General features: G+C 50.7%; 16 protein-coding genes and 1 long non-coding RNA gene across 30 annotated transcripts; 11 read left to right on the top strand and 6 right to left on the bottom strand.

The window, feature by feature from the left end:
• Positions 1–14,634: 14,634 nt before the first annotated feature.
• Positions 14,635–16,624, bottom strand: LOC137161744 (uncharacterized). Its single transcript, XR_010922164.1, has 2 exons — positions 15,087–16,624; positions 14,635–14,681 (listed from the first exon to the last, which is right to left on the bottom strand). It is a non-coding gene; the product is annotated as an uncharacterized lncRNA (long non-coding RNA).
• A 9,967-nt stretch (positions 16,625–26,591) lies between these two features.
• GLYCTK (glycerate kinase) lies at positions 26,592–44,342 on the bottom strand. Of its 3 annotated transcripts, none has more exons than XM_067561186.1 (5): positions 44,281–44,342; positions 34,643–35,083; positions 34,023–34,174; positions 31,088–31,263; positions 26,592–29,834 (listed from the first exon to the last, which is right to left on the bottom strand). In XM_067561186.1, the coding sequence occupies exons 2-5, from the start codon at positions 35,032–35,034 to the stop codon at positions 28,932–28,934; spliced, it is 1,623 nt and encodes a 540-aa protein (XP_067417287.1). In that variant the 5' UTR covers positions 35,035–35,083; positions 44,281–44,342; the 3' UTR covers positions 26,592–28,931. The 3 variants fall into 3 exon arrangements, with proteins under 3 accessions (XP_067417287.1, XP_067417285.1, XP_067417286.1); XM_067561184.1 differs by having other exon boundaries at positions 44,213–44,340; XM_067561185.1 differs by lacking the exon at positions 44,281–44,342 and adding an exon at positions 38,114–38,188.
• A 190,084-nt stretch (positions 44,343–234,426) lies between these two features.
• CACNA2D2 (calcium voltage-gated channel auxiliary subunit alpha2delta 2) lies at positions 234,427–702,092 on the top strand. The gene is made up of 39 exons (XM_067561187.1): positions 234,427–234,591; positions 261,414–261,495; positions 346,836–346,952; positions 518,187–518,246; positions 568,189–568,233; positions 597,898–598,036; positions 618,278–618,409; positions 618,781–618,838; positions 631,577–631,627; positions 631,923–632,022; positions 639,675–639,833; positions 642,545–642,652; positions 648,058–648,136; positions 651,504–651,553; positions 660,179–660,268; positions 660,773–660,844; positions 661,965–662,039; positions 663,146–663,220; positions 666,363–666,434; positions 667,126–667,197; positions 667,495–667,556; positions 670,792–670,868; positions 673,281–673,301; positions 678,032–678,092; positions 686,401–686,498; positions 687,801–687,891; positions 688,758–688,820; positions 689,264–689,367; positions 690,473–690,571; positions 690,986–691,080; positions 691,546–691,593; positions 692,890–692,961; positions 693,710–693,862; positions 695,273–695,325; positions 696,638–696,693; positions 697,083–697,206; positions 699,138–699,247; positions 699,861–699,949; positions 700,889–702,092. Exons 1-39 carry the CDS (start codon positions 234,467–234,469, stop codon positions 701,015–701,017), a joined length of 3,366 nt encoding a protein of 1,121 aa, XP_067417288.1. The 5' UTR covers positions 234,427–234,466; the 3' UTR covers positions 701,018–702,092.
• A 13,152-nt stretch (positions 702,093–715,244) lies between these two features.
• On the top strand, positions 715,245–727,597 carry TMEM115 (transmembrane protein 115). 2 transcript variants are annotated; one of them, XM_067561189.1, is made up of 3 exons: positions 715,245–716,281; positions 725,136–725,358; positions 727,411–727,597. In XM_067561189.1, the coding sequence occupies exons 1-2, from the start codon at positions 715,428–715,430 to the stop codon at positions 725,353–725,355; spliced, it is 1,074 nt and encodes a 357-aa protein (XP_067417290.1). In that variant the 5' UTR covers positions 715,245–715,427; the 3' UTR covers positions 725,356–725,358; positions 727,411–727,597. The 2 variants fall into 2 exon arrangements, with proteins under 2 accessions (XP_067417290.1, XP_067417289.1); XM_067561188.1 differs by lacking the exon at positions 727,411–727,597 and having other exon boundaries at positions 725,136–727,202.
• Positions 727,598–729,505: 1,908 nt separating this feature from the next.
• Positions 729,506–735,193, bottom strand: CYB561D2 (cytochrome b561 family member D2). 2 transcript variants are annotated; one of them, XM_067561192.1, is made up of 4 exons: positions 735,150–735,193; positions 733,212–733,538; positions 732,077–732,114; positions 729,506–731,013 (listed from the first exon to the last, which is right to left on the bottom strand). In XM_067561192.1, exons 2-4 carry the CDS (start codon positions 733,336–733,338, stop codon positions 730,510–730,512), a joined length of 669 nt encoding a protein of 222 aa, XP_067417293.1. In that variant the 5' UTR covers positions 733,339–733,538; positions 735,150–735,193; the 3' UTR covers positions 729,506–730,509. The 2 variants fall into 2 exon arrangements, with proteins under 2 accessions (XP_067417293.1, XP_067417291.1); XM_067561190.1 differs by having other exon boundaries at positions 735,155–735,186.
• Positions 735,194–735,435: 242 nt separating this feature from the next.
• NPRL2 (NPR2 like, GATOR1 complex subunit) lies at positions 735,436–749,196 on the top strand. The gene is made up of 12 exons (XM_067561193.1): positions 735,436–735,567; positions 736,992–737,077; positions 737,416–737,507; positions 738,296–738,464; positions 740,556–740,664; positions 741,279–741,415; positions 743,276–743,373; positions 743,703–743,739; positions 744,451–744,544; positions 745,614–745,731; positions 746,300–746,442; positions 747,955–749,196. Exons 1-12 carry the CDS (start codon positions 735,468–735,470, stop codon positions 748,020–748,022), a joined length of 1,251 nt encoding a protein of 416 aa, XP_067417294.1. The 5' UTR covers positions 735,436–735,467; the 3' UTR covers positions 748,023–749,196.
• A 969-nt stretch (positions 749,197–750,165) lies between these two features.
• Positions 750,166–767,191, top strand: ZMYND10 (zinc finger MYND-type containing 10). Its single transcript, XM_067561194.1, has 12 exons — positions 750,166–750,260; positions 750,742–750,850; positions 752,041–752,157; positions 753,803–753,856; positions 755,207–755,359; positions 757,601–757,689; positions 758,124–758,224; positions 760,995–761,167; positions 762,201–762,326; positions 765,183–765,304; positions 765,663–765,788; positions 766,436–767,191. Exons 1-12 carry the CDS (start codon positions 750,166–750,168, stop codon positions 766,533–766,535), a joined length of 1,365 nt encoding a protein of 454 aa, XP_067417295.1. The 3' UTR covers positions 766,536–767,191.
• Positions 767,192–776,598: 9,407 nt separating this feature from the next.
• RASSF1 (Ras association domain family member 1) lies at positions 776,599–804,011 on the top strand. 2 transcript variants are annotated; one of them, XM_067561195.1, is made up of 6 exons: positions 776,599–777,578; positions 785,649–785,773; positions 800,097–800,201; positions 800,413–800,707; positions 801,152–801,267; positions 802,253–804,011. In XM_067561195.1, exons 1-6 carry the CDS (start codon positions 777,239–777,241, stop codon positions 802,397–802,399), a joined length of 1,128 nt encoding a protein of 375 aa, XP_067417296.1. In that variant the 5' UTR covers positions 776,599–777,238; the 3' UTR covers positions 802,400–804,011. The 2 variants fall into 2 exon arrangements, with proteins under 2 accessions (XP_067417296.1, XP_067417297.1); XM_067561196.1 differs by lacking the exons at positions 776,599–777,578; positions 785,649–785,773 and adding an exon at positions 788,940–789,424.
• Positions 804,012–805,877: 1,866 nt separating this feature from the next.
• Positions 805,878–816,579, top strand: TUSC2 (tumor suppressor 2, mitochondrial calcium regulator). Of its 2 annotated transcripts, none has more exons than XM_067561197.1 (3): positions 805,878–806,161; positions 810,542–810,662; positions 813,294–816,579. In XM_067561197.1, exons 1-3 carry the CDS (start codon positions 806,007–806,009, stop codon positions 813,357–813,359), a joined length of 342 nt encoding a protein of 113 aa, XP_067417298.1. In that variant the 5' UTR covers positions 805,878–806,006; the 3' UTR covers positions 813,360–816,579. The 2 variants fall into 2 exon arrangements, with proteins under 2 accessions (XP_067417298.1, XP_067417299.1); XM_067561198.1 differs by lacking the exon at positions 813,294–816,579 and adding an exon at positions 812,097–812,319 and having other exon boundaries at positions 805,899–806,161.
• A 22,772-nt stretch (positions 816,580–839,351) lies between these two features.
• Positions 839,352–855,353, top strand: HYAL2 (hyaluronidase 2). 6 transcript variants are annotated; one of them, XM_067561202.1, is made up of 4 exons: positions 839,352–839,588; positions 846,248–847,221; positions 852,732–852,821; positions 853,472–855,353. In XM_067561202.1, exons 2-4 carry the CDS (start codon positions 846,295–846,297, stop codon positions 853,868–853,870), a joined length of 1,416 nt encoding a protein of 471 aa, XP_067417303.1. In that variant the 5' UTR covers positions 839,352–839,588; positions 846,248–846,294; the 3' UTR covers positions 853,871–855,353. The 6 variants fall into 6 exon arrangements, with proteins under 6 accessions (XP_067417303.1, XP_067417306.1, XP_067417305.1 ...); XM_067561205.1 differs by having other exon boundaries at positions 839,571–839,592; XM_067561204.1 differs by lacking the exon at positions 839,352–839,588 and adding an exon at positions 839,625–839,690.
• Positions 855,354–862,211: 6,858 nt separating this feature from the next.
• Positions 862,212–866,464, top strand: HYAL1 (hyaluronidase 1). Its single transcript, XM_067561141.1, has 3 exons — positions 862,212–863,434; positions 864,898–864,987; positions 865,256–866,464. The coding sequence occupies exons 1-3, from the start codon at positions 862,520–862,522 to the stop codon at positions 865,574–865,576; spliced, it is 1,326 nt and encodes a 441-aa protein (XP_067417242.1). The 5' UTR covers positions 862,212–862,519; the 3' UTR covers positions 865,577–866,464.
• A 1,031-nt stretch (positions 866,465–867,495) lies between these two features.
• On the top strand, positions 867,496–882,977 carry HYAL3 (hyaluronidase 3). The gene is made up of 4 exons (XM_067561206.1): positions 867,496–867,532; positions 879,707–880,690; positions 881,261–881,350; positions 881,694–882,977. Exons 2-4 carry the CDS (start codon positions 879,770–879,772, stop codon positions 882,126–882,128), a joined length of 1,446 nt encoding a protein of 481 aa, XP_067417307.1. The 5' UTR covers positions 867,496–867,532; positions 879,707–879,769; the 3' UTR covers positions 882,129–882,977.
• Positions 871,928–873,907, top strand: NAA80 (N-alpha-acetyltransferase 80, NatH catalytic subunit). The gene has a single exon (XM_067561207.1). The coding sequence runs from the start codon at positions 872,733–872,735 to the stop codon at positions 873,747–873,749; it is 1,017 nt and encodes a 338-aa protein (XP_067417308.1). The 5' UTR covers positions 871,928–872,732; the 3' UTR covers positions 873,750–873,907.
• Positions 882,978–886,170: 3,193 nt separating the features above from the next.
• Positions 886,171–893,930, top strand: LSMEM2 (leucine rich single-pass membrane protein 2). Its single transcript, XM_067561142.1, has 4 exons — positions 886,171–886,295; positions 891,736–891,876; positions 892,580–892,801; positions 893,483–893,930. The coding sequence occupies exons 1-4, from the start codon at positions 886,274–886,276 to the stop codon at positions 893,614–893,616; spliced, it is 519 nt and encodes a 172-aa protein (XP_067417243.1). The 5' UTR covers positions 886,171–886,273; the 3' UTR covers positions 893,617–893,930.
• Positions 893,931–894,807: 877 nt separating this feature from the next.
• IFRD2 (interferon related developmental regulator 2) lies at positions 894,808–911,907 on the bottom strand. The gene is made up of 12 exons (XM_067561208.1): positions 911,707–911,907; positions 904,720–904,836; positions 903,696–903,780; positions 902,804–902,928; positions 902,004–902,161; positions 901,407–901,457; positions 900,337–900,518; positions 899,850–899,955; positions 899,238–899,375; positions 897,727–897,855; positions 897,414–897,509; positions 894,808–896,783 (listed from the first exon to the last, which is right to left on the bottom strand). Exons 1-12 carry the CDS (start codon positions 911,753–911,755, stop codon positions 896,703–896,705), a joined length of 1,317 nt encoding a protein of 438 aa, XP_067417309.1. The 5' UTR covers positions 911,756–911,907; the 3' UTR covers positions 894,808–896,702.
• A 10,241-nt stretch (positions 911,908–922,148) lies between these two features.
• On the bottom strand, positions 922,149–927,613 carry LOC137161712 (2'-5'-oligoadenylate synthase 1-like). Of its 2 annotated transcripts, none has more exons than XM_067561144.1 (6): positions 927,436–927,613; positions 926,459–926,753; positions 925,965–926,140; positions 924,491–924,723; positions 923,451–923,595; positions 922,149–922,893 (listed from the first exon to the last, which is right to left on the bottom strand). In XM_067561144.1, the coding sequence occupies exons 1-6, from the start codon at positions 927,598–927,600 to the stop codon at positions 922,543–922,545; spliced, it is 1,365 nt and encodes a 454-aa protein (XP_067417245.1). In that variant the 5' UTR covers positions 927,601–927,613; the 3' UTR covers positions 922,149–922,542. The 2 variants fall into 2 exon arrangements, with proteins under 2 accessions (XP_067417245.1, XP_067417244.1); XM_067561143.1 differs by having other exon boundaries at positions 922,149–923,028.
• A 2,956-nt stretch (positions 927,614–930,569) lies between these two features.
• SEMA3B (semaphorin 3B) lies at positions 930,570–959,749 on the bottom strand. 2 transcript variants are annotated; one of them, XM_067561211.1, is made up of 18 exons: positions 959,648–959,749; positions 949,983–950,124; positions 945,520–945,677; positions 944,756–944,818; positions 942,078–942,197; positions 941,820–941,913; positions 941,611–941,730; positions 939,784–939,929; positions 939,382–939,496; positions 939,130–939,199; positions 938,467–938,611; positions 937,591–937,810; positions 936,972–937,063; positions 936,277–936,318; positions 935,203–935,354; positions 934,530–934,585; positions 934,090–934,229; positions 930,570–933,591 (listed from the first exon to the last, which is right to left on the bottom strand). In XM_067561211.1, the coding sequence occupies exons 2-18, from the start codon at positions 950,074–950,076 to the stop codon at positions 933,184–933,186; spliced, it is 2,235 nt and encodes a 744-aa protein (XP_067417312.1). In that variant the 5' UTR covers positions 950,077–950,124; positions 959,648–959,749; the 3' UTR covers positions 930,570–933,183. The 2 variants fall into 2 exon arrangements, with proteins under 2 accessions (XP_067417312.1, XP_067417311.1); XM_067561210.1 differs by having other exon boundaries at positions 935,203–935,360.
• Positions 959,750–1,039,199: the final 79,450 nt, after the last annotated feature.

The following is a 1,039,199-nucleotide window of genomic DNA, read 5'->3' on the forward strand; positions in this document are numbered from 1 at the left end:
GTTCTAAACAACTCCGATCACACACACCTCTATTTCCAAACTAACAGCACTGGCCCCATAACACCACCACACACACACACACACACACACACACACCCCCACACACACACTGTGTAAAGGGGACAAGGAGGATAGAGGAGAAGGGGGTGGAGAAATCATCTCAAGCTAGGAATGTGCTGTTTTACCTTGCCCTTCTTATCCATGGTCATAAAGCCAGAAGCCCAGTGGGCCAGCGTAAGCAGAGCTTCTACTTTACTCTGAACAGAGATACACACACTGGATATAGTCCAAACGTACCCCTTTCCTGGAGTTTACCTGTGTTATTAGCAGCTCCACACACTTAGCCATTCCTAGCCTTTTTCTCCAGGATCTTGCCTGTCCCAAACCCTGGTTCTCTTTGCCTCAGCAGGAGGCTCCAACTCCTCATGGTGGAGCTAACAAAATCCAGCTGTTGGCACAAGTCAGCAGTAATTACTCTGCACCTGCTGGGCAGATGCTAGCACCTAATCTTAGGGATCACTCAGCAAAAGAAGCCCTCCACACTTATGCAGGATCCTGGAACCTGTCACCCTCTTCCAGCCAGCCAGAGCACGACAGGCAAATAAAAGGAAAGGAAGCAAAGAGGGGCCGTAGAGAGGATACGTACTGAAAACAAGCTGGTAAAGGGAAACTTGGGTGTTTTAAAAGAGATTCTAATCACAGTATCCAATTACCAGAACAGAGCAGAGCGCTACAGAGTGGCTTTAAGGTGCCTTAACTGTAATTTAAAAGCGTAATTAACATTCAGAGAAGATAACATCACCTTGACAATGAGAGGCGGCAAAGATAGAACCGCAAGTACTGGTTTTGTGGTTGGAAAGCCCTAGAAATCAGAGTCCTGGTGGTGTTAAAATGTCTAAATGTTTTAAGAGACTGTGGACCTTCCCTTTCAACATTTCTTGAGTTAATTTCAATGTCATCAAGCCAAGGGTTGAATGACAAATACATTGTTTAAGTGCCTCACAATAACTAAAACAATGGGATCCCCAGGGCTTTCCAGGGGGAGGCTTGATTCCTTCAGCCCTACTTTGCATCGACACCAAGGGTATCCTGCTGGAAAGAGCCTCCACTGAGGGACAGAAACGTTCACAGACCACACCGATGGGCATGGTATGGACAGACAGACACAATAACCCTACTCACCACCACCAGAGACATTCAAGCAGTGACTGTATGTCTCAACACTGGGTGTGATATAGAGTTTCGAGGAATTATATGGGACAAAATGTTCCAAACTGGGGGTTTAAAGTTAGGCCCCTGAATAAGACTTGGTCTACACTTAAAAATTAGATCGATCAACCTAGGTCACTCATGGGAGTAATAAAGTGTGTGTCCTAAGTACCATGGTTAGATTGACCTAACCCTTCGGGTAGATGCAGCTAGGTCAAGGAGGAATTATTCTGTCGAGCCAGCTACTGCCTCTTGGAGGGAGGAGGATTAACTACATCTCTGGAGTCGCCCCCTCGCCTCTTTCATTGATGTGTCTCAACTACAGCAGCACAGCTGTACCCATGTGTCGTACTGCAGACATCTGCAGCTGCTGTTATAACACCTAAATGCCATTGGTGCCTAGATATCAAAGTGAGGAAGGCCTTAAATAAAAACTCCAATCTATGAAGTTTGCTAGTACCCTCCTGGGGAAGGGAAGGGAAGGGTAGGTCGAACCTGAGTTTAACCAATACCATCAAGATCCAGTGATTGCCAAGTTAGGTCTGTTCATAGCAGATTTTTTTTTAAACTCATTTCTTTTGAGTGAAGTTCTCTCATTAGTCATGTGGAACATCTGTGGAATAGCAATGCACCAAAGTTATCAGCTATTCTGTCTCACTGTCTGATTTTGAAACGTTGGTGACAGTGGAAGCTAAAGAAATAAGAAATACATGGTTTTAATGAGGGCAAAGGTGATAGAGATTTCTGCAGTCTTATAAGTGCTATCTTCTTCCCAGCAAGAAAGGCTGTGTAATTAACATGCAACTGTCACTTTCATGCTAATATGAGAAGGAACTATATCCCAAGCTTTTATACAGCCCTATGGATAGATTGGACCTGATTCGGAGCTAGGCGACGTGAAGTGTAACAGCAGGAACAACTCCATTGAAGTCAGCGCAGTGTCACCTGCATAGAAGTGGTGTGAGATCAGACTCAGGCCTGTTCTTAGGCCACCCTGAGTATTTCTCACCCCCATATTCCCAGAAATAACACGGTGACAATCGAGCTAGGATATTACTGGGGAACCTAGGCTAACACAGTGAGTCTTTGTCCCCCTCCAGTGGCTAGGTCACATATAACACGTTCAACCACTGCTACTGCTCATGTTTTTGAGGCTGCAGAGTTTTGTACTTTTAGACCCAGGGGTTCTGGGTTCTCAATCCTTACAGGGGACCTACCCTGGGATGTCGCTGCAATTGTTACAAAGAGCCACCCTGTGTTAGAATGCATTACAAGAGAGTGATTTTAAATGTTAGACCCTTGAGAAAGGTGTACAGGGATTCACTCCTCTTGCTTACAGTGTATTCAAAAAAAAAAACCATTCACTTGATCTCAGAGGGGGTTGGATAAGCCATCAGTTTCCATTTCCCTGGGGCTGGAGCAAATAGCAATCCTTCTTACTTCTCCACCAGTTCCAAGTAGGGGCAAGAAAGAGGAAACTCCCATTTCTGTTTGTAATGGTCTTTATTAGACCTGGTCAGAAAACCCACATTCTCCCCCATGAGAAATTTAGAACAAAAATGTCTTCATCTGAAAATTTTCAATTGAAAAAATACCAGTTTCCCCACGGGAAGTTTAGAACCTATTTGAAACAGAATTTTTGTTTCAAATCAGCATTGCAGAGAGAAACAAAAAGCTGTCATTTCAGCTTAAAATGTTTCGTTTAACTTTTTTTTCAAGTCACCATTTCACCTAAAAAATGACATTTTGTTTATGGTTTTCTAAGCCCCCAAACTCTAATGTAACAACATTTCTAAATGGATATGAACATTTCTGCTTCGTTTTGAAATGTCAATTTAAAAATGAAATTTTTTGTTTCAGAAGTTTCCATAGAAAAACGTGTGTGTCAGAACTGACATTCTGCTGCGAAGCCGCTCGGTTTCGACAAAAGTTGTATTGTGCGGAAAGGACACTTTCCACATGAAGAATTCTGACTAGCTCTACACTGTAATTTCTCCCGGCTTTTTCAGGAGGCCTTTAACCAAGGCATGCTCCTTATAGACCCAAGCCAATCTCTACCAGTCAGCTTCTCTTCCCTTATCCTACGTAAGGAATGTAGCCATTTCACTGTGCACTCTGGCACTGGGTACAAAATCCCACCAATCACAACTCTTCCAATGCTGTTCCTGCCTACACATCAACTCCAAACCTGCAAAACTCTAAGGACTGAACAAGTGAGATAGTGATGTACCTACAGTAATGCCATTATTATCAATAGTTCCAGAGGCGTAGCCGTGTTAGTCTGTATACAGCAAAGACAACGAGAGCTCTGTGGCACTTTAAAGACTAACAAATTTAATATTTGTAGACATAAGCTTTTGGGAGACGTAGCTCTCTTCTTCAGATGCAGTAATACAGAAAATAGGTAACACAGAGGTATCTTATATTAAATTTGTTAGTCTTTAAAGTGCCACAGAACTCTCATTATTATCAATACCCATGTAACTACCACCTGTGCACCAACTCCAGTGTACATACAACGATCATACGTTTATATAGCGCTATAATGGGCTTCTCAAAATTCCACTGGTTGACTGTTCGAGCTGTACAGAAAACACTTCAGTCACCACTGAAATACGGCCACCACATGCGGATAAATATGACAACAACATGAATTAAGAACAATTCAGGTTCTGAAGTTCTCTTCTCTCCATTCTATTTTCCCTTCTGGTTTATATTTCCCACCCTGTTTTTCTCTTAGTAAGACAGCTTGATCTGCTTTTAGATATTGGTTTCACCTACAGTTATCATCCTTGTATTTTTTAGAACAATTACAAATTATGATTCACACAATTACTGAAAATGATTATTTCAAAATATAGCCCAAATGGTATTTTTAAGAGATTCATAAATGCACCTTTTCTCACAGTTCCTCAAACAATCCCTTAATTGCCTGTGCATATATTTTAAGTAATTTTAAAAATAGTCAAGGGATGAACACACTACATCCTACACCACGTTTGCAGCCTCCTAACCTACTCTATATATTCCTATCTGTTATCTTTCCTGTTATTTGATTCTCTCGCCTCCCCTATTTTGTCTGTATGTTGTCACTTAGGGCAAAATTGTCATGGACTTCAGTGAAGTCAGGATTTCTCTTCTGTAAAGCTCATTTGGGATACGGACCTGTCTTACTGTATGTGTGAGAAGTACCTAGCACACATCAGGAACTAGCTACCTAGTAATTATTCTATTAATAAGTAATTGAATCAAAACAAAGATGTTTAAGAAAATGGCAACAAAATCAGACACGTCTCTTTCCATTTCCTTAGAACATTTCAGAGTTTATATGAAGCTTATATGAAAAAGAGATGTGGTGAACATTTTTGGTCAAAACCCAAAACACTGTGATTTTGGAAATGCTGCCATGGTGTCTCCTGGGAGTTGTAGTTCAGGTGCCTCTCACACCCCCCTTTTATCTCAATAGGCTGAGATCCCTGATTGGACTACCTCTACCCTGATGCACCATGGTCTCCCTTCTTGGAGAGGGTGGCGATGCATTTGGGAATACCTGACCATAGTGCACCATGGAAGACAGTCAGGATGGGACAAAAATGGAATTTTTTTGATCAGTCCTAATATCTATTAACTTCCACCTGTAAGGGGCACTTGAAATTCTTTCTGAGCTGCACACAGCAAATAGAGGGCAACATGGTCATATATATGGCGGGTCTCAGCCTCTCCTGCTCTGCTTCTTTGGTAGCCATTACACCTGTGCAAATTGAAAAAAAAAAAAATGGGCAAGAACCCCAAATCATCCAGTACAGAAATTAACTACAACCTGTTCTCTTCTAATATAGCCAGCAGGTGAGATTTCCAGGACACTTAGCTACACAGAAAGGGCAGAAGCCAAACTTTTTTGGGAAGGAGGGCAAATAGGAGAAGTCCAAATTTCAAATCAGCGTCATTTTGACATGACCTGTAACTCACACACAGTTTGATGGATTTTTCTCAAACTCTACAAAACCGCTCTCTCCTGCCTGCAGAGTAAACCTGGCAATTTTCAGATCAAACCCATTTTCTAAGCCAAAGTTATAGTGGGGCTAAAATAGGCCTTTTGGCTAGAAGACAATTGCAACACTAGAGAGGCAACTACATAATACATAAATATGTCTCTCTTCTATGGTGCATTTCGTGCATAGGTCTCAAATTGCTTTACAAATGAGGAGGAGTATTATTCTTCTCATTTTACAGATGAGGTATAGAAGGTTGGTCTCCCGACCCCCATCAAGTATCTTAGCCATTGAGCAACAAGTCAGCTTGTTTCCTTTAATCTTTAACCTCCCAACTTCATCAGCTGATCATCATGCACTGTGCAGAAAATCAGTGTCAGGATGGAATGATGTCAGGCACCAATTAGCCATAAATCGTTAAACTTCAGCTAACCCAAGCCATTCCTGAGGGCAGGGGAAGAAGGCAGGCACCAAGAGGCAACTCCTATGACCAAGAACCAGCCAGAGCGGCTCAGGGAGGCATGGGGTTGATGCATGGGAGACTGAGGCAGGCAGCAGTGCCCCACCACAATCCATGCAGTGGCTACAGAGCCGTTCTTTGGAGGCTACTGCCGCTTAAGACCTGGAGTAGCCTACACAACCCCTCAGCTAGCACAGAACCAGAGACTCCACATAGCGCCGGATCCCCCAGACCCATCTGTCCTCCAGCGCCCTGCCTCCACCCGTTCCCTGCCATGCAAGATCCACTACAGCGTGTGCCAGGCTCCATGCTGCCTGGGGATGGGCACCCCTGGACTGCTCCCCCAAATTCTGCCCCTGCTCCATGCAAACTGCTTCCACAGCAAGGGGCTGTGGTGGCAGAGGCAGGATTTGCCCCTGAGTGCAGAGTGACTGTTCTTTAAAAGGATATGGAATGACATTACAGTCTATGTAAGAACAGGAAATGTAGCTAACTGGAACAGAGCAGTGGGCCATCTAGTCTGGTGTCCTGCTGATGCCAGATGCTACAGAGCAGGGCAGAATGCCCCGGTAAAGTAATTCATCTTGCAATATTATACCAGGGTGGGGGGCGAGGGAGTTACTCACTGACCTCAGCGGCTGACCCCCTTATGCCCTGAAGCCTGGGGATTGATACTTTGCTCTAACTAGAGTCACTGCAGATGCTATTCTCTGCCTTGTACGCATCAAAGCCTGCCTATTGAAACCTGTGGTTAGATGCCCAGCTAGTGTAACCGGGCACTGACTTCAATGGAGCTACACCAAAGTACAGCAGTTGGAGATCTGGCTCTTGAAATGAGTTTCCATCCAGAAAAGGAACCGTTCAAACAGCATCACAGGGTGCCACAAACTCAGCCTAGGATTGGAGAGCCAGCCTGGCTTGTTTTTGGCTCACACATCAACAAGCCGAGCTACATCCGTGCAAACCCAGCCTGGTGCTTTCAGGGCAAAATCTGACTGCCACAACATTTAGTCTGAGCTAGAAGCAAGCCAGTTCGATTTGCAGATCCCAGGTTGTGGGCCAGATACCTCAAGGGCGGAGGTTGAAAGCTACAGGATTCCTTATTGCCCTTTACCTCGCGCAGTCATTTTCGCTGGTGCAGAGAGGGTGCGTAACCTTCCATTTCAGCGTAGCCAGAGCTTTATAGCCACCTTGCTCTGGTGTACGCGACCACACAGGGTGCAGGGCAGCAGAGGATCAGGCCTCTGTTGCCTCCAGAGAGGCCCTGCAGGAGCTCCTGAAGGCAAACGCAAAGCCTCTCAGGGCACAGCAGCTGTCACACCTCTTCAAAGATTCACTGCGTGTTCTTCCCCAGCTGGGTGCACTCTGCTGACCCACTTGAAGGGAGGGAGACGTGACCTGGCCTCGGCTCACATAGCCCTTGAGCACGCTCTCTGTGCACCAGCTGTTATTGTACCTGACCCTGCAGGAAAGGCTCTTTCCCATCAAACCCTAAGCAATGCAAACAAGCGTCCGATTACTGATCGGTGGAGCCAACTGAGTTGCTGTGGAGTTACTGAGACAATACCCACAGCCTCGGGGCAGGGCCCGTGGGTTAGTCTGTGCTACCAGGCACCCAGCTAACTCTGGAGTGCTGTAAAACACAGAACAGCGCTGATCACATCATGCTTTCTACACGAGGTCGCTTTTCAAAGTCAAGCCATGAAGCATCGCAAATCCCGGGGAGCCGATCCTGTCCCCCCACCAGCGGGATGCTAGTCAATATCACTGACAGATCCCCTGTCCCCATCCCTGTCCTCCCCAGTGAAACCAAGCTGAGAGTATATAGGAATAGGGTGATATCCCTTTAACTAGTTTGTGAGATCTCTCGTGGTAGTCACCACATTGTGTCTCAGTCAGGGCAGCAGTACATAGGTCTGGCATGTTGCGTCTATTCAGTAACAGAGTTATCTGGACACCCCGTCCCCCGCCATGCCTGTGTGTTTCCTTCATATTACGTTTGCTGTGTAAAGGGCAAAGGACACAACAGGACCCTATCTGGCTACCATCGGCTTCATAACACAGCAATCGCTTCTGTCCAGGTACAAGCCTGGCTGGCTGGAGGATGCAGGCTGGCATGGCTAGAACTAGAAGCTGACTGCCACCTTCTCCGTGGTGCTACCGCCATCCTGCCCGAGGGCAGTAGGCTGGAGCTCTGCAAATTCCTGGAATCCTGCCACTCGCCTGCTGTGGCTCAGCCAGGCTGGAGCTGGGACCAGAACTGCCCTAGTGCCATGGCCACACACCAGGGCCCAGGATTGCTGGAATCCTGACTCCAGGAAAGGGCATGTGACAAAGAGGGAGGATGAAGCAACGGGAGCACTGGGAAAGAGAGGAGCTGCCACAGAGCGGGCATCCAGTCAAAGAGTAAAGAGGACATTCCTGAGATCAGAAAGGGTAGGTGCCAGCAGAGGCTGCTTCAAGGACAGCCTCAGGCCCTACCGTGGCAGGGTGCTGCTCCAGATGGCTCCCACAGGCAGCAGGGAAGTAGTAAAGCAGGTGGAATAGGGAGGAGGTTGGCTGCCCCAAATCCTTACCACACAGGGCTTCCCACCAGCAAGGCTGGCCTAGGAAGGGCAGCAGCAGAGGTGGCAGTGGGAGCGGAATGGGATATCACAGAGCCCCCATCCCTAGGGGCGGCGTTGGGGACCATGCCGGGAAGGACCGGGTGTGCCAGACAGCGCGTAGGAAGGACAAAGAAGAGGGTCAAGTCAGACAGTTTCAGAGCCTTCCTGTCTCTCAGGATAAACGTTCCGAGGGCCAGCTCCCAGCAGAGCTCAGAACTTCGTGTTACCGGGCCAGGCAGGTCTCCCAGACCCAGGCTGTCCTCATTTCTAACCCCTGGGAAGAGCTATGGGATTTCAAATTCAAACCAGAGAACAGACATTCCATCTCCAGACTAGCAGCCGCCCCCCACCATGGGGCATAGTGGGCCGAGCTGCCGTGGGGTGGGAATCCAGTCCTCAGTCCCTCCCTCCTCTCCTGCTGCTAGAGAAGGAGTCCAGAGAGCGAGTTCCCCCTTCTACTCCCACTGCCAGAGGGGATGTCGGACAGTGACTTGGCCCCCGGTCCTGCCCTGCTGCCAAAAGGGGAGACTACCCCACCCCATGGGCTGCAACACTCTGCAGGGCCCCAAGGAATTTTGCTTCTGCCTCCAACTAGTCCCAGCCTCCAGTCAAAAGAGGTGATTCCCTCTCTCCCATCCAGACAGCCTGCTTCGCCTCCCAGGAGGGTCACATGCCGTGTCTCCAGCACACACATACTGGAACTGGGTGCCCAACTGCTTTTCATCCCCAGTGTGATTGGCTAAGTGTCTGCAGGTTCTGGAAAAACAGTGTTGAGCACTACTGTGTGTGTGTAAAATGCCTGGGCTTCAGGCCCCTTCAGATCTAAAGTCTGCTGTAAGCCCGACCACATACAGCCCCTTCCACCTGCACCCGAGATGCTAACTCTTTGATGCCTCTTTGAAATGGACGCGGCTTGGATGGAGGCACCTCTCGAAAGAGAAGCTGGTGAGGCCAGGCTTTTTCCCTCCCGCTCTTTTAAACATCTGGTTGTCCTGCTCCATTTCTATAGTGAGCTCCGTGGAGAAAAAGAAAAACGTTTTCTTCTCTAACCAGTGGCTTCTTTCTCTCTTTCAAGAGCCTGAGCCAGGGCATCATTTCCACAGACATCAAAGGTGCAGCCGGTTGGCTTGAAATTAGACTGCTGGGCCTCGTCCCCAGTTTCTCGCGGCAGCAAGCAGCTTCGAGACAGGCTGCATTCATTACAAGCAACTCACAGGGCCGCCAAAGCTAGAAAAGGTTGCTGTGTTATCTTCCTCCTCAGTGGATCCATGGCCCGTATGTGTCAGGGTCAGAGGGGCTCTGTGCTAGCCGCAGAGGGTACTGTGCATCCCCCAGCCCACATTACAGGGCTCGAGGTAGGGTGCTAAAAATAGTGTGGACAAGTCAGCTGCAGCTCTCAAGCCCACCTAGGCATCAGAGCCAGAGCCTCAGTGTCCACACTGCTATTTTTAGCACACTAGCTGGAGCCCCGCAGGCACAGGCTGGGAAGCTCGCTTCTAGCTGTGGTCTAGACATGCGTACTCCTGTTAGTCTTGCGGCACGGCACAGCTGGGAAGGGGCCAGCCAGCCGAGTTCTCTTCTGCCTCATGAATCAACTAAGTCCTGGCCTTGCAGCCCCTTACGCTTTGGAAGAATTCCCATCCAGATTCACCCACCACCCCCAGCCTCATTTAAATCCCTTCTGAAAACCAGCCTTTGCTCTGAATGTGTTGTTCAGGCTGGGGACCAACTGTGACTATCAGGACCACTCTGATTACAACAGGAATCAGACAGCACCAGGTTCTGCAGTCACTCTGTCCTCCCCCACATTCACATCTACCTACTGAATATGATCTAAATCCTAGATTACTACAGCCAGGGGCAGGGACTGGTTCGGTGTCATTTCTGCAATGAAGCCTTGACCTCTGTCAGGGCCGTTTACTTTCTGCTGTAATAAGAATAAAATGCACGCCCTGTTGACTGATCTAGGAGGCATTCAGATGCTACAGGGATAGGTGCCGGTACAAAACTGATTAGACAGATGAGCTACTTGTGAATCTGTGGCAAAAATGTTTTTCAATGGAAAAAATGTGTTTTCTGCAAAGTCTTGCATGGGAAAACTTCGATTTTGCCAAAATTTTACAATTTGCAATCAGGACAATCAAAATGAGCAGTTTTGTGACAGGTCACCCCAAATTGAAACATATCACTTTGTGAAACCAAACGGTTTCATTTTGGGTCAATTTAATATTATGTGCTGGGTCCCCCTGAGCGGCCACAGTGCCTCAGGAGAATTGTAATTCGGGTGCCCATGATGCACCACGATTCCCCCTCTAGCTGAAGCACAGCATCATGAGCGTCCTGTGATAATGATGCATCATGGGAAATGTAGTCCAACTGGGGAGCCCGGCACAAAGGCTAACAGAGGCATTCCAACATACAACTCTCAGGAGGCAACCTGGTTGCTCAGATACAGTTCAATGTTGAACCAATCCAAAATGAAATATTTCAATTCAGGAATGTCAAAATGGTTTTGACTGAAAAAAATTGGTATTTTGATTTTTCATCCCTATAATCTGGGATAGAAACCAATGTCAAACTATCAGAACTTTCCACTGGACAGCAATTCCAATTCTCTCTCAGCTTTAATAGATGAATTTTTAGATGTTTGGGTCAAACAAACAACTGTACTTATAGCTATGAAGAGAACAGCGGCAGGGCACAGATGGGAGCTTGGTGGGAAAAGGCTTCTGATAGATCCCATGACATCCTTGGGTCATGGGCCAAACTTCCTGTTCTTTCTGTTGGGTGAAGGGAAGAAAGGGGGCAATCTAACCCAAGGAAATTACATACAAAACTCTGCATTGCCACAGCGTGAAGCTTGCACTTAAAAAGTCACAGTCAGGAGATTCATATGATAATGTTTCAATGGCAACATTAACTCAGGCACATTGCACAGAGAGAATGTCCTGTTTCCTAGTCCTGGTTCTTTGTTAGCTGTGTAACTTAATTAGTCACAAGGTGTAGTCAATAAAAGCACCCAGGATCCAGCTTTTGGTAACCTACCCTTTCCTGTCTTTGTGTGATGTGGCCATGCATCCATAAAGTGACACTAACATAATTTTTGCATTGAACAGACAACCGTGAGACTTCCTCCCGGATTTGCTGCCATGTTCTCAATGAAAATACTTCTTTGGGTTTCCTTTCTTGATCATCCAACCCTCTTTGTTACTTCCAAGTAGAGTGACCAGAGGTCCCGATTTTATAGAGACAGTCCCGATATTCAGGGCTTTTTCTTATATAGGTACCTATTACCCTCCACCCCATCCTGATTTTTCACACTTGCTATCTAGTTACCCTACTTCCAAGTGCAGTTCTGTCTTGAAAAGCAACTGAGTAAAAATAGCCATTTCTTGCTCATCAGATGTATAGTCAGAGTCATATTTGGTCCCTTTAGCAACAAAAAGTAAGGTTTTTTGTTGTTGTTGTTTTTTTAAATGCCTGTTACCCTCCAAAGCCAGCCAGCTCTGATGGGGGAGGGAACTGGAATTTAGTACTGCTCATGCATCATCACCGAATTGGTGACTAAATTCTGATCAGATACACCTGTGCACACCCACTGAGGGTGACAGAACTACATGGGGTCCGCAAGGGCTGAAATTTGGTTACAGGGGGGTCACCAAGTGCAGTGTTTGGCCTGCAGAATGAGCATTAATGGGGATTATTTTAGAGCTGGTCAGGAAATTATATTTTTTTCTTGGAGGGAAGGGAGGTGACAAAAATAAAATGGTTTTCATTTTTACCAAATTTTTTTCTTTGAAATTTTTTGTGTTTTAATTGAAAGCCTGAAAATCAAAAAATTTTCAGTTCCCAGCCACTGAAAAATATTCCGTTTCTGGCAGCCCTAAACAAACTATTTCAGTTCCAGTAGCTGGGGAAAAAAATCCTTGGTTTTTTGTTTTGCCATTTGTTGGTTTTTTTGTTTTGTTTTTTTTAAATGAAGACCTGAATGTTGTTGATGAAAACTGAAGACAAAACAAAACGATCAGTCAAAAAGCCATTTTCCATCAAAAAGCCCAAAACATTTTGGCAGAAAATTTTCACAGCCAGCTCTGGGACTGATGCACTGAAAGAAAATACCTGATTTAGATCCATTGTGGCACTAGCAGTTAGGTGAATAAAACCATCAGTTTTAGCTGGAAACTGCACATTTGCTCTGGAGTCATGGACAGAGAATAAAGCAGGGATGTCATTTAAACAGGATCGGCGCCAAGCCATGCTGTGAAATAGTGAGGGAGACCAAACATTCTAGCAGTAACATAACACATCAGTACACTGAGTCAGAGATCCTGGTTCAAGATAGCCCCCTCACTCCCATGCTGCTTAGACTGGAAGCCTCTTTGGAGATGGGGCCACCTTTTTGGTCTGTTTTTGTACAGCACCTAGAACAGTGGGCCCTTGCCCATGACTGGGGCTCCTCAGCACTATGATAATACAAAAAATAAAAGAACAGCCAGGAGCACTGTGGAGGCAGTATGTGCTCAATTCCCACCTCGGGAAGGGAATGCCTTACAAACCTGTGCACTAACCCCTCTAGCTACCTCAGGGATTACATTAAAGGACTCTGCAACAAGCCACTTCCAGCTAGGCTTGGCTGAAAGGACAGACTGCAGGACATAGGGCCTTTGAGCACAGAAAGCTAGGCAGTTACTGCACTGCTTTGCATTGGCTTTCTAATTGACCTATAATTACTTAGGCAATACAGCTCCATTTATCCAAGCTCTTTAAATCAAATTCCCCTTTTAGTTCAAATGTCAGTAAGATCACCCTGGATAATTATCCACTGGGTCCTTCTCCTTTTGCTATGCCTCCTCCCCACAAAAAAGGATAAATGAGGGTTAAGTCTTATAAAATGGTCAGCAGAGCCAGTACATAGCATTGACTTTCTGTAGTACCTCATATCATTCCTTGCAACTGAGGCGCTATCCTGACTTTCATATAGAGTCAGAGCCTTTCATTGACTAGTAACAAATCTCAGGATTCCCCAGCTCTCCCCGGCTATATATTTTAACATACATTTCTAGACCGGGTGTTTCACAAATTATTTGACCTTACGCAATCACTGATCTGAAAATCACCCATCCTGTTCCTTAGCACACTACAATTTAAACAGCAAAATCTCACATTTTGAAAGAAAAGAAAAGGAAAGAAAGAAAGAAAACGTTTTTGTGACCATTTATTTGAAGGCTGTTTGAAGCTGCTCAAAGGTTTGGAATATTAGAAACAGCTCCAGCAAGGGACAGGTGAGATGGCCAAAGCTGAATGATAAATGCAGGTTATCACATCAATGGCAGTGGCTTCCATATAAGGTGTATGTATCAATAGATACCAGCAGCGAAAATCTCACAGCCAGTTAGAAAAGAGATTGTGTTGCATATCCACGATGTGATCAAAGGACTATTCTTTGCTGCTGAGTTATCATAACCAAATAATACAAGTCTATTTAAACTATAAAAAAAAGCCCAAGGCAGATTTAAAACATTTTACCAAGAGACTAGTATGAACCAAAAGCTGGTATCTAAATAGCCCTGAACTTTGTGGGGTTTGAAATCCCAATCTGAATTGTACAGCTCATCCCTATCTCTGACTTCAATTAAAGTCAAACAATTTGATAGTAAATTAGCAGCCACAGTATGCTGATCAACTAAATTACTGCTGATGGCCTGATAAAAATCTGTGGATTGGTTAAATTAACTCTGATGGCCCAATCCTACCACCTAGCAAGCTGTGGTTTCTGATATTCTTGAGATTAAACACTAAATATACTAAATATACACTTTCCCTTCTGGTTTTCTGCTGCTTCTTTCACAAGAAAAATCTAACAAGAAAAGAACTAGGGCTGTGACACTAATATGTTTTAGTGTCCAGTTAATTTTTAAAGTTCTTTCTTTGTGCCCACCCCATGATATCCCAATGAGGACAAGCAAAGCTCAGATAAGATCCTTTCTTTGTGGACGCCAGCAGAGTGCACCAACCAATTCTCTCTCTTTACTTGACAACTGTTTGGGCCTGCCTGCTGCTTTCGCTTAGGCCTCAGATCTCATACCTGGCCTGTTATACAAGTTCTATACTATAATGTTCTTCTACATTATCTACTACATTATCTTCCCAGTCAGGGAAAAGCCAAACAGGGACTTGTTGTCATTAAATAACTTACAATGAAACTGAGAATGAGAGCAGGAGGGATATTTTTGGAGCCACTATGGTACTTACCAGCCACTTATTTTCCTTAAAGGAAAAGCAAATGCTTTTTCTTGGCTGCTATTTCACCTCTTCTACAACACGCGTTATTCCTGGTTTCCATCAGCAGGAACTCTGCAGCCACGTCTAGGACAGTGTTGGTGATCCTAATCATTTGCGCTTGAGACCACAGTGCTGTAAAACAAATAGTCACCCAGCCTTATTTTCACTGCCTCCTTGTACCCCACAGAGTAATAAAAGCTGGGCCCAAACCAGCCCACTGGATCCAGCTGATCCTTATCCAGGTAAATGGCTGATCTAAATGCTCCTGGGGGAGGCAAGGAGGAGATGATTCTAAATGCAGCACAGCCTGGGTCTCTTTCTATTTCTAAATTGCTGTGCACGTAATGGCTATCCCCACCCTGTCAGATGGGTAGTTATTCCTGTTTTACCAAGGGGAAAACTGGGGCAAAGAGCAGTCAAGTGTCTAGCCCAAGGTCTCGAAGGGAGTCAGCTGCAGAGGAATTCCTAGTTCCCAACCATGTGCTCAACCCACTAAGGCCCTCCCCGCAGTGACAAAGTGCCAGCATTGCCCCGTACTCGTATGTCAGAGGCCAGGGTGTCTTTGGATGCCAATCTTACTGCTTCTGCATGGCTCAGATTGGCAGCAGATGCTCCCACAAACGCAGCCAGCCCCGTGCTTTCCACACACACTCTCTCCTCCGAGGCCTTCTCCACACTGGAAAAGACAGGATCCCTAATTCACCCCAGGTGTGTGAGCTATATTGTGGGCAGGGCTAGGCAACATCATCATCACAGTGTCACGTGACCCCACCCACAAACTGATCCCCATATGCACCATAATATCTACCATCGGTGGAGCAGCAGGGGTGAGTTACAGACCCTTTTGGCCAGCACAGAAAGAGCCCTGGCACACAACCCAAGAAGTTGTGCTAAGGGGCCCATATCTCTGGCAGGATCAGCATGGTGGAAGGGGAGCGGGACTTGGGATGGCTTGTATTATTATAAAGGCAGTGAACACCACTGAGGGCTGGCTAGACCCCACTATGTGCCTAGAATAACAGGAGAGAAATGTGTGACCCACTTACGCTAACGAGAAGCCCAGACTTGGTGCTGAGAGAAAGAGGATGATGCATGTGATTTTCAGGCCACGGAGGCAGGAGAAATGCTTGAGAGGAAGTGTTTTCCCTGCTCTGCTCTTCCCAATAGGCAGCTCTGTAAGTATTCATCAAATGGCCTCTAACAGAGTAATAGATCCCAGATTTCATTCCGCCCACGTACACCTTCTTAACAGAATATCTGTGTTTGTTCACTCTGTTGTCTGGCCTCCTGTCAAGATATCCTGCAGCCAGCCTGGAGCTGCTTCTAATGGGCTGCCAGGGGATTTGTTCTCTGACAAGAGTGTGTACCGGGTGCTGACAGCTTGCTGGAGCGACTCATTCTGCCCGCAGGATTGGAAATTGGTCTCTCATTCTCACCCTGTCAGAGTGGCTACATGGCAGACGATGAACAGTGATGTTCTCTTCTGTAGCTTTCCGTGGCCATGTGGGGCAAAGAGATGGTGTCAGGGCTGGCGTGTCTGCAGAGCAAAGTTTGCACGATACCCCAGGCCTTGCAGTGTAGTGCGGGCTGCAACATTCAAAGATGAGCAGCAATTAACCTTCTGTTCCCCACATGACTTCAAATCAGGGATCTCCAGGAACAACAGCCAGCATTAGGACTATGCAATCAAGTGCCATGGGGACTGCCAGCACAGCGTCAAGATGAAGCTGTGTGTCCTAGGATGTAAATCTGTTTTGGTGTGTTCCATGTTCCTTCCTTTTGGCTTTGGGGAGCCATATATCATGGGGCCAAGCTAACATGAGATCTGGTCCCCTTGAGCTTCTTCCACCAGCCAAGACCTGAAAGAGCCTGAAAAAGCCACGTCAATAGGTGTGAAGAAGTGTTTGTGCAGGTCTGTGGGAGCATATGTTAGTGGGAGAATGGTCCCACTATTGTGGGGAACTTTCCTAGCTCATACATCACCCTGGTGGAGTTGGTTAGCAAAAGGAGCTGAGTCCTCGCTCCCCCTCCCTTGATCCAGAGGCCTGCCTGCCCGTGAGGACTCCCCTCCCGCTCTCCTGTGTGGCAGAGTCTCTGTAAGCCCAACAACGCTGGGCCGCAGATGCCTGGGGGCTCGACCCCCAACCTTGTCGTGGTCACTTAGGAGAGGGGCTTGGGTGTCCCCACTCCGGGGGGCTCTCTCCGCACTGGGCACGTCCCTGACCCACTGATCGATGCAGATGGTTCAAAGCAAATACAATTTATTAAACAGCCACCCATTAACAAATACAAGGAAGAGATGGGAAAGGTGAAAGGAAAACACCTACCGCTGCCCCCTGGGCCTGGGGCCCCCACCCAGCGTCTGTGGGGTGTGAGGGAAGCTCCCCGTCTGTCTCACGTCGCAGGCCCTGCCCAGGCCTGGCTGCGCTCAGGGAGGCCGCGGGTCAGACACTTGCTCTGGCGCTGGCCACACGCCCGGCACGAGGGGCAGGACCCTTCTCCCCCATGTCGTGCCCCCCGACCCCCTCCCACTCCGGCCTGCGTGGCCTCTGGGCTGGGGGCATCTCCCCGCGCCAGGCCCTGCCCAGGGTCCCCCCCCTGCTCTCCCCAGCCGCTCACTCACCGCACCCGGCTCCGGCCCAGCCCCAGCCTGCCTCAGCGCAGCTCTGCTCCGCCTCCAGCCCAGCCCCCCGGGCCTCTTCTCCAGCCTCCCAGCCACTGGCTACTTTGTCCTTAGCTCAGCCCCTGCCCAGACAGCTGGAGCTCACAGAGGACCGGATCTCCCCGGCCTCCTGCCTCCTCATTGGCCTGTCCGCCTTGTCAATCAGGCTGACCTGAAGCACTGGCCTCTCCCCACTGGCCCTGGTGGCTGTCCGTCTCAGAGCCCTGCTTCCCCCCTCGACCCTCCCCCTGTGGTACTGAGAGATGCCAACCAAACCGCCCCCCCCGCCCCACTCCTCCCAGTTTCAGTCAGAGGCCAACACTCCCCTTACACACGCAGGAGGAGTGTGGCAGGGCGTGTGCTCAGGAATGGGAGAGCAGGCACAGGGGTGTAAAACTGTGCCGAGGGGTGAGCGTGAGCACAGAGGAAGGGGCCGTATGTCCGTGCGAGAGCACGGATGTAGAGTGAAACCTTTGAGGATGATGGCCAAGCGAGAGTTAGCGTGTGAGCTGGGGCTGACGACGGCGACAGAGAAATTGAAGGAAGATGGCGAGGAAGAGAGAAAATCTTGAACAGTTACCAAAGCATTCATACCATAAACGTGTCTTCCTTTTCACACAGGACCAGGGACAGGGGCCCCCGCTCCGTGAGTCACAGCCTACGCTATAGCGAGAGCTTTCGCTTAGCTGTGGGTGGGCAGCGTCCTTCTGCCCTCCTGACACGGGTGTGACTAACGCCAGCCCTCTTCTCTAGACTAAGGCAAAGTCCTGGTCCTTGGGGGGTGGGTCGGGCGCGTGCTGGCCACGCACTGGTACCTGAGCCCTCGTGCCAATACAGATGAGCCCAGTGCAGAGCAGGAAGGAGCAATACAGAGCTGAGCACACTTCTCTCCTCTTTGAAAAGGGACAGGATAGATCCCTGCTTGGCCAAGGCTGCAGCACCCAACCCAGCTGACTGGTCATCTGGCCACGCCCCCTAGCAGAATGACCACACCCCCTCACGGCCATGGAACAAGACAGCCTAGGAGCTTAAGACCCACACCCCGAGAGCACTATGCCGAGATCCTACCCTGCTGTATGTGTGGGGTGGAAGAGACTCCCTATGCCTTGTTCTTCCTCATGCACCACACGCAAGTCAGGATAGGCTCCTTACAGGGCCAAAAAATACCAATATTTTTTTAAATGCACGCATGCACTCGCTGGTGAAAGCTGTATGCACGCTTACGAGTCTGCTTTGAATGCCCAGGTAGTGTGGTTGCAGCCCGGTACGGGGAATGGTGTGCTCCCCAATAGCTGAGTGTGTCTCTATAGCCATCTGTTCAGGAAAACACCCAATTTGTAGTAACTGAGCACACAGTTTCAGAGGCACGGCTGAAATCGGGCCGCAAGTGTATATTCTGTCACTCTGTCAGACACAACAGCCCAGAGAGTCAGAGCTCTCAGGCCCAAGAGGTGAAATCTTGGCCCCAGGGAAGTCTATGGCAAAACTCCCATTGCATCGGGGAGGCCAGGATTTCACCTGAGGGATGCCAAGCAGAGGAGATGATCCTCCGAGGATCTATGGGTTTTATACTGCTGACTGCACCTGCACAGTCCCTGGGATAGGAGGACGCCCAGCATGTTGCAGGCAGGCTAAAATAGAGAGGAGGGAAGCAGCGGGAATGAGGAGCAGAGAAAAGGAGAACAGGATGGGGGGAAGAAGGGGGAGTGCAGGTGCTCTGGGAGTGCTGTAGATGTCAGTCAGGACTGGGTGCGCTAGTCAGGATGGAATGAGACCTAACTCGCACCTTTGCCCTGAACCAAACCCCCAGGGACCAGACAGCCCAGCTTACTTCCCCCCCCCCCCTCCTCCACCAGTTCTGTGCACTTAGATTCAGCCACGGCTGGAACGGAGGCTGCGATCCCATGAGACAGGCTTAGCAGGGCAGCGTCTACGAATGAATCACCATCGGCCAGTGCTAGAAATTGTACCGAGCAGGCGGCTCTGCCAGCCTTTCCAGCCCCACTGCTACACCAAAGAGAACTGGGCACTTTCAGATCAGCAGCCCAACGACCGCCGACCTTTCCAGCTTTTCCATCCCCTGTGCCCCAGGCTCAAGCTTCCAGGGTCCTGTCCAGCATGCACCAGAGTCAGTGTAAAAGCTGGGATGGACACGCTGGGGATACTCCTTTGCTTGTTCCAAAATCCTGGTCAGGAGCCAGAAGCCAATGCCATGACCCCCATCGCTAACTAACGGGCTGGAGCAGAGATCAGAGACCAGGGGGCAACTCTGAACAAGTGCTCTGCCCCGGAGATGCCCCACAGAACCAGTCCACCTTCAGTCACTTCTGCATGAGTCTCTCTCTCTCTTTCTTCCTTCCTCACCTGAAATGTTTTTCTCTTTCCGCAGCATCCTCCGCCTCCACAGACCCGATAACGACCCTTTTGTGCATCGTGTTCAGGAGGGTGGCTCCCCTCTGAGCCTGCCCCGTGGTCAGTTCTGCTGCTAGACTCGCTGTGAGCACTTGGGAGAAGGTCACGGAGCAGCCGCCGATCCAAGGAAGAGAGAAAAGGGAGGGAGGACGAGGGAAGAAGGATGCACTCAGAGGCCTGTCTGCTGCCATTAGAGGAGACGCATCCTGTGTCCCATTGTCTTCTATGGCTTTTTATTCCTATGTGATTATACTGCTCACTTCATATAGGGATTGAAGCCGTGCAATACGCTGGGGCTGGGCACCGGAGAACATCACCTGCCAAGAGGCGTCTGCTTCTGGGGACATCTCTCAAGGGCCACCATCGCCAGAGTGAGTTTCAGGAGCACTGGGTCACTGGAAACAGTGATCAGGGGCCTGGAACAGCCCCTGTAGGAGAGACACAGGGTATCGGTCACTGCCTGAGCTCAGCCATGAGCTGCTGAGGCCACACCAAGGTTCAGCATCAGAGGGTACATCTACATGGCACTCAGGGGGGTGTGACTGCAGGAGGTGCAGACATAGCTGAGCTAGCTAGAGCAACACTAGCTTGAGCAACGTGAGCAACGAAGCCCCAGCGGCATGAACGTCAGGACAGGCTAGCTGCCCGAAAACCTACCCAGGCTTGTAGAACCCATGCTGCTGTGGCGTCACTGCTTTCGTTCCTCAAGCTGGCGTTAATCAAAGGCGCTCGGGTACATCTACGTGTGCTGCAGTCACACCCCCGATGGCAGTGGAGGCATCCCCATCCTGAAAAAATGAGGCCAATGTAATGTCAGCCCAGCCTCAGAGGGCATCCCCACCCCTGGCTTCTGCCCATCCCAGAGAATCCCCGACCGGGATAAATGCTGTGAGCCATCCCACCGTCTCGGCAGAGAGCAGCACATTGTGCAGGCTGGGAAGGGAGAGCCGGGAGGAGGAAAGGAAATCAGGAGTAAGACCGACAAGGAATGGTTAACTGTCCCCCTCCCTGCCCAGCGTTCACGGGGCGGCTGGATTCCAAAACGGCAGTGAAAGCAGTCGCTGCTCCACAGCCAAGGTCGAAGCCACCTGGTGGCACAAAGGGGCCATAAAGTGGGCCCCTGAAAGCACAGCTGGCCATGGGGTTTCCCCAGCTGGCACAGAGGTGGGCAGAGGGCTTTCAACAGGTGCTGCTCCCAGGCTTCATGATAAGGGGTGTTGGGGGCTTGGCTGGAGCACACTGCACTACAGCTGTTCTCCACTCCCAGGACCCATAGGGGCCTTGGCAAGCAGAGTGTAAATGAGAGCAGCCCCACAGGCTCTGGAACTGTACCAGGGTGGATCACAAATGGCTTTGTCCTGAAAGCAGTGGATCCTGGAAGCCATATTGCTGTACTATGTAAGTGAAGATCTTTTCAAACGTTTGCAGCAAGGACCTGAGATCCTTGCCCACGTAACAACTGACCATCTCCAGGGCAGTGGGATTAGCTCAGTTGTGACTTGCATGATAAAACCCAGGACTTTGAGGGAGGGGAAATTTTCAATCCAAGTCACCCCATTTTGCATTCCAGCCAGCCCAGATTCCCCAACCCCAGCACATGGTGAAATTCACCTCTGTGTTTAGGGCTGGCTTGAGCGCTTAAGTGGCACTTGAACAGTGCATCAACTTTGGGTTGGCTTTCTGTTCAAGGCTGAATTGCACGCATGGTGATAAGATGCTAGAGTTGTGGGGTGGGAAGAGAGGGCTGGGTTTCCTGGAACAGAGCCCTGTCTGGTGCAGGGGAGGCAGCACAGGAGACCAAGAGGGAAGGAAACCTTCACCCATCTCATCTCGTTCGGATGACATCCATGGCTCATGCAGCCATGATTCCTCCCCACCACGTAATGCGACAAGCCCATTGCCCTCTGCAGTACAGACTGGGACACAAGGCAAAAGTCTGGCATGCAATAAGAAGATTTCAGGTGCCTACGTAGCAAAGAGGAAAGTCTTGCTTGGGCCATGAGACTGCATCTTTAAACCCAGGGTGCAGGGGACAATGAATCTGACAGCAGAGTTGGAGTGGTTTGCAACATTGCATCAGCAGGAACCTGAAAAACAAGACATTGTTCTCTCTCTACAGTTACCTTCCCCTTCCCCACTGCTTGTCAGCTTATCCACCAGTTGCGTACTGTCTAACTCTTAGCCAGGGCAGAGGCTGTATTTGTCTGTATATTACCTAGGACAATGGGGTCCTGATCCCTGAGTGAGGTGCTTAAGTTTATTCACAAATTAGTATTATTCATAATAAACCTTACCATGCACAGTGCAGGTTTTTCTTTTAGCATTCTTGGATATCATCAAAAGACCAGCGCTTTTACCCTCTTAACAGCTAAAAAATGTGCTTGAAACAGATATATTCAGCCTGGTGTCAGCCATGATCAGTATGAATGTACCTGGAGATAAAAGGCAGGTGCCCTGTCTTCACTAATATTTTGACCTGAGTTAGTGATGCAGGTTAACTGAGCCGAGTTTAGTGCATACCTTGTTTTGTAGCGTATACATATTCTTAGTCTTTCTGAGACTTTTGGTTCCCCATCTATAAAACAGGGCTAATAACATCTCCATCCCTTATGCGGGCCTGGTGAGAATAAATCCACAGGGCTGGTATTGAATTGTCTTCCGGGCACCAGCTCACACCACTATTATTTTGTAGGATGGCTGGGGCCTCCTCATTTCTGTGCAACCACTTGGCTAATTCTGCTTCCTCCCAGCTCTGTGTGGCAGGGCCTCCCAAAGTGTTTTGCCCATGTACTGTGGGTGTCATGCTGGGTGTGGTATGGGAGAGGCAACTGGCATGCATGGACACAAAGCCTGGATCCTGCTCCCAGGAAAGTCAAGGGCAAAACTCCCATTGAGTTCAATGGCAGCCATCAGGGCCTTAGGCATCGCGGTAGGTGTAGGCACACCTGGGAGTGTTGTGAAAAACACTGCTGTGTGGACACAGCTGGAGTGGCTGGGAGCAGCTCAGATGAGAATGTCACAGTGTGGGCCAGGGGAAGTGGGCACTGGCCTGGGAGTCAGGATACTTGCCTTGTGCTCCCAGTTCTGCCACTGACCCACTCTGTGAGTTTGGGCAAAGCACTTCACCCCCAGCACCACTTTTTCCCTTCTGCCTCATCTGTGTAGATTGAAAGCTCTCTGGGCCAAGGCTGGCTGGTTAAGGGGCGCTAGCCTGGGTGATTGATGCCTGGCTGTCCTACCCATTACCGGGCCCTCCACCGAGGAGTGCAGCCCCAGGGTGGGCACAGTAACGGATAGGACTTCTGGACGCACCTGCCTCGCTCCTCTGTGCTGCAGTAAACCGAGTCACTGTATTATGCTTTCCCAGTGACTTGTGGGACTCGTCTGCCCTTCTGGACACATGGGGGCAAACTATGGGATAGCACCGCAGGACTGATCGAGATGGCATTCTCACCCCAAAGTGGCAGGTTACAGCTGGAGTAAAAGCAGAACTGGGCTCTAACTCACATTCCCAATCAGGCCTTTAGTCTGGGTTGAAAGCACCACTACCCCCAGGTGAGAGGGTTGTGTGTGGACAGAAGGAAGTGATGGGTAACACCTGAGTTAACTCAGTAGTGAAGATGCACCCTATTGGCTACATAAAGACAGCTGTACCTGCATTGTAGACAGGGCCTTAAGAAACAGAGTTCCAGCTAGCCAAATGTCACTGGGGCTACAGAACAAAGGGGAAGAGATCCAGATCACAACACATGGGCAGGATTGCCGCTAAACAGTGGTTTTCAGTTTCTCAAGAACCATCCATGGCTCTTTAAAGGTTTGCATAAAATCTGTCACAGTAGCGAAAATGGGTAAAATTACACAGCTTGCGGAAGAGATTAAAGAAGGACCCCTTCGGATCACTTCATAAAGGCAGGCCCTTATTAACACCTTATGAAATATTAGCCATTAATCAGCCTCCATGTGGAATAAAACCATCAACATGTATCATTATCAGAGCCTTAATGAAGTGATAATGGGAATGCTGGGGAGCTGGGATATTAATGTCTCCTAAGAGGCATAAGCAATTCCAAGGCTAGGAGCCAAGATTTTTAATTTACTGCCAAAAGCTTCCACTGTTGTTAATGTGGTTACTTACCCTGAACATTAGCACTGTTTGGCCACAAGTGTTCCACTTACACAAATGAGCTGGGCCCTCACAAAACACATGGCCAGCTGCTGTGTTTGCCAATCCTCTCCCCCTCGGTCTCCTTACGGACAGAAAGGGGATGTATAGCCACTGCAATCTTCCCAGCAGTCATTCCCCATTTGTGCCACGGCTTGGATCTCCTTCTCACTTGCTCTGACTGGACTTTCTTTACGGTTAAGAAAGTGTTCCTGGCTGCACAGAGCCGGCTCTGCGTACATATGCTGTGAGTACATGTTACCCTGGAGTCATCGCTCTGGACTGATCCATAAGGTCACTATCATCCACCTTCATCTCTCTCCTCAAGACCCACTTCTTCCATGACCCCAGCAAGGACAGGCTGAGGGGCTGCACATGGTTGATATCCATTACCATTCTACCTATACAGAATGTATATATAAAAATGTGTGTGTGTGTGTGTATATATATATAATGATTGTATCCGTCTCCCCCCTCCATTTTGTGGCACTTGTTTTACACTGTAAGCTCCTTGGGGCAGGGACCACGTCTTCCTAAGCATGTGTACAGCCCTTGGCACTAAGGGGCTCTGATCCAGATTGAAACCTCTGGCTGTTACTGTAATAAATAAAGAGAGATTCCTCATTGCCATTGTCTGACTAGATTCAGGTGACTCTAGTACCACTCCAGGATTATGTAAGCAAATACCAGATATAAAAACCTCCACCCCCCAGAGTTCATGGAGACGAATTTGTTATATTCCCAAGACAGCAATGCTGCCTTCAAGGCTCTGAAAGTCCATCCATTACCCTGCTGAGATACTTCCAAACATCTCTGGAACAGCGTGAAGATAATAATAGTACTTGGCAGTTGAGCCACAAAGTTGTGTGTAAAGCATGATGCAAACATTAATTAATTAATCCTCAACAACAACAAAAGCCTGTCCAGTAGGTCAGTGCTATGCCCATGTTACAAAGCAGAAACTGAGGCAGCAAGAGGTTAAATGACTTGCCTATGACCAGACAGCATGGCACTGGTGGAGCCATAATTAGAACTCAGGAACCTGACTCATTTTCCATGCTGTTTCTCAGCACAGGGGAATATTCATCTCCCAGGACAGCAGGGATGGCCTTGTAGCCACACAAGCTGCAGTTAGGAAGAGATTCTGCTCTTAGTCACTAATGTAAATGCAGAGTAACTCCATTGAATTAAATAGAGCAAGCCAGATTCTCATATCCACTAAAATCCCTTTATACTGTTCTGGCCTTAAAGTGGGTGTGGTCCCAGATTTAGTGAAAATGAAAAGCTAACCCGTGATTCCACATTCATGCTGGTGTGAATACGGTCAGGATCTGGGCTGGAGAGCTAGCTACAGTTCGGAGTCTTCTGCTGGTGGTGGATGGTTTTAGAGCCAGAGGGAGCTTTTTCATCTTCTGCTCACAGCCTTTCTATTCTGAGCTATAGCACAGATATCCACAGTTCTGTGCCTAACACATTTAGGAGGAAGAAATCACACGTCTCTCTCCAGCTACATGGTAGCACGGTTTGGAACCCAGGTGCATGCACTCCGCTGATAATAGCCGGTTGAATTACAGGGCAGCCTGCTGATGAAGCTTTCTTTCCTAAGATGAGAATGTGCAAGACCCATCAATAGGGTTAGCTCAGCTATGAAGCTTAGACTACACAGTTTGAAAAGTAAAAATGTTAATATAACCTCAGCGTCCTTGACCAACGCCCCGTGTCCTACTTTTTCCTCATTAAAAAAGAAGGGATAAGATGAACAACTTACAGGAAAAAGGAAGCCAAGCAAATGGCAACGTGAAATGCGCTTCAAACAGCTGCATGCTTTCATCAGACCTTTCACCCCCCTCCACAAGATGAGCTCATGTTAATCATCAATGAAACGTTCCTGTTTAAAAAGCAGGGATGATGCTAGTGGTAGTGTGTTATTAACAGCTCGGGACTTCCCTTGAGGAGTGAATGCCAGCCAAAGGTTTCTGAACTTGACTGCAAATGAGAGCTCAATCAGCTTCTCCAATGCACTGTGTGGCAGTTAAAAAGGCATTCTTTTTCCAGGGCAATGAGTGCAAGGGAGGGCACAGGGGGCTAGATTCTCAGCTGGTGTAAATGAGAATTATTCCCTTGATGTCAAGGGAGCTGTGTCAATCTACATCAACTGAGGAGTTGGCCTGTGATGTTATTCCTTCCTGCTCTCCCCCCAAGTATGCAGGGTTTGCCTCCCCCCCCTCCCTTTTTTTTTTTTTTTCTTTTTGCACAAACCCTGAAACTTTTCCTGTGCCGTTAACTACTTGAGTGATACCACGTTCCAGAGATCTCCTCTATTGTATGCTTCTTATGCTGCTGAATTTACTAGCTACAGCCACATAGAACATACTTCCACTGCTGAGCATTGCAAGTACCTCCAGGTAGAACACATCTGATCAACTGCAGAATGTACCACATACCTCCAGGTAGACAGCATCTGCTGTGCTGCCGAATGGGGCAGGTAACTCACATACACCTGCTGAAGTGCAGAACATTTCAGACACATCCAGATGGAGCACACTTCCGATGCTGCTGAATCCACCAGTGCAGCCTACCATTCCACCGATGTCGATTACATGATAATGGAAAAGAACAGCAGAGCAGGTGCAGTAGAGTGCCAGCAACAAAAAGGTTAAGGGCTAAATTTTGCACTCATCACAGTTAACCCGACGCAACACCAGAGTGACTCCGGATTTACATTGGTTTAACAAAGAGCAGGATCAGGTGCTAACATAGCTGTCCAACCAATCGTCCTGACCCATAAACAAGCTCTTTGAACACATTCATTTTCCCTTTACATTTATTCATGCTATTTTCACTACAGTCATACAAGGACCCCAATCAGATCAGGGTCCCGCTATGGTAGGTGCTGCACACACATGGGGAAAGAAAGTCAAACGGCACACTCAAGTCCATTGAGAAACCTTCAAACAGAATACACAGAAAGACAGACGAGCTAGAACTAACTTCCCTCCACAGTCTGCACCCTGATATTGTATTCATGCATCCAGTTTATCATACGTGTAGGTCACTAGCACCTTCCAAAAGTGGATTTCAAAGCACTTTGCAACCGCTAGCAAATTTAGCATCACAAAACCCCTGGAACATAGATAAATTGTCAGCCTCATGTTACAGAAGACGACATTGAGCCTTAGACTGTTAGTGACTTGCCCAGGCTTATATATGGGAAAGTTAGCAGAGGTAGACTAGGATCTAGCTTGTCTGGTTCCCAACTCTATGCCTTAACCACACGGTCACACAACAGAACAGAGGAACTGCCAGAGTGGATCAGACTCAAGGTCCAACTAGCCCGTCTCGGATTGTGGCAAGTGCCCAGGTCTCTCAGAGAAAGTGCAAGAAAACCACACCTGAGACAGACGTGGGATAATCTGCCCCCATGAAGGTCCAATCCTAATCAGTATCGCAGAGAGACTGACTTAAAACCAAAAGCACGAGGCTTTTATATCCCTTCCAAAAATGTTTATTAGCATGAACTATTTTGGGATATTCTTGTTATCCTTTTAAAATGTCCAGTCCCTCTTTGAATCTTGCTAAGCACGAATGTCTACTGAGTGCGCTGGTTTTAATAGGATGGTGTATTTATGCTACAGAGTTGGATCAGCCACCTGGCACAGCTACATCGGTTTGAAAACAGTTTGAGTCAAATGTGGCATTCTAAATCCGCTCTCAGCTCCCATTTAAGCACCGAAATAAGCGGCCAGATTTTCATGAGAGATGAAGAGGTTGACTGCTGTGCTTCTTAGAAAACATGGCCCCAAGTGTCACATTGGGAGCTGAGCACTTTTGAAAGTCAGGCTTTTACTGTGGGCTCTGAGTGCTTGAAAAATCTGGCCCTTAGTTAGCTCATCCATGTATTGTACTGCAGTATGGCAAGACAGGCCCTGAGTTTAACTTATGACAAAGCTGAAGTAGCTGGTTCTCTGCATTGTCCCAGAGGCTGGAGAGATTTGCCTGTTTCCCAAAGCAATAGCCCCCAGCAGTTTTGCCCTTTGGTCAGTGCAGCAATATGGATCAGGAGAGTTGAAATTACAGATTTTGTTGCCTTTTGTTCTATGGAATTAATCAGAGTGACAGCGATTACTGACTTTACACAGTAAAAAGGTCAATGGCTCAGGCTAGAGGCTGTATTGTTTTCTGACCCACTTGGAAATAATACTCTGAGTGGTTGCAGCGCGTACACGCACACACAGCGCAGTGTGCTGCCCCATGAAATATCAACCGGGGGGGGAAAATGTCACCACACAGGGTAGAGAAGGTCACAGGGTTGGGGAGAAGGTATCATGTTCAGATTGTTTTTGCACCAGTGCATCTGAATCATGGGTCAGATTGTTCTTCACATAACATGGTGAAAACACACCCGACTGTGGCATTTATGCCATGTATCCAAGATCAAAGGTTAAACTGACCCAACCTGATGTGCTGATCTCTGCAGAGGTTGGAGTGCAATGGATTCAGAGCCCTATGCACTAGTCTAATATACCTTGTTAGCTTTGTATGGAATAAGATTTACAATGGCAGCCGAGAGATTCAGGTTGGACGTTAGCTGTCCAGCACCCCTTGAACTCACCAAACTCCCTTCTAAGACGCCTTTATGAATCCCCACTCTTATTTTGCCTGCTATTTTGGCAACATCCTTTTACAGTCACCCACATTCACTCTTGCGAAACACACTTCAAATCTCTCCAGATGCTCCACACAAAATACTGTCAATACGAGAGCAGAAATTCATCCACACCAAATGAACGCTGTTCTTGCCAGTCAGTCGTTAGCCCTGCGTTCCTGAAATCTTTGCAACCATAGCCAAAATTCAGCACATTAGCAGTTCTTTAGGCAGGAAGTTTTTAATGCAGCCCAGATGCCCATAACGCTGGTGCGATCTGACCTTCCTCTGATCCTAATGACCAGACTGAACATCTGTGATGCTTGTGAAACGTTCACCCACCCAGGTGCCTCATTAATGTAGCCTTTACAGCCCTGATATTTGTGCCCTCAACAGCTGCCCCTAATTTAAGCAGCTGGATTTCTCCATAACACTGGTACCCTCATTTTTCACCCATGCCTCGGATTAAAAGCAGCTGAGGAGTTTGTGTAGGTGCTCTCATTATCTGTCTCTAGCCCTAATTAAAACCGCCTGGATGTCCATGACATTGGTGCCTGTTAAACCCGTCAGCAGAAGGTGACGTCCGTTTTGGAACTTCCTGAAGAACGTGTACGAGTCATTGTTGCTCAGAAACGTCTCCACATTGAGACCTTCCTGAGCAGCCTCATGCACCAGCTCCTGGCTAGAGAAGGCACCAGCTGCCTCTGTTGGCCCATCTTGCCCATCAGTCCCACCACTGAGGAACACAACTTCGTGTCTCCTGAGGAAGCAGCCAGCCTCAGTGGCCTTAGCTCTGTGTAGCTCCAATGCCACTTGTAGGGCCAACTCCTGGTTCCTCCCACCTTTCCCATTTCCTTGAAGCTGGACAGTGGTCTCGCCACCAGCCAGAAGACAAACGGATCTTTCAGGTCCCAATCCTTGCAAAGCCTTCAAAGGATCTGTAAGAGTTAAACCTGGGATCTCCAGCTCTGCTGCCAGTTTTAGAAGATCTCCTCTCACCTGGTCTCTTAGAGGACCTTCTCCAGGTCCAGCTGTGCTCAAGCAAACCAACTGAATCAGCCGGCTGTAGAGTTTGGCCACTTTGCTGACTTCCCCACACACCGCTGCACTCAAAATCAGAGTCCAGTAGCCCAGATCCTCTGCTTGGCGTTTGGCCTCCTCTAAAGCTAAACTGTTTGAGCCAATGACAACATTGTAGACATGGGAACAGTCTTTAGGAGCCCTGGGATCGGAGTCAGAACTCAACAGCACTGCTTCCACAGATTTGGGCAAGGTGCTCAGCAGACTGTATTTTGTCAGTATCTGAAGGCACTCTTGGACACTGTGGGAACTGTAGACAGTGGGGCCACTCGCAATCATGTCCACGGGGTTGCCGATGACATCAGAGAGGATGAGGCTTAGCACCTAGAAGCAGAAAGGATGGCAGATAAATGCAGTGCGTAAAGGAGAGACTCCCAACTTGCAAGAGTGATCAGATGGAGTTCTGCATTCAGCGACACATGTGCAATCCAGCTGACATCAATGACATTTGCAGGGGTGCAAGCGATGGCAAATTTGGCCCAGATGTTTTAAGATAATGCAGTAACAGAGCTCTCAGTACTCTAACCCATGGAATCAAAACAACATTTAATGTTGGACCATAGCATAGGAAAGAGTAGTATGTTTTATGGGATTTATCAGGCTCCTAGTCTGGTATAGACTGAATCTGAGCTCCACTGATAAATACAGTGAGAAAGCCCAAAAGTAAAATATGGGGCCAGATCCTCTGCTAGCATAAATCCACACAGCTCAGTGGACATCAAGGGCACTTTGCTGAGTTACTCCAACTGAGGCTCCAGCCCACTGCCTCCAGCTTTTCCCACTGAAGAACCAAGTGGCCCCATCAGATAAAGGCTGGAGCCTGCTGGTGAAGGAGCAGTGTGGGAAAGGTTGATATCAAATAAATAAGCAGTCTGAACGCCCTTCGCACCACAACCCTGGTCTGTCCAGGCAGGGGAGCGGAGTTATTATTCTGTATGTACATGTTAACTGGCGGGCTGCAGTCACTGGACAGTTGAAAGGGGACAAATTTGGCTCAAAATGTAGGTTTTGGAAAGAAGAGCGAAACCTAAATCAAACTGAAATATTTCCATTATTGTTCTACAGACTGATAATGGATTTTTTTAAAAAGAAAACTGCCCTGTCCTGCTTTCAACCCAAATATCCATTGCAGCATTGTGCTGGAGAGCCGGAAAGTCAAACTGACTAGAAATGAAAATAAAACGACCAGCCAATTTTCATTCCCTACGCCAAAAGAAATGCAGAGTGATCAGTTTGCATAGTGAAAAAACAAACACAACCCAATTGTGTTAACAATCTCAGGTGCTATTTAGAAGGTAAGTCATGATTTTTTTTTAGTTTGCATTTGAAAATATGGACCCCATTTTTAGTTAAATCCTATAGTTAGCTTCCTAACTGCCTATCCAGGCAGCTAATTAGGAACAGTCTGATTCCCACAGACGCTGATTCCCACGGACTACACTGGGAGCTGAAGTCATCTAAATATCAGGCCACTGCTACTGAGGTCTATTTTGGCCGTGATTTTTAACCTCATGGTGTCTCTTTAAAACAACCTTAGAACAGAAGCTCTGGACAAGCGAGAAATCTTCCACACCCACCTGTGCAGGATATGCAGCCCGGGCCAACCCTCCACCCTTCAACAAGGAAAGGGCCTTGCGGATGGTGTTGAGCTCCTGTATGGCAGCTCCTCGGGAAGCCAGCAGCTTGGTGATCTTTTCTTTCTCTTCCAAGAGGATCGGAGGGGTAGGCGCAGGCAATAGGGCTGATCCACCTCCTGTAATGCAGGAGAACCTGAAGTGAGTGAATGCACGTGTAGCAAGATGGGCAGAACCCTCAGCCCTCAAAGGTTGGCCTCCCACAGACAATAGGCTAAATAAATTCCTTATTCTCTTCCCTCACCATTTTGTGGTAAGGGCATTTACAGCCAGTGAAAGATGCAAAATTAACAGCCCTGGAGACTGATGTCTTCTGTTTCTCCACAAAGCACGCCTGGATCTCCACTGCAGTCATTTACACCTGTGCTCAGTGAGCCTACAAACTCACCAGACTGAATTCTCCACTCACAATGGTGGCTGCATTTTACACCCACTGTGCTGGCCATAAATGACTATACAGGGTGCAAGGCGGGGTACGATCAGACCCAGCTGCTATTATTATCACTACACTTCCCTGCTAATGTGCCTCAAATCTGACCTTCAGGGACCACTTGTATGGGTGAGAGGAGATTGCGGACTCCATGGCTCACTCAGTGTTTAGCTGCAGGGAAAGAGAGACTCTTCTGTCTTCGTTGTTTTACTGACCTCATTCATAATGAGCGATGATTAAAAAAATATAGCAACAACTAGAACTAAATATAGAATTGCTGAACTGTACTACAGCAAAAAGCTTGAGAGAGAGATTTACAGAGGAAACAAAAATGAGGCTGAATTCTATGGCGGTGGGTGCACCATTAGTGACGATAAATGGGAGGTGCAGAACACAACTGATGACCCTTGAAATGCAATGAAAGAAAGCGGGGGACAGGGCGCAGAGAGGGAGAGAGAGGGAAATAGGTAGATAAAAGAGAGAGATGTGAGGGGACTATCTATCGAAGTGTATCTGGAAAATCAGCATAAAAAGGCAAAGACTGCTCTGAGGTTTGAGAAAAAGCATCATCAATGAAGTACGATGAACAAGAAAAACTAATGAAGATGCCTGAGTTTCAGTCACTCAATAGGAATCTGGCCGAGAGGCAGGAGCAGCCAGAGGGGGAAACCACTGCTCTGTGGAGGTCTGCATGCTTTGGGAGCTGCTGCCAAGAGCAAATCCTGGAGTGGCTGACTTAGGGGTCTAGGAATCTCTTGAAGATATAAGTAGCCAAAGGATAGGAGAAATCCCAAGGGAATACCACTAGACATGATTCGAATCCAATTACATCAGTGTTTGGATAATCCTGCAAAGTTCTCCCTGATCTATGGCAGACTAGACTGCAGCCGGCTGAGCTGAGCTAGGCATCTGAAGCTCTCTAGTGAGACCTCGCTGAGCTGAGAAGCACAATCAAGAGGCCCCCGAAAAATCCCTGAAGAGCAGCTCTAAGTGCATTCGTTTCTTTAACACTGAGCTGCAAGGCTGGAGACACCTACTCATGGGGGCATGCATGTAGCTGGATAGCCACACAATCGAATACACCCCAAGTGCACTACTGCACGCTTACGCACTTAAAGCGGAGCACATCCCCTCACCGTGTACCCTCAGATCCGGGAATGGTTGAATAAGGCACTAAAGGGGCAATCGCTGCTGGAGTCTGTGCATTTCAAATGCATGTGTTTAGGGTCTGATCCTACAAGGTGTGGAGCACCTCTCACTTGGTGCTGAGTCACTCCTCTTGATTTCAAGGGGGTTGAGACTGAAGTGACTCTCCTGTGACATTTGGCTCCTTGAAGGATCAGCCCCTCAGTGACGGAGTCTCAGATGGGACTTGATTTTTCCAACGTGCGTACCCAAGTTAGTTCCCCATTACAAGCCACACATTGATGCCCGAACACCTGCACCTCCTGTACCTGCAGTGGGTGCTGTTCCGAGCCTGGCTGCCCTCGCCAGCACGCTCAGATTTAAGCACGGGGCACCTCCTATTCTGAGGAAGAAAGCATCTACATGGCTGCGTGATCAGATGAACCAGGAGATTCTGTCTTCACACATGAAAAGATGGAGATACAGGACACTGATTACACTGACTTCACGGCGTGAAACTGATGCAACTCAGAGCAGACTCGCGCCCCATGGTCCAGACCTGCATACGGCACAGGCAACCTCTCAGTGCTGTGGCTTGGGATGGGCTTGTATTTTCAGAGCACTGCTTTCTGATTGCCTGGCACCACCACCTGGTGAAACCAGGCCTTGCTACTTCAAACTGTGTGTGCTGTGGATTGATATTGCCAGCACGACAGCTTGAGAAGCACAGGGCAAGGCCTGTGAGAGGAGGAAGAGAAGCAGCAACACAGCTGGCTGGCCCAAATGCTCGGTGTGCCAACACTCTAATGAATAATACAGCGTCTTCCATGCCAGCGTGCAGCCGACTCTTCACACACAGCCCCGCTGGAACACAGCCCCCTTCGGCGTGGGAGGGCACAGAGCAACGGCTGGTGAGGAGGGAGACTCTAGGTCAAGGAATCAATAGTGGAATCCTGGGGACAAGATCCTCTGAGAGGTCTGACTGGGAGAGAGGTGAGTGCCTGGGGCCTGCAGCCGACTCCCTGCTGTTGCCAGGAGAGCAGGTATTGAAATGTGAACACACGCAGTGAGCTGCCACCAGTGTGGGAGTTGCAACGGGAACAGCTCTGACCCACTTTATGCCTCTCCTCGTCTTCTTTAGCAACAGGCAACTGACCTAGTTTGCCAGGCATGATTCTGGATCTGTTTCCTGCATGCACGAGGAAAGGAAGAAGCCAAGCTGGAGAAGGAAGAGAGACAGAGGGAGGAAAGATGGGGCCGGAGACAGGGAGGGCAACAAATGACAGCAGCAACAGGGCCAAGAACTCGGATTCCAGACACTACCTGAGATCAGCACAAGGAGGAGGTCATCAGCTGTCAGTCCCTCAGCTAGCTCCCGAATCTCATTGGCTGCCCTCAGAGCCTCTCTGTCAGGGAGGTTGTGCTTAGCTCCTTCTATGACCTGGATCCTGCTGTGGGGCTTCAGCAGCATCTCCCTGCAGGGGTTAAAAAGGGGATCAGGCCACTGAAACTTACACCTACCACAGCCCGCCAGGCAGCCCCATTCCCACCAGATCCCAAGAGATGTGGGGGACAAGAGGGCCCTGTTTGCTCAGTGACTGAGGTTTATCTCCCTTCCTTTGCTGATCCTGGTCTCTTCCCCACGGGGCTGGGAGCACTATGGAGGCAGCACACTCAGCCCGAAGGACAGATCTGGTGACCCATGAAAGGGGATGCAGACCAGTCAAGGCTGAACTTTGAGTCTCGCATCCAGGATGCAAGGCCAAGGCAGGGGCCAAAGTTGGGTCAGGCGGAGATGATCCAAGGGGGATTCAACAGTGACCCCAAGAGGAAAAAATATGGCAGGCTGACACTCCTGCTGGAGCTTGGGCCTGTGTGTTTGCCTGTGCCCCACCATTCCCTGCACCCATCACACCAGAATACCCCGGCACGAGTCCCCTTACTCCATTCCTGCCTGCTGCAGACATGCCCGGATACCATGGGGGACGCTGACAATCCCCCGAATTAGGTGGTCCCCGAGGATCTCCTCCGCCGCAGCCGCCATTCCCAGCACAGCTTTCCCGAATCCCACCAGATACAGGTTCCTCCTGACTGGGAAGGCCCGATCCCTCACGACCAGCCTGGGGCAGCCGTCTGTTTTGAGCACCACGGCCCTCCGCAGCATGGGGGCCGGCAGGACGACGCCCACGGCGCTGCGGAAGAGGTGCAGCCCGTGCTCCCTGAGGGACATGCTGAGCGGCATCGCCTCACTGGCAAAGTGAGGTATTTGGCCCCAGCGGGTTGGGATCACGCAGGCTCTGCTGATGTTGGGCAGGGCCTTGAGAGCTGAGGTCATGTCTGGCCCACACTGTCGCTTCGCAGTCAGTCAGCCAGCCATAGCCAACCTGGAACAAAGGGAAGGGACAGTTACTACTCAGCCAGCAGGAGACGGAGCCTTCGATTGGAAATCGGGGTGCGATCGAGCTGTGAACCCGATACAGGACTCTCACACCTTACTCACGCAAAACTCCCACTGAAGCCAATGCGTGTTTGCCTGAAGTAGGCGCTAACCAAGAAGCTCCGGATTCAGCCCATAGTATGGATATATGGCTTCCCGACGCAGGTAAATCCACTGTGCTACCCAGATGTAGCCGGCAGTCTGGGGCAGCACCATATCAGTTATATTTCCTTTATTTCCAAACTGCTGCCATTTGGGGCTTTGCAGTCAGACAGCCGGATGGCTTGCAGCTCCCCTCCCCCCCTTGCTGTTCCGTGCAATCCCATCAAACCCCTGGGAGGGCTGAACATCTGCTGGCTTTCTTCAGGTTCATTGTAGATTTCACTGGCTGCCCATTACTGTGACTCGCTCATTTCTTAATGCCCCCCCCAGAATTTGAGGGCTGCTCTCTACCCTTAAGAGGGAAGATTCAGATAGACGTTGGCCCCCACCTTGGCTTTTAGCTAGGGTGAAGTCCCTCATCACTGTGGTATTCCAAAGCTCATTTCAGATCATTCACTGTTAGTTACTCCATTCCCACCTCCCCCGGTGTCTGATGTAGCCTATAGTAGAATAACAAGCTCAGGCATCTTTTGTGGCTGTTGGAACTCCTTGATGATGGTTATGTCAGAAGATGCCAGTCATGGGGGTTTCCATAATAAAAAGCAAATCAACTGAAGACAGAAAAATGCTCTGATGTCTTTGTTTTCTTCCTGGCTCATCATTCTTTAAAATCGTGTTCAGAAACCAGACAGGCTTGTATGCTTAACGAGCCAAATCCTGCGCTCCTCCTTTGGCAAAACTCCTGGTCACTTCAATGACGGGACTGTAGGCTTTGGCCTTCTATGAACACTTGGGTCATATTCAACAACAGTCAGGTTGGAAGAACCCGTCTCATCAGCACAGCGGTATTAAGCCCAATAGTGTGTATTTTGACTAAAGCATACCTTCCAGGCAGCCAGTCTTGATTTGAAGACATCACAACATGGTGAATCCACCACTTCCACTGGTAGTGTGTTAACTCACTGTTACAAATGCATGCCTAATATTTAATATGAATTTTTCTGGCTTCAGCTTCCTGCCATGGCTTTTTCTTGTGCCCTTCTCTGCTAGATTTAAGAGCTTTTTAGTACCTGATATTTTCTCCCTGTGAAGGTACTTCGACACTGTAAACAAAGCCACCTCTGATAAATTGAACAGACTGATCTACTTACACTGGCTTTTCTAGGCCTCGCTGGAGCCCTAAGCATAACTAGCAGTGTGAACCAGAGTAGGCCTGGCCTTGGCAGAACGGCAACACACCAGGTATTGGCTAACCAAGTAAGCACATTCCTGACCAGACAGCATGGTACAAGAACACCCAGGGTAACTACGTAAACAAATTCCCAAGAGATTGTACAGGCACACAGCAAAACCTTGTACGTTAAGGAGGTGATGACAGGATAATGGATGAGGATGTTTTGTTTGAAGTAGCAGGTACACGGGTGGTAACTAACAACATCTGGAATGTAATACCTAACTTATTAATATCAATGTATAAAAGGAAAAATGATAGGAGGGGTAATTTTGTATCAGCCTAGGGGACAGGACCCTGATGTCCTGACAGAGCCATCACGTGCATACATGTGTTAGTGTCCCAGTGACCTGTTGGACCAGGTACAAATACCGTGCTTTGCTGATGCTAAACCTGGCCGAGCGCCTTTGCCACTGATCCGAGCCTGTGGTCTTTCTTTGCAAAGAACATCAAGGTCTGCTGAATTAACATGCTGCCCTGTCTGCTAGTGCAGCTGACGTCGGAGCTCCAAGAAGAAGCAGCACTGAGCAGCCATAACAACTTCACACCACTAACAACAGCTTTGTGTGTGTGACGAACACTGCAGGGACACGGTCTAACATTACTACACTGAGGAAGTTAGAGAGTATCTTGTTTACTTCTCTAGATATTTATATTGCCCCCATTCACCATAGCATCTGCACGCCTCACAGTTATTAATGAATAAAACCTCGTTACATCCCTGTGAGGCAGGGAAGTGCTACTATCTCCATTTTACACGTGGGAAACTGAAGCACAGAGAGGCTAAGTGACTTGCACAGGGTCACAAAAGGGAGTTTGTGGCAAAGCTGGGAAATAAGCCCAGTTCTGTTGGGTGTGAGTCCAGCACTACACTTCCATTCCCTTACCATGTGGACACTGCCAAAGAACAGCGAAAGTACCAGAATGCAGCACTCTGGGACTTTCGCTGCACTGTAGCAGCGTCCACATGGCAAGTTGCTGTGAAGCATACCAGTGCGCTACGGAGTCACACCATGGCTTGCCATGTAGTAATGTGGTGTGTAAACAAGCTCTCAGAAACAAGACCCATCCATGAAAAAAGGAACCTAACAAGCCCAGTTCTTCCAGGGAACACAAGTCTGACTACACTGGCGGGCAGATCCCACAGAGGAAAGAACCATCCTCTTTTGTGAGATGCTCTCTCTGTTTAGGGGGAAAAAAAATTAAAAAGGACATTTTATCATTCAACACTTTAAAAAAAAAAAAGGGGGGGGGGGTGAGCAGCTGGAGGGAGAATTCACAGGTGGCCCAGATAAACAAAACAAGAAAACCCAGCCAAGTCTCTGGCCACATTCCCTCCAGGCAGCTTAGCAATCAGTAAACCCCAAACAACACACACACAGCAGCTCTTCTTTCTCAAGCACGACCTGTTCTAGGTTCCAGTTGGCAAACCCCTTGTCTCTGCCTCTTGTGAGAGTAGCGCAGCCTTTTGAGGATCTGAGCCCAGCCAGGCTTAGCTACACTTAGCTGCCTCAACACAGAGAGCCTTTCCCTGCTGGGAATTCACCCAGGAAAACCACACTGCTGTTGGCAAGGCTGAGGTACCCTGCTGGAGACACCAAGTGACTTTTACACCCTGTGACAGGACATGGGGGTTAGAATTACCTTCCAGTCGTGTCTTCCTCCAGGGAAAGGACATGTGAAGGTGCAAGGCCAGCTGCTGGCTGCTCTTCCAGGAGTGCTCAACAGTCCAGAGGTCTCTTTATCCCAACACTCCCAGGAGGCAGCAAAGGTTTAATAATTAAAAGAGGCAGGCCCTGCTAAAGTGCCTCTGAGTTCAGATCACTGCAGTGCCTCTTTCTTCCCCTGAGGAGCTCAGACAAACCCAGAGCCCCCACTAAGAACCTCCAAAAACACAGACGCTTTGATAGTCAAGGCAGGGGGTGCACGCTGATCAACCCCGAAGGTGGAACAAGGATTTACTCAGAGTGACCACATTTCAAAGTGACAGAACAGGAGTGGAGGGATGAAGGCCCAAAGCAGCTGGTTTGTTAGACTCTAAGGTCTCACCTATGCCAGATAAACGACGAGTTTATAACCAGTTAAACAGCAGCCCTGGCGAGACCCCCATTTAACTAACAAGATGGTAAGATCTCCAGAAACCACTGGAGTCTCACCTGTACCGAGGTAACACCAATGCAGCGGAACCAGTGACAGAACTGGTGGGGAATTTAGCCTGTATTATACAGGAGGGCAAACTAGATGATGGTAATGGCCCCTGCTGGTCTTAAAAATCTATCTACTTATATTGCTCAAATCACCACAAATCTTTAGTGTACTTCTCCCCACAACACTCCTGGGAAGTGTGATTATCCCCATTTTACAGGTGGAGCACTGAGGCACAAAAGGAGGGATCCATGAAGGTGCTTAGGCACTGCGATATTCAGCACTGCGACGCCTAACTTTTAGGCACTTAGAAAATCCACTTAGAGCACCACTGTGATCCACAAAACAAAGCACAGTGCCTAGGGGCCCTCAACAACGAATGGGAAGAGAGAGGCACAAAACCCGACCTGCCAGGTGGGAAGTTGTCTAAGCCCAGATGCAGACCAGCGAGGTGTGCACTAAGCCCCACCCTGTCTTGTCTTAGAGGTAAGTGCCTAGCGGTGGCTGTTGCTAGTGGTGGAAGAGGAGCTGATGCTGCCCACCTTATAACTTGTGGCCCAGGGTGAGAGCACTCACCTGGGACGGGAAAACCCAGGTTTGATGTGAACAGGGATTCCCCACATCTCAGGGGAGTGCACTAACCACTGAGCTGTGGATAAATAATGAAAGAGTAGTTGGAAAAGGTAGACTAGACCCAAGGTTGCCCTGATCACCAGGCTACAGGGTCATTCCCACACTCACGCTCCCTCTCTCTCTGGCCCTATAACTGTTCAAGTTTGTGGCAGAGCCGGGAACCCAGGTCTCATACATCTCATTTAGCCTTAGACTCTCCTGTGCCTAGTGGCACCTGTGGCAACCCATTTTTCCCCATTGTCTGACTCCATCGTAAGTTGTCTCCATGATAGCAGCATTCTTTTCAATTGTCCTGCAACGGTCATTCTTTGTCCTCCACCCTTCCCTTCCCTCCCCTCCTCATGGAATCCAATCTAAGACCCAGGCTAACACGCTAACCACTGGATCATCCTTCTTCATCAATGAACCACTTTCAGTTACAAGATTATAACATGCACAGAGTCACACATTAATACTCTTCATAGATATAGAAGATTCTTCACTCAACATCTAAATCACCTCTGAACACTATTCACTTCATCAGGTTGTTCAAATTCCTAGGCCAGATTCTCCATTCAATTACACCAGTTTTGCCCCAGTGTAAAAAATAACTCTTTAAATTAATTGTGTTACACTAGTGTCAAGCTGGTGCAAAGTGGAAAATTAGGCCCCTTGTGTCCTCTGTAAAAAACCTTAGCCTCACCCAGATTGGTTATTTCAACCATTCTTCTACAGTCTATAATTTGTCCCAATACAAAAAGTGAAGCAAGCCTGGGAGTTATTAAGCTAATTCAAGAGGAACACCATTTTACATGTTTAGAAACCTGCTGTAAAATAAATAGACTCTGATTGTTCTCTCTTCAAGGTTAAAATCACCCCACTGACTCTGATCTAGTGGAGTCTAGCAGAGACTGAGATTCCATGACGTGAGACATCTGAGGAGCTAACATGACTCTCTCTGATCAACCCAGAATCATTGTGATTTCTGCTGTTTGAGCAGTAAAAGCTTTTCTGAAGGCAGAAGATCCAGCACAGAGCACTAGTGTCATGAAAGCAAAAATGTTAGCACCAATTTCAGATCAGGTCAGTCATGTTGATTCAGATCAAGGACCGGAACTGAATAACCTGCCCAAATCTTGGCGCTACCAAGACATGTGCCAAATGAACTGCTCATTCACCTTAGCAGTCTATTCTGTTCCATGCAGGTTCTTATACTGTGCCCATCATACAGGTAATTCATTCCTAATGTATACTTTGGTTTCTTAGGGCCAGATCCTCAGCTGATGTACATGGGTGTAGGGCCACTGAAGTCAATGGAGCTATTCTGATTTAAACCAGATGAGGAAATGGTCCTGGGAATCTAAGGCCAGATTCTGATCTCAGTTTCACTATTGTAAATCTGAAGTAACTCCACTAATATCAAGGAAGTTACCCAAATTTATACCTGTGGAAGTGAGATCTGAATCTTGTCTTTGTACAAGTCCATAACATACCAGACACACCAATAGTGCTATGTAAGTATCACATTATAATATACAGGTGTGTTTTTGCTGGATCCCCACTTTAAGATTTTACTATTGAGTTGTACCACCAGCCATGCTAAGATAAAAACTGCCTATTGGAAAATGTCTGAGGAAAACATCTGGATTAAAAGCCAAAACCAGAGACAGAAAAGTTTAAGAAAAAGAAACTGTTCTCCAGCAAGCAGCAGAGCAGGCCTATGAGTATGGTACACACGTCTATCCTGGGAAAAGGTTTTAAAAGACTTCATCTCTGCTAGCTATAGAGAAGGGTCTATCATATCTTTCCGAGGCCACTATACTCCATCTGTATGGCTGACCCTGGAGACAGGCGGGAACAAGATGAAATGACATTTCCAAATGTGACTCCTATTGCAAAGCCTCTCCTTGGGGCTCTGCGGAGAAGTATTTCCTCTGAACAGCACTGAAGATCTCTACTACTGATCACAATGACAGATGATGCAGACGCTGACCAATCTGCCTATGACCACTTGTAATTCTATTGCTCACAGTTGCTTTGTATAGCATTTTACTAGTGATGTAAATTTCTCTTTGGCACTTTGAACTTGGATTATGTTTATGCAAGAAAGGCCCTGATCTAAAGAGACCATTCATGTCAATGGGAGTGCTTTCAACAGGGTGGGTTTTTTTAGCGCAATACATAATGATCTCTCTTACACACTACACACTAGTATAAATACAGAGTAACTCCACTGACATTAACAGTTACTCCAAATTTACACTAGTGTAACCAAGAGCAGAATTCACCACATGCACAGCAGTTTCAGGGCTTTTGCTGTGTAACTCCCGTTCCTGTCAGTCCAAGTTAGTGGTTGCTACTAATGATATATTTAAAAAAATGGATTAATCATATTATTTATTTGATACCAGCCACCTGATATGAAAAGTCCTTGGACATCAGTTATAAGTCAGAGTTACAAGATTCATCACAGATATTTTTTGAAATCCTGTTTGTTTCACTAGGACTTTGAAAACAAAGTCGATAGAACTGCACTCCACAGCATGCCTATTTCACAGTTAGCCCTGCAAAAAAAAAAAAAAAAAAAAGGGGGGGGGGGGAGTATTTAAACGCTGCCATTTACCATCAGGAACTATGGGTCTGGAAATGACTTAACTGCTTGAGCTGGCATAAGGGAAGTTACATCATCACACATTTGGTTTTTCTTCTCTCCACCTGCTGGTTGGGGAAATAAACCCACTCCTCTGGGCTGTAGCAGAGGATGTTGAAGAAGATGGTGATTTATACTAAAGCTGTTACTCTCACATCATTTTAAGAGTTCTCTAATATTCATTTTTCTTGTGTCCTTTTTGGATCTTTATTCTATGTCTGGGCCATGATAGCCTGCATGGAAATGATTGGGTCCTGCTGCATAAAGTCATCATGCTACATTCCCTAGGCCCTGCCATAGCCCAGACCTCACACACTCCCTTCAGTCCCCACTGCCTAGCAGAAGGTTTGGTTTTGGAAAGTTGTCCAAAAGTCCGCATTAAACTTTGGAGGAAAACAATCCTGAGAATTGCCTGCTCCGAGTGAAAATTGAAGGATTGTGAGGGGTTTAGATTAATCCCCTTTAAATGAAAACTTCCTGAGCTTCCATTAATGAATGATGTCTGCAATCTGCATAATAATTTGCATAGATTACCATTGTAAAATCTAGTGCATGCTCTTCATAATGCTCCTCATCAATCTGCAGCTGCCCACCAGCTTCAAGCACCATGATTAACTCTCTCAACACAAGACGCCAAAAATTCAGCGCACAACTTCCATCTTCTAGGGAGGGAATTTGGCAATGATAAACTACAGACAAAATACTGTCTCTCATTAACTTGGGTAATAACAACAAGAAATTGGAATCAAACCAAATTCTGCAGACAAAGAGCCAAATTCAGATGGATGGGTCCGAGCAGACGGGTACCAAGGTGAGACGCATAATCTAAAGGAAGGTCTACACTTAAAACACTGCATTGGCACAGTTGCACCAATGCAGCTGCACTGCTGTAGCACTTTAATGACAGGAGAAAGCTTCTCCCATCATTTTAGTTAATCCACCTCCGCGAGAGGTGGTAGCTATGTCAGCGGGAGAAGCTCTCATGCCGATGTAGCATGGTCTACATAGGTGTTTAAGGTCGGTATAACTTCATCACTTGTGTGTGTGAATAATCCACACCCCTCACTGATGTAGTTATACCAGAGTAATTCAACAGCATAGTCCAGGGCTAAGCATCAGATAGCTAGGTAGACAGACAGTAACCTGAGTCGAAGGCTATGTCTACACTACCACTTATGTTGGTGTAACTTAAGTCACTCAGGAGTGTGACTACCCCACCCCTTGAGTGACAATTTTCACCGACCTAATCGCTAGCACATACAGCGTATGTCGGTGGGAGAGTTTCTCCCGCCAACGCGTCTTATGTCACTCGCAGGGATGGATTTTTTATGACGACGGGAGAGCTCTCTCCTGTCGGCACAGAGCATCTTCACCTGACGCGCAGCAGCGGTGCTGATGTACTGGTACAGCTGTGCCTCTGCAGTGCTGTACCTATCAACATGGCCTATGGAACTGCAAACTGGTGTAACTAACATGCTGAGACTGGAGGAAGATGTAAGGATGTGGAACTTAAAGTAGGAGGTCTAATTTAGATCTTCCTACACACTGTTGGTCCATAAATTGCACCAGCACAGACCCTCCTCCCACTGAGGTCATGAATCCTCAGGCTATATTTCCGCCTTTTTCCAAGCACTACCATGGGAGTTCTGCTGCTGATTTCAGTGGGACCAGGAACCGTCCCGGAGAGACGCCCATGCGGCCACTTACTGGCATGTAATTTATAGCTCTTGCCACAGCCTCTGATTCCAGCCTAGTGCCAAATTGTGTCTCCTTGGTCCACATAATGCCACGGTGACCCCTGTCCCCGGGCCAATGTAGCCAGGAACCCCCCATGATCTCCCCCACCTCGCTCACAGCACCCCTTGTTGATGCTGCAGTACGCCAGCCCCCTTCTCAGCACAGCCACCTGCCAGGAAGGGTCCCAGGTCTCCCCTTGCTCGCCCCCCCGCACAGAGCGAGGGGCCCACACCTGGCCTGAGAGGTTTTCAGGAGCTGCGCTAAACTAGAGACGGAAGCAACCTGATAACGGCGCATGCTGAGTGACGACCCAGTAAGGCCACAGTACTGGTCCCAGTGCAGACACCAGCCCTAGAGCGACCCGCTGTCCGGATTGCAAAGGGACAGTCCGGACAGTCGGGGCTTTGCCCTATAGAGATGCCTGGCCACGTGCTACCTGGGCACCCTAGCCAGCACCACTGGGCCCAGCGCTGGGGGCGGGGCGGGGCGGTACTGGGACCAGACTCCCCAGCACCGGTCCCGGCTAAGAGGCCGGGGGGAGCAGCCCGCCCCGCAGGGAGCCCAGCCCAGCCCGGGCCGCGGACGGGGCCGCTTCCTACCAGGCTCGGTGGGTCTCGGCGCGCGGACCCCCCCGGCCAGAACACAGCGTGCGGGGCTCGGCCCGTACCATCGCCTCCGCCCGGGAGCCGGGCACAGGCAGCTCTGAATCCGACTCCGCGACCCCCCCCCCCCCCCGCCAGCAGGAAATGAGCCAATCCACACGCCCCCCTCTGCGCGGCCTTGTCTCCGCCCTCCCGGCCCACCATTGGCTGCAGGTAAAAGAGGGCGGGGCTATGTAGGTCAAGAGGCGCCAAGGCTCTAGTTAACTCCTCAGATGCTGGCTGGCAATGGATCTGCTTCATTACACCCCTATACTTGTCCCAGTATGGATCCCAGCACTGGTCCCAGTGCAGACCTAGTGCTGGTCCCAGTAGACTCCCCTGCACTAGGGCCACCAAGACCCACTACTAGTCCAGTACACACCCCACTACTGATCCTAGTAACAGCAAAGTACTGGTTCCAGTATACATGCCAGAGCTTGTCCCAGTTCTGCTGCTAGTAAGACCCCAGTACCACACCCAGTAAGACTCCAGTACTGGTCCCACTTCTGTTACCAGTATAGATCCTAATCCTGCTCCCAGCACTAGGGGTCCCAGTAAAGACCCAGTACGGGTCCCATTTTAGACCAAAGTACTGGTCCAGTAAGCCCCACTACTGGTCCCAAGTAGAGACCCCAGTACTGTTCCTACTAAGGGCCCAGCACTGGTTACAGTATACATGCCATTACTGGTCCCAACACTGCCCCCAGTAAGACTCCAGTACTGATCCCAGTATACATCCAAGTACAGGTCCCAGTAAGACCCCAGAACTGGTAACAGTATACACCCCAGTACTGGTCCCAGTAGTGGACCAAGTAAGACTCCACTACTGATGCCAGAACTGATCCCAGTGAGACTCCAGTACTGGTCCTAGTATACATCCCATTACTGCTTGTAGTACTGGTCCCAGAAGACCCCAGTTCTGCTCCTAGTATACACCTCAGTACTGGTCCAAGTACTGGTCCCAGTAAGATTCCAGTATTGGTCCCACTAAAGAGACCCCAGTACTGGTTCCAGTACTAGTTCCAGTGTACACCCCAGTAATGGTCCCAGTACTGCTCCCAGAAAGATTCCAGTACTTAACCCAGAAAGAATCCAGCACTGATCCCAGTATAGACCCCAGTACTGGTCATAGAACAGGTCCCAGTAAGACCCCAGTACTGGTCCCAGTATATATCCCAGTTCTGGTAACAGTACTGATCCAAATAAGAACCAGTAGGACCCCAGCACTGCTCTCAGTACACACATCAGTGCTGGTCCCAGTATAGAAGCCAGTGCTTCTCTGAGAGCTGGTCCTAGCAAGTCTGCAGTATGGGTCCTGGCTCTGAACCTATATAGACCCCATTGCTGGTCATACTGCTGTACCCCAGTATTGGACCCAATACTTGTCCCAATATAAAGCCCTGTACTGTTCCAAGTACTGGTCACAATATACAAACTAGTACTGGTAGTGGTACTGGCTCCTGTCAGACCCCAGTACTAGTCCCAGAATTGGTCCCAGTAAGACGCCAGTACAGGTCCCAGTATAGACCCCAGTACTGGTCATTGTACTGGTCCCAGTATAGACCCCACTGCTTTTCCCGGTACTGGTCCTAGAAAGATCCCAGTACTGGTGCCAGTATAGAACTCGTGCTGGTCACAGGATGAGTTCTCGGGGTCTTACTGGAACCTGTAAAGTGACCACTACTAGGGTGTTAGTGGCACAACTACTGGTCTCTATACTGGGACCAGTACTATGGTCTATACTGAAACCAATACTAGGACTCGTATTAGAATCTCACTGGGAGCTGGACTGGGGTGGATACAAGAACTAGTATTTGTGTTTTTCTGGGACTAGTACCAGGGTCTACATTGGGAGTAGTACTGGGGTATTTCTGAGACCAGTACTACAACCAGTACTGCATCCTTATTGGGACCAGTACTACAACCAGAACTGGGATATATACTGGGACAATTACTATGACCTGTTCTCAGTTCTATACTTGGACCAATAATATGAACACCCAGTAAAGACCAGTACAGTCTATACTGAAACTAGTGCTGTAGTCTAACTGGGACCAGTACTAGGATCAGTACAGGGGTCTACACTAGACCCAGTACTGGGACCATTATCAGGTTTTATAATGGGACCAGTACAGGGTTTTAATGGAACCAGTAATTGGATCAGTACTGGGGTCTATACTGGGACCAGTACTGTGGATTGACTGGGACCAATACCAGACCCTTACTGGGACCAGCACTGGGGTCTATACTGGGACCAGTGCTGGGACCACTACTGGGATGTATACTGGGACCAGTACTGAGTTCTTACTGGGGACCAGTTCTACAACCAGTACTGGGGTCTACAACCAATATTGGAGTTTTACTGGGACCAGTTCTGGGACCAGTGCTGGGGTCTTACAGGCATCAGTACTATGACCACTACTGGGGTCTACACTGGGACCAGTGGTGTGACCATTGCTGGGGTCGATATTAGCACTCTCCAGGCACTTTATTGTTAGTGTACTAGCACTAAAGCTGCACCTTTGAAAGAAATCACTGAAAAATAATTAAGAGCCACATGTGGGTCAGTATGGGGCCCCGCAGCTGCTGAGCATAAAGGAGTCAAGGATACAGCATGCCCGGTGTTGGGCTGGAGATCCCTATCCATTGAGGTCGGAGGACTCAGACATAGGATCAGATTGTCTTTTTAGTTAACCCTGCAGGATGGGCACCGAGGGGGTGTATCTCAGGTGGCACATGTGGAAGGACGATGCAAGGGCTTCTCAAAAGAGGACACTGACCCATTTCAATCATCCAGAGATGCCTCAACAGCGTGAGGATTTCCCTGCGGAATTCAGGGTACTCCTAATTTCAGGGGCTCACGCTGGATCACAGACCTGCCCCCTCCCCTGTTCCTGATGGGACCATTCAGAGGACTAGAAGGCACATCCAGGGATGTCAACAGATATTTTCTTCTTCCTTGGTCTTTGTGGAAAGGGACCACAGAGCCCAAAAGCTAGCACACATAGAGTGAGGTGTTCTTTAGATATAGGCTGGATGGATTCATGCCCCTGGCAAGCACTGTATTCACCTCATGCTGAAGTGCCATTGCTGCTTCTTTCTCTCGCTGGAATGAGCATTGGGCAAGCAGCACCAAGCTGGGTTTCTAGGTATTTTTCACAGATGATCTTATTAGAAGCATTGAAGTAGTGACAAAGAAACTTGACAGCGTTAGGTCAGTTGAAGCAGCTGATAAACTTTGACAGGTTTCTTGAGGTTGGGCTGGAGAGCCCGTGAAACTATGCTGTCTAGAAACGAAGAGTCTGAAGGGAACCCAGGGCATTTCTGAAAGTACAGAGGACCGAGCAGTGCCGTGAGCACAGCAGAGCTGCAGCTGCAGGCTGTGTTGACGGGAAAGTAGCTACTGCAAACTTTGGTTCTCTCCTCAAAGAATAAGCTTATAACAAACCTATGAACCTTGAAAAGAAATGCTCCCCTCCCCAAGGCAAAACCAAAGGAAATATTCCTCAGTCACCCATCGAGCTGATTTGGGGAGGCAATAGGCCCCGATTCCCCAAAGGGACCAAGGCAGACAGCAGCATAGCCCAAGTCTGAAGTATAACTTCATGGGATGGTTTGAGGGACCGGTCTAATAGCACACACTGCCTGCCTGACGCCCCAGCCCAGGAAGGACTAACACCACACCCCCAGGCTACTCAGGCTCTTCCTTCAAACAACACCCAAACCAAGCAATTCCCCTGGCCAAAGCAGGATATAGGGGCCCAGCGGCCTTCCTCATGCTCCAGAAGCAGCCACAGAACCCACCCTGCTTCCTACAGCTCCTCCTTCAGCTGCGCTCTTTCAGCCTGTTATAGGAGTCACCTGGATCACCCGGTCCCAACCGCATCTGCTAATCCCCTCTAGCTGGCCCAGACACCTGTTCTGAAAGAGGCTCTGTCTCTGGACAGAGCTGGCTGCCACCTCCCCTCTCCCCCCATCCCCGTCCCCTCCAGCCTGCTGTCCCGTACAGGGGCAGAGCACCTCTGACAGACCCTACCGACTGTTTTGCTCTTCTCTCTCTGATCTCGATTTCCCTTGAACAGGGGCCACACAATACAGAATCAATCCCTCCGTGGATGTCAGCTGAGCAATGCCTGGGCACATTTCCTCTGCCTTTGGATTTAGCAAAAGGGTATTGAGAGAGTACAGGAAGGGGAAGGACAGCAGAGGGGCAGAATCTGAAGCTCCCCTGTTTCTTTATCCTTGCACAGATCCCTTGATCTACTCTTTGAAGAGCCACCCTCTCGGGCCTGATCCCAAGCCCATCTGGATCATGGCCGTCTTCCCACTCCGGCCTTCAAGGAGGAACACACTAAGTGAAGTTCTCCCTTTGTCCACGCGGTGGGGCCCACTCACCACATTTTTCAAAGGGGAGTTTGCCATCTCTATAGTGTCGATAACTCCTGCAAACATAAACGTGACCAGGACTGCAGAAACTCCAGTGATGGAAAGAGTTACACTGTGAAAGGGGTGAGGCTAGTTGAATCCCAGCACATGCATTAATAGCACAAGTATTAGCTAATTCGGAGCTCTCAGAAGCTAAAAGCCGGGAACATCTGGGTGAAAACTCAGGCCCTCTCTTAATTTCTCAGAGCTTTCCCTGCAGGCTTCTGTCTCCATGTCCCCTTCCTTCATCGTTCTGTCATCTTGATTTCTCCACTCAAACCCTGGACTCCATCACCTCTCTCCTGCCCCAGGCTTCTGGCTCCACCCACCTCCTCACACCCCATGACTGCCCCCCTCAGAGATAGGAACCCCTGGGAGTAGGTTTTATCTCTGGCAGCAGGTCCTGTAGCTTGGCACTAAACCCTGGCAAACGGTTTATCCTCTGGAGCTTCCCCAGAGTGGCTTGCCCCAGGAAACACCCGAGAACTATAGACAAAGGAGGAGACAGCTCCTCCCACCCCACCCATGGAGTTAGCAGAGTCAAAAGAAGAGGGTATGCCTGGGACTGTGGTGGAGTTAGAGAGAGAGAAGGACATGGGAAGCTGATACTAATGAAGGGATAGGCTAGACAGGACCCCAGCCCAGACATCCCTTTCCACTGGCTAGTGCCGATGTTCGAGTCCCACTTGCCTCACTGATGGCAAAGCAGCTGGGGGACATGGTGTTTCATCTCTCTGACTGAGATCCCCAATGTTGCCAGTGGTGCCCAGATCACACAGGGTTGGGGGCCAGAGAAATGTTTGTAATAATAAATAATAATAATAATAATGTTTGTAATAATAAATAAAATGAATAGCCCTAAGTGTGAGCAGCCCTGCGCCCCAGGAGTCTAGCCTGTGTGCTGTGCAGGCTGGGATTTCTGCTCCTGGTGGTGCTACGGCTTGCCAAGCTCCCCAGTAGCGCCAGACCATTTGCACTGGGTTTGTTGGGAAGAATCTGTAGTGATGGGTGTGTTTAACCCTAATAATGAGAGGAATAGCTGAGCACCTGCAACTGGAGCACATGGGAATGCTACTGCCATTCCAACCTGGAGTACAACTGCTCCCCCGTCACTTCTCTCATTTCCCATTGCACCCTGCCCTCATCGCAACAGAGGCCTTGTGCTGCAAAAACCGAGATTATGCGGGAGGGTGTCCTGCACAGGTCCCTGAACAGAGGGGCAAGAGGGGGCTGGAAATAAAGCAGATGAGCTCCGCAGGGCAAGAAGGACATATGAGCCATCAGAAAACACTGTTTTTTCTGCTCAGAATCTCCCAATTTTGTCCACCCATTCTGTGGGCTGGTAACTGCAAATGCTAAAGGACTCCAGAAGGCTACAGACCACAAAGGTAGAGTGATGCAAAATGCCTGCCCCAGCCTAACGAGGTCCTGCCAATATCTTCTGCATGCTGTAGGAGGATCAGCAGCACAGGAGAGGTCTCTGCCCAGCAAGTGGCGTGAATGGCTCAAATAGATGGGCAGGGAAGGTCCTGAAGAAGCTTTTCCTTAGCACTGGGCTGAGAAAGACTTCTGTGCAGGGCTGGACGGGAGGTGGGTTTGCGACGCCTTCACTCTGGAAGGAGAACAATATCACTGTAGTCCAGTGAATGGCTGGATGATTGGGGAGGCCTTTCCTTGCATGAGCTGAGAACGGCTGGTTGGGCTTTGGTGATAGCAATCACACCCTTGGCTGTTATCTTCTTACCACTTAGGTCCCAACACCAATGTTACAGCGAGCGCAGTTAAAAATAGAACCGCCTGAAAAAGTGACAGTTACTTAAAATTACCTTTCAGCAGCTGTTCCAGGGCTGCTGACGCTGAAATAAAATGAGAGGCAGCAGCCAACAGAATTGCTGGCTCCCCACTGTGCATGTTCTCAGGGTGAGATCTCAGCAGGTACCTGTACGGTGAAACTACTGGGAGCCCAGCACCTTTCTCCAGCCCTCATGTTCTTGATAGCCCATGCAGGCATGCGGCTGAGCCGTTAGGATGTCTGAGTCCTAGTTCCAGACGATGGGTGCTCTGAATGAAACGCTTGGATTGGAGGAGATGGGGGCAGAGGGTGGGGCACACAGTATCTATGGTTCAGCTAGCTAGTTTGCATAAAACAAGAACAGGTCCAAAGCGCAAACCACAGCTTTCTGGAAACGTAAAAAGATGTTGCTGTGAGGGGGATGCATGCACAAACACTGCACTCCTGGGGACTGCCTGGAACCCTCACAGGAAGTACAAAGCATTGGGAGTAAGGCTTGTAGGCTAGTGGCCTGGTACGTCCAGCTTGATTGGAAACCTACCCCAAAAATCCAGATGTCATGAGCTTTTCCAGCCTACCTATGTAGTCCAAAGCGGTTTAGAGAAGAGCCTCTCTGTTTGGGAGGCAGCAGGCTTTAGTGGCTAAAGCATTAGACTGGGGTAAAGCATGTCAGAGTGCTGGGTTCAAACCCAGCTCACTCATCAACTGACTGCCTAACTGTAAGCCACTCGTTTAACTCTCCCAAGTGCCGATTTCCCTATCTTTGAAAGAGGGGAAATTCAACCCATTGACAGGGGGATGACTAGACTGCACGAACGATTGTGCAGAGATGCAGAGAAGTGGTGCTGCAGAAGGGAAGATAAATGATCTAGACTGTCTGAGGTTGACTCATTTGCCATGGACTGCAGGTTTTCGGTGGGACACAAAATAGATGGAGAACCCAGGGACAAGTGAACTTTAAAAGCTTTGGAGTCACAAAACACGCTGAGTGCAGCTTTCACTTTCAGTAAGTTTGGGCCTGAGCTCCCTTTACTGGCACAGAGGAGACCCTCTTGCTTTAGCTATGAAAGGTCCCAGTTGCACAGGAGCTGGGGAAATTATGATACTGTGAACTTTTCCCCAAAAGGCTAACACAGACTTGATACCTAATTACACATTTCTTTCAACAAGAAGGATTCAGCAGCATAGTAGCTGGCTAACTGATGTATATCGAAGGCTAACGTGCTGATCTGGAGGTTGTAGGTTCAGTTCCTGACAAGAGTTGGCATGGGCCAGGCCTCTAAAAGTTTCTTTCCTGTTCTGCATTAATAACACGTCTTCCCCAAAACCATGAATGTGATGATGACAGAGGGGTCTGAACATGGCCTGGGATTGCAGAGGTTGCATTGTCAGTAATGGTTATCCAATCAAAATGTTTATACATGAAATTTAAAAAAAAAAAGATTTCTTTAGAAAACAGAAAATGAACATACACGTGATAATCGTTCCTGCAGAAAAATTCAGAGAATTGAAAATGGCTCTACTTGGGAATGTTGTGGGGGGAAAATGCACTCTGTTTTTCAGCCAGCTCTCCCGCTAACAGCTTCCTTCAGCTCCGTTGGCGGGAGCCAATAATTTCTGAGACAAGTTCCATCTCTGCTGTCATCAGAAGCTGAGTCTCCAAAGTGCACAGCACAGTGACAACCATGAAGGCCCTAAGTGCCTGCAGATTTGTTACTATAAAAGCAGATTGAAATGAATCAATCATATTATTGGAAAGTCCCATGCTGCATTTATTAGAGATCTATTACAGCAGGAAGTCTGCCCCTGCCTGGTTCAGTATTTGCTTTTCCAATAGCAGTAGTTTTGAAAGAGGTAGGCCAGAAGCCTGAGATTTTGCAGGAAATCCCTCGCACAGCCATTGGGAGACCGGGTTTTCTTGTGTACTACAGCCAGGAAGGGGACTTAAAGAAGACAAATGCTAGAGACCAGGCAGAACAGTTCTGACAGGCAGTAGGGAGCCAGATCCCATTTAGAATTCAGAGCCCCGCTTCAGAGGGGGCAGGGTTAGGGTGCACCGGCAGGGAGCACGCTGGCTTTTGCTTCTTATTTCCACACCCCACTGCTGCTTTATGTCAAGCCTTTCATCTGCCCTTCATTCCAGATCCAAATTCTCCTCCATCCTGCACAAACCCACAGCTATCCCACGTTCTCTTGTCCCCCTTACCAGTATCCATCAGACCCCCAAATTCCTCTCCGCTGCACAGAACTCTGTCATCCCTTATTACAGCTCTGAAGTTTCCATCGCCCTCCGCAGCTCCCACTGTTGTTATACTCTCAGGCCCCGGGCAAGTGAACTCAATCTTCACTTTGCTGATTTTCTATAGTCTGTTTATTAGACGGACCCTTTGTGAACCCAGCAGTTCATACGGTCCTGTGGTGCCAAGTGTAAAATTAATATCGACTAAAACGCTGGGCCCTTCTTTCTGGGCTTAGAGAAGCAGTTTCGAGTTAATGGGAATGCGCCAATGCTTCACGCCCACCCTCGGCTTTCTGAAACCGCCAGATGCACCTGGCTCATTTGTGCGAGCCGGCATTAACTCTTCGTGGGCCTTGGCTTTTCAAGGCTGGCAGGTAGCTCTAGCCAGCAGCTCCCTGCTCTGGGCTGTTCCTGAAAAGCTTCCATGAAATCTTGTGGCTGCTCGCAGGCAAGTGGCATTGGTGAAAGCAGTCAGCAGGAGGGGCTAGTGTTGCAAGCAGGAGTCTCTCTCGGGCCCCCCTGCCCCCAGCACAGTGCTTCTCACTCTTTAAAGATGTTGTTTTTCCAATGCAGGTGCTGGCTGACAGCTATCCTCTGTTGGCCCAGGCAGTGGCTGTGCAGGCTCCCTTCACTCTGTCTGCCGATGAGCTTCCCCCCCAGACTTGGAGGAACCAGATCCAGGGGCGAGAGGGTAACTGAGTCTCTCTGACTCCATCCCAGCCTTGGGTTGTCTGCTGAGACTCCCAGCAACGGGTAGGGGAATAATTAGCGCCAACTGCAGTTGCGTTTGGGGCAGCTGTCTGCTGTGCGATGGACTGAAACCTCGCGCCTCTTTCCTACAGAGCAGCAAACAGCCAGCAGCTGGTCACCTTCACCTCAGCTACATTCAAAACCAGGACCAACCAGGAGAGGTGAAATCCTTTGTATCCCATTTCCAGTATCAAGCCATTTAGTCCCGCCTGCTTCTGCCATCACAGCACAGACCCCAGTTGCCAGTGGGAACATTCACACACAAACACCTGCTCTCCTCCAAAGGCTCTGACTTCTGGGCCCATTTTAAGATGCTGTATTTTCCCTGGGATGGGTTGCAGTTTTGCTAGTGCTATTCTCACTCCAGAGCTCTAACTCCACGGTGAAGATGTGGGTCTTGATTCTCTGCTGCCCTGCGCCTTGGATAGTCATTCACACCAGGAGGAGTGGCTGTAAAATGCTACCATTCTGATTTGGGGTAAGTGACTACGTGCGGGACAGGGCAATGGATATGCAGGTCCCTAAACGTTCAGCACTATAATACACACTTGTTAAGGTCTGATTTCTCTTGGAGTTGCTGAGCTACACTTAGGATTGACATCTTACAAACTGTGTTCATTCCCAAAGGGTCTGTGGTCTACTTGACGATGGTACACAGAGAGTGGGATGCTCAAATAGCGCAGCTCCTCCGCAGCACAATCCTCCAAGCAGCAAAGTCCAGTCCAAACTGCCCCAAGGTTGGGGGATGTTTAGATCTGGCTGGAGGAGGGTGTACCTGCTTTGAGCCAATAGAGAGAGAAGGACATTTTCCAAAGGCCAGACTAAGTCTGCCCCAGAGTGTTCTGGGATGTTCAGATCCAGGGGTCCAGCTCCATTTCCCCAGGAAGTCGTGACTCAGAAATGAGCTAGTTCAGTGTTTGTCAGCTGGCAGGTCAGACGGTTACAAAAGGTGATCGGGATAGTGAGACCTTGAACGTTTCATTACGCTCTAAAGCAAAGAAAATCTCGCACTCCTACTCCCCACACACACCTGATTCTTCAAGGGCAAGCTGTTGAAACACACACCCCAATAAATGACACAGGCTTATCACAGTTACCAATACTTTTTTACTCATTACTTTTATAGTATAGTCGCGAAAATATTTGCTTTAGAATAATGGGTCACCAGCTTGACACAGCTAGGGACCACTCAGTTAGTTTCAGCAACATGCAGGGCACGATACTCTTAATGGAAGGGTTTGCTGCTTCCAAGGCTATCTATAGAATTCCAGTATAACCACGTTTTCAGTTGCCCATAACTCCTTGATAATTTCTCCCTTGGGGCTTGGTCTCCAGCACAGACATGAGGTGGGAGCCTACTACGTTAATATCAGGGGCTCCCATGAGTTTGACAAAAAGCTTGTTGGAAACCTCACTAGGCAAGAACTCTCAGCGTAGAGTTAGGAGGCCCCCTATAGAATAGGGTGGCTTAGTGGACAGGGGACTAGACTAGACTCCTTTTCCCATAGCAAAGTAGGGAAATGTGGTCTAGATGAAATGACTATAAAGTGCATGCGCAATTGGTTGAATGACCAAAGAATCACAGAAGATTGGGGTTGGAAGGGACCTCAGGAGGTCATTGAGTCCAACCCCCTGCTCAAAGAGTAGTTATCAATAGTTTGCTATCAAAACGGGAGGGCATATCTAGTGGGTTTCTGGAGGGGTCAGTCCTGAGTCTGGTACTAGTCAATATTTCTTTAATGACTTGGATAATGGACTGGAAAGTATGCTTTAAAAATCTGCAGATAACATCAAGCTGGGAGGGGCTGCAAGCATTTTGGAGGATAGGATTAGAATTCAGAAGTAGCAGAGGCTATGTACTCAGGGTACGTCTACACTGCAGCAGGCAGCGAGCTGCCCAGCCTGGGTAAACAGACGTGCGCTAGTCGTGCTCGAGCAGTGTGGACGTTGTGGCTTGGGCTGCAGCACACGCAGGGTAGCCTAGAGAGGGGTGGTTGAGGCTGCTCACACCCACACTAGGCTGGATGAGGTGCTCTGATCCAGCTGCGAAAAACACAGGTTAGCTGTGCCGTGAAGAGAGACCAAAAATTGCCTTCACTTTACATTTCCTTGCATTTGGGTTTGTGTCGGGTACATTGTGTGTGCAGCAATGCTAAGCTCTTCAAAATAAAGATTTTTTTGGTATCAGTTATAAAGGGCAGAATCCAAGCAGATGTGACTTGCCTCGTGTGGTGGTAGGTAGCAAATTTTTTTGCTCCCGGAACAAAGGCAGCTGGTTGCAAGCACCAGACCACTGTAATAATAAACTTGCTTCCAAAGCTATCGGTTGAATAAAATGCACTGTAATGCAACATTCATTCTCAATTTGTAGCAAGTAGTTTGAAAAACATTCTCCGCCTCCCGGACTCACTCGTGATATCGCTCGGATGCTACAGGTGTTGTTAGGTGATGCAGCCTTCGCAATTTGCATCTATTCCCTGAAAGATTCAAGCCTAAGGAAAGCGGATGCTAATGTAGGAGCCCGGGTTTGGATTGGTGAAGCAGATAATCCAAGATTAATTTCAGATGACAAAAGGAATCTATTATTAAAGTGTCAAACTCTGCAGCGCTAGCAGCTCCAAGTGGGGCGGGAGATGCAACTCAGTGCCTTGTGTTCTTGTATGCACATGCACTGCCTCTGTTTGTAATACTTCTGTGAAAGAGGTGGAAATCAGTTTGAAAGCAGGGCCAAAAGCATATCCCGTTTTACCCCTTGGCTCTTAGGTAGGAGGGATCAATGAGTCTGTATGTGAAGCAGAGTAAACCCCACTTTGGAATGATTAATGAGAGAGTTGTTATACAGGAACACAAAGGTGGAGCGTCTATCTGCAGCCTTGGGTAAGTTACACAGAAGAGTCTGGAAGGAAAACCCTGGAGAAATTAAACATGCTGGGCCCAATTCACTATTGCCCTGCCTTGGATAGTCACTTAGACCAGCGCATAGTGAACATAAAACGCTAGTGCAGGGCAAGGGTGAATTCGGTGCAGTGGGCCTAGTTCAGATGTCGTGTAAATGCCCTTTGGAAATCTCTGGGCCAAATTCAGCAGTGGCAAAGAGCCCATGTTAATTTCTGGGGGAAAGTCAGTCAGACAATGGGTGTAAGTGTAGGTCACCTTGCTGCAAGATGTCACTCAGGAGGGTGTGCATAAGTTCCCTACCAAGAGGGCACAAGAGAGGCTAGCTGGACAAACAACCTCAAGAGTAGGAAGCAAAGCAGCCTATCACCCCTGCTTTACCGCAGTCACCAATTACCATAACTGAAGTTTAATCCAGCCCTCTCCCTCTGCAGCTTCCAGTGCTGAGCTTGAGATTGCAGTCAGGCCGTATCCTATGATTCAGTAGCATCCCAGAAATTTTACTTCTTCTGTGTTGGAAAGGACCCATGTTACCTTCAGCAGCCAGGTTCCTTTCTGTGTTTTAAACCCTGATGGAAAACTCAGCCAGAGAAGCCACCATTCTGATTTGGGGGAGGAGGGTGGAAAATCAACTGTCCTCATCACACTCACTAAGGGCGACTAATGTAACCGCAGCTTATGGAAGCACTGTTCTTTTTCCACAAGGCTGGCATAGATTCTCCGGAGCAGAAAGAGGTGTTGTTGGTGCTGTCCACTAAAACCCTATAGCAACACTCCACTGTCCCACTCCTGCATGAGCCAACCCTGGGCTCACTAGCCTGTGATTTCCCAGGAATTTCTCAGCTTGATCCCTGGAGGAACAGAGGGTGGTAAATACCAGCCCTGCGTCTAAACTTTGGGCGTAACACACAGCGCTTGTGTGATTTTTATTACAAAATAGGGTTGTGGAGCAGGTGGTACAAAACAACAACCAAGGTAACAGACAGAGGAGAGCTACGTGAAATAGACACAGCGCAATGGCCAGGGGCAGGGAAGGGAAGCAGCCTAGTCATGCCCCTTCCTTTTTCCACCAGCACCAAGGCCTGCAGACTGCTATCAGAGCCAGATATTTCACATCTCTTTCTGTTCCCGAGCCCGCTAACTGACATAATCTAACCCACTGCTCAGCCTGTCCCCACACCCTTGCCACTACAAGATGTCTCAGTCTCATTCAGAAGGGGCTGAGACCTCCAGAGCCCATATAGCCCTTTCCGTCTTTTTGCTGAGGTGGACCAGAGGTCCCAATTACCCATGCAGTGGCTGTTCATTACGTGGGCAACTGGCCACTGGAACTGGACTTTCCTCCCCCAGGAAGCAGCCGCAGAGGGTAGTAAGTGACTCCCCGTTACTACAGCCCTGGGACTGTGCTCAACTGAATCTCATCCAGTGTTGGGGAAGAAGCAGCTTTCTGAACTCGTGTCTTAGCAAGCGAATGACTTTTCAATTCACCTTCTGCTGCCCCAAGTGGACCTTATGTGACTGACAGAAGAACATCTAGGTGGCTTCTTATTGCTTAAATACAAGCACTTTTACCCACTGAGGATTCTCTGCTGCATCCACTAGAGCAGCTGTGATCCTCCACGGTCCAGAAGAGACAACCACCACATGCACAAATGAGAACAGAACTCAAAGGTGAGAGGAAATCCTAGCCCCACTGACATTGATGTCAAAACTCCCACTGACTTCAAAGGGGACACAATTCCATCCCTGGGACCAGCCCCCTGTATAGGGATTTAGGGTTTGTCATACTGATCATGGCTTCAGTGCATTGAGCATCACCATCCTGACTCTTGCAGCAGCCAAAACCTAATGCTTCAGAGGAAGGAAATACCATAATGCATGTATTTAAGGGGGGAGAGGAAATCCTTCCTGACCCCAGCAAGGTGATAATTTTATACACTGAAGCATGAGATTTAGTCACCTCCATTTTAGCTTGAATAAACAAAAGTGTTATTGGACCTAAAATAATCCAGCTCTTTTAATACTCGGGTGATGATAGTTGACTTGATGACCTCCTGGAACAGTGACTGGCACATAAGGATTCTGGTAAAATAAAGCTCTAACTGATCCATGCTCCTGAGGAAGACTAATTTCCCCCTTGCAGAGAGAAGATGAAGGGTGATTATGGATTCAAGAGAATCATGGAGGGCTGCTAACTCTTTGTGTATGCTTGGAGGCACAAAAGAACCATGTCATGATACTGTCTTCAAACCATCAAATTGCATCCATCTGTTATGAAGTAATGTCTCCTGCTGACACATCAACACAGAAAGATGCAGTGCCACCAACATTATGATGCTCCATCATAAGGCGGAAAATAAGTCCAGGCTTCTTTAAATTGTCCTGGTAGCAAAACAGACCCAAGGCAAAATAAATAAATAAATAAATAAAATCAGGAGTGTCTTATAAACTTAGAAGCAGATGACAACTCTCAGAGAATAAGCATTGGACGCCGAGACAGGGAAAAACCCAAACAAGCACACACTTTTAAAGTGACCTACCAATGAAAAATTAACAACCGCCACCTGATATAGATGCCCGTCCTTCCCGTTTTGAGCTTCAGTGTCACTTCAGCTCAGCTACCTGTCAAAACAAGTTCTGTTTTGCTGCTGTCAGCACAGTGCGCTTACCCTAGTTTCAGAAAATCATCTCACACTATTCTATATACTTCATATATCATCTCCAACAAGCCAGATAGCAGAAAACAAGCTGCTCCTGTGCAGATGATTATTGGTGATCATGTACGCAGGCAGGCCCGATGACAGAAGAATAATGCTTGATTTTCTTAAGATCCATTTTTAGCTGTGTGGAGAGGAGATGAATGACACTGGGGCAGGGGGGGTTCGGGTGTGAAATTGTGAATTATGTAAACATGACACAGGATTTCAATGTCACGGAGAGAATAATCACACCAGAAAAAGCACCATTTCAAGAAGCACCTTTTAAACGTTACTCATGGGTTATTAAAGACCTACAGAGCATTGACAAGTCATTTTCTTACATAATTATTGAAAGAGTGTCACAGATATCAAAGGGAAGACAACAGAGATGAGGTGGACTGGGTTAGGAGGAACAGCATTGTTATTAAAGTTAGATAAATGATTTCTCTCTTTTATCAGTTCATCCCATCTGGGATTTTCCCTTAAAAAGTTTGTCTGATTATCTAAAGAAGGCAGTAAGTCACTCCCCATTTCTTTTCATTTTAGTTTGGCCAAGCCTTGTGCTGTGGATTGTATTTGTTTCCTGCAACCATAGTAATTTAATTTAATTTAGTGGCTGCGTTCACAGAATTCTAAGCAGAGTAACTTTGCTTAATTGAAGCAAACCAAGACACTCGCCAAACACTCATAGTAATAAGAACTTGGGGGATACATCTCTGGAATAATGGGTGTCTATTTTCTAAAATCAGCGTTGCAATTTGGGACAATCCCAACAGATATGAAGATTGGTATGAGGAAACAAGGCATCCCAACCAGCATTTGCTGTGAACTGCGTGTCTATGTTGTTTTGCAAGGCTGGTGTGTGAAAATATCTAATCGTCACGTTCCACTGGTATTCGCTCTATGAGAGGATACTTGTATTGCTTATGGTGGCTAGCATTATATCCTCCCAGCACTCTGGAGAGATTAGATGGTTCATTTCCTTTTCCCAAGCTAAGTGCATGCAATATACCTATTTGTATTTATACCAGAGATCTGTTTGTCTTGTCATTTCCTTTCATAGCACTCTATTGCAGATAAAACTGGCTTAAACCAAAATGTGGATTTTAAACACATTTCTCCCCCATCTCTGAAGTTTCCCTGCTAAATCCCAAGGACACATACAAAGGTGTCCACCCCAGTTGTCTGGTGGAAATGAAACCATGCTGGACAATGAGTTCGGAGGCCAAACTCAGTGCTCACTCCTTGATCCACATCTGGGAGCACAGTGGATACATGATGCTGTAGGACCAAACCGGACCTAGCTGCAGCCATTTACAACTGGAGATGAAGGGGAGATAAACGGCTGCTGCAAGAGTACCACGGACTGGAGAGCCAGCCGTCTTGGAGGAGGGTCATCCTGGCAGGTCCTAGAGGAGGGACTGTCTCGATTTGTAATGGGATAGTAGCCTGAAAAGGATTTTCTGTCCTTAGAGGAGATTGTTGCCTAGACTTTTGCCCATACATCACAGCATCTCAACTGCCAGCAGGGCAGGACAACTCTGGAGACGCCCCACTGAGAGGCAATCATTGTAAGCAGCATGTTGCCTAAGAGAATGGTTCCTGTCCGACTCCCTCATCACCCTTCCATGCTTGGGAATTCTTGTTTACCGGACCTTTGATCTTATGCTCTTTTCCCCTGTTATTTCACACCCTTCCTCCTCCTTCCCCAGCTGGATAATCATTGCTGGACATTTGTCAGTGTCAGTACCATGCCATTGATCACAGGGCCCTCGTCACCCCACCCTGTCCAGCTGCGACACGCCATGCATCACCTCTCTGTGAAAAGCTGGCCCTGAGACTGTTAAATGCCACATTACCCTTCGTCAACCTGCCGAAGCCCATTGGGTGGCTGCCCTTCACACTTATCTCTGTGCAAGCAGGCTCTGCCATTACCCTGGTTCTAAAGAAATGTTAATTTCCCCAGCAGATTAGCCAATCAATCCCCTCTCCCACGGAGTGCATCCCCTGTCCTCTCTCTCACTCCAGGCCTACATCTCCTCAAGCAAAGCATGCGCAGCACTGCCAATAAACCCAGCCCTCCAGTAACATTTCTCCCCACTTTGCCCTTGAGCTACCTTTCCTCTCTCCTAACAGGCCCAGTTACCTTTCAGCTCACACAGTGCTGATGATCCCTCCGAGCCCATCCAAATCTGAAAAGCAGAACTCCTGTTGACTCGAACCGGAGCAGGACTGGCCCCCACGCTTAAGACTCTCTTGCTGCTAGTAAAGGATTTTCCTCCACCCAAGAACACAGGTAACCTGGTCCTCCCAAGTTGAGATCTTTCCAAATTGCCTGGTCTGTCTAATCTAACCTTGGCATTTACATGGTACCCAGTCACCACAGAGTCTAGGCACAAGATAGAAAAGGCAACCAATTTGTTTAAGCAGCTTGTAAAGAAGTATTGTGTACTTCATTGTGTGTGTGTAGTTTGCTGTGTCCTTCATTAAATGGACCAACCCAGTTATGAATTAGTAATCCTAGACCACGGACCAGTCCAGAATGGTTTCCTAGATGAGAATGGATTTAGTTCCCTTTAACATCTTTCAGACCCATGGTCTCCCACAGAGCTTTGATGTACATATGCTCACACGGTAGGGACTGCACAGGCAAATATTGCACTCAGCAATGGCTCCCGCACTGCTAGAGGCCTTCACAGCTGTTTCAACAAGATGGAAGGTTGGCCGGGATACTAGTTCTCCTCTTACGCTGTGAGAGCAGTGCCAGAGGATCTTCAACAGCCAGCTGAAACTCCACAGTTCGGCAGTGTCTGCATTAGAGGTGATTGTCCATATCGCAGAGGCGGGAAAAAAGGCCCTTTCCTAAACCTACTCATTCCTGTTTCTCCTGTCTCCTCTGAGAGGTCTCCACTGTTGCTGGTGGTACTTCCAAAGAGCAGCCAGCAGAGGGTGCTCTAAGGCAACATCTACACCAGTGACTCTCCACACATGTAGGTGTGTGGTTGAGTCAAAAAAAATTCCTGTGGTCCACAACAAAACCCCTGCGGCACGTGTCCCAGGGCAAGCAGATGCCGAGCTAGCTAGCTTGCCTCATGGGTGTGGGTAAGTGCCCGTGTGAGCTGTGGCTCGGCTCTGTACCCAGCCCACTTTGCAATGTGGATGGGGGTAAACAGCAGGTACCGGGTCTTGAGTCAATACCGGGTCAATAGCTCTCCACTCCCATTCTCACAATGTGTTGTACCCATTGCCTCCTGACCTGAATCAATAAAGTCTCATTTCCCCAGCAGGCAGGCGCTGTCGGGTGCTGTGCATCACACTAGATTTCTTCAAAGTTCACTACTCCAGGGGACAATGGGAACAGTTCAGCGAGAAGCTAGCTGGCCCGGCGTGCATGCCAGAGTTTTAATAAATATCTGGGTGGAGTAGTGGCCAGCACAACTTCATGAGGGGCAGCAAGAACATCCACTAGCAGAGCAGGGGGTGGGCGGCCTAGTCCCGGGAGGGGAGGCAGGGTGGAAAACGAGACAGTTCGGCATAAATTTAAAGTTGTCTGAGAGACCGGTTTCTGCTGCATTTCTGGGTCCAAGGAACTCAGTAAAGTTGCAGTACCTCTCCCTCCATCAGTGGGCAGGCAGACACGGCTTTTGGGCATGGGCAGGGTGTGGGGTGGTTCGGATCTCTTTCTTGGATCAAAGATCTCTATCCTACACTAAGAGCATGTGGGTGCCATCAATGGCCCCAGAGCAATTTGGGAGCCCATTACTCTGAAAACAAGCTTTTATTTCAGGAATGTTTCTTACACCAACCATCTGTGGGTAAACCACAGCGTTCATCACCTCACAAAACCTCCGCCATCACAACCCCAACAGTGGGCTTTCCAACTCCAAGAGTGGTTTGCAATGGACCTGTAAGTGTCTGGGGTAGCCAGTTTCCACAGGCAAACAGCATCCCACTCCTGTAGCAGTATGGATTCCCTCCATCACGTGTTCCGGCACTAGAAGGTTGGTACAAGCTTCTCACATAGCTCCAGGAAAGTATATTCCTCATGCGGAAGGTCTGGAGCCATTGCTGGTTATCCCAAATCTGCAGGATGGCGTGATCCTACCACACCATTCTAGTTCTCCTGTACCAGAACCGCCGATTCCACACCTCTGGTGTAATAGCCGCATTCAACATATCCGTCCACAGTGCCAAAAATGGATTGTCATCCTCCCTCATGGCCTGCTGTCTTCGACTTCTCTGAAAATGCTGCCAAAGGACCTGCTGTCATCTCGCCAAGCGCCTACTCCACTGCATAGACACTTGTCCTGCAACAGACCAGCTCCTCCACTGAATCCTTGACTTCAGTCTAGTTGTGCAGGGATAGAAGTGAGGGAGGACATGATCCTTAGGTGCCATTGGTGGCATGTGTCTGAAGGCAGGGCACAAATATGTTCAGCACACGGGTCCAGGAAGGACTGCAACGTAGTGCCAAAAATCCACCACAAACCAGTTCCTAGAATGACACTATGTGGTGCAAAAAACCTTGGGATACGACCCCTAAATTGGCACACTCAGAGCAGCAGTGAGGACACGGGTGGATGTGGGTACAGAGCATTCTGCGGTTGTCCAGCAGAGCAACCGTGGACTCTCGGGGCAGGTTTGACTGGCTTGTACCAGCATGATCCAGTCCTCAGGGACGCACTCCAGTGTCGACATAGCCCAAGAGTGGCTTGACTCCCTCTCCCCTGCTCCTCCTTTCAGAGACCAATCAAACCACCTCTAAAATATACCTGCTTTCCAGTGGCCCACAGATGCTCTTCGGTCAGAGAGGCACTGAATCAGCGAGATTAGGCTCTGCTAAAGCACTGAACCTGCATTTCAGCCCCTCCTTCAAAGTCCAGCAGCAACTACAGGACAGGCACAATCCCCTCTCAAGAGAACCCCAAATCTTCATACAGTTGTGAGGGTAACAGAGACAAGATCCTCATTTACCATACGCAGGAACATCTATGGGGCAAGGACACCTAGAAAACTTTGGGTCATGTCCCATCTCTAAATCCCAAATTTTGGAAAGAGCTCAGCATCCGCAGTCCACACCAGATTTTCAGAGGTGCATGGCTCCCCACCACTCTGACCATGACACTGATGGCCAGATTGTTCAGAGAACTCAGCACGAAAAACACATCCCATGCGCTGAGATCTTATGAAAAACCTGGCCATTGTTTAGGTTCTGAAACGGGTGCTGAGCCCTTCTGAAAATTCCAGCCAAAGGCTGGCGAATTGGAAACCCAACCGCAGTGACAACAGGACAGTGCTGAATTCAGATTGGAACAGTTGCAGAGAAGGGTTACTAAGAAGATCAGAGGAATGGAAGGCCTGTCTCGGGAGACTCGAAGAGCTTGGGTTGTTTAGCTTAGTGAAACGAAGGCTGAGAGGTAACAGGATTGCTCTTCATAAATACAGCGAGGGGTAAACACTAGGTAGGGAGAAGAGTTATTTCAGTTCACGGACAAGAAAGAACAAATGGATATAGACTGGGTTTGAATAAATTCAGGCTGGGAATTAGAAGGTTCTAACCATCAGAAGAGTGAGGTTCTGAAGCAGCCTCACAAGAGGAGGTGTGGGGGCAAGAAACCGAACCAGTTTAAAATGGAGCTTGACAAAGCTTATGGACAGAATTCTCTGACGTAATTGCCTGTGCTAGGGGAGTCTGGACTCAATGAGCCACGAGATCCTTTTCAGTCCTGTGTTCAAGTCATTTGGCTGCCACGCAGCGTCATGATGATTCAGAAGATGTAGCAATGCCAGCCACTAAAACCTGTTCTCCAGGGCTAGAGGATGGAGAAGCAGCCAGCTCCTCCATGACCTGCTGAACCCCACCAACATCATTTAGGTGTCACACTGGCTGACTCCAGACTGTCTTCTCTGGATTTATTCTCCCAGCCCTAACGTCACAAGGTCTGGACAGTTGCTCACGTTTCTAGTGTCTGTCAAACCAGTGGGTTCAGGGACTGAACTCAACAGGAGAAATGGGGAGGATGGAATCAGCGATTGGTGGTGGTGAACAGATGGGTGCCGAAAGCTGCCTGCCTCCAGCATAACAACAGATGGAGTATGGCCCATGGGCTAGTGGGTCAAGGTAGCCTGTCCAGTCGGGAGCAAGGACCTGATCCAAAGCACACTGAAGTGAGCAGGAGTCTTTCCGGTGACACAAAAGGACTCTGGATCAGGCATCAAGTGAAGTACCTGCTCAGACACGGAGTTGCGTCCAAACTCTCATCCTGCTGGCAAAGCAGACAAGCAGCACAACTCTGTAGAACGTGAGGCATTTTTCTTGCTCACATCGCGTTTCTTCCACTAGAAGGAAAGTCAGTGTGATGGAAGATGGGTGGGCTTATGAAAAAGACAGGCCTAAGAGGTAGGATTTCTGCGATCTGTTCCTGACTCTGCTACTTACCCTCTGTATGATCTTGGCCAATCACGTCACCTTTGTGTCTCAGTTTCCCCATATCTGCAAAGGCAGATACAACTTCCTTCCTCTCAGGGCCATTGAGGTTTAATTCATTCATGTTTGTAAAGCACTTTGGGATCCTCCAGTGCTAGAGAAGGACAGAGTATTTGCTTTTTTAAAAACACATGAAGGAAATCCTTCCACATAAAAAAGGCAAGCTTCTCCCAGGGGGAAAATTGCTGAACATTCACGATATTGGAGGAATTGGAAGGAAAATATAGCTATGTACAGATGGGGGGAAAGATCCAGGTTTTTTCCACACACCTTTTTGTGCATGGAGCAGAAACACGCAGCTTCAGCTCTGCGCAGCCATGGGCCACTGCCTGTGTCAGCAGCCAGAATTCTACATCCTCGTTTTCTCCCTACCAGCATCTTCCCCTCTCGCTGCGTCTTCCACCCACCAACATCCCCTTCAGAGAAACGTTAGGTTGCCCGTATTTTAATTTTCTGCCTTGATCTTAACCAAGCTTAGCCCGGATCTCAGCCTGGTCAGCACCAAAAAGTAACGGCACAGGCAGTTTGCAAAAGGCAGACTCCTGAAAGACCCATGTTGCCAAACAAACAGACCTACTTAGTTTTCTTGCTAGCTAGAGACGGTCAGGGTACACTGGTTCCTTTAATTACTTCTTTAATACAGCAAGGGGGAGAGGGAGGTGGGTGAACGTGTGCTCAGCAAACAAACCACATTGCACTGAGCATCTCCATTCCCTTTGCTAGAAAATCAATTTGAAATTTGGGGGTTTGTTGCTGGGGTGGTGGGAAATACTGGATGAGCTGCTGCCCTTTGCAAAGAGAATATTGTGTGTGCCTTTTTTTTTTTAAATAGGTGGTGAGGCGAGCATGTTGCTGCGAGGCAGGGTGAAGAGAAAGAGAAATAGTTTTTTTAAAGGCATTTATACACAGAGATGCGAGATTCATTATTGATAGCTCCATGTGCATCCAGCCCAGGGGAGCAGACATGCTCTTGCTGTATCTCAGGCACCTTGAAATATTCATGAGGGTAGGGCTTTTTCCTGTCCTTACTTTATATAATATCTCTCTGGCACAGGACTCCAAGCCAGTACTTCTGCCCCACAGGCTGAAAACAGCTGTCTGCCTTCACCCGCGGCTGACAGCGGACTGAGGTGATGTCTTCTCCCAGCAAATGAAGAAGTCAGACAGCTTTCAACGCAGAGAATTAAAACAGCCCCCTGTGGCCCGAGGAGAAACAAAAAGCAAATGTAAGCCTGGCACGTTTCCTGGAAGTGTGTTTATTTGACAGTCCCGCATGGACTCCTTCACTAGGAAAGGGAGTTCTGCACAAAGGCAAAGGGAAGGGAGGGACCGCACCAAGAACCCAGACGCTTACTTTTCATTACAGTACTGGGGTTCAGCTGTCCAAAACGGGGCAGCCACTTGCACATAGCCTCAGCTGATGGCTCCTTCCTGAACCCTTAGGGACTCTTTCTAAGGTCCTGTCTACAATTCCAATCATGCTGGAGCATAACACGGTGCCCCAATAGTGTAACAATAGGGCTCAGCAAGAGGCAGTGTGTTCTAGTGGGAACACCCCTAGACTGAGATCCAGGACAAGTGGGTTCTCTTCCCAAATCTCCCGCTAACCTCCCCTATGAAATGGGCAAGTTGCTTCCCCTCTCTGTACCTTTGTTTCCCCTTCAACCTTGTCTTATCTATATGGAGTGTAAGCTCTTTGAGGCCAAGGCTGTGGCCTCTTGTGTCATGGGTGTACAGCCCCTGGCACAAGGGAGCCTCTGTCGTGGTTGGAGCCGCATGTTAGTACCATGATACTCACGGTCACTGGCTTTGCCTGTGTACACTGCTGTAAAGTGATTTGATGCTATGTTAAAGAAACCCTGGTGCAACCAGGACAAGTGTAAGCCACTGTACCTAGCATGTTTACCACCTTTCCCACCAGCCCCAGTAAAACCTTGCCCCCAGGTGTTGTGTGTGTGTAATTCTGATGCACATGCATGCTTGTGTACATATTTTTTAAAAAATCTTTTCCTAACTCTTTGCATGACTGTAGCCAGTCGCCTGAACTCGTTGCTTTAAATTTCCCCCATCTGTAAAAGAGGGGACCCATACCTCCCTCCCTGGGAGAGACTTAGATAATGTTTCTAAACTATTGAACAGTAGGCAAAACTATTCCTGAATGCAGGCTTCCTGCCGCTTAGCCCACAAACACCTGGACTTGAATTTGGTTTACCACTTAGAACTGCCAGGCCTCATCAAATCATTAGCACAATGACTTCATGTCCTTATCCAATCAGGAGGACAGTGGAGTTCACTTCAGGGTGAATCTGAGCAGATACTGTAAGCTCAGAAGCACCTCCCCTCCCGCTCCCCAATTTATTTACATCATTGCATTTGAACTGGTTATCAGCCATATTCGAGCTAGTTTAGGAATCAATTAACTTGTGTTCTAACCAAATCTGCACCTGAATCTCTGGCGGGTTCACCTTCTAGTGGGTAGAGGAAATGCTACTGCTACTTCTGCAAGCTAGTAAGCATACATTATTAGTTTATAGAATTGGAAACCATGCCTTTAGAGCCAAAGGTTGTTACTTCTATCCTCATGGCAACAGGTAGTCGGCTAGTGATGGGTCTGTGCATAACAGGGTCATTGATCAGTAGAGGATGAAACTGAACAGCAATGATACCAATCTACAGACTTCACCACGAAGAACAAGTGCAGAAGATGCCTGTTCTTATGTCAGCCTTGGTTGTGCTAGTTACAGTTATGGCATCACAGATTAGAAAAAGTTAAACAACTGCCTAGACTTCAGCACACATGCACATACACACACACACACACACACAGTACCACTTTAATGATACCGGTATAGTTAAAGCTGTAACAATCCCCTAGATACATGCAGTTTTACTGATCCAATTCCCAGACACTAGAACTATAAAGTTAAAAAAAAGCAGAGCCCTAACCAGAATACTTATACCGGTACAAAAACTGTGTGACCAGACCCAAGATACAGGACTTTGAAGAAACAAACCCAACACACAAAAACTCTGTATTCTGTGGAGCTATGTAAGTAACAAATAAGGAATATTTGAATGCACTGCAATATCTGAATGTGAATGTAATAGGAGATGCACGGAGCCAGAGTTGTCCTGCCATCTCTTGACTGTGTGTATGGAGCACAGTTCACGCTTTTCCTGAATAGTGTGTCTACACAACACAGACTGAGGGGTTAGGAAGGAATTTCTCTTTGTGTGTAACAAAATAGGACTGGCTACATTCAGGAATGGAACTAAACTGATACTCAGAGATATATTGTCTTGGCACTTCTCTGGTAGACCCATCAGTTTGTGCAGCTATTAGATTATGTCTATACTAGGAACTAGGGATGTGATTCCCAGCTCACATAGACACATTCATACCAGCTCTCATCGAGCTACTGTGAGAATGTGTATACATGCAGGGGAAATCACACGCCTAGCTCACTCACACTGCAGACATAGCCTTAGAAAGATCATCTCCTAAATGGGAACCAATGAAGAGCTGGGTGAGCCTGCCCATGCTCATGAAGGCAATGGTGATAACCGCTCCATTCATGTCACAGGGGTGTGAATTCCAAAGCTAAGTATAACAATGTAAATAGTAAAACTGCTAGCTATTTCACCACTAGACACACAGGGAGTGTAGGGGGACTTTGGAATTGTGGGTAGCTCTAGCAGCTAGTGGGGTGCAGTGCAGTGTAGGGGCACTTAGGAAGTCTAGGTTCTATTCCTAGCTCTACCACTAGCCTGTTGGGTGACACTGAGCAAGTCACTTCCCTGCTTTGTGCCTCACTTTCCCCATCTGTAAAATGGGAGTAATGATACTGCCCTCCTTGGTAAAGCACTGTCACATCTGCTGATGCAAAGCATCAGATTTTCCCCTTCCCCAATCTGGCCCTGGCTAAATGCATTTTTTTTTTTACTCCTTCCTCTGAAGCACCAAGCTTTAGCTAGTGCCAGAGACAGCATGCTAGACTAGACGAGGCAGCATTATTCAGGGCAGGTGTGTCAGCCCATCCCCTGAGTCTAACCATTCTTTTATTGTTTACTCTGATCCACTGACAAAATGCTAAAATCTCATGCATGTTCAAGCAAAACAGCCTGGAGCCTTCATCATCACCCTACGCATAGACACCAAGGATCAAACCAGGGATCTTCAGCACCAAAAGCACAAGCCCTACCCCTCAAGATGAAGGAGAGCTCTGTTACACAGCAGAAAGCCACAGGTTTTTACACTAGCTGAGGCCACTCCCCAGAAAGAGACTCACACTCTAAGCTAGCATCAGCGTGACCTCTGAAACAGACTGCTCCATTAATATAGCACAAGGGCACAGTGGGGGCAGGAGGATAGGCATAAAGATCACCCAAACACACCTTAGTGTGAATGATCCCAAGGCAGGTACACAGGGTGGTGCCTGGGACAGGGCTGGAGTGAGTTCTACTTCCATGCTCCAACATGCAGAAGAGAGTATCCTAGAAAAATACAAGCCTAGGAAGAAATGAGACCTTATATCATTGATGCACTGTTTAAACTATACACCTCTTTGCAGTGGCCACTGTTTTCCTTGCCTCGGAACCGTGTCTTTAGGGAAGGGAATGTATTTTAAAATATCCAGGTTCTAAGACATTAACTCATTCCTTTTAGGAGACAAATAAGAGGACTTGTCCCAGACCGAGGTGTCGATGGAGAAGGTTTGGGAACAAATTGATAAATTAAACAGTAATAAGTCACCAGGACAAGATGGGATTCACCCAAGAGTTCTGAAGGAACTCAGATATGAAATTGCAGACCTACTAACTCTGGTATGTAACCTATTGCTAAAATCAGTCTCTGGACCAGATGACTGGTGGATAGCTAAGGTGACACTGATATTTTAAATAGGCTCCAGGGGCGATCCTGGCAGTTACAGGCCAGTAAGCCTAACTTCTGTACCAGGCAAATTAGTTGGAACTATAGTAAAGAACAGAATTATTAGACACATAGATGAACACTATATGTTGGGGAAGAATCACCACAGTTTTTGTGAAGGAAAATCATGCCTCATCAATCTATTAGAATTCTTTGAGGGGAGTCAACAAGCATGTGGCGAAGCATGATCCAGTGAACATATCGTACTTGGACTTTCAGAAAGCCTTTAACAAGGTCTCTCACCAAAGGCTCTTAAGCAAAGTAAGGAGTCATGGGATAAGAGAAGGTCCTCTCATGGATCAGTAACTGGTTAAAAGATAGGAAACAAAGAGTAAGAATAAACGGCCAATTTTCACAGTGGAGAGAGATTAATAGCAAGGTCTCCAAGGATCTGTACTGGGATGAGTTTTATTCAACATGTTCATAAATGATCTGGAAAAAGGGGTAAGAAGTGAGGTGGCAAAGTTTGCAGAGAAAACAAAATTACTCAAGATAGTACTCAAAGAGCGCAAAGAGTTACAAAAGGATCTCACAAAACTGGGGCAACAAAATGGCAGATGAAATTCATTGTTAATAAATGCAAAGCAATGCACATTGGAAAACATAATCCCAACTATACATAAAAAATGATCAGGTCTATATTAGCTGTTACCACTCAAGAAAGTCACAGTGGATAGTGGAGTCACAGTGGATAGTTCTCGGAAAACATCCATTCAATGTACAGAAGCAGTCAAAAAAGTGAACAGAATGTTAGGAACCATTAAGAAAGGGATACATAATATGATAGAAAATATCAATGCCATTATAAAAATTCATGGTACACCCATACCTTGAATGCCACATGCAGTTCTGGTTGCCCCACCTCAAAAGAGATATATGAGAATTGGAAAAAGTGCAGAGAAGGGCAACAAAAATTATCAAGGGGATGGAACAGCTTCCATATGAGGAGAGATTAAAAAGACTGGGACTGTTCAGCTTGGAAAAGAGATGACTGAGTGAGGATATGATAGAGGTCTACACAATCATGAATAATGTGGAGAAAATGAATAAGGAAGCGTTATTTACCTCCTCACATCACACAAGAACCAGAAGTCAGCCAATGAAATAAATGGGCAACAGCTTTAAAACAGACATAAGGAAGTACTTCTTCACACAACACACTGTCAACCCATGGAATTCATTGTCAGCGGAGGTTGTGAAGGCCAAAAGTATAACAGGGTTCAGAAAAGAACTAGATGAGAGTACAGAGGATAGGTCCATCAATGGATATTAGCCAGGATGATCAGAGATGCAACCCCATGCTCTGGGTGTCCCTAAACCTCCCACTGCCAGAAGCTGGGACTGGATGACAAGGGATGGATCACTCAATAATTGTCCTGTTCTGTTCACTCTCTCTGAAGCACCTGGCATTGGCCACTGTTGGAAGACAGGATACTGGGCTAGATGGACCATTGGTCTGACCCAGTCTGGCTGTTCTTATATTTTATGCCAGTTCGCTGCATCCCACATCACAAAGCATATGCTCGTCAGGGGCATGATCCACCATGGCCAACGGGCCCATCTCAGGACAGGCCTGATGCAGGGAGTTATGCAGGTCTGACCGGAGCAGCACCAGCACAGCTGATGGAGAGAGCATTGCAGTTCAGTGACTGCCACAGTATTGGGTTCTCTTTTTGACTCTGCCACCAACCATCTATGTGACCCAAGGCGAGTCATTTCATCTCCTTGTGCCTCCACTTCCACTGCTGCCCTTTGACTGTTTAGACTCTAAGGCTGTGTCTACACAGGGATAAAAGCCTGTGGCTGGCCCAGGTCAGCTGACTCAGGGTCGCGGGGCTGAAAAATGGCTGCACAGATCCCCAGGCTCAGGCTGGACCTGAGCTCAGGGACCCTGTGAGGGGGAGGGTCCCAGAGCCCAAGCCTGAATGTCTCCACATTGATTTTTAGCCCTGTGAGCCCAAATCAGTGGTCCCGGGCCAGCCATGGGTCTTTTATCCCTGTGTAGACATACCCTCAGCTCTTCAGGAGAGAGACCATCTCCCACTAGGAGTGGGTACAGGGCCTAGCACATCAGAGCCAAGATCTCATTTGGGCCTGTAGGTGGCAAAGAAATGCTACTACACGCACAACAGAATATCCCGGGCTCCAGCCTGTGCTGTTGAGCCTGTACGTTCCCAAGATCAGCTCAAAATTAAAAATATATCCATCTCTGATCATCCCAATCCCACAGCAATCAGACGGGAGCAGTGACAGGTCGGCCCAGCTGTGGAGGAGGAACATAGAGCTGCTTTCTCAGGAACGTCTAACTCAGGAGATAGAAAGCAGGGGCCTGCCCATGATATCAGTGTCACCTCTATAACCCAGCGCCGTCCCCGTAGGAACCAATTGCTGTGGCAGTGAGACTGGAGGCAGCAGATAAGCCTCAGCTGGTTGATAGACATCAGCTGCCCGGTTATCAAGGGAATACAGAAATCAAATAGATTTTGATTTGCTAGTTGCAGCTTTTCATATATCCCGGGAAAAGAAAAGAGAAGTACAGGGGAGGGGGCAGGGGACAGAAGAGCCTTTTCCAGGGCTACATGACTTCAGATCTTTTTGGTGACGATTCCGGACACGTGGCTTCAAGGAGCTGCAGTTAGTGCCGGCTCTTGTGGGGTGAAACAGAAAGCAGTAGGGGTAGAAAGAGAAGGCAGACCACAGCCCTGCGCGGCAAACTCTGCCTCGAGAAGGCATGCCAGAGCACAGCAGTGACTATCATTCCCGATACAGTAGGTAGGCACAGAAACAAATTCTCAGCCAAGCAAACATCAGCCTGCGCAACCAGGGACAGGCCCCAAAATTCTGTTGGAGAGGACCACACTTGCCATGCTGCAGTTATAATAAAGACCAAGAGTGGGCTGCATGCTAAACCAGCTCTTCTCGGACTCAGCACCCACCTCGAACCAGACTGCTGAGTAGGACGTGAGCTGGACACTAGATGCTAGCTGTCTGGCTGTATAACGCTTTGGCATTTTCGCAGATGTCGCTCACCAATGGATTGGCTCTATGAATGTTACCCTGCTCCTGAGTAGACTCCAGACCCAGCCAGAGGAGGAACATGCTCGCCTGGAATGGATGGTGGGTACAGTTACGGAGCTCTTCTGTCAGGTGCTTTGAACGGCACAAAGGACTGTTCAGGCGGCACAAAACTCTCCCTTTGGGCAGACGGTTGGAAGCTGTGTCCAGCCGCTCCCCAGATGCATGGGAAGAAAGATACAAGAGAGCTCCCTGTACCTTTGCTCCTCTGCATAGCCCCTGGCACACAGCAGCGCTGTCAAGAGACTGACTTTTATTTCTGGGCTAGACTCACGTGACAGGGCCAGGGTTAGAAAAGTTGACACCCCCGTCCCATGGCAGGGGTCAGTATCCATTGACATCCCTACCTATTGTTACACTCCCCAAAGTGCAGAATTGCTCCCTTCCAGGGCGTCAGACACCCCAAAGGGGGCAGGGTTATGGCTCTAGCTTCGTTCTGCACTGGCCAGTCACACAGGGATAGCGGGCTGCATCTTGGGGGCGTGTAACCATGGGGATACAAAAAGCTGCAAGTGGGATTCTGTTTCCGTGAGGTGGATCCATTCAGGAATTCCCCTGGGCCACTGCAGTACCACCCCCAACTCAGGTCAGGGCACAGAAGACACAGCTGAACCCCATGGCAGGGTCAGCCTCTGCACCTCCCACGTGTGGCCCACCGTAGCATTACTCCACCTGTCTCAGTTTCCCGCCAGCTTTTTCCAGAACACCCCAGTCCCAGAACAAATAAACACAATCAAAACTCTCTGCTCCCGGCAGCCCTCACCTAGATCTTCAATCAGCCTTGGATCAGGGCTTCTTGCCAAAGCTTCCCTGCACCTGGCTGGCAGCTTCTCAGCGCTGCTAGTTGGGTTTGAGGCCTGGTCAGTTCCGGTCCCAGTGGAAGGCTGTAATTGGTAACAAACTTCCACTGCTTCTGGGCAGCCTTCCACCCTGCTCGCTAGTAGCGCAATGACCCTGGAGGCACAGGCCCTACCTGGCTGCTGACACTCAAAGCGTCTTCCCCAGAGTCCATCCCTTACTCTGGTTCTCCACAGACTGGATCCTTATTCTCAGGCCACCTGCCTCAGGACTGGCCTTTGCCCTGGCCTGCCACCCTCTCACTTCAGGGACCGTCACAAGGAACAATCCTCCTCCTGCCACTCTCCCAAGTGAGGTCAGCCAGCCCTTCATAGGCATCCCTTGACTCATTCCCAGCTGGGTCTAATAATTTACCAGGGCCATCTGATCCCCAGCCGAACAGGACCAGCTGGGAGGGTAGCTGTTCATCACAGGTGAGGCTGGGCCCAACTTCCCTTACAGTGCTGCCAGCCTGTGACAAATGTGACTCAAGCAAGCCCCACCAAGATCTGCTGGCTGAGAGGCACTGTGCTCCCGGGCAATAAAATCAGGTCCCAAACTGGGACTCCAGCCTTAGTAAGGGATGGACAGAGTCAGAAGAGCAGGGCTGATAAGCGTCAGGCACCTCATGTGACACTTAAACCTTTGGCTGCTACTGCCAGGCATTCTCACAGCCAGCTGAGATTGCACGCCTCCAATTGCAGCAGCAGCCTGAAATTACCCCTGCCAGCCTCCAGGAGCTGCTGCTGGGGGCGCTCAGGCTCTTGTCTGGTTGCACCCCATGCTGGGTCCGAGCAAGGGAGCAGCAAGCAGCAACTACAGAGGGCAAGGGAGCCCCAGACTAGCCTACAGCCCCTCCCTTCCCCCCCGTCCACCAAACTCAGCATCCACAGACACCTTCCAGCACCCACCGACCAGCCAAGTTCCATGCACCTCCATGCTCTTCCACGGCTACTCCTTGGGCATGATGTGATGACAACAAGCAGAAGTGCATGGTTATATGTAAATAAGCTGATACAATCATTTGCCTAACATGTCACCCAAGGAGCTGCATAAACCTTTTGGCAGATGTACACGTGGTTTGTAATTGAAATCAGAGGGCTACCCTGCCTCCCCCCCATTGGAATAAATGTAATAAATAGAATTGAACAGAATTTTTCATCCAAAACATTTTTTTTTTGCTGAAAAATGCAGAGTCAGGTAGACTGAAACATTTAGATTCATAGACTTTAAGGTCAGAAGGGACGGCCCTGATCATCTAGTCTGACATCCTGCACCTTGCAGGCCACAAAACTTTGCCCACACACTCCTGTAATAGACCCCGAACCTCTGGCTGTGTTACTGAAGTCCTCAAATCATGATTTAAAGACTTCAAGTTGCAGAGAAAAATTCACCATTTACATGAGTTTAAACCTGCAAGTGACCCGTGCCCCATGCTGCAGAGGAAGGCAAAAAACACCCAGGGTCTCTGCCAATCTGACCCGGGGTGAAAATTCCTTCTCCACCCCAAACATGGTGATCAGTTAGACCCTGAGCGGGTGAGCAAGACCCACCAGCCAGACATGTAGGAAAGAATTCTCTATAATAACTCAGAGCCCTCCCCATCTAGTGTCCCATCACCAGCCATTTTGCGAATTCACATTGAATCTGACAAATTGTTTCAGTTGAAAAAAAAAAAAAACTGAAAAAAATCAAAACATATCTTTTTAACATTTTTAAAACAAAATGTTTTGATTTTCCAATTTGAAACTGTGAATTTAAAAATGTTTTTCAACTAAGCCCGATGATCTAGCCAGCTTTTTATCCAACTTTTAGTCCGTTCATCCAACTCACACTTCTTTAACCTGCTGGCAAGAATACAGTGGGAGACTGTACCAAAAGCTTTGCTAAAGTCAAGGTATATCACATCCACCACTTTCCCCACATCCACAGGGCCAGTGATCTCATCATAGAAGGCAATCAAGTTGGTCAGACATGACTGGCCCTTGGTGAATCTATGCTGACTGTTTCTGATCACCTTCCTCTCCTCCAAGTGCTTCAAAATGGATTTACACAGCTCTAATAATAAACAAGAGGAAAAACAGGGAGAATACCAAGAAGAGCAGCCTTAAATACGGATGCATGATACTTACAACCAAAGGGAGACCCTGTAAAGCAGGGGTTTAGCAACAGCTCCACAGCTTCTACCCAGCAGGATACGATACAGGGAAAGGGTGAAGAAAGACAGCGCAGAGAATGGGGAAAAAAGCTTTGCATGAGTAAAAATAATGCAGGCAGGAGTCCAGCAGATAGAGTTTATTGCAATGAACGCAGCATACCTGATTACCTGACTTGTGGGGAGGTGGTGTATGTGTGCACTCGGTGCAAGCAACTCAGGGCCCTCAGAGACTGCGTACGGGCTCTTGAGACCAGAGTAGCTGAACTGGAGGAGCTAAAGGAGACAGAGAGGTACACAGATGAGACTTTCAGGGACACCGTAGAGCAATCCCACTGCCAGTCTGACAGCAGCTGTGCTGCTGAAGAGGATGAAAATCTCAGGGAAGGAGAACATCAAGCCGGAGCAGAGAAAAATGATCTCATAGTTGGGACCGTCCTTCCAGATGATGTCATGGTATCCTCTCGCACTGAGGATATCCCTCCTGGAAAGGAGAACCCAGTTATTAGGAAGAGACAGGTAATAGTAATGGGGGATTCAATTTTTAGAAATATAGATAATTGGGTTTATGATGACTGGGAAAACCACACGGTGAATTGCCTGCTGGGTGCAAAGCTTGCGGATGGCTCAAGACATCTAGATAGAGTCATGTATAGTGTTGGGGAGAAGCCGGTGGTCATGGCACATGTAGGTACCAATGACATAGGGAAAAATAAGAGAGAGATCCTGGAGGCCAAATTTAGGCTGCGTGGTAAGAGATTTAAATCCAGGACCTCCATGGTAGCATTCTCTGAAATGCTTCCAGTTCCATGTGCAGAGCCAGTTAGACAGGCAGGGTCTCAATCCATGGATGAAACAAGGTATAGGGAGGAGAGGTTTAGGTTTATTAGGAACTGGGGAACCTTTTGAGAAAGCAGGAGCCTATACTGGAAGGATGGGCTCCACCTAAACCAAAAGTGAACCAGATAGCTGGCATGTAAAATTAAAAAGATCATAGAGGAGTTTTTAAACTAAGGATTGAGGGAAAACTGACAGGTGTGGAGAAGCACACAGTTCAGACAGACACATCCCTTAGGGGAAGATTTATTGAAAGGGATACCCTATATCCTAGTAAAGAGGAGAGAATAAAAATTGATAAACTGATTGATTGAAAAATTGATAAATTGATACACATTGGAACTGAAGAAAAACAGTCAAACAGAAAAAGAGTCCCATTTAATTAACCACATGAAAGCGGACAACTAAATATTGCCAAATTTTGTAAGTGCTTGTATATAAATACTAGAAGTCTAAATGCTAAGATGGGTGAACATGAGTACCTGGTATTAAATGAGGATATTGATATAATAGGCATCACAGAAACTTGGTGGAATGATGATAATCAATGGGACACAGTAATACCCGGATACAAAATATGACAGAGTAGTCGTAGGTTGGGGAGAGGCACTGTATGTGAAAGAAAGCACAGAGTCAGATATAGTAAAAATCTTAAATGAATCAAACACTAGCATAGATTCGCTATGGATAGAAAGTGCATGCTTGAATAATAAGAGTATAGCAGTAGGACTATACTATTGACCACCTGGCCAGGATGGTGACGGGGATTGTGAAATGCTCAGGGAGATTAGAGAGGCTACAAAAACAGAAAACCCAGTAATAATGGAGGATTTCAACTATCCCTATATTGATTGAAATGTGTCACCTTGGGATGGGATGCTGAGCTAAAATATCTAGACACCATTAATGACTGCTTCTTGGAGTAGCTACTCCTGAAACCCCCAAAGGGAGAGTCAATTCTTGATTTAGTCCTAAATGGCGCACAGGATATGGTCCAAAAGGTGAAGCTAGCCAAACCACTCAGTAATAGCAACCATAATGTTATTAAATGTAACATCGTTACAAGAGGGAAAATACCAAAGAAACCCACCACAGTAGTATTTAACTTAAAAAAAGAGAACTACACAAATAATAATAATAATATCTAGTTAAATGGAAATTAAAAGGAACAATCACAAAAGTGAAATGCCTGCAAGCTGCATGGAAACTTTTTTTAAAAACACCATAATAGAGGCTCAAACTATATGTATACGCCCCCAGAAAACAGTAAGAGGACCAAAAAACACTGCCATGGCTAAATAAGAGAGTAAAAGAAGCTGTTATAGAGGAAAAAGGCATCTTTTAAAAATTAGAAGTCAAATCCTACTGAGTAAAACAGAAAAAAGCATAAACTCTGGCAAGTCAAAAGTATAGTTAGACAGGCCAAAAAGAATTTGAAGAGCAAATAGCAAAAGACACAAAATGTAACAGCAAAAAAATTGTAAGGACACCAGAAGCAGGAGGCCTGCCAACCAATCAATGGGGCCACTGGATGATCAAGGGGCAAAGGGAGCACTCAAGGAAGACAAGGCCGCTACAGAGAAGCTAAATTTGCGCTGGTCTTCACTGCAGAGGATATGAGGGAGATTTCCACACCTGAATAATAATAACTGTCACTGTTTTTAGGTGACAAATCTGAGGAACTGTCCCAGATTGAGGTATCGATAGAGGAGGATTTGGAACAAATTGATAAATTAAACAGTAATAAGTCACCAGGACCAGATGGGATTCACCCTAGAGTTCTGGAGAACTCAAATATGAAATTGCAGAACTACTAACTCTGGTATGTAACCTATCACTAAAATCAGCCTCTGGACCAGATGACTTGAGAGTAGCTTAATTGACACCAATAGTTTAAAAACGCTCCAGAGGGGATCCTGGCAATTATAGGCTGGTAAGCCTAACTTCAGTACCAGCATGCGCTGAGTGCCAGGTAAAACCTAGGATGGATTCTTTGGGAATGGTCACTACTTTGATCGTTCCGAAGTCCTAGTCAAGAGCAGCGAATGGATATATGCAGGCATTACAGGAGGGACTCATGGATTAACCTGAATCATGTTTCATCTTGAATAAACCACATGCTATATTTGTATGTAATTCATTTCTTGGCTCCCTATACATCCCTCCTGATTATTGTCACTGCAGGGAAGTTTCTGTGTTTCAAAGACTAGAAACCCGCCCCTACTTATTATCAGGTAGGAAAATAAGAAGGGAGGGCAAGCAGCAGTTATGTATAAAATGACTGGTGTAAAACTCTCCCTTTCCCAGCATAGGGGTTATCTTTGGAATTCCTTTGGCTACATCGTCAGGGGGAAAAATGGAAATAGGAGATGCTGTAGAGAGTGAAGCAGGAATACTAGATGGGGGAATTTCTCCGTTAATCCAGTCCCAGCCTCTCCCAGCAGGAGAGTGGGGCAGGAGTGCTGGCTGTGGGGGAGCTCCCCGACACTCTAAACATAAATAGACACAGTGTAGGTGAACCTGCAATTGTTAGGATATGCATCATCACCAGGATAATCCAGGCCTCACATACCCTCACTACAAAAATCAATATTGAGTTTGTTCTGATGCTGGGGGTATCTTGTACATATCTGGCCTCTGAAATAACTCATCTTCCTCAGTCAGCTGATCAAGGCCTTGGCAAGCTTGTACAAATAAATCTGCTCTTTTCAGCAAGGCCCCGCTGCCTGGCATCCTCTCCGCTGTCACATTTTAAGCACTTTCTATTGAGAAAGTGCCATTTAAGAAGGAAAAAAAAATACCATTAAGGCAGAGCGCTCTCTGCTGCTGATTGCCTTTGGAAACAGAGGACTGCAGGCTGCTGTCCCAGAAGACTGAGCTCTCCTTATCTGAAACACTCTGTTAAAAGACTTGGAATCACTTATTAATTTAGTGAAAGCGCCTTCATTTGGATCCTTTGTCTGAGTTAATTGATTTGCTATCAATAACTTGCATTGATTAGGCCTCCGGACCTGGCAGCTGCTGAAGATGAAGAGGAGAGCACCCCACCACACACACGCGCTCTCTCTTTGGAGCAGGAGTTCAAAGTCTGAGATGATTAAAAAAAGAAGACGGCACCAAAGGACTGATAAAGAAGAGAGGGTCGTTCGTTGCCCACACGAGGGGATGACACCGTGCACAGTTAACCCTTTGGGTACCTGAGAATGAGAATCTGCATGTCCTCATCTAAGGCACTGGGTGGCCTAGGAATGAGTGTTAGACATACCCCTCTGTGCGACTTCAACAAAAAATATTTTGCTGTTCCACAGTCATTGACGCAGGTGTGGGAGTGAGTGTCAGTGAAGATGAGAGGCATGGGGTTACCCCAGCTACTTCAAAAACCAAGAGAGTTCAGCAGGAGATGGTCAGCACTGAGAACTTGTTAAAGTAAGGCACTTGCAGCTACTCGAGCTCCAGTCCCTCCCAGCAGATGGTGTTCTAGGGAATGGTTTAGGGGAAACAGCTACCCAGGAGCTCCCTGCTGCTCCACCCCTAGACTTTCCAGCAGGAGGCACTGTAGAGATGCAAGGGAAGCAGACAATTGCACCTGCCCAGATTCTCCTTTCAGAAGATATAGTGAGGAGGGCTGTAGGAGAGCTGCTCTGTGCCCAGTCTCTACCCGGAAGGAGTCATCTCCGAGACTGAAGTTGTACGTACTGTGCGGAAGCTCACACAACTGCATCCCCAGCTTCTTCCAGTAGGAGGTGCTGCAGTGAATGGGACAGGCACTCTGGCTGAAAGGACACACTTAGCTAGTTTCTCAACCAGGGGCATTATAGGAAGTGGGGCAGGAGTGACAGCTGTGGAGGAGTGCCCAGCTATGCCAGTCTCAGCCTTCCCAGGAAGAATCACAACAGGGATGTACTAATTTGACTTTAGCTGATGCAGGTTTTAAATCTTGGGTAACGCTTTTCAATAGGAGACAAGCCCTAGAATTCACTAGAATCTACAACTTGAATAAACTCAGCTAGTCGCTGTGGAGCAAAGACATTTAACTGACCTTTGAGACAGCCGGCTCACGGAACAGGAACAAGCTAAGTGTGTGAGCGCTCTACCTCTGTGCCTTGTAAACAACCCGAAACATGCCAGCCTGCAGATCTCCCTCAACAGACACTGGTGCAGCTGCCTTCCCCAAGCCCTGCCTGTACTGCACAGGTCCTCTCAGGCCCGATGTTGCTTGAGAAATATATTCCATTGTTATGATGTGAAGTATGGTAACACCTAGGGATCCAAATGAGATAAGGCCCCATTATGCTATTGTCTAGACAGACTGCCCTTGAAGGGCAAAATGTACTGTGGCAGGGTGCGCCTGTCCTGCCCTGTGGATCCTGCGCTTCAGCGGCTGTGCCAGTGGTGCGGCGGGGAGGGGAGTGCAGGGGGAGGGGGGACCCGGTCCCGCCCTCTTCCCCGGGCCCCCAACCCAGGGACCCTGTAAGGAGTGGTCTCACCCAGCTTAGTCCTGGAGACCTACTACCTTCCCTGGGCCGCCTGTCCGTGGCCCCCCCGGCCTGTAGACTGCTCCCTCGTACCGGCATGAAGGGTTGTGGTGTCTTCCCCGGCTGGAGCCTCTCTGTCTCGGTATGGTAGCGGCCGTGGATGATAGTCCCAAGCCCTGCAGCTATAGTGGCGGCAGGGCAGGGCAGGGCAGGGCAGGGCAGGGCAGGGCAGCTCCGCTCCGCTTCGCTTCGCTTCGCTTCGCTTCGCTTCGCTCTGCTCTGCTCTGGCTGTTAACTCCCTTTCAGCCTACTTGGCCTGCCTGAAATGGAGGCTTTTAACTGCCGGGGCAGCTTCTTTGATAGGCTCCAGGTGGCCTAATTGGCCCAACTGTCTTCAATTAGCCCCAGCTGGGTTACCCAGGGAAGAGGGCTTTATGGAGCCTGGGGCTAATATACATGCCTTCCAGTACCCTTTCATAGCCCTGCGGTCTGGCCCTGTCACAGTACGTACAGTGGCCCAGGAATAACGAGGGGCAACTCTGCTGATATCCCAGGCAGATCTGCCGTGAGATACACCTACCTCTACTGTACAGCAAATACCCCTGTCCCACACTCTTTTGCCTCCTTTATGTATCCTTTCTTACTCCTCTCATCCATTCTCATTGAGGACTCCTCTCACCCATCTTCCGTCCCTTCTTTCCTTTCCACAGACCCTCCTGCTCTTCATTCTCAATACTCATAAGTAGTGGGGGCCAGGGTCCTGATACCTGGACTGGAGACCTCTATGGAAATCCTAAGGTGCTGTAGGAAAAGAGGATTCAATAGCTAACCCCCTTCCATCTGAGTCTGGACTGATCGCGTACCCCAGCCTGCTGTCAGGAGGCACTGTGCCACTGAAGGTGCCATCTTTCAGACCAGAGGAGAGCCCACATTCTGGCCATCTGGGCCCATTCAAGGTCCTACCTCATTTTTTTTTGGTATTTGTAAGGAAGGATCCTAACCTTGGAGTCCTGGCCAAATTACAATACGGATATTTATATCCCCCAGCCTAACAGTCCCCCTTGCCCTCTCAATTGGCCACAGATAATCTCCTTTCCTAAGATGTTGGGTTATGTAGCTGTGCACTGTAAAACAAAAAAAAAGTCATTTTTTACCCTTGGGGTAACAATTTCAGTGATGATCTATGTAATTGCTATATATTGGTTTCTTGCAAAGCGTTGTGAGATGGGAGGCTGCAGATATCGAATACGTCAGTATTCTAAAAAGAAACATTTATCCCCATTGCCCAGGACATACGTGGCAGATGAAAGGAAATAAAGGCTTTTTCTGGGGGCTCCCAGATACTGTTATTAGGTGCTCAGATACTAAGATGATAGGAACAGTGTAAGAACCTAGCAAGGTAAAGGTTTTCCACTTACAAAGAGCAAACACAGGCTTTCAGACTCAGTGACTTATGTTAGGTTAAGGGGAATAGCCAGACAAGAAAGAACAAAAGCAAAGTCTCCAGGAAGCAACACAAAGTGTGTGTGCTTGTGTGCCTCTTTCTCTCCTTCATAACATACTGCTTCAACTCTTTGGAAATTTGAAGATGCGGTAAACAGACAGCAAATTCATTCAATGTACAGTACATGGCCCAATACAGCTTTGATATCAAGTAGGATCCTGGATATCAATCCAGAGGAACCACTTCCAGCTGCCATAAAAATTCAATTCTTCTAGGTCTCTAGTGTTGGAATCCAACGGGGAAAAAAGTAACAATTTAAGGCAGACGTTATATGCACTGCACAGATGTTTTATTTCCCAGCAATTAATTTTATAGATATCTATATATTTTCCTCCACACAAAATTAACTCTTCATTAGCTCAGAATTAAAGCTACTTATGTACATTTCCTGTGAACAAAATCACTGAGAATGAAGGGATGCACTGGAAAAACAGCTTTAACACCCGGACAAGCTTTAGTTCACATTCCCCTACCGCCAGGGGCGTGCCAAGGGGCGGGGGTGGGCAGGCCCCTGTGCGCTGGTCTGCTGGGGGGCGCCGGCCCGGCCCTTCCTAATGCACAGGGGGCGGGGGCTGCAGGAGGCTCCTAGGAGGCCTCTGGGGCTGGAGGAGGGGTAAGTGCAGGGGGCGCACTGGGTTGAGGGCGCAGGAGGCTCTGAGGGGCGGCAGCTCCTGCTTCCACTCCTGCTGCGCTCCCCCCCACCCACCTCCGCGCGTCGTGAAGGGCCGGACCAGCCCCCATCCCCGTGGCGGAGGGTGTGGCTGTCCTGTCCGAGCCAGCGCTGGGCTGCCTGGCTGCAGCGGGAGAGATGGGCGCTGCACGCCAAGTAAGAGTGGGGCGTGGGGGGCGGCAGCGGAGCCAAGCCTGCATTTGCGCCTCTGCGCGCGCACTCACACCCCTCCCGCAGGTACAGACCCCCGTCCCCAGGGCAGCTGGGGGGCGGTGCCGGGACCCCTCCTGCCTTGTGTGTGGGGGGGTGCAAATGTAGGCTTGGCCCCTGGGCGCCGGAGAGCCTCCCTATGCCACTGCCTGCCTCCCAGCCTCACTGCAGCCGCTCAAGAAACTGTGACATGGAAGCATTCACCCCATGCACACATCCAAGTCCTCACAACTGCACTCCAAGTTTGTCTTCACCAGAGTTTTTAACGGGTGGTAATGGGCTGCCCATTAACTTAAGTTAGCGTGACATGTTTGTTACTAGCCAGCATGTACAAACATTTGTGTCCTGGCAGAAATCCTTGTGGAGTGTCCATAGGAGCATGTACAAACGTGTTATCCAGCTCGAGTTAACTGGCAATCAATTCGCTCAAGTTACACCTCAAACCCTTAACTCCAACCTCAGCAACATTAAAATCTTTTCCCGAGACAGCTGAAATACTCTTCCTGCATGAGACAGTAGAAGGTCAGCCTTCAAGTTCTGTCTGAGTGTGATTGTGAGGACCTAGGTGTGTGTGTTACCCCAACAGATTTGTTGCATAGTGACACAAACCAACACCATTAGCCAGCTGAGTGGTTGACAGGCAGCAATAATTGTATCAGCAGTCAGCAAACTGAAGCACAGCTCATTCAGGTGTTACAGGGGAGCAAAGGGAAGTATTCACTTTGCTTTTGATCTTATCTATTTCAATGATGCTATCAACCTGCACCCTAGAAACTCACCCAACTTCACCTTAAAAATCCCTGTTTCTTGCAACAGTCATTGTGTTTCCCCAGGCCTTCTGAAGAGAAATCATTTCTTTGGGTGACAGGTGGATGCATTTGTCCATCACCCCACTTGGTGCTTGGAAAAATCTCTTGTTCCTGGACTGGCTTGATACTCATTCAGCTTGTGCAGCAGCTCAGCTACAATAGTTCTGGTGGCTCAATGCCCCACAGGCAGCGCATCAACCTTCACTGTGCCTGCTCCCCCCTCTGGAGGGCGTTTAGTGCTTTCAGAGCACTGAGGTGAATGGAAGGCAGCACTGGGGACTTCATCACTTTTTATAATAGCACCGGGTTCCTCTATGACAGTACCTGACAGCAAAAAGCTTAGAACCTATGCCCTACTCAGAATGTTTCAAGAGAACAACATGAGAAATAAACTGAACTTCACTGACCACGGACTTTGCACCAGCTCTGAGGATTGTTTGCTTCTTACTCTCCCATCCTTGCAAAATTAAAAGAGCCACATGACTGGCAAAGTCCCTGCAGATTCTCTGAATGAGAAATCACATGTTCCATTCTTAGCTGCACTAGTCCAACGACGTATCTGAAATTTTCTGACTCACTTCCGTGGTGAGAAAACTTGTGCACTCTAATGCTCAAGGCCACTTTCACTCCAAGGCCATGGCTACTTTCCCGCTGCCCTAATCTTTAATACAGAGGTGATCTGAACATGCGCACTGTAAAACTGCATGGAATGCATTTTGGCCTGTCGGCTGCACTTATTGTACCACCCTAGCCTGACAAATGACTGAACGCTCAAGAGCTTACATGCCAAACTGCTCAACGGCAAGGGAATTTGGAAGCAAATAGACTCCAGTGCCACCCTCCTTAAAAAAACACAAGCTTTACATATACGCTTCTAGACTAGGAAATAGCTAGGTCTCCATCAAACCGTGTAGCCCCAGTGGTCTATTGCCGGGATACTCAGACTGAGGCATCCAAGCCACAAGTGGCTCCTCAATGTGTCTCCGGTGGCTTTTTGCAGCACATGATATTAAAACACTGGGTGATTTAATTATTAACCAATCTAAGTTATTAACCAATCAGGATGCTTTTACTGTTATTACCCAATTGTAGTTGATAAAATAATAATACTTGGTCAGTCATTTTGCTGTGAGAATAATATATACATATATAAACTAAATATTTCCCCTGTCACACTGTTTACCTATGACCATATAGTACTATAGTGAAACAGTGAATTCACACGACTTTTGGGTAAGGTTAATCGCTAATTTGGCTCCTGAACCTCCAACGTCTGAGTATTATGGGTCTGTTATGTACCTCTGTATTGTCCTTATGTACAGCTTGTTAGATTGCAGGGCCCAAGCATAATTTTTTCAGGCCCAGTACAAATTTGTAACATGGGCCCCCTCCCACACGCATACCCATGTGGTTGCAGCCTTGGCTGGGCCCCCCAGGGCTCCTGGGCCCCGGTAAAGTGTACCCTCCCCTCCCATGCGGGGGCCCTGTTAGATTGTGAGCTCTTGAAGCAGGGACTGTCTTTTCATGACATGTGTGTGCAGTGCCTAGCACAATGGGGGGCCCTGATCCTTGATCAGCAGCCTCTAGGCACGACTGCCATACACATTCGTATTAGCAATAAACAAACCTGAGAAAGAGGGTGGCGTAGGGTAAAAGCACTGGCTGGGGAGACAGGAGATGTGTGTTCTATTCTATTCTTGGCTGTTATGGGGGCCCTGAGTCTCAGTTTCCTCACCTGCAGAATGACCTCGCCACGCCCAGGGAAATTGTGAGGATTAATTAACATTTGTAAAGAGATGCCAGATTTTAGGAGGGGAGTTGTAAGGGGGCAATATGGCCCTGGGGTGCAGGAAGTGGGAGCAGGGATCAGCTGCCCCTGCTGAACAGAGCAGGCAGGTTGTGGGAATCAGCTGATGCAGCTGAACAGTGCTTCATGATTGGCTCAGGCTCTCAGATGAACTGTGTAAAGGAGGGCCCAGAGTCAGGAAGGGGTGAACCAGGAGTGAAATATCCTCTCCTGTAACCAGAACAGGAGGCTGCAGGCAAGTGGGCCCTGTGGGTCCCCCCAGGGTTGGGGCGACCCTGCTGGGTAGCTGCCAGATGGTCCCACTCTGATCCCTTTGAAAGCCAGTTGTTTGTGTTACTTTGGACATTTTTCTTTGTTTCTTTGTGGAGATGATAAACTGAGCCCCGAAGAAAGGGTCAAAAATTAAGCTGAGTGTGGCTGACTGTCCCCAGCTGATGATTACACTCCCCAGCCTACAGGAGTGCTATTTTATTAATCATTATAAAATAAGTTTTATAACTCACCAGCTGTCCTATTGGTTTGATCATACTAAAATGATTCTATGCTCGCCCAGCCTTGGGTATTAACTTTCATCTCTCCATCCTGTCTAACAGAGCCTGCAGTGGAGATATTACTGAGTGCTTTGCATGGCCACGTGTGCACTGATGCCCTTCACTATAGGCACCTAGCATCTGTGAATTCTGGAGGGCTGGACAGGGCAAGCAGCAAAGACAGCACTTTGGTGTGATCAGAGACCAGACACTGTAGAAGGAAAGCTGGTTGTCACATGGTACCTCGCATTTCAATTACTGCTTTAACTCCTGAGTCCTGTGCAATTAACTCTTGTCTCCAAGCGCTGTAGGTGTCAAACATGCATGGAATGAGAACATGAACCATTCTACTTCGCATGGGGGCCGTAAGGCTCGTGATTTTCTTGCGGTGTGTTTTTAGCTTTAAATAAACTTATGATGTGGCAACATTTTCCCCCTTTGCTTTTTGAACAGGGTATCACTTTCTGTGTAGTTTTGTCTGTTCCTCGGGGTGTGACGGGAAGGACACTTCTTATGGTAACAGCCTCCAGACTTTGACTACAAAGAAGCCATTTAAGGCTTCAAAGTAAGGCGACCACAGAGAATCACCCAAGGCCAGTCACCGACAAAGCTTTTAGGGTGATCCCTGTGAGCTCATCCAGTGTCCTTGAAAGCATCTAGGAGGGGAATGATTGGTCCGAGAGCAGGAACTAACTCATGGCCCTCTTCTTTCTGCTTCTTGAGGTTGGGAAGGCAGCTCTTGTGGCACCCCAGAGCTGGATGAATATTTTCAGACAAATAGTTTATTCATCAAAAAATGCAGTTTTGACCAATCCCAAACTTTTTTGCCTGTTTCAGAGGAGGGATTTGAATCCATATCTCCTACCACCCAGGTGAAGGCCTTACTCAGAAGGCAATAGAGTCGTTCTCACTTTGGCTCAATGAATCTATATAAGAAGATTCCAGGATTGTCACTCTGTGTGTCACTTCGAAGCCTAGGATATCTGTTGGGTCAGTGTGAAGTTATGGAAGCAGCTATGAGCATGGCTGAGAGCTTTTTTAGTTTAGAACATCCACTTTCAATTATCGCTGGAATTCACGGCCTGTAACTGTCTACTTTTTATGTTCTTAGCTATTTTGACTTTATGAATTACACCAATTCAACAGCACGGGCTTTCAAGCTACTAATACTTAAAGTAGAACTGCTTCAATGGGAGAGCAACCCATTCTAGAATAGCCTATAGCCTGGTGGATAGGATGTTCAGATGGAAGGGGGAAAAGCCAAATTCAAGGCCCTGTTCCAAAGTGGGGATTCAAACCAGGCCATCTAACATCCCAGGCAAATGCCCTACCACTAGGCTAAAGGTAAACACACCCTGTTCACTACAGATTCCAAATATTTTCAGAACCGACTATTTTTTCTGATTTTTCAGATTGCTGGTTGAGCCAAAAAAAAAAAAAAATCAATTATTCACTCAGCTCTAACCCGAGTGACTGACACCAATTTAATAGTTGCTAATGTCCAATTCACAGTGTCTTAATTACAAGCAGGTTTATTAGGGATAAAATGAAAAAAAAATCCAAATAAAAGACTCCTAACCCAATAGTTGCCAACTCTCACAATTTTAGTGTGAGTCCCACATTATCTGATCCTTCCATTAAAGCCCCAGCTCCTTGAATTTTGTAAAGAGGTGAGGATCTCAGCTTTCATTAAAAATCAAGAGTATGTTTCTAGCCCTTGTGGCTGCTAAGAAAAGCTTGGAAATGTGACTCGTGTGTAACTCTTTAGCTCAAAAGCAGAAGGAGAATAAAAAGACCCCAAATGTATTATTTGTTTAAAATGTCATGATTTTTTAAGCAAATGTCATGATTTCAGGGGGCCTGACTCACAATGTTCAGGTGCTTGGGGCTGGCAACACTGCCTACACATAAACAAACCTCAGCCTAAGATTGCTAAAAAAACCCTCAACCTCACAAAGCAGATGAAATGCTTTCTGGTACCAACGTGGAATGTTACCTGAAGCATAGCTCAACCTCTGTTGAGAAAATATTCCTGTAACTGAGCACAGTGAAAATTAACCTTTGAATGCTTCTGAAACACCCACACACAACAACCAGCCATTTATTTCAGTGAGGTGAAAACTCAAGATGGCATTCAAAAGAACAGCTCAGGCATGCCTTTAAAGGGTCTACATTATACAGACTTGTTATTTACATCCAAGCTGTTTGACATTTCTAATACTTCAAGAGTCGTATTTTGCAGCTATAATGCAACTGTGGGACTACTGTATATATCACTGTTATGAGAAACCATAATAGCGATGAAAGGTAGCCCTCTCTTTACATCACGTTAATAGCTGGGAAATACTTTTTTGTTGCTTGCTGGTACTGGGATTTTTCTTACAGCTAAAGAAACAACAAGAATAATGATGCTTTGCACATCTCTAGAACCTTGTGTTTAAGGAGCAAAAAGCACTTATTTAATGATTAGATCATGTTTAGTCCCATAACACTTCTATGAGGCAGAGACAGTGTTGTTATCTGAAGGTTGCAGACGGGGAAAGTGAGGCATAGGAAGATCAAGTGGTTTGTCCAAAGTCACACAGCAATTCTGTGGAAGAGCTGGGAATTGAACCTCAAGCTTCTGGCTCAGTTACTACAGTAACTGAGGCCCAGATCCTCAAATGTGTTTAGACTCCTGACTCCCTTTGATTGCTAAACACCTTTGAAGAGCTGGCCTTGAAACTCTAGACCCTGCTTCCTTTCTCAACATTACACCACACAGCTCGGGAGTCGGGGATTGCAGCTGAAGACCTTTACACTGCGAGTTAAGAAAGGGACTGAGGAGCAAGATAAATCTAGAATGGCCAGTGGAGGGCATTGCCACACATGGGAGGTCATTTTTTCCACATTAAAAGGGCATTAGTTTCCCATGTAAATAGAAAATGCCACGCTTCCCAGGTTTGATGATACCCGTGTAAAGTATACTAACTTGGGGCAGCTGCAGTTACTCAATGGATGTATCAATTTTAACACAGGTTTGTCTGACACCCACCCCCCATCCCCATACAGACGCATGCTCTGGATCATACCACCTTGGATGAATGAATCTTTCCCTCAGTTCTCAGTTTAGAGAATTTTTGTCCATCACATTCACATTCACATTCACACAGGAGCCTGAGGGCTATGGCACAGCTAGGAATGTTACTTTGTTTCTCCCATTTGCGACCTATGTTGTGTCTGATACAAGCCAAAAAAAGCACCAGAAGAGACGAGAAGTGCCATCTCCTCAGGGATAAGGAGGAGAAAGTGTAACAGGAATTCAGGGCATTGACCAGCTTGAGGAGGAAGATGAAGCGAGCAGCAGCCATTGCCAAATGGCCGTTTTAGGGCTGAAGCTGCTTTGCTCTGCTAAATTTAAAGGACCAATCACAGAAAGGCATGCAGGGAAAAAAGGTCCTATAGAGGGCAACCTTGCAGTAGTGGTGGTGGAGGGGAGCCATCACAGAGGAGGGGCTGTTTCGGTGTGTTGCATACCAGCACTGGCTCACAATGCTGCACTAAAAGCTCAGTCCAACAACCGTTCTCCACACACAAGCCTCACTGATATCAAGCACCCTAGCTATATCAATCGCTCAAATCCCGAGTGTTTTAGGCCAACGTGCTACAGCATCTGAGTGACCCCATGAGCCTGGTACCCATGCTCCATTTTATATCCCTGGGTGATACCATGGCTAGAAGATGGATGCAGTTACTAGATAAATCACACACACCTCGTGGGAAGCAAGACCAAGACACTGGTCATTAAAAACATCTAAAACGCAGGTCTTTGCCACTTGAGTTAAAGCTGATCTCTTTCAGCTAGGGTTAGTAGAAGGTCCTTTTCCAAACATTAGAGGGTGGCATGCTGCCTGGCTCTCATGTAGAAATCACAGTTCATTGTGGTCATGGGATTTTGTCTGAACCAAAGTCATCTGCTTTCAGCACCAAAACCCAGCATGAAACTACAGGATCTTAAAGTGTCAAGGCCCAGTTTCAGCTTGCATTCAGTAATGCGCACAGCATGAGAGTGCATTTTGACTTGTGGGTTATGCAGCCAAAACAATCCCAGCACTCTCCCTGAACGGCCGATAGCCAGAGCAATGCAGCTCTCTTTTTGCCATCATGTGCGCCATGTGTGAAAGGGACTGGTCCTTAAAATAACCACATCAGGATGCTGAGATTGTGTTGTCAGATGTGGAATACAGCATAGGATTGCAGCAGTGTTCTACCCCGCCCAGAAAGATGCCTTCAGCAAATGAACTGCTTTCGTTATTTCTCGTTCAGAGGCAAGAAAATGGATGAGCAACCTGAAGCCAGCGAGGCGTTGGAACAGTTGGCAGGCATCACAGAGAGGGAGAAAGCAAGATGAATACCCATCTCCCCTGACAGAGAGAGTCACAAGGAAATCCAGCACTGGATTTTCCTCACAGCCCACAGGGAGCAGATGATGGCTATGTCCCATAAACAGCACCTGCAAACATATATTTTCCAGATGTCACACAGTCAGTTACTCGTTTTGCACCAGCTGAGACTCAAAAATGGAATCACATCCTCAGTCTTGGTAAATCTCTCAGTGCTGTGTGTAGGGAGGACTCGGTGCCAGCATCCTGACTGATACGGCCATCTGCAGCCAGCGACCTCTGCACGGCTTCGGAAATCACAAGTCAGATAACATTAGCAGGGAAACTGATCAGCAATCGGCCAGGTGTTTAAAAAGACAGCCTATCACTGCAACCCTGTCTAAACTGGAGAGGGTATCAAAGCTTCAGAGGAAACATGTCTGAATCTACTGTATTAGAAAACTGGGCCCAGTTGTTTCACTCTTTTAATCCTATCTACCTACGGTACTTTACAAGGCCCCCATTAACATCATGTCTGAGTACCTCACATCCTTTAATATAGTTATCCTCACAACACTCCTGGGAGGAAGGAAAGTGCTATCGTTCCTATTTTACAGACAGGGAACAGAAGCACAGAGAAACTAGGGGCAGGACTACACATACAATGCTGCACCGGTACAGCTGCACCACTGTAGCGCTTCTGTGAAGACGCTACCATGCTGACAGGAGAGCTTCTCCTGTCGGCACAGTTGATCCATATCTGTGAGCGGCTGTAACTATCAACGGGAGAAGCCCACCCGTCAGCACAGAGCTGCTTACGCTGGGGATTAGCTGAGTATAGCTGTGTTGCACAGGGATGTGGATTTTTCACGAGCGACGTAGTTCTACCAATGTAGATTTTGCCTGAGAGAGACTAGTGGGTTTTCAGAAGTGCCCTGGCACCTGTCTGCAGCTGCAGGCAGCTAAATACCTTTAAAAATCTGGCCTTAAGGGACTTGCCCAAGATGACACATGAAGCCTGCAGAAGAGACGGGAGCTGAATCCAGCTCTCCCAAGCTCCAGGTTAGCCTTCCTTCCTTATCCTCAGCCTCCTTCCCTTGAGATCAGTTGATATTTTCCAGGCGAGTTGCAGAAGGGAAAAGGACAGAAACTTTTTCTAGTTGCCCCAAGTTAGTGGCCCAAAGAGCCTTTGAAACAAATAGAGCATTCTTGTCTCTGCAGCTTCCCTCTTCCTGTCTGCTTCTCTTAGTCCTCCCTTTCGCATGTTAACATTCACCTCAACTACAGCAGGGACATGTGTGAACCTCAAAAACTTCTAGTCTTTATGTTCAGTTTCTCCCCCAAAGTGTTCTGAGTCTATGTTCTAGGTGGAAAGGTGACTTGGGGCGAGAAGAGGGCTAGCACCTTTCTCCATAGCTTCCAGAAGTGGTTGCTTTCAGAAACAAAATCCTAGATCAGATGGACCACTGGGGCATTGTGACATAGCCATAGAGCTGTGCAAACAACGGATTCTTTTTGGTGCAGTTGCTGAACCAAAAATATTTTTGTTTCAGGTCAAACAAAACATTTTGTTTGACTCTTAATGAAATGGTTCATTTTGGTTTTGAGCTTTTTCAGTTTTTGTAACTTTTTAAAAATTAAACAACCAAATATTAAAACAAAAAGTCATTCTGAATCAAAATATCAAAACATTTTGTTTAAAAAATGTCAAAACGATGCATTTTTAATTGTCTGATTTTTTCCCCCCTAAAAACAATTTGATGAATTTGATACAAGTTCACGATATGTTTTGGTCGATGCAAATTTTTCAGCGGAAAAATGTTTTGGCTGAAAAGTTTTGCCCAGCTCAACTTAGCAGTGCTTCTTTCTATTCCAAATATTTCAGTTGAAGATACTATGGCATTGAGGAAGTGATTAATACTGGATTTAAATAACTCATGGAGCTAAATTATCTTCCTCTTCATGTCTTGTGGAATCTATATAGCTATTCCAAGAGCAGACAATTTTCCTTAAAAAAACCTGGTGATTTCTGTGCCCATAAAAATAAAGGACTAATAGTGTGAGTCAGAGACACGCACACTTCGGGATGTCACTGTGAGAACTTCCCACTCACAGCTGCTGAATTACAAATTCCTGTCCCCATTCCAGTTCTGGACCCACCTTTTTTCTTGCCATTTTCCCAATGCACCTTCAGCAAATGAACTGCTTTCGTTATTTCTTGTTCAGAGGCAAGAAAACGGATGAGCAACTGGGTGACCTACTAAACCTTCTGTCCCAGCTCTGGGTCCCCAGAACTTTGCTAATGACCTAGTTAGCGATGAGATAGCTCCCACAGGTGTGGAGGGATGGTTTGGAAAACCTCCTTATAATGCCCTGGAAAGGTTTTCTCCAAATTCTGGACCAGAACTCTGGAATAACTGAAACAGAGACGGCTCCCAAAGAAATCCACCCACAATTTTATAAAAGACCCAGCTCTTTCTGGGCCAGCATGTTTAATAAGTTCTACCAAGTGGACAGTCATCAGCTGGTAGTCCTGATACGGAGTTAGACAGTTACCTTCCAGGTTCCTAGTAATCTAGCACACAACTTCCGCTCCCTCCATCACCTTCCTCTGACCCAAAGTTTAGATCCTAATCTCATCTTCCTTGTTCTAGCTATATTTTAGCAGCAAAGCCCCCTTAAACTTTGGGGTTTCCCTCAAATAACAGCCTGAGACGGTCTAGAGGCTGGAAGGAGAATTTGATGTGGAGAAGGTAAACATCATACATTGAAACCTGTATCTGAAGGTTCCCTTTACCTGTGCTCTGCTGAGCTAATGGCCAACAAAATCTCAATCACCTTGATTCCCAGCTGTATATTAACTTACGCTGCATTTTAAAAGAAGTCACCACACATTTCTGGCCCCACTATGCCAGAGCAGCCGTGCTGAAGGAACCAGAATCTGTTTTCTTCCTGAACGTGAAATCTGAGGCCCAGAACTAAAGTTCTGATAACCTTCTGAGCCAACCTGTTTAGCATTGTGTCCTCCTATTATAACAGACAAGGAACCAAAGAATCCCAGTGCCAGGCATCGCTCATCTCAGGCTTTCCTGAAAGGTTAAAGTCACCTGCTTGGTGACCTCTGCGTCAGCGCCAGAATCAATGAGCCAAAATCATCCCTGTTTTAAGTCCACCGAGATCAATGAAATAACACCAGCGCAGAATGAGGACCCATCTTCCTGCTTTCAGCCTCATCATTTTCCTCTACATCATCATAACAGGAACGTTTCCACTGCTTCAGCTAAAGGGAACCAGCGCAGGACTTCCATCACCATGCAGATACAAGCCTCTCTATTGCAGGTGGCACTGAGTTTTACTGTCGATACTCTCCTCTCAAAGGCGTAACTTATGCCATGTCCAGTGTTTATCCACAGAACCAGTGGTGGTTTCACAGCTCCAAGAAAGAAACACGACGAAGCTCTCCAGGGCAAGGACGGGTGCTGACTCCCACCTGATGACAGCTAGAGGTGATGGCGACGTCAACATGCAACTGGTGGGAACAGACAGTGATAGTGGTGAATAGATTAAACAGAAAGGTGAGGAAGGGTGAATTAATGTATGGTCTTAAATATGCAAGGTGGGCTGCAAGTGCCGGAGGAATCGTACGCATGTGATGGGACTAAAGTGGTTAATGGCACTGCCAAAAGCAATCACGCCTTTCGTAAGTTTAGTGCTGGTGAAAGATGCCAGCTGGACAGCCCTGGAGCGTGAAGTCCTCTGATTACCCGCACAACAGTACTGCACGCTCCATCACTGCCTCTATGCGCACATGGGAAGGAGCTGACCAACGGTGTGTTGTTATTTATACTTCAGGCCCTTTGTTTTCAGTTTTTTACTGAAAAATGCCCAGGTTTTACAACAGCTATTATTCGTTTTTTACTGACTTTCATCCAAATTTTGGACCACTCAAGTACATGAAAATACTGATTAAGTTAAGAAAAGCCAATCCATTACAATAGGCAGATGTGTTTATGTAAGTGTAAAGGCGAGGCGGTCTGTTACAGTGCAGCAATGCAGTGGAAAATACACATACACACTCACGTGTCCATGTGTGTGTGTGTGTGTAAACCGCTAATGTACAATTCATGAAATAAACCATAGCATTCAACTGCTTTTACTTTCCATACTGTTGCTTTTCTCTATTTTTTTGTTTTTCTGTCCTCCCGTCCCCTGGTATTAACCCCAATATTTACTCAGAAAACTGTGAAGTTAATTTTTTGCACTGATTTTTACCTGTTTTTTAATTTTTTTGATAAACACTAACACATTCCCAGGAAATTTCAAACAAAGTAAAAAGTGCAAACAAAGGACTGCAGTAGAGGTCCCAGCCAGGATTGTGATGCTTTCACACTAGATATTGTACACATAAGATAAGATGCAATCCCTGCCCCCAAAGACCTTGAAGTTTAAACAGAGTGGAAGGATTATGATCCCCATTTACAGATGGGGTACTGAGGCACAGAGAGGTTAAGTGATTTGCCCAGCATCACACAACAAGTCTGTGGCATAGTTGGGCATTACATCTAGCTCTTCTTAGTCTCAGCCCAGTTCCTTAAGCCACAAGACCAACCTTGCTCTGTTTCACATTCACAAGACTCAACCTTTGAACAAGAGCATGCCAACAAGGGGGCTAATTGTGGCAGTGGTGCATTCTGTGCCAGCAGAACCTGGACTGAGAGCTCCCAACAGTCAGCAGTTGGTAACAGCTTTTGCTAACTTAAGGCTTCGTCCACTGAACTGAGGGTGAGGGGCTTTCTACCTCATTACCAATGCCTTTAGCTATCCAGTCTCCTGACCGCCGTCTCTCTGCAAAGTCTCAGAGAAACTCCAATTCCAGCATTGACAGATAAACTCTACAGCACCCTAATGAACTCAAAAATAAGTGTCAGGGAAAGGGTTCCCTTTGAATACAAGATCTAGCACTGGAATGGGTTACCTAGGGAGGTGGTGGAATCTCCATCTTTAGAGATTTTTAAACTGCGGCTTGACAAAACCCTGCCTGGGATGATTTAGCTGAGGTTAGTCCTGCTTTGAGCAGGGGGTTGGACTAGATACCTCCTGAAGTCCCTTCCAACTCTATGATTCTATCTTCTTTAATATCAGTTTCTTTACAAGTTTCTGTAACAGGGTCACTGACAGATGCCCAAGGACAGAGGGTCTGCAGGGCTAAGCCATAAAGGAAAAAGAATACAAGAACCTATCTGTAAAACAAGTTCATTTTTCTTTTGGGCTGGGACACCTCTTAACTAGCCACCGCTAAAAGCCTTTCTCTACAGCCCTGATGGCTCATGTACTCCTCATTATTAACCTGCCAGGATCACCTCCTGTCTTGCCTGAGTAAAGAGGTTTAACCCCTTCCCTGCCCCATGGTGTGTGTGGAGGGGTGGATAGCATTTCCTTGCTGGGTGATGGTGACAGATTGGCCAATCATGCATCTGCTTTTCACGCTAAGCACTGTCTATTAAATGAAGGTATAAATCCAAGATAGCCCTGCAGCTTCTGCCATCGTTTCTTTATCCTCCCCTCCTGCCTCCAGTGGGGTCTAGAGCAATACAGTGGCCATGTTGATCCCACTATCTACCCTGCTTCCATCCCCTTTTTGACCTTTTGGAAATGATTAGACTAAGCACCACTGTGAGGGGAGCTTCCTGCACCGTTTGCTGTGACTGTGGCTGCCTCGATCCTTGCTGCATACACTCCCACTCCCCCCATGGCAGCGTAACATCGCTTTGATCGGATACTTCTCCTTCCAGCACTAATCTCCTAACCGCTGCTGATGTTGGGCTAGATGCTGTGTGGGGATCTCTTGTCTCTGTCTCTTTAAGCAGGCAGTTGGGTGTGGAGTGGATGCTCTGTCACGTCACTCGGTGTGGATGGATTTGTCGGAGGCCCCGTCAAGCTCCCTGTTTTTGTAGCCGAGCTCTAGCATTCTGAATCTGAATTTCTGTTGCTGTAACTTTCTGTGGCAGATTTATCTGAGTCCCTGTCAGATCAATGGGTTTTGTCACAGAAATCGATGTGACTTTAGTTTGTTCCCTGTGGAGATCTGGTGAGTCAGTGTGCGGAGGATGATTCGGAAGTACCGAACCCCGGTCCCTGTTTGCCCCTGGGGGGGCGGGGGTGAAGGAATGACAATAATAGAGGAAGAGAGACCCAAACTTAACTGCAAAAACCAGTAGCAACAGAGGGAGAAAGAGCATGTGCACTCCATGAGAGGATGATCCCTTTTAACGAGGGGTGGGAGAGAGGGTTTTTTTTGTAGGTTCAGGCTGCCTGCCTACTTGGCCCCTCGAATAGCAGCTAGCTCTGTTACAGGCTACAGCCACACCATCTTGGGCTGCGATGTTATCAGACAGCATTAAGGAAGCAGGCTTTGGGCCATTCAGTACCTGGCCGGGAGGCCTCTGGGCGAGTGGGGAGAAAGAGCTGCAGGCCTGGGGATTCTGTAGGTGGTGCTCTTCCCTCACTGGTGAGCTAATACCCCTGCACTGGGTTAGGGGGCCCAGTTTGAGGTCTTTCTGAGGGGACACAAATCCGGAGCCATGTATTGGGGAATCTTAGGGGCCGAATCCCCCCAGCAGGGGAGGCAGAGGGGCACAGCTGCCAGAATCCATCAAAAATGCCACTTTTTTTTTTTTTTTTGCAGCTCCCCTCCCTCCCAATCTGCACTGGGCCTGTGGCTGAATAAACTAAACAGGGACTGTTGAAAACCATATGAAAAGAGGATGTTTGGAAGTCCCCTCCCCTAGAAAACTTAGAAACACTACACATTACAGTTTTGTGCACCGAGGAGGCTTTAAAACCTGTTGACAGGAAGGCTGGCCTTGTGGTTTAAAGCCCTAGCATAGGACACAGGTGACAGTGAGTGGGGTTCAACTCTCCTGATTGTCCACACATTTCCTGTGTGATGTTGAGTAAATCATTTAGAGTGTGTCTACAGTAGAGGTGTGATTTATGTTAGCAAGATTAAAGCTGGTATGGCTGTCTTCCACTGCTCCACTCATACTTCTGCTGCCACTGTAGACACGCCCTCAGGCTCCCTATGTCTCATTTAACTCTCTGTAAAACGGGGATAAAGATCCTTGTCAATTTGGACAGCAAGATTTTAAAAGCAGGGACTCTCTCACTGTATGTATGTACAATGCCCCACCCACCAGGACCCTGAACCTGGCTGAGGCTTCCACGAGCTACTGTTACTACTCTACCACTAATAGAAACACAAAAAGTTGATGCAAGGCGAGAGCCTGCATTGAGTGTAAAAGCTTCGAACAGAGCAGCTAGTAAACTTAAAAGCCCCACACAACTGAACTACTACTGCCTTCCTGTGAAATTGCCCCTGGAGGTTGAGCGCTCCAACAAAAGAGAAGTCAGGGGAATGGGGGAATCCGCACGTACAGATTTTTTCCAGCTATTACCAGTGCCTTGGTAATAATGGGAAACAGTGAAAGTTATCAGAGATGGGGCACATACCATCAGCAAAGTCTTTGTAATGTTGCAATCAGCTGCTTCCTGCAAAGCACTAAAGGACATTCACTTACTTTCGTTGCTTTTATCTTTTGGCTGTTTCTCTCAGTATCAGTTTTACCTCTGAAAAGTTTTCATGTCTGCTCTTCCCCCCAATGTCTCCCTCCATCCCTTCCTCTCCCTCACCTCTTCCTTACTGTGACTACCCCATTCTCTATTCATTGCTCCATCTCCCTCGTCTCTTTACTTCCCCAATCTCACATCTCTCTCTCCTCCTTGCTTCCCACTGGTTCCTCCTCATCTATCAGTTTGCCATCCATGGAATTCTTAGTACTTAGATATTGTAATGATATATATTTAGTTGTGGTATGCTATTCAGCCACTAGCTGTCTGTGCACTGTATAGAATTCCAGGTAACCTGTAATCCCTGGTAAATAAAAGACACTAAGCTGGAACTTAAACTGTGTGGAAATTTGCATGTGGCTGTAGCTTGCTTTAATAAATACCTTCTGTTTAAACCAGATTGTGATTCCATATATCCCCAGTGAGGGGAACTCTGCCCTAAAACAGGCAAACAGATGGACCGATAGATAAGAGAACAAGTAATCCTTCTGTACAATTTGTAAAGCACTTTGGCATATTTCTAGATGGAAGATGTTTAAATAAAATATGTAAATAAGTTAAATTATTATATTATTCCCTTAACACTTTAAGCCAGAATTAATGTTCCCAACTGGCTGGTTTTTCTCTCTCTGTGTGTTATTCATGTCTTTGTGTGTGTCTCTATACCACCAATACAATAGGGCCTGGATCCTGACTGGAGATGTGCCTTATCATAATATAAATATTAATTTATTATGTGTGGTTGTCAAAAAACCTGCTGTACCATCACGTTGGATGAGCTATTTTGTAGCTTTCACTTATTATAGAAAAACACAATAAGCATGTGTGTACTGCATGGCACTACTTAAGTCGCCCCTTCATAAGTCATCATGGCTGCTACAAACCCTCATTTTCACAGCTCCTTTCTGCATTTTACCTGGCCAGACATCAGAGAGGGGTGACAAGGCTGAGCCAGACAAGCACAGCTAGGAAACAACAATAAATGGTCCGTAGCCTGGCTCTGTCTTTTCTGACACATTTTAATATATTTGCAGCAGAGCAATGGCCACTCCATCATGGAACCTTCAAATGTGTTTCCAGTACTGGTCTTGACCTGGTTAACAAACTGAATTATAGCTGAACAGAAGACAACATGAGAAAGAGTTTCCCTTTTGGGTTCCCTTCTACAGGCCTTCCTATCTTTGGTCACAAGTGAAAAAAACTCTGATTTGCTCAATCTACTTAGTCCAGGCTGAGTGCTGGGTCACATCACAGAACCATTACCCAATTGTCAGTCTCCTCCTATGAGAAATCCAGGACTAGGAGGACAGGGATTGCTTTAGGTCAAAAGTTAAACTAAGGTGCATTGGCAGAGCTTTGTAGGGTCCATGCTGGGCCAGGGTGCTGGAGCCCAAGCCTGGAGTGTGCTGACACAGCCAGAGCTGGCAGAATCACAAAAACTGGCATAGCAAGGAGTGTTCCAGGTCTGAACCAAGGCAGAGCTGGCTGAAGACTCAGGCCTGGAACAGCAGAGGATATAGCTGATTGGGATTGAGGGGCATTAACACAATGGTGTGGGAGTCCAAGTTTGGAAAAGCAGAACGCACTGCAGGTGCAACTGAATTGCATTGGCACAGAAGTGTGAGGGAAGCTTGTGCAATGCCTATTTGACCTTAGCAACTGCTGTTCATTCCTCATGTTCATGAGCTCTAATTGCACATGAAATATGAAAAGCAGAGGGAAAGAGAGAGAGAGCACTGCATTCCCTGAACAATCCTTTCTAAGAAAAAAGACATATGGTCAGCTGTGAGTTCTTCAGCATTCTGTCCGCCCAAAAGCAAGCAACAACAAATTATCATCCCTAAAGCCAAGCAGGACACGCTGATATATTGGCGAAAGCCAGCCGAATCCTATTGATTACAGTAACCGTCCATGTTATGCAAGAGCTGGCTAATTAATAGATGTAAGGATTTCCACGACAGCACGAGATGACTGGAGAATGCCGTAAAAGCCACAACAGTGGCTGGATGGCTTAGAGGACTGGGATATCAAGTCTTTCAGCAGTAGGTCCCACGGTTTAATCTGGTTCAGATCAGCAATATGCTAAAGTTGCTGATAGATGCTCATTATGGTCTCAGTCCTTGTCCTGATTGAAAGGTGCCCCAAGCAAAGGCTGGCCCTTCTGGTGCAGCCACCAGGTGCAGCCCAAAACATGTGCCTAACTCAGTTTCACCTCAGTCTAGCCATAAAAAAGAGCCCAATCTCTTACTCGGTCTATACAAAAGCCTGCCTTTGACCATAGTTTATTGGTTTACAGATAAAATAGTCCTTAGGATCCACACGGTAAAACCATTCCCCACTTCCTACAGTAAAACATATACAGGTCCTGCAATTTTCCATCTAACTCTATAGAGACAGAACTTCTGGGTCACCCCATGAGTTCACAGCACTGAGTTCCCAGTTCCTTCCTGCAGGCCCCACTCTCCAGGCCATCCACCTGAGAGTGACCGGTCTCATGACTCGTCTACCTGACACAATCCACTACCTGACTCAGCCCTTTTCAGCCTCGGAGGACTGGCTCGCCCCTCCATTGATCTTCTAGCCAATTCCTCTCTATCCCCAGGCTGGGCCTGCAGAGCTTTCCTCTCTCTGCAGCTTCCCTGTCTCTCCCAGGCAGCTCTCCCTGCCCCTTCCTTCGATTCTCCAGGCTGTGCCCTCAGGCAGGTCTCCAGACCCCACAGACGCTTCCCCGCATGTGCCCTCTTTTAAGCCCAGTTAGTAGTCAGCTGACCAGTCACAGGTGCATAGCCTCTTCCCTCTTAAAGGGCCAGTGTCACCTTGTGACACCCCCACATCTCAAAACAGACAGCCAGCACAAATTCCCACACTCGCTGGCAATGAGGCCACTGTCAATGGCCAGTGATTGAACTCTTCCCTTTAAAGGTGGTCTCTTCAGTTCAGGATTGAGGCACAGTGGTATGTATGTAGGTGAAGGAGAAGCTTATGCTGCTTTGCTTTTACTGTACCTGTTCAGTGAATACAGAGAGGGCTTAAATCTCTACAGCTGTCAATCTGGCATCTTTCCCAGGCACAGCAATTCTGTAAAAATTAGAATTCTGGAACATTTTCTTTAAATAGCTAGTGACACTGTTTTGCAAAAGGTCACCAGGAAGGAGGCTTTACTAGGTGACAGTCCAGATAATAGCTCGTCCAACAATGGGAAGCCAAATGGATTTGCTAGGCATGCTAATACATAACTAGCTTTGGAACTCGAAACCAAATTATGTAACTGTGACTGCTCCTTCAACAGCTGTGTGGGACTGCACCTTGTTATGGAAGTAGTGATAAACTAGGCAAAGGTCACCAGATGAAATTATCTGGATTTACCTTAAGGAGAACTGAGATGGTAACACCTCAGGGGATTGGCAATTCCAGAAACGTCAAGATATAACAAGAAGGTCCAATCCAGTCCAACTTGGCACAAAGCAGCCAGTTCTAATTAGCCATGTGTGAGCCTCACACAGCTTAAAAGTTTGGCTTGGATAAAGAGGTTTGATGGCTTCTCTGAATCTGTTTGATCTGGAAACTGGGCTAGAAATCTTGCAATATCAGACGCTCTCATGAGATCACTATGTTTCCTGGTTTTGGCCAAGCGGGAAATAAAGTGTTTTCAGGGATTATGTACAATCACTTTAAAAAGCATCAGCTTCTGAGCCAGCAGCCAGCCCTCCTCAACCCAAACTTCCAAATATCCCAGCCCTCATGGCAAGCCTCAGTCTGCTCAAACTCTCCTCTCAGGCAAAAGTCTGCACAGAGAAATGAGCCTTCAACAGCACCCTGAACATCAGCAACCTCAGAGTTTCATGAACCAATGGCAGGAGTGAATACTGGAGCCGTGGGTGCTCCATCAAAATGCCTTGCCAGCAGACCCACTCGGACAAGTGTCCTGGCTAATCTCAACTATCAGGGAGGTAAACTGAGTGAAAAGTGGTCCCAAGATCCTTTACAGCTTTACACACTAAATCAAACGTCTCAAATTTCACTCAAAAGCTAGTGCCATCTACAGAGCACTGCGCCACCAGAATCAACTGAGCGGTCTTCAAGGGCAGCCCCAAATGAAGCATAGAAGCACAATCCAAACTTCAAGGCATGGGTAATTGTGGTGAGAGCAGCACTGGAGAGGAAAGGGGCCGTCTCCTTGCCAGGTATAGGTGGCAGAGGACATTCCCGCCCACCCAGTGCAGTCAAGGATCAAGAAGAACTGATGGATTAATATCCTTGCTAATAAAGCTCCTCAATGGGGGAAACAACACCACGCTCTCCAATGCGTCCCATATACCCTCTATCTTGTCTGGAACTAGCTTCAGCCAGCTTGGAAGAAGCTCCTATGGTGGCCACACATTGGGAAAGCAAACAGACAGCATTGTCCAGGACCAAGTCAGTGGGATTTAGGCACCTGCATCATTGAGGTGCTTTTGCAAGTTTTCAGAATTTTACCCATAGCAGTTAAGTAGTGGCACCACAGTTCATGCTGTGTAACCATCTCCTCCAACAGCCCTGCATGTGTGCTAAAACAGCAGAAGTGTCCAGCCCTGTGGCAACCTGCAAGAAACAATTTTGGGGGCATATGAGCCATTGCCAAATACTACACTGTGGGAGGGAAGAGCACAGCCACTGCAATGGGATTCCTTTCATCCCAAAGGTTCTGCAGGCAATTCAACACCACCGTGTGGTCAATAGCATCAAAGCTTGCAGAGAGTTTTCAGAGTTCTCTCTGGAGATTTCTAGTTTTCCTAGGAAATATAACCCCTTGGGGACATGCAAGTGCATGCAGTTAAGTTGCCATTATTCCTTTTTAGTTTGGGTGTGTGCTTTCTGCAACACCAGAATCATTTCATCTTCATGCCCAGCTAGAACAACATCTTGGCGAGGAAATCTCAGACTAGTGCTTCTGCCTTGGGTAACCACCTGGAACTTGGCAAGTTGTCTTCTACTGAGATTGCACACACAATGGGCCAGCCATGGACACCAGCACTGGGTGTGTTGGAATAGGATTTACTCCGAACTGACCAGGACACTTAGACATGCGTTCTCCTTCCCTTTGGAGATTATCAGCATACATTTTGGGTAGTTTGGAAGATGAGTAGTTCTAGTCTCTGGTAAAATGTCTGGTCTCAATGATAAATTTAAATCTAGCACAGAAGGATTCCTTTAAGGTTCAATACAATCAGCCAGGGCCAGGTGCTTTTAGAGGCTTAGCTACCCTTTTACTCTCCCCTAATGTCTGGGAGATCATCTGTAAGTCATCAGAAAAATTTTGTGAAAGCAGCAACGCCGGAGGCGGCTCAGTTTGAAAGTCAGACTAAGCGCATGCCACAGCAGTCAGAGACTCAGGTGGCAAGTCTGATAAAATGACAGGGTAGAATGACAACTTAAGAGGAACATGTGGGCGGCCAGGAATTAAACTCATCCCAGACACAGAGACTCAGAGCTATGAGAAGAGGTTGGTGAAACAGCACAGAATTATCTAATTGTATTAGGAAGGCGAACAAGTTATCTAATTCCTGTGTTGTGCTGCCAAAGATCCAAATCTGAGCCCACAACATCTGAATTCTGGATATGTCAGATGCAGAAAAAGGTGGGAGATAAACTCTCTCTTTTTATTAGCATATCCAAAGTTACGGGAGATTTTTGTGGTAAGTAAATGCAGTGGAAGAAGAGAAGTTTGATGCTACCTGCTTCCCACAAACTCCTGTACACAGTCAGAAATTCAGCAACACTCAGTGCTCAATTATAGTCAATATCCAACAAGCACAAGGGACTGTCTTCTTCATCACAAGTCTCAGTATGTCCCCAGAAGCATGGAGATCTTACACATAGTGCTGCCAGATATCTCTGTCCTGGATCATATAGAAGTAGTCAAGGAAGCACTGATGGCAGTTGAGGTCTCCACCTATGATTTTGTGCCCTGCCCTTCCTGTGTTGAGAAAAAGAGTAGAGAACACCTGTGGAACACTACTAACCGAGATCATCAATCCCTCCTTTGACAAGGGAGCTCTAACCCCAACCCTATAACATGCACTAGACCAACCAGTGCTAAGGAAACCATCATTCAGTGCTAGAGACCTCGCAAACAACCACTCCATCATGAACCTCCCATTTGTGAGTGACTCAAACAATCAAATAGCAGTCACCCACAGCACCTGTCAGCTGCCAAGATCCTTGATCCCTCTGTCAGTCTTCAGGCAGGGAGCAGTACAGAGACAGCATATACGGCTCTGGTGGAAGATCACCTTCTGTTCAGAGATAGAGGAAAGTACACCTGCATGCACCCTGCGGGAGCTCTTTCCAGCATCTGATACTCTTGATCACGACATACGCCTGCCCCACATCCAAGAGTCTGCAGGTTTCAATGGAAATGCCCTGAAATGACTCAGGTCCTTTCTCTCACACCACGCCTACCAGGGCGTTATGGGCGGCTGTTCCCTCGACTCCAAACCCCTCCCCTGAGCCATGGTGGCCAAAAATAACTACTTCCACCTGCAAATAGCTAGAAGATTCTGCCTCATCCTGTCAGACACTAACCTGGCCAGTGATCCATGCATTTTTTGCCCTCCAGGCATGATTGCTGCAGCTCACCTCTAGGAATGAGGACACCTGCCCTGAAGCGGCTCCAACTTGGTATGAAATGCAGCAAGCGTGCTCTATTTCAGCTACAGCTGCGTGGCCCAATTCAAATGCCCCTTGCGGAAATCACCAGTCATCAACTAATTGTTAGCATGTTCCAATCTCACCCTGGAACTGCTGGACAGAATTGTGTCACAGACTCATTGCTGTGACCAAAAATAAGTTCTCTCCAATATCTAAGCCATAGGTATCCCATTTCAACTTTAGCTAAGTCCTCCTTGTCTTTGCCTCCCTGTGTCCAAAGTAAATAATAATGCAGACACACGTTTTAGGAACCAAACATCATTACCCACTTGGCTTGCACATTGCTTTTTTCAGTGTACAATAGACAAACTGAACAGAAAGGAGTCAAGCATCTCTGGAGAGCAGGGATGCTCTGGGTAATGGGAGGTGAGTGACATACAGTGGCACAGAAGTATCCTTGGTCTCCAGGGAGTCAGTATGGAAAGCAGCTGCCAGAGGAAACATTCATGTGGTGGCAGTGGGGTGAAAGGGAGTGACACCATGACAGGCACGGTGACAAACACGTAGTCACAAGTCCTGCAGGCCCAGCAACGTGCACTGATCTGTCAGAAGTTGTAAGGAAACCCTTAACCCCCACAAATGGGAAGAAGGGCAAGTGGTCATCCCCAGGCTATCCTGCTTGGCTCTCATCATCACTGTATCTGAACACTTCACAAAAATAACGTAGGCCATACTTACAGGATGGGGGCTTCTATCCTGGCAAGTGGTGATCTGAAAAAGATTTGAGGGTCCTGCTAAATAATCAGCTGAACATGAGCTCCCAGTGTGACACGGTGGCCAAAAGAGCTAATGCAGTTCTTGGGTGCATAAACAGGGGAATCTGGAGTAAAAGCAGAGAGATTATTTGGCACTGGTGCGATTGCTGCTGGAATGCTTTGTTCAGTTCTGATGTCTACAGTTCAAGAAGGATGTTGATAAATTGGACAGGGGTCAGAGAAGAGCCATGAGAATGATCGAAGGAGTAGAAAACATGCCTTATAGTGATAGACTCAAGGAGCTCAAGCTAGTTAGTTTAACAAAGAGAAGGTTAAGGGGTGACCCGATCACAGTGTATCTGTACCAATGTGGGGAACAAATATTTAATAATGGGATCTTCAGTCTAGCAGAGAAAGGTGCAACACAATCCAGTGGCTGGAAGCCTACTGAGGGTTGTGGAAGATTCTTCATCACTGACAAATTTTAAATCAAGATGGGCTTTTTTTTTTTTTTTTTTTTTAAATAAGGATCTATTCCAGGAGTTATTTTGGGGGAATTTCTTGGCCTGTGTTACACAGGAGGTCAGAATAGATGTTCACAGTGGTCCCTTCTGGCCTGGGAATTGATTAATCTATTTTTGAGATGGAGAAATGAGGCACAAAGAAACTTTATGATTCACCCAAGGTAAGTCTGTGGTAGAGCTGAGACCAGAACCTAGAAATCTTGCATGCCAAACTAGTGTCTTAACCAAAACACTGTCCTTCATCTCCCTAGGGCAGCAGTCCTGCTGCTCCACAAATCAGCTGGGAGGAGACACTTTTGATGTGACCATGCCCCTTGCATCCAGACATTCCTATCTAGAGCTTCTAGCATGTTTGCTCCAGCTGATCCCAGCACATAGGCAGATGCAGCTGGTGCTTCACAGGGCAAGATTCACACGTAGAATTGTATCCAGAAACTAGTGGATAGTCCTGGCTTTGGTGAATTTGTGCTATAGGTTCCAGGCAGTTACCACCAACTGGCAGGCAGACAGCCACACTCTGCTCCTGATGCACCAGCAACATGTGAGGAATCTTCAAGGGCAGTCCATTGCAGAGGCCATTGCATTAATACAAGCTGGAGTCACAATGGCATAGGTAGCAACTGTCTGCACCTGAAGCAATGCCCCCCCAGGACCTGTACAAGGAACATCTTCTCGGAGACATAAAGTGCAGCTGATGTTTTGTTTAGATTTATCAGGGCTTTGGGTAGTTTTTCCCCACACCAAGAAGAAGGGAGGAGGTGGAACACGGCTCTGTGATAGGGGCTGGGATCACTGACAGCAGTGGTTAGGTTCTTGGGTCTCCACTTGCCCCAGCACCAGTGTCTCACTGCCGGTTACTATCCCTGTGATGGGCTACCTTTTAGTGGGTGACAACTTGGCCCTCTGGCCTGGTCACCAATTTAGGCCAGCCCCTCTTCAGGGCAATGGAGTCCCAAGGAATACACATCAGGTCCCATGCTTCATGACAGGAAGGAGCTTCAGTCCATCTACTGACCCCCGTTGGTGGCCTGTTCCAGCCATGGAGTTTTCCGAATCTCTACCCTCTCCTTATGCCCCAGGGGTGCATGTGGAAGTGAGGGGGTTTGTTGTCCCTGTAAAGAGGGCGGATGGTTGGAGAGCCCAGGCCCTCCAACTCCACCAGGCTTCAGCCAAGCACCCTGTAAGATGCAGCAACGTCAAGCAAACTGGATTGCCTTGAGGCTGCCTCCCTCGGCCACTTCCTGTCTCCACCTCTCCCCCACCTGCCCCACTAGTCGGATACAAGTAATAGAGGGGAAAAAATAACTGCCCTGTCAGCCCCTCAAGGCTCAGCAGGTAGTCTCTTCCTCTCAGTGAAAGGCTTCTGCAGCGCCTTTCTTCAGGAGCTCTCAGGGTAGGTCTCTCATCCTCCCCTGTCTGTCCCCTTCTGAGCTGTCTGGCTCCCTTTTAAGTTTCTCTTCCAGCCAGAGCAGGCTCTGCAGGCATGGAGGGAGGGAGCCACCTGGGCCCAGAGCTGCTCCTTAACCCCTTCCATTCTAGGGTGGGGTTTATATAGCCCGTGACAGGCTGTAACCACCAGTACCATCTAAGCTAGGGAATGGCTCATGGAAAATGGAGCCAACACAAAAATAGCTGGTGAATTGGGCTATAGCCGGTGATTGCACCATTGCAATGTGATTGATCAGACACATAGAAAGGACAGTGGGAACTTTATAGCATGTGATGTGGGAACGATGTAGAGTACCCCCTTTAAGAAGTTTTGTGCTTCAAATGCCACGTGCTGCTACATAAATGACTGAACTCATCTCTAGGCATCGAAACCTAGAACAAGCTCTTCTTGGTTGGAGATGTCTCTCTGATCCCCTTAAAATGCCCATCACTGCAATAGGCAGGTGCCAGTGCTGAGGGACACAATACCTAGGGCAGTGAATGGTCCCCGGAGTAAACAAAATAGGAAGTTATTAAAGCTTCTCTGCCTTGCTGTCAGGTGTATTGTAATTAGGCACCGGAAAAATCCAATGAATATATCATAGAAGGTGAACCGTTAAAATTTCTGCTAAAAATGCAGATTAAGGCAAAATGGTTTAATCCACAGCATTAATGGGAAACAGACTGTTCAGTCAATGGCATGTGAGGTGTAATGCACGAGGCAGCAAAGTTGATACGATGACTTCCTGTAGACTGGCACTAAGAACCTCTCCCCATTAAGTTTAAGCACCAGATGACTAGTGAAGTTACCACAGCCAATAAAGGGAAAAGGATGCAGATCGGGATAAGAAAGAATATGTCAGAGATCTTCTGGCCAATTTCAAGGAATTCAAATCAGCAGGGCTGGATGCTCTTCACCCAAGGGTATTGAAAGAATTAGCTGAAGAAATCTCAGAGCCACTGGCAATAATATTTACAAACACATGGATGGCAGGAGAGGTCCCAGAAAACTGGAGAAGGACTAACATAGTGCCCATCTTTAAAAAGGAGGAGCCAGGGAACTATAGACCAGTCAGCCTGACTTCGATCCTGGGAATCTACTAGAGCAATGTATAAAACATTCAATTTGTGAATACTTGGAGGAAGAAGGGGTGATCACTAGCAGCCAGCATGGATTTACAAAGAATAAATCATGCCAAACCAGCTTGATTTGCTTCTTTGACAGGATAACTGATTGGGGGAATGCAGTGGGCATAACATACCTAGACTTCAGCAATGCTTTGACACAGTCCCACATGACATTCCGATAAGTAAGCTGGAGAAATGTGGGCTCGACAGAACTACCATTACGTGGATGCATAATTGGTTAAAACAACTGCAGACAAAAAGTAACTATTAGTGGAATGATGCTGGATTGGAGGGAGCTCTCAAGTGGGATTCCACAAGGATCTGGTCTGGGTCCAGTGTTGTTTAACATCTTTATTAATGACCTGGATGTAGGAATAGGGAGCATACTGATCAAGTTTGCAGATGACACAAAGCTAGTGCGATTGCCAATACTTTGGAGGATAGAGCTAAAATTCAGAGGGATCTTGATAAACTGGAGAACTGAGCTATAGATAAAAAAATGAAATTCAACACAGACAAATTTAAGGTGCTATACTAAGGGAAGGAAAAAAACAAATGCACAAAAGCAGAATGGGGGAAAACTGGCTTGGCAGCAGTAGTACTGCTAAGAAGGATCTGGGAGTTGTAGTATATCACAACCTTAACATGAGTCTGCAATGTCAAGCTGTTGCAATAAAATGCAATTTTGGGTTGTGTTAACAGAGGCATAGCATGCAAGTCATGGGAGGTGATAGAACAGCTCTACTCGATGCTGGTTAGGTCTCAGCTGGAGTACTGTGTCCAGTTTTGGTCACAAATGTATAGAAAGGAAGTGGAGAAACTGGAAAGGATCCAGAGGTGCGCGACAAAGATGATCAAAGGGATGGAATGCAAGCCATATGAGCTAAGGCTGAAGAAACTGGGTATGTTTAGTTTGAAAAAGAGGAGATTAAGTGGGGGACATGATAACAGTCTTCAGATATTTGAAAGGCTGCCATAAAAAAGATGGAGAAAAGTTGTTCTCTTTTGCTACAGAGAGCAGGACAAGAGCAATGGGTTCGAACTATAGCATAGCAGATTTAGATTAAATCTCAAGAAAAACTTCCTAACTATAAGAACCAACTTCCTCAAGAGGTTGTGGAAGCTCCTTCACTGGAGTTTTTTTAAAAGGGGACTGGATAGCCATCTGTCTTGGATGATTTGGACACAATAAATCCTGCCTCTTGGCAGGGGGTTGGACTAGATGACCCTTGTGGTCCCTTCTAACCCTATGATTGTATGTGTTTAAGACCCAGTGACTTCAATGGAACTTAAGCTCATACTTTAGTGCTTTCCTGAACAAAGATGCTTTCCTGAATTGGGATCCAAGTGTGTGGTGCAGGTGCAGAGCATTCAAAGTACCAAGCAGGACGGGGAGCAGAAGAGACTCCAACCCTGCATTAATGCGAGCATTGCTCGCATGCCTGCCAGATTATTACTGCCTAGTAGAAAGAGGGAGGCCAGAGTGGGGAGTCTCAGCCCAATCCTGTATTTCTGTGCTGAGAATCGTGTTTAACACTATGTCTCCTCAGATATGCCCACTCTTCAGCCATCCGCTTCCCCTTCTTTGTCATGCACTCTTCAGCGTAAACAAGTCGGAGGGCAAAGGGCATCCAGACTTACCATCACCAGAGCACAGGATGACCCCGGGCACTCCCCCTTTCTCACGTCTCGGAGTAGACTCAGCTCATGCTGGCGCTGAGCACTGTTGTACTCCCTGCTGTGCATCACACACAGAATGGCAGAATTATTATTTGTATTGCAGAAGAGCTTAGTGACGCCAATCGGGCATCACAGCCCCACTGTGCTAGGTGCTGTACCTACACACAGAAAAAGACGGCCCCTCTCCAAATAGCTGACAGCCTAAGTGTCTGATGAGGGAGAGAACAGATGGCTACAACAGGTATGGCTGAAGGCCTTTAAGGAGAGAAATGGGTTGTGAGGCAGACAGAGGAGAGAGACAGGGAGAGTGAGAGAGAGAGAGAGTGAAAGACAGACAGCATTTCTTCAGTCTAAAACGTACCCTTAAAACACAATGGAAACAAGAAATCCAGAGATGTGAGCTTGTGTATGCGCACACCCAGACTCAGCAGGGCCCAAATCCATATTCATTTACCATGGCTGCAAAACCCATTAGCTGGACACTGCGGTGGAAATAATAAAATCACTGAACACAGAACACAGCAGACCAGCTCCGCCTGTGGCCAACGCAGATTGGAAATGCTCCCCTGCGCTTTTCAGAATCTGTTTTTTACCTTGCTGTTTTCTCCTCCTTCCATGTCTGCTTAGGTCAAAGCAGAAAGAATATCTTCTCCCATCCACACACACAGCACACCTGGCCCCCCTTGTCTCGTCCCCTTCTGCCACAAGCACCAATTTGTGTTGTGTCCTTCCCAGCAAGGTTTGGCATGGACCGGGGTGCAGGAAAGCAATAGAAATCAGCATGACTGATATTAGTGAATGGCCAGCTCATTCCAGAGATGCATCGCTGCCTAAAGCTTAAGAAGCCACACTGGGCATCTAAAGAGAGCAGTGGATTTTTGCTAATTGGCTGAGTCTCTGGAGCCTGGAGCTGGTATCCAGCTGTTGCACCATGGTAGAGGGAAGTCTTGGGGTGTGCGTGGGAGGGGAGGGGGACAGGTTCTACATTTTTCCTTCTTAGAGTAAATTAATTCCTTTAAAGTATAGAAGACAGAAGAGGAGGGAAGAATCTGCTGCTGCCATCCCATAGGTCGTTCTCATTTCTCCTTGTTATCCCTTCTTGGATGACCTTGGACAATTTCTCTGCCTTCTTGGTGTTTGCCACTTTCAGATTCTTGTCTAGTCAATGGTACTAAATCAAAACCAGCTCGGAGTGGGGAGGGAATCTTCAGCGATATTTACTCTGGTCCACTGCCCCTCACACCCCACTCCCTCTTCATATCCCTTTCTTTCCTGGGAGGGGGGAAGGTGCAGATGTGGGCTCTATCCCTGATGCTGTGACCACAGGCGAGTCACTTCCCCTGTGCGCCTCGGTTTCTCCCCTCCAGCTGCCAGATGAGGAGAACGATACTCATCTATCTCACATCAGGGGCTTAAAATCATTAATTCTGGCCATGCGCTTTGAAATTCTTGGGTGAAACGTTCTCAAGCAGGACGAAATCTGATTGCCCTGCCTCTTTCCACATCTCTGTCCTATTTGCCCACTGCAGGCTGGTGCCGTGAAACAGTCTATTGAGGCAGAAGCAAAGGAGATGAGACGAATGCTCACAATGTGCTCACATCCCAGTTTTAGGGGCGCTTGCCTCTTGGCTCGTGTTTACCTGCCTGAACACACTGTGGTAGGTGTAAGTGCTAGTTAGAGGCTTTCAAACATTGCAGGGAGCCGGCTTGGTTTGATGCCATGGAGTAGACACGTTCATTCCCCGAGCGCTGTGGCCTGACCCAGGAGGGCAGCAAACATTTACAAACACAGGTGTTACTTGCAGGTGTTTTGTTTCAGAGGAAGCTGCATTCTGGCTGCTGCTGCTGCCAGTCCATCTATATGCCACCTCCCCCACATCCTCCCTCTTCAGACAGACTCACATGCAGGCCTATTTACAAACAGCAAGCACAGGCAATGAACACATCAGGTAATTAAATGGCAGATCAATTCGACTTAACTTCTCCTGGGAAAGCAGCCCTTGGGAGACGGAAGAATGAGGCAGTGGGAGACAAAGGCAGAGCGAGAAAGTGAAAGAGAAACAGAGAGGCACCAGAGCAGAGGGAGAGCCATAGGTAGGGGAGAATGAAGGCAGCACTGCAGGGAGAGGAAAAATACAGGTGGAAGAGGGGCAGTGAGGAGAGCAGAACAGAGAGGACGAGAGAGAGAACATGGCAAAGAAAAAGGGAGAGGGTATGGGGACAGATAATATGGCTACAGGAAGGTAAGAGCAAGGCAAAGGAGAGAGAACTGACAAAGAGCAGGGGTAGGAGCAGGACAAATCCTAATGGGCCTGAGTTATATCAAATAAAACCACTGACAGGAATACAAATCATGATGATGATGTTGAACAGTAGCTTAGCTGTAAGTCTCAGTGTTTAATCATCTAAGATGTTAGTAGTAGTAGCCAAATTCACCACTGCCAGGCCCAAGCATTTCTAATTCATGAGCCAGACCCATGCAAATGAAGAGCTTGTAAAGAGATAGCACACTGAGGGAGTTTTCTGCACCTTTATGCTGCACTCAGATCACTTTTTCAAGCTTTCCTCTATGACCACGAAGCCTAGAAACCTACCTCCTTGAAATGAAAGCTGCAATTCTCAGGTAATCACGTGACTCCAAAAGCTGGGGGTTTAAAAAGAAACACCAAATGTGGCGTCACTCATCCTAAAACCACAAGAATTGGCAACACTCCGAATTAAAGGATCTGCTGTTCAAGATGCCAGTTTTATCTTGGCAACCTCCGCGCCAGCAAAGCAGGTTTCTACCACCAAGTCTCTCCCTGCACTTTCTGCCTCAGGCTGGAAGGCAGCACAACCAATGCTCATTCTAGCTCCAAGCCCACTTTCTCCTGTGATTCTCCTCCCACATCCCACGGGAGCTCTTCACATATTACATTCAGCGCAAGGGCAGAGGGACATTGAAATGTCAGAGTTTGAAGCCACTCTGCTGCAGCACAAGAGGTTCTCCAGTGAAGCTGTGTCTTGCCTGTTGTTGGGCTAAGGTTTTCCCTTTTGGGTTGTGCTCTCATAATTTCCTTTCCTGAATGCCTTTCGTCTAAGGATATCGTACATGTACGATTAATGTACATTAATGAATAAAGCCTCAGAATCTCCCTATGATGAGGGTAAGGCTAACTAGCCATATTTTATAGATGGGAAAGATGCAGGTGGTAAAAGAACCAAGATGTTAGGTGGTGAACCCTAGCCCACACATTGAGTCAGTGGCAGAATTGCTAATAAAAGACAGTCCCAATGGCTCCCAGTCCCTCACTGACAGATAAACTGTGCTGTCTCTCTTCTGCTTTCATAATAATAATAATGCCTCGTTCTTAATGGAGAGTTTCTCATCAGTAGATCTCAAAGTACTTTTCAAAGGAGGTCAGTATCATTATTCCCACTTTACAGTTGAGGAAACAGTCCCTTCAAGCAGCATTTGTGATCTGACAGATTTGTAAGAGCACAGTTTGAGGGCACGTCTACGCTGCACTGTAAAAACAAGGTTACTTACCACCAACTGATGTTCTTCGAGAGGTGTTGCTCATGTCCATTCCACTATAGGTGGGTGCACACCACCATGCACAGTTCCTGGAACTTTTTTCCCCCTTAGCAGATCCTGTAGGGCCGGCTCTGGTGCCCCCTGGAGTACCGCACTCATGCCGCAGTATATGAGGCAGTGCCGACCCTGCGGCTCCTCAGTCCCTTCTTTCTGACAACTCCAACAGCAGGGACGGGGGGTGGGTTGTGGAATGGACATGAGCAACACATCTCGAAGAACAACAGTTACTGGTAAGTGACCTTGTTTTCTTTGAGTGATTGCTCACGTCCATTCCACTATCGGTGATTAAAAAGCAATACCTTTGGTGGTGGGCCAGAGTTACCGGTGAGCTGCCCTCAGCACGGCTCTGCCAAATCCAGCATCCTCTCTCACCTGCTGGACGATGGCGTAGTGGGCCGTGAAGATATGCCCGACGACCATCTTGGGCAGGAAGGCTGGATGTGGCCTCAACTGCACCTTATCCTTATAAAATACTGTATGCGGGGGCTCCGAGGTCAAGGCCCTAATTTCGGAGACCCTCTGAGCTGAGGTAATGGCCACCAGGAAGGCTACCTTCGATGAAAGCATGACCAGAGGGCATGAAGCCATGGGTTCAAAGGGGGCCCTGTGAGTCTCAAGAGGACCAGGTTGGGATCCCAGGGAGGCACTGGGTCGCATACCTGCAGGTAGAGCCTCTCCACCCCTTTGAGGAACCTGACCGACATGGGGTGGGAGAACAGGAATCTCCCTTCTAGCGGCTAGTAGAAGGCCGAAATAGCCGCCAGGTGAACTCTCAGTGAGGCCAGTGCCAGACCCTGGAGCTTTAGCTGAAGCAGATACTCCAGGATCGCCTGAATAGGAGAGAGGGTTGGCAGAATACCCCGGGACTCCGCCCAAGAGGTAAACTGCTTCCACTTAGCCCGATACACGATCTATGTTGAAAGTTTCCTGTTGAAGGACTTGTTGGACCTGCGCCAAGCAGGCTCTCTCTCCCTCCGTCAGCCACAGAGCCTCCAGGCCGTGAGGTGCAGGGAGTCCAGGTTCAGGTGCAATAGGCGACCATGGTCCTGAGAGAGAAGGTCGTGCTGCCTCGGGACCTCCATGGGCGGGGCGATCAAAAGGTCCAGCAGCATGCTGAACCAATGCTGTCTCGGCCAGGCAGGGCCGATGAGTATCACATCCGCCCTGTCCCTCTTTATTTTCAAGAGAACTTTGGGCAGGAGTGGAATGGGGGAGAAACGCGTACATGAGGGTCCCCGTCCAGTCGATGAGGATTGCGTCAGATATCGATCTGGCCTCACGACCCCAGAGCGAGCAGAACCTCGGGCACTTCGTGTTCCAGGCTGATGCAAATAGGTCCAGTTGGGGAACACCCCACTTCTGGAAGATCAAAGCCACGACCTCCAGGTGCAACGACCAGTCGTGGAGGGGTAGAAACGACCTGCTGAGGCAATCCGCCTCGTCGTTCCTCGCTCCGGGGAGGTGAGAGGCAGTCAGGTGGAAGTCGTGCCTCACAGCGAAGTCCCACAGGCAGATAGCTTCCTGGCAGAGAGCTGAGGAGCATGCTCCCCCCTGCCTGTTTATATAAAACATGGCTGCAGTGTTGTCCATCAGCACCTGCCCCACCCTGCCCATCAGGAATTGGAGGAACACCTTGCATGCTAGGCGAATGGCCCTGAGCTCCTTCACATTGATGTGCAGGTGCCTCTCCTCCCCCGCCCAGAGCCCCTGAGTGCCTAGGTTGGTGGTGATGTGGGCTCCCCATCCCACATCCGAGGCATCGGAGATTAGGGTGACCGACAGGACCAGTTCCCTGAATGGGACGTGCCCTTCATCACTGCCCTGGGAATCCGCCACCAGTTTAGGGAGGCTAGGACGGCGGGGGAACTGTGACTACCTGATCCAAGGGGTGTCTGCTTGGCACATATGCCGAGGCCAACCACGCCTGAAGCGGCCTGAGCCTCAGGCGAGCTAGCTTCACTACGTACGTGCAGGCCGCCATGTGGCCTAACAGCTGTAGGCAGTGCCTGGCTGTTGTCGTGGGGCACCGGCGCAGCTGGGAAATGATAGAGGCCATTGCCTCGAACCGTGGTTGTGGGAGGAAGGCTCTGGCCTGGGAAGCATCCAGGGTGGCCCCAAAGAATTCTATGCGCTGCACTGGGGTTAGTGTGGAATTTTGCTCGTTTATGAGCAGTCCCAGCCTGCTGCACATAGAGCAAGTGAGGGTCATGCTGTCCTGCACGTGGGACCTGGACCTGCCCCTGATCAGCCAATTGTCCAAGTAAGGGAAGATTTGCACACCTCTTCATCTCAGGTGGACAGCCACTACCACCATGCATTTGGTGAACATCCTGGGGGCCAATGAGAGACCAAAGGGTAGGGCTGTAAATTGGTAGTGGGAACCAGCCACCGTGAAACGGAGGAAACGCCTGAGGGTGGAGAGGATAGACATATGAAAGTATGCGTCTTTGAGGTTGAGGGCGGCATACCAGTCTCCTGGATCCAGGGATAATGGAGGCTAGGGAGACCATGTAAAACCTGAGTCGTTTGATGTATTCGTTTAGACGACGCAGGTCTAATATGGGTCCAGACTCCCCTTTGCCTTGGGGATGAGGAAGTACCTGAAATAGAACCCTCTCCTCTTTCTGTCTTGGGGGACCATTTCCACTTCCCCCTTGTTGAGGAGTGTGTTGAACTCCTGCAAGAGGAGTTACTCGTGAGAGGGGTCCCTGAAGAGAGCCGGGGGGAGGGTTGTTGGGGGGAGTAGATGTAAATTGTAGGCTATAGCCCCGAAGGACTATCCCGAGGACCCAAAGGTCCAATGTAATGTTTGCCCATTTGGCATAGAAGGGCCTTAATCTGTCTAGGAAAGAGCGGGGCAGATCCAGGGGGGCGGTAGGGGTGCCACCCTCGGGTGCACCATCAAAATTGCCTTTTCCGATTGCCCGACCCCTTGGGGGTCCCCTGCTGGGAGGCTGAGGATGAGCTAGGGGGCTGATTTCACCTTCTAAACCCCCTGTTTCTATCCCTGCTCCTGTAGGGCTGGAAGGGTCTAGGCAGAGGCCTTGGTTGCTGCTGTGCCTGGGGCCGTGACTGCCACCTGGGGCGTGTACAGGCCCAGGGAGCAAAGCGTGGCCCTGGAGTCCTTAAGACCGTGCACCTTCGCATTGGTCCAATCCGAAAACAGGCCCGATCCATCAAAGGGGAGGTCGTGAATGGACTGCTGCCCGTCTTGCGACAGCCCTGAGGATTGCAGCCACGAGCACCATCTCATGGAGATGGCAGAGGCCATGGCCCTACCCGCCAAGTCTGTAGCGTCACTGGATGTCTGTAGCGCCACCCTAGCCACTGTGATTCCTTCATCCCGGACAGTGGCGAAGTCTGCGGCCTGGTCCTGGGGCAGGGCCTCAGCAAACCAGCTGAGGGAGTCCCACAAATTAAAATTGTACCTGCCCAGTAAGGCCTGATGGTTGGCAATCCTGAACTGCAGAGCTGCTGTCGAATAAACCTTCCTCCCAAACAAGTCTAGTTTTTTGCTGTCCTTGTTTTTGGGAGAGGACCCTGGTTGACCTTGCCTGTCCTGTTGGTTGGCAGCATCAACTACAAGGATTCCCAGGGCTGGGTGGGTGAATAGATACTCGAACCCCTTGGCCAGGACATGATACTTTTTCTCGACCACCCTCGATGTAGGGGCGATCGAGGAAGGGGTCTGCCACAGGGCCTTGACAATTTTAAGGACCCTGTCATGGACTGGGAGAGCCACCCTTGCTGGGGCAGCTGCCGCCAGCACGTTGAAGAGGGTATCCTTGTCCTCCTCTAACTCTTTAACCACTAGTCCTAAGTTAGAGGCCACCCTCTTAAGCAGCTCCTGGTGCGCCCCGAAATCTCCCAGTGGTGTCCTGTGGTCTCTGGAGACTGCCTTGTCCGGAGAGGAGGAGGAGGACTGCCAAGGTGCAATCTGTGGCTGTTCCCCCCCCTTGATGGTTGGGTGCACCCATGGAGGGTCCCTCCCTGGGGTCCGATTCCTCGTCTGAGGAATGATGTCTATGGGCTTTGTCCAGTGTGGTAGGCGCAGATTGAACCCCCGATGACAGGACAGACTGTGGCCCCGGTCCCACCTGGATGCCCCATGGGGCCCATAAGGCCATTGCTGCAGCCATTGGCCCTGTGGCCAATCAGGAGCTGGATGCATCACCGGTTGTGGTGCCACGTGGGGGCATTGGTTGTCCTTATGGCTGTCCTGACGACTGCCCCCCTTACAGGACCCCGAGCCACTACAGCAGCTGTGCCGAGCCCTCCCTCGGTCCTTGGTGCCGCTCCGTGCCAGGGACTGCCATCTCGACGCCTCCGACGTGGAGGACGATGAGGACCGCCTCCATGAATGGTGCCGGCAACCGGAGGCACGCTCCAAAGAGCTGGATGTACTTGAACGCCGCCTCAGCACCGACAACTTACGCTGCCGTTTGCCCTTCAGTGGTCGGAATCGGTGCCACTCGGAGCTTCGCGGTGCCGAACTAGACTCCGGTGACTGGGTTCCGTGTCGGGGACCCTGCGGTGCCGGATCCTTTGACAGCGACCAGGTTCTGTGCCACGCGGGCAAACTCCTCGGTGCCAGGCTCTCCAATGGCGACCGGGTTTTGCGCCGCCTCAGTGCGGGCAAACTCCTCGGTGCTGGGGATCGGGAACTGGAGCTGTCCAGGTGCCGCCTGGCGGACCTCGACCAGTGCCGCCTTCTGGTCTGCGCTGCCTCCGATGTCGGGGACTGACTTTGGTGCCGACAGGGGGATTCGTCCTGAGTCGACGCAGACCAGCTCGATGACGCCGACCTGGAGTGACTGCTAGGGGAGCGTCCTTGCTTTACCCCCGGCGGGAGACCTTTCCACCCTTACCGGGGGTCTCCACCGCCCTTCAGGGGAACCCAGCGCAGGCTTGCCCCAGGACACCATCCCCTTGTCCCTCGGTGGGGGGGGAAGAGGAGGACGCGCGGAGGTGGCATAGCAAGGCCATCAGGGCTCTTGCTGCCTGAAAAGCCTCCAGTGTCGACAGCACTGGCAGGGGCACTCTCCCACTCCCAGGAGTCTGGGAAGGCTCCCTGCCCAGAGATGCCGGCATCGGAGAAGACTCAACGGGCCATACTTGATGCATCTCTGCACTCGACCCTGTCCTTACCGGCGGCACAGGGGCGTGTTTGCGTTCCATGTGCTGCCTTTTCTTCTTCAGCACCAGGGATGTCGCTCAGTGCCAAGTTGATGTCAGTGCCGACGCTGCACTCTGAACCGAGGATACGCTCAGCGCCAAAGTAGATCGGGACAGCTCAGATGCCAGGCAGAGTGCTGCCTCCATTAGCAGGGCTTTTAACTGGATCTCCCAGTCCTTCTGGGTCCGCGGTTTAAAAGCCCTGCATATTTTGCATTTGTCTGTCCTGTGCTCTTCCCCCAGGCACTTAAGGCACCGAGCATGGGGGTCACTGAGCGGAAAAACCTTCCCGCAGGAGTCACGTGGCTTAAATCCAGGTGTCCGGGGCATAGCCCGGCCCCTCTAAGCCCCTCAGGGGCTTCTATCTAACTAAACTGAACACTACTTAACTACTTAAAACTAACTAAGGACTACGAATAACAAAGAGTTCAAACAATGGGGAATGGTACTTGCAGAGAGCAAGGCTAGTTCCAGCAACCGTCATGGGTGGAAAGAAGGAACTGTGGGGGCGTAGGGCCAGCAGTGCCTCATATACCACAGCATGTGCGTGGGACTCCAGGGGGCACCAGAGCCGGCCCTATGACATCTGCTAAGGGGAAAAAAGTTCCGGGAACCATGCACAGTGGCGTGCACTCACCTACAGTGGAATGGACATGAGCAACACATCTCAAAGAAGAACCTGGGTCTATTGGACCAGGGCTTGTGAACTTCTTGTTTCCAAGCCTGTGCTTGAACATCCACATTGCACTGTAAACCTGGGTTCACAATTCTGGACCCAGGTATCACAGCCATGCTAACGCATCCAGGCGGCACTACGCAGACCTTCTGACTTGGGTCTGCAGCTTGAGCTATGTCCACACTGCAAAATGACAGGGCTTGGACCCGAGCCACAGTGGGATTTGGGTTCTGACCTACCCTCCAGGAGGGTCCTCAGACCTGGGTCCTGAATGTTTGCTGACCCAAGTCAGGCTGATTTGTGTGTGTATGGAAAGGGGGCTTGGGCTCAAACCTGAGTCTGAGACTGGGCTTAGTGTGCAATGTAGACATACCCCAAGTCAACACTCCAGCCTCCATTTATGCAGATGAGCTGAAGGCGGTCAGTCCGGAGCCACAGAGCCAAGGGTGTGATCCCATGGGTGACCCTCCTACAGGTGGTCAGTCTGGAGCTGGAAAACCTGGCATGCATTGCTGCAAACCTCAAAGCCAACTTGCTAGGAAACTTTTTACCACTTTGAGGCGGGTCTTGCAAGGAGAAACGTGAGGCTGGGAGTGTCTAGTACCAACTTCACCCACTGGGGGAAGCCATCCTTCCTGTTCATTTACTTTTCCTTTTTCTCCCTCTCTCCTTTAGCTCTGTCATCCCATCCCACCAGCTCCTGCTTCCCTGTCAGCTGTGATAAATAGGCACAACCCCAGGCCTTCCCCGACACACATTCTGACCAAGGTGAGCCGGACCATTTTGTGCCACGCTCCAAACTTCCAAGCGGCGGCAGCAAAGAAACTGGGCACCCTGGCACCAGGAACACTGTGCCAGAAGCCTCTGCAGGTAGTTGCCATGGAAGCGAGACCGAGGATATGCACAGCAGCATCCCTTTCTCGCCCTCGCCACAAGCCAGTGATCTCATGGGGCCAGTATGCAGCGTCCAGCAGGCTCAGAAGACAGGGCACAATGTGACTCAGAGGACGGGCCACAATGGTGAGTGTCTTAAGAGACCCTCACAGATGGGCTGGCACCTCCAAGGTGCAGGAAAAAAAAGGGGGGGGGCCCCGGGCCTCACCCCAATGGAAAGACACCTCGGGCTGCCTACAGCTGATTAATGAGTAAATATATTAGAACCATTTTACATACAAGTCGCCCCACACACAATGTGTAAGTGATGTTATTTCATCCTTTTCCTTACCGTATCCTACCATGGCACCACGGTGCGGACGATGGCGGTGTGGGCCGTAGAGCGCTCCAGCGAGTCCCCCGTGACAAGCAAATCGGCATGAGCCTCTTCTGTGGGGTCTCCCTGCTTCTGTTCCTCAAACTTATTGTAACGAAGTGCACAGCCGCCCTGCACTTCTGGGTCATAGAGGGGGCACACCGCCCCTTATCGTGTTGGCGGAGTCACGGCCTGGTCCCAGGGGAATTAGCCAACCAGGCTGTGACGCTGGCTGGATTAAGGGGGCCCTTGAGGTGTATTCAGGAGCTCTGATTACTCCCTTCTACACCAATGTCATGTTGGGGGTGTCACACTGGCTGGACTGGGGGGGGGGAGCCGGGGGCACCATTTATTATATTATTTAACATCAATATGTCAAAATCATAATAATTCATGTGAGATATGCCGTGTCAGGTACTTTTAGAAAGGCTATAACGTGCTAAGTAAGATGATGATGTTTATATTCATGTGTTATGTGTGTAATGGAAGTTATGGACATGGTTGATCTCTCTATATTTCAAATTGCGCTGTGTCTGGGAGACACCCAGACAGGATGGCTGCAGCACTAGCCTGCTTAATGGCCCATTAAGAAATTCACAGGTACAAGGGGTCCAGGGGGAGAAGCCAGGGATATACCTGCTGAGAATCTGCTCTCCTTTTATAGCCTGCCCTGACCTTGGCATTTTCAGGTGGCTGCCCTAGGCATGGACGGGTCACATAGGCATCTGTGTCTCGACCAATCCAATGGAGCAGAATCCCCAAATAGTCTATCGGCTCTGGCCCTTAGGCAGGACTGGGCCCTTCAAGGGGTCTGCAGGCATCGGCCCCTCGACAGGGGCAGAGCACACAATAGTCAGCAGGCTCTGGGCCCCTCAGCAGGGGCAGAGCAACCAGTGGTCTCAGCTCTGGGTCCTCAGGCAGGGACCGAGCGACCGACAGGCTAGGGCTCTGGTACAGAGTGGCTGCCACCCCAGAGATGGGGGGTAGGGGACGCAGGCTCTCCCGCTACTGTCCCGCTACTGGGTCAGAGGGGCTCCAGCCGAAACGCACTGACTGTGCTTCTTTCAGCCCCAGAGCCACTTCCTACTGTGCCCTTGGGGGGTACCTGGCTCCATGGGGCGCCCTGAGTCTCTGTGGCGTACTAGGCTAATGGCAGTCCTCTAGCAGGCAGAGGCTCCTTGACAGGCAGTGGGCTTCTGGGCTCGGGGGTAGAGGCAGCAGCTCGGAGAAAACGGGATGCATCTATCTCCCTCACTGTCTTAGCCCCAACTGAGCCAGAGACTGAGGCCCTGCTTCTTATACTTCCTGTCCCGCCTACCCACTTCCAGTGGGGGGGTGAAGGTGTTCTGGCTCTGCCCACCCGGGTAGGGAAGGTGGCTCCTTCCCCTTCCAGCTCCGAGGGAGGCCACACCGCCTCACTACACATATCTTAAGAAAGTCAATAATATTTTCAGAACATTCCTTTGGCAGGCAGGTAAGAAACCCAGATGGACTCTGAACAAAGTACAGCTCCTCCACCTCTGTGGGGATTTCATTTTGCCAGCCTGAACAATTATCATCTCTCTTTTCGTTAAGCTAGGAATCTTTGCGGCTGTTAGATATGACAGCGCAGACCCCACCTTGGGTTCAGATCGAATGAGAATTGAGAACCTCTCTCCCTGTCAGACATTGTAGGATCAAATTATTCTAGAATTCATGGCTCCAGAGTTCCCACAGGAACAGCTGTAAGACAAGCTTGGTCACACTTGTTCTGCTTCCATGTGGTGGCGGTCCCGTGGAGCAATCCTATCTCTAAAATCAGGGGCAAAACCTTGATGTGGAGGGATTGAATGGAGAGAGGAATTATGACTGTGTCGCAGCTAATTGAAAATGACAAATTCAAATTTTCAGCAACAATTTGGCTTGTCCTACTTTGGAGCATGGAAATATCTTTTATTAAAGCATTTACTTATTAATGTATTTGAACTGAATGCATGGGGAGCTCCAAAACTTTTATGATTTTGGAGGAAACTTTCTGGATCTACTCAGCCAGAGGTATCCTTTTACGATGTTCCGCCCCCCCAATATCTGTCAAAGAGTGATAATTTCAGAGTTTCTTGGAAGAGCGATTTGGATACACAGCTATCTCTGACCCAATGTCCCACAACTGGATCGAATTTTAAAAAAGCAACTATGGAGCTGAGATTACAGTTTACTCACCAAAAGACACTTTTTCAAATATACTGTTCCCCACATAGGCTAATGGTAAGGGGCCTTATAAATGCTGACCACTGTTAGAAAGATAACTCCCTTGGTACTACACTAGCTCACATGTTTTGGCAGTGCTCTGTACCAAGAATTTCTTGTATGAGGTGGGTCAAAGGACCCAATCTGCTATTGGATGCTGCGTTGACGTCCTCCCCTGTAAATTTCATTTTTGGGTACATTCCTGATACCCAGAGATTACCTTATAACAAGGTAGCATGGTTCCCACCTGCAGCTACGGTTGCTAAAAAATTAATCCTGCAACAATGGAAAAGTCGACCCCCACCAAACATTGATGCCTGGCTCAGTGACAGGCTGACCTCGCAGCTATTGAATGACTGGCATTCTGAATGCCGGAAAAATTCAAAGCAATTTGGGCTGACTTTTTAGAGGTCTAGGATTAGTGCAGATTAATGATAGATCCCTTCCCCCCCCCCAACCCTCCTCCTTTAGCCTAACCCTCTTCACTTTCTTATGATGAATCTTGTATTTTGGTATATTTGTTGTAATTGAAAAAAATTAACAACAAATTATAAACATAATCCCCCCTCTCATGGAGTGCTTTACTCATCACTAGGATGGTGCCTCCTCCTGGTCACTCTGGGGAATAGCTCGCCAGGTCAATGCCCCAATTACACTCCATCTCTCTCTCTCTCTGTCTGCGGCCCCTCTCACTCCAGGAGCTGCTGCTGCTGCTTTTTCATGCCTCGGTCCTCTATCCAGGTCAGTGAGTGGTTTCCTTTTCTGGGATACGTCCTTCAAAGTCTCTGTCACTCCCACAGTGACCCAGGCAGTTTTCCAGTTCGCTGCCCTGGCCATTCCACTTCCTCACTGGTGGGTAGGGGAACCCAGGCCTGCCCCCGCCCCCACCCAGGGACCCTACAACACACAGCCAGGGTCTGTTCAGTCCCCAATCTTGCTGCTTTCTCCCTGGGCAGCTTCCTGCCCGCGTCCCGCAGACTCTTTTCTCCACCCTGCACTCTTTGGGGTATGCCCTTCCCTTCACGCCAGGCCAGGCCAGGCCAGGCCCCAGGCCCTGCTCTTTCACTGGCGTTCCCTCCTTCCCTCTCTGCTAAACAGTAGGTCATCACAAACTTCATCCTGGCAGCCTTTTCTGCTGCCAGCTTCCTGGGTTTATAACAGCCCAGCCCACCTCTGCTCAGGTGAGCTTCCCTCTAATCAAGGAATCTCCACCCAGCCTCTCTCTCTCTTGTTTGCTGCTTAATAGGCTAATTAACCCATCTGGCCTCCATTAGCCTCCAAAAATACAGCCCCAGCACATGAAATCTTTTAATAGATCAGGCAGGACAAAAACCAGCAAGTCCTGTTACAACAGGGCACTGGAAGTGGGAGGAGCAACCATGCCATCCTCACCTGCCGGGGGGGACGAAACCAAGGGAACATTAAAACGAGCTGAGTTAGCAAAGCGACACTGGAGTGACAGGCGATGAAACGTGTGACCCAGGCCAGCTGGTACGGCTAAATCTCCATCTTCCCTTGGCCTAGGCCCTTTCGCTACTGAGCCTGGTAATCAGATCAAGTCTCTACCCCATCCTCAGCAGAGCACACAGACACTGAGGCTGTTCAAATTCCCCTTCTTCCTAGGGTTTGGCTCAATGGGCAATTCAGAGACAACAACACAACGTAAACCTCAGCCTGAGCTCCCACCCTGAGCTTGGCTGGCCCTAGGGTTTCCTTCCCTCTCCCAGCTCCCTCCTTTCCTCTCCCACTGCATTTATATCTCTGGTGGAGTTAGACTGCTGCACCCAGCCAAGGAGTCAGCAGATCTTCAGCACCAAAGTTTAGGAGAGCTCTGACACTTGCTGACAGGGTGGGTTAACAGGACAGCCCCACACTCCTTGTTCGAAGGAATTGTTCTTACTGAACAGAGGTTCTCCCCTCCCCTCCCCTCCCCTCCCTCTCTCGAGTCGCGAACCAATAGTGCTTGATCCAGCCGCCTACTTACCCTCCCTCTGACCTGCTTCCGTTCACACAGCAGGCTAACAGCCTGATTCGCCTCAGTTACAGCAGTGTAAATCAGGAGCAGCTCCTTTGAAGTGGATGGAAGCCTAAAATAGAGAAGAGAAACAATCCCAAAGTCTGACTTCCGTTTTTGGTCCAAACTCCTCAACTCCCTGTTCTTTCTCAGCTGCAGACAGTCCCTTAAGCAGCATAGTGGCTCTCTGGCCAATCCCAGGGGAAAGTGGCAGATGCTTCTTCCCTGGTTAAATAGTTAGGAGCAGATTTTCAGATGGTGTACACCGTAATAACGCCACTGACTTTAAAGGAGTCAGTTGATCCCATCTGAGGATCTGGCCCTTCCTGCGGATTAGAGATTGGCCAAGGCTGCAGAGTTCAGATCCACAGTTTTCTAGAACTGTGTATTCTGGGATAGAGTTTTGGACTGTGACCAGCTCTCACATAGACTGTTGGGACAAGATGTGGCCTTCTCCTGTCTTTCTGCATAAAGGGCTCTAACCTGATTTCTAAACACTGACGTGGTTTATTTGTGTTATCTCAACCACTGCCCCTTCTACAGTCCTGTGCAGCAACTTTGCTTACACTGACAAACAAACATGATTCTGCTTAGCCAGAGAGAGGAGAGGGAAGAGATCTCTTCACGTAGAGATCTCCCTTTACCCTGGGCTTTGCTAGCATCTCCAGCCCACTCACTCCCCCCCCCCTCTTGTACTTCTCTCTGCACCTTTCCACTCTTCCAGTTCCTGGGCTAACTAGCTCCTTAGCTCTCCCCAGCACCAACTGATCTAGGAATTAGCCCCAGTTTTCCTCAATCCAGCCCTTCTCTGGAGAAACTAACTGGATTTACGGTGCCCAGAGTGCTGGTTCAGCTGCTGGTTCTCAGCACTATCAGACATGTGTTTGGTTTTTTTTTATTGAAGGATCTGAGGTAAAAATAACTCTACACAGACCTTTTATTGCCTGAAAAAATACTTATCTTTCATAATTAAAAACTAAACAGGGCACATAAAAGACAAAAATAAATTGTAATTATGTACATAATTAAAAATCAGACATGTGTTGGGGGATCTTTATGTTTGCCTGGCTTTCTGTGGCAAGAGGGGCATTTTCCCAGCACTGGCAACCACAAGTGATCCAAAGTGATGAGTCAGATCACTTCTTCCCTGCAAAAAATGAGACTGGCTTCAAAATGACAAGATTTAAAGCATAATAAATGTGAACTCTATTTTTCTTTTTTCGCCTTTAGAATTCATGTTTCAAGCTTTTCTCTGCTTGAAAAGGGCAAAAAGCTTAAGTTTTTCAATGAAAGCTGAGAATTGCACATAATTACAGGATTCCAAGAGCTGGGGCTTTAACCCACATTTTTTTAGATAAAATTGTGAAGGTTGGCGACTTTCGTGGCTCTCAGGCCCTTCCCATACAGTGAGCTAGAACAGAATATCACTAGAGCTGTGACAAGAAATTTTTTTTTTCAGCTCACTAACAATTCTGGAAAAATGAAAAAAAAACCTGTTTTGGGACAATCTGAAAACAATTTTTTTTGTGAAGTTTTCAGCAAATCAAAAAAGTCAAAAAAATTCAGGTCAAATGAAATGTTTTATTTCGATTTTGGGCTTTTAAAATTATTCATTTTGTAAAAAGGGTGTTTTGAATCAAAAAATGAAACGTTTTGTTTCGACACCGTCAAAATCCGAAAAATGTGACTTGTTTCATGTGTCCCTTCCACCAAAGTGAGCAATATAGCAAAACCAGCAGAGAGGTTTCAGTATCTCTGAATCTGCATTTTTCTCTAAAAATAAGAAAAGTTCTGGCCACAAGGTTTTTCTCAGCTCTAGTTACATGCACATTCCAAACACGTGCTATCTCCAGTGACCTTCTTGACCCTCTTCATTTTGGTTAGTCTGTCAGCCCGCAAAGAGGCCGATCCAACCTAGACCTCTCAACATCTGAGCCAAGCACTGTGCAATAAAGTATGTGAAAAAGATTTGCAATGTGTGTCACCACTCCTCCAATGATGCTGTGTTTCATGAACTACACCTAAGGCGCTTAAGGAGGGGGCAGTAAATATATGATTTAAAGGAGACTGACCTTGCCTCCGGGTTTATGTTCTGGCTTTTTATTTCCTTGCTTTTTTCTTCTTTGTTTCTTTCTAAATTCTTTAACTTTCTAAAAGTTCTAGTTTATTTGTGCTCTAGCTCCCTCTTTCCCATCTCTGCCGGCAATCCTCTGTAGCTGCTCTTTCAGCCTTTCCCCAGGAACTTCCTACAGCTTCCTTCAGCAACCTCCTCATTCTCCTTGCTCCTTTATAGCCTCAGGTGCTTCCCCATTCTCTTAATTGGCCAAACTGGGAGCACCTGTACTGGCACAGGGGGCACTGGACTGGCTTCATTTAAAGGGGCCAGCCAGCCTGTGACACCATCCCTCTTTTTAATTTAACTCCCTCCAGGTGCCCTGCACTGTTGCAACTAGGGCTGGTCAAAATTTTCCATATGTTTTGACTGGAAATTGGGTTTTTGACTAAAAAACGGGGGGGGTTTTGAGGGTGGGGGGGGTGGCTATTTTCTACAGAAAATAGCAATTTTTTCCCCCCTCCAAAAGACCAAACACCCAAAACTGAGATATTTTCATTTAGATATCCACTACCATGCTTCATGGGAGGTATAGTTTTGTTGCCTCATGTCCCCATTCTCCACTATGGGCCAGGCTCCTGAACTGGACTACATCTCCCATGATGCGCTATGGCCAGGGGATACTCATGATGCCTCACCACCCCTCACCAAGAGGGGAGACCATGTTGCATCATAGGAGATGTAGTCTGTCCAGGGAGCACAGCCTATAGAGAAGAATGGCTGTGTGAGGCAACTGAACTACAACTCCCACAAGGCATTGGCAGCATTTCCAAATCAAACTATTTTGGTTGTCGGGTGAAATAGTTCCGTTTTTTATTACATTGCTGAAAAGTCAAAATTTTCCATAGAACCATCCTATCCCCACCCCCGCTTTCTGACCAGCTGTACATGCAACCCTTCCTCCCACAAAAGGCTCCTTCTGAAACCTGCCTTGGGCGGTAACCTTGTTCAATCTCAGGTGCTAAGCCTGGTCAGCATATGGATGAGAGACCAACTAGAAGCAACACCCCCAAGTCCAGGCCGAGGTGAGTGTAGCTGTGATTATCCTTCCAAGCGCTGACCTAATAGGCCAGTGAGGTGTTTGGGGCACTAGCCTGCTTTTTTGATGAACCATGAAGCTAAGGTTCTGACTGTGGTACTCGGTGTGTTGGTCACCGGTGTTTATCAGTGTAGGCTGCGTGCGTGTGTCCCTGTGTAGATGCTGTCCCAGCTCTGGCCAGGAAACTAAGACGGCTCTCACGATCGAATGAGTCGACACGACCACAGATTAGCTGAGTAACGAAGGCGCCCAAGCGAGGTTTATTGCATGCGGCACAATGAGAAATGACTTACAGAGTATCTCTGGGTCAGTTTCATATTGGCGGCGTTACAATGGTCTCGGCCCAACGGCGGGACTTTCCGTTATCCCCTAGACCGGACACCGGTATTCCCTCTGACATCCTCTTTTATACACTGTTACATACACTTTCAGTCTGCCCCCTTTCACGTAGGTAGTTGCCACCCTCCTGACGTAGTCTAATACCACCTTTTTCCGTTGATTGGCTGATTTGGGCACCGCCACTCCATGTATCATTTCTACCCATCAAAGTGTCATTTCAGAGAGTTAGTATCTTGGTACCTCTTATACCCACTACATATTTTAGTAATATTTTGGCAGTCTTACAACCTTGCAGAATCAGCACTTTCCTATACCAGTCTCAGTTAACTTGAGTGACCCCTTATACTTCTGTTCACTCGGCTTTTTCCATTTAGGCCTTAGCCTGTTTTATAGGCCTTAAGCTCTCACTTCTTACTACACTGACCACTTGGAGTTTTTGAAGATCTTTCATAAGAAGGAGATGTTTACTTGGTTTCTTGGCTAAATTCCCCAATGGGCAATTACATTCTGCCTCCTCCTGCTGTTTAAATGGCTACAACATTCCTCATCCCTTCGTGACTCTGCACTGCCACATGGTATTGCAAGGACTAATTGACTCCCCTGCAAGATATTGAATGCTCTCAACTCCCGGTCACATTGACCAGGATTACAGTTGCTCAGCACATCTCAAGACCAGGCCTGAAAGGCCTACTGCATTCTACTCCAGTGGCAGCTGTGCTTCAACAAGGTTGTGCTCCAAAATGTGCCTTATAGCTGATCTATTGTATTTGCATAAGTCATTGTCATTCCCCAGGCAACCCCTTGCAGCTGGCATCCCGAACTCGTGAAATATCTTCTTTAAGGAGAAGCATGCACAGTGCAGCTAAAGATAAAAATAACAATAATTTTGCTAGATGAAACTTCATGTTAAACACTTAAAAAGCAATAAAAAGTCAATTTTCTTTCTTTCAATTATTTTGCTTATTCCATTAAAACAAAGTTTCCCTGTTATGAAGACATATATTTTTCCCATCAGCAGCAACTGGCTTCATCATTATTCACCTGCTGCACCCCCCCTACACACACACACAGCGTTGATCCCACTTCTTGCTAGCACATGAATGGCCATTACTGCATGGGGGCTGGGGTTCACGGCATGTACAAAGGAGGGAAACGGTGATAACTCGTGAGCACTCGCTGTCTTGCTTGGCACAGAAGCACCTTTTCAGAGAGAGAGAGAAAGATAAAGGCAGAAATTACTGCTCTAGCACAAAATATGCCAAGTTCATAAGAGCAGCATTTAACACTTAATCAAAATGGTTTGACAATGTAAAAATTAGGTTTTCAAATGTCATTAGTGCTTTATAATAGGTTCAATTTATATCGCTCCTATCCCTGTTTCTTCATCTCTGCTAATTGTTTTTATTCATTCCTTTAATTTTTTATACTGTTGTCTTGTTGGTTTTTAATTTTTAATTATCATGGGGTTTTTTTTGCCTTGCATTAATTGGTCTTGATTTCAAAAGACTAGTTTTGTCACTCTTTTCTGGTAATGCCTAGGCAAGCTTTTTGCAGGCAGGCTGTCTTTAGTGCCACCACATCAATGGAGGCACTCTCCAGTGCTAGCACTGGCATAGAAACTCTGGTGCTAGCAGAGGTTTGAAGGTTCTCGTCAGTGACAGCATGGTAGCCCTCTTTCTATTATTTGCATGAAGGTTCTTTTATACAGGCATGCAGATTTCCTTCTGTATTGACGCTGCAGGTTCTCTTTACTATGGGCATGCAAATTGGAGCTCTTTTTTACTGTTGACACACAGACTGTCTTCTCTGTTTGGAAGAACATGAAAGCTGTCTTCTACACTGGCACGAAGACTCTCTTCTGGCTGAGTGCTCTTGTCTGTTACGCAATATGTATGCACACATACCTTTTTTTCCCCTTTCCCTGCACAAGAAATTCCCTTCTCACTTATCACAGAGCTGCAAGTGGTCGTTTGCATGAAGATAGGGATCGGCTTCTTGGCTATATGCCAGGGGTGGCCAAACTGTGGCTCTTTTACAGTTAAAGTAAAACTCGCGGAGCCCTCTACATCCCCCCCATTCTCCACCTACCAGACTAAGGTGGGGAATTCGGGGCTTCAGCTCCATGGCGGAGTGATGGGACTAGGGGCTTCTGCCCTGTGGGAGGCACCTGCCAGGGCTCAGGGCTTCTGCCCCATGTGGCACATCTGCTGGGGTTTCAGCACTGCAGGGAGGGGTGTCTTGGGCCTTCTGCCCTGGGGGAGGCACCTGCTGGGGCTCGGGGCTTCAGCAGACGTGCCCCACTGGGCAGTAGCCCTGAGCCCTAGCAGGCATGCCCCCTGGGGCAGAAGCCCCAAACCCTGCCACAGGGCTGAAGCCCTAAGGCCCGGCAGGTGTTCCCCGGCTCTCAAACGTCTGAAGATTGTTGTGTGCAGCTCAGAGAGTCAGTGAGTTTGGCCACTCCTGCTACGTGCCCCCTGTACTTGCCAGTAGAACTGGTTGATAATTTTCCATTGCTACATTTTTGGTGGGTTTTTTGGCAGACAACTGTTTTTTGTGTTTTTGACAACATGGAAATTTGAAGAATAGCCACTTTTGTTGTGTTGGGGGAAGGTATAACTGAAAAAAATCTGAAATTCATTTAATTGTTTTTGGCCAAAAAACAAATGTTTTGGTTTTCAGGTGTTCATCAAGAAATTTTGAAAAATGTAGAAGAAAAGTTGTCAAAAATGTTTTCATTAAAATTTTTCTTGAGTAAAAAGATTGTTTCTGACTTAGCTCTTCTTCTCAGCTCCTTTGACTGAGGAAACATCCCTGGGTGCTCACTCATGCTGCATTTTGTTTGTAACAGGAAGCCCACACTTGGGAACATGCACTTGCCTGTAGCCTATCCTATTGCCAGCCAGAGTTAGTATCAGAGGCAGAGGGGAATAAAAATATTTATTGCTGTGAGTGTGGGTTCATGGATTTGTACTACACCATGTTGGGTTTTCATGCTCTGAATGTCTTGTGGGCACTCTGGCCAGTTTCTGTAGGACGTTTGCTGGTGGTGATGCTGCACTTACCCTCCAGCACGTGAAACTCCTCCCTCAGATGTTTTCAAGCTAATGTCTTGATGTCTACAGCCATCAACCATTCCACCACTGACCTTTACCCCGTAAAGCAGGCTTGGCAAACATGGAACAATCAGGACTGGTCTCCAAACTTCTGCTACCGCATGAGAGACTAGATGACCTCACCTTGTGTAGGTTTCAGAGAGGAAGGAGTTTTCACCCATGAGTGCCTCAGCCTCCCTAATGCCTCCTTAGGTCACTTATTGTAAGTGTGGGCTTGTGGTGGCTGCTTGAATAGGACCACCACATTCCTCCATTCCTATCAGCCTCTAGTGATGGTGCTTCCATGCCCATCTTCATGGAGATCAATCCCTCCACCCCCACTCCCTTGTACTGTTGTACATTTTTGGATGCATATGCAAAGGAATATCCTGCCAGTGTAGGGAGATTAAATTACTTCTGTATTTTGCCCTGGTAAAACCACTATTGGAATATTGTGTCCAGTTCTGGTGCACAGACTTCAAAAAGGTCTCTTTGATTTTGCAGACAAAGGCATAACAAGATCCAACAGCTGGGAGCTGAATTTAGACAAATTCAAAGTAGAAAAAAGACTCAAATATTTAAGTCAGCGTAATTAACCATTGGAAGAACCTGCCAAGGGATGGATTCTTCATCATCTGAAATCTTTAACTTAAGAACTGATGTCCTTCCAAGAGATATGCCACAAGGTGCTGGGATTGATTCAGGAATCACTGAGTGAAGTGCTCTGACCCGTGTTAGACAGGAGGTAAGACTACAAGATCATAACAGTCCCTTCTGGCCTTAAAATCTATGAATCTTCATATCCTCAGTGGCCGCAGTGGAACCAGAAAGAGCTGCTAGAGAGGCATGCAAACGGAATCCCTCCTTTCTTTCCTCCACTGGAGACAGAAAGTGTCACTTTCAGCATCAGTCAACTTCTGGCTGCACAAGGAGTCCTTGAATCAACATGCCTCACATGACAACCTGCAGGGCTTCCAAGCAAACTGTTGGGCAGTTTTAATGGGATGGCCTCTAGTGGCATTTTTAATTCTTCCTCCCACAGAGGGGCTCGCACTTTTGTTTCCCACCCTGGAGCCTCCACAGTCTCTCCTCTTTCTTCCCCCTCCAACCTGCCCACTCTCGTCTGTGTTTTTTCCACTCCCTCTGCTTGCGGGCACTGCATACAAGTGACTCTCTCATCCTGCTTAGCCCTGAGATCACCCTGTAAATAACACACAGCAGCAGCTCCCAAATTAAACCTTCAGTGGCTTGCAGCATGTTCATCCACAGAGTTCTACCTTGACAAACTGCCAGCGTGCTGACTGGCCCTGGGAGACCTCTCATTCGGTTTAATCTATTGCTAGCTCCAGGCAGCTTTCTGCTCTATGAAGGACAGGCATGGCTTCGTCAAAGGTTCTCCAGAGCCTTAAATCAGGAACAATGCAACCTGTATCTACGGGATGCCAAGAAGCTATACTGATGCCTGATAATAGGAAGGCCTTTTCCTCACCCCTCTCTATATTTAGCAGCACTCCCAGGCAGTGTTTCTAAAAGTACCAAACACAACAATGTGATTCATACCCCCATCACCACCCCAGCAATGGACAGGGGAGGTGTAGTGACATGCGGTACAGAACTCTACAGCCCAAGTCAAGGCTGGAAGGGTATTTTTTTTAGCACTTTTATGTGGTTGTAGAGGTTCCCCTGTAGGGGGTGGTGCCAGTGGCTCTCCCTCATGTCAATCCCTGAGGAAGGCCCCATGCAGTGGGTAGATCCAGCAGTTTCTCCTCCGGGTCATAGTGGTCGGGTGCGGCCGTACGCTCGAGCACCAAGGGAGAGGCGTCCTTCTCCCTGGGCCGCTGGGCTCTGACTGAGCGGGCAGGCCTGGGTTTTTATAGGCCTACCTCTGCCTACCTGCTTCCGGTCAGCTGTTGCCTTCCTGGTTCCAACCCCCGGTGGGGTTTGGCTCTCCCTCGGTGTCAATCTCCGAGGGAGGCCACACTCCCCAGCTACAGTGGTGCTAATGCCACATATTTTGAGAGAAGCATATGTCATGTCCCAGGCTCAGTCTCCTCCTCCCAGACCCAGGGATGGGTGGGAATGTCCCAGGAGCAGCGTGCTGATCACCTGCATGGGAGAGGACGGAGAAGTACATCTCTCTCACATTGCTCTAGAGGCACATTGGTTGGCCAGTCATGGGGATAGTCATTGGTGACACAAGATGCTGCTTTAACCAGGATGCCTGGCTGTCTGGGAGCGGACTGTCATTAGATGAGGTGTCCTGCTCTCGAGGTGGCGTCACAGAGTGTGATGAGTTTGTGCCAGGTGGGGCGGTGCATTCATGAGTTGTCTGGTAAAACATGGAGAGAAACTCGTCTGTACTGACGGGTTTGCCCTGTGACTTGGTATAATGGCTTGTGCCAGCTCAGAAGGAGCCATTGCTGAGGAATGGATCCAAGGGCTGGAGTTGTTACAGGCAGCCATCCATGTCTTAAGTGAACCAACGTACATATCTGGGGCCATTATGGGACATGAGGCTAAATACCCATTTGAAAAATTATGCCATGAACTACACAATATACCAGAGGAACTGCTGTGCTCAGATAAATATTAATTGAATGCTGAGGCAGAAAACTGCAGCCATATCGCTCTGTGTTGTGAACTTGTCAGATCTCATCAGCTAATTAGCATCAGGCCAGGCTCCTTCATGGAGGAAAGACCTGAGGAAAAGGCAGGGTCCTACAGGAAGGGGTGTTTAGTATTCAGAGTCAGCACTGCACCCGTGCCTCGCCATAGCACGAGACAGTTGTGTTTCTGTGGTGCTGTCTTTCAAAAGAGAGAAAATGCTGATGTCCTTGATTACTGTCACCACTCAGGCACCCCCATGATCTTTTTGTAGTCATATATAGTTTGCCAAGCATTGGTGGATGCTTTGGGATGAAAGACAACGTCTAATATGAGAAATCATCACTACTGCTAGCTATGCTTATTGCACTGGGGGGTTACAGACTGCATGTGAGACGAGGTGCTCAACTACTACAAATATAAGAGCCATAAAAAACCCAGCTAGACATAGCAGATAGATTAGACAGAGATGTAAAATATTATAATGCACTTAAGCCAATATGTCAATTGGCTCCTTTGGTAGATTATTTTGGTTACCAAAGGATTTCCATATTTGTCCACTAGCACAAGGGCCAGACACGGTATGGAAAATGAAGAAAAGGTTCAACTTCAGTCCTATGCATTTCAAACAAAGAGTGATCCCTAGTTCAAACCAAAATCCACATCATGGCAACGTTGCGTGATTGGGCAAAAACTACACAGTTCCAATGTTTGACCACAGAGCCGGACAACCTTTTTCAAATCTTCAAAAATTCTGACATCTAGAAATTGAAAAAAGTTTGAGAAAAATGTCACTTGTTTTTGAAAATGTCCCCATTTTTTTAAACCAACCATAAAACCAGCTGAAATGTTTTAGATGTCAACATTTCTAATTCACAACAAAAAAAATTCTAAAAAATTCTTTAAAGAAAAATTAATGAAATTTCCTCCCTTTTTGACTAGCTCTGTGTCGTGAGGTCAAGCTAATGTTTCAGTCCCCAGCACCAACAGCAGTAATGTTTCTTCTGTCTTGGTTTCTGCGTCTGGTGAAGTCTCTCTGCTATAGAGGAGCAATGTTTTCTCATTCGGGCAAAAGCAAGAGCACCTGTCTAACCAATATCTGAGCACTGTGTTTTCTGTGTTGGCCACACAGGACTGTATTAACACCAACTGGGCACCTTTTAGTTCACGTCAGCAGCATCCACACAGAGCAGTTAGATTGCACAACATTGGTGCACGATGCAATTTACAGGCCGTGGTCTGCACGGCAGCACAATGTAAACACAGCCAAAGAGATTTCATGGGACACGGGTATTAATTATATAAACAGACACGCTTGTGGGCAGGTTGTATGTTCCTCTAAGGGGGATCCTTGGTTTCCTCCACAGCTCAACTCTGTCTCCTCCAGAACTGTCAGCACTATTCCTATGACAGCCAGAAGGTTGCTGCTATGTCATGATATTTCCTCATCTTTCCTCATCCTTTCCCAGGGCTGAACATCAGTTGCATTTCCAGCTCCTGTTAACCCCAGGAGCAAGAAATCACCCACAAGACGCAAAAACAGATCTCTTGCACAGCATCACAAAGCACTAGTCTCAGAACCAGCTCACATTTAATCATTGTGCTTGCATCTTGCTATCTGAAGATCTGCATTTTCTTTCCCCACTGCAGTAGAGGTGGGACTTTGTGGGAGGAGAGGCAGGGAAAGTGGAGGATTTCCATTGCAGGGAACTCAGGGTACCCAAAGAGTTGCACTTCAACTATGTGGAAGCATACAGTAGACTTCTAGCTTTGTGCTTCACTCCTCAGACTGTATGCAGTCACCGAGACAGGAGATGTCAGTCCATCATTATCAGGTTAGACACAGGGAGAACAGGATCTCTGTTCTTGTCAGCTTGGGGGAGAGGAAACAGACTCACAATGGGATCTGTTGCTTTTAAATGTGAGTTGAACTGTTCTGTGGAAAGGAAACCAATAACACCAAAAATCTCTCCAAGATTTAGGGTGTGTGCACAGCTTCAAATGTGACACGTTCTGTTCAGATTATATTCAGTGCCTCGGAATCAAAGCCACCTAGTGCCCTGAAGAATCCTTCCCAGAACTAGTTACTTCCCCCCCCGCTTCTCTCTTTCCTGTCAGCCAGGCAGGCTGGGTCTATTCACCCTAGTGCTGGCGTAGTTTAGCATCAGAAGAGTTAACAACTCATCCCATGGGGTAGGAGGGCATAATTTTAAAACCAAACTGAAATACATTTATGAGGGAATTGTATTCTCTATTAACCCAATCAATGGAAGGTTCCCATAAGCCATTAGCTGAGAGTTCAGATGCAGGAGATGTCGTCGGGGGTTAGATAAAGATGATTCTGTGTTCATTAGTACTGACAGCTCAGGGAAGGAGAGGGGGAGGGAGGAAGGAAAGAAAGTTGGGATGGGACATGAGCAGAAAGGACAATGACCTAGCAGTAGGAAAGCACAACCCGTGCTGGAGTGGGGAAGATGTCTCGAGGCAGTGGATTGCGTCCCACAGTCTGGCTAGGGTTGTGTATGCACGTGATGATAGATACTACTGCCTGCACTAGCTCGGGGAAGTCCAGAACACAATAATCCAGGGGCTGGTGTGGACAAGAGCCATTCCAAACTGTCCTCATTATTATTATTTTAGTACTAATTCTGTTACAGGAGCTGCTGGAGGCCCAGCTGAGATGTGGCTCTGTGCTGTACAAACACATGAAGAGAAGCAGTGCCTGTTCTGAAGAGCTTACAGCCTAAAAGAAGGGTGGGAGGGGGCATGAAGCGGGGAGTGACTGTCCAGAGCTCACACAGCAGGTCACTAACAGAGCAGAGAATAAAATCCAGGTCTCCTGAGTACAGTCCAGTGTCCTACCCCGTAACCCATGCTGTCTCAGCTGAGATAGACAGTTGAACCATAAGAGATGCTCTCAGGTGCAGCTGTTAATACATCTCTTTGAGGGCAGAGTTTGGTCCCAGATAGGTGTGTGCAGCCATCTGTGGATGTCAGCAGGATTTGTGTCTGTGGATCTGATGGCAGCTTCTGACCCTCTATAAACACCTTCACATACCACCTGGGGTTTTTGTCTCTATTTTTTTTTATCTGGGCACTGTCCTTGTAAAACCACCCTTAGGCAGCAGCTATTGCAGACTGTGGCAGCCCAGCTGCCTTTGCAGCACAGTGGGGCGTTAAAAAGATGCAGTGAGGTTGTGTCGTGTGAATAGCGTCATCGGCAAGCTCAGGCTTTAGCCTTGCTGATGCACAGAACTGTCGGGTGAAGAATTGGGATGGTTGCTAGCAGGCGGGGGACGGAGGCACATGCAGGTTTAAAATGACAGGTGTGCAGACTTAGACACACTTACCCCAGCAAGTGGTCAGCAATGAACCACCTCACTGGGTATGCAGGGGAAGCTAGCATCTCTGCGACTGATCAACGAGGGACTTAACTCTCAGGGGCTGTCAGGCTGCTTTCTTATGCCAAAACTGAGGGCCCCCAAGTGAGCTGAGGGTGCTTTGTACCTTGCAGGAGCAGCCTCAGTGCATTTTACATCATAAAAATAATGACGACGGTGAGGGCACTAACACCCAATGTTGGGCTCCAGTGGACGAGTGTCCACCACTCTCTAGCCTGTAGATGGGGTCTAACCAGGGATATTATGCCCCAGTGTGGGAGTCTTAAAATTCACACACAAGCACAGAAACGGTGAACAAACTACAACTCATTTATAAAAGGGAACTCAATCGCATCGTCCATCTTAAGAAAAAATTCAATATTTCCCAATCCAGGCTTTTTGGATGTGATGAATGGGGAACTCATCCTTTCTGCACTTCCTACCATCTCTTATGTGTTACAGTGGATCCCAGGCTGTTGGAAGGCCGTCAGAGTAATGTCATCGTAACTGCTAGAAATCACAGCTAAGCCCCGTGAAGACGAGTAGCACAGAGGGCAGGGAGGAAGGGTTAGTAGCTAGTATATTCCTTTCTATTCTTCCTGCTACTGGGGGGTGGGGGCAGAACTACCAAGATTCCCACTCATATTTTGAGGCAAGAACTCATCTTTTCAGGCAACGAGGTCTTTGCTCTTTCTGCTTCTGTCAGGGGACCCTAATTCTCAAACAGAAAATGGGGGTACATTCCAGGTTGTCACCAAAAAGGGAAGGGGTGAGCAGCTCATGCAAGGACTAGGTTTGGAAGCCTTGTCACAGGAGGGGTGCAAGTGTTTGCTAGCTGAGGGGATGGGCAGGAGAGGACACTTGTTATTAGGAGGAATGGAGGATTTTGGCAACTGGAAGCAGGTCTGGTTGGGAAGCTGTCAGAGGTGCAGCCTTCAATGCTAGACTAGCACCTCCTTCCGGCTTCTCTGGGGATTAGATCAAGGCCATCACCCTCATCTGCAGTCTGCACATAGTCACTGTCTCTGATTCCACCTATAGCCCCTCTCTCCACTTTAGGAACCACAGCAACCTTCCTCCTGACTCAGCCCTCCAGCTAGGTCACCCTCTGCGTGTCCCCCTTCTGGGGTCACATCATGGTCCTATCATCCGCTTCTTAGAAGCACAGAAAATCAGGGTTGGAAGGGACCCCAGGAGGTATCTAGTCCAACCCCCTGTTCAAAGCAGGACTGACCCCGACTAAACCATCCCAGCCAGGGCTTTGTCAAGCCACGCCTTAAAAACCTCTAAAGGTGGAGATTCCACCACCTCCCTAGGTAACCCATTCCAGTGCTTCACCACCCTCCTAGTGACAAAGGGACGCTGTCAATAGCAGCTGCCTCTCTCAATGCTGCTCTGTTTCCCTAGGCCACTTCCCCATAGACCCAGCACCTTCTTCACCCTCATCTCAGGGCACTCAGCCGCTCCGTCCCAGCAGCCGGGCAGGAGCGCCCCCTCATTCCCCCCCATCCATGCCTGCAGCTGCTCTGTTCATGGTGCTTGCAGTTCTCTCAGCAACACACTCCTCACTCCCTGAGCTCCCAGCAGCAACAGACCAGTGGTTCTCAACCTTTCCAGGCTACTGTACCCCTTTCAGGAGTCTGATTTGTCTTGCGTACCCCAGGTCTCACCTCACTTAAAAACTAGTTGCTTACAAAATCAGACATAAAAATACAAAAGCATCACAGCACACTACTGAAAAATTGCTCATTTTTAGCATATAATTATAAAATAAATCAACTGGAATATAAATATTGTACTTACGTTTCAGCATACAGTTTATAGAGCAGTATAAAGTCATTGTCTGTATGAAATTTTAGTTTGTACTGACTTCGCTAGTGCTTTTTACATAGCCTGTTGTAAAACTTGGCAAATATCTAGATGAGTTGATGTACCCCCGGGGGAACATGTGCCCCTGGTCAAGAACTACTGCAATAGACTACCTCTGCTCTGCCCCTGCAACCCTTTTTATGAGAGCCTGATGGGCACTGATTGGCTGCTCCTCGCAACCTCTCTCTTATTGGTGGCTTCCCATGCAGCCTCCCGAAGGCTCTATTAACCCCTTTTATGCCAGTGTGATATAAACACCCCATCACAGAAGCCTTGTCATGGGGAGGTGGGGGAAGGTTTGGCAGCTCTGGGAGTGGGTAGGGGAGGTTTTTCCTGGGAAGGGATGGGATGATTTTGGCAGCTGGGTGCTCAGGTGAGGAGGTTGGGGCCAAAGAAGAGTTCATGGGGCTGGTCACCCTATATTGGAGAAATCTAATTCCATGTAGCTGGGCAGCAAGGAACGTGGCCTGGTGTAAGTACAGTGTTTCACTGCCAGCTCTGCGACGTTACCTGGGAGGACTGTGTATGCAGACCCTCTTGCTGTTGGCCTCCCATACACAGGGGATGTGGGGCCTGTGGGACACTACACAGAGGTATCTACAGGGAGCTCCTAAGTGCTGTGGGGATGTTTGTCTCCCCCAGAAATGTTCCCGCTCCCTCTTGATTCCCTTATCCTCGCTCTAATGCAGCCTCAGGCAGTGCCGAGGTGCCAGCGGCTTTTAAACACAGGCTGTTCCCTGTTGCTCGCTCAGGACATTGATAAAACGCCTGCCCACCTGTGCGACCAGGAGCAGAGGGGCTGCTAATGGCATCTTCCCTTTGAAGTGAAATCCCAAGGCTTTCACTTGGTTCATGTTCATCCCTGATAAAACCCCGCCTGTCTCTGACTCAATATGGGGCACTCTTATCTAGTCTCACTTGGGGGCAGCAGATGCCCTCAGCCTGATTTGGGAAGCGCTGTTCCCACCTGTTGGTGAGGAAGAAAGGCCAGTGACCACAGCAGAGAAGACACAGATTCCTCAAAGGGGGACATATGGCAGTCATTTTTTAGGAGGCAACACAGAACTCATATAAAATACCAGCAAAGCAGGGAAAACACCTGATTTGAAATGCAGGGCATTGCCCCCATATCCCTGGGATCCGCCTGCAAGCCCCATATTTAGGACAATGAACTAATCTGAGGCATCACGATGTAGTTCTGGGACATGATGATACTATGTGCAATGCTCTGTGGATCTAAATCACCTTGTTGCGTGCTCAGAGGCTGTGGCAAAAGGTGGATGGATACGGTACTTTACGTCAATGTCTAGAGATCGGCACAACTCCAAAGGCAGATCCAGACATTGGCGTGGCACAATCAGCTCTGTCGCTTTTCTGCTTTTGTTTTCTCTGTACTGAATCTTTAACTCTCTAAGTTCTCTACTGTCTGCAGGGACAGGCAGCTGTTTTGTGAGGCAGGGCTGGGACAGCCGGTGACAGAGGTGACACACAGGCTGTGCCCTCACTCTCATGGAGCCTTTGATTTTTGCTCTCTCTTGTTTTGTGGTTTCCTTTAATCTAAGAATAAATAGTTCAGCCTGAAAGCCTCTGGCTGTTCTTTGTGCATAGGGATATGTAAGCATTGCACTTGGGATTTGAGCTGGCGTCGCTCGCCAATAGATGGTGTCATTTTGTCACTTGATGGCAGCCTGTCTGACTGTGTTAACTTGGTGGCACAATATATGGATCCCAACCTTGAGTGGTTGCACCATTGTGGCATCACAAAGTGACCCATTGACCTTGCAAGATCAACCCAACCAGGTGGGAACCCAGAACACATACCATATTCCCATGGTGTTCCAGTCCAGGGACAGGATCAAATGCAAAGGGAGCTGAAACCTTGCTGGGAAGAGTCTCACACACAAATGCCATCGCTGGGCAAGGCCAAGAAAGGGGCCTTCCTAGAAATGACTACAGTGGAGGAAAATGGCTGAGATGTGCAGCCAACAGTAACAGAAACCGACTCTGTTCGACAAGAATCTCATCCTCTTCAGCCGTTTACATAGCTGTGGAGATGTGCCAGGGACTTTTCAGACCAAGGGCGGTTGGCCAAAGTCTCCTGACCCTCCCCACTCTGCGCTGTGGACGATGAAGCCCCTGTGGAGCATGGGAGGCTGTTGAGGTGCAGACCCTGCGAAGACTCCATGTACCCCGCCCTAACCCCTGTGCAGAGGCACCACTGCAGGGTCACAATATCCAGGGCCCGAGTATTTGGCCCACAACGAACGGAATGGGATGCTGAGGATGAAGTCCCGCTTTGCTATAGGTTGCCCTGCTGGGCTCGGATCCTGCTCTCATTGACCTCAAGGGAAGCGTTCCTGCTGATTTCAGTGGGAACAGGATCAGGTCCCTGTCTTAAAGAACCAAGCTGCAAACCGAACACTGTAGCCATGGCAACATGCAGTTCAACTTTAAACTCTCCAGCACATAAAAAGGCAATTTCCTTTATTTTTTCCTTTATATTTCCAGAGTTTGTAACAGCAGCAATGGCCCCAGGCCCTCACCTCCGTCAGCCCGTCATTAACTGACTGGAACTGCCTTCCCCATCAGCTCCTATTGTCAACAGCAAGTAGCCTTGCAAAGAAACTATAGGGTGGTACCACCTTAACACCACCCTAAATCTCAGTAATGCCACAGCATTTCACATTACTAGCTCCTCATCACTGCAAACGGCTCGGGTCCCCACTGTAAGCGTCGGTGTTACCCTCCGCTGCGTGCAAAAGCCTCTTCGAACCTAGAGATCACATTGGTCTCGCCCACTGATTTTTCTTATCATCCCTCCCACCCCATTGCTGAACACTGATTTTTACCCACTGTGTTTTCAAGGAGCCAATGCAAATATGTCTCCGTTTTGTTTAGTTGCTTTTTCATGCCCCAGCATCATTGCCAATGCCATTGGAAAGGAATACAGGTCTGGAAAGAGGCCAGGCCAGAGGAAAGCTGGTGCAGCACAGCGATAAGGTGGCACCTTCATCTCATTTAGGTGAGCTCCACAGGGCTGAATTTTTCTTGGGGAACCAAAGGAACAAATGCACAATTTAGAATGATGCAGCCATTCAAGGGAAGAAGGCTGTTGTAGTGATTCAGGTACAGAGCTGGGAGTCAGAAGTCAGTAGTCCTACTCCCAACTCTGCAACTGACTCTCTGTGTGACCTTGGGCAAGTGGCTCTATCACTCTGTGCCTCAGTTTCCTTCTTCCAGAAACAGGGAAAATGATATTATTCTTCAGACCAGGTGGCTGTAAGATTTAACTCATTATTGACGTATGTAAAGTGTATTGGGAGGCTGGGATGCAAGGTATTATTATATAACCCCATTTACAGCTAACAGTTTCTATGGTAAGTCACGTTCTGGGCCACAACACTTGACCCTATCCCTTTAAGAGCACAAACTGTTTTGACACTGAATACTCAAATCCTTTCTGGAAGGTCATGAATTAGGCATCGCTGCCCAGCCAGGTGGGAGATGGGAACGATACCGTATGTCAGAAGACTGGGCTACCAGCATCCATCAGCTTTCCCCTTGCTCATCTCTTAGCTGTTGCAATATGAAAGGCGCTTCTCCCAAGACTTCAGCCGCGTGGGGCTAAACAGCAAAAACACTTGGTGACTAAATTTGCCAGAGAAGGTCTCAGTCACGAATGACTAAAAACAAAATTATAGAGCAATCTTGGCTGACTGAGAGGAGAATGAAATGTGATTCATTTTCATCCACCCGACGGGGCCTGCCACAAAAAAAGTGACTAAATTAACCCTTTCCTGCCAGAAATGGTTCTGCTCCCTGGGCCCGCAAAACCGTGCGCTTATCCTCTGGTTGCTTGAGGCAACTCATGGCTCTTGTTACTGAGGACAGATAGACGGATCCAAACATGCTTGTTTCAAAGGCGGTGTCTGTGGGGACATAAGAGAGCTCTCTTTAAGGGCTCAGAGCATACATATGCCATTAAGGTTCTCAGGGGACTAATGAGGACCCATAAAAAGGGTAGAGAGGTGTGCTTTGGCCCCTTTTTCCCCAGTGGACCCTGGTTTCCGCAGCTCAGGCATATCCATTATAAAACACAGCTGAATGAGACTGTTTTCCACAGCTTATAATGCACTGGATGAAATTTATGGCCTGTGTTATGCAGCAGATCAGACTGGATGATCATAATTGTCCCTTCTGGCCCTAAAAATCTATGAACCTATGACTAATACTAAGTAGAGTGTAGGGATGGACAAACCATCTTGGATAAAACTGTACCAGACTTTATGGAGGTTGGAAATTGTTCATTTGTTTTTATCAACACATTCCAGCAGATCTAGCACAAGATTACACGCCTGGAACCCTGGAGTTCTAATCCTGGCACAATGGCCGACACACCGTGTGGGCCACGGCCAAATCACTTAACCTCTGTGAGCCTCGGCTGCCCAGTCCACAAACTGGAGATGTGATACTAACACTTCCCTCCCCCACAGACAGACAGACAGACAGTTGAGTGTGCCGAGAGAACAATCTCAGACGTCAAACGATGTGTGCGGTCTCGTTTGTCCCAGCCAATAAAATGCACTGTTAAAAGAGAGTAAGATATTGAAAATCAATAATCTCACTGTTAAAATGACACATACTGTAGGGATAATAACAATACGATGACAGTGAGTTAAAAAAAGCAGCTGAAGCATCCATTATTAAATGACATTATGCTGTATGGTGAACAATATTTCTTTATGTCATTACGCTTGCCATATAAAACAGCTTACATACCCTGGGCTTCTTGTTCTTGTAATATAATATACTACGAAAAACGTTTCAGACAGAGTTAAGGTTGTTGGAGAATCACATAATTTTTAACCTCTCCAAAGAGAATTCAAAGGTTCTCCCCAGCTCTGAAACAAAATCACTGCCCCCCATTGCACTCCCCAGCGTCCCCTGAGCCATCCCCACTGAACCTGTCCCAGGGAGAGACGGGGGAATAGACTGTTCTTGGAGCCTGCCTGGAAGGTCACCAACTCTGCGCACTGGAGAGCTGGGGAGGAATGGGTTCCAGAGGGACCCTCTGTGAGAGCCTCCTGCTGCCAGCACCGTCCCGGTCTCACGTGGGGAGAGCTCCAGTGCCAGAATGACTGCAGCCCACACTGGGTCACACCAGGGAAAGGGAGGGTCTCAAGCTCTATGTCAAGAGATGGAGGGAGGGAGGAATACTCCTGTCTGCTGCAGTGCCCCCCGGGCCCTCAAGCATCAGGCTGCCCCAGGCCACATTTTTTTGCTGCCTCATGCCTGAAACCTTTGGCGCAGGAGACATGTCATGGCTGGAGCTGGGGGCAGCAGGGGGGTCTGTGGGGCTCAGCTCTAGGCAGTGGAGCTGCCCCTGGCAGAGCAGAGGTTGAATTCCCTGTGGGAAGCAGGATCTTACAGTAGCAGCAGCATCTGGTGGGTGCAGAATGTCACCCCATGCAGAGCACAGGGTGTCGGTCACTGTCTTCTGGGGGGAAGAGTCTTGGGGGCCTGTGCTCCTCCCCTGCTCCCCTTCTCAGGTCTTCCCTGTCTCTCTCCCCTCCCCCCAAGTTCTCCCTCTGGTCCTCTTAGCTGCCTAATCTCTCCTCTGCCCCCTTCTGCTGCTACAGCCCCTCCCCCTTTAATCTCTCCTTCTCCAGTTTCCCAGTCTCTGTCTCTGCTTTGTCCCCTTTTAGTGACTAGATCAGTCACAACACAGCACCACTGAGCTCTGCCACTTTACTCAGCCAGGTTAGGGTTGCCGATGGGTCCATTCAGAAAGTCAGTCTTTCTGTAAATCTAGCTTCAAAGGGGAACACCAGCTCACCAGCAGCCCACGGATCTCTGGTCACTCAGCAGACTTATTTCTCACGGCGTCCTTTTTATTCCTTGGCGTTGTTATGGTCTGGCCAACATTTCAGCACCAGCTGCCTTCCCCAACGCTTGTCTCTGAGGGCAGGATTCAGATCAGTGCCATTGGGTACGCCACACATCCCGTAGCAGTAACATGGCAACGCTTTTCAGTTACGTATCCATGTCACAGATAATGACCCAGGTTGGCTCCTCAGCCTGGAAAAGCAGCATATCACTCCTCCGTCGAAAGCAATTTGCTACTGTGATTGGCTCCAAGATGACTGGGACAGAGATGGTTGTCTTCCTGCCCGGTTTGCAGAGCACCTGGGGTGCTGGTGGCACTTGGTCCTTAAAGAGTGAAGGTCCAAATAATGGAATCCTTCCACAGCCAAAACTCCCACTGGGCTCAAAAGTTCTGTTACATTGAACTTCGACGGAGACGCACTTGTGTACGGAGAAAAGGGAATGCGGCCTAGCAGGAGTTTTGTGTGAGAAGTGACTGAGTGCAGCGCTCTGCAGTTTTGCTGATTAGTAGTTTATTTTAAGAACTGTGTGCATAAGATCCTGGTGACTCATCACGCTGTCAACGAGGGGCAGCTGCGATCTAGTGGACTGAGGACAAGTCTAGGGTTCTATCGCTGACTCCACTCTACCACCCACTCACTAGCGACCTTAAGGGAGTCACTACATCTTGTGGTTCAGCCACTTTCTACGTAAAATGGGGTAAATAATACTCACGCCGCAATCGTCATCTGAGGATCCTAAAGCACTTTCTCATGGTGGGGGGGATGTGCAAAGCCCAGAGTCCGGGATTTTCTACCTGGCCTGAAAAGGTGAGGACTAAACAAGCATTGCAAACAAAGGGCTATTGTAGGTGGTTTGTTGAGAGTGGCAGCTGCTTCACATCTGGAATCCATTTCCCAAGGTTTGGTTCAAAATCGAAAGGCAAGTGTCGTCTCTGAGTGTATTGCACACATTCGCTTAGGCCGCAATTGGCTTCGTCTGCTTAAAGTAAAGCCAAAGGACTGTACTCAGGTTTTATGCTTTGAGAGGCAAAATCCACTCCCCCAGCCAAACGCTACAGTGCAGGCACTTCCGTGGCTGGAGCAGCAGAGGCTTTCATTGAAATTATCTACTTATAGTAGCTCACAGAAGCCACAATCAATATCTGTGCTCCACCGTACTTGGCGCTGTACACACACACATACTCAGAGACAGGCCCGGCCCCTGAGAGCTTGCCATCTAAAGAGACAAGACGGACAATGGGCAGGAGAGGAAACAGGCACATGGTGGGGAAGTGACGTGCCCAAGATCACAGAGCGCATCACCTCCCCTCTGCTTTCAGCTCCATGCCATCTGCAGAAGTGTCAGAGCCACTGGAGCCCCATAATTATATATTCAGTAGCCCTCCCGCCAGTGGTATTCTCCAAAGCAGCTTGTAGGACAAGGGTATGGGGCCCACCCTCTGCACAGCCCTTCCATCATGCACATGTGGAACATGAGGCATTGCTTGGACCTTAATTTTAATTTGCAGCTCACGTTTAAAATCAACATTTCTGGTCAGACTCCTGCTTGGAGACCCAGAGAGACCACGCCTCTGTAAGTCTCTTCAGATAGTTAATCACAGCCTCCTGGTGGCCACGTCAGCCTCAAGAATGACTGCCAAAGAGAACACAAGCTCTCAGAAGCCATTAGTGACATGGATTGAAACTTGAAAACCAAATGCAAGGGAGGTGCTCAAACACATAATCCATCTCTGTGTTCGATTTGAAGACCTGGATGGAGCCCCGCCAATTAGTCACAAGAAAATATCGCAGCAAGGACCTGGGAGGAGCAGTCAAAGGGGCTTGCTCAGGGCAACAGGCAGGTGCTCCTATTCCCACAGCAAACGTGAGAACCTCTCTGGGGGTGGAAGAGGACAGGGACAGGGTGTCAAGGGAAAGAGTCAGGACAAAATGCAGTCCCTTCCCTTGGATCTTCTCTTCAATGCTGGGCCAAGTTTTGTTTCCATGCAATGCGGATTGATGCCTTTGTTAGAAGCAAGCAGCGCACATGGGAGCTTGCTAACCACAGGCAGACTTTCATGCCAGCAGATCACCTAATGCATCTCAGTCCTGACTGCGGCACCCACTGCTATCCTGGTCACTGGGAGACCGGGCTCACAACCAGGCAGCACTGCCCTCACTTCCCACTCACAGACATGTGCATCTGGTAACGCACTTCCAAACCAGACCATGCCTTGGTGTTCCAGACCTGAGACCTCCTCCCAGCTCTGCCGGTGCCCCTCAATCCTGAGGTGTGCTGGAACAACAGCTGATCAAACAGAAGTGCTGAAGGGCAAGAATGAGGTGAAACGGCAAAGCTAGGGAATAGCAAAGGGCATTCTAGAGCAGCACTAAGGGGCATCGGCAGAGCTATGGGGGCGGGACAACTGAAAGAACATGGGCACTATAGGTCAGAAATAAGGAGCACTAGCAGAGCTGCATTGGTTGCACAGTGCTCCTCCCAGGGCTAACCGTCTTCCCCCTTGGTGAGCATAGCCTTCACTCAGAGCTGTGTATTTAGATGAGAGCCACGCGCAGTACTCGGCCCACCAGCGAACACTGGGGCTGACACACCCGTCCTGCTTTGGGATGTCAGCTGTGTCCTGGGAAGGAGCGCGTTTGTTGACTTTTTCGCTACCTGCAGCACTTCAATCTCAGCCCATCCAATTTAAAGGGCTTCCAAAGCCATACTCACTAAGCCCTGGGCCCATTCAGTTCAGGACAATGGAAACCAATTTAGCTCTTTCAGCTACTATGCGGTTGATAAGAGAGTGTCAAGGTTAAATCAACCATTCTGTGAGCAGAGGATAGGGAAGAGATCACAAGTGAGCCAGGATGCAGGGTGCGGAAGAATGAGGCTGTGTGGATGATGCCCGAGAGCACATGCGGATGTACACCTCAGGGGCCCAGCAGAGTCGCCGGGGCCAGTGCAAGCATCAGGAGCTTACGCACAAAAACATTATTATTGTAGTTGTTGCTCTTTGTATATGAAAAACACGTGAGATTGTTGGCTGGAAAGTGCTATGGAAGCACAGAGTAAATAAATATAATAATAATAATAATACTTTGCACTTCTAAAGCATCTTTTAGCCATAGAATTTGCTGTGCTTTTCTAGTCTTTCAGTCTCCATGATTTATTTGTAGATTAAGAGAAACAACAAAACAAGAAAGAATGAAAGTCAAGTTTCCATGAGCAAGAGCACAGGGTGTGTATCCCCTTGGTAACATTCTGCATCAGCTCTGCCACGCAAAACGACACTCACCCCTGCAGACAAGTAGACTCCTTAGAAATATAAAGATGCAATAACAGTGACAGTACATACTATAGCTACATGCACTACACATCTCTTAAGACTTTATAATCATAGATTAGCATTACACCCCACTAATGCCCTGTGAGAAAGGTGATTATTTTTCCCCATTGCATCAAGGGAGTAGGTGACTTGCTTAAAGTCATGCTGCCAAGCAATGGGAATTGCATCTAAGGGTACATCTACACTGCAATAAAAAAAATGTCAGCACCAAGTCCCAGAGCTTGGATCAATTGACCTGAGCTCTGGGACTTGGTGCCGCAGGTGTTTTATTGCAGGGCAAACACAGTCGAAGAGTTCTGATGCCCAGTCCTTGCCTTTAAGCACTGAAGAAGTTACTGCCAAAGACAGATGTGCTTGTCCCAAACAGATGCATGCCCCATACAAAGATGGAACCAGTTCTCAACCTGTCACTTTTCCAATTGACATTGTTTCCATATAGGACAGAATCATCTCCACATCTGTTCCGGCACTAGTCATCTGACCTTCCTCAGACAGCAGAGATCAGAGGCCTGGTGTGCCCCTAGTATACTTACACCTGTGCAGTGTGGGGATAAGACATTTCCTTTTAGTTGCTGACACCTGTTTTCTTTCTTACAATGTAGTTTGTTTTCCCCTGAAGTTTTCCAATAGGAAGTTCCCTCACTCCCACATTAAACTAACTTAAATAAACTTATTTATTAAGATACTCTTAAACAGCTATAAGAGTGTCCACACACAAACTTGCACTGATTTAACTAAACTGTTGGAATTTTTTTTAAATCACACCTTTAGTTAAACTGGTTTAACTTGGTATGTAGACCTGGCCCCATGCTGTGCCTGTTCTGAGGGTCATTTCAGGACTTCAGTCTCCCGGGCTGTCTAGCACATCTCACTAGCACCAAATTAGCTAATAGAATTATTACTATCTTGTATTATTAATTAATAAATAATCGTAACAGCAGCAATAAGTGTGTCAGGAGGGTATTTGTGGTAAGAAAGGCAATCATATTATCCTCAAAAGATTGTGGGAGAATCTAGAGATTGTAGCCTGTCCATAGAAGGGATTTTCAGGTAATAAGTCTTTGTACGCAATAAATATACATGCATCCACCATTCAAGGACATTCTGACACACAGAGCTAACAAGAAGTGCAGAAGGATGAGGAAGTAGGTAAGAGAGAGAGAGATAGGGACAGATTGAGTTTGGGGACTCTGAGCAAGAAAATAAATCCAGTTTCATCTCTTATATTTTGGATGTTATAGCTTAACAATGGAGCCTGTGACTCCCCACTTCCTTGCATTACAGCTTGCAGATCTCAAAGCATTCCCTAAGGTGCTTCAACATCACCTGGCGTGGAGAACGAGGCACCGAGAGGTGAAGCAACTTGCCCGAGGTCACCAGAAAGTCAGTGGCAGAGCTGGGAATAAAACCCAGGTTTCCTAATGGTCAGCTCCAAACTCGGTCTGCGAGACCAGACGCGCAGACAGGCAGCACCTGACCTGTGCAGCATTAGTGAGCTGTCTCATCCAGACTTTCTAGACTCCATGAAGAAGACAATAAACTAGTCGAGTTGCCTGTCTGGGCTGCCTGCCTGCCTTTTCTTTCTTCTTTTTCAGCCAGCTCTGGCATGTAGCAATCCAAGAGAGTCATAATGCTGTCACTCCTAGGTGGCCTCAACATGAGCGATTGCAGTCCTTGTTTGTGTAGTATTCTTCCACTGAGGCAGGAACATGTAAACTCCAACAGAAGAGAGAGAACTAAATCCATCTCTGTTCTCCCCCTCCCTGGGGGGAGGACGGCCGTGCAGTCTTGGAGCACTGCAGCTCGTTCTCACTCACCGAGAAGGAAGGCAGGGGATGCTGGGTGCCAGGCTTCCTTTCCGTTTCTCCGTTTACACTGAAAAATCATGGCCAGCCTCCACTTTTACCTTCACATTGCTTCCTCTCCTAGAATAATTGTGGTTAATGTTTGTACTTGAGAAAACGAGGGTCTGAGAACTCCACGAAGAGATATGCAGTGCAGACCGGCACCATACATGCTCTGCCAGTACTCACTCCTGCCCTGCAGTACCCCATGCTATTCCAGGCTTGGCGCCTCCCACCCCTTATCCCCCAGCTCTACCAATGTCCCTCACTCCTCACCTGCAGCCTCTCCTACTGTTCCAGCCCGGGGCTGCCCACACAGCTCTGAGAGAGCACCTCCCTCCTGGCCTGCCGCAGCACCTCCTGCTATGCCAGTCCTGGTCTCTACACAACTCTGCTGTCGTCCCTGATGTGCAGCAGCCTCCCGTCGTTCCAGCAGCAGACAGAGACAGTTCACCAAATAACAGGCGCCGACGTGGGAGTAGGCTGTGAGCACAAAAGTCACTTCACTTTTGTACAGAATTTAAACGTGAACCCCATTCTTTACGGCTAAGAAGCCAGTGCACTAGTTACCTCTTCCACTAAGAGCCCTTCGTTAGCAGGTATGGAATATATTTTTAATGCTTCTTTGGAAAAACAGGGCTCCGATTACCTTTCCTAGATCAAAGCAGAACTAGGCAACATTCACAGAAAATCCGACTTTCCCATTTGGAATACATAAGGCATATAGGGCCATGTTCACCCCTAGTATAAGGCCACTGACGTCAAGAGAGTTATAGAGAAGCAAGTTCAACCCTAGTGCATTTGTTGAGTTCAGCAGCTGCAACTCAGGGACACAATAAGGCCAAACTTGTACCCAACAGGCTGAAAACACAAGGCCACCATCCTGGGAAGACTGAGACCAGAGTCTGGTGCCCATAGCAAGTCTTTTGCATCAGCCCATCTGTCCAGTCTGCGCTTAATCCACCATTGCATCCAGCGCAGGGTGGAGAGCAGTGGAAGGTGGGAGCAGCAACAGTCACCGGCAGTGAAGGCAGAGACACACCTTGGTCACTGGAACCTTGAGAGAAGTGGTGATGCACAACAGGCTAGATGAGCTTTGCACCTCTAGATCACTGGTCTGAATCCAGCCAGAGTCAGATGATGGCGATGGTTTCTTGGCCTGTGCGAAGGGAGCAAGACCACAGGGTAGATTCCACATTATCCTATATTCCTTTTGTAGCATTGATGCAGGAGGTCTCTGCACCTCTGCCTGCTGCCACAAGTCCCTTAGTGGCTATGGTTGTTGAGAAGATACAAGGCAGCCCTGAGGACTTCCCTTGCCTGTGCTGGTGGGCTGAACTGAAGAAGGAAGGTGAAAGACGTCTCCCCTTATTCTTTACTCCAGCCCCAGTGCTGGCACAAGGAGGAATTCAGCAGCAATTTTGCCCAAGCAGAGAAACTGCGCGAATCCACCTCCCTAGAATTCAAGGGGACAAGGGGTGGGGAAACAGCATGATTTGGACACCCACAGTGTCTCAAGGTGTGAGTGGGATCAGATATTTACCTACAGGGATTGTTGCTAACATGCACGGGCTTAACCTAAATGCCCAGGGTGAAATTCTGTCTCCATTGGAGTCAAGTGGATTTTTGCCAGTAATTTCACCCCAAATCTAGTTTCAGGAAGAATTTTCGGTTCCTGGTTGCTGCTTTTCTCACTATCAAGGGATGCATGTGTGGGTGTATGCGTAAATCCATACACGAGCGGTGAGGGGTCCCTCAGTGAATGGGGGCCGGAGATGGGCAGATCCTGCTAGAGCAATTCCTTGGGACTGCAGGAGGCCCTGGGATACCAAAGGAACTCCAGCCACCTCCTTCCTTCCAGTCTTCTCATTCTTCTTATGCAAGGTGCCCCAAACCAGCTGTGCTGTCTAGTGATCAGACAGGGGTGCAGCAGATTGTTGCCCTCCCTGACATCTCCCCTTTCCTCTACAACTCCAGCCTGTGGGGTCTGTCCTTTCTTTGATGGTCAGTCCTCCAGCTGGGTCATGTATTCCAGGGTATATACAAAAAAGAAAAGGGTAATAACAGGGAAGTCTTTTGGTGTCCACAAGGGCTTTGGGGCTTTTTCCTTAGCTCCAGGACTTGGGGTCAGGACCCTTACGTATTCAAGGCCTTCCCCAGCTGAATTCCCCACTGAGGGGTAGACTCCTTTTGTCTAATGAGTCAGCAGAGCAGGGATTGGAACCTCCGCTGAGCACTTTAATCACCTGGCTACAGAGCCAGTCTCACTTTTGCCCATTGAATAATTAGGTGTTTTATTCATAAATTCCAAGGCCAGAAGGGACCATTGTGGACTGGATTTAGTATTCCAGCAGCAGTCACACCAGGACCAAATACAGAGGTACAATAACCTCTCTACCCCTACTCGAGATTCCCCTGTTTACACATCCCAGGATCGCATTAGCTCTTATGGCCACAGCATCACAATGGGAGCTTGTGTTCAGCTTATCATCCACCACAACCCCCACGTCTTTTTCAGAGTCCCCTATCCTGTAATAATGGCCGATATTCTTTGTTCCTGAATGTATACATTTACATTTAGCCATATTAAAATACATGTTGTGTGCTTGCACCCAGTTCACCTATCATTTAGGTTTCATACCAAAAAGTCTCAGCTTACACTGCAGCAGCCAGTGACGGATGCCTATTATGGGTGGGGCTGGTAGCACCGTCTAATATTGGTGTCTGATACTTCCCATTGTAAGACTCTGTTTGAGGTTGCTTATATCTTTGCCAAACTTTAACAATTCGGGCTGTAATTTTCCATGCTGGGTGTCTTGCCTCAGGCTGATTATTAAGCCAGCCAAAATGGTTCAGCCATTTCTAAGAATGAGGCTAGGGGAAATGTTTGCCCACGTTAAAAAATTCTGGCAATCGTTTCTTTGAACAGCTCTAGCCACCCCTCTGCCTTTTGCTGTCCTGGTGAGAACTGGCCCAAGTTTAGCCAAGTTATAAGCCTCTGAAAAATCGCAGTTCACACATGCTTGATAGAGACTTTGATTTTAGCAGCAGAAGTCTCCGAAGATTCTGTCCTCACTGTGCATGCTCCATCTCCTCGCAGCCCCTAGTGCTGATAGTCTGTGCACGTGCTATCCCCACTGAGTGACGGCACACGCTCCTGCCCAGGGCTTCGGGGAGAAGCCAGACTTTCCCAGTAATGGCTGCTTCCAGCTGGTGCTCCAGGCCCAGTGGGGGTGGGTTCTGGCAGGGAGAGCAGGAAGCTGTTTCTCCTGTGCGGTCACTGACCCCCACCCTTTGTGGCAGCTCAGCCGTGTGGAGGAGGAAGTGATCTGATCTGAATGCAGAGGGGACGAAAGCCAGACTGGAGGGAGGGAAGAAGTAGATAAGGTCTTTATTTAAATGAGTACATAAATAGTATGTGATCACATAAATAAAGATGGCCTCACAATGCATAAAACACAAAGGAGCCAAATGAAGCCAACTTTGCATTTGGTATTTCCTGATTTTTTAATGTTTGACTTTGCAACCTTAATGCTGTCCTTTTAACATAGCGTGTAATATAATAAACAGCATCTGGATATTGCTTTAGAAGGAGAGAGGCTGTATAATTCCTGTCTAGGATTTGCAGAGGAAGTAGTTCCCAAATCCCATTGAAACTCACAGGGCGTTGGGTGCCTATTTTCCTCAGAGAGACAAGGTGGGTGAGGTAATATCTTTCACTGGACCAATTTCTGTTGGTGAGAGAGACAGAAGTTGGTCTAATATAAGATATTACATCCTTGACCTTGTCTCTCTGCTATCCTAGGACCAACACAGCTACAGCAACACTGCATAGTAAACTCCTTTGCCTATCCCAGCCATAACTTATTATTACAGTGGGAATGGGCAAAGTGGTGGCCACACATTTGAATTACAAGTGGCTGATCCAGTCAGGGGGAAAAACCACCTGCTTCCCTCCTCACTCCCAGCAGCATGTGCTGATAAGGCAGATACAAAGTATTGATGATGGGTCATTTGCTTCAGAAGCTGGCAGATGCTTCTTAGTTATTCACATCTATGCAGAATCTCGCCAGTCAATAGCCCTGTTCTAGAGCTTTTTATCTAAGCGTGTCATTAAGGCGCACACAACAGCAGCAGTAAGGAAAAGGGGTGGGGTCTCAGGTGGATGCTGAACAAACCTGAGCATCCCTGGGGAAAGGAGTGGCAGAAACTGCCTTCCATTTCAGAGCGCCTGCCTTTAACAGGCTGTGCCAGCCTCTGTGTTTCCACTCAACTGCCTCTCGGACACAGACACAGGAGAGAGTTCAAAGAAATTTACCTGCTGACTTCATCAGTGAAGCAAGCAAACAAAAACTACAATCCAGCAACTGGGCGGGGGACAGGTAATTGGATGTCAGCTTCTAATTAATAAATTCTCCTCTGGTTATTTCTAGCTCACCTGAGCCTGATCAATAACCCATTGGGGAACCTTCCAGTGGGACCAACTTTTAATTTATCTCCTAATTTCCTCTCCGGAGCCCAGGCATCTGATCTAATTACTATGCCTGTTGTCTGCATTTTCGCCTTCTGCAGTTTCTCCCTCTCCTGAGCGCAGGGAGGATATTATAGTTCCTGACAGGGAAGCAAAGTTCTAGCAAAGCAAAGGAAGTGCTTAGTGCAGGCACCTCAGGTGCAATGTGCAGAATAACACTCTGTCCTTCCAAAGCAAGGGGAGGGAGAAGTGCATGCATGAGAGAATTATGTATTGGAGAGGCAACAACATGCCCAGACGGACAAATGTGACACAAGGACAGACTAGACAGGTGGCTGGAAGGATGCACTGACAAGATGGATGCAGAGTCTAATGCATGGGACAAGTGGATGAAGACGAAAGAAAGCAAAAATTAATCGCATTAACCATGATGATTCCATAAGCTCACAGAAATAATGTCCTCCCTCTGTTTAATAGCCATAGGCTTGGATTTCCAAAAGAGCTCAGCCACTGAAATTCACGGGGAATCAGGCACCTAGGATTCTCTGAATATCCTTTGCTCCCAAGTTTCTGAAATCCAGAGTTAGTGACATTCTCCCCTCTATGTACCAGCCCAAGGACTAACCGGCTGAAATGAAATTAACAAAATGAACAGCTGACCAGTTCTACTGTAGTCAGGGTGACTTTTAATGATACAATAGTGCCCAGATACTACATTGATTGGTGCTTTAGAAATGCAGATAGATAGATAATGGTTACAGGACTTGTTAAATAGCTAAATCAAGGGTGCACCAATTGATGGCAGAGCTAAACAATTACACCTTTCTCTGTGTGGTTAAAATGAATTCCTTATCAGATGGCTGAAGCTGCCCGGACATCAGATTTACTGGAATGCTGCACCTTGCCCTGGCCTTTATTATTTGAGGAGGTCTCAGCCAGTGGAATTATAAAGGATGGATTGTAAAGTATTGCGAACAGGAAAGGCAGCAAAGCAGAGGTGTCCACAGCTCTGACTGAGCCAGCTCCCATGCCAACTGAGCCACCAACATAGCTGGGAGAAACTACCAATATCTGCAAAGTCAATACACTGTAGGGTAGAATAAAGGAAGGAAAATCAGAGACATACACAGAATCTTCCTTGATTCCACACAATGTGCTACTCTGCTGAAAACACAGGAGCCAGGCGCTCTATTCAAACCACTGGAGACAGGAAGAGCTGAGAGGGCTGGAGGCTGGTCCACACTAAAAACTTTTGCTGGTCTAGTAACAGGGGAGCGGGCGATTTATAACTATACCCGCAAACCCTTTCTTGTGTAGTCTAAGCCTGAGCTGGTGCAGTCTCAGCAAAGAAAGGTGAACGGATTCAAGGAAGGACAAGCTGCTCATCTCCTGCAGCTTGTGGAAAGGTAATCGTACAGCCTCGGAAAGGGGACTTTGCAGTCTGGGTTGGAGGCAGAGTGCAGGGTATGGCAGCTGGAGAGGACCAGATGAGGTAATAAGCAGAGCAGTTGACACAGCCAGTAACCCACCCCCATCCCACTCCATACAGCACATCCTTCATACAAATGCATCTCCAAAGGCTTAAGAGCCTTAATTGGCAAACAGCAGCTGCGGGGGAAACAAAGAGCACTGGGGATGGAGGAGAGGAAGGAAGAGAGGTGAAATGAGGCAGAGAGTGGATGAGGGAGATACCATGTGAGAAGGCTGGATGGCAGCAGTTGCGCCAAGAGTGACTAGACCGGTGTGAAGAGACAGAGAGGGGACCCATGCTAGAGAAGCAGAGGGAGCAGGAAGAGGAGAGAAACTAGAACATGGCTATGAAAACAAAGGACTTGATCCGAAGCCAGTGAGTCAACGGGAGTCTTTCCACTGACGTCAGCGGGCTTTGGAGGGCAGTTCTGAACTGTATCCTGAAATCAAGAGGGAGTCAGAGCTGCTGGCTGCAGAGCAGGGTGAGCAGGTTTATGTTTTTATCTGAGGGAGAAGATGGGTCACAGGCATTCTGGACACGCTGGGGTCTGGAGGTCTGGTCTGGTCTGGGTGCTAGTTACTGGCACAAGGAATCTTGAACAGGAGGTTACAGAACGCTACAGGACAATGCAATGAGGACTCCTAGCCTGTCTCCTCCTCCTTCTCTTTGGCTGTTTCTGCCATTGACCCTCATTGTGGGTCTGCCCTGCAATGCCAAGTCCCCATTAATGTGCTCTCTCCCCATCCCCACTGTGGACGATGGGTGAAGCAAGACAGAGCCCGTGGTTAAATTCCCAAGCATTCCTACTGATCCTGCCCACTTCAACCTCCAAGCCCTCTTACCTTCCTGCTTGTGAAACTCTTTTTCAATCCACTGCTCTTTGAATGACAGGGAAGAGATGCCAGCAGTGCCACAAAGAGAAAACACAGGGAGGGGCCAGAAGCACAGTGCAGGGGCTGTGAAAGGGGGCCTATCTCCGTGCGGGAGCCCCGAGTGGAATCCTTCTCTCAGTCACCGAGAGCAGAAGTAGCCACCCTCCCGTTTAATGTTGTTCCTATGAATGCTACTCAAAGGCCATGCGGCTGACTGCAAAGTGCTGCCTGATATTTATGCGATAATGCAGAATGGAAAAAAATCTGATGGAAGGGAAGGGTCTAAGTCCTGGTCAGCCCAAACAATGCATGGTTCCTATGAAAAATTATTAATAGCGGAAGCAAGATGTGCTCAGCATCTGCCCCCAGGTTGCTTGGAAAACTCATTTTGGTCAGTAACACTAGATTTTTAACACACCTTGCAACCAAGAATTTTACAAGCACCAATTAATTAAGCCTCACAACTTTCCCATGTGAGAGATGCAAGCACTATCATTCCTGTTTTACAGAGGTGGTGTTAGGAGTTTCAGAGCACAGCAGGGGATTAGGGCACACAGCTTCTATTGATCCTAACAGAAAATTGCACCTAGAGGAACCAAGACACTGAGAAGTGAAGTAGCTGGCCCAAGTTCATGCAGCAAACCTAGGGGAGAGGGAGGTATAGAATCCAGATCACCTGACTCTCAGGCCTTGTACCTTATCCACAGGATCATCTAGCTTCACAAGAAGATACTCAGAACTTATTAGGAAATGGAATTCTCCTGCCACAGCTGGATCAGGGCTCCACTGTGGCAAGTGCTGTACATTCGCACTGCCCCTGCCCTGAAGAGCTTACAGCCTCAGTGGGTAAGACAGAGAAAGGGTGGGAGAGGACACAGAGGCGCAGCAAGAGGAAGTGTCTTGTCCAAGATCACACAGCAGATCAGTGGCAAGGGCCACGAATACTAGCCTGGTCTCCTAAGGCCAGTACCCTATGTAGTGGAGCACACGGTTCCCCGATGCAGGGAGATGCCTGTGCTAGCCCATACTGCACCCACCTACCTTGCACAAACACACACGTACGCACATACGCTCATCCATAGCCATCCTCTCTCACACACAAGCTACCCCACAGGTTTGAAGGACCACTTGTGTTTCTTACAGATTCCAGGCAGGCGCCACATTGAACTGCCATCTACATGGGTACTCAGCGTCACCAGTGAGACTGATGAGATGATAAAGGGCTGGTAGCTACTGACACAGCTAAGCCACTGAAACATTGTTACCCACACATCTCTCATTCTTGGAGGAGCCTTCCCCAGGTCTCTGAGAGCACCAGTGACACGTGCCATGCTGCTGAAATGATTCACAGGCTTTAGAGCCCTGGTTAGAAAACAAACATTCAAGCCCAATAAAACAAGGAGGGAAGGTAAGCCAAACACTGGGGCTAGATCATCTGGGATATCAAATGAAGAGCCAGGTGACTCTAGGAGGACCAGAAATGTGAGTATTTCAGAGCCTGTGCTTTTCTCTAGTGAAGACAGAGAAGTGGAAATGCATTCTGTCAGCTAGAGATGAGCCATTTCATTTCATTATACAACATTCAGACAGGTATTGAGGCTCTGAAATCCTAACGTGCAGAGTTCTGCCTGCCCCTGGATGTGTCCATCCCACATTCAAGAATTGAAGCATGAGTGAATTCTTCATGGCCTTCATCTGCCTCTCTCTCCTTTCCACATCCCTGATGCTCCCATACATCCTCTTTAGAAAGCATTTCAGTGTGTCCAAGCCATTCCAGAAGGCGGAGCAGAGCCCAGTACACACACACACACAAAGTAACTGTCTGACACCCAGCCTCTTCCTGGGTCCTTTGCCTTTATTGTTAGCTTAAATAACAAGAAAACAAACCCCAACCTCGTGAATGTGGTTTGTCCCTAGGGTTTCCCCCTTCAGGACTTCTCAATTCCAGCTCCTACTTCTCTGTCTGGTCACCACGAGTTAGCAAAAAAAATCCTCTAGATCTTTAAGCAAAGTTCTAGCTACTGACAAAAGAGTTACTCGCCCGAAGAGCTCCGAACCGCACTGCAGGGGCCCAGATCCTACATCCCTCGGACAATAGTTGAGAGTTTCCTTTCTAAGCCCCTATTTTCAAGTGCAAACCAACTGTCTTCCCCTCCCCGCTGAAAACCATCCAGCCTTTTATTTAACAGCTGCCCTGCTGAAATGGAAAGCCAAACTTTTTGTCTGGCAGACAAACAGTGACCACCGGGCAGTCCTGAGTTCACCTCCGAGAGTTCTGGAGACAATTGGTTTTGATTGGCCAAATTAAAACTCTTTAAAAATAAAATCACCCTTTGTTCTAATTTTTATCAATGGTCAGAGAAAGGGTAGGTGCCACTGATCCAGCTTCTAACCCTGACTCGGCAAAGCATGTGCTTAAGTACTTTGCCGAATCGGGGCCTCAGCAGTGAGCGTGGCTGCTCAGTCACAAATGTAGGAAGCCTGGGCACAGGCTGAGACAGGTGCCTTTGCTACATTCGCTGTGCATCTGTAAGATAAAATCTGCAAAGCTCCAAAGAAGTGCCAGAGGACTCCCTCCCTGCTGAATGGCTGATGAGGTGTACAGGAGAAGGTATTCCAGTCGCGTCTGACCAAATAGTTCCATATTGCTGCATTTTTTACTCATCCCTTACAAAAACAAAATACAAACAAACAACCAGCAATAACTAGGAAATTCCATTTAAAAATTCTGTTACGATACTGTTAAGGATGCATGGCAGAGAACTTAAAAGTCCTTAGTTAGGATTTCACGCTCTATGTTAACTCCAACCCTTGTGGGCATATATATCATAGTACAGTCTTTAATTATATGATCACACACTATTTCTAATAGAACATAATATAATACCATGTAATTTTCCTCTACAAACACACAGTGCTGTGTGCTACTCAGCTAAGGCCAGTCTATTAAAGTCATTTATTTGGCAAGTACACAGTAATGGCCAGATTGTGTTGCCCTTACCCACACTGAGTAGACCTTATTCTGAATGTAGTCTCACTGAAAACAATGGGATTACTCTATTGGTAAAGCATTACTCAGAACTTCATATTGTGGGCCGTATTTCCCTCTCACTTCCACTGCTGTAAATCAGGATTAACTCTGCTAAAACAGTGCTGTAAAATTGGTGTGAGAGGAGAATCAGAACCTAAGTATAACAAGGAAAAGTAATAATGAAAATTGACTAGCGTACATAAAATCCCTTTGATGCTTTGCTGCTAGGTTAGTTTTGCAGTTAACTGTCTCGTTCCCAGAACTGCACCCAAGATAAGAAAAGATCTAGTGAGTAAATGACTGCTAAGAGAGGGCTCAATCCTGCAAGGTGCCAAATGTTCCTGTGAGGTGCTGAGCACCCTCAACTCCCACAGAAATTATGGGGCGTTCAGGCCACTGAGCACCTTACAGCAAGTGAATAGCAAATCTGAGAATAATCTTGAGGCCTTCCGGCTACCTGGGATGTGCTTTAAGCACTAGGCAACATTGTCTCCCAGCTGGACGCTGTACACCCCCTGTAGAATACTGTAGCATTTATGGGAGAGTGGCAGTTTGAACCTCATCCCCGTCTCCCAATCTACCCACCCACAACTTTTTCATAGCAATGCCATTGCCGGTTGCACCTAGAGTGCTCCTAAATAGCAGAGACTCCCAACACACAGAACATTCTTCTTTATGCTCCCAGAGCCCCTCCTGTCCCGCTGGGAGGATGCTGCTACTTCACCTCTCTTCTTTGCTGATAAACACTTTTGGGCAGTGGCTGTCCTTTACTCGGGATTTGCACATCACCTACCACAATGAGGCCTGGACTTGCCTGAAGCTCCTAGATGTTACTGCAGTATTAGGATTAAATTCTCAGAGTCCTCTTGTCCCTCTTGGGATGACGTATTTCTATAGTGCTCATCTTTCTAGCGCCTGGGCACTGTTTAATCCCTACCCATATTCCTCCAGTCACACATGTGGAGGATGCGCCAAGCTGCCCCTCTGCCCACCCTCACTAACCAGGATCATCTCCTTTCCTCTCTTACTTCCCTATCTTTCCTCTGCCTGTCCCACTTTCCTCCACACCTCAAAAGGCGGGTGGGGGGGAGTGTGTCTTCACCTCTAGAATTTGTGGCTTAAAAGGCAAAAAATTGACAGTAAACGGCCAATGGCTCATTTACTGGTGATGGTGAGTCAATCAAAATCCTGCTTTCCCACTGCTTCCTGCCTTTCCCATCTGTGTGAATTCATGACCCGATTTCTGATGTGTTCCACACTGCTACCTTTTTCCCTCAGAGTTTAATTGCTTCTGTTTCACATTTGGGTGCTGAAAAATTGACAGAAGCAGCACAATTCCCTCTAGCCACATCTCCTATTTATATTGCAGTAAACGACGTTTGCAGTGATATGACTAGTAATAAAGGGGAGAAAATTAAATGGGAATTAGCAGCTCTTTCTGTAAAACCCGGTCATCTCCCAAGTTTCTTTTCCAGGGTCACGGGAGCCTTCCATGTTGGAAAAGCCCCATTGCATTGTCTCTCCATCCCACAGCAGGGGATCCAACCCTCTGATAGCAGCCTTCTCAGATATCAAACTGATAGCCTGCTTGATCTTAGTCCCAAGAAGTGATTAACCATTATCCCGTACCACAAACCTGTCTCACCTGTCTGCTGTACCAAACAGCATGGCAGAGGAGGAGGGAAGACTGAAGGAGAGGAAATCCACCCCAGATGTTCCCAAGGGACAAATTTTGGCTCCTCTTCCACATATGCGAAAGGATGCTGGCTGCATAAGTGGTTAATTCTGCCATACATGTGGGGTGAGGGCATGTGCAGGGGCTGCACACCCATGGTACTGTGCAGAGTTCTGCTCTGTGACAGTTCCCTGAGTACAGCTGCAAAGCCGGGGCAGGGCAGAGCTGGGTTTCCAGCACTAGCAGGCACCCAGGGGCCATACCATTGAATCAATAACTGTCAATCAGGGAGGGCGCTCCAAGCTCCAGTTGAGAGAAAAACAGAAAAAGTGGTCTTGTGTGAAAGTTCAAATATGTTCCATGTCCATTTCACAGGGATTTAAATGCAAGTTTTGCCTTTCATGCAAATTTCCATGACGTTTTAATCAATATTTTTTCATCAGTCTTCTGACTGAAATTGTATTTGAACATTTTTATTTGCCAAAAACCATGTGTTCAATAAATGCAAATTGCATCTGGAACCATCAGACATTTTTGTTGACCAAACGTGCGATTTCAATACATTAAAACCATACTTGGAATCGTTTATTGAAAACTGTTGTCAGCCAATGATGATGGTTGATAATGATTTAAAATAAGATTTTGATAAATATTTTAATTACAAAATTGATTCAAATGTCACCAAAGCATCTGCAAAAATTAGTAACTTTAGAAGATATCAACCCTTTTTTGTAAAAAGCGCCATTCATTTTTAAACAAAAGCCATTTTTCCCGGGAAAAACTTTGCATGCGAAAAATGTCAATCCACCCTGCTCAGAGCAAATGGCTTTCTCATTGGCTGCCAGACCTTGGAACCACATCTTCCATTGGCCCCATGAGCTATGGGCCCTTCCCAAAGCCATGCTCCTGATAGGACGTTTTTAATTTTTTATCAAGCAGTTCATGAGTAGCTGTAAAAGCCACCTAAAATATAGCTACCTGTAGCTCTACAAAGAAAACCTGTGCGTGGCTGCATTGTGGGGTTTGACAGCAGATAAGGGCCCACAGTGGACATCTAATCTCACCACAACCTGTCTGACCCCCTACCTTCAAGATGCCACCAGGGTGTGCTGATACCGCCAGGGGCTAATGTCTGCCTGCACAGTAATGTAAATGGCTGAGTTTTCAACAGCTAGGGAAATTATTTCATGAGTTGTGGAGCAATTATTTGTATTTGTATTACAGCAGTGCCTGGGGACCTCACCTGTACCTGAGGGCCCACTGTGCAAGATGCTGTACACACATACAGACTAATAGAAGGTCCCTGCCCTGAAGAGCTAGACAGTTATAGGGAGAGCTAGAGAACACAGAAGCCATATGATGTGTCAAGAAAGTTGACAGAGTTGGGCAATTCCTAAGAGACATAGATAGCAAAGCTGGGGTAACTGGAGAAAGCCCTTTTGCTAGCCCCAGGAACTGAGAGCATTTCCCCTCCTTACAGATCCTAATTGCCATGATGGGATGGAGGAAGGGAGGAGCTTCCTTGGATAACCAAGTGTCACTTTGTCAGGGCTCTGAAGATCATTACCAACACCTGCCCCTACAGCTGGAATGGAACAAGAAGCCGACTCCATCCTGAACACAGGTGCCATATATTGATGGCGGCCGACACCTCTCAGGAGGTGGACACCTGCTTTCTGAACTAGCTGGAGCTTCCAGGTAAATCCAAAGGCAACCCCCTTGCAGTCAAGCCTGGAGGTAACAAAGGCACACAGGGCTTTGGTGCAGTCCATGTTAGAGGAACGGCTGTGGCTCCTAAGTATGAATGCAAAGGATTAAAGTCACTATGACTCTGCTGCCTGACAGGCCAGGAGCATCGATGGCTCCAACAGGGCCCTGAGGCAGCAAACAAAAGGCTAGTTGGTCAATGGTGCTGACACAGCTTCTGTCCTTTCCTCTAAATACACCCCCTTGTCAGCCAGCATTTCTTACAGCCAGGTCACTTTCATCCAGATCTCTCTCTCTCAGACATGGGGAAAGTGCCTCAGGTCACTCTGTTGACTCCCACAAGACTCTGCAGCTGGCAAGCTGACAATATCTTGTGATCACTGGTACCAAAAGCTTCTGACGGCTCAGTGTGGTGAGTGAGACTGGGGGAAGAGGGAGGATCTCAGTGTGGCAGAGGCAATCCAATCACGCAAATGTCGAACTGCCATTTGCAGTGTTCCAGCCACTAGGCCCAGTGCCCACCTGGGATACTGGACTCTCCTGAGAAGCCAGGTTGGGCACGCACTCTACGTGACTGGCAGGTTTTGTCTGTGTGCCTCAGAGGGCTGCTACAAACTTGCAGGTCAGAAGTAGCGTAAACTCTAAGCCAGCTCAGCAAGTAAACAGTGGGGAGGTCAATCGCTTCCCCCTCAAAGTCACAATGTGTCCAAGCAAAACCATAATGAGCCTCCGTTCAAGCCAATATCCCTTCCCTTCCTGCCAGCAATTAATGTTCATCCTGGATCAATTTGCACGCGACTCCCTCTCCTTCCTCATCCCCCAGCTGAAGAGTTTCTCTGAGTTGCTTCCTCCTCAGCCAAGGCTTCACGAATCGGAAGCTGTTCAGCAGCTCCTCTGCTCACAATGCTGGGACAGCAGATTATCACTCAAATCAGTTTATTAAGAAACATCATTGTCCAGAATCCCCCTGCTAATAAAGTTAACTGAAATGCTAATATGCTGCTTGATTCTCTCCAGCAGGCAACTCTTCCCAAAGGGGGAAAATAAAGTAATTTACTCCTCCCGCCCCCGGCAAATCCCAGCAGAAGTCAGGATACTGTTATCTTTCTATCATTAGCCTTTGTTATCTGGACTCCTCTGTGGACAAAACTTTGCCGTGTCCTGGTTTGTGCGCTCGTGTCTGTACATGTTTGGTATGTGCATGTGTATGCACAACACATGCACTTGTGTCAGCTGTTTTAAACCGGCCTCCAGCTTTGTATAGAAAGCTTGTTCCCAAGACTTCTCAAGGGACGTCTATTAGCTGGAATGATCCTCCTCCAAAAGGCAGGAGTGACAATGTCAAGGCACAGTCCTCTCCTTGCTTACCTGCTCCAGTGAACAGTGAAATCATTGACATTTCAAATATCATCGGTGGCATCTGAGATAGCCCCCATGGAAATGAATGGGTCAGGTCACACTTCAAAGCTGTTGTTGCAGGCTCTCCACAGACTCAGGTGTTGGTTTCTTGCGCTTCATGCTTTGAAGATTTTCTTTGCAGCCACAGTGCTAGAACGGAAAGCTGAGGCTCTGGAGAACAACTGAGTGTTGTGTCTTCACTCTCAGGCTAATTCTTTGCACGCCTCCCTCCTCCAGGAGGCACGTCCAATGTTTTGGAAAACACAGAGATTTAATGCACAGGGTACAGACCTGGGACACAGGAGACCTAGGTGCAAATCACTCAATCTACTCTGTGCCTCTAGTCCCCCAGCTGTAAAATGGGGATAATGCTTCCCTACCTCACAGGGGGGTTGACAGTAAAATCCATTAATGAATCTGAGGCGCTCAGATTCTACAGATTAGGGTAACATTAAACACCAAGATGTCAATGATCTCACCCAGCCCCCTACCAATGCACCATTGTTCCCCTACAGCATACCCTCAAGCACTTCATCGATCCCGTGTAAAATGACCAACAATGGCTTTTTAAACATGTAACTATCTAAGGTGGGAGGAAAAGCTGATTGTTTGTTAGGGGAGAGAGTAAAATTAACCGGTCTATTTCTGGCTCTGCCACTTACTCACTGACCTTACCAAGTCATTTACTCTCCCGATGCTTCATAGATTCCAAAGCCAGAAGGGACCCCGGTGGTCAGCTAGCTGCCCCTCCTGTATAACACAAGCCATTCAATTTCCCCAGTATAATTCCTAGAGCAAGCTCTTTTAGAAAGACACCCAATCTTGATTTAAAAATGGTTCAGGATGTAGAATCTACCATACCCCTGGATAAATTGTTCCAATGGTTAATTACTTGAACTGTTAAAAATGTACACTTTATTTCCAGTCTGAATTAGTCTAGCTTCATCCTCCAGTCATTGGATCGTGTTATATCTTTTTCTGCTAGATTGAAGAGCCCATTAGCAAATATTTGTTCCCCATGTAGGTACTTATAGACTGTGATCAAGTCACCCCTTAACCTTCTCTTTGTTAAGCTAAATAGATTGAGTCCCAAGTCCATCATAAGGCATATTTTCTAATCCTTTAATCATTCTCATGGCTCTTCTCTGAACCCTCCCCAAGTTATCAACAGTCCAGTTTACCATATACATCACAGGGATGTTGCAAGACAATTAATTTTTTTATTACCTCAAGTTCCTTGCCTGGAAAGCCCTTTGGGACCGTAAAGAATTATTAATGAAAATAATAATTCATGAGTCTGCTCCCAGGAAAAGAAAACTCTGAAGCCTAGACCACGCACAGGTTGTGTCACTGAGCCATATCTCTGCTTTTATGTGACAAACTCCTGAGCACATGAGCTGTGGGAGGAACATAATCAAAGGTTATTAGCTAGTAAGCATTAATCTCCCACAAACACTCGTAGACTAAAGCAGACTCTCTCAAAACACTGGCTGCACTGTAAGAAAAGTTTACTATAGTGAAGTCTGTGTTGCTATTTCCTCCTTCTCTCCCAGTAGCTTTAGGTTGATATTTGCTCAGAAACAGATCCCAGGGCTTTCTGTTAAATAAACACTGCCTGTGTTTTCCATAGCGTCATAAATGTCCAACAGGAGTACTGGGTTTCGGACTGCCCCGATTATGTCATTCGTCCATCTAGTTTGGTATCCAGTAAGGCATGCTGGTTCAGGAGGCATCAAAGTCCTCCCACAGCAGGCAGGCTATGCAGTGCTGCCCATGTCAGGGAGACCTGGCTTCTATTCCCTTGGCTGCGTCACTGAACTGGCAAGGCCTCATTCTACCACCTGTACAATGGGGATTAAAAAAAATGCTCTTCCTGGGCAAGACATTAGTCTATAGATGGAAAGTACTGAGCATTATTTATTATCAAGTTCAAATAGCTGCTCCTCATCTTCAGACCACTCATAAACTCGGCTGCACTGGGAAGGGCAATTTCCTCTTTATTGTAGCCTTGAAAACGACCACATAAAAACAGGCTATGAAGAAGATATTTCCTAGGAAAGTGACGCTAGCCATTTGGGTGCACATCAGAATGTTGAGTGAACCCTTCCATGGGAAAGGCTGGAGTCACTCAAACGTTTACCTCATGCAGACTGATTACTTTCTGCCCTGGGAGGTTAACTGGGGATGTGGATCCAGGACTGCTCCCTTTATTCTGTCTGGCTTTGACCTGAGTGATTGCAAAGACTCACACGGTAAATGCACGTTCATTTCAATCCTATTTGACTGCCTAGTACATAAAGGCCTATGCCAGGGTAGTTAATAAGCAGACCATGGGCCAAATCTGGACTGCCAGAGGCTTTTGAATGGACCCTTAAATCTTTTTATTTACTTATTATCATTATTATTATTAACTTTTTAATGTATTACTTTCTCTGGAGTCTGGGCCTTGACTATACCTTGACAAAAAATAATTGACTCCCCCTGGCCTAGGCTCTTCAGATTGTCCACTGGAGGCATGTGACCAAGTGATGCTGTATATTAAGTGGAGGTCAGAAATGTTGTCCAAGTGCAACAGATGGGGAAAGCATTTACCCTATTTTATTGTCAGGGAACTGTACTCCTGAGTTTGAGGCAAGCCTGGACACTCTACATGAGGATATAAGCTGATCCTCATATGTATACGATCCTAATGTGTATTTATAGGGCAAAAGTCTGCAAATATGGTGGCTCATGGAGCGGATCTGAGAAAAGCTGGATTGGTGGCACTTGCCTTGTCTGACACTGAAAAGCAGTGGGAAACTAGAGCTGAAAACCCTCCACACATGAGGCTTCCCACTCAGAAGATCATGTCCTTGGCACATCCATCTGCTCTTCCTACGGTGCTTCAGCAATAGTGACTCAGCAAGCCACCCCTCCAAAATGTCACCACTCCATGCAGTGCCTTGCTGACACATCAAATCCGGTTGGTTTGACTTGCTGCTGGAGATCCTCCAAGAGGAATCGCATATTAGGTAAGACCAGTTGGCATTATTGCCACGCTGAGGTCTTGACACTTTGTGGTTATGAAAGATCTCAGGTCATTTTCTGCAACATACTAGCCCAAATGTCCAAGCCAAATTCCAGTTTCACCCTGCCTTCCTAAAATCCTCACACACACTACTTGACCAGGCTTTCTCCATCACTGTTGGGTCGTGTGGCTCTGTGCTGGTAGACAGCTGCTGTATTCCACCCATTGGCCATTCAGCTTGAAAAGCTGCATGGGGTCCTTTCAGATGTAAGGCACCATACAGTAAAAAAAAACCAAACTAAAATGCACCATCATTACCCAGCCCACCACTAGCTCAGCCCCTCGTTTCTTTGCAACGGGCTACGAAATCAAAAACATCAAGGCGATTACAATCACTCTGGCATGCAGGAGAGGCAGCTGAGCTCTGATGGACCGAGCTTGGCTCTCTGGCTGGGTGTCAAGAAATCTGAGCTGAGACGTTCAAAGCCAACTAAGGGATTTGAACACATAAAGGAATCTCACTCCAGGGCTTCTAATCCCAGCTCTTCCACTGAGTCCATGTGACCTTGGGCAACTCATTTAACATCTGGGGGTAATATTTGCCCACCTTTGTTAAGCGCTCTAAGAGCTTTATATATATAAATAAGGATCTATGCTTTACATGATGCCAGTTCAGGAAGGTATTTAAGCACATGCCTACATTTAAGCATGTCTGTAGTCCCACTGAAGTCAACTGGTCTCTTGCTTAAAATTAAGTACTTTACTGAACAGGGCCTATCATATGAAATGCTACCATAGCTGGGGGACGGGGTAGGTAGTGAATCAGCCTTTTACTTCGGCCACCAGATCTAATGCTGATTTTGGTCACTAGGGAAGGTGTTTTGCAAACTGACTCACCCTCTCTGTCTCTCCAGTATCACATGGTTTCCTTCTCTTTCCAAGAAACACGCTGATGCCACTGAAGAATGACTCCAGTGCCATTTGCCAGCATTAGCTTGTGCCCAAGTGAAACCCCCCTCTTCCCGCAGATTACAGTAAAGCAGAGATTTGTAATGACTGCAGAGAAGCCGGGGACCCCTGCTTTTGATTTCCGATCACAGCTCTACCTTCCTCCACCAAGAACAAAGGAAATGATTAGTCATGTAGCACGTATTGATTTAGTAGTCTTCATTTTAAAAATTATGCTTCCCAATATTGTTCTTTTTTATTATTGTTATTATTATTATTATTATTACTGAAGCAAATTGTAACACACTGAACTGAAAATGGGTTAACTCATTCCTAGCTCTACTTTTAGAGCTCATTCTTTCAGTAATGGAACAGAAACCATAAACTAAGAAACGTTTTCTCTAAACATAAGAAATAAAAGAAAGACTTCATAAAAAGATGCCTAGTTATAACACTCAGGCCACTGACGTTTCCCCCCTGCCCCAATCCTACACCTATCAGAAACTTTTTATTCAGAGTATTTATTGATAGTTAATAAACAAATAACTGGTGGCGGGGGGTAAGGTGAGTTAGACTAGTTGTCATGTGACTCATGCTCTCCAGTCACATGAGAGAAATAACAGGAACCGGGTACCCTATCAACTGGTAGTGGTAGCAACCCCAACCACACGATTTCTGGGCATGGTAGGACACCCCCTGTTGCTCTGAAGGGACCCTCTGATAGATCTAGAGGTAGTAGGGAAGGCTGCAAAATTGGGGGAGTGGTAAATAACACAGAGGACAGGTCACTGATTCAGAGGGATCTAGATCACTTGGTAAATTGGGAACAAGCAAACAATATGCATTGTAATACGGCTAAGGGTAAATATATACATCAAGGAACAAAGAATGTAGGCTATACTTAAAGGATGGAGGACTCTATCCAGGGAAGCAGTGACTGTGAAAAAGGTTTTGGGGTCATGGTGGATAATCAACTGAACATAAGCTCCCAGTGGGACGCTGGGGCCAAACGAGCTAATGCAATCCTGGGATGCATAAACGAGGGAATCTTGGGTAGGAGCAGAAAGATTATTTTTCTTCTGCATTTGGCACTGGTGTGACCACTGCTGAAATACTGTGTCTAGTTCTGGTGCCCCCAATCCACGAAGGATGTTGATAAATGGGAGAGGGTTCAGAGAAGAGCCTTGAGAATGATTCAAGGATTAGAAAACATGCCTTACAATGGTAGACTCAGAGAGCTCAATCTATTTAGCTTAACAAAGAGAAGGCTAAGGGGTGACTTGATCAGTCTTTAAGTATCTACACAGGGAACAAATATTTAATAATGGCCTCTTCAATCTAGCAGAGAAAGATATAACACGATCCAATGTCTGGAAGCTGAAGCTGGACAAATTCAGACTGGAAATAAGGTGTACATTTTTAACAGTGAGAGTAATTGACAACTGGAACAATTTACCAAGGATTGTGGTAGATTCTCCATCACAGGCAATTTTAAAATCAAGATTGGCTGTTTTCCTAAAAGACCTGCCATAGGGATTACTGTGGGGAAGTTCTCTGGCCTGTGTTATACAGGAAGTCCAACTAGATGGTCACAGTGGTCTCTTCTGGCCTTAGAATCTAGGAACCAGCCTTTGGTGGCTGGATGAAGGTCACTAGTAAAGGGGGGTCTGGAAGGAGGATGGGGTGCTAACTAAGGGAGGATGCAGAGACTCCCCTCAGAGGTCACTGATCACCTTCAAAAAACTAAGCAGTGAGAGCAGTATTTTATGGCGAAGATCTCTGTGGTGTCAGATTACTCAAAAAAACCTTAAACAAGCAACTAGGCAAGAGAGTGGGTAGGGGGTGCAGTAAGGGTAATGGGGTAAGAAATCTGGACAGGGTAACGGGGCAGTGGACACATGGAGACATATTCAGGGTTCCTCAAGGTGAGATCTTCCAAACTCTCCGTACTAAAATGGAGGCAAAGTCCCAAACAGTCTTGGATTTCCAAGTGGCAGACTCGGAGACCCTGTGTAGGAACAAGGGCTCTTCTGTTGAGTCACTTTAGTCTCGGGTGCTAAAACCCTGCATTAAGATGCTGAGTCATGCTGGCAAGTTGTTCTAGCTGGCAGGTTATCTCCAACCATGATCTAAAGGGTGGAGAGAGTGAGTCTCTGGGCCAGAGAGAGCTAGGACTGGAGAAGTCCTGGAGGGAAGCTGTAGGACCATCCAAGCCTGGGAGATGACGGGGGATGACTTTTTGTTCTGTTATTGTACAGAGTGATCAATAGAGTCAAGCCCCACAAAGGGGGTGAGCATCACACTAACTCAGGCTCTGTGCACTCTGCTGAAGAGAGAGCAGAGATTTGGCCCATTCACAGGAGTAAACTGCTAAAGCCATTTGTCTTAGGGCATTGTTGCTAAACCCTTTTTCTTCTGTTCCTCCTTCAGTCTTTGCCCACTGACTTTTACTTAGCCCTTTCACAGGAGAGCTTGGGATTTCTAGGCACCTCTCCCACTGCTGGCAAAGATAAATAGAACGATAGAACTGCTCGGCCTGAATGGGATCCACAGTGGGTCTGCTCTAACAATAACCACTAGCTCACCCAGACGTTATGGGCTAGAGGCAGCAATCACTGGGTGAGATTGGTGAGATTCTTTGGCCTATGTTATGCAGGAGATCACATTTAATGATCTAATGGTCTCTTCAGTCTTTAAAAATCTATGAATCTATGGAAAAAGTTATGTGCGCTATTCTCTGTTTCTTCCGCGGTTCCACTATCTCTAGGCCATCTATGATAAGCTTTCACCATAGGCTCAAGCTCTACTGATTCTGAATCCTTTGCCTTTTTCGGAAGTTTACTTCCAAAGCTTTTCCTTTGAGATCTGGATGCTCCAAGTTGGAGTGAGACAGAGAGTCTAGTTTCAGATCTAGATTACCAACTGAAATGCAGGTCACGTTGAGAGGTCTCTTCTCCCCCTGACTCTAATGGTGTCTTTCATCAGTGCAAGGCAGTGCACGAAGATGGCTCTGGAGGTCAAGCTGAGACCAGGAAACTTGTTTTATTAGTAAGTGGAGCTGGATTCAGGTAAATCAGAGCTCACAGCATTACTCTCAGGCTGCCGCTTCTTTCTTTCTTCTTTTAAATATATATTGTGCTTTAGTTTGCTAATTAACTAGGCTTCCGATTCATCAGCACCTTGGCCACAATCCTGCTATCCACGCCCTCCATCTCCTCCTCTGAGCTCATTTCCATTCGATGAGCCAGATTCTCCTCTCACTTACACCAGTGTCATTCCAGGGACTTCAGTGAGGTTACTCCACAGGATACTCCAGACCAGCGTAAGTGAGAGGAGAATCAGACCCCTTTTCTTTTAGTCCCTGTTTCACCCTGACAAAGGTTTGTTTTGTTATTTTTTTAAGGTTCTAATTTAACCAAGCCATAGTTTCTGCTTCCTCAAGAATCAATATTTTTCTCTGTCTTTTGACATTTTTTTTATTTTATTTTTACATGCGGTCTCCAAAAGGGTATAATTTACAGTTAATACCATGCAATCAAAGACGACAGCAGGATTCCTATGAGCAGAGCAATCCTGGCTCCTAATCATGGCTCGCAGGCGCTGCAGAAAAATTACAATCCCGCACATGGAATGGTGAATACCTGCTCCCACCAACACACACGTTTTTAATTTCAAAGATGTATAGCAGGAGGGAAAACGCTCAGCCCCTTGGTGCTCAGAAGGGCAGGTTAATGAAGTGAGCCCAGTGCATGCAAAAGGCACTGTGATGTTGACTCTGGAGAATGAAATCCTTGATTAGGTAAAGAACAGGACACGGCCTGCATGGCCTCAATGTGCCTCACTTCTGTTCTGAAAGGGTCACCTGTAGTGGAGTGAGGGAGGGAGTAATTTTCAGAGCCATTTGTGTTTAGTGATGTGGGAACGTGGCCCACCAGAAACCGATCTGAGACCACTAAACTCATCTCACATAGACCGCGGAGCAGCCCACAGGCAAGAAGACCCAGACCCTCAAAATTATTTGGGCACCTAACTCCCATTGAAACCAATGGGAAACCAATGGGAGTTAGACACCTAAATACCAGTGAGGACCTGGGCTTCAGGAGTTTCAGTTGCGACCTGCCAGTCTAGCGGTGGCAAAAGACATTTCTTCCACTTTTCCCTCCACTGCTCCCATGCGCAGGGAACAAGAGCCAAGCGATGCTTCAGATGTAAACAAACCAAACTGGGGCTGTGAGGAGCAGGACGACGTTCCGCCGTGATAGCGCTGGAAAAATCATAGAAATGGATAAGCACAGCATCCTTCAGTGGTTTTCAACCACTGGCGCACATACTCCAGGGCATCTGCAGACCACGTCTCAGTGGTCTGTGAAAGACTGTCATTACCACAGGGCAGTGCTTTACAACCCGTGGCCCACGGACCCCTGCGCATCTGCAGACTACGTCTAAGATTTCCAAAGGGGTCTGCACCTCCTTTTGAAATTTTGTAAGGGTCCACACATGCAAAAAGGTTGAAAACCTGGTCTAGCTGAATCAGGACCTTAGTGCCATCACAGAGAAGAACGGTGATCTTACAGACCTCGGCCCATCATGGCAGCGATGCACTTGATTGTGCAGAGTTGTCTCCTCATCCCGACCAGCTGGTGATGGCTTTGGCTAAGGACTCTCACCTGTGCCAAATAACAAGCATCAGCGAAGGCGGACAGAAATGGAGCTAGGGTACTAGAGAAGGGCAGAGAGCACGCAACTTCCTCACATTCCATGTGGACAAAGCATACGCTTGACACCCAATAATCTGTGAGAGCCCCAATATTTATTCAAATTAGCTGTGGAGTGGGGAGAACCAACTACCTCATTCTCTCAAAGGATCAGATCAAATAGAACCACATCAGGGCCCCTTCTTGAGGACCCTTGCTCCATGTATGAGTAACACAATGATATATATTGGAGTTTCAGTTCACAGATCAGGGACAGCTCCCACTGTGACAATTTTTTTCTGGATTAAATCAATGCTTTTGAATCTGCATTTCAAACTCTCCAGAGTCAGGAGGGAGACTCCTGATTTTCTTGCCAGGCTCCCATCTTTTGTCTATTCAGGAGGATGTCATATTTATCTGGTCTCCTACTCAGAACCAAATGTAATAAATCTGAAAAGCAAGCTGTTCCCATAAAGGTTTCTGTTTTCTTCTCTCTCACATGGTTTCAAAGGCAGATGGTGCAGCCATGCAGAATGTCACATGGCCACATCAGGATACAGAGCTCTCTGGCAACATCACACCAAATGATCTCAGGGAACGTGGCTCTGTCCTGCTCTGGAAACAGTTGGCAAGTAATGCTGAGGTGATAGTTCACCTCCATGTGCCTTAGTACCATATGTTGCCCTTGCTACAAAATCAGACACACGGGGAAGCAGGGCAGCTAAGTGGATTAGGAATGGGATATGCATCCCTTCCAGTCCAGCTCAGCCTGTGTGTTATGAGCTGGTGGGTCTGAGTCCAGTTCATAAAGGACAGGTATCTACATCACAAAACCACTATCACTGAGCTCATGAGGACAAGACCCAATTCACCTATGAGGACAAGACCCAATTCAATGAAATAAAGGGAGTATAAATAATTCAAAGAGAATCCAGACACTGTGCAACAAAGAGGCTGGAAAGATGCCTCTGGGATGAGCGTACGGGATCAGAGTGGTGTACCTCTGAGAAGCCCAGGGGGAGAGGGTACCAGTTCATACACACTATGTTTGAGAGGAACTGGAAGGGTACCAATGGCTTTTCCAGACAGATGATTACTACATAATACCACAGACATACAACCTTGGGGGGCCAGGCGAAGGAGATCTCCACTGGGGGTCACTAGCCACAAGGCCGCTCTGTGTGCCAGTGACATGATTATACAACAAGCAGTCCATCCGGAGGGCACTAAAGAGCACAAGGTCCTGAAACAAACAAAGAGGGCGTTGACACTAGCCCCGGGGGCAGAGCCGTCCCTAGGGTACGGTGAATCGGGGCGACCGCCCCGGGTCCCAGATTTTGGGGGGCCCCATGCCAGACCGTGCGGGAGGTGGGCAGCTGCAGCACACCAGACCAGGCAGGAGGCAGGTGGCTGCTGCTAAGGTCCCGGTTTCATGCTGTGCCCGCCTCCTGGCTGGGAGCAACAACCAGGCGGGAGGTGGGCAACTGCCTCCTGCCTCCAGGCTGTATGCCAGGACCGGGCGGGAGCCGGGCGGGGCGCCCACACAGTGGGATTTGTCCCAGGCCCCACATCCCCCTAGAGACAGCCCTGCCCAGGGGCCCCAGTTAGGCCCCATGTGGGTGGCAGTAACTCTACTGACTGGTGCCGGCTTGAGGACATCCATTGTGAAAAGGATGTAGATTAGACAATGGGGAGCCTCTGCCGAAGGGTGGGGCATGATGGGCTTACAAGAGGTGCCAGCTAAAGCACTTAGCATCCTAGTTTCACTGACGGGAACAGTCCTGCACTATCAGTGCAGAGACTTTCCACACCACAGCTAGCACAGTCAATATATACCAGAAGTACAGTTCATAGCCTATCACTGGGATTCTGCTTCAGGGTGTGATTGCTCATCTTTTTTCTGGAATTGCTGACAGACCCTAAGCTATGTTGGCTCTTACCAGCAGTCACCCATTTAAACAGAGAGAAAGAGGAGAACATAAAGGGCTTGTGCTGTTTGCATTTGATTTACCCCGCCGCAGAAAGAGTTCCTTACGTACAGCCCTGCCATGCCATCTAGACCCCAGAGTCTGTCTTTCCATTTCTTGTGCATCAATAAACAGCCAGGCTGGAAATGCATTATTCTGTCCTGTGTGTGGGAAGGGCAGGGCTTGGTGGTGGTTGTTTTTGAACTGTAATATTTGGCATTGTTATTCTGTGTCAGTGATTTAAATGTGCTGATAGAGTCGGTGACAGCTTAAATGGCTCCAGCCTCCCCCTCCTCCCAGCCTGCAGCTAGTCTCTGTTACAGATGGAAGGCTGACAACTTCTCTTCAGGAACAATGGAAAGTGGCGGAGTAGGTGGAGAGCCCTGTAATTGGTTAGGCTGGGGGTTCTTTCTGGTGGTGGTGGTGGTGGTTGTTTTAAAAGCTGAGGAAAATGGAGACATTTCTTCTTTGGTGGGGCCGACCTCTGTGAATCCATGGCTAAGCACCCAACTGCACCTGCCTCAAAGGTGAGAGATGCAGAGGGAAAGAGAGATGGGGCCGTAAAGGCTGCTTCGCATCTTCCCCCTACCTGTTCTGCAGTGACAACCTTCTGATAGCAGACAGCCATTGCTCTAAATCACTCCCTACCTGCTCTCTCGCCCCCTGTGCCCTCCCGCCTCCTGCTAGTTTAGAGCAGCACCCTACACACTGCCTGACAAAACAGATCTTCCCACGCTGACTTCCTTTCCTGCTTTCCTGAAGGTTAGCCAGGCATGTGGCACGACCTGGCTGCCAGAAGCCATTCGGGGACAAAAGGTGATGGGGTCACTGACTGGACCAGCCATGGGAGCCAAAAGGCTAAAGTGGGGCAACGCAGGCACAGCTGATGCAAAAGTGATCGTCTCCTCTGCTAAGACGTGCACAGTGAAGGCTGTCAAACACACACCAGAGGGGCAAGAATAAGACAAGACAAGACAAGGATAGAAAAATACAGGCACATGCAACACACACATTTGCACAGTATGGAGCACAGTACCCCACTGGGAAATAAGCATCAAAGCATCTTATTATTGCTGCAATCCTACTAATAACTAGGCTTGGCAGAATTCAATTTTTTATTTTTTCATCATTTCGACAGACAATATCAATGTTTATTTTGGGGCACAGTTTTCTATTTGTAACCATTTACATTTTCACAGTTGTGGGAAATTTTGGGATGGCCGGACAATGGCAGGGGTTCAGGCACTAAATATTTAATAACAGTAGATGTTGAGATTCAAAAAGTTACATTTTATTCCAGTTAAAACACAAACGGCCAACATCCTATGTCAAAATATACCAAGTAAATGTCCTTAAATCAAATGTTCATAAGTTACCAAGCAGCATTTTTCTCACTTTGCCTATCTGAAAATTTCTATCATCAATCATTGATGGAATTTTTGTTGTCAGTTTGGGTGAAATTGACATTTATTGATAAAAATCTAGTCCTTCCACATCTATTGATAACATAAGCAAATCTAAGCACAACCATAGCTTCTCTGGAATGGTCCAAATATAGTGAGTGATGGGTAGCGCTGTAATCCACTCCTGATTTATATTTGCTAGAGCTGAACGTACAAAGCTCACAAGACTACATATGTGTTGCTATCTTCCTTTACTGGTGGGACTGAAACTGCGCTTGGCTACCTGCCTTGGCTTTTTCTCCCTCTCTCTCAAGCACACTGATAGTTACAATGGAAATGAAAAGGGTATGGAAGTGACAGTCACATGTCTCTAGGAGAAGTCAGCTATGGAAGATGTTTGCTTTGGAAATTAGGGTCTTCCCCTTGCAGTTACTCATGACTGTGGACCTCTAAGGCAGCCCATGGATTAAATTAACTCATGGTAGACCCATGTACTGCACACAGCTGGAAAGCAAAGGGACCCCTGCTGGGCAGGTGCTGGGAATTCATGAGTTTGCCACTGCATTCAACAGCAAATATCCGAGTTCTCTGGCTGTTACCCTGCAGAAATCACCCATCTATCTGCACACAGAGCTGTTATAAGATGAACTCGCTGTGAACTCAGTTCTGATCCGTGGTGTAGTGGGAGAGCCACACAGGGAAACATGGTATTTGAAGGGAAAGCCCAGAGCATGGATGGACAGGACCTCTGCGTCAGTCATAATGGAGTCCAGCAGGAAAGATTGGCTTTGCTCTGTTAGCCTCACTACAGAATGAAGTCAGGAGGGGTGGGAGGAGAACAGAAGCCATGGGAGGAGCTAGAGATGAAGAGCCCTGCAGTGCCAAGAGAGCAGGAAGAAGAGGTGAGTAGATTACGGTTATTAACACTGATGTCTGTTACAGCAACACCTGGAACCCTCAGCAAAGATCTGGGCCCCCTTGTTCCAGCTGCTACGCAAAAGTGCAGAGCAGTGGCCTAAGTCTGTCAGTGGGAGTCTTCTCATTAACTTCAGTGGGAGCCTAGTTATGGCAATGCTGAGGGCCTTTGAAAAGCCCACCCACCATCCCAGCCGCAAAGGGCTTGCAATGTGAGCAGTCAAGAGGGACAGAGCGTAGAAGGGGATGCCAGGGGGTGAACTGACTTGCCCAGGAAGCCACACCTCAGTCTGGCAACAGAGCTGGGATTAGAACCCAGGGCTCCCCGTTTGCATTCCAGCTGGAGCACCTCAATTGCTCTCAGAGAGAAGGTGCACAGAGAATCCAGGACTAGGGGGACACAGCCACTGAAGAGGGAGGAATAAGTGGATTCTACCCCTCTTGCACAGGGGTATCAGGAGGGAGGCTGCCCTACAAATACCAGGAGGGGGCTTTCACAAGGGGAACGAGAAAGCAGCCTAAACGGAAAACACCATGGGAAAAGCTTTCCGGTGCTGAGTGAAGGTGGCATGCAGTCCAGGGCTCATCACTGCGAAGGCAAAATAGCTACCGCGGTTGTTCCTGAGAGAAGGGTGGTGCCGAGCACAGATGCTTATGGCAGGAGGATGCCCAGTTCAGGGGGATGTACCTCTCCAGGCCCAGCTGCATCAGCTATGAAGTCTGTTCAAAATGTCATGGCTGGTGCGTGGGTGGGCGGGTGGGGAGAGGGTGGCAGTTGCATTGCAGCTAATTGTCACTGGAGATGTGCTGGGGCTCCATGTCCCAGAAGGTTAGAGGGTGAGGGAGGGGTTGGATTGAGGCTGCATGGCCCTGGAGGGGGAAGAGGGTTATAAGAGGGGATGGATTGATTTGATGTCCCTGGAGCAGAGAGGGATAAGGGTTATGAGAGGGGACATGTCTGGGTTGCACATCCCTGGAAGGGAAGGGAGGGGGAGAGCATTAGAGGCGGGGATGGGTCACAGTTGGGGATGGATGAGGGATGTAGGTCTCTAGAGGAGGGGGAGTGGTCCATGGGTGGGCATGGGCAAGTCAGGGATGCACATCCTTGGTGGAATGAGGAGGGTAATGGGAAGAGATGTGGGGGGCTGCATGTCTGCGGAGGAAGGGTTTGGAAGCTGGGAAGGGTTGCCAATCGAGTGGGAACATTTGCCACAAGAGGGGTCTGTGGGTGATGGGAGGCCGACATTGTATGGGTCAGAGTTACAAGTACCGAGAGGAGTGAGGAGATGGCAGCTGGGAGATGGTCAGGGCTGGAGCCTGGCTATCCCATGCCCTGACCCAGCACTGGGACAGGAAGAACTCCAGGTAGGATCTCTGCCAAACTACCTTAATAAAAAGGCTGAAATCAGCGAGGCTCCCAGCTGCTTATGTGTGAAATGGCAATGTGTTTATTAGTGCTGAAATAGAAAGGGAAGGAGAAGGAGTGTTGTGTAAACTGTGCCTGGCCTTTGAGCCTGCTGCTGAGGGTGTGATCAACACCACCAGCTGGCAGCTCTCCGGTGCAGAAAAAAGAATACAGTCCTGGAGACTGCAATGTGAAGGAGAGTGAGTAGCGCACTCAGCGCAGGAAAAACAGCTGGCAAGGGACCCGTGCTCTGAAGGCACAAATTACAGTCAAAGCGGATAAGAATTTCCTCCTAATTCACAGGAAGTTCTCTCCACAACTCTGTATCCAAAATTCAACTCTGCCCCCACCCCCTTCTTCATTCCTTGACATAAAAGCTGCCATCCTTGGCACCCTGGTACCAAGGTATTTTGCTGCAGAGACACTCCTCACCTACGGCGCCCTCAGAGCTCTGCTACTGCAGCTCAGTCCTGAGCAGCCCTGTGCTGTTCCAGTCCCACCCTCCACAGCTCTCTGATGCAACTCAGTTCTCACCGCCTAGGATCCCTGCTATTCCAACCCAAGGTCTCTTAATTTGAGCAAAGTTCTGTCAATCTTGCCAAAACTGTTTTCTGGTTTTGGAACTAGGTGACCAGATAGCAAATATGAAATAGGTGGCTATATAAGAAAAAGCTGCAAATATCGGGACTGTCCCTATAGAATCGGGGAATCTGGTCACCCTATTTAGAACGTATGTGTATCTCGAAGCATTCAGACCACATTTATCACTAGTGTCTGAGGCCTAAATCCTAAAAGGTTTTACACTCAATGGTAGTCTGGTGCCTAAATGCCTTTGAGGAGCTGGGGCTGAGTGCTTCCCTCCACCCAATCTTCAGTTTGAGGTAGAATTCAAACTCATTTCTCGAGATGAAAGACACCAAGGGCCTGATGCAAAGACCATCTTCCCTTCCCCCAGCCAGCAGAGTGAGCTAGCAGTGCGAGCTAGTTAACGGGGCACTGGCAGGGGGGCAGCAAATATATTCCCTACCCTGCCACTGACCTACTGTGCATCCTTGGGCACCTCTCCTCACCACACATGAACAATGCTAGTCAAGTTGCTTAATGCACTACTGGAAGGCCCTCATATATACTACGATGACAAGACCTATATGGAGTAGGCAGGGAGGTTTGGTTGTGGATTCAGAGTGCAACTAAACAGACAGCAGGATATCTTTACCTAGGACAATAATTTAGCCTTTAAAGAAAACGGTGACTTTTTTGAAGAAAAAGAAAATCAAGTAATAATTGCACAGCCTTTAACTCCAGATAACGTCAGTGTGAGCTCACTGCTAATTAAATGATTGATATGATTTCAGAGAGAAAACACACACACTCTGGCCATGCAGAAGGTTATCTGTATCATTTAATTAACCTGTGCACTGAAGAGAGATTCTCTGCTGCCGTTATCTGGTGATCCTAGTTCTGTGATCTCTGTTGGGTTTCCTTTTTTGTGTGGAGAGCAGTTTTTCCCAAGAGAGCAGCCAGAGCTGACGGGACTTTTACAAGTTCGATACATTTTTTACAAAGGGGCGCATTCTTTAAAAAGTCTCCTCACCAGGGCCACTCACTGGGAGTTTTTTCTGGATCCAGCTGTAGTGATTTGTGGTATGTCGGTGCAGCGGCTGTCTCAGTTTTCTGCCTTGTGTTATTGGGCACTAAACGACTGCAGTTCCAAAAGCAAAACCTCCCCGTAAGAGGGAGTGGCAAGGCCTGCACTGTCTCCCTCCGCTCTCTGGCTTGGCTAAGTAGCACTCTCCCACATCTCTTCCCTCCAAGGTAGTGCAATAAGAACTCCCTCTCCTGCTTCAATCTGCTTTGACCACTGCTGCCTGTTACGCCCCTAGTGCTTCCCCCTGTATCCTTCACACTTCCCAATGCTTCCCATCACGCTTCTGCCCTCTGTGACTTCTTCTTCCCCTCCCCCTGGTTCCTCTTCCCCCCCAGGTCTCTTCTCCCACAGGGCTTTGGCCCAGATCCTCAGCCCAGATCCTCAAAAGGTATTTAGGTTCCTAACTTCCAATGATTTCAACAGAAGTTGACACCTAAAAACCCTGGAGGACCTGGGCCTCTGTCCACCCTCTGGAACAAACCTCTGCCCTCTAGGTGCAGGCTGTTCCTCTCGCTTGCACGTGCTGCTCTTTGAGCGCCCCACCCCTACAGCTGTGCCAGCTCACCAGGGGAGCTTCCTGCAGGGAGCAGGAGATTCACAGGTCTGGGAGTTTGGCCAAAGCAACAGTAAAAGGTGTAAAAATTCAGCATCGCCCCTGCCAAACTGGGACTGGGACTCAATTGCCCTTGGTCCCACCCAGGCAGGGCAGGGGCACATCGAAGGACAGCATTGGATGGGGGAAGCTTGCCCTAGTACCACCCCCAGTGCCCTCATCTGTGGCTAGACCGGGACCTCAGCACTGTCACATCAGCAGCTTGCACCAGCGCTGCAGTTCCATTATACAAAAGAAAGACATGTCAGGGATAGCAGAGGGTGTTAAGGACCATGTCATACCTCCCTTTCTTTATCAGCAGCTGAGCACTCTAAAAACTACCCCAAGACATGCAGGTTACGCATCTGCATTTCTATTGAAGGTGTCGAGTAACAATATAAATCATGAGAGTGATGAGTCTGTATAAAGCAGACAGGTATGTACGGGGATGGAGGAAAAAGAAGGGGAGGAGATAGGCAGATAGATGCAGAGCTGTGGAAATGTTTCTCAGAAGCTTTTGACAGGGCTCCTCTGTCTTTGTCAGGGGAAACAGGAACATGTCTGAATATTCTGCTATAAAAGGCTCCCTCTCCAGCTAAATTTTATCTACATATCCTCCCTCGAATGCTCTGAACATAGCCTGGATCATAGAGTTTATTTCTACCACATACACCCACTTGGCACATACACCGCAAAGATACCCCTCTTCACAATGCCCTGGAAATCACGGCAAAGAGTAACTCAGAGGAGAGGAAGTGGGAGAGAGCCTGGTACAGTGAGAGGTTTGTTTAAAGGTGATCCGATTTGAATAATGAGGGAACTGCGGGGTCATGGGCCAAAAAGCAGCAGGGCAGACAGTCATTCAAGTCAAAGAACAGACCAGGAACGTTTGTTCTTGTTCTGAGACCTACCCACAGTATAGACTTGTTGATGCCGGATTCCATCCCATGATGCATCATACAGGGATGTCACAGCAAGCCTGAAACCTGACTGGGACCTGTCAACAGAGACTCAGGGAAATGATACTGAAAAAAGGTTTTGTTTTAATACAGCGCAATACACAATCCTCTAGGCAGCTGTCCATTCCTGCCTCCAGACACCTTCTTCCTTCCTGAGCACCTGCCAGCAGACTCCAGCTGCCCTGATCACAGGCCAAGAACAAGCTGCAATAGCACAGTGGAATAGGAGTTGGCTAGCGTAGACAGTGGGGTACATTAAAATGAAAGGAGAAAGTTGACAAGTGAGTCAGTAACCCTGAACTCAGGCCCCAGGAGCAATCCCCACACCTGCATTTTGGGAAGGTTCAGCTTAAGGTCCAGCAACGGCGGCTCACCTCTCTTTACGGTCAGGCACCTGGGCGATGAATGAACGTCCCTCTGCCATGGAGGGACTCAGCCCATGATCTGACAGCTGTTTCCTTGTTCAGACAATATTCACATCTGTTTTCAGTGTTGTTGTTGATCCCAGGATATGAGAGACACAAGGTGGGTGAGGTAGTATCTTCTACTGGACCAGAAGGGACACGCTTTCGAGCTACACAGAGCTCTTCTTCAGGTGTGGGGAAGGAAATCAGAGTGTCTGAGCTCAACCCAGGACAGATTGTTAGGTCGCAGGGCAAAGCAGGTTGGAGGAGGCCATTTGAAATAAGGGTTGGATGGTTATGCAAAAGGAGTTTGAAGTGGGCCCTTTAGGGCTAGTAGGCAGGTGTGTGTTACAAATTGTTGTAATGAGCCAGGACACCAGAGGGCCTGTTGAATCCACGTGCCACAGGGTCTCCTCACCGCTCATGGCACCTCCTCCTGGTTGCTCTCAGGATTAGCTCTAGCCAGGCATTGCGCCCACCTGGGGTGGGGTCTCTCCCATCATCTTCTTGCACCCTCTGCAGCTCCAGGTGCTGCTGCTTTGTGATTTGTCCCTCTGGCCAGCTCACTATGAGCATTTTATCTTCCAGGGGGAGGGTAACAAAGTCTTTCCAGAACAAATTGTCCCAGGCAGCTGAACTGTCCTCTGCCGGGTCTGCACCACATCCCCAGTGGCTAGTAGGGGAGCCCAGACCCATGCTCTACTCAGGGGCCCTCTGCCTGCACTATCCTACCTTGCTGCTTCCCACCTGAGCTGTTCCTACCTTCCTGGCTTCCCCCTCTCTGGGTGCACCAGCCTCCCAATTCCCTCCACCCAGGGAATAACTGTAGACAACCCTCTATAAAAACACACCTTCCTTCTCCCAGGGAGTGACTGCAGATTACCACCCTGCAGTCCCTAGCTGTGCTCAGCTCCTGGGCTTTATACAGGACCCACCTGTTGTTGTCCAGCTGAGCTTTGTCTAATTAATCCTTGCTTCCTGGCCCCTCCTCCAGGTGCAGCCTGGGCCATTAATTGACCCATCTGGTCACTTCAATCCCTTCAGGCCTTGTGCGGGGTGGACACCCCATTGCATCATGGTTTTTAGTGTCTAGCAGTTTTATGAATGGACATTCCCAGGCTCATCTTTTGAATGAGTTGTACAGGTTTCCTTTGAGGATGAGTATTGGCAGATCAGATATGGAGTGAAAGTGTTTGCAGACAGGTGATTATGGTATTTTTGGAAAGGGTCATTGGGAGAACCTGCTTTGATACTAGGACAAAGCCCTCCCTAACCCCTCACCACTGGTTGTCACCTACCATCCCACATTGGAACCCATATTGAGTATTATCAAACAACTACAACCCATATTTGATGGGAACCACATCCTGAAAGTAATCCTTCCTGAACACCCTCTTCTGGCCTTCAAAAAACCACCTAGCTCACCATCAGAAACAAGCTCCCGAATATCCATGGACCAGAAAATGCCAATGCAAAGTGGCACAAGACCCTGTCATAACAACAAATGCAAAAGCTGAAGCCATATCTCCACTGCTATGATCAACACCACTCACAACACACCTTTCGAGATTCATGGGTCTTACACATGCCTATCACAACATGTGATGTATCTCATCCACTGCATCAAATGGCCCAATAACAACTGTGTGAGTGAAATAAGACAATCACTACGCTTTCAAATGAATGCCACAGAAAAAGGCTAGAAGACAAAAACACCCTATCACCCATGAGTGAACATTTTTCACTAAGCGATCACCCCATATCTGATCTTTCAATACTCATCCTCAAAGGAAACCGGTAAAACACCTTCAAAAGGTGGGACCTGGGAACTTAAATTCATAACGTTGATAGACACTAAAACCATGGACTCAATACGGCCACTGGTTTGATGGCTCATTACAACAATCTGTAACGCACACCTGCCTGCTATCCTTTAATGGCCTGCTCCAAGATCTTTTTGCATAGCAATCTAACCCTTATTATCCATTCCATTTCAACTGGTTTACTACAATTTGTGTTGCCTCTTATGCTTAATCTGTCCCACTCCAATTACCTTCCCCAGACCTGTACAAGAGCTCTGTGTAAGCTTGTTCCTTCCACCAGCAGAAGTTGTAATAAAAGATATTACCTCACCTGCTTTGTCTCCCTAATATTCAAAGGTGAGATTTATGAAGGTTTTTATTTGTACTGCAGAACTACTTCAGTCTCCCAAGTGAGATCGGTGTTGCGCACTGCATGCACACACCTGCCCTGAAAAAGCTTATGATCTAAAGAGACCATGCAGCTGTAGCCAATTCTTTCAGTCCTATGACACAGGGATCAGTGCCACGGGCAGGCCGATATGAAGGAGGCTGAAAGAAAAAAAACAAAAAAACAAAAAAACAAAAAAAAAACCACACACAGAGGTGACAGTGATGAGAGGGCGGCTCTATGACGAGCATGCAAGAGTGCAATGGAACTTAATCTGCAGCAACATGATATTTTACAGGAGACAATGATGGAGTGTGGCCCCAGTTCTTGCAATATTTCCCACAATCCCTTGCCTGTGACAGAGGTGACAAAGTGTCAGTTTCCATATGTTACATTTAAGCGACACTTTCCCCGCTAAATGCTGATTAGAATTAAAATGGAAATGACATAGATGTGCATTACACTGCCATTAATCTTGATGTCCTGGGCTTTGGGTGAGGGGGGGTGAGGAAGAGGAAAGAGGCAATGGGCTTTTTTTTTTTAATTCTTGTTACAATAAAAACTAGTATGATTGAAAGAGCTGACAACACAAATGCACTGCACTTCTGTACAGGCCACTCAGGGTTTGGTGCCGGAGTCCAGATCTTTGTATTGCCACCTCACCAAGAGCCTGGTTTTCTAAACTGCTCCTTTGATTGCATGTGCAAAAATTCTTTACCACTGAATGCTTAATTTGGATAGACGTTACCATGGCTGCATGCACATCCCAGGTATGGACACTCGCAGATGACCCGCTGGATGCAGAATGGACCATTGCTCATGCAATCCTATGGCTTAGTAAAAAGACCCGTAAAACCGAATTCCACCCTGAGTGACACTCAGCTGACTTTAGTGGGGTTATAGAGGATAGCTGGGGTGGAGGATGCCAGGTCCAGCTAGAAATGGGGAACCTCAGGAGACTGGGAGGTCCTGCTCTGGGCTGATAGAAGGTTGGATGCTTTCCTGAGCCACTCGGGTCTACAAAGTTAGAGCCAGAACTTGAGTGAGAACCAGCCGTTGTGAGATTATCAGAGAAACCCCGAGACCAGCCGTTGCCAAGATACTTCAGCCAGGCCCAGCAACTGCAGAGATGCCTGGAAATGAACAATAGACAGGGGTTTGTGATATAAAATTCAGCTCTGGATCTAGAGTCTGAATGCCCAAAAGTTCAGGGTCAACGTCCTCCAAAATGACTAGTGATTTTGGGTGCTGAGCACCCATCCTCAGAAAGTCAGCTTCATTTATGGTGTCTCCATGAGGCACCCAAAATCATTCCTTACTATTGAAAATCTTGGCGTGTTTGGCGCTGGGATTTCAATTCAGCCCATTATAAAGATACAGCTCTGTGGCTGGTGCTTAGCCAATGGCAAGTTCACATAGCAAGGACCAACACAGTTGTAGGTATTAAACTGGTCTTTGCTCCAGATCCCTTGGAAAGATCAACTCACAGCAAACATCTCCAGGCAATGCTGCAACAGCCTTGTGAATACCAAGCAGATGAAATTCATCTAGTCTGCCCTCCTGTAAAGCACAGACCAGAGAACTTCCCCACAATAATTCCTAGAGCAGAAACAGGCAATCTGGATTTCATAACTGCCAGTTAGGGAGAATCCGCCACGACCCTTGGCAAATTGCTCCAATGGTTAACTACCCTCACTGTCAACATTTTACACCTTATTTTCAATTTCAACTTTTCTAGCGTCATCTTCTCTGCTAGACCAAAGCACCCATTATTAAATATCCGTTCCACATCTAGGTACTTATAGACTGTAATCAAGACACCTCTTAACTTGCTCTTTGTTAAGCTAGACAGATACAAGGAGCTCAATCTATCACTATAGCCATGTTTTCTAATCCTGAAATATCTTATGGCTCTTCTCTGAACCCTCTCCAATTTATCAACATCTTTCTTGAATTGTGGGCACAGAACTGGAGACAGGAGTCCAGCAGTGGTCACACCAGTGCCAAATACACAGGTGGTAACCTCTCTGCTCCTACGTGAGAGTCCCCTATTCATGCAGCCCAGGGTCACATTAGCTCTTTTTGCCACAGTACCACTGTGGGAGCTCGTGTTCAGCCAATTATCCATCACAACCCCCAAATCTTTCTCAGGGAATTCAGAATCAGTCCCTGTATATTTATAGCTTGGACCTCCATGGCAGGCTCCAGAGACAGCATGCTGCTTCGTGGATCCAAGGAGCCTTCCTATTGCCTGACTAGTCTCTTTTCAAGGCCTGCCTCTCTCAGAAGACTTAGCTGTTAGTCTGGGAGGGGCGCAGACTATGCAAATGCTACTTTGGGGCAGGGCAGGTATTTAATGTCTCTGTCACGGTGGGGATTGGCTCTTCAAAGGGAAATGAGTCCAGATCAGTCCCCTGTGACATTTTGTTCCTCTCCCCAGGTGGAGAAAATGAGCAGTCATGGCAGGCAGCTCTCTAGGCTGGTGATAAAACAGAAGCCTGTGAGAACTGAGAGAGGAAGAAGATAGACTTCAGCAAGAAAGCCCTGGGGTTGGTGCTCAGTATATGGCATGGGTGACCCAAAGGAGCCCAGGAACGGCTGAGGGGAAACCCTGAGCCCAGGGGAGAGAAGACAGATCCTCAGGAAGCAGGGCTGTGCCCAGTTTGAGACTGGAGTGGAAGGCTTTGGGTTTGGACTAGGATACCGCAGAAGGGATGGACTTTTTTTTGTAATAACTTTCCTGGTGGGCCAAGTCACCCTCAGGGCCGCAACTACAGCAAGCAGGAAGGCTCAGGAGATGATCCAGCCTGAATGAAGGGAAACTGAGGCAGCAGCTAGCCTGAAGCCAGACTGAGCAGGCAACATTGCAACAGTCCCTTAGACAGAAACATTGTTATCCCCTTGCTGGAGGTGGGGCATCTACAGCCTATTCAAGTGCCAAAGCCTTCCCAGAACTGGAGTGAGGCTTTAACGCCCCGGAACTCGGCATGGCTCAGTACTTTGGGGGCAATGCTCCAGGCCTGCCAAGCATTTTCAGACCTCCCACACAATAATGGTTCTGTGTGAGGGAGAATTCAAGTAGCTTCTGATTTTTGTCACAGCATCGATTCCCTCCTGTCCCCCCTCCCCACCCCGCCCCGCCCCGGTACAGAATGAATTTTTCACTGTCTGCAAAGCTGAGACTGCAAGGCCTCTTAAGCTGAAACACAAAACGTGACCTTCCCAGCCCAAACACGGCTCACCCGTGGCAATGGAGGAGAGTTTATTTCCCCTACAACATGCCAAATGCACAGCAGCATGGGAGGGGAGAACCGAAACGCCAAGGGCTGAGTTCTACCCACTTTGCCTCTTGCTCAGGTGCACTGCAGAGCGGGCCAGTCGAGGATACAGGAGCCAGGTTAGATGGTGACCTGAGGAACAGCTAAGCAGTAGAGGCAGGGAACTGGCTCAGGCCCTAATAGTACCTCTTTGCTCCAAGGGGAAATTGCCAGATGGTTTAGAGAAGATAGTCACTCCCCCACCTTCCCTGCCCATGGAGGTTCAGATTCAGCAAGGCACTTAGACAGGTGCCTAACTTGGCACCTCCCAGTAGTCCCATGGACTTCAATGGAACTATTTGTGGGCTTAAGTGCATTACTTAAACAGGGCTAACCTCCAAAATTTAGTGCATGAAAGGGTCAGGATATTGTTAATTAGCAATTAAGACCAGCCTTAACTCTGCCCTTCATGCCACTACCCCGCCCTCCCTCATACAGAGGTATTCCCACCCAGGTGCCACACCTGCTGGCTAATTTCTTTTTCTCTTATCCTATCCCCAAAACACGGCAGGGCTTGGAGGGAGGGAGAAAAATGCCTGTCATGTCTGGAAAGTTGAAGATAATGCTTAAGCTTTGTTATACCAAGGAAGCGTCGCTAAGCTCCCGCGACCTTGAGTGAGAGCTGCGTCTCGGTTTCCTCTCCAAAAAGACTTTAATAAAGTGAAAAATTGTTTCCATACAAAAATGTGATATTGGGACATTGTTCGTGAATATATTGAGCTTAAGTCAAATTCTCTGCATCCTCAAATCCGACTGATTAATAATTAGAACTAGAAATTCTGTCTTTGCTCTAATGTGTTTAGGAAAACTGATGGATTTAATTTTTTTTATCAGCCAAAAGTAAGAAAATGTAATCTTTCTTAAAGTATCTAATACAACAATGTGGAATAATTAGTTTCTCTGAAAAAGGCATAATGGGGCAGAATAATAAATCACTTTCTGTTTCGTGTCTGTTCGCCTGATGGAGGAGATTTACTATAGTGAATAGTGCATGGTGCTGAAGGAAGTATCAGAGAATAAAAAGACATCTAAAAGGGGATAACATCTTCCCAGCTGTATGTTCTAAAGGGGTATTTCATCTCAGCTGACAGGGCTTTGGGGATGTGTCCCAGGTATTCTTTACACCAGTGAGGATTACAACCTGCGAGACATGTCAGCCCTTAAAGCTCTGGCCCTGCGTCTTCAATGGCAACATGCCCGTTGACTTCAATGGGTGCAGCACAGAGCCCTACTTATATTAATAGTCATACTTTTGGCTTCTCTCAAGTCTTCCATCTGATCTGCTCAAAGCGCCTGACAAATATTAATGAACAAAGCCTCTTTGTACCCCTCTCAGGTGGCCATCAGTATCCCCTTTTTATAGGGAGGTAAATTAAGGCACACTGAGACAAAGTGACTTGACTAAGGCCCTGGGACTGGCAGATCTGGGACTAGAATCAAGAGCACTTGACTCCCAGGCTGGCGATTAGACCTTGCAACATGCTCCCTTGATAGCGTCACAGGGATGGACTCACAAATCCCAGGAGGAAGCAAGGATTTTTGAACTGCTGCAGCTGTGCTTTAAAAGCAATTGTGTTTTTCTACATTATGCTTTTACTTACTTTTTTTTTTTTTTTGCTTCCCTTTTGACAGGATCCCTACTGCAGACAACGTGATCAATTTCATTACACTCCTCCCAGTGTCCCGGGCAGACCCCCTTTAGGCTATTGATGGTCACCATTCTGCTTCAATATCAACCTTCAGGGCCGAGTGTACCATTCAGTTTTACACTTTTTACCACAGTAGAGTTATTGCTGCTTTACTCCAGTGAAAATGAAGGCAGGGTCAGTCCCTTTGGGTTTAGGTGTGGCCAATACGTGTACCAAGTTTTGGCATGTCCTTTGAAGGGGGGGTAGCTTCTGCTCACATTTTTGGTCTTCATGATGTGAAGATGATGATGGAGCAGGCTGGGGGTAAGACCGGGAGAACTGCAGTTGCTTTGGTACTCTTGGAGGCAAGATTGCATGGAGGCAGCTGAGCTGTTAGATTCAAATGGATTTTTTCTCTTAGTCAATTTGACTCAATTCATATGGAAAGGCCTCAGGTCCATGTAATTCTTGATGGCTTCTTGGGAGCACAAGTCATGGTACGTTTATTTCTTGCATGGCGATGGCAAGTGGTCTGAGGTTCTCTCTGAGGTAGGATAGCTTAAATCCATTCCTTCTCACCAGTGGTCAGGCTGCTGATCTGTGTCAGAAGCAGTGCCCAGGAAACACATTATGATGGCTCTGAAAAGACCCCAGTAATGATACCACCTTGCTTTCAGTTAGTGCTTTCACTCTGTGATGGGGTTTCCACCTCACATAGGATTGGAAGTGGCCAGGGCCATATAGGGGCAGACAACTCAGGAGACTGCCTGGGGTGCCAGGCGTTGGGGGCACCACGCTCGGGGTGCTATTTTTGTTGTTAGCAATAAAAGGGGAAGTAGAAGGTTTGAAGTAAAATGCTTCAGGTACTCCGTATGTGGATTCATTTTTCACTAACCTGCTAGAATATTCTGGACCTTTGTAGAGTCTCATGGAACCTTCCAGACTTTCTGAGAACTACATTTTCCTCGACCCTCCTAGAATGCTGGCCAGCCATGGCCTCGCAGCGTCGCCAATCAATCAGTGAAATATAAGAACAAACTGAAGCGAAGGGAGAGCCCCGCTGAGATATTGTGAACCTTGTTTTATTGTGTAATTGTGAAAGTGTACTTGTGTTTCAAGACTTGAAGAGTGTAAGTAGTGACTAATAAAGGACATATTTAATGAGACACCAGAAACATCCATCAAATCCCTATTTACACAACAATATAAAATGGAGGGGGGGGGGGCGCAGAAGATGCTCCTCGCCTAGGGCGCCATTTGATCCAGACTCAGCCCTGAAGGAGGCCAGGTAGGCCTATTAACTCCACAGGCTGCACCTGGAGGAAGAGCCAGGGAGCAGGGAACTGACTGCAAGCAGGTTCAGCTGTGTAGAAAGAAGCAGGGCCTATAAAGCCAGGAAGCTGGCAACAGACAGGGGCTGCTGCTGGGAAAGGGCCGTCATTTCCTGGGAAGAAGGAGAAGAGTTTGGAGCGGGAATGGAGGACCCAGGAGTGTAGGAAGCAGCCCCAGGAAGGAGAAGGGCTGGGAGAGGAAATCCCAGAACAGCTGGGTTGAGGGTCCCTGGATTCCCCTATCAGCCACTGAAGGAGTGGCACCAAAGGCAGTGAAGGGGAAGACTGTCTAGGACTGCTGAAGGAAAGACTTTGATATACCCTTGAAGGGGGAAAATGCTGAGAGACCTAGCTGGAAGGCTGAATCATGAAGAGGATGCTGCAGCTCCTAGGATGAGAAAGGAGCTGCAGACCTGAGAGAGAGAAGGTGTGATGGCATATGACCATGGGAATGGCCATCTCCCTCACGAGCTAATCCCCATAGTGACCAGAAGGAGGCGCCAGACAAGTGGTGAGTGGCACACCCTGTGACACACCCTAAAAGCTTTTACAGCTTTTAAAAGGCAATATATACACAAGAATTACTTTGCTCAACACTGATACGCATCCCACTCTGGGGTGGAACATGACAGCTGTTTAGCAGCACACAGCAATGCTACACCATAGTTCGGGGCACAAAAGAATAATGCATCTGACTGAAATGGAAAGGGGAAGTTAAGCAGACAGGATGTAAATATCCACACTGAGCTGCGGCTAGGACACCATTGCCAAATGAGCATAGTGGTTAGGGCTCCTGTGCTACTTCTGATCTGAAAAGAGAGCCATTACTCCAATGTGGTGCCCACAGCAAGCAGTTTTGGCATCAGCTCCATACAGTTCCTAGGAAGAGCACATAATACTGCATCAGCATCAATTCTCCAGTGCCCTAGGTTTTTCTTGGAGGTCTCCAGCCCTGAGTTTGACCCAGTCCAACCCTATTTGAGCTTGCAAGGTCTGATGGAATTACACGGATAGGTAGCGCAATAGCTGCAACAAAACGTTTCCTTTGCAAGTAAACCGCATCATCTAATAATTAAACCACCCCCCAAGACATAAATAGTCAAAGCTTCAACACGGCATACAAAAGATAGTCAAAAAGGGGAAATGCATGAGCAATCACTAATGTTACAGAGAAAGAGAGGTTAAAATCTACTGGCTGGCACACAACACTTCCTCTTCTGGACAAAATCAAAACTGCTCAACAGCATGTCACAGGTGCCATACCGTTAACACCTAATTGTAATTCTGCTTTAGTTCAGTCAGTAGGGCCTGTGCTTTTGGAACAGCAGACCAGAGTTTGTTGCTCTGAGGTCCATGGTGTGCTGCATATTAATAGCTGTGAAGCTCTTATGTGGCTACAGATTTGGTTCTCATAGGTTATGTGGTATTAAACATAACTCTTTGCAAAATGTAGTGGTGGGAATAGTTTTCCATAATGTCTGTTTTTTCACTTTGAAAGCCACTTGGCCTGGCTGTCCCAATGGGGCGTGCGTCTGGCCCAATGCTGGACTTATTTACCGTGTCATTGCCAGCTCTTTGGAACACTTATCAAGCTGTCAAAAATCAGTGTCATGGGAAAATTACCACTTAACATATGCAACAAGTCACACCCACACTGCACAAAGGCAAAATTATGCAGGAACGTGTCAAATGGATCATATTTATATATCACCTGACACGTACAGTTCGTAAACATTGACGTCTCTACAGCAGCCAAGGGGAATTATAAGTTACTGTGAATGCAGCTTGCAGACAGTCAAGGCAACCATGACAGCTACCCCACCCCTAAGACACAAATGTGTGCCCGTTTGCCACCCTCCCCAAAGAAAAATGTTTGAGTAAGAGTCTGGATATGGTTGGTAATGGAGAAGATAATGGCAATGCTGGGGAAATATGGGCATCACTTCAATCCTTTGACTCTTACGAACGTCTCTGAGAACATGTCCAAGGCAGCCAGACCTGAAGCTCCTCATCTTTTCTTCCCATAACGCAAGAGAAATTGTGACAGCTTGCTGTGTTCCTCTGAGCAGTTCCCCGCCACTAGGGTGGAACTGTTAGAAGGGACAGATGTGCAGCTCTGTGGAGGGACGGTCTGGTGGTTAGGGCTCTGCTCTGCTCTAGGACTTAGGAGACCTGCGTTCAATTCCCTGCTCTGCCACAGGCTATGGGTTTGACCTTGGGCAAGTCCCTTAGCCTTCCTGTGTCTCAGGTTCCCATCTGTACCACAGGGACAACAACCCAGCCTAAGGGGGGTATTTTGAGAATAAACACATTAAAGATTGTGAGGTGCTCAGAGACTAGGGTGATGGGAGCTGTATAAGTATCTGAGACTGACAGACAACCCATTAAGGGCCTGACTCAGTGCCCCCTGAAGTCAATGGAAAGACTCCCAATGATTTCAGTGGGTAGTGATTCAGCCCTAGCAGGAGAATCGGTGCGGTGTAAGAAATGGTCACGGTTGGACTTTCCCCTTGTAGGTCACCCTTCCCTCTGGCAACGGAGACATCCGTCACGGGGTAGATCACCCCAATGGCAAAAACTTTCACTGGCAACCTACCAGAGCTGGATTCAAACCAGTATTTTTAAAGTGTTACATTGGGCAGAGGCTGTGAGAAAATTAACCTTAAGGCTTTGCTTATGAAGAGAAAGCAAAATTAGCACCTGTGAGCAGCAAGCAGAGGAAGGGTAGCAGTGGACCAGGACTCAGGAGGTCTGGGTTCAACTCCCCACTCTCCCACACACTACCTGTGTGCCTCATTTTTCCCGTCTGTAAAGCGGGAATAACAATCCTTCGTTTGTCTGCACTCTTTATTTAGAGTGCAAGCTCTTTGGGGAGGGGGCTGTCTCTTATTATATATGTGTTCAGTGCCTGGCACCTCTCGGTGCCACTGTAATAAGAATGACATTAGCAGAAAGACTCCGTGTAACAGACTGCGGTGGACCCCCGGAGGGAGGCTGCACCACTTCACCACATAGTCCCTCAGAGGTCTATACATCCTGGCCCACAGTGGGGCAGGCCAGTACATTGCTAGGGGCTAGCCTGTATCCAGGCAGTCCCTCGAGCAGTCTATGAGCCCAGCCTCTTGAGTGGGGCAGGGCAGCAAACAGCCTGGAGCCCCAAGCCCTCAGGCAAGGCAGGCAAATAAATAGTCTTTAGCCCAGTGAGGCTTCACAGGCCTGGTGAGGCTGTCACCCGAGAGCTGGGGTAGTAAGTGCGGGGGAAATGCAGGTCCACCGTGTCCGAGCCCAGGGCCCTAGCAGTGGCAGAGCGTTCCGCCACAGGGTCAGCGGGGCTCCAGCCGCAACTTGCTGAAAAGGGCTCGAGCACAGCCAGACTGAGGTCAGCTACCCCAAGCTATTTCCTCCACGCCTGTGCCCAGGTACTTGCAGCCCAGGTCATCATCCACCTCCTCAAGCTAGAGCACCAGTCAGTAGGCAGCTCTGGCAGCTCCTCAGTGGTGCAGCAATCCAGCTCACGTCACAGCCCTGGGGGAGAGACATCATTCGCCTCCAAGCCTGGCTTTTATACTTCTGCTTCCTGTCCCGCCTCTGCACTTCCAGCCCGTGGGTGGTGCCCTACCGGGCCTGCCCACTAGATGGTGTGGGTTGGCCCATTGGAATCGGCCTTGGAGGAGGCCACACCATTTTGCTGACTCCCCCACGTGGGGCTCAAGCTAATCTGATAGCTGAGCGTGAAGTCAGACTTGCACAGGGTGACTGCCACCAGTGGCTGATTTCATGCTGCCCAGCTTGGCCCTTATAAGCAGGAAGCAGCTGGGGAGCTGCTTGTGCTCAAACAAAACTCTTGAAAAGATCCCTGAAGGAAGCATCTTAGGCCTTAGGAGTCCAGCAAACCCAGGCCCAAGAAAGGGATCTGAACTCACGTTAAGCCTTGTTCAGCAGAATGCAGAGGGTGTCTCTGACAGTGATAAGTCAGAAAGTTGGTTCTAAACAACCTGGGATTTGGGAATGTTCTCCAGACTCACTGGACTTCCATGTTCAGGAGAGCTAGGAATTGGCCAGCCTGCATGAGCACAAAGCTGATTGTGAGAAACTCTGCCATCAAGGCATTTCTGCTCCACTGTCATAGTAGATATGGGAACAAGCAAATGGCCCATGTGTGTGGGTTTAGTTTGTGATATAAAAAGATATGTACACATTGATAAACCAGGGAGACAAGAGTCTCGGGCACCCAGCTAAATGCTCACATGGCTTTCAGGGCAAATTTCAAAGGAGAGCACCCACAATGTCTACTACAAACATTAAGCCACTTACTTTCAGCCTGGCACATTAATGGCAAAGGTACTAGTGAAGTGACATCGTTATCTTTGTTCCATAGCACCATTCCTCTCCCCACCCACCCCAAACAGGTTATAAGACTGTAAAGCGCTGCAGTTTACAACACTAGAAAGCTTCTCCGGCTGTTATAAATATATCATTTAAGTGCTCACATTTAAAAAAATAAACCAGATAAATACCACTGAAAAGTTCAGTGCTTTTACTCCCCTGCCTTTGACTGCATTAACCTTTTCCCTGCTGGCCTTCCAGAATCACTGCTGTGCTGGCAGATTTCCGTGGAAATCAGGGGAAGGGTGAGGATGCATGCAGGCTATTTGTTGCGTATTTTACCTCGACACTCCCAGGAGACATGGGTGGTGTGAAAAGGATGACTCACAGCTGGTGCTTCCTTGTGGCCAGGCATGGCATGGCAGCTCTCTCCCTGCTGGCTGTCTCCTGCCCGTAGCTGCTCTGCCTCTGTGGTAGCCTGCCTATTCCTGTGACCTGGCCCTCTAGGCTGGTCGGTTCCAAGTCTCTCCCCCTCCAGGTTAGTCCATGAACAATAAGCAAGGGGAATGAAAGCAAATAAACGGAGTCAGTAAAAAGAGAGGGGAATGACTCCCTCTCAGGGTGTGTCAGGATCTGGCCCTCCCTCTTGTCACGGAGGAGCCTTCAGGTAGTCATGGTCTGAGCGGCTCCTGCCTGCAGTCAGCCCTTTCCTCTGTTCTCTTCCCAGGTCTGCCACAGGTGAGCTCCCCCTGAACTCCTCCTCCAGCCTGGGCATGCCCCACCGGTGTGGCGGGGCGCAGCTGCCTGAGCCCGGAGCAGCTCCATAACCCTTGCTGTCCTGTGTGGGGTTTGCATACGCCATCACAGAGGGCGGTAAGCTTAGGCTGAAAGGATGGACGGGGAGGGAAGCCTCCCTTCTGCTGCAGAATGGCAACAGAGCCACTGCAGAGCTGCTGCCTTGTCTCCAGCAGGCCTAGGAGCAGGGGTGTGTTGTCCTGCTCTCTGGCCACCTGCGGTAAAGCCGCCTCCAGCTCCATTAACTTTCCTGTGGAAACCTCTGCCCTGCTGGGGAATCCTCCTTGGCTGGGCTCGGGAGGTCTCTGCAGGCAGATGAAGGGGGTCCCTTGGAGCTAGAGCAGAGGGGGAGGCCCAGGCCCTCCGAGGGCCTCCTGTCTCCAGTGGATCCCCTGAGATCTGCACAGAGCTCGAGGAATTGGCGGGGCTTCGGGGGACTCCCTGCCCCGCCACGAGCGTCCTCCCTCGGCCGATCCTCTCGGCATTTCCCAAGCGCTGCGGTGTCAGCTCTTTCCATTCACAGCCTTGTGGAAGGGGGACTAGTGGCCCACTGGCCCCTCACTGAACTGAGGGTGGGTCTTCTTGGGGCATCACTCAGTACAGTACTGCAGTCCAGGGCAAGGGTTGAGGGGGAAGCAGGGCCCTGCGATGGACAGCCCCCAGGGCCAGTGGGAAGAGGCCAGCAATCCAGGTCATCTTGATTGACAGGGGGCACAGGCCAATGAGGAGGCAGGAGGCTGGAGAGGTCCCGTCCTCTGTGAGCCCCAGCTGCCTGGGCAGGGGCTGAGCTAAGGACAAAGTAGCCAGTGGCTGGGAGGCCAGAGAAGAGGCCCGGGGGGCTGGGCTGGGCAGGGCCCGAGGAGCAGCGCTGGGAGCTGGACTGGAGGCAGAGCAGAGCCGCGCTGGGGCTAGGGCTGGGCTGGAGCCAGCTGCGGTGAGTGAGCGGCTGGGGAGAGCAGGGGGGGACCCTGGGCAGGGCCTGGCGCGGGGAGACGCCCCCAGCCCAGAGGCCGCGCAGGCCGGAGTGGGAGGGGGTCGGGGGGGCACGACGTGGGGGAGAAGGGTCCTGCCCCTCGTGCCGGGCGTGTGGCCAGCGCCAGAGCAAGTGTCTGACCCGCGGCCTCCCTGAGCACAGCCAGGCCTGGGCAGTGGCCTGCGACGTGAGACAGACGGGGAGCTTCCCTCACACCCCACAGACGCTGGGTGGGGGCCCCAGCCCCAGGGGGCAGCGGTAGGTGTTTTCCTTTCACCTTTCCCATCTCTTCCTTGTATTTGTTAATGGGTGGCTGTTTAATAAATTGTATTTGCTTTGAGCCATCTGCATCGATCAGTGGGTCAGGGAAGTGTCCAGTGCAGAGAGAGCCCCCCGGAGTGGGGACACCCAAGCCCCTCTCCTAAGTGACCACAACAAGGTTGAGGGTTGAACCCCCAGGGAGCCGGGGCCCAGCGTTGTTGGGCTTACAGAGACTGCCACACAGGTCAAGGGAGGGGGAGTGAGGACTCAGCTCCTTTTGCTAACCAATTCCACCAGGGTGGTGTATGAGCCAGGAAGAACGTTCCCCACAATAGCAGGACCATTCTCCCGCTAACACTTGTTATGCGTCGCTGATGGGCTCGAGTCTGCTCCACCAGGCGCAGACAGTTTTTCCTTGATTTAAATGGGGGCAGGATGACTCAGTCTGTCAGACATACAAGGATTCCTTCTGCTGAAGCTGATCCCAGGGAAATCCCAGGCTGGAGCTGTAAGTTCAGTGGAAAGAGACGTTGAGTTTAGTCCTTGATTAACAACACTGGAATCATCTCCAATGGCCTATTCTCTTGCAGTTGTTGGGGGAAGAATTCAGCCCTGTAGGAATTATGGCAGCCCTCAGTGCCCCTTGGAAACATCCTCACTTGAGCTAATATTGCCAAAAAATCTACATTAAAAGAGCATTAAGGTTGCAATGTCAAGCACTCAAAAGTAAGGAAATGCCAGAATTAAGGTTGCCCATACAACCTCAGTTTTAGCCCCCTGCTGAATGTGCATCACGATACAGTTTTTAATTACATGATCATAAACTATTTGTTCCACAGAACCCCTGCCTTCTTCGGCACACAGGATACATGTACAATGGAAAGTGTCTGGCAATCTTAGTCACCTATGTGTCACTGCCTGTGGTGCCTGTAATGCCACTACACCGGTGTGGTCTAGTCACTAGGGTAATGGCCTGGGACTTGGGAATCAGGAGACCTAGATTCTATTCATGGCTCTGCTGGGTGACCTTGGGCAAGTTACTTCCCTTCTCTGTTCCTTTGCTTTTCCCTCCCAACCTTTGTCAGTCTTGATTATTTAGATTGCAAGCTGCTCAGGGCAGGGGACTGTCCCCCCGTTTGTACAGCACCTAGCATCGGGGCCCCTGATCTCAGTTGGGGACTGTACATGCTACTAGAATGATAACTAATAAAGGCATTACAGAAACACCTCAACTCCTGAACCCCATTTCACCATGTTCTGCAGCCACCTGATGAGGCTTCTAATTCCTTCCGTTTTTCCCTGAATGATGGTGTTATTTATATCTTTCTTGCTGGCGCTTGAAGCCATCGTGACAGTGTATTGGGTAATGACAGGATAATTGTTTGTTTTATTGATCATTATAAACTCTTACGCATCACTGTGTGATTTATAACATTTAAAACCCTCTCTTCTTCTCTCCCTTCCCCTGCCGTGGGGGCAGCAGAGCAGATCAAAAGCCCGCTGGCTACCAATAATCCAATTAACAACAGCGAGGGGGGAAAAAAAAGGATTGGAAATGAACAAGTCCTTGCACCATTTCCTAACGATTCCTCATTGATTCTTTTGGGCCAGAAAGCCAGATGCCCTTCATCAGAAGGAAATGTGAAGCAGTGGAGAGCCCCGTGCTGTCTGCAGGTGGGGATGGGTTCTGGGGGGGACCCTTGCAGAAATAAAAAGGGGGGACAGGGAAGGAATGTTGTGGGAGGAGACTTGTACCAGAAGGACAAACTTGCCATCCTGGTAGTGCACTGGCACATCGGGATATAAATGTTATGTTGTCACGATAAAATGTGGTTGGAACATGCTGATGTTTAGGCTGCAGTGCGACTTGGAAGGTGACTTTGTAAGGACCTGAGAATTTATCGCATGGTCCATTCATGTCCTGCATGCTAGATGGACTTGTTTAGATTTAAGCACCTATCCAACACTGTAGGTGCCTGGACATCAATTCAAATGGCACACCCAAGAATTCCAGTTCACCCAATGGGCACTTACCCAACCACCATATCAATACTGTCTTCGACTTCTCACTTACCCGCATTCACCCATCCCTTCAGAAAAAGGGCAGTGGTCCCCATTAAAAAGGCAGCGTTGGCACCAACATTTACCACATAGAATTAGTCATTTTTCTCTGTACTTAGAATAAGACAGGGATCCTCAACTTGGCAGGCATGACCAGTGTCAGGGAGTCACAATCACCATGCCATTTTCATACAGCTAAACAGGAGGGGCGGGGTGCCAGCTAGATCATGGCTAGAAGGGAAGGGGGTATCCCTGTATAGACAAGGTTGAGACCCTCTGGAATAGAAGATATCTGACTGGCCTCTGAAGCAAAATACCTGATGAGAAAACATATTGGTTCTTTTAAATTCTTGAAAAATCCCACAGATTCTATCTATAGCTATTGTGGGAGCCAACAAGAAACGAATTGGGAGCCATTATGGTGCCTTATTTTAGCCTAATCTTCATCTGTCTGTCCGGGTTTTTCGAGGACTCACTTCAGTATTTAGATTATCCTTCAGTAAATAGGTCCTGAGGGAGTGGGAGAGGGGTGGACAACTAAACTGCTCATGTGGATAATCGTTACACAGTACTGGATCACACATGAAAATCCAGTAACTCTGGAAAAATGGCACAGGCGAGGACCCTTGGGAGAAAGAACCCCTTCTCCATTTAATGATGCTATGTGAACGGCGGGGCTCGGATGCCCCTGAGTGGATCTCCCTCTCTCAGATGTGTCCACTTGGCATCTCTTCATGAAATCTTTATTCCTCTCCAGTGTATGTGATCAGGATCAATTCGGAACTAGTTAACTTCCTTTCTTTTTTTATTATTATTCAGAAATCACTCCCATGCTTGCGCTGGGTGCCAGTCCTGCCAAAAGATACGGACATGGCAAAACCAAGAGATACAAACTAACTGGGACCTACCAAATGCTCGCACTGAAATACAGAACAATTCTACACCAATCAATAGGACACAAGAAGTAGAGTAAAGTCAATATAGAAATTTCCACATGCCAAACTTGAGCTCATTTGCACCTCTTGTAGGGCAGTCTGCAGGACTGCAACATGCACATCAGTAAATTGCCAATTCAGCTAGCCAAGAGCACCAGCACCCATTCTTAATGTCTGTAAAAAGTCCAGCCTGCTAAATATTTCCTGTCTGCAATCTGTTTCCCTCTCACTGCCCAGGAATTAAAGGAACAGGAACGATAAAAAATGTTTTGGAAATTGTACAAAATTGACATATGTCTGCTCAACAGGCAGATTTTGCAAAATAACATTTCTCAGCAAATGAGCTGTTGCATCAAACTGGAAGAGGCATCTGAGAAAGAGGGCCCGAGCACAGAAGACTTCTCTGATTTATTCAGCTGGGTCACTTAGCACAGTGCCAGGGTCAGAAAGGAGTCTCCTGAAACAGTGTGAATCAAGCTCTGATGGTCTGCACTCAGCAGAAGGGAGATTTCAGTCCCTTGAACGGTTTCATAATGCATCAGGGCACATCAGAAGCGAAGGAAACAGTCTGGCAGAATTGCATTAATTTTCATGAACCCAGCAGCCCTGGAAAATCACAAAAACTGTAACATAATGAAAGCCTGGAAGGGAAAAACCTGCCCTCTTCCTCGGTGCTGGAGAATCTGTATGCAGATTCCATCAAAGGAAAGTGGCTGCGGTGTCTCAGCAGGGACAGAATTAACCCCTGGGCTCCTGTGTCTGACTTCAGAAACTGCAGAGCTGAGGAGTTACCCTCCTCCTACTCCCCACTCTGCTGGGAGAGACAAACTCCTGGATGAGGGCAGGGTATCTCCATTCCCTTTGACCTTCACGCTATGCATGATGTGGCCAGCTGCTGCCAGAGAAATTAGGAAGCTCACTTCTACCTTTCCGCTCCCCTCAGTATTCATTTCCTTTAGGGCCATCTTGTGCCCTTTGTTTCCATGGCCTCTTCTCATTAATGTCAGTGAGAATGGGGAGTATGGACTATAAACGACCCTGCAATAACAAACTCGTTCCCAAGTGACCCTACAAAAACAAACCCAAGTGCAAACCCCAGCTGTCTTTAACAACCGAGAATAACAAATCCATCTACTTGAGTAATAGAGGAGCAATCTCTCTGATCAAAAACATTTTAATCAGTTTAATTTTAATGCTACTATAAACTTGAAAGAGGAAGTTTTTGAGATATTACTTATTATTAATTATTATTATTAAAAAGAAGAAAAATGAAAATACTGGCAGTATTCTTTTAACAGCCAAGGATTTAAAGCTAATATTTTAACTACTTAATGTTTTTGACTTACGATGAAGAAAGTTCTATCAAGAAATGCAATAGCAGATGTTTCTGTAGGACCTACAAGAGCACCTGGCCTCATTACCACCTCTTTGCTGGCTGCGAAGTAGCCAGCAATTAACTAACAGCAGCCACTCTTCCGAAAGCTTTGCTGACATCACCACCGATGCTGGAGAACAAACAAAGCTCGTTTTGCAGGATAAAAGCACCATATACATCGAGGTTGTTGTTAAACAAAAATAACCAAGCTAATTTCAGCTTCATTTAAAAGCATGGAAAATAATGATTGCTCAGTGAAAGCGAAAAGAACAAAATCAGTAGGGAGAGACAGCATTTTCAGGCTTTGCAAGAGACTGTTACAAACAATGGGGAGCTAAACTATTGTTAAAAGTACATGATGGTGCCCTTTAAAGATCCAAATTACCTAGTGGAAGACTTTGGAAAGCTTTCTGTTTGGAGACAGTTCTGCTCTCATCTCTTATTCCCAGGGGCGTTTGCAATGAAACAGGATCATTATTTTTAAAATCCCACTGGTCACATTGCTTATTCTCTTCACTACGGGCCACCCTTGGAGACCACTAGGAAGCATTAGTGCAGCAACCTCCTTCAAAGATGGCAGGTTGACAGGAGATCATCATATTCTAGCTATCAAGGCACTTCTGAGTGCAATTCAGGGTGGTGGGGCAGACTATTATTATTTGTATTATTAGAAGCTCCTAGAGGCCCCAGCCAAGAGCAGTATCCCACCATGCTGGGTGCTGTAGATAAAGCAAAACACAACCCCTGCCCAAAAAGTTGGCAACGTAAATAGATAAGACACACCTACTAAGGATTATTATCCTACTTTACACACAGTGGAGTGAGGCACACTGAGACAAAGTAACTAGCCTTAATTTGCACAAGATGTCTAGTGCAGAGCTGGGAATTGAATCTACATCTCCTGAATCCTTCTTCTGTGTTGTAACCATAGAAGTAGTCTCTCACTGAGCTCAGGAGCCAAGTGACACTGCTGGAATCCCAGCATCACTCTACTGCTTTCAGTACAGCAACTCCAGGTATACACAAGTGTAAATGAGATCAGAATCTGGCTTTTGATCCTTAAAGCCTTGAAGAGCCTGGGGCCAAGTGACCACAAACCCCCCGCCCTCAGTCTGTCATGATATTTTCCATCAGCTGACATGCTATGACTGTTGATTCTGCAGGACTGAACTCCTGCAGGGCTTTCTCAGTGAAGGCACCCTAACTTTGCCCCAGAGTTACACCAAATGCTGAGACATTGCCATTACCGTACTCAGTGACAGATCTCCCAGATGGATCAGCGCCTCCCCACCCTTTTCCCTCTCCCCACAGCCAACCAGGGGGCGTGAAGGTGTGTGCACTGCCTTTCCTGCCTCCCTAGAGCTCTGCTCCCAGCCGGTGAGGCCCTGGTCAGGAAAAAGGAACCCCCTGTATCTTCTCCATCCCTTGCCAGTGGGAGACTGCTGCTCAGCCTCTACCCTGTGTGCCTGCCTGGGTCGGGGTGAACTGCACCCACCATGGGGCGTTAACCCCATCTGTGCTGGAGAGGAGCCACTCTGCCTCACCACACCAGGTTTCCACAATTTTCCCACGTCAGCCTCAATTCACAAGCTGAACTCGCAGGATTCCCCAAGTTGCCGCGCCATGTGATGGTCAATCCCTCCATGAACAGCAAACCCCGCCCTCCAAGAGCCATCGGAGGTCCGCTTCCTTTGGCGCTGAGCCCTGCCCCTGATGATCCCAGTGCACACTGTCTGTGGGGGCATGACGCCAACATGAGGAGCAGGAAGACATCTGTGGCAAGGGGCAGGGGAAACTGGGGTTGGATGTGATTGGGACAGCAGCACCCTGGGGGAATTGGATGGGGGGCAGAAATTGTGGGAGCACATGGTTCAGGGGCACATAATGGACAGCAGCCACCTATCTCAGAGAGGCTGGGGATTAGGGGAACCTCAAGTGGTCCTCATATGGAAGCATGCATCAGTACCAGAACTAGGAGGCTTTCTGGGAACAGAGGCTTTCTGGCTCCCCTTAGATGAGTCAGGGGACATGGAAGATGCTGGTGATCTGAGCTTGCATAACAGTTACCGCTTGCTTCAACGTAGTTTCACAAAGTGTTTAATGATGGTTTCTTTGTGGTTTGATCATGGAGATGTGTATGAGATTGTTTTTGTCACTAAATATATGAAAAAGTACATGTCCATACAGATGCATTAGATACCATAACCTCATAAATACCCCTAAAGGGAAGGGAGTGTTGCCTAGCAGACAGAGCACTGGACTCAGACTCAGGAGGCCTGGATTCTCTTCCTAGCTCTGCTACTGGCCTTTTGGGTGATCTTGGGCAAGTCATGTCCTCGTCCTGTGCCTCAATTTTCCAATCTGCAAAATGGGGTAACGATACTGACCTCCTTTTGTAAAGTGCTTTGAGATCTACATATGACAAGCTCTATTTAACTAATTATCATTATTATTATTAAAGGTGATCAGGGTTTTAGTTTAAAATAAAATGTTAAAAATATTTGAAAGTCTGGGAATTAATAGGTAAAACTCCATAGATAAATTTAATTGTGACAGTGGGTCCAAGTTATTTTTTTAATATCTCTTTATTTTTCAAAATGACATAAAATAAAACATTCTTCTGACACTATTTCTGCAATACATGAATCAACACAACATTTTTTAGGACAAAGGGTCAGAGATTTAACAAATGTGGAGTTCTTTGCTGGTTTTTTGTGGGTGGTGTTTGAGTTATTGTCGTTGGGATACAGTCTTAAATTCATTTTCTTCATGGGTTATGAATTTCTTCTGCATTTCTCTCCACTGTGTGGATGGTCTTCTTTGCAATCAACATCTTGTTTAATACTTCAAACAACAACAACAACAAAAGTTTTTGGTTTTTACAGCTGGTGAACATTCAGTCCTTGAAAATTCAGTCACAAGAAGCCAGATATCTAGATCAGAGATTCTCAGCCTTTTCCATACCTGCACCTCTTTCTCATCTAGGTGAGAATCCTGTGTCCCATTTAGCAGTATGAAAAAGTCAGAGTCATAACCCCTGATACCTGTTCCGTATGCACCGGACAATTATGACCCCCCCAGATTGAGAACCCCTTGTGATGATATTTAATTAGCGGAGATGGACAGTGTCTCTGCTTGGTATAACTACAGAGAGTGGAAGTTTCTGACTGGTGTCTGTGGTATTTCCTTGGCAATTGAGACAGACTTTAGAATAATTTATTTAATGAACAACAAGCAGGATTACCAAGGCTCATGAATTTTAGTGATGTTTGGTGTTTTTCTTAAAGTGGCACGCCCTGGAGTCAGGTGAATACATGAGAATCTCAGCTTTCATATTTTTAAAAGTAAATTTCTAGCTCTCAGTTGCAGAGAAAAGCTTGAAAATGTGTTCCACGTGTAGCCTAACAGCTCAAAACCCAGAAGGCAAATAAAAAGAACCCCAGATCATGTCTCTATTGTTTTTTAAATCTCATGATTTGAAAGCCAATCTCACGATTTTTGGGAACCTGACTGGTTTTTGAGCAGCTGGAATTGAATATATGGAACAAGAAATAACTTGTATAATAAACACAATACTGATGGTTACTGTAACACCTAGCTATATTTTCTGTCTCAATCTCTGCTACTAGTGTTTATCTGTGCATGAAAGTCAACAGGAAGTGTGGCGCTGCATAGTGTCCTGCTGGATGTGTGTCGCTTTAAAACTCCTGTTTTGAAGGCTGAAGTGGATATGAAACTTGTGCTGGTCTTCTGTACCGGGATAATTTTCACCCTAACAGCAATCTCTTTGCAAACATTGCATTAGTCAGTGTCTGAAACGTGCCTTGGATGGGTGAAGAGACACTGTGTGTATTTAATGGATCTCTGACTTTAACAAGTTTGCATCACATGACATTTGACTTCCTTTTCCCCCTACTGGTTTGGTCTTTAAACTTTCCCAGGTGTTTTCTGGTTGCAAGTGGCTTTGCTGTGATGTTACGTGTGGCGCTTTGGTTCATTGGCACGGAGAAATGGTTTGTGTCACAGGTCTGCCCTGTTAGCTGCTTTTCTGGTTTTAAAGTACATGTATGGGATCCAAAGATGCCCATTACAGATCAGATTATCATTATTATGATAATACACAGAGGCAGCTGCGCTCTGGTAGATTGTGCTTGGCCTGGAGCCAGGAACTCCTGAGTTCTAATCCTGGCTTTGCCCCTACTTGCTGCGTGATCTTGGTCAAATCACTCAGGGCTAAATCCTTAGCCCAATGCACTGGGAAGTTCCACAGGTGACAAGAGAGGAGGGACTCAGACAATCGAGCTGCTTCTGCTGTCTCAAGGCAAGTTCCTTAGTGGGATGGACATAGAAATGGTCACCCTGTTTGCATAGGTCCATTGATGCTGTCCTTGCTGCTGACCTGCATGCAAAAGCCCCTGCAGACTGGGATAATAACAGAGCACAGTCCTGTAACACATGGGGGACATAAATTCTCTGCATCCACCCACCCAGCTGCAGCAAAACCACACTGGCTTCCCTGGGTCACGGTCCTCATTTTCCCTGTTTGTAAAATCCTGCTTGTAGTTACTCCAGTGTCAAGCGCACTAGCAGGGCCTAGATAAGGAAGATAATAATGCTTATTCCCTTAAGGTTCATCTACACAGCAAGTGGGTTGACAGACTCAGGCTCATGGGACTCATGCTACGGTGCTAAATAGCTGCAGATGTTTGGGCTCCAGCTCTGCAGCCGAGGGACAGGGGTGGGCTCCAGTCTGTTGACCTAAGATCTGAGGCCCATGTGTGGGCTGTGTAGACATACTTTTACTCACCTCCCAAGGGCGTGAGGAGAGTTAATGCTTGCACAGTGCTTTGACGAGTGTAAAAATGCTTAGCTTTATTAGATATTGATTTATGTGCAAAAAATCCTAAATACAACAAGAAAACACACAGTGCAATTAAAAGTGATGGAGGCAGGAGAAAAGAAGGGTCTTGAATCTAAGCGTAACAATATGGGGCCATCACCTGAGCGAACTAGAAGCAGCCAGGCTTCCCATGGGACAGTGAGAGAAGGCCCTATATTTGGAAATAGCACAGGGCCCAAAGGGGGCCACATCTAGATCATAATTCCCAGGCAGAGACGAAGACACAAATTAAATTAGAATAGATATTAGAATCTGGGCCTGATTCTCTTCTCACTCCCTGTAGGCTGAACTGGAGTAACTCCCATCAAATTCACTCACGTAGAACCAGGGTGAGTGAGAAGAGGATCAGTCCCCCTGCCAATATAGGACAGCACCAACATGCACCAAAGGTTTGATCTTGTGCTCGGTCCTGATTATGAATAGTTTAATGACATGTTAAAATATAAAATAAAATCACATGGTTTTCTCATCCACCATGCAACGCGCTACGGCCGACTCGGTAGTGCTCTCACTCCTCGGCCAGAAGGGTCTACATGAGTTTAAGCACCACGCCAGCACTTTGGCTCCGGCTCAGCGCATTCTGCACTGACTTGAGAAAAGCAGGTGAGAAAACCCAGTGTCCTGGTCAACAGGCCTGCTCTCTGTACAAAAGGCTGCGATGCTCTAGGCTGTGCTGCTGCTGTGTTTGCCAACAGCAATGGTATCATGAGTAACTCAGGCTTTTGGGCTGCTGACCCTGGAGTAGGGAAGGTGCTGCTGCTGGAAATCGAGAAGTAAGTTGTGCTGTACCTGGGAACTCTGGTTACAAAGCTATGGGAAAATGCCATTGTGAAGCTGCAGTTTGTTAATATTGACCAATGCTTACTAGGTAGCAATGTATAGTTATGCAGTATAACTATCGCGGTGTACTGCACAAATATATTGAGGGAGGGAGAGTGGGGCTAGTGGGTAGAGCAAGGGACAGGACATCAGGTCTCCTGTGTCCTGGTCTCAACACTGCCACTGACAGCCCTGTGACTCTGAGGTACTCGCTTGACCTCCCTGTGCCTCAGTTCCCTCCCCTCTTATGTTGGGACAGCAATGCTTGCCTGCCTCTGGGCATGGATATGCAATTAAATTCATCTGTGCATGTAAAATGCTTTGGGAGTCTCACATGAAAGGTATGAGGGGACGGTGGCCTATTTGCACAGACACAACTCACATGGATCTCTCCTCAACGGAACAAGTCGTGGGTGAGGTGAGCGGCTTGCGTTCTTCTCCCTCTCGCAAATCTCACAGTCTGATCTGAGCCACGCCCTATTGCCTGACTTTCTTCCTCACCCCCTTGTAGCCCCTGACCATGATCTGGTGCTTCAGAGGAAAGTGAGACAGCTTTGTGCAGCGCTGCATGACCCCATGACTGAAGCCCTTGCTCAGGGCAAAACCCCCATTGATTTAAGCAGAAATACTGCGTGAGTGAGAGCCAGATAACTGGGAACTGAGCCCTTTGAGCAGGGATGGCACAGCCCTCTCTAGAGGCCTTTGATGGCATGCAGTGTGCGTCACATTATGAGGTAGGTCCTGGACACGATCTTCTTAAAACACAGACCCGTCAGAGGAAACCTTAACGGGAAAGAACTATCAAAAGAACTTTTTAGCACAATATCCCACGGGGATGTTTGCAGGATGAGGGGTGGAGCAGATGCCTGGTCTTCTCTGCAGTGCAGAACTGGGTTCCACAGGTCAGAATATGCTGGCACGTAAGGGAATTGTAACTGGGCCAGGCGTTTGTCTTGCGTCGTGGCCTAGGGTTATGCTGCAGACAGTCTGCCTCAGCTTCCCCTCTTGGACTGTTCAAATAAACTTCACTTCAGGCTTTTTCTTGGTCAAAAAAATACTGCATCCTGGGGATTGGGTTTATTAACATAAAATAAACTGTAAATAAAACTCGGATGCCTCAGACAACGTCCGTTCATAAGTCCACACAACTCAAGTCCTTCGCAATCTCTCCCAGGCCTTCTTGTCTGGAGAGCTTTCCTCACTCTTCGCAAACTCTGCCTCAGCTCCTTGAGCATTTCTTTTCTCCCCTTCACTGTAACATCCTGTTCCTTTAATACTGCAATCTCTTGTTCCCAAGGTGGGGCTTATCCTGTGATCAGGGTTAGCTTAGCCCCTGGCTCTCCAGCTCATGGGGGAAGCCATCCTGTTACAAAAATGTTGGGGATCGCTTGAGGATTCAGGGACCGAGAACATAGGGACACCAAAGGGCAGTGGCTACCACTCGAGCTCGGAGACCCCTGTTGGGCCCTCCAACACCTTTCTCCTCATTACCAAATCTGGAATTCTGTAAACAGACCCAATCCCGGTTTGCGCATCCCCCATAGGCTGCAGTACAATAGTCTAACTGATAAATAACAGTCAGCGTGATTGGATGTGGGGAGTCACTGGAGTAATTAATAAGATAAGGCTGGGTTGCTTTGTGCTGCATATTCATTGATGACAAAAGCTTTCCTCCTGAAGGGCCTCGCTGAGAAATCTGGGGGAAAATAATAATAATAATAATTAATAATAAAACCTTGTTAGAATGCTATTTGTTCAGTATTCCTTTGGGAGAGGAGAGAGATGCAGAGATGTGATAGCAAAGCACCGTGCTAGCGGCATCTAACAGAAGAGGACGAAAATATGCCAAAGCCGAGTAGCCGGAAGGAGAGAGGTGGAGGCTACTTCCCACATTCCTGCTGCCGTCCCAATAGCAGGGTTTGGGATTTAATCTCTTAAAACAGCCAGAGAGCTCATGATTCCAGATAGGCATGGCAACAGAGTTTACCAGTGCTGCCCCATGGGTTGTCAGGCATCAGTGGTGCATGGACACCAATTTCCTAAGGCCAGGCAGTGAGGTGTATTGCATATCCAAAGTGGGCCTGATTCTGCCCTTTATGGAGTTACTCCAGATTTATAGTGAGGGCAGACTTGGGTCCAAGAATCGATGGCTCAAATTTAGCCCCGGTGTAACCAGGTATAATGCCACTGGTGGCACTAGAGTTATAAATACAAAGCAGTCTTTATTCACAATTTAAACAGGCAGAGATTCCATTAGCTTCGGTAGGGAATTGTGACTGAATCATGACTGCAGGTTCTGGCTCATACAGAATAAGTGACATGGTATAAAAGTGACGTTTAAAAAAAAAAAAAAAAAAAAGAATAAAAGCATACAAAAGTTGCCAATGTGACAGCTGTTCATTTACTGAAAATATTTTATAATATTGCCGGTGCTTTTAAAATAATCTCATTTATATGGAATATTCATCACTAATTGCAGCTGTCTCCTTTTTTATTAAACAGGTTAAAAAAACCCGTACATTGACATTTTAGGAGTGATTCCTCTTAGGAGCACTCTGACTGTTATGAATAGGACTTCATATAAGGCAAGCCCCGAATGCCCTGTAGGGATGTGGGGGAAACTGCAAATGCTTGTAATTGTAAATGTAATAGGCATTGCTTTGGGCTGTTGTTTCTCCGTTTTGTAGCTCTCTGCTATAAAGCTCGAAGGGTTGGTTAGCCCTAAGTGTTCTCATTTATTTCCACAGCTTTCTGTAAAAGGAAAAGTTTTTGAAAAATGAAAGTCTTTCAAGAACAATTGCTCTCTAAACACATAATGCTGCTGTGACAGCACTGTCTATCACTCAAGATTTAACTTTGGAAATCCACGGAATATAGAGGAAAAAACATTTTCCAATTAGCCGAGACTGGAGGCAGCTTAGTTCTAGAATGCAGAAAAGAGAGATGACATGGTGTGTATTAATGGGCCACTGGAACACGCTGCTGGGTGCATTGGGAGGTGCATAAAATGGAAACATCATCATCTCCATCCCCAAGAGATGCAGAACTAGCTAGGATACACCCCTATAAATCACAGAGAGCTACAAAACTGGGAAAAGGTCACTCTCCCCGTTTTTTTGTAATAGATGGGAAATCAAGCTGTTCATTGATTTTTCCCAAGGTCATACAACACATCAGTGGCAGACCTGGAAGTAGAACCAGGCCTTCTTACTCCAGGTCTATGCTCTCTCCATTGGATCACAATGCCTAAGTTCAGGCTACAGCTACAAAATTTGTTTAGCGTGAGCTTCCCATGCATTGAGGTTTGGGCCCTGGATGGCAAGTCTCTTCTGGGCCAGCGTAATAATGCGATGTTATAAAACCTGCATTGGCTCGCTTTAGGTTCCTGTTTCAAATTCTGCCCTTTATTTGCAGTTAGCAAAAGTCTTTGCCACTTGAATGCTGTTTGGTGGCTTCTATGTGAAGAGAGGGAGAGCATTGTAATCTAGTGCTTATTTAGTGAATGCTTGAGCAGTGCTCTGCAAATGATAAGTTATTACAGTGGAGGCAGATGGCTGATGTCCATGGGAATAAGACCCAAGACTGGAAACCAAACCAGGAGTCTCCAGAGCGACAGTGTCAATCACTAGGGCATTGGTAAGCTGATTTTAGAAACATTTTCTGTGTGAACCTCATGCTGGTGAAAGGTGCTGGATGACTGTACTGGAGATTGCAGTCCTCAGTTAACCCCCAGGAAAGGTACAACACAGACAGTGCAAGCTTCACCCTGTGCACGTGCCTTAACGCTGACCTGGAGAGACCGCCTCAAAGAGAGAAGGGATTATTCAGTCTCCACACCCTAGTCAATATCTGCTCTGCTGCTGAGAGGCCCATTGAGGTTGTTAGTTAAAGTGGGATGTTTGGGATGAGGACACCTGGCTGCTGCAGGATAGACTGCAACTGCCTCCTCATACCACACAGACAACTGCATATCCATGCCATGGTAATAACTTCTTGGTGCCACTCATCTAGTCTCCCTGGTCTACACTTACCTGGCGAGTCGGCGGCAGTCGACGGGAGTTATGCAAGCTACGCAGAGTAGCTTGTGTAACTCCCATCGACTGCTGTGCTTCCCTTCTGCGCAGTATCTTCACTGCACTGCGCCGATGGGAACTGTGTTCCCGTCGACGCATTGCTATGCTACCAGACCCTGTCTACACTTACCTCAGAGATTCAGCGGCAGTCGATGGGAGTTACGCAAGCTACGCAAAAAAAATTGCGTAACTCCCATCGACTTCTCTGCTCCTCTTCTGTGCGCCGTCTTCACTGCACTGCGCCGATGGGAACCGCATTCCCATCGACACAGCGCTACGCCACTTGTGAAGGTGGTCTTAGAACGTCAATTTCCGGATCAACTGAGTGGGTCTTCACTGACCGCTCAGTCGATCCAGAGAAGTTGATCTGACGGCGACGACTTTGCCACTGTCAATGTAGACATACCAGTTGGACCTGATGACAGGGGAGGAATGACTCCACGTGCCATTACGGATCCCTGAGCCTCCCATCTCTCCTCTGATTGCAAAGCAGCTATTTATGTACTTAGCAATGTTTATACTAGCTTCTAGCTAATACGGCCTCCAGTGCCATCCCCTCCAAACATTTTTTTTTCTTTGAGGACCAATCTGAGGATTAATTGGAACAATTAGTTTGCAGGCAAGAGCGTGGAGGCGTTTTCAGTTCTAATTAGAACCAGGGCACATTTATCCCAATTTTCAGGAACGCGCACATGGGTCATAGAGCAGCCCTCATGGGATAGTAAAGTGACTAAAAGGACAATGTGTTAGCTGAAAAGAGGAGCCCTTATGAATAGGGAAAAAGCACAGCCTGATGCTTAGAGCAGGGGAATAGAGAGCCTTGATCCAGGTTCTGTTCCCCTCTGTGTCACAGACTTCTGCATGTGGCCTTTGGCAGTCACTTCACTTCCCTCTCTCTGACTTTCTGCATCTGTAAAATGGGGATACTGACATATACTTACCTCACAGGGGTGCCTGATCTTATGTGTAAAATCGCCAACTCCAGGTGTTCAGAAATCTTACCCTGAATATCATGAGATTGGCTTAAAAATTAAATTAAAAAAAAAAAACCCTAAAGGCAGGGTTCTCTTTGTCTTCTGGGTTTTGACCCTTTAGGGTGCACTTGGTTGCAGAGAAAAGCTTGAGAAAGGTGACACACGAGGGCTAGAAATGTAGGGTGTTTTTCAGTGAAAGCTGAAATTCTCAAGTAATTCCATGATTCTGGGGCTCCAAGAAAAACACCAAATCTCATGAGAGCTGGCAACACTGAAAAGTGCACTGAGATCCTTGCAGGAGAGGTGCCAGTTCTTGTAACCGACCCCACAGCAGGCTGCCTCTGTGAGGACTGAGACCCACCCACCCAACTGAGATGTCTAGCAGTGTGCTCTGTGTCCCGTGAGCTCAGAGGCAAATGCTGTTGGCACCTCAAGCACGAGGCTCTGGCTGGCCATGAGAGCCCATCAACCCACACATAGTTTGAGCAACACCCCTTTACTAGGGCTGCCAAAAACTAAAATGGGCGAACACCCTTGGCACAAATATGTTAAATGAGTAACCAAGAGTTCCTAGTCCAGTTCCAAGGAGTTCCCTTCTGCCCCGTGCTCCTGCTGGGCATGTGCAGTTGCCCCACTTATTATTAAGAATCGTGTTTGTAATGGTAGTGACTGAGGCCCAGCCAAAAGTGGGGCTCTACTGCGCTAGATGCTGTACAAACACAGAGTAGGAGATGGTCCCTGCCCCAAAGCATATACAGTCTTCCTGCATGCAGACCACAGTGCTGTATCCTCCAGCAGGCCCTGCTAGCTCCCTGCCCAGCTTTCAATCCAGCTGGTAAGCTGCCGGCTGCCCAGCTTGCTTCACAGTCAGCCTCCATGCTGCTGCTCCTGCCCCATGCAGCCTCTGACGCTCTCCTGAGCCTGGTTCCCTGTGACATCAGAATATTACTGCCTTTTCTTACACTCTAGGAGTTATGGAGCACTTTACTGGCCGGATGCTGAACTGGGTAACACAATGTCCTCCAGCGGCTAGAGCCTTTCCCTCCAGCTCACAAGAGAAGGTGCCCAGTAATGAGAAGGCAGGTTCATTACAGTATGGATGAAATCTGGCAGAGCAGTCAGCCAGAAGAAATGAGGCTCAGTTCAGTGAATTAACTTGCCTAGGGGCCAGTTGCTGTTAACAAAATTCTACAACTTGGCCTGTGACTGCCCTCATGAATACAGGGAGGCCCCATCTGGGCCGGGTAACTCACTTCAGGATAGAAAATCGCATGCTGTGGCTCACAGTCTCAGCAGGTTGCACTTATTTCCCAAGTTTTTTGTTTCCCAACTTGTTTTTTTAATAGATGGGCCAAGCCACTCCACTTAGTGCAAATCAGCTGCAGCCTTGTCTTCTGGGCAAGATGTCAATATGGCCATTGGACAGTCAAAATGCAGGTTCTTCTGTCCCAGGGCATAGAAGAAAAGAATCACCAGAGCACAGATGTGAGAGGAGAACATGGTAGCTAAAATTAGTAGGAAGAACAACGCATCAGTGTGTAAGTGTATCCAAGGGAATCCTTGGAGGAAGATTACTGCAGGACATCTGCAAACTGAAGCAGGAAAGACCAATATGGAAGATGCGAGAGGGACAGAATAAAGGCTTTTCAAAGAGGATGATGATGCCTAAATAAACAAATTGCAAGTGTGCATAGAGTAAGGAGGCACCAGTGCCCTTTATTATTGTTATTTATTTATATTCCAGTAGCGCCACTCATGATCAGGGTCCCATTGTGCGCAGCACTGTGCAGGTACATGCAAAGATGGTCCCTGCCCTGAAGAGCTTACCAGCTGGGAAATCAGCTTGGTGCTACCAGCATTTTAAAAATGTAGAGCCAATAAATCACCAAGCCTGGATGGTTTGCATTCCACTGTATTATGGGATTGCTGAGAGGTTCTGGTTGCTGGCAACCATATTCATCCTTTACCTGATGTCAGTGATAGGGTCAGAACATGCCTGCAGGCAGACGTGCTCTCAACACCATCCACTCTTGGGGAGCAACAGATATTCTGTTCCTTGTCATCAGGCCTTTTAATAACGCTCCTGCTAGATCTCCCTAACGGCCGCTTCTGTGCTAGTGAGCATATTGTGTGCAATGTGGCATATCTACCTTGGGATATTGTAGAGATGTTGCAGACAGGGGGCAACAGACCAGCCAGTATGAGCATAACATCATACTGCGAGCATTCCCCTCCTCTCCCCCCGCACATTAGGGGGTGATTCGTTTTAGTCCGTCTTTAAAAGGTATGATGCAGGTGACCATTGGCCTTCTAGTCTAGCTGCAGTCCCCAGTAAGTTTATGGGACCGGATTCTGATCACCCTGATACTGGTTTCACATTGGATGGCGTCACTCCTGATTTACCCCATAGTGAGAGCAGAATTGGGCCCTATGGAATCTGCTATAAAGGACAGTTTGATGGAAAGGACTGAAGACACCAGATTTATATATAAAAATAACCCAACAGGATAGCCTACAAAACAGATCACGCCGGACCAACCTAGCCTCTCTCTCTGAGTGTGTCAGTGAGGCTATTGACAAGGGGAATGTGTGTGAGATTTCTGACTACTTCAACTCCAGTAAAGCCATTGATAAAATACCTCACCAAAGGGCTGGAGTCTTAGACTGATCACCCTGAACGTGGCGCTCCAGTATATGAACTCGACAGCAAATGGGAGCAAGCAGAAGTAATTAAATGACATTAGGTTGCAGTGAAGAAAGGTCAATAGTAAAGTCCCTGAGGGGTTAGTATTAGGGTCACTGCTTTTCAGCTCATTTATGAGTGACTGCAAGGCAGCATCTGCAGAGTGGCAACAGTTTGATGACACTTGATACTGTTAATAACAAAGGAACTGATAGATGTCCTTCAGGAAGCTTTAAGTAGGCTAGGAGGACTGGGCTGGAAAATGGCTATGGAAGGAAATGTGGGTAGATGGAGAGCAAAGCACTTGAAATCCCAAGATCAAGCAGCAAATTGCACAGTGCAGGGTGATGAAATGGAGTGTCCTAGCAATGCAAGGGGCATTCGCTTTCATGTAGGTGGCAACAAAAGCAGAACAAAGAGTGGGGAGAAAAATTCTGCAAATGTGCATTCAAAGGTAAACACTAATGTTGACCGTATTCACAACCCTCTCGTGTTCACTTCCTGGGAAGATTTGAGGGACCCAGCACTGCCCCCCTGTACAGAAGGGCTCCATAAGCCGCTACACACCACTTAAGCCCAGAGAATAGATTTTCTAATGCTCAGCACCGAGAGTTGAGGCCCAATTTTCCAAAGAGCTCAGCACCTAGCAGGCACCCAACTTGCTGAGTTCTTTTGAAAACCTGGCCCATGCTGAGGTCCTTCTGCCCAGGCATGAATATCTCCCACAAAGTGAGTCTGAAGCTTGAATCTTCCAATGTGAAAGAGATGCTCAAACTGTATATTCAGCTATAATCTGTGAATGTGACAGGGTGAAGGGGGCAGCAGGGGCTCTAACTGGTGAACAAAGGATTAACCTCAGTTTAGCTTTCTCCTGCCTATGCACAGGTGCTCAGGGAAAGAGTTGTGAATACTTTTGGAAGGAGCTCTCCATACCCTGCATTCTAGGACTGACCCAAGCCCCACGCGGGGGAATTTTTCTTGTTTGTTTGTAGCCATTTCTAGTCTTATTCCAGACACCAGCTCTTGAAGGGAAGACGTTGCTGACTGTGCTTGTTTGCTTTAGAGCCATTTCACCAGTTTATATTGAAATTTGCAATTCACTCTGCACTAGTTAGTTATATAAATCATCCAATCAGGGAACAGAAAGGATACCACATGACTTCTGTAATTAACCAGAAGTCAGTTACTTCTGACTGGGGGTGAGACTGGCGAACCCTTGTGGTCCCTTCTACCCCTCTGATTATATGATCCAACATGATTTTAATCTCAGATCTCAGAGACTGCAGACAAACTGAGCTTAAGCTTTTTCTTGGGGAAAAATACACGCAAAGAAATTCAAATATAATTGGGAATATAATGAATAATTCTAAGAATTTAGCTAGCTGCTGGGAAACATTTTAGGAACAGAAAAGGGAGGCAACTTTTGACAGATGAATTATTTGTTATGCATTATTTGCTCAGCTCTAACAGGAGTGCGAAGGTTTGAACGCGTTATAAGGAAGCAATGGAGTTCAGTTGGTGGCTCACTAGACTAGGATACAGAAGACCTGGGTTTTGTTCCTAGCTCTGCCATTCACCGGCTGTATGACCTTGGCTAAGTCATGTCTGTGCCTCAGTTTCCCCTCCCCCCATTGTCTGTTTAGATTGTAAGCTCTTCAGGACAGCAATTGTCTCTCACTTTGTGTCTGTGTGGCTCCTAGTACAGTGGGGCCCTGAGCTTGATTTGGCCCTCAAGTTGCTACTGTAATATAAGTAATAATTGTTCACTTATAGCTAAGAAAGCCAGTAGCATTCTACGGACTGGTCTATACTTGTTCCAGAATAACTCCCTGTGTAGAAAAGTCACAAGTCCCTTTAGGGCTCTGGAGCAGTTCAGTTTCCATGGTCTATCTTAGCCGCTCTGCAGAGACTGCCAATCACAATTTGGATACAATACACCACCAGTTCATTTCAAACTGACAACAAAATGGAAATGACTTTCCACTCTCAATTAATCTGAGCTGGTTTCAAACCAGTGGCCTAAAGGTGAAAAGGTCTGTGTTTTCCCTCTGTCCTCTGAGTCAGCCAATCCCCCCGTGGTGGTGAGCTTTAACTCCGAGGCAGCATCACTTGCAGAATTATGACAGTCAGGGTTCTCTGGATGGATTCTGGTTACTGAGCATGCTGGAAAATGGACAGTTACTGTGTTGCTTTTATTTCCAGCTATTTTGAATTTCTATGCAAGGAGCTTATTTGCCTTGTTGTAAGCGGCTTGTTTCCTTGTATGATGTCTCTTTTTTCTGATTCTCCTAATGGGCTGTTCACTAAACTGACGTTTCAGCAACATTCCTGTTATTAGTTATGATGCCAGCAAACAGAGGTCTTAGTAGTGGGTGAAATTCAAATTGGGTTTGAAGACTTGTTCAAATAATACAGCAGTTCACTTTCACTCGGTGGTTTAGTTTCCACACTGTATGATTTAGTTATTCACGTTTTAGTTACTTACTGCGTTACTGTTGTTTAGCAAAGATCTTGTTTTCATTGAGACTTGACTCAGGCTCTCAGCCAGCCTTATGTTGTTTGCAGTAGCTAGCACCAAACTAGCATTTTGTTTTCTGCGTTCCTGTTTGATGTTATAAGTCGAGTCACACTAGCTAGTGCTGGAATAATTTTGCTTTATCCCACTCACGTGGAAATGCTTGCACTAGAAAAGGACCTATTCTTACATATGAATGCCGCCGGATGCATTTTGCTCTGTTTGTAAAGGCATGGTGTCTTGAATAGGGCTCTACTTTTTCTTCCAAGAATCTACAATCACTAATTAAAACAGGATGCAAAAGATGAGTCAATCCAGGACTACGTTCTAAAGGGGTTCTGCAGATTTTATACCTCTCCCTAGGTTAGATACTGGCCTTAGCTCTGACCCCTTGACAACATCCTGGCAGCACAAAGGAGGCTTCAACTTGTCTTATGCAGACAGCCTAGGGTAGCCCCTGGCGCAGGAGGCGTTGGGTGGGAGTTTGTGAGAATATGGAAGCATCATGGTTGGAGTGTGCTGTACTCCGTTGATCCCCAGCCAGCATAAAAGCACTTGAGGGTCTGTTAAAATCTGACATTTTATAGGCTGCAATAAGTTACTCCAGGGTCAAAACAGCCTCTGGCTGCCCCACGGTCACCTTTAAAACCACCGCCTAGGTGCTCAAAGCAGAGCTTTGTCACAGATGAGGATGTAGGTTAATAGATGCAAGTGGGTTTGTGGCTCCATATTTTTGGTCTAACATTTAACCTCTACGTCAATTGACTAATTGGTGGCATCTCAGCACAGTAAGTGGCAGCCTAACTAGACACCCCAAATTACATCTGATCCTGTAGAGTGTCTCATCTGAGGTTTAAGAATCACTGTCAAATATTTCCCACAAAAGAATAAGCTGAACAGTAAATATTAGTGATGTGTTGAGGTTAGAGCAGTGACACCAGGAGCCAGGACAACTGGTTTCTGTCCCCAGGGCTGCCGCTGACTTGCCTTGTGTTGTTAGGCAAACCACTTCCCAGTTTTGCAAGTGGGGGAACAGAGACACAGGTTAAGGGTCCAGGTGGGAAGCTGCATTCATTAACTCATGCTGATGAGAGGGAGGGAAATCCCAAGCAGGGGCTGGTTTCATCAAGTCCACTCTTTTCCAGGTCAGTTTCAGAAAGAACAATGCTGAGGCTACTTATCCTCCAAAGTGGACCAGTCACTTGAGTGGGAAGAAAGACTGCGCTAAGAAAGACACAAGGAAATGTCACCGCATCAGGATGTAATGTGATTATAGTATAACATGCTGTCACCACATGGTTATTCATCACATCATGGAGCAGTGTCAACTTAGTCAATGCAGCATCATCATAGGAATGTTACGTTGGCCCCACAGGTCTCTGGGGTGCTTCAGTCGCCCTGCATCCTCATCAAGATTGAGAGTGTCCTGAGGGTGGGTGGCAATTCAAACTCTGTGATGCTGATAAAGGGAGCTGTGAAAGAAAGAAATAGGGATTCTCAGCCTGGCATTCTTCCGCCCATGCACCCCACATCTGTTCTATTAGAAATGAATGCTGGAAATGGAAAACTTAAATATTATGGACTTCATTCTTCTTTCATTTTACACTGGTGTAAGTCAGGAGAAACGCCAATGAAGTCAATAGAGGGGGGTAAAATCTTTGACAGTAAAATCAAAACCAGGCCCCAATATGCTGATAAAAGATCCATGTTTTAACCTTTACATTAACACAAAGGCTATTGCAAGCTATTAATAACATGCATTTCATTTTAACTGGAAATTTCACCCAATAGCCTAATTAAGAGCTAATTCACTGCTGAGGAGAAAGGGAAGTGATTTGATTTACAATATCATATGCGATTGAATCACAAGAAGAGAAAGAGGAGTAGGGGGAGGGAAGCTTTAAATCCTCACAGTTTTGGGAAGAATGAAATCTTTCTGATTACAAAGCCCTCACCCCTGTGTTTTGGAGATTTAAAGGGGATCTTCTGATTTTTTTTTATTTGCCTAAAATACTGATTTTTTTCATCTTGCAGTGGGGCTTTGAAATCCAATGTGAACTTTCTAAGGCACCTAATGATCCATTCTATTATCCCTCAGGACAAAGCTAGTTTCAGCGATTTCATGGAGAACTGATTTAGAAAATACCCTCTTTCTCCCTTGCGGTCTCCTAGGCCCTTGAATCATTTTGATATCTAGAGACCTCTTTTCTTTGCAACACTATAGTGGAGTTAATAGTCAGAGCAGGCAAGAAAGACCGGGGGTGAGGGGTGATGGGAGGGTGGGGGGAGAGAGAGAATCACGCCTATACAGCTTGTGTATTTAAAGCATCTCTATAGAATAGCTCCATTTAGATGCCAGAGATGAGACTTGATTGTCAGGTGCTTTTAAAAGCAGTTACAAATGCATAGGGTTCCTTCTACCCCAACCAAATATAGATAGATAGATAGATAGATGTTTTTTTAAAAAACAACAACCCTTTTTCTTTTTGATTTTCATTTTGCAATTAACGTAGTTACAAGCTTAGATAGACTTGAGAAAGCATTAACCAACACAAACAGCAAATATCCAGGGGTTTGTAAAATAGATCATTTACAGAAGCGGTGGGAGAACTCATAAAGCTACAGCTCAGACTCTAATAAACCACTGCTACTCATATTGCTTTGCACTTATATTCATTAATGCCTTTCACCTGTAGCTCTCAGTGCTCTTCAAGGGTGGGTAAGCATTTTACAGACTGGAAAACTGAGGCCCACATCCTCAAAGGCATTTAGGTTTTGATTTCAGTGGCAGGTAGGTGCCTAAATACCTTTAAGGATGTGGACCTAAGGGACTTGTCCCAGTTCACAAAGCATCATAATCAGAATGAGAATGCAGTGTGGTAGCATACAGAAGGCTGGCCATGCTGTGATTTACTGTCCTTTGGCAGGGCTGCTGGGAGCTCCATACACGCTTGCCATGCAGCTCTGTAAACTCTTTAGCAGCATGCTTTTTAATGCCAACTGGGATGACTGGACTATAGGTATTTTTCGGTTGTTTGGGAAAGGCCTGGGGTCTTGTATTGAGGAGATCAGAATGAGATAGGGACAGAAACGGGTTTGCAGGAAAGAAGCACTGAGAGATTTGGGGGAGAGAAATGCAGACCTAGGATTTGGGAGAAGGTGGCAGAGAAGACCGGGGGTGGGAGGGTGAGGGAGGGGCAGGACAGATAGGATTTCGGAATGGCAGTAGGGCCAGGAAGTTTGTGGGGCAGAGAAAGGATTTGGGGGAGAAAAGCACAGATTAGATTTTCCCATTGTCTTTGGAGTAGAGGTCTCACTGGGGCAGGTGAAATGGGGGGAAACAAGGTGGGTGATGGAGAGAGAATGAGGAGGAACAGAATACATTTTCAGCAAAAGCAATCTTATTTTATGTGAAGTACCTCAAAATAGCAAAGGATTCCCCATGTTCAACCTAGCTCTTAAATTCCAGGGATGATGCCCCTTTTCCCTCTTGTTGAGCAGGTGCCCTCAGCATGCACAATAGGGAACAGGCCAGATCCCCTAAATTGGGACCCTCCAAAAGCTAGAGGTACAGCAACTACCTGAATGTAATGGGGCAAAAGCCTGCTGGCAGGCTAGACTGGGTGCCAGATGTACTGAATTACTTAACGGTGAAGAAGGAAGGAAGTTGGCTGTGCAAATTGGCTTTTTAATATGACACAGAAACCACACAAACCTCTGCTAGGGGAACATGAAGAGTCTGACTTTCAAACCCACGACCAGAGGAGTATTCTGATTTAGGGCTGCTGCAGGTTGGTTTGACACTTACCACTTCCCCCTTGAAAGAGAAAACCAACTGATAGAATGAGTTAATGACAGACTGTCAGTCCGTGTTGCTGCAGGCCAGCTTTCTGAATTGTCGTGCTCTCATTGGGTTAGCTCTTGTTGCAAGACAGGGGTGTGTGTGTGTGTGTGTGTGTGTTTCCTTCCAAGATTAAAGACACATGAATTCTGTGATTCAAACTCTTGAGAGATTCATTTTGTGAATTTTAGAATTTCAATTTCATAGGCGATTCCCCCCTGAAAAAACCCACCATATGGTTAAACCATACTAGATACAACTTGCTTGTGTCGTTTCATTTTTCACACATCAACTGATTTTGTTTTCATTCTATTCAGATAAGGAAGGGCTTGGTGGACAGATGGTCTAGTAGTTAGGGCACAGGCCTGCCTTCACAAGATCTGAGTTCAGATTTCTGCTCTGCTACAAACTTCCTATGGGATCCCGGGCAAGTCACTCCTTCCACCGTGTGCCTCAGGCCCCCTCCTGTACAGTGCAGATAACAGAACTTTCCTGCCTCACCAGGCTTTTGTGCAGCTAAGTATGCTCATAGTTGTCAGGTGTCCAGTTACTGTGTTGATGAGCAGCGTATCAGCATGGAGATCGGCAGAAGGACTAGATGATTCCCTCTCATGAGAAGAACCATGAATTATGTGCAGACATCCATGTGGCAAGCAGGTATCTCAGGTTATACCTTCCAGGAGGACACATATAGGCCTGATCCTCCATGTGAGCAGAACCATGAACCCATATGGAGCCCATTGCATGACTGAGGCCATAATCATAATACTACATGAGACTTGCACCATAGGCCGATGAATACAAAACATAATACTGCTATTTTGATTGGAAAAACTCCCTAAAATATTTCTAAGACAGAGTGGCTGTAAAATCTGTGGCATTTACAAACTACATGATGTTGTGATGTGGCAGAAAAGTTTTTATAGCTACTAATAAGTAATGCAGCCAACCCAGACTAATGTCTATGACATGCTTTACAGTTTACACAACTCCATTAAGTATTTCCTATACATAGGCTCAGAAGGATTATATTTTTATGGGTAAAAGTTGGTAAATGTTGTTTTCCCCATACACACACACTCCAAGTGATAAAAAACTATTTCCATCAATAATCATTGAAATTTACAAATAAGCAAAGTAAAAAAAATGCTGCTTGAGAACTTATTACAGTTTGATTTAAGGAAATTTACTTTGCAAATTTTGACATGTGATATTGACAGTGTGTGTCTGAATGGTTCTAAGCTTTAACTTTTTAAATCTCAATGTCTACTGTCATTAAATAATTATTGTCTGACCTCCCCATAATTTCCCACAGCTACAAAAATTTAAATGGATCAAAATAAAAAACTGCTGAAAACCCATAATTTTGCACAACTGTGAAAATTTAAATTGATAAAAATTGAAAAAAAAAAACCCTTAAAAATAAACATTGATATTATTAGTCAAAATAATTTTTTTTAAATTGACTTCTGCCAAGCCTATATATAATTCTTCCAAGCAGCTATGTGTACACTTGGCAATTGAGCAAACACTGTAAACTGACTGTTGCTGTGGGTATGTAATATCTAGCCAACACATTGCGCTTGCCATAGAATGCTGCCACTCTCATCGCTTTTATTCAGCACCTAAATAACTTCTTGACAGTAACCAAGATTTGGCCTAGAGTCTAGTACGAAAGATATATGTGCTTGCCCCATTTCTTATCATGTGCCATATAAATCCCGGTATGGCGCTTGGGAAGAGCCATGTTATCCCTGGTCTTTCAGCAAAAATTATGCCATTCCTTTCCAGTTAGGTAGATGATTGCTTAGAACTCAGGGTGGGCTAAATGGTGGACTTTGGGCTGGATCTGGCCTATGGGATGCTTCCATCCAGCCCCCATACAATTTTCAACTTCATGCAGCCCCGTGGACTTCTTACGCCCCCACTCCCACCGGCAGCTAGCACATGTGTCAGTGAAAACAATTTAAAATGAGCAATTTCTAGTCTCATCACACATGGGTAGAGCCTTGTGCAGATACTAATAAGTGGATCTGCATCTGCAAGAATAAACTTCTATCCCATCCTGAATCCACACTCCTTCTTTTAGATTTATCCACCCTGGCAATCCGCTGTTTGTTGTCAGCCGCCCCATCAACTGTTGAGTCCCTGGCCCCAAACAGCTGATCAACTGTTCAGCCCTTCCCAGCCACCTAACAGCTGATGAGCTGTTTAGCCCCAACCTTGGCCTAATAGCTGTTCAGCCCCACCTGGCCCCAACAGCAGATCAGCTGTTCCTGTAGGCTGGGGCCTGGCAGCTGCTCCAGTCCTGCCCCAGAAGTCAGGGAGGTCCTGGAAAGTCAGTCTGTGACCTCCGTGACCATCCACATCCGATCCACAATGGTCAGCGGATATAAGTGGATATCCTCAGATTTTCAGGGCTCTATACATGGGGCCAAATTCTTCCCTGGTGCCATTCCATTTGAAGTTAGTGAACCTACACCATGGATGAAGCTGGTCTCTTTGTTTCTAAAGGAGTTATGCATACTACTTCCATAACTAATAGTATATTGCCCATATATAATGGATGTAATGTCATCTTGTGAGTCTCCAAATTCATGTTACACGTCAGAGTACTAGATTTTGCACCTAAATAATTGATGTAGGGGACAGTTGTTGAAAAATGTCAGCTTTCCCTTGCCTACTACCCTGCATTTTCCTAGGGCTAGAATAACTTTCACTCAGTAATTCCCCCCATGCAGAGAGCCAGCACAGGCCCATGCACCACTCAGATCCCAATTAAACCCCCAAAATAGGGTGCAAGTGATGCCCAGCTGTGCACTGGGCCTCTGCACTGGAGTGAATTTCACCCTGAGTTCTCCTGCGACCTGCTGCTTTGACATGCAGCATGAATATCTTTCATATCGTATTGCAGATATGGATAGCATACCTCCCCTATCCTATAGATCTTGGGTGAGTGAGGGGCAGGATACTGGCCACTTTGGGGTCAAAGCAAGCCTTTGATTTGGATTGCCATACGTTTGGACAAAGAGGCCATGTAGCTCTCATGATAGGCACTTTCTGCAGCATTTGCAGTGGAATCCCAGCAGAGGCCCTGAACCATGCATGTTGCTTTACTTCACAGGGCTACCTGGATGAGGATCTTGGGCCATGCTTTGTCCAGGCATCTGGGCTCTGTTTCTCTTGAGCGGTTCGTGCTGGTGCCCCACACGTCTCTCTTTGCCTTCACCGCTCTTCTTACACTGCCCACTCCAGAAACTTTGCAAACCACTCTGTAGCTGATGTTATTTCTTCCTTGAACTCTGTTCAGACACACAGTGGTTCTCCCTGACTTCTGGTAAAGGCAGCAGTTACTTATTATGTTTTTATTAACACGGAGCGCACTCTTTTTTTCCCTTTTGCGAAACACTAATATCTGGCATGAAACAGCCCCATATTTCATCGGCACAGGAGCTCAGGCTGGAGAACACAGCCTAAGAAGAGTAAGCCTCTAAAGTCAGAATGTATATTAGCTATTATCATCTGTTTACTCTTAATTACCTCCTACCCTTATTTGTCTCACTTTAATGGTATGTCAGCCAACATTTTCTATCCTCTCACTCAGTAGCTGAATCTACAAGGAAGGTGGACATCTGTGTCAGTTACAGGCATGTTTTAGCCTTGCAGAGCCAGATTCTACTTGGATTTTATACACAGGTATAAATCCAGATGAATTCCATGGGATTATTTCAGATTTACATTGGTTTAACTGAGGGCAAAATTAGCCCTACTCTATGTGAGCCCGGTGCCTCTCCCAACCTGCTCCAAAACAAAGTCCTTGCCCTGGGCCAGATTGTATACTGTCTGTGTAGCAGGAGGTATAGAACTGAGCCATCCCACTGGCAATGGCGCGGAGATTCTGGTCTCACTTCTGCTTGTGTGAATTAAGAGTAACGCTGTAGGGCAGGGGTCCCCAAAACTTTCAACTGCAAGGGCCACACCACTGAGTCTTGCTCTTATGGTGGGCTGGAGCGGCTGGGCCCACGTCATGTGGAAAAGGGGCAGGGGGAACGATCGGTGCTGGGAGGGAGGAGAAGCTGCAGTGTGGCACAGCTTGGGGCCAGGAGTGGCACTCTGGGCCCACATGGGAGAGGGGCGGGGGGAAGGGGCTGAGAGGGGGCGTGGGCCGGTCAAAAGGTGTTGGTGGGCCGGATGCGACCCATGGGATGTAATTTGGGGACCCCTGCCGTAGGGATACAGCTGTATAAAACCAGTATAACTGAGAAGGGAACAGGGCAAGCCTATTGTGGCTAATGTCCCATGTGCCCAGAAAAGGCACTACCCACTGGGATGGTGTAGATTACTCTCCCCTGCCCCACCAGAGCAGTGGTCCAACTCTGCATGCTGGTGCAGAGAGGGTATGGTGCCATGGCCACCCCTCCTCCCACCCCCCTTTTGGATGATTTGCTGATCAGAGGAGATGCACACCCCATAACTTAGCCCAGTGATTAGCGTACTCAGCAGGGAGGGGGGAAACCCAGGTTCAATCCCCCTCCCTGCCTGAGGGGGCGAGGGGATTTGACCGGAGGGTCTCCCAGCTCTCAGGAGAGCGCTTTAACCACAGAGCGAGGGGAGAATAGGATCTGGGCTCCCTCACTCTCTCCTGTTGAAGGCGTTCCACCGTGGATAAATAATGAGTGATCGGAGCGGGGGAACTGGACCCATGCTCTCCCACCTCCCAGATGGGTGCCCTAACCAGCGGGCTACAGGGTCTCATTATCTCTCTGGCCCCGTGACTCTTCCATCGAGGGTAAATACTTAACAAGTCATTGGGTCAGAGAGAGAGAGAGACAGGATGAGAGTGATGGCAGCTAGCCCATGCATGGCCTATTAGTCCAAGCCAGGCTACAAAAAGCTTTGAGCATCACTCAGTGAGGCAGAGGGAATTAGGAGCCTAGCCGAAGAAAACTCTAGGAACAGGTAAGGTGGGCGATGGCTTTAGGCTGAGATGTACAGAATATTTTGTGGATAAATTCAAAAAAGAGAGAGGGACACGAGACCTTGAGTGAGTCTGCTTTGTTAGGAGCAGGCTGGGAACACCACCTGGTTTTCATTTCCTCATCTTCTCACTTCTCTCTCCTATCTCTCCTGCTAGTCCCCTTTCCCTTACTCCCCCATCCCTTCTCCTCAGCCTCCCTATACTTGTTCCCTGTAGCGTCTTCCATTCCAAAAGCAGAAAGGTTGTATAGGTGCCTTTTGATGCCGTAAAAGGCCCCTTTTCCTTCCACCACACCACTGTGCACTATGGCTCTGCTGCTGCCAAGGCCGTCACTTGAAGAGGTTTGATTGCCGGGGATGGGACACTTCCTGTGACAATGGCCTTCTTTTTGGGCCAATATTCTGGTGAAATGGGGGTGATTTCTCACTCGTTGCTGCCTGCGTATTGGGAAGGCATGTGCATCCCGACCCAAACGGATCTTGGGTAAGCAGGACACTGCAGATTCCCAGGAGGAAATGGAATTCCATCCCATTCCACTCGGACCATAGGGAGCCGTATAGAAAAAGCGGTCTGGGGAGGATCTCTGCTGCACTGACATTGTGTCATGGGGCTGTGACTATCATGGGCTGAACTATGCAGGGTCCAATAAATGTTTCAGCGCTGTAGCTGCTACCTCCAATTCACGAATGTGCTGAGATGTGCTTTGGGAACCCGAATCGACATTTCGAAAACAGCTTCAGAGACTTTTTGCTCATGGTGAATGAATTCAATGTGGCAGCGACATCCTACTTTGGTGCAACTTCTTGGGGCCTGGTGCTGTTGTTCTTTTCAAGTGGACGAATTGTGCTCTGGTTCCAGCTGCAGGAGGTGTGAGGAACGTTGTAGCTGCAGTGACCACGAGGGACTTTCCAGCACTCCCAGCACAAATCATGGCAGGGAATGGGGCAGGAGTACTGAATGTGAGTTGCCCACTTTGATGATGGAGCATATACCTTGAGGGTTGGTTGTTGGCTTTAGGCCCCTGCCATGCCTACTGTTTTAATGCTGACTGTCTGTTCCCAGATTGCAGTGCTCTCAGTAACAAGTAAAACATAATTAAAAGCATTCACAGTTACAAATGCAGAGAGCTACACAGGAAAAGGGAGAAAACCACTGCAACAACACTAAAACAAAATGCCCATATGCACAGGGGAGGTTTGCAGCAAAACTTTAAAAACAGGGAAACTCTCCACAGCTTCATTTTCTTTCAGAGAGAGCTTTGATAGCAACCCCTAGTGAACCTAGACAGCAGAGTTGGAAAGTAATTTATAGAGACATTTGGGGCCCATTGCTAGATTCCTTGTGCATCCAAAACTTCCAAGGCCAAATTTTCCTCTCAGTCATACTGGCTGCTCGGGAAAAAATCATCTCTCAGTTAGTCCAGGGCAAACTCAATAATGATAAAATAATGCATAGGTGTAACTGAGAACAGAATATGACTCCCTGCTGAGGACAGGGGCCAAATTCTATGTGCAAATTACTTGCACGAACTCTCTGCTCCTGACTGCTGTAAGACATGGCATTTCTCTGTGCCTCAGTTTCCCCATTTATCAAGTGGAGATTGTCATCTGTATCCCCTCCTCCTGCTCCACTCCAGGAGTGTCCAGTCAGGTCTCGAGTCTCCAGCCATCACTTTTGTCTGGGTAGGGACCCTTGCCTCTCTCCCTTCTGACTGGAGATTTTAAAGCTGCACAGCCCCCTGCCTTGCACTGTGATACCCCCAGGAAGCCTGTCCAGCTAATGACCACCACCTGTGTGTTACTTTCTCTCCGAGGGCTAAGTACCAGCAGTCACAAGTTACCACACAGCTCTTTCTAAGCAAGAACCTTTATTCTTAAGGTAAAAGCATTACAGGGAAAACATATACAAACAATAGACATTTGTTTAAACGCTACACATTTACATGCTACACATACCAGGAGTCACCCATCAGTTTTATGGGCCCCTAGTAAGACAACATCTTTCCAAGCCCTTGCACAAAGCTTAGGGAGCCTCATGGACAGAAGGTCCTGTCTATTTGCTGAAGGAGAAAGAAGGCCCTAAATCAGTTCAAGCTCATCCTTTTATGCCAGAAGCCCTTTCTTTGTCTCCTAGTCTCTGGAAAATTTGAATCAGTAGATGCAGTCCTCTCCAAGGGCTGATACCACCCTAGAGTTGTTTAGTCTCAGTTATTCACTTTAATCACTTCTTACTGTTTTTAGTTTCTGTTGGAGCTGTGGTAACCTTCCCGCATGGAGCAGAACATAATCATACATAAACCATTCACAGATTTAATATACTACGGTCCTTAATAAAGCACACTACTTAGTAAAGCACTTGGAGAGTCTCAGATGAAAAGTACTGTGTAATATCTAAGTTATTATTATTATTTATTTGTATTATGGTAGCCTTGGGGCCCCCGATCATAGGCCAAGGCCTTGCTGTGCTAGGTGCTGTACAAACACAAAATAAAAAGACAGTCCATGCCCTGAGGAGCTTACAGTCTAAGACAAGAGTCAACAGATGGATACAAGAAATGGATGGAAGCAGAAGGTAACCCTGAGACAAAAGTATTACATGTGTTATATTCATTATTGGGACTCCCTTTCCTGCAGACCCTCTATGTATGAGTTTGATACATAGAGACTTTGGATTCTAATGCTGGTTTTGCAACTGACGTTCTATGCAACCATGGGCATGTAACCACATTGCTGTTCCTCAGTGTCCTGACGTGCCCTGGAATGCTGCGCTCAATGGACCTGTTCTGGTCAGTGGCCAGTGTGGTAAATCTTCATAGTTCTCATTTATACCGCTGTGTTTCTCAACTGTGAGGAGTCCTCAGGTGGACAAGATCACATGGATTCAGACAGAGCTTTCAGTTTCCCAGTGGGTTCTGAAATTTGGGCCCATTTCACTTGCTGAGATGCTGGTGGTGCTTTGGGCTACCATCTTAGAGATGGACCCAAGACTCTTCAGGGAGCATTTGCTAGGGTCTAGTTTAAAAGCATTTCTGGATATTGATGATCTTGCAAATTTTCATTCTGTTTCTAAGGTTGTAGAGGAGGCAAAGCTGGTCTGGTTCTGAGATTTTCTGACTAAGGAGAACCTAGATTTAGGCTATTGCGGGAGATAGTGAGGCAGTATTGGGATGACACTCAGCTCTACATCTCCTTCTCATCCATCCTGGATGGGGCAGGTGACCCATTGCCCCAGTCTCTTGCTGGGGATGGGGTTTGGTTGAAGGTAAGCTGGCGGTGACTCTCTCTAGCTAGGACTGAGGCAATGAAGCAATCATCCAGAAGCAGTATTGCCAACCCTAAGTCTTAACAAATCTTGAATAGGGCCCCCAAACAATGAGATATAAAAATTAATACTTTGAATGTTCGTTTTATTTATCTTCTGATGTTTGAGCCTTTAGGGTTCACTCAGGTCATGCTTCCAAGCTTTTATCCACAACCAGGAGAGCGAGACAGTTCCTTTTTCTAAAATGAGAATGGAGATTCTCTGGTCGTCACTTGACTCCAGGAGTTGGGACTTTAAGAAAATCAAGACTCATGATAAAACCTGCAGAAGACATGGAAGAGAAGATACTAGCTCCCTCGGTTGCAGAAGCTGGACTGCCTTTTCTTACAGAAGTTCATAACCTGGGGTGTTGATGAATCTACTTAGGTAGGTGGCAGCACAATTCCTTTTGCCAGTCACACCCAGCCAAAGTGGTGCAACCATTTCTTTTAGACATGGGGACTGAGGGAGCCAGCGCTCAATACCAGAGCTGAGGAGAAGACTCCAGAGTATCCACCAAAAGGGGACTGGGAACAGAGCCCTGAAGATGGGCTAATTTCTTGGGACTCTGGACATTAGTTAAGCCTTCTGTTATGCTGAAAGGCAACTGAACTAGATGCTTCTCAGCCAGAGGGCTGGAAAGTGTGTGCTAGGGTGTGAGAACCCCTGCAACAGGAAGCTCTAACAGTAGGGTTTGCTACTGCGGGGAACCTTACCTGGCCACGCAGGGACTGTGCCCTAGTGAACTAGATGCCTCCCATTTCTGTAATGTGCTATGTGTCGCTACAGCTTAGCACCCATCAGACTGCAGCCAGTGCAGCACGCAGCACCCCATTGGTTTGGGGGGATATCTCTTTTGGGAAGCATGTTAATCTGTGCTCCATGACCCGCACTAACTTGGTATTTCTTTCTGGATGAAATTGAAGGTGTGGGGTTTTAAAGAAGCTGGATGCCAGCTACCTCCAAGATCACCACTCTGTGTGTGATGTGATATGGCACTTGAGATCATCTTAGCCACGTAAGCTAGCTGCCCCATCTCCATTTTATCTGGGAGGGGCACTGGAGCGAGGGTGCCCTGTGGAGGGTGGGGGGCAAGTGTCTTCAGCTCTGCAATGTGCTTCCTGCTTTGGTTCACCAAAGGCAGAATTTGTTGACCCTTTGGTGTACCATGTGAAGACCATTTATTCTGCTTGGCTTTTATTGAGGGCTGTGTGTGGAGGGGAGGGATGGAGTGTGGGGAGAGGGGATGAGGGTGAGTAGGAATTTTAGAGCTCCCTGTTGGGAGGACTGGGGAGGGCCTAATTTGTTGGACACTGACCCTAAATAGTCCTTTAAAAAAGAATTAAAAGTGCAGATGTGCCCCGAGCAAGGGACAGATCTATGTAAAAAAAATCAAGTGCCCAAACAAAATAACACACTTCCCTGCTTTCCAGAGGGGGCTGCTCATCTTACTGTTTATGAGCCCCAAATGGAAGGGGATAGAGTGAGAGAGATTATGACTGAGGGCGCTGCTTGCATACATTTCCAGAAGCCTTAGGAACGTAGGCCTGTGAAAAGTAAGGAGGCAACACTAGCCTCCAAGGAAATGCCTTGGAGCAGATGGGTTTCTTTAGTGGAACAGAATTAAATCATCTCAGTGTCCTCTCTCAGGAAAATAGGGACAGTTCCCCCTCTCCAAAACAGGTGTAAATGGCAGTGGAGTGGTGGGTCTGGTTTGCATGGGCATTGGACTGGCATAGGGAAAGTAGATGCATCAGCTGGAGTGGGGGGCTGGTTTCTAGGACGCATAGTGATGGTACAGGTAGGGTGGATGCACCAGCTGGGGGGAAGGAAGGGGAGTTGGAGGGGCTGATTTGTAGGAGCCCCAGGGGCTGTCACAGGCAGGGTTGATGCACCAGCTGTGTGTGTGTGTGTGTGGGGGGGGGGGGTTGCTTTGCAGGTGACAGAAAGGCTGGCACAGGCAGGGTGGATGCAGCGGTGGTGGGGGCTGGTTTGCAGGGACTGGCACAGGCAGGGTGGATGCAGTGGAGGGAAGGGGGCTGGTTTACAGAGGGGCACAGGTGGGTGCAGTGGGGGCTGGTGTGCAGGGTACGAGGGCTGGAATAGGCAGGGTGGGTGCAAGGAGGGATGGGGGAGCTGGTTTGCAGAGGGGCACAGGGTGGGTGGGTGCAATCGGGGCTGGTTGCAGGGGGCAGGAGGCTGGCACTGGCACAGGCAGCGTGGGTGCAGTGGGGCTGGTTGCAGGAGGCTGGCACAGGCACAGGCAGGGTGGGTGCAGTGGGGCTGGTTGCAGGGGGCACTGGGGCTGGCACAGGCCGGGTGGATGCAGCAGGGGACGGGGGGGCGCGCGCGCCGGCGGGGGGAGCATGCGCGGCGGCGAGGCAGGGCTGGAGCGCGTGCCGCCCGGCGATGGGGGGGCGGGAGGGGGGACGCGGGCAGGGCGCGGGGGGAGGGAGGGGAGGAGGCTGGGCGCCTCGGCCGCCTATTTGAGGGAAAGGCTGGGTTTGCATTGGCTTAGTGCTGGCTCCCGGCCGCCCCGCTGAGAACGGTCCGGCTCAGCGCACCCGCGGCGGGGGAGGAGGAGGAGGAGGAGGAGGAGGCTGCCGCCCGCTCGCCCGCAGCCCGCCGGGGAGGGGGGGGGGGCGCCCGGCCGCCGCCGCCGCCCGCCCTTCGCCGCTGCATTTTTCATGGCAACATGGCGATGCCGGCGCAGCCCCGCCGCGCGGCTCCCCTGGTCCCGGCGCTGGGCGGCCGGCTCCTGCTGCTCCTGCTGCTCGCCGCGCCCGCCGCCCGCGGCTACAGCTTCCCTCAGCACTACACGTGAGTAGCCGCCCGCCGCTCCCCCCCGCCGCCCGGGACCTGCCCCTCACCCCGCGTCCGCCTCGGGCCCCTTCCCCACGCCGCCCGCCCGCCCTCCCGCGGGTCCCGGCCCCTGCCCGGTGCCCGGTGCCGGGGCAGCCCCGCTCCCCGAGCCGTGTCCTCAGGCGGGGGCAGGGGCAGGGGCAGGGTGTGGGGCCGGGAGGGTGGCGAGGTGCTGAAGGGACAGTCGGGGGGGAGGGGAAGGGTCTAGTCAATGAAGGCAAGTAGCCGCCGCGCTCCGCCTGGCCCCTCTCCCGGGAAGGCCGGGTGAGCGCCCCGGGAGCAGAGGCAGCGGCGCGGGACTTTTAGCCTTGCCTTGCGCGCCGCGCAGCCTTGCTGGAGCGGGTGGTGTCTAGCTGCCGGGGCGCCGGGGCAGGCAGAAGCCAAGGTTGCGCTGTGTCGGGTTGTCAGGAGCTGACCCTCCAGCACATCTCCCCAGCCCGCTCCCTACAGACTGCTCGTTTAGGCAGCGTTGTTTGTGTTTTCGGCACTCATTAATAAGTTTTGAAATCTTGGATGTGAAATCCTTTCCCCGTGCCCTTGCCTGGTAAGGAAAATAGAAATGGACTGAAAGTTGCCAGAAGACTCAAACTTTACCAGTGTCTGAAGGTTTGGGGTTTTGCTTTGTTTGTTTTTTAATACCGTTATCTAAATGTTAATGTAGAGAGGAAGGAACAGAGATTGCTTTTCTGGTTTACAGGTGCACAGTACAGCATCTGCAATCCAGGAATACCCAATGGAGTTTATTTAGTACAAACTAATAATAGATTGATAGCCTGTGGCTGTGGAACTATCTCAGGCTCCCCTCCCTTCCCTTCCCCCCTTTCTGAGCTGACACAAATTGATTTTAGTCTGGTGAGACAAAAATCAGAAAGCATATGATTTTTTGGGTGGGGGGAAAAGCAAGGGGTAATGAAGGATGTAGAATGTCTTTTGGAAGAAAATAAATATTTTGGATTTGGGGATTTTTGCTTACACGCTTTTGTTTGTTCCACAGTGTGATAGCTCCAACAGTTTCCCCTTCCATAAATCCACCCAAAACCTTTTTGGAATGCGTTTTGAGACACCAGCATTTGCGTTGTGAGAGATTCAGGTTTGTGCCACCACAAAACGGTGACAGCCAGGCTGTTCAAAGTAAAGGCTGAAACTGTGCCCTTACGTCGTGCTTTTCTGAAGGTGGCTAAAGGTCTCAATGACATGGGTTAATAATGACAGTATCACCCTTAACTTTGTTCTTCCCTCCCTGGATATTTGTTGTTTTGAGTCACAATTTTTGTAGTATTTAAGCATAGGGTTTTTAATATATTTTGATTTTTAGCTTGTGCTTTTAAGGAAATATTTGATGAAAGACTTTTTAAAATGAATGTAACTTACTGAAGGGCCAAAATATTTTTGAATGCATGCTTAGACACATGTATTTAGGCCTTTTAAAAAGGAAGCCTATTAACAGAATTATCAGAATTGTTTACTTGGAATCATTATGATCTATTGTGTTAGGGTACGAGCACTCTGTTTAAAAAAAGGCATAGTTAGCTGTGTTGTTATTCGGCATCAAACCACATCATACAGATGACTCCAGGGCTGTTATGGAGCCCATTGTAATCATCCTTCTGAGCCCACATGTTATTGACCTCTGATACTGAGCTGTTGGGATCTTTTTCTGTCATTCTGGCTGTTAAAACGTGTACACACGGTCCTCAAAATAAAACCTTGAGAGGGCTCTGTTGCTGGGGGGTGGGGAATATGCCTGCACTGTACAAATACCACATTTTTAGGGCCAGATCTTGTAACTTCAGCTCATGTGAGTAATTCTTACTCATGCGAGAAGTTATTAATCCTTCATCACACAAGTAAGGTTTTTAGGATTGGATCCTTAACCCTCAAGATCTCAACAGTGTTTTTTGGGTTCCCTTTCCTTCCCCAAATTCTGACCGTACTGGACTATATTACTTTCCAGATACTGGTTTTTTAATTTAGAATTAAGTTGTTTTTTTTTTTGTTTTTTTTTGTTATATAAAAATTTAAACAAGGCTTTTAAATCAGGAGACTTGTTTCCTGAGTCATATAATTGTTTTTTGTTTTTTTTTAAAAACTTGCTTCCTTCTTCCACGCAAATTGATTGATTTAGGTAAATATTATAAATTTGCTCCTGACCGTTATGCCAGGTTTTAGCCCACAGCAATTTTTTTCCAGCCACGTTAAACTTCTGGCAAAACAGTGTTTACTATTAGGCATATTTAATTAGCACCTTCAATAGAATGACTAGTGGTATCAGAATGGGCCCAATCCTGCATTGAAATCAGTGGGAGTTTGATGTGTGCCAGGAATGCAAGACTGGGCTCAGTGATGGTGATGATTCACAGTTCATAAGCTTTTAGAAAAGTGGAAGGTTTGGTCCTAAAAGGGGATTGTGTGAGTGTGTGTGTGTGCTGTTGTTGACAGAGGGCAGGAAGCAATTCTGGTTTACGCTGCATCTGAAGAAGAAAAGTAGCAGGGAACTGAGACCTCAGCCTGGCCTGTTACTGCTGTGTTATTTTATTCTCATTATGACCTGTTTTCTGAACCTGAGGGGAAAAAAGAAGTCATGTGTGGGTATTGGATGATGATGAGGCACGATTGCTGGGCTGTAGGTTAATGCCCTGTAACATGTGGACTGTAATGCCTTATGTACTGTACTCTGGAGCTCCCAGGATTGTAACGTCTGTCACTCAAAGAAAGAAATATTTAAAAGAAGAAAACTGTAACTGTCACAAGCACTCAGATTAAACTCCTTCCCCAGATAGTTCCCTTTATTATAATCTACCCCCCCTTTACAAGTCCGATTGCAAAGATTTAATTTAAACCTGTAATGCAGGTATAATTTTGGAGAATGCCTTTGTCCGAAACTAAATTGGATGCTAAATTCTTCCAATTATAAAACCAAATTTTTCCTCTTACTTTGGACAATGCTTCCTTATATCAACAAAGAACAATATTGAGTTTTGATTAGAAACCCTGCTTATCTTTAGAGTTTTTCGGTGTGAGTTGCTTAAGCTGTCTCCTTTTATAGGGTCCTCAGGAATGAGGCTGTCTTTGCAAGTCGCCCTAGAGCTGTTTCATTATAACTTAGAGTATCATGTGCAACAATGAGAATATTTTCCTTTTCTTTCTTTTTCTTTTTTTTTTTTAAACAGTTCATTTCTTGAAAGTCGGAATTGCTTTAATTGTCTACAGCAGTTCTGGATGTTGGTTTCTGGTTCTGTCCCTGGTAAATCACCAGTGTTCCATATTTTCTCCCTCCTCCCGGGTAACATGGTTTTAATCATCTTATGCTGAGCTAAGGAAGGCTCAGCTCAGCAGTTGTCCAAAGGGGAATTTCTCATTGGGATTTAGAAAGCAAAATCCCAGATTGAAACAGACCCATTCAGGCATGCATGTTGGGTGGTGTCCACTTGACCAACAGATTTCTTGTCATGGGTGGGCATGTGCCTGAACATATGTGTATTATGAATGAGATTGATGGCTGGGATGGGGAGGGGGGAAGGTCTGCTGATTGATGCTGATTTTTCTTTTAAATACTTAGAGGCATCAGCTAGTTGGTGCTGGATTGCAGTGGGATCCCTGCAAAAGCACAATGACAACCGCTGCATGCTTCCCTGATGGATTTGTCATGATCATTGTTAGAATATAAAATGCATATTCTCTATAAATGTTGGCCACTTAGGGGACTGTTCTTCTATTGGTGCCCACGCTTAACTACTGTTAATGTAAATGGGAATTACATGTGTGCAACCCCTGGAGAATAGCCCATGTATAAATTGTTATCAATACCTTACCCTGCAAACAGAGCAAGCCCACGCCTTGCTCTGGGAACCTGCATTTATCACTTGGGCTTGAAAGAAAGTTGCCATGTGTTAGAGAGCAGTGAGCCATTTTTTTTTCTTGTAGGGCAGCATATGTGTTTGAAACCATTTTACCTCCCAGGGTCGGGGCTGGCCGCTTAATTCTCTTGCCATGATCGCACATCTTGTTTTTGTGTGGATGTTGGAGGAGAGGAAGGATGGGCTGTCAGCTGAGGGGCTGGAGAGAGAGGTGGGTTCATTTGCTGGCTCTGCCAGGTTGGCTCCTGTGTGATCATGGGCAGCTGTCAGAAGTGGGCAGTGATTTTTTTTTTTTTTTTAATTTTTTTTTTGAGGTGCTTAATTTGAGACACTGCAGGCCCCGTTATCTGAGGTACTGAGCACTGAGAGCTCCGTCTGAGGTCAGTGGGTTTTCAGGTTGCCTCAAAATTGGCCATTGTTGGTAAGTTTGGGCTTTAACCTCCCAGTGTGCTTCAGTTCTTCATCTGTAAAATGGGAGTAATGATCCCCGTCTTTCAGCTGTGTCATGAGGCACATAACCTCCATTCGGACTGAATTTTGTTGGCCCTTGCATAGTGACACAGGACGGGATGCAGAGGAAGCCTCTCCTCACCCCTGTGCAGAGCTGTAAGAGCCTCCTGTGTATAGCTCTGCTCTTCCTCTGCAATAACCTGCAGAGCAGGGACAGCTCTCAGGGGGAGCAGTCTGCCCCTCCCGCCCCCCCTGGTTGAATGACTAATGCCCAGCATGTCCACCTGCCCCTGTGAGAAAATGTGTCCGCCCGAGGTATGACCTGATGTAGTCTGCACCACATCCCCATACAGGGCTGTGGCACAAATGCCAAAATGGGCCTTCCCTGTTTGTGAGGCTCTCGTGCTGTGCCGATGGCGGTCACAGAATGTCAGCATTAATGATCCTCCAGGTTCTTAATTTTCTCCGTTCTGTTCTCCCTCTACCGCTCTCAAAAGTATCTTGCCATAGACACGTTCCCTCTGGCAGAGAGGAGGCCAGGAAAGCAGTTTCCTCTGTGCTGATAAACATCCCCCAGCATGTGTAGCTCATGGACAATATGATAATGAGGGGTTTTTCTTGCTTATCTCCAGTAGTTTAAATGCACCATGCTCCCTGCTTACATGGAGTTCCTTCATCATGGCTTGCTTCTTTCAGCCCTGGAAAGGTTGGTTGTTTGTTTTTTAAATTAAGGACCTAGTTCTGTTCTTGAGCATGTGGGGTTTCCATTGAAATCAACAGGGACCCTCATGATTACTTGCGGGTAGAATTCGTCCCTCCGAATCCACAAATGGGCCTAGTCCAGAGACTCCATTCTGAAAAAACTGTTATTTCTGTGCAAAACTCCCTTAAAATTCCAATGAAGCTGCAGGCTAAATGGGAACCTCAGTGTTTATTCTCAAGCAAGTCTCTTGGCTTTTAGGCTTCAAAAGCCGACAGAGAGCCCTTCAGGGTCTATTGCTGCTGGGGTATATATATACAGTATAACATTGTACATGTACAATAAACAACACAACTTGGGCAATAGCTTTGGGTTGGTTTTTTTTGTTTTAAGTTGAAAAGATAGCCAAGTCGGATGGAATTTTTTAAAACTCTTTCTGAAACAAGAAGTACTTGAGTTAAATACTCTGCATATTGAGAGAACATTTAAATATTTGCTTCCTACTAACCCTGGGAAAGCAAAATGCATTTCCTTAGCAAATGCTATTGTTTCCTTTATTGGGGTCCTGAAGTGGTTTGTTGTAGAGTTGCTCCTGAGTCCTGGTCTGTATGCTCTGGTTTATTGTACGACTATACAGCATTGATAACCTGATGGCATAGATTTCTTTTAGGATGAGGTTGTGGAGGGGGGAATGCACCAAACTGTTTGTTTTTGAGGGAAGCACATGGGCAGAATTACTTGCCAATTTTGACAACCTCCCTATGATTCTTTCAGTGAGTCCTTATTTCAACAGGCTTTTAATGATGGTCGATAACATTTGAGACTGGAAGATATTAGTAGGATAATATACTGAGTGTTTTCCCAGAGTGAAGGATTGGTTCTTCACCTGTAATGCAGATACATACATGCAGTAGTGGATGTAAACAGGTATCCGTATGTTTAGCCAGATTGTGAGGGTGGGGAGGGCTGCAGGGCAAGAGACCCAAGCATATGAATCTAAATCAGGTGACACAAATATTGTGGGGTATGTGGTTTCCATATCCACTCATGCACTTCATGCAAACCCTGGATCCTTTCCTGCAATTAAGAGAATAAACTGTCTTCTCTGAAGCTGTTTCTGAATGAGCTAGTGGGGGCACAAGAGTCTGATGCATGCCGCGTTGTCTTCTGTGGGAGACTCTGAACATCTCTTCTGAAGTTCCCAGCATTAACTGGGGTGGGAATTGAAGGGAGTGAAGGATGAAGCCTGACCCTGGCCTTTCTGCAAGGTAATGCCCTATGTCAGCAATCAAATTGTTGGCCTGGGCACTTAATGGGGATATAAAACCTTCAGTGCAGTGTATCTGACTATGATAAAGCCTTGTTGGACACAGAAGCCAAAACAGAGTGCAGTTTGTGTACATGTAATGAGCTAAATGCATTCCTACTGTAATGCCAGCCAAGTGGATGGAATTAAACCCAGGATGGATGAGGCCCAATGTATTAGTGCTGATGTTTCATAGGTCCCTCAAATTTAACACATAGGAGTTAAGGGGGAAAATTTTCGGGGGCCCCAACTCCCCTTGACTTTTAGTAACTGGCATTAGGGGTTCCACTGAATCCATACCTATTCATGTATGGAGTCAAACTGTACTTTCTATGGGCTAGATTGCTATCTCACTAGCAGCAGTGCAATCTGGAGCGACTCCACAGATTTCAGTGAATCTGGATTTGTGTTGGTGCTGCTGAAATCAAGGTCTGTCTTACTGTCCCCTGCCACATGGATGATTTTTTTTGGGAGGGGTGGGAGTGGTCCATTGTGAAACACGGGATTATGCCAGTTAACAAGTAAATGAACAAGCATGATAGAGAACCAAGGACAATGCATTTCAAAATGCATGTTCGTTTACCGGCTGAGGATTGTCTATCTCTAAATATTTATCAGACTTCACAGCATGCTAGTGAATGTTCTACAGTAAATTTTGTAAAAGTAATGAAGTCTTAGTAATATGAGCCTTCTCTCAACAGCTGAGAAGTGGTGGAGGTGTGTGTGTGTGTGTGTGTGTGTGTGAGTGAGAGAGAGAGAGAGAATGGGAGACTGCTGTTTCCATGTGCAAATGATGAGGTGTGCAGAGAAATGAAGTGCAAATTAGTGAGATTACACTGTGCATCAGAGCAAAAATCACTGTGGGGTTAGAAATATAATTGCAGTTTATGCTGGGAGGAAAGAACACAAATCAAATGCCCTAATGAATTGGAATCCCTTAGTCCTGTGAATAATAGTTACTTATGTGAGTAACCCTTACTAGAGTGAGTAATTTCCATGGCTAAGGGAATCAAGCCTTTGTGTTGCCTATAAATTGGCCAGACAGAGCTCTCTGTCTGCTGCTTTTTCGGTGTTACATTAACAGTTGGAGTGCAGGCAGATGGGGCCATGTCAACATGTTGCTGAAGAAGTGGGTAAGGTTAGTGGAAAGGGATTCTGTTGCATCAGGCAGTGGTTAATGTTTCAGCTGCGTTGGAAGCTCACGTTCCAAAGAACTGGGTATGGTTCCAGACAGTAGTGTGCTTGGTTGCTCTGGGCTGTTGTGTGGAAGGAAGGGCTGTGTGTAGTGCTAAGTGAGGAGACTGCTTGGCTGTATAACGGTGTCTACTCAAGGTTACCCAGAGACTGCAAGCCCTAAAGGAAGAGTGCTGTGTCTGTATCAGCCAGCAATAATCTTGAAGGGCTCCTCAGATCTGAGCTCTGTCAGGAACTAACTGGCCCTCTCGATCCCCAACATCCCCAGTTCAGAGCCGACTCTCAACAATGTAGCAGGCATGGCACAGGTTCACCCTGCGGCTGCCTCCCTGAACCTGACTTGTTGATAAATAGACGTGTCCTCAGTCCCAGCTTCCTTAGTTCCTTGGCCTTCCCAAGCACAAACACATTTACCCTTTAAACTGTTAAATTGGTGGAAAGAATTGGTAGAGAGTGTGAATCCATCTCCATTCAAGTGACAAACGAGGAAATTATTCTCTCTCTAAATATGGACTTGTTTCAACACATTGCAGAACTGGGCCCCGGAACACTCCTTCCATAGCTAAACACTGATCTGCTTTGAAATCAGACTCTTTTACTCAGAGGGCCTTTTTATATATTCACCAGCATGGTGCAAGGGGTCTAGAGTCTCCATTCCTATGCCTCTGAGTGGCTTGTGTGAGCTGTTCTGCTCCAGGTGATTTATAAAGCTGCCTCACTTATAATGCTCCCTATAAATCGATCAGAGACTCTTGTAATGAGGTCCTCTGATTCATTTAGCTTTGCATAAATCTCTTCATAATGGTCACATACCTAGGTAGGGGTGTGGTGCAGTGACAGGAAGGGATACATACAATCCTCTGTTCCTAGTTAGGTTTTTTGCAGCTGTAAGACAGAGACCTAGGAGGAATAAAAACTGAGGAAGAAGCTAAGCAGAGCACCTAATATGCAATTTTTATCAGGTGTTGAATGTTCAGCTAAATTCTGGGCTATGAGTGACTGAGCCTCTTTTACTGCTCTATAATGAACTCATCAGACCCAGGAGGAGCCAAAGTACCATTTCCTCATGTCTGATGTAGCCTTATAAATTAGTCATATACTTGAGCATTCACTGCTGATATACTATTTCTTGTGCTTGGTAGAGGAAAAAATAAAATAATGCACATGCATTTCAACTGGGGAGCATGTGCGCTGCTGGGGAACAAGAAGCCCTTCCCAAGGTAATGGTAAACCTTTTTGCAGCAGCTCATCATGCATAGCAGGGAAAAAAGGTTGGAGGAAACTGCATTTAATTATTCAAGGCCCACAAGCGGAAGAGAGTTACAGGTCTGTGAGCCTCCAACCAGTTAGGGGTGTATTGCAGCTTCAGAGAGGGCTCTGTGCTTTCCCCTCCCACCCAGGCCTTGCTAAGAGACTGGATATGAAAAATAAATGCCTTCCCTCCACGTATGTACCTCTCCATTTTTATTTATTTTGTCTTTGTTTTGCCTGGGAATCTTAATAATTGTAGATTAGTGACCAAGCTGATGACATTGTTCTGCTTGCTGTGGAATGACAGCCATTTTGAGAGCATGGGGAGGGAATCAACACTAGCCCAAACAAGCCCCCCTACCCCCTACCCCACCCTAGACCATGCATTAGTAGGACTATTTTATCTTTGCAGTTGAACCTCCCTGTCTGTGTTGCTTGTAGTGGAATTCACCATCTTCAGTCTCCCAGGCTATTCTTTGCTGCAGAAGCATGTTATTTACGGGCTAAGGGCCATCCAAGTGTCTTCAAGGTCCTGGGCCAAATTTATCCTAAGCGCAACCCTGCTAAAGGAAGTGGAGTTACACCTGGAATGAACTTGGGCTTTTTTAAAGATTATGGAGGTTGTGGTTTCTTCTGTCTTGATTTTTGTCTTGGTGTGAAGGGAAGCAATGCATCTCATTTACATACTTCCATGGAGCTTCAACACCTCATCTCTTATTCCTAAGCAGCCCTCTATATCCCTTCCCCATACATGTGACCTGGTGTCAGAGATGCCTTGTGGATGTTTGACATAAACACCAACTTGCCTTCTCTTGCCCCAAGACTGAATGTATCCCCTCTGTGTCATTTTTTTTTAATGCTTCTGTTGGCCTTGGAAATGGACTGTCTTGAGTCAGTTTCCCTTTGAAGAGGAATACAATCAGCTATGCTGCTTATTCACCGTCTTGAAGGGCCTGATGAGGATTTTGGGCAGCTTTCTCACCCCCCTGTGAGGCAGTATCTAGGGTTGAGGTGGTCCAAGCTGAGGCAGTATTTCTTTCACTTGCCTTTCCTTGCTCTCTTAACCAGGCATCCTGCAGGGCTAAATGGAGCTGTAATGCCACTCTGTGGCCAGTTGTGAAAGGATGCCTGAGAGCCAAGGTCTGACACGGGGTCCGATTTCACCATCATGCCTGTTTAGCTAAATGTTTTCTTTTCCCTCTCCCATAGCACTGTGGTGTCTTGTACACCGTACCATTCTGACAACCCTATTCGTGCCTCATTTGCCTCAGAAGGTACAATATTATCTAGTCTGGGATCAGACTGAATACTCAGGCCAATATGCTGCATAGAGAATTTCTCATAGTGCTGTTGGTATGTGAGAATCTTTTTTTTTCCTTCCCTGCCTCCTTCCTGACATCTTTCCAAGTAGAGTCTTGCACTGGTAGTTCGAGCTGTTTATGAATGTGATTACATGCACTGAAAGCAGCTTTATTTTGTTTTTGCAAGAGCCACTTAATAAATGTCACTTATTTGGTGATTTTTAGGCAACTGAGTGTGTGGCCTTCTCATCAGGGAGAGAACCTTTTAATGTTGCGTGGGATCATAGTTAAGTGGTAGATGGATGTGCCCATGGCCAGAGTCAATGTTTTTGTGTTGGTAGGTTGTATAATCCATCTACTTTCTTCCCTAAGTGAATGTAGCCATATCACATGGCATTTGTTACCTCTCATAAGATAAGCAGAGTTAGACCCTAGGCAATACGTGGATGGGAGACCCCTGCTGAAGACGGCCAAGTTGTTGTAGGAAGTGGTGTTGAAGGTTTAACAAATTGCTTTATCCCTGATTCAGGAGGACAAGTGGTCTTGGACCAATTGTGGTCTTGGGGAAGGGGAATTGCTGTGTGCCTGAAGAGGTGCTATCTCAGATGTTATGGAAACTAAGGCCTTGGCTATACTGGGCCCAGTTCTAATTTTGAGTAATTTTCATCTGCCTGCTTAAATTCCCGGTCCTGTTAAGTGGGTGCAGAATGCATCTTCACTGCCTGGCCCTAAAACTGTTCTGTAGCATTGCTGGTACTGACTGGCGGTTGCATTTCGGGGGTGATATCTATAGGTGTAGAGTTTACAGTTGTCTACAGCATTTGAAGGTTGCAAGAGATGTGATATAAATCAATTAAGTCCCGGTTCAGCAGTAAAAATATGGAATAGTCTGAGTTATGTACTGAATATTTTTGGCAAATCTTGTGAATGAAGCCAGCACTGTCCTCATTTGGGTCACAGAAATGAAAATTGTCATTATCACAGCCTCATTCCTTTTAGTCCCATTTTCTCTGCTGTTACTGTACTTGGACTTAATATTTCAGGACTGATCACTTGCCTATAGTGTGGTAGTTGCATTGGTGGTCTGGGCCAAGAGTTATGAACTCTGGGCAAGGCTCTGAAGAGTGTGTGTAGATCTTAGCTGTTGGGGGGAAAATGGCTCAACATGTTGTATATCCTTATTTTTGAAAATGCTCGAGTTGCCTGTGCTACTTAATGCTTCTGGAAAATTAGAGCACTGTGATGCCACGGCTTCTGTCAATCTGTGGCTTAGCAGGATGGATGTGAGTGGGAAATGCTTAGCAGCTTGACCTTGGCTTTCAAAAACCTATGCAAAGGCCATTGTGCCAAATTCATCCCTCGCCTTCCCAGGGTGGATTGATTTAAATCAAGGTGATTTACAGCATTTTACAACATCTAGGAGGATATACTTTGTGTAATTTTTTGGATAAATTAATAAAAATCAAGTTAGGAACTAGTACATAATACTCATTACCTGTGTCAAGCTGCAGATGCAGCAGCACTACATTAGGAATGGTAAGAACTAAATCACACACACACACAAACAATAGCACTTACATTTTATTAAACTAAATAATAAACGTTACATAAATGTTTCACATTTGCAATTGCAGCAGTCTCCTGAGTTGCTGGCTGTCCTTAAACTTTTTTTTTTTTAATTTTCAAATTTTATTAACTCTAACAGACAAATCATCACAACACTAAATGTACGCTGTCCTTAAAACTTCATAGACAAACAAATGAGTTTTCCTGCTTTTTCCACTCCCAGTCAATTTTCTTAGCTGTGAGTGAATAATACCAAACAAACAATAAAAATATTCTCTTTGTGCCTGCAGAGGAAGCTACTGCTGTGAAAAGTTGGCTTAGTAACTGAAGGAACTCTGTTTTAAGGTGCCTGGCTAATGATTTCCACCAATTCAGGGGAGTGACTTTATTCAAAACATCATCAGTAAAAATGTACTGTTCAAATGGTTCCGCTCCAGCCCTGAAATTTATTATAACTGGCATAACTGAGGAGTGATTTTGAGATGCCCATGCCATGGCAGCATCATCTTCTTCAGAAGTTAGGCATCTCTCTTTATATCTGGGGTCGAGAATGCTCGTAAGAAAATGAGGTGGAGTTAAGTGCTTGATCCATTCGCTTCTTTATTGCCTGCAGTTTAACTTTCTGGTGAGGTATTTCTTTCTTCAGTGTCTCTTGAAGTGCCTTCCAAATTTCAACAGCATCAGCAATGCAGCAACAATATCTCTGAAGTTTAAGGCTATGGATATAGGCTTCAGTATACTGAGCATATCCTCTACATTCCTCTTTAATCCAATATGAACTACTTTGGATGAGATACTTCCATCTATTTTATCATGGTTTTCTTCACAAAGTTTTATGAGAATAGGCCAGTTCTTAATAAATTGTTCAAAACAATCAGCCACAGAATTCCATCGAACATCTTGAGGGAGAATTAGTTTGGATTCTCTTGCTCTCTTCAGTGAAGCTGAAGCAAAATGGTTGTTACAGAAGTATTTTCTTTTATTCCTGGAGAAGATATACTTAAGTCTTTGGCTAAAAGATGCATTAAATGGACACTGCAGCCATATATTATTAAGGAGCATCCTTCCGTTTCTTCTTCTAAGTATTGTGGCTGATGGCTGGCTTCCCTCTAGTGGATCTCGTGCTTCGCTCCTGTTGGGGGCCAGGAAGGTGCCCATCACTCATCTTCCCTGGGGGAAGGGGTAGGGACCCGGGCCCACCTGCTCCTCCGGGTCCCAGCCCAGGGGTCCTATGAAGAGCAGCTGCAGACTGCTGGCTCTGTATTTTTGGAGCCACCACCTCTTCCCCTGGGCTACCTTCCCCCCCTCAGTCCTGCTGGCCTGTCAGGCCCTGTGTCCAGTTTGCCCCTTGCTGGGCTCAGTACCTCTGTTGGGGTTCCTCCACTCTTCCCTACCTTGCTGCTCTGGTCTGCTGCTCCACTCCTCCCAGCACAACACCTCTGCTTCCTCCAGCTTGTGCACTGTGTGTTTGGGGCGGAGCCCTTTTATGGAGCACCTGGCTGATCCCTAATTGGCCTCAGCTGGCTCCTAATTGCCCCCTCATGACTCCAGTTAGGCTGCAGGGAATAAAGCCCTGATCATCCTGGGGCTGATATACCTTCCTTTGCATACTCTCCTGCCCCAGGGTGGAGAGGTTGGCTGGGGAGGTGTCCTGCGACTGTGGGGCCTATTTTTGTTCCCTTCTCCGTTCACGTCTCTGGGCAGAGTTCTTCTGGGCGGCGTCCACCGGCTCCATGGATACCTTCCGGGAGCGGTGGACGCTGTCCGGGTCTCTCTGCTCGGTGTCCCCTTCCGGTTCCCTTCGTTTATACCTCTGACCCTCACGCCCCTTCCTGTTTTTCCATTTGTTGTCCCAAACAATCAGTTGCATCCTAGGTCCGGTGGCTCCTCCCCTTAGGCTGGGGGAGGGGCCTTGAGCGGCAGCCCACCCACCTTCCTGGCTTGCAAATAGGCATACTCTCCTGCCGCCTTCTGCCCTTGATATATCACAGTATCGTCTCATCTTTGCTACGTTTGCAGCTTTGTTTGTGACAAAACTGCACATGTGACAGTTGAATTTTTGTTCAGTTTATTACAGCTTTCACTGCCACTTTTTTTTTTTTAAAAATATTCTGTTGTGTGGGCATTTCCCGATGTATCTATTGTTTCTGAAAGATATGCAACCCCATCTTCTGTTGTCACACAGGCACATATTACTGGATCATTGTGTACATTGCTCCACGCATCAAGGCTTAAACTGGCAAATTTCCCCTCAATATTTCTTGCACACTGTTCAAGTTCCTTCTCATACACTGTATCTAGCAACCTTCTACCAATGTCTGCTCTACCAGGTGGAATGTAGCCTGGTTGTAAGGACTCAACCATGTCAATGAAGTGTGTGTTAACAGTGCGAAAAGGAGAATTTGTGGCATAAATGAACCGAGCAATCTTTTCATCTATGGTGTCTTGTTGGTATTTGCTGTTCCTTACTACAAACCCATCCATGATGGTGGTTTTACTGAATGATTGAAATCTTTTGCTTGCTACTGATGCTTTGTTGTCTGGAATACGTTTAGTTGCACCATTGCTGCTAAAAGTACCAACGGATGGCTCTGAAGTTGTTGCAGATAGACAGTCACAATCAAAGTGTCATGCTTAAATGGGATCCTGAAACAAAATTCAAAAATAATTTTGAATAGTCGTTCTTCTCACTCTATTATTCAGTTAATCATTTACATTTTTTTCAGCAAGGATGCAGATCCGATTCCAAATTACCAAAAAAGCTAAGACTGATTGCACTTAGAGTGCACTTAATTTTGGAGTAAGCCCCATAGAACTCACTAGCACTTTGTGTTTTTTGAGAAAACAAGTATAGGATGGGGTTCTCTTGGGAAAGCTCAGTTATGCTGAAGTAAAATAGGGAATAGAGTTATGGCATCACCATTATGGTCTGTGGCCATGATGTTCCAAAATAAGGGGCAAGTATTGTGTAATATAAAATGAGTACCCAGTGACAACTGGCAACTTTAGATTTCTCATACTGCAACTTTCTGTACCGTATACTTGGCTGATAGATTCTAAACCTAGTTAGCTAATCCTTATGGCTTGTTTAATTAGTTAAACTAAACATTTTTTTCTAGCAACATCCAACAAAGCAAACAGCTTGGGAATTTACTTGTTAAATCACACTTACACTAAAAGGCATAGAGAGTGTCTTGAAGAATGATGCATTGCAAAGTGAATGATTTAAGTTACTAACCAGCTGATCCACATTGTTCAGACATATCCACATCTTCATCCACATCATTTTCTCCCAATAAGCAGTTTTTATTATGATGTTTCATTCTTACAACTAGGCCCTGCATCTCCTTCTTCCACTGCTTACACTTGACACATTTTCCTTTTTTGCCCAGGAAAGGAATTTTTTCAAAATATTCCCTGATAGGGTCTCTCTTACGTCCAGAAGCCATGACGGTTTTTCTGTGGCAAAAGTGTGGGGGAATATAGGAAGCTGTGTGTGTATTGAACAATGTCTTCCCTTTTTCTTTCCAGGCTACTCTACTGTTCCTTTCTACTCTGCCTCTGTCCTTTGTCTCTCTGTCTTAAGACAGTGTCTTAACTAACTCCTCTGCCTTGCTTGGCCCAGCTCCCCCACCACGTCTTACCAGAACAACAACAATCCTATGGAGCCTGTGTCTGTCTTTGCATATGTGACTTTTAGTCTGCTGAGAAACTGAAACCGAAACTGAAAGCCCAGAACTTTCAAGAAGCAAGAGCTGGTATTTAGGCTGGACAGACTAGAGCCATTAATTCATTTTTATGAGACTGTAAGTGTAGGTTTAGCATATTTTTGATGAGATTTAATTGTAACTGTTATTTTTTAAATGAGATAAATTTAGTATTTTATTGATTTAAAAAAAAAAATCCGATTTAAATTTAAAAAATCCAATTGTTTTGATTTTTTTTTTTTAAATCCATCCTGGGCCTTCCTCTGTTTGCTTCCCTGGGGGGATAAACTTGGCCCATTTTGTTCACTGCTATCTTGTGGCCATTCCTATTTCCCACTTATTCTGTTTTTTCAGAATAGATCTTCAAGGCCTCTCTTGATTTGTATGATTGTGGTAAAAGGTGACTGTTATCAGCCCTCCCTGCCTGTAGAAGGCTCTGTTAGTGACAGGGTTAGATCCTCAGTGGAGCTGCAGCTATTTGCACCAGCTGATTCTATGACTCGGTCCTGCCCTTTTGGGTGTGTGGATAGTTCTATTTTCAGGTCCCATTTAATTTTTTTCCTTCTCTGCTGATGTCTGAGCACCTTGGTGTCCCCTTTCTCCTGTCATACATGCATGCATCCTTTGTCCCCTTCCCTATACCTAACTCTTACGTACGTAACTCTTCCATGAGCAGAGATGTGGCCAGGAGATATTGACCCAAGTAAGAATCCCTCTTTCCCTGTCTCGAGGTGGATTGGAATTGCTGTTGTGGAATCCAGAGCTCCTCTGGGACCAGACTCTGGCAAGCGCCTTGGCACCAAAGCAAGGAACTTAACGTACACTTGAACAGGGCTCCTTCTCTAAGGCGTTGGGAGAATTGCTGCCAGTTGCTCAACGTGTCATAACATCAGGTGTTTGGAAATTAAAGGGGTGCATTCTGCGGCATAATCTGTAGTACATTTGACTGCTTGTGCTGTGGAAGTTATGGCCAGGCAACTGTCCCAAGAAACGCTCTTTTAAAATTACATTTTGTGCTGACAATGCACCTACTTCTTACTTGTTGCGCACGCTCTCTCTCTCTGTATAAGGCTTCTTGGATCCTAAAGGCAGAGCTAGCTCTTGGGGCGGCCTCAGAACAACTCTTTCATCCCTCAAATATTTACCCCTTATGTCTCCCATGATATCATCTGAACATTTTCAACTGGGGGTAGAAGTGTGTGTGGTGGAGAGAGTGAATTCTAGAGGCCATTAAGCTGGGTAATTTACATGCTTCTTGAGCCTGCGCCTAGGGAAATATATTTCACAGGTAATTTCAAATCTCTTGGCGTGTGGAAGAAGTCATTATTCTAAATAGAAAGGGGTTGATGATGTCATAAGACCCATCAAGAGTACCACATTAAAAACTGTTTTTGTCTTCTAGGGGGAAAAAAATAAAAAGTAAGAACCTCTGCACAAGCTTTTTGATTGCCTGCAAATAAGAGTTTTGATTTCGTAAATGAGCATTGGCATTAACAGTAGACAAGTGAATTATCTTTGGTTCCTCAGTTTCTATTGTGCATGTGTACCTGTGCACATGCTATGCTCGATGAGTACGGTGAGTGCCTGGGGGTGTCCCTCTGCGTAGGAGCATCCTCCTTTCTGAATCGATTGCCGCCTCCTTGTGGGTATGTCTATGCTGCAAGGGAAGGTACGCCCACTCATGATCTCTTTAATCTAGCTAACATGGGAAATAACAGCAGTGTAGGTGTGGCGGCACGGGCTTCAGCGTGGGCTAGCTGCCCAAGTACAAGCCCTGTGGGTATATTCTTGGGTTGCTAGCCCATGCCGCCACATGTACACAATTGGTGTTCCCTGTGCTAGCTAGATGACAGTTAGCAGGGGTATGCCTTGTGTTAGCTTCTGGGCCTGTCACGTGTCTGCAGACACGTGACAGGCCCAGGAGTTAACACAGGGCAAGCTGGGGTTTCAGTTGCACTTGTATTGTCACTCTGGGGAAGCTAGGTTTGTATCCATTTGTGTCGCCCTGTGGAGTGAGCCGTGTGCGCGAGGTAGGGGCATTGTGAGGTAGGGGCTAATGCTGAAAATGTGGCCCCTCATGTTGTGCAGCACTGACGGATGAGGTGGTATTGTGACAAAACCCGGCACGGCTTTATGCTGCCATAGTCCAGATGTGTGCCCATTACACGGGCACTGATTGGTTCCAAATACACTGTCGGCAGCTCTTAGCATGAATCATAAAGCACTCAGATAATGGCATAAAGTGCAATCAATTAATTTTTAAAAGTGCTTTTCCTCCTCCTCCCTCCCCACCCCCCGAGTGCATTGCTGAAAAGGAACATCCAACATGCAGCTTCTGGGAACGAGGTAGCCTGCATAAAAATGACAGGGTCTTGGATGGTTGGCTATCGAGAGATCCATTGAGTGAGCATCACTAAGTGCTTTATAATAACAATGATTATACCACCCCCTCTCTTTATGACACTGTTATTGTGGGCCAGGAATTCCTCAAGTGGAGTAATGGCGGGGAGAGGGCTTGTTTAAGAGGGGTTTTAACTCCACGGACATTGAGTGAAAATGGCACCCAGAAAGCCATAGAGACGCTGTAGGCAATGCTCTGCCAGGTGACTTCAACCAGCCCAGGCGACAGTGGGTTAATGCAGTTAGAAGCTGAGGTTCAGTGGAAATGGATCAGCTCAGTGTTTCTCATCTCTGCGGGCCCTAGCAGAAGAGTTGAATGGTACCTTTGTTTGTTTGGCAAGGGTGAAGTTATAGACGCAAACCTACTTCAGGCCCAGCTCAGCACCAGCTTCCCATCAGACTTGCAGTAACTGAATGTTATTGAAGCTTGGAAGATGGCCTGTGTTTTAAAGACCTAATTAATCACTGTAGAGAGCCCATTGTAGGTTAGCTGAGACATTAGGGGGAATGATGTAGGGAGCAACACTGCAGCGTGCCGAGGTCACTGAGGGGGACCCAACTGGCCTCTTCCAGTTGTGCTATCTGTGCAGCTTAATAGCTTTTCACTTCAGTGATAAGTGTCTGGTGGTAAGATGCTCCAGCACAGAGCAAAGATCCCCTTGGTGGGCTCTTTATAGCCCGGAGTTGTGGCCATCCTTACAAATCTTGGTTGTCATTAGCTCCTCTATCTACTCCCCAGGTCTGCTCCACACCCAATGTAAACTAGACCTCATGGAAATGGGAGGTGGGTCTAAGCCCTGATTAGACTCCTATTCCAGCAGACAGTGCGGGATTGTTCCATGCAGTCTATTCCCTAATGTGTGGGTCAGTCCAGTTTCTTAAATCATCCAAGCAAGCGGACTTTTACCATTTCTCCTGAGGGAGACTGTTTGCATACTCCAATGTATTTTCTTCTCAAGAAGTTTTTTCTCTTAGGTGCGGAGCATGTTGAAACTCCTCTATTCTCCTAGTGGCCAATGACCTACGTCACACTGGGACCCTGCATAGCAATGGTGGGAACACTGATGCAACCACATAATGGCTCTTGTATGTTTTATCATCCCATCACCAAGCAGTGCCCAGGAGCCAGGGGTGCAAACGTTCTGATGGTGAGATGCTGCAAAAATGTTGACTCTCAAAACATAGTTGGGGGATAGTCTGGCATTCTTTGTCACCAGAGCCCAGACACAGAGCATCTGAGTTCTTGCCAGCTCTGGCTAAGCCAGTCTGATTGCTTTGCTAGTTCTCCACACTGTGGAGCATGTGCTTTAGTCCCCAGCTGGGAGCTGGAATCCCATGGGCTGCCCTGAGGGAAGCTGGACTGCTCGCCTTTGGGCAGCTTAGCTTTCCACCTGATGTTCTTCATTTCCTGGAACAAACGAGAACTGCAGTGATCTCCCCCTCCCTTCCCTACCTGTCTCCCAAGAGAGCCATGAATTATACTCAATAAACAAATAACTCAGTGTGTCTGTCATCACATCATAAAGCCAGTTAATAATTCATGCTGCTCGCAGAGCCTCTGCGAGACCTGCTCTTGCAGGGCCATCCCTTCACACTGGGGAATGGGATCTCTTCCACCCTTCCATCCTCATTATGGCTGAAAGACACTGAAGCAGCTGAGACAGTGGTGAAGCAGCCGAAATAATGGCGGCACAGAGAGAGGTGTTAATTTAAACCTTCGTCCACCTAATTGGTCGCATGGTGATGTGTGGATGTTGTCAGTCATGAGGCTTGATGCGGACTGAAAATTACAAGGGGATTCACTGGGTGAACTTCCTCCAGGCAATAGGCTTTATGTTCACTTATTTATTAAAGCAGTATCTTGCAGCTCTTTGGTTCTGTGACAGGCTTTAAGAGTTGAGGGCATGATTCTGATCTCACTTGAACATAGCAGAGATCTGGTGTAACTCCACCAACTTCTGTACAATTACCCTTGATTTACACCTGTGTAAATGTGATCAGAATTGAGCATCAGGGGTTTTGGAAAGAGGGTGAGAGGGAGAGGCCTTGTAATTTAGCAGCTAGACTTGCTATTTCACGTGGACTTAACTTCTCTGTACCTTGGCTGCGAATGACAAATAGAGATACCTGCTTCACACCTCACCGACCTGATTCCGCTCTCACATAAACAACTGTAAGCCAGTGTTGCTGCAACATCAAACTCGGGCTTTGAGAGTTTGAGGTGTAATTCTTTCATGATTGAAAAGGGCTGTTGGATCCTGGGGTGGAAAAACTGCAAAATAACGTTGCTAAAATTCCAGTATCCCTCATGTGGTGGCTGCATTTCTGAATGGTCACATAATAAAGAAACCCACTCTGTTTAAGATGGGCAGTGACCTGTTTGGCGGGCCCCATGCTGGACTTGCCCTCCCTTCTGCCTCTTTGTCTGCAAAAGAGATTTCCTGTGTGGTGGTTTGCTGCTTGGGTTTTCTTACCATGGCAGTGGGAGTGTGTGCGTGTGAGCTGGTGGGGAGAAAGGGATACATCAATCCTATGGGGACTCTTTGCAGTACCATTGGGAAACTGTAGTAAATACCATACTCTGTTACCATCTCCTCTTTCTATTGGCCAATCCTCTACCGACAGAGCACGATTTTCTTAGACCTGTTTTTTAATTTATGCACTGAATTATCCTTTTGCCTCCAGCTCCTCTGCAAAAAAGCTGGTTGTGAGTATTTGATATGTAAGGTTATTTTGACAGGACATGTTGATCACATGGTATTGTCTGTTCCCTGATTGGGAGAGTGTAACTTTTGAGATAGCAAACACTTGCGTGTTCAGTTCAAAACTCAATTTCCAGGAATAATCTCTTTATATTCCCCCTAAAATTGGCTATTTCTGTGCACATTCCTGCCAGTTACACTTGTTCACTAGAATGTTTGTGGTAAACAAATGGAGCACAAATTCAAGTAAATCTGTTGCAAAATATAATCTAGTATTTGTGGCATTTTGTTCACATAATTTGCCCACGTCTAGGTTGTGGGCCCATAAAGCCACCTCCTCTGATTTTTATTTACTTATTGATTATTGTACCAAGGTCTGGAGGACCCCGCTGAGATCAAGGCCCCTCTGCGGTAGGTGCTGTACACACAGGCATTAAGAGACTGTCCCTGCTGCAATGAGTTGACAAGACAGAGAAATGGGAGGGGAAAACAAAGGCACAGAGAGGGGCCGTTACTTGGCTGTGGTGACACAGCATGTTGGTGGAAAAGGCGGGAATAAAGACCAGAGTCCCAGTCTAGGGTTCTATCTATTAGATCATCCTATCTTCTTAATAGATCTTTCTTCCACTGGATTTCTGGAATTTCTTTCTCCTTCACTCCCTTCAAGGTGCTTTAGTATTGTGGGGTGATAGTGGGTGAGTAATACCTTAGCAAATATATATATATATGTAAAATAATTGTCTAGGTCAGTGTTTCTCAATTGGTGTTCCGTGGAACCCTGGGATTCCACGGGAACACTGTTAGGGTTCCGCGAGCAGCTGTTCTCTGCGCCGCCGCGAGCAGCTGTTCTCTGCGCCGCCGCGAGCAGCTGTTCTCTGCGCCGCCGCGAGCAGCTGTTCTCTGCGCCGCCGCGAGCAGCTGTTCTCTGCGCCGCCGAAAAAAGGGAAGATGTCCCGGATTTTTCAGCGGAGGGTATCGAGTGTAAATGTAATTTAATTTATATTTAATAGAGAAACGCTGACCTAGTTGTTTGTATATAATTTGCTTATTTCGACATTTTTTTTGGCCCCATATGTAAAAACACTGTTAAGAGTTTGGGGAGTTCCGCAGTTATTTATCGAGTTCAAAAGGGTTCCGTGGCCAAATTTAATTGAGAAACACTGGTCTAGGTATTTTCTTACCCTTATTCCTGAGAAGCAGCAGTGCACATGCATGAAATTAACAGGGGAGTTATGAAAATGATAGTGTGGGAGATTTGACAGTGACTGGCAGAGTGGTCAGCAACTTCTGTGACGGTTTTGTTACAAGCCAGTACTCTCCAGAAGTCCTGTTAAACAGCAACAAATGTCGGGGGTTTTTTTTTTTTTTTTCCTGGCAGGTAAATATTGGTTTACATAGGGCTTCCTCTTTCAGATATCTAAGAAATGAAGAATGCGCACATACACATGTTGGTAGTTAGAGGACTAAGCATCTTGAAGAATAAGCCAATTAAAAAGGGAAAGTTCTTGCATAGCAAAAATTAGACAACACTATAATTAATAATCTTATTAAATAGCGATATTTGGGCACTGAACCAAAACACAGGAATCAGAGTGAAGCATTCTTGGCTGAACACACCGCATGAAGTGTTTACGCTTGTACAGAATACTTTCTCTGCATATCCCTGTGAGCTCTAGTGCAGTATATCCACTCAATAAGTTGTTTTCCCCTTGTCCTTTCACATTCTCATGAGTCTTCTCCTCCTGTTCTGGTTCAGGAGTAAGGCAGGAGAAGGAAGGACTGAGTCATTTGATTTCTTACTCCTAGCCCAAAAGTCTCACCCTGGCATCAGGCTGCTAAAATGTAGCTCCCAGAGCCTCTGAAGTTGATAGCTATCAAACTCTTTCTTTCCTTGTATGCCACTCTGCCTCCTTCCCTCCCTCCCTCCTAGGAAGGTCTAGGAGATGCATATTCCTAAACCTGCAAGAGCAGCTTGTGAATTACTCTGTGTAAACCTCCCAGTGGAAGCTGCTGTTGTCTATGTACACTACAATATGAGCCAGCTCCTCAGCTAAAGTTGATGGTGTATATCAGAGCAGCAATATCTGAGGATCTAATTCTGTGGTTTCAAGGCATGTTCAGCTAATTGGGGGTGGGGGTGGAGGGACAAGAGGTGGAACTGGTCACCTTTGATGCGCAGTAGTCAGAAAGTTTCAGGCTCTTGTCTGAGACCACAAACCAATGGAATTGACCTGCCTTAGTGGCTTGCCTGTGAGTGTGAAGGCTACTGTGCAGAAGATCAGTGTTAAGGAATGCAGTCTGTTGCATGCACAAATTGGGGTAGGGGGCTTGGGCCAAGGAGGGGGCATTCCCCTGACTCCATGAGAATTCTCCTTCGCTTCCCAAAGCCCCCAGGAGTGGTGGTGTCAGCAGCGGCTCAGATGTATTAACCAAATCTTCCTTGGACATATGGTACCCTGAGCGGGTGGAGTAGGTTGTGTAACACGAAGAGCTTGCCCTGGGCCCAAGGGAGGTATGTCCAGAATAGGAGAACAGTCAAAAAGGAGACCCATCCCCTTTCTGTAGGAAGGTATGTGCAGGTGCAAACCTCTCTGGCACCCCTATGGCCCGGGTTGGACTGCAGCACTGATTTCTTTCGTGAGGGGATGCGTGTGCTAGTAAATATTTTTGAAGTGCTACTTTTATTTAAAAAAAAAAAAAAAAATCTGTTTTATCTCATCTTTAAACAAAATCAAGTATGCAGATTATGAAATCAATTAATATTTTTAAATCTTTCTTTTAGGAGACAGTGACAAAGGACTTTGGTGTGCTTTTTTTAAAAAAGGGTTTTTTATATTCTTTGTTACAAAGTATACAGCAGGTTATAAATTGTGCCAGAGGGGGAACCACCAAACACACAAAACTACTTATTTTTGAACGCCAAGGAAACTTGAATTTACATATTGCATCCACACATGGGCAAGGGTTTGCTTTTAGCATGGACTGGGCTGAGCTGTGCAGGATAGTCTTTTAAGGTGGCAGAGAGTGGGACCGGGAGGCAGCTTCCAGGTGGAATGCAGGTGGCTATCTAGCTAATTGCTTAGCGGCTTCCCAAAAACAGGAGTTTTGTGGAATCCTCCTCTCCCATATTAATTCACCACAGAAGGATACTCCAGGCTGCTGCAGCTGGAATTAAATTTAGGAAAAGGCGTTAGCACACAGGTCGCAAATGGGGCCTTATGACTGGTAATACATCCGTGACAATAGCAGCCCAGTCAGTGTAGTGGCCTCGCTGTTTGCTTTATTTTTTATTTATAAACACCATTTCATAAGAGCGGTAAGACACTCTGGGCTGAGCGTTTCAAGGAATTATTGCTCCTCGAGCCCTGTAATGCCACCTGAGGCGTGCAATAATGGCCCAGAGATGCAATGACTGTCATGTCTTATTGCTTACAGCTTCCATACCAGAGTTGTTTCAAAGTAAAATCTCCATGTACATAATGGCATATCGGTTTCTTTGCTCTTTTCATCCTTGCTCTAGTCTCTTTCTGTAAAATTTCAAGTGGAACAATCACAGAAGCAGGAGGTCCACTGAAATAGAAGAATAGTAATAATATATTTTTAAAGGGTAGCTTCCGACCTAACACATGGCAAGTGGTGGGTGAAGAGAGAGGTGACGCCAAATTCTAGGATGTGCCTGGCCTTGAACATTCTTGGTCACTAGAATTGCTGGCCCCTAAATGTTATAGTAATGGGTGCATTTAGAAATCCATAAATATAAACCGGGTCTCCACTACTAACTTTTGCTGGTATAGTAATATCAGATAGGGATGTGATTATTTTTCTATGACAGTTCAATACTGGCAAAAGCCCTAGTAGTCACAGTTACACTGGCAAAAAGTAATTTTGTTGATATAGCCTAGTTTGTTCAGAAAACTGGTGTAAACACTCTTTTGCCCATATAAGTTGTATCTATACGAGGGGAATTTGTTCGTTTACCTATACCAGCAAACCTTCTGTAGTGTAGGCTAGGCCAGAGATGCTTAGATAGGGACAGGACAGTTGTGGCTCTATAGTTAAGGCTCCGTTGAGTTTCGCAGTGGAAGCAGGATTCCAGCCTTTTTTCTTATGCATGGAAACATACCTTATCTCCTCTCAAAAATGACAGCACTTATTATTTGGGCACAGAATTAATTTTCTGTGGATTTAAGTAACTTGGTTAATTGATTTGAGTTAAAATTAATATAAAAATGGGTCCTCTAAGAAAATGAGCACCCGTGTCAGTTTTCTATGTGACCTGAACAGTCTTAATAACTGAATCATGTAGATACCTGAAACTTCCCGTGCAGTTAGAACTGTCTGAAATCTTATGCACTGGCTAACCTTGAAGAATTTTTTAATTTTTTTTGTTTTTAAAAGGATTAGCAGGTCCTGGACTAGATTGGGCTATAGGTTTCGTCTGATATGGCAAGTTCAGTGTTACTAGAGAGAGGGAATGGACAGATGTTGTAGGTAGCTAGAATTGGGTGAAAGCTGCCAGCTGTGCAAGCTCCTTTGAGAGCTTCTAGAACATGTGATCCTCCACCTTTAAAACAGCTGTCCATGTGGCTTTGCTATCTGCCTCTCAGAGAAAATGTGTGTGCTGCTTTCTTGCCCATCTGCTCCCCTGCCTGCCTTCTCCTCCTCTACCAAACTCCCAAGGGCAAAAATCAGCGTCACCTGCTTTAGAACATTAGACCAGTTTAATCATAGAAGGGGTTTTCAGCATAATTAATTCTGTAAGCCTGGATTGCGCAGTTAAATCAGCCTTCTGTTGGCAGCCTCCTACGTAACATTAACAATTGGCAAGAGCTCCACATGTGTGAATAACACAGACGTCTGGTGGACCAGATTTTTGTCCTCCTTGGGTTCCTCCACTCCAGGTGTTTACAAGTGATGCTTCTGCTCTACTCTAAATGAGAAGCTGGGGTGACCTGGGGGTGGGTTTTCCTCTGTAGAATTTGTGCCTAATGGAAATACATCTTGGCCCAAGGCTGACCATCATTAAACTGTAAAATACAGTGCCACAGTCCTCTCGTATCAAGCTCATAAGTTGGGTTTCCCCATCTCTTGTCCTCGCAGAGAAGCTAGTTTGATTTAGTGGCAGCAGAGTTGCAGCGTGTGCACATATAGTCCTGATGTGGGGGAATTTTCCTGTGTTTAAAATGGGCCAAGGCAGATAGCTGTGTTGCTTTCTGCCCTCTCCACTGCATGATCCTACTTGCTGCTGGCTTCCTACTTTCCATGATTGGCCTCGGTTTCGTCTACTCCTCCTTGGCTCTTTTTTCTGATGCAGCACTTAGAGATAAATGGTGCCTTGGAAATAGTGCTGAAAATAATAATAATAATTGGGAGGTAGACAAGCCAGCAGCATTCTTCCAGGCCAGGTGGGAGATTTGACATTTGCATGACCAGGAATTAAAGAAGTCGGGGAAGCTCATTAAAAGCAGAAGAGGATTAAAAGCTGTGGGGTTTGAGGAGGGTTTTCTGTTTTGCTGTTATTGTTACAAATAAAAATGCACTTGGAGGGTGGAGGGAGAGAGAGTATGGTGTGTGCTGTGGACAGATGCAGGATTGCCAGCAATGGAAACTCTTGCCGTAAAGTGATCTGTACACATGAGAGACATTGTCTAGTATATACTGCAACTTCCCATCCTATCCTGGTCAAGTAACCCAAGAGGCAGCTTTGCCAATAACCTCTCCTCAGAACAGGCAGCACCACCTCTTACCAGAGTGAGAGATAGGTGGAGCTGCTTATTAGCTGAGCCCTGGGATTCTCCTGACCCTATATTAGGCTCCCAATTGTGTCAAATGTTGTTTTGTGGCCTTGAAATATAAGATAATGTCGGGAAAGCCTTATTAAATCCTAGAGCCCATTCCCTAGCTAGTCCCCTGCCAGAGGACATGGCTGATCCTGAACTGGTTCTATGGGTGCTCTTGGCCAAACAGCCATGCAGGAGCAATAAGTTGTTCTCTATAGCAAAAGCCAAGTGCTAAACCACCCAGGCCTTGAATAATCCCTTCGGGGTTACACAATTAGCTGTCTCTCCCGCTTAGTAAAAGGGCAAAAAGAGGCACTTTGCAATTTCTGTTTTGCCTGACTCCCACCCATTCCCCTTTACACACAAAGCAAACTTAGTCTTGAAGCCTCAGCCATAACTCTAAGGGCACACGTTCTTGTTATTCTACCCACATCTGGCACTGCAGAAACAGAGCACAGTAAACTTAGCTGTGGGCACTGATTTCCTCCCTCCCCCTTCAATTATCCTGCTGATCTACTAAGTGTCAGGGCTCTGACTCTCTCTGTGTGTCTCTCCCCATCTTGCAGGATGCAGTACTGGGCCAGAAGGCTGGAGCAGGAGATTGATGGAGTGATGAGGCTATTCGGTGGTGTCCAGCAGCTCAGAGGGGTAAGCTGTCTCTCTGGCCCTCTGTTTCCTTCCTTGTGGCACTGAATGCTCTCCTTTTAGAGAAGCTGTCTGCCTGAATGCTTGTAATAAGTCACCATCTCTCTGCGCAGGGTCGTGGCTGCCTCTGTCTCTAGTTGCTACTCAATTTGATGCATTTATTGTGTGTGTGTGTGTATTGTATCCATCTACCTAGGTTTCTCTATGGCTGCACATAACTGTTATCTCAGTATCTAGTTGTGTTCTTTCGCTGTACCGCACAGCATATGCACTTTAAAATCCAGCTGTTGGCGCTGCCAGGGACACACAGTGCTCATTGTAAGTTTAAACTGTTGCTCCTAAAACAGGTTGCATTCAGGGAATAATCTGAGTGGATAATGGGCATTCCTGAGTCCCTGTTCATAAATACTGCAACGAAACATGGTGATTTTTAGTTGGTGAGTAACTACCTGCTTCCCCGTGTACAGGTGTTCACAAATAAAATACCATCACAGAAGCCCTTGTTTGCTCACTCCTACTTTATCAGCACTTGTCTCCCATTGGCCAATCAGTAAGTTTCAGGTAAGGACAATCACTTCCTTCTGTTTAATTATTCTCGTGGCATAGGGTTCACCAAGCTATAATTGAATAGCACAGGATCATTTGAAATCAGGCAGGGTTAAAGTCCACAGGACAAGCAACTTTGGAGTCTAGTGAAGTAGAAAGAGAGATTTATACACTAGTCTTCTATCATCTGGTGACTGTACAAGCAAGTGGTGGGCTACTGACAACTTTTAACATCACTCTACTGAATGTCTTGTTGTAACTGTAAAAGAATAGCCAAGGTTATCTGGGGACCTGGTATGGTTCTTGAGGGTTGATTTCATAAGCAGAATTTAAAACAAATGCTTTACAGGCCAGATCTCCAGCTCATGCAAATCAGCAGATCTTCATTGACTTCAAACCTAGCTGTGTATGTATAGTGCCTTTCATCCCAAAGAGCTTTCCTCATGGAGCACTGTTGCCCACCAGTCAATCTGGTATGCAATGTGACAGCTGTTTAACAGCACAGAGCAATACTAAAAACACTGTATAGGACAAGTGAAAAGGGAGTACTATATCCTATTTCATATAGGGGACATTTCGGGAGCAGGAGCACATAATTATTTAAAGTCAGGGACTGACTAATGCCTCCTCTCTTGCAAAAAGTGCCATCTGGAGAGGGGCTTGGGTTTGTGTCTCATCTGAAAGACCCTACCTCCAGCAAAACACCACTCTTTGTACATCACAAAGGCACTTTGGTTCAGCCAACAATAGCACCAGCTGAATAGCTATGAGTGGAGAGGATTGTGGAATACAATTTTGGGAGAAGCTACGGAAACTGAAGCTTGCGAGACAAGCAGGGGGAAGAACGAGGAGAGAGTGCTGCTTTTAGTATTAGAGGCTGGTTATGCTGTCTTTTGAGTGAGGGAAATCTAGAAATCAGAAGCAGAGAGTAAACATGAAGTTGGAGATAGCAGGGGCTATTTCCCAGTCGGGGCTAGATTTGGTTCTGATTGTTTTAGCTGCTGCCTCTTTACCATGGGCTGAACCAACACCTCGATTAAAGTGTCCCCAAGCTGAGTGGGGTTTGAGATCTCATCTAACCCCCTTATGTTGTCCTGGACTGATGCATAAGGCCACTGCATTCTCCTCTTTCATAGTCTTCATAGAAGGGTAGGACTGGAAGGGACCTCAAAAGCTCTTCTGGTCCAGTCCCCTGCACTCAAGGCAGGACTAAGTATTATCTAGATCATCCCTGACTGCTGTTTGTCTAACCTGCTCTTAAAAACTTCCAATGATGGAGATTCCACAATCTCCCTAGGCAATTTATTCTAGTGCTTAACTACCCTGACGGTCAGGAAGCTTTTCCTAATGTCCAACCTAAACCTTCCTTGCTGCAGTTTAAGCCCATCGCTTTTCATCCTATCCTTAGAGGTTAATGAAAATAATTTTTCTCCCTCCTCATTCTAACAATCTCTTATATACTTGAAAGCTGTTATCATGTCCCCCCTCAACCTTCTTTTCTCCAGACTAAACAAACCCAATTTTTCAGTCTTTCCTCATAGGTCATATTTTCTAGATCTTTAATCATTTTTGTTGCTCTCCTCTGGACTTTCTCCAATTTGTCCACATCTTTCCTGAAATGTGATGCCCAGAACTGGACACAATACTCCAGTTGAGGCCATATCAGCAGAGTAGAGTGGAAGAATTACTTCTCGTGTTGTGCATACAACACTCCTGCTAACACATTCCAGAATTATGTTTATGGGTTTTTTTTTTTGTTTGTGTTTTTGGTTCTGCAATGACTCATATTTAGCTTGTGATCCACCATGACCCCAGATTCCTTTCCGCAGTACTCCTTTCTAGGCAGTCATTTCCAATTTTGTATGTGTGCAACTGATTGTTCCTTCCTAAGTGGAGTACTTTGCATTTGTCCCTATTGAATTTCTTCCTATTTACTTCACACCGTTTCTCCAGTTTGTCCAAATCCTTTTGAATTTTAATCCTGTCATCCAAAGCACTTGCAACCTCTCCCACCTTGGTATAGTCAGCAAACTTTAAGTATACTCTCTATGCCATTATCTACATTACTGATGAAGATATTGAACAGAACCAGATCCAGGATCAATCCTTGCAGGACCCCACTTGATATGCCCTTCCAGCTCGATTGTGAACCACTGATAACTACTCTCCGGTAATGATTTTACAACCAGTTTTGCACCCACTGCATTGTAGCTCCATCTAGGTTGTATTGCCCTAGTTTATTTATGAGAAAGTCACATGGGACAATATCAAAAGCCTTACTAAAGTCCAGATATACCACATCTACCGCTCCCCCCCATCCACAAGGCTTGTTGGCCTGTCAAAGAAAGCTATTAGGTTTGTTTGACATGATTTGTTCTTGACAAATCCATGCTGACTGTTACTGATGATCTTTTAGATATTTGCAAATTGGTTGCTTGATAATTTGCTCTATTATCTTTCCAGGTATCTTTCCTCAATACCCACCTCTTACCATGAGACTTGCAGAACCTGGACTGGCTAGGGTTAGGGACTGTGGCATGTACCCGATGTATATACATTTCAAACAGATTACACCTATATACAACTAGAGCACACGCTGAATGTTCCCCTCTCTCCCAGCCTTTGTGTGTTTGCTTTTCGTGGCAGGGGATAAGGAACGAACAATGTCTATGCTTGCAGGTTCTATCTCTGCACTTGCATGTTCTGTCTGTGTCTGCATTTGCCAATTTTCGACTGCAGAGTCACGGAGCCAGGGACACTCTCTTTGTAAATGTTTGTACAGCAACTAGCATAACAGGAGCCCTAATTCCTGACTGAGACCTTGAATATTATGGGGATCTAAATTTGGTGATTGGAGCCCCAGCTCCTGGTGGGATATCAGAGAAAACCAAAGCAGCTCTCCTCCTCAGTTCAGGCGGAAGTTGCTGTTTAGGTCAGCGAATCCCTGCCAGCATATGTTCTGGGTCCTGCCGTCCTTTCTCGCTGGTTTATGGAGAGAGCAAGTGCTGGAGAATGTGCTGCTCCAGAAATGGATCTTTCCTTTTCAATGCAGGCCTGACTACACCCAGTAAATAACTATAATAAAAATACCCTCCTCAGCTTTGTCAGGGTTATTTATTAGTTTTAGTTATTTATATTTTTTGGTTGCTGTGAAAGGATGTGGGACTAATTTTTTGGTTATTGATTAAAATCTCATAACTGTTGTGGTGGTGTGCAAGGCATGAAATTTGTCAGAAATCGGTGTCCGGGAACATAATGGTGCTGAATATTTTATCTCGTCCACCTTAGACTGACTCGTTTATTTTAACTCTTAAGTCATTTCCTGGAGTTGGGATGCTTAATGTCAGATGCCTTGCTTCCTCCTCTGCTGCAGCCTGAAGGTGCAGGCGTCATCTTGTGCGCCTCCCTAATGGACACTTTCTGAGCTTGTACTACTTCAGATGCATCTTTGTGTTTGTAAATTATGTTTTGATTTTCCGATCATAAAAGAGCAAGAGGGTCCTGGGGCACAGTGGGCTGGCATGCCAAAGTGCTGGCTTTTCAGCTCTGAGATATAGGTTTAGCATTCCCCTAAGGCCCCGATTCTACACTGGACTATATGTGCTTAAGTGTTTTCAGGGTTGGGGCTTCAGACACAACCTCATCTGCTTAATCCAGAGTCCAGTGAGACCAATGATTAAACCCTCTTTGACTTCAGTGGTGCAAGATCAGACTCTGTATTGGTTTGTCCCAGATGTGACTTCAGAGACAAAACCTGTGTCTCTCAGGGATTTGGTATGTTTGTTCCCTCCCATCCAAGCCATGGTCTTGGTCACCCAAGCCAGCTTCTCCCTGAATCCTTGCAAACTTGACTCTGTCCAGTGTTGTGGAGTGTGGGGTTTTGAAGTATTCGTTCAATATAATTTAATGATTTAAAATACACTTCTTCTGTTAAAGTACATTCTGTTTTATTCACAAACATGACTCCCGGTTTTCTTTTGTGTTGACTCTGTTAGTGACTTGAATAGTCACAGCAGCAGCAGCAGCATTTTGCAGGACAGGCGATGTAATATTGGCATTGTGTGCTGCCACTTCCCTAAAATTCTAGCTCTTCCCATGGTTGAGCGTGACCCTAAACTACCAGCTTTAGTCAGAAGTGACAGTGAATTTGCTGTTTCCTGCTCTAGTCTTTTTCTTCACATGACAAAAAACACTGTAGAGTTTGGCGCACTGTTGAGGAGACCCAGTACTGGAGTAGCAGTGGGCGCTGCAGGCAGGATTGAGGCGCATTGGCAGAGGTGTGCTGGTGAGTTTGGGTCTTGGGGAGCTCAGGCCTGGAATAGCAGTGGGGCTGTGGGTTGGGATGGAGAGGCATTGGTGGAGCTGTGTAATGGAGATGGGGCTGAAGGTCCGCTCTGAAGCGCATTGGCAGAGCTGCGGAGGGGTGGGAGAGGGATAGAGACACACAATGGCTGTGGCTTGAGGCTGAGGGGCATTGGCCTGTGTGTGGGGAGTGGGGGTGCGTGGGCAGTTGTGGAATCGCACTGCATGCTGCAAGTCAAGGTTGAAGTACCTCGGCAGATCTCAGTTTCTCACTGTGGTACATTGCACAGAGCTGGCTCACTCCATGCTTGACTCAGGCAGTGCTATCAGTACCCTGGTTTCACAATCAGTAATTCATAAATTAAATGTAAAAGACTGGAGGCAGGTATAGTGCATGCAGGTGCTGTGCAAACTCCTGCCCCTCGCTCTTGCCAAGGCAAGTCTGTCCTGACCTGTAGAGCTCTTTTGCGATTCCTGTCATGGGATTTTTCATAACTCTGGCAACGCACCTTAATGTTGGCTTGCATTCCAGTCTTGCATTTGCACTCCCAGGCCTCATGTGAGCAGCTGGAAATTGTGCAGTGTTTTTATTTCTTGTGATACTGATGGAGTCTGGACTGAGGCTGTCAGACTCCTCTCATTTGTTAACGAAACTGCAGTTTGAACCAGGTCTCTGAATATGAAAGGCTGGCGCTTCGAACCACAGAGTTGCCTGCCCCTCTTCCTCGTCCTAGCACGTTCATCTGCAGCCTCACATTGATGGGCTTGTCCCTCTGCTGAAAAATGTTGTTGAAACTTAACCCCCGCCACTGGATGGGGAAGCACCGAGCTGTAGAGTTCTCAACTCCCTTATTGCAACTGATGGGGTCTCCTTGCTTGTCAGCTGTCACCTGCCACAGGGCAAGCCAGAGTGACCAGCGCGAAGGCTGAACCCAGGCATGTTGTGCTCTGAAGATCTTCATGTCTATTTCTCTGCCAGATGGGGGAGTTACAATGAGACACTGTGGGGCAGGCAGAGCTGAGCAGGTGCAGGGTCCCTCCCTTCCACCCACCTCTGCAGTCCAGCTGAACCTATCTGATAATCTGCTCTCAAAGCCAGCAGGCCGCCACTGCCACCATCTCTGTTTTTTAAAGTACTGGGGAAGTAGGTGGCGGTGATTGGCTCAGCTCTGCATTGTTATTATCCAGCACCAGCTTGCTGCCTGCAGATTGTGCTGCCCTTTTCATCTCATAATGGGATGAGGAAACACCCAGTCCATAAAGGTCCAGATGGCCCGAAAAGCTGAGCCATCAGATGGGCGTGAGGAGCAGCTTGTTGGCAGAGCTTGGCAGCCAGCTACCCTCCAGCCCATTGATACTCGATCCTCCTTAACAGGTGTCACTGCAGCATCAGGGAAAGTGCAGAGATTGAACTGGATGCATGGGGAGGGCGGACTGAAACCTAGGGCCGCCTAAGCCAATCTGATGAAGGGCTCCCTCTGTTTGTGGGGAATCACATGATGGCAGTGTGTCCTTCGGGAGGGAACGTTTCTCCCTTTAAAGGCTCTGCTGAGCAGTGTGGAGCAGAGATGGCTTGAGTCTCTCCTGCTAAACTGACATCTCATTTTTCTGCAGTGTCTTGTTTGTTTGTTTGTTTGTTTTACTGCATCAGGACTTTCATTTGCGGCTGTGCTCTGCTTTGCTGGCTCTTTACCTTTTATGTGACCGCTTGGCACCCCCCCTTGCCCAGAAGTTCTTTTGTTTGTTAATGTTGGGGTTTGTGGAAGTGAAGGACTTGAGCCATGGCTGGGAGAAGGGATAGTGTAGCCATGTACGGTGTAAGCTTGTCCACCACCACCTGCTATTTGAATTTCAGGTGTCCACTCAGCTCTGCTGATGCATGCCACTCCTGGCCCTTTCTGGAGCTGAGACCACCCTTTGCACCAAATTGTGAGAGTTGGATGCGTGTCAATGAGGATTTAATTTTTTTTTTAACTCTTTGTTCTGAGTCAAAATTTGTACTCAGGTCTGCAGAGCTGGAGGGTGTGTGCATGAATCTACTGTAGCTCCTGCCTCTGCCCTTCTCCATGTCTCTCTGCAACCTGTTGCTTCTCACCCTGCTGTGTTATTGCAGCCCCTATATAAATGCTGATAAAGAGCAAGGGAATTTTTTTTTAATGACATCAGCAGGTGAGAAGCACCTTTGTGAATGTAGCTGCCAGTGTTTTTCTGTTCAGTCTTCTGATGATAACGATACAGCTAACTGTGAACATTGTATGTACTGGGTGATGCTCTCTGTAGCCAGGTGTTATGTTACCTGCTTGTGAGCCTGAATGCCCATCTGTTTTGGGACAAGGGGCTGTGGAATGGATCCCTCTCCTGCCTTGAGGAGGATGGAGTGTTGCTTTGCTTGCCTTAATTTCCTTTGGGTTAGGAGGACTCGCTGGTTATTCAGGGGAGTGGTGGTTGTAAAAATGAACTAGTATTACAGTAGAAGAGGTCAGGACTTCGTTGTACTAGGAGCTGGACAGACATTTACTTACCCCTGGTCCACACTCACCTGGCGATTTGGCGGCAGCCGACGGGAGTTACGCAAACTACGCAGAGTAGCTTGCGTAACTCAGGTCGACTGCTCTGCTTCCCTTCTGCGCACTGTCTACACTGCGCTGACGGAAACAGCGTTCCCGTCGACGCAGCGCTACGCTTCTTGAGGGGATGGTTTTACTCAGTCGACTTCCTGATTGATTGATTGAGTGGGTCTACACTGACCGCTCAATCGATCCAGAAAGATCAATCTGGCGGTGTCAAATTTGCCACCGTCAGTATAGACATGGCCTTAAAGAGGGTCCCAGCCCCACAGAACTTGCAGTCTAAATGGACAAGAAGACAACAGGTGGAAGGGGAAACAGAAGCACAGGGGGGACATGACTTGGCCAAGATCTCATATCAGATGAGTGGCAGTGCTGGGAAGAGAAGGCAAGTCTCCTGGTTCCCAATCCAGTGCTCTATCCACTAGACCAGTGTTTCTCAAATAGTGTTCCGCGGAACCCTGGGGTTCCGTGGGCCGAGTTGAAGGGTCCCGCGAAATGAAGAGAAAAAGCACACCGCTGAACAGCTGTTAGCGGGCCGCCGAACAGCTGATGGCACCACCGAAAACAGCACACACCGCACCACCGAAAAGGGGAAAATTCCCTGGACTTGTCGGCGGAGGGTAAGGCATGGGCGCACAAGGGTTCCGTGGTGAAATATAATTGAGAAACACTGCACTAGACCATGCTCTAAAACCATCCGCTGATGATAGGGAGAGCTTGGTTTTGCTCTCCTTAAAAGCCAGAATCTGTCCTGAGTGCACTGAGGCATGTTTAAGTATGGAGGATTCTTAGGGACTGGATTGTGGCTAGAGCCCGTAGGAGGAACTTCTGTTGGAGTCAAAATCCTGAGCAGTAGCTCTGCTGCCAAAATAGTGGGTGCATCCATGCCCAGTCAATGTAGAAGGGAGGCAGGGTTTTGCCTAATCCCCACCTCCAGTCTTCCCCCTTTCAGACAGCTAGTTTCCCAGGAGGTGCTAGCTGGTAATAGGGACTGTGCATCCTGGTGAGATGCTGGCCACCCTATACCGATGCCCAACCCCCTACTCCCCACCTATAGGAAGCAAGGTTCATGTGCCATCTATTTGAGCTGGTACTCACCGTTCTTTCTCCCCATGCATGCGCATATTGCCTCCAAATGCTGTCACTCTGCCCTCCCCTGCTCCTCTTGTTTGGGAAGAGGAAGCATGCGATGCCAGATAAACACATTCCAGTTCCAAACTGCTCAGGTTTATTTTAATCTGCCCGGGCTGTCCAGCAGCATCAGCATTCCGCCTGCTATGGAGTGCAAAGCTGACTGTGTATGACTGAGTGGGAGCCTTGTAACGTTCTGCTCCTTGCAGCAGTTTGGTTTGGAGGTGGGGGGCCCTTCCTGTGCATCTAGAAGGGTCTTTGCAAGTGGGTCCTTCTAGCCGCCCCCTCCTCTTCACCCTTCCTCTCCACTTAGAGCTGTATTGCATCCATCCTAAGAGCTGTCAGTGAAACATATGCTCCAGATTTTAATTCATTTGCATAATGAGGCTACTATGTATGAATAATTCATAGGGAATAGGTGCATGTGGATGTTCACTGCATGGTGTTGGCATCCCTCGCTAAATCTCTTCCAGTGCAAATCCAGTGCAGAGGTGGGAAAGGGTGAGTCACTGTTGCAGATTGCTGCCCAGTGGGATTGGTGGATACAGGAGGCCTGAGAAATGGGGGAACACCCCTTTTGGCACTGGGGAGCCCAGCCCATTCATAACAAAGGGGAGAAGCAGGCTCTGTGTCCCAGGTGTTAGGTTAGGAACTTGTTCCTTTTAGTGGGAAGCTGTGAATTTAAAATTAAAGCATTAAAGCATTAAGGCGGGGCGTCTCCTCTAGCTTTTCAAATTTGTTTTTGTAGTGGCCTTGGAAAACTTTTGTGAACATGTATCAGCCCAAGAACAAAATCTAGTCACCTGCCCTTTGCTAAGGCAACAGATCATGGAAACATGACGTTTTTGTTCCTCCTGCATTTAAAAAAGTAATAATTGGGACAGATTCCCCACTTTGCAGGCTCTGAGCAGGGCAAAGAACGTTCTGGTCTTTACTCCATGACCTGAGTGAGTGGAAAGCTGAGAGTCCATGGAAATGCTTAGTAATGGGAGGATTTGATTGTTTGAACTGTGGTGTTTTATCTGACACTACCTCACTTGTGACAAATGAGGTTACAAGCTGATTACCTCAATTAAAAAAAACTCAAAAACCTCGCTTGGTTCTCTCTTATAGATTTCCAGGCCAGGATCTCAAAACACTTTGCAAATACAAATGACTTTTAGCCACACAAACTCCCTGTGAGGTGGGTCAGTATTATTACACACGGGGAAACTGAGGCAAGTTGAGTGAGTTTGCGAAGGCTACGTAGTGGATCTGTGACACAGCCCAGGATCTGCTGTGCCAATGTTGTGCTCTAGCCATGAGGCTGTACTTTTGTTCATTGTGTTATAAAGTGTTTTAGGAGGTTGGACCCTACTTTTAAAGAATTCACTGTCCATAAAAAGACACCTTGTAACCAGAGCTGTGCCAAGGATGGCAGTTGCATTTTTGCAAAGGGTTTTATTAAGACTTTGAAATTTGACTTTAATGCAAGTCAGAACAAAAACTGAACACTGAAATTGTCTGAAGGAAAATTCTGGGGCTTGGGAAAAGCAGTTTTGGGTTGATCAAAATGTAGTGTTTTTATTTTGTATTATATTTTTATGTATATTCTAATACAAAATAAAAATATTTTTTCAAAATAAATGTCATTTCAAAATGGAAAATTGAAACGTTTTGTTCCAGAAATGTCAAACTGGGGTATTTCGGTACTGGCGGAAGTTTTTCTTCCCAGTTTCTTAACCCAGTTTCATGAAGTATTTTGTGTTTGATGGACCCATGCATTTTGCTGGCATATGGTCCTGTCAAAATTTCTCCAACCAGCTATAATTGTAACGCAGAGGGGAAGTGGGGAAATCCTGAACCAATACGTGCCACGTTGCACAAAACCCAAGTGTCAGAAAGGTGAGGCTTGGTTTAGGTATGCCATTGTTTTCTACTTACTCCCAGCTTCCGCATTTAAACCATTCAGTGAAGTGCCAACACAACTGATCAGTGAATGTGTCTTACAGACTTACCTGCCTCCCAAGGCTTGTGCTGGGTTGTGCCTGATAGGCATTGGCCCCAATGTGGTGGGGTGGGGAGCCATTTTGCTCCAGGAGGCATTGTACTTCCCAGAGCCCCAGCACACAGCTAACACCTTCTTAAGGGCATCTACGCTGGTGGGAGGGTGGTGGCGTCATGACAAAGGAAGAGGTATGCCAGCCCAGGGAAAAGGCCTTGAGGCTCAGCCCTGAATCCTTTTTGTGGGAGGCTGCATCCAGCTGTGTGGAAGCCCAGTGCCACTGTCCCTTTTCCAGCTGCCTGGCAACATGGCTCCATTAGCACTTCGTTCCCAAGGCCTATTGCTTGTTGTGGAGGATCTACTGGCTAGGCAGCAGTTCTGCAGAAAAGCACCTGCGGGTTACAGTGAACAAGAAGCTGGCTATGAGTCAACCGTGTGCCCTTGTTGCCAAAAAGGATAGTGGCACATTGGGCTGCATTAGTAGGAGTATTGCCAACAGCTCAAGGGAAGTGATTATTCCCCTCTATTTGACACGGGTGAGGCCACATTTGGAGTATTGTGTCTAGGTTTGGGCCCCCCCACTACAGGAAGGATATGGACAAATTGGAGAGTCCAGTGGAGGGCAATGAAAATGAATAGGGGACTGGAGCACAAGACTTGAGGCTGAGGGAACTGGGCTTGTTTAGTCTGCAGAAGAGAAGAATGAGGGGGGATTTGATAGTGGCCTTCAACTATCTGAAGGGGGCTCCAGGGAAGATGGAGCTAGGCTGTTCTCAGTGGTGGCAGATGACAGAACAAGGAGCAATGGTCTCAAGTTGCAGTGGGGGAGATTTAAGCTGGATAATAGGAAAATCTTTGTGGTGAAGCACTGGAATGGGTTACCAAGGGAGGTGGTGGAATCTCCATCCTTAGAGATTTTTAAGGCCTGGCTTGACAAAGCCCTGGCTGGGATGATTTAGTTGGGGTCAGCCCTACTTTGAGCAGGGGGTTGAACTAGATGATCTTTTGGGGTCCCGTCCAACTCTAATCTTCTATGATTCTTTGAGAAACTTCCGGAGGGCCAGAAGGAGGGCAGTTTGCATCCACTCCTTTCCAAGTCCTGGCTGGCCTACTCTCCCCCCGCTTCCTCCGAACAGACCTCCGAGGTGCTTGTATGGTTTGGGAAAGGGGGGAAGGTGCCACAGAGACTGCTGAACCCTTCTTCATGAGGGTGGGGGCAGGTTATGAGGTTCTGACTGTGGATGGCTCATTGGAGCACGATCTAGTGTGGAAACCTCCCCTTGGTGCTGTGTTTGCATATCTCAGACCTGGAGTGCAGCGGCAGGCTCTCTTCCTTTCTCTCCCCTGGGATAGTAATAAAGTCCCCAAAGCCCTTGGTTCCAACCCCCTCTGGTTACTGACAGAACTAGGTTTAAAAATGGATGTGTTTTCAGCTAATCATCAGGCTGTCAATATCGTGGCCTGAGGACACAGATGCCATGCTGGTATGAGTCCATTGACTTAACTTATTTAACCCCAGTATTGCTGATGAGGGGATGGGCCCAGTGTTCAGCAGATGCTGATGTTCACACACATCTCTTGGTTGCACAGCCCTGTTGTCTGACGTGTCCATCAAGTGTTGAATCTGCAGCAGGACACCCTGTGGCAATGCATGTGAGATCATCATGACCTATGGTGCTGCCACTGCACAGCCCTGGATAGTGTTCTGGTACTATTAATTACCCGGGTTCCATGCTTGCACTGTGGAGGCACCAAGAGATCGTGTGACCACTTTAATGCCAGGTTAAACCATTAGGTTCAGGCAGCAGTTAAACCAAAGCAAAACAAACCCCCTGAATGCAAAACGAATCAATAGGCTGAGATCATTAAAGTTCGCCTCCTTAAAAACACACATATATTATTCTTTAATGGAAAGTTAATTGTCGTCTTATTCTCTCCAGATGGTTCTTTTCCTTTACGCTCAGCAGGGGAATTGATGTCACTTGGGACCTAATCTCCCGTGAGCGGAGCTGATAGCCAAAGATGCAGCTTTATTGCTGATCAGAAATCAAAACAAGATGATTTTTTTTTTTTTAAAACAAAATATGTCCAGTGTGGCTTCAGCCTTCCAAGATAAATGGAGGGAACTACATTGCCTTTCCCACCCTGAAATGCTGGGGGCAGGAGTCGTTGAGGTTGCCTTTCCTGTCCCCAGCTGGGTTGTCAAAACAAAATTTGGTCTCAGATGCCACCATGGGGAGAAATCGGTGTCGCTGCTCTGTGATCAGAGACTGTTTGCACACTTCAGCATAAGTATGTGCTCCCTAGTACTCTAAAGAGGATGGCCCGCTTTAAATAGCCCATCTTGGCAGATGGATGAAGTAACAAGATGGCAGTGTTAAAATGCTGGGGGGACATATTTGCTTTCTGATATTCTTGGAGTGGAATATTTTCGTTTTCTGTTTCAAACTGATTTTTCAAAATAAAACTTTGTTTAAAATGTCTGTCTAATGACATTGGTGGTGTTTTGTGGGAAATTCTGAGATTCTTTTCTTTTATGTGTTTTCATTCCATTTTGAAATAGAAAAATTTTCAAAATTGTGGAATATCCGGTTTCTGCCCAACTCTCAATGTGAATGTGACTTGAAACAGTGCACTTGCTGAAAATGCAGTGCTCTGCCTTGCTTGCCCTTTGATTCAAAGGCGGGCGCACCAGGGAGCCGTCATTCCTTTCTCCTCAAATGCCTGATAATGGAGAAATCCACATGTTGCATGGAGGCAAAGCTTCCTACAGAGCAGTAGCTATCAACGTTTCATTGGGCAAGATGTGCAGCTGGCATGGGCAGGGATACAGTGTGGTCTACTGGGCAGAGCTCTGGATTGGGACTTGGGAGACTTGCATTCTATTCCTGGATCTGCTGGTGACCTTGAGTGAGTCACATTCCCGCTCTGTGCCTCAGTTTCCCCATATGTAAAATAGGGATAATGATACTCAACTCCTGTGTAAAGCACTTGTTGATCTGTGGAATATAAGCATGAAGAATTAGTGGTGATGATGTTAAAAGATTCCATTGTTGGGAGAAACTGCCGTTTGTGGAGATATATTAAATTGGGCAGTGATGTCCCACAGGAAGCAGTAGAAATTCCATCACTTGGGTCGATAACAACTAACCTTGAGCAAAGCCCTGTAGAATGTACCTTAAGGAACAGCACTAGCCGTCCTGTGTGAGGCACTTGACCATCAAGACGCCTTTTCCATCTCTGATTTCAAGGGATGGTATTCAGAGATGAGAGGGAAAGGAGGAGAGAAAATATAGGAGGGCACTAAAGAGAAGGAAGGCAGCAGGAAGGCAACATGACAATTATCTGTTCCTCTCTTCTGCCCCGTTTCCTTCTGAGCTCTGCATCTGACCCAAAGTCCATTGAAGTCAAAAGAGATATGTAGGTGCTTAATTCCCATAGAAATTGAGGTGCTTACCTCCCATTGATGCTTTTTGAGGATCAGGGCTGGAGGGACTCCTCTTTGTCCTGTCTCTTTTTTCACCTTTCTCTATTTTAACCTCGACCTCTGTGTCTTTTGTGATTTTTATTTTATTTTATTTTTTGTTGTGGTTGGTTGGTTTGGGGTGGGGATTTTTTGCCTGAGATTCAAATTGTAAGCATTTTGGGGCAGAGACTGTCATTTATTATTTGTTTGTACAACATCTAGCACAATGGGGACCAGCCTGCTCATGGCCTTTGAGCACTTACTGTAATATAAATTTAAAAATTTTATTAAAGATAATGTTTAAAAAAAATGGTCAGGTACAGAGTTTAAACGGAAGAGTTTCTGGACATCCAGGCATAATGTACAGATTATCAGCGGGTACAGAGTTTGGTTGGGAGTAAGGGAGTAAAATGAAAGGATAATCTGTGGTCTCCTGGATGGGGGGGTGATAGGTTTGACAGTTAACAATACAAGCGATCAGTAATTCGGGAACATCACTTAGTGCAGGAATTACATAGGGTGCGGTTAATGGGGAATAGGTATGTCCGTAATATGGATTGTCCCTCATTGAGTCAGTTATGTGGTGTAGATAGTCCTTTTAATCTATAAATAGTAATAGTACTAGTATTAAATAGTAAATAGTACCCAAAAACTTCTCCTTAGCGGAACATGGTGTAAAGATTCACTGAGGACAAGGGAACCACGGAGGGAGGTGACTGGAGTATCTGTGGAGAAAGTCTTCAGGTTAGCAGGGATGCTCTGGTTCAGACAGGTGGTGGTAGGTGTGCTGAATGTGTAAGAGAGCATTAGAAGCTTGTTCTTGAGTGGATTAAAGAGCTACCCTAGTTCTTGTCTCTGGGGCCCCTCTGGAAAAATTTGCCTTCTAGCAAAAAAGGAGGAGGGAGCAGATTTGCACAGTTCCACATGGCCGCTATTAAGTCAGGTAAATAGAGAGGGAAGAGACAGCATATCCTATCCAGTGGGTTTATGTGGCTGGGCGAGCTGTTTCTGTCCTAAAGAGGCTTGTATTGGTAAATGGCGGATTACTCTCAAAGGGAAGTAAGCCCATAGAAGAAACTACGGTTGGTGAGCAGAGAGAAAGAAAAGGGGGATTTACTCCTGGGCTGTTTTGAAAGATTTGTTACACAATAGAACTCACTTTGCTGCTCAATCTGCTGCTGTTCCTTAATTGGAAGAGCTTTGGAGTTGTGTTTCAGTGTGGTTCAGAGATGAGGGTGGCGGATCTTCAAAAGAGATAGGTTCTAAAGGCCCATTGACCTTTAGTGAGTTGGCTCCTTAGCCTCCTTTGCAATTTCAGTCCTGGCTTCGGTTCACAGCTCTGCCATTGACTGTCTTTGTGACCTTGGGCAAAACGCTTAAGATGAAATGTGCAAAATTTGAGTTCCCACAGTTAGGAACCTGAATAAAAGTAGCCTGACAGTCTGAGGGGCTGAGGCCCATAATTCACACAGAAGTCAACGAGAGCAGCTTGTCCTGGACATCTCTGGAAAATCGGTCACTTTTATTTGGGCACCCAAGTTTGAACATTTTGGCTAACTTCTCTTTGCCTCAGTTTCCCCATTTGTACAATGGGGATAACAAAGTTGCCAGAAACAACTGTAAAAGTGCTAGGTATCAGAATTCATTGGAGGATTGCTTAGCTCCATGGAGGGATCTTGTGGCAGGTGGCATTTCTCATAGCCCTCTTTTGCAAAAGGTGCAAGTGGCACTTGGGGATAGATACTTTTCTTACCCCTCCCCTTTACAAAGGGAAAGGGATGATCTATGACTCCACCCAAACGTTAATTATTCTTAGTATTCGCTCCAACATAAATGCTGGTGGTTTAATATTTGAGGTAAATATAAAGAGAACATTTATCCCACCCATATGGTGTGTGTCACAATATCCAGTATGTGATGAACCCTCACTGCTTTGGTATTCATTGAAAAAAGAAACCCTAAACTAACAATACTGTCCCCCTCTCTAGTGCATTTCATCCTTGATCCCAAAGTGCTTTACAAATGCTAACTTGCTCTTGCATCCCACCACTATGAAGGTAGGTAAGGGTTATTGCCTACGTTTTAGAGATGGGTAAACTGAAGCACAGAGAGAAGTGACTTGCTCTACGTCATACCATGAATCGATGGAAGAGTTGGGGACAGAACCCCAGGGATCCTGGCTCCAACTCCTATGTTCCCCATACCAGACAAAACTCCCATGTATCTTAAATACTAAGGGGCTGAAATTGTAACTCCTGGCGGATTGTTGCAAGTGCTAACTACAAAGTCTGGTGCTTGGAAATGCATGTGACAGAAACAACTCTCAGCTTTGGATTCTTCCCTTGGAAGCTTGCACAATACGCAGAGACTCCTTAATTCTCTTCACGCTGCTTTATTCTCTTATGATGCCTTTGCTCTGAGCCTCTTCTTGTCTCCTTCCCCTGCCCAGCTGCTGGGTCCCCTTTGTGGTCTCTCCCTGTCTGCCAGTGAGTTGGGGTGTGGGGAGCTGTGGCCCCAATTGCTGAACTCTGCAGCTTGAGCTGCAGTTTTTCACTGCCTTTCCTCCTCCTCGGGTGTGTGCTAGCTCTCAAACGACATTTTGAGGAGCCTGGAGCATTCTGAGGAAGAAAATTAATTGGTTTTGACAAACCACAGCAGTCCCTTGGGTGCCTGTGAGCGCAACATTTATTGAAACCAGGCAGGAAATCAAAAAGCTCTGGTGTTCATTCACCTTTCATACAGATGTAAAAATATTCTTAACCTTGCTCTAGACTCTCACCCAGGCATTTGGATTGTCCACTCACTTTTTAATATAGCCTCCTTTTGCTTTTTAAAAGGGAATTTAGTGGTTGTGAAAGGTGCCAGAATGACTGCCCTGGGAACTGATGGCCTCTGTTTTTATCCACACAGTGGCTACACCAGCAAGTCAAGCTTCCTTTGTTTTGTGCCTTACCCTGACCTGCAGCCCTATGCTCCAGGGGCAAAAGGGGAATAAGTCTCCAGGATCAGTTAGGATTCTTAGCCTGTCTGCTGAGACTGCTGAATAAGGGTGCAGATTGGGCCCTGGCCATATATCAGCACAGATGTGCTAGCTAGTAAACAGCTCTAGCACAAGCATGCTAGAAAACCGTTTCTGATCACAGCTAGCATGGTCTTAGCACCAGCAACTTATGGAAGAAATGAGTCTGCTAGTAGAAATCCTTGCAGGATTCTAGCACAACTGTAACACGATTTGTAACCATGTTAAGCAGGTGTGTAAAGCATGTGTCAACCATAGATGTGTTTTTATTAAATTTGGTTTTCAACATGGCTGCCAACCCAGGTATGGACAAGACAGTGCTACGCCGGTAATGATGGGGCACCTGTCTGCTAGGGTCTAGCCTCAGGCCGCCTGTCAGTCTATACTGTTTGTCTGGTGGTGGTGATTCTCAGTTAGTGTCAGATGTGAATCGGTGTTGGCCTGCTTTAAAATATCCAGCAACTCTCTTCATGTTGCTCTAAATCAGTGGGGTCACCGGTTGTATGCCGTCACAGAATGTGATTGTTAATAATGCCATATGGGATCGCCGCCTGTGGGCCGTTGAAGGAGCGTTACTTAATGGCATCATTATGTATGTGCAGTCATAGGATCATTATTTTAGTGGGGCACTGTCTGTGGTTGGTCCCAGGAATGTTTTTGCAATGGGGTTGCCATCCCTAGGTGGCTCCTGGTTCTTGGGATGCCCTGGACTTATTACCCCCCGCTGCCTCCAGCGAGAAGGAGACCTGATTGTGCTTACTTGGGTATTCAGCTCCTGTTAGACACCCAAACACTCTCCTTTGGACTGTCCCAGCTCTTACTGCGCCTTGCAGGTTAACAGTGAGTGCACCCAGTCCAGCACCCCTTTGAAGCGTTCCCTTGTAGAGTCCATCCCGTTCTCCACTGAACTCACACTAATACTAGGTCTGCTGTCCCCAAGGGAACAGTGTACACATCAGCTTGTTTGATTCAACTCAGGACCTACTTCTTGTATAATACTGCAGGACTGAGACACACATATAGTGAAAACAACAAGAAGTTTATTATCAAAGGTCCAAGATCAAGAGATTGTGAAAACAAAAGTGTTACATATAAAACAAAATCATAACACAATGTCTAGAGACTACACTTAACAGGCTAACCTTCTGTCTAAAGAAGTTTCTCATTCCAAATGTCTTTTGCAGTGTTCCAGCCAAGGCTACTTGTGATCCCATTTTAATGAATGTAATTGCACAGCCCAGTTACTTCCTAGGTGCAATATAAAGGGTGTCTGCCTTGCCTTCTCCTTATGTCCTCCAAAGTTCATTGTCTGTCCCTAGAATTAGGAAACCCCTCCTAGCTTATTCTCTGGTGTGCTGCCTCCTTGTTGATTTCACACACACACCCCATTGACTTTGTATACAAATGAGGCTTCCATTGTGTTGTCTTGCAATGTTTAATTTACTTGGGACAGATGAATGAACATCTTTTGTCTGACAGTAAACCTGTTTGTTAGCTCTGCCTAGACACAGACTTTAGGAACATATTTTCAGTGTGCGTGTATATGTACATAACTCCTTACATATTATCTGTACATGCATTTCACAACTATATTAATCACCAGTGTGCTTGCTCTTGGTTTTCTTTTAAGACCCCACATGATATTCTTTGGTGAACCAGAATATACATACCAGGATCAGGGTATTCTTGTAATTCCCTTGCCAGTTGGCATTGAGGAATTCTTGGGATCACACACTGGGATTGGCATTTAACAGGGGTCTGGCTCTGGTGTGGCCTGAAGCATTGGCCTCATAACTGGTTAGCTGCCTAGGGCTTTGGATTGGAAAAGGGTCATTGCCTGTTTGCTACTCTTGGACTCTTATTATACTAGTGCATGGAGGTGTCTGCTGTTGATCAATGCAAGATCCTGAGATTTCAATTCCATCTCTTGTTCTCTTCTTAAATTTCATTGTGTACTTCACACTCCAAGGGGGTAGCAGCAGGACTACCTGAGTTTCATCTGAGTTTGATGAAAGGGGTAATACAGGAACTGGGTTCCAGGAAACAGGTTCCTAAATGCTAATGACACAGGAAGTGAAGTGGTGGAATGGGAATCCAAGAAACCAAACCCACTAGGCCCAAACCTGGTGTTTGTGTGGTTTGAAGTCCTATGGACAGATCGATGCTGTTGCTAGCTGGTGAGCAGTAAGAGATGGGAAGAGGACAGAGGGAAGGGGTGTGCACCATCTTCTCAAGTCTGAGTGCATTAGCGGTGCAAGCTGGTTTTTCACTTGTGTAGAGAAAGAGAGACCCTCAGAGCTGAGAGAGAGGGAGGCCGGCCCCTGTAGGATCTTCAAGTAGAGCAAGTGAGGCTACTGAGGCACTAAGTGGAGTGGGGAGAGATACTGATAAGCTCTGTGTCACAGAGAGCTGGGCGAGAACTACTTAAGCAATTAATTAGTGGAGCTGAGAAGTCTCCGGATCGGTGGTGGAGATCATTTACAAATGCACACGCGCACGCATAGGATAAATATTACCCTGTAGACTGTCTGGCTGCAGTTTGTGCTGTCGGAGGAGCTTTAGAATTAAATACAAAGAGAGTTGCTGGGTTTATTTTCCTCCCTCCCTGCTGAATCCTTCATCCTTTACTTTGGCACCCAGCCTGTGAGGGTGAGAGCTGGCATACGTGGCTTCCTGTGGCGTGGAGGTGGATGCTGACTAATGGAGCTTATGGTGGGTAATGCCAACTGGACACTGCTGGCTTCCCCATTAGGGCCTGGATCATGCAAACCCTACTCTTCCCCTGAAGTTGATGTGAGTTGAGGGCTCTCATGCGCCTTGAAACTCACTACTGCCATGATGTCTGCAGAGAATGGCTAGGTGGGTGGTCAGCGCGCGCGCAACTAATCTGTGAAAACCGGCTTGGGCTATTGTTCCCTCCCTTAGCCTCACCCATTCGTTTGTCTCGTTCACTTGTTGCATCCTGGCACTAGGAGACTTTGGGGGGGGAGCTGTCTTTTTGCTACATGCTTGTACAGTTTTTAGCACATTCCCCTTGCAGGATCAGGCCCTGAAACGAGTAGTGCGTGCAAACAGCCAGGGATTAGCGTTCCCTGGGACCGCACATCTGAGTTCAGGGAGAAATGCTCTGGGGTTTAGCAGCATGTGCTTTTGGGTCATGCCTAGGAACAAGCTCAGGATCTTTGTCTCCTTGAGACTTTATCTGTGGTTTTGTCCCTTGTTTTTAACTGGAAGGCAGCTACTGTCTTTGTTGTTCAAGCTAAAGCCTTGTTTTCTGGCTTAAGATCCAGTTGGAAACAGGCTTTGCTTGTTTATGAATGGATTGGACAAGCACCTTGGGACACGTTGCTTTAAAGGCCCAATAATGTGGAAGGCCAAAGTGTGGGCAGTCAGCGCTTTCAGAGCTACTCTGGCATTGCACTAGAGTCTGCAGAAGAAATTTCTCACATATGTGGCTCGTGGCAGAGTAGCTATTCTGCAGCGCAGTAGCTGGTGGAACCACACCCACCAATTTATCTGTGCCTGTTAACTTCAGTTAGCAGTGATCGAGATAGAAGAGGACACCAGCACTAAAGCAGGGATACTGGAGTGTATTGTCCCCAAAAGAGGTCAGGAGTTGGCAAAAAAGCCTTCAGTAAGAACAACTAAATAAAGAGACAGCAGCTCAGAGCACTGTGAGAGCAAAGACAAGAAATTGGCCAGTGGCGAGCAGTCCCTGGAATCGCTCTCTGACCACCTGAGTGTTTTCTTGACTAATTTTTTTTTGCTAATAGTACTGTCTTCAGCAGCAGTCATACCTTACTTTGGATGCTAGTATCTGTAGATAATTAATTCCAGCAATTCTCCCATAGCCACAGTTGTAGAGCAACTGCTTTGGAAGCTTTAGTTAAGACTCAGCAGGAGAAGATGCTATTCTGTGTCCCTGCCTGTAGAATGTTAGTAGGTATTTCATTTTTCAAGGAGAGACTCACATATGATCTTCTCCAGCAAGCCCTCATGTACTGTTCAATGCCTGGTGCTGCATTGAGGGACAGAGACAATTGAAAGTAGGTGTCTCACATTCATGCCCAAACACAGGCTTTTTCTAGGGCATCCATCATCCAAAAGCTGAAGGTGCCTAGTACTGTAGTTCTTCCAGAAGTCTATGGGGTCAAATCCAGGCCCCATTGAAGCTAGTAACCAAAGTCCTAATCACTTGTATAAGAGCAGGACTGATCCCTCTGCAGGTTATCCATGACCAATATAACCTTCATGCTCAGTCATCATTCCCGGCTGCTGGTGACATACTGATATTGACGCACCATGGAGCGAAGGATGCGGAAGAAACCTTGACAGAATAACTTGGCAGAGATAGTCCCTTCCTAGGGACTGGGGGAGCCCACTGTTAGATAGACTATAATGCCTGATCCGGCAAGGTGCTGAGACCCCTCAGTTCCTTCTTTGGGCTGGGCTTGGCGCTCACAGATAGTGCCTTGTGAAGGACCGAGGTTTTAAAAAGAGCGTGCAGCTCTTAATGTGAGGAAACATCTCATTCCCCCCAGTCCTCTAGTACAAAATCTGGGACACCAGGGGAGAGAAGATGAATCTGGATGTGGCTTAGTCCGGTGATCACCATTTAAAAACTCCATATGTGCTACAGTAGTTGCTGTGGTCTCCTCCTGTCCTTGGCAAAGATGACGATGGCACAGCAGTTATTGCAAAGAACCTAGTCTTGGGTATTTCATGCAGCCTACTGTAACATGCCCAGTCTCTTGAGAGAATGGCATATCCTCTTGCTACTGCTCCCTGTTCTGGTGATCTTGGGGGTCAAAGGTGAAGTCTGATGTTTAAACCCAACCCACTCAGTTGGCAGCCTATGCTGTATCCTGTGACTCTGAGGAGCCAGGCCCTTTGTTCGAGGTTTTATTCACTTGACTCCTCTGTGTCAACATTTCTGAGGTTCCCGCTGTTTTGCATTAGAGCAGCGTGTCAAGAAATCCCAGCTCCTGGGGTCAAGTGCTAACTACTTGCTCCTTTATCAGATATTTACTTAGGAGGATTTCATTATACTGAATCTACAGGCTCTGAATAAATTGGCATACGGTAAATTTATTCTTTTTTAAAAGGACTTCCACGCTGGGGAAAACTTTAAAAAAGAACATTTATACAAAAAGCAATTACTTAGCCAGTCATTTTTTTTATGTATTCTCCTAGTTTCTATTTGAATATGAGCTCTCTCCCAGCTGCTGCTGTTGTGTTGGAAATAGTAGAAGTTAGAAGACTGAATCTGTGATGTCAACTGCTGCAGCTGGGTGACTGCTGGGGGAAAATTATATAATGTGAATAAAATAAAAATATTTGATTGAATCCCTTTTATTCACATGCTGTGAACATTCACGAATGTCCATTTTTGTTTGCAACATTGTTCACCTGAGGAAGTGGTGTTGCAAATTTGCATCTGGAAAGCTCTTTGCAGGTTTGGGAGTCATCCAGTCAGGCGGCAGAAACAAGCTCTGGTGACTAGGAGACCATTTGCACAGAGTGCCATGATAGTCATGGCAGATAGTTCCTGAGTTGTCCATAGGTCAAAATATGTTGTCAATGATCTGGCATAACAAACAACTTCATAAAAAGTAGTCTGTGTATAATTAGCCCTTCATCCATATTAGGGAAATTCATTAAATTGCTTGCTCCAGATAGCTGGCCTAGCTGTATCTATGGAATTAGGCTGTAATTCCTGAAATGTAGACATCAGCCTGCATTTATGGTATCTTTGTCTGGCATCTCAGTTCGACCACCTTTGACTGCAGTTGAAGTTGTGTGTACTTGACATTGATATGGCCCTAAGTGTGGAGAAGTGTGAGAATAAGAACATGGGATTCAGACAGTTTGACTGAGTGGTCCATCAGATCCCATATCCTGCCTCCAAAAGTTGCTTATGGCCATGATACAGGAGGATCAGGGAGGCTAAAATAGGGAAAGAACAAATTATAAATTACTTAAACAAATTAGATGTCATCAGGGCCTGATAAAATACATCCTAGAATACTCAAGGAGCTGACCAAGGAGATATTGGAGCCATTCTCGTGATTATCTTTGAAAAGTCATGGAAGATAGGTTTGTTTAGTCTGCAGAAAAGAAGATGGGCGGGGGGGGATTGAACAGTTTTCAAATACATAAAAGGTTGTTACAAGGAGGAGGGAGAAAAATTGTTCTCATTAATCTCTGCGGATAGGATGAAAAACAATGGGCTTAAATTGCAGCAAAGGAGGTTTAGGTTGGACATTAGGAAAACTTCCTAACTGTCAGGGTAGTTAAGCACTGGAATAAATTGCCTCGGGAGGCTGAGGAATCTCCATCATTGGAGATTTTTAAGAGCAGGTTTGAGGAACACCTGTCAGGGATGGTCTAGAGAATACTTAGTTCTGCTTTGAGTGCAGGAGATTGGACTAGAAGACCTCTTGAGGTCCTTTCCAGTTCTCCTATGATTCTGTGCTTCAGAGGAAACACAATATCCCCATAGTGCATCTTGTCAGTCATGCACTGCTGTCCATTGGAATGAGATAATTGCTTCCTGACTACTATGCCAATCAGCTGATGCCCTGAGGCAGAAGATTTTGATTACCCTAACTGTAGTATATATAGCTACACATGTGATTGTGATAAAACAATCCAGCCAGTTTTGAAATGTGACCCTAGGACTTCTAGGGCTGGAGCAGGAGAAACTTCTGCTTCAAAATCATTTTGAAAATAGGCCACAGTGGCAAAGGGCAATTTGGGAACGGGTGGGGCGAACATATGAAAGGTAAACTGGTTTAGATTAAAATTGGGTGTGTTGAAAAGTCTCTTGTTAATGAGATTGTTCCATTTCAGAGAGAGCTATTAAGAGGCTTTTAAAAATTCCTTTACAGGAATGAGGGCCCACTCAGAGGTGCCTTGTATATTCCACACTGGTGTTATTTGGTTGGAATTGAAGATGGCTATAAGGCACAAGACTGAAGAAAATATGTTCAATTCTTGGGTTTTTTTTGGTTTTTTTTTTTAAGTCCATGTACTTTTTTTCAGGAGCAAGTATGCTATTAATTAGAAACTATTGCTTTTGTGTTGAGTATGCACAATACTTATGTGCAGGTCGGAGTTGGGTCTGAAAAAAGCTCTTAATTTGAACATGCCTGAAAGTTTGTACATCTAACTGAACATTGTGGCTAGCCCTCACTTTTTCATAATGGGATGAATGGAAAACCCTTTCGTGACTGTCTCATATCGTTGCAATGGGCTGGGCCAGAGCCATGAATCTGAACACTCGTGTGCTTTAGGAAGGTACAGACCTCAATTTGGAGCCACACTTCATGGCTCAGGTCCATGCCTAGTGAAATGAGTCAAAGGATGACATTTCTCAGTTTCTAATTCGTAATGCTGTAAATTGTGGCAGGAAGTAATCCTATTCTAATCTTGGAGTGGCCAGAAATCAGTAGTAGGGTGACAGTCAAAAAGCTTGGCACCATGTGGAGAAGATCTCTGCTCCCAGTCTATCTCCCACTGAAGTCGATAGGAGTCATTCCATAGACTGTCGTGGCAGTTGGATTGGATTCTTAGGGCTTATCCACACTTCACTGAATCTCTTTAGGCTGGAAGTTGAACTCATTATGCCTTTTTCATAATGAAACTGAAAACCAAACATGCTTGGAATTTACTTAAAACCTGAAAGTGACCTGTGCCCCATGCTGCAGAAGAAGGCGAAACCTCCCTCTCCCCCCAGATCTCTGCCAATCTGACCTGGGGGAAAATCATATTTCCCATCAGCCTTTGTTTGGTTACGCTAAACAAGCCATGATCTTTGAGACTTGTAAGGTAGGTTTTCCTTTCCACTGATCAGCTTAGTAGCCCTTGTCTGCACCTATTCCAGTTTGATTTAATCTGTTTTAAACGTAGGAGACCAGAAATGCACACTGTACTCTAGATGAGGTCTCACCACTGCCTTGTATAATGGTACTAACACTTCCCTATCTCTACTGGAAATACCTCTTTTGATGCATTCTAGAACTGCATTAGCCTTTTTTTTATGGCTGTGTCACATTGCAGCTCCTAGTTATTTCATGATCAGCCAATACAATCACGTCTTTCTCCTCCTCTGTCACCTCCAAATGATAAATCCCTGGTTTTTACAAAAATTCTTGTTAGCCCTTGTGACGCTGGCTGGATTGGGGGGGCATTTATTATATTTTTTAACATCAATATGTCAGAATCATAATAATTCATATGAGATATGCCGAGTCAGATACTGTTGGAAAGGCTATAATGTGCTAAGTAAGATGATGATGTTTATGTTCATGTGTTATATGTGTAATGGAAGTTATGGATATGTTTGATATATCTGTATTTCAGATTGTGCTGTGTCTGGGTGACACCCCAGGCAGGATAGCTGCAGCACTAGCCTGCTTAATGGCCCATTAAGAAATTCACAGGTATAGGGGGCCCAGGGGGAGAAGCCAGAGATATACCTGATGAGTCACCAGGACTTACTCATGTGACCCTGGACTCCATCTTATTCCTGTAAAATTCCACCAGCAGCATGGCAAAGGCCAAAGGACATAAAAGGCAGCTGCACGACATCCATTTTGTCTTCAATCATCTTCAGTCTTCAGCCTACCTCTGGATCAACTCATCTACAACTGAACTGAAGCTGTGAAACAAAGGATTGAGACCCATCCAGGTACTGGATGTACACCAGAGAGACTATACAAGCCTGCTAACTCCACAATTCTATTAGAAACCTGATATATATGGACTTTCAAATCAATTGTATGTGTCTGATTGCTTTAATCCTTTAACATTTCTCTTATAGTTTTTCTTTTCTTTTTCTAATAAACCTTTAGTTTTAGTTACTAAAGGATTGGCTGGCAGCATGGTATTTTGGGTAAGATCTAAACTAATATTGATCTGGTACTGTGGCTGACCCTTTGCGGTCAGGAGAAACCTTTTTGGTAAAGAGCATAGAGTTTTAAATAACTGATCTCTTCACTGGACCTAGTGGCTGATTGGGGGCCGGAGACCGAAATGCAGTAAAGGGGGCTGTGTATATTTTTGTTTTGGCTTCTTGACAACCAGTGTGGGGAATCAGAAGCACTGTTTGTGGCTGGTTGGAAGTCTGACTTCAGTGTCAGCCACCAGTGCTGGGAGAATCTGCTCTCCTTTTGCAGCCTGCCCTGACCTTGGCGTTTGCAGGTGGCTATCCTAGGCACAGACGGGTCATAGCCTATAGGCATGACCTTGCACTTTGCACTATTAAATTTCATTCCATTTCTATTACTCCAATTTTCAAGATTGTCCAGATCTTGTATGATATTCCAGTCCTCCTCCATATTGGCAATACCTCTCAACTTTGTGTTATCTGCAAATTTTATTAGCACACTTTCACTGTTTGTGCCAAGGTCATTAATGAAAATGTTAAATAAGATTGTTCCAAAGACCAATCCTTGAGGTACTCCACTAGTAACCTCCCTCCAACCGGACAGTTCACTTTTCAGTATGACCCATCATAGTCTCCCCTTTAACTAGTTCCTTTCCATCTTTCAGATCCCATAATAATCCCCATCTTCTCCAATTTAACTAATAATTTCCCATGTGGAACTGTATCAAATGCCTTGCTTAAATCTAGGTAGATTAGATCTTCTGCATTTCCTTTGTCTAGAAAATCAGTTATTGTCTCAAAGAAAGAGACCAGATTGGTCTGGCATGCCAGATTGGTCTGGCATGATCTAACTTTTGTAAAACTATGTTGTATTTTGTCCCAATTACTGTTTACCTCTATATCCTTAATTACTTTCTCTTTCAAAATTTGTTCTAAGACCTTATATACAACTGAGGTCAAACTAACAGATCTGTAGTTTGCCTGATCACTTTTGTCCTCAAAAATAGGTACTGTATTAGCAATTCTTCAGTCATAGGATATGATCCCCAAGTTTATGGATTCATTAAAAATCCTTGCTGTTGGATTTGCAATTTCATGTGCCTGTTCCTTTAATATTCTTGGGTGGAGATTATCCGGGCTCCCCGATTTAGTCCCATTAAGATGTTTGCGTTTGACATCCACTTCGAATGCGATTATTTCTATTTCCATATTCTCATTTCCATTAGCCACCCTGCCACTGCCCCTACATTCCTCATTACCTGTATTAAAAACTGAGGTAAAGTATTTGTTTAGGTGTTGGGCCATGCCTAGATTACCTTTAATCTTTACCGCATCCTCAGTTTTTAGCAGTCTCACTTAGTTTCTTATTTTCTTTTTATTTATATTGCTAAAGAACCGTTTACTGTTGGTGTTAATTCCCTTTGCAAGGTCCAACTCTGCTTGGCTTTTGGCAGGTCTCATTTTTTACCTATACCATCTGACCTCCAAGAGGTAGCTTTCTTTGCTGATCCATCCCATCTTTCATTCCTTGTAGGCTTTCTGCTTTCTCTTAATAACCTGTTGGAGATGATTGCTCATCCATTTTGGTTTGCAGCCCTTCCCTATGAATTTTCCCACTTAGTTGCAATGTAGGCTTCAGATGGCTCCTGCAACTTTGACTTAAAGTAATTCCAAGCCTCCTCCACATTCAGATCCTTGAATAGTCCAGTTCAATCCCCTTCCCTAACTAATTCCCTTAATTTTTTTAAAGTTTGCCCTTTTGTAATTAAGGACCCTATTTTCAGACCTATTTTTGTTTATTCTTCCATTTAATTTAACCTGAATTAGCTCATGATCACTCAAACCAAGATTGTCTCCTACAATCAGCTTTTCTAGGAAGTCCTTACTACTCAACAATATGAAATCTAAAATGGGACCACCTCTTGTTGGTTTGGTGGCTGTTTGGTGAAGAAATCTATCAGCTGTCATGTCCATGTTTGGGTTTCATGACTAACTGCAGACTGATTGCAGGTTCTGTTGAATGATCTGCTGAGTTTTGAGTAAAGCTTGGCCAGATGGGGAATAAACTTTGAGCCACAATGTGCCTCCAGTGTTTGTTCCTTCTCCTCCTTCCGTCATGGGTGCCATGCTATGCCTCTATTATGGATCTCTCCTCTCTCTCCTGTTCTGTCCATGTAATGTACCTTCCTGTTTCTCTGTCCTCTTATGCAGGCAAATAGGCACACAAGTTATATTACCCAGTATTCCTTTCTCTGTACATCACCTCCTGCCTTACTCACCTGTGACTAGAGAAGATTTCAAACCATGATCCTTCTCTGTATGCAGTATCTCTTACCTCCCCATCTTCCATGTCCGGTGGTAAGATATATGCAGTATCTATGTATTGTGGGGCTTCTCAAGATAACTGTAGCACATAGAGGGTTAGCACAGCAGAAGGAAGAGCAGAAGCACGACCTTGTTTTCTGTGTAGCTTCGGAATCTCACTGATTATCCTTGGTTAGCCTTATTGTCACCCAACAGATGTCTGGATAATTAAACTCCTCCTCTGATTACAGTGTCATATGGTTAAAAGCTCCTTACATTTGGTCCTAGAATGTTTCATTCTCTCTGGGGGTCCATAGCAGATGTCCAGTGAAGGTTCTGGTTTCCTTTTTGTGTCTTCTGTCCTTGCCTACAATGTTGGCTTGCTACTCTGTGTTATCAAATGGCATCTTGCTCGTACTGAAAGGTCTTGGGTAGATGGTACTCTTCTAGATTGACATCCTAGTTGAGGAGACCATTTCATCAGGTGTCATTATGCCTGCTTGGCTGGCCATACCCTTCATTGTTTTATCCTGCTTTATTTCTCCTGTGCCTTGGACATGTGCATAGACCCTTTGGGGCCAAATTCTGTTGCGATTTATGCCACGTTGAGCCATGGGTTGTAAATAGAGGCAGAATTTGTCTATCAATATTAATATTGCTCTTTTAAAAACTCTTCTGATTCACCTTGGTCGCAGGACCTCTACAACTTTTCATGCTATAAGTACATGTCAGATGATTTCAAAAAATTAAGTGGAAGCTCCCCTCTTCAGTTTCCTATATTCTGCCCGTCACCATGGTATCTGTTACTACTTTCCTACCTAGCTTACTGTCTTCTGAAAATTGGCAGAGCTTGATAAATCTAGGAGGTTGGTTCTTTATTTCATCCAAACAGTTGGATTGCTTCACAGTGCTCTGCTAATCTTTCCCCCTCACCTCGACACTACTGGTGCCTCCGTAGTCTGGTTATCTATGCAAGGTACCTAGATAGACCCCATTGCTGTAGTATCTGAGCCCTACACAATCTTGAATGTATTTCTCCTTACAACACCCCTGTGAGCTGGGTCAGTGCTGTTTATCCCCATTGTGTCTCCGTTCCCTATCTGTACAGAGAGTGTGAGTGGCCAAAGTCACACAGGAAGTCTGTAGCAGAGCAAGGCCTTGAACCCTGGTCTCTTGAGCCCCAGCCCAGCACCTTAACAACCAGACTGTCTTTTCTTGTCTGACCTCCAGCATCAGTCTTATTAGTATTTATTTTTGGACTCCGACTGGTTGCTCGGCACCTTATGTGGATAAGAAAGGACATGATTTCTGTCCAGAAGATTTCTGTCCAGTCTCCACTAAACACTCTGCTTTGTCCATTAAGACTTGGCCCTGGGAGAATCTCCAAGGTAACTACCTCTATCAGGTCTCTCCCCAGATCACAAAAATCATTCCTGGTTCTCCTGAATCTTTGTTCTCCTGTGTCAGCCACAGGATGAGAGCTGTCTCTGTTACTGCAGGGTATGCACACTTCACTTAAGTAGTCCATGGTCTGCTGCACAGAATAGGGTACTATTTTTCCCCCCATTTGCTTTTCATTTTCCCCCTCCTCTCCAGCCCCACTCTCACTGATACAGTAGCAGGAAGTTAGGTCCCTTTTTAAGATGTGCACAGTTGCAGCATTCTGGATAGGCCTATGCCTGTTAGATGGAGAGGTCAGTATCTGTTCTTGTCTTCCTATTAGAAAACGAGATCCTGTCTGTTTTTTTTTTTTTTCCCTGTATTTGCATCTCACAAAGTTCAGGGCCTCCAGAGTCTGCTGTCTGCGTCCTGCCAGGCTAGTTTGGGTGGCAGGTTTCAGGCTGGAAATGCTGACAGATTGAGATGGATCGAGCAGTAGTGAGGTATAGGCAGGAAATAGCATGAAGGGGAAAGAGTGTTTGCTTAGCAGAGTCATGCATGCGCAAAGGAGACATCTATTACAGAAGTCTGGGGCTCAGAGGAGTCTGGAAGGAAAATGCAGGAGATGTGAAGGGCACTTGGGGCCCAGTTCTGATCTCTGTGATGCTGATGTACATCTGGAGGAACTCCCTGGAATTACAGGATATTTATCCCAGTGTTCGCTCCCCACAGACATTGACCTATTCAGAGGCGTTGTTATAAATACGGATGCTCGAAAACCAGGAAATAATGAGTTAGGGCATGATCTGCTCCCAGCACAATACCAGAGGGTTGAGTGTGTCACGTACGTAGAGCATGGGAATTGGAGTAAGGGCTTCTGGGTTATTTACCTGTTTCTGGGAGGAAGCATGTATGATGGTTTGGGGAGGTATCTGTGTCCATCTGGTGGACAGTCAATATCTGGACAGCTGTGATCGAGCAGTTAAGGGTCATCAACCTTGAATTACTCTTCCTTACAGGAACAATGGGCTCTCTCCTGGTAGGGCTGCTGACTTTGCTGTCTCTAAACAGAAGCTGATGGGGGAGAGGGGTTAGAGCCTAGACCTCTCTCCGGCTTGCAGGACATAGGGAAACACGATAGAGTTGATTTTTAAAAGGGGTGCTTCTCTAAACAAGAGAGGCCAACCAGTGCCAGAAGCAAGAAGAGCAGGTAGAAAGAGCTGTCTGGCCTAAGGACTTGGACTAAACCCAGGATTTACAGGGGTGGTGAGATCAGACCAGGAGATTGGTGTTCAGAAATTTGTTTTTTCCCAGAGATCTATTACACTTGTGCTTTTTAAGAATAAAGTGCCTGTGGATAAGAAGTTTCTTTGCTAAACTGGTGCTTCCTTGCTTTCCTGCCATCTTGTCCCTGCAGGGTAACTAGAGCCCAGAGCTTCTACAGCCAGGTAGACTCTGGGTGTGAACATGTCTAAGCTATTGGGTACTGGGGAGGACTGAGGCACTGGTTCTGGGGTTTAGGCAGCCAGATTGTGTGATCCCAATGGCCAATAAAGGTGTCAACACTGGACTCTGCAATTGAGAGTTTTCACGAGAGACTCAGTGTGGGGAATAGACCAATTACTCCACAGACTTGGAGGGCTTAGAAGCACATGGGGTTCAGCAGTTGGATCCATCCAGAAAGTGGGACTGGGCCAGGTTGTAGACAGTGTTACCTGTAGTATGTGGAGCTGGGGGGCTGGTGTGGAGCTGGGGCTCCTGGCTTCTAGCACAGCTGTTGACGTGTATCTGGTTGTTTAGGGCAGGGGGCTGGGAGCTAGGGCTCTTGAGCTTTGTTCTCCACTCTGTGACTGACTCAGAGCGAGACCTTTTGAGAACGGTTTCCAAGGGGTAATCTATCAAATGAAGATGATGCTGGTTGCAATGTCTTAGTTCATGCTGAGGTCAGTTTTTCACTTAAAACACAGTTTCAGCCTCTTTGTTTTGTATGAAAAATACATTGTATTCCTCTCCAAACTTGCCACGCAGATGTTCTGAGTTAATATGAATTAATGAACTGTCTGAGAGTTTACTAGTAAATCTGTTAACTTTAACTCCAATTAACTAATAACTGGGTCCTTTCAGAAGTGTAGCATCTTTGTACAGTGTCTTTTTTATGTTTTGAATGATCTTTACAATGGAGTAACACAATCTTCAAACTTTCCATGTAGTTAAAATGAAGTGAAATCTTGTGCATAAATTATATTTGAAGAAATTATGTAATAATTAAGCAAAATTATTGAAAGATTAACTAATTACTAATCTGACCCTGTCTGTAGTTTAGCAACCCAGATAACTCTTAAACAGGACTATTATTACATCATACATAACTCAGCCAATCACCATTCTTCTTTTGCAGCTATTTTCATGCAACCATTCTGCTGGCTGTAATGATTTAATGGTATGGACAAGTGTCAAGCGTTCTCATGGTCCACCTATCGCTGCTACTAGTTTGGAGATCAGTGCTTGAAAGGCTCCCTGTGGCATGTGCCCAGAGGCAGCGCTGCCAGGAGAGCTGAGGCCGGGGTGCAGAGGGCGGCCGTTAAAGTACGGACATGTTGGGACTCAGGAACTCCGTGTCCCCTTTAATACTGTGCCAATTTCACTGACACAGCCTGCTAAGCCAATATAGCAGTTGCAACTCACCAGTTCACTCCAGCTGCTTTGATATGTTTTTAACATGCTTTTTTATTTGGGAATATAAGACGGGCCTGATTCAGCTGAAGCCAGCCAGCTTCTGTATCATGTGCTTATTCAAATAATTTGTTCTAATCAGAGCTTTCTTATTTGTATATCTACTACAACATATCAATCGTTTCTGCATTATATAAATAGCAGGGTGATCTCAAAAGGATGCAAACATACATAGATTTGTGCATCACCTTTCTGTGTTATACAGCCTTTTCCATAAGCATGTCATGGTTTCAGGAGTCTGTGAAAGACTCTTCACATGTCCTGGAAGTGAAATGCATCACATGTTGTTCTGCTTTAACTAGGTAGAGTGATTTATATCTTGACTGGTGTGCGATACCATCCCCACCACCGGTAAAATTAAAATCTTGATATTCTCCTCCAAAGAGGGGATGTGTTCTCTCAGCTCAATGTGTGTGCATGTGTGCGTTCATCATATTGTATACACATACATTTGTATAATTAGGATTTAGGGAATCACATTTGCATGTACGCAAATTGGCTTCCGACAGGATAATGGTTTGTTCTAAGAAATCATCACAGCGCCCTCTGCTCAATCCAGCATTTTGGCACATAGCATTGCAAACTTGCGCAGAATAGAATTGGGGAAAGTGTCTGAATGAAAATTAACTAGAGGATAAATTCAGCAGTCTGTGCATGTGTGTTTGTGTGTCTGAACATGGTGGTTGCTTGAGAGAGAGAGTGTGTGTGCGTGTGTGCGTGTGTATGCATGTGCATGCGTACACAAGGTGAGAGTGTCTGCTTTTGATGATTGCTCCTTTGCTCTCAAGGAGATTAAGCTATTTTTAGACCAAACTGTTGGTGTGAAGCCAGAAAAAACCTTACATCTTTTAGATTTATGAAAGTTGCCAGGCAGAACTTGAGCACTTTCTATGAACTGCATTTATTTGTATTTCCCTAGCCTTTTATTTATTTGAGCACTCCGATTGCATAGGAACCCTCCGCATTGAGAAACCCGGCATGGCCCTGGAGTTTGTCAAATAATCTAATTCATTCAATGTTTGAAAACACCAGGCTAAAAATATAAGTAATTTATTTTCTAATTATTCCTTGTCTAGCACAACCGTGCATTGCCAAAGTGTCACTATTTAAAATATTTATCTCTCTCCGCTGCGTGATCTGCTTGAAGGCCATGGAGGGGCGATGAAATAAAAGCACTCATTCCCAGCGCCGGCACATTACTTTGACTTGTCTTGGGCTGTTTTGACGTTTCCCTGTAAATACATTTATTTTTCATTAGGGTGTTTCTGGGCTCATGGCTTCCAGGAAAGCCAGAGCCATTATGCTGTTCATCTGTTACCGATGAAATGAAGATAAACAAGTGTAATGAACTCCTGCCGAAACCATTGCTGTGTTTCCTCCTTGCTGCAGGAGCGTGTGTGTGTAAGCGTGCGCGCGCGCTCTTCTCCTATGCAAGCTCAATTAGTCTGTAGTCTAAACTGCCGTCAGCCTCTGGGATGTTGATTTGGGAAGGGGGTTTCAAAGTCAAAGCCCGCTGTAGTCCTTGCCCTTGTGTTTCAGGATCTCTAAGCACTTTATGAACATTAAAACCCCTTTTGGGATTAAGGAGGGGCCATTATCCCCAGTCACACAGCAAAGAGAAGGGACTTGCTGAAGGCCACACAGTGAGTTGGGACTAGATTTACATTGTCTCACCCACAGTCCTTGTACCTTAACCATGGGAGCCTCCTGCCTTCCCTGTAATCAGGGCTGTGGGTGGGAAAAGAGCAGTTAGTGGTGGAGCTAGCCTGAGACTCACAAGATCAGGATTCAAATCCCAGCTCTGCACAACCTTCCTGCATGATCTTGAGGAAGTCACTTAGCCTTCCTGTGCTTCAGTTCCCCATCTGTGTAATGGGGCTAATAGCGCTGCCCAGGCACACAGGGGGAGGAGGATATGTGAGGATAAATACATTAGTGTGAGGAACCCAGATACGATGGCTATGGGGCCCATGTAAGTTCTTAAGTAGATAGTGTTGAGAGCCTGATGGGTTCTGGGTGTGGGGTGCTGGTGCAGGTCCAATGACTAGCTCCAGCAAACTGCACTGAGTTTTCCAGGCCTTGGTTATGTTAGTTAAGGGAATTGTCTTTAGGGTTGGAGGTGAGGGAGCAAATTCTGACTTGGCATAGAGGAATAAAACAAAGGGCTGGCGGGGAGAGAGTGGTTGAAGACAGCCAGCGTTGGGAATGTTTTCTGGAGAGCAGGATGGGCTTTGGGAAGACAGAAGGTGAGATCCAAAGGGGCACGAAAAGGAGTCTAAAAATGAAAGTGAGGGTGCCAAATTTACACTTTCTTTTCAGTCTTCCAATTATTTTTCTGTTTATTTGAGTCTTTCCCCCTCCCTCCCTCCCAAACTGATACTTTCCAATCCATTTTTTAAAGCTCATTGAGTCTGAGAGTTTTATGCTGAATTTTAAAATAACTTCTCTTTCTTCATCTCTCTCTGTACTGCTAATCTCCCAAGCTGAGGAATTCTGTGACAAAGAGGAGCCCACAGAGTGGAACTCTGTAAAATTAGCTTTTGCAGCATTAGTGTTTGCACAGTTATAGATTGAAGACTTGCGTTTTCCCCTGCCTGATTGGCAACACGCTTCCTGTTGCAGGGAGAGAGGCTGTAATTCAGCCCAAAGCGCACTGCCGCCCCTCCTCTTCTACTGCAGCCATCCAATTGTGTGAGTGAGAAGCAGGGGAAAGTGTTCATGTACATTTAGAAAGGGATTTAATTTGCACTTGCTTTCGGAATCTGCCGTTTCACTGGCTCAGCTGCTGCTTCTGGATCAAGGTCTCCCTTTTTGAAAAAATGCTAGAGACTGGGCCAAGTAGCTGGGATGGGGAAGTGAGGGTCTATAGAGGTAGGGGAAGGATGGTCTTGTGGTTAAAACACTAGACTGGGCTCTAGGAGACCCTGGTTCAGTTTCTTGCTCTGCCGTAGACTTCCTATCTGACCTTGGGAAATCACTTGATCTTTCTTGCCTCAGTTTCCCATCTGAAAAATGGGGCTGATACTTCACTAACTCACAGGAGTGTTGTGAGAATAAATACATTAAGGCCTGGGAGGTGCTCAGACGATGGTGATGGAGGCCAGGTAAATACCATAGGTAGCTAGGCAGGCTGCAGAGCTGTTTTGTGGAAGTGAGGCCAACCCAGTGGCTGAAGTAGCCTATGCAGGGCCTTTATGTGACCCCACATGGGGAAGGAAAAGAGAAGACAGCAGAGTATATCTGTCCTCACACTCACTGCCATGAATGGGGCTCTCACACAATGGGCCTTTGTACTGCACGGTGGGCACATAGGCAGCCCTCCAGATACTGCTGCTGTCCCCAGAAGAGGGGCCTGGATTACTTCCTAGCTCACAGGTGAGCTGCAGGATCTCTGGAAATCCAGTACCAGTGTGCTGATCACCCCTGCTTACCGAGTACCAGCTTCCTCTTTGTATGACCTTGTCACTGCAGGTACAAGAGTGCATTTCTTCAGCAAGTTCTATCAGGCCCCCTTTATCAGCTCTCCCTCTCTTGGCAAAGCTCCTGTTAAATCCTCTCTCTCCCACCATTGTCTTTTCCTCTTTAATTCCTATCTCCCTCTGCTGCTGTTTATTAACTTGTTCTGTATGGTATCTGGGGGCTTGAGTTTGTGAAAGACAAACTAAAGTTGCATTATGGTACAATACACACAGCATACTCTAGCCTTCTGGGCTTAATTTCAGAATCCACTGCTCACATCAGAAGATGAACTTCCTCTTCCCTTCCCAAACCCACCTCCTCTGATTGTTTCCTCGACTTGGCTTTTTTCAATACCAGTCTTCTCTGAAAACACAAGTGTTTCCTGGGAGAGGGCGTCGCTAGCTGCCATGCCTGTGAACTTCTGGACCACGCTGCAAAATGACTCACCTACCCAGCCTAACTAATGCTCTGCATAAATATTTAGTCCTTGCGCTGGCTGCAGCATGACTGGGGGCTGAGGACTGGGAATAGGATTTGGGGTGACAATGAGTGTCTGATGGCTGACTTGGAGAGACAGAGCTGGCAACATGGTGTCTCCTGGATCTGTTGGGATCTTTTCTCTTGTGTTACTTTTTTAGTGGTTCCTTGTGATGAGCTGGGCGGACTGTGCCTACCAATTTTGCCCGTGGCCAGAGCTTGTCCTAAGAGACCCATAGGAGGCGCTGTGCAGAGGAGAGTAGTTTCTGATCATCTGACCCTGGGACCCTGTATTGCTTGTTGGGATCACCAGTAGAGGGGCTCACTTATTGGCAATCGTGCCACCATTGCCAGCAGGAGGCCCAGAAGTGCCCATTTCAATTCAACCCCTTAATTTTCAGTACAGTCGGTGGTTCCTCATGGACAACGCTTTCCGCCAGCTGAGCTGTCTGATTGCTGGGCGAATACAATGGCTGCAGCTTTTCTTTCTACGAGGAGCGAAATGGCCTGAGATAAAGGGGGTAATGACTGTGGGACTGAGTGTGAGAAAAGGGATGTGGCTCCTCAGTTTGAAACCAGCTCCAAGTGGACACAGGTCTATCCCTATAGCAAGATTACAACTGGCATCTGTAATGGGGGGAAGGCAAGAATAGACTAGCCTATGTAGACTGGAATCCCCGCTCACTCTTAGGGGTGGTCTGTTCTCCTAGAGACATTCATCCTTCTCCTTGAGCTGGGGCCTGATGGGACCCTGTCCTTGATATCAGAAACGGTCAGCAGTCTTCTGTCAGAACTGGTTTCTAGTGAAGAATGCTGGTGGAATTTTTCCTCTAAACACTTTCCCATTTTTCAGCCAGTTCTCACTGTTGGCAGCTTTGTTACTGGGTTTCCAGGCTGTGCATACTGTCAGGTTTTGCTTCCTATCCAGAATAACAATTTCTCCTGTTGCAATTCTTGACAGTGCCACTTACTCTTAGAGAATCATCAAGCTGAGGAATTTCTAGACTGGAAGCCTGGCTTAGATGGATGTGATGAGCTGGTCTAGTGCATTTTGATGGAGAAGATGCCTTTCCCCTCTTAAATTAGCCCACCCCTCTGGGGCGGGGGGGGGGGGAGGAAGGAGGAGGGTATGGGCAGGGAGAGAATATGAAGGGATTAGTCCCTTTATTGGTACTAACATTTGAAATGTGTTTCCTGTTTGAGGGAGGATGTGGTTTGTGGTGTGTTGTTTTGTTTTTTGTTTTCTAAAATAACGGTTTGTTTGAATTTTAGGAGGCACATACAGGTACAATAAGCAGATGCACCATAGTTTACATGTAAGTTCAATACCTAGGTCAATAGACATATGCACACAGAGGGACTCTCACAGCTACTTGGCTGCCTTTTGAAGCAATTTTCCCAGAATAAGCCTGGAATTCAACCCTCACCCGCACATCCTCTATGAAAACGTCTTCCTGAAATTTCTGATGCCATTTCTCAGTGCCAGGTTTGATTTTTTTTTTTCTGGGAGGTTTGGAAGAAGAATCAAAAAAATCTTGGTGCCATCCCCTCACCCCCTATCGTGACTTTTTTTGACTTCCTGGAAAATTTCCTGGTTATGTTTGCCCTGTCAGATCTGCACAGTGCCTTGGCCTGTACATTCCAAACACGTTTTCTTTTGTTGACCTTGATGAGGAGAAGTTTGTGTCTTTTGGAGGGGGTGATTAGTGGGGTAGTAGCACAGTATGAGAAGCTTGAGTCAGAATGTACACACCCCACACTAACCTCTGCAGGGAAGAGGTTGGTTAAAGTAGGATTGTAAAGTGGAGGCAAAGATGTGTTCTCTCTTCCTCTGCCCAGCCAGCAAACAGGGTTGAGAGACTCCCAGGTTCAGACCCAGTGAGCCCAAAGAAACTGGGAAATGGACCACCTCGCTGTACACCTCACAAGAGACTCTAAGGACTCCTGTGCACTCTTGGCTGAAGCGAACCTTCTTGTGTTTGTTATTGTACTGGAATATTGTTGGACTAGGATACAGAAAGCTCAGCTCTGCGTACGTTGGTCTCCTGCAGAAAAATGCCCTCTTGGTGTCATCTTGCAAAAGGAACAGGGCTTTGTCTGTGTGCCAGGAATAAGGCCGTGCAGCTGTGCCTCATATCTCCTGATGGCCCAGTGAGCATCAGCTAGGCTGCCTGACAGGACACCCTGCCTGATTTGGCTGAGGAAGCTAGTAGGCTGGCTCTTAAGCCCAGCACAGCAGCGGTTCTCTGGCTGCTCAAAGCATTTTCTCACAGCTATGCTACCCTTGCACCTGCTTGTTCCCAGCTTTGCACTCACCTTTGTCTAGGCCTGCTCCTGCCTTGTTTCTGTCTCGTTCCTGTCTTGGACCCAGCCTGCTCCTGTCTTGCCTCTCCTTCCTTCCCCCCCAAGGCAACCCATCTCTGACCCTCGGCTCTGATTCCAGCTCTGACCATTGGCTCTGGAGGTGTCCCTTGGCTCTGATTTCTTGACTTCTGACTCCAGCTCTGGCCTCTGACTCTGGCTCTGACCCTGGGCTTGTATTCTGGGCTACTGACTCCTGCTCCAATCATTAGGCATGACCATCCACATCTTGTTCTCTGACACTGACCCATTGGTCACATGGCTCCTGTCGTGTCATCCCACTCTTTCAAGCAGATTTTTCAAGCAGATTCTGAGAGAGTGACAAACACTTGCCTTTTCTTTCTCTTTTGTGAAACTTTCGATGAAATATCTTGGAGATGATCCTGGTTTTTTTGTGAAAAGCTTTTCAAAAAGGGACTGGACAGAAATACAACACTTGGCTCTTAATTTTAATACACTGAATTTCAAGCTGTTTCTTTTCCCTCTATACTGCTTGTACCCCATTGGGGGGACAGACACAGTATGAGGTAAAGGGGTTTAATGAAGGATATGGAGAAGAACTCTATAGGCATCTTATAAAACGTGAGTTTTATTTCCTTTAAACACAAATCACATAATCCGAATGCGAGGAGGTTCATGGATTCAGCAGGATGGGTGGATAGTTAACACCAGTAAAAATGAGAACAGAGGGTTAATGTGTCACATAGGTCTCTAAAAACATTATTCTTTGTATTACTGTCACAACCTATTGATCTAGGTGCTGTACGAACGCTTAGTAAGAAAGGCCAGTTCCTGCCCTGAAGCGCTTACAGTCTAAACCAGTGGTTCTCAACCTTTTTGGGCTCAGGACCTATTTGTAATGTTTATGACCTGCTGCCACCCTGGAAATAGTCTGGAGATGGAGGCCCTGGGGTGGCTTTGGTCCGATCCTGATCCTGCCCAGCCCTCATGCCACAGTGGCAGCTCCTGTGCTGTGGGGCTGGCTGGGCTTGGCTCCCCGCTCCTTTGTTGCAATAACCCCTAGGGCTTAATGAACCTTTTCATGAGGGGATGTAGGGGAATCCACAGAGCCACCCAAGCCCACCCCTCCCATCCATTCTCTGCCTCTTGCAGTCAGTTCCATGGGGAGCTGCAAATCCTCCTCTTGCTCTTACTTAGTGGAGCTCTGCTGGCCAGGGACGCTGTGCAGAGGTACCAGGAAGATTTGCCTGTATGCTCCCATTCCAGGCCATCTGAAGCCAAGTATTTCCTTTCTTTTAAAATGCTCCTTACCCGTGTACTCCTCCCTTATCCTGTCTCCACTCCTCTGTTCACTCTGTCTTTCTTGGAAGCTATAAGAAAGGCAGGTGCCCTTTTACCTACCCCACCCCTGTTCAAGTGTTTACCCTGCTCAGTTCTCATTCATTGGTTTCTGAGTAGCTAAATTCCCACGAGGGCCCCAGTTGTGTCTACTCACACAGGGCCTCACGCTCAGCCCCCCAGAAAATCACGCTTTGCAATTGGCAGTGAAGTACTTGCTCACGTGCTCCCCCCCCCCTTTTCTCCTTTTGCTTTTGTCTAAAGTCAGAGGCTGCTCAGCACACGGTGTTTCAGGCCTCTTGCAGACCATTTAATTTCAAAAGCTAATTTGTTAACTGCAAAATGCGTGCACACCTAAAATAAAATGGAATGAGACTTTTCCGTGCTACGTTGTGGCACGGCTGGAAGGGAGGAGCCAGGATAATGCCAGGTTGCTAAAATTAAATGTCTTTTTAGGTGGAAAAAAAAATCACTGGATCATCCCCCCTCCCCTCCAGTGTCACAAGTTATGAGCCATGAATTAGAGCCCAGGGCTGGGGTGTAGTCCTGATTTTTTAAGTGCAGGTACTCTGCACCCACTGGCATGCCCCCATCCCCTCACAAGTGTGTTTCTGTATAAAATGGTATTCTCTATGTGGCGTGATCTCGCATGTACAGTACGTGTGAGGTCAGACGTGCAGGGATGCTGTTCCTGCCCCACTCCCTCGCTGGCTCTGGGTATCTTCTAGCTACCAATACAGGAGCCTTGAACTATTCTGAGAGCAGAGGGTTTTCATGAGGACAGTCTCATAAGCAACTGGCTGAAAACCGATCTAAGACTAAATCCGATCAAGGCTTTGGTTTGCACCCCATGAGCACAAGCGGGTGTGACTGGTGTGGCCAGTGATGCTGTGCAGCTTCAAGAGGGCTGAGGCCTGCCAGGTTTGGATTGTGGCCATGGTCTGGAGGCCCCTCTGCACCTCCTGCACCCTGAGGCACGCTTGAGAGGGGAGCCTTTTGCCACAGTTGTGAGGGAGGAGGCCGAGCATACTCCCCAAGTGCTGCCACCCCCTGCCCCAAAGGCTTTCTACTTGCAGCTGCCTTGAGCTACCAGGATGTGTCTGACCATTACTGTTCCCCTAGCACTCCAGATGGGGCAAGGGCATGCTCTGGATCATAGCATGAAAAATGTAAAGGGCATCCATCTCCTGCTCTGCTCCCCTTCTCCTCATGCCCCCTCCATTGTGGTCGCAAGCTTGGCTGGCATTTGCTGGGCTGCTTTCGCTGCTGAGCTTCGTTTGCACAGCGCTGTGCCTGGGATGAAGAGGGGAGGCAAAAGGTGAATATTCTGTTGGGCTTTCCACTGCGGAGCTGCCAGCTCCTATTTTGTCATCTTCTCTCTGCTCTGCCTCCAAGCCTAAGTTCGGCAAGGGGCACTTTCAAAGACATTTGCCGTGGTTCCCAGCGTGGGCTGGAGGGGCAGGGGCCAGCGAGGGGAAGACAACGAGGAGAGGCATGGGAAGGGAAAACAGCTATTGGCTGAGGAGTGTTCAGTATTTAGATCAGTCGGGGGTCTGTGCTTGCCTGTACCCTGGCACGGCCAGTGTTTTTTATTGCCGTGTCAGAAAGAGAGGAGAATTACACTGCATGGTCTGTGGCATGAGCCTTGCTCGTTGGTATTGTCAGCAGCTCCCTTCAGAACATGATTCCGATTTCTAAACAAAAGCCCCACAAAACAGCCCTTGCAAATTAGTCCTTTTTAGGACTTTGCCTTGCACAGGTCTTTTCACAGCATTTCACAATGATGGGTATTGTTAGCCCCATCTCATAGATGGGAGTCACTGAGGAACAGGGAAGCTAAGGACATGGCTGTGATTTTTTTCTGGGTGCCCAACTTGACTCTTGGACAGTGGCTCTGCTCTTTTATGTATTGGTAACTCTTTTATAATTAAGATGCATCCAAGTGGCTGTGGGAGTGCAGTTTCCTTTATTGCTACTATATGCCTTCATGGCCTGTGCTCCTCTCACATTGGCATAAAGAAGGGGTAGTTCCGGCTGTACTCAACGGAGTTACATAGCTGTAACACTGGTGATAGTGAGAGAGAACTTGGATGCAACATTCTTTCCCAATCTATTTGTCATTAATTCAGTTACTGCTTTATTATCCCTGTGTAAGGCTATAGTCAGCTATGACTGGCACCTTCTATGACTCTGTGGAAGCCAGTGGGGTTTTGCAGGGTACAAACCTGCACAGAAGTTGGCCCAATTTAAACCAAGTGGTAATTGGAGGGTTTTGTAGCTAGCTTACAGGGTCTTGAGATCAGGGCTGTATCTGCTTCTTGGAATGCATATCCTTCCGTGAATGGGCTTGCTGCCTGGATTTAAGACCATTTGAAAGCACATTAAGTTTTACTCTGATGAATCCCATTTTTGTATTAGCTGTAATGCTAAAACAAAATCCATGCCTTGTTATGCTAGGGAGAGCTGCCGTGCTCTCACCTTGCCCCACTGGAGACCCGCCTTCAAATGCTCCATTTGGGCAGTGCTTCTGGTGGGTCTCATACACTGTGGACATTACACAACTCAACAGAACTGTCAGTCACTGTTGAAGGGAGACCCAGGATGGGAAAAGTAGGGGGTGCAGATCAGGACTTAGGGGCATTGGCAAAACTGGGTGAAGGGTGCTAGGCCTGGAATTAGCAGAATTAGCACAAAAGGATAGATGTGGTTTGCACAGTCCTGGCTCTGTGAGAGAATGGAGGACTAGAATAGCAGGGGATGTTTCAGGTCATGACTGGTTCATTGGCAGAGTTAGATGAGAGCTCAGGACTTGTAGGAAGGGTGTATCACAAATCAGGACTGAGATACGTTGGCTGAGCTGGGGGGAGGGTGCAGAACTGGAATAGCAGGTGATGAAGCAGTATGAGATTGAAGTGTAATGGTAAAGCCAGCTACATGTGTATAAACTTGCAAAGCATACGCACACAGTGGGACCCAATCGTCATGGCTGTGCACCTTGCATAAGCATTTGCACCTGTGGAAAATGGTCTTAATGGGTTACCTGACCAGAATCGTAAGATTGCACTCCTTTTCTACAAAAGGTTCAGGCCAACGATAAATTGGACTAAGGATGCTTGGTTCTAACCAGTATTCATAGTCCCTCGATCACACCAGGACAGAGTTCACCAGCAGTTTTAAAAATGAGTACTCTGCTTCCTCTAGCCGTCACTCCATCACGCCAACCACTACCCATGTAATCTCCCTCATATTCTGCAACTACTTCAAACTTCTTCTGCTGTAGTGCTTGCCGGATGCCCCCTGCAACTGCCAGTAAGGGAGTGAGTAGCCACTACCAGTTCTACCTGAGAAACGCTACTGCCAAGTGGTGATTTGCAGCAGGCAGAAGAATGAAAATGTTTGTTGAAATCCAATTGCCAGCAACCGGGGAAGGAAAAAACCAAACAAAACATGAAATCAGGATTACACTGACTGCATGATGCAGCCACCTTAAAAGGACTGTAAACAACAAACAGAGACATGACGACAACAGAAAGCCATGACTGCATTAACCCAGCCTCATACTGATTTATAATTGTGTTTCTACTTAATCTGCACATTTTTGTGCGATTCTCTCTCCCTTTTCGGAGCAAGCAGGGAGAGGGAAGGAAGTATGCAACAGAAGCTTAGGCATCTTAGTGCAGTTGTTTCAATTCATTTTAACATCAAGGTCTTTGCCTGGATTTAACTAGTAGCCAAATTAAAAAATTAAACACCAAATGAGCCCTGTCTCCCTGACAAATGTAGTGTTTTACCTCGATAAAGATTTTTCTCATTTTTAGTTCCATTAATCTGTGAGGGTGGAACCAGCTGGAGTGTTATCTGAAAAGGCCACTGGCTGGTTTAATTTTGGCTGGCACGCAGATCCATGACAACAGCATCAAGAGCAGGGCAAGTGCAAAAGGACCTTTTTGCCAGTCACCTTCTTTATACCCGGAAGCCTCATCACCCTATGTTAAGTCTTTGCAGAGACAAAAGCGAATCACAGCCTCCCATTGGACAGCTTGGTAATTAATCAGCCCTTCCAAAAGAAGACCTGGTAGCTTATAAACCAATTAGAAAGGAACCAGTTGCTTGTGTCACTAATTTACTTTACTGGGGTTACTAGAAAGTGAAACATCCATTGCAGGAGGAACACAGGGCAGCTGCAGGAGTCAATTTATATTACAGGGATTTAGAAAATTCATTGAATCCGCTGGAGTATCCTGTCTCCCTTTTGAAATATGAATCTTAATTTGTGGACATAAAAGTTTCATCTAAATGCAGTCTTCGGTGTTTGTGCAGCTGGAAGGCTTTTTCTGCAGGATGTATTTTTAGCTCCGTTTCAAAATGCTCCATTGTAAATCTGAATGATTTTTTTTTTTTTTTTTTAAATGCATGAGTTCTTTGGGAAAAGGGGGAGTGATTCACTTGAGTACTAGGGGCAGCCCTGGAGGCTGAAGTCCTGTGACTCTCTATAGGAGAGGACAGCATAGGCTGCAGCAGGGCACTGACAGCCTTCCTGCATGCTTTGTTGTTTCTCCAAGACCTAAGAGAAAGTGGAGAGTTTATTCCCTATGCCTGTGGCATGTTCTAGGCCCGGTATACAGCCACTGAAGTAAATGGAAAGGCAGCCTTCGGCAGTAAAGGGCATGGCTGGGTCAGGCCCTTGGTCCTTGGCCACTCTCCCAAGACTTGCTAATGTAGACCCTGCCCACTCGATGTAGTGCTCTGTCCCCCTCTAGTGGTGACTGGGCCACATAGAGGTTAATGAGGCTGCTGCAACATAGCCTGAAAGACCTGGGTCTGTACCTCAGGCAGGAGAGAAGCCCATGCTTTCAGAAGCAGAGGGCCCAGATTCCGTTCCTGCTGCTGCTGGCCCGCTGAAGGGGTGTATGTGTTACATGGACGTGGGGGCCAATCAATGCCGGTTGGGGGCGTGGTTTTTGTGATAGTCACTGCTTCTCTGGAAACTGGCCTGAGACCTCATTAGTTGTCTGTTCAGTGCATTTTGCTTTTAGGAAGGATGAGGTCACCTTTTGTCCAAGGAACAAACGAGCTGGGTTTATGATTAGTTTTCCTCATAAAGGTTAGTGCTGTTTATGAGGATTCTAGAGTAAGCAAATGACAGCTTTGCCACGGTCTTGACTGTTTCATCGTGACTGTTAGACTGTAAAATTGTCCTGCTGATTTTAGCTCAGTGTCCACTTATTTTGTGCATCTAGATTATCGTTCAGATTCTGTATTACGGAGGAGCAAGAATTTAAAAAATAAAAATGCAGGAATACCAATTGACTTAGCGGCTGCTTATCTTTCTTTGCAATTTTAATAAGTTGGAATTCATTATCATTTTAGAAAAATGTCTCATCTCTGTGGGGGGTGAGCCCTTGCCTTTTTTTATATGTATTTAAAAAGCAATAGACACATGAAAGGCAGTGTGGACCAGTGGATAGGGCCAGTGAACTGGGAATTAGAAACTCTGGGTTCTTGTCCCAGCTCTTCCAGTGACCTGTTGGGTGACCTTGGCGTAATTACTTCACCTCTGTGCCTCAGTTTGCTTGTTTGTAAAATGGGTTGAAGGGTACTTACCCGACTCTGCTTTTTATTTGTAGATCTCAAAGGAAGTATTACCATTCATTTTTGTTAGTTTGTACATAATAAATAGCACAATCAGCTAATAATTTGAATTTGGGGTCAATGATGTCAGTGACACCTCCTGCTTGGGTTACCCTGGAATTATTATGGAAACATAAACCGTCCCCTGACAACCCAGTGGGTTAAAATACCACAGTGGTAAAACAAACTCTGTCCTTAATTAACACTAATGAAATGGGAGACTAATGGCAAGTTCTGTGGCAACTTCCTCAGTGAACTGTGCCAGTGCTTCTGCAACACTCTTCTTTTCCAGTTATGGACACCCTCCCCTTTCCTTCCCCTCCCCTCTTGCCCCCTGCATGGCTCTGCCAATGCACCTGAGTCCTGAACCTGCAGCCCCCCTGCTATCCCAGCTGTGGGACGCCCATACCTCAATCCTGATCTTTAACTTCCCAGGCCAATTTCTTTTGTTGTATTAACCCACTGAATTCAGTGGATGAGGGATGAATTTAGCTCTCCCGTGTCTTCCTCTCCCACGGGTTCTGTTCAGGAACTGGAAAGACCTTCCATTCCAGCCCTAGATCCTGATTCAGCAAACCACATGTGTTATCCCATCCCTGTTGAACAGTGCACTTAGACATGGGTTTGTCGTAAGTCCATGGGATCTAAGTGCTTTGCTGAGGTGGGGCTTTGGTTACAACCAACAGAATTGGAGCTTTGTGTTGAGACCACTGCACACCTTTCACTTGTAACCTAACCTACGTGTAGGCCCAGTCCTTCAGAGCCAGAAGGCCAGTGCATTAGCCTGCTGAGCCAATCCTCAAATTGAATCTGAAGTTATTAAATGGGAAAGAAAATGTTCATGACAAGTGATTTTTCCCTGAGCAGGTGACAAGCTGTAACGGAGCAGGGCGGTTTGGCTAAAAAGGTTTATGATGGCAGCTGTATACAAGTCAGTCTCTCTCTCTTTCCCCTCCCTTGGGCCCTCCCCCTGTCCCTTCTGCAAGTGGTCTAAGGAAGAGAAGATAAATGGTAAACGTTGTCCATTTAGCAGCCAGACAGCTATGCTGACTCTGGTTGAACTTTTCCAAGCTTTTCCCAAAATGCTCCTGGGGCCTATTTAAAAATACAGTTAGCACTAACGATAACGTCTGGCATTTACATTGCATCTTTCCACTCAAAGAAGTGCTAAGCATGCTGTTGTCTGTTGGCCAGATGCCTTATGGCCTCTTTGACTGTGCTGAGCTGGTCCAAGGGGCTGTAGAGCTGGCTCACTTCCCGGTGGGGAGAGCTAACGCCAGCGCAGAGAGATTCTATGCCAGCTGCAGTGCCCGCTCCACCAACTCTGCACTGCCTCCAGCCCAGGGCATGGGGTGTTCCAGGCCAGGGTTGGGAGGAGACATACCTGAGTCATTCTTGTGCCTTGTTGAGTGTGCGTCCCTGCGACGATTCATAGGGATCTTTTAAAGCAGGAAAATAGCTGCAGTGAGGTGCAGGTCATCATCCCCTGGCACCCTCTGAAGAGGGGAGGTACAGGCTGCTCCAGCCTCTGTTCCTGTGATGGCCTCAGTGTCGGTGCATGGATGACTCTTGCCCTGGGATTTTATTACATTATTAATTGTATTACTGTAGTGCACATGAGTTCCATTCATGGATCAGGCTCCCATTGTGCTAGGCTCAGTACAAACACAGAACTGAGAGACCGTCCTTGCTCCAAAGGGTTTATAATCTCCTTCACCCACCACTGAGATGCAGCCACCTCTGGGAGGAGCGTAGCAGCTGTTTAACAGTGCACAGCAATGTTAAAAGAAATAAGAAAATACAATAGCCAATAGAAGGTAGTGAATGGATTGAGGGGGGCCATGGAATGGGAATAGTGGATGTTTGCCACTTTGCACATGGCAACTGAACCTCTACGGCCCTGTCTGTGTGTGCATGTGGGTGTGTCTATCTTACCGTACGTGTACATCACATACAACCTGAAGCAGTCTTTTGAGGGGCCGGCAGTGTTGTGGGTGATCTGTGTACCTGAGAATGAGAACTCAGAACGCATTCATCATGGGGGTTCACTGAAAATGAAATTACCTGATACTGTAAGAAAATACCAGGCACAAAAGGGCTGTTTTACGCTAGTGCAGAAAAGCAGAACAAGCACCAATGGGAAAATGAAGCCAGACTAATTCAAATTGGAAATAAGGCACAAATGTTTGCCAGGTGTGGGTGGTCAACCAATGGGACAAACTCCAACAGAAGGGCTGAATTCCCCATCTCTTAATGGCTTCAAATCAAGTCTTTCTGGAAGATGCTTTAGTCAGACACAAGTTATTAGGCTCAGTACAGGGGTAACTGGGTGAAATTATCAGGTGTCTGATATACAGGAAGTCGGACTAGCCCTTCAAGCCTTTAAATCTATGAAGAAAATCCATTCTCCCCCACAATCCCATATCATTAGCTCAGAATGTATTAGCACTGATTAGGATTATACATTGTTAGGAAGAGGTGACATGATGGAGAAAATAGTGGACACTTCAGGGAACATAAATCTGATGCTCCTATTTACCCTTCCTCAGAATACTAGGACACCATCCAGGGAAAATAAAAGGCAATACATTTAAGACAGAAATGTTTTAACCAGTATGCGTAAGTTGACCCGTAGAACTCCCTGCCACCTTATTGTTCAGGCACAAGGCTTGATTCTCATTCATGCTATGGGCCCTGGGGATCAGGCACAAATAAGTTAGCAGGATTTAAACAAGGATTCAAAATGTATATGAATAATAACATGCACAATTTCTTTACCTAGGATAAACTATTATTAGCGGGATCTAAACTCTCATGCTTTAGGGCATAAAACAACTACTAAAGAAGGAACTTTGCATGAGAATAGGTTATTTCATATCTGCCCACTTTGGGGTTTTGTTTTGTTTTTTGGTTTATATTGCAGTAGCACTTAGAGGGCAGGCGTCATTACACTAGGTGCTACACAAAATATATAATAGAGATGGTCCTTGCCCTAAAGAGCTTACAACTCAGTGTAAGACTATAGACAACATGTGGATGCAACAGACAGATGGGGGAGGATGAGGAGGCAATGAGATAATACAGGTCAGCATGCTAAGCAGTTCTCGCAGCACATTGGTTGCTAAGGAGTTTCTTGCATTTTCTTTTGAAGGAACTGGTGCTGGCTACTGTTCGAGATAGGAGATTGGGTTGGCTTGACTGGAGGTTCCCTAGTTATTTTCCTGGGGTTGCCATGCACCTAGAATTTTTTTAAATGTTATGTCTGTAGGAGCAAATAGCTGGATTCTGTTGGGGGCATCATATCATGATAGGAAAACTGTCCTCTGCCCCCTTACTGTTCTTGCCCTCCAAAAACCTGCTCCTGGGGTCCATTTTTTGCCATCACTCTGTCTTACTACAGGCATGTCTGGAGTGTGACAACCTAGCTGCTCTGCGCACACCACAGTGTGCACGACACTGTCCCTTTCACCCTGTGGGATCACTATGTGACCTGCTTGGTGTGATTTTTTTTCTGGCAAAGGTAGTGATGAATTGTGCTGGGTGGACAACCCTGTCTAGGGCCACCATCAGTTGACCCCGGAGCACGTGATGAGCTCCATGGCTCCCACACATGCATTAAGATGAGGGCTGCAGCTGCTGCTCCTTCAATTTCCCAATCCTTCTTTCCCTCCCTCCTGACTACCTTTTCTCTCTCTAATCCAGAGGATCCTGACCTCCAGCAATCTCCTGGACTGGGCTCTCCTGGACATCACTGTGATGTATAGGAGTTTTGCCAGATCATAGAATCATAGAATCATAGAATATTAGAGTTGGAAGGGACCTCAGGAGGTCATCTAGTCCAACCCCCTGCTCAAAGCAGATGATGGGCTCCCAGCCAGCTTTGAGGCTGAAACCCGCTGTAGATCAGCTGGGCTGTTGGGTGGTGTGATGTGGAACAGAGCGGAGGGATGGGGGAGGGGCGCTGGTTTCCAGTGGCAGTGAATCTCATGGGTGACGGCAGAGAGTTGGGTGGGCACATCCCTCGGTGGGGGCTGAAGGGGAGGTGGAGTAGGCCAGGAGTAATTGCTCAGAGGCCAGGAGTGTGTGTTCTTCACACCAGCACAATGGCACTCCTCAAAGGCTACATGGGCACTTGGACTTAGGGGTGCAATTCCCAGGTCGCATAGATGGTACTTGCGCCAGCTGTCATCAAGCCAGCGTGCTAAAAATAATAGTGTAGCGAGGGCAGCACAGGCAGGGGTGAGCGGTACTGACCCATTCAGGCCCTGTGGATACATATTCAGGGCAGTTAGCCAATGCCACCATCCAGACTACACTACTGCTTTTAGTGTGCGAGCTCTCCGCGAGCTAGTGCGAGTATGTTTGTCTACTTCAGCTAGCAATCGCCTCCCTAGCTCCAAGGGTAGCAATACCCTGAGTGGCTGTGGAGGTTGGGGCTGGGATTTTGCAGGTGGGAAAATAGATGATGCCACTCGTACACTAGCGACTTTTAAAAAGAGAGTCTTGGCTTTTAAAGAGGACTGTAAAAAAAAAATCACACTTGCATATTCCAAGCAGTGCACGTAAGCAAGACTCACTTTTACATTTTTCAGAGCAGATTAGCGATTTTCTAATTAGGGAAAGAGCCGAATATTGAGCACTGAAATGGATAAGCGACTTAAAAAGAGCACAGCAAATTGCAAAATGAAATCACTTAAATCAGCTCAGCCCCCCTCCTCCCCCCCCCACCTTTCCATACTCAGCATGCTATTTATCTTGGCAAATGGGGGGAATAAATTCCCTGCCTTTGTGTGCCTGCATGTGTGTGTGGTGTTACCTTCATGTGTTTGGCATGTCTGTTCAGGCAAGAAGGGGCCCAAGCTGCAGAATCTGGATCCAGATGCTGGACATGCAGGAACCTGAGGATATTTGGATCCAGGGTGTGGATTTGGCCTATTAAAAGTCTGGGGAGAGAGGGCATGTTTGCCGAATCCTGATCTAGACCTGGCTATGTATTTGAGATTTTCCCGCTGTTTGGGATGGTTTGGGCCATTCAGAGTGGGTGGAGGCAGGGCAGCTTTATGAATGATCAGAGCGTTGAAGGGGTGACTGTGATTCATTAGCAACATTTAGTTCTCTGGGTGGTGGGGGTGGAGTGTTTTTTAAGGACCCTTTTGAAGGTTATGAGCCAAGGAACAAACCTGTCTTGACACTGCTCCCCTCAGAGGGCTTTTCTTGTAGACTCCCAAAGGGACAGTGGGTTCTATTTGTAGCTAATCCTTGCTAAGTATAAAAGGTAGCGGACCCTGGAACTTGGCTTTCCATCAGCCTGACAGCCAAGGAGCTGGGGCATCAAATAGGTGTGTGTGTGTGTGTGTGTGTGGGGGGGGGGGGGGGGGGGATATGCTGCAAGAATGCTGTTGGCAGAGCTTATTATTATTTATTACTTGTAATCGCTAGAGCTCCAGCTTGGAGCTGGGAAGACACACGTGTCTCCAGTTTGTTGATGACCATAGTAGGATGCTGTCCTTGAGGCTCAGGACATTTTGTGTCGCTGTCCATGTGCTAATAGGAGGAAGGATGGCTTCACAGGGTCAGGAGATGTGCATTTTATTTCTATTAGCTCTGCATGAGGCTCAGCGCCTCTTTGGAGTTCAGTTTCCCCATCCGTATATTGGGGCTAATGTTAGGAACATAGGAATTACTATATTGGGTCAGACCCTGTCCAGTATCTGGTCTTTGACAGGGGCCATCAACAGATACTACAGAAGAAGGCATAAGAGACTGCACTAGGCAGAAGTGGGACAGTCTGCCACTCATGGAGATGGTCTTAAGTCCTGAAGCAAAATGTAAAGCTGAGAGAATTTTCACTACTTCTGCAAGAGATTTTTCTGGGTACTCTCTTTCTCAAAGCAAGAAGCCTACCACTGTTGAACCAAGCCATTGAACTATGCAGATGCTGAAGTATCTGAGTACTGAGACTGCAAGTAAATATTGTATTCCTGGAATGTCTTAAATAGACAGGGAGTAAAGTAGTACCACCCTATTAATTTTGCCAAATAAACCTTAAAAACCATAAGATCTAATTCTATGAAGACAGAGGGCAACAGACTCTGTTGCACATTGCATTTTCCAGACTAGAGGAACATTAACTCTCTTATTTTCATGCACCAGTGCATTAAATCTCAGCTGCCAGTTGTTCTAATTAGTGATGGCTTGAGCCGGGCACAGTATTCTTATGCATTATTTGAGTTCCAGTAGTGCCCACAGTGTGCACAGGGACATACGGTCCCGGCTCTGGAGTACTTACAATCCAAGATCTTTGGGGGAAAATTTGCATTGGCGTTTGCTTGTGAAGGAATTGACGGGTCCCCTATGAAACTGCAGCATTTTTGCAGGAGGTGCCTCTTCATGTCTCGCAAAATATCAGATTTGAAAACATACAGAATGAATTAGAGGCAGAAAGGGAACAGTGTGAGAAGAATTTCACCTGTTGCTGACCCCTCTCCCTGTACCCTCGTGATGTCCATGCACATGGCCAGGAAGGTTCTGGTTCCCAATACAGTGGCTGAACGTTGCAGGAGCATTGCTTCTCCTTGCATTGTTTCTCGATCAGCTTATCCTGGATGAACAGAGACTGAATTCCCCTTTCAACAGACCCCACCGGACAGGGTATTCTCTTCTCGTTAGGGATACAGTATTGTCCCTTTAAAAGCGTGGGGCCCATCCACGGAATGAGCCGGGTCATTAGCTGCTATTTTGGAGAGCTGCCACTCAGCATCCTTTCAAATCGCCAGTAGTGGCAGCTTCCGCGGGAGCAAAGATGCTTGACCCAAAGTGCTGCCATGCGGGACCACTGAAGCAGGGCACATGCCTGGCTTGGGGGCATCTTTGGTCATGTGTTTTGCAAGCAGTGGGGCTGTCTGTTCAGTAACACAGCACTGACTTTCCTCTCTTATTCCAGGAGTGGCTGGTTCTGCTGGGCCACAGTCAGATCTGTGGAGTCTCTCCCTCTGTCCTGTGCCTTTGCCACTTGAACGGCAACTGAAGCAATTTGGCTGTAAAGCAACTGGCACATCAAGGGAAAACCTGTGTATTTTGTAATTGTCAGCTGGGGGTTTAGCTTCCCCTAGCTGAAAGGGGTGCAGCTGCCAGTGTTATCAATGGGAGCTCCGCGAGATGGATGCAGTACATCTTAGTTGTACTTTACTGACTTAAATCCTGTGAAGGTCCGTCACAGTATTCTGTTCTGTGTCTCGCACCCCGAAAGTCCTTAATTAGCACTGTTTGGCTTGTTGGCAGAATTTATTGGAGACTCCAAGGGCCCAATGGGCCATAGAGGCTGAATGATCTTCTCCTCACAAGAGGGTAAGGGGGACCTATCCTGGTAGGATGCTCAGATAGTCCTATGGTGGGATCTAAGAGAGACCAAACAGTGTGGGGAAGCTTGCACTGCTGCTGCCTGTGATGTACCTGATCTGCAGATAGAGAGAGCACTTGGGGTGCACAAACTCTGCCCCAGGCTGGCAGGGAAAGAGTTAATGCTCGAAGGGCCTTTGCTGTTTGCACTGGCTGTAAAGACCTTCAGGAGAGGGGAAGGAAACGGAGAACTCCTGACCACTCTAAAAGAGAAGAGGTCAGTTGCTACAAGACAGCAGTGAATGAGGCAGCGGGAGGCAGTAGTAGGATGTTTGGTTTGAGAGTTAGGGTACTAGCCTGGCATTTGGGAGACTGGGTTCAATTCCCGGCAGTGCCACAGACCTCCTGTGTGACCTTGGGCAAGCAATTTTGTCTCTCAGTGCTGTGGCTGCCCACCAGCACAGTGCAGTACCCTACATCTGTTATGAGGATAAATGTGTTAAGGATTGTGGGGCGCTCATGTGCCATGGTGATGGGGGTATCTGTGTGTATATCTACGACAGATAGACCTCTTCAAGAGACTGAGCTTACTGAAAGGGGGGCTGAGGAACTGCTTGTTCACAGGTTTTTTGTTGGACGCTTGCTTGCCCTGACGGGGCTTTTATTTATTTGGCCAAAAGGCCAGATTCAAGCCACGCTACTGCCAGGGGAAACTGAGGTACAGATTGTGACATTCCCCCGCTTGCAATCAGGACTGGTGTCTAGCTGTGTCACCCCAGTTCCTCACTCCTGGGCCCCGACTTACCCCGCTTTGCTGTGTGAACCACCCACTCCTGGGTCAGCCCACGCCCAGCCTCCTGCGAGTAATCGGTCTCTGACCTAGTGAAGGAGCGCTTCTGACCAGCCACTCATGGGATAAATTCCCAGCAAACACCCCCAGTCCCAGATGCAATCCCGGGAACTGCCATCTTGCAGGGTTCAGTGCTGCCCACTGCACCCTGTAAGCTCATTTACATTTGTCCGTCAATTTATAAAAGAAATTGATAGGCACCAGCTCTCGCTCTAAGCGGAGCCTCTATACACACTCAATCCACATGCACTGTTTTAGATAAAACAAACATATACGTTTATTGACTACAGCAAGATTTTAAGTGATTATAAATCAGATTAACATTAATCAAGAGATTTGACCACAATTAACTAAAGTAATAAATCACATGGTAAACTAGACTTGATATTTCAGTAGCTTCTGTGATGTCAACTTACCCACAGCTGGCTTGTTATTGCTGATTTGATGATGTGTCATCCTCCCCCCTCACCCTCCACTGCTCACTTAGGGAATTAACAGGAGGACTTGCTTCAGACACAGCCTTCCATCAACTGAGCCTTATAAGTCTGAGAAACTTCATCTCGCTGTAAACTCAGCCATGGATTTTATTGTAGCTACCTTCCAAAAACCTAGCTTGAAAATTACAGAGATTTCAGCTGCGTCGTTTGCCCTCTAATATTGGGCTGTGTCATTTACACAGTCGTTACTGGGTAACATCTTCCATGGCAAATTTAGTCAACTAGAGAGCATGTTTTAGTCTTAGTCAGTTTTTACTCGGTCTCTGGAAAACCAGATTTACAATCTTCTGCATGCGACCTCTCTGAGATGAGGCAGGTGGGGTGTTACTGAGTGACTTAAAGAGCTGCTGTAATCCTGCCTCGTTTCCATACCTCAGACAGGCGGCATCAAGCATGACTCTTGCCCAATAAGTCATCGCCATGATTGCCTCTCACAGACGCTACTTTAAAAGAAGCTGAAGCTGCTTTTAATGCTTAGTCTTGTGCTTCCCCTGGGGGCCGTGACAGCAGGGCCTGTCTCCTTTGGGCATCCTGCAGGATCTCTATGCCTTTAGGTCGGGGTCTAATGCCTCTGGGCACTGCAGCCTCAAGGCGTGTGGGTTGAGCACCAGCTGGGCCTACCAGCACAGTGCTTTAACATGGCATTTGTGTAGCGACAGATGCTTCCTCTCCTTCCCATGCTATCTCCATGCCAGTTAGAGGGGCACCTGGGACAATTGCTGGCTGTGCCTCAGCTGTGTTCCTGGGTGCTCTCAGAAGGGATAGCGGTGTCCAGACAAGAGGAGGGAGATGAGACAAAGTGTGTGGGGGTTTGTTTATTCTCCTCAGCTCTATAGTAGCAGCTAGAGGCCTCCACTGAGATCAGGGCCCTTCGGTGCTAGGTGCTGCCCAGATGCACTGAGAGAGACAGTCCCTGCCCCAAGGAGCTTCTGGTCTTCATAGGCAAGGCAAACAAGGTGTGGGAGGGGAGAACACGGGCAGTGACTTGGCCACAGACGAGTTCTGAAAGGGACTCAGGTCTCCTAAGTGGCACACTAGTGCACTGTCCACTAGACCACACAGCCTCTCCTGTGCATACCTCTTGCTCTCTCAGGCCCTGCTCCCACTAGGGCCTTTACATCACTGGTCTATCGCCAATGGATCTGCACCAGTGCTAGACCAATGGGGCAAGAAATCCTTTGGCACCCAAGGGTATCTCTAGGCTGCAGTCGGAGATGTGCTTGCAGCACCTGTAAACATACCCGACCTACCTTTGACCTAGCCAGCATGACTAACAATGGCAGTGAAGCTGTGCCACCATGGGCTAGTCACCGAAGGGTACCCGGCAGGCTTGTACTCGGGTGACTAGCCCATGTCCTGCCCATGCTGCTGTGTTAGCAAGCTAGCTTGTTTAAAACTAGCTCTGGCGTGTCTGCACGTACTGCAGTCACACCTCCCCCCTGCAGTGTAGACCAATCTTTTAGTCCGGCAAGAAGGTTCTTGTGGCTGAAAGCACTGGAGGGTTAACCAGGGGATCTGGGTTCTGTTCCAAGCTATGCCACAGAATTCCCTGTCTGAAGGTAGATTAGCCGCTTGGTCTGTGTGTGGCTCCGTTTCCCGTATGTAACATGGTGCTCATAATGACCCTTCCCTTCCCCACAGGAGACCGTGAGGCATCATTCATCCACATGTACAAAACAGTCAGAGATCCTTAGCAGGGAAGGCAGCTAGTTGGGCCAGGGAAGGGGGTGGGGTGCATCTGTCCTGGGGCTATGAATGGTTGGAGGGTGTTCCAGGGAAGGAACTGGCTGAGAGAGGAGGAGGAGGGCAAGGATGGCAACTGCCAGAGTCTCCGGGGAGGGGTGGTGAGTCAGTGAGGGCCTGGGATATAAAAGGGAGCTGAGGAATTTTGGTTGGTTGGTTGGTGAAGCTGAGCATTATCTGCCTAGAAGAGGGTATGGGCATGGCAGTGAGCCATTGGGAAGCTGGGGAGAAGCTCTTCCTTGTGACATGATGGCAGAGTGATCTGCGAAAAGGTGGGTTTTGGTGCAGTTTAAAAAAGTAGATAGAGTAGCTTTATAATTGAGACCTGCTGCCCTTTCAAATGTTACAGCAGCATCATAGAGCACACAAATAAGTGCAGCAGCATGGGGCAGTGACGGCGGCACCCTCCTCTGAATTGTTATTTCTTGGACGCTGCTGTAGGTGGTAGGGGTGGGAGAATGCAATTGATCCCTTAGAAGCAGCAAGGCAGAGGGGCCTGGTTCTGCAGAAGCCAGGCTGTGGGGCTGGGTTAGGTTTTACTGGAAGCAGAGAGTGTTGTGCAGGAATCTAACTAAGACTTTGAAAACAGAAGGGCGGGAAATTTCCTTGCAAGCAGTGGGATCAGTCCCACTGGACTGTCTGCAGCAGAGGCCAGAGGTGGGTGAGGTGACCGATCCCTTGGAACCATGGAGTGAAACTGGCTTGTTGGGACAGCCGCGGGATAGGTTCTGCAGGATTGTCAACACACACAAGTTATGCTGCTTTCACTGTACTGCTACAAACACCCCCTAGCATGCATGCAGTCATACTGGTATAAAGGTGCTTTATAGAAGTATACCGGTAGCTTATCCCCATATGAGAAAGGAAATATAATGTACTGATATAAGGCACCTTTATAGCAGTATAGCTAGTTCCAGGGTAAGGATTGCATCAGTATAGCTATTCCATTAAATTGCATCCCCAAGCTGAATAGTTATACAGGTACACCATGTGTGTGCAGACCAGGCCAACATCTGTTTGTGTGAGTGGAGGCAAATGCTGTCTGGGTCTTCAGATGGGTGATCTGGTTGTAGAGAGCCCCCCAGCACATGCAGGCCTTTGTGATCTCCGTGTATGGTTCTGTGACAGGAGAAGTTTCTCTGTGCTGTACAGTCTGTGTTTCTGTCTGGGTGACAAGCCCTTCTTAAAACTCTATAGCTGAGATATGCTAGCCTGCCACTCCCTGGAGAGGAGGTGGGGGAGGGTCTCGCAGCCTTCCTCTGTTGTTTGGCAGATAACGTGACCCTCGCTCAAGTTCATGCATGGCCGGGAAATAAACCTGTTAAATGAATATATTTATGGCAAATGATTCTGTACCAAATCTTGTATGTGCAGCAAAATCCTCTTAGATGAACATCTGATAAAGGATTAAAACTGTTAAATGATTAAAAAGCCCTTCTACCAAATGGTGAAATATGCAGATTATATGTTGCTGCTTTATTATTTTATTTTCCACTCTGCCTCCCTGCTCTTTTCATCCTTGCCTCTCCGGGACGAGCCTCTTTGCGGCTGCATTGGGCACAAAACCCCAGTGGCAGTGCAGTGCAGGCAGATTCTGTCACATCATAGTTGCTTGGGGAAAAATTCCTTAGCCATTTCCAGCTAGGCTCTGCCGTTTGCTCTTCTAAACCCTTCCATGCTGGCAGATAGGCCTCCCTCTTGATTAGGCTTGAGCGGCTGTGTCCTCTTCCCAGAAGAGCTGGGAGTACTGGAGCATAGCTAGGAGGCTGTGTGCTGTGTGGGAAACCTGAAGTGATTGTCCATGTAGAGTCCACTCTTGGTGGGCCTCATGTGGGCAAGATCAGAGCTTGCCCTGTCCTTTGGCATTGTGCTGTGCCCTAGATGTTCTCGCACCTCCCCACTCAAGGGCGTGAAGGGCAGGGTGAGTTCAACTGTCCCCTCCATTCCTTCTTCTTGCATGGGACAGTGAGGCAGGATCTCTACAGTGCCTGCCTATGTCTCTGCACACTGTGCTAGTCCTAGGGTTAGCACTTAGCATTGGTCGTTAGTTTTTTGTTCTTGTGCTAACTTGCATAAAGACTATTTTCAAAACAGTATTTAGGTCCTAGCTGAGAGCCTTCCACTGTGTCCAGGCTCTAGCAATATGGCAGAAGTGAAATCCCTGGCATTCAAAACCTGCCCCTTGTGTGAAGCTTTGATGCCTCTTAATACAGGGCAGATCTTTTAGTAGAACACCCAATCTGGAAAAATGGTCACTGATGGAGAATCCATCATGGCCCTGGTAAGATGTTCCAATGGTTAATTACTCTCACAGTCAAAAATATACACCTTATTTCCAGTCTGAATTTCTCTAGCTTCATTCTCCAGCCATTGGATCATATTAGATTGAAGAACCCATGATTAAATGTTTGTATTTACAGACAGTAACCACTTCTTAACCTTCTCTTTATGCTAAATAACTTGAGCTCCTTGAGTCTATCACTATATGGCATGTTTTCTAATCCTTTAATCATTCTCACGGGTCTTCTCTGAACCCTCTCCAACTTATCAACATCCTTCTTCAATTGTGGGCACCAGAACTGCCCGCAGGATTCCGGCAGCAGTCGCACCAGTGCCAAATTCAGAGATGAAATAACCTTGCTACTCCTACTTGAGAGTCCCCTATTTGTGCATCCCAGACTCCCATTAGCTCTTTTGGCCACAGTGTCACACTGGGAGTTCATGTTCAGCTGATTGTCCACCATGATCTCAGATCTTTTTTAGAGTCCCTGCTTCCTAGGATTGAGTCCCCCATCCTGTTAGTATGGCCTGCATTCTTTGTGCCTAGATGTATGCACTTAGATTTAGCCACATTAAAACACACATTGTTTGCTTGCATCCCGTTTTATCAAGAGATCCAGATTGTTCAGAATCAGTGAACTGTCCTCTTTGTGATTTGCCGCTCTCCCAATTTTTGTGTCATCTGCAAAGTTTATCAGTGATGATTTTATGTTTTTTCCCAGGTCACTGATAAAAATGTTAAATAGCATAGGGCCAAGAGCCAGTCCCTGTCGAATGACACTGGAAATGCACCTGCTTGATGATGATGCCCTGTTTACAATTCTGTTTTGAAACCTATCAATTAGCCAGTTTTTAATCCATTTAATGTGTGCCGTGTTAATTTTATATTGTTCTAGTTTTTTATTAAAGTGTCGTGTGGTACCAAGTCACATGCCTTCCAGAAGTCTAAATATATATCAACACTATTAGCTTTATCAACCAAACTTGTAATCTTATCTGAAACGGTTATCAGTTTAGTTTGACAGGATCTATTTTCCATAAAAACATGTTAATTTGCATTAATTGCATTACCCTCCTTTAATTCTTTATTGATCGAGTCCCATATCAGCTACACCATTAACTTGCGCAGGATCGAAGTCAGGCTGATACTTACTTGGGTCATCCCATTTACCCGTGATAAAAATTGGCAAAACATTTAGCCTCCTTCAAGTCTCCTTGAACTTCCCCAGTGCCACAAGACTTACCGATAATCAACATTAATGTTCTTTTAAACCTCTTGGATGCAAATTATCGGGACCTGCTGATTTAAACATATCTAACTTCAGTAGCTTCTGTTTAACATCCTCCAGAGATACTAGTGGAATGGAAGGAGTGTTTTCATTACTATTTGATGTTATCTGTTTTTGTCCCTAAATATAGAACAAATATTTTCTTGCTTTTCTGCATTACTATTGATAATTCTACCATTTCTATCTGGTAATGGACTAATGCCATTGCCAGGATTCTTTTTGTTCCTAATGTATTTAAAAAAACTCCTTCTTATTGTCCTTAACTTTGCTGGACATAGATGTCTTCTTGTGTCCCCTTGGCTTCCCTTATCAGTGTTCTACAATTCCTAACTTATTTATATTCATTATTATCAATTTAACCTTTCTTCCATTTGCTAGTAAGGTTCTTAAATGATTCCTAATTATCATTCACATTTTTCTCATTAATTTCTTCCTTCCAGCTGATTTGGCTCATAATTGTTTTCAGGTTTGTGAAATTAGCACTGTTACAGTATCGTGTGTGTGTGTGTGTGTGTGTATTACTGCTTTGGACTTTATTCTGCTTGCACATTATAAATGTGATCAGGTCATGATCACTTGTACGTAAGCTACCGTTAATTTTTATTTCTGTGATCAGAATTGACGTCACTGAAATGGGCTTGTAATTCATAAGACTGATGTTTTGGCCTCTCCCCTGCCTTCTGTCTCAGATTTTGAAGAGCTTTATAGAATTTAGCCTCATTACACCTGTAACATGGTGTCCTGCTCCTTTAAGGACCTGGGGGCAGCCCACACACCCCAGTCATTTATCAGACCCAGCTGGGAAGAGGTCAGATGTTCCCTATAAAGAGCTGAGAGGGCTCAGTTGAAGGGAGGCGGATTCCAGTGACTAGCGGAGGAGCAGGGTGAAAGGTCTCAGAGTTACATGGGGCAAAATGCACGTGCGGTGCTGCCTACTGGGACACTGGCACCTTTTGAGACTGCCCCTGGGGCCCACTGCTCCACAGGGGTTGCCTTGGATGCAGCAGAGAGTCAGTTACACTTATTTTTCCCTTCCCACGTGAACACGTCTTGCAAAGCACGAGCTGCTCATTGACATAGGAGCTATTTGTAGAAGGCAGGTTATGTGGCTCTCCACAGGGTTGGTAGGAAGTGTGGGTGAGCAAGTCCTCCACCAATAGTGCCTGCGCTGTGTTTGCTTCTTCTCGAGGGCCCGACAAGCTGTCTGAAAAGCAACAAGTGCCATCCTTACGAGTGGTACTAGTTAAAAGTATCTTTATAAGGCAAAGCCCTATATACTTGAGGACTGCCTCCAACCCTGTCTCTTGTCCTACTCTTTATGGCAACACCTGAAGTTTGCTTACAGTCTAGCCCGCTACGTTTGAATGTCTGACTGTTCGGGGCAGCACCCTGGCCTCCGCAGTTCAGTGCCTTCGTTTGTTTACTTTTGGAGCATGCTGCAAGGTCTGTCTAATTTTTCAGCTGTAGCCTGAGTTGTAACTTTAGGCTTTTTACAGCCCAGGTCACCCAAAGATCTCAAAGTACTTTTTAAGGGTAGGTCAGTGTTATCCCTCTCTTACAGTCAGGGGAGGCTGAGGTCTAGAGAGGTAAAATAACTCACCTGAGATCAAGTAGCAAGTCATTGGTACAATCAGGAGTGGAATCCAGGACTCCTGATTCCTAGTTTGCCCTGGATGTTGTGGGAGAGAGAGAAGACGTCATTTTTAATGCTTAAAAAGCCAAATATGGTCCCAATGGGACAATGCTGAAATCTCCAAATAAATAAATTGCCTTGTTCCAGATAAAGGGCAAAAATAAAACAAATCTCAAATGAAGAGAAGGGAAATGTGTGTCTGACTATGGGCATGGGGACAGGATGATCTAAGATGGATGCTAGAGTTCCTTATAGAGAGGGTAGATTTTAGAGGAGCCTCAGGCATATGTTGGCCAAATTCTTTTGTCCATTACACTAGCATAACTGGGCTTCAACAGCTGGACACCTCAGTGGGAGGAGAATTTGGCCCCAACTCTAGGGGCAGCTGCTGTTTCTTAAGTGATGTTTTTAAGTTGGAGTGGAGAGTGAAAGTTGGGACCAAAATCTTTTAAAGTGGCCACTGAGTTCGTGTGCCTGTAGAGTTTGGAGTGTGCCTAGCTGGGGGCATGCCAAGGTCCTGGATTTCAGAGGGGCTTAGCAATGGGAGCTGTGGATGCTCAGCCTCTTTGGCAATCAGGCCTCTTATTCCCCAGAATACAGGGGAGGAGGGTGGACAGAGTGGGCGTGCTGAGGAGACATGGTCTCAGTCACCGCCATCAGTATGCAAATGAGGAGTCCAGTAATGGCCCTTTCCCAATGGGTGTGTGTGTGCACATGTTCTACAGGCATGTGTGCATGCGTATGGGTCTCTAGCTGCTACAGGTACCTGTTAGGAGGTGTGGATGTGGCTACTCCAGGCACCTGTTCTCCTGCAATGTCGTCTTTGCCCTCTGAGTATGCATCCAGGGTTAGGCTGGACCAGAGACCTTCTCTGTTCGTTTGTGTATCCCTGATTAGACAGTCAGACGAATCTGACTCCAAGTCATTAGGGGCTGTCAGCAGCCGAGCGTTCAAGTGGAAGGATGTGAGGGGAGGAGAGGAAGGAAGAGCCAAAGGGGCTGTTGCTGTGGCGGCAGCTGCTCAGTATTTATGAGGGGGAATAAGCCTCTGACTGTTTTATGGCCCATAAGACACTGTTTTCCCTGGGCCTGTTTGATTAGATAGTATTATCTCAGGGGCTTAAATGGTACACCATCGATTACCACTCGTTTTCTCAGAGATGTTTAGGAGCCCTGGTTAATAGCCTCCTTTCTGAAATGCAGAGAGGCAAGCTGGCAGCTGATGCCTGGGGTCAGTGCTCCCTGGCCCTTTTGTGGGGGCACAGGCCTTCGGCTCTCTCTCTGGGCCCTTAGGATTGTTAATGGCTCTTGAGGAGAAGACCCACTGTCTCTCAAAATCAAAAGCTGCTGAGTGCATCCTGGCTGTCCAGCAGGGCTGGGGGATGGATGAAGGGAACTGCTTCTGAGAAGAGGGCAAGGATTTGAGTAGTCAGAGTTGGGAGGGTGGGGGAGCTAGGGGGATGTGTATGGAGAGGTTTGTAATAGGAGACCCAGGACAAAGCTCTAAGCTCACCCTTTCTGCTCTTGATACAGCAGCAAGGCTGTGTGAGAAACAGCCTGGGTACGGTGTGGGACATGATGGGCAGGATGCTCAGGAGAGCTCAGCAGGTTGGTGCATTGCTGGATTTTCAGCTCTGCTGCAAACCTGGCCCTGAGTTAACAGCCTAAATGGCAGATGAAAATCCCGCCCCTAGAAAATCTGTCCCTATGGGTGGTGGAGCATGCTGGCTAATGGGAATATGGAAGGCCCAGCAATGTCAGGGAGATGCAGGAGAGATGAGACGGTGAAGGGCATCAAGGGCATTGCTGCCACCTTCATCTCCCCATTTCGCCCATAAGAAAGTGTCTCTATTTTCTGCATGTAAAGGCTGGAGGGTTAGGGCTTGACTAGCCGGTTGAATTCCAGATGGTGCACAATTTTCTGGCAGTGTGTGGGAGAAGGAATGTACAGGAGTGGTGGGACAGCCCAGGAAACAGAGAGGGAAGGGTTGTGTCTCCTTCTGCCCAGTACGTATTGCAGAACAAAGTAGCCTAAAATCCAAAGACTGGGGAAAGAGTGTGCTGACTCTTCAGAACTGGGAAGAGTGGTGTCGGGGTGAGAAGGGAGCCAGGGGATTTGAAGGACTGGATGGCGCTTGGTCAGGGACCTACTAAAAGGAGGCTTGGGGTGAGAGCCATCCGGCTACTCCCCCCTGGGTGCAGGTGGTGCTTGTGAGCAGATGGCTAAGCAGGCTGACCTGCTGGCTGCTGGCTCCTTAAAAAGCAGAGGGCTGTCTGTGGCAGAAGCTCTAGTGACTTGGCCATGCCAGCAACACCTCTAGGCTCAACTGGGAAAGTTCAGTGATTCCATGTTCCGCTTGGCATAATGCAGCTAATGAACTTCACAAGCTCCAGAGGCAGTGACAGCGCAGGTCTCGGCTGGGAGCAGAGCACGGGGGGAAAAGGCCGCCGGGCAGGCCGGAGCCAGGGAGACGAGTGCCAGGAGCGTTGTGGGGGAGAAGGGCCGCTCCTGTGATGGGGGCAGGACAGGGCTGACCTGAGGAGCGGGGCAGATGGGGTAGTGGCGGATGAGCTGGTGCTGCACTGTGGTTCTGAGCCCGAGAGGCAGGGAGATAGGAAAGCAGGACCGAGCCCTGCAGAACAGCTCCGTTCAGATCCTGAAATTAACTGGTCTTCCCTTGGAAATTGCATTCCTGTTAACCTTCTGTTTAATTTCTTTTAAACCTTTGAAGCCTTTTTCCCTGGCTCATGTGAAACAGTGAGACACATCCTATTTTTTAATGCAGGGGAAGTGCTGGCACTCGGCTCCCGCTGAGAAGAAAGTGCTGGAGCCCAGCGCCTGCCTGTTTCTACTCGCTCTGTGCCCTGATTAGGGACTCATGCTGGAGCACATCAGCACATGAGGGAAGGCCCCTCAGGGCGTGGGGGGAGTACTGAGATCAGAGCCCTCACCTTCAAGAGACTTCCCGTCTAGTTTATAAATGCCAGCATGGCACTCAGGCTGCAGTGCCTCTGTGCATCATCTCTCCTTTGCTCTCAGTGTACTGGGCCCAGGTCCTGCTGGGGACTTAGTCGCCAGATCTCCACCCCCTGCTGGGGTGATGCACCGGTATTGCTACCTGGTCAGGGTAGAATCACTAACCATGCACATCTTCCTTGAGAAGGAGCAACCTGGGCCTCGGGGAGCACTCACTGGGGCAGCCTCAGCCAGTCTCCACGGTGAAGCGTCCCAGAAGAACTGGGATTGGGGCGGGGAATCCAGTCACAGTCCCTCCCTGCCCAGTGAACCCATTCTAGAGACGCAAGGTTCAGCTGGACTACGCTCTTTAAGCCCATTATTATTGCTGCACTGGGATGCTTGTCATAAGGACTGGACTGAGAAGGGGAAGCAGGGCCACTCGCCTTTCTGTCAGTTCTCTGCACGTACACCTTGGACTAATTTTTTGAACTGGAGTGTGCTCAGTGCTCCCAGGGCCATAGGCTCCTCTCTGCCTGACCTCCATTGCAAAATCAGAGCAAACCTTGTATCGTAGTGCCAGCCGAACAGCCCTGGAGCCTGACGTCCTTCAGCCCCAGAACAGGTGCAGCGTGAGCAGCGGCAGGGTATGCGTTGCTCGGTGCTGTCCCACCAACAGGCCTCAGTCCTAGCCTGAAGGTTGAGAAGGTGATTCGCTGTGCCTGGCCTGTTCAGCTTTTGGCTGTTCTGATGACACTGCCCCCCAAGGACGCCAGTCTGCACTAAGGCTGATGATGATCACAATGTGGGGCTCAGATTCTTCAGGGTCAGTCTCCAGAGTTGTAATAACCCCCCTGTGCTCGCAGGTTTTGTCTCTTCGCACACTGAGGTGTGAGATTTCTTCTGAGATTACTATGAGGTCTAGCGGCAACATAGTAGCCCTACCAGGCTTCTGAAAGGCTTGTAACTGGTCCCACAAATAGACATGAAAGAAGTGGAATCAAATGCCTTTGAATAGTGTAATCCCTGCGTAAGGAACGGATGACCTGTAAATTCCCACCGGCCCAATATGCTAGGACACTTTACGGGCATCAGCTGCCTAGAGTGGCTCAGAGCAGCTGCAGCTGTTTCCTCTTCCCTTTCCCCACTTGAAAAATTAAAACAACTTGGCCCCCCCTCCCCCCAAACAAACCAGCAACCAACCCATCTCACCATCCTGACAAATTTTAGTCCAACAGAGCTGGCAGAGTGCTGTGAAGAGGCAGGAGAGAGAATGATCTGCATCAGCTGATATTATTTTTGTTGTTCCATTTTCTTTCCAATTTAATTTTCCAGAGATTAAGATCCAGTTCATCTCTACTCCTGGAACCTAGCTGCTCTGATTCTGTTTGTTCTTTTACTCTGTTGGATTTTCCTTTGTCTTTTTATTTATATATTTATTTTTAAAGTCCCGAGTTCCAGCTGGCCATAAAATCAACAGGGAGTTGTGCATCAGCACTGGCAGCATGATGTCTCCCAATGTTTGGTCCCGATCCTGAGAAGAAGCTTGTTTTCCTCCTCCTCCCCCTACTCAGAGTTGCCAGCTGTAGTTATGGCTGAAGTGTGCCTCTTGTGTAACTATGGCATGGGAGCCGTTCGCTCCCCCTGCCCCCCTGGTGAGTCAGTCTGGCTGGAGACTGCCAGTCCTGTTCTGCTAACAATCTCCTCTCTTTTAGCTGGCTTTTGTGTAGCATCCTGCTTTGGGCCAGTGGACACATCTCCCATTGACTCCAGTGGGAGCTTCACCCACTGATGCCAAGGGTGAATTTGATCCTATGGGCTTGGCAGGGCGTCGGGACGGTGTGGAGGGAGAGTTGTATCTTTAAGGGCATGTCTCCATTGCAGCTGGGAGATGTGATTGCAGCATGTGAGCTGGCTTTGGAGCTGTACTAGTACAGGCAGCAGCCTCTCGAGTAGGAACCTGCAGCCTGGAACCGCTGTCCGTGCTGCTGCAGCGTCACAGCTATTGTTACTTGAACTAGTTGGGGTATATCTACACACACTGCAGTCACGCCTCTCAGAGGCAGCGTAGACATACTCCAAAAGCCAATACTTAACAGATGACCTAAGTGCATTCATTCCCCCTTCCCTGTGAAGTGTATCTGCTTTCTTCGACGCTTTCTTCTCATTGGATTGGCAGACTGAAGCTTCAGGCTGTGGGCTCAGCCTGTTGACAGAGGAGTTCCATTGACTAGGCTCTCTCAGAATCCCAGCGGTGTATATTGTAGACTGGTGAAGACCTCCTGTGGGGGCGCCACGTGTTTCTTTTGGGCTTTAGGGCAAGGAAGCTCCTCTACTTGAAGGAGGGTTGAAGGAACTGCCCCGGTCCTGATCTCCTCCATAGCCATTGAGGACTGTTGTTCACTGTGCATCAGAAATAGCCAAACATTTCCGCAGGCTGCCCAGGTGTCTCGGGTCAGCGGTGACAAATTATGCAGATTTCTACCCCCACCCCTCTTTCCACTTCCCATTATCTGCCATAGTAGAGGCTGTAATTTATTGCAATTCGCAGCCTTGTAATTTTGGGCTTTTTTATTTTTTTTTTTATTATTTCTAAGCTTTCAGAGACAGTATCTCTGTGTGTCCCAGTGCATTTCATTGTCAGGTTTCAGGTTTCACACCCTCCTTCCCCGGTTCTGCTCTCTTTTTGTAACTTGCTCATAGGGTAGCAAAATTATTATTGTGCACTCAATAAAAATTGCATTTAAAAAGTGATAACTGAAATGACATTTAACGTGGAAAGCACTTAAGCATAATTACACTATATGCATTACATCATTTAGTGTCAGTTATTAAAAATATCTTAACAGTTTTGTTGTTGGAGTCTGCGCGGGGGGGAGGGGGGTGGACTCAGGGGGGTAACAAGTGTGCATTGGCATTTCATGGTTTCTAGAAACATATATTTATTTTCTCTGAAGGGTTTTTGTATTGCACTTTTCCCCCTGCCCTCTCCTCTTTGTAAGAGCTCTATCAGAGTGAGCCCTCCTGGCCTTTTATAAGCAATGCCTCCTGCTGGGAGAGGCAGCGATTGGATTAAATGGGAGCTCTTCCACAACCACAGATTGCTGTGGGTTGGAGTAGCTGGGCACTCCACCATCACTACTGCTCTTCTCCCTTCCTGGCCTGCAGTAGACCCTGCTGAGGGAAGCTGCAGCCTGGAGTACCTGATAGCTCAGCACATTGGATATGCCTCTTCCCTTCAGCGACTCCTGCAAGAGTTGGCGTAGATCTGCGTAGTTGGCCTCTGCACCATTCCCTAAAGCGCCGCCTGCTGGGAGAAGCTGGGGCTGGAATAGCTTGGAGATTCCCTATAGTCAATGCTCTGCACCATTCCCTATGGTGACTGGAGTAACTAGGAGCTTCTTCCCCCCCCCCCGTTGCAGCCAGGAGCTCCGGAGAGGACTGAGACAGGGCAGAGTTCTGAATTCCTATAAGGTCATTGTGAAAATGGAGAGCTCCATCCTTGTACTGTGAGGTACAATGGCACGATGAGAGTTTCTGGAATTGCAGAGGCATGGAGGGAACTGAACATTAAGTCAAGGCAATTTACGTAGAATAAACAGAGGACAGGAGCCACAGATCTTGGTGTTACCAGGCTGCATGGATTTCAGCGCAAAATCAAAACCCATGGATTCACAGATTCCAAGGCTAGAAGGGACCACTGTGATCATTTAGTTTGACCGCCTGTATAACACAGGCCATAGGACCTCCCAAGAATAATTCCTGGAAATATCCAATCTTGATTTAAAAGTTCAGAGATAGTGAGTCCACCACAACCTTTGGTAAAATATTCCAATCGTTAATTACCCTCACTGTTTAAAAAAAAAATGTATACCTTATTTCCAGTCTGAATTTCCAGTCAACTTCCAGCAATTGGATCATGTTATGCCTTTCTCTGCTAGACTGAAGAGCCCATTATAAAACATTTGTTCCTCATGGACCTGTAGATTGTATTCAAGTCTCCTCTTAATCTTTTCTTTGTTAAGAGAAAGTACTCTGAGCACATACTTCCTGGAGTCATAGCTGGGAGTGTTTTTGTTGAGTCTTTAAGTAAGAAATGCCCACAGCAGATGCTAGGGAGGTAGGGCGAGGGGTGTAGTGGACGAAAATTGGACAAAATGGAAGATTTCATTTTAAAGAAAGAGGTGATGCAGTTAGATCATTAGACTCCCCCAGAACTTCCCAGTGTTTCTAGAGAGACTTGATGCTTTGCTCTTCTATTGTGTTGTTGTTGTTTGTTGTTTGTAATGTGATTTGCCCTTCAAGTTAATAAACTGTTAATCACTTTAAAAGTTTATGGGTCATTTCTTTCAAAACATTCACAGAGGCATCTTGAAGCAGAAATGAAGGCATTTCATGAACTTGGGCATTTTTTTTCTTCTTCTCCAAATGCACACATAACTAGAAACCATGCAGAGGCAGTAATAACTAATACGACTAGGAAAGGCATCTCCTGGAGAGACTGTTCTGTATGTCTTGCAAGAGGAAAAAGGCGTGCATCTTGTTTTTTGTGTATTTTTCTACTAAGATTTTTCTTAACTCAGACTGGGGGAGCAAAAAAGAACAGGGAAGAATCCAACTATAAAATTCTCATCAGCTTGACGATCAGTCCCAGCTGGGAATTATCAGGCATTATGTTGGCTTAGTTCATTAGTAGCAATATAAAGAGCATTTAAAAAAAAAAAAAAAAAAAAAAGGATATCACTACTGAGAACATTTAATTCCTGGAAACAAGTTGATTTTGTGTAATGTCACATGAGCCCCTCTGAGTGTAAATTACTCTTGGAACAACCCAATAATGGCCCTGGAAAGAGAGAGAGAGGGGTAGTGGTAGTGGTATCCTTTGTCAGCCAGAGCTATGTCGGAGGAGGAGGCAGGAAATGCAGGTGGCAGCAGTGGAGTTTGCCTATCACCTGAGTTGTATTGAGGGTTTGGATCTAGTGTTGCCAATGGCTGGTAGCCTGGCATCACTAAGGCTGGTGAGCTGCATTGAGGCAGGTGTTCAAGGATATCAAAATTTGAAGTAGGAGTGAACCACTTTGCACCAGGAAACTGGGCAAGTGGGTGGAAGCAGATTTCTGCTCTTCTAATGGTTCCCCACTTAAAAAGCTTTGTATTTGATTCTCCTTGCATCTATTCCCATTCACAAACTCTTCAGCTTCTAAGATAACAGAGCTGAAAGCTCCCAGAATGTACTTCTTGCTGAAAACACAGCTCAGCCAAGCACAGTGTACTTTCTGAAAGGAAGCATTGGGACAGGGCTGCATTATCTCTGCTATGTTACAGTATAGTATTGGGGAACATAGCACTGAGGAACATTTGCAGTCTCTTTGCAGGTCCATCATCATAGTTTGTGAGCATCTAGCTCTGCTGTAGAGTAGTTTCAGCTTCCCATTGTGTCTAAACATTTGTAGCGAATGTAGCCGCCTTTCTCTGTCCCCTTTTTTAATCATCCGTGAAGTAGTGCAGATCTGCACATGGATTTATTATTTATAACTATTCCCCTGATAGTTTTGACCAACTGTGTTCAGCCTATGGGATCGTCATGAACTGTTCACTTCAACTATCTCAGGTGTGTAATTGGTCACCTAAGACATATGGCATTGTTTCTGCTGCTTGGTTGGATGAGAATCTTTTAAAACAGGACAGTGGTAAATAGCACATAATGAACAGTGACTAATAATTACACTTTCCGGCACGATTTTTTGGGACAAATGATTGGGATACTTGTTGTTCATGACTGCTCAGATACTTCTGTATGTAGAGCATATTAGTAAGCTCTACATGCTAATATAAAGTCAAGGAACAAATCAGCCCTGTTATTTATGCATATAACTGCAAATCTGTTTTTCTATCATTTGACCAACTAAACTCTGCTCTGATATAGCCCCAGTATCACACAGTCTGCAAGGCTCAGACACAGCCGCAATATCTTTGCTGTGGTATATTACAGAATCTACAGTGCTGAGAAGTGATTATGGTACTGATGCTGCTTTAGAATGTTGCAGTGAGAATCACTAGTACTGTGGGGTGAGTGCAGCCCAGAAGCTAGGACCTACATTCCTGACATCGTATTCAAGTACATAGGCAGAATGGGATGGCACTGAGAAACTATGGAATCCTTCCTGGAAAACTGTGTTATTTTTAGAAGGAGAGTATCAAATGGTATCAAAAAGGAGAATGAAAAGAGCCTGCTGTGTCACCTTTTTATGTACATTTAGCTTAATCATCTCATGCATGAAAGAACTCATAACCAGGTTTCCTTTAAAGCTGGTTGGAGCTTAAGCTGTTGCCACTGCTGTTTAGAGTAACGCTAATTAACATTCTGAGCAAAGGAAAAAAGAGTGGGAAAGGAAATGCTTGTGAATTTTAAATGCCACTTTACTCTTCTGGCACTTTTCCTCCAAGGAGTTGATTTTACTTGTGTGTGTGTGTGTGTGTGTGTGTGTGTGTGAATGTAAAGCTCTACAAGACTGGCATTAGGGCATGTGTCTTGACACGAGTGTGAATATTTTTCACATGCCCATCTGCATATGCATGCCTTTATGGTTGTGCATGGCTTTGGGTGTATGTGCATGTGTGCACATGCATATGGGTGTACAGGTAGAGTGTGTGTGTGCATGCGCGTATCTGCAGGCTGATATGAGTGTGGTTTTTACAAAAGAATGAAGCACATGGCAAGGCTGGTCCATACTACAGGTTTCCCCTTAATGACAAGTGAATGGAAATTAAATCAGGAACTGGCAATGTGCTATCAGGAAGGAATCATTTCTATCCCTGACTGACTTTGTGCTGGAATAGCAGAAGACTATGATGTACTGTACATGGGATCTGATGTGTTCCAAGGCATTTCCTTAAACAGAGCTCATCTCATGTCCACTTTCTTGATCTTATGTTACATTAAAGCCAAGAAACGAGACCCTGGTTTTAGATACTTTTCAAGATCCTAGGACACATCTGTGCTGATGTAAAGTATGTGCAGAAGTCTGTTGGTATTTTGTGTGTCTGACTTGAAACATACAAGGATTTTTGGTTCTTCTTGTAGTACCTTTTAAAGCAGACTCTCTCTTATCTCTGGAGACTTAGAACAGAATATTAATGCTTTGCACTTGCATAGCCCCTTCCAATCAAGGCTTCTAAAACACCCTGCAAACATTAATGAGAGAGTGTCTCAGGGACGTAGGTCAGTATCCTTATCAATATGAAAACTCTGCTACAGAGAAGTTGTGACTTGCCTAAGGGTCACACAGCAAATCAGTGGCAGAGCTGGAGGAATAAAAGCCCAGCTTTCCTGGCTTTCGTATATCTACCTTAACTACCAGACCATCGCCCCTTGTTTGTGTTTGGAGTTGGGTGAAGTTAGTTCAGTGGTCTCAATATACTGTAGTTGTAGTTTTTGGGGACATGCAGGGTAGAACTGAAATAGCATTTTGGGTCACATGCAAATACCAAAATGCATCAGCAGAGCTGTGTGAGGAGCCCATTACTGGAATAGCAGGTGGGACTGCAGCTCAGGATTGAGGTGCATTGTGTGTATGTCAGGCAGAGGCCTGGGCTGAAATACAAGAGACTGCTGGATTGGGATGTATTGGCAAAGGACTGAGGGAACAGGGGAGGTCACAGGTCAGGATTCAGGTGTCTAGACACAGTTGTGTGAAGACATGCTTCTGAACAGAATCAGGTGCTGCAGTCAGTGCAACGGAGCCAATGATTCTCCTTTCTACATGAGCCAAAGGAGACGTGCTGGGTGCATGGCTCACTCCTGTTACCATGCCCACGCTAACTGCCCTGGAAGATCTCTGCTGTCACCTCCTGAGCCCCACTGGTGTCTGATGCAGGGGAGGGCTGGCTATTCTTGTTCACATAGACACAGCTAAATGAGTGGCTGATTGAGGGCTGAAACCGCTACAGGGGGGAAGGTGATTTGCTGCTTGGATAAGAGGTCCCCACTGTATTTTTCTCTTTAATTTGAAGGGTTTCCTCAGCATGCTGTCAGGGTTGCGATGTGACAGCTGCACCTGCATTTCCCTGGGAGACTCTGTGCTAGCATCTTGTACGCGTAAATAGCACTGAGTGTATCATTGCAGCAGCACAGAGATGTCTTCAGCAGGATGTTCTGACTGATAGCTGTAGGTTGTCTCCATTGTAACTAATATATAGTTTGGCAGTGTGGGGGTCAAGGACTGGGACAAGGTCAGACGTAGCAGAGAGAGGTGCTGTTTAAATCCCCACTCCTACAGCTCTGCCAGTGCACGTTAGTAGTGATCTGCACCCACCAGTCCTGTTGCTGTGTCGTGAGATCCCAGTTTATCTCAGTTCTGACCCTGCAGCACACTTTGCTAATCCAATCCTAGGATCCCACACAGCTTTACCAACGTGCCTCAATCCTGCCTGGCAGTCCCCCTTGCTGTTCCAGTCCTACTGCTCTTCCAATGCCCTTCACACTTGATTTGCTACATCCCTTTCTATCCCAGTCCTGGGGTCTCACCCAGCTTTCTCAGTGCACCTCACTGCTTACTTGTGGGTCTCTCTGTCCCATACTGTTTCTGGGCACCTTATGATCAAAAGCCTTCTAGGCTTGTCAAATGCCAGGGTAACTCTGGTGATGCTTTCAAACAGAGCCTAGGATGGAACCCACCAAGTTCATTTCCCATTGTGGCCTTAACCATAATTTGAACCCAAGCCTCCCGAAAGATGCAAAGCCACTAGTCTGCACTGCCTCCCTCATGTGTCTGAGCTCCTCATGGCAAGGTGACATAGACCTCTCAGATCTTCTGTAGAAATAAATCCTTGGTTTCACTTTTTGTAAGGTATTAAAACATGAGAAAAGTAAAAATTAGTAAAAATTCATTAGAGAGCTTTAATGAGGAGGACCTTGTTCTTAGTTGCTAATGGGATCATTATCTCTTGGTGGTTTTCCAAGGTATTTTGGTGAAAGCCCAGCTATTGTCTTTTTATTGGTTGCTTACAGACCGCATGTTTGATGGGGCTATCTCATTAGTGCTGTTGCCTACCAAATTTCCCTCCAGAACTGCTGCACTAGTCCTGGATCAAATGACTATGGATGGTGTGTTAATATCATTGGCAGCATGCCGCCACTGGCCCAGATATTGCTTTTCCTTGCACCAATGTAGATTCAGAGTAACTATATTGGTAGCGATACCCTGGATTTTCATCATTGTAATGGAGAGCAGAATTTGGCCCTTAATTGCTACAAAAGGAATGGGAAGAAAAAAAGGGTGGTCGTGGAATTTCTCTCTCTCTCTCTCTCTCTCTCTCTCTCTGCTGGTAAAAGGACAGCCTAAAAAATAAGCTTCCACGAGAACGTTAATGAGGCTCATGTAGCAGAAACCTTCCCACAAACCGGACATGCTTTTCTGGCATTGAAGAGAGAGCACTTTTGGGAAAGAGCCCTGTTTGTTTATTTTAGAGCTAGCCTAGAGTATAGCCTTGTGATAAGGGCTCTCGGGTCCTTAGGCTGCTGATTTAAAAATAGAATCATCCAATACAAAACAAGCAAAGGGTGCTCCTTCAGGGAGTGGGGAGCAGTTTTCTCCTAGCAGCAGCAGCAGCCCTTGGAGACTGCCCTTTGGAAAGTTAGGTTTGGCTGTCCTGCCTCCTTTCCTTGAGCTCGTGAGGTAATTCCCCTGGGTCTTAGCTTCCCAATCCGCTTAGCTGTGTTGCCTTTTCCTGTTTGTTATTAGGGAAACTGAGGCACAGGGAGCCATGCTTAATGAGGGAGGAGCTCCTTTAGGGCCCTGAAGGGTCTGTACCAGCCATAGCATCAGCTCTGTCTCCTGAGCGTCTCACCTTGGGATGAAGCTCCTCTGGTGGGCTGTGTAGTGTCAGTTAAAGGTAGGGCCAGAGCAGAAAGAAGATGACCTGGAGGAGGCTAGAAGAAGGAAACTCAATTTTTAAGACCCAAGGCAGTGGAATGAATAGCAGCGGGGGAGGACAACCACATAAATATACAATGGGGAGAACTGGGGAAGCAGACAAATTGCCCCCCTCAGTGTGTTGGCTTCTTTTTAGCCACTGCCTTCTACCCTCACCTGGACTCCTTTATCTCCTGCTGAAGCTATCATTCTCAGCACAAAATTCCGGTGCCTAATTTGGGCTTCCCAGGCCCTTCTCCAACCTCTCCAACCGAGCACCATCTGATTCCACATCCCTCCTAAACTGCCCGTGGTGACTTCCCTCCTGTCCCCCCGCCCCCTTTCCCCTCTCTCCCCTACTTCCCAGAGTGCCCTGTAATAAATGGTCTTAGCTTTCTGGCTCTGGTTACTTGACCCAGGTCAGGGTTACATAGTTAATATCCCCTCCTGCTGTCATGTGGTTAACTTTCTATTAAGGTTAAGTAGTTAAAACAGCTATTCCTAGGAATGTACTGATTTAAAAATACCTAAGCATGGAAATAAACAGCTGAGGGCAGGCAAATCAGTATTCAAACATGCCATGTAGTCTCGTAAATAAATGTGTAAGTAAAAAATATCCTATTGCCTATTGGAAAAACCAACCCTTATTAAACATACCAAAAACTAGACTGGTACTTTACTAAGTAAAGTATGGTACTTTATTAAGTGTTTATCTGCACCCATAATCTGTGCTGGTTTAACTAATGGTGGGCATTTAATCCAAATTAGTTAACCTGGTGCCAACTCCTGTGTGGGCACTGAAATCCTAATCCTAATATAAGCAAAAATCAGCCAGGAATCGACTTCACCTAAATCTTAGTATCAGTTTGACTTGCCCAGTAAGGATTTGCATTGCTTTAAAAAAAAACCCACACCTTTTAGGCCAGGTTTGCATGTCGGTTTTGTACTGGGATAATGATATCGGTGTGAATGCAAGGATACTGGTATATGCAGCTTATTCCTCCCATACAGGAATAGCTGTACCTGTATAAAGCACCTTTGTGCTGATATAACTGCACCTGCCTTAGGGATGTCTGTACAGCTCCAACTACACCGGGAAAATTAAAACGATACGACTCGTGTGTGTAGACAAGGCCTTACTTAAATTGATTACACTTTTGTGGGTAGACCGCTCCTTATTTATTGTGCAGGAAAGAAGAGAGCCGAGTACGCTGTGGGATTGATTTCTAAAGCTCTAGGAGCTGTATCCTTTTATGTGCTTCATTGAAGCCTGCTGTGATAAACCTAGGCCCCGATCGGACCATGAGCTCCACGGGGACAGGCCCCTGTTCACACTGATGGTGCTCCATGGTTGCCCCCAGCTCCTTTCTGGATGGAGCTCATATCAGAATCGGAGCCTTAACGTTGCAACTTCCCTTGTAGTTTGTCTGTGGATCATCCCAGCCTGAAGGAGAAGCCATAACGGCAAGTTAGCCCATGTGTGTGACTGAATTACCCTAGGAATGTGACTCTTACGGAGTCAGTTCCCTCAGGCCACTCGACCAGGAGCATCATGGTAAGTGCCGCCCTGTGCAGCGATGTGGGCTGCTGCTGATCTCTGGAGTTTGGGACAAGCTTCCCTGCCAAGGGGGAGCGTGTAACTGGAGCTAACACTGTGCAGCCCTTTATCATCCTCCAGGGGCTAGGTCACGTGTAGAGGTTTGAGTCCACTGCTGCCTCTGAGCTAGCACAGCCAGAGGTCAGCAGATTGGCCTGGTTTCCTCTCCTCGCTACGACTATGGGACAACGTTGCGGACAGTAACTCCTGTGATGGGAGAGTGCCCAGCTCGACAACTGACGGGTGGCTTATGATGCCTGGACTCTCCTTCCTTGGATGGAAGAGCCATCCAACCTTCCCTCCTGGAGAAGGAGGGGCTGCCTTCCCAGTAGCCTCTTGCCCTTCCCCCTCCCACCTGTCCCATGTGGTTTGGCAGCCTTTGGCTGGGACATTTCATTAGGGAATCAAGTTTTTTTTTTTTTTTTTTTTTTTAAACAGTTTGTTTGGTTCCTTATCGCCCACTCTCCCCAAGGAGCAGCTTAACTACACGCTTCCCTCTACCGCTCCTCTAGCAACGTTGCAAAGAACTGCTAGGATGGCTGCTTTTTTATTATTAAATAGGTGGCAGGAAAGCCGCTTGCCTGGAGAGAGAGGGAGATGGAGTTTATAAATGTCCGGCTCTCCCTTCCCTTCCTGTATGATCCCTCCTGCACATCCCAGTGCTATAGGGAAAAAGGGTCTTATTGGGGCATGCTGGAGGTTGGGGAGTATGGGGAGGGAAAGAAAGGGTGACTGCAGGTGCATCCTCCAGATTGGCTTCCTCCCGGCATTCAGCTCCTGAGTCAGCAACATGTGCCTCCATCTAAAATCGGCTTATTGCTCCCCCTGGAGATCGGGGAGGAGTCGAGATCCCAGAGCAGCGTCATCAAGGGTGGGCAGGCTCACTGTGCTGCTGCAGCTCCTGTGATAATGGTTCTGAGAGGAGCAGCTTGCAGGGGGGGGGCTGATGTGCCCAGTCCCGATTGGGCTGCAGCACCAAAATTCCCCCTGCTGCTTTCTCCCCTCACCTGCCGTTCCTCCTATCGGCTCACTTCTCTCCTTGCTGCCTCCATTGCCTTCCCTTTATAGTCTCTTCTCCAATTGCCCCTCTCTCTTTTCCTCCGTCTGCCTCTCCATTGGATTGCCTTCCTCCCCACCCCCGCAGTGATGTATGATGCCCTCCATGTAACATGTTGCAGACAGCGCAAATTGTCCCGATGTGCTGACAGCAAGGCCGGTGTCACTCTTATCACTGCCTGCTTGATTATCCCTGATGCTGCACAGAAGTTGACATCCTGTTAATGTAATATAGACACCACAGTGATTATAATCATAGCATGAAATATAAGCACCAGGCGATGAAATTTTAAGAACCGTAGGTGCAGCAGGGAGTGAGAGCAAGATGGGAATCTTGCTCTTTATGCCTTTGCTTGCAGCACTGAGCAGTCACTAACCTCAGGGAGGATCTGAAGGTTGCAGGCCTCGTCCAGGTGCTGACCTCTGTTCAGTGTGGAATAGTCAATTGGGGCTTTTATTCTTTTTTTAGCTAATGATGTAGCCTGGTAACTTTTTTACTAGGCTCTCTTTTTTTAATGGAGCTCCCCTGTGAGCGTTGGCGCTTGGGCAGACATGCTTCCTTACTCTGGAGTTCTCAGCCCTCCGCTCCTGTTGGAATCGTCTCTCTTATTCTGGAGCCCTGGCTGAAACCATGAGGCAGGCCCACAAAGATCATGAGAGAGGCTTTCAACCTCATGAGATTCTTGTAAAAACAATAAATGTTAGGTTCCTTCTATTTGCCTTCTGGGTTTAGAACATGTTCAAGCTTTTTCTCTGCAAACATGAGGGCTAGAAACTTAACTTTTTTAAAAAACCAAAAACCTAGAAAATCCCAAAGTGGAGATTTTTCACATATTCCTATAACTCCAGGAGCTGGGGCTTTAAGAAAAGCATGTAGCACAAGACTCATGATAAAATGGCAAGAGTTATGCCCCATGAATGGCTTGAATGCTGAGCAGTGGCAAATCTTAGACACCAGTGGGAGCTGGGCTGCTCTCTGGATGAGGCCCTAAGTGGGCACCTTGGGGTGAGGTGGAGGAGAAGGAAGCTGCAGGGGTGCTGGTGCAATATTTGTCATCCTGCCCTCCGCAGAGGCCAAGGCCGGAGCTGGTTCTGCCCAGGACAGACCTAGCAGAGGGCATTTCAGGATCCCCTCTGAACACAGGTCTCGCACGGAGCAGTGCTTTCATGGTGTGTGGCCTTACATAGCATAACACGCTGCAGGGTTAACCTTAGCTTCATGTTCCTCTCCCCCGAACACCTGTGCTAGCCGCAGGGCTGTCAGCCACACCCTGTACTGCAGTGCAGCTGGCTTGAGCTCCCTGGACCAATCAGCAGCAGGGCAGAGATGGCCAGCTGACTGGCGTGGAGATAAGGAGAGGATCCTGCTGCTCCTACCTCCCAGGTGCAAAGAGAGGCTGAGAGGGAAGGAGTAAAATTGCCCAGGAGCTAGCAATAAGAGGTTTCTGGTAGGGTAGGCGTCAGCTGCTAGACTCTTCCTGCTCCCTCCCACGTCTGGGATAATGTGTTGGCCCAGCAGCACCCCCCCTTATCATCTCCCCCCCCAATCTAAAATCTATTGTGGGCTCATCTGGGAAAGGAGCAGAGCTGCCCCAAAGGTCTTTAGAAGATGTGGGGGTCCAGAGGTGGTGCAGAGAGTAGGGGACCTAAAGAAGCAGCCCTAAATTAGGCCAGCCAGTATTGACTAGGCACAGAAAGGACAGCATGAGCCGAGTTCGTGCGTATTGGGTAGACTGCGTTACTTAGGGCTGGGGGCTGTATGAAGTGAATTTGGGGACAGCTTGAGCAGGGTCTGCCCTTCCCACCTGCCTTATACTCCCTCTTTTCCTGGTGCCCCTTGAAAGCTGGGGCAAGGCCCTCCCCCCACAGCATTCCAGGCCTCTAATGATCTGACTATGGCACATGTATATTTTGGTGCACGTTGGGCTATAAGCCATAAATTATAACTTTTTTTTTTTTTTTTTGGTTCAGCCTGACTTTCAGACTCTTCTCTCACTGTGTGACTCAAATAGATCAGATTTTCAGTCTGGAACAGGTTAAACTTGTGTTTGGGGTGCAGTGGCATATTGAAAACTGTGTTAAAATGAGAAGCTGTCACTTTAATTTGTAAGGGCTGCTTGCAAGCTGGGGCCCTCTGTAGGGAAATGTGATGTGGGTCTTTCCACACAGACACATCAGTCAGTCTGCAAAGAGCCAGCCGAGAGCAGTGTGGGGTGAGTTGTTTCTCACTGATTTAAGGAGCAGCATGTTTTGTGTCTCTCTGTTTTGGGCTCTTGAGAGTTAGGGTTCTGAACTCTAAGAAATAAAGTAGTGTTATGTTGCAGCCTTCCAGTGAGTTAGATAAAAACAGAAATATTTCTGTTTTTATCTATGCCATGAACATAACAGGTAGGGCTGGTAGAGTGCAAACCTGGTTTGATTCATGCAGTGAGAAGACAGCCTGAAAAACAAGTTTTATATATTAACCCCTCCCCCCCACATTATCTGTAAATTATAATGCAGCATGCACCAAAGCCCAGGTGTTCTACTGTTCTGGCCAATGTCACATCCTGGCAGGTGTGAGAGCTGAGATGGAGCAGCCTCAGGAGAGGATCCCTGTGCTTGAGCAGGTGGAGATCTGTGAGAGCCTTTACTGGAATTGTAGAGTTTCATCTGCGAGCTTTTTGCAAAATGAAACCCAGTGACAGTTGTGCTCGCGCTGCTGGCACAATGTGTGTTTGGGCCCAGCAAAGGGGCTAAGAAACAGTTACCGGTGTCCCTCATTTCTCTCAGTGAAGCCAGCCAGTTCTAAGCTCCTGTTCTCCTGTTGCAGAAGAGATTTTCAGAACCAAGTCAGCATCTGCAGCAAGGACTTCCCCAGAGAGACAGGGAAGGGCTTACCTTGGGTTCAACTCTCATCATTATTCATGGGAAAAAGTGAGTGTTCTGACTTGTACACTGTTCAACGTTTAACAGATGTAGCCCTGATGGGGATGTGTGTGTGTGTGTGTGTCTTCCTTTCCCAGTGTAACTGTTGTCTCCTATGGGGGTGGGTGAACCCTACCCTGTTCCAAGGTTTTTTGCTGTGTTAAAAATTACCAGTTGTTGGAGGGGTGGGGTGGGTGAGGGAAGAGAATTGTATTGATAAGGCTGAGTGAGAGGAGCTTGCCCTGTAGGTGTCTGAGAGCCCCTTAGAACTTGCTAGAGGGGGGAGAATCTTTTACATCTGTTTCTCTGTCTCTAGCCTGTTTTTAACTTTAGTGTAGACAGCAAAAGTCTGGGAGCTCTCACCACCTCTGCCAAAATTGCACTCATTCCATATGTGCTGGTATGAGCTAACGGTAAAATGCCCTATGCTGGCAGATCACTATATTTCTTCAATGGATATTCAGGGCTGTCAGTTCAATGGATTTCTAACGGGGCAGGAAACAAAGTATGACCATACTTCCCTGGGCCATGAGTCTGTCCATCTTCACCAGCTAAGCAAGGTTGGGTGGTCCATTTGGTGGTGATGAAATCTCCAGGAAATACCAAGTGATAGGGGAAACAATTAATCATTCTTCCTCCTGAGTTATTGACTGAATTTCCCTGGCTGGCTTTATGGGGCACCATGCTGAGATGTCAGGAGCTCAGTTGTGCCATGTAGAATGAATGGTCCCCAAAGTGAGGGCGTTGAGCCTACTGTCCAAGGTTAAAGTGTGTGTCAAGTAACTTCGGCCTGCAGACTCTGCTGGATACTTCTTTCTTCACTCCCTGTGCTAGCGTGTTGTGTGGTGTTGCTGTGGGCAGCTGTGCACTGGAGTGGGCTGTTGTGAGGCATTATCCCTGTTTGTGAACAGCCGGCGGTGAAAGGTGATAGAGAAGACAGTGCATTAGTCAGAAGCTTCCATTGCAGTGAAGTTTTTTTCCCCCTTCCTTGATTCCTTCCCCTACGTGTCTTTGCCTCCTGAGTGTGCCATAGGAACTTCCTTGCATTGACTGGGAGATGGTCAAGTTAGTGCAGTGGGTCTTTGGTTCTCTCATGGACTCTTGTTTGAAGTCCATGCTTTAGTAAATACGTATTTACAGTGTCCTGCACCATGCGTTCTCGGGGGAGGTGGCAGGCAGGTATCTGGGAGTATGATCATACTGCTTATCCCAGACTGGTAACTGGGAGCAGGGTATTGATTATGTCTGGATGGGAGAAGATTCCAGAGGGTGCTGTTATGCAAAAGGTTGAGAACCCCTACCCTACACTAACGCCAGCACTGCACCGTGCAGTAGTCCGTACAGTAGTTCAGTCCATTCCGCTTGGATACTTGAGTATTTCAAAGTAGCTTCCCTTTAGTATCCGACAGCAAAGCTGCCCATTTAGACAAGAGGTGGCCAAGAACTGATGGCGGTACATGACTAGGGTCGCCAGGGGAATTTTAATCTGTCATGGATGCCCAGATTGCCATGAGAAGTGTTGTAACAGAGCTGGGGTGGGAGTGGCTGTCAGCCTCAACATAGTGCATCCCTAATATCCATGATGCTTTGTGTCTTCAGAGAGCTCTGTAAATGCTAACTAATGCTCCCGAATCCCCTGTGAGCTAGGCCATTACAATGTATCCTTCCCTAGCTTCATTCTCAGAAATAGCTGGCCTGTTTTCACTGAAATTTTCCAAACTTTCAAACTGAGGCAGACATTCAGTTTGTAAAATTTCAGCCTAAACTATTATAGATTGGCAAAGTTATACACATCTGAAAACAGGGTCCTAGCATTGAAAGTGTTGAGCAACATTAATGATAGACAATACTACCATTCCACCTGTAATAATTTTTTTGTGTGTGTGTGGTCACCCTCCCTTTGAGTTGAAAGGTTCTCCTTAACCTAGATAAACTGATAGATAATAAGCCTGCATGGGCCCATAGCTGCAGAGGGGGTGTGGTGGGGACCGTGGAGCATAGCCTGACTTTATTATTTTCCTCCCCACCCCCCAATGGGCTGGCACAGTTTCTGACTGTAACCAATGGAAGCTGATTTGCCGTTTCATAATAGGAAAACACGAATGTCAGGATGCCCTCTTTATCCAAAGCTTTCTCCTTGAAGATTGCTCCTCTTCTTTTGCTTCCCTAATTGCTGCTGCTCAGCTGGAGGTAGCGTGCCTTCAAAACACATGATTTTGTTATGCTGTTACTTACCAAAGAGAAAAAAGAGAGTGAGGGAAAATATAATTTATGTTCAGTTTTCTATCTTTAACCCATTCTGCGCTCGGGCGAGATTCTTTCCCAGAATAGCAGCCGTTGCTATCAGCCCTGCGCACCTTCCATCCTGCTGAGACCCAGCTGTGTGACAAGAACCTGAAATGAGGGGGCACTCACAGATTATTCATGCAGGATATTTAAAATGACTCTTACCCCGATCCATGAATCTTTATTTCTGATGTCAGTCATTTCCAACAATAAATGTCATGGGGATACCAGACTGGTATGGAACAGGGGGTGACTTTCGGGCCGAAGCGAGTGGGGTCCTGTGAAATGAGGGATGGCTGAGAGGCCCTGACTTCTTGAAGCAGCTGTCTCCGAGGAGTTGGTTCCTAGGATGATCCCTCTTCTCTTTCCTGTGAACCACATGGCCCTTCAACCTCAGAGGAGGAGGAGACCAAGTGAGGTATCTCCTGATCTTGCAAGTTATTCCTTATGGGCGTGTGATTTGAAGCTGGTGAGGCAAACATGTCACCTACCTGGGTTTCTGCTCTGTGGAGTGCAGGAGCACACTCCCCTTCTCTGCACCCACCAGTGCCATTCTTATGAGCCAGTAATACAGCAAAATTGACAAGAACTCTCCATAGGCTTCAGAGTAGTGGAGTTTTGTAAATTTCAACATGCTGCTCCTGCTAGTTAAAATGCAGCTAACAGGTGCATCAGAGGAGGAAGATTCTTATCCTGGTGCATGTGCAGGGAAAGCTGACTCCCAGGGTAACTTGCTTGAAACCCTGGCTTTTGGGAAGGAAGAGACGCCTTCCATAAGTTCTGGGAGCAGAACCTTATGCTGCAGTGGTATTTCTGGATGAAAGGTCAGCACAAGGTGGCTGTTGTCTGGAATCCACCAGCAGCACAGACGAAAGGAGGAATTGGGTACATCAGAAATAGCTTGGGCGGAATGGCAATTACAGCAAGAGTCTGAAAAAACAAGGCTAGAGCCTGTGGGCTAATCCTGAAGGAGATCTGGAGAGGCTGTGCAAGAGGAAAGAGCATCTTTTTGCTTGGTCTCAGAAAGCTCCACATGCAGCTTCAGCTTCTGAAACCATTTGTCTCAGCCACCGGGAAAAGATAGGGAGGGGACGATGGAGGGGATTCAGTATTCAAACACTTTAAATTCACCTCCAGCTGCCTTCAAATTATCAGGAGCTTATTGTCCACTGAGAAACTGCTTCATGCTTCAGCTCAGATTTTCAGGGAAGAAGTGGTGGGGATGGAAATATTGGAGGAATTTTTTTCATGGGGTTGGTGTTTGCATCCTTCTCCTGGGCTGCTTAAGCAGGAGTGACCTGAAGATCACCTTCGGGTGGGCAATGCTTTTGTGGCCTTCCTAAACAGCAGCATCGGGCATTTTCCATTCCATGAGTTATCTCTGCATTAGACCTTGTGCAGGAGCCAGTGTTTGTCAGATTAATTAAACGTGTTCCTTGCTTTCTGCTGTTGGTGCTGGAATACAGAACAGGAGTTCTCATTCCAGCCTCCTGAGAGAACATAGTGCCAGTGAAAGGTGTCAGCCTGGCTGCTCTGGTGACCGAAGCTCCCTGTTTATACACAGAGTGCTACCTGAATGGTGGCCGCACAAGCTCCCTTCAGTTTGCCCCTTGCCAATTTACAGAAGGACACAGCACTTGTCATGCTGGAGCAGTCCGTTGGTCCATCCTCTGACCCCATCACTAGCTTCTGGGAAGTGCAGCCCCACTTCACCTGGCCCTGAAATGCAGCTCTCTAATGGTACAATGCGTACATATAGAACACTGCCGTCTTGTCTCCAGGTCCAGTCCATTCATGCTCCGGCTCAAGCACCAGTTTTCATTACCCTTATCTAAGCCTGCGTTTACTACAGATGCTGCTGCTGGTCACTGGTTTATCCCCTCAAGGGGTAAGAGATTATTTCTGGCCCCTCCAATCCTTTATCTTTCCACTGAGGCTGCCTGCACTGGGTGAGATCTGGTAACTTTTGTGATGGACATGTTTGTCTGCTGCAGAGGGAATTGGACTGAGACTCCCAGCTCGTTTCACACAAGCCACCACAGCCGTCCCAGATATATTAAAATCATGCCTAGCGGCTCATTGCACTAGGTGCCATATAGAGACCTAGCGAGAAACAGACCCTGCCTCAAATGGTCACTGTCGCTACTGATCAGATCTGGGTTTGAATGGACAAGGAGAAAGGCTCCGTATGATCATTTCTATAGCACCTGAAGTGTGCTAAGATGCTTTGTAGGCGGGTATGAAGACAGAAGTCTTGTACACTCGGTGAGGTGATGAGCAGTGCACTTGAGCAATGATGCCAAGTTTGTGGCCTGTGAACTGTGAGGACTTGGGTGATTTTCTGCCATCTGGTTCAGCACATCTGATGGGAGACCGAGCTTACGGGCTTGCAGGAGGATGCCTCTTAATGAGAAGAGAAAAGAGACTTTCCATGCTTTGCTATGGGGGGACAAAAGGCATGAGGCCATGTGGTGAGGACACAAAGGAGGGGCAGTTATTTATCTGGCTTGGGCAGAGGCAAGAGGGCGTGTACTCTGATAGAAATGGACATCAGAATCCTGGTGTTAGATGCACTGGAAATTGTCGTGCATGGAACTGACATCAGCTGTAGTGGAGTTAGTCACCCCGGGGGATTCCTGGGCTCTCCGGTGTTTCCTGCAGAGGTTAAGCCTCCCCTCACTGGAGATGAATGGGGGTTCCCAGTGGGGTTTCCTTGGGGCTGAATGGGCTTGTCTAGTGTGGTTTCCATTTGTTGGAAAGAGCGTGCTATAGGAGTAAGGCTGCAAGCCTTAGAAATCCAAACAAGTGGCTAATTGTATCAGGACTTTTTTTTTGCCTTCATCACAGAGCAACTTCTCTCTCTCACTTTCTCTCCTTCCCTTCTCCAGCATAGGTTGGCCAAATACCTGGTTTGAGGGAAGTCCCAGGTTTTATCTGTTTCAGTCCAATCCAGCTGGCTAACCTCCCCTCTTCCCTCCCGCTGACTCGACAATGGGCTGCAGTGCCAATGCACCATCTGCAGCCCTCCTGTGTGTCTATTGAACTATGGGCCCTGTGGGGGTAGCGAGCTCATCTTGCAGTTGCCTGATCTGGCAAGTGAGCTCTGGAGTGTGGATTGTTACTGTGGTCTGGGCCCATCTTTTAGATACTGAAAAATGGGTGAAAAAATTGGAGAGACCTTGACTGCATTGCACATTTACCTCAAGAGAGGGATGGGTGAGCATTGTACGGGGTGTCTCAGGGCTTGGGTGTGGAGGGAGCCCTAGGTGTGTCTGCTAGGGAAGAGAGGAAGCTGGAAAGCCCAGAGGGATGAGTGACAGACCACGGCCTTGGGTGCTAAACCTCCCAACTTCCAAATCCCTTCCAGCTGGACGGCTGGGGTGTCTGTATTTCTCATGCCTATCTGTAATAAAGACTGACTCTCTTCCTTTTATTCCCCTTACTAGATCTACAATGACAACAGGAACCTCTTCGAGGTCAAGGAGAACGTCCCCAAGAAATTAGTGGAGAAAGTGGCGGGAGACATTGAAAGCCTGTTGGCCAAGAAAGTCCGGGCTTTAAAGGTAAGGGTCCTGCGTGGTGCATTGGTCTCCTCTGATACGTTTGGGGTCAGCAGGGGGGAATGATGTTGGGGGAATGGTGTGATCTTGTCAGCCATTTCCTGCTCTCTCTTAAGCACTGCATCTCCCAGGATTGCATATCTTAATGTGAATATTTCTGAAAGGAAGTGGAAGGCGCGTGGGTTGGTAAACTTCAGCAAATCTCCAGCAAAGGGAACTTTTGAAGTAAAGCGTCATCCTCGGTCTCAAGATAACTGCTATATGCACTGTGACAGTTAGAGATGTGGGCTTCTGAACCCTGCCACTGTGTTCTCCCCTGCTACTGAATGGGGGAAAGTAACTCAGTAACCTTGCACAACTTACGAAAGTGTTATCGAAAGGTAGCTTTGACTCTTCAATGGGCTGCATCCTGAAATGCTCACATGCCTGTGTCTGATGGTCCGGATGGATGGTGCGCATATCCTATGATATAAGCATGTCACGTGTGTGAGTTGTCCCCTTATGCATCTCTGTAAGTTTCCCATCTTACTTGCCATTTTGTCTCATTTTCTCTTTGTGTGAGCTCATTTCATTAGTGCTACAGCAAGATAACCTGCTCATGCTGCCAGGTTGTTTGAACTTGACCCTGTCTGCGATCATGTTTAGCATCTGGAGTTTTTGTGTCACTCTCAGTGAGTTTAGACTAGGAATCAACATGCTGAAGAAACAACAAGGATTTTATCTCTGTGGCACAGAGAGAGCTTGTGCTTGGGTGTTAGTGGACGCTCTTTCGTTTATTGGAACTGTCGCTTCCTCTGGAGTGCCTGATTTCATGGAACTTTGCGTGTAGTGAAATTCTGCACCAGGGAGTACAGTTCAAGTGGCAAGGCTGGCCTAACGGGGCGTGCAGTGGAGTTAACTAGGGGCCATGGATGGCATCCTGGAAGGATGTGCGGGTGCAACTACAGAGATCAAAAGTCAATCCTCCCATCTTGGTAGGAGGGAAGCTGGATTGCAGAGGCAGACCAGACCATAGCTGTTTGGAGCAGGCTTTCATTGCTGTGTTATGTAATGTTCAACACAAACTCTGTATCTTAATAAGAGTACAAGGAACTGAGACTGGAATGAACTCCCACAGCAACTAAGGACCGTCCCAAATCACTTCATAAAAATTTTTGTGCTCTGTGACATGGGAAGCAACTCAGTCTTTCCACCTCCGTCTGTCTGCTGCCACATTTCGTCCTCCAGCTGAACCTCACTGCCTTTTGCTCAACGTGCAAAGCTCATTTCTAAGCCCGGGAAGATGTTAGTCCTATTGCTTATGCACTAGTGGAAGGTGCTCAGATCCTACAGCGACGAGCATGGTATAAACTTAGGAAAGGATAGAAAACCCTGGAGAACTGGTTATCACGGTAAATGGTGCTGGGAGATTGACAACTTGGTGTAAGGATTTCTGTGAGGTCAGTCACTGCCTCTTCCTGTCCCTTGTCCTGGTTCACAGACAGGTTTAAAAGGAGGCTGTGCATCTCCTGTTGCTGAGGTCGAGCTAGGAGCCACACAGGTGGTGCCAGATGGACTTAACCTCAGTAGTCTTCCAGCTTGATTATATTTCTGGTTTTGGGTGGCATTGGCCAGCTTGTGACAAGAGCCCCCAATTCAGAAGCCCATCATGGTGAGGTGACTTGTCTGTGGCTTCGTTGGGTTTGAAACCCTGACGTTCATCAAAGCTTCTGAAGCATGCGCCTTCAGAACAAGGCCCCGGGAGGTCCATCTGTCTCAAAGCCGGTTTGACTGCACGTGCACCTCGATATAAACTTTTAGTAGCTGTTCCTGCCCTCTCCTCCCAGGCATTAGACTTGAGGGATGCAGGAAACCTCCAAGCACCTCCAGTGCCTGTCCCTGCCAGTGTTAGATCTTGTCCCCTTTGGCACTGTAGAGCCTAAGCTACGGCGCTCCCACCCACCTCTTCCTGCGGGAGTGTCTGCCGCAGAGCTCCTTGCTCCCAGGAAGTTTTTCCTGATCTCCAGCCTACGTTTCCCTCTGTCTCAGCTCTCCTTCCAATTGAATCATCTCTCAGAGACGTTGTCTCCCTCTCTCGTGACTCATGACAGCAATGATGATTTTCCTTTAAATGATTTTTCAGCAGCTGAGTCAAGTGTGACTGATGTGTGTCGGTGAGAGTGGGAGGGGGCATTCGGTTTTATGTAGCGCAACTTTTTGTGGCACCCGGGTGCTTCCACTGCTGGAAAAGTAGTCCCCTCCCCTCTCCATATTGTTGCTGTAGGAGGTGCAGGATGTAGCTCAGTGAGCAGGGTTTCTGGAGGAAGGTACTAGCTAGCCTTTCGGCACACTGCACAGAGGCACTCTACAGAAGTAGCATTTAAATTAGATGGTGATTCAGTCCATTCATCAAAGAGCCTGCTGTTCCCAATTTCAAAGCAAAACATTAATGCATCCTGATTAAAGAAAGTATAACTATGTCCAGAGCGTTGATTAATATTATTTACAGACCCCCGCCTCTCCTGTAGAACCAAGTATTAAACACAAGAAACCGCACTCTGTGCTAACTTTTGGTGGCAGCAGCTTGACCTAGCCTTATGGCTCTAGCAGGGGTCTGTGCATCACAGACATTCTCATTTCTCACATGCGTATCCAAGTAATGCGGGGACAGGAGAATGATAGCTCCTCTCGGTAAAGATGAGCTGCAAGGCTGGGTACTTCGCTGCTGTTCTTCATCTTTACTCTGGACCATCTCTGTCTGTTTCCTCATGGGACAGGATCTCTCTGCAACACTCATTTCTTGTGCTGCTCCAGCTCCAGGTACATTTCCCACAGGCACTGTGTGGTTTAGTACACTCCACTGATACCAGGAGACTTCTGGCTGGCCCACCCTGCTCCCCACCCATAAGCATGAAGTCATTATGGAGCTACCTCTTAGGCCAGCACCCATTGTCCAGATGAAGCCCTTTCACACCAACCCAGCCCTGTGTTAATGCTCTTATGATCTCCTTTTTCAGGCCCTACAATCACTGTTCTGCTATCTTCCTAGTGTCACCAGCAGGAATAGAACCCTGGGCCTTCAGTCCCAAAAGCACAGCTCTCTACCACTTAAGCTAATGGAGTAACTCTACCGCTAGCTGTAGTAGGCTTGTATCCACTAGAGGAGGACACAACATACTTAGCCAGTGTGTCACATCAGATGAGTCATAGGGAAACAATATGGATGGGTCTGATTGCTTTCCTGCATCAAGTACAAACCTCTAAAGGTGCTTTATGGCCTGGACCAACAGTGGCCCCGGTTCTGCCCAGGAAATATATTTCCCCCCTGACCCTTGCAGAAGGGGAAAGATGACAGCAATTGCCCAACGACTGATGCTGAGTGAACATCTCCGTTATGCCCCGACTGCACCTTTGACCCCTCTTTTGGGAATTACAGTTACTTTGCTTATGGCTTGAGAAGCTGTTGAGCCTGGAACTTCACTGCATCTCTTGTCAGTCATTTGCCAAACTTATTTTTTTCTTGGCATTCTGCTCTTTTGTGGCTTTAAAAAGGTCTATCCTGTTTCCACCCCTTTTCACATCTGTGTGCACCCAGGAAGGTTTGCACTCTGCACCTCAGCCTGCCATTGGTGAATTTGTCTTGTTTTGTATCTCTTCCTTTGGACGCTTTTGTTCTGATGCTTTAAGTACAGCTCCAGTGCGGTTACCAGGGCCCAGCGTGAGTGCAACAGTCAATCTTGGGCATTCTTAGTAACCAATGGCAAAGATGGGTTGTGTCTACCTTAAGGAGAACTGAGGTTCCAGGTGCAGAGGAGTCTGAGCTTGGCCTAGTCACGTGTCCGTATCGGAGACCCATTTCCCCACTGCATACAATAGTCCGTCTCTGTGCAGGAGAGGCCCGGGCTTTGGGATGTCAGGTGAAAGACCAGTACCTGCCTCTGTCTCCGCATTTCTGTACCTTGCCCATCACTTGGTTATCTGAGCCCTTCTAGCCCACAGTGCCTTAAAGACCAAATTCATCCCCCTCCCTCTTTCATTTAAAAAAGAAAAAAAAAAAAAAAAAGTTGTTGCAGGTAATGAAAGTCCCTGTGGCCCAAACCCAGTGGAGTCAGCTGCTCTGAGTAGACGGACTGAATAGAGCAAATGGCACATTCAAGGCATGGTGCCGGAGAGCCCACCAGGGAACCAGCTGACAGTTGGTTTGCCAGCTGTGGATTTTCCAAAGCTGCAAGGGCCTCAGCCCACCCACAGCACAGCTTCTGCAGGGTTTACTTACTGGTTCCCCCAGCGTTAGCCGCTATTGCTGCACCCTGCTCTTGGTGTCTGCTCTGGCCCAGGCAGACATGCCGGGAGAGCGGCAGCCAATGGTGGGAGAGAAGGAGTGAAAACTGGCAGGGCCTCCGGTGATGGAAAGCCTCTTCCATGGCTGCTCTCCCAGCACCCCAGTCCAGGCCCATCTCCCAACCCAAACCTCAGCACTACCCCTCTGCCCCGTCCTTTGCTGGAACCTTTGAGGGAGAGAAATGCCCCTTTCACAAGCTTGGGGTCACTGTAGAGCCTGGCACTGTGCCTTCCAAGCTCCCTGGCCTTCTCTTTGCCACTCCCTGCTTCCCCAGAGCAGCCCCCTCCCAGCCCTGGCTCAAGGAGGGAACTGAAGCTGGAAATAAGGAAAAAACAGCAGAACCTCCACCTTCAGGAGGCTGGCACTCTGAATGCCTGCGGAGGGCAGGGAGCCGCAGAGCTGGAAGAAGAGGGCTGGCTTGATGAGAACCCCAGAGATAGGAGATTTTATGGGAGTAGCGGGAAGGAGAGAAGGGTGTGGGAGAAGCTGGATCCCCCTTCCCCATGCCTTTGTTGTTGCTCTTTCTGAAATCCCTGTACAGTGGCTATGTGCATTGGATGAGTGCAGGAGATGCTACATAGATGTGCTATATTATAATGGTACTGCTGAGGCTGTGCAATTGCTGCCTGCAGAAGAGTTAGGGAGGAAAATAAACTTGACGAAATGACCTGATTTTTATTATTATTGGCTGTGGAAAGATTGGGGTAGTTTTACTTCTTGGAAATGTAATCATGTTCAGTGGAATTACTGCTGGTTTCTTCTCCCTCCCTACTGGGCCTGTTGTGTGTTGCCGCCCATGATTAGCTCTCCTCTAGGGTGGCATATGCCATGGGGTCAGGAGGAGCTGATGACCGAAGCAGACTGGAAAGGAAGGGACCCAGCACAGAAGTTAAAGCAGATGTTTGTAGTTTGCTGCACATGCTTTCGCTTGCTCCCTGGTTATGCAGATCATAGCAGCAATTGCTTTGTGTTGAGCTGTGCATGCCACTTCCATGGCTTCCTCCACCTGTTGTCTGCGGCTGCGTGCCACTGATGTGCCCTCCTCAGCCCAGACTCTTCCTAACCAGCGCTGTAAATGCCAAGCTGCAGCACAGTTAAGGGAGGCGGGCAGCAGGGGTTGTGGTTTGAGTTGATGCTGGATTTAGGAAAGCATCAGTGCAAGCAGTTGATGCGCCACTGACATTATCCAGAAGTGTCAAGCGGCACAGGAGAAATATTTCTTAATTGCAGCAAGAGATGTGATTCTTTGCCAGGGTAACGCCATGAAACATGGGATGCTGTGCTTTCCACAGGAAGGAGCTTCTGGAACTCCATGCACCTTATTTCCACTTTGTCACTCTCCCACTGAATCCCATGGTGTTATCTCAGCTTAACCCGGTGTAGGGGAGATGAGTATCTGGTCCCCTGGCTGTGACACCAGTGTCCTTTTCTGTGTTTGCTGAGCAGTTTACAGAGATGCTCTCAGAACTAAAGTAAAAAACCAGTGGAAAAGTCACTGTGGCTGGTTAGCTACACTTGACTCCGTAGTAAAACAGGGCACTGCCTCCCCTCAGGGCCATGAATGTCCCATGACTGCTTTTGTTGTTGTAAATCAGCAAAGGATATGAGCTGTGTGTGCAGTTAGTATCTGGATCTGAATTTTCCCCACATTCTTAGGGGCAGGGGCAGGATGGAAAGCGTCACTCCTGTGTTTCATTTTGGGCTTTTCCCAGACAGACCTCTAAAAGCTAATGCGACTGCTGGTTTGGTTCCCATTTCACAGGCTTAGCCACAGATGATTTGCTTTGCCTCATGATAGCTGTACATCCCATTGCTTACTGTGGGCTATGCTGCACAGTGAGTTATTTATACACTGCAACTTCCCTAAAGAGCACTGGCTGTTTTGATGTTCTTCCTCTGTCTCTACAAGGAGTCCATCTGATGCAGTAAAATCAGATACATGTATCCATGCTCTCCCATGTTGTTTAACCTGGAATGCTGGGGATCGGAGATGGAGGCTAGAACCAAAATTCCCTAGGCAGTCCAGGTCCCAGCTCCTTTAACAAGGACCCTTTTCTCTGTGATCCATCCTGGCAGCTGAGTTCATCTGGGTCACTCAGACTGACAGTTCCTAGCTCTGAACTTCTGGGGGCAAGGCATTGGCCGGCGGTGCTCAGAGCTGAAGCCTGCTCTTTTCTCTCTCTCTCTGTCTCTCCACCCTGTGGACGATCTGCTTAGGGTATTTGCACAGCCCTGAACGGTGGGACAGCTGAGGCTGTATTTTTCAGTCAGTGTCGGAGGCTTTTACATTGTGAATTTTAGTGGCAAAGTAGAAAAGTTTTAAGCTGCCTTAGGGTGGAGCCCTGCTTGTTGTTTCCTGTACCCTGCAGCCCAGTGAATGAGGTGTTGGAGACCAGCGCTGTCCAGGGGCCGTCAGTAAAATGGGTCTTGTGCTCTTTCTGGTTCCTGTGAGCTCTTTTTCTCTCTTCTCTCCCCCATCACATTTCCATGCTTGTTTTCACCTTCCATCTTGCTCGCTGTTGACCTGGGTGGATGACCTGGGTCTTTTTGTTAAGACCTGCTTATCTCCTATGCTGGATGAATGGACCTCTTCGGTAAAGATTCAGTGCTCCTGTCCCTCAATTAAAATACAAGCACTCCCAGTGTCCATCACTGAAGGTCCCCAAAACGTCCTCCAGCAAAGGCAGGGAAGATCCGATGTGGCACTCCACAGTACCCTAAGCTAAGGCAAGACACGAGCAGAAGGGGCAAAGCTCTAGGGTGTGTTTTTTGTTTTAAGCACTTTTGCAGGTCTCCTTTGAGAGATTTCCTCTGGAGGTTGTAGGAGCTTTCATTACTGAGGAATGTGTTTCCCTTCTCCCCGGCTCTAGTCCAAAGAAGGTGCTTGGCAGCACTGACCGTGCAGTGTACAGGAAAGAGGGTATCATCGTATTGGTGTCAGCATGTGACCAGTCATTGGGGGATATGGCTTCACCAAAGAGACTTGGAGGAAATCGGGCAACTTGCTTAATTTTTTGTGCCTCAGTCTCCCCGTCAGGATATTATTACTCATCGGCTTGCATGGTTAGTACTTATAGGGTGTTTTGAGCTCCAGGGAGGGACGGCACTGCAGGAGCATGGTGTGTTATTACAGAACCTGGCAGCAGGAGGCTTTCTGGGCATAGTAGCTTGTTGGCCAGGGTGCTTTCAGGGTGGGCAGCTTATCCTCTGGTGCTCTTACGCTGGTGTACTCGGTCTGGTTTTATTCTGGTGGAAGTTGTCTTGGGCTCAGTCTGCCTCTAACATGAGCATATATCATGCATGCAGAAGGGATTTAATTGGACAGGTTTATCCCTTTAACAGCTGTGATAACCATGAGATTTCCCTTACAGGTATTGGCTAAATGGAGTCTTTATCAGCCCTTCAGCTTCCGTATAGGGAGAGTAAAAGGTTTCACTTGTTTAAAGACTTGCAAAATTGGCATGCAACAAAATGTTCCTCGGCTCCATTCAGAGAGGGTCGGCCCCCCGTAAGTAATTCTTATGGCGCTCTCATTGCAAGCAGTTAAATATCTCTCTTGTGGAGAACTCTCCGACTTGTGACAGCAATGTCAGTCCTGAGGGTGGTATTAGGACACAATGGGCTAGGCTAATCCAGTTGGGAACAGGACTGCCCTTCCTCCTTCAGCAAAAGCCGCTGAGCTGTGTAAAGAGCTGCTTCTCTCTGTCCAGTTGCGCTCCATGCTAGTTGCCTGTAACTTTGCTCCTCTCTGGCTTCAGGAGACGTGTGATACAGAGGGTGGGGTAGCACAGTGAATTAGTGTTCATCAAAAGCATCCCCTTCCCCCCAGTGGCATGGCTGGGGCTGTCTGAGCCTTCCCATTTTGGTGGTGGCCCCCACAGCTGTTGGGCTACTTGCTCAGGTCAAGAGAGCCAACTTGCATTGGTAGCTACAATGGGTCTCCGTGCAACGATCCTAGGAGCCGACACTGTCAGAGAGTAGGTGCTGCAGCCATCTGCTGCTTCAACTGCAGAGGGAGAGTCCCCAGGCAGGGGTCACCAAACTGAAATAAAGGCTATCCTGAACCACACTCCACCAGACCGTTGGGCTCCCAGGTCTCCAGCAGTGTGTGTGATGCATGCAGGCCTGTAGGGTTGCCGCCTTCTCACCCGAGCACAGCCCAAGGGTTCTGCACGGCATGAGATCTTCAGGCCGTGCAGGAAAAGCATGGACTCCTACACCCAGATCTCCTGGGTCCCAGTCCAGTGCCCAATCCACTAGACCACACTATCTGCCTGTCTTTCCCCATTTCAGATGTTCAGGTGACCTAAGCGGGGAAACATTTCCTTCAGACACTGCCTGTGTTTCGCTGGGAGTTAAGGGCTCGACTGATATAGCACGTATACCTAGACAAGAGAGCAAGTGTGAAAATTTGGGATGGGAGCATGGGGATAACAGGTGCCTATATAAGACAAAGCCCCAAATATCGAGACTGTCCCTATAAAATTGGGACATCGGGTCACCCTTCGTATACCTCACACGGTGCAGAAACCCACCCGGCAACCAAGATGGAAATTCTCTCTCTCCTCAGCACTTGCATTTAAAATTAAGAAAAAGGTGGGGAAACTGAGGGGGGGAGGGGGGAATGCCTCACAGCTAAACTGCAAAACATTTTAAAGGTATAATCTCCTTGCTTTGTTAATTAGATAGTGACAATCTGTCCCTTCTCCCACTTGTTTACTAATTGCTGGTTAGCAGTTTTTATTTTTAATTATATTTTTAATTCACTTCTAATCAACTCTTGGCTGATTCTCTCTCCATTTATTTATTTATTTGGTCTGCATGTGTGCATGTATGTCTCTGTCTCTTCCCCACCTTCCCATCTCTTCCTCTTCCTCCCCCCTCTTTCTCCCACTCTTCCTGATCTGGACCTGATCCAGTAATCCAATTTGAATCCAATCTCTGAAGTCTAGGATGCTAATTTAAAGATTGCAGAGAGGGAATTGAACAATGCACGCACACCAGGACAGGAGTTTATTGTCTAATCTAATCAGGGACAATCAGATGTTTGTAACAAGTCTATCAGAACAGTATTGGGCCCATTTGCAGAGCAATGTAACCAGCTTTCTAATAACATTAACACGATTTAAGGCTTCGTGCACTTTCATGCAGATTATGTCGTACGTTTTCCTTTCTTCCATGTACGCTTGGCAGAATCCCAGCCCTGTTTGCTTTAAAACTGTAAGCTGCTTGGAGACTGCAGAGATATGTGAGGACGCACGTCCTTCCATTGTGGTGTCTGCAGGGCCCTTAGCAATAGTGCTAGTGGCCTCACGTGCCCTCTGTGTGGAAGAGACCACAGCACTTCCTGAGCAGAGGCCTCTACAACTCACTCCATGTAGGTCTTCCATGTCTGTCACTCAGGATGCCTTTGAGCTGTGTAGCTGGGAAATAGGAGGCAGTAACTCATCTATGGAGATACCTGATAAGTCTCTGAATTTGAGATACTTCCTAACCTTGTACATACATGTAAAACCTGGTGCTCAGCTTACGTAGATTTGATTGGTTTTTGGTTATACATGCAGTATGCTTGGGTCATGGGCTCTATCGCAGCTCAAGAGCAAGAAACCTGTGTTTTCTAGTGGTTATAGCCAGGGAAATCCTGGGTTTTAGTTTCCTCAAGTATAGCTGGCTAGCCCTGGGCAAGTAGTTACTTTTGTCTCCTTGTGCTTTCCTGAGCAAACAAATGCTCTCTCCTCCTTTCTCTGTCATCCCACTGGTGTCCAGCTTTCATCAAAGAGCTGAGCTGCCCTGGAGTCGGTCACTCACTGTAGGTCAGCGCTGCTCAGCCGTCTGTACCTATGGGCTTGGCTCAAGGTTTTATTTTGGGCTTCTGTATTTCCTCATGTTCCTAAAGTATTTTCTCTCTGGTGCTTGCTCCACATTAAAGTCTCCCCTGGGGCAGGTCTGATGCATGCAGTTGCAATATACTTCTCTTCGTTGCGCTGCCCCCAGGTGTGGTGCATGATGGACTCTGAAATCCTAAAATTGCTCTGTGGGGGCTGCCTGACTGCATTTGGCCTGGAGGGTTGCATTTTCTAAATTGGCTGAACAAAATTTTCCCTGGCACCTGTAAACCTGAATGCAGAAGCACCAGGGAAGCTGGTTTTCACACACACGCCTAGATTCTGGAGATACAAGTTAGTCTCTAAGCCTTCTGGGGCTCTTTGCCATTTCATGATGGTCCTGATTCTTATTTTCACTGAGGCCCTTTCACACTATGCTGGCAGCGTGCTGGAGCCTTAAAGGGGGAAGGGGAAATTATAACTACACCCTCTTTAAAGCCCTTCATACTGACAGAGTAGTGTAAAGGGGCTTCCTTAGAGTAAATGATAATTGGGCCTGATACATCTGTCCTCGTCCTAGCACAACAGGCCCCAATTCCTGATTGGGGTTTCTAGGTGCTACTACAATGGAGATGTAATAATGGAGTGTCACAAAAGACGCGGGTGCATCTTACAGGAGATTGAAAATTTGGGTCAAATGTGCAAATACTTTAAAAAAAAAAAAAAAAAAAAAAAAAAAATCTTGGGTTTAAAAAATGTATAGGGCTGCATTCCTCTGTTCCTAGAGACGTAGCACCTTAAAAATCCCTTTTCCCTCAGAAACAGTTTCCCCTCCTGCTGTTGCAAGGGCTCCAGAGATTACCGTAACTCATAGACTAACAAGAGGGGCAGTTTTTTAAAATTTGCCAGTAATGTTTAACTTTGTATTTGATGGCACACACAGTCTGTTTCTCATGTTGTTTCTGTGGATCTTTCTCAGGTGTAGTACCAGATTTAAAAATAGGTTTTAATGGACTGAATTTCAAGTTGGTAATATCCCTTTCAGCAACATAATAGCCAAAGAATACTGAAGTGAACAACCTAACATACATTTAAAACCTGGCAAACCTTAGCTTCAGTTTTACTGCTGGAGTTGGTTTTTTTTTTGTTTTTTTTTTTTAAACTCAAGAACATGAAGGGGCTTTCATGCAGAAAATACCCTAGAGTCTTACACAGTTATGAATATTCCCCTAGACGCAGACTGGCATTGAGCAGTGTTTATTAGAGAGGAAATTGGACACAGCCAGTTGATGCACTCTTGAGTCCCTTGAGACCTGGGTTTGCCTGACAGATTGTTGTGTAGTTTGTGGATGTTTGTCTTACCCGCATTTACACATTAGTCTTAGTTAATGTGTTCATACTAGTTAGTGTTTGTAAAGCACTGTGAAGACATAAAATGCTGTGCGGCGTCTGTACTAAGCATAATGCATTTTCTGACCCAAAGTTTTGGCATTACTGGCAATCGCTGCTGAATCCCAGATGGGAATAAATTGGTGTGTGTCAATTCAGGGTGGCAGTGCATTGGCAGAATTGCAGGTCAGGATTTAGGTGCTTTAGTAGAGATGTGTGGCATCCCAGGGAATAGTCTGGGATGCTGTCGGTCAAGTTTGAGGTGCATAGGCACAACTGTGTTGGGGTCTAAGAACTTCATTGCTGCCCCTTCCTTTTCCCAAATTTTAGAAACCTATGACTCTGGCTCAGACGTGGTTTCCTGAAACATCAAACAGTGTTATCATTTAAACTCTTAACGTTTTCATCTCGCTTCCCTCCCAGTGCACAAGGCAAGTAACCTGCTCTGGTCTTACCAAGACAGCATTCCTGCATATGGCCGTTAAGCAAGCAGCAACTCTACACTTGCCTGCCTAAAACTCTCAGTGCAGATGGAGGAGCTTGGAAGGATAGAGGGGATAAATAAAACTTATGGTTGTAGATACTCAAATGTTCAGTGTCACAGTAAGAAACGGAGAGACTGGATCTAGTCAGGAACCAAGGTCAAAGAATGGTGTTTCAGCTTAATTCTTCACTAGATGGGCAACCTTATGAGCTGCAGCCGAGCTAGAGATTGTAATTACTGCAGGCTTTTGTGCAGTTTTGATGCATTAGCCTTTAGGGTCTTAAGAGCTGTGTTCAAATCCTGCCTTGTGATCCAAGAGAGAGTGAATTTGGTGAGTCTCATTTGTGCAGATCACAAAGCTCAACTCCTCTCAGCTGATCTCTGCTTAGAAGAGGCATAGGACTGGAAGAGTAGGGGCTCCTGCAGGTCAGGAATGAGATACAGCCTCAAACCTGTATAAAGGCAGCTTGCACAGTCTGTTATTTGGCATGACTCTAAGTTTGAATTTATGAATTTATGAATATTAGAGTTGGAAGGGACCTCAGGAGGTCATCTAGTCCAACCCCTGCTCAAAGCAGGACTAACCTCTGCTATATCATCCCAACCAGGGCTTTGTCAAGCCGCAGCTTAAAAACCTCTAAGGATGGAGATTCCACCACCTCCCTAGGTAACCCATTCCAGTGCTTCACCACCCTCCTAGTAAAAAACTTTTTCCTAATGTCCAACCTAGACCTCCCTCCCTGCAACTTGAGACCGTTGCTCCTTGTTCTGTCATCTGCCACCACCGAGAACAGCCTAGCCCCATCCTCCCTAGAACCCCCTTTCAGGTAGTTAAAGGCCGCTATCAAATCCCCCCTCACTCTTCTCTTTTGCAGACTAAACAAGCCCAGTTCCCTCAGCCTCTCCTCATAAGTCCTGTGCTCCAGCCCCCTAATCATTTTTGTTGCCCTCCGCTGGACTCTCTCCAACTTGTCCACATCCTTTTTGTATTGGGGGGCCCAAAACTGGACACAATATTCTAAATGCGGCCTCACCAATGCCGAATAGAGGGGAATAATCACTTCCCGTGACCTGCTAGCAATGCCCCTCCTAATGCAGCCCAATATGCCATTGGCCTTCTTGACAACCAGGGCACACTGCTGACTCATATCCAGCTTTTTATCCACTGTTACCCCCAGGTCCTTTTCTGCAGAGCTGCTGCCCAGCTCGTCGGTCCCCAGTCTATAGCTGTGCATGGGATTCTTTCTTCCTAAGTGGAGGACTCTGCACTTTTCTTTGTTGAACCTCATTAGATTTCTTTTGGCCCAATCCTCCAGTTTGTTTAGGTCACCCTGTATCCTATCCCTACCTTGCAGGGTATCTACCACTCCCCCCAGCTTAGTGTCGTCCGCAAACTTGCTGAGGGTGCAATCTACCCCATCCTCCAGATCATTAATAAAGATGTTGAACAAAACCGGCCCCAGGACCGACCCCTGGGGAACTCCGCTTGTGACCGGTTGCCAGCTAGACATGGAGCCATTGATCACTACTCGTTGAGCCCTATGCTCTAGCCAGTTCACTATCCATTTTATAGTCCATTCATCCAACCCATACTTCTTTAACTTGCTGATAAGAATACTGTGAGAAACCGTATCAAAAGCTTTGCTAAAGTTGTTGGTGCTAAACTCTCTATAACTGGCAGCCCACCTCCTCCCCAGGGGGGGAGGGGAGAGAGTGTGCCCGCGCCCGCCTGCCAGTGATGGTGGCCTGGGTTGCCCACAGCTCTGTCTGCACATGTTAAACCTTAAAGAAGTGAGCCTGAAACATGGTGGCCTCAGGCCTAGCCCATAGCAGAGATCTATCACATGTTCTCAGTATAGCTGATGTCCATTAAACATTTGAGTGACATTGAAACAATGTGCAAAATGTCTGCATTAGGGAATCTAGCAAATCTTAATAAAAAAAAAAAAGCTGACAAGAATGTAAATTGCACATGCAATTGCGATAACGAGCTGCAGATAACATTAAAGAGATCGTATCAATTTAATGCAAGTTTAGTGCCAAGCTCTGTGATCCATTCTTTAAAGAGCAATCCTTGTTAGCCAGTGAAATTTCAGAAGGAAGTATGTAAATTGTCTGAGCCTGCTGTATGAGCCATCTCTAAACCTATAACCTCGAGCTTCAAGAAACTGTCTGCTTCCTGGGGATGAATGAAACGCTGTCTGGCTGCTATAATAATGATGATATCCTCTTTTTTTAAAAAATAGGATGCCCAGACCTGCTGGCCTTTGGATGCCTAACAAACTAGAATTAAAAATATAGCTTAGGTTGTAGGCAGCCCAGCTCAGTAGATTCCAGAACCGTAGGCGAAATCTCAAGCAATGCACCTAGCAGCATGCAATCGTGACTATCCGCAAGGCAGGTGAAACTAATGGAAGAAGAAGTCTTTCTCCAGGAGCATGTCTCATCTGAACACTGTTGTGTATTGTAGAATGGCCAGATACACTGGTTCTAGACTTCATGCTCTAATATTAAAGACCTTGAATTGCATTACCTGAATAATAAGTAGCTAATGGGGTTGCAGACACTGTGTGCAAAGACCCTTGAGTAGTTATGCTGCCATCGCCTGCAACAGCTGCAGTCTGAGTAGCATTTGAGGATAGATCTGAACAGTACCATAACCCAGCCTAGAACTTGTAGTTTGGTACTTCTATCTGTGCTAACGCTTAAAACAGTCTCCCATGTCTTCTGGTCCAACTGACTTTTGTTTTCCTTAAATCCCTTCTTTAAAGCCCTGATTTTTATCCTATAGTGTTTTGATTTCTTCATACCCGCTGGAGCTACTGAGATATATTCAGCCAAGTAAGACCATCCTTGAGCATAGTGTGACTCTGGTCCCCTGAGTGCAGGGTCTGAGTTGCAAGTAAAAGATCAGCATCTCTGGCTGCCTGATGTCTTCCTTTCCTGTCTCCCATTGGCACTGGCATTACTATCCATCATTGAAAAATCATGAAGTTTTTAAAAATATATATATGGGGCTTTTTCTTCGCCGTCTAGATTTTGGGCCGTTAGGGATCATGTTTTCAAGCTTCCCTCCTCTTCTCCCCCCTCCCCCCTCCCCAGGGCCAGAAACTTTTTTTTTTTTTTTTTAACATTTTTTAATCACCTGACTCCAGGAGCCATGGGTTTAAGGGAAATATCAAATCTTGCCAGACTTGCAATAAAATCGTAAGAGTTGGCAACATTGCATGACTGACAGCATGAATAGGCCAAATTATCAGCGAGCTTGCTTCACATCTGTTGCAGCATGAATGAATTTACATGCACACAGTTAGCATTGGTAAACGGTGTGGGTTCAGACAACACCATGCTGAGAGCTGGACTCTGGAAACATTTATATTGTATAGCAACAACAACTTTATTGAACCTAACTTATGAGCAGTGTTTCATATTCTGACATGCCAGTAGCTGGTGCACTTTATGTGAATGAATTATTCACATATAAACATAAATCTCTTGTGTATACCATTTCCATAGCAATCTTCGCTACTTACTTTCCACCCACATAAACGGAGACACCCATAACTTTTATAGTTGTCATTAAGGTAGTTGGGTGAGAATTTGGATCGAAATATTCAACTTTGCAGGGATTATGGGTGGCAACTGATGGGGAGAAGAAGAATGAAGTAACAGTGTTGGGAGCAATATAAGTGCTAAATATTATACAAGTAAAACAGGGCCAGCTGTGGAGCCTTTGGAGAGCAGGCGTCCTGAAAAAAACAACCTCAAGATAATAATATTTTCGCCTTTTTAAGCAACTTTCATCAAATACATTCAATGCACTTCACAAACAGTAATGAGTTAAACTTCATAACCCTCTGTTGCAATTGTTGTGGCTGACTTATCCCTGCTTTTCACATGGGGAAACTGAGGCACAGAGCGGTTTCAGACAATGAACGTGGCAGAGCTGGGAGTAGAAGCCACATCTCCTGACTCTCAATGCTATGCTTGTAGCCATGGGACCCTTCCTCAAAGGTTACCACTAGACATAAAACAGCAAAACTGCTGGAGAAGAGTGATGGTCCAAAGTCTCTTCTCTGCATGCTTTTTTTTTTGGTATCAGAGCTACAGGGCCATGGGTTTTAAATGTTGGCTGTGCGCTGCTTTGGCAGGAAATGCAAAATATATTTTGATAAATGAGTGCGATTTGGGGGGTCACCCTTAAATAGTCTTTTTGTATAATAGTGTCCAGCTCTTCTGTGCCTCCGCTGTACCAAACCACTGCTCTGCTCCTCTCTCTGCCTGCTTTTGCAACCTGCTGGAGGATATGTGCTCGACTGCAACTAAACAAAACGAAACATGGAGATAGGGTTGGGGGAATGAGCAGCCTCTGTTTGGGATGCTTATAATGTGATATTACGGTTGCAGGGGTATACTGTACCTTCACTCCACTTGCAACTCTCCCATAGTCTCCCTTTTTAAGGCACAGGCCCACACGTGCTTCTGTTAGGGAAAACCCTGCAGTTCACCTTGCTTTTAGACTGGTCACCATGTTACAGTACCCCCTGTTTCATAGACTGTATTACTCCAGCAGGGCCTAAACCACATTGGGCCTGCCATATACTGCCATTCAGGTATTGTTACTAGTTGATAGACGCAGGACTTAGGACAGCTTTTTCAAAACAAGTGTGATTGATTGAGAGAGGCCAGGTTAAAATAACAACAGCCTAAGCACATATTGTTTGCAGTGTTGTAGATGTATTGGTCCCAGTATGTGAGAGAGACACGAGGGGGAAGGTAATATCTTTTATTGACCCATCTTCTGTTGATGAAAGAGAGAGAAGCTTTCAAGCTTCAGGACCTGAAGAAGAGTCCTTTGGAGCTGGAAAGCTTGTCTCTTTCACCCACAGAAGTTGGGCCAGTAAAATATAACACCTCCTCCACCTTGTCTCTGAGCACCTAATGTTTGACTTCAATCTTGGCATTTCTTTCCCAGTTCTAGATAGGCTGCCAGCCTTAGGTGGGCAATGCAGCCTGCCCATGAAGCCTCTGTCTCCCCCTGAATTCACAGTGTCTCTCTTGTTCTTTCCAAAAATGCTTTGTTCAAGAGTTTAAAGTTTCTTGGTCAGACTTGGACTTTGTACCTGGTTCCTGTGTTTCTTCAGAGGGGGTTGAGGGTAAGCTTCCCAGCGGTGGACTCGGGTATCAGTCCTTTGTGCACTAGGCAATTGAATTAAAGCCACTGCTGCGTTCCTAGAAAGCTGGGGAAAGCCCAAACTGGAATTAACCCTTTAAGGTTCTATAGAACCAGCCCCACAATAACCTCTAACTATACAGTGTGAGAGAGAGAAAATTAATTCAGATAATCCCCACATTGTTCACACTTGAGTTTTCCCTGTGACATGGCAGTGTCTCCCTCCACCCACTCCCCACCCAAACCAGATCCTCAATACTACCCCATTCGAGCAGTTTTTACTCCCTGTTCATTGAGCAGCAGTAAAACCAGGGCTGTAATAGCAGCCCTGCTAATTATATCACCGCAGATTTATTTCATGGTAATATTATTGCTGGCCTCGGGCTTCACCGCTATCATCAGGAAACATCAAATGATCACAGCTCCTTAGCTGCCTCCATTAAACCTGAGCAGAGCGTCTGGGCCTGTTTTTAAGTTTGTCTTTTGATGAGAGCCAAGGATTGATGGGTTGGTGAATGTGAGGTTCACAGAATGTGCCCTGAAGGGATTCTTGCCTAGCTATAGCAGCCGTAAGGCGCAGATGGCTGAATCACTAGCTGAATTCATATTTTTTTGGGTGACGGAGTTATTTTGGAGTGCGCACCTTTTATCTCCTTCGGCCAGACCTTGCCCTCTCTCCTTACCTGAATATGATCTTTTTGCCTGCAGTGTGGGTAGTGCAGCTTACCAGGCATGCAGGGCTCGAATTGAGAGAGGATGGCTGTCCTATTGATCAATGGAATGGACTACAGAACTAGAGTGGGGCTGAAACTTTTTTTTTGATGAAAAATGTCTTTTTAACTAAACAGAAATCTTGATTTTTTTTCTCCCCTCCTGTGCTTAATTAAATGCAGCAAATAGAATAGAGTAGGAGGAGTGTTTGTGTCATTAATTTATGCCCCTGTGAGGAATCTGTCCCCTACCCTCCAAAGTTACAAGCCGTGCCTACTGCTCATCTGATGGAACAGAGACCTTAAATGACACCCAGATTCACTGTGACAAATGCACAAGGTAGGTCTAGGAAACTCGCTCCCATTGTGCTGCCAGGTATCCTTGGTACACCCTGACATGCTGATATCCTGTGGAATCACTGCCACGAGATGTCAGTGTGTCAAATATCAAAAAAACATCCATAATGGGCTGGATGATTTTATGACAGTAGTCAGGTCCGATAACCAAAACTCATGCTTCCAGGGGTCAGTTAATCACCAGAGAGGTGAGGAAGAAATGTTACCCCATAATGCTGTATAATATGATATGGGATTGTCATCTGATGCTGATGCATTGCTTTGGTCATGCCAGCAGTTAAGTACTTGTCTAGCCAGAGCGGTGGGTAGATTCCCTGTGGGAAAGCGGTAGAATGTCTGTTTTTGGAACCAGCACATAGGAAATGCCTAGAACAGTCCAGAAGCAGGAAGATTATTTCGAATCTAAGATTTAGCCAAAGTTGAGAGCAGTAGGTGGTGACTGATCAATCAAGGGTTCCTGTCAAAATCTATAAAAAAAAAATAGCTCCGTTGCTATTGATTTTATGATCTCTGGCTACAAAGGCCTCTTTGGTTACTGAGAGATGAGCTGAGGTTGCGGAATGAACGGGCCAAAAATCTTGACTGAAATGGGGTCAATAAATTACATGCAGACAAAAGACACTTCACACTCAGACTGCATCAATCTCCTAGTAATTTCACCAAAACAGTAAGACCAGAAATATGCTGATAATTATTTAAATTAGACTCCGAGCCTTGAATATTTTTCCCCAAGTAACAGCACTTCAGCACTTGTCCAGATGAGTGCTAATTTATCCAAATGGAAAGGTTTATTAAACATGCCAGCCAGTGCTTTAGTAATATTTAGGACAGCAATTTTACTTTATTACATCTTTTAACAAAAGAAGGTGCAGGCTGCTAGAACCAGTATGTTCACTGAAATCCGCTTACAGGGGATGTTGGAGCTGGTTCTCAGCAAGGAGACCCGTCATCCGTGCCCAGTCAGGACGTACATTACCCCTTTTCTCATTCAGTTTTGCCTCTGCGTTGTATGCAAATCTAAGATTGTGGTGTTAAGCACAGAAAACTCCCACTGACTTCAGTGGCATTGCAGAGGCTCAGAATCTCTCCAGATCAAGTTTGTAGGGGTGTTACTATGAGCTGCCACTGTTGGAAACACTGAAATGGGCACAAGTTCGCATGAAATAAACAGACTCTGAATCAGGCTTTTAACTCAGTGGAAGTCTTTCTACTGACTTCAGTGAGCTTTGGATCAGCCCATAAAGAAACTAGTTTCACCTCCCTTCTCTTCTCTGCCACCTGTTGCTCTTTGTAATGCCCCATATTTGGCATCCTTGTCACTCTTTTGAGAAACAGGCACCCGAGGAAGATCGAAGCCTACCAGTGTCCATCTTCTACAACCAAAAGAAGTTGATTGTGTGGCTTACATGGACCTAACCCTAATGGATACAAGCCTTTCTTTGTTCACATTTTGTGATGATGTAAACAAGTACACAGGTGAATGCACAGGTAGGTAGATACAGTGTGGAGGTTTTAAGTGTGCTATCGCTGCACACAGGTAAGAATATAGGTGCTTAATGCAATATATTCTGTGCCGATGGATCTACAAGGTGTTGATGCAGAGGTTTTTATACATAGCGAGGTACCAGTCCTGGGGTGCTTAGTGTAGTGTTACTAAATGTGGGTAACTATGTAGGTGTTAGTTATTCAATAGAGAAAGGAGGTGACACCTTTTTACACATTATACAATGTAGCTATAGCTCATGGTCATTATTCCTTGTCATTTGTTTCTTGCATGTTACAAGTTCAGCACTCCTCAAACTGGTCTGGGACGATCTAATCTTAGCTGAGATCTGCTCAGTACATCTCTGGCTCTTTTTGGCCATGTTATAATTGTATCAGGGTTCTCTTGTGAGCCACCCAGTTGTGGTGCATTTCCTTTGCTGCTCCTGTTAATAGTCTGAAAATAGTAGTAGAAGAAATAGTAGAAAATCTCTCCCTGGTGGGGAGGTGGTTGTGGTGTCTGAATCCTTTTCAGAGAATATCTGCCCAACAGCTATTTTCCATGGTGCTCTGAAATTCTGCTGAGCCTTCTAGCCATTCCCCCCCCTCTCCAAAGAGATGCACAGCCTATCAGGGTCAGACTCTCAGACAGCGTCTCATAAAACCCGGATTGGTACTGCCCATGGCTGGTGTACGATCCTACCCTGCAAAATAAGGAGGGTGGAATTTTCAAAAGGGCTCAGTGCTGGCCTGACTCTGCTCCCATTGAAGTCACTGGTAAAACTCCCCTTGGCTTCGATGGGAGCTGACGCTGTTCAGCGCTCTGTGGGATCTGGCTGTAAGACAGCCTGCCTCTTGCTGGAGGGACCCATTGTTACATTCCCTAGTAGCCCTGGTTCCTGGTCAGTGCTCCGAGGAGTGGTGGAAAACCCGCAAAGTTCCTGCCAATGTGCGGTAAGTCTTTCTGACTGCACATTGTTTAACATGATTTCTATCCTGTGTTAAAAGTCAGTGTTGCACATGCAGGCGTTGCAGTGTGTGAAGTTCTGCCTTCTTGGAAGGGACTTGGCCAGGAGAACCCCGTAGAGTTCTAGGTTGCATGGCTCTGCTCTGTTTCTAACAAGAAGCTTTTTGCCTGAGGCTCAGGTTTGCAGAGGATTTCACAGGCCTTTAGTGCTGCATCAGAAATGGCAGGGACTTGGCCATGCCAGAGCTGCGGGTACAAAGGCTGTGAGTGCTATGGTGTGAAAGTGATGTTGAATGGCCTAGAAGAGGAACTGCTGGCTGGGCTATCTATCTAGACAGGATGCAAAAACCCAGATCCTGAGTTCCTGATCCCTCACTTTCCTCAGAGTCACTTTAAGTAGGTGAAATGTTATTTATATGATTTTACATTTTTCTTCATGTCATGTTTGGGAGGTCAGACTAGGTGCTCCTTTCTGGCCTTGAACTTTGTGATGACTCTGGTTTCCCCCAAGGAGCCAGGAAATCCAGCTGTGGAGTGGTTGAGAGGAAACTTGCCTGTTCCATTTCTGAACGTAGACAGGAAGGAGGTCAAGGTGTCCTGTGTTCTACTAGTGACTCTCCCCCCACCCCACGCCCTCCCTTTGGGTCATGATCCTGCTTGTCCCAGGTGCAACATGGCAAATAGGACAAGGAGCACTGAGGGCATGTCTGCATGGCTGGCTGGGCCTAGCAGCAAGCTGGAAGACTGAGAGGACCAGGAGGTGTGTCACCTCAGACATGCCTGTTCTCCTCTCAGCCCCTGCTCTTGAGAGCAGGTAGCAGATGCCCAAAGGGCTGGAGGAACGATTCCTGTGTAGGGTGGAGGATGATGTCTGGTGCCTACATATGCCTGTGTGTTGCCTCCACTTTCACTTAAAGTGCTTCCTCTCATCACACAGCAGCTGCAATTTACATTGGAAGGGAGAGAGGGGTGTGTGTGTGTGTGTGTGTGTGTGTGTGTGCGTGTGTGCGTGCACGCGCGGAGAGAGAGAAAGAGAGAGAGGGTTTTTACGCACAGTTTAATTCCCCCCTCCCCTCATCTTGTTTTTGGGGTTTAGAAAATATCCACTTCCACTTTTATTTGCTCCCGTCTATGAAGAGTTTTGCAGTAAGAGACTAAACCACCAGGGACATGCATGATTTCCCAGATAGAGGAGGAGCCATTTTGCAGACTCCTGGGAAGGTGAAGTTTCATTCCAAGGACTCAAGTGATTGGAGGGGGATTCTCCATTAGAACCTATGCATTTTTAAAAAATAAATGTCCTGAGCCCTCCTTCCTTCCCTCCATTGTTCATGTGCTCCTTTTGGGGCTGTGGTAGCTCATCCTTGTTACAAAGGTTAGGGTTTCCCTCTTTAAAAGGCCTCGTAATTCCTATAGAGATTTGGTACATGGAAAATATGCACTCTTTAATGGGTTTGTCCTTCTGAGAAGAGATTCATTAAAACCACTTCAGCTGCACCCTCTGAGCAAGAGGGATGTGGCTGAGAAACGGCTGGTTACAAAACAGGTTTGCTCCACTGCTGAAATAGTCTTTAATTAGAGGGTTTGTCCCTGCAGCCCCTTCCTGATGCCCTCTCACTCATGTTGTGACTTTAATGATTGGGGCTGCGGTGACTTGTTCACCCAAAGCAGAATCTCACATGATTCCTTCCAGCAATTTGGGCTGGAGCTGCCTTGTACTGTTGCCCCTTTTTTGACCTGAGCAGCTTGCCAGTATTCAGGGTCTTGTGGGTTGTTTGTGTTAGGGGGGAAATTGATGACAGTCAGGTATTTCTCTGGTGCAATCCTGGTGGGTTGTGTTGTGGGTTTTTTTTTTTTTTTTTTTTTTTTTTTTTTTTTGCAAAGCATGTACACACAGTCCAGTTTTCTGGGACCAGGAGGAATTGAACTCTGCTCACAGTCCCAAGTCTCTTTCCAGTCAACACTGTGCTCCAAAAGCTCTTGCTAGACTTTTTCCTCAGGGGGCCCCATTTCCAGTCCCTCTCTTGCTGCCTTTTTGGCTGCTACTTTCTGTGGCTGCTTTTGTGTGCTTCTGCTCACAGACACACACCTCCGTTGAACAACACCCTGGAAAACACTCTGAGCAGAGGGAGGTTAGTTGTCGAGAGAGTAGTAGGAGAACTAGGGACACAGATGGCTGCATACGAGATGCCAGGACCCAAGTCCCCATCATGCTGAACTGCAGGAAAAAATGGTGCCAATGACTTGGTTGCGGTCTCCGAGGAATGCCACCTCTCTGACTTTATTTTTAGAGTACGACTCTATATCCCATAGAGTCATTCATGTGGGATCTTTAAAAAAAAATCTGTTCGGGTATAGCAGACAGCCCAACCAGTCCCATTCAAGCTGCTTTGGCAGAGAAAATGAAGCACAGATCAATGTTTTCAGCCTGAAAGATACTAGGCGACCTCTGTCAAGAAACTATTACTGAGAAGCCCAATGGAAGGGAGAGAGTCAGAATGGTGAAATTATGCTGCACCAGACTGCACTTTCAGCAGAAGAATGGACAAAATAAAGAATTCAGTGAAACTAAATGGGGGCACGAGTAATGCCAGACAGTCATCAGCAATGCATTCAGAGCACAATTACAAACACAGGGAGACTGAAAGGGACTACAGCTCCATCAGATAGAGAATGAGTGCTGCTGGAATTGGCCACAGCTTGGGAAGAATACTAAGTGGGAGAAAGTGGCCTTCATTGTATAGATTGGACAAAAAGACTCTGGTGACGTGCTCTACCAAAACCTAGGTGATTAATGGCTGGCTGGCTGCACAACAGAGAGCACAAACGTAGGCAGTGGTCATGCTGACCAGGGTCAAGCTGAGAAAATGGGTAAATGAGTGCAGTTCTTAAGAGAGGAGTGCTCTGGGGTCAGGCCCATTAGATAGCCGCGCTGCTAAAGGAATAGATCTCTTCCAGGCCTGCACTGTCCCTGCTTCCAGCAGTAATGTCTTTGATGGAATGATAGGGATTGTCTTGTCGCAGGGAAGGTTTTATATGCTCTCTTCAGAACCAGCGTGCTGTTCCCCAAGCCTCCACTTGCTAAGTTTAACTCAGAATTTGGAGAGCCCTTTTATTCTGGTGTAGCGAATCCAAGATAGATCCAGCACATGCCTCTGTTACTGACTCTGTGGACAGGTGGGTCCAGAAGGGAGATGGGGGCAGTTCTGGCTATCTGCAAAGGGCAGCAATGTGCTGCTTTATACAGATACAGGGAACAAAGTTCAGAGGAGTTCCATCCCAATCCATGGCCAGATTAATCAAGATTATTCAGTGCCTGAAGGTTTGGTTTCCTATGTCTCCTGGAAAGACCTTAATATGGTGCTTGCTCCATTTCAACCTTCTTTATTGAGGGAGTGGATGAGTATAATTTATGTCCCTTAAAGTTCTCCATCTAGGAGCTATCTGTTGGACTGAAAGAGAGGGGAATGCCAGACTCTGTCCTGTAAGGAGCCCTCCCTTCCAGCAAGGAAAGTCTATGCTACAAGCTATACCATGCCCTGTTTCTGAAGCCGTTTCAGCTTTGCACGGGAGCCCAGAAGAAGCGTTCCTTTCGGTATGTCCAGCCGTCCAAATAATAATGAAAGGAAAGTCCACACCTTGGATGTGAAAATAATACTTCAAAAGGCCTCCATCTGTCAAGATCACAGGTGGCATGTGCTCCATGTGAGGAGATATGAAAGGTTAAGTGCTATTAAAACCCCCTCCTTTGAAGGATTGGCAAGGCTTCTCAGAGCAGCCTATTAGAGAAGTGGATGAGCCATGTCTGGCTCACTTTTTAAGGTAAATTCAACCATTGCAGTAGCTGCCTTCTTGGCTGAGAAGTCAGAGGCTTCAGCTCTGTAAAGTCAGCCCCTGGGTTTTCAAAGAGCCGTCACCTGCTGGATGTGGAAGTCCCTTCCAGCATGGGTTGTGGCAGGAGAAGATTGCAGGCTGCTTTTAGGCATGGCGCTTTGCAAGAGATTCCTTTACTGCTCAGGTGAATCCAAAGCCTTTTGGTCTAGTTTAGAGCAAATTCGCTGGATCAAGTGTGCGTTACACAGAATGGAATGGGATCCAGAAGCAGTCACCCCAGAGCTGTGAGATCAAGGGACTCTTCCCTCCCGTCCTCCATGACTTGACTTTTGCAGCTCAGAACAGCCATGGGCTTTTTCTGCTGCTCTCCTTTGTCATAAACCTGTCTAATTTGTTGCCCATGTTCATTCTTAGGTCTCCTTAAGCATTTACATCCCAGGAATCCCATTAAGTATTTGTGTGTGTGATTACTTCCCCACTCCTTTCTCAGATGTACTGGTGGTTCGGCCACTTGAATGTTGTTTTTACTTTTCTGCCTGCATTTCAACTGCTCCGATCTTACTGGTGTTCACAAAATCTCTTTGCCTCTTCAGGTAGTTGTTTCCTCCCCCTGCCAGATCCCAACAGAATATGTGAATTGTTACTGGGCCCAGCACCACCTGTCACAGATCACCACTCGACACATCCCCCAGTTTTCTCAGTCACACTTCTATAGTTGATAGAGAATTAATATGTTGTCCTAGAGTGCAGCAGGTGACTAGGTTACTTACAGCCATGATTTATAACAATCTAGAACACATCATCTACCGATCTGCTTAGAACCATTGCTAACACATGTTACTCATGTCTGTAACATGCTTATCACATGGATTAATCATTTATAAAGTTAATTAGTGAAACATTGTTATAGAGAGTGACCCATTGCTCTTTGTGTCTGGCTCATCAGTCATTGTGACTTTGTTCTTATCCGAGTCAACAGTAGTTCATTTGTGAGAGTAACATTTTTGAGGTGCTGGATTAAAGGCTTTATTAAAATCTGAATGTCACGTCTACCACTTTCCTCTCATTGCTGATTTTGTAATTTTATATATTTAAAAAGGCAATCAACTTTGCTCCATTATTATTGCTGCTGATTGTCCATTATCTTCTAGCCTCTTAGATCTTTTTCTTAATGTTTGTTCCACTATTTTACTAGGCGGTTGAAATGAGACTAATTCCCAAGATCAGTGGTCTTTTTCCTTTTTAAAATTTAGATTGAACAGATCAAGGTTACTGAGCTTTGAGAATACAAAAAGTCCATGAAACAACCATAGCAACTAACACACATTCTCAAGAAGGCCATTGGTGTGCTTCTTTCCTTCCCTTGCTCCTAATGCTGGAGTGTAAGGGCATCTGGCATAATAAAAAATGCAATGTAGATTAAAAAGAAACATGTCTTAATATGAAGTATCATTAGCTTTGTGGCACTTGCTGTACCAGGATGCTGTTGAGGCAAAAAAGTTAATAAGGCACAAAAAAAATTAAAGATTCTTGTGAACAAGAATAAGGGGCCTGATTCTGCAACGCTTTATCTGCTGTAATAGTCCTTACTCCCTGAAGCGGTGACACTGAAATCATTAGGTGTGTTCTTTGTGACGAAGGCTTTCAGGATTAATCCCAGCATCTGTAAACTGCACCTGGTAGGATCTGAATGAGGGAAGCTGTTCCGCCCCCTGCTTCAGAAAGAGTTCAGCCAGTCACCCAATAAGATCAGGAAAATAAAATTTCCCTTCTCTTCACTGGATGGTAACAGCACATGTAAGTGCAGCATTGATGGCAGAGTGTTTTGTGTCTTCCTCCCAAAGCATTAGCAAGATGCAAGAATTGGTGGGACACTGGGCCAGTTGTACTGTTGAAACTCCTCTGTTCTGAAATATGTATCAAAGGAAGGGCACTTCCTTACCCCTTTCCTCTCTGTGCTCCCAGGGGCTCATGGAGGGGAGACCATTGCAGTTAAAAACCCCAGTAGTGCCAGGAATCAATGCCAGCAGCCCGGCTAGTCCCTGAGCAAGCTAATGGGATTTGGCCCCTCACTCCTGTTCTGACACTTGGCTCCAATTCCTGGTTACAGGTTCCTGTTCTAACCACTAGGCATGACTCCTGCTCTGAGCATTTGGCCTGACTTCTGCTTCACCCACTAGGCACCACCGCCTATGTTCCAGTCACATGACAGGTAGTGATAACTTTGGGAACAATACTTCCAATGTGAGAGAACCTCCCCTACAGCCCAGCTGACATTTCAGTGGTTCCAGGATGGTTCTCATTTATGTGGACAACCCTGTAGAGCTGGCATTTAGAGGAGTGAGTCAGCAGAAGATGCCAGGTGTCCCAGGAACAACCTGATGGAAGGGGCTAGGGTGACAGCTGTGAGCCTGTGATATATCCATTCCCCAGGCAGCTGCACTTCTGTGTCTCTGATCACCAACATGGTGCCCTCTCCTAGTTATTTCAAGTGCATTTTAAAAAGCGAACCTGGGAAACATGGTAAAAGGCTGTAAGTAGTCATGCCAGGGTGACCGGACACACACCAAGCAGAAGATCCTACCACCTGGGTTGTACATGGGGAAGTGGAGGAGGCGTAGACAGCCTTATGGGTTGCATCTTAGCCAGGGTAGGTCTTCCCCATCCATTATTGCTTAGCTTTGCTGACCCACGTGACTGCTTTGTGACTGCTGAGATTCCTCTGAGACCTGAAGTGAACTCCAGATCAAGGCAGATAGCTATCTAATGAGAACCTCCTTATTTCCTGTTCCTTGGGCACGTGTATCCATCTCTCCCAGCTTTCACGGCTCTCTTGTCAAACCGAGGTTTGTTTCTCCTTCCTCGAGAATTGTTTTTGATCAATGGCTGAGAAAATGGAAAGGAAAAGAGAGAGATGAATTCACTCATAAAATGTACATCATGCTAATGGGCTTTTAAGATGTTTGGGGATTTTTTTTACCCCCCCCCTCCTCTGGCGCTTTGCTATTGCTTTTAATTTTTTTTCCCCCATAGAAATTAAAAGGTAGTCTCTTTAACCACTAAGTATATTTTTATGCATTATAGCCGTTATATGCATTAAAAGATCTTGACCATCCATTTCCATCTCTTGGAAGAAAAGTAATACATTTTGCCAATTAGGATCTAGTGTCTGGAAATTAGGGTGTCTATGAAAGCATTTTCTCTCTGATTGCTTGCATTTAAGTCTGATTATGCTCAAATCACCCAAACATCACAGAGTACTTTGCAAAGTGTAAGAATCTATCAACAGAAGCAGGCACACAGAGAGGCAACTTTTAACTTTGGCAACACCAAAGAGCCAGTGTTTGTGCATCCACTTTTCAAAACACCAGTCTATAAGGAAGCCACAAAGCCAGATGCCTTGGCACTGATACAGCAGTGCAGCTAGGACATCTTTAGATCAGAGAGGTCTTTAGATCTTAAATATAAGACATTTTCTGGGCACCCAGATAGAACAATCTAAGCTAAATTCGTCCATTGAAATGTATGGTGTTACACTAAGGATGAATGTGGCCCATTGAGCTTATGATACTGAGGCTCTGATGAAAGATTATATGCCTTAAAAGTATGAAGCAGAAATCTGTGCAATTAACATAATTACAGCTCTCCTGCTATTCTCACCTCATAGCTAAGGATCTGTATGTGTTTTTCAGTATAGAGACCAGCTTGGAGGCACTTTCTCCATCTGATGATCTATGTCCCAATGGTAAATTGCAGCCCAGTGCCCACAGGGGATCTGCTGCAAACTTTCTCCATCCCCTCCAAAGGTCATGTTAGATTAGTTGTGCCAAGCCCTTGCCTCATAACTTGAAAATATAAATTCCCCAGTGTCCCATGCAGGTTTCTGGGAAAATGGGTCTGGGTTTTGAAAAAAAATCACTTTAACAATGGACACATCTTGAGGTGTTCTCCTGGTCCTTCCCCACAAACATCCCTGATCAGTTAGAGCTTGAAATGCCATGACTGGCTACTCCTTGGAATGTTCCTTTACTTTGCATCCTTTGTTGCCACATCCAGCAGTCTTTATTCAACCCATGAATCCAATGGGGGTGAAACAAGCTACAGAATTTGATGCATCATCAGTAGAGCTGTATCTCATCCTTGAGCCTGTCGGAACTGTAATGGGAGTTCTGTTTGGCAAACTAGGGCAGAATATTCTAAGTGTTCTGTAAAGAAGGCAGTACGCTCACACTGTTGGAAAATGTAAGTAACTTCACCTCTGTGCGAGTTACACGCATGAAATACACAACGGAATGGGAAATACCGCTGATATCCGTGGGACTGTTGCTGCAGGCTATTAATTTACTGTATAACTATTCCACACATGTAGTGTTGGGCCCTTCAGGGCAGATGCAGAGTTGTGTTAATAGGGTACATCGTCCTCTCAGCTCGCAGACATTTTGGAGCACTTGGAATTGTAATATTTTGTTTTTCTCATATACTCAACAAAGACTTCCCCTGTGTCTTCAGATTTCTTTTCATCTTTGCCCTGTGCATGGGCGTGAGGTAGTTTGATGAAAACCAGTATGACATCTTCCCATCAGCCTCACTCCTTTGATTGATCAGTGGGCACAGGTAACAAGAGACTGAGCTCAGGAATTGAAATTCAGGTCTTCTGAGTGTAGGACACTAACCCCAGCACTCTTGGAGCAGTACCGGATAGTCTTTTGCCAATGTTCTGACAGTTAGCTAAAACAAGGCATATAGTGACACACCGTCTGTCTTGGTGAATATTATCAAGTGCAGTCTTGGTCTGCTAAATAATAACACTGTCACATTTGCTGACTAAGTCTCCAGTGTCACCGGCCTCTAATGATCATGAAGTTTTAAGGACTCTCCTATTGACAGCAGTGTATACTGATGCAGGTATTTTACTCCCTCCCTTATCACTGGAACCTTCTGCAAAGGAAACAAAACAACAGAACTGCACTAGCTATTCGGTGACGTGAGCTGGAGATCTCGTTCTTGCTGAAAAGCCCTTCTGGGCAGGGACAGTGCTTCTTAACCCGTTACCTCAGCCCCCTTCCTCTCAGGCAAACATCCAAGTTTCAGAAACCACTGCTACCAGCAGCTGCCTTATTGGCAGGCCAGGCAGCCAGACCAAGGACTGAAGAGGAATTTCTCCATGTATCTCTAGAGGACCCATCATTACGATTTATCCCTAGACTCACAGACTATAAGGTCACAAGGGCCCATTATGATCATCTAGTCTGACCTGCTGCACAACACAGGCCACAGAACTTCACCCATCCACTCCTGTAATAGACCTCTAACCTCTGACTGAGTTATTAAAGTCCTCAAATCATGGTTTAAAGACTTCAAGGTACAGAGAATCCACCAGCCAGTGACCCGTGCCCCATGCTACAGAGGAAGGCGAAAAAACACCCCCTGGGCCTATGCCAATCTGCCCTGGAGGAAAATTTCTTCCTGACTCCAAATATGGTGATCAGTTAAACCCTGAGCATGTGGGCAAGACTTACCAGCCAGACACCCAGAAAGAATTCTCTGTAGTAACTCAGAACCCCCCATCTTAACATCCCATTACAGGCCATTGGACATATTTACCGCTAGTAATCTAAGATCAATCAATTGCCAAATTAGGCTGTCCCATCACACCATCTCCTCCATAAATTTATCAAGCTCAGTCTTGAAGCCAGCTAGGTTTTTTGCCCCCCACTGCTCCCCTTGAAAGGCTTTTCCATTACTTCATTCCCCTGATGGTTAGAAACCTTCATCTAATTTCAAGTCTAAACTTTCTGATGGCCAGTTTATATCCATTTGTTCTTGTGTCCACATTGGTGCTGAACTTAAATAACTTCTTTTGCTCCCTGGTATTTATCCCTCTGATGTATTTATAGAGAGTAGTCATATCTCCCCTCAGCCTTCTTTTAGTTAGGCTAAACAAGCCAAGCTCTTTGGGTCTCCTTTCATAAGGCAGGTTTTCCATTCCTCTCATCATCCTAGTAGCTCTTCTCTGCACCTGTTCCAGTTTGAATTCATCTTTCTTAAACATGGGAGACCAGAACTGCACACAGCATTTCAGATAAGGTCTGACCTATGCTTTGTATAGCAGTACTAACAACTCCCTATCTCTATTGGAAATACCTCGCCTGATGCATCCTAGGACCGCATTAGCTTTTTTCACAGCCGCATCACATTGGTGGCTCATAGTCATCAATACAACCAGGTCCTTCTCTTCCTCTGTCACTTCCAACTGATGCATCCCCAGGTTATAGCAAAAGTTCTTGTTATTAGTCCCTAAGTGCATGATCTTGCACTTTCTACTATTAAATTTCATTCTATTTCTATTACTCCAGTTTACAAGGTCATCCAGATCTTGTTGTATGATATCCTGGTCTTTCTCTGTATTGGCAATACCTCTCAACTTTGTATCATCTGCAAGCTTTATTAGCACACTCCCACTTTTTGTGCTGCGGTCAGTAATAAAAAGGTTAAATAAGATCGGTCCCAAGACCAATTCCTGAGAAACTCCATAAGTAACCTCACTCTAGCCTGACAGTTCACCTTTCAATGTGACTTGTAGTCTCCCCTTTAACCAGTTCCTTATCCACGTTCGAATTATCATATTAATCCCCATCTTTTCCAATTTAACAAATAATTCCCTGTACGGAACCATATCAGATGCCTTACTGAAATCTAGGTAAATTAGATCCATTGCATTCCCTTTGTCTAAAAAATCTGTTATCTTCTCAAAAAAGAAGATCAGATTGGTCTGGCACAATCTACCTTTTGTAAAACCATGTTGTATTTCGTCCCATTTACCGTTAACCTCAATGTCCATAACTACTTTCTCTTTCAAAATTTTTTCCAAGACCTTGCATACTACTAAGGTCAAACTAACAGGCCTGTAATTACCTGGATCTCTTTTTTTTTTTTTTTTTTTCCCTTTCTTAAAAATAGGAACTGTGTTTGCAATTCTCCAGTCGTAGAGTACAACCCCTGAGTTTACAGATTCATTAAAAATCCTTGCTAATGGGCTTGCAATTTCATGTGCCAGTTCCTTTAAATATGCTCGGATAGAAATTATCTGGGTCCCCCAATTTAGTCCCATTAAGCAGTTTGAGTTTGGTTTCTACCTCGGATGTGGTAATTTCTACCTCCATATCCTCAAACCCATTAGCCCCCCTGCCACTATCCCTAAACTCTTTTTTAGCCTCATTTAAAAACTGAGGCAAAATATTTGTTTAGATATTGGTTCATGCCTAGATTATCCTTAACCTCCGCCCCATCCTCAGTGCTTAGCGGTCCCACTTCTTTCTGTCTCTGTCTGTCTGTCTGTTCTTCCTGTTTATATGGCTATAGAACCTGTTACTATTGGTGTTAATTCCCTTTGCAAGGTCCAGCTCTACTTGGCTTTTGGCATTTCTCACTTTATCGCTACATGTTCTGACCTCCAAGAGATATCTTTCCTTGCTGATCCCTCCCATCTTCCACTCCTTGTAGGCTTTCTGCTTTCTCTTAATCACCTGTCTGAGTTGCTTGCTCATCCAGCTTGGTCTACAACCCTTGCCTATTAATTTTTCCCCTTTCTTGGGATGCAGGCTTCAGCTACTTCAACTCAAAGTTGCAGGAACTAATTCCAAGCCTCCTCCGCCTTTAGATTCATGAGTTCTTCAGTCCAGTTCACTACCCGAACTAATTCCCTTAATTTTTTTAAGTTAGCCCTTTTGAAATCAGACTCTGGTCACAGATCTATTTTTGTTTATCCTTCCATTTAGCTTGAACTGAATTAGCTCATCGTCGCTCAAACCAAGGTTGTCCCCTACAACCAGTTCTACAAGATCCTCACTACTCACCAATACCAAATCTAAAATGGCATCCTCTCTTGTTGGTTCAGCAACTATTTGATGAAGGAATCTGTCAGCTATCACATCCAGGAAAATCTGGGCCCTATTATTACTAGGACTAATCTTCCAGTCTATATCTGGGAAATTAAAATCTCCCATAACCACACAGTTCCCAGTAGTATTTACTTCATTAAAAACATTAAGGAGGTCTCTATCCATATCCACATTGGATCCCGGTGGTCGGTAGCACACCCCAAGCACTATCGCAGGGGAAGCTATAGCAGTTTTCTTCCCCGTTGTGATTTTTGCCCAGATGGACTCTGTCTTATCTATTGCATCACTTCTAATTTATTTACAGTCTACTTCATCATTAATATACAATGCTACTCCACCACCTTTGCCTTTATTTCTGTCTTTCCTAAACAGCACATAGCCTTCAATACCTGTACTCCAGTCATGACTATTTCACCATGTTTCTATTATCCTTATAATATCTGTTTTCACTTCCTGCGCTAGTAGCTTTAGTTCTTCCATTTTGTAAGCCAGGCTCCTTGCGTTGCTGTACAAACATCTTAATTTTTGCTGTTTGGCTTTGCTCACGTTTCTTACATAACTCACCACAGTCACTTACTGCCAGTATCACCTATTAGACTGGCATCTACACCACCCTTCCTCTTCATGTCCATTCTCCTACCCACTGCTATATCCTTTCCTATTTCATTTCCCTCCCTCTCAATTTTAAAATCAGGCATGGAGATGACCTGGGCATCTCCCAACCATCTCCCCCAAATTCCTAGTTTAAAGCTCTCTTAGTCAGTTGTGCCAACCTCCATTCTAAAAGTCTGTTTCCCTCCCTGTTCAGGTGAAGTCCATCCCAAGAGAACAGTCCTCTGTCCATGAATGCCTCCCAGTGACCGTACATCCCAAAGCCCTCCTTATAGCACCACTGCCTGAGCCATCTGTTGATCATCATAATCTTGTCTTGCCTTTGTTGTCCTCCTCTAGCGACAGGCAGAACCCCACTGAAGATCACCTGAGCCTCCATTTCCTTAAGAGCCTGGCATAGTCTGCCTTGATTCATTCTAGCGAGAATCTAGCTATATCATTTGTTCCCACATGAAGGACAATCAGTGGATTCTTCCCTGCTCCCGCTAGGATCCTCTTCAGTCTCAGGTCCATATCTTGTATCCTAGCACCGGGCAGACAGCACACCCTTCTGTTCTCCAGATCAGCTCTGGTTACAGGCCTGTCTGTTCTTCTCAGGAGGGAGTCCCCAATCACGTAGACCTGCCTTTTCCTGGTGACGGGTGCGATTCTCCAGCCTCTCCCCTGTTCTTTCTGGCTGCAAGTCCTCTCGTCTTCTATTCTCCCTTTCAATCTTTTGCAACCCAGCCTGGATCCCCCTGGGGCTCTTATTTGGTGGTGTCTCCATTGGCTCATCCACTCCTTTGTATAGGACTAGCTGCTCTTCTCTTCTTCCTTTCCCTCCCACCTTCAGTTACTGCTTGCTGCGCCCCTTCTTCATTTTCCATCTCCGCAAACCTGTTCCTGAGCTCTCTTTCTCCTTCACTAGCCCGTCTTTTCCTTTGCCTGGCTTTTGTAGTCACATGCTTCTACTGACCACTTTCCTCACTCAGCAGTCTCCTCTCTGAGTTGTTTGGTCCTGCTTCCATCTGCAAGTCTGGGCTTTTCCCTTCAGCCTCCTCATGCCTTTGCTCCATCACCTGCTCAAATTCTCTTCTAAACTCAACCAGAGTTTCCACCTGCATCTCCAAGCCCCGGATCTTCTCTTCCATCAGCTCTATCAGGTGGCACTTCATACAAACAAAGCTCTTCTGTGGTACCCCTCCAGGATCACGTACATCCTGCAGCTCCCATATCCAGTCATCTTCATTGTCTCTTCCACTGCTTGAGTCTCTACCACTGCTGCCTCTTTATCTGGCATAGGTGAGGAAGCTATGTCCTGTCAGTGAGAGAAAAAACAAAAGAAAACACACACACAGAAAAAACACCCCACCAAAACAAAGCCCCAATGACCACTGCAACAATACCAGAACCCTACACACTCCCTCCCCAAATTCCTGTTGCAAACTCCTACACAAACTCCCCTGTTTACAGCTCTGTTTGCTGGCTCCTCTGCCCCGGTACTTTACATGTGGTTGCTGCTCCCAATATCACTGTTCACAGCCTAAGGACCAATCTAGATGCCAAATACAAGAATGCAAAACATCACTGCAGGCTGTTTTCTCTGCCTCTCCCCTAGTTTCAGATCATCATGCCAGGAAGACAGTATTTATGGCAATTAACCATTGGAACAATTTACCAAGGTTGTGGTGGATTCTCTATCACTGGTAATTTTGTAAATCACGAGTGGATTTCTTTTGCATTTCTTAAAGATCTGCGCTACTTCAAAGGGAGTTATTGTGGGGAAGTTCTATGGCCTGTGATAGACAGGAGGTCAAACTAGGTGATCACAGATTCCCTTCTGGCCTTGGAATGTATGAGCCCAGCTGTGTTACCTCTCAATGTAGAGGAACTCCAGCGTGGGAGCTGCCACAGCCTGTGTTGTCCCAGCTCTGTGGCTAGAACAGAGGGTTATCTTCCAGGGCTACCACCTATCCAGCACCTTTACACCAGAGCTCCATCCAAACAATCTTTTAAAAGAGGAGCCCCAAACTTAAGCCGCTAACTTAGATTCACTAGAGTGAGGGAATGATTTAAGGCTGTTTGTCCTCTCCCTCCCATGGTGCTGGGATTATTGCAGCCTGAACATGTGAAATCACACACGGATCTGAGATCTCTGCAGTACTCTGCTATCGGGATAAGCAGAGGATGGAATGGCAGCCGTAACTCAGAGCCCACTCCCTCCTTTCCTTTTCTTCCGCTTTTGTGCAGCTGATGGTGATTTAAATTGTCACCTTAATGCATTCATTTATTTAACTCAAAAAGATGGTCTTAAGAAGAAGGGGGGGCACCGTCTCCCTGAAATACATTGTTGAGCTAGCAAACTTATAGCTTTATTGTTTCCCTCTTGAGAAGGCCTCCAGTGAGTGTGAGTTATAGGTCTTTCAACTCTATGAAAGGAATGGAACCATCATCCCTCCCCTAAGCAAGATTATCTTGTATGTGTTCGCATAGCAAAATGTCTCCTGAAGTCACAGCGGATTGTTACTGGATAAACACCTTTACATCATTCCCGGCACAGTCCTTTCCTATTCCTTTAGTGACAGTAGGCTATATAACACCTCGTGGCAAACGTACGGTGCCGGGGAGGATGGAATGCACTTCACATGCCAGGCTTCGAAGGAGCCAGCTACAGCATTTGCTTCATCCTAAAAGCCATGATGGGAGAGTGGTGGGGAAGTTTGGCCATTTAGCTGGAGAATCAAATGATGGACGTAGCCAGGGGTGGCTTTTTAATGTTTCTGTGTTGTCTTGCGAGGAGGCAAATCCAAGCATGCACAGGTTCAGGCTTGAGACAATTACTAGCAGACCTCCAGTAGCCAACAGCTTGTGTCACTCTGGCAACTTTAGCATGAGACGTGTGATCGGGTGAAACCCCCATCGCAGGTGAGAAAGGGTTAAAGGCACCGGTTCGTTCTGTTTACCCCACCTGGGTAGTAATTAGGTAGTTACTTTTCAGACAGGGCTAAAAGGAACAGATGACACTGGGCTGAGAGAATTTTGTGGGGAGCCACAGGGAGGAGAGAGGGCTGGCTCCTGTGAAGGGCTGAAGCACCAGAGGTGCTTGGAGACTAGAGGCGTCAGGAAGATGTAGTTTGGACAGGACAGTGGGCTAAGCACAGGGCCCAGGGGTTAGGGTGATTCTTTGGACTAGTCCCTTCTCAGCCAGAGGGCTGAGCAGGGTGGAAAGGCAGAGAGTGTGCAGGGTGCTAGGAGACGAAAACCTCTGCAACGTTGCACCCTGATACAAGGGGGTGCACTGGTGGGGAGTGTGCATCATTACACTCCTCGCCCGCAGAGGGTTGGGGCCTCTCTGGTTATGGTGTGGCCTTAATGGGACCCACCGCTGCTACGTCTACCGAGAGATTGTTGCAAAAAGTGAGCCAAGGGACATCTTTCATGGAAGACAGTGAAAGGGGAGGTGTCTGGCCGTGGATCCGGGAAGCTGGTATTTGTGATGCCCCTTGTCACAGCCTTCTAGGGTGGAAGCACTATCTACGTGCATCAGTGAGAGGAGGGGGAGTATGGTGTTAGCCATCTGTATGCACTGTAGGGTATAATGGCTGGGGCATTCTCATGGGCTTTTATAACCTGACCAATCTGTTAATGTTTACGTTGATGTAGAATGTAATTCTGTGCGAAGCAGGTTTAGCCTAATGGACTAAGCATGGGAAGCTGGAACTCCCCAATGCCAGGCCCTGGCTACCAGTGACTCATTGTGTGACTTTGGGTCGATCTGTGCTTGTTTCCCCATCTGTACAACGTGGATTGTGATGGCGACGATCCTGAGTGTTTGTTGACCTGAGTCGGACTGATTTGTGTGTGGACAGAAGGAGAGCTGTTACTGTGCAGTGTAGACACATCCTGAGTGAAATGCTGCCCTCTGGCTTCTTTGGCTGCTCTATCAGCACCTCCCAGTCCAAGAGCCATTGTCACAGTCTTCACTGGGGCATTGCCTGACTCTTTCAGTGCTTGTTGTGCAACCTTAAGTGGGTGTATGGAGGACTGTGTTGGAATTGCAAGTTACCACTTTAAGGGTTCATCTACGCTGCATCTGGGAGTGGGCTTCCCAGCTCGTGTAGCCTGACAAGCGAATGCACTAGCAGAGTAACCGGGAGTAGCGCGAGTGGTGTCTTGAGCTAAGTGTGTACCCAGACGGTCTGGGCAGGCTTGTACATGGACAGCTAGCCCAAGCCATGCCACTGGCTACCACTAGCAATCCTGCTACTTTTAGTGTGCTCACTGGAGCAGCATTAACATGTGTCTGTCTACCTGAGTTGGGAAGCACTCCCACAGCTACAGTGTAGATGGACCTTAAAAGGGCGCGTGTGCAGGGGTGTTCCCAGTCTTGCTTGCACACTAGATGGCTCTGTAGGAAAGTGTGCAATATCAGTTAGTCTGGAAAGAGCCATTTTAAAACAAGGTAGGGTGAGTTGTGCCTTGTTGCCTTAGAGAGCAGCCTGTTTTCTCTCTCTGCTTTTGGGTTCTCATGTGTTTCTCATTCTGAACGCTAAGAAATAAAATAGTGTTACACTGCACCCTTCCAGGAGGAATATTTTGTTAGCTAATGTGTACATGTGTGTCTGCACGCATGTGCGTGCACGCCATGAACATAACATTGTTTCTCTTAAAGTCATTTGCTGGTGGATATGTGGTTTAGAAATTAATGGGTAAACCTTAATGCTACCTTCCCCTCTCAATACAGTGTGAATACCCTGCTTAAATGTATTGATATTTTCCAGTAAGTTTCCTACATTTGTTTTTACATTAAGGCCATTACCCATGTGTTGGTTGCATGCCCTAGGAATTGGAAGTCTTGGGTTGGGTTCCCAGCTCTGACTTGCTGTGTGCTCTTGGGCAAGTCACTTCACTTCTCTGTGCCTCTGCTTCCCCTCTCACCATTATTTGTTGAGAGTGTGGTCTCTTTGGACATGGGCTGTATCTCACTAGGCCAGGGGAATGTCTGCACAGCAGTCAGGGCTAGAATGGGATGTGGGGGTGGGGTGGGAATTGCAGCTGATGAAGGTACACAGCCTGTCCATGCTAGCTTTAATCTAGCTAGCGTGGCTTACAAATAGCAGTGAAGACACAGCAGGGTGGATTGTATAAGCTCACCAGGAACCCTGGGTACATCCTTGCATTCCTGGCCAGTGCCACTGTGTCTACACTGCTATTTTTAGTTGCACAAGCTAGCCTGGGTATACCTGTGTGAGCTACAATTGCATCTCCGATTTCAGCTTAGACATGCCCTATGTATTTGTACAGTGCTTGGCATATGGTCTTAGGCCTTCAGTTGCTACTATGCTACTGATCATTAATAATAATAATAGTGTGGTAGATAAGGCAATAAAATCTGCTTGCTTGTCTGTAGACAGCCTAAATCTGAAGATATAGCTATGTCTATACTAGAGGTGTCTGTTGGTCAAGGATGAGATCCCTGACCGACGTAGCTGTGCCAGCAAAAGCCCCTTGTGTAGACATAAATGCACAAGCAAAACTGCTCTTTTACGGGACAGCTTATTTTGTTTAGGAGTGATGGAATCTGCACCAGTAAAAGCAGTTTCCCAATATTAGCTGTGTCCATGCGAGGAGGGCTGTGCTAGCGTAGTATACCAGAATAGCTATTCTGGAGAAGTGCTTCCTTCTAGTGTAGGTCTGGCTTTAGATGTCCTGTAAGAAAATGCGATTGTCTCAGTTTTGAACTCTGCTCTCAATCTCTTAAGTAAATGATAAAGAAACATTGTTGGCGCTGTGATTGCTCTGTGTTCCGCTGGTTTGGTTTGGGGCTATTGGCCAGGGCTTATCACTTTTATCCTCTTGCTATCTGGCACAAGTGGCTTGGTCTTCCTTTAGATTTGTCCTTCCTTAATCGTAACTAACAGTATGTCAGCAAAGAAGAAAACCTATGGCAGTGAGTCTCAGAACCATGGTTTACAGACTTGGGCTCACACTGTGTTGCTAAACAGCTGTGTAGATGTTCTGGCTTGGGCTGGAGCTCAGGCTGTGAAGCCTGGGAATTGCGTTTCAGGTCCCAAGCTCCTGCCTGAGACAGAACGTCTACACAGCTGCATTTAGAACCAGAGCCTGAGGCTATAGACCTGCGCTCTGAGACTTGCTTCCACCGAGGTTTTTTTTTCCTGTGTTAGACGTACCCTAAAATGCCACAGCCCTGCCAGTCAGAATGAGAACTGAGACTTGAGTAACTTATTTCAAATAAAAGTTTAGCTCCCCCTCTCCCCACAAATAATGTTTCAGCTATTGTGTGTGGGATTGTTTTGATTAAATTTGTTATGGAAAACGCACGTTCTGCCATTGCAGTGCTCCAGGACAGGGTTTCCCCATGAGCAATCCATTCTGAAAGGCAGGTGGCCTAGGGTTAAAAGCTTTGTACCTCCTCATTTGTTGGGGATTTGATGGAGTTTAAGTGCAGTTTTAAGAGGCCAGCACTGACATAGGGCATTATCATCTGCCTTGCTCAATATCTGTGTAAAATGGTCCATCGGGTTATCATTATGTACATTGCCGTCATAGACCAATTCTTTATCTCTGGGCTTCTGCCTGGAATCAGAGCATTGAAACCATGAGAACGGTGATTGCTGTAGCTCGGAGACTCTGGCAACCGTTTGTTCAATGGGCACCTTCAGCTACATACCCTGGATTTTGTGCAGCGTTTTCTCTGACAAAGGGTTTTCTCTCCAGATTTTTCCTAAGGGATAATTTTTTCACATAGGTGCCGGGATTGCCTTTTGCTCCTGTGAGTTCCAGAACAGCACTTTCTAGCTTTTTCCAAAGCCTTAGACAACAAGAGTTCATCTTCTTGAAACCCCATTGCAATAGTGTAAACAACAGCATGACATTTTGGTCCTTTATCCCACCTGTCAATGACTTGTGCCCCACATGAGTGGGTGGGGAGAGGGAGAGCTGTGGGTGGCTTTGTGAATCTGCCTTTTTCTTCCATGTGCCTCAAGTTGCTAAGGCAGCAGTGGCTGGGGAATCAATCCACAATCCAGCGCAGTGTGTGGCAGGCAGGCAGAAGGCTGCATGGAGAGGTGGTTGTTGGTTTAACAGTTACCCCATGGGCCACCTTGTATGCCTTCCTCACAGAAATTTCCTTTATCCTTTAACTTACCAAAATTGCTCCATTTGCAATCCATACGAATTGGTAGAAAATTATGCAACTGGTTAAAGTAAAAGTTTGGGGTTCGACAATGGGGCAGGGAATCACTGTCACTGTTTGTGTTTTTAAACTGGACACTGAGAATGTTAGACGAGTTGGAGGGCATGGCGTTCAATGATCTGGAGTTAATCTCCTTAGTTTATGTAGATGACATTGTACATCTGGCAGAACCTATTTGAGTTAATGATGATACTCTTTGCCACCTTGGAAGATTGGTGTAGTCGACTTGATCTTAAAATAAATGCCAAGAAGGTGAAATGGATGCGTCTTGGAAAAGTGACAATAGATAAAGTGTTGAAATGCAGCAGCAGTGAAGTGGTAGAACAAGTAAAATGTTATGTGTACTTAGGAAGCTTGATCAGTGCCACGGTTCCATCAGGGATGAGCTTAAAAGGAGATGTGCTTTAGCTACAATTGCTGCACAGAAGCTGATGAAATTATGGACTGATAAAAACATTACATTTGGTACTAAAGAGATAATTCATCAAACCAGTGTACTAACAGTATTACTCTATTTAGGCTGGAAGCAGCTGCATTAAATGAAACAGACATCAGAAGGCTGGAGGCAGTAGAGCTAAGAGTTCTTCAAAAGATGGCAGGTATAAAATGGAATGATTTCCCAACAAATGAAGAATTTAGAAGGAGAATAGGGTGTGATGTCAGGCTGCAATAAAAAAGATGATAGTATTGAGGACACAGCAGAAGACAAACAGATGATCGGATGCAAAGAAAATAATGTAAACGCCACCAAGGTCAGTCTGGTCTAGCGGCTGACCACCAACTAGATGGCAGGACATTGTACGCAGGGACGTGACCAGACTGGGTTTAATGGAAGAATAAGCCATGGACAGGAACAAATGGTGACACTGTACTGCTCCTGTGTCTGTAAAGACACTCTGGGATGAACAGAAGAAAACGTTTACTCAGCTGGAGAGAAGAGAGTGAATCCAGGATTTCTTCTTTCTTTGGATAAAAGGTCAAATTTACATTGAATAAATGTGTGTTCCATACTGTAAAAACAAGCCTGAGTGCTTGCAAGGGGCATTGCCTGCTAACTGGGGCTCTCAGAAGAGCACTTGCTTGTGTCCTGAGGCAGACAATTACTCTCTAGTAGTATTCTTTTTACAGCAAGGTTTGCATTAAGAGGAGGGGCGGGAGCCACTGGAGGTGCAGTGATAGCACATTCTACTGTCCTGCAGGGATGAGAGAATTAGGCTAGCATGGGGAGGGAGCTGAAACCTAGGCTGCTGTGAGGGAGAGGAGGGGGCTGGGTGTTGCTGGCCTTCTGCCCTTTCTAGACATTCCTTAACAAAAGAGACTGGAAGTGGAAGAAACCCCTGGCTGTAAAATGTAGCGATTTCCATAGAGAGCCACTGAAATCTGCCTGAGCTACAGTGGTTTTGGGGAGTGTGGTTTTCATCCGTCAGATGGGTCTTATGTGTTGATTAGATACAGATGTGACCTACAGGTGCCTGGCATCAATGGGGTGGAAGGGGAAGAGGACAGTTGGCAGACAGCCATGTGCAGAAGCCAAGCACTGGACGGTCCTGGCCAATGTGTTCCTTTCTCTCTGTCGCACACAGTGGCTCGGTGCAGCTCAGGGTTTGGAGTATAGTGCTGAAGTTGTCCTCTCTTTCCCATCTCAGCTCCTCCCTGCGTACTCTCTATGACCTCCTGCTCTTCCAGCAATTGGAGCCTCGGCTGCCTTTTTGCTTGATTCGTCCACAAAGGCCAACCTACCTCCGTCTGCTCTACCCTCCCCTGCATGTGACACGCTCTCCCATGCTGGATCCGTAAAATTGCTAGCCTCGCCTCCTTCACTTCCCTCCTCGAGACCCACCTGTGATGAGACGTTGTGGCAGGGCTCAGGCTTTGACAGGAATGAGGAAAAGAGAAAGGGCAATATATATTTGTACCCAAAGACTATGTATATTTCAATGTGTCCCTCTCCCTGCCCTTCACAGGTCACTTGTCTTTAGATTGTCAGCTCTGCTGAGCAGGAACTGCGTCTGCTTCTATGTCTGTGCAGCGCCTGGCACAAGAGGGCCTTTGGACATTCCTCATAATAGAAGTAACTTATTAATCATGATGATGAGAGCCATGGATGGGGATTTAGATTTTGGGGAGGTGTGAACACCACTGTCACCAGCGGTCATTGCTGTGCGGAATCTGTAGAAAACAACGCTCTCTACCATAGCATTGCTGCCCATCTCTGAGCGCTTTCTATCTGAGCACTCCCCATGTAAAGGGGATTAGCAATAGCAAAGTCTGTGTTGGATGATGGAGCAGCCAGAGACTCCCTATACGCTGCTGGTTTGGATATTTCTGTCGGGCCAGATCGGTAGAGTTCTTTTTCATAGTGTGAACAGGACATTAATAGTGTCTCTGGGCTTGGCTGGTTCCCAGCTACACCCAGGGACCTGCATTGTAACAAAGTCAGGACACAGCCGATCCATTCTTACCTCGCAACCTAGTGTGTCATGCTGCATGGACAGGACAGACTCTTATAAATCTGGATCCTGCCACCATCTTCCTTCCTTCCCCTCTCTGGCTCTGAACCTCAAAGCTAAGCTCCTAGTGAGTCAGAACCACGTGAGTAGGGTTACGTGGGTGAGTTTGCAGTAGCTGGTGCTGCTCAGCATAGCTGCTAACATTGGAAGTGCAGAGTGATTGCCCTCGGCGAGTTGATCTAACCCAAATAAAACACACACTGTGTTTTAATGAGACACGAACAAATGACTCTAGCAATTGAGGGTGCAGCTGTAAGACATTAGCCCTATGATGATAAAATGGATTACCAAGTGTGGCTGCCTTGTGTTCGTTGCAGGGGTGCTGTGTAACCAAACCAAACCCTCACCTTGGCAGCAGTGTGCAGCGAGGCTGGAACTGAATGCCCTTGTGGGCAGAGTGCATAGCAACACGGTTTGTGGGACTTGAATCAGACACGCCTTCTTCCTGTGGCATCTGGACTAGGCTTCTTCCCTGCCTGCATGCGCTGCCTGAAAGGGGCACTATGATGGGCCTTCACCCCCATGCCTGTCATACCATCTGGCAGTCCAGAGCAGCATGACTTGTCTTGAACAGGATCCCAGGGAGGCTTTCACCCATCTCTTTGCTCTGGGCTTCTTCCTCCTTAATACCTTCCCAGGTGCCACTGTGCCATCTTCTCCCCTTACCTGGCAACTGTTTCACCTCCTTAAGCCTGCTGGGAGGTAACCCACCTAGCACTGTGCTACCCTCACCTACCTGGCAGTCGAGCCCAAGCCCTGCACAACAGCATTTGTGAGGGTGCTGGTGCTTGTTCCGGTGTGGGACAGGCATAGAGCGCTGTGGACGGAAGGGCTGCATCCAGAAGTCACGTTGCTGCAGGCTGTGAACTGTGCCCTGTCCTCTGGCGATGTCATCTTGCCCCTTCCCTGCACTCAAATGTCTATTCAGCTTCCCTGCAGCAGCATGATGCTTGCCAAGGGAGACTGTCATGTGCGTTTAATGAGCATTTGGATGGAAGAGTCCAGGAAGTATTTTGGGGAGGGTGAGTCGAGGCAAAGACCCTTTTTATTTATTTATTTTATTTTATTTTATTTTATTTATACCATGGGCTAGATTTTCGTAACTAGTTGCTTCAAGTGGGCCTGAGAAATCCGTGCGCCTCCCCAGGTTGACACAGCTGTAGCTGAGCACAGACAGTAGGCCCTCGCTGGGTATTCCACAAGGATACAAACTGAACACAACCGATGCTAAGGCAGTGTTCTGGGGAGACCAAATTCAACCATGCTTAAAATGGGTGCAGCCATGATTGAATCCACCAGGAGCTGTACTGCCATATGCCAGAGCTGACTTCATCTCAGGAGTGCTGGGAGCGGTACGGTGATCAGCGTGAACCAGGCCCTATGATGCTATCTTACTCCTTCCTGCTTTTTGCTTTTCATGCTTTGCCTCCCAGCCTTCTACTCCCCCAGTGAGTAAATTCCATTCAGCAGCCAGGGGTTGTACCAAGCAAAACAGTGCCGAACAGTTAGACCACTGTACCTTGTCATGTCCACCTGTTTGAGAAGCAAGCCCCCATCACTGTTTACATCCCTGCTGAATTAAACCCAGGCACTTGAGTGGGAGTTGCTCTTCCTTTCTCCAGGCTGCATCTGGCTGAATATAACTAACTAACCCTTCTAGCAAGATGAAGTCAGTCTCATTGCCTCAGATAGATAGACTAAGTGTCTAACTCATTCTAATAAGTGATGTGCTAAATGTGCCCTGCTGTTTTATCAACTATTCAGAAGTCAAGTAAGGTGCACTTAAAAGGAAAACAATCCTGAACATAAGAGCACCCACGCTTCAGCTCTGCTGCAACAAACAAGATATTGGTCAGGCTCTGAGGGTTCTTCAGCAAGCCTATTTAATGTTTGTGATATGAGTGGTTGGTTGGCTGTTTGGATTTTAGTTTTTTGCAACCTTTCCTTCGTGATTTCCCATGTTTTTGATGCATTGTTTTGTAGATGATGCCCTGACTGTAACCGAGTCTGTTATTCATAGGGTTGATCATTTGCCTAATGGTGTTTTGGAGCGTTTCTGAAGATGCTCCAAACGGTCATCTGTTTCAGACCACTGTGAGAGGAAAATGAGATGATGTACGTAAAGCTGCCATTTCAAGCAGATGGGTATTTGAGCACTGGCAGCCCTGTTAGAGGATATTACTCAGAGTTAGTGTGACATGAAGATCTCATTTCCTTTGCTGCGACCACACATCTGTTTCTTGTGCTTTGGGGACTGACTACTGGAAGTATCCCCAGCATAGACCCTTGCACTCTGCAACAGTGCCTTGCTTTTCCAGATTTCTTCTGGTCCCCTCGCAACTGGACAGAGAATTCTTCAGTGTTCTTAACCTACCAGTGGAATTGTCTCCAATGCGTGCAGATGACCCTGATAGTCCTTTGCTTTGCTGAGGCATGAGATAAGGGGTCATGTGCTTCTAGCTGCTGCTGTCCTGGAGTTTTGGTCAACAGTGGCATGTATCACAATTATAATCATGGATGGAGGAAGGCTGGTCATGGGGGTTAAGGTACTGCATTGGGTCTGGATACCGGAGTTCAGATCCTGGCTCTGTCACAGACTTAATCTATTCTGTGCCTCATCTCACAGATGGGGAACTGGGGATATTAATGGTTTCCTCCCTTACAGAATATTGACGGATAACTACACTAATGATTGTGAGATGCTCCAATACTATGATGATGAAAGCCATGTAAGAGCTTGAGTAGTTCAGAAGATGCCTGAGCTGCAGAAATGGTTTACCATGCAGGTTTCCACATTCTCTCTTTGTGACACAGTGCTGTGTGTGGTTTTGGAGTTGATTTACCACTTGTCCTTTTAGTTTTGAAGGAGCCCACCAGGAGTAGCAGTCCATTTCCTGGTTCTAAAATCTTACTTTGTTGGCACTAGTTTTTCCTTTTTTTGAGAGAGTCTTTTGTGTTTCACCTGTCAAATCTCTAGCTATCCTGGAATCAGCCAGGAACTCCAAGCCTTCATCTGCTAATTGCATGGGCATTGGGGGGCTGGGAACACTTGCAGCTCGATGGATTGTATACAGGAAAGTTTTACTCCCTCTAGATGTTCTGTAAACAGTACAGCATTGTGGGCACAGGAGTGCTTGGGAAAGTGGTAGCTGCTTACGTAAACAAGCATTCGCCGTCTCTGCACAGAAGGGGCTGTGTACATGCATAAATGTGAGGGTCTGTGCACTTGGGTGTTATGGGTACAGTAGACTGCTGGTTTAGAAAACCTGGCCCCATGTTATTCACCCCATGCGCCTCCTACCAACACAGCGAATATGCAGCCTAGCTTGAGTGAAGGCAGCCACACTGCAAAATGACACTGGAGCTGCCATGTCCACACCGGTAGCATGCTCACTTATGTATAATGCTAAAGGCTTCAGGGGGCATATCTCCTAGTTCTTTGCCCTGTCGTAAACTGAGCCAGTCTCTGAATTCTTTTCCAGTGAATCGTAGGAGAATTTGACTGTCCTTTCTGGGCACATAGGGGAAGGACGGGAGTTGTGGTTAGGGACTGGAGCACTAGCAGTGTTTGAGGGAAGCTAGTTCTGCATCCACGCTACAGGTGATCATGTTGGCATTTGTCGCTATGTGCTAACTTGAGCTGTAGCCAATAACCCCCTCAGGCCAGCCAGTTGGAGTTAAAAGTACCTCTGTTCTTGCATTAAGAGTTTTGTGTGTGGGCAGGACTCAAGTTAGGGGCAACAGATGAGCTGCAATTTGAATTCACTCTGCAGTGAAGACAAGCTAGGAGACAGCTGCTGCCCTTGAAGAGCTTCCATTCTATACTAGACAAGGCAGAGAAAGGGTGGGAGAGGAAGCGTGTAATTATCCCCAGTTCTACAGATGGGGAACCAGGGCACAGAGAAATTGACTTCTCCGAAGGCTGTGGCAGAGCCAGGAATATCCTGCAATGCCTTCAATGTCCTGAATCCCTGCCCGGTGTCTTCAGCACAACACCGTCTTTGCATCAAGTAACGCAGCGTATACAACGCAAGGAGTGACCTCGTTACTTTCTCTGGGTGGATCTCTTCTCTTTGCAAGTCACGTCCCTATATGCGCTATCCCACCTTGTTCTCTGTCATGTTAGTGGGTCCACATAGCCTCTTGCACCCAGGCAGAGCCCTGCCGACTTGGAAAGGGTTCCCGGTTGGCGTGAGAGTCTCTTGCATAGATTTGCATATGGGACTGAGCCTTTGACTGTAACTTTCTTGGGCAAGAGCTCTGTCTTTTACTGGTCTGTAAAGGGCTATGCAAGCCCCTGCATGATGATCAAATTCAGTGGCAACAATAAAGGTGTGTAAAAGTTTCCTATTGCCAAGCCCTCGGTGAGTGCCAAGCCCTGCCGAGAGCTGAGGCTTGTAATAGCCTTGGACGACTGCTGCTGGTGGCTCTGCCTCTGCATATACTGGAGAAAGCCCTGTTGCAACTATAAAAAAAAATTCACGGCTAAAACCAGCACTTGCTAAAGTGACGGGTTTACCCTTCACAGGCACTTTCATTTTGCAGGTTTGAATCAGTGTGTCAGGCAGCTCCTTGGATCGTAACATGGACAGGTATTAGAGCAGATGCTGTACTTGGGGTGACATTTTTAATCTTTCATCTCTTCAAGCTAATGCATTTTGCCGATCGGTTTGCTAGGCAGAGAGACCTGGGTCTGAGCTCCTCTCTTTTCTACATGCACTGCCACATGGCTTAACAATTGTGGGGGGTGTATTTTCCTTGTGAATAATTTGTTGTCTCCACGTCAGGCAGGCTCTGTGTCACTTTGCAGCAGGCATCTCTGCAGAGAAAAACAGCCAAGTGAATGGAATGGTTAGTGACACGGATTATATACAGTGCGTGTGTCTTACGCGTACATACCCTTGAAGTAAAGGGTCATTCGGTTTTCTTCCTCAGAGCCGTGCCCTTTTGGTGCCAGTGGGGTTGGGAGGAATGTGTGCATGCTGCATGGAATTGTCCTTTGTTGTCCTCCCTGGAGCAGAGCCCTGTCCGTGTTAGCTGAGACGTCTTACATTGGGCGCTTCCTTGCAACAGCGCCTTTGCACTCCTGTGACTCTTGGCGGGTGTGTGATGTTTACTGTGGTGGGGCCTGCGGAGTCCAGTCAAGGATCAAGGCCCTATTGTACTGGACAAAATACAAAACAGGAACACAGACAGCTCCCACCCCCAAATGCTCAGAACCCTGGTTTGTGGCCTCTAGTTATGGTCCCTCCATCCTCCCCGTAGATGGCATGAGGGCTCCTTTTCAACAGTATCTTGTCAGTGCCTGCTGCCTCTCTGGCATTGTGCACTCCTTGATGGCAGTGCTGGAAGGCTGCCAGCTGGAACCCTCCTAGCGTGAGCATCCGACCAAGGCTGTTCTTGGAACGTCAGCTGGGGTTTTCCCAGGTTTGGGCTTCCTTTGAGAAGTTTTACCACTAAAGGAATTAGTGCAAATTATGTGATCACATAAGTCCTTCTCGCTGCTGTGTCCGTGGCTTCGGGGCAGGGTCAGCTGCTTCATCAAATCATCAGAGAACTGATAAGTTCAGCCCTGTCCTCGTGTCCTATAGCGTGGTGGATTAAATGGCACAGATGCTTGCCTTTCACCTCTGGAAGCCCCATTCAAATTCGACTTCTCTCAGCAGCACATGGAGTTTGAAAGTCTGAACTTGTTCCTAGCGGGTGTCAGACAAAACACCGCCCACTTTATAGCATAATTTGGCTTGCATTTGAACTGCCATCTCTGTTCAGGAAAGCCCCGGGCCTGGAATAGAACATCACATTGCAGGTCAGGTTTGAGAGACATTGGCAGAGCTGTGTGAGGGAAGCCTGAATAGTTCTTGCACTGTGCCTGGCTCTTGCCAATGCTGTCTTCTTCCCAGTCACAGAAGTTGGGGGTGGCAAGTCACGTAGCTGGTATTTGCCAAGCGCTGTGTCTCAGAGCATCAGGGCAGCATGGTATATTTCCTACTGTTCTTTCTCATTTGCTTCCAGGTTTCCACAGTCAGAGGCTCTTGACTTTCATGAGTATTAAAATTAGCCTTTTAAAAAAGGATCCTAATGAATATTAGACATTGGTCACATCCTTTAAGTACCAAAGCCCTGGGGTTAGCGTCCAGCCACGTAACTGCTAATACTACTTTGCAGTGCAGCACCACCTGACCTGCCATTTTGAAGATCTGCAGGCATTTCGTGAACCCTATATGGGCCCGACTGAACGCCCATGAAAGGAAATGGAAAGATTCCCTTTGGCTTATCTGAGAGTTGAATCGGGCCCTAATTTAGCCTATGTAAACTAGGGGTATAGTGGTGACCCTCTTTTACATGGTCCAGGGGAAGTGGCTCGGTCAAGCCATGTCTGCCGTCAGTGGCAGAGCCAGAGAGATAGAACTTAGCTCGCCGGTGGTCCAGTTTTGTGGGGCAGGCAGAATGACAACTGCCCAAATATTACCAGGTAAAAGGAATGGTTTGTGTACAGGAAGGCTGAGGTACCATTCTACCCTACTGGAGCCCTTTGGTATTTGTGAACTGATGAAGGTTTGAAACTGGCCTGAATGTTTTGCTCCCGTGGACTTGATGTGTCTTGTGTGTGCTTTGACCCCTGTTAATGACTCGGATGGCCCGTTCCGAAGCTCAAATCCTGGCTAACTACCCGGGATGCTTTTCAGAGAGTAGCGTGCAGGCTGCTGTTTGTTGGCTTGCGAAATTCATTGCATGTTTTCAAATACTGAATGGAGTTGTTTGCAAATCATTAGTAAAGCCCAAAATAGCCACAATTGGCTGGATTTTGTGTCTGTTGAATAGAATTCGACCAGCTCCAGTCACAGTAGCAACCAGCCTCCCTGCATTGTAGTGACTTCACAGCTGCACAATGGGTAAAGTGTAACAAGTGAGGGTGGGCTCTCAAATATCGTTGTTCCGCTTTGCTACACAGACAATGCAAGTTATTTGTTTCGCTGAGTTCTATAGTCTCTCATTTATATCGGCTCCGATGCTTTCATCTCATTCCTCGGTTCTCTTTTGTGGTCTCCCGTTATTTGGTGCACATTGTCCTGAAGAATTGAAACCCTTTTGATTAGCGCACCATCCATCCCAGCCCCCCTGTAGAAACACCAAGGAGACGTATAATTGCCTTCGATTTGCTTTCCCCCTTCACCTGGGTGGGAAGTGGATGTCATTTCTCTGAATGCCTCCTTCCCCTCCCCAGTCTGCGGCGGCATGCACTGAATTCTGGAACACTCACCGCAAATCCAACCAAGGCATGTGGCTGCCTTCTCCACCCCTCCCATCTCCATCTTGCCCGCCGCGGTTTACAGAGTGGAAAGTTTATCTGCTGTGGTTTCTTCCCTGAGTCCATGAATGCGATGCTAATTAGCAGCGACAGGAAGGTCACTACGTATGGGGAAGGGAGGGTAGGAAACATGCCCTTAACTCTGCTGTTCTGTCCCCACCCGCTTGGTATCTCTGTCCGATGCAATCTTGTCAGGGCACTGGGAACGTCACTGAGCCACCCTTCAGGCTGCTGCCACTTACCTTCCCCAAGGGCTCTGTTTCACATGAAGCAGTCTTTTAAGATTCTTTAAGGTCCTTTATTTATTCATTATTTGATTTATTTATTTCTCTCACTGCTCCTCTCTGAGTAGATGGCTTCTGGCAGATGTGACAGGCTTTTGTGAAATTCTTGGGACAGGTTGATGCCAATAACTCGGAAGAGCTTGTGTGGATCTCCTCTTTCCCTCCCCCCAGACCTCCACCCCAGCTCCACTATTCCTCTGCTTCACTGCCATAGCTTTTAATTCTCTTGATTTATTTTCACGTCTGGGTTGGCAGCTCATTCTGCTGCGGGAGGGAGGCGGGTCTAGAGACTGGGAATATCCCCTTCATACCCACTGTTTGAGTGCACTGTATTCTTTCCATTGCTTGTCTGCCCCAGAGGAAATGTCCTCTCTGGGGGTGGGAGCTGGGTGCAGTAGAGCGGCAGTTCTGTGTGTGTGTGAGAGAGAGACATCACAGTCTGTCTTCCACTTGTACACAAATACAGTTTAGTATATCATATTTTGGCAGTCTTTGGCACGGTGAGTTATATTTATGCTTTTCTACACACAGCTGGGTAGTAGCAGACTAAAACGCATATGCTCTTTCCCACTGGAAAATGCCTGGCTCCAGCATGTACTCGGAAGAACCACCCTGCTGTCTCTCACATGGGGCCAATAGAGCCCATTTCCCTTCCAACGTGCTCCAACTCTGCTGTGTGGCTCCATTGGGGGGAGGGAGGGCCGACTACTGTGCTGGACCTCTTCAATACTGTATCTAGCCTTGGTGAAGTATGAATGAGGCTAGAGTTGGTAAAACTCAGCAGCAGCATTTCTTAGCAATGAACAAACCGTTGTCTCTTCCGATCCGCTCAGTTGTCTGAGGGGCTGCTGCTCACAGCCCAGCAGAAGGCCTTTTCTGCAGTATTTCCAGGGCATGGTTCTCAAAAGCCATATCCTAGCCTGGCATCTAGATTGGATCTGAAAATAAGTCACTATATATTTTATTAAACCAGTTGCTGCTTTTTTGTGCGCCCAGTAGCAAATTGGTTATTTTAGGAAAAGAGTTTCTTTCTGTTAATCCTCTGTGTCCCAAGCAGCCTCACATCACCTACTAACAATGGCTGCCAGCCTGGTCTGTAAAACTGAGAAGCACAAAAGGTACCATCCCGAAATATGTGGAACTGTAATGGAGTGCAGCTGTTCATGAGCCCTGCAGGGGAGACTAGAGCGGCAGGGTGGCCTAGTGGATAGGGCACTGGACTGGTATGCAGGAGACATCACCTCATATGCCCTATGGCAGTGGTTGTCAACCAGGGGGTACAAGTACCCCTGGAGTACACAAAGGTCTTCCAGGGGATACATCAACTCATCTAAATATTTGCCTAGTTTTACAACAGTTTACATGAAAAGAACTAGCAAAGTCAGTACAAACTAAAATTATATACTGACAATGACTTATTTGTACTGCTCTATATACTATTCTATGGTAAGTATCACACTGAAATGTATGTACAACATTTATATTCCAGTCAATTTATTTTATAATTACATGGTAAAGATGAGAAAGTCAGCCATTTGCCAGTAACAGTGTGCTGTGACCCACCTGTATTTTTATGTCTGATTTTGTAAGCAATTTGTTTTTAAGCGAGGGCGAACTTGGGGTATGCAAGACAAATCAGCCTCTGGAAAGGGTTACAGCAGTCTGCAAAGGTTGAAAACCACTGCCCTGTGGCTTAGCTGGCCATCTGTAATATGGGGATAATGGTGCTTCCCTTCCTCACAGGGCACTGGGCAGATGAAACCCACTTGTATAGCCCCATAGTATCTATGTACCAAGATAGGGTACACTAGGTGGAGTAGGGCAGTACAGCTGGAATCTGGACCCTTCCTTCTTGTGCTGCTGAAGGCTGCTCAGGGGAAGGGGGATCTGAAGACGTGCCCTCGTCCTACTCTTCAGCCACTGTGATGGATAGGGGACGGATTGGCTCCTTCCATCACGTTGCTGTAGAATGCGAGGCAAGGGGCCTGAATCTGTGGCTCTGTCTCAAATGTTCCTCTGACTGGCAATTAGCTGTGGTCAGACCTGGTGCCACAGACATCTTCAGCCAGCCCAGATGGGGGATTATTTTTTTTTCTGTTCGGCACGTCAGTCTTGCCAACTCCAAGCATTCAAACACCATGAGTCAGGCCCCCAAAATCATGAGGTTAGCACAAAAATCATGAGATTTTAAAAAATAATAAACGATGTTTTGTTTTTGCTTTGTGGTTCGAGATCACACAGTTTAATGTTTCACACCAGCATTCTGAGGATTAACAACTTACTGTTTTAAAAAAACGAAAGCTGATCATCTCACATGAGGACTTTGAGAGTTGAATCTTCAAGAAAAACAACAACTATTAGGATAAAGTGGCTGGCGTTGACAGTGCTGTCCCTTTGCAGAACAATTGTGCCACGGTCTCTGCCCCAGAGAGTTCACAGTGTAAACATCTGACACGATGTGGTGAGTGCTGACAGATGGCAAGGATGAGATAGGGAGGGAAGGATGACATACCTCACCCACCTTGTCTCTCTGATACAAAAATACATCAGATAATTACTTTGGTTAGGGATGTGTGCTTCTTACTTGGCAACTTTCCAAGTGTTGATGGTCATGAACTACTGTGATGCCTGTGGCTTCAATGTGTTTATTGCAAGAGAAAGGAGGTGTTGGCAAGAAGGCAGTAGGAATAAGAGAACAACAATAATAATAATACTAGCCAGTCCTTGTGTAGTGCTTTTCATCTTCAGACTGCAATCCTCTTTACAAAGGAATTCAATAACATTATCCCAAGTTTTACAGATGGGGAAACTGAGGCATGGAGCAGTGACGTGTCTTGCCTAGGGTCACCCAGCAGCTCATGACAGGAGAGCTGGGTTTTATTCCCAGCTGTCCTGAGTCCAAATTGATGTTCTGTCCGCTAGGCTGTACTGCGTCCCCAAGTGTATGATAGGGAGGGTGAGTTCATAGGGCCTTGTCCAAAGCACTTTGAAAAGGTTCCATAGGTGAGGCCATTCCTATGGTAATCGTCCATTTGCTCACAGTGAAGTGCACCATAAGGTATAGTCAACTTGCTCCATATTGTTCTGGGGCTGTCTCTTCTGGATTTCCTTTTCTTTGGAAGGATCATAGAAGAGGGTCCACCACTCCCCACTGAGAGTCCATTCAAGGTTTACACTCAGCCAGTCCATTCTGGGAGTGGATTTTGGGAACACAAAACAATGTCACGTGGATATCCCCGCAGTGGGGACGTGATCAGCATGGTTATGAGCCTCGCTATTGAGTCTCGGGGCTTTGACGTAAGGAACTCCCTCCCAGAGACTGACTGACACTCCGGTAGTGTCTGTGTCTATAAACATATGGCTGTTAGTAAACTTGTTTCCTGCCAGCTGTTGGCCATGACAGATTGCTGAATGCTGGCCAGCACTTGCAGGAGCTGTTGTGAAAGAAGGGAGCAATATGATTCTGTTGCTTTTCTAGTACTCCCATTTCCCAGCTCCTGGTTACTGCGACTGTGCCCTCTGCTAACATTAATGGCATATGGTCCCCTCTTCCCTGTGTTTCCAGCTGATAGGAGGAAAGCAAGTTCCAGAGGTAACTCTGCAGCCAGGGGTTCCTGCCAGGTGCAAGCAGCAAGAGCTAATCGCCCAGTGAGCTGTCAGTCTATGCTTTCAAATGGTTGAAATACCCTCTGTACATTAGGGTCGCCGCCTACCTCAAACCTCAAAGGACAGTCAGGGCTTTGCTGGGTCTGTCCTGTGCCTTACAAGGGCGGCTTGTGAGGTGAGCAAAAAGTCAGATATTTTCAGCAGCAACTAGTGATTTTTTTTTTGGATGCCACAATTATTCCTAATTTGAGACCTGTTAAATGGGCTTCATTTTCAGACAGTCCAGAGAACATGGAAATAAGGCCTCTTGCAGGCTGGGCACCCAAATAACCGAGGCTCCCAGAATCACCAGTCACTGTTGAAAATCTTGGCCTTTGACATCAGTTGAAGCAATAGTAGTGAGGCTCACAATATCACTCTTCCTCTAAGGATATTAGAGGCCTTCCAGATGTGTGTGTCACACCACGGGGAGGTAGGTCAGGGGCCTTCTCCTCCCACCCCAAATCCAGAGTCCAACGTCCTTTTAGTTTCTTCCCCTGAGCTCGGACCCCTTTCTCCTCCTACAACACACACACTTTCCTTTCCTATAGTCTCAGAGAGTCCCTCTTGGGAAGTCCCTCTCCTGTTTTCCTGGCTGAGGGACAGGTGATGGAATGGGAAGCTGGAAAACTGATGCAAATGCCTTATTAGACCGTGGAACTCACTGCCACAAGATGTTGCTGAGTCCAAGAACTTAGCAAAATGTAGAGGGTTTGGGTGATAGCATGGAGAACAAGAATATCCCGAGTTGTTCCATTGAACACTAGAACAAAGTCTTGGAAGGGATATAAACCCCAGTGCTCTGATCAGGCATTTGGGAAGAGACTCCTCAGGGTCAGATTAACCCATATCTGCCCACTGCAGGATTCAGGTGCGTAACCAGGAGTTGCCTGTTTTGGGATCCAGAATGTCCTTGAGCTGGATCTTTGTGCTCTAATTCTGGGTGTGACCTAAGCTCTCTAGGTTTTGAGCCTTTCTGTGATCTCTGTCTGCAATACTCTTTCCTACGCATTCATTTCCCATTTTGTATGTGTGCAACTGATTGTTCCTTCCTAAGTGGAGTACTTTGGATTTGTCCTCATTGAATTTCATCCTGTTTGCTTCAGACCATTTCTCCAGTTTGTCCAGATCATTTTGAATAATAAGCCTATCCCCCAAAGCACTTGGCAACTCCTCTCAACTTGGTATCGTCTGCAAACTTTATAAGTGTACTGTCTTTGCCATTATCTTAAATCATTGATGAAGGTATTGAACAGAACTGGACCCAGAACTGATCCCTGCGGGACCTCATTCAATACACCCTTCCAGCTCAACTGTGAACCACTGATTTCTACTCTCCGGTAACAGTTGTCCAACCAGTTGTGCACCCATCTTATAGTAGTTCAGACTGGGGAAATACAAACTAAGTAGTTTATGAGAAGGTCATGTGAAACAGTCCATGCTGGGAGTGGATTTTGGGACTACAGACAATGCCACGCAGATACACCCTCAGTGGGGGCATGATACTGTCTCACATGACCTTCTCAAAGCCTTATTAAAGTCAAGATATACCACATCTACCACTTCCCCCCATCCACAAGGCATGTTACCCTGTCGAAGAAAGCGGTCAGGTTGGTTTGACGCGATTTATTCTTGACAAATCCATGCTGTTACTTATCACCTTATTATCTTCTAGGTGTTTGCAAATTGATTGATTAATTGTTTGCTCCATTATCTTTCCAGGTACTGAAGTTAAACTGACCGGTCTGTAATTCCTCGGTTTATCCTTATTTCCCTTTTTATAGATTGGCCTATATTTGCCCTTTTCCAGTCCTCTGGATTGACTCCTGTCTTTCATGACTTTTCAAAGATGATCACTAATGGTTCAGATATCTCCTCAGACAGCTTCTTGAGTATTCTAGGATGGTGACTTGAAGACATCTAACTTGTCTAAGTAATTTTTAAATTGTTCTTTCCCTATTTTAGCCTCATATCCTACTTCATTTTCACTGGCATTAACTACGTTAGACGTCGAATCACTAGTAAACTTTTCGGTGAAAACGGAAACAAAAATGTAATTTAGCACTTCTGCCATTTCCATATTTTCTGTTATTGTTTTTCCCCCCCTCTATTACTATTGTTTTAGTACTGGGCTTACCCTACCCTCTTTGGTCTTCCTCTTGCTTCTAATGTATTTGTAGAATGTTTTCTTGTTGCCCTTTATGTCTCTAACTAGTTTAATCTTATTTTGTGCCTTGGTCTTTCCAATTTTGTCCCTACATACTTGTATTATTTGTTTATATTCATCCTTTGTAATTTGACTTAGTTTCCACTTTTTGTAGGACCCTTTTTTGAGCTTCAGATATTGAAGCTCTCGTAGCTAAGTCAAGGTGGTCTCTTGCCATACTTCCTATCTTTCTTACACAGTGGGATAGTTTGCTATTGTGCCCTTAATAATGTCCTTTTGAAAAACAGCCAACTCTCTTGAACTGCTTTTTCCCTTAGGCCTTGTCTACACTAGCACTTATGCCAGCAAAGCTTTTGTTGCTCAGAGGTGTCAAAAAACACACCCTTGAGTAACAAAAGTTTTGACGGCATAAGCGTTAGTGTAGACAAGGCCTTAGACTTGGTTCCCATGGGATCTTACCTGCCAACTCCCTGAGTTTGCTAGCCTGCCTTCTTGAAATACTGTATCTTTATTGTGCTGTTTTCCCTTCTACCATCCCTTAGAATCATGAACTCTACCATTTCATGATCACTTTCACCCAAGCTGCCTTCCACTTTCAAATTCTCAACCAGTTCCTCTTTGTCAAACATGTTCAGACACTGTTCACCGTGAGGATCTGAACTCGATTGATCTAGCCTTGCTTGCAATGTGGTTAGGGCACCCATCCCTTTGTTAAATACCATGTTGTGCAAAATACACATGCTAATGAATTATTTCATAGTGATCGCTTACTCCTCCTCCGTCTGTCTGTCTGTCTCCATTTCTCTTGTCCTTAAAATGAAACCTCTAGAGTTATACACTGTGTGGTCTGCCCTCAATTCCATGGAATATGCCTGTTAGTATTTCAGTGTGTTACGCAGGATGTAAATGGCTGGAATCCAGGCTATGTTTAAATTAGTAACTTCTGTATAGGAATGTGCTGCCACTTTGATTACTAGAGGCAGTTTCAGTATGATGCCAGGATTTCAGTGCTGACACTCAAGGGTAGCAATTAAAAGCGTCCCTCTCTGCTTCCAACTTTGGATGTGTTTTGAGTTTAGGAAAAGTGCGGGAGGCTTTAAAAAAATATCCTGGGTTTTCTCATAACCAGAAACTGTAAATAAAACATAATAGGGCCCAGTGGAAAGAAAACAAAATGTAACTATCTCAGCAAAATGTCTCTGCTGTGGTTTGGGAAGGAGAGCAAGCTTGTATTGGGATGCTGAGATTAGAGGAGTGGTCCAGAAGCTGCCCTTGGGATCCAAACCCTGTTGTGGGAGGTGCTGTGCACGTAGGAACAGAAGGGATTGGTATGGTGCGCATGTCCTTTCCTTCCCCTGTCACTGATGAATGTTTTCCCACAAGCCATCAGTGTGCTGTGTTCCATGCACAGAGAGCTTGCAGAATTGAGCCCAACATTTTTTTGTACCAGATGTCATTGGACCCCCCTCAGCTTCTTGTCACAAGGACGTAGAACTTCAGAGTGTGTGCATGTGGCTGGTAGCTTGGGGGGGGGGGGGGGGGTGGGAAGAAAATAAAAGCTTTTATTAATATTTCTAGCCTTCATGGTTGGGTAGCTAAGCTTGAAAACATGACTGGAATGTGACGGATGCAGTGATGTCTGTCTGAGTCTGCAGGCAGCTTCTAACAGAGGAAGGAGCAGCAGCCGCTAGAACTAGGGAAGAAGCTTGCTGCCTCCATGACTACAACCAAAGGACACTAAGCCCCTGTTTCTCAAGGGAAGTCCATCCCATTGCTGGTTGGAGGAGGGCTTCTGACACATGCAAAGTGTGCCTACGACCTCATGCTGCCTTAATCCATCCCACTTTGAGACAGAATTGCTACAGGAGCTCCTCCACAGCGAAGGACAGCCAAGCCAAGCCACAACACACAGTGTAAATCCCGCTGTCCTGGCAATGCACAGGTGCTCTGGAATTTCTGGCGCATGCATTTTGTGACCGTCAAGCGGTGGTGATTGGTCTCTTAGAATGCAAATTGCCATTAGTTATGCAGAAGTGGCTGTTCCAATGAGTCAAATATATAGCCCCTTATCCCTCATTGTTTTAGACTGTTTTATAAGCAAAATGCTGATGGTCTTCCTCTCCATTCCCTTGCATAGGTGCAGGGCACCTACAACAGTATTGCTGGGATTCTGAAGAGCTTTTAAAAGAAACGCAAAACTTTAACACATGGTGGCTGTTTCTCTGTATATTTTACAGCCCCATCAGAACAAATAAGCTATAAACAAATCAACAGATTTCCCCCCACGGCTGTAATAATTTTGCTCCTTAGCCTTTTTGTTTGGATTTTCTAACAGTCTTTTCTTTTCCTCCTCCATCTCAAGTTGTTTTAATGAGACAGAGAAGTAGGAATGTGCCTTGTGATGAGGTCCTTTCAATATTTGGCAAGCATACCTAATCCGTGACATGTATCCGTCTCTGCCTTGGCTGGCTTTGTGCTGTCGTTCGGGATGGCATGTTGTCCCCTGTTCCAGTAACTTCATCAGAAGAAAACCTTCCTGCTACCTTTCCTTGTGAAGCCTCTAATTGTGATTGGTGCTGAAGAAAGCTCCTAGATTGAACAGCTTTAGGGATCGGAGACCTCTGCCTAGCTTCAGAACAGGAAGGCTCTGGCCAGCAGAAGTGCAAGCTTCCACCATAGTATGCTGTGCCTCCGCCCTGGCCAGACGGAGCTTTTCTAGGTCATGGCTGTGCTGGTAAAATAGACCTAGTTAGAAAGCATGTTAGGTAGCATGATAATTGCTACTCAGCACCTAGCATCGACAGGAAGTGGTCATGTTCCAAACATCTTGGTGGGTCGTGTTCCTTCCTGGGGCAAACCACGGCCAGCTATCGTGTTTTGAAACACAGCTGTCCTCCTCCATAGAGAAGGTAACAGGAGAAAGCTAAAAGGGCCTGCTTTCCAGTGTAAATAATACCTAGAAGCGCGAGGGGGTGTTCAATGTTCATTCTCTGGTCTGTTTCCATCTTTGGCTGCAGATTCAACGGCTGAGCCAGCCAATGAGGGCAGGGAAGGTAAGTGATGGTGGGTTTTGTAGTGGATGCTCAAAATTGAACTGAGACTCATCAGCCCATTTTACCCAGGCCACCAAACAGCTGTCATATTTCATTGACTTTTGCTCTCGTTTACCTCTGCCATGTTCCTCCTGTTGATCTGGAGGTGAAAGGTTCCACATCCCAATGCCACTCTCCCAGGTCCCTTGGAGGAATGCATTGTAAGTCTGGTCTGCAGGTTGTATTATGTATACCATCTTATTTCTTGTTAAAAATAGCCATTGCAGACCAGACCCTTTCCCACCTTGTGAGTAGCATTTGAAGTTGTTGATGATTGGAGTTCTTTTAGCTTCTTTTGTTGCAAGAGGTGCTTTGGTGTGTTTACCCATGGTGTTTTGGCATGTGAGTTTCACAATTTGTTTAGCAATGTCAATACCATCTGGAACATCATCTATTTAAAGCACATTAGAGAGATGAGGAGTATCCCATCATATTTTTCCATAGTGTGCATCAAGATTGGAAATGAGTCATTTTGGAAAGGTTTGACGTGAAAGAGATCTGGGCTGCACTGCACACTTGTCTCTTCTCATTGGTTGTTATAGCCGTGGTGCCATTTCTCAAATTCTTTCCCTTGCTGTGTTGTGCTCCTGTATGATATCTGTCCTCAAAAGCAAATCAAAGCTGTCTTGAACATACCATGTAGGATTAACTCTAAGGGTTGGATTCTGACATTCTTACATATGTTGAATAGTATCTTGCACCACTCACAGAATTAGGTATTAATGAGCATGAGTTCAGGATATTGGAATACCAGGGATGTTTATGGGCACGCTCTCTCTCTCTCTCTCTCTCTCTCTTTGTGTGCGTGCGTGCGAGCGCGAGCGCGCCTGCCTTCAGAGAATATTTGTGGTTTTGACTCCTGTTGCTGGAAATGCTGCGGTCAGCCACTGACATCTGGCCTGGGTGGGGGATGTGCTCTCGTCTCACCCTAGGACTGCAGGCTCTGAGGCCAGCCCATTGCAGGCACTGGGGCCCAGTTTTATGAAGAACAGTAGGAGCTTTAAGGACCAGTCTGACACTAAATGTGTCTGTGATGAAATGCCCCTCGACTTGAGTGAGACCAGGGTTTGGTCCTAGTTCAGGCTGTTGCATGCTGTGATCTAGTGTTACTGGGAGCTTTGGAAGTGCTGTGGGGGCTGGAGGCTAGGTGACCTAGCTTAGATATCAGCTCTAGAAAAATCAAGGTAGTTACATCAACTCTGCCCTTTTATTGACCATCTGTAAAGAGTTGCTATCATTTGTATAAGGTGCTTCTTCCATAGATCAAAAGCTCTGGAAGCTGGGGATCTGGATGCTCCCCTTCTTCCCGTGGCCAGTGCCTGTGCTTTTCTCAGCCAGAAGGCCCAGTTTAACAAACCTGAGTTTTTAGTTAGGGTACGCCACCATGATGCAGCTCCACCATCAGGAGACTGCAGGGCACACTGCCCTCTCTCTGCTGTGGTGGGTGTGTGGCATCACTGACAGTTCCATGATGGCTGTAATTTCATATCGTGAACCTCTAAAGTGGGTGCAGAGGGAGGATTACCACCCCTCACTGTTACTGTGCCAGTGAGTCACTGCAGAGCGTGAACGCCCCTCACGGTGCACACACAATTCCTATTAACCTCAGAGGGAGTTACAGGCTAATGAGAGTTCTCAAGGTTACAGGCAGCTAAAATCCTAGCAGAAAACACGAAAGAATCGAATGCTAACATGGATTGCTCCCTGAGCTGGCTCACTTAGTAAGACTATGATTTGGCGTTTATACTGTGCTAGCACCTAGAGATCAATCAGGTCACGGCCCTAAGTGCTAAGTGCTGTACAAACACACAGTAAATTACTATCCCATCCCCACATTGCTTACAGTGCATTTGTAAGTATGAAATATAGTTAATAAAGTTCAGTTTTAAAGGCCCAGACTCTCAAAAGAGTGATTCTCTTTGTGCTGGACTGGGAATCAGGACTCCTAGGGGTCTGTTCCCAGCTCTGTCACTGACCCAGGATGTGGCTTTGGGCAAAGCATTTTTCCTCTGTGCCTCAGTTTCCCCGTGTGTGAAATGGAAGGAGGTGATATTGTCTTCCCCCACCCCCTTTGTAGAAGCACTTTGAGATTGACAGAAGAAAAGCTGCTGTGCAAGATCTAGATGTAAGAGTTAATCTCCAATACCTGGTTGTCTCTTCCGAGGACCTTGGACAAAGGGCTTGATCTTCTGCCTGGGATCCTTGCATCTGCTCCTTATCCAGTATGTCGTAGTATTGTTAATTTCTGATGTCGCTCACGATGTGCTAGGCACTTTGCAAAGAGCACTGAAAGGATGATCCCTGCCCAGTAGGGCTGACAGAGATTGAAGGTGTGGGGAAAGGGTAGGACACACAGGGAGAGTGTTCGGTGGGCCGACTACCATATCAAGGTAATATAAAGTTGCAGGAACATAACTAGATTGCCTGAATTTTAAACTTCAAGTGAGACAGAAGGGATGGCTCAGTGGTTAAGGTGTTAGCTCCTGACTCAAGAGATGGGTTCAGTTCCCCTGCTCTGTCACAGACTCCCTCTGTGACCTTGGTCAAGTCACTCAGTCTCTCTGTGGCCCCGTTCCCCATGTGTGCAGTGGGGAGAAAAGCACAGGGGTGTTGTGAGGGTAAATATGTGCGTTCACTGCTCAGTGATGGGGGCTGTGTTAAGGTATTTATGGTATTACCGCCTATTCTTCAGCCTTGCCAAACACAAGATGATTTGTGCCATCCCAAGTCAGGGGCATAAACGTGCCCTGTACTCGGGGAATGATGGTTTTATAGACTTCGGAGGGGCTGCCTGGTTACAGCCCAGCCCCGCCCCCTAACTCTTGGCTGTCCCACCCTGCCTGAAGGGCCAGGCACCTGGACTGACGTGAGCCCCACCTGCCTTTGTCTCCTGGGGTTTGCCATACTGCAGGTTATGAAGTGGCATGCCTCCCTGTGAGGGCGATGCAGAGGGTTGACCCCAGTCTGTTACACACTCCCTGCAGAGCACTTCACCCAGGCGTACTGAATGCTTCACAGAGATCACCAAGGATCAGCATGCCCAGTGTGACAGTGGGCAGGGGGAACGTAGGCATGATGACAAGTGACTTGATCAAAGTCATGTAGTGCGACAGTGGCAGAGCCAGGAATGGAGGCCAGATGTTGACTTGCTGTCCCTTGCTCTAACTGCTCTAAGGCAGTAGAGTTCTTCAAAGTGCAGAGTCACACGTGGAAGGAGCCGGTCAGTTCTTATTACAACTGAAAACCAGGGGAATGTTATGAAGGAATGTCCCGTGTTGCACTAGCATGTAGATCTTGCTAAAGGTTCCGGATGCTCTCCTTCCACCCCACCTCTGGGCTCAGCTCCTACTCATTATGAGTGCTGGCTGGCTCAGATTTTTCTGTGTATTAAAGCAAGCCCAAGGCTCCCTCCAACATGGCTGTTCACTTATAGCCCAATGCTAATTCAGTGAGGCATGGACCTTTGCGAGCCAGCTTACCTCTCCACTGCTTGCGGTTCACACCCCCCTACACTTATAAAGGGCAATCATCTTCTCGGCATCAGCTGTGAGTAATTGAATTTCCTTTTCCCCTGGGCATTTAACATTATTTTCAGGTCCTCTTGGCATTAACAAGGAGCCTCCTAATCCCTGGCCACAGTTTGCACGAGGCTATTTATAGGCCTCTGTGCAGATGTGACACATCCACTGCCCATCTCATCTGCCCAGCTAAGACTAATACATTTCACATTGTTACTTTGAACTGGGTCACCCGAAACTTCAGAAAGATTCCACAGATCGTTTTTGATACAGGTTACTTAACAAGGGAGATAAACTAGCACTTCAACACAATTGTAGGAAGAAATGGATTTGCAGAGCCCTGGGGCTGTTTCAGCGCAGTAAAATCCATTCTGATACGTGCTCTTCAAAGCTTTGTACGTTTTGCCAGCCTTAGCATTTTTAATCATTCTGCTGGCTGGCATTCGTCTGGTAATAGTATCAAAGTGCTGCTGAAAATGGGCAGATATTTTGCTGTGATCATTAGTACTGCATGGTGCTTGTCAACTCTTGAAACAAAGACCTAGTCTTTCAGGCTATAACTGTTTTGTTTGTTTTGTTATAAACCTACCAAGAATTGATCAGAATTAATACTGTTCCCTCTCTTTTTTTGCTGTTCAGGTTGAGGTATTTTTTTAAGATATATTTTAACCTCAGAACCAAGAACTGGGATTTCCTGACACTGATGCACCGTGTTTTTGCAAAGATTTGTAAAATCGGAAACAGTAATGGTGTCCAAAGGGAAGTGAGAATAGGTTCGATTGCAGCCCCCTTTAAAGTTACAAAGAAAAGTCAGCTTTCCTGCTAATGTGAGGAGCATGTGCTGCTATTACGTTTGTATCCCAGACTAAGAGGAAGTCTTCGCTGCATCACTGTGTGCAGATAAATACCTGCTCCGTCTGAATTTAGATCCACTTGATTAAAAAATAAATAGTTGTGTTGAGACTCAACAGGGTACATACCCAAAGAGCTTGCAGTTCTGCTGTGCATTCCTCAACACTGGGTTCTCGTCATGAACTTCAGGACTGGTGAAATGTGACAGATCCACATGGCTGGAGTTTGAAATCCTCTAACCACAGGAACAGGAGCCACAACTGGAAGCTTTTCCTGTCCCTTCCCACCAATATGCCTCAAGCAGCTCTAGGGATGAGAAGGAAAATCCTGTCTCTATGGCCCATCCAGCCCCTGGCTCCTTTCCTGACACTCCTGATGGGACAATTTGTGATAGCAGCTTTTTTGTGCTATAGGAGACTTGTCTGCTGGGAACAAGAGCGAGGGCATCAAATTGTTTTCCATACGCAGCTGCACTGCAGCAGATAGTAACTTCTAGACCTGGGAATATATAGCCTTGGATGGCTAGGAACCAGCAACCCCAAGGAGAATGGCTATGTGTCCCTTTTTTCAGAATGGCATCACATACTCATTATTCTGACATACTGTTCTTGGGCTGAAAAAGTTATCCAGGTCAAATCTATGTAACCTCACCTTTAAATATGCTATGAAGATGTTGTTAGATTTCGGTGGGGAAAAATATTCATTTGACCCCGGTTCTTCCATGGCATAGTATGTGAGGTGTTCAGATGCCACAGTCAGTGTTCCAAACTCCAGCCATTCTTTGCTGAGCCTTCATTTTAAAAAGTACATGAAATTTCAAGTAAATGCAACCATAAAGCTGCAGTGGGGCGCACAGTACAAAGTGCAGCTTGAACTGAATTATACAGACCCAAATCAGCAACAGACAAGACAGAACAAAGTGTGGGAAAAGGGAGAGAGGGTTATTAGCCCCATGTTGTATCTGGGGAACGAGGTGCAGAAAGACTATTGTCTCGTTGTTTCGTTGTGCTCCCTTGACTCTTTGTTGCTCTTGCGTTATACTTAGAATGTGAGCTCTTTGGGGTAGGGGCTGTCTTTTTGACTGTGTTTGTACTGCACCTGGCACAACAGGATCCTGGCCCATGACTGGGGCTCATAGGCACTACAGTAATAATAATTATTAATAAAGTGATTCGACCAGAGTCACACAGGCAGCCTGTGGCAGAGCCCAGAACTGAACCAGAACTCCTGAGTCCCAACCCATTGCTTTACCCACAAGATCATCCGTCCTCTCTGATTCAGCCCTACATGTTAAATTACGGGAACAGGGGAGGTGATTCTCATGTGTGACTGGTTAAGATGTGATTTTTTGAATGAATAATTTTTCCAAATGCCTTTCTGAAAATGGCTCAGGTGTGTCTGGCTGGGCTCCTGCTAAGTCACATTTACTCTGTGAAGTGAATATTTTCCTTCCAAGGAAACCAACCAGCTTGACTAGGCAGGTTCACCTGCCCTACCACATGTGGACATTCTGGCCATTTAAAAGCCCGGCAGAAATAATTCCCAGTGTATTAAAAGCAATTCTCCTTGTAAAAGATGAGCATTCCGTATTGAGCTGTGTTCCCCTGCATACTGGATCTGTTTTCTTCCCCTGAGACTGCGAGTCCTTTGTTTTGTGTCCTTCCCACACCACAGTGCTAGTATCAGGGGCTTCCTTGCGGCCTAGAACCCATGAGTGTTTTAACCCAACTCCCAGAACAGGAGCATTTAAGGTGTGAGGATGAGCTGTTGCTGGGGGCAGGGAAGCAGGTGGCTCTGGGGAGGCAAGGCCTTGCTGGAAAACTAGATGAACTTGTTCTCTCCGGCCTATGTTTGTTAGTGTACCAAGGCCAGAGCCCAGGGCCAGAAATAGGGCTGAGCTAAACAGATGGCTGCCTAGGGTGCCTAATTTTCAGGGACAGCTCCTCACTTGGCCCTCCCTCCCCAACAGCGGGGCACAATGAGGTGTACTGTGTCTTTTGGGGGTGAGGGGAGAGTTATCTCCCTCGCTTTCTTCCCCTCCCCTCCCACAGAGAGGATGGCAATGCCAGGGATGGGAGTGACTGCACTAACCCAGCGCTAGACATGGCTGTGGGAGTGTCTGCCCTTTTACAGACAGCTTCCACCTCCCGCGTCCCCTACTGGGTAACAGCAGCCTAGACCTGTAAAGTGTCCAGGGCCAACCCTCTTAGATGCTGAGAGAAGAGTGGGTCAGGGCCCCCCTAGTTCTAATGGAGTGCAGGGAGGCTGGTCTCCCAAGCCTCTGAAAACTGAGGGGGGAAGAGACATGATCCCTCTTATAACAGGATCGGGGAAGGGAAGCCTAGCTCTGTCTCCTGTGGGCAAAGCATGCTGGGAGAGGAGTCTGGGGCTGATGAGATATAGCACCCACCAACAGTCAGCACCTCCTTGCTCATCACTGGTTGCTGGTATAGATGAGGACCTGGATGGGCTCTGCTCCTCAAACGACTCCCTTCGCTGCCAGCTGATGAATCTTTGGGTCTGTCTACACTGCAGCAGGGAGCGAGCCTCCCAGCTGGGGAGACAGAGTCGCGCTGACGGGGCTTGAGCTAGTGTGCTAAAAATAGCCATGTGGATGCTGCGGTTGGGGCTCCCAAGCTTAGAAGTCAGGCAGGTTTGCTTATCCTGCATATGCACCTCACGCAGGAATTGTGCCAGTGTCTCTTGTCATCTGCTTCCTAGGGATGCCAGGAAGCATGGGCTAGAGTTTGAAGCACAGGACTGGGATGGAAGGTATGTGACCTTCATTTTTGATCTTGTCACAGGCTTTTATTATGGCCCTGGGGTGAAGCATTTACTTTCTCTCCCAATAACACGGGCACAATATTCCCTCTCCTTCCTACTGCGCAGAGGCTTAATTTATTAATGTTGGTAAGGCACCTGGAGATGCTTGGAGAGAAGTTGCTGTACAGTGGGGGAGGAAGGCATCAGAGGGAGGCTGTGTGGGTATGCAATCTGCACTGCAGACCAGAGAAGAGCATTTTGTTCCAAATCTGTCTGAACCAATTCTTTCCTCCATGAGTGAACTGGCTAGCAGGTTGTGAAACACGGGATGCCCCCTGGGGTCACTTGTAGCAGATGCTCAGTAGCACCAGCATAGTTAAGGGCCTGTCAATTTCCCCAAACCCCTCGTTTCCGTGCAGGACGTTGTGGGGATCATTGCACAGTGGCACTGCGGTAAAGCATCATCTGCTGTGAATTCTGGTGTGCTGGCTGCTCAGCCTGCTTGGGGGTCAGCTGTGGAGGTTTTTCACATGAAGCTGTTTCAGCTTAAGAGAGTGCAAATATTTTTGTTTAAACTATTACCTATGTGCATGTAGGTGCATTCCTGGGCTCACGTCATTCAAACATGTATATGTCAAATGTGTCATTTATTGTACAGTGAAACTTGGCAAGTGATCAAACCTGTCAGGTACAACTTCAGACGAGATCATTTTTAGCTGTTCCTAAGAACTGGTCTAGTACATGCCCAAGATAGTGCTGTGTGCACCCCCAGGGCCAGATCCTTTCTCCAGCCACCCCCACAATCCTCCCATACAGCTTCCAAACCCCCAAGTTAAGTAGGTTTTGTGTGTGAAGACTCAGCAGCGATGAGAAAGGGATAAGGCTGAGATTGTATAACCTGTATTGCCATCCCTAAATATTCAAAAGACAGGTCCCTCCAAAATCACAAGATCCATTTCAAAATCATGAGATTTCATGGGATCCTTTCATTTGATTTCTGGTTTATAAGTCTCCAGGGGTCAGATTTTCAAGCTTGTCTCAGCAACTGTGAAGGCTAGGAATTTATATTTTTTATGAAAATAAAACCTAAGAGTTTCACCCGGTAATATCACTTCTGGAGCTTTCTGTAAAACACCTGATATTGTAGGACTTTCAATAAAATCATGCGAGTGGGCAACACTATATAACTTTTGCTACTGCTGCACCTTCATCTGTGATTCAACATCTCAGCCCAACCTCGCCTCCTGTTTCCAAAGCATTGCTGCTTGGGGCTCCTGCAGGAGTTAGGAGTCTGCAGGGCTGGGCTCTGGCTCATAAGGAAGGAGGCACCTCTACGAGCTTTCCAGATCACATCCATCTTTCTCCTTTTATGAGGGTCCTGTTGCAGGCAGGCTGCTCTATGGCTCTAGGGGAGGGTCAGAGTTTGCCCACAGTGGTGTATTTACTCCAAGAAGTTAGAACTTCTCAGCCCCAAAGAGAGCACTCCCTTTTTAAAACAAAATGTGTAAAATACATGGCTGGCATAATGGGTAAATAATATGCATTTTTAAGTAAAGGAGTCTTGCTGCTGCCCCGGTAGAGTGTAATGACAGCTCCTATGGAGTGTGGCTTCATCACTGTAAAATTATCATTTCATCTGTATGATATATCTCTGCGTGTGTATCCGATCACTGAAAGGATAGTGAATCATGCCACGAGTGACTCTTCTGCTCCCCTCCCCCTTAATGCCTGAAACAACATTAAGGGAAATTTTAAACACACACAGAATGCTAATCCATCAATAGGATTCCTGTTAAACTAACGAGGCCAGGAGATTGACAACCCAGGGCCTGTCTGCACTGGAAAATCTTGCACTGACATAGCTGTACTAGTGCAAACTCCTAGTGTAAACACAGTGGACCAGTGTAAAAAGTGGCTTGCACTTCTGTAGATTATCCCAAGATTGACTGCCCTGGTGTAAGACACTTACTCTGTAGCTACCAAAGTAGTTACACATCAGTGCAAACCCCTAGTGTAGACATGCTGCATGAAACAGACAAGCCCTTATACATGTGCTCTCTATCCAGGGGCAGCACACACAGACTGCGGATTGGGATGAGTCTAAAATGGAGTTTCCACCTTGCCTCAGAGTTACCTTTTCTTTGTCACTTCAGCATAGGTTTTGTGTCTGTGCTTGGCTATACATCTCCTGTTCAGAATAATCCTATTATTTGCAATGACAATAGAATTACTGCACACAACCCGTGTAGGTCATAAGCATTTTGGTTCATAATCTCAACATCATCCCAATGATGGTGACCTTTTGCATCTGCATTTTCATGTACCTGTGTCTCATTCTTATTAAATATGCTTGCATTGAAATCTCTTACTAATCTAATCTCCCCATGTGGCTGCTCTATAATTATCTCATTTTGCAAAATATTGCATCTGTCATTCTCTCTCCCCTCTTCTAGAAGTGAGGGAGGTGGGGGAGAGAGAAGGCAGCAGAGAGGGTGTTGGAGGAGTCAGTGATAATCACACTTAAGTAACAATTTATACACTACTTATCAGTTTGTAACTGCTTCAGGGCTGCCAAATGGGCCAGGTAGGTTACCTCCAAAATGCCGGCTTCTTATTGCCATGCAAAGATTGCAGCAGGGAATGGCACAAAGGAAGGTGCATTAAGGTTCCTCTTTTATTATTTCTGTGCAAGCTTTCTGTGATGGAAGGGGAAATTTCTCGTTTGGAAAAACCATAGCAGTGGCCCCTGAGGGCAGGCAGTGAATCAGATACGTTATTTATAAGGCATTACAATTGTGCCTGGTGCTGGGCAGCTAAGACAAATGTCCCTGACTTGATAGGATCTTTATCCACATTTGTAAGTTGGGTGAGTGTCCTCTTTTTATACACATCCGTTTCGCCTGGGGACTTTCATATGTCTTCAGCCTGCACATGCTAAAGTCAGGCAATAAATATTGTATCTTTGGTCTGTTACCTGCTGATAATTAGTTATCTAACAGAGAGGACTTGTAATCCATGACCATTCTTACTCATCTTGGCTTGTAGAAGCCAACAGTTGTCAGGCAGGAGGCACAGAACTTGGGAGATCTAATTCTTAAGTTACTCCATGCACAAAGAGCAACCATGTATTTGTTGGAGTAACTCTTATTTTAGAGTAAAGGAAACAGTGAAACCTTGATACCCTTGTGATTGGTGCTTGATACATACATATGCATGTATAGTCAAATCCTGTGTTTGTACAGCACCCAGCACAATGGGGCCCCAGTCCCAATTAGGGCTTCTGGCTGCAATCAAAATATAAATATTTAATGGCGCTGCTGCTGCTGGGATTGTTCTGTTATCAGTGTCTCTTTTGCAAAGGGCTTAGAGTCAGCTTGACTGAAAGATAGAAATGTTCAGTGTCTTGTCAAGGTCGCACAAAAGTGACTTGAGCAAAGTTCCTCCTTTCTTGTCCTACTTCAGTAGTAAGGAATGAAGAGGAACCGGACTGAGTTGGTCTGTGCTGACCTACATCCCCTGCGACATCTTTGGCTTCACTGGGGTAGCTTGGGGGTTAGAGGGGTTGGCACCAGTCAGTTCAGAATTTGTCCTGTAGAATCTGGGAGTAGAACTGTCTTTACCAAATGTCTTTCCAAGTTCTTCCTGTTGCACCAGGGGCTATTGAATGCAGGGAAGACAGGACAGGGAATTGGCTGATGTGATTGCAGAGCCATTGGCCATTATCTTTGAAAACTCGTGGCAATTGGGGGAGATCCCAGATGATTGGAAAAAGTCAAATATTGTGCCCATCTTCAAAAAAGGGAAGGAAGAGGATCCGGGGAACTACAGACCAGTCAGCCTCACCTCAGTCCCCGGAAAAATCATGGAGCAGGTCCTCAAGGAATCTGTTTTGAGGTACTTGGAAGAGAGGAAGGTGATCAGGAACAGATAACATGGATTCACCAAGGGCAAATCATGTCTGATTAACCTGATTGCCTTCTATGATGAGATGACTGACTCTGTGGATGTAGGAAAAGCGCTGGACGTGATGTACCTTGACTTTAGCAAAGCTTTTGATACAGTCTCCCACGGTATTCTTGACAGCAAGTTAAAGAAGTATGGGTTGGTTGGATGAATGGACTATAAGGTGGATAGAAAGCTGGCTAGACGATCGGGATCAATGGGTAATGATCAATGGCTCAATGTCTAGGTGGCAGCCAGTAAAAGGCGGAGTGTCCCGGCGTCAATGCTGGGACCAGTTTTTTTTCAACATCTTCATTAATGATCTGGAGGATGGGGTGGATTGCACCCTCAGCAAGTTTGCAGATGACACTAAGCTGCGGGGAGTGGTAGATATGCTGGGGGGCAGGGATAGGATACAGAGTGATCTAGACAAACTAGAGGACTGGGCCAAAAGAAATCTGATGAGGCTCAACAAGGACAAGTGCAGAGTCTTGCACTTAGAACGGAAGAATCCCATGCACAGCTACAGACTGGGGACCAACTGGCTAGGCAGCAGTTCGGCAGAAAAGGACTTGGGGGTTACAGTGGATAAGAAGCTGGATATGAGTCAACAGTGTGCCCTTATTGCCAAGCAGGATAACAGCATGTTGGGCTGCATTAGTAGGAGCATTGCCAGCAGATCGAGGGAAGCGATTATTCCCCTTTATCTGGCATTGATGAGGCCGCATTTGGAGTATTGTGTCCAATTTTGGGCCTCCCACTACAGGAAGGATGTGGACAAATTGGAGAGTCCAGCGGAGAGCAACAAAAATGATTAGGGGGCTGGAGCACAAGACCTATGAGGAGAGGCTGAGGGAATTAGGCTTGTTTAGTCTGCAGTAGAGAAGAATGAGGGGGGAGGGGGGCAATTTGATAACAGCCTTTAACTATCTGAAAGGGGGTTCCAGGGAGGATGGAGCTAGGCTGTTCTCAGTGATAGTAGATGGCAGAACAAGGAGCAATGATCTCAAGTTTCAATGGGGGTTATCTAGGTTGGGTATTAGGAAAATCTTTTTCACTAGGAGGGTGGTGAAGCACTGGAATGGCTTACCAAGGGAGGTGGTGGAATCTCCATCCTTAGAGGTTTTTAAGATGTGGCTTGACAAAGGCCTGGCTGGGATGATTTAGTTGGGGTTGGTCCCGCTTTGAGAAGGGTGTTGGACTGGATGACCTCCTGAGGTCCCTTCCAACCCTCATCTTTTATGATTCTATGACACTTCTTGTAGCTTGCAGTTAAATGATGAATGAAGACCTAATATTGGAGGTGGTTAGAATGAATCTAGGAACAACGTCCCAGCGGGGGACACTCTTTTCCTTTCAGTTATACAATTAGATGATTCTCTACACAGTGTAATGTAGAATCCTCACTTATACAGTGAAGACACAGATTAATCAATAACGTCCAATAAAAAAATTAACATCTGACCGTGTATTAATCTATATCCGCATGAAGCTATTGGGAATAAAGGTGTCGGGGATCCTCTTCTGCAAATGTCCACAGGGACATTTGCCAGCTCTAAGTGTATCCTTTTGGAAATTACAATTTTAATTAATTTTTCCTTTAAAAAGCAATCAAACAATTTAAACTGCTTTTTAAAAAAAGAATAATGTGCTGCTGCCTTTTAAATAAGCTACTGCAGTTTTAAATTCTTGCTACATTTTTGTCTCGGAGCACATCTGTCTTCTGTCTTGGAGCACATCTGTCTCATGTCTTTGAAGGCATCTTGCTTCTATGTTCTGGCACAAAATGAAAATATTTACTGCTGGAAAAAAAATAAACAAAACACTTTTAAGCTATGGACGATGTCAATTACCCTTGTGGGATTTTTCCCCCCTATCTTTTAATTCTGAAGCATCTTTGCGTGACAGTTTATAAATTTAAAATGTTTCTTACGTGACACTTAGCTCCTGTTTCATATGTATTTCTTATAAAGAGTTTCCATGTGTTTGAATTCGAGAGGGAATTATGCAAAACTAGAAGCTCTGGTTTTATATTCTTATATGATACACTTTACATACCGCAAATCATGACACTAGAATTAGTGACTGTGCATTTTAAACATACTAAAGTACTTCACAGTCTTTGTAGAATTCTACTGCAGCGCAGGTGGAGTGGTGAAAACACATTGGATGTGGCAGTGTAGCACCACTGAGCTATGCACTTTAGTAAAGTTAGTACATTGGCCCCAATCTGCTGCTGTGTATCATTGACTAGCAGCCAGTTTTGATTTCATGTCTCTCCACGTAATGATGTTGCAGTGCTGAGAGTGTGTGTTGAAAGCACTTTAACATGGCTCTACAGGATGTAGTGCATGTCCTACATATTTCAAGATCATATGGGTGCCACTTGATGAGTATGCATCAGAAGTCCGTAGAGCTCTCAAAGAGTTAATCATCTTTACAAGGGATTCTCATATACCAGACTTAAAGCAGAGGTAAAGCAGGCCTGAGTTTGTGCATGTGCTTTGTGCTCTATGGAAGAGGAGCACAGAGCCTGCTGAGTTCTGGTTCTGGCTCTGCCACACACTTTCTCTGGCAAGTCACTGCAGTTGTCTGCGACTGAGTATCCACTTCTGGATGTTGGGAGAATAGCTACTTTCCAAGGGAATGGGGGAGGAACACAACGAGGGGGAATCCGTGAATGTGCACAATTGTAAATGTTAAGTGGCATTATTACACAACGGTGTTTTCATATTACCTCCTTGCCACTGCCCAGCTCCCTCTTTATCTTTCGCCGCTTTCTTGTGTGGAGTTTGCTCTCAAGCCCTCGCATTCCTTGCTTCTCACCCCTTTCACTGTTTCACTCCCTCACTGTCAGTAGGTCACCAGTGATTCCCTGCCAGCCAAGAATAATGGTCTCTTCTCCTCTGAAGACTTCTGTATCGCCACTGCCTTGGGCCCCGTCAGTCATGCCCTCCCTGAATATCTGTGGATCGCTTTTTCTGGTTCGATTTCCTCCCTGGACATGCTTTCCTCATCCATTCTGGAGGCTCTGCCTGCTGCTTCCCCTTCCCTCTCAGCCTTTATTCAGCGATTCCGAGGCCAGAAGGAGCCCCTGTGATCCTCTAGTCTGACCTCCTGTGTAACGCAGGCCAGAGACCTGCCCCACAATAACTCCGAGAGCAGATTGTTTAGTAAAACATCTAAGTGATTTAAACATTGCCAGGGATTGGGAATCCTCCACAGCTCTTGGTAAATGGTTCCGGTGGTGAATTACCCTCACTGTACAAATAAATAAATAAATTATGGCTTATTTCCCATCTGAATTTGTCTGTCTTCAACTTCCAGCCACTGGATCATGTTGTACCTTCCTCGACTTGTTCCCTCCACCCATCTCACTCTATAATTCCTTTCCCTAGGAGATCTCATTTACTTCCATGGCCTCAGCTACCAATAACACCATCCTTTACACCACCCAGGCACCTGTGTTTGGGGTCCTGCTTGTCTGCACCCCTTCCTCCCCTCCTCGACTGTCAATGCTCTGTTCACTTCACTTCTTATGTACTGCGGCCTCGCGTCTGCTTTCTCCCATCTCCAAAATAATTCTCCTTTCCCGCTGCCCCAGCTGCATCTTCCACATTCTTCCGTCTTTGCCTTGCTTCCGCACTTCCTTTGCTTAAAGCTCAACCTCCTCACCTCCATGGCTGTCCACTGCTTGCCTCTCCCACATTACACCTCAGCTCTCATCTCCTGCAGCATCACCCTTGGTCCATCTGCTCCACCTCAGCCTCATGCTGACCTTCTCCATAACTCACCCTTGGCACTGTGTGTTCTGCTGCCCTGTGATGCATGCCTCGAATGGCCTCCTAAGTCATAAACGCAAAGCTTCCTCTACCCTCTCCTCCAAACCCACATGTTCTGTGGTGCATTGCGCCTCCAGTGGCTGCTCATCACCTCCTTTCTGTATTGTATTGTTTTTCCTGGCTTGTACCAGTTTATCCTAGTTTCTCTTCACCATGAGGGACCAGGAAATCTTCTGGTTTGGCTTCCTGTATAACACAGGCCACTAACCCTCACCCAGCTCAGCTCCCACCCATTAAACCCAACAACTGGAATTAGACCAAAGTATAACACGATAAACTACTGTGTGCCACAGTCAGAGAACAGGAGGGACAGAGGGCACCAGTGTCCGAGGTCCCTGCCGCAGCAAGGAGTTGATTAGGTGAGAGATACCCAGATGATCTCAGTAGGCAATCCACACCCCTCACGACAGCTTTGATGTACAGTAATTGTAGCCAAGCTCTTTTGTATCGGCAACTAAATGGGCTACAAATCCTTTTGTAAATGCTGACAGCCTGTACCTGCCTCTTGAACAGTAATCTGATGTTCAGTCTCTGTAGCTAAGCGGATATTCCGGAAGATGCTAGCGACCCAGCTCTGTGTGTGTGTGTACGTGTGTGTGTACGTGTGTGTGCGCGCAGTGTTGCTGTCTCATGCTGCGTCTCTGAGCGTGGTGAGAACAGCTGTTTGCTTGATCCTTGTCTCCTGTTACCAGGGCCCTTCTATGTTGCCTAGAAAGGTGTCTTAGTGGCTCTTGTGATCCTCTTTCCAAGAGCACATGGGCTCTGGGATGACAAATTTTAGCAACACGACGCAGTCCCCTTTCTGGAGACCCTGTTGATCTCTCTCATCCCCCTTTCCTTTGGCTTCTTTCTGCGTCACTATTAGCAGACCAAGAAGGGGGCATAAATTTGGTGTTTTCAGTCTAGTAAGCGGAGAACATGCATTAATATCCGAGATACTAAGTAGCTTGGCAGGTTTTTGCAGTCGCTGCTCAGGAGTGAGATAACAGGCTGGGGCAGAAGTGCTGCAGGCAGGATTGAAGGGTATTGGTAGAGCTGGGCAGGTAGGGAACCCAGGACTAGAAAGGAGATGGCACTGTAAGTCATTGGTGGAGCTGAGTGGGGACCCAGGACGGGAATAGGAGGTGGCACTGTGGATTAAATAGAGATGTGCACACTGAGCTGTGTTTGTATTTCCGGACAGGAACAGCAGGAGATGCTACAGGTCAGGAGAGACTGGTCACGGTCAGAACTTTTCATTGTCCCAGGGTGGCATGGAAGTAATGTGGCGTGTCAGGCTGGGACTGAGGCCGTTGGCAGAGTTGTGTAGTGGAAGCTGGCACATCCCTTGCCTACACTATAACCTGCCTTTATCAAGTGGTATCAGCTCCTTGTGTTCTTCAGCAGCAAATGTTGGCACAAGAAAAAACTGGGAAACATGGGCAGTGATAAATGACCTTACCAGCTTGGTTTGTCGCCAGCGGCTGAGGCTGGATCTTTGTGGTTAATTTTAGCCAGGTCTGTGGGCAGTCAGGATTGCAGACCTCCTATAGAATTATCCCTCTTTCAGAAGGACGTGAATATAAAATCAGTGCAGCAAAAAAAGGGAATAAACAAAAGAACCGACCAAAAATCTCTCGGAGTGTGCAGCGTTTTGTGACTAATACGAACATAATTACTGTCATGCTTTTAACAAAATGCTTTCATCTCCCAGATAGGCTCCTTCCTCTGGTCATTAATCTCCAGATTTGAAATTAGCAGGCATTCAAAAGATGCAGCCTTCATGCTGAAACGCCAATCAGAGTCATGCAGCTTACCTTGGCCAGCCTAGGAGATACCAAGCAGAGCCATGACTTTGGATTTAGATCACTGACATGAATGGACTTTGGCACACTTTGACTTTTACTGCAGGCTTGATCCTAAGCCCACTGAAGTCAGTTTGCCGGGTCAGGCTGTGTGTTCTTATTTGCTCTGCTTGGTCCATTTGTCTCTCCTTTCAGCATCTTACCCTATTGTCCAACAAATGTCCCTTAGAAAAATGCAAACCGATAAGGAAGTCCTTCCTCAACTCTGTCTGTATTCCCAAGCCACATCCATCCTCTGCATCAGCGTTCTCTTGGTTAAGTCTGTTTTCTGGTTGTAAACTTGTATGGCAGTGCATTGCATCCTGCTTCTCCATTCTCCTGTACTCTTCATGCCACATCAATTTTTAAAGCCAGAAGGGACCATTCTGATTGTGTATGTTGACCTCCTGCATAGCATAGGCCACAGAATTTCACTCAGTGATTCCTCTGTCCAGGCCAGAGCATCCGTTTGAGCTCTCTACAGCATCTCTTTTAGGAGACATTGATGGTGCTGGCATCTGGTCTTAGGCCTGTTCTGGCCTACAAGGTGAGGGTTTTGGCGGGGTTTCTTTGGAGGCTCTGAAATCCGGTCGGGAAGGAGAGTCTCAGAGTGCGGCTCCAGCCCGAGCCCCAACGTCCACGCTGCTCTTTTTAGCCCCATAGCGCAGGTGCAGTGCGGCCAAGTCAGTCAACCTGGGTTTTGAGACTCTCTGCCAGGGGTCTCTTTTTGCAGTGTAAACACACCCGCAGAGGCCTCTTTTCGGAGAGCTACATCTCTCTCTGGGGCTTGCTGCTGCTGCTTTGTGAACTTGGTACTTACGAAAAGAGGAGCAACTTACAGGACCCGTGTCACAAGGGGGCTGACCCTTGATGGGAGTTGGGCACAGACCCACCTGTGACTCATTAGCTGCCTCTTGCCTGGTGCCGTGAGGCTAGGGCTCAGACAGTGGCTTGATGATCACGTGGCCCTCTGAAGACGAGCCAGCAAGAGCTCAGCTGTTAGGGAGAGCTGTGGGAAGTAGATAGGCTCCTGAAGAAGACCCTGGCTCAAGGGCACGATTGAAATGCTGAACTTGGGTTAAATAGTTTTATTTGGAGTGGCTGGGGTGGGAGAGGGCTGAAGCTCTAAAGAAAAAAGGATTAGAGCCCTGTGGCTGGAAAATGTGCCATGTTGCAATGACCAGGAAGAGCACGCTGGCTTCCCACCAGCAAGGGATTTGCTATGCAAGCATTCCCCCCAGCTCTGCCTGGGTGCCTCCGTCCTGCAACGCAGCACCTGCTGGCCTCAGAATTGTGACACTCAACCCCTGACTGCTCTTCAAGCCCCGCGCCTCTCCTGAGCAGCCGCTGCCAGATGCAGCTGCAGTCGGGCTAAATTTCCAGGATGCCATGGCTCAGACCACTGTGGACTTTCATTTCACTTATGAGCTAAGGTAGGATTTGAACCTGAGGTATCCAGAGGCCAACTGCTAATTCACTCGTTCATTGTGCCTCTGTTCTAGATGCCTGTCCTTGCTTTTGCTTTGCACTCGGATTGCTTCCCATCTGCACCCTGCTTCTGTAATATTTTCTCAGATGTTTGCTGTAGGCAGAGTTCTCACTGCTTTTCTGTTGCTGGAATCTTACGGCTGCAGGGAGCTGCCGCTCTGTCTGTCTGTGTGGAACCAAAGTTGACAGCGTGAGGTGGAGGCGAGCAAGCAGCTCCACTTTCCAGGAAATCAGAGTGTTGTCTCCTGGATTTATTGCTAGGAATTCAGAGCATCGCCCGGCTTTCCTGAAAGATCCATATACACGCAAGGTGCAGCTTCCCATTCCGTGGAGAAACCCTTGTCAATTGGAGGTTTTGTAACAGCGCTTATTGAATGTGGCTGGAAAGTAGCACTGTTTGCCTGCCGCACGGAGCCCTGCAGGAGGCAGTGGCTGTGCAGAGCTCTGCAAGTTTTAGCTAGCCTTCAGCTGCCCCTATTCTGCTGCCAGCTGATCTGAAAATCAGCTGCAAGGACTCCCCATTTCCCTGGCTTGCCAGCACAGCATGCTTCTGTCAGCTGGGCTATAGCAACAGGCAGGGAGGGTGGGGAAAGGATCTGGAAGCAGGGACAAGAATTGGTGAGGGAAAGCAATGCTGGCTGTGGCTTGGGAGCCAGCAGGGTGTGTGTGGGGGGGAAATGAGATGGGACTGAGGACAGAGGAGCAGGGGCTCCTGTAGGAGAAGGAGAGTTTGGGGGAGCAGGATGGCTCAGCAGCCGGAAAGCATTAACAGTCCATCCTCTCTTGAACTAATGTTGATTTCAACCGGGAAACTGATCCAGACCCAAGCAACACTCCCTCCCGCCCCCACTCCCATCGCCTGTGTGAATGAGATTGTGTTGATGGGTTTTCACTGTCGAGCAAAATCTCATCCCTCCAGCTTCTCCCAGGGCACCAGTGGCTGCATACAGCATGGCAGGGGTTGATGGGGTGTGTGAAGTGTGTGTTGGGGTTTGTATTGGGGGGAGGAGATTTTGAGCTGTAGGTGTTTCACGCCTTCCTGGCCTCGCCTGATGGCACAAGTTGGCCTCCCCCTGCCACCAGCTCTGGGCAATTTACAGGGCTTCCCCTTCATCTGTTCTTTCTAATTTGTTTAAACTGACTTTCCCCTTGGATCAAAGGGAGGGAGTGGGGGGTTGACGGGAGAAATCTAGCTAACCCCTCCTTCCTGTTCTGCTCATCTCCTTGCGTTCTGATAGATGTACTGTCAGGCCAAGCTGTGCTATCCACAGGAGTCCTGGGGCTTGCTAGACTGACAGGCACTGGAGGCCATTTTCCTCTGTTGATGGAATGCTTCCAACCACGCAGTCATAACAGTTTTGACATTTTGAGGAAGGAGAGAAATTTTGCCCGGCACTGTGCATGGTTGGCAAAACTGTAGCTGACAAAATAAATAAAGGTGAATGGCCTGCAAACTGCTCCTCTTTATTATTTATTTCTGATTCTGACTCTTGCTATCTGCAAACCACAGCTTATTTGAGTCCTGATTTTTTTTTAAATTTTATTTTATTTTATTTATTTATTTTTTGGACAGTGACATTTGGCTCTGGTTTCCATGGCATTCAGCATGCTGCAGATGGTAAAGGTGGTGCTGACCAAGTCGATACGGGCAGAGGAGCCACAGGGCTGTTGTACTGTCAGTGACACCATGTGTAAATTCTCTTTAATTTTTTGCCATTCTTAGTTTCTAGCTGATGCAACAACCTCAAGGAGTCAGGACCGTGTACTGTGATGCAGTTGTAAAAAATACCTTTGACTAAAAAGGTTTAATAAAGAACATCGGATACAGGTAAAGAGTAAAAAAAACCTACTTTTTATTTCTTTAACAGGTTTGCAAAGCTGGGCACAACTCCAGAACAAAAATCTATTCTGTAAGGAGTGCGCCCCTCCTTTATTATTCAGCAGTATATACTTCCTATCCCGGCCGAAAGAAGCCCTCCCTTCGTTCCCCATTGGCTGGGTACTAAAAGGTTTACACCTTTCGGGACTGCCTACTACATACATTGTCTTTTTCATACAAACGTCATTCCATGTTCATGCTAATGAACCAATTTTCTATGCAGGGTGTGCGATAATATTCTAACACCTCATTACGCATGCGTCTTTTAAGGTGCCTTTTTGACCTTTTTCATGCCGTTAGCATGAGAAGGCTGTGTCTGTGCCTGCCAGGAGTCAGTACTTCAACTCTACAGGCCACACAAGCACACCGCTGTAGGCCTCACAGGCCCTGCTGTCACTCTACAGGTTAGCGATAGGCACACTCCAACCCTCGAACCCTCCAAGAGTCTCCCTGGAGTATCCAGACCCAGTCCACTGAACACTCGGAATAATCCTAGGGTCACTGCTTCCGAGGAAAGCGTAAACCCCAGCTTAGCAGTTCCACCTCTGATCACCCCTCCACTTAACAACAGCAAGTAGATGTGTTGGTAATGAAATCAAGTGTAATTTTATTTATCAAAGCAAGAAGTTCAAGTAGGAGCAAGTAGAAGTATTGGAAACAAACTGTTACATATAAAATAAAATCATAATTCCTGATCCAGAGCCTAGACTGAATTGACAGTTACTCTCATGTCCTTCTAGAGTATTGCTCACCCAAATCCTTGCCATGTTTTACAGCCAGGCTTGCTGTCAGCTTGTCTCCTTGATGAAGGATTCAGTGCATCTCTTTGCACACCAAGATAGACTCCAATAGTCCTTGGTCTTTGTTCATGAACAAGACACACACCCCTGTTTGTTTCATCTGGTAGATTTCCTCCCTTGTGAGTTTCACAATCTCTCTGTCTACCTCAGGCTCCCTGTGCAGCGAGGCCTGCAGTGCACGAATGGTCTGACAGGGAGATAGGTGTCAGGTACCTCTGCTGGAAAGGAACAGTGCTGAGGTATGTCATCTTCTGGTGACCTGCCTTAGCTCCAAAACCTTAAGAACATGAGTTTCAGTATAGATACAGAACTCCTTAAATATTACCCATATGTACATTTCCCAATGATTGTGACCAGTGGGCTACTGGCTTTCAGTAGAAATCTTACCCGCTGCCCTTCAGTGGGCCCTCTGCCAGTTTGCACCAAGGGACTACTGGGTCATACCCACACTGGGTGTTTCTGCATCATTCCCTCACAGCTACTTGGGACTGGCACAGTCGTGAGCTTTCCCACAGTCAACAATTTTACAGCGTTGGGCTACACTGCCCCTGCCCGGAGCGTCTGTGGAAACCAACACTCCTCGCCATACCTGGCATGCCTCCTGCTGGGAGAGCATGGGTCTGGAGTAGGTGGGAGCTCCCTACGTTAACCAGCAGAGAGGAAAAATGGCTGTGTGGTTAAGGCAAGGGGCTGGACTCGGGTTCAGTTCCTGGCTCTGCCACAGACCTGTGTGACCCTAGGCCAAATCACTTAGGGCTTCCAAAGGTACGTAGTCATCTCACGCTGTAGGCAGGCACCTCGGGAGCTTTTTGAAAGCATCTAAGCAGATTAGGTGCCTAATTCCCTCTGAAACCAATGGGAATTAGGCACCTTGTATTTTCAAAAGTGCCCAAGGGTCGGTCGGTGCCTGGCTGCATCTTCAGGCACCTAAATACCTCTGGAAATCTGGCCCTTAGTTCCCTGTCTGTCAAACGAGGGTAATAGACCTTCCCTCCCAGGAAGAGGTGTTGTGTTAAAAGGTTGAGCGTTACCGTGGTAACGGAGGCCATATATGGGGCCCTTAGCTAGATAGATAGTCCAGAGCCATTCTCTATAGCATAGTTTCTCAACCTGTGGTATGCATGCCCCAGGGGCACGGGAGACACAGGCAGGGGGTACTTGGGGAAAAACAGAGTGAAGGGGAGGCAGGCGGCAGCAGCCGTCTGCTGGGGAAGATGTGTGGCAGCCCCCCGCTTCCCACCCGGCCCCAGCTGGGAAGTGAGCGGCAGCCTCTTGCAAGCTGGGCTCGCAGCTGGGTGGCAGCCACAGCTCAAATTGGGTGCCAGTCGCCCACCTCCAGGGCTGGCAGCCAGGCAGCAGCCACCTGCAACTTGCCCGGCTGGCAGCCCCCTCTCCCTGGCTCAAAGCCCAGTGCCCAGAAAACTTGACAACTATGACAGCCCCAGATTTTACCCATTATCCTCTTTTCCTGTCTCTCTCTTACCCTCCTTCCCTGTCTCTCTCTCACCCCTTCCTCCTCTCAAAACTATGGCAAAAAAATTGGCACGATGCTTTATATTCCCCAGCATTGGCATGCTGCTCAAAGCCTCCTAGCTTTGGCCAACATCACCACTAGCCCAGGTACATACTTGAGATGTGCACCCCTGGTGTAAAGATGGTAACCCTGCCCACACTAGGTCTGACATCTGTCATCTCACAGCCTTATAAACTCAGCCCTCCTTCCAACATATGGCTCACATTAGTCTGTAAATATAAAATCCTATGGAAAATTGAGTGTTGGGAAACTTATTAAAATGTTCAGAAGTTAGGGGGTACTTGTTACTTAAAAGGTTGAGAAACACTGCTCTACAGTGCCTCCTGCTGGGAGAGGATAGTCTGCAGTAGCAGGGAGCTTCCCGCACGGCCAGGGCTCTGATACTGTACTCTGCAATGACTTCTGTACCGAAGGATTGACTAGATCAGCTATAGTTTCCCACCGCCACAGCTTTTCCACTGTTCCTTACCGTGACTCCTGCTGTCACATTTCCTGGCTTCTGTTGTAGCAAGTCTAGATGCTGAATGGGTGGAGGGAGTGGCACGGCTGATTGGACTGATTTTTTTTCTTTTTCTTTTTCTCTTTCCTCCAGTTTACGGTGCCATATGGGGGCATGTCATCAGTCAGTTACCAATTCTTTTCATATCTAAATAAAATGATTTGTTAATTTGGGTGAGTGATCACTGTATGGCTGGCCTGCTTTGCCGGCAGTGGCGAACAGCTTGTGCGCTCTCAGAGATGTATAGTGATTTGGTGCCACTGGATACTTTCTGGGGTTGTTTTCAATTTAGATGTGAATTGAATGAGGAGAAAAATGTTTCTCTTGGCAATTTGATAGGCGCTAGCTCTTCTGACAGATGTTGGAGTTTATTATCCCACTGGGACAATGTTTTGTAGTTCAGAATTGCTAATTTCAAAGGCTCCGCACTGAATGCAGAGGAGCGTGCATCTGTTGTCAGGTACGGCAGCTCACGTGCTCTGTTTAAGGGCCTCCAGCACCTGTAGACCTGGGGTGTTTTATTTACATCCGTGGCTTTTTGGCTGGTGGGCTCTGAATGTTTGTGCTCTCTCCTCCCGGTTGGCTGGTAAGATTGTGCTTTCGGAGGCTCCCATAGTGTTGCTGTCTGGGTAGGTTTTTTTTTTTAACTGGCTCCACAGGTTTGTCGTTGTTTAGGGGCCAGGTGGCCTATGGAGCCGAGCCGAGGGAGGTGAGAGGGTTCTTTTCTGCATGCCAGGGTAAGGAGTTAAATGATCAGTGACGTGCAGGCTTCCCATTCCAGCCTACAGCTACTCTTGGTGTGAAGGTACCAGTGTGTTATGTTGCCATGCAGGCAGTGGAAAGGAGTGGACACAGACACATGCATCTGCAGAACAGCGCTATCAAGGGTCATGCTTTTGGCCACCCCATCTGTGGTCCTGTGGAAATGCCGTGTCTGAGCTGTGGGAAAGCTGCCGGTGTTTGTGCCTTCTGGCCACTAGAGAGAACCGCGGAGCCTGTGAGCAGGCAGACAGGCACAGCTGCTCCCGCATGAGGTGAGGGAGCAGTATGGTCCCCAGGGTCCTTTCCCTCCGCAGCCTGCTGCACCAGGCTCCACCATCCCACCTGAACAGCCCCCTGACTGCCAGGAATCTAGCACTTCTTACCCCTGATATTCCTGCCCTCCCCACCCCCAGGGTCTCCCATCCCCAGGAGTCTAGCTCCTCCTATTGCAGGCTTCCCTGGCCCCATGGCCCCCAGGAGTCCCAGCGCCGGCTATCTTGTAGAAGTCCCAACAGTCCCAGTAGCGCCTATGCGGGCCCCCATCACCCTCAAGCACCTCCCCCGCTCACAGCTGCTGGGTTTTGTTCAGCTTGGTGGAGGGTGTTGACCATCAGTTTAAATGTATGCTTGCATGCAGATCATTGGCCAATTAGCCCATTGAGCAATTTGCATAAAATGTCCCCCTTTGAGCAGACCAGAGCGCGGCTGCTGTGCCAGCAGGTGTAAGATCAGCCGGGAGCGTCACACTGTGGTCCGCTCTGGGAACAGGCGCGCCCAAGAGCTCTGCCATCTAACGCAACTCCACACAGGTCTGTGGACAGGATCGTCCGGGGATTTTGGTGGGACGGTGCCAGGCCAGCCCATATGCTCCCCTCGGTGGACTAGCTACTGCACAGTGGGCCGGCTCCCTTGGGAGGAGACAACATTGGCATTCTCTCCTGTGCATTTCATAGCACCGTTAATGCTGTAAATTAAGCAGCAGTAATGATGATTCTTAAACTATTTATGCATGGTGTGATGAAGCATCAGAGATACTCAGTGAGTCGGGCGCTCTTGGGTGAGGTGCCAGCGTCATTGATGAACTGGACCTTTGAGCTGTCACATTAGGTTACATAAGTAGGTTAGAGCGCCAGTCTATATTTAGGAAGTGTCAGTTCTGTTCCCCTCTAAATATGGAAATCCCTGTGCCAAGTTAGGAATGCTTCCTATTTGTCACCATTTTGAGATCTGTGCCAGCTTTCAGCACCTTCAAGGCCGCGCACAGTTCTCACCTCCTCCCTCTGGCTGCCTTTTCTTGTTTCTAGCCTTCTTCTACTCTCCATCTTCGAGGTAACTAACCCCTTACGTTTGGAATTGTCTCCTGATTGACCTCCTCTCTTCCCTTTGAAACACTGCTCTTCCACCAAGGTTTTCGGCACAGCCTCCCCCCACCCCCTCCCCCAGCTCCTGCTCCCCATGCATTTTATTCCCAGGTGCCAGGTTTGAACTTGTTACACATATCAGTAACTTAAAGGAGAAATCCTTGAACTGATCCTTTTTTCCTTTGGGAAAAAACACAAGTGCTTGAAAGCCAGGAAATGACAGTAGTGACGGTTACAATTATAAACCAACACTGTTCCCCTAACACAGTGGGAAGTATGGCACTATTGAGATCAGGGGCTGAAGGCAACTTGCATCCTCCCACCTATCTTCTGCGTAAGGCAGATCTGTGTCTAAGGCAAAAACAGTATCGCTGTCTTGCAGTTAGTTGACACGTTAAAGCTTGGACACTGCCGGTTTGGCTGGTATCCCAGGCGACTGTGGACGTCTTAATCCCAGTCTGCTTTGGCGCTCCGCCTGCAGCTGGAAACACATGACGCCATGTCCTCTGTGGTCTGCTCAGCAGTGTGTCTATAGTTCATCTGCAAGGATCCTGCATGCCAGGTGTAGCGTGTCCACAGCCACAAGGAGCCCACCCCAGCTGGCTAGTAAAGGGGGCTGCAAAGATGATGGGCAGGGGTGAAAGGTGTTAGCAGGATGAGATGGGAGCTGGGTTTATGGCTGATCCTAGTTCTGCCACAATATGCTGAAGGGCAAAAATGATTGGGCGAGGGAGGGGGCCACCACCCACTCCTCACTTGGGAGCCCGTACCAGGCAGATGCAAGATTTCTAAATTTGCCCCAGAGCTCTGTGTGGTGCCTTTCCAAATGGACATGGTATTGTGAAGCCCCAGGTCACAGAAGTGGCACAGGGTGGAGTTTCCAAAGCACCTGTGCTGCTTATGCACTGTTTAGGATGCTCACATCTGGCGGGGTCAGATTTCCTGTGCTCTGCCAAAGCCATGCGCAAGCTTGAGAAGACACAGGTTGCAATGGATTTGCTGAAATCACCTTTGGGTAAATAAAAATCCACCCTCTCTCCTTCCCCTTAAAGACACTCCCAAGTGGCTGAAGGCCTTGGAAAATCAACAGGGTGAAGCAGATTGGGAGATCTGAGGCCATGCTCCATGACCATTCAGTGTGTGTCCCCTCATCTCTCACGGCATGTCTGAAGAATTGCCAACTGTGGGTCTTCAACAACCTGGAATCGAGGCCCTCCCAATCATGAGCTTAGATTTTTTTTATTTATTTTTTTTAAATCTGTGCTGGGTTTGCTTTGCCTCCTGGGTTTCCAGCCTTTAGGGTTCATGTTTTTAAGCTTTTTCTCGGCTAGAAACTTATTTTTTTATACATAAGCTGAGATTCTCACAAAATCACAGGACTCCAAGAGGTGGGGCTTTAGGAAAAGCACCAAAGATCGCAAGACTCATGATAAAACCACACAAGCGAGCAACACTGTATAGGTTCCTGAACTGTGGACTCTGTCCCCATAGTGTGTGGAGAGCTGGGATCTCAGCCGTGCCCCCCGGCCTCAGCAGCAGACAGGCTCTCTGCAAGGAAAGAGACATTATATTAAAGCAGATGCCACATCATTTCCCCCTCTAGGACTGGAACCAGGGCACCTGCTGGGCAAAGCTGTTCCTGCCCCCTGGAGCCTTGGGCTGGGTAGAGGAAAAGGAAAGCAGGACCTGGGGAAAGTGGAATGGCACAAGAGGGATTTTGGAGGTGGGGAAGGTTGGTTTTGTGTGTGTTTCCCCCTCCCTCTACAGCAAGGAAATGCCAAAGCAGCTAGAGAGAGTGTGAGCCTGGGAGGGGAGGTGCCTGGGGGATGGTCGCTCTGCTGAGACCGGCTGATCCGGGGCAAGCATGGAGCTGTCTGCTTCAGGGCGCAGCAAAACTCTCCAGCATCTTCGTTCCCCAGCCTACAGCTGCTGTAATGATGCCTTGATGCATTCCGCCCTCCTGCAGCTGAATTGACCCCTCAGAACTCCTGGTGCTATTCCTGCAGCCACTTTGTTTTCCTCCCTCTGCCCCCCAGGTGCCGTCCCAGTAGCTGGCCTAGTGTGTGCCCCCCACCCCGCCCCACACAGCTGGCTGACTCAGTGCTTCAAACCATAGCACTAAGTATGTAAAAGGTGCCCCCTCCCATCTTGCCCCTCTCCCCCACCTGTTTCAGCATCAGGCTGGATACGAGAAGAAGGTTTTTAGTTGCTTGGAAGCAGCTGTGGGGGTGAGCAGTGCACTCTAATCCATTTAACATCAGTTATTTGCAAGCATTCGCCTCCAAGGTAAAGGCCAAGGCATCCCGGAGCCATGGAGCTGGACGAGGGCTTGCCTCTTTAAATAGGCGATTGGCAAACATCAAAGTAATGGGCTCTGTGAGTCTCTGTTCCAGGGGCTGTGGCCTTTAATCGGGAATTGTAGCATGCAGGATGTTTGCGTTGTTAGCTGGGCCGTGCCGCGGCTCCATGGAGCTGCTTTGGCTACTTTAGAATGGATTTTTGGACTAAAGGAGGACATGAGCAGCTGTGGTGGAGGCAGCTAAGTAGATTTACTGGCTCTCTTTCCCCTGGCCGTGATGTCATAGCGCCACCACCTGTCCCATCACCTCTACCTCTGTCAGTGGCGGACAGGAGGGAATTGGAGCAGGAATGCTTTCCCTGCATTTGGAGATCTCAAAGCACTGTCCAGACCCTCAGCCTTACAGTGTTCATGGGGGCGTGGTGTCCCCATTTCCCAGATGGGAAACTGAGGCCAGACGCCACACAGTCACTGGTAGAGCTGCACTAGAACCCAGGAGTCCTGGCTGCCACAGCCAGTGCTTGCTATGTAATAAATCCGTGGGCAGGTGGCAGACACAGCTACCAGGTAAATTGTGTCCACGCTGGGGCAGTGGAGACCAGAACTCTGCTCGCTCCGCTCCAAAGCCACCGTCTCTGCCAGTGTCAGTAACAGCTCCTTTCTCTTTTTTTGTGGGCTTCTTGGTGCCCCCATATCCACCTCACAGCCATTAATCAATGGGCCGCCCTTCCGCCAGCTTAGCAGGTGCAGAAACATTGTGCAGATGGGAGCTGAGGGTCAGCGGCTTGCCCAGGGTCACCAAAGAATGGCTGTGACAGAAGTCTGGGTTGAACCCTGCTCTCCTGAGTTCCAGCCCAGTGCCTTGTCCCCAAGCCCATTCTCCTCTGTGTCGGACAGCCCCAGCAGGGGGTGTGAACACGCACAACGGGTATGTTTGAAATAGACGGCACTGGGGTTAAAGGAGACTGTGATGGGGGTGCTTTCACTGCCCCAGGCAAGGAGGAGCAGCACTGCCAGCTGCCCTCTTAGCGTGGCCCCTGGACCCTGCTATGTCTGGAGGAGCAGCTCTGCAAGCCGTTTCCCCTCTTTAGCCTTAGCTGCCAGGCTTGTCCGTCTTGCTCCCTGTGTTAAACGCCTGGGGGCTGGGGAGGGGTGTGTCCTAGCTAGCTAGGCCTCAGTAACAGGGGAGACCCCCCCTGCTTCACAAGGGGCTTCTGTTTCCCTTTGTCTGTGTCCCTGTTTGACACAGGGAGGAGCGCTCCCCAGCTGCTGATTGCAGCCATTACAGGGAATGACAAGAGCCCATCTGCCTGCAGGTGATTAGACCCCAGCTCCGGCCTGGGCCGCCTGTCACAATGAGCTCACGTTTACAGACAGTGTGTCCTCCAGCCAGGCCTCAAAGCACCCTGCCAGCGGACCACAGCCCGGGGATCTCATCAGTGAGATGCTGCCCTCTCCGGGGTGGCAGGCAGCATCTGTCTGACACAGCCCTATGCCACAGGTTAGGACAGGAAGTGAACTGTTCTTCTCTAGCAGCGTTTTGACAGGGCTGTATTGGAGCATTGCCTCATTGGCCTCCCCGAAATGACTGTCCTTAGCACAGTGTCAATGCCTGATTCAGCAGGCAGGACGTGGGGTGGCGAGTCAAGAGGGAGCTGGGGTCTGTTTCTGGGTCTGCCTTTAATTCACTGTGGGAGCCTGGGCAAGTCACTTAGTGGCTCTGTGCCTCAGTTTCCCCATCTGTGGGCTAATGATGCCCACTTGCCTTGGGATTGGTTGGCTGAAAGACACCACACCGCGTGTGTTGAGTGTTGCCATTTCCGGCTCGGCATTGTGGCTGCACAAGAAGAAAAAGATGTGGCAGCCTCAGCAAAGGGACTTGGCATCTTCCCACGCCCCTCTCCTCCTCCAGACCCAGCTCCGAATTAAAGAACTTAACTTCAGACATTTAGTCCAAGACCTTGTTGTAATCAAAACCACGGCTCCAAGTTGCCCCCCCTCCATAGCTAATGGGGTTAAATGAAGAGTCAGAATGGGTCATGAGGAGATTCCTTAGCCGTGCTGCTACCAACACCTCAAATGCAGAAAACCCCTAGAGCCGGGTCAGAAACCGGCCGCTGGACTCTAATGCTCCCAAATCTCAGGGAAGTTTGAATCTGAGTCCTGGCTTCATGCCTCCAACACATTTCAAATCAACACCGCACCAGCCAGAACAAGATCATTCCCTTTCCCTTACTCATGCTGTTGGTACCCTGCTTACGTCAGGGATGCTGCCTTGGTCCATTTCACGTGCTGTCCTAGCCCAGCCCTATCCTGTTTGTGTCTCTGTCTTGGAGGGGAATGTTTTTAATTTAAAATACTCGTTATTTTTCATTGAAATTCAAAAAACCCACCAACTCTGCCATTCCAGTCCATATTAGGCTTTGTGAAAGCCCCTCTGCACAAAAAATAACTTAAAACTGGGACCTAAACAAGCTGACAGAGGCTTTAAATAAATTTGTCTCCCTGCCAGTTCCCTCTCCTTCATGTCCCAGGAGTCTGGAAATAAACTCTCCTTCTTGTCTATTTTTGTTCTGTATAATATTAACTTTGTTTCCCTTTGACAGGGAAGAGGCTGAATTGCATTCCTCTCACTGGCTGATGGCATTGCTCCTTGTTCTGAGACAGGCTCTCCCGTCCTCAGCCTCATCCCTCCTTGCTCTGCATCCTGGCCCAGCTTCTTTTGTCAGCCCCTTCCTCTCCTCCTCTCCTGCACATGCCTAGCCTGGCTTGCCAACAGCCTGATAAGGAAACCTTGAGCAACCAGTTTCTGCAGTAATGGCAGCCAGTTGGTTTGCAGGGTATTTTAGAAACCTACTCACCATCCGGCTTCCCACCCCCACCTCCCGGCCCATAGGCAAGTGCTTTGAGAGGGATTATTAGAAGGATGCCGGGGTTTGACAAGCCAGCTTCTCTCTTGCATGGGGAGTTCCCCCTTAGACTTGTTCTTTATTTTATTTTGATTAGAGCAGGTTTTTTATATCCCACTTGTAGAACAGTGAGACCTCTGCTCCAGAGAGTGTTTCCAGGGGGAAGTGCTGGCAGGAGCTGCCGCCTGGGTCTCTGGCGTAGGAGACAGCATCTTCCTGGCCTCCTGCAGTTGGGTAGTGCATGAACGATGCAGAGAGGGAGAAGCGGGCCCCATGACTTCTGGAGACGGTGAGAGGATCGCCTCCTGCCCTGGAGCTCCCTCTGCTGCCGGCTGGCTGAGCTCTGGGGCTGCTGCTCTGGCCGGCTCGGCCAACGCTCAGCATTTTGCTCCACGATTTTCCCACTGGCGTTGACTCAGCGCCACCATGTCCAGGCTGGAGAGAACTCTAACACAGATATGGCTCTCGCAGTGCGGCTACCTCCAATGCCAGCCAGCGGCTACCAGTGCCTGGATTCTGCTGCTGTGGCCCTGGTGGCCATCTGTCGCTCTGCAGGGCTCTGGCAGGCCCATTCCCCTGTGCCCGGGTGGCTGGCTGGGGTGTCCCCCTGCATTTGGAGGCTATAAAGAACAGTTGAGGTGGAGCGAGAATACAGGGCAAGGTTTAAGGTGATGTTTCCCAAATGGTGGGTCACCACAAGGATCTAGGTGGGTCACCTGTCACTGCCCCCCACATAACTCCCTGCCCCATATGTGCCCCACTGCCACAGGGCCAGGCAGCAGGAGCTCAGGCTGGAGAGGGCAGAGCAGAGGGCTGTAGGGCTGAGAAGGGGAGGGGGAGCAGGAGACTGGGAAGGTGGGGGGTAACGGTGGGTCCCTCCAAAAGACCAAATGCAGGGTGTGGGTCACCTTACTAAAACGTTTGGGACCCCCTGGTTCCAGGGACAGCCCCCTGCAGCGTGCGTTGTTTTGCGGCACCATTTCCTGGGGAAGCAGGAGTGAGATGAAAGGCAACAGGAGCTGAAATCAGGGAAGGAAGAGTTGGGGGTGGAAAGGGGCTGTGGACGGGGAGTTATTTGTTATCCCCGGGGAAAGAAAAACATGCTGGCAAAAACGAGCTCTGTTCTCTGCTGGTGCAGTTCTGTGGTTAGCGGGCTGTACTTAGAGCTTCAGCATTTTTGCCACCTTTTCCCTGTCTATACTGTAATTTCCACCATTGCTGCTACAAGTGGAGCTGCACCAGTGGGGTACGTCGGGTCCCTTCTTTGCCAGCGGGGAGAGGGCCAAGTCCGTTGAAGAAAGAGGAAGACTAAGCAATGGGGGAAGATGCAGAGAGCTTCTGCTTTACAGACAGTAGTTTACAAAGTTTGGTGGCAAAGGATTAGACAAAACTGTGCGTGTGTGTGTATGCACGCGCACGTATGCGAAGATAGTGACCTGGGAGTCCTGGTGACTGAGGTTGCAAGAGGAATCTCACATTCCTGCTATGTGCATGTGAAGAAAGGAAAACAATTGCATGTTAAAAGATCCAATGTTCCTGTTTTAATGTGTGTGTTGGGGCCTAGGGTTTCTGATGCACGTTTGTTGGTGTTTTTAATGACACATAATTTCTCATTGGCATATTATCCTAGAAATCCAGGTAAGCTTCCTACCACCTTCCCCATAGAGTTTTTAACTACAGTCGGGGAAATTGTTCCTGGTGTTTCAGCCTTTATGGGAGGACTGTTGGATCTCCCCATCTACTTTTTTGTTTTCCCTTCCCTCGGGTCTGGGGAGGGGAGAGGAAGAAGGCAGGCTGGGAGGATGAGAGGAGAGCAATGCAAATCTGGAGTGGCTGCCAGAGAGAGAGAGAAACAAGATTGTAGTGTAGAAGTCTTTGATTGACCACAATATCATTTTGTGGCTCTTTCTCTATCTCCCTTGGATAAAACTTCACTGTGACATCCATTCCATTAAATAGGGCACGTTCAAAAGAGAAAATTGCTACTATTTTCCCCTTTTACTTTACTGCCATAAAAAATTGATCCCACATAGCATCCTTATTTCAAAGACTGTGCTAAAAAAAAATAATAAAAATTCTCATTTTGCACACTGACAGCTGCATAAAGCATTTACAAAAAATACAAGAAACTTGAAACATGTTAAAGGATTTTAAAAAACCCCACAGTTTTGTTTTAGCAAGATGCTCTTACTTTGAAAAGTGGTGGGGAGAGAGAGCAGCTACCGTATGATAGAGGTTGATTTCGTTATGGAGTTTTTTTGCTTTGGTGGTCAGCATCAGGGAATGAAATTAAAACTGCTGGTAGTTGAAGGTGGCGGCTGCTACACAGAAAACTGCCTGTTAACCTGTGCTGGGAGTTGATGGACTTTCTTCAATGGCAAGGTGTGTCTAGGGCATGATGCAAAAGAACTTACATGGAGATGAGAAAAGGTCAGATCTGAACAGGATAGAGGGGAATTTGGCTCTAGTTCTGAAGGAAGTGATAGAAAGTAAGAACAGATCTGTGCAGGGAAGGGGAATTAGGGGCTGTAACAGGGCAGGGGGAGGTGATAGGGAGTAAAAGCAAGGCTGTGTGGGCGTGGGGAGTTGGGGTCTGTGCGGGAAGTGGAATTGGGATCTTTATTGAGTGAGACTAATGGGCCAGGAATGACAGTGCGTCTGTGCAGGGGGAGTTGGGATCTGTGATGGGGGCAGGTGTGGTGATGAGTGGGGGGAGGGGGTCATGGCAGGTCTGTGATGGGGGTGTGGGTGAGATGAATGACTGAGTAGTAATATGACAGTTCTTTGTGGCACTCGGGGGAACATGGAATCTGTAATGAGGGATGCATAAAAGGGAAGATGGATCATGTGATTACAACCAGTACAGGCGTGTGGGATGAAGGGGAATTTGAATCTGGCTGAAAGGTGTTGTAGAAAATAGGGTAAAGGGAGGTTAATTTAGATCTAAAGGGAGGAGTTAATTATCTTAATGAGAATCATCCTATATAAATAAGATGCACTTTTATAAAGAAAGATTAAACAAAAAGCATGCTGATTAATAGAGGAGAGGTTCTGCAAGAATGCCAGCAAGCAGCAAATTGCTTCTTTACCCCTCTTCGCCTCTGCTGCCTGCCCTCCAGCTCCTCCTTATTCCTGGATAATAATCGTCAGCGTTGACTGGCCTGAAAGCAAGATCCAACCTCCTGTACCAGCAGAGAGCCGGTGCAATGGGGCTGCTTAGTAAAAGCAAACCAGTCCCCTTGCCAAGTATTAACACTCAGTCGGGAAGAGCAGGGGCTGCTCTGCAGTGGGTGATTTCAGGGTTTTATTAATGTAGCCGCTCGCTGCTCGATGGTGGTATTTTAGTATAGCAGCAGGGCCTACTCTCCCCAACCAGGTCACATTATGTTATGCCCTCTACAGACATACAGCAAATGACAGACCCTGCCCTGAAGACCTTGTAATCTTAAAACAAGACATAACATGTGGGAGAAGGGGAGTGGAGGGAGGAGAGAGGGTACCTGGAGAACAAACTTTCTTTGCACAGCCTCGGTGTGTGCCCAATATGTTGGTGTGATACACAGATCTGGAGCAATTATCTCAGCTCCTCACTTGCCTGCCTGGCCAGATCATTCCGTCAGCTCCTTGACATGTGCTGTAAATTACCAAGGTGAAAACCAATTAGAAGAGATTGTTATGATTGAGGGGGGTATCCAGAGGTGATATATAAATAATGCTTAGTGCCTAACTCCTGAACTGGGGAAACGTGAATAATAATGATGTGAGGGCTAGAGTGTTCAAAGCGTCTTCCCACTCATAGTAAGATCTGTTTGCTTTTCATTTCCCACCTGTCCTGATTTACTGCCTCTAGGGTTCCCCCTCTACAGAAATGCGGGAAGATGATGAAAAGTTTGATGAACTCTCCCTAAATAGGGCTCCCATTAAAATGCTCAGCTCTGTTTTTGATGATAGCAGAATTGAAGCTCAAAATATGCAGAAATGAGGCTTAAAGTTGCAGTGGTTGGGTTTGTCGTGGTGATGCTTCCTCACCCCGCAGGCTAGATTTTCCAGCAATCCTGGTCCTATATTACTCCTTCCTGCCATCCCCAATTTGTGACTCATGCCTTGGAGCCCGCAAGTCGTTAGTTGTCTATAACCCTTTTAAAGTTACAATGCATGTATGTCTAATCGGTAGTTTGCCCACCCCTGTTATATACCACAGTTAGAGTTTCTTCAGAGCTCTTGAGTGAATCCCATCTGGGTTCTGCTGGCTTATTACTGTTTAATGTATCAATTTGTTCCAAAACCTCTTCTATCGACACCTCAGCCTGGAACAATTCCTCAGATTTGTTACCTAAAAAGAATTGCTGAGGTCTGGGAATCTCCCTCACATCTTCTGCAGTGAAGTCCGATGCAAAGAATTCATTTTGCTTCTCTTCAATAGCCTTGTCTCCCTGGAGTGCTCCTTTAACACCTCAATTGTCTAGTGGCCCCAATGATCAGTTGGCAAGCTTCCTGCTTCTGATGTACTTCAAAAAATGTATTTGCTGTTTAGTTTTTGTGTCTTTTACTAGTTGCTCTTCAAACACTTTTTTGGCCTGCCTAATTATACTTTGACACTTGACTTGCCAGGGTTTATGCTCCTTTCTATATTCCTCTTTACTAACTGAATCAGAAAGTAAAGTCCAACTGTCATATTATTAGCTTTGAAAGATTCTTAATTAAAAGTTGATTTCCTTTAGGTAACGACAGGACAGTTTTCCTGCTTCCCTATGCAAAGTGCTTCTATGCATTATGGCGAGACGGGGGCTTCCATGTTAAATACACTCCGAATGGGAGAAAAGCCAAGCTCAAGGACTTGAAACACAGTAGGCCACGCGTGCTAGGATTCACAATGCATCTGAGAGTCCAGTGATCCACACATCATGGCCACAATGCCAGGAAACTCTCACCCAGGTCTCTGAGTCCAATCAAGTCCATACATCAGTGTGTTTGGATTCATCAAGTGTAGGAGGAGCCACAAAAAAGTAGAGCTGTGAGTTCCTGCTGCACTAGAGGCATGAATCAGTGTTGCTTGCCAGATGCCACCTGTGATTCTCCAGAGCAGTGTGTGTTTGTTTGGGTTTGTTTTTCCTGTAACTGTGAGATAGAGCCAATATGTCTTTAAGGCCATGCATGTGTAGGGGGATTTGCTGATGGCTCATCTTTCTTGCAGGCTTTTTCAGCTGAATGTCAGCTTATTGCTTTTGCAAATTGTCTTGTGCCTACACAGAACCGGCTGCCTCAGCAAGGAGCTTTGCCAACAATATGCTCTATAAAAGGGTTATTAGGATAACAAGAAAGAAAACACAAACCTTTGCAGAATCATAACAGTTTACTGTACAGCTCCCCCTTCCTTCTCCTGGTTTATTACCCTCAGGTACCTCTGCACTGGACTCTAAACCATTTCAGTGCTGAATTTAAACAGCAAGGTTACAGTACCCTAGGCAGGCACTAACTACTCTGCAATTATCTGGTCGACAGAGGGCACCACTCTGGAGCTTGTCCTAAATATTGTAAAAGATGAGGGGTCTGCAAATTAAACAGCCAGTATATTTCCCAAGTAGGGACCCCCGAAAGCAGCTTTCAGGCTGCCCACCATTGGCTCCCCGTATCTGAGCATCCCAGCATCTTTACTGTCTTCATCCTCCCATCGCTTCCGTGCGTCACGGCAGGGCTATTATCCTCCTTAGGCAGATGGGGAACGGGAGCACGGAGAGACTAAATGACTGGCTCAGAGTCACATAGGAAGTCCATACAAGGCAAATAAGTGATCCCGGGTCTCCAAAATCCCAGGCTAGCGCTTTAACCATTGGATCATCCTTCCTCTCTCTGTTGCTTAACCTTCTCCTAGGGGTGAGAGAATCTGTTGCCAGTCCCGGACTACACACACAAGTTGAACTAAAGCATGTGCCCAGGAGCCTTGCAATGTATTATCACTGACCAGGGATTTTGCAGATATGTCAAAGCTTGTTGCATGGGTGAGTTCAGCCTTGAAAGTAGGGGTTGGGGGAATATCACAGCTTTGGTGAAGCTCACATACTGTACTTTAGGCTCACCAGGTTTGTAAAACAAGACCGTGATCCTCCCTTCATGTAACTTATTTCCATGAATTTTTTTTCAAGGGTTATTCAATTCACATTTTCTTCACTAGCTGTGGAGACAGGAGATGTCCACTCCCTGCATAGGTAGGGTGCTATGTTATACAGTCGCTGCCTATCTTTACTCTCCCCTTCTCTGTTTCATCTTTCCCAACTCTTCTGTTTGGTTTTCACTCTGCTCCATTTCTTACCCCATATTTTCATGAGACTTGCTTCATCTTCTCTTTTCCCACATTCCATTTAACAGAACACAGTCCAAATTATGTGCAGTTTAAATCTCACTTTCAAAATCAGGATGTACCAGTAGGGTCGAAATTAAGATAGACAAACCTGTTTTCCTTACTTGAAACCCACTGCAGAGATTCACCCTGATGTTCCGTGATGTATCTAGTTGACTTTGAATTTTAGTAATAATTAAAGCAAAGGGCTGAGAGCAGTAGTTAGTGTTAGACAAGGTGGAAGTGGATTTGTCTAACTTGCATCACACAGATTCTGCCAGTGCCCTGCAATCCTGACCTACAATACTTGTGCTATTCCATTCCTAGCCTCTCTGCCAATGTCCCCCTGCTATCCAAGTCCTATATCCAGACCCCATAGCTTGGCTGATGCCACTCAATCCTGACTTGCAGCCCCTCTGGTATTCCATCACTGGACCAGCCAGGACTGCTAGTTTGGTCACCTTTGAAATACATTTTCCTCCATTCTGCACAAAGGCCTGATTTGAACACAGGTCTCCTGAAGTGAAAGGCTGTCTTAACTCACTGTCCCCTTAAGACCCTGGGCAAAGTCCTGTCAGCTCAGTTAGTTATTCAGTTCCCATAGCAATGCTTTCTCTTCGCATCTTCTGGACAGCTGATGCAGGGGAAACACATGACAAGACTCAAACAGTGGCCTTGACGCTGCCTGGATGTGACAGACGGAGAGAGAGAGAGTGCTTGTCAGGTGACTTCCCTACACCCTGTGTGGGATAATCCTCCATGACAGTGTTGGTGACGGAAGTTTTACAAGCTGCGGTGGAAACCTCTCCCCCCCTCCTCCCTTAATGTTGCTATTGGTTTTTAAAATGAAATATTACCAGCGAGGGGAATGTACTGTGGTAGGCTCCCAGCCGTGCCCTGGGTCAGCTGAGGAGAGTGGGTAGGCTGCAGAAGAGATGCTTGTGGCTCCTTGATCCAGTTCTCTGGCAGTCCTGGGGCTGCTCTAAACTGTGCCAGATTCTAAATAGCAGCGACGCTCATTGTCCTTGCTGGGGGAGAGCCACCTTCCTCACAGTCTGGCCTGTGGTTATTTAGAAGGAACCGCTCCTCCCCCCGGCCATGGCTCTGGCAGCTGCATTTGTTTTCCCTGCACTGCCCCAGAAGGTGAGCAAGCTCTGATGGGCACACAAGCCAATGCAAGACATCACTCAGCTCTGCTTAAGAGGGGGATCTTTGCTGGTACTAAGGGGGAACAGATGTTGCAAGGAGGCAAGGGCATTTTCTGTCCTTCTCCAGAAGGGGTGGGATGGGCTGATTGGTGATGGTTTGGGGCTGGGACGGGAGAGGCAGGGCTTGTGGGGTGAGGGAGGGTTTGAGGTTAGGGTAACTCATGTTCATCTCATAGTGGCCTTTGCAGCCTGGCGCCCTCAAACCTATCATGTTCTCTAGAATCTGTTTGTCATCTTGGCTGCCCCTTCGGGACCAGCACAGAGCCAGGAGCTGGTGTCCGCAGGGTTCCTCCGTTGGCAGCGCAGGCTGTCTCTCACTCAGAAACAGGCTCCGGTTCCTGTTTCATGTGACTCAACCTACCACACAGGGCAGCTGGTCTGTCATTTGTGGGAAAGGGCTGCTGGGGATGTGCCTGCCTCTGGCAGGTTTTATGAGCTTCAGGCCTTTCCCAGCTAGGGTCCTTTGGGAGAAGGCTGCTGCCCCCTGGATTTCTTTTGAGGCCAGATTTATCCCTGGCATAAGCCCGTTGAAGTCAATGCAGGGAACCCCAGATGTTCTTTCAGCCCAGTATGTTCAAGTTCTTGGTAAAGGAGGGTGGCTTTGCCTACGCGTGTTTGGCCCAGTCCCACGAGAGGGCAGTGGGTTCCAAGAGGGCTCTTGGAACCAAATACGTTGCAGGGTGAAGGTGGGTGTTCGAAGGTGAATTGTACTTGGAGTTCTGCCCTTCCAGTCTCAGTGCATTGGGCACTTTCCAGCTCCCCGGGAATGGAGTTTCAGGGATGGAGTTGGCTTCTTAAAAAATTTGACGAGCCAGTGAGAATGAAGAGAGGCAGCTGTTGTAGAAGCCTGTCCTGAGCACCACTCTCTTCTGGTCCTGGAACCCAACATGCCTTCGTCTTGGTCTGTACCAGCCCTTGCTATTCCACTCCTGGGCTCCCCACACAACTCTGCCAGACATCTTACGCCTGACCTGCAGAAACCCCTGCTATCCCAGTCCTGCAGAGCCCACAGAACTTTGCAGTGCACTTAAAACCTGCTCTCATAGCCCCACTGTTACCAGGTACTGGGTCTTTCTTTCGGAGCTAGGTCCACAAATCATGTTAAACTCTTCCATTAACTTTGTATGGATTTGTCTGCTAGTAAATATTCCGCATGGAGGTTAAAATTCCCAAGTTGAGGTCAGTAGTGATTTAAGTTTGGAGAGCTGGATTCAAACTCTGAGGTCCAAGGCTTCTAAGGTGACCCACCATCTTTACTTCTTCCTTCCTGCGTTCTAGGGAAGTATATCCCCCTCTGTGCAAACTTCCAGGGTGTTCTAACCTCACGGGGCTGAGGCTAGCGTGAATTTGGCAGTGCTGTTGCCTCTAAACAGCCAGCTCCCCAGTGGATGCTGTCAGACGGCGACGCGGTGCCATGCCTTTTAATACATGATTTCATTTCAACAGCAAAAATACTCCCAATGAGACACCAGTGGAGCCTGCCTGGAAGTCTGTGCTCAACACACAGGCACCCAGCAGCAGTGGTGTCTGTAGAAAGAGACAGCTGCGCCCCTGTCCCTGGGGCCGGAGAGAAGGGGTTTGCAATTGGTCCCTTGAATGTGTTGGATGGAGAACGCACTAGACTGGCTGCGTGCCCAGTGCACATACGCCAGACCCCAGCCAATCAAATACCTCTGCAGCCATCTCTACCCCTCCAAACCAAGTGAGTAAGAGCTTGATTCTGCCCCTCACGCCAGCGCAAAATTCTGCCATGTTCATACCCTAAAAAGCCCAATAGGAGCAATTAGAATCATCCCATCTGTGTCCTCCTTGTCACTATAGAGAGTTCCTGGTTAAAACACAGAGGGTTAAAATAATAGGCAAAATGAGTCCAGGTATTGAACTGGATCAAAGCTGAGCAGCGCAATCCAGTGGTATGTTTTAGGGACCCAGCATCAACGGTGGAAAAGCTGCTGGGTTCTGGGATGTTACATTATCCTACCCTGGACCTTGCATCTGTGATATTCCCTTGGCGATGACTGGATGCATCACATGATGTGACACATTGCTGGGTGCTGTGATGTGTCATTTGCAGCGTGTCAGGCTTGGGGTTAGAAGCTGTGACCCGGGGATCCCCGTCTCCTTATGTGGCATAGAGGGGAGCAGAAGGGCCCCACTTGCAATGGAGCCCACCTCCCAGATGAGTGGGGATGACCACCATGATTGCATCTCTCCCAGCCGTTCCTCCGACGCTCATGGGCATGGGAGGAGGCTGCCCTTTAGGTCCAGCCTCCCATAGATCTGACTCTGTTTGCTGTAGATCTGTATCAGCTCTTGGGGACACCTTGTTGCATCCAAACGTCAGTGCTGTAACATGGTGTGCAGCAGAACTAGGGTGTTACTCTGCACGCCGCACTGCAACACCCTGCCATTTCCAGCTGTCTTTGCTCAATGACCCCCCCAGAAAGAACCGGCCGAGTGATTAGCATCACCTTAGGTTTTGCAGCCCAGCACAGAACCACTGTGTTTCTTCCAGTGGTATCTCTCAGCATCTGCAATGTAATGAATCTGCAGTAACACAGACTTTGGTGGATGGAGAAGGGGTGTACACCCCTGGGGAGTATGGCATGGGGCTTCCTGGACTGGCAATCGCTGCTCTGGAGAATGATCTGCAGCAGGCCCCAGAGGGCTGGGATGAAATTACAAAACAAACTGTGATGTGCCACCAGATAAACTATCACCTGTCTGAAGTGGAAACCTGAATGGCTGTGTGATCCCCACACAGGAGGTTTAATTTGGCTTGTGAAAGTACATGAGCCCCGCCTACTGTGACTCCTCCAAACCTGTTGAAGGAGAGTTGGTTATTTACAGAGAGATTTAATTGCAAGGGAGCAGAGTCACTTAGCTTTTAGGAAGGCTTTGAAAGCACCTTCCCCTGTGGTGTTGCGGGGGGAAGAAATGATGGTAATGGAAAACGTGCGTGTGAGACTCAAAAGGAACCAGGAAGTGGAGCGGAACCTGCCTTTCTGCACCAGGTTACCTCTTTGACGCTTAGCTGTGAAAGGCAGGCAGCCACAAACGCATCATCAGGTGTTTGGCCCCCCGCAGGAGCAGTGTTAGGGACCCCTGCTGGTCCATTAAGTGCTTGTTTACACAATGTGACTGCAGGCGGGACTTGTGCGACTGGAGATTGTCCTAGTTAAGAGGCATGCAGGTAGCATTGGAGCCGGGGGGCAGGGATGGTGGAGAGATGCCTCTTGACTATGCTGTGTAGCTGATAAGGAAGCTCTGATAAGAACTGATTTAAAAAGTGGCTCATGTGTTTTAAACTATAGCGCTCTTGTGGATTTGGGAAGAAATTACATTGTGATTAGGTCTTTGGTTCCCTTCCTGTGGTCCCACAGCAAGACTACCTGTGCAGATGAGGACTTGAGAAACCTGGATTCTGTCTGCAATTCAGCCACTAACTTGTTCGGTGACCCTGGGCAGGCCACCTCATCGCCCGGTGCCTCAGTTTCCCTGTGTCTAAAGCAGGGATTTTGACCAGTGCTGGCTGAAATTATTCTGTTGCAGCATTTTTTGGGGGTGAAAAAAGGTCTTGGGACCAAAATGAAAAATGTTCATTTGGGTCAAAATTTTCTGGGTTTTTGAGCTAAGACAACTCCCCCACAACTGAAAAATTTTGTGTGGGGGGGGGGAAAGGAAGGGGTTCATCGAGAAACTGAAAAAAATATGCTGAAATTTCCACAGAAAAATAATTAGTATCTTTCAACCATCTCTAATATCTCTGGATGAAAGATGCTATATAAATGCTTTAGCAGTATTCTGTCTCCCTCCATTTCTCCTCTTTTCTCTTTTTTTCCCTCTCCTCCACTTCCAACTCCTTCCCATGGTTCTGTTTCCAGCAATTCTGGCCAAAGCGACACATTCACTGGCACACCCCGTGTAGGACACGCATCCCAGCAGAAGAGGATAATGTCACATGTTAGAGAAGGAAGTGGGGGTTGTGGGTTGTGTTTCTGCATCAACATGTTCAATCTTAAATGGCAAACGAGTCAACATCAATTAAATGTATGGCAAAACTGGAAGTTGTTGGAAACATCTGCCTACTAGAATTTATGCAGAAAACAAAACAAAGAAACATTCTGCTTAGTCTCCCTCCACCCCCATCCTGGCCTCCCTCAATAATACATTTCCACTAGAGTTGTGCAGGCTGCAATACATTAAGCTTGGGGAACATTTAGGAAAAGCAACGGCCAAAAAAATAAAAAATAAATGGCAAGCTTATCCCAGGCATGCGTTAATTCTGCTTGCCTGGGTTTGATGCTATATCAAGAGACAGCTCCGATGCGTGATATAAAACCGCAGACCCACCATGGGGAAATGCACATTTGTAGTGCTGTAACCCTCATAGATTCTTGTATACCTGCCTGCATGTCTCTTCATGATGGGGAATGCCTGATTGGTAAAAGCAACTGAAAATACAATAAATAAAAATCAATGGCACGTATTGCCTACAAGGGTCCTCCTTTCAAAAGGTTTGTCTTTGCTTAGATTGTGAGCTCCCTGGGGAAGAACTGTCTTTCTGTTGTGTGTGTACAGCACCTGGCACCGTGTGGTCCATGTTGAAGCTCCTAGGTACTACTGTAATATGTATTATGAAAAATAATGTTCAGTATCCCATTTTACGACATAGCAGTCAGGCCGGATCAGACTTAGTCCATCCAGCCCATGTTTGTGTCTCCAATAGTAGCTAACACCAGATGCTGCAGAGGAAGGTTTAAAACCCTCATAGGCTACACTTACATACTGGCAGGCTGACTGCAGATGTTTCTTCCTATGCAGTTGCTTGATAGTTTATACCCTAAAGTGTTAGGGCTTACCCCTTTTGTCATTTTTATCCTGGTCAGTGTAACTGTCAGTGCTGTTCTTCTTAATCAAGTGTTTTATTGTTTATCTTAAAAACGATTTTGGCTGTGGCATCTTGTGGCGTTGAGTTCCACAGGTTGACATATTTAGTCACTTCCATTTCTGTTCATCAGATTCAACTGTAATGCCTTTTAATTTCATTGGATGTTCCCTTTCCTTGACTTGTTTGAGATTCTAAATGGGAACTTCTGAGTGACCCTCTCTCTGTACCATCTGTTATTTTATATACTTCTAGTCTTTTATTCATCTCTTCCTCTCTAAACTAAATACTCTGAATCCTTTCAATCTATTCTTATGCAGGTGTTTTTCATACATTACAGCTTTTGTTGCCCTTCTCTGAACCCCCCCGCCCCTTTTGTGCTCTATTGTTTTTGAGTTATGGTGACCAGAACTAAATGAAATATTTCCAGTGAGGGCATACCATTGATTTATATACTGACTTCATATGTCAGGATTATTCACTGTCTGTTTCTTAATACAATCTAATATCTTGTAGGCTTTTTTGACCACTGCTGTCTATGCATTGAGCAGATATTTACATTCATGGATGCCGAGATATTTATCTTGAGTAGTTCCCATTAATTTAGAACTCATCAGCATGTGTAAAGAGCTCCAAGTGTTCCTTCCATAGAGCATTACCTTGTACTTGCTTGCACTGAATTTCATCTTTTGATGTGTTAACCAATCTTCTGGTTGAGCTAGGTCCTTTTGAAATTCCTTGCAGATTTATCCAGACTTGACTAACCTAATCTTTTTTCCCCATCTGCAAAATGTTGCCACCTCATTCTTCATCTTCTCTTCTAAGTAATCCATAAATCACTGGTCTTGGCATGGATCTTTCAGACACTCCACTGTTACCCTCCTTCCTCATGGAATCAGGGGCTTCTCCAGAGCAGAAGTTCTTGGCAGCCAATGTGTGGAAGACATGCTTGTAGTCCTGGGAAGCTAAGTGACCTATAGTCGACAGACTCTTCCTCCGGGGGAATATGTATCAGCGTATGTGCAACGTGCCCAGCCATTTAATGGCGTCATCATCAGCCAGGTGGTGAGCTGGTAGCCCACCATCAAAATAAGTCAGGGGCACTCAGCCGTAATATGTGACATAGTCTGAAGTTGACTGCAGCTGCATCGCGGGTCATTAGATGGACCTTATATGATAAGGCCAGTTTAATGTCCCTTTCTCCTGTCAGTTTGCTGCCTGCCCTCATAGCTAGCTCTGTTGTACTCCAGCCGCTGATCTGCAGCACTTCAGCAGGGGTTTGTAGGGCTGAGCTTCAACACAGAGAATGGCCTCTCAAGAACTGAGCTATTGCACTTTGAGCAAGGTTTTAGGAATTGAGAGCCAACAGATTTTCTTTTGTTCATCCCTCTTCTTTGCTCCCTGCTTTTTTTCACTCGAACAAGAAAAAAATTAGGAAATGGTTGAAAAGTTTGAAAGAAGGAAAGAATTATAATCGACTGAAGGTTGCAATCGGTCCTGCCTTGCAGAGCTTGCTGTATTGTATCTCCCACATCATGTTTCCTGGTTTGTCTCCCTGCGGCAGCTTTGCGTGAGCTGGCGCTTTCCTTGCTTTAACCCCCTTAGTGCTCTGTCTGTCTGCTTTCGCAGTGTTGCCAACTCTCATGTTTTTAATTGCAGCTCTTGCGATAGTTGGTGTCTTTCATAAAGCCCCAGCTCCTGGAATCATGTGATTCTGGGAAACTCAGCTTTCACTTGGGGAGAAAAAATAAGTTTGTAGCAAGTTTCCCGTGGTTGTGAAGAAAAGCTTGCAAATGTGGCTGCTGTGCACCCTTGAGGCTCGGAAGCCAGAAAGCAAATCAAACATCAAATTTAATTTATTTTTTTAAATTTATTTATTTTTTAAATCAATCTCCTGATTTTGTGGGGGCGGGGGGCTCAATATTTGTGAACACTTGGAGCTGGCGATTTGCTCGATGGGCTTGGGTATATCTCCTATGGCCATGTATCTGAGATGCCTGCTGTGGTTCTACACCGCCACGATGATCTGACACTTGCTGTGTTCTTGGTTTCAGCTGTCAGTGCCCCCTCACTCACTGATAGCATGTCAACTTGCTGTATTCTAAAATAGAAGGTCTCAACCTGTGTAAGGCTTTTCACTAGCACCCATCAGGGTAGTAACTTGGCCCCAAATTAACAAGGCACTTAAGTCCCACTGCAGTCAATGGGAACTTGCTTGAAGTTAAGGATGTGCCTAAGTGTTTTGCTTACTCAGGGCCTTTGTGCCATGCATCTTGTACTAAAACCCGAAGAAAACAAAAAGGATCCTGACCTGGAGATCTCCTTCACAGCCAGCTCTTTAAATTCTTTGTCCAAAAAAGGTGCGGAATGGATTACCTGCCCCTGATTCAGCAGAAACAGCTATCTGGGTAAAACACAATGTGTGACATTGTCAGTCAGGATCCTTAGGTTCTCCTTCTGCTTCACAACAGTGCAGGCTTCAACAGAACTCTAACAGTGGCACATCGGTGGTGCTTTTATTTATTCCCTCTCCCCATACACAGCCGTTCCCTGGAGAAATCAATTCTATCCCTCCAAACAATAGCGAAAGGCTTTGAGGAGATATTGATCTGTAGCAGAGCTGGAGAGGGGAATATTTGTGACACGAAGATGCTCTTTTGTAAGCGAAAGATAATTACCAGATCATGGGGACATTTGCTGAATAGAACAACGTTAAATGGGCATCAAGGTGAAGGGCGCCGAGGCCTGTGAATGAAGCATTAAAACAACACTTTTCTCTTGGGTCACTGCAGTTAGCAGCAGTTCCTCCTTCCTTCTCTTCTGTGGCCTTGCCATTTGTTTTGATCTGCACCTGATGTCTTGCTCTCTCTCTTTATCTGTCTCTCTCTCTTTCTTTGGATATTCATTTTCTCAGTCCTTCAGTTTCCTGGGTCTCTTCCTGCCCCCCGCAGGGATTCTGACTTCTGTCTTTGATGGCACAATAGGACAGCCTGAAACACACCCACTCAGTTGTAGATGTTTCTCCTGCTGGGAAAGGGTAAAGAGGGTCATGCTGAGTCACTGGTGCAGGTGGCTTGTTGCCACACCATAATATAGAGGTGGAAGTGGCTCTCTAGAGAGAGGAACCAGGGTGCGAGCTGAATAGTCCAAAGGGAGGAGCCCTAGAAGCAGCCAAGTCTGGAGTGTGATGGCTTGCATGGAACTTTATTGAGTTATTGTTAATGTATTTGTTAATAAAGCCAGACCCCAGGGGAAGGTTGAGTTCTTGATTCTGTACATTGGACTTTGTTTTAGAGATGGTCGGAAAAGGCACCTGCTACATCCTCCTTCTCTTTTCTCCTGCCTCTTTGCACCCGTTATGTTGGTGACATCGTCAGTGCTGGTTTTTCCTTACCTTGTTTCTTGCAACTCAGCTATAGGGAATGAAGAAGTCTTTCCTGTTACATTGCCTGTTGCATTTTACCTAATATTTCATTTTGTTTTATTTAATTAATTAATTTAGATGATGATAATAAAATGAGGCATAATACAAGAGCATGAGCCACCCTACAAATTAATCTTACATTGTAAGAAAATGCCTGAATTACTTTGACAGGCAAAGTGTCTTTAAGTGGAGATATGGTGATGTGTATGGCAAGAAACTTCAGCTCCAGGCAAGCTGGGGTTTGAGTGGTAGCCAGGTGTCCACTGTGGTTGAATGCATCAGCTTTCATCCTCTGCCGGCTGTGATTCAAACAGGCCACTAATTGCACTGGCTACTGTAACACCTGCTACAGACCTCTCAGATGTGGTGTGTGTGTGTGCATGCATTCGCACAGCTGTGGGTATGAAGTTGTAGTCAGAGCTCTATAGCAATTAGTGGTGGATTGTTACCTGTAGGCTCTAATTTTGGTGCTGCTTTGCTCCATAAAGCCCCCACTCCTCTCTCTGGTTCAGACTGCAATCAGAGGGATATTTGGCTGATCCTGGCTGGTATTTTAGAAAGTGAGGACACAGCAGAGGTTCATAGGCTGCTTTGGTAAAGAGGTTCCTTGTCTCAATCTGCCCCTGCAATGGAGACTTTCCCAGAATTCCAAGGAGCTGCCGATCGGTTTCCAGGTGTGATGGCACATGGTGTTGTGGCCTTTTGTGTAACTGTCACTCGGGGCTGCAGCTCTGCTTTTAATCAACTCTCTGATCAAAATTGCACTGGTTTTTAACATGTGTTTTGACTGAGAAGGAAGTGATGATAATCCCTAGCGGTTACATAGTGCTTTTCAGCCAAAGATCTCAAAGCGCTTGACACAGGAGTCGCTGTCATTGTACCCATTTTGCAGGTGGGGAAACTGAGGCTTGGGCAGCAGGAAATGTGACTTGCCCAAGGTCACCCAGCAGGCCAGTAGGAGAGCCAGGAAAAGAACCTACCTTTCCTGAATCCTAGTCCAGTGCTCTGTCCACAAGGTCACACTGCCATAAATTATTAAAGATTTAAGAATTTAGCACAACTGAAATGAATAAGTAAAGGGTGAAATTCCTGCCCCATTTTCCCCATTTATGTACTGGAGCACCGTTCCCAATACAATGTAGAGTGATAAACACGGATCACTTCCCTCACTCTCAGCCACTGGAATCCACCCACCTCTGGGGTGGATCAAGCTGGGTATTTAGCAATCCACAGCAACACTAAGCAACTGTTTAGGCAATGAAGAAAAGGAAGAATAGTGTATCCCACTGAAGCTGCACAGGGGAATTTTAGGCAGCGGACATAAATTACAGTATGTGTCATCTTACTACTGACTGGGAGACCCAATGCCAACTGAATTTTGCAAATTAGCAAACTAATGCAATTTAAAAAAAATAAAAAATACCACATCATAAAATGACCTACTGTTCATTTAGATCGACATTTGTTGCCTCCTTTTAATTAGTGGGTATTGCACTGTAAATGGACTGCTGTGCATTTTGCAGGAATAATGAATTCTTTGTACCACCAGCACTGTAACTCCTACTTATGGACTTGTCAGAGGGTGTTACTTTTAGGGTGTGAATTGTCGAGCGCTCCAAGATGTTGTGTTCTAACTGCCCCGTGTGGACCCTGCTGGTGTCAACTAAAGGTACCTGGTGCACGCTGATGTTGCCCTGTTTCAAACAGAGCTATGTTAATGCCTACTAGGTATCTTTTCGTTTATGTCCCCAGGGTCTACACAGGGTAGAGAGCAATGTGTGAGAGCTGTCTACAATTCACATCCCTGTAGTGCAGACTGCGGCACCGTGTAGACAAGCCCTGAGATGGGGGAGAGATGTCCATTTCAGTGTGTGTGAACTGGCTCATCAAATAGCCTGGATTAGTGAGGTTCTGCTCTATCCAGGTTTGTCAGAATGTTTTGTATTTTTTTCCATTTTATTTCTAATATAGGAGCTAAAATTACCAGTAACAAGAGCACCAAGGCAAGGCTTGCGCTACAATACTACAAATTAGAATAATATACCCTTAAAAAAACCAGTGGTCCAGCTATCTTAATATTTATTCACTTTGTCTTTAAGCCCTGCCTGCATACCCTTTGGAACCTGGTAAATGTCTGAGCCAGTATGTGTAGCCCTGTGGCTGCCATTAAAAAGCAAATACTTCCCAACCATTATCACACAGTGTCTGAGAGACCCTGAAAGTGTTTCTCTTTACTTAGAAGAGGAAACAACTTAGAAGAGTATCTCAGGGCCTGATCCAATGAGTATTAGAGACAATTGGTCTGGCTCCATAGTTGAGGGGTTAGCACACAGGTCTTGTAAACCCAGGGGTCATGAATTCAGATCTCACTTGGGCTTTGGAAATGCAGCTTCCTGGAACTACATTATCCTCCTGGATGGGTGGCTCTTTATGTCTGCTGTATAAGCTCAGGAGGAGGTGTTGGGGACTGTGGGGTACAGGAGGAGGGCTGAGGGGGACATCTCTGAAGGTCTGGATATTACAGGAGGTCAGACTAAATGATCAGTGATCCCCTCTGGCCTATTCATTTATGAATGGGAGCCTTTCCATTTACTTTAGTGGGCTTTGAACCTGGGCCACTGGCAGTGACTGCTGGAGTTATTGCTAGTTCCTGGCCACGGTATCTGGCGCTCCTTTGCAGCGATGTGTGATTTTTTGCAGCCTCTGAATCCACGACCAGCTTGAGAAGAGAGACTCTGAAACTGAGCAGGAAACCTGAACAGCAAGTTGTAATTTCCTCATGCCGCTGCCAGCTTCTCGTGCGCAAACTGTCTCCAGCAGGCCTGTCATCCTGGTGTTAAGTGCCTGCCATCCCCACGCAGCCATAGGCTTCACAGCCTGACCAGCATGGTGCAAAAACAGCAGAAAAAGGAAACCTTGTGTCTTAAACAGGAGAGGAAAGCCCATTACTGTTATTGAATAAAATCCTGACAATTTAAAAAACTCTTTTAAATATTGTTGGTGCATTTCCAGCTGTTAAAATCTGCCATATTTAGTTATCATAATAACAAAATGCTGAGGCTGATTTGAGCAGCAGGGAGGCAGACCCATTATTCAGAAGGGTTTTTAAACGATCGGGTTTTCTTCATCACAGTGGTGCTCTCTTGACTATTAAAAATCTCTTTGTTGTCTTGGCACCTCTGGCCTGGATACTGAGGTGGTGGCTCCTCATTGGTCGAGGGCTGTGGAAGTGCTTAGCAACGCAGAGGTCCCACGCTGTTTGAGCAAGAGTCTGGAGAAAGATGCTTTACAGGAGTCTTAAGAAAGCAAAACACAAAACCCTTACCAGCCTTGGTGGGAAGTTTTGATATGAAAAAGTTTATTTTAAAAGAGAGAGAGCCTGAGAATCGTGTGCCTGCCACTGCACGTTGGCTTGTGGTGGGACACGGGGAACCTATATGTTTGCTGCTAAATTGTCTTGTAAGGGCCTTGAAGTACAGAGGGTAAATGCAGGCTAGCGATATGGGAGAGGAGAGTAGACTGGCCAGCGGACAGTGAGTGAAGGTTGGAGGGGAGCTTTAGAGGGCTCGCCAATAACCCAAGAGCTAGATTCCAGGCACTGCAGGCAGGCATGCTGGAGCGGGCAGAAGGAACAGAGAGCCGGTGCTTGTGTTTCATTAGCCCTAAAAGGGGGGTATAGGGTGAGCATAGCTACAGGCGTTTCACGTTCCAGAGGTGGAGTGGCCTCTGCTCCCTTTGCTCAGTGAGTGATAGCTGAAGGCCAGCTGTGCAGAAGTGCATGTTGCAGCTCTATAAAGGAGCTATAAAAGCTACTTCTGAGCTTGCTCCTTTCAGGATGTACAAATGCTACAATGCTGCCTGCCTCATTGTCCTGCAGCTGGATGCCCTGGTGGGCTCGGCTCCAGCTGCAAAGGCCCCTGTAGACTCCTAGGGGTCCTATCAGCTAATAGGCACAATCAGAACAATCCCGCGGGCTGAGAGAGTCAGCTGGTCAGCACAGAGGGAGGGGAAGATGGCCCGGAGCTGCCAGAAGTGGAGGAGAGATGAAAGAGGCATGCAGTGACTAGAGAAGCGAGATTGGAGAGGTTCAGCGCTGCTGGAAGAGAGGAAAGGCTGGAGAAGCCCAGAGCGGCTCAGAGCGGGAAGTCATACAGGCCTGAGATGGGAGGGAGATCTGAGAATTGTTGAATAAAGTGATCTGAGACCTGGTGCCCACCCTAGTCAGGAGATAGCCCAAAGGGCCCTTGGCTGTGCAAACCTGGTTTGCGCCTCAATTGCCCTGTTTAGCCAAGGGTTATACATAAGGGAGTGCAATTCAGGCCTCCCCACTGCACTGAAGCCATCAGCTCTGTGGAGGCTGATAGTTGTTGCAGCGGCTGGGAACCACAGCTCTTGTGCAGCAGTCTGTGTAGCTGCTGTTGCTGGTGCTGCAGCTTAAAACAGACAGCTCTGATCCAGTGCTTGCAGCTGCGATGCATCATTGCAGCTCCTAGCTCGGATGTGGTGCTGCAGCTGATGGCTTCGATGTGCTGGTTGAGCACTGAGTGGTGGGAGCCTGTGCCGCTTGGTTGTTAAGGTTGAAGCTAGGTTCCCGTTACAAATCCTACTTTTCATTTCCTTCCCTTCCCTCCCCAAAAAAGCAACATCTCTTCCTGAAATGTTTCATCCCTCATCTCAGAATACGGATATTTTTGCAAAGTGTAGTAAAAATCAGAAAAGGAGTTACTGTGCTTTTGAAAATGTACCTGAGGGTCATTTTTTAAAACGTTTTTCACAGTTTTTGCTTATTATTGATTAAATAAGAGTAATGTTTATATTACAGTAGTGGTACAAGGCCACAATCAGGTTGGGCCCCCATTGTGCTAGGTGCTGTACAAACATATAACAAATGACAGTCCCTGCCCCAAAGCACTTGCAGACTAAAAACTAATCCTATTGCTAGCATGACTTGCTGTAGAGAGGCTCCAGGTTCATTTCCTCTTGTAGGCTTTATTGCAGAGAAGTGTACTTCTAGTACTGACTTCCGTAGGCAGTGGGTAGTTAGCAGGAAAATTACAAAGCCATGTACTGGAACATAGAAATAGCTCATGGTACCCCGTGTTCAGGTAGGCAAACAAGGAGTTAACTAGTGGCTTGGTCGAGCAAGGACAGACAATGGAGCTAGTGAAGTGCTGAGGGGGGGCACCCTGGGGGAAGAGGAAGAAGTGCATGCCCAGCCCAGCTATGTCCTAGAGGGTTAGGGATAAAGGACATGAGAGGGAAGACTGGAGGCAGAGATGTTGTTTATCTGGGTTGGGGATATGCTAGTTGAGTGTGTGGGGGTGGGGGCTGACTTAAAGTGGCAGGGTGCAGGATTTTGTCTTTGCTTGGATAGAGTATTTTGCTTTCTCCTTGGTTCCCTCCTGTCACATTGTCTCCCCTCTTCCCCCCACATCTCCTGTTAACATGAGAACTTTTAATAATTTAAATGTAGGAGATTTTAAGCTTAAAGCTTGCCATGTGGAAAATGCCTCTCTGCTCTTTTTTAATTGTTTGTCGTTGGTCAATAGCTGGGATGCAGAGCTGAGGGGCTGGGAGCTTCTATGTGGGGACTGACAGCTGCTGGCAGGGCCTGGGAGCTCTGACGTGGCAGCCGGCCGGGAGCTGCAATGCAGGGCTGCTGGGAGCTTGATGAACGGATTGCAATGCAAGGCTGTGCTGCAGGGGCTGGGAGCTTTGATGCAAGGATTGCAGTGCAGGACTGTGCCGCACAGGCAGAGTGCACGGATGCCGAAGGTAGCAACTGGGTGCTCCGATGTGGCTTTTGAGGTAGCAGAACTGGCTGCTGAGCTTACACCAGCTCTCTGGCACATCTGCAGGGGCTTGGCAGAGAGCAGAAAGCTACTGTAGGAGTGCGGCCACCTCCTCCGGAAAGGAAGGGAGCAAGGGAGGACAGCAGGCTGAGCCTCGGAACAATTGCATTCCAGGTGCCCAGCCACTTTACATCCTTGTAAACATGAGTAACCATATTATGCCTAGCCTCCCCTCTTCTGCAGGATGGCCCCCAAAAAAGGTTACCTCCAAAGACCAGAGCATTGTGGGTAATAAGATGCAAATTGATAGAGAGACAATAAGCCTGTCTTGTGAGTGGTTCCGACGGGGGCCAGCTTTTTAAAAGTCAGCTTGATTGCCTCTCTGGCAATTTGCATAGCATTAACCAGAGAGATTTTCTTTTTAAACTTGAACTTTTTTTTTCCGCAGAGGTCACCTCAAACTAATTACATCCCTGGCGCCGCTTTACAAAAGAGGGCTCCGTGGATGTGATTACAGGGTCTGAAGTGTAAGGAGAAGACTTTCCTGGCATTGGGGAGGAGGGGAAGGGGCCTGGCCACATGAACTCGAGGGGCTTTTAATGCATAAATCCAGATAGCTTAATTATAGAACCCTTTTATTGGAGGTTTTATTTGTATCGGCTCCAGAAACCAGCATTTGTATTGAGTGCAGCAACAATGCACAAAGTTCAAGCTCTCAGTAGAAATATACAAAAGGGAGAGCCGTTCTCCAACCATGCATCTGCCTCTGGCCACAGCTGCTGGTTTGATTCCAGCTGTGACTGATTGTACACTGGCATCTGGGTGATGGAGGGAGATTTACCTCTCCCCCTCAGACTGTGAAAGGAGGAACGGAAGGAGGATCTTAACAAATCAGGCATTTGATTTGTTTGTTTTTTCTCGTCCATATGCAGCGTTGCACTAGTTTACTTTAAGCGAGATTCTAAAACAATTTGGTTAAACCAGTGCAAAAGTCTGTGTGGACTTTCTTATTTCAGTTTAAACCAGACTTTGGTTTAGCTTATATTGATTAGGAATGGTTTAAGCTAAATTGAAATAAACGACTCTTAAACCCAAATAAGTGTTCACACAGGGATTTGCTCCAGTTTAACTCAATCAGTGCAGTGTGTGTGTAGACAAGTCCTTAGAGAGACTGACGTTTCCTGGTCTGCTCTTAAAAGTTAGGTCGACATAGCTACGTCAGTAAGGGGGGTGTGCAAAATCCACGCCTCTGAGCACCATAGCTATGCAACGTATATGCACCTAGGTCAATGGAAGATGGCGTCTGTCAATATAGCTACCGTCGCTCAGGGAGGTGGTGTTCCTACACCCAGGGCGCAATAACTTCCATGTCTACACTACAGAGTTATGGAGATTACACTATGGAGGCATGATGTAGACATACCCCTAGTTTCCCTCTGCCTCCAAGGAAGGAAACTCTTCCTTTCTGCTCACTCACTCCCTGACTAATGCTCAGGGTAAAGGCTCAATGGCCCTCCCAGATAGTTTCTGGCCTTGACAGGAGAGGAATTCTTGGATTTGCCAACTGGGTTATTCCTCTTACTACTTTGTTCCCCAGCCCCCCAGTTCCATACTGGCATGATTCCAGCAGCCCATCTGTGACAGATTTCTAGAGGTTAATGCTTGATTCTGTTTGCATGGTGCTTTCAGATAGCATGGAGAGTTGGTTTCTAGCCCTGGCTATGCAGGACAGCAGCTGCTAAAACCATTCTGAATGACAGGAGCAAGGTGTGTGGGAAACAGAGTGATGTCAGTGTAAGGACTGAGGACTTGTGGCCTAATGAAGCATTTGTCTCCAGCCGTATACCACTGGAAATTGCAGCATCCCAGCTGCTATACAGCAGGTGTTTCTAGCCATGGTGGTCTGTATAGCATCAGACACACCATGTCTGGCTACTCAGGTTAGCAGTGTATTTGTCACTGGCCCAGAACTGCATATATTAGCTATGGGGCCACTGTCTGTCATTCCTAATTCTTGGGAGAGGTTTACAAATCAGGGCTTCTTGTTGTGACTTAGCCTTGAAAAGAAAGAGAAGTGTGGAGAGGGGAAAGAGAGGAGACGCTGTGTTTGATTGTGTTTAAAATTCTGTGGGGCATAGTGGGAAATAGTCAGTCCCTCTTTTATTGTCCTGTCCCATAACATAAGACCAAAAGAACATATGAAACTAAACTGGGAACCAGTAAGAGGCCGCGCTTCTGTATGTAACTTGTGGAATTCACTGCTACAGGAGGGCATTGAGTCAAATGCTGTGTTGGGTTTGACAAGCCAACTGGATAATTGTATGACCATAAATAACGTTTGTAGAAATGCAGGCTCTGGCTATGATATGAATAATCAAATCTCATGCTTCACAGCATCGGTGGATCATTTGCTGCAGTTGGAAATGAATCTCCTGTGTGCAGCTTTGCACGATTGATTAGGTATATTAAGAGGAGGGTTTTAATCTCCTTCCTCAGAAGCATCAGCTACTGTCTTGGCTCATATCAGAGGCAGGATATTGGAGGAGATGGACCAGTGAGCTTATCAGTTAGGACAGGAGGTGGGATGCTTGGCTAGGTTGACTATGGCCCAGTCTCGTAGAGTAGCTCTCGTGCTCCCATGAAGAGGGGATAATAAGGCCTCATTAAGGCTGATATGGTTGATGTGACTCGACCACACCACATGGGGGGCGACAGAGGTTGTAGCCTTGAGCACTGGTTAGCTTCAGTTTGCCCTGAGCATGAGGAATGGGTCCGGTGGGGTGTGGTTTCTTCGGTGCGGGTAGCTAGTAAAATGGAGGAGTCGTATTCGATCATCTTGTTGTCAGCAACGTTCCACCACTTGCATCCATCCTCCCCTTCCACTTCATCCACATCTCTCAGAATTGTGCTGCTCTCATTTCTGCTATGGCCACGGAAGGCAAGGGAATTTCTGGGGCTAGGCTAGCATCTCCTAGACAGGAGAGCAGTTCCCCTGGTCCTTTGAAGCTGATGTTCATGGGAGTCCACACCAGGCATTCAGCGGTGTCCTGCGTTAATCCTCAGATAGTTCAACCTCTTCGTCACGCCACTGAGGCTCGGGATAGAGAGCCTCTGCTCTGTCTGCCATGGATCCAGGGTGTCCCTTTCTTCCATCAAGCCCAGTGGTGCTTTTCAGCATGTACCAGTTTAGAAGGGCCAAAGGTACCCAAGCTTTCCTCTGAATAAATAGCCATTCCCTCCCATTTGGAGCAATGTAAGCCAATGGCCCAGTTGGTAGCACTCTTGCCGAGTAAGAACATACGTGCCACCCCTTGTGTATCTTCCAGAGTGCGAGAGGAACAAGGGTCCAAGGCCATTCTGCTGATACTTGGGGCGCTGAACCACCAGCCAGTGTTCGCAAAGGGTTATGTGTCTGGGACCCATGATGGGCACTTTGGAAGTTTCTCCTCCTCAGGTACAGTCCCAAAGTCAGAATGCTGGATTCACAAAGCGGGTGAATCCTGGAGAAAAAGGTGCAGTTGCCTTTTGGACTTGCCCAGGATTGAGTCCCATGAACCCAGTCTGTTCCTGCTACGTGCATTCTCCTCTGCAAATGCTGCTCTCTCATGGCTGTTACAATGGAATTGGTCAGGAGCAGGAGTTGGGGGACTTTCAAAGCAGACAGGTGCCAACTTACATTTGTGGCTTTGACAGTCTTCCCCTGCCTACCCTTGGAAATATTGCTTCAGGATACCAAGATAGCCATGGGCGGAAGGCTTCTTCTACACACCAGGGAATTTCATGGTGTGGCAATTTCATGGGCGCGTGTTCCCTTCTACCACTCATATCCATGCCTTGAGTTGTTTGCTGGGACAAGCTTCTGGACAGCAGCCGCCCACCTTATGCAGCAAGCTGCTGAAGAGAAGGAAGCATGAGAGCACTGTGGTTTATTCAGTGGCTTTCGTTTACTAGGTCACTGTGGCATCAAGCTGCTTAACCAGAGAGAGCGGAGATGCCAGTGTGGTTGCTCATGCCCTCATTGAGGGAATTAGAACAAGGAAATGAGCAAATAATATTTTTTCCTTGTTTTTTTCCCTTCTCTCTCTCGCTCGTTCTCTTTTTTCTTTCCCAAAGATTGAGTATAATCAGAGCTAATCAGAAAATTATGAGCTGTCTGATTGCTGATTAGATTCCTAATGTTAATATAGTCAAGAAGCCTCTCTTAGTGTTGTATTTTAAGAGAAGTGTAAAAATAACATCTTCGAAGGAAAGAATCAAAGCTACTGTAGCAGCAGGAGAGCTGGCTCCGATGAAGGAAAATCGGCTTTGCAGCCCTGGGAAGGAGAAAGGCCAGTAGAGAGGACGAAAGATCTCAGATCTGAGGAGGTGTAGGGGCAGGTGCTGTCCAAACAATTATTAGGTGTGTTAGACTGGAGAGAATTGCTCTGAAAGTAGGGACAGCCCTAACTCATTCTTAATGGGAGTTTCAGTTGCATCTCTTCTGGCAGCAGGAGTGAAGCTTTCTTTCTCTTTTCCCTCCCTCTTTGCCCCAGAAGTGTGGAAAGCCATGAGCCCCTGGCCACGTGGGAAGAGACCTTGGCTAGCTAGGTGTGAGATAGGAGCCTGGAAGGTGTCCAGAGAAAGTGAGCGAGAATGAGACACGTCTAATATGCCTGCCAGTGTCTAAATGAGGGAGCACCCAGCCAGGTCCATTGGTGGGGAGGCTGCATTGGCTTCTTTTATAGCCAGAGGACTAATACTGGATCAAGGAACTTGGATGGTTGCTGTGCAACCACAGTGATTGGGTAAGAACCTCCCTAGAATAGACTGAATGGAGGAGCCTCCAGGACTCAGGACTCTATTTAGATTCCTTTGCACCTCAGGATATCCCACGAATTTCAGCTGCCAGCCGAATCCAGTGGGAATTAAATTCTGTGGACAATTCTTCAAGTGGCGACTATGGAAACCCATATGTTCGTTGAGTCACAGAGGGGCAGGACACAACAATTTGCCTAACTCTTTCCTATGCTCCTCCTACCTGCGACCCACCAAGAATCAGGTGTGTTAATTTCCAGCGAAGTCCACTGGCTATTATTAACTGGGTCCCCAGCTGGGCAAGCCTGGGCATCCCTGCTCAAATGTGCACCTGCAACTTTCCTAGCTGTTACCTGTCCTTCAACACTGACAAGGGGGGAGGGGTCCTCGATCTTCTTAGGACAAGAATCATTGGTTGCCGCATCATTTGTGTTCCACTGTCTGTGTCATTTCTACCTCTCTGCTTTGTAAGGTTCCGGGCCTCCTATCTTGGGTACACGTAGCAATAAAGAAGCAAATACTCAGCTCTGCTCCAGAATGAACTTCAAAGAACCCACCCACTGCAGCCCTCTCATTGTGCTTCCCATCAAGAAACCTCTTTGAAAATATTCCCGCTGCCCCTTCCTGAGCCCTCTGCTGGCATCAGCTGTCTTGTGCTGAGCTGTGACTCCGGCAGGGAGGGAGCTGCTGTCACTGCCCCTTAGCCTAGAATCCAGGCTGGTGGGGAGTGTGAGAGGCTGCTGGGAACTCCCCAGCCTGCTTTAATGATGCTCCAGCTAAAACCAGGGGAGTTTCAGGGCTTTAAATCTTTAGACGTGCTGTTTAAATATTCAACAGAGACGTTTTGCAGCTTGTGGCGCTGGGACTCCCTGGCTGCCGGTGACTGGAAGGATGTCACTTTGCAGCAAGAGGTGCCAAATATGCCAACTGGAGTTTAAAGTGCTTCCCACACTGCAGCTCATGTGGGGGCTGGCTTTTCAGAAGCAGAAAATCGCAGAAACAACAGTGAGCTCTAACATCCTGGCAATCCCCTGTGGCTACCAAACCGGAGGTCCGGGTTCTCAGCTGATGTAATTTGGCAAAGCTTCCTTGAAGTGGGTGCAGCCGACCCCTTTTACACCAGTGGAGAGTCAGGCCCTGAGTTACTATTGATGTGCTAGGCATTGTGCAAACATAACTAAAAGACACTCTGCCTGGAGAGCTTACAATCCGCGTAACACACCAGCTATTTACCTGCTGCTGATTATTTCCTTCTGCATTTGGCATTTTGTTTTGCTCCTTGTGTTTTTTGTACAGCAGCAGCCATTAAGCTTGCCTTCTTGTTTACTTCCCATTTCATGCACCGGCATCACTGAGACAGGATTGGCAACAACTCTTGAGGTGTGTTTGCTAGTGAACTTCCGTGGCTGGGCCAGCAGGCGGAGCTCTACCTCTCTCTCGCTATGTTTAAGAGCAGGAGATGTATGACAGAAAGAGAAGATGTTGCCATTTTGCATTGTTTATGATCCATTTAATTAGCTGCTGGGTACAAACAGAAAACTCTTGCAATTATTTTGAAAATGTCTCAAACTATTCCCCAGCACAGCTTAAACAGATGTACGATGTCAACAGTCTGGTTGTAGCTACAGACGGTTTGTTGACTATGCTTATATCTCACCCAGCAGGAAAAATATTTGCACCCATTCCCCACAAAATGTGGTGGGACCGGTCCACTGAGTCCAGAAATTGGGCAGGAAACTGATCTATAGTTTGGAGCAGCTTCTCTAGCTGAGCAGAGCTGTGTAACAAAGAACTGCACACCACCTGACTGGATTTCCTTAATGTTCATTAAAGCAGAGAGAGGCCCATGCTCATGACCCCTAGCTCTACATCTCCTGCTCAGCCAATGTTCACAGTGCCTTCATGCAGTTATCTCAGGGCCCATGTTCAGGATGCACTTAGATGATGCTGGCTAAGATGGAAGTGATGTTTTATGGGAAGAGGAAAATGCTTTGTAGAGCTTGCTGAAGGCATTGCCTTTTCCTTGATCGAGCTCATCCATGCTCCAGTTGCGATGGTGCTATGCAGTCTAGGGGTCTTCGCAACCGGCGATTGCTATCATCACTGTATTCTCAGCTGTTCCTGGGTAGCAGTAGATAGAAATGCCTCTTCATGTCTTTGACTGTCCAAGAAGTTGCCCTTCTTGTTGGATGATCGTCTAACCACAGAGATCTACCAGTTCCCTGTGTGTGGGCTCGTCTGTAGTAACGCCCTAGATCTGAGGTAGGATACATAGGTCACATGGAAACCCCCACTTAAGTCAAGGGTGCAGGAGCCCTTCTTCATAGGCTAGATCAACAAGACCACGTCTCTGTGGTGCCCTTGCGCCAAGCTGTTCTCTGTACAGTGCTGGATTCATCCAGTGGTGCTGGTGCTACTCAACAGAGTGCTCAATGGTCTGGTCCCTAACTGCCTTAGAGAATTGCCTCTCTCTTCCCATGACAGCTGCAGGCTTTAGGAGTGCTACATGGACTTGGGACAGGGACTCGTCTGTAGCAGGTCCTAGGCTGGGGAACACCATCCCATCAGAAACGAGGATGAGCCCAGATCTCACTTTTTATAGAGCAATACTGAGATCTCCTCTTCGTGCACTTGCCTTCCTGCATTACCACCTCTAGCATTGGCCTGGGGAGTGGAAATGGACAAGAGAAATCCTGCAATTTTTGTTCCAAGTCATTCTTTTTGCCTTGGGCTACATCTAAAATTTAGGTCTGACCTAACTACATCGCTCAGGATTGTGAAAAATGTCATGCCCTGAGTCAGCAGTTTTGGTTGACCCTAACCCCCATTGTAGATGCTGCTAAGATTTCTTCCATCAACCTAGCTACTACCTCTTGGAGAGGTGGATTACCTACAATGATAGAAAAACCCATTCAGTTGATTGTAGAAAGCGTCTACACTACAGCGACACACATACCCTTAGTGCCCAGCTGTTATGGTGATGGGCAATATATACAGAACTGCAAAAACATACATTCTACTTCCAACGTGCTGTTCAGTTTGGCTGTGTACACGCCTCCTTATTGGCAACCATTTGTAGGGCTGGTGTTTGGATCACAAACTGTTCTTTGTGGGTGAGATCCAGCCCTGTGCAGATGGCTGCACGAATACTCATTCACACATGTCAACACGGGTTTTAGTGTGCGGATAAGAGACCTTGCTGTTTCTCATTCATCTCCTGGTTCAAAAAGCTTGCTTTCCAGACAGGGAGGTGAAATCCTATATAATGTATCCCAGAGGACCACTAGCTTAATAACTAATAACACACAGTTAGTAAATAATCCTCAGAAACACCATCCATATGAACTGCTTGGAGAGTAGTATGAATTACAAATGCACTTGCAGCAGTCGGGGTCGCTTCCTGAACAAAGGGCTGAATTCAACAGCATTTCAGTTGAACCTCTCTGTAGTGAGAGAAATTAAACTAACTGCCTGGCTCCAACACTGATCTGTCCTCCACTGACTAGTCCCATTTGGAGCGGGAACTCACTGACCCTTCGGTGAGTCACAAGAACCTGTTAGCAATCAGGACACATCAATATCAGGCTCTTCAGTGCTCGCATGGTGCCAGGTTAAACCACATGCTCCAGTTCTGGGAACGAATTTATCCTTTGCCGTAAGTATTGCAGTACATCACTGTGCAGATTGCACAGGTGACCGGTGTGTCTGTGTCCCCGATAATTCAGACTTAGACTCATCTCACGCATCTTGCTGCTGACGTGACCTGGCTGCAGCTTCCGTCTCATGCCCATGTGCGTTGTTGGGTACTGCACCATCTTTCCCACCCGCAAGCTGCAGAGATCCGTTGAATTTTGAGAGTACTACTATAGCTGGATCTGTGTCCGGACCTTTGCAGGGTGTATCTACACTGCAGTTAAACTCTGTGGTTGGCTCACATCAGCTGACTCGGTCTCGCGGGCCTTGGGTTAGAGGCTGTTGAATTGCAGTGTAGATGTTTGGACGTGGCTGGAGGCCAGGCTCTAGGACGCACAACTGCAGCACAACTAAATAGTGCCTTAACCCGAGCCCAAGTCAGCTGGCATGGGCCAGCCACGGGTGACTAATTGCTGTGTAGACAGACCCTTAGAGCCCCTTGTTGGCAGCAGACCAAGCTCATATGCTCACCTTTGAGCCCATTCACAAGGCTATGTATTGCATTTTGCCATGTAATCCAGGGATCCCAATTCTGCACACCCAATGATGAGTTGCCATCCTATAGGCATATATCTCCCATCACACTGGTCACCAGCCATCCACTTCAGTCTCTGGTCTCTGTGATTCCCACCTTACTCATTACCATACCATACACAAGGCAGCCGTCACTGTTGTGCTCTATTCACCAGTCCATGCCACCATCTTCAATGACTCCCCCTTTGCCTGCAGTATCCCGTTGAAGCTTGTCTTCCTGACCTTTGCAGCCTGCGCAGTACTGTCACTGCCCACACTTCTGATCTGACATTAAAATCAGGGGCTGCTGGCTCAGAGCCTTCCAGGAACCACAAGCACAACAACGGTGCATGGGGAGAGAAGTGGGCTCACTCCCAAACCACTTAGGGCATTATAAGCTAAAACCGACCCCTTAATCCTCAAGGCTGCCAGTTGGCATGAAAGACTGCTCCACAATACAGAATGCAGCTGCCTGTGTAACTTCGCCTTCCAAAAGTATGTCACTATAGCCCCAAGCCCTGAATAATGATGATTGTGACCGTAGGGTAGTCGAGGCTAAATGGAATTTACCCCTTTTACCATCTCACCCCCTGGATTACGAGCTGCAGCTCTGTCCTGGATACATACGTTGTTAATTCTAGTGGACCGTGCGATATTGGTTTAGGTCACTTATTACATCTTTTGCATGGGGAATAGGCTTTTTTGATTCCAGACCTACATTGTTTCAGTGGTTACTCTTGTTGAGAGGATACAGGTGTTAACTCTGGTCCTGGTGTGTTGTTCACCTTTGCAGATGTGTCTCTTGGACTAGTCGGTTTCCAGGCCAATCCTCATTTAATCTGCTCTGCCTGTAACTGTACAAACTCACAATGCACCCACTTATGGCATTCCAGATGGACCAAACTTAGCTCCCCACCTCCTGAGATCACAGAGGTACTGCTTTCTGCCTTCCACTAACCCATGTCAGATCTGCTGCTGAGTCCTCCTTTATCTCTGGACACTAATCCTGTCTCTGGGAATGAGAAGGGTGGCAAACCTCAACAGTGCTAAAAGAATCATGCTGTTCAGAGCCTTCCTGTAACACAGTGCCCGGGCACTGCAGAACAAGTTAGAAATGAGATCTCAGACCAGTTTCCATATGGCCCAAGCTGGGGGAAAAGGATTCCCTTCAGAGTGAATCTAAAACTCTTTTGGCTCAGTCCCATTGCTTAGAGCAGCCTGTCTGGGTGGGCTGTACCAAGAGAGCGTTCTGAGGGTTGTGCTCTTTATCTTGGGTGTTGCTCTACAACGTTTCCAATTTACTGGAGCTAGAGAAGTTTAGAGTGGGATTATCGAAAGGGCTGGCCTTAGCCTGATGCTGCTACCATTGAAATCAATGAGAGTTTTTCTGGTGACTCCAATGGGAGCAGGTGCAGACTGAGCCATGGCTGATCAGGTGCCGTCTTCAGTGCTGGAGCTGATCTCCCTTCTCCGCTTCCTGATGTTTTGGAAATCACACATTAGCTGTGTCCGGAAAGAGGTGGGAAAGGCACCACCGTAACTCTACTGGAGTCTTAAAAAACTTTTTCCAGTCATGCACGCATTGGCCCTCCGTGTCGCCGTAGAAAGGTAAGAACTAACTGGAAACAAGAAGGTTTGGTGCGGTGCAGAGCCCCACTGATGCAATGGGAGCAGAAGACACTCAGTAGCTCTTAGGAGGACCCCAGCACTGTGGTGCAGCAAGGTACCAATGAGACCTTTCTAACTCTCCTGCCTGACCGCTACTGAGTGTCTAGTGGGCCTTGTGGGGGAGGTGAGTATAGAGGAGAGAGTTAAAGGAGGGTGGTACAGGGGCCTTGCGAATATTTTATGAGCAGCTACTTCCGTACATGGGAAAGAATGAGAAGGTGCTTGTTGGTGAGCTTGATAAATGGGTAGCGAAGGCTGGTGGTGTTGGCAGAGCAGCATCTGGGGCTTACAGCTCGACAGTGCAGAAGGCATGATAGGTAGGCCAGGAAGGGCTTTCCAAGCAGAAACCTGTAGTTTTTGTTTGTGTTTGATGCCTTAGCTTTGGTTGCGGCCCATCTCTTTGCATCAATATGTGGGCAGATAGGAGCATTTGGAAATTTTACCCATAATCCCTACATCACTTAGGAGCGGTCAGAAGTGTTACCACCTTGCACCGGAATTCGGTATTTTACTGCATCCAGCTGGCTGCTATGAGCTGAAAAACCTCTGAATAAAACCTGGCCTTATAACCTGCCCAGGGAAAATTCACCCCAGGCAGATGGGAAGCGCCAGCCCTTGTGCCACTTGAGCCTGGTTTGAGTGGTGCATCCATCCATGCTTGTACATTGTTATGGGCCATATATAGAGTCCCAGTGGTCATTTGCAGCTCTGTCACCTCCCTCTCTGTGAGATGCATTATGGGCTGCTTTGCATTGCACCTGACAGTGTAGCAAGACCAACTGCCACGTGTGCAACTGATTGGAGGGTACGCCCTAGATTCCAACCTAGTTTATGTGGCGGTAACAAGTCAGACTGTGTCTGAAGCTTAGAGCTTTTATTGACTACTTTCCAAGTGTCTTAAGGGTAGGTTCTGAGGCTCACATATGCTGGAGGTGCCAGTGAATCAAGTCCACTGTGATCATTGGGGAACGTGTGTGTTTCCTTTTTTCTCACTGTAAAACTACATAATTTTGGGGGTGACGCATCTGGCTGCAGCCACTTTGCCATCCTACCATTTTTACCGAATTAGAATACAAATGTAATTCTGTCCTTGAGGGCTGGGTTAAAAACTTGGCATGGCATTCTTCTCTTCCCAAACTGTAATCCTGCCTGGGTGGACGTTAATCAATTGGATCATCTGAAATATATCACTGTTCTGGAGAGTCTTTCCTTCCACACTGCACGTGTATGTTCTCTCATCCCACCCCCTTTATGACTTTCCTTTCCAATTTCTCCAGCCGACGGTATGGACCACAGAGATAAATATACAATCTGAATGGCAGGTATTATATTCAGTTACACTAATGTTCTGATTAATAAGCTCATCTCCATGCATTGTGTGCATTTGCTTTGAAGCATCCTGGCTGCAGGACTGTATAAAGGACTAGATACTGTAATTGTCCCCCATTGTCGCCTCTTAATAACTTGGTATGATGTTATCGGAGTAATTTTTTTTCCTAACTTTGATTAATTATATTTATTATTCAATAAAAAAATTCAGAAAATGGTAAGGGGGAGAAAAGTTAGGAAAAGTCTGCCATACTTTCTGAGCAGCCAATTTACGAACCCAAATGACTGTGGCTTGTATTGTGAAAGGGTTTTGTTTTGGGGGTTTTTTTCCCCCCAAAGCTTTTGAACTATCAAGAGCCAGTAGGGAAAAAAAGAAAAAAGAGCTGCTGTGAAATATTTAAATTTTTACACACAGTTTTGGTTGGCAGGTTAGCACCGAAGTGCCAGCACACCTGGGAAGTCTGCTTTGCTCCATTTGCTTTTGGCAATCTCTAAATCAAACATGGCAGAACTGACTTAAATATGTCTGTAGGACAAGGCAGGCAGAATCTCCTTTGGGCGGACATTTGTGTGTGCCAGGTATCAATCCAAAGTGTTTTGAAGCAACCAAGATACTAAACCAACATGGAATGGATAATGGAGATGCTGATGTTGTGTTAGTCAAATACAAATTATTGGGCTCAGTACAGGGGTAATTGGGTGAGGTTCTCTGGCCTATGTTATACAGGTCAGACTAGAAGATCTAATAGTCCCTTCGGGTCTTAAAATCTTGAATAGAGAGAAGTGTTTTTGCCTGGCTGCAGTAAGATATATACTTTACAGGGGTGCCTTGCTGTTCTTATCCTAAAGGAGATTCCAGTGGAAAAGGTTAATCTGGTTCCAGTTGGTCAGCTAGGTTTTTGGAATGGAGCAGCAGGTCTATTGGTTGGTTGCTTACAAAGTTTACATCGTCTTCCAGTAGATGTCAACTGAAATAAAGTAGAAACCAATAGAGACCAGCTAAAATGATTTAATGGAGCCTCCTGGGATTTCCATTAGGGTATGTAATGAGCCATCAATGTCATGCATTTCACCCTGGTATTTACATACTATTCTTCAATTATTCTTAGGTGCTTCTCAGCATTTGTGCTGCACCTCAGTTATTGTTTACAACCCCCCTCTTTGCTCTATGCCTCTTGTTACCAGTTTGCCCAGTTGCTGGTGGCAAACCTATGGCTAGTGGCTGAACCTCTGGGGTAATTGACTGCTTCCAAGTGTTATTTTTTTTCTGCACCTCAGTTGTGATTGGCTTCATTGCTGTGCTATATCTGCTACAACCCACTAGTTACTGGCAGCTCCCAAGTATTTATCTCCTCCTCTGAGTGATTCCTGGTTACTGAATCAGAGCTTGGCTGGGGAAAAAAACAAAACAAAATAGACCAAGCTCTGCGTGCAGTGGAACAAACAAACAAAAATCAATGACTTCAGTGCACAGCTTGCAAAAAGGTCCCTTGGTGGTGGTGGTGGAGGCGGGGGGAGAAGGGGAGCGAGGTTCCAGCTTTCAAGAGATGGAAGGTACAAACCTAAATGAGTTTTTCCCTGTAACACATGTCCTGACCTTTTTAAAAAAATGAAATCTATTTTTTAATTCTTTCTTTTTATCAAATTCGTCAGTGAAACACTAAAGATATGACTGTGGAAAAGGTCAGGAAATGTGTAGTTGTTGAAATCTTGTTTCAGTTGATGGATTTTCCCTTAGGGGATCTTTTTTTTCCTCTTTATTTTTGTTCCCCTTCATTTTTTTTCCATAACAAAAATGTGTTAATTTGTTTTGATTTGTTTAATGATAATACTGAAATATGCTCTTTAATCAGAGAGAAAAACACTAAAACCTGTTTAATTTCTGTATAAGTGGGTTTGACCCTGCAGTTCCTACATGAATGCAGGATTGGGCCCGACATTTGAAAAGGAGAACTAAGCTGGGATTTGGGGGTCGTTTTTTTTTTGTTTGTTTGTTTGTGATGCTGGAGTCCAAATCTGCGGTCACATCAGCAAGAAATGCAGGATCAGACCCCTTTTTATGGAAATTCAAGTTCTTGTGTCCACACTGGCACTTAACTTAAATAATTCCTCTCTCTCCCTGGTATTTATCCCTCTGATATATTTATAGAGAGCAATCCTATCGCCGCTCAGCCTTCTTTTGGTTAGCCTAAACAAGCCAAGCTCTTTGAGATTCCCCTCATAGGGTTGGTTTTCCATTCCTCAGATCATCCTATTTGCCCTTCTCTGCACCTGTTCCAGTTTGAATTCATCTTTCTTAAAGAAGTATGGGTTGGATGAATGGACTATAAAATGGATAGAGAACTGGCTAGAGCATAGGGCTCAACGAGTAGTGATCAATGGCTCCATGTCTAGCTGGCAACCGGTCACAAGGGGTCGGTCCTGGGGCCGGTTTTGTTCAACATCTTTATTAATGATCTGGAGGATGGGGTAGATTGCACGCTCAGCAAGTTTGCGGACGACACTAAGCTGGGGGGAGTGGTAGATACCCTGGAGGGTAGGGATAGGATACAGAGTGACCTAAACAAACTGGAGGATTGGGCCAAAAGAAATCTAATGAGGTTCAACAAGGACAAGTGCAGAGTCCTCCACTTAGGAAGGAAGAATCCCATGCACAGCTATAGACTGGGGACCGACGAGCTGGGCAGCAGCTCTGCAGAAAAGGACCTGCGGGTAACGGTGGATAAAAAGCTGGATATGAGTCAGCAGTGTGCCCTGGTTGTCAAGAAGGCTAATGGAATATTGGGCTGCATTAGGAGGGGCATTGCCAGCAGGTCACGGGACGTGATTATTCCCCTCTATTTGGCATTGGTGAGGCCACATTTAGAATATTGTGTCCAGTTTTGGGCCCCCCACTACAAAAAGGATGTGGACAAGTTAGAGAGAGTGCAGCGGAGGGCAACCAAAATGATTAGGGGGCTGGAGCACAGGACTTATGAGGAGAGGCTGAGGGAACTGGGCTTGTGTAGTCTGCAAAAGAGAATAGTGAGGGGGGATTTGATAGCGGCCTTTAACTACCTGAAAGGGGGTTCCAGGAAGGATGGGGCTAGGCTGTTCTCGGTGGTGGCAGATGACCGAACAAGGAGCAACGGTCTCAAGTTGCAGGGGGGAGGTCTAAGTTGGACATTAGGAAAAAGTTTTTCACTAGGAGGGTGGTGAAGCACTGGAATGGGTTACCTAGGGAGGTGGTGGAATCTCCATCCTTAGAGGTTTTTAAGCTGAGGCTTGACAAAGCCCTGGTTGGGATGATATAGCTGAGGTTAGTCCTGCTTTGAGCAGGGGGTTGGACTAGATGACCTCCTGAGGTCCCTTCCAACTCTAATATTCTATGATTCTATGGGATACCAGAACTGCACACAGAATTCCAGATGAGGCCTCACCAGTGGCTTGTATAACAGTGCGAACCCTTCCCTGTCTCTACTGGAAATACCTCACCTGATGCATCCAAGGACTGCATTAGCTTTTTGCATGGCTGCATCACATTGGCAGCTCATACTCATCCTGTGATCAACCAGTATGCCCAGGTCCTTCTCCTCTGTCACTTCCAGCTGATATGTCCTCAGTTTATAGCCAAAATTCTTGTTTAGTTCCTAAGTGAATGACCTTGCACTTTGCACTATTAAATTTCATGCCATGCTAATGCTCTGTGGTGCTGAAAACCCCAGAGGAAGCAGAATGGGTCCACAACCTCACCACCACCCCTCACCAGCCAGAAGGCAAGGTGTGTGTTGGGGGGGAGGGGAGGAGACACAGGCTGCTTTCTGTAAGAGGGTGGCTGTATCTGCCTCAGAGAAATGGCCCCTTTGACTCTTCTGCACCCTTGCCCATCTTACTTGGATACAGACTACGTTTAAACCCCTCACTCCTTGTAACCTAGCCCATCTCTGCAAGGAGCAACCAAAGAAACTGGCTCCTTATGTCAGCTGCCTGCTTTTAATGCTGCAGACAGCCTGCCTCCCTGGGCCGTCAGCTCCGCTCCTCGGAGGTTATGGGGGGTGGTCACAGAGTGGTGCCAGCCAGGGGCTAGGAGTAGGGAGTGAGGTGGCTCTGGAGGAGGAACGAGGGCATGGGGAGGGCTTCAAGACTTTAGGGCAGGAAGGATCAAGCGGAGCCATGTTGGGGAGGGGAAGACGAGTGGGGATGTGCAGGTGGGGATAAGGAAAGAGGGGCAGGCCTGGCATGGTGGGGACTGCAGCCATGCGCTGTGCCAGCAGACCCCAGTGCCTCTGGGTTGAGACATTGGTGCTTGAAGTGTGCTCTCCCCCGCCGACTGTGTACTGCAGGGTGTGCAGGAGGCACGTGTGTTGTGAGAAGAGCATGGGCATCCATGAGCCAGATGAGGAGAAAGGAGGGTGGAGTCGCTGTGTCTCTGTCTCTGGAGAACTTAATCAATTACGTGGAAGTTTCTTTGATTTTTAGAAACTTGAGTCAGTGGGATTCAAACTTCAACAGCCTAGCTCTGTGGTGGAGGGAATGTGTGTATGTGCAGGGACCTTCACGCATGGGGCCACTGCCAGTGCCAGCAGAGGGACCACGGTGATAGGGTAAAACTTGCCCCCATTCCGAGGACCAGCACTCAACCTATGCACAACTTCCACTCCATTCACACCCATGGATGATGGCTTGAGTGGTGCCTAAGCCTTGGGCATAGGGGTGAATTTCACTCTGTTTGAGCCATGGCGATAAATCCCCTCCCGCTCCTAGAAGTGAGTGGCTGCTCTAGAATGGGACAGTGCAGGGGAAGCTTGCCCTGTCTTGGCCAGGCGCTGCCTGTTGTAGGTGTGAGTGGAGGAGTTCCGTCTATACAACTGCCTGTCAAGTACTGTTTACCAGTCTCTGACTCGCAGAACAAATGGCTCTGGCTGAGGTCCAGATTGCTGGAAACAAAAGCTGAAAATGGGAGCCACGGACAGATCTGCAGGGACAAACCCTGCTGGCCTCCCTTGAGTCGTCCCCTGGAAGTCGGTGCAGTTGGTCCCATGAGCAAGGCGAGCAGGATCTGGTTCTGACCTGTGATGCTGCTGGTGATGCAGTGAGGAGCCCAGCTGTTGGGAATGTGAAAGCATAGATGCTCCAAACCGCCGATGTCTTATTGCCAGTGATATTAAAATAACACTCTGAAAGACGTGAAGCAGATTTATTTGTTCTCCTCAATTAAAGCAATTACAGTGCTCTTGTGAAAGTCAAAACACAATTCTCAGCGCGGCAGCAGGTAGCTCTTGCTTATGGCAGGTCAGTCATCACTCCCCTCCTGTTTAAAGCTGTAAGCGACACCATTCACCTTTCCAGCAGCGCTTAACACGAACAGGGGTGGAGCAGCGACAGCAGCACGTAGGCCTGTGGAAGCGCTTAGGAGATAATACGATGCCCTCATAGAATCATAGAATCATAGAATATTAGAGTTGGAAGGGACCTCAGGAGGTCATCTAGTCCAACCCCCTGCTCAAAGCAGGACTAACCTCAGCTATATCATCCCAACCAGGGCTTTGTCAAGCCTCAGCTTAAAAACCTGTAAGGATGGAGATTCCAGTCGTAACCCATTCCAATGCTTCACCACCCTCCTAGTAAAAAACTTTTTCCTAATGTCCAACCTAGACCTCCCCCTGCAACTTGAGACCGTTGCTCCTTGTTCTGTCATCTGCCACCACCGAGAACAGCCTAGCCCCATCCTCCCTGGAACCCCCTTTCAGGTAGTTAAAAGCCGCTATCAAATCCCCCCTCACTCTTCTCTTTTGCAGACTAAACAAGCCCAGTTCCCTCAGCCTCTCCTCATAAGTCCTGTGCTCCAGCCCCCTAATCATTTTGGTTGCCCTCCGCTGCACTCTCTCCAAATTGTCCACATCAGTGGGGGGCCCAAAACTGGACACAGTATTCTAAATGCGGCCTCACCAATGCCGAATAGAGGGGAATAATCACTTCCCGTGACCTGCTGGCAATGCCCCTCCTAATGCAGCCCAATATTCCATTAGCCTTCTTGACAACCAGGGCACACTGCTGACTCATATCCAGCTTTTTATCCACCGTTACCCGCAGGTCCTTTTCTGCAGAGCTGCTGCCCAGCTCGTCGGTCCCCAGTCTATAGCTGTGCATGGGATTCTTCCTTCCTAAGTGGAGGACTCTGCACTTGTCCTTGTTGAACCTCATTAGATTTCTTTTGGCCCAATCCTCCAGTTTGTTTAGGTCACTCTGTATCCTATCCCTACCTTGCAGGGTATCTACCACTCCCCCAGCTTACGCAAACTTGCTGAGGGTGCAATCTACCTCATCCTCCAGATCATTAATAAAGATGTTGAACAAAACCGGCCCCAGGACCGACCCCTGGGGAACTCCGCTTGTGACCGGTTGCCAGCTAGACATGGAGCCATTGATCACTACTCGTTGAGCCCTATGCTCTAGCCAGTTCACTATCCATTTTATAGTCCATTCATCCAACCCATACTTCTTTAACTTGCTGATAAGAATACTGTGAGAAACCGTATCAAAAGCTTTGCTAAAGTCAAGGTATATCACATCCACCGCCTTCCCCACATCCACAGAGCCAGTCACCTCATCATAGAAAGCAATCAGGTTGGTCAGGCATGACTTTCCCTTGGTGAATCCGTGTTGACTGTTCCTGATCACCTTCCTCTCTTCCAAGTGCCTTAAAATGGATTCCTTAAGGACCTGCTCCATGATCTTTCCAGGGATTGAGGTGAGGCTGACCGGTCTGTAGTTCCCCGGATCCTCTTTCCTCCCTTTTTTGAAGATGGGCACTATATTTGCTTTTTTCCAGTCCTCATGTAACATCCTTGTTGACATTTACTGAGGGATGACCGGGTTTCCCCCTACCGCCATGTGCATAGCAGCATGATCATTGCACATACACAACTGCCGGTGGGCACAAGCGTGCCAAGGCCTAGCCAGCTCGGACAGTAATTGAAGCTGACTCCGCAATGAGAAGAAATGATTTCATGGTTAAAGAGAAATGAACGTGGAGTAGTAATAATCCTGATTGTCACTGGAGAGGCAGCGACTGCTGGCATTACTTATATCAGTGGTTCTCAACCTTTCCAGACTACTGTACCCCTTTCAGGAGTCTGATTTGTCTTGCGTGCTCTAAGTTTCACCTCACTTAAAAACTATTTGCTTACAAAATCAGACAAAAAATACAAGTGTCACAGCACACAATTACTGAAAAATGGCTGACTTTTTCATTTTTACCATTCAATTATAAAATAAATCAATTGGAATATAAATATTGTACTTACATTTCAGTGTATAGTATATAGAGTAGTATAAACCAGTCATTGTCTGTATGAAATTTTAGTTCGTACTGACTTTGCTAGTGATTTTTATGTAGCCTGTTGTAAAACTAGGAAAATATCTAAATGAGTTGACCTACCCCCAGGAAGACCTTTGCATACCCCTGGTTGAGAACCACTGACTTATATAACGGCTTTTGTTTTAACCCTGTTACCAGTCACTTACAACTGTATGAAACATCCCCTCTTATTTCCTAGGATTGGTCTCTGCCTAGAGGGGAATGATTTTTTTTGATGTTTCTGAAAGTGTGAGCCAAATTAGTTGTGCCATTTTTGAGTGTGGCTATGAAAAATGACTTTAGTCATTGGAAGAGAAGCAATTGCAATTTAAAAAAAAAATTTTTTAGCAGCTATTGGATCCAAATGGCTGCAGGTATAGAGCTGAAATTTAGCGGGAGCTAGTTGTTATGGAGAAGTACCTTGTTTAAAACATCCACTGAAAACTAGATTTGATTTGACTGCATTATCCCCCTCACTGCAACCCCGGCTCTGTGCTGATGCAGTGAAATTTAACCCCAGGCAGAGGAGACCAACGCAAGTCCAATGCACCAGTTCAGCGCTATTCTGAAGATTTGTATGGTGCCTGTGCCTTGGGCTGGCCATCTGTGCATGGGTGAATTCCACCTTTAGTGCTGGATTTCCTTGCTAAGCTCAGAAATGCCACACTGTGCAGGGCTAGTTTGGAAGCATAGCTCCACAGGCGTGTCAGCAGCATCTGGTAAGATAACAGCTGTGTTTTTGCCAGGGTACATGGGGGAGGGGGCTTCAGGAAGGAGCATGAGAATAGGATGGTCCATGGGGGAGTCCATCTTATGCGTGTCACGGGACCTGTACACCCTGTCTCCCTTTTGGGGCGGGGGAAAGGGGAATTGTGGCCCCACAGTTGGGTTTAACGGTCCATCCTGCGCTTCAGGGCAGCATGGCATAGTGGCCTGAGTCAATATGGCTTGTCAGGGTTGTATGTCAGGGTTGTATGGCCTAGTGGCTAGAGTCAGTGTGGCCACTCCTGTAATCAGGGTGGTATTGCCTAATGGCCAGAGTTGGAGTTGATGGCCTGACACCGGGGAGGCCAAGCCCAGGCCCCCCCCCCGCTCCATCGGATCCCAACCCAGGGCCCTGGTAGCAGTGAATGGCTCACCGCTAGGTCAGTGGGGATCCGGCCAAAACACACTGTCTAGTTCCCGGTTCCACAACCGGATCAAAGTCTAATCCCCAGGGTTACTTGCTACCCCATTCTCCGGTGTAAAGGTTCCTGTGTCTCCCAGGTCTCTGATCGGCCGATGCAGATCCCAGCGACTCTGTTCCCTCTGGGGTTCCTTCGGACAGTGCAGCATCCTCCCAGGTTGCGGCATCCTCGGCCTCCACGGTCTGGGCACTGGCAGGTCCTGAGCAGGAGCTTGCAAGGTGCATCCTCGCCCCTCAGTGGTCAGCCTCAGCTGAACTGGGCTGCTCTCTTTTGTACTGGGGCTGCAGGTGGAGCATGCCCAGTAGAGCTGACAAGACGTGGCCTCCTTGGCTCACAGAGTGGGATTAGCCCCTGCTGGTCCAGAGGGGATTTGTACCCCCATCACAATGATCATCACAGAAATGTAGGGCTGGAAATGACCACAAGAGGTGTCCATCCTCCGTCCCCCCATTTCCCTCACCACCACCACTGTGCTGAGGCAGGATTACTTATGCCTGGAAATTCTGTTCTGTCAGTGGGGCCTTGGGAATTCTACTGGAAACAAAGAATGTGTTTAGTGAACAGTTGCTATCCAAACAAAGAGATTGGGGCCTGGTGCGGAGAATCTGATTCCAGTAGGAAAAGCAGGAAAAGTAGGAAAAGTGGTTGTTGGCAACATGCAAGTGGCCCTGAACTACCTGTGAGTTCGTCTGAGTTGGCCAGCGCTGCCAACTCTCGCAACATTGGTGTTTTTCTTAAAGCTCTAGCTGCTAGAATCAGGTTATTGCCGAAGATCCTCAGCTTGCATTTAGAAAAAGAAGTACATTTCTAGCCCTCCTGACTGCAGAGAAAAGCTGAAAACATGACCCGCCCTTCAACCCGAGGACTTTATAATTTTTTATATCTCATGATTTATAAGTCACACTCATGGTCTTTGGAGGCCTAACTCATGATTTTTGATTGGGTTGGACAGCCTGCAGCCCTTCACCGAGTACTTCTTCGTGATTTGTCATTGACCTTCCAGGTGCTGGGCAGGCATTAGACATCCGTGCACCATCCTGATGTTTCTTGTAAAGCTGAAACCATTCCGGGTGGCCTTTTGTTTACTTCCTTGCCCACACACTGGATGTTGGTAGGAATGGATGACTTCTGTCCAAGCAGCATTTTCTATTGTTGGCCCCATGAGGGTGAACTCTTGCACACATTCGTGTTGATTTTCAATAACATGACAAACCGGGAAGCAGGGAAGGCAGGGATGTTACTGATTACACTACAGTTTTGCATTTCACTTTGTTTATGATCCGTTTAATTATAGTCACAGAATATGATGGGTGCTATATAAATGGGGTCTGCAGTGTTTTATTAATACAGGCAGAATTGAAATATCTTATGCAGGTCACATTTGCTATGGGGATTATGGCAGAGATACCCAAGTTAATCATCAGTGGGTATTTTTCATATGGTGATTTTATGTTAGTTGAATTTCACAGCTGTCAGGAAGCTGGGTGCCCTGCTTGTGTGAACTGGGCTTCATCTCCTTTAGTAGAGCAATAGGACAGATCCTCTGGCAAAATCCTTTCTCCTGGAGTGATGGGTGATATGCTGGATTTCCACAGGGGAGTAATTTTGTGTTTGGCCAGGAAGAGGCATGCACCAGCTTGTTTTTAATGGCATGAGAAGCGTAGCAGAAAAAACTGAAAGATTTTTGCCATTTCACTTTGTTTATGATCCACTTAATTAGCTGTTGGGTACGAACAGAAACCTCTTGCAATTATTTTGAAAACATCTCAAAATATTCTGCAGCACAGCTTAAACAGATGTAAGATGTCAACAGTCTGGTTGTAGCTATGAACGGTTTGTTGGCTGTGCTTATATCGCAGCCAGCAGGAAAAATATTTGAACTCATTCCCCACATAGCTTGCTGGGGTCCATCCACCAAAACCAGAAATCGGACTGAAAACTGGCCCATGGTTTGGCGCTGCTTCTTCTGAAGAGGAGCAGATATCCATGAATGAGGTATGAGCATCTACTCCTCTTTAGGTTTCCTTAAACGAAGCTTAATATTGTTAAAAGAAAGAGGCCGCAAAGAATGAGATAAATACAGTAAGAGGCCAGTACTGATGGGTTCAGTTAGCCCCAGTGAAACACAGAACTCACCAACGCTTGGGCCTATCACAAGAGATCATTAGCAGCCCAGCCACATCAACATGAAACTCTTCAGTGCTTGCATGGCACCAATATCAACTACATGCCTATGCTTTGGGAAGTAACTAGCCCTTTGCTACCTAACCTCAAATACATCACTGTCCAAATCCCCCAGACCACGCCAGACAGCCATTCAGGATTGGTCACTTGGACACTGAGGCATTTTGCACATCGTGCTACTGACGCTGCATGGCTGCAGCTGTGCTGATCTTTTCACCATCCCCTTCTGTCTTGGGCACAACCATCACTGGTTCCTGCACCACCCTCCCTGCCCTGGCACTGCAGGAATTTACAGCGCTCTTGGTGAATTTTAAGACCGCTCTCATAGCCCGGCTGACACGTGCCTGTTTGCTCTTCTGGAGCCCCTTATCAATAGGAGTCTGCCAACTCAGAGGCGTATTTGAAGCTTTCACAAAGTAATGGCAATTGTCTGTGGAATCATAGGTGGCGTGTGTGTGTCTCACACGAGACTTGCATGTTGGTTTGTGTCCCAGTAGATGTGCTTGGTTTTCAGTGACCAATCTCAGCCATCCTTCGTTCCACGGCCCTGAGATGGCAACGTGCTATATTAAAATGAGGCTGCATCTTTCCTTGACCCTTGATGTCAGCAAGGATTCTGGAGAGAGTGAGAAGAAATAATATAGCAGCATTGAAACACGCTTTGCGGGTTGCCCAAGAACACGCAGGCTGGACTCAGCATGACTGGACAGCAGACCCTTCCTGAGGCAGACTCCTCCTTGTCACAAGTACTAGGGCAACGCTTTTCAGATGGGTAGCTGAAGCTGTGTTACAAACCTGGCAGCTTCCCTGTTTGGCAGTCTCCCCGTGGTTTGCTGGTGGGCAGTCCTACTTTGATGAACCGGATTGTATGTTAGATGGGGAAGGCCAATGGAGAGCTGAACCCTGTAAAGCCAGAGGCCTGAAAATGGAGATTGATGGAGGAACAGGGATTCATAGAACTCCAGTTAGGCAGAAAATGTTTTACCTCGACTCCACACTTAACCTAGGGCTTGTCTATGCACAAAGATTAATCTGGACTACAGTAGGGGTGAGAATTTAAAGAGATTAACTATTCCTGATTAAACTCCGTGTGTGGATGCTCTTGTGCCAGTATAAGAGCATCCGCACATGGAATTAATCAGCAATAACTATTCCAGAGTGCGTGTGTGTGTGCAGATAATCGGCCTTATAATAGAAACTCAGCTTCAACTTTAATCTTGGAATAACTATTATTGCTTCATAGTCTACTATATAGAAATCCCCATGCAGCACTTCACAGTGTAAAAGGTCAGGTTATAGTTCAGACATCACAACACAGCAAGAGGTGATGCCTTTTGAAAATGTATTGATTTTCAGCAGTTTCCAATGCAAAAGTTATAAATGTCTCCTGTTGAACAAAATACTCAGAATCAAAGAGGAGGTTTTCAGAAGCACAAATGGCCATTAGGTACAGAGCTAGGTGAACAATGGATTTTTTGGTTCTTTGGCAATTCTGAAAAATCGGGGGGAGAGAGGGAGAATTGTTACAGCATGAACCAAGAAACTTTACATTTTTCAAAATGTTCAGCAAATTGAAAAGTAAATAAATAAAAATTAATTTTGAGTCATGTTGCAGGGTCAGTTGAAGAGAGAGAAATTGAGCCGGGTGGAGCGATAAGGAGCGTTTGTTGTCACGTGCGTCCAACAAAGTGAGCCCCGAGTTCACTACTTTACAACTTTTTATCTAAAATAATTTGTAAACACACACACTTCTACAACGCCCCATACAATCCCTGTTTGGTGATATAAATGATTACAAAATGAATATTAATGGCTAGGGGAGGTGTATAATTACATCCGCCCCTGTTTGTTATTTCCCACGAAACTCGCATAGCATAAACATTTATCTTAACAGCAGGAATGGCCATGAAGTCCCTTAACAAACTAGCAACAAGGGAAGAACTAGGGGGAGAGATCCCGAGCCTTCCCTAACAGACGTGCTGTCTGGGAAAGAAGAGAGAACACCCTTTTACCACATTCTTTGTCTAGGTGATGAGAGGAGGAATGGGGGGGGAGGAGGGGAATATAGCTTACCCGTATTACGATCCCGTTACCATGGTGCTATTGGGCAGGTTTGCCCTGTTCTGGACACTGCTAGAAAGTTGCTCTGATAGGCTCCCTCCTTCCTTAACTTCCAGGCTAGAAAAGTGCTGTGGTTTGCACATGATTATTGCTTGTGTAGTACATGGCCTTTTTAGCCCAAGTCAGGGGGCCCATGGAGGACAATTTGTGTCCAAAGCCTGGGCCCAACTCCCAGCCCCCCAGGAATATGGCTCAGCGCTGACATCCTTTGTCCCTGCGCCCACAAGTCAAATAAAACGTTTCAGATCAAAACATTTCCTTTTAATTTTTGCCATTTAAAAATGTTCTTTAAAAAAAAAAAACTAAAGGAAATTTTGAAACAAAAGGTCGTTTGAAAATAAAACCTCGAAATGTTTTGAAAATGACAAAGCAAAAAACTTTTTGATTTGTTTGTTTGTTTGTTTTTTATTTTCTGACTGGAACAATTCAGTGAAACCAACAGAAATTTGAGAAATGTTTTAGTATCCTAAATCTGCATTCTCCAAACGCCCCTCTCCCTCAAAAAATCATTGGCTGAAAATTTTCACCAGATCTAGTCAATCACTTAATTCCCATTGACTTTCCATGAGGGTTAGACCCCCCAGCTGGAGCCTTGTGCCTTTGACAATCCATCTCCCCTACAAGTGTTCCCCAACCTGGAATTTCTTTGGCTCACTGGCAGCTTCTCAGCCCAGCTCCGCTAGCTCTGTGTGCGATGAATCCAGAACTCCCTGAGTTCTGTTGGAGCTTATCTGTTAGTCTGGTTGTATTCACTTCTAGAGTTACATGAAGAAGGGGAAAAATCATTTTTTGAACTTTGTGTCAAAAGAAAAAGTATCTTTTTTTTTCTCTTTTTTTTTCCCCAAAATGAGAGGAATAATTTTTTCCGTTTGATACCATATCTACTAAGACAATGCATTGTGCTCTAATAAGAGCCACCCGGGCAAATTCCTTGTTCTCCTGCCCAAATGGCAGACTCTATCACTTTTCTTGGGTTTTTAAATTTTTTTTAAAGAACCATTCCCTTGAGCTCTAAGTAAAATTGATTTTTAAGTGAAACTATCTCTTATAATTGCAGCTGAAATGCCTTGTGGTTATTGTAATGGATTTTGAACTGTGACGAGGTCTACTTGATGATCATAACTGGAGCGCCGCAGATTATTTGAATGTGATTTAGGGAACCTTGTTGGATTGAATGATTTGAGCTTAGCCGAGCGTTTTGCCTGAATAAAGAGGAGATGAAGGCAGGAGCAGTGGCCTGAAATGCTGACTAACACACTTCCTGCCCGTTCTCACAAACCACAAGGCTGCAGAAGCTGAGAATGCTTCGGAGACCTGGTGCTCCAAGCTCTGCCCTTTTCCTGAAAGTGCTCTATTAACCCATCCACCGGGTGCTGTATGGCACATCCTCCATTTCTCTGGTGAGGCACAGATATGACGCCTCGCTGCTGAGGAAAGATGAGGAGAGTCAAGGATTGGCAAAGAAACTCTGGTATGCATATGAATATATCCTGAGCCGAGTTCAGGTCTTTTTTCACCTGCAGGCTGGGATTCCCCTCTAGATGTCCAACTTCCATACTTCTTCTTGCAGCAGGTTGAATCTGGAATTCACTCCAGCTGGAAAAACGATTCCAGTCATCGGGCATGGTACAGCAGTGCCCCTCTGATTGTCTTCCTTCAGCCTACTGCGCCCATCTCAGGGCAGGTTGGTTTTGTGTCCACCTTTCGGCTGACTCGTAAATCCTGGGTCACTGGACTGGGAACCAGGACACCTGGGTTGTATTTCTAACTCTGTCCTTAACTGTCTGTGGCCAGGGGCAGGACCCTGCCCCCCTCTCTTTCTGCCTCGCCTTCCCCATCCATCCAACAGGGATGATGATACCAAGCCACCTTTGTAAAAGTGCTTTGATATCTAGGGAAGAAAAGTTCCACTGACGTCTGGCCATCAGACTCCTCCTCTAGTCTCATCTCTGTATTGTCTGCTGAACATTGCCATCCAACAACGGTTAGTCAGGTGACAAGCTGATACTATCCATTTACATGCAAAACATGCTACTTTTACTGTTCCCTCATTCTCCGCTTCCCCTCCCCCTTTTTTCTGTGCCTTCTATCCATTGCACCTCATTGTTCTCCTAGACAGCAAGTTCTCTGGGGCAGGGAATTTTTGTGATGTGCATGTACAGCACCTGGTGCAGTAGGGCCCTGGTCTTTGATTGAGGCCTCTAGGTACTTCCAGAGTGCAAAAAATACATATATTCAAAATGTTATTAACTGGTGCCATGAATTACGTCTCTACTGTTGGGTTCATTAGTGATGTCTTTAATTCGACTTCCGTCTGGTGCTTCTAGTCTCGTTTGCAGCTGTCTCTACTGAGAGGTCAGTCAGGTTTGTAGCTGTCTTCATTAGCTGGGTTTCGATATCACTTCTTTCCTGTGCACCCTGCCTGCGGCCTTTGGGACCTGACTGGAGTGGAGGACAGCCTAGATGCAGTCTTGCCATGCCCAAAAAGTCAAACGTCATGAATCAGTCCCCTCAAAAGTCAGGGCACAGGCCCAAAAACCAGGAGGTTGTTTTAAAGATTTTTGGGAAGGCTTTTTGGTCTGTCTTTGGACTGGTCACCATCAGGATGTTGGCATGACAATTAGTGTAGCCAAGTGTATTGAGTTAAGGAAATGTTGGTCTCGGCTGCTGGGATGTAAGTTCGGACACCGCAGGGCAAGGTTTAAATGCTGTAGTCTAGTGGATAGGGCCCTGGGCTGGGAGTCAGGAGATGATGACTCTTGTGCCTGTGTGAATTGAAGCACATCCTTCCTCTCTCTCTCTCTCTAAGGATCCTCTCTCCATCTTGTCTGTCTTATCTCTGTCAAGTGTAAGCTATTACAGGCAAGGACTGCCTCTCACAATGTGTACGTAGAGCAAGTAACTCCAGAGCTGCTGTCGTACAAACAAACAGCAAAAGGAAAACTCTCCATTACTAATAAAGAATGAGACATGATGTTTCCATCCATGTTACAGGAAGGCCTGTCTGCTCTCAGAGTATCTCCCTTGCCTGTTTCACTGGAGCATTGAAGCTTAATCAACATAAAGTGCTATGAGATCCTTCCATAAAGAGAGCTCCTAGGTATTATTTATTTATTTGCCCAGCAGCTGTTCTAGGAGACTGAGCAAATACAGAATTAAGGAAGTTTTGAGACTTGCAAGATCATAGAAGTTGGGGATGGTAAGGACAAGGCAGCTTCTGCATTCTATCCCCTGCTAACGCAAGGTATCACCAGGCGTTCCCCCGCCAGCCTCTGTGAGCAGAAAACTATTAAGACATGGATTCTGGGGGTGTTGACAGAGGACCCTGGATCATCTGGGACAAAGCACATTTCAGAGCAAGGCCACCTTTGAGAAATGCTGGTTTGTGGCTCAGTAACTCCTGACAAGTGGTAACAGCTTTAGCATGAGGGTTATTAGGGGCCAGTGCAGTGTCATCCACGCTGGGGGAGATTCAGCTGCTGAAAAGCTTTGCGTCGCAGTGACAATGCACACAGCAGAAGCAGATTTAGACAAATGCAGTCTTTCCTGTTCTTGCACACTGTTGTTGTGCATGCCGGGGAAATAGCAAGAAATAGCAATGCACATGAGGGATGACCCACCTCCACTTTAATTTCTAAATAGATTAATTTCAACGCTAGGAGCCACATGAAGCCTTGAGTTAAAGCAGATAGAGCTCCACTGCAATCACTGTTTTCAACTGCCCAGGTGCGTTAGGGCTGGGCACACTATAAGGCGCTGAATAGCATTCACAAGGGCTTAATTTGGCCTAGTGGGCGCAAGACACTCTTTGTAAATGGTTTGTTCCACCACAGTGGTTTGTTCCATGTAGCCCATCCCGGCTGTGCAGCAAATCTCTCTGACAGCTGGGGACAGGACACTAGCTGGGGAAGGCTCTGAGTTACTACAGAGAATTCTTTCCCAGGTGTCTGTCCGGTGGGTCTTGCCCACATCTCATGGTCTCACTGATTGCCATGTTTGGGGTTGAGAAGGAATTTTCCTGCAGGTCAGATTGGCTGAGACCCTGGAGGGCTGCACTAACCAGCCCGCAATCGCTAATTGCAAAGCAACAGGAATAGGGCGAAGGAGCAGTAGCCCAGGGCTGGGGGGAGTCTGGGTAGGGTGTGGCTGGCACGTCAATGGCAGCACATAGGCGCTAGCTCCCCAGGGGTAAGAGTAATAACAGTAATAACAAAGGAGCCAGCGCAGTCTGCCAGGGAAGAGACAAGGAGATTAAGGATTGTCAAGAAATGCAGCCGTCACTCAGCCGGGTGAGTGTGAATAAGCAGCTCCTAGGAGCAGCCCCGTCTTGCTGCCTGCCGCCCTGCCCTGCCTCCACTTCGTGGAGTGAAGATGACCATCGCCCCCTAAAGTACTTGACAGTGAGAGCTTCAGCACGTGGTTGCTGCCTGAGCACAGGCTCGGCAGAGCTCTCGTTAGCAGAGGGACTGCAATTACATGGGAAGTGGAATGGGGATGAGATGGATACGATCCCTGAGCAACCTTTTGTAACCCATGTCCTGTGTTCTCCTCCTGTGTCAAATGGGTGCTGCGCTTTGACTGCCCTGCTCTGTGCCCGAGCCTGGAGAACCCTGCCTCCCTGGAGTCCACAGTGCAGTTGTGGGTCGGGGCTCTTTCTGGCGAAGAGGGAGTTAACGTCAGCTGAGCTTCCCCTTGCATTGTGTGGTCAGGGTGCTAGGAACAGTGGAACCCCCCGGCCAGTGGGCAGTTTTCCCATTTACTTCCGCATGTACCCTCTCCTCTTGCTCTCCAGAGTCAGTGTTTCTAATAATAACAAAGGGAATTCTGTAGCACTTTAAAGACTAACAAATTTAATTTCTGCAGGCGTAAGCTTTCGTGGGCTGTAACCCACTTCATCAGATGTAAGGTATAGAAATCAGATTGGGGGTATATATATACATCTAAACTTAAGGAACAACAATGGGGAAGTTAGATATAAGCAAAGTCCATTCAGTTAGAGTAGTTGAGGCCTATTCACAACATTGATTAGGAGGTGAGAATGTGTGAACAGTGACAATTACTTCTTGTAATGAGAGAACCATTCCAAATCCCTATTTAGACCCAGTTTGATTGTGTCAAGTTTGCAGATGAATTCCAATGCTGCAGTTTCTCTTTGAAGTCTGTTTTTGAAGTTTTTCTGTAGAAGTATAGCAACTTTTAAATCAGCTACAGAGTGTCCTGGGAGGTTGAAGTGCTCTCTGATTGGTTTACGGATGTTACCATTTTTTAAGTCTGATTTGTGTCCATTTATTCTTTTGTGTAATGACAGTCCGGTTTGGCCAATGTACATGGCAGAGGGGCATTGCTGGCACATCATGGCATATATAACATTAGTAGATGTGCAGGTGAAGATAAACCTGTTTTCCAAAAGTGGCCGTTGTGTGCTGAGCACTGGAGCAGGGTGCATCTTTACTGAGCTAAGACAGAGCGTGCACATCGCCCACGATACATCTTATGTGCAGCTGCTGGGGGCAAGGCAGTGCAATTGGGGTTTCATTTGTATTCCCTTTTCAAATTGCATGTATAGTAAGTTCCCGCTCAGGCTGAATGACTCACTGCCCAGGGCGTGCAGCTTGTGTGCAAGCTTCTGGCAATTTCTGGCCTGCAGCCCTCCCTGCTACTCCAGTTCTGGGATCTCACGCAGCTCTGCAAGTGCCGCTCACTCCTAACTTGCAGTATGCCTCGCTATCTAGAACAGACGCTGTGCCTCTGGTAACCTGTGCTGTGTGGTTTCTTGTACCATTCGCATTGCCATGGTATATGTGCCATCCCGGAGGGCGTTAAAGGATGAGAGATTCATCCTTTCCCCAGGGGCAGAATTGGGTGTGCAGTGGAGTGTGACGGGTTTCTTTACTATGTCCATGCTGCTCTTTGCTTATGTGAGAGCAGACAGGGCGAAGAAGTGCACCTCGCTCTTGGAGCGGAAGGTGGGGAGGTTTGGGGATGGTCCTTAGTTCCTAGGGGAGTTCATTCCATCATCTAGATCTAGGACCCGAGAAAGCTCCGTCTCCTCCTTCTGACAAACAGCCATGACCAGTGGTAACGGACTTGTATTGTTTCCTATCGTCCAGAGCACGTATGCTGCGCAGACTCACATTACAGAATGGCGTCTGTCCCATGGGTAAATAGTTCTGCCTCCTGTGTGGCACTAATGTCCATGCAGTAAACTTCAGAGCTAGGTGAAAAAGTGCATTCATCGTAGCTGCACTTTGCTCCTGTGGGACTGCGGCTGATATTCCCAGACCACTGAGCACCTGCCAGGAGCTGCCAGATATTATTTTAAGTAAGTAATTATCAACCACAAAATAATTCCTCTTTTATCCCCCCACACCCAGTATGTAAAATTCCCCACCACCACCCCCAAGTTACTCTGGCCTCAGTCTTGAAATATTCTGGTTTAAATCCCAGTAGGGAATCTTCCCTTTCCAAGGGAATCTGTCTGCCAAAGCATAAACTTCTCAGACCTTTGCATGGTGACATAATGGACAATGACTCCTTTTTAAAGAAACGTCTGTAAAGAATGAATTATGGTGTCTCTGTGCAGTTGGTTTCATGGTGCCAGGGCAGGTTGCTGGGTGGAAGGACTCAAGCTCTAGTACCCAGAACATTTAGAAATGATTTCTGAGGCAGGATTGCCTGGAGGGTGGTGTAAATGTTTTATTGCCCGTGAGTTCGGGACCGCATCGAAGCTTGCATAACTGACTGACAGCTTCACCGCTCACAAACATTCCCATCTCATGCCGCTAAAGCGTGCTACCGCACCGAGAGGTGGGCGCGTGCTGTAGATCACACATCCAACGAGACATTCTGCATGGACATAACAGGCCAGGAGCTGCAAGGGATCAAATCGGTCCTGGGCTTTGGGCCAGCTGGATTTTGTAGCTGCCTTATGGACTTTAAGCTCTGAAGGCTGCCTTTGGTTTCTCCCACATCCATAGTGTGAAAAGCCGTGAAGGGTTGGGGTTAGCTGCAACTTCTTCTCTCCTCCTCCCTGAAGCCATTATTTATGTGATTAATCTAATCTAATATATATAGGGTTAGGTTCCTAAATATCACCAAGCATGATATATCCATACATATAACTGAAAGTTTACCCCATTGTCGGTTCCCACACATGCCTACCCACCCCTGCAGACAGGTGGACGGCATTCCACGCGCTATAAATACCATAAAATCTATAGATAAAAATGTTTCTCAGATCTATGGGGGTAAGACAGCTGTAGAGAATGCATTGCTGCAATTGACGTGCCAGGACATTGCAAGTGGTATGAAATGAGAACAATTTGAAACCGCTGTGCTGGAATTTATCACCCAGGGCAGCCTTTGAAAATCCATTGACATCCTACCGCTGATATTAATGGGCCTGCCACGCCCAGAAATTACATTTTTCATGCAGCAGAAGAAGGAAGGGAGGGAGGGAAAGTGAAAGCAAGAACAAAGGAAGAGTAGCCACGGCTTTATCTTCCATGGGTACCTACAATGCATAGGGGCAGTTGTCCTAGCAGGCAACTTATCTTTTCCCCATCAAATATTCTTTAAAGAATAAGTTGAAGGGGTAATAAGTCTCTGCCCTGGGCGCCAACATTGTCCTCTAGGTTCCTCCCCAGTTTGGGTTACTGGTGAAATAAATGTGGTGATTGCTCTCCTCCTGATCCCGATGAGTGCTTGCCAAACCAGTGGCCAGCAGGGCAAGTTAACCTCCAGTGTGACTCCGTTGTCATTACTGAGGCTGAGTGCATGCTCGTGTGACTAGCGTGGCAGACTCTGCTGAGGAGAGGGCCAGAGATGCATGCAGTCATAGGCAACGGGGATCAGGTTTGAATAAGGAGGGAAGGCCCAGGCCAATGGCAGGAGGTGATAGCAGGTGGTGTTGGCTCTTCCTTTCCCTCAATCCCTGCTGGGATACCCGGCATGAGTTAATGCTGCCTCCATCATCTGCAGTAAATGCCCCACCCTGGCTGTGTTGCAAGCGAGAGGAAGCCGCTGGCACAAAGAAGCAAGGCTTACGGGTGAATGGCTCTTGCCTTTGGCACGCTACTCATGAACTGCCTATTCTGGAATCTGGGTCCACATCTTATGAGGCATCCCAGGATGAAGTTTCCAGCCGCCTACATGGGAATAACCTGCCTAGGGGATCCCAGATTTTGTCAAGGTGAGGGCAGCTCCATCATTTGCATGCATTACCTTGACTTTTCATGCCTGGTGTTCCTGCTGGGATGCTTTTTTTGTGGCTGATATTGGGACATTGGTGCAAATCTGCCGAAATGTAACCAGTTCTTACAAAGACACTAAATGCCCCTTAGCGTGAGCTGCTTCTTAGGAAACTGAAGATATATTCGTCCTGGAAAGCAAGAGCAAATAGCGTTTCTGGAACTGAGAGAGTTTCTTAAATGAGAAGAACAAACCTGTGATGTTGTGATAGATTGGGATTGAGGGACAATCGCAGAGCTGGGGCAGAGGCAGGACTGGGATAGCAGGGTGAGCTGTAGGTTAGAAGTGAGGTGTTGGCTGAGCTGGGAGAGTGGGGTGAGCCCAAGGCTGGACTGGCAGGGGCCGCAGGTCAGGACTGACAGGATCGGAGAGTCGTGTGCAGCAATGTCCACTGGGCCTGCCTACTTTGTGCCTAAGTGAAACTAGTGCTTGTTAGGCCCTTTCTTTATAAACATTAAACTCAGTATTTTAAAACACCATGTGGCCAGCGTGGTGGCCAGGGATGTTTTCCTGAGGGTTATTCCTTCTCAGAGGGGCGATGGCTTTTGGCTGGCTTTGTCCAGCACTGAACCCACAGGAGTTGTTCAGATGCCCGCATCATCCTGTTTCATTCTGATGGAGAATGTCCTTTAGTGTCTCACCCTACGTTTTTCAACGCCGTATGGCAGATTTTAGTTGTGGTACTCCCATGATAGCAAAGTAGCTCCCCTAGGCAGAAACTCTCCGAAAAATCTACTCCAAGATGTCTGCGGGGCGGGGGAAATCCACCACACAGCTAACAAATAAACCAAACTGGCTTTCCCTTCTGCCCTGGATTTGTTCTTTATGTACCAATCTGCAGCCCACCTGCAGCCAGAGGGTGCAAGACAGGGATGGAGGAAGTGTTTGCAAACCTGTAGGGACAGTGGGGAGATCTGGGAGGAGGAGGATTATTCGTTATTTGTGTTACTGTAGCAGCTGGGAGCCCAGTCATCGACCGGGACCTCCCTCTCCCTTTCTCTGCTGGCTTCCATGAATCTCAAAGCCATCCCTCTTTAACTGGGACCATGGCTTGTTTTCCTTCTCTTTAAGCCCAACCAAGTGGTGGGGGGAGAGCATTTTGTCTTCACTCCAGTAAAGGTGTAAGAGGCTCAAATCCCATGGTAATGGGCGTGGAGGAGGAGCATTTTATTTTGTAATGAAATAAGTGAGGTTGTATTGTTCCCTCCGAAGGGTTTGTCTACATACACAAATTGTGTTCTAATCAAAGTGGTACAATCCCCCGAGTTTGGACATAATTACAGTGTTATAGAGGTGGTTTAGACCAGTATAGCTTTTCACCAGCTAGGAAGGGGAATAAGGCCCCTTTATGCCAGTATAAGGGATTGTTTTGGGGACGTTCTTTGGTTTGTGTTATACAGGAGGTCAGACTAGTTAGTTACCAAGGTTCCTTCTGGCCATGGAAACTCTGAACTGTGTCCACGGCAGGGGTTTGTGCTGATATGACTATACTGGAGTGAAATCTAGCCGACTGCTCATCTCACGAGGCCACCTGCCGCATGTAAGCCCTGTGTTGAGGACTACAGAGGTCAGGAGGCGCACATGTTTCACCCATAGATCTGAGCTCGCCCATGGTGTGCCAAAACGCCCTTATCCTAGCCTGCAGCATGCCAGGAGATCAGGGGTGGAGCCAGAGCTGCTTCCTCCAACTTCTGCAAAGTGAGAGAGTCTTTCTGGTCGATAGTCAAGTGATCAAATTCAAGAAGGCAGATGCTGCTGCTTCTGGAGATGCTTCCTGCCACCAGTTCCTGATCTTCTCTCTTGCAGATCAGTGGTTTTTAACCGTTTCCAGGCTGGTACCCTTTAGGGATTTTTCTCTTTCCCCATTTAGCACTGTGTGAAGGGGACAGGATGGTTTCAGCCTTCACGGTCTCTGCCTTCTGTACTTTCTCTTTCACCACATGAAGAGCAGGATTCTGCCATGTCTTGCTCCATGCAGGAGCAATGCAAAGCAGGGATTCAGTGCTCTGAGTGTCAGGTGGGAGGGCTAACTACTGTGGCCAGCGACTCTCCACATCCCAGTGAAAAAGGTAAAAATCTAAAAGAAATAAAATAGTTGTAGGTATAGAAAAGTAATACTTTTGCTATATGCATATATTAACTTAGAAAGTTACTTAATCAACTTCAAGCCTAAGAAATGCGTGAGAAAGAAAAGAAGGGGGGCTAATAGATAAAGAAGAAGTTGAAGGCCAAACAGACATCTAGCGCCTGGATACAGATAAAGGGCAAACCACAAGATGTAGAAATCAACGTCTACCCCCTTCCTGCTTTTGCTAAGGCTATGTGCCAACCTAGGTTAATTAACGGGCCCAATAGTCGGGAGTTGTCTTCCTTGAAAGGAAAAACCCCTGACTAAACAATCCCGCTAGAAAAAGGTCAAAAAGGCACCTTAAAAGACGCATGCGTAATGAGGTGTTAGAATATTATCGCACACCCTGCATAGAAAATTGGTTCATTAGCATGAACATGGAATGACGTTTGTATGAAAAAGACAATGTATGTAGTAGGCGGTCGCGAAAGGTGTAAACCTTTTAGTACCCTGCCAATGGGGAACGAAGGGAGGGATTCTTTCGGCCGGGATAGGAAATATATACTGCTGAATAATAAAGGAGGGGCGCGCTCCTTACAGAATAGATTTTTGTTCTGGAGTTGTGCCCAGCTTTGCAAACCTGTTAAAGAAATAAAAAGTAGGTTTTTTTTTAACTCTTTACCTGTATCCGATGTTCTTTATTAAACCTTTTTAGTCAAAGGTATTTTTTTCACCAGGGAAGCACGATGTGCTGGGGTTAGGGTCAGGCCTCCTACCCTCTTGTCTCTCCAGGATTGGGGTAGCATTAAAGACTGTTCCCAGCACTGAGCTGCTCAGAGCCAGAAAGAAATTTTTTTACCTTTACTAGAACAGGGGGAGCAGGGTTGCACAGTGGCAACTGTGAAGGCTGGGGAAATTTGTCAGGTTCCAGGCTCATTCTCCTCTTCTGCTGTTTTTGAGCCAGTTCAATTGAAAAGCACTAATATGGGTCTTGTCCCTTTTTCTGTGTCATATTTGTGTTCTATGAGACAGCTCAGTACTGGCCCTTTCCTGGCAAAGGGTGTCAAATTTTGCTCCCAGTTGCACTGGTATAAGCTCAGCATAAGTGGCAGGAAAAGCAGCCTGAAACAGCAGCTGCTATTTTTTCAGGAACAACAAAATGGGATGTTGTGAGCTCCCCCTGCTGACTCAGCAGAGAAGCCTCAGTTTCTGCAAGTCTGTCGCTTTTGAGACAGCCACACTTCTCCCTGGATGCCCTGCTGGGAGGAGGGTGGAATCCCATGTACATCAATGTGGCATGGGAACACTTTCATCCCCCCAGACAGCCTTTGAAGGGTGGCAATTAGCTGAGATCAGTGCCCTCATGGGTGCTGTCGGCAGCCCAGACAGCAGAGTGCTGTAAAGGAAGCACAGATTCCAAGGGGGTGGGATGATACGGGGACAGGTGGTGATCTCAGAGCGACACAGCTGACTGTCCATGCTCCTTCTTGCAAACATCGAATTTCCCTTATCCAGGGAGGGTGGGCGACCGGAGCTGATGTAACTCTGGAGCAGAATTCTGCCCTGGTGAAGACAAAACCGAGAGGAGAGAAAATAAAGATTTCCCAACTTCTCTGAGGGGAGAGAGAATTAAAGAGAAACCCAGACAAGCCTCTGACTCCCTTGAAGCGCAGTTAGCTAGTGCTGTCCTTTTGACCTTGGGTACTTTTCCATCTTGTATGATGTAAGATCCATTCTAGAGACATGAAAGAGACTTCAGAGCAGAGGAAAACTCTGTCCCTTTCATCCATGTTCAAACGTGCTGATATCCAGGCCAGCCATGGAGACCCACGCAGCCCCATCTGTGCTGAATGCCTCTGGTTCAGACAGGTTCCCTGGCTTTGGTAGAGCAGTCAGTATTACTTGCTCTGTGGTGCTGTCAGAGAGCCATGGGATCTGGAAACTGGGACCCTGTTTTTTGTCTGGAGTGCCCCTGTTTATAGCTTTCTAGTGGGAGCAAGGATATGTAGAGGTGGAGGACTTGGGTGGATGGGGTGAAGATCTGACATGTTAAATGGGAACAAAATCCAAAATCCTCCAGGGAGTGTGGTGGGACAGGCCAAATGAGACCCTTCAGGCTCTGCCAGTCCATTTTGTTTGCAGATGGAGCAATTGAGTTACACTCTGCCTGGTGCACTCTCTTCCCTGTTGCTGTTCTCCCACCTACTAAAAGCATTATTCCATTCAAAGGAGTGCTCATGGGCAGCCAGGGGTTGAGGCGCAGCTGGGAGGGACATGAAGTGGGACTCTTCCATTCTCCACCCACAAAATCAACTCCACCCGTGTTTGCTGTCCACAGTAGATTCCAAATACAATGGTGCAGCTTCACTGGGACCCTCGCTGGGATGTGAATATGCCATGGAAAATAAGGGATGGTATCTCCCAAACACTACCCACCCACTCACGGCACGCCGATGTGATCCTCCTCCTCTGTTGACATTTGAATGATCATCGCTGGGCATCTGTGTTAATGCCGTGCTGAGATGGATAGGGCAGCGCACACCTCTGCAAGCCGTTTCTCCGAGCTCTGTGCAGACTGTGATCTCTCTGCACCCGTTACACTCAGGTCACTTTTGTGAGAGTTTCTTTGCAGCTGTTACAGCTTGAAACGCAGTGTTGATTTTAAGTGAAAGTTGATGTTCTGGACAACTAGGGAGCAGCTTTGGAGAGATGCTGATGTGGCATCCTGGCCATTTAGCAGCTAGTCCAAGCCCTCTGGGATGCCCATCTGTGATCTAAGAGGGTTGTCCAACCTCTATGGCTCATTGGGCTGTGATGGAGACATGGGACTGGAAGGGACCTCTGGGGTCCAGGCTCTGGCTATCACAGGCAGCTCCATCATATAATCCCATTCAGACATTTTACCAAGCTCCGTGTTCAAACTACTTAAGTTGTAAAGTGACCCATTGTCACCTCTTTTGGGCTGACCCATGCTCTCGATGACGGTTCCTCTGGACAGCGAGCTGGCAACTCACTGGTCGAATACTGACAAGGCTGCCATGCTGGGAGGGTGGAGGAGTATGATCTGGGCTCGATTCTAGGCGATGGATGCCTTTCAAGCATTAAGTGTACTGAGCCTTCCCTTAATGGCGAGACACAGGGTGCCCTCAGTTCACCCCAGTTTCATTCCCTGCTCCGCACTGACACCAGATGTGTGCAGGGCCGTTTATATACGGACTAATCCCTGCCCCGCTTGCTGCCAGCGTATCGGGGGTGGGGGGCACTCCACATCCGAGTTGGCATGGTGGCACTGACACCCTCGCTTGGTGCAGGTGCCCTGCTTGCCTGGCGCTGGGTCGACGACACGTTAATAACTGTTGCTGTCCATCCACCCTAGCTTCTCTCCCACAGAGAGTAAACACCTGGAGTTGCGGTGAGAGTCCTTGGAAGTCTGTGAATTCCACCAGCTGTTCTTTACCAATGGGAATATATATCTGATGGGCAGGAGAACATTTAGCAAACCATTGCTGCCCCCCATTGCTTCTCCCTCCCCAATGTGAAAATAGAGAAAAGACAAGACACTGACTACATGTGAAGAGAAGAAAAGATCCTCCTTCCCTCCCCATCCCTTCCAGCTCAGCTCTAGCTGCGCCAAAGAGAGCGTTATTGACAAACAAGTTAGTGCTTTCAAAGCAAAATGCTGCAGCATTTTGTGAAGCTGCCTCCTTGATCAATACTCAGTTGTAGCTAAGCCTGTTGTCTAGTGGATTTCAGATGAGGGCTGCAGGGGTAATAAAAGCCCTGGGATCAACTGTTTCAGAGATGATTACAGGATGAGATGCTTCGCTGCATTCCAGTGTTTACTAAAGATTTATATTCCCTGTGTGTATATAAGGGGTCGTCTTCTCTTGTCACTGGTTGATAATTTTTTGATGGTCTTGTACTTACAGTATCATTACTGTTTGTTTGGGGTTCGGTGCTTTTTTTTTTTTTTTTTCCCCCTGTTCTCCTGCAGCGACTTTGACAAACACCAAGATGAAACAATTGGGATGAAAAAGGAGAACAGGCAAACAAACCCACCAGCTGGAAGCAGGGAGGCCTGGTCTACGCTAGAAACTTTGTTTGGTCAGGGGGTGAAAAGTCGGGCGTTGTTAAGCTGAGCTAAGTCCCTGTGTAGATGATGCTAGGTTGATAGAAGAATTCTTCTGTCAACCTAGCAACTGCCTCTCGGGGAGGTGGATTACCTGCACTGATGGGAGAACCCCTCCTATCAACACAGGTTGTGTCTATACTGAAGCATTGCAGCGGCGCAAATGTGTGCTGTAGCAAGCCCTGAGAGATGGGTATCTCAGCTCTGCCACTTTATAAAAGGGGTTAGCATATGATCATGGGGTGTGCCTACACTGGACATGTGAATTCTAGCCCGAGGAGGCAATGCTAACGTGGTGATCATGCTAACGTAGTAAAAATAGCAGCGTAGTCACTGCAGCACAAGCAGGGGTACCTGCTAACTGCCAGAATGTGATCCCATCTGAAACCCCAGATACATGCTCGGGCAGCTAGCCACTTGTGCCCGACGGGCTACGCTCAGTTTTTACCGCATTGGTTTGATCAGGGCCGTTGAAGGTGTGTCTCCTTGAGCTGCAAATAACAAACTCAGCTCCAGTGTAGACACACCCTTACAAAGTAGACATAACTCTGCGAGGGTAACCATTCCCTAGTCGCTACAGGACTGCACTCTGCAGTCTGTTCTCCAGGTCTTTAGCCCATCAAATTTCAAATGAGCTGAGTGATGGGCATGGGTCACTTCCCCCCGAGAGGTGATTCCACAGTCGGCTGCATCTCACTCGATTACGAAATGCTTCTGGAGATTCAGTCTAAATTTCCCTCTGCTTCTTGTCAGTTAGACACCCTGGCACCACCCAAAAGAACTCCTCTAGAGGTGAGCTATGAGGCATAAAAATAAATAAATAAAAGTGGTTGCCCTTTACAACGGCTGCCTCAAAAGGGTTTATTTAAGGGGTTTTTTTTCCTGCTTTTTCCATTAAAAATCTCAGGCCCTCATAGATTCCAAGGCCGGAAGGAACCACTGTTATATAGTCTGAGCTCCTGTATAACACAGGCCTGAGACCTGCCCCACAATAATTCCTAGAGCAGATCTGTTAGGAAAACATCCAATCTGGATTTAAACATTGTCAATGATGCAGAATCCGCCACGGCCTCTGGTACTTTGTTCCAATGGTTAATTACTCTCACTGTCAAAAATTTACACCTTATTTCCAGTCTGAATTTGTGTGGCTTCAACTTCCAGCCATTGGATTGTGTTTCTCTGCTAGATTGAATAGCCCCATATTAAATACTTGTTCCCCAAGCAGATACGTACAGACTGTAATCAAGTCACCCCTTAACCTTCTTTTGGTTAAGCTTAACTAGATTGAGCTCCTTCAGTCTATCATTATAAGGCAGGTTTCCTAATTCTTCAGTCTTTCTCATGGCTCTTCTCTGAACCCTCTCCAGTTTATCAGCAGCCTTCTTGCATTGTGCACACCAGAAGTGGACACAGTTCTCATTTCTCTCCTTCTGCCGGAGGACCATGGGGAGATCCTTGGAGGACCTGGCTAGTGAGACAAGGCAGTGTCTGAGCCTCCAGGTCAGGGGGCTGTGCTTTACCTGAAATTTCATCCCCTCTAGTTGGGCTGGGGAGCTGCAGCTGAGCAATCTTGCCCCACATTGCTGGCAAAGAATAACCCTGCTGGCTTGGATGTATAGCCTCTCACAGACACTGAGCTCTCCTGGCTGTAATAGCTGCCTTTCCCCGGTATAATCAGTGTCATCTTTGGGGCCACCCGGTCATTAGCACAGGAAGTTGTTAAGTGCCAGTTGTTCTCCCCTTTGAAAGTACCACAGCCCTGTGTGTCTCTGGCCAGCCTACCTCTCCTCTGGAGCTCATTGTTTAATTAGACCATGGTGCTACCATTGTATTGAAGCCAGAGTGAGGGTTTCAGTTAGCTCTTTAAACCTTGGGACCCATGTGCTTCAGACTGTCACCCAGCACTGTTCTGCTCTTTCCTTCTCTTTCTTTCCCAGTTTGCCGGAGAAGTTTTAGTGCCCAGGATGGTGCACTGCTAGGACACCTCTATAGACAGAGATGGCGGGGGAGTGGGTTTGGGTGGACAAGGCTCTTTCCAGATCTCCAAACTGAATTTGATCTTGAGTGAAGGTGTGGCCAGTGTCTTGTGGCTGGAGTAGGACCGGGGGCATCTGCCCTTCGGTGCCAATGACTTCTTGTGTGATCTTGGTTTAGGCAGTTCTCTCTCTCGTTGGGTAAGTCTGCGTTGCACTTGGGAAGTGTGATTGCTGCCCTAGCTAGATCAAAGCTGGCTTGGGTAACCGTAGCAGTGAACACGCAGCAGCGTGGGCGACAGACATTTGAGTATCTACCCAGGGTCCTGGGCAGGCAGAGCTAGCCCAAGAAGCCACCCGTACTGCTCTGGCATCACTGCTATTGTTATGTGAGCTAGGCTGATCAAAGATAGCTCAGATATGTCTACATGTGTTTGTCACACCTCCCGCCTACAGTGGAGACATACCTTTTGCCTCAGTTTGCCCACTACTTACCTCACAGGCTTTCTGACTTACGATTACTAAAGCGACTTGTGAAGTGCCAGTTTCTGTTGTTACAGTACAACGGATCCCTTCCCTCCCCCTGTATGGCAGCGTGACCTGCACCACCATCTCCTTCCGGACCTCCAGTGCTCCTGGATTCCCAGCCACGGGACTTTGCCTCAGCAGAGATTCCCAATCCCAAAGGCACCGGTCGCTGGTTCCTATGAACAGGGACAAGCCTGGGAGCTCCCCCCAAGCACATGGTGTTTGGAATTGTCTCCTAGGAGATGGAGAGCAAGGGTCTCAAGGCATTGCGTCTCCCAGCCCTGGTGTATTCAGTGTCACATGCAGGAACTGAGGGATGCTCAGTATCTGTCTTGAGGCCATGAGCTGTTTCCCACGAAGTCCAGGGACACACAGGGGCTTACCGACTGCAAGAACATAATCAGGAATTCTGTAAAGCCAGAGGTCATGATGGGGGATTACAGACCAGCTTGGCAGGTGGTGCAAGCCCTCCAGAGAGGGCATTATTGGGGATTGGCTTGGCAAGTAATGTCAAAGGCATATTACTTGCTAAACTCCTCTGTACACCCTGGTAATGCCCTCCCTGGGGGCGCTGGCACACTGCACCAGACTGGTCTATAATCTCCCCATACTGCCCTCGTAAGAGAGCCTGATTCCTGTTGTATGCATCAGTGTTCCGTCTAGGCTCATTTGAAGAGGGACTTCCCTGCTTGCTGAGGACAAGCTTCCTCTGACTTGAACAGGAATCAGTTAAACCGGAGACTAGCTTTGTGATGCATCTTCTTATGACTCTCCCTACTTATCCAATCACGTGTGATGATACAAAAAGGGAAGGACTCCTCCCGCAAGCCTGTTAGGAAGGAAGGGTGCCTGGATCAATAGCACTGGATTTGTGACCTTGTGATTGCTGATATGGCAGCAGGCAGTGATGTCACAGGCAGAGGAGTTTGGCCAGATCCTCAGCTGTTGTAAAGCAGTGAGGCTTCTCCAGCTTCAGTGGAATCCTAGAGGATTGGGGTTGGAAGGGATCTCAGCAGGTATCTAGTCCCACCCCCCGCTCAAAGCAGGGCCAACCCCCACTAAACCATCCCAGCCAGGGCTTTGTCAAGCCAACCTTAAAAGCCTCTAAGGATGGAGATTCCACCACCTTCCTCAGTAACCCATTCCAGTGCTTCACCACCCTCCTAGTGATAAGGTTTTTCTTAGTATCCAGCCTAGACCATCCCCACCTCCCCCCCTGCAACTTGAGACCATTGCTCCTTGTTTTATCATTTGTCAACACTGAGATTAGCCTAGCTCCATCTTCCCTGGAAAGCCCCTTTCAGATAGTTGAAGGCCGCTATCAAATCCCTCCTCACTCTTCTACAGACTAAACAAGCCCAGTTCCTTCAGCCTCTACCCGTACATCATGTGCCCCAGCCCCCTAATTATTTTCGTTGCCCTCCACTGGACCCCTCCAATTTGTCCACATCCTTTCTGGAGTGGGGGGGCTGACTTCGATTAACTGAGGCTCTGACTCATTGGCATCACTGCAGAGGCAGATTCTGGACTGGGAAGGGGGAAAAGTCCTTTATCCAGGTGCATCCATCTGCACTAACTGCAAAGCAGGTATCACACAGGCTGGCCAGCCAAGCTTGCTGTAGAGGTGCTTTTTCTTTTCCAAGCTAACGTGAAAGGCCCTGACTTAAAGGCGACCTGTGGAGGGAAGGGGGTAGGTTTTGAGTCCTGTTCGGTCCTTTATGATGGAAAAGGAAGAGCTGCAAAGTTCTGGCTTCTCCTCTCACGTCCCAATTTATTTTTCATGCTTGTTCTTCGTATTTTATATTGGCCATATCAGGAATCTCACATCTGCTGCCTGGTTTTGATGACAGACTTGGACATGTGTGCTGGAAGCCACCTTGGTCCTTTATTTGAAAGAGTGTTTAATCTTCATCCAACTGTTTGCTCATGCACTTGAGTTTAGTGCACTTCTGGAAGGCACTCATAAGGGCGATAAAGGAATCTAAATAGAATAGAGTTTTATATTAGAGATCTGCAAAAACAAATATCAGTGGCTGGTACAGTTGGGACACACATCCCCTCTACGCACAGTCTGTCAGGTTTCACTTCCTTGGTATCTGTGATGTTGCCATCCCTGCTCTCCAGCTGTCCATAGAGTCTTCCAGGAAGAAGAGGATAGACAAGGCCTGATCTCTACTGTAAAACAGCAAGCAGAACAAACCCTTTCAGGCCTCCTTTGTGCATCCTAAAAAAAAAATAGGGAAACGCACAAAGCCATGTTTTCCCCTTTGCAGATAACCTTTAAATAGACACGCAGCTAGGCCAGTAGGAAATCAGGGTTGGTGCCATATTTCCTCTTTCCTTCCCTTGGGTTTCGGATCCCGGTTTCAGGGGTTATGAATGCATTTATTTACAACACTGACAAGGCTCCAGCCACTGAGCAGCCAAGTGTTACGCAGCAAAGCCAAACGCTGCAATTCAGATGGAGGCAACCAGCCTGGACACACAAGGAACTTAGTCCTCAAGTCCAAACCCGGTAACGCTCAGACCCATCGCCGTGCCCCACCCTCAAGCGTACCATAAACAGAAGGGATCCAGTCTTACTTTAATTCCAGAGTAGGGAGGAAAGGGGATGGAGACACTGCAGGAACAGATGGGTTGCATATGGAGTACAAATGTGATCAAGGGAAGCCTGTCCAAGGGAATAGGACTGGCTGCAATCCCTGAAGCAGCTGGCAAGGAATCCCCTTCCAGGAGGGAGTTCCCCACGCTTGGACTCAGCTGAAAGCAGCCTGCCCCCAGCCTGGCCCTCCTAGACCTAGGGATCAAGAGCCAGACCCACCTCAGCAGATAATACCAGCTTGAGATGATCCATGTTGTTTCCATGTCAATGTCATGATGAGTCAGGTCCAAGGAAGAAGGGTCGAGCCCAGAACGGGGTGCGATGCACTGGCCCCATGTCTCTTTTCCCCTCTAGTTATCGAGCTGTGTATAACAGTTATGAGTCCACAGCTGCCTTCAAATTAATGGAGCTGGGCTGTTAGTTCAAGCAGCTGTGGTTGGCTATTGCTTTTAGATCCAGAGGGCCTGAATTCAACCCCTGCTTTCCCATCAGTTTTCATGCTGTGCTGTGGCTCTTTGCTTTGAGTAGAAATCCTAACCTAGATGCCTGCTCCTATCTAACCTAGGCTTGATCTGAGAGTGCAGTGCTGTGGTCTGAGACCCCCTGGCACCTTTTTCTATGTGGAACAGCTCCTTTGCTGGCCCCAGGGTGCATCTGTTCTTTCTGGAGCAATTCCTTCCACCACTGCCCTCCGCTCTTTCTAAATCCTCACCTTTCCCTCCCTGTGTCAGGCTCCATATGCAGGATTTTCTGATTGCCGTTGTTACAGGTCTAGCATGTTTGATTCCTGTAGCTTAATGAAAGGGGGTGGAACCAGAGGAGATGACATTGCTGCTGTTTCTCTCATCTGCCTGGCTTCCTGTGACTGTGTTTTGCACTGGACCTGCCTGTTTCCCCTACTGATAAGTCCACCCATGACCTTCTGCCTCCCTGCACATGGCTCAAGTCTCTTAATGCTGTCTGCTCAGCGGCCTTATCTGTGAAACTTACGAATGTCTGAGAGCCTAAGGGATCCACCTCATTCTGGTCAGCCACCTGTGGGCAGCAGAGGGGCCCTTCCAAAGCTTTGAGCTAGTTTCCCTTCAAAGGTCACCACAAGGTCACCTTGGAGCGGTACAGAGGAGCGAATGGCATGGGATGGGGAAGAGGCACTGGGGAGAAAGCAGACCAAGAAGGACGGGGGAAAAGGAAAAGAGGGGAAGTAAACTGAGTTGCGGGGAGATGATTGGGGAGGAAATAAGGTAACATTGAAGGGTAGGGGAAAGAACTTAAGAGAAATCTCAGGCAATAGGTGTATAGGGAACAGAGCACAAAGGAGGTGTAGGAGCCTCGGATCTGTAGTGAAATGAACAGAGAGAAGAATGGTTTTTCAGAGACAATGAGTGGTGCTAAAGTTTGAGCAGCAGCGATTTGTATGTAATGGCAGCTCTAGAATGTGCCTCAGCAGGTTGGCAAGAAATAATGCCAACTCAGTCTGCATGTCCCTTCACTCCTGCCTCCCTCGTGCTAGCCCAGCAACGTCAGGTAGGGTACCGCTCTAGCAGAACTAAGCCCAAGCCTCATCAATTTCTGGGCAGATTGCTGCTGTTAGCGAAGTCACCCAGGCTGAACTTGTCAGGATGCAGTCATCCCTTGTGGCTCCCACTGACGATGTGAATGTCTCTGTCTTCTGGGTCAGTCTTAATTCCGACTTCTCAGCAGTTCCTTGTGCCTGAAGTTGCCACTGCGGTAATGGGAGGGAGTTGGGACTATAATGATCGGCTCTTGATTTTAATAGGAGAGCCAGAGTTTAAATGAGTTTGCATTGGCTGCTCAGGGGTCCTGGAGGCAACGGGGTGTAGCTCCAGTCAGGGAGGTTCACCCAGAGATGAATTTGTCCCATCCCAGAGCTGGTTGTCCACATATTGGTCTCTTTTGTGGTCAAGTCACCTGGCAGGGCTGGGCCTGGCTGCTCACAGCCTGCACTGCCCTTTTTCTGTTTTAAAGCCCTCTTGCTCGTAACTCCCACCCGTGCTCCAGTTCCGGAAGGAAGCTAGGCAGGCGCTTAAGATAAACAAAGCACTTAAACATACACTTAAGTTCCCTTGAGTTTGAAGCATGTTCTTACGGGCATTGCTGAGGAGAGCTGGATTGGGGCCTGAGACAGCGCATGGCTGCTCTGTGATTCGGCAACTGTGTTTTCTGATCAAGATCACTCAACGGCTGGGACCACAAGGAAACCCTGGCTGCACCAGATAGTCCAGACAGCTGTCTTGCCCCACCTCTTACTTTGCACTGACAGCACGTGGCAGGGAGAAAGAAGATAGCAGAGACACACAGGAGTTACCCTTCTGCCATCTGGACAAGGGACTGCAAAGAAAGCAACTCATTAAAACATTTCCACCTAGAACTCACAAGTTCGCCCTGCTGAGAGAGCAAGTGGGAAACACCCTCCCCAACTGCTGGCCGACCGAGGGACTGACACAGCTCACGTGGAGGAGTTTTGGCCTTGACTGCAGTTCAGCGTGACAATAAGCCTCAGCACAGAAACGGTGGTGGCTTCCTGGCAGCCCTTTGTGCAACAAAATTTGTGTATTGCGTGGGGATGTTGTGACCCCTTTGGCACTCTTGCCACATGGCCTGGAGTAAGGGCTGCATTCCTAAGCAAGACAGGTGCATCATCACAAGGTGAGACAAGGAAGAGGGCAACTGAGGCTCTGCAGCTGGCTTGGATTCTCGTCTTGGGTCACTAGCATTGAAGTCAGAGTCCGCTGCCACCCCGAGCAAACACCAGCATAGCGCTGGCCTCGTGTGGCAAGGGGCTGCCATGTTGCCTTGCGTCGGCGATCCAGCCATCAACCCTGAAGTGCTTTCCCTGTCTGGTCTCGGACCCTTTATTTTATCCACCTTTTCTTTCTGGGCCTTCCAAAGAGAGAGCCAGCTCAGCTCCAATAGAGTTGCAGAGCAATTCTAGAAACTTAGCAGCTTCCATTTGTCATGGTCTGCAAGTTCTGAGTCACTGCTTTCCCTGAGACCCCTAATCCTGGCCTGCGTCGGAGCTCTGTCTCTGAAAAGAGGGCTCAGGAAGGATTCACCCAGCTGATGAGAGGAGGAATGTGCAGAATAAACAAGACGACAGGGTGCTGTAAATAACCATAAGTCTCCTCTCCCCTCCCAAATCTGACCCATCGATTTTAGCATCCAGTTACCTGCAGCCAGGGGAATTGGAAAGACCAGTAAATCCCAAGTCTGTTACTGGCCTTTTATGACCTGCAGGACTCTTTTACATTCAAGATTTTTAGTTTCTAAATCTCCAAGACTTAGTCCCTCACAAACTCGCTCGGAAAAAAATTAATTCTGCTCTTTCCAGCGTAGAGGTCAGGAAAGGCACCGTACATTAGTCTGCTGGAAATTGAGCCCTTTCTTTTGGCTGAATTGGCAGATATTTCTCGCCAGCACGTTCTCATTTTTTAAAGCCTCTGATATTCTTTGTATTGGCACTTGATCATTGCCATTGATGGTTTTGCTGTCTGGGTGTGCCGGACCTGTGGGGCTAATGAAAGCACTACCACAACTGGGGGCAGTGCTCGGGGCTGGGCACTGGGAGAACAGTGGGCATCTCAGGCAGTCTGGCTAACTGATGGAGTAGCTGTCTCTTCAAGGCTGTTACTGGTGTGAGGAAGGAAGTGAGCATCCCAGTATCTGCCCATGCAATTCTATACCCTCAGCTCTACCAGTAACAAAGTGTTTCCTGTACACCTTGTGCTATTTCTAAGGGAATTTGGACCCATTTTTGGAGGGCAATTCCATCTGCCAGTCTCCTTAGCTGTGACCTCTTCTGGTCTGTATGTGGAGGGCATGAGCCTCTCTGTTGACTATGGGTGAGATTTTCAAAGGGGCCTAAGGGAATTAGGTGCCTGTGTCTATGTAAGTAGTTAATAGATAAGGTGCCAGGAGATGGCACACCGGGAATATGTAGCAGAATCCCTGGATTTTGAAGGACCAATCCAACTTCTGTATGCTGCAGATGGCTTCCCTTGTGCAGCTCTTCCCATGGATCTCCTGACAATACCCAGCACCTGTGGCATGTCAATGAGATTTGGACACCTCTGAGAATCCAAGCATACAGGCTTTGGCTGCATGTGTTCCCTGGAGCGAGGAGGCACTTTGCAAAGGGAATAACCACATCTGGCGTTTGCCTCCATCTTGTACGTGCAAGCAAATCGAGCTTGGGTGAACAACAGAGGCCAAGTGGCTCATCTCTCCAAAGCTGGATGTTTCTCATGTAATCCTGGTTCCAGGGGCAATTAAGGGAATTCTCTTCCTCCCTGGGCCCACAGTTAATCACCCACTTGGGGCTGCACCTGTAGGACAGGTTCCTTATACACATGTCATTTGACTGCTGTTTGTCAGGCCTGTCCCATACAGAGATGTATGTATTAGATTCAATTTGTTCTCTGTGCATTTGTCTCTTTCTGGCATAGGCTGGCTCTGTTTACACTGGAAACCAATAGGTGTTTAGGGTGTATTTTTATGGCTTATCTGGAGTGCAGCGCTCCATGATCCTGGCCTGGATTTCTCTGCCCCCTGGAATGGTCTCTAGATGCTGTCCCTGGCAAGGGGAAACCTGACCTGGATTCCTGTTCCTCAGATATGGGCTCTGAGTAGAGTACCACTGTGAGGGAGACTGGAACTGGATTCCCATGCTACCCTCAGTGGGCTGCGACTGCAGCCGTTGTGTGGGGGAACTCTGAACTGGATTTCTGTGTCCCTTGGAATAGGATCTGGGTGCAGTCTCTGGGACCCCCTGTGTCCCTGAGTTCTGTGGCTTCTTTTTTTTAAAATTCTCCCTGCTCTTGTTCCTTTCCACCCTGTGCCGCTCCTTCTCCATCTACATCCTTGGAGGGTGCTTCGTGTTGCGCTCCATACATTATGTCTGTCTCTCTGCAGATCATCTCGGTGGCATTGGCATCCCCTCTCCCCTTCCTGTCCCGGTCCCCCTTGCATGTGCCGTCAGCCATGCCAGCTTCCTTTGCCATTCTTTCTAACTCACTGCTTGCCTCCCAAGTGTCTTGCAGTCTGTGCACGGGGAGCACCTTGAGATGGACTGATTGATCGGTAATGCTTTAAAAATAATAGTTTAATCATTATGAAGGATTAGAAATAATACTGGAGCTGTACTGGTCGCGGTAATGTTATTCATGATGAATTCGTTTGGCAGTAGTGTGGCTGTCCCATAGAGCAGCAGGTAGCACCCTGGGAATCCTCTTCTCATCACCATTCATCTGCTCTTCGGAGAATGGGATTAAGGGGGAGTGAGGTGACACAGTGGATTAGCTGGCCACTCTCCCAGACTCTGGAGACTTGATCTCAAATCCTGGATTGTGGTTGCCAATGAAAATGAGTGTGATTGGTTTATCCTTGTCCTCATTGGGTCAGATGAAAAGAATAACCCACCACACAGTACAGCATTATTAGCAGTCTCTGTTCACGGCAGTATAAGGGCAGGTATAGCAGGGGGAGCTGCAGGTCAGGATTAAGGTGGGTGGATTAGCAGAGCTGTGTTGGCCTGGGTGTTGCAGGTTGAGTTGAGCTGCTGGGGATGCCCAGAGCCGGAGTAGCGGAAATTTCTGCAGGTTGGGAACAAGGTGCATTGGCCGAGCTGCAGGGGAAAGCTTGCACCCAGCTTCCTTCACTTAGAACTGGCTTGAGCCAGAACAATCAGCCTTGCACTTTGTGATCGCTGTCTCCATTACCTGACACCTGGAGTTAAATGCACTCTGTGTAGGAACATAGGAGTTGTCATAACAGATTACATCAGCACTCCCCCTAGTCCGGCAGTTTGTCTCTGTCCAGAGCCAATACCAGCTGTCTCCGAGGAAGGTATAGATCTCCCCATACTAGCATGCCCACCGTGGGGAGTTCCATATTTACCCAGCTGGCTTATGTCCTGACGCAGAGAGTTGATGCCCCTTCTGATTATTATCCTCGCTAGTGAGACGGCAGCTGTTCAGATAGGTCTTCAATGCTGTCCTGAATTGCCTCTGCAGCTGGTGCTGGGCAGTTCCACAGGCTCAGCAAGCACAGGTAAAAAAACCCCAATATTTCCTTCAATCCATTGCAGATGTGTTTTCTTTTAATTGAATCAGTCATTGTCTCGTTCTCGTACTAAGAGAGTAAATCAGAGAGGCCAAGTGACCTGCTCTGGACCCCTCATGGTTTTATATGCCTTTCTCGTGCCTCCCCACCCCCGCCTTAACCTATTTCCTCACATACTTACGTTCCAATGACTTCACTGCTTTAAACTGTGCACGTTCTTAAGTGCTTTGCTGAACAAGGGCCTAAACTGTTTGTGGTTTTGCCTCATTTGAAAGAATTTCTGTGCCCCATGCCATTTAAATCAGTGTAATAGGGTTCGCGTGTGTGTGTGTGTGTGTGTGTGTGAGTGAGTGAGAGAGAGAGAAATTTCATTGCACATCTTGCCATAAGGCAGACTTTTTTTTGTAACAGCATGTGATCATGTAATTAAAGACCACGTCATAAGGCATATGCACAAAGGGGCTGCACAAAGGGGCTGAATTAAGGTTGCACAGGGCCACCTGAATTCTGGCATTTCTGTATTTTTGAGCACTTGACTTTGCAATCTTTATAATGTCCGTTCCAAGCAGTTTTGGGTGTGTACTATGTACAGCAGGTCATGGTTGCCAGTCCGCAGCGCCTACGGTGCTGTGTTCCCTCTTGAGTAGAGGAAGATCCCATGGACTCTGCAGGTAACACGAACAGTGGGCATTTAATTTTTAATGGTGACCAGTATATTATACACATAATTTAATGGTGGGAAGTGCTTTTATCACAAGTCTCGCAATATCTGTTGTTGTTTTTAAAGTTCCAGCACCTGGAGTCCTGTGATTAAATCTGAATTTAGAAGTGCTTAGGTAGCAAGTTCCAATATAGACTGCATCAACATCCTGCTTTGTAGTGACTGGAGAAGATACTTTTTTCCCCTTCACTTCTTGGGTTCCTTTCAGATCAGATGAGCAGACTGGTCCTCTTTATCGGCCTTCCTTACAATTTATATCTAAGTACTGGAGAGAGGGCTACTCATCCCCAAGGAGCCCATAGCTGTGTCACTCCTGCCAGCTGTCCTGTCTATTTTTTGTCTGGCTGTAACAGACACGCAAATAGAGAGGAGGTAAAGTAATGGATCAGGGTCTGTCTGTCTCTCTCTCAAAGCGATAGGCACGCTTTCAGTGCCAATCAATTCATCGCACACTTTGGGGGCTATAAACAAGAGTCTATGGGGCTATTTCTCAGGACTGCCAATAAGTAACTAGTTTGTTTTCTTTAGAATTGTCTAACGCTACAACATAAATCCGGAACTAATTTGCTTTTTAACGTCTAAATAATTCCTCAGCACTTCTACCCAACCAGGATTAATTGCCTACATGTTGGTGGCAGCACTGTGTGGCCAGGATGAGTCTGATTAGCAGAGAACATGTCAGATACAATGGCCGGGTTTCAGTGGTCCTGCAGGTGCCCCCCCGGTCCCGAGAAGGAGTTGTGGATGCAGCATCTCTGAAAATTAGGCCTCACGTTTTCAAAGAATCAGACTTTAGTTGTGTATATATGTGTCACACACACACACGAGCTATGTTAAAAGAACATTATTAAGGTTCCAAAGTCAAGCACTCGAATGTCAGAAAATGGCAGAATTAAGGATGTTTGTGCAACCATAATTCCAGGCCTCTTGTGCATACACATTACAAAAGAGTCTGTAATTACACGATCACATGCTGGTTTTTTCACAGGATCCCTGCTTCGTTCGGTGCACAGGATGGATGGTGCTCAGTTAAAGAGCAGCTATTTAATATTTTGGTTTCTCCTTCTTCGGTGTGTGGTCCTCGGCCCTATTTACTCTGTGCTATTCAAACCATGCTCTGAAGATAGAATTATTACTTTCCGCAAGAGTTTTTGTGTGGCACTCATCAATATAGTATCTGAGGGCTTCACAAACATTAATTAAATAATCTTCACAATACGCCTGTGATAATATCTCCATTTTACAGAGGGGGAACTGAGATGCAATTAGTTTAATGTCAAACGTGTCAACTATTTTTCATTTATTATTTGAAAATAATTATTAAACCCTCATTTTAATTTAATATAATCTATATATATACATTTTGAAACAAAAAGTATTTTGAAACAAAAATTGAATGGGTCCATTTATCAAAATGATTTGTATTGATATTTTTTTCCAAATGAAATTTTGTCAAATGGATAATTTCTGTTGGAAGATGTTCAACTGGCTGTAGCAGCTGCCTGTTGCATTGTTTGCAGAACCTAGGTATTTAAAGCGAGGCATTAAATAGCTAAGGATATCCATAATCTTATGATGGCCACCATAATAAACAAATGCACATTCGTATCAAGTATAGAGAGAGGCATATTTCGGCAGTGCAGCTTTAACTGTGATTTGGAATAAATACTTTTCTTTCATCAGCAACTTTTCTCCCATCAGCAATCTCAGAATGTAAACACAGCACAAAGCCCTTTGGAAAATGAAACATGGAAACTATGGCCCTGATCCTGTAATCGGATATACATGCACATTAATGATGCACATTGATCAACCCTATATGCAAGTCCTCATACAGAATTAGTAGTTACACACTTTTCCTATTAAAGTGCCTACAGTACAGAATTCTATTCTGCCATTACCCCAAAATTCAACTGTAACAGAAAAAGAGGGCTCAAGTCTATGCTGAGAATGTTGTATTGTGATGAAATATGTGTTTCTGTATATTTGACAAGAACAAAGTAAGTTTCTTTTGCGAGTAGTGTCAGATTTATGATGTTATTGGCTGTTTGTTACCTTGATTCCTAGCTCTTCTCATTGCTAGCATTTTAATTCCTAGCTCTTAATAATTCCTAGCTCATCTCATCTCTTTGTAAAATGTTTTACAAAGGAGGGCAGTATCATTATCCCCGTTTTACAAATGGGGAAACTGAGGCAGGGAGAGAGAGAGGAAGTGACTTGCCCAAGGTCACTCCGCAGGCCAGTGACAGAGCTAAGAGTCCAGAGTCTTGGGCCAGTGTCCTGTGGTCAGTCCATTGCTGTCACCTTAACGAGGTTTGAAACAGCAGGTGAAATCCTGGCCCCACTGAAGTAAAGGGCAAAAATCCCAGCTTCAGGAATTAATTCCAGGAACTCAGTGCGACAGTGGAACGGGAAGTCTTGAACTAGAGACTGCTGTGTAGTGCTGCTTGTTGGCTTGATAGAGATAACAAACACAGCCAGAGTCAGGGTAGTTAATGCTAAAACAGAAGTGTTTTGGAAAGGGTACAAAAGGAGTTTAAGCCAGTTTGACTGGTAAAGGTTAGGATAAGCCCTTCATGGGGGCAGATTATCCCACACCTGCCTACTTCAGAGTTCTTGTTTCTTCCTCTGAAGCAGATATCAGCCACTGTGGGAGACTGGAAACTCGGCTGGGTGGGTCTCGGTCTGATCCAGGCAATTCCTGTGTTTCCTGTGTGCGTTCCTGGTGCTGAGTTTCACTAGCCAGCCCAGCGTGCCCCTGAGTGTCGGACATGCCCCCTGGGGACACACGGGCCCAGCTGGGGTGGGCGTGGAATCGGTGAGTCCTGACACATGGCGTGGTGCAGGGGAGGCATGATTGCTCTCATTTTAAGGCTGGGGAGGGGACAGCTTTTCAAAGCCAGGAGAAGACTGCCCTAGTCTTTGTGATGCTGCCAGGCCATGTCGTTCTGCTCTGCCTGCTGCCCCTGGCTCCCTGTTGTCTGTCTGTCATCTCGCTGTCACTCAGCCATCCTGTTGGCTAACAGACTAGCTGTGTACCTGTTGCCTGCAAACAGAAGCAGGCTTGCACAGGCATTTAGGACCAGATCATGGCTATAGGTATGCAAAGTGGGGAAGGGAGCAAGGAGACCCTTACAGTGCATGTAGTCCCTGAGCGCGCTCATGTGGGCAAGTTGATATGCACTGTGGCTCTCCATACATCCAAGGGCATGGTTAGGTCTGTGCCCGTTCCATACCCACTAGTGCTTGGAGGCCTGGGAAAGGGCACCTGCACTTTTTCCACCCATGCAGCTCATGAGGCTTCAGTACACCGCAAGCAGAACGCCTCCCGCGACTGCCACCGGGGTGTGTACCCTCATCGCCCCATCTGGGGCTGGAAAGATGCAGCCTCGCCCATTGGGAGAAATGGATGGAGCGGAGGAAGCATGGAATGAGCAAGAGAATCCTCCTCCCTCTTTCTCACCTTTTTGTTTGCTTGCAGGGTAGAGGTTGGCACATTTTACCTAATCTCCCAGTCTATTCACTGTCTCTAAATAATGAACGCTAACCATTCTCTACCACGTTTTATGCACCATGGCCATTAACAATGGCTGGATTGTTTTGCATTTCACATCAACTTACAGGAGTGTCAGAGTAATGCCTAATGGGAGGGTATTAATATGATCACATCAGCATGTTATCACGATCAGCTTGGGTTTGCATTGGCAAATATGGCATTTGCAGCCTGTTACATTGGTGAATCAGGACTTGGTGTGTGGCAGAAACTCAGTGGCTGAGTTTCTTTGTTTAAAACAGGTGGATTGCATCTCCTTAATCTGCTTGACTTCTCCCATTGCCCCTCAGGTTTGTTCTCTCTCTTGTGTGGGTGTCTAGATGTATCTGTATTGCTGCTAAGCCACGACCGGTAGAGATGGTGCAGAAAAACCTTCTGTGGGTGGGAGAACAGAGGTTGTTGGTAGTGATGGGGCTGATATTAATACCCACCTACTTGCATGCTGAAGCATCCTCCCCAGAGGCTTGGGTTGACATTTGGTGGCACCTGTTCCTCTTCACAGCATCGCAAAGTGCTTCGGGCTTGGAAGCAGACATGGCTTCATCTCTGATTCATGCAGTGTTCTCCCCTCACATGCTCCCTAGCCACATGCAATATCATGTCTCTGTCTGTATTGATCTGAACATTTCTAAGGCACCCATTGCTTTTCTATTGCCCCAGGTTCCTATATGGGCACCTGCAAGTGGGCACCTGGGCACCGAACCCAAAGCTAACCGGGGCACTAAGTAGAGTCAAACCGTGGTACTGTTCCAGGCAATGGGGAAACTCCCACTGGCTTAAATGAGACTGGGATTTGTCCCTGTCTGCATGATGAGCCCTGTCCTCCCCTGTTTCCTGACTTCAGCTGCTGCTACTAATCTTTTTCCTCCATCCACAAGAAATGGTTGCCATTTATTCTTGGCTTTTATTTCAAACAGATCTCAGATCTCGCTGGGGAAAATTCTTTCCTCACTGAAAATACCCAACCTTCTTGCTGCCTTCTTGAGGAGACTAAAATAAGAGAACAGGAATGACTCCTAGCCACCTGGCCGACTCTTGGTACTCGACAAGGAAAGCTTAGAGGGCTGCAGCAGTCCCTTGGCCATCTTACTTGGTTTTACATGGAACAATTTGGATCCCAATTAAGCTGTGGAAGGCAACTTTAAAAGAAAACAATTGGCCCTATAATAAGAAACAGAACCACATGTGCACCTATTGTGTTAAAGCCCCCTAGGAAATGATTTTGAGTCACAGTTCTCTGGATCTTTTGTACAAGAAATCACAAAATTACCAAACGAGTCACTTAGCATCTTGAATCTTGTTCCCTTAATAGCAGCTTGGAAACATTTTAGAAAGGCTTTGAAGATGACCTTCTTTCCATTGTCTTCAAACTGAATATGCAGAATAGGAAGAACCGTTAGCAAAGCCCAAATTTCATGTCTGGATTCATATGCAGAACGCCCATGTGAGTCAGTGCAGGTGCCATGGTATATCTAAGGGTGCAGTTGGCCCTGTGAGTATAGCGATCAAATGTCAAATAGTTGTTGATGGGGCGTTGATGGATGTATGGAAAACTGGTTCTATCGCTCTGGCCATTTTGAGTGCGAATGCAGCTTCCTTTGCTTATTACTACAATGAATTATTAATGCAATGATTTTATTGCTCTCCTTGGACAAGTTATTTCAGTAGCTTTCTGGTTTTCAGGGAGAGGTTCTCTTGGCTTCAAGTCACTTTCTGTTTGCTTTTCCTTCATTGTAGGGTTTCTTGAGCATTGTTAGTCTGCTTATACTTTGTCAGTAAAACAGGTGAAGAACAACAACAAAACAGCCAGGGGTCTTCACCACTTGTCATTAAAGATCACACAGCACTTTTCACCTTGTGTTTGGATACAATATGTAGTTCCTCACTCCCTGCCCTAAACCCTATGTAGGTTGACTGAGCACTGTTAAGCATCTGCCGCATTCCACGCCAGTGATGGCTGTACTATTCTTGTACACACACACCGTAGTTGGAGATCCTAGCTAGGCATTATAGAAATTTGTCAGTTATCAGAGGCAAATCAATGAGATAATTGCCTGAATAAACACACAAGAAAGACTGTAGCATGTAGTATGGCCTGTAATGAGCAACGTCTTTGCCTTGATGTTTCTCTCTAACTCTTGTATTGTTTGTTGTGGTAGCCTCATGGCTAATTAACCTCCTTACAGATTAGCCACTTAGTCCCTGGCTCTGAGTTTAGACATGTGTTCCTTGAGAATTCTGTAAAGACAACAGCCGCGTGTGAGCTAGTGGGTTGTGTCTGATTGTACAAGGCTGCAGTGATACGCACGATGCACCGGAGATCAGACTCAGGGTGCTCATCACCTAGGAAATATCACAGCTGTGAGCGGGGAGAAGTGTGTGTCTGGGGAACCCAATCGTGTGCGACTCTAACACTGTCAGGAGATGAGGGTAGGGAGAAGCCAGGTCTATTCCCTTGGTGCTGTTAAGGGCAGATAGGGACAGATCCTGAAGTCCACACCCCAATGTGCCAGAGTAAGATATGGCCCATTGCCCGCACTGGCCCGCCTGGGCTCTGTGCTGCCACACACACATGCACACACCCTTTGCAGCCAGTTGTGTTTGCCCTTTTCATCTGACCTGTGACCCTGGTCTCACCATGCACCCCTGGAGAGGGGTCATTCCCCTTACCTGCCCTGCTGGTACCCTACCCTTGTATCTGGGCTAGTGCGTGGAGGGGGTGGGTTTGTGCAATTTATTTGGTTTTCTGTATTTAATTTACTTAGTGATGCAGAATTGATCCCCCTTGGAAATCTCCGAGCTCTTGACATTTGCGTCTTTTCAGCTCAATTAAAAGAGCCGACCGCAGCTACTTCTCAGTGCTTTCATTATACAAATCGATTCGCCTCGCTTTCTTTCCTTCATTTCTTTTTTTCCTCCTGTCCTGCCATGATCGCACGATGGGCCCATGATATCTGAGGCACTGGTAGCTGATGGGACCTTCTCCTGTCCTCCATGGACTGCCTCAGAAACCCGTATGCAGCTGAGCAATAGACAGCAAATAGGAAAGCTGCAGAGGAGATACAGAAATGAAGGGAGGGAAAGTCCTAGGGAACATCCCAGTGCCCTGTACCCAGAGGCCGGGGGTGGGGACCTCTGTGTTACCGTTCCCTGCCCTGGGCAATTCACAGATCAGCATCAGAGCCCAGTGCTGGGTGCTGCTCCTCTGATCCAGGGGAGGGTATGGGAGCAAAGTGGCCTCCCAGACTATGGGGAAAGGAGCCGTAATGGCCGCCATGTGCTGCAGACAAGCAGTCAAGGCAGCGGGGAAGAGAGATGAGCCCAGCAGGGAGGGGTGAGGTGAGAGGCTGAGGGCACTGCCCAGTGGGCGCTTGTGTTGGGGTGTGGGGTGACCGAGTCCCATTCTGGTTCTCAAGGGAGACTTTTGATCCTCACCTCAAATAAAAACGAATGATTTCCATCCCAGTATAGTACATGGTCTTCATTCCACTGTGTGCTCAGCTGGCCCTGATTGAGTATGAAACTCCAGGTGCACACACAATCTGCTTCCCCCGCCCAGCCCCAGCTCCACAACAAACAGAAATCAGAGGCCTACCAGACCAGAAAAGACTAAGAGTCTAGCCCCTGGACTGCATTCCCACCATGGTGGAGCAGACCAGTGGTCCATCCACCCAGTTTTGCTTCTCTGCTGGTGGCCAATGCTGGATGCTCAGCAGAAGGGAGAAGATCAGCCTCTCAGGTGCTGGGGTTTGCTGCCTGCTCCCCGTCAGCAGGGCTGCACGTTCTGTTTTCACTCATGTGCCACGACAGCCACATGCCCCTGTGGCCACTGAATGCGTGTGCCGTGGCGGGGAGCCCCACTTGAGGTACCGGGGGCTGGCTGTCGGAGGTATTGGTGTTCAGCACCTCTCGGGTCGGCTATCAGAACAATGGCTGCTCAGTGTTTCCGAAGATCGGTCCCGTGCTGTCTCAGGATGGAAACCTAGAGCCCCCGTTGTGCCGATCCCGGCCTTCTGCTTCCCTTTACAGGAATGACGTTGATGCTGCTCTCACTTGTGTTTAAAACGCTGCTCTTGCTCTGCATGTGGCAATATGATGTACAAATCTCATACAGTTTGAAGGAAGGAGCTGGCTCCTGTATCTGTGCTTAACCTGTCCTTTGAGTAAACCTCATTAGGCTGCCGTTAAATGCCATCTCAGCGCCATCTCAGCGTGGGAGCCTCCCTGCTGCAGTCCGTGATTAAAGGCAGAGGTGTCGAGATATTTTCCGATTCCTCTCCCTGTTCTGCAGCCCCCCGGAGTGGCTGGTGCATTGCAGACCAACTCGATGCTGCTCAGGTGCCTCTCCTGGGCTTTTGCGCTTGAGGTGTAAAAAATAACCTGGTGTGACGTGAAAGAGTTAATCAGCTCCAGACAGAGAAACTGACTCCCTTGCCATCCCAGGGGCTGTGGACTGTCCTACAGAGTGGCAGCAGCTAGGGCTGGCTGTGGCTAAATGCCCCCACTACATCTGTTTTGGAGACCCGAATTGAATTCCTCTCCTAAGTCGTGACTAAAACTCTAGGCTTATCGACATGCAAAGTGAGCAATGGCTTAGACTGTATGGATTTAAAAACTGATTGAGTTAAACTGGTTCAAATCCCTGTATAGACACTTTGATGGCTTATTTCAGCTGAGCTTAAGTCAGTAAGGAATTGACGAAGGCAAAACAGCAAGAAGTCTGCTTTAAACTGCAATTACAGCCCTTTGCACCCATTTAATGGAATCGGTTTCATATCACAGCTTTAGTTAGCCAGCATACGTGTGTGTGTAGACACAGGCTACGGTTAGTTGGTGGGTTCCCCCTTCTTCCCTCTCACCCTCCGAGATTTCTCTGGGGGGGAGGTGGGGGATCCCATTGCAAGGTCTTTCACAGCCCCTTTGACGTTGCCTCTTCTCATCTCTGTTGTGGGTTGGTGACGGGCAATGGAAGCACCTTGCAGTCTAGAACTCTGAGAAGGGAGCCTGTGCTGTGAGATCTCCACAGGTCTTTAATTGTCGGAGTTACGTAGCTGCGCTTTCCTGACTCTGATGCAGTGTCCGGTCAGCGAGTCTGCTGAAAACACTCTCCCGCCATGTGTGTGTGCATGCAACATGATCCACTGAGGAGGTGAGTCTGTTCTAGCCCCACCTATACAGTCTGGCTCTTTAACTCAGGCTGTCGAGACCCAGGTTCAACTCCCCAACTCCCTCCTGGAATGGGATAAGCTGAAATTGGCTGTGTCCTGGCTGCTGCAGAACAAGTTCTCTTCTCTGGAGTCACGTCTTCTTTCTTGTTTTATTTGCAGAGACTCGCTGGTGCAGCTGAGAAGTTCCAGAAAGCCCACCGCTGGCAGGACAACATCAGGGTAAGGCTCTGACTCTCCCCTCAGGCTTTGCGACCTTCTTAATGGCCTGGTCTCTCTCTCTCTTGCATTTGTTTCCCAAGGTAGACTTTAGCCCACCCATGGCATGTAACCCAACTGAAACTACCGGCGTTCTGTAGGAATCATTGAGGCCGAGTTTGGCCCTTCCAGTTCTTCCTTTCTTGGTTTTACCTCAGTCTTTTTGGTTTTTCTCCCTACCCTTCTCCCCATCCATTAGCTTTTTGTTCCCCGCTTCCTCTGCCCACTCCCTCACTCACGCTGTGGTTTTTAAAGCAAGCTGTATCCACGACACTCTGTGCATGGACGCAAGTTCATACACAGCTGCCCTGCTCTTCGTCTTCTGTCCCTGCTGCCTGCCAGCCCTAATGAAAGTGAATGAAGTAATTTTGAGCTTGTTTCCAGCGTTGCTTGTGTTGGTGCACACAGGTAATAAGAGCAGTCAGAAGACAGAAGGTGAAGGTCAGGCTAATGGTTAAACACTTTGGTATAGCATGGAGAGCTCCCTAGAGCGTTTACCATCTCAATAGCCGAGTCATCTGCATGGTCAACAGGGACCCTACTGGGAGGGGCGTGCTCTGTGCAGTAGGGGGTCTTGTGTCAGGTGATGACAGACGCACACACACACTCATGTGCCTATTTTTACATTGCCTGACAGTAATTCCAATTTGGGGTTGGTTCTGGGGGAAGGAGTAATTGAGGCTGGTGCAGGGAAAATGTTATTTTAATGATTGCATTTGACTTTGTGATGATGGCAGTGATAAAGCTCAGCAGGAATCTGAAGTATTCTGCCTGGAAATGCTCTCAAATTAAAACAATAATACAAAAGGAAGAACTGGTTGTTTTCCTTTCAGTGCAAATGGAGTCAAAAAAGAACTCCTAGAGACTAACCCCCCGTGTTCCTCACTTTGAGTAGTACCTTACTCCATGAGTAACCACAGGCTAGCATGAGAAACCAGCCCAGAGAAACCACCTGTTGCACTGTCAAAAGTATATTGGTCCAGGCTGTGTCTCCGGAAGGTTCCTGTCCTCTTTGTATATGTTTTGGCCAGCGGCCAGATGTGGTCAAAACTCTTTCCATCTGTAAAATGGGGATAATGATACCCTCCTTTGGAAGTGCTTTGAGATCTGTGCATGTAAAGCACTCGATGAACGCTAGGAGGTGTTCGTATTAGCTCGATGGACTGAAGTGTGACCATCTCCATTTTAAGGAGCAGGTACGGAGCTCTCTGTGCTTTGCTGAAGTCTCTCATAGGCTGCGCGCTCTGGAGACCTAGCTTGTGCTGTTTGCCAGAGGAAGTGGCCAGAGTATGGTGTGCAAAGAGGGAATGGAGGTGAAATGGCCATGGAATTTCAGGGATGTGTGTGCAGAGGAGGTGTGTTGTGACATGACAGAAGCTCCATTGAACTGTGTGTTTGATCTAATGATCATTCACATCAACATCTGTGGGGACAGAGAGGGCGAGCGGGCTGGCCACTGATCACACTTGCATCCTGGTTGAGAAGCAACGGTCTGGTAAAGTCTGTGCACATGCCTGCTCGCTCACGGAATATCTCCTCCAGTGCGTGCCCGGCAGAGTGGTCCAGTGGCTAGAGAATTGGACTGGGAATCAGGAAATATGAGTTCTCTTTCTCACCGTGCCACTGACCTGTAGCTTGACTTTGGGCAAGTCATTTCCTTTGTCCGTCCCTCTGTTTCCCCTTCTGCTCTTTCCCTGTCTACTGGGTCAGCTCTTTCTCTTACTCTGGGCTGGTGTGGCGCATGACAGGAGGGGGGCCCTGAGCTCAGCTGGCAGTTGGAGGCACAACTGTAATGTAATTAGTGACGAAACCATCTCCTCCCAAGTCAATAAGGGATGAAAATTCTCGGGAGGGGATTTCTAGCCAGGCACCAGCAATTGAGCAAACACGAACAAGCCACAGTATCATACCAGAACTTGCAGTCGTGAGAAAGTCAATCCCAGCTCAGATCTAACTATCCAGTGAAAATGAATTTTTTACCAAGACAGTGGGTTGGGCATGGGGCAGTTCTTCTTTTGGCAGACGATTTGGCTCCCAAAGTATTTTGCGATTTCAAAGAACAAATGCTGAATTCCTTAAAGTAAACTTAAATGAACAGGGGTGTAAATCACCTCCATGCTGAGCTCTTGTCTTTGGAAAGAACAAGCCTTTGGCTGCCATTCTAGGTGTGTCTATCCACATTTGCCTCTTAAGCTGTTTTCTTTTGTTTCATTTTCCTGAATGCCCATTCTTTGGCCTGGTCCAAAATAAAAAGTTACTCTTAATGTACAAGATGTTTATTCTCCAGTAATAGATCCCAGTGACTTCTTGACACTAGGAGAAGGGTCTGAGATCTGGAGTTGGGTCTGAACCAAAATCCCAGCTCTGAAAATCCTTTTGGTGGAAGACCAGATGTAGATCTGGATTTGAACTCTGCAGGTTGGGCCCATCACTGCAGGAATCTGATGCCTCTTCTATTCCAAGAAGCTGATCTGAACAGGAATCCTGTCATCTCATCCCCAGATAGTCCCCTCATCAGTGCCTAGTGAGCAGCAGTTTCTGGATTTATGTGGTTGGTTCTGTCTCCTAGAGAGCAGGCCATTCTAGGTTAAATAAGCTTGAGGAGGGGCAGTCTTTAATTCCTTGTTCACATGACTTGGGGTTTGAAGGTTCTCTTGTGTTCAGTTTCCACTCTCAAACTCCATGGGCTGTTTGGCTCTAATTTTTTCCTTCAGCCCTGTCTCTTTAGCAGAGATGGATGGTAAATTGGAATGAAGCTCTGCAGGAAGCAGAGACATGCACCTGGCACTTCTGAAGCCATTCCAGAAGCCACACAATGGTCCCATGGGTGAGAGCTCACTGCCTACAGTAGCTGATACTCAGGGCTGAGATTGTTCAAGGAGAAGGCTGCCTCTAGGGCAGATGGCTGGGAGGATGCTCTTCTGTTTGGCTGCATCACATCAGACAAAACTTGGGATGCCAGAGTCACAAAACACAACCTCAGGCCAACAATCAGCAGAACAGCTCAGGGAAATGGTGCACAAAGGGAGACGTGAGCCCTCATTGGCTTCTACAAGTGGAATTTGCCACCCACTGAGGCTTCCACAAAGACACACTGATCCACTAGTGGGGATCTCTGCCCCCTGGTTTTCAGGGCTGCTGCTACAGGAAGTTTAGGTAGCTGTGTACCAGGTGCTCTAGAGACACAGGGAGAGTTTATTCCTGCCCAATTTCCTTTTAGGAGCAGCATGTGCATTTCTCTTGTCAGTGAATCACTGCATTAGATATTGTCTAACAGAGACACCCAAGTTAGCACTCTTTATACAGCCAGGTTTGCCTCAAACGGGTGATGACCCTCACCACCCTTCCCTTTGCTAGCTGGCTTTGTTCTTTCCAGTTTCATACTTACCCTGTTCTGTGGGACACTCAGCAAACCTGTTTGAAGTACTCCCTTCTGCTTTCCTTAAAGCCCCTGGGGAGATGCTACACAGTATCATGCACATCTGTAACTTCATTCCATCCCCATCTGGACTCCATGGACGTTTCTTCCTAGGATTGTAGCACAGTGTCTGTGGCATGCCTGCAGCCCCCAATGGGTTAACACACTCGTGGGATCCATCAGCAAACCAGTTTGTAGCTGGACTGTAATCACAGCATTCTCCTTCTGTAATGGCTTTGGCATCTGGTAGAGCTGCAACAAACATACCATGGCAGCTGCTGTGACTAACTAGGATGTATTGGGAGCAAAGGGGGCCCAGAGCTTCGTATGCTCTGAGCAAGCTTAGACAGAGCCCTTCACTTGAGTTGGAGATGCAAACGAGGCTGCTTTTAGCTGCTCTCCAGTCCCTGCCACAAACCGCCGAAAGCGTCAGGATTTCACTTGGTCAGCCCACAGGGGAAATGCCAATAGAAGCGTGTTCTCGCCTTGTCTCTTTGGAAGGCAGGCACGGTCACTTGGAATTGCCTTGCTCTGAGCTCCGGCGCCCGCAGCAGCAGCTCCATTAATGTCATCAGAGTGCAAGAGCCGGCAGCCAAAGGCCAGCCATGGCGCCGTTCTGTGCAGCGAAATGGAGCCACTTCTTAGGCAGGGCCAGCAGGCAGCGGCTGACTTGAACCGGCAGGCATGGCAGCCAACTCTTGTCACACGGGAGGCAAATGAGCCCTGCAGCACTGGGGGTTGCCCCTTCCACCTTGATCTGTCCCTGGATTGGGTGCCTCTGAGGCCAGCTCTGCTTGGCAGCAAGGATGTTACCAAGGTTCAGATGCTGTGGCACTGAGTGAGCCTGCCCTGTCCTGGGAAGGGCACACAGCTGTCGGCTTCACGGGTAGATGCTTGGAATAGTCACTGGCCCAGTAAAACCAGTTTGCTGGGGCTTTTAAAGAGCTGTGACACCCCAACTTCACACGAGCATACGTACTGCTCTGGCTCCCCATTGAATTGCCCTGTGTCTTTCCATCTGTCCCGCTCCTGTTCCCACTGAGGTGTCTACATCCAAGCACGGCCCTTCACCTCCTGCTGCATTCTCTGACAACCTCAGCTAATGCACATTGCCTCGCAGCCATGTCAGCTGTGCTGCATGGTGATGCCGGAGACGCAGGACTGTGCTCCCGCTCGCTGAATCCAGCTGAGGAGCTGGGCACTGAGCGGATAGGACCCATCTCCGGGGAGACTGGCAATGAGGAGACAGAACCGGAAACCTGCACCTGAACGCCCCTGAGACACACAGCAGTTTGGCTGTGGAGTCAGGCCAGACCTCTGAGGTGCAGGGTGATATCTCAGGCAGGTGCAGGCATTCTGGTTGGTGGTGGTGTGGGAAAGGGGGAATAGAAGAATGGCCACTTGGGCTTAGTTTAAGAGGTGCTGTGCTGCAATGGGTTGAAATCCCCTCTGCCATGCATCGTCTCTGCCATGCTTGCACTGCACCACGGGAGATGCCTTTCGGCAGGCGATCTTATGTGCATTGTGCTTTCTTTCAGTGTGTGTGGAGGGGGACTTGGTTTCCCACTCCTCCCCGTGCCTGGGGGATCCCTAGTGCCTCTTTCTGCCATGCTCGACAGGGCTGCCCCTGGAGCTCACTGACTCCTGTCTGACTGCAGGCTGGAGAGGGTATCTCCTCACCCCTCCGGCTGAGCGTGCTCCTGGCCCAGCCCTGCCAACCCAGCAGGGCAGGAGCACACACCGCACCCACCTAGACCTCCAGGCCAGCTCAGGTACCTGAGAGACTAATGGTTCTGAGGCCAACCTGTCTGGCTCCCAGCATGTTGCGGAGATGCTTTAAGGTCTCCCGGCAGCCAGGCTGCTGCTACTCCAAAGTTCTCTCCAGGCTCTCGGCAGGGTGTCGTCGTCCTGGTGTTATCCCTCTCCAGCTGGCCTGGCAATGGCACGGAGACCTGGCCTGGCTGAGCAGTGCTGACACCTGCATCGCCCTGAGGGTGACCGCCTTTATCGAGTGGTAATAAGGGGAAACCTCATGAAAAATAAGGGACACCACTTTATTTTAAGGACCCCATTTCCCTTGGCCTAGCGTGTATTTTTCTCTCCAGCGTACCTTCCTGCTGCCCTCTGGTACATGATGTAAAGGAAGCTCCAACTGAATGTTTAAAATGATCAAGGGATGTTCCTTAAAATAATGGATGGGTGTCACTAAGGGACAAATCAATGAAATAGGGGATGGTCCCCTAACCGTTGGAGCCTCTTGTCTTGGGCAAAATGTGTGAATTTGGCTCACAAACTCTGCCAGGGTATCTGCTGGCTGGCGAGGGGTAGGATTCACCATCCCTGTGAGCAGGGGATGTGGCAGACAGCCCAGGATCAACGGGAGAAGTCCAAGGGCATCTCCGGCAAGCTGGGGATTCTCATGATGCACAGGCCCCTGTGCACTGCTTCCTATGCCTCCCATCCCGTACCTGCCAGTCTGCACGTGGCCTTTACCTCCCTCCCTTCCCAGGGATCAGGGATCTGGGGAGATTAACGGGCACAGGGTCAGTGTGTCGTTCTAGAGGACAAGGCAGCACATGGCAGCTAACCCCAGCCAGGACTCCCTTCAATCTGTGGAACCCCAAAACCAAGAGATTTCCATGAGGCTGGAGGGAAGGAGGATTGTACCGCTCAGATTCAGCTCTCATCTGTCAGGTTCTGGCCTGTCTGTAGTGAGGTTTTTACTCCTTTCGCCCTGGGTGCGCAAACCAGGGCTGGCAGTGTGTGGTCTGGCTCCATGGACTTATGCTGCTACTTGTGTCCGTAGGGCCCAGACTGAACAGCATTGCTCAGCCAAACAAGCATGGGGGGCTGTGACCCACAGATCTGGAGGGCTAGGGGAAAGATGGAAAGAGGGCCAGAGCAAGGGGAGAATCTCTCTTATGCTCTCCCCACTTGCTCCTTTCCCTTCTTCGGTGTCCTGTCTCCCTTCTGCTTCGCCTATGACCCCCTCCTCACTGCCTCCTGCTTCCAGCTTTAAAGAGGTTCAGTGACTGTGAAATTCTCTTGCTTCTGGTGCTGCGCTCCGCTGTCTGCGAGCCCCGTGCCTGCCGTGTGTGTCCTGAAGAAGGCGGTGCATGATCCAAGAGATGTTCCTTCCCTGGGAACCAGAAGAGGAAACCTGGGTGCAGAGTCTGAGACCTGTCCCAGTCATTCTGGAGCAGGTCAAACTGACATGAGGAAGGGGTTTAATGGTGGATTCTCAACCACTGGCAATTTTGAAATCAAGATTAGATGTGTTACTAGACCATCTGTTCTGGTTCAAAGAGGAGTTAGTTCAGGGCCTGGCTTATACAGGAGGTCAGACTAGACAATCACAATGGTCCCTTTTGACCTGGGCATCTATGAGTCAATGGGACCAGTAAGCAGATGTGCTGTCAGCACCCCCGGGGGTCGATGCTTTTGCAGTAGATTTAAGCTGGCTCCAGTGTCCTTCGTTCCCCTGTGCAGGCCCCTCCAATCCATGGGGAGTTGTCTGTATAGCTATTGATAGATAGGTATAACTAGCTGTAAGTGTATTTGTGTGGGTGGGTAGCTCTAATGCTAATCAAGTCCCATTTCACCCACTATCAAGACGCTTGCTAAAAGGCAGCTGCCACACACCTTTCCTGCTGTGTTGGATGAACGTTGGCTCCCTTGGCCTGATAGCAGCCGTGCGCTCGTTGGTGCAGGAAGGGCTTGATTTTATGCCACCATTCTTAAAGCTCCTTCCCAATGAGGAATAGCAGAGATGGCCTCAGTTCAAAATCAATGTTGTTCGGAGTGTCGGGCGGGGAAACATGCTTCCTGTTGTCTCTCCTGTCAGGTCATTATTCTTCTGAGCTGCTCCTGGCCAGCGTTGCATCGAGGTGAATGCTTTTATCAGGGCTTTGCCTCGGTGCTCCTGTCCTCGATAGCTTGGGAAGCAGCCAAGTCTCCGGCCTCTCGTCTTGCAGTGCAGTCTCACGAGCAGGTCTGTGCTGAGGGATGGCAGAAGTGGACCGTGGAGTGGCAGACTTCTGGCTGCTCTGGGCAGCAGATGGAGCTTGCCAGTTCCTATAGAGCCCAATCCTGCCTGTGTAGTCAGTGGTGGGGGCAGGATCAGGCCATGAACATGCTGCACGCTGGTACCTGCAGTCATGGTACTCATTGGATTAACTTCCTTTGGAGGGGATTGCTGTGATCCCTCCCTCCCCCCACACAAGCGTCCTGCATTTTGAAGACCGTGTCCTCTGGCTGCGAGAGGCTGCCCATTGCTCTCATCCACCTTGGAGTCAGATAAGAAAGCCCCTCCTGCCATGACACATCCACAGTGCTCCCAGACGGAGTGGCTCTCAAATGTTGATCGCCAATGTGGAATCAGAGTCCTGTGCTAGCCTGGAGTAACATGTCCCTGTTGCTAAAATGAATTCAGGGCCTGGAGGCTGAAGCCGCATTCCCAAGACAGGTCCCCGGTGAGTCTTAGCAGAGCAAGCCTTCCCACACCCTGTCCCACCACAGGGCCTTGATTCGGAGCGAGAGCGAAGTTGAATCCCCACGGCTCCATTCGACTCTGAGTGCTTCTGCTCCAAACAAGGGGCCTGGTCAGTGACAAACCTGATGAGTAATGTTTGCGAAGTGGATGTTGGTCTCACAAATGCCACCCTCCGTCATGTCACTCAGCCTGCAGATGGGAATGTCCTCTGGTCCCTACCATCTTGGGCTGGATTGGAACCAGTGACCCCAGAGGCGAACAATGAATTCCATATACACAAAACAAAAATGGCTGGGGTGCGCATGGGCCATTGGTTTATTTTGCCATTTGTACCACAAGCTCTTGTGAAATTCACTTCATTAGGAAACCATTTTTTAGCAGAACCGTCTGCAACCACTTAATCAAGATGCAGGTAATTAGGAACGAGCCACCCGGGACCGTTGTGAATGGTGCACTGCTCCAGAACACACAGCTGCTTTATCAGGCCAGCCCAGAGCCGTTCTTTTGGATAGGCGGGACAGACGAGCTCTTCACAGCACACACCCGCATCCATTACATGCAGAACCACTCCTTGGGCAATCCAACAAACTGAGAGCGTGCAATGTGTCTCCTGCATCAGTGGCGAATGTGTGCTTATTAAAAGCATAGGAAAGAAAGGAACAATTAAATAGATGGCTCGTCCTAGCATTTCTGGCCAGGTTTTAATCTCATTTTCTGCATCTGCACAATGTGAAGAAGTAAACAGATGTTTGTGGGGATGATCGGTTAATCTGTGCCATTCCTGTTCCACAGAGATGGCTCTAGGAGCCAAGATCTACTCCGTTCCAGTTCATTGTTTGATGTTCTCTAGCTCCAGTGGCATAATACTCCTTCCTACAGTATAAAAAGCTTATTTTCTGTGTGTGTGTGTGTGTGTGTGTGTGTGTGTGAGAGAGAGAGAGAGAGAGAGTGTCTGTGTATGTGAGAGAGAGACTGAAGCAGGACATGCATCTTATATCTAAATGAGTGTCATGGACTCTGTCTGGCATACACAATACTGCCTGTGGTTTGTCTAAGGCTGTGGCAAACCAGTCAGATATTTTGTATTATTTGAGAGAGAGCGTGGTCATGTGATCAGAGCATTGCAAAGTACATGCACAAGGGGGCAGAGTTAAGGAGATGTATGCCCTACCTACTTCAACTCTGGCACTTCCTGAATTTGTGGTGCTTAACCGTATAACCTGAATGCTCTCAATATACCAGGCTCCCTTTGATGGACATGGAGGGCCCCATTGTCATCTTGCTGCCTTAGAGTTAGTGGGAAGTCTTTTGTACTGCTGCACAGAGGAATGCAAGTGGGAGATACACAAGTTATTGATTTCTCCAAAGCTGCTGTGATTCTTTACAACAGGGGCAGGCTCAGCCGTGGTGCAAGTGGGTACCGCTGCGCTCATGTCAGTGGAGTTACAGCAAGATCCATGCGATATATTTTGTTCTGGATAAATCATAAAGCAATGTTCAGATTAAAGTGGGTACAAGAGAAAATGGGTGTGATGGGCTTCATCCTCGTCCCGACTGGAGCACATCTCCACCAACATATTCAGCTGTCTGTGCTCAGAATGGAGCAGAAGGGCCCTGGGTGCTGCAGCTCAGGACGGAGGGGAATTGGCAGAGCTGGGTGTGGGTAGAGTCTAGGTCTAGGAGTGGGTGCAGGTCAGGACAATGGTCCATGGACAGATCTTGGCTGGGGAGGGGGAGGAGATGATGGGCATACAGAGAAGGTGGCAGGTCAGGATCATGGTGCATGGGCAGAACTGCACGTGTGGGACTCAGAGAGAGAATAGCAGGGCCCTTTTGAATGAGGAGGGCTCCAGGGGAAAGTTTGCACAGTAACAGCTTGTGTTAGTTTGGGTGCAGAATGGACTCTCACCTTTTCTTCATTTCCTTTGAAAAGCTTAAAAATAATGAAATCAGAGGTTTTCCAGGTAGAAATATCCTCCCACCCAGGTTATGCATATGTGCTCGCTGCACCTTTGGGTGGCATTTTGTTCTCCAGCTATTACTGAGGAGATGCCTGCATTTGTTGGACTTCACGAAGTTTCACTGGGGTGGTAGAGCGGTACCCAGAGGTGTCAAGGGCAGGCTAACTTTCGCAGGACTCTGGTACTGCCCACTCAGAAGGACATGGAGACGCACATTATAAGCTCCTACCTTCTTTTTTGTGTTTGCTTTCTGTGTTGTATGCAGTCCATCATTCCTGCTTTTAAAAAAAAAATAATACAGCAACCAAATCATCCGATGGGGAGAAAATCCCACTGATTTAACTGCAGCGCAGAATCATTCAGCAGACGTGGAGGTGGCAATTTAGAGCATCTGGAGATGAACTGAAAGGTAATTCACAATGAATTTTGCCTGTCTCGGGCTATAAAGTTTCCCTTCATCTCGATTAGTACCTGCATGTGCCACAAGTGCTTATCTTCAAATAACGCCACTGGAGATGAAGGAAGGACTTTATTGTCCCAATTTGTGTCCCAGGTTTGTTTACATTTGGCTGGCATGCACAGCGGACAATTAAAGCAGCACCTTGGAGAGTGGCACATTGCTGCCATGTCTCTGGGCAGCTTTGTGCAGGGCTTAACCACCCTGCTCCTTTCCCTGGCTCTTTAGTTACACTGCGGCTCTTCCTTCTTTACTTATTTCTCCTTTTCCTTTTTACCAAGTGACTTGTTAATTTTGGCCATACTGCTCTCCCCTCTCCCCGTGTGTCATTTTATCACCTCAAGCTGGAGTTTATGACAGATTGTGCCAAGTGTGGTTATTTTTGTGTTTCCATCTGAATGCACGACAGCAGATGCTGAGTGTTTGGAATGCATTAGTGCTAATGGCAGGACCATTAAACATTAGAGTCACTCACTGCAGATGGGTTGCTATGGAGGTTCAGGGGAAAATGAAACAAGAGCAGGAGTGAAAGCGGCTGGTAGGCTGTTTCCAGCAATCATCAGCTGGGCAATCAGTCAGAACTGTGATCCCTGCATGGAAAGTTTCTCTTTTCTAGGTTTTTTTATATTAAACCCACATGCCAGCACTTTTTTTTTTCCCAAAAAGGTTTGATTGCAGCAGTGTCTTTTGGAGTGACCTTCAGACGTAGTCACTCCTTCATCCTTGCTTTGGATCCACCCAACAGGACGACAATGCCAGAGCTTTGGGGTCCTCTGTCTGCCCCTGTACTCGTACTGCTGGGTTCTGTTCCTGTCGTAACGCGCTCCTTCCTTCTTCCTCAACCACTGGTCTCCAGAGCCAGAAGGGCCAGGAGGGGGAACTGCTTTAGGGACTGTCAGAGGAGATCACAGGCGGGGATGGGCTGAGCACTGGGACCCACTGAAACATGTCAATTCTGACATCAAGGGATGTACACAAACTGAGGCACTGGCCTACATATGTATGGCGTTCCATGAGTCTCTTTGCTTATGAAGCTTGATCTGTGGCCTTACCTGCAACGAAACAGTCATGCTAGCTGCCTATTCCCGCCTTCCCACCTGTCCCGCTTCCCAATCCCCCAAGCCCTTACCTACAAGATGACAACCTTCACTCAGGGAGAAGTGATCTTAGTCCACCTGCATGGCTGGATCATCGTGTCACGGGAGTCACATTAGAAACAGAGGTTGTGTCATGTGGCTGAGTCACTCGGGGGAGATAGCTGCTGTCTAGGTTGGTTTTTGTGCACAGTGTTTGTCTGCACTGAAATAACAACAGCTAGCTCTTGTATAGCGCTTTGCATCAATAGATCTCAAAGCGCTTCACAGTCTTGAATTTATTTATCCTCATGCACCTCTGGGAGGCGGGGTGGGGCTGTTATCCCATTGTACTGATGGGCAGCTGAGATTGAGTGACTTGCCCAAGGTCACACCAGAAGTCTGTGGCCGAGCAGGGAATCGACTCCAGGTCTCCCAGATGTGATGCTTCCTGGGGACACCTGGCTGCCTTGCCCACCGATGTTCAGATCCCTGGGTCCACCCGCAATTGGACAATAGAAGCAGTTTTCTCCCAGCCTGTGCCAGCTCTGCTCTTCCTCTGCAGATCAGCAACAGGAACACTCCGCCCCCTGAGCCCTCCAAGCATCCCCCTGGAGTGCCCAACCCCTGGCCCCAGACACTCACAGTATTAACAGATACGCTGTTCCCAACGGGACGGTATGCCCCAGCTTACCAGTTACACCTCAGAACACAACTCTGCTTAACACACAGCATTTAGACATGTTTATAGAGAAAACAAGTCTAAGTCTAATGAACAAAGAATGGAGATTCAAGAGGTAGCCAGCAAAAGTACTGGAAATAAATAGTTACATGTCAAATAAAATCATAGTGCACAGTAGTCTAGTAAGTAGTCTAGTAAGTCTAGACTTACTTAACTAGTTACTGTCAGTGTTATAGTATTGCTCATCAGCGTTTTTCAGCCAGGTAGACTGATCATGAAACAGTGAAGGATCCTGGGTGTCTGCGTTCTCCTGATATACCAGACTGATTCTTTGATCTTAGTTATCAGTAGGACACTCTCTTGCTGTGTGTTTCTCCCTGTAGATTTTGCAATCTCTTGTCAGTTTCATGATCTTGATTAGCTGGTGGCTCCCTGTGCAAACAGACTTATCTTGTAAGACACACAATACACAGTGGCCAGCCAGGGGGAGAAGAATGTCTCCTACCCCTGCCTGAACAGAGCCTGTCTATCACCTGTCTAACACACAGACCTTCAGAACATAGTTTTCAGTGTAGATACACAACTCCCTAAATATCCTCAGTATGTACATCTCACCATGGTTAGGGTGACCAGTACGGTGTTAAAGGCAGAGATCTCCCATGCCAATCTTTGGCACACTATTATGTCCCTGTAAAACCCCATATGCCCCTTATGCCTTCTGCCGGTTGACACCAAGAGGTCCTTGAGTCACACCATGTCCAAGACTAGTTCCCAAACTTCTGGGCCAGACCTGCTGCCAGGAGGCAGTTTTGTTCTGGAGGCCTCATCCCAGACTTCTCTCCCAGACCCATCACAGATGGCGAATTGGTTTCCTCGCCGCTCAAAGGGGCTTGTCTCAGTGCCTCGGTTGCCTGTGCTGGGTGACGGCCGGCTGTGACCTGATGGGCAACTATCCTTCCATGGAAGGGAGTGAGAGAGCCGTGGCGATGGTTGGGAGTGGAGGGCTTTTTCACTGAAGGACAGTATTAAGCAAGGGAGTGAGAGTCCCATACAATGAGACAGAAATTGAGGATGCCCTATTGTCGCTCTCCGCAACATGAGGGGTAAGGATGGGGGAGGAGTTGTGCCCATCTCCCTTTCCAAAGTGAGAGCATCTTGGGAGGGGTGTTACTGGGAACATGAGAGGGCCCAGGGAGCAGACACGGCTGGACGTGGAAGAGGTTTTCTTTGTGGACAGGGGCTCAGGTTACCTGGAGGGTGGTTCAGGTTATGGTTGGAGATCAGAGGTTGCCCCTTGGTCCAGCATAGCCCCAACCTGCTGACTTTCCAGGTGTGTGGCAAAGCCCTGCAGAGAAGGCCTAAGGAACAGGTGAGGTCTGCGGAGTGTGGCATTCAGGGGTCGTACGTCTTTGTGGGATCAGAGCAGGGGAGATTTGGGTGGGGGGAGTGGGGCTGGCCTTGGCTCTGCTGCTTTTGTTGTCTTTATCGATGGTGATATTAATTCTCCGTCAGGGTGACCAGATCCTAGGGGCAGGCATCTCCAAGTGTCTTCACCTCAGAATAACATGAAAGTCACGTCCCCTCTCTAGTCTCCGGGCTCATCCCCTATTTAACCATGACTCTCAGTCCAAGACCCACTGCCGTCACCTTCAACAAGCATCGAATCAGGACCTTAATTTGCAAAATATATGCCCAGGTCAAAGATAACCCATTACTAGGAAATTACTGCAAACTGATCCCCTGAGAGAGTAAGAGAGGATGCTTTGGATGCTGCTAGCAATGTTTTATCTTGATGTTGGCATATGTGTTTGCAAACTTTGGTGGGAGGCAGGCAGTTAAGTTTCAAAGGAAAATGTAAATCAGATGGGGTGGTAGTGAGTGATGAAGGATTATATGGCAGTGGGAGCCAGCTGTGACCCCTAAAGTGTTCCTCGCCATGTTTGGGACCATTTGGGTATGTTAAAGGATGTCACATTTTTGTGAAGAAAGGATGGTCCTGTCAGTAGGGTGGGAGCTACGCTCCAGAGCTGCATGTGTCCAATGTGAGCTCTAAAGGGTTTTTTTTTTTGGTTTTTTTTTGTTTTCTGTTAACAAACTTTCTTCCCTTGCACTGAAAGTTTGTATGGAGTTGGGTGTGAGGTCTGCAGAAGCTCAGACATGAAGCTCCGCAAAATTTGTAGGCCAAGCTAGTTTAGACAGAAGAGTAAAAAAAAATATTAGAATAATTTTTTAAAAGTGGATTTCAGTTACATTTTCCAAACAATGTAACTTTAAACCTTCATGTCTGATTTTCTTTACCAGACTTCCCAGGAAAAAAATGTCCCTGGGGTTGAGATGTGGCATGGAAAAATCTCTGGAAGAACTTTTTCCTTTTGGAGATGTTAGGATGGGAGGTTTTAAAATGTTGATGGAGAGCTAGCTTTAATCCTATATTATCTCTGAATGACTATCACTACTCCACAATAGTGTGTGTGTGTGTGTGTGTGTGTGTGTGTGTGCATGCGCATGCATCTGCCTACCTGGTACATGTATAAAAGACGTACACCTGATGTTGGAGGTAGAGAGAGATGAGGAAAGCTCCCAGTTGGGAAGTGGCCCAGCAGGCCAATAATAAGTTTTAGTCCACTTGGCCATTGCTCACTTTTGCTTTGAGTTCTCCATTGATTTGTTCTCATCTCCCATTACGGGTCTGTCTATCTTTCAAGCACATCCTAGGAGTAAGGTTCCTGGACGCTGCCCTGATGCTGGGTACACCCCCCTCCTGCCTATTCTCCTACTGGGATTGTTTCTGTTTCAATGTGCAAATCCGAAGCGCAATATTATCTATGCATGCAACACATAAACTCTGCCCCCTGCCTTAACCACAGCAGCAGATCTCTGTGAAGGGCGGGTCAGCCTAGCACTAATTCCCCCTCCTCTGCGTATATATTCCCAGACAGCTGGAGCGTCGGATGCTATCATTCTGGAATGCGTGCTGCATGGCTGTTTACCGGGTTTCACGCCTCTGTTTGCCACTTTGCTCAGACTAACGACAGGTGCAGAATGTACCTATAAAAATTACAGAAGGTAGCTTTATTTTTTTGCCATCTTCCTTTATGTGCCTTTGCAAATGAGCCAGCGCTACGGAGCGGATGGGCCATCCGACCTCTGTGTTTTGCAGCCAGCAATCGCAGGTAGTGTCTTTGTTGCTTCCTCTGCTGCTGGTCACAGTTAAACACGGTGGGGCCATTTGCAGGGCAGGAGTTATTAGCACTGTATGTAGTTTTCCTTCCTTTTTTGCCCTGCTGCTCCCCACCTGCTCAGTGTCTCCGTGCTGCTCCTTATCTGGAGGCTGGCAGGCTGCTGTGGTGAATAAACCCCTGGCAGAGATGGATGCCTTTTAAACCCCCTTAACCCGTCTTTTGCTTGGACCGTCATAACAAATTAGTACCTGTGCAGAGCCTCTTCAATATTTCAAAGCTCTTTGCAAAGTCAATTGATTCATCCTCCTACGTTCTTCCATATTTTCCCATCCCCAGCTGCCAGTTTTGCCAGCGCAGCTCCTGAAGTCGTAGATTCTAAGGCCAGAAGGGACCATTTGCGATCATCCAGTCTGTCCTCCTCCATAAGATAGGTCATAGAGTTTCAACAGCTAGCTCCTTGAACAGCCGTGGAGCTGAAGTAGGTTCTCGTTATGAGAGAGGGGCCCGAGTTTCAGAGTTCAGATCTGGATCCCTAATTGTGCCTGTGTGATTGACCAAAGAATGCTGTGGATGGCTGGGCACCGAGGACAGGAGACCCATCGGGGCATTCAAATGCAAGCCAGCCCCAGCTGCTCTGAGATGGATTTGGAACAGTCCTGCCGCTCAGAGATCCCCATTTGGCTCTGATTTGCAGAAGCATAGTGCGAAAGGAGAGGAGACTGCAAAGTCAGCTGCATCTAGCTCACCCTGGAAGGACCCACATTCCCATACCTGGTGGCTGGAGTGTGAGCTCCTTAGCTGTTACAGGAGTGAGCCCATCCAGCCCTCTCAAAGAGGGGAAATTGCATTGCACAATGAGGGGTGGGGTAACATGTAGTCCTAGATCAGTATGGCCTCCCTCCAGGGTGAGATGGAGAAAGAACAGGGATCAGAAGCGATGAGGAGCCCTTGCTCCCTGCTCAGCTCACAGCTGGAGGTCCCCTTTCAGCAGCCCCGTGGAGCTTTTCCAGAGCAGCCCTACATGCTGTCATCGTCAAGAGGGGAAGTAGCCTCAGTTCCCCTTAGCAGCATAAGAAACTATGGGGCTTATCTAGCTTTAGCGACCTTCCTCTTCTGGGGTTTGGATTTCAACCGAGCTGTGCTTCCCTGCAAAAGGAGCTGAGGACAGGTTGGTTGAGGCTGTTGGAGTCCAGTGCGCGCACATCGTGTCGTTCCTAACTAGGGCCGAGAGAGCCAGGCGGGATAGGGAAGTGAGTGCATTATTGGAAGAGAAAACGAAGAAGCTGGGGCTGCAGTGCCTGGGGAGGAAGTGGAGGAAGGACACATCTCACCGGTGACGGCAGGCGGTGCTCCCCTTGGGCTGCGATGCTTTGACAGCACCCAGGGAAGGAGTCCGCAGGGTGAGAGAGGGAAGATGGAAATGAACTCCCCCTGTATTAGGCATGGGGTAAGGTACCTTCTAGCACCAGGGAAGACAAGTCCCTCGGCCTAAGTGTGTGAGGAATGGAAATGTCTCTACCAAACTTTATGTCCAGCGATGGTCGCCCTAAAAAAGCAATTGCTTTGTCTGGTGCACATGAATGGATCCGGTGCTGCACACAGCATAGGATACTAAGGACCTGATCCTGATGGGTGCCGAGCATGCTCTGGCTTCAGTGGTTCAGGTCTGGCCCTGAAATCCTCATCTATGTAGGGGATGTGGACAAATTGGAGTCCTGGGGACAAACATGATAAAAGGTTTAGAAAACCTGACCTATGAGGAAAGGTTTAAAAAAGTGGGCATGTTTGGTTTTGAGAAAAGAAGACCGGGGGGTGGGATCCGATAAGTCTTCAAATGTGTTAAGGGCTGTATAAAGAGAACGGTGATAAATTGTTCTCCATGACTGCTGAATGTAGGACAAAAAGTAATGGGCTTAATGTGCACCAAGGGAGATATTGGTTGGATATTTGGAAAAACTTTCTAACTATCATGATAGTTAAAGCTCTGGAACAGGTGGTATCCCCGCCACGGGAGGTTTTTTAGAATAGATCAGAGAAACCCCTGTTGGGACTGGTCTAGGTTTACTAGGTCCTGCCTCAGTGCAGGGAGCTGGACTTGCTGACCTCTAATCCGTTCCAGCCCTACATTTCTGTAATGCTATGTAACTCACCTTAGAACTATTATAGTTTCATGGTGTGCACAGTAGTAAAAAGACCTTTCACACAGGATGTCTGTTTCGTACTGTAGTATTTTCATTTGCTCTCATGTTCTGCTACGATTATGACCAATGGCATTACATGTCACGTACAGAAAGGCTGTGTGTATTAAAGAGGGGAAGACATGCATGTTCACAACCTCAGTAGCCTTTTGGATCATCCCAGGGAGTTGGCCAAAGCAGGCTTGAGAGTCTGTGATCCCAGTCAAACTTCAAAGTCTGTGCGGGAGTGAAGATGGGGGAACAGAGAAGCCATCTTTGTGGATCATAAGTGAGAGTCCAAGCGCATTTGTATTATGTTATTTACCATTTATAGTTCAGGCACATCCAGAGGCTTGGTTTCTGGTGGTTGTGCTAAGCTTCAGTCCCTGCTCCAAATAGCTGCTGCTCTTTTTATTTATTTATTTATGTGTGTGTTGTGGTAGTACTTAAGAGCTACAGTCATGAATCAATGCCCCAGTATGTTAGGCACTGTACATCTTGTTGCTATTAGGTGTATTACAGTAGCCCATAGGTGCCCCAATCATGGACCAGGCCCCTATTGTGCTATAGGCTTCTACAAAGACAGCCCCCAACCCAAAGAACTCCCAGTCTAAGTAGTATGTAAAATAACTCTCACACTTTTACCAGCATTCCTTTCCTATTGCAGTTCAGTTGCAAAAGGAAAAGTGGTCCTTCTTTTCCCAGCTCGCCGAGCCCAGTGCTAAGAATCTGTTTGCTGCTACCAGTCAGTCAGTCCAAGAGATATTGAATAAACCCCTGCAATCCTCAACATTGCGGCCTTGGAAGCTGTGGTTCTCTCTCTGCTGCCCTGAAGTGCCCATTACCTTGACTCAAAGGCAGCACTGGATTCTCGGTTGTGGTTCCTGCTGCGGTAGCCTAGAACCTGAGCTGCCTTCGGTATTACCCTGCAGCGCCTCCAGCCGGCTCCGCATTCTCTTTGCCCCGGAAGTCCCCTGTTCCATTATTTAGCCCCTTATACATCTCTTGTAGGTGGTGACTTTTAGGGGACTGCACACATTTTCAGGCCCCAGTCCAGGAAGAATTGGACTGAGGCCACTCAGTGAGAGAACAGTGACCCTTGGAGAGCCTTCAATGGCCATGATTCCCAGTCGCATGCAATCTGGAGTGAGGTGGGAAGATCCATATCCCAGCCCTAGCCCTGGCAGCCCCTCCAGTTCTCCTGTGATGGAACAGATGTCAGCAGGAAATGTAATAGGAGATGCTGTCTCATAATGATCAAACAGCTGACCGGGAAGTTTCTGACTAGTTTTCCTTTTTCTCAGGCGTTCTCTAACTCTTATTTTACCTTCTCCTCCGACACTCTAGCTAGATTTAACAGAGGACAGTATAATTTGATGGCCAGTAATATTTGCAGTTGGGCAAGCTAAGATTCTGCAGCCACCAGATCTCTTGCTTCAGGCAGTGAACTGATCATTGCAGGACCAGAAGGGTTTGCTTTTGCTATGTGTATGACTAGCCCCCATTATCCAGGTATATTATGTTTCGTTTTTAGAGCTGGGTGGGAAAGAGTTTTCCCAGCTCACAAAAATCTGACTTTTCAAAACTGTTCCCATTCTACAATGGAACAAAACTGAGACCTTTCCAAATATTCCATGAAAAACGAGAGAGAGAGAGAGAGAGAGAGAGAGAGAGAGCGTGCCCACCCAGCCCTGGATAGCCAAGTGGGTAGGCCACTCCTTTGGGATGCAGTTCATGTATCTGTTCTGCCACATTTGGAACAGGGAATTCATCCTGTGTTTTATATCCCAGGTGAGTGCCCTCGACACCAGGCCATAAGCTGTTCTGGGATTGGGGCTCTCTCAGTCTCTCCTGTTGGAGCTGTTCTGCTGTGTTGTAAATAATTATTTTCATTGGGCCAGCACAAGCGAGCAAGAGACTGACTCTAGAGCTTAGGGGTTAGGGCACTCACCTGAGATGCAGGAGACCCCAGTTCAAGTGCCTCCTCCAGTATGCCCACGTTTTGACTGGAGACTCCATCTTCCCCGAGAAACTGTTTTGTCAAAAAATTCCCAACCTGCTCTAATCATTTCACCTCTCTCCAAAACATCGGGGACTGGAGGCAGGAGATGGGGCTTTATTAATGAATGGTTTGATCCCATAGGGCAGATCTTAAGCTATTGAGCGTGCAGCACCCTAGATGCAGCTGTCAGGAGAGCAGAGGAGAGCAGGAACACAGGATCCAGAGCCTGTTGCAGTCTAGGGTAGCGTTTCCACCAATTTAAATGCAGCAGCAGCAGGAGTGCGCTGAAAACCAGCTGTCCGCATCTGTGCCCAACTGTCCTCAGTAACCACGTTCTTCCTCTTTGCCCAGCTCAGAAATGACTCTCAGGTCATTAGCATTGTTACAGGTTTACTTGGGTGTCCCGAGCTCATTGCCTTGGCTCTGTGTCTCTTTAAGCGAACTCTTAGTGGCTGCAGAGAGAGTCATTCCTACATTTATGTGCATTTGGCAGGATTATATAAATTGCCTTTAAAAGTTGACTTATTTATAAGCCATTTTCTGCTTCATAAAATGTTTATTACTGTTGTTTTTCTCTCAGTTCTTCTTTCCCACTACATTTTTCATTGCTACAGTGAAAAAGTTCCTTTCTTCCTCTACATCCTACCCCTCAATCTCTCGTCTCCTAGGACATTTCTGCAGCAAAATAAGTCTCCCCAGCTCTCTCTGCTGGATGTCCTATGCCCAAAACAGATCCAGAGTGGATAGAATTGTCCTTTCAAACATAAGTCACCTCTCCAGTGCTCTGACAGTGGAATTTGCCCATGTGTTTGTGCTGCTGTTTTTTCCCTGCTACTCTAGGAAAGCAATTTATAGTAAGGACTTCAGTGTAACAGGCACACATGCCAGCATTTTATGACCAGTGCATTTCCCTGGCATATCTGACATGGTGTATTGGCTGAATTATACCGGGCTGATTTTTTGTTGTAATGTACGCCTAGTGATTTGCATACACTGTAGGTGAGAGTTACTTACTCTGTACCATTTAAAGCCCAACTTGGAGAGGACCTGTGGGGATTGACTGCATAGACAGCTCCTCATGTCGGCTATCATCTAGGCAAGTTTGAGGATAGATCCTGGGAGAGGCCAAAACATCTCCAGATACATAGATGCACGGGGCCCAAACCCCCTATCTAGGGGGCTATGGAGCATCAGAAAGAAGCTCCCTCAGCAGGGATGTTGGGAACCCCCATCAGATTCCACCTAATTTCTTTTTCTGTACAGGTTTAACAATTTAGACCTGAATGAGATTTTTGTGACTGAAAAATGGGGTTTTAAGGACAGAAGAACGGCCATACTGGATTAAACCAATGGTCCATCTAGCCCAGTATTCTGTCTCCAACTGGCCAATGCCAGAAACTTCAGAGGGAGTGAACAGAACAGGGCAATTACTGAATGATCCATCCCCTGTCATCTAGTCCCAGCTTCTGGCTGTTGGAGGCTTAGAGACACTTGAAGCATGGAGTTCTGTTCCTGACCATCTTGGCTACAGTAGCCCTTATTGGACCTATCCTCCATGAACTTATCTAATTCCTAATTCTTTTTTGAACCTGGTTATACTTTTGGCCTTCATAACATCCCTGGTAACGAGTTCCGCAGGTTGGCTGTGCATTGTGTGAAGAAGTACTTCCTTTTCTTTGTTTTGTCAGTAATTACTTTTTCATGGGAAAATTTCAATTTTCAACATCATTTTTCTACAGGAAATTTTGAAATGAAACAAAAAATGCTCATTTCTCTTTTTGAAAAGCAAAACCTTTTCAAACTGTGCAGTTAGATTGAATAATGACTAGGGTTCTTTTCCCCCAGCTTCCTCCTCCTCCTCCTCCTTTTTTTCTTCTTTCTTTTCTTTTTGTACTCTATAACTTTTCAAAAATTCCTCAACTTGGGAAAGTTTCCAAAGTGACAAAAAGAAACCCTGCCAAAGCTGGAAAAACGAAGAAAAAACTCTAGGTATTATTCTTTTTATTGCACTCAGTGGTCAAAATCAGAAAGACCAGGGGATCAAAAATTTGAAATTCTGGGAGAAACCAATTTGCTGAAAAATTTCCAACAAATGAAAAATTGTTCTATTTCAATACCCTGCAAAATGGAAACAGTTTCAGAAGATGTCATTTCCCTACCTCATTTTTTGACCAGGTCTAAATGAATGCAATTAAACCAACACGTTTCGAAGAAAGCTAGCTAAATTCTCTTCTCAGTGTCAGCCATCAAAAATCCAGAATAGCCCTGCCCAAACCAAGGGAGTTATTCCAGATTTCCACCAGGTATAACTGGGAAGAATTGGACTGTGTGTGGACTTTTGGGCAACTGTGCTTGTATCATCTTACATTTCCATATACGCTTCGTGCCCTGACAGGTGACTTACAGGCTTTACAACTTTTACAAACTATAGATTGCGAAACAGCAATTGTTCCTCCCACAACTGAATTGCAGCCACATCTCGGGTGGAATGCGTCAGCTGTTTAACAGCGTACAGCAACAGTGCACAAGAGTCACAGCAGGAAGTAAAGGCGAGTCTCCTATCCAGTTGAAACTGCAGGGAGAGTTTAGGCTAGCAGAATATAATGAACCAAACTGGTCAGGACAACAAGGTGCCCTGGGATCTCATAAGTACTTCTAGCCAGAACTGTGGTTAGTGCCTAATGCAATAGCTGGATGAGTGGGGATTGTGCTGTCCTGTGATCCCATAGTAGAAATGTTAGAGTTGTGACGGTCCAAGAGAAATGCTGCTTTCTTGCTCTCCTGGGATCTCCAATCTGCGCTCACCCCCTGGTGATTAAGGGCCCATGGACATGCTAGCACTAGTGCGCTAAAATAGCTGTTTAGACATTGCGGGTGGGCTGGAGCTCAGCCCATCAAGGCCCGTACCACTCCAGTTACACACACAGCTGCACAGCTATTTTTAGGGCACTAGCGAACCCCGCTGGCACAGGTCTGTTGACACAGGTTGGGAGGCTGGCCCCCAGCTGCAGTGTACACATACCCTCAGACACTCAGGGGATGCTGGGCACATTGGGGTGGCTAGAGATGTGAGCCGAATCCTGTCTCCTTGGTGCAATAGCTGGCTTGGACACCCACCTCTTCCAGTGCTGATATTCTGATACCATGCCACGTATAGGGCCTTTCGCTACACCACCAGCCAGTGGAATTGGACAGCAGCAGCGGGAAGGTGTGGCGGGCCAGGGCAGGTCACATTTCCTTCTGCTAGCATGGCATGGGGCATGCTATAATGCAGGCATCATCAGGGGAGCCATTAGGACAAGGGACCCCTGGCACTGTGATCAGTTTTAACATGCTTCTTCTCCTAGGGCTGGTTCTGAGGGGCCCCAGCTCCCATGCTCATGGGTACTCAGTGCTTCAAGGGCTCAGACCTCTGCTTCCTCTTTGCCTACTTCAGCTGAGCTGCTCCCCTTTTCAGCACCACACTCCCTCTCTTTATCTCTCTCCCTCCGTCTCTCTCCTTATCTTTCCCTTCCCTTTCTTTAGAACACAAAGGGCAATGCAGATTCTAATTGGGTTAGTTCCTCATTATTCCCCTTCCCACCCCACCTCTACCCTCTTAGCCGAGAGCTGCATTCTCCCCACGCAAAGCTCTGCGTGAGCACAGTTTTTTTGTCCAGTGCTTTTACCGCACGCCCAGCCTCACTGTGGGCATTGGAGGCTGGCTGGGCTGGGGAGATAGGGGAGAAGAAAGAAAAGAGGCGAGGAGGGGTCTGCTCAGAAATATCAAAAGGAAAGGATAAAGCAACACAGCCCTGTGTTATCTAGCCTGTGACTCGCCCCAGCTGGCATGCAGTTCAGCAAACAGCAGGGCTGCCTCCTGACAGCCAAGGCTACAGTCCACGCCGGCTACCGAGGGGCTTTCTTTAGACAGCAGGTAATTACTGCCAGTGTCCTAGCTTTGTCTTGGTTACTGGAGTGGTGTGGGGTGGGGTGAGCTTTGTCCCAGCTACGCAGTCATGCGCCCCCAATCTCCACGTGGCACCACGCCCACCCAGCCAAGAAGACTCCCTTGGGCCGCGTTCCCGTCTCACCCAAAAGGGTGGGCTCACCCCCTTCCCACAGCCCCCTTTAGGATGGGGGGAGGAGGGGCAGAGTGAGCCAGCTCTGGGCTCAGTGAATGTGGAGGATGGGTTTTCGAAGAGAATGGGGCTGGTCCCCCCATTTCAGTTCCCCTTTCTTCCACAGATTTCCTGTGTGACCTTGGCCAAATCACTGGGCCTGGCTGTGTCTCAGTTTCCCATCTGTGCAATGGAGATGATAGCCCTGCCCTGCCCTGCCCTGCCGCACAGGGGAGTTGGGAGGTTAAATACCTTACAGATCACGAGGCACCCAGATACTGTGGTGATGGGGGTTATGTGAGTACCATAAATAATAGAAATTTAGGCCTAGTGTGGATTGGTGCCTTGGGACACCAGCGCTGGATGGATGCCACCTGGTGTGACACACTCTCCGTGCCGTTTCGGTCCCAGCCTGAGGGATTGCTCTGGCCCACAACGAGGCCTTCCCTTTCAGTTTTCCTGTTCTTCGCCATGTGTCTGCATTGACCCTCCCGCCCCGCCACACTTGCTCTGAACATACCGACTGGCGTTGCCACCTGATGCCTAGGGATGTAGCACTGCTCAGGTGTGACCTGCTACCCCTCCGCCCTGACAGAGTGCTACGCCAGCTCATGACAGCCAGAGCGGGGGGCTGGGCCCATCCACTCAGGAGAGGGGCCACCGCAAGAGGGTGAGGGTGGGGTGGGCTCACTCCCCAAATCCTCCCTCCCCATCTCTCCTCAGTGGTAATTTGTTTTGGAAGGTTAGAGGGGCCTCAGTTTCAGATTAGGCCGCGGGGGTTCCCAAAAGCTCTGGCAGTCCATGCTGCGTCCATTAACTCCACTCATCATCCAGTCAGGGAACAAAAGCAATACCACGTGATTTAACCAAGAGTTGCGGGAGGAATTCTCGCGGGATGTTTTCCGTCTGCCTTCAGATCAGTTGGCATTGCATGAATTTAGTGGGCCAGAAAACCCAGCCTGCTCTTGGGTGCTGGGTTCTTGCAGGACCAGCAGGGGGCGCAATATCTAACCAAGCCCCGAGGTGCTAACTCCATCAGTAACACCGGCGCGCAAACAAGGAAGCAAACAACAGAGCCCAGATAATTTCAAGCTCCATTAGAAAAGAGTCTCCAGGGAAATGGGATCACCATTTGCTGAAAGGGGCAGGACAGAATAAATCAGAGAGATTTCATTTTCAAGCTTCTAACTGGGTATTGCGAACAAAAGAGGTGAATGGAGGGGAAAGAAAAGCACCCGATGTAAGTGACTTCAAAATCAGTGAAACCTGTTCTCTGCACTCTCGTGTCACTGAGCGACCTTTGGAGCTGCTCTGTGCAGCCATGCTGCGTGATGGCTGGACTGAATGACAAGCAGGCAACATTGCATCATTAATATTAATTGCTTGAGGACATCAGGATGGATAGTTTCCCAACACTTATTGAGAGACAGTCGTGCCCCAAAGAGCCGACAATCTAAACAGACCAGACAGACGGCAGGGGCGGGGAGAAAGGATGGATGATTAGCCTCATTTTGCAGGTGAGAATCGAAGACCCCAATCTTGCAAATATTTTGCTCGTGCTTTGCTTTACGCACTGTGAGTAATTCCCAATGGGCTGCTCAGTCTTTGTGCTTTAGTCTTTATGAGATCAAGACTTGAGACACAAAGAGATGAAGTGACATGACTGAGGTTATCGAGGGAATCTGTGGAAGAACTGGGAATTGAAACCTCATCTCCTGAGTTGCAGTCCAGTGCCTTATTAATTTGTACTCTATCAACGTTCATTGAAAATCAAAAGGAAATTTCAGTTCTCCCGTGTCTGTGACCCTTTCAATGTTCAGTTTCTACAGATGTTGGAGCCCTTGAGATCTACTGGCATGAAGGCTAACAACCATCAGTTTTTAAGCAGCAATGCTGAAATGTTTGCTGAAAGCAAATTTCAAGTTATACATTCATTTAATAATTGAATAATTATACGTGAACATCGATCATTCGAAATAACGAATGGTCCGGTGACGGGGGATCAGGTGCTTCTAGTGACCTTGTCTCCTGGCACGAGAACAAGGGGTTGGTCAATGAAATTGAAAGGCGTCAGATTTTAAAATGGTAAACGGAAATAATAATAAAAGGAAATGGAGCCCGGCTCCATTGGACATCTTCCCTGCCCCATCCTAAGGAGATAGAAGGCATAGAGTGGAGTATTGCTGGTGCTTGAAGCAGTAACTATCCAGCAGATTTCCAGTGGGCAATGCAGCTACTATCTAGGGAAGCGGGGCACAGATGGAGAGAGATCCGGTCTAGTCTGCAACTTGCTACAAGCAAGCTCTGCTCTGGAGCCATCACTGGTGTGCCCCCATGGTTGAGAGGCCACTAGCTGGCACCCTCTGCTTCCCTTGCCCATCCTCTTTTCATTGGCCTGTTCGAACACGCTCGGACCCATCCCCTCTGTGTTTTTAATGCTTGCATGTGCAGGTTTGCCTTTGGTGCTGCAGTCTCCTTTCTGCCACAACCGGGAGCTTGAAAACCTTTTACAGGAGTAAATTACTGTATGTGCAGTGAGGACCTAATGCATTTGTACAGGTGAGGAGCATTAGTCCGATCTCGCAGGGACCTCTGCCCAGGGCTCAAATACTGTGCAGACAGCTTGGCCGTCCGTAGCGATGGAGGATCAGAGAGCGCCCGAACTAGTACAGACCCCTTCCGTTTTCACGGGAGAGGGAGTGCAGCAAATGCATCTTGTTTATGAATGCGGGATGAACTGTGCAGGTTCCCCCAGTGCTGTCAGTCCCCTCGCCTTGTCAATTGATGCAGCACAGACCCTGCACAGGGTTTGGGGATTTGAGGCAAAGTTTAGGAGAAGCCTAGTGACATGCAAGTAACGATGTACTATTGAACCGTGATCAATCCGTCTCCATGTCCACCGAGGATAGGACAAGAAGAAAGCAGCCTAGGGAGCAGCAAGGGAGACTGCAATTAGATATTAGGAAAATCTTTCTAACTGCGCCAGGTCTACATTACCGACCCAGCCCTCCCATGTAGACCATGCCATGTTGATGGGAGAGCTCCCTTCGACATAGCTACCGCTTCTCGGGGAGGTGGGTTAATTACGCTGGCAGGAGAAGCTCTCCCGTTGGCATTGTAGCATCTTGACTAAAGCGTGACAGCAGCGCAGCTGCATGGGTGCCACAGCTCTGTGCATGTAGACAAGCCCTATAAGGACAGTCAAGCACTGGAACAGGTTACCTAGGAGGGTTGTGGAATCCCCATCACTGGAGGTTTGTAAGAACAGATTGGAAAAACACCTGTCAGGGCTGGTCTAGGTTGGTCCTGCCTCAGCGCAGGGAGCTGAACTAGATGATGTCACAAAAGCCACTGTACTACCCTGTTCTGAGCTCCCAGCTGTGAGGGGCGAAGAGTGCACCATCAAGAAGAGCCCCATACTCTGTGTGTGGAATGATGCACTCTCCCAGGAAAGAAATGCTGCAATCTCGGCATTTGATTGACAGAGGTGTATTCGGACATGCTACTGGGACGACGAGTTCCCTGCCAGCGTGCAGTAATACAGCATGGGGTGGCTACTGAATCACCAGTGCCCTGCCCAGAGGTATCAGACTGTGTGTTTGGGTGCGGGGGCACAGATAGCCACTGAACTTTGTTGTTTGCACAGAGCACTGATGTCTCTGCTAATTTCTGACATGTATCTGCAGTTCACACTGAGAGACTATGCAGGTATATGTGTGCCTATATATCCGTTTGTTATTTTGCAGAGCGGCATTGGCACGACTTTGTGTTCAAAGCATCTTCAGAAGAGCAAACGCAAGCTCATCACCCCCCATTTCATTTCTCTTCCCCTTTAATTATGGAGCCTGAGAAGAGAAAGATTGTGTCTTTAACCTTGCACTTGCCCTTGTGGAAGGTTTACCTAAAAAGTTAGAAAATAAAAGCAAATGCTCTAATTTGCAGTCATCTTGCCATTTCAAACCTAGTTTTCATTACCGCGCCGAAAGTGCATTGAAGCTGTGTTTATAACCCCTTTTTAGATAACAAATCACATTTGCTTTTGGCTGGCGAGTGTGTAGAATTGATATTTTTTTTTCTTTTCGGTTTAATAGGTTTGTGTGTTCAGGAATGATCTTCATCAACTGAGAGTCTTTATTGTGTTTGATATAATGTCAGCTTTCATTATGCTCGGAGGGCGCACTGAGAACTTCTGTGTTACAGCACCAACCTGGCTGTTGAACCGTTCTGGCTGAAAGTAGAACAAGAAAATCATTCACAAAAAACCCACGTCTTCATCATTTGCTCTTAAAAGAAAATGAAGGCGCCTTCCTTTTTAAAAAAGAAAAGAATTGTCAATGTCCTGGGCATGGGACAGTGAGATCTGAGTGACCAGTAGCTTTCTCCCTGGGTGGCTGGCGCGGCAGGAGCCCCCGACTGGCTTTTCCCACAGAGGTGTGGTTAGTGTGGCAGGATCCCTCTGGCTATAAATCCTGGTGGTTGGTTGGCATTGCAGGAGTCCACTGGCTTTCCCGTGAGTGGCTGACGTGGCAGAAACTCCCCGCAGATGGGTGGTATGGCAGGAACCTCCCACAAGCTTTCCCCTCGGATGGTTGGCATGGCAGGAGCCCATTGTCTTTCCCATGGGCAGCTGGCAAGGCAGGAGGGGTTCCTGAAATCAGAATTAAAGCGGAATCACCCGGGTCTCACACAAGCCAGTCTTGACTTAATAGAAGTAGAGCGAGACACCATGAAAAGAAAAATAGTAGGAAAGGCGAGATCAGATAAAACATCTTTGAGAGATGAAAAAAACCTGTTGACGGGTCACTTTAATATTTCACCAGCACTGTCAGAGAGGCAAAGGGAGGAAATTGCTTTTTAAAAAAAAAGGGCCAAGGCGGATCATGACAACTATTCCTGCCTGTCCCTGGTAATGTATCTGGCCCCATGCTGCTGGAGGCAGTACAAAGGAACTCGGGGGCAGAAGGATGCAGGAACGACAGGCGTGTTTGCAGCCACCCTGGTTATACATTAATCAAATATCTACTACCCACAGCATTGCAGTGAGTCAGGTGACAGTTCAGGCTAACGGTCAATGTGATCAGCTTCATGGAGGACTTGGGATGGATTCATCACCGCACCGTATGGGAAATAGATATCCCAGTGACAGATAAAGAGATCAGCCTTTGCTAGTGCTTCCCATAGGTTTTCATGGTGTTTGAAATCAGAACAAACTGTCCTAGTGCAGATACTGCTGCGTGGAAGCAGTTGGCTTGTAATGGGGACAAATTTAGCATTCCAAGAAAGATAGTCATCTCTGCCATAAATGGAGCCCAGCACGCCACCCTGGAATGCTGGGAGCCATAGAGAGCGGTTTGATGTTAATATCGGGGTCAGACAGCATTAGCTTCTTGGGCCTTTGCTGGCTTGCAATCTTCATCGACTGGGGAGATGGGGGAAAAACACATTAGCCAAAACACAGGAGTCGGAGGATTAGATGGCACTGGAACAGCTACAAGGAGAACATGAATGAGTACAAGTTAGCACTCTGGAAGTCCAGCGTGCCACAGATATGGTAATAAGCAATGGAAAAATGGCCCGTGATGCTCCAAGATCCCCTTAAAACCCAAGAATAGCCAGTGGGGGGCAGAGCATGGAGTCCTCCTTGGACAAAGCACTTGCCAATGTCAGTGGGAGTTTGGGTGAGTAAGGACTCAGGGGTTGGTCTAATGGAAGATGATGGGCTAGACAAGTAGGTAACTTTGGGCTGGCTGCTCTGTGGACTTGCGGAAGGAAATTCTGCCCTAAATAGGGAATGGGTCTGGGGGGAGCATTCAACAAGCTGAAGAAATTGTGGAGGTGCTAAAGCTTGCAACCTTGGACTACAGGTTGAAAAATTCAACTCAGATATTATCCCCATGTGGCTCTAGGGGTCAGGCCTGGAAAGCAGCTGAAAGCACCTCAATGCCTTTCAGAGTGACCGTGTCTGCCAGCTTCTGAAAACCCAGTGTCATCACCTAAATATTTAGAAGAGTTGCAATGCCACCAAAGCTCCAGTGGGCATCACAAAGAGATTGTTTCTGGTGTTCAGTGTGAATGGAAGGTTTAGAACCAGGGCATGCAGCTTTCTCTGGCATCCTGACGATTCAGCAAGCATGAGGAAGGTCCGAAGGCAATAAGTAAAACAGTGGCTTACAAACCAGAACCCATCCAAAATTCATCCGTCCTTCAGATGAGATGTTAAACTAAAGCCCCTTCTGGTGTGTATCCAGGTGGAAATGAAAGATCACATGAAGGGAATAAATGTATTCTTCCCGTCTTTAATTTAAAGAGGCTTTTAAAGAGAGAGAGAGAGAAAGAGAGAGAGAGAGAGTGTAAATTTTTGGTGTTGGTGAAATAAATCCTGTAATCATTCATAGAAACACATGTCACCATGTTTCTGTGTTAATTATTCAATGTAATAGCACAGGATCAGCACAGCAGTCGGGGCCACCTTTAGAGCTGAGAGGGTAGTTCAATCTCTGCGTCCACCCAGTCTTTGGCTTATCATCTGAGAGAGCCAACCATGGATACCACTTAAGATGGGATTTTTTTTAATAGGGACACCTGTCCAGTAGGAACCAGACTGAAACCAACAACTCATTTGAGCTATGCCCTGAGATAAGCACTTTCAGCCACTCCTGACACCCATTAGATTTTAAATCGGTGACTCGAGAATTGAAATACTTTGTATCCCAGCACCAGTGCCCCTCAGTCAACTAGCCCCGAATTCTGATAAAAAGCTGCCAATGCTTTACGTGGTGTAAGAATTATTGCTGAGCAGGTAACAGCTGTTATGTTTGCCCAGTACGGTATCAGTATCTAATTCAGAGCTGTTAAAGGACACACATTAAAGCTGCTACTATAAGCAAAACCCTTTTACTATGGCCATGTACCGAATGGTTCTGGGAACCACCTGAATATGTACTATCTATTATAAATGCTTAGAACAATGGAAAGATCTGATCATGAACAGACCACATGATACCTTGCAGGCATGTCTGCTTCCACCTGCTGATATGATGGCTTAGTTATTCAGTGCGTTGCTCATGCATCTTAAAGCTGGCATCTAGAGAAGCCGCTTGGTTTCTTATTCTGATTCAAATAGAGGCCAAATTTACTGTTGGCATAAGTGGGCGCAAATCTATGTCAGTGGAGTTACATGTGCCTATGCAAGTGGTGAATTTGGCCATACAGGTGCAGCACAGCTTCCGAGCAATGCACAGCTATCTTTGCCACTCCTCTGCACATCAGAATTCAGCATCCTTAAGGGGTGGAGAGAGCTACCAGGTTTGGACCAAACTGTGGACTCTGTAATACCAGCGGTCGTCCCTCTGAGTCATTAGAGTTGCTCCCAGTTGTCTTTTCAAGGTAAACAACAATAGAACTCGGTCCTTTGTGAGCCAATTAAATCTTCAAAGAGATTTCTTGTGCCTGGGAGCCATCCATGCTGATTGAATGAATGAAACCCACAGCTGGGGAATATGAGATGGCCCCAGATCAATGCAACCCAGCAGGAATTACCGGAAACATCTAGATAAGTTGCTAAAATGTCTCTAGGGCATATGATTAGCAGAAGGACCCTCACAGGTAGAGGAGGGGCCAAGATCCCAGGGAGGCCTGTTGATCCACTGGAAAGGGTTAGCTAATTGGAGTGATTTTGCAAAGGAACAAATAGGTACTGCCTGACCCCACTTTGGACGTCAGTAACTAGTGAGAGGCTCAAAGGCACGTGAGCCATATTTCACCTGTGTGCCATAAGCAAAGCAACGTTGCTCAAATTACTGGCGACGGGCATCCTGGACTAAATATACAAGGCCTGATTCTGATCTCACATACGCTGTAGTTCTGCACTAATTCCCCTGGAGTCACCGGAGCAGTGACAGTGCGAGATCAGAACTAGTCCCATCCAATAACTCCTAGTCCCTATGCTGCGTTTCTGCTACACAACTGCTGTCGCAGCCCCATTCTCCCCCCGTGCCATCCGTAGGATGGATGTCCTGGAGCTAAATCTTGAAGTCCTTACTCATTTCTTTACTCAGAGGGAGTCTGGCTGAGTACGGATGCAATGGAATATAGTCCTAATAGTTTTATCATGGGTTAGATAGGAGCAGGATTGGGCCCAGAGTTTTGCTGAGTTCTGTGGTGTGAGCCCAGAAACCCGACTGGCTCAGCCTCACATACTCAGGCTGTGACTATCGTGCTGTTCCTTAGTAGGTAGGAGAGGAAGATTCAAATGTGATTCAAATGGCACACGGGGTGCGTAAGCCCTATTTCAATATCAGTCCTCCATGATGCCCTGCTGTCTGCCATGAATTCATATGGTCCTGTCTATACAAGCCATTAGAAGGGCAGATAAATTGGAGGCTAAGTCTAACCCGTGTCTTACCTGAGCCACATGTGTGGTACATGCTGTCTGATCTTTCATACGTGCCTCTAGAAACTGTGGCCAAAGGGGATTTTAGTAAACCTGTTAGTGCTTTCCAGTGGAGAATTGTGAGGCTAAGGGGCTGGCATGAGTGACGCTGCCCACCCGACATCCCTGCAGATTGCCTTGTGTGCTGTGCCTAGAGATGGTCATCTGGGCTTCTGTTGCTCACACGCCAGCTGTTCCATCCTTCCAAGGAGCCACTTTCCTGGGCTTGGGAAGTTGTGCATCTGAAGCACACTTCGGCTGGGCAGTGTGACTTACTTGATTGCCTTCTCTTTGTACTGTTTAGCTCAGAGTCTTTATCTAGGCTGTCCCCCATCCACTGTGCTGCAGGACCACAGAGACGATATCACAGAACGGATCTTTTCAGCGTTGTTTTTAGTTGCTGTAACTGATGTTGGGGGAAATAAACTATTTTTGCGGTATCTAAAGAGTGAGAAGAAAAGTGAACTTTAAACTTTATTGCATGCAAGGGGATTGATCACCTCTTGGTGACGAATTCTTAGTATGATGGTGGCTGATACTAAGCAGGCGTCATTCCAGTTACTTTATTTGACCTTGGGGGCTCACACTTCCCCTCCAGTTCATCAACCAGGGACTTTCCTCCACTTGGCGCATACTGGAGTGTGGTCGGCACCTAAGTAGCAGGAAGTGGGTCAAGATGCAGCTTCTGGGAAGGTCACAGATTTATTTTTAATTAATTGGCTATGAACTCAGTGTTTTAGTGTCTCTGCTGTACAGATCAGCATAGGACAGAAATTGAAATGTAGAAAGAGAATTACCGTGGCTTTAGTGCCTGGGAGGGTACATGTAAAAAGACACACAGAGGTTGCAAGACATGGAACTTGCTCTACATACATGTGTGCTTGATTTACTATTACTTACAGTTGGCAAAATCTAGTTTTCTTCTGGTGGTTTGGGTGACTAGAAAGTGGAATGGGTAGAAAATTCATCTTTTTCAGGCAGGAACCCATCTACCAGGAGACAGTCTGGGACCACCTTTTGCCAGGCAACTTCCAGATGAGTTTCCCAGGCAGATGTCCATCCATGCTCGGTCAAGATGAGACTCATATTTATTCTTTCTAAAGCTTGAGCACAAGACCACTCACTAGGGAACAAACAAAGACCCACCAGAACTCCTATGCAACAGTAGATGTCTCTGACTCCATCTACTCATAGATGGGGTGTGACCAACCAGAATTTGTCTGTGGACATGTTCCAGGCGAGACCCAAACTTATGGGCTTTCATGCATTTAGGTGTGTAGGCACCTGATCCAATCCCCGTTGTCTTGGCCAATGCATAAGTGGGGGCTTCTCTGGGATTTAAACTGCTATGTGCATCAGGTGCTCCAGACAAACTTCCTTTCAGTAAAGGAAGTATATAACCAGGTGAGTGTGTGTTAGCGGTCCCCTTCTGTGCCAGTCCTCAGAGGATGGGTGTTGTTATAGAGCTTTACTCCAAGCTGTAACAATTGGCTCACTCCCCAGGGTGTTGGCCATCACACCAGCTCTGAGAAGAAGACTAAGGAAGAAATAGGGAAGGAAAAGAGAAGAATGGCAAGATGGGGTGAGCTTGGGCATGTGTATGACAAAAAAAACCAATTTCACCCATGGTTTGTTGCCTCCTAAGCGGGTGTCACTCTCCATGTATAGCTGTCAGGCTGAAACATCAAAGGTGTTTGAACTAGAAGATTGTTTCCTCATGGGTCACCTGAATTAAAATGAGGTCATGGTTGTCAGGAGCATGCAGTTGGATGAGTTCCAAGGGCAGCAGCAAATCCAAATGCATGTTATTGGGAGGTACCAGTAAGTTGTGCATTGGCAATGCTTCTACATACCTGTCCTGTGATAGAATGGCATCTGGCAGTCAGTTCCCCTACCACCACATGGGACCAGTCCCGCTGTCCTTCCTGGGGTAAAGCTTCTGTTGAATTTGGTCAGGGTTTGGCCTGAATAGGGAATTCGGGATTGAGACCGCGGTCACTCAGTTGGGTTTTACTAGCAAATACCAGGGAATGACATGGTATTTTCAGGTTTCTGCAGATTACCGTGTAATTGCACTTAGATCCCAAAGCAATTTCCATGTAACCTGCATGGAGGGTTTAGATGACTGAGGTAACCCTGTGTATATCCTGTAATGATATGCCATTACCCAGATACCATTTGGCAATTAGAGTGTAATTAAATGGTCGGCAGTTAACGTATTATTGAGGAGCAGTTACCTGGTGTCAGTCCCCCGCAAATTAAAACAGTGATCTACTTAATCAATTCCCTGCCAATCAAATCAACAGTGTCTCATTTAATCAATTCCCTGCCATTGCCGGGCCTCAGGCATTGGTGCACTTCGATCCCTCATATTCTCTGCTTGTAGCAGGCAATCGTTTAGTCTCCTGTGGACTGTAAGGTTTTGGTTTCATTTCAGTTGTTAGGTGTAGTGTGTGGGTGCTGGGGGTATTAGCGTTGTGTGCTAGACAAGAGGTCTGAGGAGGTGATCTGGAGGGTCCTTCCAATCTTCAGCTCTATGACTAACTTTGCTTGCCACTACATTTTCATTTCTCAATGAAGGGAATAATGTGTGCAGGAACTGGGCTTAAAATTCCTCCACATGTTCCACCCACTTATTGGCTTTTCTGATGTTCTATTCCTACAAACATCAGAGCTGTTTACACAGAAGGTGCATGTGAATTAACATGGGGGGAAGGAGGAAGAAGAGGATTAGAGAGAAAGCTGGGTGGGACAAGGGCTACAGGCCTCCCAACTTTTCCTTCTAGATGTCCTGCTTTAAATGTTTTGCCTTAGGGACACTATCGCGCCTTTCTTACAAAGTATGGTGTCCTCTCTGTGCCAAGCAGTGTTGGATCTGATTAGCAGTGACCACTTGACGTATCTGAGTGCTTGGGTATGGAGTGGTGATAAGGCACTGGTTTCAGTGGGGGCTTCTGAGCTGATAAGTTTACTTCCAGAAACACCATGTTGGGCCTTGGAGGTATCCACATATGTTGAGAATTTGAGGGTGGGATAGGGAGTTTCTTCACTTCCAGAATGCATGTGTGTCAGATTTGAGGGTGTCCACTACTAGAAAACACATTCCTGATCCAGGATGACCGCTTCCAGAGATGGGGGTGTCCAAGGGTACGTGCTCTGGGAAATAAGGATATCCACTTCCAGTGAGGCCTTGAGTATCCGTTCCCAGACTGGAATGGCTGTGTAGGTCTCTCCTCCCAGTGGTGCATGTCTCTGAAGAGGTTTCACATAACAAGCTGAGAGGTGTGAGGTTAGCCATCTGCATGTTAGGTGATCAGCTGCTGGAGGTGAGGATACAGTAAGTGGGGATGTGTAGAACAGAAGAGGAGCTTGGATGGTTTGTCAGTCAGCCACTGAAATGCCAAGAATCCCAGAGCGCTGTGCAGGCTCATAAACCTAGAACCAGCGGTGTGGGGTTGGAGGGGAAGCCTGGCTGCAGAGATTAGGTTTTAGCCTGGATAGAAAGAGTGAAACTGCTCCGGAGATGTGCACCACTGGGAGGAGAGATCTACACATCCAGAGCACACTGCACCTGTAACAAGCATCTCCAGAAAGCGGCTTTGCTAGGCTTTCCCGTCTGGTCCAATCCACACAAGTGAAGAGTGGCTGATATAAAACTGGAATGATTGTTATCTGAGCCCCTCGTAAGACGTGGCCCCACTTCTGGAATGGGACTGCAACTGGCAGGCAGATCGGGGTGGAAGAACATAGCCTAGAGGTCAGAAGAGCCAGATGGCAGCGAGGACTCTGCCAGCACATCAGATGAGTGATAGCCCATAGACAGTCCGAGCAGGAAGACCACAGTAAAGTATGTCCTGATAAAGACTAAGGACCACGTTCTGAATCTGTTGATGTCAACAGGATCTTTACTGTTGATTCCCAACTGGACCAAGATTTAGCCCGAACACAAAGTAGCTGCTGACATCCAGTTAAGGGGGAACCTGGAGATGTTTCTCACCAGAATTCACCTCTAGAATCTTTCTGCTCCCATGTTGCTGAGCTGTGTTGTGCCTGCCAGGGTCACAGCATAAGGACCTGAGGATGATATAGTGGCTTGATGTCACTTTAGAAGTGATATTATCTCATTACAAGATCTGTAGAGTCTTTCAGCTGGGGTATTAACTGCATTGTGCTGGCCAGATGTCCTGGACATTCTGCCAGCATATATCCCTCATCAATCATTTCTGTCATTCTCCGCTTCCTGCCCACTGCAACGATCTGCTGGTGGCCCCTCCATGCTGAATTCATTTATCACACTGGGCACACAGATGCCATGGTGGGGGGCTCCCAGATGCATGGATGCAGCATTGCTGGGTGCTGTGAAACAGCTGCTGAGCTTCACCATGAGGATGATTCCATAAATAGTTGGGCCCTCAGGCCTGTCTCCCCGTGTAAATGCTTTGCAGATGCTCTAGCTGTGTGTCATGGAAACCAGCCAGTCCCATCAGGCTGAGTGAGGCAAACCATGCCTCCCACCCTCCTCCAGACACTGCATTTCTCAACAACTTGCTCACCTCCTGGGTTCCTAAAGAGAGGGCCATGCACAGCCTCTTTCCACCCACCCCCTCGAGGTAGACTGGATCACGAGGCCCGACCCCTCTGTCAGTCCTGTGGGCGGCAGCTGCCGCTTCTGAGACGTCCTGGCATGACGTCTGGTTGGCTGACTGCTGCCGCTGGGCTCTGCGGCCTAGCTTCAGCTTTCACAGCTTAAACATCTCAGGCAGCGCATGAGCGACTCCCACAATCAGATGCTTTGCTTAATGGGTATTTAACCCCGAGCCTCCCCCGTGGGGAGCAGTACACCCACCTGAGCAGATGGACGCTAATTGGAAAGCAGACAGGTTTGCTTATGAGCAGGTGAGAGAGAGAGAGCGTCTGAGCGTGAGTGAAAGACCGAGCGGGGAAGAGAATCTGAAAGCCAAGCACACACAGGACTGTGGGGAGGGATAAAGGAAGGAACAGCTACAGGCACTGGGAGAGAAAGCAGAGAGAGGACGTGATGGTTTGTCCTCAGCCTCCTAATTAGGATTGCTAAATCTGAGCCATTATGGCCTAAGTATTTCCATCAGTTTGGAGGCTACTGAGTGAATGCTTTCTGGCAGGGGCGTTCGACTGCAGAGCCGCGCTTAGCCAGGCTGGGCAGAGCGGGGGGGAGAGTGGCAGCGGCAGGAATCTCTCTGCACCGGTGCCCTTGCTGCCTGTCTCCAGGGCAGATGATGCACTGGGAAAGGGTAATAATGCAAATGGGGAAAGGAGAGAGAGCGTGTATGCACGTCACAGGGAGGAAAGGGGGCTTGGAATTACACAGGGGAGCCAAGTGGAGTTGAGGCAGTCAACCAAAGCAGAAGGCCATAAATGGTGCTTATTACCCTGAGCACACAGGCCTTAGAGCAGGTCCCTCGGTCTCTTGATGGCTCAAGCTGAGCTGGATCAGGGCTGGTCAGTGCAGGACCAGGAAACCTCCCAGCTGATGCAGTGAATTGAGCATATGGCACGTTTCCTTTTGAGCCAGGGACACAGCATTGTGCCATGGCGCTTGTCCTCCTGGGCGCAGGAAACCCTAGGGAGACGGTCCAGTCCAGTGGGTAGGTCACCAGGCTGGGAATCGGGAGCTGCCTCTCTTCCCAGCTCTCCTGTTGTCCTGCTGGATGACCTTATCAAGTCCCTTCCCCTCTCCGGTGGGGTCTACCCTAATGCGGTTTGCCAAATTCTCCCCATTGCTCTAGTTCTGATGCAGTATTATCAGTAGTGCCGGTGAGCATCAGCTACCACTGCTTTACTTAGTCTGTCATCTAGCCCTGCTGCTCTGCAATACGGTGGGAACCCCCCGCCTTCCCCCCGGCGGCCTGTCTACTTTATCGCTTCCACTGTGTCTAGTAACCCATGAGCAGGGCTGGTCACATGGGGACTGAGAGAGAATCCATGAAAGACCTTGCTGTGACCAGGCCTCAGTCTGTCTCTCTGGGTAACGGATGGAATAACGCTCAGCCGTCTTTGAACTCAATGGGAGGGAAGAGCTACAGAAGAGACACAGTTCCATACCATTCCCTAGGTCAGTGATCCTTGAAGGAAGGATCCTGTGGAAACCTGCCTAGCGTTAGTGTTTCGGTAGGGAGGGGCAGACGCCTACAATCAGTGGCCTGCCAGCTAACTCACAGCAGGAGTCATCGGATCTGGGCTACAGACACGGTGTTTTGGGAGGGGAGTGTGCAGGCTGTGTTCTAGCGCGGGTGCTGTGTGCTGGGAGCAGGGTGTGGAGTCAGGCTTGCTATGGTGGGGGAAGGGGCAGAGCTGGTTCTGGATCCAGGACTGCCCAGTGTCATGCATCTCGCAGGACATTTGTGCTCCTGGCAGGCTGGCTGCGCCTGCATGGCTCAGCCCGGGGCAGGAGCAGCCGTTGCAACTTTTGGACACTAGTGGTTGTCGTGGTGCTTAGCTTCCGTCCACCTGGCTGTATGGCTGCCTTTCTGCTCACTCCCTGGCTGGATCCAGTTGTAAGAGTAAATAAGTCCCCAGTGCTGCTCCAGGAGGGGTGTTTGACCATAAACTGAAGGGTATGGGCCATGGGAATTACTTTCAAACCTGCAGATTAGTTCATTTAATACTTGGCCTAAAACGTCACGTGGAGCTGTGCAAAACTTGGCAGCTGTGTGACTTGGTCTGATCCACCTCCCTGTCGCGTCCTTCACGGCTCTGGACAGGGCTGGTGATCTCTCTGGAGGCCAATGAGTTAGCCAGGGACAAGGCGACAGTGATCGTTCCTGGTTAGCCTGCGTGGCTGCAGGAGAAGGGAAGGAACGGAAGCTCCCTCGGGGCCTGCCCTCCCCTTGCGCAGAGGGTGCGCTCTCCCTTGTGTTTGCTGGAGAGGTTACATGGAGCTTACATGCCAGGGCCTCTGCTAACTAGCTGTGAATGGCTGGTGATATCTAACAGAGGAGAACTCGGCCTTGCGCTTCTCCCACATTCCCCTGTTGCCCCTGCCACAGAGGGGAGCGCACGCGACTGGACCGCAGACTCGCACCCATCCCCGGGGGGGCAGCCTGAGTGCCATGGCCAAGGAAGGCAGAGGCTCACACACCCTTCCCTTGCCATTCAGCGCCACTCAACCAGCCTTGCATTGGCTTGACCAGCCGGACGAGAGCTGCCAGCCCGTAGAGAAAAGAGACAGAGCCCTCAGGTCACTGCCAGGGGCAGGGCTGAGCCGCGCAATGTATGTTGTGTGTACAGCGGGATCCCCAGTCACTGCCTAATAGCACTGTCTCACAATCTCTCTCTGGCGTTGTCTCTCCCAATTTCCACCCTAGCAGTCTTCCTGGCCTCTGTAGGTGGGACACCTGCAGTTATCTTTATTGCCTGTGTGCATTACTGTAGCTCTTAGGAGCCTGAGGCATGTTCTAGGACCCCATTGGGCTGGGTGCTGTACAAATACAACACAAAAATTCCTGGTCCCGAAGAGCTACCATCTAGGTATAAGGCAAGAGACAACAGATGGATACAGAGAGGTGGATGGGAGAGTACAAGGAAGCAATGAGAAACTCTTGATCCGTATGACAGGCAGTGGTCTCAGCACACCAGCAGCCACACTTGTGTCAAGTTTTGTGTAGGCCTCATGCCAGAAGAGAGTTTAACGTGTTTGCTCGTAGATCAGGGCTGGGCGGGGATCTCTTGCAGCTTGGCTTGGTTCTAGGTTTGAGCTGCTCTTCCCAGTGGCTCGTCTGATGGGTTTTAGATGCTGACCTTGCAGTTTTGGTTTTGAGTGGGATTATGTTTGCTCCACTGGTTGTGGGGTTAGACTCGTTGAGCCTGGAGAGCAGTGATATTTAGAAGTGGATCATGTTGCCATGTTTAATTCCAGCTCCTTCCCGGGCCCTCTCACACACTAGCTGGCTACCATCCTAGAAATGACTAGAGTGCCTGAGAAATGTGCCCTTAAGTATCATGGTGATGAGTGCATGATAGATAACGAGAGAATAAAGATTCCCTGTCACTTTTTATCACATACTCTGTGTGTGACCTTAACTCTGCCCCATCCCAGGGGTCTCATTACAATACGGCCTTTAATTACATGATCACACACTAGTTCTCAAATAACCCAACAGAATCTTGTGCCGTTTCTTTTGCAATGTCAGAGAACCTCTCCTTCCCCTTTCAGCTTGTGTTGCGTTGTGGGTTGAGGCCTCAGGTGACATTGGCTCCCATCAAAACTATGAATGGTCTCCAGAAACAGAATCTATCCCGCCAGCACAAAGGGAGGGACAAGCCTCCCTTCTCGTGGCCTCCACGGTGCCATATGTCTGCGTGTTGGCCAGAGGGACAGAGAGCACTTTGTATCAGGTGCTGGAGAGCTTGCTCAGCTGTCTGAGCTCTGGGGCCTGGCACTGCCTGCCTGTATCTTCTCCTCAGGACCTGGGCCACCACACGTCAAAGGCGAATTTAGCTTTTCAGAGGTGCCGATGGAAGATAAAATGAATAACAAAGCACCTTCTGGATGACTGTTGTTAGTCACACTCACTTCTGATTAAAGATCATTAAACATGAAATTAGCTCATTTGTGTTACGGGTCTCCCGGGGGTTCCGTTATTTATGAAGGGCAGATGGCCGCGAACTGGGGAAAGGGGGCAGAGCTGTGGGGAGGACCGAGAGAGGAGCTGGGAAGGGAACAGAATAGAAATTAATTTTTTTCTGCGTCCTCCTTGTTGTAAACCCCTCAGCATTTCACAACAAATCACAGCTAATTAATAAGTACATTCCCTTAATGACTAGGCTTTTTAATAGCAGAAATTGGAAGCTGCTGTGTCAATTCTTTCTTTCTTTTTCCCCCGCTCTTTTTCCCCCCCCCCCCCTTATCGCTGTAATGAAAGTCGCTGATACTGCTAGGCAATGGGTGATGTTGAAATCAGCTTCCTAATCCCAGCCCCTGCCAGTATGCCAGGCTGACTACTTGGACCCCCTGCTATCCCAGTCTGAATTGTTGGCTCTGTCAGTCTGCCATAGAGGGACCTCAGCTGGTGCTGACTGACGCCCATTCAGTTGTGCGTTGCCCCAGAACCGAGACCCACTGTTGCAAACTACCCAGGTACCATTGCTGTCCCCTGGGAGTTAGAGCAGTCGTCAAAACGTTTCACGCTGTGAGCTGTTAAGATGGAGATCCCTCAAGGCATGGAGCACCGGGGGGAGAGAGAAGAGCTGTGAGCCTCATGGCGTGATGGGGGCGGTTAGGGAACAGAAACACAGCTAGAGAACTAAAGGAGGGCCCAATAAAAGCAGTTTTGGCAGGTGCCGCTCGTGACTGAAGGTGTGTATGCTGCACTCACGGGGTGTGATTGCTGCTGGAGCAGACGTACCCTCAAGTCCCAGAGCAGTGAGCTAGCCCGGCGCGTAATTACCCAGGGTTCGGGGCACACTGAGCCCAGGCTGAACCATACGCGGCTGCAGCTTGGCTGCTCTGGGCCCTGAGCTGGCTAGATGAAACCTACCGCCCATGCTTACAGTCCAGACACACCTGAATGGCAGCATCAGCGCACCCTGGGAGCAACCCACCACACAGTGCTGCTTGCTGCCGTGCTCTGCATTGGGGTCAGCATCAGTGCCCCACAGCAGAGCTCAATGCCTCTGCTGCACCAGGACCCATCAGAGCAGCGTCCCAGCTCCTGCATGGCAGAGGGACCTTCCCGGGAATCCCGATCTCTGAAGCCCATCTCAGCCTGAGGGAGTCTGGAAGCTGCCCTTTGCTGCCTGCAGCAGGATGGCACGGAGGGCAGGTTTGGCCCGGGAAGTGGGGGCTGCATGGAGTGAGAAGGGGAAGGGGAAGGAGAAGGAAGGAATGAAACAGAAGTGGGAACAGTTTAGAGGACTCTAGGCTGGGTGCATGGCACGGGGCCAGGCAGGAGCGGACGGTTTGCCCAGGCAGGTCTGGGAGCAGGTGCGTACAGGTGGAACGGAGGCTATAAAGGAGCGCCTCGCTCAGGCAGATTGCACAGCACGCTGTCATTATTAGCACATGCTATGCCCTGGGGATGGGGGGGAATTCAGACCATTGTTCGGCTGGCTGTCAAACCACCTGCCTATGAGCATAGGCAGTGGCAGATCTGCAGAGAGCAAGGGCCTGTGACTGACAACTCGGGTGTTGTACAACATCTTCAACCAGAGAGAGCATTTCTCTGTTCATAGCACCAGGGCCTCCCTGCTCAACTCAGGGCCCATCTACACTACAGATTCCACCATTGCCGGCCCCGTGCGCGTGCCCAAGGCTTTGCCATGATTCAGCAATGTGGTTGCATTGACGAGGGTATTTCACTCTCAGTAGCCTCTTTGGTGCTCGGCCTCCCTGCTGTGACTGTCGGCAAAGGGCCAGTGGAGACCCTGGTCTGGGGGAAATGGGCTCCTGCCCACCAGGAACAGGTGCATGGGTGTGTGGGTCTGTGTACACCCGAGGCATCAGCTGAGGTCGGGGTGGGGGGAGTTCATTCAGAAAAGTTGCTCTTGCCGGCTTCCCTCTATGTCCCCCTTCTGCTGGCTCCTTGCTGGGCTTCTTCCCTGCGCTGAGTGCAGCTCTGCCGTACACCTGTGTAATTAGCAGCCGATGCCCCACTTGCCAGCCACGCTGTCGTTTGTCATTCCCTCCCGTTGCAGTGACAGGCAAGTCCCATGCGGGGCTAAAACTGATCACGTGCTGCAGAGAAGCTAAAAGTGGCACTGAGGCTCCTTCGGCTTAAACATGTGCCTTTCGTCTCCACTTCCTGACTGGACTGCTGGGAAACCCGAGGGGGGCGAGGGTTGTGCCATGGGGGCTTGAGGGCCAGCACAGTGGGGCATCGGGGCAGGAGGAGATGACACACCAAGGAGGCAGAGGAAGAGAGTGGGATATACAACATACACAGTGTATTAAATGGACCAGTCTTACTCCTGCCAGGTGACGGCAGCTCTGCATCACTGTAGGCAGGTGACTTTGAGGGGGAAGTTGTTGTGGGCTGACAGGACCGGCTGTGAAATGGGTCTGGCCCTCAAGGGTCTCCTGTGCCGGAGGCATCAACGCTGTGCTTTGTCATCTCCATTACACACCTCCATGAGTGACACCCAGCATACAGTTCAACCATTCCCCCTGTCAGCCCTGTATAGCCTAAATCACGTCACAGCGCCCGGGGCGCAGGACGGAGGAGATGTACTCTTTCTCCCACCTGGATAAGTCCTTGACAGTCAGGAAATGGCTAACCCTACTACCTTAACTCTGCCCCCTTGTGTGTGCGCCTCATCGTGTGATGCCTTTAATGACAAGACCACCTGCTCATAATGTAACATACCACGTTCTCCACACACACACCGTGCCTTGTCATACATCTTCCCTTGCTGCACACATTGATTGCACCGCCACGATGGGCCCATAGACCTGGAATGATTTAGGGCCTCATCCCAAGAGGAAAGCTAGAAGCAGTAAAATTAGGGATGTTGTGACTGAAACGGTTTACAGCCTTCGTTACACTATTTGCAACAATGCTGGTGTTCAGATATGGATCCTGGCGAGTTGATTTGGCTGGTGTTCCAGGAAATGTCACTGTACCAAGGGATGGGAGTGAAAGCTTAGCACCTCTTCCTCTTGCTATGAATGATTCACCTTTTTTTTATAACTATGTTTTTTCTGGAAGGGCGTGTGTGTGCTCCCACCAATCCATTTCACTCATGTAAATGGGTTTGTCCTTGTGTATCATGCCAAGAGAGGCAGTGGGGACCTGGTCATTTGCGTGCTTTTCCTGGTGGTGTTTGCTACCTGGTACAAGGATTCTTACAGCCGCTTTAGATCAGATCTTGTGGCGAGGCTGCATTGCGTGCCTTCCAATTGCTAGGGATTAACACACCACAAAAGGCACAGAGGCAGTCAATAGGAGATTATAACACCACAGACAATCAAGAAAATATTAAAGGGTAGCTCAGGATTAGGAGAGAGGAAATGTTTGCCTCACACAAAGCAGGGACTTTGACATGCAGCCCCTATAAGACATAGGAGCGACTCCCTGGGAGAGACTCTGAGACAGTTGGAGAGGGAATACATTGGAAAACGATGTGTCATGAATAAAAAGAAATGAACCCTCATACTCATGAGCTGGGCCCCAAAATTCAGACTGAATTAAGTGTGCTATAATCCTGCATTTTAGAAACTTCAGGAAAATAACCCACTCCTCCAACATGGAGAGCTTAGATCAAGCAAGGCACTGCTGTGATTCTGGAGCATTTCAGCACCACCCGATGGTGCTTAGAGTAGGGGAAGGGAATGCTGTCAACACTGCAGGTTGGAAATGGAGTTGGGAAGGTGTTTGATAACGGGAAGGGAGAGAAAGCTGGAGCTTACTTTTGTAGGGGGCATGAATTGGGAGAGGGCATTCCAACCCTTTATAGTTTCCCATAGGAGTCTACCCATGGCTGTGTTACTAAGCCAAGGAAAAATGACCCATGGGAAACTCTTCATTCTGAATGACTCCATTAAGTTGGGATCCAAGGGCTTTGAATCCAAAGCAGAGTTTTGCTTTGTTAGCATCAACTAGTCCCAATTCTACCCTGTCAGAAGCTATTTTTCAGCAATTGGAAAGACAGTGGGAGCGGTGGGGATCAGCATTTGTCCTTGCCCAGGTTGGGCGTAATGACTTCTTCCAATCACCGGCACTTTCTCCCACCTCCAGAGACACTTTAAAACTAGATTGAGCAAAGCGCTACAAAATATTCTGTGGGGAGAAAATAACTTATTCTCAGCTTCTGCAAAATGGATAAATCGACTGGACAAGTCTCCCCACCAATGATTTCAATGCTTCTGTGCTTGTGGGACCCACAAAAATCAGTGGCCAAGCCCTTTTCAAAATGGGGCGACTCAGGTTATGTTCCTAAATCCACATTCCGCCGTTCTTGGCCTAGGGGATCCGGCAATAGAACAGGCTCCCAGGGGAGGTTAGGTGAACCCAGAGTCTGATAGTCTTTTGGAAATGGTGCGAAACCTTCCTCTTTGCAAAAGCCTTTCACCCATAGCGAGGTTGACACTCACCACATTGACTGCCCTGCCCACCCAACCATTGCCTCCTGCCCCCAAAATTAAAAATAAACACAAATTTTTAAGAATCTGAAATCAGCTAATCAAATAAACAAAAATACTCCAAGCGGAGTTTTGACCCCGAAAAGGGAGAGAGATAGAGATACCATGAAGCCCACTAGGGCTTTCACTACTGCTATGTATTTTATGTGGTGGGAGCCCAGAGAGTCAGGATAAAGCCCTAAACTAGGTAGATAAGTGGCCTGGTGCTCAAAAGGGCTGAGCACCTGGAAGCTTTTACCAAAGTCCGCAGGAGCTACTGGGTGCTTAGCACCTGTGAAAATCTGACCACTCCAAATGTGGATTTAGAAGATTAGGCAGCTGTTTCTAAAAACTACAGGCCAGGGGCCCTTTCTCCTGCTTGATATATGGCTGGCAGGTGCCATGCTTGTTTGTGTTACGGTGGCTCCTAGAAGCCCTAGTCATGGACCACCACCTCAACGTGCAAGGAGCTGTACAAACCGAGCCAGTTTCAGACCCCATCTCCCAGACAGATCATTAACCCCTTCCTTCCCTGGCCCAGTGTGGGTTTGTCCACTCCCTCACTCTCAGGATGAGGCAGGCCCAGACTGCAAGCACGTCACTAGTCGCTGCGTGAGCTGGAGAAGCCCAATGTGGTGCGCTCCCTGCCCTCTGCACCTCATGCCGTGCCCCTTTCCCGAGCACGGATCCTGAGCCCCACAGCAGGGTTCCCTGCTCCATGAGCTTTCAGTTGCCTCTGCCCGTACAAGCATGGACACAGTGTGGTCCAAACCCAATCATCTCTTTCCGGAAGATCTCTGTGCTCGGACGAGATTGGAGCAAATGCACTGGGGAGCCACTGTGGGATTTGCGTCCCTGGGAGTCAGGCGTCTCCTGACTCTGAACATGCGCTGATCTGTGCAGAGGTGAACATCAAAGCTTAGCTTACATCTTACATGTTGTGTTCCTTTCCAGCCAGTTGCCAGACGTCTCCCGGTTGATTGTTCTTCCACTCTGTGCCTATGTAATTTGCCCAGATCTCTTTCAGCTTGAACATGCTGTCAGCTTGGGTCTTAACAACCCAGGGAAGAAACAGGAAAGCGTTTTAGCTGAGCAGATTTTTGTCTAAGGATAACTCCAAAGAAGGGTTAGCGTCTCTCTGCTTCTTGTGTACGTTCCTAATGAGATCAGCATGACAGAGGTGGAAATGCTGACAGCGTCACGGAGAGTTGAATTAACTCACCAGATGCTAACTCTTGGCCGATAACGAAATCCATCTACGTGAAGGAAACAGCCCCAGGGGATACGTAACAGGTGCTACGTAACTGATCTGGCTGGGATAGTTTGTGTCCAAGGATCTGCATCTCAGATGTGCCACCACACCGCGATGGCATGTAGCATAGGGACAGCTGTCAAGTCTTAGGAGGGCATGAGTTGGTTACAGTGATGATAACGTAGTCAAGGAGAGTTGTCGTCAGCTGAGAAACATTACCTATCAGAGTCGAGGGAGAGCCACAGGAGAGAGGATTTTGTAGCCAGGTAGGTGCGGTTCATTACTGAGGACGGTGTGAATTCAGCTGGAGCTGTCCTGCCCAAACGAGCTCTAATTGAGGGAAGCTGCGGCAGCCTGGGCTGGCTCTTCAAGTGATTACCTAGTGTTTCAGGTGGGCTCATGGCACAGGTATGTCTCCGTGCTGCAGTGACATCCTGTGATTGTGTGGAGACTTACCCTAAGAGACGAAGGCAGATCATGTTTCCTGCTGAAATTCCGTGGTTTTTATACATGGATGCGTTAAAGACAAAACAGTAATGCACCCTGAAAAGAGAGGAGGCTGGGAGCTGAGAGTGGATTTGTCTCTCCATGACCATAAGTCTGCGCAGCTGGTGATTTGCTTTTCCCTCTACGTGAACCAGCGCCCCACCGAGATGCTACCCAAAGAACCTTCTTTTAGATGGAGCCGTGGCCCCTTTAATCACTGAAGATCTCAAACCACATCATTACATTCTGCCTTCCTAAATTTCCCCCTTCACTTTCTGTTGAATGTTTGACTTTCTTCTTGCCTTCCTGTCCTAAACCGCTGTGCTTTGTTGGTGTTGTCTGAAAGCTGCCTGGTTCCACCCGAGAGCTGGCTGCAGTGGAGGAAGTAGTTCCTCTTTACTAGATGCAAAGCTTGTAAATGCCTGACATTGGCCAAGATTTTCCAAAGTGACCCGTGATTTGGGGCGACCAACTTGAGACACCTCACAGAGGGCTGATTTTCAGAAAGCACCAAGCGCCCTCCTCTGCAAACCAGGCCCTGTTAAGATGTCTCAGGTGGGGCCCTCCAAAACCACTGGTCCCTTTGAACATCTTAGCCATCGTGTATAATAAAATATTGCGATGATGAAAACTCCTTTACGGAAAACCATGTTTTTGTTTATAGTTACCAGGTGACTTAATTGTGTCCAGAGCCAGACAACACCTAGGACTGATCTCCTCTTACACTAATCCCGGGGTGCAGGTCTGGTCACCTGATTCATTACACCCCTTCACGTGCAATGAAATAAGGTCTATAGCCATTGGTTTTGTTTGTCATGTTTTATCTGCAGTATTATACTGCCAGAGCTAGATCTCGGCCCTTGCTGCCGGGAGACACGAGGGGAAGTGGCACAGTGCTGGCTGCATGCATGTTTCCAGAGCCGTCTTGCTAGCGCAGATCCAGCTGATGTGCCCTGGGCGCTAATGTACACTGCACGCCACAGCATAGCTCACTGGGGACTGAACACATACCCCAGCCAGCCAGGTTGGGGCTGCTTCGCAGCGTGTGTCCCACCAGGAGATTTCGTGGGCGCTCGCCAAGGATGCTTCCCTGCTTCTGCAAGGATTCCCTGGTGATTGGGAGCAAAGAAGGCACAGGGAGCCTCTCATCACACCTGAGGGGGCAGGATTTGGTCGACAGCTTTATGGAACCATGCCAGTCCACAAGTCCCTTAGTGATGACCTCGAGGTGCCTTTCACCCGCCCATCACTGCTGCTGTTCTCCATCAGTGGCTCCCCTTGCCCTGGGGTGGAGACCCCTCCTACCGCCTTTGGGGAGGCAGGAATCCACCCAGAAATCACTCCAACACCATTATCGGTCACAAACACTCCCCTTCAGCAGCAGCAGACAGGGCCCAGTGTCCCTCCATCACTGATCAGGGCAGCTCCTTCCCTTTGAGCTCTGGCTGGTCCTTACAGGCCGTGCAATGCAAGCTTCCGGGATGAGGCTGTTCCCAGGGTTTGTTCCCCCAGCCCAGAGCTCCAATTCTTGGACTCCTGGGTCCCTGCAGCAGTTGCTGGCGCTCTCACTGCTCCATGCCAGAGACCCAAAGGGCACAGTGCATCCAACCCCCTGTGCCAGCCACCACTGCTTCTTTCCAGGCGGCTTGCAACAGGTCATTGGGGCAGAATTTCTTACCATCCCTCTAACCAACCATTTTCCCCTGCTGCCAGTCAGGAGGAGAGGGCGCAGGCTCATAGCATTGCAGTTGGTTTGTGGGGCTTCACACCTCTCCATCCTGAAATCCCCAACTGGTTCCTCTCGCCGGCTCTTGCCTACAATTTCCCCATTGCACAGAACAGCTCAGCGAACACCTGTTTGTGAGACAACCCCTTCAGCCGTGTCCGCACACCTGTACGGCCATGTCCTGGGCTTGGCTTGAGCCCGTTGGCTGAGCCAGGCCCCTGGCAATGTGGGAAATGAGCTGATTTCCTGCCAGACGTAGGTGGGGTTCCTTGCCTGAGCCGCTCTTCTCAGCATGGATCATTTCCCCCTTTAAATAATAATGGGAATAATAATAAAATCCCATCTGCACGGACACAGCTCCGGAAGAGAAAGCTGTCTTTGTGTAGCGGCTGGTGAAGGCTGATTGAATGGCAGCCATGTTACCGCTGAGCACGCTGCCACTGCTCCTTATTCCTGGATCCAGAATAGAGTCTGCGTCTGCCCTTTAATTACCCCTTTGGATGGAATATAAAATTCTGTTTTGACAGTATTACTGCTCTCTGAATTGCCTTTCTCTTTATGAATTTTATCAGCTGCCGCATGTCCTAGCACATGGGACGAGGAATCAGAGCAGACCCTTCTGCATAAATAGTTTCTAAATACCCCAAATTAATTACATAGATTTCTCTAAGGGAATGATGAAGCTGCTTTTTATTTTTCGGGCTGTTAGTTTGTGTCTGCTACTGAGGGTGGGGGGAGAGGGTGGGACTCATGGCATTTCCAGCCTCCCCCCAACACCACCACGGCCACCCCTTATAACAGAGAAGCGTTGTGATCATCTAGTCTGATCTCCTACAAGACGTGCGCTGTAGATTACTCCCAATGGTTCCTGCGTGCCGCCCGCTAACTTGTGGTTGAAGTGAATCAATGTCCCTTGGGCCTGTGACATCACAGCCCCCTCTCGGACAAGGCATTGTAACGTCACCAAGCCTCTCCCCCCCCACACCATGATGGTGCTCCGTGATGTCACCAAGGTTGTGACAGTCAGGCAGGAGGCGAGGTGGTGGGCTGTGATGTCATATCCTCCACTCTGATGTCACCGGGGTCAGCAAGTACTACAGTTAACACAGATTCTTAGAACTGAAAAAAAAAAAAGTGCAAAAGGAGGAGAAGGGGAAGCTGGACCCGTCCCATGGTGTCTGCGACAGCTCAGGCATGGGGTTTATTTTAAAGTTCCCACCTTTTCTTGGGAACCTCCTTCTGAGCAGTGCCTGGTTTCCGGCAGCGGGAAGGCAGTGGGAAGTCACAGCCCCTGTGAGCGTTCGGGGTGGCGTGGGATTGCCAACCAGGGCTGGGCTGCAGTGCTAACTGGAGCTTTCCCTCTTTTCTCTGCAGGAGGAGGATATTGAATACTACGACTCCAAGGCGGACACAGAATACGTGAGTACAATCCCTGCTTCCTCCTGTGGAACCTTGTCTTGTGTTAATAGTCCGGGGAGGGGGCGGGCCTGATGCACTCGGACACAAGGCATGGAACCTGCACTGTGCCAGCTGTTGGCAAGAGCATGGCCTTTTACATGGCAAACCTATCCCAGACGGGAACAGGACTGAGTGCACTCCAGTTCATATCAATACAGCGTGTTTGGCTGCTAAAGATCTGGGAACTCCTGGCAAATTCATCGATTAACAGCTGCAGTCGTTGCATGGCAGGGGCAGGAGCGTGGCTGGGGGGCTCCTGGCTACGCCAGACCCAGACTTTCCCAGCAGGGGGCACTGTGGGGAGTGGGGCGGGGGCGCTGGCTGTCCGCACGTGATTACAAGATGCCTGTGCTCATTAGAATCAGCGTAACCCCAGCTCGGTGCTCCAGCAGTGACTGCTTACGTCCTTAAGAGCCCGCGCTGTGCTGTGGTGTTACGACAGGCAATTCCCAAGAGGGGCTGCTTCCTGCCCAGTGCTGCCCCCATCTCTACAGTCACCTGGGAAGCAGAACCAGTCTGCAGCGGATGGCTCTGGATTGCAGAGGGGTGCATGCTGCACAATGCAGGGTCCAGCATGGAGGTCGGGGGGAGGAGAGGCTGGGCCTCTAGGAGGCCTTCCTCCCATAGCCTGGGGCAGATTCCTTTTCCTCCCCCTCTACTCCCAGGGTTCTCCCTCAGGCCTACCCCAGCTGCTTGGGCTGGACACTAGAGGGTGGCTCCCGGCTGTCGGCCCATGCAGAGAAACTCAGCCGGTGCCCCCATCTTCCCCCCCCCATCCCACCCCTGGTGCTGGGCTCTGATACTGATGGGCCGTCAGCCAGAGCCAGTCTCAGGAGGATCCAGGTGCATTTTCGCTAAGGCAAGTCGCTCCGCTGCCTGGGAAAGTTTCTAAAATTAAAGCTGGCATCTGAAATTCAAATGAAGAGCAAACCTTTAATTAGAGACTGAATCTAATTCTCGACCCCCCTCCCGGCAAAGCCATCCTGTGATTCTGGCAATCAGTGCTTTAAATATAAACCAGACAGCTTGAATTTCTCAGGGCTCCCGAGGGGGTCGACATGTGTCAGTTACACTTCATGATGATAGCACTCAGCTAGTGCTTTGTCTGTTCAAAGCACTTCACAGGCATTAACTGCTGCCCTACCTCACCCCAGAGGTGGCTGCATTTTAGTGGCAGGTGATAGGTTGCTTGGGCATGGGGGTGGTAAAGTATGTTGAAATCCTTTAGTATGAAAGGTGCCCTATAAATACAAGACGCTGCAGTTGATTTTCCTCTGAGTCTTGGGCTGGCAGGAAATACCTGCATCCTCCAAGCTGGCTGTTGGAGTCTTCATCTGACTGAGCTCCCCAGCCACCTCTAAGACCCGGCTCAGGCACAGCAATGGAAAGAGTTTCCCTGCTGACCGTTGCTGAACCCTCGCTCTGAGAAGGAGAAACAAAGATGAATCCAGGGTCACCAGCCCCAAACATAGCTCATGTTGGAAGGGTGAAAAATCTTTGTCCATGCTTAGCTGCCTGCAAGAGCAGAGCCGCTGGAGCCGGGCCGCCAGCATGTGCCATGTGTCATAAATCTAGGGGGAGGCTGGTGGGGAGGGCCCCATCTACACGTGACCTTGGTGGACAACGATGTCTGAGCAGAACAGTGGTGGTGCAGTGTGGGGTCCCTGCAACGCAGCAGGACATACCCTTCTGCACAGCTCTGCACCTCCCACCCACCCGCACTAATACCACCGGCCCTTTGGCCGGCCCCCACCACGGAGAAGGGGTCAGACGTGCACCTGCGACAGACGAACGGCACTCGCGCAGCTTTGCTACTGCATAGTGAACCGCAAGCCAAGCCGTCTTACAGCGGGGGGGGGGGGGTTGGTTCGCTCCTCAGCGGGTGTCCTAGTGGACCTCCACTGCAGGCAGCAGGACTGTGTCATTTCACACCAGCTGGGCATCTGGCTCCAGGCTCCCGTGTTAACTCAGCTTTGTGCTCATGACTGACGTCAGTGGCCTGTCGAGCCCTCGCCGGCGGGCTGGTCACACGGGCTGGCTCCTCCTCCTTGTTTCCAGCTGCTACATTACAATATACGAAACTAAAAATAGATGACTTTGCTGATGTCACTTTCCACATGAGTAATTGCAGTGGTGGCGTCTGAGATGGGCTGTGAGCTCAGTGGAAGGAGACCGGCCCCAGGTGAGTGACAGAAAGGAGAAGTGCCCCACGAGAATCTCTCTGCTAAGATGGCCCCCACGCTATGAAGAAACGTAGGAACCGTTGGGATGTACTAGGCTACATAAATTTAACAGTCTGGCCATATTGGCTGCATGGCGCCTTAGTGTGTGTTGCCTAGACACACAGTATGGTCCCAAGATCTGCACTGCAGGGCCAAATCCTGATGTTCTTCCTCGGCTCTTCCTTCAGGCCGACATGGACAGAGTCCATTTGAAGTCAGTGGTAGTTATTAGAGCGGGTTATCTGTAGGAAACACCCTATTTGTGAATAAACCATTCTCCATGTGAGGTCAGCCTCCTTGTTAGGTACCAATGTGCTCTGGTATCTGTGAAAATATTTGCAACTCCTGCAAGCTGAATGAATTCGTACTGCAGTGTGTGATTTGTTATTCCGTATATTGCTGTTTCGAATCATCCACGCAGGGGGCAGAAGCAAAACCATGTGACCAATGGCACATCAGGAATTGTGACTAGCAAATAGTTTAAATGAATAGCTTGCAAAGCACCCATCATCTGAAAAGGATTTGTCCAAACTACACTGTGAGCACTTATAAATACATGCACAGAAAGCAGGGATGGATTATGAGCTGATAAGAAGCCGCAGCTCAATCTGACGAATAGGATTCAACCACCTCTAGAATTTATACATAGTAGTTTAGTGCCAAACAATGCATCATATATTCAGATCTAGCTTTCCCATCACAGAGGCTCTGAAATAACAAGAGAGAACAGTGCCTGAGGGCAAATTCAAAACAGATAAGATCGATTTCTTCAGAGTGCAATCGCTGACAAACGCTGCCGACGCCATCGTCCCCCGCTGACACAGCAGCAGGTCACACAGCCTGCTCCTGCTGTCCCACGAACAGAAAGTGTGACGAGAGAGCTGCGGAAGGAATGACAAACTGCAGTGACAGACTGCAAACAGGTGTGACTTCCTTAGAGGGGAAGTCTGAGACTTTATCAGCCTTTGGGACTAATCAGAGCAGAAGGCAGGGAGATGCTTTGACAGAACGGAAGATGGGCATGGGTTGGGGGGAAACATTTTATTTACAGATCTCTTGACTTACGTAAGACCACTAATTAAACACAGAGTGTGAGGAAGCTCCAGAAGCTTGGTGTATCTGTGCGTCATCCCGATTCTTCTCAACTTACGCACTGCTCTAGGGAGAGAATTGGAAGCTCCCTCATCCCTTGAAGCATTTAAAATTGGATTGGGCAAAGAACTAAAAATTATAGGTGGCACAGGTAGCGATAAAGTTAAGGTTGCCTGATAGTTCTCAGTTTAAGACCCAAGTGGCAGAGTTCTCTACAGTGAAGTTGAAGGTGCCAACTCCACTGATGACCCAGGAGGGAGTCAGAATGTTTCCATGTGGAGGAATGTCCACGGGGTTGTCAGTTTGATTTTTTAAAAACCTAGGAAATTTTGTAAAAAAACCCAAACCCCGAAGTTAAGGCTGCAAAGTACAACACTCCAAAGTTAGGAAATGCCAGAATTAAGGATGCCTGTGCAACCTTAAGTCAATCCCCATGTGTGTACGCATTACAATCCAGTCTTTAACTAGAGGATCCCATACTATTTTTCCACAGGCCCCTGCCTCACTCGGTGCACAGGATGGATGGTACTCACTGAGTGAACAGCTATTCGTGTTTTGTTGTTTCCTCATTGTCCAGTGTGTGGCCCTGAGCCTAAATTACTGTATGCTTCAAACCCTGCTCGGGAGACAGAATTACTAATTTCCTCCTGAGCTTTTCTGTGGGGCTCATCACGGCCGTGCCTGATTGTTTAACAAACATTAATTAGTTTTCCTTCACAACACCCCTGTGAGATGAGGGTGAAATATTATTATCCCCCTTTTGCAAATGGCACAGAGAGATTACGGTCAGAAGTATCCATTGATTTTGGCTGCTTAAACTGAGTCACCTAGGACCTGATTTTTCCAAACGCTTAGTGTTACATAGCACTTTAGCTGTGCAGAGCACAGCTCCAGCTGTGAGCGCTCAGCACTTCTGCAAATCAGACCCCAGGTTCTCCAGTCAGGCACTCTGAAAATGAGGAACTCACAATTAGTGAAGATCTGTGAAAAATGTAGTGCTTTGTCCAGCATCACAGAGGAGCTCTGTGGCAGAGGCAGGGATACAATTCAATTCTCCAGGGCAGCATTCATCTGCCTTAACCAGAAGACTGTCCTTTCTCTTTTTGCAGTCCCTTTCTCTTCCTGGAAACGAAGTGGTTAGCTACCCACTCGCCCCTAAGGGCATGGGGCTGTTTAAATGCAGTTTAGACTTTCAGGCTTGGGCTAGGACCCTGCACAGCTCCTTAGCCCCAGGCCAGTGAGCCTGAATCAGCTGGCATAGGCCAGCCACGGGTTTTTAATTGCCATGTAGACGTTCTCTTAACCCTCTCTCCTATTACCAGGCAGGAGTCACTTGGTAGTTATGCAGCAGCTTAGTGCTGCTGTTCATATGCAAAAAACGCAGCAACTTCTGGCTGTTAGCTTTAGGATTAGACATTTATATGTGTAATGAGAACATCGGCGGTTACATTAGATCGGATTAGAACATACGAGGGATATAAACTGTCATGCTTCAGGGCATAAACCAACCTCTAGCTGACGAGGGTTAGGAAAATCTTCCTATGTTTCTGGAATGGGCTTGACGCAGTATTGCCTTTTGAAAAGGATGGAGACTTGACTATGAAAATATTTTCAATGCACAACATTCATTTAGGGCATCGAAAAGTTAGGTCAAATTCGGCAAATAGTTTCAGCCAAAAAAAAAACCTAGGAAAAATAATAGAATATTTTGGACATTTTCTAAACTAACCCTTTCCAATCGACATTTTGTTTAGAAAACATCTATGCCAATCCCCGTTCAAAACTTTTTCTTCCACTCCAATTTATTTATTTATCTATTTTGGTTTTTGTCTTGGTGAGAAAGACCTAAAAATCAGTGTAGGTTTGAAATGAACTGCTGGTTTTGGGATGGGTCAGACCTGAAAAATCAATGATTCACTCACATCCACTGATGCAGGCTACAGAGTGGGCGTGGTCATCTGCATGGGGGTTTCCAGAATGCTTGAGAGATGCGGGAGGTTTTACAAGCAGTCTCCACTGGCTGGGTGCCTGTGCCGTCTTGCATCCAGTGGCATGCCTGGGAGACAGCTGCTCCCCTCTCCCAGGATGAATTGAACCTGCTAGGGCATCTACTACTGCACACCAGAGGATGCAAATTGTACTAGTCAGAATGAATCAGGCCCTACATCTCCAAATGATTACAAAGCCATTGAGGTCTCTGCCAAGCCATCAGTGATCACTGCTTTTTAAAACCTGCAGCTCTCATAACAAAGCAGAAAAGAAAAAGAACTTAGTTTCCAGGGCTGGAACCAAACGAAGGCAGCAGCTTATATCCATGTCAATGGCAGTGTTCAAATCATTTCCCATTTGGGCTTCTCTCTCTCTCTCTCTTTCTCTCTCTTTTTTTTATTACAGCGAAATTGCATGGGCCCTATTGAAAACACTTGTCATTTTCCATGGATGGGACTGTACTCTATTAGAACTATTACTTCTTCCCAATGGAATCCCAGCTAATTTAATTCCAACCAAAAGAAAAGAAAGAAAAGATTATGATAATGATAATGAAGTAAATAGGAAACCCGCGTCTTTTTCTCTTTCTGGTTCCATTTTTTAGATTTAAATTGAGCACGAGATCTCCCCAAAATGAAGTTAGTTATACTAGACAATGCCTATTCAGCAAAATTGTGACTTCATTCACAAGCCTTACACCAGATTTAAATGTGGAGTGAAAATAGAGTTGCATTTCCTATTCATTTTGCCTACACTCCACTATCTTCCCAAACTTGTTTTTAATTTAATTATTTTCCCAAACAAACGGGGAATGCCTGAAATTTGCCCAGGGACCCCAAGACATTCAAAATGTTTACAGAAATAAAGAACTTTTTGCCTCTTCCCTGCAGCAAGGGATTCAATGTTTAGTCCTAGAGAAGGGTTCAAATCAACAAATATTCCCGGCTGGATACCACTGGCAGAAGGGTAGAAAGTGACAGTAATTTTCCAGACTTTATTATTGTGTTTATGGCAGGGGGCAGTGTTTAAATCATAACTGAGGCCAGATCCTCTCGGGTGGATCCCCAGCTGCTTTGAAATCTATAGAGCTGTGTCCAGTGACAGTCCTTGATACCATAACACACAATGGTGTTAATTTTTTGCCACTGATCAGTGACAAGTCGTTAATTTCCCAGAGTTATAAAATAGAAGGCAGGCTTTTTTGCGACTGCCCCCTTCTCTTGTGGCTGGGATGGCATGCCCATGGTGCGCTCAGCAGTTTAGACTGGCGACATCGTTGTATCGGTCCTTTCCAGCACTCAATCTCTGTGCTTCGCTCAGCTTTCCAATTCTGCTCCTTCACAAGACATTTGTAAACTTGTGTATTTGATTTGCTTCCCTATCTTTTGCCCCTGCCTCCTGCGTTAGTATAAAGGACTCGTTAACATGAGTTATCACACACACACCATCCTGCTCTGACCTTTTCGATACAAGATGCTGCATGTGAAAACTGTAGTTGCAGACACAGCGGACAGTCTAGACTCAGCACGGCATTCAGCTAGGTTTCCTTTGCTATGTGCCTCAGTGGTTATGACTGTAGAGAAAGTTGTGCCCTTAAAAGAGTGACTAGATTGAACTCTGCCATCTCAGTTCTGGGCAACTTTTATAATCCTGCCGCATCACCCACCCCACTCTCTCATTGTGGGGGTGTACCCTACAAGACCCCACTGAATTCAGTGAGATCAGGACTGAGCCCAGGCTGCAAAGGGATTATGATTCCAGTGCACACTTGGTTAAAGGGGACATCTGTCTGGGGTAAGGCAGCATCCTCCTAATAGAGGGATGAAAATATCTTGGGCTTTGAGGACATTAGGAAAAAGTTTTTTCTGGAAGCCTCAGACCTTCTGCTCTGGTTGGGATAACTATTCCAGGATTCTATGATTCTATGACTCTGGGCCTCAGACCTTCTGCTCAGCTAACTATTCCAGGAGAGCTCTGCTCCCTCATTTCACTGCCTCACGCCCTTCCTTGTCCCCACAGGCGGCTGCAAGGACTGCGGGTTGGTACTCAAGCACCACCATCCCTGCTGCTGGCTTCACTGCTATTGATACTTGAGCTAGCTTTGATCTAGATCAGCGTTTCTCAATTACATTTTCCCACGGAACCCTTTAGGCTCCGCGGGGAAATTACACTCATACTTGATACCCTCCACCGAAAAATCCGGGACATCTTCCCTTTTTCGGCGGCGCGGAGAACAGCTGCTCTCAGCGGCGCGATGTCACTTTCTCACGGAACCCTAACAGTGTTCCCGCAGAACCCTGGGGTTCCGCGGAACACCAATTGAGAAACACTGATCTAGATCCAAGCTAGCTTATACACATCTGCACATACTGCGATCACATCTCTCGATTACAGCAGTGAATCCAGGCTGCTATAACTTGCATCTTGGTCTGGTCCCTTCAGCATGTAAGTTACCCCCACGTAGTCTCATGTCCCGCCCCCTCGACCCCCTCAGTGGCTGCGCTCACTCAGCATGGCATAAAAGACACCTCCTCACGCATTAGCCCCATCCCGGGTGACATAACACACGTACCAAGGAGCCAGAAGAAGGGATAAGTTATAGTCAGTTTCAGCCCCAGACTTTAACTTACACCTTCGTACACCTTCAGCCCCTCACCACGGTCGTGATACTCTTGGGGTGCGTCTGCACACCCAAGGATTGGCACAGCGTGGTTAGCTAGGACAGAAGCATCGCTAGGGCTGTGGGAGAAAACGTGAGCTACTTAGTTGTGCTAAACTCCCACTGACTTGAACGGGAAGCTTGTGTGAGGAGGAGGCATAGAACCGGGCCTATTGCTGGCTCACTTCACTCCGCCGCAGCAGCAGGTGCTGGGCTCCTTGGAAATGTGGACCGAGGGCTTTCCGTGCGTTTAGCAGCAGCTTACGAAGCACAGTGGTGAGGACTCTGGGAAGGGAGAGGTGCTGAAGCTGTCACGGCTCACATGTGCACAAATAAAGCTGATAAACGTGATCAGCTTGACGCTCTCTTTAGAATCATGAATTGGTGCTGTCTGTGTAATTATTATAAATATCAGAGATTTATAGCCTACCAGCGGGAAATAAAAAAAACCCAAATCCTTCACCAATAAATCATATTATTTCCACAATAATGCTAACGGCAATAATGCTAACGGCTAATGAGAGGAGGGATAGCAGGAGGCCTGGGAGAGGATAAATGCAGTGTGGAATGGGGAGCCCTGGAAAACATATTTGGTCCTCATTGCTTTTGAAGGGCCATGCCTGGCTTCTGAGCATGAGCGATGATGATAAAGGCTTTATTTAAGTAAGGACAAATTCTCTCGTGCAAGGGGGACCTAAGCTATATGGCACGCACATTGCAGTGCGTCACTTCTTGAGAGGCTATAGCTTCACTGGAAGAATCATGTCTTGAGTCACTCAAAATCACAAGCAGTTCCAACCTTCATGCTTCAGGGCATAAACTGGTCTCTGTTTGGGGGTCAGGAAGAATCCCTCTGCAGTATCACATAATCAGTGCTTTATTGTAGGGGCAGCAGCAGACTGAAGCATTTGGCCTTGTCAGAGACAAAAGAGACTGATTCTGATCTCATTTACACCAATGACTATAACTCCCTGGAAGTCAGTGAAGATGTAAAACCACTGGGAGTGAGGTCAGAATCCGGCTGTTTGTCCCTGTCGCTGTGGTAGCTGCTGTCTTTCTTGGCATACAGAAGCAATTCTCTAACATTACACACAGCACAAATGGCCCAACTGTGTCTAATTGTGGCTCTGTAACTGGAGTGTGGCACAGTCAGTTTACCCACTACAGGTAATGTAGCTCAGTTTGTGGCCATGCTGCAGCTTTTCTGCCTTCCCAGTGCATTCATGTGTAGGCGCCCACCAAGCTGCCTGGCTTTGTCTGAGTCCATTCAGGGAATATCCAAGCAGCTCTCCCACAGTGCCTCAGCAGCAACGCCAGCTGCATGTGGGCAATGCCCTCAGGGAGTCCTGGAAAGGAGGAGTTACAAAAGGTGTCCCTACACTGCCGTAAACCAGTGTGCTGAAACAGTTACAGCCAGCTGTGGCTTCTGGCAGAGACGAAGTGCTGTTAGCTGGCACAATTACCAACTGCACTTTCGCTATGTGGGGCCCAGACACAACCCATGTTTAGTGCTAACCAGACCACTAAAGGTCTGTGGGACCTGGGCTTGTGGACTCAGTGTTTCCAAGCCTGCACTCAAGCGTCCACACTGCAGTACATTGTAAACTTGGTCACAGTTGCTGGGAATTCATGTCAGACCTGTCTCCAGCACAAAGGATAAACAGAAAATGCACCGAATGTCAGAAGTTGCAACGCAGGCCAAAATATGACAAATCCATTTCCATTGCCACCGCTATGGATTTCATCATGAGGCTCCTAATATTTGGTGTTTTTCTTAAAGCCCCAGTTCCTGGAGTCACATGATTACTTGAGAATCTCCGCTCCTATTTAAAAAACAAATAAGTTTCTAGTCTTGATCTGTGGAAGAGAGCTTGAAAAAGTGACATCAGCAGGTGAATGAACAGATCCCAGCAGGGATTATTTTAAAAAAAACCTCCTGATTTTTAAATCAGTCTCGGGATTTTGTGTGGTTTGAATCATGATTTTTTAATGTATGAGGTTGGCGATGCTGCCAATACCCAAGACAAGAAATAAAATCTGTTCACAGAATAGGTCTGTAGGGCGCAAGCTAGCAAAACCCAATAAATAACAATTATGACTTATCAGGCTTGTAAAAAGAAAGCATTTCAGTTAAAATGATGTGTAATGCCTAAAAGCACTACACTGTCTCTCACTCACACACATACACAGTGTGCACAGCGCAAACTACCATTCTTGGGTCAAACTAAAGCCTTAAAAAATTAACCTTAAAAGGATATCTGCAGGCCCAGAGCACAGAGCAAGCGCCGCAAGCTTTTTGCTCAAGAAGCTAAATGTGGAGAGAAGGAGAAGGGTGGAGGGGAGAAAAGCCTCCTGAAATGTCAGCTGCAGATGAAGGGCGTTAGAAAATTTAATCTCCCAACTTTCTCAACTAACGTGACATTTGGATTTCATTCCGATAAGCTATCAGCCCGAGAACTTTTTCTTTCTTTTTCTTTTTTTTCCTCTTTCCTTCGTCTCTCCTCTGGCTGGTAATTTAAAAATAAATGGTCTAGAAAGATCTCTAAACAGAACCTTTGGCAAAGATTAAAAAAAAAAAAAAAAAAAGGGAACGGGTGAGCGCAAGAGGCTGATTGTTATTTATAACCTGTGCAGCTATAAAAGCCGGGACGTGGTGTGGAGAACTCAGGATCTCGCTCTCCTGGCATCAGCACCTGCATGGATTTCTGTGTCATGCGAAGAGCAGAGAAATCTAATCAGAAGCATCCTTTACATTTGCATAGAGCCTCTTGTTCATGCATGTAAAGCCCGTGGCAAAGCAAGTGCCCTCATCCTGGGTTTAGGGGCGGGGGAGTCGCAGAGTGAACTGATGTCTCCAAAGTCATGCTGTGAGTCAGGGGCAGAATCAAGAATAGAACCCAGGTGTCCTGATCCCCCAGAGCTGTGTTCAGTATGCAAGCTCACAGCTGCTCTCCTCCGCCACAGTTCCTCTGTTTCCTGACCCCCCCACCCCTTTTGTGTCTTGTAACTCAATTTAAAGCACCTTTACGCAGTCAGAGGAGAAGCAAATTCCAGCTGAAGGAGTCGTACCTGTTCTAGCTGTGTTGAAGCACTAAAAAATAGAGTGTGGCCGCAGTAGCAGGAAGAGCAGGGAGGGCTATCCACCCCCGAGAACATGCTTAGCATCTTGGACGGGTCCAGCATCCCGCCAGTCACACTGCCATGGCTACACGCTATTTTTAGTGTACTAGCTCGATCAGAGCTGGCCCGGGATATGCCTTCTTGCTCTGGGAAGTACACCTCAAACTGCAGTGTAGCTGGACCCAGAGAGGCATAAAAGGGTCTTTAGTGTAAATGAGAATCAGCCCCACCGTATTTTTCAGTTTGGGATTTAAAGGGACATCAGATTTATTCAGATGAGCCTAAACCAACCCTCTGTCCCAGCTTTCTGTCGTCCATAATGCCAGCCAGACGCTCAGGACTGCTGACTGTCTCAGAGGGGGTCCCAGGCCTATCCTACTTAGAGCTGGGGGGGGAAGAGTTTTCCCATCCCATGAGAATTTTTGAGCCCTAAAAAATGTTTCCAGTCCCAAATTGGGATAAAAAGTCAAAATCCTCAAAAATGTTTGTGAGTTGATAATCCCGAAAAAAAATCTCTGGTCGTGTCAGTCAGAACATTGCATTTCAATTCTGACCTTTTTTTTAAAAAAATACCTTTTTTCCATATTAATTAACTAAAATTAACCAAAAGTTGTTTTCAACCAAAAAAAGAACTTTTCCTTTTGAAAATGCCAGACCATCCTATTTCAACAATTTCCAGGGGGGAAAATTCAACATTTTTTCAAATGTGGAGATTCATCAATGCCGACTTTTTCCCATAAATCTTTTCAATTTGAGCAAATCAGCATTTTCCGCCTCCCTGCTCCCCCCCACCCCCCCAAAAAGAAAAAAAAAAAAAAAAGGTTTAATCAGAAAATTCCAGACAGCCCCAGCTCTAGTCCTAGGCCCAGCTCCTCAAGGTATTTAGGCACATAAATAAATGGAAATATTGTGCCGAGATACCTTTGGGGAGGTAGGCCATAGTATCAGTGCTTCTTTCAGGCTTGATCCTGAATTCCTGGTGCACTCGAGCCTCAGAGCTTTTCATCTCTTGCTGTGGAGACAGCTGCGGAGATGCCCTGTCACTGGATTGATGTACCTGAAACGCTTTCTGGACACCTGGGGCCTATTTCTCTAGCTAAGCAGCCTTCATTTCATTCCCATGTTATCAGTAGGGTTGCAGCAGGGTCCTGCGGTCAGATACTAACCCCCTGTCATCGTGACTCACCTTGGGGAAATGATGTCTTGCTCTGTGCCTTGGTCTTCCCATCTGCAATGGGGAGGTAATGAAACTGGCCCATCTTGGTAAAGTGCTTTGGGATCTCCGGATGGAACATATATATGTGCTAAGTATTATTACTCATTATTAGTAGTAATTGGTATTTGTTATTATTATTGATACTGAACAGGCTTTTCCGGCCCTTAACAGGGGTTAATGCCTTTGGGCATATGAAAATTATGGCTGGATTTTTTATGACCAGGACATAGAATCATAGAGTTGGAAGGGACCTCAGGAGGTCATCTAGTCCAACGCCCTGCTCAAAGCAGGACTAACCTCAGCTAAATCATCCCAGCCAGGGTTTTGTCAAGCTGCAGCTTAAAAACCTCTAAGGATGGAGATTCCGCCACCTCCCTAGGTAACCTATTCCAGTGCTTCACCACCCTCCTAGACTTGTGAGCTGATTGTTACTGAGTATGTGCGGTAACTGTATTTCATGGGCCAACTGGTGTTAATCCGGGGCATCCCCCTGACTTCAGAGGCATTCGGAAGTCAGATGGGAGGAAAGTGGTGGTGGTACCAGACTGCAACCCCCCCTTCCTTAACCTCCACCCACAGGCCTAGGGGGTCTGGCTGTCTCTGCTAGCGTGATCAGCCGTGCATTTGTTCTGGGCGCTGACATTTAAATAGTCCTCATTAACTCTGCTGACTAGCACCCCGTGGAGCCGAGCGGCAGGAGATCACTGCTCTCAGAGCTGTCATTTCAAACCAGGCAACTTAGCGTTCCATCAAGGCACCCTGACGCACTCACCTCTGCAAGCCTGGGCTCCAGCCTGCTCCCAAGGAAAGACCCCAGCTGATCTCAGTAGAGCAGATCCAGCCCCCTGTAAGCCGGGAAACTGGCCAGCCTAGTACAGTGGAGAGACACTGCAGATTAGTACCCATGTCTTTTCTTACTTACACTACAAATCCTCAGTGCCGACTCCAGCTAATTCTTGCAGTGATGGTCTGTGGAGACCACCATGACAATGCAATTATGATGGACAGGAGGCTGGTGATTTCAGCAAGCATCTGAGGAAAACCCAGTATGATGTCAAAATCAAAGCAGTGTCAAGGCAAATTATGTTGCTTCTAGCATGAGTGTTCATTTATTAGTGGAGATGACGCTCCTCAGCCAGCAGAAATCTCTACCTGATAAAGACAGGTAGTTTCCAAGAGTATCCGAGCTTCCAATCAAACTTTCAGATGATACTGCTGCCACGTGCCAACAGCAGAGCGAGGCAGTGTTTTTGTAAAGAGACCGTGGATATTTGGGGGTTAGACTAGACAACCCTTGCAATCCTTCATTGTCTGTGGTTCTGTGCTCTGTCTGCGCTGTCTCTGACAAGCTGCCCATGCTGGCTAGACTCTAGCTTACACAGCTAAAAGAGGACACAATGGCACACACCCCGGCATGGGCTAGCAACATGAGATGTACTCACCTGTCTGATTCCAGTATAGACGTACTAGTGTCCGGACAAAAATCAAGGGTCTGATTCTCCTCTCACCCTGGTGTAAATCAGGAGTAACTCCATGGAAACCAGTGAAGTTACACAAGGACAGAGCTGGTGTAAGAGGAAGATTGGGCCACAAATATTTTGAACAAACGTCCTTACGTGTACAAGTTCTGCTCTACACACAGGTTTTGTACCAGTGTAACTATATGGCTGGGGGTGTGGGTTTCTTATCAAAATAATTGTGTCGGCAAAACCTCTAATGGGGAATTTGGCTGAAAGGTGCCATATACTGGTATAGCTGATTTCCTTTCCCATACAGAAGTTAGTTAAGCACCTTAATACTGATATAACAGCATCCATCCTTGGGGATCTGTAGTGCTTTAACTCCATGGAGAAAGTGAAAGCGGCACATCCTTTATAGGTAGGCAAGCTCTGACAAACGCCTCTGATTATTCAAAGGGAAATCATCTTAAACATCTCATAGACTTTTTGCTGTATCTAGTATTTTCCTTCCTGCACATTTCCCGCCTTCCAGATGGTTAGCTCCTCTCTCCAGAAAAATCCCAAGTCCCCAATAACTGTCAGGTCTGAACTGGGATGGTTGAAAATAAAGTAGTTTCACTTTTGTTTCTAGTCAGCTTTACTTTCTGGTTCTCTCTCATGTGCTAGCCAAATGTTGCAATATATGAGACGCAACATCATCGGGGGGATATTGACTTGGGTTTTGGGAGGGGAAGATCCCAGTTGGACTTTAAGTAAAAACCCCCCAGGATCATTTCCACTGGCGTTAGGTTTTGGACCAGCTTATTTTATCACATCTACATTTGGGGACTGATTTGGTTTGACTGCATACCTGTTGGCACCGAGTTTCACTGAAATATCAACACTTCCACAGGCACATGGAAGATGCATGAGGCAGCACTGCAGGGGCATTTCCCACACATGCTCAGCACACAGACTAGCTCTTTGAAGTAGAGACCATGTGTTCGTTACACATGTACTTGGTGCTTAGCACAGCAGGACACTTATTGGCACCTCCAAGCACTAGCATGATACAAGTAAATAATAATAACTGAAGCAGTCAGTATAACCCAACCTCCAGCATTCAGAAATCATGAGTCAGCCCTCAAAACTCACGAGATTTTAAAAATAATAAGAGCTGGGGTTGTTGGATTTGCCTTTGGATTTTCAGCCTTTAGGAGCCAGTCGCTCAGAACTTCTATTATTATTTATTTTATTGTTGCTTAATAAAATGCTCTGAGTATGGCTAGAGACCAGGACTTATTTTGCTCTTGGTAACTCTCTTCATTTGAATCACATTCTTCTTGGGCTACACTAACATAACATAAACTGGAATTTGGTCCACTGACACTTCGAGAGAAGATACTTGTAGAGCTATTGAAGGAAATGTATTGAGCTCAGCTATTCATGCATGTTGTCCATTTCGGGTTACATCTCAGCTCAGGTTCCAAGTCTCCCCGGAATATCAAGTGAGAGGGAGTTTGTATTTGGAATTGCAGTTTGGATCCATCTCAAGACCTGAATGAACAAACACTCTGGGAAAGTTTCACACCCATTTGAAGGAGTTGATCGTACTTTGATTGTAAGCTCTTTGGTGCAGGGACCACGCTGCTGCAATGCAGGTAATAAATAGTGCAGCTCTGCCAAAGCAAAGTGGAGGAAGCTGCTCGTGGGTTGCCATGGCACCCCCTCTTTTTGCTACATTGGCTAGATTCATCCCAGGTGTATGCAGCAGAGTGACACCTGGATTACCCCAGATCTGAAGTGGGCCTGGATCTTCCACACTGGTTTTCAACCTTTTTTCATTTACGGACCCCTAAAAAATTTCAAATGGAGGTGGGGACCCTTTGGAAATCTTAAACATAGTGGGTCCACAGACCACAGGTTGAAGCCACTGATCTAGCAGAACAGGATAGATAATAATACCTACTTCTGGTATTGCACTGTTTATCAGTAGATCTCAAAGCACTTCACAACCCTTAATATATTTATCTTTATAATACCCTTGGAAGGCAGGGCAGGACTGTATCCCCATTGTACAGATGGAGAACTGCGGCCCAGTGACTTACATAGAATCTCAGAGGAAGGCTGTGATAGAGCAAGGAATTGAAGCCAGGTCTGCGAAGTCCTAGATTAGTGACCTAGCCACTAGGATGTCCTTCCACTCATATACAGTGTTGTCTGAGAATATGAGCTATTTGTCTGTGCTGTGGGTATAACTGAGCCCGGGGTAACTCTGCTGGAACCAATGCAATTACATCAGGGTTGAACTGTGAGCTTTCTGGGGCAGGGACTGTGTCTTTACTATGGATTTGCACAGCACCTAGCATAATGGAGCTCTGGTCCTTGACAAAGCCCCGTGCGCTCCTGTATCCCAAATAATAATAATTTGATTTTATGTGAGCTGCAATGATTCCATACAGTAGGCTAGATTCATCCCTGGCTTAATCAGACACAGTGGAACTGAAGTCAGTGGACTGATCCCCTAGATAAATTTGGCCCAATATATCCACGCCTTGGCGACCATCAGGTCTTGATGGTGGGTATGTTGCCTTGTAGTTCTCAGTGGCACACGAAATCTCCTACATGTAGACAGCCGCATGCAGTATTGATCTCCAGGGTCTCTGCGTGTGTGGCTATATAGACACAGAAATGAAAGTGGTCAGACAGCTTTGAAACTTGAAGAACGCTAATTAGCCATTGAAAAGTGGATGACACAATAGCGGAATGACAGTAACGATCTGCTGCAGTTCCAGCTCCTGGGCAGTAGTGACTAAACGTGACAACGCTGGGGGGCGGGAATGAGCCTTGTTTTTACAGTTGAAAGCAAGGCTTGGGCCCAGCGTGGTGGAGGGGGAAAGGCAGTATGTTTGGCTGCAGAATGGACCAGGCTGTGAGTGAGAGAGCGAGAGAAAGCTCACGCTGGGAACAGCAACTCCCCATACGGAGGGGTCCCGGAACTGAAATTGGAAAGCTCGCCTGAGGCATCAGTGGCTCTAATGGGGGATTAGCAGGTAGGGCTCCTGGGTTCTACCGGCTCTGCCACTGACTCACTGTGTAACCTTAGGCAAATCACTGTCCTCATTATAAAGCAATGCTGCAATATTCTGTAGTGATGGTGCAGGAACACTAAGGTTAACCTCACTGTACCTTAGCTTGCCCATCTGCAAACGAGGTATAATATGGCACCTATTTAATAGGGAAATTGTGGAGCTTCATAAATGAATGTTTGTAGAGCACTTTAAGACCCTCCCGTGAATATAAGTGGATGAGCATTAACAGTACTTTTCTTTAGCTGAAAATAATACTTTACAAGAAGGGGCGAGTTTTGAATAATGTTGCCCTTTCACCAAGTGGGGGCCTTGCAGAGCAACTTCCTATTGGAAGAGAAACCAGGGACGTGGAGTCTGAGTGCATCATTGGTGTCACTTGGTTTTTTACACTACATACACCTGTGCTTGAGCAGAGGTGGTTGCAGATGGAAAAGACGGTGCATAACAGCACCATCTGGTGACTCCCACCATGACAGTGATTTCAAAGGATAGAACTGGAGTTTAAAATTTCTGGCTTGGGAACCAAGCCTGATTTTCTCTGTGTGTTTCTAGGCAGAGGCCTGTCTTTAAAGGGAAAGGCCCACTCTCAAAGAGGCATATTGGTTTAAGATCTAGTTTGCGGAAGTGTTTTTCTGCAGTGGGGCCTGGCCCGAGTTCTGCAGAAAAACAGGCTGCTTCTCATTTGCACACGCGTGGGCCATTGTTTGGTTTTGCACCTAGTGTGTGCTATGGAAAGTTGGCCAGATTCTGAACTCCGTTAAATCAGTGCAAAATCCAGCATAAACTCCATTGATTTACACTGGGTCAGGATGTTGATTTCAATGGATTTACACTGGTGTAACACAGAGCTGAATCTTGATTTAGATCACAGAGGCACATCTCCAGGGAGCTTCAGTCGTTCCTTACGTTCTACGCACGCCATGTGCTTGGAGACTGCAAACATAATTGAGTTCAGCGTCTTTCCAGGCTACTAGAGCTACTGTATTAGGATCCCATGTACAGTGTATTTACATACACGTAGCACACGGGCTGGAATTAAAAAGCAAACCTTGCATAGCAACCCTGTTACTCTTCTGAGCTGTGGAGAATGGTATTGCCACAGCTGCAGTGTCAGGGGAGTAATATTACCACATTTTCTACCAAAGCAAGGTTTCATCTTTGTTCTCCTCCTCCACTGTCTGCTAAGAGTGATGACAGGTAGTTGCTTGTGACAAAAGTGATTTGCAAAGGAAAAATGGGCTTGGTTTTTTTTGGTTTTTTTGGGGCGGGGGGGAGGGGGGAGTGGTTATTGTATTGCCCCTTTATTAGGTACTTTTAAAAGGCCTAATTTTTTTTCTTCTAAATTTGCTTGTTTGAATTTTTATCATTAGAAATTCAGATTTTCCTGTTTTCCCTGGAAGACTCTATGGGTGACAGGAGAACTAGGAGGATTGTGATATCAAAGACACCAAGCAAATGTGCTCATGCAGTGCCTAGCACAATGGGATCCTGGTCCATGAAATAATAAACCACAGTAATAATAAGCGAAACCTGATCAGTCAGAAGGGTGAAACTATTTTTACTTAGGGCTGTTTAAAACTCTTTATTTTCTCCTAGAGTATTTTTGCTTCATGCCTATTTAATGCTTGGGAAACACTAGGGGTGGGGATGGGGGAGAAGATAACTGTTACGCATTCAGCACCCTTACCAGTTAATTCAAGGCTGAGAAACCTCAGAGGCCACGTTCCTGCGACATGCGTTGAATCCTTCAGCAAAACCAGGGGAGACCACGTTTGACAGACTTGATATTTCTAAGGTGACAAACAAGCAGGAAATAAGAGGAGAAACAAATAACAAATGCCTCCAGGACTTCTCAAGGGCACAAGCCCCATGTTCCCCTTTCATCAAATCACCTTGCCGGAGCGCCGAGAGCCTGACTTACAAGCCGGCAGGGAATTCTGAGTGAAGGCTGCTCAGCAGATGTCAGCTGATCCTGGCTGTGGTGAGTGAAGTCAACCATGGCAGCCTTCGCCTTTCAGCTTTGACTCCCCGTCTCTTGCTTTTCCAGCTCCCCCCGACGTCCCTTCCATTGGGGATTTGTTTTTTCTCTTTGGCTTCTCATTAAGTCGCTGATTTCCAACACACACATCCTGGCGCCAGGACACAGTGTGGTGCAGTGAGGACATTTCTGAACAGCTACAGGTTTCTTGAGCTGGTGGAGTGGAAACGGCTCCTTGAAAGCCCTTGCAATCCATCCGGCCAAGCCCTCCTTGGAGACTCATTAGTCCAATTGGCAAGGACAGCTCCCCGTGTTCTCCCCGGGGGGCTGTAAGGGACCCCATGCGCCATCACTCAGAGCTGCAGCGTTGCAGCGCACTTAGGGAATGGAGAGCCCCTAATGTGTGGGTTCGCTGAGCATGTGAATCTAGGACCTGGCGGGGTTTTGGAAGCTTGCGAGCGCAGAGCGCTGATTCGAATGTGTCTGTTGTTTTTCAAAGCGGCCAGCGCAGTTAGTCCCCATTAGAGACTAAACCCCAGCAAGCGAGTCCCTGTCAAAGGTAGCTCTGGCAGAAGGCAGGGGAGGTTGCTGTCTTCAGCGGTGTTTGGAAAGCACCTGTCAGACAGTGGGTGCTGCTGCTGCAGTCTCGGTGCTACAAATCAAGAAAGAAGGAAGAGGCTCAGAGGAGAGAGTTCATGTCTCTGCTCTGCCAGAGATTTCTGGTGTAAACTTGTGCCGGTCTCTCTGTGCCTCCGGTCCCCATCTCGGGGGTCACAGCCCCGCCCTGACTCCCAGGGGTGTGTGCGGATTAATACATTAAGGCCTGTGAGGGGCTCAGACACCGCAGCAATGAGGGCCACAGAAGAACCTACAATTTTCCCTGGCCTTCTTGTGCGTACGTAGCTGCAGTTGTGTGTCTCCCAGTTGTTATAGATGAGCTGCATGCTCTGCGAGCCTTCGTCAGCAGGGGGCGCTCCGGCCAGGGAGCGAGACAGGCACCAGCCTATTCCCAGGGCTGGGCTTAGGTATCCTCTGAAGGGACGGGGTGATGTTCAGCATATGTGAAAGTCAGACGCTCATGTCACTAGCTAGAGCCAAGATGGCAGAGGCCAGCACTGGGTAGGGCAGCCTTGGACTCCCCCTTGCCACCAGCTCTCCCAGTGCCCCTCAATCCTGACTTCCAGTCCTGCCCACCCCCTGCCTCCCACTGCTTGGCCAGTGTACCTCAGTCTTGGCCTGCAGCCCACCCAGCTAATCCTGTGTGCGCTGTGCCCTCGGTGTACCCTGAGCCGTGTCCCAAGAGTGCCATGTGCTGGGGGCAGTTTCTGCCAGCGTGCTCCTCTCCCATCCTCCGCCTCGCGATCACTGTTCAATAGTCACAGCCCTGGCCCCCTTCGGCAGCTCCTGAGAGATGTGATTCCCTTTCAAATTAGCTGAACCGGGTCATCCACTTCATTAGCTTATTAATTTTCTCTTAACTAGATGTCTGGTGTGGCTTAGAGGCTGCTGGGAAAGAGCCGTAATTGGCTGGCTGTAACAGAGGGCTGTGGAATTAACACTCCCGTCTTGACTCAGGCTGGGACTGGCTTCCTAGGCTTGTATTTTCCTAGCAGCCTCTGGCTTCTGTTCCCACATCTATTCCTTTGCAAAGGCAGAACGCCTCCTCCCATGTCCTGGCCCCGGTTCTTGGCACCACCTCCAGGCGGGCTTCCTTTGTGTCGGTTGCTCAGGAAAGGAGCCTTTTAATCCCCTTCTATGCTGGGTTCTTCGTAGCCGTACACTGGCCGTGGAGTTAAGATAGCCACGCTGTACCGCGTCTGCTGGCCAAGGGCATTGGCTTTGGGATGAAAGTGCTGCCACCAGAGAGGCAAATGGGGCTGCTGCCTTTCCGGAGCCAGTGCCGCCCTCCTTTCTGGTCCCTCTTTCAGTATTTGTCTGGGATGAGCAGCGGAGGACCTGATATCAGGCCTGCTTCAAGTGTCTCGAATGCGTCGGTGATTGCAGCTGCAATCAAAGGCAGCCTTCAGGTGAGATCTGTGCTTGGAGGGAATGGCAGCGTGCCCACGTTATCTGGAGTGCTGTTTGTAACTCCCCTCCTGGCAGGCTTCCTCCATGCTAGAGTGTCCTGGCTAGGAGCAAGGACCAAGCCTTTGGAAATCAGATGAGCATCTTATCCCATGGGCTAGAGGTAATGGTCGGGACTGAGCCCCGTTCAGAGCGTGTCCTTTTGCTTCGTCGCATTGTCAGATCGGTCCGCGGCACCAGCCAGGACTGGCGGGAGGCTAACTCTCAGCCGCTTGATGTTTGCAAATGAGGCACTCCAGTTTTTCAAGAGGCATACTGGAGCAGGGGAGAAATGATGAGGAGAGAGACTTCAAACGCCAGCCAAATTGCCCTGGAAACCGTTTTCGGTGTTGCACTGCAGATTGCCAAACAGCAGTTGCCACGTACGGTGGTGGAGAAAGTCGTGCTGCCTGTTCCACTCGGTGAAGGGGCAGCTGACATGCTTCACGAGGCTCTGCTACCGGACAACTCAATGCTGTGCCATGATGACTCCTACCAGCCTCACTCACCTGTCATGCCCTGCCCTCTGCTTCACTCTGCCACTGAGTAAGATGGACACAAGGAACATGGCTCGAGCATGCTGTCTGCAAGGTTGGGGATCCACCAAGAGGATCTCCTCCGGGAGTTTCTCTTTAATACATCTGTGGGCTGGATTCATTCCTGGGGTGACTTCATCTAAGTCAGCGATCTATTTGGCTGATGCATCCAGTGGTATCCATGGGGCAGGCCAGGAACTCAGCGTCAAAGATCAGTTGCAGCTGGCTCTTCATAGCTGGAGTGAGGGCTCTGGCCTCGCAAATCCCAGGACGTCAAGGAGGAGAAGATTATATTCTTCTTGCACATCCAGGGCTCTTGTTTTTTCAGACAGGGCCGCTCCAAGCTGTATAACTCAGGCCAGGGCTACATTGCAGACGTATGCTGACATAGCTGTGTCAGTCAGGGAGCGTGAAGAGGTGTCACCCCTGTGTGAGCAGGAACCTCAAGTGTGGGTGCAGCTATACTGGCAATACTGGGCTTTAACCAGCCTAGCTTATTTCACTGGGGGCAGCGCTGAACTGAGTTGTGCTGACAAAAGCGCTCCTAGTATAGACGTGGCCTCAGGTGCTGGCTGGGGTCATTGGTGCTGAAGGGAGAATGAGGGTTCCACAGTAAGCAGCAGGCGCTTGGATGGGTGCAAAGTTCGAGCTTACAGGGACACAGCCGAGTACTCCAGGCCCAGAACTGAGGTCCTGCAATAAAGAAGATGCAGTTAAACTGGCTTCTTCTTCTTTCTTTTTTTTTTTTTTTTTTTGAGATGTGAGCATGCCCTGCCATTGCACCAGAGCAAGACCTGGAAACCGACTAGTGACACTTATGAAATTGACTGGCCTGTGCCTTGCCCCGAGCTGCGTGAAATGCGCAGAGCAGCCAGTCGGCAGGCGCGGTGAAAAGAAAAGGAGAGATCAAAGTGACTTTCAGCTGCAACAGCCTCCTGGCACTCGTCGTAATCAGGACTGGGAACTTGTGTGATTTTTAATCTGCAGTCTCCCTTTGAAACTAGATTTGGTCTGATGGTTTGGCACGGTGATTCCCTGACCATTTTTCTCTCTGGAAATCAGAGGGTTGAAACACGGTTGATATCTTGGGAGCTCAAGGAACTCGGCCATTGTCTTCAAGATGGCGGAAGCAGGCGTCATGCAGCAGATTAATGAGGTGCCTGCCTGTGCTCAAGGGGCGTGTGATGGAAGCTGTGAATGGGGAGAAAAGTTTCCATACCGCCTGGATGTGGAATGAATGCAGTTATGGTGCGAGAGGAAGCACTGATGTGCTCCACATGTGGGGGCAAGCCTCCTGCTGCTGTGGATGGGCTCCAGATGTGTGTGCGGGGGGGGGGGGGGGGGATGAGCCTCCTCAGCACATTCTCTGTATTCTGCATGTGTTCCTGCTGCAAGGAGAAATCTGCGTTGTACCCTGCTGGCATGTGTGAAGGTGAAAGTCCCCTCCCTGCTCCTACTGCAGAGCATCTGAGCTAGCTCCTGACCCCGCTTGGGAGCAGGGCAAAGTTCAAACCTGAGCTGATCCCCGTTGGGGGCTGGTTGATTGTGGGGGGAGTAGGGACGGACAGCCCTAGTAGCAAGAGCAGCATGCTGACCTTGAGCCTGCCAGAGCAGAGGGCCGGCCCTACCTGACGAGGAGGAAGATCCCAGGTGCACGGGCCAGCTTTGGGATCTCGATGAGCATAGGGAAAGGTCTGCCAGCATGTCTCATGAAAGTCTCCCATCCAGTGGTGCTCCCCTTTATAATCTCTCACGCACCCACAGCCTAGGGCCCAGCTGTCAGGAGACAGCAGTCACTCTTCAGTCCATAAAGAAGGAGCCTGGCATCCTGGCGGCACCCGTCAAAGGGGCGTACCAGGAATCCCAGCCAGAGAGGTTAGGGAAGGCAGGGGGCCGCTCCTCCCCTGTGCAGCTGCCAGCTGTGTCTGATGGCTGTCGCGGTGCTAGATGGTGGCACTCGGAACCAGCTGCGTGCTGGCAGGACTGATCCTGGTGGAGTTGGAGTCAGACTGGACTCTGGACAATGAAGGGTAGTAGTTCTGGAAGGCAAAGGAGGGGCCGTCCATGTGCCAGACCAGGTTGGAAGCTGGAGGAAGTACTTGCCTGTAACAGGATATATCGTAAAATCCCAGAAGATGAGGGTTGGCAGGGACCTCAGGAGGTATCTAGTCCCACCCCCTGCTCAAAGCGGGGCCAACCCCAACTAAACCATCCTAGCCAAGGCTTTGTCAAGCCAACCTTAAAAGCCTCTAAGGATGGAGATTCCACCACCTCCCTAGGTAACCCAATCCAGTGCTTCACCACCCTCCTAGGGAAAAAGCTTTTCCTAATATCCAACCTAGACCTCCCCCACTGCAACTTGAGACCATTGCTCCTAGTCTGTCATCTGCCACCACCGAGAACAGCCTAGCTCCATCCTCCCTGGAACCCCCTTTCAGGTAGTTGAAGGCTGCTATCAAATACCCCCTCATTCTTCTCTTCTGCGAGTAAGCAAGCCTAGTTCCCTCAGCCTCTCCTCGTAAGTCCTGTGCTCCAGCCCCCTAATCATTTTCGTTGCCCTCTGCTGGAATTTCTCCAATTTGTCCACATCCTTTTTGTAGTGGGGGGCCCAAAACTGGACACAGTACTCCAAATGTGGCCTCACCAATGCCGAATAGAGGGGAATAATCACTTCCCGCGATCTGCTGACAATGCTCCTACTAATGCAGCCCAACATGCCGTTATCCTGCTTGGCAACCAGGGCACACTGCTGACTTATATCCAGCTTCTTGTCCACTGTAACCCCCAGGTCCTTTTCTGCAGAACTGCTGCCTAGCCAGTCGGTCCCCAGTCTGTAGCTGTGCATGGGATTCTTCCATCCTGAGTACAGGACTCTGTACTTGTCCTTGTTGAACCTCATCAGATTTCTTTTGGCCCAATCCTCCAATTTGTCTAGGTCACTCTGTATCCTATCTCTATCCTCCAGTGCATCTACCACTCCCTCCAGCTTAGTGTCATCTGCAAACTTGCTGAGGGTGCAATCTACCCCATCCTCCATTAATGAGGATGTTGAACAAAACCAGCCCCAGCACTGACCCCTGGGACACTCCACCTTTTACCAGCTGCCAGCTAGACATCGAGCAGTATACTGGACCTGTAAGAGTAACGGGCCATATCGAGCAGTATCCTGGTGCTATAAGAGTAATGGGCCAGAAGACCCCATTCCAGGGCATGGGAGTGTACACAGGCCCAGGAAATGGCCTGGTAGCAGAAGAGTGGAAGTGGTCCCAAGGAATTAGGAGTTGGATGGGGGGAACCCCAGAACATTGTTCCTTTAAGGGCCCAGGACCAGTGTAGAGTGGGATGGAGCTCCCGTCTCTTCCAGCCAATCAGCAGGCGCTCTCTGGAGGAGGGCACTATATAGACTGCTGTATCCCTAGCCCAGGGGACACACAGAACTGAAGGAGGAGAAGGCCAGGGCAAGAGGGCTGAGCTCCAGCCAGAAAGGGCTGGGACGGGCAGCTGTGGGGACATCCTAGGACACAGGCAAAGCTGGGTGTGTGGCAGAAGAAACAGAGCTGTGTATGAACTGTTGTCTTACTGCTGCTGGACTTTATTTTGGGGATTCTCTGGGGATTGTTTGAACCTTTTCTGTTATTAAACCCGCCCCAGATGGCTGTGCCGCTAACCCCAAGAGTGTGGGCAGTACGTAAGGGGCCCAAAGGAGGGGGCTAACGGGCAGGGGGGGGCTGCAGAGTGACCCCTGACCAAAAGGAGGTGCTCAGAAAGCAACCACCCCGGTACGCCACCTATGGACATTTCCTAGGCAGTCTCAACTCCTCCCAGACGTGCACGTTCTCGCTGGAACGCCAGCGTCTGGGGCTGCCTAGGTAGAGAGGGGAGATCGCGGACTAGAGCTGGAGTGGCCTCCTGGCTTTCTCCTCTCCGCCGTCTGCCTGCGGGGTCCATCCAGGGAGCTGTCAGGTGTGCACGGCTGAGTTGTGGGTGTGCACCCCTGTGCAGGGGGGAAGGAGCCTGTGTGGGCCCTCAGAGGCCTCTCTGTAGGCATCCAGTTCAGACCTGCGCCCCATCAGTAACCCGCAGCGGATGCTTCAGAGGAAGATGTGAGATAATCTGCCCCCCCCCACACACACATGCACCCTGGTCACCCACTAGTCAGAGACTGGTGTACGCCCTACCCTTGGTTCTGCCCTTGTCTCTGGTGATGATGCATAACCTAGCCCTGCAGACCACGGGGTGTCCAATCTGCAGGAAAAGCCAGGGTCAAGGGGAGATTTTTAGAGGCACAGAGAGGAATTAGGTGCCTAATTCTCAATGGCACCCGGTGCCAAACAGCTCTCTGGGCCTTTGAAAACCTGCCCCAGGTTGCAGCATCTTGCTGGCAGGGATTTGACACCGGCTGCTGCATTCAGGCAAGGAGGAAATTCCACCAGCTAGCGTGTGGAGAATCAGCATGAGCCTGAAGTGGTGACGCTTCCCATGGAGGCTTCTTAGCTGGAGGGGAGGCGATCGCTGCTCTGAGAAGCACATGTTGCTTTCCTGCTACCTGGTATAGACAGGGCCAGTGGCATTCCGTGGGTCTTCAGCGCCCAGGGGCCCATACTTTCATTCGCGCTCTCTCCCCTCTCTCCCTTTGGTGGCAGCAGTGCCCCGCGGCCCATTTCCCAGTTCTGCGGGCACGTTTCCCACTCGCCCCCACTTCCTCCCGCTTTGGGGGCGGCTCCTCCTCCGAGGGTCCGGCCCCACCCTCCCCCCTCGGTATGCCACTGGACAGGGCACTGCTGGCTGGGATTGTCTTTGTCACTAGCAAGGCACTGCTGGGTGGAAGCTCACACTGCCCGAGTCCCAGGTGACACTGGCAGGACGGGGCATGGAGAAGCTCAGATTGCAAGTGGCCCCAATTGCCAGGACACTGGAAGTTTGCTCTGCTCTAGTGAGCAATGGATTGGGTGCTGCCGCGAAGAATACGATCAACCCTCTGAAAAACGGTGGCAGGAGGGAAGCTCTGACAATGGTAAACTAGCCTGCATGCACTTGAGAGGACAAACCGCGAGGACGGGAGGCCGGCACGTCGGACTGCCAGGGCTGTTCATCTGTTAAAGCCATTGTGTTTGAAAGGAGGAGAAAAATGTGTACTGATGTGAAATATCGCCACTGAAAGCAAAAGCTGGTTGAAATGTTTCTTGTCAAAACATTTTGGGGGAGGAGGGGACAAAAACTGCTTGGGTTTTTTTAGTAAAATCTAAATGTTCAAGGAAGCTTTTAGTTTCCATTGAAATTTTTGGGTACTTTCAACCAAAATATGTTCCCTTTTGTGAGGATTTCCCCCCTTTTTTCCTTCCTCTCCCCACCCCCTTTTCCAGTGGAAAAAAGAGAGCGAAAGGAGGAGGAGAAACAAAAACTGGGAAATGTTCAGTTTTCATTTTGTTGAAAAAACCACATATATCGCATAAAGCAAAGAATGTTCATTTAGTTGCAAATTTGTTCTGGGAAATAGATTGTGGTTTTTCAACCAGCTCTATGTGTCAGCCAGGAGCGTGCGTCTCTTTCACCCTGTTCCCTGGGTCAATTGAGGCAGATCTTCCTTCCACCCCCTAACATGCCCTTTCCAAGGAGTGCCGGGGATCAAACTGGCAGCCCTGCTTGTAGTAGCCACGTCTGTTCTTTCTTCCAGTCATGTCTCTTATCTTTCTCCCAGGATGATCTTTGCTACTGCAATCAGCCCGTCTCATACAGGCTCAAAGATACGTACTTCGCTCTGGGAAAAGGCACAAAGGGAAAGGCACCGAGCTGCTTTTCAAGGAGAATTCACTCCTCTCCAGACAGCTCAGGAACCCGTCTTGTTTCTCTTTCCTTTAGCTTGTATTTAAACGTGGCTAGGGTGGTTTCTGGGAGGGGAGCAGAATCTGATGAAGATGTGCCAGAGACCCTACACACCAATACCTGCTCATGCATGCCTTAAAGATTTGGGGAGGGGGTGCCCAGCCCTTGAGAACCAGAGCTAGGGAAGACCCTGACCAGTAACGTTCCTGACCTGTCAGCCCCACAGAATGATATACCAGTGCCAGAGGGGGCTCTTCCTGCTAAGATCCCTGAGACACCAGCCCCCAGGAAACCAACTCAGGGCTAGTCTCTCCCCTACCGAACACACCAGCCCAAGCTGCTCCTTTGCATGACAGACCCATGCAATAATTTGCTAGCCCTGCTTTTTCATGCAAGCTGTGGCTGTAGTTGCCAGGGGGATGCCAGTGGGAGGGAAGGGAATCTCTGTGATCACAAAGGGGAGGGAGGTGACCCCCAGATAATCTCTCAGCTGCAGATGTGGTCCGTGCTAGGAGAAAACTAAGAGGCCCTGCCCTGGAGAGACCTTGGGGCCTTTCAGGCCACACACCCTCTAGCATGTTCTCTGGCGTTCCCTTCACTCCCCGTCTTGTCCCGGCTGCACCTGGAGCATTCTCCTTGCTGGCCATTGTGGTGAGATCTGCATCACTACATTCCCTGCACGCTCTCCGGAGACCCCTGCACCTGTCTGCATGGGGACAGAAAGACATCGGAGCCCAGCCCTGGGCTGCTGTTCCGAGAGGAGAATTTTTGCCTCTTAACCAGGTTAAATCTCCTCCTAAACAACGTCAGGTCCCTTCGGTCAGTTTCTCTGCCAAGGATACAGCGGTCTGCCTCGAAAAGGGAGAGGGAAGCGGAGTGTGAAAGAGAGCCAGTGTGTTCCAACTCCAGCGGTGGGGAATTTGCCGTCTCTCCACCATAATTAAATATTGTTTGCGTTGCTTATTGACAGAGCGCTAAGCTGCACTCTGTTTTAATTTGTTCTTTGATAGCTGCCTTTTGCTGCTAATTGATTTTCAGGGTGGGTTGGTTTTGTTTTTTTATTATTTTTTGTCTGATTTAATACCTGCTGTGCCACTGAAAGCAAAGAGGCAAGGTGACACGGAGCCGAGGAGCAAGCCAGGAACTGGCTTGTCCTCGCCCACAGCCTGCTCTCCTCATCATCTCCACCTGCACGAGCTGATACGCAAAGCTCCCAGCTCGTCTCTGGGAAACAGGAGAGGCTGGAGGGATCTGATAGCTGCTCATGTCTCAGCCTTTTCCAGCGCTGGCTGCTGCTGGCATAGATGGAGAGGAGCTGGCTTGAGGGAGCTCCCAGTTACTCCTAGCAGGGGGCACTGTGGGGAATGCTGCAGCAGCGCCACCGTGGGGGGAGCGCCCAGCTGTCCCAGCCCTGACTTCTTCCAGTAGGAGGCGCTGCAGGAATGGGACAAGAGCTGAGTCCCTGTGGAAAATGATACTGCTTCACTGTGTACAGGAAGCTCATTTCTGGCATTCCTCAGATGCCAGTGATCATGGTACCATAAAGTGTTACGATGTTACTCGTGCCTTTCATCTCCCAGGAGCCCGAGGCTCTGTGTGTGCAGCCTGACTGAAATCCAGCCGCTCCTGGGCTGAGAGGTGGTAGATAGGGAAACAGACCTCACAGAGCACAACGGCTGGGGGGAGCCGAAGGGGAAATAACATCCAAGACTGGCAGGCAAACTCCCTTCTCTTACGAAAAGTGCGGTGGGAGTAATGTCCGCACAGAGCAGAGAGAAGCCGTGGGTCCGATTTTTTTCAGCAGAGCTGAGTAGCTACGACCCTGGCCATTGTGTGTGCCCCACACCTGGAAAATCAGCCTCTGTGGTCACTAGGGTCTGACCCAAAAAAGAGACACGCTCTTGGCATGAATCTCCTGGAGCCTAACATCCCACTCGGAGCTGAACCTGGGCTTCCATGGCTTCAATTAGCCTTTTCTACTGAGCGCACAGGGTTTCTTTCTAAGCCCCCAGCCTCCAGTGCCCTCTCCAGGGCTCTTTGGGTCTGTGCCTGCTGATGTGATTAGAAGGAGGGCAGTGAGGGGTTAAATGTAATCACTCAGACTGGCTGGTAGCCACACCATGCGCCAGTCTTGACAGGTGGTAGGGCTAGCGAGCCAGCCCAGGGTTACAGTTGCGCCATTCCATGCCAACCCCCCATTCTGGCGGGCACTGGTGCCTTCCTCTGCCCCACACAGATAGGATTAACTGGCATGGCACTGTGCTGACACGTGGCATGGGTCTGGCCACTGGGCAGCTGTGGGATCTCCCTGCACATGGGCTGCCCTTGGCTAAGCGATACCCCCGCTCGCTCTGCCTCTCTCGTGTTGACAAACGGTGTTCTCTTCCCTCCCCAGGACGATCCAGAGGGAGAAGAAATTGAAAGGGAGAAGACCAACTCTTTGAAGCTGGAGTTCACTGAAGATGTGAACTTCAAAACCAAGGTTAACTACTCGTATGCCGCCGTGCAGATCCCTACGGATATCTACAAAGGCTGTGAGTGCCACGCTCTCCTCCATTTCTAGGGACAGTTACAATCACCTAGGCTGACCCTCTGCATAAAACCGGTCAGAGAGCTCCCCCCTGTAATTCCATATCAAGCCAATAACTCCTGATTTATCCAGAGCATGTCTTTCAGAGAGAGCCGCCCAACCTGCATGTACAGATCTCGAGGGAGGGAAGGAAGGAAGGGAGATGCTGCTGCAATACCCACGCTCATGTGTTCGCTTTCTGTCTCTGTTATTGTCTTTGTGCAACTCATGGTTTAAGAAAAATAATGCAGAGCCTGTAACTACAGGAGTTTGGGGGTGTGACGGGCTGACGTAAATGCAGCTGGGTTACTCCCTGGCACAAACGTCCCATCAGTGCAGTTTGATGGCATGGCCCACGGAAGACATCTTGCACCTGCAAAGCCGCCGGTGGGAGAGAACTCCCTCCCCCCCCCCGGTTCAAGGGAGCCAGAATTACAGTAGAAAAGGATCTGAACCCAAGGACTCCCCAATGTAGGGGAGGTCCCATCTGCCTCTTGCCATCACGGGCCCAGGCATAGCTTTCGACGATTAGTGGCACTGCACCAAAACCACCCAGTCACTTTGTCCTGGGGTTCTGTCACTTCCACCACTCTTTGATGGGAGAATTGGCCCTTGGTGTCTTCTGCCTCCCTCCTTAAAGCCGCCCTCCCGCTTGGAGTGCTTCCCCCACGCTGACGCTGGCCAGGCAGTTCCCTTCCATGCGGAATGGTTGGTAAATAGCTGCCGAGTCGCCACTCGCAATTGTGCAGGCAGTTTCTGCTGGACCATACTGAGAATGCCTGGTGACTCGGACGAGGCAGTGGGGCTGTGTGTGCCCATGCCAGCCTTCCCTGCCACAGTGTCACTGCCGCTGCTCTGAAGCTGCTCTCCCCTGGTCTCCCTCTCGCCGGCAAACGACAGCCCTGGCCAGTGTCGGGTTTGTGAGCTGGGCGCCAAAGAACAACTCGATCTAGTAAGAGGGGGACCAAGCGCCAGCGATTGATGTGCCTGTGTCTCACGGAGCTTGCTGCAACTGAGAGACACTGGCTCACTTCCTGAGGGGGCTGGGGAATAGGATAGGGTGGTGGCCAAGGGTGGGATGGGGCGGCCCAGCAGCCCCCCGTCTCTCCTGTCTCAGTGTCGCTGGATGCTGAATTGCAAAGAGAAGGAGGTGGCGAAAGGAGCCATGATTCATTCTCTGCCATGGGACCGACCAGCCTGGCTTCACACACTGGGAAAGGGAACATGTCGCCCCATTTCCCCCTGCCACTTGGTCCTCCAGGGCTCTCCGTCCGCCTTAGTGGGTGCTACTGTGCCGTCGGATGCTTGGTGGATGGGAGGGACCAACTTCCTCCGCACCATTAGATACTGGCCACTGCGAGAAGCCATGCAGTGGAGGAGATGGACCAGTGGTGGAGGCTGGCCTGGCGCCTTGTCATGAGTGGTTAGAAGTGGGGAGATCTCACACGTGCTGTGCCTGGGCTTCGCCATCCCCTGGTGAAGCCTGATGAGGGTGGGAAAAGCGCTGGGGGCAGCGCGGGTGTGTGTGCAGAAATCCCAGTCACACTAAGACACCCAGCGCCGTCACTGCCTGGCTCTCACCAGTGAGACGAAGTCCTCGCCCTCTTACCTTCCTGTTGAAGCTGTCTAACACACTGCCAGCGAGCTCACCGTCCGGGGCTGGTGGGGAATGAGCCCTGGGTGTTTTCCAAACCTCTCAGCACGGCTGCCTGTCCAGAGCCCAGTTAGCGCTCGGTCCCTGCGTGGCTTGTGGTTGCACAGAAACCCTCCTTCTTTCTCATCAGCTTCCCAAGCCAGCGCCACTAATAGAGAGAGTTTAGCTGTATGTCACCTCCCAGGCATCGTCTCTCTGCCCTCAGGAGGGGCAGGTGGGAGGGGAGGAGAGCCCTGTTTTTAAGGCCAGTGCCCTGTCCCATAACTAATCCCTTGGTGGTGGAGGTAGCACCTTCCCCGTCCTTAGCCTCATGGGCCAGAGCCCCTCATGGTATTTACCAGAAGGGTCCCTTGCTCCTCAGTAACTCCCAGAGGATGATCCACTCCCACCCCTTCCCCCTGACCCAGGCTCTGCCTATTGGCACCAAGGCTGAGGCTGGGGTTGCCAACGTGCTGTCCACACACACAGCGAATCAGGATGCCTTCCCAGCTCATTAAAGGCAGATCTAGAGATAGGGTGGACATCCCCCCTTCAAATCATAAGCCAACCATTAAGTGATGGGAGTTGGGAAGACCCCTCCCCTGCGGGCAGGACATCCAGTTATCCAGTGTGGGTCTCTTGTGCTTTCCTCCGAAGCATCTGACCAAGTCACCAGATTTAGCAGGTTCGTTGGTCTGAACAGGTACCATGGTCTCCCGTGACAGAGACAGACAGAGACCAAGTCAGCGGGAGCTAATGGGTCTGAATGTAGTGATTCAAAGAGAAGGTGAGGACACGCTGCAGAGGAAGTTGTGGTGTCCCAATCACCTGAGATGTTTGAGGCCAGATTTGACACCCGTTGGGGTGTGCGATGTGGGGGGGGAGATTGGCATCTTCATCCAGGAGACAGGTTGGCGTTCTGCACAGCGGCTAAGCAGATTCAGAGGAACAGCATGGTTTGCGAACGGGTGCCGGTCCCTGACATGATCCAGAACGGCACTGCTCTGAACCAGCTAGAGCGAGGGACGATCCTTGCAGGACAGCCGGCCACAGTCAGCAAATACGAGCAGCACCCAGGGGTGGTTAGATTCACCAGTGGCCCAGGAGACATTGACACCACGCCCATACACCCGGGGTAGAGTTGGAGAACTGTCAAATAGCAAAGGGATGAGTATGAATTCCCATAGACTGTCCCACTGCAGGTCTTGGGGCTGGAGGGCCTGGGAGGAGAGTCTCCTGCATTGTGAGTGAGAAGGAGAGAGGGGTCGGTCCTCCCTAGCTGCCCGGATTGGCTTGGAGAAAATGAAATCCATGCTGCATTGGTGCAGGGGGGACTGTGTTGCTGACGTCCCTTCCCACCCAGAGGAAGAGGTCCTCCAACTCTGTGTTGTCTCTCTCCTTTGGTCGGTCTCTCCAGAAATGAGCAAAACTCGTCAACCATCACGTTGGTTTTGGGCCTTGAACAATAACGAGGACAAAACTGGAGCCTGCCGAGTTCTGAAGCCACCTGTTATACAGAATTCCTGCCCCACCACCAGGGAACCTCCACACTGGCAATGCTAATCACCTGGGCCCAGCCGCAGTACTGTGCTGAAAGCTCTAGGGTTCTCCTGCTCCCTATTGCTGACCTTAGCACCGTCTCCTTTCTGCTTCACTGTTATGGGTGAACTTCATGCCTGTGAATGTGAAGGGACCTAATGGCGTTGACTGGAGCTACACACAGTGCAGGGAGATGAAGCGGCACCTATCTACAGATGTGTGCACCCACCGGCGAGCTGCCAAAGATTCCCCTCCCGCGTGTCCCAGGGAGCGTGCACATCCTCTGAGCCTGCGTGAGGGAGCCGGCCAGAATCCCTGCTTTGGACACACCAGGAGACTTGTCTAGTAACTGGGTCACAGCAGAAGTTGCTGAATCAGGTAGAGCTCTGCCTTTAGCACAAGGGATAGCAGCTGATGCTTTTAGATGTGATAGTCGTGGGTTCAAGCCCCACCGTTGGCCCCGAGCAAGGCCATTGTTTGCACGTACGCTAGGGAAACTCACACTCTTCCTCCCAGCCTGTGAGCACTGAAGCAGCGAGCCCAGAAGCAGCTTCCTAGATCACGCACAAACTCCCCTCCGCTCCTGTTTGTCGAGTGCTCCCGAAGAGCCGTCTCGCCCGTGATTGAAGCCTCGCTCACGTCACCTTATTTAACCGCACTTTCCATCATGTGCTGAGATACAGGCTCGTTAGCGGCACGTACGTACGCAGAGGCACATCAGCGGAACAATTTCACCACATCGGCAGCGGCGGATTAGAAATTGCAATTAGTTTTATTACCCAACTAGCACGGGCCGAGCAGCTAATGAAGCAAATCATGAGATCGGGGGTGGGGGGGAAGCATGGGGAGGGTGAGTAGGATGAAATATTCATGATTTCCAACCCCCTGCTCTTCAGATGGCACAATCGCTGATGCCCTGCCAAAGCCACATAAATCACTATGCTCGGCAGTGGAAGAAAATCAGCCTGGAGATTAACTCACTCCAGGGAGTTGTGGCCTATTTGGAGAAATAATGGCCAGGAGGGACGGCGGAGGCAGGCGGGGAGGGGGGGCAGGGGCAGAATTGAGTATCTCTGTGGGGAAAAGTGTTGCTTCTTTGGAAATAGCCATTTCAAAAATGAACCGAAGCCAAGTTCTGACCCATGGAAATAGCTGCCAGGTGTGGTGGAGTCCCGGCATGCAGCATAGAGGGAAGGAAGGGGCTCCAGCGTCCCGTCTCTGAACCATGGAGCATTAATGCAGGAGCACTGAAGCGGGGGGTCTCCTGGGTAGAAAGCTGAGAGGCCTCTGAAGCTGTTAGAGGATGGAGGGATCCAAGGTGGCTGCAGATGAAAAGGGGACAGAGGGAAATTCACAAGACGCTGGTAATTGACCGGAGGGCTTCTGCAGAGGGCATTGCCTGCATTCAGCATGGCCTCCTCTGCGAAAGAGCAGCAGGACAGATGGACAGCGTGTAAATAAACCAGCTATGCCATGCTGGCTCCGTGCCACCTCTGGCTCTGCCATTGCAACCTGAGCACCTGCAGGGCCCTGGGTTTGGCTACTGCTTTGTCAGGGCCAAGGGCAGCTGTTGGGCTTTTGATTCTTAAGCATCTGAGCCACATCTCCATTGGTCCTTGCTTGGGAGCTGGGACGTGCCCAATACTTTGTGCTTTGCGGGGGAGTTTTTCCTTCCAAATTCTCCTGAGCCAGCCAGTGCGGGCAGCAGGATGCTGGGCTCAGAGCTGCTCTGCGAGCCAGCCTGGATCAGAGCGGCTTGAAACAACCATCCATCCCCCACAGCCGCTGGCTAGAGACAGGCTTTGTCTGGGGAAGAGGTGGTTGCTCTGTTTCCTATGGCACGGCCATGTAGGGCTAACTGAGTTCTCCTCCAGTGTAGGTCTGAAAGCAAACACTGGGCCCTTCTCCTTGGGAATGGTTAGCATCCACCCTGCCTTTGGTGGCATCCTCCGAATTTTGATGACGAGCTCCCATGTCATGCCAGGAGCTGTAAAGGGCCCCAAAACATCCGGCATGAGGCCATTGCATTGCAACACAAAGGTCCTGAGATACAAGCTTCTGCACTGACCCCACCACCACCTGGGAAACAACACGCAGACACTCTGGGGGGTGTCTTGGACTCACAGCCATGGCGGAGACCATCTGAGCCGCACATGCTACCAGAGCCTGAAACGTGCTTGGAACCCGGCGTAGCCACCTCCTGCTGCCTCAGGGAGTGAAGGTGAAAATGCACGGAGAGCACGGCCGATTGAGGCTGTGTGGGTTGGGCAGCGCAGTACCGAAGGCAAGACTGGTTCACAGAGCAGAGAGCAGAACTCAGCAGAGCCCGGCTGAAGGATGATGTGTGGGATGATCTAGATGTGTGGAACGGGTGTAAGCGCCGGCGAGGGCACGGCGAGGGTGCCCTGGGGTAGAGGAGAATTTAGTTCGACTTTCAGGAGCTCTTTCTGCTGGAAAGGGGGCCATGGTTGTGGAAACATCTCCCCAAGGGAAGGGGCTGTGGAAACAGCCTTTTAAACATGGACTGAACAACACACGCTCGACCGGGGGGGGACGGGAGGGGGACACAGACTCCTGTGCGGGCAGCTGCAGGGGAGGATCAAGACGGGACCTGGCAGGGCACCTCTGCTTTGCACGAGCTAGGCAGGCTGGGCTCAGGAGCCATCCACACATCCGGGCGCTCGGGTGCACGGGAGAAGCGACCTGCGTGTTCTTGGAAGAGAGGAAAAGCGAGTCTTAGCGCGCCCTCTGCTGGCTGTCTGGGGCAATGGCCACACTTGTGACTGGAGAGGGCCATGCAGACCCCTCCGTGTGTGACCAGAGTGACCCCCCAGGGCCCCACTTGGGGAGCCCCTCCCCCCGATCTGCTGCGGGCTGGTGCACATCTTGATCGTGTCTTAAAAAAAAAACAACCAACCCAGCTACAGCCACGTTCCCAGTGCCCTAAACATCCGCCTGCACAGTAACTCCCCGTGGGTGCTCACATGCCCCTCCTCCGCAGAGAACAGTCAGCGGGGTAAAGCGATTACGAACCTGAGCTGCTCATGCCCTGAGCTCCTGCGTGTGCCAGGTTGGCTCAGGATCGGCGTCCCATTAGTGCTGGTGTTATTCGTGACGAGCGTTGATATGGCCCGGCTGATTTACATAGCACTTGGCTAAGACCCCAAGCCCACGGTGCCTGTCGCAGAAAGCTTGGGGTGTGCGTCAGGCGGACAACAGCCCAAGGAAGGCGAGAGCAGGGGTAGATCCTCGGCGGAGGGGATCAGGCTGAGGGAGGGCAGAAGCAGGGAGCCCAAGGGTGGAGAGGAAGGTGGAAGAAGTTTGCTCAGCAGAGGGGGATGCAGGAAGTGGGGGTGTTATTGAGGAAGGAAGAGACAGGGACTGGGGGTTGATCCAGCCAGAGCACCAGGGGGGGAGGGGGTTTCTGCCCCTGAAGGTTGGACAGAGCGAAGGGTAAGTCCTGGAGGAGGAGGTTACTGAGGCCAGGCCAGATAACGGTGCTGTGCTCAGGAGCTGGGCGTGGGGCTGGAGAGGACGGACGGGGTTTGCGGAAGAAAGATGAGCTGTTTGATTTAAGGCAGTAGCGAGTTTTAAATGTGCCTGGCATGTCCTTTGTGCAAGGGGACACCCTAGGCAGATCTGTCTTGGGTAAGCTGCCCTTGGACTCTCCATTACTTTCTGTTTGCTTAGAAATCAGGTTGTGTGTAAATATTATTATGTATGGCATGAGAAATAACTGCCTGGGACCAGAGGTGGTTCCCAGCTTGCAGTAAATGGCCCCAGCCTGGGGGAAATTCAGCTCCAGAACTCACTCTGGGCTTTGCAGACAGTGCCCAGGCCTCTGAGGTGCATGACAACAAAGCTTCAAAACTTCCCAGTGCCATGTCCCTGCTGCTCCTGGGAGGACTGAGAGGGGAGCAGCAGACAGACCCTTCTGCGTAGATCCACAGCACGGGGAGGGCGTCACTGCGACGTCTCTTCCGTGAAGCTCTAGCTGCCAGACTGATTTTGCGATGGACACCGTAGACCCGTGAGGAATATTGGAAGGCACGAATGAGTTCCAAAATGGTGACACACAAATACATTACCCTGAGTCAACATGCACAGATTCCACCGGGACGGTAAATTGAGCTTCGGATAGACTAGACCAAAGAGCAACAAGAAGCAAGTTTACTTTCAATGTGGAGAAAGATTTCCTGAGCACTCCTTATCTGCCCAGTCATGCTGCTCACAAACTCAGAACAGTCGCTCCAGCAACCAAAGAGTTAAAAGGGTGGGGCAGGGTCAAAATAAGCCTTCAGGGCTGAACCTGCAGACTCCTGGCCAGTGCCTCCATCGGGACATTGAGAGGGAAGGAGCAGTAGCTGCACCAGGAAACTGCGTCATTAGAAACGATCAGTGCCGGCCCATTAGTTGTAAATTTCATTTTTCTTTTTTTCCAAATCCTATTTATGAGCCCCGTTGCCTGGAGTTTTTCCATCATGGACAGTCATTTCCCAGGAAAGGGATCAGAGGAAAGAGCCAGGAGAAGATTCTTCCAACTGTTTATTTTATGTAAATTCAGAAAAAGAAAAGCCGGGGCTGCATGTCCCAGGTAAGCGACTGAACTGTATCTCACCAGAGGAGTGTGGCTCTCCGCACTGGGCTACCCAGCTACAGTGAGGTGGGCAGCCAGATGCAGTCACTGCCCCAGGCAATCGTGTTTAGGGCTCCCAAATGTAACCGTTGGCTGATTCTGTAGCTGGAGTCACACAGATACTCGACACCTACCTCCATTTCTAGGCACCTAAGAAAACCTGGGCCTAAGTGACTTAGGAGCCTAGCTTCCACTGGAAATCTATGAAGCTCAGGCTCCTAACAGCCTGATTTTCAGCAGTCCTGTCTTTTTGGAGGACCTGGGAGCTGCAGATGCTCAGTGTTTTTGAAAAGCAGCCCAGCAGCAACTCCAGCATTTTTTAAAGACTCCCCCCGCCTGTGCAAACCGTGCCGCATTTCTCACTGTGTTGATCTAGATGGGCACAGCTCTGGGTCCATGTGTGCAGGGACCCTCAGGGCCCTGCTGCATGGGGAGCCATGGTGCAGGGAGAGGGGCGGGCTGGAGCCAAGCGGAGAACTCCTCCGGGTGTCCTGCCTCTTCCAGCAGAATCCAGAGGTCCTGTCGTGGGATGAGTGCACGAGGAGTGCTGGCTGGGTCTGATTGCCTGTCAGAGGGCACCAGGGGAGGGGGTTAGGATCTGAAGACCAAACACAGTGGAACACACAGGCAGATTTTGCTTATGACATACCGTCTGACGGCTTCCTTCCCGACTCCACTCCATGCCCACTTGCCACATTGTCCAGGCTTTACCCCCAGAGCAGCTGTGGCTCGGTCCCTTCTTGGAGAGCCAGGAGAGCCATGCTCCCCCCTCTAGGATAACGCCGCCACTCTCTCCCCACCCAGAGCTGGTGCAGCGAGAAATGGCTTTTCCGTCTTGGGACCCAGGGCTGCTCCATGGAGAGTCCTTGCCTCTCATTTCCCCTCTGTAAAAAGGGGGTATTGTTAGTTACCTCCCAGAGACTGACCCAGTGAAAGGGGCCTGTGATCCTGGGTGCCAGCTGACCGTGTCAGCGGAGGGGGACCTTGTCTGTATCTAGCCAGCCCCGTGCAGTCCACGTGGCAGTCGCCAGTTTCAAGGAAGAATGAGGAGGAGGCTGCCGCAGCATGAAACTGTCTTCTGCTGGGGCAGCGGCCTCTCCCTCCCTCTTCCGCTGATGGGGGAGCCGTGAGTCCCAGCTGGATGAGCCCCTGGCGTTTAGGGTGGCGGGACGCCGTGGCAGCTTTCCCCAGGGACGTCAGAGGTGTGTCTGGTGGTCGGGGTGCAGGGAATGATGGAGAGGCACAAGCGGTTCCCCTTGGCTTGCCAGCGTCCTGGCCCTGCCTCGTGCCGGGGGAGTTTGGCACAGAGGCACCGGAGGGGCACTATCGCCGACGGGCACGCTAATTAATACATGGAATGAAACACCCGCCGCAGTCACCCGTCACTACACACACAAATTACATTTTACATGTTTTTTATTTACTGTGTCACTTTTAATTAAATCCTTGATCGCTTGCTAGAGGGGCGTGGCCTGGTCCTGCCTGTCTGAGGTGGGAAGGGCACCTGGAGGGGCCCAATCCGGCCTCTTGTACTGGGAGGGGAGGGAATCACCAGGAGCAGTGCTGGGGAAGCAGAGAGAGAAGTGGGAGGATTTGAAGCATGTCTGAGTGGGGAAGAAGTCCTGGATGGACTTGGTCCCTTGACTTGATCCCACTAATAAGAGAGAAGAGGCTCCAGCGGAGAATCCCAGGAGTGAGACAACAGAGAGAAAGGGGTGTCTCTGAGCCCTTCACATGGGGAAATCCACTCGGTTGGCAGGATCAGGCCCTCTGCTCACCCACCTTCCTAAGTCTGGCAGGGGGATTTAACGGAGCAGCTCGCTAGTGAAGGTTGAGACTCAGGTGCTGTTCATTTACACACAACCCAAAGCAGCTGGGCCCAATCTCCCTCTAAGGTGCGAAGGAGCCATTCAAGCAAAGAAGGGTGGGGAAATGAGCACGTTGCAAGGCACAGATACAAGCCACGTCACTGTTGAGAGGCCAGCAGCCTTCAGATGCGAAGCTCGGCACATGGATGACGCACCGAACCTGGTGATCAGGATCAGGATAGGAATGGAGGCATCCTACGTCCATCAGCCTGGCTTGGTAACTTGCCTTAGTCTTTAGCAAAAGTATTTGGCACTTGACGTGAAAGAAGATTTTCCAAAGGACACCTCTGAGTCTCTCTCCAGCTCCACCTTCATGAAGCTTTGGTTATGAAGTCACTCAGGGACTATTTGTATTATGCTGAAAGGACTTGGAATGACTCGTGGGTGTTAAGGCTACAGGACAGTTTCTGTTCTCAGCCTCTGTTTTTGGTGACTGTCAATGTTCTGAAATCATCTCCCTTCAGGCTGAAATTTGCCAACCATGGTTGTGGCCCAAAAGCGATCTTAGTTGGTTTAAAGTTTGTGCAAAATCTGTTCATCCATTTTTGAGAGGGAAAAGAAAGAAGGAAAAAAATACACACATTCACCACTTCAAAACCAAAAACACCCCTTTGCATTCTCTTTTTGAACTTCTCTACTGCAGAATCAGCAGTGGGCGGGAAGTTGAAATATGAGAGAGAAATAGCCCTTTCTTGGAAGTGCTTTAAAATATTCTGAAGAAACTCAGTTTTGGGTTCACTCTCTGAAAATCAGGACTTATGCATGCATGGTCATTTTCTATGGCGTTGTCTTGCTAAGCACATAACTGTATAGCTAAGGTTCCATTGTACCTCCTGTGGGGCCATCGAGGCTACATACACAGCTGCTTAGTCCCCTGAATTACTGCAGACACACCAAAGCTGCTTTCCAAATGCATCAGTGAAAAATAGGGACAGCTACTGCTTTCCCCACCAAAGAATGCCCCCAACCAGCCAAGGGAGCTGTGCACTGCGCTGGGACTCAGGAGGTCTGAAGTTCCTGAGGCAAATTCAAGCCCGATAAAAGGAAATACTCTTTCATGCAAAATGTAACTAGACTGTGGAACTCATTGCCACAGGAGGTCACCATGGCCCAAGAAGTGGATTGGACACTTATAGGAGGAGATCAAGGCTATCCAGAGCTATCATAGCTAATGAGAGCAAAAATGATGGAAGGGAGATGAAATCTCAGGCTTCAAGATTTAAGCCAATCTCTAACCATTAGAGACCAGGATGAGTCCTATGTGGGGGGCAGTTTATCCCACATCTGCTAGTGCAGGTCTCTGACACCTCCCTCTGAACCATTGGGTGCTGGCCACCGTCAGAGACAGAACGTGCGCTGGGTCAACCGTAGGTCTGAGCCAACCTGGCAATGCCAACATCCCTTCTCCACTGCTGAGTGGCCTAAATAACACTCTGCCCTTCAAAGCTCTTATTTAGCAAAGCCCCGTACCACTCCTCCAAGAGGTCAGGCCAGTCCCATTGCCCCCATCAGGGTCAAAAAGACCCGGAGAGGTTGAAAGCACTGCAGAGAAAACAGACTTCCATCCCTCCCGGGCCATGTCTGCACTACAAAACGATCGCTTGTTTCCTCGTGTCGGCACTCGGATCGATCATAATGTCAGCGTGGGGCATTGTGGAACAGCTTCTGAAATCCAGTAACAGTCGACGTTAGCAACGCAGCGTCTGTGCTGACACTGGGTCAGCCTAATTACATCACCCATGACTCTACGCCGCGCGGGGAGGGGCTGTTAGTAAATCAGCGCAGAGAGGCACTTACGTAGGCAGGAACCACGTGTAAGTGAAAACACTTCCACAGCTAGATTGACACCAGGCCACTTACGTCGAACTCACCCTGTCATGTAGACCAGGCCTGGGTGTGTCTACAGTGCAAAGAAAAATCCATGGCACTGAGTCTCAGCGCCCAGATCACTTGACTCAGGTTCATGCAGGCTGAAGGGCTGAAAACAGCAGCTTAGACCTTCCCCGCTTGCTGGGTTTCAGACCTGGGCTCTTACACTCAGCACCACGGGTTTTTATTTGTAGACAGACTCTCTTTCCTGCCTCTGATGCCTTCCATCAACCATGGGTAGGCAACACAGAAGTCCAGGAGAGATCAGTAAGGAGTCAAAATGGGGGAGGGCTTGGGAACAGCCATTTCTATCGGAAGACAAGTTAGTTTAAGAAGAAAGCAAGAGAGAAGGTGTGCAGAGGCGTGGGTTAAATATCAGACTTTATCCGCAAGGCCCTGAGCGGTATATTGTGTGTGTTGTTCAGAGCAGACTTCATACGGTAAATACCTCTTGGTTATGTGAGTGGGTGATGAAGAGCCCATAGTCCAGGCTGTGAGAGCAAAGATTTGCTCAGGAGACGTTGTATAAAATTCCCTCCTGCCATGTTGTGCAGCAATCCTGTGTGTTAGTTGGCTGTTGCTCTCCTCCCCAGAGTCAGCTGCATTTCCACAGTGCCCTGCATACATCACTTTGCAGGAATAAAAACCATCATACAAATGTAAAATAGCATGGTACCTACTGCTCATGCTGACAAACTCTGTTGGGATATCTGTGTTACAAGTACATGCCCCAGGAACCTTATTTAGCCAAATGCCAGCAAATGGTAATGATGGCCACCTAATCAGGACGGTATTAGCATAAATTTAGTTAGTGCAAAGTAGTCTAACAGTGAGTAACCAGGTGTTAAAATGTAAACTCTGCCCAAGATCTCTTGCAACCAGAGTAACCCCTGTTAATCTACCAGTAATAATCATGATCCCAAGCTCTCATCAGCAGTAGATCTCACTGCGCTTTACAAAGAGAGGTTGGAATCATTACAGATGGGGGAACTGAGGCATAAGAAAGTGAGTTGACTTGCTCAAAGTCACCCAGCAGATCCATGACATAGCCAGGACTAGAACCCAGGTCTTCAGAGTATCCACCTGGTTTAGCTCTGATCTGCTATCCAGCATAGTGCTTTTGCTAGTCACCTCTATTGTCTTCAGCTGTTTTGACTACAGAAAGGGGATTGCTTTCTCCTTCTGTTGATTATCTTTGGATCCAAGACCCACCTCACAGCAACCACTAGCACGTTTCAGCACAACAATACATCATGCCATTTTTCCTACAAGCGAAGATACCCACCTGTGGCATCTTTTGGTCCTGCTCATTGCTGTGTATACTCAATGCACTATCGCTATACCTTGTGCAGTGTTTAACACAATGCAGTCCCAACCACATTACAGAGGTTTATTAATAATAATATAACAACAACAAGAAGCTAAGAGCGAATGGAGATTTCTTGTTTCTTTCTTGAGGTATTGTGTGTATTGATCTATCTTTGGTACCATATAAAGCTGGGTTGATCGATGCCCACAATTAAATGAGGAGGTTATGAAATGTAACAGTGTCCAGTGAAATCTGCCATTCCCCCCCTCCCTTTTTCCCCATAGAAAAAAACAGTGAAACAAGAAATCATGCGAAATATACTGATACCACAACTCAGTATGTGCATCTCGCTGAGAAACAGCATCTGAGATACTGACATCATAAATTACTGGTTGGATTTTCTGTCCGCAGAAGGAAAAACATCCTCTTCAATGTATAGGGCATGGTACAGTAAATCTATTCAGATCCGGCCCTTAGAGAGAAGAGAACAGGCCATATATAGCAGACTAAGGGCCAACGCGGGATGTGGCCCTAAATCAATATAAATATTCTCAGGTCAATGACGTTAATAAAAGTTCCTTACCCCATGCAGCATGTGTGTATCTAAGACGTAGAAAAAACTGTCTGATATAGGATATGATTTGACAAATAATGCGTGTTCACGTCAGTGAAGACTGTTTGGTACATGCGCAAGGGGGTAGAGGAAAGGCTGGGCATGCAACCCTGAGCTGGGCATTCGTTGACTACTGAGTGCGTAAGGGTATAACTCTAACATTCTGCTGCACCGATTTCTTTCTATGGAATAAGAGTATATTAGCAAAGGATGCTCCCGGCGGCTTTAGTTCCAGCCTCTCCCAGCACGAGGTGCTGTGGGGAGGGGCCAGGAGCGCTGGCTATGCGGGGAGCTCCCGGCTACTCCAGTCCCCACCTCTGCAGTGCGCAGCGAGACGTGTTTATTTTCATTAATGAAAGAAGATGCTGGTTTTGACTTTGCCACTGTGCCATTCAGAAAAGGTTTGGAAGGCACACCGCCCACCCTGGCGGGGCGTCAGGACAGAGACCGCAGGAGACTCCAGAGAGATGAATTTTTGTTTTCTCCTCTTTGCTCTCTATTGTGTACGCTGAAGGAGATCTATCCATAAAGCACATTCCTCACCCCTGCTAATGTGAGTCGCAGAGTGTGTGCTGCGCCATTGATTGGCTACCAGGAGGAGAGGACCAGAAAAGGCCTTTGGAGACAAAGGGGGACATAGAGCACTGTATGGAACCTTGGGCACCTGCTTAGTCTAATGGACCAAGGTGAGAGGCTGATTTTCCTCTTATGACTCAGTTCTTGGACTTGGCTGAATCAGTGCTTATCTCTGGAGCCCTGTTCCCCTCGTATCTGGCTGTCAGTTCCTTGGGCAGGAGATCTGGCCCACCAGCAGGCCTGTGCCATTTGCAGCACTTGTGCTTTTGCACCACAACGCTGGCGCGGTTTGGAAGATGTGTGGTTTTTGTGAGTACAGCTCTGTTTTTGAGAAGGCGTGTGTGAGAGGGAGCAAATGAGGCCTTGTGTCTATGGGTTTTGCCATGTGCCTGAATTAACTGGAATTAATTGCCTATTATGGAAAGGTTTATTTCTCAGATGGAGGAAGTATGCCAGTAGTTACTTAAAAATGAAAGGCTTTTATATATTTTATTTAATTGATTGATTGATTGATTGATAGGCTTGTTTATGGTGTCCATCCCTTAGTGTCTGAGCACCTCACAGGCACTCCTGGTTTTATCTTCATTTCCCTCTACTATTGTCCCCATTTTACAGATGGGGAAAACTGAGGCACCACTACTAATATTAGCTGCCGATCTGACAGAAGCTAAACCTTGATTTTCAGAGGTGCTGAGCTTCTGTTGACTCCAGTTGGAGTTAAGGGTCCTTAAGACCTGACAGGTCAGAGCAAATTTTTCAAGAGCTTCACATCAAGCAACTCTGATTGTGTCACAGTTGCCTCCATAAAAAGCATTGTAGAGATCAGAGAGAAAGGGGTCTTATATTACAGTCTATTAACCCATTCTGTGCGCCGCTGTCCCATTGCACCCTGACCTCAGACCATCTGATAAGATCCCTCCCATAGCTCAGGGGCAATTCGCATAATAGTAACTAATAATAAAATGAATGGGGACGTGTTTTTCTTCATGGCCCCAGCAGGGGCTCATTAGGTGACCCTTAACTGGATAAACGTAGGCCCAAAGTTGGGAGTGGATCGTGTGGGCAGTGGACAGTCCTTGTTTCCTCTGTTCCCGCTTATTGCACCCCCTGCTCTTTGCAGCATGATTCATCTGGTGCCTGGCCTGGCAAGCTAGCTCGGATGTGCCTTGAGCCATTGAGAGAAGAGTAAGAAGGATGATGAAGTAGCACAAGAAGCTGCTACCCAAGTGTATCTGCGTGGTGTTATTGATATGTGATCCTGTAGGAAGAGACTGTGTCGTCATTTATGCCTACGAGCGGGTGGAGTTAAGGTTACATGTGTGACCTAACCTTTGGCTTTTCCTGGTTTCTCAGTGCTTAGCTGTGTCACCTTAATGTTCTGCTCACGTAGGTTTTTCCACTAGAGTCTGTTAGGATTGTTGTGAGGTTTTGGGGGTTTTTTACAAGAAAATACGATGGATAAGGAGAAGACATTTTAAAAAATAAACAAGGAAAAGGAAGAGAAGTTCCAGTCTTCAGTTCTGTGAAACTCCACAGCTGGCAAGAGAAATGTTGGTACATTCCATCGCCTGGCACTAGCACCCATCGCATACATCTTTCAACGTGCCCTGCTGCAGCCTGGTCACCCAAAGGTGTTCCAGGGTGGGGCTGTCCCTTGCACACCCAGGCTTCCCGGCATCTTTGCCCGTGGCTGAAGCAAGACTGGGATGTGAGGGAGTTTGGTGCAGGCCTCCCTTACCCTGCCCTCCGAGGAGCTCAGGCCCAGGTCTTCAGAGGTAGCTTCTTAGGAGCCCAAATACCTTTGACAATCTGGGCCTAACAGCCTAAATAGACAGGACAGGCAAAGGGCAGAGGGACACCCAGCAGGTCAGGGGCAGAGCTAAGTGGTCCCCCTGGATAACACTGCCTCAGTAGTCACAGATGCTGCCGTACAGCTTAGTGACAACTGACAGCAGAGCTCCGATAGCTGTCTGTCTGTCTGTCTGTAGGGGGTTCGAAGGGCATCATCCCATTAAGGATGGGGAGGAATTGCCAAGGAGGCGTTAGGGAGGAATAGGCAGAATTTCCAGAGTAAAACTGAGCCTGGAACCCAAATCCAGCCTCCAAGCAACAGACACCAGGCGGGCCACCCGACCTTGGCCGCAGGTAGTAGCAGAGGCAGGTTACCAGACTAGATGGACCATTTGGGGTCGGGTTTGCCTGCAGGATCTGCAGGAGGAGTGTAGCTAGCAGATGGTGACTGCTCAGTAAGGGGCAAGGCAGAGTAACTTGGACAGAGCTAGGTAGATAGGAAGGAAGGATAATGAGACAATCTATATCCACCACCCATGCTAGGGAGTCGGTGGGTGTCCTGCTCTGCAATGGAGAAGAGTTGGCTGTTACAGAATATTGGACTCATGAGAGAGCCTGGATCTGGATTTCTGGCCTGCATGGCATGGACTCTGGGTGCAGAGAAGAACTGGACCTGAATTTCTGAGCCCCCTGGCTCGGGGTGCCATCCCTGAGTGGAGGTGGGGTGTCTCTTTTCTCTGGGTAGCTGTCTCCTGAGAGCAGCCTGGGACCTTTATGTTCAGGTACAAGAACGGCTGCTTAAGGAAGATTAATCTCCTTCACACAAGGTCACTGAGAATGCAAGCAACCAAAACCAGTGTGACGGCCAGAGAGCGGGTCCTGGGGGAGACCAAGAGCAGCTCTGAGGCAGTGGCCTTGCCGGCTGGCTCAGTGCTCTCCAGTTGTGTCCTGTCCTCACTAGACAGTGGCCCAGTCACCCCCACTGGGATGTGCAAACAGCGCGGCAGGAGGTGCCAGCAAAGGGGAGCAACAGAGAGATCGGATGCAAAACTGGCCCTGATTGCAACTCCCCAGAGCCCTGATGGGACTGGATTGCCCAGTTTTCTCGCCTCACCCAGCCTGAGATGGGCTCTGGCTGCAGCCCCCCAGGGCATGAACCTGCTCGGAGTAGTGTGCTAGCTAGTCGGGGTTTCTGGCCGTGAAACACTTCACATTCTGAGCGCCTGCGATCAGCGTTGGCCATTCCACGGTGAAGGCTGGTGCCCCCGTTGGGCAGTGGGAAGCAGCAGGGCTAGGGGGATGCCCGGTTTGTCTTTTCCTCTATTTCATTTTAGGCAAGACATGGCTGTGCTTTCAGGAGTGGCATTCAAATCCACAAATCCCTTCCTTGAATTCTGGCTTTTAAACTGCCCCTGCAAAGCCGTGAGCTCCTGGGGCTGAGTTCCCAGCAAGCCTGGGCTTCTTCAGAGCCTGCTGGACCCCTCGGACACCCCTGCTCTGGGGATCAGGTCCCCCAGTGCCAAATTCTCCACAGGTGCACGTGGGAGCAGTTAGTGCTGTAGCCTGAGATCTGAGATGCCTCTCTCTTTGCAGACATGGTTCTGGCCGTTGATCTGTTTTGCCTAAGCTTTTGTGCCGCACCTGCCATATCACGGTGGGGCCAAGGCACCGTTGGAGAGGAAATGCTCATGTGCCCTTTGGATGGAAGAGAAGGGATTTGTTTCCTATCTGTTCCCTGCCTCTTCTCACCTGCCTCCTGCCCATGGATGGATACCACCATTCAGTGTTCCCAGCTCCTTCACCAGGGTGTACTTCAAACCCCAGACAGACGGGGTGGCTTGCGGGGGCATTCAGCTTGTCTACCAGTCTCAGGGGTTGCCAGTCTCCTCTGCTCCAGATACATCCCCTCGGGCACTGGGGTATGGAGAGAGATGCTTTGTTCTGTGGCTGGGTCTGGCAGGGTTGTGAACCCTGTGAAATCTCTTCTGAGTATGTTTCAAGCCCAGAGAGCAGGAGAGGGTCGGGTCCCTTCCAATCTCTATGTGATCTTTGCATCAGGAGCAGGGTCTCCCCAGGCTCTGAAATGTCCATGTGGGGTGACACAGAGAGGCAGGGCCAGGAGAGCGGCTGGATCAGGAGGGCACTCGCCCGGCAGGTGCAGAGTTCCAGGGTTTCTCCTGAATGAAAGAAAAAAGCCGGGGAGCTCCATGCCTTCCCGCTTCCAGAGAGCCAAGACCCTCAGCGGGAGTAGGGCAGAGTTTGTTTGGGAGACTCATCAGCCTGAAAGTGATCTATGGGACTCAGACCTCCTCATCCATCACCCCCCGTGCCCTGTGGCCCAGCTCACCCTTGCACCACTGCAGGAGCTACCCCATTCCCCCCGCTCTCCATCACCCCGCCTGCAGCATCCCAGCATCTCCCCTGCCCCCTGGCTCTCCACTCAAGTGCCAAACCCATCCTTCGAGGCTTCTTGAAGAAACAACCCCTTTTAAAGAGCGACTAACTGTGTGCCTGTCCCATGCACTTCACCAGTCCCGGCCCCGTTTGATTAATCACCGAGTCAGACTGCTCCAAGCTCATCGCCTGCCTTAATAGCGGAACAATTTTAAATCTCTCTTTGCCGGCATCTTAATTGCTTTTGCATCAGGCACAAGGGTTGGCGTGCATGCAGAGTGGGACAAGCTCCCGAAGGGCCCCTCCTCTCAGCTGTTGTCTCTTGGGCACTGGCTGATGGAGGAGGGACTCGAACACGGCCCCATCAGGGACAGACCCAATTTATTTCCCATCTGCCGCGGGTACCTGGCGGCAAGCGCGTTCCGCAGGCTGGAACGTGCCTCCTGCAGCTCCGGAGTGAAACTGTCACTCTGGGCGGGCTCCTTGCCCACGAGACAGTCCGACTGGGAACCTGACACCTGCCTGGGGGGGATTGTCTGGATCTGTGCAATAGGGTGTAGAGGAGACATCCGGAGTCCCTGCCAGCTGCTGATCAAGAAAGAAACCTTTCTTTCACTAGTGGGATTTCACTAGCGATGCAGCCAAGCCGAAAGATGATGGTTCACAGTCCCCCCCAGCCATGGAGCTTAGCGGTGTGATGACCCCCGTCTTGTCCCACCCTGGCCTTTGAACTAGGGACCTCCACAGCTGCGGTAGCAGACCCCTCTCTTCTGCTGAGGACCAGGCAGAGAGCAAGCCAACCCGGAGTCATGCAGACACAGGAGAAGGCCCCCAGCTCACGGCAGGAGGGCAGGTCGATTCGGCAGTGACAGGCTGGGTGGCAGCTCAAGCCGACAGTCCCAAGCTGCAGTGGGGTCGCTCGTGGGGCAATGGCTGCTCTTGGTGGGCAGCTGGGGCAGGACCGGACCTTCCATTGCAGGATTGGGCGTCAGCAGAAAGAAGGCTCTGGGTTTGTTTGTTGAACTGTCTTCGTTTGGGTTAGGTTTATGGGGCCAGACCCTGCCCTGACCCAAGCCAGCTCACCTCAGAGCAGCTGTCTGCTTACACTTCACGGGCTGGGCCTAGGGGCACCAGGGCAGGAGCGGGCAGGCGCTGGTGGTTGTGAGTGGGTAACAGAGACGAGGAGGAGGAAGGAGGCGGAACCCGGGTCCAGGGGCCGGCACAACACAGTGGGGGGGGCAGACCGGGAGGGTGCACGGAGCCAAGGGGCGGCAGCACCGTGCAGAGCAGGACCCTGATGCAGGGGCAAAACCCATGGCACTGAGGAACCATGGAGGATTTGTGGGTGGAGTCTCACTGGGTTCCTGCCGTGGCTGATCTGCTGCTCCGCAGCCCAGACAGAGCTGGGTAGCTCCACGATGATCCGTGACAAACCAGGGCTGGCCTCTGCCTGGTGCTGGCTTCCTCGTTCCCGGGTCTGGCCTTTGGGGGCAGCTCCCAGCCCCTCATGGAGTCAGGTGCCTCCCGCTCCCAACGCACCCTTTGTTGGCGCTCTGCTCTCGGGGCCCCCGCCTTGTAGCTGTCATTCCCTGAGCCCCCTACCCTCCTGCCCCACTGAGACCCCAGCGTCCTCTTTGCCTCCACTCTGCCTCCTGTGCCCTGCTGCAGGAGTGGGGGGTCTCCACACCACACCTGCCCTGTATCGGGCGAGGCCCAGGGGCTGCTGAGTGAGCGCCAGGACAAGCTGCGGGGCCAGCAAAAGCCACGTGGTGGCACACCGCTGAGATTCGCGGCAGAGCTGTGGCTGCTGGGTGGCGCAGTCTAGATCTACGCCGACCTGCACCAGTGGAGGACATGGCCCAGTGGCCCATGTGCTTCCTGGCCAGCCCCTTGTGGGCCGAGTCTGTGGAATGAACGAGGTCCTCTCCCTAGGTCTCGTACACCCCTGCTCAGCCCGTCCGTGTTCTCTCCCTTCCAGCCACCGTGATCCTCAACGAGCTGAACTGGACCGAAGCCCTGGAGGACGTGTTCATCGAGAACCGCAAGGCAGACCCGTCCCTGCTGTGGCAGGTCTTTGGCAGCGCCACGGGCGTGACCCGCTACTACCCAGGTCTGTCGCGCCTGCATCGTGGCTTCCTGGGGGAGGGGAAGCATGGTGGCGTGGCCCTGAGTAACCGCAGCAGCCTCACACACCCCTGCTGGGAGGCAGGACATGCCCGGAGTAGGACTGGAGGGCAGCTGCACAGCGCCCCTTAGTGCCAGGCCGGGCGGGGGGAGCAAAGGGGCCGAGTTCAGGCTTTGAGATTCACAGCAGTGCCTGTGAGTTACGCACTGTGATGCCGACACCCAGCTCCTTGTGAGCATCCAGCCCCTCCTCTGGCAGTGTTAGCCATGGCCGAGGACGTGCCCCCATACCGGCCACGCTCCTGCTGACGTCCCCTCCCCTTCCGCAGCCTCACATCTCCTCTGCTTTCATTGCAGCCACCCCATGGAGAGCGCCCAACAAGATCGACCTGTACGACGTTCGCAGAAGGCCTTGGTGAGAGGGGAGGGGGATGGTCCCACAGGAGGTGGGCGGAGGAGGGGGCTGCATGTGAATGACATACAGGGATGGGAGGCGGGCACACTCTGATTCGGAGCGTCAGGAAGGCCTACCATAGAAACCAGCGCCCCAGATCTGAGCACCACACGTGCTGGGGAAGTTCAGCCCCTGTGCGAACCGGCCCCGGTCTGTACCACGGGCCAAACGGGCACAAAGCCTTGGTGGGAGCCAGGATGTTAATGGGAACTGTGCAGCTGGGGCCTGTATGTAACCGGCTGAGATCCAATGTTGGCACACCACAGAGCGGGAACGGAGATGTACAGGGCAGGTAGGTGGGGGGTCCAGTCTTCTCTGGGGTGCTGCTCCTGCCTGGGGGGCAGCTGCAGGTACAGACCTGTGCCTGGTAGGGGAGGGTTGCTTCCCTCTCCAGAGACATTAGCCCTTCCCTAGGGATGTGGGACAGCAGTGGAAGTGCCTGGGTCATTGCCCACACTGAAATGGTTAAAACGCACCCTTTGATTCTGGAGTACAGGAAGAGGCCTGGTTTCCATGGAGCCAGCTCCATGCTGGATTAAGGCCACACCCACTGGTGTCAATGCAGATTTTACCGTTATCCAGGCCCATGTCCAATTCGCTGTGGGTTTCTATTAAGCTCTAAGCCTCAATGAAGTTTTGTGGCAATGAGTTCCGCAAGCTAATTGTGCACTGCGTGTAGAACTATTTTAATGGGGGGAACGCCTCCGATCCCATCCGCTCTGGGTAGCTGAGTCTTTCTTCAGAGGCTGTGTCCTCTTGCCAGTGGGAGAATGTCACTACAAACAGCTACCTTGAAAAAAGATGGGCTGGCTTGGTATCTATCTTACGGCGTTATGCCGCTGCCCATCATCGTGGTATCTGGGCACCTTCCACGTAAAATCAGTTAGCAAAGGTGAAGGCCCTAGTGGACTTCATGGAGTCTGGCATGTCACCTGCTGAAAGTTTGCTTGGTAAAGTGATCTTTTTGATTGGCTGTTTGCATAGCAGAGCTGGTCGAAAAACAAAAATAAACATTGCAAAATCGAAAGCATTTTCCTTCTGATATTTTTCAGAATTTTTCTTCTTGAAATTTTTTGCAGATTTTTTCCCCGTTTTCACAAATGAAACTGAAAATGTTTGAAAACAAGAATTTTCTGTTTAGAATGTAACAGTCCCACCATGTGACTAAGCCAGCCAGTCGGAATTGGTAGCGAAGGAAACAAAGAAACAAAACTTCGCAAGCCAATAAATCAAAAGATTAAAAAAAAATCTGTCAAAAATACATGTCAAAAATCATGTAAAAAACATGGAAATTCTGGGGAAAAGTCCTAAGTGTTTTGATAAAAAAGAAAAGCCAAATGTTGTTGGGAAATAATAATCACAGCTCTTATCAGTAGATCTCAAAGCACTTTACAAAGAAGGTCAGTGTCATTAGCTCATTTTACAAATGGGGAAACCGAGGCACAAATAGGGGATGATCATGTGACTTGCCCAAGGTCCCACAGCAGAGCTGGGAATAGAACTGAGATCTCCCAAACCTCTTTTCTATCTACTAGACTACTCTGCCTCTAAGAAAGTAGCTACTTCTGGGGACCCACCTTCCATACAGCCCAGCAAGTTCTCAGGCACAGAGAACTAGGCACTGTTGTAGCCAGCCGTTTGTTTTCTTGGGGCTACGCCCTGTATCAAGGTCTCCAACAGCTCAGAGACACATAGGGCTGTGATATCAAAACTGACCTGGTCACACAGAGCATTGACAAGAACCAGGAGCACTGATGGGCAACAGCCCCAGCCTTTCAGCTACTGTAAATTGCCAGCGCTGCCATGCATTGGCAGAGCATTCTTGGCAATTGTATGTAAATGAGCACAACAAGCCCCTCCCACTCCCAGCACTGCTACAACAAGCAGCTATTAAAATGGAGATGGGTTTACCTAGGCCAGGTGAACGGCTGCTCAGGCATCTCCTTCCTTCTCTTTCTCTCTCCCCTCTTGCCTGCATCTTCTCTTCCCCCCTCTCCCTTCCTCCCTCATGGGGAAGCAGCTAGGTAGGATGAAACTCCAGGTCTAGGAGCAGCCAGCTCTGTCCAATTTTCATTTCACACATCGTTGGCATTGGAAAATGGATACAATAACACAGGCAGGGGCATCCGAGCTGCAGCTTTCGGCTCCTTCTTTCCCCCCTCCCTTCCCTTCACGCCTCCGGAAAAGACAGAGGGTTAGGTAGATAGATCCTTAGATACAGACAAACCGGGCTGATCATCTGCCTTCTTTTCTCCCCCACTGGAGATGATAAGCATGGGACTCATTCACAGGCAGCACTCACGTAGGATCCTGTTCAAAAAGAAAAACAAACAATGCTTGAAAGCTGGAACCAGAAGGACAGTGAGAGAAATACGAGGCACAGGGACAGACTGTGTTTAGGTGAGAGCTGCAAGCATCAATTTAGCCACACATCAAGTTAAGCATGATTGAATCAGTTACGATCAGTCCAGGTAGAGAAGCTAGCTCTTTAGGGCTTATTATTCCATCATAGATGCAGGGTGCGTGGGATTTCCTATTTATTTGGCTCTTTAACTATTCAGGTGGTTTCCTGTGATGCAGGGGGTAATAGAAAATATAAGGGTGCTTTTGCATCCTTACATTCTGCTTTGATCTTTAGGTAAACAGTCTTCTTCCAGCACTGAGGTTGCTTCTGCTTAGGTGACAGCGTTTTTGGGTGGGTTTTTTGTTTGCCTGGCAACTGTTATAATTTCTTACCCATGGTCTTTAGCCCCTTGCTGTCCAAACAGGTATTTACCTCCTGGAAGGACACAGCAGGAGGACCCCCTGAGCAGAAAGAAGCCCTGGAAGGGTAACAAAGAGAAAAAATATCAGAGGCAGGGAAGATTTTTATGTTTAATAGCCAGCATTTGCATAAACAGTAGCAGCTTGTTTAAAGTCTGTCCTTTAAACTCCAGGTCCCTGCTTTTCTGGAGACAGATAAAGCCGCATCCCTACAGGGCTGGCTGCAGAACGGATAAGAGTTGCTCAGGAGAGACGCGGGCATAAGTGTGTTCATGTGCACAGTGATGCACGCGAAGGTGATGGAGTTAAAAGCACCTACATTAGGCAGTGAAAGCACTAAGGCTCAAATCCTTAAGGAAATTTAGGAGCCTAAAGTTAGGAGTTACGTGCCTAAATCCCTTTGAGAACCCAGGCCTGAATTTTTCTTTAAGTGACATTAGCTTTCCTCTCCCCCCTGCAGTTTCTTTAATCATTTAGAGGCATTTAGGGCTATAACATGCTAAACTAATAACTAAGCACTTAAATAGATAGCCCAAGCCAGATCCTCCGCTGGTGTAAAGCAGTGCACTCCCGCAGATGAGGATCTACCCCACTAGGGGCAATGTGAGCATGTGAACAGTCTGAGAACTGTAACTTTTCCATTGTCTGATGTTTCTGGGTCTACAGCCCGGCTCCTGCAGTCAGATCCATTCATCCCCCTGGCATTCTCCTGGAGTCAGTGGCGCTCTGAACAGGCAGAAGGATTAGACTGCAGGGCAGACCCAGATTTTTAAATGAAACATTGCTTTGCTGTTGTTTTTCCATTGAATTTCCATGGGTATTTTAAAGGGGGAAAAATCACCTGTGCTTAATAATATTAGGTTCTGATTCAAGAAAGCCCTTAAGCATGTACTTAAAGTTAAATATGTGCTGATATGCTTTCCTGAGTAGTGAGGCTTTCCTCACTTATGACCTTAGTATTTAAATGGTCCAGTAGGCTATGCAAGTTCACACCTCATTGGGGTGAATGAGCTGAGCAGAGTGTTTCTATCATCTCTCTGTCTATCCAGCTGAGGTGATGGAGCTCCTCTGCATAGCGTGGTGATAAAACTATTTCACCACACCATCATGAACTCCATGGTGACCAGTCTTCAGTGGCATAAATTGTCATAGCTCTATTGAATTCAGTGGAACTCTGGACAATTTATACCCCTAAGAATCTGCTGAGAGAGAAATATTTCATGATAGTGTGAGATAAATGTTTTATCACCAGGATACTTGCTTATCTTAGTACTTACCTGCTGTATCTGAGAGACAGGGTAGGCGTGGTAATGTCTTTTATTGGACCAGTTTCTCTTTGAGAAAGACAAGCGTTCAAGCTTACACAGAGTTCTTCGGATCGGGGAAAAATACTTGGAGCATCACAGGTGAATACAAGGTGGAACAGATAGTTAAGGATAAGGAGTTGCAAGAGACCATTCAAGGAGAAGTGGGCAGTTAACCCCTCCACAGTCGTAGGACAAATGAAGGGTTATTGAGTTACAGTTTGTTGTAAAAAGCCATAAATCCAATGTTTTTATTGAGTCCCTGATCTTTAGCATCTAGCAGCAGCTTATGGCAGAAACAAGATCGCTGCAGGGCAGCTTTGTGTTACCAGGGCCTGATCTGGCAAATGCCCCAGGGAGAGGTTGGAGTCAGCAGGAGCTTTGCACACTGAGGGCATGCAGGGCCGGGCCCAAAGCATGTGCCTACTTCCCATTGAAATCAGTGGGGTCAGGCCCGCCGCAGCTCCTGGCTGCAGGGCCACGGGTTTGTATGCTTTCCTCTAAGTGCACAGGCGTGTGTGGGATTTCAAGAGGAGTGTACCAGCCCAACCTTGCCCTGTCACCAGCCTGACAAATAGGACAGAGTGGTGGGAGCGTGCACCCCAGCACCAGTCAGGTTCTCCCTTTGACAGGAAATTAATGGCCCCACCATTCTGGTTAATTGTCTTTGATTGCGCCGCATTAATTATTAACTTTCCTCGCTTGCCGCGGCTGTGCGGGGCTATTAGGGAAGGAGTGTGTGCTCTCCCTCCCAGAGCTTTCTTGTGGAGAACAATCCTCGTCAGCTCCAGCACAATGGTTCTGGTAGCCCCACCATGAGGCCTCTCTCCTCAGCAGCAGCAAAGCACTTCGGCACAGGCTTAAGTCAATGGGATTTTAAGTGCATTCTTCGAGCTAAACGGGCTGACGTGCTATGCGGCGATGGGGCTGGCCTCCCAGGCCTGCTCCTCGGAATGGCGCTCAGTTCCTAACGCTAACCGAAGTCCTACTGTTGTAGAGAGAGTGGGCTGTGAGCCCTCCAGGGAGCGGCTAGGAGACCGATATGCCCCACCTGGGCGGTTCTAGACGGACGAACACGGAGGCTGGACCCTGAACGTGGAGCGCAGTGGAGGCTGCTACACGTGGAGAGCAAATCCCCCTCCAGCCACAGCTGGGCAGGTTCCACAGTCTGAGGGATGTCTGCACTGCAGAGCTAGCCCTGGTGATCGGCCCCTGGGTTGGGTTAGCCTAGCCCAGGTGTGAGCAGCCACCCTGCAAACCAGACCTGAGTTATTTCCCCCTCCTCCCCCCAACTGGTGCTGCTCTGCCCCATGCATGTCACTAGGACTTCTGGGGGCACGTCCCATGGGTCTCTGTGCTGCTCTGCGATTCTCTCCCAGTGAATGGGGGGAGCACGGGGCTGTCCTGGGCGCATGGGGGGAATTGTGGAAAGGCACCAGTGGACTATCGGCGCATGGTTTAGCCTGCATCCTCACTGCAGAATGGAGGGGTTACCAGTCTGAGTGGAAGCAGCACCTCGGCTCTGACCCACCCCCTGAGGCAGCCTGGTTTCAGAACACCCCCACGCTTTCCTGAGAGGGTTTGTGTGTGGATGCGGGGAAAGTATATGGGGCTATGCCTGGCTAAGAACCTGGGCTAACTCTGCAGTGAAGGCAGACCCCGAGGGTACGTCTACACTGCAATAAGAGACCCGCAGCACGGCGTGCCGGGGCCTGGCTCAGTTGACTTGGGCTCGGGCTGACAGGATTGTAGCCCTGGGGCTCTGAGACGCTCCCCCGGGTTTCAGAGCCCAGACATCTATGCTGCTGTACTTAGCCCGAGAGGCCACAAGCCCAATTCAGCTGACCCAGGCTCTGCGACTTGGTGCCATGGGCTTTCTTTGCAGTCTAGACGTACCCTCAGTGACCTTTGTCTTATGTCTTACGCTAGCCCTTTTCCCCTAACACTGCCCAGCTGTGGGGCTCCCAGTAGCCGTCAGCAGTAAAACCACAGCCCTGCCAGGCCCTGCTCAGAGCAGCTGCGTACAGCCAAAACATGAGTGCCTTGCGTATGAGAGCACCTCCCCCAGTGCTGGGGCTGGGCAGGCAGCAATGGGAAATTGTAAGGGGGAAGCGTAGGGCAAAGGGGGCAGAGAAATGAGGCACTTTCTCCCTTCAGAACAGGCGGCCACCTCAGCTCTGGGTTAAGGTGCAGCTGGGCTGCAGTCTGAGTTCTCCCTCACCCCTGCAGAGCTGGCTCTGCACGGCAGGGCAGATGTGCACAGGAAGAGCCCTCCTGGGACAGGAGCAGGGGATGTGGCAGGACAGGCCCTGGAGTTAATCCCAAGAGTTAGTCCCACATTGCAAGAGGCAGTATGGCCCAGTGCGCAGGGCACCGGTGAGGAGTCAGGAGACCTAAGTTCACAGGTGACCGTGGCCACGTCCCGTCCCCTCTCTGTGCCTTTGGGTCCCCTTTGGCTGTCTGGTCTATTCAGAGTGGAAGCCCTTCAGTCTGTTTAGAGTGTACAGCGCCTGGCACATTGGGGCATGATCTGAAGGTCCTACTGTAAGACAAATAACAATATGCTTCAAGCAGAGTCATGTGATGGTCTGAAAGTCTGGCCTGCCAAGCTCCTTAGCTTCCCCTTTCCTTCTCCAGGCCAGGGCCCAGCACACAATTCCTGCAAAGAGCCATCGGGACGGTCCGGCAGCACAGTCAGCGAGCAGCTTTTCCTTTCTCCCTCCCTTGATAAATGGCCTTATTAAATAAACCCTTTCCCTGCAGGGCCCCTGAGTATTAATCTAAGTGCAGCGCCCAGAGATAAATGCCCTGCCACTAGCCATTAGCAGCAGCATCTTAGTTCAGCCTCCTTATGCCGGCCCGCTCAGCAGCCTGGAGCGTGGGTTAGAGAACCAGAGCATAGGGCTGTAGCTGGAGAAATGGTCCAGCTTGAAAGGCCCAGGCAAATAGACCCCTTCACAGTGATGCCCACGCTCCCCTGCACAGCCGGGAAACTCCCCCAAGTCTAGCGTCGTTTATTTCACCTGCTTCCTTGCATGCGTTCCGGTTTGCGCCACACCTGGAATGCTGCTGCCCCCGTCCCCATGGGCACGGGGCTCTCCAGCCCCATTTTACAGTCTCTCCACTGACTGCCCATAAAACTGTCTCGATCCAAGGTTTTAGTGCTCATTTCAGAGGCATTCCACGCCCATGGCCTGGTACAGCTGACAGATCCTTTGTCACCCTCTGCTCCTGGTCCTTGGTGCAGGTCAGAATCAACAGGCTGGTCCCAGTCGTCCTTGGGAGGTAGGGTTTTGAGCAGCCCTGTCCCATCTGCAATGAATGGGGATGTCACTTCAGCACTGGGCTTCCTTATCTTTTCCCCTGAGCCCTGATAGACACCAGTGGCGTTTGCAAGTGACTGGGAATGACGACATGCAGGCAGCCTGAGAGCTTCCGTCTTCCCTCGGGCTGGATTTCAGTGGCAGGAATGGGCAATGCTGCCTTCATGTAAATCCACACAGACCTGCTGTCCCACAGGGGGACACAGCGCTTGCTCTTGCAGTGCCAGTTAGGGCTAGTGACGCCCCGATGGCACCAAGGTTTGTAGTGGAGGATAGGGGACACCTCCCCTAAAAACTAGTGTCCTGTCCCTTTTCCCCCAGGACCGCGTATAACATTCCTTGTTGCTACTTTGCGTTTGGGGACAGGGGGAGGGGTTACCAGCTGTCCCATCCACCTTGGCTAAGGAAAAGAAACCCCCCAAACTCCCCCTCCCAGGCCTTGCCCCAGATGCAGGACACAGGGCCCCAGAACAAAGTGCCACATGCACGAGCCCTGCACACCCCGGGGGCTGATCCGAACACTTCCTTTGTGACCCCATCCAGCCCCACAGAGCAAGGTGGCTTCACAGAGGGCAAATCCATGTTGCTCTGCTGCTGTGGAATCTAGGCATCTCTGGGAGACTTGTAAAGGGCCTGGTACCTGCCCTCTATTCGCCTACCTCCCCAGTGCAGTCGGGGGGTCGGGCTTGGGGAGGGTTTAAGCTCTCTTGGAACACGGATCTGGGATGGGGAGTCAGGGCTCTGAGGCAAAGCAGGAGAGAGGAAGGGGCTCCTTTACCCACTGGAAAACATCCTCCATGCCCTAGGCAGCGCCAAAAACAAGGGGGCTGCGTCCCACAGCTGCTCGTGAAGCAGAGCTCAGCCTCGCCCCCAAAGGAAATATAATCACTTCCAATTAGGGAACATCTTGCATTAGTAATCAAAGCCTGGCCATTTACAAGTCATTCCCAGTAATTGAGAGTAATTAAGCACTAATTAATTCACGTCGGGCCAGATCCTGTTCAAGTCAGTGACGAAGCTGTCTTTGACTCTGACCAGAGCAGGATTGGGCCCTTGCTGAGCAGGGTGTAGCCATGGCAGGAAGGATCAGGCCGTCGGGGGATGTGCCGGTGACATGACATGATTAGGTGTTTGAAGGCTGACCCAAGGAGCAGGCTGTGTTGTGCCACGCAAGGGCTGTCTCTTTGGTCTGTGTCTGTGCAGCGCATGGCACAGCGGGGTCCCGGGCTACGGGGGAGGGGGCTCGTGCATATCACCACAGTACAAATAAGTCATAAATAATAATACTGTTCTCAGGCTCTTCTGCAGTTGCCAAGGGATTTGGATTGTGACTAAATCCCTGGGAGTCAATACCCAGCGGTGTTTTCTCTTCAGATGAGTCAATAAAAGTGATGCCCAGTGTTTATTTCTCCTAGTACCCTGGCACCTGCTGGGATCTTGCCTGAGAATCCAACACAGCCTTCCCCTCGTACCATTCAGAGGAGGCTGGCTTCCCTGCTTCCACACGTGGCGAAGGCTGATCCGTGTGCAGCACCTAGCACAGGGGGGCCAAGATCCCCAGTTGGGGCCTCTGGCCCCCGCCCTAACACAAGTAATAACTAATGAGCCTCACAGTGGGCTCCTGTTGGCTTGGCCCTCTGCAGACACACACCGGGGCAAGCCGATTTAGCTGCCGCAACTAGCCCTCTGACAATGGAGGCACCAGGGGCTTTTTTGGAAACTTTGGCTTAGCTAAATGGGTTGGCACAAGCTCCAAGCCCCACCTTCGTTAGCTCCCTTCCCCTCTCCTTCTGCACATTCCCACTCCACATTCCCCAGCAGCTGGGGTGGTGAAGGGGAGCTCCGCGAGGAGTCCTGTCCCTCCAGGGCTGAATGGGTGGCAGAAGGAAGCAGCTGCCAGAGGGCCTGGCTGTGTGCAATCAGGTCAGGAGGCAGGCTGACAAGCGTCATGAGCACAAGCTCAGTCTGGGTGAGGTAGGTAGAGATCTAGGTAGGAAGCCCTGGGGGAGGAGGGATTGTGTGTGAGAGGCAGGGAAGGCTAGTGGGTAGGGCCCTGAACTGGGACTCTGGAGATCTGACTTCTAGTCCCAGCTCTGCCCGTGAGCTCAGGTAAATCATTTCCCCTCCCACCCTTTGTCTTGACTGTTTCCATCGCAGGCCCTTTGGGGGCTGTTTCTCACCATGCGTGTGCAGCGCCTAGCATGATGGAGGTCATGATCTCAGTAGAGACCTTCAGAGAATAATAACCTTACATTTGGGCCAAAGATCCTTATAAGCAGAGCTGTGCGCAAGGAACAAAACACGGGGCCCAGTGTCATGCAAACATTTCTGTTGCTTTGTTCCAATCCGGTTTGTGTCCTAGACATGCTTTTCACAAAACTGCTGCCAAGCGACCTGCCCCTGCCCTGTCATTGCAGCGTGGCATGCCAGGCCGTGGGGCTGCAAAGTGGCTGCTTGTCAGGAATGAGTGTTTTCCAATCTTCCAATATTGCTTGTAATTTTTCCTCCCCTTTGGGGACAGAACCATGGAAGAGCGGAGGGTGAAAACGGATCCAATTTGGATTGGAAAACTGCAGATTTCCACTGATCTTTATGCGCCCGCAGACCCAGCTCCTTTTAAACATTGCAACCAAAGTGTAAAGATCCAGCACTACTGATAATAACTTGCACTGTGAGAGCACCAATCGGGGCCCCACTTTGCCAGGCACCGTACAGACACATAGGGCATGTCTGCACTACAGAGTCTTTCCTGGTCGTGGCTCACCTGCATGCAGATGATCCAGGCTTGCCAACCCCACCTCTGAGCATCCACGTTGCAGAGCAATCCGCGGCCCCCCATGGCCATGTCCACACGGGGCTGCAGTTACCTGAGCTTGGCACCGGAGCCGTTCTAGGAATGACTTCGCTGTGTATTGTGGGAGAACGCGTCTGTCCTTCCCTTTGCGGAAGTGATTCTGGCCAGCGCCCACACATGTAGCTAAGCCTCCATGCGCTCTGTGCTTCGGTCTGTTCCAGCCATGGCCGAGCGATGGATCCAGCCCTGTTGGATGAGTTGCTCCTGCATGCGGCGGCAGGGTACAGGAAGAGGATATCAGTGAGAGGGCAGGAGACATTTCCACAGCAGCTGCTGACCCTTGGATGGTGGCAGCGGGTCTTATTCACAGTGAGAAACAGCCCCTGTCCTGAAGAGTTTACAGGCTCAGTGTTTTAAGACTTAGGCGACAGGTGGCTACAACAGACAGATGGGGGAGCATAAGGAAACCATGAGGCGATACTGATCAGCAGGCTGGGCAATGGCACCATGTCCCAGTGCCCAGTGTTCTGCAGGCATCACAGCAGAGGGCAGTGTTCTCGAGGAGGGCAGTGAGGTGCTTTTGCAGCTGTTGCAGAGTTGGGATTTTGCGTGCCCATAGAAGGGCAGTGCCATGGGTGTTGTGTCCTCCTTTGTCCCCCTCTTTGATGTATAAACCTCACCCCATGGTGCAGAGCTTTCACCCTGTTGCTGCAAGAGGGACTCGACAGGGAGCAGGCAGCCGGGTTGTGTGTGTGCTCTTTAAACAGGAGATAAAGGCTTTCCTAATTGTTCTTAGTGGGAGGGTTTGGGGTGACGATTTTTTCCTCCAAGCAGCTAAAAATAACCTAATCAGGTCTGGCCTTTGAAACCACCAGGAGGGCAAATAGCATCTTCCTATGTATGCGTCTGTCAGCATAATCACTGCTCGAAAAAAAAGGGACGTGATGATGGAAGAGTTTAGCATTTAGAGCTCATTAAGCCGATACGATATTGAACGGCGGGTTGCTCTCAATTTGCAAGGCCTTTCTGCATCTTCCCCTTGGCTTTCCAGGAGAGCCAGCACCGACTTCTCTCCCCTTCTCCTTGGTGCGCTGTGTCTGGGCCAGTGGAGTGGGGTCATTACAGCTGAGGAGAGATGACGCAGAGCTCTCCTGTGACACCCCCATCTCGGCGCTAGAGCTGATGCACACCAGTCTCTGTGGCATACAGATAATGCCGTCTGCCTTGGTGTCCCAACTTCCATCGCAATCCCTAGCGGCCAGCACCTTGGCTCTGCAGGCTGGGGTCTGGCAGAGGGCGCTTGCTGTGTGGGTCAGAGAGGGGCTGAGGCCCATCAGTTAGGGCAATCGTGGCATGGAAGGGCTGGGGAGTTTGCAGTGCACGAGGAGTGCGGCCTGTCAGTCACTGAGTGGTATTGAGTGTGAGTCCTGCTCTGCTACAAAGACTTGTGCAGAGAGGAAAGCACCTGGAAGAATCTCCCAGGAACCTGCTCCAGTCAGCTCACAGGAGCTGAGTTACCGCCCAAGCCAGGGAAAGCAAGCCCTGCTCATCAGGCTGAGTGAATAAGGAGCTGCCCCCATCTCACACAGGTGGGTATCTGCCCCTCCTCACTTCCTCTAGGCAGCACAACAAACATCTGCAAGGGATTCTGGCAACACCCCAGCAGGGCCCCAATTCTCCAAAGGTCTTAGGCATGTGCCTAACTTGAAGTCAGCTGATTTCAGTGGGGTTCCTGACATGCTTACATTTAGGCAGGTGCTTACATACCTTGCTGATTTGGGAACAAAAGTCTGGGCCGCTCTGCAGTGGGAAGGGATGTAAGCTCTCTGCCTGCTGGAGGTTTTCTATCAAACCAGGCCCCGGCCTTTGATGTTAATAGCAGGTGAACGGAGGACACAAGGCGGGTTGTGCAGAGATGTTGCTGTGCCGTTGTGTAGGAGACGAGACGAGACTGAGCTGCCGGGTGCACGCAGATCTTGATGTGGAGGTCTCCATGAGCTCCCGGGGTTTGGAGGCGGGGACTTTGGCTCGGAAAACTCACCCCGTTTGCAACAGTGTACAGAGGATTTGAAGTTTGATGCTGCCCATCCATCATGCTCTATTTTGCACTCCCTGAATACAGACGAGCCAAACTTCCTGCTGAGGATTCTGGGTGGTGTAGTCCAGCAGGCTGCTTCCAGGATTAAGGAGGGCAGGTATTAGAACTGCTACTAGAAGGCGTTTAAAAAACCATGTGCATATCTATATTTGCCACACGGAGCCCTTTCTGTGGCTTTCTGTGGGGTGGGCCGGCCTCCAATTATCAGAGAGTCATTTAACCATGGACGCTAGAGCAGATCTGGTTTTATCCAGCCCAGGACAATAGACATACACACACATGCCCTCTGGCCGCCCACTGCTGTACTTCTCCCATCCTAACCTTGCCCCTGCCAGGTGAGCCAGGGCTCCGATGCGATGTCTGTCTCTTCCCTGGGGGGCCCGCGCTATCTTCACGCTCTGTCTTTGCTCATTGCAGGTACATCCAAGGGGCTTCCTCTCCGAAGGACATGGTGATCATCGTGGATGTGTGAGTGTTGTTGGGACTGGGAGGAACCTGTAGGAACCCCCCCTCCCTGGATTCCTTTTATGGCCAGGGCCTTGTTGTGAAATTCTCATCTAGCCAATCAACGGTCTGCAAATGGGGGGAGCCAGAGGGAGCACGTGACTCTGCCTGTCCCGATGAAAGGCTCTGGGGGGCTGCTGAGGAGTGGTGGGGTCCCTGGTCATGCCATTCCCCCGCGCAGCACGCCTTGTATTGCCCACCCCAGAGCTGTTTGTCGCCTTGCGCCACATCACAAGCCACGTCCCCTCTGCCTCCCCAGGAGCGGCAGCGTCAGCGGCCTGACCCTGAAGCTGATGAAGACGTCGGTCTGCGAGATGCTGGACACCCTTTCGGATGATGACTACGTCAACGTGGCTTCGGTGAGTACCGCTCTGGGGTGGGGAGAGGGGTGGAGAATCCTAGCAACAAGAGATGGAGAACAGCCTTTATGTCCACGGGGGCCGACTGGCCTGGCTTGGGCGTAATGCAACTAGATACTGGGACTCGCAGCCCTCCCACACCCGGACCCGTGTCACTGGGAGGAAAGTTTCCTGACTACGTTTCCTTTGGCTATATAGGAAACCCATGTGACTTCTGGTCAATCCAGACTGGGTTGGTCTTTCTAAAAGACACACGCTGGCTCAGCCAGAAGTTCTGGGCTGGAATCATTCGATGGAAATCTTTGATCTGTGCCAAGCATGAGACAATCAGAACGGTCCCTTCTGCCTTAACATCTAGGAATCTGTGGAATGTGTATCTAGTGATCAGGGAGGTGGTGGATAGTTCTTTTCCTGTACCCTCGTGGGTGCTGGGGTTGTCCCCACATTAGCTGGGCGTGGAGATGCTCTTTCTTTTGAGGCTTTTTACAAGAAATTCAGGAAAATACCCCTGGACCCTTTCAAGCTGCTCTCAGACCAGTGTGAGGAGAAGCATGCTGAAGATAACTCCCCACCCAGGGGCAGCAAGGAGTTTGCTGAGCATCTTCAAGGAAAGGCAAAAGGGAACCGTCCGCAGCTTCTCCCGCCCTCTGGGCTTCTCCTGCCACGAGCAAACTACTAGCCAGGCTAAATCCTGCCCAGCGCTAATGGGGAGAGAGGGTGTAGCAGAGTCTCTTCCGTGCATGTAAGAGCAGGACAGGATTACAAGCTGTTCAAGAGTCGCTAGGGAAGGACATTGGCCACCGTGCACATGGCACAACTGAGCCCTAATGGGGTTTGGTCAAGCTCGTAGGGGATGTGAGCATGTCCTCAGCCAGCTAGCACATACATTACCTTCCGCATGAGACACTCACCTGGGATGCATATTGCACCCTGCGGTAACGTGCGTCCACCCTGTGCCTGCAGGATGGCTCTCGTCACCAAGGCAAAACCGGCACGACTCCCTGCCACCTTCCCAGTTTGGCTTATCCCAGTAAGGGCAGAAGTTTGCCCCTAGGTCACCAACCCTACACATTGAATGAAACTGTGTCACACGTGACAGCCCTCCCACTCCTCACGCTGTTCAGTACACATGATTATTTGGCAACGGCAAATTGAGTGGCACTAATTACACTTTATCCTTTTTGATTGCTAACCAACACACTAATTGTTCTGTAGATACTCTCTATAGACAAGTAACCTCAGTGCTGCTCTGTGCTATGACAGTGGATCACTGAGCTGCTAAATAACTATGCCGTTGTGACTGGAGCCGTGTACAGTGAGGCGCTAAGAAATTGTTACACAGTAACTTCTGTGTAGAGTTGTTAAATGCCAAGTAATTGCACTCTGCTTCTTGCCTGTAAAAGGGTGCTGCACCTAGTGTGCTCAGTCTTGGAGAGAGAGAGGGAAACCACTGAATGTGGTCATTTGGGGAGATACCCTGCCGGTGCGCCGGCATGACGTACACTGATTGCTGTGTCACCGTGCATGGTTGCCATCAAAGCGTTAGGGACATCTGTGACTCTCTGCAGCTCCGTCCAGCCTGGGCAGCGTCTCATCCCTGTCCTCCTCCTCTGCTTCTGCTTGGAGGGGTTTTGTCGCTACTCCGTATGTCTCTGGTCTTTTGAGGAGGGCTCCAGCAGTCAGTGGTAGCGCTCATCGACCTCATGGGTGCCATCAGAGCCGCAAGGCCAAGGAAACGACCATAGTTCTTGCGATTGGGTGAAGCTTTCAGCTTGATGGCCACATAGTGACTTTCCAATGAAAACTGATCCTCAGCCAGGGCATGCATTGGTCTTACCACTCCCCCCCCAGTGGCCTGTCCTTTGGATCAGCCTTGCCAAAGGGTCATGGATAGTTACAAGCCCAGGCGTCAGATCGACTCTCCTGGCCTTTGCCAGGGTGACAGAGCCCAACAGCACAATGATCTCTGCTCCTTTGCCCAAATAAAACATCTTGCCGGGGAGCGTGGGCGAGCTCAAATGGTAAGAATTCCTTCAGGGACCGCCGCCTGCCCCAAATGCTGCAATGTCACCCTGGCCCACTGTGGTGTGCGGGGCCATAATGGAGGTGCTCTGGTAGGGTTGTTTTTAATGAGGGTTGCCAAAAGCTCTTTCCCTTCTTCCCTCTCCATCCTGAGTCCATTCACCCAGCTCCTGATGGACTTTTCAGCTGCCCCAAAACAGCTGATTCCCCAACTTCCATCAAAGAGGGTGTCAAACCCAAGTGCAACGGTCAACCCACTGGGAGTCTGGATGATTGCTGGAAGTCTGGCAGCTTTGCTGATGCCTTGGGAGTGCGGGGGAGGAATGAGGAGAAGGAAGACCTCCCTGGTATTGCCACAAATCAGTAAAGCCAGCTGATGGCGTTCAGGGGGGTTCTAACAGCAGCTCGTGTTGTCACCAGCCTCCAGCACCCAGGAGTTAATTGCTTCCATAGTGAGCAAGATCTGGGAAATGGCTCGGGCCTCTCACAAAATCCCACGGCATCTGGGAGGAGACAAGTGTGCTCTTCGTTTCACTTGTTTCTTTCTTCCTTTCTTTTTATAACGGGAAAGGGGGGGAGTATCCAGCCCTTCGGAGGCGCTGCCCTCCGCCTCGCACAGCTCCCGCAGCCCCATTTACCATTTCTGTCACCTTTCCCTTCCCTCCCCTCTCCCGACGTCTCCCTGCCTTTGATCGATTGCAAACGACAAAACACACCTGTGAGAAATAAATTACATGCTTCCTTTGCCATTCCCCCCATGCCGGTGTTGATGGCCTGTTTTGTTTGCATGAGATGTTCATTGTAGTGAAGATGGGGTGTTGGCATGAGAGGCAAGGAGCGGCCGAGACTTGGGGCTGGCCAAGGGAGACGTATAGTGCCATCAGCCTTGCTGGCTGGAGAGGCTTTGTGGCTCTGCAGGGGGAGCTGTGAGATCAGACTGGCCATTCAGCAAAAAGCTCTGGCTTGCCGAAAGCAGGGCAGGATCTAGTTAATAGGATACGTGTGACTTCTGAGAACCGTGCTGCCAACGGGAGTAAGAGGATCACAGTCTAGCTTATCCCTCCCACCAGACGGGACACAAAACTGTTTGAAGCAACCTCTGCGGACCTGCCATTAGGGCAGGTGCCACCGGCCAGTGCTTCAGACCTGGAATGGATACAGGCAGGAAGAGCGCTCTGTGGGAATGCCAGCCTCCTCTTACAAAGAGAGGGAGGCTGGTGAAGGATGACTTACGGGAGAGAGGCGGGTGCCTTCACCGCTCACTTATTGGTCTGTGTCATGCTCCTGATGTAGCGTCAATACGAGATGCAGAGGGCATGAAAACTCAGGCCATGGTCTCCATGTGTGGCTGTCTCTACTGAAGAGGGTTGGCCTAACGCTTCCTGCAGTAGGGCAGAGGTGGGGCGAAAGCCTGTTCCCACAGTCACTGAAGGCAATGGAAAGGCTCCCACGGGTTTGGGTCAGGCCCCTCGCTGGGTAACACAGCTATACTCACTCGAGCTTTGTAGAAGCCACTTCCGGGTCCCTCTGCTGTCTCCTTTGCACTCATTGAGGCCTCGCATACAGCCACCTGCCCCTTGCTCAAGGAATCTGCTGCTGCCTTCGCCTGCACGCTCCGGCACAGACTAGTGCAGATGGCGCCTCGGCAGTTGGATGGAACATTTTCACCGCAACAACGTCCTGGGATCTCTGAGAATGAGACTGGCCTACTGGAGCTAACGGGGCACGTGCATCACTCAACGAGATTAGCAGACTTATCAACCTCCTTCCATGGCCCACTCGCTACAGGGGGAGGAATCCCCCACTCGGCTGGGTGGGTTACGCTCAGTAAGCAGAGTGCTGGGGATGTCCCTGTCCCGTCCCAGGCTGAGTCACGCTGTGATGTGTTGGGTGGCGTCATGTCTCTTTGAGGCTACGGGGGATAACGCAACAAGAGGCCTGGATGTTCAGATTTATCTGGGAAGCTCTTCGCGTCAGGCCAGACAGCAGAGCAGAGGCCTTGACAGAGGTCACAGAGGAAACTGCAGCTTCTTGCTGGTTGACCATTGCCACAAACTCTGGGGCTGTGAAGCTGTTGGGGGCCAGTTTGCCACGGCAGCCAAGAGATACGAGATTCCTGTTGCCCAGAAGGTGACAAGGATAAATAGCGACCTTCCTGAAGATGCCTCTCCAGCCATCACCGCTGGAGGGTCCAAGCTAACCAGCCAGCCAGATGTCTGATGGGCTGCGTGGCGGGGCAGTTCTCTAGCCAGGCTGTGCTGCCAGGTGATAAAGGCCTCTCCCCCACGCTGGGGAAGACTGAAGAAGCAGCATGTCTGGAGCTGAGGTTGGATTGCCCCCAGAGCTGAAGATCCGTCATCAGGATCATCAGCCTATGTGGCTGCAAGCCTGGGGCTCATTGAAACCAGCCCCAATTGGCAGCTCGACAGTCTCACGCCAGGCCCAGGCCCAGGCGGGGCAGGACATGACAAGAACCGTACGTCTGGGGGTACACTTTCTCACTGCCAAGGGGCGTATTTTGACGCCGCCCCTCCTATCACCAGATTTGACTACCCCAATTTTCATGGTGAGAGTGGAATGTAGTCAAGGGTTAGAACCCAATGTGGGTAATTAGCATATATGATAATGAGTAGAGAGGTAATTAGGTGAAAGCTGTGTATAGAAGGGTATAAAAAGTCACCACTTAGACAAAGGGGGGCGCTCCATCAACGCCTGATTCTGCAGGAGGTGTTGCCAGTCGGACCAGAGGATCCACTGACTCCCTGGTGGGGCCCCTGAAGAAAGCCGTTCCTGTGTACAGCCTTCTGAGTGATTGCCTAGCTCTCCAGGCTTAGTGAGTATGAGATATTGTAGTTAGTTTTAGGCTTTGTATTTAACTAGTGTATTTATAGCAAACCTTGCACATTAAACCTTATTGAGCTGCACATTGGGCATACTGTGTCTCACTGGTATCCACACTGATCCCTAAGCGTCCAGTATCAACAGTTAGACGGGCACCTGTCAGAGATGGTTTAGGTTCACTTGGTCCTGCCTCAGCACAGGGGATGGACTGGATGACTTCTCAAGGCACCTTCCAGCCCAACATTCCCACGATTCTATGGGATGACCTGCGCAATGAACCCTGTCTTGCAACGACATTGGGAAGTCATCACATCTGCCGCGGCACACGTCAGCGCCCTGCCCTGATCACACCAGGGAGGCGTCCTGTCGCTTTCTAGGCCCATCGCAGGACAGGCCTTGCCTGGCGGGAGGCTGGTGCTGCAGTTGCTCTTTGTCTCAAGAACCCCCTCTCTAGCAGGGAAGTAGCGAGTCTGGCTAGTTTTGCTGGATCACTGCTTCCCTAAATGAACACTGTAGCTCCAGAAAACTAAGCCATAAGCAGAATGAGGATCCTCCTCTGCCTGCCCTCTCACCCCTGCTCTAATCTCTCAGTGCTCGAGCATAGCACAGGTCGTTTGCTTAAATAGGTCTGCTACCTTGTGATAAGGCGCTAGAATGTCCTGCAGAAATCCTACCCAGAGATGCTCAGGAAAATCACGTCTGCCTCCATGGACAGATAGAGTCTGCTCTTGGTTACACTGGTGTAAATGCCATCTAGCTTGATTGAACTCTGTGGAATTCCTCCAGCATTTACACCAGGGTAACTGCTTCCTAGACATTCATTTCTCCTTTGGGAGGTAGTTCCTACCAGTTCCCGCTCCTTTTCCTCCTCCTGCTCCTGCCCCTCTCCCGTTCAGGAATTGAGATGGTGAGCTGGGAATAATTCTGGTCCCAAAAGAAGTCAGGGGGTGTAGAACGGGCAGGAAATGCTTTCTCAAGGCCCTGAGCGTGAGCTCACAGCCCTGTCTGGCATGTGTGAGCAGCTGATTGGGTAAGGCAAGGGTCTGTTACTTAGACAGTGTCGGGTTAGAAATCACCAGGCCGATCCTAGCCCAATCTCTGTCGCTTTTGTGCCACTTCTGGAGGCACAGAGTAGGTTGCCAGGGCCATGTTCAGTTTTAAGGAAGCTGTTTTTCATTGGACGGTTGTTTAAAATGGAAACATTTCTAGTCATCTTAGTTGATAAGCCTTGTGTTTACTAAGCCTAAATTTTAGGGTCTAAAATGTTCCTGCCAGCGTCCCATTAAATGACAATGTTATGGGCTGAAAGCGGTGTGATAAGCAATGTGATTCCAGGCTCTTTGGAAATTACTGGTTTCTAGGAGGGTGATTATAGTATTTGATTTATTACCCCTTTATTCTCCTGTTCATTTCCCATCACATTTATCAAAAGAGAAGCAGAAGACGCACGTATCTCTCTAGATTGGCAATGGAAATTTTACACTGGACTGTTGAGGAGATGCAGCCGGGTGCATTGCTGGATTGGTTCGTTTTGAGACTGGCCAGGATTTTCAAACTCAGGCTCCTAACCCCATCTCTAGGTTTCGACATAAAAATGACCTTGTTTTCAGCAGTGCTGAGTAACTGCAGCTGTGGTTGAAACCATTAAGAACTGCTCTCCCCAGCCCCTCCGAAATCAGACTATTTAGGACCCTAATTGTTGATTTAGAAGTCTGACTTCAGGCACTTGGGTTTGAAAGTGTTCCCACCTCTAGGTCACAGGTTTTACTCTGGCCTAGACCCAGGTGCCTCAAGTCACTGCCAGCTGAGTCGCTCAGTGGCCTGTGTGATATGAGTTGTGATCTCAGGGCAGCTTTCAGCACCAGACTCAAGGCCCATTGAAGTCAGTGGAAGAACTTTCAATGGGTTTTGGATTAGGATCCCCCCAGTGATTAGGTATCTACAAAACACACAAACCCTCCCAGCATAACTAGCACTATTTGCCCCATGGCCCTTGATGACAATCTCAGTAAAGAGAATAAGGTGCAAATGTGCTCAAAGACTGAGCTGTCTAGAGGGGATTGATTGCTCCATGGCAGGCAGTATCTAGCAGAACTTCATAGACCTCCACCAGCTCCCCTGGGAAGGTACCTGTGTTCCTTTATTACACTATTATATTCTATAGCAATGGGCCAGATCTGCAGTGCACCACAGCACTGCTCGACCCGGCTTCTCTGCCTGCTGCTGCTTGACTAGGCCTATCTCATCCTTCCCAACCACCATCTGTCTCTCTGCTGGTCCCCCACGCTGCCCATGCCTGAAAGGGAAGAAGCAGATTTTAAGCCCAGCTCTCAGAGATGTTGCAGTTACATTCTCCTGGGTCCTGCGGGACGAGATGCCCCCCGTTTATATCCGGGATGGATTTTCCTCTCTCGCTGGCTCATGTGTCCTTTATTTATTTATTTAGCTAGATTTATGTCATTACAAACAGTGTATTGGCACTTGAACTGATACAGAGCCATCCCAGCCACTCCAGGTACAATGGCAGGTGAAATCATTTTTAGCACAACAGGTACCCTGGGCTGCTAAGTGCCCCCTGGAGAAGTCCCATAAGTTATGACTGCTAAGCGGTGTTGGGAGCTGTGATTTATAACCCGCTAAGCATTGCCATGGGGAAGGCAAGTCTTTGGTTCTCCTCCTCCGCCAGGCTGGTTGCCTGTCAGTTGAGGATTATAGTGTCGCTGCTGGAGTCCCTCCGCTGCCCCTCCAACATACTGTGACGCTCGGTCCCCTCCTTTCTTGCTTCCTAGTTTAATGAGAAGGCAAAGCCTGTGTCCTGTTTCAAGCACCTGGTCCAGGCCAACATCCGCAACAAGAAGGTCTTCAAGGAAGACGTGCAGGAGATGGTGGCCAAGGGGACGACCGACTACAAAGCCGGCTTTGAGTACGCCTTTGACCAGCTACAAAACGTAAGCTTGGGGACTCAGACCTTCTGGGGAGGATGCATTGGGACTCAGATGCAGGGGCTTCCAAAGGAAGGCTGTGCTGGGACAAAATCCCAGGCAGTTCTAAGGGGCTTTAGGGGCCAGGGCTTCAGGATCCTGATGGGGCTTGCGGGTGAAATGCTGGGTTGCCAAGCAGGAGGCTCTGAATATTCACTGCCAGATGACTCTGCAGTTCACGAGCCTGGGGCTGCAGCCTCTGTGGTCAATCAGCCGTTACCCCCAGCCTGTGACTGTGAATTCGTCTCCCCTTCACCTGGGGCTCTCAGCCTAGAGGGGAAGGTCGTTATTATCATCATTTATTATATGTAGTATCATAGCCTGTAGGAGCCCTAGTCATGGACCAGGACCCCATCATGCTAGGTGCTGTACATTTTTATTGTTGTTATCACCTGTGCCAAGTGCTGAAGAAACACAGAATAGCCAAACAATTCCTGCCCACAGAGCTTCCAATCTAAAGCTGTGTCTACACTGCACACCAATGTATAGTTACATGCCGCAGTGTGGACACAGCCTGCTTTTACCGCTTTAGATCAGTCAGCGCTCCTGCCCCACTCCCCACAGCGCCCCCTGCTGGGAGAGGCTGGGCCTGGAGCAGAGAGCACCAAACAGGCAGTGCTATTCTCCATTTCCTGCAGTGCTCCCCACAGGATGGGCCTTGAGATGCACTGTGTTCCATTCACAGATGCCCCCCACACCCTCCCAGGACTCTCACCCAGTGTCACAGGCAACTGCTAAGCCCTGCATGAGGCCAGCAGCTGCACCCGTGCTGGAAAAGCACAGCTCAGCCTGGCCCAGGGCAGAGCCTGCCTGCGTCGGTTCTGCAGCCCTGGGCAGATCGATGGAGAGCCTCGAGAATTGGAATTTCAGTTTTCACAGGAACTGCTGTCGCTGGCGTTTCATTAAAACGTTCGCAGGGCCTGCCTGAAAGGGCTCGGCTCAGACTGGCCGCCAAGGCAGTGGGCCAGATAAAGATGAATAGCCCTATTAACCGCTGAGCAGTAATAGTCATAACATAATTTTCCTCCAGACAGCCCCTTCCCCCCCCCCCCGAGCTCCACCCCCAGTTCACCTCCACCACATTCACCCCTGGAGAATCGGGCACGGAAAACAGATTTGTCACAGCCAGCAGGGCGAGCTGGGGCCGAGTCCTGCAGTGATGCGGAGTCATCTGTACGTGCACACTGCTTTACACACACGCACGCCGCTGTGCACGCCCATGCGCCGCTGTGCACACCCACGTGCTGCTGTGCACGCCTGCACGCCCACGTGCTGCTGTGCATGCCCGCACTCTCCCTGCTTGAGAGTTCTTCCAATTGCATGTTGCTCTTTTCTCTGTGTCTGGGCGGGTCCTGTGGTACACGCCTGGCTCTCTGGCCTCTCTAGTTCCCTGTCACCTTCCTTTCTCCCATTCCAGATGGAGGCAGGATTACTTTGTGCTGCCCGGCAGCAAGCACTGGAGGGGGTCCTCAGTGGTTCTGACTCCCAGGTCGTGGCGTCCTCAGAGCAGGGCTGGCTGTGTCCCCCTCTGCTTCCGGTCCCCTTCCCTTCCAGAACCCAAAGTGTCCAGGCTAGGTCTGGAAGGCCCTGTAGACATGGCTGTCCCCCCTGTGCTTTCAGCCGCAGCCCTGTGCCCAGGGACAAGGGAAGCAGGATGAGAGCTCAGCCGGACAGGGGCGTGGCGCCCATCTGCAGGAATCAGCAAGGGGTACTTGGGGGAGGGATGGGCCAGGGTTATCCAGAGAGGGATCGTTCACCTTTTAGGAGGAATGGAGTGAAATCGAGAAGGGGAAAATTTGGTCTCAATCTCAGAGGAGACTTCTGGGGGCCTCTGTCCCCAGGAGAGCAATGGGAGCTCTTAGCTTGGCTCATTTCATACTAGGCTGGAGGGGGCCCTGGAGAACGGGGATCCCAACTTTGCTGGCCAAGGGGAATCGGCCAGATGGCCTCCTGGGTCCTTCCTGGCTTCAGTGAATAGGAAGGAAGTTGCAGCAGGTGCAATGGCCTGAATGAGATGATCCTGCAACGGATGTTGCTCGTCACCAGGGCTGCTTCTCGGGGGATGCTTCTAAGCTCTTCGTCCCTCATGTCCTTAAAATGGGGGCGTGTTATAAGGATGTGTCGTTCCCACGCATAGACATGGACAGGCACCCACAATACAAGACAGAAACAATTCCATAGGCTCCTCGGAGGACACGGTGGTTATTATTCTGGACATGGAGACCTCCCAGAACTTCACAGTGACAGTGGGGATAAAACTCACACTGCCGTGCTCCAAATGCACAGGCCATCTGAGCTAAAGGAGAATCCCCCATAGGTGTCAGCAGTATAGGGCATAGGAAATATGGTGGAGTATTGCAGCAGAAAGTGGGACACAATGCTCCAGCCAGTCTGTTGCTGTATATAATAGACATGTACATACCCTGTATATAGCCCTTCTTCGCAGAAGCTCGTGCATTGGTTTAACCCAGGGGTGAGACAGAGGTAGGGTGACCAAATGTCCCAGTTTTATAGGGACAGTCCCGATATTCGGGGCTTTTTCTTATATAGGCACCTATTACCCCCACCACCGTCCCCATATTTTACACTTGCTAGCTGGTCACCCTAGACAGTGGCGATCTATATGCTCTGAGCCTTCCAGGGCCTACCCTCACTCTGTTTCTCGCTCTTGGTTGCAGTCCAACATCACACGAGCCAACTGCAATAAGATGATCATGATGTTCACGGATGGCGGGGAAGACCGGGTCCAGGATGTGTTTGAGAAGTACAACTGGCCCAATAAAACAGTGAGTGCTCTGGTATTAGACCCACCAATCCCCTGCTAAAATGGTCCTGGCTCCAGCGCTGCTCAGAAGCACTGCCCATGGGATGCTCCAACAGGCGCTATGTGCGTTCACTTCTTACCCCCAAATGACCATACTGCTGTGTGCTGTGGGTTTGTTTCTTGGGCTCTGCTCCTAGCCTTTCCCAGCAGGAGGCACTGCGAGGAATGGGCTAGGAGCGTTGTCTCTTGGAAGACTCCCGGCTATTTCACTTCTCAGCCTTTCCCAGCAGGAGGCACTGGAGGGAATCAGTGCAGGAGCACCGACTGTGGTGGGCTCCCAATTATTCCAGCCCCAGCCTCTCCCAACAGGGGGCACTGTGAGGAGCGGGGCAGGAGCACTGGCCGTGTGTGTGGTTTGGGGGGGTGTCCTGGCTACTTCAGTCCGATCCAATCCCAGCAGGGGGCGCTGTGGGGAAAGTGATGAGAATGCCCGCTGTAGCAGGGCAGGGACCCAAGTCCTTGGTGGACTTGGTTTTGCTGAGGTTTACGTCGCGGGCCTTTATGGTACTGCATTTAAAAGCAGATTAAAACGTTTTATTAGCAAATGTTTAAGCACAAAACAATAAAGCGATAGTCAAGGTTCAAAAAGCACAGCAATACAGCATCCGGGGATGACACGCAGTGGGGGGGAATGGGGGCTGATCGGGGATGAGCTGTGGCCCGTGGGAGGGGCTGGGGGTGTGGGGCTTGAGGGTTGCAGGCGGGTGTGGGGGGGGAACGCTATCCAGCGTTGAGGGAGCGTCTCTGGGAGGCATTGCCAGGGAGGGCGAGTGAGTCCATGCGTGGGGGTGGAGGTCTGGGGAGTACAGTGGCGTACGGGGGGATATGTGGGTTGGGGGACGCTATCCATGGTGGAGGGGATCTCTGGAAGGTTGAGGAGGGAGGGTCCCTGGTATTACATATACAGTTTCATCGTAATCTGCAGTTTCCAGGCGAGAGCGAGTCATTTCCATCTCCCCCTGGGTCCCGAGAGGGTTGTTCGAAGCGGCTCGCAGCGGGTCTGTGTTCTGACCTAGTTAACATTTACATACCCGCAGACTTTCACTCCCTGCAGTTCTACAGTGAAGGGTTGGGTGAGATAACAGGCAGGCTGATAAGGCAAAAGCATCCCCTTGGGTGGAGGAAAGCTTCCCGCCTGTGTATGCATTGCATTAGCAGGACTGGGGGCAGGGAAACTTCCTCATGGCTTTTAAGAGCAGATCCCGCAAATGCAAACTTACTGTGTCACAGGGTGTGCATGCACCACACACTCACACACCCACCCTTTCCCACCTCCCTTCCTCACTGAGGAGCAGTGTAGCTAACAAACTTCTGTTCCACAGCCTGGAGAAAGGGGCCCATCATAGGGTACTGGACACGCATGGCCTTGGATCCATTTTTGTAAGGAAAGACATGAGGTGTGCAGCTAACGATCCACTGAACTGTAGTAATCCACTCAACTAGCGCAGGCACGCGCCGCATCCTGTTAAGGATTCTGGGTAATGTAGTCCAACTTCCTTGGACTAAGAAGTATTGTATTTAGACCAGGTATCCCCAAACTTTCAGCTACCAGGGCCACATCACTCAAGTCTTGCTCTTATGGTGGGCCGGAACGGCTCCTCCTGGCCAGGGTGCTGGGCCCACATCACGTGGGAGAGAGGCCAGGCCGGGAGCAGGGAATGAAGACGTGGCACACCACTCGTGAAAGGTTGCCCCTGCGTTATGTTGTGCAGGGCTGCACATAATTGTAATGCCACTGGACTCAGCAGGCTGGGCAAAATGTGTCGGCGGGCCGGATGCGGCCCACGGGCTGTAGTTTGGGGACCCCTGATTTAGACCTACCACTAGAGGGTACTCCAAACTGTAGAGCCCAGAATCCTGCCCCATGAAGCCTGACTGATTGCAGTGGGGTTGCACAAGGCAGGATTTGCTGCTATGTACACTTATTGCTACATTACATGTGTGGAAAGGAAGCCCAGATTAAAGGGTTCCTGGGTGCTGATCCGGGCATGTGGGGACTGTCATGGTCCCATCAGGTCCCTGCTGAGCAGTGATCAGCCCTGAGATGGGAGTGGGATAGGCAGCATTTTGATTCAAGGTTGCTGGGAACCAAAAATCATCCTTATGCCATGGAAGTCTGGTGGCCTGTGTGAAATGAGTGCTCAGTTCTCAGCCTGCCGTGAATATCCACAGCACAAAAGCCACAGCCGCCCCTGCAATTAGTCGGGTGATAGTGTCAGGTGAGAGGTTACAGGTTGAATGAGCCATGGCTCCGGAGGGCCTGTCTGGACTAAGAATTTGCCTGGATTCCAGCACTGATATGGACCCCTCATAAGTGCAGAGGAAGCCGTGATTTGCACTGGGGCCTGAAAACAGGGTGTGATCCACTGATGCAAATTGCAGCGAACCCTGTCTCACTGCAGCTGCACCGGTGGCCGAGATTGGGACCGCCCTGCAGGGTAGCCAGGGCCTGAGCTCTCCTCCGAGTCCGGCCTTCCAGAGGCACAACGGAGGGCAAGCTTGCACCACCACTTCCAGGTTGTGCTGTTCTTTGTGCATAGACACAAGGCCTGCGTCCCCAAGGGCCCTGTGCCAAACGGGGACCTGTTGCAGCCTACCTCTGAGCTCAGGGGAGCCTGTGAGCTACAAACAGATCCAGCCTTTCCAGGCTCTTCAGAGGACAGGGGATGGATAAAAGCGTGGTTTGGGGGTACGAGCGATGGGCCCCGCAGGGATCCGGCGTGCAGAGCCCTATGCCAGGGGCAGGAGGAAGAGTTTTTCCCTGGGATCTACGCGCTGTGGATAAGCCAGCAAAGCGGGCAGAGGTGATCTCATCCACCTGGCACCCTCCATCTCTTCCTGGGTCTGCCCATCATGAGTAGGGGATTGAAAATGAGTCAGGAAAGGTGGGCGAGAAGCCCTGTGAGGTGTCTGCATGTGGGTCCCGGAGCTGCCTTGCCTGCACCGGCTCAGTCGCAAGTAAAGGGGAAACAGCCAGCGGCTTTATTACCAGATTCTGCCTCATTTGGTGAGAGCTATTTACACGTTCGCCCTTCCTGCCCTTCTGCTCCCACGCTGAGCTGCTGTCGCTGTCATGGGGCAGTTCACATGCCAGAGCCATCTTAATACCTACGCCGACCTTGAAGTGCCAGGGAAGGAGATGGGCAGAACTCCCTCGCCCGGGCTGCTGGCACAGTGGGGGATGTGTCACAGGCAGCCGGGCTGGGAGGGAGGGGAATAAATCGTTGTCTTTCGGTCCCATCAGTGGGGAGCGCTCTCAAGGGACTGTGGGAACCATAGCAGAGGAGATATCAGGACCAGGAGACAGGAGGGTTGTGCTCAGATGGCCCCTTTCTCTGCAAACCCACTCTTCTCCCACATAGCTCCGTGCGCACAGACCCAGCATGCCTGGGTCCTTCTTGATCGACTCTCTGGGGTGCTGCTCAGGTCAAGGTAGAGTGTTGCATGCTGGGAGCTGTAGTCTACAGCTGCCGCTGAGATCAAGGAGCTGCCTGGATCAGGTGGAAACCAAACATGCGTTGATTGTAAGAGCAAGAGTCGTAAGTGTCTTGGTGCTAACAATGCGAAGCCGATTCAATCGATTGGGGGGGAGTGCTTCGAGACTTTGACAGAGAATACTAAGAGGAAGGGTATATGGGGAGCGAGATTTTCTTTGCTTTAGCTTGTAATAACATTTTCAATGCCCCACAACCCCCCGATCGCATTTCAGAACCCCCACTCCCAGGGGTTGTGACCCACTGGTTGAGCGACACTGAAGCCTTGAATGCTGGGACCTATGCTAAAGATGGGGGTGGCCATGGGCTGCATCATAGACCTTAGAGGGCTAAGTGTCACCCCCCCCGGCGGGGTTGTGGGCACCCCAGCAGTATATAATAGTGAATAGGTGCAACTGCACTAAACTTGGCCTAATCCTGATTCGTCTTGTTAACCAAGGCCTTGATCTCAGACAGTGACAGGCCGCGCGATGTGCCAGTGGTAGTGAAGGGTTTTTCTAAGACCCAGGTCCAGGTTTTTCTAAGTACAGAGATGTGGCTACACCTAACTGATTGATTGAAAATCAACGAGTCTCAGGCTCCTAAGTCAATTAGGCACAGGAACGCGGAGCAGAACAGTGTCCTAACTGCCTTTCCGGGCGGGCCCTAAGTCACCTAATGTGCGTAGAAACTGTGTTGGAAATCCAGCCAGCCGGACACGAGAGTTCAGCCTGGCAGGTGTGCCAATGGCAGGCCAGGCTCCCGTCCTATGTAAAAGCACCTAGCCCTTCTACGGCCCTAACCAGCCCTCCCCCACTCCGCGCTAGCATCACCTTACAGTGGGAGTGAATGAGGCCACAGACAGGATCCATGGGACACCCGTCAGTGGGCGCCAAAGGCCGCATGTTCTGATGGAGAGAGGCACAAGAGTGAGACTCAGGAGATCTGGGTGCTTTTCCCAGCTCCATCGCTGCCTGGCTGTATGCTACTGGGCAAGCCACTTCACCTCTCTGGTTCCTCGTCCTGGTCTCGCCTCTTTCCATTGTACTCGACTGTCTCTCGCTGTGTTTGTACAGTGAGGCCCTGATCTCAAGTGGGGTCCTTAGAGAAGAAGAAGAATTTGGGCGCTTCTGTCTCCCAGCCCCTTACTCCGTCTGCTACGCCAGTGGCTCTCAACCTGTCCAGACAACTCTCTCCCTTTCCGGAGCCTGATTTGTCTCACGTACCCCAAGTTTCACCTCAATTAAAAACTACTTGCCTACAAAATCAGACATAAAAATACAAAAGCGGCACAGCACACGATCACTGAACAACTGCTGCCTTTCTCATTTGTCCCCTGTAATTCTGAAATACATCAACGGGAATATAAAGGTTGTTCTTACATTTCAGGGTATAGTACAGAGAGCCGTATAAACAAGTCACAGTCTGTATGGAATGTTAGTTTGTACTGACTTTGCAAGTGCTGTGTATGTTGCCTGTTGTAAAACAAAGTGACTATCTGATGAGCTGATGTACCCCCTGCAAGACCTTTGCGTACCCCTAGGGGCACACTTCCCGCTGGCTGGGAACCTCTGTGCTAGTGCACGCTGCTGTGCACATCGATTCCTAGAGGTAAGGGCGGAAGGGGCCATCGGATCGTCTAGTCTGAGACCCTCGCCCCGTTACCGGTGTGCCGGGCAGCCAAGCCTGGATTTGAAGCCACTCTCACAGCCCTTGACTCCAGCATTGCTGTGCCCCAAGCCCAGCCTGGCCAGTTCGCTCCATAAGGACCTTCGACCTGAGCTGCTACAACAGCCCAGCTCTCGTGGCGTTGAGGTCTAGCGAGGAGACGTTGTGGGGCAGTTAGCAGATCCCCGTCTGTCCCGTTACTAACCTGCCCTCCCCTTCCCCCCAGGTGCGAGTGTTCACTTTCTCAGTGGGGCAGCACAACTACGACGTGACCCCCCTGCAGTGGATGGCGTGTGCCAACAAAGGTAAGGAGGATGGCGCTGGGGGAGGCGATAGCCAGCAGGCCATGAACAGTGGGGCAAGGAGCGGGAGGGAGGCTGTGAGACTGGAGAGACATATTAACCCTTCGCTCCCATAGGAGAGCTTGGAGCCCGGCAGGTAGATTCCTGACAGCTTGGCTAATTGGGTTTTGCTTCTCAGTTGTGTTTGTTTCAAAGAAGAGCTAAAATCCTACCTGGGAAGACACTGCTGTGGGGAAGCTCACCCCGGCAGGGTTCTGAGTGGCGTGGCCAGGGCACTGCTCTGGGGAAGCTCACCCCGCTGGATAATTGCATGGCATTGAGCCGTTGCAGATCTAACCTACGAGGAGCAGGGCTGTAGCTTTGCTGCTGTGTGGATTAACCGGGGGGTCGGCTGGCATCTGGCCTCTCATGCGCTGGGCATTTTGGGGAAAGGGGAGCAGCGAGGAGCCGGGGGTGCTGGGATCAGCGCTCTCCAAATTCATGAGATGCTCCAAATAGCTTCTGTGCTCTCCGGAGCTGCTCTGAGCCCTGGCAGCAAAGCAAAACTAACCCAAGAGTGCCCTCTGCCGGCTGGTCGGGAGCCTGCCGGGAAAGCACAGGTGAGTCGCCATCCGCTCGGAAGGCGTCTGTGCTTTCCATCTGCCACCGGCAAAGCGCATCCTCCTGGCCTGACCTTCTGCCGAGGCCGAGGTGGAGAGAGAATGCAAAGTCTCCCTGGGAGCCAGCACTGTGCGCCACTCGCTGCCCCGGCTTTGTCACACTTCGTGGCGGAGGAGGTGCGTGGGAAGCTTGCTCTGCTTTTGCTGCCTGGAGAGGGGCTCCGGGCTCCAGGGTGGCCTGGACAGCACCTTTTGCCAGCACGTAGCTCCCTGTAAAGAGAAAGGCAGCCCATCCCTGTTTCACTTTTGTGCCCCTGGGGACACCCGCTGCCAGGGGAGCCGGATGGCACGTGCAGCACCCCCGCACACAGGGGAGGGGACCACACGTGGGGGCACTGCCACAAGTGCAGAGCTGGGGGCATGGAGCAGATCTGGGGAGGGTCTCGCCCTGGAGCTGAGCTGCCCGAGAGGCAGTGACCTGACTCAGGAACAAGGATCGGCTGGGGCAGCTGGTCCCCCCGCACTGCTCACGCTGCCAGCTCCCCAGAGCGTGGTGCGTAGAGGGGGCACCGTGGGCCTCTCCTGCAACTCTCCAGCCATCTGATCCGTGGGTTCCGCAGCCACCGCCTTGCCCTCCTTCCAGCACGGCGTCAGGCTCCAGCCCTGCTTCATGAGGCCGACCAGGCCATGCCACCACCATCACCCCCGTCCCGACCCTCCTATTCCAGGAGCCGTGGCACTCACCCTTCTCCCAAGCGAGCGCATAGCCCCAGGCCAAGCTCACCCCTCTCTCCCTTGCCAGCTTGCCGCCTGCTCCCCCAGCTGGAAGGACGCATTGGGGTGAAGGCATCTGTTCCTTGCAGAGGCTTGGCCCAGCAGCACTCTCCCCTCCTGCCATCAGTCTGATGTCTCCCTCCCCATAGCCTCCTCATGTGCAGGCCAAGGCGAGATCCCCTCTCCCTATAGCTGTTGCTCTGCCCCCCTGCCCTGACTCCTCCCCCCCCCCCCCCACATCCCCCCCGCATCTCCTTCAGCAGCCTCCTGGCACCGTCCTCCGCCGTGGACTCTCCCGCCCTCCTCCCTTCCTGCCGCCTCACATCTCTGCCTCTTCCTTAGCTGACGCTGCTTTTGGCGCTCCTTTGTTCCTGGCCCAGATCTCCTCCTCACCCTGTCGCTATCAGTCGCTAGATGGCGGCTGCCCATTAGTCCCCAGGCTGGCGTTAATTCATCTTGCCCTCTTGGCGCCCTCTCCCCTCCCGGCATGTTCGGAAATTCGTGCACGGCAGCATCTCTTCCTCACCCCTCTTAGCCTCACTTGAGTCTTAATTACCGAGCGGCGGGTCCCACAGCAGGTAATCCTCGTTACGGCTTATCAGCTCCCTCCACACCTCGCTTGTGGGAGTGCAGGGCTGCCTAGTGGTTAGAGCGACGGGCTCTGGGGTGGGCTCCAGCTCTCCAGCGCACCGGCCAGGCTAGTGGCAAGGTTTTGGAAAGTGACCCGTGGTTTTGGGAGCCTGAGATCTTCTGATTTTCTGTGAACACAGAGCCCCTGCTGTCAGCACGTCAGCCTCTCCGGTGACTCCAGCTGGGTCCCGGCACGAGGAGTGCACTGCACAGGCTGTCTCAGCTGCAGGGGGCTGATAGGGAGACTGCCTGCTCAGCTGGCCTGATCCTTGGCCTGGCAGCTGAGCAGTGAAGATAAGAGAGCTGCAGAGTGGACGGGAGGGGGGCTGCAGGAGCCTTCAGCCTCAGACTGGTGAGAGCAGACCCCAGAGTGACTCTGCTGGCTGCAGACATGGTCTCTGGCTTCCCCTGCCCAACCGAGCAAGGGATTGTACTAAAGCTGTGAGCTAGCGAGACATCCTCGGGGAGATCAGGACTGTACACCACTCAACACGCTGTGGGGAAATAGGACTTCCAGTGACCTGGCGAGACGGCCGAGGTCACGGCAAAGAATCATCAAGCAGGTTAGATAGTGGAGGGGAAACTGAGGCACGATAGCTGTGTCACCTGGTTTTGCCACAATGGGGCACCAAAGAGCAAAGGTGACCACTGAGAGGCCCCCCTCCCCCAATCACTGGTCTCCTTTTAAGCTGATTGACGCCTATTATCGTCTCCTGTGGGGGAGGGGGCATTTACAAACTGCTCCTGACTTCCCAGGGCTTTGGGTGGCAGGGGGTGGCTGTTCTTTAGACCAACAGCATCAGTGCCAGCTGCAGCAGAACCTGGGAGCTCAGCATGGCTCGGATTCCTCCAGATGGGCCTGATCATACAGCTCCTTCTGGGCCTGCACCCACCCCTGCTATTCCAGCCCTGCGCTACGGGCTCTCCCAGCTGTGCCCGTACCCCTCAATCCCAACCCACAGACCCCCCCCCCCCCCCCCCTGCTGCTCTGCTAGCCCTGGGCTCCACCCGCTCCCAGCTCTGTTATGCCCTTTGCTGCTGCCCTATAGGATTCAATCCGTGTTCCGGTCCTCACCGCTCCTTTGAGTCTGGCTCCTCCTCTTTCCTGTCTGGTTTGCTGCCAAATCCCGCCCGGGCTTCCACCCAGAGAGAGCAGCTGGGAATCCTGCTGTCCCCCTGGATTGCTGGCTCCCCTCTCCCCTGTGCTTGTTGCGCCCGGGGCTCTAGCTCAGGGATCCCTGCAGCTGGTACCAGTGGGACTTTGGGCTGTGGGGCGGGAGGGCGTTAGGGGAAGTGCGAATGGGGAGATGCCAGGCTGTAGGCAGTGGGCGTGTTTCTCTAACTCTGTGCTTTGTTTCTCTGCATAGGTTACTACTTTGAAATTCCCTCCATCGGGGCCATCCGAATCAACACACAGGTAAGGCGCCTCGCCGGGCCTCCAGCTCACGTACACCCAGGGACCCACCAGCGGGAAGGCCAGATAGGACTATTCTGACCTCCCGCATCACCCAAGTCTGAGAACCGGCCTCTGGGATTCCTGCATCCGGCCCAGTGGCTTGGGGTTGAGCCAGACCAAAGCCGGGGCAGGACTCCAGGTGCTGGAGGAGAAGCCAGCCCAAAGGGGTAGTTAATCGCCCTCACTCTGAAACATGAGCAGCTCTTTCCAGATTGACCTTAGTTGGCTTCATCTCCTGGCCACTGGATCTTGTCTGCCAGCCCAGGAATGTCGCCCCTGGATGGGGGCTGCCTGGACCTGCACCAGACTCTTTCCCCTGGAGTCTCCCACTACTGCCCGGACATTTGTACTGCCCCAGCCTGGAGCATGCTGGTGGCCAGCATTATCGATGCCCTGCTGGCTAGCGCAGTGCCGGGCACAGGAGGTTACATGCTGCTGCCGCCTCCTCTGCCCTAGAGCTCCCCGCGCACCCCTGGAGCTGCCGTGGTGGCAGATCAAGCTGGGAAGGCTAGTGCAGACCTTTGTGGCTGGAGGTTTCACTCCTGTTCCCGCAGCGGGGCTCGAACACGACTCTGGCACATGGGCGACACCGCCTCCGATGTGTGCGGCTTGCCAGTGTTGGCAGGGGCTCAGGGACGTTCCCCCTTCCAGGCCTGGGGCCCAAGGGGAGGCTGATCAAAGGGCCAGAGTTGGCTCTGTGCCGAGCAGACTTCACTGGGGGGGAATGTCTTCTCTCTCCGCCCCCCCCATCCCAAGCACAGTGCACTGGGGCAGTCTGCTGGTCCAGACCTGGTTAGCAAGGGGGACAAGGAGATGCCCCCTGTGCCATCCATCCCAAGTCTGGTCCCCACGCTGGTTTGCGGGGCGATGTCTTTGGAGAGCTTGCGGGGGTCGCTGCCCATGCCCAGAGAGTGCCAGTGCAGTGCTGCTCCGTCCTCGTGGCCTGGGCCGGTGTCAGGAACCCCTCACCCAGGTGAAATCCTGGCTCCTTTGAGGGCAGCGGCAGAACTGACATTGACATGGATGAGGCCCCCTGGGGTGTTGGTCCCCCAGCACTGCCAGCGCCAGGGGAGGGCTTTGGGGCCTGCTGGGCTCTCACCCCCCCGTTTCCCAGCTGGGAGTCAGTCTCTTTCTCCCAGGTGAGTGAGGTCTGTGAAACACAGGCAGCCGGAGGCTCTTGGGAGAAATGAACTCTGGAGCTCTGGCACCCCCACCTCCCAAACGAGTCCAGTCCTAGCTGTTGGCTGCCTCTCCTGACCCTGCAGCCCTTTGCTATTCCAGCTCTGCGCCCCACTCCTCACAACTCTGCTGATGCCCCTCACCCCTGATCTTAACGAAGAGAAGGTGAAGGGGTAATGATCCCAGTCCATAAGAACCTACATGGGAACAAATATTTGCTCCTGGGTTCTTCAGTCTAGCGGAGAAAGGTCTGACACAATCCAATGGCTGGAAGATGAAGCTAGACACATTCAGACTGGAAGTAAGGTGTAATTAACCATTGGAACCATTTACCAAGGGCTGTGGTAGATTCTCTGTCACTGGCGATTTTTAAATCAGGATTGGATATGTTTTGTAAAACCTCAACCCTACTATTTGAACTTGACACTAGTTCAATGGGAATTATTATGGGAAAGTTCTCTGGCCTGGGTTATCTAGTCCAGTACTTCTCAGCCAGGGGTACATGTACCCCTGGGGGTACGCAGAGGTCTTCCAGGGGGTACATCAACTCATCTAGATATTTCCCTAGTTTTACAACACGCTACAGCAACAGCACTAGCAAAGTCAGTACAAACTGAAATTTCATACACCCAGTGACTTATTTATACTGCTCCATATACTAAACACTGAAATGCAAGTACAATATTTATATTCCAGTTGATTTGTGTCAGAATTATATGGTAAAAATGAGAAAGTCAGCCTTTTCCCAGTAATAGTGCGCTGTGACACTTTTGTATTTTTATGGCTGATTTTGTAAGCAAGTAGTTTTAAGTGAGGTCAAACCTTGGGGTCCGCAATACAAATCAGACTCCAGAAAGGGGTACAGTGGTCTGGAAAGGTTGAGAGCCACTGCTCTAGTCTGACCTCCTGTATGATCACAGTGGTCCCTTATGGGCTTGGAATCTATGAAATCAACGAACTGCAAACCCCAATCTCCCAGGACACTCTGTAGCTGACTTGAAAGTTGCCATACTTCTATGAAAATACTTCAGAAACAGACTTCAGGGAGAAACTGCAGAGCTGGAACACATCTGCAAACCTGACACAATCAGAGTGGGTCTGAATAGGGACTTGGAATGGTTCTCTCATCACAAGAAGTAATTGTCACTGTTCACACATTCTGACCTTCTAATCAACGGTTGTGAATAGGCCTCATCTACTCTAACCAAATGGACTTTGCTAACACCTACCCTCCCCATTGGTGTTCCTCACCCTTGGATGTAATATATACCCCCAATCTGATTTCTATTTCATGCATCTGACCAAGTGGGTTGCAGCCCACGGAAGCTTATGCTTGCAGAAATGTGTTAGTCTTTAAAGTGCTACATTGTTTTTGCTGTATACAGACTAACACGGCTACCCCTCTGAAACCCCACCTTGCCATTCCAGCCCAGGCACCCACTGCTCTGCGGATGCCCCTCAGTCCCCACTTGCAGCTCACTCGCCCTGCCGCTCCAGCCTTGGATCTTTCCTGAGGCAAAAGCCCCAAGCGCCCTGAATTGCCGTGTCTGCAATGCAGCAGATGTCTCTGGGATGCTCAGCGGGGTCCCCAGATCCATTTCAGCTTGACCTTAGCTCCACGTAGGGGAAGGAGAGCAGAGACTGAGTGCCCGTTACAGGGCCTGATGAGCTGCCTTATTGAAATGAATCTCCCACTTCTTGGACCTTTTTTCCCCTTTGCTTCTGAAGTGACTAGTTATTCAACTTGGTGCTGTAATCTGCACGCAGCACAGCGAGTGGCGCCGGCTGATTGGTCTGACTGTTCAAGCTGACAGGCGGCACGCAAAAGCCGGGGAAGAGTTACTAGCGCCTGGCACACGGACTAGTGGCCTACCATTCAGGGCCAGGCCAGGGCTTTTGGCAAGACAGGTGCAAAACAAATGGCGAAAGGAGGAGGGAGAAAATGAATGGGAGAGCGAGCGAAGGAATGGCAGAGGGTTATGTCTGTGGGATGCTGGGGGCTGGCCCGCCCCCTCGCCTTCCTGAATGGCTGAGAATGTTCTGCTCTTCCCCGCCACGTGACTTCCCATGTCTCCCCGCTTCTCCGTCTCCTCCTCTGCGGGGAGCAGTTCTCTGCCCCTTTGCCTTTCCTTGGTTTCTCAGAAGCTGTCTTGTTGGATATGCAAAGGGAAACCAGCAAGGGTGGGGAGGAAATAAGGTCCTGCTGTTCCCACCCTTGCCCCCATCCTGGAGGAGGGACCAGATGTCGTGTGCCCCCCCCCCCCTCCCATCCCATCCTAGGGTAAGATCTGGATGTCAGGTGCAATGTGCTCCCCACCCCCCTGGTCCCACGCTAGGATAGGGTGGGGGTATGGCCCATGCTGGAGCTCTTGAGAATGGGGCAGAGGGGAAGCCTCTCTGGGTACAGAGCAATCCAATGGGGCATGGGTGCCATATAAAGAGCAGAGGCTCCCTCTCCCTCGGGGGAATAGATGAGTGAGATGCAATTTGTCAGCCCCAGCTGGGACGTCGGGGAGAGCGAATAGCCCCATATGGCCAGGCCTGCGAGAGAGCAGCACCCTGACAGGCAAGAGAGAGGCGCTCCAGGCCCTTCCCCGCTCTGGGCTGGTGGAATTACTCCTCTCCTTAGACTGCTGCTTACAGTTGGGTTTAACCGTGTGCTAGGCAGAGAGCTGCCGGTCACTTCCCCGACCTTCTTCCAGCCCCTGCTGGTGCAGGAGTTGCATGGTATCAGCAAGCAATGAAATCTGCGGCCCCTGGGCTGGAGGGACCCTGGCGGGCTGCATGTCTGTGTAGCTCTCACGGATCCAGACAGCGGGGTGGCAGCATGTGTAGTGCGTCCCCCCGCCAGCAGTGCCTTATCTCGGGGGAAGCGAGCCAGGCGTTTTGACAGGGGGCTCCCCCTGGGCGATTCCACTCAGCACTGGGAGGGTGGCATGGAGGAATGCAAGGGCCCCACCTGTTGCGGTTCTCCCACCTGGTTACCAAATTGTCCCTGATTTCCCCTTGCAAATCCTTCTTGGCTTTCCCTCACTGTGGTGCATGTGCTCGCTAGCATTAAACACCAAGGAGATTGTCATCTCCAGCACCGCAAGGATGGACCGCTCAAGCCCACCTGCCCCTCTGTTGTTAGTTGTCAGTGTTGGCTGCATGCGTGTGCCCGCCGTGTAGGTGCTGTCCCAGCTCCGTGCAGGTAACGAGACAGCACTCACGATCGAATGAATCAACATGACCACGGGTTCGCTGAGAAACGAAGGCACCCGGGCCAGATCTATTGCAGTTGAAGCACAATGAGAAGCAACCTATAGAGTATCCACCAGTACACTTCAAATCCGAGTGCTCCGTTACAATGGACCGGCACAACTTAACGGCGGGACTTTCCGTTATCCCCTAGGCTGGACAAAGTCATTGCCTCTGACACCCTCTTTTAGACACTGTTACAGACAATTTTGTTCTGCCCCTTTGACCTAAGTAGTTGCCACCCTTTAGACGTAGCCCGTACCTTACATTGAATGGTTTGGGCAAAACATCTCTATTTGTCATATTATAAGACATTTCTATCCGTCAAAGTGTCATTTCAGGGGGTCAGGTGGCCCTTGTTATCTCTTTGGTGTTAGGATGCCCTGGTACCTTCTGCAACTTTTAAGCTTGGATTTTTTTTTTTTAAAGGTCTGTGCTAGTTCAAAAGGAATTCTTTTTTTAGCGTTCTCTGGCCTCAGTTATACAGGAGGTCAGACTGGATGATCACAATGGTTCCTTCTGGCCTTGGAATCTCTGAATTACAAGCCTTGCAGATTTGATGATTTCCTTCATGTCCTAGCTCCTGGAGTCAGGTGATCATATGAGAATCTCAGCTTGAAAACACAGCTCCTAATGGCTCAGAAACCAGAAGACAACAAAAAAGACCCCAACCAGCAATGCAGAACGGCGGGGAAGCTCAGTGTGATCAGATTCACTCAAGTGGTGGCTGAGCCACGAAGACTGGCTGATGAGCCTGGTGTAGCTCTGGATGGGATCATTGCACTCTAGCCGTTGAGGCTTTTGCTTTAAAGATTCAGAGGTTCAATTCCTGCTCCCGCCCAGGGGTGCAGAGTACGATGAACAGCATATGCAATTGGCATTCATGCGGCCAGGATGTTTCTCGGGACTTTGTCAGCACGGTATGGAGAATGGCTGAACCATTCTTAGCCCCATACCGGGTAAGCCATGGAGCTCTTGGCCATCCAGCGCCATTTTCAGCCTACCACGTGGCAGAGACGCTGCCACAATCAGTGGGAAAGGTTGGCCGGCATCTCACCTGCTTGTTGAGGGACCAGGTTTCCCTGTCACGTCCATCTCCTCTGCTGACTTTCCCACTGGGCTCCAATGGCATCACTGCCAGGCCCTTGACCAGGGGTTACTGGGGACAAGGCTGCATCCTGCAGATCTGCAGTTTGCCAGAGGGCCCCACATACATGGTCCAGCTGTAGGTTTTCTTATGGGGCGAGGAGGGTGGGAGGCAGAGGGTGGACGTTCTGGGAGAAGTGGCTCCTTGCCCTTATCTCATTCCTTCTGTGGTGCTGAGTTCAGTTCCCAACTGACCACAGAAGGGGGCTGGTCATCTCATCCCGTGGCTCCTCTGCTCTCAATTCCTACAGGAGGAATCTCACCGGCCAGTCTCGCTGTCCTTGGGGCTGTCCCGTATCCCACCTGGCGTTAAGGAACCCAGATTTGGCTGGGCGCAAAGCAAGGGGAGGGTGCGGTGGGCCCAAGGCCTGTGGCAGAGTTGTTTATTGAACCATACGCTTTCACGGTGCTGCATCACCTTGGGGCATGGGGTGACGTCATGCCATTCCTGACACTGCCTACCAGGGCAAGCACGCATCTCGTGATGCAGAGTGACTGTGCGAAGGCCCCGATTGCTGCAATGCCGACAAACACAGAAGGAAGGCAGCCTGGGGGGCAGAGAGGGAGACCCCACGAGCCCTCGGCGCTGCCTGGGATCCCCTCCCCTTTCTCTGGCACAGCCGCCCAGCGCTTCTCAGAGCCTTTGGCCTGCAGTGAACTTTTCCCACTCAGACTGGACAGTGAGCGGGTGGCTAAGTACCCCTCCCAGCCTTGCCACCTCTCCAGGTGCATGGTGCACCCAGAGCAGTGTCTGGTCTGATCCCTCCTCCCAGTCTCCCCCGCCCCAGTGGGTGTATCATTGCCTCCCCCATCCCCGTGCCAGCAGGAAAAGGCGCAGGGGTGATGCGTCACCCAGGACGTCTGCAGCAAAGCTGGAACCTTTCTCACTCTGTCTGCGCTGCATGCGCGGGCTAGGATTGCTGCTCATGGCGATGGACCTGAGCTAATCTGAATCTCGCTTTGCTTGAGCACTGAAACCATGGCAACACTGGCGTCATCCCGGGCTGGCTGAACCAGCCTGGAACCCTGGGTGATTGCCCGGGCAGCTGCAGCATCACTTCTGACTCGGGGCTGTGGCTTGGGCAGCGTCTGTGCTGCAAAATAACAGGGCTCGGACCCACCCGCCCTCCCCAGCAGGATCCTGGGACATGGGTCCTGAGCAGGCCCCAAGCATAATTTTTTCAGGCCCTGTACGAACTTGTGATACGAGCCCCCTCCCACAGACATACCACAATCCCTGCAGCCTGGGCCGGGCCCCCTAGTGCCTCCGGGCCCCCTGTAAAGTGTACCCTTCCCCCTCCCATATGGGGGCCCTGGTCCTGAGTGCTTGCTGACCCGAGTCAGACCGATCTGTGTGTGGACGGAAGCGGGGCTTGGGCTCAAACCTGAATGGGAGCCTGCGTTTGAGTGTTGCCGTGTAGACACACCCGGTGTGCCTCCATTCCCCGTCGGTCAAATGGGGAGAAAAGCACTGCCCTGAATGCACTGAAGATGGGGAGAGTCTCAGCTACCACAGTAATGGGGCCCAGATACGTACCTTGCTGTGTCCGGTCAGGTTACCTACCACCGCCTCTGTTCACGCCCACGCTGCAGGATAGCTGTGTGCAAAGCTTTTAGAGCCTGCTTTCCCCAGCCTCTTTTAGACTCTGACTCTGCAGGGGCCTTGGACTGTGACAAGAGTTTTTTTTGCCCAGCTAAAGCACTGGGCTTCCCCGGCCCACCGTTGCCCACTAGCCAGGCTTGCCAGCCTTGCACCCTGTGCTGTAGATCCACGTGCCAGCCTCCGCATGCGGCGTGGCTGTTGGCAGCATAAGTCCCTCCAACGGACTGGCGAGGCGGCTGTGGCTGGTGTCCTCTCTCATCCCCCGTCTGGCTCCCTGGCTGTGAGAGTGAGCCCTGCGAGGGCTGGTTGGAAAGCCTGGCTCTGCGTGCAGGGAAAGCACCGTGTTGATGCTTGGTCCTGCTCCATTTTCTTTCTACTGAAGGGCATTTCCGATGCTCCCCCTCATTGCCGCCTGTGCTTGTGTTAGGCCTGGGTGGCAAAGGGCATTGATCACGGGCCCTGTGCAACGGGCAGATTCCGTTCCCATTCTGCCAGTCCCTCCTCCATCCACCCCCATGCACGTAGTCCTGCTCAGAGGGAATTTCTTGGCCTTCAGCTCAAGGGCATCACTTGAAGGCAGTGTCATCTAGTGGCTAGAGCAGCGTGGCAGGACTCCAAGGTCCTATCCCCGGCTGTGCCCTTGACTCACTATGTGCCTTGGACATGTCATTGCCTCGTGCTTTGCCTCAGTTTCCCCCTCTGGGGGAGCAAGAGCGACTGCCATTGCAGTCTCGAGGCTTCACTGATGGGTGTGACCTTGGGTAGGACAGCTCTTCCCCAGCACCCAGCGTTCGGGTCTGTGACAGGGCAGCGGAGGGGAGATAGGCCCCAGGCCATGCGGCAAGCTTCACGCCTCTTCCCAGGTGGGGAGAATGAAAGGGATGTGACCAGGGGGTCTGGTGACCCGATCAGGCCTTGGATGGGGAAAGCGGAGGTCTGGAGCAAGAAGGCGCAGCAGGTGGTTGGCAGAAGGAGGCTCCCTCAGCCAGGGAGAGACACCTGTAGAGCAGGCTGAGCAGGGCTGGGCTGGGAGAGCAGGATGTAGCAGCTCTCAACCTTTCCGGGCCCAGACAAGACCAAGACCCAGCCACACCCAGATTGGCCGGGCAAGCACCATAACACGCTAAGGGATTGCGTGGAGCCCCCGGCTATGAGTCCCTATAACTGATGTTGACCATTTCCAACAGGCAACGCAAAGGAGAGCCAGATTTCTGGGAACTGGGGGCAAAGGTGGAGTGATCTCCCTGGGCTGGGCTCTGTAGCATACCCCGAGTATGAGCCTCTTTCACTGCTCTGAGCCTGGTTCCCATCCAGTGGTGCCGGACCCTTGGCCGGGCTGTATCTGCCCGTATCTGACGGGGTAACAAAGAGGGGGAGCGCCTCTGTCTCATGGCTGGCCTTTCTCCTTGTGTGTGCAGGAGTACCTGGACGTGCTGGGGAGACCCATGGTCCTGGCAGGGAACAAAGCAAAACAGGTTCAATGGACCAACGTCTATCAGGATGCTCTGGTAAGGAAGACAGAAGCGAGCCCTTTCCCCAGAGTGCCAGCTTGTCCTTTCCTCCGTGGACATTTAACTTGTGTTTCCTATAAGCAGTGGGTTATGCTAATGCTTTAGGCTCCCTCAGTCAGGCTACCAGCAGCAGGGTCCTAGTAGCCCGGCTACACATGGACCGTCCTGGGAAATTCCCCACACAGCATGCAGAGCCATCAGGGTAGATTTACAGCCTCTCTCTTGGTGCCGAAAGGAAACCCGCAGAGACTCCCCTTCAGAATGTCCCAGGTGGGGTGTGATTGTGCGAGGTCGCGGATCTTCGTCAGCACAGCACGGTACAGCAGTTCACCAGCCCCGTTCTGGTGGCACTAGTCCCAGCCTGGGATAAACACCCAGATTTCCCCCGCCATGCAATGGGGCCAGGCCAGCTGCGAAGCAGAGACTGCAAAGGAAGTGTCAGAGCAGACCAAACGTCTCGGAGACCTTCCTTGACTGGTTGCCTTTTCTTTCTTTGTCCAGGGCCTGGGCTTGGTGGTGACGGGCACCCTGCCAGTGTTTAACCTCACGCAGGATAGCAGCAGCAACAGGAAGGTACGAAATGTTGTTGTCCTCCCTCCCACTCTGGGGCTCAAGTCAGCTCTCACCGGCACCCCTGAAAACTATAAGAAACTGCAGGGAGGTCAATGGAGTTACACTGGGGCGAAGCCAGTGTGAGCAGAGAACCAAGTCGTGCGTGTGTGAGGGAGACAGAAAATACACCCAACGTCATTGTGCATAGTGTGCGTCAATTCAAACTGCATCCCAGACAGCGGGGCAGAGGGACCAAGCGACATCGGAGGAGGAGGAAGGGTTTGTCTTCCAAGGAGAGCAGGAAGGGGAGAGATACAGGGAGGCTGGCAGCAGCGCAGAGAGAGATTGCACGGGGAGAGGCAGAGAGCACTGTGACAAGAGGAGCGGGTGGGAGACTGGGGCAACCAATGAGATGGGCTGTGTGGGGCCGGCTGGGGCAAGTCCCTGCTTGGTTTTAAAGAGGAAGAGGCCAGCTTGGAACCTGGCCAGAAAACCAGCGGGAGAGATGGATACAGGTCCGAGACGGATACGAGATGGACTAGGTTCCTCCTCTGCTCTGTCCATTTTCTGTTCCCTGCACGTCTTCTCTCACGCTGGAGGCAATCGCTGGAATCACTGGCTGGGCAGGGAAGGACCATTTGCACAGAGAGGCTTTCAGGCTCGCCATCTTTTGCTGCGAGCACAGCCTGGAGCTTCTCTTCAGTTCCCAAACAGAGGAACAAACTCCCAAACTCCCAAACAGAGCCCTGGGCACTTCCTGGATCAGGATCTTTCCCCTTACCTGGCCAGGGGAAGGGGGCTGGTGGGAATTGTAGTCCCGTGCTTTGCAGAGCCATCAGGCTATATAATAGTTGCTAAGTTCCACCCCAGAGCTGGCTGCATTTCAGTATTGTGGCGGAAATGCGTAATGTGTCGCGTCTGTGAAGTCCTTTGGGATGACGGTGCCTAGAAACGGAAACGTGTGAGAAGGAGGGACACAAGCCACGTCTCCAAATCCAAACTGTGTGTGTGTGTGACAGAGAGAGAGGCTGTTTTGCACCCACTATGGGGGTGGCATGGCACACAGCTCCTGCCAAAGCAGGGTGCCCACCGCTCTGCCCTCAGTCCTGGCCCTGATGCCATTCTGTTTGCTTCTTTCCAGAACCAGCTCGTCCTGGGCGTGATGGGAATCGACGTGGCTCTCAACGACATCAAGAAGCTGACGCCGCGCTACAACGTGCGTAGGGAAGCCCGCCCCCGCTCAGAGGGGTGCCTCACAAGCCAGCTCTCGGGCCGTCCCTGGGGGCCATAGCGCATAGCGAGGAGAGAGGGGAAACAGCGGTTTCTTTGCTCTGCTTTGGGCCGGGAGGGGAGGGGAACGCAAGCCATAGAACAAGCAGCACCAACTCCCTTGGTCCTTCCCTGCACCAAATCCCGGCCCCTGCACCGGCCCGTTGACTCCTGCAGGCGGGACACTATGGGAAACAGTTTCATGCAGCTCACGCTGCTTGGAAGCAGGTCCCCCACTAACAGGTGCCAGCTACAGTGACTTGACTTACGGCAGCGGAGTGTCTGGCCCCACACGTCTTACCCTGCCGGGAAAACGCGTAGCTGGGTTCCACAGACCCGACTGCCAGGGGCAGAACTAGAGGTCGGGCGACATCCCTGCTTTGTCAGATCTCCAGCCTGGCTGGGCTGAGAACACGTCACCCTGTCACGCCTGTGGGTGTGACTCCAACCTGTCAACAGTCATTGTTCTCTGCAGACACCGCTGCCAGGGCAGGGTTGTTCTAGCAGACTGGAGAGCAAGAAGTCCCGGGGCGAGGGGGGTATCAAATGTTCAGGCGGGAAGGGCTGCTCTGGTCAGACAGGTGGGATCGTTGGCACAGGGAGATTTTGACGATGGCAGAGTGAGAGGCGTATCGGACCCCTCCCTGCCAGCTTGCTGGGACACCTCAGTCCAGCCTGGCATTTCACTGTGACTCTCCGCAGGTAGAGAAGGCTCAGTGGGCAAAGCCGAGTGTCAAGGATAGAGAAGTTTCCCTCAGCCTGGGGATGCAGCCCCTTGCAGAATGAGAACCTGGGCTGCGTCCGAGGACAGGCAATGGGTTCAACCCCTCGGAGGATGAGAAGCAGAGCTGCATTTCTCTGCCTCTGGACCCCAGAGGAGGCAGGGGGGGGTTCTGGGCCAGGCCCTGGAGAAGACAGGGGGCCTGTGAATTAGGATCAGCTGAGGTGGGCCCTGATTGTGCTGGGCAGAGACCGAGCGCCTGGCCTGCCTTTTGCGAGCTCCGAGCTCCTTCTAGACCCTAACCCACCGTCTCTTCTCTTCGCCTCCCCCAGCTAGGGGCTAACGGCTACGTCTTCGCCATCGATCTGAACGGATACATCCTGCTGCATCCGAACCTGCAACCCCAGGTGAGGCCAGGGTCCTTTCTCCCTAGCTTTGAGCCCTGCCTTCGCTAGCTGGGCGTGGAACAGCCCTACTCTGTCGGGGTCCCAATGCAGGGGCGCCTGGAGCACTCGCAGCCCCAGCCGCTCCACCCTGCTCCTGTGCAGCCTCCCACGCCGCCGAGGGTCTGACGCATAGCCAAGTGTCAGCAGACGGTGGCGGATGGGGTGGTAGCAGCAGGGGCCATTACATGCCTATTGAAGGACATCGCTCCCACGAGGAGGAAGAGCAAAGCTCCTAGCTTGCACGACTCCCCTCAGGGATCTTGTGCCTCAGTTTTCCCAGGGGTTAAAATGGAGAGTCATGAGCCTGAGCCTTCTCTGTGAAAAGCTGGACATCACCTGCTCCATCCCCGGCAATGCGTCTGCTGGAGAGGGGCGCCCAGTGAGCCGGGCCTCTCAGAGAGCCGGGCACCACCCCATTTAGGGCTTTGAAGGGAAGGGCTCCGTGCTGATGTAGTTTGCTCTAGTCCAGCCCATGGCAAAAGGGAATGACAGGACTTGAACACTCCACACGCTCTAAATGGGAACAGCGGTGATGAAGTCACTGGAGCAATACTACCTTACACCATCTGAGGATCTGCTTGCTGCTTTCAGCTAGCGGGATGGGCACAATCCTGGGCCCCTGGGGGAGAAAGCGTGGAACATCTGCCACTCCCCACACGCACAGCTGGAGCTAACTGGGGATGCTGCCCTTGCAGCCCGTCGCAGCTTGGACAAACATCCCAGCCCCGCTAGCCGCACTCTGCCAGCCCCAGCGGAGGGGCTGCCCACCCAGCTGATCCGGAAAGGCAGGGACCCTGAGCGACATTATGGTCAGAGCGATTCACACACGCAAAGCATGTCTGCGGGACCCTGAGGTGCCAGTTCTGTCTGCACCATGTGCCACAGAATGACATGAGCCCTCCATAGCCCTCGGCAGGCAGGTCAGGATCCTTGTCCCCCGGTGCAGGGGAGGGAAACTGAGTCACAGAGAGGGGAAGTGACTTGCTCACGGTGATGGCAGCTCAGTGTCAGAGGGAGCCAGGAATAGAAGCCAGGTGTTTGGACTTCCTGACCCTCCCTCTCCGGTCTGGCTGTTATCTTGCACTGGCTGGCAGGAGAGGTGGGAAGGCATCAATAGCATTGGCTTCCTGTCACCTGCAGGGGGGCCCCCTTCTAGTCCCCCACGTTGGGGAGAATGTTGCAATTTTGTGCTGTGTATGAACATGCTTGTATGGGTTTGCGCATCTGCAGGCGGGCATGCCGTGTTCTCTTGCCATTCAAAGGGGGAGATCCGTGCCAAGCAAGGCGCCCAGGCCTGGGCACATGGGCTCTGGCTGGGCCTGGATGGATTCACTCCCCAGTTAATTACCCCTCACTCCTATGCCCCCAAGACCCTCTCTAGCACGCCCAGCTGAGCAGGAAGCCCTGTCACACGTGGGGCATTAATTGTCCCATCTGCAGGCCATGACGTATGGGCCCCTGCTCTGATCCAGACAAGGTGCATAGGGATTAGCCCAGTCCTTTAGGAAATACAGCTACCTGGGGATATGAAGCAGCACGCGGCAAGTGGGATCATTTCTCTCGTGGGGCCGCCACGTCCGTCAGTGCAAGGCAGGGGACACGGGCTCCCCCCTTCAGAACTAATCGAAGAGATTTATCATGAAGAGGCAAGCTGGGAATTAGGCACTGAGGAATGGCGGTGAGCAGGGGGAAATACGTTTCATCTGCACGAAGGTCCCGCGGGGCTCATCAGCGTTATTAATGGGTGGCTGATAAGCAGCAGAGATGGATGGGGACGCGGTGGAATTGATTCACTCGCCTCTGTCCCCTTCCGCTCGATGGGGCTGGAAGTGCACTCGGCCCGTTCCACTGCCCGTGCGTGTGTTGTGTTGACCTGCCGCTGCCCGGCATGGTGAGAGAGGCCAGGGAGGGAGCATCAGTCTTGGCAAGATCCTGACCTGGTAAGCTGTGATATTCCCCCGGGTCGCAGAGACAGGCCCGAACACCAGGTCGATAGGGCACCAAACTGGGGAGGATCAGATCTGGACTGGACTCCATAGCCTCTGTCTCTAGATGGGACTGGCCAACCCCCCCGGAGTGAATTGCCTGTAAATACGGGACCACATTCTGACTGGGATCTGGCTGTCAGGGCTGCTAAGAATGCAGGAGTAAGGGGCTTTGCCCCAGGAGACATTTCCTTTCTGCCATGCAGCTCCCTTTGCCTGTGTGCACATGCAGAAAACTATAATGCCTGCGCCTGCTCCCAGTTCTGCAGGCCTGCCAGGTGGATGGCTGTCCCAGGGGCAGAGAATGGCCCAGTGGTCCCGGTACCGTGGTGGGGAGGGGCGGGGGTAGGCGTGTGCATTCACATATATGCTTGCACTGGGGGTCTCTATGGTTCTTGTCTCCCAGGGATCCCTGCCATCTACTATGCCCCGATTACAGACAGATGTTTATTTTCATTTGCTGGCCCAGCACACTCGCCTGGGAAGCTGAGAGTCAATCTGGGTCTTTCCAGCTTGTGCATTGCCCCGAATAAGGGTTCTGCAGACAAACCTGTCCTTGGCAACCCCTGTGCAACCCCCACTGCCTCTGGACTCCCCCCTGCCTGAGCCCTCACTGCCACCAGCTTCCATCTGTGCAACCCAAATAAGTCACACTCTGTAGCCTCACGCGCCCTCTCCTGGAGCTGTGCTGGTTCTGTGGGGCTGCCAGGAGTAAAAGGCTGTCGAAAAAAGCCTAACAGCTCTGTTCCTCAGTTTCCCCATATGTAAAAGTTGGCTCATAACCATCCCCCGCTCTGGGATACAGGGAGCGTTAATTCATTAGTGTCTGCAGAGCACTTCATGATCCTCAGCGAGCAAGTGGGATGAGGGGTGCTAGGGAAGGCAAACAGTTAGACAGGTTCGCTTGGGTCTCCTTCTTCCAGCATCCACCATGCCCTGGGCATTCGCTGATCAGTTGAGTGCTTCACCAGTGCAGGTACCACGTGCGCTGAACGGGTCAGCCAGGCCCTCGGGAGGTTTGGCTTGGGTGCTTGACTTGGCTCCACGCTGCCTGGGCCCGGCTCTGCTGATCACTGCCCGTGAGCCCTCGATTCTCACCAGCCGCCTCCTCCTTTCAGATCATCAATTTCCGAGAGCCCGTGACCCTGGACTTTCTGGATGCCGAGCTGGAGGATGAGAACAAGGAGGAGGTGAGCTGAGCTCTCCCCTGCCTCCCCTCCGCATGCCCCCCAAGACCAGGGACTCACTTTATGCAGGCAAAGCCTGATTTAAAAGCAGCATTGAGGGCCCCCTGCGCTGGCAGAGAGGCCCTGCAGCCTGCAGCTTTCTGTGCAGAGGATACTGGCTCCTGCGTGGTGAAATGAAACCCCCAGAACTCGCTCTTCAGAGAGGCTGCCAGACATGCTGCAGAGGGAACCGCTTTCTTCTGCCCCGCCCCAGCCTGAATGCTGGCCCACACATGGCTGAATACTGCAGACTGGCCGGGGAGGGGACATTGCATGGCATGGATCCTGACTGCGGTGGGGAAAGCGGTCCCGCACAGGGGATTTGGAGCTTGTGAACATGCTCAGACCCAGCTCTCACTCCATAAACATCCTCCACTCCCATCCCACCCACTCCTCCCAGCCGTCAGAGAGGTGATCATCCTTCTTCTTCCGTCTCCATGGCCCTGGGGCCTGCAGGAGGCCCTGCTCTCCCTGCCAAGTGATCTGTTGGGCTCCTGGCTGACCACATTAGGTCCTTCTCCCCTCCCCGTGTGCCTGAAGTGCTGACAGGGTCGCTGAGAGCCAGCCCAGCCAGCAGCCTGCCCAGGGCTCAGCCTCCTGGGCGCAGAGCGACGGTGTATGTCAGGGCTCACATTCCTTCCTGCCTCTTCCCTAGATCCGGAGAAGTATGATCGATGGTGACAATGGGCAAAGAGTCATCAAGACCCTGATCAAATCCCTGGATGAGGTAAGGGCTTGCCAGGGCCCAGGCGGCGTTAGAGTGGAGATGGGGGAGTGAACAGGGAGGTCCTGGTCAGCTGGCTCTTAAACTACTGTATTCGTGGGGGCAACGCTGGAACACGGGGGTCTCCAAGGTCATTGGAGCCTGGGACAGGGAGAATCCTGGCTCATGGGGGGCCTGTCGCACCCAGAGCTTGGAGTGCGACTCCTGACGCTCCCCTGTCCGTGGGCTGTAGCAACCAGGCTGCCATTTCAGCATCTCCTTCTGAGCCCTGACTGTGTCCTGTCCCCCTTGGAATTCTAGCGATACATCGATGAAGTCATCAGGACCTACACCTGGACCCCTATCAAAAGCACCAACTACAGGTCAGCAGCGTGCGGCCGGCAGGAGGGGGTGGGCGGGCTCTGCTCCATCCATTGTTACCCCTCTGAAGGCACAAAACGGCAGTGGGAAAAATCAGCTGGATGCCAGCCATCGGCTGTCAAGGGAAAAATTGATGACAGGCGTGGGGTCCAAGACAAATCGAACAGTGGTTAAAGCCCTGGGCTAGGAATCAGGAGATCTGGGTTTGGTCCCTGGCTTTATCCTCCCATCAGTCTTCTTTTCTCAAGACTAAACATGCCCAGTTTTTTTAACCTGTTCTCAGAGGTCAGGTTTTCTAAACCTTTGATCATTTTTGTTGCTGTCCTCTGGACTCTCCCTGATTTGTCCACATCTTTCCTGAAGTGCAGCACCTAGAACTGGACACGGCATTCCATCTGAGGCCTCGCCGGTGCCCCGTAGAGCTGGGTAGTGACCTCCCATGTCTTACACACGATACTCCTATTAATACACCCCAGAATGATATTAGTTTTATTTGCAATAATATCCCATTATTGACTCAGACTCAATTTGTGATCCATTCTAACCTCCAGATCTTGTTCGGCAATACCACCTCCTAACCATTTACTCCCCCTTTTGTAACTGTACATTTGATTTTTCCTTCCTAAGTGTAAGTACATTGAATTTCATCTTGCAAATTACACTGCATTGAAAGACACCAGATTTCACGACAAACATTCCTATTGTTACTTCCCCATGCCAACAATTGTGCAAGGGTGTTACATAATCCTGGATACATGAAGAGGTGTCCAGCAGATACTCTCTATTAAAATGTAATTCACGCTGCCTAGGCGTTTGAAGACATGGATTTTTCTCTTCTTTTAAAAAAAAAATTAGGAAATTCCATTAACAAAAAAACTACTTTAATAAATCATTAAAGTTGCACAGTTAAGAATTCAAAATTCAGAAAATGCCCAAGTTGAGATTGCACGTACCACCTTAATTCTATCTTCTTATGCATATACATTACAATACACCCTAATCACACGATCTCAGTCTATTTTTCAAATACTAGATGGTAGCATAGAATTTTTGCTAAAGCCTTGTAAGATGTGCAAGGAATAAGAGAGACTCCTCAGGGCCATAACAAGCGTATTTAAAACTGCAGGGGAAAGTGATTTGATGTATTATTTGGGAATTAGTATGTGATGAAGTAATTAATAGAGCTCGTCGGGAATTTTCCAACAAAACATTTTCCCATTAGAAAATGGTGGTTCATCAAAATCAAAACTGTTGGCGAGAAATGGTCGGTTTCAACAAATCTCCCGATTCCAAAAAATGTTGGGGGGAAAAAGTGTTCTGAAGTTGTCAAAATGTCCTATTTCAACATTTTCAAACCGAAAACATTTTCAGCTCGAAAAAACTTTTTGTTTAGAAATTTTAGTTAATGGATGGTTAAAAAGGTGGGGGGGGATTAAAAGTAAAAAATGAAACATTTTGATATTTTCAAAATGAAACATTTTGATTAACCCGTTATGAATTTTTTACCAATTTTAAGATTTTGACATTTCATCCCGATTCAGGACAGGAAAAATGTTTGAAATCCCAAAGATCCTGTTGGGATGGGAAAACCATTTCCAACCACCTTTAGTAATTAGAGATTTTATAGGAATTAATACTTACTAATAATTAATAACATCTGGGCAGAACGAAAGTAGGGTGCGCATCTTTTAATTGGCATTTTCTGACTTTCTGACTTTATACTGTTATATTGTAGCATTATTATCACAAAACCGGCATCTCTGGCACTTGAGTTTTACTGGAGAAATAAGTCAAATTATCTGACGTCCGTTCTCAGAATTTGGGGGCAAACTACAGTGACCTTCCCATCTGTCTTCTGCTAGGGCCTGAAATATTCACCAGCCAACCAGACTCTGCCATTTGCCTGATAATACCTGCTAGAGTAGAATGAGGGCAGACTGCTGGTTGGGACCCATGTGAAATCATGCCTGTGCATTGCTCGTGAAGGTTTGCACCCTACCTGCCACGGGAAGAGAGAGGGCAGCAGCCATGGGGGAAATACAACCATGGACCAGTTTTTAAAGGTGCTAAGCTTCCCCATCACCCCTTAAATCAGTGAGAGCTGTAGATGTTCCCCATAGAAAAACAGGTCTTGTTCGCTATGGCTTCTAGAGCCTCAGGGAAGGCTACCATCTAGTGGGTAGACACGTTCATTGCATGTATATCTATTCCCTAGGGATTGCTGCAAAGCATGGACATGGTTAATTACTTTTTTCCCCGAGGCTACTTAGGGACTAGAGAAACCACACACAGTCCCTGCTCTGGAGAGCGGGCCATCTGATTCCATGCATAACAGTGACAAAACAGTGGGCTGAGGGTGGGGAAGGAAGCACTAGGGGGGCAGTCATAAGGGGATGGTGCAGCTCCGTCTCGGAGGCTGGGGCATACAGGGAGGGCTAGGGGAATAATCTTTGTGCTAGGTTTTGGCATGTGGCCTGATAAAAATGATGCCACTCAAATCCCTACAAGGCAATGGAAAGGGGTCAGAGGATTCCAGCTGTTAGAGGGCTGGACATGTGTGGGGAGAGCAGAGACTGGGCAGACAGCTGATAGGGGAGTGAAGTGTGGGAGAAGGACAGGAACAGAATGGAGATGACAGGGCTAGCAGTGGACAAAATGGGGGAAAATTAGGGAGGCTGCCGCAGAAATGCCCTCCTGGATCTCCCTTTGGCTACCAGGAATGGAAGAGTGTGCTGTGGATTCCTGAACCCCCTGGGATGGACTTTGGGTGCCGCTCCTGGGAGGGAAGAGCTGGATTTGGCTAAAGGGAATGTACTAGCAAAAGACACTTTGAAGCCATCTGTCCCTACGTTTCATGGGGAAGTGTGGATGCATAGAGTCCGTTCCAAACATGCGTTCAGTCGGACAGTCAGCAGCAGGGTTAGCACATGCTGGTGTTGATCCTTTGTTCTCCATGGGGCTCCGTGTGGGTGCTGGGGTAGTTCACAAATGCAGGAACAGAGACCATGTCTGTACATTTTCCCTCTGCTACGTGTCACTTCCTGCTCCCAAGACAGAGTGCCCCTTGAATCCTAAGGGATCAGGCCCCAGATGCCCCCAGTTACATTTTCAAACACCAGAGTCTAGAAAAACACATTGGGTAAAATCCTGGCCCTACCGGCATTCAGGATCCTACCCCTGGGAAATAGTTTGACAGGCTAGAAAAATGCTGATTCTTTCCTTCCTTCCCTTCCATAGCCTGGGGCTGGTCTTGCCCCCTTACAGCACATACTACATCCGGGCAAACCTCAGCGACCAGATTCTCCAAGTGAAGTGTAAGTAGACACTTTCCTTTGTCTCTTGCCCTTTCACATGCCCTTTGACCCTGAACCTACCAGCTGGTACCGAGAATGACCAGTGGGGGGAAAAGAATAAGCAAAACTTTTGCTACTAAAATGAATAATAATCATTTCAAAATAGAGTCGAACAATGACATTTAAAACAGAAGGTGAATTGTCTGCTTGGGAATGTGAGGGTTGCATATTTAGATTTTGAATTTTAAAAAAACCCTAAAACAAAACGTTTCCTAAAAAATCCAAAGACCCATCTAGAGGAGATGTGGTTGAAGCGCTGCTGTATATGCTTTCTATGTACTAGGTGATAATTCTGACGCAGCCAGTTACTTTGAAAGCCTGTGAAGATTTGCATGTTTTGTTTTCGTTGAGATTCTTTTGGGTTTTGTTTTAAATCACTTTTGTTTTTACGATTTAAGTTTTGGTTGGTTGATTTTCTTTTTAATTAATTTATAATTAATCTGTGTACTTATGTGTTAGCCTGTGCACCTCTCTCTCTCTTTCTCTCTCTCTCTTTCTCTCTCTCATTCTCTGCCAGCACCTATTTTCCCACCTAAGGATAAGAGTCACTCCTGAGACCCCTCTTCCTCTAGTATAAAACATAGGGCCTTCCTGGGGTTAGATTTTGTTCACAATAGGAATTTGGAATGAACCAACATAATATCCAGTTAGAGTCATCTCCCCAGGTTTGGTTGTTCCCAGGGTTCCTCTTCAGGTTGTTGCTCAGCCCACACCTTAGGTCCTCTCTTGTTAGATATATCTAGGTGGGGTAATGGGCCACCTGCATCAGTCAGCAGAACCCATGTAAACCTTTCCCAGCAGGAGCAGGACTTGCTAGCAGGCAAACACTGCCATCCAGTTACTTACCTCTTTGCTAGAGCCGTGCCGCAGTTTGGTATCCTCTTCAACGCAAGCCCCATTGGGATCCAGTTCCTGCAAACCCCCACGGTAGCCAGCGTCTCGGCTCTATGGCCGGGAGTCAATCCCATGACTTCATGTACTTCTTTTGGAATCCAGGAGAAACCAGTGTCCAATCTCGCTCCTTGGCATTGGATGACGGGAGCCAGGGCAGTGCCCCCAAGGAGATACCCATGGGAATCCCCGTGGCCTCTGTCACTTGAAGGAGCTCGTGTTGCTCTGAACTCTCTGCACCAATATCTGGGCACACCCTGAGTCCACTAGGTGGTCACCCTGGCTGCTCAGCCTCCATGAAGAAGTCATCGTGTGTTGCCAGGCTGTGCCAGCGTAAACGGGCTGGGGCCATCAAGCCAAGCCTGCACCCTAAAAACAGCTCTAGAGCGATCATAGTAATCAGTTCTCTGGTTTGTGACACAGGCTTGAGCGGCTCAGGGGATCAGTTGTCAGGCACAGGCCCGTGGCTACATCCACTGAGGGTGAGCTCTAGAATGGCCTCGCATCTGTTCTCACCCGCGGCCCGATTTGCAGCTTGAGTCTGAACCGTTAAAAAATGGGATAAATGGATGGCCCAGAACTCTTCCTCCAACTGAGCGGTGGCAGCTACCACTGGAAGATGAGCAGGTAGGCCTCAGGTCCTCGACCAACCCCATGTTGGGCAAGGAAGGGCTAGCACTCACCAGCCCCAGTGCCCCGTTGTGAAGGAGCAGCGTGCAACATCTTCTCCAGGAACAGCAGCTGCTGTTTCAGAGATTGGAGCGAGACCTGTTGGTTTTATACACAAGAGAGTTTGCAGTGAACCACATCACATCCAGACCAGGGCTTCTCCCCAGACATGGCTGCTCCTGGAATTCCTCCTTGAGGACTGCTCAGCCCACACCCTAGGTCTGTGTCCGTGCTCTCTCGGCAGCCACTCCCATAGCCCTTATGTGGAGGTGGGATAACAGACTTTAACACCCTCCCTTTCCCTGTCTTGATCTCTCTATCCCCCTGCTTTTCTCTGAATACCTTATTCCTTCTCTCTCCTTCCTTTTTGCTCTGTCTCTGTGCCTCCGTGCGTGTCTCTCTCTTCTCCCCTCTCTGGTCTCGTTTAACCTTGACGTTTTGCATGGTCCGCTAACTCAGTAAGAACATTTCTATATCAAGACTGTTGCAACTGTTTGCTACTGACTTTCATTTTTATTTTGATTATATGACTATATATATATTATATTTCTCTAGTTATATCTATACTTTTTATTATTATTTTACTGTGGCCTTTTTTCTTTTCTTTTTTTTTTTTTTTATGTCTTTTTTTGCAAGAGGTTTCCTTTCGGTCTGATTATGATACACAATATTTTTATTCAAACATAAATTGAATAAAATATTGTTTGTGCCCTCCCTCCTTCCTCCTTTCCACCCAACCCCTCCCCCTTTTTTTTGTTTGTTGTTTTTTCGTTTGTTTTTTTCTTGCTTTCTCTCTCTGGTGGATTCACACAGTACCAAACATCAAAATGAAGGGCAAGTATTTTCAGTCTTAGACCACTAACCCTTCACCACCACCACCACCCCGTGTCCAGTACCCCCACCCCTCACTCCCACCCTTCACCGACTCTCCCTTACCTCCCCCACCCAGCCTGCTTGCCCATTTCCTTGCCCGTTTGCCACGCCTAACCTTGCAAACCTCCGCCAAACTGTTCCTTCCTCCACTCCTTCCCTGCAGTTCTTTCCCCCTTTATTTGAAAGCAACATGTCTTGTTATGTTCATGAGAGCTTTGTCCCTACTTCTGTCCGCACTCCTTTCCTGTGCATTGCTCAGAAATTCGATTGGATATCGTTAAAGAGTCACTCGCCTATGGAATTGTTCTGTTTTGATTCAATAAGGTTTTGTAGCTAGTTTAATATCCTGCTCTTCCGCCTGTCCCAGCCCCTTTTCTTGTTCTTCCCTTCTTTCACTCCTTCCCTACAAATCTCTCCCCCTTGCTCCTGTGCGTTCCTCCTCTTCAAGACAACTCAAACTGAATGGGATAGGGCTGTGCAGAGACCTCCAGACTCAGAGGTACTTGGAACTAGATTCAGTGATCACTTAAAAACTAATAATCATACTAAGCACTGGACCTCCTGAGTAGGGAGATGTTGGCTGAGCAGAAGAAGGGGCTGGAATCTCAGACAGGTCCATGGCATGCTTGGATCAAAGCTACTCCTCCAGGATCAAGTCTCAACTGTGATATTAGGAAGGCCCCAGATCGTGTGTCACCGTGGCTGTCTCACGCTGGTCCACGTGCCAAGTTGCACCGGTTTAACTCAAGGTGTGATTTTAGGCTGATTTAGTTTAACAGAGGCATGAGGCTGGATGGACTCTCTTATTGCTATTTAAATCAGGGTTCTGTGGTTTAGTTTAAGTGAATTGGGGAAGGGTTTATCCCCAAAAAAACAACTCTTAAATTTAAATACATGTCTCCATGTGCTGCCAAGGTGTGCGTAGAGAAGGCCTGAGGGTTCAGTCCTAGTTACGGCCACTTGTGGTATCCTGGGTCAGGTGGCACCGAGGGGAGAGTTATCTGGCATCGTATATTCAAGTTAAGTGGCTCTAGGTACATACGGTACAATCTGGTGTGGTGCTGTACCGCTGCTTGGACATGAATTTCCCACAATCCCCTGGAGCCCCAAGTCGATGTCCCTTCAAGTCGATGGGAGTCCTTCCAGTTGATTTCTGTGGCCATTGTATTGGGATCTAGGAGCATCCTCAGAGGAAAAATAAAGGGGGATGAGTTGGCTGGAGCTCAGTTCTTCTGTGGTTTCCGTTTTCTCCGTCCTTTATAAAATAAAGAGTCAGACCCCAAGAAATGCAGAGCAGCTAGCAACTCCCGTTGACTCCCGTGGGAGGTGGCCTAGCATAAGCACAGCTTTCCAGGGATTGGGCCAACTCCATCAGTCTTTACTCAGGCAGATCGCCCACAGTACGAACTTCTGGATTTGACCCAGTGATCTGCCCCCCTAATGTCCCTAAAGTAATAGTGGGGCAGATGCATTAGAACATTTTTTATCGCCAGTACGCAGCTGTAAGCCTCCCAGTGATATGAGTGAAGCTCCATCCCTAAACCCCAGGCAGTGGGATAGTGCTTACCCTTCAGCATCTGCCTCCACCGCTTTTCTATTTGTCATGTGAACAGAGAGGAAATGGCTGGTCCTGCCCAGGCAATAGCGAGACATGGTCCTGCCTTTTGGGGACAGCTGAGTCTGAAAACACTGTCACGTAAAACCAGAGACATTGGGCAGCTAAGGACCAACTTTGCCTCTCTTGCTTGCAAAACCAAAAGGAGACGTGTCAGGGTCTGGTTAAAGGGGGCCCGGGGGCCCATGCACTGTCAGGAATGCCGGTGTGATTCAGTGGGAGGGCATGGATGAGACTCTCCCTGGGAAAAAGGCATTGAGATACTTGGCGAAACGATTGAATCCTAGAAATATGGGGCTGGAAGGGACCCCGAGAAGCCGTCGAGTCCAGTCCCCTGCGCTAAGGCAGGACCAAGTCAGCCTAGACCAGTCCTGACAGGGGTTTGTCCACCCAGTTCCTAAACCCAGTTTTTCCTAGTATCTAACCCAAATCTCCCTTGCTGCAGATTCAGACCATTACTTCTTGTCCTTTCTTCTGTGGAGATGGAGAACAATTGGTCCCCGTCCTCTTTGTAAAAGCCCTTCTTCCATTTGAAAAATATCAGGACTCTCTTCAGTCTGCTTCTCCAGATGCTGTGGGACTCAGTAGTGTCCAACGGGGCCAAACGTTGGTGTGACACTGTGCCGCACGGAGGGTCTGACCCAAAACCTGTCGGAGTCAATGAGACCCTTTCCATTAAGTTGTCTAGGCTCTGACTCAGGGCCATGATCAATGGCAAATCACAGCTGCTGGGTTTCAAGTCATGAGAGAGCATGTGGAAAATGAACGGAGCTCCCCAGTGGCATTCCCTGCATCTTCTCAGGCATGCAGACGACCGGGGGGATGGCTGGGACGTGCCACTCATTGCTCTCCTTCCCCCAGCCACCCCCCACTTCCACCAAAGACACACACAACCCCACCGCACAGTGGAAGCTCCACTGTACGCTACCCATTCCTCTACCAGTTCCCCCAGCCAGGTGGAGAGGAGAGGCTCAGAGACCATGATGACTTGGGAGGGATGGACAGACAAATGCCCTAGACAGACAGACAGACAGAGGAGGGGAAGGAAGGAGAAAGGTAAGGGGAGCATTGCCCTCAGCCCTGTTCTATCAGCCTTGAGTTGCCTCTTCCCAGTGACCCTGTAATGGCAATGCTGATGGAATAATGACTAGTGTTTTTGTATTCCTTTCCTTTTCCTCCTTTCATTGGCTTGTATCCAGACCCCGCCTTACAGAAAACAACAGTCCAACCTATGGCTGTGCTGCCCGGCAAAGGGCCGCGTGTGTCTTGCAATGCACTGTGGGAAGACGCGGGGTGGCGGGAGGGCGTGGGGCTCGGCTGCTCGTATGCTTAATCTCTGTGTATTTATGTGTACGTAGGGGCAGCTCCGTGTGAAAAATGCAGACGGGCTGTGCTAGCTGAGCCTGAGAGTTGTCAGAAAAGAGCCTGCAATGGAGAGCTGGCAACAGCCATCCCCATGGCTGGACTAGCCATCTGGGCCATCAAATCCCAACTGGATTGGTCATGTGCCAAACACACGGCATGGGTTTTTCCTTCCTTGCCTTCCAAACCACTTGGGCCATCCGGGAGGGATTCCTCCATCCCCTCTCCTTATATGCTGCTCTAGCCTTTGTCTGAACCAGAATCCAGCCACCAAGGCCACAGCAGTGCAGACTGAGGTTTCCCTGCAATTTTTATGGGTGAAAACCCCTAGGACCCAACTTCTGTGCTCATACAGGTAATCCATGCACAAATCGCCCATCCCAATGGCTCCTGTGGGGCGACTCATCTGAGTGCGGTCCCTTTGCAGGAATAAAGGAGGCAGGACAAAGCTCTAAGTCACATCCATGATTGGACCGGAAAGCCAGGGTGTCTCCAAACGTCATGTGAACAACTGATAACCCCCCACCTCCACTCCTCGCCTACTCCCTGCCCAGCGGCCTGTGGACACCTCAGCCTTTGTTGAAACTGAAAATCCACCTTTTTGCTTTCGAGAGTCGCTCTCAGCAACGCAAGGGGTTTTTTTTTCTCACACGGGCATGGCCTCCACCTTTCCTGACAGCCATAAGGCTTCTGGTTGGCTCCTCCTCCATTCCCCACCCTATCAGGTCCTCTCCTGGGCCCATGGTGCCAGGCTTCAGCAACACATTGCCCCCCGTGGCAAATATCTCCTATTCTTCTAGGTTTTGTACCGAGCAGATGCCTGCGCCACATAACCAAGAGATAATGGCAATGGCAGGGGAAACCAAGGAGATCTAATAGGATGCAGAACAGGGAACAAGGGAGATGCAGAAAGACAACATTGTGGCCCTCAGCTTGGGTCCTTTAATCTGTAAGAGCCAAACTGGAAACCTCCATTGGAGGAGCAGGAAGGTTAGCCTAGGCTGCTCCGACAGCCCCAACAACCCCCTCCACCTTAATCCAGATTTGAAAGACGCCATTACAACCTGACCAAGGGGGATGGCTATTGCTGAGCTGTAGACCATTGGCAGGCGGAAGGCAGCATCACCCCCACAATGCATTGCATTTTACTTTTATTCAGTGGGTAAGTCTTTGGTTGGACTGTCTTCATAAAGGACCTTGGTTTGGCCATGTTGATGCCTGAACAATGATTTTTATTACCCAAAAAAAATTGTTTTAGTAATTTTCTTCCCATATGAGCCTAGCATGTGGTTTTTTCGTTGTTAACAATCCTCATAAGAGAGAGATGCCTATATGACCTGCTGAACATGCATATATATATAAATGTGTGCACATCTATATATATGTGTGTGTGTGTGTGTAACTATACGGCCCCTATTCATACATAGACCATGGATCAAATATATTGCATTTCAGAGCACAAACCAAAACAAAATCCAGTCAAATCACCAAATCTTTCTAACGTTGGCAACATATTGGCTATAACTCTCCTTGTGCGATGCTGCAGTTACCAACAAAATGTCCCTTCCTTTCTCTCTCGTTAAAAATCAGCAAATTGTTTGATCTCTTTCGTTTATTCCTCTCTTTCTTTCTCTCTCTCTCTCTCATATTCTGAGACCGAAGCCCCTTTCTTCGTTTTAAACCCCCGCCGGATAACGTTACCTTTCTGTTGCAGATTTTGAATTCCTGCTGCCAAACAGCTTTGAGTCCGAGGGACATGTATTCATTGCGCCCAGGTAGCTTTGCGTGTCAGCTTGCTGAGGTGTCCATGTAACCACGCTCCCCACCTGCCATGCTAACCCCGGGGCTACTTCAACTCCCCCTATCCCATTTCCACCTCCACCCCTCCAAATATTCCCTCTCATCACCCCCCTTCTCCAGAACTGACACCACCTCATTGTGCCTGTCTTATAATTTGTTTCTTGTGTGTGTTGTGTGCTCGTCTGCCAACCGGACACTGGAGCTGCTACCTGCACTTTGTTGAGCCTCCACCACGGTCGGCAGCCCGTGTCTGTCTTCTGTTCACTTATATACGTGAGCACAGTATATATGGATAGCTGTATATGAGGCGTATATACGTGTACATATATAGCTATAGTTTCTGAAAAGTCTCACGGATCAGCAGACAACCTCAGAGGTCATACTGGGATTGCTGTGACCTCATACAGTCATGTTGGCTAAGCTGGTCAGATTGTTCAATTATGGATAATATTTGGTTCAACAATTCATTATTCAGCTTTGGGTGACCAAATACATTTGGTTTTAAACGGCAGAATAACAAGCAGCGCTTAACAAACTTTTGGCCTGAATTGTTGAAGGAATAATAGTTTGACTAAAACAACAAGAGTTCTGTAGCACTTTAAAGACTAACAAATTTAATGTCAGCAGGCATGCATAAGCTTTCGTGGGCTTCAGCCCACTGCATCAGTTGGTACTGCATCAGTTGTTGGTACTGCATCAGTTGTTGGTACTGCATCAGTTGGTACTGCATCTGAGGAAGTGGGCTGAAGCCCACGAAAGCTTATCCATGCCTGCTGAAACTAAATTTGTTAGTCTTTAAAGTACTACAGAACTCTCGTTGTTTTTGCTGTATACAGACTAACACGGCTACCCCTCTGGAACTCTTCTACATGGAAAGTTTAACTAAAATTTGTGGAAAGCTGAAGATTAACAAACGCTTTCACTAATACTGGGTGGAGTTTGAACACTCTTGAAGAGCCCATTGAATGATGCACTTTAGTGAAAATTTTAACAGTGCATTTTTTATTGTTCCTCTGTCTCCACTCTAATTGAAAAGTCTAATAGAAGGTAATAGGGATTGAACTAATAGGGTCCTATAGGACTAACTCTAAAAACCTGTAGGTCTTAATAAATAAGGAACTCCATTCTACAAGGTTTTTTTGCTTTTGTGGAATTCTATAGCAGAGATAGAAATTTCTGTTAAAATCTGTAGGAAAAAATCTATAGAAATATTGGTCACACTTTTTTACTAAGGTTCTATTTATAAATAGTTTATAAAGGATTAATAAATGGTTATTGGATGTTTTAATGAATGGTTGATGCAGTTGTTATAGAATCCAACAGGTCAATAGATTGCTTATAACCATATCTTAGAATCAGCTGAACACCTACTGATGTGCTCATAACGATCTATAACACATTCTACTCAAGTCTGTAACATGCTTATAACATCCGTTAATCATTTACTAACCCATAATAAGCTATTTATAAATGTATCCTTAATATAGTCTGGGACTCCAATGGGATTGTTTTCTTTTAAATGCTCTAGGACTTTTTGTTCATAATGAGGCAATATTAACGAGACACTTAAGGAGTGTGGCATTTAAACAGAGACAGTGTCCACTAGAGACATAATATTTCAAAGCATATATTATTTTAAAAAATAAAATAAAAACAACCCACATGTTATGAGAAACTACTGTACATTATCGGGGTCATGTGACTCCAACCTCAGCTCTCAGCACAGAACATTACCAGAAGCTCTTGATGAATTCCTAGCTTTTTATTAGAGATCCATTGTGTTACCAATGTGTTGTTCGTGTATGTCAGAGATCCAAGAGGCCAATCCAACAGTCATGAACTTTGGCCTGTTTGAAATTCAGATCCAAATGACGTAGAGAAGAGAACTTTGGGATTACCTTGTAGTGATTTGTTGCATATTAACCATTTTTGTAATAATAGGTAAGAATCTTCCAAATTTGAAATTTTTCCTGTGTATGTTCCTTGCTCCAAATTGGTATCAATAATGTGACGCCACAGAAAAAGAAATAGGATCGTGTTTTTTATGCATCCATAACCTATGAGGCCTGTGATATCTCTGTAAGATGTCCCAGGAGGACCATGTGAGATTACATCAGTGTCAATAAGACTGTATGATATCCCATTAATTCTAATATGTCTCCTGGCATTTTTCAGAAACCATATATCCCATATTGATATCGATGTGCGTGGGTGAGCACATATATCTGTACTCATTTGTGTAGATATATAGGTGGCTGTAGTTAAAGACGACTTTGGGATGCCTACAGCTCTTTGAGCAACAGAGGGTTGTGGGTATCTACCAGGCTTCTACCCATCATGTGAAAAGCTTAGAAGGTGGGAGGATGTTCTGTCATGTTGGTGGAATGAAAAGAGGAGACTTGAACCTTGCACAGTGCAGCAGGAAATTCAAAGCAAAGGGCTTCCCAGCTCAGCTTCCCACACAGGGAGGGGGCTTTATGCCCCTACTGACAAACCCTGCTTTCACACACACACAGGCCCCCACTGTCAGTGCTGTTATATGGGGGCACGCATGCCAGATACAGATGCTGCTGCTCTGCTCCATTCCTATCCGTGACAGCAGCGCCGCGTCATCTGGAGAGTGGTGCATGAAAGCGTCCTCTTACAAGACCCCCAGTCAGATCACCGTGCGTGCTGCAACAGAGCAACGCCAAGATGGCGGGTGCTGGTGAAATTAACTCCTGGCCTCAGATATGTAAAGAACAGCAGGGAAGTGGGAAAGCAAAGAGTCTGTGGCTGTTCAAGCCATGGGTTTGCAGGAAATACAGAGATGTTACCTGAACTGTCACTGGATGGCCTCAGCCAGAACATTGGGATCCAGTAACTTTTCTCTCCCTCCCCTGATTCAGACCCCAGGCGTTCACAAATCAGGAGTCAGGCCTCTCAAAAATCCAAAATAATGCACACAGGGTTCTTTTTATTTGCCTCCTGGTTGGTTTTCAAGCTTTTCTCCACAACCACGAAAACCAGAAACTTCCTTTTTCTAGCACTGAGAGCTGAGATTCTCCCAATTCCCAGGACTCCGGGAGCTGGAGATTTAAGGGAAAACACCAAATGTCCTGAGCCTTGCGATGAAATCACAAGAACTGGCAACACTTTAGATAATATATGTTTTTTAAAATATTACCGTATTTTACAGTAAAGTCCCACAGCACTGGAGTTACTTCAGGGCCCAGTCAGGGGCCCACTGCTCAGTTCTCTAAGAGATGATGCACACTGATGACCTCTCCTGGGGTATTTGAGCTGGTGAGAAGAGGAGTCATACCTGCTGCATGTGGTCAGAAGTTGCAGGGCTGCTTAAGAATGGGATGCTCATGAGCGCCCACCACTTTCTTTCTCCCCATTGCTGGGCCCACAGAGTAGCCAAGTCCTGGAACAGAGCTGCATGACCTTCTGTGTTTCTTCAGCAGAATGACTCTCTCAGGATCCTCTGATCTTCATGCAGGAGATGTGCACTCCCCTCATCTTCCCTGTTTGTCCTTCTCCCTGCCCAAGTTCTCTTTTGTGGCAGTCATCAGGGCAGATGCAGTTTCTGAGGCTATGTAGCCCCTGTGGGACTCTTTCTCTGACAGCCCGTGATGGGGCTCGTGGATTGGCACTTCAGCACAGTGCCTTCCCTTGATTTCTTCCTCAGTGATCCAACAGCAAAGGGGCTGGGCTGAGTCTGAGATGTCATCCCCAGTGACGGGCGATGTGAAATCCCTCTCCTCTCAGGAGTCACGTAAGCATACACCGGAGCAAAGCCCAAGAAGCTCAGCCCAGCTGATCTGAGTTCCAGAGCCGGGCCTGCTGTGTGTCAGGCAGTGGGGAGCATTGGCTGTCCTCATTAGCTGGCTGTTGTGAAATGCCCCCACACCACAGGGGTCTCAGACCCCAAGCATTCCCAGTGGGTACCCACATACCCTGCCATCTGCTGTCCTGCAGGCATGGATCTGTCTTCCTTCATATCATGTTTGATCCCTTTTTCCAACACCATTACACAGATGCTTTAAACTGAAACAGTAATATTTGAACTGATGAAACAAGACTGGAAAGTCCTGCGAACTGCAGGACCCACTACGCCCCCTGCCAAGGGGTACTCAGCCGCAATCCCGGCCAGGGAGACCAATGGAACATAGCCAAGAGTTCGTGAATACAGTCTTTAAATTGACCCTTTCTCTTGCGCTTTGCACCTGGGTGGCAATAGCAGCTGGGACCTGCTCCCCACGGCATCCTACCTTGAAGGTGTTCGCAGCCTGGCAGCGAGTGGCAATATCATACCAGTGTAACCCACGTGCTGAGTGTGATACAGGCCTCCCCACTGTGCCTGCTGTACAGAGATGAGTCTGTTACAGACACCAGCGTGGGAGCCTGGGCAGCCTGTGCTTTTAACTCTGGAGGTTCCCGGCTCAGTCCCTGGTGCGGCGGCCAAGATGGCAACTCTCACACCAGAATTCAGGGCACGAGGAACCTGGCGTGTTGAGATCAAGGCAGCCTGGGGGCTTGACAGCTGGAGGCAATGGGACCCCGGCATCCGGAGGCAGCTGCTGTCACAGAAGTAGCATCCGCAGCAGGTTTAAAAGCTGTTGGTTTCTCTTTCCTGAGGAGACGTTGCAGCCGTGGGCATTTTGGAGACGGGAACTCTCGGCTGGGCTGGCATGGAACCCAAAAGTTCCTCTCCCTGCACCCAGGGCAAAGCTAGACTGAGCCACGCTCATCCCCTTGACTTCAGCAAAGTTACTGCAGGCATGAATATTGTAAACTCCAGACTATATCCTTAGCGAGTAAATCAGCATATGGCACAACATTTGTTTACCCCCGCTGAGAGTCTGGCCCTGTATGATTTCATACACCTCACACCCGACACTCACATGCCAATGTCTCTCTCTCTCTCACACACACACACACACCCATCCAGATTCTTTTTTTAAACCGTCAATGATCTTTGTTTTCAATGCACCGCAGGGCAGGACTCCAGGCCAAGTGCACACCCGAGAGCAAGACATTGTGAGGGCTGGGACAACAATTGACACACGCAGCGACTAGTGAAGGGTTCTTTACAGAACACAAACACATCTATGCACATGTTCTACACAGCTGATCTAGCACCTATCTATCTATATAAAGGGTACAGATATGCATAACGAGAGTGGGGGTGGGGTAGGGGTGTGGTAACCTGGTTAAAGCATGGCTGGCCATCTGATTTTCATGTTTCTAAGACGAGAGTGGCTGTATGTGGCTGTGCGCAGTGGAAATTGTTCCACCAATGAGACAGAGCCCAGAGCGGTCTCTCAGACCTCCCTCTGCTTTCTCCTTCCTTGCCCCTTCCCCCTGCTGCTTCCAAGAGAGGAGTTTACAAAAGCACGAACTGAATGCGAAATACAAACAATCTCTGGCTCTCCAATGATGTTGCCTTCCTGCTGGTGAGGCTAACTGGATGGGCAGGTGGTTTGCTGTGACTGGAGCGTACAAGCAGCAGCACCAGCTAGGGGAGTGCATTTCTCAGAGCACTTGGTAAACTGAGCGCTTGGCGAATGGAGCACGAAGCAGAATCTATCTGATACTCTCCCACCACTCCCTGCACATGGCAGTCACCTAATCCTCACAATTAATTAATTAATTAATCCTCACAACCCTTTGAGTGAGGCAGGTGGGCATAGTTATCCTCATTGTACAGATGGAGAAACTGAGGCATGGAGCAGTGAGGTGGCTTGCCGAAGGTCACGCAGTGAGTCAGTGGCAGAGCCAGGGAGAGAACGCTGGGAGTTTTGTCTCCCACATCTGTTGCTCTAACTACTGGACCACACTCCCTTGGTCTCCAGACATCAACTGCTTAATCTACTGTGTGCTCCACCACGCTACCTGCTTACGTCTGGCCGCATGGTCAAGTCACAGGATACCAGCTGCAACCTTCGCAGTTCAAATGCTCTTCAAGATGTCTCTCAATCTACTGAATTGTTCATCCTGGATCCTTAGACTGCTATGCCTTATCCTGCGTGTATAGTATGAATTCATTTATTTGGGGGTATTCATTTAAAATACCTGTGTCAGGGCACATGAATGCACCTGTTTGTAACAGAGTCTGTAACATAAGACAGCCTGAATGCCACCCAACATCATTAACCAGCATTTCAAGCTCAGAATAGGCATTTCTTGGTGCTTTAGAACGGCTTTCTCAATGGAGTGGGTTTGCCGCAGAAAGACCAGCTGCTTCTTAAGGTGACAGGGGAATTAATGCTCATGGTCATTGAATCCTAGGCTTCTCCAGGTCCAATGAAGAATTTCTGCGAAGCCCACCCTTATTAAAATGATGGCATGAGAAAGAAACTAGAGTTACATTCAGTCTGGGTCTAATCAGGTGCAAGCCAGTTGAAACCAGACCTGGAAAAAAGGTACTTGTGGTATGGAAGTCAAGGGAAATTCCTCCCAGATTTAGTGCGGTCAGTGGAGTCTTTGCTTATTAAATCCTGGGCCTCTTTTAGGCTATCCGGGAGCATCTAGTCGACAGCACCTGAAGTCATGTAGATCGGGTGTTTTTTGGAGAAGACGCTCCAGCGCGTGAGGGCTTTCAAACACCAAACCACGTCCATCTCCTCCAGCCTTGTCCCTAGCTCATCTGAGCACCTGCCACGTTCCACCATTTTCCTCACTGGTCTCGGGGTTCGCTTGTGACAGGAAGGCAGCCCCAAGTCTTAGCTAATTCACCTGCAGCGAGACATGCAGCAACCTCACGTTAGCTGGATTTTGCAGCCACATGCAGAGGGTGCGTGCAAGGATGCCTGCACCTCCACGGAAGGGCTGAGAACAAAACTAACACTAGGTGTTGTGTCAGCACGCAAGGAGAGTTTGGTGACTTTTCCAAGGCATCCATCCCATTAAATCACCTCAAAGACAGGTGGGATTAGCAGACGGATTATAAATCTGTCACTGCCTAGCCTTCACCCTTTATAAAATCCCGTTTTAGGCAGTCTGGCAAATAGTACTTCTGGTAGATGCATCATAAGGGGCCTTCAGGTGTTCAGGTACCATCGTGCTAGGTGAAAGAGAGGTAGGTTTGAAGATCTCACACCATTTGGTGTTCTCTTCAAAGGTCTTGTCCGGCCCTTCCAGCTGGCATATCATTGAAAAGCCTCAGACTTCTGTTCCAGGGGGCACTGTCTTTTGAAGGGCTCTTGCCACCATTCTGGGCAGTAATGTCTGAAGGCATCATATCATTTGGCCAGGTGGCACCGTCTTCTAGGGAATGCACAGCAGCTGGCACCACTTCTGTCACTCCAGGGCCGCAGCCCTTCCCCGGGGTCTCGTTGGCATTCCAGTGACCAGACACTGCTTGTGGCTACTTCCCACTGTCCGTGCAGTGGTGATATTCGCCCCTCGTGCTAGCAAAAATTGCCTGTCCTCAGATTGCTTCCCTTGAGTCTCAGACCCCAGGGGCAGGTGGTTCCTTTTGGGAAGTGAAACCCAGAGGCGTCTTGTGGCCCTTTTCAGACTGCGGAGCACTGCGGATTCCTTGCTACTCCTGGTGTTTCTGGGCTGCATGCCAAGACTCAGAGTAAAGGAAGGAGCCCCAGGCAGTTGACCAAAGACCCGCTGGGGCTGAGCTCAGACTGAATGAATGTGCAACCATCTCGTATCTGAATCAGTTGAATCCAAGTGCCGAAAGGGAAGTCTAAAAGCAACCAGAGATCCCTGGCTTCTCTGAGAAGGCGCTGAGCAAGCTGAATTGCAGTAACTGCTCACAGGGTACTTCTGCTCAGTAAGGCTAGCAAGCGCAGTGGGTGGCACTGCTATGCCACACCATGTTAGCAGCTTTCCCCCATGGTGTTTGATGGCATGGCTGAATAGGTAGCAGGATAGCCAGAATGCCAGGCCTGACCCAGATTTGAGATGGCTGATAAATTCCAGTGCAGTGGCTGTCTTCACTGAAATTGGCTACGTGCTCTTTCATAAACTTCCAAGGGTTCTTGAACGATCATGGGGGAAACCTGAATATGCAGTTTTCTGGTGAACATACCTGCTTCCCCACAGCACGTGCAAACAGTGCAGGCCCACTCAGAGAGACACTCGCACACCCAAGAGCACATTCTCACCAGCCCCTGCACACACACTCGTACAGGTTCTTCCCTATAGACACGTCCAGGCACACAGGCTTACACACACGCACGCACACGAACAGAGACAAGATTGCACCAGATTTGAGCGGAAGAAAACTGACAGTAGCTTTTTCATCCTTCCAAACGACAAATCTTTTCACCCTAATCCCAGAGAATATTGCAAAGACCTCGACCTGTCGGATAACAACACAGAATTCCTGGAAAACTTTATCGCCCTCATGGAAAAGGTGACCCCAGACTCCAAACAGTGTAAGTACCACAGGAGCCGGGGCGGGCCAAGTGTTCCTGGGCTTCTTTGTGGGAAGAATGGGTGGCTTTTGGGTTGGGATGGGTGACAAGAGTGGATGCCCTCTCGAACCAGCCTGCAGCGGGGGGTGGCTGTTGCTTGAAGGGGCAGACGTTAAATCGAAGCAGAGTGAAAGCCAGGTTTGCCACGGCCGCGTTGCTGAGCCAGCATCTCCCGCCTCTGCCTGGTCAGATCCCTCGCCCAAATAAACAGCGGCTCCATTACTGGTGAAGGATCTGCTCAGCAGGCAGAGGGGATGAATAGGAGGAGAATGGTTAACAATTCCCGTCCAGATTGGCAGCACTGAAGGCCGCAGGCTGGGTCACAAGCCTTTCACACTTGGCAGGGCTGAGCTCCAGGTAGGGATTGGATCCCTGATGCTGGGCGTTGCTGGTGGGCTCTGATGCCAGGCAGGCGTTGGTCCTGGCCACTAAAGCCGCACGGTGTGTGACAGTCCGTTCCTGAGAGTGGGCCGGCCAGGCTGGGGTAGCAGGAAGTGATGTGGGAGGGCAGGATTGAGGGGCGTCGGCCATAATGGGGGGATTAAGGACTGGAATCGCAGGGGGGCTGCAGGGCAGGATTGAGGGGTGTTGACAGAGCTCTGTGTGGGAAGCCCAGTGCTGGGATAGCAGCAGGATTGCAGGTTGGCGTTGAGTGGCATCAGTAGAGCTGTATATGGAGAACCTCGGGCTGGACCAGCAGGGGCTGCTGTGGACTAGGACTAGAGTACGCTGGCTGAGATGCCTGCCTGCTCTCTGTCAGGAGTCCCTCTCCTGCACGCCCTGAGTCCCCCCCACTGGTTATATAGATATGTGTTGCTTAATGGGATGTATGTCCCAGAGAAGGTGAAAGGAGGGCACTCGGTAGTTCAGGGATCTGCACATCTGACTGCCCTGCAGGAGCCCTGGATCCAGGTCCCACCTCTGGGCCTGGCATCCTCTGGGACTGTCTCAGCAGAATTCTCCTGCCCCAGCTTCCTCGTGGCTGGGGCAGAACAGCACGGGAGCCACGGAAGAGCCCGCGTCCTGCACCCAGGACTCGTGCCATGACACAGCTGCTCAGACAGCATGGGGGAAGGGCTCTAGTGGATGGAGAGGAAAGGCGGCCTAGGCCAAAGGGCGAGGGGGACCCACTCTCCTTTACCTGGCACTCACAGGGGGTGAGGAATCCTGGGGTTTGGGGAGACAACTGCTTGGCAGGTTCTGGGGGAGGCTCTGGGCAGGGAACAAACTTCATTGTTCTCTTCTCTCCCTGTTGCTTTCAAGGCGACAACTTCCTCCTTCACAATCTGATCCTGGACACGGGCATCACCCAGCAACTGGTGGAGAGGGTGTGGAAGGACCAGGACCTCAACACGTAGGCACAGCCCCATTCCACAGCCAGTCCTGCCAGCAGCAGCCCAGCCAGGGCCCATTCCAGCTGGGAAGAGAGAGACTGAGTCTCTTAGGCAAAGGCACATTTGGAAAACCCCAGCTGGAAGGCAGCACCCTCCTGGAACGGGCTCTGCGCTAAGCAAAGACTGAAGCCCCCCAGAGCAGATACTCTGATCCCGGATAGGTTTCCAAGTAAAAGCTGTGGCCTTAACATGTGACTCCCAGAGTGCAGGCAAGGCACTGTGCTGGGGAAGCTCGCAGCCCCAGAGAACTCTCTGAAGGAGCCCCCACATTGCTGGCATTGCTGTACAAAAGCTTGCACTCCTACCACAGTAGGTGGCGTGGGCAGGGCACAGCTGTGGGAGGCTGTCCCAGCTGGCACTGGCGGTGCTTATGATGACTGTTCCAGTGCATGCAATAGCTGATCCAGATCAGGGGAATCCAGAGTCAGACCATCTTTAGGAAATGTTACACAAGGCCTTCCTCTGGAGGAGAACCATTCCACCATAAGTGATGCACTGCTGTAGGAAGCAGCGGTCCCTTGGGTCCCAGTTGAGACTGATAGTGCTCATTCAAACCCCCTTTTAATACCCAACTCTCACCCCAAAACATCCCCACCCCAAGCACAGTTTCATCCCTGATAAGGCAAAAGTGCCAGGGACTCCACAAAGTCCATGGGGGATTTCACTGTGCTATTGATTTCACATGGAAGGCGCCCATCTACAACGGCAATGGGCAGTAGGAAAAAAACCCGTTGCTAGATGGAAGTGAGCGAGAACAGGGGGGAAAGGAGCCCGAACACTCTCTAGCCAGCTGTAACGCTCTGTGCTCCTGTCTGTCTCATTGCAGGTACAGTCTCCTGGCCGTGTTTGCCGCCACAGATGGTGGCATCACCCGAGTTTTCCCTAACAAGTAAGAGGCCTTGATTCCCCTTCGCATCTCAGCTCTGTCTGTAGGAGGGTGTCACCTCCGCACGCGGGCAAACTGGTGTACATGAGCCCACTGACTCGGGGCCTCTTCTCCACCTTCCCCTAAAACAAATGGACTCTCCAAGCCGTGGGAGGCCTTCACGCTCAGGGCAGGGCAGGATCCTCCGCACAAGGCTGGTTATCCTGCCGGGGGGATTCTGCCACTGATTCGCCCCATGGAGCCGTGCTGAGGGTGAGGGGCTTCTGCGTGCCCCCCAGAGGAGGAGAGTCAGCAGCATTCAAAGAGCTTTCCCTGTGTGCCTGGTCTGTGGGTTTGCTGTCCTAGCCCACCCATGCGTTTCCTAGCCTTGGTTACGGCCCACCTCTAATCAGAACAAAATCCCTGAGGAAATCGGTAACATCTTGTGGGTGGCTGGTTCATTCCAGAGCTGCCGACGACTGGGAAGAGGACCCAGAGCCCTTCAACGCCAGCTTCTATCGGAGGAGCCTGGACAACAAGGGGTACATCTTCAAACCGCCCTACCGGGACCGTAAGTACCACACTGCACCAGCAGCCCAGCCAGACAGCGGCTCTGTGTGCACAGCAAGGAGAAGCCCAGCGCTTCCCAGCCCTCTGGAATGAGATGGGATTCCCTGTGATCAGCTGCTCTGCAGCAGTACAGAGAGAGAGGAGACAGTAATGGCTCTCGGGGCCTGGAGCTGTGTCTGGGGCTGGAAGTTTCTCTCCTGCCTCCAGCAGTACAGAGCAGCCATGACCATGGCTCCCGGGGAAATATGCCTGAGATCTGGCCCTGGCCAGTTGAATCTCTTGGGCTCTGCTAGTTCAAATATCCTGGTCCACAGCACGTGTATTTTGCATTAGTGTCGCCCATTGGTGGGTAGGAGAATCCTTTCCTGGAGGGGGGAATTGCATCATAATGGTGAGCAAGGTGCCTAGCACACCAGCTGGGCCTGCAGGGTTATTCTGCCAGGCCGTTTGCGCCGCTGCTGACAAACCAAAAGGGATTCCCGCTGTCCAGGCCGCAGGGAAGATGGTCGTATAAAGAATTAGGTGCACGTGGGTTTGTCCGTGCTTCTGCAGTGCCCCAGCTGATCCGTGGCCTGGAGCAGTCAGAGGGTCCATCAGAGAGCCCTGCCGCAGGGGCGGGGGCATCGGCAGGCAGGCAGCCAGATGTGGAATCAGGCTAGAAGGGAAAAGAAGCCCAAGAGCCGTTTGACTGAGTGGGGCGGGTCAGCTGGAGTTGTGAACACGGCGATTGCAGTGTGGTTTGACCAGTTCTCATCCCAGCAGGTGGAATATCCCAAGCCCCACCTCACAGGGGGGTCCTTTGAACAAATTCAGTCTGGAAATAAGGCGTGAGAGTAACTAACCAATGGAACCATTTACCAAGGAGCGTGGTGGTGGATTCTCCATCACTGGTCATGTTTAAATCAAGATGGGACGTTTTCCTCACAGATCCGCTCTAGGGGTCATTTGGGGGCAGTTTTCTGGCCTGTGATCAGACTAGATAGTCTCAATGGTCCCTTCTGGCCTGGGAATCTGCCCAAGAAACTGCCATGGCAGCAGGGACCGTACTGGTGGCCATGTCCACATCTCCTGTGGTCTCAGGTCTCCCTCTCTCCTTCTCTTCACAGCCAGCTACAGAGGGCTGGAGCTGGAAAACAACACCATTGGGATCTTGGTCAGCACGGCCGTGGAACTCAGCATTGGCGGCAGGACCCTGAAGCCAGCAGGTCGGGGTGCTTGGGGAGATGTCTGCATTGCAGACCTAGGGGAAAGCCCCTCCACATACATATCCTCGGTTGTCCGGATCCAGCTGCGGGCGCTCTTCCACCAAGGGCACTAACCCGGATTCAGCAGGTCTCCCCGTTTTGTTCTACTTGGGCGTGGACTCCCCAGCCCTGTTCTCTGTGTCCGGTCAATCCTGGGCTTCCCCCCACATGGTGCCAGGGATGGGGAGCAGCCTCCTTCCTCCACCCCTTTGGGGGAACGAGGGAGACGATCCTAGTTCTCAAGGCCTTGTGATTTAACACCCGGGGTAACACTCACTGGCCAGTCGATGCACCTCTCCAGGGCAAAGGGTGTGGACGTGGGAATGAAGAATTGGCTCACCCTGACCTTACCCTGACCTCCTTTCCTCTCCCCAGTGGTTGGGGTGAAGCTCGACCTGGAGGCTTGGGCCGAAAAGTTTAAAGTCCTAGCAAGTAATCGGACAGACCGGGACCAGCTAGGAACACGCAGGGTGAGTGGGGAGAAGGAAGGGGAAAGATCTGACCTATAGCCCTTCCGGGCTTTGCTTCTCCGGACGGGGTTAGTTAGCACATAGAGGAGTACTCTGGTGTGATTGCTCAGACCTGTACTCCTCTGCTCCAGGGGGGATCCCAGTTCAGCCCCGATCTGCACAGCCCGGCCATTGTCTCCTGCCAACCACCCCCACTAGCTAGCCCAATCCCCTCCATCCCACACAGACCTGGTTACCCCCTTTACCCATCCCCGTTACACACATCCCCCCCTTTCTCCCCACGTCCATGCACCTTCTCTCCCGGCTGGTTTCTGATATCCACGGGAAGGTACAGCAAGGAGGAGCTGGGACATCCGGCCCATGGGGAACTGGCTGCAGATTACAAATGAGGCAGATCCGTCACGGACACCCCGCTTGCTGCCACGCTTACAACTCTCCCTTCTTTTTCTTTGCTGGGTCTGACAGTGCGACCCCTCCACGAGCTGTGAGATGGACTGTGAGGCCAACAACAAGGTGAGCGGTGGGACAGGGGGCTCAGAAGGGCAGCTACGTCTGTACCCATCAGCTTCTTGGCTCTGCCCTGGGCAGTTAGTCCCCAGCATGGCAGCCACATTCAGCAGCCTACGACATGCTCTTATGATTATTAAGCATGTGAATGGTGCCCTAGACATCTCTGCTGCTTTACATACAGAATGAAGACACGATCCCTGCCCCTTGCAATTTACAAGCTACATAATCTCCTGGCAGGAATCCTGCAGTCATACAGCTAACCCCCTTGGTCTGCCCTGCTGCAGGGAGGCAGTGTTTCCTAGTGGAGAGAGAGTGGGAGTCTCAGGAGACCTGGGTTCTATTCCCAGCTCTACCATTACCTGCCGGTGATCTTGGGCAAGTCGCTTCCCCTCTCTCACCTGTCAAATGGGGATAATGATCCTTTGTAAAGTGCTGCGAGGGCTGCTGATGAGAAATGCTGCCCAAGAGCTACGGATTATTTATTATCACACACCACAGCCACCAGACTCAGAGTAATTTGTGACAAATGGTTTCAAAACCCAAAGGAAATTCCAAGACAAAAAACTTTGGTTAGGGTTGAAAATACCCAACCATAACTCCAGAGGGAAACACCCGTCCTTAACTCCAAAGGGAAACACCCGTCCTTAACTCCAGAGGGAAACACCTGTCCTTAACTCCAGAGGGAAACGCCCGTCCTTACCTCTAGAGGGAAACGCCCATCCTTACTTCCAAAGGGAAACGCCCGTCCTTATCTCCAGAGGAAGTCAAAGTAGAAGACCCCTGCCGTTATTTAAAAATCATCAGAAAGGCAGGAAATTCTTAGTTAAAGCTGCACGTAAACGCATCAAATTGGAAGGGATGGAAACGCAGGTGGAGTCATGCAGACGACTCTAACTGTGTCCCGCTCCCACGTCCATCCGACATCACTCCGGCAGATAGGTTTTGATACAGACTGTACAGAGGTTTGTTCCATCCCCTAAGTATCCCGTCCCGCCCAGTGTGGCAGTTGTATGTCAGTGCTGCTGTTTCACACAGCACAGCAATCCTTTAACATGTGAAGACCCCCGCACTTTCAGGAAGGATCCCGAAGGAGATCCGCAGGGAACCAGGAGTTCAGAGGAGGGCTGACTGACCTAATCACCTGCCCAGGGTTTTCATGTGCTGCTTGCATTTCATTCAAAACTCCCTTGACCCCCTGACTCTGCCTCGGGCACGGCTGCCTGGACACCGCTGAGCGCAGCAGGGCTGCCCGTAGCACTGAGCTGCCTACATCAGACCAGTGGTCTCCTCCTTTTGCAGGACCTCATTTGCGTTCTCATCGACGACGGAGGCTTTCTGGTGCTCTCCAACCAGGAAGATCATTGGTACCAGGTGAGCAGCAGCTCTCCCGCCAGAGGCTGGGGTGGATGCTCTTGGCTTTGAGAAGCTAGGAGTCGAAGGAAGGGCAATCCCAGTCAGAGCGCAAGGCAGCGCGGTGATTTGCTCCTAACAGCCTCTGGCTGGCAGCTGGTATTCAATCGCACTCAGCAGCTGAAACAAGCTCCTGCCCGTACGGTCCGTTTCTTTGGTTGTAATTTGCTCCTTCGGTTTGGGTAAATTTCAGTTGTGTCTGAAAGCGAAGGACTGGTAGCGCTGTGCATGGCTGATGGTCTGCAACCCCCCTGCGCCGCCCCTACTATCCCAGCCCTGGGCTCCCCACACCCAGCTCCACCAAAGCACCTCAATCCTGACTTGCAGCCCCCTTGCTCTTCCAGACCTCAGCCTTTCTAAGGCTCTGCCAGTGCTTCTGCATCTTGCCCCACAACACCCCCCACTGTTCCAGCCCTAGCCCCTCTCCAGCTCTGCCAGTGACCTTCAGTCCTGAGCTGCTGCCCTCCTCCACCTCCTGCTGTTCTACTGCTAGGTCGTTCCTTTAGAGACATGCCCCATGGTGCTGAGCTGTGTATTGGCATGTTAAGAAGCACCCACAAGAGGCTCAGCAGAGACCTCCAAACTCATTTCTTTTGTGACCGTAATCCTGGTTCCTGATGACTCTACGGCGAGCCCTGCAATGCAGGGAGTGTGTCCTCTTTCTCACGCTAAGCACGGACTTGCCCCCTCTGCGTCTCATCCCTTCCAGGTGGGGAAGTTTTTCAGCGAGGTGGATGCCAATTTGATGTCTGCGCTCTACAACAACTCCTTCTTCACACGGAAGGAGTCCTACGACTTCCAGTCTGTGTGCGCCCCAGAAACCCAGAGCAACACAGGAGCTGCCCCCAGAGGGGTGTTTGTGGTGAGTGTGGCCCCACGCAAGGGCCGTTATGTCACCTCCTGGCCCAGGGGTCTCCCTGTATCCGTGACAGTGAGGAAATTAAACGGCTGTTGATTGGCACAAAGAAACCAAGGGGGGAAATTCCTTTAGCTTGCTAGTAGGGTGTAGCAGCGGGGTGATGCAGCCACTCAGCGCGACAGATGTCCTCCCAGAATGCAACCAGAGATAGCTGGCCAATCCTCTTAACCTGCCGGTCAGGGGTGTCAGGACCAGGGGGGCCATGCCCACCCACGTTTTAACAGGCATGTAGTTTGGGGGACAAGGGGCCGCATTGTTCCCTCAAACTGCAAGCCTCGGGCAGGCGCGGAGCAGCGCGGGCCTCTTGCTGGTGGGGGGATGAGGTGGTACTCAGTGCCCCCCATCACAAGGCCCGGTCCCTCTCAGTGGCCCCTGCTCCTCCTCTTCCCCCAAGGCCCCGCCCCCTGGCCGGGCTGGAAATCAGAGCAGGACAGTGGTAAGAGCTGCCCAGGGGAGCCCCGGACCCTCCACCTTCCCTGGGAGTGTGCCCCGGGGGGGCTGCTCTTGGGCACTCTGTGTCCCCCACCACACCCAGGGCAGGAGGCAGGTCCAGGGCTCCCCACAGCAGCCTGGGCTCCCTGGGCAGCTCTTACCATGGTCCAGCCCCAAGACCAGCCTGGCCAGGGGGCGGGGCCTCAGAGGAAGAGGAGGAGCAAGGGGTGGGGACAACAGAGGGGGCGGGGTCTCATACCCCCCCACACTTCTGCTGAGGTTCCAGCACTCCTGGCTGGTACCGAGGTTTGGATGATGCTTGTGGTGTGCTCTCTCAGAGCCGCAGGTGCTATGTTCCATGGGATTCAACATGGCATGGACTAGCAGAGGCCATGGTACCCCATCTCTTCCCGGTGCTTTGTGGAGCGGGGGGCTCTGGAGAGGTTCAACGTCCCTCTCAGGTGCAGGGTCTTAAACAGCCTCTTATCTCACCTGCGCGCAGGCTGCCCCCGTGCTAGCAGTACCGGCCACAGTCTCCTCCGGTACGTTACCCAGCAGCGTGGCTGAGCTGTGTCCATGCAGCTGCTTTCTTCATGTGTCAGCAGAGGCTGTGCATCTGCCTCTGCCGGGCAGTCCGAGTGCATTCTGGGAAAACACGGGCAGCTATCCCAGAGTGCATTAGCGGGGCCTCGAGTGCCCAGGGGACACGACACACAGTGGCCCCCGCGGCGTGTGCTGCAATGCACTCTGGGATGTCCTGCCGCACAGAGAGTGGGAGGAGGGGGGGCTGGTTAAGGAGTCAGTGCTAGTCTGCAAAATAACAGTGAGCCAGACAGGTTATTGTAGGGTCTCTCCGCAGCTCTGTGGACAGCTGGCGCCTGCTCTGCTGACACATTGTTTCCGTCTCCTTTTTCTTTCCAGCCCACCATGGCAGATTTCCTGAACCTGGCGTGGTGGACATCAGCCGCTGCGTGGTAAGTCTCCGTCGCTCGCAGCACTTGCTGCTGTTGAATCCTGACCGGCCAGGAGAGCTCTCTGCGGCCCAGGTTTTAGAGTGAGACGGGAGGGTGAGGATGTGCCACAGCGAGGCAGAGTGAGAGAGCGCTAGTGAGAGAAGTCAGCTGCAAATGCCTTAGGAGGTTCCATCTGGTCCATCTCGTCCCTGGGGTTGGAGAATTTCCTACAGTCCATGCTCCTGGGGCTTGTCCACGCCTCATCTAAATCTATGGCGCTTCCACCACTCCGTCCCTTTGGGAGCATCCTTTTCCGCCTAATGCGTCTCAGCATCAGAAAACGTTCCCTGAGTTTCAGCTTACATCTCCATTAGTCCATTTCAGCCCAGATTCCTGGCTTTTCCCCCTGCCCTGCTTCCTTGGTGTTTACACCTTTCAGATACAATGTCAGATACTCCCTTTAGCCAGCGTCTCTCTCTCTGTCTCACACACACAGACACACACGCACCCCCAGGCATCATTGAGGCATTTCTCTGTACAGTTAAGTGAAACGTTTCAAACATGGATGTCTAGGTGCTTATTTCACCACTCAAATTCAAACATTTTGGCTTTAGTGCTTTTCACAGGCATGTTACATGGGTCATTAGAGTGCTGCTCAGACGCAGTGGTGATTAGCACACTACAAGATAGATAAACACAGACAGACAGACAGATCTATCTGTCTGGAGGGAGAGAGAAATGGAAAGTGATAGCCCTGGATGCCATCTTGGAATCCCTCCTTCAGAGCACACACTCACTGCCGTGTGGGTTTGGTTTGAAAATCATACTTTTTTAGCAAATGGAACTGTGTCTCTCACCCAGTTTTGGCCACGGTGGTGTTAATTGCTTGTATCTACATCAGTGATATCACCTGCCAGGTTCCATTTCCAAAGCTAAAGCAATCTGAGTTACATGCGCCAAGGAAAACCAGCCTGAGGAAAGCAAGTGCTCTTGGATTGAACTGAAGGCTTAAAGTGGCTTGGTCTCTTTGACTTTGATCTGATTAATGGTTGAACGGGTTGGGTTTCCTTCCACACGGTGGCTGTATCTGCCTTCGTGATGGCAGAGTAGCTCAAAGCCAGGCAAACCAACCGCCCCTCCAGAGAATGAAAGAGAAAAGAAACATCTGCTTCTGATCTTGTAGGCTGAGTGCCCAGCTGGAGTGAAGGGGACGGTGTAAAACCGTCTATACAAGTGCTTCCACTGGCGACGCAGCCCACGGCCTCATAGCCTGGTCCCTAGCAGTGATTGGCCTCTCATGTCAACTAACAGCTCCGCTTTTTCCTTCCCAAAGGTCTTTGTTCCAGCAGCTCTTGTATGGCCTGACCTACAGCAGTTGGTTCCAAACAGGTAAGTCCTGCCCGGATTCATGCCGTGCAGCGGGAGAGATAAGTGGGGAGGGGGGACCACTGGAGATAGGGGGAGTCTGACCAGGTGGTGGAGAGGAGTAAGCAACTGAGAAAGAAACGGGACTGAGACAGATGATGTCACCAGCTGATCTTCAAGGGCAGGCACCTGGAGTCACAGCAGTAGTCACTCACCCCAGTGCAGAGATTTCTGGGGTACATTGTATTGCTTCCCAAAATATTGTGGTGTGTATTTTTTAGCTAGCAAAGACCACTTTAGTTCTGATTGCCACTGCAGAGAAAGAAGTAGGGCTCGTGTCAGTGGGGCAGGAATGAGTAGCCAAGGGTTTTCCTCCCACCACGTCTCACTGTGTCCTTTGTCACCGGTGACAGAGGATGTCACAGCAGACAGTGTGGAGTCCCGAGAAACCAGCTGCATCATGAAGCAGACACAGTACTACTTTAGCACCGTCAACGCCACCTACAACGCCATGATCGACTGTGGAAACTGCTCCAGGTCAGTGCAGCGGGGCAGCAGGAGACCCACAGCAGCAGGGTTCAGAGCAACTGGCGTTGTGGGCTGCTAACCAGACCATGGTGTCCAGGGTGCATTTCACAGCTAGAAAACATGGGCTGTGTTGCAAAGGTAGGAGGGCTGGGGGCAGGAGAGGATCTTCCCTAGGGGTCCCTAGGCTGAGGACGCTTGAATGCCCCTGGTGTGTCGGTTCTATGCAACAGGCTGCATCTTGTCGGGAGCTAGGGAACAGGGAATTTTCTCTTCCCCTTCACTTTCTTTTTCAACTCAAGAGGCCTTGGGGTTTTAAATACTGGTGGGTTTTATACTGGGCCAACTATAAACATGGAAACTTCTGTGCAAGGTACCAGTGTAAATGAGAGCAGAATTTGGTACATGGTCCTTTTAGCTGATCCTAATTAGGCCACGTTAGTCAGAAGCCCATTCAGATCTACCATGGCATGCAGGCTGCTCAATTCAATTGCATGCTGGGATCCGTAGTCTCTCAATGAGCAGCTGCAACCTGCACCATGCTGTGCAGATTGGGTGTGGCCCTTCATCAATGATTAGTGGTCTGGGGCACATGATTTTTGAGAAGAGGCTGAGGGAACTGGGCTTGTTTAGTCTGCAGAAGAGAAGAGTGAGGGGGGATTTGATAGCAGCCTGTAACTACCTGAAAGGGGGTTCCAGGGAGGATGGAGCTAGGCTGTTCTCAGTGGTGGCAGATGACAGAACAAGGAGCAATGATCTCAAGTTGCAGTGGGGGAGGTCTAGGTTGGACATTAGGAAAAGTTTTTCACTGGGAGGGTGGTGAAGCACTGGAATGGGTTACCTAGGGAGGTGGTGGAATCTCCATCCTTCGAGGTTTTTAAGGCCCGTCTTGACAAAGCCCTGGCTGGGATGATTTAGTTGAGGTTAGTCCTGCTTTGAGCAGGAGGTTGGGACTAGACACCTCCTGAGGTCCCTTCCAACCCTCATCTTCTGTGGTTCTCTCTCCTGCTAAACTGGCATGTCTCCCTCGGTTGGACAAAGCGTGGGCACGTCACTGACTCAATAAGAACTGCAAGACCAGAAGAGTCTTGCGGGTGCCTGAATGAATAATGACTTTAATTCAGCTGATGGTCAGTTGATCGTTGAGATAGATGCCCAGATGACAATGGCGATCCCCACTGCCCCCAAGTCCCCGTATCTTTCTCACACCTGCCGGGAAAGGGAAGGGGGGTGCTAGGGTGGGAGTGCGGCAGCTACTTCCCCTCTATGTTGCCATTGTGGCCCTGGTCTAATTTCAGATCATAAACTCCTTGGGAGTGGGAATCGGGTCCCTCTAGTTGTTTGAAAAGCACCATGCACAGCCATGGCCCTTTGTATAATTAAACACTAGCAATAACATAGTACCATTGTACCATGACACCAGCAATTGCTGGTACAGCCAGCCCCGTGGGCTGAATGAGCTGGACCCGAGGGCCTCTAGAACTCCCTTTGGTGGGCCCCAATCCTGTTGTCTACTAGGGTTTCATCAAGTGGAACCTTTCTCCTAATCCCTTTCGTCAGCCCAGCGGCTTGGACGCCCGAGCCCTCTCAGCCTGGGAAGGAAGGAATTCCACCCGGCTGAACGAGGCCACCAAATGCAGTGAAAGCTCTGGATGCTTCCTTGGCACCTTAACCTAACCTTCCTTCGTGTCCCTCCCTGATGACACAGGGAAGGTCCCACATGTCAGGGGACGTGGAGACCTGCACTGGTGTGTGGGGCTCAATGTCCCAGGCCAGCCACACCAAGGAAGAACCTCTCTGACGGTGGCTAGAGGTTCCCAGGTAGTGCTAGCCGGGCTTGCTCTCCATTCCTTGGGAGCGGCATGACAGAGCGGGAGGACGCAGCACAGGAAACGCGGCCCAGGATAACAGTGGTGCCCCTCTCCCTGTGTCCCTTCCCACAGACTATTCCACGCGCAGAGGCTCGCCAATACCAACCTGCTGTTTGTCGTAGCGGATAAGCCAATGTGCAGCCAGTGCGAGTCCACCAGGCTCCCTCAGGCGGAAATACGAGGTATCCTTTGATGGTCGCTGCATGTGGCTTATCAGTTCCCACCTCAGCCCCAGAACACAGACAGAGGCCGTTGGGGAGGAGAGGAGCTTGATGATCACAGAGCTGGAATTCACCCCACACTGTGCAATGTCTCCCACTTAAGCCCGTAGGTTTCAAGAGAACCAAGTGTTCCAGGACAGGACCCCTCCAGCAGCCCCAATGCTTTAGAAATAACTAACGTCATCCACAAATCGGCTCCCCTTGTTCCACCCTCTCCTGGGAACTGGTTGTCTCTGCCTTGCTTGAGCTCAGCTCGGAGCTGTTTCTCTTCTGGGCTCGCACCCTCCCCCCCCAGGAGGTCAGATGCGAAGGTGATTGCTTAGGTTCTCCAGGCCAGGTGACCAGTGAGGGAAGGTTACAGGAGCTGGGATTCTTCTCATTAGGAAGAGAGGAGACCAAGGCAACCTGACATAGGACTTCAAAGACAGGAAAGGGATCCATGTCCTTCCCTAAATCACAGATTTCATGAAATCCCCTGCATTCTGGACGGCCTCCTGTCTCATTGCCTAAATTCTCTAAGCCGCCCCACCCCCAGAAACATGTCCACACTGCGTTGTTTCCTTGACATGTGTAGCTCCACCGAGAGATCCAAATCAATGCGAGTTGGTAGACAGGCCCCGGTATCGGAAAGGTCCCCACATCTGCTTCGACTACAATGCAACGGTAAGTGTGGGAACAGGCTCCAAGGGCGAGGGAAGCAGGGGTCCTGGGAGAAGGGACGCAGGGGAGGCTGTGCACGGGGTCTGCTGTGGATGGAAAGCAAGATTACCAACAGCTTGTGGTTGTCTAAGGACACGCTAGGTCACAGGCAATAACCTTCCCCTGATTCGAAAGCTCTCCTAAAACGAGTGCGTCTGATCTGGGCTAATGGCATATTGGGCTGCATTAGGAGGGGCATTGCCAGCAGGTCACGGGAAGTGATTATTCCCCTCTATTCGGCATTGGTGAGGCCGCATTTAGAATATTGTGTCCAGTTTTGGGCCCCCCACTACAAAAAGGATGTAGACAAGTTAGAGAGAGTGCAGCGGAGGGCAACCAAAATGATTAGGGGGCTGGAGCACAGGACTTATGAGGAGAGGCTGAGGGAACTGGGCTTGTTTAGTCTGCAAAAGAGAAGAGTGAGGGGGGATTTGATAGCGGCCTTTAACTACCTGAAAGGGGGTTCCAGGGAGGATGGGGCTAGGCTGTTCTCGGTGGTGGCAGATGACAGAACAAGGAGCAACGGTCTCAAGTTGCAGCGCGGGAGGTCTAGGTTGGACATTAGGAAAAAGTTTTTCACTAGGAGGGTGGTGAAGTACTGGAATGGGTTACCTAGGGAGGTGGTGGAATCTCCATCCTTAGAGGTTTTTAAGCTGAGGCTTGACAAAGCCCTGGCTGGGCTGATATAGCTGAGGTTAGTCCTGCTTTGAGCAGGGGTTGGACTAGATGACCTCCTGAGGTCCCTTCCAACTCTAATATTCTATGATTCTATGGGCAGCCGTCGGTGAAAGCCAGTTGCCGCACTGGGACTGCCTTTGCCCCAGGCCCCATTGGCACATGTGTGACGATCCTGCCTGCCCGCCCAGTCCCTGAAGAAACCCATCTCGCCTTTTGTTTCCACAGGAAGATACCTCAGACTGCGGCAGAGGGGCCTCCTTCAAACCCTCCCTCAGCGTCTTGTTAGCCCTGCAGCTGCTGCTCTTCTACTTGACTGCCAGCCGCCAGCCTCTGCCCGCGACATCTTGCCTTTAAAACATCCATCTGGTCCAACCCATCCATTTTTCTTTTGTTTAAAACTCCATCTGCATCCCCCTCCAGGCGTGTTGGAAAAGGGCAACTTCTCGTCCCATCCGTGCTGGTTCCACCTTGGCTGTGGTTCACGAGGCCCTCCTCTCACTCCATTCAGGAGCTGGCATCTCTGTTTCGTTTTTCTTTTGCTTTGTTTCCCATCCTCTCCAACCTGCCCTTGCCTTTCTCCTGTCTCTGTGCAGCAGGCCGGAAAGCACTGAGCTCTGAGCAAGACTTGGGGAAGTACAAGCCATCTTGAGGCTTCTGTTCTTCAGACAGCGAATGTCCTTGAGCTCTTGACTCCTTGACCCCGGCCTCACCTTTCCATTGAGCTGTTGGCCAAATACGAAGAACAGTGACCTGGTTTTTTGGTTTGGTTTTTTTTCTTTTTTTTTTTTTCCTCCTCTCATGGAACCTGAGGAATTCTGGGAGATTTTGTAGTTTCCATTGAGAGCTGTCTTACCATTTTGCCGTCTTAAAGTATTTAACCAACAACGACGCCAGATTAGTCTTGTGTTTGAAATAATCTGCCCTCCCGCCCTGCCCCACCAAAACAACCCGTAGAGCAAAACAAACTAGAAGATGAAAAAAATGATGTTTTCTTGCCAAATCGAGACTAATTTTGTTAACTCCTCAGCCAATCGCCATGGCTTCTTGAACTCAAAACAAAAAACAACAGATGTCATAGTTTTATGATGTCCTCATTTGCTTCTCCATGCCACCCAATCACTAGGTGCTTTCCAACACCATCCCTTCTGAGTCTCGCATTATTTACATCCATCTTATTCCAGTCTTTTATTATTATTTTTTAGCCTGAGGATTTCAAACCTGATCTTTCTACATCTACTTTCCAACGTTTTAGCCTGAAGGATTACAGTATTTATTGTCAGCAACAAGGACACACACAAAAAAAAGAAACTTGAATTGAATTTCATGGTCAGTATTATTTATTTAAATCAATAACTCTGTAGTGGAAAGTGGGGAGAAGGGTCCAAGACATTCAGCAGCCACTGATGTGCATCATTTTAGCCCTGACATGCGTCCCCCCACAGAGTGGGTGGGACTAACGATGGCAAAGAAGAACTTCCTGGTCCATGTTGTCTCCTCGTTCCCCAAAAATATCCTCCCTCTACAACCCAGGCTTGATACCAACTGTCTCTGCCACACAGACCGGCGGGCACGCTGGCAGAAAGCTTGGTTAATGGTCCATGAGTCTCTCTCTGGACCTGACTGCCACCATTGGGGCGGGCGCTACCCACTCCATTGAGTTGCATGCCCTGATCCTGTGTGCTAACCCTTCTTCACCAGGCACGTAGAGCTGGAGAGCCTTTTAAAACCCTCAGGGTCTGGTTTAAGTAGGGGGCTGAGCCCCCCAGCTCCCACTGACGTCACTGGGGTTCAGGACCTCTGAAAAACCCAGCCCAAATTCACCCTGGTGTGACTCTGTTAAGTCAGAAGAGATACACCAGGGCGAATTTGGCCCTCATGCCCCAAATGCTACTCCAGGGGGACTGGAATCCAGGGCAGCATTGCTAGAGGAGGAGGGTCCCTGAACTGAGCACCCAAGAGGGTGCCCGCATATGGCTCCCGTTGACTTTGCCTCCATGGGGAGAGTTTGACCTTATGCGCCTTTGGCCTTAGGTTGTGGCAACAGCTGAAATCTTGGGAAGGGGGCCGCGCTGATGAGGGGTTTAGTGGCACGCCACGGAGCAGGGGGTCAGGCCCCAGAGGGGCAGGTTCAATCTCCCGAGATGGCAAGAAAAGGAGGAGGATGCTACACGGGCAGAAGTAACATGTGCCACCAGCAGGGGGATGACATGGGGCATTTGACCCATGGGCACACAAGGCCCTTATTTGCACACTCAATGCCTCGGTGCATGATGCCTGTTACCATGAGCCTGTGAAGCATCCAGATGTTTGGGAGAGGGAAGAACACCTGGATTCTAGGGTCTCACTACCTGGGAGACTTGAGACTGACCCATCTTTCAAGCAACAGCCAGCACTTTCTGGCCCTGATGTCATATATCTATCCAAACGACATGAGATGCCCCCCGCCCAGCATTTCGAATTTGATTTTAGCGGTGAGGGTTCTGTTGGCACCTGCCACTCAACTCAAGCCCCTGCCCCCCGCCAAGAACCCCTCCAGTTGGTTTCGTAGCAGCACGTTTTATGGCTGGGGCTGGGGCATGTGTGGAAGAAGCTGGTCTCTTCTTTGAGCAGGTGCTGTTATGCCGGGGATGGATTCTGCACCTCAGACTAAAGCCGGCTTCTGAAGTAACAGAATCCCTCCCCCTGCAGTGAGCGGTGTCTAGATTGGGACGTCAAAGCAGTAGAGCCTTTGGGGCTAGTCCTTGGGCGCAGGCAGGGATAAAATAATCATGCCATTTACCACAGGTTCAGCTGCTCTTGAGTCCCTTCCCGGCCCCAAAGCCGCCTTCTCTTCAGCCAAATATCCCCTTTGCCTCTTTGCTTTGGGTGGCCAGGAGAGGGGAAAGACCCTCCCTCGTTGCTGCTTCCTGGGACGGATAGAGCAAGATCATGAGCGGCAGCCCAGTGCAGTGCAGAGAGCAGGGCAATGTCACAGCAGCTCCACGCAGTGTGAAAGCAGCTCCATGCAAGGCGACAGCTCCGTGCATTGTAATGCAATGGTGCGAAAAGTGTCACAACTTCGTGTAGGGTGTGGCAGCTCTGAGCAGTTGGATGTAAACCAGTGCAAGGCGATGCAGCGTAGTGGAGTGATGCAACCCAGTGCAACGTGATACAGCGTAGCAGAGTGGTGTAAACTAGTGCAACACGATGCACCTCAGTGGAGTGGTGAACTCAGTGCAACATGATGCAGCGTAGTGGCGGGTGCAGCTCAGTGCAACACCATGCACTGTAGTGCAGCTCAGCAGAATACAGTGCAGTCCCGTGCACCATGATCCGTTTGGGATATCTACCATTAGGTCTCTGGCACATCTGCTGAGTCTTCTTAGCTTCCTTTTTAATCCCTCTTTGTCCTGGGGGCAGGGTGGGGTACCCTGCCTCATCGGCAACATCGTTAACAAGGGGTTCACGTCCTGTCCCCACTGCCCTCCCCATCTTCAGAACCAGCAGCCAAATGTCGGAAAAGCTCTCTCCTCCCAGACCTCATTGCTTTCCTTTCCGTCCACTTCTCGTTTGGGTTAGTGCCCATGTTAGCAAAGATGGGACCAGCCATTCCTGGCCCACGACTCCTGGCCTGTGTCCCTCACCTCATCCTCTCTCTGCCAAGCCATGCCAAATCGTGTGACTGCTTTGTGATGTGGGCAAACGACTAACTGAGATCCTGCCCCACCCCGATTTCATTGCACTTCTCACCAAAGCCGGACTGAAACCCTAGGGTACCATACAGCCTGCCGCTGCCTTGCCCGCATCTCTGTTTGCCTGACGCCACGGAGCCAGTGAATGTGCGTACCTCGTCAGCAACAAACAGAGACTTGGGAAAGAAGGGAGCAGGGAGACATACGCTCTTCTAGACGGCGGGGAGCCAGAATCTCCTGGATTATTTTTTTTGGACACCTGGCAGGAAGGGCTAGGAACGGTGTGTGTTGCATTGCTCTGCTTTGTGACACCACCGTGCGGAGGCAATATAAAGGAGCTGCTTTGTGAGCTGCTTGCAGAATGTACTGGTTTAAGGCCCGGCGGAGTGTCCATGAGGTCGGACGAGCCCTTTGTCTGATCCGGTCTCCCTTCAGTAGATGTCCGTTAGCTCGCAGAGCAGGGGCTCGTGCTGAAGTGCAGCTGATGGGCGCACAGAACTAATTCCTCCAAGCCACCCGGCACTGCCTTGGAAGCCGAGCTTTTATTTCCAGCGTGCAGCGAAGCCTGCTGCACTGGAATACGCAGCATCCCTGTGCTCTGCTTCAGAGGGGAATAAATACCGGAATGACAGCCCTGGGCATTGCCGGCCTCCAGCTATCCCCAGAGCAGGTCAGTCCCAGACAGCCGCAGGCAAATCTTCCTCCCTTGCCCCTCTAGCACCTGCTGAGTGGGCCTCCACCCATCTCCTGGGCAGATCAGCCCTCATGGGCCTGTCTGTTCGTGGCTTGATTAGCCAGGTCAGGGAGCCAGTGAGTGCCCGCTTTGATAGTGATCCCACCCCCACAGCCTTTCACACAGGCCTCTCGGGGGGAAGCAGCCTTCAGTCCCCGCTAGCCGGGGGTGGAATTGAACAGGTGACCTTGGGAAAGGCTCCCAACGCTCATTACCAAGCCCCTGAGCCAGCTGGTCCCATCTCCATGTTTTAAGGGTCAGGGGATCCTCTGTGGGAAGGAACGGTCGTGTTTTCGCTCTGGTTCCGTGCTCGGATGGGCCAGTACTTGATTCCTTAGCGAGGGGGGAGACAGACTTGGAAGAGCTTGTCCGGCTTGAGAGTGTCTCCTCCTGGTCTGCAGCCTGGCCACCCGTGTGATGGAGAATATGTTTATGGAGGTTGGAGTGGGCAGGGGGCTGGAGGTAGGGCCCCCATTTTGCCCCCATGGCAGGTATGCTCTATGATAGAGGCTGAGATCAGTGGGTGCATTGCAGAGCTGCATGGGCTCAACTCCCACCCCCAAATCTCTGAACAGGGATGTCAGTGGGAGAGAGAGAGACTGCCCAGGGCAGCCTGTGACTTCTCCCCTAGAGCCGCCAGGTGGGAGGGCAGCGCCAGCCCCACAGACCCGTGTCTGCATGCGCAGTAAGTCCTCCTCCTCGGCTCCAAGCTAACCTTCAGCCTTTTCCCACGGAGGAGGGGGGTGCTGGGCATGCCGTCCGCCGCGGGATGTCACTGCGATGCACCAGAACTCGCAAGCTGCCCATGGAGCCTCTGAACGGGGGCTGGGACCGAAGGACTGGGAGCTTCCCCCTCCCCCACCCGCCTTCTCCCAGTCCCCCAGCTCTCAACTCCTCGTAGCCCCAGTGTAGCACAAATGCCGCCCGTGGCAGGGCTCCCAGATCCCGGCGGCTCAGCCAGTCAGTACAGAGAAGGCCAAACCAAGGTCAGGAAGCATGTGCTCCTCGTGGGTTTCAGGGAGGTCTCCCAGTGAAGCGCCAGCAGGCGGGGGGGCTGGAATAGACAGCATAGATGGGCAGTTCGTACCAAGGCGTTGTCTAACCCTGCTCAGAGCAGATACAGCCAACCTGGTGGCTCAATCCGTGATTAGGGCAAGCGCATTAACAGAGCCGAGGCCGTCCCCTCCCTATTAGACATTCCCCTGAGCTTCCCTCCCTGGGAGAAGCTGGAGGGCATCTAGGGCCTGGGGTCTGGTGTCCCCTTCCCCCATCAGCTCTAGCAATGCACTCGGGTCTCAGCCTCACAGGGAGAGCTGCCCCCCCCCCCCCCGCCCCCGCCCAGCCTCCTTCCATCACTCCAGCCCAGTCGTGCAGCACGGCAGCCGTGCAGAAAAGTCCGAGAAATCGGAGGCAGAAAAGCCATGACATTCGGCTGTGTTGCCCAAGGGCTGTCGAGGCAGGGCCACTGGCCATCCGGGCAGCCCTGCTGGGGGAATGGGCGGAACAGGTTTAGCGATCTAAGCAGGGAGGATTTGGTTCACGGGCGATTTCTCAGCTGCTGAGCAGCCCCAAGTTGCTGTTAATAACCATTTCCTTAACATGGCCCCAGCACTCTGCACTGTGCTTTAGGGGAGGGGCGGGGGGATTTTTGTTAAAGCCACAGAGCCTGTCCCGCAGCACTTAGCACATGAGGGTACCAGCTAATGGAGGCGGGTAAGGGCAGGAAAGGTGAGAGTTGGCATTAGCAGGGCGCTGCAATGAACGGCCTCCACTGGGCCATCTGCAGGCACAGGCTGAGTGAGGGCAAGGTGGGGCAGGGAGCGCTGGAGAGAAGGCAGGAGAATTGTGCTGGAAGGCAGAGTTTGAAGGGCAGCGGCACACAGCGCGGGAGGGATGTCGGCCCAGCTTTGGGGCTCATTGCCATGAGTAGGAAATACTCCCCTGTAAGGAGCAAGAAGATGAGAAGGGCAGGCCAGGGGTGGGGGAGGAGATGGCTGAGTCGGGGGTGGGGGGATGGCCGGGGCAGAGACAGAGGACGAGATGGGGCGGGGGGCAGAGTGCAGGGGACGAGGGGGGCGGGGCAGAGCACTAACGCTGAAGCGGAGGGGTTTGCACTTGCTGTAGCTAGCAAGGGAGCTGGTGAAGGGATTTGCTGCGGGTGCCGGACACTGGGTGCGGGAGAGGAGCCAGGAAACCCCAGGGTTTGGGGGTGGGCTCAGGGCAGCGGGAGATGGGGAGCTGCTGACCTCCCCCACCTTAGGAGGGCCTCATCTCACCGTGAGATGCTCCCTCCTCCCAAGCAGCTCTGGGGGCTGGCATTGGCCTGCTGGAACCCATCATCATTTCAGCTGTGTCCATCGCCCCACGCTCCAGACACACCTGGCAGCAGGGCGTGGCCCGGGGCTGGCTGGGACTAAAGTCACGCGACCTTAACGCTTTTCTAAAATGAATTCAGCTAAAACAATTTGGGGAATGGGCGGGGGGGTGGGCAGGGGAAGCCAAGGGCCTTGCCGGTTTGACCCTTGAGCCGGAGGGGGCAGGGGTGGGGGGAAAGGGAGGCGATTGGTTAATTAATGACTGGGTTAATTAATGGTCATTTTGCTTGTAGCTTTTTCAGTGTGTGTTTGGTTAATGTCTCTGGGAAACAGTGTTTTGAACAGATGGCTGGCTCTGTGTTACTGGGAGTCTGTGTAATTCTATAGTCTAGTTAGGTGCTCATTTGAGAATAACAAAAAAAAAAAGCCTATACATAAATATAAATATATATATATTCTATTTTACGTTTAAAAAAATAAAAAACAAAAAGAACAAAGCGAACCACTAGGTAGCTGTTCTGCTGGGATCAAATCCTGAGCATTCCTCATCTGAAAGCTTTTTTCTGCTCATTCGAAAGGTTGTTTGTTTTTTTTTATTATTTGATTTCATTTGATTTCCTTCTCTTTTTTTGTACAGAAGAGTCAGAAAACTTAAAAAAAAAAAGACAAAAAACTTTGTAAAATATTGTGTGTGTGATTCCTTGTAAAATATTTTCAAATTGTTTATTACAGAGGATCAGTTATTAAATAATGTTCATATTTTCACTTCACACCTGGTGGACTTTTTTTTTTTTAGCTGGTTTTGAATGGGACGTGGGGGGGCGGGTTGTGGCTGGGGTGCCACACTTGGTGGGGAATTTGTAGCTGCCTCAATGGATTGGTTGCTCCTACCTGTCATGTGGAATAACGGTGAGTAGAAGAGGAGTGGGTGTCAGGACGCCTGGGTTTTATTCTTTGCCTTTGGGCCCGATTTTCAGGACTTGCTTAAATCGATCGGTGTTCAACAAAACACTTAAGCACGTGCTGATCTGTCTATCTGATAAGGCCCCGTTACCATAGGTTCTGAGCAGCTTGCTAGCTTTAACGGGTTTAGCCCCACAACACCCTTGTGAGGCAAGGCGGTGCTATTCTCCCTATTGTACAGGTGGGGAAACTAAGGCATGGAAGGACTAATGCCCGATGGGCAAAAGTATTTAGGTGCCTAACTCCCATCAATTTCAATAGTACCTATGAGGGTCTGGGCCCGTGTGTCTTGCCTACGGTCACCAAGGAAGCCGGCAGTAGAACCAGGTCTCCCAAACCCAGCCACTGCCCCCTCCTTCCTCTTTGTTGGACTGCGGCTGGGGGGGGGTTGTCTAGTGGGAAGAGCAGGGACCAGGGAGTCAAGACTCCTGGGCTCTGGTCCCAGCTCTGCCACAGACTCACTGTGTTCCCTTGGATAAGTCACGTCCCCGCTCTCTGCCTCAGCTTTCCATTAATATACTGGGGTAGCGATCCTGACCTACATGACACAGCAGCTGCTTGACTCTGGGAGGTTGACATGTGCCCTTGTACTCAGCTGGCAGTGGGCACTCATCTTCCTGGAGCACGGGTTGCAATGGCCTGAGCAGCTGCCCCTTGCTAGCCACATGGGCCCAACACGTAGAGCATGTGAATAATCCTTTCCTTCAGGTCTGGGGGGGGGGTCCTAGAGGAGGACGGGACATCCTGGCCGTGAGGCTTGTTGGGGCAGCCAACTGGGACTGGCGCCATATCAGGACATGAGACCTAGCACCCCACGGCTGGAGGAAGCAGCTTTGTCGCCCAGGAGGGCGCAGGCGAAGGGAGCACCTGTCTGTATTCTCCAGCACACCTGTCTGGTTGATGCTTTTTGTGGCACTTCCTCAGCCAGCAGAGTGGCTGCAATGCAGCTGAGCAGAGACACGATGGGGTCGCTGAGTTTCCACCTCCCCACTTTCCCGCCACAAATGCACCCCAAGCATCTCTGTCCCTGAACCTGTCTCAGCTGCCGTGTATTCACACATAAGTACACCTCCCTCTGCCACAAAGTGCAGCCCCCACAAAGACACAGCCCAATCGATGCATCAGCTGAACTGTGATCAAATCCCAGCCTTTCCAGGACCAGGCTTGGCCTCCAAGATCTACGCTGCCGCCCACCCGACAGAAACTCAAAGGAGGCACGTGAGTTATATCAGCCAACAACTATTGGCTGCAATTCATAATCCCAAGTGGGCAGGGTTAAAATGCCGTCTGCCCTCCTGTTAGAAGGTGAACGGCGACACGGGAGGGCAGAGTTAAGGTTATTGGAACATTGACTTGCCTGAGTTCCTAGCAATTAGGGTTTGTTGATAATTATAATGTTCTCTTAACATTGTCTCTAGGGGGCAACATGCTGCATTCTCAGCCTTTCCTCTCTAGGAATTATTATTGTTTATGTATGTACATTGTGATCGCACCTAGGAACCCTCCTTGTGCTAGGTGCTGTACAAATGCAGACCAAAGCCACAGTTCCCTGCCCCAAAGAGCTGACAAGCCAAGCAACACCTCTCAGTCTCTAACTAGCAAAGAGATGGCATTGGCAATGAAACCTCAGACGTAACTCGGCAGACGCTGATCTACACCAGGGTAAGGTGCCAATTTCAGCCCCACCAAAGTCAACAGTAGGGTCCTTTATAACAGTGATACCCAGACTGTGGCTCCCGAACTGCCAGTGGCTTTTTCATATGTCTCCTGCGGCTCTTTGCAGCACATGATATTAAAACACTGGGGGATTTAATTATTAACCAGTCTAAGTTATTAACCAATCAGGCTGCTTTTACTATATTAGCTGACTGTAGTTGATAAATTAATAATACTTGGTCAGTCATTTTGCTGTGAGAATTATATAGATGTAAAACCTAAATATTTCCCCTGTCACACTGTTTGAATACAAAGATACGGTACTATAGTAAATGAAGCAATGAATGCACACGAGTGTGGCTCTTTTGGGTAATGTGGATCACTAATTAGGCTCCTGAACCCCTGCAGTCTGAGTATCACTGCTTTATAGCATGTGGATTGGGCCCTGCGTGAGAAGAGAATCAAGCCTCTAAGGTTTCTACTGTGACCTGTAAAAGGCTTCAAGGGAACATACAAGAATCAGTCCAAAATTTGTATACAGATTCAGACTCTCCCTTCCTTCCAGTGCCCGGCAGCTATGACGATCCCAAGTGTCATCTTCAGCTCAGGGCATGAAACCCTGACAGGAAGGAAATCCCATGAACTCAGGGTTCTGCTAAGCCACTTGATTACCCCACCACTCCAGCTGTGCAATGCGGATGCCTTTCAGAGCACCCGGACTGGTAAGAGGGTGGCCTGCCCCTTAATGGCCAGAGTCCTCGGGCTGCAGCTGAGGAGGGGGACAGGTATTCCCAATCCCAGTAAGGAGCAGGGCTGTCATTAAGGGGAATCGGGAGCAGCAGGGAATCCAGTGGGAGGGGACGAAGTGGGAACCTGCTGGTGGAAAAGGGGCCTCCAGAGAGAAAGCCCTAGCTGGTGGCACTCAGAAATCCCACAGAGCCCAGGTGGAGAGGGTGAGAGTTTGCTGAAGGGATGCTCAGGGGAAGGGCCAGATTTACATCTCCTGACGTTTAGTGGGACCATTGTTGAAGATCAGCAGGAAACAGGAGCCAAGCCTCAGTTTATGATTTCTAGTCCATTGTCAGGTTTGGACCCTGAGGACTTTATCTTTGGACTGGAACGGCTACTGTTTGTCCTAACAAATGACTCTGAACAAGGGCATTATTGAAATGAGTTTGTGAAGTCCTTGTTCATCAAGTTCCTGAGGAGGGGGAAACTGAGGCAGAGTGCTAACAACACTGGGTCTTGCCACCAGAGTGTGCTATGAAATGGAGGGCTCCTGTAGCCCCGCAGCCACCAAGACTCTCCTGTGCTGGGCTTCTCCTCTAAAAGGGGTAAAGATCGCGCCACAAGAGGCATGGACTGGGCCTCCTTGGGCAGCTCCAGAGGAGAATGTGATTGGTTCTGAACAGTTATTCCATCCGCGAGCCTAAGAACTGCAAAAAACCCTACACACACATACACGTACATGAATGCACACATACGTACATTCACACACACACATCCATGTTTGTGTCACCTGGCTATTCGCGAAAGGGCTGTGCTTTCCTTTCAAAGTAGGTGGGACCTCTTGGGAAGGAACCTCTGCAGAGAACAAAGGAGGAAGAAACAACCAAGCAGAAATATCCAGGCAGTCTGACTGAGACACCAGCAGCTATAACTATCATGCTGGCTAACACACAGCAGAAGAGGTAAGTGAATCAAACTGTGTACTGCAAGCTTACATAGTATTGCTGGGTAGGGGTCTGTGGCCAGCTGGGACAGTGTCCTAGGGCAAGGAGGCTTCCTGAAGAAAGAAAAGTCCCCCTGTTACTGAAATTTGTCAGGAAGAGCCTCTCAAATCAATGTCCGATAGGCATAAACCACTTCTTTGACTTTGGGAATATAAGTAGGCTTGGCAGAATTAGATTTTTGGTTTTTGTAATTTCAACAGATAATATTGATGTTTATTTTTAAGCAATTTTTTTCTATTTTTATCAATTTAATTATTCACAGCTGCGCAAACATTGATTTTTAAGCATTTTTAATTTTTTTTAATCTATTTAAACTTTCAGAGTTGTGGGAAACTATGGGGAGGTGTCAGACAATAATTAATGACACGATTCAGAAAGTTAAAGCTTGATAACTATGAAAACACAAATTGTCAACATCACCAGTCCAAATATCCAAAGTAAATCTCCTTAAATCAAACTCTAATACATTTTCAAGCTGCATTTTTCTTTTGCTTCTCTGTAAATTTTGTTTATTACAGATGGAAGTATTTTTTCATCAATTTGTGTGTGCATGGTGAAATCAACGTTTACCAACATTTATTGATAAAAATCTAATTCAGTTGGCTGTATGGTTTCACTAACAGTAAGTCATGCATTAAACCAGGCAGTCGTAAAGTTTAACATGCTGTGAGGCCAGCAGCATGAGGGTCTGCTTTTAATGCTAGTAGCAGCCAGGGCCTTGGAGCTGGCTTTTATAGCTGCGCTTCAGGTCCTTCACCAATCTGGGTCCCATCTGAAACCTTATCCTCTCTCTTCAGTTCCGCTCTTCATACTACCGGTATAGATAGCTTTGGTACAATCTCGCCTCCAGAGAGATCGGGCATGGGGAATGATGCTGTGCCCTTGAGAACTTGGCATTCCTTTAGGGATGTGTCAGCATGTTGGCCTTGAAATGCAGAGCTGTAGCTGCGGACTCTGGACAGTCAACAACAGGGAGCTTAGTGCCGCAGCCTTGCTCTAGGATCCTGTGTGCTGTGTCCTGTGTGCAAACACGTTGTTTTCTCTTGTCGATGCTGTGCTTTTACAGTTGTGATCTCCTGCAGAGTCTGCTCCAGGCACAACCTGTGCCTGGGCCATTCCAAGATGTATATCTGTTTTGCAATTAAAACTTACAGTCACCCCATGAACAAAAGACAAGGGCCCATTTCCTCCCCTCTTACAGCGGAGGGGAAAGCTGCCAGGGTCCAGCAGTACTGCTGCTCTGAGAAGCAAGGTGAGCTTGAGGCATGTTGTCCCACCGCTCCCCAGAATCCATTCATGAGACTCCATGAATCTCCTCCACCCCAGCAACATGGCAGCTCATAAAACTGCCATGTTTTTCCTGGCCGCCTTTCCCACAGGCGGCTGTCTAGATTTCCCCTCTGAGTTGACAGAGACACAGATGGGGAGCTATTGCTGCTCAGGGTAGCAGATGCAGCTGTTCCTCCAGTACCTTACCCCTCCTGCGCTGTCTGTTCATGTGCCCTTCAGCCACAGGGAGCAGAGCACCCACAGAGCGGCTAGAAAAGGAAGAAAGGAAAGTTGGGCTTACGTGCTGGGACTCGGTTCTCTTTCTGGGTCTGCCAATGCCACTTAGGACAACTGATTTATCTTCTCTCTTCTTCTGTTTCCCTGTCTGTTAAATGTCTTGCCTGTAAACTCTTCCCAGAAGAAACCATTTATTACTGTGTGTATGTACAGCACCTAGCACCCTGAGATCAGGGCCTCTAGGCACTCGGAATAGATTAGTAGGAGCAGCTGTGCTTTTGAATTGTATCATGATCCAGTGATGAACTATATAAAGTCTTCCCTAGAGGGGTCTGAGATGTAACTGTTAGAATTTCTCTCCTCTCTTTAAGGTCTTGTCTTCACTAGGAAGAAAAATATGTTCTTCCCACCAGGACAAATCCTGAAGACAGGGTGGTTTGTAGCTTTCACGTGAGTTAGCAGCCAGAGGTGCCCTCTAATGGTGTCTAGGACCTTATCGTTTGTTAGCTACCACCTTTTTTCCTAGCGTGGATGGTCTCTTAAGTGAGACGCATGAGGCTGGATTCTGTTCTCACCACGGTTTTATGCCAGCGTAGCTCCGTTGGAGTTACCCCTGAGCGAGTGCTGAGAGAGGAGAATTGGGCCAGTGGCAACAAGGAAGCCTGGTGTCCCAGGCAGAGGGCGACAAAAAATAGACCCAATGAAAAGATGAAAACATTTCTAAAATCTGGGGCAGAGACAGCAACTGTACGGGAGGTGAGGTGTCAGGGTTTTATCAGCAGGTCTGGGCAGTAAGGAAGGGGCCATTTTTACACAGCCCCGTTTCTTGCGGTGGTCCCGTGATGTCAGCTGGTGGAGTGACTCGTCTGGATGAGCAGGGTCCTCTCCTCAAGGTCCGGACCTCTCAAGATCAGCCCCCAGCAGGGCTTTCCCCCTGTTCCCGGTCTGTCCCCTCGCCTAGGAGGCACGTGCCCCAATGCCCGGGGAACGTGGCGGGTGCTCAGGTGTGCAGGGCCGCCCCAGCTTACAGCCTGGCTTTAACCTTTGGGTGAGCAGATGTCCCAATATTCGGGGCTTTGTCTTATATAAGCAACTACAGCCACCCCCCCCCCCCCAAAAAAAAAGGTGTCCCGGTTTTTCACACTTGCTTCTCTGGTCACCCTGCACCACTAGACCTTGCCCTGCTGTGGAGGCATTTTCCCACCGCCAGCCCCCCAGGCCCAGCTCCCTAGGTCAGGGCCTGGGGTCGCAGGGAGCCCGTGTCCGGTACCGATCGGGGTGCGCCCCGGCTCAGCTCGGGCTGGAGACGCATGGTCCGAGCGCGAGCGCATGAGGCCGGCTCCCCTCTCCCCCACCCGCGGCCGGAGAACTTCGCCCCACCCAAAAACTACAACCCCCAGCATCCCTTTCGCCAACGGCGCCCGGGGTCCGTCTAACCCAGTGCATGTTGGGACGTGTCGTTCGTCTCGCCCTGACTTCCCGGAGCAGTGCCGGGCCTCGAGACTCTATCTCCCGGCGTGCACCGGGCGGTCCTTCTCCTCCTCCGAGGGCGAAGCGCAGGCGCAGTGTCGCTGTTTGTTTGCGTCATCACTTGTGTCGCGCGGCCGGGGTAGCCAGCAGCGGCAGAGCTAGTGAGAGTGAGGCGGCGCCGAGTGGCCGCGGCCTGGCCCGGGGAGAGCAGCCAGCGGGGCGGGGAGCCGGGCCGGGCAGGGCCGGGCCGACAGGGCCCGAGGCGGGCCCAGGGGAGAGGCCGGGCAGCCCCCTGAGGGCCCCTGGTGAATGGCGCCGTGAGGGGCCGGCCCGGGACCCCGCCCTAGGATCGGCACCGGGGCCCCGTGCGCGCGCGGCCAAGGGGAGCCGGGCCCTGCCCTGCCCTGCCCTGCCGGCTGGGTACCGGGGTACAGGGCCCTGAGGGGGCGGGGTACCGGGGTGCGGGGGCCCGAGGGGGCGGGGTAACCGGGTGCGGGGACCCAAGGGGGCGGGGGTGGGCGTCTGAGTGTTTTGGGTAACAGCGTTTAAGGGGCTCTGGGCTCATCCCTGTTGCGGTGGCTGGTCAGGCCTGACGTTCACGCCATCCATAGTGCGGTGAAGGCTGGGGGGAAGCTGCTGGATGCCTGACTCCCCCGAGAGTGTCCGATCAAGGCCCCTGCCTGGTTCAGCGAAGGTGCGTGCGGGCAGAGATTCAACATGAACCGGTACCTCCCGGTAGCCCGGCAGCATTTTCTGGCCGTGCTGGCCAGCACCAGCGTGGTGGTGAAGTCCATCTGTGCCACCGTCGTCCTGCTCTACTTTCTCTCCTTTGCTGTGGACACAGTGTTTGGGCTCGGGGTGACTCCTGGTTATCTCTTTCCACCCAACTTTTGGATCTGGACGTTGGCCACGCACAGCGTGGTGGAGAAGCATGTCTGGGACGTTGGCATCAGCCTGGCCACAGTGGTGTTGGCTGGCAGGCTGCTGGAGCCCCTGTGGGGTGCCCTGGAGCTCCTGATCTTCTTTGCAGTAGTGAATATCTCAGTGGGCCTCCTGGGAGCCTTTGCCTATCTTCTCACCTACATGGGGTCATTCAACCTCTTGTACCTGTTTACCGTTCGCATCCATGGCATGCTGGGCTTTCTCGGTGGGGTCTTGGTGGCCCTCAAGCAAACCATGGGTGACAACACTGTCCTGAAGGTGCCCCAGGTGCGGATGAAAGTGGTCCCTATGTTCTTACTCCTTATCCTGGCTCTTCTGAGACTGGCCACCCTTATTGAAAGCAACATATTGGCCTCTTACGGCTTTGGGGTCCTCTCCAGCTGGATCTATCTCCGTTTCTACCAGCGGCACAGTAGGGGGCGTGGAGACATGTCAGACCACTTTGCTTTTGCCACCTTCTTCCCCGAGATCCTGCAGCCCGTGGTTGGTTTGGTGGCCAACTTGGTGCATGGCATCTTGGTGAAGGTGAAAGTCTGTCGGAAAACAGTGAAACGTTACGATGTGGGTGCACCGTCATCCATCACCATCAGCCTGCCTGGAACAGACCCGCAGGATGCCGAGCGGAGAAGGTATTATATGTTCCCTTGAAATATATTATCTCGTTTGAGAGTGTGCGTTCATGCAACATACCTTGTGCTAAATACCGGCTGAAGGTGAACTGAGATGAGTTTTAATAAGACAACGAAACGGCTGGGTTCCAAATGATTCTGTCTGGGTTTAAATGTTATAAGGATTATTTTTTAAAAGGGCATATTTTAAAATCTTTCCTCCTTGACTTGCCTCTCACAGTCTGAGTTCAGGGCTCTGTGTTTACCACCTGGAGAGAAAAACAGCCTTATGCTCCTTGCAAATCATGTGAGCCATCAGCTATTGTCTGCACTAGGGTAGGTGCAGTCCTACTGGTGATAGCAATAGGGGGACGCTAGTGTGCAACAGCTGCATTTCAGGAGTATGTTGTCTGGTTCTGCTGAGGCTATGGCTATACTATAGCTTAAATCGACTTGCATTATGTCACTCAGGGGTGTGAATTAGCCACTCCCCCGAGCAACATAACTTATGCTGATTTAAGTGCCAGTGTGGACAGCGCTATCTTGGGAGAGCTTCTCCCACCCACATAGCTACTGCTGCTCGGGGGGCTGGAGTAATTAAGCTGACGGGAGAGATCTCCCATTGGCTTAGAGTGGCTACACAGACGTTTACAGTGGCGCAGATTCTCTCTAAAGTAGTCCAGAGCCTGAGAGCAGATCCACCCCCCCACACTGGTAAAAACACTCATGCCTTAAGCACACTAGTGCTCCCACCATTCCTACTGTTGGTGGAATTGCTTTGATGGTAACCACAAGAAGTTCTGGGGAGACGGATCCTTGTATAGACAAGGTTTCTTGGGGGGAATGAAACCCTGAGATCAGCAGCAAAAACAACGAGAGTTCTGCGGCACTTTAAAGACTAACAAATTTAATTTTTGTAGGCATAAGCTTTCGTGAGACTCACGTGGCTGAGTCTCACGAAAGCTTATGCCTACAAAAATTAAATTTGTTAGTCTTTAAAGTGCCGCAGAACTCTCGTTGTTTTTGCTGTATACAGACTTAACACAGTGTGAGGCCTACTTCCGTTCCCTTGTGTATTCATGCATCCGGGCGGAGTTCCTCTGGGCAGCATCCGCTGGCTCCCTTGACACCTTCCGGGAGCAGTGGACGCTGTCCAGAGTTCTCTGCTCGGTGTCCCCTTCTGGCTCACTTCGTTTAAACCTGTGACCCTCACGTCCCTTCCTGTTTTTTTCATTAGCTGTCCCAAGTAATCAGTTGCGTTCTAGGCTCAGTGGCTCCTCCCCTTAGGCTGGGGGAGGGGCCTTTAGCAGTGGGCGGGCGTTCCTGATTTGCAAATAGATGGAACTGAGATCAGCAGGTGGCAGTTCTCGTAGTTCACCTCTTACACTTTATTTTTCGACAGGTAGTATTTCCAATGCCCAGAAAAATAAAACTATCCAAGCGAATTGACTTTCTGTGCATCGAACCACAACAAGCCTGCTTTAGAAATGGGAGCCATCCAATCATTCCCAAGGGAAGCTGTTGGGACTTCATTTAAAAAAATATTAACTTTGTTCCTAATACAGAGCTTAGATTCTTGCCATTTAATAATCTAGTCCCTGTGCACATGCTTAACTGTAAGAGCGAGAGTATTCCTGTTGAGATCCGTGGATGGAAGGTTCATCTGTCTCTGCAGGATGAGGGCCTTAATTTGCTCTTTGCCAGTCATGCTGCCTTCTTACTCTCCCTCCCTTTTCCAGTATGGAGAGGAAAATGAGCTGAGTCAGCTTCCCTCTCTTTCTAATCACTTTCACTTCCTGGGTCTGTTGCATGAATGCAAGCAGCTGCTTGTGCTTCAACTCAGGGGCAAAATGTTTTAAAAGAAAATTGCAGAAGCTGTTTTAATTTTTTTTCCATGAACCATTTTATTCATAGTCAGGTTTTGCACCCATTCCTTTAACTTCTCAGTTGACTGTGTCTCTTGTGCAATCTGATCATGTGTTGCATGAGTTTCGAAAGCGGAGACAAGAAACCTTCACATTTTATTGTCTTGGAGTGTAAACATTTCCCTCTATTCAGGTTAGTCCTGTTTGGGGGCGATAGGGCTTGGGGCAATGGTAACTGATCCAAGCCTCTGCTAGAGCCAGCCAGGCAGTAACCTAAGCAGCTGCCAGATCTGCACAGCTGCCCAGCTGGTAATTTCCCGCAGGCTGTGTTCAGGGAAGATATGCTTAAATAAGTCTCAAGCCTCAGTGTGGGGCATTCATGGAGCTAAGAGCCTACAGAAAAGAGCTGCCAACTAATCATGTTCTTGTTAATGACAACTCAGTGTGAGGGGGCGGTAACTATAAAAGGTGTGTGTTTCTGGACCCAGTTGTGCTATGTGCCTTCCCCTGCAGTCAGCTGATAGCATTCAGCTCTCTGCGGGATCACGCCCTCTGGGTAGCTGCCCCGCTCCCCAGCTGCTTTCCCCATGGGCATTCAACTGGGTGGCTATCCTTAAAGCAGAAGTCGTCATAGATCACATGGAGCAGTGGAACAGACTTCTGTTATGTCAGTTGAGGATAAGGGGGCACTGGCAAAGGGTTAAATCCCCACCCTGCCCAACTGCCTGTCTTCTTGTTTGCAGATGGGCTGTTGGGATTGTGGAGAGAGACTCCCTCCCCATCGGTCCCTCAGCATCCCCTCCACTGGCAGGTTAAGCAGGAATGTTCATAGGTAGCCCCTCTCAGAAGGTGGCAATCAGGCTGGGAGGGATTAAAAGTGAAGGAGTCCTGCTGGGAGTACTGGAGATGAGGAAGATCCTGCTAGAGGGGAGGGCAGGAGCTGAAATGAAGCTGCATGTCTGGGTGGAGAAGGTGGTTAGTGTAGGAAAACAAATAAATAAGAGTACGATATGCACTGACAGTTCAGTGGGTTGCTGTGTGCCCTCTGCTAGGAAACCCCCGTTGCACTCTCTGTTTGCACGATAGCCACCAATGCCAGGTGTCCAAAGCACTGGAGGGTGCACCATAGTCAAGGTGTATCCTGGCTGAGCTGATGCTTGGTTTCTTCTGGGTTTGGAGGACTGAGGGAGCAGCCTCTGCTAGGAAGCCTGGAGGGGAAAAGGAGAGTTTGGCTCCAGTGCTGTTGCAGAACTTACAATAAAAACCATCTGATTTGCTGATGACCTACATCTGAGCTTTCTTCAGGGCTGGAAATTCAGCCCTTCTGTTGAGGAAAGCTCTTCCCAGCTTCATATCGCCTTCCTAGCTGCCCACTTTGTTGGCCTGGATTGGGCTTCTGAAATATCCTGCTAGCCAGATCTTCTTTTCTTCCTCCTCAGAGCTCTCTGTCAGGCTGGCTTCGCATAGCCTATCCAGAGGTGCTGGCGCTCTTGCCTCCCAGTAATTGCTGAATGAATTTTAAATTTATTTATTTATTTGGCGTGTGCAATCCGATCAAGCCAAGCCCCGCCACAGCGTTCTTATCAATGATGTTCAAGGCACGAAGGCCTCCAGGAAGTCGAGTCATTTTGCAGTCCGTTGTCCTCCAGTTTTAAATGAAAGCGCCACATTTCAGGATAGAGAATTGATCATGTGATAGGATCCAGATAAAAGGATGTCTCCTCCCTGGTCATTTTCAATGGCTAACTCTGGAGCAGGTCTGCTGCAGGCTCCTGTGGCTTGTTCTGAGCTCCACACGGAGGGTCAGTCTCCTTGATGTGGGTGTTGGGGGGGATGACCAGCTCTTTTGTTAGGGTGAGCCATTGGGCGTGCTCAGTGACTGCATGGTAGTTGTATGTGAAATCCTTCAGGCCCTTCCTGTACCCACCCTGGTTGACTCCCGCAGAGCCTAGTTACCCCCAAGCATGCTGGCAGGAAGTGCAACTGCGGAGTGAAGAACTGGCCTTTCTGCCTGGCGCAGGGTGGGCAGGCAGTGGTAGGGAGGGTTGCAGATGGCTGTGGGCCCAGGCACTGTGCAAGGCAGCGAAAAGGCTGATGTGAACAGTCTCTCCTTAGAGGCAGCTCTCTGTCCTAAGTCTGTGACAGATTTAAGCAGTGAGGGGGCAAAGGGCATGGGTTAGGGATTTAAGAATGGGGCAGAATTCTTGGCCAGGCCAGAGATTTGCAGCTGTGCCAGAGACAAAACTGCCATTGCCATCAGTGGAAGCCGAGTGCCTGCAGTGAGCGTGGGAATGGGCATTCATGAGCTGCCCTGCAGATGGCAGAGGAGAATTTGCCCTGCTGGTGCCTTGACACCAATATTCTAGTCAGACTACAGAGCATCTGTCCTCAGCATGATTCAGTGAAACTTCCCGCCTGTTCAGAGAGGTGTCAGCTGCAGCACCTGTGCTCTGCCTCCACCCGAGAGGGCTCCCTGGAGGCTTCTCTGAGCTGCCAATCTTTTTCCAGGCCCTCTTCCTTGGGAGCTGGAAGTTAGTCTCGGGTACCAGGTCTGGAGCAGCCACTGAGGGGGGAGGACCTCCTCACAGAACCTGCCGTCACTGTGTGCAGGAATCCCCTTTGGTGTGCCGGAGGATGGTCCTGGCCAGCACCAGCAGAATCAGAGAAGTCCTGGATTACGATCAGGGGCTCGGTGGACCCCTCGGCCAGCGCACGGGGCTGCCCACCCTGCGTGTTCCCTGTCCTGCTCCGGGAGGTAAGGCAGTCTTGCCTCCTGCTTCTGTAGCTTTCTTCGAGTGGCTCCTGTGGGAGGGCGCTGCCCTCTCACCCCTGGCCATCCAGCACTCACCAGGCACTGCCCCACTAGCCTCCGCGCTGCCCCCGACACACCACCTGAGTCGGCTGAACGACATCCAGCTGGTGGGTCTGCCTCTGAATCATGCCCGGGGAACATCTGTACATGCTTGAGCTTCATACCCTCGGGTCCCTGGCAAGTGGCAGGGCCTGTTACCACCTGTGGAGGGTGAGGAACCCTGATGGGTCAGTCTGTGCTCCGTTGTGGTCCCACAGCCCGCCAGGGATAATAGTTGGCAGCTCCTCCATGGAGCCGTGAGCACAGGTGTGTACCTGGCGTGGTTCATTAACTCCCCCAACATCTTTCCCTTTTGCGGTGAGAGGGAGGCCCTGACACACATCTGCGTAGAATGCGTCAGGTTGCAGCCCCCTTTTCCGGCTCCTCCAAAATCTCTTACTGAGGTCCTGGCTGCACTTTTCCCCACACCTCCTGATTCCTGCATACACCCTCCACAGCCCCACAAAGTTGCGGAACCTCTTCATCAAGCTCCTCCTGGCACTAGCCAAGACAACTATCCATCCATATCCGAAGAAGGAAACTGGCTGGGAGTTGCTCTGTGACTAGTTCACTCACATCTCTGGGTTGAGTTTTCTGGGCATTTCCACTGATTTCTGGGGCACCTTTGAGGAGTGTCTGAAAGGCTCTGCTCAGTGACCCCTTCTGGTTCCCTGATTTTTCAGCCTTAAGTCTCACTCCTCTTCCTGTTTTCTCCTGGGCTGTTCCCAGCAATCAATTGTAGCCTGGACTTAATGCTTCCTCTCCTGTAATTGAGGGGGCAGGCCTTTAGTTATGGGCGGGCCTAGACCCACCTGTCCCGTGCTTTGCCTCAGAGAAGGTGGTACAGTTTGCTTTCCACTAAACCTGTTCTGGGAGAGCAATAACAATGGCTAGTGTTGCTGGTTCAAGCGCTTCCTCTTTCTCCAGCCAATCTGGGTTCCAGGTGCTCTCTCTCATTTCCTGGTGTCTTTGCTTGTGAACTGAGGAGGAAATGTCAGGTGGGTCCTGTTGAGATGGTGAGGTGCATTGGGGTTTGGAAGAGGCTGGAAAAGCAGGAGGCAAGGCTTCCCCCACCTCTTAGGGCACGTGACTGGGAACAAGCAGGGCGGAGGGGTCCACCCTGTCCCTCTGATGGTAATCCAGGAGTCTCGTGCAGTTATCACAGACCTGCTAAGTCCCTCCTTGTTCCAAGAACTGGTGTGGAGTTGTTCCCTTGGATACATGCACCAGGGCTTTCAGGTACATTCTTAAGCAACTTTAGTGCTGATGAAAGCAGTTTGCCTCAGTCCTGCCTTGGGAACTCGCCTCTAGGGATGCGATGATTCTGTTTCCTTCCCCGCACCCCTCTTTCACCCAGTGAGTACATTTGGTAGGCTGTAGGGGTGTGGCTGGGCAGTGAACAGAAATGACTCAGAACTGGAATGTGTCTCATTCCTCTGGCTGCATCTTGCACGCGCAGCACAATTTCCCAGTAGACAATGAGTGCTCCTATATTAATGTGAGTCGATCACCAGTGCAGAATCTCTGCCAGGGGTTTGCATTGAAGGTTGTCTCTTAATCCATTACTGACTTTGAAAACAAATGTACTTGTTTTGATGTTGAATATATGAAGCACCTGTTCTAGATGCACGAGACAGGCTCTAGAGATGGATTTCTGCGTTTAATAGGCCTTTGTCTTGACTCCTTGTTCCTGCCTTTTCCTTTCTTCTTGCTTCTCTGCTCCTTTTCCCTCTGCTACTGCCTGACCTGACCGCTCCCTTCTTGTTTTTGTTGGTGGTTTTGGAATTAGTAATATTTATGCAGGGTATTACTCTGACACTAATTTAACCATACATTCCTTAAATTCCAAAGGCCAAATGGTATTTATACAATTGCTTTGAACATGTCTAAAAAGCCTAAATAATAAGCAATTTACTACTCCTAATACAGTGACAAAACATTTATAAGCAGTTGATCAAGATACTTACATTCAGGGGTGCTTAGGCCCATAATGGTCAGCTCCAACATAGTCAGGTTGGTATTAGCAATGAATCCTTTAAGAGTTTTCTACCCTTCAGCAAACAAGTGATGTCATAGCCCATTTCTGATCTCAGCTAAAAACCAGTTGAAGGCAGTTCACTCTTATTTCCAGTCTGAATCCATATTGTATTTTGACATTGATTGTCATTCAGAATCACCTCTTGTATCATAAAACTACACTGACCATGTCTTTATCAATTTCCTCTTTTCTATTATTGCACATGCCCAAAGAAACTGATTGATCAATTAACTGCAGCTAAAAAAGAACATTGCGTAACTCTGAATTCCTGTGTGCAAAATATGGCGAGTGAGTACACACTTTTGTGACATTATTGCATTCATGATATTTTTAGGGATGTCAGTAAAACGTTTACCATGTCAGTTAAAAAAAAAATAAACTTCAGAACTTCATGTCAGTAAAAACTAAAATGCCAGGTTGGCAGCCCTGCTTACAATCTCCTTCCTTCCCAAGCCTTTCCTCTCCTCCCTCTTGCTGACCAGCGTACCTGGGCTCACATAGGCTTTAACACTGGTGTGTGGGTGGGGAAGAGCCATGTTGGTTCATTTTAAGACAGATTCTCTTTGTTTTATTTAAAATCATCTGCAGTCTCCCATGTGGATCTGAGACCTCCTTTTTAGAACTTCCCCCTTATCTCCTCAGTTAGTCTTTGAATCAGACAGCCTCCCTACTTCATTCCCTCTGGCCTTATAACTCGTTATTTCAAGGCCTTCCTTCTACCTGCTAGCACCTTGTCTGCTTCTCTACCAGCACCATATTTCAAGTGGAAGGAGGAAGTGATTGATACTTCAATCAGCCAGCTTGTCCAGATACACATCTTAAGAGCCACTTTGAGCCCCCATTGAGGACCCAGGGGCCCTAATCAGAGGCCAGCGTTTGAAATCTAGGTCATTTATCGCTAAGGATTTCAGTGTGGTTTGTGGAAGGGAAAGTTCTCTCTTCTGTGCTCAGACTGGCAGAAATTCTTCTATTGCCTAATTGGATCACATAATCACTGGCAAGACCCTATTAGTATTTATTACTGCGGCAACAGTGCCCCCAGGTCTCGGTCAGGATCAGGGCCCTGTTGTGCTAGGTGCTGTTCAGACTCAGTAAAAGATGGTCTCTGCCGCAAAGAGCTTACAGTCTTATGGGTCCCACATGGATGCTGCATTCACAAGGGATGTGCCCTTACGTGCACTGACCCTATGTGGGGAGGGCAGCAGGAAGAGGGTCTCGGTTCAGAGATTGAAGTCAAGATCCTGAAAGATTCTCTGCCTTGGGAGAACCTCCCAAGTCCCATTCATCAGTGTTTTCACCAAATGTGGTTCTTGGTGTTCATGGCCTAATCTGATGGGTTTGACACTGATCTGTTCAAATCTTAGCAGGGGTATCCAAAGCATAGCCATAGCTTATTGGTAGTTAGATCTGGGGAGTAACTGCAGGAGCTCTTCATTCCCCTGGCGCATATGCCTCTGCACTGTGAAACTGCTCCAATGCATTCCTGCTAAGGACTGTGTTGGTGCCTCAGCTACTGCCTATAGCATCTCCCAGGCAAGAGCAGCAGAGTGAAACTGATATAAAAACCCTACTGCTTCTGCTGGAGATAGGCAATGTGCAGGAGGCACAGGGGGACAGCCGTAACTCTGCTGCTGCTGAGGGTGCTTTGCCATGGGGGATGGGACTAAACCATAAACTTGTCACAGAGTGGGAGAAGCAGCAGCCGGCACAAATGGGAGATGCGCCTGAGCCGGGAGGGGTGGAGGGCTGCATGCAGGTTTGGTTATGAGCCAACAGGAGGTAGGAGCACGAGGAGAGATTTCCTCTGCTAGAGGGATGGTAACTGATGTGTGGGGAACAGCAGCCACCCAGAGACTGAACCAGAGGAACAGGGGCAGAAATGCTGCACAAGGAGAGCAGGGAGGAATCTGAGCAGGGCCTTTGTATTGGATTCCTTTGCTCCCAGCCCAGTGGTTAATTGACCTGGACTGATGGCCAGTAGAAGCATTGGGAGATCCCCCCTGCCCCTCCAAAATACCCACGAAGTGCCCATCATGCTGTAACATGTGCCTTGTCCTGTCTCCCTGGGAGCACCTGAAGCTGAGCCTGCACTAACCCTGCATGTCTGTCCTTGTCCTGCAGACAAATCGCCCTGAAGGCGCTGAATGAGAGGTTGAAACGCGTGGAGGACCAGTCAGCGTGGCCCAGCATGGAGGATGATGAGGAAGAGGGGGGTGCCAAGTTGGACAGCCTGCTACTCCCAGAGAAGAACCAAAGCGGTCGGGACATCAGTGCTGCAGGAAAAGGAGCCAGCCAGGAGTCTAGCCTCATCACCTTTGAGGATGCCCCCCCTCAGCTGTGACCTGTGAGCAACCCCCTCTTCCCCATCTCTGTGTCAGAGTGATCCCTCCTGTCTTCTCACAGTCCTGTCTGCTCCCCAGCAATGCTGTCTGCGAGGAGCACGGGACCCCTCCCACAACCTCGAGGGGAGAGGGCTACCTAATTCCAGCATTTAATAGCCACACTTGGCTGATGCCATGTCTCTAGACTGTCTCGGTGGTAGCTGTTAGCCACCATTGGTTCCCTGGAAGGACTCTCTCCGCTGCGGGAGCTCTGGTTCTCATTTGCTTTCTTCAGTGGTAATATGAGATTCCTCCAAGACACTAAAGCAGGGCTGGATGCCAACCACCAAGAGGGATGGACCCACATGTGTTGCTTCAGCACAGCACAGCACAGGACAGACTGATCTGTCCAGAGAGGCCTTGTGTTGACTGCCTCTGCCAATAGCCGCCACTGGGGCTAGCTGACCGTGTATGCCTCAAGGGTGGCTGTGGCGCTCTGTCCTGGTTTTGAAGCCTGTGTGCTAGACCACTAGAGACCCTCACAGCATCCCAGAGGGCAAAGTCAGCAAGTGACGCAGCACTTTCGCGCTCTCACTTTTGTGCTGGTGGTTGTTAAAAGTACCCTGCAACTTTCTTTTTCCCTTTCGCAGTTAATTTTGTTACAGATCTGAGGAGCGGGACATGTTTTTCTTAATCCCTTTGCTGTATTAACCCTTTCCCCTCTGGCCCAGATGACTTGGCAGGAACTGGCTCCAATAAATTCCTGAGTTAGGCATTTGCCATGATCATTAGATAAGAAGCCTGTTTAGCTACAAAGTAATTGCTTAGTACCACTCCCTTCCTGCAGCTGCCTACCTTCAATTATTGATTAGCAAGTGTGGGGCCACGTAGCTTTGAGACTAATCCATGGAAATACATCAACCCTAGTCTTTCTGTGAGGGTCACAAAGGGGTTTAATTTCATTTGTGTTATTGCTACTTTGGTTTTTCTCCAATTTCTTTTGCGGTGATTTAAATGGTAACGTAGCCTCTGCACTGGGTGGGACCTGTGCGTTGATTCTTTGTTAGACGGCGAATCTGTTGGATGGTGGGGCTCTTAACCATTCTTCCAACACCTGCTTTTTCTCCTCCCTTTGATTAAAATGTTGGCTTCCCCTCTCCTTTTTCCCCCACTCTGCTGAGGGGCTTTTTTTGGAGAGGGGTTTGGGTGTGAGGGGGGGCTTATCTGGAAAACCTTTCCTTGAGAACCAGCCCCCAAAGGGCATGGCCCTCCAGCTGGTGTACTTCCCTGCGAGGCGGCTACCAGATGGGGGAGTGCGCATGTGTGATTATTTTTTTTTAAAGGACCACACTAGAAGGTTTTGTCAACTGGGAAATAAACATATGGGAATTTCAGTATCAATAAACAAGAATTTCAAAGAGCCCCTCTCGCTTTAGTTTGTAAATCCCCTGAAGCCTAGCTCCTGTTTGCAGGGTCTCCCTTCCATTTTGTGTTTCCCTTATCTGCTCTAATTGCTATGTCCAGAGTCCCATCCGAATGTGTGGTGGATACCTTGATGCTGTATGTTTCTCTGAGCCAGGGATGATCCGTCTGTTTAAGTGCACCTGTCACTTCAGTCTAGATTGCTGCTAGAGGACTGGGATGCAGGGCTGGCTTTTCCAAGACCAGAGCTGGCAGGGCGAGCAAGGGCTCCTGGGGTTGGCTGGCATTGGTAGCACAGAGGAATTTGGATGCTGAGCTTCCATTTCTAGAAAGTCATGCTCACATCCCCGCTCGATCCCTGAGAACCTAATTCAGTGGGTCTTGTCTTATCTGGGTCAGTTGTTCCAAGGGTTAGTTATTCTCATGCATTGTTGAAGAGATGCTGGGCTGATATCCAGAGCCCTGGTTCAGTGCACCAAATGTGTGTTGGAAAATCCTGGGGCCCAGAGGGTTAAAATGCTGCATTTGATCTCCCATGCATAGAATTAGCTGCCATGGCACCTACCCCCTTCTCATAAACCCATTCTTGATCTACTTGATTAAATTAATCTGATTTAGATGCAAAATCTGCTGCTCCTGTTTTAATCTTAAAGCACCAGCTGGCCTGCTTCTGAACTGGATTCCTTTAATCAGCAAGAGCAGCGTAGGAGAAGAGGAGCCCAAACCCAGCAGCCTTACAGTTTTCCCGGAAGGGTGAATTCCACCGAGTTCCTGTAGAGGAGGCTCCCTTCCTGTAGTGCTCCAGGACAGCAGATGCTGGCTCAGCCAATGTGGGAATCAGCCTGACGCAATGACTCCTCCCAGCAGCCCCCGTACTTAGTGTTGGTGTTGGCCGGTGCCCAAGAAGGCCTGAGCTGTTTTCCCCTTTTCTGTGGCTCCCAAAAAAAGCTAGTGACATTGACCCTGTAGTCTGAGGCTGGCAGGAAGAAACAGTCTGCTGCATCAGCGTCCCCCCTCAGCTAGCGTCTTCACTGTCAGGGTATCAAGGAGGCTAGTCCAGGTCTCCTCGGCCTGCTTCCTTCCTGTCAGCTGCTGTGGGGTGGATTAAAAACAAGCCTCTCTAGCCAAAGGGGGCTGCTGTTACCCTGGGGCATCCAATGCTCCCCACTGCATGTTAGGGGAGGGATGAAAGCACCAGCAAGGAGGATTCCTCTGTGCTCTCAGCAGGAACTTAATGGATAACGAGGGAATTAAAACAAAAAAGTGGCAAAAAGGCTGCAGCTGCTTGAAATCTTTATTTAATTAAAAAACCCTGGCTGCAGATTAACTCCCTGAGCAGGTTTTGTTCTGCTCCCCCTCTCCAAGAGAATGTGATGCACTTCAGGAAGATGGTGCTTGAGGTGAGACCTTGGGCTGCAGCAGGAGTCAAACCCTTTCTGCATCCCTTACAGCTGTGGAGCAGGGTGGGGGAGGGGGTGTCATTTAACCAGGGAGGAGAGCTGCAGACACACCAGCGTGCCTGGGCCTTGTTCTGAAGCAAGGCTGCTCCCATCTCACTAACAGAAAGAGGAGGGGGCACGTCCTCCCTCTGCCTTTGAAAGAAGGGACGTGAAGGAGCCGCCCGTCCTTCAGGCTAGCAGGATCACTCCATGCTTACATGATGGACGGGGAATACTGCATAGCAGAGCACCATCATGGTACCTTTTAAGGTAGGTACCCCCAAGAATCCCCAGCAGGGCGATTCCAGGAGCGAGAAGACCCCAGTGTGCTGCACTGGAATCGGGCCCTGGCCTAGCCTACATGCCCCAGACTTCTCTGGGGAGAAGGGCTGGACCTAGAGGAGGTTTGAGTGCCCAACCTGCCATTGGGTCTTTTACACAAGAGGCATAAAACCAGTCGTTGCTTCCAAAGTCTCCAGTCTCCTTCCTCTTGGAGGCACAGTCCCTTCCACCCACTCAGCCGCAGGGGGCTCAGTCTGACTCGTTTCTCCCCTTCCCCAGAAGACAACGGCTCTGAGTCAGTCTCTGCCTGCAGGCCCTAGAACTGTGTGAGCACTACATCCCAGCCCCCGCCCCATCTCTCAGTGCCCTGGGGGCTTTGGGGGCTTTACCAGGTGATACAGCTAAACACTACAGTCCATACAATGGGCACATGGCCCACCAACAGAGTCAGAGCAAGCCGGCTGCTCTCCCCACACAAGCCACGAGGAAAGGACCGGAAGGCCTGAGTGCTGCCCTGACGGATGTCAGAAGACCAGAGGAAAAGATGGGGCAGAGGCTGAGGCACTCTGCCAACCAATTGTTGTGAGCCCTTGGACAAGTCATGTCCCCAGCTGTACCATGGAGTGGACAATGCTGATCTACTTCATGGAGGGAGGGGGGGTGGAGATCCTTGGCCCGAAGGCACTCCAGGAAGCGAGGGAGCATGCCGCCAGCTCTCAGACCTTTCACCGAGAAGGTACCAGCTCCCCACCCTTCCCAAACCGTCTGGGCAACAGTTCCAGACCTGCAGACATGAGTGTCCCACATGGTGTGTTGGGGAGACCCCGCTGGGCAGCTGGTCCTAGCTGCTGCAGGCTGGAGTCCTGCTCTATGGTGCATATGCAGGCTAAGGCCTGTGGACAGCACCAGTCTGAGACTGGCTTTAAAGAGCAGCCCCAGTAAAGTGCCCAGGGAGGCCTGGTCATCCACCCCTTACCAAACCAACACAAGGCTGTGCAGGGTGAGCTTCACCAACGCAGAGCACAGCCCTAGCTCAGGCAAGATGCTCTCCTTAGCCAGCCTCCAGCTACTCTGCTCTCGCTCCTTGATAGCCCAGGCCCCTCCGTGCTGCTGCTGCTCCTTAGTTACACTTCAGCCTTTGATCCCTCAGACTCCCACCCTTCACCCAGGTGGGGTGAAACAAACAGCTTTCATTTGGAAAATCTCCAAGGGGGGCCCGAAGGGCTCCTCTGCCCCTAGGCGCAGGCAGCACTCTTCCTTCCCTCCTACCTTCTGGGCCAAAGTCTTGTGTCCCTTCACCTTCTCCAACCCCACCCCATGGCACAAGGGTCAGCATTACCCCAGGGCAGCTGGTGCTCTCCCCCTCCTCTGCACCACAGCGCCTCCCTCTGGATTAGGGCTGTGGTGCCAGGGTAGCCCTCCCTGCAGGTTTGCACACTGGTTGGAAATACTGATTTTTTACTCCTAAAAGTGACTGGGGAGGGCAAATTCCAGCCATGCCTAATCACACAGGGATATAGGAAGTTCTCCCCCAGCCTGACACCTCCTGCAATACTGCCCTGGTGCTTTATACATGAGAACGAGACCTGCACGAGCCTTGACCCCCACAGGGGAAGTAGCCTTGAATTCCAGCTTTAACCCCTTCGCCTCTGGTCGTGCAGATCCGCTGGTGGCGCGGTTTGTACTGCGTTCCAGTTACTACATGTCACCAGGCCTGCGTGTGGCTGGAAAACCGCTCAGCACCGAAGCGGCTTGCCCTAAATTGCTGCTGTCCATCACCTGCACCTTGGCTGATGGCAAGGATACCCCCATGCCCAGCGCAGCTAGGCATCCTGGGAAGAGCGGGCACAATGCTACAGACATTTCCAGTATTAAAAACACAGAGTCACTTAGAAATCTAGCCTGGGGGAGACCCTGCCCAGTAACAAGCAGGTAATCTGCACCGGTGACTTCTGGGGTCCAACGACCCAGGGATTGCGCGTGGCACCTTCAAGGGTCCCACCTGGGGAGGGTTGGTTTCAACACGGCACCTTAGGGCTGGATCCTTTTGCGGTAGAGATAGGCATTGCTCACCTGGTTCATGATAACCAGGCTGGTGAGAAGAGGGCACAGCACAGCCAGGTACCAGGAAAGGCCAGTCACCGAGGTGGTAAACCACAAGGAGCACATGGCCAGCATCAAACTGGCGCAGCCCAAAAGGTAACCCACCAGCCCCGCTGTGGCATGGTAGACCTTCAGCTTGGCCAGTGTCCAGTTCTTCATCAGTTTGGGGTAGAGCAGGGCCAAGCCGCCCGTGCACTGCACGCTGGCATACAGCACAGTCAGCAAGCCTGTCAGGCCGTGCCAGGTGACAAAGTGGGCCTTGTCATTCAGGTACTTGTTGTAGCTGATGATGGTCAGGCCCAGCAGGGCGCAGAGGAGGGCCAGCAGCTGCAGGGCCCAGTGGAAGCGGACCTTGACTTTGCGGGAGAAGGAGCGGAGCAGCGAGCTCTCCGGGGAGAAGACCAGCAGGGCTTCCGTCATCAAGAAGGAGAACTGAGGGGAGATGAAGGGAGAAGGTTCATCGTGGATGCTACGCTGCAGCGGGCAGGACAGTGCTGGCAGCTGTTGCTTTCCCTCCCCATCCCCACAGAAGGCGGGGGATCCCCCTAGAGACCTCCCCCCACATGCCCTGCAGCTAGCCGACCAGGTCTTTGAAACAACCAAAGGAATGGCTGCCTCCCTCCTGAGAGCCCAGCACGGGTTTTACACTGAGCCTGTGGCATGAAGAGATGGGGCTTTGGGAGTGTAGCCAGCACTGTGTGGGCACCCAGGGAAGGACGGTCCAGTGGTTAGAGGGCTAGTCTGGGGCTTGGAGACTAGTTCAGTTCCCTGCTCCACTAGGGACTTCTTGCATGACCTTGGGCAAGTCATTTAGGGCCATATTTTTATAGGCATCTAACTCCTACTGATTTAGATGGGAGTTAGGTGCCTAAATACCTTTAAAATCATGGTCCTTAGTCTCTCTGGGACTCAGTTCCCCAGCTCAAATGAGGAATACCCCCGCCTCCCCATCGCCCAGGGGAGCTGGATGGGTAAATTCGTTAAAGACTGTAAGGCGTGCAGACACGAAGGTGCCTAAGACACACAGATTCAGTGCATCTCGGCTCAATAAGCTGTTATGTTTCTCAATGTTGCGGCTCAGGCCTCTGGACTAAATCTCCCAGTAACGTGAGATGTAACCCACTGCTCCCCACCATCCCTATATCTCACACGCATACAGCATTACCACCAGCCTTCCCAACCCGCCCGGGCAGCAGGTGGGCGATGCAAAGCGTGCTCAAGGAAGGATCCCATAAGAAAGAGATGACTGGGACAGGCAGGTTAGTTCTGCCAGTTTCCTGATTTCAGGCACCACCTTGTCTTACTATTCAAGCAGGGAGACAACTCTGCCACTCTGACTCGGCGGCATTTTACACCCACTATGCACTGCAACGGCATGACGAGATGCCAGGCAATGCTGAACTGAGCATACTGTGAGTAGCCCCCAGCACCAAGAGGGCAGGGTCCCCGATTACAGGGAAGGAGGCAGATTACAAGGAGCTTGTGTCCGACTTACCGCAAGCGACATTAAGAAAGGATGCCAGGAGAATAAACCTGGAATGAAATGAGAGAGAGAAATGAGACTTTCCAGACTAGCCATCCAGTGTGCCAAAACCAAATGTATAGCTGAGAAAGGTATCCCACTAAAGGGACAGAGTGGTCACCTCAAAAATCACTCAGTGTTTTAACCCACCATTATCACACGTAGCCACCTAAGATTGGATGAGCCAGGGGTCAGGTCATTCATCTGCCACTTGGGAAACCTGGCTTCAAACCCCTGCTCTGCCACAGACTTCCTGCATGACCCAGGTCAAGTCACTCCCACTCTGTGCCTCAGTTTCCCCGCTGTCTGATGAGGTGTTGGGAGAACAAATACATTAAGGATTGTGAGGCACTCAGATACAACAGCAATGGGGCCAAAGAAGTGCATTAGCTAGACAGATAATAATTGAAAATGATTGGGAAAAAAAAACACTTTTCAGTTTGTGTGCTGCCTTTGACCATACGTTGTGTCTCATCGCTTTCACTAACTAGTCCAATTTCCCCTGTTTGGGTGTTTCTTCCACCCTGAGAACCACATGGAAAAATGTGACCAAACCTGCAAAAACAGGCAGTGGGGGATTCAGGGGCAGATGTGAACGTGGGATGACTTTAAACTCTTTTTATTTCAAGTTGACAGCGTCCCTTTCAAAAGCTACAGAACTCTATGTTGGTTGTCAGCAAAACCGTTCTGGCTGAGGGAAGCCAGCGGGTGATGCACTTGTGTGGAACGTAGCTCTTCAGTCAACATTGAAAGCACGTCTGCGGAGCTCATCCTCCGCGTTATAAAACCACCAGCAGGCGGAGGAGGGGTCTGTGATTGCAAAAGGCCTAGAGATGGGGAGCTGGGAATGCCGCAGACCATGAGTGAGCAGGAGCTCCAGGACTAGAATAGGAGGAGAGTTACAGGGGACACTGCAGGTCAGGATTGATGTACATTGGCAGAGATGGGAAAACTCAGGATTGGCAGAGCTCCACAACGCCTGCATCTATCCTCTGCCTCTCGCCAGCCCCTCCCTTTCAGAAGCACTAAAATGGATCCCCCACCGTTGTTTAGTCTTTTAATCACGGATGCTATCCAGTAGCTCTGCCCACCACTGGCTTCTACTTACTTGACCCAGGCCTGGCCAGTACAGCCACAAAGACGGTGAATCCAAGCGAGACAAGGTGCGCAGTGACGCCAGAGAGAACTCGCAGGGAGCGGTAGATCCGTGACTCTGTCTCGATGGTCAGAGCCATTGCCAGATGAACCTGTCTTCTGCCCCACAACAGCAGCGGTTAGACCATTCAACCTCAGCCAGCTACACAAGCTGTCTAGCAGGCATCAGTTTCCCCAAGACATCCAGGCAAGGGAGAGATCCAGCAAGGAAGCACCATAGGCCGTTTCTGGCTTAAAGCAAGAAATTCACCGCTGTCCTTCTTGGGCAGCCAGGAATTATCTAGAAAGCAGGAAAAGGAGCAAAATAAAGTTAAGTCCCAAAGGACAACAGGAGGTGGAAGTTAGCATTAGACCACCAGGGGCTCAGGCAGGACCCCATCAGTGATGGACAAGACTTCTGAAGTTTGCCAAGACAGTTTATAAACTGCAGTTATTCACTGTTTATTCACTCACGCATAGGCAATGGGATGTGTTCTGCCCTCTGGACTGGGGTGGGGCAGGTCTTTCTGTGTGAATGGAAAAACGTCAAGTGTGCCGCTAAAAGAAATATGCCTCAACAAGAAAATACGATGCCATTCAGGGCGGGATGTGCTGAACAGCTCCGCCTAGAAGGAGCTCACAGGACTGACTTTAGAAGCGTCGGAACTTTGTCACTGGACTGTTGATAGACAAGAGAGTATGGCTTAATTTAGGGGGGTGTATTAACAATTCCTTGGGAATCAACTGATCAAACACAGAGCGTCAACACACTGAACACATGGCCCTTTGTTCCAAAAATTCAGAGGGGTTAAGAGGAGCTCTACAAGTAGAGGAAATGGATACGTCTAGCTGGAGCAGATCAGATCCATTTCAAACACTGGAGGAAGGGTAATGGAGACAGACACACAAGCCAATGTATTATATCACCACCAGCAACTACAGTTCTATTGTATTTCTGTCTTGAACACAGACCTGCGCCCCACATGTTGCACAACAGTGTCACTGTGTATTTAGAGCATGCAAAGAATAAGTCATTCCGAAGGGGAGTTAATACGTAGGCCAGCTGCACCCGTGCTAGGAGCGCTTGCTGCTCCCTCGACACAGCAGCTCAGAAAGGAAGTTTGGCTTCACAGTGCATTTAGACTGAAAAATGATCATCGCATGTCCCACCTTTAATTCTCACCCCAGACACCAGCTGGAGGGAGCCCGATTACAGCCAGACGATGACTTTTCTAACCGCTAGTGCTGCCCCTTCCATCGGGAATCCAACCCAGCGGGTCCTTCCTTCCTGCCTCTCACCCCCGCCCGGTGAACGGGCTCTGCAGCCGCTCTCCGCCGACACCGCCCGAGGCCCCTGCTCCTGGAGTCCCGCTGGCTGCAGGGACGGACTAACGAGACCAGGTCTGACCGGCGACTCCGGAGCAGACGTGGGGCAGCGCCTGCAGCCAGGGGACGCCTGGCCAGAGCCGGGGTAGCGCAGCCGGGACGGGCAGGGCCGTCACTCGTTCCGCGGGGCGCACCCACAGGGGAACTCGCCGCACAGCCCTGCGGCGCGCCAGGATGTGCCATGGCGGGTCCCCCCGCCCCCAGTCTGCAGCAGCGCGCCGGGCTCGGGGGACACAGGCGCAGCCTCCCCTGCGAGCCCCTCCCACGCGGGCCCAGGGACACGGCCGTGGAGGGCGAGCGCAGCCCCGCCTTGCCTGGAGCCGCCTGTCCCAGAGCGGGCCTGGCTCAGGGACCGCCCCGTCCCGCTCTGTGCCGGCGGCAGCGGGAGAGACCGGGACCGGGCCGGCTCCAGCCACAGGCGGTTTGCATGTCCCGCACGGGCCGGACCCCGGAGCCCGGCTCCCCCACGCACGGGCCGGGCCGGGCCGGGCCGGGCCTCGCCACACCACACCACACCTCACCTCACCTCACCTGAGCCTGGCACCAGCATCTCCAGACCAAACAGCATCAGCAACAGAGAAGCAGGAAAAACAGCCTCCGCCTCCTGATTGGGTGCATTCTGCTGTCCCTCAGAATATTGACCCGCCCCTGTAGCCTGTCAGTGGCTGAGGTTTGCTGTCTATCACTGATAAGGCCCACCCCTCCCGCCTCACGGCGGCTCACCTGTCATCCTCCAGGAACACGTGACAAAAGAGGGGGTGTTCTAGTCCTATCCGGGCGAGCTTTCAATACGCATGCGTAGATCGGCAGGGGAAACGCCCCCAGCTTGGGTGCGCATGCGCCTATGGGAGAGCGGAGGGACGGGAGCTCGGGTGGTGAGAGCGCGCCTACGCCTACGCCTGGGATGGCTCGGGCGGTGTCTGTGTGCGCATGTGCGGAGCGGGGTAGGTGCCTGATTGAGTTTGTGTCTGGGGCTGAGTTGCACGGGGCGGGGCCCTCCACCGGTGTTGTTGTAGGGTCGCATGGGGGGCAGCTGTTTGCCTGTCGCCCCCTTCTAGCAGAGGCCACAGGGACAGCTCCCTTCTGCCATGCCTAGGACGGCCCCCAGCCTGGGCGGGAAGGAGGCTGGGTGCCAGGACTCCGGGGTTCTCTCCCAGCTCTGGGAGCGAAGGGGTCTATTGGTCTGGGTGCCAGGACTCCTGGGTTCTCTCCCACCTCTGGGTCTAGTGGACTGCGGGGGAGGGAGAGCATTAGAAACCGGAACTCCTGGGTTCTAGCCCCAGCATGGGGAAGGGAGTTCAATGGCTAGTTCACAGGGTCAGGCTTCTAGAGTCCCCTTCCTTGCTCTGTCACAGCTTGCTGTATGCTTTTGAGTAGGCTTCCCGTGTCCCTGCAGTGGGGTGAGGATAGCTGTACTAATGCAGTGACACGCTCCAATGATCAGTTCTATAGATGCTTTAGGTATTAGCAGCTGTAAGACTGAGTAAAGGAAGTGTGGCTGCCTAGGAGGGAAATATTCTGTGAATATTAATTTGCCTTTGAACATGAACTTCAATTTGATTCTTGTGTTCATGTTCCAGGAAGATTTGTGAGTTCGAACTTTGCAGCATGAATCTTTGCAAAAAGCTCATATTAAACTTCAATACTTAACAGAAGCAAACTTGATTTTTTTTATATTCATGCCTACAATTCATTCCATCCCCCTGCTTCTGGGGAAAAAAGTTTTAAATACTCTGACTAAAATTCCTTTCTCTTGCAGTTGCTGAACTTTCATGCTTACCTTTTATGTTGTTATAATTCTTTTCCATATTTGGGTATCTTTGCAGGTCACCTTTCAAGTTAATGTTTTAATCATGTAGAAGCCAGGAAAGTGAGTTATATTTTGCATGCACAGTCAGCTTCATTGGGCAGTAGGTGTGTTAAAGTGTTGCTTCAGATAAGTAACTGCTGGTTTGGAAAGTAGAGGCAAAGACCTGTTTTGATGGGAAGTGACTTTGTTAATGAGGCCGGGCCTTGCTCCTGGTGTGGTGATTGCACTGGAATTCAGTGCATAAACCCATACTAGTGCTGTGTCAAAGGCTAAGATATGCACTACCTGTCACTCCAATGCATGTGTATTATCACACACAGTGTTAATTTCAGAGTTTTTTATATGTCATGTAGGCCAAATTTACAGCTGCTGTAACTTAACTTTGGAACACAGGACTCTTGTGCCCTGAAAATTTGCATTATGTAGGGTTTGTATTTTTTTATTGAACTAGCATTCTCAGTGGGAGAGGGAGGAAAAGACCAAGGAAAGAGAACTCCAAAGAGAATCCACTTGATTGCTCTTTTTATAAGCATCAATTCTGTGTCTCATTTCTTGCAGCAGTAACCATGGATAGCAGCAGCAGAATTGAGTGCATCTTCTTCAGTGAATTCCACCCAACGTTGGGGCCTAAAATAACCTACCAGGTCAGTGATGCCAGAGTATTTGGGACAGGGGTCTATTGAGTATTCAAACAGGCAATGAAATGAGAGAATCCAGTCCATGCTGTCTCCAGCACCCAGCCATTGCTGGCTCCATCAGTCAAGGGTCTGCAGCTGGGACTTGTGTGTGTCTCTTCAGCTGAACCAAGAACCATTTTTTATACTGTGACATTTTATGTCTCTCTACAAAAGTGACTTTTCATAGGTGCTCAAGGTCACTCTCCTTGTCCTGCCTATAGCCTGTTGCTGAGGTTTCTCATGAGACTGTATGGTTGTGCCTGTTGGCTCTTCAGTGATATACTATTGTTTCCTTGGCCGTGCAGGTCCCAGAGGATTTCATCTCCCGAGAGCTGTTTGACACAGTCCAGGTGTACATCATCACCAAGCCTGAGCTGCAGAACAAGCTCATCACTGTGTAAGTACCATCCAGAACTGCACCTGTGCTCTTGAAGCAGAGATCCAGCTCCCCAGACAGAACTGAACAAGGCTTCACACCCTGCCCAGCCCAGTGGCAATGGACAGCTGTATCCATCCGATAGCTGACTGGTGGCCTGTGTGATGTGACTTGTGGGATCTTGGTCCAGTTCCCAGCAGACAAGTTTCCACAGTTGGTGCTCATTGGGACCTCCTTGCTTCAGTCTCGGAGGGAGGCCAAGGATCGCATGGAGATCTTATTCTGTGCTTTCATCTCTAGTGATGACACTTCCAGGTCAAGGGGGGAGGCACGTGGGTTAGGAGAAGCTTTCTTTGCTAATGCTCCTCTGTGTATAAATAGGACTCTTTCCTGTCCAAGTCTGTCACCCTTCACCAGTCCTAGCTAAAAGGTGAGGCCCAACATTTTATTAAGTCACTTGGGCTGATGCCCTGGTCCTATTTGTAGCTAACATGCTTCTTAATAACTTAATTACAGCTGTGCACAAGATTTCAATGAATTTTAACTACCTGGAAGTTTCAGAGAGTCTGTGTTTCAAAGCCTGGCACACATGCTATATTTCTTAAATGACTCAGTTTTTCATTAATTTGAACTCAAACTGATGAACGCGTTTACTTGTAAATTCTCAGAAAATTCATTCTGCACTCGGAGTAAGTGCTGTAAGTTTGGGGACGATCCATAGGCAAAACAATTAAAAGCAAAATCCTTCACTATGGAGTTGCATCCAGTGCTATCACAGGTGACGCCTTGTGCCTATTTCTCTTTGATAGGACCGCCATGGAGAAGAAGCTGATTGGCTGCCCAGTTTGTATCGAGCACAAGAAATACAGCCGGAACGCTCTGCTCTTCAATCTGGGCTTTGTTTGTGACGCTAGAACCAAGACTTGTGCATTGGAGCCCATCGTGAAGAAGCTGGCTGGCTATCTCACCACCTTAGAGGTCAGACATGGCGCTGATACACCCTTCAATACCTAATGCTATTTATCACGGATCTACAGAATCGGTGGCAAGCCCCCCAGCTTCGGAAGAGTCTGTAGGAGGAACCCCTACAGTGTGTCAGACCCCCAATGGATCTCACCTTTCCTACAGAGGGTAGGCCACGCGGCCTGATCTTCTGCTTAGACCAAACCTCTAGGGCTCCAGTACTCCTGCTTCACAATGTGAACTCTGTTCTGCGAGTCCAACTGAGATAAACCCCGGTAGACTTGTATGCTCATCAGGGATTACTGCATCTCGCCAAGTATTTGCAGAGACACTCAAACAGCATTGTCGGAACAGTCAGGTTTATTAGTCAGCAGAAACACAGCATAGATAGTTCTTGGGTTGGCAGAGAGAAAGGAAGTTTAAAACCTAGCTCAAGTCCATTCAGGTTAGCCAGAGCCCAGCCAAGCTGCAGCGAACCCATGTTCAACCTCTGTGTCTTGCTCCATCTGACCTCCTTGGTCTCTTCCCTGGTGAGAGCCCAGAGTCCCAGCAGCCACCCTTTATTACCTCCACCTCACACCTTCCCTAGTCCTTTCTTCTCGAGCTGGATTCTCTGCTGTGAGATGGGGAAATCCATCTCCCTCTGTGTCATTGGTTGCTAGGTGTCAAAGTCCTGGGGTTTGCTTTTCCTTTGTCTTCTTGGATTCTCTGTTGATATGGGGCCGGCTTCAACCAGTCCTTTTCCAATGACCCATGCAGGGTCAGAGGGGTAGGTCATATTCATATCTATGTCCTCCAGCCTGCCCTGAGAGCAAACAGTCCTTTTTCCACCCACTGGATAACCATGCAAAACATAGGCGAAACTGAGGCACACATAGGGGTCATAAAAATATTACAGATGATTCCCACTTTGTCACGTAATTACATACAAAAAACACATTAAGAGAATGCTGTGGTTGCGCTGTTCAGTGTTTTGTAGTCAGGTAGTGTGTTTGTCACCCCCATGCTGTCCCCATTTTGTGTGCGCGCGCACATGCTTTATTGTCATTCATCCTCTAGTCTGATCTCCTGTATAGCACAGGCCAGAGACTTTGTCCAGAATCATTCCTAGAGCAGATATGTTAGAAAAACATCCAATCTTGATTTAAAAACTGTCAGTGAGGGAGAATCCACCATGAGCTTTGGTAAATTTTTCCAGTGGTTAATTAAAAAGCACATAATACCACAACACTTGCTTTTTTTGTTTATTTTTGACATGTCAGGGTAGTGTCTCCTTCTCACTATTTTCTCTGGTCCATTTCCTGGGAATCTGACTTCTCATAATGGAGAAACTCCAGCCCCTTTTTTAAAAAATAAGGCTTTTTAAAGTCAGCCAGTTTTAATTATTGTTATTTAATAACTTGGGCATGGTTTATTACCATTAAGTGTGGATTCATTGATTTAAAATTTCCTTTTAAAAACAAACAAACAGTATAAGTTATGTACTTTCAGAATTATGCAGGTGACTGTAGTGACTCTGTAGGAAGCTTGTGGCATAGGTGAGGATATGTATTATTTAGGATCAAGGGACCCGACCATGTTGTTTCTTTTTGAGCAACATTTTGAATAGAAGCTTAACCTTTCCATTAAGATATTAATAGCCCATAATAAACATCCCTGATCTTTCCAGCGGATCTGCCAATAAAACCACAGAAAACCAGACTTGACCCTCTTAATGTATCTAAAGTTAAAAACAATTAGGACAATTTTTTTTTTAATCCTTTCAGGCCTCTGTGCCTACTTACAGCCCTAAAAAATAATTCCTTAGGTGAAATCCATTGAAGTCAATGGGAGTTTTGCTGTTGACTTCACTGGCACCAGGATTTCACCCCATGGTCTAGAGGGTAGATTTGTCGCTAATTGCGTGAGTGAATGTTTTCCAGGATCAGACTACAAGTAAGAAAAGGACAAAGGAAAAAATACCAGCAGGGTTTTGTTACAGTATCGCCTGCATAACAGCTCCATGACAGCTTTGGAGAGAGATGCCCGGTTGTTTGCTGCTGCTGCTGCTAATTTTCATGCCCAATGGACACACGAGGCAATGATATTGGTTCTGTTCTCTCCTAGCTGGAAAGTGGCTTCATCTCCAGTGAGGAGAGTAAACAAAAACTGGTGCCAATAATGACCATCCTGCTGGAGGAGCTCAACGCCACTGGGAAATGTACCTTGCCAATAGGTATGGTCCCTGGACATCCGGCTGTAATGTAGTCCCCCTTCTCTGGCCCTTCCCAGCCTCACGATGAGCCCCGTAGCATTAGTGAGTCCTGTCTGAGGCAGATGAGCCTCTTGATGTGGAATTTGTAGCTTGTTGGGGGGCGGGTAAATCAGATTTGCAAATCTACCTGTACCCCACCCTTGTGCAGCTTTATTTTGCAGTATTGGAAGTATTGCTAGAGAGACATTCGTGGGGGAGAGGAATAGGGGAGAGAAGGGAGTTAGATGTGCTCGGTACGGGTCTGGGGTGAGTGCACTTCTTGCCTCTGCTATCACATGTTTGCAGTGCTAATGGGAAGTGGCTGTGATTACAGTGGGATTTGCTGCTGCTGGACCAAAAGGGCAGCTGCTTTATACTGCCCGGACTGCTGCAACGGAGTCTTGCACAGAGGATGGAAGGGGAGGTTGGTGTCTGAGGGTCAAATTCTGCCCTGGTGTCAGCAGAGGGTGCAGTTCCCAGTGTCTTCATGGGGTGGTGCTCGCAGTGTTACGCCTAGGCTGACTTGGGTTGGGAAAGCTGAGAGAGGCAGCAGGTGTTGGCTAGCCGAACCGAGTGCTTTCGTCTCCTTCTCCCAGACGAATCGAACACCATTCACCTGAAAGTGATCGAGCAGCGGCCGGACCCTCCCATTGTGCAGGAGTACGATGTGCCCGTCTTCACCCAGGACAAGGACGACTTCTCCAACACCCAGTGGGATCTCACCACTCAGCAGGTACAGACTGGGTCGGGCTAAACAGTTTGGACATTCTAATGGGGTCATCTCCCAGCCCAGCAACTCAGTTAGCTGACTGGAGATGTGACAGGGCAGTCGCGCTACCTGGTGCCTAGTGAACAAGGGGTTAACCATAATTCAGCAATCCTTGACCTTTGCCCAGGTGCACAGGGCCCATAAATCCTCTGCTTGGGAGACAGAGGAAGGCAAATGCTTCCCAGGGTGCTAGGACTGGGGAACTTGATCTCTTTTGTGGAAAAGACTTTGCAGTGACATCCCTCTGCTGAACCATTCCCAGTGAACACATGATAAATGGCAGTGGTTGTTGCTAATACTATCCAAATCAAGCAAAGATGTCCTTTGTGGGGAAGTGCCCATCCAGTGATTAGAGCTGGATAACAAACTATTAAATAGCATGGAACTCTGCACTTCCAAATAGGGATGGAATACAGAGGGGCATGTGTTTTATATCGAGGTAGCACTATATTGAGCACAGTATCTAGTGTCCAAGTTAAGTCTCTTCTGATGGTCTGATTTTGACTGCAAATTGACCCTTTGTGCATGGACCACGTTTACTTGAAAATCTGGCCCAAGGTGGCCTGTGCCTTGTTTGTTCAATTCTACAATGATATTACTGGCTCCTCACAGCATGTGTGACTTTGAAGTGGGATACAAGAGTTTTGGATGTTAAGTGCATGTCTGGTGCATAGAATCATAGAATATTAGAGTTGGAAGGGACCTCAGGAGGTCATCTAGTTCAGTGGTTCTCAATCTTTCCAGACTATTGTACCCCTTTCAGGAGTCTGATTTGTCTTGGGTACCCCAAGTTTCACCTCACTTAAAAACTATTTGCTTACAAAATCGAACATAAAAATACAAAAGTGTCTCAGCACACTACTGAAAAATTCTTGCTTTTTCATTTTTACCATATAATTATAAAACAAATCAATTGGAATATAAATATTGTACTTGCATTTCAGTGTATAACATATAGAGCAGTGTAAACCAGTTATTGTTTATAAAATTTTAGTCTGTACTGATTTCACCAGTGTTTTTTATGTAGCCTATTGTAAAACTAGGCAAATATCTAGATGAGTTGATGTATCCCTGGAAGACCTTTGCATACCCCCAAGGGTACACGTACCCCTGGTTGAGAAACACTGATCTAGTCCAAACCCCTGCTCAAAGCAGGACTAACCTCAGCTAAATCATCCCAGCCAGGGCTTTGTCAAGCCGCAGCTTAAAAACCTCTTAAGATGGAGATTCTACCACCTCCCTAGGTAACCCATTCCAGTGCTTCACCACCCTCCTAGTGAAAAACTTTTTCCTAATATCCAACCTAGACCTCCCCCACTGCAACTTGAGACCATTGCGAACAGCCTAGCTCCATCCTCCCTGGAACCCTCTTTCAAGTAGTTAAAGGCTGCTATCATATGACTGTCACATGAAGAAAAGCTACATTAAGACAGAGATACCATTGAGAGTATGTATCGGTAACTTAAGGGTAAAAAATATTGCAGGGATGTTGTAACTCTCCCCAAACAAAGCATTACAAACACAGGAAACGTAGAGCTACGGTTAACTGAAGAGAAATCCAAACTGTACCTAATGCACAGTTAAGGTACCCAAACAACCATACTCCACCCCATAGTGACACCGTGCAATAACCATGCAATAATGATTAAGGCATTCTATTGTTTGTGGTCATAGATTGATAATATAATCTAAAGACACACTAGATTTCCCTCACTCCCACACTCCTCTTTATGGTGTCACTATGGGGTACCTGAAGGGCATCCTAGTCTCTCATGCAGATTTTCCAATCTTTGATCTGATAATTCTCATGTGCCATCTCCCTAGATCCTGCCGTACATCGATGGATTTCGGCATATCCAGAAAATCTCTGCTGAAGCCGACGTGGAGCTCAATTTGGTGCGAATTGCCATCCAGAACCTGTTGTAAGTGCTAAGTGAAGAACTAAGGCACTGACTGGGAAGGAGAAAGGCAGGTTCCTGATCAGAGTACTCACATAGATACATAGACCCTCCTTTTCATCACCAATTCTTGCTTTAGCCCTGCGACCCAATCCCCTTGACACAAGGGTCTCCAAATTTAGAAGAAATGTCCTGCTGTTTTCTGTAGAGGAAGTGTTACAGAAACCTGGCCTGCAGATAATGAATAGTACTAAAGAAACCTGTGCATTGCTGAGGGAGCATCTCACTAGGGAAGAGGCTGGCGTTTGAATCTATAATCAGAAATTTCTAATGTTTCATTGTCTGTCTTGCAGATACTATGGGGTGGTGACATTGGTCTCCATACTTCAGGTAGGTAAGGCTAGGAGCGAAAGATTCATATGTGTGACCTTTCATCTCTGGAGATCTGGGGTATCTCTTGAAATGAGTTTGCTGGCCCCATGTTAGTCACACCACAGAACCACCTCGCTAGTGGACAGACAGCCCCTGCTTGGGAAAAGACCTAGGACAAAACCAGCATGAGAGCTGGTACTAAGAACCGCAGTAAGGTTGCAGAGCTTTAGTACTGACCTGCAGCTCTACTGTCGTCCTTAGCAGTATTACGGGAGCTGGGCCACCTGAATACATGGGACCTGTTATGTTTTTCCCCATATTCTTTTAATAGTGCCTGGTTTCTGGTACTGCATACAGGACACATCTGCTCTAACCCTCACTTGGGTGTGAACAGAACAGCAGCAATGGCTGTAGAATTCAGTCAAGCAGAATCCTTGGCTAAAGGTGTCAGATGTAGGGAGGGAAAGAATCTTGTGCTTCTGACATGCAGTTGCTCCCTGTGCTTTATAGAGGGTCCTTCTTCCAGAATAGCACAGTGCTGTGGGTCCCATGCCAGTCATGCTGATATGTGGTGGTTATGTGCTGCAGGCTCCACCAAACTGTTTGTCTCGAAGTCTCTAGTGTTTGGCTTTAATCTAGGCCCAGATCTAAAACTCTTCAGCCTCTGGTTAATAGGAGTTTCATCTCTCTCTCTCTCTCTCTCTCCCCGCCCCCATCTTTCCTTCCCAGTACTCAAATGTATACTGTACCACACCTAAAGTCCAGGATCTGGTGGATGATAAATGCCTCCAAGAAGAATGTCTCTCTTACGTCACCAAGCAAGGTATAGCCAGTCTGAACTGAGCTAGATATGATAAGATTGTGTTAGCCTGGGATATGCTGTCACGGCCTTCTAATTCCTCCAGAGATCCATTAGGGACTGGGAAATTCACCATTCAGCACTGGCTCTTTCTCCCTCGAGTTTGCTCATGACAAAGGCTGATATTGGGGGCCTCAAGGTCCTGTACCAAGTCCAGTGTTGGTTAATATGTTAGTGATCGGGAAAGTAGGGTGAGCAGTGAGGCAGCAAAAGTTGCAGATGCCACCAAGTTATTTAGGTTAGTCAGGACCTAACCAAATGAGGTGAGTGGGCACCACAATGGCAAATGAAACTGAGTGTCAGTAAATGCAAAGTAATGCACAGTGGAAGAGAAAACTTAGACTACCTCAACACCTTATAGGGCTCTACGTTAACTGTCAACTCAAGAAAGGGACCTGGGTGTCATTGTAGACAGATCAATGGAGACCTCTGCCCAGTTGGGTAGCTGCAGTTAAAAAAGCAAACTAGAGGTTTAGAGGCATAAGAAATGGGAAGGAGAATAATATAGAGACTAGTCTAATGTTGTTGTATAAATCACTGGTGCAGCCTCATCTGTGCAGTTCTGGTTGTCCCAGCTCCAAAAGGATATTGCAGAACCAGAGGGGTTCAGAGAAGAGTGAGAATGATCCAGGGCCTGGAGACTGAAAAAATTGGGATTGTTACCTGAGAAAGGAGATGACTAAGAGGGGACGTGATAGATGTTTATAAAATAACAAATGGGCTAGAGAAGGGAGATCAGGAGTTTCTGTTCTCCCTGTGTCGTAACACAAGAGCCAGGGGACAGCAAATGAAATGAAAAGGTGGCACATTCAAAAAAGGAAATAAATTTTCACACCGACCATGTGCAATTAGATGGTGGAACTCACTGCCAGGGGATGTTGCTGGGAACAAAATTAAAAAAGGGATTGAAAAACGGTATGGATGGCATGACTACCTTGTTATAATTAATGCTGATTTAGAAAATGAAAAGGGATATTAAACCTCATGCTTCAGTATTAAGACAGTTTCTCAGTGGTGTCTCTCTTCCCCCTAGGGCACAAGCGAGCTAGTCTAAGAGACGTCTTCCAGCTGTACTGTGGGCTGAGCCCTGGCACGACGGTGCGAGACCTCATCTGCCGCTACACCCTGCAGCTCCAGAGAGTGGATGAAAGGTCTGAGGCTACCTCCCCTTTACGAAGGAATCTCTAAGAATGAGGTCATGATATCACTGGGTGCCAGTGAAAGTGCAGATGAATGCTCATGGCTCAGTGATGTGGGAAACCTGTGGCCCATTAGCAAGGCTAGTTCAGGGTGTCCCCCTCAGTATCTTTAACTCAACTTTACAGATGGGGAAACTGAGGCACAGCAGCAAAGTGACTTACCCAGGGTCACATAGTGAAGCTGCAGTGGAGGCAGAAGCAGCAGAGCCCAGGTCTCCTGAGTCTTTCTTGCTCTAGTGACTTCCTCTTTCAGAGTCAGACTGAGATTACAGTTCAGTTCCTGCCAGCCCAGCAGCCCTCACTGCTGGATCATGTGAAGTTCTCCTCGTGGGTGTCATCTCCATGTCTGATTTCATGTCACATGCTCAGCGTTCTGGCATGGCTCAAGTAGGAAGAGTGGCTGGTTTGGACCTGAGCCCCCACCGGCATTTGAGATTGTGGCAGGTGAACAGACCCATCCAACTCTAGGTTTCCCAGGATGGCAGCCCTTCAGAGAGCAATGCGTTCTTCTATCCCTCAGGAAGCTCATCCAGTTTGGTTTGATGAAGGGCCTTATCCGACGGCTCCAGAAGTACCCTGTGAAGATAGTACGGGATGAGAAAAGTCACCCAGCACGGCTTTACACAGGCTGCCACAGCTACGATGAGATTTGCTGTAAAACAGGTACAGGAATGCAGCTGTATGTGAGAGAGAGAGACAGACCAGGGATGGCTCAGCAGTAGGAGCGGGGCCTAATGTCTGTAATGTTTTGTACTCTATTATTTGCATTGCAGTAGCACCTATGAGCCGCGTTCATGGGCCAGGACCCCATTGCATTAGGCTCTGTACTCCCATGGGAGGGATTTTGACCTACATTTGCTGCAATTTGGAGGAATTGCAGCAATACACAGGGGTTGCAAGTCAGCAGACAAACCTACTTGATCAAATGTTGCCCCCCTGCTGTATAGAGCAGATGTTGCCCCCCTGCTGTATAGAGCAGCCTTGTAACAGACTTAGCTGAGAGCTGTTTTCCATCAGTGCTGGCCCTGACAGTGTGAGCTGGGGGCCCCAGAAGAGGATCTGGCTTTCAGCAGAACTTGTTTAATTTTTTTTTTTCTTGGCCCTTTCTTGAATCTTGTTTAAACAGCAAATAATGGAAGGTTCCCAATAGGGTCGGTGCCGTTTGAAGGCAACGCCGCCCCCAGCTCAGAGAAGCGTAAAACCTAGAACAGACCCAGAACAAACAGTTCAGACATGCTCATGTGAGATGCGGAAGGAATCTCATGGAGGTCATTGAAAGGCTCAATGGAAAGGGGCTTTTTGGAGAGGGAGATGGTTGGAGGAGGAGATTTGAGAGCTGGGTGCCTCAGAAGGTTGTTGGATGAGCCTTTTTTCTCTGAAGACTTGGATTCAAAAGTGGGTATGCCCCACACATGGCACAAGCTTAGCAGTCACAATCAGATCCTCCACTGACTGAATAGCCTCCACTTCTCAACCGCTGGACACTTCTGTGTGCTTGAGTGTCTGCTCAGGAACAGCCTACGAGAAGGATTGGCATAAGGATGTTACAGCGCCGGGGGGGTGATGCATGAGCCAGTGAGATCACTGGCTGTACCAGCCAGGGAGGATGCTCTTTGGGAAGAGCTAAAACAGAAATGGAAAGTCAAATGCTGGGTGTAAGGGGTGAGGAGTTTTGAAGGCATGACTGCAGTAGGTGGGGTGTCCATGGAGGGGAGGATCAAGATACGCTGGCAAAGCAGGACGGGGAGAGCTTGCACAGTGCCAGTCTACATGGACACTTGCTTTTGTCAGACATGGCCATAAGCACTAAAATGGTAACCACAGAGACAACCAGAATCAAACCGGAGTGTCTGTCTGTTCTAGATCTCCATTTTAACCCCACTTTTCAGGTGACCAAGTTGGAAGACGCACAATCCAGAATCTGTGGATTAACTGTTGTCTTGGTTTGAGCTAAAGAATAACACAATAGTTCGAGATGAGAGTTGGGGACTCTCAACCCAGCCCAATCCAGGCGTTTGAGTCTTGACTCGGGTGACCGTGGGCAGGTCACGTCACCTCTCTGAAGCTGCTTTTCCCCACCATCAGCGATAACAGGGACTTTTGTAGGCAGGGTGGACTCGGGTTAGTGCCATAGATGTGCTGGTTCTTACACCGCTGTTCTCTGCTTCTTCCCAGGCATGAGCTACCGAGAGCTGGACGAGAGGCTGGAGAATGATCCCAACATCATTGTTTGCTGGAAGTGAATCTCTCATGGGAGAGGAACGGGAAGTACCAGCAGCACCCTGCCCCACAGAGAAAAGACCACTGGAAATAGATGCCTGAGCTTATCCATGTCTCGGAGACGGATCTGAGATCCCAGACTGTGGCTTTTTCAAGTGTCCTGGTTTCTCTAGTGGAGAGCATGTGGCATATTTCAGGCTAATGCAACTTGGAGAGAGAGACTGAACTCAAGCCAGATGTCTTTGAGTTCCCACCCCATGGTAAAGCACGGTTCCCATGTCTCAGTGCAAAGTGAACAGTGGATGCTAGCCAGCTGCTTTTTGCCATGTGCTGCTGAAATCACTGGTTCCACGGTGTCTGTGCCTGCCGTCTGCTGTTGGTCTAGGTCATGTAGAAACACTGTTATCACTGTTATGGGAATTGCAGGAAGGCATCCACTTGCTGCGTGTCGAATCTCCATGTGGAACACCTGAGTCCTTATATTAAAAGGGAAGGGGATCAGTTTCCTTTCCACTCTCGGAGGCACTGAGACTTTTTCCCCATCTGTTTTGACTCCAGCCTTTCCCTAACCACCTTTTCCAGCATCCCCCATCGCAGCTGGGAATGAAACACCTGTCCTGGCAATATTCCTGCTGTTCTGTGGATGTAGCAGCAGAGGGTGCTGCAGGAGTGGAGGAGCCAGGTTAGGAGTCAGAGAGTTGAATGAGCGAATCGTAATAAACCTGTTCAAATTGCATTTTGAAGTTTTGGTGAATTTCCAGCTTCATGGAGGATGGAAAATTGTGTGTGTGAGCTGGTGTTCTAATGGGACCAAAAGATCATCGCTTAGAACTAGTCTGGCTTTGGTTATGGGTGAGGAGAAGGGGAAATAGTTAACCATCCATTGTCTAGTGCAGGGTTTCTCAAGACCCAAAATTGGGCTTGCCTCCCTGCACTTTCTGGGGTCCCAGCACCTCTCAGGTTTGCCCCAGCCACCAGGACAAGAATCTGGGTAGGGCAAATTTGAGTGACTGGCACTGCAGCACCATGGGCCAAGTCACCATCACCTCACTGATACACACTTGGCCCAACCCCCTGCCTGGACCAAACCTGAGCAGTGCTGCAACCCTGGAGGTTGAAATGCCTGGAGGGGAGAGCCAAGCCCAGTCAGCCCCATAGCAGGGGGGCTGCCACTGTGGGGTGAGTGCCGGCCAGGACCCAACCCTCCCCAGGATGGGGCAGGGTGAGCTGGGCAGTAGGTCTAGCCTTACCATTCACATGTTGATTAAATATTTGACCATAATTTACACACACAAAAGCACTTACATGGTTCTTTAAACCTTTCCCTGCAGCATGGAGGCCTCGAATGCAGGCGCGCTGGGCTGGGCCGGGCTAAGGGCACCAGAGAGGAAATGGACCAGCTGAGTCCCTCACTGGCCACCCACCACCGAATGTAACAACCCAGCATCAAGTGTGTGCTGAGGGGGAGGGAAGGGGAGAAATAAATTGCAAATGAAGGACAGAACTTTACAAGCACCACTTGGGCTTGTAGCAAGAGGCCGTGCCCGCTCTGGGTCTCTCCCCGAAGGGCGGCCTGCACATCCTGGTATTGTCCAGGCCTGGGCACGGCCCTTTCTAGTGCGGGGGGGAAGGGTGCCCGGTGGTGGGGGAGCAGTGGTGGGGGAGGGGGCGGTGCCGGGGAATGGGGGATGCACTGGTGCCTGGTGGTGGGGGATGGACTGGTGGCCGGTGGTGGGGGATGGGGCGGTGCCGGGGAATGGGGGACGCACTGGTGGCCGGTGGTGGGGAGCAGTGGCGGGGGAGGGGGGACGGACTGGTGCCCGGTGGCGGGGGATGGGGCGGTGCCTCTCCTGAGCCCTGGGCCCCGGGGTGGTGCTGCTCCCCCAGAGCAGGCCGCACGTAGCTCTATGCCCCTCGCAACACCCCCCGGCAGGGGGGAGACAGGCGGTGGGGGGCGGCAGGGGGCAGAGCCAGAGGAGGGCTCACACCGCCCCATGGGCTCGGGGGCGGGCACGACGCGGGACGGGTGCTACTGGGGGGGGGGGCAGAGCCGGGCCGGGCCGGGCGCGCGCAGGGACTGAGGGCGGGGCTCTCGCGGCCGTTGCCCCACACCCAGCCCAGGGCGGCGCGGGCCCGTCTCGGTCTCCATGGTGACGGCGTCGGGCCATGGCGGAGGCGGCCGCGCTGCTGCTGCCCGCGGAGGCCGAGGCCCTGGTGCAGGCGCTGCGGAGCGTCCCGCTGCGGGACACCGGGGACCACGGGTCCGAGACTGGGGGGGGCGTGACCTGGGGGCGGGATGTCCCCGAGGAGGTCTAAGAAAGGGGGAGTTCCTGAGGGGGGGGTCAGGAGGAGGCGGAGCGGAGTCCCGGGGGGAGGTGTTGGTGTTGGCGTGTGAGGGGCAGCGGGGGCGGGGTCTGTGTGTGTGTGGGTGCGCGGGGGGGCGGGGCAGAGGTGAGGCCCCGCCCAGTGGGTTTGAGTGAGGGGGTGCTCCTGGGGCGAAGGGGAGTCCCACTGGATGTGGGGGGGGCAGATTAGGCAGAGCAGCCTCCAGTTCCAGGGGAAGGGCCTCGTTGGGGGTGTGATGAGTCCCAAAGGGGGGGGCACCCCCTAGGTTGGGGGTGTGTGTCTCTGCCTGGGGAAGGTGTGCCCCCAAGCTGATCAGGGCAGGGCTGGAGCGGGAGGCCTGGGGTACCAGGTGTGCCATGGGATGTGGACACTGACTGCCCTGCTCCGGCTCCCTAGATGGCTCCGGCAGCATGAGGCCATCGAGAAGCTGAACATGCAGGCCATCCTGAGCGCCTCTGCCGGCCAGGAAGAGCTCCTCACCGAGCTGCTGGTGAACTACGCCAAGGTGATCACTGTGCAGGCCAAAGAGAGCTGTGGGGCGAGAGTGCTCTGCCCTATGGGGAGTGCATTGAGCGGATGAGACAGAGAGGGAAAGCTCTGCAGGGTCCTATTCACCCATCAGCCCCAATCCTAGGCAACCTCGCCCCCTACACTGCTGAGTCCAAGTGAGCTTCTTCCTTTGGAGAGATGCAGCCACACTCTAATTCACCTCACTGTCAGGAAATGTGGCCTGATATGGAGCCCAAATTTTCCTTTGGCCAGAACTACGCTGTTGTACCAACTTAATCAACTTCCCTCCGTACTTGGCATCTGCACCCTTCCAATACTGTGTAGTCAGCCCTGTCCGTGACTTTAGTCATTTAGCCACATTATAGATTCATAGCTTTTAAAGCTGGAAGGGACCATTCTCATCATCTAGCCTGACCTCCTGAGTACCACAGGTCATTGAGTTTCACCCAGTGATTCCTGAATCAAATCCATATCTTATGGTTGAGATAGCACTTTTTTTTTTTTTTTTTTTTTAGAATGAGACAGCCAATCTTGAGTTAAAGACTTCAAGTGACGGAGAATCCACCACATCCTTAGTTAAATCGTTCCACCCTTTGTTAAAAATGTGTGCCTTATTTTCTAGCCTGAATTTGTTACACCTTAGGCTTTTGTTCTCTCCTCCCCATAACAATAATCAGCTCCCAAATTGTAGCTATTGCTTGCTTCTGTACTTCTTCCAGTTTGTCTACATTTTGGGGTATGGAGGACCCCAGAACTGAACGCTGAATGCAAGTTTGGTTGCACCAGAGAGGGACTGCTGTTAAACAAAGTGACTCTCTGTCCATGAGATCATGCACTGCATTTCTGGTGTATTAGGAAATAGACTAGCAGAACTCTGTCTCCCTCTTTTCCCTGCACTAGATGTGCTGTCCCATCTCACCCAGTAGAAAGGTGGGGACAGATACAGGTTTCAGAAAAGACTGTCAATGGGATGAAGCAGATAGTACGACAATGAGGCACACGCAAGTACCTAGATTAACAGTGCAACAAAACTGCCAACTAGGAGAGCTGCAGTTTGTCTCAGTATCCTCTCCTCTGGGACTGAAATATTCCTATGGCATTTGGCTTTTCTGTGTGTTTTCTCTTACCTGGACCATACACTGAACCTGAAAGGTTTCACTATCCACTGTCTACTCTTCTGTCCAGATCCCTACTCTCATTGAGGAATTGATCTCTGTGGAGATCTGGAAGCACAAGGTGTTCCCTGTGCTGTGCCAGCTGGAGGATTTCAAACCAAAAAGCACCTTTCCCATCTACTTGGTGGTGAGTATAGAAGGGTTTTGGAAAACAAACTTGCATAGCATTCAAGTGCACTGCCATGATCTGTAATGTCCTGCACAGTGGCACCACTGCATGGTACCTCTGCTCCAGCAGGCTTGCATCACAAGACACTTTGTCTGCATCCCATTAAGGCTTTTAGTCTAGTAGTTGCATGTGAGTCATTTTTACAGGCAAAACTCTTACAAATTCTGTGGGACCAATCATTGTTCACAAGGGCTGGAGGGGAAAGAAGAGGTTTTAGGCAATGGTTTAATGATAAAATAACTTACTCTTATTTACGTAGGGCCTTTCGTCTCAAAAATCCCAAAGCACTTCTTTACGCAAGGATCACCCCCCCCACCTCTGAAATGCAGCCACCTCTGGGATAGAACATTGCTGCTGTTTAACTGCACACAGCAACACTACATAAGTTTAGGACAGGCAATAAGGAAGGATCTCCTATCCAGTTGAAACTACAATGGCAATTGTGACAGCCAGCAGAATGTAATCACCTATCCTAGACTTTGGCCAGGAGACTGGGTAACCACTGCCCCTATAAAAAGAGCCATGGAATCTTGAATAACCAAAAGTTCTCAGAGCTGTGATTTTACACTTCATTCAAAGTGCTGGGTGTGAATGGTATTCTGGCCATTTTTAACATGGCACTAAAAACCTCTTGCTTCTAAAAACAGAGAGAGACGGTCTTTTCTGCTTTGAGTTTCATTGCCTTTTAGTTAGCGCAGTTCACAGGTGTTCAAGCTGCTGATTGACAGGATTCCACACTGTACATGTACCAGCATGTATGTGGAGAAAAGAGAGTTGATCCAGTAAGTTCTTGGGACTCTAAGAAATCCTGCCACACTCCTGTCTGCCCTGGACACTTCAGCTATGGCCACTAGGTAATGCTGCATCAGGGGGCACTGTCTTAGGCATTGTGATAGCAATAGACTCTAATAGTCTGTATAGTCCAGTACTCTGATGGAAGCCAAAGATGGATGTTTTAGAGGAAAGTATAGAACTTCCTGTCCCACCACCTGTAATGCAGCTAATGTGCTGGGCTTCTAAGCATCTTCACAGCAACATCTGCCATCTGATGGGATCTCTTAGGTTAGACACCTTGGTGACTGGAAAGAGGAGGCCCTTTGCTGCTGAAAGAATTTCAGTGAGAGGTCTTCATTGGCCATTTTGGTGGTGGAACTGATCTCAGTAGCAAAGGACACAGCAGTATCTTGGAGCACAAGCATCTAGTGAAGCCAGCAGAGAGGCCACACTGGCTGCCTGCCAAGAACCAGAGGGTATCATTTGCATGATAAACTTGCAGACTGCAGTCAGTTGCTCTCCCTCCGTCTTTGACAGAGGTTCAGACTCTGGCTCCCAGCTTGCAGTGCTGCAGCCTGCAGACAGATCATGATGGAGCATTGCTTGTTGGGACCTGTAGTTTTCACAGGCCGTATATCCATATTAAGGATGAACCCAGTTAAGGAGTCCATGGGTTGCATTTGCCTCATTGGCTGGGCTTTTGGCTGCACCTATGTTAGAGGGTACTATAGTTACATGCCACAGGCCGGATACGTATTACCATGGGCACTGTAGATGATGTACAACTACGTTCATCTGACTTTTGCTTTGTCTCCCTGTGTTCTCTCAGCTGCACCATGAAGCTTCTATTATCAACCTCCTGGAGACAGTGTTTTTTCACAAGGTAAGAGGCAAGTTCAGCTGTGTTAAATCAAGGACCCCAGAACAGGAGAAATCCCAGATAATTTCAGGTCATTGCATACCTTTCAGGTCATGGCAAACCTTTCCCAAAAATTGCAATTAGAGACGCAGCTTGGTGCAGTGAACAAATCATGGGAGTAGATTCCAGACCTGTGATGAAGTGGGAATTTCCTATAGTATTTTTGTGAATGCCTCAGTTTCCCCTATATTTTCCCCTTGTGTGTTCCTCAGTTTCCCCTATATTTTGCCTGGCTACCCGGGGATGGGGGGAAGCACCAAGTTGGCTGTCAGGGCAGGTTAAGAGAGAGAGGTGAATATGTGTCACCTAGCTGTCTGAGCCTGAATTGGTCAATAAAAAAAGGACTGGCTGAAGCTGACTCCATATCAACAGCCAATCTGAGATGACATTGGAAAAAAAAACCTTGTCACCAGGACGTTGACACCTAGCACCCAACGACCCAGAGGAAGATGGATTTCCCTGCCTCTCAGCAGGGAAGTTGGGGACAGACCCCAGCTCAGGAACAAAGGACTGGAAGGTGTGGGAAGGGGGATAAAGAGTTGGCTTCTGGAAGGAGTCAGGACTCTCACCTGGAAACTGACTGAGGAGGTCAAACTGTGGGAAAGACACAAAACCTAAACATGAAGTTCACTACAGTGTGTCAGGGGCTCTGGGCTGACCAGAATGGACTGTACTTTAACCTTCATTTCTCTGTGCTAACCTAAGGACTTCCAGGTACTATGTGCCAGGTGATCAATAAATGGTGACCTTGTTTTTAAAAGGCTGCCTGGGTCACTGTAAATACTCACTGAGAGCACTGTGCCCTGAGGAGCTACAGTACAGCGTCCCACAGGACTCTGGCTTGGCTGGATTCACTGCTGTGAGCCACAGAGAGAGAGATGGGATGCTGGTGCCAAAGGCCCAGTTTTGGAGGTCACAGATCTGCTCCTGTGGCACTGTGTGGATCCTTGGAGCTGGCATGCTAAAGCTGTCACTCCCAGGAGACTTGTGACAGGCTGGATCATAGACCAGACCCTATGATAAGACCCCTCTGAGTTCTAGTTCCAGTTCTGCCACTTTAAAGATAAAGCGTAAAATCCCAGAAATTGAGAAGATGGACATACAGAGTTAAGGCAATCCAGCGCCACCCCGTAGCTCTGTCTATGTTCAGCCTGAAGCCATAAGGTGGATCTCAATAAATCCCTGTGACACTGAGGTCTGCAGGTATGGTTGCAGTTGGACTGGTGTTTTCTAATCAGAAGGCCATCTGAAAAATGATCTTTCTGAAGGGAATACCTTCTCCTCTCAAACAGCACTCTGTCGCCTCTTGTGTAGGAGATCTGCGAATCAGCTGAGGACACCCTTCTGGACTTGGTTGATTATAGCCACCGTAAACTGACCCTGCTAGCAGCTCGGAGCGCCAACGGGGAGTTTCCAACCCATGAAAAGCTTCTGCCTGATGATCTGGCCAATGCATCATCCATGCAGGTGGGTTAAAAGTGCAAGTTCCCAACTTCCAGCAGGTACATCTGATCCCTGTACAGAGAGTTACCTTGAGGGAGGGAGTTAAATTTCCATGACTGGGAAAGACCATAATTATAAGTCATGATGGCCCTCATATCCAGAACCTGATGAACAACTCCACTTTACCAGGGTATTCCTCTACATTAATTTGGTGTTGGTGGAGGTCTCTTGATTGGTGATTTGTTCTCACTGGTGGCTTAGCATGAGCAGAGACAGTGTGAGTTTTCTCACTCTGTCCTACAAGTGTGCTTCAACCATGCCCTTATGAGACTATCTGTAGGGAAAGAGGGCAGTCCAGTTTCTAGGAACCATTGTGTCTTTGACCTCTCTGCTAAGACTAGGAGTGAGGGAACCAGTCAGTGTTAATTGCAATGGTGTTTTTTTGAGATCTCTATAAGTTTCCACTCGGAACTGGCCTAAAACTCATTTCACACAGCCACCTAACCCCCAGGAGATGGCAACAACTCAGCCTCCATTGTCCTGGGCCTGTTTTGAACCATTGACCTGAGGAGAAAAAGGCTATATCCAATCTCCTGAACCATTCCCGGTTCTGGGTGTATCGTTGTTGCTCCATATCATATTGCTTTTTCATCTGCTTTTTGGCATGAGACAGTATTGTGCATCTGGGATTTTTTTCCTCAGCTCTTAAAATTCTTCTCTGTAAATGGGACACACCATCAGAATCTTCTAGTGAAATGGATTTAAAGTGAGACAAGCAGTAGTCTCCAGAATTGTATTCACCCTTTGTCCTCCTGCCCAAACTTATGCTCATCTTCAAAAGCTGGAGAGGAAGTCATGGGAGTCCAGAGGACAATAGGGATGTTTTTCAGGATGTATTTCCCCACTGGGCAATTCTGTTAACCTTTGGAGGTGGCCCAAGGGAGAATGACTTTCCCAGCTATTGCAGTACAGTATTGAACAGTGCCTATACTGAGAGGATTCCATAGATTCTAAGATGAAAATGGACCACTGCGATCATCTAGGCTGACCTCCTGGATAACACAGGCCAGAGAATTTCCCCACAATAATTCCTGTTTGAATTAACATGTCTTTGAGAAAACCATCCATCCAGTTTGCTTATGCCTGGTCCAGTGTCTGCTATCTTTACCCACAGCCACCCTTCCCTGTGACAGAGTTAAACCTACAGTCTTGCTCTCTTTTCCATGATAGAGCCCATTATTATTTATTATTTGTATTACCATAGCACCTAGACACCCTGGTCACGGACCAGAACCCTATTATGTTAGGTATTGTAAACACTCAGAACAAGAACAAAACAGATGGCTATAAGGTGAGTGAGATAATATCTTTTATTGAACTAGCTTCTGTTGGTGAAAGAGACAAGCTTTGGAGCTACACAGAGCTCTTCTTCAGATCTGACCTGAAGCAGCAGCCAGATACCTGGGAAAGAATTCCTCTGTAGTAACTCAGAGCCTTCCTCATCTCGTGTCCCATCACTGGCCATTGGAGATATTTGCTACTAGAAGTCACAGATGGGCTACATGTCATTGTAGGCAGTCTCATCATACCATCTGCTCCATAAACTTATCAAGCTGAGTCTTGAAGCCAGTTAGGTTTTTTGCCCTCATTACTCTCCTTGGAAGGCTGTTCCAGAACCTCACTCCTCTGATGGTTAGAAACCTTTGTCTAATTTCAAGCCTAAACTTCTAGGTGGCCAGTTTATATCCATCCACTCAACAATTGTTTCTATACGGGGAGGCTCCAGACACAGGTTCATGACACTGGAGTTCACAGAAGGATTCAGGGATAGTTAAAGGTGGGGCCATGCTAATGTTAGGATCTCTCAAATGGTGGATCAGGGCAGTTACTCCTTTCTCGAGCTGGCCTTGAGCACTCAGCATCAGGACTGGGTATATGGCCTGCCCTTCTGTGACCTGGCTATATGTGCCACTGCCAGCAGCAGCCTGTGGCATACTTCATATAGGGAGCCTGGCGCATTCATGCAATGGACTAGCTTTTATATTCTGGAGTACTCACAGCACTCCGCTCTCCGTCACTTTCTTGTAAGAAAAGTGTTCGTGTGATTGCAGTTTATGTTGATGTGGGGGGCAGGAATCAGCTGGCTTCCTAACTAGTCCTTTCCTGTTGAGAGCCAGCCCAGTTGCTGCCTCCTTTATAACTCTGCAGAAAAACAGCTCGCCCTAAATCTAGTGTGCTTGTGAGTCTGTGCTCTCACCCCCTTAGGAACTGCAGAAGCAGGCGGAGATGATGGAGTTTGAGATCTCCCTGAGGGCCCTATCTGTGCTCCGTTTCATCACTGATCAGGTAGACAGGTAAGCAGCTATGGCTCACAGGAGAGTCCAGGGATGAGCCTAGGAAATGGGGTGGGTTTGTTATGGGGTGATTGCCCTGGTGTCTGGATCCTGCTGTGCCTAGTAGCGGGATGTACAGATCGTGGCACTACAGCTCTGGTGTGTGGTTCCTCCTGCTCTCAGTAGCTGGCAGTGGGAACTTAGCACCTGAAAGTCAAACCTAGCACCAGTGTCTGGACCTGGCCATGCTCGGTGGATCCTGGCATTAGTGCCCTGGTGTGAGATCAGGCTGTTCTCAATGGCTGCTGGTGTGGGTTTTGCCCCTGATCTAACTGTGATTTCATTTGAGCGACTGTCATTTTTGCTTCTTCCCAGACCCTTGGAGGCCATTTGTAGCTGATCTTACATTGCTTGCAATTGGTGTTTTCACTAGTTCCACTCTTGTTTTTCTCCAGCTTGCCATTGAGTGCCCTGACAAGGATGCTGAACGTTCATAACCTGCCCTGCCTTCTCGTAGAGCTCCTGGAACATTGTCCATGGAGCCGGCACGAAGCAGGTATAAAGTGTGCGCCCATGGGGCTGTAGCATTTTTTACTTGGAGCTCCATCTAGTAGATGGTTCCCATACAGGGAGAACTAGCTAAAATCTCCTCCCCAGGTTCAGTTCTCATTCTCCATCTTTCACACAGATTTCCATCTAGCCTTCCTGTCTCCTTCCCCTTCCATCCAGGTACGTGGGTCTGTATTCGCCCATTGGCTCAGTTCTTGAGTAGACACCGCTCAGCTGGTATTGGGTGGACAGCTGCCCTTCCCAAAATGGTTCCTGCTTGTGGCTGTCTCTCATCCAAATCTGGCAGCTCCTACGCTGATCTCCTCAAAGCAGTAAAAGAGCACAATACAAACCTAATGTATCTGCCAGCCCCCTTCACCTGCCCCATCCTACCTGCTAGGGAATCTTCATCCTCTACGACCAGCAATAGGGTGTGCTTAGAGAGACATGCTTATCAGCCCACTCCTCTCTGGCAACCGTGCCCACTGCGGTATGCACTGGAGTCTCATCCAAACTGTAGTTCCAAACAGGCTTAACAAACATGCTTCCAGCCCACCTTAAACCAGGGTCACAGGCAGTGGATCAGATCAGTGTTGGCATGGCTGACCTGGTTCAGAACCAGGCTGGCTGGTTCCCACTAGCATTCCCAGGGGTTTGGCCACAACTGCGTATAAGCATGGTGGTTAATCTAGGTAGTGAAACCTGTAGGCAGGACCCCTGGCTACCCAACACTTCCCTGTAAAGGTAAGTGTGGGGAGCACAGCCATGATCCTTTCCAGGTGTCAAAGCTGCTCCCAGAGGCTACTCATCTTTCTTCACTCTTGCCACAGACCCACTGATCAGTTCTTCCATTTCTTCTCTTCCCACAGAAACCCTGGCCCTGAGCATCGTCTGCACTGCTCTGTCCCCCAGCAAGGCTCCCTGGGATGGGGAGTCATTGCACATGGGAATTGCAGTGTCCATGAACTCTGCATAAAGAGTTCAGGGCTTACAGCATCTTCCTCTCAGTGACTCCCTAGCACCCCATATGGCTTAGAGCATGCTGGCCTGGAGGGGGGCACTCCAAACCTCTGTGTGAGACAAAGAGAGCAGAGGGGAATGGGAGCATCTGGGTCCTGCAGAAGGGGAGACCCTGTGAAAGACTTGTTGAGTGGGGCTGATTGCGAGGCAGGAGATAGCATGGGAACCTGTGCTCCCCTCTGCAAAGCCTTCTCAGTCTGCAGGGTTCCAGAGGAGGAGTCAGGGAAACAAGGCAGAGGGTTCACAGCTTGTAGAGAGGCCACACAGTCAAAGGAGGAGGAAACACTTGTAGGTGCAGAGCTTTGCTGCTGGAGCATTTGGGGATTTCCTTCTTCCCCTTAACAGAGCCAGGAAATTAGTCTCTTCTCCCCACCCACAGATTCAGGAGCATCACAAAGGAGCCTTGATATAAGGCCCTGCAGCAGAGGCAGGGATTGAAGGGAGTGTGATGAAATGGGCATGCGCTGTAATATTTTTTTAATCCTACATGTGCCTCTGTTTCCTTCTGTGCTTTGCATTACTACCCAGTGCAGGCAAAAGGGTTAAGTCTGCTCTTAAAGCAGAACAGAAACGAGGTGTGTGTGTCACCTTGCTGTCTGAGGCACAAAGAATGGGTCGTTAAAGAACTGGCTAGAACCTTTTGAAACCCACCCATATAAGTGGAGAACCCAAAAAAGATCATGGGAAACCCCAGTGACCAGGACATTCACATCTAGCAAACAGTGGCCAGGAGGAAGGAGATTTCCCTCTTGGCAGGGAAGCTAAGCAAAGGCCCAGCCTGAGAACAAAGGGAAAAGTGTCAGTGTTAAGTGCTGCCCTCTGAAGAGAGACCGTGCTCTCACCTTGGACTGAAGACGGGATAGAGAGAAACAGAGAGCCTGGAGTCCCTGGCAGCTTGGCTGGCTGATGGCCCTGGCTTGGCCAGATGGACTAGGTCTTAACCTTCATTTCTCTATGCTAACCTAAAGACTTCTGGTGCCGTGTTCTAGCTGACTGATAAACCCGACTGTTTTGAAAAGGCTGCCGGCTGTCACGGTACGCATTTGCAGACGTGCAAGGGTTCCCGCAGAGCGTTCAGGTCTCTGGCCAGGAGCCTGTCTCAGTAGGCTTCATTGGGCACTGCTCGCAGTGTGAAGCAGGAGTGCAGAAGCCCAGAGGCTCAGTCTCAGTGGTGGTGAGGCCGCATGGCCTGCCCTGCTGGAAAAGTGGAACACCTTGGGAGGTCTGCCACACAGAAGGGGATCCTCCAAGGGACTGTTTAAAAGCTGGGGCATAGCACTGACTCTGTGATGTCAGGGGGAAGGATGGAAAGGGCACTGCTGACCCCCACACACTTTTGGGGTCGATCCCTCCATATCCTTCTCATGCCAGCCCAGCAGCATTTCTTCCTTCCCAGGCTCCCTGATCTGTGTATATATTCCCGAGTGACTATACAGGTGATAAAACCGTGGGATCTCTTTCTCTCTCTTAGGTCCTTATCTAGCCCTCATCACCTGTATCTGAGCACCTCGCAATCTTTTAATGTGTTTGTCCTCACACACACCTGTGAGGTAGGGAAATGTTATTAGCCCCACTTTACAGAGGGAAAATGAGGTACAGAGAGACTGAGTGATTCGCCCAGGGTCACACAGGCAGTCTGTGCTGAAGCAGAGACTTGAACCTAGGTCATCTGAGTCCCAGCTGGCACCTTAACCACTGGGCCCGCTTTTCTCTGGTGTCTCGGTCTCAACCTCTATCTTACCGGCTGTGTCTCTCAGGCAAGCTAAAGAAGTTTGAGAACGGAGCATGGCATGTGGTGCCTCCTGAAGATCACGTGAAGATGACCAAGCTGGATGGGCAGGTGTGGATCGCCCTGTATAACCTCCTCCTGAGCCCAGGATGCCAGCGGAAATACAACTTGGACGGTTTCAACAAGAGCCAGCTCCTAAAGGTACAAGACTAGTGTGCATAGCCCGTACATATACCCAGCATGCTGCCTAGGTGCAGGGAGAAGTAGGACCTTCCCGCAGGTAGAGATGCCCTCTTGTCTTCACTTCATAAATGTGCCAGGTGGACATTTCCTTGTTGAACCCTGTATCACAAGCTGGGAAAGCCTCACCACGTCACCAGTTCCAAGATGGCTTCTTCTTTCATGCCAGTCAAGTTTAAAGGCAAATACCTCACCAACTGGCATAAATTAGCTCCTTGTTGATCAGTCTCAGCGGAGTCCAAGGACAGAGGGGGCCCTGGGGACTGGATTCACCCCAGAATGGTCTCTCCAGGGCAGATTTGAGACCCTTTGACACGGTGTGTGGGAAAACCCACATTGCTGCTGAAATTTCTGTGGAGGTAAAGGGTCTCAGGCTCCAGGGCTGCCAGTCCATCACATTAGTGAGAATTTCACAAGTGGCTTGCTGAGGTGGAGAAGTTTTTTTTATTGCTTTAATTAGGGTTATGCTATTTATGGATTTAGTGCCTGTGGAAGGATGAGTCTGAGAGCACCCGAGCCATGCAGGCAGGTGCTGTGCAAACTTCCCATAAATAGCTATGCTAGTGCAGCTCAGTCCCAGCCCACAGGCGCCTCTCCTGCTTTTCCAGTCCCGGGCTCCCTCCCTTAGTTTTGCCAAAGCACCTCAATCCCACCCCACAGCTCCCTGCCTCTTCTAGCCTGGAGCTCCCCACACAGCTCTGACAGTGCAACTCAGTCCTCACCCCCAGCGCTTCCTGCAGTTCCAGGTACTGCAGGCTTTTGACGATGCTTAATGCCTAGATTTGCTGCTGAGCAATGGAGCCCGGATGATTTTAGCTCTTGATGATGTTAACTCTTCTTGACACTCCTTATCTTGAAGTTAATGCTCTGCTCAATGGGATGTTGCTGAGCTGGCTTGTGGCCACCTGGTAACTAGTGTATCCTCTGTGGATTATTTCTTTGCTTTGTTCTGATCTCTCTTGTTTCGCTCTGCTCTCTCCTTCTCTGGGTTTAGCTCCGTGCATTCCTGACTGATGTCCTCATTGACCAGTTGCCAAATCTGGTGGAGATGCAGAGATTTCTTAGCCATCTTGCAGTGACAGAGCCTGTGCCTCCCAAAAAGGACCTCATCCTGGAGCAGGTATCTCCAGCACCATCCCTCTCCTAAGGCCAGTCTGTCTCCTCTGTTCCAGCTCTCCAAGGCTGCTATCAACTGCCATCCCCTGGGGGGCTTGCTCCCCACACAGGCCAGACAGGCAGCTGAGACCTGGGCAGCTTGCCCTTGCCTCAAGCGATGGTGACATGAGAGAAATCCAGAGTCACCGGAGCCCTGAGATGGAATTCTGTGTCTAGGCATTATGGAGAGGAAGGATAGCTCAGTGTTTAGGGCACTGTGCTAGAACTCGGGAGAACTGAGGTCAATTTCTGCTTTGCCACAGACTCCCTGTGTAACCTTGGGCAAGTCACTCAATCTCACTGTGCCTCAGTTCCCCATCTGTACAATGGGGATAATAGCCCTGCCCTGCTGCACAGGGTGTGTGAGGATCAACACACTGGAGATTGTGAGGTACACAGCTACCACGGTAATGGAAGCCATGGGTCAGACTGTGCCTGCCATTTCTTTACAGAGTCCTGCACAGACTCCAGCTCTCACTAGCACGACACTCTCCCCACCCTGCTCCAGTAGTGTCCTTGTAAGACAGCCTTTGCTTCATGCTACAGCCACGGCTGAGTGGGGAACAAGGTAGCAGCCAACAGTGACATGACACTGGGTTATAAACATCACGATCACAGTGACTCTCTAGGCAGGGTGTCTGAGTTGAGGGGGATAAAGCAGCTGCTTCTCAGTGACAATTAATTCTTTGTTTACCACAGCCCTTAATCTCCCTTCCATGTATGGTAATCCCAATGGAAGAGTCCCTTATTATGGCCCTTGCCCTGGGATGTCTGGTACTGTAGTCCAAGGGAGAAGGCCAGAAAAGTTGTGCCACTCAAGCAACTTGATTGCGAGTGTATTGGTGATAATGTTAAAATCTCCTTGAATTCTGGAGAGTTGAATGAGGGCTCCCAATGAACAGGGTCCTTGGTTTTGTAGCATACATATGTAATTTGTACTACATTCTTCACAGAAACACATAATCAAATGCTTTTTCAGAGCACTTAAATACTAGCAGGGAAAGAAGGAAATCGAGGGGCGTGTGCTGGGGAGAAGACAGGTGCATTCCAATGGGATTTGCAAAGAGAGAGAAAGTGGAGGCTCTTCTAGATGGCAGGAGTTGCAGAGGAGAAGGCTCTTATACTCAGAGTGACAACTTGGTGTGGAGGGAGAGAAGAGGCTACTGCTGAGTGGAGGAATGGAATGGGGAGGAGCGGGAGAGACATTGCACTTAAAGTCAGCTCATGGGGTTTAATAACAGGAGGTTTTGACCTGACCTTGACTAGACGGAGGATGGGGTGCTGTGGCCTCACGTCTTTATGCACAGGCTGGAGTCAAGAGAGTTGGGAAGAGAGAGGTGCAGTAAGCAAAGCAGCAAGGGATGGTGATTTTGGCAAGAATCGAGTGGAGGTAGCTAGGGAGTCACTTTCCACTCCCACATCTGGCCTGCTCAGAGCGAGTTAGCGATGCAGGGGTTCGCAGCCATCGCTCTGGAGGGTTTGTATCTGGCCCTTAAATGCGCTGCCGTTCTAATCCCGTCAACCTCCTTTTCAGCTTGCATTGCTAACCTCATGCATGTAACTGGATTCAGCATCTTGAGTGGGTTGGGGGAAGCCAGCTGTAGTCATGCATGTCAACCATGTATCCTGCCCAATGAACTCACCACTGTCACTGTGCCAAGCAATGATGAAAAAGGCTTTTTTCCACTGTTTGCTTCTCAGAAACCAGCCCTTCTTTCTCCACCTCCGCTTGGCTGTTTTACTCTGCAGGGACGACATCTCATTTGAAGTAGTAGCTTTTCTTCTGGAGCCTGAGCTCTATGCGCTGTTTTTGGCTGGCATTTGCTCTTTTGCACTGAAAGGCTCTTGCCAAGGTGTTTCTGTTCAGAGAAATGATGAGTGGAAAAAGTTCTCAGTTCAGAGGAAAAGATCAAATCAAGCAAGAGACTCTGCAATGCCCATTCAGGTCCCATCTGGGCCTTTCGCCACCCCACCCTCCCCCCCCAGCTTGGTGAGAGTGCTTCATCTTACTTGAGTTCAAGCACGGCTGCTGATTTCTCACTCCCAACCAGAGAGGCTGCCCAAGGATTAGATGGAAGCATAGCCTTGTTTAACTTAGCCCTTATCACCTCTGTCAGTGAAGGAATCTGCAAGAAGCCTCATCACCTTCATCCTCCCGGAGAGAAGGGAGGCTGGGGCTGACATGGGAATTCAAGGAGTGTGTGGGTGAAAGGGAAGGAATTGGGAGAACTTAAGGGGACAAATGTAGTGGGAAGATGCAAAGGGAATGGGGGATCAAAGCACCTCCCTGAATAAATGCTGTTAAGGACTGAGCTTTCCCTTCAGTCTTATGCAGCTAGGAGGCATGTGCTATGGCCTCTTCTCAATGAACTCTGAGAAAGGGTTCTTCTTGTAACAGCCTACTGTTGCTTCCGTGGATCTGTCACATCTTCCTTCAACCGCTACACAGGATAACGTGTACCCACAAAGATTTGTCATCTTCCTTCACCCCTACACACAAATGTGTGTACGCACACAGATCTGTCGCGTCTTCTCACATACACATGCGTACACAACACATTTTTCTCTCCTACACACACAGATTTGTTACATGTTCCTTCTCCTCCTACATACACACACAAATCTAACACATCTTCCTTCACTCTTCCTCCACACCTGCTTCTTGCTCTCATACAGGTCCGTGCTCATCACCTGCCTGAGCTACACTGACCCCAGGTGTTGTTGCTGTCCCTGCATATCCTGCCCCAGAATCACCCCTGTATTGGCAGGTTTATAATGCTAGGCCATGACTCTCCTCTCACCCCTGTCACTGTCTTGACAGATTCCCATCATCTGGGACCATGTTGTCAGAGAGAACTCTGGGAAATGGCAGGCGATCGCCAAGCACCAGGTGAAGCATGTGTTCAGCCCCTCGGAGGATGAATTGAAACACCTGGCATGCCGGTAAGACCCCAGCAAGTCTATTTGCAAGGCCAATCTCAGTTTTCCACTCGTGCCATGAGGCTGTGGGATACAGGAAGCCCTGCACAGCCATCGTCCCAATTAGCAGAGGCTTCTTGACAAGAGAAAATAGTCAGCGTAAGTTTCACTGCACTGGGGAAGATTGAGATACTGAGTGATGCAGTAATCCTAGCCTGCGGGAGGAGGTCCCTTTTTGGAGAGTGGGACGGGAGGGATAGCAGGGTCAGACCTAAAGGCTCATCCTGTGTTGGAGGATAAGGAAGATTTATCAGGACAGACACCACCTTTCACATGAATCTCCTGCTCCAGCCACTGATGCCTGCTTTCTGTCCTCAACCAGGTGGGCACAGACATACAACCTGGATGTGATGGAGGCTCTAGTCCCAGAGAAACCCAAGTGCGGGCTGTGTGGCTCTGAAGCAGCAAAGCGCTGCTCTCGCTGCCAGAATGAGTGGTACTGCAAACGGTAATGATGCCGAGTGTAATCTGATCTGTCAGAGCTCCCTGCTGCCCTCAGGGCTTTGCTGGGCATCCCATCTCTCCTTGGGGCGCAGCTGGTACTAGAGTGCTCCTGGCTGGTGCTCACTATTATCTGAATGATGCTGGGTCTAGCAGCCCTGGCTGGTCTCTGCACCCGTCATGATGAGGGGTGTTGTACCCCATGCACCTGGGCTTTATGACTGTCATGGAGTTCCCAATCAATGCGTGAAGTCACAGAATCCCCTGTTTATCCACAACAAAAGCAGCAGTGTAAGCATCCCCACCTTGTTTCCTCCCCAGTGAATGTGCTTCACTTTATACCTAGAGGGAACATCCCTGGGTGGATGTTCAGTTTCCTTGGCCTCTTCGGTCCTTGGCCTCATTGCTGAGACTAAGAGGGGGACAGTCAGTGCCTGTGGCTATGGGCAATTGACCACTACAACAGATACCCCTACTCTGGTGCACACAGACCACTGAGCCACAGGTAGAGTGCAACAATGTTTGTCACTGGCTGGCCCTTATTTGAAGCAGTGGCCTAGAGGTGAAGGCCTCCATAACCCATCCCAACTCTCTGACCGAGTTCCCAATGTGTTTCTTTTTACCGTTTCCTCGCTGTCCCCTTTTCCTTTGCAGGGAGTGCCAGGTGCAGCATTGGCAGAAGCACAAGAAAGCTTGCAACCTGATGGCTGATGCCCTGAAGAAAGTAAAAGAGGACCTGAAAGCGCAGCCATAATGCAGAGCCAGAGCCTTCCAAAGACAGCCGACTCCTCCCAGGCATTCATGCAATCTGAGAGCAAAGGGTTAGAACTGGAAACAGACAACCCCTTGTTCATCTGATACAGCAAACCAGGCCTCAGCTAAATGCAGCTTCAGAAGAACAGGCTGTCTCTGGGACACTCACGGGGCACCGATGTCTCCAGGGTAGGAAGGATCAGATCCAGTCACTCGGAGAACACCCAAAAGCCCACTTCTGGTTCTTCAGGTTTGTGTGACTAGTGCTGGCTTCCCCTCACTCTGTTAACTTGGGCCCAGTGCACCACTGCTGCCTGCCTCCTGTGTAGCTGTGTACACTGCAGGAGTGCACGAGCTGCTCCAGATCGCAGCCTTGCAGCCAAGGACAATAGCTCCAGATCCACTGCCCTCAGAGGGTGCACAGCTCAGTGGGAAGCAGCAGTGGGGCCAGTGGGGCCGGCACAGCTGAGGCCTCTCTCTAGGTGGCTAGGAAAATTGCCTGCTGAGATTGGGAGCCCCTGTCCTATCATTCCCCATTCTGTCTCCCAGTTTCTGAACCCTTCCTTGCTTGAGAACAGGCTTCTGCCCTCTGTGGCTCATTTGTGCTAAGCAGCTTTCTCCCTGCTGCCACCCATGACTCAGAACCAGTTTGTGTCACTTGGCATCCTGCCCGAAGCAGGTGCCACCTGCAGTCCCGCAGCATGGCAATAAGCGCTGATCTCGCCACTCTGCAACTGCAACTCAGTGGCAGCTGGCAAGTCTGGCACTAACCCACTGACTGCTGCTCTCAATACCTGCTGGAATGCACCATGGGCCTTAAGGGAAATACATGATCTTCTCCCAAGGGCTCAGAGGCCAGCAACAGAGTCACTGGGCTCAGACCCTCTTCTTCTAGGACTCCCACTTCCTGTCCCTACAATTGTTCTCCAGTAAATACGTTGAACCTCTAACCATCTTGTTCTCATTCATCTCCCTTCTGCGACACTCTGCAGCAGTCACCCTAGAGATGACAAAACCACTTCCTCACTTATTTCCTGTATCGTTCTACTGGGGAAGGTTTTATAATGTTATTTCTGAGTTGGGCAAAAAATCCATCTTGCCGGTAATGAGTTTACAAGGTTTCTGCTGATGCGCAGATTCCACTCAGGGCCATACGGGTGGGGTGGGAATTGCCCAGAAGGTGACATTTTTTGTGCCTTCCTTATCTAGGTGCTCAGTTCTATAGCATCCTTGCATTGGCCTTGCAGTGTAGGCTTGGGGAGGGGCAGGGGAAAGGATGTGGTTAGGCCAAAGACTTCAGTTTTCGAAGGCTTATTGTTTCACGGTTGAGAGCATAATGCGAAGTCTTGGTGGCTATCAAGGGACTTGCTTCCTGCTCTGGGGTTTTCTCCTTTCTCTGGAGTATAGTGAGAAATGAAATTAACAATCAGCTCCATCCAGAAAACAGCACAAATCATTAACCTTCCCATGTTCCTTGTGTTAGCCCTGATCATTTGGAGCAGTGTTCTGGTCAGAATGCGAGAGTTCAGTCCCTACGCAGCCAATCTCGTTTGATATTGATTGTTCCTCCCCTAGCACCATGCTGACACACCCTGCAGCTGAGCTCATCAGTTCCCCAGTTGTTTGGGCCATGCTGAGAGGAGTGCTGGCTCCCCAAGTGTTAACCTCCACTGAGCCTGAATCCTGCCAGCTCAATCCTGTTAACGATCACATATGTGTCTGCGATGTAGTTGTCACTATGTAGGTCCGAGGGTAGTAAAGAGACAAGGTGGGGGAGGAAATATCCTTTATTGGACCCACTTCTGTTGGGGAGAGAGACAAGCATTCAAGCCACACAGAGCTCTTCTTCAGGGCTGGGAAAGGTACTCCTAAGGTCAAAGCAAAATGGAGAGTGGAGCAGACTTTTAGTGTCTAGTGCAGCTGTAATTCATTACTCAGCTGGACTCTAAAAATCACACCGGATTTGTGGTTTATTACAACAATCTGTGACCCACTAACCTCTTCTTTTTGTCCGATGACTGCAGCAGTGTTAATAGGCCACTCCACCTTGCATGGACTCTTACAATATGTGCTAACTACTTACACTAAACAGTTTTATGCTCACACACCTTGTCTCTATATTGACCCTGTGGAGAATTACACCAAATTATTCCTCCAAGAGCTGTCCCTTCATGTATCTGCAAAAAGGGTCTCTCTGGCCAGCTATCTAACTTTTGCTGCCCCCGTCCCAGGTCATCCTGGCCAGAAGCCATCGGCATGCGTAAGGGCTAGTCTACACTTAAAACTCACAGCGGCACAGCTGTATCTATACAGCTGTGCCTCTGTAAGAGCGCTTGTGTAGCCGCATTATGTCTCCCACTGACATAATAAAACCACCTAAATGAGCAGTGGTAGCTATGTCGGTGGGAGAGCATCTACATAAGCATCCACAGAAAGCACTTATGCCGGCAAAACCTATGTCGCTCAGGGGTGTGGGTTTTTTCACACTCCTGTGCAACAAAAATTTTACTGGAATAACTGCTAGTGTAGACAAGGCCTAAATATACATCCAGAAAAGAGGAGAGGACTGCTCATGCTAGATTGGTTTGATGTAGAGAAGGGTCTAAACTAGTCTAATCAGGAGCCAGTCTTACCCAAATATTGGAGGTGTTACAACGCTGGGGTTTGCTTCCACCGATGATCAGTAAAGCAATGAAATTTGGATCCGGTTCTGAACTCTTCTAAAGGCTACACCATTCTCACATGAGCTTTCAGCATGTGTTAGAAAAAGTGAGACTGACCAATCCCCAGTGTTTGAAAACCATGAGTTAGGCCCCCAAAATCATGAGATTGACTTAAAAAACATGAGATTTTTTTTTAAATAATCAATGCCGAACTTCTGATTTTTTTAACTTTTTAGTGGCCATGATTTCAAGGTTTCCTCCACAATCCCAAGGGCTAGAAATTTACTTTTCTTTTAAGTGAGAGCCAAGACGCTCCCCTAATCATGTGACTCCAGGGGCTGGGGCATTAAGAAAATCACCGAATGTTTTGAGACTCATGATAAAATCCCAAGAGTCAGCAATGATGGAACAAGTGAAGTGAATGGAAAATACCACGGGTATGTGCAGAAACTAGAAGTAGGGCTAGCTTTTCTCCTCCCCCGGCAGGAAAGTTTTTCCTCCCAGAAATGTCCTGTGCCAGTGTTCGAGGCCCACGTCACCTGTGACTGTATGTGGCTCTTGGGCAGACGCTTTAGACGAAGATGTTTGTTGTGCTAAAGAGCCAGGCGGAAGGATCCAGCCTGCACCTTCGAAGAGCAACTTTTCTTCTGTAAACGTTAGATTCAGCATTTTCTTTAATCTTTCCTAGTAGATAGATAAGCATGAATGCAAACATGAGCAGGCTGGGCCAGGCCAGTCTTGAGGGACAGGGCCTCTCTTATCACAGGCTCTCCCAGCTTCCCACGCTTTAGATCTTCTCCCTTCAACCCTTTCTCAGCCCCTCACCCCCTTCTGGGTTTTACACATGCATCTCAACTGGCCTTAGGTTTGCCCTGGTCCTATTCCTAGTGGAAGGATCAGCAGAACTACGGTGAAAATCGTGAGATGCTCAGGTACCACACTAATCGGGGCTATAGACAGATCCTCTTTCTGTGGGGAGGGTGGTGACTGGGAATTAGAAAGTATCAGTTTAGGTTGATCTAGTTTAGAAATTCCTGCTTTTAACCATACATGTGATAGAGACTGAACCGTAAGAGCATGGCACTGAGATCGATTACGTTCGGACACCGAACAAAGATTCAGTGCAGATTAAAACTTTCTCTGTCAGAAGTTATTGACTCATCTGTGATGTGATTGTACAATCTGGGCACTTAATGTTATTCAAGCAGGAAATTATCAGCTAACAGGCAGGTTTGAAATGAGTCTAACTTTTCAAAAGTGCACATAGAGAAGTCTTTTCCATGCTGAGACAGCCACCTCCAGGGGTGGAGTTTTGCACTGTAAGGAGAAAGGAAATCTTTAGGCAAACCACAGCTGTAACATTACCTGTTGCACTCAGATCTTTTTGCTCAGTGTGATCTTTAAGACCCTCTGAGAGCTTTAGTTTTGAAATGTTTGGCTAGAAAATCACTGTAAACACACTGCATGAAATTCAATGGATGTGGTTCTGAAAGATGAAGGGCTGAGCTGGGCTGTGAACTTGTGATTCTAGCGTGTATTTTCAGTCAGGATGCTTAGCTCCCTAAGCCTCCCTCCCTCTCTGCCTTTGTGGAGTAGAGGGCCCAGAATCAGTGTGTGTGGGGGGGGAGGGTATTACAGCTCACAAGCAAACGCTGCTGTTGCTTTCTGGCCAACACTGAGGGGGATGTGCACCTGATTTCTTCAGTGAGAGCTTCAAGTGATAAGGTATTAGACTGGAAGTTGGGAGCCCTGGAGGCTAATCCCAGCTCCGCCACTGATTTAGCAGGTGGCCTGGGGCAAGTCACTTATCTTCTCTGAGCTTCTATTTCTCCATCTGTAAAATGTGCATAGTGATATCCCCGTGCTTTGCGCTCCTCAAAAGTGCTGAGTATTGTTCTTTGGCAGGGAGCTGAGGACCTGACTTGTACATGCTGCTGTATAATGAATTCCTTACCCTTATCAGCTTCTGCTTTGCATTTACATCCCCTTTCCTGCTAAGGAAGCCACACATCTGCAAGCCAGCGGTTATCTTGCAAACAGCAAGGAAGAAAAGAAAGGGCAGCTGAGCTGTGTGCCACAGGAGGAGGATGTTCTTGCAGTATTTGACTGGGGTGGACTGGGCTGCCTTGGCCAGCACTGAAATGGAGAGTTTTGTACTCCCATGTTCCCTTCCAGTGCTTTGGATTAACCACAGCTACCCACAGCTGGTTCTGTTGGAGTGATGCCCATACCACCTCCATTACCTTGGTAGATTAGTGTAGATCACACTGATAGCAAAAGAACGGACCAACTAGCTTTGAGTGTGTGTCTTATCATTTTCTAGGGCGAGGTCATGGAATGTAGGGACCGCCATTCGATTACACAGGGTGCCTCTAATTGGGAATAAGAGACATAACCCCTGACATACTCAGCCCTGACCTCCCTGTGCTTGGGGGCAAGTGGCTAATAATCACAACACTTTGCAAACTGATCCTGTAACCCCTCTAGGGGCAAGTCAATATCATCAACCCCAGTTTACAGCTGAGGAAACTGAGGCACAGAGAGGGACAGGATTTGTCTTGGATCACAGAAGACGAGTGACTGGCACAACTGGGCTAGTTCTCTGGCATGTTGTGAGACCACTAGACACTATAACTAAGGATCCAAGTGGGCTAGAAGGTGGCTTTGAGCCCAAGGCAAAGCTCCCTGTTAGGTGAATGATGGTTAAGGAGCCCTCTTAAAGCCAGGATCATAGTGGAGTGTGATGAGCTGGGAGGAGCTGGCTGTGGCTAAGAGGCTGCACTAAGGGCCTGGTTTCCTAGAGGGCTGTGCCCCACAAGAACCAGGATGTGCTGTTTTAAATGGTCGCTCATTAAAATGTTTTGGCTGTAGATAAACCCTCTGCTCAGAGTTGGTCTTTCATCGTCCTTACATAGGCCCTCCATGCTGCAAAGTTCACTTCCATGGTGGCTTCTGTCAGTATCACTATGTCCTCCACTAAAAAGCCATCTCCTTGCTGATACTCAGAGATCCACAGTTGGGACCTATCCCTGCCTCTCCTACAGCCGCTGTATGCTACTAGAGGGCCACTCCCCTGTGCCCAGCTGTGGAAGAACAGCCCAGGACCCACTGTGCCCAGTTAGAGCATTGGCCTCTTCTGCCATGGGTCTGGTGCTTCGAAGTCAGCTTGGCTGGGAATGGTGGATGTTCAACATCTCTCAGGATCAGAAGGCCCCAGCTGCATTCAAAAGCAGGGCTGGCTGCCATTCATGCTTTCAGCCACCCTCCTAGCTGTGAGTGGATCTCAGTGGGGCTGGTTTGCCCCATAGAAAATGGATAGCGCCTTAGCGGGCCTTGCTGCATCCTGCGTAGAAGGATGAGAAAACACCTGGTGAATTGCACTCACCGGTGAGGGAGCAGCGTTGATGCGATGTATTTAGATGGCTGCCTTGGGCTAGAAGGATAAATGACTGGGGCTATTAATCATCATGCTTCAGAGCACAAGCTGATCTCAGTGGAGGGGTAAGGCAGGAACTGCTTCCCCCTTTTCCAGTGCTATGGAACTACAGGATTAGGCCCCATGTCCAATGAGCATAAAACTCTTGAGAGAACCAGGGATTAACATGGCTAAAATACAGGTTTTACTGGTGTGATTTGCCTGAAAGATGTGATCTGGCTAGAACAGCCTGAAACCCATGTTACAGGTGGGGAACAAGTCTAGAAGACACTCAAGCGAATTCTGATCTTATTTACACAAGTATAAATCTAGAGTCCTCTTACTGTAATCAGGGGAGTGACTCCAGATTTACACTGGACAAAGAACACCACTGCTTCCCAGGGACTGAGTTTATTTGCACTGCTCCAGATTCTGGCACTAATGTGTTTAAATGTTTAGTGTTGCATCTAGCACTTTTTTATCCCCTGCATGTATTTGGACTGTGTCAGCCCTGGATGGGGTTTTCCACCATGCTTTGAAGCAGCTGGCATTGGTCACATTTGGCCATGGCATGGATCACTGAGCTGTTCTGGTGTAAGCGGAAAATTATGTCGTCTCTGATCGCTGACGAGCCAGCAGATTAATACCTCGATGATAATACTGTAGAGCTGAAAGCTTGGTCCCAGGGAAATAGTCTTTCCAAGACTAGACATATCAGGCTAAGAGCACATGGGGGGACAGGGAAATTGCCTTTTATTTTTGTTTCCCTTGAACTAGATCTGACTTTTAAACTCCTCAATGTTAACCTTTTCCCAGGACTCTTGCCCTGAAAATGTTTTTTCCTGGGAGTGAAAAGTCCCAGCTCAGTTTTAAACTCTCGCTGGGATATTTTTGGATCTCTTCATATGTCTTTTAGTGCCAGCAAGAACCCACAACCAAGGCCCCTGGGCCTGTCTCTTCTGCTTGCCTGGGTCCACTCAGCTCTCTGGCTTTATTTTTTCCATTGAAACCAGACAGTCTTACAGCTGACTGTTGTTTTTCTACTGCGATGCCATGGTGACCACCGGCAACAAGCAGTTCTGGACTTGAGCCGCAGTTAGCCTGACCTCTCAGCAGCTGGAACAGGGCAGGAAATAGGATAGTGATAGGATTCTAGCACCTAGATCAGCTGGAGTTACTTACATTTAACGAGAGACTTTATGGGCGAAGTTCTCCCTCCTTCCCTTCTTCTTCTCCCCACTCACCATGCAAATTGAGGAAGGAGGGCAGGGGAGGCACTGTCCTAATGGATGTTTCCTTATCCCCCAAAACTGGTCCACAGTGAGGCCATGGACTGAATGAAGCAACCACCACCACCACACCCAGGAGCGCCTGCAAGGCAAGGAGATGCAGTTGCTCATGCTGGACTCCAGGCTTAGATTCATAGATACCAAAGCCAGCTGGAGCCCTTGTGATCATCAGTCTGACCTCATGCGTACCACAGGCCATACAATTTCCCCCATGGCTCCAAGGTTGTCATTCATCAGCACCAGGATTCACAGGCCACAAAAAGAAGGCACCATTGTCAACGCATCAGTGTGCCAATGGGACACGTGGAGAAGTGACCTTCAGCCTGAACCAGATGACCCATGTTCAGCCGGGGTGACCCCACTTCAGTGGGTATCCACTATGGACTGGGCCTCACCTCTTATTTATACTGGGGGGCAGATTAGCGGTGGCAAGACAGGCAGGGGATTTTGGGGGGCACTGGAGGAGCTAGTCATCAGCTCACTGACATTGGATGATGACAACTGGGTCAGGGACAAGAGGAAAGGGCAGCTGGAAACATCCTCGTGAGTCCCCCTACATCCCACTCATACTGCCCGGAGCTCTGTGTAAGCTGATGGACTCTCTCACCAGACCATTTGCCGGAGAACTCACTAGCCACAGGAGTCCAGTCCCTTTTTCTGCAGGGACTCAGGCAATGGGCATTTGCCTCTGGAAGATGGCAGTGGGGGCTTCCCCCTCACCTGCTACCCCCCCTCCCATCAGGGATGCTGCCTTCTGCCCTGCTTGGGGGGTTTACTGGGAATGGGATAAATCGCCTGTACAAAACAACTTTCTTTAAAGACAAAAATGAGGCCTCGAAAGCTTTTGTCTGGTTCTAACTCCATTCCCAGCCCTGCTGCCCTGCCCCTCGGCATCATGCCAGGGCATTACAGGACCCTCAGTGGCCCATCATGCTCCAGTGCTGGAAACTGGAAGTGGCAGTGCCTTCACCTACCAGCAGATGCCTGCGCTGACTGGCACCTCTGTCCCTCTCTGGGCACAGGGACTGGGGGATGTCTGCACTGACTGGCACCTCTGTCCCTCTCTGGACACAGAGGGAATGGCTGTAATGATTAGCACCCCCCTCTCTCTGTGTACAGGGACCATGTGAATCTCCGCATTGGGCACCCTGCCTTCTTTGCCCCAGGTGGATTTCTGCACCATCCCTTGCCCTAAGAGGAGGGTATTGGGGTAGATTTCTTTACTGGTGGTCCATCTGCCTTACTGCCTGCCAGAGCCTCGCCCAGCCCTTGTAATAGAGACTCCTTCTCACCTAAGGCTGATCTTTATTGGAGTGGTTGTGTGACACGTCTTAGAGAGAAAACATACCAAGCCCCCAGCAGCTATGACCAAGCAGTGAAGGGGTGACAGAGACAGAATGGGCTGGGGAGGTAGCCAGCATACAACTAGCATGAAAGGAGAGAAGAGGGCAAGGAATCAGCATGAGAAGGGGTGCTAGAGGAAAGTAAGAACGATCCACGGCACTCTTCAGCCATCGCTCCCCCCCCCCTCCAAGGGAGGGCAGAATCATTATCCCCATTTTACAGGTGGGCAAACTGAGGCACGGAGTGACAGAGTTGGGAATAAATCCCAGGTCCGCCGCGTCCCAGTCCAGTTTGCTCATCTCTAGGCTGCACTGAGGGGCAGACATCCAGCACCGACAGATTAGCTTCAGAACCGGACCGCCCCCAAGGACACAACCCAACCTTGTCTACAGATGCCAGTTTCCCCTGGAGCTGCCTCTGGGACCCGTTTATGCCTTTTAGCTGAATCTTCAGCCAGGCTGCGGTGCTGCCAGGTCACTGGGCTTTGTCCACCTCTGATGCTCTGTGGAGAAGTCTGTTCAGTTTCACAAATCCCACAGCAGGCACCACCCCCCCAAAATGGGGTGGAACATCTCCGCCCTTCATCCCTGCTCAGCACCCTGGTTTGCAGGCTGGAGTTCACTATTGATTAGCCCCCCTTCGAGGGCGGTAAAGGGTATTACGGCCTGTTTCCGGCAGGGAAAGGAGTCCCAGAGAGAGGTGACATGACTTGCCCAGTCTGTTAGTGTCAGAGGTGGGAATGGACCCCAGGAATCAAAGCCTCCAGCCCCCCTGCTCCACCCACTCGACCACCCTCCCTCGGGGCCAGGACTCCTGGCTCCCAGCCCCTGCTCTAACCTCTCGACCACACCCACCTGGGAACAAAGCCCAGGAGTCCCCATTCCTAGATCCCCCCATACACACACACACACCCCCACAGCCGGTCCTGCCCGGATCTGGAAGCAGACCCCACCGGCCCTGTGACGTCTCCGGCCCTGCTCCGAGCACGGACCCCTAGCCTCCTGCTCTGCCCCCTGGGGGGGTGTCAGCACGGGCTGAGCCAGGCCGGGCCCCGCGAAGGGTTACGAGCCAGCCCAACCCACCTGGCGACTTCCCAGGGGCCGGGGTTTCTCCTCTCCCGTGGCCCTGCTGTCTCGTCCTGCGAGCATCGCTGCAAAACGGCAGGGGACTAACCTCCCGCCGGGCCGGGGGCGCTGAGCCCAGCCCTGGTCCCGGTCCCGGTCCGGGCACGCCAGCCTCCGGGCCGCGGGTACCAGGATTCCTCGGCCGGGCCGGGCCGGGCCGGCGCCACGGGCTGGTTCCTCCCCTTCCCCCGCCCCCCGCCCTGTGATTTTTCTCAATGGCCCCGCCAAGTTCTCGGCGTGAAACTGCCCCGCGCTCCTGCCCCAGCCTCCGCTCCTCGGCCCCGCCGCCGGCCCGCTCCCAGGCGCCCTGAGGCTTCCCAGCTGACCGGGCTCTGCCGGCCGGGAGGAGACGCACCGCGGCGGGGAGCAGCCCGCCGGGACAGACGCGGCGAGCTGGGGATTTTTCTTTCCGCCCGGAGGAAGGCGCGAGATGAACGAGGCGGCGAACCCGGGACCCCCCCTCGCCCCGCTTCATGCAGCGCTTTGAAGATCCCGCTTTAAATGCGCGGGGCGAGCGCAATCCGCCAGGGAAAGCAGCCGGCGGGGCGCAGCGCAGCGCGGCGGGGGTGAAGCTCCGGCCGGCCGAGGACAGAGGGATCCGGGGGGGCCCTCGGCCTCCATCCCCGCTCCTGTGTCTGCCCGGCGGCCGCTGCTCCGACGTCGTGCCTCGTTCCAGTCTAGGGAGGCAAGAGACGGGTGGACTGCGGCAGGGAGACAGACAGACAGACGGACAGAGCGAGGGAGAAAGGGAGGCAGCGGCGGCGCCTCCAGGCTCCCCCCCAGCTGAGCGAGCCAGCCATTGCGGCAGGGGTCTCCGCCCCGGGGCGGGAGGCAGGGCCTAGGCTCCCCGCTGCCCCGCCGTTGGGGAGATGGCCGGACCCCGGCCCACGGGCCAGGAGATGATCGAGCTGAAGAACTTGGAGCTGGAGAAGCAAATCGACCTGACCCGCGGGCCCCGGGCGGGCGCCCTGGAGCGCCCCGTGCGCCTGGAGCGCACCAACGCCCTGCGCATCACGCCCGGCAAGGTGCCCGACCTCCTGAGCCGCGTGCGGCAGATCCGCCTGCTGGGCGGGCAGGGGGACCCCAAGGTGCCGGGCGAGCTGGGCGAGGGCCACGCCTTCGGGCCCTGCACCCGCGGCCAGCAGACCTGGTGCGACCTGTGCGGGGACTTCATCTGGGGGGGCCCCCGGAAGAGCCTGCAGTGCGCCCGTGAGTACCGGCCCCGCCACCGCAGGCGGCTCTGGGAGCGGGCGGCGGGTCTCCCCTGTAGGGGGGCGCGGCGCGGGACGGGAGGAGCCGAGGCTGGGTCCCTGGCACGCGGCTAATGAGCCTGGAGAGATCTAGGGGCCCCCTCACAACGGGGTGCACTCTGGTGCCTCGGGGGAACCTGCCTCTGTCCTGCCCTGTGGCCCATCGATGGGGGTTAGGCCGGGGCATTTGCCCTGCCCGGGCTGAAAACTCCCAGCCTGGCTCCTCTCCCTGCAGACAGGCCGGAGGCATCCATCCGGGGCTGGGTGCAGAGCGCTGGGTGCAGGGCTGGTGGAGAGGGTGCACAGCCATGGTCTGTCAGCTCTGCCCTCAAGCCTCCCTGCCAAACCCTGGAGAGCTGGAGCCTGGAGAGCCAGTCACCAGCAGGAGATGGGGTGTACAACTTCCTCCTCCCCAGAGCTCAGGCATGGGTTCCCCAGGCCTACTGCGCTGCCCCAACCAGGGGGTCCCTTTGTGTTTGGAGAGCGTAGGAGACTCCCTTTCCTCTGGTCTCTCACTGGCTCTCTTCTCTGGTTCCCAGTGTGGTGGGACCCTTCCTCTCCATTCTCCAGGCAGGGCCAGCACAGTGCACAGTACATAGCTCCGCCAGAAGAAGAATCTGTGCCAGGCCATGCATCATCCCATATCAGCGTCAGTGCCAGGCCTGTGAGCTGGTGTGAGCAGCCCAGTTCTGGGATGCTCACCCCTCACCAGACCTCTCTTTGCCTGGGATGAACTCAGGGCTCAGCTGTTCAAACCCTGTAAGAACAGGCACGGCCATAGTGGGTCAGATCAATGGTCCATCTAGCCCAGTATCCTGTCTGACAGTGTTCTCACACCCAGGCCTGGCCACCTCCGGTCCCAACGGCTTCCCTCTGCTGGTGATTTCAGAATGGTGCAATGAGAAAATTAACTGGCTATGTGGAGACTTCAGAGCCCACAGGAATCAGAGCTAGGCCAGGGCCTGTGAGAATGGCGATCCCGGGGGTATGTGGGGCACCCACGTGGCATTGGGGTCTCTTTGCCCTGGGACACCATCTCACAGTGGTGCTTTGCCCAATCTCCCAAGAGCTCCAGTCTTCCCCTGGCCTCCTGGGGAGCCCTGTGAATTCAGGGTGAGGGGCAGTGGGGAAAGGGAGACGGTGCCCTGCTCTGCTCTCCAGTCGCCTTCCTCTGACGAGCACCCGGCACAATGGGGAGAGACCCACAGCCAGCCCCTGCAGTAAACCTCAGTCCCTGGCACTGCAGGGTCTGGAGTTCCCAGCAGGCGTGCAGCAGGTCAGGAGCCCCCAAACTGAGTCCCCTGCCAGCCAGGTGCAGCTGTTGGTAAGAATCATAGAGGGCTGGTTCGCTCACCTGCTCCCACCCTGCCAGTCACCAGAAGTGTGGGTGCGAGAGGCAGCTCTTGGGTTAACGGGTTCTCCATCCAGAACCCGAGGCTCTGCCTGCTTGCGGGCATTAAAGTTGGGGGGGGGGGGCATTCTCGGCGAAACCGGGGGTGTTGACCCTAACCTTCCTTGGGAGATGTTAGGTTCTGCCTCCCTCAAATCCCCTTTCAGCCTCCTCCACCAAAGAACAGGTTCCGTTCCCATCCCAAAAGCTGCGGTGGAGTTGCTCAGCTGTGTTGAACAGCTGGTGTGCTCCACCTCAGAGGCAGCTGCATTTCAGTGATGTGCGGCTGTGGAGTAGGGAGATCCCTCTTGGGGAGGGATGGTAACGCAGAGGCAGGCAGACTTGCCCAGCCTGCGACTGGACAGGAAGGGGACTACCTCCCAAATTCCTCCTACTGCTAGAAGAGGCAGGGGCTGGTGGGGTCCATTCCTGGGGGAAGAGGGGAGGCAGCAGGCCTGGCTCAGGCTGGCTGGAGGGGCACAGGATGGCACCCGGGTGTTTGTATGGGATGGGAGAGTTGGCAGAGGCAGCAAGTGTCTCTGGAGTGGTGGGGGAGGGCCCTGCTGTCAGGATGTGATCAGTGCCGCGCTGCAGGGACTTCCCACACGCACGGGCCCACATGCTGCTCCGCTCCACTCGCCAGGCCCCATCCTCTCCTGTCCTCAACATGCTTCTCCAGCTGTCAGGAACTGGGGGCCCTTCATTTCTCATGGAGGGTCTAAGGCCCAGCACTGGGCATGGCAACAGGCACTGAGAGTGACAGATTGGGGCCATGCTGGCAGGCACTGTGATGTGATTGCTGGAGGTGATAGAGCCTGATGGGGGTCCTGACGGGCCTGGGTTCAGAGCACGGAGCCTGGTGGGGGCCCTGGCAGGCCCAGGGTCAGGGCACGGAGCCTGGTGGGGGCCACGATGTGGGGGAATAGGCTGGTGGTAGCTGCTTTGTTTCAGACGCTGAGAGCAGCTGGCAGAGAAGAGATGTGAGAACTTGGACAAGTTTGAAGTTTTATGAATCTTTTTTTAAAGTTCTTGACTTTTCCAGAAAGGCCAGGGGTGCTGTGGGGAAAGGCTGAGTTTCTGTGGGGTCCCTCAGCCTGTCTTCAAGGGACACGTGCCCCAAAGGTTAGAGGGGGTCTAAATTCTTGAACCCACAGTGCCAAAGGGGGGAGTCTGAATTCTGGAGAGACCATATGGGTCGGCTGATTTGGGCCAGTGCCCCTGTTGTATAAGGTAGAACAGAACGTTTTAGAGACGAAACAATTGGAGGCAGGAGCATCCCATGCTGAAGGATGGGGAGACCGCACCCACCCTGACTGATTCACCCCGACCCTCCCAGGTGCCATGCTGGTTTGTCCACTGTTTAGTGTGATTTCTCTTTCGCCTCCGCCTCCCCACCCCTGTGGCATCTGGGTCTCCATTCGCCATCAGCAAATCCCAGGCAGGGCTCCAGTGGGCTCCAGAGGGTCCATGGTTTCTGAGGGCTGAGGCTGCCCTGCTGGGACAGGTTTCCAGGTTCCATGCCAGAGAGCTGGGAGCTTGAAAAACCTGGGAGCCTCTGCTCTAGCCAGGATTTGATGCCCACCGGAGAGCGTGAAAGTCCTGAGACAGGCTGCCAGGCTCCGTGGCAGCTCCGCCATGCAGACTGCCCCTGGGCCGGGCATCCCCGGCGTGCAGGCTCCCAGGCCGGTGGGCTCCCGTGGTGCCCAGTTCCTGAGCAGACGAGGCTATTCAGCAGCTGCTGTAGTCCATGTGCCTGTGTAGACCAGCCCTGAGATTCACTGTCACCCTTTCCAGAACAAGGGAGAAGCCAGGTGCTTTGGTTTGTTTGTAACCCTGGAAAGAGGATGGGGTTGGATATTTTTCGTGAGGGAAGGAGGAAGCTGAAACTTTCGCTTGTGTGACCCTGCCTTAAGGAGATGGGGAGATCGGCCTGCTCCCAGCGCTGGGCCAGAGACAGTGCTTGGTTTTCCGGGTCCCTTCGGCCCAGCGATCCAGCCCCCACAATCCGTGTTGCTCGCCGGTTGGCCTTACTGAGCATAGAGCGCGTGGGCAGCTGGCTCGCCACAGCGGTCACCCCACGCTGAGCCCCGTGCTTGGCCCCTCTGACCCCCCAGAGGCTGGGATGTGGGGGTGCTCTCACCATCTCCCCTGATGGAGTCTGCTTCTTCCTGCCCCATCCATGGCTGCTCTAGTGTTAGGAGAGCTGCCTCCCCAGAGAGAGGGGCTGTAACTGAATAGCACGAAGGTCAGCTTGGCAAAGCTCTGCTGATTGTAATTAATATATCACAGAGAGCATCGGTCATCCCAAAGTGCTGCATCAGTTACAGATAAACTCTTTGACTCCACCACGCTGCTGAATGCAGCCACCTCTGGGGTGGAACGCAGCAGCTGTTTAACAGCACACAGCAACCCTGGGACAAGAAGCAAAACTGCGTCCAACCGAAACTGCAGAGGGAGTCTAGGTCAGCAGAATTTAATGACCCTTGTTGCCTTTCAGTCAGAACACGGCATTATCCCATGACAGGTCTTGTGAAAAGAAGACCACCACCACTTAGCACTTCTATAAATGCCAAGGGAAGATGAATGGCTACAGGGGCTCAGTACTGCATTGAGGTCAATACTAAATCAGAGGGGGAGCATGCCCCCTATTGAGCCACTAACCCTGCCTCCTGCAGCCCAGTGCCCCATAGCACTGGGGGCAGTGACTGCGTGGGGAACATGCCCCCTATGGAGTTACCAACCCCACTTTCCGCATCATGTGGACCAATTCCAGGCGAGCACATCCCAGGCTTATACCGAGATCACAGTTCAGCGTGGGGCAGCTGCAGAGCCTGTTAAAGATGCTGCTCGGTAGTAAGCTGGCTTGGAAGGGTCTCATTTTTATCGGTCAATGTCCGCGAACATCGATTTCGCCAGCACACCCAAACCGATTTAAAAAAAAAAATTCTGTCGATAGTAATCACTATTTACCAATAGGCAAAGTAATGAAAATGCTGCTTGAGATCTCGTTAGCGTTTGATCTAACGGACATGTCCTTTGTGCACTGGTGACACTGACCAAGTGTATTCACTTTGACAGGTGATGTTGACAATTTTGTGTGTTCAGGGGTATAAAGCTTTCGAATCTCAGCATCTGCTGCCAGTAAATAATTGTCTGACTCCCTCCTCCTCCCACCAATTTCCAGGAACCGTGAAAAATTAAATGGATAAAAATCTAAAACATATTTTAAAATAACCTGGACGTTATCTATCAAAATGATGTTAAAGAAGTAAAAACTGAATCCTGCCAACCCTAGTTATAAAAGTGACCATCCCGGCCACCCCTGCCTCTCTCCCTGGCCTTTATTAGCAGGGCATGTGTAAGATAAGTGCAACACTGTAAAATCTATGGACCTGATCCTCTGCTTCCTTACTCATTTAAATCGGAGTAACTTCATTGCAGGCAATAGATTGGTGTCAAAGAATCGCATTGTGCAGCCGCTGTGGTGCAGCACTCACCACTAGAGGGAGCCAGAGCCCCGTTTAAAGTCATCATTCCCCTTTTTAAAAGAACAGCTGACCATCCAGGGAAAACTCGGGAGGAACTTTCCATGGAGAATTAGTGTGTCCCTAAAAGCCTGTAATTTCTGTGCAGTGGAACCGGGTTTGACTGATCACTGCCCCGTGTGGTCAGTCTGCCTTCTGCATCTAACCCTGCTCTGGAAAACTGGGGCGTGGGGCCTCTTTTTCTTGCGGTGGTTGGAAAGATTGGGTTGGAAATCGTGATGGGTTTGCTTTCTGAAATGCCGCCTGGCTTCAGGCAGAGAACAGCGCTGCACTACTTAGAAGCTGACTAGACGCTCAAATGTCTTGGCAAGATGGAAGTTTGGCTTCTCTCTCAGTGAAGGAAGCTCACATATTGGATGTAGGTACTGGGATTGTTCTGATATCCCAATCTAAAGGGGGCCGGGGGCAAGGAAGGCCCTTGAGTTGCCTGAACCCACTGTCAATGCCGATCAGGGTTATATCATGACCCTCTTGATATTTGATGGTTTTCGCTGAGCTTCAATTCTAGGAGGCAGGGATCACATGAGAACCTCAGCTTTCATTTTCTTCTGCAGTCACTGACTGGCCCACATGCTTGCAGAGAAAATGTGGCTCACGTGCACCATAAAGGCTCAGAAGGCAAATGTAAAGCAACCAAAATGTGTTAGTTTGTAATGGTCTCATGGTTTTTTTAAGCCAATCTTGTGACTTGTTCGGACGCCTGACCTGATATTTTGAACTCTGGGGCTTGGAGATACTGCAAACCGGTGCTGAAAACACCAATTCTATGCCTTTCTCTCCCTCTGGCTCTGTTGGGGGCCCTGTGATATATCCAGGACAGAAGTCGAATGTCTCCAGAATCAGAGGTGTTCTTATTTTTCTTTCTATAGTGTCCAATAGCTCCGATTTTCCCCACTCCCCATCGGGGTGCACAGGGGCTCATGGCGTTGGCAAGGACAGGGGACCATTTAGGAGTGAATTCAGGTCTATTTTTCAGCCCATATATTTGGTATATGAAACCATATTCTCATTCAACCAGCTTTTATTTTGCTTCAAAACAGGGAACATTTTGAAATTGATCTTCTGGTGTGAAAAGGCCAGGAAAAGTGATGTTTTGGGGGTGACAAAACGGCCCTGAATGAAACAAGGACCGTGTTTTTTCTCCAGTTTAAAAAAAAATTATTTTAAAGCCAAGATTGCCTAAATATTGCCTCAATCTTTGTTGCTCAGGAAATTTGGTGTGGGGGAGGGAAACCCCAAACCACCCCTCCTTCCAGAGCGGTTGACCGGTTCCTGCTGCGAATCTGAATGCTCTGTTTTGTGACATCGCAGTTAGTTGCCATGGCGAGGATTGTGATGTCACAAGCTGTGGATTGTGATGTCACAAGCAGACCGCAAAGGTGGTGGGGCCCCGGCCAGTAACTCAGAACAACGGGAGAGAAATGGAGAATTGGTTCTAACAGGGAAAGTTCTTGGCTCCGGGGCATTATGGGGGAAAGGACGTCCCTGTGAGATTAGGGGGTGGGGTAGAGTGCATCCCTACAGAGATCTGGGAGGGGAGCACGAGGCAAGTGATGGCACTTCAGCTGCATCCGGGCACTGCATGACTGGCATTTCTCCCACATGAGCCCATCTCCACGGCAGGAGCCACGTCCGGCTGCAGCCTGTCCAGGCAAATGATCTCTGGAGGCGGCTGGCGGGGCAGCCGGGTGCCTGTTAATAGACTCTTTGTGCTGGCAGGTGGCAGCGTGGCTCTGGGGAAAGGCCATGCCACTGGCACAGAGGCTCTTTGTCCCGCTCCCTTTGAAGTGTGGGTTTGCGGGGGATCTCTCTTTCCTTGGCCCGCTCCCTTGCCCCGCTGAGGGCATGTGAATGGCGGCCTCGTGGCTGGGCACGGGGCCTTTGCTGTGTCCGTCGGAGATCCTGGGGTGGGTGGGGCAGCGTCTTGGCACCACTGAGCTACGTGGTGTGTTAATCACAGGGGCAGAGAAATCGGAGCTGCAGCTGTTCGGCCTCTGGGGCCCTTTGCCCATGGCCCAGCTGGGCGTGCTGCTGATGGTGTCCCGCCACTGCAGAGAAGAGGGCAGAACAAGAACCCATCAAGGGTGCCATTCCCCTCTGTCCCCCTCCCTGGCTCCTGAGGCTGTGCCTGGCCCCACCTTGGATCGTCCTTTGCCCTCCAGCTGCACAGGCTTGTGTCTCCTCATCCCCCTACGCCACTTCCTTGGGAGACCCCAGCCCCACAGGGGTGAGTCTCTGTCCTGAGCTTCCCCTCGCAGCGCCAACGTCTTGCATCTGCCACGGCTCCCCGACCCTATCCTGATGGTGCTGCTCTGCGGGCGGGGAGGGGGGTGGAGACATGGGGCTGGCAGATGGGCAGCGAAGGTTCAGTGCTCAGCTTCCTGAGACTGTGCTGCTTTGGCACCTGCATGGCTTGGTACAGGCCAGGCAACTCGCGTGTGCAAGAGTCGCCAAAGCCGCTCCCCCCAGCCCCTCCTCCCCAGGCTGAATTGGAGGGTGGGGGGAGCAGCAGAGCTGTGATACCTGGGAAAGTGGAGCGAGGTCCCCTCCAAGTGGCTGAAGGAGGCCTGGGCACTTGCTGATAGGGTTTCTGGCGGGGATCTCATGGGATCCCTGGCTCCTTTATTCTATTCCCTCCTAAAATCCCAAAGGAAGAAGCCCAGACCGTGGGCCTCTCTGCTCCCAAGGACCCCACGCTGGACACCAGCTCTGGCAGGGATGGGGGGGCCAGCACTCCCTCCTGGCCTGAGCTTGGTCTGGCAGGGGGTGGGGGTGATTTGAGGGTAGGTTTGTCTTACAGACCCTCTCCAAGCTGCCATACAGCAGGGCTTTCCCGGGGGACATGGGGAGCTGGGAGAGGAAGGACTGAGGGATTGCACAGCGAATCAGGATACTTGTGTTGCGATCCGGCCCCCCTTGCCCCCTCCGCCCCCTCCCACCCCCACCATGCTGCCTACTCCCAGCTCTAAAGGTGTCTGACTGGCCTGTCCTAGCTCTGGGATTCTAGCGAGCCCTGGACCCTTCAGGCTGCTGGATTCTTCCCCAAGCTGGCGCCCGTCCACCTCATGCTCTGCTTTCCTCTTCTCTCCCCCAGACTGCAAGTTCACCTGCCACTACCGGTGCCGCGCCCTGATCCGGCTGGACTGCAGCGGCCCCCGGTACCAGGACAGTGACCCGGCTGAGGCCAATGAACAGACCGTGGAGAAGGACACCAACGTGGTAGGAGAGCAGCTGGCATGCTAGACCCAAGTCTGCAGAATGCACCCCACGGGGGGAACAGGGCTGGTGTAGCCGGGACCCCCTTCCACACACACAGCCGGCGCTCCTGCTCCCCCACAGCGCCCCCTGCTGGGAGAGGCTGGTGTTCATCAAGCTCCTCCCCTCGCGGTCTGTCACCAGCCCCAGCCTGCAGTGCTGCGGTTCCTGCCCCTCCCCCACACAGTGATTAACTCGCTGGGCTGAGCGGAGCGTAAATCTTGCTGTGGCCCTGCTGGAGGAGCCAGCTCCAATTTCATCCTGCGATTGCAGCTCCACTCTCTGCAGCTGGGGCCTCCCTGCTACACCCTCCCCAGGGGCAGGGAAGGGGGGGCAGGGTGAGGCCCATGCGCCCCACATTGCCAATTAACTCCTGGCACCTAGCAGCACAGCAGCCAACGAGCACCCACCACCCTGCCTGGGACCCCCGGCAGGCCTGGACCCCCTCCCGTCCCCCCGCTGGCTGCGGTGACAGTCAAATTTCCCTGTCACCCCCCCCCCGCACCCCCATTGCAGACCCCAGTTCCCCACCCATCCAGGGACCTGCCGTTACCCACCCCCTACACGCACAGCGGGGCTGGGACAGGAGCAGCAGAGGGTCAATATGTCTGGGGGGGAAGCCAGGCGGGTCCGTGGGCTGGGCTGGCACGGCAGGAAGCTGGGTACTGGGGTAACTGGGGCTGTGGGCTGGGCTGGGTTGATCAGACAAACCCTTCCTGTATCAAAGGGCTCTGAACGCTGGGTGTCTCGGGCCTTGGCTTTCCTGTGCGGGGATGAAAGCCAGCTCTGAGAGTCACGGGAGCCGTTCCTGTCGCCTCAGAGGCTCCTGAACCAGTGACAGAAGGCAGCTGGGTCTCTGCACTTCAGGCATAGGGGAAGGTGGGGGCATACGGGGAGGGGAAGTGCTCAATAAGGTGGGCGTTTGGGAGGCATTTGGTACCCTTGTGGTAAGCGTTTGGGAGGCGTTTGGTACCCTTGTGGTAAGTGCAGTTCTGAGCATGTGGAAAGGTTCCTGGGATCAAATCTGGTGCGAAGGAAATCCAGTCTGAGCCCCGCTCCGAAGTCACGACCTTCTAAACAGAAGTGGATGTTGCCAGAGAGCTGTTGAGCAGCAGAGAGGGTGGTCTAGTGGTTAGAGCACTGGACTGGGATTTGGCGACCTGGGCTCATTTCTGGTACAGCCATAGACTCCCTGTACCTCAGTTTCCCCCTGTGTAAAACAGGGACCTTTTCCTATGTCCTAGGGGTGTGGAGTATAAAATCCCTTGTGGGGTGCTCTGAGAACCCTGATGAGCACTAGATGAGTACCACTGGGGCAGGCTTCCCCACCCCATGCCCGCACGCATACACATGCACAGAGACCCCGGCCAGCAGGCCTCTGCCCTGCTTCCTCAAGCCCCTTCTGAGGGGGAAGGTGTGGTTGGCACTGCAGGATCCACTCCTGGGCATCTCTGCGTGGAGCACAGCAGTGGGGGGAGAACGACTGGGATTTGTCCCTCTAGAAAGTGAGCTGGGAGCACACACCCAGGACTGTCACGCCGCCACTAGGTGGTGACAGTGGCAGCCCAGTGGGGCAGGTCATGCCCATGTTTTTCTCTGTCTGTACAGCGCCTAGCACAGTCTAGCCTAAGGCAGTGATGCTGACTGGGCCCTCCAGCTGGCTGGATTGGAGCTGGTGAAGGTCTCCAGCCCCCATGTAGCCCGCTCCGGAGAACCCTAAATGCAGGCTGGCTCCTGGCTGGGTTGTGGGTCATTGCACATCTGTGGTAGCCTCGGCCGAGGGGGCTCATGGCTGGAAGGCAGTTGGTGCAGAGAGCAGGCTCCTCGTGGCACTGCCAGACTGTTGTAATAGTGCTTTGCCTTGGAAGGTGGGTCTAATTCGCTCCCAGCCAGTAGGGTGCTTTTCTGAGCTGCATGAATGCCCCGGGCTGCAAGTCCGGACCAGAATTCATAAAGGGCCAGGGTTTGTCATGGCATTACTGGCACCTCCTGGTGCAATGCGAAATCTGTCAATAGCAGCAGTGGCTCTGCTCCGGCCACGGCCAGGGAACATAGAGGGGAGTCGAGCCGTGCCTTCTCTGATGAGGATCTCGGTGTGTTTCAGGCAAGAGGGAGGAGTTTAGGCAGACATGTTTGCGTTTGGGGGAAGCTTCGGAGCGTGTGCTTTGGCCCAAGGTTCAGGGGCTAGTTTGAGTTTGGGAGGGAGGCTAAGGATTTTGGGGCTAAGATGGGGGGTCAGTCTGCGTTTTGGGGGGCAGGGTGGGAGGCCCGGCTCTCACTCTTTTTTCAGATTGGGTTACTCCTCTCTGGGTACAAACACCAGGAAGTGAGAGAGCCCCATGCAAGCAAGAACCTGAAAGCAGGGCCGGTCCCAGCCCATGGCCCCAAGGAGCCACTGGAGGGCAATAACCGAGGCAGCCAGGTGTCATCCTCCCTTGGCGCTGCCCCACACTGAACGCCGGGTGGCTGTCGGGACTGTCACCACCCCCCTCACGCAGAAAGAGGGGCAGTTTCATCTTAATGGAAATGGTCCCCTCTCCTGCTGTGTCTGTCTGTCTCTCCTTTTGTCCTTCTGGCTTAAGCTGTGCCCACCGTTGACTCCTGGGAGAAAGGGCTAATTAACTCTGGCTACACCTAGGTACCGGGCAGGGAGCAGTGCCTGGTGGTTAGAGCACAGGCCTGAGAACCGGGGCAATTCTAGGACAGGATGGGTTAGGGTGAGCTCCTCCGAGGTAAACCTCTTGCAGGGGCTGGTCCTAGTCCCCCAGGTGCGGAATGGGGTACTAGCGGGGCGGCTGGGAGGACAAATCTACTTCAGGAGGGTGACCGTGCCCAGATCCCACCATGAGGGGCGCCTGGCCAGGCTCCCAGAGACGCGCGGAGCGAGGCGGCGGCGATGTCCCTGCAGAACGGGCTGCCTAATGTTTGGGAAGCTCTGACGAAAAAAGGCGAAGCGCAGCGACCTTTCCAGGCAGGCCGCCGCCGCAGGGCGAGCTGCTTTGGGGATGAAATCATGGCAGGAAAGGGGCGGGCCCGGAGTGCGCTCACCCCGCCCCAGCTCGCTGCGCCGCCTCCCCCAATCCGGGCCAGCCCCTAGGCGCCGTGTGTACGTTTCAATTTCAATCTCAACGGCTGCTGGAGCGCCAGGCCAGCCAGGGGAAGACGAGGAGGAGCCGGGGACACCGGGCGTGCAGCGCCGGACGGACGGTCAGTGCTTGGAGGTGTGGGGCGAGGGCTCCCCAGCAGCGGGCGCACGGAACCAGGCCAGGGCGCACGCCGCGCTCCCACCCGCTCCATCCTTCGAATCCGCTTCGCACCCAGCCCCGGGAGCGGCCGGCAGATCCGGCGTTGTTCCGAAGCCCGTCGAGGGGCCGCTGATCCAAGCGCTCCCAGCCCGCGCCGGGCCGGGGAAGGGCGAGGCTGGTGTCCAGGGTCGGAGGGCGAGCTGCGGCCGGGGAGGGGATGAGCGAGGGCGAGCCGGGGACCCCGTCCTTCGAGATGACCTGGAGCAGCACCACCAGCAGCGGCTACTGCAGCCAGGAGGACTCGGACTCGGAGCTGGAGCAGTACTTCACGGCGCGCACCTCCTTGATCCGCAAGCCCCACAAGGACAAGGTGAGGCTGAGCCGGAGACCGATTCGGAGTGGGGGGATCCGGAGCCCCCCCGCTTCGGAGTGTGTGGGGGGAGGAATCCGGATTCCCCCGTGGGCAGATGGGGAGATCCCGGAGCTGGAGGTGCTCAGAGAAGGCTTTGCCCCCCTTCGGGATGCTCGTTGTTTCGATTGCCCTTGTGCCCGGGGAGCCCGTTGTCAGGATGGGCCCGCTCCGCTTGGCGCTGCCCAGACACTGGCTCCCGCCCTGAAGACCTCACTGCCGCCTGCTCCTATTACTTCGGCCTTGCTCCTCTTACTCCTGGTTCCTGCTTCCTTATTGGCTGCCTCTGCCGGTCCCCCATGTGCCTTGGGAAGCGGCCCTGCGGGTCTCTAGGCCGGCTTAGGTGGGGAGCGAAGCTTGGTCGAGGCCTGGCTGAGAGGGCTCGTTAGCCGGGCCAGCAACCTGTACCCCCCCAGCCCACGCTCCGGGCACTTTGCAAGCAGGCTGACTGGGCTTATTCCGGTCTTTGCGGGGGGACTGGGCCTCCATATGCCCCTATGGAGCCTTCCCATGGGGTGAATCAGATGCGCTTGGGCGTATGTTCCAGGAACCGGTTTGTGTGGTAGGGAGTGAAACCAGACCCTGTGACAGCAGCGAAAGCATTAAAAGTACCTTGGCGAAATGCCACGGGGAGCCAGAGAACCGGCTGGGAAGGGGGATTCCTGTCAGTTTTCTGTCTCCCTGGCCTGGCTGGAGCATAGCATGTTGAGGTCTGCGGGGAGGGCACTGGTAAGGCACGTGGGTTCCATCCCATGTGACATGAGTTTGGCGGGTCTCCTGCCAGCCCCTTAATGGGCATTTAACGTAAAACCCTCACTGAGTTGGGCACTGCTTGGCTTTTGGGAGGGTGTGGGTCAGGATTGAGGGGCATTGGCCAAGTTGTGGGGGGGACCCAGGACTGGAACAGCAGGGGGGCTGAGCCAGCTGCACTGTGGACGAGCTCTATGAATCCTTCACCTTTTCTGTCTGTCTGTCTGAGGGCTTCCTAGGGTGTCCATCCCCGTAGCGCTGGGCAGCGGTGGTCCTGGCAGGAAGAGCTCTCTGGATTTAATGGCAATACAACACTCCCCCGCTTAGTGAAGTCATCCTGGCAAATGGGGGGAGGGGAGGTGGCAGATGGAGGGTGAGTGAGGGAGATCTGTCCCTAGAGGACCCTGTGCCGGGACACCAGCTTGAGCTGTGTCTGGCACCAAGAACCGTGAATGGCTGTCGAGAGACAGGCTGGAATTGCCACCTGGCACCGTCACCCTGTGATGAGGCATCTGCCAGGCGCATCCTGTGCCTGAGGAGACCCAGCCCACCTGGCTCTGTGCTAGCTGAGGGCAGGCGTGGGGGGAGAAGGATGTAGGTGGTGTTACCCTCCACCGGGTTGAACTTGACAACCTGTGGGGGTGGTGGAGACCTGGCCCTGGGATCCTGGCCATCTCTTCTCCGCTTTCCCTGCACTGCCTCCATCTCCAGCTGTCCTAAGAAACTCTGGGACCTGAAGGATGGGAGCTGGGCCTCAGAACCCAGCAAAGAGGCAGCTGGGCTTGTCTTCAGAGCGGTTGGGTGGGTAGCGTCTGCGCCAGGGAAGGACACCATCTCCCCAGACCAGCACCCGCAGCAGCATCGATGCTTCCTTGCTTGCTGATGACAAACCTCCAGCTGTCCCCAGCCAAAGGAGGTTGTGTTATTAGTGGGCAAGGGTGGCCGGGGAGGTCCTTGCATAGGATGTCCTCTTGGAGCCCTCTGGGGCGCTCTGCCTGCAGCCCTACAGGAGCTGAGCTGGGCCAGCATCATGGGCGCTTTGCCCACTGGTGCACTTACCAAAGGGCCTCGGATCTGGCTGCCCTTGGTAGTCCATTGGCTCAGCCGCTGGCTGTGGCAGATGTTCAGGAAACGCAAGGGTGTGAGATAGGGAAGAGGCTGAGCTCACTCCCTATCAGCGGCCGGGGCCCAGCGGGGGCGGATGAGTCGGTTCCACTCAGCTGGTTACTGCCACAGACTGAGTGCGTGCGTCCACGTACGGGGGCTCAACAGGGAGGAAGGGGTGAATTGGGGGAGCTGATTTAGCCGGCAGAAACCAGGCAAAGCACGAGTGGGTGCTGCGCGAACATCACCCCCTGCGCCTCTGCTAGTGCACTGTGTTCCTGGCCACAGCCCCCTTGCTGCTCCTGTCCTGACCTCCACATTGGCGGGCGCCCCTCAATCCCGACCCGCAGCACCCTCGGCTGCCCCAGTCCGGGCTGCTGCTGAGCAGTCAGGCATTTGTGTGGCACCTTTGTCAGCCGCAAAAGGCATGAAGCCCCCCAGCCCCTCCTCCGCCCCCCCCCGGCAGCTGTGTCAGCGCCTGCCACTCTGCAGGGCTTGCTGGAAAGGAATTTTTCCCAGAGTGCCAAATGCGCTGCTGGCAAAGGCTATAGCCTCCCAGCTGTGGTCCTCTTAGACCCCAGCAGAACTGTACATCCCACTGCTGGCTCTATGTCAGCAACAGAGTCCTGTCTGGAAACCAAGTTAGTCTCATTTGTTTGTGTGACAGAGCGTCACCTAGTGGTTAGAGCAGAGGTGCTGGGAGTCAGGACTCCTGGGTTCTGTTGCCAGATCTTTGGGGAATGGAGTCTAGTGGTTACAGGACAAGGCCAGGGCTTGTCTGGGTTCTGTTCCCAGCCCTGCCACTGATTCACCAGGTGGTCTGGGGCATGTCACTTCATAGCTCCATGCCTCAGTTTCCCCATTGTGTACAGTGACCCTGGGTGTGGTGGGTTGTGAAGCTTGGTTCTCTACTAGGTGTCATGTGCATTCAGATTCTTGGCTCTGTCTGGGTTTGGCCCCCATCTGGGCACTCCCAAGTACTTAATAATGAAAACCAGCCCCTTCCTGGCCTGTAGGAGAAGTAGCTTGACTGGGCTTTGTGTGTGAGTCAGTGGGTGTGCTGTGCTGAGACTACTGGGGGAAAGCTGAGTTACTCTTATCAGGCCACTTCATTCAGGTGCTTACAGGAGCTGAGCTCTTTGGAAAACCTGGGGCTCTTCCTGCGTCGTCCACAGGCCAGTGCTAGAACGAGGAGCCGAGCCCAGATCTGCCGAGCCCCAGTCCCGCCCCGTAGCCACTGGCCCCCCCCTTCTTCTTCTCTCCTGTTGGTCCACTGGACCGTAGGCTGGAGATCATGATGTAGTGGGAAAGGCACCTCTAAGATAATCCAGGCCAGGGTGGGCTTTGGGACCTCGACCTGGGCTCTCTGTTCAATGGGGAGCTGGTGCAGAGGGCAGGGCACAGTGGAGGGGCAGCGGGCAGTGATCTGTGCTGCTGGGCAGGGGGGCTTTTTGGAGGAGAGGAGTTTCATGCCTGGACGTGATCCCTGCGTGAGACACTGGGGTCTGCTCTGGTTCTGATGGGGCGGGCAGGGGGCAACATTCTGGCCAGTGGCGAATAAGAAGGAGGCATCTCTGGCCTCATGGCTCGGACCCCAAGGCTGCATCTGCCTTAGCAACCGGAGGGCTTAGCCAAGCGCTGGCGAAGCACAGGGCAGGATGCTTCCTAATGGGCATGCTGGCTCCCACGGGGCAGAGCCTGCCTGGGGCTCTGGGCGGATGGCGCCACCCCAGGCACAGAGCTCAGGGCCTTCTCCCGAGGACGGGGCTGTTCTCTGGGGCAAACCCCGTCTCCAGTTTAAGGGGAGCTGGGGCTGCGGCCCTCCCACTCCGGGCCCCGCACAAAGGGCCAGCCGAGCCTCAGATATGTGATGTCAGGCGTGCTGGGGGGCGGAGGTAACCCACACGGTGCTGTGGCCAGCGGAGTCACCCCTGACTAAGGGTGATGGAGCAGGGTGGTAACACAAACGCTCTGACTCAGAAGGGGAGAACGGACCGGCTGTTAACCATTTCACCACCTGGAGCAGCCGGGCCCCCTCAGCAAGGGCAGTCAGAGATGCTGAGAGGGACTGGGAGGTTGCTTGCTGGCCCCCTTCTACCCCCCAGTGCTGGCCGTGGCTTTGTTGCCCTGCCCAAAGAAGGGGCACACTGAGAACCCAGCTGCAGCGACTGGACGGGCAGGACAGCCCAGACTGGAGAAAGGAGAGGGTGAAATGCAGCCAGGAAGAGAGAGGATGGTGCACTGGGAGGAAGCTCCCTGCCCCCCTCCTCGTATCTTCTCTTACTGAGCAGAGGCAGGGGGGTCGTGGGATCCCAGCCAAGGCAGCACATGGCACCTGTGGTTGAATATTTGTTAGGATCCAACAATCCCAGGCTTCTCAAATATGTAAACCGTGTCTTCTCCGGCCCTGCCGGGGCCAGGGTGAGAATCTGCTGGGTACCCTGTTTCCAGCCTGGCGGCAGGGAGTCAGGAGAGGGGCCACATGCAGACCTCATCCTCTCTGCTTCTGCTCAATGGGTTCTTGGTGCACGGGGTGCCCCTGTGGAGAGCTGGGGAGGGATGGGGGTTTGACATGGACCCTGGACAAACTGACTGATGCATGCCGGAGGCTGCAGTGGGTACGTGGGGCAGAGCCTGGCCCATCCCCAAGAACACAGTCCCCACGGTGTGGGAGGGTGTTACTGACTCTATATGGTCACATGGTTGAGTGAGCAGGGACTTGTCACAGGCCATGGGAGTGATTGGGGCAGCCTGGGGTCAGGAGAGGAAACTATCCAGGGCGGAACAGCTTGCTGTGCAGCACCAGGCGCGGAGGCAGCATAGATCAGCCAATGGGCTTTGCAGGGGCACTGCGCTGACCTGCACGCCCAGCCTCCTGCACCCTGATTGTACTGGGCTCCCCACACCTGCTAGGCAGCTTGTTGTCTTCCCCCCTCCACCCGGCACAGCAGCTGTTTCCCCTCCCGTGCACCACATGGATGGGGTGCAGCTGCAATGTGTTAATGCTGTAGGGAGGGGGTGCCGCTGCTATGGCCTCCCTCACCCTTTCCATGGTGGTATGCCCCCTTTTCCCGGGTGCCCAGTGTCTGCTAGGCACTGGGGCGATGTCCTCTGCCAGAGGCTGCACCCCTCTGACCTGTGCTGATCGCAGTGTGTGCCGGTTCTCGTGCGGGTGGTCTGTGGAAGTGGGGCTGACTCACGGGGGACCTCGAGGGATAAAAACGTGAGCTGCGCGACAGAGCTGTGGCCCCCTAGCTCAGGCTGTGGCACTGGGGGGACACACACAATTACCCAGTAACTAACCAGCCCGGTGCTATTTCCATCGTGGGGCTGACCACAAACCTGTTCTAAGCAAAACCAAGCTGAAGCCAAACAAAGCTGATGTGAGCAAAGCGGCAGCTGCTCCCCTGGCTGGGCTTGGAGCAGCTGAGGGTCCCGGTGCGGGGGAGGCATGTGAGATAACCGGGGGTGAGCTGGCAGGGCATGCCACGATGCATGTGTGTGTGGGGGGGGGGGGGGGCACACTATCATTAGCTGGCAGGGACAGTCTGGAGCCAGCGGTCTGTAGGGCACTGCAGCATTTGAACAGGTGGTGATGCGTTATGTAACTTGCCCCGCAAACAGGCCTTGGAGAAAGTTCCCTTTGTTCTGTAAACAGGACGCCTGCATCCCTGCCTGTGACTTTTTTTTTTCATCCTTCAGCCGTGAGCTCCCAGCGAGCCTTTCCCGTCCTGGGATGGGCCGTGTTCCCTTTTCTGCGCACCCCACCCTCACAGGCTTCCGCCTGCCCTGGCCCTCAGGATACAGAGACTTCCCCCTTCATTTCCTTGGATCAGATCCCTGCACGGGAAACGCTCTCCACCCTTGTTGCACACCCATGTTCCCACAAAGAACCCAGTCTGGCTGGGTCTCGTAAGCCTTGCATAAGCTGCAGGCTGGGTCGCAGAGCCAGGCTTATAAATAGCCACGTAAGTATTGCTGGGAGCTTCCCTCCTATGGGATTTACAGTTGTGAACAGAGAACAATGCTAGTAATTTTCACTTGATGCATTGATTCCCAAAGTCTACATGGACCAACCCAAACTCTTTCCTAGACTCGGGTGCAGACCAGAGCCAGACGCTGTGTCTCGAGCAGCAGTCATGGTTTAATGGAGCACAGTGCAACTCTAGCATGTGGGAGTTTAAAGCAGCTCTGACTGCCTGTCCTAAACGTGATGATCAGAAAACTAGATATATGCTCTATTTTATTTTTAAATGCTTCTTTAGGAAGAGCAGGAATGTGCAGTTGTGTCTCACCTGCTTTTGCTGGAGATCTCCTTGAAGGAGCAGAGGACTGGGGCAAGAGCTTTCTCAACATTTAATTAAAGGATGTTGATATTTTTAACAGGGAGAGTTTTTCTCCCACGTGTGTGTTAAACATTTGAGTTAGATGGGTGTTAACGAAGACAGACCAGTCTGATCAAACCTCTCTCCCCTTCCCTTTCATTAATCATCTTTCACCCCTCTGGTGTCTGCTGACGTAACCCAGCAGTTCTCCAGCTGTCTGTCAAGATTTCCAGGAAAATCAGCATCATTGTAATGCCCAGCCATGCTGTGTTGGTGGGACAAACCGTTGATCCAATGGTGTTTGTCAGAAGATTGATGTCAGTACGTTGTAGACCCATTCATGGCTGTAGACGGAGGCTGTGTGTTGGATCCCACCTCTGAATGTGAATGATAATTACTCCTGGTCAAAGGCGTGTCCTGCTATTAATGTACTTCAGGCTCTGGCGTCGTGGCTCAGCCTGAAGGGCCCCCTGGTTGCTGAAGCAGAGCCTGGGTACTCGCTCCCCCACCCCAACCCGGGCACAAGTGCCTGAATGATTATGCTGGAGAGCCATTCTCCTAGAGGATGATCATCTCTCTGATCCAAGATGCACCCCCTGACTGATCTGCGGGGTCAGAGATATGGGAGCTGGGGTAGGCTGGGGAGGGGGACCAGCCCAGCCCAGCAACCACAGCGTAGTGGGTGATAAAGCTGGCTCAGCTCATCCACAGAGCTCTCCAATTTCAAACACCTGATTGACATTAATTAGTGAGCAGTCTGGGGAGGGGGCGGCACTCTCACTGCCCTCCTTGAATGCTGGCAGGGCCTGGCGGGGTAAATACGGGGTGCAGGAGAGTAAGAAGCTGATGGCACTGCTGAAGGTCGGATGCCAGGCAGGCAGGTGGACATGGGACTCATGCTGGGGGCAAGAGAAAAAACAGATCTAGCAATTGCACATTGGAAGGAGCTTTAGCTTCTGCTTGAGATGAGTTGGTCTCTGGCTTGCAGCACCAGCACACGTGTGCACATGCGTGTGCGTGGCACGTGTCTGTCTCTGAATGGTGTGTGTGTGCTGTGCACAGGTGGGGACCTGGCTAGGCCAGGTTGTGCTAACTGTGGGGCGAGCCAGAGGCAAACCAAGCCAAAAGGGAAAAACTTTAAATGTTTAGAATTTTATAGGTTAACCCCAAAATTGTACCAGGAGCATAAATGCTACAGAACATTACCAAAGGCTCCGTACTTATAACAGTACACAAAAGTGACCAAGGCATTACCCTCTGTGCGGTTAGTACCAAGTGCACTGTTGTTAATGAACTCAAGAGCTTGCTGGACAATAGATCAGTGGTTCCCAGCCTTTTCTCTGCCGTGGCACACCTTGATCCCTTTAACTGTTCTGAGGCACGCCACCATGTAGTCTCCAAATGAACTCATGAACGTTCATGAGCCAATCCAGAACTCTTCAAGTAGGTTTTCAAAATATTCCGTGGCACACCTGCTCAGGCCTGGTGGCGTACCAGTGTGCCACGGCATCCCGGTTGGGAAACACTGCAAGAGACTGTGCCACTTGGGAGAAGCATCCACGTTTCCTCTCCTTAGCTGCAAGTCCATTTCCTCTCTCTCTCCATCCTGTTCTTCGCTTCTCTTCGGCTCAAAAGGTGCCTTAGAGTCTGTGTTCCTGAGGCTGCACCTCTGCGCACCGAGTTTATCCACCCGAGGGGTTTCTTCACCCTCCCCTGTCCCGTAGGCACCTTTTGAACTGTGAACATCTATTGACAGAATAAACAATCTCTCTGTTCATGCTCGTTTCTTCATGGGGAAGGACTTCTCATTTACCGTTGTCAGGGTCTGTTTGCATCTAACACAGCTTTTTGATCAATTCCCTTTTTCCACAATTATATTTTCTTTCCGTTTCCCTCTCTCACCCCCCTTGATGCTCTCCAGTAAGTCTGTAGATTTTATTTCCCTCCCTTCTCTAACCGTGTCTGCTCACGTATCCAGGTCTGGGTTTTTTTCTGCTTCTCCTGACCGGAAACCTTTCCTATTTTCCTTCTTTCTTCCCAGTCCCCTACTTGTATTCTCCTGCTCCTCTTTTCATTTGCCCAGCCCACCTCTGGTCCATCCACTATCTTGACATCGCCAGTCTTCTCCTTCTCTAACACTTTTTCCAGCTGCCCCTTTGGGTGGATTCGGGGCACGAGCTGCCCTCTCGTTTGCCATCTCTCTCTCTCCTGGACAGCTGTCTGTGCAGCTGCTGCAAGTGCTAGTTTCAGGGTGCGAGTCATGACCATACGCTATGTACATGTGTGTGACCATCCGTCGGTGTGTACACGCATCTATGATGTGTACCACGTGCAGCGCCACGTGCCGTTCTCTCCTCTCTTCTCCCGCACTGCCATCCGGCCCCAGGCAGCTGCCGGTGGTTTCCAGAAATCCCAGGAGAGCTCTGATTGGTCTGTGGTGAGCTCATCTGTAATTCCCCTTGCGGGGTGGGAGGGCTTGAGGGGGGCTGATGTCAACAGGAAGCCTAGCCGGGCTGATGCAACAGGATGCAATGAAGTTGTGTGCAAGCAGCAAGAGAGAGGGTTGGCCTTCCTGCTCCAGCGGCATGCGTCATGGGCGTGTTGGTGTGTGGTCGGTGGGAAGTAAGAGCTGGTAATAGACGAGCTGACTGCATCGGCCTTCCGTGGCATTATAAGGTGGCCCATCACTGTGGTGTCGAGGCTCCTGGCTGGAATCATGCCCTAGAAGAGAGTGATGTCTAGATCTCCTGTGCCAACCCTGAGCAGCATGGGGTTGGTAAATCCTCCCCTCCCCCCCCCCCCACCCCACCATCCTTCGCTGTGGGACAGCTCGAACTGCAGACCTGTGCCCACGGGGTCAAACCAAAACAACGCATCCCCGGCGGCCAAACGCCAGCGAGCCAAGAAATGTCAAGTTACCTCTGGCACCGGGGCCCTGAAGAGCGCCGTGTGCAAATAGCCAAGGGCCGAGCAGCTGTTCTTTGCCATGCATTGATCAGAGGGACGGGTGTTTAGCATGGAAGCCTGCTCCCCGTTTGCTGTGACTCTTGGCCGCCTTGAAGGGAATCCTGGAAATTCTCTGGCCTGCGTTTGCAGGGGGTCAGAGCAGATGATCAGAGCACTGTGCCTTCTAACTCAAACGTAAGCATCCATTGATCGTTGCCTGTCCGGGAGTGGCACAGAGGCACTGTGGGCAGGGACCACGTCAGGGACAGGAGTGCAATCGCGGAGGAGCGGGGGGGCACCTGGAGGTGGGATCTGCTGCTGGAGCCTCCTGCATTTTCTGTTGGAGGCTGGATGCTGATTGGTGCGCCAGCCCCACTGTGTGAGTGCCTTGTGTCAGCACCGGGGTGTTAGGAACACACCCCCATGCATCAGGTGGGCGCTGCTGGGCAGCGAGTGCCTCCTAGCTCCTGGATCTGCCCAGCAGCTGCTGCAGCTCTTGGTGTCGTGAAATGGTCTCTCCAGTGATAATGACTGTCAGCCGTGCCCCCAGCTGGTGTAGTCCCACCTTCTCTCAGCTTCCTGTGCCCTCAGCCTCCTCCCTCCCCTAGTGCCCACCCGTTGGGCCTGGCTCGTGGCTTCCATGGGGCTGGCTGCTACATGATATAAAACCTCTCTTACTCAAAGTCTCTGTGATAACAAGCCGGGGAAAGTTGATTCCTGATCCCAGCTTTGATCCTGCCTGTGGGTCTAGGGAGCTGTTCCCTGCTAGGGCTGGGGGCATCCCCAGGGAGAGTCCAGCAGGGTTCTCTCTCTCTAGACACACCCTTTGCTTGAGGTGTCTGCCTTGTGGAGCCGGGCAGTGAAAGTAGGTGGTTAGCTGGCCTGGCCTCAGGGCAGGTGTGATTAAAGCAGCCGGGGTATCTGCCGCACCTGTGGGGCAGGGCGCTCATCTGCCTCCCCCGCGCCCCAGCCTGTCTGGCTCACCCAGGCCAAACCAGCAGGACGCCCACCCGGACTGAAATCCAGCCGTCCATGGCCTGGCCCCTCTCTTGCTGCGCTGTGACCCGCTTGCTACATCAGAGTCACTCCTGATGTACACCAGATCAGGGACCAGCCTCCAGGCAACGGGACATGGGCTCCACCAAAGCCCATTGTGGTGCTGCTTCTGGGTGCCTGAGCCGGGCCGGGTCAGGGAGTCTTTTCCTGGAGGTGAACTCGCCAGGGCAGGGTGGAGAGGACGTGCAGGGGAAGCGTGCGCAGCGTGCAGGATCCGCGCCAGTACCCAGCGCTTTCAGAAACCAGGCGGGGAGAGTTTTGGGAGGCTTGTGGGGGTGATTAGGCCAGAGAAGTCATAACTCCCGCAGCAAAGCATTGTGGGTGGTGTGCCAATCAGTCCTGGGCCATGGCCGGGTGGAGATGCAGCAGGCTGAGGGGAGGGGAGCGGAGCCCGTGTGGGAGTCCCAGCTGTCCCTGGAGGTGGGCTGACTGCAGGCTTCTCTCTCCCGCAGGATGAGCAGATTGACTGGGAGAAGCCGGTTCTGACCCAGGCCGAGATCGAGCAGAAGATAAAGGAATACAATAGCCAGATCAACAGCAACCTCTTCATGACCCTGGTGAGGCCTGGGGCGAGACGGGTCATGGATGGGGCGGGGCAAGGAGCTTTAGAACCCAGAGCCCATTCCAGGGGGCACAGGGATCCTGCTCCAGGTCTTCCCTCCTCCCAGGGGCTGCCCCCAGAGCCCTTTCTATGCTCACTGCCCCATTACCCTGCTCCACTCCCAGCTTTGCCCCGCTCATTCTCGCTCTGGATCTGCCTCCTCCCAGAACAAAGACGGCTCCTACACCGGCTTCATCAAGGTGCAGCTGAAGCTGATCCGGCCGGTCTCTGTGCCGGCCAGCAAGAAGGCGCCCTCCATCCAGGACTCCAAGAAGGCGCCGCGCTCCCAGGCCGTGAAGCGCCGCACGTCCTTCTACCTGCCCAAGGACACGGTCAAGCACCTGCACATCATCTCCCGCACCCGCGCCAGCGAGGTCATCGAGGCCCTGCTCAAGAAGTTCACGGTGATCGACAACCCCCGCAAGTTCGCCCTCTTCGAGAGAGCAGAGAAGGACGAGCAAGGTACCCAGCCTCCTGTCCTCTCCTCTCCCCCTCCCTGGGCGCAGTCCCTCCACCGCGCAGTCCCGTATCAACCGGCTTTGACGCCAGCCAGAGCTACTCCTGAGGTGTAGATTGCACCCATTACATAGGGCTTAAGTTTTACCCTGCTACAGTGTCTGCCCCCCTCCCCACAGCGCCCCCTCCTGGGAGAGGCTGGGGCTGGCACTGGCATAGCTGGGATCTCCTTCCCCTCCTCCCCCCGCAGCCAGGGCTCCTGCCCCTCTCCCTACAGCGCCCCCTGCTGGGAGAGGCTGGGGCTGCTGTAGATGGGATCTCCCCCCTCCTTCCCCAGCCAGGGCTCCTGCCCTGCCTCCTCCCCTCCCCCCACAGCACCCCCTGCTGGGAGAGGCTGGGGCTGGCGTAGCTGGAGCTCGTCTGACCCGGGGCTCGGGGGTGCCGTTGCAGTGTACCTGCGGAAGCTCTCGGACGAGGAGCAGCCCCTGCGTCTCCGGCTGCTGGCTGGCCCCAGCGAGAAGGTCCTCAGCTTCGTTCTGAAGGAGAACGAGACCGGAGAGGTCAACGTGAGTCTGGGAACGGCCTGGTGTGTCGCTAGCCCGATTGGGAAGCCTCGGGGTTGTGGGGAGGGCGTGACAGCACTGCTTCCTGCTATCTGACCACCTCCCTCCGAGCGCAGCAACCCGCTCTTCTCCCTGGGGGGATCATCTGTGTCCCGGCAGGCGGGCACCCCCTTGCCTAGCTTGCCCCTGCAGCAACTTCCCTCCTTAATCTGCTGCAAAAATGGCTCTCTGCTGATTATTTCCCTCCCCCCACCAACTCCTTTATAGACCCCGGGAGCATCTGCTTCCTTTGTTCTTCTCCTGCTAATTCCCCCCCCCCTCCTTCAGACAGGGGCAGGCAGTATCTTCTCCCAGCTAGAGCAGCCCCTTGTCCCAGAGTGTTTTACTTTGAATAGAGCCTTGTACGCTGATTGCGCCCTGTTGTGTCTGGCCTGGCGGAGACAGACACGACCTGCTGAATCCTGGGGACGCCGCATACGTACAGGCGCTCCCCACCGCACGGCGCCACGTCATAAAATTGTCCGCAATTCAGACGTGGTACGGAGAGAACTCCAGCCCGCCACAGAGGACCAGGGGAAGAAAGGGAGTGAAGGGGGGAAGTCAGCAAGCCCCACACTTGGGCCGTGGGCCTGGCGGAGGTAGAAACAGGCAGCTACACCAGAGAGCGTGAGATGGGCACAGTGAGGTGCGGGGCAATGCCCCCAATGGCCATGGGGAGGGAGTTGGAGATCGCTACCGATTAGGGTGGAGTTTGTGTAAGGCTTGGTCTGCATTGGGCAGTGTTGCTGAAGAGTGCCGGACCACAGCCCCCTGCTATTCCACGTGTGGTCCCCACACAGCCTCCCGCTGCTCGTCCAAGCCTGTCACCACCCCCAGGGTTCTGCCAGCGCCCCCAGCCCTGCCCGAGTGCCTAGGTCAGGGGATGGTGCACGCTGCGGCGCAAGCTCCTGTGGTGACGGCGCCTCTGCCCTCTCGCCCTGCCCTGCAGTGGGACGCCTTCAGCATGCCCGAGCTGCACAACTTCCTGCGCATCCTGCAGCGCGAGGAGGAGGAGCACGTCCGGCAGATCCTGCAGAAGTACGCCCGCTGCCGCCAGAAGATGCAGGAGGCCCTGACCACCCGCACCCCGGGCTGAGCCGCCCCCACCCTGGACCTGACGCTCCAACCAACACCAGGTGGCGAGGAGAAGAGGTGGCAAGGCCAGGTGGACACGGCTGGATCTGCTCCAGGATTGTGCTTGGGGGTCGTCGGGAGCTCCTCTGCGGGGAGGCGGGAGGGAGTGTGAGAGGGGGCGGTGGAGGCGTGCGTGGCGGGTAGCCCCCTCGGGGGGTCCCCGGTGCTGCATGAGGCGCGAGTGTGAGCGAGGGCGAGGCTGTGTGCACGGGGGTACTTCCCATTGTGTGTGTGTAGGGCGGGTGCTGCTGGGTCACTGCTGGGGGCAGTACAGCTGCTCCGAGTCCATCCTCCTGCTAGGGTCTGTCTGTCTTCAAGCCATTGGGCTCCTCTGGGCCTAGCTCTGTCTGGGGATAGATGGAGGTTCAATGTGGACCCTGATGGCAGCCCGGGACCCCTGTCCTGGGGGGCAGCGGCCTGCCCTGTGGCTCATCAACCAGGACTGCCAGACCCTCCCTTCCCTGCAGCGGTGCGGCCGGCCGTAGGGCACCGAGCTGGCAGGGCTCAGGACTCTCTCTCTGTCCAGCTGCACTCAGGACCATCTCTGGGGTGAGCCCCAGGGAATTCCTCCAGGGACCAACGCAGCACTTGAGCCCCTGCCTTTCCAGGATCCCGGTGACCAAAGGTGGCCTTGGTAGAGGATCAAATCCAAAGGAAGGCCAGGAGGAGCTCCGGTGACTGCCCCAAGGAGGGGTAAAGGGGATCACATGGGGCAAACCCATCCTTGGTGTAGCCTCAATGGAGCTGCTGCCAGGGCTGGGTCTGCCTCCGTGGGTATCATGGAGAAGAGGCACCGGGGGCAGTGGCCTGGGAAGGTCCGTCGCGTGAATGGAGGGCCAATACCCCACCACCTTGTCCCCAGCAGGCTCGGTGCGTCCCACTGGGAGCACGGGCCACTAGCGATGGTGAGAGGAGAGCACTGGAGGGCGAGGGATGGCAGCCCTGGACTTGGAAGGGCACTGCCAACCTTCCCTGGAGGAGCAGCAGCCCCCCTGTGCCCAGGGGCTGGGGAACTGGTGTGTGGCCAAGCAGCCGAGCCGCTCCCCATGAGTGCATGGGAACGGAGGCCGGGCGAATGCACCCAAGAGGCTCCCTTTGCAGAGGGGCCTCCCTTTGGGATTTGAGGTTTGTTTCTTTTCAGTGAATGTTTTTGAAGTCGACTCTGTTGAATGTCCTGAGCTTCCGGGGGCACCGCGCTCCCCGGAGGCTTGGCCTGTGCGTGGTGCTGGCTCTGTGTGGATCAATAAACGATTCAGGGGCAAGACTGGCCTGGTGCTCTTTGTATCTTCGGAGCTGGTTTCAAGCCTAGAATGACCACCCTCTGGGCAAGCTCCTATCGGCAGCGGTAAGCACCAGCCCTTGGGACGAGAGGGGAGATTGGCCCCCATGCCTCAGCCAGTCCTGGGCGTGACCGGGGCAAGGGCAGTTTGTCCGTCTCCCGCTGTGAGCTGGGAGGTGAAGGGTCCTCCCCTTCCTCCTTTCTTTGCTGCTTGTCCTCCATGTTTCAAACGGGAATCAGGCGCTGAGAGGGACTTGCCTGGGGGTGGATGGTGGCACTTCACAAGGGTGTGCACACGTGTGACTTCCCTCACTTCACCCAAAGCAAAAAAAAAACAAATCCCAAAACTCTTCACTGCTGTATTTGTGTCCTAGCTCTGCCCCTGTTCCCACACAATCAGCCATAGACCCCCAAGCTCCTGAGCCTATTCCCCCCATCCCCACAACCTCCGGCAGCCTTCCCCAATGCTTTGCACTGGTCAGCTACAGCAGGAGAAACTGGCAAAGCCTCCTACGGGTGCACCAGTTGAGATTCCCATGCTACACTCGAGGGGGAGGCAGAGGGGGAAGGATCATTCAACCACAGGGGTGCAAACTGACCTCACCCAACCCTGCCCATCAATACCTCCTACTCCCTCCACAACTTCCACTGGCTGCCACGCATAGCTCTGCCCACATCTTCCACCTAGACCCGTGACCAGCGCTGAAGTGACCTGGGGCCCAGCTGCCTGTGAGTTTGTTATTCAGCGTCCCAGTCCAGGCAATGCTTTCCTCTGGGGGGGAACTCTTTTGTATATTGCACTGCACTCTCCCTTGCAAGCTGAATGCTGTGGCTGGAGGCTGCCCTACTGGGGGGTGGGGTGTGTGTCCCCCTGTTTGGTCTGACAGCACTGGATTCACAGTCACTGAGATTTGCTGAGCCATGAGCCGGTTGGCCCACTACAGTAGCCCAAGCTGTGTTAGTGAGCAATGGAGCAACCTGCAAGGACTCAGGCAGTCGTCTCACACTGCAAGTTATGCACCACGCCACCTGTGTACCCTCCTACCACAGGCACATAGAAAGCAGGTCCCTAGGCCAGAGGTGCACCCACCTCCCAGGGACCCACCCTTAGAGGAAGAAATGTGCAAACATATGAAATAATAAATTACATCACTATGCTGCCATTCACCCTGCATGAGCCCAGACCCCTTTCGAAACACAAGACTCATTTCCCCTGTCCCTGAAATGCAGCCACCTCTGGGGTGGAGCATGGCATTCTTTCAAACTACCCATGGCAGTGCTTTGCACCAGTGTAGATCAGGAAGTGACGCTGAAGGGCTGCATAATCTGCCTGCTGGGAGGGCATCCCCTACCTCTACCCTTCCTCTACACCCAGCTGCTCCCCACCTTGGCTGCTCAGCCTGGCGACAGAACCCCTGCCTCTGCCGTGCCTGCAGAACCCGTGTAGCTGCGGAGGGCTGGGTGGATTGGACCCGGCTGCCAGCCCCGGTGGGTTCCTGAGCATGGCAGGGAAGGGCTCGGTGCTGTTGGCCACGTGGCAGGCAGCGCCAGCCGGAGGAGGAATCTCTCTCGGACGCACGCTGCCAGCCAGGCGGATTTGGGGGGACCCTGGCACCAATGGACCGTTGCCACGGTGCTGCTTCCCTGGCCCGACTCCCGCCCCCTCCCAGCTTCTGTCCCTGGGAAAACGAGTGAGTCAGGGCCAGGGATCAGTGCCGCGGCCAGGCCGGGCTCCAGCTGTGCCCCTCTCCCGCCCGCCTCCCACAGGCCGGGGCTCTCTGCCGGGTGGGGGAACCAGAGCAGGCGCGCTGCCCTGCCCAGGCCGGGGGTAGGAGGGGAGGGCTGGGCTGAGCCACCCCGCGGCAGGTGCCAACAGGTCATGGAGGGGGGGGCAGAGGGGCCCCCCCCTGAATATGCCAGCCTCTGCTCCCCCTTCTCCCCGCCCGCGAGTAGTGTGTGCCGGCGGGAGGGGCAAAGGCAGTGTGGAGCAGGGGGCGGGGCTCTGTGTGACCGGGGGCGGAGCCGGGAGTCACGTGACCTGCTGCCCCAGCCCGCGCCACGAGGAGGGGGCGGTGTCTCCCCGAGGAGCCCCGCCCATCGCCGGCTCCCGCTCACACGTGACGCGGCTCGCCGCGCCGCCCCTTCCCCTGGGGCGCGTGTGCGTGACGCAGCCACCCCGCGCGGCCGGAAGTGGTGTCGGGCCGGGCGGCGCTCGTCGGTTGCTGGGATCCGCGGAGGCGCCGGCTGGCTCCCGCCCCTCCCCCCCCCGGGCCATGCTCCCGCCCTGAGCATGGGCGCCAGCGGCTCCAAAGCCCGCGGCCTCTGGCCCTTCGCCTCCCCCGGGCCCGGCGGCGGCAGCGGCTCCGAGGTCCCCGGCGGGGAGCAGGCCCTGGCCCGGGCGCGCGTCTCCCGCAGCGCCTCCCCCTTCGTCTTCACCCGCCGCGGGTAGGGCGGGGCCGGGGCCGGGGCGGGGGGGGCTCCCGAGGGGAACTCGTCTAGTGGGGCGGGTTCCGGGGGCGGGTTGCTGTGGGGCACGGGGGATATCTCGTTTCCGGGGGGGTGGGTTCCCGTGGGAGTGGGGGGCTGAGGCTTGGGCTCCCATGGGGCAGGAAGGGGCGGGTTCCTCTGGGGGGCTGCCCCCCAGGCTCGCTGCCTGCGCCCCACACGACGCCCTTCTCCCTCCCAGGCCGCGGGCACACGAGCTCCTGCTGCAAAGTCTCCCTGGCCGTCGGGGTTTTGGGGAGGGTCCGGGGGGGGGGGGAGCGCGCCCCCAAAGCAGCTGTGAGATCCGAATAAACTGTCCGCTCCTGGCAAGCCTGAGGCCCCGGCGGGCACCACTGTGCCCAGGTGCAACTTTAGCTGGGACACCCGGCGCTTGCGCGTGAGGCTGGCTCTGTGTGTTTGTCTCCGTGGGTGGACGAGGCCCTGTGGGGCCCCTCTAGCGGGAAGTGCGGATTCCCTGTTAAGGATTTAGAAGGTACAGTTTGGATACAGGACCTGCACAGGGAGGCCCTACGCAGCAGGGTGAGAAGAGGATGGATTTGCTGAGATGGGGCACTCATGCTACAGGGAGAGGGTGCTGAGCTCTGGGAAGACAAAAATGTTATTCTTCTCAGGGCTCTTTGCAAGAATTAGGGGGGTGGAGGGAGTATAACAAAAGGCTGTGACTTGAGCCACTAACCTATGGAACTTAGGTTTCCCAATCCACGGGAACAGCTCCCCTCAGTGGCATCTTTCATATCATTGCTTTGGCTTTGTCACCTCTTTTTATATAAAAAAATAGTGCATCTAATTGCAGCTCTTATTCAGGTCTGATTTTAAGGAGATAATACTGACTTGTTGGGCCCAGAAGATGAGCCTTTACCTTTGGGGAGGAAGAGTGAGCGACTGAATCCAGCAATGTCAAGGTCACATTGAGGGGCCCAAGAAGGGCTGTGGTCCCTGTCTTATGAGATGCAGCAGTTGGGATGAGAAATAGCCTCCCAATTATATAGGTACCGGGGTACAGTGACTCATTGTCACTTAGATGTACAAAGACAATGGTTTTCAGTAGCAGCTACTCTTTCAATAAGAAGCACAGACTGTACATACTGAGGCAAAGACATGGGAGCCTGCTGATTGCCAACCAACCAACCTTCACACATTGGGCAGGGCAAGTCCTATCACCATTTTAGATTGAGGGTCCTGTTACTGCTGATTACTGTGTGTGGAGTTATTTCCCATCCATAACTGAGGCTTTTCACCTCTGGAAAAGCCTCAAGTCTTTTGCCAAGAACCAACCACTCTAAAACTTGTAAGCAGACAGTACCTGCCAATAAAATTCAGTCTCATCTTGGTTCTCTTCTGTGGAGCAAACCTAGCATTCTTGTCAGGGAGCTAGACACACTGTTAGCAGAGAGGGAAGTAAATGTAGAGCTGCAACTAATGACTTTATCTTGGTCACTAGATTGAAATGGATTGCCTCCGTCAGACCTGTGTGCCCCACAAAGTTGTTTCTTTGCCAGCTCTTAAATTATGTGATAAATATTGTGCTAAAATCCTTGATTTTTGCCTTGGGTTCACTTCTTCTTAATTAGCTTTTGGCATTGGTGTACCTCCTGTCTTGCCAGGAGAGTAGCCAGGTGCATCTCAATCAAATGGCAGAGCTGACAAGCTGTTACCTGTGGCTAGCTGAAATTCTTCCACTCTGCCTTGGATATAAAAGTAGGTGAAATAGCTGATGTTTGTCTGGGAATTGGCATTGTCTCAATACCCCTCTTTTGTCTAGCCTAAATCAGTAGCTTGCATTTTTTTTTCTTCCTGTCCGCAAGTCAGTCTTAGATCATGGGAGGTGCAGGATTTGCAATGTTTTGAAGCAGGAGCCTGGAAACAGGATAATTCAACAGAAATCCAAGTCAGCAGTTAGGCCTTAATTTTTTGTTTATATGCAGCTTCCGTCTAGAAATGAGGCTGTGCTACTCTCTCATCCTATTCTGTTTTAAAGAATTGTGTGCACTGTTTAGAAGTACCAGGATTTTGGTACTTTGTATCTTATGTTCGTTTCATGGATAGTGTAGCATTGGATGGTGTCCATTGGGATATGTCAATGCTGTAGCTATTGTTTGTCACTGGAGGACTGTGGGCTGCCTGTTTGAATCTTGGCACACTCAATACCTGTGTGTGCATATAGCTGGGTTTACATTAGTTCATGTGTGCAGTTTTAGTGCTAAGTGGTAAAATTGGTTCGGTCCTGTAGAGAAAGGGAAGTGTGTTCAAACATAACATAAACAAAGGGGAAGTTGATAGCTGAGGGGTTCTGGAGCCTTTTAACTCCAGGGTTCTGACACAGATTCATCAGTAGTGACCCAAGTTGGTTATCACCGGATGATTTTGTGATTCGTGTGAAATAAATTGGTCATAGAATCATAGAATATTAGAGTTGGAAGGGACCTCAGGAGGTCATCTAGTCCAACCCCCTGCTCAAAGCAGGACTAACCTCAACTAAATCATCCCAACCAGGGCTTTGTCAAGCCGCAGCTTAAAAACCTCTAAGGATGGAGATTCCACCACCTCCCTAGGTAACCCATTCCGTGCTTCACCACCCTCCTAGTAAAAAACCTTTTCCTAATGTCCAACCTAGACCTCCCGCCTTGCAACTTGAGACCGTTGCTCCTTGTTCTGTCATCTGCCACCACCGAGAACAGCCTAGCCCCATCCTCTGTGGAACCCCCTTTCAGGTAGTTAAAGGCTGCTATCAAATCCCCCCTCACTCTTCTCTTTTGCAGACTAAACAAGCCCAGTTCCCTCAGCCTCTCCTCATAAGTCCTGTGCTCCAGCCCCCTAATCATTTTTGTTGCCCTCCGCTGGACTCTCTCCAACTTGTCCACATCCTTTTTGTAGTGGGGGGCCCAAAACTGGACACAATATTCTAAATGCGGCCTCACCAATGCCGAATAGAGGGGAATAATCACTTCCCGTGACCTGCTGGCAATGCCCCTCCTAATGCAGCCCAATATGCTATTAGCCTTCTTGACAACCAGGGCACACTGCTGACTCATATCCAGCTTTTTATCCACTGTTACCCCCAGGTCCTTTTCTGCAGAGCTGCTGCCCAGCTCGTCGGTCCCCAGTCTATAGCTGTGCATGGGATTCTTCCTTCCTAAGTGGAGGACTCTGCACTTTTCTTTGTTGAACCTCATTAGATTTCTTTTGGCCCAATCCTCCAGTTTGTTTAGGTCACTCTGTATCCTATCCCTACCTTGCAGGGTATCTACCACTCCCCCCAGCTTAGTGTCATCCGCAAACTTGCTGAGGGTGCAATCCACCCCATCCTCCAGATCATTAATAAAGATGTTGAACAAAACCGGCCCCAGGACCGACCTCTGTGGCACTCCGCTTGTGACCGGTTGCCAGCTAGACATGGAGCCATTGATCACTACTCGTTGAGCCCTATGCTCTAGCCAGTTCTCTATCCATTTTATAGTCCATTCATCCAACCCATACTTCTTTAACTTGCTGATAAGAATACTATGAGAGACAATATCAAAAGCTTTGCTAAAGTCAAGGTATAGCTTTGCTAAAGTCAAGGTATAAGTCATCTTATGTTGGATCCAAGTGAAGAAGTATTTACATCACGAAACCCACCATCTGTGTGCCCGGTTTCGCTCCATTGCTAGCGGATTAGCCAAGAACTGAACAGATGAGACTGAGCTCCCCTCTTGCCACAAGAAGCCCTGAAGTCATCCTGTGACTTGTTTTCTCCTTTTGACTGCAGCAGTCGCTCTTGGGAACTTAGAGTGCTCTTGAATTGCAGGGTCTCCATTGAATGGGTTTAGTTTGTAATTGCTATTTCATGCCTGATCCATGCTGTCTTTTAACTTAAAATTAGATGTGCCCGAGCAATGAATATAAGACTTTATCTTGTAGTTACAAATGGCCTTGTACTGAGCCTGATTGTGCAACTCAGGGGTGAGCTGATCTGCATACATAGCAACTGCTGGAACTTCCACTGAAATCTGAGTACTGTGTGTATTTAATGCCAGTTGTCTGAGTGGCTTTATGTGGATTTCTGTCCTGGTAGGTACTGGACGAAAACCCCCAACTCCTTGTTTCACAGCAGCTGGACAGCTTTCAGATGGAAATGACTCTTGGCTGCTGACCTGAGCTGGCAGGCTCCGTATCCTATTTCCCAGCCCTGCGGTGCCCAGCCCTCTCCAGTGTTTAATGTCCAAGACAGCTGATGTCTGCTGCCCTCTTCCCAAAATGTTTGCCTGTTACTTTGGGTGGGGATCATTGATGGCCAGTCCTCCCAGTCTCTTATGTGGTCCTCTCCACATTCTTCTGCAGCTCCATGTATTACGATGAGGATGGGGATCTCGCCCACGAATTCTATGAGGAGACAATTGTCACCAAGAATGGGAGAAAACGTGCCAAACTGAAAAGGATCCACAAGAACCTGATTCCTCAGGTAACCTGCTCAGAACCAAAAGCAGCCCTTCTGGGGACTCGACTGGGAATGTAGCATGCTATGCCAGACACCCAGGTTCCTCTGTGGTCTTTTACCCATGGGGCCCCTGGGATTTGTGCCAGGTCTGATCCCCTGGAAGTCTGGTGGTCGTTCATAGCAATCCTGACTGCATGTGCCTAAGGGACAATGGCTTTCAACAGTACATGGAAACCTTTTCCCCAGCTTTCTCTTTCTGCTCAAAGTTCCACCTCCACCCTGGTGCTCAGGCCTCCTTGTTCTGAAACAGAAATGGTAAAATTGAGTAGCAGGCACCTATGTACGGCTGTGTCCTGAAAATCGTGTGCAGTTAGGTGCCTGGCTCAGCCCCCTTACCTCTCACTGACAGGGATGGGGTGCCAGAAACAAGCTTTTAACACTTTTAAATACTAATTTCCAGATAGCAAACCCTGGTGAAGCTCTGACATTGGTGTACCCTATGGAGCCACTTGATGGCGCCAGTCTGGAACAAAATGTAAACAAAGTGTACTGCACTGTTACCTAATGCATTGGCACAGTGGGGTGAGGGAAGCCCATTAGCATGAGTACACTTCTGTCAGGATGTCCCGCTTTCTGAAGCCAACAATCCGACCTTAAAAATGAACGTTGACTCCCTGCTCTGTTTTACAAAATTAACACACAGCATATAAAGACACTTTCTTATAAAAGGAACACTATAACAAACCACCCTAAAATCAGACAAAAGAATAAATAAGAGGGAGAGTCACCCATGGGAAGGGACAGGGGGACCAGGGATTCTAAATGTGGGCTGTTGGTTATAATTTGACGTGTTTTCAGGGATTTAAAATTGAGAAGTATTGAAACGGGGGCTTGGGTAGAGCAAACTTTATGCCAACACAGCAATACCTCCTCTAGGTCAGTGGAAATGAGTGTGTTGCTGCCATCTGCCAGCAGTTCAGTAGCCACTACGAAATGAGCTGGGGGTGGGTTGGGGTCTCAGTCTAGCTTCTAGTGGGCAGCTGGCCGAATTGTACATTGTTGGCATCCTTAGGAGAGAGACTGAATAGGCTGTGGGAAGTGAGCTCCCATTTCGCTCTCTTGAGGGGATCCCTCTGCTGGAGTCAGGCACGTAGACAGGATACAGAAGTGTGCATCTCCTCTACCTGTATTGTATTTGTTTTATGGACAGAGGACTTCATTCTCCAGGACTGCTGGGCTGGCACCTTTCATGTGCAGTATAATTCACTAAAAATAAACTGCCTAGCTCTGGCTTTTTGACGGGACTGATGTAGCAATGAGTGTGGACAAATCCCTTTTTTTTTGGTCCCTGCTAGCAGTGGCCATGGAAATTGTAATCAGTTCCAAGGCTTTTGTATGTGGTTATGAAGGGCTTGTTTATTTTGCAAAATACATTTGTTGCATTCATGCTATACCCAGGCACCCACATGAGCTGGTGCCACCGTCTAGCCAGCATCTACCGTGTGACGAAACCCATCTGCGTTGGCATGAACCACGAAAGGCCCGTTAATTGGGAGACCACACGTCAAGGCACCCAGTGATTCCCTGCCGCATTGTTTCGTATTGCACTCCAGCAAAAACTGTGGCTGTTCTCCGGAAAAGAGAGATCTTTTATTTAATGTAATAAAGCTGTCTTCCTTGGTTTTTGTAATCTTTGTCTTAGGCCTTTGTCCTTCGCTAGTGCCTTATAGCTCTGGCCCTCCATGGGCTTTGCAAACACAAACTAATCAGTTCAATTCCGAGAAGCATAATCACCGTACTGCAGATGGAGAAATGTCAGCACAAAGGGTGACGTGACTTCTGTTGTCATATTCTAAATACTAGACCACATTCCCAGCCTCTTGTAAGTCTATGTTCTGATTCTTGTAAGAATCTTGTAAGTCTATGTTCTGATTCTTGTAAGTCTATGTTCTGATTCCTCTGTGAATCCAGAGCATAGAAACCACGAACACATTTCCCACCCGTCCTTTGCCTATAGACCCTGAAGCTACTTTGCTTTCTGATCTGTTTGTAATGGAAGAACGTTCATACCAGAGCACCTTAAATATGTAAGGCCTACAGTTGTGTTTTAGTTGACACAGATGTGTGTTACATTTACAGTATCACTCCTTGGACAGAGGGCTTGCTTGCTTGTACGCAAGGCTCTTTGATCTTTCCTTCTCGCTCACTTGAGGCCTTTCTTTTCCATTCTTTTAAAGAGTGCTGGTGAATTAAAGCTGCCAGACTAACCGCCCTGGAAGCTGACCTATTCTAGTCATGGATCAGCTGGAGCATTGGGCAGTGACAGGCCGAGCTGCTTCCCCCCCGCTCTCATGCCAGTGTGCTTCAGACCTAGCATGCCCAGCACCACAGGAACTGAGCTCCTTAGTCTGACTTTCAGGGGCTCATTCTAATGCGAGTCCAGTCTCCGTTGCCTGCCTGGTGCTCAGAAGTGCCAACCAACAGCTCAGCTGTAATGGTTTAATGGACTCTTGTCCATTAAGAACTGGTCTGGGACATAAGCTCTATTGTTTGTCTCCATCTGGAGTGACTTGCAGAGCATGGGACCTTTGTTTGCAGACATTTTCTTAGGCCAGTGCCTGCTCTGTCTCACTGCCTTTCTTGCTCTCTTTTCAGGGTATAGTGCAACTGGAGCACCCTCGCATCCATGTGGACTTTCCTGTTATCATCTGCGAGGTTTGAGCTTTCGGGGGAAGCATACGTTGCCTGCCCAGCCTTACTGTACCGAACATAGCCACACACGACTTCCTTGTGTTCCTGAACCACAACGGACTGTGAGCACAGACACACATGCTGTAGACTTTGGAGTTCCTCTTGCATGGGGAAGGAGATGAGGTGGTGCAGATTCGGCTAGTTATCTGGGATAGAATTAGCTCAGGCTCTGTTCACAAGGCACACAAGACACGTGACCTTGTTTTGCAACGTGCTTAAAAATACCCTCGACTGAATCAGAGGATTGAAATCCTTCTATTAGCCTCTGTCCGACGGTTGGCTGGATAACTGAACTGCCCGTGGCACCTGTGTTTGAGGTTTTAAAGGGAGAGCCAGCCTGTACCTCATGCCAAACAAAATCCCTGCTTCTCAGGTACCCGCCGCAGGCAGAGTTGAGGTGAGGTAATTCATCCCCTGTGGGGGTAAGGGTAGACTTCTTACGCCCCTGCCCTGCAAAGTGGTGATGATTAAATGGCTAGTAGTGTATTTTTTCTTTGGAGGGGAGGGGTTGGTTATGCAATGCTGCCCCCCAGTTGGTCTAGGAATGAAGGGTAAATGAGGCAGTCTGAGATGGAGCTAGTCTTGAGAACCCCACTGAAACAAGTGCTTCTCGTGAAGGGAGGAGACCAGATTTCATCGCATCAGACTTCAGTCTCCTTTTATACGGCCCTCTCCCGTGCTCAGCGTTGTTTTGTACTTCCCGGCGATGCGGCTCGTCTGGTCCCCAAAGCCTTTCCGATGGCTCTAGGAATGCCGGCTCAGCTGTTCCAGCTGTCCAGTCCTCTCCAGAAACCCTGATGGCGCTGCGCAGACCCAGCAGAACAAGCAGATCTCTGCAGCCAGAGCATGGACGCTGCTGAAAGCAGCAGTGGTCAGAGCTGAGGAACTGGGCTGGCAGCCCATGTTAGCCCACGCAGCTTTGCGGTTCGGGTTCACACCGCAGGGCTTAGCTTGTCGCCCGTTAGCACGCGTCTGTCTTGGCGGGAGGAGGCTGCGCTCCTGTTGAGGGGCGTTCTTCCCCCTCCTAAGTCTATAGTGTGTTGGGGTGTAGGCTACAAGGTGTGATCTGATGTGTTGGCCATAGCCTTTATTTTGGTTCTGGGTAACTTCCACGTGTTAGTCAGTTGTGCCCCGGTGTTGGCAGCCTGCCCCAGCTGTGTGTAGTCCTGATAGATCCAAGACAGGAATGAAGAGGCAGCTTTTACCCTCTAAAACAATCAGTTGGCGTCAGCCCCCTCCTGTCTTGGACATCTCCCTGCAAATATGAAACCTGGGTTCTTCCACTGCACCCATTCCTCTCTCTCTCACTTTGGAGACAAGAAGGAATGCAAAGCACTTTAATGGAAGGCCTCACCTCTCCAACCAACTTGATAAAGAAACACGTGGCTAACGGAGGGGCCTCCTCTGTCAGCTGGACTCATGGGGGCAGCACTGGAACTGCACATTGGCGCGCCTGTCACTTCATCCCCGCTTCCTTGCTCAAAGGATTGAGAGCTAGCTGGCGGCTGCTGAGCCAGGGTGGGAGCCTGAACTGCACGACCCCATCCCAAACACTAGAAGCTGAGGTCTGTCCGCTCCGGGTTACGTGAGAATGGGCAGACACCCTGTGCACAAGCAGGCCATCAGGGACCTTTGCTGCTGTTGACCGCTCCAAGAGCTCCTGTGAAGCTTTAAAGCTGGATCGAGACGTGGCTCCCGCAGCAGTCAGCTTATCAGAGACATCTCGTTTCCCTTCCAGAGCTTGTCATTTACTTTCTGAGCACTTCAGACATTTGCTACCTCGATTTTTAATTTAAGCTGTTGGTATAAAGTTGCTAGCAGTATCTGTGTGTTTGTTTTGGATGTGTCCATCTCCACGCCCCTGAAGGTAGTTCTAAGGGCTGTGTGCCATTCTGATAGGGTTCTATAGCTAGCAATAGCAATGCTAACTCTGTGTTGGACTGTCTCCCCATAACTTCAGACTCGACCTTGTTCCCTGATTGCTTTCCGTAGTGGTTGGTGTGAAACACACCCCTAGCTGGCATGGGAGTTGGTTTTCATAGGCAGAGTGCGTGTTACAGCTTCAGCAGAGAGCACTTTTACACTGATGCTGAGCATTTCCTTCTAGATCAATGTTCTTCCACCTACGTGGAAAAGTTGCTCTTAAAAAATATCCTGTTAAAGTGTTGTTTGCACCAACCATTCTCTGGCAGGTGCCTTGGGTTCATCTCAGAGCAGGGTTTACAGATCTTGAAAGAGGCACATCTCTGGTGCCAGAACAGGCTGGAGGACCCCAGATCAGCAAAGCAGGGGATCAAGCTGTGTGAGGCTGACTAAACCCCGGGCCTGCTCCAATATGGGGAAACCTAGCTCTGAAAAACTACCCTCTTGCTGCTGCTTGTGGGCTGTGTGGGGGAGACAACTTGGGCCAGGAGTCCTCCTCTGGCTTCTCTTGATGGAGGTAATAGGTTGCAGGAGGCCACCTCCCCTAAGTGGAGAGCAGTATCGGTTAGTTCCTGAGCGGGATGGGTGGAATCTAGCACAGGGGAAGTGAAGAGGGGTCTGGTATGGTGGAGACTGCGTGGGGAGGGAGGTGGCTTCAGTAGAAATGAGAACAGCTGGCCAGTATCTCCCTCATCCTCTCCCTCACCCCATGTTCCCTGGAGCAGGGCTTAGTGTGCTGGGCAGTAGGGTGAGATGTGTTCCGAATGCCAGGCCAGCCTAGGGCAGGGTCATGGGCTATGCCAGCTGGGGCCAGCCATTAGTTCAACGAGTGCCATGCTGGAGCTGTCAGAAATGAGTGAGCCGAACGACTGAGCCAGCTCTTTGAGAGAAGACTCAGTGGGGAGGGAAAGCCGAGATGCTTCCCACTAGTATAAGAGAGCAGGAGCAGGGAAGAGGATTTGAGCCCTTCTGTGCAGGCAGAGCTCCCCCTTCTGCGAGTCACAGGACCTATCTGTGGGCCAGAAGCTGTGGAGATGAAGAGCTTGAATCCAGGAGATGGTTTGTCCCATAGCAGCAAGCAGGGCCGGCCAGGAGATGGCGCAACTGGTGGCGCTAGTTGCGTGGCTTTGGCAGAGGAAGCCATGCCCTCCCCTTTACATGGGGGTGTGTGTAGCACGTCTTCACCTTCGCAAACCCTTGCAAGGCTTGGGAGTGTGAAGGGGTTGCCCATTGCACAAGACTGAAAGGCACTGGGTGTGTCCACACTGCAGTCAAAAACCTGTGGCTGGCCCAGCTGCCCAGGGGCTGTTTTGAGTGTGTTGTAGATGTTCCAGCTCAGGCTGGCTCTAGGACCCTGTGAGGTGGGAGGTTCCGAGCCTGAAAGTCTACACAATAATTACAGTCCCTGGGCCCAAGACAGCTGGCATGGGCCAGCAGCAGGTATCCAGTTGCAGTGCAGACATACCATGGTGTGCAGAGTACAGTGTCTGTTTCCAGGGTCTGGCTGTAGCAGCAGCTGAGCCCTCTCTTGTTCTTTCATTGGCTGCCTTGCCTCTCAATAAGGGAGAGGTGGGCAGAGCACCTTTGTTCAGCAAAGCATCATAGGTAATTTATATCCACTTTCCTTGTCCTTTAAATGATCTAACACAGCCTGTTTGGAAACCCTCTCTTCATGCACCCAGAGCGATCCAATGGAAGCCTTCCCCCAAGGGAAGGGCTCAATCCACCCTCCTTCAAAGGCAACAGGCTTCCTGAGGCTGTCTACTACCCCTCTTCCTGCCCCACTTCTTTCTAGGCTGCAGTCAGTCTTCATGGATTCTACAATCCCAGCCCTTCTCTTCCATAACTCTGTTTCCTGGCGGCTCCACTTTCCTTCCGCTGACGTAGACAGCATGAGGAGGACCCTTGGGAACTGCTAAAGGGACATTTAAAATGTGAAGGTGATTGTAAATAGTATCTATATTCACTACATTGTTGGAGCAAGCAAAACACAACAAAAACCCAGTTGATTTCTTTTCAATTTTTTTACGACTTTTCTGTGCGACTTTGTGCTTTCCAGTGTGGATGCGTAGAATTGTACCCACCAAGACTACTCGTTCTGCTCCTCTAGTGAATGGATAGAAGTTTCCAATCCAAACATGTACAATATTTATGGTCCTCCTTCCTCTGCCTTTGAGTGCACTGTCTAATTTTGTTAAATTTCAATAAAACTATTTGTAGATCCCAAAAGGTCAACAGCTGACTTATTTTTGGAGGGGGTTTAGTAATTGTTCTCCCTGCCTTTATGTCATGGACAGACAGGACATGTTAGAGTTCCCAAGGTGTGAATTTGCCATGCAGGCTTTCCCATACAGGTGTCAAGGCGCCTGCAGCAACCCTCCTAATTCTACTCAAGGGACTTACCTGCTTCTCTCTCCCCTTCAATTGTACTAACACAAGGAATGACACTTCTGAATTGTGCCCAGACATAGAGCTAGCCTGAGAGTCACAAATCTCTCTGCTTACATCCAATTCAGGATCTGAACTGATGTCTCTAAAGCATCTTGTCTCTGTGAGCTCTGTCTTGTAGTAGTTAGTAAAAGCCATCAAGCTGTGTTGTTCATAAAGAGATTTGTAAATAGATTCCAAAGCCATAACAGCTGTTCTATCTGTGAAGTCTTTACAAAATTAACAGAGCTTATCTCCAACTAATCAAGCTTATCTCCTTTAATGACACAACTGTTTTCAGCTGATGGAAAGGAAAGAGGCAAAGCAAAGCACAGCTGCTCCTGAAGCCCGGTGAATGTTTCTAATCACCCCATCCCACTTCACAGATGTGTGGTAGCCTGACTTGCTTACCCCTCACATTATTGCCACATAGGCCGTTCAAGCGCTCTGTGTGGATGCAGTTTGTGGCACTGATCATATGAACAGTGAGCCGTGGGGGCTTTCTGAGTGCTGAAGCTTGGGTTATGTGGTGTCAGGAAGTTCGTCTACATCGTGATGGTCTCGGTTGTGATCTTGAAATCCTAAAATAGTGGAGAAGCAAATGGGCAAATCCTTTATTGATTTGGTAGAATTCACTTGCAAGGATTAATGTAGCAAGAATTTCTTGGCCCTGACACCGTAGCTGCAACTGGAATTCTGATTATTGACAGTCACTTTTATTATGGTGGTGCCTAAGGACCAACTAAGAATTGTGCTGGGAACTGTAAAAACATGTAACAGGAGGCAAGAGCTTGCAGTCTAAAGGAGACTGGTAGAACACGGCAGCCGAGTGAACAATGTGATGTTGGCAAAGGTCATGTTATTCCACGATTTTTTGAGTGGGGTCAGAAAGGAGCCTTGGTTTGATTCCCACTTTTGATTGGAACAACCTCCAAGTATAACTTTCTTTTAAAATTATAGAATTGGGATTGAAAAATGTTTCCTCTAGAGTTTTAAAAGCTCTGCCTAAATAGTTTTTAGATACCAATCACACACATTGTCAAACTAAAAAATGGAGTCTCATGACTTTTCTGTGACCTCTCACGCATATGCACTGCAAAACCACAAAGTCTTGGACAGGACTGTCCATACGCACTCATGCTGAAGACAACATTGGTATTGGAGCAAAGTAATAATCTGCAGTTGTTGCTGACAGTGATCCAATCTATAGCAGCTAAAATGCTGTGTGTAAATCTCCATACAGTTTGATGTGCTTAAATCTTAAGATCTAAGTTGTGCTTTGAACTTTCACATTACAGTAAAGGCTATTGTAGTGTAAGAGACATAATTTTATGATCCAAGTAAAACTTATCATCAGGTTATGTTCCTACACTCCCTGGTATTTGTCCAGTTAGGAATAGGTGGAATTGTTTTTTGGAGGAAAGATATCTCGGTGTGATTTGTGCATTCAGAAGTTAGTGTCTTTGTTTTGTGCATTCTTTCTCTATGAAAGACCCGCTGAAGGTATTACAGCTTTTATGCACTTCTGTGTGAAAATTGAGATGGATGGAAAGAGATGGCTTAGACCGTCAATCAGCCTGTTACAAGGGCAGAGTTACGGTTGTTTGAGTGCAGAATTTTTGTTTGGTGTGGGAATGAATGGTGGCTTGAGGGTATCGTCTGAATTATTAATGTAACCTACCTTGGGATTTCAGGTTTGTAACGTTTGGGTTTTGATGTGTAATGGAATGTCTTGTTTTGAACTACACTCAGGAACCTTAACTAAAATTAACTTTCCCCTAAGGTCTGGTCTCCACTAGGTTTTACTGGTAAAACTTACGTCTTGTTGGTGTGTGATTTTTGCCAACATGATCGTGCTAGTAAAAGCCTTACTAGTGTAGAGGCAATTACACTCGTATAAAGGTGCCTTGTACCGCTGTAGTTAGTTCTGCTTTCCAATCTGGAATAAGTCACACCAGTGTAGGTACTCTTATGTCACTATAACTAGGACCAGGTTTGTGCTACGGATTTCTGTTGTGTCAGTGGAAGGCCCTAATGTAGATACGATTATACCAACAAAGCTGCCCTTTAACTGATATATTTCACTCTGGGGTGTGGTTTTACTATACAGGTACAAAGTACAGCTGTGCTGGTATAACCCGCAGCCACACTAAGGAGAGCTTTGCTGGTATAGTATACTGGGATGTACTGCTATACAAGGAAAGCACTCCTAGTGTAGACGTCGCCTGGATGTGCTGCTTTAACTATACTGATTATAGTTAAAATGGAAGAATTTTCTAAAATTAGCTTACACTGAATATACTCGTTCTGACAGAGCACCCCAACGGTGTAGAGAATAAATCTGGACACACATCTTAAGCAGTCACTCAAGGGACTGTTAATCAGTGGGGATAGTGGCCTAATAAGTGTCTCAACACCGAGTGTGGAGCTGTTCCAGGAGGTTGCCTCACAAGGGTGGCCTTTGATCCCAATTCCATTGTATGTTGAAATTAACATTGTATTCTTTCTGCGCTGCATCCTGCTTTTTCTCCCCCTTCCCGGACCAGCCAAACGGCTTGTAATGGTTTCCTGCTGTACCCACAGCTCTCATCATTTCCTTAGCACAGGCCTGGTCCCTGGGAGAAAATGAGCCATTGGTGAAAGTTCTAATGAGAACGACTGACGCAGCGAAAATCCTGTCAAGTCTTGGCTGGATGACATGCAAGCATCTGGGAAGCAGCAGTTGCTGGAAGCAGCTTGTCCTGCCAGCATTTCTTGTTAGGATCTGGCTGGAGGTGGGAAATTGAAATGGCTTGGAAGCTGCTAATTGGAATGGGACCTTTTCTTGCATTAGAGATTCAGGTTCTTCCTATCCTGTTTTTCCCAGATGACTGGAGAACTGGATAAGATTAGGATGCCGTGATAGTAACACATAATTAAAAGGGGATGTGGCTCTTGTTCAAACTACCTAACTTTTCTTTTTCTTAAAACCTGTTTAACTCAAATGCCTTGTACGGTTGGGAGAGAAGGTCTCTTTGTTAAAGATGCGACCCTGCAATTAAAGGCTGAGAACTCACAGCTTATATCTCTGAGACCACCAGTTCTCCAACAAAAACAGGGAAGGCTAGACTGGGCACAGCTCCTTGCGAATTAGTGTCTCAAGCTCTGTGTAACTTTCAGAGAGTTAGCTTCCTGGTGAATGCTAGATACATCCCAGGAACTTCTTGTGGCCAGAGGTTGCTTTCCTGTCTAGCATGGAACCATGTAGCTGTCACTGCTCTGTTTAATGCTGTGACTTCCAGCCCACAGTGCTTTCTTGATCCAAGTGACCTCTGCTGCGGTGTGCATTAAAGAGAAGGCAGCTGCAGGCTCCATTTTTAGTGTATGTGGCTCTTGATCATGGAAAATTTTAGACACTTCTGCTGTAAGCAAACCGAGCAACCATTTACAGACTTGGCCATTGGGCAGTCTGAGGTGGGTGAGAAAAACGTTGGCAGGATGCTGAAATTCTTTGGCTCTTCAGACGGATGAGATTTCTGGCCACCAGCAGAGCCTGGCTGCAAAGGCAGCCCCGTTTTACAGCCTAATTGAAGCACAGCACCCACTAGCAGTAAGTATCAGCACCGGGGATGAATCCACATAGCATGAGACTGAAGGGCCATGCTGACCTGTCTTCAGGCTGAGATGTCTGTCAAGAATGGCATGCGACATAACTGAAAGCACTGAGCCTTAGACGGCAGCCTTAAAAGAATTGACAGGAGCCGTGATCCAGCATAAACGTGTAGCGTGGGGAAAGGATGTGAAAGATTACGCTACAAAAGGGAGGAGTAATTTACAAGCAAGGTGCTGCCACAAGGCAGAGTAGGATAATGGGATGCAGATCTTCAAAGAAAAGCTTGTCCAGGAGCAGTTAATGCTGGATAGAGACACATCAGATGAGTGTTGGGCAGTTGCTAGGAACGCCATTTAGATAATGTTCAGTGGGGTTCTGGTCCAGCTGCCACTGAAGCAGCTGGAAAGACTCCGTGGGCTTTCAGTGGGACTTGGATTAGGCGCCATGGCTGTAAATTGCAGACAGAGCTGCTCAGCTTCGGCCACCTCTCCTGCATTAGAGCGAATGGGGTGATGATCATGGAGGCGGCTGGATTCAAGGCCCCGGGAAATTAGTCTTCTGGTTTCTCTACAGAGCAGATCCCTCCCCCCGCAGGTGGCAGCAGGGCAGTTAACACCCCCCCCGCCCCCCCGTCAGTCTTGCCCTGGCTGAGACTGTTGAGAAGTGGTTTGTGTTATGGTAGCTTCAAGCAAGAGATGGGGCCTACAGTGCTAGGAGCAGACGCAGGGCGAGACGGTCCCTTCCCCATAGAGCTGAGAATCTAAATAGACAAGGCAAATAGCAGTGGGGGCAGAGTGGGGAATTCAGCCTTGTTCAGGTTTTTCAGGCGAGCCCAAGCTGGTGCCAGGCGTATCCTTTGTGATTTAGACTCTCACATTCAGACAGGAACCCCCCGCCCCCAACCTAAATTCAGAAAGGCCCTCGGACACTAACGCTCACCTGCCCTGCATTTGGATCAGGTACCTAGAAGGGGCCCTACCTGCTTGGAAATGAATCAGCGGCTTTGTCCTTTCCTAACCTACATCACCCAGTGAAATGAATGATTCCCCACCCCCCAACACGCTCAGTCCCAAGAGCCCCTGATGTTAGGGTCACTGAGGCACTACGATGACTGTCACTCCAGCTGCTGCCCAGATGAGGGCAGCATTCAGTTGCTTTAGGAGCATGTGGCTGTGTGTCCTTATATGGCTGTGTCCTGATCTAGTTCAGAGCTTTGAGCAATCCAGGCTGTAATTCACATTTTCGGTCCCGTTTCTAGACCATGTGGAGGAGCGAGCGCTGGGATTTGTGTCCATCCCAGACAATGAGCGATTTGTTCCGCTGTTGTTGTCGTCTGTGGTATTTCACCCCACGGGTAAGAGCTTTGCTTTGAATGGTGAAATTTGGCGAGACCCGTCAGCCTTTGCCTGCTGGGGCCGGCAGCTCTTCTCTCCAAGTGGTTGAGCAGAGTGCGGTTACGGGCAGCAAAGTATCTCTGTTCAAAGGACGCTTCTTTGGGAGCCACTGCTGCGAACTCCACTAGCGTTAGCGTCTCTGCCTGCTGCAGAGCCGGATTCCCTTCTGCCCTGTCCCACTGTCAGCTGCGCCCTGATTGCAAAATCTTTATATCAAGAGATGAGCTAGGAGGCCTAATTCTAAGACTGCAGGTGCAATTCAAACTAAGATGAGAGCAAGCGGTAGTGCTGGTGGGAAAAAATGATCTCTTCAAGCGGGCCTGGAGCAAACAGCATCAGGAACCATGATGAGAATAGCCGTGAACCCGCTCAATGTCCCTCATCGACGTGAGCTGCACTTTACCTCTGCCGTAAAGGTTGTGGGGCAGTTAGCTAAAGGTGAGGGCAAGGATGCAGGGCTGCTGTGTTTCCGTTTTTGGATGCTCAGCGTAAGATGCCTGCAGACGGATTCCTCCCCCAGCCTTGAGATGCTGAGCTCCCACTGCCGCCACTTGGCATTGTGGGCACTCAGCGGATTTGCACCTCTGCTGCTAGCCTCGCTTTTTTCCTGAGTCTTGCTGTATTCATCTCAGGCTTCCAGAAACCTGTGTGCGCTCTAAGCTGCATGCGCCCCTCTAGTGTCCCGACAGCCCCTGCTGGGGAGATGGGATAAGTCACTGCACGGGAGGAAGCTGGGCAGAGGGTACATCTACACTGTAATAAAAAACCCGTGGCACCGAGTCACAGAACCTGGGTCCTCTGACTCAGGCTGTGGGGCTGCAGATTGTGGTGTAGATGGTTGGGTTTTGTGACCCAGCCCCCTCCCAGTGTCTCGGAGCCTGGGTTCCAGCCTGACCGTCTACACTACAATTTTATAGGGCCACAAGCCCGAGCCAGCAGACCCAGGCCAGCCGCGGGTCTTTCAATGCAGTGTAGACACACTCTGAGACTTCCATCCCGGCCTGGTTCCATTAGGCCAGATGCTGTTCCAGAGCCTGGCCTAAGCATCCCTCAGTAGTTTTCCCAAATTCCTGGGAAAATACCTGTCCTCTAGCTGTACTTGAGCTTTGATTGCCACTGACTGGATTGTTACATCCTGATGCCAAGGCCCTGCCACCTAGGTGGGTGGGGATATTTAGATTAGCAATTAGCATGTTTAGCAGTGATGGGCTGATAGCTGGGGGGGATCTGGATCCAGATCAGAACTTTGAACCTCGTCAGCTCTCTGGGGCAGAGAGTACCTTTTTGTTCAATTTGTGCAGCACCTTGCACCATGGGGTCCTGACCCATGAGTGGGGCACTCAGACATTCCAGCCCTCTAATACCAATACCTGTCCCACGGTGCCAGGGGCTTCTGCAGCTTAGCTACTTAAACAAAGCCTTGTTGGCTTTAGCACCGTATAAAACTACAACCTGCGTTCTCCACGAGACCATCGTCCACAGGGCAGACCCAAGAAGGGCTGTATGTGATCGCTAGGGCTGAAAGGGAGTATGGTCAGTCAGCTATTTCAGAATCCCCTTCTACCTCCATTCCGGCCAGTCCCAGATGCACCTGGAAGGCTGGAGCCTTGGCAGTGTACTGTACAGGAGACCTGCCGACTTTCCCGGCCTGGCACTGAAGAGGGGTTTCTGATCATAGAATCCCAGAAGATGAGGCTTGGCAGGGACCTCAGGAGGTCATCTAGTCCCACCCCCTGCTCAAAGCAGAACCAACCCCAACTAAACCATCCCAGCCAGGGCTTTGTCAAGCCAACCTTAAAAGCCTCTAAGGATGGAGATTCCACCACCTCCCTGGGTAACCCATTCCAGTGCTTCACCACCCTCCTAGGGAAAATGATTTTCCTAATATCCAACCTAGACCTCCCCCATTGCAACTTGAGACCATTGCTCCTAGTTCTGCCATCTACTACCACTGAGAACAGCCTAGCTCCATCTTCCTTTTAACAGGAAGTTAAAGGCTGCTATCAAATCCCCCCTCATTCTTCTCTTCTGCAAACTAAACAAGCCCAGTTCCCTCAGCCTCTTCTCGTAAGTCCTGTGCTCAGCCCCCTAATCATTTTCGTTGCCCTCCGCTGGATTCTCTCCAACTTGTCCACATCCTTTCTGTAGTGGGGGGCCCAAAACTGGACACAGTACTCCAGATGTGACCTCACCAGTGCCGAAGAGAGGGGAATAATCTCTTCCCTCGACCTGCTGGCAATGCTTCTACTAATGCAGCCCAATATGCCATCAGCCTTCTTGGCAACCAGGGCACACTGCTGACTCGTATCCAGCTTCTTGCCCACGTAAAACCCCCAGGTCCTTTTCTGCAGAACTGCTACCTAGCCTGTCGGTCCCCAGTCTGTAGCTGTGCATGGGATTCTTCCGTCCTGAGCACAGGAGTCTGCACTTGTCCTTGTTGAACCTCATCAGATTTCTTTTGTCTGAGTCTGAGCTCTCAGCTCAGATGCTGCTGCTCGCCCTGCTGGTTGAGCTGAGGGGGCGGGGGATTGCAGGGGGAAGTGGGAAGCATGGAGGAAGTAGCAAAGAGCCCAGATAATCCCGTGGATTTGGAACTGTCACTGAGCCTTTGGCCCCAGGTCAGCTGCCCCCTGCTTTTTGTGACCTATTTGGGACCCCACCCCCAAACAGCCTGTGTGTTGGGAAAAGAAAAATCTTAGCGATGCTCCCAGTGTTTTAATCCAGTCCTGTTCAGGGTGTCTAACGTTTCCTGGAGTGCGTGAATGCTTACGTGACCAGGGCCGATGGTTCTATGAGCCCATCTGCAGCCAGGCCATCTCCAGCACTGAGCCAATCAGACTATACAGGGCCAAGCCGGATCAAGACTGGAAGAGCTGGTTTTTACTGGCAGTGGTGTTGATGATTCAGTAGGTAGTGAATGCTGCTCCATTGCAAACCCAGGGCCGTGCAGATATTGGGGTTTAGGCCAGGCAGAGGGGCAGGAGCCTGTCTCACTGTCCTACTTTCCCCTTCTGTGGCTGTTCCTACAGGAGGACCGCAGGGTTTTGCACACACAGCTGGAGCCTCTGCACATCCCTGTGGAGGGGTATCGTCCCCCTCATTTTACAGACGGGGAAACCAAGGCACGGAAGCCAGAAGGCACTTGCCTGGCTCACCCAGCCAAGCAGTGACAGAGTCACGGCTGCAACAAAAGTGGTCTGACTGTGAGACAAGTGCTTACCCACTGTCCCCTTATCAGCTCAGTGCCTGGCTGCTATTTACCCCAGGTCTTTTCAAGCTGGTGACAGCCAGAGGCCTGTGTGTCATTCAGAGAGAAGCTGGGGCTTGGCTGAATTTGGCGCAGGGCCCTTCCCTAACAATGTGAGGATGTGGTGTGCAGAGAATCGCAGCCTGAGGGACAGATGATAAATGGAGGGAGGGGAAGGCATTGATTAGGGCCACGGGCTTGAAGGGAGTTTGAGCCAGGACACAGCTAGCTTGAAGAGCTGTTATCTAAGAGAAATCTAATCACCTTCATCTTGCTAAGGGAAAGGGGCACAATCTGGACAATAGATCTCGTGAGGATGGGGAAATGGACCATATAGCAGAATTGGTCTTTACAGAATAACCCTGATTGCTAATGGTGGGAAAGCTGTTAAGTCTAATCTGATCCCTCCCCTGCTCCCCAAGGGGCAGGACAGGATTGACGTGTGCTGTGTGTTGTCCAAAGCTGTGTGTCTCCTCCCCAGTTTTCTCTGATTCAGAAAAGCCTCATGAATCCCAAGATAAGGTGCAGAGGGTCTCCGCGTGGCCCTCAGCTAGTGTGATCAGGGAAAGGCACCTGCGGTCCATCGCTGCTCCGTCGCAGAGGCGCTGAAAATAAAACCGCTCAGCACCGAGAATGACACCGCTGTGCCAATCTGTCAATGGAGCAGGCGATACCATTTAAAAGAGGGAGGGCAGGCAGCGTGTCCAGGATGTCCAGTCCTCTCCTGAATGATGTGGGGGAGGGTCCAGCAGGCAGCGTGCTGCACTGGGACGCAAGAGATCTGGGCTCTGTTGCTGGTTCCCCCCACTGACCAGCTGGGTGATCTTTGGCAAGCCCCAGCACCTCTGTCTTGCCCATCTAGCATGTAAGCTCTTTGGGACAAGGTCTGCTGGTCACTCCCAGTATGCACAGCAGCAAGCATAGCGTTGGCCTTGATCGCTGCCTCTACGCGCTACCGTAACATAAACAAGAACTGTCCCAGGCTCCCATCCCTTCCCTGGGGAGAAGATCCTGCAGCCTCATCTGTCTCGCTGCCAGGGATCTTTTCCTGAGGTTGAGCCTGAGTTTCCCTTTCCTTAACGCCCTGCTAGTGAATGCCCTCATGCTCTAGTTGAAGCACTTCCTCTGCTCCCCGCTGCATTGGCCCTTTAGGCGCTCACGGATGTCATCGCCTTCCTTTCCAGCCATTCTTCAGACAAGCCTGTGCAGATTCTCCTCTTTTCATCCTGCCTTTTAAATCAGTCCTTCCACCCCCCTCACTAATTTTCCTCCCTGCATTCTGGCCAGCCCCCCGGCTACATTGTCCTGTGACGGAGGCCCACAGAGATGTGATTCTGGAGGAGTTCTCCACAGCTCTTAGTATGTAGGGTAAAACCTCATGCAATGTCGTTCTCCTTGGCCAAGGCCGGCTTGGTCCCGCCAATCCTTTGTCCAGGCCAGTTCTAAATGCCTCAAGCAATGTAGCTCATACCCCTCTCTCTTAGGAGACTGGCCACCTACATCGCCTGCTGGCTTGTCTTCAGGCAAACTTCTCCAAGCTGATCCGTTAACCAGCAAGATCTCCCCAACTCTAACCACGGGAGACCATCATGTTCCTGGAGAATATTAGCGGGTGCTGTCCTGCTTGCTTAGCTGGGACCTCCTACCCTGGTGTGCCTGATAGAGAAGTGCAGCCATGTGACTGTCTTGTGCTCTAAGTATCTAGCCAGGATCCCCATCTGTGTGCTGCCTGAATGGCCCCCAAAATTACAATGGCGTAGAGAATGGCCGAGAGAAATTCAGCCACCCTGGCAAAGCATAAAATGCCTGCAGGTTTCAAACAAACACAACAAATTCTGAATTCCAGCTCGTTCCGCATCGCTTTTGGAGAAGGCAGCTGCTGGCTTCAGGGTGGAATCACAGCCTTAAAACACAGGGAAGCCAAAATTGTGCTTGAAGCGGCAGCAATTCCTAAATGTTGCGAAGTTCCTCCAGCATTGCTGCCCCTTTAGCCTGCATGGTCAGCCAGCAGCTGGGATCAAGCAGGGTTTTTCCCTTAGACGGAAGAACCAGTGATGTGAGTCAGGTATTCCTTTGGTGCAATCCAGTTTGTTTACGAAGAACAGACAACCAGTCCTGTTTCCTTGAACATAATAAGAACAAACAGCATCAGGCAATTTCCTTATGCAGAAATCTCCATGCCTACATCTCCAGCGTGTTCCGTGCCCAAAGAGCTCTGTCTCTCTGTTCCTGCTCAGGGTCAGACTCATGACTGCTTCTCTCCCTGCCTGATGGCTTTCTCTGGGCTTTCTCAGCTCTAGCACAGGCTCACAGCTTGCCAAACCATCCCCCTAACCCTTGTATTTATGGTTAGGGAACCCTTCAGCCTACATGGCTTAGCTTCTAATCAGGCCTTGCCATACAGCCCATTGCCTTGGATGGTGACTTGTATTGTTTTAAACTCTCTCACTACATAAGAGAGCTTAATTGCTTCTTCCACTTCGACCTGAAAGAAGAATGCTTAGCCCCCCAATTGGTTTTAACTAGATCTGTGATTGTAGATCAAAGACCCTGTTGATGGCAGCTATTAACAACTTCCACCGAAGCAGTATCTTTTGCGAAACAGTCAGAGGTAGAGGTAGAACTGCAGCACAGGCAGTACTCCTGAATCCAAAGTTAAATGGTACATCCCTCTAGTGACGGTATTGGAAAGGAAGGGGGCTGTATGTATCGGTGGACACATCAGATTACCATTAACCCAGTATTGCACGTGGCTTATTAGTCTTTGCTTAGGCCTGGGAGTTGCAAAGTTTCACCACTCTCTGTAGGGGAAGTGGCTTATTCTGGGTGGCTCCAGCAATGGCTGCAGCACAGTGGCAGAGAGAGGTGGTATTTCTGCGTGTTTGCTCTTACGCGATTGACTTCAAAGCTATTCTATGTCATGCTGGCCACGGTAAGCGGCAGCTCTGGATCCTGAAGTGGAATCAGAGATTTGGCACAAAATGAACCCTTGCTGGCGACAAACACCACGGTACAACTTGCTGTGACACTTATAAAATAAACAGCAGGAGCTTATTCGGGGCACAAGGCAATACACCATGTTTATTGTGAATACAAAGATTTCAAAAAGCAATTGCCTGTACACTTTTACACACGCGCGCGCGCGCGGTTCTACAAAGATGAAGCGTAGTTACCAGCCTTGGTTGCTTGTTTTAGTCCACTGGCCAGGTGGCTAAGACTTGAGGGAGGGAGCAGGGGGTCTGTTGGTGCGCACTAATGTTCCTGGAGGATGATTGTAGAACCAAACCCAAAGTCCTCAGCGTTCTGTCCCCTTTTTGTAGGGGTAGCTCTTACGCTACTCTATGGGATTTGCTTCATGCCGCATCTGTGTCCTGGTGTGATTATTAATCATCCATATTTCGCAAGCATGACCATTGTTGTTATTTTTCATAGTTCATCGTTTTCGTCCTTCGAGGTGGATTCCAGGGTCATCAGGGCGGGCAGTCTTCGGCCATCTGGGTAAAAGTTATCTTCACTGCCTTGAACATCCGAGGCGGCGCCTTTTCCTGTCACTCCCTGGTCTCACATATACACATCACTCATTCATCTATTCACATCCTAATCTCTTAACAGTTACTGAAACCGTGTAACTGGAAGACACAAGTGTCCTTCCGAAACAATAACATTTCTTTTTATCTAAAACATTCACTATTGTCACAAAATACCCTCATTGAACATTGAATCTTTCTGTTTCAGAACAAGTGCTGATGTTACTTTAAGCTGTGATCTTAAAATACATGTTTTTCAACAAGAGCAGCAGTGTCCCAGGATGATCGTTGGTAACTTTACAGGCAGGGTCATCAGTGACCAGATGTTAGTTTCAAATAAAGAGATGGTGTTTCATAGAAGCTTACCACTAGTGAACAGATCACCCTACCTGGCCAACATGCAAAGCCTCACAGAGACTGCTGGGGTGGTTTGTCACGTACTGAAAGAATAAGGGCATGTCACATAGAATCAATAGAACAGAATCGAGCTTGGGGCCTACGGTGCCACTAAAAATGATCCATGCTGGCTATGTGTCTGACGTCGCAATGAAAGGATGGCCCGATGCGCACAGACAAGTGCGTCCAGCTGTCTTTGCTTGAAAAGAACAGATCCGTGAATAGTGAGGCTGCTGAATGCCATAGGGGAGTGGTGAAAATATTCTTTTGGGGTGGGGGCTGAGTCCCCTACCCCTGTGTGTTCTCAGAAGGATGGGGGGGCATCAGGCCCTACTTCTGGTGGGTGACTGTGAGGGTTGCTGTCTCTATCCCAGCCAAGCATGGAGCAGTTAGGAGCATGAGCCTGCCCCGTATTCACCCCACAGCGGCAGCTCCAGTCCGTTGGTGCTCACTGGTTTGGAGGAGCCTGCCAGAGCCTTGTGTGACAGTGCGGCCGTGCCAGGCAGAAAGCCACCGGCTAGAGGGCTTCGCCGGCTGAGCTAGGCATGCACGTGGCAGTGGGTGGCAAAGCAGAGATAAGTTTGGGGGAGCTGCTGAGCCCCCTCCAGCCCAACTCCCCAGTCACCTATGCCTGATGTGTGGCCTTAGCGTGGCATATTCCAATGCAGCTCAGGGCCATTTGGGAATGAAAATCCTGGCTGGGTGTTGTGCGTGGTGGACAGGGATTGATACACAAGTAGGGGAAAGGGCAAAAGAATAGCAAGGGTGTTAAGAAACACAACGCAGGTCTAAATATGCTCCTTTGCCGTCTCGGGAGTGGCCAGCTACCCCATGGCAGCAGAGCCCCAGAGTCCACACGGGGGTGTCCCTGGGACATACGTTTCTGATTGCAGTACATGCCCAGTCTAAATGGCCTGAAGTGTAGTCGGTATGAATCCAACTAATTCAGCACAGATGGTGGGAGTGTTAAGGACTCGTTTGCACAGACAGGAGCTCCTGACCAGATTGTAAGAGACAGTGGAATTCAATTCACAGCCACGAAGTTTAATTTGTTTGTCAAAAGAAATGGTAGCCACCACGTCACATCAGCTCCCGCCCCCTCCCGCCGCCAACGGAGTGGTGGAAAAGTTTAGCCAGCCGTTCAAGCAAACGGCCCTGGATAGTTTACAGTACAAGATTGTGCATTGCCTGTGGGAATGTAGTTCATGCTACTGCAAATCAGAAGCCAGCAACGTTGTTTATGGGACATAATTTAAGGGCTTTCCTGGGTTTAAGGCCCAAGCTCCAGAGAGACTTTCATAAGTCATGGCGTGATGAACTGGCTGCAAAATAATCACACCAACTGCATAGCTTTCACGTGGGAGAAAGTCTCACTAAGAGACACCTGCAATAATTCCTGGCAACCTGGTGATTGTGTCAGCCCTGTGATTGTGTCAGCCCGGTTTTCTGCCTTAGCAGCGAGAAGTGGCACCAAACATGGTGGAGAAGACTGAGACACCAGCTGTTCCGAAACTGGTGGGGTGCCCGCGTGATCCCAGGGGAGTTATCAAGCACCTCTGCCTGAATCTGTAGCATGTTGTGTGGTTAGTGACAGTGAGGCAGTGTTCCTTTTCTGCACTTGACGAGTACATTGGAGGAGGCAGAGCCTGTAGTGTGCAGGAAGAGGGCAGGATCCCTTTAACTAGTCACAATTGTTAAATGTGTTTTGCTTAAGAAGCTGCCAGAAGCAGAAGCCAGCCGCATCAGCAACCTGTCTGTAGCTGGGCCTGGACGTTGGGGGCATTCAGTGAGCTGTTCTTTGGACCCCACTTGGCCTGGGAATGCCTTCCGATTAGCTTTGTCGTACATAGAGCAAAAGCTTCAGCATGCCCCCTCAGCCGGGGCTGGCCGTACGTTGTGTGGTGTCACTAGGGGGAGGTTAGGGTGCAGAAGTGGGCTGAGGTTTGCATTTCCCCTGGTTTCTGGCCGTGAGTTCTAGATTGGTGCCGGTCCCCCAGAAGGCTCTGGCTCCGGCATGTGTCTCGCGCTTGCAGTCCACGGTTCCGATGCTGTGCTGGAGCAGAGGGGGATTGTGCACAGCGACAGTGTCAAGCTGGTACCGGGGTCCAGTCCCCCGGGGTGCAGTGAAGACGAGGCCAGGTGCCAATGCGGAGAGCGGTGCGCTGTCGTGATGTGGCCTGGGCAGCCCGCCCTGCTGAGCTCAGAGCCTGCTCTAGCTCTTTCAAGAGGCTGCAGGCACTGGGACCGGCAGCAACCCACGTCCAGGAACACGGGCCAGTCCACCTAGAGGAGTCACTGCAGGGTGTCCTGTGTCCTCCATCTTTGGAGCCAGGCTGTGCTGAGTTTCTCAAGCTGCTACAGCAGAAGCAGTTCTGCTTCCCCGATCTCGAGGAAGGAGCCTGTCTTCAAACAAGGCTCAGCCCTAAGCACTCCCCCATCCCTCGCCCTGCTGCCCCTGTGCCTGCCCTCCTTACCCCATGAGTGGCTGATTAAAGGGGTCCAACGTCAGAGCCAGCTTTTGCTTCAGCATCGGAAGGCGCGAGTGGAAAGGGCATACCCCCTGGCTCGCACAGGGCTTCGCACCTTGCATTGGTATAGCTTTCCAGTGTGGGGTCAGCATCACCCTCCTTCTTGGACCCAGTGAAGTGACTCACCCCAGGTCACATGGGGAGTCGGTGGCGGGGTCAGGTACAGAGGCCAGGTCTCTGCACACCAACTGCCTGCTTAATCTAGGCGACTGCCACCTTCGCGAGCTCACTGCTTCACCAAATCTCCCCAGGGGCCTCCTCCTTGTTGTTCCTTTAGCCCCTGTCCTAGTGGGAGAGCCGGGCAGGGACAGTGAATGGCAGTTGGCAGCTCCCTTCTAGCTGCACTCTAGGAAATAGCGGGACAGGAGGTTCTGTTTATGTGCCAGGGCTGTGTCTGCCCTGCATTGTTTCCCGACGGGAGTGGCAGAATTTTCTTCTCTTTGTTAGTAACGGTTAAACTGGCACTGGCTAGAGAACAGCTTGTCCCTGCGCGTCAGAGAGACTCCGTACCAAGCGTGAGGGACTGCGGCCACGCCACTCTCAGCCGGCACAGGCAGAGCAGGTCAGGACTGGCAGGGCAAGGGACAGAAAGGGAGCGGTTCCAGTGACTCACGAAGGAGTGCTCTGCTTTCTAACCCAGGCCTGTGTCGGGGCAGGCGCCGTCTTTTGGCAAGGATTGAAAACCAAGCTGCTGATCCCTTGTTAAAATTCCCATGGTCGGTCCTGCAGGAGTAGGCTCATTAGCCCTGCTATCCAGGCCCCTTCCCAATTATACTCTGCCTCTCTACATTCCCCCGGCTGTTTCAATGGGATGCTGGATGCCTGGTTCCCAGAGAGCACCTCTGCAGTGCACCAACCTTAGCGCAAGAGCCCAAGGCAGAGAGCAAAGGCTTGCTGTTTGCAACAGCGCCCCAGCAAAGAACGTGCATCACCCAACTAACAGCACGGCTTGTCTTTAAAGCGTGGACCGTGCTGGCATGCTAGGAAACGGGCTTGTTTAAGGCTCTGCGGAACAGTGCCATCTGGTGCCTCCCCGCCTAGAAATACTGCTAGGAAACTAACACATCTAGACAAGCAATTGTCATGACTTAGCCCCAACACTTCTGTCTGCTGGTGGATCTAAAAAAATCAGAGCTGCTCTACCTGGGAAATCCCACACCATGTGCTCTGAAGGGTTAAATACCCAGGAGTCAGCTGCAACATGCTCTCCCACCAGCCAGCCAGGCTGTGCAATAGAAGAGGGAAACCAGCTGGGCTAATGCTCCTGTTTGCTAATGGGGAAGATCCTTCCCTAGCACATTGGCACAGAGCCAGGGAGTGGAAGCCATCCACCCTCCATGTTCGGGGTGCCAGGAGCTGCAGGAAGGCTCCCTCCACCAGTCCCCTGCAGGGGGTCTGCCCACACTGAGGGTGTCCTGGAGAGCATGGGGGTGGGAGCCGTGCTGGCAGGGAAGGGGGCTGTGAGAGCTGTTTCCCCGGCAGCTGGAGAAATGGCCCAGGCTGTGTTTTCTTTCCCTGCATTGGGATTATTTCATTTGCGCTGAACTCTGAACAATAAAAGTCACCGCCAGGCTCCCCTGCTGCTGGGGACCGCGTCCTCTGGCTGCGCTCCTGCTCCACGGCCGCCTTTGATTCCCTGGCCCCTTCCATATCTCAGCTGCCTTGAGGTCACTTCCTTCCTGAGCCCACTGGCTGCTGTCAAATGGCTTCGGAGTGTTGCGCACTGGTGAGGCTTCCCTACAGGCTGCCCGTGACATCAGGCCTGGGTCAGTGGGCCCCAGCCAGCTCCCGGCACTGACTGCTCCTGAGTCTCCATCTCGCCAGAGGCAGCGCAGCTCTGTGTGAGCTTGGCACTACCTGGCGCCAGCCCCCCCGTGGTCCTCAGCCTCTGAATACCTGGCTGCCCACCCTGCTTTCCCCCCAGTGCTGGCACGGCAGCCCCCAGGCCCGGCTCATCATTCGCTTGTTTCGAGGCATCCAACCTTCCCCTGACCACGGCTGGGGTCACCTAACACGGCAGGTCGCAGCCATGGGGCCAGCCGGGACTACAGGTCCCAGCATGCAGTGCGCCAAGCAGCACCCATGACCGGTGCCAGTCTCCAGCTCTGCGCTTGTGCCTCTGCACTGAATATGGCCCTCGGGCTTGGCAGTTGATCTCCAGCTAGGCCAGCCGGCTTGGCGGGAGCTTTGCATGCTGGGGCGCGTAGTCTTTGCGGGCTGCACCTCTGCAGGAAGGTGAGGCTGGCTGGGGGGTTGCACAGTAGAACTGCACGGCCCGCACATCTTGATTTAATGATGACGGTGAATTGCATGGAGGAGAGATCGAGATGGATGGCTTGCTGGCTCGCCGGCTGCCCTGAGAAGCCCTGGGGCAATCCCCGAAACACAGGCGGGGTCAGGGAGCCAGCAGGCTTTCGTGCAGCCGCTAGAAGCCCAGCAGGGTGTGTTTCTAGACAGGCAGGGCACAACACAGCCAGGATTGTTCAGGGCTGTGTGTCACAGGTGCCAGAAGGTGCGTGAGCTGCTGGAGGGGAGAAGCACCCCTTGGCAGGAGCAATGACCCAGCCCCTGCCCACCCAGCCCGGGGGCTGCTGTTGCAAAATCACCGCTACACAAACAAGGGCTCAGCCTGCACCAAGCCAAAAAACTTTCAGCAAGTGACTCTGTGGACGTTTCCTGTTGACGGCTTTGGGGGCTGAGGGTTTCCTTGTCCCTTGATGTCGTGTGCCATCTGACGGCCGACTCTTCCGGAGCATGGGGCGCGTTCCGGCCGGCATTCATCGCCTGGGAACGGGCAGCTGGCAGGAGGTTGATGCTGCTTGCTCTTCTCATTTCCCTTCCCGACACAGGGCAGCTTTCCTGTGCCTTGGAGTCTTGGGTATCCCCATAGCAGCTCCGGGGAACCCCCCGACTCAGCCTGACACCCCCCACTTGCCTTCACCCTCCTCCCTTGCCTTTCTAGGCCATGTGTCACGGCCACCGGTCAAGGCAGACCGGAGCCTGTCAAACCCTTCAGGGGTCCCCAAACTACGGCCTGCGGGCCACATTCGGCCCGCCAACACATTTTGACCGGCCTGCTGAGTCCACTTCCCCCTCCCAACCCGCCCCTTCGCCCCTCCCCTCTCCCACGTGACGTGGGCCCAGCACCCTGGCCAGGAGGAGCTGCTCCGGCCCACCATAAGAGCGAGACTTGAGTGATGCGGCCCTGGTAGCTGAAAGTTTGGGGACCCCTGCCCTACAATTTCAATAGCTAGAGCTAGACAGACATAGGAGACTTGCGCTACATCCCACTGAAAGGCAGTATATTCTGGACTAGAAAAGGGAGATAGTTAGCCAGGCAGCTTGTCGTTAACTCATGGGACTCATTGCTGCAGGAGGCAACTACAACAGCCGGGTTTGAAAAGAGGCTGTATGACATGTGGCCACTATCCCATCACAGAGCTGTACGAGCCAAGGCACTGTTGAGTATAAATCCAGCTCGCGTCAAGGTGTAAGGAGTTATTGACCTTCCCACATGCCATGGTCCACAACCAGCCGTGGCACTGATTCAAGAAAGGGCTCACAATAGTTTCCTCTTCACTTTGTCGGAGGATAGTTGAAAATCCAAACACACGATGTCAAACCTGGTCTGTGATCCCTGTTTGTTTGGGGTTTTCTGGGCCTGTTCGAAGACTCTAGTTGAAGAGAAGCGCGATATTCTTTGGCAGATGCAGTGCTGTGTGCCCTGCCGTATGTGCTATCATTCTAGGCTGAACTATCATCTCAAGAGGCAGGCGAGGGCCCCTTGCCACAACGTTTGCCGGGGGCAAGCTCTGAAGCCGGGCAGCAGATCCTGGTGCGTGGGAATGGATCTCCCCCCCTGAGTCCTAGACCTCACTGGCAGGGTGGGGGAAACTTGTCCTGTCCTGTCCTGGGCACATCAACTCCACGGCCCTGTAAGGAGTCAGAGCCAGGGAGTAGAGCAGAGACAGTCTGTCCAGCTGCGGGCTGTGTGATTCCTCAGATCAGCGGCCTCCTGGCAAGCTCCATGTGTGGGCATGTGCCAGGAATCACACACACACATGCCCTGGATGTACTAATACACACACACACTCACTCCTCTTGGACAGGCACCCGGAGGGACCTGTGCACACAGATGCACAAACACACACATAAAGGAGCCTTCAGCAGGACCTTCGCTTCCGTTCTCAGTGGAAAAAAACTGACTCAGCGCCTCCTAGAAATATCACAAACAAAAAAGCCACGGAATCAGCCCGGCAGACAGACAGGCCTTTCTTCCACACCAGGAAAGTCAGGGCCGCTCCAGCTCATCAGATCTCTGCAGTTCTGTGAAGGACCGAGCCTGGTCCACTATTGCAGCATTTGCCAGCCAGCCAGAGGGCTGAATGCCACCGTGAAGCCAGCCTCACCTACCCGCCTAGCCCCGGCCAGCTGGGTCTGCCTCCCTGCTGGGGCACATGGGTCTGATCTCCATCCACAGGGAGAGAAGCGTTGCCTCACACGCTCCCTGGAGCTGCCGACTGGTCACTGACGGATCCTGGGGAAGGTGCTTTAGTTTAAATGGCTCCTGTGCTGGGGAAACGTTCCTGGAACCCGGGCTTCTGTAGCCATGGAACAGATACAGCATTGTCTGTGGCAGGGCTGGTTTCCCCCATCGCCCGCTGATGTGCCTCTGCCCCGCTCATAAGGACCTCGCTACGCAGATGAGAGATCCGGCTCCGTGACCCATTCAGTTCTTGGCCTGTCAACTGAGATGGCTGGCAAGGCAAGAGGCCTGGCTCGTGCTGACATGGTCGCCTGTTCACAAGGAACCGGAGTGAGACCCCGCTCAACCCATTTCCCAGAGACCTCCGGGCTGGGAATGATTTCAGTCACCGCTGAGCTAGGAGGGGTTCGACCGCTGAGAACCGTAGCCAGGCACCATGGTGCCGGCTGGATTTGAGCTGCCGACCAAGGCCCCGGATCCCAAATCCCAGAGCCAGCCAGAAGACAGAGCGCTAACAAACTGGACTCGGGCAGTGGGGCCACAGATGGTGCTGCTGGCATCAGAGAACGTGCTTGTGCCTCCCACGCCTTGGGTGGCCGTTGCTCGTGTGGCTAAGGCAGACGGGGCTTTAATCACCGGCCATTAGATTCTGAGGGCCCATGCTGGGTGTGCGTGTGGGGGGAGGCCCCTCCGTCCGAAGGCATGTGGTGACAGCCACACCACCCCAGGCTGCCATGGAAGGTGAGCTCTCTCTCCATGGAGCACCCTGCCTAGCCCTTGGTGTCTTGGGAGCTTGACCTTTGAAAGGCCCAGCTACTGCTCCAGGTCCATCCCATCCTGAGGCCAGACCAGATCCTTACCTGGCCCCAGCCCAGCAGATTTCCAGGGCAGGAAACCCTTCCTGTATTGCTTCTGGTGCTAGAAACCCGCTGAGTCACCGCGTTGGGGCCGGAAAGATGAGACACCGAAGGAGCTGACCCAGCAGTCCCGTGAGCAGCCGGCACCCTCAGCAGCGTGGCGCTGGGCGGAGGAAATCCTGCCGTGACACGGAGGAGCATCACGACACCCAAGGTGCCGGCGTTCCCTGAGACCACACAGCCACGATGCAGCCCAGGCCCCTGATGCCCCTGGTGGTACTGGGGAGCACTGGGCTGGCTCCGTCCTGTTCTGTCTCGCTGCTCCTTCCATGCCCTGCTAGCGGAGGGGTTCCCGGCAGCCCTCACATACCCTGGGCAGCAAGCGCCCGCTCTGGAAGCAGCTCCTTAGTCTGGGCCCAGGAGAATGTTTTGGGGGCAACCCCAGCCCCCCTTTGCAGGTGACTGCATAGTGTCTGCGGGGCAGCTCTGGCACCTGCTTCCGGGGGCAAGTCCTTGTGCATTTTGAACTCCTCTGATGGGGTTTAGCACCTGCAGAGAAGAAGGGGCACCCGAGCCATTGTCCCCCCCAATCACCATGGAACGCCTGCACGTGTGTGCGCCACGCCCAGCCGGCCAGGAGCCTCTGTACGCACGTGCAGTTCAGCTAAGGGGGTGATGGGAGCTTGCCGCTCTCGAGCCCCGTGGGCTCCGACCCCCTCGCCGGCAGACGGCGCAGAAGGCGCTCCGATCACGCTGGAGTCAGGCAGCCCCGGAAGCAGCGGGTGCACCAGAAGAACCAGTCAAAGGGGAGCAGAGCTTTCTGAAAGATGTGGTGGGACCGGGCACCCCCCCAGAGCACAGCTGGGGGGTCGCTGCGCCAGGCATGGCTGCACCAGGCACCTGCTAGAGGTGCACATGGGAACCAAGCGTCTGGAGGGCTCTTGTGTGACTCTGTTACAGTAGCTTCCTTTGGAGTGGGGGGGCCTTTTCCCGGATCCCCCGCGCTCTGTGCTGTGGGGGTCTCCTGCAGTGCATGAGCCCCTGCCCCAGGCACGCCCTGGAGTCACTTCGGGGTCCCACATGGGGCAAAGAGCAGAGGCTGATAAAGGGGAGCCGCCCCCCCCGGTGACACTGCCAGGCCTGGCGGCAAACCCAGAGCAGCAGGAAAGGGATAGGAAGTTGTGCCCAACCCAGCTGTCGGCAGGGCGGGGCGGCTGGGCACAGCAGCAATGCCTGGGGGTTGTGAGCGGAGGGGAATGCAGGGTAGATCCCCATAGCCCTTCCTGACCTCTCAGCCACCCTCCCTCCCACCTCCCCGAGGCCTGGTGGTTGCTGGGCAGGGACCTCAGAGCTTCCCTTTCCATTTGCCAGCAGGAAATGAAGCTCGGTTCCGGGAGAAAGGCCTTCCAAGCTAGGGGGGAGTCTAGGGGGGCGAGGGGGTGGGCACTGACTAAGACACAAAGGGCTGCTCCGGGGGGGCGAGAACTGGGGAGCGTGCACCACCCTAGGCTGCAGAGATCGAGAGCACGCACCTCTGGAGAGGGGGACTGAGCAAAGGAGAGCTGAGAACAAGAGACGCTGGGAGACGGAGACCCTGTCCAGCCCCAGCGCGGCTCAGCCCAGGAAGCGTCTCCGTCCAGTCCGGACCCTTTGGACTGTTAGGAGATTCCCTGGCTGGGTCAAAACTCTCCTCCTCACTGACTGCTTCATTCATTTCGTTCTCCCTGCTGTCTCTGGGTGCAGCCAGCTGAGGACTGGGTACCGCAGTGTGGACCAAGCATAGGAGGGGCCGAGCTCCCTACCACACTCGGAGCCAAGCCAGGTGGGTGAGTCATTTTTTGTACCAGGGCAGGGTAATGGGGTCTGCTTTACAGGCAGAAGGACTGAGCGTCCCATGCAGAGAATGACGGGCAAGAGAAATGAGGTAAGGAAGGGTGGGGGTAAGACCAGGGAGTTGGGACACCTGGGTTCTATGCTCAGCTCTGGAAGGGGAGTGGGGGAGGTCTGACAATGAGAATTGAGAGCAGTGGGAGTCAGGACTGCTGGGTTCGAGGCCCAGCTCCATTGCACACGCGTTCTGACGGTAGATGGACAGTGTTTCCCAGTGGCTAGTGCTCTGTGCCTCAGTTTCCCCACCTGTAAAATGGGGCCAATGATCCTGCCATGGCTCCCAGTGGTGTTCTGTGGGTAAATGAATGTCTGCAAAGCACTGCACCACTCTCCAGTGGAAGGTGCTAAGGACAAGCTCCGGATTAATATTCAGCTGCCAGTGCATCCCAGCTGTTGTCTCTGGTCCTGCCAATGCCAGGCCAGGGGTGGGAGACAAGGCTGAATGCCACTAATCAGAGCATGAGCGGGGAATCTATCGGTGCCGGGGCATGCTGTGTGCTAGATTCACCCCCACCCCCCAGCCACTTGTCCTGGGGGGAGGAGACCATCCTGTGACCTGCATTACCTATCACTCTCATCTAGCTGGGAGTGGGCACCTGGTCAGCCCCCTGCCTCCCTCATGCCAGGGTGAGGGGCAGGAGCCCCCTACCCCCCACACATGGAGTGTTTTGGTGGAAGGTCTGAGTCCTGGTAACTGACCTCAAAAGGCCCCCCAGCATGGCCAGAAGCAGTGCCACGGTTCTCACATCGCTTCCTGCTCAGATGCCTCCACCCTGACCCGCAGGGCCTCTGAGCTGGGATGATAGGGGCGCTCAGCGCCGTGGCCCGGGTTAGTCCTCAGCTCCGCCTTTCTGCAGTGACTAAGAGCAGGCAGGCTGTTGGACCCAGGACTGAGCCCCCACAAACTCATGTCACGCAAGTCAGAGAACCGCTATCAGGTGGGGACACCCTTTGGCTGTCTATATGCCAGTGCTTGGGGCCGGAGGGCCAATGGGAAGGAGCTTTGACCGTGGAGCAGCGGATTCAGCCACTGCGGTGGAGGGCAAGCAAAAGGTTCTGGATCCAGCACCAGGCTCCGGTGGGGCTGAGCACTGCGGGGCACCCAGCAGAGACTAAATGATGCAGCAGCAACAAATTAGAGGGGTCAAAGCTAAACTCCACTGCGTTGTGTGAGGCAGCGTGGCCCTGTGGGTGGGACGTGGCAATAGGAGGCATGAAAGCTGGGTTCGGAGTTGGACTCTGCCACCCACTTGCTGTGTGTTGTTGGGTAATGCTTAGTGCCTCAGGTCCCCATCTGTGCAATGGCAATAATGATCCCCCAACCCCCCCTTGGCAAAGGACTTTGGGATTGACAGAGGGAAGGTGCTAAGCGTTGTTATTAACCGGTAAGCTGCAGGTGCATGAGACCTGGTACCTGGAAGGATACAGGAGCCCTGGGTCCCAGGGCATGGTTTGTGTGTGTGGAAAGTGTGGGGAAGTGTGCTTTGTTTCTCTCTCCAGCTCAGCGCACTCAGGAGGGACTCACAATCTCAGTTCTCTGTATTGGGGACAACTAGCTCATCTTCAGCGTGTCCAGGCCTAAAAGAGAGAAGCGGGGCTGGCCGCAGACGTAAAAGAGTGCTAGACGCAGAGCAGCTCCCAGCCACTCCTGTCCCAGCCTCACCCAGCCGGGGGCGCTGTGGGAAGCAGGGCAGGAGTGCTGGCTGGCGGGGAGCGGCAGTGATGACGAGACCTGGTTTCACTCTCCCCTCTGGACTGCCAGCGAGTGTCTCATGCTTCCAGCCTGGAAAACGCCCGGCTTCCTGCGTTTCTTCCTGGCCTTGTCTTCAGCCCAGGCCTGTGAAAGAGCCGGATGGGCTGTCTGCATTATCTCCTCCAGCAGCCCCGGCTTGGGTTGCTTCGCTTTGTTTCCAGCAAGGAGGCATGGAACTATAATCTTAGAGTGCAGCCACCAGGCAGTGTAAACATGGCCGGGGCAGCATCCCAGACAAAACAGCACCCCCTAGTGACAGCCAGCCTAGTCCCCTGCAGAGACCCAGCCTAACATGGGGTGGGGGAAGTGGGGTCTGTGCTGAGGGGCTGGGGGTGTGGCTCTGGGGGGAGCTAAGTGCAGGTGTGGGTGGCATGGCTGGTGACACGGATGCAGCCGGAATTGGCCACCAGGGCCCATGTGCCGGGGTTGGGCTGGCAAAGCCCCCAGCTCCCCACGTTGCAGGGAGCTGCAACGTCCGGAGCCCTTTGTGTGGAACAAAGTCTCCAGCTCCAGGCTGCAAGGGCTCCTCTGGGACCTCCCATTGTTTGGCTGAGCCTGGGCCCCCTTCCTCCCCCGCGCCTCCCCTCGCACTGCACAGTCCAGCTCTCTAGGGACCCAGCGGGCATCACCCCCTCCCCAGCGCAGGGGTGCGGGAGGCTGGGATCGGATTACAGACCAGCCGCCCTTCATTTCCTCTGCCTCCGGAGAGCCGCCTGGGCTGGGAAGAGGTGGCTCTTCTGGTTGTTACACCTTGGCCATGGGGCCTCTCACGCCGGTGGGCATGCATGGCCGGGACCCACCCACTGGTGCTCACGGAGGACATTGCTGGGACCACTCTGCCCTGGTGACTCTGGCACCTACTGCGGGGAGCGGGGCAGGAGTGCTGGCTGTGGGGGGAGCTCCCGGCTACGCCAGCCCCCGCCTCTCCCAGCAGGAGCGGTAAGGAGTGGGGCAGTAAGAGTGCTAGTCTGTGGAGTGGCTGCTTGTTAAGAACAGCCCTAAGGCAGAGGCTTGGGTGACGCTGTGATCTTTGTCCCCCATGCGTGTAACCAGCGAGTCACGCCTGGGCTGGGAGTGGATCTTCTGTCCCGGGCTTACCGCAGCGCTGATGGTTCCTTACCCTGGGGGGCTTCTACCCCTGCTGTCACTAGTGAGCATCATCCAGTTCCCTTGTTAGGACTCGTGCACACGGGAAGTTCTACCGGCAGAAGCTAAAGAAGTGAATTAAACCACTGCAAGCCCCCGTGTGGACAATCAAAGGGAGCTAAGCTTAAACCAGACGCAGCATTTCTGTACTAAGCGTATCGGGTCGATTCATGACTTTACATCCAGTGTCTTGAAAGTGGCTCAGGTATGGCAGGAAAAACAGGGCCCGGCTAGAAGCAAACCCCCCAGGGTATCCCCCTAGAGCTTTGGTGTCCTGCGAGCCCAGGGGGGGAGGGAGGGGCGGTGCCCAGGCCAGCTGGCAGCGCAAACTGCCTTGGATTGTGGAGGTGTGAGACTATGGCTAGACAGCCCTGGCACTCAAAGGCCTCTGTTTGCTCGCAGCCTAGATACAGCCCAGGCAGCAGCAGGGCAAACAGCTTCTGTATCCCCCCGTGTCCCAGCCCCACCTCGCAGAGTCCAACCTCTATGGGTGAGCCAGGGGAATTCAGCCTCCATGGGGCAGACAGCAACACGCTCCCCTTGGAGCCACCCTCACCGTTGAGCGAAGCTGCCACTGTGGCTGGGCCCAAAGCATTTGCAGGACCAGGGCCCAGTCATTCGCCCTGCAGGAGTGTCACAGACGATCTTGTCCCACCTTCCCCTTTTCCAGCCACAAGCCGGGTGGATCAAGAGGGATATGCGGTGGACGACCTTGGTCAGCCTGAGGGCCGTTTCCCTAGTGTAGAGGTCCCCTGTGGCCGACTGAGCCTTTGGTCTGGCTGTGGGGAGTGCTGGCAGACTGGGAGGCAGCAGGTGTCACCTACATACCAGCCCATTTGGAAATGGACTGGGACATCCCTCCTTATCTAATTCACAGCCAACAAGCCACTGATCAGCCATCCCTTCGACCTGGGCTGGCTTATGGAACTGGGGGCCTGCTGGCGAGAGGCTTCTCCTCCATCCCCAGAGCCATGCCCGCCCCCAGAGCCATTCATGACGGAAGGCACTTTTTGGAGGCTTTAATCACTAAGCGTCCACTGTCTCTTTAACCCCATAGTCCTTCACAGTGTTCCAGGGCTCCCAGAGGGGAGTCCTCAGCAGACACCACGGCCCATGGGCAATCAAGGCCCTTCTAGGACAAGGCTGAGGCATGCTGGCCCGGTGTTGGGAAACCAGCAGCTCTGTTACGGAGTTAAACAGAAGCCTGATTCCCAGCGATCACGAAAACCCCCAACTGCAGCTGAACTCAACGAAGGCTCCAGTCGCGCCGCGTCCAGTGTCTCCAGGTTCCCAGGCTGGCACCGTAGCCCAGCCAGCGACAACATCAGAAAAGCCCCATTGAGCCTCTGACCACCTGCTTCTGCTGCCCCGAGAGCATGCCAAGAGCCTTGTGACAGGAGGAGATGCAGCCCCTTGGCCGTCTGGCTCTGAAGAGCCGGTTTTGATGCGGAGCTGTAGTGGCACTTGGGACGGGCTCCAGCGTGCCGGCCGGCTGGAACGCGCCAGCCGTTTGGCACGCGAAGCCCTGCCCTGGCAGCCAGTTGCCAGGGCGCCGGGGGAGCCATTGAGCCCGGCAGGCTGGCGGGCATGTTCCTGGGAAGGAAAATGGCCTTCCTGAGACAATGGCCATTCACTGGGTCCCCCATTGTTCCTCCCGGCTGGCAGATGTTTGTGTGGAGTCCGGAACGAAAGCAGCCCGCGGGGGGATGCCAGGCCGCCCACATAACACGCGCTGGCCGCCCCACTCCATCCCACCAGCTCCTGCCTCGGCCAGGCCAGGGAGCGGGCGCACCCCGAGAAACCGGCTCCGGACACTGGACTCTCCGGGACTCAGGCCAGTCCAAGCTGGGGCTGGAGTAGCTGGGAGCACCCCTGCCCCGCCCCCCACAGCGCCCCCTGCTGGGAGGGGCTGCAGTAGCCGGGAGCCCCCGACAGCGCCCCCTGCTGGGAGAGGCCGGGGCTGGAGTAGCCGGGAGCCTCCCCCCACATCAGTCAGGGCCCCGGACCCGGCGCGCGCCGCCCCCTGCAGTTCAGTGGCAACTAAGCGGCGCGTTGCCAAGCCAGCCGGGCTGTACCAAGTGACTCCTGCCGGCTGGGGGGGGAGGGGGAGAGAACTAGTGCACATAAAACCACGGTCTCCTTTGCCACGGAGCTTTCATAACGCTGCAGACCGAGCCAGGAGCCGCGGGGCTTCCCCGCGCTGCTTCCGACTGAGCCGGTGCCTCACTGGGGGCGGGGGAGGGAGACTCCTCGGGGTTCCCCCCCCTTCTCTCCGGCTCGCGTTGGGCAGCTCCAGCTCGTGGGCTTTAAAGGAGCCGCGGCGGCAGGCGGCTAGCGGCGCGGGGCTCTCGGTGGCCCTTTAAGAGGGGCTCGCGGGGGCCGGCCGGGGGGCGCTGGTGAGCCCCAGGTGAGTGAGCGGCGCGCGGCGGGGGGTGTGGCCTGGCGGGGTTCCTCCGAGCAGCCCGGCTCGCAGCGGGACCCGCTCCAGAGGGTCGCGGGGCGCCGCCTCGCTCGCTGAGCACGTGGAGCGCTGCCCCCCTCCCCGCCCCCCAGCGCCCCGCTCCGCCGTGCGGAGTTCGCCGCCGGGCCTCGGAGCCGGGCCGCTCGGTGCGGCTTTGTGCGGGCTCCGGCTGTGCGGACAGCCTCACTTCCCTGCCCTCCGCCCCCCGGGGATCTTCTCCCCGGCCGGCCGGCCGCCGCTCGGGGCGGAACAAAGGCTGGCCGCGGGGACACGCCGGAGCAGCTGTGGTCGGTGCCCGCCTGGGGCTCGCAGAGGGGCGCAGCCGGGGGCGGAGAGGGAGGACTCCGGGCTCGAACAAAGCGCCTCCTAGGCGCCGCTCGGTTGATGTGCGAAGGCAGCGCATTCCTGGCATGTTTCGGGGAAAGCCACCTCCAGCGGGGGGCCTGATCCTTCTGGTTTACACAGCCCGTGTCAATCCGGAGTGACTCGTCCCAACTCCCCCATCGGTGCCACGTGTGGGGGCGAGGGGAATCCGGCGGGCCCGCTCTTGCGCTCCCGGCTCCTGCGGGTGTGACCCCGCTGAAGTCAGGGGAGCCATTCCGGATTTACACCGCAGCAGCTGAGCTCCGGCTCGGGCCCTGTGCTGGGGCGTGCTCTGAAGTCCCCTGCTCCTAGCCCCGTACCGCTGCCGAGGCCGGAGGGTTTCGTGACCTAAGCCCGAGTCTCTGCTGAGTCCTGGCTCGGGGCTACCCCCTCACTCAGTCGCACTGGCGCTGGCTGGCTGCGCTCCGTGGGTAGCCGTGAGTCAGGCCTGAGCTGTGGGAGGTAGGACTGCAGGGGTCGGCTCTCGGGGCAGAAAAGGCTGAGATACTAGACTGGATCCTGGTTCGTTCAGTTCCCTGCTCAGCTTCCCCTGCGGCCTCAGGTGAGTCACTTGAGCTTTGTGCCTCAGTTTCCCTTCTGCAAAATGGGAAGGCATTCTCCCCAGCTCAGCGCATCGACCCCCTGATGTTTGTGAGGAGCTGGGGGATGGGGCAGTGGCAGACCATTTGAGTACCTGGATGGATTTGAGGGGTGTTGGCAAAGCGGGGTTTATGGGGCACCCAGGGCTGGAATAGCAGGGGGGCTGCAGGGGCATTGGCAGAGCTAAGGGGAAGGTTGCAGAGCTCTGCTATTAGCAGGGTGGACGAGTGCCTTTTGCCCTATCCTCTTACAGCCTTTTCCCCTGCAGGCTGTGACCCGAAGCCATCCTGCGACGGAGCCGGCCAGCGAGAGAGAATGCGGGGAGTCTCTGCACTGGCAGTCCCATGGCTCCTGCTCCTTGCTCTCATCTGTGCGCGCGGGCAGGACGAGAAGCCGACCTTTGCCCCCCTTTTCAACCACAAGCCCTTCATTGTGGCCTGGAATGCACCCACCCAGGACTGCAAACCTCGTTTCAAGGTCCAGCTGGACTTCAGCCTCTTTGATCTGCAGGCCTCACCCAACGAGGGCTTCGTGGACCAGGACCTCACCATCTTCTACAAGGAGCGCCTGGGCCTCTACCCTTACTATGACCAGCAGCAGGCAGCTGTGAACGGGGGCGTCCCGCAGAACAGCAGCCTCCTGGAGCACCTGGCCCGGCTCGAGGAAGGCATCAGCAAGTACATCCGCTCGGAGACCAAGGAGGGGCTGGCCATCATCGACTGGGAGGAATGGCGGCCCATCTGGATCCGGAATTGGCAGAACAAGGACATCTACCGCAAGGCCTCCCGCCAGCTGGTGCTGTTGCGGCACCCTGATTGGCAGGATGATCTGGTGAACAAGGAGGCCCAGTACGAGTTTGAGAGTTCAGCCCAGCAATTCATGCTCGATACCTTGCGCAGAGCTAAGAGCTACCGGCCCAAGCAGCTGTGGGGCTACTACCTCTTCCCCGACTGCTATAACCATGACTACAGCAAGAACCCGGACAGCTACACGGGGCACTGCCCTGATGTGGAGGAGACGCGCAACGACCGGCTGGCCTGGCTCTGGAAGGAGAGCATGGCCCTCTACCCCTCCATCTACCTGGAGCAGATATTGGCCTCTTCCGAGAACTGCCGTAAGTTTGTGCGCTCGCGGGTCATGGAGGCCCTGCGGATCTCCCGCCAGCACCATGACGGCTACTCGCTGCCCGTCTTTGTCTACACCCGGCCCACCTACAGCCGCAAGCTGGATGTGCTGAGCGAGGTAAGGATAAATCGGGTTCTGCCAGGGAGGGCTGTTCCTGGAGATGCTGGGGCTAGAACCCTGCTCCTTCAGGGCCCCAACGCCAGCTTCTAGCGTGCCCGTTCTGAAAGGGGATCGTGAGAACTTCCTTGGCCCGTGGGTGGGCTCACCACTGGGGGGCAATGTAATCCCCCACCCTCCCAGCATATTCCAGCCAGGGCACCAGAACATGCCATGGGGGTGGACTTGGCCCCATTTGTTCCTGGCCCCCTGTGATCTCCGCCAGAGAGGGCATGAGGAACTGGTTCTCCCCACCCTCCAAGGTATTCAGCACCAGCTCCCCAAATTGAACCCCTGAGCCGAGCCCTTCCTGCGTTGGCTGGGGGCGCTTTATGGGGTAGAGCAGGGTCCCGCTCGTCCCCCTGCATCTGAGCTGACTTGCCAGTGCCGACTGGGCCTGGAGCTCTTGCTTGGCGGTAGCCAAGTGAGCTGGGACAGGGCAGCTCCGTGCCCTCCTGGCAGGCTGGGGTGGGAGGAGAGAAGGGTGGGCAATGGGGGGTTGGGGGGGTGCTAGCTGGGTGGGTCTGAGATCACACTCCAACCTAGGTTCTGCCTCGCGTCGCCACGGCTGAGTAAGGGTTGGGGATGAGTTCCCGGCCTTACTGTGCCCAGCCTGGCGTGGGGAAGCGCCGATGTTGAAACAGGAGCCGTGGCCCTGCTGTTGTGCAGTCTAACCGCACGTTAGCAGCCCAGCCGTGACTTCCCCATTGTGTCGACTTGATGGGCCCTACTGGGAGGGATCCAGCTTCAGGAGGCAGACAGAAGAGGAGCACGGTCTTGAGAGCCAGGACTCCTGGGTTCCATTCCTTGCCCTCCTGCCTGAGCACGGGCAAGTCACCTAGGGCCAGATTCTCTCAGCGTGCTGGGGGCTGATAGTCCGACGCCTGATCTCTCTGGGCCCCAAGTGTGGCATGAAGGAAAGGTCCCTGCCTCAAAATGGGTGATGGGGTGGGGGGGCCTTGTGGGGCCTAGGTGGGGTGCAGAGCTCTGGAATGATGCTCACGTCCTGTACCATGCCCCAGTTACCTGATTTTTAGGAGATGACCATTATTGTTTATATAATATGGGTGATAGGCTCACCAATCAATCTGAGCAGAAATAAGGTTCTTATCCCAGAATCAGGCTACTCAGAGCTTTGCGAGGACCCTGGGGATGTATGACCGGGACCCTGACATGGAGAACAAAACACAGCCTTAAAGGCATTTCCTTGGGATACAACGGAAAAGTAATCAAATGGATAACATCAGAATGACAAAGGAAATAAGATTGTTCTAGTGGTACGTGTGCGGCTCTATACCATGCAGCTTTTTAGATTAACACACTCACGCCCTTTCTGGAACCTGGGGGTAAGATGCAAAGGACCTGCCTCGTGCCAGCTGCTGGAGTGGGAGGGGAAGCGCTTAGGAGACATTCGAGAGCTAAAAGCTCTAGACCAGGGGTTCTCAAACTTTTTTTGCTGGGACCCCCTTTGAAAATATTTCAGGCTGTGATGACACCACCCCCCGCCTTCCCCTGCCATGCCGCCCTTACTTCTGCACTGCTGCTGGGGGCGGCGCTGCTGTCAGAGCACCCGGCCAGCAGTCCCTGTTTTCTGGCCCCCCAGCTCTGAAGGGCTCTGGCTGTCCTCCATGCACAGAACTGGCAGCCGCAGCCCCGGCATGCGCGGGGGCTGACAGCTCACGACCCCCCTCACCCCCTGTAATAAGCTCATGAGCCCTCGAAGGGTCTCGATCCACAGTTGGAGAATCCCTGCTCTAGAAACACTATAGACGCTAAATGAGAGTTGGACTCAACTCCTTTAAGAATTAACAATTCAGAAATGAAGAACACTAAAACTAGCACTAAACGAAAGCTACAAAAGGGGGGGGAGATCGCGTCTCTTACAGAGCCGAAGGGCTCCAAAGCGCTTGTATGTCCAAACTTTAATTTCCTCACTCCCAAAATCTCACTCCACTTACTCTCTAGTAAGTAGTATACTTGCTCTGCTTACTCTCTAGCTGGCATTGTACACATTAATGACACATTCATGAGTGTTGGCTCGTTCTCATGTGTGATTTTGGGCTGAACGGGTTGCTTCCCTGTTCTTTGTGGCATACCTGTGGAGCGTACAGAGGGCACGAACCTAGCCCCTTACCTATACCAACTTGTTTGAACACCTCCTCACTTACCTATGCTAAAGATCACAAACCTATGTGTAGACACTGTGCATTAGGTCATCTCTTTCCTAGGCCAGAAGCCCTGCACGTAGGTGTGCTAACTTGTCTTAGCGCAACATCCAGCATGGGGTCTGTTGGTTCCTTGTGTCATGGCCAAAAATACTCTTAATGCCAATCTATAAACCTCTTATAATAAAACATCAAAGCCATCAGAAAAGATATATATGCAAACAAGCAGGCTAGCCTTCTGGGCTACGTACCCAGCCCCCTGCCCAACACAGAAGGGCGATGCTGCTGCTGGATCTCCTTTCTGATGCAGAGGATCTCCACGGGGAGGTGTCCTCTCCAGTGCAACCACCCCCATAAGGGTTTGGGGGGCCAGCACGATGGGAGGGGCGGTGGCCATGGTGGGGGACGAAAGGCAGGAGGGGTAGGGTAATGCTGGTGCCAGTGTGGGTCTGTAGATATCCAAGAAGGGCCTGATCCATGAAGTGTGAAGCGCTTGCTGTCTCCCCGTGTGGAACGGGAGTAGCCAAGCTGAGAGAGGGCTGGCAGAGTGCGTGAAAGTCCAGGGTGCAGTGCACACAGCCACCTGCAAGTTGTCTGGGGCTGCAAAACTGTCTCTCTGGGACGGGCTGAAGGTTGCAGGTTCTCCGGGTCCCCTGTGTTGTCCTGTCCAGCTGGGCAGCTCCTTGCTGTATGGTGTGAGGAGGAGGCCTCTCCACTCCAAGCCTTCTGGGCATGTTGGGAACAGAGCAGGGCCAAGAGAGGACACAACAGAGCCCAGTTGGGCAGATTCCCCCTGCTCTTGGCGATTGCAGCCCAGCAGCCCCCTTTGCCATGATCTGCCAGAGCAGCATGTGCCTAACTGCTTCCTTGCGTCCTTCTGAGAGCGGCTCCTGGCTGGGACTGTTCCCAGCTGAGAGGCCTGATCTTGTGAGCCGGGGAGGAAGGGCCAGGTGTTCGAATGGTTAGCATGGGGGCTGTGAGCCAGGACTCCTGGGTTCTAGTCCTGGCTTTGGCCAGGGAGTGGGGTCTGGTGGTTTGAGGAAGAGACGGGGAGCCAGGACTCCTGGGTTCGATTCTCAACGCTGGCACTTAGACTTTCTGACCTTGAATAAATCCTCTCCCAGCCCTGTGCCTCAGTTTCCCTTTCTGTAACATGGGGGCAGTGAGGGGATTAATTATAAAGCGGGGGAGCTGGCCTTTTCATAAGCAAACTAGGGCACTGTGTTCGTCCGTACTCAAAGAGCAGTTCTGAGCGGTTCACTGTCTAACTGGGGGTGGGGGGCCCTGCTGGGTTCAGTCCTGGGTCCCATGCTAGTCAATATTTTCATTAATGACTTTGATAATGGAGTGCAGAGTGTGTTTATAAAATGTGCAGCTGACCCCAAGCTGGGAGGGGCTGCAAGCCGTTCAGAGGGCAAGATTCGAATTCAAAATGACCTGGACCAGGCGGAGAGCTGGTCTGAAATCAACTTCAGTGAAGACAAGTGCAAAGCTCTGCGCTTCGGAAGGAGAGATCAAATGCACAACTATAGAACAGGGTGTAACTAGCCGGGTGGTCGTACCGCTGGAAAGAATCTAGGGGTTAGAATGGCTCACAAACTGAACGTGAGTCAACAATGCGGTACAGTTGCAAAAAAAGGCTAATACCATTCTGGGGTGTACTAAGAGGAGTGTTGTGTGTAAGACACGGGCGGTCAATGCCCTGCTATACTGGGCGCGGGTGAGGCCTCGGCTGAAAGGCCGTGTCCAGTTCTAGGCGCCGCACTTAGGAAAGATGTGGACAAACTGGGGAGAGTCCAGGGGTTTGATAGTGGGGGTAAAGCTTTCTAACTCGCATGTTAGTTCAGCTGCGGAACAGGCTTCCAAGGGGGGCTGTGGGACCCCGGCACTGGAGGCTTTTAAGAACAAGTCGGACAAACCCCTGCCAGGGCTGGTCTAGGGTTACTTGGTCCTGCCTCAGCGCAGCGGGCTGGGCTTGATGACTACTCAAGGTCCCTTCCAGCCTGTCACTGCTGTGATATCCACTGGCCTCCCTGCTGAAGCGCTGGCTCCAGGCTTGGCTTCATGTGACGTGAAGGGACCTTAATAGGCGGTAATCCCTCCATGAGACTAGGGGCGTCGGCCGGGCTGGGTGGGGAGCCCAGGACTGGGCTAGCAGGGGGCTGCACCAGTGGGTCCGTGGGCAGGGCCGTGTCTCGCTCCACCAGTCCCAGCCCCCCTCGGGTCCCAGACGTGAGCTGAGCCGTGCATGCGCCTGCCTCCTACCTCTGGCAAGCTCAGCCTGGCCGCTGGCAACTCCCAGTGTGATTTTAGTGGAGCTGCAGGGCCCAGACGCGTCCCACCTGCCCAGATTTCAGGGCTTGCTGCATCAGGCCACCTGCTTCCTCAGCCGCCCTGAGGGCCGGGCCCAGCCCAGGAACACGCGTGCTGGCCTGGGGCAGGGCAAGGGGCTGGATCCGTGGTAACTTTACAGACAGGATCATCAGTGACCAGCTGTTAGTTTCAAATAGAGATGGTGTTTCATAGAAGCTTACCACTAGTGAACAGATCACCCTACGTGGCCAACGTGCAAGGCCTCACAGAGACCGCTGGGGTGGTTTGTCACGTACTGAAAGAATACGGGTATTCCTCCGAGAATCAATATCACTGAATCAAGTTTTGGGCCGATATTATGAGGTGCACAGGCTGGGGCGCTCACCCCCGTTCCCGTCACAAGCGGCTGCTATCAGGCTGGGTGCAGCCCTGTGCCCACACACGGTGCCTTATACCCCCAGCTGCTTCACGGACTGTATGTGGGGGGATTGCTCTGCCCCACTCCAGAAAGGCAGCCGCTTCTGGGGCAGAGCACAGCAGCTGTTCTAACAGCACCCAGCAACAGATTGGGCACGTGAGGGAGAATCCCACAGGCAGCTGGGCTTCAGAGGGGGGGGGAGGGAGGTGCAGTGTAGGGAGCTGGGCTTTGGCGGGGGCAGGGCTAGCAGGAAAAGTGCCGCAGGTGGCAAGTTAAGTTAAGGTGGCCCAAAAGCCTAGCCTGTTCCCCTAGCAGAGCGTGCACGTCTCCCACACGGCCTGGTCTGAGTCCAAGCCCTCCCCCGGGGTTGATTACGGCGGCGCTGCCCTCCTGTGTGAGCCAGTGGCCTCCTTTTGTCCCCCCGCCCCGAGGATCTAGGTTGGTGGGGGCAATAGACCGGAGCAGGTCGGCTGGGTCTGGGGGCGCTCGGCAGGGGCTCTGGGAGCGGCACCCTCCACCTCCTGCTGCCAGTTCCCGCTCTGACCCTCGTCCCTGTCTTAATTCGCCCCACGCAGAAGGACCTGGTCTCCACCATCGGGGAGAGCGCCGCCCTGGGGGCGGCTGGCGCCATCTTCTGGGGCGATGCGGACTACACCAAGAGCAAGGTAGGTCGAGGGGGGCGGCAGCCAGGCCGGGGGCCGTGTTGGGGGGAGCTTGTCTCCAGGCGCAGTGCTGCGTGGAGCCCGGGTTGGCTCAGACCCATAGCCCCCCCGGGGAGGCTGGCCTCGTAGTCGCTGAACGGGCCGCTGGGATCTGGCGGCTGCAGCCCAAGTTACTGGCCACCGGGGTCTCGGCGTGGGCTGGCTGCTCGGCCGGTGCCTGGTGTGGCTTCTCCCGCAAGCGGCCCCATGCCGGCACTGACGGGCCGTAGGGCTGAGTGGGCGCCGAGGGCTGGGGACACCTGGCTCAGGGCTGGGCGCCGGTGTGGGGCACATCTCTCAACAGGCCTGCTCCTGCCCCTGGGGGAGGCAAACGAAATGGGGGCAGGATGGGCTCTGGTGCCCTGCTGGCCTCTGCCTCCCGCAGCCTGTGCTGAGAGCAAGCCGAGGGCTGCACGAGGCTCGTCTCGCTCCGGTCTGTGCCGCGAGGTCCGGGCATCCCCCAGCACCTGCCCCAGGGCGATGGGGCAGAACCTGAAGGCAGGTGAATAAACAGTAATAGCGCCTGGCAGAGTCTTTGGGGAGCTCTGGGGGGCTGATCTCACCCCCCGCCTGCTGCCCCTCTGGCTTTTGCTCACCCCTCGTTCCCTTCCCAGGACACCTGCCGGACCATCAAGACCTACCTGGAGGAAGAGCTGGGCCACTACATCGTCAACGTCACCACGGCGGCTCAGCAGTGCAGCCTGGCGCTGTGCCGAGGCCAAGGACGCTGCCTGCGGCGCGACAGCACTGCCAACGTCTTCCTCCACCTCAACCCGGCCAGCTTCCAGATCCGGCGCCGGGGCCAGGCCGAGCGGCAGAAGCCCCTGCTGCGGGCCGAGGGGGAGCTGTCTTCCGCCGACCTCCGCCATCTGCGGACCCACTTCCAGTGCCAGTGTTACCAGGGCTGGCACGGGGCTGAGTGCGAGTGGCAGAGCACCCCGGACAGCGCGGCCTGCCCAGCCTGCGCCACCCTGGCACTCCTGGCACTGGGGCTCCTGGCCTGCTTGGACTAGCCCGGCCCCTGACTCGGGTCCTCGTGGCTGTAGGCCGTCCCGTGGTGCTTAGCCTGGCGGGGGGGTGGGGGGGCCGCAAGAGGTGCAGCCAGAGCCCAGCGCGCCCCTCCGTGGGGCAGACAGACGTAGAAGCTGGGAGGGAGCCTTTTGTATTCTGTTTAGCGCAGCCGGGGGGGGGCAGGAGGCAACTCCAGCGCTCCCTTCTAGCCAGCACAGTGCCTGCAGCTGGGGGGTGGGGGGGCAGGGGATGTTCTTGTGTGGGGGGTGGGGGCAGATCTGCTGTGGGGTGGAAGGGCTTCCTCCCCCAGGGCCTGGTCGCCCCGCCTTCCTGGCTGCTGGGTGAGCCGTAGCGTGGAATTTGGCACTTGCGCGTGCGTGTGTGTGTGTGGGGGGGGCTCATCCCCCCCCCCCCAGCCTGGGAGAGGGATGGGGGGGACTCAGGGCAAGCTGAGCTGCACGGGGTGAGTGGGTGGGGTGCCCCCCAGCTCCGTGCTAGGCTTTGTGGGGTGGGGAGGGCAGGGCCCTTCTGTTGTAAGAGGGGGGCGGGTAAGCACTGAGTGAAAGAGTGGGTCTCTGCTGTAGGTAGACATGCTGCTCTGTGTGTGGGAACCCCACCCAGGGGGATGAGTGTATAAGGGGGGGGATCTGCCCAGGCGAGGCATGGGCTGGCCAGGGCGCACACACACCCCCCCGGCAGCCAACGCCCTGCGTGTGTTATAGAAAAACCAAACTGTTTTACCTCAGAATTAAAGGCGGAACCAGATACCAGGTGGCTGCTGTGTGCTTGGGGCGTGGGTCCCCCCAGCTCTGGGAGCAGGGAGCCCCCTCCCTTTCCCGACCCCCCCACCCCAGGGCAAGGCTGGAGCCGGCACTCCTGAGGCTTTTGGTGTCCCAGGGGTGGGTGTGGAGATGGCGGAAGGGGGCTGGTTCAGCCCTGGATGCCCTCCTGGCACAGCAGCAGAGCCCCTCAGCCTGTGCCTGCTGGCGGGGAGCCTGGCCGGGGGGGGGAGGGGGGAGGAACTGTTTCCGAGCCAGCCCCCCCGCTGACAATTCCCCGTTTCTCCTGGCCCCTGGGACGTGACTTGCAGCCAGAACACTGGTACCAACCCCCCTGCCCCAGCTTGCTGCGCTGCCCTCGGTTAGCTCCTACCACCCCCAGCACGGCCCCTGCAGCCTCCTGCTGCCCTAGGGCGTGCGCCCCACGGTAGGCAAGGCTGGGCCGTGGCTTCCCTTTGCCCTCTGGGATGGCAGCACCAGGCAGCTGTGGGGGCGGCTAGCTTCTGGAGGGGGCATGAATCATGCCCACAGCTCCTAGGCAAGGGAGCGGCGGGGGCGGGCAAGGCTCTGCTGAGAGTAAAGAGCCCCCGGGCTCCAGCAGGCCTTGTTCCCGCTCTGCCTGAACGCCAGGGCTGGCCAGGACCTCCTCAAGCTGAGACGTGCCCATAAAAGTAGGGGCAGCCCCATGCACGCCCGTGGCGGGTTCTTCAGCAACTCCCTGCTGCTGCTGGTGGCTGAAATGCAGCCAGTGCTGGGGAGGAATGCAAGGAGTTTCAACGCTCCACGCCAGTTCAAGGCCGGCAGCGAGGAGGAAACTAGGGCGGTTGAAACCTCGGGGGTGACTAACCCTCTCGCGGGGGTGTCCAGAGAAGACCCGGAGCCAGGCATGGGGGTTAATTACAGGAGGCGAGCCCCCTCTCTGCCAGCTGCGCTGAGCTACGGGGCTCACTGCCCCGGGAGTCGGCCCCAGCCCTGGATGCTCTTGCTGACAGGCCCCAGATCTGAGCGACGGCGGGTCGGCTCAGTGGGGCACCCACTGATCTGGGATGGTTTCCGTGCCCCGGGGTCTCATGCCCCTTGGGGTGATGGGAAGCCGGCAGGGGCCGTCTTTGCCCACCACTCTTGTGTTCTCCTTCAGCGGTGCCCACGAGCTGTCGGGGGAAGAATGAGGGGGCGCTATCCCTACATGCCAACACGAGTTTGCCCTGGGCGGGATCCCCTTGCTACGGGCTCTTTGTGACAAGGGGAGAGGCCTTGCTGTTACCTGAAATACCACGGCACAGTGGGAGGGGCATGGCTTGAGAGGAGCCACCCACTGCTCCCTGCAACACCGCCCCACACTGGGCTATTGGGGGCAGCAGTGACTGAGGGGTGAGTGCCCCCAAAATCACTCCACTTACTGCCCTCAGCAATGAGACTCTACCACCAGCCGTGCCCCCACTTGTACTCCCTGCAGTGCAGGGCCAGCTCAGAAACCCCCCCTTCGAGACCCCCCACTCCCTGTACCAGCTGCGGGTTGGAGGGCGGTCACCCCTCCAAGACCCCGTTGGCCCAGCCCTGCGTAGTGCGTGCAGCGACAGCGTATCGTTTGCCCTTCTCCATTGCCTGGCTTTTAATTTTCAGTGGCATAAGCGTTTTTGCAGGGCAGGGGGCGTGTGTGTCCCAGGATGCTTTGGGGCACGTTTTCTGGGGTGGAGGCGATGGAGCCTGATGGGCCTTTTCAGTAGCCCCGTTAAGGAAAAAGCCCAGGCGCTGGAGCCGTGATGGCCCCACGGGAAGGGGTCTGGCAGCTTGCCAGGCTTGGGCGTGTGGCTGGACCAGAGGGGACTGGGGTCAGTGCAGGGGGCGGGTGAGTGGCTGGCATGTTCTCTGGTTAAATAGTAAGTGTGACCCATCCGTGCCCAGGGCAGCCACCTGCAAATGCCAAGGTCAGGGCAGGCTGCAAAAGGAGAGCAGATTCTCCCAGCACTGGTGGCTGACACTGAAGTCAGACTTCCAACCAGCCACAAACAATGCTTCTGATTCCCCACACTGGTTGTCAAGAAGCCAAAACAAAAATATACACAGCCCCCTTTACTGCATTTCAGCCTCCAGCCCCCAATCAGCCACTAGGTCCAGTGAAGAGATCAGTTATTTAAACTCTATGCTCTTTACCAAAAAGGTTCCTCCTGACCCCAAGGGTCAGCCACAGTACCAGATAAATATTAGTTTAGATCTTACCCTAAATACCATGCTGCCAGCCAATCCTTTAGTAACTAAAACTAAAGGTTTATTAGAAAAAGAAAGAAACAAACTATAAGAAAAGTGTCCAATAATCAAAGCAATCACATACATACAATTGATTTGAAAGTCCATAGGTATCAGCTTTCTAGAACTGTGGAGTTTGCTGGCTTGTATAGTCCCTGTGATGTACATCCAGTACCTGGATGGGTCTCAGTCCTTTGATTTACAGCTTCAGTTTAGTTGTAGATGAGTTGATCCAGAGGTAGGTGAAGATTGAAGACAAAATGGATGTCGTGCAGCTGCCTTTTATGTCCTTTGGCCTTGGCCATGCTGCTTGTGGAAATTTACAGGAATAAGATGGAGTCCAGGGTCACATGAGTAAGTCCTGGTGACTCATCAGGTATATCTCTGGCTTCTCCCCCTGGGCGCCCTGTACTGTGAATTTCCTTAATGGGCCATTAAGCAGGCTAGTGCTGCAGCCATCCTGGCTGGGGTGTCACCCAGACACAGCACAATTTGAAATACAGATATATCAAACATATCCATAACTTCCATTACACATATAACACATGAACATAAACATCATCTTACTCAGCACATTATAGCCTTTCCAACAGTACCTGACACGGCATATATCACATGAATTATGATTTTGAGATATTGATGTTAAATAATATAATAAATCCCCCCTCCCCCAATCCAGCCAGCGTGACAGTAATAATGCTAACGCGGAGGCCAGGTCTGACCCACGGGCGGCTGCTGGTCTTCTAGCATGGCCTGCAAGATTGGACTCTTGTTCCAGGAGGGAGAGGGAAGGAGAGAGCGGGGTGGGGTGGGTGGGGGAAGAGGCGAGAGGGGAGGAGAAGGGGATGAGAGAGATCAAGGGACAGAGGACTCCATCCTGACCCCCCAAGCCAGGCTAGGTGCCCCCCCACCCCGGAGCACCATGGCCCAGAGAGTGAGGGGAAAGGTCTGGGAGGGGTGGGGGGGGCAGAAGCAAGGGTTCAGGGGGGAAGAGGAAGGAGGGGTTTATGCAGCAGACAGGCTGGAGGTGGGGAAAGGGGATGGGGGAGGCCACGGGATCCTGCTGCGTGTCCCTCACACGTCCCCAGGCAGTGGGCTTGATGGGCGCCTGGGCTGGCCCAATGGGGGACCCGTTGCCCCAGGGTGCACCAGGCAAGGGGTTAAAGGCAGAGCGGGGCACAAAGGCCTGGGTGGATCCCCGGTGCGGGCACAGCGTGGCTGGAAGCGGGGCGAGCACCGCACACACCCTGCCCTGGAAGGCCCCTGTTTTCATGGCCCAGCTGGTCTGTGGCCACCCAGCTGCGGTGGCCAATGAGTGCCCACGGGGGGTGGGGTGGTGTGTGTGTGATGTGGGGACCTGCCAGCTATGGGCAGGATGGAGCCCCCCTCAGTCATCCCACAGTCATCCCACAGGATGGAGCCCCCCTCAGTCATCCCACAGCTAGCGCTGACTCCCCCTTGCCCTCCTGTGCCAGCAGCCAGGCCGTTCCCTGCCACCCCATAGAAATCAGTTCCACTGGTGCCAGCCAGGTGCCAGCCCGGAGCGCTGCGACAGAACAGTTTTGCCCCTCTTTGACAGAGATGGAGATGCTTCTGCTCCCCAAAACTACAGCACAGTGTGCAACCATTTAGCTGCCTCTGTTCAGAAGGGGCTTGTGGCTGGTCTAGAAGGGGCATCGACAGACCTGGGGAGAGGGGAGTGTGGGGAGTGAGGGGTAGCGGGGGGCTGCAGGACAGGATGGAGGTGCATTGGCAGAGCTGTACAGGGGGACCCTTGCCCAGTGCCTGCCTCCTTGGTGCCTCCTTCCAGCCGGCCCCGTTGAGGAGTTGTAAAATTCCCTCCAACTTGCCCCCGGCCGTCGGGGTGCCCTCCAGGGGCCGTGGCCGTTGGGTGGCAGACTAGGGACCTGATTCCTTTGCACAGTGGCTGGTAGAAAGCGGGATCAGGAGATGCTCTTCCAGGTCCAGGAGGCTCCACCGCTCGCTCATGCTTTCCTCTGGATTTGAATTCTTGGGTGAGAGGGGGATGGGGAGATGTTGGGGGGGGGGCAGGTTTCCACTTCCCCTGTGAGCCAAGAGTCTAAATCACACCCCCGGTCTGGGGTGATGGGGAGGGGCCGGGTCTCTCCCCACCTACCCCTCACTTCATGCCCTTTGTCCTGTTACAATGAGAGATTTGGGCGGGGGGGAGGGGGGGCCGAGGCTAGCCCTGTTATTTCCATGACCGGGAGTGTTTTAACCCTTTGTGGCTTTTCAGAAACCTGCCGAAATCCCAACTCCTCTGGCCTGGCAGGAGAAACGGCCTCGCGGGGCCCTCAGCACGACCTGCCCTTTTTTGCCAGTACGTTGGGAGCAGAGTGGCACAGGGGCATCTCCCCTCCCCACTGCAAAACCACATAGGGTGCTGTGCCCAGGCCCGGAGGGGGGGTCCTGGGGCACGAGAGCCACAGATGGCTCCAACACATCAGCCCCAGCCCAGGCCGTAGCGTAGCTGGCCTCGCCCTCCCTGCGCTGTAACCGGAGAGGAACATTTGGTCTCCACTGACCCATTTGCTTCATGGCCCCCCCCGCCAACTAGGGGGTCAGTTAGTGGGCATTACGCGGGTAACGACTCAGGGTTCGCACAGGGCGGCCGTCGCCAGGACTCAGTTCTGGCCTGGGGCTGGAGGGAACCCAGCACACGCTGCTCCGCGCCGCACGGTGCCTTCCGCGGCCTCAGCCGTCGTGCCACTGCAAAGATGGGCAGCTGGGCGTGAGTGCAATACACAGCTGGGGCACTAGGGGACACTCAGGGGCAGGATGGGATGGGGGAGGCTCAGACCCCCCCAATGAACCCTAACCCCCGGGCCTTCCAAAATAGGTGGCTTTGTTTTATTGGGGGCGGCGGTGCGGATAAAGGCTCCAGCCAGCCAATTTACTCCGGCCATGACACCGCCGGCCCGGCTGTCACAGTGCAAGAACACCCCCTGGGCAGGGGCAGCGGGGTGATAAAGACACAGTTCCTGTAAAGCAGGCCACCGCCTAACCTAGGCCAGGCTGCAGGGAGACCCCCCACCCCCACCCCCAGGGTGACCCCCAGGTGGCCCAGAGACGCGCCAGAGTCCAGCCGCCGGGCCAACATGCGCATGGCTTTGCTGCCCCTCACGCGCACACACTGAGCTGGCACCGCCCCACACAAGGGCGTGTTTCGCACCACGACACGCGCCCAGCGTCGGCAGCCCTCCCTATGGCACTGCCTGCGGCGGGCAGCGCAAATCACAGCAGCCCCACGGGGCAGGTGCAGCCGCGGGCCCTGGCACACGGCGGGTGAAAAGCCAGGCTGGCAGAGGGGGTGGGCACAGTGACTTGCGGGTGGCTTGGCAGAAGGGGGTGTGCAGGAGGGGGCGGCTGCCCAGCACCAGCCCAGCTGCTGCCCAGCGAAGGGTTAATAGGCCAGGCTGCGGGAGGAAAGGCCCTGCCCACCCCACCACAGTGTAATAGGAACCAGACTCCGCACTGGCGGGGGCTGAGCTGTGGCCCAGTCCCCCGCCCCCGCCCCACCCCCAGTGCTTGGCCAGCTGCTTTCCTAATTCCCAGAGCTGTGTGTGTGTGTCCATGTGCGTGCACCCCCCCCCCCAACACTGCACCGTTATCACACACTGCCCCCTGCAGGCCCCCCCCAGCACTGCACCGTTATCACACACTGCCCCCTGCAGGCCCCCCCCAGCACTGCACCGTTATCACACACTGCACCCTGCAGGCCCCCCCAGCAATGCACCGTTATCACACACTGCCCCCTGCAGGCCCCCCCAGCAATGCACCGTTATCACACACTGCCCCCTGCAGGCCCCCCCCAGCAATGCACTGTTATCACACACTGCCCCCTGCAGGCCCCCCCAACACTGCCTCATTTTGGGGGTGGCTAGCGCCAGGGCCGTACTTGGAGGGCCCTCTGTGAGGGCCGTGGCCCATCTGGCTGGCACATGTCCACCTCCTCCAGCCCGTTCAACAGACCACCCGGAAATGTTCCGGCGTAGACCCCAGCCCCTGAGATTCCCCCGGGACCCTGGCTGTGGGATCCCGTTACTGAAGTGGAAACTGCCTCCGCCCCCACTTACGGCTCTCCTAGGCTGGAAAGCGTCACTCGTCCCATTCATTCCTGGTTGGAGGGGTCTGTGTCTGTCCTGTCCTGCTCCCCCAATGCCCCTGGGCCAGCACTTTGGAAAGGAGGCATCTTGGGGGGGGGGAAATCTCAGGGATTCCCCTTCCCTCCCCAGAGCTGGTGCGTGACTGGAGTTTCCTTATAGCAAACGAAACTCCCAGCTGGGGTCAAGGCATTGTTCTGAGCTGAGCTTCTCCCAGGCCCTCCTCTTGAAACCCACCAACCGCAGGGTGTAGGGGCTGGCAATGGGCTCCATCTGGATCCTTCACTTTCTCCCCTGCCCAGCCCTCAGGGGTCTGCGTGGTCAGTCGGGAGGGGCCTGCTAGCATGGGCAGAGCGGGGCTGTGATCAGAGGTCCTTTTGGGAGTGGATCCGGCACCGGGCCTGGTGTTTTACTCTGGCTGCCCCCTTTTTAAATGCTACCTCTCTCGGAGTGTGACACCGGGGCCCAAGACCTGGGCTGTGTTTCTGGCTTCCCAGAGCTTCGCATAGCAGAGTGTGACACTCTCAGCCCAGCTGGGGGTGGCATCTCTCAGCACTGGGTGGCTGTGCACAGTGCTGACACCCCCCCACACCATCAGTTTGCATCCGCAGGCCAGGTCTCCCCTTTCTTCATCTTCCCCACTGAAGCCACAAGCCTTCACCCTAGCAGGGCAGGAAGGGAAGGGGACCGCTCACATGGGCCGGGAGGGGGGGACTGACTCCTGGGCCCAAGCCTGACTAATTTTGGCTGAGGGGGGGCCCAGACCTTCCACTCGCTGAGCAAGGAAGACGGAAGTTTGTTCGGGGTGGACGGGGGCTGCAGCTCTGACCCATGTTCCGCTGACCCCCCCCCACCCCCGCTCTCCCTTTGACACCCCCCCCCCTTCCTTCTCTCCCACAGCAGGTAAATCTTTAACCTGGGCACAGAGCAGCGAGCCCAGGTGCCTCGCCACCTTGTCTGTAAACACCGCTCCCCCTTCGGAGCAGCAGCCTGGGCACGGCCCAGCCGGCCCTTCACAAAACCCCCGACTCTGAGGACAGGAGCGCAAGGAAAAGAGGGAGGGGCCATTCCGGGGTCTGGGTCAGTATCTCGTAGGGGACAAGGCGGGGCAGGGCGGAGGAGAATCTGGGGCTGACCTGCAGTAGCAGGGACCCACCAACCCGTCGGCCAAGGTCACCGGGCGGGCAAAGCGCTGGAGCCACGTGCCAGGCTTCCCACTGCAAGCGCTTGCGAAAGCTGGGGGTTGGAGTCCAGCCCGCGCTCCTCTGCAGGGAGAGCCTGGGAGTTATTAAGAGGGAGGAGGCTGGGACGAACCGTTGGGAACTTGCTTTGGAAAGTTGGCAGTGCTCCGGTCCCGTGGGGGGCAGCAGGAATCCTCCACCCGCCCCCCCATCTCTCCCAGCTTCCCCATCCCCGGCGGGCTCAGTGGGGAAGCAGGGCAGCCGGGCGCTTCCACTGAGATTTCACTCCCCCACTTTGAGAAGCGGGGTGCAGGCTCAATATGGCGGCCACCACGGTCCTACTGCCCTGGGCTTGCTTGCTGAGTCTGGCCCCGTTGGCTCGGAGCCTCAGCGCGGCAGACGGGGGCCATGGTCTCCCAGCTCGCCCCTTCGTCACGATCTGGAACGCCCCGAGCCAGGAGTGCGGAACGAAATACCACGTGCCCCTCGACCTGGGGGTCTTCGACGTGGTGCTGAACCCTGGGGAGTCCTTCCTGGGCCAGGCGATGACCCTCTTCTACAGCAACATGCTGGGCCTGTACCCGCACTACACGGTGGCCGGGACGGCAGTCCACGGAGGGGTCCCCCAGAACGGCAGCCTCCAGGCCCACCTTGAGAAGGCGCGGCGAGACATCGAGGCCGCCATCCCGGAGCCCGGCTTCCAGGGCCTGGTGGTGATCGACTGGGAGAGCTGGCGGCCTGTGTGGGAGAGGAACTGGGACGCCCTGGAGCTCTACAAGGAGAAGTCCAAAGAGCTGGTCCTGGAGAGGCACCCCGACTGGCCCCTCGACAGGGTGGCCGAGCAGGCGCAGGAGGAATTTGAGCAAAGCGGCCGGGCCTTCATGGAGCAGACCCTGGCGCTAGGCAAAAGCCTGCGGCCAGGGGGCTTCTGGGGTTTCTACGGCTTCCCCGATTGCTATAACAACGACTTCAAAGCCGCCAACTACACGGGGGAGTGCCCCGCCGTGGAGCAGCAGAGGAACGATCAGCTCCAGTGGCTCTGGAACCAAAGCCGGGCGCTCTACCCCAGCATCTACCTGCCCCAGGAGCTGCGGCTGACAGACAAGATCGGCACGTTCGTCCGCCACCGCGTGGGTGAGGCCTTCCGGGTGCAGAGGCAGCCAGAGGCCGACAGCCTCCCGGTCCTGCCCTACGCCCGCATCCAGTACGACTTCACGGAGGACTTCCTCTCGCAGGTGATGACCCCCCCCGCCACCAGCGTTCCCATGACCCCCGGCCCTGCCAAGGGGGTGCCGCCTGCCCACCTCCGCAGAGCTGCCAATTGCCCAAGTCTGGCGCGTCCCACGGGCCTGGTGTCTCAGGCAACAGTTGCTCTCTTAGCAGCTCTTTTGCCCAGGCTGGTTCTCCTACCTCAGCAGCGCCGTGTCCCCTTCCCAGTGACGAGAGGGGGGGTGTCAGGCCGGGCGTGTGCCAGGGGATCGCCTAGCTGCCAGGCGAGGAAGGGTGTCTCCCTGCTTCCAGCCCAGGTTCTCGCTCAGCGCCAGGAGAGCAGGACCCTTTCTGCCTCTCTTTATCATTGTCCCTCCGGGCGAGAGCGGAGCAGCCGTGGCAGGGGAATGGGCAAAGAAAGGAAGTCTAACGGGACGGAGGTGGCTCTGGGTGGGGGCGGGTGGAGAAGCCTCTGTAGGGATCCCAGTGGGAGCCGAGTGGGGGACAAGGGCCATTGGTCTGGGGGAGAACAATGCTTTCACACAAGCCAGAGGTCTGGGCTCCTGTTGGGTTTCTCTGCCTTCTGCCCGTTTCAAGCTGTTCCTCTGGCCTTGCCTCTCACCTCCGGAAAAGAAAATACCCCACAACTCAGCTGACCGCACAGGCGACTCTCCTGCCTCCATTCCACCCCAGCTGAGCGGAGACCTGGCTTCATTACACTGCTGCTGCCCCTGTGGCCCGAGTGGTTAGCCAGCAGCTGGGGCCTTGCTGAGTTGTTTGTGAATCAGGCCGTTCTTTGTTTATTTGCAAAGAAGGGACACAAAGTCCAGTTTCCCTGAACAGAAAGAAACAAACGGACAGTTTCCTTGCTGAGAAATCCTCAGGCTGCCCCTCCAGTCAGGGCTGTGCCCACGTAACTCTGTCCCTCTGCTTACTCTCAGGGCCATGACCACAACTGCACCCTGCTTGGCCTGCTGGTCATCTCTGCTCCAGCCCACCTCCACAGCCTGAAAAACCAGCCCCAAACCCCTGCATTTTCCAGGAGAGAACCCCTCAGCCCCTCATCTTCTGATTGGGTCTTGCCATTGCCTTGGGTGGTGGCTTCTTTGGTTTCCAGCTATAAAGGGGCTTAATTGCTCCTTCCCTTTACCCTGAAAGAAGGTTGCCTTAACTAGGTGTGTGATTGTTTTTAGAACAAAGACCTGCTTGATGACAGCCATTAACACGTCAGCATAACACTGCTTTGCACATGGGCAGCGAGGTCTGGCACTGTCTTTGACCCACCCCCTCACCCGGAAGAGAACCACAGAGGTTCCTCAATACAGCTTGAGGTAGTGGGGTGGCGATGGTTGTCTCCCACTGTGCCAGAAATTAGAGATCTGTGTGAGAAGGATGGATCCTAGGGGAAACACATCCCACCCCTCCAGGTGTTAGAAGCAAGCTGTTACCTTCATGATTATTCTCTGTTTCTGTCTCTCTCGCCGTGCAGGAGGACTTGGTCAACACCATCGGGGAAAGTGCGTCTCAAGGTGCCGCAGGGGTTGTGCTATGGGGCAGTGAGGATTACAGTCACTCACGGGTGCGTTACATGGGAGTGGGAATCCTGGCGCTCAGAGGGTGGGAATGGGTGTGTGTGTGTGTGTGTGTGTGTTGGGGGGGGAGGGGAGAGTCCTGCATGGTGTGTGACTGTGGGTGTGCTGACCATGGGAGCCCTGCGGTCTGGCACTCAGGAGCTGGGAGGGTGGGTCCCGGGGGGACTGTGTGGTTGCCGCAGTGAAGCACGACGGGAAAGCAGGCCCCTATGCTCCCCTGAGAGCGCCCTGCCTGGGCCTGTGTCCCCTTTGCAGGAGTCCTGCCTGGCACTGAAGGAGTACGTGGATGGAAGCCTAGGTCATTACATCCTGAACGTGACCAACAGCGCCATGCTGTGCAGTGTCGCCGTGTGCTCCAACCAAGGGCGCTGCGTGCGGAAGGACAGGCACCCCGAGGCATTCCTGCACCTCAGCCCCGCCAGTTTCAGCATCCGGCAGCACTGCAGCCAGCCCCGCCTCTGCCTGCAGGGACAGCTGGCAAAGCAGGAGCACGCCAAGCTGGCAGGAGAGTTCCGCTGCCAGTGCTACGCCGGCTGGGCAGGGGCACGGTGTGAACGTAGGGTCAACCCAGAGTGAGAATCTCACCAGAGACCGCCCCTGTGTGCACCCCCCGATGGCCCCATGCATCCTGTGTGGCCCTGCATACCCCATCCCTGAAACGCCTCCCCGTGCACCTTATGTGGCCCCTTCTCTTTGAAACACACCCCAACACCCATAGAAATACAATCTGGGAGGCAGCTTGTTCCTTTCTGCCGCAGACGCCTCGCTGGGTGTGACTGTACTTCATCACAAGAAACAGGCGTGAGCCGCTGAGCTGCGAAGAAACTGACACATACATCTCACATCCTTCCTATACGCAGCCCCCGCACAGGGCTAAGCTAGAGAGAGCGCTGTCACGTCCACAATGGAGAGATGTATTGCTCCTAGCCTGAAATGTGTATTGTAACTAGCACAGGTGCAAGTTCCAGTGTGCAACTCCTACACTCAACCATTCAGCGTGGCTATGAAACAAAACACGCCCCCTCCTGGCCCCACGCACCCTAGGGTGACCAGATGTCCTGATTTTATAGGGCCAGCCCCAATACTCAGGGCCTTTTCTTATATAGGCACCTATTACTCCCCATCTCCGTCCCGATTTTTCACCCATGCCAGCTGGTCACCTTAATGCACCCATACACCCCGCCCCCGAAACACACGCACAGCACACGCGTACAGACAGAGCACCATGCACAGAAGCAAAGCGCAATTCAAAATGACGCTGCGCACCCGGCTGAAGAGACCCTGCCAAAATAAAGAGAGATCTCAGGTTCGAGCCGTACAAATAATTCAGGGGCCGACCTCACAACCTGCTTCGCACACACAAAGTGCCTGGCCCAGCCACCCAACACGCCCCGTCAAGTGGTCTTTCGTTCGTTTTGCACACGTGTGAGCGGCTGACGGCCCCCTCTGGGCTGAGACACCCGGGGACTGAATGGGGCAACCTCTTCCAGAGCTAAAGAGTCAAGGCTTCTTAGCAGGGCCTGTGCCAGACACTCATCCAGTGTGGATCGGGCACCTGTAACACACCCACCCACGAGTGGATCACAAACACACAGCTGGTTTCTAGGAGTGACCGAGGCGAGGGGGGCTGGATTTGGGAAAGGGTAGCAGGTAGGAGAGGGTGGGGAGCTACGTGACAGAAGAGGTGGGGAAAGGGGCATCTAGGTTGGCATTGTTGGAAAGGGACCCGGTGCTGGTGAGGGGAGGGAAGCAAAAGGAAGAACGGGTCAGGGATGCAAGCAGGCAGCTGCTGGAGGGCTGATTTTTGCGAAGGGGGTAGCACTGCGGAACCTAGGGCTGTTCACACTGCAGATGGGAGCCAAGCTCCCTGACTGGGTGGCCAGACACAGGCCAGCGCGGCTGGATCTAGTGTGCTAAAACCAGCACAGTGGACACAGTGGCATGCATGGACAGCGGCACGGCTAGCTCAGCCCATGGGGGACGGCACCGTCCACACAGCTCTGTGGTGCACACTAGCTCGGAGCTGGCGCATGGGGCCTGTCTGCCGCTCCCGGCGGCCGTGTGGACATGCACTGAGGGTCGCCAGCTTTGCGCCCACGACTCAGCCATGTCGGATTCACTCAGGAACGCCGGTGCTCTCAGCTCCTGGGTGGAGCTTTCCATGCCGGAAAGTTGGCGGCTGATCCAGAGGAGGTGAAAGCAACAGACTCTTGAAAGGAGCCCCAAGGCCCCAGGCCTGGGAACCAGCAGGGTGATTCTTTGTCTAGCCCCAGCCCCCTCCTTGTGCCTCAGTTTCCCATGGGCGAAATGGCCAGGTGTGAGTGGGCTGGGCCGGATGTCAGTGGGCCGGGCTGGGTGTGAATGGGCCGGGCCGGGCTGCACCGAACACGAGGAGCTGCCCCGTTCACACGGCGCAGGATCGGGCCCAGCGCCCCGGCGCTTGGCAGCCTCCGGCCGGCAGGCGGCGCTGTGGCTGGCGCGGGGGGGAGCCGAGCCGGAGGGAACCTGCAGCGCAGCGCACGGCGCCGGCATGTCAGTATCGCCCGGGGCGGGAGCGGGGCCCTGTCGGGGGGGGCCGGGCGGGATCGGGGCGTGCGGCCCCGGGTGGGGGAGAGCCCCGAGCGGCTGGGATCCGGCCTGGCCAGCCCCGCTCCCGGGCTGCACCGGCAGCGGGCCTGGGACCCTGCCCTGCCCCGCCCCATAGCGCCCCTCGGGCGGTCACCCGGCCTGGCAGCGGGGGGCCCCTGGTCCTGCCCCGTAGCGCCCCCCGCGAACCCCTGCAGTAAAAGCAGGCACCCCCACAGCGCGAGCTAGAGGCGGGGGGCTGCGGTGTGGGGCTGTCCCAGGCTGGCCTCCCCTGGGCTTCAGCGCGGAGCCGGGGCTAGCACATGCCGACTAGCGGGGTTCGGTGGCTGCCCTGCTCCCCTGGGGTCCCGGCGTTCCCTGGCATCTGGCCCCGCTGGCTGGACGGAGGCTGCCTTCTCTTGGGCACCCGAGGGGCTGTCCCCCCCGCCAGGCCCCAGCTCCCCTGCAAGGCCGCCCCTGCTTTGGGACCCCAGTGCGACACAGACGTCCCCGTAGACGGTGCCACGTCCTGCTTTGCCCGAGTTCCTGAGCTGTGGGCAGCCTGGGAGTGGGCACAGCTGGGCCCTGCTTGGGTTCAGAGTCAGAACGCGGGTGTTGGGCCCTGACCTCTGGGATCCACTCCCCAGCACGGTGATGTTTGCAGTGCGGACGTGTCCTGCGGCCCTGCCCTCTCTGTGTTAAAAACGTTCCAGCGGGGGCCCCTGGCGGGCGCGGTCAGAGCACTTCTGTCCCCTGGTGTGGTCTAGACGGGGTCTAGTGACACATCATCGCATCTCAGACAAAATAACCCCTGTCCGCACTGGGGAGTGAAGCCCAGGTTTACACACAGGGCTTGGGAGTGCTCTGTCAACAGTGCAGGTTGTGACCACCCGGGCGCCAGTGTTACCCCGGGACCTGGTTCTCTGTTACGCCCCGTGCAGTTACATGCGCCAGTGCACAGAGCACGTCCGGTGCCGGCGTGTCAGGAGTGGGGCATTTCACGTGCATGTTGCGCTGGCTTACACGGCTGTTCAGGGCAGTGGGGAATCAGGTGCCCCTTGTGCCAGTGAGGCTATGCCAGGGCAGGCGTCAGCCCCCGGGGAATACTCCCCGCCTTTACCCCAGCTCTGGGTACAGGGGCTGTTCTGGGGGGAAGTGTGGAAGGGCTAGAGGAAGAAGGGAGCAGATGGGGGGCCGGAGGAGATGGGCCCTGGCTGGATCTGTATCCTGGTGATCTGCACCCCTGTAGAGACCATGTAGGGCAGCCCTTGGGGCTTCTCTGGGGTCCCCTTGCTCCCTCCATCCCCTGAGTAGGGGAGGCTGCCGCCTCTTGGTCCAGATGCAGGAAGGGATCTGACCCCAAGAGGGAGAATTAGGATGAATCTCAGGAGCGAGGTACGGCGCCCTGGGACTGGAGCTGTGCTGGTGGAGCGGTCTCCCCACCCCCTAGGGCAGAAGAGCAGGGAGCCCTGGCGTCTGTTCCCCACCCCCCAGGTACGTGGGTGCAAGCCCCACGGACCCGTCTGACCGAGGCCTGGGACGAGCCTGCGAGAACTCTCCTCGGTCGCCCCCACCTTGTCCGGCTCTGATTTCCGTGACTCCAGTCCTGGTGCCAGCAGGATGTTTGCTAGGGGCAGGGGGGCCCCTTCTCACCAGGGATGTGTCTGTGTGCCAGGCGTGTGTTGACATTGAGAGGCAGCACGGCCTCAGGTTGCCTAGACACAGTCAACCTCTGTGCTCCAAGGCATGTAAACATGCCCCCAGGGTGCCAGCTGGGACCCTGACTGGGTGAGCTTCCCCCTGGCAGTGCCCTGGGGTGCCAGCTGGGAGCCTGGCAAGGTAAGTTCACTAGACAGGCAGACCCATCTGGAGTTTGCCCCCCTTCTCCCCCACTCTGGGGCCCTGAACCTTAGTGCCCCAGGGGCACAGGTATGGGGATAGCAGTTGTGGAGGGTGCCTGTGTCTGCTACCATAGTGAATACGCCCTGGATTAACCCTCTGTGTGCCCAGCCTTTGCACGGGTGTCTTGTTATGATCCTCGTTGAAGCCCCAGAGACCCGGGCAAGCTCCCTCCTCACTTCGGCCTCACCGACATTCCCCCACCGACAGCAGCGGTGGCTGCCCGCAGAAGGCCAGTTCGTGCCCTCCGCTGGGAGATCGGGCTGAGAACCCACCAACTCAGCACATGTGACAGGTCTGGTTGCTGCTGCCCCGGGCCGGGTTTGAACTGAAGTCCTGCCGTCTCTGGGGCCTGGTTTTTCGCAGCCCCCAGCGAGCAGGACCTTTTGGGAGTAGGTGCCAGCCCTGGGGAGGGCTGCCCCACACCCATTTAGATTCCAGGCCCGTGGGCCAAGGGCTTTGCCGTGCGTTTAAACAGGCATGTCATTCACTGCTGGAAAGCAGAACCGGGTGTGTGTATCTGTGGTTGGTTGGGGACTGTGCTGTTTCCTGTGAAGGACTTGTGAAAGAGGCCAGACAGCATCTCTGGGCCCCAGTCAGAGCAGATCCTGGAACAGGGAGGAGACGCAGAGCGCGGGAACCCGACTGGCATTGGCGCTGGGCAGGGTGAGTGGGCACCGAGCAAACACACTCTCCACGGCTAACGGAGCCAGCACGGTCTCCGTAGTGATCAGGAGCCAGGAATTCCTGGGAGCTCTTCCCAGTTCCTCTGCTGACTCAGGGCATGCCCCGTGCCTCAGTTTCCCCAGTCAGGGTGATGACACCTACCCCACGGAGGGGATTGGGACGCTGGCTTCATTCACAGCAGGCCAGAGAGGAGGTCCTGGCGTAAAGGGGATGCCTCTGGCTTTAATGCCGCTCCCCTGAGCCTGAATGGCCATTTTGAGTCTCACAATGAGATTGAAACTGAGCAGCGGTGAACGCAGGCTGGAGGATGGGGCACTTTTGCTGAGGTGGACGAGGCTCCTCCCCAGAGCAGGAAACCCCCTCATTCGTGCACATTAATACTAGGCTGGACAGAGCCCTGGGGCTGAGGCTGTGGGTAAGATGTGGCTTGGGGTGGGGGGATCTGCCGGCAAAGCGAGGAGCTGAGCTGGGATTCTTCAGCTGGCCACAGGCCGGCAGCTGTCCGCGTGCCCCCCTGGGGCTGGCTGCACCGGGGTGGATTGTGTGGGTGCTATGGGGTGCCGGAGAGTCGGATTCGGGCCGTCCCAAGTCACCAGACATCCACCAGCCTCAGCATCGAGCTGCAGCAGGGGTGGGGCTGGCAGTCTGCCCGCCCAGGCCAGGCCAGTCTCTGTCCCCAGACGCCGGCCCGGCGTGAAGCAGTCGTTGCTACCAGCCCGTATTGAGGAAATGGCTTAGCTGCTGGTTCCTCTCGCAAACTGCCTGCGGCTTCCCAGAGCCACTCAGCTCTTAGCAAGGGGAACTAAGCGGAGTGACTGGCGCCTGCTCGGAAATTCAGGCCCCGTCGAGGGGCAGGAGGTCAGCGTCTCCAGAGTGGTGCTGGGGGGTACTGCCAGGGGTGAGCGGCCCTGCTGAGCCCCCCCGCACATCCCTGTGGGGAGGAAAGTTCAGGACAGGGGATGGCAAGTGTCGGCGCCGTCTTTTTGCAGGGTTGTTACGTGGTTTTAGCGCTGATGAAAGCTGCTGCAACCTGCAGACGGGTGCTCTGAGAATGTGTGAGGCGGTGGCTGGCGTAGCCGGGAGCACCCCCCGCCCCCAGCCAGGGGTCCTGCCCCGCTCCCCACAGCGCCGCCTGCTGGGTGAGGCTGGGGTCTCCTCTAGGCGCCTCTCAGCCCAGCGAGTGGAGGGCTCGGAGGAAGCCTGGTGGTGGTGACTGTGTGAGATGCAGTTTCGCAAGGTTCGTGACCCTGCCGGAGCGGAAGGGTTGAGAGGCCGGGAGGGGATTTCACTGCCCTCCCCGGGCTTGTCTGCCGGGCTGGGCCCCGCTGGCTCAGTGCCGATGGGCGCGGTGACTCTGGGGGGCGGAGACGCTCTAGTTGAAGCTGGCCAGGGCGAGGTGCAGCCGTTGCCACGCTCCGTCTCCCCTAGCACAGGCCGCTCTTGAGGGTCCGCTCCAGCCGCCCGGCAGCACCTTCTGAGATGGACTGGCACACAGCGGAGGTATCCAGTGTGCCACGGCTTGCTGCCATCTCCTGGGTGGGGTCTGGGCACAAGCTGGTACAGCTGAGATGGGGCAGGGACCTCCTCGGCCTGGTACAAGGAGGTGGAAGAGCTGGACTGGGTCCCAGTTGTGCTTGTGGCATGACCCACTTCACCCAGCCCACTCTGGCACAGCCCTGTCCCTCTTTGTCCTGAGGTCGGGCCGAAGCCTTCTCTCAAGTGAGCGTCCAGGGCATGCGTGAGATGAGTTGGTGTTTCTCAGCCTGGTCCTTCTCGGATGGGTGTCCAGATCACAGAAACTGGCATTGCGCTTGGCACCGATTGGCCCCATTGGTCTCAGCAGGGAGGACTCGACCGGCCAGGGACCTTGAGGTCCAATCTCCCCTGGGGGGTGCAAAGTCCCTGATCCTCTGTTCCTGGCTTGAGATAGCGTCAGGTCACCTTTGCCCTCCTCGTACGTTTGGACCAGCTGTCACCACTCCCGGATATAGGCTAGAGCATCCTCGGGGCTGCTCTGATTTACACTGTCCCCCTGCCCCTAGGGCCAACTGCCAGGTGTGACCAGCCAGAGCCCAGCGCTCTTTGACCCACGCCCCTTTGCCAGCGCAGGGAAGGGGACCAGCACAGCTCTGCTCTGGTGGCTCCCCCATGCTGATCCAGCAGGTATTCCTCCGGACCTTTCTGCCCCATTTAGCAGCCCTTCCTCTAGTAGATGTGGTATTTATAGGGCTAGTTTTGTGGGTGGGTTTTCAAATGCTCATCTGGAAATGGAAAGAAATGAAAAGGACTAAACTCTGCGGGTGCCAGGTGGAGCGAGGCGGTGACAGCCCTGCTGATTGCTTTGTTTCCATCAGCTGCTGGTGCAAGACAAGCCGTAGCACTCACTGAATCCCTCGCACGACCGGGCGTGCTCCTGGCTGGATTTGCCTCTTTTCCTCCACACGACCCGTGGCGGAGGTGCCTGTAATCGCAGCGGCAGTGTTGTGTCCGGCTGCGCCAGCCTGCCCAGGTGCCTCGTGGCTTCGGGAAGTGGCGCCGGCTCGCCGTGACTTTAGGACGTGGTCTTCTGTCGGCGAAGGGAATGGGCTCCGTATCGGAGGCGCTCACGGCGGTTCCCCTTCACCAGAGGCCGGAGCTGCTGGAGGCTTGCGCTGAGCTCATCAACGAGGAGTGGAAGAAAAGCAAGACCTCGCGTGTGCACTCGCTCCAGCGGTCCACCGACAACTTCCCGGTGTGCCTGGTGCTGCTTAAAACCCCGAGGGCTGTGGAGGCTGCCGCCGAAGGGAAGCCGCCGAAGCCCCAGAGCCAGCTCCTGGGGCACGCCAGGTTGTCCCGCGTGGTCGGCCGGCCCGAGAGCCTGTTTGTGGAAACGGTCGTGGTCTCCAGGGCGCTGCGGGGTCAGGGCTATGGCCGGAAGCTGATGGAAGCCACCGAGTGCTACGCCAAGTCCCGGGGCTTCAGGCACCTGCATCTCACCACGCACGACAAGCAGCACTTCTACGCCCACCTGGGCTACGCCTTGTCTGAGCCGGTGCAGAGCCTGGGCTTCACGGGCGCTCTCGTCCCCAGGGCATTCCTGCAGATGTTCTCTGGCCCCCCCCTCCACGCTAGAGCACCTGCTTCAGGATCGGGGGAGCCCAGCCCTTCCGCCGCCCGCCTTTACAGCAGTGCTTTAGTGGCAGAACCGCCATCACTACCAACCTCCACGCCCCCTGCCCGCCGCACAGCCGCTCTGCACCCACCTCCTCCACCATCTCCGTGTCCACCGACCCGCCCTTTAAACTCCCTCCCACCTGCCAGTCCCCTTCTTCTCCCCTTGCCCCCTTCAGCTCCCTGTCCCTCCCCTTTCTGCTCCGGGACCGCTGCTGCTGGGCCGCCCCCGCCACCCCCTTTACCTCCCCAGGTAAGCTTGGCTCACCTTCCACCCCTTCCCCCTGGGCCTCCACCACGCCACCTCCCTCTGCCAGGCCAACCGGCTTCTCCTGGCCCCGTCGCCTCCAGTTTGCCAGGGAAGGATCCCTGTGGTCAGAGCCTCCTGGACACGCCGTACCGCGACCTCAAAGGACTTCCCATCTTCTGGATGAAGAAGGACATTTGACTCCCACACAGTGTGCCAAAGAGATGCTGATTAAATGTCGGGGGTGGGGAGAGCCCTCCCCCCGCCCCCAGCCTTCCCCACTGCTTGGTTGGTTTCATTTTACTTGGGCTACCATGAACTCCTGGGTGGGGGGACTCCTTTCGGGTCATGTGTCCTGTGTTCTGCAGGATGACAAGCGGTAAATCGGCTTTGCAGGGAGCCTGTGTCTCTCCTGGTCCAGCCAGGTGAGGTGCCTATAAATCAGTGATGTAGAGACGCCCACGCGAGCCGCCTCCTTGCATCAATGGGGAAATGGCGGGGGAAACCTCTAGCTTCATGATTGGGGTAGCCCCACGCTGCTGGGGTGGGGGAATCAGGCCGGTGGGGAAGGCCTCTGAGGCAGCGATGTGGGATGTAGGGCTTGGAGCTGAAAGAACAGCTGCAAAGGGACTCCCGGACCCACCCCCTGAGTGTGTCCACAGCCAGTCAGGTCTTAGCCTGCTAACAGATCTGCTGGAGTCTGGTTGGTGCAGCGGTGATGAAACACTGGTTGGTTACACCTGTGCCAAACCGTCTCTGTGGTTTGTGGATCGCTCTTTGGGGTGTAGGGGCCCAGCCGGGTGCCTGGCACGGGGCTGCAGTGCGCATGCTCAGAGGCAAAACCCGGGGAGCTTTTAGCCTGAAAGGTTTAGGTGCCCAACAAGTTTGGGGGGTGGTGGAGTGGGGGGTTTGGTGACTCCCCGATTCTGAGATTTAGTCATCTAAAGTGGCCACAAAGCACCTAAGTCCTTTTGTGAATCTAGCCCACAATGCTTTCTGGAGGAGGTCAGGATCATTAGTCCCCTTTCACAGATGGGGAAACTGAGGCATGGAGAGGCCAGTGACTTGCCCAAAGTCACCCGGGTGGCCAGCGGCAGAGCTAGGAATAGAACCCGGAGCCTCCCAAGTCCCACGCCATTGCTCTACCCACTAGCCTACGCTGCTCAATCCAGGCCTGGAGTGTCCTGCCAGCACCGAGAGAAGGTGCTTCTCTCCACAGGGCCCACCTCATAACTGTGCTCATCCAACCCGCCCAGAGCTGTGTTAAAGCCGGCTGGAGGTGCCAGTCCTCCGTTCCTTCTCTCCCAGCAGTTGCTGGGGATGGGGGCCCAGTGCCGTTCCGACCTGAAGAGTGAGAACCCCGAGATAATGGGTATGTTAGTGGGAGACCCCGGTCTGGCCTCCACTATCACCCATACTGACCACGTTCCAGCTGAGACACGGGCTGGGACATTGCTAGACCATCAGTGTAGATCCACATCCAGACCCCAGGGAGACGGTCACAAGGACATCTCCCGCGTGTGAGGCAGATGGGGAGAAGGCTGCGCTGGCCACAGTCTCGCTGAAAACAGACCCTAAGCAGGATGAAGGACCAGAAGCTGCTCCCTGGGGCACTCTACGTACAGGGAAGATGGGTGGGTGTCAGAAGCTGGCATCAAGGAGGTGCCACCCTTCTCATTTAAGAGAGGGCAGGCTGGATGGAGGATGCGTCCACCGCCCCGGCACTCTTCTATCACTTCTTCCCTCGTCTCTTTCTTTTATTTAGAGGTTACCAGCTTCTAGCCCGATGCTCTCCCTGGAGAATGGGGCATTTAAAAATAAGCCCCTCCCAGGGGCTGGGTTAATTGAATTAGGGATGGAGCTAAAGCCCCAGATATACAGGTTGGTGAGTGGTAAGGGTTAGCTGTGGAGATGCTGAAGAGATTGTCCTCTCTCCCCACCAACCCCTATGTTGCTTGGGCCCAGCGTGTGATGTCCTGTGTTTGGATGTGCCCTTCACGCCCCGCCAAACCGGGTGATGTGACTCATGGATCTCACGGCCCGAAGGGACCCTTGTGATCATCTGCTGACATGACCTGCATGACACAGGCCAGAGGCATCCTGGAGCCGGTCTTTTGGAGAAACATCCAATCTGGATTTAAAAATGATCCGGGATGGAAAATCCATCATGATCCTTGGTCAGTTGTTCCCGTGGTTAATTACAGATGATCCTTTAGTGGGAATGTGCTAGATGGCCCAATGGGTCTATGAATCGTGACCCCAGCAGTGGGAGAGGCTAGCGGCAGACTAGAAAGACTAGGTCAGCTAAGATGTGACCTTCCCCAGACTGTGCTAATGGCCGGGAAACCCCATTGTGAAAGCGGATTTTGCAAGGAAGAGAATAAACGCAACTTTCAGCGGACCAGGCTAGTGCCTTTCCAAAGGGCCTTTGTTCTGTCTGTTGGAGCAATCCAACCCACGAGGCTTTTCTGGGAGGTGCTGGGAACGATTTGGCAACTTGTTTCATAACCAGAGGGACGTCTTGGTAAGAGACCTTGCCACAGCTCTGTCCACTCTGAAAAGTGTGCTGTGCGGTGGGGAGAAGCGGCTGGTTGTGTGTGGCTAAGTTAGCGAGGAACTGCTGTATGCACAAAAAAGAAGTAGATACGTTCATGGTGCCGGGTTCCTAAGTGACTGTTAACCAAGGTGGCCAGGATGTGACCCATAACCTAAACCTCCAGAAGCTGGGACTGGACGACGGGCTGGATCGCTTAATAATTGCCCTGTTTCGTTCCATCCCTTTGGAGCACCTGGCATTGGCCAGTGTCAGAGACAGGCTACTGGGCTAGATGGACCATTGGGCTGACCCACTCTGGCCATTCCTAGAAGTGTAAGTGGGTTCTTATAAGTGGAGCTTGTGCCATATGGCTCCGAAGGAGAACATGGCTCTGTTATGTGGAGCTCGGTGCTTTGGCTAAAAATAGAACCACCACTACTTCTTCTCAAGAAAAACCAAACCTGGCCTTCCTGGCCACTATATAGGAGTCACTTCCCCCACCGGGGAAATGCAGCCACTTCTGGGGTGGTACCTCTGCCATGGGCCCACTGGATCCACCCCCGCCCAGCTTCTAGAGCCGTAGGTCAAACCCTGCTCACGGTTTAAGCGGGGCTAGTTACACACACACTGGTATTGTAGGGTCGTCGGGTGCACAGGGACTGCACACGTTGGTTTGCTATTGCAGGCTCATTTGCTAGCATTGAAATTCATATATTATTGTAGGGTTGCTGTCAAGGGCTGGGTATCGCACGCGTGTTTGTTATTGTAGGGTTGCTTGGAGGTGCTGGGCTATACACCCCCGGGTTTGTTATTCTAGGGTTGCTCAGAAGTGCTGGGTGTCGCACAGGGGTTTGTTAGTGCAAGGATGCTCACAAGTGCTGGGTGTCACACAGGGGTTTGTTAGTGTGAGGATGCTCACAAGTGCTGGGTGTCGCACAGGGGTTTGTTAGTGCGAGGATGCTCACAAGTACTGGGTGTCACACAGGGGTTTGTTAGTGTGAGGATGCTCACAAGTGCTGGGTGTCGCACAGGGGTTTGTTAGTGCGAGGATGCTCACAAGTGCTGGGTGTCACACAGGGGTTTGTTAGTGCGAGTATGCTCACAAGTACTGGGTGTCGCACAGGGGTTTGTTAGTGCGAGGATGCTCACAAGTGCTGGGTGTCGCACAGGGGTTTGTTATTGTAGGGTTGCTCGGAAGGCTGGGCTACACACACGGCGTTCTTGTAGGGGCTCAGGAGGGCTGGGTGTGAGTGTAGCGTATAGATAAGTGCTGGTGTGTTTGGGTTGAGAAAACTCATGTGAAAATAGACGGGGGGAAAGATAGGTGAAATTCAAGCAACAAGGTCGTTTGTAACGGAGCTCAGAGGCAGGCCAGGCAGCGGATTGGGGGGGGGTTAGTGCCTGGCTCTGGGCTATCACGAGGCACCCGAGCCGATCCGGTTCCTAATCTTCTCTCTGAAGATCTCCCCGTCGCTGCTGGGGCGGGGAGAGCGGGCACTGGCTGCCCTGGCCCCGCGCAGCCGGAGCCTGGTCCAAAGTCCCGAGATGTCCAGTGGGAGGCAGTGGATCACGTCATAAGTGGGGAGAGCCGGGACAGTTCTGTGCCCTCTTTCCCACCTTGCATTCATCTCGCGGGCCCAAGGAGTGTGGCCTGGGGTGCATCCAAGAGATGGCTTGTGTGGCTTAGAGGTCCGCCTGAGAATGAAGGTGCCTGATTGCCCTCCGAAAATCTCCACCCCCAGAGCATCTCAGTGTCCCCCCCGGGCCCCAGCTCCTCCCTCTGTTTACCTTGGCATGGAGGGGCACCGGCAGCGAGAAAGCCAGCGGTGCTGACATGATTCGTGGCACTGCAGGCCGAGTGTTCGCAGGCGCGTGAGGTTTGTCGAGGCACGGGCCGCGGATCAGAGAGACGGCGCGAGAAGAGAGCATGCGGCTGTCTCATCACATGAGTCCCAGCCGAGATCAGGACTCCTGTGACCCGTCCGTGCCCAGGGCAGCCACCTGAAAATGCCAAGGGCAGGACAGGCTATAAAAGGAGAGCAGATTCTCCCAGCACTGGTGGTTGGCACTGAAGCCAGACTCCCCAACCGGCCACAAACTGCACTTCTGAATCCCCACAGAAGCCAGTACACAAATGCACACAGCCCCCTTTACTGCATTCCAGTTCCTGGCTCCCAAATCAGCACTAGGTCCAGTAGAGAGACCAGTTATTAAACTCTCTGCTCTTTACTAAAAAGGTTCCCTCTGACTCCAAGGAGTCAGCCGCAGAACCAGTTCAATGTAAGTTTTGATCTTACCTAAAATCCCACGCTGCCAGCCAATCCTCTAGTAACTAAAACTAAAGGTTTATTGTAAAAAGAAGGAAATAAACCATGAGAGAAATGTTAAAGAATTAGAGCAATCACATACATACAGATGATTAAAAGTCCATATACATCAGGTTTCTGGAAGAAATGTGGAGTTGCAGGCTTGTATAGTTCCCTCTGGTACACATCCAGTACCTGGATGGGTCTAAGTCCTTCGGTTTAGTTGCAAAATGAATTGATCCGGAGGTAGGTGTGTGTCTGCAGCTGGACAGGAACACAGACAAAATGGATTCTGTGGTTTCATCTTATATACCCTCTGTCCTGGGCCATGCAGCCTGTGGAAACTTACAGGAACTAAAATGGAGTCCAGAGTCACGTGGGCCAATCCTGGTAACTCTTCAGGTGTGCCTTTAGTTTCTTCCTGGGCCCCTTGCCTCTGTGAGTGTCTTAATGGGCCATTAAGCAGGCTATTGTCCTGCCGCCTCTCTGTCTGGGGTGTGTCTCAGCCAGCCCAAATTGACATACAGAAATATCAAATACATCCATAACTTTCATTTCACATATAATACATGAACGTGAGTATTATCATCTTACTCAGCACAATACATCCTTTCTGACAGTACCTGACAGGATATATCTCACATGAATTATCATGATTCTGCCATACTGATGTCACACAATATACTAAATGGCCCCCACTCAAGCCAGCCCGCGTGACAACCCCGTTGTGCTGGGAGGCAAGGGACGGACCCATGTAACGAGACACTCCCTGCCCCAAAGGACTCAGCCCCAGATCCACAAAGGTTCCTAGCTTCTCTGGGGAATTAGGAGCCTAACAAAGTTAGCTCCCCTCTAGTGTCCCAACCAGGGCTTCTTTCCTGGGGCAGCACCCATCAGTCCTGTCATTTGGAAGGAAAAACGAAGGACAAAGAGCAAACAGCCGTGGGGTTTAACCCTTCTCACTCCTGGGGCATAACTTGCTCACTGGCGTCCTCCCCAGTAGCCCTTTGAACCCAGCCGGTCTTCGTTCAACCGCAGGATGGACCTTGGTGCCACCAAGAGTCCAGTTCTCAGCTGGCCTTAGGTCCTCCTGAGCCCGGTGTCAGTGGCACGGGCGCAGCCCTTTCCCCGGTATGCCAGGGTGATTGATGGTCCTGGGGGCAGGTCGTTTTGGTTGCTCCCCTGATCATGGGTGAAGTTGAAGGGGGAGGACGGGGGTGAGAGAGGAACCCGTGAACAGCCGCTGTTCCCCCTAGCGCTAGCACTGGCTTGGCTCCCTGATCTCACCCCACCTCTGCTTTGCTCTCCCCGTCTAGGGCCTGCATTCAGAAAGGAAGCAGGAGGGAGCCTGGATCGGACATAGTCGCAGAGCGTCCACCATGATGCTAGGCCTAAGCTTCTGGAGCTGTGTCCTGTTCCACCTCGGAGCCATCCCGCTCTTGAGGGGGCACAGCTGGGAGAGCGCGTCTACCAGCCCCCTTTTCCAGCACGAGCCCTTTGTGGTGGTGTGGAACATGCCCACAGCCAGGTGCCAGCGGCGCTTTGGGGTCGCCCTGCCTCTCAAGGACTACGGCATCGTGGAGAACCAAGGCAACGAGTTCCAGGGCCAAAACATGACCATCCTCTACAAGAACAAGTTTGGACTCTACCCCTACATCTCCGCCGAGGGTGAGCACCACAATGGGGGAGTACCCCAGAAAGCCCACCTCCGGCAGCACTTAGAGAGGGCCTCGGCAGAGCTCACAGAGCTCCTGGACCCAGACTTCCATGGTCTGGCCGTGGTCGACTGGGAGGAGTGGAGGCCGCTGTGGCGGCGGAACTGGGGCCCCAAGGCTGTGTACAAGGAGGCCTCTGAGCAATGGGTCTGGGAGAGGTTCCCAGAGATGCCCTCCAAGACGCAGGCCTACCTGGCCGAGGTGGAGTTTGAGAGGGCAGCCCAGGAGCTCATGGAAGGGACGTTGGCGGTGGGGAGGGAGCTGAGGCCTTGGGGCTTGTGGGGCTTCTACAAGTTCCCCGACTGTTTCAACAACAACTGGCAGAAGGGGGGGAATTACACGGGCGAGTGCAATGCCACGGAGGTGGTGCGGAACAACCAGCTCCTGTGGCTCTGGGAGGCCTCCACGGCCCTGTTCCCCAGCATCTACCTCCCACCCAAGCTGCCAGGGGCCGCGCGCCAGCTCTACGTCCACCACCGCCTCCGGGAGGCCTTTCGGGTGGCCCGGTTCGGCCTGAAGCAGCCCCTGCCAGTGATCGCGTACTCCCGCGTCTCCTACAGGCTCTCCGCCGGGTACCTGTCTGAGGTAAGGGCCGGGAGCAAAGGAGAGAAGCGGAACGGGAGATCCATCGGGGGGCTCTGCGTTGCTAGACGAAGCCTCCTCGGGGGGTGGGAATAGCCCTGGGCCAGCGGCCGATGGCCACCGGGGGGGCATAGCGGCACCTCTAGGACAGCCGAGGGCTAGTGAAGGTGGAGGCCGTTGCAATCAGGATACTCAGTGCAAGCCCTGGGCTCTGGGCATGGTCTGTGCCAGGGGGCTGGGCTGTGCCAGGGGGCACACGTGGTGTCCCAGAGGATGCCGATGTCAGCTGTAGGCCAACAGAAACATGACATTCACGCCCGGTGGGCACCCTCAGGGCTGCCCTGCCCCTGTCCAGGGCCAGGGCTGTGTGGGCACCGATCCCGTGGGCCCTGCCTCTCACACCCGCACGGATGCTGCAGGGCCTGGAACCAGCCAAGTGAATGGCGCCGTGGGGTAACGTGCCAGTGACACACCCCAGACCTGTCCAGTGCCTCCCGCCGTGGGGCACCAGAGCCGGCTCCCAAATTTCCCTCATTTAATGCCCGTTTCTCGTTCCTTTCTCTCCTCGGTCAGGCTGACCTGGTCCACACGATCGGGGAGAGCGCAGCACTCGGCGCCACCGGCCTGGTGCTGTGGGGGGACAACTCCTACGCCCACTCAGCCGTAAGTACCCGGCTAGCCAGGGCCGGTCCCTGAGCAGCATCACCCAGAGCTGCACTAGTCTGTACATTTGTCTCTGGCCGCCCTGCCCTTGGTGCCCAGCCACGTGGCATTCACTCAGCCGTGCAGGGGCAGGGGGACTCACCCTTAGGGGTATGCGATGGGTTCTCAGATCCCTTCTCTGGGGGCACTGCACAGCTGGCACTGGCTGCCCTTTGGGAGGCCCACGAGCCAACAGGGCGGGTGTGTTGGTGGGGCAGACGGTGGTGGAGTTTGCTCCCCGGTCACCCCAGCCTCTGCAGTAGAAGGGGCTGTAAATGTGGCTTCTCCCGCCCTTTCCTCGCAGGAGAGCTGCAGGAGCCTCCGCCGTTACGTCGCCCGCACCTTGGGGCCGTATGTGGTGAACGTGACGACGGCGGCCCAGCTGTGCAGCCGCCAGCTGTGCCACGGGCATGGGCGCTGCGTGAGGCGGCACCCCGATGATCTGGGAGCCCTCCTGCACCTCAGCCCGCAGCAGTGGGACGAGGACTCCGGACTGACCGACCGCCTGGGCGTGGACGAGCCAGGCCAGAGGGCCTGGGTGCAGTTCCGGTGCCACTGCTTCCACGGGTGGACGGGCGCCAGCTGTGAGAAGCAGGGGGGGACAGAGCCCATCAGGGGCCCGGACTGTGTCGTGCCGTCGCAGTATCCGGACATCTGCCTTGCCAGACATGACAGCAATGCCGCAGGCGCCGAGATCTGCCCTCACTCTGCCCACCAGGGGAAGACGGAGCTCAGGTGACCACAGGATCAGGACATCAGCAGGTCACCGGGAGCAGAGAGCAGGGCAACACACATAGCCCAGGAAGAAGGGAGCCTGGGGGGCAGGTGGGGAGTTCCTGCACTGACGCACCTGGGCTCTGCTCCTAGGGGATTAGCTGGGACTCCCCCGTCCAGTCCTAAGAATCCCTTCCTCCCACCAATAAAACCGTCAAGGATCTCCCCTTTAAAGGTGAGGAGATGGCCAGCCCCAGTGGCACAAGGCCCTATTGCCAGATGAGATCATCCTCCTCCAGGCTGCCTGCGTGGCACATCCCCCATGTAAGCAGAGAGTGAGCCCCCAGAGCCCTTCCTGCCCCCAAAGCACGTGCCCCTGCCCCGGCGCCAGCTAAAGGAGTAGCTCCCTAAGTCGCGCCTTGTAGAAGGCTCTTATCTCCTCTGAGTGGCGGGACTAGTGAGATGGCCCCGATGGCCAGTGGCTAACAGGCCCTCGTTGCCATTCGCTCTGGGACGAGCTGCCTCGTTTGTGACGTCCCGGGCAGGGTAGGAGTTTGGGGGGAGGATGGTGTGGATCAAAGGCCCCCAAATCCTCGGGAAGGCCGCACAAGCTTCCAGGGCAAAGACATTCAGACTTGGTGCGAGACGCCTGCTGGGCAACGGGAACTGGGAACCCTCCCCATGAATCCTGACCTCTTCCAGAGATGGAATAGGGCCAGCTGCACGTGGTCTTGCTGGCGTCTCAGGAGGGGACCTGGCCTAGTGCGAGGGGCTGGGATGCTCTAGTGAGGGGAGCATGCCCGGAGCCATGGGTGCAGACGTCCCTCGCCTTGGCAGCAGGTCTTTTGATTCCTGAGCCCATGGGGAGTTCTGAGCCTTGGGGCGTGGCCCCATCTCTATGTTCGACAGCGCCGCCGCAGCTCCTCCCAATGACCGACCGGCTTCAGTCCGGACGAGATGAGCACCCCCCAGCCCCACTCCTACAGCTTCAGTCAACAGCGGCCTAAAACCAGTCCATTCAGATGAGATCAGACACGGGAAAGGGTTTCAGCCAGTCACGGGCCAGCCAACCTAAAGGGACAACCTTGCGCGTCCAATCACACCACACCCTTCCCACCCCGCCCCCCCATGGAGGAATGAAGTGACGGCATGCGTGTTCCGGCGCGTGAATGCAGTATAACTTAATGTAAAACCCCATGTCAAGCTGGCAACTTTCTTTGCCACCTGCACAAACCCAGATGGGCATCTCAGCTGGTTTCCATGTGGTCTCTGCTCCCTGACAGTGCCGTGACACTATTTATGATTAAATACAGACTTTGAGAGTCTGCAACATCACGTTGTTTAAAGGCTGTGTGCTGTTTCCTGGGGACACTCGGGGTTATGAATCCGCTCGCTACCACCTGCCCTTAGTGTGAGGAAACCTTGGCTGTGTTTGCCACGGGCAACACAAACCCTGTGCTTAGCTTATGCAGGCTCTGCTGTGCCTCTGTAAGTTAGCAAAAGGTTCATGCCAAGCCCTCTGCGTGCCCGGCCCGCTGTTCACTGGACAGCATTCACGGCTCTGCTGTTCCCACAGGGACTGTACAGCCCGGCGTCCCCAGTGCTGAGACATGTTTATTGTGAACACAGGCAAAAGTGTATTTAACAAAGCCCAGAGAGTCAAGTGGAAAGCTTGGAACCAGGGCGCTGCACGTAAAATCTGAGCCTAACGCCTTCTAGCTTCCCCCATTGAATTAACAAGATTCTGGTGGCGATAAATTACACAGGCCATTGCTTGCCCACACGTTGGTTTGTTATGAAACGTAGTCCGGAGACCAACCAGCCAGTGTCAGTCAGGTTAATTGCTAAAAGCCAATAAGAATAGCGAACAGGGAAAAGGTTCAACACAAGAAGAGTTTCCTGGAAGCCGTCTGGTGCAGCCTTGTTGTGCACCCCCCCCGCAAGCCATCGGTTTCTACCCTACAAGTACAAAGTCTGGGTACGTCATCTGGACCTAGATTTAACCAAGCAGATTGCCAGCTTATTTTCTGGCGCCTGGCATACCCCTTATCGCGCAGTTCTGAACACGCATCCCAGGCACCTGTGGGCGTGAAGGCACCCTCCTGGGTTTGTGCTAGTGTAGACCAATCGTGTAGAACAAAACAGGCCAGTTTTCACCCGGGAGAATCACTCCCTTGCTGTTGTTGTGGTTAAAACACTCAGATGTCCCGCGGGTGACAGCGTCCCGATTTGCACAAGCCAAAACTCACTTCTCCCAGCTGCTCTTGCTCCCGCCAGGCAGCTGATGGTCCCTTTTTCATGAAACCAGCCCACGTCAACTGGTCTCTGCCATGAAGGGTGAAAGGCGTCGCTTGGGACCGACCCTTCACTGTAGCAGGACAATGCTTTGTTCTTTCTCATAAGCAGGACACACGCATCCCTCCGACACACCTGGCCAGACAAGGAGAGGCAAACGGCCCCTGTATGAACGGAATCTGTCCCAGGCCTATCACCACCTGCTGACCTGATTCCAGGTCATAATTTCCAGTGTTGATCCATCACACCTTAAATATTAGCTGCACGGTCACGGGGGCTCAGAGGAGCCGCACATTACTGGCTGGTGGTAGCAATCTCACATGCCACCGGTTGGCCCTTAGATGCCAGCCACAGGGGATCCCTGTAAATGCCCATGCCCCCTCTCTGCCCTCTGCCACAGGGCACCAGGTGGTGGCTGGAGCACAGCATCTTACGTGGCGCCCAGAATGCAGCAGCAGCTCATCGGGATTCAAGTTCTCAGCAGTGATGAGCCTGACCCGTGGCTGTCCGGGCAAGATGAGGGAAACGCTGGTTTCCCTGGGTTAAAGAACCCTCACACGTTGTGGCCGTCTCTGCACGCTGGGTGTCGGTCACCCACACAGAAGGGCCCTACCAGGCCTGAGCCCCTCTGAAACTGCAAACACCAGCCTCCAGACACCCGCTGCCATCGGGGGAGGCTGAATGTGCAACGACCGCAGGATCGGACTGGGAAATGGAGCGTTCAGGGCTCCAAGCGTAACCCAGGCGATCCCAAAATGGCGTTTTGGAAGCTGATTTTAATTGCCAGGCCCCGTCACGGTCCTCTGCAACTGATGTGCTGTGGCTGGGCCCACCAAGAGCCCTGATCCCAGGGCGGACGATGCAGTAACAGCGTGTCGTGGGACAGGCAGTGTGATCTAGTGGTCAAAGCGCAGTAGCCAGAGCTAGGGACGCAGCAGTCATAGTAGGCCCAGCCACTGCACCCGACCCTAGGGAAGGTCAGGCCTTGCAAACTAATTGGCAAAGGCAGAATGATTCCTATTTGCCCCACAGAGAGCGACTAAGGGACACCCCTACGTTCCTGGAACCAAGGTTGCCCGAGTGCCAGACCACTGCCGTAACCACTGGGCCAGCCTGCCTCAGCGCAGCAGCTCTTCTGCCAGCTCCGCTGCTGGCATTTTGGCAAATCACCTTAACGGCTCGGGCGTGCCTCAGTTTCCCCTGCTGTAACATCAGACTGGAAGGGCCCACCTGACTCATCAAGGCTAGTCCCTGCTAGTGCAGGCAACCCTGCCATAGCAGCCCTTCCAGTTCCAGCCTCAGACTAGCTGGGGGTGTGTGCTTTGCCCCCTCTCCCCTGCTCCTATGGGGGCTGTTCCAGTCGAGCACCTTGCTGATTTTTGGAGCCCCTCATTCCCAGCCGTGTAGAGGATACTAGCCTCCCTCACCTTGTACCCGCTGTGGGTTAACTATTTCCCAGCCAGGCAGAGCTCTGAAGGGGGGCTGGGTCTGGGACAAGTCATGGGCTCTGACCCCTTTTCCCTCTACCTACCAGGCTGCAGGGTCCCTCCCTGGTGCTGGCGCAGCCCACTCTGCTCTCCAGGCTGCTGCCTCCCGTCCCCTCTCTGCCCCCAGCTGTGACCATCCCAGGCATTCCCCAATATAGCCCGTTGCGCCCCCACCCCGGCTCATTGCCCGCTATTTATAGCTCCGCCTTGTGCACCGCTCAGGCCTATTTTAAGCCAGAGCAGCTGGTACGGTAGGAGCCAGTGCTGGCTTTGCGGGCAGCTCCCTGGGGACCTGCCTGGGCCCCGCCGTGGCTGCCTCCTGGCTCCTCCTGCGGCGCGGCCACTGGCAGAAGGAACGACAGCGGCTGCCGTCGCTGGCCCCGCAGCGATGCCCCGGGAGGCCGGAGAAGGTACGAGGTGGGGGCAGTTGGTGGCGCACAAGGGTGGCAGGGATAGTGTGCCTGCCAGCGTGCGGGATGCAGGACACGGGCCCAGCCCTGGGAGGGCAGAGACGAGACCGGGCCCCAAGGTGGCATCCCCAGCTCGGGCGAGGTTGCCAGTGGCAGGGGCCCCAAGGGGGGGTGGAGACAGTTGCAGGAAGGTCCAAGGCCTGGGAAGCCCCAGGGCCAGACTGACCCCCAGAGATGCTACTGGTGGCACTGGCATGCAGGGATAACTACACTGGTGTGCCAGGGTATTAACCCCCGGCTTGCCACGCCCTGCTCTGCACTGCTCTCCCACAGTCCCAGACCGGGCCCTTCTTAGGGCAGCAGCGAGCACGTGGCGGGGAGAAGCTGGCGGCACTGGCTATGCCTTAAACATGGGCACCAGGTTAATCTGCTTGTGCTAAGGTCCCAGTCCAGCCACTTGTGCAATGACACCCAGCTCGGCTGACCCACGAGGGACCGCCACTACTAACAACCCAAGCTTGCTCTTGGGGTGGGGAGGTCTTGTAATAGACTCATTGCCTCTGTGGATTGAAGCCGGACGGGGCTCATAACCACACAGTGAACTGGAGCTTCCTAAAGCCCCAGCTCCTGGAGTCATGGGAATACATGAAAACTACAGCTGCTGCTTCTTTCTTTTAAATGTACATTTCTAGTCATTATAACTGCACAGAAATGCTTGGAAACATGACTCACGGTACCCTAAAGGCATAAAAGTGACAGGGCAAAGAAAAAGAACCCAAATGGCTTTATAAAACCCCAACCTCAGGCACTTTTAAGCCAAGCTCATGATTTTTTTCAGAGCCCGCCATGATTTTTTGACTGATTAGCCTGATACCCACCCTGGGGTATCAAATACACGTTAATGCTGGGTTTGTCCATTTCCCTTTGCCTTGGAAATCTAAACCCTCAGCAAGGGTGAGCCAAGCCCACGGCATGTCAGCTGCAGCAACCATTGGCTTTGCGGCATGGGCAGCAAAATGACGCCAGTATCTCTTTGTAGCCTGAGTTCTGTAGCACTTTAAAGACTAACAATTTAATGTCAGTAGGCATAAGCTTTTGTGAGCCTCAGCTCACTTCCTCAGATGCAGTTGGTAGACATGATACAGCAAAATAGGAAACATAGACCATATAGAGAAGGCAACATTTACATATCCAAGGGCATAGAAAACAATGGGGTAGGTGGATAGAAGCCCAGTACTTGAGGCTTGATGACAACCATTGAGTAGGAGGTGAGAATGGGTCAGCAGAGCAAATTACTTCTTGTAGTGAGAGAGCCATTCCAAATCCGTTTAAACCCAGTTTGACTGTGTCAAGTTTGCAGATAATTTCTAACTCAGCAGTTTCTCTTTAAAGTCTGTTTTTTTGGAGAAGTACAGCAACTTTTAGGTCAGTGGCAGAGTGCCCTGGGAGATGGAAGTGTTCACCGACTGGTTTATGGCTGTTGTTATTTGTTATGGCTGATTTGAGTCCATTTATCCTTTTGTGTAGTGACAGTCCAGTTCAACCAATGTACATGGCAGAGGGGCATTGCTGGCACATGATGGCATATATCACATTAGTGGATGTGCAGGTGAATGTGCCCCTTATGGTGTGATTGATTGATGAGGTTAGGACCAGTGATGCTGTCACTAGAGTTGATGTGTGGGCAGAGCTGGCAACGGGGTTTGTTGCAGGGATAGGTTCCTGGGTTGGATTTTTTGTAGGGTGTACGGTTGCTGGTGAGTATTTCCGTCAGGTTGGGGGGCTGTCTGTAAGCCAGGATGGGTCTGCCGCCCACTGCCTGAGCGAGAGACGGATCATCTGCTAGGATAGGTTGTAGATCTTTAATGATGTGCTGGAGAGATTTTAGCTGGGGACTGTAGGTGGTGACCAGTGGTGTTCTGTTGTTTTCTTTCATAGAATCATAGAATATTAGAGTTGGAAGGGACCTCAGGAGGTCATCTAGTCCAACCCCCCTGCTCAAAGCAGGACTAACCTCAGCTATATCAGCCCAGCCAGGGCTTTGTCAAGCCTCAGCTTAAAAACCTCTAAGGATGGAGATTCCACCACCTCCCGAGGTAACCCATTCCAGTGCTTCACCACCCTCCTAGTGAAAAACTTTTTCCTAATGTCCAACCTAGACCTCCCCCACTGCAACTTGAGACCGTTGCTCCTTGTTCTGTCATCTGCCACCACCGAGAACAGCCTAGCCCCATCCTCCCTGGAACACCCTTTCAGGTAGTTAAAGGCTGCTATCAAATCCCCCCCCTCATTCTTCTCTTTTGCAGACTAAACAAGCACAGTTCCCTCAGCCTCTCCTCATAAGTCCTGTGCTCCAGCCCTCTAATCATTTTTGTTGCTCTCCGCTGTACTCTCTCCAACTTGTCCACATTCTTTTTGTAGTGGGGGGCCCAAAACTGGACACAATATTCTAAATGTGGCCTCACCAATGCCGAATAGAGGAGAATAATCACTTCCCGTGACCTGCTGGCAATGCCCCTCCTAATGCAGCCCAATATGCCATTAGCCTTCTTGACAACCAGGGCACACTGCTGACTCATATCCAGCTTTTTATCCACTGTTACCCCCAGGTCCTTTTCTGCAGAGCTGCTGCCTAGCTCGTCGGTCCCCAATCTATAGCTGTGCATGGGATTCTTCCTTCCTAAGTGGAGGACTCTGCACTTTTCTTTGTTGAACCTCATTAGATTTCTTTTGGCCCAATCCTCCAGTTTGTTTAGGTCCTTCTGTATCCTATCCCTGCCTTCCAGGGTATCTACCACCCCCTCCCCCTCCCAGCTTAGTGTCGTCCGCAAACTTGCTGAGGGTGCAATCTACCCCATCCTCCAGATCATTAATGAAGATGTTGAACAAAACCGGCCCCAGGACCAACCCCTGGGGCACTCCACTTGCGACCGGCTGCCAGCTAGACATGGAGCCATTGATCACTACTCGTTGAGCCCTATGCTCTAGCCAGTTCTCTGTCCATTTTATAGTCCATTCATCCAACCCATACTTCAACTTGCCGATAAGAATACTGTATCAAAAGAATACTGTATCAAAAGCTTTGCTAAACTCAAGGTATATCACATCCACCGCCTTACCTACATCCACAGAGCCAGTCACCTCATCATAGAAAGCAATCAGGTTGGTCAGGCATGACTTTCCCTTGGTGAATCCGTGTTGACTATTCCTGATCACCTTCCTCTCTTCCAAGTGCCTTAAAATTGATTCCTTAAGGACCTGCTCCATGATTTTTCCAGGGATTGAAGTGAGGCTGACCGGTCTGTAGTTCCCTGGATCCTCTTTCCTCCCTTTTTTGAAGATGGGCACTATATTTGCTTTTTTCCAGTCCTCAGGGACCTCCCCCTGTTGCCACAAACTTTCAAAGATAATAGCCAATGGCTCTGAAATCACATCAGCCAACTCCCTCAGCACCACCTTCTTTGTTGTTGTCCTACTCAATGGTTGTCATCAAGCCTCAAGTACCCGGCTTCCCCATTGTTATCTGTGCCCTTGGATATGTAAATGTTTCTTTCTATATATTTTCTGTTTCCTATTTTGCTGTATCATTTCTACCAACTGCTTCTGAGGACGTGAGCTGAGGCTCACGAAAGCTTATGCCTGCTGAAATTAAATGGTTAGTCTTTAACGTGCTCCAGAACTCTTGTTGTTTCTGCCGTGTACAGACTAACCCGGCTCCCCCTCTGGAACGCTTTGTAGCCTGTTGTAGTGGGGACAGAGAAGCTGCTTTCGCATTGCCTGGCTGGTGTGTCTTGCGCACAGACTCAGTGTCTGGCCAAGCCTCAGATTTGGGCTCGGGAAGGCTTCCCCCTCCTGGGTGGTCAAATTGGCAGGGACCTTGGGGGTTTTTAACCTTCCCCTGCAGCATGGGGCACGGCTCACCTGCTGGGCCCCTCTGGGCGTGTCTCACCTGCTGGAGGCCTCAGGCTCTGATGGCCCCTTGGTCTCTCCTGAGGATGATGCTTTGGACTGACATTGGGCTTGGTGTAGGGGGCTCTGGGTGACATGAATTGGCCTGCAGAGGTCAGATTAAACTCTATAGCCTGCTGGCAGCACAGCTCATGTCCGGCCCAGCGCTGGGTGACAGCCCCTGGCAGTTATATGAGGTGACAGGGCTAAGAGGGTGCAGGCATTGCAGCCTGCGGATACATTTCACACTGGCCAGGATTCCCCTCCTGCTCAGGAGGATCGAGGAGCCTGGCACGGGCTGAGGGCTGCTAAACAGCATGAAACGGGAGCATCAAACGTGGGTGACGGCAGACGATTTTTGGAAGTGGCGGAATCTGCGGCATTAAAGCCGAGCACAGCAGCTGTCTGGGGGCTGAGGGGGCTGGGACCAGGACCAGGCACTGGCGTCGGCCGGGGGGGGGGGGGGGGGGGGGGGGGCTGGGCCATCAGCTCACGTTACAAACAGCAGCAGCATGACTGGCCCGATCTGGTGCCTTTGCTCAGAGCGGCCAGTATTGGCCAGGCTCCGGAGGTGAAGGTTGGGGCACGCTGGCAGAGACGCTCGCTCTGCTGGTAGCTGGTCTGGGGGCAGAGCCACGCCGGCTGGTCTGCTACTGCCCGTCTGCACCGTCCAGCACTGCCTCTGTGTCAGCAACTAGGGCCGCTTCCTGCCCACTCTGAGCAGCCCCACGTGCTTTAATGCAGCGGTGAGGTGCGATGACCCCTCCCCCCATCGGACAGCTGGGGAAACCGAGGCACAGAGCAGCGACACGACCAGATGGGTGAAAAAACAGGGTTTGGGGCAGGGAAGGGCCTGAGAAGGAACCAATGTGGATCTCTGGGTAGGCGCAGCTGTAAGGCTGGGAGGGGGCATTGAACTGCTTCCTCCTTAGCAATGATTCTCAGAAGGTTTTTTTTCGGTGCCAATGTCCAGTCTTGATTTTTCAGGGCCACAGCTTATGGCAGGCCCTTTTTTTAGGAGAGCAGGACATGAGAGTGACTAGGCCGGGCAGTATTAACAAGTCGCCGTGTATTTATGGCTGTGCAGCAGCATGACATCAAGGGCACGGCCTGGCCGGTTATCACACAGCTGCTGCGTCCCGTGGGCTAAATACAGCTGAATACACAGGAGTGTGAAGGGCTGTGACAAGCCCCACCTGGCATAGCTTGTATGTCAGGTGGTGTGAATCCAGGTTCGGGGGTGGGGAGGGGGCGGACAGGAAGCTTGCTCTGTGTGCTCAGAGCAGGAGGCTGTGGTGGGTTGGGGGGGGGTGGGGGAGCCCTATAACTTGGCCGTGTGACCTAGCCAGGGGAGCACAGCGCAGGGGCCAATCCTGCCTCAGGCCTCTCCATCCGTGAAACCAACCAGCCTCAGCGTGAAACTGATCAGGCCGTGCCTGGGGGGCAGAGCAGACCAAGCCAGCTGGCCTCACCGCGCCACCTCCTCCCATAGACACCACCGTGAAGGCAGCCGCCTCCCCCACCGGAGAGCCCATCGACTTCAATGGCAACGACCTGGTGGAGATCGACCTACGCTCGGTGGAGTCCATCAGCGACCTGTACTGGGCGTCCGGGGGCCACAGGGCCGCAGAGGGTGAGAACTGTCCCCTCCTCCCCCTCCCCGGGGCTGTGGGGGGTTGGAGCCACTGAACTGCCCAGTCAGGCCCTGGTTGTGTCCTTCATGCAGGAAGGACCCTGATCATAGCGCCAGACAGGCCAAGAGCGGGGGTGAGTTCTGACCTCCTGGCTGCCTGTCAGGTGACCAGCTGGCAAGTGTGAAAACTTGGGCCACTTTTTTTTCAGTCTGGCTACCCTCGCTGCCTGGGCAGCGCTACATGGTGTGGGGCTTGCCCCTGGGCGAAATGACCCAGGTCTGCCAGCCAGAGCCGTAGCAGGCTTAGCGGCCTCTGTGTGGCCCCCGCCACCACGCGCGGGCAGCAGGGGAATACACAGCCCACAGCGTGTCAGTCGCGCTATGAGCACGGGGGAGACACTGGGGATGAAAGAAACACTCTCAGTAGCAGGGGAGAAAGCAGCTGTGGGGCACCAGCCGGGGGTGGGCAGGCTGTGCCGCGGTGGGCACTGGGGCAGCCTACGCTGGCACGGCCCTGCAGTGGGTCCCCTGGACAGCTGCCCACGCAGGGCAGGGCACTGCAGCATGGAAACTCACCACCTCTTGTGCAAAGGCTTCCCCGTGGGGCAGCTCCGTAGGTGGGGGGGCTGGGCAGGAGGGAGGCAGGGAGGAGCAGGAAGCCTCAGTGGCTGGTGTCTCACTCTTTGCTCACCTCTCCCCACAGGGAATGGCCCGTCTCACTCCACCACCCCACCGATCCCTCAGGCCCACTCCACCACAGGCCGTGGGGCTGGGCCAGCCCTCCTGCCGACGCTGCGAGCTGTCCGTGCTGCCCCCGGCTGCCCCTGCTTTGGCTTTGCCTGCTGCCGCACGGCCCTCTTCGCCCTGCTAGGTGTCCTGGTGCTGGCCAGCCTCGCCCTCGCCACGCTGGCCGTGTACCTGAGCGGTACGTGGGACCATGTCCTTCAGCCTTAGCCGCGCTGCCCCCCACCTTGCTGGCTGCACACTTGACCCGAGGCTGGGGGCACCTGGTGTGGAAGTGGGAGATGGGCATGGAATGGCCACGGGTGGCCCACATGGGATCAGAGCAGTTGCTGCCCAGGGGCAAAGAAGATGGCATGAGTGGCAAGGTGCCATGCAGGAGCCGGGCCAGGAATTACAACAGGGGCAGAGGTTTGGAGACCCCCAGGGCAAGGGGCAGCATGGCTGGCAAAGACTCTGGCAGACACAACTGCCTCCGGCTGAGCAACAGGGCAGGGACTGGCTGGGGCAGCCACAGGCATCCAGGAGGATCGTGCTCCTGGGCCATGGGCAACAACGGCGGGTGGGGTCCTGGGTTCAAGGTCAGAGGTGCCGCACATCACCCTGGCGAGCGCCCAGGCTGCCCACAAGGGGGTGCTGGTGGGCGGGCCCGCCCCCTAGGGGCTGGCTTGGATACAAGTAGGTCCCGCTGCTGGCGGGCTGGTCTGCCCCCTAAGGGCCGGGCTCAGGTACAGCAGGTCCCGGTGCTGGAGGTTACAAGTTCGAGACCCCCCCGGGAGGTCATGAGGGAGGGTGACCTGGCAGGCATGGCTATAGGAAAGAAGGGCCGGGAGCACCACCCACAGGGTTTCCTCTCTCCCCACAGTCCTGCAGAGCGAGTCCCTGCGGATCCTGGCCCAGTGGCTGGAGTCCCATGAGGAGTCTGTGCGGCAGATGAGAACCACCAGCCTGCAGCTATGGAAACAGCTGAATGCCAGCGAGGCTGACGGCCACGTGTGAGCTGCCAGCTGTGCCTGCACCACAAGGACAGAAGCTAGGCACTGCCTCCCTGACATGGGTGCAGCGCCCCCCTTTGGCAGGGAACGTGGACTGACCAGCAGCCAGGCCTCAGGGGCCATTGCTGGTACACAGGGATCTGGTCCAGAGCTGGCAGCCTGCAAAGGACTATGGCAGGAGGTCCCCATCATCGCCCCCCCAGGGCATTCTATTTATTATCCCCTCCTCTCCCCCCCCAGCCACATCTTATTTATAACCCCCTCCACCCCATTCGTCCTTTCTAAACAGATTTTGTATGTGACAATAAAGCTGCACTAACACCCCCATCAATGCCCCTCCCTGCATTCTGCCCCCACTGGCAGGGGCATGGTCAGATCCCCACTGCCCTCCAGCTCTGGGCACCTGCCAAAGAGCCAGGCCCAGCCCCAGGCTGCTCTAACTCCGCTGGGGCAGGCACAAAGGGCCTGGGAGCCAGCCCCCATCCACAACAGCAGGGGTGGGAGCGAGGGGCATCAGCACAGCAGTGCCTGGGGGAACCTGGGCTGGGGCAGCAGGGCAGGAGTGGGGGCCTTGGCACAGCTGGGGCAGGCAGGCAGGGATAGGCGACAGGAGCCTTTTCTGCAGAGCATCGGGCCAGTCTCTTCCTTCCTTACACTCACCCACCACGGCAGGACGTGTCCTAGCTGCCCTGCTCTAGGGGGTACCTGGGGGCAGTTCTCTGGCCTCTCGCACAGCAGGTTGGACAAGATGCTCACCGGGGTCCCTGCTGGCTCTGGCCCCCCTGAGACAAAGCAGGATGGAGCGTGCCACACGCTCCCCCACACGGAGTGGCCCACGGTTGCTGGCACAGCACATGTGCAAGCAGCAGCACCGGTGAAATGCCACCGCTGTGTCCCAGCTTCCTTTGCATGGCAGGACGGGGCTGCGGGCATGGCCGAGGGGGGGCTCCAGCCCGGCACACAGAGCAGGGGCTCGGCCAGGGCTCTCCCACGGTTCGCTGCCAGACGCAGGCAGGGAAGGGAAGCTTGGCTCCTGCTGCTGGGAGGTGAGCCCGGGACCAGGCAGGGCAGAGCACATGCTGAGGGGGAGCTGCAGAGAGCACACCCCTGACCCAGAGCAGCTGATCCCCACACCCCATGTCCAAAGCCCTGATCTCCCTGCCCCTCCCCTCCCTGGAAATCAGCACCAGGCAGCCCAGCCATTTGCCTTTTAATGATCTCTGCTCATCACAGTGTATAAAACCACTCCAATACATTCACGGGCAACCCCCTAGGACGGGGAATGCAGGCCCAAGACCCAGAGGGCTCCCAGAACAGCAGCACTGCGGGGCACTGGTTCCAAGTGGGTTCTCTGTTGTCCCGGTCCTTCCCTGCGAGGCCATGCTGCTGCCCTGCCCCACCTCTCCCTGAGCCAGCTCTTCTCCCCCCAGCCTTTGGCACAATTGCTGTGGGTGCCCCCCTCCTCCCACTGCCGGGGCTCAGAGCAGCAGCGGGAAGTTGATATCATCGTCCTAGGCAGAGCGCCCTGGTCCCAGCAGCCGGCCCTGCTTCAGCCCTCGGACCGTTCTGCTACTAGAGGGAGACCCAAGGACGCTCCTCGTCCCCTGCCCCAGAGAGCCCAGTCCCCTTTAAACAGCCCCAGCTCCCAGCCAGCTGCCCCGCCTTAACCCAGAGCAGCAAGGCTGCGAGCCTGGGGCCTGCTCTGCAGCCTTGGTGGTGAAGTCACTCCACTCGCTCCCACTGCACTCCAGCCCCACGGCACACACAGATGGGGGGCCTGGCAGAGGGCAGCTGAAGTCACTGCTCTGGAGACAGTGTCACAGAGGCGCCTGAAGCCAGCCTACTACCTCCCCTGGCCTGCAAGCTGCTAGGGAGGAAGAAAGGAGAAAAACCAGCTGGCTCAGCTGCTCTGCCCAGCGTAGGCGAGGCCAGGATGAGGGGTGCTTCCTCCTAGGCTTAGCACAGGGGCAGGGATCCTAGGGAAGGAAGGCCTCAACCTCCCAGCAGGGGCTAGCTGGCCCCATTCCCCAGCTCTTTGGCTCTGGGCAGCATCCTAGAAGATGAGGGTTGGAAGGGACCCCAGGAGGTATCTAGTCCCACCCCTTGCTCAAAGCAGGACCAACCCCAACTAAACCATCCCAGCCAGGGATTAAAAACCTCTAAGGATGGAGATTCCACCACCTCCCTCGGTAACCCATTTCAGTGCTTCACCACCCTCCAAGGGAAAACATTCTCCCTAATCTCCAACCTCCCCAAGCCTGGCCCCACAGCATGGGGACCGGCAGCACCACCCCAACACAGAGCCGGGATTTCTCTCAAGCCCATGGCTGCTGTTGGCCCAGGGCCAGTCTTGGCCACAGCCGGAGCTAGGCTCAGGCTCCTTGAAGGCTAGTGAGAGATCCAGGGCAAGGGAACCGGCAGCCAGCCTGGGCAGGTGGGAGGGGCGTAGTGCAAGAGTGTGTGTGGGGCAGGGACAGGCGAGCCCTGAGCAAGGGAGGGGTTGGGGGGGGAGGGGGAGGAATTGGGGAACAGGGACAGCGGAGGGGGAACAGGCTCTCCAGTAGTGCCACAAGATCAGCATTTAACCAGCACTTCAATTTCCAATTCCCACTTCACTCAGCCAAGCCAAACAGCTCCCACAGCAGGGGAGAAATACACGATACCCAGCCCAAAAGCCTCCCTTCCCACCCCATTCCCAGACTGTGCATTCCCAGGAACTCAGCACCCAGACGGCCCGATGCGCCAGTAAGGAAGTGTGGGGGGTAGCCAGAGGAGGCTGAAATCACCAGCTAAAAGGGAGGGGGTGGGGGGGCCTTCCCTTCCACCCAAACCTCGCTTACATTTTTTTGGTTAAAAAAATAAAACTGCCACGTGTCCGTGGCTGTCCTGCCGGGATCCACCAGCCACGCCATTTAAATACTATTCTGTACATCTATAAAAGCCCCCATGGCTGGGGGGCACGGCACGAGTCAAGGAGCTGGGAGGGCCAAGCGCCTCTCCCCCCCCAACCTGGCTCCTCCCCTACATCACAGTGGTCGGGGTCTGTAGTCTGTGGGTTTGTGCAGGAGGCGGTGAAGGGAGCAGCCTCCGTCACAGGATGTCAGCCCGCTTGTCGCGCACGCGGCTCCTGGCTTTCGTCCGGGCTTTGAAGGCAGCCGAGTTGTACAGGTGCTGGGGGGAGAGAGAGGGGAACGGGCGGCTGGAGGGGACCCAAGCACTAAGGCGGTCGGGACCCTGAGGTTATCATGGGGACGTTGTGGCTGGGGCTGTCGGCCCTGTGCATGTCCCTCACCAGAGAAGGAAGCAGCTGGCTGGGCCAAGTGGGATTCTGCCTCGCTCAGTGGGACGTGTCCGGGCCTAGCCACCCCAGGGCTGTCTGGGGTCCCGTGTCAATGGAGTTGGAGGGTCTCTGCTCCCAGCACTGGGGCCCTTTGCTTAAAGCAGGAAGGGAGCTCCTGGTTTCTGGATCCCTGAGGCTCAGGGGGATGAGGGGGAAGAGGAGAACGCCACCTGGAACGGGGAGCCGCCTAGGATCTATGCCGTCCCCTCTGAACTCCCAGCCTGGCCTGCATTAGCCCACCCCACAGCTCTGCCTCCCTGAAGCCTTCTCCTGGGGGCAAAGCTGACCCACCCTTCCATGCCCCCCACTACACTCAGCGACCTCAAGGATGGCTGGGGGGGGACAGGGACACACCAATGCTCCGTCCTACCCCTTCCCAGAGCCCCCTGGGGCCCCAGCAGCATACAGGGGGGGCTGGAACTGGCAGAAAGGGGCCTGGCTGCAGGCACCCGTCGACGTACCTTTTCGAAGCGGGAGATCTTACTGGCTTTGACAGCCGCGGCGTCCAGCACCAGAGGGGGCCCCAGCTCAAAGATCTCACGCAGCAACTCGTTGTTCTGAAGATGACATGAGCCATCTGTGAGCCCTCCAGCCACGGCAAGGGGACAGCAGCTGCTCCTCCACCACACCCAGCCCCTTGCCGCACGGCTGCTTAGGGTCAGCCAAGCATCTGTTACTGAGACATTCCCCCCCCCTCCACTTACCTGGGAGGGTCTCTGATCCTACCTCTCCTCCGCCCCCCAAAACCTTGTCAGCACCCTGCCACCACCGTACCTGCAGGTGGTGCCTGACCCCGGAGCCCAGCATCTCCTTGAAGGCGCTGTACGTTCTCCTCCTCGCCCAGCTGTCCACGTACATGCATTCCAGCCCAAACTTGATCGTCTCCTCGTGGCACTCGCCGTTCTGGGGGCAGGGAGGCGGCATCAGTGCCTTGCGGGGGAAGCCAGGAGAGCGCGAGCGCCTCCCCGAGCCCCCTGGCATTCTGACATGTGCTCTGCCTTCCCCCCCTCCCCCGAGCAGGGCGCACACGGGGCGCTCCTGGACCAAGACACAACTTCTCAATGATGAGCCTTTTGCCGGGTTACCCTCCCGCCCCCACCACCAGGGCGGGGCCAAGCCCAATCTCTTTGGACCTTTTGGCCCACCCTTGGGTAACTGGTCTGGCATCCCCGGTGGGTGGCATGACCCCCTCCCCCCCCGAGAGATCCCAGCTGTGACCTGCGTTCGGGGCCGGGGCAGTAACAGGCTGAAGGGGGCCAGGTGTGTGCCAAGCCGCCCCCCCCCAGAACCACGCTGGCCTCTGCAGCAATCCCCCTGCCTCCCGGAGCTCCACGTCACCTCCGTCAGCAGGGGCACCAATCAGGGTACAGCACACAAAGGCCAGGTCTGGCCTTGCCCCACGCATCCCTCTGTGGTGCCCGGCCAGACCACACACCCACTCATGGAAAGCAGCTCCCCAGGGCCTGATGTGCCCAGAGTCTGGTAAAGAGCCCCACGTCGGTCGAGGTAGGTACTGACTGCTGCCCTGCCTCGTGCCCAGCCAGGGGTGTATGTGCATTATCTAGGAGATAGGGGCTGGCCTATCAAAGGGATCATGGGGGCACGCTCAGCTGTTCCTATAGAGGAAGGAAACTACCATTATCTTGCCACCCGTACTCCACTGCAAGAGCCACAGCTTCCTCCCCAAGCATAGGAGCCCGCAGGAGCGGCCAGCCTAGAACGGAGAGTCCCTGTCCTACAGCCAGGATCACGACCCCTCTCCTGGCCAGAATTCAGAGCCTGCTTCACCGGGGCCAGGATGTCCATGGCTCAGGAGAGCAGCCAGCAGCGCGGTGGCGGTGGCTCTGTGTGTGTGTTGTGTGTCACAACAGCACATATCACCAAAGCCAGAAAAGTTGCTTTAAAAGCAAGGCCTCTTGAAGAGGAAGGATGAGTTCTGAGCCGTCCAGACACACCAGAGCATGGGAGAGGAATCCATGGGGGCTGGGTTCAGACTGGCGCGTCGGGGGACTCTGAAGATCAGGCTATTAAAACAGCACTAAGGGGCTGGGGGAGGGGGAAGGGAGCTGCTTGGACGCATGAGCAAAGAGGCGGGGGAAAGCCCCACCCTAGCCCCAGAGAAAACCCACCCCCCAACCCTGGCGGGAACAGAATCACCCAGAGCTTCTCCTGGACAAGATCAACTCAATTCTGGCCTGGACGTGCCCAGATCTAGCACGCTCCCGTCAGCAGGCTGAGTGGCTGCATTAGGGGCTTCTCTGGAGCTGGCAGGGGCTAACGGGCACCTCAATGAAGTGCAGCACGTCGCGGAAGATGGAGCGCTGCTTGCGCCTGTCCGTCTTAGCCCGGTACTTGTTGCTGTCAGTGGCCAGGGCTTTCAGCTTGGCGCACAGCAGGTCGGTGTCCTCGTAGAAGAACTCCTCCTGCGTGGGAGGGACAACGTTGGGAGAGGAGATGAGGGGCCTGCTAGGAATTCACCTCAGAGCTCGAGACCCAGCTGAGAGCAGGGATGAGCCATGGCCTGGAGCTCAGGTACTAGCCTTTCCCAGGATCGGGTCAGCTGGGCTGGGAAGACTCGCTAGTGGGGGAGCCGGTCCCACTGCCAGCCTTCTCAATGGACACCACCCAGTGAGCGCACAAAGTCACCGGGGCCAGAACACACCCTGGGCATCCCCTGCCAGCGAAGTGGACTGTGGGACCCCATCAGGAGTATAGAAAAAGGAAACCGCGCCAGTACAGGTCCCACCAACCCCCGGCGCCAGCAACGCAGATGAATAAGCTAGTCACTCTGCGGGTTGACAAGAGGGCGGCGCTGGCTTTGCAGAGGGTTAAAGCCTTCCACCCGCGTTCCACACAGCAGCGAGTCGGCCCAAGCGCCAGGAGTGCCCCCGACGTACCTCCAGCTCGTGGGCCAGCTCGAAGAGCAGCGCGATGGTCTCGCCTGCCACAATGCGCAGGTTGACGTTGTCGCTGGACAGCAGCAGAGGCAGCTTGAGCAGGTGACTGCGGCAGGAGAGCAGGGGAATCAAGGCTGAGCCAGCGCCAGACACGCCGCACTTGCCTGGGCATCTCGGAGGGCAATGGGCAGCCAGGAGAGATCCCGGGCCTTGCTCAGGCAGGAGAGGGTGGAGGCAGAGCAAGGGAGCCGGCCTGCCACGTTACCTCCTACGGAGAGCTGCTAGCATTGTCCCGTGCTACTCACCAGCCACAACGGAGACTGCACTGTCAGGCTGTTCCTCTTATTCCTACCCCACCGTCTGACCCAGTGCCCCAGGGCTCTCCCAGCCTGTACAACAGGGCATGCATTGCCATCCGAACCCTTGGCGTGAAAGAGCTAAATGGCAGCTCAGCCCCCGCCCACCTTCGCACCCACAGGTGACTCACTTGTCCAGGATCTTCTTGATCTGGGAGCTGGGGCAGATGGTAAGGAGCAGGGCCCAGGACTGGAGGGCGTTGCAGTGCAAAGTCTGGAGCAGGGGGCTCTGGTGGGTGGGGACGGAGCTGCCCTCCTCTGGGCAGGAAGTGCCAAAAATGCCCTCCAGGCAGGCGAGACAGGAAACCAGGACCTGGGAGGGCAGGAGAGAGAAGGGGCGTGTCAGTGGGTTATGGGGCCAGAGGAATGGAAGAGCAGCAATGAGCCCCAGCATCCTAACAAGAGCATCTCAGCTGGGTCAGCAGATTCAGGGTCTGCCGGGCCCGGAAGCAGCCTGTTATCCATGGACACTCCAGGTTCTGTGGCAGAGGAACTCCTTGGCCAGGCCTAACCCAGTCATGAGCTGCTGGGGGCCGGGGTGTCTCTCTGATGCTTCCACATTGTCCTAGTCATGGAACCAGCCCCTGGGACTTGCTGCCTGTGGATGCTGGCAGCAGCTGGAGATCCAAGGACACGAAGATGAAGGCCAAAGACTCCTGGATCTTACGTGACATGGCAGCCGGTTCCCTGGGTCCCTCCCGGGGACGGGTCTGATCACAGGGAACAGGACTCTGCTTTTGGTACCTCCTCAGCACTGCTGTCCTCTGAACAGCTGCTCTGGTAAATGGGTCACAGCCACCCTCCACTAGAGGGGAGACATCCCACTACCCAACCCCCAGGGGAGAGCCGGGGGGGAGGAGGGGGGACCAGTCAAGCCAAGATCAAAGCTAGTCACTAGTTAACAGGACATTTCCAGGACTGCCCCAGCCGGGTCTAGCACCGCAGCCAGGCAGGACCTCCAGGCCGGTACCCCAGCCCCAAGCTGCGAGGATCAGGCAGCACTGCAGACAGGGGAGAACTAAGACTGCCTTCCCCGGAGCAGTCGTGTGATGATCAATAGCAACCGCTGCACCCCTCAGGATGGCGGAAGTGATGGCTCGAGTGTATCTGGCTCTGGTCTGGTCTGGTCAGAGGACACCTGAGCCTACAGGAGCTGAGCAGCTTTCCCTGGATTTTCCGTTTAAAGCCCCCATTTGGTTACCTCCACGTCCGCAGCGGCGATGTAGCAGCACATGCCCAGAGCCGTGGCACACTAGACAGAGAGGAGTCGGGGAGAAGAGCAGGTTACAGAAAGAATGCGGGGACATTCCCTGCCCCGGGCCCCAGTGTCTAACTTCCGTGGATCGCGGCCCAGTTTTGCAGACTAGACCATCGACAGCAACAGAGCAGGATTCAGGGGAGAGAGACCCTGTCCCAGCCCCTTCTCTGACAGTATGGAGTCTGGCCCCTTCTCCCAGGGGGCTGGGGGTCTGTGGGGTCAGCGTGAGCGGCCCAGCCAGGAACCCCACCCAGCCTGTCTCAGAGACATCTCCCCGTCACACCTGTCTCTGCGATGTGTCCCTGGGGAAGCCAGAACTGATGGAGAGTGAGAGCCGAGTTCCATGGCTGATGGTCAGTTGTGCACGTTCTGTGATGGATGACGGTGACAACAGCCCAGACATAGTCCCACAAGCGCAGAGCTGAATTGGGCCAGATCTGGTGCTGGGGAGACCCAGCTCCACACGGCACACCAGCATCACTCTGCTCTGCGCTCCTGCACCCCAGCTGGCCGCCCAGGCCCCCGAGGCTCGCTACTTACGCTCTGCCGAGCGAGGGGGCTGGCCGAGGAGTCCATCAGGATGCTGATGAGAAGTGGCTTCAGGCTGTGGAAAACCTCCTCTCCCTCAGGGCCAGAGCCCATCTGAAGGCACAGTAGTGTGAGAACACTGGCAGCCAGAGACTGCTCCTCCCCTTTACCTGCAGGGCAGAGGAAGACAACCTTCATCAGCCTCAAGATCTTCTCCCTTTCTCCACCTGGCAGGCCAGCGCCAACGCAAGAGCAGCGCACGTCACGTGCAGGCAATGAGATGCACCAACACCTGTCAGCCGCTGGATGGAGGTGAATTTCCAACGCAGGCAGAGCAGAGCTTTGCTCACCACTTTGGGCTGGTCTCTTCAGACTGGAGGGGGACTCCCAAACAAGCGGATTTCTTTGATTTTAAGGGTTTTATCCTGTCTAGAGCACAGATAAGTGCCCCCTGTAGGAGCTGAAGGCAGAGGTAGCTCCTAAAGCAGCCCAAGGAGCTAGCTGCATTCCCCACACTGCATTGGGGGCTGGCACTGGCAGGACAAAGCCCTGCCAGGCAGGCAAGGGAAAGTAGGTGGGTTTGCAAAGGTTTTGTTTTAAGGCACTGCATGTTCTGCACGGCATGTGGGATCTTTGCCGCCTGCAGCTCTAACGCTCTGTGTGCATTTCCACCATGACCTGCTGAGGGCGGGAGAAGATCTAGGCTGCAGAGGGAAGATTGGTTTCACATGTAGGGGCTGGACCTGCAGGGTAGATGTTTCCTCCCACTAAGGAGGACCTTCTCAGGGCTGGAAGGGCAGGGGCTGCCTGACCTTTCTTCAGGCACTTCTCCAAGGAGTCCGTGAGCGTGAGCCGGCGTTCCAGCAGGAAGTCGAAGAGCGACTTGGAAGAGAAAGCCAGCCGCAGGCTCTCCAGGGCCACCTGCCGCGTCTTGGTGCTGGAAAAGAGTCCCCGTATTAGACGCTGAGGGGGAGCTGGGGACCTGGAAAGGCCAGCGAGGGCCACGCATCAGTTAGATCAGCTTCCTTGTAGGCGGGTGGGCTGGGTGGGGGAAGGACACATTCTGCAGCCAGTTCCAAAGGGACGACAAACCCTCCAAGCCAGGGAAGCCCTGAGAAAAGGGGGAGAGTTACCATCCTAGTGGGCTCTTCTCAAGAGGGGGCGCAGGGCACCCCCCTTCCAAGTCCAGAGGTGCCAGGCCCAGCAGGGCTGTGGGGCAAACGTGGCACCAGCTACTATGAAACGTGTCTAAGAGTGCTCCAGTGATTCCAGGGCAGATCCCAGGGAGTCCTGTCCAGCCTGGCTCAGCTGCGGTCAGAAACTGCCCAGGAGGAGGAATGGAATTACAGGATGAGATCCCACAGGAGCTGCCGTCGCACCCCTATCGGCCCTGGCTTCCATCAGGTCCGAGACTCCTCCCACACTAGTTCCCCCTCTCCCAGCTGGATGGAAGAAAACTGGGGATGAAACCCAGACACACTCTCGCGTCTTTTCCCCGTCTGGCTGAGCCCACGGGCGTGCGCTGCACCTCGATGCGCAGGGCTCCCGGCACCTGCTGACACCCACTGCAGGGATTCAGGGACTGAGAGGCGGTGAGAGTGCTCAGCACGGCTGCAGCATGCTGGACGTCAGTGCATCCCCTGATGAAGGGCCAGGGCTGGGGGAGGCGAGAGGAAGCCTTGGCCTGGGCCATCCATATCTCACCTTTTGTCCGTCACGTTGTCAATGCACTCCTTCAGTTTGTCTTCCACTTCCTCCTGCTGGGCCTGCTCGTCCACCACATCACTCCCTGCAAGCACAGGCAGAGTCAAGCCCCGAGTGGCCAGACGGAGCTGTTCTCCCTCCCCATGTTGGCCCCACCTCCAGCCTCAGGAAGGAGAGGAGCAGCCATGCCACCTTGCACCCATCCGCCCGACCAGACCCATTGACACTGCGGGGCCGACCTGGAGACAGCTCCATGATCAATTAGGGTGACTGAGCCTGGGACAAGCCCTCACGCTCCATCAGTTAAAGTCCTTTACACAATGGAGGCCTGGGATTTCTTAGCCTGCCCCTGATTTTTATGGACCGGGGGGGAGGGGGAAGATGCCAAGGATGGAAAAGCATGTGGCTCAGGCGCACTGGCAGAGCTGTAGGGCAGCAACAGCACTGGGGCAGCACAGGGGCTGTGGGTCAAGGTGCAGGTGTTCCAGATTAGAAGGCTTTCAAAGAGATCTGCTCTAGGAATCTCATTAGGGGGAAGTTCCCAGCCTGGGCTATACAGGAGGTCAGGCTAGATGATCAGAGAGGTCCCTTCCGGCCTTACAAACTGAGGGGCTCCCCAGACTGTTTTGGGGCCCCAGACTGGACTGAGGTGCGTCGGCAGAGCCGGGGAGAAGCCTGCACCAGACCTAGCTTGACCCAGGCACACTGCGTCATCCCAGACGTAAACCCAGCAGTGGCCTTCTAAGAACAGCTCTTCAGGAGGGACACTAGGAACAGGTGGGGTGGCCTCCGGGAGGCAGCTGCTCCCAGGTAAGTTCCCAGCAGCGCTGCCTAGGTTGGCAGGGAGCGCAAACCATGGGACTGCTGTGGAGAAGGGAGGGAGGCTAACTGCTTCGGGGTCCCGTCGAGGCAGAGACTGCTTGGCTGCTACACGCCCAGCTTGCTCCTGCCAGGCTGTGGGTCTTTGTGGCGTGGTTCTAGGCCAGCCCATCTCCACCCGTCACACCCCCAGCTCCTCACTCACCTGTTCCCTCCTCAGCAACGCTGGTGCTCTCGCTGGCGCTGCTGTAGTGACTCTGCACCTCGCTGGCTGCCTCATCATCGCTGGCCTGCGACTCTGCCTTGGCACTGCTCCGAGCTCCTGGGGAACCACCGGGGCAGAGGCGGTTAGGGCGACTGGGTGGCCGCTAGAGAGAACAGAGCCCCACTTTCCACTCCTGGAGAGCCTCACTTGTCTGGTCAGGCACTTTCCCACCCCACCCCAGCAACTGTAAGAGACACGACCCTCCTCCTCTGGGATCTGTCATCACTGAGCCAGCCGGCCCTGCTTCCTGTAGCTCCCAGTGGCGTAAGGTGCCCAAACGCCAGGGAAGCTTGCAAAGGGAGATCTGGTCACTTCCCCCGATCGCCCATGTTCCCCATCCTCTGCCCACAGAGCCTCACTCACGAGTCATCCAACTCAGGCTGCCAGCCCCACCAGGCAGGGACCCTGCTGTATGCCTGCGAAGCACCACACGTCCTAACGCGCTGCTGTGCGGGCGCCACATGCCGTACTGTGACTCAGCGTGCCGACTAGATCCCCACCAGTGACAAATCTGCACCCTGAGGTCTGGGCTCAGCCCCCACACCCCTTGCTGCTATCGCCACACGCGCTGCTGGAGATGGCAATATTAGCTTGCACTATTGCATCAGACGGAGCCTGCAAATAAGGAAGCGGCAAGCGTCCACGCAGACTGTTGATAGCAAGGGAGGATATGGGCAAATTAGCAACTCCAGTTGAGACGTGCCCTGCTGATAAAGAAGCGAGGCCTGCAGCCTCTGATAATCAGCACCATATGGAAGGTGACGAGGTGCAGGCCAAGAGATCAGACAGGAGGAAGCCAAGGCCGGCCATGAGACAGCTTGGTATGTAGCTATTAGGAGTACAGTCCATCCCAGTCTCCCCATTACAATCCATCTTCCCTCTTTTCGGCTTTGATTGCAAGTTCTTTGGGGCAGGGCCTGTCCGTGGTTTCTGCAGCACCAAACATGTTGATGAGGCTCCAGGGAGGTAGGCAATGGGCCGGCAGGATGACGAATGGCCAGGCTGACCCAGAGCAGCCTCCGAGAGCATGGACAGCAAATGGGGGACCTTGGAGGGGGGGAGATGTGGGGGTACGGCAGGTGTGTTGGTGGAGCTGGGTGATGAAGGCCAGGAAAGCCCAGGATTAAGTGCCCGCAGCTTCCCTCTCAGTGCTGGGCTTTAACACCTGACACTGATTTGGATCGGTGCTGACATCGATTTGGATCGGTGCTCCCCACACAGGGTTGTGTCCCCTAGAGGGGTCGGCTGGGCAGCTCAGGTTGCAGCTAGCCCTGGGGCATGAGTGTGCCAGAGCAGCACTTGGGAGAAGTGGTGTGCGCACAGCTGGGATGGCGGAACCCAGCGACACACTGGGCAGGGACAGGAAGCCAGCAACTGCTCATGGACAGGTAAGTGTCTTAATCGTGTCAGCCCGCAGAGCCATCTACAGCTGCTGACACCCACTGCCTTCCACTGTCCTCTTCCCCCCATCACAGAGCAAGGCAGTGATGGTCCCCAAAGGCGTGGCAAAGAGTGTGAACCAGACTGGCAAAAGGCAGGGGCTCTGTGGAGAAAGCCGGACGTCGGAGCAAGGATGCTCCAGAGGCTACACCAGCTGGAGACATCACAGGTGGCCGCCAAGTGCCTCTCCCCCCGGTACAGCCAAGATCCCTGAAAGTCCAGCCCAGTGTGGGTATTTCCCCAAGGGTAATCTGGATCCAGTCCCCTTCCCCACTTGAGGCCTGGCTTGGGGAGGACATAGCTCACAGCTGGGAACTGAGACATTTGTTGAAAGAGAAAACTGAACGCCACCTTCACCGGTAACCAGCCAGTGCCAGCACGGCACACCCCTCCTAGCTCTTTAAAACCCAGCACTTCAGAAGAAGCTGCTAGGAGACCCAGAACCAGGCAGCGGACACTCGATGGAAGGTTTATTTTGTCTGCACCTCCCCCCCATGCAGGCCAGTGGTGGTAGGAGTGACAGCACTTTGGGATCATTGGGAGAAGAGGCGCTATACACACGTTAGATGGTATTCTGGAGGTGCCTTGCTGAAGAATTGCATAGAGTGAGCCTTTAACCTGAGTGGGCTCCTACAGCACGGCGCGTGCAGAGTTTGCATGGGGCTCCTCCCCAGCCAGGCCAGACACACACAGGGCTTGGGAACTGTGTGCTGATGCAGCCCAAGAAAGCTGAGCTGAGCGGTAAACAGAGGACAGCTCACCTTACGTGACCCCATAAGGAAATGGAGAGATACACTCTGCGGGAAGAGAGCCAAGGACTCCACTGCTATAATCAGAACAAACCAGCACCACACTAAGTTACAGAGAGAACTAAACAGGCAGCCACCACCAAAAGAGGTCAGCGACAGAGCTGAGAGGGGCTGGAGTTCAGGAGACACACCTTGATCAGAGTGCAGAGGAGACAGGATGCTAGGGAGTGGAACTGGGATAACCCTTTGGGCTTTATTTTTAAATCCTTGTCCAGCAGCTGGCATATGGAGTCGTACTCATCACAGCATGCTCTGTGCCAGGGACATGCTACTGAAGGGTTAACGTTCTTTTGGCTCCATGCCTGCCACGAGGTGGCCACAGAGTGTCCGAGCCAACAGCCCAGTTGGCAGAGAGATGAACACGCAGCCCGCCCTGGCAGCAACAATCCCTTCCCCTGGAACAAGCCAGCACGTTGGCAAACAATGCAGGGGCTAGGGAGAAAGGGAGCAGGTTTGGATCCTTCGGAAGCAGAGTCAGCAAGTCCCTCTATCTGCACGTGGAGGTCATGGGCCTTTCAAACCCGAATGAGACACACACAAAGCCTGTCCCAAGCCCCCTCGGCCGGTGAGGGACATGCAGAGGGGGATGGGACGAGAAGAACGCATGGGTGAACTTTCACATGCTGAACTAGCTGCTGTGACCTTCAAGTGCCCGCAAGTCGCCCGCACGCTGATGCCAAGTAGTGGTACCAGCAGCTCTGTATTGTCTAATGGTGCACCCCGACACACAGCATGGCTTGCCCCATTTCTCAGCATCGCTCTCTCCTCCCCCTCCTTCACAGCAGCTGGGGTGCATGGACCCATCTACTACTAATAGATTTGCATTCTGAGATCCTCAGGAGGAAATCACTGTAAAACGGCCTCCAGCCAAACGAAGATGGGGCTGTCCAAGCAGAGTCCAGGAACAGCCCATTCCTAGCAGCACAGGAAAAGGGCATCCTGTTGTGGATTTCAGTGAAGACAGCCCCCAGATCTTATCCTACACCCTCATCTTTTGCATTGCTCTCTGGCTATTAGATTTAGCCCTTTGGCTAACAAATGCCTAGAAAATTACTCAAGCCCTGAACACGTGGCAAACATTTAAAACCATGTTAGAGCATGCCATGTTCAATTCAACTTTGGTGGGGGGAGTGTCTCTCACATTTTTGTTGAACACAGTTGCTTAAATTGGCTGTTTAGAGAACGCCACACATATTCAAGTGCTACCACAACCTAAACAATATCCTGCACATGGGCTGGGGCTTCCTATGATTTGGGGTAGATTCATGTTAGCCAGGCCTTCCAGGTGATCTCACAAAGTACAGACACCAAACAGATGAACAGCTGTTTGCACAGCATTGGCTTCCAAGCCAGTAAGCAAACAGCCAGCTGGTATCATTGCAGCTGTGTGTATTTGGAGTATTGCAAACACATGGGTGAACGTGCGATCATCCAGTGCACCGGCAGAAGACACACACTGGACATCCCTCTCGTACAGCAGTGAAGAATGGAAAGCTCCAGGCTGGTCAGAGACACTGCAGTGCACAAGCTGTAAAATTCCTCCTGCTTAGTGAAGTTGTTCCCCTTGGAATAACCTCACTGAGGGTTCCCTCAGAACGCCAACTATGACATGGTCCACTAGGAACAGGAATGGGGCTAGCAATTCATTCCCCAGCAGCCACTGAACTTCAGACAGTAACCGCTTCCGTGATTTGTCCAGTCAAAGATTTGTCTCGACAACTGAGAAGTTTTACTGCCGCATTTTATGGATATTTTTAAAAAAAACCATCCAGGTATGTCTGCTCCCTCCTCTGGATCTCACAGCATGTCTTGACTCCAGTGTCTTTCAGATGCTAAGCGACCTGAGGCAGGAACAGGCTACCTTTGAATGGCGTATAGCATAGATCTCAGCGTGGGCACTTGACCAGCAGCAAATTACATGAAATGGAGATGAGATGGAGTGCCAGATTTCAGAGGAGATGCATGCACAGAAGTAGGAGAACAAGTGTGGCTTGAAAGAGTTTCAGCTTTGTATAATAACTGTGCCTGGAAGCCCTTCTGGTTTGCACTCAGGTATCAGAAGACTACGGTAGCTATCAAGCGTAGGCTAGGTAACTGACACATTGCGTCTCCCTATTTGTAGCATTCTTTCATGCAAGGACACTGCTTAAAAATAAGATTAAGAGTGAACTGGAAAGTGAAAATGGAGATAGAGAAAACAGGAATGTGCTTTGGAAAGAGATTTCAGCACTGAAATAAGCTTTAAAGAGATGCTGTCAACTTGAAAAAAGTCATATTCCTTTCGAAATATTTTTTTGTTAAACCTATTATACAGTTACAAACATAAAAGATGCAGAGAGAGGCTTTTTGTTTGTTACACTACAGTGCCTAGCACAATGTGACCATGATTGGTCTCTAAGATGCTACCGCAACCCAAATGATATGACTCAAAATGCAATGATACAGAATAAATTCTCTGTTTTTCCCAGTGTACTGTGTGCATTTGACAGCACTAGTCAATATCTGTTTCCCATATATAATCAGTTTCTCCTCTGCTGAAAAGACCTTTGAACAGAAGCAGCAAGCACAGCAAATTAATGCTTCTGTTTTGTTTGTTTGTTTGTTTGTTTTTTAGACAAAAACATAGGCATTACTATCTAAAGGTGACATTATCAGAAACTGGAATTTTAAGTGAGCCAGTTTAAAAAATTTAAGGCAACCCTTTAAATTAAAGGATCCTGGAATATTCTTCTGTTCTTCCTGATTTAAGAAGAAAGGAAGAACCGCTAGAAGTCCCACACAGCCACTGATACACACTGGGGCATCTCTACTGAATCCAGAACTTCCATGAAGTCTAATTTTTTAACTCCTGTGCTGAAATCTTCCCCCCCCCCCACTTTGTTAGTGGGCGCCCATATGACACATGGCTTACTTTAACTTTTCCCCCCTGTAGTTCCCCTTTAAAACTAGGTTCAGTTCCCACACTTTTTCTTTTTTAAACACACATTTGAGGGCTATATTTTGGCAGAAAGTATGTACCTAATTTGGGAGAAAAAAAACAGATCACAGCTCTCCTCATCTTTAATACAAGGTACAATATGCCAACTACCCTTCTCGCTGCTTCGATTACAGTGGAATATTCATGTTGGAATCTGTAGCCTTCAGAGACTTCAAATAGATACTGAAGATGGTCTTGAGCTACCCTGATTTAGCAGGCATCCCCCCTGCTAGAAATCCGAAAGGATTATTTTGTTATTGGATTTATATTTTTAGTACTTGGTCAAAGTTTGAGCACCGTGTACATTTATCATGCAATTAATCATTTTTAAACAGGTGCCCAGACCAAGTAACACTACAAGAGGACATTCAATGCACAAAACAAGAGCAACAGAACTGCACATATAACTAAGTGTATTTGCACCTGCTGTTTCAATTCACAGGGCGTTAAAGGAATAGGAAAGGCAAGGTTTGTTCACTTAAGGAGACTTCAGTCAACCACAGTGAGAGGAAGGATGGACAGAATCTAGTGGATAGGATGCTACTGTGAGACTCAGGAGATTGAGGTTCAAGTCCCTGTTCTGCCACAGATTCCCTGGGTCAGTCATTTAAGCCACGTCTATGCTAGATGCATTGACAGACTGCAGTGACAGAAGGTGTTTTCCCAGCGCTGTAGTAACTCCAACTCCCGCAAGAGTTCTTCTATCAAACTAGCCACATCTACACTGAAGGTTTAGATTGGCATAGCTACGGCACCCAAGGGTGTGGATTTTTCACAACCCAGTGCGCCATAACTACATCAACCTCAGTTTTAAGTGTAGGCCAGACCTCAGTCTCTGTGTGTTGAGGACAATAGCATATTATCAAGGAAGCACCTAGAAGTCCCCGTCACAAACCAGGACCTTGCTTTGACAGGTGCTGTACAAACACAGGACAAAATGATAGTGCCTGTCATAAATGGCTTATCCCAATCACCCACACCTTGTCTGAGGAGTGAGTCAGTAAAGGTGAGTGAGACCACTCACAGACTGCAACTGCTGCTGGGAGTGGGCGCCCAAGCACGGTCAGTCGTGGGAGACATGGGGGAGGCTGGCTTGCAGAGCAGATCAGCTGTTTTACGGGGGAATAGAGTTTATAAAAGGCCATGCAGCCCTGCCTGGAAAGTCCTGAGGCACAGCTGGCGAGGCTGGACTGGGTCCCACCTGGTGCACCCCTCTGTGCATGAAGCCCTCAATGGGCACCAGGGAACAACTGCACTGCGCGGCTGGTTCTGCAATCCGCAGCCAGCCATGGGAGATCTGCCCCGGGGGTGCCAGGGCACGTGCCAGCCTGCCGTGTCCCTGCACCCCCTGCCATCCCTGCAACAGCGGTCAGAGACCCCCGGTCCCGGCCGCTTCCCGACACCGCCCTTCGCCCCAGCCACCCTCAGGCAGCGGGGACGGGGCCCAGCGGGGCGGCGAGGGTCAGTGCTCGGGGCACCCACCCCACAAGGTGACCCAGCCAGCCACCCCCCCCACCAGCCACCACCCTGGGGTACCCCCCCAGCGCTACCCCCACACAGCACCCTCCACCCAGCCACCCCAGGGCACCCCCACAGCTACCACCCCCACACACGGCACCATCCCCAGGGCACCCCCCACAGCTGCCCCCCCACATGGCACCAGCCACCCCCCTACCCTGGGCACCCCCGGCGGTGACTCACCGCGGCCGCCCCTCCTCCGGGCGGCGAGCGCCCTGCGGGAGCGAGGCATGTCGGCGAGGGGAGCCGGGGGCGGACGCGCTCAGGAGGCGGGGGCGGTGCGGGGCCTGGCGCGCTCTGCGGGATCGGGGCCTGGGCCGGGCGCTGCTTGAGATGGGAACCACGCGGCGGCCGCCGGCGCCACCATCTTCCCTCCTCGCTCGCGGCGGGCCCCGCCCTCACCACCGCGCTGCCCCCTGGGAGACGCAGTCTGCGCAGGGGGCGCGTCGCGCTTTGTGACAGGCCCCGGGACTGCGCTGCCCGTGATGCTCTGCGCCGGTGCGCGCGGCCTGGGAGCCGACTACGACTCCCAGCAGGCAGCGCGTGCGGGCCGGAGCCGGGTTGTTAACCCTTGCGCTACCGCCTCCTGGCCTGGGCGTGTTCCACGTGGTAGTAGCCGGCTTGGGAGTGAAAGAAAATAATTGGTTGCTTGACCACAGTTACTCCATTTTGTTGTTTTTAGTGTTCTGCTTTCTGTTGAAATCACCCTCCCGCTCCTTTTCAATATGTTTATGGTGCTTATCCCTGCCAAGGTCAGAGAGAAAGATTAACAGAAGAAACGAAGAGTCAGTTATAATTTAGTTTTTGTTTTTTGCAGTCTTGAGACATAGTCTAGACAATGTTGATAGATAAGTTGAAACCTTTTGCCCTTATTTGTATGTTATGCATATGTTTATAGTTAGAAGAAGTATAAAGTGTAACGTTAATAGTAATAACAATAATAATTTAAGTGTACCAATAAGCATTAAGAATTTATGCATATATAATTTCTTTGTTTGTGTTTGTATAAATATGCAAGAGAGCATGCCTTCGGGGTCTCACACTGACCACTTGTTGGGAAGTGTCCGACCTCTGCAGAAATAAAACTTGGAGACTGCCCAACTACCTGCGTGGATCTCTTTTCCTGGTGCAGGGCAAACGAACCTCATTTGGATATTTTTCCAACAATTCTGGTGGCAGCGGTGGGATTGCCTTGCAAACCGACCCTGAGTTCCTGCGCCAGCCAACGCCCCAGCCGGCAATAGGGTGAGTTCACCCAGAGGGCTTTTGGATGGGGTTTGGAACTCGAGGGAAGGCTGTAAAGCAGTTGAGACCCTTTGCAGTCTCGCAGTCTCCAAGGGATTCAGGTACCTGTATGTTTTGTGTTGTGTCTGTCCGGTTTTCTTAGGAGATTCCGAAACGGGCACTGTCCTTGACAGTGGCCACGCGCTGGGCCTAAGAGCTATTAAGCATGGAAGTTCTGGGTGGCACAAGGTTTTTGTGCATGGAATCTCCTCAGCTTTTCTATCTGTTTTGTTTAGGACCAATTATTGGGTCCCTCTCTGGTCTCTCTGGATACTGGGCACACAGGCTGACCTATCTGCAGGCAGTCCAGCTGGTTCGAGGCAAGTCCTCTAAGGCCAGAAATGCTGTGTGGCAGACTTTGTTTTTCTTTTCCCGCAAAGAGACCATAGCTTATTCTATTCTGTCACTTTGTTTTTGCAAAATCCTCCGGAGGTGTGTTTTTTTAAAGAGATAAGCGCATCCCCAATTGTTCTGTGCACAGGTCGTCCACGAGGTATGAACGGGAGAAATAAGTGCTAGTTTAAGTACTAGGATAAGGGCTCGGATCAGGTTCACTGACCTGTCCTTAAGAGGACAAAAGCCGAGGCTGTGTTGACACAGAGAGTGTGTGGTGTGTGTGTGTGTGGAGTGATAGTGGTGGACGGGAAATGGGGCTCGGAGGAAGTAAAAAAATCCCCGAGGACAGTCCCTTAGGGACGGTGTTAGCAGCATGGGCTGCGGGTAATTTACCGGTACTAAAAGGAATGAAGAAAACTCGAGTCCTAAAACTAAATACAGAATGGCAGAAATATTATTACAAGGATACCCAAATTTGGCCCACCTATGGTACCTTTGATTATTGCAAGCTACAACAACTAAGACATAAGCTAGAAGAAAAAGCCCCGAGGCAGATGGATTATTGGTATTGCTGGGCACATCTCTCTACTGGAGCTTGCCCTGTAACGACAATGCCTGCAGTGAAGAGGGAAACTCTACCCCCTTATATTCCAAGCTCTTTGTTATTGAAAAGCCGACAGGAGGAACCACCTGAGCCTTTGTATCCCCTTTTACCCCCTAATGCCCCCCTACCAGCTATAGTTCAACTAACTCCGGCCTCACAAGATAACAGACCTGCCGCAGGAGGGACAGCCACTCCCTCCCTTCTTGTCTCTGCTCCGCTTCAGGCAGAGGAGTGTAGAGACTTAGGCAAGGAAAGCGGCCGTGGGAGAAAGCGAGATTTAGATAAGGACGACAGCAGCTGCAGCAGTATCAGTGAAGATGAAGAAGGGGGGGAAGAGAAGGCTGGGAGGAAAAAACGAAGCAGTAGAAGGAATGGTGACTCCCCTCCCCTGCCAAGCCCCGGCTATATCCGCACAGAATGCAAGTTCAGGGCTGAGAAATCTGGAGAGTACACCACCACCACCACCTCCACCGTTGCCCCATTGCGCCTGCAATATATACCCGATGGGCACACACAGCGCTCGCTGAGGGTACACACCCCTTTTTCCCCTGGGGATCTGATTATTTGGCAAAAAACCACCCCCTCCTTTCGGCAAGACCCTGTTACAGTTATCAGAAAATTCCGGACTATTGTCCTAACACATAATCCGTCATATGTGTTTGAAGGACGAAAGGTAAAGGAACAATTGAAAGAAGGGAAGAGAAAACAGGATGAGCTCAAGCTGTTAGCTGTGAACATGCAAAATGCAATGTTGACCCAGAGAGGGAGAGGAGGATATTTTCTTAGAGGCAGAGGCAGAGCAAGAGGAAGAGTGGGGGGGCAAGCTGCAAATACAAGAGAAACGCCAGTATGTTTTTGGTGCAAGCTGCCAGGACATTTTAAGCGAGATTGTCCAACTCGCCTAGCTTCGGAAGCTAATGCCTATGCCTATGCCATGCCAGCTCCATACAGCTCATCATACCAGCAAGGGGTACCCCCACCTCCTCCTCCACCTCCCTCTGGCGGGCAGCCAATTATGCCTGACCAGGGATACTCTTATTCACAATGATGTTTAAAGGAAAATCTCGAGCTCCAGGATGCTGAAAGTGCATGTGATGATAATTTGTGTTGTTTAAATATACCTGTGTGTTATAAAAAGGGGGGAGAACCATATGTAATTATAACTGTGGGGAATGTAAATTATGAATGTTTAATTGATACAGGGGTAACAAAGTCAGTTCTGGCGATAGATGCAAATGTAGTAGGGTACAAACTTGATGGGAATGAAGCTATAGTGGGGGTGGGGGGGGGAACAGTTACGCAAGTTCCTAAGACTGCGCCAGTATTAGTTACTGTGGGACCTTTAATTGTGGAACATCAGTTTTTGTTGACCGATTCCTCTCCAGTTAATTGGTTGGGGAGGGATTTGCTGTGTAAACTGAAGGCCACTTTGCATTGTGATTCCTCTGGTGCTGTGAAATTAGATATGCCCCTAGACGAGTTGGAGAATTTTGTGATGGTATGTTGTGCTGGAGTCAGGAAACTAACTTTGCCTAAAGAATTACAGAGCCTGCCTGATTCCCTGTGGGGATGGAATACTACTGATGTTGGACTCCTTCGATCAGCACTGCCAGTAACTATACAGGTAAAACCTGAACCCCCACCTGCTGTGGCTCAGTACCCAATTTCTAGAGAGGCAGAGAAGGGCTTGGAGCCCTTAATTGATGCTTACCAGGAACAAGGAATTTTAAGGCCTTGTATTTCACCTTGTAACACTCCGATTTTTCCAGTTAAAAAACCTAAGCTAGATGATCAAGGAAATCCTGTGTACAGATTTGTTCAGGACTTAAGAGCAATAAATGCCTATGTCATTCCACGACATGCAGTCGTGCCCAGTCCTGCCACCATCGTGACTGCTGTCCCTGTCGAGTCATGTTGTTATTTTGCAGACCCTGGATTCCTGCTTTTGGGGAACTTGTGAGTTAACTAAAGCCTCTGTCCCAGAGCCTCTTGAAGAGACTGCTGAGCTGAAATTAAGTGAAGCTCCAGCCTTGGGACTCCCTGATTACAGAAAGCCATTCCACGAACGAGGGGGGGTGGCCTCTGGAATCCTAACCCAGAGTTTCGGCTCCAGGAGACAACCGGTAGCTTATTACTCTGCCCAGCTAGATCCAGTAGTCAAAGGAGCTGTGGGTTGTTTAGGAGCTGTTGCAGCCACAGCAGCGATGATTACAAAGAGTAAAGATCTTGTGTTGGGCTATCCTTTGACTGTATTTGTGCCTCATGAGGTGAAAGCCCTTATGACACGAGAGAAGACCCAAGCATTCTCCCACCAACGAATTGCCCAGTATGAAGTGATTTTACTGGCAGCAGAAAACATCACCCTTCAAAGGTGTTCCATATTAAATCCAGCAACACAATTACCAGAACCTGACCTGATAGAAGAGCCCCATGATTGCTGCAGTCTGCTGTGTGTCTGCTCCAGTGTTCATGCCAGGAGTACAAGAGAAGGAAATATCAAATGCCATAACTGCAGAAGAGAAAGCCTGGTGGGTAAGGCTTTATGAGGCAGTGGAAAAGGAGGGATTATGGTGGACTCCCCAAGGTAAGCCCATTTTACCTTTTCTTTTGTGCCAGCAGATTCATAGCCAGGGGCACTATGGGGCGGCAGCCATCGCAGATACCATCCTGCGTACATGGTTTGCTCCTGGAGTCCATCAGGTAGCAAAAAGGATAACCCAATCCTGCCCCACTTGCCAAGCCTTTAATGCAGTACCCCGGAAAGATCTAAAAGAAGGTGCCCAGCCATGGACAGTTTTACCATTTGAAAACTTGTAACTGGATTTTATTTCCTTGCCAGCCTGTCAAGGTTACAAATATGTTGATCAGTTAACCCACTGGGTTGAAGCTACTCCTGCCAGAAGTGCAACTGCAACTGTTGTAAGAAATTTTTTGTTAAAGGAGATCATCCCTAGGTTCGGGCTCCCTCAAATGGTTAACTCTGACCAAGGCAGTCATTTTCCTGAAGAAACGCTGAACGAGGTGTATGCAGCTTTTGGAATTACCAGGAAACTACACACCCCATACCATCCGCAAAGTTCGGGACAGGTGGAAAGGGTAAACCGGGAAATAAAAACCCTATTGGGAAAACTTTGCCGTGAATCACAATTAAAGTGGCCTCAGGTCCTACCTATTGTTTTGTTTCAATTAAGAAATAGGCCAAGGAAAGATATTGGTCTTAGCCCATATGAAATGTTGTTTGGACATCCCCCTGCAATGGCAAAGCAATTTCAGTTTCTCACTAGAACTCTTATGGGAGGGGATTTCCAATTATATGAGTATGTGAAATCCTTGCGTAAGCGTTTTTTCTCTTACAGAAATCAGGAGCTCTACTCCAGCCAGTTTCCCTGGATTGTGAGGTGCACCCTTACCAACCTGGTGACCGCGTGTGGATAAAAATTCCCAGACGTTCCAGTCCCCTAACGCCAGTTTGGGAAGGACCATTCCAGGTGCTGCTAACTACCCATACAGCAGTAAAGGTGCAGAAAAGTCCTCCTGGATCCACCATTCCCAAGTGAAGCCAGCAGTATATGATGACAGTACCCCGGCTGTGGTACCACCTTTGAAGCTAACCCGACAGCCAGACTCTAATGCATGGACTATTGCTCCATTTACTGAACCAACCTAGAATGTGTTTATTGAGCTAAAATACTAATGAGTTTTTTTTTGTTTTGTTTGTATAATCACTGGGCTTATTATTGACATTTCATTTTTGTGCTGGAAAATAGAGAAAATGGTGAAAGTCCAGGGTTTTGAGACCTCTGCCTCCCATCTAGTTTTCACCCTCTGTTATTTTTGGCTGTTTACAGGGCATGGGAGCTCCACCCCGGACTCCACCCCAGATACCCCTTATCAAACCCAGATCCATCCTTCCCATAACAATTGGTGGGTAAAAATGATTCGTACTGCTTTAAATTCCACTGCTTTTTGTATGATGGGGGGAGATAATGTAGGGTCATCTTTGACCACTTGTTTTATTGGGGTAGCCTGTAATTTTCCCAATATTCATGCTTATACCCAATTAATCGATTACAACAATTTTACCTGGGTAGTGGGAGACCCACCCCGATGGGGATCCACTCTTAAGCCCCAGCCACACTGGACCAATGCAGAAATAAAACTTGGAGACTGCCCAACTACCTGCGTGGATCTCTTTTCCTGGTGCAGGGCAAACGAACCTCATTTGGATATTTTTCCAACAGGAGGCCGCACGGGGAGCTGCGAGGCCAGCGGCGGAGCGGTGCCCAGGGGCCGCCTGGGCCTGGGGGGCTCCGGCCTGGGGAAGGCTGGGGCTGGGGGACGGATCTGAGGTGGTCCCAGGGGCATCGCAGCCCCCCAACCCCTAGCGTGGCACCCACGGGAACTGGTTGCTTGATGCCAGGCAGGGGATCCCTGGGCTGCTCCCCCCCGTGGGCCTGAGCGAGCCTAGGAACATCCCCCCTCCTGCAAACACAGCCGTCAGTGCCCCGCCGGGAGGCCCAAAGCACCTGCCCTCTTGGCCAGGCCACTGCAGCTCAGCCCCCACTAGCCGGAGTAACTCCAGCTTCCCATCCCAAAGGGACCTGTCCCCCCCATGGACTGGACAGGACCATCCTGCCCCTCGGCAGCCCGCCTGACCAAGAGCAGGGAGTGTACCCTCATTGCCCTTCCGCGAGACACGTCGGTATTATCCACGGGGAAACCGAAGCACAGTGAGGTTATGTCACCTCGCAGATTTGGGATGCTGGCACATGCTGACTCTTTCCCCTTTTCACACACAGTCCTCTGCCCTGTCCTCAGCCATTCCAAGGCCAGAGGGGACCGCTGTGATCAGGTTGTCAGACCTCCTTCGTTGCGCAGGCCAGAGGACGTCCTTGAATTAATTCCTGGATGAACTAGAGCAGATCTTTTAGAAAAACATCCAATCTTGATTTAGAAATTGCCAGTGAAAAAGAATCCATCACACTCCTCAGTTTGCTTCTCGCTTTTTTCTCTCTGTTCCCCTTCTTCCTCCCTTTCTAAACCTTGTTAGTATATAGAATATAGATGATCTATTCAGGCCTGTCTGTAAAGGCCCATATTTTGTAAGTGTATCCTTATCACTTAGCTGGTTATAGGGGTATAAAATAAAGAATCAAAACCACAGGCCTTCTCTCGCCATGACAGTCTGCAGGAGTGGCGACCATAAGCTGAGAAGCATGTAGTCACAGACGCACATTCCAACATAACATCTAATACCTGGCTGTTAAGACGGTGATCCAGTCTAACACCTCCAGATCCAGAAAAGATCCTAGATTGTTTAAAGGAAACTTGGTTTGCTAGCATTCTGTCTGGCAAAAGAATTACTTGTCAACAGTTGTGGTTGTAAAATCTACACTCCTTATTGTATTGTCTTTATGGTCCCCAATTCTCTATTATCTATTTGAATGTTTTCTGTCCGGTTCTTTGATTGTTTCTGTCTGTTGCGTAACTAAGTGTGATCAGTTCAGGTGGTGGGATATGATTGGTTAAAGAATTATGTTACAATATGTGAGGATTGGTTAAAGAATCATTTTGTAATATTGATAAAGAAATGATTGGTTAAGATACATTATAAAAACTGAGGTAAAACAGGAAGTAGGGGGAAGATGTATTGGTGTAAAGGACTGGGGGTCCTAATGGATGCTTGCTTGAAAAGATCCCAATAAACCTGTCATATTGCGTGCTGCTGGACTCGGGATTTCTGCTTCTGTCAGCGAACTAAGAACTGAAAGGACTGGGGAGGAGGGGGTTCCCTAACAAACCAAAAGCAGTTAAAACACCCAAATATACCACAAAAATGAAAGTTCTGTAGCACTTTAAAGACTAACACATTTAATTTCAGTAGGCATAAGCTGAAACTGAAATTAAATTTGTTAGTCTTTAAAGTGCTACAGAACTCACATTGTTTTTGCTGTATACAGACTAACACGACTACCCCTCTGGAACAAATATACCACATTATCCAACAGATATGGACTCTCTTGTCTGTCATTTGCCAATGAGCCAGGGATATCTAGAAGATGCTCTCAGTACTTCAGAGTATCTAACGCAGAATATTTCTTCTTAGAAATTTAAAAAAACCCAAAAAACATCCAGGCTCTGTTTGCTCCCAAACAAGTCCAGGAATAAATTGATTTCAGGGAATGCAGCAGAAATGACAAAACTCTCCTTTCACGGGTTCTCAGCAATTGGTTTCAAAATCTGATGGGCCGAGTCGCTTTCAATTTTGTAATGCATCAAAGCTCAGGAGCTTTCATATTACAGTGTTGTCATTTCGTGTGATTCTCTTTTTTCAGAACCAGGATAGTCTTAGAGGGCTGCACCGTGTAGCTGAGTTGTTACTGCACCCCCGTCACTGGGATCTCTTGGGGCTCAGCCTTGAGCGGATTGTGGAGCTGCATAATCCCCGAACTGGGACAGCGAGTGTCATCTAGCTAGCAGCTGCCCCGATCTGCTTTGGAGGAAGCCCCAATGATTTCCCTCTTAATACCCTGGATGTAAGTGTCGGGTGCAGGCTGATCCCAGATCCCAGCATGCCGTGCACCATCAGTGGGGCCACACGCTGCAGGGTGAGAGCCCCCCCCCCACTTGCTGCAGACAGTGCTGTTCTTTCTGCAGTCCGCGGGCATAGGCGGAAAGCTGGGTGCTGCCCGGTGACTCCCACTGTTGGCTGATCCTGGCATTGCCTCTGCTGCTGGCTGCTCCTACTCTGCTCAGCAGGGGGGGGCAGGCTGGACAGAGATATCTCCCCCATATAATTACGTCCTGGGGTGGGCATCAATGGGGGTGGGGATTTGGGTGTATGGATGGCCCCCCCACTAGCTATCCCTCCAGCATTCCCGCCCTGCCGCATCCCGCTCGTCTCCCCCTCCACAGCTACCCACGGTGGAGGGGCACAGACGGCTAAAACAAATGGAATTTATGTTACAAATGAATTGTCTGTACTGTCTGTATAATACACACTAACGCCGCACTCATTGAGTCATTCAGAAAATCACGCGATGTATTAGGAGACGCTTGGAAGAGCCGCCGCTTTCGTGCGTTCTCTGAGAAAGACGCTCCTTTTAGTTACCACTGACAAAGCTGTCTCCAAGTCCCTTGCTGCTCGCCCCTCTACCGTTTAAATCACTTGTGCTTGTATTATCATCACGGATAGACACTGTCTGTCTTTGAGTAGCTCATTCTTTTATGGTAGCCATTAGAAATTGCCTTTAGAGTATCTGTTAGTCAACATTGTGTATTGTTCTTTAATGTCATAACTCAAGTAACTCTGTTTAATAGCTTGTCCTATTACATTGTAACCAATGGCCCAGGAGACTCTATATTATAAATTTGGAACACCATCTTAAATAACCTACTCCATTTTGTACTCTTGATGAAACTTTTTTTTAGGTGTATGTCATTTAGATGTGTGAACGAGAGGTGTGAATGCAGGGTATGATGGGATCAGTCTCTGCTGCCAGCCTGTCCTGATGAAATGCAAGTGCCACCTTCATGGCTGAAAAATGCAGACAAATCCCTGAAAAAGCAAGAAGGCGGCTCTACCCCAGAAAGGAAAAGACCAAAGTATAATCAAGACAAGATGAACGTCATGTCTGCAATTGACTGGTGATCAGTGATCACACAGGAGCCCTGCGGCAGCGGACACAGCAGGACTCATAGACTCACATCAAAATTAAAACCTATACAAGAATGGGTGAGATTGTAAAGCTGTGGGTAACGTTCTGCATGGCACCAAAGAGTGTTGGTGCGCACCTGACAGAGATCCCGCTCTCCCCCGTGCCCGGCTTCCCTGGCCAGGTAGCCGCCACGAGCTGCAAACACCAGCAACGAACTCAAGCTACGATCTCAAGCAACAATCAGGACTGGTAAGTTATACCTGATGAACTGCAGAACTTTTGGGGTGTGTGTGTGTGTAGGTTCTAGATATTAACTATTAACGTAATTGTGGTTTTCTCATAATAAACGTGACATATTGCCTTGTCCCCTGAATAAGATCCTGCTAGTCTTTTCTTTTACAAGTATAACAACGGCACACTGGTCTCCCGCTGGGCTTGCTACAGCTGGTGTGTTCCCACCGCCTCGACCCTCGTCCACGCACCAACCCGCTCCTTCCTGTGTGGTTTCACTCACTCCAAATGATCAGGTGTCCATCTCCCCACCTGTCGCTCACTGGTCCCTGCCAGTCATTTGCAGGCCCATCTGTCACCCCAAAACAGGACCAGGGCACAGACAGATGGTTTGTTACCAGCGGCCTGGCAATCTATGCATCCATGAACCATGGTCCTATGTGTAGGGCAGCCGGGACCCACGTCCCACAGACACAACACCGAGGAGCAGGGGGTTATCTGAAGCTGTTTATTTCGGATTACAAGCAGCACATGCAGGTCAGCATTTGTCACGACACCGTGATGAAGACGGTGATCAGGGTTGGAGGATGGGGACTACAACGGACTATTGAACAATGTCTGGCAGATGTCCAGCGCCCAGCTCCGCATCAGGGAGTCACTACATCTCGGAAGGGACCATGGGGTGGAACGGAAAACAGCTCCCAGGAGCTGTGGCAGGAGGTGTAGGGATGGGCCGGTGCTAAGGGAAGACGTAATGGTGCTGATTCTGGAATATGGAAGGCTGAATTGTCACGCAAAGGCTCTTGGGGAAACAGAGATCTCCCAGCTGGGGTCTCCTCTGTGCTGCTTTCTCTCCTGGGGATGCCTGCCCGCGGAGGTGCAGATCCTGGCGGCCCAGGGACCGTCTTACCCACCCCTAAGGCGCAAAAGCAGGTACACCGTGCTCTTGTTCCGGATGCCGTAATGGGAGAGCATGCAGCTGTCTTGCAGCTCTTTGCTGTTGAATGTCAGGATCTGTTGGCTGACCGTGACACCTGTGCGACCCTCGATCTTCTTCTTCAGGCCCAGGACGGTGTCACTGGCGCAGACGGCATAGGGAGAGGTCCTGCTGTTTTGGTCCTTCACAAAGATCTCCATCTCTTGGGGCTCGGTTGTGAGCATCAGGATGGTGGTGTCGTAGAAGATGCTGTATGATGCCAGGGTCTGGTCATCCAGCAGTGGCTGGTTCCCCATGCCAGGCTCCTGCAGGGCCAGGCGCTGCACATAGGGAGAGATGCGCCATTCTCGCTCGATCGCCTCCTTAATCTCCCAGATGGTAGTGTAGGGACTCAGCCGCAGGGCCTGCCTCACCCCTGAGAGCTGCTTCACTGTCACCTGCACGGGTCTGGCTGGCTAGAAGAGAAAGACAATGAGGCGGGGGTGGGTGGGTGCCGGACTGCCTAGGTGGGGCAGCGGCGAAGGTCTAACGGAGCCCTGGCATAGGCACCTCTGCTGGGGACTGGAATCTCAACGGGAACATCTCCCGTGGCTCTGGGCCATTAGATTCTGTAGTAGGGAGCGGGGCAGGTGTGTTCCGGCTACTCCAGCCCCAGCCTTTCCCAGCAGGGGACGCTGTGGGGAGCGGGGCAGGAGCATGGTGCGTGTGGGGAGCTCCTGGCTACTCCAGCCCCAGCCCTTCCCAGCAGGGGACGCTGTGGGGAGCGGGGCAGGAGTTCCCGGCTAGTCCATGCTTAGGAGGTTCTGGGCAATGAATAGCTCATCACAGGCGGCTGTGGGAAGGGGTCCGGGAGGGTGTGGCGGGAGTCAATCGGTACCTGCACATTCCAGCAGCGGATGGGGGCGAGGCCGTTCTTACAGAACATCTGGGCCTGGCAGATGGCGGCTTCTTTTGCCAGCAGGTCCCATTTCTTTCCTTGCCCCAAGGTTCCCGTCGGGTCGGCTGGATCCAGGATCACGGGGCTGCGAACACACAACAGAGTCTCTCCGTTGCTGGCTCCAGGGCTGAGCCGCCTGCGCAGCTGCCTCCTCACGTGGCCGGCAGCCCCTGGGTCTGCCCCAGCCCGCTCCCTCTCCCCTGTGAGCTGGGCCTCAGCTCTGTGTCATCTCAGCTGCGTGGTGCCTGCCCCTACCTTAGGGGACCATGGGCACCCCATCGGGCCAGGGTGCTGGGGTGCAGAGAGGAGCTGGCGGAGCGAGTCTCAGGCCTGGCCAGTTGGAGCCGGAGTCTGACAGGCTCGGGGATGGGGCTAGGAATGAGGGGGAGCATGGAAGGGGGCACGGGACCCTGGAAGAGCCAGTGTCCAGGCAGCAGGACACTGTAGTGATACCTTGCACCTGTCTCTAGTGCTGGTCCAGGTGTTTCACCAGGTGCCACATGCCCTCATTGACAAGCTTTCACCCCCTCAGTGTCGTCATCCCCACCGTGCCCCTGGGGAAACTGAGGCCTAGGGTACTGGTGGCGGAGCTGGGGACAGGCTGAGAGCCCCCCCACCTGCTCATACAGGCGTTACTGGGTGGAATCTTGCCCCCTTCAGTTAATGGGGTTTTGCCAGTGATCTCCATGGGTCTGGGGACTCCCCTTGGGCGAACGCCCCCTTAGAGGCAGCCTGGCTGCCCATGGTGCCGGGTGTGCTGGGGACGCTAGGCTCTGCTGATTGCACTGCTGGGCTGATGCCAATGTAGCCGCAGGGGCTTCGGGGATGGCAGGGCTGAGTAGAGCTGCTGGTTCTCTGCAGGCTCCCATGCCCCTGGGTGTGCCAGAACCCCCCTCTCCCATGTAGGAAGAAAGACCGAGCCACAGCCTGACGTGAGCGAGCCGTGCAGGAGCCGTGAGGTGCGGACGCTGGGCTCTCACCTCGGCGCCCTCAGCAGCTGTTTGACGTGGGGCCCGATCACGGGAGACTGCAGATCGTAGAACTCGGTCCAGAAGATGCAGAGCTCGCGGTACCGGCGCAGCAGCTCCATCACCGTGCGGAATCCCTCGGCCGTGCTGAAGTTCTCCGCGCTCTCGGTGCCGACCTCCCAGGCATAAATGGTCAGCAGCTCCAGGGCATACTTGGGGGGCAAGCCCGACATCCCCTTTGAAAGCTGTTAAATAGATGAGGGGAAGCCGGTCTGTGACACGAAGTGGGGGGCAGGGGGCCTCAAATCCCTCTTCCTGCATGGTCAGGTGAGTGCCCTCCCCAGATCTGCCCATGGCCCATCACAACCCTCGGCTACTTAGCAGTGACCACAGAAGGGGAGTAATGTGCCAGCTAGAGAGTGTGTGTCTCTGTCGGGGGGATCCGAACTGCTGAGTTGTGTGTCAAGGCCCTATACTGCTAACACTTAGTGGGGATTCTCCTTTAGGATTCTCAGGTGGCAGAGGCCCGTGCTTCTGAAAAAGGGGGATTCACATTTTATTCCCACTGCCAGTGTGAAATCCCAGCACGCTGTGGCATCAGACACCTGAATCATTTCAGGCGTTTATTAGGATAAAGAAAAACTTTCTCACCTTCCCACCCTGTAAAGTGTCATTTAACAGCCGAGTGTAATTTCCACTCATGTGAGCTGCAAACAGGTCCTTAAAACATTATCTGGACTTTGCTCTTTGATCAGTTGCTTGCCCTGAGCGTGTGTGTTTGTAATGAAGCCACAGAATTTAGTTCCAATGAGTAAGTGAAATATATACATATTCATTTTTGTTTTGCTTTTGAATTATTTTAATGGAGTTTTCTTCCCTCCCCCATCAGACTCTGCACAGGATGGTCAATGATTCTGTCCCTTATCCACTGGTCTGGTTCAGGATCAGGAGATCCCGCCCGCAGTTCCAGGAGAGTGACCTAACCCATCCAGCCCAACAGATATTCTGGGACTGCTAAAGTTTTTAGGGCGTCTGCTAAGTTGGGGAAACAAACCCCGATTTTTATCTCATCGACCCCCAATTGGATGAAAGACTAGCAGCTACTGGAAGGCTTGGGGTGGGTGCCTGATTCTGATTGGTTGGAGTATGCCAGAGGAGGCGCCGTAGGGGCAGGAGGAGGCATGGCTTTGCAGCAGGAGGTGAGTTGAGGTCCTTGTTCACCATCACAGCGCAGAGCATGCCGGGTGCTGGGAAGCCAAGTTATATTCTGGAAAGACTTGAGATGCACCGGCTGGTGGAGGGGCCCCTGTGACTATCTGCAGTAGTTTTATTCCCGAGGGGTTTTTAATGTGTGGGAGAATGTTTTGGTCAGCCCGGAGATTGCCGCACATGTGTTAATATACAAGGGTAGCCCCCAAGAGCGCCGTGGTGCGTGAGAAGGAGCGTGGGGCATGTAATCGAGGGCAGGGAGGGCAGATCTCCTCACCTCTTTGTACCAGTGCTTGATCAGCCGCAGCAGGTTCTTGAGCTTGGCCGGGCGACGCTTCACAAAGTCCCTCTGCAGCTCGGTGAAGGAGGTGCAGAAGTCACCGGGGCCGGCGCCGGCCCGAATCAGTTCCTCATAGACCTGGGGGGAGGGTTTGATGCCAGGAGTCACGTGCCCTGAGGGAGAAAGCGGGGGTCACTCTGGATCAGTCTGGGATTCCTGCCTGATTGGTGCCAGGGACAGGGTGTGCCTGGGGGGCGGAGAACATGTGGTACTGAAGGGAGTCCTGTCCCAATTGGCCTTGTGGCCCAGTGATGGGCTATTCCTGTGTCCCATACACAGGATGCACCTGAGTTCCCAGCAGCCGTCTCAGGACAAGCCCTGGGGCCCAGGAGGACGCTGGGGGGGGGGGGGGGGAGGTGCGCCCCCAAACCTGCCAGATCCCTGGAGGCTGAGCTGAGGGGCAAGAAGGGGACCCTGAGGACAATCCCTACCTAAGGCATCATAGGCCGGAAGCACGTCCACCTCGATGGATTCCTGTCGCTTCTTCGACTGGATGGTGATGGAGAGCGAGCGCGGGCAGGTGTGCTTTGCTTTCGGCTGCGAGATCTCCACGTCAACTCTGAAGGCGATGGTCTGTTGGCACCGGCTCAGCTGCTGCTCGATGGTGCCAAGCACCGAAGCCCGCTTCTCGACCTGGTCCTGGTAGCTGGAGAAGCAGTCGAGGAAAAGGACCAGATCCGCGTCTGAGTTGTTCTTCAAGGCCGTTCCCTTCCCTGCCGAGCCACCCTGCCAGGGAACAAACGCATCTGCTCACTGCGCCGCCCTCTCGGCAGCACTGCCTGACGGGACCCTGTGCCCCCGGGCCCGGAGAAGGTAAATCAGCTACTCTGTCTCATAAAGCTAGATTAAAAGGCAACCCAGATAAACCAGCTCAAAGGGCTTTTTTTGTGACCCAGCATGTGGAACTCACTCAGTGAAGCCAGCAGAAGGGTAACTAGCACACCCATAAGGATTTTAGACAGGAAGAGAAATGAACAAGGGATACAAACCCCCATGCTTCACGGCATAAACCAACCACGAACTGATTGGGGTCAGGAAGAAACTTTCCCATAGGCACGTCATTCTATAATTGTCCAGGAGGGGGCCTCTTGTGCCTTCCACTGAAGCAGCTGGTGCTGGTCAATGTCAGAGACAGGATACCTGGCTAAAAGGGTAACTGCTCTCATCTGACAGCGCAGTTCCTATGTTCCTACTGGGAAGCCAGAGTGGGTTTGGGATAATGCCTCCTGCAGCCAGCCTTAGGTGGGAGCCACGGTCAGCATCCGTTGAAGCATCTGGCTGGCTGTTTTGGCTTGCCGTGATTACAGCTGAGGCTCCCAGACCTTTGCCCTCACTTTCCAAAAGGAACCCTGGAAAGCTCTTTCCCACCTGAGAGAACCGGACAGGAGCTGGTCTAGGAGAGACTCACCTTCACCGTCTTGAGCACCTTGATGTCGTCAAAGCACGTCTCCTTCAGGAAATCACAGATTCTCCGCACAATATCTTTCACCTGCTGCCGGAATTCCTCGCTGGGCTGGAGATGCTCCGCGACCCAGGCATCCAGTGAGCTGGCAGGCACCTGGTACAGCTCCATCCCTGCAGCTTGGCTCCTTGTCCCTGCTGTCCTCTCCTGCTGCTGCTTTTAAGCAACCCGGGCACAGCCCAGCCCTGCTGATCTCATCCACACACACCCCCGCCCCCCCCTTTATGGCGTCAGACCAAGCTTGTTAAGGTGGCCTGGGCTCCAGGGTTGAAACTGTCCCCCAGACGCCTGCTGGGTTGGGACCAGGAGAAGAGCCTGGGGGCTGGTCCCCAATTCCAAGGACAGCTTGGCCCCCGTCCCATCCCCAGCTGCTGGCATTCATAAAAGGGTGCTGCCCCTGGGCCCTGCTTCATGCCAGCCCCTAACCTGCCCATCTGATACATGTGACTTCTCCCCAGGGCCCCACCCAGAGTGAAACTGACCTGATCCGAGTCAGTTTCATGCTCCCGGGTCAGGTTCCAAGAGTGACTGGGACCCAAGGACTTTCCTGAACCTGTCCCGATGAGGGGGAATTAATGGTTGGAGCGATCTATCAAGGGTGGTGGCAGATTCTCCGTTACTGGCAATTTCTAAAGCAAGATGGGATGCTTTGCTAACAGATCTGCTCTAGGGAGTCTTGTGGGGCAGACCAGGTCTCTGGCCTGTGTGACGCAAGAGGGCAGGAGAGATGATCGCAATGGTCCTTTCTAGCCTTAGCATCTAGGAATCAATGAGACACCAAGAGGGACTGCAAGGGAGACGCAAACCCCCAGCCCAGAGTCTTGTTAATGTCACTCTGCTGCCGCCTGGACACCTCTGAGCAGTAGCAGGGGTCCTGGAGCTGGCTGCCTGCAGACTCAGGATGGCCGCCCCATGGCTGTGCGTCACGTCAGCATCTCCAGCAGCAAGTCTGCTGCCAGGCCAAATGGGGAGGTGAAATGCTGGTGAGGTCCCCCTTGCCAGGACAGTGCCCTACCTGCCCCCTGGTGGAGTGGCATTTTCAAGCCTGGATGAGGGGGAAACATGCAAAAGGAGACACAGCAGGATTTTGGGGGGTGGGTCGATCCCCCCCCAGCTAGCAGTGAGGGAATCAGGGCGCAAGAGCATTTCCACCTTAAGTGGCAGGAGCCTGGCTGAGGGTTTCCCCAGTTTTGATCTGCTCAGTTTCATTTTCCATTCAGCTAGAAACGAAACTGCAATGGCACAGCTGTGGCACAAGGTGGCTGCTGGAGGCCGGAAATCACTCCCTGGCATTGGAACTGGGCAGGGAGATCAGATTCGGTTTCCATCTCTTCTGTGCCTGGGGAGTTCTCACGCCTGCCCGGCCGGGCGGTATGAGGAAGAAGCAACTTGTTTTGCTTTGGCTGCAAGTGGAAAAAAGTGCAGCGAATATTATGCCAACATCAGCTGTGAGGAATGACAGGCAGGTGCCAGCAGCCACGCGGAGCCCAAGCCACATTGGGGGGAATTTCGCACCCACATTGTACAGCGGGCCAAAACCACCCAGGGCCACCACTGCTGCTGTATGCCCCTTTTCAGCACCCCGGCACAGAGAGGGGGGGCCCCTGCCTTTACTAGCCCTCTGCTGCTTGGGCATGAAGGGCCAAGGAGAAGGCAGCTCGGGGCGAAGCTGCCCCACAGTGATTCTCCACCCCTGCAATGTCCCATGAGGGCCCCAGAAGCAGGGGCCATTCATAGCTTACCAGGCCACAAGGGACCATTTGATCAGCTTGTCTGACCCCCCCTCCCCATATAACACAGACCAGAGCCCTGCCCCACTCACTCCCCAGGGAGATTGGTTGGGAAAACAGCCAGTCTGGGGGTAACATGGCCAGTGACGGAGCAGGCACGATCTCCCCCGACCAGGGAGAGCCATGCTCAGGGCTGCCTTCCCCTGCCCCGGCATCTCCCCCGGCCCTGCGCGGGTCGTGCACATGGGAAGCTGGCGTCCCCCACTGCAGAACAGGCCCCTGGGATTCCCTTTGCCACAGCTCTTGGGGTCCGACCTGCTGCTCAGACCCCCCACAATGGGGCGCTAGGGCTGCTCTGGCCCCAGGCCCACTGTCCCCTCCCCCCCCCCCGCAGTCCCTCGGGCCCATCCTAGCCCATCCTCTGAGCCCCTGCGCACTGGACAGAAGGGACATGGGTTCATGCCACCATTGCACCGTCCTCCATTCTGGTGCGCTTGGGAGACCCATCCCTGCTGCCAGTTAGAGCCGTGGGCTCGGAGGTGCTGGCAGCCCCCCCCCCCCCCGGGGGGGCAATAACCCCCCCATTCCTGCCAGAGGGGCATAAAAGGAGAGTCAACACTTGTGGCTCCTGCCCCTCTCCCCTCCCCCCGTTCTCTCTTGTGCATGTGACAGCTCTGCCTGCACTCTGGGGCAAAGACCCCCCCATCCCCACCCCACTGGCAGCAGGGAAGGGCAGGGAGCCGGGCTGCCTCCCAGCCACAGCCCCAGATCTCAGCACCGGCCAGCGCGGGCCGCAGGCTGCAACACGGCTCCATCCGGCCGGGGAACCGGTGCCCTTGGCATTGTCACGTCTCACAGCTGGGCGGGGCGGGGGGTGAGTTTCGAGAGCACTCAAGGCCATCCTGGCCACGTCCTGCTGACGTTGGGCAGCCGCCCAGACCCGGCTGGGTGAAAGGGGAGCTGAGCAGGGCTGGGTTGTGCTGCTGTGATGGGGCTTCGCCCTGACCCGTGAGTCACCCGATCTGTCACTGGGTGGCACCGCCACCTGCCCCACGGCCAGTGCACGGCTGCCCCGCCTGGGCCAGGCAGCAAAGGCCAGGGTGAGGGGCCAATGGGCTGGGGGGAAGATGAGGCTGTAGGGGCACAGCAAGAGAGAGGAGCTGGGCAACCCCCTTCTTTCCCGCTGCCTGGAGAGGGACCTGTCCTGCCACAGAGCTCTGTCCTTCTGCGGGGAGACGGCTGGGGAGGAGCCCCGGGAACCCACGCACCTCGGCACAGGCGGTGCTGGTGGCAGGAGCAGGGCATGCCCCTGGCTGCACAGAGCCACCGGGACCAGCCATGTGTGGGCACCACGCTCCCGCCCCCTAACCTGGGCAGTGACCAGGCTACAGGATCCAGCCAGTCATCACTCCTGGGGGGCCCTTTCACTCCCTGCCCCCCAGGGCCCACGGCCAGCTATGCTGTGAAAGCCACTTCTGCACAACACGAGGGCGCCCCCTGCTGCACAGTCTCTACTTTGCACCCGGCCTGAAGAACACCGCCCCCCCTCCCACCAGGGGTCCCAGGAGTGGGGCCTGAGCCTGCTCCAGTGCTGGTGTTTTCACCAGAGGCACCTGCTTCTTTAGGACCCTAGTTCAATCCCCGCTGACTACTGCTCTGGTGACCACAGCTTCATTAGGGTGAGCAGATAGCCAGTGTGAAAAATTGGGAGGGGTGTAACAGGCACCTATATAAAAATGTCCTGAATATCAGGACAATCCCTGTAAAATTGGGACAGCTGGGCACCCGAGGCTTAATCAGCCTGGCTCTGGCGTGCAGCAGAGCCCTGCACGGCGTTGGTTTCATGTGCTGAAATGTCCCCTCTAGCTGGGGATGGCACCCAGCAGGCACCCCAGGGTTCCCAGTCATGCCCATGGCCTGTGTCTGGCTCTGGTTGGCGACACTGAGCTGGGCGCAGGGAGGCCGCAGCTGATTTCACAAATCCAGGAGCACAAAGATTAATCAACTGCTTTTACTGTGTTAATTTAATACAACCCTGCTGGGCCATCTCCAGTTCTGTCCCGCACCCTCCACACCCTGGGGGCTGAGCTCCTAGCACGTCCCGCCTGCGACCGCGTCCTTCCCTCTTTTTCCGCCCCCTATTCTCCCGTCCCGCTGCCTCTCGGAGCGGCCACACGCAGCGGAGATTGAATGGCCATCCCTGATTCCTGAAGGCCTAAGCGGCGCTCTCCTCCCTGCCCACCCGTGTCTCCAAGTGGGGTTCCACGGCGTCCCTCCGCAAGGGAAAGGGGAGCTGGGAGATCCCGGCCGGAAGGCTTGGAAGACACGACATGAGTGAAATCCCCATGCTGGCTGGATGGGAAAGACGAAGGACTCAGGGATGGGGAGAATCCTACATAGGTAGCGGGAGAACAGCAGGGGCCAGATCCTCAAATGGCTTTACGAGCCTAACTCCCATTGACTGCAATAGGAGTTGGGAGCCTCTGTAGATCGGGCGGAAATCTTGTCCTCTGGGCAGAGGCCCCGTTTGGATGACCTCCCGCTGTGTCCACCGAGCCACGTGCTGCAGCACGGGCAGGGCCAGCCAGCTCTGGGGCCTCCTGCTGAAAATTTTAGAGGGACCGTGGCAACGTTGAGCTCGTACCTGGAGCATTTCACCAGCTGGGCTAGCCGGTCGCTGGTCACTGAGGCCGGGGCAGGCACAGAGGCGAAGGAACCCCAGCAGGGCAGTGGCAGAACCCAGGTCTCCTGATGCCAGGGCACTACCCACTGGGCCACACAGCTGGACACAGCCTGGAGCTGAAATGCTGCTTGTCCCTAGCCCGGAGTGGCCAGGAAAGCTGTCTCCAGCCACCCGGCCCCCCCCCTCCGGCGAGAACCGCTCTCCATCTTCTGCGGCGATGCCCAGCAAGGGGGCCAGCGAGTGCCAGCCTGGCGGACGGCGATGGCTGCCCGGCCCCTCCAGAGCTGGGCTGAAACCCCTTGATCTGGACCCAGAGCCCACTTTCACCAGGCCTGCGATCATTCCTCTCTCTGGTTCTTACCCACCGGGGCCAGGTTTGAGACGGCGGCTTTTATCATGTGAATTGAATACAACCCCGCCGGGCCGGGGTCAGGTCTGAGCCATACTCCTGTCTCCTCCCACGCCCTGGCTGTGCTTCAAATGTGTAGCGCCCCACAGGCCCGGGGGGGTCCTGGATCACTTCTCCTGGGCTTGTGATTGGACTTGGGGCATTTCAGGTCACCCAGCATCCCCGCCACGTTCTCCTCCTTCCCCACACCGCACAGGCAGCTGGCGCCATCCCAGCCCCAGGGTGTGCTTCTTGTGGCCCACAAGACGCCAGCCAGGAATGCGCCCACGTTCCTGGGACAGGAGCAGCCCCCTGTCCGCCAGGGCTGGGGCCCAGCCCGCGGCCGGTTTACATTCATCAGTTAACAGTCCGTTAATAAATACATCAGTGGTCGTGTCCCCGGTCTCCCTGCCCCGCCAGCGCACGCCGAGCAGAGGCGCGTGGGGAGCTGTCTCTGGGAGGTCCCCGACTCCGGAGAGAGCTAGGTTAAAGGAAGTTGGGGGGCCAAGGGCCAATCCAACGCTGCTGTCCGTGAGAAGAGATCCGCGGGGGACGATCCAGGAGGTCTGTCTGCTGTCTGGATGGCCCCCAGCCCCTGCTCCTCTCCGGCCCTTTGGTCTGAGGCCTGTGCCACCCTGCTTTGGTTGTGGGGCAGGCCCAGCGGGCTACGGCTGCAGACCGTGCACCCGGGGGGGCAGAGGGGCAGATCCAGGGCACAGCTGCCCCCGCTCACCCGCCTAGCTACGTGCGGGGCCCGTAAGCCGGAGCCGTTAGTGGTGCCTGCGTGGAAGCTGTCTCCTCCGCGCCGGGGGACCCACAGCCGGCTCAGCTTGCCGGCCTCTCCCCTCCCCTCCCCGCCCTCCCCCCAGCCCTCCTAGCAGGAGTCCGGCGGATCACCAGGTGGCAGCGCTGCGGGGTCCCCTCTCGGCGCGGGGCAGCTCGTGGGTGCGCCGCTTGCGGGCGCGCCGCGTCTCCTCCAGGTGCTTCCACTTGTGGGGCTTGGCCTGGGAGCTCCGCGGAGGGGGCAGGTTGAGGCCCCACAGCCGCTGGCAGACCCGGTCGGCGGTCCCGAGGTCGGGGTGGTCCACAAGCTGCAGGAAGTCCTGGTACCACAGCTTGCGGCTGGCTGGCGCAGTGAGCGTCTCCTGCCGGGCGCCGATCACCTCCAGCGAGAGGCGCAGCAGGTCCTGGGTGAAGCCGTGCTCCGTGGCCTGGCAGAGGTAGAGCCCGGCGTCCCGGCGCACCACACTGCGGAGGAGGATGCCCCGCTCCGTCTGCAGCACCCGCTCGTCCAGAGGCACCTGCAGACGCAGGGACACACGGCACAGCTGGGGCGAGGGGGGCCAGGGTCCCGAAGGGCATAGCCTCAGCATGCCACCCTGGACTCCCAGCCCGGGCCGGGGAGCGTAGGGGGGCAGCGCTCGCTGCCAACAGGCCCCACTAGCGCGGCCGGGTGGGGCTGGGACGAGGGACCAGGAGGAGAGCAGGCTGAGGCTGGTGTCCTCGTGCCAGGGAGAGATCCAGAGAGGAGAGCGAGGTGGAGGGGCCAGAGGGGTCTGGCTGGCGGGGGGGGGGGGGGGGGGGGGGGGCCACACCCCGCAGCAAGTGGGGAGGGAAGGAACAGCGCGAGGGGACGTCCGGGCGCGGGGATCCAGGAGCCCGGGGTGTGACAGGTGCCAGCCTGCATCTCTCGGCTCTGACCAGCCTGGGCACGGCTGGCCTGGCGCCCCCGTATCAACACGGCTGCTCAGCGCGTCAGGCTGAGCAGCCCGGTTCCTGAGGGCTGGGGGGTCCTGTACCTCCTTCTTCGGGGAGTCGCTGGTTTTCTGGTAGGTCCACAGCACGCGAGCCTGCAGGGACTTGGGCACACACTCCAGGAAGGTGCTGCTGCCCTCCACGCCGTAGAGCTTCTTCTCCGGCACGCTGCTCCGCTGGGGATCTGCCGGGGAGCAGGTCACAGGGGGCGTGAGCGTGGGACACACGGCGGGACAGCTGGGCCACATGGCCGGCACGGGCAAACATGCGGGGGCCTTGGGACCACGTGGGCCAGGGCGGGCATGAGCAGGCGCACCCAGGGGGCTGGGCCAGGTGGGGAGCGGCAGGGCAGGCGCCAGCACCCATGCTGAGCAGGGAGGGGCACGGCCGCGGGGGAACACTCCTCTATCGGGGAGGATGGGTGCGCAGAGGGGGGGCTAAGGGCCGAGCTGGTGCCCCGGGGGCGATAAGCGGGCACACTGACCTCCAGAACACAGCGTGTTGGGGTCCCCGTTCCGGACGTCCTGTCTCCGAAAGCGCCTGCAGGGGGGAGTGAGGAGAGGGGTCAGGGAGGGGGCGCAGCGGGGACGGACAGACAGTCAGCCTTTCCCTTGGCCCTCAGCACACACGGGAGCACCCTGGGCCACGCACCCTCTTTAGTGCTGTTCCCCTCACACTCCCCCGGTCGGCGGAGACAGGCTCTTATCCCCATTGCACAGGTGGGGAAACTGAGGCCAAAGTCTCCCAGGGAGCCTGTGGCACTGAACTGAAGCCTCCTGAGTGCCCGAAGAGGGCCCTAACCACTGGGCCATGCTTCCCTGGGCTGGATCTTACCCACTTCAACTAGGCCTGGGATGAAGCTGGTACAAGATCGCCCCGACCCCAGTCCTCCCATGGCCTGCAGTGCGGGGCATGGGAGGGGGGCTCTGATGCAGTCGGCCCCTGGCCACTCTGCTACAAGGGCCTGTGCTCCCCTGGGACCGCCCCCCCCAGAGCTGAGCGCTCCCTGGGCAGCAGCAGCAGCGAATAAGCGATTGCCCCCCCGGGGACCAGTGGCAGACGGCCTGGCGCGGTCCTCTCAGCCCCAGGCCTGCCGAGGCGGGATCTGAGCGAGGAAGCGCCGGGCCGCTGTTGCGGCTGGAGCGGAGGGGCTGTACCTCTTTGTGTTGGGCATGTAGCGGGTGCAGCTGGTGCCGTTCCAGGCACAGTAGGGGTCTCTGGCCAGGCAGCACTCGGCACAGCCTTTGCCGTAGATCCCACAGCGGTGCAAGGGCAGCTGGGACAGGGAGGTCCGGGAGCCCACGTAGAGCTGTTGCTGTTGGAGAGGCAGGGCCGGGGAGTCAGGGGCTGACCCAGCATTCCCCGACCACAGCACCGGATCCCCGGGAAGGGGCCCATGCGGCTGGGGGATGGTGGTGGTTACCATCTCAGGAAGTGCCCAGCATGGGATAGGAGGGGAGAATCTTCCCCTGGGACAGGGCGGCCACAGCACCCATCCTTGCTGACCCCTGGATGGGGGAGGGCACCCACGTCAGGGCATCTGGGGGGCATCAGGGTCATGGTGGGTCAAGCCACCCTGGCTCTCCTGCAGGGGATGGGGGCCAGGGACAGCCAGAGTTTTCCACGCGTGCCGCGGGTCCCGCAGCGAGGGCTCCAGCATGGCAAGCTGGCCGGGTGGAGTGGCAAACGTCTGCCCTGCCCTGAGCCCACCTGTGCTGGCTGTCCCGGGTTCAGGGGTCAGACATGGCGTCCTGAGCTGGCTAAGTAATGGGCTGACACGTGGGTCGGGATCTCTACACCTCCTCCAGCCCTGGTACCCAGGGACTACATTTCCTCGGTCTCCGGGGGCGGAAGGGCACCGCTGTGCCAGGACCGGGAGCTAATCCCCAGCCAGCGCTACCCTTGTTATGACAATGGCAGCCACAGAAGAGGAGTACGATGTCTGCCCTGGATCCCCATTACAGCTGGCACAGCACCACGGCCAGCACAGCTGGCACAACTGGCACAGTATTGCCCAGGGCCGGCACCCCGGCTTAGTGGCACAGTGTCGCCTACGGCTGGTACCCCGGCACAGCCCGGCACAGCCGGCACAGTGTCATCTACGGCTGGCACACTGGCACAGTGCCACAGCTGGCACATCCCACAGCTCTTTCCCTGCCCTCCACTCTGGTCCCTTCCCATGTGACCCTCTCCAATGCCGCCTGCGCCCGCCGAACAGCTGGTCTGCTCACCCGCTTGGACGAGATCTGCATGCTGGTGACAGGGGACGAATCCTGGTGAGAAAAAACAGCAGCACACGGCACGTCAAGGGGGAGCCCGGGTAGGTGCCAGGCTCCTGGCACAGCCAGGTGCTTGGCGCTTTGCCCGTCTGTCGAGGCCATTCCCGGGGGGATCTCACTACATTTCTCCTGGGGGGCATAGCTCCATGGGCGAGGCAGCACGAGGTCCATTGACGTGCCCGGGGTCGCGAAGGGGCGAGACCGGGGACAGAACCCAGGAGCCCTGGCTCCAGCAGCTGGGCAGCCTGGCCACGCTGGGTTAAAGTGGGAGACAGACAGGGCAGAGCACGGCTACCTGCCCATGGCACCGCCCCCCCACCTCCTGACCCACAGCTGCTGCCTTATGTGGGCAGAGTGGGCTGGGCACCCAGTCATAGGCCTTGGGGGAGGGGCTGGTGGCCACGTGGCCACTGCTCCACCGGGGACAAGGCCACCGGCTCGTTAGCACGCGGCACCGAAAGGAAGTAGGGCTACACTCAGCGCGGCAGCAAAGCAGTTCTAGCCCACAGCTCAGGCTGGTCTTCGCCCGCACCCAAGCATGGGGAGGGAGGGGTGGTGCCTGGGAGGAAGGGGAGGGGGCATGACTTGGCCAGCTGATGCCGAAGGGGACACGGGGGGCTCAGGCCCCCAGCACCTCGCTGTCCTACCTTAAACACCTGCAGCTCCTCCAGCAGCAGCTCCTCCATGTTCTGCCAGCTCTCCTTGGGCACCGAGACCACCTTCAGCACCGTGCCAACGTCTGCCGGGGAGGGCGGGGAGGGGTGAGAGGGCACAGCGCCACCCCCAACCGGGACACCCCACCCCAGTCCGGGAGAGCAGGCCCCGGGCAGCTCCCGCACGCTCACGCCAGGTCGGGAGGAGACACAGGCCAAGCACCCCCACCGCCTCCCAGATCTGTACGTGGGCACCGAGAGAAGAGGAGCCTGATGGGCAAAGGTAGCTCCAGGGAGACCAACGGGCCACTGTCACTGCTCAGAATTGCCTCGAGCCTGTATTATTAGCCCCGTTTTACAGAGGGGAAACTGAGGCACAGAGCAGGGGGCATACCCTAATCACCGAGTCACCGTTGCCCCTTTGTAGCTGCACTTCGCTGCCGGCACCGGAGGGGTGCCAGCTCCCTGTGCTGCAAGGGGCCGCCCGGGAACCTGGCCGCCCCCTGGCACAACGGCAGACGCCCCCCGGGCACATGCGGCGCGGGCAGAACGCCCGAGGTCCCAGACTCAGCCCCCAAGGGACCCCTGGGAAATCCGGGGCCGGCAGGCGCACCTGTGCCAATGAATAGGACGTCGTAGTGCCCATCGGCGGCCGTCACCCGGTCCACGGCAATGCGGGTGAAGGTGTGCTCCCCGCCAGTCTGCAGGAAGACGGGCCGCTGGCCGTGGGGCAGCACGGCGCTGGCCATGAGCGGGTGGTTGCGGGCAAACTGGATCACGTCGTCGGGGAAATCCTTGGTGGAGCTGAACGTGCCAAAGGTTTTGCTGGGGCACTGCGAGGGGCGGAAGGGGGCAAGGTCAGGCAGGAAAACAGCCCCTCAGGGACCCTGCTACGTTCGCCGCTGCCCCTCGCGCCCGACCCACAGCCCCTTCCCGGGCCGCTGGGCCAGACCCAGCTCAGGCATTTCCCGGCGGGGCATCCAGCACCCATCCTGCCCTCCCAGACCGGCGCTGAGAGCTGGGATCCAGCCCTGGCTTTGTGGCCCTCGCCGCGCTCCCTGCAGGGCACCGGCAACAGCTGGGCAGGGCCCCCTCTCACAGCCTGCCCCCCGCCCCCCCGGGCTGCCAGAGCCAGGTGCCACCCCCTGGGGACCCAGGCCGAGCCTCTGCTCCCGCACCCCCAGGCCCCGCACCTTCAGGGCCTGTAGGCCTCTGGGCGGGGGCAGGACGGGGTTGGCAGAGCTGCATGTGGGCGCTGAGGCCCCATGTCTGGGCAGGGAGGGGGCTCGGGAGGGGGCCACGATGGGGATGTAAGTGGGGCTGGAGGGGGTGGGAGGGCAGGTGCCGGGTTTCGAGGGCCCCAATCTGTGCCGTGGCACCACGGGCAGCCGCTGCGGGGAGACAACGGGGGACCCCCGGACCCAACCGGCTGCAGGGTCAGCCCCCCACCCCACATTGCTCCCGGCCGGCTGGGGCCCGTGGCACCTACCATGCCCGGGCGCGGGTAGGGCACGCGGCCCTGGTACGACACCCACTGGTAGTTGGGCCCCTCCTTGTGCGCAAAGGGCCCCAGGAAGGCGCGGCGGATGTCGTGCATGGTGTAGAGGCAGACGGCCGAGCCCCGGAACACCGAGCTGCGGGACAGAGCAGGGCAGGCGTGAGCGGGCACGGGGAGGAGGCAGAGTGGGCATGGGGCAGGAGGGGAGGGGCTAGGAGGTCCCTGCCCCAGGCCCGGCTGCAGAGCTGGTGGGCTTCCCGACGCAGGGGTCCATGGGGGGGCAGCGTGGAGCATGGGGGGGGGGGGGCTGGGCGAGTGGGGGGGCCGTGGGAGCTGGGGGGCCAGCGTGGAGCTGGCTGGGGGGGCCTGGGGAGCTGGGGGGCCAGCGTGGAGCTGGCTGGGCGGGCTGGGGGAGCTGGGGGGACAATGTGGAGCTGTCTAGGGGGGGGCTGGATGACCTGGGGGGCCAGCGTGGAGCTGTCTGGGGGGGCCCGGGGGAGCTGGAGGGCCAGTGTGGAGCTGGCTGGGGGGACTGGGTGACCTGGGGGGCCAGCGTGGAGCTGGCTGGGGGGACTGGGTGACCTGGGGGGCCAGTGTGGAGCTGCTGGAGGGGGGCTGGGTGACCTGGGGGGGGGGGGCAAGGCCCATCCGTACCTGGAGGTGGAGAAGACGGCGTAGAGCAGGGGGTTGCGTGTGTCTTTCGTCTGCAGCAGGAAGACGTCGCCTGTGAGTGGCGTGGGGGGACATGTCAGGGATCGGCTCCCCCCTGGCCGGGCCACCCTCCCGGACACGCAGCGCCCCCCGCCCCCCTCCGGCCGCCCAGCAGGGCGCCCAGCTATACCCCTCCCCCCCAGCAGGTAGCCCCCCCCCCCGGTCCCCAGGCCAGGGTGGACGCCCCCTGCTCACGGAGCTGGTCGAAGTAGGTGGCGGCCCCGTCGCTGCCCGGCACCGAGCACACCAGCCGGGCCTTCAGGAAGGTCGTCCACTTGTTCACCAGGCTTCGCTGGCCGCCCAGGTCGTTCTGTGTGGGAGGGAGACAGGCTGAGCGGGGGCTGTGCGGGGAGCAACCAGCTCAGCCCCGGAGGCCCCTCCACCCCCCACGGTGCCGGCGCCGCCAGCTGGGGCCCAGAAGCATCAGGGGAAGCTGGGCAGGACGGCTGGGGCACAGGAGAGCCAGTCCCAGCCACTGCCCACGCAGGGTCACCGCCAGCCATGGGGAGCCCAGATGGGGGTCGCCCCCGGACCCCCAGGACTCCGTCAGAGGACCCGGCCCCATTGTCCCAGCCGGGCCGGACTGGGAGCTCTCACCCTGCAGATCTGGCCGATGCGGGCAAAGCTGACTTTGCCCAGCCCCGGCTGCCCCTCCACCGCCGTCTCGCGGAAGAAAAAGTAGATCTTGTCGTCATCTGGGTTCTCGCTCTCAGGGATCCAGAACACGTCCACGAAGCTGGGCTCTGGGCCAGACAGAACCGGGGGTGGGGGAGAGAAGGGTCAGGCGGGGGAGGCTCGGGGCAGCACCGGGCACCCCTGCCGCCCCACATGGGAGCAGAGCAGATGACGGCCGCACTCGGCCCGTTTGCAGCCCTCTCTCCGGATGGGTCGGCCAGCACCGTGCTACCCGATCCGCCTGCCAGCCCACGCGGGGCAATGCCCTGCCCCCGCCTGACACATGGGGAAACCGAGGCACCGGCAGGGGCCGTTCCACAGTTGGGCAGTGGCAAGTCGGAGAATAGGACCCAGGAATGCTGACTCCCTGGCCCCACTGCTCTAACCATCCCACACAGCCCCCTCCCAGAGCAGGGAAAGGGACCCAGGAGTCCTGCCACCTGTTTCTCTAGCCCCCAGCTATTTTATCCAGAATTGGACGGTCCCAGCTGCCCAGGCCAGGGCCACGTGGGCTCTGCAGTGCACGTGGGGATGAGCTGGGCCCTTCCCCCGTCTGTCAGGGATGACCCGCGGCTGGGGCCGGGGGTGGAGATGGGGGCTTCCCTGCCTGTCTCGGGGAGGGGCTGGGGGAGTGTGCCCGCCCGCTGCCCTCTGGCACCTGCCCTACCACGGGCAGCCTCGCTCTGCCACAGGGCCACCTTCGCCTGTGCTCCCTCGGGGACCTGCCCCGGCCCACGCAGCCCAACCTCTCCCACAGCGCCATCACCCCACGACTGTCCCCACTCAATGGGGCCCTGCAGACACAGGCCACTAGGGGGCAGCCTCGATCCACCAGGCTCCCACAGTGAGAGAGGCCCAGCCCTGAGAGCCGCGGTCTGGGGCAGACGGGTGCTCCTCAGTCCCGACCCGCAGCCCCCAGCTAGCCCAGCCTTGGGCTCCCCTTCCTCACAGCTCTTCCCAGTGATTTCTGAGCCCAGCTCACTTCACTGGTGCTCTGGGAGGGAGGCAGAGCCTGGGCGGGCCGGGTCACTGCACCGTCCCAGGGTGATCCCTGCCGTTCTTTGGTGCTGCCCATTTCCAGGCGATGGCACCTTCTGGGCAGACCACGGCCGAGTGTGGGCAGGGCCCACGGGGACCCCCGGCCTCCCAGGGCCGAAGGGGGGTCATTATCTCCAGCCTAACGCTGGGGCTGGCGGGACTGCAGCGGGCGGCTCAGAGAAATGCCGAAGGGGATGAGCCGAGCACGGGTGCCCACGGGATTAGGGCTGGAAACCGACAAGCTTCTCCGCCAGCCCTGCTGGTGCTCCTCACCCCTGACCCGCTGCCCCCTGCTAGCCCAGCCCTGCGCTCCCCCCACAGCGCTGCCAGTGCCCCATAGCCTTTGGGAAATGGCCCCCGAGTTCTGAAATCTCCCTCCAGAGACAGACACTCAGGGCCCGGCCCTGCCAGCCCCTTCCGTCGCTGTTCCCACCCGCGCCCAGGGGCTGATGCACACAGATCTGGGGGCTGGACGGGAGGGGTGGGCCGGAGCTGGCCCCGAATGTTGCACTGCTTCTGGGACAGGGAGTGAAATTCACTAGGGGCTCAGCTGAGGCTGCCCTACCCATCACACTCAGGACACAGCCTCCCCCCAGCCCAGCGCCCTCGAGCGGAGGGATCGGCCCCGTGGCAGCATTGGGACCCCCGATGCTTGGCCCCCCTCGGATGTCCCCCGCTGACCCAGCCCTGCCCCTGGCCCCTGGCACTGACCATTGAGCCAGCGGGAGTCGTGCTGCTCGGTGCGGATGGACGGGCGCGGCCCCAGGCTGCGGAAGATGGTGAAGTCGCGGCCCATCAGGTCAGTGGCCACCCCGGAGTACAGTTCCTCCCCTGGGGCAGGGAGCAGAGGGGCGAGTTAAATCTGGGCTGCCCGGCCCTCCCCGCACCCCCCGGCGCCGGCTCAGGGCCGTGGCTCTTACCCACGAGCACCGAGGCAGCCGCGTGCCGCGGGTCGTACGGACTCTTTCCTTTGCCGTCTTCTGCAGCTGCAGGGTCCAGCTTAAAGACGGGCTCCTGGAAAGGGAACGAATTGCGTCAGCGACTGGCGAGGAGGGCGTCGGGCGGCTAACGGGACCGGCCCATCTGCCCTGGACAGGGCCCTGGTGGTGCCGGGCAGGGGACGCCCTGGGTGTCGGGGGTGGGGGGGGTCTCCCCTTCGCCCTGCAGCCGCCGCCTACCTCCATGCGCTGGCCAACCTCCACGTAGGCGCAGGCCGGGTGGAAGGCGCCCGTGCCGCAGGCGTACAGGTGGGTGCGGTTGTACAGGTGGAGGATCTTGACGAAGTTCATACACTCGGCCTGAAAGACAAGGGGGGATGGGCTGGGGCTGAGCGGAGTGGGGCCTGACAGGGGGCATGAACCCCCCCTGCACCCCACAGCTGGCACCGCCCCAGCCCAGCGGCTCAGTAGTGCCCAGACGCCCTGGCGCTGGCAGGATCCCAGGGGCCCGTAAACCCAGCGACAGTCACCATTACAGGCCCCCACTGGGCGAGGAAGGGTGGGGCTGGGAACGCAGGGGCTGCGGGTCGGGAGTGAGGGGCACCGGCAGAGCTAGGGGTGGGAGAGGCCAGGACTGGGGTCACAGGGGGCTGCGAGGGACAGAGGGACACAGAACGCCAGGGGCTTCAGGCCCCGCAGGGATCCTGGGGGGATGGCACAGCCGTCTGGGCATGGGAGTGCTTGCAAGATTCCTTCTCTGGCCCAGCGGCTCCCCGTGGGCCAGCGGCTGGGTAAACAGTGGGGCCAGGGCGAGCGGGGGCCTGTCAGTGCCTCCAGAAAAATAAACAGGCCTCTGCCCCGCCAGCGAATGCCTGGACCCCCCTGCCCGGCCCAGGAGACCTTGCTGCCTACAATCCTTTGGGGCTGGGGCTGAGTTGGAGGCGCCCTTTGGTAGGACGGGTTGGTGGTCACGGGACAGGAGGGTGGCCTGGGTTCAAGTCCTGACTCCACCACTGATCCGCCCCGCTGACCTTGGGCAAGTCACTGTCCGCCTATGCCTCAGTTTCCCCATCGGCAAAATGGGGCTAATCCTTGCTTTGTCGGCCTTATCTAGTCAGCCTGGGAGCTCTGTGGGGCAGGGTCTGGCTCTTGTCCTGCCTGAGCAGAGCCCGGCCCATGGGGGCCCCGATCTCGCCTGGGAAGGTGGTACAGTCACCGGCAATCACAGCTCCACCGGCTCCTGCTGATCCCCAGGACACAAGTGCAGCAGCTGCATTCCTGTTCTCCCCGCCCCCTTCGATGGGCTCCCCCTGCAGGGAGCTATTGCCCCCCCATTTCACAGTGGGGAAACCGAGGCCCAGAGCAAGGCAGCGACTAGCCCAAGCCCACCCTGCCTGAGCTGCTCGCCCCCCATCACCCCCCAGCTCAGCACAGCGACAGTCTCCCCCATCATCCGGCCAGGGCTCCCCCCCAATCCCGCTGGCAGAACACGGCCAGGCCTCCCAGCGTGCACTGGGACAGGGAAACACAGGCAGGCTGGGACCCACAACCCCTCCTCCAGACACAGGACCCTCAGCTCAGCACATCTGCTCTTAGCCGCCCCCCCCCCGGCAGACAGCCCCGCCTTCACCCTGGCCCGGCAAACAATCGGCCCTTGTCACCCAGCCACTTGATTGATGAAAGGGGGCGGGGGGTGCAGCAGCCGTCAGTAGCTGGTACAGGGGTCTCGGGGCTGGTCCCGGGAACCCCCCAACCCACCCCCCGGCACGGCCAAGGGTCTGAAGGGCAAAGGTCGGGCTGGGAAGTGGCAGGCGGGCGTCTGGCCGTGAGCTCTGCAGGGGGCACAGGGAGGCCGGCGTGGCACCACACGGGGACGGGGAAGGGGTTAAACGCTCAGGGACCAGTTTCTCAGCCCCCACCCCTTGTCCCACAAGAGCTCGGCCCCCAACTCCTGGGAGTTCACCCAGCGTCTTCCCAGCTGCCTGGATCAGCCCCCAGCCAAAGGCTTCCCTGGCCCCGATCCAGCCTGGGGCCAGCCCCGCAGCAATCGACCCAGCCTCAGCTCTGGGGGACTTGGTATCCGCTACGTGTCCTGCAGCCTGCTCACTGCTGCCCCTGGATCACGGAACCGATCCCCACCCCCCCCTCGGCCGGGACTACTTCTGGCATCCCAGCCCCCGGATCTCAGCAGCTCCTCCCCTCCAGCCTGGGGGGCTCACTGAAGAGAGACCTGGGCTCTTGCTGGTGCTGTGCCCTCCCTGTGGCCCCCGCAAGCCCCTCTGCTGGCGCTAGAGGCTCTGGGAACCCACCACCCCGAGCCAGGCGCAGGTCCTGGCACCCAGGCCTTGTTTATCTCCTGGGGGCCAGCGCCTGGTCAGTGCGGGGCACGGTCTCCGGCTGGCCCGGCTGGCACTGCCCACAGGGAGCAGAGATGCTGGTGGGAAGCCTCTGGCTTGGCCCTCCCGGTGCCATGGGTGAGGGAGCCGGGAAAGGTCCCTTTCGCTCACCAAGGGCTCACCCCTGCCCAACGTCAGGGAGGCCGGTGAGGATCAAGATCCCCCTCTGTGGGGCCCCGTGTACCCCCACCCCCAGCAGGGGCCCCTCCCCAAAAGCACATTGGCTGAGCCACTTTGGGTCCCTTGGCGTCGCCCAGTTCTTGGGGCCCGCCGCTGCCAGGACTGGCAGAACAGGGGGGACCCAGCCTCCCCCCCCATGCTGTCCCTGTGCCCCAGAGCCAGCCCCCTGCGAGTCAGACGTAGTTGTGCCCTGGCCTGTCCGCGGGATCCCAGGCGACCGGTGGCCGGGAGATCTGGGCTCTGCCCAGCCCCGGAACAGGGGACGCACGAACAGGGAACCCCATCTCCACACGAACGAGATCTCCCCAGCCCAGCCCAGCCCAGCCTGGCCCGGGCACTCACGTTGATGTCTTTGCCGGCCCAGTTGCACTCCTCTCTCCACTCCACGGGCGCCGGCCAGTAGATCTGTGGGAAGAGAGCGGGACAGGTCAGGGACAGGCGGCTCCCTCTCCCTGCACGGGAGGCTTTGGCTGACATGGGGGCCATTTTGGGGAGCTTTAGGCACCCCCCTCCCTGGCCACCAGCCCCCTGCCAGCCCAGCCCGAGTTCCTCCCGAGAAGAGTCTGCCCTGCTGGATTTGGGATCCCGAGGTCGGCCGGCGGTGTGTGAAGCTGAGACCCTCCCAAGTCAGCTCGCCCCAGGAACAGAGGCGCAACACACCTGGAGGTGGAGCAAGGCCCCTGCCTCGACAGCATGCCCCACTGAGCCCCACGCAGGCAGGCTCCTGATTCCCCCTCTCCGTCCCGGGCCCTGGGGCAGCAGCAGCCAGAGTGTCCCGGGGACACAGCTCGGGCGTACCAATCCTCAGCCGAGCCCAGACGCCCCCGCTGGAAAGCAAAACAGCTGCCACCGCCTCTCCAGGCTGGGCCGTGCACGCCCAGCTGAGCGCCAGCACGCTCGTGACGTGCAATGCAGGGGCTCCTTTGGCAGCTGCGGTGGGAACGCAGGGTCTCCCCCCCATGCCCCAAGGCATTCACTCCTTACAGGCGATTTCACGGGGGAGCAGGAGGCTGGAATGCTGGCAATGTCTCCTCCCCAGCGGGTGCCTCTGCCCGCCCCTTTCCCCCTCCAGCGAATGCTCGGACCCCCCTTGGGAGCCCCATCACCTTCTTGTCCTGCTTGCTGATGTTGTCCAGGCTCAAGGAGGCCAGGAGGTTCTTGCCGCCCACAAAGAGCCGGCCCCGCTCCTCGTCCAGCAGCAGCGCATCGTAACAGCAGGAGCGCTCCGACTCGTAGGCGCGTAAGCCGTGGCGAGCTTTTAACTCTGCCGGGAGACAGGTGGGGCTCAGGTCAGACCCCAGCGTGGGGCAGCACCGATTTCCCTTGGAGATCAAAGGCCCAGGGAATGGGATGCACAGACCCGGGGCCTAGGTCCTCAAAGGTATTTAGGCTCCCACCCTCCTATGGGAGTTAGGCACCGAAACACCTCTGTGCATCCAGGCCTTGGTGACCGTGTGATCAGAAGCACACGCTGGCCCCTCTGCCCCCGGGGTCAGCTTCAGAGAGCGATCGGGGTCACATTTCTCCTCTGAGAGCTGGGTCCCAAGGGTACATCTACACCCATAGCCTGGCCCGGGGCAGAGGGGCCCGGACCCCACGAGGGGGTGGGTCTCAGAGCCTGGGGTGGAGAATGTCTACACTGCTACATTTCGCCCCGCCAGCCGATCTAGGTGTACTAAAGGAGATGCCATCACAGGAGGGAAAAGAACCCAGGGGTCCTGATTCCCAGTCCCCTGCTCTAACCACAAATTTCTGGTGCTTTTCCGACTCTGACAATCGGAGGGGAGCCAGTCCAGCCCTCTGGGAGCCTTGCAGGACCTTCGTTGAACGAGCACCATGCTGCCTATGGGGCCAGAGCAGGTGGGTGGATGCCAACAGACAGCACCTTGTGACTGGCAAAGAACATGGGGGGCATCGCTCCCTGGGAATGAGTATTAACCCACTGGGCCCACTCGCCAGCCCTACATGCACTGCCAGAGGGTGATATGGTCACAGCACTGTGTCAGGCATCAGCAGGTGGCAGTGTCAAGGCTTCGGACTGCTTTCTCGCCATGTGCGAGCAAGTTTTCAGTCTTGGGAAGACATACTGCATTGTGGCAAGATAGGGTTCTGCGCAGCAGCAGCTTGATCGGAGAAGGAGCAGGTGAGCAGGAAGAGGATCTGTTCTGCCTTGGGCTCTGACTGGAGTCAGTTCTCGAGGCTGAGTCACTCCGCGGGAACCAAGTGTTGCCCTTGGGCTGAGATCGCTGGGAGAAGGGACCGCCCTGCATGCTGGGTGACCATTTCTGTTCAAGGACGGGGGCATGCATGTGGATAAACACCCAGGCTCTGCATCACTAATTTCTCATCCACTAGGAAGATGATCCTACTCCCCGCATGGAGCTGAGGAGAGAACTCAGGAGTCCTGACTCTCAGCCTGGCTGCTCTAACCCACCAGACCCACTCCCCTCCCAACGCCAGGGATAGAAGCCAGGAGTCCTCCCAGTGCCCTCTTCTCTAACCACTAGGCCCTGCTCCCCTTGCCAGCGGGAAGACCCAACAACACTCATGTCAGCGGCACCCAGAGGGTTAATGTCCCCCATTTAACCCCCTTGTTCTCTGGGGAACTCACACCGCACCGTAGGCCGTGCGCGGCTCAGTGCCCGTCAGTCCACAGCCCCAGAGCTGGGCTTCGCCCATGCAGGCAGAGGTTCACACAGAGGCTGGAGCCCTGGGCTAGAGAGGGCTGGATGCCAGGGAAGGCAGAGGCCTGGACCCATGCCCTGCGCTGGCCAGTGCCTGGCATCTGGATTCCCCATGGCACTGGTGACAGGGCTCTCTTGCCCAGCGGCAGGCACCTGGGCACTTTGCCGTGGGGGTTGCATCTAGGCCCCAGTGTGCCAGATACAGAGTGAGAGCGTCCCTGGCGCTTACAATCTAAAGAGATGGGGGAGGGGAAACTGAGGCACTGAGCAGGAATGGGCACCACTGACTCTGTACTGGGTACCCTGGGGTGCCAGTCATCTGAGCGCCTTGATCCCAGAAGATGGGCAGGGGCAGCTGGCACCCCATAGCCCCGTTCAGCCTGCCCTGGCTGGAGCAATGCAGGAGACGGGCAGAAGGTGAATGGGTGCGAAGGGGGGACCCAGGGGCTGCTGCTTCCCTTTGCATCCCTGGACCCTCCATCCTGGTGCCTGCTCCCCACACCAATGTTACCAGGTCAGTGGCCACCACAGCACAATAGACAGCTCCCCAGAGAAGAGGCCCTTTCTCTGCCCCACGGCGCCTGGTCTGCTCACCGCAGCGGGAACAAATGGGCCATTGTGGGAGGGGGAGGGGAAACCTCGCAGGGGACAGGAGGCCTGCACCAGAGCCACTGGCTGGGCCGGTGCCCGCAGGGACCATATAGCCCATCCAGGTCTCTGCTCCCTGCCCCCTGCGCCAGCCCACCCCCTCTCTGTCCCCTCCCCCACTGCACCAGCCCACCCCCTTTATATCCCTCCCCCGCTGCACCCGCCCATCCCCTCTCTACCCCTCCCCCGCTGCACCAGCCCACCCCTTCTGCCCCCTCCCCCGCTTCTCCCAGCCCCCTCCACTGTGCCAGCCCACCCCCTCTCTACCCCTTCCCTCACTGCACCAGCCCACCCCCTCTCTCTACCCTCCCCCGCTGCACCAGCCCACCCTCTCTCTACCCCCTCCCCCGCTGTGCCAGCTCACCTGGTCCTCCCCCACTGCTCCCTGCCCCCTCCACTGTGCCAACGCCCCATTTACCCCCTCCCCCACTGTGCCAGGCCACCCCTTCCGGCCACCCACAAGCGCCAGCGCATCCCTCCCTGCGGTCTGACCCCTCCCCGCTGGACCCTGCCTGCCAACCCCGCGCCTGGACCATGGAGCCGGCCTAAGGAGGGGAGAGGCTCAGTGTGTGTGTGTGTGGGGGGGGGGGGTCACCCCCGGCCCCAGCGCCACGTGTAGAGCGGCTCGGCCCCTGACCAGCCGGGGGGGCCGGGCATTGCTGCCCCCGCTTCTAAAGCGGGATCAGCGGGCCGGGGGGGTGGCGATCGGGGGGGGGGGGGCATGTCAGCGACACGCGGCTGAAACACAGCCCTGCCTGGCCTGCCGCCCCCCACAGTGCAGCGAGCCCCCCCGCCCCTCCCGGCCCCTGCCCCGGCTGCTCGAGGGCTGGCGGGGAGGAGGGTGTGGGGGGGAGCATTCAAGGACTGGCACCACGTGCGGTAACCCGGCAACCCCACGCTGCTGCCTAGCAACTATACTGGGAACTGCCCCCCTCCCCCCCCCACATACCTCGCTAATGAGTTTCTGGCTGATGGAGGAGTTAGTGCAAAGGGCAAGAACCTGGCAGGTCTGCCCGCCGGCCGGCTGGGGGGGGGGGGAGGTCTCGTGCTGCAGGCAGCCCCCAGTGTCGGAGGGGGGAACCAGAGCAGCCCCCGCCCCGGCTCGCCCTAGGGGGCCTGCAATGAGCGCCGGGCAAGGCCTCTCAGCGCCCCCCCCCCCAGTTGCGCCTTGGGTCTGAGGCGTCCAGCCAGGGAGGGGTCGGGGCTGGGTGGGGGGCACCTGCCCATGAGGATCTGGGCTGAGCCATCGCCCAGCCCCAAACCCCTGTCCCAGGGTCGGTCGTTAGCCCCTGGGCCAGGCCGGGGCACCCCTCCTCCCTCTGGCTTGGAAAAACCCACCCTGAGCTGCGGGCCGGGCAGTGGGAGGACTGGATCCCAGCCCGGCTGAATGGGGCGGGCCAGCCCTGCCCGGGCGTCTCGGCCAGGCTGCAGTCGTGCGCGGCGCTGGCGGGGTTAACCCGGGCCGGGCAGAGAGCGGTCCCGGGCCGGGCAGAGAGCGGTCCCGGGCCAGCCGCCGGTGTTCGTTTGTCGGGGCCGGGGGAGGCGGAACCGACCTCCCTGCTGCGCGGCGACCGAGGGGCAGGCGGCATCTCGGTGCCCCCGGCCCGGGTGTGGAACCGCCCTGGCGGTGCCCGGTGCGGGCCGGGGGTGATCGCACCCGCCGGGGTCGGCCGGAGCATTCGCCCAGCTCATTCCTGGGTACGCTGCCCCTGATCCCAGCCGGAACCCCAGAGAACCCCCCCCCCCGGCGCCAGACATGGCCCAGCCCAAAGCCCCCTAGATCCCGCACCGAGCGCGGGGTGCCCCAGAGCCACGGGTACCCGCGTCCGCCGTGGACGCCAGTCTGGACACGGGACCCCGGGGATTCGCCCCTCCAAGTGCTGGCTGTCCACCGCCCAAAGGAGCGGAGCCCGTGGCAAGGCCACCCCTTCTCCCCCCCGGGCCGGATGGATGCCAGCCGCGGCCGAGGGCAGACACCGCCCCGTAGAGATCCGTCATTCGCCACCACCTCCGGCACCTTTCACTCGGGCGCGCGTCTCCGGAGACGGGCCGGGGAAGGGCCGGGCCGCGCCGCAGGCTCCGCACGCTGCCCGTCTCACGGGGCGCCGAAGGCTGCCGGAGACACCTGTGGATCCCACCCTGCGGTTCGCACCCCCGGCTGCCCGGCGGCAGGACTGAAATCCTGCGGATCCCCACGCCGCGGCGGGACCCCCCACACCGAGCTGCGCTGCGCTTACCGTGGAAGGACAGCTTGAGCCTGGGGCTGGGACCGGCCATCCTGCCCTGGCCGCTGGCCCCCAGGAGCCACAGGAACAGCAGCGCCGGGCTCATGATCGCTTTTCCGGCTCCTCGGCGCGCTGGACTCTGAGCTTCAGACAGCTGGAAAGGCAGAGGAGGGAGGGAGACAGTCAGCTCCGATTACAGCCCCCTCCCCAAGGCGTGGGGCGGAGGGGATTTCAGAGTCCGCCTCGGGGGAGGAGGGAAGAATGACCCTTGGAAAGACACATTCCTCCTGCTCTCCCTAGAGTGAGGCAGGTGGCTAGGAGAGGCACGGGGGACGGAGGGGGGCAGCTTCTTCCAATCTTTGCAGTGGGAGGAAGCCACTGAAGCCAGCCACTGGAGGGGTCTCTGTGCTGGATGAGGGGCCGAGACAGAGATTCTCGCTCACCCTGCACAGCTGTTTCCACCAGGGCTCTGCCCTTCTTAACTGGGCGCACTGGCTGGTAAACAGCAGGTGAGTCAGATCTGGCACAGGGGCAGGCCCACGTGGACTGGCAGGATCTGCATCTGGCCTGCTGAGAATTGCCACATCTGGGCCGGGTGTCACCTCCCGGATTTGGAACATCTGGAGCCCAGCCGAGCCAGGCTCACGCAGAGCCATCAGGGCCCAGTACTAGGGCTGGCCGGGGATTTTTGGGACAGGGTTTTGTCAGAAAAGGTCGAGTCATTGAAAGTGGAAGCAGGGCCGAGTTCAGCGACGCCCAGTTCCTCAAAAAGTTGCAAACTTGTTCCGACAGTTTTGAAACGAAAAATGCCAGTTTGAAGCCACTTTCCGGTTCTAAAGTTTAAGCCAACTAGACCAGAAACAAGGATGAAAAAAAGGTTGAAATAATAGTTGGAAAACCAGCCCCCTTTGCTCAGGCAGGACCAAGTAAACCTAGACCAGCCCTGACAGGGGTTTGTCCAACCGGTTCTTAAAAACCTCCAGTGAGGGGAATCCCACAACCTCTCTGGGAAGCTATTCCAGACCTGAGAGTCTGGCAGTTTTCCTAATATCTAACCTACATCTCCCTTGCTGCAGATTCAGCCCACTCCTTGTTGTCTTACCTTCAGCGGACAGGGAGAACATTTGATCCCCGAATCCCCGTCGTCTTTCTAACAGCCTTAACGTATGTGAAGACTGTTATCAGGTTCCCCCTCTGTCCTCTTTTCTCAAGACTAAACATGCCCAGTTTTTTTAACCTTTCCCCACAGGTCAGTTTTTCTAAACCATTGATCATTTTTGTTGCTCTCCTGTGGGCTTTCCAATTTGTCCACGTCTACTGAAAGTGTGGGGCCCAGTTCCAGCCAAAGCCTCCCCAGCGCTGAGCAGAGCGGGACAAGGTAACAGTCTGAAGTTTGCTAAAGGAAACATTTCGATTGACCCAAAATGAAAAAAAATAAAAATAAAAATAAAAATCAGTTTTCCCATTTGCAAATATTTCAGAGATTTCCACTTTTCCTCCTGACTCAAGGGGGAAAAAGATTCAAACTCTCAAAAATGTTTGCAGGTTGAGGAAACCATTTCCTGACGAGTTGCCCTGAACCCCCCTCCCAAAGATCAGCTCAGTTGCGACAGAGTAATTGGTGAGGCAGTGCATCCCAATGGTTAGAGCAGTAGACAAGGGGTCAGGATACCTGGATTCTCACCCCAGCTGTGAGCGCTTGGTTGGCCCTTTTGTGCGTCACCTAACACAACAGGGCCAAACTGCAACTGGGTATTGAGGTATTAGCACTAAGAACGCCAATGCCTGAACTCCGACTTGGGCTCAGTTTATTTTTATTTATTTACTTAATTTAATGTCAGCCACTTCTCAGCTGCCCCCTTTAACACTGGGCCCATGAGGACAACCATGTGTCATTATGTGCCCCCTGCTGGTTCCCAGTGGCATATAATTGGCCAGCGCTGCTCCCCGTGAGGACCGAGTGCAAACCAGCCAACAAAAAGCCTTTGCATTCCACGTAGCCGAGAGACAAAGGCTGAGCGGGGAACAGAAAGCTGCACTGCAGAAGTGGCTACGCGCAAAGGAGAGCAGAAAACTGCCACGCAAAATCAAAGGGGATGATGAAACTGTACTATTTCCCAAGGGAAATACAACATCTGTAGATGGACTGGAAGGAAGGAGTGAATCGGAGCAGAAAGAACCCCCATACTTTGCACTCAGCGCTTACCCCCAGAGCTAAAGAAGAATCGCCACTGAAGGCCCACAATCTAGGGCTTATGACACACGGGGGTGCAGTTCTGATGTCCTCCAGCAGAAGGCAGAGGCGCATATATGCATTAGCCTCTTCGTTACTGCATTATGGAGCTGCGGCATCATTCAGGGTAAAGCTAGCACAGCTCTGATTTGCAAACCTGCCCCACAAAGTAACCCCCTTGAAATCCCTCCCTCAGCCCCCAAGGAGAATTCCACCAGGAGGTGGGGGGGCGGGGGAAGGGTCAGAGCAGGGCTTAAAATTATAACCTGAGCTGTTGCTGCTCCTGCCACATGGGGGAGCCCTCCTGAGTGGGGGGACGGGGGACGATAAGAGGCTAAGGGACAAATCCAGAGGGGCAGACGTCTGGTTGTGGATGTTAAGTGGGGGTCATGGAGTGGTGGCAGAGGTTAAGAGGCCAGGGTCTGGTGGGGGTTAGGGCAGCAGAAGACTGGCGGGGTGTGGGGGGGGGCAGGGGAGCAGGTGGGACATTTCTGGGGGGCACAGAGGTGACGGGGAAGGGAGAGAACATGACCCACATTAAAGACTCCCAGGGTGAAATCCTGGCCCCACTGCTCCTGGCTTTCAGGGTTTACAATCTTCTAGAAAGAAAACTTTAAACCCCTCAAGTTTTCAGTGTGGATTAAATCTGCCCCTCCCCCCATTGCCCTCCAGCAGCCCCACTGCAGCGGGCGGCTCGGGGGTCAGAAGAGGAGGGTTTGAGGGTGCTCTGCTACGTGACTGCAGTGGCGCCGTGGCCAGACCAAACTGTGCAGCCGGGAACGTGCCGGCGTTCCCCAGACTCCCACTAAAGCCGCTCTAAGCTCAACGTGACGCGAGGCCATAAAGCAAATGAGGGAATCCGCTCCTCTCCGTCCGACCACGGGCAGCCTCTCCTGATAAGCAGCGATCAACCGAGCATCTCAGTGATACGGCAGCCTGGAGCATCCGGGCACCGTGCAGAGAAAGAGTAGACAACCAAAAGGGACAAGACAAAGGACAGGAAGGGAAACTGAGGCACGGAGTGGGGACGTGACCTGACTAAGGTCATCCAGCAGATCAATGCCAGACCTGGGAATAGGACATCTCCTGAGCCCCAGCCTGGTACTTTATCCACCGGCCCACACTGCCTGTGACTGCAGCGATAGCGTCTGTCCTCTCGGGGGGAGGAGGGGGGGCACAAAAGGCCAGTAAACAGTCTCCCCCCTCTGCCTGGCATCAAACCCAGAAATGCCAGGACAGAGCCTTCCTGCAGACGTTGGAGGACCACTTGATTTGAATCTTTGGTTCACGCTACCCAGAAAAACCATGAGAAATGCCTCAACAAAACCCTCCATAGAACCCGAGCGCGTTTGTTTTAGCGGAGGCCAGGGCCGCGATGCTCTCCGGAAACCGCTTTGCACTTCCTCTGCCAAAATCCTACCCCTGCAAAAGCCCTCAGATGTTCCTGTCTGGAAACGCACGATGCACGTTGCTTGCAGGCTACCGTGTGGGGGGAGAAGAATATTATGAATGAGCTGTTCGCTGTTACCAAGTGTGTTGATTAGACGGCCTTGTGGGTTTTACGTTCGTGCACGCTGACCGTGCAAGTCTGTGTTTTGAACTGCGTTGCAAAGCGACTCTTGCACGTTGCTTCTTTGCGAGTGGGTAATGTTACAGGCCTTGCCCGGGTAAGCGAACTTATGAGGATTGTCTGCAGGGTGAGGACCGCAGCCAACTGGGAGCAGATCCCTTGAATTGGGCATGGGATTCTCTAGTCTTCCAGGAACTGCTTATTTCTACCTTTGCGGTGAGGGGGATCAGGCAAGCCAGGCACTGGCTTAGCTGTTCATTTCCAGCGTCTCTAGCATAAAGGTGTCAAATTCTGAGTAATGTTGCTCTGGGATGGGGGGCGGTGTCCACCAGGCTCCCCTAAAACACACTTCCAGCCTTAACTCTTTCCTGAGTTGAGTGGCACTGGCCAGTGTTGGACGACAGGATGCTGGGCTAGATGGACCATTGGTCTGACCCAGTCTGGCCGTGCTTATGTTGAACAAAGTCTTCTGTTTGGAAACACTAGCCTGCGGTTTCCTCCCCGCCTCTAGCAAAATGCCCCGCTCACATACAATGCCCCCCAGCGTCCTCCAGCAGAAAAGCGGCCTGTCTGGATCTCATAACACCTTCCGACCTCGGCCCGCGCCCTGCGGGAGAGCAGCCTCGTCCCGCTGGCTCTGAACAATCTGCGGTGCGATTAGCAGCACATGTCGAAGGTGTGTGTTTCGGGGAAACATGAATAATCCATTTTACGGGCAAAGTCGGGACAACAGATGATTCTGAAATATTTCAGTCCTAGGGCAGTGTGTGAGTGTGCCTGTCTGACCCCTCCCACGGCGATCACAGCCACTGAGCGTCTCACAACCTTTCACGGATCGCTTGCACAACAGCCCCGTACGGCAGGGCAGGCCTCGCATCCCATCTCACCGAAGGGAAACGGAGGGCCCAAACAGCAGCTTGGCTGAGGCCACGCTGAAAGTCTGTGGCAGAACCGGGAATTGAACCCAGGTCTCCCACAGCAGCGCCCTAACCACTAGGCCATCTTTCCTCTCCCCCAGAGCCCCTGTAGAGTCAATTGCCGCTTACCCCATGCACAAGGAGCAGACCAGGACTAAGACGGCCACAACCTGTCCCCCCTCTCCTCCAGTGCGGGACAGATCTTGGAGCAGCATCTGGCCCTCGCATGGTGAGGGTGGAGCCACGGCTCTACCCACCCCTCCTCCCCCTTTGGCCCTGGATCAATGCCCACGCTGTCTCCCACCCCTCCCCTGCACCGTGCCTGGCAATTGGGCTGGGATTCCCAGGAGACACCTAGGCAGCACCCAAGAACAGCCATGTCTTGGGAAGAGCTGTGCCACTAGCACCCCTGCCAGGCCCTGGTAGGGGAAACCCGCCTACCCACCCACTATGAATCTCCAATGCCATGGCCTGCCAGCCTGCCCGCCCGCCAGGAGTGCATGTTAGGGGCCCCCTCCCTGGAGGAGACAAGTCTACCACAGCCCAGCTGGCTCTCGCACTCACACTATGGCACCCCTCCTCTTAGCGCTGCAGGGCCCTGGGTGGATCCTGGGACGCGGGCGAAGACGATGGTTGGCACAACGGCAGCTGGAGAGGACATGGCAGCAAGGGTGACGGGCTTGGCTCAGTCCAGGAGACACCCCAAAGCTCCCCAAATTATGAGGCTGTTGGGGAAGCAGGACACCGGGGACTGCTCCCTGCTTTTCCAGGGGAAACCCACTCCCCGCTCCGTGCCCGCCAGACAAAGCTTGGCACTGAGATGACCTGCCTGGCTGGAACCGAGAGGACCGGCGGAATCTCCGCAACAGAGCACCGGCTGCGCTGGGACACAGCTAATGAGGTGCAGCGTGACCCAGGGCACAGCCTGGGGCCAGGAGACCTGCGATCTAGTCCCAGCTCTCCCACTGACTCGCCTGGGCAGGTTGTGTCCTTGCTCTGTGCCTCAGTTTCCCCCGCCTGGAAAATGGGGGCTAGCAACACGCACCACCCTTGCGAGGTGCTCTGGGAGCGACGGATGAGAGGGGCTGGGTGTTGTTATGATGTGAGCAACTTTAGACCGATGCTGGATCACAACGTCCTGGCCTGGCCTTGCCGTCAGCCCAACGAGCTGTCTCCACCTGGCGTCTCTCAACTTCCAACTTAGACTGGAAGCTCCTTGGAGCAGGAGTCAACGCCTCGTTCTGGGTTTGTGCAGCGCCTGGCACGGCGGGGTCCTGGCCTGTGACGGGCAGCTAGCTGCTACCACACTAAAAATTAGTAATAGTACGCCATGGCTGCTCTCCGTCAAGGCCGGCTGAGCACTCTATGCGCCGCTCTCCTTCAACATCGCCATGCCCCGCTGGATTACCCGTGCAACGCAACTCGATCCGACACAGAACAGGCCAGATGCTGCTCGCCGCCGCCCCTGGGCAATCCACGAGGGTCAGCAGATGCAAACGAGGGCAGGATTCGGCCTGCTAACCGCTGCTGGGCATGGGATAGGCCAGTGTTGTTGCTGGGGAAGGAAGCCTATAATTTCTGCCCCTCATGGAGACGGCAGTCACTCTCTGGGATGCAGGGGCCCATTGCAGCTCACGGGGGAGCCGCCCTCCACTGCATCTCCGAAACCCGACTAAGATGAAAACCAGCCCCCATCCACATAGGGGCTGAGATGCAGCGTAACCCCCCGCTTCACTTTTCCCGATCATTACACAACAGCTCTGCTATCCTGGGCCTGCTCCAATGCCCTGTGAAACCAACAGGAGAACGCCTTCAGTCATGTCCTGTTTCCTTTTATGGTCCAACCCCCACAGCTGAGTGCCCGTCCGGTGAAAACGAGAGCGGCTCTGGTTGGTGGTAGACGCAGCCCTGAACATCTACAGCCGGGGGGAGTAGTTTGCCCCTGGGGGCTAATTGCACAACTCCGTGGCACGTTTGTTAGCCAAATGAATCCCCCCACCCCGGAAAACCCAAACCAACACCCTGATGAGCAGGCTGGACGGCTGGTTTTGAAATTGAATCACCAAGGGGAATGATTTGGGTGGGCGCAGCAGAGCTGGGTGCTGGAAACAGCCTTATCTGATCTCTTCATGAGCCATCGGAGTCTGGGGGGGGGTCAAACAGCACGTTTGGGACACTTCCAGACCGAGAGACCTTGCAGACAGCAGGGAGGCCAGAGAAATAACATAACTACAATTGTTCCTAGGGGCAAAACGTTATCCACTGCAGCCTCCGGCCAGCAACCCTACGAAAACACCCGTCAACACATCTCACACTTCAACCCCTTTGCCAGGTAGGTCACCTTGCCAGCTTCTCAGCCTGTGCCCAGCTGTGTCCTTAGTCACAAGGGTCAACAGCTGCCCAGCCTGGCAGAGGTGGGTGAGAATCACTGCCCATTCTCAACTAAACCCGCTGCGAGATACACAAGCGCTTGTTAACCCTCCACTCAGACTACGGGCCACTGCAGTTATTAAAAAAACCCCACCATCCGATAAGCACTAACCCCAGCGTCCTGGCCACACCGCATCCAAGTTCTGCCTCCCCTGGTGAGTTTCACTTGGTGACGTTTTTCTTCACTCCCTCCACCCCCCGAAAAAAGAAACACCTCCCCCAACACACACACTCCCTGTTGAGTAGTGTTATTCCACAGAGGTAGCTGCATTTTCACGGTGGATGAGTGTTTGGGGATAGAGCAATTGAAGGGAATGGACGGACGTGTGTGGGTGCACGTATGGGGAAGGATGGATGGACGTGTGTATGGGGTGGATATATGGACTTTGGTATAATTCCCTAGAGACATGGAAGGTCTCGTTACTGACTGAGCAGAATAACTAGCGTTACATCAGGCAGGTAATGCCCGTGCAGGCATCAAAGCAATACAGAGGGCAGAATAATGCAGCTAGAGGACACGTGTTCTCCATCAAAAAGAACAGAGGAGTCAGGCGTCCCACACAGATCCCGTTCCAGTCACTGGGGCCTGGAGCGCCTAGGTTTCCCGGCAGGCAGCAGGACACCCCCCGAGATGCTGCTCCTTTCCAAGGCAGCGATCTTCTCGCAGGACGCGCTGCCACTCCCCCCAGGCCAGAAGACGCACACTGTGCCTTTAAAAGCAAACTCCGCCGAGACCGGCTGGGGACGCTGCCAGCCTGGGAACTGCTGCACACTTGAAAGGCTGTAAAAGTGTATGGTGCAGATCGGGTACAGGCAAACCAGAAGTCGGCTGGGAAGGCCATAATCCTGCCCCCTCGCCTGCCTGCACCCCAGAGGCAGAGCCGGCGCCTGCAGCAACACATTCAGCTGTGGGCAGCACCGGGGCGACACCAGTTGCATGGGCCCAGCTGGGATTCTGCTACACGCTCTCTGTGACCTTAGCAATGCAGGATGCACCCTTGGGTGCTGTGGGCTTGGTTATCAAGGCCATTACAGGGCACCCAGCACGCTTAAAAACACCCCCCGTCTGGGCCTGTGGTGGGGGGAAGCAGGAGGAAGAGGACTGAGGCCAGCAAAGCAATCCATGGCACTGCTGGATGGGTTAGAGACTGGGGGGTGGGGGGAATGGCTGTGTGTGGGGCACCCTGCCCTCCCGGCAGGTGCCATAGCTCTACCCTAGAAGCCTCCCCCACTATCTAGCCCTCTCCCTGCCACGGCCCCCTGGCCAGCAGCATCCCCCTGCTGCGCTGCCCCTGCAGCCTCCTCTCCCCCGCGCAGCCCCAGCTTGGCGCCCAGCCTCAAACGCCCCATCTGTGCCTTCCCCGGGGGTCTGCAGCCAGATGGAGGCAGGAGCCTGATGGGACGGGAAGGGGGGAGGGGGCTGCAGGCAGCAGGGGGGGCGGGGTCCCAGGGAGCTAAGCACTTGCCCAGCTACCCTCCCCCATCCACCCCTCCACTCAGACCCTAGATCTGCCTGAGCCAGCCCCTGGGGACCCATTTTTTTTGCTCAAACAGCTGTTTGAGCCTTTCCTACACCGGCCACCCCAGGTCGTTTCTGGGTACAGGGGCTCTCTTTGCCCTGCCTCCCATCGATTTCCCCCACCGCCCCCAGACCAGCAGCTGGCACCCAGATCCCTCCGCACAACAGACCGGGGCGCTGAGATGTGGGGCGCAGCAGGCAGCGGTTGTATCAAGCACGGAGCTCACCCCCTGGGTCTGGGGCACAGAGTCCCCTCCCCACCCGGCCTGGCTTGGGAGCCGCCCTGAGGAAATGCTGACGCTGGGAAAGCCCGCAGCTCTCCTAGGAAACTTAACTGCACGTTGCAGCCACGAAGGCCAGAGGGCCTGGCTCTGACACCCCGGTCTGGCCGGTGGGGGCTGTGCCCCTACCCCCTCCACCCGGATCCAGCAGTAACACAACAGGTGCCCAGCTCAGGGCACCCAACTCCAAGTGCTTTACCATGGGCAGGCAGGCAGGGAAACTGAGGCACGGAGCGGGGCAGCGATGTGCTGGGGGCTCACAGAGGGAGCGTGGCAGAGACGGGAATGAAATCCAGGTCTCCTCAGTGCCCCCCCTGCGCCGCCAAGAGTCAGGAATAGAACCCAGGAGTCCTGGCTCTCCGCCCCCTGCTCTCACCACTGCACCACACAGCCTGGGCACCCACACGTGACCCCTCCGCGCCCCCCCCCCGGTCCCTCCGAACTGGGCCGCCTCGCGTCGCGCCCTTCACCTTAGCCTCCGCCGTGCCGCGGGGCGGGGGTAGGAAGGCTCGGTCCGCGGCACCTGCGCCAGGAGCTGGCTCCGCAAAGCCGGGGCGGGAGGGGCCACAACGCCGGGGGCACCGAAGAGGGCTGGGGCGCAAGGGGGGGACGAATCGGGGCTGCGCCCCCCCGCAAGTGTCCGCTCCGGCCGGGCGCCCCTCGGGGCAGGGAGCGCCGCGGGCTGGAGGCAGAGCCCCGAGCAGGGGAAGGGGAGAGACCGACCCACCTGGGCCCCCGGCGAGCCCCGAGCCTCGGGTGGGGGGCGGCAGGGCGGGATCGGGGCGATGGGAGTCCCGGCTCCGCTCGCTCCCCGGCTGCTGCTGCGGCTGGCTCCGGCCCGGCGGCGGGGCCAGGGGAGGGGCTTAAAGGGGGCGAAGCCCGGCCAGCTGGGACCGCGCCACGGCACGAGTGGAGCCGAGCCGAGCGGAGAACGGCAGCTGCAAAGCCACGGCGAGCGCGCCCCCCTTCTGCACCCCGCACTCCCCAGCCCCCCCTCTGCATCTTCACCCTGCACCCCCAAACCTCTTCCCCCAGCGCCCCCTCACCCTGCACCCCCCACACCTCTTCCCCAGCGCCCCCTCACCCTGCACCCCCCACACCTCTTCCCCCAGCGCCCCCTCACCCTGCACCCCCCACACCTCTTCCCCCAGCGCCCCCTCACCCTGCACCCCCCACACCTCTTCCCCCAGCGTCCCCCCTTCTGCACCACCCACCCTGCACTCTCCACCTCCCCTCCCCAGCGCCCCCCACTCCTCCCCAGCTCTCCCCTTCCCCCTCCCCCAGTGCACCCCTCCTCCTGCACCCCTCTCATCAAACCCCTGGTGCACTCGTCCTGAACCCCAGCGTGCCCCATCATAGAGCCCCAGCACACCCCGTCCTCTCACGCACACCCAGCCAAGGCCCTGACCCCTGCCTTTGCTCTTGTCCTTGGCAAGGAAAGGAGGAGGGTGGGAAACCGTGGCAGGGGCCCCCAGGTGGCCGGAAGTGGCAGTGGGCAGCTCTCGGCCCCTGCAGCCAGCGGTTTGTTCAAGGCGGGAGCTGTCCCTGCCCCGCAGGATGTTTGGCGATGCCTTGGGGCTGGCAGCCTCCCTTCTGCACAGCCCCAGCTGCCCACGTAGCCGCCACGTCCCAGCGAGGCCCTCGGGCGAGCCCCATGGTGCAGGGCCCGGGGGACCTGGGGACTCCAAACTCAGGGTGCAAGCGGCGGGTCCAGGGCTGGAGAACAAGGATCAAGCACGACTTCTGGCTCAGACAGGTTGGGGAGGGGGAAGCAGAGAGCCCCCTCCCCCCGTTCCTGCCCTGCCCCACGTTGCCTCTTATCACATTGCTGCCTGCCTCTCCGCTAGAGCCAATGGGGCCCCCTCCCCCAATCTCCTTTGTGCCTCTTCCCCCACTGCTGCCCCCCATGCGTGGTGCACCCTCCCGGCTCCGATGGGCACCCTCCCTCGTCCCCTGCCCGGTTCCAGCGGTGCCATGGGCTATGCCTGGAGCTCCTTGCCTGATCCTTGGGGCAGGGGGCCCAGAGCGTGTGGGATGGTGCGAGAGGCCCAGCTGGGCATCCGGAGCGTGGTGGGAGCATGGCGGGAGAATGGCCGGCCCCCGGATCATGCCCCCTTCGCCCCGAGTCCTCGCTTAGTCCCGGGTATTCCGGACGTGCGTCAGCTGAAGTGGCGCTGGCAGGCCTGAAGCTGCCGGACGGAGCCAACCGAGTGTGGTGACCCTGAACACCTCTCTGCTCTCCTCTTCCTGCCCCGCTCCGTGCCCCCTCCTTCAGACTGACAGCGGAGCCACCACAGAGCCATGGCTTCCGGCCAGCCGCACCACAGGGCAGGGGTGGGACACCCTTCCTCCATCACCCCTCCGCCCCCCGCCCAGCCAAGGCGGGAGCACCTCTTCCAGTCCTGGGCCCCTCCACTAGGGCCGCCAGCCTGCAGGCCACTTCCTCCCAGGTAGACGCAGGCCCGAGCCAGATTCAAATGTCGCGAACGCTGGCTCTGATCCAGGACCAGACACTGCGCCCCATGTAGTGGGGGGGACAAACACGCCAGCCCTTGGGGAAGCTGCGGATCTGAGCTGTACATGGACCTTGCACCGTCAGCTGCAGCGTGGATGCTAGGGAATTAGTGCAGTCTCTGCCCAGGCCAGGTGGCGCAGACGCGGCTGCGGGCGGGACGGAGGGGCACCAGCAGAGCAGTGCAGGACAGGACTAGGCTCTTTCCTCTAAAGATCTGCCTCTCCGCTCATCGACCCTCCTTGCTGCCTGGGGGATCCCCCGAGAGGCAGATGGCTGGGCCCAAAGCCGGGTGCCCAACGCTGGGATCCATCCCAGAGAGATCATCCCTCCTGGAGCTCGGAGCATCCCGATCTCTCCACGCTGGGGGTGAAGCATGGAGCTGTCCTCTAGTGACACCAGATGACAGAGACTGAAGACAGCTCTCCACCCTGGCAGCTGGGGCAGAAATGCCAGGAAGCGGAGGACAAATGATCCCAGTTTGTTGGGAGACGCCCGGAGTTTGGTCCCATTTCCTCTGGTAAGCGCCTGCAATGGCTAATTGGGAGGGTGGGGATTGAGCCAGAGGTCTCCAGAGCGAAAGGCGTCGGCTATGCCCTACAGCGGGAGCTGACCCGCCAAGGCTCCCTCGTAGTGAGCGGCGCTCACTCGTATCCTCTGTGGCACGGTCACAGCAGGGCACCGCTGGGGTCCGTATGGGCAGAACAAGGCTGTGTGAAGGCGACACGGAGCTGTATGGAGGAGCTAGCCCTGGGGCCAGGCTTTCTCGGGGTTATCGCTGATCCCACAGTGCGGGGCATCAGATCATGGAATCCACCAGCCGCCTCCTCCGCTCGGCTGTGTCCCAGCTGCCTGGCTTTGTCCCAGCTGAACGAAAACAAAATTCTTTTGATGCTTCCAATTTTCCACCCAGCGCTGCCAAGAACAGCAAGTGCTGTGCAATGGCCGGTGCTGCGCACTCCTCACCTTTCCGCATGGCGCGCGTCCGGCTGGGTCACACCGGTACCTCCGCACTCAGCCATGCCGGCGCGGAGCTCCAAGGAAAACCCGGTCCCAGGGATGGGAAAACAGTGAGCCAGGGTCAGGTGGCAGCAGATGTGCGGGCAGATCTGTCCTTTTCCTTGGATGCCCAGGAAGGGGCCAGGGAAGATGGGGTCCGGGGTTCAAATCCAGGGCCTGCTCAGTAGTCACCATGGCAACACCCTGATGCTCCAGGGGCCTGGGATGGGTGACCTGCATTGGGAGGCCTGGTCCACCGCGTCCCATCACCTCTGCAGAGAGGCCTTCTTGAGAACGAGTTCCCCTTTCACCCACGCAGGGGCTGTCCCTGGCCAGCTGACCGGAGGTGGAGGGAGCTCACCCTGGCCTCCCTCTCAAGGGGAATGTAGCAGACTCCATCTGCAGGGCTGCCAGGCGCGGCGCCCGCCCAGAGCTCCCCAAGAACCAAGGATGAGATGACGGTGCCTTGCTGCTCTGGGGATAGCATCTCCTTGCCGCTCTGGCACTCCCAGATGGACACCAGCCACGGTGCTACCTGCCGGCCCAGCGCTAGCCAGACCTGTGGGTCGGTACCCCATGAGCCAGAGGGGGCTATCTGGGGAACTAGGGAGCAACTGGGGAGGGGAGAGGCAGAGGGGCTCTCCGCAGTGCTGCCCAGCGCCCTACGGGACCGTCCCATGGCCCGGAGCCCCTTGCTCCCAGCCTGCCCTAGTAGAGAGAAGGGCGGGGTGCAAGCTGCTCCTTATCTGCCATGTTGTCTGGAGCGACATGTAAACACTGCCCGGCATCCTGCCCGGCCCAGCGCTTTGGGCCTGGCTGGAGCAGCGAACACTGGCTGTGTTTAGGCTGCAGGCTGGCGCATCCCCGGCTGAAGGTCTCGGCCCATTGCAGAGGCTCCTCTGGGGAGAGCCCAAGGCCAGAGCAGAGCAAACACCTCCCTTGGATTTCTCGCCCCAGTCACTGCCTCATGTAGCGACAGCCCTTCTCTCACCTCCCAGGGGCTGCATTCCTTCGGGGCAGAAGGAGGAGCCATCTTCAACCTCCTTCTGCAGAGTAAGTACCCCCAAAATATCTCCCCTGCAAGCAGCAATGCCCTGTCTGGGTTTGTACAGCTCCAAGCACAATGGGATTCTGGTAAGCAGGTCTTCTAGATGCTACAGCAATGCGTGCTAATAATTAATAGTGGCCTCAACTGAGACCAGGCCCCATTGCACAAAGAGCTCACGATCTAACTAGACAAGACAAAACCAGCATGGAAGAAAGGGCGTGTGTCTTTTTCTCTCCCTCACCCCCAACTTCCACTGGGCTGTCATGCATCCCACAGCCTCCAGGGGGTGAAAGACTCTCGAAAGCATGGCCACGTGTGCTACCAAAAGACCTATCCGCTGGGGAAATTTTTGCACCTGAATTGAAAAACCAATGAAAGGAACAACCTGGCTTGTGCAATTGTCCTTTAGCAATGAAAGCAGAGACGGGGTTTTTGACAGAAACCCTAAAACATTTCCAAGAATATTTTTAAAGAAAATGACCAAAAAACCCCCGATGATTTCAGATGATTTTGGTTTTTTTGGCAGGGAAACGATATTCATTTCCCAACCGGCTCTGGTCGTCCTGGCCGACTCAGGGCGCTGGCAATCTATAAATGAAGGAGGGTGTTCTCACGTCACAGGGCACAGGCGGCTCTAAGAGAGGGGAAGATTACAGGGCAAGCCAGGGTGTTTTTCCACCCGTAAGACCATGAAAAAGCTGCCACCTGCCTTGCTGGCGGCTGCTACCGTCTGTGCCCCCTGCCCACCGGGTACATGACTGAGCTGTTTGGATGTACTCACCTGGCCTCTCTGTGACCTGGACCTGACAACTGTCAGCTCTGCCCTGCAGAGAAGCCGTCTGTACCTCAAGTGAGAAAGTCCACGGCTCTGTCAGCTGCAGTGTTTCCGGCTGGCTGGACGGGGATGTCTGGGAGTCGATCAGGGAGCTGCGTTGGAGCGTGTCTGCCTTACACTGCAGCGGGCACTGCTGGGGGACGTGGGGGGCATGCCAGCTGCGCTGCTCATGGCTGGCCAACTGTGCCAGGTGGCCGGGACACCCGGGCGTCTCGGCAGGGGAGGGACGTTATCGCTTCTCCACTTCCACACCCTCCCGCCCTGGCTTGTTTGTTTGAACAAGGAGTTGCCAGGGTGTGTGCGGGCACATAACCCTTTCACTGCTGGCCCAGAGCGGAGCATACTGGACCCATGCAGGACCCAGGCCCAGCTGGCTGGGACTACTCAGCCTGCACAAGGGGTGAGGGAGACCCTGGCGGTGACAAGGGGCAGCCCACGCTGTGCGCAGGAGAGCCCGGGAGAATCGTACATCTGTCTGTCCTGCAGCCACCAGGAAGAAGCCGCACGATCAGTGTCCTCCTCTCCACGGTGGTGTGCGCTCCCCCGTCCGTCTGCCTGTCTGCTCCTGCTGACTCTTATCTTGGGCTGTGAGCTCTTCGTTATGTTGGGCGTCCCGTGCCTGGCATCACGGGGGGCCTAGTCTGCGTCCCCAGAGCGCTACTGCTATGCAGAGAAGAGTAACAGCTTCTAGTCCGTTTCCCCCGGGCCGGACGTGCCAGGCCTGACGCGGAGGCCCTACGGCTGAAATTGACTGGCACCATCCCGGACGCTAACCCCAACGGCGCACCCAGCGTGGGTGCCCTGGCTCCGGAGCTCAGGGAGGCTGTGGGTGCCATTCCAGGGGCCGTGCGTGCTGCCCGTGGGGTCCCACGGATGCAGGGGCTCCCCACTGCCTTTGGCGTGGTTCCTCGTAAGTCGAGAAACCTCAGTGCCAAACAAACCCCACGGGCTGCTGCTCCTGCAGAAATCGCCAATGGCCAGTGCTCCGGCTGCCTTCTGTGCTCAAAGTCCACTTCTGCTCTGTTCCCCGGGTGAGCCGGAGGCGCTGGTGGGACAGAACCAGAGCCGCCTGCCACCATGTTGGATGGAGCCCAGCAGCCATGAGCCCCCAAGCCCTGAGACACGATAGCAGCCGTGGCTGTAATCCAGCCCCACGCAACACCAGCGCAGCCCCTCCTGCGTCGTCCGGCTTGGCAGCTGGGAACTTCTAGCAACTGGAAGGGGTGTCGAGGGGGATCTCTCCTACCCAGCGGGGTGTGACATGGAGGAAAGAGCCAAGGGCTCCCCCTGAACTCAGCAGACACTGCTGCTTCTCTAGAGGTCCCGGGAGAACCTCTGTGGGTCATCCGGCCCCGGTGCTGAGTCACGCCACGCCCGGCGTGTCAGCACGGGGCGTGGGCAATGCTGGGGCAAGGAATGAGTGAGTGATAATCACCACCACGTGCCTTCCAGGGAGCTCCCAGGGGAGGTTAGAGTCAGAGGGGGAAACTGAGGCATGGGGAGAGGAAGCGACTCGCTCAGCATCATAACGAGTCAGCAGTAATCAGGAACAGAGCCCAACTAACTGCTAGACGTCACTGCCTCCAAGCTGGAGCAACACAGGGCATCTGCCACGCTGACAGGACACACCCAGGGATTGAGTCTGTTCAGCGGCGGTGCACGCACACACACGTGATAACGCTGCGTGCATGGAGCACACGCTGGGTGCCATATTGTGCTGCTCCCACCCTGAAGGCCAAGAAGGGCCCGGCGGGGACTTTGCCTTGTGCTTTTCCCGTGAGTTAGACAGTCCTGGCCCCGCTGCCCCAGCCTCGCACCCTGGGGCGCCCCACAGGCAGCACGCCCAGCTTCTCCCCACGCGGGCGGGGCATCTGGGAGGAGGGCCGTGGGCTGGCAGGGGAAGCTGGAGGTGGCCACACACAGTCCCGCGAAAGTGTGTGTGTGTGTGGGGGGGGGAGGGGGAAGCGAAGAGGGGGAGGAAGTGGGGTATAGGCTGGGGGAGCACTGGGTGGGGGCAGCGGGCCAGACGCGTGCCGTGCTGAGCTCATGTCCCCAGAGCCGTCCAGGGAGGCGAAGGCGGCTCCTGGCCAAGGGACCAGTTAGCTGGGAACAGCAGCTGCACGGTGACCCCGGCATAAGAGCTGGAACTAGGAGTGTGGGGGGGGGGGGCAGGCACAACCCCCCCAGCTCAAAGTGCTTTCCATCAGATGCAGGGTTTACAGTTCGGTTCAATGGCTCCCAGCCCCCTGGACCCCGGCCGAGCACGGGGCTGCAGAATGAATTCCCGGGACCTGGCACAGAGCCTTCCCCGCCCCCATGGGCACACAAACCTAGTGCCCCCCAGCACAGAGCCCTCCCCCCCATGGGCACACAAACCTAGTGCCCCCCAGCACAGAGCCCCCCCCAGACACACAGGCCAAGTGCCCCCCACCCTAGCATGGTGCCCTGTGCTCTGGCATGCTGCCCTGTCCTGGGAGGGGCAATTCTGCAGAGCATCTGGCTGACGGGAGAGCCTGGGATGATGAAGGGCCAGTGGTGCAGACCCCTGCTGGGGGGAAGCCGGGCGGGGGGAGGGGGCTGCTCTGGCATAGACAAGGCATTGTCACACCCAGCCTGCGTTTATCGCCCCCGTCTCCCCTCCAGCCCTGGCCCTTCCTCCTGCTGGGTGCAGCTTCCCCAAATGCGGGGTCCCAGCACCGCCACCAGCCAACGGGGGCCGTGTGGCCACCCCAGGATTTGTGGCTCTTCAAACAGCTGGGCCCAGCTCCACCCACCCGGCTGCGATCCTGGCGGGGACAGCCCTAGCACCTGGCACAGCAATCGCCTGGATTCCTTCGCTGCTTAGGTCATCGGTGGGGCGGGATGGGGGGGGGGGGGCTTGCCACATCCACTCCTCCTGTGCCAGCCCTTGTTTCCGCAGCCCGGCTCCACAGATGGGCGCAGGCTGGGCTGCAGGGGAGAAAAACAAACTCCAAAACTAACCAGAGGAGAAAGGAAATTTGAGCCCATGAAGCTCCAGCCTGCTGGAAGAGAGCCCCCTGCTTCCCGCCCACAGGAAGAGGGGCGCTGCTCATGCCCCAGCTGGGGAGGAGAAGTGGGACTGAGAAGTCTTCCTTTCTCCGGCGTGTCGCACAGAGACTCACTCTCCCCTCTGCCCTGGGAGGAGATCAGAGCCTGGCATATCCCAGCAGCCTGTGCGGCAGCAATGGTCACCAGCACCCTATTACAGATGGGGAAACTGAGGCACGGAGCGAGGCAGTGACTTGCTCAAAGACAGCGAGTGAATCACTGGTGGAGCTAGGAATAGAATCCATGAAATCCTGACTCCCAGTGCTCCAACCACTAGGCTTCACTCCCTGGTCTGCAACTGTCAATAGAACCCAGCCTCCCTGGTCTAACCACTAGACTTCACTTCTCTCCCACCCCTGGGAACAGACCCCAGGAGTCCTGATTAGCACCTCCCCCATGCTGTAGCCATGAGAGACCTCTCCCTTCCCAGAGCTGAGAACACACCCCAGGGTGCAAACTCCAAGCCCACTGTGCTCTAACCATTATATCAGGCTTCCCTCCCTGCCCAGATCCATGAAGAGAACCCAGGAGTCCTGACCCAGATCAGTGCCCTAACCCCTCCGGCCACTGCCAGAGAACAGTATAAGGGCCCTATTCCTTCAAACTCCGAAACGGACGGATTTCCTTCCCCCCCCTCCCCCGCCTACAGAAGTTAACCGGCTGATTTTAAAAGCATAAGAAGAAAAGGATTCTTGACGCCTCCAGCAAAGTTCTTGTTCAAAAAGCATCGAGTTTGATTGGCTGGAAAAGAGACCCAAAAACCCCAGTTGTTGATGGTTTCTCCATTATGAGACGTCATTTTCTAGGAAAATAGCTGGCGAAAACAGTGAGGAAAAAGTTCTTCTGACTGTTTAGTTTAGTTTGTTTTCATCTATTTATTTAGGTTTTGACAGAGCAGCATTGTGGGATTGTGTGAGTGGATTTGGCAGAATTGGATTTTTATTTGGTTAATAATTTGGATGGATGATATCAGGGTTTATTTTTAAGCCTTTTTTAAAAAAAACTTTAGTTGATTTAAATTTTCACAGTTGCAGGAAATTATGGGGGACAAGTGGACAGTGGACAGACAATAATGATTGAATGACAACAGACAGTGAGATTTGCAAAATTAAAGCTTTCTAACCGTTAAGACACAAATTGTCAGCATCACGTAAAAGTAAATCTCCTTCAGTTACACCCCAATAAGTCCTCAAGCGGCATTTTTCTTCCCTTGCCTAGCTGCACTTTTCAATCCTTATCGATGGACAGATTTGCGAGTGTTCTGGGAAATCGACGTTTACCGGGTCTTTCCAAGCCTACGTGTGACTCACCCATGTGAGACTCTCCCAGCCAGGCCGCCCAGCCAGCAGCCGGGGGGGCAGCCAGATGCAGTCATAGCCCCGGGCAGTCGTGCTTAGGGCTACCCTCACGTAACCGCTGGCCAACAGGGTTTGCCATGTGGGGAACCGAACCCCAGCGCGACACCGGCCCCTCCCTGCAGGTGAAGGAGGGCGCCGGGCCCCGGAGAGAGATGGAGTGCAGGGGATCCAGTGGGGGGGACGTTGCCCCTAAACCAGCCCACTGAAAGGAACCCTCTGCTCAGCCCCTCGCTGGCATGAGTTCCCCGAGGCAGTTTCCAGCCGAATGCAGCAGAGCCCCCCTCACCCACATGGTTTAGGGGGAGCAGCCCGTAATGCCAGTGTCCCCCAAGGACCGGTGCCCTCCAGGGGCGGGGCCCGGCCCTGGCGCAGGGAGCCCTTCGGAGAGAAGGCCAGGAACGGAGGGGAAATGGGCCCTTGGCTGGGGCGTGGACAGGTCGATTTCCAAACCCGCTTTCCTCTCCCTTCGCAGCCGGGGGCACCGTGCCGGCCCTGCTGCCCCCAGCCTGCCCCTCCCTGGAATCGCCTCACTAGGGGGGCCCTGGCGTGGTCTCTCCTCCCACTGAGACAACCCTCCTCTTCCAACTTGCCAGATGCCTTGGGGGCAGGGAGATACTGACCCTCTCCATATTCTCCGTACAACAAGAGGATCACGTCCTAACAACCACGTCTACTCTGCAAATTGGGGAAACTGAGGCACAGAGCAGTGCAGTCACTTGACACTGAAGTCACACAGCAAGTCAATGGCGGAGCTGGGAATAGAACCCAGGAGTCCTGAGTCACAGACTTCTGCGCTAACCCTTATGCCACACTCCCCTCTCAGAGCCAGCAAAAGAACCCAGGAGTCCTGGCGCTCTCTCACCAGTTCTAACCACAGGACCGTGCTGCCTCTTAGGATCCTGTATTTCCAGCCAGAGATTCCCAGGACCAGGACAGCCGCACAGAATCCCCCTCTGTGATGGAGGAGCTCACAGAGTTTCCCCTGATCACTGAGGGGTGCTTTTCTTATCCGTCACGCGTTGTTCCTTGTTGTGCGTGGCCCCTTTAAAAACACACGGCTGCCGTCCAGAACCCTCCCGCCAACTCCCACCCGTTGACATTTGCAAATCTGGTGCGGGCAGAAACAACAATGTGGCCCAGGGCGCCTGCAGATGATTTCTTACTGGCCAGGCCTCCGTGACCCGGACTGAAACAAATCACTCTGACGGCTCGACGAGGGCACATCCAATCCACGCAGCGCTTGAACTGGGGGCCGAGTGCACCTGTCTGCCTTCTAATGCCACTCCCTTTCCGGGGCCGGGGCAGTGGGATGTGGCCCTGGGTGATCCTGCAAACCCAGCTGCCCCTTAACTCTTAAAGCCGGAAAATTCCTAAGGTTTTACCAACATCAACTCAACAATCCAAGCCTCCAGTGTGGGGAGGGGGGGAAAGGTCAGATCCTCAGGGAAACTGAGGCATGCGGTAGCCAAGGGACTCACCCAAGGGCCCACAAATCAGTGGCAGATCCAGGAACAGAACCCAGGAGTCCTACCCACCCCCTGGCTCTAACCACTAGGGATGACACTCCCTCCCCCAGCCATCAGGCTCTTCCCCAAGACACACTTCCCCACAACCATGCAGAGAACCCAGGAGTCCTGGTGGCCATTCCTTTTGCTCTCACTAGGTCACAACCCCTCTCTGAGCCGGGACTGGAACCCAGGAGCTCTGACCGCCAGCCCTCTGCCCTCCCCACCAGCCCCACCCTTTCTTTCTCTGTCTAGTTGCTGCCTGCTCCACAAAGACTTGATGCTCGAGTCTCCACATTGCTGTGAGCATGCGCAAGTGTGCAGGGCGAGCGGGGCCAGGCAGCGTGGGAAATGCCCCGCTGAGCTGGTGGGAACCTCACGAGGCCTGCCCTGCCCTGCCCATCCCTCTGTGCCAGTCACACACTGACACCTGTCACAGGGCTCCTGCCTCCAGAGTGCCCCCTCATGCCCTGGGGTGGCGCTGCAGCAGCCCCTGCCTCAGTTTCCCCTCCTTGGGGTTTTCCATCTCGCCTTGGGATTTGCAGGGCTCAGGCCTTCAGCTGGGTCACTTGGAGTTCAGCCCCTTTTCAGGGCCCGTGGACACCTCCGTCACCACCTTCGATAACAGTCTCCCGCCCCCTCCCACGGATCAGCTCCCGGCCCTCCCTGGCTGGAGCCCTTCCCTCCCCTGCGGCTGAGGAGCTGCTGCAGGAACCAGCTTGCTCTCTGCAGCATCTGCAGCCGTCTGCCACCCCACCAGCACCGTCCCTTCCTGTCTCCCCCCACCTCAGGACTGGATAAGGCAGAGACCTTTCTGAGGCCCAGGCCCCACCAGTCCCAGGCTCGTCATTCTCCCTGGCTGTGCCCCCATCTCCTTTGAAAGGGTCGTTCAGGAGACCGGGTCGCGTTGCTGGCGGCTGTTCTGAGTCTGACACACTGGGAGCATCGTCCAGAGCCCCGAGAGATGGCTGGCACAGAAAATCACTCCCCCCACTCCAGGGATCTGAGCTGCCACATCAGAGTCCCAGTGGGCTCCTGCATTGGAGAGGCCGTCTCCCACTGCTGGCCAGGGAACGGAGGGTGGATCGGACGCAACACGGGGCTCCAGGCGTCTCCGTGCCGTGAAGAGATGTTCTTGCCCCTTGTCTAAAGACAGCAGCATGGCCCTGCAGCAGAGGGAGGAGAGCAGGTGGCGGAGCGGCTGGGTGCGCTTGGCTGGGCGCTGCAGGAGAAAGGAGCTCGTGGCAGCAGGTCACGTCAGGAAGACAAGGAGAGGCAATGGAAAGGCTGGTCTCTGCACTGTTGGTTACTGCACCTGGAATATCGCGGTCAGCTCGGGGCTCCTCCTTTCTGAGACGATGCTGCCAAAGCCGAGGGGAGAACATAAATGGCTGAGGGACTGAAGGGCCGGGGGGACACCCGAGAGACAGATGAATTGAGTGTGATGAAGCCTTGTCCTGGGGCACGTCCAAGCCTCGTTGAGATTGAGGGGTGTGAACAAAGCTTTCAATTAACACGACTGCATTATGGGAACCCAGCCCGGGGTTTTGGGCAGTGCGAGCTTTGCTGAGTACTGTTTTGGGGACGGAGGCAGGAGCGTGAAGACAAAACAGGCAGAAACTGAGACCAGGCCAGAACCGAGAGAGGCAAACCGCAAGGAAACCCAGCCGTAACCTCTGAGCACGGTGACCCAAAGAAAACATCAGACTCCGGCAATTTCTCTTTCAAGCTGGAACACGTCACCATGGTCCCGAAAGTTGACCAGCCCCTTGTGTCAATAAGGGGCAACAACTGCGTGGGGCAAAGGGGATAGCTAGGAAGGAGGGGCTGAAATTCAACGAAGGTGACTGTCAGGAAAACCTTCCTGTCGGCTGATGCATGAGGCCGTGCAGACATCTCCAACCTAGCTGTCTGGTCTCTGGCGTCGCTCACCCTAGTATCTGGGCACCTTGCTCTCTTCAATCATTTCTCCTCACACCCTCCAGCGAGGCGGGGCAGGGCTGTCATCGGCAGCTGGGGACGGAGGCACAGCAAGACTAAGGGGTTTATGTACGTGGTGCTGGCAAAGCACATTAGAGGGGTGAGATTTGTACAGCGGGCTGCGCTCTAACTGCCCTGCCGGTGGCGCGCTAAGCGGTCTCCAGCGCCCGTTGTCCTGTTTCGAACAGGACGGCATGAATGCGAACGCGGTACCTTTGGAGCACACCAGCAGGGTCGGCGGGGGAGGAGCACAGGGACCCTTCTGGTGGGCTTTGCCAGTGCCGTGTAGACAAGCTGTAAGCAGCTCGCTTGAGACCACGCAAGAGGTCTATGGTGAAGCAGGAACTGAATGGAGATCTTCCAAGTGGCTGGCTAGCATCCTGACCACAGCACCATCCTTCCTCTCCCCCCGGAGCAAGGCCGAAAGGACCCTCACTTGGGACGTTTAAAACTCAGCCAGGCATTAAGATTGAGCTGTAGGAAAGAATCCCTCCCAGCACGAAGGCCGTGGATTAGAGGAGATTTAACGGGGCTTTTCCAGCTCTACGGTTCAGCAGAGGCTTAAAGCTGGAACGGCAGAGCTGCGCGGGGAGCCCAGGGCTGGGCTGGCAGGGGGCTGTGGGTCGGGATTGAGGGGCACCAGCAGAGTGGTGAGTGTAGCAATGGGAGGGGTGGCAGGGGCCAGATGCGGCCCGTGCTAACAATTCCCCAGCATCGAAGGCCAGAGGAAAAGCCCATGGCACCAAGCCCAGCCTCCCTGGCTCAGCAGCCGCGCGTCTGGGTGGTGCCGCCTCTCGCTGGAGGGGTCGCCTGGTACTGCAAGGAGAAGGCCGGTTATTGCTGGCTCCTTGCCAGCCTGGCTCTGGGGCCTTTAGCTGATAAATGGTTCGGGGGCCAGGTACTTTGCAGCTCTGGGATGTGCGTTTAACCCCTCTGGGGAGCTCAGCAATCACCCCCACCCTGGCTGGAAACCAGGCCCCTCCCCCAAATCCATCATTGCGGCTTTTGGGTTTTATGGTTCCAGCCCCCCCCAATCCTCCTCTGGCCCTTTCCCTCTTTCCTTCTGTCACGCTGAGCCCCTAGGAGGGCAGTGCCATGCGCCAGTGCCAGCCGCCGTGAGGTGCTGTGAACTTCCTCACAGCAGTGCCCTGCTGATCACAGCCAGGGGTGCAGTGCTGTGACTTCCCTCCACGCAGCGTCATTATCGTTACCAGCCACGACTCCGGTCCTGGGAGCTTCCGCACGGCACTGCAGGATGGACGGGTGGCCCAATGGGCGGGGCACTGATTCCAAGGTCTATTCCCTGATCTCCCCCAAGCCTCTGCTCCTCCCTTCCCAGCTGTACAATGAAAGCCCTGCCCTGCCGCCCAGGGGTGCAGGGATATACAACAGGGCTTGGGAGGCTCCCAAGACTACGGTGACGGGGGCCAGATGGCGCCACGTGCCAACACTCAGATGCTGTGAGCTTCCTCGCAACAGTGCCCTGCTCTTGCCAGCTGTACGGAAGTATCTCTGTGGCCGAGCTCTCTGGGACTGCAGGCTCGTGAATGTCCCAGCATTGCCAGCTGTGACTCCGACCCTCTGGCCTCCATAGGGCACGGTCTGTGCCGGGGGGCACTGTAACAACGTGGGCTTCCCCCGTCTCTGCCGCCATGCGTCCCCTGTTGCCAGAGCAGAACTCAGGAGATCTCCCCAGCCAAAAATGCCATCCATCATCCAGGGAAGGAGGTGAAAGACGAGCCCTGTGTGCTGCATCCTGCTGCGGGGGGATCTGTCAGAGGCTGCCTTTCAAAGGCACTCAGTGGACACCCTGACAGGTTTATACTTGCATGACCGATGGCTTGCACAATATTGAAATAACCTCTTGGCTCAGCTGCCCGCAGCTGGTGCAGGAGGTGAGGCGAGCGGCTGTGCCGGGAGCAGGACAGGGAGGGGCCGATCAAGGCACCTTCACCTCCCAGGGAGTCCCGGACTCTTCAAGGCCAGGGCCCACCTGGTGCTGTTGTCAGGGAGACGTTTCCACACCCTCACTCCTCTCCAAGCGGCCTTCGCTGCTGGGATCCAACAGTCTTTTCCAACGGGGGATGCTGGACAGGGCAGGAGCCATTGGTCAGATGGGGGGGAGGGGGCATGTCCCTCTGAAAGAATCTTAGCCAGGGGAAGAGATTATTCTTATAAATATCTGATCTTTTCAGACCCCCTGTAAGCTCTTTGGTGTCAAAGGTATTTAGGCACCTTGTTCCCACTGAAATCCTTTAAATAGCCCGATAATATGTGGCTGGGAGTCTCACAGGTTAACCACAATGTATTTCCTTGCATCTGTTTTCAGTGCGTTGGCTTGGAGCATCGCATCCCCTCCTCGGCGTCTCATCTCTCTCACCAAATGGCCCCAATCTTTCTGATCTCTCCTGAACCATCCATCTGCTTTGCCAGTCTTTAGTCCTTTCCTGTGTCTGCCACGGTGGCAGAGGGGAACTCATTCATTATCCACAATGGTTGCCTTTCAACCCGTGTTTTGTCCTTTACCAAAACGGGGCCAGTCAGATTGCAGGAAAGGGGGTTTTGTCCTCACTCAGTGGCATCCAGGAGCAGGCTGGGGTGCGAGGGAAATAAATAAAACAGCCATGGGATAGTTTCTCCCCAGAGAGTTCCCTTTGGTGCTTTTGATGGTTTAGGAGATAGATGTCAACAGTACATCTCTCCTCCCACCAAGGGTAACTGCTCCGAATCTAATTCACAGATGGAAGTTTTTTGAGGTGCTGGGCACAGAACTCATTGGCTTGTCAGACGCTGATTGCCCCCTTGTGGGCAGATGCAACAGAAGGGCCAAGATCCAAATGGTCTGTAAAAGCAACCTGGCTGCTCGTCCTGGAGCAGGGTCAGCACGGCAGGGAGGTGGCAGAAGATGACCCATGTGGCACCAGTCCTGGATCCAGGTAAAATTCACCTCTGTGTGCTCATGGCGTAGCTAAGCTGCAGGAGTTGAATCAGCCAGAGGAGGGGAAGCAGACAGCCTCCAAGACCATCGGCTAGCTCCCTGAGCCCCCCAGGGAACACAGCGGATTGCTTTTAAAGGGCTGTTGTGTTTTGTACCACAGGCTCGGTGAGCAGCAAACCCCAGAGCCCCAGTTCCCCTGCCACTGCCCGGCCTGACAGGAAACAAAACCTCACCGTATTACAGGGTTTACAGTGAAAACGTAGCTCTGCACAGGGATGTGGCTGATGGGCATGTGGGCTCCATGGCCAGGGTCTCTTGCGGACCCCAGATCAGATGGGCTCCGCTCACAGGTAGAAAGATCCTGGGCTTGTCAGTTGGGCTTGTCTGGTTAAATCCTGCCCTCCGGTATGCCTGGGCAATCTTAGCGCCGCCCATGGCTTTGTTGGAACTCAGCAAACAATCCACAAGATGCTATGAGATGGAGCAGCCGCCAGCTCCCTGCTTGCTGGGTAAAAAGTGCGTGCGTGGGGGGTGTCCATTGAAAGTGGGGGGCTCGGTTCAGTGAGATGTCTCACGCAACGTGCCGGCTTTACCTACACATTCGTGGGTTGTCATCGAAAAATGGAACCAACCTGAAAGGTAAAATATTTTAACGCTGCAAGGCTGTTCTGGTGCCTCATGGAAGTTGTAGTTCAGCTGTCTCATGCCCCCATTCTCCTCTCTGGGCTAGGCGCTCCAGCCGAACTACATCTCCCATGATGCACTGCCTCCTTGCCCCAAGCGGGGAGACTGAGGTGCACCATGGGCAATGTGGTCTGATGAGGGAGCATGGCACTCTAGAAGAGAATGGGAGCCTGAGGTACCCAAACTGCAACTCCCATGAGACACTGAGGTGGCAACCCCAAATGAACATTTTTGGCCAAAGTATTTTGCATTTCAACGTTTTGCTGAAAACATGACATTTTCCAGGGAAAAAACCCTCATTTTCTGACCATCTTTACCAAAAAGCTGCAATACCGTGTTCTGGTCATTAAAGTGGGCAGATCTGATTCTGAGACACACACAGCGAGCAGGCCTGGAGGTGAGAAAGGGCTGTTTTGACCCAGTCCCTGTAAGAATAACCCCTTTCCCTCCTGCCAAGGATCTTGGGGTCGCCTGTTTCCCCAGTAACTAGCCAGCACACACCTGTCTTTGCCAAGCAACACACAGGTCCCTCTTCTTGGTTATAAAAAAACCCCAAAGGTCGACTCACCTCCTGCCTCCTCCATCCACCATCCCGCTTCCCAGGTGCCAGGGGAAACAAGGGCTGCTGGTGGCTGCAGGGCCAAGGGACTGTATCACCCCAGCACGTGTTAGCAGGTGTCTGGTTCTCCAGTGTCCATCCTGGAATCAGAAATCAAGGAGAAAATTATTCCAAGCGCTGTATTTCCTGGTACGCCGGCTGCACCCAGAGCCCGTACCAGGGGACACAGGAATCCAAGGCAGCTTCTTATCGATTTTCCCATCTCATATAATGGATCCCTTCTGTCTCCTGCCTGTCACAGTTCAGGTGAGATTCACCCCATCTCTCTGAAGGCAGAGCGAGCACACTAGCCTCCCGGCATCATTACAGTGTCATACGTTCATCTAGCGCTTCCCACGCCATAGGGTCCCAAAGCCCTTTCCAGCTGCGCTATATGGTATGGTCATTTCTCCCACTACTGCAATTCATCCACTGCTGGGGAGGAACACGGGGGCTGTTTAACAGTGCACAGCAACAGTAGCTTAGGATAGGGAAGAAGCATCCTGTGTCCATCTAAAACTGCAGTGGGAATGCAAGGAGGTCGAGTATAGTTATCCCAAAGGGGATCCGCCCGGGACACTGAGGTTAAGGCCCATCCACCTGGTGATCTCTGATGACCACAAAGATCTCTGCTCTCTGGCTCACTGACAGACCGTGCGTCCGGCAGCACGGCTGGCCAAAGCCACTGTGCAGAGCCGCAAAGGCTGCGTGTGGAATGGTGTGCTCAAGGGGCTAGGAACGCGTGCCTGAGGTTTCCCCGGTAGGTTGCCAGTTCAAATCCAGCCAAGGTCCCCTAGAGAAACGCTCACGTGAGGCTTGTCTGGGGGCCCGTGTGAAATGCGTGGGGGAGCTCTTGGTCCAGCACCCGAGTCCACTGGCACCCAACCCCCGTCGCTTCCTTGGCAGAGAGATCGAGCAGCGAATGGCCAGCAAGGCTAGAGCATGTTGGCTGTGCAGTGCCGTTCTGTACCCTGAGGACAGACCCGGGCTGTCCCATGCTGGCACCTCGCCCTGCTAGACAGAGGCAGAAAAGGACAGCACGCCCCTTGCCGAGCTAATCAGCAGAGGGGCAGGATGCCCCAGTGGGCACAGTCACAGCTCCAGCTCGTCTCCATCACGTCTAATTAAGGTGCCGACACACTCTTGAGATCTGCGGCTGCCCCCTCACTGGGGCTCTGCTCCCACCCAGCTGGCTGGAGGACGGCTGAGCCCAAACCGCGCCAGGGAAAGGGACCAGGGAGAGACCAATAAAATTGGGGGGCAGGAGGAACAAAGAGGAGCCAGATATCACAGAGCGAGGAGATGGACAAAAACACGGTCCCACCTGGCCCATGCAACGGCTGTGGGGTGTGTAGTGGGATGTGGACCGGCTTGGGAGCAGGGCTGAGGAAAGCCCTTAGTCTCTGCTTGTTCCCCAAGAGGGGAAGATAATGCAGGGGGGATGGGAGAGAGCCCCCGCCCTGCCCCACGTGCTCCAAGCCACTCATATGCACGCACCCCTCCAACAAACACACACCTGAACACACAAGTGCACCAGGCCCCACGCCCCCCTCCTCTGTGCACACGCATGCGTACACATGTGCACCCCAGGATGTGGAAATGTGCATACAGATGTGTGCACACACACTCGTGTGGGCCCAGGCATGCACGCCCTCGGAGCCCAGAGGACGTGTGTCGGGTGGGGGGAACCACACGCAACCAGCACTTGGCAGAGGGAAGGCAGCCCAATGGGTCAGGATGCTGGGTGAAAGCCGGGCCAGAGATACTCCGTGTGGCCGTGGGTGGCTCATGGGGACGTGCTTTGGCCACTGAATCTGATCTAGGCCCTGTAAGTTTGACCCCTCCTCTTACAGGTCAGAGCAGGCGATCACGATGGCTCTTCCTGGCCTTACAGTCTAGGAACTAGTGCTGAATCCAAGGTCAGGGGTGGGGTGGGGAAGGGGTGAAGAACCCCTGAAAGCAGCCCCACCGGCGCAGGGGCAGTGTCACAGCTGGAGGACGGTGATGAGCTGGAGCGAGGCCCAGCCTGTGCCAGCCCCAATTCAGCCTTTGGAGCATCCCAGGACACATCTGAGGGGCAGGAAACATCATCGTCTCAGTGGGCACAGAGGATCCTTTCACTCCTTTGCACTCGATTTCCTGCTCCCCAGCTTGGTTCAGCCTTGACAAGCCATTGCCTCGTGTTCTCTCTCATCAGCAGATGCCCTTTGCGCCAGGCTTTCTGGGACTGGCTTGAGTTCTGGGCAGATCTGGGCTGACCCTGCTAATTTCTCCCAAAGGAGAGAGCATTTGTCCCGAGAACGGGCACTTAGTTTGATTTCAGCCTCTGGTGGCAAGATGCGTGCGGGGCGCCTGCCAAGCAGCCCAGGATAAGGATCGCATCAGTGCACGTCCTGGCACGGGAAGATGGTTCTGGAGAATGCAGATCCTGACTGGTGGCAAACGCATGGGATCTCCTGAGTCAGGGGAATCCAGCGGGAAAGCAGTTGATATTGGCTGCCGCCAGCACGGCCAGAAGTGCGTCGCTCACCATCTCCCTCAGCAGCTCAGAGCCGGAAGATCGGACCCATGGATCTAAGTGGGAGAGCAAAGATCCTGCTATCTGCAGGACATGAACCTATCCAGCAGGCCCTCAATGCCACTAGTTCCAGATACCAGAGGTCGCAGAAGGGTGGGAACATTGTGTCCGTCCAGGACACCAGACACTTCCGTGGCTCCATGCCTGGCAGGCTGGATCTTTTGTCCAGCTTGCGTCCAGCGTCATGTGTAACCCGAGCCTTTCAACATACCCACGGGCTTCTGAGCTGCTGCTGGGACCCACAACAACGCCTCAGTGGCCTCAGATAGGATTCCCCTCCCCGTCACGAAGAACCGGTCCTGTCCTGGTTTCTAATGCGTCAGAGGGAGATTGCATCTTCCCACGCCGGAAGAGGGCTCTTGGGGCATTCGTCATCTTCGTTCTAGGAGGCCAGAGGGCAGCACGGTCTCCTGTTGCAAGATGTTGATCTCAGTCCCTGTCCCCACCTTGCACGCCATTCGTGTGTCCCTAGCGAGAAGGCTTGCTGACCAGCTGTTCTCAGCCAGCGGCAGGGGCTGGGTGGGACAGAGCTAGAAGCCTCAGTATCTTTGAGGATCTGGCCGTAGGTCCCTTCACAACAGTTTGGTTTTTCTGTTAGCTGTGTTTGCGGAGTTTACACTTCTGTCCAGAACCCCAGACAGGATCCCATAATAACATGGGGTAGGAAGGATTGACTAGGGCACTGGACTGATTTCCACACAGCCCTGCTATGTGACCTTGGACAAATCACTCAGTCTGCCCTAGACCTCAGTTTCCCACCTGTAAAACAGGGATAACGCTCCTCTACCTCACAGGGGTGCTGTGAAAATAAAATCCATTAAAACTCAGCTCATCCTCCTGCTTGATGCTGCCACCTAAGATCAGGGAGAATCTCTATGAGTAGTATAGGGCCTATGACACACAACTGAGCAGTCTTCATTCACTCTGTCCAAATGGTCTCCCTACTTTCCCGCTGTGAATACTTGGGATCATCCCAGCAGCGCTTGGCCATGGCAGAAATGCATTGGAAAAGGACAAGTGTCCCTGGCTGGTCAAAGCTGCCCCAGTGACCAGGTCTCCCTATAAGGTTTATAGGGGTGGGACATCTCCCAGGGGAAACCCCCAATCACCAGGGTCACGCAGCTGTGGACTGAGTGCAGCATGCCGCAGCCCTAGCCGGGTGCAGAATTCCTGCCCGGATTAGGTGCCGGCTCCCAGAAGCTCCGGGGCCAGCTAATCCCTTTGAAATTGCCCTCCCCCGAGGGGGGCAGGGTGAGACAGAGACATGCAGGGCTCCTTGTGGAATAGGAGAGGGGAAAGCAGGGTCCCTGGGCAGCCCAGGCCCCTTTCGTAGACTGAGAGGCCTTGCCCCAGAGAAATCACTGCTCAGGCTGGTGCAATGCCAGGAGGCAGGGGTGGGGGAGAAGCAGCACGTGTTCTCTTCTCCCCTTCGGGCGGGGGGGGGGGGGTCCTGTATGTTGGAAGCTGGAGGGCTTGCCCAGCCCAGGGAGGGGTGGTTGGGAGCTGTCTTCTCCCCTGTCAGTACCACTATGCGCCTAGGGGGAAATGTGGTGGGCACGCGGCAGAGGCAGATCCTGGATAAAGCAGTAAGTCTCCCAGGCTCCGGTGCCTCCTTCCATCACTCCTATAGCCCAGCTGAGCCCAACATTAGCCCTGGGCTGCTGACAAACAGATGAGACAAGAGAAGAAACATCCCCTCTCCCCACAGCATGGGAAATGGAACGGTCCCTACCACAAGGAGGCTGCGAGACCATCACTCTAAGCAAAGGGAAGGCAGCAACAGGCTGAATCACCTGTCCGTCAAAGGGAGGCGGGGCTGGGCGGGTAGCTGAGTATAAAATTCCCCTCTGATGGCTCTGCATGGACAGTCTACGGAGGGGAAGGGGGCTCTGTTGACTTCTACCCATTCCTGGTCTGGAACTGAGTGCAAAGCTCATCTGAACCAGGAATCTGGGTACTGCCTTTAAAAATCTGCCAGAGTTTTCTCCCTCCAGCTGCAGTGAGTTATTATTGTAAGCGCAGCCAACTTGCTCAGTGTTCTGCCAGATACAAATGAAGACAGCCTGGGTCACATTCTCTTCCCACTCCCAACGGGGTCAATTCAGAGTAACTCTAGTGAAGTCACTGTGTTTACTTGGGCTCCACAGATGCATGGAGGCGGGACCAGACCGATCCAATGCCCATTGGGGCCGTGAGCAGAGAACGAGGCAGTTGGGTGAGTGTTGGCAGGATTTAGCTGACTGCGTGCAGTGAAGACAGGATCACGCTGGCACCTCAAGAGGTCACTGTTCAAAGGCCCCGATCCTGCAGTGGACAGTTTGCCTGGCATGGTATGAGTTACAAGGGACTGGAAGAGAGACTTCCTGGGTCCCAGAGCCCAGACCCTGCGATCACAGGCAGCACCAGCAGATCATCCCCTTCCCAAATTCACCATGCTCCACTTTAAAACGAGATCAGTTGTTTGTCTCCCTGCTCTACGGAGCGGCTGTTCCAGCACCGACCTGCCTCTGCTGGTTCGAAACCTGCGTCTCGCTGCCGGTCTTTACTCAGTTTATCTCCATTTGGTCTCGTGCCAATGTTGAACTTCAGCATCAGTCGCTCCTCCCCCACTGTGGGGTTTAAAGGTTGAAGGAACAAGGCCAAACTGAGGAAACTTGTTCTGCGTCTCTAGGCGTGGCTAACGAAAGTTAGCTGAGAAGCTCATCTGAGGCCGTGTCTATGCTGCAGCCATGCCAGCAGGCTGCAGACGCATCCTATAATGCATGAAGGTTGACAGAAGATTCCTGGTAGCCGCGGTCTACACCTTGGGGTAGGTCTGCCTACCACCAGTGCTCAGAGGGGGTGAATTTTTCACACACCTGAGCGAAGTAGCTAGTTGGGTCTGAATTGTAAGTGTAGACCAGGTCTGGGGTACTTTTCAGGCCCCCATTGCCGTGGTATCAGAGTGACTCATGATCTCCAGTGTCCTGACAACCCCCTTGTGAGACAGGGCACTTTGTACAGATGGCAAACCACGGCCCAGAGAGACTTGCCCAAGTCACCTGGGAATCCGTGGGAGGCCAGAGACTCGAACCCAGAGCTTCGGAGTTCGAACCACTGACCCAGCCTGCCCTGCCGAAAGCTGGAAGCAAAGGGAGGGATTTCCAAGAGCACCCAGCGCTGGCCTAACTCTGCTTCCACTGAAATCCCTGGTGTGGCTCCCAATGACTTCAGTAGAAGTCCGAGCTGGCTAATGGAAATCCCGCTGGCTGGGTCTAGGGGCGGTGCTAGGAGCTTTCCATGGCGTGAGCCAATGAAGATACATCTCGGAGCTGCAGACAGTTGTGATAGAAAAAGAAGCGATATCCTATTGGTGTCCGATGACCACATTTTAAAACCACCGATGCCTCGCTTTCTTCGAGGAGATTGTGTATCTGCTAATTCTATTCTGGAATCAAAGGAAACCCATGCCAGAGAACCAGGCAAAGGGAATAGTTCAATGTGGGGTGAAGCCTTCATCGCTTCAGCCAGGCGATGCTGGGGACGCGTTAGCTGTACATGGTGAGTTAAAATCCTAAGGACCCGAAATGCAGTAAGTGCTTGTCTCCGTATCAAAACTGTTTCCAGATGGCTCCAGGCCAGGGGGAATGTTGTGGAAATATCTTTCAAGACTCCACTCCAGGAGAAAGCTTTGGATAACCTCTCGCTTGGCTAGCGTTAGCAAGCCCCAGAATTCAGAAGCATGAAGACGTTGTGGGCTAATCTGCCATTTCTCTCTCATTATCGCTCCTGCCAAGCAACCGCCGATTTAGGATAAAAACAAGACCCTTCCTTTCTGGTTGGGTTTGTTTACCTTAGATGAGGCCTCCTGCTTGGGGAATCCAAGATGCAGTAGCCCCGAGAGTAAGTATGAGGGTTAAGAAAACAGTGGAGTCCAATTCATAGCCATCAAAGGAAAGCAGCAGTCATTTTCCTTCTGCCTTTACACACGTCAACTCAATGGGGCGGTGCAATGCGAGGAAGGGCTGTGAAATGGGTCTAATCTCCCCAGCATTAGAAAAGTGGGTGAGATCTTCATATGATTAGCACCCAGAAGCTCCCATTGGGAGACACAGGCTCAATTTCCCACCGGACACTGCAGATGCTGCAGCTTTTTGAGCATCTGGCCCCATATAGGGCAAGGGCCGGATCCAAAGGCCTTTGAAATCCACGGGAGTGATGGCTAAAGCAGCAAGTCTCCCAAATGTGACATGCACGGGTGCCATCGTCCCGCACCCCCGGTGAGCCCCTCCGACCCTATCGTTAACCCTGGGCTGTTGAGAGGTCTGTCCCCAAACGAATCGTCAGAGCAGGTTTTATAGCCCCTCCTCCCTGATTTTACTGCTCTGGCCGGGGCCGTCTCTCCTTCCAACCAGAGCTGCCATTTGACTGCTGCTTCCCAGCCTGAGACACAGGACGGGCGGCCGAGCTCCTGACGGCAGGAGAAACCAGCGGGGGCCTGTCTGATCCCCGAGCAGGGCAGATTGAAGCCCTCAACAGAGGGACTCAAAAGAACACAGGGGGCTGCAGAACGGTTTGGGAATAGGATAAGCCCAGCAGGACTGGGGTGAGGGCCAAGGTCACTAAGGGAACCTGAGAAGCCCGGATAGTGCCCCCCACTCTGCAAAGGTGTCAAGGGAGTCAGTGGGCAGCATCCAGAGGCTAAAGGGCAGGGCACTGCCAGCCAAAACCCAGATCTCCAAGGTGGGAGAGGCTCCTCCCTCTGCTACGCGCTGAGATCTTCTGCGGGACTTCCTGTGTCTCAAAGGGCTGCCTTGCAGCTACCTGGCTGTTTAGGAGAGAAACTGTTCCCAGGCCACAAAGATGCCGCTGCCTGAATGGCCAGGGAAGAGCAATGGGGTGAGATCAGCTCTTGGCCACTTCAGGATTTGAATCCGTGGCCTGGGGACGAAAGGCTCACGGGACCACTGAGCTCAGCGGCGTTAGACTCCCGAGGCTTTGCCCCTCAGCTCTCGGCCAAAGGCGCCTGCTCTGCAGCAGTGCCGCGAGCACGAGATGCCGCTCGCCATCGCGCTCTGCTGAGGAAGGGCAAACCTGGGGCTGGAGGCTGAGAGCAGATGGCTATTGGCCTCCTTTTGTATGGTGATGTCCCCGTTGGCCACCTGCTCTCTGGCGTCCGGTGCCACGGTGTGAATCAAGGCTGCCCTCCAGAGAGAGACCTCTGAGGGCAGCCTGGTGGCTACCGACCAGTGGCCGTTCCGTGACCCCTGAGTGAAATGGGCTGGGTGGTGAGGAGGGCTTGGTCCAGTGATTCATGGGTGAGCATCAGCTTGCATCACCAGAACTGACCCGTTCAGAAGAGAAGCTTGAGTCCCGTGGGCTGGGTAGGCGGAGATGTGGCACTGCCCTTCCTCTCTGGGACAAACAAAGCCCCTTCCAGCAGGGATGGAGAGGTGCTGGTGTGGGACAGGGCACGCTGGTCTTGCTGCCACCCGGGCGTTGACACGCTCAGCCTGGGAAAAGGACACAGGCAGGCCGGCTCGCACCGGCGTCAATGTGGAGTCACTCCATTGACATTCCAGATTGAGACCAGCACCTAAACAGGATCCGGCCCATCGATCCACTTCTGCTTATTGATTCCTCTCGGCTGTCGGCACATGGGACGGCCCCCAAGCCACCCACCCATGACATACAAACACAGCCGCTTCGAGGACCGCCCCAGCTGTAGGGGGACCCAGGGGTAACGAGGACAATTTCCTACTAGCCGGGTAATTATCCCAGCTCTTACGAGCCAGACTTATGCCCCTGCCAACTAACCGCAGCCCCAATCTGGCCACCCTGCCCCACACGGGGAAAAGAGAGACTGGCCAAGGGATTCCTAAACTGCTTGTGAAATCAGCCTGGCACTGCACACGCCAGATTGAACGTATTACTGCGCTGGCCTGGCCCGTGACACATTCCCCCTTAATGGGATGTTCCGTTTGGTTCAGGGTACAGAGGCGAGTGAGACGCACAGCACGTCCTGCGAAGCCAGATGAGGATTGCACAGGCAGATCGAGGGAGCCGCAACCGTGCTGGGCCTCGTGGGCCGGGGGCTGAGATTTGCTATCGGGGGGAGATGAAACGGGCAGCGGGTTTGCACAGCTCAGGCTGTGGTTTCTGCCGGCCAGGCTCCGTTTCCACAGGGAACGTGCTGAAAGTGATGTGTGGCCGGGACACGCGCTCCAGCTCCCCACTCTGGAAAGGAGCCGTGTGTGAGGGGTGACTGGGAATGACACGATCCAAGCCCTGCCCAGGAGGGGAGGGGCCGGCTGGTCTGGATCCCATTAGAGGAAGAGCGCAATGCCAACAAACTCAGCAGAGCGGAGCTAGCCTACTGGGGGAAGCGACAGGCTGAGCCTCAGGCGAGCAGCATACGGCACCAGCCCTCGGGGTGCCGACTGAAGAAGGGACAAGCTGGTGGGGCCTGTCTAGTCTGGCAGACCCGGTGACGGGAGGACTAGAGTAATGAGAGGGAAAGTCAGACGAGAGCAAAGGGAAGGGTTTTGTGGGGCGCTGCTCTAAAGCTGTTGCCCATTTGACTGCAATGACTAGCTCACAGTTGGGCTAAAGGAAGTCTGGGTTAAGAACCCAGCCCTCTCGTGCCTTTGTTTCACGTTTTAGAAATCCCAGTAACCATCATGCCCTGAGATCCCCCAGCAAAGCCCAAGGAGCAGCAGGGTCCGGATGTTCCTAAGGGACTGGCTAGCTGAGAATATGCACCGATATCAGGGTCCTTTTCCCTCTGTGCTGCAGTCCCGCCATGCTGGCTGCCAGCTATACAGCAGGAGGGATCACGGGAATTTGCTCAAGTCCCATTTCCCTGAAGGCACAGATGGAGATCCCAAAATGTGGCCCCAAATTACCCAGAATGCCTTTGCGGCAGCCTTTGGCGCCCTGAGAGAGCCGCCAGAATGCAAAGCGCTTGGGAACACACAGATCTGTGTGGATCCCCGTTACTGGCTGAGACACATCGGTTTAATAATGGCGCTAGGAACGAGAAGGGTGGAGATTTTTCATGCAGATGAAACTTAGGATGAAGAACTAGTGGAAAGAAAAATGCTGCCCCTCTTTTGAAAAGAAAACCCTTTCAGGCCTTTATTTATCCAGAGTAAAGGAGCAATACAGGGCCCGCAGGTCATTTAGAAACACCCTTTGGGGGCCCCTTGGAGCAGACACCAGTTGGAAGCTACGTAGCTGCATGTCACATTGTGCAGGGACTCTTGTAAAGTCAAGGTGATGACTTTAAGCATAACAACGGAATAGGGCAGGAGCGAGCAGATGTAATAACTACCTGTGAACACTAGAGAGAGTTCTGGGGAAGGCATATGGGAAGCAGGGCTGGGCAATCAGGATGCCTTAAACCAGGGGTGGGCAAACTACAGCCTGCAGACCACAGCATTTCATCAGGCCCACTCCCTCTCCCCGCCCTTCTCCCACCACATGGGCCCAGCAGCGCCCTACCTGGAGCCACTCCTGGCTGGCCCCAAGCAGCGCTGTGCAGTGGCTGCTCCCCCTGCACAGCCCCACCCCTTTCCCCCCTCCCCAGATGTGTCCCTCAGGCCAAAATGTTTGCCCACCCCTGCCATAGACTGTTGAAAACAGGCATCAGCTTAATACTGCTCCCCTGATCCCCCCGGGCGAGGAAATGGGGTTCTGGTGAGTCTGAGCAGCTGGAGCGATGCTGGAGGGGCGGGCACGGCTGATCCATCCTGACAGCGACCCCCCCTCGTATTTCCCAGCATGGCCCTGGGTTTACAAGACTGAGAAAGAGGAGCAGAGAATTTGGAGGAGGTGCCTTTAAGAGAAGAACTGGAGTGGGCAGAAAAGGAGAGTCAGCAGCTACTCTGCAAACACATACGTGCCCCCCCCCCCCCAAGCTTACTGCCCGTGCGGCCCTCCCTGGGTGTCTCTTGGAATTAGCCGGCACGAGACACAGCTGAACTGGGAACCATTTCCTGTCGGCGTTTAAGCCGATCAGACACATTCCGCGGGTAGAAGCGGCCCTGGCAGAAATGCAGGCAGAGAAACACGACGTAACAAAGGCTGCTGCCTGTGGGCCACCATTGCTGCGCTCCCACACACAGATGTGTAGGCTGGTACGTCTCCCCTAGACCCACAGAGACCTCTGGCAAGATGGCTCGTACCTCAGATGAGGGGAGGGAAAAAACCCACCAAGAAAGAACAAATGTAAAGGCCCAGGTCTTGGGCTGGGTCCGAGCTGAGGTTGGAGGGGCGGGGCAAATGTAGCATAAGTTACCTTTATGGCCCTGCCGTGAGGTCAGCCCGCTCCCAGTCCAATTCCAGGTGTAGGACTTTGTGCTGACTGACAGTGGCCCCCCAGGGTCATTCCGACAGCTGGGGATTGCAGGAGCTGCTCTGGCCACCCCGCTTTTCTCCTGGCTATGCTCCTTATGCTAGGGAGCGGGGATCCGGGAAGAGGTGGTCCAGGAGCCACCCTGGGGGCTGTGAGGCACCCGGGGGTCCATCTCAAAGCTGCCGTGAGGGAGAAGGAGGGACGTACCATGCGGCTTAGATGACCGGTCGCACAGCGGGAACGGCCGCAGGGAGGTCACATGGACTGCGGCAGTTCCGATGCCTCACAAAGCACCACCAGCAGCAGCCGCACAGAACAAGAGCTTCGATCTGAGCCCTGTGCTGGGGGGCTGTGGGGGTCAGCCCAGGACAAGGGTCGGGCCCAGCTGGGAGCCTGCGATCTGGATTCAGATTGGAACTTGTACCAGTTTGGGGGTGTTTGGACCCAGGCTCAAGACAAGAATCATCACTGAACCCATAGGACATGCAGGTTCCTCCCCCCCAGAGCATCATGGGAGTTTAATGGAAGCAGTCTCTCCCTACTTTGCTCTCTCCAGCCTCTGTGATTTCTGAGGACTCATCAGAGGTGAATGCCCCCATGGATGATTGCACTCGGGCGTCAAGAGGAGCTGGCAAAAGTTCCCGGGGCCAAGACCCCACACTGCTAAAAACCAGAATCCGTCCCTCCATCCTTCACTCCTAACCCTGGTAGCAGAGCATGTCCTGCCACCTGCAAAGGAGCCAATCTGCAGTAGCTGCTGGGCTCCAGGAAGCAGAGCAGGGGGCCTGGGCCGGCAGCACAGAGCAGGAGTTAACGACATGCACGTTGGACACACGCAAGGCAAAGGGCACTTCAGGGAAGAGCCGGGAAGGGACGATGGGGGCAGCATGATGGCAGAACTGGGGGAGTTTGAAGTGCGTGAATGAAGGATCCAGTCCCCTTCATGGCCTGTGCACTCCAGCTAAAGTGCAGCAGCCTGAGTGATGAATTGTCAGTTCCCAAGCACTTTAACCTCCCCACCGTTGTTTCCTAGCAGTGCATGTTGTGCTGGATGGAATCACAGCCTGCCTCAAACAGCAGGAGCTGATTAAAAGACACAGCTGCAGACCCAAACAAACCAGCTTCCAGCCAACTTGAGCCCCAGCTTGGTCTCCTGTGTTTACCAGGGACAGCACCTGTCCTGTCACGTGGCACAGCTCACAGAGACACCTAGTGGCCAGATATATATTGCAGGCAAACATGCCATTCCAGCTCTGAGAACACTCTGCAAGGTTCTTCATTAATGTTCAGATTACAGTAGCCTTTCGCCCCCGCCCCCCCCAATCCCAGTTCAAGACCCATTGCACTAGGCGCTGTACAGACATGGTAGGAAGCGCTATGCTCTGTCACGTGTGCTTTACAGCCATGTTTTCTCACAGCCAGGTGCCAGGAGGTCTGCACCGAGTGCGGTGAAGATAAAAGTCGAAGGTGGCTGTGTTTTCCTGGTGCGCTCCCAGCTTGGCTCCTTGGCTTGGCATTTATATTCCCCAGCCCGTGCCGCAGAGATGCCACCCCTCCCTCAGGATATGTTCACTTCCTTGTGTTGCAGGAACTCCCACAACCCAAGTGGGCTCCGTGGTCCCAAGGAGCAGGGCCCTGTGTATGGCTCTTCCCCAGACCCTGGAAATATTCCCCAAAGGGAAGCAGGGTGATAGGCGGCTGAGCTGGGGCCTGGCAGCAGAGACCCGAATGGCCCAGGAGTGACTTAGCTGTCACACGCACATACACACACCCTGCCTGCCAGGGATACAAGCAAACAGGGGCTCATGGGACGAGCCATCTGCCATGGCAGGGGAGAAAGATGATGTGAAAAACACCTTTATTCACATCAAAAACTTATTAAAAAGCATTGGAAAAATGATAAACGATTGTCCATTACAATAAACACACGGAAAGGACTCAATGCAGAGAAACCCGCCCCCTGGGAACATTGCACCTAGATCGCCCCTGAGCAAGAAGGAGCGGGAAAGAAGAAACTGCATCTGAACTGACAGAAGATCTGCAGAGACCTGTGTTCCTGGCGTGGCCAGATAACAAGGAGGATAAATTAGCAATGGGCCAATGTATAGACATTCGGCTGAGCTTGGACATCCAGGCGAAGATCAGCCTATGGAAGACAAGGACACGTGGAGAGGCTGTGGAAACTGGGGAGAAGCAGCAGCAGCTGCTGGCGAAGAAGCTGGATGCTGACTCCATGAGCCCTGTAGGCACAGCTGTGCCCAGCACGTGGGATGGAAAGGGGGTGTGCTAGCTGTTTGTGACTTTTCGGAAAGGTTAGAAAAAGTGAGACATTATTTGAGTGCTAAATAAGGGAAATTGGCAATAATGTGAAAAGAAAAGGAAGCAGTGCAGTTAAAAGCTGGGACTGTGGAAACGTTGCCCACAGAAAGGATGTTTATCAATATAGGGCAAGCCAGGACAGAGCATCAGTGGGGCCAAGGGGAAGCCCCTTGCCCGGCTTGGGAAATGGCGGGACACAGAGCTGCGGGGGCAAAGCTTGGAGATACAACAATCAGCCCTGGGGTTTTTGTTTAGATCTGGGCAGTTGCAAACCAGTAATGGGAGTTCGGCCTCTGAGAATTCGATGGGGTCTGTGAAATGCCCAGGGATAGTGGACAGTGGCTCAAACACAGCAAGAGATTAGAGCAGACGTGCTAGCCAGGCAAGGGAATAGGGGATCTAAATTGTTCTCAGATGAAGTCTGTGACCAGATAAGGCAAGGATCTGTCCAAAAATGGGAAAAACTGAAAGTTTGACCCCTGGCGTCTGAGCAAGAAGTCTGGATTGCTGAGATAGTGGATGAGTGAATAACTGGTTTGGATTTCATGATGGCTAATAACTGGGTAATCAACGCCAGGGAAGGTGTCTTACAACGTCAGCCAGTGGCAATTCCCTTTCCAGCTGCGGCCCAGGTGAGAGAAATGGTTTGTAGCCTATCGGTTTGCAGCGAACGAGGTGTCCTGCCTCCAGCAGCAGAAACTGTAACAACAGCTACACGCTGTGGTCGCTTTCCATTAAAGTCAATTGAGACCCAGGGTCTTGGGGTAATTTTAGCTGCTAAACTTCTTGTGGACTTGAAGCAGGATGGATCCTTGTTTGTTTGCTGAATGATTCTGACAAGCAGCAAATAAAAAGGGACCCACACAACCACAACGGAAACCAGTGGGTCTACTAAGTGCTTGTAGAGAGGAAAACTGCAAGGGGAAGCTCCCCAAGTTTCCATTGGACCTTCAAATGAGAAGCGGCTGAACAGTCTAAGGTTAAAAATTAGGAGTCGTTCTCCTGCTCCAACAAAGATGTGGTGTGTTCTGCCCTGCTCCAGCACAAGACTGATACTGGGGGAAACTGTCCCATTAAACAGCCACCTCACCAGTTACCAGTAGCAAAGCGGGAAGAGACACCACCAGCCATTGAGGAGATGTATCCGGCAGATATAACTGAGCTTCCTCCAGCCTTTGGTTCAGACAAAAGATGGCAGCACCAGATCTTGTGTAGACGGCAAAATGAAGTCACTTTAAAGGACTCCTGTCCATGGCCACGAATAGACGGTGCCATGGCTGCTGTAGCCGGTTCAGTCTGGTTTTCCAAACTGGATCTTAAAAGTGGGTAGTGGCAAGTGGGTCCTAAATTCTGCTTTCCCAGCAGGGCAATGCCTGGGGCAATTCAAAGCAATGGTTTCTGGCTTGTGCTGTGCACCAGTCACGCTTGAGAGGCTAATGAGGAGGCATTATATAGCACGCCCCGCTCAGTCTGTCTCTTACGCCTAGGTGAGATCCTGGCGCATGTTAAAACCTTTGAACAGGAATGGACGCATTTACAAATCACCTGGTGTAAGCGGAAAAAAGTCCCCTCTCTGAAATGGAACCCAAAGAAACATGAGCTGTTTCAAAAAGAGATAATTTACCTTCCTCATCCAATTAGTGATGGGCAGGGCTTAAATTCAGCCGCAGCTGTCCGGAGCAGAGCTCCGGTAAGTATCTTTAAACCCGTGGGAGCCTTGGCACTTCCCACAGGGCTGAAACCCCGAGCATTGGCATGCCACACGGGGCTAACGCCCCGAGACATGCCCTCTGCAGCTGAAGCCTGGAGCCCTGAATTCGGGGGGGAGTCTGAGGGGCTCCAGGAAATAATCTGAGAATTTAAACCCTGGGGATGGGGGAATTTTCACCACCGAAAAGCAAATTGAAGCTGTACAGAACTGGCCAACGCCCCCCAATGTGCAGTGCCTTGGAGGGTCCTGCTCCCATGCCAGAAGGGTCATTTGTGGATTTGCCCATAAGGCAAAAGCTCTGCATAGGCTGGGCAAAAAAGGGAAATGGTTCCAGTGGGTCTGTCGTGTGGGATGGAGCGTTTTCAGAATCGAAAAAGGCTCTTGTGAAAGCTGCTGCCTTGGCCTCCCCACATTTCAACCCCCCTCCCCCCGTTCATCCTGGGCCCAGCTACGTGGGGGGCGTATTGACACAAGGGACTCAAGAGGGTGTTGGCTTATTACAACAAAAGCCTGAATTCTCTGGAGAGGAATTACGGCAGGGCCCCAAAAGAACTCCTAGCAGGGGTTAAATCATCACGATGTGTATGGGAGAAAATTCGTAGTCCAAACAGACCAGGCGTACCCGCCCTTCAGATTCAGAAACCCTGAGGGGCAACTTGCCAGATAGCCGAGAAACAGCAGTGCTCTGATTTCCCAACTGCACACAGGCCAGGGCACAAGCCTGGCGATGGCCTCCTCTGCGGGGTAACTGCAGTCACTGTCTGAAGCAGGAGAGCAAGGAACGAGTGGGCCTAGAGATGGCTGCTCCCCGAACCTGAGAATGTAGCTGAGGCTGGGAGAGTTATGACAGGGAATAGAATGGGCCAGGCCTGTCCCGGAGGGCAGATTTCACAGACGGAGTAGCCGTTCCGCAGGGGCTCTCTGAAAGATGCCCCTCCCAGGCAATTGTAAGGGAAAGGAAAGCTCCAGGGAGATTTGATGGGAGGAAAATCAGTTTGGGTTGGGAATGTGAAAAGGTCCTGACAGAAGAGCACTATGTAAACATGTAAGTAATTAAGCTGGGATCATCTAATTTGTAAATGATTTCTTTACTTTCTCTTTGGAAGGGGTCAGACAAGGCGTCACCTTTCTAGACTCCATTGGGGTGATGGGCAAAGCTGCCATGGGGGTGTTGCTGGGATGGAGGTGGGCAAAGCCTCATTAAAGCTGGGGAGTGTGAAAGCCATAGTTCATTCAGGGTACACGTAAGAAGCAGTGCAGATCCTGAAATAATAGGAGCCACCATCCAGAACACAGGCCACAGGCAAGGTTGGTCAAGAGCTGAGGTATGTAGCTAGAGGGGTTTGCTGGGTGTTGTTTGATGGAGGCACGTGTCTGTGAGCAGATGCACCCAGAGAACAAGTAGAGAGAATCGGCCAAAAAGCCAAGCAAAAAGTAAGAGAAAGACTGGAAATGTGGCCCGAAGGGGAAGTGACGAGACACAGCTTTTTGGGCAGAGTGCTGGCTGGAAAGAGGTTTGGAATTGTGAGCAAAGAAACTGCCTCCTGTTGTCTGATTCCTGCTGCGCTCAGGAAGACAGGATTTTGTCCACTCTCCGTCAGTTAACAGGATTGCACGCAAGTTGTCAGTTTCTCCTCCCAACGGAAACAACCAGCAAAGCCCCAAATATTGGCTAATCACTCGGTCCAAAAGTGGCAACGGTGTCCCCCAAGGGCCTGCACATCTCCACTCTCAGGCGCAGCTGCAGCCTCCAAAGTCTAAACCTTTTGATAGCAGTCCCAGGCAGATCCACTCGCCGGCCCGCTTCTCAGCCCGCATCTCCAGCCTCGGTCTGTGTTCGCTACCGAAGGAGGTGGGCCTCAGGCTCCAGGGCTCACTTCTGTCCAAGCACAGATGACGGGCTCCGCAAGTGGAATAAAAGACACCTCAAACCAGAGCTTCTCTTGGGCCACCCGACCCCAGGGTAAATCCACGCAGCAATTAAACACCCGTGGCCGAGCCGTGTCAGCCGGCTCAGGCTTCCGGGGCTCAGCCTGGAGGCTGTAAAACTGCTGTGTAGACATTCAGGTTCCTCTGGGACCCTGCGACTGGAGCGGGGAGGGGGCGTCCCTGGCTCCAGCCTCAGCCTGAATGTTTAACTGCTGGGTAGACATCCCCCCAGACTGCTCCTGGGCCAGGAAAATCATAATGGTTTTGCTCATCCGAGAGGCAGATTTTGTACTGGCGGCACCAATAATCTCAATGACGCTCAGCACTCCGTCCCTTGTGGTGGGCTTACCCCATCTGAAGGGCACCCCACGGTGAGCCCCTCACCCCCAGGAAAACAAAAGGGGGAGGGACAATGACACCCTGACCCAAAGAAAGGAACCAGTAATGCAGCAAAACAAGCATGAATTGCAAGGGAGAGCTGGAGAGAGCTCGTGCCCGCTGTACATCCTACATAGGCGGTGGGTCAGAGCCTCCCATTATCCCCAGAAAGAGGGGCAGGTGGACGGGGGAAAAGAGAGACCCCTACATTCAGACTCTCCGCTGTTTCTCCAGCTGGCAGTTCTCCCCACCCCGCTCTCTGATTCACAGCGCCTGGTTGGATGCCGTTCGAACACACCCAGACCATAAAAATAGCTGGGTTCTGACCAGCGTGCCCCACCCTGCCATGGGCTGGTATTTTTAGCCTGGGTGTGCCCATCGTGGAAACACGCTGGATGGCTCTAGCAGCTCACACAGTCCGGGGAAAGCCTCTCTCTCCTCACGGCCCGGCTGCAAACCACCAGTCGAAGATGCCAGTGCAAATCTCCCAGCGCCGTCGTCAGCCCCTCGGCCCCCATGGGCCTGTCCCCAGCCCGGGTGCTCCGGCAGCTCTGTGGCTGACACCCCCCATCGCAGACTGAACAAACGGGTTTGGGTTGAGGTCACCAAAATCAAGCGCAGCGAGCCGGGGAGAAATGCTGGGAGGATCAGCCAGCCACAGGGCCCTGGGAATGTGAGAGGAGGCAGCGCGGTAGAGAGGAGAGCCAAGGGAGCTAGGGTCCATCCAGCCCCATAGCCCACCTCCTGCTGCACCAGTCAGAGCAATGGCCCATCCAGTCCCACATCCCTCCGCCGGCTGCACCTGATCACACCAAGGGTCCATCTAGACCAGTAACTTGTTTCTGGGAGTGGCCAAGATCTGACACTTCAGAGGGAAGTTAGATAAAACCCAACCAGAGCATAATACACGTGGGCCTTGGGGTGCCCGTCAGGGGAGGGGAGGAAGTGGAGACTCTTTCCTGACCCCCGAGGGGAGCAGCCGGCCCCCTGATGTGTGAGGTTTCAGGCACAGATATAGAAATCGGCCAGGTGAGTTCGCTGCAGAGCAGACAGGTGACGCAGCTCATCAGCAGGTCCCGAGTGTTCATTCAAATCATGGCATAGGGTCCTGTTGCTACAACGGTCCCAGTGAGACCCCACACCAGGTTTGCCTCACACCCCTTGAAAGGAATTCTTACTATTCCTCTTCTGAGCTCTTCCCTGTGCCCCACAGATCTGCTGGTGCCCTTCAATCCTGACCCACAGCCCCCCGCTATGCCAGATCTAGGGTCCCTTTGCTCAGAGACCTGTGAATCTGGGGACCAGCTGCAAGACAAAGCCTTGCCCATTGTGATCCTGGCAAGAAAGCTGGGAAGCTGGGGAAGGGGGTGCAGCCCTGGCGTGAACATGGCTGCAGGTGTCTCGCCCCAGCCCACCCAGCAGGACCCAGGCACCGAGACCAGCTCAGTCCCACCCCCTGCTGGTGGCCTTTTCAGTCACATCCTGACACTCCAGCACATCCGTGCTCTGCTTACCGGCACTTGGTAAAGCCATCGCCCTCCCCTGGGGACCTCTGTGCCCTGAGCTGTCTGGGATCACGGGCACTAGGCCCCTCAGGAACTTTTCCATTTGCTTTGGTTGTAGCGAGCAAGGTCTGGGACAGAGGCTCCAAACCGGCAACGCCCGACCCTTGTGTTGCCTCCCAGCGGGGCAAAGAAGGCCACACAAAGCCATTCAGCCGAGCCAAGTGGAGATCAGTCCCGCCGCCGGGAGCCAGGAGAATTTACTGTCCATCTCTGTTCGAGGAACAAAGCTGAACAGGGAGGCCTTTGTGTGTCTGTGTGTGGGGGGTTCCCTTTCTCCCTTGAATTCTTTATTTGACAAACACCACTGTCTGGGGAACAAAGGGCGGCTGGGATGCGGTGGGACGTGGGCTGGGAAGGAGAGATGGTGCCGATTCTTCAGCGCTCAACTTTCAGGCTTTATTCACAGCTCTGAAGTCTCGGCCGGTGGGCACTGATGCGGCAGCATGAGGCTTTCCGCTGCTCTGATCTATGCCGAGCGGGGTCAGGGCAGTGCTGGGATGGGAGACCACCAAGGCAAACCCCAGGGGCTGCAGCGAATGAGTGGCCCAGCATTAGGGATGCTGTGTTTCAGAGGAGACGTCAAACAAGTGTCACTTGTGGTCTAATGCGATGCAGTGTGGCTAGCATAAGCTTGGCTATATTGGACTGGTGTTTCAGGGGATTTCCTGGAACTTTTCAGCAGGGTAGGGGTGACAGTGCCCATGTCCTGGCCAAATTTCAACACAGCCCCTTCCATTCTGTCTTCCTAGAGTCCTCCCCCAGCAGTTTCAATTTAATCCAGACATCTTCACTCTCTGTCCTAACCTGTTGTGCGGTGTTGCTGTGAGGCGTTAAACAGTGGCCATGTTCCACCCCAGAGGCAGCTGCATTGGGAAGCAGTTCCTGCCCATAAAGCTGGCTGCAGGGAAGCTAGCGAAACATACATATGAGGTTCTTATTCTTCTGTCCCTCTCCATGCCGTATTGGGCACAGGCAGTCACGTTTAATGAATAAGCCAGCCGGGAACACCTGTTCCCAGCTAAGTTAATGGCATGGAAACTACGTTAGTTCATTGTGCAATACGACCATTAAGTTATTTGCAAGCAGCTCATTAGCACTCCCCCCTCCTGCCCTGCTCGCCTCCTTTTGCCCCCCCATCTCCTCCCAACCAGATCACACCAGCTGCCTGGAATACCATCCCAGGGTGCTCTCACAGCCCGGCGGCGGCTGGGAACGGTCCCGGCAGCCCACGAGAGCGTATAATGCAGCTATTGATCTGCAGCAGGCCCAGTGGAATCCAGAGCACAGACACAATAGGGCCTTGTCTGGTGATGGATCTCCCAGCGCTGCTCGAGGGCCCCGGACCCCGTGGAGGGTTTCTTTCTTTTTCCTTACAGCTCAGATCCATCTCAGTGCCAGGGAAAAACCCCATGCACAGGGCGAAGTAAGGGACAGGGACGGACAGGCCGTAAATGCAGGCGGAAGGGCGCTCCCATATTCAGGAGCGGCTCAGTAAGTCAGACGTTTGAGGAGTTGTTTTCCAGCTTCGGCTCCGAAAGAGAGTGCAAAATACGCTCAGCGTGTAGGAACATAGATCCGAGCCTCTCCGGGAAGCAGGGGGCGCTGTGGGGAGAGGGGCAGGAGCGCTGGCTCTGGGGGGGGTAGGAATGGGGGGATATTTCTGCCTTGTTATGCCCCTGCAATACAATGCCCACAGTCAGGAGTTCAGTGACCAGAGGGCCCCCAGCGCTCAAAGGCAGAAAAATCCCATCCGTCCCCCCCTCAGTGCGATGCCCCCACTCAGAACTGCCTGGTGGGGCAGAGGCGCGGCTGTAGCCCACCCCTCCCCACTGCTGCAGTGCACGGGGCTAGGCAGAGGCGGGGACAGTCTCACTGCAGGGCTGGATGGCTGCCCAGGGGCTCCGAAGGGCTCTTCCCACCAGTGTGGGGAGGGTAGCCTCCCTCGGGGGCAATGCCCAGAGCGCAGCCTGGCAGAACAGAGAGCTCCCGCAGCCCAGCGCCTTCCCACGGGCTTTGCCAGGGCGACGTGACCTGCTGCAATGAGCAAACCCTGCCCCCGCTGCCACCCTGCTCTCTCCTGCCCCAGGGGATGACCCTGAGTGCTGGAGTGAACACATCTTCCCTCCCTCATCCTGTCCAGGGCACGAGGGCCTGCCCTCCAGTGCAGAGGGGACCTCTCTCAGCGTTCGGCTCTGGCTGGAGCGATCCAGACACGTAGGGTCTGCATCCTGCTGGGGACCAGGAACAGAGGTCGGTCCCCTAAAACCTCCGGTTCCACACTGCTCTCCTCCCCCTCGCCCCCCGGCTGGTACAGGGCAGGCAGGCATGTTGGAGCGGCAGGGAAGCCCCCCCACATCTCAGACCAGCGAGCAGAAACCTCACACTTCTCTAGCACGCTCATCACACTCACCTCCCTGGCAGCGCCGGGCTGGTTCCCAAGCTCCCCCGGTCCCTCTCGGTGTCCGGTCAGCAGGGACTCCTACCCCATCAGCCTGCTGGGTGAGACCACGCCACAGCTTCTGCTGACCTTTAAACTCTGCATGTCACTTGGGCCGTGTGATGGGCCCAAGTCACAGTGGCTGGGCGAGGGGGGGCACGGATGGTGCAGGAGGGAGGACAGCTGCTCTCCGGGGGGGTGTGATCTGGGTTGCGAAAGAGGCGAGTCAGCAGCCGAACCCTACGGCTCCTCGTCGGATGCCAACAAAGGGTGATTGACTCACTGGGCACTAAGCCCTGGGCAGTCACTGACCTAATTGGCTACCAGCTAGTCACCAGCCTGCTGGCCACATGGCACCCCTGGCCAGGGCCAGGACCCCCAAGCTGCAGGACACCCTCCTCTTCTTCACTAGCACAAGACTGAGGGGTGGGGGGGTCCCCTGAGGCTGCTGCCTGCAGGATCACATCAACATGGGCGCCTGAAGAGAGGGAGGCCGTCCCCAAGTGCGGCGCAGCGTGCCACAGCAGCCCCCCTGCCTCAGTTTCCCTGCAGGTTCCTGGAAGTAATCCACTCATGCCAAGGTCTTGGAAACAATATCCCCTCCCATCCTCCTGGGGTCCAGTTTATTAAATATCATTCAGGCAAAAAGGCCCCTTCCTGCTCAGGTTCAGGGTTCCCAGCCCCTTCCTGGCACTGCAGCTTTAAATCCAAGCCTCCCCACTCCACAACTCACCCCTCAAATTTAGGGTCTTCACAGTCGTCATCGTCATCGTCATCGTCATCATCACCCTTGTCCTCCTCGGGCTATGTCCCATGAAGCTCCCTCCCCAGCCTGGCCTTGCAGCCTTCTTCTCAACCACTCGCCCAGGCCCCAATCTGCTCTTGATACCCCTCAGCTGGGTCTGATGATGACACCAAGGCCTATCTGTGTTGGCTGGGGGGGCTGCCCCACCCACACTGCCAGGAACTATAAGCTGGGCTCATTTTCCTAAGCCTCCCCCTCCCAGCCACTTGATTTCAAGGAATGGAAGTTAGGAGTTTAAAGACCTTTGTGGAGCTGGGCCTAACAGGTCCCCAGACCATCTTCCTCTCTCTCCATGACTGGTCAGCTTCAGTTATTTCCTTGGGCCTCATCCGCTTTCCTGGACAGAGGAAATGGGGTAGCTGTGTTCTACTTGTAAAAGAAAAGACTAGCAGGATCTTACTCAGGGGCACAAGGCAACATGCCACGTGTATTGTACATGTGAGACTAGCAAAAAGGCACCACATTCACAAGGTTCTGCAAGCTGTTGTGATGTAATGACCAGTCCTTTTATGCATTGCTCGAGCCAGCCTAGAGGCCAACCAGGCTGGGCACAAGGAGGGAGCCAGGCCTCTGTCAGACGTGAATCCGACGCTCCGAGATGACAACTGCAGAACGAGACCCCAAAGTGTCCATCTTTTTACCCATCTTTTACACTTGCTGGCTCTCACGTCAGTCTATGGGCCTGGCTGTGTCATGCTGCCTCTGGGATCAGTGGAGTTGTTAATCACCAGCTCATTGAAAGCACGACTGTTCTCTTATTTCTGTACTTCCTTTGTTCCCAGGGTGGATCTTTCTGTACTTTAGGTTCATTGATAGGTATTCTTCGGCATTCAGGGTCAGGATGGCAGTCCGTGTCTTCACTCCCCTTTCTGTTGTCAGAGCAGTTTAGGTTGGTGTCTTTTTATGCCCTTCCTCACTCGCACACAGAAAATGTATCAAGGTATTTTTAGGTTCAGTAGAACAAGTTTCAGGAAAGGGTTTACTTCAAGAAACTGACCCGATGAAGTCCACTTCTGCCCCACTAACCAGCACTGTACCGTTAGCATAAACATTTCTCTCTCCCTCTCTCGCACTTATACAATAGAACAAGGTGTCTACATCTGATTTGTTTGCACAGCTACTGGGGAGGGCTCAGAGCTGCACCCTCGAACTACCTTCTCTGGCCTTAAAGGGCCTAGCCAGTCCAATCCGTCTTCCCATATAGTCCAACGCAGCTCCGACTTGCCCGTACAATCGCTCCCGGCTCTGCTTCCCCATGGACCCATCTGTTATGTGTCTTTCTAAGAGACTGGCGCTGGCTCAGCCAGATGTTCTGGGTTGGACGCACGGATCACTGGGTGAGACGCTACAGCCTGTGGGGGGCTGTGGATTGAATGAATAATTCAGTTTCTAAACGGTGGGAAACCGTTTTACTCCAGTACTAGCAGGGGGCGCTGTGGGGAGTGGGGCAGGAGCACTGGCTGCGGGGGCAGCTCCCGGCCACGCCAGCCCTGGCCTTTCCCAACAGGGGGCGCTGTCTGCCTGACCTAGTGTTTGCTGGGGGCTGAAAATTGATGGCCATTCATCAATCCAGAACAAGGAAGCAGCTTTGAGACACAGCCCCTCACGAGGCCACAATGACTCCTCTGTGCCCTCTGGAGACAGCCGCTGAGTCAGAGCCCAGAACTTCCTCCGTGTGAACGACCGGGGCCCTGCAATCACGCTGAGCTGTCCGAGCTCTGGCTCTGACCCACACCCGCTGGCTCTTGGCATGTAGTGAAAGTAAGGAACCTTCCCGACTGCTCACCAAGAACTGGGGTTAGTGCCTCACCCCCCCCAGCCCACTTCTGCATTCCCCTTGTTCTGCGCCCAGGCAGCGTCCGGATCTGTCGTCATCTGCAGGAAGGCTTCCCCATCCATCCAGCAAGTGGTCTGGGCCTTCGCTAAGATAGGGAGAGTACTCGATCTGTGTGGGGACGCATGGATGGATGGATGGATGGGTGGGTGCCTGGATGGGTGGGTGAAAAGGCTTCCTAGTCTTGGTGCTGTCATCCACTGCCAACCTCAGGGTTTCTCTGCCACTCACAATCTAACCAGCCAACTGGAAATGCAAGGTGTGGCTCCTGCTCCATCCTGTCTCTGGTTCCCAGGCGTGTGATCTCCCTGCCCCAGGAGAGTCTTCAGAAGAGAAGAGTGAGGGGGGTTTGATAGCAGCCTTCAACTGCCTGAAGGGGGGGTTCCAGGTAGGATGGAGCTAGGCTGTTCTCAGTGGTGGCAGATGACACAAAAAGGAGGTGCACCCTGGAGCCCCCTAAGAGGGGGCCTTTGCGGTACCGTAGTGCCCTGTGCCATGAGCGTGGCATGCTTTGAACTCCCCTGATACGCACAAAGTCAAGCTAAGCTGAGCTGTTCCCGTCCCAGCTTCACAGGACCCAGGCACATTCCCATGGGGAAAGAAATCCCAGGCCTTGCTGTATGTTTGCACCCCATACCATCCTGCCATCTGCTTCTCTCCTGTGGCGGCCCCGTATGCAGATAAAGGGCCAGCACTGACTCCTCTCCCCAGACTCTCTGCTGTGGAGGAAATGCCAGTGGCTTTAGCTGAGCGTGTCTGGGCCCACGGGGAATCTGCTGGGATTAGGCTTCAGAAAATCCACTGTAAAGCCCTAGGAGGCGGGGTTAACCCTCGACACATGTGCCGCTGCAGACCGGGGTCATGCCACGCTGAGAGGGGCCAGACTGCCCCCAAATACCCAACCCCAGCTCTGATGAGGATCGTCTCCTCTCTGCGAATCCACTCCGCATAGCAGCAGAGGAATCATGCACGGCTGCGTCACTATTTGGGTAATAGCCCTACGCCAGCTGAAAGGTAGACAGTGTCTCCGGCTAGAGGCCATGCATCATCTCCTCCTGGGGTGACAGCCTCTGCCTGGATATTCGCATTTCCTATTGCTCCACCTGGCCGCTCATGACAACCCCTGCTTGCTGGTCTCGCCATGTACCAGAGCGTGCCCGGACTGTCCCCAGGAGTAGAATACCCCTGGGGAAGTCCCGGCTGTCCCAGCGCATTTCGGGATAACTATATAATAGAGCCAGCAGCCCCTTGGTTGCCATGCGGGGCACACAGCCACGCGCCCAGCCAGCTTCCCAGCTGCGGCCCCTCAGGCCAACCTGCTCAGATGGTTTCTAATGAGATCCAACTCGACCCCTTCCTGAGGCACGCGCCCGGCCATGTGCCAGACAGGCCAGAGGGAAAGGCCAGACCAAGGGAGTGCAGCTGAGGGAGGGCGGCTGATCTGCGGAGAGTGAAACCGAGAGGCTGGCTGAGCAACAGGAAATCTCTGCTCTCTCCCCCCACCCCGAGAGCTGTGCCTCCCCCATCCCTCGGGGCGCAGTGGGGCACAGGGGTGTAACACGCTTAGGTGGGTTGGTTGTGGTCCTCTCCCCTGCTCGTCACAGCGCTCCCCAGCTTGGCTATTAACCCCCCACCTCAAATGCAGGACAACCAGCAGTGCCTTGTGCTCGGTGATGGGCGCACAGCCTTCACTGCACCTCACTCACTGCAACCTGGCAGCAGGCCCTGAGCCCCACCCCCATTGCCCCAGCTCCTCCTCCTCACCATCACCTGGCAACAGGCCCTGAGCCCCACCCCCACGGCCCCAGCTCCTCCTCCCCATCACCTGGCAACAGGCCCTGAGCCCCGCCCCAAATGCAGGACAACCAGCAGTGCCCAGCTTTGGCTGCACCTCACTCGCTGCAACCTAGCAACAGGCCCATAGCCCCACCCTCATGGCCCCAGCTCCTTCTCCCCATCACCTGGCAACAGACCTTTAGCCCCTCCCCCATGGCCCCAGCTCCTCCTTCCCCTCACCTAGCTCCACCCCCTCCATATGATGTCCCTGAAGCTCCCAGCTTTTCCTCCTCCCCCAACCCTGACCCCTTGGCCTCACCGCTCAGCCCCCTCCGCACAACCTCCACTCCCTTTGCAGGGCCACAGAGAGACGTGGCCACCCCAGAGCAGTGCTGAGCCCCTTCCCACCCACACTGGCATCGCTCTTCCTTTGGAGCCAGTCTGCAGGACCATCTCCCTCCTGGACCGGGCGGGACGGGAGGAGGGGCAGGCTGTATCCATGAGCTGGAGTCTGGGTAGAACTCTCCTGGGAAACCGGCTCAGAGCTCGGCTTGCCAACCCCCCGGGATTGTCCTGAAGTCTCCAGGAATGAAAGATTTAGCTTTAATGAAAGATTATGTCGTGTGACGCCACCTCCAGGAATTCGTCGGATCAAGATTGGCAACCCTGCTCAGAACCTTCCCCCGCCCTGCAAGGGAAGGGCAGGCCAGAGTGAGGGGAGAGTGGAGCTCGGTGGGCAGAACCTGCGTTACTGGACAGCTCAGATGCTGATACGGCCAGCCGGGGCATGAGAGGATGGATCTGAAAGTGGCAGGTCCTGCTCAAGAGAGGCCTAGAGCTGGGATAGCAGGAGGCTCGGGGAGGGAATGACTGAGGGGCATCAGCAAAGCTCTGTGGGGAGCCAAGGGCTGCAACAGCAGGGGGCTATGGGTCGAGCATTGGCAGAGTGGCATGCAAGGCCCAGAACAGGAGCACTGTGGGATGGAGATGAGTGACACTGGCAGCAGAAGTTCCCCACTGTGCCACCCCAGCAGGAGATTTGGAAGATCCTGTATTTATTTAGTAGGAGAAACACCTCTGGGTGGAAAGGATCCCTGCCCCGTTGCTGCTTGGAGCAGAATCAGGAGCGGGAGATACTGCAGGCATGCCTAGATCCTCCCAGAAGAACTCACAGGAGCAATGAGCAGGGCCACCTGCACCTTCCCCCAGCATCTCTCAAAATGGGCTTCATTCCCCGTTGCTCATGGCGCCCGGAGCTCCAGCGGTGCCAGGGTAGGGTGCTCTGCTGGGGCTGCTTTTGAATGGGGGGCAGCCAGAAGTAACGTGGCTGGATGCAGCAGGCTCATTCAGGAGGAGTGAGCCTGTTCTCCCTGCAGACTTTGCCCTTCCCCTGAAGGCAGCTGACACCAGACAGAATCAGCAACGATGCGGCTAGAGGGGTCCTGCTGTATTCAGCAGTGCTCTGTCCTGGGTAGGGCGTGGTGTCGTGTGCAATGGGAAAGCTCGTGGCTTAACTAAGGTCACTCATTTAAACCCCTGCCACGCAGGCAGCTTGGAAGGATGAGATTTTTATCAGTAAAGGTCAGTAAACGTCGATTTCACCTACACACCCAAACCCACGAAAACCTATGTCCATTGGTGACCATCGAAATGTACAGATGGGCAAAGTAAGCAAACCGCTGCTGGAGAACATATGAGAGGTTGGTCTAAGGAGATTAACTCTGTGTATTCTTACAGGTGACGTTGACAGTTTGTGTTTGAACAGTTTATAAAGCTTTAACTTTTTAACTCTGAAAGTCTCCTGTCATTAAAAATTATTGTCTGCTCCTCCCCCCATAATTTCCCACAATTGTGAACGTTTAAATGGATAAAAATAGACAAAAATGCTTAAAACTAAACACTGATATTATCTGTCCAGCTATTATAAAATAAAAATTGAATTCTGCCAAGCCTACAGGGTGGGTCAAAGGAGGCAGTGTGGCCTAGTGGGGGGTGCACTGGATTGGGATGCAGCAGATATGGGTTCTGTTCCCAGCTCTTTCACTTGGTGGCTGGAAGACCTGGGGCAAGTCACTTCACCTCGGTGCCTCAGTTTCCCCCTCTGTAAAATAGGGCTAATGAAACTGCCCTCTCCTTTTGTAAAGCACTTTGAGATCTGACAACGAAAAGCACTATGTGCAAATGGACTCTGTCGTGTTGCCTTTGGTGACATGGGATGGCTTCTGTCTTGGCTATTGCACCAGGAACCTTCAAAGCTAAAAACATGAGCTGTTGCAGAGCGAAGACCTCCCACCACTGGGGCTGTGACAGGCTCCTGCCCTTTGTGGTCCGGGCACAGAGGAGGCCTCTCACACACCCCGACCAGAGGTTACTTTAGCACCTTGTAGAGACCTGCTCTGGGGCCATTAGTCATTCAATTAACCCCCTTTGAGACTGCAGAGTGGGGTAACAAAGATGGCCTGAGATGCAAAGGGCAGAGCACTCAGGGGTGTCGCTGTCTCTGCTCTCTGTGCCAGAGTGTGATTCAGGGAGAGGGACGCTATAGCACAGCCAGGGGAAGTGACTTGCACCCGGTTGCAGAGCAGGTCACTCGCAGAGCTCGGAATTGAAGCCAGCAGCCCTGCCTCCAGCAGCATGTTCAGATCTCAGCTGTGGCCTTACAAAGCTTGAGGGGTTGGTGCCCCGATCTGGAGGTATAAAGTCTGAGGCCTTGTTCTTGGGCTAAACAGTAACAGCCCTATTAGGAGAGACAGCAGCCAAAAGCTAAGAAGCACGTGGTCATATCTTCACATCCCCATCTCAATTACATCAGGCACTGTAACATCAGGCTGTTAAGAAGGTGCTACTGTCCTAATAGTACCTAGCATCACCAGATAAAGCAACAGATCTGAAGATGCTTAAAGAAAACTTGGTTTGCTAGCACTCTGTCTGGCAAGGGATCACTTACCAACAGCTGTGGCTGTAAAATCTACACTTCTGATTTGTTTGTCTTTCTGGTGCCCACTTCTCTATTGTTTATCTGAATTATTTCTGTCGGGTTCTTCAGTTGTTTCTGTCTGTTGCACAGCTAAGTGCGCAATGTTTCAATCAATTAAGGCGGTCAGGTGTGACTGGGTAAAGAATCATTGTGCAAGATGTTAGGATTGGTCAAAGGATTATTTTGTAATATTTTAGTAAAATGATTGGTTAAGGTATAGCCCAGCAGGACTCAAGTTTCACTATAAAACTGGGGTCCAAGAGGGAGATCAGCTGGGGACCAAGAAGAAGAATAAGAAGGAAAGACCTGAAAGAAGAAGAATCCACCTCCAAGACACAGCCCAAGATCAGAGCTGCTAAAACCCTCTGCATGACCGTGAGGAGCAGCAACCGGAACCCAGACGAGACTGACCTTGCCTGGACAACAGGGAAAGTCCGCCTGCCTGATCAGGACTGGTGAGCGTAGCACTGTATGCTTAGCATGTGTACTATGTCTGGTAATTGTTCATAAATAGAGGTTAAGGTTATTACTGTGCAAGACTCTCTCACTGGGAAAAGGTCCTGCAAACCCACAGTAGAACACAGCCAGGGTCCTACGAATTGGGAAAGAGTGGTGGGTACTTAAATCAACCTGGTTAGTTTCACTCTGAGCCCTGCGAATCGGGTACGGGTGACCCTGAGCCCTAGAGTGTGAATTGGAGAAGGATAGGTGCCTTCCCCCAGAGCCCTACGGACTGGGGAAGGGTAGGGGTGCCGAAATTAATCAGGTTATGCCTGGAGCCCTACGAACTGGGAAAAGGTGAGATGCCCTAGTGTGCAGGTAACAGTGGGAGCTCCAGTGGGAGGCAGAGTCTGGGAGAGGGAGCCCCTGGAATGCCAGCATGCCTTGGGATGCATCCAAGGGCAGCCTTTTCAGACACATGCTCTTCCCTAGCAGATCCCATGTTCACGTATCTGAGTAACATCTCCCCAAAGAACCTCAGAGCCGGAAACCCAGGCAGTGTCTCCAGCTAACACTGTGGGGGGATGAGATCTCATTTCAGAGACTGGGGGGGTTCGGGTAACTGACACACTTACACCCTCCTAGGCATCTCCTTGGCTGGCAGGCTGGAAAATACCAGCATTGCAGGACTTAAAAATCCCTTGTACTCCCACCCAGGCATCTGTCCCTGACCTTAGGTCCCTTCTTCTGTCTGCAGCTTCCCCGCAGAGCTGTGAGACCCAGGGCTACGTAGGGCCACTGGCACCGACTGAGGATTACGTAGCCTGCAATTAGAGTCAGCCAACGTGCAGCTGCAGCAGGAGCCTTTTGATGGAGGCCCTGGTGGGGAGAAGAAAGGCCCCGCTTGAGGCCAATGACTTCAGCCCGCAGAGAAGCGGATTTCTGTGGGACTCCAGAGTGCGCTGGTGTTCCCATTGTGCGGCCACAGCGAGTGCTGGGAAGGGCGCCTTTGGAGACCAGCGACCTCTCCCCCTTCGCCCACTCTGGCCCCAGCACCCAGGCCGGCTTGGAGCCAGTTAGCATTGCCCTCAGCCAAAATAACCCGCAAGCAATGTCCTCGCCAAATAGCCAAGAGGCCAAGTTTAATGTCCCGGCTGCGCCCTTGATCGCCTCAGTTCTCAGGAGCTAAGCAGGGGGCGGCCTGGTCTGTACTTGGGTGTGGGAGACCACCAGCCAAAGCCCAGCTGCTGCGGGAAGTGGTAGGTAGGTGGCTGTCATCCCTCCGAGTCAGTGCTTTCCCCAGTGCGGTGCAAGGAGGCGCTGTGGAGCAGAGTGAGTGACTCAAAGGGGACTGGGGTGGGGGTCTATGCTGACCCCTATGTCCCAGCATGGTGCCAGCCAGGGGCCACTGTACTGCAGAAAGCAGGGGGGGTGACTCAGGGTGGCTTTCCTTCCTGATTCAGTGCTGAGCCCTCTGTTCCCGGACAGCACTTGAGGGTGCTGTGTTGCAAGGCGCAGCGAGTGACTCACTGGGGATTGCTCTTCTGAGTCCGTGCTAGCCGTGACACTCTGCAAGCAGAAGCGCCTTCTTGGAATGAGACATAAAACCCAGCCCCTTGGGGTCACCAGAGAGCCCGTGGCATTTTTCACAAGAGCCGGAGGCCTGGCTGAATTCCAGCTTGTGGAGTTGCACTCTCCCAACCTAACATCTCCCTCTAGTTTTGACTAGAGACGTTGTACACTTAATGCTCTCTGCAGTTGTGTAGTCAGGACAAATGCTGTGATCCGCTCCAGAGAAGGGTCAGACCAATGGTCCATCTAGCCCAGGATCCTGCTTCCGACAGTGGCCAATGCCAGATGCTTCCGAGGGAATGAACAGAACAGGTCATCATCAAATGATCCATCCTATCACCCATTCCCAGCTTCTGGCAAACAGAGGCTAGGAACACTTTGGAGCATGGTTTTGCATCCCTGCCATCCTGCCTAATAGCCATTGATGGACCTATCTTCCATGAACTTATCTAGTTCTTTTTGAACCCCATTATAGTCTTGGCCTTCACAACATCCCCTGGCAAGGAGTTCCACAGGTTGACTGTGTATTGTGTGAAGAAATACTTCCTTTTGTTCCTTTAAAATCCGCTGCCTATTAATTTCATCAAGTAACCCCTAGTTCTTGTGTTCTGAGAAGGTGTAAATAACACTTGCTTATTCACTTTCTCCACACCAGTCATGATTTTATAGACCTCTATCATATCCCCCCTTAGTCATCTCTTTTTCCAAGCTGAAAAGTCCCAGGCTTATTAATCTCTCCTCATATGGAAGCTGTTCCATCCTCCTGATAATTTTTGTTGCCCTTCTTTGTACCCTTTTTAACTCCAATATATCTCTTTTGAGATGGGGTGACCAGATCTGCACACACATTCAAAATTTATAAATGGATTTATAAAGAGGCAATACGATATTTTCTGTCTTAGTTGTATGGTTATTGAGTATCCTCTCATTGGTACCTTGTGCTCCACTGTCTGTTGTACCCATCTTATGTCTTATTGTCTTATACTTAGACTGAAAAGGCCGTGGGGCAGGGACTGTCTTTTTGTTCTGTATTTGCATTCCTAGCACAGTGGGGCCCACGTCAGGTTCCTAGGCACCACCTATTGGGAGGAAGTAAGGAGATGCTGTGGTCAGCGTGCTGTTTGAGCAATCTGGGGGGAGCCGGCTTATCTCAACAAGAATTCCCTTGAACTGCCAGGGCCTCGGGAAGCTGCTGCGCGTGGCGTAAGGGATCTTTCTGCCGACTGAATATCATGGTCTCCTCTTGCCCTGGGAGTGATCGAGTTCCCTGCCCTGCTGGGGGGGGGGGTGTCCCTCTTGCTCAGTGCTGGGAGGGGCTCGTTGGTGAAGCAGTCCTGGGCATTACAGCTTGGTACCCTCTCTCTAACCCCTGCCCAGGCGCCGAGCGCCTCTCCCTGCATTTGTCTGGCCGCTGACCCGGAGGACTGAGCCTCCTTTGTGTGGTCAGGTGGCTGCGCTCCAAGTGAAAGGGCACCACAACCGAAGCACTCTGCCGGCCGTCGGGAATGCTCTCCTCCTCCTCCTCACCTCGCACAACAGGGACCCTTGTGGGAACAGCCACTCACTGGTGGTAACCCCGGCTCCGACATCAGCAGCCCTCCAGGGTGTGAGGGGAAGCAAGGGTCTCAGGCCACCTCCAGGGGCCCTTTGCAGCTGACAACAGCATGAGCAAGGCCTTTCCTTCCCATTCAGCCGGGTGGGGTCTCCGATTTCCCACCCCTGCCCCACTGACGGGTCCCTTCCCATCACGCCCCACACTGCCCCTCTCATCCCTCTTCTTAACTACCCTCGCTGACCCATCCTCACTCACCAGCAGCCACTCTCCAGCCTCTAACCTCCTGTCCTCAGCAAACATCTGATGATGGTGGCCTCTCATCTCTCTGATCCACAGAGACATGCACACACCACACATGGGTGGGAACCGGGCACCGAGCTTGGCCTTCTCTAGGTGGCTGCACAGTTGCTTTTCTCATCCTTGCTGGTCTCGGCCTATTGGTCACTTTTATTCTCAAGGGTCTTCAGCAAGAAGCCCGTCTGCCCAGCACTCCCCACTCTCAGTGTGAGTCCTATTTCTCTAACCATCTCCTCGCCTTCCCCACTGAGCAGCTCAGGGCTCGGTCCTTGATCACCGTCTCTTCTCCATCAAACCCAGGGCACCAGTGTTTGCCCGAGCCTGGGGAAAAGCTGCTGGAGTGAGGAGAGCTGTGGGGAGAGGAATTTGTGAACAGTTACGGATCCCAAATGGCGTTTCCTACCAGCAACGTTTGCATTGCTTTTTGTTCCCTCTTTTGTGTGAGCAACGCTTGCTCTGTGTGAATGGCCACAGCAAACAAACTCACGGCCCGCAGCTGAGATTGGTTCAAGTCAGGGCTGGACTCCACATGGGGATGAAACCCTGTGAATTCTGGGCAGGCGTGGAAGGCTTTTGTAAAGGAGTGGGCATCCAATCAGGAAACCAGAACAATGTCATGTGACTTGGATCACCAATCAGGCAGGTTGAGGTGTCGATTCTGACTAGCCAATGGACACAGAGCTGCAAACAGTTTCCCGCCCAGCCACAGCACAGTTTCCACCAGTGAACAAGTCTAAAAGAACCGTGGACAGGTCCCAGAGAGAGGCCAGGACTACATTTGCTGGAGGAATGGTTCATTGCCGAGATGACAGCCAGCCACCTCTCCTTCGCTCATCCCTGCTCTTCTTCTCCCTCTGATCCATTAGAACCTAGCTGCACCATAACCTCCGACTCCCTTCGTGCAGGTCCCTTTCCACCAGACCTTGGCCTCTGCCATCTCTCAGCGTAACCCAGACCCTCCCTTTGCTCCCGGGGCTAGAAATCTCGGCGGTGGCTCAGGATTCATCCCGAATCCAACCATCCTTCTGCAGAAATGCCTGCTCCTGCTATAATCCCTGCCCAGCCTGGCTGCTGTGTTTCCAGAATCCCTTGGACCTGGATTTTCAACCGAGCCTAAAGGAGTGAGGTGCCTGGAGCCTATGGAGATTCAAGAGTTGACTGGGCCCCTAATCCCTTTAGAAGCCATTGGTATCCCCAGCCTGAGACCCAGGGGCCCGTCAATGCAGCAGCCAGACAGCTCCCTCACCCCAGGCACATTTGTTGCACCTTCCCTGGCTTCCCAGCCATTCCAACAGCCCTGGCCTTCATTTAGACTGATGCCCTCTTGCCTGCAGGGGTACCACAGCTCCACACCGGCCTCCTTGCAAGGGAGCCCTTGGACACAACTATTCTAGGCGAGGGGCCAAAGGGAGGTCCTGGGTAGGGCTGAACTCCTGGTAATGGCATCCCTCAGGAATCTCTATAGGCCTGGGCCTCCCGCTGAAGTCAATGGGCATTGAGGGCACTCGGCGTCTCGCAGGACTGGCTCCTCAGTAGCGTGAACACTTGGTGCTTTTTAGCCCCTGCCCTTTGGTTCTGGGGAAAGTGAGGCACAAAGCCCACCCGCTTCCTGGGTTCCAAACAGTGCACTGCAGCCAGCAGCGAGCCTCCCGCCCGGGTAGACAGACTCACCCTGGCAGGGCCTGAGTGAGTGCCCTGAAAATAGCAGTGTGGGTATTGCGGCTCCGGCTGGAATTGGGTTAGCCACCCGAGCTCCGATCCAGGGGCCGTGTGTCCAAGCTGGCGGCTGGAGTTCAGGTTAGAAGGCTCCATCCCTGCTGCAGTGTAGACGTAACTTGAGGGGACATGGGCTAGGCTGACTGCAAACCGATCAGGAAAAGCAGGGGCCAAGAGCAGGTCTCTGTGGTCGAAATGTCAGCGCTCCCAGTGCTGCAAATCCTCTGTGTCCCACCGCTGAAGCAGCTGCCGTTCATTGGGATCTGGGTGTGTGCAGCTTTTCAAACACTCTGGCATGTGGTGCAGTCAGGTCTCGGGCCTTATCACTCCATGACTGGGCCCAGCGTACTCAAAAGTCCAAAGGTCCACGGCGGGGGCAGTTCTGCTCCTCGGGAACAACAGCGATTTCTACCATCTGGGGAAAGCTCGTCTGTGCTGGAGACAGAGCATCCTCAGGGGCCGGTCCCAGACTGGAATGAACTCGCCCAAGAACAAAGGACCATCCCAGATCGCATCACCGCACGCTCCAAATGCCAGGTGACCTCCTCCGACCTGCTTTCTCCGATCTAAACCCAGAGGAGTGTGTACGTATAAAACAAACCCTACCAAAACAACCCGCTCCCCCAGCCCACCGTTCTCCCCTTGGGGACGAGTGAGAGAACGAAGCTCTCCGGACAGATGCCAGTCACATTGCTTAACACAGATCCAGGTGCTGCGGATATGAGCCCGGGATATGCGCCCTGTTGGAACAGACCAGCAAGGGACTGGTGCAGCATCACACGGCTCCCACAGGCCGGTGGGTTCCCAGCTCCAGCATTCAGACCGGGGAAGCGGCTCCGTGAACCTCCCATGCTGCTGGACCCATGATCCTGGGATGCCACAGGACCAAGAAGCAAACTCAAGATGAAGCCCTGTGCTGCCACCTCGTGGTCAGTCCATGACAGCGCCTCTGCCAACCTTGCATGGCAGCTTTTTGTCTGGTTTCCGTTCCGCCCTGCTGACAGCCTCTGGGCAGGTCCAGCAGCAGTGTGTGCTTCGAGGCATCAGGGAAGATACCGTCATCTCCAGGGGCTCACGGCAGTCAGGGATAAACCCTGCTCAAAGCCCGTCGCCCCATCGCCGGTCTTCGATGAGCTGCATCCTCCCACCCAACAGCTCCCGGCCTGGGGACAGGATCAGGCCCCGTGCTAAGGCCATGTCCTCCCCTGTGCCTGGAGCCCCAGCGGCTTTTATGGTCAATAAAAATACAAGTGAGCATTTGGAGGGAGGGAGGAAGGCTCCCTGATAAACAGGGCGTCAACTCCGACTGTGCCCAGCCTTCTCCATGCCGTCAGGCCATGTCTGTATCCTGCTGCTTTTCCTGTGGACCTAAACCCAGCCTCCCCTCCCTGCCCGCCTCATAAAATGCCCATCCAGGCCCCCATCTTCTCACTTTCGGCGGCCTCGCCCTCTCTGGCCTCCCTCAGAGCCAGGCAAAAATGCAGCCACCATGATCATCCTCCCAGCCCATCACCCCGGCTCCATCACCCCCCTGTGAATCCTTCCACTGGCTTGCCCGCTCTTCAGCGTCTTGTCTGCCTGCTTTCAGCCAGGTGCCTGGCACTGCACCTGTCTTCCTCCACCGGCACTGGCTGCCAGCCAATGGAGCCACCAGGGTAGGGTGTGATTGGGCTGGTATTTCCAAAGGGGCTGAAGGATTTCAAGGGGTGCCTGCAACCCCCGCCGTGGGCCCCAGCTTGACACCTGCCCCTTTCCCTGTGTGACTCTGCAGTGGGCAATCATTATGCTGCTGGCGCTAGCCTGCACCCTAGACTGAAAGAGCGAGGGCCTGATACAATTCCTGCTGTGGGCCTGAGGAGGGGCTTAGCTTGGCTTGTTAGTGCAAGCTGGTTCTCAGCTGGGGGGGGTCACTGGTTCAGTCCCTGGTGTGTCGGCCCAGTTGGTGGCCATCACACTGGCACCAGAGGCTGGTCCTTCCAGGGCTGGCTCTCCAGGGTGTAGAGCCTTCGAGGCAGGCTCCCATAATGGCTTATTCTCCCGGGTATGGCTGGCAACGCTGCGGGAAGCATTTATTGTATTTGATGGCTGGGGTGGGGGTGGGGGGGTGTTCTGGAGGGATGGGGATGTTCTGTTCCAGGTGTTTTTCTGCCCTGTGAGACTTTGTGCGGGGCGGCGATGTTCTTTCAGGGTTGGGGAGGCTGTAGGAAGAACCTTTCAACTCTTACTGACGCAATGTGCCTGGGGAAGCATAATGTTGTACTCCAGCAACCTTAGCTCTGCCCTCCTGTGCCATGATGCAGTTCTAGGGGGCTGGATGTAGCAGCCCTGTGGCTGAGGCGGAGACTAGTTTGCTGGTTAGAGCTGTTCTGAGTGCTCCAACATGAACATGTGTAAATGGATGATGTTGCCAATTGCTGTGCCTCCTGGGGATCTGGGGTGGGGTCAGTGGTCCCCATCTGAGATCAGGTGATGAATGGGTTCCCGAGACGCAGAGATCAGTTGATGAATGGGTTCCCGATACGCAGTTCCCCCCTAAAATCACGAGATCAACATTTTATGGTTCTCACTACTTTTTCTTTTCTTTTTCTTCACACAGCTAGGGCTCAAACTAGGGTGTCACCCACACAGGGCCGCTCGCAGCAGGTGTCCAGCACCTGCTGCCACTCTGGGGAAGTGTGAAGGGGATGACTCATCGCTGGTGCTTCCTTGTGGCCAGGCATGGCATGGCAGCTCTCTCCCTGCTGGCTGTCTCCTACCCTAGCTGCTCTGCCTCTGTGGTAGCCTGCCTATTCCTGTGACCTGGCCCTCTAGGCTGGTCGGTTCCACGTCTCTCCCCCTCCAGGTTAGTCCATGAACAATAAGCAAGGGGAATGAAGGCAAATAAACGGAGTCAGTAAAAAGAGAGGGGAATGACTCCCTCTCAGGGTGTGTCAGGATCTGGCCTCCCTCCTGTCAGGGAGGAGCCTTCAGGCAGTCATGGTCTGAGCGGCTCTTGCCTGCAGTCAGCCCTTTCCTCTGTTCTCTTCCCTGGTCTGCCCACAGGTGAGCTCCTCGGCTCCCCCTGAACTCCTCCTCCATCACAGGAATATTTAGACAAATATTCAGGCTAGAAACTGGAACCACAAGTGGCTTGAATGAAACTGACGAGCCCGAGAGACACATTTGCACTGGGCAGCAGGACTGGGGGTCTGATGGGAGCCAGAATGTTTGCTGCCAGCCTTCTGGCAGAGCTGTCACTGGGACGAACTGTGGCGCTTGAACCCGAGTGGCCCCCGCAGACTATGAGTTCCTGTCCGGTCCTTGCCAGCTTTCTGAGCGTGCGTGTTGTGCACACGAGATGCACTCTGCCTGCAGAGGTACCATCCGGCAGTTCTGCCCTGAGAGCTTGTGCTTTAACAGCTGATATTTCCATGTGCACGCTCAGAATGATTGTCAAGGAAAACCACATCAATTAAATAGAGGGAAGATGAAAGACTGTAGCAAGTAGCAGCATTAGATCAATGCAATCATGCCCCATCCCCCTCACCCATTTCCTGAACAATAGGACTGAATCTGAAGCAAACAGTTGGGACTTTAATCAATGTCAGCACGATCAAAGGGGTTGCCGAATATCCGAGAGGTGCTCCCGACAGACAGACGAAGGACTGGCTTGAGGTCAGCATGGAGCCAGCATACCGTTGTCAGTCAAAACAATCATTTATGTTCAGCATGAAAAATAAACGCAGAAAACAACTTCCTGCAATAATTCATCCAGTCTGCACAAACCAAATGTTCCCATCTCTCAGTTTCACCCCAAAGCGCTGTAGTTGCTTTGGAAAAGGACAGGCAGAGATGTCAGACACTGGGAAAATGTTAGTCACATGGACAGTTTTTAAAAGGTCATCGCAAACCTCAAATTCTATTTTGCTACACAAACTGCTGGAGAAAACCAAGTGACAAGGGCTATTAGCCAGGACAGGCAGGGTTTGCTGTTTGCCAGAAGCTGGGAATGGCTGACGGGCTGGATCACTCGATGATAACCTGTTCTGTTCATTCCCTCTGAGGCACCAGGCATCGGCCACTGGTGGAAGGCAGGACACTGCGTTAGATGGACCATACTGATCCAGCATGGCCGTTCTTATGATCTTCTGTAACTAACAGTCAGAATGTTGTAGGTTTCATATCCCTTTTAAAGTGGAAATCCTGGTGCAACCTTAACTGTGATGTTGCTGCCAGCCCATCATGTGATCGCTGTGTCCCATGCAGGCTGGGAGAGAGGGAGCAGTGCCAGCTGAACGCATTTGAGTCACCAAGGTCTTCCTCCCCGTGCAAAGGGAGGTTTACTTGGAAACCCATCTGCCTCAAGAGGTCCTAGGTGCTGTTTGCAGTGAAACTTTGGTGTCATTTGGCCAATGGGTTCCAGCCCATCCCAAAATGAGTTGCTTATAATTTTCAAAGTGCCCTAGTCACGTGTATGTAAACAGGTTTTAAACCTGACGTGCTGCAGCGAGGTCTGGAGTAGAGCCACTTGGCCCAGGGGGATTCCAGAGATACAACTGTCTGAAAATGAGCCTGGTTGTTCTTGTGTGTCTTAGCATTTTTGTGTGTGTGTATGGGGGGGCGAGGGGGAGGCTTAGATGGCCTAGCCCAGCCCACAGCAAGGAGGAGCTGCACATACAGGGATAGTCCCGCTCAGCCTGCTAGGAAGCACGCTCTGTCAGTCACTCTGTGGGAATGGTGCATACGCGCTCTGCTCACACGTAGGAAACGCGAGTGGCTGCAACATGCTGAGCAAAGACAGAATCTGGAGATTTTAGCTGCCAGACGCTAAGAAGTCGCCAAGGGACAAGCGCAAACCGAGGTCGTTAATGAACGGCTTCCTGACCAAATGCAAGCAGATTTTCACAGGCACAGCGTATGGCGCATCCGTGGAAAAAAGGCCCCATTTCAAGTCCCTGTTTCCGTAGCATGGGGATGCTCAGAGGTGGATTAAAATGTATTGGGGCCTGGGCACAAAGAACATTTGGGCTTGTCGCACCCTGGGGGTGCTGGAGCCAGGGGTGCCATGGCCCCCCACTGTTTAACATGGGCGGGGTAGCCGGAGGCAGGCATGGAGCAGCAGCAGCAGCAGGGCCTGCATTTCATGGCGGGAAGCTGATAAGGTGATCAGCTCCCTGGCTGCAAAGCCAGCTCCTGCTAGTGGCACCCGCCCCTGCTCCTCCTCTTCCCATTGAGGCCCCCCCCCGACCAGGTTGGAAACCGGAGCCAGGCCGTGGTAAGAGCCGCCCAGGGAGCCAGGCTGCTGTGGGGAGCCCCAGACCCTCTACCTGTCCTAGGCGGTGCACCCAGTGGGGTGGAGACAGAGGCTAGGGGCTGCTCTCCGGCACCCCAGCACTCCTCCCAGGGCAGGTGGAAGATCTGGGGCTTCCCACAGTGGCCTGGGCTCTCTGGGCAGCTCTTACCATGGCTGGCTCCGGCTTCTGGCTTGACCAGGGGGTAAATGCTTGTGGGGAGAGGAGGAGCAGAGGGCCCCCATACTACCACACAGGGTCTGACTCCTGGGACCCCCAAATTGGCAAGGGCCCCTGGGCACGGGTCTGATGGGCCCGTGTGTTAATCCGCCACTGGGGATGCTAGAGCTACTTAAAGAAAACACTTCAGCATTTTTTTAAATGGCAAAACAACAGATTTTTCTCTAGACCGGTTCTGTGAAGTGGCTGAACTGTTATGACTGGGATGTCCCCCCCAAAAATCCAGCCGGAGGCAGACACCTGGCATGGAAAATTCCAGTCCAAATGATTCAAGTTTGTTGAAATTATAAGTAACTCCGTCTTACAATGGAAGTGTTGGCCACAGCTAATCACAGGCAGGCCTAGCAGCACTACCTATAATTCATGCGTTTACACGAAAGGTTGCACACCCGGAATAATTTTGGTGCTTTCCATACTGTACAAGGTTCCCACAGTGACATTCCTCCCTGCTTGCACAGAGAAAAGCGACATGTCGTGTAAACGGGCGGCATGAAAAGTAAGTGAAGTAAAATGAAAAAATGCATTGATGAGATATTGGAGATTGTTCCACGCTCTCTGCACTCTTATTCTCTGCTTCCCTCCTTTCCCCGGTGGTGTCTTCCTCTCCCCGCTTCTCACTCTCTCCCATTTCCCAGTCTTTATGGCTATGTCTGCACTACAGAGCTACGGCAACGCAATAAACCGCTGTAATTACTTCGCTTCTGCATACTCACACAACACTCCTTCTGTCCCTGTCCACAGACGGTGCTCTAGCCTTGACGGTGAGAGCAGTGCACTGTGGGTAGCTTCTGCAGCTAGGAGTTTGTGGGAAGGTGGAGTGGATCACAGTGCATCATGAGTGTGGGCTCAACGTCCCATCATGCAGTTTTTTCTGTCCCATCATTCCATGGGCTTCCGTCTATATTTCTTTCATGACATTTTTTAACTGCCCCTGTTTACTCTGTGCCCGCCATTTCTGCCTGAAAGGATGGATCCCGCACTGCTCTCATCTGTTGTGTGCAATGTTATGAACACAATGCTGCGGATCATGCAGTGTATCATGACCTTCAAATCTGAACAGGGATCCGTGGTGCCTGCCCTGCTGTGTGCCATAGAAAGAAACAATGCCAGGTTACTTTGGGCATTCATGGAGCAACTGCAGACAGTGGACCATCAGTATTGGGCTCGGGAAACAAGCACTGAGTGACAGGATCACAACGTTATGCAGGTCTCGGATGACGAGCAGTGGCTGCAGAACTTCTGGATGCACAAAGACACCTTCCTGGAACTGTGTGCAGAGCTCGCATCAGCACTGCAGCGCAAGGAGACCAAAATGAAAGCTGTCCTCTTGATGGAGAAACGCGTGGCGTTCATTATGTGTAAGCTGGCAACTCCAGACTGCTTCCAGTCAGTTGTGAATCAGTTTGGAGTCGGGAAGTCCACCGTGGGGGTTGCGTTCACACAACTGTGCAAGGCCATTCATTGCATCCTGCTACGAAGGACGGTGACTCTTGGAAATGTTCACGTAAATGTGGATGGCTTTGCTGCAATGGGATTCCCTAACATAGCAGCAAATGTGTACTGCTTAATATTGGTTCTTTATTTAAATTAAATTATTTCAATAGATTATAGTAAGTTTAAGGTTTACATTAGGGTTGCGATGATTTCAAATTTAAGTTTAAATTGGTATATTTAAAAAATATTTAACTTAAATTTAAAAATCCAATATAATTTATTTTTAAAAAATCATTAATTTTTATCCACCCTGGAACAACAAAAATACAATCCCTATCTGAAAGAGTATTTTTCTTGTCCATTTTGATAGTCGTTTTTGGGCTTAGGGTATTTTTCCCCTGTGGCCAGTTTTAACAGGTCAGCTTAGTCATGTGATCATGTTTTTCACAATAAAAATTTTGATTTTTACTATTTTTAAAAATGAAAATATTTGGATTTTTAAGACAATCAATGAAAAATGTTTTAAAGGGGGGAAATTTTCATTTCACACTTTTTTTTTTTTTTTTTTTATATAAAAAGAGCAGGTGTTTTAGGCGCCACGGAGTGGGGAAGCCACAGAGCATAGAACGATTTTCTGACAGAAAAACAAAAATTTTCTGGCAAAGCTGAAATTTTGCAGAAAGTGAATGTTTTTGATAGAAAATTCCTGACAAGCTCTCTATATAACCCTGGCGGAGAAACGTCTGAGGCCTCGGTGCTGCAGTCAGAGCCTGCCAAGTGCAAAACCCCAGATGTCAGGGAAAGCACCAGGCAACAGAGGGAAATGTACTGGCAGCAGGGGGAGAGGAGAAGGCTCAGAACAGAGGAGGGGGGACATACAATGAAGAGCGAAAGGGGAACTGTGCGATCAACCCTTTCGACAGAGAACAAAACACCTGCTGCACTGAAGAAGCTTCAGTCTTGTGAAGGGCAGAATTTTCAGGAGCTCGGCATGAGCTCTGAGTTCTTTGGACAGTCTGGCCATACGTGTCACAACAGGAACAGAGAACTTTCGAAACTCTGGCCCTGACTGTGGGTGCTGAGGACTTCACAGCCCAGTCCCACCTACGCCCCTGCTGCTCCTCTTCCATGTAAGCAAGTGCTGTGTTTGCCCCAGGGATGTGAATCAGGGTGGGAAGTGGTCCACACATCTGGGAATGGGAGGAGAGATGTCTGCAACACTCTCCCTTTCCGTGAAGGGGATGGAGATCTTGGGGATCAGGTGATGAAGGGGTTTAAGATCCCCTGGCCCATAGCAAAGGACTGGGAGTTCTGAGACACGGGTTTCTCCTCACTGCTATAGCGCTGTCAGGAATCAGTCTGCAGCAGAGCCGGGCTACATGCAACCTAACGAGCACCAGTGGCCTGTAGTTGGCTGCCTGATTGGTCAGAGGAGTCAGCAGACTCACTCTTAAATCCAGCAGCAGCAGTTCAAGGCTGCTCAAAGCATTTGCTCCTGGCTACCATAGCTTTTGTTCCAGTCCCGCTCCCGCCTTGCCCTAACTCACTCCAGGTAACCTGGTTGTGACCCTCGGCTCTGACTCCTGCCTCTGGCTGTGTTCATTGACTCTGTCATCTGACTCTGACTTTAATCCTGGGCTCCAATTTCCAGCTACGGACTCCTGCTCCAACCACTAGGCCTGATTTCTGCTCCAACCACTAGGCATGACCATTCATGGCCTGGTCACTGATAACCACTGATCCACTGTGATTGTAGTTAAATCACTTTGCCTCTCTGTGCCTCAGTTTCCCTGCTTTAAGATCATAGAATCATAGAGTTGGAAGGGACCTCAGGAGGTCATCTAGTCCAACCCCCTGCTGAAAGCAGGGCTAACCTCAGTTAAATAATCCCAGCCAGAGCTTTGTCAAGCCGCAGCTTAAAAACCTCTAAAGATGGAGATTCCACCACCTCCCTAGGTAACTCATTCCAGTACTTCACCACCCTCCTAGTGAAAAACATTTTCCTAATATCCAACCTAGACCTCTCCCCCTGCAATTTGAGACCGTTGCTCCTTGTTCCGTCATCTGCCACCACCGAGAACAGCCTAGCTCCATCCTCCCTGGAACCCCCTTTCAGGTAGTTAAAGGCTGCTGTCAAATCCCCCCTCATTCTTCTCTTCTGCAGGGTAAACGAGCCTAGTTCCCTCAGCCTCTCCTCATAAGTCTTGTGCTCCAGCCACCTAATAATTTTTTTTCCTCTACGCTGGACTCTCTCCAACTTCTCCACATCCTTTTTGTAGTGGGGGGCCCAAAACTGGACACAATACTCCAAATGCGGCCTCACCAGTGCCGAATAGAGGGGAATAATCACTTCCTGCGATCTGCTGGCAATGCTCCTATTAATGCAGCCCAATATGCTATTAGCCTTCTTGGCAACCAGGGCACACTGCTGACTCATATCCAGCTTCTTATCCACTGTTACCCCCAAGTACTTTTCTGCAGAACTGCTGCCTAGCTCGTCGGTCCCCAGTCTATAGTTGTGCATGGGATTCTTCCGTCATAAGTGCAGGACTCTGCACTTGTCCTTGTTGAGTCTCATCAGATTTCTTTTGGCCCAATCTTCCAGTTTGTTTAGGTCCTTCTGTATCCTATCCCTACCTTCCAGGGTATCTACCACTCCCCCCAGCTTAGTGTCATCTGTGCAATCTACCCCATCTTCCAGATCATTAATGAAGATGTTGAACAAAACCGGCCCCAGGACCGACCCCTGGGGCACTCCACTTGTGACTGGCTGCCAGCTAGATATGGAGCCATTGATCACTACTCGTTGAGCCCTATGCTCTAGCCAGTTTTCTATCCATTTTATAGTCCATTCTTCCAACCCATACTTTTTTAACTTGCTGATAAGAATACTGTGAGAGACCGTATCAAAAGCTTTGCTAAAGTCAAGGTATATCATGTCCACCGCTTTCCCCATATCCACAGAGCCAGTCACCTCTTCATAGAAAGCAATCAGGTTGGTCAGGCATGACTTTCCCTTTGTGAATCCATGTTGACTATTCCTGATCACCTTCCTCTCTTCCAAGTGCCTTAAAATGGATTTCTTGAGGACCTGCTCCATGATTTTTCCAGGGATTGAGGTAAGGCTGACTGGTCTGTAGTTCCCCGGCTCCTCTTTCCTCCCTTTCTTAAAGATGGGCACTATATTTGCTTTTTTCCAGTCCTCAGGGACCTCCCCCAATTGCCACGAGCTTTCAAAGATAATAGCCAATGGCTCTGAAATCACATCAGCCAACTCCCTCAGCACCCTCGGATGCATTGCATCCGGCCCCATGGACTTGTGAATGTCCAATCTTTCTAAATAGTCTTGGACCTGTTCCGTCAGCACTGCAGGATGTTCACCTCCTTCCCATACTGTGCCGCCCAGTGCAGCAGTCTGGGAGCTGACCTTGTCTGTGAAGACAGAGGCAAAAAAGGCATTGAGTACCTCAGCTTTCTCCACATCCTCTGTCACTAGGTTGCCTCCCCCATTCTGTAAGGGGCCCACACTTTCCCTAATCTTCCTCTTGTTGGTAACAGCCCTGTAGAAACCCTTCTTGTTCCCCTTCACGTCCCTTGCTAGCTGCAACTCTAATTGTGCTTTGGCCTTCCTGCATGTTCGAGCAGTATTTTTATAGTCCTCCCTAGTTATCTGACCAAGCTTCCACTTCTTGTAAGCTTCTTTTTTGTGTTTAAGTTCACCAAATACTTCTTTGTTAAGCCAAGCTGGACGCCTACCATATTTGCTATTCTTTCTGCACATCGGGATGGTTTGTTCCAGTGCCCTCAATAAGGTTTCTTTAAAATACAGCCAGCTCTCTTGGATTCCTTTCCCCCTCATATTAGCCTCCCAGGGGATCCTACCCATCAGTTCCCTGAGGGAGTCAAAGTCCGCTTTTCTGAAGTCCATGGTCCGTATCCTGCTGTTCTCCTTTCTTCCTTTTGTCAGGATCCTGAACTCGACCATCTCATGGTCACTGCTGCCTAGGTTGCCACCCACTTCTATTTCCCCTACCAAATCTTCTCTGTTTGTGAGCAGCAGGTCAAGAGAAGCATGGCCCCTAGTTGGTTGCTCCACCACTTGCACCAGGAAGAAATCTGCGACACTCTCCAAAAACTTCCTGGATTGTTTGTGCTCTGCTGTATTGCTCTTCCAGCAGATGTCCAGGTGCTTAACCATCTCTGTATAACACTCCCAGTCCCTCCCACGAAAAGTGCTTTCAGTGCAGGTTCTTATTACTAGACAGTAAGAATAAGAACAAAACAAAAGCTTCATGCTCTGTCCATTTGGCACAATCAAACAGAGGATAATTCAATTACCCTGTCCCTCGGTACAGTACATTGAATTAAATTTGTCCCCCATTTCTCAGGAGACTTATGTAAGTCAGTGGTCTGACCATGTTTGGAAGACTTCAACACAGATTTAATTCACCACAGTGCTTTTTTTGTGACTGCATGCAACTGAGAGTGCATTCAGAGAGCTCAGGTGGACTCTCCTTCATAAGCCCTCTGACTTGGGGAACATTTGTAAAGCTTGAGGATGAACAGAAAAGCTTCATTTTAACACAGAGCATTGCAAGGCATGGATAGGAAGTGGCTAAAGGTTCTCAAGGATGAGTATTGGGGTGGTGGTGTTAGGAATCTGCTGAAACAGACAAGAGTGTTGGAGGGAAACCTGGGACATACAGACCCACACCAGGCAAGAAGCGGTTCAAAGCAACTTGTCACACCTGCAGGGCATGCCAGTTTTGAAGGAGGAGCCTTAAAAGGGAGAGGCTCAGTTAGGAAGGGCCCAGCCTGGGGCGGTGGACAGAGAAGTTGGTGCTGTTCTGTATTTCTGTTACATTCGTTTCCTTTCCTTTGTTGCCTTGAGAACTGGGACTAGGGGCTGCCCCCCCAGGAGGAAGTGGGCCAATGTAGAACATAAAAACCTCCATATTGGGTCAGATCAATGGTCCATCTAGCCCAGTATCCTGTCTTCTGACAGTGGCCAATACCAAGTGCTTCAGAGGCAATGAACAGGACAGGGCAATCAGAGTGATCCAGCCCATCATCCAGTCCCAGTTTCTGACAAACAGAGGCTAGGGACACCTTGGCTAATAGCCACTGATGGATCTATCCTCCATGAACTTCTCTAGTTCTTTGTTGAGGCCAATAATAGTTTCAGCCTTCACAACATCCCCTGGCAATGAGTTCCATACGCTGACTGTGCGTTGTGTGAAGAAGTACTTCCTCTGGTTTGTTTTAAACCTGCTGCCAATTAATTTCATTGGTGACCCCTAATTCTTGTGTTATGTGAAGGACTAAACATTTCCTTACTCACTTTCCCCACACCATTCATGATTTTACAGACTTATATCATATCCCCTCTTTATTACACAGATTTGCCCGTTACCTTGGGATGCGCTCATTTATTAGGATTATGTTCCTGGTGGGGGGTTCTGTAATTCTATCCCATGCTCTGCTTGTGTCACTTGTGTTTGTATATGGAACTTTACTTCCCCCTTCTGCAAGTCCCCTCCCAGGGAGCTACTCTGCAGGACCTAAGATTCCCAGGGCTGGGTTCCTCCAGCCCCAGACTTAAACAAACACCCACATACACACATTCACAGATTAACAGAGACCTGGACTGCTCAGACGCGCTATCAGCACTCTCAAGCTAACACCCTTATATGCCATGGGTCCAGCACATTACAATCCCCACGTTCACTTTACAATTATTCTGATAGTAGCCCCTTGATGAGCAAACCCTATAGGATTTTTGGGCATTACAGGAATCTTTGGCTTAGGTAAAAGAAGCGTTGCTGAAGAGCAAGGTAGGAAAGCCGAGAACATAAAGGAGTAAAGGAAGTTTGGAGAGAGTTGGGCAACCAGCCTGATCATAAAAATTATTTTATTGGCAGGTATATAGAGTAATAGCCATACAAGGAGAGACCAATAAACAAACCAGTTACAATATTACACAGCTTCAACTGGGGTATTGAAGAAACCTAGCCCAAGTTTGATTACAAAAATGAGGTTTAGAAAGTTATACCCGGAATGAGAGAAAGATAGGGCGAGAGATCAATTAGGTCAGAGGGGGAAAAGTAGGCTTAACCAGAGTGAGAGAGTTGGGGTCTCACCACGCAGCACAGCTTGAACTGGTCCAAGGTTCCCAAGAGACAGGCGGCTCAGGTTAGGGTCTGGAGTACTTGAGACAGGCAGAGCCCCCAGCCCAATCAGTCAGGAAGAGGTGAAGTCCCCATGGAACTGATGCAGCTTTTGGATCCAGGCATCAGAACAGAGTTTTGAACTTGGGTGAGGGTTTTTGTAGGGAAACAACAATGGTGCAAGGGAGAACACTAGGTTTGTTTATGGGTAAATGATGACTCAAGGGAGTAGACCAGCATGGACAATAGGAACTGATCATTCCTGGCTATGGGCGATGGTACTTTGAGGGAGCTCTCAATGCAATTGGGCAGATTCAGTATTTTGGATATCAGTAAAGGATCTATGGCTAGAATTGGTCTGATAGCTGCTGAGCTGGGTGTGTGCAGGTGTGGGTGCAGTCATGATATTGCCCACGAGGGTTTCACAGAACAGTCACCATGTGGCAAACAGCCGGCATCACCCTAGTGAGTCTCACACTTCCACCCCTTGTAGTGGGCCAGGGAGTCCCCAGTAACCTTGTCTCCTCTTGGAGGTACCTTGCTCCAGCTTCCTTCCGCGGGCTGGGGCTAAGGGTTTTCCCCTCCTCTAGCTGCAGAGAAGCACTGTCTTCTAGCCAGGGGGTTTCTCCTCCAGCTGGTACAAGCCTTCTGACAGCTCCCTCCTCCTGTGCTCCCTCCCTTTAGGGAAGGCAGGGTTTAAGTACACCTGGACTAGCCCTTCACTGGGTCCAGGTGTCTCTAATTGCCCTGCAGCAATCTCTCCTCTGCCTGCAGGGAAAAGGGCTTTTAGAGTTCTTGGGCTCACATACCGGCCCTGGCATGCCCTTCTGTGGCCGCCTGGCCTGCCTTTACCACAACAGCAATAAGACAGCTAACTCCCAGGTGCTTCACAACAATACAAGGTATTGTTTTGCCCTACAGCCTTGCAAAGTGCAACTGTGTGAATTGCCTGGTAAATGAGGTACAGGGAAATCTTTCCTGGACCAACCCGCATGAGCTCACGGTGCTAGCGGATGCAATAGACCTGCACTGTACGTGCTCACGCTGTGGGAGACCGTTGCGATGCATGGGCACGAGGGGGCAGAGTCACACCAACCTTAATATGGCCTTTCCAGCTCTTTGAGTGCAAACATAATGCTCTCTCCTCACTGCGTGGTTGATGCAATTAGAATGTGTTAGTTTTTCACTGAGATAATCCTATTGGGTTGGAATTTCATTTCAAGCCTTTTATGCCACTCCAGCAGCACTGGGTTAAAACACCCCCCTGGAGAATTTGCCTAGTGGAGGAGCAGCATACGTTTGGCATAGATAGCCCCAGGTATAGGGGCAGAGGGCAGGGTCCTGTCAGGGGCAAAGAAGGGAGTGTGCTCCTATTGTTCTGGGCAAGACGGCTGTAAGTGAGATCAGGGGCTGCACTAACCAGAATTCAGGAGGCTCAAAGGGGAGGTAATTGCCAAACTTTGCTCCAATTTAGTCCAGTACCATACGTGATGCCCCACGTGACAGGAGTAATGCAGAATCTGACCTGTTCCTCACCTGCAAACTCCATAGGAGGCTAAAATGCAAATGGCTCAACAATTCTGCAGCACATATTGACTTTTCAGAGACAAATGCGCTTGGTTGGTATCTCCACACATCAGCAGGAGCTTTGATTTAGTTAATTACCTTTTATGCTTTTCTTTCTGGGAGGCAAGTGTGTTATATAGCTATTCCATAGTCCTGTGGGTTGGGATTGAGGGGCAGCAGGACTGAATCCAGAACTGGGGGCTGTGGGTCAGGAGTGACTTGTGTCATTGTGACACTTTTCGGGGTTAACCGAGGGGAATCATGACCGCAATTTATAGTGTGAGAGTATTGTCTGTGCCCACTGAGGGAAATCCTCCCAACTCTGCCAGTCAGTGGCAGCACAAGCACTTTGTGCTGGGCTCCACAAGCCCCGTTCTTTCCCAATGCTGACTAGCAATTAGCATGTCCCCCTTGTTACACTCGAGTGCCCAGTCCCTTGTCACCACGCTGCACACCGGTCTGCTGCCTCCGTGAAAGCAGGAACACACAGTTTACTGGCTTCACCTCAGTTCACCACTCTCCTTAGCACCAGGCAGTGAGGTAAAACCAAACTGAAGCTTATTTAACAAAACTTGAGTTAAAGATCCAAGTAAAAGTAAGTAAAAGGATCTGGAAACATAAGGTTACAGGTAAAAGGAAAAACATACAATGCAGGCTAGAGCCTGGACTTCTTAACAAGTTCCTGTCCAGTCTAATAAAGTATTTCTTACACAACGGTTACTCCGTACAGCGCTTGTCCTGTCCAGAGAGCTGGGAGCTACTTTTCATGAGACACTCACGCTGGTAGAGTGTCACTACCATAAGTGGTAGAGTGTCACTTCTTGTGCCTTTTCTTCTTCTCTTATACAGTCCTGGCCTTGTTGTCTCTTTTCATAAATAGGGCATTTTATTAACTTCAGCCCAGCCCTGAGGTCCCCTATTCAGTTTGTTCTTGAGATTCGTTTGTCTTCATAAATTTCAAGGCTAGTCCACACTTAAAACGTACAGTGGCACAGCTGTAGCAGTACCGCCGTGCCGCTGTAAGAGTGTGTGTGTAGCCGTGTTCTGTTGACGGGAGAGAGCTCTCCTGTCAACATCATAAAACCACCTAAACAAGCAGCGGTAGCTGTGTCAGCTGGAGAGCGTCTCCTGCCAACATAGCGCTGTCCACACTAGCGCTTATGCTGGCAAAATTTATGTCAGTCGGGGTGTTTTTTCACACCCTTGAGCGACAAAAGTTTTGCTGGCATAAGTGCTGGTGTAGACAAGGCCTCAGGCCTGCATGATTCTGCTCGAGACTGTAAATGCAGGGCTGGGCTGGGTTGAAAGATGCTGATTGTTCCCAGTCTTGACTGAGTAGCTCAGACTCTGCTCCCCCCTAACCCCACCCCCGTGTTTCTCCTTCAACAGTTTTGGAACAAAATAGTCTACATTTTACATCTCTCTTCAAATGGCTCCCACAGAAACATCTCACACTGCCCGTGACGATCAGCCAGTTCTTAGCTTTCAGCAGAGAACCCACACGACCCACCCTCTGGTGAAATATCAAGAAGATGGTCAGACACAGGTGCAACATACCTGCCTGGCCATGCCTGTGTCAGAATTGCTCGTGGCATTCTGATTGTCACACCTACAAAACCATTAACACTGACCATCTTCATAAACAAAACCTTTTAGCTACAGTAAGTCAGAAGGCCTGATACTTCTGGGTTCTTTCCATCTCCTCCTTTGGCGCGAGCCCTGCTGGCTCTGTCAGTCATCAGGGGACGCTCTTGCATCCGTGTTGATAACTCCAGCAGTGGTAAGACTGAGAAGCAAACGTGCAGCCAGAGGTGTTTATCAGATGGGCTGATCTCCTGCTACACCACAACATCAGAGCTAAAAGCTTCCGCAGTGGAATGACACATCTGGGAAAGAGCGTGTCAAAGCCCTGGAGGTCCTGATTGGGAGGCAGCTGGGTTTTTAGCCCCCTGTTCAGGTGTCAGTGAAAGGACATGAGGCTGTTTAGATTTTCTCATCTTTGTTTCTTTAAGCTTTAAGCACCATCTATTAACTCTTCTTTGTGAGTCTTTCCTGCCTGAGGTTCTCCTCCAGTCCAGTTCCTGGTCCTAGCCTCATTCCTGCTCTTGTCTTTCTCTAGTTGCTAGATCAGATGTCGTGCTTTGAATGGTTTTCTGCTCCCAAGAACATTCTCAAACTTATAAAATCTTTCCCATTCCAAATCAGGATGAAAAGTCAAAATCTTGAAAATTTTCGTGAATCGAAATTCCAAAAATAATTTGGTTTGGATCCATCAAAACATTATGTTTCTATTTCACCCATTTTCCATGTATTTTTTTAAAACTATAATTACATTTCTAAATAAAAAGTCTCTGAACCAGAAAACTAGGATTCTTCATTTTGAAAACGTCAAAATACGTTTTGACAATTTCACAACTTCCTGTCCAAAATTCTTTTGCACTGAAAAATTCTTCAAAACTGGCCCTTTCGCACCGAAAGTTCCCATTTCAAGGAATCTGCATTTTCCAACAGAAAAACCATTTATCCAAAACATTCCTGAGCAGCTCTGTTTGAGTCAACTCCTGGGAGGGACTGGGGCAACAGAGTCTGGAAGCACTGGGGGTAGTTAGGGCTGCTGATGCTTCTGCATCACCAGTGGAAGCTTAGACTGGGTCTTCGCTGGAGGACCATGTGAGGCGGGGCTCTGCAGGAAATGCCACCCAGCAAAGCCTGAGTCACAGCCCATCGGGTTCCTGGTTTAAATACTAGCACCAGCCAATCAGTGGGTGGTGAGGGACTGCCATGGGCAGTACTTCCTACAGAACCTGGCTTGACCAGCTCCTCCAGTGGCAGCCTAGCTTGTTAGATCTCCACCCTGGCCCACAGGGCCCCGTTTAATCCCAGGCCTGTCCTATGGGAAGGCGCCTTGCCTGGACAGACAGACATAGCATGTGTGATTCTTGTGAGCTTCCTCAAACAGCTCTGCCAGTGTCCTCCCAGTCCTGCCCTGGCACTTCCCTACAATAGTCGCCATTCTAGTCAACCTCAGCCTGGTCTCGATGTCCCCTGTACAAAACATCCGTGCTTTGGGCCTGGTTTGATTGCTTGCCTGGCAGATGTAGAAGTAGCACAAAGGTCACAATGTTCCCCAGTTTTACAAAGCCCTTGAGCTTTCTCTTCAACGGATCAGAATTCGGTGTTCATTTATCACCTGGAAACTGTCGTCTCACAACCCATTTGCCCTTTGTGTCGGATGTGTGCTCACAAAGGGGAGGAATTTGGCTTTTTCGGCAGCGCTTTCCTTCCACAGGGAGACCTCAGAGCAGAAGCAGAGACAAATACTCTTCTGCAAGCTGCTTTGGCTTGGAACGGGCCCAGGTCCAGACCTTGGGAGCCCAGCTCTCCATGAAATCGAAATCTAGATCTCTACTTAAGATCAGGCCTATCTCTATCCATTTCTCCCTTGAATTAGACTGCTGCAGATCCAGTCATTTGTAGGATGGGGATCACTCTGCATTTACTCAGAGCAGCACCTGACTCAGAATCTTTCACTGAGAGGAGGTGGATTGGTGACAGGATGAATGGGCCGGGAGGATCTATGAATGGTATGATTATCGGATCTTCAGTGGGGCTTGAGCCTAGGACCCTCAATACCTTATGTGTGAGCTCCTCTTGTTTGAGTTAAAGGAGCAACTCATTTAGCTAGCAGCTGTAGTAGACTGTTATCCTCAGATGTGGACCAGCCATTTGTGCTAGTGTGGGCATCACTGCAGTTTGTGCTTACCCTTTTCAAAAAGTGCCTTGGGATCTTCAGCTTCCAAACGGATGGAAAGCCAGCAAAGATGGGCAGTAAAGAGCATCACTTCTCAGGAGCCACAGCTCCAAGGCCCTGCCTGCTGCTGGGGCTTAAACCTTAGTGTGCTGAGCCTGGGCAAATACTGTAACAAATCTGTGAATCCCGCCTCTGCTGCCCGTATCCCACCAGTTACTCTCAGGAATCTTTGCAGCACTGGTGCCTGTGACACAAACATTGCCAAATATTCCTGGAAGGTGAAATCTGCCCCCACCCCTCTGTACCGTGTAAAGGGTCGAACTTCTGGGTGATGTGCCAGTAAAGTCCCACCTAAGTCTGATGGAGCTGAGGCCTCATGGTGACCCTCCTGCACTTTCAAATTGGTGACACTTGAAACCTGATCCTAGGCGTTGCACTTATCCAATCAGGGTGCGGAAATGTAACCGGTGGCCACACCACGGATAGAGTTTGAAAAGCTTGCTGTAGGCTTGGCTGATGGAGCTGGGGCTCTTAGTTCAGCAGTTCTCAGCCAGGGACCACGCCCCCCTCGGGGGCCACGAGCAGGTTTTGTGGGGTGTGCCAAGCAGGGCTGGTGTTAGACTCGCTGGGGTTCAGGGCACAAAGCTGAAACCTGAGCCCCACTATGATGGGACTGAAGCCTGAGTCCAAGCAACTTCGCTTAGAATCATAGAATCATAGAGTTGGAAGGGACCTCAGGAGGTATCTAGTCCAACCCCCTGCTCAAAGCAGGACTAACCTCAGCTAAATAATCCCAGAGAGGGTTTTGTCAAGCCGCAGCTTAAAAACCTCTAAAGATGGAGATTCCACCACCTCCCTAGGTAACCCATTCCAGTGCTTCACCACCCTCCTAGTGAAAATTTTTTTCCTAATGTCCAACCTAGACCTCCCCCACTACAACTTGAGACCGTTGCTCCTTGTTCTGTCGTCTGCCACCACTGAGAACAGCCTAGCTCCATCCTCCCTGGGACCCCCTTTCAGGTAGTTAAAGGCTGCTATCAAATCCCGCCTCACTCTTCTCTTCTGCAGACTAAACAAGCCTAGTTCCCTCAGCCTCTTCACAGGGCTTCACAGGGCTTCCTGTGGTGTGGGGCCCCAGGCAATTGCTGTGCTTGCTACCCCCTATTGCTGGCCGTGACTTGCATATGCAGAAAAGCAGTAGTTGTGGCATAGGTGGGCTGTGGAATTTTGGGGGCCTCAGAAACAAAAAGTTTGCGCACTCCTGCAGTAAAGGTTCCCCAGCTCTCTTTAATATAGTACTGTTTCGAAGAGCAGCCCAAATAAAGCATCATTCCACCTTGCAGATGTGCTCTAAGTCAAAGCAGGAAGTACCTTAGCAGTACAGTGGCATGCTGAGAATGGAGAACTTTACTTTAGTAGAAAGTAAGTTTCACATTGAAATCAAATCAGAGATGCCAGGCACTCAAATTGTTGAGCATTTCTCTGCCACAAAAAGAAAATGGCTATGTGCTTTCAATATTAATGAAGTGTGTGCTTCAAAATTTCGTGAGATCATGGACAAATGTTCTAAGTAATTTAACAAACCACAGGGAGGGGAGCGGGTTTGTCTGAGTTAAGTGATATGAGCCAAAGTTGTCGCATGTGCATACATCGCAGTTTGACAATGTGCATGCTTTGCATTTTGTAGTGTTTGCATGTTTGTTGCCTAATAGTTATTTCTAGCAGTCACTGGTGCTGCATGTGTCTTCACTAATTACACCAGGCTTTCAGGCTGTCTATAAATAAAATGTACAATAGTGTAAAACAAAAATAATACACAAATATTAAAAGATAAAATAGTTTGTGTGCAATTAAAAATACAATTTCAAAATATAACAATTTCAGAATGGAAAAAGAATGTTTTTTATGGATTGCCCCAAAACAAAATGTTGTCAGCAAGTTTGTTTCGTAGTACCTTCCAAAACTTTGACTTCTCATTCCTATTTGGTCTCCCCCACTCTATTATTTGTTTAAAAAGGAACTTTATGATGCCACTTAACTATACAATTATGATTAAGGCACTGTAATGTTTGTGGTCTCAGATTAGATTATAAAACTGGAAGAGGTCCATTGCAATAAGACATCCCTGAATTGCTATTCGAATGAGAGCAGATCTTTAGAAAAAATCTTGATTTAAAAATTAAAGTGATTTTCAAAAGATACTTAAAATATAAAATAATATTTCCCTCTTAGGATCACTACATGGCAAAGTGAAAGCTGTTTGGGTGCCTTAACTTAATATGTTTGCGTTTCTTATAACAACCTTAAATCTGTCCTGTAGTGACACCAGAAGGGAGAAAAGGGGGGACATCTAATATGCCTTTTAAAAAAATGAGTGTAATCCAATTTGTGTTCACATTAAACACTAAAATGACTTAATCCTCATTGTATGGTTATTACATGACATCACTACAAGGTAGAGTTAAAATTGTTTGGATTTTTGGGCATTTCTCACCTTAACTTGTTTGGATTTCTTTGAAGTTTAACCATAACTGTGAATTTTCTGGGTTTGTAAAGACTAGTTTGGGATAATTACAACTTCCTTGTCATGGATTTCACCCTAAATTACTGCAACATACTCTCACCCTTAACTCTTTCTTAATGTAGTTTTTGTGTGGGAATTTCCCTGGTTTTTATATTAAAAATTCCATACATGAATATTAACCAGAAGCTCAAAGCAAATGCTACCATTTCTTATGATTTGCTTTCCTCCTTACTTTTCTCCTTCAAATTCTCCCTCCATCTTGCACCTCCCTACCTTCCCCTGTGCACACCACTCACAAATTCTTCCTCCCTGTGTTACCCTGCATGCACACTAGTTCCCCCCCAGACACATCTGTTGAGTCATGAAAATGTCTCCCTTTCCACAAGGCTGCCAACCACCTTTTTCTCAATGGGACCAATGACACAGCTGCCATTCCTCCATTCTATGATTCTATGACGCGCACTGTGCAGTGGAGACAAATGCAAAACAGACAAATTCTACTGAGAAATAAGGCACAAATGTTTAACAGCGAAGGCGATCATCCACTGGAACAAGCAGCGGTGGATTCTCTGTCTCTTGAAGTCTTCAAATCCAGGCTGACTGCCTTTTGGGAAGATCTGCTTTACAGAGCTGGTCCAAAGGCAGAATTTCTGTTCCATGGAAAATTCGGGAAAAACATTTATTCCATTTCAGAATAAAAAATAGCCACTGTGAAGTATCGCGTGGAAGGGAAGATCAAAAACAAATAGTTTCTACATATTGAAACATTTCCCTGTGAAAATTTCAGAACGAAAACAAAGAGTGGAGCCCAAATGCCAAGGCTCCTGGCTTAGCCTGGATTCCTGATGGGGAGTCAAGAACTTAGAAGCTGGGGCTCCCAGCTCTGTGGCAAGATGCCTGGATTCCCTGAGAATGAAAGCCATGTCTCCCAGGGCTTCAGGTGTAGGTTAGGCACAGGAGTGCAGTTTACACATGCCCAATTCCTGCAATGGAGCAGCACTTGGACCAAAATTCAGCAGAAGTGCAGGCCTACTGGGCCCCCACCACGCCCCTCCATCTATCTACTGGACATATACGGCTCCCATCTTTGTAGTATCTGGGCAACTGCCATTCTCCAACGTATTTATCCACACACTGCTGGGAGGTATCCTCATTGTACAGGTGGGACATTGAGGCACAAAGAGCTACATGACTTACCTAATGTTACCAGGGAGGCCAGGGCATAGCAGGAAATTCAGCTCAGGTCTGGGGTATCATCCTGGCCTCTGGACCATCCTGTCTCTCTAGTCAACTAACCCAGATGATGCTACTTTGCTCTTCTCAGCTTCTTTTACCCAAGAGTCTCAGCTAATTACAAATACTCCATCTATTTTAGGTACTTATAGAGCTCCCGTCGTCCTCTAGTCCTGACTCTTCCCAAATCAGTGCCAAATGAATTATGCCCCCCATTTTACAGATGGGGAAACTGAGGCACGGCACTTGACATAACTCTTTCAAGGCGCCGCCACAAATCAGTGGCAGTGCTGGGATCAGAATGCAGGACTCCGGGTCCTCTAGCCACTACACAAGGCTTAGGGATAGAAAAAGGCCGTTTTGTGACTAACCCGGAGCACAGTTTGTCCCTCTGTCATGCTGTGAATTTTAATCATCAGTGTTTCTCAAGTCCTGGCAAGCTGCCACTTTGAACTCAGTGTCTGCACAACACAGGAGCTCCTTATGCCAGGGAAAGAGGAGTGCAGGGGACACAGGGTTGGCTGGTCCCGAGGCGTTGCCCAGCACAGAGTGGGCAAAGGAACAATAGCTTTGCATTAACAGGTTGGAACTGGAAGTAGCTGGAAGTTGCAGCCTGGAAACCTCAACAGAGATCATGATCCAAGCCTGAACAAGAGCCAGGCCCCAGATCAGTCACCTTGCCTGGAGGAAGGTGATGCTAAGCAGCAGAGCTGTTCTCTCTCCGTGTGGCGCCGGGAGATGTGGGGAGCACGTGGCGGGTCCTGCGGATGGGCAGAGTTCAGAGGCAGCTGGAGACACTAGTGGGCAGGGGGTTGCTGCATGGCAGGAGGTTGAAGGCGATTGTCTTTCCTGCCATCCATTTCAGATGCGTGCCCCTCACACAGCAGAGAGCAGAGCTGCCCTGGCGCCGAGATTGTGCTGTGTGGGTGCTGTGAGGGTGACCTCCCAGGGGGCCTTTGCTCCCCATCTTCTGCCTGTTCCCCCAGAGATCCCGGAGAGAGGTCTCCCCCAACTATAACCACTATAGAAAGGCCGTGTACGTCCAAAGAACCGCCCCTCAAAGCAATGCTAGCTGCAGGGCGCTGGCGCTGGCAGGCAAAGGGGACATGTGCCCCAAGCCACGCCTCGGTGTCTGGGTGCATTTCTTTCTCGGCTGCTACCTGAACCTTGTGTCCTCCAGCCCGCCAAGGTTGCTGGGATGTGCTGTCTGGCGTGACCCTCCAAGGCAGGGAAGAAGGCAGCTGCCCCCTTGCAGAGCAGTGTTTGGGTCAGGAAGCTCCAGGGGATGCCTGGAAGCTTGGACCGATGTGTCTGTACCACACCTGGCACTACAGGGCCCCGATCCTGACTGGGGTATGACTGCCATAGCAATAAGGCGGCTTGAGAACAGCTCCTCATTTGTGTGTCAGGGCCTTCGGGCCTGGTTTCCTCAGGGGGATGGAGTTTAATTCTGGAATATGGTCTTTCCCTGAGCCCGTCTCATGCCGTCTGCAGAGCACCGAGCCAGGTCCAGCTGATCCAGCTTTTCTTCAGGGAGTGCACATGGTGGGGAGGGCTGTGCTCTGTGGATCATTCTGTGGGGATCATTTTGTCCTGTCAAGATTGGGAACTTTTTCAATAGTGCCTCAGTGATTTAGGACCCTAAGTGCCATTTTCAAAAGTCACCTGCGCCCATATCCTCAAAGGCATGTAGGCACCTAACTCCCATTAAACCAAAGGGAACTTTGGTTTAAATTCCTTGGAGGATCTGGGCCGTAGGTTCTTGGGGAATGGGACTTAGCGCAGAGGTGTTTTGGTCACTTCTCAGACTTGGACTGAAGCTCCTAAATCACGCGGGTGCTTTGGAAAGTGGTCCCCCTTGTGTCACGGTCATTGATTCAGGTAACTGCTCACACTAATGTCGCATGTCATTGGCCGGGCCTGCCATTCCCACCACCTTTCTCCCACCTCTCCTTCCCCAACATTGCTGGGATGAGTCTGACCCTAAATACAAGAACCCCCAGACTTTTCTAGCTCAAAACAGAGCTCCAAAGGGTGCAATTTGACCTCTGAATTGGGCACAACCAAACCCCAAGATCCAAACTCCCCAAAGCTCTGGAGAGGGAGACGTTGGAAGCTGGAACAGCTTGAGCCCATCTCTGCCAATAAGCTCTTCTCTTCTCTTCTCTTCTCTTCTCTTCTCTTCTCTTCTCTGGGAATTGCTAGCCCCAGTCAGTACAGTTCAGCACAGCACCTCAGAACCAGAGAGATCTGGATCACTGCCAGGGAGTGTGAAGACACATCTCTGTTACAGAAACCCCCCCGGTCTCAGAGCTCGGGTTGACTGACCAGAGCAGGAATGTCTACACGGCTATTTTTATCCCATAGCATGAGCCCTGTGAGCCTGAGTGTCAGTTGATCTGGGCCTGAGACTCATTGCTGCAGGGCTTTTTTGCAGTGCAGACATATGCGGAGAAAAACAGCAACCTGATTAAGTGAGTAGTACAGGTTGAGTGAGGCAAAATGGCCCAGTGGTTAGGGCTGTAGCATTCAATTCCCCGACCTGCCACAGACTTCCTGTGTGATCTCAAACAAGTCTCTCTGGGCCTCAGTTTCCCCCTCAGTAAAATGGTGATCAAACAACTGACTTTCTTTGTACGGTGCTTTGAGATCTCCTGATGATAAAGAGCTAGGGATTATTATTATATGTCTAATGGGCTCTGGCCTCTCTTGTACATTGGAAATCCAGAGTAACTCCAACAGAGGCAGTGGAGAGACGCCAGCTAGACATTTGTGTAGCTGTGAGCAGAAACCTGCCCTAGGCATGGACCTGTCACGTGTTTCAGTCCAGACTATTTTGCTGATTTTAGCTGTGGATCTTTTTAAAAAATATTTATTTACTTAACAGGATGAGATGAACAGCCCCTGTGGATCAAGGACAATGTCCCCTGCTAGCTGATTGGTAGCCAATTGCTACCAAGTTCTTAGGGGAGGGAAGGGGGCAGAGTCCTGCAGCTTCCCATTGATCAGTTACCCATGACGGGAGATTTTTCACCATGCACGGTGCAGCGGGGCAGGGGACACTCACTCTGAGAAGGGGGAAGAGATGTCGGGGGGCCTGCTCCGTTCATTCCACACCCCTCCTGCTGGGAGTGAGAGTGCTGTGTGTGTGTCCCAGCTCGAGGGGCTGATGTCAGAGCCGACCCTAGTAACTCGCTATATTCCCAGGTACAATAGTTTGCTGAACCACAGTTGTCTGTCTCCAGCGCAAAGCATGTTACAAAATCGGATGAAAAATGACATCCTGACTGGGCCCCCCACGGCTTTGCTTGCACAACTACTTGGAAAGGGCCCTAGAGAGGAAGACAAGCCTGATACACACTGATATTATGCTGATACACACTGCGAGGACAGCCAGGCAGAAGAGTCCAGTCCCCTGGGATCACACACACCCCAACAGTTCAGTCCTGGCCCTGGGGTGCAGCATAGGGTCTAGCAGCTGGCTCAAAGGGACCCCTCCCCACCATTGGCTGGAGCAAGAGACATGCTGAGCGTTCATAGTTTCATAGCGTTTAAGTCCAAGTGGGACTGTCAGAACATCTAGTCGGATCTCCTGTCACTAAGCTTCCCCTGCACCCCTGTATTGAACGGCGTGCGTGAGACTCAGTGCTCCGAAACAAGACCCATGGAGACCGCTGGTCAAGTTGGGGAGGAGTCGCTAACACTGCCTGGCTAAAGCAAATCCATCACCCCCTTTGGGGACTGCCAAGCCCTGCCTCCCAGCTCCATGGTAGGGCAGGGGTTTGACTCCCGCCCAGCAACACTAGTGCTCTCAAGTCATCCCCTCCCACCCCCCGAGGGTTGTTTGGTGGCGAGCGTGTGACGAGATGGTGACCTTGCCGTGCGTCCTGCTGGGTCGCTCTCCAGATCACAAAAGCTGCCCAAGGGGCTCATTGATGAGCAGCCCCGGGACGGGCTGGGCTGCGGATCCTGAGCATCCGCTCCCGCTCAGAGCTAAGTTGGTGGCAGGGTTGGCATCCCAGCGCCTGCCTTTGCTGCCTGTGTCCTAGGAGCTCAGAGGCTCCCCTTGTCCTGGGATGGCATTCTGGCCCTTATCCCTCTCATGACAGTCACTCACTGCCTTTTGTGTTCTTCCGGCTTAATTCACTTGCCCTGTGGGGCATAATAGATGCTTTATCCTCCCTCTATCCTGTGATTGGATCGTGACAGCTCGGTTTCTATGCTGCGTTCTGCTCCCAGGACGGCCAGTCACCCCGGCTGAGGGATGCGGAACGCGAAGGCAGATCGCAGGCTTAGCACCACGGTGGGCTGGGGCTGAGGGCTGTTCCCACGGGCTCCAACGGACAGAAGAAGTTGCCGTCACCACTGTGCAACCCTGGTCATGAAGTGCACCATGTCCAGCATGGGTACAACGGCTCGTACTTACAATATGTGAGAGAGAGCCCTGAGCCCTGATGCAGTACTCTGATCTAGACCTGAATCTCTCCAAGATCTGGGTCAGAGCTGGGAGTTTGATCAGGGCCCCTCTCTAGTAGAGTTGGACCATAACACAGTCAACCGTGTGGCTACAGGACAAAGCTAGACCGTGGCAAGCTCTGCACACACATTGCAAGAAGCCCATATGGAGAGTGTACTACAGAGAGGAGCCTGGGAAGGGGGGATGGATGGATATGGTAGCTACTGATCGAGTTCAGATACATGGATGCTATAGATTCTGTAGGGTTAGAAGGATTAGATTTTGTCAGGAAATGTCAGTAAACCTGTTTCACACTACACATGCACAAACAATCAAATATTTCCACCGATAATAAAAAAAATGTACCAATAGGCAAAGTAAGAAAAATGCCACTTAAGAGTTTATTACAGTTTGATTTCAGGGTATTTACCTGTGTATTTTGACATGCGAGGTGACAATTTGTGTTTTAACGGTTATAAAGCTGTAACTCGTTGAATCTCAGCATCATTGAATGATTAGTGTCTGACTCCCCTACTGCCTCACTCCCATAATTCCCTGCAACTGAAAATTGAAATTGATTAAAATAAAACTTAGAAAAATGCTTCAAACCCATAATTCTGAGCAACTGTGAAAACGGAAATAGATACAAGTCTGAAAAAAATGTTTACAAATAAACATTGATATTATCAGTTGAAATTTCTTTTTTTTAAATTGACTTCTGCCAGGCCTATGTGTAATTTAGTATGATGGGGAAGTCTGCCTGGTTAAGGATCCTGGTGGTCAGCCCACCCCGGTCATATGGTATGGCCCTTTAAGATTCTGGGGGGTTCTGATGTACACAAAAGACCTCGGCAATATCGGTGGAGAGGAAGCCGTCCTGGGAATAAGTCATGTTTGGGTGAAAGTCGGTTACTGTTTCTTTAAGGCCCTGGGACCAGGAGCCTTGTGGAGTGGGCGGGGCAAGGTTGCCCCCTCATCCAACCAATTAGGGCTGAGCTAGGAGAAGAGGACTGTATATATTCTGCCTCTTCCCCCAGAGCAGAGGGACACCAGCTGGAGAAGGCTGCCTGATGAGCCTGGGGGCTGTTCAGAGACAGGCACCAGTTGAAGAGGGATCTGGTTGGAAGCTGCAGCAGGCCTGGGGTAGCAAGCACAGCCTAACAAGGGGATCTGCGACCTCAGGCTCCAAGGAGGGAGACCCCAGTCCCCAAGAGGGTGTTAGGACCTTTGGACCTAAAGAGGAGCCTTTTGGGGAAGCTGTACAAACGCACTGAATTAGACCACTGGAGAAGGGAGATATTGATTAGAGTCTCTGGAGATACGGGGTGTATTTCTGAACCCCAGGAGAGGGTGCTGAGGGAAGTGTGCCTGCAGGACCTGGCTTGGGGAGCAGGGGGTGCTAGAGGCAGGCACACCCTGTGACATTTAGCTAGGCAAACGACACGGCAGCTGTCCCAGTGTTCAGGCCCCTCCATGGGATTGGCATTCTCTAACAGAGAGACACTGCCCCCTGTGCAGTCGTAGCTCCCCGGGTGGCTGCATTCCACTCAGGTGAGCAGATTGCCAGCCACTAGGGGAGGTTCACGACTACAGAACTTTCCCAGGAGCTGGACCCAGACTGCGGAACTCACTGCCACAAGAAAGAAGAGCGCTCAGGCCACGCGGTGCTCAGAGCCTAAAGGCAAAGCTCATCTCCTTCACAGCCCTGGTTGAGCTCTGCTGCAGACTCATCAGGATGCTGTGTTTGGATCCCAGCACTGGATCTGTGTGCTCTTAGCTCCCCTTCTAGGTAGACTTTAGGCGCTCCATGTCTCTGGCTTCTAGGCTCACTACCTGGGCATAGACTCTCTGTTACCACTTCCAGCTGCCTGGGACCAGTGCTGAGTC

Source organism: Emydura macquarii, unplaced genomic scaffold (genome assembly GCF_026122565.2).
Source record: "Emydura macquarii macquarii isolate MOO-44397 ecotype Brisbane River unplaced genomic scaffold, CSIRO-AGI_Emac_v2 contig_2369, whole genome shotgun sequence".
NCBI classification, from domain to species: Eukaryota; Metazoa; Chordata; order Testudines; family Chelidae; genus Emydura; species Emydura macquarii.

Bases quoted from the DNA above. Each gene is read 5' to 3' on its own strand.
- GLYCTK (XM_067561186.1), bottom strand. From the start codon at position 35,034: ATGACCTCAGCTCTCAAGGCCCTGCCCAACATCAGCAGAGCCTGCGTG. The intron at 34,175-34,642 runs GTAAGGGGACTC...TAACCCCTGCAG, and splicing joins CTGCAGCAGGCAGGAATGGA to GGAGATGCTGCTGAAGCCCC. The intron at 29,835-31,087 runs GTGGGTGTGGAA...TTCTGCTTCTAG, and splicing joins GGGCTGCATATCCTGCACAG to GTGCTAAGCCTCATCCTCTC.
- CACNA2D2 (XM_067561187.1), top strand. From the start codon at position 234,467: ATGGCGATGCCGGCGCAGCCCCGCCGCGCGGCTCCCCTGGTCCCGGCG. The intron at 234,592-261,413 runs GTGAGTAGCCGC...CCCATCTTGCAG, and splicing joins AGCTTCCCTCAGCACTACAC to GATGCAGTACTGGGCCAGAA. The intron at 642,653-648,057 runs GTGAGTGCTCTG...CCTTCCCCCCAG, and splicing joins ACAACTGGCCCAATAAAACA to GTGCGAGTGTTCACTTTCTC.
- TMEM115 (XM_067561189.1), top strand. From the start codon at position 715,428: ATGAACCGGTACCTCCCGGTAGCCCGGCAGCATTTTCTGGCCGTGCTG. The intron at 716,282-725,135 runs GTATTATATGTT...CTTGTCCTGCAG, and splicing joins CAGGATGCCGAGCGGAGAAG to ACAAATCGCCCTGAAGGCGC.
- CYB561D2 (XM_067561192.1), bottom strand. From the start codon at position 733,338: ATGGCTCTGACCATCGAGACAGAGTCACGGATCTACCGCTCCCTGCGA. The intron at 732,115-733,211 runs GTAAGTAGAAGC...ATTTCATTCCAG, and splicing joins ACTGGCCAGGCCTGGGTCAA to GTTTATTCTCCTGGCATCCT. The intron at 731,014-732,076 runs GTAAGTCGGACA...ATCTCCCCTCAG, and splicing joins CTTTCTTAATGTCGCTTGCG to TTCTCCTTCTTGATGACGGA.
- NPRL2 (XM_067561193.1), top strand. From the start codon at position 735,468: ATGGGAGAGCGGAGGGACGGGAGCTCGGGTGGTGAGAGCGCGCCTACG. The intron at 738,465-740,555 runs GTCAGACATGGC...GTTCTCTCCTAG, and splicing joins GCTATCTCACCACCTTAGAG to CTGGAAAGTGGCTTCATCTC. The intron at 740,665-741,278 runs GTATGGTCCCTG...TCCTTCTCCCAG, and splicing joins GAAATGTACCTTGCCAATAG to ACGAATCGAACACCATTCAC.
- ZMYND10 (XM_067561194.1), top strand. From the start codon at position 750,166: ATGGCGGAGGCGGCCGCGCTGCTGCTGCCCGCGGAGGCCGAGGCCCTG. The intron at 758,225-760,994 runs GTATAAAGTGTG...TGTGTCTCTCAG, and splicing joins ATGGAGCCGGCACGAAGCAG to GCAAGCTAAAGAAGTTTGAG. The intron at 762,327-765,182 runs GTATCTCCAGCA...CTGTCTTGACAG, and splicing joins AGGACCTCATCCTGGAGCAG to ATTCCCATCATCTGGGACCA.
- RASSF1 (XM_067561195.1), top strand. From the start codon at position 777,239: ATGGCCGGACCCCGGCCCACGGGCCAGGAGATGATCGAGCTGAAGAAC. The intron at 777,579-785,648 runs GTGAGTACCGGC...TCTCTCCCCCAG, and splicing joins GAAGAGCCTGCAGTGCGCCC to ACTGCAAGTTCACCTGCCAC. The intron at 800,708-801,151 runs GTACCCAGCCTC...GTGCCGTTGCAG, and splicing joins AGCAGAGAAGGACGAGCAAG to TGTACCTGCGGAAGCTCTCG.
- TUSC2 (XM_067561197.1), top strand. From the start codon at position 806,007: ATGGGCGCCAGCGGCTCCAAAGCCCGCGGCCTCTGGCCCTTCGCCTCC. The intron at 806,162-810,541 runs GTAGGGCGGGGC...ATTCTTCTGCAG, and splicing joins TTCGTCTTCACCCGCCGCGG to CTCCATGTATTACGATGAGG. The intron at 810,663-813,293 runs GTAACCTGCTCA...CTCTCTTTTCAG, and splicing joins ACAAGAACCTGATTCCTCAG to GGTATAGTGCAACTGGAGCA.
- HYAL2 (XM_067561202.1), top strand. From the start codon at position 846,295: ATGCGGGGAGTCTCTGCACTGGCAGTCCCATGGCTCCTGCTCCTTGCT. The intron at 847,222-852,731 runs GTAAGGATAAAT...CGCCCCACGCAG, and splicing joins AGCTGGATGTGCTGAGCGAG to AAGGACCTGGTCTCCACCAT. The intron at 852,822-853,471 runs GTAGGTCGAGGG...TTCCCTTCCCAG, and splicing joins CGGACTACACCAAGAGCAAG to GACACCTGCCGGACCATCAA.
- HYAL1 (XM_067561141.1), top strand. From the start codon at position 862,520: ATGGCGGCCACCACGGTCCTACTGCCCTGGGCTTGCTTGCTGAGTCTG. The intron at 863,435-864,897 runs GTGATGACCCCC...CTCGCCGTGCAG, and splicing joins CGGAGGACTTCCTCTCGCAG to GAGGACTTGGTCAACACCAT. The intron at 864,988-865,255 runs GTGCGTTACATG...TCCCCTTTGCAG, and splicing joins AGGATTACAGTCACTCACGG to GAGTCCTGCCTGGCACTGAA.
- NAA80 (XM_067561207.1), top strand. From the start codon at position 872,733: ATGGGCTCCGTATCGGAGGCGCTCACGGCGGTTCCCCTTCACCAGAGG.
- HYAL3 (XM_067561206.1), top strand. From the start codon at position 879,770: ATGATGCTAGGCCTAAGCTTCTGGAGCTGTGTCCTGTTCCACCTCGGA. The intron at 880,691-881,260 runs GTAAGGGCCGGG...CTCCTCGGTCAG, and splicing joins CCGCCGGGTACCTGTCTGAG to GCTGACCTGGTCCACACGAT. The intron at 881,351-881,693 runs GTAAGTACCCGG...CTTTCCTCGCAG, and splicing joins ACTCCTACGCCCACTCAGCC to GAGAGCTGCAGGAGCCTCCG.
- LSMEM2 (XM_067561142.1), top strand. From the start codon at position 886,274: ATGCCCCGGGAGGCCGGAGAAG. The intron at 886,296-891,735 runs GTACGAGGTGGG...CTCCTCCCATAG, and splicing joins GCCCCGGGAGGCCGGAGAAG to ACACCACCGTGAAGGCAGCC. The intron at 891,877-892,579 runs GTGAGAACTGTC...CTCTCCCCACAG, and splicing joins GGGCCACAGGGCCGCAGAGG to GGAATGGCCCGTCTCACTCC.
- IFRD2 (XM_067561208.1), bottom strand. From the start codon at position 911,755: ATGCCTCGCTCCCGCAGGGCGCTCGCCGCCCGGAGGAGGGGCGGCCGC. The intron at 903,781-904,719 runs GTGAGTGAGGAG...CTGTGCTTGCAG, and splicing joins CGTTGCTGAGGAGGGAACAG to GGAGTGATGTGGTGGACGAG. The intron at 899,376-899,849 runs GTACGTCGGGGG...CCTCCCACGCAG, and splicing joins AGCTGGCCCACGAGCTGGAG to GAGGAGTTCTTCTACGAGGA.
- LOC137161712 (XM_067561143.1), bottom strand. From the start codon at position 927,600: ATGGAGCTGTACCAGGTGCCTGCCAGCTCACTGGATGCCTGGGTCGCG. The intron at 926,754-927,435 runs GTGAGTCTCTCC...GTTCCCTGGCAG, and splicing joins AGGTGCTCAAGACGGTGAAG to GGTGGCTCGGCAGGGAAGGG. The intron at 923,596-924,490 runs GTGAGAGCCCAG...GTGTGTTCGCAG, and splicing joins CAGCTGCTGAGGGCGCCGAG to CCCCGTGATCCTGGATCCAG.
- SEMA3B (XM_067561210.1), bottom strand. From the start codon at position 950,076: ATGAGCCCGGCGCTGCTGTTCCTGTGGCTCCTGGGGGCCAGCGGCCAG. The intron at 942,198-944,755 runs GTGAGTGCCCGG...CTTGTCTTTCAG, and splicing joins GGGCCGGCAAAGACATCAAC to GCCGAGTGTATGAACTTCGT. The intron at 933,592-934,089 runs GTACAGGACCCC...CTGCGTCTGCAG, and splicing joins GCGACTCCCCGAAGAAGGAG to GTGCCTCTGGACGAGCGGGT.